The sequence below is a fragment of the Orcinus orca genome, chromosome 4 (assembly GCF_937001465.1).
Source record: "Orcinus orca chromosome 4, mOrcOrc1.1, whole genome shotgun sequence".
Taxonomy (NCBI): Eukaryota; Metazoa; Chordata; class Mammalia; order Artiodactyla; family Delphinidae; genus Orcinus; species Orcinus orca.
In genome coordinates this window covers 22,462,730-23,461,199 of record NC_064562.1, presented here as the reverse complement: position 1 = coordinate 23,461,199, position 998,470 = coordinate 22,462,730, and the positions used below count along the sequence as shown (strand labels likewise).

General features: G+C 42.1%; 6 protein-coding genes, 4 long non-coding RNA genes, 1 other non-coding gene and 2 pseudogenes across 25 annotated transcripts; 8 read left to right on the top strand and 5 right to left on the bottom strand.

Moving 5' to 3' along the window:
- Nucleotides 1–31,248: 31,248 nt before the first annotated feature.
- LOC117195922 (uncharacterized) lies at nucleotides 31,249–41,038 on the top strand. 2 transcript variants are annotated; one of them, XR_004475817.2, is made up of 4 exons: nucleotides 31,249–31,451; nucleotides 38,960–39,494; nucleotides 39,776–39,817; nucleotides 39,971–41,038. It is a non-coding gene; the product is annotated as an uncharacterized LOC117195922 (long non-coding RNA). The 2 variants fall into 2 exon arrangements; XR_004475815.2 differs by lacking the exon at nucleotides 39,776–39,817.
- LOC117196226 (small nucleolar RNA SNORA17) lies at nucleotides 39,917–40,042 on the top strand. Its single transcript, XR_004476307.1, has one exon. It is a non-coding gene; the product is annotated as a small nucleolar RNA SNORA17 (small nucleolar RNA).
- A 20,822-nt stretch (nucleotides 41,039–61,860) lies between the features above and the next one.
- On the top strand, nucleotides 61,861–166,438 carry TBC1D9 (TBC1 domain family member 9). Of its 3 annotated transcripts, XM_033402381.2 has the most exons (22): nucleotides 61,996–62,917; nucleotides 108,820–108,930; nucleotides 120,952–121,070; nucleotides 125,835–126,063; nucleotides 126,503–126,764; nucleotides 128,531–128,738; nucleotides 129,544–129,597; nucleotides 134,439–134,645; nucleotides 135,559–135,729; nucleotides 136,348–136,498; nucleotides 139,974–140,188; nucleotides 142,230–142,347; nucleotides 143,471–143,756; nucleotides 144,257–144,386; nucleotides 148,308–148,406; nucleotides 148,580–148,648; nucleotides 152,804–153,044; nucleotides 158,325–158,390; nucleotides 159,310–159,396; nucleotides 162,975–163,049; nucleotides 163,144–163,247; nucleotides 164,337–166,438. In XM_033402381.2, exons 1-22 carry the CDS (start codon nucleotides 62,788–62,790, stop codon nucleotides 165,060–165,062), a joined length of 3,858 nt encoding a protein of 1,285 aa, XP_033258272.1. In that variant the 5' UTR covers nucleotides 61,996–62,787; the 3' UTR covers nucleotides 165,063–166,438. The 3 variants fall into 3 exon arrangements, 2 of the variants coding, with proteins under 2 accessions (XP_033258272.1, XP_004263637.1); XM_004263589.4 differs by lacking the exon at nucleotides 129,544–129,597 and having other exon boundaries at nucleotides 61,998–62,917; XR_004475814.2 differs by lacking the exons at nucleotides 143,471–143,756; nucleotides 148,580–148,648; nucleotides 152,804–153,044; ... (3 more) ...; nucleotides 163,144–163,247; nucleotides 164,337–166,438 and having other exon boundaries at nucleotides 61,861–62,917.
- Nucleotides 166,439–169,926: 3,488 nt separating this feature from the next.
- ELMOD2 (ELMO domain containing 2) lies at nucleotides 169,927–198,945 on the bottom strand. 3 transcript variants are annotated; one of them, XM_033402352.2, is made up of 10 exons: nucleotides 198,823–198,856; nucleotides 197,957–198,034; nucleotides 197,546–197,693; nucleotides 195,620–195,648; nucleotides 186,324–186,421; nucleotides 184,569–184,698; nucleotides 182,012–182,145; nucleotides 178,727–178,795; nucleotides 177,852–177,985; nucleotides 169,927–173,487 (listed from the first exon to the last, which is right to left on the bottom strand). In XM_033402352.2, the coding sequence occupies exons 3-10, from the start codon at nucleotides 197,685–197,687 to the stop codon at nucleotides 173,342–173,344; spliced, it is 882 nt and encodes a 293-aa protein (XP_033258243.1). In that variant the 5' UTR covers nucleotides 197,688–197,693; nucleotides 197,957–198,034; nucleotides 198,823–198,856; the 3' UTR covers nucleotides 169,927–173,341. The 3 variants fall into 3 exon arrangements, with proteins under 3 accessions (XP_033258243.1, XP_033258251.1, XP_004263636.1); XM_033402360.2 differs by lacking the exon at nucleotides 198,823–198,856 and adding an exon at nucleotides 198,506–198,814; XM_004263588.2 differs by lacking the exon at nucleotides 197,957–198,034 and having other exon boundaries at nucleotides 198,823–198,945.
- Nucleotides 198,946–206,703: 7,758 nt separating this feature from the next.
- On the top strand, nucleotides 206,704–267,995 carry CLGN (calmegin). 6 transcript variants are annotated; one of them, XM_033402301.2, is made up of 15 exons: nucleotides 206,704–206,841; nucleotides 230,258–230,410; nucleotides 233,146–233,219; nucleotides 233,890–233,948; nucleotides 237,143–237,284; nucleotides 240,811–240,892; nucleotides 242,327–242,519; nucleotides 245,459–245,648; nucleotides 253,634–253,747; nucleotides 253,872–254,022; nucleotides 255,568–255,783; nucleotides 256,934–257,059; nucleotides 257,281–257,440; nucleotides 258,720–258,820; nucleotides 260,641–267,995. In XM_033402301.2, exons 2-15 carry the CDS (start codon nucleotides 230,267–230,269, stop codon nucleotides 260,719–260,721), a joined length of 1,833 nt encoding a protein of 610 aa, XP_033258192.1. In that variant the 5' UTR covers nucleotides 206,704–206,841; nucleotides 230,258–230,266; the 3' UTR covers nucleotides 260,722–267,995. The 6 variants fall into 6 exon arrangements, with proteins under 6 accessions (XP_033258192.1, XP_049564955.1, XP_049564956.1 ...); XM_049708998.1 differs by lacking the exon at nucleotides 206,704–206,841 and adding an exon at nucleotides 217,344–217,472 and having other exon boundaries at nucleotides 261,812–267,995; XM_004263587.3 differs by lacking the exon at nucleotides 206,704–206,841 and adding an exon at nucleotides 217,345–217,472.
- Nucleotides 267,437–277,411, bottom strand: SCOC (short coiled-coil protein). Of its 3 annotated transcripts, none has more exons than XM_004263582.3 (4): nucleotides 277,216–277,411; nucleotides 270,929–271,000; nucleotides 270,476–270,559; nucleotides 267,437–269,034 (listed from the first exon to the last, which is right to left on the bottom strand). In XM_004263582.3, exons 1-4 carry the CDS (start codon nucleotides 277,394–277,396, stop codon nucleotides 268,892–268,894), a joined length of 480 nt encoding a protein of 159 aa, XP_004263630.1. In that variant the 5' UTR covers nucleotides 277,397–277,411; the 3' UTR covers nucleotides 267,437–268,891. The 3 variants fall into 3 exon arrangements, with proteins under 3 accessions (XP_004263630.1, XP_049564959.1, XP_049564958.1); XM_049709002.1 differs by lacking the exon at nucleotides 277,216–277,411 and adding an exon at nucleotides 275,502–276,739; XM_049709001.1 differs by lacking the exon at nucleotides 277,216–277,411 and adding an exon at nucleotides 272,228–272,487.
- A 31-nt stretch (nucleotides 277,412–277,442) lies between these two features.
- MAML3 (mastermind like transcriptional coactivator 3) lies at nucleotides 277,443–900,283 on the top strand. Of its 3 annotated transcripts, XM_049708996.1 has the most exons (6): nucleotides 277,443–277,664; nucleotides 281,924–281,964; nucleotides 718,828–720,336; nucleotides 887,787–888,026; nucleotides 892,272–892,356; nucleotides 896,816–900,283. In XM_049708996.1, the coding sequence occupies exons 2-6, from the start codon at nucleotides 281,944–281,946 to the stop codon at nucleotides 897,808–897,810; spliced, it is 2,850 nt and encodes a 949-aa protein (XP_049564953.1). In that variant the 5' UTR covers nucleotides 277,443–277,664; nucleotides 281,924–281,943; the 3' UTR covers nucleotides 897,811–900,283. The 3 variants fall into 3 exon arrangements, with proteins under 3 accessions (XP_049564953.1, XP_033258134.1, XP_004263629.2); XM_033402243.2 differs by lacking the exons at nucleotides 277,443–277,664; nucleotides 281,924–281,964 and adding an exon at nucleotides 468,922–470,354 and having other exon boundaries at nucleotides 892,275–892,356; XM_004263581.4 differs by lacking the exons at nucleotides 277,443–277,664; nucleotides 281,924–281,964 and adding an exon at nucleotides 468,922–470,354.
- LOC101282864 (Golgi apparatus membrane protein TVP23 homolog B-like) lies at nucleotides 684,713–686,288 on the bottom strand (annotated as a pseudogene).
- Nucleotides 720,348–739,940, top strand: LOC125964207 (uncharacterized). Its single transcript, XR_007476953.1, has 2 exons — nucleotides 720,348–734,217; nucleotides 734,999–739,940. It is a non-coding gene; the product is annotated as an uncharacterized LOC125964207 (long non-coding RNA).
- Nucleotides 849,857–851,528, bottom strand: LOC125964206 (uncharacterized). Its single transcript, XR_007476952.1, has 3 exons — nucleotides 851,417–851,528; nucleotides 850,011–850,129; nucleotides 849,857–849,898 (listed from the first exon to the last, which is right to left on the bottom strand). It is a non-coding gene; the product is annotated as an uncharacterized LOC125964206 (long non-coding RNA).
- Nucleotides 900,284–904,410: 4,127 nt separating the features above from the next.
- On the bottom strand, nucleotides 904,411–934,889 carry MGST2 (microsomal glutathione S-transferase 2). The gene is made up of 5 exons (XM_004263580.3): nucleotides 934,853–934,889; nucleotides 930,360–930,459; nucleotides 906,921–906,991; nucleotides 905,023–905,125; nucleotides 904,411–904,540 (listed from the first exon to the last, which is right to left on the bottom strand). Exons 1-5 carry the CDS (start codon nucleotides 934,887–934,889, stop codon nucleotides 904,411–904,413), a joined length of 441 nt encoding a protein of 146 aa, XP_004263628.1.
- Nucleotides 931,467–931,779, top strand: LOC101282364 (ribosomal biogenesis factor-like; annotated as a pseudogene).
- Nucleotides 934,890–985,786: 50,897 nt separating the features above from the next.
- LOC125964233 (uncharacterized) lies at nucleotides 985,787–998,236 on the top strand. Its single transcript, XR_007477017.1, has 3 exons — nucleotides 985,787–985,991; nucleotides 986,981–989,695; nucleotides 997,452–998,236. It is a non-coding gene; the product is annotated as an uncharacterized LOC125964233 (long non-coding RNA).
- The last annotated feature ends 234 nt before the right edge of the window (nucleotides 998,237–998,470 follow it).

The following is a 998,470-nucleotide window of genomic DNA, read 5'->3' as shown; positions in this document are numbered from 1 at the left end:
ACTCAGCAGAAGAATGGCTGCTGAATTCACTTGAAGTGCTCTTGGGTAGGAACTGAGCCCTTGATCTGAGCCATCGTGGGCAGGTCACCCTAAGGAGGGTTACACCGTGGAGCCCACCAGATGGGCTGGGGCAGCCAGGTCCTTCTTTATATTTACATGTCCACCTCTAAAGGATTTTAAATAGCAATTCCTTCACATTAGCAAGAAAATGCTACAAAAATTAAAAAGACGGGAAATGCCAACCTGGGAAGGTAGGAAAGGAAGATGAAAAAGAGGAGAGGTGCCCCTATTCATTATTATTACCCACTTCAAACTGGCAGGTCCTGGTGCGGCTTAGAGCCTCTGGGTCTCGCCCATCCAAGGTGCTAGCGCCTCCCCCGGAGGAGCAGGCAGGATGGGGCGTGCCAAGTGCACTTTGGCCTATGAACGAAGCCTTCCCCCTGGCCGGGCACACCTCCAGGGGCTGTGGATGGCACACTAGGTGCTGGCAAAAGCCAAGCCATGCAGAGCGCCCTGGCCTCCCAGAGCTTCTTCCTGCCCAGGTGAGGAATGTGGATGGCTGCAAAGCGTCACATGGGCTTGGCCCCCAGGCCAGTCCATGCTTAATTCCTAGGTCAGAAGATATTCTAAGGGGATCACTGGTAACGATAATGATTGTGCCACATTACGAGGCCTTTAAATTTTGTTTATGCTTCCATGGTCTCAACTTTTATCTGCCCAGACAACTGTTGTCACCAGTGATGCTGCCATCTGGGGTAGGAAGCTATTACCAGGATCTAGAAACCATCCCTCTTGACTCCTTCCTCCACAATCCTTCCTCCAGACCAGGGACTCCCAAACTGGGAAATGTGTTCAGTGGGACACATTCCAGGATATGTTAGAAACTTCAGCTGCAGAGTCCCAAGGTCAACTCAGCTAGAATAAGGCTTTGTACAATACATACCAGCTATTAAAAAACTTCCAAGCAGGTCCACTAAGTCACTACTTTTCCTGAAGCTGAGTGATGACAGAATCCTCCCTCTTTCATATTTTTCAACACTACACTGGACAAGACCGCTTGCATGGAACATGGAAGTTTTCAAGCTAGAACAAAGCTGCTGGACCTTGTTTCCCACTTCAGACCATTGTCCCTGCTCCAACTTTTACAGGAAAAAGTCTGCGTGCACACCCTGCACCGCCAGCCTGGTGCCTGCTTCCCCTGAAGCAGAGATGGCCCGGGAGACAGGTCACCAGGGGCCCTCAGAGTCACATGTGCGGCAGGGAACAGGCGGACCGCATTGCTTCTTTACCATTCATTCAGGAGTGGAGGCCCTGCCCTCCTAGACACTCCACTTCCTGGGCTTTTGAGAAGCATGCAGCATACCCGTCCTTTTGAGAATGGAAAATGTAAAACTGCCCAGCACTTTGTATGTAATAAGACAGCTGGGCCAGCTTGAGCACCCAATTCTTAGTCTATTAATGCCTATGTTTGGGGTCATAGGAGCTAAACCACTATTCAAAGAGAACAAAAATGTTCTTTTGTAAATCTCACAATCCCTTCTAAACCAATGTCAGTACCCCGCTCATCTCCTTGCCTTGGTTGAATGATACATTGTACCAGATTGGGGAAAAGGGGCTGATGGGGGAGGAGGTGGGTTATTCCTGCTCTGTGATAATTATTATACACAGAAGAGTGAGGGTACCAACTGATGAGAAATTCAGTGACTGAGAGAGGTTTCATTATTTCTGAGATGTTTTAGAACAATGATTCCATCATCCTCTGTGATCCAACAACAGAAATTAGTTTGCACGTTATTTCATCCCACTCATTGGTAGGGTCTCCCTCAGATCTCATGGTGACTCTGTTCTTGGCTGTAAGAACGAGGGACACTGAGCTTTTGGCTGCTCCATCAAAGACCAAGGGAGCCCTCTGCTCCCCGTGCTTAGCTCTCCCTTCATCGAGGCACGGCACAGGTAGGATGCCACCAAAGTCTCCAACTGGGGGGAACCTGTATGTGCTGGCACCCTAGAAGGTAACAATCAAACTCCCCAAAGCCCTCAGACCTTTCTGTTGTGGAAGACGCTCCTGCCCTGTCCCCATGGGACCATCCAGAGGTCTGATCATAGTCATGACGCGTCTCCCCCAAAGCTAGGCTCCCTCTCTGTGCCTCCTTCTAAAGTTCCTGCCTTCTTTGTTCTTAAGGATCATTTACTAAATAGTCAGGGGAGAAACCAGAGCCAGTTTTCATTGGCGGGCATAGTCCTTGGTTGCTATGAGAGCTGTATACACAACACAGCTGTCGTTGGTATTGTAGAGCTAATGGGAGCCAAGGGTCTCAATCTCGAAGAAAAATAATAATAATTCAGAGCTTTGGAATAACTTCAATATCTATAAATAAATATGAGTGCAGGGAAGTTCATTACAGAATGTAAGAATGCAGTAGAGTTAGACCTGGGAATAAGATTGGGTCCAGACCTGATGTTGAACCAGCAAAACCCCTGTCCATCTAATAACACACAGTGCCTCCCAAAAGATAAAGTTAGAAGTGGTCCATTTGCCTCGTATCACTTTCTTTTTCCTCTTTCTTTTATTCTCTGTATTTGAAACGAGGAGGAGGAAAAAAGGGAGGACATTATTCAGGGCCAGAGTTAGGGCTGGAACTTGGGTTTCCCGACCCCCTTGCCAGAGATCCTGGGGCTGCATTGCACTGCCTCCATAAATGGAAGCATCTCCAGACAGCTCAAAAATCTCCGGAACGGAAAGCTAGAAAAGCTGAAAGTTGGATTTTATTAGATTGATAGGAAGATTGTTGTATAGTCGGGAAACACTCCCTGAACAGGAACAATTCTAATGTGGAAACAGAAATAGGATGGATGCGACCACGGTCTCCAAGCAGGGACACGTGTGAACACGTACACACCATCCACAAGGTGGGTCCCAGTGCACACTGTCTAATTTTAGCCATGCGAGAAAGCTCCTTCCTTAAGATCCCAATGTGAGTTATTCGTCTCTGCGCTCACTCCTTCAAAATAAAATTAGTTATGATGTTGTGCTTTCCAAAGCTGGCTCACTGTCAACAGCCTGCCCTTCTTCTAGCGCCTGCTATGACACTGAGACTTACTTGACGGAAGGTTATAGGGGTGGAATTCTTTTTCATATATTATGGGGAACCAGATGTCCAGAGAAAACCCCCAAACTGTAGAACATTTAAAAACATTGGACAAAATATTTTAAAATCTTCTTTGAGATGAGTAGCTAAATTGGTGGGAAAGTAAGAAAATTTCTTGGAAGCCAGAAGCGACAAGAAAGTACTACCTATCCAGAGGGGAAAATGAACACCATTCGTGGAGTTTTCCCTGGGTGTGTATGCCGATCGCTGAAGGTCTAGGGATCCACAAATTTTTTCTGTCAAGGGCCAGGTAAATATTTTACACTTTGTGAGCCATATATGATTTCTGTCACTTTCTTTCATTGTTGTCGTTGTTTTTAACAACCTTTTTTTTTTTTTTTTTTTGGCGGTACGTGGGCCTCTCACTTGTTGTGGCCTCTCCCGTTTCGGAGCACAGGCTCCGGACGCGCAGGCTCAGCGGCCATGGCTCACGGGCCCAGCCGCTCCGCGGCATGTGGGATCTTCCCAGACCGGGGCATGAACCCGCGTCCCCTGCATTGGCAGGCGGACTCTCAACCACTGCGCCACCAGGGAAGCCCTTAACAACCTTTTAAAATGTAAAAACTGTCCTTAGCTCAAGGGCTGCACAAAATTAGGCCACAGGAAGGGTTTGTGCTTCTGCAGGGGACAGGGACAAAGTCCAGGGTCAGAATCAGAGACCCCAGCCCCAAAGCAGCACCCACAGTTGCGAATAAACTAGGAAAACCTCAGTGGATAAACTAGAAAACACACGTCTGCTGGAAGGAGTAGGGACAGATGTTTATCAGTGGTGGCCTTGCTTCTAGATAAAGAGGGAAACGCTAAAGTACCCTTCCCCCCACCCCACTTCTCATCCCAGATGCCCTAACCACGGACAACCCTTCTCATGCACTCTGGACCAGAATCCAGCCACCCGTGTGATCTGAATACCTAAGGCACAGATTTACAGTGGGCCCAGACTGTTTCTGTTTTGTATATAATTCATTTATATTATTTTTTAGATTACAAATATAAGTGATATTTGTCTTCTGGCTGACTTCTTTCACTAAGCATAGTATTCTCTAGGTCTGTCCACATTGCTGCCAATGGCAATATTTCATTCTTTTTTATGGCTGAGTAATATTCCATTGTGTGTGTGTGTGTGTGTGTGTGTGTGTGTGTGTGTGTGTGTGTGTATATATATCACATTTTCTTTATCCATTTATCTATTGATAGACACTTGGGTTGTTTCCATGTCTTGGCTATTGTAAATAGTGCTGCTATGAACATTGCAATACATGGATCTTTTCAAATTAGTGTTTTCATTTTTTCTGGATATATATATAAATAAATGTATATACCAGGGCTTCCCTGGTGGCGCAGTGGTTGAGAGTCCGCCCGCCGATGCAGGGGACATGGGTTCGTGCCCAGGTCCGGGAAGATCCCACATGCCGCGGAGCGGCTGGGCCCGTGAGCCATGGCCGCTGAGCCTGCGCGTCCGGAGCCTGTGCTCTGCAACGGGAGAGGCCACAACACTGAGAGGCCCGCATACCAGAAAAAAAAAAAAATGTATATACCAAACAAAAACAGACTCACAAATGTAGAAAACAAACTCTTGGTTACCAAAGCGGGGAGGGAAGGCAAGGAGGGACAAATTAGGAGTATGGGATTAACAAGCAAACTACTACTATAAACTATTATACATAAAATAGATACTAGATACAAACTACTATATGTAAAATAGATAAGCAACAAGGGTGTATTGTATAGCACAGGGAATTATACGCATTATCTTGTAATAACCCATAGTGGAATATAATCTGCAAAAATACGGAATCACTATGTGTACACCTGAAACTAACACAATATTGTAAATCAACTATACTTCAATTTTAAAATAATAATGAAAATAAAATAAATTGGGCCCAGACTGATAGTTGCCCTAAATGTTTGGTAGAATCAAACTCATATCCTCCCTGGAGGAATACTCTTAAACCCAGGCTGCAAATAAATCCTTACAAACCAAGTTCCAAAGGAATATGAACTCATAATCAAAAATCTCAAAACCCATGAGGACTCAAGCCACGGTGAGGCCGAGTCCAAAGTCAGACTCAGAAAGATTGACAAGATAGGAAGTATCAGGAAAAGCATACCAAATGTGTGTGTAAAGGGCCCTCTGGGTGATTCTAATGGGCCCTAAAGTTTGAAAACCACCTTCCTAGTTGTTTCAGGGCCCAACAGCAGAGCATCCAGAAATAAAGTGGGAAGAGGAGGACAGGTGAAATCATTACTCAGTTGGGCTGCTTTGATCTTAGGATGATGGATTTGGAGGAGACTGAATTTCATCCAGAAAATGTTTTATCACTTGGGACGACGTGACTTGCAGAGGGGAGGAGTAATCAAGGCTATCCACATACTTTACCCGCAGGGCCCAGTATGGTCTAACCCTTGCCTGCATCTCCTCTTTCTCTGTATCAGAACAATCTTCACCTGACTAGCAAGGCCACAGCCACTCTGTATCTGTTGTTGGCTCAGCAATGTATCCTCAGGGCCCAGGGGGCGCTCAGGGAACAGTCAGCTCGTGAGTGGTCTGTAAGGGCGTCACCATAGGGAAAGGCCCAAAGGAGGAGTACCACGCGTCTCACCACCAGGGGGCGCCGTTCCCACAGAGCAAGCCTATGAGCCCAAAGGCCCCAAGTCCAGGCCGGCATTGCTCATGCAAAGCATTGCATGCTGAGAAACTGCTGCTACTGACAATGAAAAACAAACTCCACAGTGACTTTAAAGAAACACATAATGTTAATATGATCGCTGCTATCACGTTAACATCAGTAATCACGGCGAGGACTTGAGTTTCAGAGTGAGTTGCATGTTTGTGCGCCAGGTCTTCAGTGAGTGATTTTATTGCATCATGTCATTTGGTCCTCACCACCCAGCAAGTGAGGAAAGTGCTGTCATTATGCCCATTTTACAAATTCTAATAGTGAAGCTTAGGAAGTAACGTGTCCAAGATCACACAGGTAGTAAGTGGCAGACTGCTCATATACCCAAGTCTTTCTGGCTCCTAAAAGCTGTTCTCTTCTGAAGGGAAAGCTGACAAGTTTCTCTAGCTCTGTAAAATAAGAGGGAAGAGTTTTAAATTTAAAACGACAACAGCAAAGCGTCTTTGTTTTTCAGTGGAGAAATCTGACACTACCTCAGCCAGGAGATCAAAACTACCCTCAACAGTGATGTCATGTTGCTAGTGAGTCCCTGTGTATGATGTAATAAAAGTGTTACTTTGCCATTGTGATCTTCCTCCCAAAACCTTTCTTCCGAATCAATGACCGATACTATCAAAACTGTCAAGATCATCAAAAAGTAAATCACAAAAACTCTCAGAGATCAGAGACGCCTGAGAAGACAAGACAATGAAATGTAATGTAGTATCCGGGATGGGACGCTGGGACAAAAAAGGGCATTAGGGAAAAAACTAGTGAAATCCGAAAACAGGCTGGAGTTTAGTCCATAGTAATATACTGGTGTTGACTCTTAATTGTGACAAATGTACCAGGGTGATGTCAGATCTTAACAGGGAAAACTAGGTGAGGGGAAACAGGAACTATCTGTATAACTTTTCTGTAAGTCTAAGACTATTCTAAAATAAGTTTATTTTAAAAGAGATATTTTTATCAAATATATGAACCCAGTGGATTGCTAGAAACACAGAAATTGGGTTTTGATGCTATTGTGGTGTGTCCTTCTCCGGAAATTTTTGGAATAGAAGAGAGAACTCAGTATCCTGAAGAGGTCAGATGTTCTTGAAGCAGGAGACTGGACCAAATTATTTCTCAACATCAATTCCAGATTTTTCCAGAATATAAATCTGTGATTTGTATTAATTGTTACAATGACTCTTCAATCCAGAGTCATTGGAAAATGCACGGAATGAGAAGCTAATCATTTGTAATTATATTTTAGAGTGATTACAAGTGTAATGAGTAGTTTTCTTAGCTGGTCACAGTAATTACATTTAACACTGAATAGTAAACCACACACACAAATGCAACAAACGTTAGAGACACTTGCCCTTTGTGTTGGCATTTATGTCGTTGAGCTGTTTCTCCCAGTAGGGGGCTCTGTTGACCATCGAATGGAAAAGGAGACCTGGGGATGGAGAATAGCGGTGTGTGGATTCTGCTTGTAACAGAGTTTGCAGGGTAACTTTGAGAAAGAGTAACTATTCAGAAATCTTCTCCAGTAACACTTGTACAGTCGGAATGGGGAACTAGATACCACCAACCAACATGGTCGAGGTAGTGAGTGTTTCAGAGAAGGAAGAAAGTGTACTGGACTAAACTAGAAAACAGAAGCCTTAGGCCTATGTATTACTGAAACCATATATCCCCCGTTGAAAAGCAGGTTAGAAATGACAAAACTAGAAATGTCTTGGACTTCCCTGGTGGCACAGTGCTTAAGGATCCCCCTGCCAATGCAGGAGACATGGGCTCGAGCCCTGGTCCAGGAATATCCCACATGCCACAGAGCAACAAAGCCCGTGTGCCACAACTACTGAGCCTGCACTCTAGAGCCCGTGAGCCACAACTACTGAAGCCGGCACGCCTAGAGCCCGTGCTCTGCAACAAGAGAAGCCACCACAATGACAAGCCTGTGCACTGCAACGAAGAGTAGCCCCTGCTCGCCACAACTAGAGAAAGCCCGCATGCGGCAACGAAGACCCAACGCAGCCAAAAATTAATTAATTAATTAATTTTAAAAAGTAAATAAAAGTATACCCTTAAAAAAAAAAAAAAAAAAAAAAAACAGAAATGCCTTCTCCCCAGCCAGACCTGTGTTCCTGAAAAGTCATGTGGAAGGAAAGTTCCTCGAGTAGCATCTTTTCACTGATTGGCCACAAATCATCTTATTCCATACAGCACTTCACAAGACAGCTCATGCATTTAATTCTTTACCCTAAACATAGTTGCAAGAGCAGCCCCTACACACACACACACACACACACACACACACACACACACACACACACACACACACACAAAATCCTTTAATGCCCTCCCATTTCTATTAAGTCCAAGTACAGTACATAATCCTTAGCATGACCTCCTAAATCCTGCATGATCTGGCCCTGACACCTCCAGAATTATCTCATACCTCTCTCCACTCACGCCAGGGGCTCCAGCCCCACCCACCCCCCTTCTTCTAGTTCACGTCCATTCATCCTTTGGATCTCAGCTCAGCCGCTTTCCCCTGGAGGAAGCTTCTCTCACTCCTAGGTCAGGTAGCCCTGTTAAATGCTTACATCGCACCTTGTACTTTGCCTTCATAGCTCTAATGACAGGTCAACCGAGTGTGCTAAACATAGCACTGAACAGTGTTCAGCATTAATAATTCACTTATGTGATTGTTAGATTGGTATTGATTTTCCTCTCTAGGTTGCACTTTCCTTAAGATTAAGGTTCATGTTTTTATTCTCCGTGTTATCTCAGTGCCCAGCACAGGACCTGGCTCAGAACAGGTCTTCTATATGTATTTGTGCAATAAATGTCTGAAGGATCGACAAGGTACCTGCCAGCTGTCCAGCTCCCAACTACCTGTTTTACTCTTTTCATCCAAGAAGAAAAAAAAAAAAAACATTTTACCCAGGAATTAGAATTAGTAATATTTGAGTATTATATATCAGGCTATTTGGGAGATTGGGTGAATGTAATGTAAGCAAAGCACTTCAATGTTAGCTGCAAAATATGGGAGAAAATAATAGAAAAGAATAAGAGATTAGACGACATAAAGCAAAAATTTTGTCATATTTGAGACAGGTCATCAGAGGGGCATATTTTCTAGAGAAATATCTCCCAGGATGCCAGTGTTGATGAAGAGGACATGAAGTATTAATTCAGGTGAGGCAGGGTATTATTATTAAAGCAGGGACTTGGAAAACTCAGCTCCAGACACAACTCAGCATCCCCCTAGCAAAGCAAGGTCCCAAAGAGAGAGAAATCTATTGTATAAGGGATGCCAGGGAAAGCCATGCCCTGTGTAGGACTCTGCTAAGCTGCAAAGTATCCTCTACACCAATGAGGATACTCCTTTAGCTGTGAGAAGCTCAAGTTGTCCTATCTTTGGCCACTGGGAGTCTCTTTGAGTTGACTCCTAAGTCCTTCTTCGATGATATCACTAGTCTTCGAGAGCTTTCCCACTCTCCGGTATAACGAAATGTTCCAGAATCATCTTGTACATTTCCTGCCCCAAAGATGGAATTTGTCACAGCTCTAAGAAATAATATGTCATTGGACACTAATAATCCTCATTGCTACTGGCTTGGTTATTGTTTCTATGCCTCTTCAGAGTTATACACAATTTTTAAAAGAAAAAGAAAAAAAATACCTCCTGAGTTTATATCGACACTTCCATTCCAAGTTTTGTACTACAAAGCTTTTAATGACTTCTCTATTACACCTGTATGCATATTTTTTATTCTATAATGAGAGTTCTGAATCTCAAGGACACAAGTAATGATAGAATGACAATATCTATTAATTATTCATTTATCCTATACCACACACACAGTCTCAGAAAAACAGCACTTGGATTTCAGAATTTACTACTGATGAGATAAAAACCCATTCCTGCTGGCCTCAGAGGAAGTGAAGCCAGAGAGACAAATAATAAAAGAGAGTATCTTTGCCCACAATGTGTAGGTTCTATGACATATACACTCTTAATAAAACCCATCCCATTTTCTGAAATGCTGAGTTAAGTTATTCACACCAATGCTCCTGGTAAAAACTTATTTTTAAAATGGGATAAAGTAGGGAATTTGCTGGTGGTCCAGTGTTTAGGACTCCGTGCTTTCACTGCTGAGGGCCCAGGTTCAATCCCTGGTCGGAGAACTAAGATCCCGAGAGCAGTGCAGCACAGCCATATAAATAAATAAATAAAACGGGATAAAATATAAATAAATATAGATTATATGTATATCATACATCTTAAAAGAATCAAAGGACTGACAAGATAGTAAGGAATTACCAGGCCTGCAATGAAGGGAAATCAGGATCCCAGAGGTACAAATAAAGACAGAAGCTTCTTTTGATCTGGGAGTAGTTATTCACCATAAAAGTATTGGATTTTCATTTTCGTGACTTTCTAGAGAGTGGAAGAGAGAAGTCAAAGCCCCCAAAGACCACATAAAATAGGAAGTCTAATAGGAGATTCACCCTGTAATCATCTAGGCTGCAAAGGGCTATACCCCACATAGACCAGTCCTGGCACAGAGTTGCCTGCCTCCTGGTTAAACTCTGCTGTGTCTGCTTTATCTTCCCGTAAATTTCAAGTCTTGAATTTGGTTTGGAGTTGTCTTAAACTGGTAGTACCTTCAAGTGTCTGGCAGAATCAAATGTAAATCCTTTCTGAGAAAAGCCAATTTCCTGTTAGGCCTCTGATAATTTATCCAATAAATTTTTCAAATCCAAAATTAAGTCAAAGATAACCAGATGGGGCTTCCCTGGTGGTGCAGTGGTTGAGAGTCTGCCTGCTAGTGCAGGGGACACGAGTTCGAGCCCTGGTCTGGAAGGATCCCACATACCGCGGAGCAACTGGGCCTGTGAGCCACAACTACTGAGCCTGCGCGTCTGGAGCCTGTGCTCCACAACAAGAGAGGCCGCGATAGTAAGAGGCCTGCGCCCCGCGATGAAGAGTGGCCCCTGCTTGCCACAACTAGAGAAAGCCCTCGCACAGAAACAAAGACCCAACACTGCAAAAATAAATTAATTAATTAATAAACTCCTACCCCCAACATCTAAAAAAAAAAAAATTATGAAAAAAAAAGATAACCAGATGCATAATGAAAATAAATGCCATAAGTGATATCCAGTGGAAACTATAGACTACAGGAACAGAATTGCAAAGGCTTCAAATCTTGGAATTATATAATCTAGTATATAATGTAATTATATATTAAGCAACTATGTTTAAATTTTTGTTTAAAAATTAGTCTCTGAAGAGAAAGAGAAACTGTAAACAGATTTATGGTTTTATAGTTAAAGTATAAGACAGATTTTCAAAAGAATCAAATGTAACTTTTAGAAATAAATAAAATAACCAAAATTAGGGTTTCCCTGGTGGTCCAGTGGTTAAGAATCTGCCATCCAATGCAGGGGACATGGGTTCGATCCCTGGTTGGGGAACTGAGATCCCACATGCCACAGGGCAACTAAGCCCACACACCGCAACTAAGGAGCCCATGCTCTTGAGCCCACGTGCCACAACTAGAGAGTCCGTGCGCCTCAACTAAGACCCAACACGGCCAAATTAACTTATTTATTTATTTATTTAAAAACAAAAGAAATAGGGCTTCCCTGGTGGCGCAGTGGTTGAGAGTCCGCCTGCCGATGCAGGGGACACAGGTTCGTGCCCTGGTCCGGGAGGATCCCACGTGCCGTGGAGCGGCTGGGCCCGTGAGGCATGGCCGCTGAGCCTGCGCGTCCAGAGCCTGTGCTCTGCAACGGGAGAGGCCACAACAGTGAGATGCCCATGTACCGCAAAAAAAAAAAAAAAGAAAAGAAATAACACAACTAAAATTTGAAATTCAACGAATACTTTTAACACCAGGTTAGACAGATACATAAACTGGAAAAATTTAAATAACTATCCACAACAAAGGATGGTGTGACAAAAAGATTGCTGATAAAGAAGTAAAGTAAGAGACATAAAGAATGTTGCATGTGTTTAATCAGAGTCTAAAGGGTAACAAGGGAAAGAATTATAGACTTTATACCAAAATCATGATCCATAAGAGAAAAAAATTGATAAATTGGACTTCATCAAAATTAAAAACTTTTGTTTTATAGAAGACCCTATAAAAGGATGAAAAGACAAGCTGCAGAGTGGGAGAAAATACTTGCAAACCATGTATCCAACAAAGGATTAGTATAGATCAACAACTCTCAAAACTCAACAATAAAGAAACAAACATTCCGATTAAACATGGGCAAAAGGCATGAAGAGACATTTTGCTGAAGAAAGTACATAGATGGCAAATAAGCACATGAAAAGATGTTCAACATCATTAATCATTAAGGAAACACAAATTAAAATCAAAACAGGATACTCTTTTTTTTTTTTCTTTTTCAAAGAACCCTTTGAGAGAGGGTTCTTATTGTTTAAATGTAGAATTATTAGGGGAAAAGAAAGTTGATATATGCATTAATAATTCAAGGATAACGCCTAGAAGAATAGAATGAAAATTGCATGACTTTAACACTGATACAGAAAAAACAATTCAACAAGAAAACTTGGCTCAATGGAAGGCAGAAAACAGAAAAATTAGAAACAAAGAAAGAACATGGTAAATAGGATAGCAAAAATAAATCCATATATCAATAGTCACAATAAACACAAATAAACGGCGAAGATCCTCAAATCCAGTGCTATGCTATTTACAAGAGATCTACAAATTTAATACAGAAAGGTTGATAACCAAGAGAAGCAAAAGATTTATCAGGCAACGATTACTGAAAGAAAATGATATACTGACTAATACCATAAAAGATAGAAATTTGTATGAAGACTATTAAAAAAAAAGTGGAACATTTCATATGAGAAAGAAGCAACAGAAATTAGAAGATATGAACTTGTATACCCTCATTTCAGTCAGGATAGGCTAGTATACGTTGACAAAGAACACTAAAATTTCAATGGCTCAACACAACGGAAGTTTACCTCTCATTCATATTACATGTCCAATGTGAGTTTGTGAGGACCTCTGCTCCATCAATCACTCCAGCTGATGGAGGCTCTTTGTAGCTCCTCTTTCTATAACACACCTTCAATCTCCAGCAAAGAATTGCTGGTAGGGAGGGGTCACACACCAACTCAAAAATGCTTCATCCCAGAAGTGACAAACATCACCTGACTCATAGCCCATTGGTTAGAACTTGTAACAAGAACTTACCGAATTGCAAGGGGGCCAGGAAAATGTGGACAAAAGAATATTTGGTTAGTGAAAATGGCTGTGCCACAACTCCTAACGACAGGGTCTACAAGAAAAAAAAATTGAAAAGGATTACAAAGAAAAAAATGGAACTCCACTAACAGTGAAGATTTCAGCACACTTTTCTCAGTGACCAAGCTAAAAACAATGTTGTGTCTGAAGTTCCTTCACTAGAGATTAGCTCTTTGAGTCTTGAAACACTAGATTTCCAGTAGTTTCCTATTAAAATCCATTTGGATCACCTAGGGTGGGAGAAGGGAAGGGGGAGATGTGGTTATCAGATCCCTACCTTCTGAAAGTTAAGACCCAGTGGGACTAGGTCATAGGATGGAGAGGTGTAGGTGGCAGAGAGGGGACTAGGGAGGGGGGGGGAGGGTTGTGCAACAGACAGGGCAGGGCAAAGAAAGAGGGAAGAGCACATTTTGTACTTTTTGCCAAAGTCACCCAGCAGGAGATGGAGGGAACACAAAAAAGCAAGAGGAGGGGATTGGCGCAGAAGCATCAAGCAGCAGGATTAAGACGTAGGTTTACTTAACTGTTATAAGCAGTTGTAACCTTGGCAACCACGGTCAATAAGAATCATTACCCTATGACCATCTTAATTTAGGCGGATGGCTGTGAAGGAATGAATCGCCAGTGAAGGGGCGGTTTCCCAAAATGTTTACTTTTTGCTGGAATGGGAGCAGAAAGCTCGCATATAATTAAAACCACTAATATTTTTAATTATAAAGAATACATAATTTTACCAAATACTGCAGCAAGCTGATACCAGAATAGATTATCTCTTATGAGTGCCCTGCCCCCCAGCTTACATAAAACTTCTGTTTTCATCATCTCACCTGATCCTCATAGCAGGCTGGAGAGTCATGTTTGTTAGTTTGTTCATTTACTTATGCATAGTATGTGTTGTTTCAGAAAGGACTTAAGAGCACTTAGAGATTCATAAACTACAGCAAGATATCAGAAAATAAGTGGAAAAGAGATGGGATATTGCTAAATACGAGGCACAAATTATAAAACACCACGACACAGTTTATACCGGCACATCCGAATCTTAACGTTATGATTAGTGAAATTATGGGTGGTTTTCATTTTTTCTTTATGCCTTTTCATTTCTCAATTTTCAATAAGTAAATGACTTATTTTATAATGAAAGAAAAAGTTATATTTAATGAAATGACGATATAAATGAAAAAGAAGAAAAATAGGGATGGAGAAAAAAATACTCCTTCACAGTTTTTCCAAGGATTAAAAAAAATGGAGTTAGGGATGAAACAAATTTAAAGTATACTGAACACTGTGGGAGGAGGGCATAAATTAGGAAATTGGGATTAACAGATACACACTACTATATAAAAATAGATAAACAACAAGGACCTACTGTAAAGCACAGGGAATTATATTCAATATCTTGTAATAACCTATAATAGAAAAGAATCCTGAGAAGAATGTATATATATATATATGCGTATATATGTATATAACTGAATGAAGAAAAAAATATATATATAACTGAATCATTTTGCTGTATACCTGAAATATTATAAATCAACTATACTCCAATTTTTAAAAAAAAGGGTTCCAAACACATGCATATACGGGCTAGCGGAGATCACAAAGGAAGTTTTAACCTATAAAGAAAGGGAAACCCGGTCAGTTATGCAATTCACATTGTCCATACATAAATCCTAATCAATTGCTCAGAAGTACAACTGTTTTCAATGTTAAGGATGGTCAGAAACAGCTCTCAAGAGGGGCAAGATAGGGATAGGGAATTAAGAGATACAAACTATTATGTATAAGATAAATAAGCTACAAGGATATATTGCACAACAAAGGGAATATAGCCAGTATTTTTTAGTAACTATAAATGGAATATAACTTTTAAAAGTTGTGAATCACTATGTTGTACACCTGTAACTTATGTAATATTGTACATCAATTGAAATACTTCAATTTTAAAAAATGAAAAAAAAGAAATATTATAAACAGTATTCTCGCAAAGGAAAGACTCAGATGAAGTAACATGCCCCAGGTGAAGCAGTCTTCACACGTAGCAGTGTCCTTTCTTTGCCCTTGAAGTCCAGGAACGAGTGGCTTCCTAGCTTCCTCTGCTTTCAAATGATAGTGCTGACCACCCAGACGAGTGGAAAAGGAAGAGAAGGAGGGAGAAATTACCTGGGGTCTCACAAACTGATTACGAGCCCCCAGCTAGCTGATTTGATGGTATGTAACGCGCAGCAATGCCTTTCTTGAACATTCAGGGCTGAGGAAACAAGCCTCCACAATGCTGCATCTGAGCCCTCCATTTAAAACCTCCTTTAATGACCGACTACCCTGTCCATCTGCTCTCCGGTGGCAAGTTATGAAAGCTACATTTCAAAATTTAGTAGTAGAAGTACTACTGCATGTTTTTTTAGTAGAAGTAACTGCTTCTAACCTGTTCCACTCGTGTATACATACAGATCCTTTTGTGTTTGTTTGTTTGCCAGGCCACACGGCTTCCGGGATCTTCAGGAGAGAAAGCACAGGCCTTCAGGAGAGAATTATTAGGGGAAAAGAAAGTTGATATATGCATTAATAATTCAAGGATAACGCCTAGAAGAATAGAATGAAAATTGCATGACTTTAACACTGATACAGAAAAAACAATTCAACAAGAAAACTTGGCTCAATGGAAGGCAGAAAACAGAAAAATCTCTACTGTTTTAGGCCATTAAGTTTGTGCTAATTTGTTATAGTAGCCACAGGAAACTAATACAGAGATGAAGGGGGAAATAATAAGATTAAATAAAATAAAGAAAATGCCTTACATGGATGAATGAGTATAGATTGCTGTTAACTGAGGCATATAGACCTCTAAATTCTGTACACATACAGTCCTAAAAGGACAACAAAACAAACAAAAAATCAGTAATGGCCACATAAAATGCAATTGTTAATTATATACTAAGATTTATTGAAACATTCCTCTTAAGATGTCCTTAGGTGGTTTCAAATGCCTCCTTTAAAACTTACCAGACATGCCACAAGAGAAGAAATGCAACAGATTAGCAAACGTGGAAAACTGCTCAGCCTCCAAGAAATGCGGTTTAAAACAATAATAAAATTTCACTTTTTTGCCCATCAGAATGACAAAGATTTTTTCTATTCATGATCAATTTTTAATTTTTGTCATCACATTTTATTTTTAGCCTGTTTTTTTTTCCCCCACTTGGCAATTTATCTTCCAAAACATGACTTTGTCTTTTCCAAGCACTTCTAGCTACCTAAAGAAAGCTCTTACCGACTAGATTAAAGAATTAATTTCATTCAGATTTATATGGCAGGAGGGATTTTCTCCCCTTTCACCCTCTTCTTGTGAGAGGATATATGTCTGCCTCATTTCTGGGTCCTGCCTCATTCTAAAATATATATATACACACATAGATATAAAAGAAGGGAATTCTTGATAAGGCAAAGAAAATAGATACACATAGTGTTCTGCTATCATGTGGTGAGTCTTACCAGGAGCAAATCTGGACCTCAAAGATCCTTTCTCTTCATTCCTTTATTATCTGCTTGTGACTTTGAAACCATGCCCCATAGGGTGAACAGAAACTCATTACTAACACAAATTCTTGAGCTTGTCTTACAGCTTGTTAAAAACCCCTCTGCGGGCTTCCCTGGTGGTGCAGTGGTTAAGAATCTGCCTGCCAATGCAGGGGACACGGGTTCAAGCCCTGGTCCGGGAAGATCTCACATGCCAAGGAGCACCTAAGCCCGAGTGCCACAACTACTGAGCCTGCGCTCTGGAGCCTATGAGCCACAGCTACTGAAGCTCGCGTGCCTAGAGCCCATGCTCCACAACAAGAGAAGCCAACCCAATGAGAAGCCCGCGCACAGCAACAAGGACCCAACTCAGCCAAAAATAAATAAATAAATAAATTTATATTAAAAAAAAAATACCCTCTGCTTGTAGTCTGCCTTCACTGACCAAGCCCGCTTTCATTATTTTGTTGCAAATTGCATACCCTCCAAGCTTCTCATAGCCTAAACAATAAGATGTTTGCCCAGGTTGTTTTCCAGGACCTTGGAGTCAGCTGTATCTAGTGAGCTGGAGTTGGTTAACACTGGTTGGGACCACTGACCATAAAACTGGACCTGCTCAGGTGTCCAACGAATGACCTTTAGATGTCGGAGGTTCAAAAACTCCACCTCAGATCATGCTAAGCACCCCCATTTATAAACATCCATCCCACAAAGAAGCACATAATTCAGATACACCTGCATAGCACACCAATTGCCTCAATTTCCCCCTACGTTTCCCCATGCTTAAGACCACCCTGCTTCTTTATTCCATAAATATCTCAAGCCTCTCGCCTTCGAGGAGGTGGATCTGAGATTTGTTCCACCATCTCCTCTCTTGGCAGCCTTGTGAATAAACCCTTTCTCTGCTGCAAATCTCAGCGTCTCAGCATTTTGGTTTGTTGCACGTTGGGCAAACCAATTTGGTTTGATAACAACCGGACACTACTTCCAAGGGAAAACCAGATGAATTGAAAAAAAAAAAAAAAAAAAAAAGAATGGCCACCCAGGCCAGAGAGGAAGAAGCAGAAGTGAGACTTTGAGGGTAGACAGAGAGGAGAGAAGATAGGGAAACAAAAGTGAATGATTCTTTACTTCCTTCTGAAGTGGACTCTGTGTAGACTAAAGCTGCCACAGGAGAGAAGCAGAGATCTGCTTTTTGGTTTGTGTTTTGTTTTTCCATCAGCCCCTGGATGTGTTTGTGTGTGAACTTAGTTCAATCATGAAGTAAAGCTTTTGTAACAGGCTCCCCACCCATTAAAATGGTAAGGACTTAGCTAAAGAATTATGCTTAATTCAAAGCCATTGAGCCTTAAATGAATAAGACAAGTGAGAACAAATTTAAACCGAAAAGGTGAGGTCAGCCAGAGTAACTTCACTTCCCATAACCACTTCCTATTATCTGCAAGGCCTGGAAAGAAATAGCAGCCTTAAACTTTCTGAACTGCTTGGGGAATGCAATTGTTGCTTCCCAGCATCTCCTCATTCTTTGGGGGATAAAGGGTAAGGGCTGCTGATTCTGTTCTAATTAGACACAACTCAATCCAAATCACCAGGCAACCCCAGGCTCTCATTACCCGGCCTGCTCAGCCTGCAAAGACTCGAGAAGACAGAGTGAAAACCAGGCAGCTGTGGGACTGACTACACGGAAGAAAGAATGAGGAGGAGAAAATGATGGCCACACGTCCATCATTGACCAATTTTCCATTTACTAATCACATCTCATTTCTTAGCCCTAGGAACAAATTAAACCTAATTCCCTTTGGGAGAACCAATAGTCACAGCTAAGAGCATCACTGCTTTTCTCTGCATCTGTGTTCCTTCATGAAAATTTTCCCAAACTACAAAGTGGAGCCTAGAAAGGAAGCCTGGAACTGAAGGGGCTCAGTTCATTCATTCAACAAATATTTATTGAGCGCCAACTCTGTGCCAGGCATTAGTCTAGGCTTTGGGGACACAGCAGAGAAGAAAATGAAGATCCCCACCCTGTGGAATTTAGATTTAAGCAGAGGGGAGATAAACAGTGAAGAGTGAAGAGACTAAGTAAATTATAAGTACAGTCTGCCCTCTTTGTCTGCTGCTTCCACATCTGCAGATTCAGCCAACCATGTTTCTCCATTTGTGGACTCTGGAAATAATAATCCTTCTGTTAACATGATTCTTATGGAGATCAAACAGGTTTCACAACTCAAAAGTGCTTTTTAACATATATTTCAGATACAAATGTAAAGACATTATTAATATAAGGCAAGTGTTAAAAGGGTCCTGGGACCCCTGCTTCCTACATCTAAATGTGGCTCTCCATAGCACTAGCTTCCTGTGAGGGGACCGCGCCTTTTAACAAGTGGATGGCAGCTTCGGGGTGAAGACGAGGCCAGGTCCCGCCATGGAGCCAGAGCCATGTGGGGGGCCCTGCAAGGTCAGGGCCCCCTGCTCACTGTGAAGCATGGTCTGCACAAACGGAATCAAATTAGGGGAACTGAGCCAACCACGGTCAGAAAAACAAAAAGTGCTCTAACTGGCAAACAAGTGTGCTCTTTCCATACATTGCCCCTGCTTTTGTGTGTTAGAAACTGAAACAGCTGATACTGAAATGAAGTGTGTAGGAAGATGACGCCTGGCCTTGCTTAGCAAGTGTCCTGAATTATTCTTGGTAACCACCCAACTGGTAGGAAATTCTGCTCTGCCCTGTGCCTGTGGTTGGCCCTTAAGCAGTTCTCCTGTGTTACTGAACTGACAGTGAGTCTTTGCTCCAAAAATAGCAAAGGGAGGAGTTAGCTTGCCGATGTCCACAGATCATCGGTAACCAGGCGCCATGGTTTCAAGACCTTTTACCCACGCCAATCCTATGAGCTTTTCACCTTAAGATGACATGGAAGTCAAGTGGGTTTTTTTAAGACAATAGATTCCTGGAGGAATATGCAAAATCTGTCATCCAACAAGAGAAAAGGTAGTTGTTAATTGTCTGAATGGGGCAAATGAAATCATGGGGCTGCCTCTAGTATTTTCAAATGAGGACCATCAAGTTCAAGTGAACACCAAAATGGTGTTGAAGGGGAAGAGAAATCAGAAAAGGCAGACTTTTTGGGGTGACCTAAGGGGAGGGTTGGGCCATGCCCACTCTGCCTTGTGGTGTTTTAAGAGTGAAGGCTGGTAGGTTTCACAGCTTCAGGAGTGCTGTTGTTTTAAAAGCTGTTGTTTTGGATAACGAATCTCCTCAGTGGTAGGGACAAGGGTCTTATCCGATTTTGGGCTCTGTTGTTTTCCATTTAGCATCAGCTTTCAGAGAGCCTAACACAGTATCTATCCTAGAGGGGTATTATTATTCTTAGCTGAAATGGTGCTCTCTGTTCCCCCGTTTTAGTAGGTGAAACTGAGGTTCTGTGAGATAAAGGAGTTGGCCCAAAGTTAAAAGATCCAAAATAGAATGGTAAAGAATAGATTTTCAAACTCCCCCTGATATGTAGTATCTTCTGTATCTCTCCCCACCATGAACATCCAACATTAAATGCCACATTATCCCCCAATGCAGATCCATCTCTTCAAGGAAATGTTCTGCTGATGATACCAGACAATGGCGATCACTCCTGTTTCCTTATTCCTTACGGCACTTACAGGTTTTCTGTATATTACAGGTAGAGGGAGCAGCATGAACAAAGACATAGAGATAAGACTATATAAAGAACTTTGGGAAAATGCCAAATAGGCAAACGGTCAGACTGTGGGTTGCATAATAGGTAATATAGGAGATAAACTGCAAAGGACTAGCCAGAGTGCAATGACTATGGAATCTCTTGCCAATCTACACAGTCCCCTCATGGCCATGGAAAGCCATTAAAAAAAAAAAAAACGTTAAAGGAAGTAGCAAGTTCAGCTGTGTATTTTAGAAAGCAGTTGGTTTGGACTTCCTAGGTGGTGCAGTGGTTAAGAATCCGCCTGCCAATGCAGGGGGCATGGGTTCGAGCCCTGGTCCGGGAAGATCCCACATGCCGTGGAGCAACTGAGCCCTCGCGCTACAACTACTGAGCCCATGTGCCACAACTACTGAAGCCCGCGTGCCTAGAGCTCATGCTCCACAACAAGAGAAGCCACCGCAGTGAGAAGCCTGCGCACCGCAATGAAGAGTAGCCCCCACTCGCCGCAACTAGAGAAAGCCCATGCAGCAATGAAAAAAAAAAAGCAGTTGGTTAAAGACTAGAACTAATAACATGATACTGTCTGAGATGATTTTTTTAAATAGGGGAAAAGTGATAGAAAAGACAGAAAAGGAATAAAAGAAAACAAAAAGGAAGGAATTCAAAACACATTGCAAAGTTAGAAATGGTAGACTTTCGTAACAGACTCTAGGGAGGGGGTTAGGAAGAGAGCAAAGGGTAGGGATGAGTAAACATAAGTCCAGACTTTCCAGCTTGAAGTCTAGCATGGATGGGAATATTCTTTTTTTTTTTTTTTTTTAAGAAGATGTTGGGGGTAGGAGTTTATTTATTTATTTATTTTTGGCTGTGTTGGGTCTTTGTTTCTGTGCGAGGCTTTCTCTAGTTGTGGTGAGCGGGGGCCACTCTTCATCGCGGTGCGCAGGCCTCTCACTATCGCAGCCTCTCCTGTTGCGGAGCACAGGCTCCAGACGTGCAGGCTCAGTAGTTGTGGCTCACGGGCCCAGCCGCTCCGCGGCATGTGGGATCCTCCCAGACCAGGGCTTGAACCCATGTCCCCTGCATTAGCAGGCAGATTCTCAACCACTGGGCCACCAGGGAAGCCCCTGGATGGTAATATTCTTAACTGAAGTCAATAATACAGTAGAAGGAGCAGATTGACAGGTCAGATAACAAGCTCAAGTTTAGGCATGTTGTGTTAGGGCCAGCTGTGGGACGTTCAGATGCAGATGTCTGACAGGCACTTGGAAATTTTAAGCTGGAATTCAATTCAAAACGTGAGTCTGGGTGCAGAAAATGTATGAGAATGAATAAGGTCGCCTGAAAAGAGTAGAGTAAGAAAGGCAAGAATGAATGGTAAAATTGGGGGGACTACGGAAAAATGTTGGTGGAAGAATATAGAAAAATAAGAGTTAAAGGAATTGTGGAAATTCCCTGGCCGTCCAGTGGTTAGGCCTCTGCACTTCCACTGCAGGGACACAGGTTTGATCCCTGGTCTGGGAACTAAGAACCCTCAAGTGGTGCAATCCCCCTCCAAAAACATAAATAAAATCATTGATGGTTATATGGGGGAAAAAAAAAGAGTTAAAGGAACTGACAAATTGCAGTCAGAGACACAGATGGACACAAGAGGCTCATAAACCAAAGGAAAATACCAGCACTGTGAAAGGAGCAGAGGGGAATGCTTGTTAAATTTTATTGTTGGGGCTTCTCTGGTGGCAGAGTGGTTGAGAGTCCGCCTGCCGATGCAGGGGACACGGGTTCGTGCCCCGGTCTGGGAAGATCCCACATGCCGCGGAGCGGCTGGGCCCGTGAGCCATGGCCGCTGAGCCTGCGCGTCCGGAGCCTGTGCTCCACAACGGGAGAGGCCACAACAGTGAGAGGCCCGCGTACCGCACAAAAATATATATATATATAGTTGAACTATTTTTACATAGTTTTATATAAAATATCAGTTTTTAAATTCTTACCTGTTCTCAACCAAGGAATTTACAGTTGTCACATTGCATTCCTTTCCAAAGAATTTCACAGGCCTTAGTTTTTCTTTACTAATCAGATTGGATTATTCTCTCAGGAACACCTCTAAGTGTTTGTGATGGAAGTAAACCAGAAAAAAATGTTATTCACTTTATAGACAGCATAGTTAGAAGATCTTTTTTGAATTTTATTTTTTAGGCAGCAGGTTCTTATTGGTTATCTATTTTATACATATTAGTGTATATATGTCAATCCCACTCTCCCACCCCACCCCACCTCCCCACCACTTTCCCCCCTAGGAGACATCATTTTCAACAATTAAGGGATACCTGATTTTGAACTACAGCTATGTGAGAACTATACTGTTTGATGCACACAAGCAAGTCCAAGTATTTATTAAAACCACTAGCAGCGATGCGCCAGAAGAGGATCTGCTTGGGCGGAGGAGGGGAAACCAGGACTGCCTCTCAGTGGCAGGGGTGAGACAGCTGGGGCTCTGCAGGGCGCGAGGCACTCTCGGCCCAAAGCCTGCTTCTCTAAGGGGACTGCTAGGGGGCAGATGCAGGCTGCAGAAGAGGCCACTAGCTGGGTCTGGGGTCACTGGTGTCTGGAAAGAGCCTCCAGTCAGGCTGAGGCTCTGAGGCTCCTCCAAAAGCTGTCTCCAGCTCCCCAAAGAGAGGTGCCTTATGTTCTCACCAGGAAGTCTTCCCATCTGTTCATCTCCCTGTAAAAATCAGCAGCCTGGATCTGAACGGTATCTCTTCCTTTTGACCTCCCATTTAGAGAGCTCAGTTTATTTGTTTTCTAGTCTCATAAGAAAATATTTCTAAGAAGCCTGTTCACTAAAGCTTCTATTTGTTACTCAATCCAGCAGGGGGTGGGTGAAGCTCCCTGTTTGAAAGGAAACGTCACACCTCTCTCTTTCTCCCATTGTGACGGTTCATTTTAGGTGTCCATTTGGTTGGGCCGTGGTGCCCAGATATTTGGTCAAACGTTATTTGGATATTCCTGTGAGGCTGTTTTTTGGTTTGTTTGGTGAGATTAACATTTAAATCCATGGAGTCTGAACAAAGCAGATTATCTGTGTCAGTGGGCCTCATCCAATCATTTGAAGGCCTTAATAGAACAAAGACTGATCTCCCCAGAGCAAGAAGGAATTCTGCTAGCAGACTGCCTTTGAACTTGGACTGCAACTCTTCCCTGAGATTCCAGCCTGCCAGCCTCCTCTGCAGATTTTGGTCTTCCCAAGCCTCCAGAACTGTGGGAGCCAATTCCTCAAAATCAATCTCTCTCTCGCTCCCTCTCTCATATATAGATATAGATATATAAAAACATATCCTGTTAGTTCTGTTTCTCTGTAAAACGCTGACTAATCACCCATCTTGCCCTGTTCCAAACGTTCCCCTTCTGGTTATGAGGTTTAGAAAAACATCATTCATGTTCAGTTTAGGGCAAAAAAACCCCATTAAAATAGGAAAAAAAAAAAAAAAAGTAGGATGCTTTGTAAGATAAAGGTGAAATTCTTAACAAAATCCAACAATTATGATAATCTATGTTTTTTAATTTAATATAGCATTAAATCTCAGAAGAAAAATAGCAGAAGAAAAAATAAAGAAAAAATTTAAAAAGAAACATAACAGAGGGTAAAATAAGAAAAAGAAAACAAACCAAAAACACCACCAAAAAAACAAAACAAAAGAAAATCGCCATGGAGGGACCTAATTGAAAGCTTACACAAGGTCTGCTGAGCTAGCCTGGTGTCCTACCTCCGAATGGCTCCTCATAACCGAGGCACAGAGGTGTGACGGGAGAGGAAAGGCACCCTCCTAGGTCAACAAGTCATTTCCAAGAACCAGTTTTGGGCCCAGCACTGGCCTGGACCTGCCCATGGAGAACACAATGCAAGGAACCTGTTCACTCAAGTCTTCTCAAGGACGAGGCTCACCACCTGAAGCGATGGGTCTAAGACAAGTTACGAGGGTGTGTGATGGGGGAGAGACGCCAAGTCCCACAGGAGTGTAGAGAAAGGAGGGGAGAAGCCCCTGGCCCAGGGCCGCAGAGGCCACTTTCTTAGAAGAGTCGGCACCGAGCTGTGCCTTGAACAATGGGTTGGGTTCAAATGTGAGGAGAAGAGCCACTTTCCTGTGCAGCAGAAATTCACACAACATTGTAAATCAACTCTACTATACTTCAACACATTAAAAAAATAATAATACTAGCCACCTCACAATGTTATTGTTAAGGGTACATAGCACAAGGTATATAAAACACCAAGCCCCGCACTCAGCACAGGGAACTGATCAACAAGTGTTGATTGTTATTAGCTGTTATCTGCAGAGGAGAAGAACTGAAACCTCTAAGAGGAACTGAACAGAACCCGTGGCAATGCTCTTCTGATGAATTGTTTATGACCCTGTGACTAAGTAGAGGAGTTTGAGAAATAACCTCCTCAGTTATGCAAATGTTCCTTCACAAACATCCGAGTTATTCCAGGAAGCAGGGGAAACAACTCCCCATCAGCAAGGACTGGACACCTGAGCAGGAAACTAAACAAAGGGAAAAAGCAAATATATCTTAAAATGCCAATAAACAGTATCTGCAATAATGCAAAATGAATTTATGAGCATCTCCATGAAGTGGGGGAGAAATCCTTAAAAATGTCTAGCAAGCAGGAGGTTCTACAGGCAATTAATTGTCCTGTGCCCTTTAATTTAGGCCACGTTTAATGTCAGCAGTGGACTGTTTAGTAAGTGTGCCCTCCATTGTTTGAGTTTAGAAAACGTGACATTTGTAAGTTCCTACAAGGTCAGTTCCTCTGTCCTATTTTCCCCCTAAGGCCTTTAAGTTACCCAACCACAGAATTTCTTTCTATATCATTTTTAGGCTAAGTTTCAGGAAATTAACTTTTAAGTTTGGGGGAGGAAATTCTGTTCTATTATTGGTTACTACCCAAGTGATTGTTTATTCCCAGTGCATTTAGCTGCCACCAGTTACACTTAAGTAATAGGGAACCCTGTTTCTATCTACAATCTTCCCTTTGCCAATATCTGTAAGGCCAACTGGCCCGAGGCAGGGGAACACAATCAGATTCACAGGTTGCATCAGACCGAAATTCTCCAGACCACCCAGTTCCAGAAACTGCCCTGGAGACATTCCAGACCACCCAGTTCCAGAAACTGCCCTGGAGACATTCCGGACCACCCAGTTCCAGGAACTGACCTGGGGACTTTGAACCCAGCCCAGCCTTCCCGCCTTTCCAGGGGCGGGACCAACGGTCCCCCAGGATACCCGAGAAGACCACCAAATAAGGAATACCCTGCGCCCTCCCAGATTCACCACACCCCTTTCCCTTCTTCCCCTATAAAATCTTGCCCAACTTGCCCGGGTGCGCCTTCTCTGGCCCCTTTCTCTCAGACCTGTGAGCCTCGCCCGGGAGCACTCCCTAATAAAGCTCACTTGAAGCTTTCCTCTGTTTCGCGGTGCCGTTTGTTAAGATCCGACCTTACAATATCAATGTCTGGCCTTTGGCCTTTGCACTATGCTAATAGCTCTCAGCATCATCTTTGGTCTTAAATAGGCAGTAGCCCCCATCTTCACTTCCCAGCTATACCTGCAGGTAGGTGGATATTCTACTACCACTCAGGCACACCATGACCCAGACTGAACCTCCCAGCCTCTTTGCTCACCAGCCCGCCTCCTATGCCACCGAGGTCTCCAGTCTCCAGGTGGGAAATCAGGACTGCCACATACGACTGTTGACTGGACAGGAGAACCTGCCCTATGGGGGCTGCAAGCCAGCCTGGTGCCCAGAGGGGTGGCTTTATCCAGCCCTCATAAAAGCACTGCCTGGGTTGCAGTGGGCCTGCAGGGCGATTGCAAGTATCTTTATCAATGGAGCCCCCCTTTTTTGTGTGTCGCATGCAATTGGTTGCCGAGTCCTGGAAATTATACTTTCTTGTTAATTCCCACATCAGTACTCTCTGAAAAGCCCTGTTCAGACCCTCAGTACTTCCCACCCTAGACACAAAATTCTTAATCAAAGGGTATCTAAAGCACCTCTGAAACGAATATAATATTGTGAGTCAACTATACTTCATTTAAAAAAAAAAAAAAAAAACCTAGAGAGTGAGTCAGTAGACCTGGGATGGGACCCTGGGCTCTACAGGTGATTTGGATGCACGGCTCTGGTTGAAAACTACCATGTTCAGCCCTCAGTCACCCCCCAACCCACAGCTGACAGTTCATCTTCACTGTGGAGATGAAGCTGCTCCCTTGACCTTAAGGATGACGTTTAGGATCCGAAGAATACTAAGCCAATACTCTTTTCTCTCAAAGATCACAGAAAGTAAGAATAATGAGGCAGCTGGAGAAAGTCTTGCTCTAATACTTTAATTAGGAGCTTGGCTGACCTTCTCGGTTGCCTAGGCATTTGCTTCTGAAGCTCCTCTCCATCCTTGCCATCACCATGCTCCATCACCTGGACCTCTGCGATAACTTCTAACTGGTCTCCCTGCCTTCCATTTTGCTTCTTACAAGCCATTCTCTGCACGGCAGCAAGGGAAATCATTTTGGATGTAAATCCTATCAAGATGCTAACCTTGTTTAATACCCCCCAGTGCTTTCCTAGTGCCTTGGGATAAAGTCCTACTCTTAACACATGTCCCTCTCAAAGCTGGCCCTTCCCTAATCCCCCAGCCTCTCCGTGGCCTTTCTCCCTCTTGTGCTGAAGCTGAAGAACTTGATGAAGTTGTATTAGTTTTGTGCTTCTTACGTGCGCACCTTCAACACACTGTCTCCCACCTAGGACACTCTCTCCAACCTCTCCACCACTCCATCCCTCTTCCATCTGACTTCACCACCACTCAGCTTTCAGCGTTCAACCATAAACACTTCCCAAGTCTCTCTTGACCTTTCTTTAGAATCCGCCCCTTTACTGTATGCTTAGATGGCATTCCTACTTTTCTTATCACTGTATCATATTAATGGCTCCTTCAGCGTCTGTCTCCCCCACTAGATGCAAACTTGTTGAGGGCAGGCATCGTGTGTAAGTTTACCAGCACTCTATCACCATGCCTGAGGGTGACACGTGGCTAGAGGGTTGAATACATATTTACTAAAATAAAATGTTGTGATCAGCAGAGAAGTAAAACATAGTGGTCAGCTCTACTATGTGAAACAATTAAAGGAAGAGTGTGACGTGTATTGAGCCATTGCTCGGTGCGAGACCTTTTGCAAGGGCCTTAGAAAACAAAAGGAACAAGATGAGTTCTCTGATCTCCAGGAGCTGACAATTGAATGGAGGAAATCTATAAGTAAATGAGTAATTATAATCCAATTCTAAAGTCGCTTGCGTAGAGGTCAGAAAAAGTGCTTATGGTTTTAATATCAACTCTGGAAGAAGCAGTGGTCTAAATGTCCAAAACAACGATTCTCAAAGATTGTTCCAAATTGTTGCATAGCCTTTCATTTTTATCCATAAGGGCTGCCTGCGTTCCTTTACCAAGTTCCACTATTTTTCAGCTGTGTAACTTGAAGTAAGTTACTTAACTTCGCTGTGCTTCAGATTCATAATTCCTATTAATGCACTGTGGTATTTAGCACAGTGCTTGCCACATAGTAAGGGCTCAAAAATGTGTTTTCATCATCATTATTATCAAGACTTCCTAGTTACAGTAAGCCTCCAAGTATTCATAAAATCAGTGTTTGTAGTGAAAATTAGCATAGTCTATAGTGTACTAAGGACTGTAATTCAGTAGACTGCTTGCTACATAATACTTGTTAACGTATCAAATTTCCTCTTGCTCATGCACCCCCATAAGTGTGGGTTGGAATTCCTGATGCTTTCAGGAAGCACGTCTTATCATCAGTGTTATTCTGAGATGGCTGTATTTTCTATTATGACACTTTTTCATTCATGTAGCTACCAAGTCCCATTAGTTTAGCTTCATTGCTATCCACATAGTTTATTGTTGGTTATCTAATTAACGGAGGTTTGTTAAACAGTTGCATCAACTTTTTTTTTGGCTTATAACTTCCCTGTAAATATACTTTAAGGTAGGTAGACAGGGCGTTTCAAATTTAAATGATTCTACTTCTATTGTAAACACAAATGGACAGACAATCCTTCCACCTCTCCTTTCCCTCTCAGTTGCTCTAATAATATTTCACTGCTGTTACTGGAATAACTAAATTCTTTTACTAGTAGAAAATTAAGTGGATGATGTAGGTGGGCCAAAGGGTCTCTTGCACTGCGACGAGCTGGGGCTACTCTGTTGCAGTGCGTGGGCTTCTCATTGCCGTGGCTTCTCTTGTTGCAGAGCGTGGGTATAGGTACGCAGGCTTCAGTAGTTGTGGCTCTTGGGCTCTAGAGCACAGGCTCAGTAGTTGTAGCACACGGGCTTTGTTAGTAACCCCCGATCGCTGCAACTAGAGAAAAGCCTGCATGCAGCAACAAAGACCCAATGCAGCCAAAAAAAAAAGAACTGAGTCAAAAATCTTTTAAGGTGAGAAAAAAATGGTTACACACACACACACACACACACACACACACACTTAAAACATGTCCAGCACATAGAATGCACTACATAAGTATTACTATTACTATTATTATTTAGCACAAAATTTTTTGAACTTTTTAAAAAAACCGAAGTATAGTTGATTTACAAAAGTTTTCTAGTTGATTTAAAAGTTCTGGACTTAAAAAAAAAAAAGGCATCCTTTCTGTGGTAGGCTGAATAATGACCCCAAAGATAATCCAGGTCATAATCCCTGTATTCTGTGAATATTATCTTATAGAGGAAGGGGGTTTTGTAGATGTGATTAAATTTAATATCTTGTGATGGAGAGATTATCCTGGAACATTCAGGTGGGCTGTAAATGCAATCACAAGTGTCGTTCTGAGAGGGAGGCAGAGGAAGATTTGACAGAGAAGAGAAACTAGGAGATGTGATGATGACAAAAGCAAGATTTGAAGATGGTAAATTGCTGGCTTTGAAGAACAAGGAAGAGGCCATGGACCAAGAAATGCCAGCAGCCACCAAAAACTGCAAAAGGCAAGGAAACATTCTCTCCCCTAGAGACTCCAGAGGGAGCACAGCCCTGTGGTACCTTCACTTTAGCCCAGAGAAACTGATACTGAACTTCTGGCCTCCAGACATATGAGAACGACCACACTAAACGTGTGACATGTTCATGCACTAAGTTCGTGATGATTTGTTACAGCAGCCATAGGAAACTAATGCATGGTGTGTTTTTTCTTTAAATTAAATCTTTTAAAAATATTTTATTATGTCTTACTGGTAATAACCACAAAACTTTTAAAAATTAATGGAAGCAAGATTGAGCTGTGAGAAGAAAATTCAGAACAGGCCTCAAATTGGAAAAAATTCTACTCTTTCCTCTTTCTCTATAAAGGTCCTAGAAATATTGGGGGGAAAAGTCTCGAATTACAGTAAATGCTCTTTGGAGGGCTCAAGGTGGAGGAAGCAATGCAACTTTGTACTCCAAGAGGCATATACTTGTGTTTCTTTTTTTTAATCTCATAGTTTCTTTCTTTTTTTAAAAATTTTATTTATTTATTTTTGGCTGCATTGTGTCTTTGTTGCGCGTGGGCTTTCTCTAGTTGCAGCGAGCGGGGGCTACTCTTCATTGTGGTGTGTGGGCTTCTCATTGCGGTGGCTTCTCTTTCTTGCAGAGCACGGGCTCTAGGCATGCAGGCTTCAGTAGTTGTGGCACGGGGGCTCAGTAGTTGTGGCTCACGGGTTTAGTTGCTCTGCAGCATGTGGGATCTTCCCGGACCAGGGTTCGAACCTGTGTCCCCTGCATTGGCAGGCCGATTCTTAACAACTGTGCCCTGTACTTGTGTTTCTGAGGTAAGACTAGTTTACACACTATAGAAGAATTTCATAGACTATAAGGGCTACACTTTCTTATTTTATTACGTTTTAAATTTCAGCTTTATTGAGGTATAACTGACATATAAAATTGTTAGTCCAAGTGTACATTGTGGTGATTTAATATATATATATATATATATATATGTTATGAAAGAATACCTCCATCTAGTTAACTAACATATCCATCACCTCACATATTTGTCTTTTTTCTTTTCTTTTCTTTTTCCCCTTTGGTGAGAGCATTTAAGTTCTGCCTCCTTAGCAAATTTCAATTATACAATACAGTTTTATCAACTATAGTCACCATGCTTTATATGACAGTCTGAGACCTTATTCACCTGATAGCTGAAGGTTTGTACCCTTTTACCAACTTCTCCCTATTTCCCCCCCTCCCAACCCCTGGCAACCACTTTTCTGTTTTCTCATAGAATACTTTTATTTCAATATAAATAAAAAGTGTATATGCCTAATATCTTTAAAGTACTACTGCATCCTATTATATAATTTGAACCTCACAACATAGAGTGAATAGTGTACCCATTCTACAGATGAGGAACTGATTTTTACCAAAAGGAAAAAAGTGATGTGACTTGCATCACGGAGCTAGCGGGAGGTGGCTGGAAGTCTGCTTCTGCTGAAACACTCAAGAACATGCCCAAAAGACGTGTGTGTGCCTCCTGTCCAGGGAGGAAGAGCACCTAATCTTACAGCGAAGAGGAAGGAAGTAGGAGTGCCTAAGCGGGGGCAGGGTGGCCAGAGACAGATTTTTCACTTCCACATTCTGCAGGTTGATGCAAGTGAGGCGAAGCCTACAGGGCAGGCATAATATAAAATGGAGATGTTCTGCTGACCGAAGAGCCACCCCACTCCTGGTCCCCCGCCTCCCGCATCTGCACCCCAGCGTAAACTGGAACCGATGTGCACCTTTTCTGTGTCCTAAGAAAGGAACGGGAACTAACCTTGATTGTGTGCACACTGTGTGCTGGAACACGGCAAGAGTTTTTTTACTTTGTTCTCAAGGACCAGGTTTCATCACAGCAGCTGTTTGAAAATTCAGGTCTGGAACCTGAAATTCTGAGTTTGGTAACCATTAGCATAGAAGGAAAACTTAACACCGTGAAATCTCTTTTAAGAGAGGAAAGCAGGGTAATATAGTGGCAAATGGCTGGGGAGAAGTGAAAAATGATGATGCGGGGAAGGTTCGGAGGGTATCATAAAACCAGAGAGCCCCAAAGTCCAGCTGTTCTACGATGTGGTGTACAGTGGGGTAAGCGGATGTCTTCATAGTCAGATAGTCTGAGTTCAGATAGTCAGACGTTCATTCATCTTATCAATATTTATTGGGTACCTACTACGTGCAAGTCTCTACATTCATGGTGTTTACATTCAGGTGGAGAAAGACAGATAACAAACAGATGAATGAGCAGATCTTGCTGTGAATTCATTCATTCTTCCAACAGATATTGCAGTTATTTATTCCAGTTATCTAGGAGGTCAGAAAGGTAAGGAAGCACAGACAGTGCAGAGATACTGGCCCACTGGGAGGGCTCTGGCTCTTACGAAGTGAGATAGAAGCCTATTGGTGGGTTTTGAGCAGATGAGTGATGTGATCTGACTAATATTTTAAGAGGATCACTTTGGCTGCTCTGTGGGGGAACAAAGAGACTTGGGCCAGAAGCAGGGAGATCAGTTAGGAGATTCTTGCAATAACCCAGGTGAGAAGCAAAGGTGAGTAGGACAGGAGGCAGGGGTAGAGGCTGTGAGAAGTGGTTGAAGCCAGGATATCTGCTGCAGGTAGAGAGTACGATTTGCTGACAGTTTGGGTAGGAAGTGTGAGAAAAGGAAAGACGTGAAAAGTGACTCTAAGGTTTTTCTTCAAGGGATCAGAAGAATAGGGTTGCCATTCACTGAAATGAGGAAGACTGCAGGAACAGCACATTGGGGTAAGGCAGGATCTGAGGGATCTGAGCTCCCTTTGGGGTAGAACCTCAGGGAGTTTGAGGAAGCTGACTGACAGCCAAGTGGAGATATTAAGTTGCCAGTCACAGGGTGGAGTTGGGGGCAGAAGTCCTGGCTGAAAAAATTATCTCTAAGGGCTTCCCTGGTGGCGCAGTGGTTGAGAGTCCGCCTGCCGATGCAGGGGACGCGGGTTCGTGCCCCGGTCCGGGAAGATCCCACATGCCGCGGAGTGGCTGGGCCCGTGAGCCATGGCCGCTGAGCCTGCGTGTCTGGAGCCTGCCACAACGGGAGAGTCCACAACAGTGAGAGGACTGCATACCGCAAAAAAAGAAAAAAAAGAAAATTGGCAAGTGTTGGGGATGCCATTATAGATAGGAGAATTAAAGAAGACCTTATCGAAAAGCTGATATTTGAACTGAGACCTGGGTGAAGGGAGGGAGAAATCCACGTGTTATCTGAGGGAAGATGAGTCTAGGCCGAGGGACCAGCATGTGCTCAGGTCTTAGAAGAGAGTGTACTTGGCTAGAAGAGAGTGTACTTGGCTTTAGGAGCAAGAGCCAGAAGTTCAGTGCGGTGACCAAGAGACCACCTGGGCTCTGAAAAAGAGAGCGAGAGAGGGCCCACCTGGTAAGGGTATAAAATCAGAGAGGTGGGAAGGGATCACACCATAAGTTCAAGTCCTTGCTCTGTCACTTGGGTAAATTACTTACCTTCTCCCAGGTCCGTCTTCTTTATAAATGACGGTAGTAACAGAACCTACCCACACAGGATCTTGAGAGGATTAAATGAGATAATGTTTATAAAGTGTTTAACACAGTGCCTGTAACATAGTTAACACTTACCAAGTGTTTACTATACACTTCTTTAAATGTCCTACAATATTTCCTGGAGGTACTTAGGGTTTGTGGTTGAAGAATGTTGTCCCACATGGAAGTTTGGATTTTGTCATTGGTGTGACACTCCTCAGTCTCTGTTTTGCTGGTCTGGTTGGCAGAGATGCCCATCTTGTAGCTTATCCCTTTTTTTTCTTATAGTCACTTTTTAAAAAAAAAATTATTTATTTGTTTTGGGGCTGCGTTGGGTCTTCACTGATGTGCGTGGGCTTTCTCTAGTTGCGGCTAGCGGGGACTACTCTTCCTTGCAGTGCACGGGCTTCTCATTGCAATGGCTTCTCTTGTTGTGGAGCACAGGCTCTAGGCGCGCGGGCTTCAGTAATTGTGGCGTGCGGGCTCAGTAGTTGTGGCTCACGGGCTTAGGTTCTCCGCGGCATGTGGGATCTTCGTGGACCAGGGCTCAAACCCGTGTCCCCTGCATTGGCAGGCGAATTCTTAACCACTGCACCACCAGGGAAGTCCCTGGTAGCTTATCCTTGACAACCACAGCGGTGAATGGGCATGTTGGTATAGACAGGGAAATCTGGGAGATCCACAGTCACTAAACTAAATCGCAGATGGGTGACAGGATACTCACCCAACCCCTCCAGCTTCTCAATGATAACTCTGGGCTTTCCCTTCTGCAAGGGGCCACACTAGGGCAGGCAAGACGTCCAGTCAAGTCATCCCACCCACGTTCTGGTTCTCACTAAGTCACTTCTGGCCTCAATTGACAATATCAGCTGTCACACTGACACTCGAGTGGGGCAGTAACCTTGAAATATCCTACCCTGGGCCTTCCTTCAATCCTCCTGAACTGGCATGGAAAGGGGATGGTTAGAGCTCAGAAGGTTTACTCTAGCTAAGTAGAGATGTAAGCAGATAGGGTAGGGGGTCCCTGGAGAAAGAGAACCAGGCATGGCTTTCTTGACAGAAGAGAAAGCATTTTTGGCCTAAGCCATTTTGTGATCTCGGCCTGGCCCCAAGGCTTGCCCTTGAAAAGGTCTCAGTTATTAACGATCTTAAGGGAACAAAGAATGCAGAAACAAAGGACTGTTATCAGGCAAGACAGGTAACAATAGTAAAGATAATATATCAGTTGTAAAGACTCCCAGTTCTGTTGCAATGGTAAAGATTAGCCTGAAGCACTCAACCACCAGGACAGCTGGAACCTAAGGGATGATGACATTGGCATTTCCTTTTTTTTTTTTAATTTATTTATTTTAATTTATTATTTTTGGCTGTTTTGCGTCTTCCTTGCTGTGCACGGGCTTTCTCTAGTTGCGATGTGCAGGCTTCTCATTGCGGTGGCTTCTCTTGTTGCCGAGCACAGGCTCTAGAGCACGTAGGCTTCAGTAGATGTAGCACGTGGGATCAGTAGTTGTGGCTCGTGGGCTCTAGAGCGCAGGCTCAGTAGTCGTGGTGCACGGGCTTAGTTGCTCCACTGCATGTAGGATCTTCCCAGAGCAGGGCTCGAACCCTCGTCCCCTGCATTAGCAGTCAGATTCTTAACCACTGCACCACCAGGGAAGCCCGACATTGACCTTTTCTGACCCTCATAACTTCAGTCAATGAATGCCTGGACTCTGTCAACTGACAAGCCCTTTCATTAATATGCATGTACCCCCTTAGCTTAAAACTTCCCGAATTTTGCTATTCGGAGAGACACTGATTTGGAAAATATCCCCGGGGTTCTTCTTACCTGTTGCAATTAGTAAAGCCTACCTTCTCCTGATCTTTGGCTTGGTTGTGTCACCAAAACATAAATGCAGTCTTTTAGATAACAGAGCTATGTCGGGAAAATGCATTTCATGTCATACATCAAATATAATTTAAGACCTCCAGTGTAATATTTTGGTTAAACCCTGTTACAGAAAGGATAAGCAGGAAGAACAGAAAAGGTTGAGGAAAGGAGAAAAGAAACAGCAAAGAGAAAATGAATTTTTATTGTCCTACCCAACATTTGAGTCAATCATTCAGAAAGAAATCAGATAATATGCTAATGATTATAATCTAGCCAAGGTCTATCACACACCCTCTATTATGCTTCAGATTCATCCTCTTAACCAGATTTATCCTCTGCCAGGAGAATCTGACCGTTGCTCTTCCAATATTCAGTGAAAAAGAAAGATGAAAACCTGGGAGGAATGATAACAAGTCAAGGGCACATGGAGGTCAGGAGAAGCTGAATGCCAACAACACACTGACCGTCAAGGATAAACAAAGCTGGAATCTAGTTAGAGCAGTAAGGGTAGATTTTATTCAATAGTAACTATTGCAATAGGGAAAAGAGTCCAGTGTGAACTGACTTCAACTTAGCTGAAACAAAAGGCTGGAGACCTTTCCAGACTGACGTGTGCTCAGGAAATGCACTGGGGGCTGGGAAGGGGGTTGGTCCACATGACTAGGCCGTCTGGGGCTGTCTATTGGTGCTTACACAGAGGAGGAACAAACTTCTCCAGGAGGCCGTGATATCAGTTAGGAAAGATAGCCAGGAGCCCGGGAGCAGACTGTGACCTTATCTCCTTGAATGTTTGCATCTCAAAGAGACAGCCCTCAGGTCCTTGAAAAGTCAATTCTGGGTGGTAGGAGATTCTTGTCTCAAAGGGGCAGAGAAAGCATTTATAATTGCAAGCTTTCTAAAGTAACTGCTCAGTGGGAGGGCTCAGCAGCCTACCTCCCTATTCCCACTTTGGGCTGGAACAGACAGTAAATTCTCCTGGCAACACTGAGCTTTTTCAAGCAGCAATTTTAAGGGGGAGCTGGAGTTACCCTCGGGATGTGGTCTTGAGCTGCTGGAAACTAAGCCAGTGTCTGTTCAAGTCTCATAGTGGGTGTGGGCCAGGGGGCAGGGTGGGGTGTGGGTTGGGGGGGCAGTCTGCATTTTTATAGACCAAGTTTGGGGTTTAGTCGAGAAGCTGTCTCAGAGGAGACTGACTAGAGTTTGATCAAGGAGAGTCTTTGTTGCGACCCAGCCACAGAGTTTCCAAAGCTTTGATTTCCTCTCTTTAAGCCTATAATTTTATACAGTGGTCTTGTGAGGAAAACATAAATAGATATTAAGCGGAAGGAAGGGATTAATTTTTAAAAAAAAGAGAGAATAAGAGGAACTGGGAAAAACACCTCTGAATACATGTCTTGCCCTGTGGTGAATGTGAATTGGGTTCTAAGTCAGGAATCTGACTGCTCCCTGCAGCCCTTCCAGCTCTGAGACTCCCTGGCAGCTTTCAGTCTTTCATTCTACAAGGGTACAGAGTGTATTTCAGAAGATAGGGTGGCTCCAGTGCCCTCAAGTTGACCCAAACTGTGATCCACAGACCCAGTGGACCTATCTGGATGTTCAGCAGTGTTTCTCCGAGATAGCCTTAGTTCCTTCTGTTACCGCTTCCTTCATTCCACAGCTCAGAGACCTCAGTGAATTTCAAATTCCCTCCATAAACTTAAAGAAGACGGTGGCACTGCCCAAGCTGGGCACCAGAAGCCAGAGCAGAGTGCCACAGTGGATTGGAATTGGTCTGAGGCCGAGATAATGAAACAGGAGGGAAGGGGGCAGGGCACAACCTTTAAAAGATATAGCCTATGACAAAAATTGGTTAGAACCAACTAGGTCCAAGATGACGGAAGATTCGACTTCCAGTAGACTTTGAGCCTCATTATACACTCATTGTAATACATCAGCATATGTGAAATGACACACCTACCAGTGCCATGACAGTTCTGAGGCTGACCATAAAAGGTCAAAAAAAAGTGGGCAGTGGCCCAATTCCTGGAAATCCCCACGCCTTCCCCAATAGAGTTGGAATAATCTTCCCACTCGTTAGCTTATGGAATTACCCCGCCTGTAAAAAACTAACCACCCTATGTTTCGGGGCCTCTCACCTTCTGAGATGGCCCACACTCTGTCTATGGAGTGTATTTCTCTCTAAATAAATCCACTTCTTACTTTGTCTCTCACTGAATTCTTTCTGCGACAAGACATAAAGAACCTGAGGTTCATTAAGTCCTGAGACCAGGTGTGTGATCACAATTAAAAGACAGTGGGTTCAACAGAGACACAGATGTAGAGAACAAACTTATGGACACCAAGGGGGGATAGCGGCAGGGGTGGGGGTGGGGGTGGGATGAACTGGGAGATTGGGATTGACACGTACACACTAATATGTGTAAAATGGATAACTAATAAGAACTTGCTGTATAAAAAAAATAAAATAATATTCAACAACAGGACTTCCCTGGTGGCGCAGTGGTTGAGAATCTGCCTGCCAATGCAGGGGACACGGGTTCGAGCCCTGGTCTGGGAAGATCCCACATGCCGTGGAGCAACTGGGCCCGTGAGCCACAACTACTGAGCCTGCGCGTCTGGAGCCTGTGCTCCGCAACAAGAGAGGCCGCGACAGTGAGAGGCCCGCATCCCGCGATGAAGAGTGGCCAGCCCCCACTTGCTGCAACTAGAGAAAGCCCTCACACAGAAACGAAGACCCAACACAGCCAAAAATAAATAAATAAATAAATAAATAAATATTTTTTAAAAAGTCCTAAAATATAAAGTTTAAAAAAAAAAATTCATCAACAACAAAAAATACAGTGAGTTCAAGTCCCAATCTGGGTTGCATGGTTTCAGTAACACGTAAGAAAGAAGAAGCGAGAACCCGTTCAAAACAAACTCTGGGTAAAGAAAGCAAGAAAGAAGGAACAGGCATCTTGAAAAATGGGAAAATCCCCCTGGGACTGTTGAGTTAGAGGAAGAGGCATCTAACCAGCAGGAGAGCACAGAGGCTGGGAAAAAAGCCTTTCAAGGTACCTAGCACGCTCTTAAAGTAATCACCATAAAACTCAGATAAAAACTCCAAGAGCTATTAGAAGGAAAAGCGGAGTATCATCCAGCAAATCTTCTAAGTAACGCAATTTAGTTTTTTTTTAGAGATTTTTTTTTCTTTTTTCTGACTCTGGTTACAGATTCTGGTTTTCAATTCACTCAAATATATTCAATGTCAACACAAACCAGTCTAGTCCCTCCTGGATCAGACCGTTTCCCAAAGTGAGTTCAATGGGATTTCTAGTTGAGTTGAATATCTGTGGTTACTGCAGAATTATAAAAGGTTTGTGTGTGGGACTTCCCTCGTGGTCCAGTGGGTAAGACTCTGTGCTCCCAATGCAGGGGGCCCGGGTTCGCTCCCTGGTCAGGGAACTAGATCCCGCATGCATGCCGCAACTAAGTGTCCACAGGCCGCAACTAAGAGCCAGCGTGCCCCAACTAAAGATCCCGCATGCCACAACAAAGATCCAACGTGCCGCAACTAAGACCCTTCACAGCCAAAATAAATAAATATTAAAAAAAAAGAAAAAAGTTCATGTGTGTTGCAAATCTCTGGATAGAAGATGGGCATTGTCTTTTCCAAACTCCATCTGAAGTATACTAAGAACTAAGTGCTAAGTGCATAGAATTACTATTCCAAGCATCACAGCTGAAGAAAGCTGTCATCCATATGCGCCCATGAGCCCATGTACTCATCCTGTAATTTATTTCCTCCTTTCATTTAAGGCAATGTCCTAATTCACTGCAGTGTGGAGAAATAGCTCCTTAGAGAAAGATTGTAAAACATATGTGGAATCCAAAAAAATACAAACAAATGTATATGCAGAACAGAAACAGAATCACAGATATAGAAAATAAATAGTGGTTACCAGTGAGGAGAGGGAAGAGGGGAGGGACAACATAGGGACATGGGATTAAGAGACACAAACTACTATATATAAAATAGGTAAGCAACAAGGATACATTGCACAGCACAGGGAAATATAGCCATTATTTTGCAATAACTTTTAATGGAATATAATCTGTAAATCAGACAGAGAAAGACAAATATCCTCTCGTGTTTGACTTGTTTATTTCCTCCCACCCCCCTCCTCCTTCCTAAATTTTCCTTCTTGTGCTCTCTCCTAGGGAGAGGGCTCTATCCTCTACCTTGGTTCCTTCAGTGTGGCACCTCCACTCAGTATTCCCAAAGCCTGGTAGCCAAGGAACAAGGAGGATAGAAGGGAGGTGAGAGGAATGTTGTAAATGCGCTTAGATTTCTTTTTGCACTTTGACACACATAATCTCATTGTCTTTTCTGAGAGTGGATGGCCGAAGGTACCAGAGCTATTAATGGAGCTTCTGTGAATGCCTGAGGCAACAACAGAGGTAAGCTTTTTCCAGGTCCTACCAACCTGCCGGTTGAGGCCCCTGCAGTGCACAGAGAAGGGTGGGGAAGGGACCGCGGTCCCCCTCCCCCCTCTCCCTACTCCCTCATCCCCAGCTGCACACAGACCACGGCCTCATCCCAGGGAGGGAAAGGCCACTCCCCGCCTATCATCTCTCTTGAGTCTCCACCAGCCTGGTGGGAGGAGAAGGGGCAGCAGGGATGTCTCCTCTGCAGCTGCTGTTCACACAGAACAGGACGGTCCCTCTCCCGTCTCACCCTGGGTCTCCAGCTAAGGTGATGCTCCGCGAACCCAGGATATCCTGTCTGTTGCAGGAGGAGTAGGGGAGACAGGATGGGAAGCAGGAACACTGAGATGAGATGGGGAAGAGCCAGTTCTAGACCCTCCTTTACGCTCCATCCCTTCCAGAGCACCCATATACTAGAAACGAACTAGTCATTGCCAACAGTGTCCAGAAGCCATTTAGTTTAATCCTTTATTTATATGTTTTCTGACCTTTAGGGAATAATCTCACCCTATTTTAAATAATTTTATTTTACTATTTTGATATTTATAGGATCCTTTAAAGTAATCTTGAACATTAGAAAATACAGTGAAGGTAAACTTAAGTATTATAATTTAACTCCCTGGGGAATAGTCATTCTTTAACTTCTCAATACACTATTTGATTATCCTTATCAGGTCATTTAAAATTTGTTCTGCCGCTAGAGACGTTGCAGATGTGGCTGCCGTGTCACATTTGTGTCATTAGGTGGCAAAGAGAAGAGAGCCTTGTCTACGCTCGGTGTTCTGTGGACGTCTGGATGATTGATAGTCCGACACTTGACAGAAAAGGACTTCCCTGGTGGTGCAGTGGTTAAGAATCCGCCTGCCAATACAGGAGACACGGGTTCGAGCCCTGGTCCGGGAAGATGCCATATGCCACAGAGCAACTAAGCCCGTGCGCCACAACTACTGAAGCCTGCACGCCCTAGATCCTGTGCTCCACAACGAGAAGCCACCACATTGAAAAGGCTGCACCACAACGAAGAGTAACCCCTGCTCGCCACAACTTGAGAAAGCCCGTGCGCAGCAACAAAGACCCAATGCAGCCAAAAATAAAATAAATAAATAAATTTATAAAATAAATAAATAAATAAAATTTGTTTATCTATTTTCACTTTGGAAACAGAAAGTGCTGTCTTTAGAAAGGAGCAGATACCAGTCTATGTGCCAAACCTGGGTACGTGCCTTCTCTTTAATAGCTGGCCTTAAACAGGCCCTTTTCATACTTCAGAACAGATTGCCATGGTGATCTCGATAAAGACCTAACCCTAGTCAGATAGGAAATACTGAACTCTGCATTTTGAACCATTCAGGTGGCTTAGGAGATGCTCAATCAACTATCTCCAAAGAAAATCCATGGAAACCACTCAAATGATGTTGCCATTTTGTTTCCAAGATTATTGTCTCCATCTGAAGATTCTTCTATGTTCTCGGGCCAAACCTAAGTCATAATAGGCTGAGGGTCAGACCCAGAGAAGAGGTGGGCTGAGGAAAAGAAACAAGGAGCAACGTCAAACAGAAATGGGGAAGTGCATTCCTGATCGTGGGTCTCTAGCGGCTCATTGGCTTTAGGGGTTGCCAAGCCAGGGACCTCACTCTTCAGATTTGTCAAAGTGGCAGGGGACCTGGGCTGGTCCTGGAAGAAGTCTCTTCATCCACAGCCATCATAGCTGACAGCTCCTTCAAAATTAAAGAGTCTTAGGAAGAGTAGCAGTTCATAAGGAGAAGCATGAATGAATTTATGTTCTACTAAAAAAAAAAAAAAGAAAGACAACTGCCCTTATATTGACTGTCTTTTCTTATGAGTCCTCATTAGTTTGATAATTAAAGGTAACTTTTTAAAATTTAAGAACTAGTATTGAAAATGAGCTTAAACACAAACCCTATTCACCACTTTATTGTGATCAATAAGTACTTCATGAATTTGTCATTACAAGAGTGAGAGTTTCCATCTTTTTAAACTAATCTTTTTGCCATGTTCACAAATCTTGAGTTAAAGGATCCTCTAAGTATTATAAGATAGAGATGTCTTCATTTATTTTATGGTCCCTACCATTGGGCTTCAAAGTTTTGATCACAAAGAGTACCCTAAACAAAATTCTGAGTTAATGAGGTTTCTTTCCACTGGGTGTGTTACACGTTGCAGACACTCCTGTTGTCACGATGCTGGTGGCCTTGGACTTGGGGACGACCAACCACACACTCAATGACACTCCTTACTGCAGCCCTGGTTTGCTCTTCAGAGACATCACAAAGGCATGGTACCCTCCCCTTCGCACTCATCCCCACGCCAACCCAAAAGAGGAACCAAAAGAGTTCTTGGTAGAAAAGAGACAGACCAGAGAGAGGATGCACAGTCCTGAATACCCTCATACACATACCTGTGTGTGCTGTACGGTGACTGGCCTCAAATCACAGTCCTAAAGACAAGATGTCTGTTCCATCTCTTGGATACTCAAAACCGAGCAGTAAATATATTTTGCAAACAGGGATACTTGCCATTTCACCAAACTACAATAATAGCTGACATTCACTAAGCTTTTCCTGTGTGCCCAGCACTGTTCAAAGTATGCTCTATGTGTCTCCAGAGAGGTTAAATAATTTGCCTAAACTGACACAACTAATAAGTGGTCTAGCTGTGATGTGAACATGAGCAGTGTTGCTCTAGAACCAGATGATTTTAATCTTTACACCAGTCTCTCTCCCTTCACTTCTCTTTACCTTGAATGTCTTCAAAATAGCGACAGTACAACCTTATGATAAGGATGTTGTGAGGATCCAAATAAATAAATAAGAAAAACACTTGATACAGTGTCTAGTACAGGGGAAAAGCTCAATGAGTGTGAGTTGGTAGCAATAGTGGATAACTTGCCCAAAGTCACAGGAGTGAATGGCTGAACTAGGACTCCAATCAGGGACCCTGCTCCCAGGGTCCACCCTTAACACTACTGGTCGTGCCACTCTGAGTCAGTGATGTCATAGGTAAAGTGCCCAGAACCAGAGCTGGCACAGAACAAACACTCAGGAAATGCGAGTCACACTCCTGTCTCACGTCTCCCTCCTTCTTGCTGAGGGATGAACCAAGGCACAGAAACACTCTTGTTTAAGGTAATGACCAACGTTGAAAAGAGAAGCTGATTCAAATTCCACCTCATACTTCCTTTCTCACGCTCACAAACGAGACCAAAAGTACAGTCTGTAAAACAGAAGGCAAAATTTTTTAAAAATATATTGTGTATTTGGCTTCCTCTTTTACTTCCCTATTATCATCTTGCCCCATTGCATTAAAACTACCAGAAGGAACGGATCCCTCGTCAGTCATGATGTATCATCTGCCTCGTGTCAAAGAGGATGCTGAGATTAATCACATGCTCACAGTCCGCTTATGTGAGGCACACGGCACATTTCATTGTGCAATGAACAACAGTCATTCATGCTGTAAGCATGAACATTCAAGTTTCGGTGTTGAAGGAAGTTAGCAACCACCCAATATGTCTTCAGCAATGTAATAGCGCACTTCTAGATTTTTCTCCTTAAGAAATCTTGTACTCTAGATATTACAGAAGACAATCTTCCAACTTTGTCCTCTGATTTTTTCCCTGTGATGGAGTCACCTTTAAAATCACGAGGTGATCACTCTGGGCTTCTTGGCTTATCTAGACTGCAAATCAAACCTTAAATATAGTAGTTGTGACTACTAAATAGCAAAAGAAGTCAGTTTGGCTAAACGCTTTAAGCAATAAGTCAACTCAATCAAAAACATCAATTAAGCCAGATATTTATTTGAATCTATTTGTTGTTAGATTAACAAGAATGAGTTTATCAGGCTTCCCTGGTGGTGCAGTGGTTAAGAATCTGCCTGCCAATGCAGGGGACATGGGTTCGAGCCCTGGTCCAGGAAGATCCCACATGCCGCGGAGCAACTAAGCCCATGTGCCACAACTACTGAGCCTGCGCTCTAGGGCCCGCAAGCCACAACTACTGAACCCACGTGCCACAGCTACTGAAGCCCACGCGCCTAGAGCCCGTGCTCTGCAACAAGAGAAGCCACCGCAATGAGAAGCCTGCACACCGCAACAAAGAGTAGCCCCCGCTCACCACAACTAGAGAAAAGCCCACATGTAGCAACAAAGACCCAACACAGCCAAAAATTAAAAAAATAAAATAAATGAAAAAAAAGAATGAGTTTATCAGTCAAAATAGCTGATCCACATGTAAACTCAAAAATTGTTTGAAAAAGATAGTTTCATTCACTGCAAATATCCCTTCATAAGTTGTTGACATATTTTCAGGATAAATATGGGTTTTGCTACAATGTACATTTTAAGCATCATTAAAAGGCATGAAGTTGATTCTGCTCAGTTTTAGGAATAAAATTTTATTTTATAAAGTATTAATTTTCGAAAGAAAACCAGATTTACCATTTGAGTTATTCATGGAACCTGATTATCCAGACTACATTTCATCTGATCAGTCTAACCTTTAGATTCTGTTGAAAGCAATGATAATTGACAGATAATTTTTTAGCCAGGAGACCATATTAGACTGAACCCAGTACTGTTCAAGGTCACAGGATGTTCTAAAGGGAAAATAGCAATGACTGATTTAATTATTAAGAGTAGAATTAAAATAAGTCAGACAGAGAAAGACAAATACTGTGTGATATCACTTATATATGGAATCTAAAAATATACAACAAACTAGTGAATAAAACAAAAAAGAAGCAGAAAAAAAAAAGAGTAGAACTAACCAAAGTTGGTACTTCCTCTTCTTACTCTTTAACAAAGCATACAGGTATGTCAGTTCTTAAACGCTAAAAATGTTACACATACGGTCATACACAAAATTACATTTGTCAAGAGAAAGAAATCTAACTTCCACAAACTTACAAAAGATTTTCCAAATTTGCACAACTCAAGTTCAACATGCAACTTGCTATGCACTCAGATTGCCTAGCTGAAACCATTCAAAACAAAGTATTTTCATTATGCTCCTGTGGTACAGTAGGTCAGGCGGCATTTTTTGTAGGGTGCAGAGCAATGCTCTTCTTATCTGTGCTTTATTTAAATATAATATTCTCATAGATGCTTTGATTAAAGTACGGCATGCCACTGAAGACCACTGGTCAGCCCTTGGCATGAAGAACCATTTAGAGACTTGGTCCAGGTTCCTTTCCCCTAATCTCACCGACCTTAGTCCTGGCTGCCAACTGGCCTATTTTTTTTTTTTTTCTCCAGTTGCACCATGGAGCTTTTCCAGGGTCCAGAGCCTGCTAGAAAAGTCGGGTTCGGTTACATTTTTAATTCTCTGCAGTCAAGAACGTGTCCCTTGAAAGAAGGTGTGCCCTAGATTATAGAGCTAACCCTAAATCACACTCTGGGGGAAAATTCTCCTCTTTAGGAGCCAATCTTTGCATTACTTAGTCTTGTAAGGAGTCTGATCTTTTTGGACAGAACAGAGGAAATGCTTTTCGTGCTGAAAATGGGATCTTTGCTTTATTTGTTATTTTCCTCACAAAACCTTTGCTACCTGTCTCCCCCTTCCCTAGGAATAGCCTAAGGTATTAAATATGTACTTGTCACAGTGCACAGTAATTACAGAAAGATGTTCCAAATCTCCTTTGCAAATGTCTAAATTCTCAAAAATTTTGACAGAACATATTTCCCTTACAATATGCAGTATAGTGAAAATTGTAATTTACTAACCTCAGGGACATATTAAGAGCTATTGCAACCAACAAAGACTTACTGTATAGCACAGGGAACTATACTCAATATCTTGTAATAACCTATAATGGAAAAGAATCTGAAAAGGAATATATATATACATCTGAATCACTTTGCTGTACCCCTGAAACTAACACAACATTGTAAACCAACTATACTTCAATAAAAATTTAAATTAAAAAAATAAATAAATAAAATTAAGACAACATAAAAAAAGAGCTATTGCAATCTCAATTTTGAGAAAAGAATAATAAAGAAGATTAAAGCCAATATAGGCTGAGATGTTGGGTTGTTGGTTATTCACTAGCTAAGAGTTAATTTTCTCTGATACTTGGGCATGGGCAGAAAGATGAATCACTGCTTTTCACGTGCTTTCCATCAAAACAGTAAACTTTATTTTTTTTTTAAGTTTTTTAAATTATTTATTTATTTATTTTTGGCTGTGCTGGGTCTTCGTTGCTGTGCATGGGCTTTCTCTAGTTGCGGTGAGCGGGGGCTACTCTTCGTTGCAGTGAACGGGTTTCTCATGACGGTGGCTTATCTTGTTGCAGAGCACGGGCTCTAGGCACATGGGCTCAGTAATTGTGGTACGTGGGCTCAGTAGTTGTGGCTCGCAGGCTCTAGAGCGCAGGCTCAGTAGTTGTGGCACAAGGGCTTAGTTGCTCCGTGGCATGTGAGATCTTCCTGGATCAGGGCTCGAACCCGTGTCCCCTGCATTGGCAGGCAGATTCTTAATCACTGCGCTGCCAGGGAAGTCCCCACATATACTGTTCTGAATCTTGCTTTTTTTTTTTTACTTATTAACTTAAAACTCATTTCACAGTAGATGTGTATGTAGAGGGACCTCATATTTTTAAAACTTTGATTCCCATGATTTATAAGGATATAGTACAAATTATATAAACTGTCTTCCCGCTGAAAGGTCATTTAGGTTTTTTCAGTCTTTGTGCGTCAATAGAAATGATACCACAATAAAATGTACATTCATCTTTGTCACATATACAAGTATATGTGTGAGGTAAATTCTTGTAAATAAGATTCTGATTCAAAAGACATTTGCAATTTTAGATGCTTTATTTTTATTTTATAAATATAGTAGCAAAAGGATTCAAGTGGGAGTTTATCCCAGAAAATCTTTTGCAGTTAGTGAAATTAGGGTAAAACTAAGAACATTCAGAATACAACACACACAGTTGAGGTGATCTTGGTAGAGTGGTGGGACAGCAGTGATTGGAAAATGAAAGTAATTAACATGCACATGCTCTGTTGAGGGAGACTGAGGGGAAGCCTAGAAAAACATTTCTCAGTGGACTTCTATGAAGTCAATGTGTCTTGGGTTTAACTTTGAAACAAATTTTAAAAGTTAAAAATTGAAAATAAAAAGAAATTGCCAAGTGTAGCCATTCTTCCAACTTTTAGAGGGAGCAGGGGGCATTTAGTTGGCTACATCTCACCATTATGTCATTATCAAAGGTCCTTCCTAAACAACCTCCATGTGTCTAGATGCCATATGACTAACCGATTCCGTAACTTGAGATAGGGAATAATCCTAGAAGGCTGGGTCACCAGAAGTCAACTGATCTGCTGAGCAAGTTGGTCTTCTCTCTGTTATTGTTATTACACATGGCCGTGGGACTCTTTTCCTCTTCCACCTTGCCTCTGGGGAAATTGTGTTGACTCAACTTTTCAGATTCTCCTTAGTTTCCACCTAGTAATAGAAGAGAAAGAGAATCAAAATAGTTGTATCTAAGACAGACCTCCAACTTTAATATCACAGAGCCCATGGCCTTTTCCTTCTTAGCACTTATACGGTTGAATTTTATGTTTATCTTTTGAATAGTATTTGATTCCTACCTGTTGTAAGCTTCTTGTGGTACCAGCGGTGTTTGGTTTTCTTCAATATGCAATTCCAGCATCTTCCACAGCACCAGGCATCTAATAAGTGTTCACCAACAATTAGCGGATTAACGTGTAGGTTATAAGTAGAGTCTAACACACGAATACAGGATCGCAGAGGTAATTTGGGGCCCAGTGTACAACTGAGAGATGAGTTTAGATCATTTCATAAATCAGAGTCTGATGAAAAGGGATAAATTAATCCAGGGCTGAAGGCACGATACCTAGATCCCGCAGGTACCTTTAAATAAATCCATAAGGGAGAGAGCCCCCAGCTGCAGTGCCCTTCTTAGATCTATACCAGTGGTTCCTGGAAGTGTGGTCCCTAGCGCAACAGCATCAATGTCACCTGGGGACTGGTTGGAAATGCAAATTCTCAGGCCTCAATCAGAAATTCTGGGACCAGTGTCTTTTAACAAGCCCTCCAGGTGGTTTGGACACACTAAAATTTGAGAACCACTGAGATACACAGATCTTATCACTTTAAAATGATAGAGGGAAAAAGACCAGTAAAAAGTCTCAGTTTCTTGATGGAAATATGAATGAAAAATGAAGGGAAGAACTGGAGACCAGAGCCTGCACAAGGTTTTTAGCTATTCAACAGTTCCCCGCTGGCATCTGAAGACTCGATTTTTTAAACTGTTAACCTGTTGCTGACATGACTATGTTAATTCCCATTTCCACAGCTGTTTCCCTTAATTCAGAATACAACTCCTTGTATATGACAGTTTTCCTTCACACACCATTTTTTGGGGTATGTATATACCTGACTTGGGGAAAATTGTGGGGGAAAAAACACAGCTTTTTAATTTGTTTAAAAGAGACTTTCTGCCTGTTGCGTTTTGTGCTTTTTTTTTTTTTTTTTTTTTTTTTTTTGCAATACGCGGGCCTCTCAACCGCTGCGGCCTCTCCCGCTGCGGAGCACAGGTTCCGGACGTGCAGGCTCAGTGGCCATGGCTCCCGGGCCCAGCCGCTCCGCGGCATGTGGGATCCTCCCAGACCGGGGCACGAGCCCGCGTCCCCTGCATCGGCAGGTGGACTCTCAACCACTGCGCCGCCACCAGGGAAGCCCGCGTTTTGTGCTTTTAACCAATTTAAGAAGCCAAAAGCATTTTTAGATTTCTCTTGTCTGTGTTTTCCACTGTTGATTTGTTTGTGCCCAATATTAACTGCCATTTTCTAAAATTTTTTTCAATAAAAGGTAAGAAGATGTGAAAAAAAAATTTTTTCCCTGCCGAAAACGTCTTGGAGAGGGTAGCCCCACCATATTTCTGTCTCCACCGTCATGTCATTTTTTTTTGTACAATCTCATTCGGAGCCTTGCGCATCTGCATGCAAAGCACTTATAAGCCCGTCATACACCAAAGATGATCTGAGAATAATTCCATCACTTAAAAAAATTTATTGAGATAGTATTGAGACAACTATAATATAGAATAGTGGTGATAATAGACAATATTTATAGGGAAATAGTACGTTATAATGAAGAGTTTAGGCTAGATTTAGGCTGCCTGGTTTTGAATTCTGACTCTACCACTTCCTAGCTGTGGGACTCCAGTCAAGTTACTTTACCTTTTTGTGACTTGGTTTCCTCATCCATAACACAGAGTTCATTAATAGTACATTGAGTTCCTACCTCACGGGATCACTGTGAGGATTTAGTGAACTAAAATGTATGGCCTTGGCACATAGTTCAATAAATATTGGAGCATATTGGCACATGCTCAATAAATATGAACCATATAACATGCAGAATGTCTGCATATATACCTACACACACACACACACACACACACACACACACACAAACCCAAAAGTCTTGTCCCCAGAGCCTCCTTGGGCTGAATCCCAGGTGGTGTTGTGACAGCAGATACAACAGAAGGAGAACATGGGCCTCTCATGTAAGTGAACCCATGTGCCTCAGTGAGAAGACGTCCCTATCCTGCTTTCCCCCAATTCCCTCATCAACACACACCCCCATCATGTTGAGCCAGCTGTAACTGGAAGTGGAGTTGTGCTATGTCGGTGTGGACAGGCTAACCTGAGGAGGGACAGAGAAGGATCCCCAAATGTCTGTCTTCCCTGTGTCCACTCCAGCCCAACACCAGGAAGGAAAAAAAGTTGCCGGCAGGCCTGGAAGGGTTGTTGTGACTGGGAGAAGGGGAAGTGGCATCAGAAGGATGTGGTGTGGCCAACTCCAGGGCTGGGTGTGGATCCAGCTACACAGCTCAGTGATACACCAGTGCCAAGGAGGCAGGTGGGAGCTAAGCCAGTCCTGGCTGAGAGCATCTGATTGCCATTGAAGGGGCTTCCCTGACAAGAGGAAGAGTGTTCGGATGACGAGCAGTCAAAGAGACAAATGTTCACCCTGGGTATCAACCATAGGAACCCTCGTCATGGAGGGAGATGAATTCCTTTGAAAGTACCACGTTGACAAAGCCACACTTGCCAAGAAAAATCTATCATAACAAATAGATGAGGGAAGAAACATTTAAAATGAAATGGCATTAAATGTTTATATTTTTAACTGTAAAAGGAAGTTCTAGAAGGCTTCAGTTTTCAAAACATGTTAGATTCATCAAAACACTGTGAGGCAGCTGGGCTAATAGATGGCCCTCCTGCTGCCTGAACCTGGGCCTCCACTGTTTAGGAAACACTGTGTCTGCATTGGCAGCTGCAGAGGGTAGATTACCACAAGTTTTACATAGGAGCCCTGCATCTCTTTTAAAGGGGGGAATTCAGAGTCATTTGCATTGTCCCGTTTCCCTTTCAAGTCTGAGCAAGTGCTAGGGTAACCACTGACCTTTTCATACATTCTCACAACTCTTTTCAGGGTCAATTCTACACATAGATAAGAACGTGGAACATAAACAGATCTTCCTCCACCCAGACTTGTCCTTGCACACTTGGAGAGAAAGAGCCCTTAACTGCGGTCCTGACCTTCAGTTAATTCTGCATACTAAAGAAGCATCAAAGAAATCTTTGGAGTACAGATGCAAAGCCACGTTACCTCAAAATAACACTTAGCCATGGGAATAAAGGATGTCTCTCTGTCCATATATATTAATAGGCAGAGATTAATATTTGGAAAGATGTTTACCAAAAGACCAATTGTTATCTCTAAGTGGTGATATTTTGGGAAACTTTCTTTCTCACTTATACTTTTCTATCATGTTCATTTTTTATGATAAACATTTGTTATTTTAATAATCTGAAAAATTAAACTATTTTCTTCTTGGGGAAAATGAAGTACTATTGTGTCTGTTGAAATCCCTAAAATGTAATAAAAATGCAAAGTCACATTACTATTCCACCCAAAATAACAGTGAGAGATACTTTCATACAAAATATTAGATAATGTTGTGGAGAAATGGATGCTGTCCCATGCTGCTGGGGAAAGGATTAGATACAATCTTTCTGGAGAGTAATTTGCCAATGTGTGTTAAGAACACTAAAAAGGTACATTCCCAATGCTCATAACAGCACTACTTACAATAGCCAAGACCTGAAAACAACCTAAGTGTCCATCAACAGATGAATGGATAAAGAAGATGTAGTATATATATAAAATGGAACATTACTCAGCCATAAAAAAGAATGAAATATTGTCTTTGGCAGCAACCTGGGTGGACTTAGAGAATATCGTAGTAAGTGAAATAAGTCAGACAAAGAAAGAGAAACATTATATATCACTTATATGTAGAATCTAACAAATAATACAAATGAATCTATTTACAAAACAGAAACAGACTCACAGACATAGAAAACAAACTTATGGTTACCAAAGGGAAAAAGGGAGGGGGAGAGAGATAAATTAGGAGTACTGTATGGGATTAACAGATACACACTACTATGTATAAAATAGATAAGCAACAAGGATTTACTGTTTAACACAGGCAACAATATTCAATATCTTGTACTAAACTATAAAGGAAAATAATGTGAAAAATATATATATGTAACTGAATCATTTTGCTGTATACTTGAAACGAACGCAATATTGTAAATCAACTATACTTCAATAAAAAATAAAATATAATTTTCCATCTAAAAAATGATGCATCCTGGGGGGAGGAGCTTCAAGATGGCGGAAGCGTAAGACGCGGAGATCACCTTCCTCTCCACAAATACATCAGAAATACATCTACATGAGGAACAACTCCTACAGAACACCTACTGAACGCTGGCAGAAGACCTCAGACCTCCCAAAAGGCAAGAAACTCCCCACGTACCTGGGTAGGGCAAAAGAAAAAAGAAAAAGCAGAGACAAAAGAACAGGGACGGGACCTGCACCAGTGGGAGGGAGCTGTGAAGGAGAAAAGCTTTCCACACACTAGGAAGGCCCTTCGCGGGCGGAGACTGCGGGTGGCGGAGGGGGAAAGCTTCGGCGCCGCGGAGGAGAGCACAGCAACAGGGGTGCAGAGGGCAAAGCAGAGAGGTTCCCCGCACGGAGGGTTGGTGCCGACCAGTACTCACCAGGCCGAGAGGCTTGTCTGCTCACCCGCCGGGGCGGGCGGGGCTGCGAGCTGAGGCTCGGGCTTCGGTCGCAGCGCCGGGAGAGGACTGGGGTTGGCGGCGTGAACACAGCCTGCAGGGGGTTAGTGCGCCACGGCTAGGGGTGGGGGGGGGGAGTCCGGGGAAAAGTCTGGAGCTGCCGAAGAGGCAAGAGACTTTTTCTTCCCTCTTTGTTTCCTGGTGCGCGAGGAGACGGGATTAAGAGCGCCGCTTAAAGGAGCTCCAGAGACGGGCGCGAGCCGCGGCTAAAAGCGCGGACCCCAGAGACGGGCCTGAGACGCTAAGGCTGCTGCTGCCGCCACCAAGAAGCCTGTGTGCCAGCACAGGTCACTATCCACACCCCCCTTCCGGGGAGCCTGCGCAGCCCGTCACTGCCAGGGTCCCGGGATCCAGCGACAACTCCCCTGGGAGAACGCACGGCGCGCCTCGGGCCGCTGCAACGTCACGCCAGCCTCTGCCGCCGCAGGCCCGCCCCGCGCAGGCCGTGCCCCTCCCTCCCCCGGGCCTGAGTGAGCCAGAGCCGCTAAATCAGCGGCTCCTTTAACCCCTTCCTGTCTGAGCGAAGAACAGACGCCCTCCCGCGACTTACACGCAGAGGCGGAGCCAAATCCAAAGCTGAACCCTGAGAGCTGTGAGAACAAAGAAGAGAAAGGGAAATCTCTCCCAGCAGCCTCAGGAGCACCGGATTAAATACCCACAATCAACTTCATGTACCCTGCATCTGTGGAATACATGAATAGACAACGAATCATCCCAAATTGAGGAGGTGGACTTTGGGAGCAATGATATATATATTTTTTTCCCTTTTTCTCTTTTTGTGAGTGTGTATGTGTATGCTTCTCTGTGTGATTTTGTCTGTATAGCTTCGCTTTTACCATTTGACCTAGGGTTCTCTCTGTCCGTTTTGTTTTTTTTTCTTTTACTTTTAAAAAATTTTTTCTTAATAATTATGTTTTATTTTAATAACTATATTTTATTTTACTTTATATTATTTTATCTTTCTTTCTTTCCTTCCTTCCTTCCTTCCTTCCTTCCTTCCTTCTTTCTTTCTTTCTTTCTTTAAAACTTTCTTTAATTTTTTCTCCCTTTTATTCTGAGCCGTGTGGAGGACAGGCTCTTGGTGCTCCAGCCAGGCATCAGGGCTGTGCCTCTGAGGTGGGAGAGCGAAGTTCAGGACACTAGTCCACAAGAGACCTCCCAGCTCCATGTAATAACAAACAGTGAAAATCTCCCAGAGATCTCCATCTCAACACCAGCAGCCAGCTTCACTCAACGACCAGCAAGATACAGTGCAGGACACCCTATGCCAAACAACTAGCAAGACAGGAACACAGCCCCACCCATTAGCAGAGAGGCTGCCTAAAATCATAATAAGGCCACAGACACCCCAAAACACACCACCAGATGTGGACCTGCCCACCAGAAAGACAAGATCCAGCCTCATCCACCAGAACACAGGCACTAGTCCCCTCCACCAGGAAACCTACACAACCCACTGAACCAACCTTAGCCACTGGGGACAGACACCAAAAACAACAGGAACTATGAACGTGCAGCCTGTGAAAAGGAGACCCCAAACACAGTAACTTAAGCAAATGAGAAGACAGGGAAACACACAACAGACGAAGGAGCAAGGAAAAAACCCACAAGACCTAACAAATGAAGAGGAAATAGGCAGTCTACCTGAAAAAAAATTCAGAATAATGATAGTAAAGATGATCCAAAATCTTGGAAATAGAATGGAGAAAATACAAGAAAGGTTTAACAAGGACCTAGAAGAACTAAAGAGCAAACAAACAGTGATCAACAACACAATAAATGAAATTAAAAATTCTCTAGAAGGGATAAATAGAAGAATAACTGAGGCAGAAGAACGGATAAGTGACCTGGAAGATAAAATAGTGGAAATAACTACTGCAGAACAGAATAAAGAAAAAAGAATGAAGAGAATTGAGGACAGTCTCAGGCACCAACATTCGAATTATAGGGGTCCCAGAAGAAGAAGAGAAAAAGAATGGGACTGAGAAAATATTTTGAAGAGATTATAGTTGACAACTTCCCTAATATGGGAAAGGAAATAGTTAATCAAGTCCAGGAAGCACAGAGAGTCCCATACAGGATAAATCCAAGGAGAAACACGGCAAGACACATATTAATCAAACTGTCAAAAACTAAATACAAAGAAAAAATATTAAAAGCAGCAAGGGAAAAACAACAAATAACACACAAGGGAATCCCCATAAGGTTAACAGCTGATCTTTCAGCAGAAACTCTGCAAGCCAGAAGGGAGTGGCAGGACATATTTAAAGTGATGAAGGAGAAAAACCTACAGCTTCAGGGGGTCCCAATGTAGCCGTAAAGATAGTCACATAGAGATGATTTTTTTTTTTTCATAGAGATGATTTGATCAGATCTAATCTCTAATGCAGCACTGTTTCATCTAACCACCAACCAGCTAACTTTATTTAGAATTCTGTGATTTTCTATTGGCACATCTGAGATAGACTTTAAATTTAGATTTTGTGCTAAAACCCAAGGCCACAGTTTGTAGAGAAAGATGCATTTGTTAGGTATTCTTTTTTTTTTCAGTATGTGCCTTCCACCTCAGTGTTCTTCAGGTGAGTGAGGGGTGGCTCTGTGTAAGGGAAGAAAGAAGAAATTATGTTTTTAAAACTTCCATTCAGGGACAGAATGTCTCAGCTTTCAATTTGATTGACTGAGTCATTCCCATTAAAAGCAAAGTGTAATTTTCATTGGAATAGAAATCAGTGTGATTTAACACATTTCTTTTTATGGAAGATTGCATTTCACAGCCTATAAGAGGATTGCAAGTTCCAAAAAAAAAAAAAAGCAAAATTCTCACCAGTACAGTTTTATGATGAAAATGCCTATTTAGGTCTGTATTTTACAGAAGAAATAAAAGACATCATAGAAGGGCAGTACATCCTGTAAAAGAAACCTCAGTGATAAATGCTTAAGGACAGTGCTGAGAACCTTGGGACAAATAAATAGCGAGTTATTTTTCGCCTTTTCCTCAATTCTGATAAAGGTAGCTCGACAGCCAATTCTCATGCTTATCCTTTGGGAATTAAGTGATCGGTACTCTGTTATTTCTCCTTTAGTGCAGTGAATAAGTTCATTTTCTCATTTCATGTTTTATACCTAAAGTTTTTCAAAGACTTTTGACTATTCAGATCATATAAATTTTATGATCCGTAATCTTGTTTGAAAGCTCTGAGAGGCTGGAAATTAAAATATAATTGATCAGTTAGAGGGCTTTGGTAGTAAGTTGTTCTTTTGTGTTAGTACTGGTGCCTAGATATTCTTTCTTATAAATCATTTAGTCATACACATATAAAAATGTTTGAAGATTTGAGATTCCAGATAGACTATAGTATTTCTCCAATGAGAATGTTGTCAGTATAATAGAAAGAGAGCTGAGTTGTATTATTCTGAAAAGGAAACTGCAATTTTCCCCTGAGGTTGTTTTTTACATTTTTTAAATTTAATTGATTTAAACTGAAAAAAAACCCTCACAGTTCACCCATTTCTCCCACCTGGTAACCCTCACCTCTTGCTGCCACCAATCTGTTCTCTGTATCTAGGAGCTTGGGTTTTGTTTGTTTTCTTAATTCCACATATAAGAGAGATCATATGGTATTTCTCTGTCTCACTTATTTCTCTTAGCCTAATACCCTTGAGATGTAAAATTAGGTTGTTTATTTGAGACTTTTCTTATTTCTTGAGGTGGGCATTTATTACCATTAACTTCCCTCTTGGGACTGCTTTTGCTGTATCCCATACATTTTGATATGTTACATTACCATTTTCTTTTGTCTTAAGGTATTTTTTTTTTTTTTTTTTTGGTACGCGGGCATCTCACCGCTGTGGCCTCTCCCATGGCGGAGCACAGGCTCCAGACGCGCCGGCCCAGCGGCCATGACTCACGGGCCCAGACGCTGCACGGCATGTGGGATCCTCCCAGACCGGGGCACGAACCCGTGTCCCCTGCATCAGCAGGCTGACTCTCAACCACTGCGCCACCAGGGAAGCCCTGTCTTAAGGTATTTTAAAAATTTCTCTCTTTGATTTCTTCTTTGACCCATTGGTTGCTCAGTAGCATATTATTTAATCTCCACATATTTGCAAATTTTCCAGTTTTCTAGTTTCATACCACTGCGGTTGGAAAAGATGCTTGATATGATCAATCTCCTTAAATTTAAGTAAGACTTGTTTTGTAGCCGAATATATAATCTATCCTGGAGAATGTTCCTTGTACACTTGAAAAGGATGTATATTCTGCTGCCGTGAGATAGAATGTTCCATAAATATGGTATAACATGTAGTTTGTATCCAAATTTTCCTTATTGATTTTCTGTCTGGATGATCTATCCATTGATGGAAGTGGGGTATTAAGAGTCCTGAACTATTATTGTATTGCTATGTATTTCTTCTTTTAGGTCTGTAAATATTTGCTGTATATATTTTGTTTTGTTTTTCTTTTTCTTTTTTAATTTATTTATTTTCCTTGCACTGGTCTTAGTTGCAGCATGCAGGATCTCCATTGCAGCAGGCAGGATCTTTAGTTGCAGCATGTGGACTCAGTTGCAGCATGCAGGTGTCTTAGTTGTGGCATGCAAACTCTTAGTTGCAGCATGCACGTGGAATCTAGTTCCCTGACCAGGGATCCAATGCGGGCCCCCTGCATTGGGAGCTTGGAATCTTACCCACTGGCCCACCGGGGAAGTCCCTGCTCCATATATTTTGGTACCCCTAAATTTAGTGCCTAACTAATTACAAATGTTATATCTTCTTGTTGGATTGACCCCTTTATCAATATGTAGCACATTTCTTTTTCTCTTATTATAGTCTTTGTTTTAAAGTCTATTTTGTCTGGTATTAGTATAGCTACTCCAGCTTTCTTTTGATTTCCATTTAAATGGAATATCTTTTTCCATACCTTCTCTTTCAATCTTTTATCTAAAGTGTGTCTCTTTTAGGCAGCATCTATGTGGGTTTTGGTTTTTTTGAGTTTTTTTAATCTATTCAGCCACTCCATGTCTTACATTAGAGCATTTAGTCCATTTACATTTAAAGTAATTATTGATAGGTCATGTGCTTATTGCTATTTTGGGAATTGCTTTCTAGCTGCTTTTGTTTCGTTCCTCACTGTTCCTTTCTTCTCTTTCTCTCTTCCTTTGTAATTTGATGACTTTCTTTAGTGGTACGCTTACATTCCTTTCTCTTTATCTTTTGTGTATTTACTACAGGTTTTGCTTTGTGGTTACCATGAGGCTTACATATAACAACTTATATCTATAAAAGTCTATTTTAAGTTGATAACAACTTAATTTTGATCCCATTCTAAAGCTCAACATTTTTACTCCCCGACATTTTAGGAAGTCTTGAAATAGAAAATCTGAATAAAATTTTCTTTCATAAAAACATATGGATGCAAATAAAATTTTATTTCAAAAAGGTCAATAAAAATATTAATTCTTACCCTAGAAGGAAAAAAGTTTGTATTCTTCTATTTTAAAAATAGAAAAAACCTATTTATTAGGTTTATAGACATGTGTGCAGTTAAAAAAACAAAACAAAACACTACTGTTACCTTGATATCAATGTCCCAAACTCCTTTTTACCTATATTTGCATGTTTGGTACTAGTACCTGTGGTGATTTAAGAAATACTATTCATAGTGGGTTTTGTGTGTGTGTGTGTGTGTGTGTGCGTGTGCGTGTGTGTGTTTCATGAGAGATAAAATGGACAAATGAGTCACTGGCAAAAGAACAGCATGACTATGTGGGGGAAAAAAGAACTTCATCCCTAAAAGGAATGAGGAGGCTACTTGAGGCTACCTTACAATCATCAGGATCCACAACTATATACCACATTAAAGAGTGTTTGCCTTCATTGATGTGGCTGCTTGGCTTATGTAGAAGAGGGGAGACTTCAGACATTTCCCAGCTAGTAGAGTATTTGAAGGCCAAGTCCACTCTCAGACTGACTCATTTTATAATACAAATGATCTTTAAGTGAGAATTTTTGAAGTATCAGTTGCACAAAATATGCGTACATACATAGCTGCCATGTTTTGGTCATCTGACCAAATGGCAGCGGTCATAAGCTGGGCAACAACCTGGTCATTGGATGAAAAGGTACAGTGAGCCCATCAATTTCTCTCTCATGAGTTATGGCTATGAAATACCTAGATAAACTGTTTAGTTAATGGTGGGAGCTATAGCTTGAAAGCAATAACAGAAAGATAAATCCAGAGAGGATCTCATGAGTTATGAGGGAACAGAAACTATGGGTAAGGAGAAGAGGTTGGTTGGTGGAGAAAAGATGCTAGAACAAATATAGAGAGAGAAGCAGAGATTCAGAGAGAGTGAGAGAGACAGAGGCAGAGACACAAACTGGTCCCAGAACTTCCTGAAGGGCTCTGGTCCTAATTTAGTCTATTTAAGCCTTACAATAACCTCTCTCTTTTTTTTTTTTAAGGTAAATTAAATGACCTCTGACCTTAATTATCAAAAGCGTCAAACCACTAGGTTTCTTAGCATTAAACAAAACAAAATATGTTATATCTATGTAATATAAAATTACAACCAAGAAGATATAGTCATTAAAAAACAAATTGTAAAAAAAAAAAAAAAAGAAAGGGAAAGAAAGAGATTGTCAAAAGTAGGTTTTCCATTAGATCTCTTGTGCAGGCTTGCCTACAGCCCAGTCACCTTATTCTGGTAACAGTTCTCTGATATTCTTTTAGGGACTATTCGACATCTTCTGACCCCTCCCCTCTGTCACCACCTTCCCAGGGAAAGCATGTGACTCAGTTCTAGCCAATCAGTGGATCCCAACACCCAGACCACAGTGATAGATAATGGCCATGAAAACATTATATAAATAGAAATTATTTTAATTCTTGAGAAAAAATGTGACAAATAATGTGTGCAGAAAGAAGGAAAACTTGCAGTTAAGTTTGGGGTCATAATAGTTTCCTAAACAATAAGACCAACTTCCAAGTCAAGTCCCTTCCCTTTTCTGAGCTTCAGTTTCCTTGTACACAAAATGAGGAGCTCAGCATAACTGTACTCAGCGTCTCTTAAAAGTCCTTTCCTTTCTAAATCTCTAAACTTTTCTGAAGTTTAGAAACTCAGGAGTCTTGTAAGTGTTTCCTTTTTGGGCATTTACAGAGGCCCCAGTGCTAGGCCTGGGGATATAAGAATGATCTCACAGTCTTGGCCTCAGGGAACTTGCAGTGGATGAGCGTGAAGTAGGCAAAGTGTCTACTCACCCTTCCATGTGGTCTAAGTTCTTTACCTGTCACTCTTTCCCAGTCATTACAAGGTGCCATTTTCAATGACAGTTACTCAGAAAACAAACCTCTGCTAATACTTTGCTTCATTTTTCTCCCCCGGAAAAGTTGTTATCTTCGTTTCTTCTTTGATTCCAGGAACAGAGATGCATTTGACAGAGGTCATCTGGCCACAGTTTCTCTAACATGAAGAGAAATAACGTTTTACTCAGTTTTGATTTCCGGGGCATCTCAGAATTCAAAGGTGGAGTGATCCACTGAATGGAGGCAAGGTAGAACTATTACATATCAAAGCTAGTCTGCAGAATCTTTTCCCTCAAATCCCGCTCTAGTTAAGGATGGTCCTGGCTGCAGATCTGTTCAGCCACTTACAGCTGATAGAACAAGACTGTGGCTTCTGTACCATCAATTAACTCCATTACTTTCAGACTAGATGGTTGTGGTGACTGGTTGATCTAGTTTTTCCAGTTGGAGTTGCAACTCAGATCCATTGTGAAGGTCTCTATATCAGATATCAGAGCTACTGCAAAGGCTTGCATCTTTGAAACAATGTTAATGTTAATCTTCCCTGTCTCAACTGGTTGCCCTTCTCCTTCTACCTCACTGGATACTAGAAATCCCAAACACCCTCCTAGAAATATTGCCCTTCCAGGTTGGACAGGGAAGGTCTGGGCATTGAAGAAAAAAAAAAAATAGTCCTCATTGACATGTTACCTTCAGCATCTAGAAGGCAAGGGAAGGAGTTGGCTTCTTCAGCATTTTATTAATCTGCTGGGTGAATTCTCTCTGCTGAAACGAGAACTGAATTTTCTACTGGCCTGACCACTCCTGATGCTGCTGGGCAAGGGGAGGGTTAGTAGGACTAGTGTGCTGCAGCCTTCACGCCCTTACTTCTGGGAGAACTGGGCCATGATGCTGTGGGCACTGCAGTTGGGAGGTGGGTGCGGGCAGAAATAAAATCCCTAAGATTCCATGGTGTTTCCAAGGGTAGGCAAGTCCCTAGAAGACAAAGTAGAGGACTTACTGGGAAAGGGGTGAGGATACGGAGGAAAATACACCGCTGTGAAGGTGATAGAGCAGGAAAGATGGAAACATGTAGGAATGGGGATGAGAGTTGCCAAAGACAAATTTACTACCCTCGCAATTTTGCTTCAATCACATCTGCCCACTAAGTAGTAAACCCACTGATTGCTCCAAAGTGGCCCATCAGAACGCTATTGGAGTAGAATTTTTCCATGGGGGTGGGGGGCAGTAGGAGATCTCAACTGACATAAAGACTGTGAAGTCACTTACTGCTATCTTATCTAGGCATCTGTCGAATGCCTCTTTAAGTGGTTTGAGACAATCCTTGGGCTTAAAACCAATGGGAATGAATTGAAAGCTAAAAACACCTATTTTACTGAGGAACTGGTTGGATTAATTAGGTTCTTTATCTGTTATTTCTAGTTCGGGCATATTTGATTGTCTTTTTTTTTTTTAAACAAAGCCACATTTTAATAAGTGAGCTGTTAACAGTATGGGACCGGCAAACTGCCGTAAACTGCTTGTAATTTCTTTGGTTCTTTGCAGTGTTCTTTTACCATAGGTTATCACAATTCATGATCATAACGGAACCCCTGATTTCCTGGACAGAATGTGCTCTAAATCATCCAAAAAACCCCAAACACCCCCCCCCGAAAATAGCTAAGGACTTAAATTGTTTTCTTCTTTCCTCTTGGTGTCCAATCTTGTTCTCAAAGCAAATTTTTGTAAGTTTTTTTTTATTATCAATTTTACATTTTAATCTTCATGAAGGCAGAGATTTTGGTATGTTATGTTCACTTGTTATGCTCAGGGCCTAGAGTTGAGTAGACATTCAATAATTACACTTTGAATGAATGAGTGAATGAACGCATGAATTGTATAAGTAAGTACCATTTTAGCACCAACAGATAAAAAGTGCTAAGTTAAGATCACACTTTAGGGCTAAGGTAGAGATGTCTAGCCACAGCTTCGAGCAGTATGATAAGGACACTCCAAAAGACAGTATGAAGGTACTTAGTGGAGTTTTAAAAAATGCTAATCATATAAAATAAAAGGATGTCTATGGAAGCACTTCAAAATATTAATATTATATAAATATAAAATTAATAATTTTACATATGTATGATTTGCAATCTTATTGTTTATTTTTTGAAGTTTGCAGTAGATTTTCATGACTGAAGGCACTGTACCTTGACCAAAGGTGCCAAATGACATTTTTGAGTCTGTGTTAAAAATATGACATCTCCACAAATGCCTAGAGATGTAAAATGTTTCCTAAAGAGGCAGAAGATCAGTCAGTGTGATAATGTGAAGGGAGACTTCCATTTCTCCAGAGCCCACCGGGTAGGACACCAACAGGTACAGAGGCCTCTTTAAAATGGCTGGGATGCGCTCCCTCGCCCATTTGAAGGAATTCAGCAATCCAAGTGCGAGACACATAAGTAAAAAATTTGAAGTCCCCACAAGAAAGTCTCATTTGAATGCTTTGCTCATTGGGAAAGGGAGAAGTCCCTAGGATTGTAGAGCTTCCGCGACAAAGCAGAGCTTAGTAAATTCCCATCATCTGGGAAGAGGAGACTCTTTTTGCTCAGCTATCTGAAGATCTCCTGGGTGTAAAAAAAAAAGTGAGGAAAAGGTCATCAGATACTTAGGTGGATGGGCTGTGATCACCACAAAGAGACTCGAAATACCGGGGGAAAGCAAAACTGTCTAGGGATAAGGATGGCCTGGGTTGTGTGTCTCTAATTTCAATAATTCTTAAAACAAATTTAAATCCATCTATTAAGTGTGGAGAAATCCTTGAATTCTGCCATGTCCTGTCCTCGAAGAGCCAGACGCCTCATATAGGGACAGCTGTGGTATGAATTAGTTGCTCTAAGCTTTTGGGCTGCTTCCAACTTCGCTATTGCTCATGCCCTACAGGTCAAGGAAAGAAGTGATGTAATGCACTTAGCTGGGCCATTTTAATTACCATGGAATGCAGAGGGGGCGGGGTTACAGGCGGTGACACGTTTGACGCATGACTTGCCCTAGGGATGCAGGAAACAAAAACATCGACAACCATTGGCTGCGTCCACTTCCGACCCGGGTCTCCAGCTCCAAGTCTGGAACCTTGAAACACATTTCTTGGGAAGAGGGGTGGCGCTAGCCTACCGAGCGTCAACCATAAACACACATAGAGAGCGCGCGCGCGCGCGCGCACACACACACACACACACACACACACACACACACACACACACCCACCCACCCACCGAGGTCCTCCCTGCTGGGATGGGCGTGGGGCCGAGTGCTCGCCACCCGGTCCCCAGAAGGTTCCCCCAAAGCCAGCCGCTGCGGCCCGGCTCGGCGCGCAGGGCCCGGGGAGGATTCGCGTCCGCGGAAGCTGGTGTCACTCGGGCTAGCTCCTAGCGAGCCGCGCTGTCGTCATTCATTCGCAGTGTCCGGATCGTCCTTCCAGCTGGGAGCTGGGCTTCACCGAGGGTGCGAGCGGCCCCAACGCGAAGTGTTAACGCGCGAGGGCTCTGAGCTGCTAGAGACGGAGGCGGCCCGGACCCTGGGTGGGCGCTGAGGGAGCAGCCGCGTCCCAGCCCAGCTCTGCCCGACCCGCGGGGTCGAATCAGCTGGCGGCGCCCGCAGCCCTGCTCGGGGCCGAGCCGGATCCCGGGACTGAGCCACACCACTTCCTCCTTCTCCCGCTCCCCTTCCTTCTCCTCCTCCCGCCGCCGTGGGCCCCCGCCGGGCTGCGGAGCGAAGAGTCTGGGCGTCTGCGGCCGCGGGCTCGCGGAAGGCGGCGGCGCCGGGGAGAGGATGCTGCTCGCGGTGCCTGCGTCCTCGCCATCCTCCCCGGCCGCCCGCGGGGGCTTTGTTGTGACCCGGGCGCCGCGGGCCGCCCCCTGGTGAAGTCGCTCTCCGCCGCCGCACCTAGCTGGCGGGCTGGCGAGCGGACGGGCGGGCGCGCGTGTGCCCGGGAGTGCGCGCCGGTGCACGCGGGACCCGACCTGCCGCCCCATTGTGCGTGCGCCCTCGGCGCCCAGGAACATGTGGGTGAACCCCGAAGAGGTGCTGCTGGCCAACGCGCTGTGGATCACGGAGAGGGCCAACCCCTACTTCATCCTGCAGCGGAGGAAGGGGCATGCGGGCGATGGAGGCGGCGGCGGCGGACTGGCGGGTAAGGATCCGCGGCCGGTCTCTGCGGGAGGGGGGCCGGGAGCTGCGGCGCCGCCCGCCGCCCTGGGCTGCGGGCACCCGAGAGACGCCGCCCTGTCCCTTGGGGCTAGGCGACCCGCCCGCTTTGCTGCGTGGAAAGCATCAGGAGTCGTAATTTTCAGACTGAAAGAGATGCTTCTTTTCTCACCCTGTCAGGCGATGGGGCCCTTCATGTACCGGGCGCCCCATAAGTGGGTGATGTTTATGATAATGGAGATGAATGAGTCTGGGGAGGGGGGAGCATCAGTCCTTAGGAATTGAATGCGGTACTTCCCCTCTCCCCCTTTTAAAAAATACTGCTTTCTATATGGACAAGAGAGGGGAAGGGCGGTTAATTTTTACTTGATTCTCTTTTGGTAATGGCAGGATCAGGTATAAAATGCTCTTTTGTTTCCAGGGAAGCAATCAGTAAGGAGCTGGTGTGGTCATTTCCTATGTTAGTTACGCCTGAAGAGAAAAGGAAAAAGGAAGGAAAAGGAATTTTGTTGTTGTTGTTGCATCTAATTAGGCATAACAAAGCAAGTTGTCTGGTTATAAAAAGAATCAGAAGTATAACTGCATTTTAATCATTTTTAACTCAGTCTCTTCCCCAAACCCCCTCACAAGGTATTGTTAATATTGTAACTATTACTAAAACCATGCCATATCATTCCACATGGTAAAGTCAGATGCCTATCCCAAGTAGTGCCATATTAGAAAGGTCTTCTTTTATTAAGTAACTAGTTTGCATGGTGGGAGATGACAGATAATCTTGAACTCATACCATACTAGAGAAATTGGACCTTCCCCTCTCCCTCGTGGTTAGAATGAACAGAACTGGGATGCTTTTTAGAACGAAAAAGTTAGCAGAAGGAACAGGAGAGGTTTAACCAGGAAAGATATTGTAGAAAAGAGATGAACCTTGACCTCTGCAGAGTTCAGAATATATCCCTCACCAGGAGCTTGCATGCTAGGTAAATTGGTGCTTTCAAAATGCCCTGCTATGAACTCAAAATTCTTGATATAGTGTGTATGTAGTTGTGATTCTAATTTATGAACTAGTTTTCTCGAGTAAAATTCAAGTGTCACACTGTACAGCAGCTACTAGTTTGCTTGCACATCAGGGCGCCTCTAGATAATCTGATTTTTCTGCACTTTTTCTACCATAAAAGAAGGGAATCTGCAGAGCTCCAGACTGTGTTCCAGAAATTCTGATTAGTGGCCTAGAATCAGTATTTTCTAGTTCATTTTGTAGAAGTTGTCTACAACTTCTTCTTCTTCTACAACTTAATATGAAACTTGCATATCTAATATTGGTATCAGCCCAAATTGTCCTTTAAGTCTAAAGCAACAATGTAGAGTAGATAGTTTCTTGTATTAACAAAGAACATTTCCTGCCTGGAGATAACCCTTCCCACACCGTCAACTACTAAGTATTTGTTTTCTAGAGTCATTTGCAATAGGTTATAAAAAATAAGAGATGCAGAGCCTTCTTTTTCTAGTTAACTTTTTTATTGCATTCCTACTGACTCTTAGAGCTGTAATTAACTGCAGTCCATTTGGAATCTCATCATCGATGACTTATTTCAGATAAACTTAGCTTCTGAATTGAGAAATCATAGCTATTGCACTTATCGCTAGAATAATTGAAATCATTGAAATGAGTAAAAATATTCCTGCCAACAAAGGCTATTTTCAACCAACGTAGGAAAAATGTTTGCTCAGATTGGTTGGTGCCACATCAATGTATGAGGGGCATTTTAGAAATCCTTGTACAATGTACAGTATATTCTAATTCTAATGTGGGCTCATTCATGCATTCATTAACTCACTATATCATTTAAAATATTGGTTGGTAACTTCTAAAGTGCCCGTGTCATGAAGCTCACAGCCTAGCAGGAGAAGACAGATGTGGATAAAATTATCCTATAAGTTAATATAAAATCTCCATTCCGCAGGGTCCCAGCAGAAAACAGAATCCAACCTAGTTCAAGTGAAGAGAATTTAGTGAAAAGACAACTTAGATGAAGGCAGGGTTCCCAGGACCAGTGAAAGGCACAGCAGTGGAGAGCTGTTATAGGTGGCAGGAATGATGCTGCTGGAAGAGTTTGGGCCTCCAGAGAAGCAGCCACCCCTAGGAACACAGACCACAGCAAAAGAGGGTGGGGAGGACATGTCTGACTTCTCTCTTCTCCTCACCTCCCAGCTTCTGCTGTTGCCTCTCCTCTGTGGAACCCAGTAGAAGCTGGCTGGATGGACTGTCCTGGTGATCTAGTGCCTAGGGATCAGCCTCCCACGGGTGGAACTGGGAGGTGGGGACAAACTGAGAATGACCAGCACTAATGTCAAAAGGAGACGTTACCCCATTCCGGGTAGGGGTAGGTGCAAGGAAGGATTCCCTGTAGAAGAGACCTGGAGCTGAGAACTGAAGAAAGAAAAAGATTGGCCTGTGAGGAGAGGAGGGAAGAGCAGGTGTTGGGTATCCTTTATTGGAGATCTTCTGGAAGATCTCAGGACCTTTATATAATGTGCATTATCTGGACCAGTGCACCATCGTCCACTCATCGAATGGATTACGGATGAGTGGGAAACCCACTCATTGTGAACTGGTCAGGAGTGCTCAATGGTTCACAGTGCTTGTGAACCCTTATAGATTATTACAGCATATTGAGTATAGTTCCCTGTACTATACAGTAGGTCCTTGTTAGTTATCTATTTTATATTTAGTAGTGTTTATATGTTAATTCCAAACTCCTAAGTTATCCCTGCCCTCCTTTCCCCTTTGGTAGCCATAAGTTTGTTTTCTATTGTGAGTCTATTTCTGTGAGTCTATTTCAGTTTTGTAAATAGGTTCATTTGTGTCATTTTTTTGGATTCCACATGTAAGTGATATCATATGATATTTGTCTTTCTCTGTCTGACTTATTTAACTTGCTATGATAATCTCTAGGTCCATCCATGTTGCTGCGAATGGTATTATTTCATTCTTTTTATAGCTGAGTAATACTCCATTGTATACATGTACCACATCTTCTCCATCCATTCATCTGTTGATGGACATTTAGGTTGCTCCCATGTCTTGGCTATTGTAAATAGTGCTCCAGTGAACATTGAGGTGCATGTACCTTTTCAAATTATAGTTTTCTCCAGATATATGCCCAGGAGTGGACCATATGGTCTACTGGATCATATGGTAACTCTATTTTTAGTTTTTTAAGGAATCTCCATACTATTCTCCACAATGGCTGCACCATGTAGATAATTTTTTTTTCATTTAAAGGGAATTCTTATCCCTAGTTTGCTAAAAGTTTTTAATTATATATGGCTCCTGAATTGTTTTACATGCTTTTCTATATCTATTAAAGTAATCGTATGATTTTTTCTCTTTTATTCTGTTAGTGTGGTGACATATTAACTGATTTTCAGGTGTTAAGTCAAACTTGTATATATAAAATAATCCAGCTTGGCTGTGACCTGTTATTGGTTTTATGTGTTGATTTAATATCACTTGCTAATCTTTTATTTAGGAGTTTTGCACCCTGATAAATTAGTAGAATTTTCCTATAATTCTTGTTTTTCACAATATCCTTGTCAAATTTCGGTATCAAGATTATACTGGCCTTAAAAATAAGTTGTGGAGTGCTCACTCTTTGTTCTGTTTTCTGGAAGACTTTGTGTGATAGCAGTATTGTTTCACCTTGACACATTGGCAAAACTCACAGGTGAAGTTATCTGCCCTTGAAGTGTTCTTTGTGGGTTTGTTGAATGGTATGACGGCTATTCAAATGTTTAAAATTTTTCTTTTACTGTCAGTTTTATAAGTTGCTTATTCCTAGGATTTATCTTTTTCATCCTAGATCTTCAAATATATTGGCATAAATTTGTTAATGACATTCTCATATTTTTAATGTCTGTGGGATGTACAGTGATAGCCCCCTTTTTTATTCCTGACGTTGGTTATTTGTGCCTTCTCTTTCTTAACCGGTCTTTCTAGGAATTTATGAGTTTTGTAAAGAATCAGCTTCTAGACCTGTTGACCTTTTCTGTTTACATTTATTTTCTACTCCATTAATATCTACCATTTATTATCTCCTTCTTTCTGTTTTCTTTGAGTATACACTTATTTTTCTAGCTTTTGAAAATGATATTAGTTCATTGATATTCAGCCTTATTTTCTAGTATATTTATTCTAGATAATTTTTCCCTCTAAGCATGGCTTTACCTGCACTTCACAGCTAAGTTTTGATATATAGTGTTTTGGTGGTTATTTCACTCAAAATAGTTTTTTTCCATTCTGATCTTTTTTTGCGTGTTATCTTGAGTTATTTAGATATATAGTTCTTAAGTTTCAAACATTTTGGTATTTATTTTACTGCAGTTAGAAACCATAACCATATTTATATGATTTCAGTGCTTTGAAATTTAGTAAGATTTGTTTTATTCCCTGTTGATGGTCAATTTTTGTAAATGTTACACGTTGTGCTTGAGAAGAATAATGTGCCTTGCAGTTGCTGGATAAATGCTTTATTTATGTTCAGTGGTTAACTCTGCTGCTTGTGTTCAATTCTTCCACCATAATTGTGGTTTTGACTATTTGTCCTTGTAGTACTTCCAATTTTTGTTTTATATGTTTTAAGGCTGTATCATTAGGAATATATACACTTGTAATTGTAATATATTTCTGGTAAATTGAACATTTTATCATGAAATGTTTGTATCTCCAGAATTGCTCTTTGTTTCATCATTATAGTTGTAGCAGATTTATTTGGCTAACTTTTGTATGGTTATCTTTTTCATACTTTTACTCTCAACCTTTCTGTATCCATCTATCTATCTGTCTATCTATATATATGTGTGTGTGTGTGTGTGTGTGTATATATATACATATATATTTTTAAAATTCATTTTTGGCTGTGCCGCAGGGCATGTGGGATCTTAGTTCCCCGACCAGGGATTGAACCCAGGCCCCCTGCATTGGAAGCACGGAGTATTAACCACTGGACCACCAGGGAAGTCCCTGTATCCTTATATTAGATGTCTTTTATAAGTAGTAGATGGTTGATTTTTTTTTTCTTAATCCAGTTTGAAAATCTTCACCTTCTAATTGGATTATTTAGTCAATGTACACGTGACTTGGGTTTAAATTGACTATCTTATTAAGTGCTTTCTATTTTTTTCTATTGGCTCTATGTTCTTTTTATTTGCCTTCCTTCCTTGCCTTTTGGTAGCATATGGGTTTTGGGGGTTTTGTTTTATTTTAATGCTTACATTTTTAAGCCTCCATGAGCTAGAAGTTTTTTGTTAATTAATTAATTTATTTTTGGCTGCGTTGGGTCTTTGTTGCTGAGCACGAGCTTTGTCTGGTTGTGGCGAGTGGGGGCCACTGTTCGTTGCGGTGCGTGGGCTTCTCATTGCGGTGGCTTCTCTTATTGCAGAGCATGGGCTCTAGGCGTGCAGGCTTCAGTAGTTGTGGCACACGGGCTCAGTAGTTGTGGCTCGTGGGCTCTAGAGCACAGGCTCAGTAGTTGTGGCACACGGGCTTAGTTGCTCCGTGGCATGTGGGATCTTCCCGGACCAGGGCTCGAACCCGTGTCCCCTGCATTGGCAGGCGGATTCTTAACCACTGCGCCACCAGGGAAGTCCAGCTAGAAGTTTTATATTCATTTCTCTATTCTTTTAGTGGTTACTATGGAGATCATAATACCTTCTTGACTTAAAATATATTGTTAATTGGTATTTTCATTTTATTAAACATTTTTTTAATTGATACTTTTAATCTCTTCCCAGATAATGCAAGGACCTTGGCTACTTTAACTCCATTTACCCCTCACCCCCACCCCACGCCCTCAATTCATATGCCATTGCTGTAATGTATTTTAATTTTTTATATATTTTCCACACAAGAGCATATATATAATTACTACTATTTTTTAAAGTCTGTATTCAGTTAGACTTCCACATATGTTTACCATTTTTATTGTTCTTTCCTCTTCTCTGCTCTTTTTTCTAGAATCATTTTTCTACTGCCTGTAAAACATCCTTTACTCTTTCCCTTAGTGAGAGCCTACTGGTGACAGATTTTCTCAGCTTTTTTATGTCTGAAAATGTCTTCATTATGCTTTCATTCTTGAAGTACATTTTTGTTTTGAATGGTTGGCAGTTAATTTTTTAAAGCATGGTTAAGATATTGTTCCATTGTCTTCTGATTTGCATTCTCTCTCTCTCTCTCTCTCTCTCTCTCTGTCTCTCTTTTCTGGAGCAGTAAACTGTCACTCTGAATTATTGCTTCTGTGTAATAATATGTCTTTTTCTCCAGCTGCTTTTAAGGTTTTCTCTTTGACCTTGGTTTCCTGCGGTTTTACTATGATCCAGCTATTTGTGGATTTTAAAAAACCCTGCATGGGATGGTAGGACTTTTTTGATCTATTGTTCATTGGCTTTGTAAACTTCATCCAATGGCTCTTCAAATATTGCTCTTACCCCATTCTCTTAGTCTTCCTTTCTGGAACTCCAATTACATGTATGTTAGACATCATTGTATCTTCTATGTCTGTTGCCTTCTGATTTTTACTTGCTTCATTTTGGTTATTTTCTTCTGATCTGTGTTCCAATTCACTATCTATTTAACTGTATTTAGTCTGTATAAGCCTACCCATTCTTAATTACTTTTCAATTCTAAGATTTCCATTTGGTTCATTTTTATAATTTCCAGTTATCTGTCAGAACTCTCCATTTTTAAAATCATTCTTGAGCATGGCATAGTTATTTTAAAGTCCCTTTGAACTGCAATATCTTCAGCCCATGTGGGTCTATTCGGTTGTCTGTCATTTCTCCTAGTTTTCATTAATGCTATTATATCATCCTGTATGCCTGGTTACTTTTCATTACGTAGGGACATTGTACTTCTACTTTGCAAAAGTAATCTGAAATAGAAGATAGTGTAGCAGAGAATTTTCTTCTGCCAGTTGCAAACCAAAATCACTTTATTTTTAGGTATTGATATATTTCAAAACTGAGCTCTAACCTGGATGGTTTTGCCTACTTAAGATTCACACTTATGATTAGGTTGTAGATCTCTAAGGTCTCAACCCAAAGAGAGAGGAGCATCATTACTTTCCTGCCTCTTTGCCGACACTGATTGCTACCCTTGTCTTTCCAGTTTCTGATTCTGTTAAAAGCACATCCAGACTCTCAGCCACTCAGCGGCCCCTTTGGGAAGAAGCAAATGCCTCCCCAAATAATAGTTTCCTCCCAAGTAGGGCTCTTGTCTCTGAGCCACTTTCCCAGGTGAAGTAATTTATCTCTTTTTAATTCTTTGATATTTTAAAGTACATTCTTGTCCCATTTGTATAGTTGTCCTCAGTAGCAGATAGTCGTGCAAATTACCTTGTATGCCATTATAAAGTGGGCTACTATTATCTCCATTTCATAGGAAAGGAAAGTAAGGCATTAAAGAGATGGAGTGATTTGCCACAGATCACACAGCCAATAAGTGGGGGCCTATTTGACTTTGTATTTATTTTTCTTTACAAGACTAATTATAGTGACATAGGTTAACTTCATTTTCCTCACTATCCCCCTTGAGAATCTAATAAAAGCAGTTGACTCTACCTCCCCAAGAATGAAAACACTGAAAAATTTTACACGCAACTTTAGGAGCTTCATGGATCCTGGCGAATTAGAATATGGGTGCTTTAAGTTAGAGGACATCACCAAGAGATTGAGACAATTTCTCATTACCCAAAACCAAAAGTGTGATAGCCTCAGTTTCTCATTACCCAGAGTCAAAAGCTGTTCTGTTAGAAATGTTTGAGTACCAACTGTGTTTGGAAGGCTGCACTTTATAAAGATATAAAAGAAAGAAAAGGCAAGTTTCTCTTGCTGAGCTATTACTAACCAGTGATCAAACCTGGATGAATAGGGACTTCCCTGGTGGTCCAGTGGTTAAGATTCCATGCTCCCAATGCAGGGGGCCTGAGTTCAATCCCTGGTCAGGGAACTAGATCCTGCATGCTGCAGCTGAGACCCAGAGCAGCCAAATAAATAAATCAAATAAATATTTTTTTAAAAACCTGGATGAATAAATTTGGGAGAGCTAAAAACATAGGCATGGGGATGATACAAGTACAGACTAAGACTGTATCAGAATATTTTGATCTGAGATTTAGCAGTGGACTGTCCAGGAAATAGACTTTTTGCACCGCATGGAGACCATCACAACTAGGGAAACATGACATTTGATAAAGGAAGGCAGTTAAGAAGCAGTAAACATAGGGAAAGCTTCCCCTTTCCTGCCTAAAGGCAGGAAATAAATTCTCCTTTTGCTAGAGACAGACTCTTATCAGCCCAGAGGCAGCACCAGAGGACTCTGCAAACAAACCTTGTTAAACTATCCCTTACCTTCCTAGTTAAGTAAGATGAGGACTACCTAACCCTAGTTGGATTATAACCCTAGCCCAAACCCCTTTGTTTTGACAATTCTTCACAAATATAATTGTTTCTTTGTCTAAAAGGTCTAAGAGTTTCCTCCTTTGGCCACTTCTTTGGGTCTTCATTCTCTTGTGAAGACTCCTGCGTGCATGTACAGATTCACTACGATTTGTATGCTTTTCTCCTGTTAGTCTGTCTTTGTCAGTTTAATTTTCAAACCCAGCCGGGGAGTCAAAGAGGGTGGACGAAAACTTCCTCCCTACACCAAAGAACTCCCAGGAGTGAGAGAGACAACAAAGCGATGTTCTAGAAGGCCTCCTGTTTTTAGGGTAAATGCATTCATCTTGCCAATTTGCAAGTTTTTCTTTTAAATTTATTTTATTTATTTTTATTTTTAGCTGTGTTGTGTCTTCATTGCTGTGCGCGGGCTTTCTCTAGTTGCGGCGAGTGGGGTCTACTCATTGTGGCGCACAGGCTTCTCATTGCGGTGGTTTCTCGTTGTGGAGCACAGGCTCTGGGCGCGTAGGCTTCGGCAGTTGTGGCTCATGGGCTCCATTTGTTGTGGCTCGTGGGCTCTAGAGCTCAGGCTCAGTAGTTGTGGTGCACGGGCTTAGTTGCTCCGCGGTATGTGGGATCTTCCCAGACCAGGGCTCGAACCCGTGTTCCCTGCATTGGCAGGCGGATTCTCAACCACTGCACCATCAGGGAAGCCCCCAATTAACCAAGTATTAATGAAATTGCTTAGTTGCACTTAGCAGTTAACATTTTTCTTTGTAGATTAATTATGTATAAAAGCCAGTACAATGTGTGTTAGTTCCTAGTGGAACCTAATGTTATAACTGTGTGTTGTCGTGAGCAGTGATCTATAGTTCTGTATGGGGTTGGCTCATATACTTACTTAATAAGCAAGTGCTGCTGGCGAGAAGCATGGTTAGACAAAAGCAGATGTTGCTTGCTTGTTCCATGAATTCCTCCCCCTCTGCTTGTTATTATCACCCTCAAGAGGATTTTGTCCACAGAATGATTTAGTCACCCATTCCAATTTGTCTTGAGACTTTACATTATTCTACACAAAAAGCTGTAAGAATGAATACATGTAATTTGTGTAGGATTTGAGATGGCTTTTGACATCTTCCGGGTGTTTGTAAACTGATCTCCAAAAGTAGGAAAGAGAAAATTTACTCCAAGCCTCCTCTTCAGAAAGTTGAGGAGTTGAGGCTGACTTCCTGTTCTAGGGACACGGCGTATGTTTTCAGCCTTACCATCATCACACGCAGAGGGGACACACTTTATTATTTATTTATTGGAGTATAGTTGATTTACAATGTTGTATTACTTTCTGCTATACAGCACAGTGAATCAGTTATACGTATACATATTTCCACTCTTTTTTAGATTCTTTTCCCATATAGGCCATTACAGCATATTGAGGTAGAGTCCCCTGTGCTATACAGTAGGTCCTTATTAGTTATCTATTTTATATATAGTAGTGCGTATATGTCAATCCCAATCTCCCAATTTATCCCTCCTTCCCTTTCTACTCTGGTAACCGTAAGATTGTTTTCTACATCTGTAAGTCTATTTCTGTTTTGTAAATAAGGTCACTTGTAACATTTTTTTAAGATTTCACATGTAAGTGATATCATGTATTTGTCCTTCCCTGTCTGACTTGCTTCACTCAGTATGACGATCTCTAGGTGAGGGGAACCACTTTACGAAGAGATCGGGTTTTAAATTGTGGGATGGTTCCCAGGCCTGCACACAAAAACCTGTTTTGTAGTTGTGTCCAAATCAGGAATTTGTCGCTTGGAACTGAGCAGATTGTAATGCTGACGGCTGTGGTGGGTACCACCTCCGGGCTGGGCCTGGGTCTCAGGCTAAGCCCAGGCATGCTTCCTGGCACCCTGAGTGCACCAAATGCTACAGGCAAATTGGCAAGCCACCAGGGTTGCTCTTCTCACTACTACTTTGGTGTTCTCTACCCCCCTCACAGGGCTCTAGTCTTTTTCAGCCCTTCCCTTCGTAAACATACAACTGGAGTCAGAACCTGATTCAAATCCCAGCCCCATCTGTTACCAAGAGATGTGATTTAGGAAGTGTCTCTTCCTTTTCTGAGCTTGATTTCTTTATATAATATGGCTTAATCACCTTTCAGCACCAGGAGTGAGGATTCTGTGAGATGAGTGATGTAAAATACAGGAAACACAAGGAGCCCTTCATAGATGATGGCCCATCATTGTTCTCCAATCGCTGATGATCTCTATTAGGTGTAAGGAGGCCATTGGCTCTGAGTAATAAACACCGGTGTGTGAGCAACTCAAGTCTTACGGAGACATTGCATTTTTAAAAGGTGCTGATATAGCAAATGGTTATCTGTCTGAGGTTTAGGCGGCTTAAAAAAAGTTAAGTGAATACTCAGGCTTTTTGGTGAAGGGAATTTTTGGTAAGCAACTTTATTATTTATTTATTTATTTTTAAACATCTTTATTGGAGTATAATTGCTGTACAATGGTGTGTTAGTTCCTGCATTATAACAAAGTGAATCAGCCATACATATACATATATCCCCATAAGCCCTCCCTCTTGTGTCTCCCTCCCACCCTCCCTATCCCACCCCTCTAGGTGGTCACAAAGCACTGAGCTGATCTCCCTGTGCTATGCGGCTGCTTCTCACTAGCTAGCTATTTTACATTTGGTAGTGTATGTATGTCAATGCTACTCTCTCACTTCGTCCCAGCTTACCCTTCCCCTCCTGTGTCCTCAGGTCCATTCTCTACATCTGCGTCTTTATTCTTATCCTGCCCCTAGGTTCTTCAGAACCATTTTTTTTTTTTTTTAGATTCCATATATATGTGTTAGCGTACGGTATTTGTTTTTCTCTTTCTGACTTACTTCACTCTATATGACAGACTGTAGGTCCATCCACCTCACTACAAATAACTCAATTTCGTTTCTTTTTATGGCTGAGTAATATTCCATTGTATATATTACCCCATCTTCTTTTTCCATTCATCAGTCACTGGACACTTAGGTTGCTTCCATGTCCTGGCTATTGTAAATAGTGCTGCAATGAACATAGTGGTACATGACTCTTTTTGAGTTATGGTTTTCTCAGGATATATGCCCAGTAGTGGGATTGCTGGGTCGTATAGTAGTTCTATTTTTAGTTTTTTAAGGAACCTCCGTGTGGTTCTCCATAGTGGCTGTATCAATTTACATTCCTACGAACAGTGCCAGAGGGTTCCCTTTTCTCCACACCCTCTCCAGCATTTATTGTTTGTAGATTTTTTGACGATGACCTTTCTGATGGGTGTGAGGTGATTCCTCATTGTGGTTTTGATTTGCATTTCTCTAATGATTAGTGATGTTGAGCATCCTTTCATGTGTTTGTTGGCAATCTGTATATCTTCTTTGGAGAAATGTCTGTTTAGGTCTTCTGCCTACTTTTGGATTGGGTTGTTTGTGTTTTTGATATTGAGCTGTGTGAGCTGCTTGTATATTTTGGAGATTGAGCAGCAACTTTAAATCATTCTACCTGCATACCTTCCTCCCTCCTTCCCTTCCTTCCTGGGGATGCACATTTTGAAAGCTCTGCCAGGAAACACAGACCTCTCTCTCCCCCTCTCTCCTCCCTTCCTCTCTCCTGGCGTCAGTGACTCTGTGGCAAACTGGGGCCACCAGGGAGAGGACCGGGGTGGGAGGAAGGGGAGGGGCCACCTTTTCCTTATATTTCTATATATTTTTGTATGTAAAGATGCATGGTTAGTCATTCAGAAATTTGTAATTTAGAAATGTCGTCACCTAATAGTTAGGTAAACCAGAGAACTTATAAAGAGATCATTGACCCACTCTCCCCTTTGCTTTGTTTCCCTTTCCTGTCAGGGGATGTGTTCAGAGGACAGCCAGTCATTTTTCAAGTCATTCTGCAATTGCCTCTGGCTTCTGGTTTGCTCCAAATGGCATTTCACAGGGTGCTGTTGCTTATTTACACTTGCTTTCAGGGAGCCAGGGTTCCTTGACTGTGGGATCCAATCAAGAGCTCCATTAAGGTCCTCCTAACTCTCCAGGGGAGATCTGGGTTGGAAACTTTCATTGGGATGAATCAAGTCTTCTACTTTCTGTTTGAGCCCAAGGAGCACAAGGCGAGGTGAATAACTATCCAGCCCCTGAGGTGAGGTCTGTGAAATGCATGCCCACCTTCCAGCTCCATTATTCTAGGCTTGCTGGGCAAGTATTTGCTAGAGGGAAGGTCAAGTAGAACATTAAGGATTTGATCTGTGTTTACCCTCTAAACAGAAGAGGTGAACTCTTGTTTTTCTCATTTCTTTTTTTCTAGATTCCTTGCCTTTAATTCTTACTAAGGAAACTCTTTACATTTCAGTAGTACAAATGAATTTTTTAAATCTTTGTGTTAACCTAGGAACCAAAGCAATCTCTAATAAAAGTAAGCAGGCCTTAACAGATTTACATTTGGACTCTTTAATTAAAGCTTTTAAAGAAGAAGTCATTAATCTTTTGTTTACTCCATTGGCATTTTATAATATTTGCATATCTATTACTATAATGAATAATGTAAAGTACATTATTTCTAAAAGCATCTTTGTAATAATTTTCAAATCTGTGTGGTCTAAAGGCTAATTTTCAAAGTCGTTGTTGTGGTCATTATTTTATTAATTCTTGATTGTATATATTTTCTATTATTTTTACAATTAATGTAGAGTATAAAGACAGAGGAGCTAACATTTGCTGAAATTCTTCTGTGGTTCAGGCATTCTGCTGAGAACTTTTCACACATCACTAATTTGATTTTCATAACAACCCTGTAGGTTAGTTATTCTTTCCTCTGTTATAGATGAGGAAACTGCCTGCTGGAAAAGTTTAGTTTCTTACTTGAGGAGACCCTGCTAGTAACAGACAGAGCTTGGATTTATACTTAGGTTTTCCTGCATTTGGAAAGAAAAAAGGATAAAAAGGGAGATAAAGAAAAAGGAGAGGGCTTCCCTGGTGGCGCAGTGGTTGAGAGTCCGCCTGCCGCTGCAGGGGACACGGGTTCGTGCCCCTGTCCGGGAAGATCCCACATGCCGTGGAGCGGCTGGGCCCGTGAGCCATGGCCGCTGAGCCTGCGCGTCCGGAGCCTGTGCTCCGCAACGGGAGAGGCCACAACAGTGAGAGGCCCCGCGTACCGCAAAAAAAAAAGAAAAAAGAAAAAGGAGAGAGGAAGATGAAATTGGAATGCACCCTTTGGAAAGCCAAAGGAAACTGAGGCAAAGTCAGTCCCAGTCTTAGAAATGCAACCTTGAGCGTGGAAGTGAAGGGGAGAGGCAGAGCCAGGTGTGGTATCACTGGCTGGTGGCTGTCATGGTTACAGCTAGCTGACTGTATGCCAGGGAGGAAGCCTGAAAACTCTCTCTGGATTTTCCTAAAAAAAGGTCTTCAAACTTTCCCCATATCCAGCCTTCTAGTTAAGCTGTCTTTGGGACCATGGTATAGAGCTATTCCAAGGTATACAACTGAGAGAGCATTGAACCTCCTGATGGAGGACCAGGGAAGGAAAAGGCCTGTTTGTGTGGATATTGCACAAAGAAAACCAGTATCCATGTTTACTGTGTGGGAGGTCAATCTCAAAAAGATTACGGCTACCAAAGGAGGAAAAATGTATATTTGACATACACTATTGATTTTTATTAATGTAATCTGTGTCAAATGTCATACGATTTTTTTGAATTTAGTGTCTTCTTCTTTTTTCTTTGTGGATATAAAAATATTGAGTTTTTTATAGGATTGTTTTAATAGTTTGGCTCCCCAAACTATTTTTTTTCTTTTAAAGATACAGTAGAAGAAAGGGCGATTTCAGGTCTTTGAACGACCTGAAATTATATACAAGGTTTATGGGAATTCATTAGGAAGGTGTATTTTTCTGGAGCTGAGGCTCCACCACTTTCATTGGCTCCTTAAAGTGGATTATGAATCAAAAAAATGAAGAGCCAGTACTCTAAGGTCTTACCTTTCTCAACTCTGAATTTTCTACCAAAGTGATTTCTCAGGAATTCATTGCTATTCCTTGCAGCAGGATCATTATAACTTGTAAAAGTCAGGTAATTTTGTTAGCCTTCTGACCAGTTAAAGATGTTCAGTTTGCTATATAGTGTTTAAGCAATAGAAATGTATCACTGCCTGAATACAATGATAAAAATGTTAGTGCTTCTTTCTTTCTTTCTTTTTTTAAATTTTTATTGGAGTATAGTTGATTTACAATGTTGTGTTAGTGGTTCTTTCTTACTCTTATCCTGATACCCATGTATGTGGCCCTTCAACTATACTTCTCAGTTTCTCCTTGTGGGGAAGACCCTAGAAGTGTGTGTGTGTGTGTAGAGGGGGGAAGAAGAGAAGGAACAGGGTCTAGATAAGCCAGGGGAGGGTCTTGCCTTAGTCTAAGGACTGATGTTGCCCCAGCTGCTCCCTTCCTTACAAATGATTCCATCAGGGAGCCCTCCCTGGGATGCTCTGTAATGTAGAGCATACAACTCTGACAACTAAATCCCCTGGTTCTTCCTTGTTAATTCTCCTTCCCTACAGGAGAATGGAGAGAATAATTGGGTCCAAATACAGAACAGTGAGTAGGCATTTCCCTTTTGCACTATAAAATTCAGCTATCATATGATGTACAAGATGTGGACACAACCTAAGTGCTTGCAAACTGATGAATGGATAAAGAAGATGTGATTTATATATACAATGGACTACTACTCAGCCGTAAAAAAGAATGAAATTTTGCCACTTGTAACAACATGGATAGATTTGGAAGGTGTTATGCTAAGTGCAATAAGTCAGACAGAGAAAGACAAACACTGTGTGATCTCACTTAAATGTAGAATCTAAAAAACACAACAAACTAGTGAATATAGCAAAAAAGAAACATACAGATAAAGAGAACAACCTAGCGGTTAGCAGTGGGGAGAGGGAAGGACGAGATAGGGGTAGGGGATTAAGAGGTACAAACGACTATGTATAAAGTAAATAAGATACAAGGATACATTGTACAACACAGGGAATATAGCCAACATTTTATAATAACTGTAAATGAAATATAACCTTTAAAATTCGTGAATCATTATGTTGTACACCTAAAACTTATATAATACTGTACATCAGCTACACCTCAATAAAAATAAATAAATCAAATCAATTTCAGCAGTTCTGATAGGATGCTATGGCTAACCATTACAGATCGTGCACTCCACTCCACTTATTAAACGATCGTCAGGGTATTGACCCTCAGGCTAGGAACTGCAAACTCCTCTTCCTTCCTATTCTCTATTTTGCAAAAGAACCATCTCTGGTCTCTCAAATAGGGCCCTGCTTGGGTGTAACCTGTGAGCTTTAGGAAGAGGGTGCCATATGCCCTCTGACTTTCACCCATTAATCTGCTCTCACCTGTTTATGCGCCCACTGTCCCCTCCCCCGTCATTGTTTCCTTGATAAAAGTCAGTGTTCCTCTCTACTGACAACTCCCATCCTCATGGCAGATTCCATGGAGTCGTCATAAAGGCACCACGTGCTTTTGCTTTTGACAAGAGTCATACATTTACGGGCTGTTCTTTTCAGAGCCCTGCTGTTCTTGTCCCTATGATTCCAATTTCAGGGAGTACCCCATGACTTTTCATAACTTCAGAAGCTTGTGTTGTACCCTTGATAGAAATATCTGTGATGAATTATGATCTGTCTCTCCTTTCTTAGTGCCAATAAAAACTTTGGCTAGCAGAGGACACCTCTTTCTTTTATATTTTCTGTGGACGTTTCAGTTTGTCACAGGGACTGAATGCAACTGGATGTTACAGCTGTACTTAACTTTAGCATGTGTGCTTTTAACGGCCGCTTGCAGATTTCTATTTCTGTGTGCTTGTAACCCATGTTTTTTTAAAGTTTAGATGAACACAGGGATTTTATACAGTCCTGAAATGAATTCATTTTTGCCTTGTGCTTACTCTCCAACTAGATCTTTGTCTTACAGGATCCATAATTCCTGCACAGAACGGGAGAGAGTATTTTCAAAAAGCTTTGTAAATGGGAACAATCATCTGTGAAAGGGCCTTGGAAATGTCCTTCAAATAGAACGTTAATGTCAAAGAGGGTATCTGTTCCTTTTGAAGATCATGTATGGCAGATAGAGTTTGATAAAAAGAAATTCTATATTGTCTTTTATTATAAATTATATTTGGGGTGAAGGAGTTTAAACATTTCCGGTGGTTGTTATCTTAAAGGACTTTCTGGAATGGAAGGAGACCCAGCAATGCCATGGTTTTTAACTTCTTTGAGACTGGTTTTCAACTGAAAATGGACATGATTCCCCCTACCCGTAAGGGCCAAATGAGATGCTGAAAGTCCTTTGAAAGCCAGAAGTGTCAGGTTTAATATGGTGTTAGGATTCCGTGTTTCCAAATGAAGTCCTGTCTTGTCAGAGTATCATCCATCTACCCAGCAAAACCGGGAACAACCCAATGACAGTATCAAAAGTCTACTGGGCAGCTATCGGCTTAGTGGTAGCATGTACCAAGCAAAACTGGTGTGTAAATAAAACGGCCTCGCCCACAAGGAGCAGGTGTTCACTGAAAGAAGGAAGGAAAGAATGAGAAGAAGAAAAGGAAGGAGAGAGGGAGGGAGCGATGGAGGAAGAAAGAGAAAAGGAAAAAGAAGAGAAGAGAAAGGAAAAGAAAAATGTTTTGTTACAGTAACTGTCTGGGATGGTAAATTGTCAGGTCCTTAGTTTTTTAAATCTAGGTGAAACTGACTATTTCTTTGGAAGTAGTTTAATACCTTACTTTACATCAATCACAGAGTTAAAAATAAGCGTAGGTAGTTCCAAGTACTTTGAGATTTCATGTACCTTTGGGTTCCATGTACCTTGTTACGATTTCATTACAGGATAATCCAAGTAGGAAACAGAGAAAGCCTGCCTAACTGTTCTTGGGGGGCCTTTTGCCCAGGTACAGTCAGAGGAATCTGGCTTTATGGAAATGAGTGCAAATTGAGGTAAAAAGAATTTGATGTTGCTTAGTTTAAGGTAGTAGGGTTTTGTGCTGAAATTAAGAGGGAAAACAAAGATCCAGGCGTTAAGAAGTATCAGATCTACAATCCCTAACAACCCCTGAAGGATCTAGAAAACCTCTCTCTGAAAGACATTTCTTTGGAAACTTTTTCTTATTTCCCCGGGCAAGTCTGGTCCTGACACCAGCTAAATAAAGGAGGGATTAGTACCTGGATATTTAATAACTTGGCATTTAAAACTCAAATAATTATTTTTGAAGGGATTGAGGAAGGAGGGAAGAGGGCTACTGTCTATATTGTAAAGGGCAATTTTTTAAAACATTAAACATTTAGGAATATTCTTCATTGCACAAAGAACTATCTTTTCCCAAATATTATGAAACTCCTAGCCCTTTCAGTCTATCTTTTTTTTCTTTCCAGCTTTGATGCAGATGTAGTTTATGTTTATAGAGATACATTTCATTCCTATGAACAATGATTGTAGTTTTTTTAAAGTACCATGTGATAAATGGAAACTGGCACTTGGCCCCAATCTCAGGGGGACAATAGGGAGTGGTGAGGACCAGGGCAAATTGGGGAGTCCATGCCCTATCGAAATACCTAGTCACAGGCCAATATTTACATTGCAATTGTATTGTATGGTGTCACCCTGATGCATATTGTTATAATTTATAAATATATACTGTCAGTTGAATTGTATCAGTAAGGATGTTCATTCCCTGATATTCGTTCAGCATGTTTGAAATTAGCTCCAAAGTGCTACGGATTTTAATAATCACACTTTCCACAGAGAAGTGGTTTTCTGGTAACAGGAATGGGATTCTGGGGCTTGGTGGAGTGTTGTGTCCTGTGGTATAAACAATTCTGGAAAGACTTGAGTTCTGTGTCGAAACCAGTTTTAACTGGTAATGGTGTGTGTGGCTGATTTTACATGACCAAGACCAGATTCCATCTCAGCTAATTAAATAAGCACTCAGTGAGATGAGAAATGAGCAGTGTTTGTTTTGGACTAGGAGAACATGGGTGAATAAATGATAACGATGTCCTAATTGGGAAAGGTGTTCTGGTTTCCTCAAAGTCTTCTTGTGTTTGAGACTATCTTACATTAATGTCTAGCTATTAAGGCAGAATGTGGTTGCACATTTCAACATATTTGCAACTGAACAAAGGTACTGTTAATGTTTGATTTTCTTTACAAACAAGACCTATGACAGGTGTCTGACAGGGAAGTCAGCCAGAGAAGATTAAGGTATAATTTACCCCATCCCTCTAAATCCCATTCCCCTTTAACCCATTACGTATTATATATTATTCATACATTTATCAATACTCTTGAGTTTATATTTTCAGCTGGTACTACCTCTCGGGACAGCAGTCAAGTGTTTAAGAATGTAGACTTGTGGTTAAGAGCGTGGCTTTGGAGCCACTACCTGAGCAGGTCCTACACAGGGCACTGTGCACTTAGAAAAATGCATCCCTTCTGAGCTGTGCCACTGCGAAGACAGCCCCCAGGGCAGAGCTGGGGCTACATTTCAGCCCCACCCATCTCTCTTATCCAGGTACTTTTATGCAAAGCACGAACAGCTCAGAGATCTAGACGTATTTGAGTTTGAAACCCGCATGTCACTTCCAAGCTGGTGTGGTTTGGGGCAAATGGTGTTTCCCTACCTCACACTTCTCATCTGTAAGGTGAGGATGAAAGTAGTGCCTATATATTGGAGTTGTCTATATTTATAGATGGAAAGTGTTGAGAACAGCCATCGGAACCTAGTAAGAGCTCAGTGTGTCATGGTGCTCGATATAAGGAGTGAGAGTGGGGAGGTTCAACCTATGGCATTTGGCTCCATTCGTATTGGGTGATGGTTTCTATTAGCTGGAAGAGGTGGAAACTCAAAGTACTCTTGCTTCTTACTGGATTCAGCCTTGAGGTCCAATGCACCAGTTAAGGAACAGTTTCACTTCACAGTGTAGTGGGAAGAGAAGAGGATTTGGAATAAGTTGGCCTGGCTTCGAGTCCCAACTCTACTAACTTCATGTTTACATGTAGGTATAAGGCGAGAAAAATAACACCTACCTTGGATTTTCGCCAAGATCAGCGAGTAATCTTGAGAGCACTGAAGCGCTCTACAGATGTTTAGTTTAGTTTTACTACGGAATCGCATAGGGTTTTAGACCAAGCGTTCCTTCCGCAAGACAGGCACCAGCTTGCAAACCATTTACTCTTTTGTGAATCAGTCGTTTCAGTGGTTTCAAAGAAGAAAATTTCTGGATTTTGGCAGTGAGATTCCTCATAATAGTGACTTCCTTAATAATAACAATCCGTGACACCAGTTGAGCGCTTACTGAGAGTCTGGCACTCTCATTTGACCATCACAATGACCCCAATAAGTAGCACTTAACATTATCTTCATTTTGCGGAGGAGGGTTCTGAGCCTAAGGTCACACACGCAGCCAGTAAGTGCTTTGAGCTGGTGGTGTGTGAGCCCAGGGTAGCCTGCCTTGAGTCCACCTGCTTCAGCACTCTGCAGCCAACTTCCCTTTCCCCCTTGCATTTCCCCCTCAAAAGCTAGTTTAAGTGGCCCCACGGTCTGCGTAAGAATGTGGCTGACCCTCTTTGGATAAAGGGCAGGTGTTGGTATCATTTAACTTGAGTTCATTGAGGATAGACAAGTAATGCCTGACTGATTGCATAGAATAGCAGCTCAGAACATATGCAGGGTGGACAGTGGTTGTTCCTGCAGTAGGAAGGGCTGTCTGCAGTGTTCTCCATGTTGGGGTGGGGAGCACCGACCGTTCACATGCGCCCCTTGTGGTGCTCAGCTACTTAGCATTGTTTCGGTGGCCTTGGGGTGCGAGCAGATGCGTGTCCTGTTTCTTGTTGCTATCTCAGTGCCATCAGATCCATTCTTTGTCAGGGTATCTGACATCTGATTTCCTCTGGTTCCAGCAGTTAGAGGGAAGAGCTCTTTCCTGACTAGGTGATCTTGGTCTCAGAGTGGCCAGCTTGCACACACCAGACTGTAGTTGAGACGTTAATCACTGGAGTGGTCTGATGATGACCCTTGCAGGCTTACTAGTCACATCCTGGACTGAAGGTGAACCTCAAGCATAAAGTTCTGTGAAGTTATGGGAAGAGACCAAGTGGGTGGAGGTTTTTGCTACCTAACTAGGAGTCCATGTGGGGGAAGACATGATCCCTGCCACTCACTATTACCCAAATTTTTAGCCCCAGAGAGGCCACGACAAAATGTCTGGATGAGTCGGTCTTGATATCCCTCCAAAACAGAGTGCCTGCTCAGATCCAAATGAAATAATTGCTCAAAGGGGATTTTCACCAAGGAGCGTAGCAAGGGAGAAAACCCTGTTGCATCATTATTTCTATTTTGAAAACCAAGAGGAAGGAGAGAACAGCCTGTTAAATGGAACTGAAATTATCATCTCCCTGGTGTCATATTGGGCTCTTGGCTGTTGTGATGGACAAGCTGAACTTTGGGGGTGAATCTGAATGCAATCTTATCTTCACACCGTCAGAATCCTCTCATTAAAACTGTAGGGATTTGTTCAGACCATGCATATTTCTAACATATTAGGAAAAACACATTAGTTAATATCCATCGTTACCATCCTTACTCTTATGAGAGCTTCACATTCTGAAGTCCAGTGAGGTGGTGTTGCTGTGTAGTCACGTGAAAACTGAAATTTCAACTGAGAGAGAGGTTAACCAGTTAATGGCAATTCCATAGCTGTGGTGAATAAGGACTGTGTGACATAGGGACCACCCAAAGAGGAGGAAGAGTAAGAATTAAGGATACAGAGGGACTTCCCTGGTGGTCCAGTGGTTAAGACTCCGAGTGCTTCCGCTGCAGGGGGCACGGGTTCGATTCCCTGGTCGTGGTCGGGGAACAAAGATCCCACATGCCATGTGGTGCAGCCAAAAAAAAAAGAAAAGAAAGAAAGAAAGAATTAAGGATACAGAAGGGAACAGAGCAGTGATGCCAGGACCCCAGAACGGCACTAAATGCTGCTGTTTATCTGCCTCACATATGCCTACATTCTCATCAAAGGAAGTAGATTTCCATCTTTTCTACCACAGCTGACTTAAATTCATTGAAAGCTTTAGGAGCATTGTTAATTCTTACCATTTAAAGTAAAAACAAATAAAAAAATTCTTCACGTAACTCAGAAACTGCTTGAACTTGAGAGAATTGTTTCCTTTCCCCCTTATGCTGGGTTGTAGCCAACGTTCCTGGCTGACTTTGAACGTGGTATCAAAAGAATGTGCTTGAGGTATGTAGCCAGTGACCTTTATAATCACTATACACATTGAGTGGAAAGTGTTTACCATATTACAGTCTATATTAACTTCAGTCATATAGAGTCTACTTGTTTTAGCTTTAGCCTTGGCGACAGGCCAACTGTGAGAATGACTTTCTACGCTGAACTTGCAAATGCTTTAAAAATAAATGGTCGAGACAACTCTACTACATTTTTCCGGTAGACTCTGGTTTTTAAAGAACATCATACATGGAGAAAGATTTTAGTTAGAAAAGGGTACCACTGCTTCTGTGTAATCAAAGAAGGGCGTCAGGGATGTAAAAAAGAGGCCAGCTGATGCTTCAGGAGCACGCAGCAGTTGGACGAGCTTTTTTCCTTTTCCCTATTTTTACTTTCTGGCTAATTCATCACTCACTTTATTCATTTATCCATCCATTCACTCCCTCCTTCATTTATCTGTTGAACAGGTATTAGGCACTTACCATGAGTTAGGCACTGAAGATGCAAAAATGTGTGACATCATCCCTTTGCCTGGGAAACTGGATTCAGCAAGAATCTGCACAGATGTTTAATACTGGAATTAGTTTCTTGGGTTTTGTTAAGACCTAATGAGAGGAGCTTTGAAATGCAGATTGATATGTGTGTGCCCTCCATGGGGAATTGTTATTTGTGCTAAATGGAGACTATACCATCATGGATGGTCTACGCTCTCATCCCAGTATATGGGTGGTTTGAGACTGCCCCAGGCTCAGGTTTGAGAGTCTGCAAGTGGGCACAGGAATGGGGCCGGACTGCTTCACAGCTGTGGGCAGCAACACAAAGAAGGAATCGTTGGTGAAGGCAGACTCAGGGGCCAAAGAAGCTGACTCGTCAGAGGCTTGAACAGCAAGTCCAAGGCAAAGAGTCTCCAACTGGGGCCGAGACTAGAGGCACTGCCCCTCAAATGTATTAACTAATTACAGCGGTGTTTTGCAGCTAGTTTTGTAGCTAATTTTGCAGCTGTGAACTGCTGGAGATCTGTGAACACTCTCAGTCTGAGTTCTCTCCGGAATTTTAAAATTTGATGTTTTCATTTTTATTATGTTAATAATTAATAGTGTGAATAAAAGTCAATACAAGTTATTCTGGGTTATCAGAAGGACCACCTTTTGACTGCCACGTGTTAGTGATCAAGTTAGCACTTGGATTTACGACTGTGATGACTCCATATCAGTTGTTTTTGAGCCATTGAGAAAGTGGCCGAGGCAGCTTGAACAGCGCAAGATGCATTGGGCCGAAATAAGGTCAGAAGATTTCACAGCACTCTACACAAAGGTGTCCTGAACCTGAATAGAGGAAAATGGCTGTAGAGTCACTGCATTGCGTAACAAAAGGTAACTAAGTATGCTGACTTCCACTCAGCCTGTGCAATATTCCTGCTCCAAGCCACAAGTTAGTGTCAACAGAGCAACCCAGTCTTTCACAATAAGTTAATGTGGTTATTGCATACTTCTATTGGTTTCATAATTTTGCTGTATTTGATTTGTAAACATATTTTGGTTTTATCATTGTGAATGAGTTTCGAGCATGAGAAGTTTATGCTTGGTTTTATGTGTGTCGGTGTTTAAGTCACACCATTTTAAGGAAAGGTAGTACTGAGGGGTTTGTGAGAATGTTTCTACCTTTAAGGTCCATAATTAACATTTGGGAAACTTTTGAGAAGAGGCTGTAATTGCTGACCCTTACCAGCTCTCCCTCATGCCTCCCCTAATTCTTGAGGTTATCGATTTATCAATGTGTTGTGCAAAAACTGCCTTTGACACAGTCATAAAGACACTCTCTAAAATTTAAATAAATTTTGAGCAATAATATATTCATAGGGTTCAAAACTCCAGAGATTTTTAAAAAAATATTTATTTATTTATTTAGCTGTGCCGGCTCTTAGTTGTGGTACACAAGATCTTCGTTGCGGCATACGAGATCTTTAGTTGCAGCATGCAGGACCTTTTAGTTGTGGCATGCGGGAACTTTTTTTAATAGCAACTCTTAGTTGCGGCATGTGGGATCTAGTTCCCTGACCAGGGATCGAACCTGGGCCCCCTGCATTGAGAGCACGGAGCCTTAGCCACTAGACCACCAGGGAACTCCCGGAAGATATAATTATAAATCTACTATACTTCAGTTTTTAGAAAATGAAAAATAATTATTGAAAAATCCAAAGATATTAAAAGGTCTACAGTGGAAAATGTCTCGGTCCCATTACTCTTGGTAACCACTGTATTCATTTTTTGTGTATCTTCCCCAGATCCTTTTTGCACATTCAAGCAAATACCAAATCTAGCTTTATCCCACCCTTCCCCCAACCCTTTGAACAGAAAGGTTTCCTGCACCACCGAACATGTATCTTCGTGTAGCAGGACAGAGAATGTCACCATTCTTTTTTTTTCTTTTGTACGGCTGCCTATTATTCCATCAATGTCATCATTTATTTAACCGCTTCCCTATTAATATACATATATACTGTTTTCAAACATTTACTATAAAAGTAATGCTGCAATAAATAATCTTGTCCATGTCATTTAGCCAAGTGAAACATCTGTAGGACAAGCACCAAAAATTGAAATTACAGGGCCATTGGGTCCATGCATTTGGCATTTTGATAAATCTCGCCAAATCACCCTCCCTTGAGGTTTTACCAAGTTTCACTCTCCCAAGCAATGTGTGAGGAATGCCTGTTTTCCCCGTCTTGTTCAAGAGAATGTGTTACCAAACTTTGGATTCTTGCCATTCTGATAAGTGAAAATGGTGTCTCAGTGTATTTTTAATTTGCATGTCTCTTGTAAGTGATGTTGAACAGTTTTTCATCTATTTACAAGCTATTTCTATTTTCTCTTCTGTAAACTGTCTTTTATTGTTCTTTGCCCATTTTTCATTGAGTGGCTGCTCTTTTTCTTACCAACATTTAGGAACTACTTTTAGGGACGTGAGCCCTTTGTCCGTGACCTGAGTTGCATCTTTTATTCCCCCTAGTTTGTCTTTTGACCTAACGTATAGGGCTTTTGCCATGTAGAGGTTTGGGGGTTTTATGTGGTTTCTGAATTGTGAGGCATGGTTAGAAAGGCCTCCCACTCCCTGATTCAAAGGGAATTTTGTTTTGTTTCGTTTTGTTTTGTTTTGCGGTACTCGGGCCTCTCACTGTTGTGGCCTCTCTCGTTGCAGAGCACAGGCTCCGGACGCGCAAGCTCAGCGTCCATGGCTCACGGGCCTCGCCGCTCCGCGGCATGTGGGATCTTCCCGGACCGGGGCACAAACCCACGTCCCCTGCATCGCAGGCGGACTCTCAACCGCTGCGCCACCAGGAAAGCCCCTCAAAGGGAATTTTGAAAGAACCTTTCAAAGATGTTGACTCACTGGTGCTGATTAGGTTGCTGCCCTGGGCTACATCATATCATAGCCCCTTGACCTTGACGCTCACTATGGCTCATCCTGTCATCCTTGTCTGTGGCATAGTTTTGGGGGACCTAAAGCTGGACGAGGGTATTTTCACTTGCCTATCGAACTAGTAGCAGACCAACTCTGTCAGCTTATATCCTGTTTCTTTTTCTTGGGCATTTTTTGAGAGGGTAGTAAGAGGGAAAGAGCAGAAATGGCCAGCTGACCCTGGAAACTGTGCAATGACCTTAGTCATGCCTGTTTGCGTCAATCAGGCCATTCCACAAATATTCCATCACTTGTTACTTTTGTGATTTTTTTTTTTAATTAACTTTTTTTTCCAGAAAGTAATGCTACTTGTATAGTTAAAAAAGTAGCACTTTGATCATTAAACTTGACATTTTTATGGAGCCCATATATTAATATTTTCTGATTTCAGTCATTCTAAGAGGCTGTCTAGATTGGAAGGAAGCTGTCAGAGACTGGGAAGTAACGATGTGAATCAGTTAGTTTGAGCCTGGCTCTGTTGGTGATGCCTTCTTATAGTAAGCCCTTTAAAGACGGTTGTTATGATCAAGTTGTAGTATATGGACATCTTTTTCTTTATGCCAGCCACTCAGGGTCTCGAGAAGGGAAGCTGCGAGTGCATGGCATAGAAGGGGTAATTACTAGGAGTTATTAGAGTTTGTAATTCAGGACGCCATAACCACTGAGACACAGTAAGGCCTTTGTCATCTGAAAGAACTCTAATGCGTAGGTACCATGATTTCCATCATACAATGTAATTTGATAGTCTAAGAAAAATAAAAAGCTCACCCCCCTCCCAAAGGAGGTCGAAAGAAATAAAGAAGAGGGAGGCAAGGTGGGGGGTCGAAGGGGAAAGAAGGGGAATGAGAGATGATGAGAGAGAACCCCAAAGAGTCATTAGCCATAATTCAGTGACCAGGAGCCTTTTCAAAGTAAAATGAAAACAAACAAACAATTCCAGCATTTAGCAGAAAATAAGGGTTTAATTGTTTTAATAACAGTCGAAAAGTGAAAAGAAAGTATAGAATGGTACCACTCTAAAGAATTATAATTAGGCCAGAATCATAGCGTTATCTATCATATATTAGTTGCCAGACTGGTTATTCTCCACTAAACCAAAGGTTTATTAAGATCAACATAGCATTGCCATGACCCAGCCCAATACCAGTCATGTGTTAAGTCACTATGTAAATGTTTCTGGATGAGTGAGTGATTGAATGGTAAATGAATCGTCTGTTTGGGACATATTTAGGTCTCTGACCTCAGTTCAGACTGAATAAAGATATTTATGGTCTTGGCTTTATTGTGACCGTGATTTACCTGTTCGTAGAACCAGATGGAAAGGTTAATGGAAAGGATTTCAAGGACCACACTTGGGTGCCGTTTACATTGCCCCCACTCCTTCTCTGTCTCTGAGGTTTGGGGGCGGGGAGTTGTTTTCTTTTTCCATTTATGGGAAATGAATGAGTGGAGTTGTAAAATGATCAGTGATCAATGGAACGTCTCAAATGACCAAATATCTTTTTTAGTCCTGGCATCTGTGGTGGTCACTTTGACAAACAATAATTGATTCATACACCCATGTGATATTATGTTCTCGTCCTTGATTTTTATGTCATTGGGAGTCATTCTTTTTTTTCTTTTTTTTAATAAATTTATTTATTTATTTTTGGCTGCATTGTGTCTTCTTTGCTGCGTGAGGGCTTTCTCTAGTTGCAGTGAGTGGGAGCTATTCCTTGTTACGGTGCGTGGGCTTCTCATTAAGGTGGCTTCTCTCATTGAAGTGGTTTCTCTTGTTGGGGAGCACGTGCTCTAGGTGCACGGGCTTCAGTAGTTGTGGTGCACAGGCTTCAGTAGTTGTGGTGCACGGGCTTCAGTAGTTGTGGTGCATGGGCTTCAGTAGTTGTGGTGCACGGGCTTCAGTAGTTGTGGTGCACGGGCTTAGGTGCTCCGCGGCACGTGGGATCTTCCTGGACCAGGGCTCAAACCCATCTCCCCTGCATTGGCAGGCGGATTCTTAACCACTGCGCCACCAGGGAATGTCCCTGGGAGCTATTCTGATTGTTGAAGGTTGGCCTGAGTCAATCTTTTCTCATCCCCCAAAGGTCCCCTGCTTCTATGAATTGGGCATCAGTTATTACTTCCATTGTTTGAAAAAATAGGCTGTAGGTCTTGTGGGGATCCAGGACAGGGGAGGAATAAATCCTGGGTTGGAGATGGGACAGTCCAGCCCTGGGAGACTGGAGTAGGAATTTAGATCCACTGAGGCTAGGTGCGTTGTCTGAGAAAGTCTCAGTAAAAGGTAGCCGGCTAAGATCAGGGCAGAGATGAGCAGATGTTAGCAAGTAGGGAGATTGTGTGCTCAGGGAATTGGAATGTTGGCGGCAGGATACCAAGACTGGGATTCAGCCACAGGGGAATAATTCTAGACACTGGGTCAGAATGATCTTGTTATTAATAGGACCAGCAGGAAGATGGCGGTTCCTCAAATACTCTTTGCCCCAAAACAGAGCCTGTTAGCCAAGTGCCAGGGTTTTATGTTCCTCCACTCCGGGCTTTAGGTAGCTGGAGAAAGAGAGGAGATGAAGGAGTTCATTTGGACCACTGCAGGCTCACAGGCTTGGGGGCCAAGTCAGGGTCAAAACCAGGCTAATCAGCACCCCAGCTGTCTCACAGTTTCCAAGGTGATGCCTGTTGTCAGTGTTTCATCCTAACTGTGAAACATCTTTATTTATGAAAATCGCTAACAACTACACACGTGGGGGTTAAGGAGAATACTGTAATATTTATAGATTGTCAGTTAAAAAAAACAGAGAGGATGATGTGGGATCTAAAGTACATAAGGACATTGAAATAAAGTTGAAGTTTCTGGAAGCTGGAAGTCCTTATTATTACTCTTTTTATTTTATTCTAGAAGCTGATGCAGTAGAATGAGCACAGGCTTTGGAGTCCTACCGCCCTAGACCCACCGACTGGGGCTGCCACCCAAGTGGCTGTGTGCCCGTGTTCTCGTCCATCAAATAGGGATAAGAGTTGCATAAATGTCATAGGATGTTGTGAGGATTAATTAGAAGATGCTCTATGTAAAGTGATTAGGATAGCAGCTGACATATGGTCGACACCCTTATTGGTTTTGTTTGGTTGTTGTTTTAAAGTCAATTGGAAAAATACACATATGCTTGGCATATATAGTACATTTCATTCCATTTCTTCAACCAGAGTATAAACAAGGCTTCTAGTGGAAACATAAATTCTGTTCCCCAGACCCTTAGGAGGTGCCAGGGTAATTCTGGAAACTTCCTTCGAAGGCTGGCTGAGTCCTAGCGAGGGCATTTATCTCAGAGAGAAATCACCTTCTAGGAACTAGGAAAGGAGCTGTGTGTGTTGTCTGGGCCACAGTGGCTCTCCTCTGGGTGTCCACACAGGAGCTGGTCTCTGGTCTCAGTCACAAGGGTCCATCATTCCATTCTGGGGAATAAACAGAAAATACCAAACTCTGAGGCCTGAACTTGCCAGTATTGGTAGAAGCTTGGGGACCACCTTGGAAACCAGTTCTTCAAAGATTAGTCCCCTCCAGGAGAAGGTGGATGAAGAAGGCTTCTCCCTAATAGAAATAAAAACAGCAGAGATTTTGCCACCTTCCCTGGGGTGGACAGTGTTACCACCCAAGGAGCACAGTGGTCCTTGGTTTCCCTTGCTGCACCTGCCAGTCCAAGGCCCTTGTCACCCTGTGTGTGGGAAGCAGCTTAGTGGACTCTCTCGGCCAGTTGAACGGATCCTGACTTCACTCACTTAATGTCTCTGGGCCTCCATTTCCTCATCTGTGAAATGGGGATTTCATCTGGGTTTTTTGCAAGGATTAAAGAGGTGATTCTGTGTAAGGACAGTTCCTAGTATAAAAGAAGGGGCTCAATTAATCTCCTCCTCATAAAGTTTCCTAACTGGTTTTCCTGCTTCTGTTCCCCCTTCCCTAAGGACTGCATGCTGCCATCAGAGGGATTTCTACGCAACACGTGTGACTCCCCAGCCCCAAAACCTTCACCGGTAGGATAAAGTCCAAACAGTGCAGCATGGGGCTGCCCAACTACAATCTGATCTCTATTCCAAACCCTCAGTCATGCCCCAAACATGCCATGTGCCTTCCCACTGTGCTGGGTCACCTTGCCACACTTGGGCAGCTGCAGTCAGGCACTGTAAATGTTCCACACGCCTTATCTGCTTGAATCCCCACCACAGCCCTGTCAGGAAGATGCTATCATCTTCATTGCATGGGTGAAGAAATTATGATTTTTTTTTTCAAATTATACACCTTGCTGCAAGGTCATGACCCTAGGATGCAGTCAACCTGGGATTCCATCCAAGTTCTTGGTGCTTTTAAGTGCCATCTTCTACAAAGCCCAACACCAGGACACTGTTCGAAACCCTCTCTTGCATGAGCATCCCAGCCCTGGTTAATCACCCTGGAGCATCTATTCTACATACCCTTGAACTAACCAAGCAAATGAGCATTTTATTTCTGTGAGTTTTTTAAAAATAAATTTATTTATTTATTTATTTGTGGCTGCGTTGGGTCTTCGTTGCTGCGCGCGGGCTTTCTCTAGTTGCAGCAAAAGGGGGCTACTGTTTCGTTGCAGTGCACAGGCTTTTCATTGCGGTGGCTTCTCTTGTGGCTTTAGGCGCGTGGGCTTCAGCAGTTGTGGCTCACAGGCTCTAGAGCGCAGGCTCAGTAGTTGTGGTGCACAGGCTTAGTTGCTCCGTGGCATGTGGGATCTTCCCAGACCAGGGCTCGAACCTGTGTCCCCTGCATTTGCAGGTGGATTCTTAACCACTGCGCCACCAGGGAAGTCCCAAATGAGCATTTTAATGGTTGCTGTTTGTATGTGCTGCTTCCATCTTCCCAATTGGATCCTTGTCTCCCCAAAGGTAGCAGAGATAGATTGTGTTTCCAGTGCCCAGCAAAGAGAGCCACGGGAGCTCAGTGTACATTTCGTAATGACAAAGATGAAAACCTGGCCTCCAGGAATGAGACCGTATTGATTCCTTCACCTCTTCTAGAGACTAATAACCATGGTGACCACTTAACTAAGATTCAAAACGTAACCATGACAAACACTTTTTCACCTACCACTCAGTCTCCTTCGTAATGCAAGATGGAAGTGTTATGACCTAAAGCTCATTTCATGCTGTCAAATTAAGCATTATTTTAAAAAATCCTGCATACATTACATGGACAAGATACTCCACGGTTTATGTAGCACTTCCTTGAACAGTATGTCATCTGATCTACCCAACAACCCTGGGAGATGGGCAGAGAAGATAAGTGATTCTTGACTTAGTGGCAGGAAACTGTGGCTCAGAGAGGCCAAGTGACCTGTCTGAAGTCAAACAGCTCGTGAGTTAGGGAAGCCAGAACTTGAATTCGCCACCTCTGGTTACTTTACACAACCCTGGGTGGGCCCTGCCATGTTAGAAACGTGCCCATTCCCATCAAGGAGATAGACCACTGCCATCTAAATGTTTCCCTTGTATTGCTGGCACTGTCCCAAATTTAAACGAACTTAGTTTTTTTAGGGGTTTCCCTGATGATCTTTTTGGAAATTATTTGAAATAGGCATGTTGGTAATTTCCTAATCATTTGTCTTGCTAATTGTTAAGGTGTCCAGTCATTGTGGTTGTTTATTCGTTGGGCCTTCTGTGGAGGACCAGGAGGCCTGAGAGCCTGGGCATCGGTTACGTGGGGGCCCTGACTCACTTTTCCTCGGAGTCCATTCAGAGGAGTGAGGGCTAAGGATCAGAGATCCTACAACTTTTACAAGGAGGGGATTTTTCTGTCCTAATTAAAATTTTCCAAGAATGAACCCAAAGAGAATCAAAGAGCAGGCAAAATGTCACAAGTCACCTCCCGATGTACATGGCTAGATGTATTCTTTTCCTATTAAAAAAAAAAAAGAAAAATATGTACATTGCACTTAAATAAAGTAAAGCATGTTTAGCATAACTTTATAGACAAACTCTTGGAAAACTACATATTATCAACTTGAATGCTGTCAGTATGTAACAAAATTAAACATATAGAAATTTTGTAATGTGCTGAAAGGTTTTTGTGCTTTGTTTAGTCTATCCAGAGCTTTCCACCTATTTTCACATCATAACACACTTAGGAATTGGTAGTAGTTACAGGGCACATGGGGTAAGTGCCCAACCAGCTGCCCTAAAGGGCTGAGGAGTCTGTGTGCTGCCCCATGTGTGTCACCATCTCCTGGGGCACCACTGGGAAGCCCTGTCCTGATAGAGAATTAAGGGCTGGGCACTGGGGGACCCTGTCTCAGAGAATGCACTAGTTGCACTGGTGGAAACCCTGAGTGCATGAAGTACACGCCTCTCCCAATCTTATAATCTTCACGCTTTGACAGAGCCATGGAAAGAATCTGTTTTCCTGATCTGTGTTCTAGATTTCAGAGGCCCTGGCCCTCAGCCAGCAAAGAAGTTCTGAAGCTGGAAGTGCTGTGCTGGGATGCCTAACACTGCCCAGTTCTCCGCTGGGCCTTTGCCTCACTCAGCACCTTGTATCCAGTATCTTCCTTGACGTCCCTGAGTCCCTGGTTGGTAGCTGACATGCTGCTGGGAAATTAGTTTGAGAGCCGTAAATGAGATGTTGTCACAACAGGAAAAGGGGAGTCATGTCTAAAAGGATAAGGGCTGGTGAATTAGCCGTCAAGGAAGAATCACTGACATTCTAGAATCATCTATGTAATAGCTGTCGCACAGGAAGCCTGTGCATTTTGAAGACGCATCTTAAATATCGTTCATTTACAACTGGAAAATATTTAAAACTTAGGCTTTTTCTCCCTCTATTTCTCCCTCTTCTCCCCCCCCCCCCACCCCAACCAATACAGGTGACAGGGAGAAAAGTTGGGGCAAAAATCTTCTGTCTGGATCTTCTGGATTCAGAGAACATATAGTGACTCTACAGAGTCAGGATGTTTAGGGTCTCATAAAAGAATCTGAGCGAGATAGATAGTGTGGAACTGTTATATGTTTTCAAAAACTGTATTGGTTGAGAAACATTGGCGTAAAAGGAGTTCTTGCCCGTGATTATCTTTTTAAAAAGTTTTAAAATACTGATTTTGTTGTAATCCTATTCTTTTATTGCATATTGTGTTCATTAAATCCGAAGATAGAAATCAAAATTTGAGGGTTTTTTTTTTAAGAGCCTTCCCTACTCTAATCTCATTTTAAATGAGCATGCTTTAAATGAGCATAGTACAATATGTGTGTATGCATATATATATATGTGCATACTATATGTCTGTATATGTAGGTATGCATGTACATTTATGTGTGCATGTGTCAGTTTTGCTTAGAGATTAAGAAGCTAGGTATAGAAGATGTAATTCAGGGTGAAAGAAACAAAGCATGACCTTCACTACTTTCAGTTTCCCCATTCATTGATAAAACAATAATATAAAAGATAATTCCCGGGCTTCCCTGGTGGCGCAGTGGTTGGGAGTCTGCCTGCCAATGCGGGGGGCGCGGGTTCGTGCCCCGGTCCGGGAAGGTCCCACATGCCGCGGAGCGGCTGGGCCCGTGAGCTATGGCCGCTGGGCCAGCGCGTCCGGAGCCTGTGCTCCGCAACGGGAGAGGCCACAGCAGTGAGAGGCCCGCGTACCGCAAAAAAAAAAAAAAGATAATTCCCCCTACCTTTCATCTTTCTTCATCAGTCTCTGCTTGAAGATATATGAGTCAGTGACATTGCTGGTGTTGTATAGTTGGTTGTCATACTGCTCTCTATGTCTATTGTGTCTGGTTTATAGCATGAAAAAAGAACAATTTCTTGGTAATGACTTAGAAGTCACTTTGCAAAAAAGTGCCCCACCCCCAGTATACTGCTTTTATTATCGCCAGTGATCCTTTTTTTTTCTGCCATCCACTATTGATATTTTTCAGAATAGTTTACAAGGACTTTCCAGGCCATCCCTGAACTATTTCTTAAGAAATCTTAATTGGGTTTAATATATTCCATAAGGGACTCACCTACATTTGCAGGTCATTAACGTATATTGAAAAACGCGTCAGGTCATAATACACAACTTGACGAAATAAGGCCATTACTTGCTACCGCACACCTGGCTTTGCAAAGTCAAACCATCTTTGGCAGATTTCCTGGTTTGGTTCCTCCCACTTGTTGGTGCCATGGTGCTCTTTTTATTTTCAGATCCTCCCAGCTTAGTTTTCTCTTTAAAGCTTTATCTGGACCTTAGGTGAAGATTGCTTTCACTTGATTCATCACAAACTGAAATGTCTCTGTGAAATAGCCCTTAGTCTTGTCCAGGTGACTTGAGGCTAAGCTAGAACCAGGATTCTTCTGAAGAGTGCATGCCAGTGGAGTTGGATGCCCTCAAAGTGGTAAAGTCAAGACAAAACACCCAGTGATCAAGCCAGGCTGCTACTGTACCTCTCCCCTGTAAATAGCCCGATTGTTTTCATTACAGTTCTGTAGCCGCTATTTTTATCTGTTCTGGAATATTTGGGTGCAAGTCTGGAAAGCGTATTATTAAATTGCTGTTAATGCCTTGGCACTTTGTTATGTAACACTTGCCTTGCCATCGTACAAGAAGAGAACATTTATTCAGAGTCCATCTTAGATGGAGCCAGGGGGGTAGTTAGGGTTTTAGTTGGACACTTTGGGTTACAAGGACCAGAGACTCAAGTTACCTCTGGTACCTAGGTTTTCTTGCCAGGATACATGCCACCTGGAACCGGGCCTGGAGAGCGGACAGAGAGCCTGTGACAGCTGTAAGAAGTGGCTCCCCGCCTTTCCCTTGGCACCCTATCGCGGCCCGCTGCTTTGCGTTCTGCGTTTCTGCTCTCTTCTCCTGAAGACGCCAGGCTCCCTCAGCCTCTGCTGTGTATCTGTTCTTTAGCTCAGTGTTTCTGCCTCTGTGTCATCTGGCTTGTTTGCTGCCTTCGCTTCTCATGGAATCCTTTCAGCTTCTGCTTCTGTAGCTACTTGGCTTTCCTCTTCCTCTGTCTCAGCTCAGATTCCCTTGGGAGGGTGTGGTGGGCCAGCCTCATCTTCCACTTAGGCCCCTGTGTATCATAGTCCCGGGTGAAAGGCAGCCTCATTTTATACAGTGTGACCCCACGCGTGCATGCTAAGGGTGACCAGTTCTTAGGGTGGCTGGTGCCCATGACAGAAAATAGCAGGAGCTGACTGGTTACAGAGGCTCATCTTTTATGAAATCTTACTGGCAGGATCTTCATTATGATATTTTGTATTCCTTTAGTAGTTCTTTTGTTACTGCTCTATTATAATATATGCATCTTGTAAATAATTATGAATACAAAGTTTTATATAGTTCTAACAGCATAACAATTACTTTTGAAAATATAGTTCTAACAGTTAAGAGTTCCTAATTTCTTCCCTATGGGGCATCTCCCCATACGGATGTCATTCTCCAAAGGGAACCATTATTAACAGTTTGATGTACATCCTTCCAGACATTTCCAATGTAGGTATAAACACATATTGCCTCTTTATTTGCCTTACTCATGTGTAGCTAAAGGCAACACTGTGGGTACTTAAAATATAATGAATATGCAGTTTTAAAATACAATGAATACTCAGTGATGAAAGTTGAGAAACTAATTTCATTCATTTAACTTTTATGGTTTTTATTTTGGGACTGTAAACTTCCTGACTTAAAGATAAGCTAGTTATTAAAAACACCCAATCACTACAACTGAGTTAAGCCCTGTGTGTATTAATATGTATCAATTTGTTGTGTTGCTGTGCTTTCTATACTAAAGGGAAAAAAAATGAACTTAAAAAAAAATTTCTGAAAGGCAAAGGCCAGACTCCTCTCCATCTCCATCGGAGAGTGTTTTAAGGATGCCATTCATTTAAATATTGACCCCTAACTGGCATGTTGCATCTTAGCAACAAGATTACTAACCTGTGGTTGGGAAGAGCAGCTTTAATGTAAGCACAGTAACCATCTATTTACTTGATGGCTTACTTGATCTCTCTTTGAGTAAAGAAAGCCCAAAGTAGAAGGTTGGAAGTAATTGAGAAAACAACAAAAATTTTTTTTACATCATAAAAGTATTGAATGTACGTTCGAGAAACTTTTGGAAACAGAACAACACAAAAGAAAGTAAAATTGTTTTATCCACCAAATATGTTCATGTTTGTAATCTTTAATAATAATGTTATAATTCATAGCATAGATAATATTATACTTGTAATTTGATAGAGTGGGATCATATAGAACAAAAATTAGAGTTTTGTGGGGTTTCTTCCACATAACATACTAGATATATTTTGCCATCTCATTAAATAATTATTCGAGGACATGAGTTTAAATGTCTAAATATCATTGATAGATGTACTATAATATATATAGACATTCTAGGTCATTTCCTAGATGTAATTTTATTTTTTTAAATTTTTAAAAAAATTTTATTTATTTTTGGCTGTGTTGGGTCTTCGTTGCTGCGCGCGGGCTTTCTCTAGTTGTGGCGAATGGGGGCTACTCTTTGTTTGATTGCCGGGCTTCTCATTGCGGTGGCTTCTCTTGTTGCGAAGCACGGGCTCTAGGCGTGCGGGCTTCCGTAGTTGCGGCACACAGCCTCAGTAGTTGTGTGCACGGCTTAGTTGCTCCACGGCATATGGGATCTTCCCAGACCAGGGATGGAACCTGTGTGCCCTGCATTGGCAGGCGGATTCTCAACCACTGAGCCACCAGGGAGGTTCTACCTAGATGTAATTTTAAATTCATAACTTTCTATTTCGTGATATTATTTCACTGTGGAGAAGGGGATAGGTGAATTAGGAGGAGGGTGGGCAGTCGTCTTGGGACAGTCAGTGGCTCCTGCAAATTCGGCCCACCTGACAAAAGGAGTCGAGGAACATCTCGCTCAGGTTTCCTTGAGGTGGTGGGTGTCGCTTATCTGTTAGAAATGGTGGGCTTCTCACCAATGAATTGCTCCCACCAGCACCAAAAGAACTCCTGCGTCCTCGTGCTCGCTCTCATGGCTGACCTTGGCCGGCCTTGAGCCATCAGTTTCAGGTGTTCAGACTTGCCTCCACAGACAAGATGAGAATTAATATACCTTCCCATTGTATACATGGAAGCAGCTGTAAATATAATGAATATGCATCTACCTTCCTCTTCCTGGTTTGAGGGCTTATTTGAGGACTTGGATCACAGAGGTGCCTGGAGTGCTTTTGAATAAATTCAGTCCATTGTCCTCATTGGTCTGTATCAGAGCAGACTTGAATCCCTGAAAAAAGTCTGAGAACAACAGCTTGCCTGTGGAGATGAAATCATCGGGGCACTGCCGGGGTCAGGGCTGGCCCCTGGGTATGTGGTCCATGCTGGTGCACAGGGACCTGCATTTAGAAGGGCCCCAGGCTTGGGTTAATGTTCTGCTGTGGCTGCCTAGGAATTTCTAAGAATTTTTAAGCAAGGGAACATGCATTTTCATTTTGCACAGGGCCCAAAAAATTATGTAGCCGGTCTTAACTGGGGTGTAAAGTAAGGTATTAAAGATATATATATATATATATATATATATATTTATTTATTTTGGCGATACGGGGGCCTCTCACTGTTGTGGCCTCTCCCGTTGCGGGGCACAGGCTCTGGATGCGCAGGCTCAGCGGCCATGGCTCACGGGCCCAGCCACTCCACGGCATGTGGGATCTTCCCGCACCGGGGCACGAACCCGTGTCCCCTGCATTGGCAGGCGGACTCTTAACCACTGCGCCACCAGGGAAGCCCTAAAGAGATATTTTAATGGTTCCTTCTCAGACACAGAAGAGAAGGAAAAATCAATTCCACCTGCCCTCCCTTTCTGCAGGAGAAGAAGGTGCATGTGACTTTAAGAGGCTGGCCTGCAGGGTGAAATGGAGCAGCTCCTGGAAGACTTGGCCTTCAAGGGTGCTTGGAAGATTTGAGCAGCACAGAACTAATTGGCTGCTTGACAAAGGCTCTGCAGGAGAAATGCTCTTCCGATTTCAGTTTTCTGCCCAGTCTGTTTAGTTATAAACCAGCCTGTGCTTTATCTTTGGTGATGGAAAATATGAACGTATATTTTGAGCCCTAACTTTCTGGGTACTTGTATAAGCATGAAATTCAAAGACCCTGTGATCCAGAATTAGTTTGAAATACTACAGAGCGGGGGGGTGCCCCACCACTCGGACCTTGTCATTCTACCCCCTCGAGCCTGCTCCCCTATCGGTAAGAAATGAGTCAAGGGTCTCTTCAGGGATCACCTAATAGGCTAGTTCAGATTCTCCACACTTTTATTTATTTTTATTATTTTTTAAAATTGAAATATAACTGATGTACAATATCATATTAGTTTCAGGCTGATTCATCACCACACTTTTAAACCTAGGCCCCTCGAAATAAATATACAGCGAAAACCTCATGCCTTTCCCTATTCATGTATTCTTGCTTTCAACTGAGAAATGACTTTGTGGGGTTTTATTTTAGTTTGCAGTGGCAGAGCAATAATTTTTTTCATTTCCCAAATAAAAAGTTATAGAATTGAACGTACTCTTTAAAACTATAGGTGATTCTAGTAAACAGAGTCCCATGAATATTGCTGCCCTCCAGCCACCCCTTCCCTAATTAGGTGCTATTTAAAGTGCTGGTTTGCAACCTGTTTGTTTCAACTGCCTGGAGCTAAAGAATAGAAATTGAGATTAAGCATTTAGAAAGCTAGAGCCATTTGTCTGTTGAATTAAATGGTGAAAAATTGGAGGCTTGTATTTTCTTTGTCTCTTTTCATATTCTGTAGCTCTATTTTAGTATTTCCTAGGCACTGTATTTTACAGACGTCTCTGTGAGCAACACACTGGAAACTAAAAACAAACTGATTCTTAACCACAGATAGTTTAAGAACTATCCTAATTGACAGAATCAGCAATGTATTTCCTACACTAGCAGAATTCTCATTAATCCATCTTTCCACAAACAGAAACAAGTTGTGTGTGTGTGTGTGTGTGTGTGTGTGTGTGTGTGTGTGTGTGTGTGTGGATGTGCCCCCTGCCCTCTAGTAACTTGTCCTATTTCACGGCAACCGTGATGTGAGATACATCTGGCTGGACTAGGGTCCTGAGAGGCAGCTGTGAAGGTGAGAGGGAAGAGTTGTGTGTGGCCTTTTTCAACCAATAATCATGGTTTGAACTGTGTTGAGAAACCATTTTTACCTAAATATGGGAGAGGGGTTGGAAAAGAAGCAATACTTATGAAAACAAAAACACTCGCAGACTGTTCTAAGCTGAAAGTAGAATTCCAGTGTTGGGATTGGTCTCTCCCTTTTAGCCAGTAATACCCATGCTTGAGAAAGGCTGTTAGACTCTTTGAGGTTATGACACTGAGAAAACACATTGCTCCCATCTTGAGCTGCAGCTACCTCGCCCCTCAAACCTCCTCTGTCCCTTACCTCTTTAGGCGGCGACCAGCCATCGCCCAGATTTCTCTGCACACAACTGTGACTGGCCTGCAATAGCCCAGGTGGGCCTTCACATTGGTGACATTACAAGCTCAGGTGCAGGTTTAGGTAGGGAGCTGACCCTCACCCGGCAATGCCAGCCTTCCCCTTCACAGCTGTGCACACATGCAGTTCCCTGATCTTTCCCCAGGTCCCCTGGCCAGTATGATGTGCAAACAGTGTTTACTGATCTGTGGGGGCGGGATGCGAGAGTTTAAGTTGATTACATCTTCGTGTTTTCTTGTGTTTTTTTGGCAACAACTGCTCATCTCTGGACTAGTTTCCAAAAGTAGGAGAATAGAAAGACTTACCCTTCCCCTAAATAGCTCTAGTTTTGGATCCAATTTCATTCCATATCAATCTCAATATTCATTAAAAAGAAATTAGAGAAGTTAATTTCCCATGGTAAATTTCAGTTTCAGATATGAGTTTGATCTGCATTACCTCCCACTCTCTGAGATGGGATTTTCTAACCTTTTTCTCAAATCTTGGTCTCCTTTCGTTGTACGATTCTTAGGCCAGTTTAATTATTTATGGCCAGTTTGCTAGAACTTGTTATATTGGGTTCTGTGGGGTAGAGATGAATAAGCTCTGAAAATAATTCTTGGTTTCTCCCAATGTCCAACAGGTTGGAAACTTTGGGGCCCATTTTATAAATATTCAGCATGATGTGTGGGACATTATTCCAGGCTTTGGGAATTCCAAGGTCGATAAGGCTGTGCCTGCCTCACGGAGCTCACAGCCTGGTGGGAAGAAACTAGTTTTTTTTCCAGTAGGAAACAATGTGATAATCGCCTTAGTAATATGAAGTGCAAGATGGTTGGCAGATCACAGACAAGGGGACAGTTAATTGCCAGGAGATTTGGGGGTGGGGGGGGTTGAGAGGATGGGGAGAGTGTGGGAGAAAGCAAAACAAATGCCTGCGGCTTCCCTGGTGGCACAGTGGTTAAGAATCCGCCTGCCAATGCAGGGGACACAGGTTCGAGCCCTGGTCCGGGAAGATCCCACATGCCACGGAGCAGCTAGAGCCCATGCGCCACAACTACTGAGCCTGTGCTCTAGAGACCGCGAGCCACAACTACTGAAACCCGTGTGCCTAGAGCCCATGCTCTGCAACAAGAGAAGACACCGCAATGAGAAGCCCGTGCACCGCCAGGAAGAGTAGCCCCCGCTCGCCTCAACTAGAGAAAGCCCTCGCCCAGCAACGAAGACCCAACACAGCCAAAAATAATAAATAAATAAATAAATAAATAAAATAAATTTTTTAAAAAGCACAGACTTTTAAAAAAAACAAACAAAAAAAATGCCTTGTGACCCTTGACCTGGATATTGAGGGAAATGGACGTTTTCCAGAAAGAAAAAGAAAGAGGACATTCCAGATCAAGTAAAATAACTTGGGTGAAGGCTTGAAGGCTTTAAAAACAGACAAGCAAACAAGAAAGATTTATTCAGAGAAGTGTAAAAATTACGATGTGGATGGATTTTGTATATATACCCATTAGCAACTGCTTCTGGATGTTATGGTTTAAGTGCTTTCTGCCTATTACCATGTAGCTCACATAAGTCCTAAGACATACAGGCAGGGTACCAATGACAAAGAGGCAGCAGCAGGTAGAAGGACAAGGTGGGAGCCTGTGACCTACAGAAACCTTACATGGGAGAGAGGCAGAGGGGCTTGCAAATGCTGATCCCAAGGTCTTGCCTTTATATAGAACATATATAAAGAAGTAAATCCAAGTGTACTGCCCCTCTGGCTTTAGAAATATCAGTGTGTATTTGCTGAAGTGAATCGAAATCCAGTGTATATCTGAGTGAAAGCCTCTAAACAGTAAACTGAATTTCTGATCTGGAAGTTTCAGCAAATGTCAGCATAGTAGGAAAGGCAAATAACTCAGAATACGGAACTGGAATGGCCAATAAACAGGAAGAGATACCCAAACTCATTAATCGTCAGAAAAATGCAAATTTCAACAACAAATAGATATTGCTTCTCATCCTTGAGATTGGTGGGGAAAAAAAAAACTGATAATACTAAGTGTTGGGGATATTATGGAGAAACGGTTATTCTCTCACTTTCCTGGTACGGGTGTAAATTGGCACAATCACTTTGGAAAGCAGTTTTGTAATGACTAATAAAGTCTCAACACACACCCTATGACCCAACAATTCCATTCTAAAGAAAGTGCTCACATGCTTAAGGATCATGTACAGAGAATGATTGCAGTGCCTATTATAGCAAAAAAAAAAAAAAAAAAAAGATAGACCCAAGCACCCTTCCTTAGGAAAATGGATAAGTTACAGTATATTTAAACAGCGGACTATTACACAATACTTAAAATGAATGAATCAGATTTGCAAGTATAACGTGGGCAAATTTTCCAAACATTGGGTAAAAAAGGTTGCAAAACAATATCTACTCTTTATCATTAATGTAAATTTTAAAATATACATCAGTGTTAAATCTATATTCATGTACATACATAGGGGGGTCAAAGTATAAGGACTTGGATGGGAAGAATAAAAAACTGGAGGGTGGTGAATGGAGAGGGAAATAGAATTGAGGGGAGCACAGGGGGGACCTTTACCGTGTATGTTATATTTTCTTCTAAAAAAACAAAACAGATCTGAAGCAGATAAGGCCAAGTGTTAAAGTCAGAGTGGTGGGATATGTGTTTTGTAATTTTCAATACTTTTCTGTGGTTTTGAAATATTTCATTAAACAGTGGTACTCAGTACACATTAGCTGTGTCACATGGCTTGTGGGATCTTGGTTCCCCCACCAGGCATTGAACCCAGGCCACCACAGTGAAAGCACCAAGTCCTAACCACTGGACCGCCAGGGAATTCCCTAGTGGGCACTGCTGTAGCTTCCATATCAGGAGACAGCCCACTCCCCAGACCACTCCAGCATGGTCTTTGTAGGGCTTTATCTCTGACTGGCTACAAAGCTGAGGGAGTAGAGGGAGACCAAGTAAGCTTTAGGATCTTGTCCACTTTAACATTAAATTATCCCAAGATCATCAGTAGATGGATTGATCATTGCCATGGGCACATCCCTATGTGTCCCACACTCTTCTGATACATCCCTGCCCCCAGAGGGGTGAGGGGCCGCCCAGGAGTGGAAATGACTCTGTCTGCATCACATACCCTTTAGCGCCCACAGCTGGTGGGAGGCCTAAATGTACCAATTCTGCAGAGTGTTTTCTGAGTCTCCTTGAAAACAGCAGTTTAATGTTACAAGATGCCCCTGAGCTAATGTAATAGGTAGGTGCAGAGAAGAGTTATTTTGAGGACCATAATTTGACTTAGTTATCTCAGGCTATCAAAGATTGTTTAACACCAGAAATAGCTGACTAGAACAGCTGCTAAAACAGTGCTTTGTGTGGGAAATGATGAAAAGTTCAGTATTTTGACAGCCACTTCAGAGGGATGAGTAAGTAATAAGACTTCTAAGAAAATCCTGATTGCTGCTTTTTTTGGGGGTGGTGGCAGCGGGGATTCTCTAGGCTAGATTTCAGATTTCCCATCTTCTAGTATTCAGTGTAGACAGAGGGTATAGGAGGAGTATTTTCTCTTTTCCAGAGTCTCGACTCCTTGTCTCAATAGAGATTAGACAGCAGCACAGTAATAACTTATTATTTAGGTTTTCTAAACATACCTAACCTGTCCTTTCATCAGACGTGTGTTCAGGGCTCACTGTCCTCCAAGCAAAGTGCGGGGTCTAGGGGTCCAGAGCAAACAGTCAGACCTTGCCATCATGGAGCTTCCAGTCTGGAAAGAGGAGAAGAAACGGAACAAGGCAAAATGTACCTGTAATTTTAAATAAATGCAGTGGTTATTACAGAAGCAGAACTCAGAGGGAGATCAGGGTTAAAAAGAGGTGGTGTAAGGTAATTAGGAGTTTGTCTTTTGAGCTGGTGGGAAGTGGTCATTGACGGGCAAGCACAACATTCCAGGTGGAGGGAAAATCCTGGTCAGTGCTACAAAGTGAATGGAAGAATGTATTTATTGATTTGACCAACTATGAATCTCAATTCACGACATTAGTTTCTGTTGGGATATCCAGGGCCTTAAGTTTTCAGAGGACTTTTACAAAATGTTTTTAATTGTACATGCACCTAATGTGAGCATCCCAGTATTATACTGTCTATAATTTACTTTCAAATATTTCAGCATGGAGCCTGTGGTAAATATGGGGGAGCCTGTTAGTGTTCATCTAAATCTTCGTGGATGCGTGCTCAGCGTTGCTGAGCTAGCATGTAATCAGAAGCCCTCACTCCAGGGGACTCTCCTCGAAGCCACTCAGTTTTCTTTACCTCTGAGTAAAGAAGGTACTTCTTTACCGGAGGTTTTGTTAATTACGATAATGGATGGTGGAGATGGATTATAGTGGGGGACATTTGTGGTGGTCAAGATGTGCAGATAGGGTTGGACCGTTTCAGAGGTCTTTGCTCCTTGGTGTTACAGAGTACAGAAGTCTAGTGAGACGTGAAAGATTGGGAAACTGAGGCTCGGAGAGGTTGGGTCTGGGAGTTGGCAGAGCCGGGACTAAAGAACTCCAGAACCCGGACTGCCTCTTGTCGGTTGCCCTGCCCAGTGAGCTGCGCTTGCCCTTGGAAGAATCTATATCTACCCTGACACTCCTTTAGAGGCTCATTGAACCACAGAGGCTAATCCTTGACTGTGACTCCTTAATCCCGGGATGAAGTCTGTATGCCCTAGAAACAACGTATGTGATACTTCCAGTATTTTGATTCAAGAAGAGGGAAGTATTACCAACATTCGGTTGTTATGAGGGATGAATCTGTATTTCACATGTCTTTGTATTTCTAGTTAACACAGAGGGCAGTCCAGTTTAGCTAGCACTCTTCTGCTTTCCCTATTAATACACTCTACCATCTTCAGATAATTGAAGAGTCATTAGAGGTCTTTGCGGTAAATCCGAGTCACCGTAGAGAAAACAAAAATGCACACGTGTGTGGTAGTATATGGAACACGACTCCCTGGAAAACTCTCTAGACTCTAAATATTTGATTTTTGATGTATTTCATACAGGCCAGAGCAAACAAATGAATTCATTTACCCTTTAGCGAAAGTTTGTTTTTCCTGGAGTATGCAGGTCAGCTAATGGTCGCTGTGGTCTGCCGTGAACCCAAGTGGATTCCTGGCCTTAGACAAAGACCAAAAGGACAACTGTAGGGCTGCCCCATGTTAACCTGCCCTAGGCTTCTTGCTTGACCCCAGGTTCGGGAAGGCAAGTGCTATTACAACCACTTTACAAATGAGGAAATGAAAGCCACGAGAAGTTAAATGGCCTGTCCATGTGCCCCAGACCTGGTCATAACAGAGTCAGAGCCAGGACGGAGCTGTGGCAGAGCAAGGGAGGCTGGCGGCCTTTACCTCCCCCGCTCCCGACCTCAGCTACCATCAGTTCCATACCAAAGCCATCCTTAATAACCATGCAATCTAAGTAAAAGTAAAATTAAAGAAAGGAAGGTCTTGGCATGTTCTAGAGAGGTTGCCTAGCCCCTCCTTCCAACCAGCCTCTTGCCCCCAAACCTTATTGTATTCAGTCTTTAAGAACAATCTTGTGGGACTTCCCTAGTAGTGGTCGGTCCAGTAGTTGCCTCCATGCTTCCACTTCAGGGGCGGGCATGGGTTGGATCCCTGGTCAGGGAACTAAGATCCCACGTGGCGCACGGCATGGCCAAAACAAAACAAAACAGCAACAACAAAAAATCTTGTAATCATCATATCATTTCCATTTTACATCATATGATTTTCCATTTTGTGAACACCAAGACATTGGGAGAAAATGTCCTAAGATTATTCAAGTAGCCACAGTTCCTAACTGGTCCTTCTGAGTCCAAACCCTGCTCTATGCTGGGTTGCATCTGACTTTAGAGTAATTACGGGCATTTACTTTATGGAAATCTTTTAGATTCATCCTGCCAAGCAAGGAATCCTGTTTATTTGACTTTGTAGAATGTGTGTGTGTGTGTGTGTGTGTATCCGTGTAATTTTAGAATAGTATAGAAAATGTTTGGTGTCTAATCCCAGCTTGGTGCAGATAAAGGAGGCACACCTTCCTGGAGGGGGGATGTTGGCTGAAAGGTGGTTATAAGAGAATTTGCACTCCTAGCAAGAGAAGGCACTGCCTCTTCTTAAGTGAGCGTCAGTACACTGGACGTTTGTGTTTCTCACACATAAATTGCTAAGTTCGTTTGTTGAATGTTCCAGCTTGCCTCGACTTGGATGATGTGAGTAAGTTTCCCCCAGGACCTGGCAAGATCACTGAGGTTGTCAATTGGAAGAACTCAACTTTGTGCTACCACAGTACCTTTCCTGACCCTCAGCCTAATTACTACATCTTTGCAGAGCTGAGTGTAGACCAGGCTTCAAGCATCTCTGCTTATAACAATTGATGTGACCAATGGCAAAGGACTGTGCCGTTGAGATGGAGAAATGCTTGTTTCACAGCCCTGTTCACTTCTAAATGCAGCCCTAAAACACTGCTTGGCCCTCGCCCCTACTGGATTATAAATGCCATAGGGACTCTGTCTTATTCAACTTCGTGCCCACAGGGTTTGCCTTGAACATAGTAGGCACTTATTGTTCGCTGAGCTGAGCTGTACCTTCTCAATACAAAAGAAAAATGAGGTGCATGAAAATAGTACATGGGGCAGCCTGGTACACAGACTCAGGTGTACGTCACTGGTACCTGTGGCTTTGTCAAGTTACTCAAATTAAGGATTTGTTTCTAGGATGCTAGAGGGGAGAAAATAATACACATTGGGTGTAATGTAGGTAAAGCAGAGACCCCAGGATATCAGTGCTTAATACCTTATTTCTTTTGTTTGAAACAGGCATTTATTAATACTACCGTGTGCCAGGGACTGAGCTAGGAGCTTTGCTGGTTTTGTTTCTGAAACCAGCGCTCTTTTAGCTTGTGCAGTGTCTCTTGGAGGTGGGTGGAACACCTCTTGGAGGTGGGTGATGGTAACACCTCTTGGAGGTGGGTGATGGTAACGTCGAGTCACCATCATCACGTCTGAGAGGAAAGTTTTGTCCAGGTGGGATGTGGTGGGAGAGGGCTTGTTGGCAGGTCCCCCGGAAGGGGAGTGTCCACACTGCTGCCTCTGGGGATTTAGAGGAAACCCTTACTCATTTCTCCCCCTTTTCTACCCTCAGGCCTCCTGGTGGGCACCCTTGATGTTGTGTTGGACTCCAGTGCCCGGGTTTCTCCTTACCGCATCCTGTACCAGACTCCAGATTCTTTGGTCTATTGGACCATCGCCTGTGGTAAGTTCAGTGTTTGGAAATATGGAAAAAAGTTATGATTAACAACTTTCTGTCAGAAGGGAAGGAACATTTAATTGTGAGATGCAATCACTTCGTATTTTAGGGTAAGTGACCCTAGCCATTTCGACAGATGAACCCTAAACCTCAGTGCTTAACACATTTTGACAGATGAACCCTAAACCTCAGTGCTTAACACAATAAAGGTTTCTTTCTAACTCTGGTGAAGTCTTGTTTGGATCCTGTGGCCATCTCCACCTGCAGTAACACCCTCTAGAACACAAAGGCTCCAGGGTCAACTTACAAGGAAAGTGCGGGAGGTGGAGGCACACCTGTGTTTCACTTGCTTGACCCAGAAGTGCCACCACTTCCACTCACACCCCATTGGCTAGAACTAGTCACATGGCCCCAGCCTGTCTTCAGGGAAGCTGGGAAATGATGGAGTCCTGGGTGGACTAAGTAATACTTACTTATCCCAGTGCAGTCCTTCCTACTGAGTAGGGATTGTTTATTTCTCCTGATGATAACCTGTAATAATGTGCTGGGATGGTGGTAAACAGTCATGCTGTTATCGGATCTCTCACAAGAACCACCAGTCCAAAGTGGCTAAGATTTTTTTTAGTTATTTGTTTGCATGTGGCTTTTCAAATAACCATAGGAAGAGCAAGGGCACTGAACACTTACCTTTTTTCTTTTTATTTTTTCGCCTCCACTTGATTTTTTTTTAATTAATAGATTTTATTCTTTAGAACAGTTTTCGATTTACAGGAAAGTTGAACAGAGAGTTTGGAAAGCAGCCAAATACCCTCCACATACATAGTTTCCCCTATGATGAACACCTTAGGACAGAACATTTGTTCCAATGGATGAACCGATATGAATACATGGTTACTGGAGTCCTTCATTTATTTAGATTTCCTTAGTTTTTACCTGATGTCCTTTTTCTGTTCCAGGATCCCAGTCAGTGTACCATTTTATATTTAGTTGATGTATCTATTTAATCTCCTCTTGGCTGTAGGAGTTACTCAGACTTTCCTTGTTTTCGATGACTCTGCGACTTCTGAAGGATCATGGTCAGGTATATTGTAGAATGTCCCTCTGTTGGAATTTGTCTGATGTTTTTCTCATGATTAGGCTGCGATGGTGTATTTTTATGAGTAGGACGATCGCAGAGATAAAGTGCTGTTTTCATCAGGTTATGTCAAGCAAGGGCACCTACTGTCCAGATGATTGACGACTGATGATGTTTTTGATCACCTGGCTGGAGCAGTGTTTTTCATGTTTCTCCACTGTCAAGATACTCTTTCTTTCCCCTTCCCATACTGTCCTCCTTGGAAGGAAGTCACCGTGCACAGCCCACATTTACAGAGTGGGGAGTTTTATTCAATTATTTTTATCACTGTGGACTCATGAGTATTTACTTTGTACTTTGGGCTACAATCCAATACAACTTTATTTTATTGCTCAAATTATTCCAGCTTTGGCCATTGGGGGCTCTTTCAGTTGACTTTATTAAGTTTTTAAATTGATCTCTGCTTGGTAAGAAGTGTCATGCTGGGATCTAAAGATCTAAAGATAATTAGATCCGGCCCCTGCTTTTGAGAATACAAAGAAATACTCAGTTCTAGCCCAGTGTGAACAAGTACCATACAGTGCCATTGCATAGTGGGGCTTCCAACGAAAGACAGGTATCTTGGCCGGCCTTCTACAAGGGTAGGGGGAGTTATGTGGGTGTGATTTTAGGCTGCTGGAAGGCTCTGGTGCCCTAGCAATGCACCCTCAAGGATTTAGTAACACCGAAATTCTAATATTGTAGTTGTATCCCTTTAAAGTTATTCTGGTTCAGATGCAAATAGCTCCATGAGAAACAATGAAATGAATCAGCATTTATGCATTCCACTGAATGAAGGAATGGCATCTGGAGTGGGCAGGGAGAAAACCACCCAGGAGCGAAGGGGATAAAGGATAAAGGAAGAGAGAGGCTGGGACCCTGAGGAAGACAGACTTATCAGTGTAACCCAATGTAAGATAGAGTTCCAGCCTTCTGTGCGGTTCATTCAGCACAAAGGGAAACACCCAATGGCTACTGTAGAAGGGGAGGTGCCCTGTGGAAGTTGGTTGGGAAAATGTCACCTTTAGTTGGCAAACAATGTAGAATGGTGTTAAAATAGACAGGGGAGCCAGCAAGTGAAGAAAGAGAAAGGAGATTAGAAATCAGGCAGAACCGCCAACGCCCCTGGACTTAATGAGGATTTGACACTCTCACTCAGCTTCCAGCACTTTCATCACTTTTGCCTGGAGGCTTTTGAGAACCTGTGCAGCCTGGAGGTCCTCAGAGCCCTTGGGTCTCCTGGGCCTTCCCAGATCAATGCACATGTATGGGGCTATGACAAGCTGGTTTCTATCTGTGACTCTTTTTTTCCCACCCCCTCAGCCCATCCTTTTTTTCTCCCCTGTTACCTGACATCACTACTCCTCACTTTGTTTCCGAGGCTTTGCCAAGTCTACTGTCGACTTTAAAAAAGTACGCAACATGAGTGTTGCGAGTTAAGTTTTATTGGGGGCAAAATGAGGACTATAGCCCGGGAGACAGCATTTCAGGTAGGTCTGAGAAACTGCTCCAAAGAGGCAGGGGGGAAGGTCAGTAAAGATGGTGATTTTTGTGAAGGGGGAGTACATGCAATAAACACGTATTTTTTTGCAGAAGGTTTCTGCCAGTCTTGTGAAGGTTATTGCTAGTCACAAGGAGCAGACATCACCATGAAGGATTTTAGTGTTTTTCTAGATATGAGGAGATGCAAGAATTGGGCTCATAAAATCGGCTCCTGAAAATATCTATCTGAAGACCTGTTCCGCCAGTTTTTCCCAGAGCACAGAGTGCCTACTTCCTGATCTCCACCCTGAACTCCTTTCAGGGGGTGTTGAAAGTCAGCAGCTGCAGTAGCACAGGATTTAATACTCGTAGAGGTAGATGGCGAGTGCCAGTGGCGAGTGCCAATCTGTAGTTGGCAGAGGCTCTACAAGAGCCAAGCAGAGGCTCCTATGAAAGCTCCTGTGGGGAAGAGCCCAGAGTTACAAAGCCGAGTTATTCCTGAGTTATTTGCCAAGCCAAGGCTAAGGGACACTGGGTAGTAATTGCTGATGTCATAATTTATACCTCAAAGAGATGTACTTTTGTTTTCCCATCACAAGTGTATGATCTCATTATAATAAACCCAGAGTGCTTTTAGCTTTTGTATATATATTGATTACACGTAGAGACAGCTCCAGACTTTCCTTGTAGAAGACACCACGGAAGTGACAACCATTGTGAAAGTCCCATTCACCCACTAATTGTTCCTTCTTATCAATTTCTCTCTGAAACCCAAGTGCCTGGCTCCCTTTCATGAGAAGATTTTAAGAGCGGAAGCTGCTACCTTAAAAAGGATTCTTTGATAGGCTGACCTTTTGGTTTGTAATTTTAAATGTTGTTTTTTTTTTGTAAACTACAAAGTTGGTATTTGCTGGGACAGTATGGCAAGGGCTTTGTAACTTGCTCTAGTTTCATGAATCGTTGCTGTAAGAGAAGCTTCAGCAGAAAATTGGATGTCCAACTCACTGCCCTGTAGAATCCATAGCTTTGCAAAGCCTTTGTTTTATGCCATGGGCCTTGTGAGTCTTTGCTTTTTGTAAATTGAACTAAGGGCACATCTACCATCAGTGTCTTCACCTAGGCCACTTTCTGTACGAGAACAGTAGACTTTGTGGTAAATCCTAGTCGTATGATTGCCTTAGACTTGAGCCACACGAAGCCAGGCAGGACCTAGTTTTGGACCTAGTCTCACTTACCCCCAATATAGTAATCACCCAGCCCTTAACAGTATGAACCATACAGAAAGAAGAGGGGAACAAAAACCAAGAGTTCTTTGGTGAAACATTATTTTCAGACGCTTCTTTTTATTATCTTCTATCATCTGTGAAGAAATTGATTTTTCTGTTTCTTTGGCACTGAGACCTTTAATTGGGAAGGGGAGCCAAATCCCTGCCTTTGCACTGCTACCCAAAATGAAGCCATCGGTCTCTTTGGTGGATAGTCCACTGTGCCATCGATTCCAGCCTACGGACTTGCGTTTTCTTCACTGGTTTGTGCGGTATAGTATCAGTTTTGCCATTTCTTTCTTTTATTTTTTTTAATTTTTAATTTAATTTAATTTATTTATTTTTTGGCCATGCCACACAGCCTGCGGGATCTTAGTTCCCCGACCAGGGATCGAACCCACGGCAATGAAAGCACTGAGTCCTAACCACTGGACTGCCAGGGAATTCCCTGCCATTTCTAAGAACATAAAGGAAGTAGTACCATAGAAATTGGTCCAATCTGCTTTGTTGAGCTGCTTATACTCTGACAATTCTGCCTCTCTCCCACCAGTAATTGAGTATTTCACAGCTGTGCTCTCACGAGGGCACTAGACAGCTGCAGGCGTTCCCCCAACAGCTGGTGTTTTGGCATTGGTACCCCAGAGGCAGGAGAGAGCCCAGTCCTTTGCACCCCTCGAGCTTCAAGGTACTTAAGTAGACAGCAACCCATTTGGCTCTCCCCGCTAGAAGAACTGGAAGGTTCAAACGATAAGAAGGGTTATACAGCCTCATGAGAATATGGGCACATAGAAATGCAGGTAGTTCCAAGGACATTACTTAAAGGGCTCTGGGACAAAAGCGTTACGGTTGGAAAGATAGAAGGAAATGTTGACAGTTCCCTCTGGATACATCTGACCTTCCAACAGGACCGATAAAGGAAACGGGGTGGAGGGTGTGTGCTTGATGGACACCTCACTGATAACACAGCCCTGAATGGTACCTCGATTCCCCTGCCCATTGATTAATTTCCCTTTTCTTCACCATCTTAGAATCTCATCTGGGCCTAGATAGGCATTCATTTTCAGAACTGAAAGATAGATTAGCCACCGCCTTGTCCAACACTCAGACTGTGACAGGGTACAGGGGCAAAGTGAAGTGCCCAAGTTCCCATTACTAGTTATAGCCAGTCAGTGCAGGGCTGAGATCAAGTTCTCAGGCCTCCCCACTCCCAGCCCCGTCCTTTTTAAGCGGCACCATGCTGGCTTTTATGATTAAACATTCTTTTAGTTGGCAGCTGGTAAGACCATGAGTTTAATGAAAGGTTGCTAGTTGGTTCTGCTTCTGCTCTTTCTCTACACTGGATAGCGAAATGGTGGGTGATTTAGTTGCCTTCCACATGAGATATACCTAATGTAGAGGTTGGTCAGTGTTTTTTCATCCTTTCTTGGTCTGTGTACCTTAAGAACTATTCTTGTATCCTTGGGAACAGAGCAGCATAAAAAAAAAAGAACGTGCTTTTTTTCTTTAAGCAATCATGTTTATTGCAGGAAATTAGAAAATGTAGGTAAGCAAAGAAAATATTAAAATATTTTTATTTAATATTAAATTAATAAATTAATTTATTAAATTTAATACTTTTTTATTAAATAAATAATTTTATTTAAATAAATAAGTTTTATTTAAATAAATAAATATTTATTTAATAATAAATTTTATTAAAATAAATTTTATTTATAAAATTTATAAATTCTGTTATTTATAAAATTTATAAATTTTATATAAATGTCTTCTGCGTCACAAAATTTATAAATTCTGTTATTTATAAAATTTATAAATTTATTTATAAAAATAAATTTTATTAAATAAAATTTATTAAAATAAATAAATATTTATTTAAATAAATATTTTATTAAATAAATTTAAATAATTTAATAAATTAATTTATTAAATTTAATAATTAATTTAATATTTAATATTAAAAAACAATAATACCACATTATAAATCTTCACCTTCCAGACTTTATATATATGTGTGTGTGTGTCTATACAGATATATGCCTATACACATATATATATGTGTCTGTATATACACATATATGTATAGATTTTCTATGTCAAGAAATACATGTCTATAATGTCAATTTTAATAGGTAGATAATATTTTACTGTGTTTATAATGTAATTTATCTAACTTATGTGCTATTTTTTGGAAATCTAAGGTTTTTTTCCCTTAATGTTAACTGCATTTTGAAAAACCTTAGTGAATATCCTATGAACAAAATATTTCCCCATTACTTTAGTTATCACCTTAGGATAAATTTATAGAAGTAGATACGCTGAGTCAAAGAATATGCATGTGTGTGAGCCTTTTAGGGTCATTAGCCTGACTGCCCTCCAGAAAGATAGCCATTTGCATTCTATCCATCAGGGTAGGAGAGGACCTTGGCATTTAAGTAAAGTATACAAAATAACGACATCAACCACTAATTCTTACTGCCAAGCTTGGATGAGTTACCTGGGCCTCTCTTTTCTCAAAGTGATTATAAAGCTATGAGCATACTGTTATGACCTGTAAGAGATTATAAGCAGAGTTATGTAAGAAGCTTATAATAGTTACACAAGGATTGTTCAAGTAAAGGCCTGCTTCACTTCAATCATACATTCGCTTTTCAATCAAAACATAATAGTGTCAGGGCCAGAGAGATTTGTGCTGAACATATGGTCTGGCAACAGTTCAGCAACTGGTTTCTTAGTGCTCTGACCTCAGAAGTTAGAAATGTCTTCTGCGTCACATTTCAAGAGGAGATCTTTGTGTCCTGTTGCTTATGATGATAATAGCAAAGTAACTGTTTATTTAGTGCTTTGTATGTTCCAGACCTGTGCTAAGGACTTTACGTGTATTATCTTCCTTAATCTCTAGCACAAGCTGCTGTGGTAAGTGTTGTTACCTACGTGTTACAGATGAGGAATCTGGAGCGCAGAGAGGTTAAGTTAACTTCTCTGTGCTCACAAAGATAGTATGTGGCACGGTAGGATTTGAACCCAGGTGTACTTTTTTGACATCAAAGTCTGTGGTCTGAGCCATTAGGTAATATTGTCTCCCTGATAATCAGGCCCCTTATTACTGCAGAGGATCTAACCTCTATGCATACTTACCACACGTCTAAAATATGTCAGGAGGGCCTACTATGCAGCAATTAAGAGTGTAGGTTACGGAGGCAGAAAACTCTGCATTTGATTTCATAGAAACATGGAAACCTCAGTTTCCTCATCTATAAAAGGAGTGTAATTGGACCTACTTGTAGGATTGCTGTGAGCTTGCGTGTCTATAGTGAAAGCATGGCGCTGGGCCTTGGTTAAACCAGCACGAATAAGTAATAGAAAACACTTCATTATCACTATTTAACCTGTTTAAAATTTTAGCTTCAGTTGGATGTGGAGTTTTAAAACACGAATCTCCCTTTTGTTTCTAAAACTGTTCAAATCACCACATTCGGGGGCGTTGTATCTCTTGCCCTCTCCAAATACAAGTTTGTCCTTTTTCTGGGTGTAGAGAGTACTTTGTAAATCCTACAGGGACAGCAGGTGTCACTCCAGTGTATTGGGTACTGCCCTTGACTTTATTTAGTATTTAAATTTCAAAATTATCATCTTTGGGGCTAAGGTTGTATGTGGCTAAGGCCATAAAATAGATGGTTCCCTTTATTTAAGTAGCTTCAAGTGCTATTCATTTGAGGACTGGATAGCTCTGGGATCCAAGCAGCCTATTCCAGTATCTGAAAATACTGGATTGGTTGCATTTTAATCTCTGGGAGGTTTAGTGGGTTTGTTTTGCTTTGTTTTGTTTTCTGCTGTGTCACAAGAGGTTATTATTTTTGCTTGTATACACAAATATATACCTACCTGTGTGCATACACACACTTTTGATCGGTAGGAATTTACCATCTTAGATATTCTGGAATTCAGGTTTTTAAGTCAGTGCTGCAGTCCCAGGGCCAAATTGTATTATTATTAATCATGCCTCACAAAAAAAAAATCCACTGAATAGCTATCGGTGGGTCTGTAAGCCTTTGTTCTTAATCCTCGGAGGCCAGATACAGTAGAATCAATTTTGTGGGTCCGCTTTTAATGCTTCTTTGTGGACTTCCTGCACTTTAAGGTACATCGCAACCCAGATGAGAAATTAGACTAGGCTGACTTAGTATTTTCCATCATCTTAGATAGTCTTTAAGTTTTGCCCAGGTATACACACAGGGCCTGTGGCTGGTATTCTGAAAACAAAACAAAATGCAACACTGCAAATGATAAAGATTCTCATTTTTCCAAAATTAATTTCTAAATACCCTTAAGCCCCTCAAGTGTTGATCTGGTTTTTCCCACAGCAGAAAGCTTTACCTTGGATTTCCTGGAGGCGTCTCATACCCAACACAGCTTTCTTTGTTGTTTCAGCTGATTGCACAGTCGGGTCGGCTTGTTTTTCCTGCTGTATCTCTGTAAATGCAGCCTTTCCAGAAAGTTGACTGCCAAGTCCTTCCTTTCTCTTCTGAAGCCTACCACATTTTGCTCAAACTGTTGGGTAAATAGACCAGCCCCCTTTTCAGAGTCGTGGCAAAAGAGCTTTGTGTTATCTCACTTTACACAGTAACAAAAGGAAAATTCCAGGCGCTTAAATATGGCAGCACTTGTACTTATTTTCTTGAGAAATGAAAGAGCCATTTATAAGGAACATGGAGGATCCCAACATGTTTCTTTTGGAGTTTTGCTGGTTCCTAAAGGGTGGTCCGGCCAAAGTGTCAGTTGCTCTTGAACTGTGAGCAGGATGTTTGCTCTGTGATCTCTGAGAGGTACCGTGGACTTTCTGTTTGTTCTGGGATGAGAAGTGGACACCTGCTTCCAGAGATAATTTTTACTAGATTGGCATCTTCAGAATGTGTCTTGTCTGCTGGAGGAGGGAATCCAGCCCTGCCTTTTAGGTATCCTCATGCTTCCCGTCTCCAGAGTCTGCAGCTTCGAACACCTGTCCTCATTTTTTGTGCATCTAGGAAAGTGTTCAGAGAATGTGGTACACTTGCACAGTAAATATAAATGTAAAACGTACATTTACATTTCTCTCCCTGGAAAGTATCTGTTGGGTACAGATCGGAATCCATAAGTAATTCTTGAAACTACCATTGGCTGATGGCGTTTGTGTCTTTTTCTTTCCTCAGTTATGGTGCTAATGGTTTCTTATAATGGTATGCAAAGTTCTTCCTTATCTACACCCCAGTCTTCTGTAACTTTGGAATCTTAGATCTGGATATAACCAGAAGAAACCTCTGAAACCTCTTTGGTAGCATAGGAGTGGTCCCAAAGCACCCAGCAATCTGAAACAGTTGAAAACCTAAAGATACTGAGCTTTGACATCCCAGAGCCTCTCCTATACATGGGAGCTGTGAGCAGCTGGTGGTGACTCCAAAAGGCCAGCCTTTTCATGTGACAGTGACAAGTGTGGGAGAAGTAACAGGAGATGGAGGATAGCAGAGAAGCAACACAACAGCAGCAGTGGGGGGAGGGGATTTACAGACAGAAATGTGGGGATCTACGTCCCAGGCAATGAGAAGTAGAGAAAAGAGCTGGTAGTCGTGTTAGGTGGTGGCAGGTGGAGATTGTGGAAATGACGGACAGTGGGGCAGGTGAAGAGGACGAGGTCTTGGGGCAACAGAGAAGGCAGTTGGGGAGGGGGGGACAATGTGAGTAGTAAACCTGAACTTCGATATAAGTGTGCTGAAATGGCTACTTGAAGACGGGCATCAGCCCTATAGACCTTCATGTAATAACCATGAAAATCGGAGGTACGAGTGAATGTTTGTTGAATGAGTGCATGTACGCATACACCATCTCCACCATGGCTGTGTGTGTGTGTGTGTGTGTGTGTGTGTTGGGGGGTGATGGGGGTGATGGACCTGTATGAATAAACACAAAAAAAACCGAAGGCAGTGTGTGCAAAGGTGAGGGCACACCTGGTCTGCCCTGGGTCTTGTAGCCGATGGGCTTTTCTGTCCAGGATAACCAAGGAACAGTGAGGTTGACTTGTGGTTAGATTCCACCACCAGTATAACAGGAACTCCAAGGTCAAGTACCTGGTGTGATCACCTGGTAAAGGGCAGCACATGGTGGGATACCAGTCAACAGCCAGACTGCCCCGGCGGAGCCAAGGGATGTGTGCAAACCGGCCTCTGGAAGGCACATCTGCGATCCACATAGGCAGGGGCGGAGGAGAAGCAAAATCAGAGGCTGGGAATTGTGCCCAGTGGGTCTGCAGAAATCCTGCGGTCCCTTGGGTGGCCGAAAGTGCCTCTGTCCTGAGGTGTGAACATCTGACTGTTGCCAGTAGGTACAGATGGGACAGCGGTTGGAGGGCACGTGGCTGGCATTCACTCTGGATTGGGCTGTGTATCACAGCCAGTCACAGCTGGTGATGGGAGTGACCTGTTTACAGACAAGGAAGGGTGCGATATGCTTTAGAAAATTTTCCAATCCCTATTTAAAATTATAAAGTCTAAAATGTTTAAAGCTCTCTGGCTGACTCATTCCCTAAATATTCCAAATGGCCATTGTACTTTGCATCTGAACAGTGTTTTCTACTTGCCAAAGTGTATCTATAGACATGATTCCGTGTGATTCTTTTTACAACATTGCTCTGATATGAGTAAGGGGTTGGGTATTTTTATCTGTCTCCATGTTACACGTAAAGAGTTTGAGACAGAGAGAGATGAAGCAAACGGTCTAAAGGCACCCAACTGGCTGGTGGCAGAGAGGGAGGGGAACCCAGGTATCCTGAGTTCTACCTCTTGCCATGACAACGTAGTACTGAGTCATTGATTGCTTTTCCAAGTGGTTGACTATGGCCCCGAAAGAGTGAGCCATGGAAAGTGCCTGTGAAGAGCTCCAGACAATCTCTTCTTTCGTGTTCCGTAGGGCTGCCTCTCCCCTCGGAAATTTGCTCTTCATCCCCTGCAGAAGCATTCCATGTAGGCAATTTTTGGTGCTGAGGCTTAAAGTAAAAGAAAATGAACGTGGGTTTGGTTTGGTTTGGTTTGGTTTTGCCTTTCCTCGATCAGCGGATCTGAAACCCCTCAAACCTGCCTCTTATTCTCCAAGAGATTTTAGTTCTGTTCCTCACAGGTCTGAGTATCATTGTGGACACATTTGTATCTTTGACCTTTCCCAGTCAGGAATGAGAGTGAGATTCTGAGATATTTTGAATTGCTGGTGACGAGGAACAGAGAGAAGCCATTTTTAAGAAATCAATTAAAAGATAAGTTGGAAATCTAAGGAGACATCTGAAGGGGTGAATCATTCTTTAATTCTGAATTTATGTATATGATATGGATGATTTCTAACACACTGTTCTTCTGCAGGATCATTAATGATCCCAGAGCAAGAAAAAAAATTTTAAAAAGGAAGGCAATTTATTACAGTCTTGACAAACACGTCGTGTTGGCATCCCTGTTATGCCCTGCATTTGTGAGTAGAGAGCAGGGTGCCAGGTTATCTATGCTACGAGGCTGAGGTTGTTTCAGTTTGGAAGCTGCCAGGCGAGGTGACTTGTGCTTCTGCTTTCTGATTTGGATGGAGGCTATGAGGATGACCTCATCCCATTACAATTCAGGGCAACTGTGCTGGTGAGAGCCGGGCTGCTATTCCCTAGCGATAGTCCATTTTCACATCTCATTCATAATTGAGAGGAGTGAGGATCATTTTTTGCCCATTATAGGAGGTGGTTACATCAGCTCTCCAGTGACATACCAGAGCCCTCATATTGTTGCAACTTAACAGCTGTAACCTAGTATCCTACAAGATCTGCGTTACCCTGAAAAGTGCAGGTCCTTGGGGGAGAAAAGGGGATAGGGCTAAATCCAGAAAGTGAACCGGAGAAACGTTGCTGCCTTCTACTCTGAAAGACTGTCCAAAAAGTTTCTGGACTCACCTGATCAGACGTGACCATAACACAGTACTTACTCTTTGGGTTTCTACATCCTTCAGCATGTTCTGTGTGTCCCTTCTGAAGGAGAGAAAGCGTTTGGAGGCAGAGCTGGTGGGAACAGTATTCTCCTTTCGTGGCACTGCACATGGATGAAGTGAGCCTGGTTTTTAAAGTATCTTCTACTTGCTGACATTTATTATTGTCATTTTACATTCGTACAGGTGGTTCCAGAAAAGAAATCACCGAACACTGGGAATGGCTTGAGCAGAATCTGCTGCAGACACTTTCCATCTTTGAAAATGAGAACGATATCACCACATTTGTGAGAGGAAAAATACAGGTAGTTGTTTATTAACATGGAATCTTTTTTTAAAAAAAAAACCTTTTCACTGGAAAGAATTTCAAACACAGAAAAGTTGCAAAAATAAAAGTTGTATAAAACACACCTGTAGACCCTTTACCCATATTCCCCTGTTGTTAACAATTTATCCCGTTTACTTTATTATTTGTAGGCTCCATTACTCTATTTTAGAGGAATTTCCTCCAGATGCTTCAGTGTATATTCATAAGCTCTTCTATTAAATAACAACACAGTGTTAACAACAGTTATCGCCTGCAGTAAATTTAATATGAATACTATAATAGTTGGCACATATTCCAATTTTGTTAAATGACCCAATAATGTCACGTATAACATTTTTTTCCATTCCAGTGCAAGATCCAGTCTAGGAAGCTACTGGATTAGTTTTTTGTCTCCTTCAGTCTGGATCATTCAATGGCCTTTCTTTGTCTTTTATGACATTACTGTTTCTAAGTGTATGGTTGTTTTTTTCATAGGACATTTTTCATTTGGGGTTTTGTCAGATGTCCCTGCATGATTTGCTTCAGATTATGCATTTCTGGATGGGGCACTTCGTAAGTGATCCTGTGTCGTTTCCAGAGTGTCTTTTCTGGAGGCACGTGACACCCGTCCACCGCCCATTGGTGATATAAACCCAGCCAAGTGCTAGCCGATTTCTCCCCTGGAGAGTTACTAATTTTACCCTTGCAATTTTCTGTAGGAAGACACTTTAAGGTTCCAGAAATATCCTGCTCTTTATCAACATTTCTCCCTTGCTTTAGCATCCATCAGTGATTTTTTTTTGTTGAACCGATCTTTGTTGTGATGGTTTACAAAATGACGATTTTCCAACTCCAGTGTTCCCTCACATTTAGTAGTTGGCACCTTCCACTCTAAGCAAGAGCCCTCCCTCTATTTACCTTTTTATCTGTTTATTATTGATATGGACCTGTGGCTTCCTGTGTTTTTCAGTAGCTTCTGTTTCATTGCTGGGCTTATTTTGGTACTCACCCTCTTCCACATTTGGCTAGAGCCCCTATCAATTGCCTCCTTTTCTAACTAAGATAAAATGTTGAAACATTCATTATATATTTTTAATTAATTAATTTTTTATTTATTTATTATTTTTGGCTGCATTGGGTCTTTGTTGCTGTGCGCGGGCTTTCTCTAGTTGCGGCGAGGAGGGGCTACTCTTTCTTGTGGTGCATGGGCTTCTCATTGCGGTGGCATCTCTTGTTGCGGAGCATGGGCTCTAGGTGTGTGGGCTTCAGTAGTTGTGGCTCGTGGGCTCAGTAGTTGTGGCTCGCGGGCTCCAGAGCACAGGCTCAGTAGTTGTGGCTCTCGGGCTTAGTTGCTTGGTGGCATGTGGGATCTTCCCAGACCAGGACTCGAACCCATGTCCCCTGCATTGGCAGGCGGATTCTTAACCGCTGTGCCACCAGGGAAGCCCTGAAACATTCATTATTAAGCATAAGTTTATGTTTATATACTTTTGGCTTCTTAATTTTATATGGTACAGAAAGGCTAAAGATATCTGGATCTTTTTTTACCACACTAAAAAAGAAAAAAAAAAATTGCCTCCTTTGTCCTTATGACTTGCTCCCACTACGCTTTTGAGCGCTTCCTACCCTGGTCTAACAGGGTGTTCCAGACTCATCTGGTACCTTCCCTGACCCAGGCCTGGAATCGGCCATTTGTTTCAGTTTGCTTTCCATTTTAGGCTCTTTCTTCTTCCTGACATTGAGAGTTTAATTTTATTTTTTTTTTGAATACAGAAGATATTAACATGCTTCCAAAAGTCAAAATTCCTCAAAAAGTGTTACCTCCTCCTGCATCCTTGCTACCCTTCTCTCCGCAACCCCTCGTAGTTAACCAGTCTCATTGCTATTCTGGCTTATCTTTCCTGTGTTTCTTTTTGTAAAAATAGGCGAAATATATGTATTTTTCTTATTTCTCTTTAATTCTTATACATAAGGCTCCCTGTATATATGCTCCTCTGCATTTGCCTTTTTTTTTTTTTAAATTAATTAATTTATTTATTTTCGACTGTGTTGGGCCTTCGTTGCTGCGCATGGGCTTTCTCCAGTTGTGGCGAGCAGGGGCTACTGTTCATTGTGGTGCATGGGCTTCTCATTGTGGTGGCTTCTCTCGTTGGGGAGCACGGGCTCTAGGTGCTCGGACTTCAGTAGTTGTGGCATGTGGGCTCAGTAGTTGTGGCTCGCGGGCTGTAGAGCGCAGGCTCAGTAGTTGTGGTGCATGGGCTCTAGCTGCTCCATGGCACGCTTGTTTTAGTATTGTTTTAATTTGTATTTATCTCATTTATGAATGAAGTTAAACATCTTTTCTTATGTTTAAGGGCTGTTTTTATAACCCTGTTTGTAGACTGTTCATGTCTTTTACCTATTTTTCTCTGAGACTTTGGTCTTATTTTTCTTTAATTTTTAAAAGCTCTTGGGACTTCCCTGGTGGTCCAGTGGCTAAGACTCTGCGCTCCCAGTGCAGGGGGCCCAGGTTTGATCCCAGGTCGGGGAACTGGATCCCGCATACCACAACTAGGAACCCGCATGCCGCAGCTGAAGATCCCGCACTCGGCAATGAGGATCCCACGTGCCGCAGCTAAGACCCGGTGCGGCCAAATAAATAAATACATATTTTTTAAAGTTCTTTTTTTTTTTTTTTTTTTTTTTTTGCGGTACGCAGGCCTCTCACTGTTGTGCCCTCTTCCGTTGCGGAGCACAGGCTCCAGACGCGCAGGCTCAGCGGCCATGGCTCACGGGCCCAGCCGCCCCGCGGCATGTGGGATCTTCCCGGACCGGGGCATGAACCCGTGTCCCCTGCATCGGCAGGCGGACTCTCAACCACTGCGCCACCAGGGAAGCCCATAAAAGTTCTTTTTATACAAAGCCTGTTAGCCCTGTATCAATGATGTATGTTTGTCATTTGACTTGGCTCATGATAATTTTCGCCAGGCAAAGTTTACATTTTTATTTGGTCAAAATCATCAATTTTTTCTATTATAGCATCTGGATGTTCAGTCATAGAAGCCTTTCTTTAAATCTAGGTTAAGGAGGAATTCTAGGAAGTGATCCAACAGTGTTTCTCATTAAAATTCTACAGACTGATCAATTTTTATTTTATTTCTTCTACTGTACTAAATTTTTTTTTTCTTTTTTTTTTTGCGGTACGCGGGCCTCTCACTGTTGTGGCCTCTTCCGTTGCGGAGCGCAGGCTCCGGACCCACAGGCTCAGCGGACATGGCCCACGGGCCCAGCCGCTCCGCAGCACGCGGGATCCTCCCGAACCGGGGCACGAACCCGCGTCCCCTGCATCGGCAGGCGGACTCTTGACCACTGCGCCACCAGGGAAGCCCCCCAACTGCTACTTCTTATTAGTGGTTCTCATTCAGTCCCTTTCATCTATTCATTTATTTATTTCTTCTTTTCATTCTTACATATTTTTGGCTCCCCGTCTGAAGGCACTGATAACTTTGAAATGTCACATAGGCTGTAGATGTGTGTGCCAACTGGGAAAGGTGTTTCCATCCCTCTTCCCTCTGAAGTGGCTTCTTCTCCTCCCCACCCAGAGGTCCAGTGCCCTCATGCTGCCTCCTGGCTGTCTACAGTTCCGGAGGATAGCACGCTACCAAAGCCTGCTCACCCTCAAAGCAGCCAAGGTCCAAAATGGGTCTCCCCTGGCCTCCATCAAAGCCAACATCTCTATTCTCTCAGTGGAGTAGCACCAAAAGTAATTAGAGGAAACAACCTTACCTTAGATACTCTCAGGGAAGTACATTGCTACTACCGATGCCAGCCATTCAATCCTCCCATATGACAAAAGAACAGGAGTCAGCAACTTGGTACTTAGCTTTCCAAGTTAATTTTGCTAACTCAAACAATTTTAGACTTAGAAATCTGTGACTCTGCAGGACACAATAAAGACTAAGATATGGCCCCTTAAGATACATGCTAATTTGGAAAAACAACATATACCCTTTTAAACTTTTTTTAAATTTTTATTTATTTTATTTATTCTTGGCTGCATTGGCTCTTCGTTGCCGCGTGCGGGCCTTCTACTTGCAATGAGCGGGGGCTACTCTTTGTTGCGGTGCACGGGCTTCTCATTGCAGTGGCTTCTCTTGTTGTGGAGCACAGGCTCTAGGTGAGCGGGCTTCAGCAGTTGTGGCTCTCAGGCTCTAGAGCACAGGCTCAGTAGTTGTAGCACACAGGCTTAGTTGCTCCGCGACATGTGGGATCTTCCCAGACCGGAGCTCAAACCCATGTCCCCTGCGTTGGCAGGAGGAATCTTAACCACTGTGCCAGCAGGGAAGCCCTGGAAGGCGGATTCTTAACCCCTGGACCACCGGGGAAGCCCCTCATTGAGTTTTTGAGAAAGGCAGATGTTGGTTGACCTTTGGGATAAGTCTATCATGATAAGCTAGGAAAAGTAGTAGAACTAGCAAAATCTTTTCATCTCCTCATGTGTAAAAGAAAACTATGGGCTTCATTCTAAGTGAACTTAAAAAAATGATTAGTACCAATAAACAGATATGAAAATCTATATTGCTCTTTGGAAATCTTTTAGTACATAAATGCTGCTTGTTAATTGGCTTAGAATTGGGGAGTTGGCTTTGAAAATAATTCAATTTTTTTGAACTCTAGCCTTAGAAATTTTTTGTTCCTTTCCAGTTATGTACAAGATAACGGGAAAAAGCAGCTCTAGTCATAGTGATACCAGTTGTGTGTTTTGTGCTTTATCGCTTCTTAGGGCATCATTGCAGAGTATAACAAAATCAATGATGTGAAGGAAGATGATGACACAGAGAAGTTCAAGGAAGCCATTGTGAAGTTCCATCGGCTGTTTGGAATGCCTGAGGAAGAGAAACTCGTCAACTATTACTCTTGCAGCTACTGGAAGGGGAAGGTTCCCCGACAGGGTTGGATGTACCTCAGTATTAACCACCTTTGCTTTTATTCTTTTCTGATGGGAAGGGAAGGTGAGTTCTCTAGAATTTCAGAGGGAAGCTTTTGAAAGTCTCCTGAGGTTTGCCTGCCCTGAATGCATAAACCACATCCAAACATCAACAATAATAAATCTGTAGTTGTAACTGAGCCAGCGCTCTTTTGTGATGACTTAACAATTGCATCCAATCATTTTTGGCTCAACGGTTGTAACGAAATTAGTTATGAAGTAGTAGAGATTCACCAAAGGTATAATTCATTTAGTAGACATGGACTTAAATCCGTAATAATTGTAACTCAGAATTTTTGTGGTCCAGGTTTGTCTGTTAAAACTAACAAACAGAACAATGATAAGCATGGGCACATAAACTCAAAGGAGGTCAGTGAAATTGGGGGGCAGGGTTGTTAGTTTCCAGTATCTCGAAAGGATTTTGAGCAGCTGTGTGTTGACCCAACCTTGTTCCCTGTGCTTAGCCAAGCTGGTTATCCGGTGGGTGGACATCACTCAGCTCGAGAAGAACGCCACGCTGCTTCTGCCTGACGTGATTAAAGTGAGCACGAGGTCCAGCGAACATTTCTTCTCCGTATTCCTCAACATCAATGAGACCTTCAAGTTAATGGAGCAGCTCGCCAACATCGCCATGAGGCAACTCTTAGACAATGAGGGGTTTGAACAAGATCGATCCCTGCCTAAACTGAAAAAGAAATCTCCTAAAAAAGTGTCTGCTCTAAAACGGTAGGTGTCAGAGACTTAGCGTCTTTTACAGACTTAAGAAACACATCTGTTCCTTTATGAAAGTTAACCTTTTCTGAACAACTTCAAGGGTTCAGAACAGTTTTCCAGGTATAGATACAAAACTGAAAAAGACTACGTAAGGCACTCCCAGTCCATTAAGCGAGGCAGACACGACCAGCTCCAGTACAATGGGATGGGACCTCTTCTGTTCCTATGAGCAGAGCGCCATGAGCACACACATGGGGAGATGGGCAGAGTGTGTAGGAAAGACCTCTCAGCAGAGCTGCTTGGAGCTGGGCTCTCAAGACATAGTAGACATTACTCATTCAGAGTCAGTAGGATGGATATTTCAGGCAGAGGGAATAACATGATGGGAGAAGCAAAAGGGAAAAGCACAGAGGGAAGTTAGTCCATCGCACGTGTGAAAGGTGGCTGGGCATGAGATGAAGCGAGGCTGCAGAGAGGCCTGGAAGTCTGGATCTGGGCTAGAGAGAAGGTGAGGGAAAAGCTGATGCTCTAAAGTATGATGGTATGCATGGAATTACCCCTAACTGAGGTGGGGATGAGGGAAGGAAGAGCTTGTCCAAGGGATATGAGGGCTCAGTTTTGATCGTGTTGAGTTAAGTTGCCTGTAGGACATCAAACTGGAATTGGCAATCATTGCCATCCAGCTGGTACCTGACAAGAAGTCACTGCAATTAAAACGCTTTTGGTGATTTGAGACATGTTTTGATAGAGTAAGAAGAAGATGGGTTACTACAGTGGGTTGAATAGCACGTGAAAGGCAAGACAAGGGCATTAGGACAGTACGGACTGCTTTTTCAAGAAATTCAATGGTAAAGGAGGGGGCTTGCTCATTTTAGAATGAAAAAGATTTGACCAGAGTATGGTATGAAGTAGGCAGATGGGAAGAGTTTGTTGGTGAGGGGTAAGTGCAGGGACAGAAGGGAGCATGGAGATAAAGCTAGAAGAAAATGAATAATTTAAAAAGTGACATCTCATAGGACATGGAAAAGGATGCTTATGTGTGCTGATACATCTCCCTTTGAAACAGGGAAAGGAAGTAGGATGAGATGAGGATGGAGTTGGTTTTGGAGACAGGAGAGAGGGAATTGGAGGACCTGTCTTTGCCCTGTGAAGCCAGAAACTGGATCGTCAGGGGGCTGAAGTGGCATAAAAGCTTGAGCAAAGAGGTTTAAACGGCTGCCATGATGAACAGGATAAAGGAACTCATTAGGGAAAAGATCATAGTTACCTGAGGACCCAGACGAGGTTAGATACTCTGGTTGTCCTGGAGGTGGGTCGTTCCTATGGTTTGGGCAGTCTTATTGTCTACTCAATGTGGACAGTGTCAGTCAGCAGATTCGTGTGGCTTGCGTGTATTTGCATTAGGTCGTTCTTAAAAGATAAGGCCCCAAGAGTGGCTGTGGATGAGTCATGGATAAATGTAGTCATCTCTTAAGAAATTACTGTATTCTTTTAGAAAGAGAATTATTTCCTGGCCAGGCCTTGTTTTCCTAAGATCCTTTGACATTCAGAGATACTGATTGCAAAATGGCTGCACAAGGGACCTAAATACATTAAAATAATTTCATTATACTTTTGGGTCATAGTTTGGAGTTAACGCCAGTAGGAAGCCAAGAAGGTAGGAATAAGTCTCACTAGATGGAGGAGGGGAAAGATGGGCTGGGGAACCTCCATTGCCGCATCATTTAGAGGTACTGAAATTTTATTTTGTGGGGGGTGTTATTTTTGTTGCTTTCCAGCGATCTGGATGCCAGGGCAAAGAGTGAGAGATACCGTGCACTTTTCCGGCTGCCCAAAGATGAAAAATTAGATGGCCACACAGACTGCACCCTCTGGACTCCATTCAACAAAATGCACATTTTGGGGCAGATGTTTGTGTCCACAAACTACATCTGCTTTACCAGCAAGGAGGAAAACCTGTGCAGCCTCATTATCCCACTCCGAGAGGTAAGTGGCAGGTGAAAATGGAACTTTTAGGGTATTTTAAGAGTTTTACTGGTAATACTTTTCTGTGTATCTTTTACCAGCCGTGAGTTGGCTTTTAACCATAGGTGAGTGTTCATAATTCTTTGGTGGAATCTGCCACTCTTTTTTTTTTTTGCGGTACGCTGGCCTCTCACTGTTGTGGCCTCTCCCGTTGCGGAGCACAGGCTCCGGATGCGCAGGCTCAGCGACCATGGCTCACGGGCCCAGCCGCTCCGCGGCATGTGAGATCTTCCTGCACCGGGGCACGAACCCGTGTCCCCTGCATCGGCAGGCGGACTCTCAACCACTGCGCCACCAGGGAAGCCATGCCACTCTTTTTTCTTTTTTCATATATTTTAAAATTTTATTTATTTTTGGCTGCGTTGGGTCTTCGTTGCGGTGCGCGGGCTTCTCATCGCAGTGGCTTCTCTTGTTGCAGAGCCTGGGCTCTAGGCACACGGGCTTCAGTAGTTGCGGCTCGTGGGCTCTTGAGCACAGGCTCAGTAGTTGTGGCGCACGGGCGGCATGTGGGACCTTCCCAGACCAGAGATTGAACCCGTGTCCCCTGCATTGGCAGGCGGATTCTTAATCACTGCACCACCAGGGAAGTCCCATGCCACTCTTTTATTTGTTGTCATTGCTCTAAGTGACCATGGGACCTGCGAGATATTTTCTTCCAGAGACAGCCTGGTATTTTAAAATGTAGATTTCATTCTTGTTCAGGTAAGGTGAGGCCAACAGAGCAGGAGATGACTGTCATTGAAAAGATTGCTTGCTATACTCACAGATTCCACTAGGGGGAGCACGCCATGCCGTGGGGACCACGCAGGGAAGCACCAGGGTGAGTCAGCAGGCAAAGAAGCTGGGGAAAACATGGGCAAGAGCCTTTATTGTGGTTTCCATGGGAAGAAACAGGCGAGGCAGGGTAAGCAGGCTTAGGATTGGTGAGCTGAATAATTTTGGCAGGCTCCAGGGCAGAGGGCCTACCCCTAGTTGTCTGGTACCTGGCCCTGGGGTGATGAGGGCAGGTGAATGTGGCCCTGAGTGTGAGAGCAGATATAGGAGGTCAGTGGGGTATGGGCTTGGATTGGTTGGTTTGCCTATAAAAGCCCTGCTCACAGGTGAGACCTTTACTATCTCCAGGAGTTGGCTAACTCTGGGTCAAAAAGGCCCCAAGATGTGAAAACATCAAATACAGAAGCTAGAAAATGTAGTTACTACACCTGACTCACAGCCTGAGCAGCTTGGTCTTCAGAGGAGACAGTCTAGGTTGTGAATCAGAAAGCCCAGTGTTCAGATCTGTCCGGTTTGTCGATTCCTTGCATTAGAACCACTGGGACCGCCGGCCACAGTGGCAGATTCCTGAGCCCACCCCAGATCTTCTGGATCGCTGCAAGTTTGGGAGTCTGTATTTTAATAGAGTGCCAGGCTGATGCCCATAGACAGTGAAGACTAAGAAACATTCTTATTGTATCTGGGGTGGAGGTGTGTTCTGTCGTGTCCTCACAGTGATAGATTACTTTGGTACTTGTATGGAAGCCTTGCTGTTTGGGGTTGAGAAGCAACTCAAAGTTAGGATGTCAAGGGCTGGCAGACCCACAGTTTCTGACCTGGTAACTTTCAACTTACTCTGGTCCTTTTCTAGAAATTAAGACGGTTAGAAGCTTTGCTATTTAATCAAGATTGACCCTTTATTAAGATTCTCTATAGTAAAGGATTCAAGCTTCCTTCTGCCTTCTTTTCTTTTTTTTTTAACAAAATCATTTATGTAAGCAAATTTTGTTTGTTTTTTCTTGTTTCAAAAATATTGTATCATTATCACAGAAAATTAGTAAAACTACAAATAAAAAGAAAACAAAATTCAGTCCTAATCCCACCCTTCGAAGACGACGATGTTGACATTCCGCTGTACAGCTTTTCAGGCTTTCTGTACATTGCTGTGTATATGTCATTTATATTATTTAGATATAAAACATAAAGAATTTTTATTTTTTTCTTAATTCCCTTAACAGTGGGTGTACACTAAACTTTTCCCCGTATCATAAAATTTTCTTTTACCATGTAACTTCTAGCGACTGCATATTATTCCATTAATGGATATGTATAATTTATTGCTTCTTTTTAGGTTACCTGTGCTTGGACCTTTGCATTGTTTTTAGTTTTCTCCCAATCATATGTATAATTTTCCTTAAGTGATAAGTTCCTAGAAGTTTAATTGGTGGATCAAAAAGAATGCAAAATGTTAAGCAATTGAAAAATCTAGTTCTCCTTCTTATAGGGTGAACTAAGTGGTATTATAACACATTTGGAGGCCAGGAATTGTTGGGAGTGAATTCTGAGATGGATAAATTCATCAGGACTTACAATTGGCTCTGAAAGGCATTTCATGACTTTTTCCAGCAAACTTTGTCTTAGGGAGTTACTAAACTCTGTGTGTGTGTGTGTGTGTGTGTGTGTGTATGTGTAGTGTAATTGACATATTAGTTTCAGGTGAACAAAGTAGTGATTTGATATTTGTATATATTATAGAATGATCACCACGATAAGTCCAGTTAACACCTATCACCAAGGCTGCTCTACTAAAAATTTTCTTCATCAAGTACTACCTGAACATAGTAAAGCAGAGTGACCTGGACTGGCTAGGGAAACCCATCCTGGGATTAAGAATGTACCGTGAATGTGTCATTTATGAATCTGAGTGAATCATCACTTTGTTTATCCAGAGAGAACTCAGGAGCAGAGAGGGGCTGGGAGCTGCTGTCCAGACGTCTTCTCTCCTGTTCCCCACCTCCCGGTTTGGTCCAGGTGCTCTGTGTACATTTTAGTGTGATTTATAATAGGATGGTGAGAGTTCGGGGGAATTGAGAGAATAGTGGTTCATGTCCTCAGCCCACCTTCTGCTTGCTAGTTTTCCCCAGCAGGCGGTAGCGCAAAGATCATTCAGTCATATTTCAGGGTAAGTCAGAAGAGGGACAATGGTAGAGGTAGCATTTAAAAATAAAGTGTGTTGGGCTTCCCTGGTGGCGCAGTGGTTGAGAGTCCGCCTGCCGATGCAGGGGACACGGGTTCGTGCCCCGGTCCGGGAAGATCCCACATGCCGCGGAGCGGCTGGGCCCGTGAGCCACGGCCGCTGACCCTGCACGTCCGGAACCTGTGCTCCGCAACGGGAGAGGCCACAACAGTGAGAGGCCCGCGTACTGCAAAAAAAAAAAATAATAAAGCGTGTTGTGGTTGGAGGATGCAGCTTTAAAGAAATGCTCAATGAGACAGCAGTGCCCTGTCCTTTAACCTGATGAATCGCTGAGATATATTCATGGTAAATCCCGAACCTCGACTAATGGAAGAAGCAAAGGACTTAATGTAATTTTTATTACCTCTAGGTATGATAATGACAGAAAAACACTAGGACGAGGCTCCCACCCTCCATCCAGGTCTGTTTGAGGTGGTGTGTCTGTGAACTGAGTTAAGCTGATTGATGAGCAGGACCCTCCGTGGGAACACTGCATCCTCCTTGGAACGGCTACTTTTAGGATTGTGTAGACTAGGAATTGTTGTTTTATTTAACTTTTTATAAATAAGTAGAAATATTGACTAGAGATTGTTAATATATATTCTACATACAGACTTAAGGTAGACCAAATCGATACGTGTTAAATGTTTACACAGAATCATATTGCTGTAGATTTTATAGAAATTACTGAGGCAGCAAAGCAGGAGGATAAAGTGAAGTCATCGGGGTCCTCATTAGAGATTCCAGATAAAGTCTCTCTTTTCTTTCAATTATAAATTACCTTGTAAGTGTTCCGTATGACACACCAAGATTTGATTAAATTTGATCTATTTTATAACCCAAGTTGGTAACGAAAATGTGTCTCATTATTCTGTAGAATATTCAGATATAGCTGTTGCCCGTTCCTGGTGGCACAAAGCTTATTGGGTAGAATTCTACTAGAACTCGTTTGCCAGTGAAAAATAGGTTGTAACCCGTGGGAACCTCCCTAGGTTTTCTGAGAGAGCTTTCTTGCTGTCTCTGTATTCGTGATCCTGCTAGATACAGGACTTTCCACTTTGACTCCATCACGATGCACATGATGTCTGTGTTTTAGGCAGAGAACTTGAACCATTAATTCCCTTGACATCTGTCATTTAATCTCAGATGCCTGGTGACTAAAAGAATCAAAAAATCTACTGAGAGAAAAGGAAGTTTTTATCAGTCTTTTAAAATAAGCGTGTTTAACACATGTCTGAAGTGTTACGGGAAAATCCTTTTCATGATAAAGAAGTTGGGTTTCTTTCCCCCAGTTTCTCTAGCTTCTTTTGCATTGAGGGGAAAAAAACACTTTTATGTGCAACTCCGGGTATCTCGGAGATTCCTTTAAAAAAGTGTAATATATATCTAACTTGTACATATTTATGAAGTCTGAGAACAGAAGACAGGTCCTGCAATTTTTTCCCTTTTTGGACCCCAGTAATATCTGTTTGCATTTGGGACCATGCAACTTTTTAGGCAATTCCAAGAAGTTCCTTAGCCTTGAAGGGGAGAAAAGTTTTTAAAGTTCTGCTTGGGAGGAAATGTATTTCACATGAAAATGCTGATGAAGAGGTTGAAGTTGAACCTGTCTAGACTGCTTACATGTGGAAATGAAGAAGGGAAAGAAACTTAACTCTACAGAGTCAGAGCTGCTGCAAATAAACCATTTATCTAGGGCTGGCCTTGAGATCTTCTTCCTAATGTGCTAAGAAAAAAGTTGTAATGCATTTATCCTAGTTTCCACTTGATGAAAATCCTATTATAAGCCACCAAATATATGTCGTCATTTCAAAGCTAAAACACATGCCCCTCTTTCCTACTTTTCTCCTGACGTGGTAGACTTACTTCACCACACGTGCTATGCGTGCGCGCGCGCACACACACACACACACACACACACACACACACACACACACACACACACACAGAGTCAGCCAATGCAGATGGGGTTGCAGTTAAGCTGTTTACGTCATGTCTGTTCAGAATCGAGCCTTTAAAACTTTGAAGTGGCAAGAGGTGAGGGGTGCAAAGCCCTGCAGTCTAAATGAGATGCTTGAAGGATTGGTGGTGTTTTGAAAGCCATCCCCACATTAAGCTGGTATAAGGGCCCAGTGTCATCGGTTGTTTCTGTCTCTTACAGATGAAGCAACAGCTAGGAGTCCTCCCTCTTATGGTTCCATTAAATTTTAATGAAAATCAAAGAATTCCTTTACAACAAGGTTTCTCAACCTTGGCACTATTGGCATCTTGGGCCGGACTTTGATGGGGGCGGGCTGTCCTGGGTCCTGTGCACTGCAGGATGTTTTAGCAGCATCCCTTCCTCTACCTATGAGATGCCAGTGGTACCCTCCACTCGTGACTACTAGAAGTGCCTCTAGATGTTGCCGAATGTCTCCTGGGGGGGCAAAAATCCCTCTCGATTTATAATTACTAATTTAGAAAGACCAGTAAGATGATTCCAGCTCCAGTTTGATTTGTTACGAGCTGTTTTATTTTATTGGAACAGGACTAAAGAATCTCAACTTGCCTCAATAAAATAGAGGAGGTTTCTACAGAGATTTAAGAGTGTTGTGTTCTTTTCAGTGCTACTCAGAGGTTGCTGTCGGATAATCCCTGGAAAATAATACTCTTGGTGTCCTGTTTCTTTTCAGGTGACTATTGTAGAAAAGGCAGACAGCTCCAGCGTGCTCCCCAGTCCTTTATCCATCAGCACCAAGAACAGGATGACCTTCCTGTTTGCCAATTTGAGAGACAGAGACTTTCTAGTGCAGAGGATCTCTGATTTCCTGCAACAGACGACCTCCAAAATATACTCGGACAAAGAGTTTGCAGGAAGCTACAACAGTTCAGATGATGAGGTCTGTGGAAGGCACCTGCAGGTGTTTTGGTTCATCTTCTTACTCTTCCCCGGGGGTGTTCACCTCCCTGTCTGTTAGTCTGATCTTGAAGCTTTGCAGCTGTGCTAAGATGAACCACCTACTCTGATGTCTAGAGCAGTATCTCATTTAAATCTCATGGAGTTTATGTTTGGGATCATAGGGCCGGACAGAATCTTAGAGATCATCTGGTCTATCCCTCTTCTTTCACTGTTGAAAGCATTATTAAGTAATTTGTCCTGGTTACATAGCAAGTGACTCTGGTCTATATAAGTGACCTTGTTGGGAATGGTACAGAGGTCACTCAGAACTGAAATACAACATCATTATGATGATTTGATGATGATAAAATACGAATTGTATCCCTATTGAATTAAGCCCTAGACATCCAAAGAACTGGAGCCCTGACAGATATGTAATTAGCTCAAGTGAGAGAGCAACATACTAGCAGCGAAAATACATGGCAAAAATGGTGAGCTCACGAGTAACATGCCTGCCCCCGTCTTCCTGCTCCAAGCTTCTGTAGGCATTTCTGCGGCACCAGAAGCTAGAGAGGAGGTGAGGGAGGTGATCCCATTAGCAGTTGATTCAACCACATCATGCTTTGCATGCATACTAATCAGAGAGACACGTGGCCAACCAGTTTGTTGTAAAAATGCATCTAAAATACAGAGGAAACCTATTTTGGGCATTGAAGCTCTGTGGCCCATGACCCCATCTAATCCCCATCAAAGTGCTGGTTTGCTGCCTTTCTCCTATTTTGTCACATCACAAGAAACCTCTTAGGAACTATGACGTAGCTATCGTAGCTATCGATGTCTGTCCAGAGGACGCTGAAGAAGTAGATTCTGTAGCCAAAATGGTTCCAGCATCTTGTTGCTCTCTGCATCGGCAGGTGTATTCTCGGCCCAGCAGCCTCGTTTCCTCCAGTCCCCAGAGAAGCACGAGCTCCGATGCTGACGGTGAGCGCCAGTTTAACCTCAATGGCAACAGCGTCCCCACGGCCACACAGACCCTGATGACCATGTATCGGCGGCGGTCTCCCGAGGAGTTCAACCCGAAATTGGTGGGTGCCGCCTCCTCTTGCCCGGAACTTTCTATATTAGAACAATAACGTTGAAAAAATCTTTTTAAGTAAAAGTAAACTCATCAACATGTCAATAGATATTTTCCTACAAGTAAAAGGATATTTTGTTGAAGAAACACAAATGACATATAAATATAACATATAATGACATGGTTATATGTCATTGGGTTTCAGAGTGGCTTCATCATGGAAGGAGATGTTCTAGAGGGTACAGCTGACCTTTTTTGGTCTTGTTTTTAACTATTGTATAAGTCAGCCAACAAATAAGTACGTAATGTCTCAGGCCACGTTTAAAAGACATCCACTGTTTCACTTGGAGGTATAGACATAAAGCCATACATATCATTTGCATTCTGCTGACTCATCTCAGGTAAGTACAATTCTGACTCTAGGACAGAAAATTTCGTGGCAGATCCACGGGCATACATGTGTCATATCTGGCAAGGACTCGAGAAAATCTGAGTTCTTTGTTCTCATGAATTCTGTCCAGAACTTAACTGCTCCGTTCACCAGGGAAAGTTCTGACCTTCCATCGAACTTGTCCTAACCGTTGTCGAAGTACGTTGGGATGTAGTGCTGCTTCATTATCCCTTTCAGGCCAAAGAGTTTTTGAAAGAGCAAGCCTGGAAGATTCACTTTGCTGAGTACGGGCAAGGGATTTGCATGTACCGCACGGAAAAGACACGGGACCTGGTGCTGAAGGGCGTACCCGAGAGCATGCGCGGGGAGCTCTGGCTGCTGCTCTCAGGTATGGCTGGGCTCGGGGTGGGAGCTGGGGACCCCGGGGCTGCCCTTCCGCCTTCCATCGTGCATCAGGGCTCTTTCAAATATGTCACCCCCTGATTCAGTGCTGGATCACAGTTCCTTGCCAGAGTGTTGACTTCCCTCAGTAAAAATACAGGACACGTATTCAACAGACCAGACGTTGAAGATACCATCCCTCGAGTCCTCGTAACCTCTTCTGTTCCTTCACTAACTCTATTTAGGATAAAACGGAGACTGAAGAAAAAGAGTGTAATTCTTTGTGATTCTTGGAGTCCTTTCTGTCCTTTCCCGGCTGTGTCAGCTTCATTGAGGCTGTTTAAGTGTGGCACTCCGTCAAAGTCTTCGTTGGGATGGGGGAGAGGGTAGAAATGAAGGAATAGAAGAAGCTTCTCCTTGATTCTTGCCACCTCTTGAATTTGCTGGCTATCACTGGAGACCAGGAAGAGAGGCCAGAATCAGCCCTGGGAACGAAAGCCTTCCTGGATCATACACTCCAAGCTGGAGATGCCGGGAAGGACAGAGGGGGACGCGTCCTGGACCCATGGGAAAGCTGTGTCCATCCTCACTGGCCCACTGCCAGGCTCATGCCCAAATACAACACTGTCAGGTTAAACCTTTGAGCCCTGCTACAGAAGCCAGAGGTCCTTCGGGCTAAGCCCATCCTTCCTCCCAGACTAAGCATCCGGTGTATGCCAGGGATCTATTCTGTCACAAACATCAGAGCATTCCTTTGGGTGTCACCAGTCTTTAATATATAAATCAGTTACTTTATCTGGTTAGAAGCTTGAAATGTAATCGTCTTAAATAGGCCCATGTGAAAAGTTTTATTTGAATGTGAGGTGATCTGACACAAGCACTATTATCAAAACCTTTTATTTTAAAAATGACATTAAAATTAAAAGCATAGTTACCAGACTTATAAGAAAACCTTTGAAAAAAAAAACACCTGTAGCTCTTTCTAAAAGTGGATATAAATGGCAGTAGCCTATAATGAGATATATTATATCTCAGAAGTAGGGGGATAGAATCCTGAAAAATAATTGGTTTTATCTGTTTCATGTAAAACTAGTTTGTTCTGTCCTCATTTACACGTCTTGTTTTTCATTTGCTTTACATAGAGCAGCCATAGCTCCTCATTTAGAAACCCAAATTTGAGTCAAATCATTTCTAGTTACCAGTCCAGCCCAAGAAGATCCTTACCATCCAGTCTGCTGTCTTTCTTGTGTGTGGCGAACAGGTCACCTTGACAGCCTGATTCAGATCGCTGACAGAGTAAACAAAAAATTCCATTTTCATTTTATTCAAATTGGAAGTTATTTACAGCCACATTTTAGATGAAAATGAAACACGTTAGCCGCCGGGGAAACAGCATACGACAGTCCACAGCCTTGTTATAAAGACACATTCAGAGTTAGACCCAGCGTTTTCTTTAACTGTGATGGGCTATGTGAGGCCAAAGGGTGATGTGGTCTACACACCATCTCTGTTGGGTAGAGAACTGAGCCCATATTTCCACCCAGTGCACAGGGCGTGGGGTTCATACGGAGGCCAGCCCACCCACGGGGAGAGCCCAGCCCCCAGCAGGGGAGCCCCGCCTGAGTCCTGCCCTGCTTCCCATAACTCTTAGGACCACTGTACCAGGGCCTGGCTCTCTGTACCCACTGAAGTGAGGTGCAGGCCAGATGGCAAGAAATCCTTGCAAATCTCCCTTGAGAAGAGAGCCAAAGCCAACGTTAAGTTGCCGTCAACCAGACTGCCTTTCCAGGGCAAGTGTGAGTGATGAGGCTGGCTCTCTGGGTGACCCCCTGTGGCAAGGACTGGGTCAGCCCAGGGTTCTAATTTCTAATCAGTGAAACACAAATCAGTTTACCCTGTCATTAAATACGTGTGTGTGTGTATAGTGTATATATATATATTTAACATATATATATCTATTCATTATATAGTATGTACATATATGTATGTGTATTTTTATCTGTATATATTTATGTATGTGTGTGTATGTATATATAATTTATACTTAGGTAAATTATATTTAACTAGATTTAGATTCAAATGTTTGCATCCAGAGTTTTTCTGCCTTTAAGAATCATAAAATGCAAATATCTCAAAGCAGTGGTTCTCACCCACCTCTCCATCGTCATCCCCAGCACTGAGGAACTCCCCTCCGTAGCAGTGGCTCATCACTGCCGGGAATACCCCCCCTGCCCCCTGCAATTCTAGAAATCCTCCACGTGTCCTAATACTTCCTCCAACCGCTCAGTATGGCTGTTTGTGAGCCCTTCAAAGCGTATGCGTTAGCAAACAGTTTTCAAACTTACTTTGAGAAGCAGACCCTCCTTTTTCAAGTGAAATCCTAAGGAAAACCCCAATAAAATACAAGCAAAGCTGCTTGGTTGAGGGAGGGCAGAGGCCGGGGAGGCCTCAGTTCGGCTTTCTCTGCCCACTTCCCTTTTTTTCTCTGAGAAGCCCCTTAGGATTGTCTGTGGAAGTTCCTTGGAACACAGTTTTTAGGTTGGAAACCTCTATCTTAGGGAGGTTTTTTTTGTTAATTCATCATTATTACTTTTTTTATTGAAGTATAGTTCATTGTGTTAGTTTCAGGTTTACAGCATAGAGATTCAGTTATCTTTTTTCTGATTTTTTTTCATTAAGGTTATTACAAGGTATTGAATATAGTTCCCTGTACTATACAGTAAATCCTTGTTGCTTATTTATTTTATGTATAGTAGTTTGTATCTGTTAATCCCATCCTCTTAATTTGTCCCTCCCCCATTCCCTCTCCCCTTTGGTAACCATAAGTTTGTTTTCTATGTCTGTGAGTCTGTTTCTGTATTGCATATACATTCATTTGTATTATTTTTTAGATTCCACATATAAGTGATATCATATAGTATAGGGAGGTGTTTTGTTTTGTTTTTTTTAATTTATTTTTGACTGTGTTGGGTCTCCGTTGCTGCATGCGGGCTTTTCTCTAGTTGCAGTGAGCGGGGGCTACTTTTTGTTGCAGTGCGTGGGCTTCTTACGGTGGTGGCTTCTCTTCTTGTGGAGCATGGGCTCTAGGCAGGCAGACTTCAGTAGTTGTGGCTCATGGGCTCAGTAGTTGTGGCGCACGGGCTTAGTTGCTCCGCAGCATGTGGGATCTTCCTGGACCAGGGCTCAAACCCATGTCCCCTGCATTGGCAGGCGGATTCTCAACCACTGCGCCACCAGGGAAGCCCCTGTAGGGAGGTTTTTAAACAGCCGCTTACTGTGGAGTGAGAAGAGGGAAGGAGGACAGAAGTGAATTTACAATCTGGCCGTGATTGCAGCAGACACGTCATCATGGGGTTTCATAATTATCTCGCAAGTGTCCTTTGAGGGGAAGGAAGGTGAAGAGTCTGGGTCAGTCAGCTGTGGTTACAGACCAAGGGCGGGGCTTCCGCTTTCTGATGTTGTGTCTGTTGGGTATTTCCCAGGTGCTATCAACGAGAAGGCCACGCATCCCGGGTACTATGAAGACCTCGTGGAGAAGTCCATGGGGAAGTACAACCTTGCCACGGAGGAGATTGAGAGGGACCTGCACCGCTCCCTCCCAGAGCACCCAGCTTTCCAGAACGAAATGGGCATCGCTGCTCTGAGGAGAGTCTTAACGGCTTATGCTTTTCGAAATCCTAACATAGGGTATTGCCAGGTGAATGTCACAGAGGGGTGAGACTTTAAAAAAATGTTTTATTAGCCAGTAAGTAACGAGAAAGGCGTTATGGTTAAGAGAACTATTACTGCACCAGGGTCTCTCGACCTTGGTACTGTTGACATTGTGGACTGAATAATTTTTTGTGTGGGACGGTCCTGTGCTTTGTAGGATGTTTAATAACAATCCTGTTGAATAACACGTTTAATAGCATCTACCCACTAAACACCAGTAGAGCTCCCCAACTGTGACAACTAAAATGTCTGTGGACGTTGATAAATGTCTTTCAGAGAGCGAAATCTCCCTGAACTGAGAACCACTGCACTGAGGTTCTCAGCCGGGGGACAAGAGTGCCCTTTCTGGATCCACCACCGTCTGGTGACCTAGGTGGTCACTAGCTGTTTCTGAGCAGGCCTGGGCACCAGGCCTGGACTCTAGGTTCCACAGGACTCTTGCTCTGCATCTCCTAAGCAACTAACGTCCTTGAGAATGTAACGTTTATATGCTATGGTTATATTTTAAGGCACTTTAAAATAAATGCTTAATTCAGTATAAAAAAATGTTGCCCATATACCCACTACAATTATCTCTTATACTAGGTACAGATACCACAATTTGGGGAGCTCCTAGATAACGTCCTTAGATGTAAAGGCCACATACATACTCAGAGAGACCTTCCGTGACCATCTAGCTAAAAGATAAAGCAGGCTTAATTCCCTTACACCTCGACACAAACATACACACACACAGAGAGCACAGGTCTCCCTGTACCACATGTTATCTTTTTGATAGCACTTAATTTAAATATACATCCAAATTGATTAATCAACCTTTACGTCTTTATTCTGTCTCTCTGACCCCAGCATTTGTGCCCTGTGAGACTTGTCACCACTGTGTCCCCCCTTCCCCAGTATTTAGTCCAGAGCCTGTTACCAAGTAGACCTTCGAAAGAACTTACCTTGACTGAATGACTAAGGCACTAACCATGACCATGATCGTGGGCTAGGCAGGTTAATTCTCAAGTAGAATTTTACTAATTTCACTTGGGAAGCTATTGAGTAAGGCTTACAAGAAAGAGCCTATTAGACCAAAATTCCTTTTTTTTTTTAAATTAATTAATTAATTTTGGGCTGAGTTGGGTCTTCATTGCTGTGCACGGGCTCAGTAGTTGTGGTGCACAGGCTTAGTTGCCCCACGGCATGTGGGATCTTCCCGGACCAGGGCTCAAACCTGTGCCCCGCATTGGCAGGTGGATTCTTAACCACTGCGCCACCAGGGAAGTCCCCAGAATTCCTTTTTTGACATTTATATTGTTGAAGCCTAATGAACACTTACTGGTTTCTAGAAGATCAAAAGAAGTACAGGAGTGAGTTCCCTTCTAATATAATAGAGTTCATATTTATCTTTTGATCTTCCTCTTTTTAATTAAGAGGACATTAAAGTAGTTGAACCTTGAATGGTTGTGAGCTATCTGATAATATCTTTTAATAAAGTAGGTTACTTTAGAATAAAATCCCTGTTACTTATCACTACCATCCTTATCCAGATGGAAATAATGGGCGAGGACTCCAACTTTGAAAGGTTTCATTGTTCCCCGAGGAGAGCCTCAAGCCATGTTTACTAGGTTTAGACACAATTATGGAAGAATTAAAAATTAAAAAGGAAATAGTTACCTCTCTGAATTAAGGATTAAAAACACGGAGATTTTTTAACAGGTTAAAAGCTTTGTCAAATAGCCTTTGGACCAAGTTTTTTTGAATGAGGGTTTGCGTGCATGGGGGGTGAATATTGGTGTTCATGGAGGCTGTTAACAGGCTCAAGGACTAAGGGCTTTTACATTTTTAAAGAGTTGGAAAGAAGACAAAACTTGGAAGAATATGTGTGTGTACTTGCAAAGCCTTTAAAAATTTATTATCTGTTTTTTTAAGGAAAAAGTATGCTGGCCCCTGTGGGACTAACTCAGTCATTTTTCAGGTTAACAAAATTGCTTGTATGTTAAAATGTAAAATGTGTTTGATGACATCTTCATTCATCCCTTTAGGCCATGAACATTGTCACATCAGTGCTGCTGCTTTATGCCAAAGAGGAGGAAGCTTTCTGGCTGCTGGTGGCTTTGTGTGAACGCATGCTTCCTGATTACTACAACACCAGGGTGGTTGGTACGTGAGGATGCAGTTAACATTTTAACCCTTATCTCATCAGGAAAATGTTTCTAGAACCGGGATACCAGCTGGAACCCCATTTCCAGTCACCATTGGTCAAAAGAGTTTCAGACTACTGCAGCTTTCTAAGATGCGAATGAGAGGGCTTGAATCAATATAGATTATACACAAAGGAGCCCCATGGAGCTTCTCCCCATGGAGAGAATACACGTGTCTCACTGTTTTAGAAAACATTCATTGTGGGTGTCATTCTGTGCCATGTGAGAGCTACACCAAGCACACAGATCATCAACCCAAAAAGGTTAACAGTTCTTTCATGAAGAGCATGGAATCTATGGAAAGCAGAAGTATTCAAAAACGGAGTGGGCAGAATAGCATATAAAAATGTATCCAGAGCTCAGTTTCTAAGGTATTTTTCAGAACCGGTTTCATTGCAAAGCAAACAACGGTGGTGAGCATTTAAACAAATTATTGGCATTTCTCCTTATAATCCCCTCCAGCGTTAGACATTCACTTTAGCAGGATAAGCTTTTCATTGCTAGTGTAGCAAAAGGTGTGCTTTATGCTCCCCTCTTGTGTTCTGTTTTCATTTGTGAACTTTTGCACACTAATCTGACTCACTGGAAATACTCTCCAGACACGTCCACAGCTGGAATGCTTTTAAATTGAAGAAGCAATTGTTTAGAGAAATGATTCCTATGTGGGGACCATGCATCCAGACGAGCGATTTTTTTTTATTTTTTAAAAAGTTTGCCAAGAAGTGAGGCTACTTAGATATACATTTCATGCCCAACCAAACATCATGTTGCCAACAAAAAAAGTAATTGTGTGCCAGGAGAATTTTGTAAATTGGCCTTTTCAACAGGCTTCAGAGTTCTCATGTTATTGCTCTTCTGTGGTAAAGAATCAGGAGAGGAAGACCCCGGAAAGAGACGATGTAGCCAGAACTCATCTGGTGACTTGGCTGTGCTGACACCTTGGTCTAGTAACATAGTAATTAGAGTTCTGTCTCAGCAGCAGTTGTGAACTGGATTATTTTCGTCAAGCCATTGGGTTGGGTTCATTAGTGAGAAGGTGCAGTTGGTTGACCCATGGCCTTTTGCGTCCACCTCCACTGCAGGTGCCCTGGTGGACCAGGGTGTCTTCGAGGAACTTGCCCGGGACTATGTCCCACAGCTGTATGACTGCATGCAGGACCTGGGTGTGATTTCTACCATCTCCCTGTCCTGGTTCCTCACACTGTTTCTCAGCGTGATGCCCTTTGAGAGTGCAGTTGTGGTTGTCGACTGTTTCTTCTATGAAGGAATCAAAGTGATATTCCAGTTGGCCCTGGCTGTGCTGGACGCAAATGTGGACAAACTTTTGAACTGCAAGGACGATGGGGAGGCCATGACCGTTTTGGGAAGGTATTTCTCACTTTGAAAACTACCTTTGGGTTTTCTTCCCTGTACATTTTTTTTTTTTTTGCCGCGCCACGCAGCATGCGGGATCTTAGTTCCCCCACCAGGGATCGAACCCAGGCCTCCTGCACTGGAAGCACGGAGGCTTAACCACTGGACCGCCAGGGAAGTCCTCTTCCCTGTACTTACCGTGTATCTTTTTCCTTGGTTTCACGAGTCTTAATTGGCCTGATGGTAATCATAATGCCCACTTTTCTCTGTGGCTGAGCATTTCTTTTCATATGCTTTGTCTTTAGAAGTGAAGGCAATCAACTCTACTTCAATTAAAAAAATAATACAATTTTTAAAAAAAAGAAGTGAAGGAAATTTTATTCTGCTCTTAAGGAAATTTTAGTCTTTTGTTTTGATATGCAGAGTTTGCAGATAATGGGTGGACAGGTGTAAAGGGATTCCAGATTCATTGACTCTGGACCTCCCAGTGACTCCAGATTCATTTCTTCTTCCAGGTATTTGGACAGTGTGACCAATAAGGACAGCACGCTGCCCCCCATCCCTCATCTCCACTCCCTGCTCAGTGATGATGTGGAGCCCTATCCTGAGGTCGACATCTTCAGACTCATCAGAACTTCCTATGAGGTAGGTCACGTTCCCTGCCCGAGCATCACGGCACTCTTGAGTGCTCCGAGGGGCTTTGCTGGACGTGTGCCGCAGCTTCCATTGCTAACCCAGGGGCGTCCCTGCTTCCCTCCGCCTTCTGAGAACTAGTTGCCGAAGCGAGCAGCTCCCTGCCAGCTGACGGCTTCGAGCTCCAGAGATGGACACTGAATGGATCTTATACCACAGAGCAATTGGCATGACCAGCTCAGGCCCTCCGGTTCTTGGCTTTGCCCACCCTGAAGCCTGATCAAGGAGCAGCTCCTATTCAACTCTGGGTGGGTTGAGGAGGGACTGTTGAAAGCAAGCGTGGGGAGGTTGACCTGCACAAATCAGCTCACTTCCCATGCTCATGCCAAGTCCTTAGGTCTTCTGGGAAGTACACAAGCCAATCCTCTTACATCCAAGACACACAGAATACTCTATACCATCCTAGAGAAGAACCAGAGTCCTAGGATTCCTCTAAAATTGCTTGGCCTGGGCGTGGGAGGGTGCCTCCTGGTCCATCATGACCCCAGATGTGGTCCTGAATCCCATAAAAGAACTAACGAGCGTCTAGAGGTGAAGGAACCACGGTCCTGTGTACCCCATAGCACTTGGGGTTTGTGGCGTCCCCCAGGACTCAGTGCCCATAACATCTCATGGTTTGTTCATCTCCTGATCATTAAGAAAGAGCATGAATGTTCCGCTCAGCACACTAGACCCTCTCCTGATGTTTTGGGATCGTATGACTGGCGACTGTCAGCACTTCAATTAGCAACAGCCTGGATATGGGAGAAATGGTGAGGAAAATCTCTCCTAAAGAGAACCAAAAATTTGGTGCTTTTAAAAAAATCGGCATGGGCTTCCCTGGTGGCGCAGTGGTTGAGAGTCCGCCTACCGATTCAGGGGACATGGGTTCGTGTCCCCGTCCGGGAAGATCCCACATGCCGCGGAGCGGCTGGACCCGTGAGCCATGGCCGCTGAGCCTGCGCGTCCGGAGCCTGTGCTCCGCAACGGGAGAGGCCACGGCAGTGAGAGGCCCGCGTACCGCAAAAAAAAAAAAAAAAAAATCGGCATGGATCCAGACATCTTTTCAGAAATGTGTGTCCTTAACTCAGAATGGGAGAAAGACTGGTAATTTAGTATTTCAGAACATTTTCATTGACACTCCATATATATTGAAAACAAAACATTTTTGGTATGTTTTAGAATCATAAAAGTAATGCAGGTTTATTGTAAAAAAATGTAGAAACTGTAGAAAAATATGAAAGAAAAAACCATATCCTGTGAGCATATTTCCCTCAAGTATGGGGGTTTTTTTTTGGTTTTTTAAAAAATTTATTTTAATTAATTATTTATTTTTGGCTGTGTTGGGTCTTCGTTGCTGCACGCAGCCTTTCTCTAGTTGTGGCGAGCGGGGGCTAGTCTTCATTGCAGTGCGCAGGCTTCTCATTGCGGTGTCTTCTCTTGTTGCGGAGCATGGGCTCTAGGCGTGTGGGCTTCAGTAGTTGCGGCACACAGCCTCAGTAGTTGTGGTGCATGGGCTTAGTTGCTCCGTGGCATGTGGGATCTTCCCGGACCAGGGCTCGAACCCATGTCCTCTGCATTGGCAGGCGGATTCTTAACCACTGCGGCACCAGGGAAGTCTTCAAATATGTTTTTATTTTTTGCAACTTACACTTAAAAAATAAGTTTATACCAAAAAGTGTTTTGTACCATTCCATTTTTTACTTAAAATAGATCACGAGCATTCTCTGATATTTAATATATTGTTTGCAGGTTTTTGCAGATTCTTTTTAGCAGTACGCGGGCCTCTCACCGCCGTGGCCTCTCCCGTTGCGGAGCACAGGCTCCGGACGCGCAGGCTCAGCGGCCCAGGCTCACGGGCCCAGCCGCTCCGCGGCATGTGGGATCTTCCCGGACCGGGGCACGAACCCGCGTCCCCTGCATCGGCAGGCAGACTCCCAACCACTGCGCCACCAGGGAAGCCCCATAATGCATTTTTTAAAAAATCATTGCCCCAGGACTTTTGGGTAGTCCTCCGTCAGAAATTTTGGATGATTATTTTTCCAGAAAAAGAGCCCATGTGACTGAACGCAACAGTTATTGTTATAGCTGTGGGTTGTTTTCCTAAAGGCATCCCCTGAAACCTTTATTTTAAAGAGAATTCTAGACCAAAGTAATAAAGCTTGGTATGTGGAAACTCAGCTTTGTTCTTGACAGCAGATAAACTAAGGTCTTGTTGAGGTCAGCACTTGGCCCATTTTTAATGGGAAGGAGAGGAGGATGGAGACAAGACCAGGGCTGGTCTCCATTTCCATCCTGTCTGCCTGGTCCCTAATGGTGACTCTTAGGCTGCCAAATATCCTATCACAGGACACAGCAGCAGTTTCCTTCCTCTGCCTGGGAAGACAACCTCGTTTATTTATAGCAATGCCTACATTACCTGGCCTTTCAATACATGATGATTGGTTTTTTGTTTTCTCCTCTCTGCTTGGTGTCACTGCCCTGCTCATAAGTTTCCTTTGCCTTCCCAATGCCTTCTAGGCCATCCTAAAGAAAACACCACAAACACTTGCCTTTCTTTTTTTTTTTTTCCACCTATTAGATTGATGGTCCTCAATTCTGCCTGTGCATTAAAACCACTTAAAACAATTTTTAAGCCAAGCTTTTAAAAATATACATTCCTAGGCTCCATTCTAGACTTTGTATCTCTGGTAGGAGGCCTAAGAATAAATATTTTTTTAAAGTTCCCAGGTGATTCAAGAGCCCGGTGAGGGTTGAGAATCACTGCCCTAGATGCAGAATGGGGCCACTAGACACAGAGGCCCATTATAACCTGGTTATACGGCACAACACTGGTGTTCTGAAGCAGGCGACTCGTTGCTTTCTGTGCTTCAGGATAATTAGTCAGGAAAATAGAAAAGTAGGGAATATACCGAAAGCACAGTCAGCCTTGAGATCCCTAGGTTGATGCCAGTTGGTCAGCTTTCTCCTGTCGAGTAGAGATGGTAACTTGATTCATAAATGCCGTGCTCATTGTGAAGTCCTACCGAGCCCCTTCTGGAAGGAATGGTATGGACAGTCTGAGAGACGGTTTTCTTCTGTGTGCGCCCCGAGTGCAATTTTGTTAGATACACCGACGTAGAAGACAAAGTCCCGGCCTTCAGGTTCACCCATACACTGAGATGAGCTTTCTGGAAGGCACAGGCACTTTAATAAAAGACCTTTCAGCGGGCTTCCCTGGTGGCGCAGTGGTTGAGAGTCCGCCTGCCGATGCAGGGGACGCGGGTTCGTGCCCCGGTACGGGAGGATCCCACATGCCGCGGAGCGGCTGGGCCCGTGAGCCATGGCCACTGAGCCTGCGCGTCCGGAGCCTGTGCTCCGCAGTGGGAGAGGCCACAACAGTGAGAGGCCCGTGTACCGGAAAAAAAAAAAAAAGGTTGCTAGCCCTCAGTGTCTGCCAATGAGAGACAAATGCTATTGAGCTAGAGATCAGGACAGGAAGCCTCACTCCAACATTTCCTACAACCTCCCAGTTTAATAGTTAGCCTTATATACTTCCTTTCTTCCTGCCAAGAAAGTTCTTCGTTTAAAGCATTATTTCATCCACAAAGGGCCCTTGTAGCCTTATTTAACCCTCTCCTTCCCCCATGAACTGTTGATTTGAGGAAGCCTCATGTGGCTTTGAAATTTGGTTCAACTGTGAAGAAGCATGAGCATTTTTTGTTATTTATTTATGGTTGTTTAATGGCCTCCAAATAAACAAAGGCCATATAGTAAATAAAGGTATAGTCTAGGAGGCCTGTCATTTGGCAGGAAATTTCCCACTGGTATCAGGATTTATCTCCATCAGTCCTGTAGACATGATATCGGGTGCTTTAGCAGATTTCTCGAAATACCAATGTTGTTTTTTTCCAGAAATTTGGAACTATCCGGGCGGATTTGATTGAGCAGATGAGATTCAAACAGAGACTGAAGGTGATCCAGACACTGGAGGATACTACAAAACGGAACGTGGTGAGTCTTTTGAGAAATGGCATGTGACCTTCTTTCTCCATCCTTCCTCACACTCCTACCAACTCAAATTCCTGCTTGACAGACTGAAGATGATTTAAAACAAGAAAATCAGGAAGTTTCCCATTATGACATTTTTGAGTTCGTGAAATTCATTGTGTTTATTCTTCTTATAGGTACGAACCATTGTGACAGAAACTTCCTTTACCATTGATGAGCTAGAAGAACTTTATGCTCTTTTCAAAGTGAGTTTCAAAGAAAATTCATGTACATTCAGGGGAAAAAGGAGTTCGCTTTAATAATTCAGTTAGTTCTAGATTTTTCTGTTAAATTATGAAGGGATAGATAGCATGAGTGTCAACATGCATAAATAGGAAGATAGAGCTGAGAGTGTAAAAATAGAGTACTTGATATGAAAAATAAAGATATAACTCATTTAAATTGATGTTTTAGCTTTCTTCCACTCCATATAATATTTTAGCTGTTTTCCTTGGTCTTAAGAAAATAGAGCGTTACTTTATAATTCTCACTGGAACGATGGCAATCAAGTTTAAATTCTTCCTGAGACTCTTGTAAATTGCAATTTCCTATATTAATCTATATTAAAGCACTCTTAAAGAGAGATATGTAGCTAGAATAAGAATAAAGCTGCTCAAGGGCTTCCCTGGTGGCGCAGTGGTTGAGAGTCCGCCTGCCGATGCAGGAGACACGGGTTCGTGCCCCGATCCGGGAGGATCCCACATGCCACGGAGCGGCTGGGCCCGGGAGCCATGGCCGCTGAGCCTGCGTGTCCGGAGCCTGTGCTCTGCAAAGGGAGAGGCCACAGCAGTGAGAGGCCCGCGTACCACAAAAAAAAAGCAAAAAAAACCAAGAATAAAACTGCTCAAATGTCTAAGGAAAAGCTTAGTTGTTAAATTTCTGCAATTTTCCTTTCTAAGTCAGCCCATACCAATCTTGATCCTCAATAAGAAAATATTATGTCAGTAAATAAAGCAGTATAGAATGGTTTTTCTTTCAGAAAAAATTCTTCTTTCATAACTGTCATTACCAACATTGTAAAAATGTAGCAATTGCCGAGAAAAAAGTTTTAGAAGATGCCTTTTGTGTGGGTACCGATTTTATCACAATCTTTAATTGGCTAGCTTCTTGTGTACAGAGCCTTTTACTCCCAGAACTAAGGAAGACGGTTGAGGACTGCAAAGATATTACAGGAACGAACCTAAAGGGACAAACGTAAAGATCTGAGTTGAACACTAATAGATCTTAGGATCAGACAAAGTGAGAGCTGGGAATATTTTTGCAAATGTTCCCGCTTTGCCTGTTAGCTACTGGAGGCACCACCGTTTTATTTCCTTTTGTCTCACGGGTGCCTAGTTTAGTGTCTCTCCCCACTAGGTGTTCCAAACATGTGTGTTGAATACATAGGTGAATTAGTGATCAGTTTTCCATCTAGTATAATCTCTGCGTGCTTCTGGGGCCGGCAGAGAGAGGTTGATGGCTTTGTGCAGCCCAGCAGCATGACCAACAGAGTGGACAACTGCGTCCCCACCAGGCTGCCTTCAGCACTTGACGGCGAAGTGTCTAGCCTGTGCCATCTCGTTCGTGTTTTATTAAGACACGTAAAGCGCGGTAGCTAATTGCTCCGCGTACGTTGGTTTTCCGTAAGGAGGGAGTCCCTCTTCGTTTCGTTAAGCAAAAACTACAGTGATCCAACTTGGATCAAAACAAGAAGATACAATGATCCAGTTGAGATCAGACTTTCAAAGGGTACTGAGGACTGGAAGAAATCTGCTTCACAGGGTGGTGCCGGTAGGACCAGGATTTGGGGTAACTAAACGGAAGCGGGAGTAGCAGCTGGAGGCGGCAAGACCACGCACAGATAATGGGAAGCGCTATAACATTAGAAAGAGGAGCTGACTCTGGGGCACACCGGGAAAAGGAAGACCAGGACTGGTTGTGCAGAAGTCCAAGATCCGGAGATCACTGAAGACACAGAGACAGGGGTGCCCTTGTCTTCTTACCCGGGCACCCCTGCACTCTCTGGTCTGTGCACCTCCAGGTACCAGGTGTGTCATTTGTACACCGAGGATATTGCCTGAAAAAAACTTTCTTTACACTCCAAAACCCTGCCCTAAGGGTGTGTTGACAAACACGAGTTCCCCAAGTCTGCCGAGCGCCCCAAGAGAGAACCCGAGACCCTTGGCTGGTGTCAGGAATGGGAAGGACTCTCGGGTACTGTGGAACCCAAGACAAAGACTTCAGTTACCGACTCTTTCTTGAGTCTTTTGAAGACTTTCATTGGCTTTAATTCATCTGAACGAACGTTTATTGAGGCATGACTGTGTCAGACACGCTGCCAGACTCTTAGTCCTTTAAAAAGCCAATTTCTGGGGGGTTTCCTTCGGATACAAAGGAAAGAGACATTTGTCTCCCACGGAGCATTCTGCCTTGGGCTTTGGGCTAAAACTTGGTAGAAAAAGGTGAAAGGCCGCCACCCTGAGGCAGATTTGATGGAAAATGTGGTTCAGGGCCCCTATGCCTTAGTTTCTCTTGAACTCTTTCTAAATTAGTCCTTTTTCAATCTCGGGTCCCTAGTGCCCAAATGATGGAGTAGGGGGTCTCATCAAAGAAGAAGGTCATGGTCTGCATGGCTTGTTTCCTGAAGGTTGTGAGCACAGTGAAAGTGTCTGCACCACATTCAGGCCTGCTTCCAGAGGAACGTGAGCGCTTCAGTTAGGAGGAAGTGCTTTGGGTAACCTTCATCCACTGACGAAGCTCCGGTAAAGAGGACCCTTCCTGGGGATGTATCACCAACACCGTCCCACCCAGAGGGCTGCTGGGCATCACTTCAGTGCAGTCCCTCGGACCCTCCTCTCCCTGACGTCACCACCATCACCACTCCTCCCAAGCCCCGCCCCCATCTCCACCCGCAGCGCCAGTGCAGCCCCGAAGCCTGGTGGACCTGACACACTTCCTTTATTCTCCCGAGGCTGCCCAGCAGAAACCTCTCCTTCCTCCTCTCTTGCCTACTCTCACTCCGCTCTTTTTGGGTTTATTAGCTACAATTCCCAGCAAACAGTGAGGACAAAGACATTGGTCCTCTTTGCTCCGTTCTAAGTGAGAACAACACTGACTCTCCCTTCTCAGAACCCCTAGGCAGGGGGAGGGGGAGATCTGTTTTGTAAGTGCCTTTTGCTATTGCAATATTTATACATGCTTATAATGAAATAGTACAACAGAGAATAGAGTAAAAAATAAAGTCTCCCTCTGGATGCCCCTCCCATCTCCCCAGGCTACCATTCAGTGCTAACTGTAAATGTCTACATACAGGAGAGCTGGGGTGTTCCGTACTGGCCTTTCTATTAGATGTTTTTTCTTTGCAGTCTTCCTAGAATGGGCGTATATTTCTACCAGAATCAATATGACCTCATGAATAAAGAGGCAGCCTTCTTTCCAAGGACAGAAACAAGAAGCCTTTTGTTGGGTCTCTGTTCTCCTCACCCTAGTGGTTCCTACTCATAATTTCCCTGGAGCTATTTTCAGATGCGTGAAACAGGAGGACCGCACACTTGTAGCCTGACTACTGGATGACTAGGATAATATTAATGGGATTTTGATGACCAGGAAGCAGGGGGTTTACAGGACACTAAACTAGGAGTTTGGAGACTCAAAATCGCATGATGATTCTGCTTTGACTAACTGGTTAGATGACCCTGTGGAAGCTACTTACCCTCTGGGCTGTACCATCCTCGCTGAGGACACAAGGTGATCAGATTGCCTGAATTACAGATCGTTTTTTCAGGTTAACGTTCTATGTATTTCTTTTAAATTAAAAAAAGAAAGAGTTGGGACTTCCCTGGTGGTGCAGTGGTTGAGAATCTGCCTTCCAGTGCAGGGGACATGGGTTCGATCCCTGGTCAGGGAACTAGATCCCACATGCATGCCACAACTAAGGAGCCCAACTGCCGCAACTAAGACCTGGCGCAACCAAAATAAATAAATAAAATTTAAAAAAAAAAAAGAAAAAAAAGAAAGCGTTTGTCTTTATGGGAGTTACTTCTTAAAATGCTTTTGAGTGTGGGGATGGGCAGGGGGAGAAGAAAATGGGGAGGGGGAGGGTTTTCTTTCTTTTTTCACCTACACCAGTAATTGAACCGGGTTTTTCATGCCAGATGTAAACACAGAGATGGTTGCCATGGAGTTTGGGGGGGAGCAGGGTCAAGTGGAGATATATGTAGAAGAGAAGCTGAGGGGCCCTGCGACCAGACCACTGCCCCCACCCCCAGGAGATGCACACGGGTGACCTAAAGCCTTTTTCCAGATTTGAGGGAGGGCCTTTCTTCTTGGTATTTGCTGTGAGATGCAGTCCCCAGTAGTCCTCCTGTTCTTTGATGTTTCAGGCGGAACACCTAACCAGCTGCTACTGGGGTGGGAGCAGCAATGCGCTGGACCGGCACGACCCCAGCCTGCCCTATCTCGAGCAGTACCGCATCGACTTTGAGCTGTTCAAGGGCATGTTTGCTCTGCTCTTTCCCTGGGCCTGTGGAACTCACTCTGACGTGCTTGCCTCGCGCTTATTCCAGTTATTAGATGAAAATGGAGATTCTCTGATCAACTTCCGAGAGTTTGTCTCTGGACTGAGTAAGGATGTGATGTTATTGCATGAGTTGGGGCAGGGGGAGGGGGGAATAGGTCAGTAAGCACCGTGGTCCTCGTGGTTCTCTGTGCCGCCCTCAGGACCACAGCCCCGCTCGCTTCAGGAGACAAGGTTTACAGGACAGAGAAGCACATTTTAAGGTTTGCAAGCTGACTGTAAAATTCGTTTTTAGTTAATGGATATATGATTAAATCGTTAATCATATATCGTTAATCACTTCTACATTCGATAGTCCTCAGCACTAGTTAAAATACATTATCAGAGAGTTTGCAAGAATGCCAACTTAAACACTGAAACCACAAATCACGATAACTTTACAAGGGAAGAAATGTTTGGATGGATTGCTTTTCTTTGTCAAAAAATACATTTACAGTACATATGTTTCATAAAATTTTATAAAACATTTCATAATGTTTTTAATAAAGAGCTGAAAAAAAATGCAACAGCCCTCCAGTCTAAATGGAAGTCTTTTCTCTCCATTTTGCGGGCAGGAAGCGTGTCCATCCTGAGAATGCACACCCTCACCTCCCAAGCAGCACGAGTTTCTGCCTGTCAGCCTCACTGCCTGACCTGTTTCCTGTCCTATATTCCACTGGACTCTTGTCCCATTAATACTTGAGCAGAAAAGCTACGTGGTGGTCAAGCTTGGCCCACCCATTACGAGGTTGTGGATATAGCAGGCATTATGTCAGGCTGCCTGAATGAGATAAGAAGGAAGACTTTTAAAAATTCTAATTGTGCCACTCTGTGACCTTGGTCCATGCACTTGAAAATGACCTGTGCCCACGAAAGATGAAGGCGTCAGACATAGAGCCAACGATGATTCCAAAAAGTACCCTAAATCATTAAGAATAATGACTGGAAGGCTTAAAGGCCAGAGAAAACTGATGGTTGTTAAAAAAGCAAAGGGGTGTAGATAAGGTCCTCTTAGATAAGTAAAAACTATTTGTATCAAGCGCTCAGATATATCATTCAAAGGGGGTACATGGAGGAAACTAGCCTTTTTTAAGTGCGGGCTCTGTTGTGATGCTTTAGAACTTGTACTTTATCACTTAATCCAGACAACAGACCTTTGAGGGTAATAACAGTATTGATAACTAACATTTATAAAGCATTTGCTCAGCCAGGCACTGCCCTCATGCTTTATGTGCATTTAATTTACCTAAAGCACACAACTACAAAGTTGGAGTTGGAACTCAGGCACCCTGGAAGCAGCGTTTGTGCAGTTACTATCAATATTATGTTTTATTACCTGTCTGCTTACTATTAATACCCCCATTGTCAGTTAAAGAGATGGAGGCTTAGAAAAGTTAAGCAACTTGCTGGAACGTTCATTTTTAGCAAGTCAGTGTATGTCTGTTATTGAACTGAAAAGCACAGTTAGTACGTACTGGGTCCAGGATTCAGATGAGGGCTGTTCTCACTACTCTGTGCTAAGGACAGCAAATAGGATTTTTTTTTTTTTTTTAGGGAAGAAGGAGGCATTAATTTTTAATTACAAAAGTAACATAAATACATTCTGCTTTTCAAAAAAGTGAACAAAATAAAGTAAATAAAGTAAAACAATCCAGACAAGGCTAAGGACCCTTTCGACCCTCTCCTAATCTTTTCTGCCCCAGAGTAACTATTATTATCACCTTGGTGTCTATCAAAAGGGAGATTTTTAAAAATTACTTTTGGACAAAAATAAGGAGGAGAAAAAAGAGACCGGTTCTGCACGTAGAGAGGGTTCTAGGAATTTTTGCCGTAAACATCTTTGCTGCGGCCAGTTTTGCTGCAAGGCTCATTGGCCATAAGGCCATTTTGCCATAAGAGATCAAAATAGTTGGTTGACAGTTACGACACTAGAAAAAGATAACAAATCAGTTTTTATAAATCCTTCGACCAGCACAGTCATGCCTCCCACTCGTCGAAACCAAAAGTTCACCAAGCTATGGCAAATATAAAAGAAGCAGCTACTAATTCACAACAGCCTTCGAGAACATTAATGATTGATTCTTTAGCTAATTTGGATACAACAGACTGTCCTCTCAGGCCGTCTTTACCAAGTTTATCATATGCAGTATTAGACGCTGGAGGCAAACGAAGAATCAAGCTCCTCCTATCCCCCCAAAAGGAAATCGTAATGTGATTCCTGATGGGCGTAAGTTTCTTGAAAATGGTGCAAATTTTAACACAGTCTGGCTTAGATTAGCTCACTGAAGGATTTGCAAAAATTGACATCTTACTTTCTAGTGTAATGTAACCATCAACCAGTTATTTTTATCTTTTATGGCAAAATGGCCTTACGGCCAATTAGTTGTAATGCGAATCTGCTTCTAGCAAAGATGTTCACAACAAAAATACCAGACACGTGTAGAAAGTGATAGGAATAAATATAAATATTTAACTTACTTAAGCCTAGTCAAACCCCAACAAGGTAAATACTCTTCAAAATCTTCCGAAAAAGAAAGCGAGGTTTGCAGTCCAAGATAGTGGAAACATTGGAGAAGAGTACTTGGGCTTCTTAAAAATGCAGTTGAGTTCTCTGAGCAAAGTCAACTCCACCCCGTTTGCCGGGCGGAGTCTCAAGAGCTGTAGTCAGTCATGCGGGTTGATTACAGCTATGGAGACAGACAAGTAGACTAGAAAAGAAAAATTCTGTTCAAGTCTTAAGAAACTAAAGAATGAATTCTGGAAGAGATGGATCAATAATTTCAATGTTCGGGAGGGTGGGAGGGAGGGTGACGCAAGCAGGAAGAGATATGGGAACATATGTATATATATAACTGATTCATTTTGTTGTGAAGCTGAAACTAACATACCATTGTAAAGCAATTATGCTCCAATAAAGATGTTTAAAAAAATAAAAAAAAAAAAAATAAAAAAGAAAAAAAAAAAAATAATAATTTCAATGTTCATCTCCAGAAAGATCCCTCTAGAAATTAGTGAACAGAACATCTCTATGGAATTAGAGATGAGGGATTACAATTGCAAGCCACAAATTAGCTGGACCTCCTTTTCCAGTGGTATTGCTGGAAGGCAGCATTTCTAAACATGCCATAGATGTCATGAGGCAGCTGGTCACTGGACAGATAACTCATGATAAATGGAAAGTTGGAGGGATATGGATGTTGGTGACTCAATGACTGTCTGAACCCTGCACCCAAAGCATGACGGTCAATGGAGAGTTCTCTAGTATGCTGGGCTTGGTATTTAACCTCTGTGATTGTTCCCTCATTTGCAAAATAGTTATTGTCAGGACTAAAAGAAATAATTCAAGTAAAGTTCCCACAACAGTACCTGGTTCAAAAAGTGTTAGTTATTGTCACTACAATTACTGCTTATCCCCCCCTACCTGACTTAGTCAGGGATTTAAACTATAAAGGTAGAGAAGCTACCACTACAAAAGTGAAGAGAGACAGCCATTGTGTTGGAGGACAAAAACAAGATTTAAAGAAATCAGAGGAGGAAATGATTGGCAAAAACAAACTGATAGAGATAAATCAGAAATCTTAAATTTTAAGAAATGATTGTAAAGGAACTGTATGTCTGCATATATAGTATAGTGGTTTCAACCATGCGATCTAGGGTCAGACAAATCTGAGTTCAAATCCTGGGCCTGCCACTTGCTAGCTTATGACCTTGAACATTACTTAATATCAATAAGCCCGACTTCTCACCTGTAAAGTTGGGATAATAATTGTGACCATCTCGTAGAATTATTGTGAGAAGAAAGTGAAATGCATATGGAAAGTAGTTAACATAGGATTTAATACAAAGTGAATGGTTCAAAAATGTCTGTCATTATTTTCATGGTTAGTATTAGTCAGTGTGTAAGCATTTGGGGGTTTAGTTAACTATGTGGTCAATAAGAAACTCCAGAGTGAAGAGTATAAAGAGTTGAATGCAGACTTAGGCTAAGAGTCAAGAACAGTTCCACTATTCTCTGCAGTGGACTAGAAGCTTCTGGAACTCTCTGTCCAGAGGGTTATTGATGGGCACATTAACACATAAGGTGGATGTGGGTAAGAATAGGGAAGAGTGTACAAACGATGTCGTATAAGAAAGTTGAAAAAATGTAGAGAGGGTATAGCCTGGGGGACATAAATTTGCCTTGAAAAGATAAGCTGGAGAGGAACAGGACAGCTGTCCTTAAAATCTGAGGGATCGTTGTAATGAAGACGTAATAGACCTATTTTTTTTTTTTTTTACTCTAAAGAGGAAGGAAAAGGAATAGTTCTAAACCTTTTTTTGAGTTGTGATCTCTTTGAGATCTGATAAGGACTGTGGAAATCTTCCCAAAAAGTGACATCGGCACGTGGCCACATTTTACATTGTCTGTGGTTCATGGAATTTATGCACTTGAACCTGTAGGTTAAGGATCCTGACTAAAGTTAAAATGACAGGAGCCCTTTCAGTGTTTCTAGAACTCCCCAGTGAGATGAGATGCCTCTGGTTGTGATGAGCTTCCCGTCCCTGAGGATGTTCAGACGTCTCTCTTACGTGGATGTGGGTGTGGGAGGAGGCCCCTGCATTAAGTGGGAGGTGGGACGAGATAACCCCTGGTGCCCCTGCCAACCAATCCAGATCCTGTGATTCCCCTTTTCCCAAGTCCGATTAACCTTCAACTAGGCGCTCTGGAACACGCATTTACAAAGGATTTTCTGATTCCTGAAATACGTATGGACTGTAAGGGAAAAAGTAACAGGATTCTTTGGGTTGAAGCAATGGTGATACAATGGCGGCTAGGTTAGGCTAAATTGAACTGAAGAAATATTTAAGAGACCCCAAAAGCAACTAAAAAAGATTTCTAAAGTGAGTAATATGAAGCACTTTTAAACGTGTATTGAGATTATTTCTGAACTCTCGCAAGTATTTAGGGTGTTGAGGCCCAGTCACCTGACTTTTCTAATCAATAACACTAGTTAAATTTGTGCCAGCCACTATTCTAAGTGTTAACACCTTTAGTTCTCACATTTCATGGGCCCTGATATCAAGACCACTGGTGGTATCTTCTAATTTGTCATCCTGCCTCATAGAGGGGAAACTGAGGTACAGAGAGGTTCACTCTCCCAAGGGCACGTAGTAAGTACAAAGCATTTGAAACCAGGTATCCTGGCTCCAGAGCTTTCAACCCAAATACGTCCTGGCCAGACTTTCTGCCACACGATACTTGGGTTTCAATGAGTAAAAGTAGGTGCTTCGGGGGATGCTGAGCCAGGGGTGGGGGGGGATTGTGGCACACATGGTGCATTTCACATTTTTACTTACGTGACTTCTAGGTGCCGCGTGCCATGGGGACCTCACAGAGAAGCTCAAACTGCTGTACAAAATGCACGTCTTGCCTGGTAAGCGAGACACACAGAGTAGCACATGTACCTGTGACTCTGGCCTGGCTTGAAGTCTTTTTTGGCGAGACCTGTTTGCCTTTTTTTTTTGATGTACAAAATCACTCATTGGTCACTGAGAACAAACTGAACGATACTTTTTACACAAGTTCCTGAATCAGCAGGTGCTTATTTCAATGATCACTCACCTGTCTGAAGTGTGAGTTGCAGTAATAGAAAAGAGCAGGCTTCTGCAAGAGAAAGAATAACACTTGGTAACTCGTGGGATTCTGAGTCGAGGGGGAGCAGTGTTGTTACCACCGACAGAAACAGTGGGAAAGATGGTGAAGTTGTGAGTTCAGTTTTAAACAGGGATGGCCTCCAGCTGGAAATATCTAGCAAATACTAAAAAAGAAACGGAGGGAGAGGTGGAGGGAAAGAGAAAGAGAGGGAGAGGGAGAGAGAAAGGAAGGAAGGAAGGGAGGAAAGAAGGAAGGGAGGAAGGAAGGGAGGGAGGGAGGGAGGGAGAAAGGGAAGAAGTAAAAAGGGAGGGAGGAAGGGGGATTAGCTCCAAGGATAGAGATAGGGTAAAACTACAGATTTGGGAATTATCATTATAGTTACAGTTTCCCAAAATTTGGTTCCTTAAACCCTCATTCCATAGGATTTAGGATAAGTCTCCAAAAAAGGCAAATGTGAAGGGACACTTCAGTGTGGGGTTGTTATAAAGGAAGGTGGAGTTAGAACTGGAGGGAGCCCCTCCCCCATAAGGGTTTTGAGGAGGTGGGCATTCAAGGCCTGCACCAGTGATGGGACCCCCCAGCCCACCTTCGTAACTTCAGCTTCTCATGAGCCCCGTGTCATTTCTTCAGCAATTAAAGCACACTTTCATTGAATCCTGGCCCTGCCAATATGAGAATCACCTCTCCTCTCTCTCCAGAGCCATCCTCTGATCAAGACGAGCCAGATTCCGCTTTTGAAGCAACTCAATACTTCTTTGAAGATATCACCCCAGAATGCACCCATGGTAAGTGACTTTCCTCGTCAGGGCCTCTCTGTTTCTTTTTTACAGAGCCCTCTGTTATTGGGAAAAGTTGCCTCCAAAGCTAGGCAATCAAAGAAGTATAATGAATACAAGTGCCTGATATGCTACTTTCTTTTTAAATTTTTGAACTTGACTAACTACTGGGGAGTGGGAACTTCAGCCCGCCGAAAGGACCATGTACCTTGTGTCCTGCTGGCTTAGAAAAAGTGTTAACTGGAGAGCATATACTTTGCTCCCCTCTCCTTGATAGGGAGAAGCGCTCATTAAGAGCGTCATTCTGTTGTAATGCTGATCTCCAGAATCTGGACTAGCATTGACATCAGATACGCTGCTCTGTAACAGACGTCAGCAAACTTTGGACCAAATCCAGCCCACCACCTATTTGTACGGCCTGTGATAACATAAAATTTATTTATTTTTTATTTATTTATATACATTTTTTGGTGGTAGGCGGGCCTCTCACTGTTGTGGCCTCTCCCATTGCGGAGCACAGGCTCCGGACGCGCAGGCTCAGCGGCCATGGCTCACGGGCCCATGTAGGATCTTCCCGGACCGGGGCGCGAACCCGTGTCCCCTGCATCGGCAGGCGGACTCTCAACCACTGCGCCACCAGGGAAGCCCGATAATATAAAATTTATATCAAAGAATTAAAATAATATAAAATTTAAACATTACTGCCTATAAATAAAGTTTTATTGGAACACAACCAGGAACACAGCCAAGCTCATTCAGTTATATATTGCCTATGGCTGCTCTCACACTACAGTGGTAGAATTGCCTCAGATATTTGCCATCTGGCCCTTTACGGAGAAAGTTTGCTGACCCCTGCTCTGTGCGGTTGTTAGATCTACACAGACATGATCCGGCTCATTGGAAATATCTCCAGATTTACATAAGAACCTGTTCTGTTGTGCCATGTGTGGATCTAAGCAGCGACTGGGCTTGCTGCTGCTGTGCATTGTCTCCATCCTATTGATACTTCATCCGTAGGGCAGGCGGCCTCCTGACTTCACCCAAGGTTGAAAGTCAGCATGGGTTGCTCCTGGGTCCTTTTGCCTCTTAAATCTTACGGTCCCCAAATAAGCACAGCTTAGACCTGCTTTTAAACTGTGAGCCCCTAAGTGATTGAGTGGAGAGGAGCAAGGGCCAGACAGTATTCTTATTGGTGATAGGTGTTAAGGGCAGGAGTTTTGGACAGGATGCTAGCTCTGTTTGTCTAGATGACCTCAGGCAGCTTCGGGCATCTGGGAGCACCAGGGTCCTTGTGTGGAAAGTGGAGATGAGAGCTGTCACATTGGGTATAGTAAGGACTTAGTGAGATAATGTAGTAAGCCTCTTAGCATAGTGCCTTGGCACATCTGACAACATTCTTCAAATCCTTAGCAATCATATTTTGGCTGCAAAATGTTAGCCGCATCTTTCTTAGTGGGAACTCATCTCAGAAAAGGAGTTACTTCTTTCAGAAATGCTTCAGGAATGGTTACATGCCAGTAGCATTTAATAGCCTCAAAAGATGCTTTTTAAAAAATGTTTTTTCTGGGCTTCCCTGGTGGCGCAGTGGTTGAGAGTCCACCTGCTGATGCAGGGGACACTGGTTCATGCCCCAGTCCGGGAAGATCCCATGTGCTGCGGAATGGCTGGGCCCGTGAGCCATGGCCGCTGAGCCTGCGTGTCCGGAGCCTGTACTCCGCAACAGGAGAGGCCACAGCAGTGAGAGGCCCGCGTACCGCAAAAAAAAAAAAATGTTTTTTCTAACTCCATAAGTACTATTGCTTTGTATCAAAAATTTTTTAATATGGGTCAAAATATATAAAATAAGCTAATGATATCTTAAAACTGCACGATATAAAGATAACTATCAATAATAATTAATATCTTGAAGTATTCCTTTTTTATCCATATAATTATAATAATATCCATAATGTATATATAAAACTGGGATCAAACTGCCGATACAGTTTTGTTCGTTTGTTTGTTTTGGCTGAAGGATTGTTTTATGAACAATTTAAACATAGAACAAGCGTGTTCTGGCACATGCCATCTCCACCTCTTCTGCCTGTACAGTTTTGTATCCTTTTTTCACTTAAAATCCAGTGAGCCTATTACGATGTCATTTACACTCTCTGAAAACATGGTTTTTAATTGGCTGTATAATATCCATTGCATGGGGCTTACCATAACATTTTGGACTATCTACTTGTTCCCTAAAGCTAGTTCAACATTAAGAGGAGAGGACTTTCTCCACGGCATATATAGTTCATTGTCCTCAGTCTGTCTTAAAAGCTGCTGAGATTTTAATTTGGCCCTAAATATGTAAAGGTTACGTATGCGGCAAACCAGCCTCCTTTTGTATGGCTGAGGAAGTGCTTGGGATGCATTCTTACAGCTGACAAACTGAATGGGAAACTGGGGGGATAGTACACCTCTCCTTTTGAAGCCCTGGGATGTCCTGTTTTAAGAAGAAAGAAGAAAACAATTATAAGTTGTTTTCTTGAAAGTCAAAAAATGCCAGATTATGAATCTGAAGGAATTTAGTAGCACATGACATTTGTTTTCTTTTATCAACATAGACGTCAGTTTCTTTTTAAAAAGTGAGTTCTTGATCTTTTGCAGAGCCTGACAGGTCAATCTCATGTATACAAAGTTAAGATGATAATGTAACAGAGGGGGGAAATCAGCATTCACTGGGGCCAGCACCACCGTTTTTTAAGTACTGAACACCACATGACATCATTCCTTTAATTCCTATTTATACACCGAGCCCTGCTTGTGAAAAAGGATTCTTGGGGAATCTTTCACCTAGAGATAGAGTTTTTCGATTGTATTAAAAAAAAAAAAAAAAAAAAAAAAAAAGCACTACCTAAAAGTTGAGAATTACGTTTTATTCGGCAGACATACCGAGGACTTAAGCCCAGGAGGCAGCCTCACGCATAGCTCAGAGGGACTGCTCTGAAGAAATAACGGAGGAGAGCCAGGATATATAAGATTTTTTTCGCAAAAAAAAAAACAGGTAGTGGGAATATCAAAAGATTAGTGTTAATTAAAGAAACCAGATATCTCAAGTTAATGAATTTAGTGCTTCTCTGTGTATGGGAAGATGCAAGAGTCTGGGCTTACTGAAATCATTCCTTTGATACGCACCTTAGCTATCTAGGGCCAGTATCCTATTTTTCTCCATCCTGAATCCCCGCAGGGTGGAGATGGCACAGTTGGGGGCAGCTGCAGTGCTGCTGGCTTGATGGCTGCAACATCCTTTGTTTACTGACCTGGCAGGCAACACTCAGTTGTCAGATCAAATATGAGACACCCAGTAAAATTTGAATTTGAGGTGGACAAAAAATGATTTGCTTAGCGTGAGTATGTCCCATGTGATATGTGGGAACTCACACTTTAAAAAACTACTTGTTGTTTACCTAATTATTTATGTGCTGGGGTTTTGTTTTGTTTTGCTGTGTTAGGCAACTCTACCTAGAGGTTTTTCTGTTTTCTACTACACCTGCTCAACCTATGGGTTTATCATGTAACATTCTCCTTTTTTTCTTCTGAATCTTTCCTGGTAGTGGTTGGATTGGACAGCAGAAGCAAACACAGTGCAGACGATGGCTTTGTTACAGTGAGTCTAAAGCCCGACAGAGGTACAGACTTTCTCTTCTCTGTGTTTCCCTTACTGCTGGTTCAACAGTTGCTTCTTGACCTTTGAACACTTATTTCTCGGCATTTGGGTTTTAGGGAAGAGGGCAAATTCTCAAGAAAATCGTAATTATCTGAGACTCTGGACTCCAGAAAATAAATCCAGATCAAAGAATGCAAAGGATTTACCCAAATTGAATCAGGTGAGTACCGAACAGTGTAGTTCATGCATTTCAAACCTTGAAGCTCTGTTTTCTAGTCATAGATAAATGTGGAATAAGTACTCCTCAAGGCGCTTAAGTAGTACCTGTTCGGATCTATTTTGTGCATTAAAAGTATGCTCTGTTGTGAGAAAATGACCTCCTCAGAGAATATGTGAACCACGAAATATTCACATTTGAGAATACATGCATTCTCATCCCAATCTTTAAAAATACCCTCAGATACTCGGAAGACAAGCTCGTGCTGTTTTCAAACCACTGTGCTCAGCTATAAAGGTGTCTGACATATTTTTTTCCTTAAACAGCTGAAATGTAATGAGGGTGATAAAACAATATAAATAATTAAAATACAGGATGCAAATGCTGTTTTCTAACAGAAGAAGAGATAAATCATCCTGGTGGGGGTGGGAGGCATGACGTCCGTCCGTGGACACCAGCAGATGTGTCATGGGAGAGGGGATTGGAGCTGACCTGACCTTGGAAACATTGGGCTGCCTGCTGTAGTGTGTAGATATGAGATGAGGTGAGATCTGCGATTTACTTAAGATACTGCAAGAAAGGATAAAACAGTTAGTGAAACATTTGTATAACATGGTCCTTCTTCTTTTTTTTTTTTAATATTTACTTATTTATTTTGGCTGCGCCGGGTCTTAGTTGCGACACGTGGGATCTTCATTGCGGCACGCAGGCTCTTAGTTGCCATGCATATGGGATCTACTTCCCCGACCAGGGATGGAACCCAGGCCCCCTGCATTGGGAGCGCAGAGTCTTACTCACTGGACCACCAGGGAGGTCCCCGTGGTCCTTCTTGACTCTAGAATGATAGGTACTATTATAAAGGCGTATTATTTCATTCTTTCTGCTTTCATGGATGTTAGAAGTTTTCCCAGTTTAAAAAAAGGAAGCATTGAAAGAGACTTTAAACTACACATCCATCCACCCTACGGTAGGACTCTTCCGGGATCTTGTAGGAGTCCTGATATTGAATGGCTTTGCAGTCCACTTGGGTCCTGCCTCCGTGCTCCTCATGAGGTGGCCACATGCTTGTGTTTTCCCTCCATCACTTTGCAGGGGCAGTTTATCGAGCTGTGTAAGACGATGTATAACATGTTCAGCGAGGACCCCAACGAGCAGGAGCTGTACCACGCCACGGCGGCGGTGACCAGCCTCCTGCTGGAGATCGGGGAAGTGGGCAAGCTCTTCACTACCCAGCCCACCAAGGAGGGCGGGAGCGGAGGTGGCGGGCCACCCGGCAACCAGGGCCTCCCCGGCGGCATGCTCTTCCCCAACAAAGGGCCGGGCCAGCCTTACGCGCCGGACCCCGTGGAGCCCCTCCCGGCCAGCTTGGCGGGGGACGGCGAGGAACACTCCCTGGGGGGACAGATGGAGGACATCAAGCTAGAGGACTCCTCGCCCCGGGACCACGGGGCCTGCTCCTCCATGCTCATCTCCGACGACGACACCAAGGACGACAGCTCCATGTCCTCGTACTCGGTGCTGAGTGCCGGCTCCCACGAGGAGGACAAGCTGCACTGCGAGGACATCGGTGAGGACACGGTGCTGGTGCGCAGCGGCCAGGGCACAGCGGCGCTGCCCCGGAGCACCAGCCTGGACCGGGACTGGGCCATCACCTTCGAGCAGTTCCTGGCCTCCCTCCTGACAGAACCTGCCCTAGTGAAGTACTTTGACAAGCCCGTGTGCATGATGGCCCGAATCACCAGTGCAAAAAACATCCGGATGATGGGCAAGCCCCTCACCTCGGCCAGTGACTACGAGATCTCGGCCATGTCCGGGTGAATCCCGCGCCTTCTGTAGGGACACGCAGGCCGGGGGCGGGGGGAGGGTCTTTTTTATGTTCTGTGTTGGGGTTTCTTTCTTCCTTTTAAATTAAATATTTATTAGTACCCGGCTTAAAGCCTAGTGTTTTCATAATATAATACAATGAAAGCTGTTGGAGGAATACTTAAACACCTCGATGTAGGCACAGTTCACTCTCTTGTCGGGGGAGGGGGATTTACCAGAATACGGTTTTATTCAATGAATTCCGAAAGAAAGATGACTCTGTCCGTGATATGTGTGTATTTATAACTTCTTAATCTTGCTGTTGAGCTGTATACATAGTGCTGTTTAACACTAAATAAGGCGGCAGACGTGTATTGGGGCTTTTTAAATAAAATTAGAGCTGTTAAGGAAAGTAGAATGCCACAAACACAGAATGTTCTTAAATGGAATAGGCACTGTCAGCTGGGGTAAATCCTATACCACTTTTAGGGAGCATTAAAACTATTTTTTAAGATTTGAAATATATTTCATAAAAGTCCTCTATTCAAAAATCATGTTTCACAGATGTTCCCTTTTGAGGTTCTAAGCAATTATGAAAGTGTGAGTGATTTTTATGTGATGCCGGAATAACACCTCTATCTGATCAATTTGGACAAATACCAGGCCAATTTTGCATTTACAGAACTGATGATTTAAGTCAGCTGGCCAGAATTCAGGGGAAATGAACAGTCTTTTGTTACAGAGAATCTGAAAGTGGCAACAGAAATGATGAAAGGGCTCAGGATTTTTTTGGGGGGGGGAGTAAAAATACTGATGCTTCTCATACTAGATTTTCAGCTTCTTGTTACTCATTGCAAATGAAGCAAAAAGTAAAACAATGAACTTTACCATTTCTGTACTCTCCGTAGGTTCAAGAAATTATACCATGTATCACATATGACCATCTTTCCAGTTAAATCCATGTAAAGTAGAGATAATGTAAATTGAAAAAACAACCTGCAAGATAACGTAACTGAATGTTTAAAGCGGAACTTGTCACTTTATATAAAAGAATAGTATGCTCTATTTCCTGAATGGACTTGGAAATGAAAACTATCGCACCTGCACTTTGTATTGTTGCTTCTTTTTTATTCCTATTATAGTTTTGTCTTTTACAGATGTTGGAGTTTTTTTTCTCTTATTGTTGAATTCATAATCATGGTCACGTTTTCTTTGCTTATGCAGAATACTCCTTCCAATGCATTCCTTTATTTTAGTAGCCATTGGTCTTTATTTTAGCTGTTGCTGCTGTTTTTTATTTTGTTTACAGAATGATTTTTTAAACTGTCCAATGAAGTAGTGTTAACCTCAAGTAGGATAAATGTGAACAAATAAAATACATCCGATACTCAGATGTGGCTTTTATCTCAGTGCTTGAGTTCCTGTCTAAGGTGATAACATTATTCTTTTGACAACGTAGCAGGGGAAATTATGTTAGGCAACCATTTTGACTTAGGTAACAAATTTTTGTAGGCAAATATTTTGAGGTAAGAAATACAGTATGGGGAATTCCCCGGGCGGTCCAGTGGTTAGGATTTGGCGCTCTCACTGCTGGGGGCCCGGGTTCAATCCCTGGTCAGGGAACTAAGATCCCGAAAGCCTGCAGCATAGCCAAAAAAGAAAAGAAAAGAAAAGAAATACAGAAATATACTACATAGTGATGTGCATATGAATGTAAAATAAGGAAGAGAATCATTGTCAGTCATCTAATCATTTAACTTATCCTACATAAGTGATAAAAGGGTGAAAATACCTCTGTTTAACCCTGATTAGTACATGGTAACACCATTTCGTATGTATTTAATTGAGTAGTCATTCATTTGATTCGACTCTTAGATGGTTATACATTATTCCATTATTCTATCACTTAAAGATGCCTCAAGAAATAACTCTATAGAGTCTGATACTCTCTCTCACCTCCAGAATTAAAGATGGGTTTGGGAGGGGAATGAACATGTATTTAAATGTGTAGCCCTAGATAAATGAGAGGAGCCAGAATTTTCCATTATCACTGAGAACGGGATTATAACTGAACAGCGCATCACCCTGAGAGTATATGTTCCTGTTGACACTCTGTCATAATACTGTCCTTATTTGTTCCAGCACCTCATAGTGTTTCTGTCACAGTGTCAATATACTATATAACAGCAGGTTCTAGTCCATTTGCTTCGAAAGGCTACCTATGGAGGAGCCCTGAGCCTTTGAGTTGATTCTTTCCAGCTCAGTCTCTGAGACTGTCTTGTCAGTGCCTTCTGCTGTCAGGCATCATAATCAGCTCCACATTACATTTACTGCTGTGTTTCTCCCCCGTTGACTTCTGAGGTTTCCCTCCTGCTTATTTCCCCCCAGTTGTTAACTGTAAAGTGTCTTGTAGCAGATGTCCTAATATCCAGCCCGGCTCACTCGGCTCTGACCACTTTAGTGATGCTGGCCTGACTTCCTATTGTCCTGTCAGCACCTGTACGTTTTAGGGTCTTCTTCTGGCCACCAGAGACATATCTGCCCACCTGTGCATGGCACACTAGAAGAACAGGGAAAATAACACTCCCCCCCCGAGAGCAGCCCTGGACCAATAACTGATGGGAGTTGGCGGTGAATATCTCAGGCCCCTCAACGTCAGGTGGAATACCTCTGAGCGATCAAAATCCAGTTACACACAGAGCTATTTTGCTTACCTCTAAAACCATTTATGGGATGACTTCAAGTCCCTCTCTCTGTTCCCCACTCTCTTACCCGTATTTCCTGGGATCACTTCCTGAATGAATTACAAATCTTTGTCTCAAGGCCTGACTCTGGGAGAACCCAAACTAAGACAAAGCACGACCTTAGAGTAGCATGTTCTTTTCAAGAAGGAAGAAAACATAGAACTTCACTTGCTGGGATCCTGGTCAGCCAATGGGCAGTAGTGACAAGTCGCTACCAAACTTTAGTCGGGCTCCTCTGAGTTTTCTCTACTAGGTCCTGTCCTTGGGCATGTCCTCAAGAGCCCAGTTTTAGCCAGAATCCTGCTAAATTGGTTTAGCCAGAATCCCTCACCCTCAACATGTGATCACTATTGACACCAAATTCCTCATCCCTGCCCTGAATACCCAACCACCAATTCTTTTAGATGTTCTATGTACACACTCATATCATTTATAAGCAATAACTTTTCTTTCCATCCACTTGTTTTCCTGCAGTAGGTGGGACCTCTAGCAGTTTTGAATTTATTTGCTGTAACAACTTGAATGATTTGCTCCTTATCCCTTCTTAATAGAGTACATTTCCCCTCTCTATTGATGTTGGACTTGACCATGTGACCTGCCACAACTAAGGGAATGCTAGTATACATGATGTGAGCAAAGGCTTGAATGTGTTTGAGCAATCGGGTTTATTCTTGTGTTTCTGCCACACCATGAAAAGAGCATGCCTCAGGTAGCCCACTGACCTCAGATGAATTAGTCACATGGAGCTGACCGGAACTGAAACCATGGCCCCAATTTAAGGCCAGCTGAATCCAGCTGAGATTAGCAAAACTGCCTGGCTAGCCTACCCCTGTGTGAGGAGGAAATTGTTTTTGTATGCCACTGAGATTTTTTTTGTGGTTGGTTGTTGTACATTGTTATTGTGGCAATAACTGACAGATACAAGTGGTGACAGAGGACATCCCTTCTTAATTCTGATCCCAATGTTTTACAATTAAGTATATTTGCTATAGTTTATTTGATAAAGATGCATTTTATAAAATTAAGGTAAACCCTTTCTATTTCTCATTTGGTAAAAGTTTTTAACATGAATGGATGTTGAATTTTTATCAAATGCTTTTTCTACATCTATTAAGATCTTCACATGATAGTCTGATGAATTGCAGAGTGTACACTCTAAATTATCTGGATGAGTTTGTGAAAACTAACATTATTTTATTTTTAAATGTGTTAACTCACTGGTGAGAGCCATATAAAACTGCAGGTTTTTTAGTGGAAAGGTTTTTAGCTGCTGAACCCATTTAATAGCTCTAGGACTTTTTGCTTCCCTATTTGTTCTTGGATAGTTTTGTTTTGGTAAGTTGTATTTTTCTAGAAATAGTTATATTTCATCTAATTTTCATAATTTTGACAAGGTTACTCAATATATTTTCTTTTCAATATCTGTAGGATCTGTAGTGATGTTTCATATCTTGACAGTATTTATTATTTGCTTTCTTTTTTATTGTTTATTTGCCTCACCAAGGTTTATCAATATTGTTCTTTTCAGACATTTTATTTTTGTTGATCCTATTGTATGCATGATTTCTTTTCTATGCATCTAAGCTCTTGTCTTTAATATTTCCTTCTCTATTTTCTTTAGGTTTGTTTTGTACTTCTTCATCAAACTCCTTGAGATGATTGTTTTGTCTTTAATTTTTAAGCACTTCTTTTCCAATATATACATTTAAAGCTATAATTACTAACTTTAATGAGCATGCACGCACACACACACACAGAGGAATGATTTGCAGCTGTAAAAAAATATGGAAGCTATGTATTAATATAAAAATAGATCTATGATACACTGTGAAGCTAAGAAAAACATATTGCAGCAAAGTATGAATTATTCCTATCCTTTCTAAGAACGGGGGTGAGGTGGGGATGGTAGCTTCTTTTCTGGTCTCATAATCAATTGTTCTTATCCAATAACATCTTAAATAGGTAATTAGTGGATGAGTTAAAGTCACAAAAATAAAAAAAAATTTCTGTATATTCTGATTTACTCTATAGGAACATGATTAAAGGATTAAATAAGAAAAGTATTATTTCATGAACAAAAATGACTTAAATAAGGGATGAGGAAGATGGGAAGCGAGAAGTATTAACAGAAAGGCTTATAACAATTTCAACATGTTTTTATTTGCTCACAACATTCCAAACAAAATGACATCGCATTTCAACTATTGCTTTCACATAAGAAGTTAATTGCTTTATCCAAAGTAGACAAAAATCTATTTCTTTAAGTTGCCAACCAGCACTCTTTCCCCCAGGGAAAGCTACTGCTTAAATATTTTTTGAATACTTTAACAAAAACATAGACTCGCCCTATAACAGTAATGCAGTAGTTGGGTCTTACCTGCACTACATTTAACATTTTTCTTATCGAAAGGTGAAGCCAGGAAAAAAAAAAACAAAACAACTCACTCACGATTTTTCTCAGATTTTTACCAATTCCCTTAATCTTCATTAAAAAAAAATTACTCTGTGGAGAGGTTCATAAATATGAAATGGAAACTAAGCCTCCCCAGAAGTTGGGTGGACCATTTATCCTGAGAAAAGAGCTGCTGGTCCCCAATCATTAATTCAAGAAGGATAATAAACATTATTGCCCTCCAATTTCTTCTCTTCTGTGCCAAGATAACATGTAATCTCTTGCTCTGGCAATGAGCACTCCACTTTCACACTCATGTAATGCTTCTCTCCTTAGGGCAAATCTTTGACCAAGTTCTATTTCACTGAATGCAAAGGGGAGAAACAGCACATAAACAATTACGAACACTGGAATAAAAATGAAGAGTACATGTATTTCGCATAGAAAAATACATACAAATCCAAGTTGCTCTTAAAATAGAAAAAAATCAGGACGGGCATTTTTAAGAAAAAGATTCTGTTTTCTAAATTGCAAATGGTGCCAGTAAGACACTGATTTTTATATCTAACTATATCACCATATTTATATATAGAAAGGGGTGGTCTAGGTTCGCTGATATCCCCTGATTTCTCTCAATTCTTTAGAGATTGTCTTTCAGAACATATTTAAACTGCAACCATTTTAATTATATTTTTAGACTATTCTTATCACTGGTTCACTCTTCAATCTGGCACATACAAAAATTCATTTCAGCACTGATTCACTTTTTTGATGCTAAAACAAACAATTTTCCTGCTACTTCAATTCTATCACTACTTTGGTATTTTATTATTATAGAAACAGGTAAGATTCTAAATACGGATTTTCAGACTACCTAAAATTCTAACATACATATGTTGAAAGCAAGGAAAAGTAGGAAGGCAGACACAATTATCATATTTTTCTTTTCATGTATGTCATTATCACATGAAAGTCAGAAGGCTCATGTTACATTCTAATTTACAACTGATGACACTTAGCTTGGCTTTCAAACTAGCAAACCTCAGAATCTGTTGGTGGCTTTTAGACCAATTTGCTACAGAATTATCTGAAATGGTTACAGATTATTTTAAGCAAAAACAGAACAATGCATTATACAAACAGAGGTGGACTTAAATAATATATTATTGAACAAAGTTTCTAATAACATTTTAAAAACATTATTAAAAAGTTTGTTTTACTCCCTAGAAGGGGAAAAACTTAATTACTTGAAAAGTTTCCTCTTCCATACTTGAATCATTCTTTTATTAAGCATACAGACAAAGGTTTAAATCAGTTCAAGACCTCATCTGTTAAAAGATGAAACTATAAAGGTAAACATTTTCTAAAACTAAAAGACTAACAATTGCTTTCCATGTAATGGTAAACACCTTGATAAAATGAACTTTAATGGTTAATACCTGATCCTTATCTCACAGAGCTCTGGCTGGATGATAAAGCATAGAAAACATTTAAAGAAGTTAAGATACTCCCAAGGTTGAGAAGTCTCCTATAAGAAACCAGTTTTAAAATTCCTATAATACTGAAAAGCGTTTTGCCACTATTATAATAAAATGAGCCCAATTTTTAAGTTTTATCTTGTTGAGAAAAGAATTTTAATGCATGCACTTTTAATGTATGTGCTAGACAACACTGCATCTGTTATTTTCCAATTGTTTATTTTTTTTAACCACTCTTCTCTTTGGCAAGTTTAAAGAGAGAGGTTTGTCAATAGACATAAACAAATACTTGAAAGTTTCAGGTCTTGCTATATCACATAAAAGCCAGTCCTTAAACACTTGATATATACCATTTTAAAGCTGTGCTAACTATCCTCATGTTTTAGATTAAATTATGTGTTTAATAGGCTGCTTTCTGTAGGATTTAGGGAGAATCTGGTAATCAGATGAACCTATCTTTAAACTTTTAGTTTTGCTATGAGTACAAATGTCTATAACACACAGAGAAGAAATCGTTCCTGTTAGAATCTCATCACTATATAATCCTTGACAGCACTTGCTGCTCTCCTGAGATTTTCGGAGAATAAAGCTATACAAAAAGCACAGTCATCATCCTTAGGCTACTTTAGAATCCCACAGACTGTTAACTCAATGAATACCCAGGAAGTCCATACATCGTTATCTAGAAACACTGTGGAGTCAAAGCAAAGAGAAGCAAGACTTAACAGTAAGTAAAATAAACCAACGATGTTTAACTGAGATGTTTAAAAGCTTTGTTCTTCTCTTGTTAAAACTCAAAGACAGCTTTATTGAAATAGCACCTGTTCTTTGAGTATAATCAAGATTTTCTTAGCAAATGCATCTCTTTTCATAAACATACATAAACATACATAGAGAAGCTTCATGAAAGGCCCTCATACCAAGCACTAACTACAAGTTCTTCTCTCTAACTGATAAAAAGCAAATACTGAAGATGAGAAAATGTCTTTAAGCTTTAAAATTCCACTGTGATATTTCAGTGTGGTATTTAAAAACAAAAAAGCTAATCACTAATACTGTCATTCCCTCATTACCTATTACATGACATAATCAGAGAAACCGAAAAGGCCATAATTCTTCGTTGTCTCTGACTTATCTATATGCTCCTTTTGCTCCTATGAGGCAACGGTATGACGTGTGATTGAAATGCAAACAAAGAAAACCATGAAGAACGAATCTCTCTGTTAATTAACCTACAAATAAAATAAGGCAAAGAAAATTAAAAAACAATCATTTCCAGACTAAAAAACAAAAAATCTTAGGAGCTCTGAAAAGATACCAGCTTGATAGCTACAATACATAAACATGAAAACTGGTTTTTACACATTTTAATCAATCAAGTTAATAAAAATACCTGATTTGTAGTTTTACACTAAATGGGTTAAGTCCCAAGTTCCAAACTGTAGCTCACATGACTCTACAGAGGGGATCTTTGGAAGGATAAGGTACCTTTGGAGGACAGTGTATAAACAAGTGTAAACATACACTGATTGTCTACTAGCTTTCTTAAATAGAATTTCTGAAACATTTTTGTAGGAAATTATATATAAGGAGTGTAAATGATCAGATAATTTCTATTACAACATATAAATTCTGTTGTGTGTGCAAAATGTGGTAGAAATAGAAGATACTACGGATGATTCATATTTTTAAAGTAAGTGATACATTACAATCCAGTAAGAGTCCTTTAATCTTTTCATGAAACTTCTCTCTGTACACGTTGAAATACATAATACTTTCTGGCTTTTCTTCAAACCAAAACTTGTCAAATTCATACACAAGATAACCTGCAGTTAAAAAGAAACCATAAGTACAGTGCTCAACAGTGAAATCACTTCCAACCATCTCATTTTAAAAGTATATCCTAATCCATATTAGGATTCAATGATCAGAAACCATCTTAAACTACTAGAAACCTGAGGAACTTTATAAGAAATATTTTTGTATGTTCAAAATAAATATCACTTTCAATAAGATACTTAGAGTACATATACTCTTTGTCGCAAAAAAAATCAACAAAATGCCTCAAATTTAAGAGAGACTGTCAAAAGATACCTTGAGAATAGGAAAAAAAGGTTATCCCCAGAGACCCCTGAAACAGGAAAATGAAAGTACAAGAAAATGGATAAAGTATAGAAAAGCTGTTTTCTACTTGATTTATAAATCTAAGTTATTTCTGCTTTTTTCAATGAACTATCATATCAGCACCTTCCCTTTTAGAAAAGAATACATGAACTCGAAATAGGCTTAATATTTTTGTTTTTCAATATCCTTATTACAGTAGCCAAATTCACACTCAAAATGTTAAAAATATTTCAGATAGGGCTTCCCTGGTGGTGCAGTGGTTGGAAGTCCGCCTGCCGATGCAGGGGACACAGGTTCATGCCCCGGTCAGGGAGGATCCCACGTGCCGCGGAGCGGCAGGGCCCGTGAGCCATGGCCGCTGAGCCTGTGCATCCAGAGCCTGTGCTCCGCAACGGGAGAGGCCGCGGCAGTGAGAGACCCGCGTACCGCAAAAAAAAATTCAGATAAATGTGTAAACAGACATATTTACAACAACAAAAAAATGCGAATTTAAAACTGCTCCTAAACCCTATTTGGATTCAACCAAATGTATCTATTTAATTATTTAACAGATGCTTCTATAGTCCTCGCCATGTGCTCATTCACTCTCATAGCAATCCTATGATGCAGTACTGTTATTCCCATTTTTCTGTAGAGGAAATAGAAGTGCAGAGAAGTTAAATGACTTGCCCAAATCACATAGTTTGCAGGTGGTCTCTATTATGTTGTAAATTAGACTTTGTTTCCACCAGAATCTCATTTCCCCTTCTGAAAAGCTATTCAAGAAGGGATAGAAGTGACTTATTTCAGATAAATGGTGGGGGGGATAAAGCCAGTGACTTTACATAAAAGGGTGGCTAGGCTATCATAATCGCCTAGTGTGAAATAAACGTAAATTCAATTTTAAAACATTAGTCATAAAGCAAACATTAACAGGTAAGAACCATGACACTTCAACACTGAAACAGCACTTCATAAGAAGGTCCACTGAAGAAAGATTTCAGATTAATCCCTTCATATATGATAAAACAGATTTTTGTCAACCAGGATATGGGACAAATCAAAGAATAAGGCCTCTTTGAGCAGACGGACACCGTCTGCTTCCTGTTCCCAAAAGACAAGCTGAGAATGGTAATCTTGTAACTATTTTTAACTAATATTTTAAGTCTTTCTTTCATTCAAAATTTATTTTGTGTATACATTAGCACAAAAGTACATCTACAGAAATTACTCATCCATATATAAACTGAGTCTGTGTTCTCCAGCACCCTACCCCCAGTATCCTGAGAGGGGTGTGCAATCAAAAACGTTGGAGATTAATGTTCTAGGTAGTATGAAAAGTCAGACATCCATCTAAATTTTATAGAATACAACTTGTTTTCGTATTTCTGGCTATCAGGTTTTAGCTGTTTACCATTCCTTTAAATTGCTTTCATTACCTATTCAAATGACTGTATAGTCTAGAACAAACTGCTCAAGAGTAAAATACTAGAAATTTCTTGCTTCAGAGTGAGGTCGTTATAATGTAAACTGGTGTTAGAAAAAGACTGACTCAAAAAACTGAGACTGTAATGGCTAAGTTGATTTAATGAGACATGAGGAAACTGCAAGATACCGAAATTCTAGGATGCTGGCAGGGCCGTACATGGCATAAGACTCCTGAAGCTTGCCATGAAGTGATGGAAAAGAGTTGTTTCCATAAAGCACCCCTATTGCCCTTTTGACTCTAGGAGTTTAGAACACCAGACTCAAGAGAAACACCATAAAAAATTCCTAAACTTACAATTCCCTGTATGCTTCTACTGCCCCTAACCAAAGCTGCAGGGATGCTTGAGGTTTTCCCATAGGGATTAAAAACAGGAGAACCACAGGAACAGGGATTAACTGTAAACTGGTATGAGGGATCTTACTGGGGTGACAAAAATGTTCTACAACTGGATTATGGTGATGGTTGTACAACTCAGTAAATGTACTGAAACTCATTGCATTGTACACTTAAAATAGGTAAATTTTATGGTATATAAATTATACCTCAATGAAGCTGTTACTAGTCATAACTTTTTGGTTGTAAATTTGAGGAGTTATTTTTTTGGAACCACCAAACCAATGGTCAGTGACTTCCCAGGATGACAGTGACTGTGTGCTTACACGTTAGATGCACAAAAGGTGACAGCAGAGCTAAGGAGCTAAATTACCACTCACTGCTTCCGCCTTGCCCATGGAGAACCACAAGAGCAAAATAGCAGGAGAGACAAGAGGGAAAGGGGAGATGGACACAGATCACAGGGAAAGAAAAAATGTGAAACCTAGTCTCTTTATATAGTTCTTTCTTTTAGATAGAAACTACTATCTTGGAACTGATTCGTACGAATGAATTGGGCTCAGTCCCCCAACCAAAAAAGGTAGGTATGTTTAAAAAATAAGGTTTCACATTATTTTCTAGTCAGAATACGCCCCTTCCTAGAAAAGCAGAGCCTTAATTAAGACATGAAACTTTATTGGTAAAGGGTATGAAAATCAATTTTGAGGGGGAAACTTCTGCGTAAAAGGTGGATGTACGTACGTGTGTGTGTGTTTGCTTTAAATGTTTCAAGAAATTTGAAAAACATAAGCTTCATTGTTTTCCTGATGATCCACATCTCCATGGACAGGACTGATAGAAACAAGGCAACTAAGAAGGTCCTATAACGACTTTTCCACCTCACATATTACTTTGATGCTCTTCCTGGTCAGGAGCCAAACAAGATGCTGGTGTTGAGGGCACTGGAAGCAACAGTATCCAAAGATGCTCCAGCTACCCCTCTGCAGGGGAAAACAATACTGCACAGAGGTCATTTTGTACTGCTTTCCTACCTGTCACTCTCCTGTATTTATTTAAATATGGTAAAATGCTTGATTGGGGGGAGGGAGTTTTTTGGTTGTTTCTTTTTATATTTGTTTTATGTTCAACAGGCACCACTACACAAGCATCTATTTCATACAGAAAACAAATATCTGGAGGCAGTCAGCAAAGTCCCAGGAGTTTAGGCACTATGGTCAAAGTCAATGAGAGATGTAGGAGAGGAAATCAAATCAGACTGGTGGGGGGAAAAAACAGTTCCTCAGCACCAAGATGAAAGAAAATGACTAGATTTTCATTTTAAATAACTATACCTTCAATGTGGAGATTTGGAAGAGGGTCATCACTGAAAAACTAGGGAAAAGGCTATTACAGTAACGTAGTAACAAAGGACTGATGTCGTGCAGTTACAATGGGATAGGAAAAAGTAGACAAGTGCAAGAGAAATTTAAGAAGTAGACAAACCTGGAATTAGGGAGTAAGTAAACACGGGAGGTTGTGGGAAAGAGAGACCTGGATGACTCCTTCAAGAATGGAGTTGAAGAAGTTATGATTTGGGCACTTATTATCTAAGTAGTTTCCTATATGCTAATTTCCTATGTCCTATCTAAAGACACAAAAAGATCAAGAAAAAATAGAGTATGAAGCCAAGCTAGAGTTGAATTCTTTGCTTCTGAGCAATAGCTTCAGAAGATGGGTTCATTCAATTAAACCTTCAGCGTTCAACTATCACAATAAAAGTTAATGGAACAGTGGTGCTATGACTGCTTTAGGAACAGTTATTTAATACCCCAACCTAACACAAGAAAACCTGGCCTTGAAATAAAAGGTGTGTGTGTGTGTGTGTGTGTGTGTGTGTGTGTGAAAGGTTCCTTTAAATTTCCTTACAAGAGCAACCAAATGATCTGTCCTTGACTCAACAGCATTCACTAACCAGTATCCAAGAAGAAAAATTCACTTTATAGTTGACTGGAAAACAAATGTCTACAGAAAAACTGTGTAAATCCTACATTTGCATACATGTCAAAAATTGCCTCACTGAATTTTTTAAATCAGCAAATATATAAACTGAAGTACAAGATACTCTTGGATACCCATCTTCCATTATCTTCCTGTTTTTGAAAGATCCTAAATAGTAAAATGACAAATATAAGTTACATATTTGATAAAGGTATTATATGTAATACTTTCCTAAGGATTAAAAAATTCTCTTAGAAATTTCTACTTTTAACTCATTTCAATACTCACAATAAAACTGGTGAAAGTGTTCCATTGTTGGTATACCAGGAACAAAGTTGTAGAGGTGAAACTTCAAAGCTTCACTCTTCAGCAAGCTATAAGCCATCTCTGTAAGATTGATTCCAACTATTGCATAAGAATACCTATGTCAGAAACATTACGTTATCCCAGCTAGCCAAAATAGCTCATAAAGTAAATTTTAAATTATACAAGGAATTAGGAAAAAGTAACTTTGATCCATTTCTAACACTGTATTGATTTTACAAAAATTTCTACATATTAATTTTTGTTCTTTAGAGGCTGTTGATTTTCTGGATATTATCTAAGATATGAAAACAAAGCTCTGGCCACGTGAATATCTAAAACCAAAATCATTTTAAAAAAATTAAAAAGAGTACTACATACACCCTCATTGATTTCTAAAATATACTGAGTAATCTGATATTTTCTCCTCCATTATCAGGGTATTTATTTTTATGATGTAATAGTGTTATAATGCTTTTTCAAAGATAGGTATCATTATAAGAATAATGATAAAGCTAATAATATGATGTCAACTTGCATTTCACTTCACAAGTTTCAAAGCTATTTCTCACTTTCTTATTCCCATTTCAAAGCCATTTCCTATATTCTTATTTTCAAATCTATCTCTCAGAAAATTTTTATAAGGTCCTTATCTCCATTTTATAGATAAACTATACCTTGTGATAAAAATATATTGAATTACATACAAAATTGGTTTATGATCTCATTTAGCCATAAAATAATATATCACGCAATATTCTTTATGAAGTTCTTATTAACTAGAATAATCTAATTTTTAAAAATACCCGGAAATACTTTCAGTTCAAGAGCTTATGGTTTCTTTAACATATCCAGCTTACCCTAACTTTGGATGATTTGAACGCGAAAGAATCTGATGAGCTTCACTGGTATAATTTTCACTGAAATACCTGAAAAAGTTTAAGAAAAATAATGAAATTAACATGTCATTCAAATTGAAGATATCCAGAAGCAATTTTAAAAGCTACTGTCAAAGTGACAGTCTTACTGCCAAAAGCATCCCAATCTCCATCTCAAGTCACTGCAGTGACTCCGAGATGCTTCTGAATCAAAACTTAATTCTGAGCTATCAGGCCTATCTAGTACAGGACATGGGCCCTTCGCTAGACTTTGAAGTATTTTGACAAATAAATGATCTAACAAGAGAATTTTATCTATTTTAAAAGAAAATCTAGAGTTCTGATTATTTGTTTGCTCTAAATTTTCTATAAAGTAGTCATTGTGTACCTGTTAGGACACTTCCTTTCACCTGAGCTCATTCCTTCTGTTGCAACTTGAGTCTATATTGCTTAACGCCACTGTCAATGCAATCAGAAGAAAGTCAATAGCCTTCCTTTTGCACTAAAAAAACCCGCTCCTTGATTAGTGGTGTAACTAAAATACTGGCCACAAAACAGAAGTATTAGCAGGTACAACAGAGAAATATATAAAGGTTCATAAATACTGTTGGCTTGTACTAATGCAACCTCTTCAAGTTCTTAAAGATAGGGACCAAATCTATTCAAACTTTGGATCACCCCATAATGCACTGATACTCATACACATATGATGACTGGCTGGATGTTTATGTAAGGATAAGAAGTAGAAGAAAAAATGGATTTCCATGGTTTATTTAAATTTTAGAAGGCACAGTCATTGACATTTTCATAAAGCATAGAAATTTCTAACCAAATGTCCCTCTATTTTTCCTTCTGTAAGTTAATACTTCCATTTTTCTTCATTGGCTCTAATTTTCAACCCATTTAAACAGGGATTGTTAACTTAGAAGTTCATGAATGAATGATCATTCATGAACGAAGGGGGATCCATGAATCACTTTAAATTATTCATACATTTTCTGTGTGTACATTTTCTGGGGAGAGAATATACAAAACTTTCATTTGATTCTCAAAGGGATCTGTAAATCCCCAAACAGAAAAAAGTCCTGTTTTAGTGCAATGCTTTCTTTACATGTTCTAATTTTCTACTTTATCTGGAGGCAGGCTCTAAAATGCCCTTAGTAGACTATTTATATTTCTTTTTTTTTGCATTATACTCAATACAATTCAGTATTATATTAGTATTTCAATAATCAAGCTACTTGTAAAATATTCAATCTATAACACAGAGAAACTTTTAATTTCCTTGCTGAACTTACCTAGGAAACCCCTATGTAAACAGTATCTAAGGAAAATAAGCACCTATGTAATGAGACCTATTCCTTACAATAATCTGCACTGACTTACTTCCCTTCTTTCCTTCCTTCCTTCTCCTTTCTTCCTTCCTGCCTTTTCTCCCTTCCTACATATAATTTTGGCCTTAGCTTGTATATTTTACCTTTCTGCTTCTCTTTCCTCATTTATTCAGATTTTTCCAGTCTCTCTTCAATTCATGTTCTGTAAAATATCCATTTTATACCTGCCTGAGCATTCATTTACCTAAAACATTGTTATCTATCAAACTACCAGCTGTCCTTCAAAGCAACAAAATATTTCAAGAGATTTGATGACAAAGGCCAAGAAATTTTTTAAATTCATTACATAAAGGTATTTGAACAGCTTGCCTGCTTCCTGACTGTATCTTTATTTTGATCCTGAAGAGTTATAGCTCCATACACAGGACAACAAACATAATTAGAGAGAAATTAGAGCTAATTTTATGTTTTCAAGCATCTCTAGTACATCAATGGCAATCAAATAATTAATATATCTGAATCTTGGTCATTTTTCAAATTAGTACATTCTAGCTCTAAATAGAGTAAAAATATCTGCAAATCATTTAAAGGTCTATCAGAACTCCTTACCACAGTCTTGAATCAAATTCTATTAAATTATTTAAATTTTAAGCTAAATTAAATTATCTTCTGGCAAATGCTGAAAAATCTTGATTTCTGAGGAAATGAACCAAAAGAAAGCTTACTCAGCAAAAGTTAAGAAAGGAAGCATCAGAAGAATGTGTGTGTCTAATTAAGTTTCAATTATCTGTGTAGTTTACAAGTACCAAGAAAAAAGATGGTCTTTAAACGCTAAAAACAAAAGATCCATGTGTTCTGAACAATAATGAATTTTAAAATATTTCATAATTTTTCCAAGTGAAAACAAACTGCATTTATTCTAATTAAATTCCCCAAATGGAAGTTTCTGTTTATCAAGTGGAAAATTGGCAATCTCATTTTCTGTAATTATTATTATTATTCAGACAACGGTGTTTTATCTTTGAAAAGTAGCTGCATGGAAAACTTTCATGCTCATACAATTTAGGTACTACAGAAAATGAAATACTTTTGTAACTGGAAAAAATTGTAGATATTGAAGCCCTACTGTTATCTTCTATTTTCCCCCCAAACGGCCTTATCCATATTGACCTAGATATCTTTTCTGAATATTAACATAAATTAGCTCAGTTTCAGGACTAATTTTTCACAGTAACAATTATCCAAACTTTCTTAATGGTTAGCGTTCCCATTCTAGGCATTTTACAGTCTATAAATCACAATTCAAGGACAGACCCAAACACTAGACTATCTTCATTTGCATATTCATATTCATATTAATCTTCCAGTTTACTTTCTAAAATAGTTTTGGCTATCAATTCTGATTTTAGTTACATATTTTGAGATTTCATACATGTGCCCAAGCATAAATATTAAAGAAGAAAAACAAGAGTTCATATAGGCTCTGAAAAGTCAGGGATTTAAATTACTTGTCACAGATGGCAAAGAAGTGTTTAGAGGCTTTATCATTATCTTATCTGGTTAAACCTCCTAAAAGGAAGTCAGAGAGCCAAGAGAGAATAGGCAAGAGGATAAAGAGAGTAAGAAGAGAGTACACACAGTTCCTTAAAAGGTATCAGAAAGGCAGTCAGGAAGAGAAAGAAAGAGGCAAGTATTGGGAAGTAAAGAAATCACACACATGCACGCGTGTGCGCGCGCGCACACACACACACACACACGGTATATGGCTTATGTATTCATATTGTTGCCAGCGCATTAGTAAATACCTTTAGCATAGCAGTTATTAAAATTCAGAGATAGTATAAAACTAGATGGATTCTCACTAAAATTTAACAAGATTAGAGATTACATGTAATTTCATTTAGAGAATTAAAGAGAGTTTATTTTCACTTACACAAGATTGATTAATCCAAGTATTCCCATGCCTCTGAAGTCTGTTTTGGGATCATCACCCTGGAAGCCAATGTCAGCCCACTGCTTGGAGATTCTAGCCTTCAATTTTTTCGTGGGCATTAGAAGATTCCAAAGCTGTACAAACATGCTTCCATATTACAAATAATAGTGATGCTCGTAATTTACCAAGACATTTTTCTTCTCATAGCTGATATACTGGTAAGTCGAATGCTTTTAATTAAACAACTTTTGTAGACAGATCATAGGCTCAACAAAGACTATATTTAGAGAACTTTTCAATTAGCCTAAAAAATGTAGCATACTTATTCCAATTTAAAAGACATACAAAGAACAGTAGACTTTGAAAAGGTAACAAATACACAGAAATCGAAAACAATGAGATGTCTTTACTTACTAAGTAATACATATATACCAGAATTAGTAAACTGCTTCCTTGAGAAGAACACAGTGCCAGGCACTTGGCCCTTGCCTCAAACACTATATACTTAAGTAGGCTCTATTCTAATGGCGGGTGATTATCCTTAATCAGAAGGAAAATAAGTCTGAGATAGGGAGGGAACAATGGAGAAATAACACTGATACTATTAAAACCTATATGATCATTATTTTACAAATTTTCATAGTTTTAAAAGAAAAAGAATATGACTTGGTTGTAAGTAAATATATTCCTTAAGATTGAGGATTTAAGAGAACAACTATCACATATTGGATAGCAACAAACCAATTAGAGCAAAATAAAGTTTAAAAAATGTAATCAGTCATTTTCTAAATTCAACACCACAAGTCATCAGACAAAAGAGACTTAACAAAAGTTGATAAGAAAGTTTGTGAAAATTTGCAAAACAGTAATACTTGCTTTTTTTTTTCCCCACTTCACTACCATTTCAGGCACTGCTGAGTAAAAGACTCCTAATGAAAGGAGTATCCTGTTACCTAGAATGAAATGTGAAGACTTTGTGACCTTACTGTAAGACAGGGTCAGCACTCTGGCCCTGAAGCGAATCCAATCATTAGACTGGGTTTTATCTGGTCCCTTCTCTCATTTACTCACACATGCACCTGCTCACCTTAGCCTCTCTCCATGAGCTCAGCAAGGGTTTGACTATGCCAAGGATGAGGCCTCAGTGATGTGGTGAGAGACAAGGTAAGACCACTAAAACTCAAAATTCAGCATGCATAAATATCATCAAATTTCGGGGTTCCACCCCTGAAGATTCTGATTTCGTAGGCAAAGGTGGAACCTTGGATTCTCAATATTAAACACTGGTTAACTTTAGTGAAGGTGGCTCTTGGACTGTACTTAAAGAAACACAGATCTCCTTAGCCCCTTACCCTGCTGAGCATGTTGAGGCTGGGTGATTCACTGCCAGCAACTGGCTCTTCACCTCTGAATGAGTTTCATGATGAATCACCAAGTTGAAAATTCCCTTGACTCAAATGCTAGGACTTGGGTCTTATCCCTTCTCTAAAGGGAAGGTATTGTGTAGAGAGGGTCTGAAGTTAAGGGAATAATGATGATGAGGAAGCTATAAAGAGGTCAACCCTTAGTGAGTGCCAGGCACTATGCTAACACTTGAAACATAAAAATTCAACCTGCAGCAACAGTCCTTTGAGTAGTTTTATTATCCTCACTGACAAAATCAAGTTTTATTTTTAAAATTAGGTGAAGTGTATATCTCCTCCTGAAAACAAGTTTTGTTGTTTTTAAACTTGTCTCTTACTGTTACTTGAATACTCTCAATGTCTGTTTCTTTCCACTGCACTTTTAGTTTATAACAGACTCCTAACACCAGGTGCCATGTGCTATTTTCCCTAACTATAACCATTTAAAAATATAATTAGAATAGGTGAAGTGGATGGGCAGCTGATTCAGCTCTATTTCAGAATTGATCTTTCTAAAGCAAATGACTTCATCTCCTCTAGGTCTTAGAACTAACCTCATCCCTACAATAAAGGTACTAGATCGGATGATCTGGAAAGCTTACTCCAGGCCTGATATTCTGGAATTTCAGCATCTCACTGGCCTCATGCATTTTTACTTCAGAAATAAGAAATAGGAAGGTCCTAAGTAAATTTCTTTACTCTCTTAATTTTTAAATCTATTGTGGCAATATTTGGCACATTTCATAAATCCCAAAAGATCTGACATAATAATCTGAAAAGGGACATCTATGTTCATAATTCAAGAGTAAGCTGAAAAAATGCCTAATTTATGTGAGGATTTATATAAAAAGTAGGGGGAAAAAATGTGAAGCTTGTGGACTCATACTTCTCAGTTGAAAAGATCTCCCTTTATAAGTTTATAATTTATTTCAGAATTAAAAGCATTAAAATAAAATTTGAATCTATTTCATTGATGCCTATCAGGAAATTATAAAAATAGTTAGCTAAAAACCTTTCACCAATATAATAAAATTCTCTGAGAGGCAAAGAAATCAGATGGCTGTGTAAGCCTCCAGATTCTCCACACAGGCCTTACTGGCTCAAGCCTGATTTATTTTCCAGTGTAACTCCAAATACAGAACACCAAAACTTACCTTGAGAAGCAGCTTTTCATGTTGCATGTTATCAGAATCATATGGTTTTTTTCTCACACTTTCTACATCCAAATAGAGCTGTTTATAACCAGATATCTGTAGTAAGCATGCCTTCATACAGATTTTAAAACTGAAAATGATAAAAGTTATTATTTTAAAAAAAAACTTTTTATTTTGAAAAGTTATTATTATAAAAAAAATTTTTTATCACAATAAAGTAATGCCTTCCATAGCTTGTGGTTCATATGTCTATTTAGAAAGCATTCCCTAGCTTTTGGTTTAATACAAGAAGCATCGAGAGCCTCTGTAAACACAAAACATTATACAAAGTATCATGCAAGATGTGACAGAACAGGGCCTACAAAGAGGGCAAGACAGGTAGGAAAGGCAAACTTCCAAAACTGCAAACTTTGTAAATCCTTGATTCGTTCACTTCTTTCCATGTTTTCTCTGGGCAATCTCATGTGTTCCCCAATCTTCATTGTGAGACACTACCAGCAGACCTAATTTTCCAAGGATACAGCAACACACAATGCCGTGACAGGTTCTCCCCGTGCTTCCAAACACAACAGCTCATCCTCCCTGAAGAAGCATGCTCTTTCTCAACTCTAAATCCATTAGTGGAATCACTAAGCACTAGTTCCCCAAGCTAGAACGCTCCAAGTTCTGACCTTCCTCTCCATCAACAATACATCAAAAGGTCCCTGAGCCCTTATCCTTTCTAGCTCTGAAATGTCCCTCAAAGCCCTCATCATATATATCCATTTACCCTGGTGTATTTATGGCTTCATCATCTCTTGCCTGAATGACTCAGTTTCCTGACTGTTCTGTCTTTATTCCTTCTACCAGCCTCCCACTTCTTCAAGTTTACCCTTCATCTTCCTAAAATACATATCTGATAATGTAGCTTGTTTGCTTAAAAAAAAAAAAAAATCAGAGGACAATATCTAAATCTCTCGGTGTGGCATGCGAGCCTCCTTGCAATATATCTCTGATCTTACACTCCACTCACTTCTCCAACCTCTGCTCTGCGCCTCAACGCTCCGGCTACAGAGGACTCCCTGTCATTCCCAGATACTCAAGGACTCTGTGTCTTGTTGGCACCTTCCTCTGCACGGAATGTCCTCCCCTACCCATTCAACAAGGTCCAGCTCAAACGTTACCTCTTCTGTGGACTTATCGTCACAGTTCTCTCCTGTACCCTCCCCTGCTTCAGCCCAAATAAATTACTCCTTCCTCAATATTTACAAAGAAAATACCAAATGAAGAAAAGCTTGCTAAATATTTACTATCTCAATATACTTGTGCTGGGAACACAGAAATGTAATAAGTCAAGTCCTCTTATGGAACTCAGAATTTATTTGGGGAAGAACAAGAGCAAATCAATGACTACAGTACAATGGGTTAAATGTATGATAGAGGACCTTCCTGGAGGAGGACAGAAGAACTGAATTTTGAAGGACAAGAAGGACACAGGAGTCATTATTTAAATTTGGGAAAGTAATGGTAAGTTACCTTAGAGAAGGCAGATGATAAACTGGCAATAGTACTGGACTGGGAACCCAGAGATATAGGTTTTAGTCCTGCTTCCATCACTCACCTCTCTGGACCTCACTTCCTCATCTAGTGAAGTGAAAGGGTTGAATTAGATGATCTCCACAAACCCTTCAGCTCTAACGTTTCACAACTGTGTGAGATCTGCAGCCTCACAGGATGTAAGCATACGATAAATGAGAACACCGTAAAAACACATACCTGGCATCCTTCTCGGGGTTAATATTCTTTTCCTTCATTATGTCTACTACACATCTGTCCACTTCACTCTGAACAACAAGTGTCGCTTTCTGTAAGACCTATTTGTGTGAAACAAAGCTGAATGAGAAAAATCCCCTATTGCTGAAAAAGAACAGTATGTTTTGAGGTATTTAGTCAGCTTCATAATGCGTGTATTAAGATGCAAAACCAAATGAAACCGAATTTGTTTCAAATTTTCAGTAGGGCTAAAATCATACATACATAAAATAGAAGAAAAGCAGCATGATGTATTAGATGACGTCTTCCTTAACTGAGAATCAAGAGGTTCTAAGCCAATGAGTTCTTAGCAAATAAGCTCCCACCATAGTATGCTTATGAAGCAAATACTTTTTATAAAATTCTAAAATTACATAATAAAAATATATGTACAAAATTTTAATGCAGAAGGAAAAAAGTTTAAATTTTAAATGCAGAAGAGCAAAAAGAAGAAAAGTCAAATAATCTTGTCAATCCTACCACCAGAGATAGCCACTGGTAACAGATTAGCAGATATCCTTCCAGTCTTTTTTCTATGCATATAAAACAGATTTCTTAAATAATATGTCTTATAAATGTCCACTGGATCCTTCCTCTCAAGAAATAAGCAAGTTCAGGCCTTCTTTACCCTTAGAAGGTTACTTTAACTCTTATCCCTCTTTAAGCTACTATCAAAATTCCATCTGATATTCCTTATACTCCAGACAAAATAATCTAATCATACTTGGAGTTATGCTTCTGCATATCCTGGGCCTTTCTTCTGGAATGATCCTTTTTCCCAGTCTCTAGACATATCAATTCTTCCCATTGCTAAGCTAGCTCACATACCAGATCCAGGAAGCCTTCCCTGATTCTATTCAAGCGGAAGTAACCTCTCCTCTCTTGGAATCCGCATAATAATGTACCTGTAACCTTTCTAAGACTCTTATCACTTTCTATAGTATAGTTATTTTTATATATTAAGTGGAAAATTCTCTGAGGACAGAGACTGTATCTAACTCATTTTTTCATATCCTGTATAGAAGAGATAACAGACATATAATTATCGAACGGAGATATTTGACAGATGAAAACCTTAAGAAAGGCAACTGTTTCAGTAAAAGTCATGTACAGCTATTCCATTACTTTTCTTTAAATTGAGGTTAATTTAAATACAATGAAAGGAGTGGATGTTACATATTCAGTTTGACCAGTTTTGACAAATGCATATACCCAAATAATCCACATCCCTATCAAAATATAGAACATTTCCATCACTGCAGAAAGTTCCCTCATACCCCTTCCCAATCAATCCCTCCCCCAACAAGCACCCACTGTTCTGCTTTCTATCACCATAACTTTGTGGTGTGCATATAAATGGAATCATAAAGTATGTACTCTTCTGTCTGCCTTCTTTTGCTCAGTAACGTTTCTAGAATTCATCCACATTCTTGCTTTCGTCAGTAATTTGTTCCTTCCAATTGTTGAGTAGTATTCCATTGTATGAATACACCTCAATTTGCTTACTTATTCTCCCGGTGATGGGTATTTCCATTGCTTCCAATTTTAGACTACTATGAATAATATTTTTTATCTTTGTGAAGTGACTATTCGAGGCTTTTGTCCTTTTAAAAATTGTGTTGTCTTTTTATTACTGAGTTCTAAAAGTTCTTTACGAGATATAAGTCCCTAATCAGATATATGTGCTGCAAATATTCTGTCTTGCCAATTCATTTCTTAAAGGTGTCTCTGATAAGTAGTTTTTATTTTGATGCAGTCTAATTTTTCTATTTTTTATTTAAATGGTAACACTGTGTCCTCTCTAAAAGACATTTTTGCTTAACCCATGGTAGAAGATGTATATTCTCCTATGCTTTCTTTTTTTTTTTTTTTTTTCCGGTACGCGGGCCTCTCATTGTTGTGGCCTCTCCCGGTGCGGAGCACAGGCTCCGGAAGCGCAGGCTCAGCGGCCATGGCTCACGGGCCCAGCCGCTCCGCGGCATGTGGGATCTTCCCAGACCGGAGCACGAACCCGTGTCCCCTGCATCGGCAGGCGGACTCTCAACCACTGCGCCACCAGGGAAGCCCTCTCCTATGCTTTCTTTGAGAAGCCTTAACGTTTTGGTTTAAACATAGCTCTAAAGTCCATATCAAATTAATTTTCACATGTAGAGGGAGATAGGAGCCTCCCCTCCCCCAATTTGGATATCCAGTTGTTCCAGCACTATTTATTGGTTTTCCAATACTTTCCTGTCCTCATTGAATTGCTTTAGCATCCTTGTTAAAAAATTATGTATGGTCTATTTCTGTTCTCTCATCTGTTATATTTATCTATTTGCCTAGAAAGTCTTTAAGTCAGTATAAATCTTCTAACTTGGTTCTTTTAGAAGATTATCTGGGCTATACTAGTTTCCTTAAAATTCTGTATAAACTTTAAACGAACTTGCCACTCCCTTCACAAATAGCTTCCTGAGGGCTTCCCTGGTGGCGCAGTGGTTGCGAGTCCGCCTGCCGATGCAGGGGACGTGGGTTCGCGCCCCGGTCCGGGAGGATCCCACATGCCGCGGAGCTGCTGGGCCCGTGAGCCATGGCCGCTGAACCTGCGCGTCTGGAGCCTGTGCTCCGCAACGGAAGAGGCCACAACAGTGAGAGGCCCACATACCGCAAAAAAAAAAAAAAAAAAAAAATGCTTGCTGGGATTCTGATTGGAATTGCATTGAATCCATAGGTCGGTTTGGGGATCAGCATCTTAAGAATACTGACTCTTCCAATTGATGAACACAGTATATCTTTCCATTTTAAGTTTTCTCAGGAAAAGGAGTCGTAATGCGGACGTGTTGCATAGCTTTCGTTATATTTATCCCCTGAGTATTTTACGTTTCTGGATGCTACTGTAAGTGGAACTGTTCTTTTTTTGTTTTCCAAAAGTTTGCTCTTAACATACGGGGACATACTGTGTCCTACGACATTGCTAAATTCATTTATCAATAATGCTGGTTAATTTTATAGATTTCTTAGGATTTTCTATACTCACAAACTATGTCATCTGTTAATAAAGACAGTTTCTTTTCAATCATTATGTCTTAGATTTCTTTTCCTTCCCTTACTACACTGCCTAGGACCTTTAGCACAATGCCGAACAAAAGGAGAGTAAACATCCTTGCCTTGTTCCCAACTGAGTGTGGAGAGCATTCAATAATTCAGTGTTGTATACCTATCATGCTAGCTGCAGGGTTTTCATAGATGGCCTTTAATAGGAGGAGGAAGTTCCTTTTACTCCTAGTTAGTTGAGTGTTTCTGACCATGAATGGGTATTGAGCTCTGCCAAAACAGTTTTACAGTATCTACTCAAATGACCTTCTTTTTCTAATTTACTTTGTTAATGTGGTAAGTTACATTCATTGATTTTGAAAATGTAGTCATGACATATTCTTTTTATATATTACTGGGATCAATTTGCTAATGAAGAATTTTTGTATCTATATTCAGGAAGGATATTGGTTTGTAATTTTCATTTATACAGTGTCCTTGTCTGGTTTTAATATCAGGATTATACTGGCCTCATAAAATGTGTTTCTTTCTACTTGACTTTCTAGGAGCTTATGTAATAGCAGTATTATTTTTTCTTCTTAAACGTTTGGTAAGAGTTCACTAGTGAAGCTAATATTGGAAGATTTTTTTGTGCAAAATGTTTAAATTACAGATTCCATTTATTAGGTATATGGCTATTTCAATTGTTTTATTTCTTTGTGTTAGTTTTGCTAAACTGTGTTTTTCAAGCACTTTGTCTCTTTCATCTAAGCTATAGACTTCACTGGCATCAAGTTGTCCATAGCATCTCCTTATACTTTAGTGACTATGGGCTGTGGTGATGCCCCCTCTACCATTCCTGATATGGGCAATTTGGGCTTTCTCTCTTTCTTGATCAGTGTTCCTAGAGGGCTATTAATATTACTAATTTTTTCAAAGAATCAACTTTTGAGCTTGGTGGTATTTCCTATTTTTATCTGTTTACTATTTTGTTAATTGTTTCTTATTTTCATTATATCCTTTCTTTTATTTATTTTGGGTTTAATTTTCTCTCTTCTAGTTTCTTAAGGTATAAGCATAGCTCACTGATTTCAGGCCTTTAAAAACTGCTTTGGGTGTACTCCACAAATTCTGATATGTTGTGTTTTCATTACCATTCACTTCAATTCTCTTTCTAAATTTCCCTTGTGAGTACTTCTGTGATCCATGGGTTACTCAGATTCTTAATTTCCAGATATTTGGGGATTTTCTAGATGTTATACTTATTTCTTTTTTTTAAAATTAATTTATTTTATTAATTTATTTTTTTGGCTGCTTTGGGTCTTCATTGCTGCGCGCGGGCTTTCTCTAGTTGCGGCAAGTGGGGGCTACTCTTCGTTGTGGTGCATGGGCTTCTCATTGCAGTGGCTTCTCTTGTTGTAGAGCACAGACTCTAGGCACGTGGGCTCCAGTAGTTGTGGCACGTGGGCTCCAGTAGTTGTGGCAAGTGGGCTCAGTAGTTGTGGCTTGCGGGCTCTAGAGCACAGGCTCAGTAATTGTGGCACACGGGCTTAGCTGCTCCGTGGCATGTGAGATCTTCCCAGACCAGAGACCGAACCTGTGTCCCCTGCATTGGCAGTTGGATTCTTAACCACTGCACCACCAGGGAAGTCCTCTTATTTCTAACTTAATGCTGTTGGAGACAGAAAACATACTCTGTATGCATTCAGCCCTCTGAAACTTACTGAGACTTAAAAGACCCAGTATATGATATATCTATATGACTGTTCCATGTGTACTTGGGAATATGTATTTTGCATTTGTTGGGTGTAGCACTCTATAAATGTCAATTAGGTCAAGATGGTTAATCGTATTGTTCAAATTGTATAGAGCCTTCCGATTTTTTTTTTCTTGTTGTACTATCATTTATTGAGAGAATGCAGTAAAGTTTCCAGCTACAATTGTGGGTTCATACATTTCTCCATCTAGCTGTGTCTATTTTGGCTTCAAGTATTTGGCAGCTTTGTTAATAAGTGTATACACATTTAATACTGTTATGTTTTCTTGATAAATTAGCCGTTTTATCATTACCAAAAAAAAAAAGATTTAGTCTCCAGTAACACTCCAGGTTTATATTTTCTAAAAGAAAGCTACAAAAGCTTTTTTATGCTTATTGTTTGCACGGTATACGCTTTTACTTTCTATTTGTTTGTGACTTTATGTTTCGAGTATGCTTCTTGAAATAACATTCAGTTAGTTGGGTCTTGCTTTTTTATCCATCTGTCAATCTCTGTCTTATTCTCTAAACTTTTGGTAGATCTTTGGTTCCTAATCAAAAACAAAATAACAGCTGGATGGAGGAGAAATATAACCCATTACATTTTCTAAGTTCTCATGTATCACAACATTGTCTAAGTTCTCATGGAGCTCATGAAGGTATATTCAATACTGGAATATACAGGACTTAAAGAATTTCTTAGGTCAGCAATTCTAAAACTTTCTCTTTTAACCTAAAACTACGTAAGTATACAAAGACCCTTTTCCCAATGATGTTTACTTTAGAGCTAAAGAAAAAGTAGGTGATAATAAACAACAAGAAAGCAACATATACAAATCACTTATCATATATTTTGTAAGAAAATAATATATGCTTATGCATATGATTTTATTACAAAATAACATTCAATAAACATAAAAGTAATCTAGTCTTTTTTTATTATACCTACCTTGATGGTAAGTTATAAATTATATGACTAGCCAAATTATATTTATAGCCAACAAACATCAACAGTGAGTTTCACCATGCAAGCAAATCTGGGGAAATTATATATACATTTGTGTTAGTGTAACCACAGAGTGTGAATGTTTCATTTTTGAACCACAATGCTTATGTGGTTATATACTTAAAGTCTAATTTTGGAAAATTAGAGACCAAAAGATATGCAAATGTGCATTACTATACCATCAATGCACAGACAAGTAAACTGATGCTATAAAACTAATTTATCATTCAATAGCTAGAATGTTATCACTACTATTTAAGAGCTAAGACAGCAGCTCTAACCAAACAACAGCCAATCAAAAACATGACTAGACTGACAAAGTGTTCTTTCCCTAAATTTCAAATTTTTCAAATACCCATATATGCATAAGTACAGTGGAGCTCTGCAACATTACCATACATCGAATAGCAGCCAGACCTCTTAGCAGAATACTGAACTAGACTCCTCAAGTGCTAAAAAGGTTTTCATTTTCATTTATAAATCCCGAAGTTTTAGTAATCCTTAATATATAATTGATAAGTGGTTGGTCCTAATGTAAAATACAAGCAAATGAGACTGAATTTTTAACAATCAAGGAAAGAATTTCCACTACAGAACAATTCACAACCCAATAGGACCACACTATCACTGCTTTAGGGAACTGGCCTTAATAGATTAAAATCACTTTTATTCACAGCAATCATTGGTAATGTTAAGTATTTAAATAACTAAGAGGTTTTCATGCATATTTTAAACTTCTAAAAATTTTGTAGTGTATGTTGGTTTAATCCCATCATCACTAACATAATATTAGTGATACCTATCAGGTACTGGGTATTCTCTTAGGCTGCTTTCATTATAATAATATTTCTAATCCTGAAACAACCATGTAGATATTAATACCTCCTTTGACAATGAGAAAATGAGTAACTTGCACAAACAACTAGAAAGTGATACAATCAGAATCTGAACTCAGATTTTTTTCATAGGAATATAAAAGTAGAGCGGGTTAATAGAAATATCACAAAATCAGAATTCAATTTTACTCTACAAAGTAAATGAAATATACAAATGAGACATAATACACACCATAAATTGTATATTTAAACTGATGAGACTTCCTCCATTAGCTTATTGACAAGTTTACCTTAGATTTAAAACCGCAAGAAAGCAAAGCTCCTGTGATTTAATTCCGTAAGTATTTAACTACCCATTTGTTGACTATTCCTTTTTAGTATGCCCTCCAAAACACAATTAGCAATTTATATATTTAGATAATAAATTCATAAGAATACAATTTTTTTTTTTTTGCCGTATGCGGGCCTCTCACTGCCGTGGCCTCTCCCGTTGCGGAGCACAGGCTCCGGACGCGCAGGCCCAGCAGCTCCAGGGCATGTGGGATCCTCCCAGCCAGGGGCACAAACCTGCCTCCCCTGCATCGGCAGGTGGACTCTCAACCACTGCGCCACCAGGGAAGCCCAAGAATACAATTTTAATGTTTACTTTTCAAGTGAACTTTAATTGCCAGTAAATGAGATTAAAGATAATGAACATTTTATTTTCTTTAACTTGTAACCACTACCTTAAAGCCTCCAAACACTTCAGCCCACATTTACCTCTTCCGTCTCTAAATGCCTGATTTTAATTACATTAGATTTCAGTCTTTTTTTTTTTTTATATACCAAAGACACTGGTGGAATGTTGAACATACGGCAATCATTCAAATCTTCGCTCAAGGATTTGACCAAGGCACTAGAGTTCTTAAAAAGTATCATCTTGTGTGCAGTCCTACTTAAGTTTGGGGTAATTTTACCACATATAAAATCCCATAAGTAAATTTTACGATCAAAAATGTCATTACAATCAATTTTGGTAATGATGGTTACACAGACAGATGTGAAAGTGAGTTCCCAGTTCCAGAAACCCTCCAGAGTTTCATCTACAATTTATGATATTGTTACTTTGTGAAATTGCATCCGAAGTTTCAATTAATGGAACTATACGGGTGGATAGGTATAAACAAATTTTTAGAACGAGCAACTTGTTAACTTTCTAGATCCCTACAGTCTCATTTAAAAAAAAGAATATTAATCACTTTATAGGATTCTAAACAAAGGGGTAGGACTCTAGACTCTTCTCTCCTCCCCGGTATTCATTCACGTATATGAGTTATTCCCAAATTGACCACTCATAAATAAAAGACTAACTAAATCAGTAAAGCACCTATTTTATAGGTCACTCTCCAAAACTTAACAGATATGCTTGCAATATTCAGCAGTGTCCATTTTCTTTCCAGCATGAATCAGTAACTCATATTAATATCACTAGACAGTAGCAAATCAACAATTTTTGACCCTATATTCTCGATCCACATTGTACATCATGACCAAATACAAACATATATACGGATATCTAAAACAGAGATAGATGCACACACAGATAACTAAAATTAAATTTTCATGAAACCATATTTAACCTTACTACGACCGCTGTTTTCTAATTATTTTCTATTCCATTCCTTTTGTTGTTGTTGTTTAATGCTGGCTGTGATCTACCATGGGATTTCAAACAATGGTCTACATGTTCCATACTCTAACTTTGCCACACCAAATAATCTATATATAGAGAAAAAATATTGCAAAACACTATAGGGAAGCATGTGGTGGACTGAATTATTGGTCCCTGTTTTTCACTCCTGTGTAATTGAATTATATACCCACATGCTTAACATGGCCTCATGGTGGGCATAATGTATTTTTCCACCCCTTGACTTGGGCTTGGCCATGTAACTTACTTTAGGGATATTAATGGACATGACACAAGAAAACTTAAAATATGCCTCTGTGGCTGGACGTTCAACGATCAACTGTGAGAAGAATATTTCCCAGGTACCTTTTCAACCTAGGTCCCACAATGAGACAACTGCAACAGACCTGAACTTGGCACCAGCTTGAAGAAGAGCTTCCCCAGTTGGCCCACAGACACATGAGCAAGAAATAAATAATGCATTTATTTATAATGCATTTATATAATAAACCTATGCCCTGAGATTTTATAAGTTTGTTACACAGCAGCAACTGACTAATAAACATTATGAGGTATGACTTATTTTGGATCAAAAGGTACATGACCCAGGATTTTCTATAACTATCCAAACCTATCTTAAGGACACAGTCTATTAGAAAGTTTTCCCCCTAAGACCCTGCTTTCCCAAAAGCTAACAAGTTTTGAGGTAAAATAAACAAGCAAAACCTCAGAACAGAAAAAATTATTCAAATACCTTCTTTGTGCATGAGTAGTGCACACAAACACATACACACACAGAAAAAAAAGGTTTTAAAAAATAGAATATTTCTTCTAAGATGGGAAAATTTCACTCAATAATCTTTACAGCAAAGACTCTTCTAGTAGGACATTAAAAATAATTCACTCTAAAATTGAGACATTCTTTTAAAGAAAAAGTATCTCCAAGTTAAGTTGTCTAGAATAATCACCTTGATATGATCCTACCTTATTCTTGGAGTATGTCAAGGAATTTTCTGAAATGAAAAAAAAAAAAAAGAATATTATTACTTAAATGCTGTTTGTGAATTACTCCGCAAATAGTATAAATATCAAGCCAGTAATAAATTACTTTAATAGTTCCAGAAGATATAATTTCTACATGAATAACATAGCAAACATTAAAAAATTTTATCCTTACAGAATGATTCCAAAATTCTCAACCCAACACACATACCAGAGCCAAAGAGGTAAGACCAACCTAATTTCCCCAGAATCATCTGTTTCTGTGCGGGCCCGCAAGTGTCTACTAACTGCTGCAAATTCATCCATGGCTACCTCAGAATAGCTTGGGTTCCAGAAACTCATCTTAAGAATACAGTGAGAGTGCTCTATCCTACCTTTTCATGTGTTAGCCTTATGAAGTAAGCGTTTATATTTGAAGAACTAGCAAACAAAACATACAACAAAGGGGCAAAAAGGAAGACTTTAGATTATCTGGACAACCATTCTCTAACCAGACAAAAAGCAAAACAGCTTTTTCGTTCTTGCTTTCTGCTTCAAGAATCACAAGAACGTTTTTTACTGGTCTATTTACAAATTTTTCTGGCAAATAGTAAACAGTCTCCTTTTCTCAGCAATTTGAAAAATTCAAGAAAAATGTTCTTGCTGCAAAATAAAGTCTTAAAATGTTCTTCCGCCATAATATAAAAAACCAATCAATACTACTAAGAGTTCTTATCAATAGGTACTTTGCTCTTCTCAGAGCAGTCAAAAGGGCAAATCAAAAGAGCAGGCAATAATTTAAGTCAGCTACAAAGTTGTGAAAAATCTAGGGAGGTAATTAAACTTCAATCATCTAGCAGCCCTGAGGCTCACTCTCTCCTTACTCTGCCATTCTTCCCCTGTTATCTTGGCTACCAACACGCACTCCTCAAATCTTACAGGGGTGGATTTCTTAGTTGAAGCACACTTGTTCAACACAAAAGAGGCTGTGGTTAAGTCACGATTTTCCATCTGACACAGTGAACATGAACTGCAGCCCATCCCTGGTCTGCCTCACTCTGGCCAAAGAGAAATGACCTCGATGATATTTCTCACTCATCTGTGTTCTAATTTAAAGCCGTATTTTCAAGTAAGTATTGAAAGCTGATCAATTTTAGAAGGTACTAGAGCAGCACTGTTCAACAGAAATATAATGCAAGCCCAAATGTGAACCACATATGTACCTTAACGTTTTCTAGTAGCCATATTAGAGTAAAAGAAACAGATAAAAGTAATGTTAATATATTTTAACCCAATAGATCCAAAATATTATCATTTCAACATACAATGAATATAAACAATTATTAATGAGATACCTTTACATTCATATAAAGCCTTTGAAATCCAGAGTATATTTCCTAGTTCTGCACATTTAATTCAGACTAATCATATTTCAAGTGTCCAACAGCCACATGTGGCTATTGGCTACAGTATGGGACAGTGCAGATTTTTAGTCTACTAATCTTTCCTAGGGATCACTAGATACCTGTTATTATTCTTTCATGAACTGCATAAGAGATTAAAAGATTGAAGGATGCTGAATATAAAAATGGATCTCCTTCACTGAAGTGAAAATTTCAAAGGGCTTATAGAAGTATAGAGATTTTTCTCTAGAAAGTAGGCTGCAACCATAATCTAAGGTAAAACTGATGAATTTCAGGAGCCAGAGAAGGTAATTCTTTGCACAGATGCAGAACTAAATAATAGTTTCTTTTTCTATAGAATCAGTTTTAGCGCTGGAGATTCAAAGTGAGATTTCAAAGATCATGAAACTGAGATTAAGTGACTTGATCGTGATACACAAGCGCTATTGTCACTATCAGTACTGAGAAAAACATTCAGAGTTAAATTTTTATTCGTTTTTAATTATCCTTTTTCGAAAAACATTACCTATCCTGTGTGTCCTTTGTGCACCTACATAGGTATCAAAAATTCGCTGCAATTCACATTTTCCAGTCATCTGTCGTAAGAGCCATTTCATCCAAAATCGAAAGAAGTGCCCATAGAAGAACTCCCACAAAGAAATAAACATTTTTTCCTGGAGAAGGAAATATATGACAGGTTTAACGACCTTAAATTGGATTTAGAAAAAGAGAAAAAATTAGTGTATCCAACTCATCAAATCCCAAATTATATTAATAGATATAATGTTGTTCCATTGTGTCTATTTTGTAGTAGTGTTTGGGCATCTAAGAAAACAATGCCAGGTGTAATATATACCATTTAGATTAATTAAATGATGCTGGCCAAATGGTTAATTTATCATTTTAAACAATTAACTGTAAAAATCAAACTACTTACTTAGATTCAAGCTCTCAGTTCACTATTTCTTATTCTTTGAGAACAGGGCTCAACAGTTCAACAACAAAAGGACCCCACCTAAAGCAACAATTAAATCAAATATACCATATATCAGAATTGTTTGTATAAAGAGTAAGTCTTCTTAACCCCTGTGGATAATCCCAGTTACAGCTGTCCCACAGTCAGGTGATGGCAGCAAATAAAAACACTACATATGGCTTACAAATGAAGTACACAAACTGAACACGGAATAGATCACACCCTGGCTAATTGTTGATTTTCCATTCAACAGGTGAACGGCAGAAATACTAAGAAGGGTAATAGACTACACCCTCGATAAAACTGAATCTTTATGCCATAAGAAAAATCTTCGGCTCCTAAATGAAGCGGGGTCGGGGAAATGACAGTCAGGAGGAGTTACTCAAAAACAAAAATGCTCATCTCTTTCCTGCCTTAAACATTCCCACAGATAGATCATCTCCCGAGGGACTGTCAAATTCGAGATCCCCACAGGTTAGTGCAGAATCAGTGCACAGAGACTGGCTCAACTGTGATTTTAAAATGAATCCATCTGGTCCGCGCTCATCAAGACAAAAGAAGCCGAACTGCAAAGCAGAGGGAACGCCTGCCTCACGGCGCCTGAGCTCCCCAGCCCTCTGGGAGCCGCTGCGCCGCCGAGCCCCCCTCCCGGAGCCTGGCCGAGCCCAGCTCGCGCCGTGCCCGCGAGTGGGAGGGAACCGCTCGCACAAAGCCCCGCCGGCCCGGCAGCCCCGCGGGACTTTCCGTAGGACACCGCGGGGCCCGCGCGCCTTCAGCGCAGCCGCACCCAAGCTGCACCGGGCGAGAGGAAAAGAAACAGCAGCCACCTCACGGGAACGGGAAGAACTAGGAGGAGCTGGAGCTGCCTCGGTTTCCCCGACTGCAAACTGCCGGCAACGGAAACGACGCTACTCGCGGTACGCTCCCTGCAAGCACCGCGACCCGGAAGTCGGGGAGCGAAGCGGCGGGAACGCCTTCCCCGGCACACTGCCCGGCCCCGCCCCGCCGCCCTCGCCGATTGGCCCGAGCTCCACCAATCGCTATCTCTGAAAGGATGTCGAGCTGGGCTGCCCCGCCGCGCGTGCTCGGATTCTAGGGACACCCGACGGTTTCCCTGGCAACCACTACCTTGAGGCACGCCCCGTGCCAAAGATCGGTCTTCGGCAGAGCGGCTCCGTAGATTTTTCTCGCCTTAAATTTCAGGTCTTTTGCGCAAGCAGAAACGGTGTACTACTCCTAGATTCCAAGCACGGGAGAAGCGATGTGCTTTGCGTAACTTTCATACCGCCAAGGTAACAAAAGTGCTTTCACCTGCATTTAATCTTAATTCTGTGAAGTAATTAGTAACAGTCCCACTTTATGGATGAGGAAACAGAATTTACGTTGAATGACTTGCCCATGGCTACTACGTGGCAGATACGGAGAGCCCTGTACGTTGAGTAAAGAAGTTTAGACTTTGTCCTGTAATGATAAACATCTACTAGTACATGGAACATTTATTCCTTAGCTGGTTTTTTCTTGAAAAAGTAACTTATGCGCATGACTTTTTAAAAAAATCCAACCTCAAACAGTACATTCATTAATTCAAGTATCTGTTAATTGGCCGTTGATGCACCAGGCAGTGTTCTAAGAGGGAGTCATACATTAAATAAATGCAAATATTTAGTATGTCAAGTGGTACTAAAGGGGTATTAGGGAAGGGAGGGAGAGTTTCTACATACAGTGTAGACAGGGGAGTCTCCGTGTTAAGGTGACATTTGACTAGTGTTCAGAATGAAGTAAGGGAGTGAGAGTATCTGGAGGAAGAGTATTCCAGACACTAGAAAGGCAAGTGCAAAGACATACTTCATAAGGTGGAGGAATAGTAAGAAGGGCAGTATGCCTGGAGGAGAAAGAACAAGGGGAGAGTAAAATACAAGTACAAAGGACAATTTACACTGAAAAATAACTTCCACCCACCCATGCACAACTCCTGGTCCCTCAGCCTCCTTTCTCGAAAGCAACCAGTATTAGTTGCTTGTTTGTACCTTCAGGGACATTCTATGCGAATATATACATATATATATATATATATATATATGCCCCCTCCATCCCCTTGTTAGCACAAACTGAAGCAGCAGTGCAAACTTTTCCACACCTCAACCAACATTTTTTTAAAAGGTGCTAATTGTAAAACGCTAGACATGTGAAGGGTGCATAAGCCATCATCCCTGCCCCATAGAAGCAACTAACTTGGTAATGAAATCTGGACATATACTATAATAATAAAACAGACTCAGATCTTGAAAGGAACTTAAAGATCATCTCAATGAATATTTTTATTGTACATAAAAAGATTCAAAAAGGCAAAGTACACAGCCAAATTGGCAAATTAAGAACTAGAAACAAACCTATATTTCAGGTGTCTCTCTATTATTACACAAAACCTTCATAGAATAGAAAGTGAAATAATTCTGTAGTACAATTATAAAATCCTTTTACCTTTTCAATGTGCTACACTGAGAGTTGGGGGTGGTGGTGCAGAGAGGAACCCTTCTGCTGGTCTCCATGCTACCTGTTGGCCCACTTCTATCCATGTTTTTCTCCAAGAGAGGAGAATGCTCACCTGTTTGGTCAGAACCTGAGAAGTTGGTTGAACTGCATTTATTGGAAGCAGGATCACTGTCTATTAAAATGCCATGTGCATATGAATTTCCTCTTCTGTCTTCCACGAATTCATTTGCATATAACTAGCAGATACAATAAACCAGTCCTGTGCCTCAGGGAAGATTGGCCTTCTATCTTTCTCATTTTATTGTCTTTCTTCTTTGTGGCTGGCTAAATGGTGGTTAGATCCTAAGGTTAGAATTCTGGCTTCAAGGAGAAAGTGGGACCTACTTAGGTCTCTGAACTAAACTGTGTGCTTCTACCAGGCCTTATCAGATACACCTACATGGAAGAAAGAGGCTACGGTGTAATGGAGTTTGGTTATATTTTTGTGTAGTACTGAGGAATCTCTGCTTTTCTTGGATTCTCAGACTAAACAACAAAGGCACTGTTGATTTTAGAAACTGCTTAATGGAAAGAGTTGTTTGTATGACTGTTAATCAACAATTTGTTAGAGTGTTTGGGGTTTGATCCATGGAAGACCCAAATAAAATATCAAGCCCTCTTGTGGAGTGTGTGAAGTCTGGAACGCAGCGAGTTTATACTGAGAAGGAAAACTGTATACTCCTTTCACTAACAGTGAAATGGATTACTTCTGCAGAAGCATTAAAAATGTTATGGACAGTGGCAACCCTGACTGGTTTTATGATGATTTGTGTTGCACTTTCCTGAAACTAAGTTAGACACTGTGCTTAGGGGGAACCCCTCATGTATGGATTCCCCATATAATTTTTTTTAATGGAAGGACAAGGAAATACACAGAATGCCAAGGCAAATTTGTTCTCACAGCTACTAGTAACGGGGTTTACCAATGAAAATTTAAGCTATGCAAAATTAAGCTAATGGGCTGGGGTGAAGATATTAACCAGAACAAAGGAAATAACCATTGAATCAGGTAGAACTATTTATATGATTGGTTTTTTTTTAAAGAAAAAGGGTGAGGGGGAGTAAAGAAGCAAGAATTTTGACAGATTCCCTACAGAGGGTTTGGTGGCACATTAACAATAGTTGGGAGCAGGGAAAACTATTCAGGCTCCTGTGTCGGCCTCACCTAAGTTAATCTATCAGATCTGTTCCAATTATCGCAGCCTGGATGAGTTTAGGGCTAAGGAGGCTGAAATAGGGAAATAAGGTGGATTTAGCACAGGGAAGTTATTTTAATTCATCATTAGGGCTGTGGTAGAAAAGGACGACTAACTTGAGGGTCAAGAAATCATCAATTGACCCCTGTTAGGAGGTCCAAGATTGTATGATATAGTTTATGTTGAGCGGCAGAGGACAGTGGAAAACCTCTGGGGGATTATCTAACGATGATGCAAAATGTACCATAATATCATCAGGGGAATGGAAGGGCAATATTAAGGTATGAAAATTGAAGTTTGGAGCAAATGAAAATGTTACGGTAGGCAGCACCAGAATCATGATGAAGCTGAAGCTGGAGAAATAAGAAAGTAGGAACTACCCAGTGCCTCCTTTTATCTGAATCTGTAATTACAGTGGATGTGATGAAGTTCCTTGTCACTACCAGCTTAAAGCCAAATGTCTTTTAAGAGACAGAGAAGTCTGCCCTTTATGGATTTTTAATTAGACACCCAAAATGGGAGCCCTGAAAATTGCTCAGACCTTCCTTTGGAGTAAATATCAGGCAGTGTCAGATTGGGGAAGGACACAGTAAATCTCATCTCTCATTAGGAAACAATGGGAGCAGAATCTCCACTAATGCTTTCTATTAATCCTCTGTGGCCCAGGAGAAAAGACCCAAGGGAATAACTGTTAGCCATCATGATTTGAACAAGGTAGTTACCATGACTTAAATTAGTGTCTGTTCTGCCAAGCACTGTAGAAACTGCCCAAGACGTTGAACAAGCTAACGTTCAACAAGCTAAACAAGCTGCTTTTGTGATAGATTCACCTATGCTACCTTCTTTATTTTAAATTTACTTAACTATAGTTGATTTACAATATGGTGTTAGTTTCAGGTGTACAGCTTCAGAGTCGTTTCCATTATAGTTTATTGTTCAATATGGTTCCATGAGCTATACAGTAAATCCTTGTTGTTTATCTATTTTATATATAGTGGTATGTATCTATTAATCCCAGACTCCTAATTTATTCCCCCTCCCCTTTCTTCTTTGGTAAACATAAATTTGTCTTCTATGTCTGTGAGTCTGTTTCTGTTTTGCAACTAAGTTGATTTGTTTTTTTTTTTTTTTAGATTCCACATATAAGTGATATCATATGATATTTGTCTTTCTCTGTCTGATTTACTTCACTTAGTGTGATCATCTCTAGGTCCATCCATGTTGCTGCAGATGGCATTAGTTCATTCTTTTTTATGGCTGAGTCATATTCCATTGTCTATATGTGCCACATCTTCTTTATTCATTCATCTGTCGTTGGACCTTATGTTACTTCCATGTCTTGGCTATTGTAAATAGTGCTGCTATGAACATTGGGGTGCATGTAACTTTTTTTTTCCGACTTTTCTGGATATGTGCCCAGGAGTAGAATTGCTGGATCATATACGGTAGTTCTATTTTTAGTTTTTTAAGGAACCTCCAGACTGTTTTGCATAGTGGCTGCACCAATTAACATTTCCACCAACAGTGTGGGAGGGTTCCCTTTTCAGCTATGCTATCTTCTTGATCTCACTCTCAGAATGAGATCGGTTTGCTTGTGAATAAGAAGGAATGTGTAATATATTTATGGTCCTTCTTCAAGGACATCTGACCTCTCCAGCTCACTGCTACAATTGGTGAGAGTGGACTTAGATATGATCACCATCAAAATTAATTCATTATACTGATTACATCATGATCATTCCCCACCTTGGAAGGAGAAACTCAGGAGATTTGAGAGCTGTCATGGCATGTATGACTAGCTGAATCAATCTAGTTAAGATTTAAAGCTTATTTTTCAGATTTCCTTCCCATTTAGGTCACCACAGAGCATTGAGTAGAGTTCCCTGTGCTATACAGTAGGTTCTCATTAGTTACCTATTTTATACATAGAAGTGTATATATGAAGGGATATCTGTATACGTATAACTGATTCACTTTGCTGTACAGCACAAACTAACACAACATTGTAAAGCAATTATACTCCAAAAAAATTTAATAAAAAAATAGGACACATACACATTGGTAAGCAAAACAATGCTTGGAAAATAAAGATGGTAGATTAAATTAAAAAGATTTAGAGCTTAGTGAAATCAGTGAAATTTCTAAAAATAACTTTGGGCCACCAGAGGTATTTTATAAATGGTAAACAATAAATTACTCCCCCTCCAGGACTCTGTCAATAAAAAGGAGACACAACACCTTACAGGAATATTTGGCAAGCTATGAAAAATATGTAATGGGTAGTGGCCCAAGGATTCTGCTGAGACCCTACGATTCTCACACATTCATACATAATTTTAAATGTTTCTGACACCACAATACATGCAAATTGGAGGCTTTGAATGAAATATAATACTGCCACCTCGTGGCGACCACTGGGATTTTGGGACTCAAAAAGTTCCTGATGAGAGACGGAGTCAAGATGGCTGTGTGGAAAGACACGGAGTTAGCATCTCCCCACAACTAGGGCGCCTGATGGCCGCTGCTGGGAGACTCTGAAGCCCAAGAAGAGGGGAGGAACCCCAAAGTGAACCGGCGGCTTGCGGGACCTTGGTTCATGAGCCCAGGGTCAGGCCGAAGCTCCTGCGGTGGGAGCTCTGAGTCCAAACCACTGGATTAACAGAGAACCTCAGACCCCAGGGAATATTCATCGGAGTGAGGTCTCACGGAGTTCCTCATCTCAGCACCAAAACCCAGCTCTACCCAATAGCCTACAAACCCCAGTGTTGGAAGCCTCAGGCCAAACAACTGGTAAGAGAGGAACACAATCCCACTCATTAAAAAAAAAAAAAAAAAATGAGATGGCAAAAAATATGTCACAGATGAAGGAGCAAGGTTAAAACTTATAAGACCAAATAAATGAAGAGGAAATAGGCAATCTACCTGAAAAAGAATTCAGAGTAACGATAGTAAAGATGATCTAGAATCTCGGAAATAAAGTGGAGGCATGGATTGAGAAAATACAAGAAATGTTTAACAAAGATCTAGAAGAACAAAAGGATAAACAGATGAACAACACAATAAATGAAATAAAAAGTACACTAGAAGGAATCAATAGCAGAATAACTGAGGCAGAAGAACAAATAAGTGAGCTGGAAGACAAAATGGTGGAAATAACTGCAGAGGAGCAGAGTAAAGTGAAAAGAATTGAAGACAATCTCAGAGACCATTGGGACAACACTAAACGCACCAACATTCGAATTATAGGGGTCCCAGAAGAAGAAGAGAAAAAGAAAGGGTCTGAGAAAATATTTGAAGAGATTATAGTTGAAAACTTGCCTAAAATGGGAAAGGAAATAGTCACCCAAGTCCAGGAAGCACAGAGTCCCATACAGGATAAACCCTAGGAAAAACACACCAAGACACATATTAATCAAAGTAACAAAAATTAAATTTAAAGAAAAAATATTAAAATCAGGAAGGGAAAAACAAAAAATAACATACAAAGGAATACCCATAAGGTTATCGGCTGATTTTGCAGTGGAAACTCTGCAGGCCAGAAGGGAGTGGCAGGATATACTTAAAGTGATGAAACAGATAAACCTACAACCAAGATTACTCTTCCCAGCAAGGATCTCATTCGATGGAGAAGTCAAAAGCTTTTCAGACAAGCGAAAGCTAAGGGAATTCAGCACCACCAAACCAGCTTTACAACAAATGCTAAAGAAACTTCTCTAAGTGGGAAACAGAAGAGAAGAAAAAGACCCACAAAACAAACCCAAAACAATTAAGAAAATGGTAATAGGAACATACGTATCAATAATAACCTTGAATGTAAATGGATTAAATGCCCCAACCAAAAGACACAGACTGGCTGAATAGACAAAGAAACAAGACCCATATATATGCTGTCTACAATGTAGAGACCCACTTCAGGCCTAGGGACACATACAGACTGAAAGTGAGGGGATGGAAAAAGATATTCCAGGCAAATGGAAATCAAAAGAAAGCTGGAGTAGCAGTACTCATATCAGATAAAATGGACTTTAAAATAAAGAATGCTGCAAGAGACAAGGAAGGACACTACATAATGATCAATGGATCAATCCAAGAAGAAGATATAACAATTATAAACATATGCATCCAACATAGGAGCACCTCAATACATAAGGCAACTGCTAACAGCTATAAAAGAGGAAATCGACAGTAACACAATAATAGTGGGGGACTTTAACACCTCACTTACACCAATGGACAGATGATCCAAACAGAAAATTAATAAGGAAACACAAGCTTTATTATTATTATTATTATTATTATTATTATTATTCTGCAGTACATGGGCCTCTCACTGTTGTGGTCTCTCCCGTTGCGGAGCATAGGCTCCGGACGCGCAGGCTCAGCTACCATGGCTCACGGGCCAGCCGCTCCGCGGCATGTGGGATCCTCCCGGACCGGGGCACGAACCCGTGTCCCCTGCATCGGCAGGCAGACTCTCAACCACTGTGTCACCAGGGAAGCCCCATTTTTTTTTAAGTATAAAATGAAGATAATCATAGCATATTAAGTAGATGTTATTGGTATCTTCATTTCACACCTTTAAAAAAAGACTGAGATGTTGTGAGGACTTAACGAGATCACATATGCAAACTGTTTAGCCCAGAGTCTGGTACAAATGTCACTTCCTACTACAGGACAATAAAGTTATTGAGCACTCACCTCGAGCCCGGCAGTGGGGAGCTTTTCCATAGTTTCTCTCTTTTAATAACCAGCAGCCCTGGCAAGCGGTTCAGGACTCGGAAGTGCCGAGCAGTAGGGTAGGAGGCAAAGGGTGCAGTTCGGTGAAGCGAGCTCCCACAGGGCTGGTGTGCAGGGTGGCCAGAGGGAAAGGGCAGGGAGGGGGGAGGGAGGGGGTCCGCCACCCCGCGACGCCGGGGAGCGGGGCGCAGGCGCTGTGCGTGTCCATCCTCGGCAGGCAGCGTGAGCGCTGCCGCTCTGCTCTTTGCGTCGCCGCGCTGTCGGTTGCAGCCCGTCGAGTCAGCTCCATGAGGACCAGGCATGTGAACTTGCTGACCGCGCTCGTAGCCGTCTTGCTCTTCAGTTTCTCCTGCTTCTGCATCTCCAGGATGACTTACAACAGTAAGCGGCGGCTGGCTTCTCTCGCTTCCTTCTCGCCTCCCGGGCTTCGGGGCTCCGGGATGACTGGGGAGGCCGGGTCGGAGAGAAGGGGAGAGACGTACTAGGAGCTTTCAGATGTAGGGCACCCTCCCCCCCACACACACCACGCCCTTGTCCGCCGGCGGGCGCGCGGCCAACCAACGGTTGGTGTGCGCGGCTGCCCGGTCCTCTCTTGCGTCTGCGGGCTCCTTTTCTCTCAGAGGTTCAGGGGCCCCTTCTGTGCCCACCTTTCCCCACACTTCGTCGTTTTCTTCCCCAGCGTTTTCAGGGAAATGTGAAGGTCTGACTTAAGGAACTCCTCTTACACAGCCAGCAAATCTCTCCTCTTTCGTGTCCTACGTTATAGTTTTGAGCCACACTGGAAGGCTCCCTAAAGTATTTGTTTTGCGAAGCTGAAAAGGGATGAGATGACGGAGACGTGATCAACAATTTAGAGCGCTGGTTTAGCACCTGAACTTTCTCAAATGGACCATGTGCGTTACCACTTTGAAACGCACCAAGGTTTTTAGTTTATTGCTGTCTGTAGGGTTGCCAATTTAGCAAATAAAAATAGAGGTTGAGGGTTTCCCTGGTGGCGCAGTGGTTGAGAGTCCGCCTGCCGATGCAGGGGACACGGGTTCGTGCCCCGGTCCGCGAAGATCCCACATGCCGCGGAGCGGCTGGGCCCGTGAGCCATGGCCGCTGAGCCTGCGCATCCAGAGCCTGTGCTCCGCAACGGGAGAGGCCACAACAGTGAGAGGCCCGCGTACTGCAAAAAAAAAAAAAAAAAAGAGGTTGACCAGTTAAATTTGAATTTCAGATGAACAGTGCATAAGTTTGAAGTATAAAAACCGCATGGGATATATTTATACTGAAAACATTATTGTTTATCTGAAATTCAAAGTTAACTAGGTTTCCTGTATTTTCTCTTTCAACTCTAGTCCGTAGTGAACAATTTAGCGTTCATATGGTTGAATTTTGAATTTAAGACGTAGGAGCCCTGCAAATATATTAACTCAGCCTTCCAAGATTATTCTTAGGTTGCTTTCGGTTAAATTTTCATTCTTCTTATTAAACATATTTATGTATGACTCAGGGTGCACACAGAGTAATCTTGGTAGTACAATGGACTGTCAAGTTTAGAAGTGGCTTTAATCCTCTAATGTTTATGTCATCCCTCTCATTAATGTTAAAATTGTTTTAGTCCCTTACTACTAAATTTTGTCATGTACACACAATATCAACATTTTACCCCATTTGTTTGAAAGATCAGAAATGTATATTAATTTATCTGATTTATACGACTAATCTTCAATCATTTATACACTTTTATTCGTCATTTTCTATAAAGAATATTATCCAAATGTGTTTTTATTTATTTTAGAACAATTAACAACGTGCACTCTTATAACAAAAAATAAACCGTTACTCGTAATTAGAAAGCAAAATGGTAACTTCTTCTTACAGTAATTTTGGAAGGCAATTTAGATTGGTAACCTCAGAAGGCATTTTAATAGTTTGTATTCTTATAATGAAACGGTAGACTTTGCGATACATACAGTCATTTTGATGTGTTTTTCAGTTATGACCAGGATAAAGAAGTTTGGTTCTTCCCAGTGTTTATATTCCCATCATTTGTATGTTCAAGTTCAGAAAATGAGATATTGTTCCTTAGAATACACTACTCTTAAAAGAGCAGATAAAACAGGTTTTTCATTTTCTATGTATGTGTTTCTATGGAAACTAGTTCTAAAATAATTAGGAAATCAATTCTAGTACTGTAATGAGATGTTCTTACATCAACAAAACACAAATTTCATTTAGTTTCTAAAGTAGTGATTTTTTTTTATTTTTTAACATCTTTATTGGAGTATAATTGCTTTACAATGGTGTGTTAGTTTCTGCTGTATAACAAAGTGAATCAGCTATACATATACATATATCCCCATATCTCTTCCCTCTTGCGTCTCCCTCCCTCCCACCCGCCCTATCGCACCCCTCTAGGTGGTCACAAAGCACCGAGCTGATCTCCCTGTGCTATGCGGCTGCTTCCCACTAGCTATCTATTTTTCATTTGGTAGTGTATATATGTCCATGCCACTTTCACTTGATCCCAGCTTACCCTTCCCCCTTCCCGTGTCCTCAAGTCCATTCTCTACGTCTGCGTCTTTATTCCCGTCCTGCCCCTACGTTCTTCAGAACCATTTTTCTTTTTAGATTCCATATATATGTATTAGCCTATGATATTTGTTTTTCTCTTTCTGACTTATGAAGTAGTGATTTTTATAAAACACCAAAATAATCCCAATGTTTTAAAAATTTGATCTTTAGTTATAATTCTTATCAATGAAAATTTGGGAATGTTTATTAGGAAGATAGCCACCACCTAGTGCTTTATTCTTTCCCTACTTTAAAATTTTTATGTGTAGATAAATAATTTTTAATCTTTTAATTTCTTTTTGTAAGCTCAGTAGTATTAATAATTTGTTCAACAAATATGTAAGCTTCATGAGGTGAGGAATTTTTTTCCTGTTTTTGCCTGTTTGATTCACTACTGTGTCCTCAGAATCTTGAAAAATGTCTGACATATAATACGTATGCTAAATATTTGTTGAGTGAATGAATTTAAAAATTACCTATTCATGTTGTAGGAACTACACAAATAAATTTTTTTAAAACCCTTGCTTTCATGGGGCTTACATTCTGGTTAGGGGAAATGAACAACAAACATGAGTGATGTAATTGCTGTATGATGTCAGGTGTTGGCAGGGGCAGGAGAGAGAAAGTGTTATTTTAGATAGGGTTGTCAGAGAAGGATTCTCTGAGAAAGGCATATTCGAGTAGATTCCTGAATAAAGTGAGGAAGCATTCTATATGGATAGCTGCAGGAAGGGTTTTCCAGGCAACAAGAAAAGCAAGTGCAAAGGCCCTGTGGTGGGATCATCTTGATATGTTTGAGAAAAAGCCAGGAGGACAACACGAACAGGAAGGGAGTTGTAGGAGGATGAGATCATGGAGACCATAGTAAGAGTTATGACTTTTATTCTGAGTAAGATAGGAAGCCATCTAAACAAGTGTTGGTGAGGGTGTGGAGAAAAGGCAACCCTTGTGCACTATTGGTGGGAATGTAAGTTGGTGCAGCCACTATGGAAAACGGTATGGAGGGTCTTCAAAATATTGAGAACAGAACTACCATGTGATGCAGTAATTCCACTTCTGAGTACTTATCTGAAGGAAAGAAAAACTAGAACGTTACTCAATGCCTTTGCATAAATTGATAAAAACATCAATTCCTGAATTATGTGCTTATTAGAATACAGTTTTTATCAATTTATATATGTCCCTTATAATACGCTGCTTAGTTTGCCTTGTTCCTGGACTTTCCAAAATGCTGCTGACAGTCTTTATATGCCCTTCTAAATTCTCTTTGTCATGATCAAAACCAGAAGTCTGTTACTTGTCCCAGATGCCCTGGCCGGCTGTGCTCTCATTACGTTTTGCCAGTGGGAGGCAATTGTGCCAGATTAGAGGGTGCAAAAAGGTAGTGTTATGCTGCTTTCGGTGGTTCTTCCACCAAACTGCTAGCCCTCACTGGAGTGTCAGGTGTTCAGGCAGCAGCAGCAGGTCCGGCATTGTCAGTGGTGGCAGGTGTGGGAGGTAGCTAGCAGATGGCTAGGAGCCCCTGGGGTGGCTGCATCACCCAGGAAACATTCTCGGGGAAGAGAATCTGGAATTGCTTATTTGCCCTACTTGGGGTTAAACACAGTGATAACCTGCCACACTGCCAGTGGGATACCTTCTGCGGGGGCGGGGGGGGGGATACTGGAAGTCTCCAGCTGATAGGCATTGGCAGAAGTTCTCTCAGTTATCACCGGTTGTTGACTGGGATGAAGTACCTTCTGGAATCAAGGCCTTGGAGATCAAGTGGCTGCTGCTTTCACCAATAATGTGTGAATGATGACTTTAAGGATTATGGGTGCGATGGGTTTTATTACTATGCTGAAGAGCTTTATCTATCTGCCTTTTTTTGTCACTGTTACACTCTCCTTCTTGAAACATGTTCTTAGCTTAGCTCTCTCGGTTTCCTAGTTTTTTCTTGAGTTTGAAATATTGGAATTCCCCAGGGCTCACTCCTTGGAACTTTTCACTGTCTACACCCACTCCCAACGTGATCCCATCCAATCACATGGCTTTAAATACTAAATTCTGACCCCTCTCAAATTTATCTCTCTAGTTCTGACCCAGAGTGATATATTCAACCGCCTATTCAACTCTTTCACTGGGATGTCAATATTACTCTTAACAGAAATATTGATTCCCCACCCCCTAACCTGCCCCTCTCCTCTTCACCATTCCAGGACGTGGCAACTCCATTTCTCCATTGTATGCATTTCACATTATGCTGCAGAGCTTGCCTACGTACTACATGTTTTTCTTTTGTATGTATAACATTTTTAAAAATTGAATTTGTACAGTGGGAATACAAAAGTAAGAAAACTGAAATGGTAGGAAGCATACAGTACTCAATTCAGTTGAGAATATAGAAACGATCAATTCCTTTTTCAAAAAAGTTTTAAAGACGAATACCTTTTTATACATATGTGTAACTGATTTATTGAAGCAGTTCAGCTTGCTGGGCTGTAAATATGAACAACTTTTTATTTTTCCAATTATTGCCCATACGTGTCCTATCGGAACCCTTTTCTGATAACTGTAGACATTCATAGACATATTGAAGACTTACTCTAAGTATCTTTTGGTCACTTTTGGTTATTCACCAAGTCTTATTCCAGTTTTTAAATACCTATTCTGTTCTTCTAAAAAAATTCAATCTCATAGTTAATTAAAAGCTTTCTCGTCATTTCCCTACTGGACAGGGACAGACTAGACTTGTGGTTCTAGGAATTCAAAGGCAGGAGAAGAAAATGGTCTGTTTTCAGACATTTTTCCCCTTGTTTGGTGTAAAACTTCCTCAACCTTAGTGGCTTAAAAAATCACTTTGTTTAACTCTCAGGTTAGTAATCAAATTCAGAAAGGGCTCTGCTGGGCAGTTTGTGATCTGCGTGGTGTCAGCTGGGGTGCTCGGGGCTGGAGGAGCTCCCAAGAGGTCCCCCTTACCCGGGCATCTCTCTTATCTCCCACGCGGCGGCTCATCCTCTGAGGCCTCTCCAGGTGGTTTGGGCTTCTCACAGCATGGTGATCTTAGCAAAGGTGTGCTTTTTGACAAGGCAACTACCTTTCGAAAGGCAGAAAGTGGAAGCTGCCAGGAAGACTCCAGCCCAAACTGCTACTGCATTACTTCTGCTGTAGCCTACTGGTCACAGCAGTCACAGGGCTCACTCAGACACCGGGGAGTGGAGAAATTGACTTTCCCTCCTGACGAGGGACTAGCAGGGTCGTGTTGTAGAAGAGCATTTGCTATGGGAGATGCTGTTAAAGTCATCTTTGGAAAATCTGCTGCACCCCTCCTTGGTCCTTGGTCTATACCCCTATGGTACTGGGATGAGAAGGAGTTGGAGAGGCAGAGGTTTCCTTGTGTGATGGCAGCATGATGGTTTCAGTTTCTCTGGAAGATGCTTCTGTGTGGCAGACATCCAAGGCTGGGTCTTTCATGGCTGCTTCTGAGGGTCTATTGGGATCTCCCTACTTCCCATTCCCTGCTACCTGAGCCTCTCCCCCACCCCGCCTCTGCCCTCAACACAGCCTCTTGTCGCTAGGATTCTCTTGCCTTGCAGGTGACCCTCTTCAGGTGACCTTCAGTGTTCACTCTAGCCACAGCAGACTCAGGTACCTTTGCCACTTCTAGCTGTGTGCCTTCGGGCTACTTCACTGATGTTCCCTCTTTGCTTAGCAATTTCTCTCCCTCTCTCCTGCCCCTTTTCATCTGGCATGATATATTTTTTTTAGCTGCATAAGTTATTTTAATTGTAAGTTCATAAAAGTCTACATTAAATGCATCATCTTACAAAATAATAACCTATGAGAGTATATAAAAAATGACTGAGCCAACATTATTTGGTACTTTTGATACTTCCATTAACTTCAACTTAACTATTCCCTTTCCAAATATGAAATTTAAAATTGTCAAGCTATTTACAAAAAGATGTGTAATTTATTTCCAAAAAAAGATGTGTAATCTTTTACAGACATTTTGTTGGTCCAGCACTTCAGCAATTTTCAGGTAGAGATGCTCCCCAGCCGTTGACGTAGCAGAGAGAGGGATCATTGTGGAGCACCCAGATTTTATGAGTGAATTTCTTGGGGTCTCTCTTTCTAATCTTGTTGGAAGGAAGGCACCCTTATCTCCAACCGAGTGAGAGAGTATATGTGTGCATATATTCATAGAAAGCCGTGTGGGAGTATGCCTGCAAAAGAGCATGGAGCCTCTAAGTCAGCAGTGTCCAGGATCCAAGTGTGGGCTGTTCAAGACAATAATTGAAATGTCTTGTGAAATTTAAAATATGTAGAACAGGGGGCTTCCCTGGTGGCGCAGTGGTTGAGAATCTGCCTGCCAATGCAGGGGACACGGGTTCGAGCCCTGGTCTGGGAGGATCCCACATGCCGCAGAGGAACTAGGCCCGTGAGCCACAATTACTGAGCCTGCGCGTCTGAAGCCTGTGCTCTGCAACAAGAGAGGCAGAGATAGTGAGAGGCCCTGTGCACCGCGATGAAGAGTGGCCCCTGCTCGCCGCAGCTAGAGAAAGCCCTCACACAGAAACGAAGACCCAACACAGCCAAAAATAAATAAACAAATGAATAAATTTATAAAAAATAAAATATGTAGAACAAAATGCATGACAACAATTACAAGATAAGGTAGGAGAGGGGATAAATGGAGTTAAGTGTACTCAACTTGTAGCACCATTGAGAAGTGAGGTTGTAAGAATTTGTATTAAGCTGTAATAAGTCAAGGATTCATGTTGAAATCTCTAGTCTAACTACTAAAATAATAGTCAAATAATGCATAATGATATCACTAATTATAGTAAATGCTCCAAAAAAGAAATTAAATTATTTCCTGACTGGATATAAAAACAAAACCCTGTTTGATGATTTTACAAGAGACACACTTAAAATTTTTTAAAGACATAGAAATGTTGGAAGGAAAAGGATGGAAAAATATATACCAGCAACCCAAACCAAAAGAAAGTTGGTATAGCTATATAAATATCAGCCAAGTAGACTCTAAGGCCAAGCACAGCATGTGTTGAACAAGCGTAGAAACACTTCATGAGCAATCAAGGAAATGCAAGTTAAAAACACAAGATACCATTTCATACCATTCAGATATTTTAACTTATGAAATCAGACATTTGGTGAGGATGTGGAGCTGTAGGAATGAACACACACTTCCCTTTGGGGGGATGTGAAGTATACATTCAATCACTTTCATGATGAAACCTATGCCTTTCCTATGTCCTAGCAACTTTCCTACTAGTCAGGGCTGAAATTGGCGTGCAGCCTTATCAATGGCTTATGGCCAGCTTCTCTTCTCACTGACGAATACCCATGCCTTATAGCTTGTTAAATATTTAAAATAACATCCCTACCACCATCTATATCCTAGGGAAACTTTTGAACATGTTTACTAGGGAACATGTACCAGAATATATTCTTGATAGCATTTAAAAACAATTTTTCAACAGTAAAAGAGTTAAAAATGTTGTTGTATATTCAAAAGAGTGGGACATTTTACAGTAATAATAATGAATGAACTAGACCTTGACTTACTGATATGGATGAATTTCAAAACATAAATTGAGCAAAAGAAGCAAGTACAGGAAAATACATATATTATTTGTTAATGTCTAAACACCAAATGTGCATCAGCTTGCAAAAGTGGTAAAACCTTAAAGAAATGCAACAATTAATACAAAACTCAAAACGGGAGGAAGGGGAATTTGATCTTGGAAGGAAACAGCATATCTAAGGCTAAGGTAGTAGTGGGTTCATGGATGTTCGATTTATTATTGTTTTTCAAACTTTTACATACTTAAAAAAAAAATTAATAAACAGAAACCGCAATCAAACAGAAGTGACCAGAAGGGGGAGCTCTCATGCCCTGAGATGCTGGCAGAGCCCAACAGGAAAAAGAAAGACTCCTCTTCTTTAATGTCAAGGACTCAGCCAATGAAAAGTCATGGACTCTTTGTTTAGCCCTCCCAACTTCCTTTTCCCCTCTGTAAAAGAGAGCTCCTTCCTTTGCTGTGTAGTGACTTGCAGTGACTTGCCATGGTTATGGGCTCCGAATTACAGTTCTCTGCGGATACCAAATAAACTCTTTTTTTTTGTGTGTGTGTGGAGAAATAACTGACAGTCTATTTGTTTTAGGTCATCAATAGTCTTTGTAATGTTGAAATATTTCACCATAAAACTAAGGAGTAGAGGAACCACTCATAGGGAGTTTAAAGGGCATGGTACATAGTGTAATTTGATTATTGCAAAGCATACGTGGAGGGGTATAATCTGAAATGTACTTACCTTTTTAGCTTCATCTCCTACCAACTGCTTCAAATATTCTTTCTTTGGAACCACACTGGGTATAAAAATAAGTGAATAATAAGTTTAAAGTGGGCCAGTACTTAAACGCAATGCTTTTTCCCCTTCTTTCTACCCCTGAGTGAATCACTTGCTTTCCCCTCACTACGCCATACTAGTTTATACTTATGCATTTATGTTGTAGTTTTCTTAGTCAGGAATACCCTTCCCTGCCCTCTGCTGTATGCAAAATTCTATACCTTCTTCAAGTTTTCAAATATTCCCTCTTCTCTGAAACCTTTCCCACTTCCCTCCCCGACACTTCAATCTTCCTTAAGAATTAATCATTCAAAAAAAAAATCATTCCTGCCTCCCTTTGCCTGTGGCACTTAAGGATAATTCCATTTTAACAATTATTTTATAATTAGTTGTTTTTTTAACTAATTTTTTAACATAAATTTATTTATTTATTTTTGGCAGCGTTGGGCCTTCGTTGCTGTACACGGGCTTTCTCTAGATGTGGCGAGTGGGGGCTGCTCTTCGTTGGGGTGCACAGTCTTCTCATTGAGGTGGCTTCTCCTGTTGTGGAGCATGGGCTCTGGGCATGTGGGCTCAGTAGTTGTGGCACGCGGGCTCTAGAGCACAGGCTCAATAGCTGTGGCGCATGGGCTTAGTTGCTCGGCAGCATGTGGGATCTTCCCAGACCAGGGCTGGAACCCATGTCCCCTGCAAGGGCAGGCGGATTCTTAACCACTGCGCCACCAGGGAAACCCCTAGTTGTTTAAATATATGCTCCTTTCCCTTATACCTTGCATCCTGATTGTCAGTTATTTAGAGCAGGAATCTGGCTTTATCTGTGTTTGTTTACCTATCACACAGCACAGTGAGTGACACATGGTAAGTATTAAATGTAAGAAAGTATGACTATCTCAGCTTGCTTATCATTACCAGAGGTGTTTAGTGAATGAAATAAGGTGGAAAAGTCAGGTCGTGGCCATATTGTATCGGATCTCCTATATTAAGGCAAGCGTTTAGACTTTATTCGGTGAGCATCCCGGGAATCATTTAAAGTCTTTGAGCAGTGTTTCCAGAAGATTAAACATAGATTGGAGGTGAGGGACTATTTAAGAGACAATTATAACAGTGCATCTAGAGACAATAAAGACTTGAACTATAGTAAAGTCAATGCTGAGAAAGATAAAACAATTAAAAGGGTCTATGATGGTGCTTCTCAAATTTTAACATGCACACCAATCACCTGTGAATCTTATTAAAGTACAGATTCTGACTCAGTAGGTCTGGGGTGAGTCCTGGGACCCTGCGTTTCTAATAAGATCATAGCTGGTGCTGTAGACCCATGCTGTCCAATATGGTAGCCTTTAGCCAGGTGGCTGTCAAGCACTTGAAATGTAGTTAGCGCAACTGAGGAACTGAATATTTTAAGTAATTTAAATTTAAATTTAAAAACGGAAACAGTGCAAAATATTTCTCCATTAAGCAAAATTTTGTTGTTTTGGTGAGACTGCATTTAAAAGAAACCATATAGTACATTTATTACGTTAACATTTAACATATCTATATCATACACTGTCACGAAATAGTAAGCCTCCCTGCCCACCACAATGACGTCTCATCAGAACATCTACAACTCTATGAAAGGCCTGGGGTACTAACTGGACGCTGCTCAAACGTGATTTAGTCAAAATTCAGGACCTAATTATGTGCATTAGAAAGCAGAACCTCACAGTTTGCAGAGGGCAGGCGCTCTGCGGGAGGGAAAAGTCTTCGGATGGATAACGATAAGGATAAGGAGGAATTCCAGGCCAGCTCCGGAGTCGGATCCACGGCACGATTGGCCGGCTGCGGCGGCGCGGCGAGTGGTCGGGAGGGTGCGCCCGACTGCGCCTGCCTCGCCCAGCGGCGCCGCTCTGCGGCCGTTGAGCCTCTCGGTGCAGGTGCGCGCGGCACTCGCCTCGGGCCGCCGGCTTTTCCCCGCCCACGGCCGCACGCGCATGCGCAGTTACCAGTCGCTGCTGGGCGGCCGCCGGCGGGATTGCTCTAGGGAGACGAGGGGACCAAGTGGCAGCGACTCGGACATCTGAGCTGCCACTGCCGAAAACGGGCCCGCAAGGCAGGTGCGTGGGCAGTAAGCCACTTTCCCGCGTCCCTTTGCCAACGGGCTGGGGTGAGGAGTCCGAGTCCTGGCTTCTTCCCTCAGAGCGGGGGTTCCTGGGCCGCACCCCTTTCTTTGGCGAGCCGCCAGAAGGAACCGGTAGGGGCCAGTGAGGGGGTGGGTGTTGAGTTCGGGGATGCGGATGCAGCCAGCGAGGTTTTTGGGCGGGCTCTCCTGGCCTCGGGAGTGGGAAGGCCGGCCCGGGCGGCGGGCGTTGAGGCCACCTCCGCGTCCGTTGGGTCCTCCGGAACTGCTGTGTCCGGAGCGGGGGCTGGCGCGGGGAAGGCCAGGTGTCCCCCTCAGCCTGGCCTGTCCTGTCCTCGTCGGTTAAGGGGCCCCAGGGAGCCGAGTCCGTTATTCCAGCGGTTGCCATTTCAGCCCCGTTCCACGCTCGATCCCCGCTGCGCGCTCCCGAGGGATGGAGAAGGGGCCCGGTAGCCTCTCGGCGCCGCTCACTCCGCCGGCTACTTCTCACAAAAACGCGAACCAAACCAAAATAGGCTCAGCTTACGCCCTCCCCGCCTCTGTAAAGGCGAAGGGACCTAACCCTCACAGAGGTGTGTCCTGTGACTCGCGGCCGCTCCCTCGGGGCGATGCCTGGAGCCCGGTGCGCGCGGATAGGGAGGGCCCTAGAGGGTTGTGTTGCATCCCACGAAGCCCTGAGGACTCGAGACTCATTATCGCCGAAAGCCTGTTTACGATATCAGATACTTGAGCTGATTTTATTTATAGCATCTGCCTGAGAGACAAAGAGAATGGAATCTAAAAAAAAAAAAAAAAATGGTCATGAAGAACCTAGGGGCAAGATGGGAGTAAAGATGCAGACCTACTAGAGAATGGACCTGAGGACACAGGGAGGGGGAAGGATAAGCTGGGAAGAAGTGGCATGGACATATATACACTACCAAATGGAAAACAGATAGCTCGTGGGAAGCAGCCGCATAGCACAGGGAGATCAGCTCGGTGCTTTGTGACCACCTAGAGGGGTGGGATTGGGAGTGTGGGAGGGAGGGAGACGCAAGAGGGAAGAGATATGAGGATATATGTATATGTATAACTGATTCACTTTGTTATAAAGCAGAAACTAACACCATTGTAAAGCAATTACACTCCAATAAAAATGTTTAAAAAAATCACTGTAGAATTAAAAAAAAAAAAAGCAAATGGCAACAAAGCTCAGAAGGGAGAAAGTAAATCGAATGGCCATGGGAAGACCTCTCTAATTAGAAGAGAGTTATTTTATACTGAAGCTTTTTGATGCATAAAAGCCATCAAAACCCTGATCTAGCCTTCTGAATTTGCTGGCTTTAAAATTTTTACGTCACTCTAGGTCTTTTAATCACTCTTGGTAGCCCTCCTTTTGGTAGTTGTTTGACTTCTTTTCAGTTTTGTCTTTATATCTAATTGGTTTGATCTTCCAGTCACGTTTAGACCTTATCTCTAAATCCTTCTGAAGATAGCCTTTATCTAGTTAGTAAAGTTAATTATTGTGTGTGAATGATGCATGTTAATGGAACCGTAGAAGCTGAACAGTGCTATAAATTGACCTTATTGCTTGTTTTCAGTACCTAATAAGTTTTAGTGCTCTTAACTACAAAGCTACAATGGAACTTTAGATCATCCAGGTTAACCCTTAAACTTGACAAATGAAAAAAAAGGTTTAGAACAGTTTGAAGCCCTTCCCTTTTTAATAACAGAACAGTACACTTGGTGCCATGGTGCCAAGCTCAGTGTACTTTCTATTATATTATTTTGTAGTTGAGCTCCTGAAGCTGCATGACAACTAAAACTTCAAATAGTGATTTTTCAAACACTACTTTTGAGCCGTAGTGGTGTTGGTGAATCCTCAGTCAGCCATTAAAACCGAATAGCAGAAAGGCATTTCAGTTATAAGAAATAGTATATAGAAAGCATGAATGTGTTAATAGGTGAGTGTTAAGAGTAAGAAATGAGTCTTAAAAGGGCAGAATTTATACTGAGAACTACAGACAACTATTGAACATTTTTATAAATAGTTAATAAATTAAGACTTGTTCTTTTTTAGAAAATTCATGCTGGAGAGAAGGTGGCAGATAGACTGATTGATTGGGAAGGCTGGAAGTGAAGAAGCAAAGTCAAAGTTTACTGATCCTTTTTAGAAACCATGGATTCCCAAATTAAGGCTGTGGCATGGATGTAGAAAGATACATTCAAGAAATATCCAAATGCACTTAGTTACCAATGATACAGGATATCAATGGGAAAGAATAGTCTTAAGATAGTGGCAAAGCAACTTGGCTAATTTGGTTGACTGGAGGTGAAGTTAATGGGAGAAGGGAATTGAGGAGATAGAGAACAGGTTTGGGAGGAAAGACCAGCCTCAAATTAATGGAGGCTTTGGTACATCCTTGAAGATGGATAGTGATTTGAAACTAAAGAGTGGCCTCTGTGCTGTGGAGATAATATTTGGGAGTTTTTAGCTAGCTTTTATAGGTAGAAGTCAAGAGTATATGAAATGTAAGGAGAAAGTCTGGGGACAGAACCCTAACGAACAGCAACATTTACAGGAGATTAGAGAAAGAGCCCGTGAAGGTGGCAGAGCAAATGAAGAGATCTTCAAGAATCAGGAATAGTATCATAGAAGCCACGGGAGGAGAGGGCTTCAAGGAGGCAGTAGCAAGGTCAAGAGAGAGCAGTAGGCAATAGGACTGAAAAATGCTATTGCATTTACCAGCTGAGACGTGGTTGGTAGAACTGTTTCAAAGAAGCTAGAATCAAGTACAAGAATGATAAAAATATTAGTTTTTCATTGTTGCCATACCAATGAAATGGTAAATGCAGCACAAATTTATTTTCTCACAGTTCTATAGGTCTCACCGAGCTAACATCAAGGTGTGGGCAAGGCATCATTCCTTACTAGAAGCTCTGGAGAGATTCCGCTTCCTTGCTCATTCAGGTTGGTTGCAGAATTTACTTCCTTTTGGTTGTAGGACTGAGGTTCCTGTTTCCTGTTTCCTTGTTGACTGTCAGCTGAGAGTTGTTTTCAGTTTCTAGAGACCACCTACATTCCTTGGCTCATGCCCGTCTTTCCTCCATCTTCAAGATCTCTATGGTGGGCGGAGTCCCTCTCACTCTTCAAATCTCTTTTGCCCTCTTTCACTGACTTCCTCTTCCACTTTTAAGGGCCCATGTGATTATGTTGGGCCCACTTACATAATACAGAATACTGTCCCTATTTTAGGGTCAGCTAATTAACAACCTTAATTCCATCTAAAAAGCCCCCTTTGCTATGTGAGGTCACGCTCACAGGATGAATGGGGTGTGGACATCTTTGGGGGGTCTTTGTTGTGGCTACCATAGGAAGTTAAAAGTACTAACAGTTCATGGATACATTCTTTCTAGATGCTTTTGTTAAGGAAAGGTGATACCTAGAAACATTTACATTATGTAGCATGTGATAATTATAGTCAATAGTAAGCCTTACTGTTTATCCTTAAGTTTTGTAACTAAGAAATGCAAGTATCTTCTTAAATACTCTGAAATTTCTGTGAACACTATAAAATTTTAAAGTCTCATAGGAGTATAAGGTAATACAATGAAGTTGTTAGTTTTTATATTTTTATGTAGCCTTAAGCTGCTTTAAAATCTTTGCTGGAAAGATTTTAAACGCATTTAACCAGCTAACTAGATATATGTGCATAAAATATAATTTGGATACACATCAAAATATGGCTTTTAAAATATAAAGCCCACAGAAACTGGAATGGATGTGTAAAGGATGGAACATACTAACAAAATATTTAACCTTGTATTTTATAGGCCTAGAACCTCACTGCCATTTAGTGAGTTAAATTGTTAAACCTTCTAACCTTAAAGCCTTAATGAAAGGAATGTAGAGTTTGAATAGACCTAACTTTGAGTCTTGCCTTTGTTGTTTATTAGCATTCTGTATTCTTGAGTAAGTTACTTACCTCCCTGAGCCTTGCTTTCCTTATGTATAATGGGGTACTAATACCTTCACCGCAGAGTAGCTGTAAGGATTGGAATTAACATGTCTGAAACACAGTAAATACTTGAAACAGCACTTCCTGTTCTCCTTGTTCCATTCCTCCCTTTTCAGTTCCTTTCTCAAGTGCAGCTTCCTTTGCCCTTGGCCTAGGGGAATCAGTCCTTTGCATCCTTTGCACCTCACTTTGAATGTAACTTTCTCAAGGAGGCTTTCTCTGCCTCTTCCCCTACCCTGTAATTTCAGTTCCCCAATTACCAACTCTTACAACTTCTTTACTAGTCTGTCACTTGTTACAGTTTACGTGATATACCTGGGTTATTTGTTTAATGTCTGATTTCCATCCCAGACTATAAGCCCTTTGCGATCAGGGGCCATGTGTGTTTTACTAATTACTAAATTCTGTAATTCTGTAAATTCTGTAAATTCTGTAAATTCAGTGTCTAACATCATGCCTGGCACATAATTGACAACCATAGGTATTTGTCAAATGAATTTGTGAATGATGAATTTTATTATTTATCTCCTGGCTAACCTCTCTTGAATTTCTGGAAACATCAGCCACCACAAAATTAATAAATCCCTGGTGCGGCTTATTGTGAAGGATGCTCATTTCTTCTGTGAGAAAGTACCTGCATTTCGAATGGAGTCTTGCAGCTTCTTTGGAAGAAGGCTGCCTCTTTAAGATACCACTATTACCTACCTCTCCACCTTATTTGTGATCCTTCAAAGTGAACTTTCTATGTGCTACATGGCCTACATAGCCAGATAATTCCAAGAATACCCTTTAATTTTGGTGAAAATTTGTCCAGTTTTATTTTTCTGATGTGGTAACACAGAATTTTTTCATCTAATTTTTTTGTTTACTGTCTTTTCTAGTAAATTATGAATTGAGTTGTTAAAATGCAGCATGTCTACAGCAAGATTCTGAAATAACTCACAATGAGATGTTTCTTCATAGATGTAGAGTAAAAATGAAAAATATGTTTAATTCCCCCATATTAAATTAGAACATAAAACTGCAAACTTTCTAGATTATTATCTCCTTATCTATAGGAAAGCTTTAACTATGTTAAGTTTTAACAATGTTCTAAAAAACTTTAGAGGGCCATTGTTGGAAGCATTGACATACCCATTTCTCTGTCATAAAACCATAGTTAAAGACATCTATTATATAAGGATTCAGTCCATAAATTTTTCTAGGAGTTAAATTCTAAAAAAGGATTTTTTCCTCCAAGAATCTTGTAGACTTATAGACAGTGAAAACTTCATTTTATTTCTGGCCTTCCCCTAATTGCCTGGAAACCCTTTTGGCAAATTTATCGTTGCAGTGCTGCTACAACAATAGTCATTCTAGTTTGTTGCTTAGTAACATCTATTTCTCTCCAGCCATAACCTTTTCTTCTTGTCATTTATGCATTCATTCATTCTGTGAATATATATCTTTCTCTGTTTATCATGTATGAGCACTCTTTGGCTAGCACTGTGAATACAGAAGTAAGAATTCTGGCTCTCGGTGGGCTTATATTTTTGTCTGTTTTCTGCTGCAAGTTTCCTCAAGCAGTTCTTTTGGAACTATGTAGAAGTAGTATAAATCCTAAATAAATAAATGTATCATTATAATGTTTATATAACCATTAATTTGAAAATGATGCTATTTAGTCCATTTTAACTTTAGTGTGTAGCTATGTTTTTAAAACCCAGTGCAGAGTTAGTTCATTCTTTCTATAATTACTATGACCAAATACTATCCCCATATCCTGGATTTCAGTTCCGATCACTTCACTAATCTCAGACCTTCAGTAGTTTCTGAATTTTATAAGATCAGATCCAGAATCTTTGCAACACTTTGTAGGTCTTTGCCTAAATCACCAGAAAGTTGTATTTTCAACTATTATTTCTTCTGTTATGGTTCTTTCCCCACTTTTTACTGTATTTCTTGAGATATTTTCATTGTTTCTAAGTCCTTCTGATTTAGAAAAAAAATACTCAGTTTTAGTTAACAGTATATATTAGATAAGATAATGCTCATATAGAAAATTTTAAAATCCCAGATGCCTAACATAGTTTCTGGTTGCTGGTGTCCTGAGGAGTAGATGACTGTGATGGTTAATTGTATCTACCTACCTGATGGAACCACAGGGTGCCCAGATATTTGGTCAAACATTACCTTGGGTGTGTCTGTGAGGGTGTTTTTGGATGAGATTAACATTTGAATGGTAGGCTGAGTAAAGCAGATTGCCCTCCCCTAGGTGGGTGGCCTTCATCCAAACAGTTGGAGGCCTGAATAGAACAATAAAGCTGATACTCCAGTGTGGAAGAGGGAGCTCTTCCTGCCTGACTGGCTGAGCTGGGACTTCAGTTTTTTTCCTGCCCTTGGATTCGAACTGAAACATTGGCTCTTCTTGGGTCTTGAGCCTGCTGGCTTTCAGACTAGAGCTTATAGCATTGGCTCTCCTGGCTTCCAGGCCTTTAAACTCAGACTAGCACTACATCATTGGCTTTCCTGGGTCTCATTTAACTCCATTCACCTGAGTCATGCTTAACTCCAAGAAAAATATAGTACAGTCATGTCTCCTGAAAAAAGAGAAGATAGCTTGGTGATCAGCCAGCAATCTCTCCCAAGTATCTCATACTTGACCAAAGTTACTTATATTTCAATTTGTTATTGAACCAGCCCAGAGGCAGTGCAGAGAACATACAGGAGATCAAAGATATATGCAAATGGATGTGCTTCTCCAGTGCCTCCTTTCTTCTTCATGAAGGCACAGATATTTTGTGATTTCAGCAACCTGTATGGAGTGAGGAATACACAGGACGCTTAAAACCATGGGCTTGCTATCTTTTATACATTCGTAAGGCGGCAAGGAGGTGGTGTCAGCACTAAAAGTTCTGTATTATACCATATAAACAAATTCTTGCTGTACTAAAACTGTATAACTTAGGACAACCATATAGCTCAATAAGGAATTAGAAGACTTGAACAACACTATAAAGCAATTGGACTTAATACACATACACAGAACACTTCACCTAACAATAATGGAAAGAAAAATTAATGCCAGTCTTCCTCAAACTCTTCCAACAAGTTGAAGAGGAGGGAATACTTACACACTCAGTCTATGAGGGCAGCATTACCCTCATACCAAAGCCAGACAAAGACACTGTAAGAAAACTACAGACCAATGTCCCTGATGAATATTGATGAAAATACATATTTTTCTTAAGTGCACGTGGAATATTCTCTAGGATAGACCATATGTTAGGCCACAAAACAAGTCTTAACAAATTTTTAAAAGTTGAAATCATTCTAAGTATCTTTTCCAGTTACAGTGTAATGAAACTAGAAATCAGTAGCAGAAGGAAAGCAGGAAAATCCACAAATATGTGGAAATTAAAAAACACACTTTTAAACAACCAAATGGGTCAAAAAAGAAATCACAAGGAAATTAGAAAATATCTTGAGATAAATGAAAAAAAGAATCCCACAAGAGACCAAAACTTATGGTATAGACTGAAAGCAGTGCTAAGAGGGAAATTTATGGCTGTAAACATTTACAGTAAAAAAGAAAGATCTTAAATTAACAACCTAACTTTACAACTTAAGGAACTAGAAAAACCCAAAGCTAGAAGAAGGAAGGAAATAATAAAGATTAGATAAGAGATAAATGAAATAGAGAATAGATAAACAACAGAAAATGTCAGTGAAACCAAGAGTTGGTTCTTTGAAAAGATCAACAAAATTGATAAACCTTTAACTAGATTGAATTAAAAAAAAGACGACTCAAATAATTAAAATCAGAAACGAATGAGGGGACATTACAACTGATCCTATAGATATAAAAATATTATAAGGGAATGCTATAAACAATCATATGCCAACAAAATGGATAACCTAGATGAAATGGACAAATTCCTAGAAACATACAACCTATTCAGACTAAATCATGATGTTGTAGGAAATCTGAACAGACCTCTAACCAGTAAGGGAATTGAATCAGTAATCAAAAACCTCTCAACAAATAAAAGCCCAGGAGTAGATGGCTTAACTGGTGAGTTCTACCAAACACTGAAAGAAAAATACCAACTTTCCTCAAGCTCATCCAAAGCACTGAAGAGAAGGGAACCCTTCCAAACTCATTCTATGAGGGCAGTATTACCCTGATACCAAAACCAGACAAAGAAACAACAAGAAAACTGCAAACCAATATCCCTGATGAATAATGTTGCAAAAATCCTTACCAAAATATTAGCAAACAAAAATCAAAAGCACATTCAAAGATTGGGACTTCCCTGACAGTCCAGTGGTTAAGACTCTGCACTCCTACTGCAGGGGGTGTGAGTTTGATCCCTGGTCGGGGAAGTAAGATCCTACATGCCATGTGGTGTGGCCAAAAAATAAAAAAAAATAAGAAAAAAAGATTTATACACCATGACCAAGTGAGATTTATTCCTGGAATGCAAAGATGGTTCAACGTATGAAAACCAATTGGTGTAATGCATCACATTGTCAACGGAGGGGAAAGAAACCATATGATCATCTCAACTGATGCATAAACAGCATCCGACGAGTTCCAACACCCTTTTATGATAAACACTCAATAAAATATGAATAGAAAGAAACTTCCTCAATGTAATAAAGGCCATATTTGAAAAATCAACAGCTAACACCATACTCAATGGTGAAAGACTGAAAGCTTTTTCTCTAAGATCTGGAACAAGACAAGGATGCCTGCTTTTGTCACTTCTATTCAACATAGTACTGGAAGCCTTAGGCAGAGCAGGTAGGCAAGAAGAAGACATCCAAAATGAAAAGGAAGAAGTAAAATTATCTCTGTTCACAGACAGCATTATCTTATATGTAGAAAACCTAAAAATTCCACCAAAAAAATTGTTAGAACTAACAAAAGAATGGTGGTTGCCTGGGGCTTGGGAGAAGAGGATACGGAGGAGTTGTTGTTTAAGGGGTATAGGATTCTAGTGTTGTAAGATGGAAAAAGAGGTGTGGAGATAAGATGTACAGCAGTGTGAATGTTCTTAACACTGCTGAACTGAACAGTTAAAATTGGTTTAAATGATAACTTTTATGTGTATTCTACCACAATTAAAAAATTTTAAACTACACAAGTTAGTTACTTCAGTGTTTTATAAATTACCCCATTGTCAGGCCTCTCAAAGCTCCAGTGCAGGCCTAGCAGTATCTTACCTCTCTTCTTAAGAAATGATGTGTGACAAACCTCACAGTTTTGTTTGGAGCTTGATGACACATTGGCACCATAGCATGGTAGACGTCCAAGTAATACTGCAAACTTCATGATGCAATTCTCAATTGTCAGTTGGTGCATCACTGAATAATGATAGAATACTGCAGAATTAAGCAGAAACTGTTAGGTCTGTATTTCTGATTTTTTAAGAAAGGAATAAATAGCAAAAACAACCTTGGACTATATCATTTTCTTAATGGAGACTATTATCCTGTAGAACTGCATTGTCTGCAGAATGGTTAATGACCACTTACAGTTTATTTTTAAATATTCCACTTGTATAGTAAGGTTGATATGACCATTTCTGGGTGAATATCTTCATAGCTTAATACTAATAATCATCTAAATTTTGGAAATTTCCAGGAGGTTTGAAATGTGTTATGTTACGATTTTTGCAATTTCTTTCCATTGCTTTATCAGTAAACATAATCAGTGGGGTAATATTAAAATAAGAAGTAGAATGATATATTGATGTAAAGTTTTGGATTCTCATCTTGTCTCACATTTCCAGTCATGAGAATTTGATCAGGTTTTTGAATCCTTCTGCTTTCAGTTTGTAGATTGGGAGTAATGATGGCTATCCTCGTGATGTCCTAGGTTGCAAAGATTAAAGTAGCTAGTTCCTTTATGCAAATGAATGATTATAGTCATAGAACTTTAGAGAAGAAACAAACTTTCCAGATAAAGGGTTTTCTAAACTTTTTTCTGAAGCTTTGGCAACTGTTTCTGAAAGAAAGGAAGAACCTAATGTAGAAAACAAATAATATACACTGCTGTATTTGAAATAGGTAACCAACAAGAACCTACTGTATAACACAGGAAACTCTGCTCAATACTCTGTAATAACCTAAATGGGAAAAGAATTTTAAAAAGAATAGATATATGTATAACTGAATAAATTTGCTGTACACCTGAAACTAATACAACATTGTTAATAAACCGTACTCCAATATAAAATAAAAATTTTAAAAATAAAAAATTATATAAAGCAAAAAAAAAAAGAAAGAAAGAAAACAAATAAAATTGGCTGAAGTAAGAGTAGGGTTCCAGAGAGGACACTGCCTGCTTGGTTTCCCCTTAATTCTTCTCTGGCAGCCCAATCCACCAGAGCTCAAACAAAGCACTTAGAACATGTTTTTTCAACAAATTTAATTATTAAGAAACTAAACTGTGCATTCATTTTGAAGGAGAAGATATGGGGCTAAAGTGATATTAATGTTCATTATTACTGCTATTATTTTATGCATTTCTATTTTACTGAAATGTTATTGATAGCAAATCAAGAAAAACACCTTTTGCTTTGTTATATAAGTCATGGAAGGCTCTTAAACTTTCAGAACAATGAAACTTTTAGGGTCGTTAACAGTTAATAAGCAATGTGTAAATATACTCATATCTGTGCCAATAAGTGAAAATTTTAAAACCCCCTACCTTACTGTTATTAAGTCAAAGTGATCCCTTTATATTTACTTTCTATCCCAGTTAACCTCTTTTTTATGACTCAAGAGAGATTAAACTCTTCTAATTATGATTAGTATGCATCATTTTTTGTGTTGTCTTTGTTTTTAAAAATGGTGGTATTAACACACCTTTTAATATAGAATGTTCATATTATGGTAGAATGGTGTTGATTTTTTTAAACCTGCATTTTCAAAGTAAACTTTAAAGTTGTACCCAGTGGCCTTTAGAAGAAATTAAAGCTAACTGGCCCATATATTCACGTAGAGTTTTGATCTCATTTAAAAGGGTTAGTTGAGCTAACCAAATGGAAAAATGCTTTTTATAGTCTGATGCTTCTTTTTTGAAAACAGCTTAATTGATATATTATTTGCATGCCTACAAGTTGACCTGTTTAATGAGGGTAGTTCAGTGGGTTTTAACATATTTACAGAGTTATGCAACCATTACCATATTCCCATTTTAGAATATTTTCATTACCCTCAAAAGAAACCCTGTGCACATTAACCCTTTCTTCCCATTTCTTTCCTTTCCTTAGGCAATCACTTATCTGTTTTCCGATTCTATGGATTTGCCTATTTAAATGGGGTCATACAATATGTGGTCTTTTTATGACTGACTTCTTTCACTCAGCAAAATGTTTTTGGGATTCATCTGTCTTGTAACACATTAGTACTCCATTCTATTTTATTGCTACATAATATTCCAGTGTATGAATATTCCACATTTTGTTTATCCATTCATCAGTTGATGAACATTTGGGTTGTTCACACTTTTTTGGCTATTATTAACAATTTTTTTTAAACATTTACATTCCAAGTTTTTGTTTGGACATCTGTTTTCATTTCTCTTGGGTAAATACTTAGGAGTGGAATTGCTGAATCATAAGGTAATTCTATTTTTAACGTTTTGAAAAACTGCCACACTGTTTTCCAAAGCTCATTTTGTATTCCTGCCAGCAATGTGTGAGGATTCCAGTTTCTCCGCAACCTCCCAAAACTTGTTATTATTATCTCTCTTTGATTATAGCCATTCTGGTGGGTGTAGAGTGCTACCTCATAAATTCAGTGTTTCTTAGGCAGACCCATATAGGTCTGTAGATATGTTCTGCAGAATCTAAGAGTTCTAAGAATATACTTTTTAAAAAAAAATTTTCATGTTGATGGTAATATAACTATACTCTGGAGCATCTGAATGACTGACCACCTAATAACCAAGACTGCCACACTATTTCAGTATTCATATTTACTTGTTTAAAAGTCCACTGGCACCAAGAAATAAAACTTTCATTTTTAACATGCTAATGGGAATAGAGGGGGCTGTAATTATATAAATTATGTATTTCTCCCAAGAGGAAGCCAAATAATATTTGGCTTCTACTCATCTCAATTAATGCTATAAGGAACAGAGGTTTTGCAGTATTTGAATAGAGAAATGGTTATACAGTTGACTCATCACAGTATTATGGGGATGATAAATGCAAAAGAACTTTATGCATAGCACTCAACCTGGTTGCAATAAATCCTATATTTGTTTGAATTTCCAGCTGTGATTTGATTTCAGTAAAATACTATCACATTCAATTGTGATAAAATTATTTTTCTTTTTTTGGTGTTTACATATAAATTTATTTTGTTTTTATGATTGTAAAATTTCCAATTGTATGATTATATACACTTAAACAACATTATAATAAAAAAGTAACTCGAGCGAACATTTAGGAATCACGATCCTTTTTTCTTTTTTTTAGAGGAGTCCACATATTATGAGTTCATTGGTCACTGTTATCTGTATCTTTAGGTTTGTGCCTTTGGCTCTTTGCTTTTAGAGGCAGGCCTTTAGCTGTAGACTCCTGTGAGATTTTGAAGTTTGTGTTATCACTTGTTCAAAGCATAATTTAAGTAAGTTTGGTAATGATTTGTTTTAAAAGCCATCCGAGAAAAAAAGAGGTATTAAGGAGAAATTATTTCTTTGTAAATACACTTACACATATTTTTCACAACTTTGTTTTGTTTTTACTGATTACTGTCAATTTCACAGATAATCAATATGCGTTTCCAAGGCTGTCGGCTATGTTTGGGTCTTCTTTTCATCTCAATTAATGCAGAATTTATGGATGATAATGTTGAGATGGAAGACTTTGATGAAAATTCAGAAGATATTGATGCTAATGAAAATGAATTCTCCTCAGAGGTAAGGTTATTGAGAAACAAGCTATAATTTATTCTTTTAGGGTTCCCTGGCGGTCCAGTGGTTAAGACTTCGCCTTCCAATGCAGGGGGTGCTGTTTCCATCCCTGGTTGGCGGGGAGCTGCTAAGATCCCACATGCCTCGCGGCCAAAAAACCAAAACATAAAACAGCAGCAATATTGTAACAAATTCAATAAAGACTTAAAAATTAGGTCCACATCAAAAAAGTCTTTAAAAAAAGTAATAAAATATTCTTTTACATGAACATAGGGGTGACTAATTTCTTGAGATTCACTTCTATTCAAATAGTCTTTAGTTTCAATATAAATAGGAAAAACATTGCCTTTTTCCAACTATATGTTGCTGTGTTTTTAATTTGTGCATGGCACCTAGCACAGTTTTATTACCAAATAAATATGGGGAAGGTCTTTACTATCAAACTAGGAGTTCATCACTGGCTAAAGAGGACTAAATACTTTAGCTAAGGGAAAGGTTTTTAGTCTTATTTTTGACACTGCAAGCCCTTTTCAGATAAAAGAAAAGGTAGTATAATTTTTTCCTAGAAGTAAAGAAAGTAGTGTTTCTTTATTTCTCTGAGGGAAGAAAATGCTAAATAGGATGAATTAGAAAGGGGAGTGGTGATGAGGTAGGCATTTAGTAAGGCTCACAGTGTTTCTGTCTCAGCATTAAGATGTGTGTCTTGAGGTGGTGACTGATAGGAGTCTGGAAAACAGGAGTCTGGAGGTTTTTGTACACTTTGACAATCCATAAGAGCTTTCACATTGAGAATATTCATATCTAATATTGAGACAATCAGAAAATTTTTTCAGAATATTTTTGGTGAGGAAGTATCAATTATATTGTGCTAGCCACTGTTAAAGGGCCAAGGAGAATAATATATAGTTGTTACAGACTTCCTTTTAGAGTTTTTAATTTGCAAATGCAAGTGTTGTTTAGCTGCTTAAGGTGAATATTCTTTCTTCTGTTAAGTTTTAAGCTCCACAAGGACATTTCTTTTAAAACCTGGTTCTGTGATCCACAGAAACTAAGTAGTAATCAAAGTGCTTATGGCTGACTTAGATACAGCTACTGTGAGGGTTTTGGAGGTTAATACTTCAAAGAAATTTCAGATACCTACGACTCTTAACTATATTTGATGATAATTTGAGAAGATGATAAGAAATGGGGGGAACAATTTTTGATGCTTCTAATTTTATAGCATGAGCAATCTAGATATGGTAAAGTACAAGTGAAGTATAAATAAAGCGCAAAATAAATTGCTGGTGATTGAAAGGGTCGTCTAACAGAAGGAAGCCTCTTGTAACACCATTGCCCATTTTTGCCAATCCATAAAAATATAGAGAACAGTAAAGTTGTAAGTTCTAATTCAGAAAACTTCATGGGAGATTGGCAATTTGGGTAGCAGAATATTGACCTGTTAGTAAGTGTGTGGGATTTTGTTTAATTACTGATTTTCCTCCCTTAGACAGGAAATGTACTATTAGGGAAGGGTAGGGACAGTGAAAATAGTAGAAGTACTTCTGTATCCTTTTCTCTTAAGGCTGAGAGAAGAAATTTCATAATTAAACATATAGGTAAAATCATAAAGGCTGATTAAGAAAGGACCAAGATTTATGTATTACTGTAAGCAAAATTTTATTTATTCATCATCAGTTCAAATTATCTTTTGAGGGCTTCCCTGGTGGCACAGTGGTTGAGAGTCCACCTGCCGATGCAGGGGACACGGGTTTGTGCCCCGGTCCGGGAAGATCCCACATACCGCAGAGCGGCTGGGCCTGTGAGCCATGGCCACTGAGCCTGCGCGTCTGGAGCCTGTGCTCCGCAACGGGAGATGCCACAACTGTGAGAGGCCCGCGTACCGCAAAAAAAAAAAAAAAAAAAAATCTTTTGACAATTTGTCAATAAATTTAAATTATTTTATTGGTGCATTCGGTATAGTGTAGTGGTTAAGTGTATAACCTTTAGAACCTAGGCTCATATCTTTTAAGTCCTGCAAGTGTCTAACTGTATGACAGTGGGCAAATTATTTTGCCTGTCTCCCACAGTTTCATCATACGTAAAATGGGAACAATAAAGTACTTCCCGCATAGAAATATTATGAGGATTAAAAGAGCCATCAAATCACGCCCCCCCCATCATCATTATCATCATAGCGGCTAACACTTACATGGCACTTGAAACAATGCTTTGAGATAATTGCTTTGCAGTCCTTTCTCTTTTGAATCTTATTTTTCCTCTGGGTTTCTAATTTCTCAGAATGTTGTCATCATCCTCTAGTTACATAACAGTGAAATTTAAGAGTTAATTTTAAACTAACCTATGTGCTTACTAAGTTTTTCATCTTATATGTTTTTCATCTTACATCTTTTGCTTCTGATGACTTTTTATCCTCATATATTGTCACCTGTTAGAATCCTTTCAAAGCCACATCCACTGCATCATGAGGCCTTGGCTAATTAATGCCTCCCATCCCTCCTGTGTTAGGAGTCAGTGTATTCTGTTTGCACATAGAGTTTTTTTCCACCGTGTATCTCTTATATTCTTCTGTATTTTCTTACCAGTAGAATACAAAGTTTTGAGACCAGAGACCATGTCACCTACCATCTATCTATATTACCTATATGTGAATTCCATACTAGGTTCTTAATTAGTGAGATTATTTAATTAAAATATTTGTGAAGGTGAATAACTTTAGATTTTTAAAATCTATTTTCTAGATTAAATATAAGACACCTCAACCTATAGGAGAAGTATATTTTACGGAAACTTTTGATAGTGGAAGGTTGGCTGGGTGAGTATTCATTCAGGAGAATTTTTTCCTTGATTTGATTAGCTTTTTTGAAGTTATTGGTTGTTAGCCTATGAAAATTGCCTCTACCACAGTACCTTAAAAAAGGGTTAACATACTTTATTTCACGGTGTAAACCAATACCTTAACACATTTTTATTATTGATAGAAGTGTTTAATTTGAATTGTTATCATTTATACAAAGAAAATATACAAATGAATCATGAATGTAAAGTGAAAACTTACATTTCTTCTTTGCTTAGGACAGATATTAATAACATAATTTCAGATGACAAATTCAAGTTAATGTTTTATCCTAAAAAATGGTAAAAAAACAATAAAAGTTATTATTTATTGATCATTATATGCCAAACACTGTCCTAAGTAGGTGGGTAAGAACTATCTTTATCTGCCTTTTACCAGTGAGGAAACTGAGGCTTAGTGTACCTTAGCTATGATCACACAGCTAGTAAATTACAGATTCTAAATTTAATTTAACTCTAGCTTTACAGGATTATGTGTGGACATCCTTATTTAGCCTCTAAGTATTCATTTATCTTAGAAGGAAAAGCGACTATTGGGTAATCTTCTGTTGTATTTCTGATATGCATTGTATCTATAAATTGTTAGTTTTATTTTTAATGATATACATTTCTTTCAACTTTATTTATAGGTGGGTCTTATCAAAAGCAAAAAAAGATGATACAGATGCGGAGATTTCTATATATGATGGTAAAATATTTATTTAAATATTCAACATAAGCAGTATGACCCAGAGTTCACTAGCTTTTGAGATTATATATTTATTAAATATACCTGAGGCCCCATCCTGCTTCACAACAGAATCTTGTCAAAAGACAAATAGAGTCTTTTGTCTCCTTTCCAATATTTCTGGAAGTCCAGGTAATCCATACTTAAGCCACCATCCAGTTTTCTAACTCTGAACAGTTAAATATTCGCTCCACTGCAGTTAGTCTCTTGCAGGATTTCCCAGGCTACTGCTGTTCTCTACTGTTTTCTCTCAAGCATGGGCCGCCTAGATCAAGTTATAACTTTCAGCAGGGTCCTCCTAGAGGACATTTATGAGAGCTGTGGGACATGTGGCTCCTAGCCCACAGCCATTATCACTGCGTTTCTGATAGGTTATCTTCACGCTTCACTGTGAAGGAAAAGTCCTGTATGCAAGGGTCAACTTTTCTTCCCCAACAGGACTCTCCTGGAGTGTGACGGAAGAATTTCTTCCTCCTCTTAGTCTAAAACCAGCCTCCTCAGTTGTTGCATCCTAAAGCAGGATCAGCCTCAGTCGAGGTGACAGATAGTGGGAATTTCCTCTCTCTCAGAGGACCTCAGACCCATAAGGATGTGACCTCACACTGAGACTCCAACAGGCATTACATGAGAATAACAACAGAACAACTAACAGCATGTATAGGATGGCAGCTGTCTACTTCCGTTTCATAGTGTCTGTTTTAGTGTGAGATAAAGATCATGCCTACATGTCTTCCTTTGTAGTGTTCTCGATCCCAGTGTGTATGCTTATGTACTCCAAAAAGAACTCTACCATATGCCCATAGCAAGCAATACTGCATTCATTCTAAATCCATTTAGAGAAAAGAATAATTTCCCTCAAAGAAGCAGCAAGTCTGCAGAGATAGAACACTACCTAAAATAATACCCACAGAAATACCTGCCATCGAACAGAATGCTTGACTTAAAACATCTATGTTTAGCTTACTTTACAGTTTTTTTAGAACAGCATTGGGTAGATATTTGCTTTATGTTTGTGTTTTAGAAGTATCTTTTGATGGAGTTTTCCTAAAATTAGGATATGGTCTATTTTAGGAGTAAGTTTGTCTCTATTTCTTGCTGGACAAAAATGACTTAGTGTTTAAATGAGTTTTTCCCCCCCAGCTTAAAATTAGAACTCAAGCAAGCAGAAAACAAGCTTCTTAACACCTAAGTTTGGTCTGTAGTCTTATTAAACAAAATTATCCACAAAAATAATTTTTTAGCATATTAGATTTGGTATGTTTGGTTGACTTTTTTCAATTTCTTGAAAGCAACTTTGAAAAATACAGAATCTCTTAAAGTTCCAGGTCCTGAAAATGGCATTTTGTATATAAATATTAGCAATGTTGTTTATATAGTGGTTAGTTGAGACCGATATCAGTTTCTTTGCAGGAATATTTAGTATTTCTAGTCGTTAATCACAGCTTCTGTCAAGTGCCACTTGAGTAAAACTAATTCCTGTATTTTCAGGAGTAAGCAAATCTGTGTGAAACATTATGTGCTGGGTAACAGGGTTTGCATTTGGAGGAGACTTATTTAAATTTTTCAGATTAAGTTATTAATAAAAGTACAGCTGTTTAAAAAATCACCAATTCTTTAAGTGACCAACTTTCAGGATATCTTATAAAATTTTGTGAATTCTTTTTGAAATTATAGTTACATCAGAGTTCATATTACCTGGCACTGTATAGAATTTGAGTAAATGATTGGTTAATGAAAAGTTATTGTTGATTTGAAGTTGGGAAAAACCTCTTGTCCTTGAAGAATAATCACCTTGTCACAGGTTTTCTAAAATTAAAGTAGTACTTTTAGATAGTACCTTTTCATAGCAGATAAATGTATGCATGTAATTACAAAAGAAGGCAACATAGTTTAAAAAGGCCTTTACTATCAGTATCCTAAAACCCCTAAAGATAAAGTTGTTACTTCTTAAAAGAAGACCTTTGTGATTTGGTCAAGCCACAGGTTGGCAGTGATAATACAGTTGCTCATCAGTGTGAGAGAAGAAAAACCAAAAGAATTCACTTTTTTTAGAAAAGTACACTATAGCCAAATTAGGGGACAAAAAGGAAAATAAACTTGAAAACTTTAAAAAATGAATTCTTAAGAACCCAATACTGTGTGCACAATGATAGACCAAAATATACCCTTCTCTGGTTCATGAGACTGTCAGGTTCTTGCACTGTTGTTTTTTTAGAAAGAAAAAAACGTGTATAAAGTACATTAGTAATTCAAAAGTGCCCATTAATATTTCAAGTTGGCACAATACCGGAAAATAGCCAGTTTTCGCTAAATTGAGTTTTCTTGGAATAGGTGATACCTCTAATTTTCAAAGCTAGAACATTTTATACAAATTAATATAAATTAGTTATTTTCTGTTTTAAAAAGAGTAAAGGAGGAAAGTCCAATCCACAGCTTTGGGGCTGCAGCTAACCCGTCTAGCTTTGCATTATATGCTGCCTGTGATCTAATTGCAGGAGCTTCCTGATCTTAAACATGGGAAATTCCAGCCCAGAGAGGACCTAACTCAGCTTTGCTGTGCTACAGCCTAGTGCTTATCTAGTATGTATGACTTCCTTGGCCAGAAGTTCTGAGAACTGATTGGCTTAGCTTAGGAAGTGTTAACTTTAGTTTGTGTTCTTTGGGCATAACAATTTTCAAATTAAAATTTAAATCTCTACAATAACTTCTGCAAAGTAAGAAAAGTAGCTGATGATACCATAAATTTCAAAAAAATTGACTGAGGCAAACTCATTTTCTGTTAAGGATGTACTTTGTCTCCTGTGTAATTTAAAAATACCTCATTTTAAAAATACAATGTTGATAGTCCGTATGAGACAAACCACATTTTGTGATTTCATTGATTACAGTCTTTCAGAGAAATCCAAACTAAGTCAGCTTTAGAGGTGCTTTAATTAAATACTGTAGGGTCTGTTATTTATTAGTTTCCACAGTTTTAAGAGAAAAAGAGAACATACATACATTCAGGTGCAGATATTATTTTCTGATTTAAAATGTGATTTTATTTTTTCCAAAGTAGCCTTCATGGAAGAATCTTATTGGTCACCACTTCTGATAAATAATTCTTAAGTCAGTGTTTTTGGTTTTAGTTTAACTTGCTTTGTTTTGTATTTTAGGAAGATGGGAAATAGAAGAATTGAAAGAATATCGAGTACCTGGTGACCGAGGACTGGTGTTGAAATCTAGAGCAAAGCATCATGCAATATCTGCTGTATTAGCAAAACCTTTCATCTTTGCTGATAAACCTCTGATAGTACAGTAAGTTTTATTATGTTTTTAATACTTTTTCTGACATTTATATTAGTTTTATATAGTTTGGCTTCTGAATATAGGTATAATGGGTATAAAATGGGCATAAAAAACCAGATTTTCCTTTTCCATTTCATTTGCTTAAATACACAATGCATGTATACACACAGACACCCTGAGGTTTCGAGAGAAAAGCAGGTTAGTTGAAAAATTATATAATATATGCTGTAATATGCAACATTCCACCACCATAAACTATATAGTGCATACTAAAATCACCATTTTTATTTTAACTCTTTACTTAAAATGACTTGCTATTAAGATATATTAACCTCAGTATATTCAGAATGGAACCATAAATATTGCTGGTAAACCAGTGATAAGATCCAAAGGCAGCAAATTCCTTTTAAAGAGGAAGTGCCCTTTTAAAGGGCACATGATGTCACAGACAGTCACCCCTTCCCTCCCCTGCAATATGACATAAACTAGTTTTATTGTCATGTTGTTTGCATGTGTAACTGCCGTAAAATCCAGTGTAAATTCCTCAAGCTGTTTCACCTATACTGGTGTAAAACCAAAATAGGTGTGTACAAATATAATTACAAAACCAATGAAATTCATATTAAAGACAAAGAAAAGGAAATGTAGAAATGTTACTTTCTACCTTAGAAGATTGGGCTGTCCGAAGTTAATTACAGTGTAAGGAAATACCATTAACTGTAAACTTAACACTCCAGAACCACTTCAGTTTTTTGTTAACATGTTAAATATATTCCTATGTGGTGTAACTAAAATGCCATTTTGTATTTTAGAAATTTAAAACAATATGGCATTTGGTATAATTGGGCTAATTTTTCAGCTGTGATGCTTTGGCTTAGTTGCACTGTTATTTCAATAAATTTAAAATATCAAATAATGTCAAAGAGTATACAACCATTTAAACAAATGAAAAATATTGTTATAAGTACTTATTGGGATTAATATTTGAGCTTGATATATGTCATTATTCAGAGTTTGGAGTTTCTTTTTTCTTGAAAATTTGAAAGTAATCTTCTTATTCTGTTGAAGTTAGGTGAATATAATATCATTCTCTATTTTAATCCTTTGTGGCTTAACTGAAAGGGTAACGGAAAATAATATAAAGTTTAACTTCTCCAGAGTAAAATGAATCAAATTTGGTATTTTCAGGAAGTATAAATCACTGCTAGGCAAGCAAGTGAAAGACAGCTTGCGAGATTAGAAGCAAAGATAGTAAGTCTAAAAAAAGTATTAAAGCAGCTGTGAAATTATTATTCTGAAAAAAGAAAAGGAGAATCAAGAAGAATGGAATAGCAGTGTTTGATATGCTTGAAAACAGTTCAAAGAAGGATAGTGAATATTTGTTATTCTTAATTTTGATGAGATGAGATAAATAAAAAATTTTATATTAACTACTATAAATACTATAGATTTATGACATAACTTTACTCTAAAGCTGCTTTTTCCAAATTGTGTACATATTAATATGCATTATGTGGTCATATAAGTTTCAGAAACTAAGAATATCTGAACCTTAAAGATAAGGAAGCATATTTGCCCATTAAAGACTTTGAGAAGTTCTCTGTATGAAAACCTGTTTTTAACTTGAATATTGTGTTTCGCAAACATAATTGACCACAGAAGTTTTTTACCCCCTTAGCAATAATTACTATTTCATGGGACAGTTTAGAAAATGCTACTCTAAAGAAAATAGGGTTAACATATATTCTGCATTTGTCCTCATTTTTCCTATGATCTAAGATTAGCAGCAATGAAGCTCTATGACATACATTTCACTGATCCTCAAATCCATTGTGAACTATTTATACTAGGCACAAATTAATGATTTGAAAAATCTGGAAGTTTGCAGCGTATGAAATAGACATAGTGATCGAGTCTAGGCATACTAAGACAGCAGAGCTGTCTTAACATTTATAGAGACAATTTACACAATTGTTCTCTCTAGTTCTTTTCACAGAACCCTTTTTCCTTGGATCACCTATGCTAAAACTATATCTCTTTTTATTTTATTTTACTTAGAGTAGCAAATATTTACCTTTAGTTCACATTATGCACCATTTCTTTTACTTTGTACTCTTCAAAGACATGTTTCATGAAAAAAAGGTTTATCAGCTACTGCTTAAAAGTATTGATAAGGCTTTGAGGAAACAAACTATTTAAAAAATGAAAAACAACAAAACAAAACTTTTCTTCTGATCATAACAGAAGCTAACATTTTTGAGCATTTATTGGCCCATTACTGTGCATGACAACTTCTAATCATCATAACAGTCCTTTGAGGTGTAGGTATGGGCAATATTCCCACGTTACAGATGAGCAAATAGAGACTAGAGCTTCAGTAACGTGCCTTTAGCCAAGGTCTCAGGTCTTCCTGACTCAGAAGTACTTGCTTGTAACCACTGTTGCAGATATCTTGAGAAATAAAGCAGAGTAGAAAGTAGGGAGGAGAAATCACCATAATCTCCAGCAACTCAGAGATGATCACTTAAAAGTTTACTGTATTTTCTCTATTTCTTTTCTATACAAAATACATATACTAATTGGGTTCAAACTGTCAAACTTTTATATGCTTGTTTTTTTTTTTACTTTGTCTCTAAACTTTCTTCAGAAACATTTTAAACTATAGTCCTTCATTAAAATTATCACTGTGTCCTGTTGCTCCTCTAGTTTTCATCTCTTTTTGCTTTAATTCATTAAACCAAATCATAACTTTTTTGGTTTTCACTGTTTTTCAGTTTGATAACCAGTTTGTTACATGTAATTCATCAATTTACTAAAAATCTCTTCTAAATAGTGTTCAGTAAGACTGTCATTGCCTAAATAAGACAAAACAACAACAGAACTTTTGCTGAGAATTAGAGTGTTGTAAATCTATGAAGAGACTGCCATGTCACTTCACTCTTTTAGCTGTTACACTGTGTTTCCCCTATCTCCTGGCTGTTAAGATCTGGAATATTCCAGGTTATTGATTGAGATTATGAAATCTCTTTGCTGGTGGTATTTAATTAAATGTACAACTTATTTAACATGGTTTCAGTGTAGCTGAACTAAAAGACAAATTAGTAGCAGACTGGATATCTAGGATCATTAGCAATTTCTTAGAAATTTGTGCTGTAGCCATGACCCCCATAGTCTTTGTTTTTAGTTTATAAAGACTATATATAGTACATACCTTATTTTAATTGGAAGTTTCCTGTTAAAAGTTTTAGTCAAAGTATTTTATTCTTAATTCAACAGTTTTGATGAAAAAATTATTTCAACAAATTGGTTGGCTTTTGTATAGTTGATTATAATCATTCTGTTTTTAATATTTTAAGGATGTGCACAGAAAAGTCATTTCTGCTTGTTCCCTATAGGTTGTGGATATGCTTTGTATGAGCTTTCTGGTAATGTAAAATGTTTGTGTCTAAATGAATTGAGAGTAATACATTAGATTTTGAAGAACAGTTAGTAATTTTTATTTATCAGCAGTATGATTCTTTTTCCCTTCATTTAGATATGAAGTAAATTTTCAAGATGGTATTGATTGTGGAGGTGCATACATTAAACTCCTAGCAGACACTGATGGTTTGAATCTGGTATGATATTTTAATGTTTAAGAAAACCTTATTAAAGTTAATAAGTATTTTTAAGGAGCAATTGACACAACTGAAATTTTCATTTTCAACTGAAATCGAAAATAACTTTGAAAATTTTTACCCACCATGAGTTTATATAGCTTTTACAGTGCGCCTTCAAGTTTCATACACAGCTTTGTTACTTGATGGCATCAGTTTTGTAATCATTAGCCACATAAAAAAGTTTGCTGTGTCTATAAATAAAAAATAACCTGGTGCTATAAATGTCACTAAAAGATCAGCTTACAGTTATTTTCTTTACAAAATAATAATCACAGGAGAAGTAAGATAACAGAGCAAAGCAGTAAAACACAATGGCCAAAGAACCAAATTAAAAAGGCGGGCCAGTTCAGGAATTGGCAGTCTGCAAAAATTTACTAAGTTAAAAATGTTTTCATAGTGAAGCAGGTTACGTTAGGACCATTTGAGGTTTGGAGACATTTCTTATAGCATCCTCCTACAGGAGGCTATGTCAGGATTTCTGCATATAACAAAAATAAGATAAATGAGACATTAATGAGATATTTGTCAGAATGCATGGCTATGAAACAGATTAAAGGATTCATTTACTGTTATTAGGATCGGGTAAAGGGGAAGCCATTTGTAGTAGATGGTGAAACACTTAGGTATTGTGAGGTGATGATCACCTGAAGGTACAATGGCAATAATAAAGTCAAATACCAAGTATTTTTCTAAGCACTTTATCTAATTAATTCAGTTAATCCTCAGAGAAACCTTATAAGGTACGTACTATTATTATCTTCATCAGAGGTAATGAAATAGAACCACAAGGAGGTTAAGAAATTTGCTCAGGGCCACACACAGCTGGTTTAAAGGCAACGGTAGGATTTGAACTCCAGATCCCATGCTCTTAACCAGTGTCCATGCCAAATGAAGAGAAATGACCAATTATGAAATGGGGAGCATGTTGCAGTGTCTGCTTTTGACAGACACAGTCTGTCAAATCAAGAGTCTGAATCTCTTCTTCACATTGTGCTAAGGGGCGCCATTTTCTGGTGTCTTACTGAATAGTAGTAATGGCTAAGTAGGCACTGTAGTCTTAAGTCACAGAATGCTTTTCTCTGTGCTTAATTTTCTTAATAAAATATTAATAATACAATCTATATAGAGTAACTAAAACATTATGATGTTGCTAGGGTGGTTCCAGCTTCTCTCCTACATCTTGAGGATGGAAGTAATGTGTGCACTTAAAAAACTATTTTGAAATAAAATTTGTTGTGTTTTCCACATCCTTTATTGTCAATTGTGTCAACTAATTCTTTGGTGAATTAGCATTTGATACATTTTTGTGAACTCTACCCAGTGGGGTAGAATAGAGAAATCCATTAAGTACTCTAATTCTGGACTAATCCCAATACTCATCTCTCTTTGAAGGAAAACTTTTATGATAAAACATCCTATACCATTATGTTTGGACCAGATAAATGTGGAGAAGATTATAAACTTCATTTTATCTTCAGACATAAACATCCCCAAACTGGAGTTTTTGAAGAGAAGCATGCCAAACCTCCAGATGTAGACCTTAAAAAGTTCTTTACAGACAGGAAGACTCATCTTTATACCCTTGGTATGTCCTTTTAATTCATTCATTAATTCAAAGATATTTGCTGACTACCAGTGTTTTCGTGGCAAGTGCTTTGGGAGAAACACAGGTCCTTCTGTTAAGGGCTTATATTTTTAGGAGAATAAGACACACATAGCACAGTTAGAAAGTAAAGTGTCGTATGAGGTACAGTTAAGAGCTCAAAAACAATATTACTTCCAGTTTGGAAACTTGGAGAAAACCTAGTGAAGGCGGTTATATTTGACTTAGTCTTGAAGTGTAGATATAATGTGGAAGATAGGAGAGGAGAGGGATATTTTAGGCACCCTGACATTAGTGGTGCTGAAAGAATAGAAAACTGGAGAAAAAGGTTAAAGAGGAGGAAGCCCTTAATATTAGACTTTATTCTATAGGCATTTGTCATTGTTGGGTCCTGCCTTATGGTAGTTGTGGGAAAACTTTGAAAGGGAAAGCATTGAGCGACCATCTATTAACATACTTAGCTTTACTTTTGTAACTAGGAGTTTGCGTATATGTTGACTAGGAGGAACACTACATGGGATTGTTTCTCCTCTTCCCAAGAACATACAATTATAGAGGTTTGTTCTGCCCATGATTACTTAAAATCACAGCATGTCAGAACCTAACAGGACAACTCCATCCAAGACTAAGGTATTTCAGTTTTCTTTCCAAAAACTGCAGTTACAGAAACATTCATTTGGCCAACACAGGGACCAATTTTATTTTTAATATCAGTATTGATATCAAAGACCTTTTTCTGAAATTGGAAAATAGTACTAGACATTTTGGGGAGCATAAAGTAAACTGTAGAAATGTAGAGATAATGAGAAATTATAACTAGAAAAAATGAATTTTAATTAGACTTTGTATAAACCTGGTCAAAAGCACTTTGGTAGTGTAATCAAAGGCCACAATTCCACTTTCAGGAATTTATCCAAAGAAAATAATCCAGAAGAAAGAAAATGACCTATGTGTAAAAATATACTGTAAATTGGAAGCAACCCAAATGTTACAGTAGTGGTTTTCTTTCTATACAATACAAAATGATAACTATGAAAATATTTGGCAACAAGGAAGAGACGTTTATAATATTAAAATTGGGAAAGAAAACGAGATGCAAATTGGAGGCACATCCTGATGGCCACTAGACATATTATGCAAACAAAAAGAAAAAGACTAGAAAAAACTAATTTTTATTAATCACCTGATAGGTACCATGCTCTATGCTAGACACTTTGTTTACAACCGTCCTGTGAGGTGAGCAGTTTCTCTCTATTTTGCCTTAATTTAGGTTAAGTAACTTGCCCTAGAAAACAAAAGTAATTGGTTAAGACTGGAATTAAAACTCAAGTCTGACTCTTAAACATTTGCTTTTCTTACTACTATACACAAAAACTTTGTTGTGCTAGGATTATCGAGTGGCTATTTTCTTTTTAGAAAAAACTTTCTGTAATACTATATTTTTATAACATTATCCTGTAGTTGTTCTAAGAACCTTACAGGGACCCTTAAAAGACTTTATAATCCAATGTCTTTTGATGTAGATTCATTTAGAACATTGAATACAGTTTTCTAAACAGAAAGATTTTCTGGCTAAAGATTTTGGGCAAAGATGTCTTTTCACATATGTGTAATTGTCATGTGCTTTTCTGATTTACTATAATTTTAAAACAATTCAGATGCAAAATTTATTCAGAAAATAGTCTTTTCAGGATTTTTCTTGAGAAATGTCTTTTTTTTTTATTAGAAAGGGTCTAGCACATTTTTGCATTTAAGATCTTATTCTCAGTTCTGCTTCAATCTTGACTTTTTTCCTTTGTGTAGTAATGTAGTTTTATAATCTCAGCTGTAATAGAAGAGGAAATGGTGGAGAAAAAAGAGAAGGGAGAAGATACTGAGTGTTCATTTACATTATTTGAGTTTGTATATAAATTGCAATATTTGATTTTGATATAAATAATTTGGCATTGTTGTGACTGAAACCTTTGGAGATTATTACTTCAGCATTGCTTTTACAGAAAGTGGTAGCCCATTTACCTAGTTAAGTCAGGATCATCCTGACATTTATTGACAGCTCCTACTTCCTTAACTTACTAAAAGCAAATGTTAGGCAGCTACTTTCATCTACAGTTCTTTCCAAAGATATAAATTATACTCAGTGACTCCCCACCCCATGTTTACAGAAGGGAGAAAGAGCTTTTATTTTGTCATTACAATGATAAGGGAGTCCTTTATGAAACTTTTGGCTTAGGGACTTTTAAAGAGCTAGAATTTACCTCAAAACAAACGTACTAAAGTGTGAGTTTGAATATTTTCAATTATCCTTAAGACATTTTTCACTATAGTGTATGAATCAATAAATTTGAAATGTCAATGAGCTTTATAGATTTCTAGGAAATCATAAGAATGTATCAATGTTAAGTTCCTGATTTTGGTGCCCAGATTTGGGTTATATAGGAGAATGTCCTTGTTTATAGGAAATATACATTAAAACATTCAGGGATGATACGGATGAGGTCAGTAATTTACTCTCAAGTAATTCAAGAAAAAATAAAGTTCTTTATAGCATACTTGCAACTTTTAAAGTTTGAGGTCGTTTCAAAAAATTATTTTAAAATAGTGAAGATTGGGTTGTATTCTGTAACTATGAAAGAGTGAAGCTGACTGGTCATGTGAGTCCTAAGCTGAGTTAGCTATTGGGTATTTTTTATTTGAGAAGTAATGGAGTGTTTTATTAAAGTATTATTATTACTTAAAATTTTATCTTTGGTTTTAGAAAGCATTATATCTAGTGATTTCAGTGTATTTTGATTTAATATGTTGGTAATTCCTCTATTGTGGTTGAGAGAAAATTTTACCCATGAAGTTTAGGGTAGAAGATTATCTTTAACATGTCATGTCTGTCAATATGATAAGTGTAATATGTTTAAATTGGTCTTTAGTGATGAATCCAGATGACACATTTGAAGTATTAATTGATCAGATAGTTGTTAACAAAGGAAACCTACTAGAGGATGTGGTTCCTCCTATCAATCCTCCCAAGGAAATTGAAGATCCCAGTGATAAAAAACCTGATGATTGGGATGAAAGAGCAAAAATCCCTGATCCTTCTGCTGTCAAACCAGAAGACTGGTAAGCAAAGAATTCAGTAGCAAAGCGTTCTTTGGCATAAAGTAACGTGTGTTTATGTGAAGTAACGTGTGTTTAAGTGAAGTTTACAACCAATGAAGCTTATCCTTTTAAACATCAGTACTACTTATTTTGACTATTTTGGGTGAAATTCTTCTCCAAAACGGATTTTGCAGTCCCCTGCCTCTTAATTTTCATTTTAATTACTATTTTAATTTTGTTGCCCTTTTCAATATAGTATTTGTATTTTGTATGTTTTCAATGCTGTGGGGGAAAAAATTCCATGAATCTAAAACACCAACACTTTAATTTCAGTTCCCAGTTTGATCTTTATCATGTATGTGTGTGCATACTTTACATAGTTGCGGTGTTTTCAGTTAATGATTAGTTGGCTTAAAAAGCCATATTCTCAGCATCTTATATAGGATTTACTCATACCAGTTTGCCTACCCATAAAATGTTCACTAGCTGAGTATTTGTGTGGTTTCCATTCTACAGGATTATGAATATTTTCCTTAAAAGAAATGTATTCAGTTCCAGATTACCTATAGCTTGAATTCAGATGGTGAGGGATACTTTTATATCTCTCCATTTAACTGAGATATTCTTTGTCCTTCAAATATGTTTTGTAATTTCTCCCTAAAATCTTGTTACCTTTATTCCTAAGAACTTTTTTTTTTTCCTGCTGACAGTTAACTCTTAATTATGGTTTTGCTAAGTAGATTATCTGTCTTTATGTATTTAACCCACCCTATTGGTTATCTATTGCTGTGTAACAAATTACCAAAAAACTGAAGACAACAAACATGAACTCACCCAGTTCCTGAGAGGCAGGAATCTGGGAGTGGCTAGCTCCCTGGTTCTGGCTTAGACTCTCCTGAGGTTGCAGTCGAGCTGCCAGTAAGAGCTGCCTGCATCTGAAGGTTTGACTTGGGCAGCTGGCTTCCCACTGGCTTCTTGTAGCCTTTTTCAGGAAGTTTCAGTTCCCTGCCACCTAGGCCTCTCCTTAGGTCAGCTCATGACATGGCAGGTGGCTCCCCTGGAGGGAGTGATCCAAGAGGGAGAGAGCACAACCACATAAATTGCAGTGCCTTTTATAACCTAGTCTCAAAAGTGACATGCCATCACTTCAGCTGCATTCTGTTTGTCACACAAACCAACCCTAGTACAGTTGGGAGGGGACTACATAAAGGTAGATGTACTAAGTATGAGTAAAAAAAGTTTTATTCTTAGTTTACTAAGAGTTTTTTTTCTCCATGATTGGGTGTTGTATTTTGTAAAACATGTTTTGTGCATCTATTGAGGTGACCACGTGGTTTTTCTCCTTTATTTTCTTAGTGTGGTGAATTACATTGATTGATTTTCTAATGTTGACTAACCTTGCAATCTCCTTGGTCAACAAGTATTGTCCTTTTGATGTTTGCTGGATTCTGATTGCATGTTTTTTTTTCTGTCAGATTTATTGAAGTATAATTTTCATACAGTTAAATCCATTTATTTTAGATATACAGTTCTATGAATTTGGAAAAATATATACAGTGATGTAACCACTACCACAGTTGTGATGTAGAATATTTCCATCATTCCCCAAAGGCCTGTATATCCTTTTGTCATCAATTCCCTCCTTCCACCTTTAACCTCTGGAAACTACTGATGTGATTTCTGTCCCTTATAGCTTTGCCTTTTCCAGAATATCATATAAGATGGAATTATACAGTATATAACTTTTGTTTCTGATTTCTTTCACTCAGAATGATGCTTTCTGAGATTTATCTGTATTTTTTCTTGTATCAGTAATTAGTTTTGTTTTATTGCTGAGTAGTGTACCATTGTAGGGATGTATCATAATTTGTTTATCCATTCACATATTGATAGAAGTTTTGGTTGTTTCCAGTTTCGGGCAATTATGAATAGAGCTGTTACAGACATTTGTGGTCAGGGCTTTGTATAGACATAATTTTTCCTTTTTCTTCGGTAAATGCCTAGGAGTGTGATTGTACGATAAGTGTATGTTTAAATTTGTAAGAAACTGCCAAACTTTTCCAAAGGGCTATACCATTTTGCATTCCCACCATTATGTAAGAGCTCCAGATGTTACACATTAACAGCATTTGGTGTTATCTGTTTTTTTTTTTTTTTTAATTTTATTTATTTATATTTATTTTTGGCTGTGCTGGGTCTTCGTTTCTGTGCGAGGGCTTTCTCTAGTTGTGGCAAGCGGGGGCCACTCTTCATCACAGTGCACGGGCCTCTCACTATCGTGGCCTCTCTTGTTGCGGAGCACAGGCTCCAGACGCGCAGGCTCAGCGGCCATGGCTCATGGACCTAATTGCTCCGCGGCATGTGGGATCTTCCCAGACCAGGGCTTGAACCTGTGTCTCCTGCATTGGCAGGCAGATTCTCAACCAGTGTGCCACCAGGGAAGCCCTGTTATCTGTTTTTTTAACTGAGATATAATTGACGTATAATATTGTAATAGTTTACGTGTACAACATAATGATTTGATATATGTATATATTGCAAAATGATCACTACAGTAAGTTTAGTTAACATCCATCGCTTCACATAGTTAACAGCTTTTTTCTTGTTTTGAGAACTTTTAAGATTGACTCTTCTTAACTTTCAAATATATGATATAGTGTGGTGAACTGTAGTCACCACGCCATACCTTACATCCCCAGGACTTATTTATCTTATAACTGGAAGTTTGTACCTTTTGACCTTTTGGTATTATCTGTTTTTGTTTTTCTGTTTTTCTTTGAATATTCTAAAAGGTTTGTAGTGGTATCTAATTGTAGTTTTGATTTACATTTCCCTAGTGACTAATCCGTAATCTCCCTAGTTTTCATTTACTTGCCATTCATATCAGTTTCTTTGGAGAAGTATCTTTTCAGTTTTTTCCCCTGCTTTATTTGGGTTATTTTTTTGTATTCAGTTATGAGTGTTGTGTCAGTTATCTAGTTCTGTATAACAAATTACCCCAAAATTAAGTGGCTTAAAACAACATTTGTTATCTCTCAGTTTCTTGTGATTCAGGATTCTGACTGCAGCTTAGTGGGTCCTTTGGCCCTGGGTCTTTCAGCTGCAATTAAGATGTCAGCTGGGGCTATAGTCATCTAAAGGCTCAACGAGGAGCTAATCCAGTTTCAGTTTCACTCAAGTGGGCATTGGCAGGATTCAGTCTCTCAAGGGACTGAATTGTTTTTGGACTGAGGGCCTCGGTTCCTGGCTGGGTGTTGGCCAGAGTCATCCCTTGGTTCCTTGCAATCTAGGCCTCACCACAGAGTAGCTCACAACATGGTAGCTGTCTTCAACAGAAGCAAGGGAGAGGGGAAGGGAGGGGAGAAGACAGTGCGAAGAAGATGGAGGTTACAGTCTGTACTGGGTTAACACTGTCCTCCAAAATTCCATGTCTACCCAGAACCTGTAATTGTGACTTTATTTGGAATTAGGACCTTTGCATCTGTAATCAAGTTAAGATGAAGTAATACTGGATTAGGGTGGGCCCTAAATCTAGTACTACCGGTGTCCTTGTAAGAAGAGGGAAATTTGGACACGGACACACAGGGAGAACACGATGTGACAACTGAGGCAGAAATTGCAGTGATGCATCTACAAGACACGGAATGCCAAGGGTCGTCAGTGGCCACCAGAAGCAAGGAAGAAACAAGGAAAGATCCTGTCCTGGAGCCTCCAGAGAGAGCATGGTCCTGCCCAAAACTTTGATTTCAAATTTCTAGTCTCCAGAATTGTGAGATAATAAATTTCTGTCACTTTAAGCCACCCAGATTGTGGTGTTTTGTCACAGCAGCCTAGGGAAACTAATATACAGTCTTTTATAACTTAATCTTGGAAGTAGCATACCATTACTAATTTCTGTTCATTAATAGCACGTTATTAGGTCCCACCCACACTCAAGGAGAGGGGACTTCACATGGACATGAATACCAGGAGGTAGGATCATTGGAAAACAATTTCAGAAGCTGCCTACCTCAGTCTGAGATTGCCAGTGCCAGAGTCCCTGAGGTGAGGACCCGGTTAGGTGGCACCCAGATTTTGCAGTACAGACACCGCAGTAATAAATGTTACTTTAAGCCCCTAAGTTTTGGGGTAATTTGTTATGCAGCAATAGTCAATTAATATAGATATGCAGTATGCAATATTTCCTTTCACTCTGGGGCTTGTCTTAATTTTCGTAACAGAGAGCAGAAGTTTTAAATTTTTATGAAGTCTGGTTTGTCAATATTTGTCTTTGATGATTCATGCTCTTTGCATGTTACTAAGATAAGATGTCTTTGCCTAAATGTGACAAAGATTTTCTTTTGTTTTCTAGACAAATAGTTTTGACTAAAACTCTGTTCTGAGTTAATTGTTCTATGTAGTGTGAGGTATAAATCAAGATTAATTTTCAAAAATATGGGTGTCTAATTGTTCCAGCATCTCTTATCATCCATTTAATGTCTAATGATCTGTACTGATGTCCCCTCTTTCTTTTCTGATATGGCAGTTAGTGTTTTTTCTTGATGTGTCTAGCTGAGGGTTTATCAATTTTATTGAGCTTTGTGGAGGACCAGCTTTTGTTTTAGTTTTTTCCCTTCCATTGGCCTTTTTTCTATTTCATTATTGCCTTCCTCTTCTTACTTTGGACTTAATTTGCTTCTCTTTTCTACCTTATTAAGGTAGAAAATAATTTTCAATAGAAGCAGCTGTAAAATTTCTCTAAGCACTGTTTTAACTAAGTTCCACAAATATATATTCAGTTCATACTGTTATATAATTTCCCTAGTGATTTTTTCTTTGAATCATGTATTTTTAAATGTGTTGCTTTGTTGTCAATTATTTATGGATTTTCCAGATATGGTTTTCATTTTAACTCCCAAGTTAATTCTATTGTGGTCAGAAAACATTCACAAATATCAATTACATCAGCATTGTTCAAAAGCTTTTATATTCTTAACGGTTTTCAGTCTGTTCTCTTACTGAGAGAAGAGAACTAAAATCTTCAACTATGATTGTGGATTTGTCTTTATCTCCTTTGAGTTCTTTTAGTTTTTGCTTCAAGTATTTTGAAGATCTGTTACTAGATCTATTCACAGTATTTCATGACCTCTTGAGGAACTGACCTTTTTATTATTATAAAATGTCCTTCTTTATAAACTCTTATAATACTCTCTGACTTGAAGTCTACTTGGTCTGATATTAAATCAGCACTCCAATTTTCTTTTAAGTCATGTTTCCATTGAATATTATTTTCCATTATTTACCTGTAACCTGTATATGCCTTTCTTTTTCAGGTGATTTTCTTGTAGGCAACTACATTTTGGTCTTGCCTTTTAATTTGAGTGTTTTAAACCATCTACATTTAATGCACTTATTGCTGTGGTTGCGTGTAAACCTACCATCTCACTACTTGTTTTTTCTTTGTCCCATATATTCTGTGGCTTTTTATAAAATGTTTTTCCTGGCTTTTTTCAGATTGAGTTATATTTTATTTGAGTCTTCTATTTTTTCTTCTCTATTGGCTTTTTGGCTTTTCATCTGTAGTTGGTTGTTTTGCCGGTTGCTCTAGGGTTTGCAATATGCATCTTAAACCTATTTCAGTCTACTCTCAAATAGTGGTATGCCACTTCATGTCTAAGTTAATCATATGAGAGTCTTATATTTTCTCCCGTACATCCTTCATGCTATTATCATACATTTCCTTCTTTATATACTGTGAAGGCCATGCATATTTATTCTTCAATCAGTCTCTTTTTGTCAGACAGTTATGAGGGGAAAAGATCTTTTATTTACCCACATATTTACCATTTCTGGTACTCTCCTTCTTTTGTGTAGATAGAAATTCCTGTCTGTTATTGTTTTCCTTCTGCTTGATAAACTTGTCTTAATACATTGTAGTACATACCTGTTGTCATTGCATTCTCCTAAATTATTTGTCTGAAAATCTCTTTATTCTGCCTTCATTTTTGAAGGATTTTTCACTATGGGGTTATAGGTTGATAGTTATTTTGCAACAGCCATTCCTTATCATGAGGCTCACACTGATTCTGATGAGAAGTCAGTTGTTATTCTCATCCTTGTTCTCCTTTACCTAATATGTCATTTTTTTCTATTTGGTTTTAAGATTTATTTTCACTGTTACTGGTTTTCAATAGTTTGATTTTTGTTGTGCCTTGATGTCATTTGTTTGTGTGTGTGTGTGTATATTTGCCTTGCTTTGGATTCTTTGAGTTTTTTGAAATGTGGGTTTATAGTTTGTATCAAATTTGGGTAACATTTGGCCATTATTTCCTTAAATATTTATATATGGTTCCCCATCTCTTTTTTGGGATGCCACTTAAATGTGTGTTAGACTGCTTTACGTTTGTTACACAAGTCACTGAGAATCTATTCATTTTTTAAAACCAGTTTTTCTCTGTGTACTTCATTTTGGAAAGTGTCTATTACTATTTCTTCAAGTTCTTGTTTGTAAACGTTGGGGTTTACCACCTATTCAAATAGAATGTTGCTCCTGGAAAACCAAAAGTGTTAACTTGTTGACTGTCTTTTAGATAAATAGGGGTACTGGTTAGCAGTGAAAATGTCTTTGCCTTAAGGGAAATAGTATAGGGAAGTAACTTGTGCAAGGTAGGAAGAATAGTACTTTTTTAAAAAAATTAATAAGTCACTTATTAGTGTATCACTTCCATGAATTCATGCTATCAGAAAAGGTAGGACTACATCCCTCCATGTGGGCTTTCTAACATTGCTTCACATTTGTTTGCCCGTAAAGAGTAGGGCTGGGACATGAGAGAAACTGTACAATGAGAGAAACTATATACCAACCTCATTCTGATTGGTGAAATGTGTGAGAATTTTTTTTATAAAGTGCTAAAAGAGATGCTCCCTTAAATTTTAAACCCCGGTTACTGTGAGCCCTCAGAGACCCTAAGATAACATTAATAACAGGCAAGTACAAGTCTTTACATACATAGATTTGATTATTTCAGTTTGTTACTCAGTCTTTACATATATATGGTTGATTATTTCAGTTTGTTATTCAAGTTTTGTTTGGAAAATCGTAATGTAGCTTATTTAAAATTTTTACTTTTCTGTAAAGACGAAAATTATGTTAGTAATTCTATTCACTACTTACTGTGACTATGTTTATATACTTCAGAATTTACTTTCTAAGTGTTATTTTTTAATGAAAATATAAAAATTACTAGAATTAAATATGGAGAGTTTTTAAAAAATAATATTGGAGTAGGGAAGACCTTTCCAAATATGACATAAAATTGAAGAATCATAAAGGAAAATGTTAATAAATTTCAGCTACATGAAAATAAATGTTTTACATGGCAAAAAAAACCAAAACCTCACCATGAGCTACATTAAAAAATGCATGAGAAACTGGAAAAAAAATTTACTTCATATAGCTGACAACTGATTTCTTATTAATTTCTAATATATTCCAGGATATTAATTATAGCATTATTCGTCATAGTAAGTTTTTGAAAACACTATTCTCAACAATAGATAGATTAAATAAATTATGATATATTCACAAAGTGTAAAACTATGCAACTGTTAAGAAGAATGAAGCAGATATATATTTATATAAAACAGAGCTCCTAGAACAGTCTTGACATGTAGTAGTCATCCCATATATGTTTGTTGATGAATGAGTTTTTAAGTGAACAAAAACAAGGTCTAACATACTCTGTATAGAGTGCTATCATTTGTGTAAAAAAAGTATGTGTATATATATATATATACACACACACACACATATACACACACATACATATGTGCATGTATGTATAGAACATAACAAGTAATATATATAAAAAAGTGTATAGTAGAAGATTTAGGTGGATGAGAGAGAGGGGAGGTAGTAGGTACAAAGACAGGGTAGGAAATGCCTTTTGGTACCTTATGAATTTTGTAGCGTGCATTTTTAAACTGCTTGAATAATTAATAATTAGCATAAAATACTGTATTTACAGGGATGAAAGTGAACCTGCCCAAATAGAAGATACAAGTGTTGTTAAACCTGATGGCTGGCTTGATAATGAACCGAAATTTATTCCAGATCCTAATGCTGAAAAACCCATTGACTGGTAAGCATTCTTCATCTTCAAATGTCAATTTCATATGTTTCTTACTTGCTTTTTTGTTACTAGTTTATATGACTGACAGGAGAGACTTGAGGTTACTCCATTTGCTTTGTTCTAATATCCTAAGGAATGAAGACATGGATGGAGAATGGGAGGCACCTCAGATTTCTAATCCGGCATGTCAGATTGGGTGTGGCGAGTGGAGCCCTCCCATGATAGGTAACCCAAAATACAAAGGAGTATGGACACCTCCAATGATAGATAACCCTAACTACCAGGTAATAACCACTTGTTCCAGTCCCATAGTAAACTTTAAAATGTTGTGCTATTTATCTAGTTATTGATAATGTTATGTTAACTTCAGGAAATTTGATTTGTATAATAGTGTGCCTTAGCTATCTTAAGAAGTCAAAGAACATAGTACTCCAACTAATTTATGTTTAAAAACTAAAACATTCCTTATTTAATTTTCTGGGGGAATAAAATTAAGAACTAAAGATAAGTTACTTTATACTATATTTTTCCTTATACTGATGATCACTTTGGAATAAAATTTTATTTTAGAATTAAATATAAGAAGTGACTTCTGATCAAGAAGACTCAGGTTGCACATTTTAGTAATTAAAGTCTGTGCTTAATTAACATGCTCCTTACTCTCTGGTATTATTAAAATTGAATTTTTTTCCCTAATATGAATCAGATATTTTTTGAGTATACCTAGTTTTGGAGGTAGAAGTCCTTATGTTGTCCATTTAACCCTCTAGTTTTATCTAATTATTCATTGATATTTTCTAACATTTATTTTATATATACAGTTATATATTCTTTTCGCTCACTGTAGTTTTTCTTCATAGTATTTATCACAAAATGTCTGTTTTGGTAACTTTTTTAACGTCTATCTCCTTCATTAGATTTTAAACACCATAATGCAGGGACCATGTCTGCCTTGATTACCACTGTATCCTAGCATCTGGCATAGTGCCTGGCACAGAATAGACATATGTGATGGTGGAATAAGTCAGTGAGTGATCATATTGTCCAATTTATTTGATTTGGTTGAGTTTAATCATTCAAGATGTAATGGAACTTCTGTGTTGAATAATTGTTCTGAGATTCAACCATGGTTGATTATTGATGCCTATCACAAGTATATGTTGAAAGGTGCGGTTCCATTTTTGCCATACAGTGATCTCTGATTTGAACAATTTTAATGATATCTTGTCTTGAATATCTTTACTAAATGTAAAAAAAAACCCAACTTGTCTAATATAGTGTCAGTTGTGAAATTTAATTACTCAGGTTTCTGTATTGGATTTTCACTCTGCCTCTTTTTTTTTTTTTTGGCAGTTTACTTATTTATTTTACTTATTTTGGCTGCACTGGGTCTTCATTGTGGCGCTCAGGCTTCTCTAGTTGCAGCGTGCTGGCTCTAGAGCACACGGGCTCAGTAGTTGCACTGCGTGGGCTTAGTTGTGCTATGTGGGATCTTAGTTCACCAGCCAGGGATCGAACCCAGGGCCCCTGCATTGGGAGCACAGAGTCTTAAGCACTGGACAACCAGGGAAGTCCCCTTTTGCAGAGTTTAAAGTCATTGTTCATAGGGAACATCGTGTACAGGATATATTTCATAGGGAACATCGTGTTCCAGATAAGAAGAAACAAGATTTTATTTCTAGTGAATTACTAATGAATTAATTATAAGTTAAAGTTTTCTTTTTTCCAGTTAGTATTGCTAATTTCATTCAACACCAACTACTTCTTGAGTAACATTTATAATGAAATTATTTTATTTGAAAATGTCTTTAAATTATTTTTTCTCGCAGGGTATCTGGAGTCCTCGAAAAATTCCTAATCCAGATTATTTTGAAGACAATCACCCATTTCTTCTGACTTCCTTCTGTGCTCTTGGTTTAGAGCTTTGGTCCATGACCTCTGATATCTACTTTGATAATTTTATTATTTGTTCAGAAAAGGAAGTAGCAGATCGCTGGGCTGCAGATGGTTGGGGAGTGAAAATAATGATAGAAAATGATAATGAGGTACAGTATTTACCACATGGTAATAATAGGATGTGGTCCTGGTTATAGGTTGTACAAATGGTCTTTAAAAAAGGTAAATAAATGTGCAATAATTACTAAATGCTAAAGAAGCATATTTAAATAAATTTATGTAGACAGAGTATTTAGCTTTACCAAATATGATACAGCTTCATTATAAACTAATAATGAATTATATATATGTAAGTCTTCATTTCATTTATTAAATTATGATAGCATAATGGGATTGAGTGCCTTTTGATGGTTATAGAAATGAGACCACTACTACTACTAGAAATGAGACTTAATATCTTTGTCACCTATCAATTTAAGGCCTAAGTGGGAACAGTAATCTAAATATTCTTTATTCATTTTAACTACTTTTCACTTAGAGGAGTATAGAAACTTTTAAAATTTAATATTATTATGTTTCAGTTTTTTTCCCCAAATCTTAACACTACTTAGAAAAGAATAAGCTAAGTATTTCAACACAGTGCATCTTGGAGAATCTGTCTTTAAAACGAATTACTGTAAAGAAAAATGTGTACCTCACATTAGGTCTCTTTGGATATTAGCAAAAACCATCAGAAGAGTAAGTAAAGGTAAAGGGATTCTCATTTGGAAACTCTTTTAACTAAAACATTTGATGATTTTAGATTTTATTTTAGTAAGAGAGACAATTTCCTTCCTGAAGGTTGTATGTAAAATTTGTTAATAAACAAGAAAAAGAAAACACAATGATTATCAGGTTGATTTTTTTTTTTTTTAGTAAGTTTTTTAAATGTACAGGTTGAGTTATCAGAGAGTTGTGTACTTCTAAATGAACCAGATAATACATCCATAAGGAGTAGTTCTATCCTGAAACTTACCAAAAAAGAAAACTGTCCTAATTCTTGCTGGTAGGTTAGCAGTATTCACCTATATAGTATAATGTACCTTCTACTACAAAGTGTCAAACAGCAATGCATGCGAATAATTGTTTAAACTTTATGAAGTATAAAATGAGAAAATAAAATATTTTTTATCTTACAAATTCACGATTCCTTAATATAAAACCACCTAGGTGAAATAAGTTTTTTGTTTTTGTAGGCTGTATTTCTGAATGAAGGTTTATAAAATCTTAATTGCCTTTTTATGCTTATTTCTTCTCTAGCCTAGTATATTCAAACAGTTGACGGCAGCTGCTGAAGAGCGCCCATGGCTTTGGTTCATTTATCTTGTGACAGCAGTGCTTCCAATAGCATTAATTACTTCATTTTGTTGGCCAAGAAAAGTAAAGGTAAAGAAAATGAATTTTTGTCAACAGTAAAAAAAAAAAAAAAAAAATCTCTTAGTGTTTAGGAGTTCTATATTGGAGCAAGTGGCTCTTAAAAGTGATAAACTAAATTGCCTGTAAGTTTTTACTGATAGTTCACTATGATATCACTTATTGCAAAAAAAAATCTTTTTGTAAATAGTGCTTTGCTTTTAGTAAAAATAGCTTGTGTTAAACTGCGACAGAAAAGATATGAAGATGCAGAGTTCAAAAAACTGGACATATGTAAACCACAAACAAAGGGAGCACTAGAGCAAGAAGTAAAGGGAGAGAAGGCAGCCCTGGAGAAACCAGTAGACTTGGAAGAGGAAAAACAGCAAAGTGATGGTGAAATTCTTGAAAAAGGTAAGACGATGACGGTGATTTATAATGGGGACAAAGCTGGGCAGAGCTCACTTAAAATAGTAGATTAAGTGGTAAACACTGGCTGTTGCACTTGTTTATTGTCAGATTTATACCATTTGAATCCTCGAGAAGGCGTGACTGGCGAAGAGGAGTAACATCCTTGCCTGGGTTGTACCTGAGCAGACATCCAATGTATGACTTTTGTTTTCTAGGAAGAAAGAGGTGTAAAAATTGTTCAGTTGCTTCAGAACCTAGCAACTATGAATCCCATATGCCATAGCTTGTTTTTGTTGTTGTTGTTTGTTTGTTTGTTTTTTTGCGGTACGCGGGCCTCTCACTGTTGTGGCCTCTCCCGTTGCGGAGCAACAGGCTCCAGACGCGCAGGCTCAGCGGCCGTGGCTCACGGGCGCAGCCGATCCATGGCATGTGGGATCTTCCCGGACCGGGGCATGAACCCGTGTCCCCTGCATCGGCAGGCGGACTCCCAACCACTGCGCCACCAGGGAAGCCCTGCCATAGCTTTTTGCAAAGATTTTTCTCCCCTCCAAGGATGAGATGGGAGGTACAGACCATGGCTTCTGTAGAAGAGTAATCGGTTTAAGGCAGGTGATTGCAGCAACAAAATCCACACCAAGTCTCCCAAGGGCTGTTGTTTATCAGATAATTTATCATGTGGAACGAACAGTTTAATCTCTTGAAAGCATTGCTAAATCATACGTCCCCTTGCCACCCTCTACTAAACTCCAGAAGATGTTAGAACTGAAGACAGCTGAGGCTTTTTGGTGCCTCTCCAATGTGACTTCCTTATGCACATTGAGGTAGAAATAAAACTATTGATATTTGTCAGGCATCCCAAGCCAGGCTCCAGAATGAGCCCTTTATAACCTAAATTATATCTTGAGCACTGTTTTTAACTTAATAGTTGATGCAACAGTTGACTTAAAAAACATACTCCCTCAAAACACACATGCACACACGTATATTTACGTATATGTGTGTACACACACACACACACACACACACATTCTTTGGTTTTCATTTTACATACAGAGTGCTTTAAAATTCTTTAAACCTGCCCCTTTCCTCAAATATGATGATTTATTTATAAAATGATAAAATAAATATTTCTATTTAAATTTTATAAAGGTCTAATGGAAGAAATTGCTTATAAATATTGGAATTTAAATACATCCCTCCACTTCTATTTAATACTTTTAAGTAGCAAAATTCTAATTCGAGTTTTTGCCTTTAATAAAATCTATTTAATAAAAAATTCTAGAAGAGGAAGGTGAACCTGAGGAAAAGAGTGAAGAAGAAATTGAAATCATAGAAAGACAAGAAGAAGGTAATAAATCAAATAAGTCTGGATCAGAGGATGAGGTAAGCAACTCTTTAACAGAAAATAAACTAGTTTCTATGTATGACTGTTATTCCATAAAAAAATATTTAATAAAAGCAATCTGGTTTTTGAAGAATTTTTTGCCATATTTCTCCCAGCTTTCTTAAGAGCATACATATTGCTTTAAAATGTATCCTTAAGGAAAGCATGAAAATAATGTAATTTATGTCCTCTTAATGCCTAATGAAACAGTATAAAGTAAGCCTTTGGTTTACAAAATATAAAGAGAGAGCTACGTCTGTAAAAAATGACTTCATTAAAGTGTTTTGTTGAAAGGTGTAATAAGCAGACCATCTGAATATTTAAAAAGTAAGTCTGTTTATTACAAGACAATTTTCTTTTAGCCATTGTGAAAACGTTCTCACTGTCACAGTTATTTACTGTAACATTTTGAAAGATTGCATTCATTGGGTAGTTGAGTACTATGCCTGGTAATGGTGTTTTTCTCAAATCTTTAATAAACTAGTTTTTCATTAACTTGATATGTCTGCCCCCTTTTCCATCCTGATGTATGACAGAACTTTCCACAGTGCCTTTTTTTATAGTCAGTTATTATGGAATCAGAAACCATCCAGGTATAATTCAGAACCCGAGCTTTCTTCTTTCACCTAGTATATACCCCCCAAGCCTGTTTTCTCTGCTTCTCTAGCCCTCTAAGAGCTGCATAACCCCACCTGCCGGTCACTGTCCCCAGCACTCTCATAGCTTAGAGTTAGGTAGGGTAAAGGTCCGTTATGCCTGGACTGTTGCATGTGATGAGATAAACTTGCTATTTTGTTTATTTGAAGAAATCTCCCAGATAAACTTCTGTTGTTATTGTTTTAATTGTTTTCTAAAGCTTATTCGGTACATATACCTGGTTACTGGTCTTAGCTGCCTAGTGAGTTTTTTTTAAATGGGCTTTGGGGCTCATTATCTAGTATGAATATCTTTATTTAGAGGGAGCTGGGTGAAGATAATTTCTTTCAGAACAGAGTTTTAAGCAGTCCTTGTTTCCCGCCGTCACTCTTTTAATAATAATATTTGGAATCATTCACTGAATGTGTATTCTAGTTATATTTTGCTTTGTAAAATATTTTGTGTACTTTTAAAAGTATCTAAATTCCATCTTTTCAGTCTTTTAATCTTCTTATATGTTTGTCAGTGAGCTAAAATAAATCAATTTTTATAATACAACCTTTAGAAATAATTATAACTATTTTGTATAATACCTGCATTATTTTATTGTTATACAAGTTTAATTTATATATAAATGATTATTCTGGAAGGATAGAATTAAAGGAGAGAAAAAGCCCAAACCATAAGTTTAATGTTTCCCTTTCCTCTCTGTTAATTTTTCTCAAAGTGTTAGGTACCAGAAGTTCTGAAAAAGTCTCTGTAAAACCAGCTCAGCAATTCATTACTTACAGAAACATTGTGATGTATAGTTAATGCTTAATATCCCACAATGAAAATATCATGTAACCTTTAATTAACCATGACATTAGATTAAGTTGTAAATCATGAAATAAAATCATGAATTGAGTTATTAGCATTATTCCTTGTCAGATGCATATTTGACAAACAGTTATTGTAAAAATGTAATCATGGCAAAAGATGAACAAATTGAAACATCAATTTATATACATGTTTTTGATCAGTTATTAAGTAAAGGACCATAAAAATAAAGAGATATATATATATAAACATAAAGATGTTTTGTTAGAAACATGTATTTTAGAGAATAAGAAATACATTATTTACTACTCTCTACTAGTTGCCCACTGTATGAAAATAAACGTTTTCATATTTTTTTCCCTAGATGAGGGAAGCAGATGAGGGCACAGGATCTGGAGATGGGCCAGTAAAGTCAGTACGCAAAAGAAGAGTACGAAAGGAGTAACCTGTATTCAAGTATTTTTAATTCCTAAGAGAGAGAGTTGGCATTCTCAAGTGAACTAGACTCAATCTGCACATCCTGTTTCTACTATCTAGCAATGATATTCTTTCAGACATTTATTTTAATCTTATTTTTCAGAGAAAAAAAAAACTTTGAAGTTAACCTGGTCTTTGAATTTAGAATAAAAGAAAAGTGGCACATTACATGTCAAATTTTAAGAGATTAATAGCATTAGAAGTTACACAGTTTTAATAGTTTGGAGAAAGTTTTGGTTTCTACAGAGCAAAATAATATGCAGCAACTTCACTGCTATTGGAAGAATCAGTTATTGGAATTTCCCCTTAAACGGCTATACTACAGTATAACTGGTAGTTCCACAGTATACATAAGAGTGAGTTCTGTTGTACAGAGCTAAATGCAATAAAGTTTCTGTATGGTGGTTTGTTTCTATCAACAATTGAAAGTGTTGTATGTGACCCACATTTACCTCCTTTGTGTCAAATTATAGTTATGGTCCATTGTTCACGTAAATTATAGAGTCCTTTAAAGAGGTGCTTTGTTGACAGACAAATCAACAAAACTGAAATGTCCATGTGTCATTCATAGAATCACTGGTCAATAGTGCAGCATACTTATATTTGAATACAGAGATAAGAGGTTTATCAAAACGAAATGGTGTACAGATTTTTTTGAAGCTGTTACAGTTGTTTTATGCCAGAATGGCTTACTCTGTTTACAAGATTGCTTATGCCTACATTGCTCTTGAAAATAACATTTAAATATTTTTTCTTCTTTAAATGATACCATCTTTAATAGGTAAATTATTATTGGGGAGTCTTTCTTTTATCTGATCATTAAGAGATTGTAATGGCTAATAGATATCAATCATCATGCTTTGTATTTTTATCTTTTTTCTGACAAAGTCAAATCTATCTTCTGACAAATTCAAATCTATTGTCTCATCTAGCTTCAAAGCTGCCTCTATGGTAGACTATTGCTCCTCTTTTTACAACACAGTTGACCCTTTAACAACAGAGGTTTGAACTGCGTGGGTCCACTTATACAGAGATTTTGTTTTCAATTAATTCTATAGAACTACACGGTATGTTGAATCCTCTGATGCAGAATCTGCAGATAAGGATGGTCAACTATGGGACTTGAGCATCTGTGGATTTTGGTATCTGCCACGCGTCCTGGAACCAATCCCCCATGGATACCAAGGAACGACTGTAGGTACCAAAAGTCACAGAAGTACATTATAGTAGAGCTCTATTATTCCATTTAACATATTTAAGAATTTTTCATGTTTGGGTGACAGACCCTTTGGAAGGTGATCTAAATCTTTGAGACCATGGAGCTACTTTAATACCAACTATCTAGAGAACGCTATACTAGTTGGGTAATATTTTGGATTCCTTCATGGACATATAAAGGAATATGGGTAAGCCCGCCTCCTGTACATCCCCCTCCCCAGTAGTACATTTAAAGCTTATATATAAGGAAAAGGAGCCTCTAGCTTCTCCTCTGACATTAAGGAAGCCAAACACAGCCAGTATAGCCACTATTCACTCCTTATTTCAGGGAGTGAACTGAAAATGAAAATAAGTGCTTTATTCCATTGCTGTGTTCTGAACTTTCCATAAATTGGTGGTGGACAATCTTAATATGTAGTTAACCATACTTTGTATTTATTTAATACTGACTAAACTTAACGCATCTTGCAAGGACTCCCATTCTTGCTTTGTATTTGGAATGTCCAAGTGAACTAGATATACTGAATGATTCTAGATGAGATTGTTTCTGAAAGTAAATTACTACTTCATGAGATAAATCCTTTCTTAACTTTATGGAAAACTTCTTGCCGACAAGTGTCTTATATATGATCATTTTTTCCTAAAGATTATTAAAGCTTTTTTTACTTTCTTGGTTGCAGATTAATTTTAACTTTCACATTTGGTTCAACTCCATGAGCTTGTAGTGGTAAAATCTGAGCAACCAGTTTTTGCCAGTTCACTGCTCCTTCCTGTGGATGTACCATGCCTGATAGTTTTAAATTTGTGTATTAGATCCATGCAGTAGACAAAGCATAGAGTCTTCTTTAATAACGAAATGGCTTTTTCCTTTTACCACCGTAATGTGACTTTACTGTTTAAAACGATTTAAGTTTTATCCTTTCCTCTAATAAAGGAGAAAAATAAATGTATTTTGCCCTTTATTTCAGTTGGCCTTTTTAGAGGCTTTTTAACTTGACCAGGCTAAAGTAACTTCCTTTTCCTTGAACATTTTTTTAAGGTAACCTTGCTTCCATTGGTCATTCCTCTAGGAAGATACATACTACTAGAACTAGGAGCCTTTTTAAAGTGTCAGTCTACATTTGCAAAACACAGAGGATAAACCTGCTTACGTGTTAAAATTAACCACTAGCAATGAATATAATGTACCTTGGAAATTTAGAATACTAATTTAGAAAACTAATAGTTTTCAGTGAAAACTATTTAGAATAGTTAAAACATAAATATATTACACTCTAGGTACCTATGAAGCTTTTTTGTTCTCTTTTCAATTGTGGTTCTGTTTTTAACTTCAGCAGGATTTAAAGATGAAATATCATATGGTTAATATTGGAATAACTACTTAAATCTCATGTAAAGGATTTATTTAAACATAATAGTAGCATTTTCTACATAAATTCTAATAATCTCTTTCCAAATTATAGCTCCCATTTCCATAGTATGACAGCTGTGAGGAGTTAAGGAAATAAAATTATCCCTAATCCGACAGGTCAGATGAAGCAGGTTGATGGGAGAGAAAATGTATTTTTGAATGCATTTGAAGTTTGTAGAGATCCAAATACATGGAAAAGCAATGGTAATTTTAGAGAAAATGGGCAACAGGATAATTTTTTTAAAATGATCTTTTAACACCTAACATAGTATCTTACCACATATTTTGTGTTTCTTAAATGAATAGAGTTTTACGTCTTTTGTAAAATTTTGGAGTAATTTCAAGTTTTAATTACTTAGACTAAACATTTGATAAGCCATCTATAGATAATAATAGAAAATTTAAAACAAGGCAAATACATTATACAATTGATTACAATGCATTACTTTAGCTTCTGTCATCACTACTCAATACCCCTTCCATTATATGGTAAATTAGGTCCTCAAGCCAACATAAAGTCCATGTTATAGTAAATATCTTCAAATACCATTAATCTCTATGATTTAAGTGAAATAGACTGTAGCTTGCTTTTAGGATGGAGTACCTAGAGGCAATTAAGTCATTCTTCCAATTATTAACCTTTCATTTAGTCACATTCTCTGTTTTTTCACGATGTACAAGTGGTCTCACCAACTAAGTAATACCTGGTCTTTGCTGGCAATTTTGATTATATCAGCATTGAAGAAATATCTGATGACAACCACTAGAGGGTGTTAACTCAAGATAGGGAAAAACAAAATTATTGGGGAAAGTAAAGAAAGACTGCATTCTAAAGAATTAAGATCAGTTTTGCTTTGTTTCGGACCATAAAAGTAACGCTAGAATATATAATTCACCTTTCACTTCTCGTTTGGAGAAAGGACTTGATCAGGAATATAAATATGACATCATAAACTGGTTGGAACTGCATGCTTGGATGATTTTGGTTATTTCTCCACAAATTGTTTTATTGTTACACGTACAATTCCAAATTCCAAAAATCTCTGTAAATCTGAAGTTTTTCATGTTTGACATCAAAACTCATTTGGCAGCCAAACCTGACCTCCCTGACAGGCTATCTGTAGTCTTTACTTACGTAACTTAGTATTAAATTCATATATTTCGCTACAAAAATATTAATGTATTTGATTCCAGGTACTGCCCCAAGCTGTACTGGTGTATGAGTCATAATACTTTATGAAATGAAAAATTCCAAATTCTGAAATATCTGGTCCCAAGAGTTCCAGATAAGGGATTGTGAGCTGTATTAACTTGCTATAAGTAAAGTCCAAAGTGAATATAAAGAGGACAAATTTTGGATGGAATACTAGTGTTAGTATTGAGGGAAGTTCTACTGGGAGACCCTGAGGAAAAGCGGGGTCATCATTCCATCCTGCCAGTCATCATTCCACCAGCATTTAGAGCTAGGAAGTATCACTATTAAAAATGTCTTCTGACACTGGTTAAAACAATAAGGAAGACTTTGTTTAGGACTATCGCAATAGGGCCAAGACGATCACCATAGGGGAGAGAGAATGGGCTTAACTCCAGATACAGTGAAGACAGCTGGGGATTTATAGTCGTTGAGCAGAGTGGGTCGGGGGAGGGTTGGTGGATGGAAAATTCCTAAGAGGAGACATCGAGGGTAGAAGGGTGCTTGCCATGTCGATTTAACAGGATTCTTGCTGAAGGCAGGCAGGGTGATCAGATTCACTTAGCAGGATTTTTACTAAAACTGGACTAGGCTGAAGACAGGGCCTAAGATGAGGCCTAGACAAAGAGGGCTCAGAAGAACCTGGTTAAAGTTTGGTCAAGGAGAGAGTCTTGATCAGAAGCTAGGCACAGTCCCTGTGCACATTGTTTACCACCTGTATTTCTTTTTTTTTTTTTTTACCACCTGTATTTCTAATATGGAAATGACATCCTGAAGATATTGCCATAATGAAAACAGAATATATAGCACTGGTTTACCATTCATATGACGAGCAGGTGGGGCATGTATTTCAGGTAACATTTTGTCACTTGAGTTAACAGCTGTAGGACAGCAGTTGGATAAGCCAAAATGTGAAATGAATTGGCTGTTCCTTGATGCTTTTAGCAAGGTATCGCAGGAAGGAACTTACCAGTGTCCAAGCAGAGATGGAAGGGAATAGAGAAGGATCACACATATTAGGTACCTCACAAGATTAGAAAAACTAATTGCTTCTGTACCCTGAATAGCAGAAAAGGTTCAAAATGGTTTTATTTTTGAGGTGTGGGAGGTAGAAGGGGAAGGCCAGTTAAGACTTCTCTTCCAAGTGTTAAGGCAATCAAAGGGACCCAGCCCTGCAGTGACACCTGGGTGTTGCAGTCCCAGTGCAGTCTTATTTTCAGTTGGTTTCAAAGTAGCCTCCATTAAAGAGAGGCAGGGTCTTGTGAGGAAGGAAAGCAAGCAAACTTTTGAGAATTTGGTCTAGAAAAGAGCTTGATTGTGATTCCTAGCCTATAGAACTGAAGCATATCGACAACAAGGTTGTTTTTGAGGGAACTGTACAGCCCAAGAAACGTGAGCTTGGCCTACAAACGATGGGCAGCAGACTCACACCAGCGTGAATTGGACTGCTTTCACAACTCCCGTGAGGGGAATGGACAAGGAATAACTTTCCAGTTGGGGGAAGCCATGGAGAGCAATGGGTAAGGGAAGTCCCTTGCCAGAGATTACAGTCAGGGTCTAATCAAGGAACTTCATCCACTATCAGAGACAGGATCTTCATAGGGTCTCTCTCTCAGAAGTATTCCACAACTGCTTTGATGTGTTTCCCTTTATTCCGTTGTCCAAATTTCGAGTTTTTATTTAGGTATCCTATCCCCACTACACCATTATAAATGGGCAGAGCAAGTAATCTGTCATCAGTTTAGAGGCGGTCAGACTATTAGGAGTCACATCTACAACTGACAGACCTTGACAGAGATCCTAGATTTTGAGCCGAGTCAGTAACTGGATGAGGAGAGGTTGAGTACATTGTGTGTATGGGAAGAAGGCTGGGCACAGATACTTAATAGCGAGAGAAGAGGGCTGTGGCTGAAGCTGCTGCCACTCATCCTCTGTCGGCTTCCATAATAAAGTCGTAGCTGGAATATGGCTTCCAGCCAGCAACTACATTTCTCAGCCACTCTGGCATCTAAATCCCCATGCCCTTGGGAATGTGAGAAGACATGAGCCATTTCCAGGCAGGCCCAACCCAAAAACCGTGCATGTGTACCCCATGCATTTTTCTGCAAATCAGAATGGTGATAACTAGTGTGACTTGGAAGCCACGGTTGAAAATGGCAGAGAAATCCTCAGCTCACAAAGCCTGTTTGTTAGTTTACAATGCTCACCTCAGAACCATTAGTTGGAAGAGAAACTTGTTTTTTTTACCACTGCATCTCGTTACAAGAGCTTAGCCTAACCTAAAAAATACAACCACCTTTCCCCTGGCAATCTTGGATCCTTTTCTTTGAATTCTTTGCTTTTATTTTTTAAATTAAGGTATAATATCCTATATTTGTTTTAATAAGAATAGTATCCCCAGACTTCCCTGGTGGCGCACTGGTTGAGAATCCACCTGCCAATGCAGGGGACATGGGTTCGAGCCCTGGTCCTGGAAGATCCCACATGCCGCGGAGAAACTAAGCCCATGCGCCACAGCTACAGAGCCTGCGCTCTAGAGCCTGCGAGCCACCACTACTGAAGCCTGCGTGCCTAGAGCCCGTGCTCCGCGACAAGAGAAGCCACCGCAATAAGCCCGCGCACCGCAATGAAGAGTAGCCCCCACTCGCCGCTACTAGAGAAGGCCCACATGCAGCAACGAAGACCCAATGCAGCCAAAAATAATACAAATTAGTTAAAAAAAATAGTATTCCCTTAAACATCCAGTAACTGGTACTTAAATAAGATATGCTACTTATCCTGTGGCTTTGAACAACCCCGATACACCACTGCACCGCTGTATATATCCCAGTTACTTACGCAGCAATATCAAAACACATGCAATTTTTGAAACAGCTTTTTATTAAACAGCAAAGCATAATGGCAACACAGTTTTAAATGTTTAAAAATTAGGTCACAAAGGGATGCAAAATGTTTGCAGTATGACTATTATATATTCATACAGCTAAAGTCATCAAATCTTAACACCAATACAAACATTAAGATTATTCCATGATTAGCCTAAATTTAATAACCATAAACTATATTAGTGGATCTCTTTTCCTATTTAATATTTTAACATTACTTCTGATACTGATTTCTTTACCAAATAGAATGTACAAACTAAATTTTAAAGTGTTAAATGACTAAAACTCTGCAAACCAGTAGTTGGGTTTACAGAAAATTCTGGGAGAAGTAGTGAGATAAAATACTGAGAAAGCATCAATTAGTATACATGTAAAACTCTCCCATTTTATTCATGATTCTGATACTAATACAGTTTTTAAGGGACTTTGCAAAGTTGATCATCTGGGTACTGCAATAAACCTGAGACCAAATTTTATTCTCTTCTAGGTATGGTTTATATAAGGTTAGCCAAACTTAACCCATTTTCTTATATATTCCCCCCCAGCCCAAATCTAATCTGTGCCAGAGATAACACAAATCTGGAGTAAAACTGTTTGGAGTTGGTTACAAGTACTTACCAAGTATTGAATACTTCTCCTACCCTATTTCTATTTTTCCTCAAAATTTTCTATTTCAAACACACACACAACCAGAGCTCATCTTTTCAGGTATCAAGTGGATTATTTTGTGCAAAGGAAGTTTTTAACAACAAATCTTCCCAATACGATAATTCAGTTTCAAAAAAAAATCTTCATCTTTATAGCCCCCGTTTTCAATTGATTAAACAGAAACCAACTATCCTATCTTATTACTAAATATAACAAATAAGCCCTAAACTGAGAAAATATCTTATTTTGGTTAAGTTTCAACAGAGTTCGGGCTACTCTCTTAGATGATTAACTACTGAAATTACTTTTTACAAATGTGAAACCAATTTTTTCCTTAGGGGAAGAAAATTGGAAGAAAGCAAATGGAGAAGAGGCACACGATGGTGGACAGGGTATATAAAGCTGTGCATTCAGTACGTGATTTTGGTCACTTTGTCACAACACGGTTATTTTCTTGTATCTCTAACTATGCCTATAATAAAGACAATGCTAAACCTATAAATCAAAGCAAATTTGATATAACATTCATTTTCAAGTTTCATAAATATATGCATTTCTAATTATAAAGTCTCTACAATACCTTTGCACATTTTCATAGACTAACATAATACACAAACTCATGAAAGTCTTCTGTTATGCTCTTAATTTTGCTTAGGTCTGACATTATCTTCATAAATACTCAGTGAAGCCACAAACAAAAGTACTATAACTTTTGGAATCTATCCAAGTTTTAAAGAAAAAAAGATCAGCAGCAATTCCGTAAGACATAAGGGATATCAATCCCTTATTTTCTTTTGCTTTTTGTGTCAGTTGTTTGAAAAACACTAGAAGCTGACATGAGGTTTTCTATATATTGTCCAAGAACTTGGTTTTCTGATTTTAGCTTCAGATTTTCTTCCTTAACTGCATCTACTCTTGCAGAGAGATCTATATGAAAAATAAAAAAGCGCATTGTCAATAAAATGATGGCAATGACTCTGTGTTATAAAATGGTTATTAAGATTCACTCTTAAAAGAAATACAATCCTTAAATTTTCTGTTTTTAAACTCAGACTACTTTAGAAGTTAAGGTAAAGAAAGTAAACTGAGTGCAAATCAATAGCCAAAATCCCTAAAAAGAGATTTCACATTAGGCTAAATGTTATTCTTTGTTATTCTTTAACAGCATTTTTGTTAAGTAGTTAACTCTTAAAATGGTTATTTAAAAAAACACTGTTTTTAAAATGTGAATTTTGGTTCATATCATCATAAAACCATAATGTCTTTACTAGTAATATTTAAGACAGTGTAGGTGAACATAACTGAATTCACATACTGGATATAGGCAGTCGGTTTCCAAGCAATTGATCGTTTTGTATTTTTACATTAGCAAGAAATTCAAAAGAGCAGGTCTTGATGATTAAAAAAAGAAGATAACACACCTCAGTCATTCAGCAACTAAGTTACTGAGGTGCCTTCTAAGAGACAGGCACTGTTCTAGAGGCAACAGTAACAAAAAAGGTCCCTTGCCCTTTACCAGCTGACATTCTAATGGGGCTTAGGGTGGGTGGGGGTCAGGAGAAAAAGCAAGAAGGGTAAGGGTCACAGGAAGCCAAGTGCGGTTGTCCTGTGATACAGTATAGTCAGGGATAGCTATTTTGATTAAGGAAATTTCGCTAGAGACCTAAAGGAAGTAAGGGAACGAGCCACACAGATATGCAAATGACTAAGGGAAAAGATTCAAGCACAGGGGAACAGCAACTGCTAAGACCCTGAGGAGAAGCTTGCTGAAAGAACAGCAAGGAGGTTGAAGTGTCCTAGTCAGGCAATGTGACAGGACTGAAAGGTAAAAGGGAAGTGAGAGACTTACAGAGAGGAACCTGGCTTCCATTAACTGTGAGATGGGAAGCCACTGGAATGACATGATCTGCTCAACCTGTTTTCAGAAAAAACCACCACCACCTCTTAATTTCGTTGAAAACCAAAAGATGTTTCACTGGTGGAATTAATTTTATGCAAGACATTTAGAAAATGGAAAAACTCAGATCAGTTCCCTTATAATCCCTGAGGCTAATACACTGATTTTACACTCAAATAAGCTTTATTAAAGTGGACTTAGTAACACAACGCAGGGACTTAAACGGGGCTCATTATGTTACACCTTAAAGAGGGAAGCATAAGAACACTATTTGACCTCCTTATTGAAACGTATCTGTTCTTTGAAACTACCAGCCAAAGCTACAGGCAGGAGAGGAAAAAAAACAAAGTAGACTTTGAAATTTATACTTTTAAAAACTGCACAGTAACAAACAAAATTTAGCAATTTGCTTAAAATTATAATTTCAATTACCTGGATGTTAGTCAAGAAAAATACAAAATGCAAGCTAACCTTCAAGGGTGTGTTGGAGTTCCAACACTTGATTAATAAGTCGTGTTTTCTCCTCCAGTTCCACCTGATTTTCAGCATCAACTGCTGTAATGAAAAGGTTCAGATTTACTATTAATATTAGCTACCATTTGTGTAGTATAGCACTTAAAAGATCTGCAAAATGGTTTATATTCATTCTTACTTGACTTATACAAGAGCCCTGTAAAATAAAAGGTTATATCCCACATGGCAGATGAGGACACCAAGGTGAAGGTAAAATGTTTTGCCAACATCTCATAGTTAAAGAATGGAAGTTGCCTAAATCTTTTCTAGAACTAGATGGGATTATAAATAAGTACACTGGCCAAGATCAAAGCCTTCTAAGTATTGATTCTCTGATCTTTCTGTTGCTTAATAAAGCAATGTATGCGCCACAAAACCAGGAACATACAAAAAGGAAAACGAAGAACATACCATCCATGTCAGCATTCATCATCTTCGGTAACAAACTTTTGGGCCTTGGATACAAAATTCTTGATGAATGGTCTGCAATGAGAAAAAGTTAGAAACACAGACACATAGAGTAATGAAATATAAGCTTGTTTTTCAAAAGAAAATTAAGTGACCCAGTAGGACCCTTTTCACATGCTTTGCTAAGAATAAATACCCAGTGGGGAAATAAGCAAAGAATATTTACAGTTTACAAAGAGAAGTATTAAGTAAATAAGAGAAAATGTTGAGTTTCTTGGTACTCAAAGAAATGCATAATAAAATACCACTGTATATTTCGTAAAATATTTTTCTAAAACAAGATAATGATCAATGCTAGCGAAGTTATGGAAAAACTAACACAAAATATTGGACACAAATTTTAAATGTAATATTTTTGGAAAGCAGTACAGTAATAAACAAGATTCATAAAAACATTTAAATATTTTTTACAAAGTAATTTTACTCTTGGAAATTTAGCCTAAGAAAAATTAAGAAGGAAAAAAATTACATCTATAAAAATCTACTTCAACCTTATTTATAACCCAGTAAACTGGAAACAACATAAACTGTCCATTCAGAGCCTGGTTGATTATAGTTGCCATTTCTAATGGAGTGGCTACTAAAAATAATTATGACTATAATAACATGAAAGAATGTTTATGCCATTGTATATTCACTGATGTAAATTATGTGAAAAATCTTTAGTATGGATAAAGAACACACAGCAAATTGAAAAAGCTCTTACATTAAGGATAATGGCAGCAAGGAAGACAAATCTCTCTAAAAATATTCTTCATTATTAAAACACTGTTTCATATATACCAATTAACACTTTTTAAACATAAAATTCAAAAGAAAAATACTCGTTATCTGAAACACTAATATGGGTTAAATGAAAAATATGTACTTGTCACCTCCTGGTTATAGTTAAAATAGATTAATTAGGATGTAAATGAGTAAATAAATATTAACATTTTCTTGTGTCCATAAAAGGCTCCAAAATATTAGAGCACTAAATCCTTGTGAAACATGTTCTGCTCTATTGCTAACATTCATTTCACATGCAATGTGCTCAAAATTTATTAAATAATGTACCAGATTATTACTGAAAACAGATTTGTTAACCAATCTAATTTACTCAGTGAAGCAACTTAGATCTTAGTCAATGTTGTTACTCTTTCTTCAAGTATTTATTGAGCACCTACTATACCCAAGGCATTGTTATGCCTCCATATGCTGAACAGTAGAACCCAAACCTACTGAACAAGGATGTCTACATACCAGAACTAGAATCACAATCAAAACAGTGATCAGTGTATTGTATATTCCCTCATGACACTTCAGATGCTGGCATGAACATGGCAATAGAATGCTCAGTGTACACATGTATAAACTGCCTCTCAAGTAAGAGATCACTCAGTCTAAAAAAGAAAGATATTAAACCTCCTTTACACATAGTTTTATTAAAGAAGTAACACTAAAAATAATGCTTAATACATCTACCCCAAGTCTTCCCACTTACACAGCATTAGCGCTACTCTCCCTGTTTTGTTTTTTGTTTTTTTGCGGTACGCGGGCCTCTCACTGTCGTGGTCTCTCCCGTTGCGGAGCACAGGCTCCGGACGCGCAGGCTCAGCGGCCATGGCTCATGGGCCCAGCCACTCCGCGGTATGTGGGATCCTCCCGGATCGGGGCGCGAACCCACGTCCCCTGCATCGGCAGGCGGACTCTCAACCACTGCGCCACCAGGGAAGCCCCTCCCTCACTGGTTTTAATTATCAGGTTCTTTGTACTTCAGAAAAAGTTTTAGATAGGTAGATATAGTTGCATACACACACACACACATACACACACACACACACACACACACACACACACACACAGATGACCCTTGAACAAGGGTTAGAACTATCCGGGTCCACTTACACTAAAATTTTTTTCAATAAATACTACTACAGAACTACACGACCTACAGTTGGTTCAATCTGCAGATGCGGAATTGCGTATATGGCAGGCTGGCTGTAAAGTTATATGTGGATTTTCAATCGTGCAGAGGGTCGGCACCCCTAACCATCGTTGTTCAAGGGTCAACTGTATAAATATGTGTGTATATGTGTATATATATGTCTATACACACACACACACATATAAATCCAAACAGATTATGAAATTTTTTTCAAAAATTCTTTAAGTCATTAAATGCTTTGGATAATAGTATTCGAAGACCACACTTCAAAAATTATTCTTCTCCATTCGATCAATGTGTCTTTATAATTGAAGAGGAAGAGTGCTAGCAGTGAAAACTTTATTTGGCCCCTCCCCGAGAGAAGATCACTTTCATACCACTTCAACTATTGATACTTGTCTGGGAGGGATGACAGAGGTAACAGCCAAAAGCAAAAGTAAGTGATCTTGGGAATACTCAGCAACAGCAGACTTCAACTTGGCTATCTTCCCTGCTACATGAGAGAAGTAGTCCCCATTTTTTAAAAGTTTGCTTTATGCCACTTCACTTGTATAAAAGACCTACATTAGTACCTGTTTTGCTAAACAAAAGAAATCTGATGAGGATTTTCACTTTCGTGAAAAAAGGCAAAAAACAAAAATAGCATTCAGCGTTTGTTTTGCAGCAAGGTGTTACATGAGGCAGCACTCACTCTGAGCAGTGACACCAAGCTCCTTCCCTGAGAACTACACTCAGCATCTCAGCCTCAAGCCACCACAGCTTTGACCTGTGTCTGTGAGCATCCGTGTTTTATTTATTTTGTGCATCTGTTAGCAAGATGTGTCCTAAGATAATTGCTTCATCACTTTACGCCATTTCAGCTTACAAAAGGTAGGAATGCTCTACTTTCAGATAGTAGGGGGAAACCTGTATATTAAATCCTCCAGATTTCTAATATCCAGTCTTTTTAAGAATACACCTGAAACAGAATTCTCATGACAGCTGAGAACAGTGATATGATACACCAGTCAAAGCAACAGATAATCACAAAATCAATGCACTCAACTTTGAAATCAGATCTAGTATAGGGATGGGTTATACTTCTTTTGCCCGTATTTTAGTCTAATACTAAAATTAAACCCAGAAGTCTTCCATAAATGCAAAGTGTTCCAGGCTGACCAATGTAGTAGGTAAGGAAAAAGAAGTCAGTTTCTGAAATTTTGGCCACATATAACCCAAACAATAGAAAATTACTCTTAGAAAAACACATCCAGATTGGGGTGGAAGCAAGAGCACAAAAGCAGGGCGCAAGGACAGTGCTATAGGATATACCACATAACCCAAGACAGCACTACTCACATCATAGCCCATGTAAGATTGCCCTGAGGGCTGAACAGTGCAAAACCTGCCCAGCTGTATATGGCAGCCGTGTGCAACACCAGAGTATCACCGGCTGCCTCTGCATGACAACAACAAAAAAACACAAGTAGCAATTTTTTCTTATTGTTATGTGATCAAATAGACCAGTCTCAAAACGCTACTCCTGTATATATTCTAAGTCTGTCAGGACATCCAGAGTTATAAACAGATTTATTTTATATATGGGATCAAAAGGTTTGTTGAGCTCTTTAAGTCAAAGTATTTTAGCCATGGATTTTACTTCCTTCAAAATAGGGTCAATCCTCAAACTTTGCAATGCCTACATTAGCACAGTACTACATCATAATATGCACTTGACACAAGATTGAATTTTTCAACTATAAAATTCTTCTTCTCAATCTATAGTTGCTATCATATCAATCCAATGCTGTGTCAGATGTGCTCTTAGGAGTTCATTTTCAACTCCTTCTGCTCCTACACGTAAATCCAAACCTGACATTAAAGGAGAGAGAACCCAGGGGCTTCCCTGGTGGCGCAGTGGTTGAGAGTCCGCCTGCCGATGCAGGGGACACGGGTTCGTGACCCGGTCCGGGAAGATCCCACGTGCCTCGGAGCAGCTGGGCCCGTGAGCCATGGCCGCTGAGCCTGCGCGTCCGGAGCCTGTGCTCCACAACGGGAGAGGCCACAACACTGAGAGGCCCGCGTACCGCAAAAAAAAAAAAAAAAAAAAAAGAGAGAGAGAGAGAACCCAGACAAAAGTATCTCAAGTGTGGGAACACCGAAATAAATGTGGGGTGCTAAAGCTGATCTGTTTATCCAAAATCTGCCTTAGCTTATCCAAAATCTGCCTTAGCTCTCTGCAATGGATATGACTGTCTGGGATTCCTCAACTCTGACCTAAGCCGAGGTCAGATCTCATAAAACTTTTCTCAAAAATCACAGTAAATTTTAGTGCCTATCTTCATCTAGCCTTGGTCAGTGGAAGAGAATCTAGAGTTATTCTGATAACTTAAGTCCAGGGAGCAAAAGTATGGAAAGAACAAGGATACAGAAATGTGGCAAGCATTAGTATCGACCCATTTTCCATGCCCTCACAGTCAACTGTGACCAAAGGCTATCATCTTACCAAGTACACCTCTACCTTCTTTTCTAGTATGCCCAACAGTACCATGACATGCTCTTCATAAAAGGCAGTTTAGCACAGTGATTAAGAACACGGATTTAGGTTACCTGGATTCAAATGCTAGCTCTCCTATTTATAAGCTCTGGAACCTCAGGTAAGATTAACATCTCAGCCTCAGTTTCCTCATCTGTAAAATGAGGTTAATAACAGTATGTACCTCATAGTTTTGTTGTGAGAACATTATGAGTTGATATATATAATGTGATTGCAACAATACACAGTAGTTATTCAATAATGTTAGCTATTATCTTTTCTACCTTTTAGCTGTACTTCAGGCCACAAGAAGAATTTTAAAAAATTACCTGGTCCACTTGCCTCATTTTTACAACTAAGCCAAGGCCAAGATGATAATGGCCTACCTAAGACCACAGTAATACTTACATAGACAGAGCCAAGACTACATACAATGTCCCAGTCTAGTTTTTTCCACCACTCCACCACAGTATGCTCACGACAGAGACCTGAGATTTTGAGACTTTTCTGATATCCACCCAACCTAAACCTCTCAACTTTTCTGCATCTAAAACTGATTTTCATCATCTGTCATCTACTTACTAAAGGAACTAGCAAGACTACTAAACGTCACTGTACATTAATATACTAAATTCTTTACATATATTAGCTCATCAAATCAACAGGACATGGCACTTTACAAACGTGGACCCTGTATCTCAGAAAGGCTACATATCTTGCCTTAGAGTTCACAACCGAAGTCTGTACCGAGAATCTGAACTCAGATCTAACTATAAAGTCCCTGCTTTTTCCATTATGCAATGGAAGGCACTTTAATATGACCCTAATCTAAATTTGCAAAACATTTTGCAACGCTTGATGTCAAATTTCTTTGCTATTTCTACTATCTAAAAAACTGAAGGTAAATTTCATTCACTGCAAGCTGCAACGACTTTCAACATGGCTTGTTCAAGTCCCTTCACATTCTGACTTGTTCTGGTTAAGTCCAATTTTAAATTCCACAAAATTAAGGGACTGTTTGGCCAAATATTTGACCAGAAATGAGATCCCCAGAGTGGCTAGCTATATTGAGTTTAATCAATGAATGAGTACAGGCACGGAATATATAGACAGAGCTTTGGATTCTCAGGTACAGTGTTGGGAACAGAGCACACCATCTGTCCTTAATATTATTACGTCATAGTACTGGAATCGATACACAACGAAAAGCCTGTCTTTCAGGAATGTCTGTTTCTCCTTTTCAACAATCCTAAGTCCCCAAACTTGTCCAGCAGGACCCCTGAAAGATGCCCATTGAGAAACTAACCCGGGAGCTACTTTAGAGCCTGAAAAGATGTCGCCAGCCCTGGTTTCACCACTCACTCGGCTCCCTCCCCGCCCCCGTCTCCGAGTTCTCCGCCGAGAAGCCGCAGGCTAGTCCAGGCGTGCCAGGTCCCAACCCACCCGAACGCCCCTCCCGCAGTCCCATTTCAGGGCGGACAGAAGCCTTAGCCTCAGGATCCGCGGGGAGAAGGCGGCAGGAAGTCCGCGCCACGGACCGCGGGCGGCCCTCCACAAAGGAACCTCTGCGCCCAACAACGAGAGGATGAGAAAAGAGGCTGCGCAGGAGTTCTGCGGGGAGCCAGGCCTCGGCCGCCCACCTAACGCCCAGGCCTTAGGACGCTCTTCCCGGGTCGCCGTACGCCGAGCCGCGTACATCCCGCCCCTCCCTCCAGGCTCTCGTCAGTACCGAGGCCGCAACTCCAGTCGCTCGGGGCCAGGCCCTCCGCGACCCACGACGGCCCTCACCTGCCGTTTGAGGCGCCGGCAGGAGGAGGGACCAGGAGGATACCTCAGGCCTGGACACTCGGACCAACTGCCACCGGCAACCCCGCCCTCTCCGCCCACAGAGCGTGCGCCGAGGCTGGAGTCCCGCCCCGGCCCGGCCCGTCGCCAGCCAATCCCCACTCAAGAAGGGACGCCTGCGCATTAGCTACAAGACGCCCCAATCGTCCTACCTCAAACCCTCGGGATCCACCTTTTGCCATAACAAAAGGGCACTGGAATCCAATCAGGGTTGAGGTCGTTGTGGGCGGGTCCGGGAAGAGCAACAGCCAATGACAGTACAGAAGCTAAGCTGAGCGTGCGAAAGCCAGTCCGAGCGAGGCAGTTCCTCAGGCTCAGCCGGTCCGGGAAAATGGGGTCAAGAAATCCAGTGTGGAAAATTGTGGAAAATTCTGACAGCTGTCAGGAAGGAGGTTGGTAAAACCTGGAGGTTGGTGAAACCTAACACTGGGCGAGAGAGAAATCATTCAAATTCAAGAAAAAGACGTGTGTGGACATAACAGAGAAAGTACCCTGGTTCTTCAGTTCTAAAAGCAGACTTTTCCATATTTTTAATTTCCCAAATCGGAAATCTCTTAAGTGTACGTCTAACGGACTGTTCCTCTCCTCATCTTCCCCAAACTATCTTAAAATCCATAATGCGCCGGACCATTTAATAATATTTTAGAATTGAGAAAATACCTTAATACTACTTTAGTGTATAGCACTTTTGTTCACTTTATCCCATTTGATCCTCACAGCAACCCACAGAAAGAAGCTTAAGAGTAAATAAATTTCCTGCGCAAGGTCATAGACGTAGTGTGAAATGCTGTGTGCCAGGCTTTGGGATGTAATGTAATTAGGCTGGGTACCATTCACAGGTACCTAGCACTTGACACAAAGCAGCATGCTGGCTTTGAATATTTGTTATTGTTTCGGCTTTGGCACATCCTCCTGAGTTGTAGAAATGAGTCATATGTCCACCTGTCTCTTGACTTTCTACTTCTAGCACAGTTTGCCAACATAGAGCCTTACTTTTTTTAAGGGATAGATAAGAATTTTTTCCGTTCAGTGTTTGAGATCTATACATTTGACTAGAACTAAGATACACAGTATGAGGAAAATTTACTAGAATGCAATGCAGGAGCTAAATACATGAGAAATAAGAAAGATTGAACGTAAATCTAACAGGAGTGTCAAAAAGAGAGACTAGAGAGAATGGGTGTGGTCAGTATTTAAAGAGTAATAACTAAGAATTTTTCAGGGTTGTGGAATATTTGAATTAGATTCAAGAAGCACTTATTCTTGAGCAGGATTAAAATAAGGAATTCTATACCTGGACACATCGTGGTGAAACTGCAGAACACCAAAGACTAAGAGAACTATTAAATGCAGATTTTTTTTTCTATAAGAACAGGTTTTGGGGGGGTTGTTTTTTCCTGTTAGTTTTAAATAGGGTAAAATATACATAAAAGACTTACCATTTAAATAACCATTTTAAAGTGTGCAGTTCAGTAGTGCTAGGTATATTCTCATTGTTGTGCAGCCAATCCCCAGAGCTCTTTTCATCTTGCAGAACTGAAATTTTATACCCATTAAACAACTCCCCGTTCACCTCTACTGCCAGTCCCTGGCAACCACAACTCTTTCTGCTCTATCAATTTGACTATCTGAGGCACCTCATGTAAGTGGAATCATACAGTATTTGTCTTTTGTGACTAACTTAGCATAACATCCTCAAGGTTCATCCGTGTTGTAGCATGTGTTAGAATTTCTTCTTATTTAAGGCTGAATATTATTCCATTGTAAGTATATACCACATTTGGTTTATCTATTCATCCTTCAGTGGACACTTGAGTTGCGTTTAGCTATTATGAATGCAGCTATGAACGTGGTATGTGCAAATATCTCTGTGAGACTGCTTTCAGTTCTTTGGGGTATATATCCAGAATTGGAATTGCTAGATCATATGGTAATTCTGTTTTAAAAGCAACTTTTAAAAATGCGATATTAACACAAGAATAGACAAAAAGAAAGTTAGAAAAGCAAGTTCCTGTACCTGGAAGTTGGTATAAAATAAAGATGTCTGGTAAGGAAGAAATGTTGGTAAGGTTGTGGGAAAAACTATTACTCATTATTCTTGGTAGTAAAATTGGCACAGTAACTTTGTTAATTGGCTATATAAAAGACAAATTATGGTGGTTTTAGTGAAATTGGCTATTCGTATAAAAATATGAAATTAGATCCTGATCTCACACCAAAAATAAAATTAAATTCCAAATGAAGTAAATGTGAAATGTGAAAATACTCTAAACTTTTAGGAAAACACAGATGTCTTTATGATACCACCGTAGAGAAGGATTTGTTAAACCAGACAAAACAGTGTCATTCATTAGGAAAAGATTTTAAATTTTGATTGTTTTATACACAGATGAGAAGACATTTTATGTCAAGTTAAAAGCAAGCCACAGACTGAAATAATATAGTAAAGCTCTGAAAATGTAAAGAATTCTGACAAAGATAAAAAAAATATTCAAATAACATAAACAGGAAACTCACAAAAGAGGAAAACTGAGTGGTCAGAAAGATTTTCTTTTAATGTTTACCTTCACTAGTAATCAGGGGGATTGATATTAAAACAAGATAAAGGGGTCAGTTCATTAAGAAGATGCAAAATTGTAACAGTGCTACAAAGTGGCACTGAAGCAAAAACTGATAGAACTGAAATAAGAAACTAGGCTACAACAATAGTCGGAAAGTTCATCACTCCCCTCTCTGTAATTTGTAAAACAAGTATACAGAAAATCTGTAAGGATAAAGAACCCAGGACCCAAGCTTGCCTTCACATTCGAATCACCTAAGAATCTCCTAATAACTCCAAAGAACAGACTACATCCTGGATTTATTAAATTATGGTCTCTAGGGTGGGATACTGACATGAATATTTTTAGAATTTACAAAGGTGATTTCAACAGAGTGCAGGCAAATTTGGAAATTGTTGATATAAAAGACCAGAATAAAAACTTCTATCAACATATTTGACCCATTTGACATTTATAGAACATTCCACCCAATAACTAGAGAACTTGTCTTCTTTTCAAATGCACATGGAATAGTCACCAAAATGGACCATATTCTATCATAAAACAACCTCAACAAATTTTAAATGATTGTAGTCATAACAAAATATTTTCTCTGCCCACAAAGGAATTAAACTAGAAAGCAGTAACAAAAAGATATTTGTAGAAAACCAAGTAGTTGGAAATTAAACTACTTGCTTCTAAAGACACTATGGGTCACAAGAGAAGTCACAAGAGAAATTAGAAAATATTTTCAATAAATGTAAACATGTCAAAATTTGTGGGATGCAATGAAGCAGTGCTTAGAGAAATTTCTTTACCATTAAATGCTTATATGAGAAAACCACCTATGAAATAGTCCTGCAAAGAAAGTTTTTTTTTTTAATGCAGCCTGACCTAATCAAGTCCATAAACTAGAAATTTAACAGGAAATACAGAGGACAGAGAAATATGTTAAGTCTACCATCTGGATAAGCTTAGCGAAACCTGACAATGGAACAAAACAACAGGACAAGAACAAATAACAAGAAACAAAGCCCTTTAACAAATAAATCACACTGGAAGAAAAAAGAATGGAAAGAAGACTTGTAGATAAAAAGACACTTAAAATACATTTTAAAAAACAGACCCAAAAAACCTATGGTTTATTTTGAATGCACCCTTGGATGATAAAACTATTTTTAAAATGCAAGAAAATGATTACTATAAGTAGGATATGGTAATTCTAGAGCATTCAACTTTTTAAAATTTCAGAATCAAACATATATCTTGCTAGAGAATTTAAACTTGAAGTCTTTAGACAAGCTATCTGAAGAAGATAACACACAAAAAGGTAACCATAATATTAGAAGAAGCATATCATTCACAAAATGTTGCAAATTGGATAAAACATTGTTGCTGATAGTTGTCCTTCAATGAATAGAAAAAAATTCTTGAAATGGCAAAAAGGTGAGAAGAAAGAACAGTATACCCAAGTGATTATAAAAAGGGAGTAGAAACCTTGGCAAACTAGTCATGAAGTGAACATTCATTAAATTATTTACTTACATGGTGTTTCATATTTGCGTTACATTTTTCAATAAAAAATCGTTTAAAAATAGCCACAAAATTCCCTTCTGAATAAGAAAAACATTCAAGTACAAATAGGAACCACTGAAATTGTATAGAAATATTTGATTATAAGATGGATATTCATGTGATCTGGAAGGTGCATATATTATAAACCATCTAAATAAAAGCACAAATTAAAATATTCTTCATAGAGAATGGGGAACTCCAAATGGAAAACTATTGTTACAAGACAAAATATTATGTGAGGAAGAAATAATAAATAAATAAATAGAGAACCTCCAAGGTTGTTTTGATGTTCTAGTCTGATATACTCTCATCAAGCACATAAAAACTTTTAACTTGTTTGCAGTAATTAGAGGGATCTAAACATACTGTGGATATTTTAAAGTGAAATATGCTAAATGGAGGCATTTTGATAACTTTCAAGTGTAACCAGGTGTGTTCTCTCCTACTTTACACTCATTAATTTGCAAAATGTGTTTCATCTCATTCCTAAAAAAGAACTCACATTTTCCTTTTTACTTATTTTTTTCCCTTGAAAGGTTATTGAATTCATTGGAGAATGAATGTTGTCCTGAATTTGGTGAGTAAAGAATATTTTCTGCTTGTGGAAACTTGATTTCAAGACTAGACTTAATAGTATGCTCTACTGCTATTTGGAAATTAAGTTGTTTTTGTATACTTTTCTGAAGATTATAATTTCCTGATAATAACCAATAGTTGGCTAATTTGAACAGAATCATTTTCATTCATCTGTTCAATAGAGAAAATGTAAGAAATTACCAGTGTATTTTTAGTGCTTCTCAGATGAAAATTCAGAAGGATTTCAGGGTCTCCATGGAATCAAGCTTTGAACTTCTTGACAAAAATGAAAATAGTAAGGAATGATTCTGTGCAGTCTTGATGCTTATTTTTCTCTAGACAAAGTATTGTCTAATCAGTGTTTCCCAAGTATTGACGCTTATAGCTCTGGTTGAACATGATGAATAGTTACATATTTTATCATAATAGAAAAATATGAATAATACAACTAACCCTCAGTTTGCAGATGTTGTTGCTTAGAACAAAGCTAAGTTCAAAAGTGATGTTAATTAAATGGTTAATTTAATATGGCAAAAATTGCAATGTTGGTATGCAAATGTCTGGTTTGGAAAACCCTGGTCTGTCAACAGTGCAGTAAACATTGGTTTGAAGAAGAGGAAACCTGGGTTCCAGTTCTGACTCACCCTATATGTGTTCATTCAATTCTTCATATATTTCCTAGTTTAAAAGTTACTTTAGTGTTCCTTAGAGCTAGATGCTGTAGCATATTCAGATATTTGAAATTGACTGTAAGGTTATGGGGGATGAATCACTTTACCATAGACCCCTGTTTCCTCAAATGAGGGATTGGGATAAAGTTAATTCTGCCTCTCTAATATTGTATAAAATAACTGAGGAATTTATCAAGTAACACTACCAGTGAGTTATAGCAGTTGGTTCCCCATATTTAAGAGTCAACCTTTGATGCTTTGGTTGTGTCTGACAGTCCAGCCCTTAGCACCGTACCTGCCATAACATCTGAGAGCTTTCCTGAGTTAGTTATCTTTGAGCCACTCCATTTTAGCTTTTGTGATTTGGGGTTTCTGTGATTCTCTACACATGAATCTACCACTATCAATCATTTCAGCTGAGTACCTGTTCCACTAAATTTTTATAAAATAATCTGCTTTAAAATCAAGACTAATCATTGGGCTCTTGGAGCATAAAGGGGATTCTGTTTTAATAAGACAAAGTGATTCTTTGAAGGGCCTAGGAGTCAGGGTTGCAAGAAATAAGATTTCATAAAAAGAATGCACATGAGTTGCTAGCAAGTCTCTAAAATGTTGGGCTGCGGATGGATTTTCTTACTTTTGATGCACAAACGTAATCCTCATAGTTTTCTGTTTCCCTGGTAACTGTTTACACTAAATAATCAATTTGGGAGAGTTCCTCTGTCAGGCTGTGTCAGGATTTGGGATTTTACACAGCGCGCAAGCTTACAAGTTAGCCTACTATGAGTTCGTGAATGCTGGGAGAAGACGTGACATGCCTGCGTCAGAGTCCAAGGACTCTGTTACTCACAGCGGCGTGAACTTCATGCTGGTTTGCTTCTGTTTCCCATTTCTCCCAAGCCCCCCATAGATGCCTGCACACGCAGAGGGTTATTGTACAGGGAGGAACGCTGAGCTCAGGGAAGCTATTGCTTTTACGGCAAGTGGAAGCAAACTTGCTCTTCAACCAGGGGAAGGCATTACTTCATCCCTTAGAGTTGCTCTCTGCAAACACACCCTCAGAAACGGCCTGAATAAAGGTCAGGCAGGTCCTTGTGCTCTTGGCAAACCAGCAAGAACATGCAGTGACACTCAGGGCCCATGGCAGACTGCCCCTCCCCCAAACCTCTAACCTCTTTAGTTTGTGACAAATTCCTATTTTCCTTCCTCCTTCCTTATACAATTATCTCGAGGGAAATAGGAAAAAATGTCTCATAAAGTGTTGGTGGGATGCCTATCAGTCAAAAAGGAAGAAAACTACACTAGCTGGCTTTGAAGAAACATTAGTATTGATAGAAGTCAATGGCATAATCATAGTAAATACATTTTTAGATAAATCAAGTCATATTTTGTAACATTCCCCCTACCCTTTCTTTTTCGCTATTCCAGCAGACTTTGCAACAATCAGAAGGAAGGACAAGGCTGTCTGTAGTTTGTTTGAAAACAAACGGTTAAAATTAATAATTGGCAGGATAATTACTAACACCCATCACAGCAAAAGCAGATCAAGCCTTCCCCAACTTGAAGCAGAGATCCAGCCAGGCTCCCTTTCTTTTTCTTTGCTAATGAGGGCAGAAAACGAGAGAACACCTTGCTGCTAAGGAATAGGGGCTTTGCCCATCCTGCTCAGATATGGCCTCTGTGTCTTGTCTAAACGCTGATGACAACTGATTTAAACAGTTCAAGTCCCCTTAAAGCTGTAGAAGAAATAACTCCTCAAGTTATGGAAAGAGCCCAGGACTCCTTGCTACTCATCCTTGAGGGTAGAATTGTGAGTTCTGGAGTTTGAAGGAGGTTTCCTTTATGTACAGCATGAAGCAAGTTATAAGTAAATAGGATGTAATTTTCATTTGGGGAGAAAATTGATATGCCCTTCAGAGGCATCCTGGAGTCCATCCTTCTCACAGAAGTTTCTTCAGAGGTGATCTCTATAGATCTTTATGTTTCAGGGCATTAATTTCACTTAGAGCATTGTTTCTCCCACTTAAAAAGTTTTATGTCAAAATACGTTTTAGTATATTTTCTAACAAGCATCATTGGCCACAACCCAACTCAGCATTTTAACATTTTCTGGTATGTACCTCTGTGGTTTAGTTTTGGATTTGATGTCAAAGGTGTATAGTCTACTCTTAATATCACCTCAGAAAAGTATCATCAGCTTAAAAAAGCCACTGGTTTTGCCATTCTGCAAGTGACCACCTGCAGACATGGGAATTTAGAGTGCTTGGTGGTCTGTGAGTACTGAGAGTATCGGAATAGAAACCCTCCTATACCCGATTCCTTAAATCCCTTGAAGAAGAACCAGCTGATCTTCATGAATGCAGCCCAATTGCCAGTACAGTGTCTGCATGTGTGTCTGGAAATACTGGTTGAATGAGTGAATGAATGAATTTTCTGCTTTGGGTCCTTCCTTTTCCTGTCTCATGAAAATCAGACAATCTGTGCTGCATTAGAGGATGACATAGTATTTCCACAGTGTCTTTTCACTTCAGAGCTCACATGACTTTCTATCAAATTATCTCACTGCCCCTTAACACATCCCAGTGAGAGGGCAGCAAAGCCAAAGAAGTCATTTTCCTTATGGTCCAAGTGGTGGTTCTTCACACTTACAGAACATTAGGCACACATGAACCATCACCTAGAGTGACAACTGATGTCACCTCATCATAACTTATGTCTCTGGCAGCTGTCGGGAGATACTCAGAATACACTAAAAGACACCATGAACAACATTTAGGGGCCAGAGAGAGGGAACTGCTAGTGACTTGATGGCGTATGTTCTCTTTGAGATGGTACGCTAGTGACCTCTAGTGGCAAAATTGATTCAAGATCAGTTTCTATTGATAATTCACCACAAAAGATCTTTCTTATATCAATCCTGTGTTTTCCATTCATGTAGTAACCTTTTCTACTTGTAGAATGACCTTAGTTATGCACAATGACTTATTTGTAGCTGTTCATATCCAAACATTTTTCTCATTTCATAGAATCAACTTTTGAGCTGAAAGAGCTCTCGAAAGGATTTGTTGGTTTTATTTCATTATGTGTGGAAAATGAGACCCAGAGAAACAAAACGACTTGCCTGAAGTCTCACCTCAGGGGTGGAACTAAAAGTCTAATAAGTCTAAGGCTCTTTTCAAACTTCAGATGACTGCAGCCCAGCTGACATCTGACTGCAGCGGCATCAGGGATCCCCAAGGGAAAACTGCCCAGCTAACCCCCCTGAATCACTGAGCCGCAGAACAGTGAGCAAACAAAACGGTTGTTGCCGTTTGGGGGTATGTTATACAGCAAGAATAATCAAAACAAAGAATTTATTTAGGAAATTTCTCTGATTCTATACAAAATAATGAAAAATACAAAATAATATACACCTCTCAGGTACTAGTTAATCTTCTATTAATAGTCAGAAACATCAGCTATAATAAATCAAAGAGCTCTCGGTCCAAGTGAATACATATTCTAACTGATAGAAATATAAGTTCTCCTTCTTCCACTAAACTACCCATTTTAAAGATATTTACATTTTGAAACTATGGACCCAGTAGAGGATATATGTGTTCTGCACCCTATAAAAATCAATGAGTCAGTCTCAGTCAAAAGGTATCATTGGAACTCCTAACGTGTTGCTCACTTAAGAGAATACAGACATCTCTCAAAGAATTTATAATCTAGTTGGTAAGACATATCGAACCCACATTAGCTAGAACAACTGTAAAGCAGGGTGGTGCTAAGTATGACAGAACTTTGGAGAGAAGAGAGAGAGTGGGACTGGATTAGGAACACATCTGGGGGTAGGGACATGATGGAGAGACCTTCTGACTAGTAGACTTGATATTCTCCCAACTGCAATTATTACAAGAGTTGGCAGTGCTTCTCCCTTCATTTCTTTCTGTATCTCCAATACCTGGCCCATAACAGGGATGCAATATAAACATAGTGAATGAATGGCTGAATGATATGTGTTTGGAGGTAGTAGGAAGTAAGTTGGAAAAAATTAATAAATGAAAGAGTGAATGAATGAATCCGCTGAGGAAGACATGGAAAGCCAGGCAGGAATTTGATCCAGTGGATTCCTAAGGTGGTGAGAGACATGTTTTCTAGAAAGATATATGGAGAACTAAGTATCCAGAGTGAATCGGTAGGAAGACACTACAGGAGGAGGCGTATATAATAACAACAGTAATAGCTAACATTTACTGAGTTCCAACTATCTGTAAGGTGCTGTACTGAGCACTGAACATAAAATAATTCATTCAGTCCTTACCATAATCCTATAAGGTAGTTACTGTGATTATCTTTACTTTGCACATGAGAAAACTGATATTCCTAGAGGCTAGGTTATACGATTCTATGACTGTTATAAAATTCAGTCATGAGTGGTAGAGGCAGTGGAAAAGGAGACGAAGGGATATTACCGTAAACATTTTTTAAAAAGTAGAAGCAGGATGTGTTAACAGATTAATCAACCATGGAAGATAAAAGTGAAGGAAGGGTCCAAGATGACCATGATTTTTAGTCTCGAGTTCTAGGAAAATGATAGTACCATGTTGCAACTCTGCCACCTGGGTGGGTTACCCTATCAGACACCAGCCCTTTTTCACCCAAGGTTCTGAGAGAGAACTAAGCCCACCTAAGGTATTCATTGCACGAAATAAAATCAATTCTCCCCTTGCATCTAGAAAGGTACTTCTTATGTGTCATCCCTGAGAGAATTGAGAAAGTAGTCACTCAGATCCTTTTCCATGTTCCAAGGTTCTTTTGAGGAAGCCTGGTTGAGAAAGGCTATCATTGTTTAGCAGAAGACTTACTTTTGAAAACTGTATTATTTAGCCTGTTCACCCTTGTCCTTCCCTCAGAAAACAACCTCAAACTGTATAACTTTGACTAAGAAAGTCCTGGTTCCAAAGTTCTAACTTAGAGCAAATTCCTAGCTCTGAGCTGCAGCCTATTTGATGGCCAAATCCACTGAATTTAATTCTTCTTGAACTCAATAGCTTGAACTGTTAGTTGTTTTGTTTGTTTTGCTTTGGTTTTTCTGTATGTTTTCCTTACAAAGAATTTTCTTGGAAAGATTTTCCCCTTCCACAGTAACTTTGCCTTCTTAAAATGGTGATTCCAGGACCTAGACTTTGTAGGTTGGTGACACTATACCACTGTGTAGAGAGCCCAGAATCTCCCAGACTCTATAGGTCTTTCCTGAAGCACTGAGTGCTTCTCTCACCACTTGGGTTTGATGTGGTTTCCCTGCCTTGTAATCCACTGAGGTTGGGAAGGGCTTACCTCATGGTGACATTTCACTGGAAGAGTCCTATGTGTTGACCAGAACATCTGTAAACCCCTTTAGGTCAGTCACCAAGCTGATGGAAAAAGGTTTCTAAAGCCTCCTAACCATAAGTCGTTCACCTTTTATATCTTTAAATACATAAAGCTTATGGAATTTTCGGGAAGGGATTATTAGGACTGAGGTGGTGACAGAAAAAGAAAATGAACTGCTGTTTCAGGTGGAACAATAAAGAACTGTGGTGGATTTTAGCTAACTACAACCCAAAGTTCATATTTTGAGCTTAGTTTTTGCATATTAGCAGTGACAATTTTACAAACTTCAAAAATCATTTGTTTAGTCAAGGGTATTAGTTGTAGAGAATTTTCCCTTGTACATCACAAGTATTTTTACTATATTTATAATATATGTAACATTTATTCCCCACTTACCAGGTGCCCCACAGTTTTACAAGAACTATTTTATTTAATTCTTACAAAATGTTTAGAAGGTAGGTACTTGGTATCCCCATGCTATGGAAGAGGAAACTAAAGCTTAGAGAGGTTAAATAACTTGCCCAGTGTTACCACAGTTTGCTGAGCCAGGACTTGATTTCAGGGCCTTCAACTACAGAGCTTGGAAACTTAATTATTACGCACTGTTGCCTAAGGAAAAGGCATCCTCCATAAATGAATAATAAGGGAAATAACTAGCCTGTGAAGCAATATTTATTTGTGAATGGTTAATAGACTTAGCAGCAATAATTGTAATGTACAAATTATATGTGCTTAAACCTAAATTTATCTGAGCTAAAGACTTCTTCTCCATGTACTAAAATTATAAAACTAAAACTTTTCCCCAAAATCATTCAATTCAGACTAGTGAAGTATTGTTTCATCTCCTGGACCAGAGGAGCAAAAAGTGCAAAGGTCAGGCCATGAGATTAGGAAGAAGGAAATAGGAAGAGGACCTTGGACAGCATAGATGTGAGGACAGCATAGATGGGAAGGAGGGAAGGTAGAAAAGAGGGAGGTAGAACGAGGCAGGGAAGGGAGAAACAAGACCAGAGACGTCAGTTGAGAGGGAGAAAAGTCAAGGTAAATACAAAGAACAGAGTGGATTTTAAAATTTGTGGAGGGAATAAGGAAGATGTGAGAAAAAAGAGAAGGCATGAGGTACAACAAATTAAAGATGCTACAGTGGATCAACCTCTATTAGAATGTTGAAAATGAGACCGAATATGATGGTGTTTTCCTTAAAACAAACGTAGGAGGAAGAGTTACAATAAGTAGTCTAGTGAAATGACAGAGACAGTTCTGCTCTGTATCTTGACCCTTTTGTCAACATGGCCCATCTGGTATGTGGAAGTTGAGATCATAACCCTAACATGAATCCTGAATTTGAGGTCCATGTGGAAATAGCACTGTTTGGCTTATAAACATCCCATCTTCTGAGAGGAATTAAGGTTAACAACTTTGGGGAGCCCAGACACATGGTAATAGGAACACGTGCTGTCTACACCCACCATCCACGTGGTGGCCATTCATTGCAGGGGAAGCACCGCTTGAGGCTCAAACCAGACACACTGAAGTGACAGCCTGAACTGAGAACCTGGTACATAGTAGTCTCTCATTAAATATTTGTTGAGTGGATGAATGGACAAAAGAATGTGCAACTTTTCCTTGTTGGTCATTCTTTCCTATCTCTCTTTTGGAGACTAATTTATAAGAGAAGAAGAAATCAAGTGAGTGTAAGTGAGAATTTTAATAACTCAAGGCAGTAGGAAGAGAATCCATATATGCTTGATTAAAATACTACATATAAAAGATTTCAAGAGAGTAGGTAGCTCTTCCTCTTCTCCTTCTTTAAGGGCACGCTGAGGATTTTTTAACCCACTCAATAAATTAGGAAACCATGAGTCTATTCTGATTTACATACATACATACATAATAGTCTGATGTGAAATGGAATATTTACACAGTTTCAAAATATCTCCCACCCCCCAAATACTTGCTTATTATTAAAAGAAAAAGGAGTAAGTTACCACCATAACCAAGGGGGCAAAGTGAACCTCACTAGTAAAGGGATAAATAGAAATTATGTACCACCTGATAGGGTGCAATGAGAAAAACACAGCATCACTTCTGATATTCTTGCCAAGTGTATCAATATTGAGGACCCTTTTATAAACTAACTGCTCTATAATCTTTAAAAGTATCAGGGTTACAAAAGTAAAGATTGAGAAATTGTTCCAGATTGAAGGAGGCTAAATCGACATGACAACTAAATGCAATGTATGATTCTAGCTGGGTGCCTTTTCTGTCACGGATATTATCAAGACAACTGTGAGCCTTAAATGCACTTTGAAGATGAGGTGACAGTAATGTATGAATGTCATTTTCCTGACTTTGTTGGTTGTATCATGATTATGAAGGAGATAGTCCTTGTTCGTAGGAAATGCGCACTAAAGTGTCTGGGGGTGATGGGGCATTGAGTTGGCAACTTACTCTCAAATAATTCAGGAAGAAAGGATCCTTCTTCACATGCTTGCAAGTTTTTGGCACTTGAGATTGTTTCAAAATAAAACTTAAACAAATAAGATATGACTATGCTGAAGGGTGGCATTTACAATTTAATGTCTTATCTCCCCTTCTCCCCACCCTCTGTTCCTGGTGTGTCCTATAGCCAAATCTACCACTTTCTACATTTTATTTTCCTAATACAACTTTTTGCATGCATCACTAAAAATGCAAAAGGCAGTAGTGATGTTTTGATAGGTGTCCTTAATCCTAGCACTGGTATTTTCACATGCTTCTCAAAATCAGCAGTCATGTTAGGATTAATATCTTTCTTCTATATATCAGAAAAACCTGTTAATCTTATCTTTAAGAAAAAAATTATTGTATAAATAGAACATGAAAATGTAATAACATAATCCCTACACATTAGTAAATACATTTTCCCAAGTTCTCGTCCCATCCTAGTCCATATACATAAATTACTTTTACATGGTTGTAATCACAACATAGGTACAATTTTATATTCTACCTTTCTTGTCTGAGCATACTCCAATATTGTTAGAGAGCTTCTGGGGCTCTTCTTGCCCTCTGAATCTATGATTACATTTTTGAAACAGTGACCTCATAACATAACTAAGGGACCATATTACATTGTTCAATGTCTGCAAAGCACCTTATTGCTTCCACCTTGTCAGTGTAATGCAGTTATGCAATCTGGTAATTGCTGTCCTGATGCACTGTCATTTGATGAAGGCTTTGAAGTCACTCAGACTTGGGCTGCTATACCAGCTCTGCTTCATACAAGTTCCTAAACCTTTCTGAGCCCCAGTCTTCAATCTCAAAAACAGGGATAATAATGTCTGTCACATGCTATTTGTGAGGATTAAATGAGATAATGAATGTGAAGTTCTGAGCACAGCACCTGGGACGTCTTAAGTTCTCAATAAATGTTATTAACATTCATCTAAGAGACACATGACTAGTTAATAGAATGTGGGCTCACTCCAAATACTTAATTTTGTGACTCTCTTAGTTTTATTTGTGATGAATGTGGGTTATTTTTTAGATGGTATCAAATATCCAAAGAGTTCACCAGGATTTCTAAAGAAACCAACTGATTTTCCTAATTGTCTCCAGAATTGAGAACCTATAGGAAAATTAGAGTGACAGGTGACTAATCATCTTTCTTCAATGTCTGCTTTAGATTATCTGTCTCCCACACCCCAAAACAAAAGGTTGGAAAAAAAGAATCCCTTGAAAATGTAATCATTGGAACATGACAGAAATATTAAACATACAGTTTGCTTTTCAAAAATGACCAGTTAGCTGTGAATTTGCCTAATTCCTTTTACAGTCAAATGATTACATACTATGTAAAATGGATAATGTCCCAACTTACAAAATGGACCAATAAAGGAGTTACTGTTTGTGTTAGCAGGAAATATTCTGCAAGTACTATTCTTTGAGAAATTCCTTGAAACATAGGCTCTCCCTGGGCAATTGTGTGTTTGACGATCACTAAGTATTTCACAGAGAGGCACTGGCTGAAAATGTTAGTGTTTAGGGGCCAACCATCATTGCTAACTGTGACTTGCTCAAATTATATGTCAACTGTGTTTTCTGGGTTTTTTTTAAACATCTTTATTGGAGTATAACTGCTTTACAATTGTGTGTTAGTTTCTGCTTTATAACAAAGTGAATCAGCTATACATATACATATATCCCCATATCTCCTCCTTCTTCATCTCCCTCCCACCCTCCCTATCCCACCCGTCTAGCTGGTCACAAAGCACCTAGCTGATCTCCCTGTGCTATGCGGTTGCTTCCCACTAGCTATCTGTTTTACATTTAGTAGTGTATATATGTCCATGCCACTCTCTCATTTCGTCCCAGCTTACCCTTCCCCCTTCCCGTGTCCTCAAGTTCATTCTCAACTATGTTGTATTTACAGAAATTCTGTTTTTACACTATTTTAAAGCAGAAGGGACAGGAATCCACTGTACATTGAGGAACACTGTCATAGCACAAAGAAACTCAAGCCATTTAAAATTCTAAAATTAAAAAGGATAAGAAACAGTGTTGAAAAAAAAATCTTCTAGATACTTTTATAAACAAAGCTTTCTAAATAGTTATCATGACCTTAGAGAAACCCACTAACCTTTTCACCAAGAATGCAAATGAAAGCAAAATATTCACATAGATGAAGGAATAATAATTGTCTTTTGTCTGCTTGGAAAAGGTAGTGAAGATTCTCAGGAGGGATAAGAAAGGACGAATGTGTTTTAAAATGCAAGCTTTTTCCACTTTTACTCGTGTCATGCTACCAGCGAGGAGAGAACCAAGCATGTGCACAGCCAAGTAGTCTGAGCCAAAGTCATTAAGCTGACAATGAAACGTGTGTGTGGAGAAACAAGGGAGCAATGATTAAATGGGGAAGAAAGCCAGTAAGGGCTGAAAAGGGGTGACTGTTGGCTGTGTGCATCCCAGGGAGGCTGGTGGAGGGAAGATTCAGGTCGCTCTAACAAAAAGTTGGCAAGGAACAAACACATGAAAAGATGCTCAACATCACTAATCATTAGAGAAATGCAAATCAAAACTACAATGAGGTATCACCTCACACTGGTCAGAATGGCCATCATCAAAAAATCTACAAACAATAAATGTGGGAGAGAGTGTGGAGAAAAGGGAACCCTCTTGCACTGTTGGTGGGAATGTAAATTGATACAACCACTATGGAGAACAATATGGAGGTTCCTTAAAAAACTAAAAAGAGAACTACCATACGACCCAGCAATCCCAGTACTGGGCATATAACCCTGAGAAAACCATAATTCAAAAAGAGTCATGTACCACAATGTTCACTGCAGCTCTATTTACAATAGCCAGGCCATGGAAGCAACCTAAGTGTCCATCAACAGATGAATGGATAAAGAAGATGTGGCACATATATACAATGGAATATTACTCAGCCATAAAAAGAAATGAAATTGAGTTATTTGTAGTCTGGTGGATGGGCCTAGAGTCTGTCATACAGAGTGAAGTAAGTCAGAAAGAGAAAAACAAATACTGTATGCTAACACATATATATGAATCTAAAAAAATGTTATTGATGAACCTAGTGACAGGGCAGGAATAAAGATGCAGACGTAGAGAACAGACTTGAGGCCACAGTGGGGGAAGAGGAAGCTGGGACGAAGTGAGAGAGTAGTATTGACATATATACACTACCAAATGTAAAACAGCCAGCTAGTGGGAAGATGCTGCATAGCACAGGGAGATCAGCTCTGTGCTTTGTGACCACCTAGAGGGGTGGGAGGGAGGCTCAAGAGGGAGGGGATATGGGGATATATGTATACATATAGCTGATTCACTTGGTTGTGCAGCAGAAACTAACACAACATTGTAAAGCAATTTTACTCCAATAAAGATGTAAAAAAAAGCTGGCAAGGGAGGCTCACTATTCTCCTGGACCATTCATGGGGGCTGCACTGAGTCCCTTCCATCTCCAATGTCAAATTCAAGGATTGAAAATGAAGGTTAAAGCCTATCCGTGAAAGCAAAACATGTCTTTCTGAAACAGCTTTTACAACAACTCTGATTCTGTGATTGGAGTACATATTGTTTCCTGTAGGGTCACTGAGAGCTTTTGAATCACTTAAACATCATTCCTAGGGTTGAGGAGCACAGCTGAAGCTGGTTCCTCCAGTCTGCCCTGCTCTTTAAGCATCACCCTCCTTCTCTCTACACTCCAGATTCTGTTTGAAGGCTCAAAGAGAACCTTCAAAGAATCTCTCAGGGGAACCCCAAGCGTCTAAGGAAACCAGGCTCTGACCCTCAAATTTGGAACAAGTCAGGCAGGCTGGAGGCCTGTGAGGGGAAATGTGTCCAAAGTGGATCCAATCCAATAGAAGCCTTTTTGAAATGAAGGTCCCCATGATGGAAAATAGCCCCCGGCTCCCTTCTTGACAGGAAAAAGACGTGGGGAAGGTCAGCATCTCATTAGCTCATGAGCTCAGGTAAATCAAATTCACCCTTGATCTTTTGAATCTCCTCTGGATTTTTCTCTAGGAAAAAAAGTTAGCACAATTATGAAGGCTTTCATATAAATTTAACGTAAAACATTCTTACTCCCTTTTTTGTTGTTGTTGATCTAATAAAAAACACATTACTGATACAAGGCGATTGATGGATGGTTTTGTCTTTTAAGGGAAGAGTCAAAATATTAATACTTACGTTTTGATGAGAAAATTAGAGAACAATCTAGATTACTGAGAATATTTAGATACTGCCCTAACATTCTGTTTCTTAAGCTTGTTTATTAAAACTAGTTTTTGCATTATGCTAGATTGTTTTATTTCAGTTAAGTGGATTTCTTCTGATGGAAGATTTTTTTTCGCAGAAAGAGCACTTACAATTTCTAGCGATACATTAGTGACCCCAGAGTCATAGCACTCTCAGAAGCTACTGAGAAGCAGAGTTGATCTCCTTTTTCTTATTGAATCTCTTCTGCTAAGTCTAAAGGCATTTTGCTGGGCCAGGGGAGGTATTCCTAATGCCACTGTCCATATTACCTTCAGCTTACAGGAAGAGCTATTTCACTTGGCCGATGACATTGTGTATACTTATATGGATCCCAAATGCCAATTAAGATTTGCTGAAACTTTCTGCCATTGCTGGTGCAATGAACACCCTTGTTCAAGCCACTAAAAACAAAAACACTTGTACCATTCTAGAGGTGATCTCTTTTGGCATCTCTAAGTATGTCTGAATAATCTTTTAAATTAATATTCATGGCCAAATTCATTGGAAGGTGTAAACTGAGGTGAAGCAGGGAGCGCTTCACTGTTCCTGACCAGCACATGCGACCAACCCTCACCTCATCCTTGTGTACTTATTGAAGGATGCCTCCACTCCAGGAGTCATCAGCACCATATCCTCCCATGAGGTCCAGGGTAACACGGTCAAGCCATTACCAGCAGTGCAGGGGACGCTGGAGCGTGGTGCTGGCTGCAAACACTGGCTCCATTCACCATCAGAAAAGAAAAGCCTGCTCCCTTTTTTCGGACAAGACTCCTGCTATGACTCAGTGTGTCTCCCAGCTGGGTAGCCACGAGTATGTTTCCTTCTTTAGCCCATATTATAATGGAGGGTGAGATGAAAAGGAATACAGGCCCTTGATACCTTCTACTTGGAGTGCTAACTAATGCAGGGCGTCGTGTCTGATCTGCTGCTTGGCTGAGGGGATGGCAGATGGCCTTCTGAAAGCTTTTCAAACCCAGACCGCTTTCAGCGGGGCACGAGGGGGGTATTGTTACATTTTCCAAACGGTGGTAGGAAGAGGTACCAAATAAAAGCACACGACAATTGTGCCACTTCTCCAGGAAGCTTATTACCACCTTACAATGAGGGCTAGTTGGGATGCCAAAAACAGATGCAGAAGCAGCTTTGACTATTATCCAGGAGAGATTTTAGAGAGCAGAGTCAGGAAGGAGGCTGAGGCATAAAGGAGGACAGTGGTGGGAAGAATATTGGCAGGGAAGAGGTGAGGGCCAGGATGAAGAGGAAAAAGAGGAGCTGTCTTATTTGTATCAGAAGAGAATCATGCTCTTGTTTAAAGGGTTTGTTCGTATCCACCCCCCGCCCCCTTCTACCACAAGCCTCTTTATCAGGAAGACATCAGCAGTCCCGCTTACAGAGCAGCATCCACAGGGCGCTGCCGTTACCATGACAGCCAATGTTGACAAATCTTGGAGCCTTTTAAGAAACTTGTGTGTGATCTCTTTGAAGTGGGCAAAGGAGGAACTAAAACGTACTGAATACTTACTGTAGGCCAGGCTGGTTCAGGAAGCTTCCTTTATTATTTCATTTAATCTTCAAAACAATTCAGAGACATACTCTTATGATCATTTCATGACCTAGGAAACTGAGGCTCAGGGATGTTACATAACTCGCTAAAAGTCCAACAGACTCAAGTCCAGGCATTTCTGACTCCAAAGTTCAAGCCCTTTCTGCCACACTACTCTGAGCCAATTCTCCAAATAGCCAGGTCCTGTCTACTACCTGGCAAGTGATAGTAGGTGCTCAATAAATGTTTTCTGAAAGCAGAACTAAATGACCCAGAAGTGGAGATAGGAAAGAAACTCTTAAAACTAGAAATGATTTAGGAAAGCTGACCTTAGGAGTCTATTCTCAGCTAGGGGCCCTCATCCCAGTGTACACACAAACTCAATCAGAATTATTGGGCCAAAATGTTTTGAGTGTCTATTAGGTGCCAGACATTGGGTTAGGTGCCAGAAGTACAGACATTTTAAAACCCAGGTTCCATCTTCCAGCAGCTCACAGTCTGTTGGTGGAAGGAACCCATATACATACAAGTATAATATGCTATGAAAAAATATAGGTAGAGATAAGCTTGGCATTCTCAGAAAGGAGAAAGGAAACCTTACTCAGCCTGGGAAGGTCAAGGAAGGCTTCCTGGAGGAGGTGATGCCTGGATGGGTTCTTAAAGGATGAATAGGAATTAGCCAGGCAAGAAAGGGTGACTTTTGTTATTCCAGGCAAAGAGAGCAGTATGAGCAAAGTCCAGAGGCATGAAATAGACAGCATGTGCATAGAACATTAAGTGTTTCCTACTGAGCCCAAACTTTGTGGCAGGAAATGACACTGAAGAGATAGGTAGAGCCAGGAAGAGGGAGACTTTAAATGCCACGTTAAGTGTCTTGGACTTCAGCCAGCAGGGGATGCAAGGCATCGATCGGTCTCTGCAGGGAGAGGGAGTGATATAGGCAGTGTGGAGGAGAGATGTGAAGGGATAGAAATTGAAATAGGAAGAACAGTTGGGCAGTTGATGCTGTGGTTTATGTGGGAGATGATGAGGGCCTGATCAGGGAAGTGGTGATAAGATTGGAGAAGGCCAGATTAATTTGAGAAACATTTTCAAGGTCAAGTCAACAGGAATCAGTGCTTTGATTGGGTTGTGAGAAATGATAATGGGACGACATGTGAATTTCTCGCTTTAGGAACTGGGTAGATGATGCGGCCATTCATTAAAATTATGAATCTTACATGGGAGCAGATTATGGGGTGCCCAAGGGGTAAGATGAGTTCATTTGACACCTGGGACATATCTAGGTTCTAGCAAGCAGTTGGATTATGAATCAGAAACTAAGAAGAGAGATAAAGACAAACGATAAAGATTTGAGAACAGAAGTCTGAAAATACATTCTTCTGCAGTCATAGCTGACCTGCAGATGTGTTTTGTTTGGACTTCCATGATACTGTTTTTAAAATTAGGATTAGGTGGAAAACAGGGAAGAATCAGGAAGTTGCACCAAAAAAACCCCTGTATTTTTGGTGTCTCTTGAAAACTGTGCTTTTTTGCATTTCCATTCTTTCATGACAGCAGTCAGCTAGAAGTGGGAAGCAGCTTGGCTCTCTGAGCAGGGCACATGCTCTTCAGGAGCCTCAGTCCTCACCTGGCTGGGCGCCTGGCCCAGAGGCTCAGCGTTGGTTGCTATCTCATCATCACAATTGCTGTTGCCTTGCTTACAGTAGAGTTAAAAGAAAAGTAAGCTTTTCTTGTTCTCTTAATCAAAAGTAGCAAAAGAAATCTAGTCCAAGAGGACTGTGTGTTTCAAAGAAAATGATGTTGTGAAATTAATAATGTTCCCATATATTTGATGTGCAAACCAACCATGTCCTTGTTGAAAGAATTAAACTTGAAACATCACTGTGAAATAAACCATATTAAGAGTAATATCTGCTATATGTAAAAGATACATGATGACTTTCCATTTGTTTGTATCTTCTTTAGTTTCTTTCATCATTGTTTTGTAATTTTCAGGGTACTAGTCTTTACTATTGTTAAATTGTCCATACCACCCAAAGCAGTCTACACACTCAGCGCAGTTCCTATCAAAATCCCAATGGCATTTTTTACAGAAATAGAAAAAACAATTCTAAAGGTAATATGAAACCACAAAAGCCCCCAAATAACCAAAAAAAACCTGAGAGAAAAAAAGAACAAAGTTAGAGGCATCACACTTCGTGATTTCAGAGTAATAAAAATATATTACAGAGGTGGACCTTCAAGATGGCAGAGGAGTAAGACGTGGAGATAACCTTCCTCCCCACAAATACATCAGAAATACATCTACATGTGGAACAACTCCTACAGAACACCTACTGAACGCTGGCAGAAGAACTCAGACTTCTCAAAAGGCAAGAAACTCCCCACGTACCTGAGTAGGGCAAAAGAAAAAAGAAAAAACAGAGACAAAAGAATGGGCACGGAACCTGCACCTCAGGGAGGGAGCTGTGAAGGAGGAAAAGTTTCCACACACTAGGAAGCCCCTTAGCGGGCAGAGACTGCGGGTGGCGGAGGGGGGAAGCTTTGGAGCCACGGAGGAGAGCACAGCAACAGGGGTGCGGAGGGCAAAGTGGAGAGATTCCCACACAGAGGATCGGTGCTGACCAGCACTCACCAGCCCGAGAGGCTTGTCTGCTCACCCGCCGGGGCGGGCGGGGCTGGGAGCTGAGGCTCGGGCTTCGGAGGTCGGATCCCAGGGAGAGGACTGGGGTTGGCTGCGTGAGCACAGCCTGAACGGGTTAGTGCACCACAGCTAGTGGAAGGGAGTCCAGAAAAAAGTCTGGACCTGCCTAAGAGGCAAGAGTCCATTATTTTGGGGTGCACGAGGAGAGGAGATTCAGAGCACCTCCTAAACGAGCTCCAGAGATGGGCACGAGCTGCGGCTATCAGTGAGGACACCAGAAACGGGCATGAGACACTAAGGCTGGTGCTGCAGCCACCAAGAAGCCTGTGTGTAAACACAGGTCACTGTCCACACCTCCCCTCCTGGGAGCCTGTGCAGTCCACCACTTCCAGGGTCCCATGATCCAGAGACAACTTCCCCGGGAGAATGCACGGCATGCCTCAGGCTACTGCAAAGTCACGCTGGCCTCTGTCAGCAGAGGCTCGCCCCACATTCATATTATAACTACTGTACCCCTCCCTGCCCCCGGCATGAGTGAGCCAGAGCCCCCTAATCAGCCACTGCTTTAAACCCGTCCTGTCTGGGTAGGAACAGAAGCATGAGGGCAACCTACACGCAGAGGTGGGACCAACTCCAAAGCTGAACCCCAGGAGCTGTGGGAACAAAGAAGAGAAAGGGAAATTCCTCCCAGCAGCCTCAGGAGCAGTGGAGTAAATCCCCACAATCAACTTGAGGTACGCTGCATCTGTGGAATACCTGAATAGACAACGAATCAACCCAAAATTGAGGCAGTGGATTTTGGGAGCAACTGTAGACTTGGAGTTTGCTGTCTGCGACTGACTTGTTTCTGACTTTTATGTTTATCTTAGTATAGTTTTAGTGCTTGTTATCATTGGTGGATTTGTTTATTGGTTTGGTTGCATTCTTTTTCTTTATTACTTTTTTATTTTAATTTAAAAAATTTTTAATTTTAATTATTTGATTTTATATTATTGATTTATTTATTAAAATTCTTTCTTTCTTTCTTTCTTTTCTCCCTTTTCTTCTAAGCCATGTGGCTGACAGGGTTAGGTGCTCTGGCCTGGTGTCAGGCCTGAGCCTCTGAGGTGGGAGAGCTGAGTTCAGGACATTGGTCTACCAGAGACCTCCCAGCCCCACGTTATATCAATTGGCAAGACCTCTCCCAGAGATCTCAGTCTAAACGCTAAGACCCAGCTCTACCCAATGGCCAGCAAGCTCCAGTGCTGGACACCCCATGCCAAACAACTAGCAAGACAGGAACACAACCCCACCCATTAGCAGACAGGCTGCCTAAAATCATACTAAGTTCAAAGACACCCCAAAACACACCACCAGACGTGGTCCTGCCCACCAGAAAGACAAGATCCAGTCTCATCCACCAGAACACAGGCACCAGTGCCCTCCACCAGGAAGCCTACACAAGCTACTGAACCAACCTTACACGCTGGTGACACACACCAAAAACAATGGGAACTATAAAACTGCAGCCTGTGGAAAGGAGACCCCAAACACAGCAAGTTAAGCAAAATGAGAAGACAGAGAAATACACAGAGATGAAGGAGCAAGGTAAAAACCAACCAACGCTATGAGACTAGATATCAATTAAAGGCAAAAATCTGTAAAAAATACAAACACATGGAGGCTAAACAATACACTACTAAATAACCAAGAGATCACTGAAGAAATCAAAGAGGAAATCAAAAAATACCTAGAAACAAATGACAATGAAAACACGACAACCCAAAGCCTATGGGATGCAGACAAAGAAGTTCTAAGAGGGAAGTTTATAGCAATACAATCCTACCTTAAGAAACAAGAAACATCTCAAATAAACAACCTAACATTACATCTAAAGCAATTAGAGAAAGAAGAACAAAAAAACCCCAAAGTTAGCAGAAGGAGAGAAGTCATAAAGATCAGATCAGAAATAAATGAAAAAGAAATGAATGAAATGATAGCAAAGATCAATAAAACTAAAAGCTGGTTCTTTGAGAAGAAAAACAAAGTTGATAAACCATTAGCCAGACTCATCAAGAAAAAAAAGGAGGAAGACTCAAATCAATAGAATTAGAAATGAAAAAGGAGAAGTAACAACTGACGTGCAGAAATACAAAGGATCATGAGAGACTACTACAAACAACTATATGCCAGTAAAATGGACAACCTGGAAGAAATGGACAAATTCTTAGAAATGCACAACCTTCAGAGGCTGAACCAGGAAGAAATAGAAAATATGAACAGACCAATCACAAGCCCTGAAATTGAAACTGTGATTAAAAATCTTCCAACAAACAAAAGCCCAGGACCAGATGGCTTCACAGGTGAATTCTATCAAACATTTAGAGGAGAGAAAACACCAATCCTTCTCAAACTCTTCCAAAATATAGCAGGGAGGACCACTCCCAAATGCATTCTATGAGGCCACCATCACCCTGACACCAAAACCAGACAAAGGTGTCACAAAGAAAGAAAACTACAGGCCAATATCACTGATGAACATAGATGCAAAAATCCTCAACAAAATACTAGCAAACAGAATTCAACAGCACATTGAAAGGATCATACACCACAATGAAGTGGGGTTTATGCCAGGAGTGCAAGGATTCTTCAATATATGCAAATCAATCAGTGTGATACACCATATTAACAAACTGAAGGAGAAAAACCATATGATCATCTCAATAGATGCAGAAGAACCTTTCAACAAAATTCAACACCCATTTATGATAAAAACCCTACAGAAAGTAGGCATAGAGGGAACTTACCTCAACATAATAAAGGCCATAAATGACAAACCCACAGCCAACATCATCCTCAATGGTGAAAAACTGAAACCATTTCCACTAAGATCAGGAGCAAGACAAAGTTGCCCACTCTCACCACTATTATTCAACATAGCTTTGGAAGTTTTAGCCACAACAATCAGAGAAGAAAAAGAAATAAAAGGAATCCAAATCAGAAAAGAAGAAGTAAAACTGTCACTGTTTGCAGATGACATGATACTCTACATAGAGAATCCTAAAGAGGCTACCAGAAAACTACTAGAGTTAATCAATGAATTTGGTAAAGTAGCAGCATACAAAATTAATGCACAGGGCTTCCCTGGTGGCGCAGTGGTTGAGAGTCCACCTGCCGATGCAGGGGACACAGGTTCGTGCCCTGGTCCAGAAAGATACCACATGCCGCGGAGCGGCTGGGCCCGTGAGCCATGGCCGCTGAGCCTGCGTGTCCAGAGCCTGTGCTCTGCAATGGGAGAGGCCACAGCAGTGAGAGGCCCGCGTACCACAAAAAAAAAAGAAAGAAAAGATACATGATGGAGAAACCTAATAAACTGAAATGAGCATAGAAATTTCAATAGTTTGTTTTGGAAACTGAATGAAATAAACAATGATATACCATTGTCTCTTTCCCACAAATACACTGCTTGGCCCTAAATGTGTTTGAATTTACAAGCTGTTTTAGAGTCATTGGTATATAGCATGGAACCAGAGAGAGAAGGAAAGCAGGCCAAGGGCAGAATCTTGGGGAAAGACTTGTAGGAAAGGGTTCCCAAAGGAGCCTGAGAATGATGAGGAGAGGTTAAAGGAGAACCTGAGAACTGTGGTAGCATCAAAGCCAGGGGATCAGAAAGACAGGAAGGAAGGACATCAATACTATCAAATGTCTTTGTCCTGCACTGTGTGTCTGTCACCCAGAAGGGAGGCCAGTGCAACAACTGTACAGCTTAGACCAGAGATTCCCAAACTACCTTGGTTCATGGTGCCCTTCATTTTAAGTTATTTTTTTACAGTTCTCCAAGGCCAAGAGAAATACCAAACAGTTCCACAAATTAAGTATTCAGGTCCAAACATCTTAATAAGTATTTGTGGCCTTAAAACTTAGTAATCATTTGAAAAAAAAAAAAAAAACACTACACCTAAGCTTAAAGAAATTTCAATTTCTTTAAAACTTCATTCTTAAGTTTTCCTTCTTAACAGCAGGAAACTCAGCATGGAAATAGATGTTATTGAAAGAAATGTAGGTCAATCTAATGTGAAATTGTGAACAAGCTGCATTTGTTTCATCATAATTTGTCTTCCCATTTTTATTTATCAAAGACCAAGAACCTCTTATTAACAAGAGCGTACCAGTACTGCCACATCAAATTGATACACTTATCTCCAAAAGCCAAAGAACATGGGGTTTCAGTTCTTTCCTGCTACAAGTACCTGAGCAATTTCTATTTGCCGTCTTGGAAAACTGAAGCAGCACGAATCAGAGCTAGTGCCTCAGCCCACTGCTGGTTACCACGCTGGACCATCGCTGAAGGCCCCTGGTGCCCCAAGATTCTGTGACTCGTCCGCCCAGGGATGAGGAGGTCTTGAGGGCGAGCAAGGAGCCTTCAAAGCCCTCCCTCGGCTGTGACAGCTCACCACCAACCCAGGCATCCTGCTTACCCCGTCCCAGTTTATAACTTTATTCCACGCCTACTGCCGGCCTCACATTCGGTTAGCTAACAACTTCGACGGTGTCCCTCTCCAAACCGTTGACAACCTTGGATTAGACACCTGAGTTCAAATCCCCGCCCTCCTCTGCTTTTGTGGGCCCTGGAAGCGCGAGGGCGGCAGAGGATGAGACGCGGAGGGTTCGGGATGAGGCGGTGCCGAGGACTGGATGAAAAGTCATCTGTTTCACAAAGGCTCCTTCTCAGCCTCAGCGAGCATCAGCTTTCAGGCCCAGCCCACGTCACAAGGGAGAAAGAATGCTGGGCGGGGGCGTCTTCGGAGCAAGCCAGCGCCCCGTAGGAACCGCACGCGCCCACGGCATATAGGACTCCCCACGCGCACGCTCAGAGCTCATCGTGTCTTCCACGAGCTAAGGAGCAGATTTTCCCAGGTCTTTGTTTCCTTCGCTGCCGTCTGCAGCTCTGTCATTTTTCTAAAACGCCCTGATGGGAGCATGTGAAGGCCAGCGGTATCCCACTTCTTCAACAGCCCCGGGACCTTGTACTTTTCCTCGCGTCGTAAAGGCTGAAAATGCGCCTGTTTGATTTTCAAAGCCCCCAGCATGTTTACGCGGTGCTAGGAGGCCAAGCTTAGCTCTGGCTGGCTGGCAGTTCGGCTAATTGGCCACACTTTAGAAAGAGGCTTTTTGAATCTGAGCATTTAGGGAGAAAGTGGAGAAGCGTGGCTGTATGAAAGCAATTGATATTAAATATTCATGTTCTGCTCTGTTAATCAGAATCAGGAACCCCCATTGCTTAGCTGCAGTCTTGCTGGCTTCTATGACTGTGCTAAGGGAACTTGGATACAAAACAATGCCACCAACCCCCACACACACATACACACACACACACACACACACACACACACACACACACACACACACACACACACACACACCCCGTAGTTGCTTATAGGTTTGAAGTGTTTCTAGTTAACATTGTGCCACTCAGCAGTGTCTGTTTTCTCTCGGATGTTGAATGAGCCATAGTTATCCCTTCCATCAGCGTTTTAGAACCACTGCTCCCCTCTTTTTCCTTCTCTTGTGTGGAATTCAGCAAACTTTGTCCTTGCTTAAAAACCGGACATTTTCTGCAGTAATTTTTAAAGCGAATTGCAGTGTATTCTAGTTCATTTTTCAGAAATGGTAAAATTATTTCACGAAATAGAGAAGTAGTGGACTATAATTGAACAAATTGGGGTAATAATATCCTAGGTTGTTTTAGGTCTTCTCTCATCACTGACTTCATATTGGCAAACTGGTGCTAAGTAATATAAATGGGGCGTCTGTACTTTATATATATAACATACACTTTACATATGTTGAGGTCATGTTTCCTGAGCTCTTAGGAAATAAACGTTTTATATTTTTATTTGTCGACTGATTTTTTAAAGTACGTGTAATTCAACCACAAGAACCTTTAAAATAATCACTTAATTTTAAAGGAAAAAGAAAAATAGCTCTTAATTAAACATTTTTTTGGTTTTATTTTTGTAGCTATATTTTTTCAAGTTTTCTACAATGACTACGTTTTACCATTATAATAAAAACAATAAAAACTATAGTTTTAAAAAACAGCTGAGCAGTTGCTGAATTTTATGTTTCAGAATTCATCAGGTTCTTCCTTACCTGTGTCGTCTGCAAGAGAAATGTTGGTGAAAGTACGATCCTCCTCCTCCTCTTGGCTGGACCCGTCCATCTTGTTCACTTTTCAGGCCTGTTAGTGAGAAAAATGGGGGCAGGGGGAACGGCAGTTCTCTCATGTGATCACCCTTGTTAAATAATTAATAAATGAGCGCCCACGTAGGTGCTATCTGATCCTTGCACAAGCCACCCTCTTCCTGCTTTCCACCTGAGGAGTTCTTAGTGCCTGTTGTGGACCTAACCGGAAATGATTAGGGACCCAAGTTAAAGAGTTACAAACCTTTACCTGAAGCTGTTGAGTTGGCACTCCTGCTGTACTCTGGCTAGATGTCAAACCTCGCCTTCAATCCAGTGTCAGTTTCCTTAGACTGAATTGTCCAAGAACATTGCCCCAAAAGCCCTGGAATGAGGTTGGGGGGAGAAATTGAGTTTTATGTGATTAACAAATCTTTTGGACACCTACAATAAAATTCTAAGGGATTTGGGTCAGTGACCTAGCACATGACTTGGTCACAGAGCCTCAACTTCCTATCCTGTATCACAGTGTCTTCTGTAAGGATTAATAATGACTCCAAACAATCAGGCATATGTGAGGGAATAAGATTCTGTATGTATTAAGCTCATTAGTGCCCTCTCATATTACTGTATATTACTCCATGAAAGCTCATTAAAATGACAGGATCTCCCTTCTCTATTTCTGGAGGAGCCAAAGGGGAGAGATGTTGGGCTTGCCAGCCCTTAGGCCAAAGGCCCTTTGCTAGAGGAGGAAATTTTCCTGTACAGCTGTTTTTCTTTGCCCCTAGTCCCCCTCGATATACATAAACAAACCCAAAACTTAAAAAAAATTTTACATCATCACTCTTTGGGGGAAAAAATCAGCCAAATTTGATGAAGAATTTTAAGCAGGTATTAAAATTGAGCTACTACATGCTATATTTTGCCCTAAGTGCTTTGATACATAGGATTTCTTTTATTCATCTGAGTTCATTATTGCTATATCAAGCAAAATGGATGTAAGCTGTTGGAAATCCTAATGTTAAAAATTAAATTTCACTAGAATTCCCCCTAATTTTCCAATTCCATCCTACACATATTATGTGCCTATTTGATACAAGCTGGGGACTTTGGAGGGCTCAAAGTAAGAAATAGCTATTGCTGTTAATAAGCTTGTTAAAAAGCTCAAAGGCAAGATTCATTGAGGTTTAAGAAGGTAAAGAGTATACCTGGTTGGCAGATCTTGAAAGACTTAGAGAAGGTGACATCTGAGATGCTTGATCAGTGACAAGTGGCATCCAATAGGCAAAAATGGCCGGGTGGTGAGTGCTTTCTCAGTGAAGGGACATGGACAAAGGCTCAAAGATGAGGAAGCATTAGGCACATTTGGGAACCAAGAGTGGAAGGTACATGCAGCTAAGAGATAGTAGATAAGGTGGCATATAGGTTAAGTTCATAGCTAAGAGAGTTTTGAATGCCAGACTGTGTTAGTCCTCTAAGAATCGGACACTAAAGTAGGATTAAAAGGGTGAGAGAATACAGGGATGGAACCAGGAAAGGCTGGGAGAGCCATCAGAACATGATGCAGAGCTGACAAAGCAGGATGGAAAGTCTAGCTTGTCCTTCAGACTAGGGAAATTTCAACAAGGTTGTCAAAGAGTACTCAAGCCAAAGTTGACCCTAAGAGGCGTCCTGTTCCTCCCAGGAATGGTCTCCCTTAGCACTCCTGCAGTGCTTAGTTACTGGATGGGAGCAGCTGGTGGGAAGTGAGACCTCTGTGCAAATATGGTGATGGATTTCAGAGGACAGCAGCTGGGGCTCTTGGTCAGTTACACCAAAGTTGGAGGTCTACAAGGCATATGCTCATGGCTACCATATGAACTGCATTTTCTAGCAACTCTATATATAATCATGGAAGCATAGAAATACCTCTCTTCCTGATCCATCCTCTGTCAGTCGTAGAAATAATAGCACTCACTTAAGTAGTTACTAGTGCTAAGCAACAACCCCATGAAGTAGGCACTAATATTATTTCCATTTTAAAGATGAGGGAGCTGAGGAATGGAGAGAGATTAAATAAAAGACAAGCAGCTAAGTAAGGCTGGGATTGGAATCCAGGCCCTCTGGATCCAGGGTCTGTGCTCTTAATCACTATATTTATACCATTTTTCCTGGCAAAGAATTTAGAAACCAAAGTGTGCATTTGGTTTAACCTATGTATTTGGGTTTTGTTTTTATTACTTATGGCCAATCGTACTTTTTGTTACTATTAGCCTAGGCACTTGTTTTTTGCCTTCTTTCTGATTACCTTCAAGGACATTTCTCATGAAGTATCTATGTTAATGGACAGGGGAGTGAAAAGAGATAAAACTCAAGTCAGTCAGCTTTGCCACTATTCCCATAGTCTTTGGGCAAAGTTATAATGGAGATGTTCACTTTTAACTGTAGTGGAGAATTATCTGTGGATTTAAATTATCTATGTGAAATATTTACTCCTATGTTTTCTTCTACTAGTTTTATTGTTTCAGCTCTTAAATTAAGGTTGATCCATTCTGAGTTAATTTTTGTATATGCAGTGAGGTAGGGGTGCAGCTTCATTCTTTTGCATTTAGATATCCAGTTGTCCCAACACTATTTGTTGAAGAGACTATTCTTTCCCCTATTGAATGGTCTTGGCATCCTTGTCAAAATCAATTGACCATAGAGTTTTTGGGGGGGGTTATTTCTGAAATCTCAGTTCTATTCCATTGGTACTTATGTCAGTACCATACTGTTTTGATTACGGTAGCTTTGTGGTTAGTTTTGTAGTCAGACAGTGTGAGTACTCGAATATTTTCTTTTTTAAATAAAGTTTTGACTATTTGGGGTCCCTTGCAGTTCCATATGAATTTGAAGATTGCATGAATTTGGTAATGAATTCTTAGATTTGACACCAAAAACACAACCAACAAAAGAATTAATAGATAAATTGGATTTCATAAAAATTAAAAACATTTGTACATTTTGATAATGTCAAAGGACATTATCAAAAATGCGAAAAGGCAACCTAAAGAATGTAAGAAAATATTTGCAAACCACATAGCTGATAAGGATTTAATGTCCAGAATATATAAAGAACTCTTAACAACTCAACACAAAGAGACAGACAACCCACTTTTGGAAAAGGACAGACAAGTGCCTGCATGTGGTCACGTCTGCCAGAGACAAGCGCTGCCTGTCTGAGCCCCAACGTCTGAGGAGGGGCTCTGAGGTGCTTGTCCAGGATGGTTTTTTCCTAAACAGCACAGAGCCTTGCTTTTCTGGATGCTCCCCCAGTGGTTTACTCCCTACTTTTCAGGCATCAGGGCTGTGCCTCTGAGGTGGGAGAGCCCAGTTCAGGACATTGGTGCACCAGAGACCTCCCAGCTCCACATAATATCAAAAGGCGAAAACCTCCCAGAGATCTTCATCTCAACGCCAAGACCCAGCGCCACTCAACGACCAGCAAGCTATAGTGCTGGACACCCTATGCCAAACAACTAGCAAGACAGGAACACAACACCATCCATTAGCAGACAGGCTGCCTAAAATCATAAGGTCACAGACACTGCAAAACACACCACCAGACGTGGACCTGCCCACCAGAAAGACAAGATCCAGCCTCATCCACCAGAACACAGGCACTAGTCCCCTCCACCAGGAAGCCTACACAACCCACCGAACGAACCTTAGCCACTGGGGGCAGACACCAAAAACAACGGGAACTACAAACATGCAACCTGCAAAAAGGAGACCCCAAACACAGTAAGTTAAGCAAAATGAGAAGACAGAGAAACACACAGCAGACGAGGAGCAAGGTAAAAACCCACCAGACCTAACAAATGAAGAGGAAATAGGCAGTCTACCTGAAAAAGAATTCAGAATAGTGATAGTAAAGATGATCCAAAATCTTGGAAATAGAACGGAGAAAATACAAGAAAGGTTTAATAAGGACCTAGAAGAACTAAAGAGCAAACAAACAATCATGAACAACCCAGTAAATGAAATTAAAAATTCTCTAGAAGGGATCAATAGCAGAATAACTGAGGCAGAAGAACGGATAAGTGACCTGGAAGATAAAATAGTGGAAATGACTACTGCAGAACAGAATAAAGAAAAAAGAATGAAAAGAATTGAGGACAGTCTCAGAGACCTCTGGGACAACATCAAACGCACCAACATTTGAATTATAGGGGTTCCAGAAGAAGAAGAGAAAAAGAAAGGGACTGAGAAAATATTTGAAGAGATTATATTTGAAAACTTCCCTAATATGGGAAAGGAAATAGTCAAGTCCAGGAAGCACAGAGAGTCCCATACAGGATAAATCCAAGGAGAAACATGCCAAGACACATATTAATCAAACTCTCAAAAATTAAATGCAAAGAAAAAATATTAAAAGCAGCAAGGGAAAAACAACAAATAACATACAAGGGAATCCCCATAAGGTTAACAGTTGATCTTTCAGCAGAAACTCTGCAAGCCAGAAGGGACTGGCAGGACATATTTAAAGTGATGAAAGGGAAAAATCTACAACCAAGATTACTCTACCCATCAAGGATCTCATTCAGATTTGACAGAGAAGTTAAAACCTTTACAGACAAGCAAAAGCTAAGAGAATTCAGCACCACCAAACCAGCTTTACAAGAAATGCTACAGGAACTTCTCTAGGCAGGAAACACTAGGGAAAGAAAAGACCTACAATAACAAACCCAAAACAATTAAGAAAATGGTAATAGGAACATACATATCGATAATTACCTTAAATGTAAATGGATTAAATGCTCCAACCAAAAGACATAGACTGGCTGAATGGATACAAAAACAAGACCCGTATATATGCTGTCTACAAGTGACACACTTTTGCCTAGGAGCACATACAAACTGAAAGTGAGGGGATGGAAAAAGATATTCCATGCAAATGGAAATCAAAAGAAAGCTGGAGTATCAATTCTCATATCAGACAAAATAGACTTTAAAACAAAGACTATTACAAGAGCCAAAGAAGGACACTACGTAATGATCAAGGGATCAATCCCTTTACAATAACAATTGTAAATATTTATGCAGCCAACATAGGAGCACCTTAATACATAAGGCAAATACTAACAGCCATGAAAGGGGAAATCGACAGTAACACAATCATAGTAGGGGACTTTAACACCCCACTTTCACCAATGGACAGATCATCCAAAATGAAAATAAATAAGGAACCACAAGCTTTAAATGATACATTAAACAAGATGGACTTAATTGATATTTATAGGACATTCCATCCAAAAACAACAGAATACACTTTCTTCTCAAGTGCTCATGGAATGTTCTCCAGGATAGATCATATCTTGGGTCACTTATCAAGCCTCAGTAAATTTAAGAAAATTGAAAACGTATCAAATATCTTTTCCGACCACAACGCTATGAGACTAGATATCAATTAAAGGAAAAAATCTGTAAAAAAATACAAACACATGGAGGCTAAACAATACACTACTAAATAACCAAGAGATGACTGGAGAAATCAAAGAGGAAATCAAAAAATACCTAGAGACAAATGAGAATGAAAACACGATGACCCAAAACCTATGGGATGCAGCCAAAACAGTTCTAAGAGGGAAGTTTATAGCAATACAATCCTACCTCAAGAAACAAGAAACATCTCAGATAAACAACCTAAACTTACATCTAAAGCAATTAGAGAAAGAAGAACAAAAAACCCCCAAAGTTAGCAGAAGGAAAGAAATCATAAAGATCACATCAGAAATAAATGAAAAAGAAATGAAGGAAACGGTAGCAAAGATCAATAAAACTAACTGGTTCTTTGAGAAGATAAACAAAATTGATAAACCATTAGCCAGAGTCATCAAGAGAAAAAGGGAGAAGACTCAAATCAATAGAATTAGAAATGAAAAAGAAGAATTAACAACTGACACTGCAGAAATACAAAGGATCATGAGAGATTACTACAAGCAACTCTATGCCAATAAAATGGACAACCTGGAAGAAATGGACAAATTCTTAGAAAAGCACAAGCTTCCAAGACTGAACCAGGAATAAACAAAAAATATAAACAGACCAATCACAAGCACTGAAATTGAAACTGTGACTAAAAAACTTCCAGCAAACAAAAGCCCAGGACCAGATGGCTTCACAGGCGAATTCTATCAAACATTTAGAGAAGAGCAAACACCGATCCTTCTCAAACTCTTCCAAAATATAGCAGAAGGAGGACCGCTCCCAAACTGATTCTATGAGGCCACCATCACCCTGATACCAAAACCAGACAAAGGTGTCACAAAGAAAGAAAACTACAGGCCAATATCACTGATGCATCTAGGTGCAAAAATCCTCAACAAAATACTAGCAAACAGAATCCAACAGCACAGTAAAAGGATCATACACCATGATCAAGTGGGGTTTATCCCAGGAATGCAAGGATTCTTCAGTATACACAAATCAATCAATGTGATACACCATCTTAACAAATTGAAGGAGAAAAACCATATGATCATCTCAATCGATGCAGAGAAAGCTTTCAACAAAATTCAACACCCATTTATTATAAAAACCCTCCAGAAAGTAGGCATAGAGGGAACTTACTTCAACATAATAAAGGCCATATATGACAAACCCACAGCCAACATCGTCCTCAATGGTGAAAAACTGAAACCATTTCCACTAAGATCAGGAGCAAGACAAGATTGCCCACTCTCACCACTATTATTCAACATAGTTTTGGAAGTTTTGGCCTGCAGCAATCAGAGAAGAAAAAGAAATAAAAGGAATCCAAATTGGAAAAGTAAAGCTGTCAAGAAGTAAAGCTGTCACTGTTTGCAGATGACATGATACTATACATAGAGAATCCTAAAGATGCCACCAGAAAATTCCTGGAGCTAATCAATGAATTTGGTAAAGTAGCAGGATACAAAATTAATGTACAGAAATCTCTTGCATTCCTATACACTAATGATGAAAAATCTTAAAGTGAAATTAAGAAAACACTCCCATTTACCACTACAACAAAAAGAATAAAATACCTAGGAATAAATCTACTTAAGGAGACAAAAGACCTGTATGCAGAAAATTATAAGACACTGATGAAAGAAATTAAGGATGATACAAATAGTTGGAGAGATATACCATGTTCTTGGATTGGAAGAATCAACATTGTGAAAATGACTCTACTACCCAAAGCAATCCACAGATTCAATGCAATCCCTATCAAACTACCACTGGCATTTTTCACAGAACTAGAGAAAAAAATTTCACAATTTGTATGGAAACACTAAAGACCCCGAATAGCCAAAGCAATCTCGAGAAAGAAAAACGGAGCTGGAGGAATCAGGCTCCCTGACTTCAGACTACACTACAAAGCTACAGTAATCAAGACAGTATGGTACTGGCACAAAAACAGAAAGATAGATCAATGGAACAGGATAGAAAGCCCAGAGATAAACCCATGCACATATGGTCAACTTATCTTTAATAAAGAAGACAAGAACATACAATGGAGAAAAGACATCCTCTTCAATAAGTGGTGCTGGGAAAACTGGACAGCTACATGTAAAAGAATAAAATTAGAATACTCCATAACACCATACACAAAAATAAACTCAAAATGGATTAAAGACCTAAATGTAAGGCCAGACACTATAAAACTCTTAGAGGAAAACATAGGCAGAGCACTCTATGACATAAGTCACAACAAGATCCTTTTTGACACACCTGCTACAGAAATGGAAACAAAACCAAAAATAAACAAATGGGACCTAATGAAACTTGAAAACTTCTGCACAGCAAAGGAAACGATAAACAAGACGAAAAGATAACCCTCAGAATGGGAGAAAATATTTGCAAATGAATCAACTGACAAAGGATTAATCTCCAAAATTTATAAGCAGCTCATGCAGCTCAATATCAAAAAAACAAAGAACTCAATCCAAAAATGGGCAGAAGACCTAAATAGACATTTCTCCAAAGAAGATATACAGATTGCCAGGAAACACATGAAAGAATGCTCAACATCATTAATCATTAGAGAAATGCAAATCAAAACTACCATGAGATATCATCTCACACTGGTCAGAATGGCCATCATCAAAAAATCTTCAAACAATAAAGGCTGGAGAGGGTGTGGAGAAAAGGGAACCCTCATACACTGTTGGTGGGAATGTAAATTGATACAACCACTACGGAGAACAGTACAGAGGTTCCTTAAAAAATGAAAAATAGAACTACCATATGACCCAACAATCCCACTACTGGGCATACACCCTGAGAAAACCATAATTCAAAAAGAGTCACGTACCAAAATGTTCATTGCAGCTCTATTTACAATAGCCAGGACATGGAAGCAACCTAAGTGTCCATCAGCAGATGAATGGATAAAGAAGATGTGGCACATATATACAATGGAATATTACTCAGCCATAAAAAGAAATGAAATTGAGTTATTTGTAGTTTGGTGGATGGACCTAGAATCTGTCATACAGAGTGAAGTAAGTCAGAAAAAGAAAAACAAATACCGTATGCTAACACACATATATGGAATAAGAAAAAAAAAAAGTTCTGACTAACCTAGGGTCAAGATGGGAATAAAGACACAGACCTACTAGAGAATGGACTTGAGGACATGGGGAGGGGGAAGGGTAAGCTGGGACAAAGTGAGAGAGTGGCATGGACATATATACAGTACCAAACGTAAAATAGATAACCAATGGGAAGCAGCCACATAGCACAGGGAGATCAGCTCTGTGCTTTGTGAACACCTAGAGGGGTGGGATAGGGAGGGTGGGAGGGAGGGAGACATAAGAGGGAAGAGATATGGGGACATATGTATATGTATAACTGATTCAGTTTGTTATAATGCAGAAACTAACACACCATTGTAAAGCAATTATACTCCAATAAAGATGTTAAAAAAAAAGAAAAAACATTTTTGAAACATTTTACAATATAAAAAAAAATCTACAAACAATAAATGCTGGAGAGGTGTGGAGAAAAGGGAACCCTCTTGCACTGTTGGTGGGAATTGATACAGCCACAATGGAGAACAGTATGGAGGTTCCTTAAAAAACTAAATATAGAACTACCATACAACACAGCAATCCTACTACTGGGCATATACCCTGAGAAAACCATAATTTAAAAAGAATCATGTACCACAATGTTCATTGAGGCTCTATTTACAATAGCCAGGACATGTAAGCAATCTAAGTGTCCATCGACAGATTAATGGATAAAGAAGATGTGGCACATATATACAACAGAATATTACTCAGCCATGAAAAGAAACGAAATTGAGTTATTTGTAGTGAGGTGGATGGACCTAGAGTCTGTCATACAGAGTGAAGTAAGTCAGAAAGAGAAAAGCAAATACCGTATGCTAACACATATATATGGCATCTAAAAAGAAAAATGGTTATGAAGAACCTAGGGGCAAGACGGGAATAAAGACACAGAGCTACTAGAGAATGGACTTGAGGACACGGGGAGGGGGAAGGGTAAGCTGGGACGAAATGAGAGAGTGGCATGGACATATATACACTACCAAATGTAAAATAGATAGCTAGTGGGAAGCAGCCGCATAGCACAGGGAGATCAACTCAGTGCTTTGTGACCACCTACAGGGGTGGGATAGGGAGGGTGTGAGGGAGGGAGTCGCAAGAGGGAAGAGATATGGGGATATATGTATATGTATAACTGATTCACTTTTTTATAAAGCAGAAACTAACACACCATTGTAAAGCAATTATACTCCAATAAAGATGTTAAAAAATGTATATGACTATGCCTTCTAACAGACAGAACAGTTCTCAGAGCTTTCTGAGAGTCTGCTGCCTGTGTTATAATCCTCAGTTTGGCTCAAATAAAATTCTCTTTTTTCTTCTTAAAAAAATAGGTAAATAAATAAAAAATAAAACTAAAAATGGCCATGAACAGATGTTTCTCCAAAGAAGATATACAAATGGTCAATAAGCACATGAAAAGATGTTCAATATCATTGGTCATTAGAAAATGCAAATCAAAACCACAATGAGATATTACTTCATACCCAGTAGTGTGGCTTTAATAAAAAACAACAACAAAAATGGAAAATAAGTATTGGCAAGGATATGATGAAATATGTACCTTTGTATGTTGCCGGTGGGAATGTACAATGATGCAGCCACTGTGGAAAACATTTTGGCAGTTCCTCAAAAAGTCAAACATAGTGTTGCCATATGACCCAGCAATTCCACTCCACCCAAGAGAAATGAAAGCATATATCCACACAGAAGCTTGTATATGAATGTTTATAGCAGCATTATTCATAGAAGCCAAAAGGTGGAAACACCCAAATGCCTGTCAATGGATGAATGGAAAAATAGATTGTGATATATAAATACAGTGGGATTTTGTTCAACAATAAACAGGAGCAAAGTACTGACACATGGTACAGTTAGATGAACCTTAAAAACATTATGTTAAGGAAAAGAAGCCAGACACAAAAACTCACATATTGTATGATCCCTTTTATATGATATAACTAGAATAGGCAAGACCATAGAGTCATAAAACAGGGGATGAGGGAAGGACGGAATGTGGAGTGATTACTTAAGGGGTATGGGGTATTATTCTGGGGTGTTAAGAAAGTTTGAAACTAGAGAGAGGTGGTGGTTGACCAGATTGGGAATACACTAAATGCCCCTGAATAGTATACTTTATAATGGTTAATTGTTCGTTATGTCAATTTCACCTCAGTTTTTTAGAACCGATTAAGAAAATCCAATCAGGAAAAAAATTATCCATGTTTTACCTGTCTATCCATAATATGAATGAATGAATGAAGTACCTTAAATCATAACATACCCAACAATTTCAAATTCAGCATAAGACTAGTCTACCATGTCTCATAGAATTAATAAGGCTAGGAAGGAGGTTAAGGTAAGGATACAAATCTTTACTAAAATACAATCTTCCCTAAAACAGGATTCAAAAGCATATACATTAAGGCCAATATACTTATATAACAAATCATTTTCGCTCATTTTTAAGTGTGGTGTGTGAGATATAAGAGTGTGTGTGTGTGTGTATGTGTGTGTGTGTGTGTGTGTGTGTGTACATGGTAATGGGTGTTGGGGGTAAGAGAGCTGAAGAAAGTCTAAAATGAAGAGAATTAGTAAACTAATCAGGATTATCACACTCTGTCATGATCTCAAAATTAAGTTTCAATAATGAAGCACTTTGGGGATTCCCTGGCGGTCCAGTGATTAGGACTCTGCGCTTCCACTGCCTGGGGCCAGGGTTCGATCCCTGGTCAGGGAACTAGGATCCCGCAAGCCACTCAGCTCAGCCAAAAAAAAAATGAAGCACATTGGAAGGTAGTGTTTACTATGGCTTTTCTCAGAGGTTTTTCTAAGCAATAACCCAGGAAACATCTCTAAGGGCTCTGAGTACCAATTATGACATCTGAAGTGCATGTGATCAGGAGATTCCTGGAGAGAACCTGGCATATCTAAAGAAGGTGCTAAGCATTCCTCTGCTGTATAAAAGATTCTTTCTTTAGGAGTAATTTCACGTGAGACTATTTGGATATTTTCAACAAATTAGTGCAAATTGGATTAATTCAGCCCATTAGCTACAAAGGGGGAATGTGATGGCAGAACTTTATTTACATTATATGTAGCTAATAATAATAGCTAGTATTTGTTGAGTGATTACTCTGTGCTTAACACTATTCTAAGTGTTTTACCTGTAACCATCTTATTATTCCTCACAACAACCTTAAAAGGAAACAGACACACTTGGATGAGATCGTTTGCCCAAGACTCACAGCCAGGAGGTGGTGGAGCCAGATTCATATCCAGGCAATAAAAGTCCAAAGCCCACACACCAACCACCCTGGTGCATGGCCTCTATAATCACAGGCATCAAAATATACAATCTGATTAATATTGTATTTTTACTACTCTAGGTTGATTTTAAAGATAAAGATCAAACACTAAAATATGTAAGAAAGGAAATAGGAAATTTTAGATTTGCACTCTTCTCTGGTCTACAAGGAACTAGGTTAGCTATTAGTGTGGTATTTTAAGTAAAATTTTTTCCTTAGTTTTGCCCTGTTTTAAATAAATTTATCTTGTGATTTTCATAAGTATATTTAAATTATATGTCATTTGAATCAGGTATTGAATTTCAGTAAATATACTTTAATATGCTAACAGCTCACATCAAGAAATCTTTAACATACACAATTAGCTTTGGCAATAGGATGATAAATAGAACACAATTCCTGACTTCAATGATGGATATTCCTTCATAAAGCATCATTCTGGATTCTTCAGCATTTGCAGTAGTGAACCACAGCATTCATAATATACTCATTTAGTTGGGTATATAACATGTATTTAGTAATAAAATTTAATAGCAATTGGTGAAAATGAAAAACATATAGTAAATTGAACGTTTTGTGATTCAGCACAAGGCCAACAAACGGTTAAGTAATGTTAGTTAGTAGCTCTGTTCTGCCCAATGACCTTTAGGCAGTCTACTCACGGAGCACAAAGATGGTGGATTTCAGTCCACTATTCATCAGACATTATATGGCTTCAATGTGCTTCAAGGGTAAATACCGTATTTCTTTCAATGCCTTTCAAGATGTCCAATTCTGGAAAATTTTAGGTAAATTTTAATACCTTTTATTTTATATATTGCATGTAAGTTTTAGCCAGTGTATAAACTGACTAGATTGATTCAACATTCATTCAACAAATATGTATTGAACACCTGCTACATGCTACGTACTGGAGCTGTAACAATGAATGAAACAAAATGCTTTCTATCATAGAGCTTACCTCATTCTTGGTGGTGAAGACAGACAATGATCAAACACACACACACATATACATACACAAATATAGAGAGAAATATAAATATACTATATGTACAATATATACAAATGTATATATCCAGACACACGCACATACAATGGAGAGAAGTACTGTGAAGTTCTATGAAGGAAAATAACGCAGGGTAAAGGGGACAGAGAGGGTTATAGGAGTGTGGTGTTACTTAATACAGTGTGTGAGGGAAGGCCTATCTGATAAGATGACACATGAGCAGAGACTCAAGGAGTTGAGAAAGCACATGTGAGGACATCTGAAGGATGAAAGAACAGCAGGTACAAAGACCTGGAGGTGGAAGCAAGTCTGGCATGTTCAAAGAAGGTCCCAAAGGACAGTGAGGCTTGAGAGATACCCAGAAATACAGCCTACCCATATAGAGCCTTCCAGGCCCTTTCAAGCTCTTCGGGTTTCACTCTGGGAGGTGGGGCACATCATGCAGAGGAGAGACACGATCTCACGTAGGTTCATTTAGGATCATTCTGACTGTACTGAAGAAAATTGACTCTGGTTGGAGAGTGGGGAGGAGAGGAAGGGCAGAGGCAGGGAAGTGAATTAGAAGACTTGCAATAATCCGGGCCAAGAGGTGATGCTGACTTCCACCTGAGTGGTATCTGGTGGTGCGAAGTAGTCCAATTCCAGACATATTCAAACTTGGAGCCAGCTGATATCGCTGATGTGGGGAGTGAGAGGAAAAGATGAGCCAAGGATGAGTCCAAGGTGTTCCGTATGAGCAACTAAAGAAGGAGGTACCATTTGCCCCGGTGAAAAAGACTGTGGGAAGTGCCCCTGGGGGTGAGGGAGAAAATAGTTTGCTTTGGGGTATGTCAAGTTTGAGATGCCTTTAAACATCCAGATGGACATGTTGAGGAAGCAGTTAATTGTGAGTCTAGAGTTCAGGGCAGAGGTCGAGGAAAATATAAACTTAGGAGTTGGCCGGGATAGATGGCATGTAAAGCCACAGGCCAGGTGAGATCTCTGAGACAATGGTGTAGACGGAACAGAGGAGAGGATGGTTTATGGATGTCAGTCAACATGTGGAAATCAGGAATATGAAGAGGAATCAGTGCAGGAGACGGAGAAGGAGCAGCCAGCATAGGAGGAGAATCCAAAGAGCTGTGTCCTAGAAGCCAAATGAAGAAACTGTTTCCAAAGGACAGAGTGATCAGTGGGGTTAAGAGCCGTTGTCAGGTCAGTTAAGGTACGAACTGAGACGTGATCGACTGTAAGATATTTATGCCTGTAAGATATTTATGCCTGGTTTCAGTTTCCCCCTACAAAAAATTTTAAGCCATGAGAAAAATCCACGGTTACAAAAATAAGGGGCTAGGGCGTGATCAGGAAACGGAAAGTATAACGAAAAAGGCAACTTGGAAAATATCAACAAGACCTTTCCAGCAGGGTAGATTGAAATCAGAGGAGAACAGGATGGAAAATGTATCACTTCCACAGTTTAGTAGTGGGTCCAGAATTTCTCTTTAGGAAGAACTTAAGGTCAGTGTTCTGATTGGAAGGGGGCAGGTGGGCAACTTGGAGCCACATTTTACATGAGATAAAAAGATTATTGTTCTTATCAAATAATTGCGGAGAGAGAGGATTAAAAACCACCCTCAAGCATTCCCTTGGAGCCACCACTGCCCAGACTCGGGCTGCCGAAAATGTGCAATTATTCCCATGCAGAGCTGCCTGGTAGAGGAAGGTAGGGCTTGAAATCCATCCCTTATTCCTGTTCACCAAGCTGTGCCCCAGACTTCACATGTGTGCCTTTTTCTAATTTGCATATATGCTAGCAGTGGTCCTACATGGATGCAATGGAAACTGTTCTTTCATCTCTAAGAGGTACAAACTTTGTTTATAAATTAAATTCACGTATTAAGGAGAAAAATTGCCAGAACTCACTTCTCCACATGAAAACTCTTCCTAATCTATGTTTTTCAAAGGTGAACTATCCTTATTTTCATGTCCAAATCCTGCTTAGGCATTTATTAGTATTAATGCCGTCAAGATCAGTTGCCTCTTATTATTAAAACATGTTTACTGTTGAGGAGAAAAAATAAACCCATGAATTAAATCTGACTTTAATAAAATTTCACATGCCCTCCTAGGAACCAAGAAATTGATACTTGCTTGTGTGTGGAAACTGCAATCCTTGTCTGAAAAGCTTAATCGGTTGGCTTGCTAGCGTCAGTATGTTCCTAGTATGTGGGCTGTGTTGGCTTCAGTGTTTTGAATCCTTGAGGACTATGCCTATTCATAGTGAGTGACAGGAGATTTCCCGTAATTGTATATGCCATGTATACACAGGATGCCTTTGGGAGGTATCAAGGAAAGGACTGTCAGGGTAGCAACGGTGATCTTGTAAACATGTGTCAGATGGAATTGCTATTGATAGGCAAAGGGCCTTTCAAGATTTTGTTTGGAGATATAACATATGTAGTAAAGTGTGCAAATTGTAAGATTGTAGATATGTAATATATAACCAACACTCAAATCGGAATCATTTCCAGCACCTTAGGATAAGACTTTTTGAAAACTGGTTTACTTATTAGCATTCAGGTCTATTTTGCAGCAGAGAAAACAAAACAACCTTTAGTTACAGAACTGCTTCCAGTAGTCTACTGAAAGGCACTGTGAGAAAAATTGTGTTAAATGCATTGAGATGAAGTTATGTTGGTACAGCGGTTGACTCTAAGGTAGCACACAGCCATTACTATCCTCCACTCCAAAGTGAAAATTACTCATTTCTGTCCCTTGCTTGGTTGCAATCTCTTTGCTTTCTCAAACAATTTTCCAGTTCTGTTCCCTCTCTTCAGTTCAAAACACCTTGATTGGGTGCTGTGTGCGTGGGGCCGTAGGTACAAAGGGGAAGGAGTTATGGTCCCTGCCCTCCCAGAACTCATAGACCAGTTAAGTTTAAAGCAAAGGGTGGAAATGGGTGATTCCAACCCAAAGTGTTAACTGTGACAATAATGACAGCTAACGTTTATAGAGTATGTCCTAGTATCAAGCTTTTCTCTCAGGATGTTACATGCGTCTCCTCACTTGAACCTCATCATTATTACCATTACTTTCCTGATGAGAGGATGAAAGCACAGAGCTGCTGGTGATTTGCCCAAGGACAATATGGCTGGTGAGCATGGCTGCCAGCCTCTGGCTCCATCACCCACACACGTATCCACTTTCCTGCAGCTGTTTCTCAGGCGTGGTGTTGGGAGCACATGCAGGGCAGGAAGGGAGAAGGGAGGTCACTGACTCTTTTGTCTGTTGAGCTGCCCAACCAGGAGCCACATTCAGCACTACAGAAAAATATGCCCGTCAGCGTCTTTCTCTGACGCAGCCCTAGTCCAGCCCCTAACTTGCTATCTGACAGACTCAAATAAAAGCTGGCCACACCACTGCAAAAATTAAAAGACATGTTTTATTTTCGTATGACATATAGCAAAAATTACTCCAGAATTAACACTTGACTATTCGTTGTTGTGGCATGAATTTCTCCAAATCACAGGTAATCGATAGAATCAGGTGTCAATTTTTAAAAATTTTCTGTTCAAATTGTTGAGTTATGAGTGCTGCCCACTTATGAGTGACTTTTTTCGATCTTGAAAGCACAATAGAAAACATTACTGTAATCTTAGGGAGTTGCAAATCATTCACAGCAGATCAGTGTAGTGGTACCAGATTTTGAAATCCCACCTAAGGGTGGTGTTTGCACCTTCCTCTCGTCAGGACCTTCTAGAGCAGGCAGAGACTCGGGGCAAAGAGAGCAGAGCCTTCCCCCATGATCGCCAATAGTCTTTTCTCCTCAAACACAGACAAATCATGTCCATCTGCATCCTCGTGATGTCTTCGCACTTAAGCTCCTCAGAGGACGAGGACCAAGTTTAAATTTCAAATTAAATTTCGTTTATCACAGGTTAGGGGCAGATGGAAATAGGATAATTACACAGAGTCTAGTACTATTTATGACAGTGTTCTTGTGGGAAGTGATTCCAGCCTCTTCAAGCCATCTTACATGATGTCAGGTAGGCTGTAAAAAAAGGAGGTTTGTGCAATCGTTTGCAGAGAAAGTAATGGCAGGAACACTGAGTAGTCCTAACGGTAGTCAGGGATGCTTACCTCAAAAGACCCAACCACATTGTGAGCAGTGATTTGGTTTCACCAATTTAATGTTATTAGATTGAGCTTTATTGGGGCTACAGTTTTCTTTGTGTTTGATTTATAATTTTGTTATGGTTTCATAGCTGTATATGAATTATACACAAAAATGTATATATTTGTATGTTGATACATATTCTTAAAACAAGATGGTACGCAGATGAATGGATAAAGAAGATGTGGCATATATATATACAATGGAATATTACTCAGCCATAAAAAGAAACGAAATTGAGTTATTTGTAGTGAGGTGGATAGACCTAGAGTCTGTCACACAGAGTGAAGTAAGTCAGAAAGAGAAAAACAAATACCGTATGCTAACACATATATATGGAATCTAAAAAAAAAAGGTTATGAAGAACCTAGGGGCAAGACAGGAATAAAGATGCAGACCTACTAGAGAATGAACTTGAGGACACGGGGAGGGAGAAGGGTAAGCTGGGACAAAGTGAGAGAGTGGTAGTGTGTATGTGGACCTCCAAACACTACCAAATGTAAAATAGATAGCTAGTGGGAAGCAGTCGCATAGCACAGGGAGATCAGCTCGTTGCTTTGTGACCAGCTAGAAGGGTGGCATAGGGAGGGTGGGAGGGAGTAAGACGCAAGAGGAAAGATATATGGGGATATATGTATATGTATAACTGACTCACTGTTATATAGCAGAAACTAACACACCATTGTAAAGCAATTATACTCCAATAAAAACGTTAAAAAAAAAAAAAAGACAAGATGGTAAAAGACATCAACATTATGAGTTGACAACCCATAAGAAGTTTTACTCTTAAAAGGCGTATGTGTAGATTACCCGTGTTGGAGGACTGTACCGCAGCCCACCCACCTGTAGAGGGAGGCAAACAAACACAGGCCTTGCTCCTAGGAGCTTCCATTAACACAGCATTCATGCATCGCTGGCAGTGGACAAAAGTGAAGAGATTGTGCACCAACATTTTTGAAGTCATGACACTATATTTCTTGCTGGTTTTTTTTTTCTACTCTTCGACATACTTTAATAGTTGTTACTCAGCAAATAGTATTTTTCTGCATTCCTTATCCCAATAAGGATCTCCTGGACATCCTGTTTTTCAATGTGAATGTAGTAAAGTTCACGCTTTGTAGTGCACAGTTATATGGAGTTTGACAAATGCGTAGAGTCAAGTTTCTACCACCCCAGTACCATGTAGAGCATCCCATCACCCTAAAAATTACCCAGTACAGCCCCTTTGTAGAAAACCTCTCCCTTTTCCCCCAACCCCTGGCAACCACTGACCTGTTTTCTATCCCTATAGATGTGCCTTTTCAATAATTTCATAAAGATGTAATCATACAATATGTAGCCTTTTGAGTCTGACTTCTTTCACTTACAGAATGCATTTAAGATTCATCATTATTGTGTGAGTTAAAAGCACATTCATTCCTATGGCTGAGTAATAGTCCATTGTGTGGATATATCAAATTCATTTATCCATTACTCGTTTGAAGAACATCTTGGTTGTTTTCAGTATGGGTGACTTCGAATAAAGTTATTATAGACATTCTTATATAGTTTTTTTTGTGTGAACATAAGTTTTTTAACTCATTTGGAGTCGAAATACTTAGGAATGAGATTTCTGGATCATGTTGCAAGTATATGTTTAACTTTATAAGAAATGACCAAACTGTCTTCCAGCATAGTTCTGCTATTTTGCATGTTCAACCGCAAGGAATGAAAGTTCCTGTTGATCTGCATCTTCACCAGTATTTGGTACTGTCAGATTTTTTGATTTTAGCAATTCTAATAAGTATGCGGTGCTATCACATCATGGTTATCATTTGCATTTTCCTGGTAACAAATGATGTTGAACATCTTTCATATGCTTATTTGCCATTGATATTTTCTTTGGTGAAATGTCTGCTCAGGTCTTTTGCCCATTTTACAAATTGGGTTGTTTCTTTTCTTATTGTTGAGTTTTAACCAATTCTGGATACAAATTTTTGTGAAATATGTGATTTGTAAAAATTTTTTCCCAGACTACCTTGTCTTTTCATTTTCTTAACTGTATCTTTGGCAGAGCAAAGATTTAAGCTTTAATAAAGTCCAATTCATTAATTTTTTTCTTTTATGGATTGTGCTTTTGGTGTCAAATCTAAAAACTCATTGCCAACCCAAGGTCCTACAAACTTTCTGCTATGTTTTGTGTTAGGTGTTTTATCATTTTACACTTAAGTTTTTCACTTAGGTTTATGATCCATCTTGAGTTAACTTTTTTGTTCAGTATATGTAGAGGTTTATTTTTTTGCCAATGGGTGTCCATTTGTTCCAGCATCATTTTTTTGTAAAGACTCTCCTATATCCATTGCATTGCCTTGGCACCTTTGTCAAAACTCAGTAGACTATATTTCTATGGGTCTATTTATGAATTACCTTTCACTTCCATTCTTCTCTGCGTCGATCCTTTAGCCAATACAACACAGTCTTGATTACTGTAGATTTATAGTATGTCTTGAAATCCTACAGTGTGAGTCCTCCAACTTCTTTCTCTTTTCTCTTTCACAATTGTTTTGGCTATTCTAGGTCCTTTACCTTTCCATATCAATTTTAGAATTGGCTTACCATCTGTAGAATGCTTACTGGGATTTTGCTTGCGATTGCACTGAATCTGTATTTTAATTTGGGGAGAAATGACACCTTAATAATCATGAAGCTTCTAAACCATGAACACAGTGTATCTCAATATATTTAGATTTTCTTTACTATCTTTCATCAGTACGGTTTTCAGCTTACAGATCTTGCACATATTTTGTTAGATTTATACCTAACTTCTTAACTTTTTTGGTGTAATTGTAAGTGGTATTGTTTCTTAATATCAAATTCCTATTATTCATTGCCAGAATATAGGAATATGATTGGCTTTTGTATATTGACCTTTTAAAACTTACTTATTTGTTCCAGGTGTGTCTTTGTAGATCTTTGGAATTCTCTACATTAACAATCATGTTGTCTTCAAATAATGACAGTTTTGTCTCTTTCCTTTCAAGTCTGTATGCCTTTTATTTATTTTTCTTAGCTTATTTCATGGGCTATCACTTCCAGCATGATGTTGAATAGGTATAGTGAGATTGAATATTCTTGCCTTATTCCTAAACTAGGGGGTAAGCATTCAGTATCTTACTCTTAAATATGACGTTAGCTGTAGATTTTTCATAAATTCCCTATATAAGATTAAGTTCTCTTCTATTCCTAGTTTTTCTAGAGTTTTATAATGAATGGATGTAGAATTTTGTTTTTACTCCTATTGAGATAAGTGTGTGTGTGTGTGTGTGTGTGTGTGTGTGTGTGTATTTTTTAGGCTGTTAATACAGTAGATTATGCTGATTAAATTTTGAATTTGAGCTAGCCTTGGGATCTGGGATAAATCCCAATTGTTAATATATTATCTTTTTAATGTATTGCTAGATTCAATTTGCTAATATTTCATTGAGAAGCTTCCCTTTACATTTATGAAGTATCTTGGTCTGTAGTTTTATTTTCTTGCAATATACAGTTTGGTTCAGGCCTTAGGATAACGCTGATCTCATAAAATGAGTTGGGAAATATTACCTCCTCTTCTATATTCTGGAATATACTGTGTATAATTGACATTATTTCTTCCTTAAATGTTTTGTGGAATTCACTAGTGAAACCACCTGGGTTTTCTTTTTGGAATTTTTGAAGCTACAAATTCAATTTCTTTAATAGATATAGGACTATTCAATTTAAGTACTTCTTCTTCAGTGAGTTTTAGTGGTTTTGGTTTTTCAAGAAATTGGTCCATTTTATCTAAGTTGAATTTATGAACATAAAGCTGTTTATAGTATTCCCTTATTATGCTTTGACCTGTGAGGTCAGTAGTGATGTCCTTTTTCATTCCTGATATAGGTAGGTTATGTCTTTCTTTTTTTCTTGATCAGTCTGATGAGGGGCTTATGAATTTCATGACTTTATCAAAGAATCAGCTTTTGGTTTTGTTGATTTAATGTATTGGGTTTTTGGGTTGTTTTTCAATTTCGTTGATTTCTGTTTTCTATTTTTTCCTTTCATCTGCTTGCTTTAAACTTAATTTGTTCCTCTCTAATTTCTTAAATTGGAAGCTTAGGTTACTAAATTCAGATCATTCTGTAGCTCTTTTCTGATATCAGTATTTAATGCTATAAATTTCTGTTTAAAGACACGTTAGCTGCATCCTACAAAATTTGATATGTTTTATTTTTATCTTCATTTAGTTCAGAATATTTTAAAATTTCCTTGGAGGCTTACTCTTTGACCCATGGATTACTTAGAAATGTGTTACCTAATTTCCAAATATTTGGGTATTTACCAGATACCTTTCTATTATTGATTTCTAGTTTAATTCCTTTATAGTTTGAGAATATACTTTATATATTTCCTAGTCTTTTTAAGTGTTAAAAGGATATGTTTGAGAATACTCTCTGTGCACTTGAGAAGAAGGCACTAGATTCAGTGCTCTATAACTGTCAAATGGGACAAGTTGGTTGATGACGTTATTTAGGTCATCTGTATCCTCACTGACTTTCTGCCTATTTGTTCTAACAGTTTCTGAGAGAGGACTGTTGAAGTCTCCACCTAAAATTGTAGGTTTGCCTATTTCTCCTTTAAGATAATCTACCGATTTTTGCCTCATGTATTTTAAAGCTCTATTGTTGGGTGCATACACATTTAAGATTGTTGTATTTTGTTGGAGAATTGACCTTTTTCATAATGTAATATCCTCTTTACCTCTGAAAGTATTTCCAGTTATGAAGTCTACCTTGTCTAAAATTAATGTAAATACTTTGTGTTTGCATGATATATCTTTCTCCATTCTTTTATTTTTAACCTAAATATGCCTCTATATTTCAAGTGGGTTTCTCATAGACTGCATATACTTGGATCTTGTTTTATTTTTAGTCAATTCTGATCACTTCTGTCTTTCAACTGGTGTGTTTACATTGTTCACATTAAAGATAGTTATTGGTATGGTTGGATTAAAATCTATCGTCTTACTAGCTATTTTCTATTTCTTTCACTTATTTATTTCTTTTTGCCTCCTTTTCTGCCTTCCCTGGGTTTAGTTTAACATTTAAAAACGTTTTTATTGGTTGACATAGGGTTTACAATATACATTTAAAAAAATCTAAATCTACCTTCAAATAATATTATTCTGTTACACATGTAGTTCCAGAACCTTATAACAATATATTCCCAATTTCTCTCTCCGTCTGATGTGCCATTGTTCTCATACATTTCACTTTTACCAATGTTAGAACTACGATAATACATTGTTAATCTTGTTGCTCTAAATGGTCAGTTATTTTTAGAGCAGTTACAACAAGACAAAAATGATTTTATAAGCCTTTTATTTATTCTATTTCTGACACGCTTCATTTCTCGGTGCAGGTCCAATGCTGTGACAAATTTCTACCTTGAAGAACGTCCTTTAGCATTTCTTGTAACGTAGGTCTGCTGCTGGTAGATAGGCCCCTGCATTTTTGTTTGCCTGAGAAAGTCTTTGTTTCTATACTTTAGAAGGACATTTTTTTCTGGATGTAGAATTCTGGATTGACATTCCCCCCCCCCCGCTTTCAGCATATTGAAGATAGTTTCTATTCTACAGTTTCTCACAAGATGTCTGCTGTAATTCCTAGGGGAGATGAAGGAGATGTATCAGGGTAGCAGGTCTGGGCAGTAGCTGCTATTCTCCTTACCTAGCTAGCACCTTTGAGGGCATTTTCTTAGGGTTCTCCCCTAAGAGAACCCTAAGTGAGTACCTGACGTTCCTGGAAGAAAAACCTAAAGATGGTGTGAACCCTCCTATGTCTGCAGCCCCCTGGGGCTTCACACTCTCGAGCTGGCCCACACTTGGCCTTTAGCAGTTCTTTAAGCATTTCTAGTTTAATCTTCTTACCAGCTTTTAGGGCATTCAGCAGCATCTGTCTCAGGTGAGCAAACACTTGAATCTTATTTCTCCCTGCAGGCCTTTGTCTTTTTCTTGGTTTTAAGTTAGTTGTTTGCCTGCAATATCAGTTCTCTGATAGGTTCAGGAAAAGTTGTTAGTTTTACGTTGATCCAGCTTTTTTCTTATTGGAAAGGTGGGAGAAATGCTTTTTCCAGCTCTTAAGTCTCTGCTTTTTCACCAGAACCGTTAGTTATGTTTTCAAATTTAAATTTCATCAGCATTTATGTGATTTTGAAAGTTTTGGAGGATTTTTGCAACAGCCCCAAAATCTCTCTCAAGGTATATTTGGAAACTACAGCTGGGAGTCACCAATGAAGAGGGTATACTAATATGATGGAATAATATTCTGTGTCAGTAATTTATATAGATTTTTCTTTTCTGTATGTTTCTCTCAAACTTGGAGCTGATTCTGTGTTTCAGTGCCTCAAGGGAGGTATGTAGTAGGACAGGAAGAAGTAACTTCCAAGAATTTCTGGGTGTTGTTTCCTGAAGCCTGAGCCTGCAGTATAACTTAGAAGATTGGCTGAGAAAGAACACATGGGGGTTTGTGAGAAGAGGCAAAGAGGATAACACAAGGAAAAGGAGCCTTTCCCAGACTGGAAAGAATACCCCTGTACCGACATGAGATGAGGGAGGGCTTGGACTAGAGCAAGAGAAGGCTGCAAGAAGCCATAAAGGAGGCACCGTATACGCTACCTGGGCAGACAGGACCCCTAAGCCACCAAGAGATTCTCCGGTCTTAGGTATGACTTGAAAGTGTAAAAAAGATAAATAAACAGAAACCTGAATTAAAATAGTTGGGAGACCACAAAATATACAAACAGCTCATACGACTCAACAACAAAAAAATAAACAACCCAATCAAAAATGGGCAGAAGACCTAAATAGACATTTCTCCAAAGAAGACATACAGATGGCCAGTAGGCACATGAAAAGATGCTCCACATCACTAATTATTAGAGAAATGCAAATCAAAACTACAATGAGGCACCACCTAACACTGGTCAGAATGGCCATCATCAAAAAGTCTACAAACAAACAAACAAACAAAAGTCTACAAACAACAAATGCTGCAGAGGGTGTGGAGAAAAGGGAACCCTCTTGCACTGTTGATGGGAATGTAAGTTGGCGCAGCCACTATGGAAAACAGTATGGTGGTTCCCCAGAAAACTAAAAATAGAATTACTGTATGATCCAGCAATCCCAGTACTGGGAACATACCCGTACAAAACTATAATTCAAAACAGATACATGCACCCCTATGTTCATAGCAACACTCTTCACAATAGCCAAAACATGGAAACAACCTAAATGTCCATCAACGGATGAATGGATAAAGAAGATGTGGTACATATATACAGTGGAACACTACTCGGGCACAGAAAAGAATGAAATAATGCCATTTGCAGCAACATGGATGCAACTAGAGATTATCATACTAAGTGAAGTAAGTCAGAGAGAGAAAGACAAATGCCATATGATATCACTTAAATGTGAAATCTAAAATATGGCACAAATAAACCTATCTACAAAACAGAAACAGACTCCTAGACATAGAGAACAGACTTGTGCTTACCAAGGAGGAGGAGGGAAGGGAGAGGGAGGGACTGGGAGTTTGGGGTTGGTAGATGCAAACTATTACATTTGTAATAAACAACAAGGATAAACAACAAGAGTGGATAAACAGCAAGGTCCTACTGTATAGCACGGGAAACTATATTCAGTATCCTGTGATAAACCATAATGGAAAAGAATATGAAAAAGAATGTCTCTATGTGTATAACTGAATTACTTTGCTGTGCAGCAGAGACTGGCACAACACTGTAAACCAACTACGCTTCAATTAAAAAAAGAAATAGTTGAGAGACCAGAAGAGGGAGCTCTCATGCTCTGTGACCACAGCAGAGCCCGACAGGAAGAAGAAAGATGATTTTTTCCTGGCAAGGACTCATCCAATGAAAATCCATGGACTCTTTGTGTACTATCCCTCCCAACTTCCTTTTCCTCTATAAAAGAGTTCTCTCCATTTTTGCTGGGGAATCATGGTTGCAGACCCCAAATTGCAATTCTCTGTTGATCCTGAATAAACCCATCTTTGCTGGAGAAGTATCTGGCAGTCTATTTGATTTAGGTCAACAGAAGCATCAAAGTGCCACGAGTCCTGAAAAGCCCTTGCAACCAAAGACAATGAAGTCTTCGTGGAAACCTATGGGACAGGTGGAAAATACCAGAGTACTTTACCTTCACAGACACCTTCACACTGCAGAATGTGCTGGACACCTGATGAGACCTTGAGGGAGGGAGGGGAGGTCACCAGAGTGACGGAGATTATATTTTCTCATGAGTCCAGCAATATCGGAGCTCAAATTCGAATTTAGCTGATTTCTAGAACTACAGATTTAATATTGCATGCACTCCTTAATTTGTGGACTGAGGATCATACCTGCTACTAAAGGATTTCATTCTCAGGGACATAGTTATTGTTCTGTTGAATATGTTTTGGATTCTAGCGACTCCAAATTTTTCCCCACTTAGATACATCTGAGAGGTTGGATGTGCCCTCAACTGTAAGGATTCCTCCTGGGGTGTGGGGTGGTAGAGACAGCAGGGGAAAGTCACTTTGAATAAATCCCCCAGGGGATTCTGAAACCGATTCCTTGCGCACCCCTTCCCTGAGGTTCCCTCTTCTCTCTTGTTCTGTGTGCTATTTTTCACTTAGGACCCTGAAGCAAAGACACAGTTTGACTCTTTTAAGCAGGAGGTGTGTTCCTATAAAGGTGTAAGTAAAGCAAACGTATTTCTGTGAAAACATATAGTGCTATATACGTAAGTTGGAATGATGACCTTTACGCATTACAAACAACTGAAAAAAAAAAAGTGTATTTGTGAATCTGTGGCTAGAAGAGAAAAAAAAATCCCTGTATTTCCTTCTTGGGAAGTGGTTATTGACTTGGGAAACTGTCCTCCTTCTGACTGGCCTCCCACCGAGGTCGTAAGAAGTATCCTGTAAAACTCACATAAGCATCTGAATGAAAATGTCCCCAAAGTGCCCAATCGAGAGAATTACCAGGCTTCTCCCATTCAGTTCTGTTGACTGAGGCCCCTGGCCCTGGTTTATCGATGAGAGCTCCTTGATTTGACCATAGCAGAGGTGTGTGTTTTTTGCTAGTGTTTCTGTCAATGGGAATAAGCGTTGGGGGTGGATAACGCATTTTGTATCACATTTTCCAGAGCTTCTGTCTGATGCCATTGTGGAAAAACACAGTTAGGGACCTGGTTATGGGACTCACTTTCTTATTTTTGGAAATGTTTCACCGCCACAAAAGGCCACAGCAACCTGATCTCTTACAGCTGCTCTACATGTTGGGTTTATCTCTCTGATCTAATAAAATCATATTATAGCACTCTTCTCCTCTGGGGGTGGGGAGGCAAGAATCAGGTAAAGCAGAGACTTCTAAAAATCTAGGTTAAAGTGTTCAAAAGCATGCTGAGAGAGGAAGGTTATTCCTTGTGATTCCACCAGACAGTGTGGGTATCACTGGAGACACACTGAGGGGAACCAGTTGTTTCCCAGAGAGGTGAGGTGTGGGCTCTCCTTGGACCTGCTAATGGAAGATGTCCTGGGAACAGAAAATGCCATTCAGAGACTGGATGAAGTGTGTTTTTGAGAGTTTGCTCCTATGACAGGACTCTGGTTAGGACCTCAGGCTCTGGAGTTAAAAATGAGTTTGAGGGGAAAGGGGGAGAGAGATCAGCTAGGGGTTGGGGTTAACATACATACACTACTATATATAAAATAGGTAAACAACAAAGACCTACTGTATAGCACAGGGACGATACTCAATATCCTATAAGGGAAAAGAATCTGAAAAAGAATATATATATTATATATACAATATATATATTATATGTAACTGAATCACTGTGCTGTACACCTGAAACTAATACAACTGTGTAAACCAACTATACTTCAATAAAAAATAGAGTTTGACATGGTGGAGAAGGGGAAGGTGGGATCAATTGGGAGATTAGGATTGGCATATATACACTACCATGTGTAAAACAGATAGCTAGTGGGAACCTGCTGTATAGCACAGGGAGCTCAGCTCGGTGCTCTCTGACGACCTAGATGGGTGGGATGAGAAGGGGGTGGGAGGGAGGCCCAAGAGGGAGGGGATATATGTATACATATAGCTGATTCACTTCGTTGTACAGCAGAAACTAACACAACATTGTAAAACAACTATACACCAAAAAAAAAAAGAGTTTGAATCCCAATTCTACTAGTTACTAGTTGTGTGGCTTCAGGTTAGTCACTAAAATATAAAAAGGGGACAAGTTAACACCTATCTCACAGGGCTATTGTGAGGATTAGATCACGGCATGCAGTACAGAGCCTGTGGAGCTAACACAGTAAATGTTAGGTATTATTAGCCACATTCTTCCCTTTTAAAATATTTAAGCTACAGTATACTACTTTGTATCATTACTCAAAGGTCATGTCCCCCTAGAAAAGGAATGTCTGTTGACATCCAGGGGAAGAATAGAGATTTGCATTTTTATTATTCCACTCACTGCGAAGAAAGAACAGTACATTCTGTTCAGGGGATTTGTTGGGGTCAAGAACCAGGTTCTTTATGTAGGAGTCCTGACATGTTATGGGGACACTGACTTGCCACCTAGTCCTCAGGTTCTTGATAGAAAGTGTGGTCTGGTGCTTGATTCTCTTGGGTTCAGGGGACTCAGACCCATTTGGTGGTAGGAGCTTATTGTAAGAATAGACAGGAAAGTAAAAAAAAAAAAAGAAGGCAGGGAACCGTCAGCAACCATATAGCCATGACTCCTGGAGACTTGGGGGGCACAGTCTCAGGTCCCAGTGGCTCCTCTAGCCCTGGTTATCTCATTGCACTCAGAGACCAACTTCTCACTGCTCCTGAGCCCAGTGTCTCCACCAAACACCTAGCCAGCTTCTCTGCCAACTTCTGCACCTGCTGCTCTTGCTTCCCTGCCTCCTTGAGATTCATATGCAGGAGAAAGAATTGGCCTGGCATATTTTGTTTTCCTCCAATGTGTAAGATGCCTGATATGGCGCTGAGTTCTCACTCACAGGAAGCCCTGAAATCCCAAAAGGACATAAAGATTAGGACCCCATTCCTTCATGAAATGATGACCTCCTGCCTTACCCTTGGCTTTAATTTGTAAATTAGCAAGAGGGTCTTGAATTTAATGGCCACCTCCCCCAGGATACTAGCTTAGGCTCTCAGATCTGAGACTCCTATCTCTTAGGTGCCAATGGAAGATTTGCAATAAAAGAGAGAAATGTTTTGCTCTTATTACTCTCCACACTAGCTCATATGCTCAGTTTAAATCCACTTTTCCAGTTTGATACTTTTTGCTTGCGGAATAAACTTCAGCTTAGTGACTGTTTAATTTGTTCAAGTAGAAGTACAACAATGAATGACAATGCATCAGATGACCTGTAGATCCCCTTGCATGAAAAGACGGAGCATGACTCAGGGAGAGGTAATCCGAGGAGCCTCTCACCTGGACGTTCCAATTGGAGGGTAGGAATAGAACCTAATCAACCATCATTTATTATGTCACCTTTATTTAGTTAACATATAAAATGTCATCTCAATTTTACAGAAAACTCATGTGAAGGCGGATGTGACCTTCAAATAATTTTTTTTTTCTTGGTAGTTCTATGGGTTGTAAAATCCCTAGCTGATATAGTGAACAGTACTTTAAATTAAAAAAAAAAAGAAAGTGGCAAAGAGGCATTCTGCTCTGTTGCAGTAACAGCTACATGTTTATGAGATGAGACAACAGAAATCCCTAGATTGAAAAGATAATTTTACTCTAAACTACAAATTAAATATATAATTATGTAATCACACATGTAAATCTGGGTCTCTTTTTACTTTCAGTGCCCCTGGTTCAAGCACAAAGGGTATTTTTAGTTCCTGTTTTTCCTTTTTTACCAAGCTTGATCAGTGAACGAGAAAGTCTTATCAATCATCTACTTGTTGGAAAGCGTGGAGCTTTTGAACCACACAGCTCATTTCAAAATTAGAAATGCCCCGACTTAGGACCCCACGTCAAGACTTTCAGGAGGCAGTTGTCACTAGATCTTAGGTCTGACATATGTCTTTGGGTAAAAGCAAAGGATGTGACGGTGGCTAAGAAATGTTCCTTGAGATGTTGTGGGTGGAGAAAGCAATAAAAATGGGATTTCTATTTTTTAACAAGTAAACTCCAATTTGTATTTAAACTCCAATTTGTAAACTCCAATTTGTATTTGCTAGAAAGCTATGTAGCTGTTTCTCACTTAACAGTGTTCCTCCTAAAATATTTGCAAAACAAAATTATTTTAAACGAAAAGCACATTTTCCCATTGACATATTCTAAAGATGCATCCTCCTGGGACATTTTTGGTGACAGAAAAATATTTTATTGCTGCGACTAATGATCACTAACATTTATTGAGCTCTTACTACCTGCCAGGTATTGTTCTAAGATCTTTACATAATTCTCTCATTTTGTTCTCCACAATGATCCTAAGAGGTACTGTCCCAATTTCCCAAATAAGGAATCTAAGGGAAAAAGCGTGTAAACAGCCAGCCCAAGGTCTTATTGTTGGGGTGAAGAAAGGATGAACTCAAGCACTGGTCCTGAGGTCCACCTTACCACACCACTGTGTTGCTACCAAAGCATCCCAGGCTCACCAGGAGGAGAGGGGCAGTTTCATAGTCTACCAGCCATTGAGATAAAAATCTACTGTAAGTTGGATGGTGCGCTTGAGGTCTCCACCATCACCCTTGATATCATTCTAGGAACTTAATCTAAGATGGCCCTACAGTTTCTCTTGGCTTTAAACTCACCCATGGTGGACACTTGGGAAGAGTTAATTGTATGATACAGATTTACTCATTATAAGGATATGAGTTACCGTGCTCTCTCCCTTGGGGTATTTACAGAATTGGTAGTTTAATTGAACTGAATGCAGATATTATGGTTTCCCAAGTGCTACTGAGAAACAGTTGCAGAAATCAGACAGATGATTTGTAAAATATGTTTTACCAATGATAAAGCTGGATTGAAGAGTAAGTCTTCATTGTGGCCATAGTCAGACTCCCTAATGCTTTTTCCCCAAATCTAAAATTGGTACAACTCACCCAAAGAAGGGTTGGCCCTGCAGAACATACATACAGAGCAAAACAGCTGCATCAGCTGTGTCTACTGTGGCCCTCCACTGAAACAAAGTGAGAGCTAGGTCTTTAGACCTGGCCGTAGCAGCAGATGGCCCTGCACCCCTCATGACTGCCATTCATGAGGCAGGAGGTGAGCAAAACACACCCATCCTCAGATGGGGAGATTTAAAAAGAAAGGAGAAGAAAGGGCTGAGTTTCTCATGCTCAGTTCTTCCAAAGTCACCAAGCAGACAAGGTATGACTTGGCCCCCAGGGAAGAGTAAACAGGGTGAGAGAGGAGCTGAAGCTACTTCCCAAGGCTTTCAAAAGGGAAAAAGTTCCTAACATATAGTCCAAGACCAGAACCCTATGAGGGAGAAGAAAGAGTCCCTCAAATGCCAGGAGTTGTGTCGAGTGCTTTGAGCATGTTGGTTGCTGCTTCTTTGATGAGTTCTTGTTCGTATAAAACAGGGACGCAGATCCATTGCACATGGAGTGAAGGTAACTGAAAAGTCTATTGTTCTTTGCAATTTATTTAAGATTTGATCATAACCTATGAAAAAGGAGATAATGAATCCAGCTGGCAGCAGTTAGGTAGCTGGGAACACACCCATCCTGGCATCCTAAGAACATGGTTGTCAAGGGGAGAAACTGGCTATTTTCTGTGTCTGAGAGGCAGGAGCAGACTATTTGAAATAATGAAGCAGCAGATTTAGATTTAGATTTATTTAATTAATACTATATTACTTCCAGCACTTTAGGAATTCAATAGTGGAGCAACCCAACCAAGAATAACTAGTTGAAGATCAATTTGACTTGATTTTCCATGTGGCAAAGATAAAAAAAAATCCATGTATGAGAATTTACAACCATTCTTCTCCCCACATTTGAAGGATGTTATCTCAGTTGCTCAGTCCTTAGGTCTCTGGTGTGTTGGTCAGGAAAATGGGTAGAAAGGGCAATTGGGACAAAGTGAAGAGAAGTAGTTTGATCTAAACAGGAAAAGACATAGAGCCACCGAAGGAAGCAAAAACCAAAACCAAAACCATAAATGTTCAGGACTCAAGAAGGATAGCAAGAGAGGGGGAAAGCGAGAGTGACAAGAGAGGCAACCTGGGCTGGAGATTTTGGAAGAGAGAAATTTGAGTAGCTGCCATGCGCTGTGGGACTTGGGGGAGAGAGGGATGGAGAAGGGGATTTGCAGCAAGTTTGTCATGGGTACTTCTGAGTCACTCTTACCTCTATCAAAGAAAGCTTTAATAAAGATCTTCATCACTCTTCAAGATTTGGGGATGGGATTTATTTTTCTCTTGGATAAGTTATCATGAGGGGTTAGGCTTTAAGGAATGGCAAAGAAGCCCAGATTTATTTGCAGCTATCTATTTGGACCTTTCTAGAATGAACCACCCTGTGGGTATGGGTGCTGAGCTTGTCCACACCGTGTAAAGTGGTGATTGTAAAAGGGTGTGCCCAGGAGGTGGCCAGAGGGCGCAGCAGGATGTGACGGTGGCTCAAGCGCAGAGCGGTGACAGGGTATGTTAGAAGCTGGCTCTCAGCAGAAGCCAGAGACCTGAGGTACGATCACCTCTCCAGGCACTGCTCACCAACACACTTCGGGTCACCTACCAGTGGGCTTCCCTGACTAAGACTTGTGAACAGTCTTTAGCACGTTGTCTTTGGGCCTTCCATTCTGAAGGATGTTTGGTGAAGAATGGCCCACTGGAGAAGCAAGGTTCCAGCTGCTGGGTACAGGGCCATGGAAAGTCACTGCTCTGGGATTCAGTAGTGCAGGCCTTCGAGACCAGAGCTAATGCTGCTTAGTCTCAGCCTCAGCTTCCTCACCTGCAAAACAGCAGTCTTGGGAAGATGACATTAAGGATGCCTTTCAGCTGTGACACTCACTGATACCTTTCCAGGTTCTCCTTCTTTACTGCAGCTATTGGCGCCAATTGGTCCTGCTCCAGAGGCCTGGCCAACTCCCCTTCCGCACTGCGCACATAGTGCCCTTGCCAGTCAGACCTACCTGGGAGTGAGCAAGGACAGGGGGCCCTGGCTAGAGCATGAAAGCGGCAGGCTTCTGAATAGTAAGCGCTAGGCTGGGTGGGGGAGATGGAGGGCATCTCCCAGTGACCCAGGAGCTCTGGGAACCACGGCTCCTGCCTGCGTGCGCCCATGGGAGTGTGAGAGCGCGCGCACGCGCACACACACACACACACATACACGCAAACGAGACGTTAGAGCCTGTCCCTGGAGTTCAGACAGCTTGCCTAGTAGGAGAAGGCAGCTTTGTTGTTTTCCAGACACTTCTCAGAGCCACTGAAACAGCAACTGGATAAATATAGGAGGATGACAATCATCACTGAGTGCGTGTGCGTGTGCTAACAAGCCCGGGAGCTGCAGACTGCCACGTGGTCCCCAACCTCCAGGAATGGACACTCGAGCTTTCCAGAGCCAGAAAATCTGAACGTAATGTGCCTTCATCAAAGAAGCCCCGCAGGAGGGTGAGATGAGGCCGCGGGCGCGGTCCTGCCGCGGCTCCTCCGAGCATTCTCGGAGGTCGCCCTCTGCTCGGCCCTGCCTGTATATAGCCCTGCTGACTGCAGTGCTCATGCGATCTTTCTGAATGAAATACCAGAAATCCTTCCAGGCTCTGTGAAAGCAGCAGCTAAGTGGTATTTGAAAGTCTTAAGAAATGAGTGGGGGAAACAGAGCAGGTGTTTTTTCTCCTCATGAAAGGCAAACGCTGATTTGGAAGGTTTTGAGGTAGGGAACGTGGGCCAAACTCAGTACTGCCAATTTTTAATTACCAGCACAATTAGCTGCCTGGCTTCACAACAAGCCTATTTTGTCAAGCTCTGTTTAAGAACCAGCAAATTGCAGCGTTAGCACCAAACAGATGAACAGCACAGTGATCATATCCTACTCTCGAAAAATCAGTGCTCTGCCTACAGAGTCCTGGGCTTGTAGCAGCTCCTGCCACCAGCAAGTACCTGACACCCTCTTCCTGGCCCTGACTAAATTGGCATAAGGGCAGGGATCCTGTCTCTATAGGGCCATCTGCCCTGTGGTTGATCACTCCACATTAAGTGAACTATATTAAATCAGTGTGATATACACATCAACGTTAACTCCTCAGGATAAAACACAACAGAGCCCCTCTGTCCTCTTATTGGCATCCCTAGTGATGAACGTCACTTGAAATAAGTTCCAGCTATTTAATGTAAAGGCATACAACCCCTACAGGTTACTAAGTAACATCTCCTTGGGGACAGGATTTCTATGGGAGGCCCAGTGTCCGGGAGTGTCCATAGGGCCTTGGAATGCTTGGCAGAACTTTTATATGGTTTAATCTGTTACTCACATCAAGCCTAAGAGACTCAGACAGGTCAGGAGTGCTCCTCTGGGGTGTGTGAGGTCTCTGAGGAGCAAGAGAGGCTCAGAAATGGCAGCAGAGGAGCTTTTCAAGGAAAGAGAGACTGCAGACACTTCTGGACCACAGACTTTGCCTCTGGGATTGAGTCAGAGAAGCAGAAACCACAGACTTTGATCAGTTCCTACTCTGCTTTCACTGAGCCTGCAGCCCTTTCCTTCCTGGGTCAGACACTCCAGAGCAAACCTTAGGGCAGTCATGGTGGAAGGAATCTCAGACACCTTGGGAGAGACCTACGCAACGATTCTGATTTCAGCTACTCTGCAGTAGGACAGGCAGTGGACTGAGTAGTGTTAATTGCAGAGTCACTAAGAACATCTTGCCCGCAGATAGTGCCTCCCTTGCTGCCTGATTCCACCAATTATAAATCCACTTGCAAGAGACAGGCATTGCTTTTCTTTGAGAGTCATCTGCAGATACTGACAAGGGAATGCCAGTCATTTCCCACACTTTCCCTACAGATACCTACAAATGTACAAACGGCATTTCCTAGGTTTCCATACCAAGTGGCTTCCATTCAGGTGAGGCCAAAGGGAGGCCCTAACAGGAAGGGGAGAAGTTGGGGTATTTCCATCCCTCTCTCTCTGCCTGGGCGGCATCTCTCGCGGTATCCGTGTTTCCTTGTGGTCCAAGCTCTCACCAGGCAGCTTGGCCATGGCTCCAGTGTCCTCTGGACAGTCCAGGCTCTTCTTCCTTGATACCTCCAGCTCTAGCTGTTATGCGTCTCTGCCTCACCATCTCCTATTAGCTCTTCAGCTCTTCCGTCTATTTGTATCTAGGTTCCCTGTTCATTCCCTTTATTGAACTATGTGACTTGAGCTCTGTTTTCTTGTCTCAACTCTGGCTTATTCAAAGGGTTATATATAAACATATTATAAGGAAGCCTAATGATAATTTTTTCTCAGCAAGACCTACAGTAGCAGGGAAGGCTTGGGAAGCTCAAGAAATAAGGACCCAAAAGGGAAAAATGATGAAGATTTTCCCCCAGGTCTTGTCTACCCTACAACAGGCCCCTCTGACTCCAATGTTGTGTAGGAAGGCCATAACCCAGCAGCCCCCTGCCAGCATCCTGACTTGTCACTCTCTGGCTTTACACTGTGAAATCTTTGCCCCTGCTGACATCTGTTTGCTGGTACCCATGATTCGTGAGCTCCCAACTGCAGACTTTTGCACACCCATCCTCCTCCCCTACGACAGTGTCTTTCCTACTCACCTCTCTGTCTGTATGACTCTTCCTCCTTTGCAGCCCTACTTAAAGCCTAAAATCTGAGCATTCCGTTATGGGTGTATGGCCTTAGCAAGTTATAGGTGCAATCTGAGCTCCAATGCTCTTGCACTCTCTTGTTGGTTTTTGCCAGAGATCTTAGAGTTTTAATCATGCATACTTTCCTATTTGACCAATAGAATTCTAAGGTCTATACAGCAATGCGAGCATGTCTACTATTTCTTTTGCTCCCCTTTCCTACCCCTCCTTTGGTCCCTCCAGTCCCGGCAATTATAACATCTAGCACTGCTCTAGTGTATTCAGCAAATATTGATATACTGCCTAAACGGCTTCCCTCAGCTAGGAAGATAGGCTTATATCTATTTGTCAGGACGGCATGCTTTCTGTGGGAGCAACGCTGGTCTGAAAAACCTCAGATCTGTTCTTTATCTGACAGATCACCCCCAGTAGAATGCAGTCTCCAGGCATGAGGTTTGCTTAGTCATTATTTTTAACCCTCCCTGGGCCTTGTGTGTTCACACTACATTTGCAATGCAGTTGTTGGTTTTTTGTTTGTTTGTGTGTTTGTTTTTTCCCCCAACACAGACCTCCTGAAGGGGATTCTTGCTGATTGCATCTGTGGCAGAGACAAGCTCATGCCTGAAGAGATAAATTATTTATGGTGACTGGTGCCCTAATGGATTGTGTGATCAATAGTGCTTATAATAGTACAGCACCGGTCAAATCACAGAAGGGCTTGAACGCATGTCTACATCATTCTGAGAAGACAGGGTCTACCAGATATCAAGAGGGAAAAAAAGGGAGTACTCATGACATCAACCTCAAAACAGCTCTAAATGAGGAGGAAAGTGCAGCACTTTTTTTTTTTTTTCCGATTAAAGAGACAAGTCAGTTTTTAGTCACAGGAATCACTGCACCAAAATGCCCCCAACAGTAGCCACTTACCAAGACCAACCTTACTGCACTGATCTAGCAAAGAGTCTCCCCATGTTTCTAAGTTTTCCAGAAGCTCCACAGACAGAAAGCTGAATTTCTCCCTGCGTGTTGGTATAGGGCCTGCCTGCAAGTAATGAAGACATTAGTATCTGTTGCTTAGAGTGTTAATTGCTTAGCTCCAGTTTCTAGGCAACATCCAATAGCTCAACAGGCCTCTGTGTGCATGTATGATCCCAAGTCTGAACTTTCTCAAGGCTCTGCTCTTTTTGTCTGCTGGAAAGCTCCACTGGGAGGTCCAAATGGAATTTCACACTCAACATGTCTGGAGTCAGTCGCATTATCTCCCTCTCTCTCCCCACCTCCTACCTGCTACCTTACTGTCCATCGCCCTCCGCCAAAAATGAATCCCTGTTTTCCCTCTTTATCTACTGTCATCCTATCAGTGGCGCTGACATCTTGTGGTTCGCCATGCCAGAGCATCACGCTCTTCCCTTTCAAGGCCCAGCTCACGTCTTTCCCTCCCTGAAGCCTCCGCTGGAACCCAAACCCCCATGGTACTTGGGTCTCTCCCACTGCACTCATCACATTCACGCTGATGTTACGGATGTTTGTGCATGTGTCATCTCTCAAACTACACAATGAGTTTAAGGAATGGACCATGTCCAATCATCTTGGAATATCCCGAAGAGACTAGCACAACACGATAGCAGACTTTCAATTAGCATTTGTTGAATAAATGAGTGAATGATCTACAAGCAGGCGGTGGAGGTGGCATAGGCCATGTTTGTCTTCTTTATCGCTTCTACCCCTAAAGTGTGCCCTAGAGGAGAGTGGAAAGGAATTAAGAGGAATTTAGGTGAAAAATCTCTGAACACTTTCACTAGACTGAGTTCTACTTCCTCTTCTCTGGATTCTTGTGTGTTTCACAAAGACATAAGAGTCCAAGGTGTTGGTCCATAGCCCCAGCTCAGGAGCTCAGGAGACAGTCCTAGAGAAAGGGGAGAGGAACCTGGGCTCTTCTGGGCTGGTTTGAGTGTGGAGAAGCTATCCCAGACATCCTCAAGACTCCAGGAGGCTGCAAAGGAAAGAACCAGATCAGGACCCCAACTACGGCACTGGAAAGTGCCTTTCTAGTCCTTCATGGGCTCCAATAACCTAACAAGGTTGGTGGCAGGACCATGGGGCCTGAGGCTTCACTTCCACACACTCACACAGGCTTTGTCTCATCTTTCTGAATCAGTGGGGTTGTCTTGGTAGACAAGGTGTAGGGGACAGAGAAAGACAAAATTATTTTTAGGTAAAATTCATACACACGTCTATCCAGGAGTAGGGCAATCAATAAACGGTAATTTCTTTCTGTCACCCCCTGCAATCGGTGGAATCCAAGATGCACTCCTGGGTGTAACTCTCAAGATAAAGGCTCTTTGCATAATCTCTAAAGAAAGCTTTCCTTCAAGCTCTAGGAAAGGTGCAATAATAGATTTGCAGGCAGTTCCCCAGTCCAGGTTTTAGTGCCCACATCACACTGAGTTCCAACATGTGTGGCAAAATCTCTCCTTGTTGCAAGGTGCTGTAAGGCTCAATTGTTGCAGTGAGAACTTTAATTTTGTATTTTCTCACTTGGGTGCAATTAAGTTTTCAAACATAAAAGTGAGCTAATGTCATCTTTGAGCATTTCATTTACTTTCCTTTTCTTATAAAGGAAACCGCCCTTGAATATATTTGGCTATGTGATTGCACAGTCAAATAAGGACACATTTAAGTGTTCTAGTGGGTAACTGCATCTACAATCTACTTTCATTACTGGCTTCCAACACTATACATGTATAGGAACACCTACCTTGATAATGTCTCTTGATATTCACTTTGGTTTCTTGTGAATGACATAAGCATTACTTAGCTGATTTATTTCCCCTTCTAATCTTAGCAAATCACCTGATTATCATTGAGGACGGTATCCATTCTGGAGAGACCAGTTAGGATGACTTCAGGACTAGAAATACTATCTGGCTTATTTTTAGTGCATTTCATCTAAGGGTTTTTCATATGAATAGGGAAATGAAAACCTTTAGATAGGTGACTGACTCTGCACGGTCTTACATTGATTGGTTCAGGGCCCATGCCAGAAATCAAATCCATGATTCCTGATTATTCCCTCAATTCCTCTAATTCTTTAAAGGCAAGAATCTCAAAGCACCATATCTCCTCTCCTGTATAACTTACCCCCAGGACCATAGCAAATCTCTAACAATAAGTTATTGATGAGGGCATGACGGAAAGAATGAAAAAAACAAAATGACAAAGAACCCCTTGACCTTCTGTGGTTATGGAACCTTGTCTCTAGTTTTGTAATCTGAAAAAAAAAACACCCAAAAAACAAAACCCGGCTGATCCAATCCATGACTAGAGAAATCAAAAGCATGTTCCATGTGCTTTTGACAGTTAGGATTCTTTACAGAAACATAAATTCTCAGGAAAAGAGTGATTATGTAATTCCACGGCAGGTTGACTGTTATGGGAAAATGTGTACTTTGCATTTATCAACGTTCAACTGTAACTGTCTGTAACTTCACAACTGAGACCCAGGCTCTCATTTTATTTTCTTAGCTAGGCAGGATTGGTCAAGGATCCATCCTACCAGAAAAAAAGCCCTCAGGACCCCGACCTCACTCCAGTAGAAAACGGTGTTGGTGACAGAGTTCTAGGAGAGGCTTAGCATGAACAGCCGGTACAATTGCCATCCCTGAGGAAAGCTATGATTAAGAGCCTGACCCTCGGTAGTAAACAAAAGGGTTATGAGATTGTATGTAGCACCAAAGAGTTCGCTGGACTGAATGTTTGTGAAGCCCACGAGTACAGAAGTATCAGAAGGCAGATACTTACAAATTTTGTATACTCTATCCATCCTGATTCTGCAGAGATGAATTGAAGATGAATTTTTTTTTAGCTAAAAGACCCTAGGAAGGAACATTCAAAACCTTACTCTTTTAGAACTTACTAGAAGTATGGAGGAAAGAACAACAGAGTCCTGTCTGCTGTAAGTTCCCCATCAGATATATGCATTCTCCTCACCTACAGCTTCAAATATGCCCCCATCTTGAAGCTGGGAGAAAAGCCCAGGTTAGTTCTCCACCATTTTCCGTCCGCAGTGTCCACTCTAGGGTGACGACTGCCTTTCTCCCTGGACCATGAACTAAATAGCCTCTCTGCTTTTTTGTAAGCTTAGCTCATAGTGGCAAATGTCCCTTTCCTCAGGCCCCGGTTTTTTGAGGCGTGTGTAATGTAAGAAGATGGCTGCCCAAGCTAGCCAGCTCCTCAAGCTTGATCTATTGATCAGAATGTCACTGCCATTAGGGAGGTGCCAGCCCTCTGTCCTGAGGCGGTGGCTCGTTCCAGAAGAAGGCTGCCTTGCCTGTACACATGATGTGTTTGAGGACAGGAGCTGAAGACTATTTCATCTGAAAACACCAAGTTAATCCATTTCCTTAGAGCCACTTAGATGCTAAAGAGCAAAGGCAGAATTCCTACTAGTGCTGTTGACATTTTCTGCCTCAGAACGATTCCCTTTCAATCAGCAAAATGAGTGCTTTACGGAGTCTGAGCTTGGCTTGAACAGCACAAGAAAGACCAAAATACCTCCCATGAGAACCCTCCTGACACAGGCTGGCTTCCATCCACATGCTCAGTAGGTTTTAGGTCCCTCTTGCCCAGCATAGCTACCCGGCTTTCTCTCCAGGGCTATTCTGAGCTTCTGCCAACATCCAGTGATGAGACCGACATTCATTAGCGCTGATGATTCATATGCTGTGCTTTCTGATCTGGGGTCAGGCACTGAGGAACATCTGCAGGAGATGCTGGGCTCTGACTGCTAGTGCCTCTGCTTTCTAAAGAAACCTATAAGGTACCAGCAAATGTAAAGATGCAGGCTCTAGCCTTGCCTGCCTATCCTCCCAAGGAGGGCGGACTGAGATGAGGAAGGGGGAGCGGGAAGAAGGAAGGGAGGCCACACGGAAGCATCATGCTGCTCTGACACTCCAGCTCTCTTCATGTATGAAACAATTCTGGTTCTTTGCTAACAAAGCATTAGTCACTGGGAGCCTTGTGCCGTCAGAGAATTTTGCTTACGAATATGGCAGAGAAGCTGCGATGTGCTCACCAAACCTGTTGCCTTTCTCTCCTGGGTCCACAGCTAGATGACATTTCCCAGCCTTCTTTGATTAGATGGAGCCATGTGACAGTTCTGGCCAGTGAAAGATGTGCAGAAGTGACGTCATTACCTCTGAGGCAGGCCCATAGGACATCCGGCATGACTTGCGCGCTCTCTCAACCCCATTAGTTGGCTCAGTGTCGACACCCAGGGTGAACTTGGGAGCCACTCATTAAAGGCAGAGGTTAGGTCCCCAGATGACTCTGGGGAACAATGGACTGCAAAGGTGGGTGAAAAGTAACCTTCACTGTGTTCAGGCACAGAGACTTTGGGGTTGTTATAAGACCTAGGCTTATTTACCCTAACTAGTACAACCATCTCCTTTCACCCCAGTCCCCAAATTGTGTGGCTGCTGCTCTAAATTTTTAAAGTATTAGCAATAAAGGCTCCAAACTCATAGATCTTTAAAGAGGCAAATGACATTACAATTCTAAAGGGGGCTGTTCAAATCCTTTAGTCTTAGAATTCATTTGTATCCAGTACGGCTCGAAGTAAGTAAATTCCATGGTAAAGCTTTGTTATTTCGAGTCTAATCACAGATTTGAGCTATAGTCATCTTTGTTGATATAGAGTCTGACCCGTATTCTATTTGGCTTCTAACTTTAAGAAATGTCCACTGGCAGCTGAAGAGTCCTAATTCCTTGAAAGGGAAAAATGAAAAAAAGGAAAAGGAGGGGGGGCAATTATGAACTGACTTCTTCTTTCCTTATCAATTCATTTGACTCCTGAATTGGTATTTAGCATTACATTTATTTGTGTAGGCTTCTTGCAGATAGACCTATGCTCTGTAATACTTTATAACCCTCCCAATGGCTAGCACAGCATTTTATAGTTTGCTGAATAGTTTAGAATAAAATCCTTCTTTGTCCACGTTTTACTTGCATCCCTTGGATCGTCCCTCTTTTCAGTCATTTTGCATTTTTGACCTCAAGAAAAGGATGACACAGCAAAAATTAGAGAAAAGAGGAGTAACTAATTAGCCATGGGGAGGAGGGAGTCAGAAGAAAGCTCCAAGCACTTAAAGGCTGGTGGGTCCCTGAGAAACATTCCAGGGGTGCAGACATGCAGGATTGAGGAGGAAAGACAGACGCCCTCCTAACACACCTTGGTTGATTCTGCCTAGAGAAGGAAGGGACCTGCATCCAGCTTCCCAACTAAAGCCCGGGAATCAACGTGATCCCACGAGATAAAGCTATTCTCATACCCCTCCGTGGTGTGGGGCACTGTTCGGAATCATGTGAGTGGCAAAGAAATGGGGCAAGATTTTGGACAGCCTCTTCTGAGGCCCAGACTTGGGTGGCAGAAGCAGTTAACACCTACCTGCCAAAGAGGTCCTGGAAAGAGCTGAGAGAGAGCTGGATGTGAAGGTGTCCCGTGGTCAGGAACAAGGGATGACTCAGCAGCCCCCTGGTGAACCAATAACTGAAGACCAGATGGCAAGTTAGACACCTCGGGGGAGGCCAGCATGGATGGAGAATGATCCTGAGGACCAGATGTCCCCTCCCAATACCTGGCACTATGGAAGGCTCCAAAATTTAGATGCAACCCAGGGAACGCTGGGAGCAGAGAAGCCAAATTAATTGAAATTCAATTTCTGCAATCCTCAGAGGAATGGAGGCTCAAAAAGAAAAAAGGAAAGCAAAGAATTGCATCTCTGACCCTCCTGAATATATGGAATGAAATTGATACCTGTTAGGTGTGATCCAAGAAACAGGGGCTTCTATTAACCTTAATGAAAAGGCAGAAGGATGTTAACTAGTACTGTGACTTCAGAACAATGAAAACCCCACTTTCCCTGACCTCTGTGCTGGTGTGTGAATTTCCACCATTATCATCTGTTTTGCCCTTTGATTTAAGATTTTCCTCTTAAAAGATGCATGCTGTTGAGGGATGTTAACCTTATTAGTTGCTTATTCCTTAATGTGAATCAGTTTATCCAATGGTTCTCTGACATCAGGGTGCAAGAAAGGAACGTTCCCTAGAGAAGGAGGGAGACAGAGGGTGAGGGATGGGGAGAAAGGAGGGACAGACGTGGGAGGACAGGAGAGAATGAATGAATCAAGGGGCGAATATATGCAAAAAGAATAAGAGAGTGGTACCTCTGGATATGAATTTTGCCTACGTCGTAATTTGGGGTAGGAGCAGCCATATGGATGGAGATAATTCTGTGTTGTTAAAAATTGTCCTGCTTCCCATCAAGGTGGCTGCCCTTCCTGAAGTGGGGGGGGGGATTGGGGGAAAGGAGGGGGAGGTGGGGCGCTTTGTGTGATTTGTCTCTGAGTGCTGTGTGGGCTAGGGCAGCAGCGCCCACCAGACGTCATTCCCTCCTTGAATGTCACAGAACCTTACAGACTAATGAATTCATTAAGCCCGACAGGACATCTGCAAGGCAGGTGCCTATTAAATCAATTAAGCACAGATAAACATTATTTCAGTATAGAGATGGTGCTCCGAACAGGCAGAAAAGACGATTCAGAAAAGTCCCAGGGCTGATAAAAGAACGACTTTCTCTTGAGGAGTTAAATCAGCCTTTTGTGCGATGAAGCTGCGGCAGGGCCAGAGCATATAAAGCAGGTGTTGGCTGTGACATGAATCTGAAAAGTTAAGCCAGGGGAGAAACAGGTAAATAACAGCGAATGTAAGACCTAAATCCCATGGCAAGGCCAGTGACAGGGAGAGAGAGTCGCTGGGCAGCCACGGAAAGATACTATTAAGAAGGAAGAGAGCAATGCCCGGTGCTTTGTGTACCAGGATAGTGAATTATGAGGTTTTTTCCTCATCGTGACCTTGTGATATTGAGTAGCGTCCCTTCCGACAATCACTGTTGACATCTGCTACACGCTCTGATCGATAGACATTTCGTAGGATGTGGAGAAACTGTGTTCTCAGAGCCAAAGGCGGCAGCCTGTGTACCTGGTCCACCGCTGTGTCACCTGCTTTGCGGGGAGATTAGGCTGTGGAAATGGGTCAGCATCCTTCAGTGGCCTCAGCGAGAGGCTTTTCCGCTGCACTTCAGGGATGAGCCGGTCTGCGGGTTATTTTCCACTAACCCAGGCACGTGGCCATTCATTAAATCCGGAAATAAATCATGCGCAGGGCCCCCGGGGAGCTGCGTTTGCTTTGCAAGGTTCTAATTCAGCACATGCAGCTAGAAAAGACAGCCGCTCCACCCTTACCAGTTCTGAGGAAATAAATTTTTGCTTATATTCGGCCTTAAGAGATTGCCCGTCGCCTGCTTGGGATTTTGAAACGGCATTTCTCAAAAAGAACATGCTCATTAACACCCATTTTGGATTTGATCCTGGTGAATATGGGGGCCAGTGGGGCTTGTGAAGACATGCCCCTCTCCCACCACGAGGAGCCTGCCGCCATCACATGCGGATTCACACCTAATAGGCAGGTGGACGTCCCCTGCCAGAGTTTGCCCAATGTGCCCAGAGCAGCGAGTCTGGAATTTCATTGTATTAAGAATCACCCAGAGAACTTGTTAATATATATATATATATATTCCTGGGCCGGGATCCCAAAGATGCTGATTAAACAGATCTGTGGCAGGGACCCGGGAATCTTCATCTTTGTAAGCTCCTCAGGTGATTTCCCTGCGGGCGGTCTTCTGACCCCAGTTTGAGCCAAGCCCAGCCAGCAGGCAGGACAACGTGGAGGACAGGGCCGTGTCCCTTTTCATCTTGGGGATCGCCTCCCCTCCGTGCTGTTCTTGCTGACTCCCAGCCCTTGCCTGCAGTTTCCTTCCTGCATGGCTTGATTCTGTTAACTCCGCTGCCAGATAGCACTTGGCCAGCCTGACTCTGACCACTGACTCCTGGAGAGCAAGCATCTGTGTGACTTCAACCCCAGTGTGGCTGTGAGTGGCAGATGTCGTGTTCACATGGGGTCGTGGTGAGCGGTGATGGTTAGGGCTTCAGCGATGTTTTTTGCATGGTCTAGGCCACCAAGGTTACTTTTTTCTAGTACTTTGCTCCTTACCTGTCAACTAAAGGTACCAGACATGAGCGCCTACAAACTTCCACCCGGGATAAATGTCAAGGGGAGGGATCCCCATCATTACATTATAAGCACTTTCTTCAAGTAGGAAGGAATTGTACTACTAAACTCTCCCAATAACCTGTGCTAATGAAGAAAGCCACGGCACAGATAATCCAATTCTTTTTTACTTTGAAATTAATTGCATGGTTTCTTGACAGCAGATATGCTTCCTAACTGTGCCTTGTTTTTACTGGTATGTGGCTGATATTTCCTAAGCCATATGCCAGCTGATTGCATGGTGAGATGGGAGTATGTGGGCTGGCTAGGGGAAGTTAGTATGGGATTTGACTTCAGATTTATTATAATAACTACATTTATGCACAGTATGGAAGCTCTCAAGCTCTCACGTCACAGGGCCCAGCCATTTGGACACAAAAAACCCTGGACAACAAATAACTGTAAGAGCCAGAATGTGGTCCAGGAGCTACTTCTAGCTGTGTCCAGAACAGCAGAAAGGGAGGCAAATGTGACAGCAGAGTTGACATGGATGACATCACGAGGCCTGTACATCCACATCAGAGTCTCGCCAACTTTTCACGTCATGGGCGGGGTTTGCATTGGGATGATATGTGTGGTCCCTTCTAACTTTGAAATTCCATGAACTTAGAACCACAAACCCAGTGGTCAGATGTGGGTCTAGAAATGAGAGTGACCCTTAATAAAGTCTCCACTAGCCCCAGAAACAGAACATAGCCACTAAAATTCCCTGCTTTTAGAATTTGGAGTCATTTCTTCCAAGTTTTTGAACAAGAGAATTCATTCAGTTGGTCAGGCAGTTAACATGCACCCAGATGAACTCCCCAGGGTCCAAGTTCCTGCCTGGCAATGGGCAGGATATTTGGGTATTAAACAGAGAATTGCATTCACACGGGCAGGGAAATTTTATGCTTAAGCCCACACGGAAGCAATAATATCTTAAATCAGGGATCGCTTAGTCTTCATGGTGGCATCAAGGGCTTCCATGGGAGGTAAACTGAGACTTGTTTGGCAGGTCACTGCCGCCTCCTCGATACCTTTCCTTGGTATTGACACTGCCTTATTTTCCTACTCATAGATGGAAAGAGGCACTTGCAAGTTGGAGGGAGATGGGCATTCCAAGCGGGGTGACCTGGCTGACACATCTGGAATATGTGTCTGAGACGGCCAGCCTCAGCATTACGTGGTGCTTTGGAAGCCATGGCCGTTACCACACTGGCCAGTGTGGGTTTTAGGCTCTAGTTACAGCTGTCTCTATTTTTAGGTTCTTTGGACCTTTAAGGGTCTTCTTTAACTTCTCCCCAACTTAACCAAAGTGGTAGAAAGTTATGACTGAATAAGAGAAATCTAAGTTAAGAGTTGGTTTCTGGGGACCCTCACCCTAATTCTTCTACTGCGTGGTATGCGGCATGTGTATTTCGTGTTGTGTGTGTATGTGGAGTGGAGTTGTTTGAATGTGTGTATGGATGTGTGTGCTGTGTACGGCTGGATGTGTTATGTATGTATTGTGTATATGTATGCATGTATGTGTTATGTATGTATACATACACATGTGGTATGTGTATGTGTGAGTGATGTTTGGGTGGATTGGATGATGCATATGTGTTCATGTTTGTATGTGAATATGCATGTGATGTGGGTGTGGGAGGATCTCTGTACATGTGTGAGACATGTATGCATGGTGTATATGTATAGTGTGTGGGTATATGTGTAGTGTGTGGAAATCTGTTTTCATGTGTGTGGTGTGAATACATCTGTGCATTTTGTGGGGGGTGTTCCTGTGGTGTGTGCACGTGTATTCAAGTCTGTACTGTGAGTGTGGAGTGTGCGTTTGTGTGATATGGAGTATATATGCATGTGTATATGTGTGATATGTATTGATGTGGTGTGTATGTAGTATGTAGGGAATTGTGGGGAGTAGCACAAATGTGTACATGTTGGGGGTATGATGCGGGGCAGTTTGTGTACCTGTGCAGTGTCTGTGTGGTATAGATGCGTGAGGACTGTGGGGTTGATGTGTGTATACGTGTGATATATATGGATATGTGTGTGTGCTGCATGCATGTGGTATGTGTAGTGTGGTGTGTTCATGAGTCTGCTGCATGTGGTATATAAACGTGTGATGCGTGGTACATGTGGCACATGTAAATTTGTGTGATACGTGTGTATATGTGTCTGTGGCCTGTCTGTGGTAGGTATGCGTGTGATTGTGTACATGTGATTGTATACATGTGTGTGGTATACGTACAGGGTGTGTGTGTTAGGTGTGTGTGGTATGTGTACACACGTGTGACGCATGATATGTAGGTGTGGTCTGCGTGTGGCATGCATATGTGTGCCATGTGTGCAGAGTGCATGTGTGTATTGGCGTATGTGTGTGGTCTTCCAGCTGAGCGGCAAGCCCTTTGGGGGACCAGCCACTCTCACTCCCAGAGCACCTCCACTCAGAGAACTCTCGAGAGCATTCTTGGCTGGCAAGAGTCCATTTCCCAGGTAGCGTGAAGGCTGCATGACTCCCATGGTCGTCCTTGACAACCTCCTCCTGCATACATCACACCGCCCCGCCCAGTGCTGGGCCGGGAACTAACCAGCCGTGATATTGGCAGTCATGCTCGTGTGCTCCAACCACCCGCCTGCATGTGAGGGGGCGAGGGGCACAACTGCACGCACCACCCCATCTGGGCCCCTGACATCAGTGCGTCCTTAACGAGCAGGCTGGCTCATTAGAGGGAGATGCGGGCTGTAATTCCATGTTACATCACCTCCTGGCTCGGGTTTGTCTTTGCAGACACCGGGTCTCATCCATCGCAAGCTACACATGGCTTGTTGAAAGGACAGAGTTAGGGAGGGCCGGCAGCAGGGCTCACGGACCAGATGCCATGGTCCCATCCCTCCCTCTTTTTTTTTTTTTTCTTCAGCCTTTTAAAATGTTTTCCTCTCTTGGTTTAGCCTTCTCCTACCCACCCAGTAAAAACTTTGCACCTGTGGTAACTACCATTTATCAAGTACCTACTCTGTGCCAGGTACAATCTTACATGATCTCCGATGCTCACGGCAACCCAGCAAGGTCAGCATTCTCATCCCGCGGAATCGATAAGGAAATTGCGTCTGGGGGCTTAAGGGGCCTGCCTGCGTGGAAGCGCATGGATGGGAAGCCAGGTCTGTCTGGCCCTTCCCACTTACAGATGGGCCCACCACACGGTAGTCAGTGCTCAGCGTTATCTGGGTCCACTGGAAAAAGGAAGAGGGTTTTTTCCCTACCTAACCTTTGTTACAAGGGGAATACTGCATTCTCATCAAATTTCTCCAGAAATTTGGAAAAGCCCTATTTCCATATTATGTCTCTTGGCATCCCCAATCTGCCCAAAGACAAACATTAAAATCTAGAGACACCTACAAATGCCCCAGCTTTTCACAACCTCAACTAAGAATGCAATGACCAAGAGCTCCTTTCCTGCGGGCTCTGTCCTCAGTCTGTGTCTTCAAGGGACTGGCCTCTGGCCCACTGCTGATCCGCTAGGGCAGGAAACCAGGCGCCGCATCAAATAAGCTCACTCTCTCCGTTTATTCCGTTCAGCCACCTGGGATCTTCAAAGACCTGTTTCTTTGAAGAACAAAGAATTTTCCTCCTATCAGCTAAATTGGCTCTTCTCTCCTTTGGTTCCTTAAGAAAACCTGCTCCTGATTGCAAGGATGTGTCTGTTGCACAGGGGCAGGAGAAGAAGTATAATGTAATGGCTATGAACACAACTTTTAGAGTTAGACCTCAGAGATTCAAATCCCGTTTACACCGTGTACAAACTTTGAGATGTGGCGATTCGCTTGGATCGTCTAAGCCTCAGTTTCCTCATCTGTGGTGTGAGAAGAATAATGTGTGCAAAGCTCTGAGCGTGATGTCTGGCCCCCGGGAAAAATTCAGGATGTTCACTATTATCATTAGAGTTTTCACCTGGAATGAATAGGAGACTAGGTGAAATTTGCATGATTGTACTTTTACAGTAAGCCATTAATGATGCAGCCGTTTAGTTTTGTTCTCTGAAAGAACATAGATTTGATTAATTACAACAAGAATTTAAAATATTTCCATTATTCAGAAATAACCTACAGAGAGTCCAAGCTTGTCCCCCCCTCCTTCCTCCCACCTTTCCTAGTCCTTCCTTTTTAGAGAGAGATAAATAACAATTCTGTTGTCAGATTCACTGGCTCTTGCTCACCCTGGTTACAGGCTAAGGCTTTAACCTTGATTAAGCAACATCACGTCTGATGCAATTCTCCCCTTCAACCCAGCCCGTGCTCTCCGGGCTCAGCCCTGCACTAGACTCTCCACCCCTGCTTAGCATCAGAACACTGCCAAGGCTAATCATCCCCAAATTTTTCTTTGAAACAGTTGTCTACCTACTTGAAGTTGGACCATTTTATCTATTCTGCAGGACAATCCTGCCCCTCAGAAAACGCTTGAGCACGTTAAGTTATTTCAAATGCACTTCAGAAGCAGGGCCAGAATCCAGGCCACGCCCCTCCCTGTATTTCCCAGCCGAATCGCACTGGTATTCTCTCATGACCCCAGAATGCTTTCCACTTACCCTTCCTATAAATGCAAGGCAAGAAAGATCTCTTGACACAACAAATTCAGAGTAATAGATGGATTTTTGGCACTTCCTACCACTCAAAGCAAACCTATTTCTAGATCATAAAGTACGAAAGGAGAGAGCAGTCAGGTTAACATTGAGGAAAATTGAGCATTGATAAATGAATTGCTTTCACTCAGTCTCTCAGATTCTTTCTCTCTTGCACACACACACACACACACACACACACACACTCACTCATCCTTAAAGGGTGCCTATTTCTTGCACGTCATCCTTATGTTAATCTCAATTCAAACACAGATGCGCTGACAGCACTGAATCAGTCATTCACACTCACAAAGCCTTAGATTCCACTGAAGTATTAAAACTGGACAGTGAACTTCCAATTTGGAGCCCAGACCTACTCACTAATAGAATGACCTCCTTGTTATGGGTGAAGACGTATTTGACACTAAATTTGTTGCAAATTTTAACAGCATTCAATCTTGAGACTGTGAGTTACTGCATCCTACATGTGTTGGTACCTTACTTGGATTAAAAGTGGGATAAATCAGTGAGAGTCCTTTCACCCAAGGCCATGTTCCTTTTACACAAAGGTCATATATGCACTAATTGGACAAAATATAAATCGTTTTTCTTTCTATGTTCAGTTGTAGATCCTGACCTGTTTTGTGTCAAGAAATCACAGGGAGCCCAACTTGTGTCATCAGATTGGCTTGATTTGCAGATCATCTCCTTAAATCATAGAGTGATATTAAATGCAATTCCAAAATAAGGAATGTAAAGTTCAAGGGGACATTTATTAAAAAAAAAAAAAGCCTATAGTGTTATAAAAAAGGTGATAGGAACCTTGACTCCATTTGCTTTCCTGTGTCATAGAAACTTTGAGGACAGTAGAAAAATATAACTCCTGCTGATAATACCTGTCACGTCCTTCCTGGGAGAGCTGATATAGAAGAACTTCTATCATTTTGATCAGTTGAATAGCTGGTTTCTCCTTGTTGTAGGATTCATTGTTCTGGTCTCTAATTTCTATAAAGTTTAGCATTTTTTTTTGTTGTTGTTGTTGTTGTTTGCTGTATGCGGGCCTCTCACTGTTGTGGCCTCTCCCGTTGGGGAGCACAGGCATTGTACGCACAGGTCCAGCGGCCATGGCTCACGGGCCCAGCTGCTCCTCGGCATGTGGGATCTTCCCGGACCAGGGCACGAACCCACATCCCCTGCATCGGCAGGCGGACTCTCAACCACTACGCCACCAGGGAAGCCCAAGTTTAGAATTTTTGACCTTGAATAAAGTGGGTAGACTCCATTTTTATTTTTCCTGTTAAATATTTATTTTAAAAATTTTAAGAAAAGTGTCCTGGCAGAGTTTTCATTCCAAGATGCCCATTCTCTAAGCTTAAAAATAAAATAGGCATATACTTACTGGGAAAGGAAATAGACGAGTCTGCTTCCTTAACAGTGGGTGCAGTCTCGACGGGCGTGAACAGAAGCCAACTTCTTCTACCCTCGGCCTCCCGCCTCCCATAACACAGGTGCCCCCAGATAGGATTATCAGATAAAATATAGGATGCCCAGTTAAATGCGAACTTCAGATAAACAACAAATAATTTTTAGTATAAGTTTGTTCCAAGTATTGCGTATCCTTTTTCCTTTGCTCAAGCTGGCCACCCTACACCAAAGCCTTTGAGCAAATTCTCCACAGCTGTCCTGGGGAGTCAGAGCTAAAGAGATGGATAATCCCACAGAATCAAAAGCGGGGTGGTACCTAAATGTCACTAAATCAACCTTTCATTTTACAGATGATCAAACAGAGGTCAAAGAGATAAAGACCATTTCTAAGAACACGTAGCTCCAGCTCCTGTCTCCCAGGGCAGTGCTGGGCCCTCTAAGGAGCCTGTATCCTTCCACAGTTCCTTGAGGAGTTGGCTTCTGACTTTATTTATTTATTTTTTATATTTTTTGCAAAGCAGAAATAAAGACACAGACATAGAGAACAAACATATGGACACCAAGGGGGAAAGGGTGGTGGTGGGATGAATTGGGAGATGGGGATTGACATATACACACCATTGCTACGATGTATAAAACAGATAACTAATGAGAACCTACTGTATAGAACAGGGAACTCAACTCAATGCTCTTTGGTGACCTAAATGGGAAGGAAATCCAAAAAAGAGGGGATATATGTATACATGTATACGTATAGCTGATTCACTTTGCTGTACAGTAGAAACTAACACCACATTGTAAAGCAACTATACTCCAACAAAAAATTTTTTTTAAATTAAAAATAAAAGGATTCTGACTTTAGAGTTAGCACACGGGCACATGCACTCCATTTCCCTGTGCCTCTGTCTACTAAAGCAATAAGAACACAGCACAAGTAAATCCTATCACCTCCCAGAGAAGGGAAGGAGGGCTGGCCACCTTCATAGGGAAGGGATGGGGTGAGGCAGAGGGAGGGGAGGCAAATTAAGGAAAACAAAGCACAGGTTAGCATCTCAATAAATTATCCTGCCTTCTAAGACTCACAAGTCAGGCTTTCTTAAAGTGGGGACACACTCACGTTATTAACTTGTGATTACTGTGGTTGGTTACAGAATGTTTCCCCTGGAGACCTTTCCGATCAGACAGAAAACCATTTGTCTTTGTTAGCCAAGTTGCAGACCTGCCTAGAGACCTGCAGGGGGATGAATTTAAATGACTTCCCCAGGACTCTTCTGAACCTTGGAATGCATGAAAATTTAAACAACTAATATTATAATGTTCAAATCTAAGACTAGAATAAATGCAAAAGTAGCTCGGTATTATTACAGAGCTTCAATGTTGCTCAAGTTTTTACAGAATCAAGGAAAATCCCTCTAAAGGCCTGGGTTGCTTTCTTGAAACATTACAAGGAAAGTGTAGTGCATTGGTTGATGATGATTAAGGATGCTATTTACATGCATATAGGACACTCAATTTCCTTACCACTTGCAAGGGATTCATTCTAGAGAGCACCTGAAATAGGAAAATGCATTGTTCAGCTATAAAGTGGGATAATCAAGGTCAGAGACCAAGATGCCAAGACCCCCAATTTCCCAGACTCTCCATTGGCTCAAGGGGCTTCATTTCCAACTCTCCCCATTCCCATTTCTTCTGCTTTTCCTAAGTAAGCTGATTAGGGGAGCAGGAGGAGTGTTCAAACAAAGTTCCTCATATTCCCTGTGCCTTAAGTGGTCCAATAACCTGGAGATAAAGGAGAACCACCCTCTCCCCAGCCCTGTAGCTGGGTGAGGGACTTGGAAGGTAGAGGTAAGTTCTCTGGGATCCAAGTGACAAAGACTGGGGCTAAAAGGTGGGAAATACATCACTGCCTGTGGAAGCTTCCCACACAACCCAAATCACCAAAAATTGAAGCCATGAATATATAGTTGCAATTGTTTCACATATTTTGGGGGCTGGGAAGGGCTTTGGAGCCTACCTAGTCTAACCAGTTCATTTAACCAGTGAAGAAAGAGGGACTCATGACCAGAAATAGTTTTTCAACCATGGTTGATATGGGAGAACCCTTCTTCCCCATACCCATGGAAGGAGAGTAGTTAGCATAGAACCCCTGGCCTTCCCCCCACTCTTTACCCCGGGGAAGAAAGGGTGACTTAATAGGATGGGGACTTTTGGAAGAGATTGTTCCACCTGGCCTCTTCCTCCTCTGTCTTTCTTGGGAATAAGTTGCCCACTGGAAGCCTGTTCTGCTTGCCTCTTTCAGGGAAGGTGCTCACTTGGTAGGGAGGGGAAAAGATGGTCTGCTCAGGTACAGGGCTGTAGAGTAAGTTTGCTTAAGTCTAGTGTTCAGTATTGGTAAGACCACTTGTCTTCCAAAACAGATATTCCACATTCTTTTTTTTTGATTGAAGTATAGTTGATTTACAATGTCGTGCTAGTTTTCAGGTGTACAGTAAAGTGACTCGTATACTATACGTGTAATATATAATTTTTCAGATTCTTTTCGTTGTAGGTTATTACAAGGTATTGAATATAGTTTCCTGTGCTATACAGTAGGTCCTTGCTGTTTATCTATTTTTTATACAGTAGTGTGGATCTGCCAATTCCAAACTCCTAATTTAACCTTCCCCCCCTTTCCCGTTTGGTAACCATAAGTTTGTTTTCTATGTTAGTGAGTCTGTTTCTGCCTTGTAATAAGTTCATTTGTATCATTTTTTTAGATTCCACATATAAGTGATATCATATGATATTTGCCTTTCTCCGTCTAACTTACTTCACTTAGTATGATAATCTCTAGGTCCACCCATATTGCCACAAATGGGCATTATTTTGTTCTTTTTTACAGCCGAGTAGTGTTCCATTGTACCTATGTACCACATCTTCTTTATCCATTCATCTGTCGATGGACATTTAGGTTGCTTCCATGTTTTGGCTATTGTAAATAACTATGCCACATTCTTGAACATCAGCTTTTGTAGCAATACAGGTGAAAAGTTTGGCCTCCATCTGCCTTAGTCTTTTGCCTTATTTCTCAATTGGTTCTGAATTCCAGCAGATGCATTGGGACCCCTCAAATCCCACATTCACACCAGGGGTTCTCAAACCCTCGGGTTACATCCAGTTTGAAAATCTCATGGACCGTCTCCCCAGAAAAATGAGTTCTATGAAGCTGATATGTAGGCTTAAACACCAGTTGAAACAACCCTGATTCATCTTCAAGATGAATTATAAAAGTTGATGTATGAGCAAGCCAGAAAGCTTGAATACGCTCTTTGTAAGAGTGTATAAAAGCACTGGTATTTGGCGAACGTCTGCCATCCCAACATTCAGCTATTCTGGACCCACATCAAGTCTGACTTATTTCACTAATTAAATAAGCAATTACTGAGGGACTGTTATGTGGCAGGCTCTCATTTAGGCACTAAGGAGGGACACAAAGAAGGACAAGATAATATTCTTAGCCTCAACAAACCCAAGGTCTAATGGGAAAAACACAACGCTATGTAAAATTTCACAATACAATGTACCTTGCATTTGGTGTGGCCATATCATTCAGCTCTTGGCAAGGGAGTGAAATTGGAAGTGGTATGTGCAACCTTCAGTTCATGTCCCTAAAAGGAAGAAAGAAGAGACCCCCTTCCATTTTCTCCATTTTTTAGAATGTGGTTGTGATGGGGGAAGCTGGAGCCTCCATCGTGTACTTCAGGATGGAAGCTATAAGTTGAGATGACAGAGTAAGAAGATGTAAGAAGCCTGGGGTTGGGGGAAATTCCCCAGTGGTCCAGTGGTTAGGACTTGGCGCTGTCACTGCTGTGGCCCAGGTTCAACCCCTGGTCAGTGAGCTAAGATCCCACAAGCCTTGAGTGTCACGGCTTAAAAAAAGAAGGCTGGGTGGCTGACACCATTGTGCCAACACACCAGCCCTGGAATGCTTACCTGGGTTTTTCTTTGGGAGAGAAATAGGCTTCTATCTTGTTTAAGCTCTGTACTTTTAGGACTCTTTGTTACAGCAGCCAAACCAGCGTCTAAAGTTTGAGCTAATACAATATGCAGAGATACTGACTCATTGGAAAATGGCACTTTCGATGTGATGAGCCCAGTGGCAGCAGGAATTTTTATTCTGATGTTATAGCATGAAAGCAAGGCAAATGAATTATATCTTCTAGCAAGCCAGAAGAATAGAATCAGAGCTAGAATTTTCCTCTGATATTTCCAAGTCCAGTACTTGCTTTACTTAGTGTGTCAGGTATGCAAGGATAGTCTTTAAAGCAAATCCTTCCAAGGAATTCCAAGCAGTTGACCAGCAGCTGCCATGTGCCAATCACTTTGTTGAGCACTGGGGATGGAATGTCAAGCAAAAACAAGGTCCCTGCTTTCATGGTCCATATAGTTGGTGATAGAGGTTACTTTATCACAAAAAAGAGTGTGTAATTATGTACTCACACTAGTTTGCTTAAGGGAAGGAACATGGACTTCAGGGAACATATCCCAAAGGAATCTGACCTAAATAAGAGTTCCTGGGAAGGCTTTCCTAAGGACTGCTTGAGCTGCACTCAGAGGTATAAAAGGATTTAACCAAGTGGAGAATGGGAGAGAGAGAATGTTCCAGGTAGAAGCAACAGTGTGTGCAAAGGCCCTGTGGTGAGAGGAGGCATGGCCAGTGTGAGGAACTGGATGAAGGCTTCGCTGAAGTGCCCAGAGACAGGGGGAGAGCGGTACATGATGAGACAGAAAAATAGTGGAGCCAAATTGCAAAGGATCTTGAGGACCATGTTAAGGAGCTTGGTCTTCAACCTCAGAGTACTTCATACCCAACGAAGGATTTAAGCAGAGAATGGGGAGAGAGGGGAGGATGATATGCTTATATACACAAACTGAACACTGACTCTGTGTATTGTGACAAACAGATGGGGTGGGGTGCAGAGTGAATGCAGGGAAAATATTACAGTTGCCTAGGTACGAAATGAGGACCAATTAGGACCAGAGTTATGTCAGGGAGTGGAGATGGTTGTTAGCCGGAAGTTAATTTCCTGGCATAAAAGGGAATCATATCCTTAGGCAGCCAGATGTAGTTCACATAGATATCTTAAAAAAGGCAAAAAATGAAACCACAAAATTACGTAAATGGTATGAATTGCAAGTGTGCCAAAGTTCCAGAATCCACTATAGTAAAAATTTGCTTTTGCTAGAAGTTTTGTCACCTTTGACAAAATAAAAAGTTTTGTGGTAAATTTTTTTTTTTTTTTTTTTTGCGGTACGCGGGCCTCTCACTGCTGGGGCCCCTTCCGTCGCGGAGCACAGGCTCCGGACGCGCAGGCTCAGCGGCCATGGCTCACAGGCCCAGCCGCTCCGCATCATGCGGGATCCTCCCGGACCGGGGCACGAACCCGTGTCCCCTGCATCGGCAGGCAGACTCCCAACCACTGTGCCACCAGGGAAGCCCTGTGGTACATTTTTGTGTTTGTTTTACCTTCTTCCTCTCCTTCGAGAGCCAACAAATCTCAGTCATGTAAGTTACATCCAGGATAATGATTTGAGACTTTCACTAGAAATAAACACACATCTCCTGTGGAAATTTAAGTGACTAATATAGAAATCAATGGCCATCACATCCTCTGGATATGTCTCTACTGTTTTGTTTTGTTTCAGCCCCTGTATGTTTTTATGCTGCTTTTCTACTAAAATGGGAAAATAATAATCTCTTTGTCTGTCTAAAAATATCTCTTTGTAAATATTCTTCAAAAGCTCATAAGCTCCTTGAGTGAAACTATTCCCCTCCCTTTCACCAAAAGTGCAAAGATAAGTTATTCCTTGATGAAATTATTGACTGTACATCCCGTAAGATTCCCTTCAATAGCAAGTAAATATTCCCTCAATAACAATGGATGTGGACTGGAATAAAAATGGAACAGTGTGGAGAATATGAAAATTCTTAGATTTAATAAAATATTTCCGAGAGGATCCAAGGAGGCTGGTCTTACACAAAAGGGACTTGGTGACTCACAGCAGCTGCCTCCCCCCAGTGGGAGGGGCTTGCACCTGGAGGGGTGTGGCCTCCACTGGAAGGTGAAGGAGCACCAATTACTGAGTGGTCAAAAAGTCACAGGCTGGGGCTTCCCTGGTGGCGCAGTGGTAGAAAGTCCGCCTGCCGATGCAGGGGACACGGGTTCATGCCCCAGCCCGGGAGGACCCCACATGCCACGGAGCGGCTGGGTCCCTGAGCCATGGCCGCTGAGCCTGCGTGTCCAGAGCCTGTGTTCCGCAACGGGAGAGGCCACAATAGTGAGAGGCCCGCATACCGCAAAAAAAAAAAAAAAAAAAAAAAGTCACAGGCTGGAGTCTGTGTTGAGCTCTGTCTCTTTAAGCTCCTAAAAGAGAAAGCCCACTCTGAGAAAGGAAGTCTCCTCGTTGCCTTTCCATATCTTACAAACTTAAACTAGGGGGATAACAATACATTTTTAGAGTTTAAAATTATAAAATTTGTCCTGGATTTTACACTAATCTTCAAGAAACTTTTTTAAAAGTTACTTTCAAAAATACAGAAACTCAAGTGAGAAAAACAAATATCACATATTAACGCATATATGTGGAACCTAGAAAAATGGTACAGATGAACCGGTTTGCAGGGCAGAAATAGAGACACAGATGTAGAGAACAAACGTATGGACACCAAGGGGGGAAAGTGGCGGGAGGGGTGGTGGTGGGATGAATTGGGAGATTGGGATTGACATGTACACACTGAGGTGGATAAAATGGATGACTAATAAGAACCTGCTGTATAAAAAATAAATAAATTAAAATTCAAAAAAAAAAAGAAGGGAGCCTGTAGATTTCATGAGGTCACCATACTGTCAAAAATCCTTATTTCTTTTCTGATATTAAAACATCTTTTGTGATGTTTAAAATTTAATATCATCCAAATTTTAAAACTTTCTGCATCACTTCATCAGCTAAATGTGAGAATAATTCTACTGCTTATTAACAATCAAGTCAATGAGATTAGGTTGAAAAATTGGTAAAATAATGCTATATAAGCAAAGTACAGGTCAAGTTCTAATAAAATCATATAGACTTGCAAAAAAAAATACAGAAACTCAAGTGAAGATTGCAAAAGAGGTCCTTAAAAACCTTTAACCAAGAGGGAGAATAATATTAGCATTTATATTGTTGGTATGTGCATGAGAACTCTAGGTGGACTGACCATTCTGTTTTGCCAGGGACCCAGGGTAACTCCTGGACACAGAAGTTTTTGTTTTAAAACTGGGACAGTTAGGAGAAAATTGAGATAAGTTGGCCACCGTCCCTAATATATGTGATTTATTCCTCTTCTGAAAAAGTTTAAGCATCAATCAATCAGTAAGTATTGAGTACTTATATCTGCTCAGAACTTTGCTAGGCACTGTGAGAAAATGTCATGGTCCATCCCTTGCCTGAAATTCTGTGGCTCCTTCATTGTTTCCCAGGGAATTATAATTCCCAGGAAATTATAATCTAATTTCCCTGAAATACTCAATGACTGCTTGCTAAACATTATTTGTCAGGCACTGTGGTTGGCACTTGGGATGCAAAGATGGATGAGATATGGAGTCTGGCCTCAAGGAACTTACTCTTTTTTGGGGAAAACAGACACAGTAAGCTACAACACAATTTGGTAAAGGCTGTTACAGAGCTGGGACGAAGGCCTGGGCATGCACTCCATAGCAGGATACAGCCAACTGTGGCTGCAGACACAACCATGACACAAGGCAGCATGTGGTATGTTTCATGCAAGTGGTGGTCTAGACTCTAGCTAATAAATACTGTAATAGTTCAAAGGAGAGAAAGAGCCCTCTTAGCGGGGTCATCACCCCTACGTGTTCAGACGAAGAGCTTATTGAAAAGACAGGATTTAAGGTAGACTTGGGTCAAATTTTAATAGGTACTTATATGTATTATAGTTGTACATTGTAATATGTGGAATACTACTCTGCCATAAAAAAGAATGAAAATTTGCCATTTGCAGCAACATGGATGGACTTGGAGGGCATTATGCTAAGTGAAATAAGTCAGACAGAGAAGATAAATACTATATGATCTCACTCACATGTATAATCTAAAAAATACAACAAACTAGTGAATATAACATAAAAGAAGCAGACTCACAGATCTAGAGAACAAACTAGCGGTTACCAGTGGCAGGGGGAATACAGGGGCAGTGGGGTGGGAGGTACAAACTATTGTGTGTAAGTAAGGCTCAAAGATTTATTGCACAACACGGGGAATATAGTCAATATTTTGTAGTAACTATAAATGGAAAATAACCTTTAAAATTGTATAAAGCAACTTCCCTGGAGGTCCAGTGGTTAAGGCTCTGCACTCCCACTGCAGGGGGTGCGGGTTCGATCCCTGGTCAGGGAACTAAAGTCCCGCTAAGGTCAGATGATGAAGGATCAAGAATTGCTGAGAAGTTTGGAATTCCTTCTATAGACACTGGAGAGCCATTGAAGCCTTTTGAAAAGGAAAGTGCTTGGTGAAAGTTATATTTTAAGAAACTTAATCTGGAAAAAGTGATAACCCAGGTCTTGCATGAATTAAAAAAGACTCTGAGTTAATTAATTAAAACCAAGGGAGTTTTACTATGTGTGGAAGGGAACATTTTTAAAAGTTCTCCATTTTTACTGCAGGATGAAGCTGCTGGCTGGAGGGAGGGAGGGAGGGGTTCTTGGCATCTCCTTAAGGGGACTGGGATGTTGATGCACCTGCAGAGAGAGGAACTGGCCCCTCCTGTACAGAAAGAATCATGGCAGCCAGGAGGGAGCCTCTTTCTCCACTGAGAGCCATCTCACAAGTGGAGAAGTTCACCTACAAGGAGAAATCAAGGGCACAAGATCTTCCAGCTCCAATTTCAAAATAAAAACCAACCAGGAAAATGGTTACACCTATGTATGTCTAGACTGAATTAAGCAAAAGTAAAGAGAAAAAGCCTCTGTGTCATTTTCTATCATAGATTCCTTCAAATTCCTTTCTCACAGTCTATTTCCATTTCTAATTCTACCTGTACAAAATATAATCATGCCTGCTTGTAATTACTTACGCATACATGAATACTAGTACATTAAACTTGTTCTTCTATTTACAAAGACAGAGTGATACAGAGTAGCTTAGGAATTGCTTCTTTTCCCTATGATTCTAAACGTGCAGCCAGTTTCTTTCTAAAACACATATTTGCAGATGTCACTTTAAACACTATTTTCTGAGATTATATTTTCCATAGAAAACAGATGTCTGCAATTATCCCTTTTTTGACCTCTGAGACTTATCAAAGTCAAATAGGTAATCATCCAATCAGACGGGCTATCATTATCAGAAGAAAAGTAATTATAATCTGAATATGTTTGAACATGATTATTATAAGCTTTAAACTGTTACACTTTTGATTGGGGCAGAATTGGAAGACATTATCACTTCATAATTCAAATGATGTAACTTCACTTGTTTTTGTCATTTAGAATCTGGAGAGCTAAATTTATTTAACAATATAATTCTTTAAACATGAACAAATTATGCAATAATCTCTTTAAAACCATGAGAATGCTTCTCAAAATCTTGACAGTGAAATTAGGGGGATTTTTTTTTTAACTAGAGCAAATCAGAGCTCAGCACTGAGCCCCGTCAGAGTGGGAAGCTTGAGGTCGACATGTTCATTTGACAGACATTTTGTGATCTGCTTGGTTCTGTTCAAAAGACCAGCTACCTTCCTGCCTACCTATGGAGGCTCACCCATTGCTGGCCCAAAGCAAAAGGAGAACTAGGCCAAAATATACAGAAATGATGAGCAAGAAATGAAGGGGGAAAATGGATAAGAAAAAAGTATCTTTCCCAAGAAGACGTGTCAATAGAAGAGTGAATTAGATTCAAAACCAGAACTGAGAATTCTTTCAAGGACATAAGGATTTCAGGCGAAAAAAATAGGGTTGAAAACCTCACGCCTGATAGATATTGAGTAAAACAGCCTTTCCCTTTGAAAAGAATTTTTTAAAAACCTGAAACACAATCGTTCAGTCCAGACGTTTGATTAGGTGTTTGCTTAAGTTGGTGAGATGTCCTGATTTTTCTCTTCCATCCTTTCCAAGAGCTATTCCTGTCCCACTGCACTTTGAGGCAGGCATGCCCTTCTCCCCAGGGAGAAGGTGGGAAGAGGCAGGGCATTCCGGGGCCCCTGCAGGACCAGAGTTCACACTGAACCACATAAGCACGTGGGGCCCTGAGAGAGAATTCCTGTAGCTTGGAAATGTTGGTATTTGTGCTCTCTGAACATGGTCTGGGCTGAGGGCTAGAAACAGTAAGATAGAGGAGCCTTTACAGGGTTGGAAAGGTACTGAATGGTTATTGTTCCCTAAGCACAGAGTTTCTTAGAACAATGGTTTAAGAGGTGCCATTTAACTTGTAATTCTATCAGTAGCTCAGTGGAGTGAAGACCTGTGGCTTTCTCCCCTGACAGCAGAACTTTGGTAAAAGCCAAGTTCACACAATCCCCTTCCACCTCCCTTATTCAGAGGTACCCTTTCTTCTTGTTTTTTCTTTTTTTTTTTAACTTTTAATTTTATATTGGGGTATAGCCGATTAACAATGTTGTGATAGTTTCAGGTGAACAGCAAAGCGACTCAGCCATACCTATGCATGTATCCATTCTCCCCAAACTCCCCTCCCATCCAGGCAGCTACATAACATTGAGCAGAGTTCCCTGTGCTATACAGTAGGTCCTCGTTGGTTATCCATCTTAAATATAGCGGTGTGTACATGTTGATCCCAGACTCCCTGACTATCCCTCCCCCCACCCTGTTTTTCTTGTTCTTTTTTTTTTTTTTTTTTTTTTTGCGGTACGCGGGCCTCTCACTGTTGTGGCCTCTCCCGTTGTGGAGCACAGGCTCCAGACGGGCAGGCTCAGCGGCCATGGCTCACGGGCCCAGCCGCTCTGCAGCATGTGGGATCTTCCCAGACCGGGGCACAAACCCGCGTCCCCTGCATCGGCAGGCGGACTCTCAACCACTGCGCCACCAGGGAAGCCCTGTTGTTCTTTCTTGATGTGACTTCTTCCCTTCCCCTGCCTCTGCCAAGCCTATGTATCCAATTGCTTCATTCAAGAAAGAGCTAGTAAGTACAGTGTGGATAGAGCAGTGAACAAAACAGACATCTCTGCCCTTCTGGAGCTTACTTTCTAGTTAAATGCTTGCCAATTCCAGCTGCTGAAATCTTAACTGTTAACAACGGGATTGACAGAGTTATGAAGGGTTTATGGTAGTGCTTCTTTTATCACCCAGGGAATCAGCATCTCTGGGGGTGGGATCCAGTGAGAGTGTGCGTTGTTAACTGCCTTCCGCCCGCCCCCGGTGATTTGGACCCATCGGTGGTGACGCAAGGTGAAACTCCCCGCCCAGAGATGGTGAGAGACTTGTGCTGCCCGCATCTCTGCAGGTGCCTCTTGGAATTTCAGCACATGGACAGGTGCCCATTCATTACACCTTTCCAAGGCTGGGCTGCACAGAAGCCTCCTCTGCTCTGTCTGGTGCTGTGGAGACTGTGAGGCCAGTGCTTTGTTAGTCCCTCAACAGCAGAGATCCTGTTTTATGAACATGGCTAACGATTTATAACTCCCTATCACCTAGCGCAGTGCCTGGCCCAGCATAAGCACCCAGGCACATCCATGTGAACGAACGGCTGTCAATTCCACTTGCCAGAAACTTTAACACTCTGTTCAGTCCAAGTAGAAAGAACTTTCTTTGTCTGTGTTCTCCCTGTTGGTCAGAGATTCCCAGCTAACTTACTGTCTTGCAAGATGTCAAAGTGGAAACTTCCAGCTTGATTCTGACTCTCCACTTCATGTTGCCCAGGCATTTAAATGATGGCACTGCTTTTAGATGGGGGATATATTGTTGCTGTTCCATCTGTCACGCTGAATGTTTTGTACATCCAGGCACTGCTTCTGATGGATTTAGCTTATTAAAGTGTGTGGCATCCAGCTGCAGCTCCCTTTTCTCTTTCCTTCTAATTGACTTTCAAGTAACCAAAGCAGCCTATTAACACTTGGGGTTTTCATCAGACCTGGCACATTACTGCCTTTGAGCCTCGTGATCACATCACTTCCCATCTTTTCAGAATAGTCTCCCTCCTCCATTTTGCCTGGTCTCATTCTATCCAACTTTCAAGACCCACCCAGCGAGCTTGATGGCCCTGTTGTCTCTGAGTGGAGATACCAGAAATCTGAGTAAAATGTTTTTTCCACAGAGCGTTTTTTCACCACTACAATTGATCTCCTCATCGCTTAGTATAATTATTTTATATAGAAATCATCTTCCTCCTTTGTCTGTCAATTATCTTTTTATATAGTTATAGATGCTGCCATACTTAATTAGCTAGATGAATAGCAGTATGGCAAGTGGGTCAGAGCATGGCTGGAGGGGTCCAGTAGACCTAGGTTTCAATCTGGGTCCTCCCCTTGGTGGAGATGTGACTTACAGCAGGTTACCTCTCTGGACTTCAGCTTTGCCATCTGTAAAGAGGTGATTCTGTCTACCTGCATTAAGCATGTTTTTTTGTTATTCCGATGCTTTGACATCTGGGGCCTTGCTGACTCTGGAGAGAATGTCCCTCCCAGGGCTAGCCAGTTCCTAGAATTGTCAAGGGACTGGGCCTGCAGACATGCCTTTCCTATACCAACCAACCAATCCAGATTCCATAGCTCCAACCACTTCCTTTATGGACTCTCACATTTATTTGGACCATGAATACCCTGCCCTAATTACCCCAGGGCAACTAGAGACAGGCCATAGGCCCCAGAACCCACTAAAATTATTCAAACCAGCCAATCCTATGCCTGTTTGCCCTACTTTGCCCATTTCTTCCCACAGAAGCCATGATAAATGTTCTTGCCCATGATTTCCCCAGCTCCCTCTGCCTCCTGACTGACCCTGGGGCTTACCCAGATGGCCTCCCCTTGGCACGCCACTACTGTTTCTAGGGAAACGTGAGTAAAATCTTCTTCCTTTATGACAGTCATTTCCATGTCTGCATCTTTCCATACCTGATTAAAACTAATCCTGGGTATATTTTAAAATACTACCTCATATGGTTAATGTAGTGGTTCTCGACAGGAGATGATTTTTAACTCCCAGGAAACATTTGGCAATGTCTGGTGACATTTTTAGTTGTCACAGCTGGGGAAAGAGGTGCTACTGGCATCTAGTGGGTAGAGACCAGGGATGCTACTAAACATCCTACAATGCACAGGACAGTCACCCGCAGCAAGAATTATCTCACCCAAAATGTCAATCAAGAAACCCAGGGTTGGGGGCTTCCCTGGTGGCGCAGTGGTTGGGAGTCCACCTGCCGATGCAGGGGACACGGATTCGTGCCCTGGTCTGGGCAGATCCCACATGCCACGGAGTGGCTGGGCCCGTGAGCCATGGCCGCTGAGCCTGTGCGTCCGGAGCCTGTGCTCTGCAACGGGAGAGGCCACAGCAGTGAGGGGCCCGCGTACCGCAAAAAAAAAAAAAAAGAAACCCCGGGTTACAGGGAGGATTCATTGAGGTAAAGTAAGTAAAGTGTTTGTGACCCTCAGACTACAGAGTGTGTTAGAATTACCTGTTGGGCTTATTAAAGTGCATATTGCTGGGCCCACCCTCAGAGTTTTTAATTCAGTAAAGTTAACCTGAGGATTTGCATTTCTAACAAATTCCAAGGTGAAGCTGACACTGCTGTTTCAGCACCAACTTTGAGAGCCATTAGCCTAATTCATAGCAATCATTTAATAAATGATATCCCATAATTATTATTGTATCAGATCTTTTAGGTCAGAGACTGAACCATATACCTCGAATCCCACACAGCACTGAGGTTTACAAACAGGCATTCAGTAAAAGATGCTGATGGCTATTTGACATTGAAACATTACTATGTGGCAAGCTCTACTTACTAAGATACATTTGGGAGTAGATTTAAAGATTTGTCTAGTTAGGAATATCTTCTAGTTAGCTATTGCTGCATAACAAGTTACCCCCAAATTTAGTGGCTTAAAATAACAATCATTTTACTATATCTTATGCTTTCGTGGGTCAGGAATTTGGGCAGGGCTTGGCTGGCTGATCTTCTGTTTCATGAAGCATTGACAGAAGCCACTCAGAGATATTTACCTGGCTGACAGGCTGATTCCTTCACATTTATGGTACCTTGTGGATGGCTTGAAGGCTAGGTGCCACTGGAACTGTGCACTAGAATTCCTTTATGTGACCTCTCCATGTGGCCGCCTCAGGGTAAACAGACTCCTTACATGGCAGCTTAAGGCTCTAAGAAAGCATTCCAGCTAACAGGGTGAAAGTTACATGGTCTTTTATGACCCAGCCCAAGAAGTCACATTTTGTGGCTTCTGCTGTACACAATTGGTCAAAGCACTTACAAGTGGCCTTCCTGACTCAAGGGAAGGAGATAAGGATCCCGCATTTTAAGGGGGGGAGTGTCACAGAACTTGTTGGCTGTGTTTTTAAACTACCACATGTTTGGTTGCAGCTCTTTTGCTAGTGAAGTGAGTGGAACAAATAAGCAGATGACCCTCAGACTTTCTAATTTTATTCTGTTATTCTCTGTTCTGAATTTCTGATGTTAACTCCTCTCCCCAAATATATCATTGCAAGCCAAGCAGCTTCCACACTATTGTTTTCACCTTATGACTGGAAGGGGGAATAAGTGTCCATATACCTGTCAGAATCGCCTGGTGCAGTAAAACCCACAGTGAAACGCCCTTCCCTGTTGCAGGTTCATTACCCAGCATGAAAAATCACATCCCGCAAGGACACAATCCCAGACGGTGTTTCTCTCTCCCATTGTAGTCTACAGTGCCTGTGAGAGGTCTGCGCCTGTCGCTGTCCCCAAGCAAGGCTATGGGGTCGTGTGCAGCCAGTTCAAACGTGATGCTCCCGTTGTCTCTGAAAGGAAGCACGGGAGGCCTGAGTGACGCCCCCTCTCATGTCTCCAGGGCGGTGCTCCCTCTGAGATCCTGGGCTTTCTGACCGATCCCATACGTCAGCAGGAGCTCAGCGATGAGCTCACCAGCAGCCAAGGATTACTCTGGTTGCATTACTCTCTGTGATTATCCAAAAGGGAAAACAAAAAGTCATTTAAACATGAAGCTTGTGCTCCAGTACAACAAAGGATCTCCTGGAAATCTTTTATTTTTTTAAATGACATTATAATGTATGCTTTGTTTTGTTTTCATCACTTTTATCAACATTTCTTAGTAGAGGCCCGAACGGCTTGGCTGGGGTAAGGGGAAAAAATGATAATGATTCATTTGGTATACATTTGCCCTAGTGGGAATTTGATGTGGTGGAAATATTATTGGAATATTAAATTAGAGGCACTCAACACTATTCTCTGTTGTATTCGAAACCAGACACAGGCTACAAATATTCCATGGGACCAAGAATGCCGTGATAATTCAGCGACTCATGAACCCCGACCAGAGTACCTCGGTTATTTCTAAACCGAGTTGATATAAGCTGTATCCTGTCTCTGGGGTCCTTGGTGGCACCGTTTTAGTGAATTCTTTAGCTAGTGTCCTCTTCTGCTTATTTCTCTGGTAAAGTCCCTCCATTAAGGCCACAGCTGCTGTGGTTGTGGAGAGAATGGGAGTAGGCAAGCACACACCCAGCTGTCCCAAAGACCTTGTGCTTTCCAATAAATCTGTCCTCGCAAGATGTTCCCATGCTGGTCCTTAGCAGCTTTCCCCCTGCATCAGAGCTGACCTGCTCCTGAGACCAGAGCAGGATATCAGTCAGGATCTAACCAGGAAACAAGAAACCACCAGATAATTTGAAACAGAGATCTTGACTACAGGGATTGATTACACAGAGGATGGAAGAGCCCAGAGTCCAGCCGGGGGGCAGGGAGGCATCCAGAGACTGCAAATGTCGGAAGCTGACACTGCTGCAGGGCAGAGGACAGAGGGGAGGGGATTCCAGAGCTCGGTGGGGGGGGGGGGGGGCTTGTCACCAGATGCAGGCTGGAACAACAGTGGACAGACCTGCCTGGCAACCACTGGAACCAGGGAGGTTTCGCAGCTGCGAAGGATACCTGCTTCTCCCTCCCTACCCCACCCTCCATTCACCCATCAGTGCCTCCCATCCTCCAGTCTGGGAAAAGCAACCGGCAAGGGTCAGACCCTTTGATTCAGAACAGGGTAGAGAAAGGGCAAGAAACAGACCCAGGGGCAACAGCCAGGGCGTGCACTGCAGTAAGCCCGCGAAGCCATTCTCACTCAGCCAGGATCCTGCACACATCTATACTTCAGCCCAAGGTCATTGTCAGCTGCTCAAAGGTCTCAGCCAATGGCATTTATTCTGACTACACTGATGTAACCTTGTCCAATAACAGTCTTTCTCGTTAAGGCTCCACCCTGGTCGCATCTCCAGCTTTGGTCAACCTGCTCTTCCTGCCTCCCAGCCGGGGCCTCTTCTTCCTGCCTCTTCCCCGCTCGCTACTTTCTAGCTCACTGACTCACACTGACTCGCCAGCTCTTTAGCAACGTGGCTTTGTCAGTGATCCATTTTTGTAAGCTCATCCTCAGCTCCAGCAGACATGGCCTGGGTTTGGTATTAAATCTTCCATAGAAATAGCCTCACGTTTTCTCTTGTCCAGCAGAAGGTGGTATTCTGCTCTCATCGTGGATCTCCTTCAAGGGGGAAGGGAGTTGGACCCCACTTCTTTGCAGGAGAGCTTATGGGATGGGAAATATTGCTGTGACTAACTTTGAAAATACAATGAGTCCCTGGCAGAACCTTTATAGATCTCCTCAATCTTAATGAGTAGTTTTTCTCAAACTATTCTCCCACCTTCTGTCTCTCCCTCCCTCCCTCCCTTCCTTTTTATTTTCTTATAATTCCTAGAGACAGTAAGACTTAATCTTTGGGAAACAGTACATCTCTGCATACAGCTTAATCCTAGATTAAGATTTAATGGTTCTTTACTGTTTCTTGATTTTGCCAGACTAGGCTCTAACATCTTCACTATTAACTTATTCTAATATACTAATAGGAAGAAACTGAAATCAGGACCTACCCCCAGAACACTGACTCCACTTGCTAACTTCCCCAAGACTGTCAGGTGACGTAGCCGTTGTCTAGGTGTATAAGACCTTCTCAACCACAGCATTTCTCTGCAACTGTTCCTATTTTTTCTTTACCCATGTCAGGGGGTAAACAGATCCCCTTATGAAAAGACTTACAGCGATCAAGCTGGAGATGGGGCCTCAGAATTAATTCTGCCATATCTACCCAGCTGGGAGTGGGTGCCCCCAGACTGCAGTTCTGGTGAGGAGATAGCTCTCCACCAGTGAAAGGGGGTCCTCCAGTCCTTCCTGCCTGCGTGCCTTGGTCTTTTCACAGGGAAGGAGGACAGGAAGGGGTTTTCCTGGGGTGATCTAGCTCCCATGGGGAGAGAGAGAAGCAATCACATGAGGAAAAGAAAAGATGGTCTTTCCTCTTGAAGTTACGTATTCTATAGAAACTTGTCAGATCACTCTGTCTTAATCATGAACTAGACATCAAGATCCTTGAGGGCTGGTGCAGGCTATACACCAAAATACCCTGACCAGCAAACAAGCATTTAAATACCTAACAAAGAGAGGACAGAAGCTAATTTAGACCAAATGAAACACTCTCTCTTTGGGTTCTGATTGCCCTGTCTCAGGGGCAATATCTGGGAACTACAACGGTTATGATTGTACTGAGCTTGGCTCTAAAAACCTGTGGTTTTCAAACCTATGAGAGCTAACTAAGCTGTTATAACAAGTGTTTTGCAATGTTCCTTTAATCTCCTGATGAAATTAATAAGTGTAACATCTTCACACATTTCAAAAATAAATCAACACCATACCTTAACTGATATTAAGACACATTATTTATAATAAAATAATTGTCATTTCAATATGTAAATGCTCTGGGACTGTGCATTGTGAACCTAGAATTCACAGTGACGTCCTGAGGTTTCCCCGCTGTGGAGAGACCCCAGGAACATAATAGTCACAATGCAGCCCATACAGGTGGTTGTATTGCCGTCCGTGATGCGATTTTCTGAAATGGTGAATGACTCTTGACAATACAGGGCACCTTGTTTTATTGCACTTTGCTTTATTGTGCTTTGCAGTTATTGCATTTTTCACAAATTGAAGGCTTGTAGCAACCCTGCATCAAGAAAGTCTAACAGGGCCATTTTTCCAATAGCATTTGCTCACTTCATGTCTCTGTGCCACATTTTGGTAATTCTCGCAATATTTCAGACTTTTTCATTATTATTATATTTGTCATGGTGATCTGTGACCAGTGATCTTTGATGTTACTATTGTAATTGTTTTGGGGTGCCATGAATTGTGCCCATATAAGACAGGGAACTAAATCGATAAATGTGTGTGTTCTGACTGTTCCACCGACCAGCCGTTGCCCTATTTCTCTCCCTCTCTTTGGGCTGCCCTATTCCCTGGGACACAACAGTATTGAAATTAGGCCAATTAATAACCCTACAGTGGCCTCCAAGTGTTCAAATGATAGGAAGCATCACATGTCTCTCACTTTAAATCAAAAGCTAGAAATGATTAAGCTTAGTGAGGAAAGTATGGTGAAAGTATGGTGAAAGCTGAGCTAGGCTGAAAGCTAGGCCTCTTGCACCAGACAGTTAGCCAAATTGTGAATGCAAAGGAAGAGTTCTTGAAAGAAATTAAATGTGCTCTTCCACTCAACATACAAATGATAAGGAAGTGAAACAGCCCTATTGCTGAAATGGAGAAAATTTTAGTGGTCTGGATAGAAGATCAAACCAGCCACAACATTCCCTTAAGCCAAAGCCTAATCCAGAGCAAGGTCCTAACTCTCTTCAACTCTATGAAGGCAAGAGTGGAGAGGAAGCTGCAGAAAAAAAGTCTGAAGCCAGCAGAGGTTGGTTCCTGAGGTCTAAGGAATGAAGCCGTCTCCATATCAAAGTGCAAGGTGAAGCAGCAAGTGCTGATGTAGAAGCTGCAGCAAGTTATCCAGAAGACCTAGTTAAGATAATTAATGAAGGTGGCTACACTAAACAACACATTTTCAATATAGACAAAAAGCCTCCTATTGGAAGATGATGTCATCTAGGATTTTCATAGCTAGAGAGGAGAAGTCAGTGCCTGGCTTCAGAACTTCAAAGGACAGACTGACTTTCTCATTAGGGGCTAATGTAGCTGGTGACTTTAAATTGAAGCCAGTACTCATTTACCAAAAATCCTAGGGCTCTTAAGAAATATGTCTGTGCTCTATAAATGGAACAACAAAGCCTGGATGACAGCACGTCTGTTTACAGCATGGTTTACTGAATATTTTAAGCCCACTGTTGAGACCTACTGCTCAGGAAAAAAAAAAAAAAGATTCCTTTCAAAATATTACTGCTCACTGATGGTGCACCTGGTCACCCAAGAGCTCTCATGAAGATGTATTTACAGCAAGATTAATGTTGTTTTCATGCCTGCTAACACAGCATCTATTCTGCAGCCCATGGATCAAGGAGTCATTTCAATTTTCAAGTTTTATTATTTAAGAAATACATTTTGTAAGGCCATAGCTGCCATAGACAGTGATTCCTCTGATGGATCTGGACAAAGTAAATTGAAAAGCTTCTGGAAAGAATTCATCATTCTAGATGCCATTAAGAACTTTTGTGATTCATGGGAAGAGGTCAAAATATCAGTAGTAACAGGAGTTTGGAAGAAATTGATTCCACCCCTCATGGATGACTTTGAGGGGTTCAAGGTGTCAGTGAAGGAAGGAACTGCAGATGTGGTGGAAATAGCAAGAGAAGTGGAATTAGAGGTGGAGCCTGCAGATGCCTGAATTGCTGCAATCTCATGAGACAATTTTAACAAATGAGGAATTGTTTTTCTGAGATGGAATCTACTCTGGGTGGAGATGCTGTGAAGATCGTTGGAATGACAACACAAGATTTAGAATATGACATAAACTTAGTTGCTAAAGCAGTGGTAGGATTTAAGAAGACTGTCTCCATTTTTTTGTTTTTTGGCAACACCACGCGGCAGGCGGTTGGGATCTTAGTTCCAATCAGGGATCGAACCTGTGCCCCCCGCAGTGGAAGTGCGGAGTCCTAACCTCTGGACCCCCAGGGAAGGTCCAGGACTGACTCCAATTTTGTAAGAAGTTCTACTGTGAGTAAAATGCTCTCAAATGGCACTGCATACTACAGAGAAATTGCAGGGGCGTTGAAAAATATGTTCTCAATTGTTAAAGCTAGCCTTTATGAGTGTTTTCTAAGTGTTAGCAACAGTTCTAAGAGCTTTATATGTGTGAAATTATTAGTACAATTATTATTTCCTTCTCACACGTGAGGAAACGGAGGCACACAAAGGCTAAGTAACTTCCCAAGGTCACAGAACGAGAAGGCAGTCAGCGTGGAAGTCAGGCATTAAGCAATCCGGAACTGCGGGAACCATTACCACTCCCTTTCTTTATTTGCATCTCCATTCATGAGACTTTTTTTCCCCAACCTGTTCCCTACTGGCAGGTCTAGGCTCTGATAGTATGACCTCCAGATAATCACAGGGAGATGTTTACTTACTCCGTCCTGTTTCTCTTTCTAAGCGTGAGCCTCCAACAACAGCATCTCAGCTCGCTCTCAGACATGCCTCAGTCCTCAGCTCACCCCCCGGACGCCCCTGATCTTGCTTTACAGCCCTGGGTCGCTGACCTATTTCATCCATTCTTGCGATATGATAACCAACCAAGAAAAAAAGAGGCCTAATTTACTGCCTTCCCTCTGCTTTTCCAGTGATCCCATCTGAGCCCCACTAATCTTCTCCTCACCTCTCCTCACCTCACGGAGCTCTTCCGTTTGCTCTGTCAGACCACTGGGTATAGCATTGATAACCTGCTCTTATTTCCGGAGACATTCAAACAAAGGCTGCTTCCCAGATGGGGTGTTTCAGAGGCAATTAGCTCACCTCTCAACCAGGGCGGCTCAGCAAGAGCTTCTGAGAGCAGCTCTAGAAGGCAGAGGGCCTGCTCCCTGCCAGGCCCGCCATCAGCTGTGTGTTAGCACGTTCTCATTGGCCTCTGTGCAGGTGGGTTATAGGCTCTGCAACACTGATGGTCCAGAATGAAGTCGTGGAAGACATGGTCTCAATTTCCTCCAGGGAACTTGATGTTAAGTAAGTCGCTAGGTCTTCGATAATCTACTTCACTTGACCTTTGAACAACACAGGTTTGAACTGTGCGGGTCCACTTATATGTGGAGTTTTTTCAATAAATGTATATATGTACTGTAAATCGATTTTCTCAATCAGTTTTTCTTTTCTCTAGCTTAGTTTTTTTTTTTTTTTTTTTTTTTTGGCCACGCCATGTGGCATGAGAGATCCTAGTTCCCCGACCAGGGACGGAACCCAGGCCTACCAGCTGTGGAAGCATAGTCTCAACCACTGAACTGCCAGAGAAGTCCCTCTCTAGCTTAATTTACTGTAGGAATACAGTATATAATATATACATATAGCACACAAAATATGTGTCACTCAACAATTTATGTTATCAGTAAGGTCGCCAGTCAACTGTAGGCTATTAGTATCAATAGTTACGTTTTGGGGGAGTCAAAAGTTACATGGAGATTTTCGACGGTGCAGCCTTTGGCACTTCTGAACCCCATGTTCAAGGGTCAACTGTAGTTACTCTGGCAGGAATCTCCACTAGGCCCTCCTCCAAGGACAGCATCCAGCTGCATGTGATTTTTCAAGAGACATAAATGCCTTGGAACAGGATTATGCCCATGATTTTATTTGCACATGCCTCTAACGGTTACTCTAAGGGAATTTTCAAATCAACACTTCGATGTTATTCTCTTATGGCTATTTCTTCTTCCCCGCTTTCTCTGCTCCTATGCAAGCAGCCCAAATCATTGAACCCAACACTCTCTTTCAGAAATGAGGAGAGAGGAAGATATAAAAAGACAAGAAGAGAGAGAAAGCAAAGCACAAGAGGACTGTGGGGCTGAGTTTTGGAGGTTACGGCTTTAACCCAAAAGGCGAAAGAGAGGGGGGTTTTCAACTTTGAACGATTTGAGACCCTGACAATAAGCCAGCCTTCCAAAATGAGTATCATCCCAAGCAAGTCACAGTCAGACTATGTGTTTTCCTCAGTGTCAACAAATGTAGGCACCATGAAAAAGAGATCCTGTTCTCTTTCTCTTCTTTCCTTTCTGCTGTCTCTCCTTCCTCCACTTCCTCCTGAATGAAACAAACACAGAGGGATTCATCTGATACTAAAACGTCTCTCTCTCACAGGTCTAGAGAGACATTGGTCAGGCTACATGGAAACATTTTAAGCTCCTCTCCTAAAAAAAGCAAAGGGAACAAATAAAATGTACTGTATTAGTTATATTCGTAAATAAAATATTTTAACTCATCTTTCAGACTTTACAAGTTCCATCTCTCAGTCACTACAGTGCTGCCGAAGAAGAAAATCTTGTATGTCTGAGTCACCTCTCCTGAGTGTCAGTTTCCCTTTTCTGCCAGCTAGATTCTTTGGACAATAAAACCTAGTCTTGCAGCTTCATATGCCACTGGTGTCTCTTGCCTTTACCGCTTTCCAAGCTCTGGTCACACATTTTCTAACTGCTCCTTGACCGTCTTCACCAGGAGGTCCTCAACACCTTCACCTTGACACATCTGAACTTGCCCCCCCATAGGCACCACTCTGTCCCTCCTCACCCCTCCCATACTTCCAGCCCCCTTGACCCCAACCCTGGCTGAAAGTAAGCCCACTGTGTATTTGCGTATATTTGACTTTGTGACAAGGTATTTATATACAAGATGTATCTCTACACTAGATGTAAGTTCCCTAAGAGTAGGACCTGTACCTGATTCATCTTTATATTCATCACATCATTTAGCAAGTGCCTTGCACATTGGACTACTCGCTGTTTATTTCATGAATGAAGAGGGTACTCAGCTTTGAGCATGAGTTGCAGTGAAATCAAAGGGACTCAGACGGATGGGGAAGGGCTGTAACACTGTTATGGCAAAGTCTAGGGCAGAGGGAAGGGGGCACAATGTCCTCTCTAAATGCCTTACCGACTACTAGTCATCCCAAATGTTCAATGAGGCATGATTGACCGACTGACTATGCTCATCTCTTCTGCAAGGCTGTTGGAGCGATGGCATTTTCTTTTCACTATCTCCACAGGCACAAAGTTAGGGGGACACATTATACCCGCTTTCTACCTAGTGTCATGAGCCATGGACCCCAAGTCCCTGCCCCTGCTGGACTGCCACGAACTTACATAATGTCTACAAACTTCAGATGAAAGGTTATAGGTCAGCACCGTCATCATCATTTTCCTGCTCTGCTGTGAGCTTCCTAAAAATGAGGCTCTATCTACCTTAGTATTTAATTCATTCATCTTTATAACTCTGACACCGGCACATTGGTGCTCAACAAGTATGTGTGGAAGACCAAATGTTTCTTAGAGCTTCATAAAGATGGGTTAAAAATGCTCATGCAAGGACACATAATTACTAAGAAAAACTATTAATCAGCTGTTTGTTAATATTCACAAAAATTGGTCCTAGATCAATATGCCTGAACTAACATTTTTTAAAATATTAAATCAGAATGGTTTTTACTCTCACAGTGTGTCCTCTAGACCACTTGTATCATAATTACTAGTGATGTATTATATGTACATATATTTTATATATATATATATATATATATATATATATCAGATTCTTGTGCCCACACTGAATGTTATTCTTTGGGGTGAGCCTGGGAACTTACATTTTAAACACGCACTATAGGAGTTGCCAAGGTAAACTAAAATTTCAGGACATTGACCTAGAGTGACCAGTGAGAGAACTGTCATGGGCTTAAGGGGAAAGTTGACGCAACTCTGAAACTCAGTTATCCAAAAGATCCAAGGAATTCTATTTCTGAGTTCTTTAAGCATATGACAGATCTCATTTTGTCTTAGATGGCTTAGAGCCAGGAAATTGGACAAGATGGCCTCACAAGATCCTTCCTAGATATGTAACACTATGAAAAACACATTCTCTATCATCCCCCCAAGTTTAACATGCACAGGAACAAAACTCTGGACCTGTCATTCTGCGTTGGTGATGAAAATGGCTTGACTGGTTCATTTTCTTTTTCAGTTGCTTTTTCGTCTGCTAACTCAATGCAACGTTCCTCAGTGACTACTTAGTGCAAGGTTTGGGCAAGATACTTCCAATGAAACTTAGGATATGAATCAACCATCTGTAAGGAACTCACCACCCAGGACATGAGAGATGAGATAAGCATATGAAAGTTAGAGAGCAACTCAAAACACTATAGGAAAGGTCATGAGTTAGTGTTTGTTGAGTACGTGAAATTAATCATATACTGTAAATGATAACGCCTCAGAGGGTTCCAAGGAGAGCAATCATTTCAACCTGAAAGTGCTTTTGATCCCAATCTCTACGAGTGGGAGAAGATTTGGAAAGGCAGGAAGGAAAAGGGAAGGGTGTATCCAGGAACTGGAATGACATGAGCACATTTTGGATGAGAAGGGGTAAAAATCGTTTGGTAGAGGTGGAGGTGTAATAAAAGTGGTAAATAGATGACTAGGTTGGAGAGTGGCTTTGTGTGTATGGGGGTTTCTAATGCCATAGCATCAGTATTTTGGACATTTTTCTGTAGGGAAACTGAAGCATTGTGGGCCATGCAGTTTGGAGAAAGTAGTATTTTACAAAGATTAATCAGATGGCAGTTTTAAGATGATATTTAAAGAGAAAAGATGTGAAGTCGATAGACCAGCTGGAATGCTGTTGTAATGGACCAGAAACAAGGTCAGAAGACTTTCACCAAGATTAGAATGTGGTAGGAATGAAAAGAAAGAAATGATTTGGAGAGATATTGTGAAGTAAGAAAGGACAACAGAACTCAGTGACCAATGGGAGACAGGGCTGCATAGGAGAAAGAGGAATCAAAATGGGCACCCTTTTTCATTGGAGAAGTATTGGTCACTGGTCAACCTTTCATAGGCAAGATGTTTCCTCTGTGTCTGAGCCTTGCCAATGTGTTTTTCCATTGACTTATATCAGCTTCAGTAATAATCCTGTCTGTGTGCATTTCCAGGCATTTCTCTATTGCATTCCAATGTGAGATGTTACCAGTTCCACTTGTTGAGAGCAAACTGAGAGTCTGACAAAAACCAGGCCATTGTATCAGTGATCAGTCATATCTTGGCATATCTGCCTTTCAGTGAAAGTACACTGGGTCAGATATAAGGAAGTAACTAGCAAAAAACCAAAGATGATGATAGATAGATAGATAGATAGATAGATAGATAGATAGATAGATAGATGATAGACAAAAGAATTATCATTAGGAGGAAATGGTCAGCCCATATGATGTGCCAGCATTTCAAAAAACTGAACCTGAACTCTAGTTTCCACAGTGTGTTTGGCTCCTAAGAGAAGAAGGTGCAAGCTATTCTTGGGGCTTACTTAATAGCTCAGAAAGAGAAGAGAAAGCAGACCCAGAATCCCCTGAGGGAGAGCTGTGCTCCAACTCACAAACCATCGAAAGGGGATCTTCTGCTTCTACAATGAATGAGTGTCTGACCAAGTCTGTAAATAAGGAATTTGAAATAATGAGAATAAATGAGAGAGCCTTGCATGGCACAGGCCTGCTATTCCAGAGAGAAGGGCCAATGCCTCAGGTGAGGACAGCCTGATTATACGGACTGTGTCTTATCTGGAGAGAGGCAGAAAATGTCCTAACCTAACCCTCAATCAAAAACTAGATGTTTGATGGACATGGGGATGGAGGAATATGCACAGAATACCGCAAAAAGTGGTCAATGAGGGTGTAACTCCGGAAAAAGGGACAAGATGCAACCTCAGTTCAGATATGAGTAAAAGGTGGGGAGAAATTGTTAATAAACATCGCAGCCAGAAAATGGGGGTAATTTCCACATCTGGGCCTTCCGGAGCTGTGTGGGCAGAGGGAAAGAATCTACAGAGCTGGCAGAGTGCTCGGCAGAGGGTAGAGAAAGAGCATCTCCGCAGACTGTCTGGGTGAAAGCCCCTGTGTGGTGTGGGTCTGGAAGGATGGGAGCCCCATGACCACCTGCGGGAAGAGCAGTGGCCACCAGCAGTAGAAAGGAGAGGCAGTACTGTCCCAGGACCCCAGGGCGCCATTCCCGCCTGCGATGCGAGTTTTCACCAGCTTGTCACCACTTCTGCCTGGGCGTGTCCCCTGCCCAAGGAGCAGAGGTTAATATGGGAAGTCCCAGCACCATAGCCAGAGGTACATGGATTCTTCTGGCAGCTCTAGGGACCTGCCAGGGCAGAAGGCCCTCACATGGAAACAGGAGGATGGAAACAGTGAGGAGAAGGATGCCGGCAGACGCTGAGAGCTTGTTATGTGCCAGGCATTGTACTAAGCTCTTTGCACTTTCGATTGCTTTAAACCCTCCAAATAAACTGATGAGACCTTATTATTATCATCCCCAAATGAGGAGACTGAGGCACAGAGAAGTTTAATAACTTGTCTGTATTTACACAGCCTGGGTTCCTCAACACTGCGAGATACCTCAGACGACTCTCCCTTTATTTGTCTGAAAAACAAACTCACAGGAAGAGCAGAGGCACAGATTAACTGACTGTCCCCTAGGCTACAGACCTCTCCCGTAAATGTTTACACTCACAGAGGCCTTGAACAATGCCTGTGTGCAGCTAAGTGAAAACCTTTGCTTATCTTCCAGATGACCCCCTGATGCAGGCAAAGGGAAAAAGTAAATTTTCTAAGCTTCCAGTGTAGCCATCGTCCCCATCAGAGGCAAGAGCATCTGTGTAATGATGAAGAGCACTATAATTTTAACCTTGTTATTGGACTAAGCACAATTTACGCTAGTGATGAACAAAAAAGGAAAAGATTTATGAGATGTAAAATAGCAAGATAAACTCTTGCCCCTTAGTGGCTATTAGAAACATTGCCAAAATACCATAAATGTGTGAAAGATGACATTATTATTTTTGCATTTCCGCTAGGCATTCCCTACACTGCAAGAATTTATAGGAGCAGAAGTCCACAGTACAGATGGTAGAGCTGGAGGGGAGAGAGAAGCTGCACTGACCAAGCCCCGGTCTGAGGTGGATGGATATAAGGCAGGTGACTTTAGGCATGGAGAGCACACCCGGTCACTTAAGGCACCACACCTGCCAGCATCCTCTCTATCTCCTGGTCCAGCCAGGAGGCTGCTCTTAGGGCAGCTCTTAGGGCAGCTGCAGTGGCAATACCCTGTCCCATGTTTCATCAGGATTTGGTGTCAGATTCAGATCTACCACACAATCTCGATCCTGAAAGGACAAGACAGTCAAGGAGGCCCAAAGAGACCCAGCTGACACTCATCTGCCTGCCTCGTAAACACAAAGCCCCATAAACAGAAGCTTCCAAGAAGTTAGAGCCACCAACTTGGCCCCAAGGAACCATGGGAAGCTTTACAAAAGAGAAAGGAAATAGACCAGAATGTGGTTTAACTGAAACCGCTTTGGAATCATTCTTGCAGCTGGCCAGTCTAGACTGGTTATCCTAGAAGGGACATCGTCAACATTCACAACTGAAGGTCCAGTCACAGGAAGTTAGTCACGGCTGAGTTTGCTGAGTCAGGTCCGGGATGCAGGATTTGTAAAGGCCTGGGGTTGAATCAGGTAATGGGTCCAAAACTTCCCTGACCCAGCAGCCAACCTCATGGGCAAGAGGTATTTAGGCTTTGACCTCTGGAGAAACTTGATAGCAGGGCTGGTCTTAGTAAGATAGGACAACAACTATTGGGGAAGTTGGGGTTCTAAGATTCGTTCGTCCTTTGGTAACATCAGTCATTTCTTCTTGAGGCGCCAGTACAGGGCTCTATACCTCATGGGCCTGTTATATAGAAGCCAGCCGACTGGGTGAGCTTTCACTTTCCACAAATTGAGTGTCATCTCAATGGATCCGTATCTCTCCAATACGGATATTAAGGGAGACAGTTGCAGAACATCTGCCAGTCACTTGAGGTGTCCTGAAGAGAGATACTATGTGAATAGGCGCTATGTAGATAGTGTTATGAAGCATGAACTTGTGAAGTTAGTGATGTGGAGTCCTTCCGTGTGTAGAAATGAGGGCCATGTGCCAGAGATACTGGATTGAATTATGGTGACTCCTGTATCTGACCAAGAGAGTACTTTAATTGCTGCATTCCATATCTAAATTTAGGCTGCAAATGAAAAAACAGTTTTTACAACTCTAAGTACACTTTCTACTACAGAGAATGGTGACTAAAGCAAAAGCAAAAATAGCTGCTTGCACCACGATTTGAGAAAACCTAAATCTGAAAATAATCATTTTTATTTGCATACGACCAAATAAGGACATTGGGGAAGCAGTGAGTCACCAGTGTTCTAGCATCTACCAGATTCCAAGATGATGCGAGGGTATTCTTTAAGATGAGATTTGGATATTCTAAAATTTACATTAAACCTTACCCCTGATGTGTAACCTTAAGCTCCTGTCTGAAAAATGGGTTGAATCACAACTTTACAGAAGAGTTATGGCATAGCTCCAATGAATGATTTCAGTACTTTCAAAACTTCAAATACATGGGAGTAATTCCTCACATCAGAAGAGTACTTTAGGTTTTTAAAGCACTTTCACCTACATCATCTCATTTGATCACATTTGATTCTCATAAAATCCATGAGGCAAGCTGTTTGTAGGTGTGTGGTTGTCATATCAAAATATCATTGAACTGGGGGTCTTTTTGTAGAGACAGGATGAATCACTGCTGGGTAGGAAAAATGGCACAGATGAAAACTAGACTTAGAGATCTAAACTCCCTGCTAACATGTCACATGGCCCCTGTATAAACCAAAGCTCATAAAGTGCCAAAACTCAGCAGAAAGGTTTAGGAATTGCTTGCAATCCAAGTGTGTTTTCTTCTTCTCTATGCTTTTAGAAGACAGTTTAAAGAGAGTTAGGGAATGTTCTGGCCTTTTGTTTTGAAACCTCGGCTTGTTGTCTATTTGTCTGCAGATTGTGAGATTGGTCTATTTGCTTTAAACAGACTGAACAACCTTTAAAATAAGCAGACTTCTATGACGGGTTGACTTATTTTGGATGTGCAAAGATGCTCACTGAATTTCTCATCTAAGACTTGAAAATCCTTCTGTCTCAGTTAGTATGACACAGTTAAGAGTTGAAAGGGGAGCACCGTCTGTTGTAGCATGTTTTGGAAGGTGGCAGAAGAAAAATGTCTCTGTTCTACAATATGAGCAGCTATCTGCATCTCCCCAAGGATTTTTCATGAACCTAAGTAGGAAATCTTAGTCAAGTTCCCAAGGGCAAACCATCTTTGTCAAGAGACCACTGAAAACGATTTCCAAAGATGGAGGACACGACTTCTGTGTTCCCAGCAGCTGGGTTAGTACTGAGGGGTGCAGGATGGGGGGTTGCTCAAGCCCTGCATCTCAGGAGAAGCATTTTCTAGAGAGTTGTGGATAACTGCATAGGTTTCACATATTAACATATCACAGCAAAATAATAAAAATTAATGAAGATGACGTCCGTATTGTAGCCCCCCACCAGCCCCCTGATTCTCGCTCTGTACAGAGGGGAAGGGGTGGAAAGGGAATGAAAGGGCTGCCGCCAATCAAGACAGCTTACATGTCAGCCCACCCCCATCCAGAGTTATGGCCCATCCTTGTGCACACAGCTCACCGTGCAGGGGTTTCTCCAGCCAGAAGGGAGGCCATGAGGGTGAGTGAGTCATGGGTTGCTGGGCATCAGTACCTCAAACAGCAGGTCATTAATAGAAACCAGGGCTCTCGGGACACAAGGGTCTGGTCCTGGCTCCATCTCTAATTATTTGTGTGACTTCGGACAAGCTGTTCTACCTCCTTCACGTGTACAGCCGGCAGGGGGCGTGTGTAGGTGGTGGTGTTGGACTAAGTGTTCTCCAGGGCTCTAACAGCTCCTAAAAATTAGGAAGGGATGTGTAGGGAGGTTGTGAAACTGAAGCGTAATTATCCCTGTTGGCTGTAAGAGAATAGACCTTGGAGGTGGTGCGAAAATAATCCACAAGGAATCCTTGTGATGGGCTGGGCAACTACATAGAAACATGGAATTGTGTGTTCTGGAGATCTATGAGGCCATATAAAACGGGGCTCATACAAGAAAGCCCACACTTAACACAGAAAAGTCAGGCGTTTGAACCGAAGCTCTGCCCTATCCTCTTTACAATCTCTCCCCGTGATAATATAGCACCTTGCGCACACAATGAAATGTCAGCCACAGAAAACATTTCCCTTGGCTTTGTTGTTCCAGAACGGGATTCTTTTGTCCTCAATATAATGGATATGCAGAAACAATGATAGAACAGAGATTTTTTTCTAAAGCGATGACAAACACACTGCCGCTTCCTCCCTCCCTCCTTTCTCCTTATCCCCACCCCCCAAAGTAAATCATTGTTAAAAAAAAAAAAATCCCATTGTCTATTGTCCATGGAGATCAAGATCTGCCTAGGAACAGCGCTGGCAGGCTCGCAGCGGCCGCGAGCAGCCGGTAGGTGGCGCACGAAGGCAGCGCAGGCGGGAGCGCGGGACAGGTCCCGGCGCGGGGGGCGGTTCTCGTCGCCCACACGCCCGCCCGCCCGCCGCCGCCCTCCACCCCTTCTCGCGTGCTAATTGCTGGATACTCTACTGGGACTTCGGTTAGGGGAAAAGAAAGCGGGAATGGGAGGCGGGGAATCCGGTTCCGAACGCACAAAGCCTCCGGGGTCTGGGCGGCCCGGGAGCAGGGCGCCCCCCCTCCCCACCGTCACCCTTCACCGCCTTGCCGCGCCCGGCCAGGGCTCCGGCCAGAGGAGCACACAGGCCACTGGCAGCGGGAATGGGGGTGGGGGGCACGGTGGGGTTGGTGATCTGGGTGCAGAGCCCCACGCCCCGGTCCTTGGTGCCCGCCTGAGCCCGGACACCTCCCTCCCCAGCTCACGCATCCCAGGCATCGGAGCCCAAGGCCACCCCAAATGCTCTCCAGCCGCGTGCAGGGCTGCCTTCCGCCTCGGGCAAGGCCAAGACCAGGGACAGGATCGGCGGCGGTTCAGGTCCCCAAGCAGCAGGGTCCGCCGAGCCCCAGAGCAGCAGGGTCCCATGTGTCTGCCTGGGCCCGGCTGACGCCATCAGCAAGCCTCCTTCCAGGAGGAGTCTGACCGATCCTGCCCCTTCCGTGTCGCGGGCTGGCGCTGTCAGTTGACGATGAACGGGCCACACGGTCGTCCGACCCCCAACCTCTTGTCTAGTAGGACATGGTGTTAACGATGCTTGATGGCCCTAAGGTCAGAAGCCTGGGTTGAAACGTGAGCATTGACACCTGGGGCTTTGTAACCTTTGGGGATGTTCCTGAACTCCCCAATCCTCCATCTCCCCAGCTATTAAAAGCAGCAGTAATACCTCATAAGAATGTTGTGAGGGTTTTTCAAAAGCGGTGCTTAACTTAGCAGGAGGCCAGGCTAGAGTAACTGTTATTATTAACAACCTGACTCTCCTCGGAGGGGGAGGGAGATACACAGTTTGCTGCCCTTGAAACAAATCTGGCATCACTGTTGCCTAGACTGAGGAGAAGGGGGCCAAGAGGAGAGCCGAGGCACATCCTCAGAGTGGTCACTCCCAACAGAAGATGCCATCTGTCTGTCGCTCTGCAGCCCTCATATGCTCTCCCTCTTCCTGTCCCGAGGCTGTGTTAGGCCCTGCTCCTCTCCTTACTCTCCCTTGGATATACATTCTCCCTGCTCAGGTGGAAAGTTCTGAGACAGACAGTGTATGACATGGGCTTTGGAGTCAGACACACTCAGGTTGGAATTCTGACTTCCGCATTTGCTAGCTGGGTGGAGCTTCAGTCTGCTGCTTTATGAAATGGTGGTCACAATACCTACCTAAGAGTTCCTGTGAAGATTAAAGGAGATAACGTTTCTAAACTGCTAGGCATGTATTGGGCTGGCAAAAAAATTCATTCATGTATTGGGTTGGCAAATGAACTTTGTGGCCAACCCAATACTATCTGTTCAGTAAATTTTTAAGTTTACAGTTGAAATTAGGTTAGATAATCTTGCAAAAGATAATGAACAATCACTGGAGTTTCTGCAGACATCCACCAAAGCTGAACCCCCAAAACTACTAACAGTGAGTTTCTTTACTCCTTTCTGAGTCAGCAAGCTTTATTTCCCCTCCAGGAAAAGAGCAGAAATCCAGTGAGGGTACATTCTCCCCAGAGCCTCATGGGTATAACTCAGACACTTAAATAGGCTTATTAAAATGGGCCACCAAATGCCCATTTTAGAGCAGTACTCCATCTGGAAGTTTCTCTGGGGGTGGGCCTCGCTTTAAAGTTGCATTCTAAGCCATGGTGTGTGCCTGGATAGTCAGTGACTTGGTGACTGTCAGCATTCATCACATGTGTGCTGCTGCCCAAGCAGGGGTGTGGCTGGGGAGTGACACTGACCCACCCCCTACCTGAGGCAGGCAGGAGGTCAGGAATTGTTGCCCCTTCTCCAGAAGGACACTTGGGCATTTCCACGAGCATCAGATTTGTATAGCTCTTGGGAGGAGCTTAGGGATTTGTATAGCTCTTGGGAGAAGACCATGTCCCTTGGGCAGAGGTTGGGCCACTAGACAGTCTTGGTAGCCAGCCTCCAAGATGGCCCCCAATGACCCTTCCCTCCCGATATGCATGTCCTAGTGTAGTCCCCTCCCTGTTAAGCAGAGATGACCTGTGTAACCAAGTGTATATTACAGAATCACAGTGTGTGACTTCCAAGGCCAGCACATAAAAGACATTGTGACTTCCATTTTGCTGTCTCCCCTATCACTCACCGTGGAGAAAGCTGACCACCAATGCTGTGAAAACACTCAAGCAGCTGTATGGAGTGGTCCACATGTCAAGGAACTGAGGCCTCTGCCATCAGCCAGCACTGACTTCCCGGCCCTGTGTGTGAGCCATCTTGGATGAAATGGGTCCTCTACCCCCAGTCAAACCTTCAGATGACTACAGCCCAGCCTGACATCTTGACGTCATGAGAGACCCTGAACCAGAAACACACCCTTAAGCCATCCCTGAATTCCTGACTCACAGAAAAACTGTGAGATAAAAAACAGGCCTGTTTTAGGTGTACAGATACTGTGTACATGACTAATTTAGCAACACTCAAAAGAGCCAGGGGGCTTCCGCTGGCCAAAGTGGGGCTGGTAGTGAGGGTCCTGCCCATTCGCCTGGTCACCTCTGCTGGCTCCATATACCAGTACATGTCTGGGGTCTGAAAGTCCCCCTTTTGACCTCAGTTGAAGGCCCCACCTCCAAAGGTTCTGGGAAAAAACTCGAAGCTACAGTCTGCCAGCAGCACTGAGTTAATAGTAGCCCTAACCTTTGTTTTCGCCAAGGGTTGAGAGCAGGGCATTCCTCCACTCCCTGTACCTCTCCCCCTGAGCCAGTCCTGGCACTTGTCCCAGGTACAAGATTGCCAGCCCTGCCACTGCTTTTTGGTCTTATTATGAGTGTGTCTGTTCTGATGTGCTGGTTTGAGCACGTCATGGTGGAAGTGTGAGCACAGCAAAGGAGGCTGTGTCAGATCTTTCTCTCTCCATGTTAGGAGCTGGCTGCTGAAAAGCCTGTAGGTCAGGCGGGTAGAGACAGGTTACCATGTCCTGAAGGGCTCAGAGCCGGACTACTCCACGGATCAGATGTGGAAGCTAGAGTGCTCAGTCACTTTGCTTCTTCCCGAAGTTTTCCTGGTCATTTTCATCGGTGATCTGGAGAGAAAAGTATGCAGCTGAGCCCATGCCCCTAAAAGTAGCAAACTCACACTTGTACACCACCCCTAGCAGGGGTCTCACACGTGTTCACTGCTAGTCACAGTCAAGAATCATGTGTTGAATTCAAGCAGAGTTAATTAAAATGAATTAGTAGATAATAGTCTTGAGCTGACCAAATGCTACTTGAAATCCTGTTCTTTCTTGAAATATCTGCCAATGAGTGTAGTCAACTCATAGTTCTATTAAGTCTAAGCAAATCCAAAATATTCTCCTGGGCGTCTGTACCATTCAGCTAGATGTCTGGGGCTGCCTGTCTTATATAGACCCTTAGATCCCCACGGATCTAGGGTCATAACAGAGTTGGCTTGTCAGGAAACCTCAACCTTTTTTTAAAGACCATCCTGATCCCCTAAAACTCCATTTCTTATTTTTGATGTGATTCTGACTTTCAGTTTTTTATTTTTTTCAGAAAGTTTTATTTCTGCTATATTTTTAGATTCAAAAGTATTTATTTAAGGTGAACAAATGATACAGCGTATACAACTGCTGGGCCTGCTTTTTAATTGAGAACAAAAAGGGAATACCTAGGACAAGAATATGCAATTACCACACTTATTGTTTTCAGTGAATTTTTGTCAAGTTTGTTTATCTTATTGCTAATGTGATGATACAGCAATCCTTGGCAAGAGAATAACATTTTGCATTAAAGAACAAATCTCAGTAAAAATGGAAAATGGAGTTAGCCACAGCCCACAAGTCCTTCTTTGGGAAGAACTCTTGAAGAAAAACCAACTCACACTTCAAGAATATGAGACTGTCATTTTTCCCTCTATAGTACCAGAGTGTTCCTGAACAAAGGCCTCAAGGCATTATCAACTCGTCATCCTTTTTTTTTTCGTCATCCATTTTTTGATGTGATTTCTATTTTCAAGACCCTGCTTCCCTCCCTCTTTGTTCCTAATGCATCTGGTCATTGGTGCCTTCTCCTTTGGTCCTATCATAGTCAGTGTGACGTGTCCCCACCTGGAGAGTTCACCATGGTGACCAGTCCCACGGTCAGGGTTATTGTCTCACCCACAGGACCAGAGGAAGACCTCAAGGACACACCCACTGCATTCAGACAAGCCGCAGATATGTGGAGGCTGAAGGACGATCAGGTGATTCCAGACCATCTGGGAAGGAACTGATGGACTATCGAGATATATCCAAGCCCGGGATATTGTTTAAAAACAAACAAAACAACCCCCCCCCTTTTTTTTTTTCTATTGTTGGGATTTCTGATGGTACAGTACACAAGTTCCAACGTGCAGTCTAATCAAAGATAGCTATATAGTGCTTAGAAATTTCCATAGCTCAACCATGAACCTTGTAGAAAAGAAGAAACTGAGGATATTTATACGTCACTGGTAAACAATGGCATAGATTTCTCTGAACATGTCTTCCATCTCAAAAGTCCTGCAGCTTGGATTCTATAAATGCCTTTAATCTGATTTTAATATTCATTCATTTAGTCATTCAACAATTATTTATTTGTTTTCATTTTTGGCTGCGTCGGGTCTTCGTTGTGGCATGTGGGATCTTTTGGTTGAGGTTCGTGGGCTCTTCACTGCAGCGCGTGGGCTTCTATCTAGTTTTGGCGTGCGGATTTTCTCTCTCTAGTTGTGTCGTGCAGGCTCCAGAGCATGTGGGCTCTGTAGTTGTGGTACGTGGGCTCTGTGGTTTGCGGCACACGGACTCTATAGTTGAGGCACTCGGGCTCAGTAGTTGTGGCACATGGGCTTAGTTGCCCCACGGCATGTGGGATCTTAGTTCCCCGACCGGGGATTGAACCCTTGTCCCCTGTATTGGAAGGCAGATTCTTTACCACTAGACCACCAGGGAAGTCCCTCAATAATTACTTAATGCCTGTTATGTGCTGAGTATAGACGTAACATTAATGGATAAAACAGAAATGTATCCCCCCTTACAGTCTACAGACAACCGACCCACAAACAAATGTAGATATGCCCACAAACTGCATACATCTGGTGGGAAAATTAAATGGATTCAGCGATAGAAAATAACGTACTCTGCCTCTACAGATACAGGCATTAGAAATGGCCTAAGAAGAAAAAATTTAAATCAACATCTGAACAATAAAAAAGGTCAACCTTAGCCATGTGTTGACATTCCAGGGAAAAAATACCAGGTGGGCAACGACCCTGAGAAGGAAAAAGGGTGATGTGTTCAAAAAGTAGAACGTTGTGAATATAGAACTTTGCAGACTAGAAAACATGCTAAATCATAGCCTGTCAGGGTTTGATTGGGTAATTTAGTCTGGCCACCCGACCAGTTCTTAAATCCCCTTCACGATTCACCCTCTAAATAGCCAATTGCCTTTTTTTTTTTTTTAACTTTTTGGCCACACCACGTGGCATGTGGGATCTTAGGATCTTAGTTCCCTGACCAGGGATCAAACCTGTGTCCCCTGCATTGGAAGAGTCTTAACCACTGGACCGCCAGGGACATCCCAATCACCTTGTGTTTGAGTCTCTTCACAAGAAGGAATGTTCTACCTCTTGAAGCACCCATGCTGGTTTAGTTTAAAAATATGAGTTTGTTCCAACCAGGAAGCTGGAATCATGAATTATGATCACGGACGTGCATCTGAGGAAATTTTCAAGTTGAAATGGAAGAAGCTACTTAGATCGCTGTATTTACCATTCTTTGTTATGTAGAGTGCCAAGAACACACAGCAGGATTTCAAGTTCATCACTTTTTTGAGAAGAAAAATATATGAGAATGTTCAAACAGCTCTCACAAACTTTCAACAGTTTTTCTATTGTAGCAAAATTCATGTCAGCATCCTGGCAAACCAGTGATTGCACAATAAGGTCAGTTGTACCCTTGAAAGACAGCTGTGTGTTTGGGCTGCAGTGGTGAGGTGGGAGTGACTTTCCTGTGGTATTTGTGGTGCATCAAGTAGAGGAGGTGCAGTGTATCCACCAATTTTACAAAGGCCTTTGATAATGCAAGTTGACTTACACAAGATCTGTTATTGACTTGACTAAAGAAGCTCAATGGGATTCCGTGAAGATTCCGCCAGGTATTTACTGGTGTTCCCTACAGCCAGTTCACACCACTGACAGTTTGAGACTGGCTTTATTTATTTGTTATTTATAACAAATAGTATTTATTTGTTCCAAAGTACATCAAGAAAGCTAAGTTCCAAGGTCTTAGGGAGGTGCTTCCAAGTTCACTACCCACAGGCCATTCTCTGTTAAAGCCATTCATGAGCTGTTATGTGGTGACTACTGAGCAGCCACCCTACTTGAAACAGCCTCCAAACGATTTTGGACCATCTTGCAAAGTTATAATACTGCTAAAGGTGTGAGAAGGCAAAAGCTGACCATGATTAAATGCTAACCCATGCAATGAAAATCCCATTAGTAGCCAAAAGAAGTTCACTACCGAAATACAAGAAAAAATCCTCCATTGAATTTTTCTTCTCAGATAGCAGTAATGCTCTAAAAGTACCAAAGCAATAGAAAAATTAAGAGAAAAGCAATCAGGATATCTTGATGAGGCTGGCAGGTGGAGTATGGTACCCACTTGGCACCTGGTTCTAGACAAGAGTAAATAAAAATCTACAGACCTGGGCTTCCCTGGTGGTGCAGTGGTTAAGTCCTCCTGCCGATGCAGGGGATACGGGTTCGTGCCCCGGTCTGGGAAGATCCCACGTGCCGCAGAGCGGCTGGGCCCGTGAGCCATGGCCACTGAGCCTGCACGTCCGGAGCCTGTGCTCCGCAACGGGAGAGGCCACAACAGTGAGAGGCCCGCGTACCGCAAAAAAAAAAAAAAAAAAAAAAAATCTACAGACCAGTGCCATAAATATCACAGCCAACTTCTTGAGTCAGCTCATGAGGATTGTCTACTGCTAGAAATTTAATTTAAAGTGTAAGACAGATTCACCAACATGCCTGGAACGCAGCCAGTCCACCAGGACTGAAGGGATGTCAGCTGGGTCGACCAAATGTCAAGAAGGAATGTCAACAGGATGCTCGTGAAGATGTCCTGTGGTGAGCTAAGGTGGGACACCTCCAAGGACTAAGCCAAAGGACTGCTTTCGAGAACCGCTCAAGCGTGACTTCTGTGACGACTTATAGCCGTGGCAGAGAGAGCAACAGACCTTGCTGGCCAGAAGCAAGGAGAAATGGAGCCGATCCTTCTGAGCAGAGGCATATGACAGCTGGCTCCATGAAAGAGCCCATCTGGAAAGAGTGACTGACCCTTGTGAACAAGAATTGGACTCATAAGCCACAGGTTGGTCCTTGCCTTTTATACAACAAACATAGAAGCAGCAGCCAGCTGGTCATCAGTATGGTGTAGTGGTTTGGCACCCAGCTTCTAGACTCAGACTGCCTGAGTTTAAATCCTCACTCCATCATTTACTAGCTGGTTGACATTAGGACAGTTTCTTAACCTCTCTAAGTTCATTTCTTTATAGGAATAATGATCTTGCCTACCTTATAGAGGATTCAATGATTGTACGTGTTACCTGTTAGAACAGTGCCTGGCACACAGTCTGTGCTCAATAAATGTTAGTTACATTATCAGTCTTTATGGCTCCTCACAGGAAACTAGAGCTCATATTATAGTTTGCTATTAACAGGTCCGTGTTCGTGTTTCTGCCATTTACTACTAAACCTAAAGGTCAAATTACTAAGAATTTTTAATATCAGTTCCTTGCTCTGTCAAATGCGAATAATACTACTTCATGGGTTTTGTGAAGATTAATGAAATAATAGGCATAAAACACCAACAGTAAGGCCTGTGTGCTGTGGAGGCTCAATAAACGATAGTTATTCTTATTAGGACCTGATGGTCTGGTAGAGCAGAGCTGTGCTGTAGAAGCGTCTGTGATGGGAGAAATGCTCCATGTGCGCGTTGCCCAGTACGGCAGCCACGAGCCGCTTGTGGCTGTTGGGCACTTGAAAGGTGAAGAACTGAAGAACTAAACTTCTAATTTTATTTCATTGTAATTAATTTTTTAAATATCCACATATGGCTTGTGGCTAGTGTATTGAGCAGTGCAGGCTGGGTGGTTCAGGCCTCGTTCTGTCCTCCCCATATGCTCCTCCTGTCTGTGCCCAAATCATGTCCATCTTGTTGCCCATCAGTATCTATCTGTATCAGGGTTGGACAAGAATGAAGAGAGGATACAAAACCCGACTTTGGCAGGTCAGTAGTGTGGCATGATAGAAAGAAGAAAAGTCAGTGGGTCGATGGGGACCGTCTCATTCCAGCTCTGCCTGTTATTCTTGGGCAAGTCACTTAACCTCATCTTCAGAAGGAGAGAGTTGATACTGACATGACTTCAAAGCTCCCACCCATCAAGTGATCACCAAGGGGTGAACGTAAGAAATATCACACAAACTTAGATTATTTTTTAGGTGCTACGGGTCACATTTAGCTATGTTTAGTGTCTCCCAGATTTAAAGGTGGTGTATTTAAGTGTTAGCATACAAACTAGTATAAGTGAATAGACAGGGATAAAAAAGAAGTCGAGGCCAAAGGGAAATTAACCTTGGGGCAAAGAAGAAGGACTTTGATTAAAAAAGAACATTTGTGCTGTGCCTATATGTGCTCCTGCCATATCTTTTTGCAGATATACAGCCTTCCAACAGTGTGGGTGAGAGTGGAGAGTGCTGGGGAATGTCTGACTGGTAAACACTTTGGATATATAAACCCATAATATGATTTCTTGTCTCCAGCTGAATACAAACTGGAAAGGAAGTTCTGCAAAACAGATCTCCTAGAATCCACCTGGGTAGAAGGAGCTCAGAACAAGGAACCTGGAGGCCCATTTTCCTTCTCTGGCTCTGTGGCTAACCAGCTGAGTGACCACACTTAATCTGGCTCACTTCTCTGGGCCACAATTTAATCATCGGTGCAGTGAATCGGTTGCACCCTACTCCTACAAGTGGGGAAAATCTATGTTTATGCTCAGAGCCCTAGAAATCGCAGAGATGCTTTTCTTTACCAGGAGCCAAAAGCATGAGAAATTATAGCAGCTAAGCCAGATAACAACCCCTTGCCCCAACTCACACACATACACTTAATTTTAATCTGCTGAAGATGAAGTCCATGCCCTGTGGCGTAACTTCTCAGTGTCCATCTGAAGCATCTACTTGTGAACAGTAGGTGATAGGACTCCACTTGGTTATAAGCATAGTTCCAACTGATTAGCCTTGACAATACCCGAAGAGTGGTCTAGATTTTTTTTTTTTTTAAAGAGACAGTAATTCCTCAAACTTTCAGGGCAGTGGTGGTTGTGTCTGTGAAGGCAAAGTAAGAAACCTCACCACCTGCTTCCAAAAATGGTGAAATAGAATACGCACAGTTGTCACCTGGGATGAGCTGGTATTAGCAGGAAAAAAACAACAGTGACATTCAGAACAGGAAAACTAGCAGTTAAAGAAAGCCATCCAGGATAATTGAGTTTATTAATCTATCTGACTTTAAATCATCTTTCCTCCATCATACTTAGAGTCTCTGTGTCCACAGGTTGTTTTGAAACTCGGCCCCTCCTCCTCTGCTCCTTTCCCAAGGCTGCTATGTGATAAATAGCTCTCCCTGCTCTCTCCCCCTCCCCCATCCACCATTTCTTCTCACATTCCTCTCTAGCCATGTCGATTCTTTCCTGAGAGAAGGGTGGGAATCTCTACTCAAGGCCACTTGTCTGGACCCTGTGTCTAACAGCAAGAAGTACTAGTTTTAGAGACACTTAGGGAGTGATTCCTACACACACACACACACACACACACACACACACACACACACACACACACACACCTTTCTCAGACCAGAAGTCCCTGGAGGCAGTACTAGCTGGACCTTGACCCCTAATGACATCAGGATGAAAGTGAATAGGCTATAAAGCAAACCAAGTCCACTTTCCGTAGTAAGTCCTGCTGCTTCATGGCTTTGCAGAGTCCTCTGGCACCCAGGTTGGTTACAGTAGACACAAGAACCATCTTCCCTGCAGTTTCTGCTTCCTGGTGACAGCTTGTCCCACCAACCTCCCTGGTTAGGAGAGGATCCTTCTCCTTTCTTGGGGCCATTATGACCAAATTTATGGCTCTTTTATTAGGTTGGCAGGTGATTTAAGTGAGGGAGGAAAGAAGTGGCCTGATTTGCACATAGTTTCAGTTCAGGAAACAAGGAAGTGGAAGAATTTATCCACGGTCATTTTCTGCTAAAAGCTTGCAAAATTCTTCAGCCACCATTGAGAAGAAAACTTCTCCCTGCTTCAAGCCTAGATTTCTGGTACCTTAAGGCTAGAAGGGATTTCTAGATCATGAAAACTTCTACTGGTAGGGGAGGGGGCCTAGAGACAGAGAGGTTAAATAACAGGCCCAAAAGATCACACATTACAAAGCTAGTTAGGAGAGCCCCAGGGCCGAGGATGGGGTCAACTGATTTCCCCAGGTCTTACCCCTCTCTCTCTCTCTCTCTTTCTCTCTCTCTCTCTCTCTCCTTGATCATCTTCAAAAGGAATCTTCTTTTGTGGGCCTAGGAAAAAACAGTAAATCTCTGAAAGACGTAAAGAAGATCGGCAATCTGTCTGCTAGCTTCCCTTTCTTTCTTTCAAGATATTCAGCATTCTGACTTTGCCCAGGAAATGGAGAAGAAGAAAAGAGAATCAGATAACATTTTAAACAAAACAAAGCAAATAAAGAAAACTGCTTTTTTAAAGAAAAGTCTGTGGTATGTGCACGCGTGTGTGTGTGTGTGTGTGTGTGTGTGTGTGTGTGTGTATGTGTATGCATCCAGGGCCATGTATCATTTTGGAGTAAGCTAATTGTGAGCAGTCTTTGCATTAAGAGGCACATAGAACAAGCCCTTCTTTACCTATTTCAGTCTTTAAAAACCTTAAAAATTAGTGTGAGGACAAATGATTTACTCTACCTCAGACACTGGGTCTCTGCTCTGCCCTGTATACTGCGAGATCATCCCATTTCCTTTCGGCTTCTCTCAGCTGTCTTGCCAAGTCGTCTGTCTTCCATTATTAGTCATTCTAATAAACACTCCTAATAAACACAAATCCAGGATGCTACTTTTGGCTCCTATGCTGCCTTTAGGAAAGACTGACACCTTCATTAACTTTGTCATCTGTCCTGGAGAAACCCAGCTGAGATCTCTAACATGTTCTGTTGCAAGCTGCAGTATAACGGACATATTTGGTGTATATTCTCTTGTTAAATGGAATCTGAATTCCTAAGTGAACTAAAAATACTTAATTATTAATAAAATACCCCAGGGATTGGTGACATTTGGGATGATTTTATCACGCTGTAGATATTGAACAGCATAATGTGTATGGTGGTATCTACTTCAACTTCTTTTGTTTAAAAGAACATTCCTTCCCAGTTCGTTTTGATTTGTACGCCACGTGGATTAGTCCCTGACCATCCAGCTCCGGGTGGAGGTAGAGGGACTTTCCTGAGGAATGGGATGGGACTGAAGCTGGGGCAGTGCAGGGAAGACCAGGAAGAGGCACCAAGGAGCCGTCTCCTGAGAACTGGACTTGGTTTGGGGTAGATGGCAAGTGAGGGGATTCTATTCAGGTAGAGGCAATGGTGGCCATGGATGGAAGTTTCTGGAAGGATCACAGGTCCAGGGAATCATAGGACTAGGTGCCAGGCTTCCAGTTTTGCACCAATTTGCTGTGTGACTCTGAGTACATTACTTAACCTCTCAGGGACAGAGTTTTCTCACGTATTTGGAAGGGATAATTACATGCCCCTTAGCTACGTTATTGAATTGCTCACAGTATACATGAAAGTACTTCCAACAATTAAAGCGCTTTATGAAGAATATATTCAAAGATGGGGAAGAAGGAAATAGCGTTTACTAGGCACTGTCCATGGACCAAGGGTTGTGTTGGATACTTTTACAAACATGAAGTCAGTTAGTCTTAACAAAAAAAAATCTGAGATAGGCCTGATTACCCCATTTATAGGGGAGAAATCTGAGGCTCAGAGCTTTTGCTCTGAGGTCACAAAGTGGTGGAGCCAGGCTGAAAACCTACAGAGATAAGGCATGTATTTGGGTACATAATATGTAAAAGGAAAATGGGTCACAACCTTAATTTTTAAGTAGAAATGTTCAGTCAGCCTAAGGTTTGGTTGACTTATACGTGATTATGCATTATCACAACATATGAACACTCCCATGAAATTTTAATTATTCTGTCATCAGCCAGTTATGATATTAAGGAAGGAAAATCTCTAAGTATAGTGTCAAAAATCTGTTATTAAATAAAGTAAACATTGAGGAGGTCTTGCCATTAGGTTGATATGATCTTGATCTGTTAGTGCTGGATGGACCAATCAGGTGGAGCTTTCACTCATCACTTCCTTGTTCCTGGCACATCACTGTGAGTCTCTGCCCCCAGTGGTAACACTTGTCTTTCCTTCGTTTCTGCTCAGACCCTGGCTCTGCCCAGGTTGGTGGAGATCCCGTTTGCACTTAGATGCTTTGTACACTGTGGGTCCTGGTTTGCAGTGTTTGGCCTGGAGATGAAGTTATTGATGGCTGTTTGTGAGAGAGACAAAGTGGAGGAGGGCTTGGAGCAAGAGACCAGAAGCCAGTCCATCACCTGCTCCCTCGATGACCTCGCTTCACCTCTTCATGCTTCAGTTTCTCCATCTGTTGGTGGAAAGAGTGATACACGATACCTGGCTCTCAGAGTGTCAGGAACATCTTTGTAAAGCACTGAGAGATGCTCTAAGGGCCCTGAAAGACTTCATGCTTCCCTTTACTTGGTCAAGTAAAATCCCATCTGATGGGCGAAAAATTACAGACCACGTATATTTTTTAAATAAGCAGATGATCTTATACCTGAAAAAGTACTTGCATTTCTTTATCAGTGGGTGGCGTACCATGAAACCCGTTTCAATGACAGGGCCTAAATGTTTGTTTAAAAAATAAACAAATAAGCCTAAGCATGTACAAGATGCACATACGGCTGCTAATATTTATACTAGTTTACTTTCCTATGACAAAATGCATTTCAACTACTTTTAACATTCTTAGTGTGCTTGTTTTCACCATACACACACACACACACACACACACACACACAGCCATGGTAGATTAACAGCGAGATGGTATCATCACCCCCATTTTATAGATGAGAAAACTTAAGCCAGGAGAAGTAAATAGATGGCCAAGTCCACAAGGATAATTAGGGGCACAGTTAGGAAAATCATCTAAGTCTCCTGTCTCAAAATCTGGTGCTTATCCCTCTCAATCTCATTTTTGATAATTCTGAAGACTGAACTTTTTTCTCTTCCTGTTCTTGCACATCTTTTGTTCTCCACTTATCGATATAACAGGGCTGTAGGTGCCTTCTCATGCTTCTTCTCTGGGAACGGGGCCCTTTAAAGCCTGATGTCAAGCAAGGTTTGCGGTAAAGTGAGAGCTCAGACATGACTGCTTGTTAAGCTTGTTCCTCATTGCCAGCCCGAAGAAAAACCTGCCCCAAATCACATGACCCAGTCGCTGGGACCTCTCCGCTGCTCTCAGTGGGGGAGCGCCAAGCTGCACCAAGTCATAATCAGGCTGAAACAGCCGCGTCGTGATGCTCTCACAGACACGCGTTTGCTTTGTATGTGCTTCTGAAGTGTATCCTGACTTAAAAATCCAAAGGGAAAGCGTGGGATAAACACCAAAAGATCACTTTAAATGTTTTTTTTTTTTTCCTGTGGGGAATTCAATTGCAAAGATCATCAGAGACTGATGAAGAAACACAGAAAAGCCACAGCGGATGAGGCACTAACCCCATTGTTTACTCACATTCAAGAGTGACTAGCTCTCTGCATGCCCTTTGCCAATCCAGGTTGCTTTGAAATTCCTTCCAAGGAAGCACCCCCTGCCCAGTACCACTCTGCAAAAAAGTTCTACTGAGGGTTTTAAACAGTGAGAAAAAGAAGGCTGTGAACGGGAACCCCAACATGACAGCCAGCTAGCCCGCTGTGGCCGCCCATGGTCCGGCTGCCGAAGCTCAGACAGAGAGGACGAGCCCTTCTGAAGATGCTCCTGTCTGCCCTGCTTGAGCTGCTCCTGCCAGGGCCAGCATCCCTGGGAAACTGCCCTGTAAAATGAGCAGCTCCTTTTCGACAGCAGCCTCCCAGCGGCTCCCCACCTCTGTGGCTGCCATTGGACATGACAGAGCAGCCGGCCCAGCCTGGCTCGCCTTTCGCTGCTGAAGACCTATTGGGACCTATTTTCCAAGCTGGAAAGCACAGGTGGGCAGAAGCCACGTGGGCAGCCCCGGGTGGCACGCCTGCCCTCCTACCTGCACGGTCTCCTCCAGCTTTGGGTTGATGGGGTGAGTGATTTGAGGGTCAGATGCCCTTCCCACGCGTTATCAGTTTCCCCTCTTCTTCCTGAATAGCCCGTGCACCTTCACCCATCCTGAAACCCTGCCTGGAAACAGAACAAAACAGAACCCTGCGGCCAGCCCATCCCCCAGGAGCCAGAGGGCCAGATCTGGCCCGGAGCCAGGCTCTGAAGAAACGGCGGAGGGCAGAGAGAGGCGGCGGTGGGGCAGGGAGCCTCGTGTTACACATTCAAAACCTAATTTTGGATCAGAGTCATACTTGTAGCCAAGCCCGAAAGATCATCGAGGCCCCCAAATGAACCCACAGCTCTGAGGCGGGTCCTGGATGAGTCCTCAGCTCTCGTGCCCACTTGCTGCTGTCCTTAGTTCGAGAGGCTAAGTCAGGCTTGTTTGGATTTTCACTTTAAATGAAAAACTTTTTTGATGTTTTTTAATTTAATGGTTTTTTTTAAAGCAACATCAGTTGTCTCCTTGCCTCTTGCTAGCTGAGGGCAGTGCGCATTTCCCACCCCCATCTCACTGTGCATGTTCGACTCAGCTGACATGCTCATTGGAAGCCAGGCTCCTTCGTGCTCCTTCCCCCGCTGAGTGAGGCCTAGGACACAACCTCTTGCTTCGTGACACCGGCACAGACAATAGGCCATCAGGGCAAGGGCAGCCTCAGGTGACAGAAGGAAGGTGCTTACCTTCCTATGAACAGTAAAAATGACCCTCTCTGGACACGGAGGAGAGAGGATACAGCTGGCCTCCGGGAGCGACAAGAGAGACAAGGGCTGCGCTCTCTCGTCTTCCAAGGGTGTGGGCACTTCCTCTGGAGGATTTGCTGCTGCCAAGAGCAGGCTGTTGCCTCCCTGGAACTCGGGGTATCAGGATGCTTGTTTGCAGAGCTGGCCGGCCAGCAGCCGTAGCAGCTGGTTGTAATTATGCATTGCAGCTTCAGAGGAAGTTGCTGGCTGCGGGAACAGGAGCGTGTGTTGGGCCTGGCTGCACACTGGCTGCTGGGCTTAAGGGAACAATAGGGATAGAAGCCGGTGGCAGCAAGGGAAGGGAAGGAGTAGGACGAGGGTGAAGACAGGCAGAAAGAAATGGCGCAAGCTGTTCCCACTGCTGCCGGGGCTGAATCTGGAGAGACCCGTGTCTGCGCTCCGGGGAGCCCTGCTCTTATCCCCAGACTTGCGACCAAAGTCTGTGCCCTTCTGGAAGCAGCCCCCAGACTTTTTTTTTTTTTGAAAGCTGTACCTGCTGAGCACTGGATTTTGAGAAGTGGGCCTGGCTGACATATCAAATAGCACTCCTCAGCCTGTTTAAGCTAAATTGACTGCATCTTTGTAGCAGCTGGCCACAGGGAAAAACAAAAGAATTCATGATGAAGAAGGCAAATCTCTCCCGGCTAGAAAGTACGGCAGCCACAGCAGCAGTTAAAACATTTCAGTACCAGGCTAAATGCTGTGCCCAGATATGGACATCAGGCGGGAAAGAAAAAAGGACAACTTTACAGAAGTGAAATGTGGGTTAATGAACAAGTTGGTTTTTCTTTTTTCCCTCCTGGATGGAGAAAAACTTGTTAGTGTCTCGTTCTTTATACTTTCCAAGATTTCTTCAGTGTTTCCTAATTAGAACGTAGCTGGAAAATGAACATAGGGGACGGGGTGGGACACAGGGGTGGAGGACTGCCTTCCTGCCGCTGTGTCTGGAGCCCAGCCTCACATCAGCAAGAACCTCCCGTCACACATACAGACACTCCCACCCATGTCTCTCTGCGCTTCCTTCCTCTGGTCCGTCGGGAGGTTGCCTACAGCATCCACACGGCTTGGGAGTCCCCCGCAAAGTACTCAGAATCCGGTTTTTGCCAGCTCAGGGAACAATTTCAAGGCCCACATCAGACCAGCGGACAGGCCTGAGATTCCTGTGGCCTCTTGATGACCCCTCTCCACTCGTACAGCTCCTGATTTAAGTCGCTTTAAAAGGGCAGGTGCCTTACCTGGTAACGGGCACCCTTGATGTATAAAAGTGACAGCCCCACGCAATGACACATGATGGGCTTGGGCTGGTCAACGAGGAGTCCATTTCATTACCTCTCCCCCTTGTCCATTGCCTTGCACACGATGGCTGGAAATGCTATCAACCAGAAGGTGTGAATGCAGAGAAGTGCCAGCCTGTGCGTGGGCATTGCGGTCTTGTTCCCATGTGAGCAATGGAAATGCATGATGACACTATTCTCTTTGGGCCTGATGGCTAGAATCTCCTTATTGCCTGGGTGGAGGCATTATGGTGATGGGTGGAAAGAATTTTTCTAGTAGAATCCAAGTAGGCAATATTTTTTCTTCCTTTTCCTTCTCTTTCTTCCACATGAGGTTCTACATTTTCTAAACACACACACACACACACACACACACACACACACACACACACACTGTTAATTCCTAGAGCCATGCCGGTCAATTCAGTAGCTGCTAGCCATTGACGGCAATTTAAATTAATTAAAATTAAATAGAAAATTCAGTTCTTCAGTCATTCTAGGAATATTTCAAGTGCTCTGCAGCCACATGGGGCTGGGAGTTACTGTATTGGACAGCACGGAGTTACAAAACATTTCCATCATTGCAGAAAGTTCTATCAGACAGCCTGTCCTGGAGCATCTATTTTCCCGTGTATCTTAGGATTCCTGTTCCTTTCACAGTCCTCTACCAGTAATTTTTACAGGGGCTTCCCTGGTGGCGCAGTGGTTGGGAGTCCGCCTGCCGATGCGGGGGACGCGGTTCGTGCCCCGGTCCGGGAAAATCCCACACGCCGCAGAGCGGCTGGGCCCGTGAGCCATGGCCGCTGAGCCTGCGCCTCCGGAGCCTGTGCTCCGCGGCGGGGGAGGCCGCGGCGGTGGGAGGCCCGCGTACCGCAAAAAAAAAAAAATAATAATAATTTTTACAAAGGTGAAACTGTTTTTTTTCTTTAACGACAACTTAAATCAAAACTAATGAGCTCCCTTTAGGTTCCTGAGGGAAAGTTCCCCAGCTACTGTGCTAATAGAACCTTGTCAAATAGTTGAACGGCATGTGACATTGTAGACATTGAAAGGACCTCAAGTCAGCAGGATTAGTCTCAGGCAGTCCTGACCCTTACGTATTCCTGTAGATAATTTTCCTAGACAGTCCTAATCCCAGCTAGAAGAAGCTACTACGAGGCTAAGCTGTGAGTCAAGAAAGATACCAGGGCATCTCCATAAAAATTTGCACAATAAATAGTATAGCTCCTTTAGAACTACAAGGTAGACCACATGACAAGTTCCTGGCAGCCGGGCTTTGAAGTGGGCGGAGATGCACAGAGCAATGAAGCACTTTGATGCAGCTGGAAGCACCTTCAAAGCTTCCAGGGGGAGAGATTATGGCAACTACCTGTAACTGGTTGTTCAGGTCCTTTGTGTGTGTGTTGGTGGGGGTAGGGACTGGACCACACAAAAAGTAAACAAATAAACCGAAAGCTACACTGGAAGCACTCTCCCCAAACTAACTGCAACCAAAGGAAACAAAGGATAAGCTATTTAATTGAACACTTTTGCTGGAAGGTTAAAAATTCCACCCAAACTTTTATTTATTTGTTTTATTTTCTGACTTAGAATAGAACCTTGTTGGCAACTGGTAGATCCTTTTAATATTTAAAAATCTGTCATTTCAGTTCTTGTTTTGCGAAATTTCCCAATCTGTTTTCTTCTCATCTTGCATAGGAATGATACACTTAGCATCTGATGAACAAGTCAGCATGAATATAGACTATCCTGAGTCTCCCCCAATTTAATTGAAGGTAAAAGTATCCAAGGTGCAGGCTCCATGACCATGTTATTATTCACAAATTCTCCTGAACTTTTATTCTGCTCCATTGTGGTGAGGGTATGGGTGGGTGACAGCGCGTTCCTGGAAGCAGATAAACAGGATATCACCAAAGTCGCTTTCTTAGTCCAAGCTACTTTGTCACAAAGCAGCTGTGAGGTATTATAGCCACAAACCTGGGCTACCAACTGGCCTGATTTTCCCATTTTTCAAGGAGTAAATGTGGACCTGGCTGTGATTGAAAGTGAAAGCTGAAACAGGGAGGGAGAGTAGGAAAGAGCCAAGGCCTGTCAGTCCAGTTTGGAAAGTTCTAGAAGGTAGGAGTTAGAAATGTATTCGAGCAAGAGATCCCAGACCTTTCTTTCTGACCCGCCGTGGGGAGTGTAAGTGGGACTGGGGAAAGGAGTCCTGTTGAAGCTTCTCTCTCCCGATCAGTGAGGCAGGGAGACAGTCTGACAGATACTGCCAGCCTGGGTACCAGTAAAACCTGGTCCCTTTTCAGCCTTCTCCCATGTCCTGGGCTGCAGACCCTGTCTGGGAGGGAAGCAGCACCAGGTGTAAGCAACACCTCTGATAGGGCGGTTGGCCACACATCCTCAGGCTACGACTCTGTTCTCTTCTTACACTAGAGGCATCCTCATTTAGCTGGGGCTAGGGCGGGGGGAGGGGGAGGGGTGAAGCTGGAAGCTGTCCTCCAGCCCGTTGCTGACTGAGGCAGCCCCACTGTTTCACCCAGAGAGCAAGAAATGGCACCTTAATCCTTGAGGAACAAATCCTCTGAAAGCGAAGACCCTCCATAATGAAGCTGGCTGTTTTCTTTTTCTTTAAGTCTTCATAAATCGTGCGCCAGCGTTGGCATGAGTCATATGGCTCGGCAGCAAAGCTCCCGCTAAGCCACACAGCTGCACGGGACAAAAATACCTCGGTGAATAGAGCATGTTTGTCCTGCATGGTTTAGGGTATAAATACGAAATCAGCAAAAGTGCAGGGGTTCCCCGGCCTCTTGAGTCTCATAACCCTTTGGCTGCCTCCTCTGTGCCTTCTGCTGCCCTGTGTCAACCCACTTCCCCACTTCCTTGCTTTTGTTAAGGAAGAGAAGGGTGTCATCGGGATCACTGTCATGTACTGATTGTCAGATTGGTCAGTGAGCAACACTTAGTCTAAGAGAGTTTTAGTCAATGTGGAACCTCCACCCGGTAAATGGACTCGGTCTTTTCATTCTAATGGAATAATGACAGACGTCCCCCTTGTGAAAGGACTTGCAGATGGATGGGATGACATGGGATGCAATGAAATTGTGTAACTCCAATGCTGAGCATGCCCTTGGTGCGTTTGGGGGCCCCTGTGGCGTCAGAGGTGCTGTCTCTCTGCTCTGGATAGCCGTGTCCTTTCAGAGGCTTGTCTGGCGAGGCTCAGTTCCAGCCCCTCCAGGCCTGGTCTGGGGTTGCTGGAGTGACCAAGTCAGGTGGGGTCCATTCTGCTCCAATCCAGGCCACTCCCGCAGGCTTCTCCTCCAAACCTTTTCCCCACTTCTCTGGAGGAGCACAGATTAGCTCTGAGGGTCCCATTCCCTCTTAATCTCCTCTCTCTAATTTAGAGCTTCCAGAGTCTTGTTTTCGGGCAACCTATTTATATTCTTTTGGTTCATATTTAATAATTTTAAACTGTACCCACTTCTTCTCTGTCCTCCTTGGAGGGGTCCTTATGATTTCTGTGTTATTGCCTCATTGGATAATGAAGTTTCTGACACTAAAGTGTGCCACTGGAATGCATTTGCCTCATTAATGGAGGTTGTACTGAATGTAGGTCACTTAATATCTGTTAGGTGGCATATCTCATTTACCTTCAGATTAGGGTATCACTTAATATGTATTCAGGGCTTTGGTTTTAAGAGATGTATTTTTTTAACTGAACACATATTTTGAGTCCTGACATCTGACATGTTCGGCTTATATATAAAGAGTTTATATAATTTGCCTATCTAAATTCAGCGAAGTATAAAATACACTAATGAATGATAGTAAATCACTCCACACATATAAACCTCTGTTTATTTGTGGCTGGACTAGAAACAGCCTAAGACTTTTCTAACATTCCAAGTACTATTGCTTTTGGATTTGCTTCCCCCATATACAGGATAAATTCCAGCCTTTAGGACAAATTTCCAGCCACGTTTCTGCTTTGGGGCTTTAGATGTGGAAAAACAAGGAGAAAAGTAAGAGACAAGGTGTTTTCGGTGATCATCTTTTCTCTTTGAACTATCTGCTGACTTCCTCAGGGAAGCCATCACCTGAAGTGGTGAGAGAGAATGGATTTCAATGTCAAAGGGGACTGGATTTGAATCTATTAGCTTGTGACCTTGAACAAGTTGCTTAGGGTTAGGGTCCTTTCTAAGCCTCACTTTTCTCAGCTTTGAAAAGTGGGTATATATGATATATATTTGATATATATGATATATATATATATATATGATATATATTTCCTGGGTTGGTTGTGAAAAGAAAATGCTTAGCCCAATCTCTATCTAAAAGGGTATTCAGGAAGTGCCAATTCTCTTCCTATTCTGATCTTAGCTTAGATATCAGTTTCAGGTAGGTCATGTTTAGAAGATAATAGGAGGAAGTATTTCTGTCCCGTCTCCATCACCGTGTAAGGTAATTAAGCTAAATCGTCAATTAGAATGTGCATCTACAAAGTTACATTCATCTCACATTGTGGACGCCAGAGCACCAAGCCACTGCCCTGAAGACTCTTTTCTCTACTTACCAGCCCTGGTCACGTGGAATCAGCCCTGTGGGGAAGTGGGCAACAAGAGTCCCAGCCAGGCTCCAGGCTGGAGGAGGACCAAGTGAGGTGTACACCTACCTGCCACTACCAGCTCCAGTGGGGAGATATGTTTTGAAGGCCATGGAGAATTACCTGTCACCCACACATCCACCAAATTTCTACTTAAGTACTACTGTTAAAGTTTCATCCCTTTTGTTTAAGAGCTTGTCAGTGGCAAACACACAACTCAAGCTAGCTTTCTTAAGGCATGAGAACTTCTTGGCTTATGTAACTTGGAAGTTTAAGGAGGTGACGTTGACTTCAAGTCCATCGGGAGCACATGTCCACCCACTAAAGCAATCACTCTGGCTGTGACACACAAAATTTCATTTGTTGGACTTGGGTCACAAGCCTTCCCATGGAGCAAGGGGTAGAGACAGTCCTACCTAAACTACAGGGACAGAGAGTGAGTTGAGGGAGGCTTGCCAAAATAAAAAGATTGCTTTCTGGGCAGACAAATGCAATAGATGCTGACTACAAGCTACTGTAGAACAGACAATATTGTGGGAGTGTTAACACATGAATCCAGGTTGTCAGCTGTGTATCAGTCAGGGTCCAGTCAGGAGACAGAAACTGCCCTAGTTATTTTAATAGAGAGAATTTAATATAAGGAATGCATAACTAGGTACAACATTGTTAACAAGGTAACTAAAAGTATAAAAAGAGGATAGTAAGATGCTACTAGGGTTGGGGGAAAAAGGGAAGAAGATGGAATTATCAAAATCTAGGAGCTTGGAGATACTGTATGGAGCTAAAACTCAGACCCCTGGGGTGATACTTGGCTGGCCCTGGTCACTAGGGATGCACAACGTGGCTGGTTCTGCAAATGCTGGGCAAACTAAACACGGGATTCACTCGCTGCTGTGGGAAAGAACTGCTTCTGCTGAGTGAAGAAGTCTGGCTGGGGGACTGCTCACAGACGTCGAGACAGTAGTGGGCACATGGGAAGGAGTTAGTCCCTTCTCCTCCTCCAGCTTTGCAGGCTCCCTCTAATAACCACAGTTCTCAGATTGGAACTGCTGGCAAAGGGGAATCATGGTTTGCTGACTCCAGCTGCAGCCTTGGAAAGCCAAGTATACAAGGGTGCGTGTGGAGCTAAGGGACAATGATTGCCTAACCGAGAGGTCATCACACTTTAGTGTGCAGTGTTTGCTTCCTTAAAGATGAGCAGACAGTAAGTGTACTAAAGACACGGAAGTCTGAATGGCGTTGAATAACGCTTGGAGATGTGAATCATGATTCTCTCCTACTTCAAAGTTCCTTCTTCCTTGGGCAGAGCAGACCTGGTATCAGACGACTATACCAGGTGTGACCGTAAAATAAAGAGATGGCATCTCCAAGGAAAGCATTTCGTTAACTTGAGTTATTCTTTCAGGTATCCAGGCTACAAGTAGGCCAGGCTTTCCCTTTTCTCTCTAGGCTGTAGGTAGTCAATGTCTTCGTAATTACTGAGCCCACGTGGATCAAAGATCAGCTGAAACTTTCCCGATGACTAAGCATAAACAACCTTGCCAGAGGAAGGAGTCGGTGTGTTTATACAAAATGTTTGTCCTTTTCCGAAAGTAAGCGTCTTCTCTTGGTCAAAATTTCTCATTAACTCTGTCACTTGAGATTAGCTCTTGAAGCCCTGAAGTTTCAGACAAATTGAATTTCTCTAGTTATTCTAACCATACTAGTATGACTCCTTTGGTCAAAGCAAGTTTTGTGTGTGTGTGTATGTGCTTAACAAGGCCAGGTAGAAAACACATATTCTGTGTAAGCAGTAAATGTCAGAACATCAAGTACAATTTGGTGAACTTTAGTAGAACAGTTATTAAGCAATACAGCCCTTTTCTTTGCTCCAACAAATTGTGAAGGCTCCACTTCTAAAAAGGAGAAAAGCCGGACAGCACTACAAAATCATGAATCCATTTTTGGTTTACTGTTAGCAAAAGGCTGTCATAAAAACTAATTTTATGCCTATTAATAAATGAGCCATAACTAACAATCATTCCCAATAAGAATACACTTTCAAGGAAAAAAAATTATGGAGAAAGAAATCTGTCGTCATAAGTAACTTTAAGCCTAATAAAAATTGTAAAAAATACTCTAATGTATTTCAACTAAGTGCTTTATAGTTTCCAAAACGCTTTCACATCTATCTTCCCAGTCAATCCTCACAGGAACTATATGAGGTAGGTAAGATTTATCATTCAGTTTTACAGATTGAAAAAACAAAACAAAAAAAACAACTGAGGCTCAGAGAGGCTTAAGCAACTTGCTTAAGTGGTAAATTGTGGAGCTGGGTCACAAACCAGGTCTTCTGAATCCTGCGTCAGCTGTTTTCTCATTGCTGCTTCTTTAACTAACTCTATGGTCAAATTTCCAAAATATGGATAAAAGGAGATGATCATAGCCTGCTATTTCCTACATATATAAAGTAGTAAGATCTATCCTATTAGATAGTACCACATCTACAGAATGTAACTTACTGGTAATTGGGAAGCAAGTTTTGGAATTTGAGAAGAACAATAATAGCTAACATTTACTGTTACTACTTGCCAAAAATCTCTTCCTTTATGCAACGCCTGAAACTACCCAAGAGGTATATATTTCTTTTAGCGTCATTTTACAGATGAATAGACAGAGGCTCAGATAACTTTCCAAAGTCACTTAACCAGTAAGTTACAGAACAAGGATCAGATGGTTTGTCTGATCCAAAACCCATGCTGGCCCCTGCTCTTCTGCGCAGGCTCAGCTACGGGCAGGACCGCCCCAGTAATAAATGCTGATCCATCCTGTTCTCCCAGACCTGCCCAAATGCAGAGTATCTAAATAAAAAGGATGAAGCCACAGCCTAACAGGCTGCAAATATAGCTTCACCTGGGAAAGACGTGAACTTCAGCTTTGATTTGCTGAGTCATCTTGGTTAAGACCCTCCTTCACATTCTTTCTCTGTAAACAGGAAATGAAAATATCAGGCCTGTCTTAATGGCCGTTTGCCCCTGATTTATCTCCATGGGAGCTTGCTATCACAAGGACAGACCATTGACCAGAAAAGTGGGTCTTTCCCCCCTTACTTGGTTCAATACCCTAGAATGAGAAATGTCAGATATATTCCAGTTATTACCTAATTGGCAACAGTGCATAATATTTTTTATATTGCAAGCCTGAGGCAGACAACAAAATTCAATTCTGTCACAAGTAGTGGTATTTTTTGAAATATTCAGGCACAAGACAACATATTTCCCAACAAATAGTTTGGTTGTTTTCTTTTTCTCTCTCCACTTTTTCTTTTTCTTTTTTTTTTTTTGCGTATTTCTTTCTTTTTTTAAAATTAGTTATCTATTTTATACATATTAGTGTATATATGTCAATCCCAATCTCCCAGTTCATCTGCCGCCTCCCCTGCCTAGTTCGGTTGTTTTTGCTAGCTTTGTGTTGTCTTGAAAACATACCACAGGCATTAAGTCCATGTTATGGATTTAGAGCTTTCTTTTTTCTGCTTCAATTCTAACTTATTTTCAAATTATAAAATTTAAAAGTGCCTGAAACCACAAAACTTTTTTTTTTTTTGGCACTCATAACTGAAAAAGAGCTGAATTTTTTTCCCTAAGATTTTTATAAGGGATTTGCTCTTAGGCTGATGCTTCTTAACTGAAGCTCTTTTTTCTGACCAACTTTTAATTTTCTGAAAGTTGGGGCTTATGATATGGAGAAGGCACTAACAAGTCCTAATCTGGGATAATGAGCTGGATGGATAAATGAGTCCCTGACCACCACCAAAAGATCGTCATGGCCACAGTTTTTTTTTCCCCCCTCAATTAAGTGTAGATGTGATTACCTGAACATGCAGCAATATTCCCTTAGCAATTGTGCTAGACTAACGGTCTAAATTTATTTTATGTAATATTCTTTTCAATAACAATGTCTATTAAAGACATCTGGTAAAAGTCTGTAATGCTTATTTCATGGGTAGGCAGCATAAGAGTGTGTTTTAAGAATCCTGTTTTCAGTTTAATGTTATGGGCTGTTAAGGAGAAGGGTTATGGGTGTAACATTATTAGTTGGAATTTGGCTCAAATTGGAATTGGGCCCAAGAATTTACTTATCCACAATATTGTGAAGGGCTTTTTAAAATATTAAAAAGTTTAACTAAACAAGAATATTAGTATAATTTAATGTTTTACCTGCAGTTCTCAAGGCCATTCAAAACACTTCCTAATCACCAGATTTCAAACTCCGATGTTAGTCTGTCTCTCATACTGCAAGGCTTTTAAAAGCCAGAGGTTTATTACATCAGGTCAGTATTTTAGCCACAAGAAAAAAAGATGTATTTGCTGAATTGTTTGACTATAGATGAAAAAGGAAAAACTACCATATGCCATGGACCCTTTGTTAGGGTTTGAGGTGCCAGCTGAGCCACAGGGGTGGTGGTGGGACAGTGAGGCACAGGGGCCCCAGCCCAGGCCTGGCCTGGACTGAAGCCACCATATTCACACCACTGCCAAGTAGAAATGAATCACCCTGCCCATTGGCTAGGCTTAGCATCCCTGTAATTTCATTTTAAAACCTCAACGATCAAGATGAAAAGAAAGCAATAAAACATATCAAAGTTTTACTAGTGCAATTTGAAGAGCCCCCCCCATTCTGCACGTCTGTGGCCTTGACACTTCTTTTGGCATCGCTGTTTAGCGACACAGGAGTAATTCACCACTGTCAGGGAACTTGGCTGTTTCATCACCTACACGAGAGGCCTGCATAACTCCATGGTGATTGCTGTCTAGATGAATTATGTGGCTCCTTCATGCATTTTTTGACTGAACAGTGATAACTCAGATAATGCATTATCCCGTGCCTCTCTCGGAGAGGAACCTGTCCTTTTTCTTACAGAGCAGTGAAAGAAAGACCTCATCGAGGCATTTAAAGTGACATCACTATGCCAATCAAAACTTCTTACAGTCAGTAAGAAGCAATTGCTGGGCCAGATTAATATAGTAAAGGTAAATCTCAGTGACAACTCTTTCAGCTGTTTAGAGCTGGTGCTAATTGTTCATCAAGCTCTTAGAAAATAGTAGAGGAAGCAATGCCCAAAATGTAGCCGATAAAATTTATTTTATAATCTCATATTCATACGTGCCAGGGAATCCATGGGTTTTGCCATCTATCCGTTCATCTGTCCATCCATCCACCCATCCATCCTCCCTCCATTCATCATCCATTCACTCACCATTCATTCAACACATGTTGTGGCACGCTCACTGGATGCCCTAGCTAGGCACTAGTGATTCAGCAGTAAGCCAAACAGATGGGCGTTGCTCTTCTAGGGTTTATTGTCTGTTGGGAAGACAGAAATGAAGTATTTACCAGTGTGATGAGTATTGGGAAGGACATATGCAGGATACTCTAGAAGCATGTCACAGGAGAACCTAACCTCGTCAGAGGAGACAGAAAGACTTCCTAAAAGAAATGATGCTTAAGCTGAGACCTAAAGGACGCGAGACTGGGGAGGGAGCCCCTTTGGCAGAGGAACAGCAGGTGCAAAGTGCCTGAGGCAGGCAAGAAATGCAGGGCAACCATGAGAAACTGGCAAAACTGCGATGTCCATAATGGGTGGGACATGAGTAGGGTGGAGGAAACTGGTTCCAGATGAGGCTTACTGATGTTCCATGCTGACCCATGAACAACAAACTGAGGAAAAAAATCTTATGTCAACAAGATTTTATTAGAATATGATTTTAGAGGCATGGAGAATCTTAATATTTTATTCTGTATATCATATACACTGAGTGTACGTATGTATATAAAATATGTGTATATATACTATATGGTGTCTGTGTATATATACATATAGGTACTAATACATATATTCTTTTTTTTTTTTTTTTTGCGGTACGTGGGCCTCTCACTGTTGTGGCCTCTCCCGTTGTGGAGCACAGGCTCCGGACGCGCAGGCTCAGCGGCCATGGCTCACGGGCGCAGCCGCTCCGCGGCATGTGGGATCCTCCCGGACCGGGGCACGAACCCGTGTCCCCTGCATCGGCAGGCGGACTCCCAACCACCGCGCCAGCAGGGAAGCCCTCAGATTTCTTTTTATTCATCAGTATCTCTGACCTTCCCCACCCATCCTTTTTTTTTTTAATAGATCTTTATTGGAGTATAATTGCTTCACAATACTGTGTTAGTTTCTGTTGTACAACAAAGAGAATCAGCCATATGCACACGTATATCCCCATATCCCCTCCCTCTTGAGCCTCCCTCCCACCCTCCCTATCCCACCCCTCTAGGTGGTCACAAAGCACCGAGCTGATCTCCCTGTGCTATGCAGCTGCTTCCCACTAGTTAACTATTTCACATTCGGTAGTGTATATATGTCGATAGTAAGTAGCAATGAAACTGATAATGAGCAATACATTTGCCGGATATTACCTGATATTTTCAAAAGGCTTTGTACTTTAGCTGTGCAAGCACATCATTGCATTTAAACCTCACCACAACCGTAGGAGGTAGGCATGCCCCAAATTTCCAGTTTGACAAGTGAGGGAACTGAGGTCTAGAGAGATTAGCTGACTTGGTGAGTGGCCCCTTTATGTGGCAGTGAGGTACAAAATCCAGTGTTTTCCTCTCTCCTCTGCACCACCAAACTGGGCCATGGGAAGTGGGAACAAGGCAGGACTAAAGACTTCAATGATTTGAAAACTTTGTGAACAATTTTTCCTGATAGCTCATCTCATTTTAACCTCTAGGTGTGAGTACAAAGACAAATCCATTCTGATTTAACTCCCAAGTCTTAAACTCACTCTTGCTCCTGGCCTTCTAAGATTTTAGAGAAAAGCAACATCACAGCCTACACTGACCAAGAATTGACCACGTGAAAAGATACGTTCAGAACCTACTCTCTATAATTTTGGGGTGCATTGCAGTGTTCAGTGATGAGACAAATTTGCCACAAATGCCTTGCCATCTAAAGCTTTCAAAGCTTATTTTCATTAATTTCTCATAACCCAGTAGCCCTCACAAATGGTATTGGCTGCATGGCAAACTTGCACTTGGCCATGTTTAGGGAGGCAAGGTGATCAGGAGCAAAGATCTTCTCACTCCTGATCCAGTTTTCTTCTCCACTCTCGAATGCTCTGTCTATACCCGAGAGGACTTTCAGTTGTGGCACTGCCTGAGGTTATGTTCAGATTGTCTCTGAGGTCCTGAATCTAAGCAGACCACTGAGCTCATCCTTGCGCAGAAACTATTTGCCATGGGCTCCTCTGTGCAGAAGGCGAATTTCCCAGGCTGGTTCTGTAGTCCCAGGGCTGGGTCATCACAAGAAAAGCTTTTCGGGCCTTGGAGATGATGTGAAACATCAGGTATTGGCATCCAGCTTGTACACCAAACTCTAAATTTTCATCTGTATTATTTTTTTAATCATCACCCTTCTACCATTGCCTATGTTTTGAAATATGTTTATCCACAAAACAAACCACTTTTAAAACACTTAGGTCTCGTGGTCTTTTCTTGCATAAATGAATGCCCTACTAGGCTTTAATACTGCAATAGCACCTGGACCTCCAGCCTGACAGTCCAAGGACTGTCACGCATCTGCAGCACAGGCCCTGAGGTCCATGTAGTCCCTTGGCATTTAAAGAGTTTAGATTCACTGCTTGAATTACTCCAGAGAGACCCAGGAGACCCTTGACCTGTACTGATTTGTAGTTTAGCTGAGGCAAATTTGATTAAAATGAGCTGTAAGGTTGGAGAGTAGACACCCAGATACTTTGGCTACTGAAAGAAGCTGGTCAGCTGCTCGTGATCTGAGTCTGGGAGCAGTTTCACTGTTTTCTTTCCATTCTCAAGCACAATTATGGGAGATGTTATGTGCTAAAGTGGTATTTGCCGACTTGGGGATTTGCAAAGGTCTTGGGTATCCTTCTCAAACGCCAGGAGTCTGCTCTAGCCATCTGTAACATTCTTTGAATGAAACTTTCAATATACGTATACATATATGTATAACATATGAAAAAGATTGCATATATGAAAGTAATGGTATTTACTTGGTATAATTAGAACAGTGGTTCCCAGCTAGAGTTGCTTTTTTCCCCTGGGGACTTTTGGCAATACTTAGAGATATTTTTGGTTGTTGCAACTGGCCAGAGGGAGTGTATGGGTTGGGGGGGAGGGGATGCTAATGCATCTACTGGGCAGAGGCTGGAGACACTGCTCATCCTCTTACAGTGCTTAGGGAAGCTCCCTATAACAAATAATTGTCCAGTACAAAATGTCAGTAGTGCCAAGGTTGAGAAACTCAGGATTAGAGTAATATTTTCTCTATTGTTCCAAAATTTTATGACATTTTTAAATACAGGCATAGCTCAGAGATATTGTGGGCTCAGTTCCAGAGCACCATGATAAAATGAGTATCACAATAAAGTGAGTGACACAAATTTTTTGTTTCCCAGTGCATATAAAAGTTATGTTTACACTCTACTGTAACCTATTAAGTGTGCAATAGCATTATGTCTAAAAAACAATATACCTTAACTAAAAATACTTTATTGCTAAAATATGCTAACCATCGTCTGAGCCTTCAGAGAGTCATAGTAGTAACATCAAGGATTGTTGATCACAGATCACCATAACAAATATAATAATAATGAAAAAGTTTCAGATATGTCGAGAACTACCAAAATGTGATAAACCTGTATATACATGATTACATAATGTCATTATGTTTAGGTTTTCTTTTTTTTTCCTTTGGTAAGTTTTGTCATCCCAACACCAAATGATTATCATTCTTACTTTCCGGAGAATTTCTTTTATGATTTAAGTTATGTCCTCCCCTTTCATTAAGGGCTGACCAATGAAAAGCCAGATGTGAACCCTCTGCATTTTTGGTAAATCTACTGTTGGAGACAGAGTTCACAGTGGCACTCAAGTCACTTTATGTAAAGATGCTTTCAGAATACGTTTTTCTAACATCTGAGGGCCAGAAACACTTCATCTTCCTGGGTGAACTGTTATATTTGTTGACTTTTGGGCAATACGTACAATGTGTTTGCCGCTTTGCCTTTGCTGCTAAGAAACTCGGTGCTAAGTTTTCTCTTCCCATCTTCCTCATCCCTTCACCCTCTTTACTTGTTGATTCTTCCCGTCTTCTTAGGTCTTGTTTACTTTTCTGTCTGCACCGAACCTGGTCCTTTTCGAATTAGTTAATTACCTAACTAAAATGGACCCCTCCTCTCTCCATGTTCTCCCTCCCACTAATTCTTTGTGTTCCCCCCTCCCACAGATTCTTTTTTTTTCCCTCATGGTTTTTATTCCATATCTTATCTCTTTCATAATTTTAAATGTAGCTGATTTATTACCTCTTTCAATATGTTGCATTATCTCATGTCCCTGTTTTGTTTTTTGTTTTTTGTTTTTGCGGTACGCGGGCCTCTCACTGTTGTGGCCTCTGCCGTTGCGGAGCACAGGCTCCGGATGCGCAGGCTCAGCGGCCATGGCTCACAGGCCTAGCTGCTCCGTGGTATGTGGGATCTTCCAGGACCGGGGCACGAACCTGTGTCCCCTGCATCGGCAGGCGGACTCTCAACCACTGCGCCACCAGGGAAGCCCTCATGTCCCTGTTTGATGTTTCTGCTGGCTCTCTTTTCACAGCAGATTGCTGCCTGTGTGTGATTTGTAATTTTTGTGTGTGAGTTTATCTTCAGTGGAGATTGTTGTTTGCTTTTTGTTGGAATCCCATGCATCTTTGTTGGTTAAGGAATGAGTATATACATATTCTTTTTGAAAGTTATTAGTAGTAATTTAAAAATATACACATGCTATACTTCATAATAAAATTTAATATAGTAAAGGTATGAAAAATTATTTGAAATGTTTTATTACATCATCATATATAAATAATAATGGAATGAACCTGGTGTCATATAGTTGGGGATTATCAAATAAGAGTATGTAGAATGTTAAAATATGAAAATTGAGTCTATGATGTTTTAGAAAGTCCTGGCCTGGAAGTAACATACATCACTGGTCTTCCTATTCCTGTGGCAACCATTCCAACAGCCACATTTAGATACAAAGGGAACTGTAGTCTCTGGCTGAGCAGCTGCGTCTCTGCTTTGAGGGAAGTGTGAATTGCAGTGGTCAGCCCGCCATGTCTGCCACAGTGGGCCTGAGCCCAATGTAAGGGCCGTTCTCCTTCCTTCTCTTGCTTGTCTCCTCATTATTGAGCCTTTAGTATGCTGCAGGGTCTCCTCATCCCAGCCCTCACTCCACACTCAGTACTTTTCTAAGGATGGCATCAGGGGTTGGGGGAGAGATCTGTGTGCCCACCGAGTGCTAATAAAGTCAGTCCTTCCCTAACCATGGAGAAAGAGTGGCGACGAGCGATGCTCTGTCCAAGTAGAGCCGCAAGAAAGTTAACTCTGTGAAGGGAAGGACTCTGCTGCTCTTATTTGCCACTGTGTCATCAGTATCTGAAAAGTGGCTGGCACAGAGTAGGTGCCCATGGATTCTTGCTGAAAAAATATGAATGATTAAATAAATACCTGTTTCTCTATCCTCTTTCCCACGGGAATAAATAGAATATCTTTCTATCCCTTTCATCTTTCCTCCTATCACTGGATACCCACTTACACCTCCTAAAACTTTGCCAAAATTTTCTATTCTCGCATTCATCGTTCTATTCTACAGAATTCTCCTGTTTCTGCCCCATTCTACTCCTCTTGTCTCCTGTCCTCTGCAACAACCCTCAGTCAGTTTTTATGCTCATCAGCATCCAGACCCTCTTCCTTGCATTGGAACCACTTTTATTTCACATTAACAGTGATGACTAAAGTATAAATGAATATATTACAGAATAACCTGCAAATGTCCATTTGCATCCATTGACTTAGGTGGTGTCCCAAGGAGACTTCAGTGGAAAGAGTACTTGACCCCTCCCATGACCGGCTAATCTCTCTGCCTGACTGGATGGCGTGGGTTGAGCCACGCAACTTGGAGTGGTAACAATACTTCCAGTTTCCCCAAAGTGGCTGCTTCACACTCTGTACGTTAGCTCCTGCTGCTGAGGGGCTCCTGAGGGGCTCCAGCGAGCTCCTCTTTGGGGCAGAATCCCCAGCCTCTGTCCTTTGTAACCAGCCTCATTGCTGGAGAGCAAGGTTTAGCTGTTTCTAAAAGGCTCCTCTCAAACATAGGCAGAACACTCTGTGACATAAATCACAGCAAGATCCTTTTTGACCCACCTCCTAGAGAAATGGAAATAAAAACAAAAATAAACAAATGGGACCTAATGAAACTTAAAAGCTTTTGCACAGCAAAGAAAACCATAAACAAGACGAATGGGAGAAAATATTTGCAAACAAAGAAACTGACAAAGGATTAATCACCAAAATATACAAGCAGCTCATGCAGCTCAATATCAAAAAAACAAACAACCCAATCCAAAAATGGGCAGAAGACCTAAATAGACATTTCTCCAAAGAAGATATACAGATTGCCAACAAACACATGGAAGGATGCTCAACATCACTAATCATCAGAGAAATGTAAATCAAAACTGCAGAGAGGTATCACCTCACACCGGTCAGAATGACCATCACCAAAAAATCTACGAACAATAAATGCTGGAGAGGGTGTGGCAGAAAGGGAACCCTCTGGCACTGTTGGTGGGAATGTAAATTGATACAGCCACTATGGAGAACAATATGGAGGTTCCTTAAAAAACTAAATATAGAACTACCATATGATCCAGCAATCCCACTACTGGGCACATACCCTGAGAAAACCATAATTCAAAAAGAGTCATGTACCACAATGTTCACTGCAGCACTATTTACAATAGCCAGGACACGGAAGCAACCTAAGTGTCCATCGACAGATGAATGGATAAAGAAGATGTGGCACATATATACACTGGAATATTACTCAGCCATAAAAAGAAATGAAATTGAGTTATTTGTAGTGAGGTGGATGGACCTAGAGTCTGTCATACGGAGTGAAGTAAATCAGAAAGAGAAAAACAAATACTGTATGCTAACACATGTATATGGAATCTTAAAAAAAAAAGGTTCTGAAGAACCTAGGGGCAGGACAGGAATAAAGACACAGTTGTAGAGAATGGATGTGAGGACACAGGAGGGGGAAGGGTAAGCTGGGACAAAGTGAGAGAGTGGCATGGACATATATACACTACCAAATGTAAAATAGGTAGCTAATGGGAAGCAGTGCATAGCACAGGGAGATCAGCTCGGTGCTTTGTGACTACCTAGAGGGGTGGGATAGGGAGGGTAGGAGGGAGATGCAAGAGGGGGGGGATATGGGGTTATATGTATATGTACAGCTGATTCACTTTGTTATACAGCAGAAACTAATGCAACATTGTGAAGCAATTATACTCCAATAAAGATGTTTTAAAAAATTTTTAAAAAAATGACACTAATAATTTTAATTGACTTAAAATGATGTCAGAACAGCACAGCTGCCAAGAAATACAGGGCCTCCCAATAGGCGCTACAGCAGGAAGAAGGCATTGAACAAAGCCAGATGCCGAAGGCTCTGACTCCCCAAATTCAGTAGAGTGTTACCAAAGAAGAGATATTCTCATCAGAAAGCCCATGTGGCCCTATTAGAATGCAGCTTCTACTCCAGCACACAGTATAGCAGAAACTTTAAGTTTCCAGAACAAATCCCTGGGGGCGGGGGCGGGCCATGAGGTGTTACTATTCACTGTATAAAAGTTCTTACCAAAAACAAACAAAAAGTTCTTAACATTGAACAGGCCATCAGCATATATAAAATTTGATTAAAGAACGGTTCATATACAAAATAAAAGGCCCCTCTCATTCCTTAACACCACCCCCCTTTCCCACATCACAGCTTCTCGAACTAAGGCTGTGGGGAGCGCTAGCTGGCTTATGTTCTAACCTCCAGAGTATATTACATAGGACCCCAAATCCAGCTCCAACTACTTTAAGCAAAACAGGGAAATTTGGAAGAACACCGTGGAACCTCTTGATGGTCAGGGAAGAGGTCCTAGGAGAAACATGTATCCGCAGGGTTCCTTTCTCTCTATTTCTGTTGGAGCATCTGCAACATGTCCTCCATGCCTCAGACTGGCAGCCACTGCTCCTTGGTCCACAAGGCAGAAGACATTCTGGAGAATATTATCAGTTACTGTTCAGCCACCCAGAGTGCAGCTAGCCCACTCATCTGTCAGCCTCAACTCAAGATTTTAGGGAAGAGCCTCATTGGCTTAGCTTGGGTCAGGATGTCACACTTAGATGAGTTAAATCTGGTCAGGGGACAGTGTCAGAATAAAATGGCTGCTGCTACTGAAGCTATTTATTCATTTAACAAATATTTTGAGCATCTGCTATGTACAAAAGCATTGTGCTAGGCCATGAGAGGGCTAGGCAATGATATAAGGGTTAAGGATAGATTTAGTCCTTACCCCTGCAAGAACTAATAGTCCAGTAGAGAAGAAAATAAACATATAATACATTATCAAATTCATGAGTTTCTGATTGAGTTAATACCATAATGATTATTGTGATAATAGCCATGAAAATGTTCTGCTCAGGTCTCCCTCTGCAGGGACCATAATTGACAAAAGGTCCAGCTGCTGCTCCTCTGGGCCCACCACCATGCTCCTGTGGTGACCCTCACCTCCCTAATGTGCAGACACACCTTAACGCTACCCCAGTGAGTCACGCCTTTGTGGATATTTCCTCTCTTGAGTGCAGACAGAACTTGTGGCTAGCTTGCAGGAAATAGAATATAGCAAAGGTGAAGGGATTTTGCAGATGTAATTCATTTCCCCAATCCATTGACTTTGACTTAATCAAGAGGGAGATTATCCTGGTTAGGCCTGATTTAATCAGGTGAAAACCCTTAAAAGAGGGCCTTGGATCCTCCTGGAGATAAGAGAGTTCTCTGGAGGGTCTGAAGAAGGAAGCTGCCTGGTTGTGAAAGGGCTCATGAGAGGCACGTGTGGCCTGGAACTTGGGGGCACCTCTAGGAGCTGAGAATGGCCCCTGGCTGACATTTTTAAGGCCAGCATGAAAATGAGTACCTCTGTCCTACAGCCGCAAGGAACCAAATTCTGCCAAAAACCACGTGAGCTTAGAAGAGGATCCTGAGCTCCGGAAAAGAACACAGCCCGGCCAACACCTTGATTGCTGCCTGGTGAATCACTGAGTAGAGGACCCAGCTAAGTGGTGCAAAGACTCCCTACCCACGGGAACTGTGAGATAACACATGTGTGCTCTTTTAAGCTACCAGTGTGTGGCAAGTTCTTAGGCAGTGATAAAAAACTAACATATCTAAGAAGGACCAGCACTTTCCCTGCAGTGCCTCATTCTCAGGGGCCACAAGTGCCCTCCTCAGGAGCTGCCCCACCTCCTCTCTGCTTGCCAAACTCATAACTAGGGTTACTTCCCTAGCAGACCTGGCTAGGGATGTGCTGTGCCTGACAAGAGAAGAAAGAGATTATTTACTAAAGGTGTTGCAAGAATTAGCCAGCATGTACCAGCAGAAGCCAGGGGAGTACCCCTGGAATTGAATTTTGATGGTGCTTGATCAATAGGGTCAAATGAAAGGCAGGATAAACAGGAATTTATTGCTTTAGAGACATTTTCTCAGGACACTGCTTTAACACCTTAGCAAGGGTCCTGGGGAACAGGGTGGTTTCTTAGAAGCCTGGAGAAATTGCTGGACAATGCCAAGCAAAGTGCAATGCCTGAGTTACCCTGGCAGGTGGTCGAGGAAGGAATAAGAAGACTGAGGGAAGTGGGCATGATGGAATGGATGGATATGTTATATATGTTGTGTTGGAGGGCCCAGAGGACTCACTGTTTATCAAGGCCAAACTAGCTTTTGTTGCCTGTGAATGTCCAACCTGTCAGCAATAGAGACCAATGCTGAGCTCCAATATGGAATATTCCTCAAGTAGAAGGCCATTTGGTGGCATGTCAGCTACATTGGGACCCCCCTATCCTAGAAGAACCTGGGCGGCTTCAACAACAAACATTTATTTCTCACAGTTCTGGAGGCTGGGAAGTGCAACATCTAGGTGCCAGGAGATTCAGGGTCTCGTGAGAGCCCACTTCTTAGTTTACAGAGGGTAGACTTCTTGCTGTATCCTCACATAATGGAGAGACGGAGTGAAAGAGGGAGAGAGACAGAGAGTGCTCTGGTCTCTTCCTCTTCTTATAAGGGTGAATCCCATCATGGGGTTCTACTCTCAAGACATCATCTAAACCTAATACTTCCCAAAGGTCCTACCTCCAAATTTCATCAGAATGGGGGTTAGGACTTTAACATATGAGTTTGGGAGGGACACAAACATTCAGTTCAGAGAATCTGACAACCATGAAAATGCACTTCTCAAATGATTAACCACAGGGAGTGTGACTGGTGGTCCCAGCTGCTGCCATTCTGGACCCACCATTGGGCTTGCACCAAGGCCTAACCTGTGGGCTCCCAACCCATAACTGAGCATAGTGGCGGGTGCTGATGAAAGCCTGTTCCTTCAAGAGCTAGGATTCCCCCAACAGGTGACTTTGGTTGGAAGATTTCCCACAGTCCTGGCTAAAACTTTCTCTGAACTGTGCTGCTCTTCATGACCCTTCCTACCCATCCCTCCTTCCTTCACTCTCCCTTTCAGGGCTGTCAGACCTGTAGCTGGTGGCTCTCCTCACTTCCTCTCTCTCCCTCTCCCTTTATCCATCACAGGCAATTCTCCCAGTAAATCTCGTGTACGTTTAATCCCATCTAGGCATCTGCTTCTCAGCAGGTAAGAGCTAAAATATTCCATAAAATATATAGGATGCTGAATGCTGTGATGGAAAATAATGTGGTGGTGCTGGGAGTGGGAAGGTGATTACTTTACATAGAGAAACTGGAAGAGGCACTGGGGAGACTGATCCCGGGCTCTAAGGAAGTGACCGCTGAGTTGGGACGTAAAGTAAGGGGAAGGCGAGAGCCAGGCAGAGAGCCAGCGGCATTGCATTCAGGAATGGGGAAGGTCAGGAAGGCTGGAGTGCAGTGGGTGAGGGAAAGTGGCAAGAAGAAGATGAAGAGGTTGACAGTGATCAGCTACTGCAGGGGTGGTTGATCGTCTGGATAGCACGGTCAACTAGAAACAAGGGAGAAGCAATCCCACGTGTAAAAATAACACAGTGATACAGAGTTTACACTTCTATATGACAACTCCTTCCAGTACTCATGTATTCATTCATCCATCCACTTGTTCATTCATGCTGAAGTTTTAATTCTCCAAAACAGAAAACTGCTTTCCCTTCATTCATATCAGGCCCATAGCACAAAAGCTTGTTTGTAGGAGATCATAAAGTTCTAGGGTTTGGACTTCAGCTTTTATATCCAAAAATTGTCTTCTGTCGGCCTAGATGAGATCAGACTGTCAAGGATCCGCACACAAACTGAACTCAAGAGAGGCTGATGTCTACACCAAAATAATCCATGTAAGAGCCAGTGTGTTGATTAGTCAGAGTAGTACTCTTGCTTTATAGCAAAATCTATTCAGGGAGTTAAGATTTAATCCCAGGGTTGTTTTAATCAGCATCCGTCTCCCAACAGATGAAACCCTCTCTCATTTCTCCTAATAGATACTTTTGTGTTTTCCATATGGATCACATTCCTACTTCAGTTAACACATTCTTTCTTCAGACAGAGCACAATGCAGTTGATTAGATTAAAGCTTTCCTGGTTATAATCTCATAGCCACCTTCTTCCCTGAGCTTAACCTCCAGGTTATTGTGAAGGAATCTGGGGTGTTCTTATAACTTTCCAACTGCACATTTCTTGCACTATAAATAATAGTAACTAGTAGTAGCAGATAATAATTATTATAGATGTTGTATAATGCTTGATTATGATGGGCTAAGCCCTTTACATAAGTTATTTCATTAAATGCTTAAAACTACTCTGTGAAGGGGACCCTGTTATGATACCAATCTTATAGGAAAAAAACTGAGGCTTAGAGAAGTTACCTGTCATTATGACTTCAAAGCCCATCCTTAGTTTCTGCCATTCTCTGTGATTTCTGTGCCCTTTTCTCTCCTTTCTCCCCTTTCCTCTTTTTCCTCTGTAATTTATTAAAAACCATCCATGCAATATATAAAAATATTTCCAAAAATACAGAAGTGAATAAAGTGAAAAGAACAGTGCCCATCTCGTCCATTTTCACTTCCTAACCCCAGGTCTGCCCCACCCTGGTTCTCAATGAAAGTAAATCACTCGCAAAGTTTTCTTGAATAAATCCCACCCTAGTCTACACACACGCACACACACACATTTTTTTATTTGTGTAGTTTTCCCCGCAAATATAAATGCTGTGTGTAACTGGGTATCTCAAACATTTTCCCACCTCACTACTTATTGATGCATTTTATTCTTTTACATTGATTCATCTAGACACCACTATTTTCCATTGATCTGCCTATTTGGACATCAGAATCAAAGTATTTTAGTTACTGTAGATAGAGTTTAATGCGATAGCATTATTCTTCCCCTTTATTTTTGGAATTTTCTTGACAATTTTCACATCTTTTCTTCCAAATTGATTTCAGACACATTTATTTTTTCAAGTTCAAAACAATAAGAGGATGGAAGAGGAAAACTTATTTACATTTTAAATGGGATTGTAGTGAGATTGTAGATGAATTTAGAAATAATTGACATCTTTATCCTATTTTGTCTTGCTATCTAAAACCAAAAAGTACACAATTTAGCCAGGAAAACATTTTTAAAAAGTAATAATCACAATAGGGTATAGTAGTGTTAGAGTGGCCCATGTACAGTGTGTTATGGACGTGTGGGAAAGGAGAGGAGGGGCACCTCGTCCAGCTTCAGGATTGACTTTGGGATTAAAATCCACCTCCCAGGGAATTCCCTGGTGGTCCAGTGGTTAGGGCTCTGTGCTTCCACTGCTGGGGCCTGGGTTGATCCCTGGTTGGGGCACTAAGATCCCCCAAGTTGCATGGCACAGCCAAAAATTAATAATAAAAAATAAAATAAAATCCATCTCTCAGCCGTCAACTCCTCGGTTTTAGTTACACAAAATGTGTTTAATTTATCTTCCTCCTGTGTGTTGAAGAAAATTTTCAGGTGTCTTTTAAAACGTCTCCCAGCTAAACATCAGACTTCTCATCTGTTTCTTTTCTCTTATAGACATCAAGCTCTTAAATTACAGTCCCCAGAATAGAGGCGTAGGCCCTTAGCCTGTGAGGATTTAAAATTTTCAGTTTTAAGAATTTGTGTGATGTTTCATTTGTGTGAAATTTTGTGTGGCCAAATTTTTTCTGGAGGCACAAATTTGAATCCTATAGGCTTCGGTGGAGGAATACATTCATTTATCCATCTATACATTCATTCAACAAATATTTAGTTGACGTTTGTGCAGGAATCATTCCTGAGTGAGTCAAGCTGATTTTCAATCATCTGCGTAGGAGACCAGCCTTACTGTTCTCTATGCTAAAGCACATGTGAGAAGGACTGGGTGAGGATTCTGGGTGAGGGGTACCATGACACTATCAAATATCTTGCTTGCATGCTGTATTTCTTTTTTTTTTTTTTTTCTGTTCTATTGAGGTATAATTAGTGTACAATGCACTGCACATTTTTAATTGTATAATTTGATTAGCTTTTACATATGTATAAATCTATGAAATGTTCACAATCAGAATAATGAACGTATTCATCATTCCCGAAAGTTCCCTCATGCCCCTTGATACATATTCCCTCTCTCCTTATTCCCCCCACCCCAGTCCTCCATCCCATCCCTAGGAAGCCACTGATCTGCTTTCGATCACCATAGGTCAGTTTGCCTCTTCTAGAATTTTACACAGATGGAATCAAATGTATGCATTTTTTTGTCTGACTTTGTAAATTCAGTATAATTATTTTGCGATTCATCCATATTATTGCGTGTATCAATATTTTGTTCTTTCTACTGCTGAATGATATTCCATTATATGGATATAGGACTTTTTGTGTATCTATTCATCTGTTGATGGACAAGTTGTTTGTTTCCAGGTTTTGGCTCTTACAGATAAAGCTGCTATAAGCATTCGCATACAAATCTTTCATTTCTATTGAGTAAATATCTAGGAGTGGAATGGGTTATTTTCTCACTCACATGCGCCAATCAGCATTTAGCTGATGACTAAGGGGCACACTCTGCCGTTCTCTGGGATTCTCTCCCTGTGCAGCTCTCTTCTTTCTGATACACTGACCATTGAACTTCAGCTATCTTGACGTCCTTGAAATCCCAGCCCCATCTCCTCAATTTAAGGGAATTGCCTGGCTCTGCCTGGGTTCCCCCTCCCTGTGGTGTGGCCTGAAAACATTATCCAGGCAGTATACTGGGCAATTGTAAAGATCGTCTGTTCGTATCCCCTCTCTCAGTAATCACTCTCCTGGCTGCTTGTGGTCCAGTGTCTGAAAAAAAACATTGTTTCACATGTTTTGCCCCATGTTTTTAGTTATTTAAGGCGAGAAGGTAAATCTGGTCCTTGTTAATTCACCTTGGCCGGAAGCAGAAATTCCTTATGTATTCCTGTTAGAATACCCTAAGATTGCTTGCACCCTTTTTAGAAGTCAAGTCTTACTGAGCTTGCAGTCTATCACAACCTATAGGTTTTTCATTTTTAGCACTCAAATTCCTAAAAAGTAAGGTCTCCCCAATCTTGTACTTGTGCGATTGATTGATCGACCTAAAGTCAGCTCTCATATTTATTCTATTAGATTTCTTCATATTAATTTTGGTCCTTATGTCTCTTGGAATCCTGTTTCTAGCATCCATTCTACTCTCTATGTCATTTATGAAATGAATATTTATATTCATTAATTTAAAATTAATTATTAATTAATTTTAAATTAAAATTAATTTTACAATAAAATAAATAAAATTAATTAAGTTAAATTAATTAATTTTACAATAAAATAAATAAATAAATAAAATAAAAGAACTAAACAAATAAAAACAGATACACAAAATAATTACTCCAGATAGTGGTAGATGTTGTGAAAAACTGAATAGTGTCACAGAGAACAACCAGGATATAGGGAACTGGCTGCTTTAGCTTAGGCTTTCAGGGAAGCTCTTTGTATAGGTTCGTGGTTGCAAACAATAGAAAACAGCTCTGCTTAACTTAAGCAGAAAAGACATTTTGGGGAAGAGTTTCAGGTAACTAATAGCATTGATACATAGACTGCAGAACCCAGCTTCAGTAGGAACCAAGGGAGGCAAGATACAACCAAGAAAAAAATCACATGGTAGTCTGCACATCGGCTCAACACCAACCAGCCATGGCCACTGCTAAGAGCACCACCACTGGACTAAACCATCACTGTGATGAACACCACCAACTTTAGCTATTATTAGGATTCTACTGGACTCTCCATGGCACCAGAGCCACCAAGGAAACTGCAACTATCCCTGTCCCTATGCATCATCACGCTCTTCAACTTTGAAATGTAGGAACAGGAAATGATTGGCTGCATTTGAGCCATGTGCCCAGGTCTTAGCTTCCTCAAGGAAGGTAAAAGAAGACCCGACCCTTAAGAGTTTCCTGGTGGGAGCTAGAGATGTTCAGTTGTTGGGTAGATAATAGACAGTGTCTCCACAGCCTCTCTAAAAAGGTGACATTTGAAGTGATAGCTGAAGGATGGGAAAAGGCAGCCGTGTGAAGACCTGAAGAAAATGCATTCTAGACCAAGAAAACAGGAGGAGCAGAGATTAAAACAGGAATAAGGTTGGTGTTTCCAAGGCCCATAACGTCCCTGGAGGGCTGGAACATAGTGGACAAGGGAAGGAGAGTCAACAGATGAGATCCAGGAGGTGTCAGAGGCCTGACAGATACAACCTTAAACACCACAGAAGGAGATTTGCATGGTATTTTTATTGCACAAGGAAATCATTGGAATATTGGAAGGTTATAGAAAGGGAAGTGATGTGACCCCTCCTGGTGGTGTTCACTTAAAATTTAGAAAGCATTTTTTTACATTAGATTGTAAAAATGTTACAGCAACATTGAAGAATTTCAGGAAAAAATAATTTAAAATTTCATTCTAGGGGAATTCCCTGGTGGTCCAGTGGTTAGGATTTGGCACTTTCACTGCAGAGGCCCGGGTTCAATCCCTGGTCGGAGAACTGAGATCCCGCAAGTTGTGTGGCACAGCCAAAATAAAAAGAAAAATTTTATTCTGTTGATACTTGTTTCATTGCTGCCTATTTTCTTCACATTTTGCCTCTATGTATACCTACTTTTATATCTCTGCCCATTGTACATTTACCTTTTTTTTTTGGCTGTGTTGGGTCTTCGTTGCTGCGTGCGGGCATTCTCTAGCTGCGGTGAGCCGGGGCTACTCTTCATTGCAATGTGCGGGCTTCTCATTGTGGTGGCTTCTCTTGTTGCAGAGCACAGGCCCTAGGTGCGTGGGCTTTGCAGCACGCGGGCCCTAGAGCACACGGACTTCAGTGGTTGCATCGCGCGGGCTCAGTAGGTGTGGTGCACGGGCTTAGTTGCTCTGCAGCATGTGGGATCTTCCCCGACCAGGGATCGAACCCGATATATATCACATCTTTATCCATTCATCTGTTAATGGACATTTAGGTTGTTTCCATGTCTTGGCTATTGTGAATAGTGCTGCAATGAACATAGGAGTGCATGTATCTTTTTGATTATAGTTTTGTCTGGATATATGCCCAGGAGTGGGATTGCTGGATCATATGGCAACTCTATTTTTAGTTATTTGCGGAAGCTCCATACTGTTTTCCATAGTGGCTGCATCAATTTACATTCCCACCAACAGTGTAGGGGGGCTACCTTTTCTCCACACCCTCTGCAGCATTTATTATTTGTAGACTTCTGAACGATGGCCATTCTGACTGGTATGAGGTGATACCTCATTGTAGTTTTGACTTGCATTTCTCTAATAATTAGTGATGCTGAGCATCTTTTCATGTGCCTGTTGGCCATGTACGTCTTCTTTGGAGAAATGTCTGTTTAGGTCTTCTGCCCATTTTTCTGTTGGGTAGTTTGTTTTTTTGTTGTTGAGGTGTCTGGGCTGTTTGTATATTTTGGAAATTAAGCCCTTGTCGGTCACATCATCAGCAAATACTTTCTCCCAGCCTCTAGGTTGTCTTTTCATTTTGTTTATGGTTTCCTTTGCTGTACAAAAGCTTGTAAGTTTGATAAGGTCCCATTTGTTTATTTTTGCTTTTATTTCTATTGCCTTGGGAGACTGACCTAAGAAAACATTGGTATGATTTATGTCAGAGAATGTTTTGCCTATGCCCTCTTCTAGGAGTCTTATGATGTCATGTCTTATATTTAAGTCTTTAAGGCATTTCGAGTTACTTTTGTGTATGGTGTGAGGGTGTGTTCTAACTTCATTGATTTACATGCAGCTGTCCAACTTTCCCAGCACCACTTGCTGAAGAGACTGTCTTTTCTCCATTGTATATGCTTGCCTCATACACTTTTACATTTGATTCTTTCCACTGAATATCGTATATTACGCAGTGTTCGACACTAGGGATAATGCCATATTGCAAATGTGTCTTTACAAATTTTCTTTAGGGTGCCCATTTAGGAATGGGATTAGAGTCACAAGACACAACATTTTATTTAAAATGCAATGCATATTGCCATAGAGCTTTCTGAAAGAGTTGCCTTGACTTATAATGTTACCGAAGTCCATGAGGATATTAGTTTCACCAGTTATATAAGTGCTGCTTCTGCAGAGGTAATATGACCCAGGTTGTTCTCATTTTCATGCCTTTGATAACTGCCGCTTTCCCGTGCCCATGGAGGCTATAAGGAAGCAGTGGGTGGGGCAGTAGGAAGAAGTGAGAGGGGAGGCATTATTTCTCTGGCCCAGCCTCCACGTCTAGGATTGTGAAACCACAGCCTGACATACTGCTCTGCTCCTTCCTTGGGACTCCTGCGGAGCTCCACCGGTAGCATCTCCTTTGCCGTGGCTCCTGTCGACGGCTGCTTCCGGTCGGCTCCATGTCTCAGGCCCTGGGTCTTTGCGCCTTCCTCCGATCCATGAGTGCCCTTCCTCCTCCATCCTCTGCCTTGTTGGCTAAGTAGCCACTCCTCCCTTCTGTGCTTCCAGGGTCAGGTTACCTACCGAAATGAGGAAAATTCCCATCATCCCCACAGCCACTTACCCTTGCTGCAAAGAATGCTTCCTGGTGATCTCAGTTTTCTTACAGAGATTCAAAGCCATGCATACATCCAACAACTAATTATTCAGCAGTGTATTCGTCGAAATCCCAGCAGGAGACAGATGGCACAGTCGTACTGGGCAACTGAAAAGTGTTTAATAAAGGGATTATTTGCAAATATGGGCAGGGGTTAAGGAAGCCAACCAAGGCTGATGTAGCGCCCAGGGGCTAGCAACAAACAGGAGCTATTGCCACCTAAAAGGACAGGAAGAGAGTGGTTACAGAAACTCAGAGAGAGTAGCTTGATAGAGAGGGCTGCCTGGCAGAATCTAGGACCTTGGGAAGAGGGATGCAGGCAATCCCTCGTAACCCAACCAAGAGCATGTCAGGAGAATACATACCTAAGCTCACTTTCCTCCTGCCCGTGGTATCCTGCCCCAGCCTCCATTAGCTGAATCCAATCAGAGGCCATAGAACAAAAGATCCTCTTTATGGAGGCAGGAGTTGGAGACACAGTGGCAGCATTACTGCCCATGTGAGTAAGACTCCTGGGGATGAAGGGTATCCTGGGCATCCTATGATGACTGAAGTAGACAGGAATAAACACTATGATGGGGTTGGTCCAGATGGTCTCAAGGCAAATACTGAGGCAGCCAGTGTTTAGAGGGGTTAGAAAGAAGGGTGAGGGTCTTTCCAGGAGTGGGCAAAGTTCTTGTGCCACCTCTTAACTCTTCCTAAGGATGAGGATATATCCAGGGAGAGCCAGTGTTTTCCTGAGTACAGGAGATCCAAGAGCTATTCTTAGACTCACAGCATGGAGGTGTAGGGGCCTGGTCATATTGTTACCCACTCTTTAATTTGCTGTGTCCAGTTGCCCCATGTCCTTCCATGACCCATTGTCTCTTGATCAAGAATGTACATGCTACTTATTTTATAATTAGCAAGTATCAGCCCCTATCATGCTGCTGGGAATACAAAGATACATGTTGTGGTTCTTTTACTCAGGGAGATTTAGCCCGTGGGCATGTAGTATTTAGAACAGAAAGTAACAAGCACAGCCAGAGAAATACACAAAGGATACTATGGGAGCACAAAGGATGTCAGGGAGGTGATCACCTCTTCTGTTGGTGGGGTTTCTCTGCCGAGACTCCTATGTCCATCATTAAGCCAGACCTTCAGTTAGACAGTGATACCCAGAGAGTCTGAGACTCTGTTGCTCTGCAAAGTGTGAACTTTCTTCCTGTGAATGTGTCTTTTAAATATGTTGTGTATTTCCTCTTTGGTGAATTATTATTTCTATTCATCATGTTTTTTTCTTATAAATTTAAATCCAGTTTTTTCAGTATTATAGATATTATTCTGTCATACTTGATGCAGATCTTTTTAACAGGCTGGTTTTTCTTCCTTTTAATATTAGTGATGTTATTCTGCATTGTATAGATATTTTAAAAGTCTGCTTATTTAAATCCGTCGTTTGTCAGTCTCTTCTATTTACATGGTTTATGTTTCTTTAGAGCTGAGAATATTACCATTTCTCTACAGATCTACAAACATCTTAGTCTATTTTCTGCCAGACTTTCATATAATTTTGAATTACTTAGCACTTTTAATCTATTTGAGAATGATTTTGCATGTTCTTTAACATATGGGCATACATTAATTCTCCTCCCAAATATTATAATATTTTCTGTATTATCATCCAATTTACCGATAACACTTTGGGAAAGTTCAGAGCCAAGGCTGCCACCCAAACCACTGGAAGCTTCCTTTTGGGCTTACACTAATGAATTAATCAATATTCTTGGCGAGTCCCCTATGGGTTACCCGTTTCAGTGTGTATATTTTGCATGGTAGTTGTCTCATTCCTGCCATAGATGGTACGTTCCGTAAAAGCAGGGATCATCTAATCGTCCCATCACCTAACAGAGTACCTTACACTCTGTTTATTTGGCACCATAAACATTTGCTGAATGAATGAATAAATAAAAGAATGAATGAAATCCATCCACTGTTTTAATATTCATCTTCCTGTAAGTCCACAAGGAAAAAGTGAAGACCCTGAAATGCTACTTAAGCCACCTGGTTTATATTATTTCCTGGGTCCAGTAGTCTCGTAACCCTACCAGAAGAGAAAATTATGTTAGGTACCGTGCATCTCTGGTGGACGCACACTGACGCCCGATCATCACTGCCCTCTGGTCTAAGTGCTCACAAAATATCTGCTCAATAGTGTCTTCTAAAACCTTGTCAGAAACCATCAGTAAGCCTGTTAATTTCCAGAATCCATTCTCACCTTGCCCTCACCCCTTTTTGAAAACGAGAGTAGGGACCATATCTTAATTTGGCTTGGTTTCCTCTTTGCTGAGTAGTATTCTGAAAAATAAAAAGCAGCTGCTTAATAAACATTTAATGAATGAATGCACAAATGAGCAAATGAAAAAAAAAAGAAAACTATTATCCACCTAAACCTTCTAGACAGCTTAAATGAAATTATCCAAATAAACAGGTAATGTTGGGGAATGCACACCAATGGATCACCTCTGTTCTGTGCTCCTTCCGGGTGTGATGTAGAGGCAGCTGGAAAGTGCTCACTGCATTGGAAGGGATTCACAGAGAGGCAAACCAACGAGCTAATCCCTGCCATCAGGGCAAAGCACTTCCTGGTCAACGTGGCAATCCTCAAGTTTAGGCCATTTGAGCAAGACGTGACTCAGGCTGGGAAATGTTTACGGACGTGTGGCTTCAATTCCAATTTGCAGCTATTAGAGAGCCCTTTTGTTTTATTCCTTTGTCAATAAAACAAGAAAGAAAGCAAATCTGTGTGTGTCACAGTTTCTTCTCTGGTCTCATCACTTGTGCAAGGGTCTAAGTCGGATCACTAGTTTTGGGGTGTGCAGCAGGAAAATGACAAAGAAAGCCAAGTGTATTCTAAGTCATCTGCTTTGAATGTTTAACTTAATTCTTTAATGTTATTGCACACGAATGGTGTTTGGTACCATTGGTCATAAAGCAGAATCAAGCTAACCTTACTGAAGGTCAGGCTGAAAGTCCTCCAATTCAGTGAAGCATTAATATTCAATTGGAATGAGTACCTTTTGTGTTGGAGACTCTGGCAAGCAATGCCCAGTCTAAGAAGAGGAATGAATCAAGGCTGAGGCTACATTTGGTAATGATGTGTTCTCACCAGGATCATCAGCCCCTCTGCTGGCCTGGAGGCTGGTCAGTACAGGTGAAGAGAAAGAGCGTGCACTCAGAGTTAGCCTCACCCTACACGTGAGCAGCAGCAGGGCCCAAGGGAGAGCCCCCCTCACTCACTTGCTGCCCCCCACACCTCTCCGTAGGACTGTTACAGAAACAGGGGGCCTCACAGGCTATAGTTTGCTGACACCTGCCCTATATTCTCAGCCTCTTTGAAGAAGAATGTTTCTTGACCTTCCTCTGGCTGACACCTGGCTCTCCCTGAGGACATGTCTTCCCTTTAACCCTCTCAGGTGGTCTGGTAGTTATTTCCTCTTCATAAGATGGAGCCCGGATGGAACAGGTGTTCTCCAGGTTCTACTGTGTTGCTTTGAGACCGTGCTCCCTCTCTCCTTCCTAAAAACACTCAGCTTTGAATCCCACTCATCAGATGTTCCCATCCACTAGTTTCAGCTTCTTGCTGATCCCTAAGCCACTACCCTTCACTCCTTGAAGATTTTAGCAACTGACACGCTATCACTGTCTTCAAAATCAGTCTGATTATTACTCATGTAATTTCAATAACCAGATATATTCTTTCTAATACAATGGCCTTTCAGTTTTTCATCTCCTTTCTCCAATGGCCTCATTCTCTCTTCAATCTCTGGTACTCACTTCTATGGCTATACCTTGGACCATTTCATTCTTAATACATTCAACACCCTTAAAATCCTAATTTCAGGCATCCTACTCTCTTACCACTGCCTATTATCTTTCGATCTCATACCCCAACATAGACAATTCTGTACCAGGACTTTAACCCAATGCTCCTATCACCTTCTTACTGTTCCACCCCCTTGCCATCCCCTCTCCTCCCCACCCAGTTTAAATGCCACAGTCTATCTTTCTAATCATCCCTTGGCATACAGACTTGACTCCGTTGCCCCTCTCTCCCTTGTACTGGCTTGACTAAACCGAAACCCTAGTTAAATTTCACCTCTGCCTGCTTCTACCCTCCCAGCATGGCCAGATAAACACCCAAACATGCTGAGTGATTTCACTTTAAATTCATGGTCAGTAACCTCAGGTGGTCCTAGATATTGCCTGGAACTCATCCTGGTTCCATCACTTTGTCATGTTCCTAGGTGACCAGTTCATGTCTGCTGTCTCTTCAAACCTCCAACACCTCCTCCCCCATCTTTGCTCTCAGCTGGTGGTGTTGCTTCCAATTTCACTGAGAAAACAGAAGCGATTCTCCCAATACCCACATCCAACCACTACCTCCCTGTGCCCATATACTCTACCTTTGGGTCCCATCCTCTCTGACCTACTCAAGGATGTTGCCTCAGCAAGTGTCCCCTTTCTCCTCCAGTATCATCGAGGGTTCCTTCTCTACTGGAGAAGTCTCATTATCGACAACCATGTTGTTATTTTCCCATTTGAAAAAAAAAAAAACCCTCTTGACAACTGCATCCCATTTATCTCTTTCCCTTGACAGCAGAACTTAAGAACTGTCTGTTCCCACTGTTTGCAGTTTCTCTTCTCCTATTCTCCCTGAAGCCCACGCTGATCAGGCTCTCTCCACCACCACTCCACCAAAACTTTTCGAGTCACCAATGACTCCACATAGCTCAGCTCCAGTGGACAGTGCATGGTCCTCATCTAACGGCTCTATCAGCACCTTTTCTCTCTGTGTTTGCCTGGAGAGTCCACAGTACACTGTGCTTCTGAAGAATGGAATGAGGTTCTGGTTTGATGAAATTAAATGTGTGGGATATGAACAAACCAATCTACAAGAATATGTCGTATAGCTACTTACCCATCTGCCTTCTCTGAGTTAACGATGATTGATGACAGAGCAGTAGTAAGGAATGTTAATTGGCTTCATTTTAGCACACTTAGGTTTCTTGCCAGGGACTGTGGATTGATGGGGGGAAAGTCTGAAGGAACACTGTAATTTTTGTTTTCCAACTGAAACAGCTCGACCACTCTTCCATCTCTGTCAATATTTTGAATCACAGAGTAGTGTTAGACTTGGAATGCATCTTACAGAACAACTAACCAAACCTTTCATTTGTTAGAGAAAGTCCAGAAAGGCTGAATGACCTTCCCAAAGTCTCACAGCCAATTAGCGACCCATTTGAAATAGAACCTGAGCTTCTCACTCTGAGTCTAATATCCTCTCTACACGCCTGCTCCTGCTCTGCTCCCTTACAGTTCTTTCAATGTCCACATTCTGCAGTGATACTTTCAATTCACTTTTCAAGGAATCCTTTTCTTCTCCTGGACTGCGCAGGACCTGTAAGTCCAGCATCTTTTCCAACACACTTGTAGCTGATAGGTTTTCTAACAGTTCTTTCAATGCATGCATTCTTTTTTTAAATTTAAGTGTAATTAATTTACAATGTTGTGTTAGTTTCAAGTGTACAGCAAAGTGATTCAGTTATACACATATATACACATATATATTTTCCAGATTCTTTTCCATTATAGGTTATTTTTTTTTAATATTTTAATTTTATTGCAGTATAGTTGACTTACAGTGTTGTGTTAGATTCAGGTGTACAGCAAAGTGATTCAGTTATACATATACATGTATTCATTCTTTGTTAGATTCTTTTCTCATATAGGTTATTACAAGATATTGAGTATAGCTCACTGTACTGTACAGTAGGTCCTTGTTGTTTATTTTATATACAGTAATGTGTAAGGGTTAGTCCCAAACTCCTAATTTCTCCCCCTCCCTTTCCCTTTTGGTAACCAGGAGTTTGTTTTCTATGAGTCTATTTCTGTTTTGTAAATAAGTTCATTTGTACGGTGTTTTTTAGATTCCACAGATAAGTGATCTCATGCGCTAATTGTCTTTCTCTGTCTGACTTGCTTGAGTTGCATGCATTCTTTACTGAGGCCTTCCATTCCCTTTTCAAGGAGTCTTGTTGTTCTCCTGGATGGTTTGAAATCTTTGGTTCCATCAAGGAACATACTTCACTTATCAGGGCTAAATCTGACAGTGGCTTTGATTTGTTGCTTTGGCCCCAAGTTGTAAGAGAGACACGCTTGGCAGGATCCCAGAGCGCATTCCAGGGCCAAATACTTAAAGATGTTCTCCATTGTGCAACATTTGAAAACACTGTCCTAACCTAAAATTCTAGACTTGCTGCTTGTTCAGCCATCAGCCCGATGCGGTTGCGCCGCTCCTGTCCCGTACCTCAGGGAGCCCTCTGGCCTCTGAACCTCAGTGCACTTTGTGACGGTCTCCTGAGCTCTGCCCAAGTTGTGCTGCAATTGAGTTGTTTCTGTATTTATATGCATAGCAAGGAAAATGGGAGGAAAACAAAGCCATCCCTCTCCCCAACCCACAAATGACAGACCTTTTAGGACAATAAGCAAGGACACCTTAGTGAGATAAACTGGTTCTAAGAAGAGAGTCAAACTTGCTGAAAGCTATTACTATACCTAAAGAAAGACTGCGTCAGCTTAAAGTTTGGGGGAGAGGGGTGGTCTCAATAGCAGCTGTCATGATAACTAACGCTTCACTTGGTATCAAAAACTATTCTGGACTCTTTATATGTATTATATTAGATGTATTACATATCATCCTCACAACCCTATAAAATAGGTATTGTTATAGATGAGAAACCCGAGGCACAGAGAGCTGAAGTAGCTGCCAGGGTCACCCAGCTAACACAACAGTAGTACACGATTTGAACCAGGTCCTGACTCCAGACTCTGCTCTTAACCACGGTGTACCTTGTTTGTCTGGAAGCCGCAAATAGGAGAGCTAGGGTCCACCCTTGGCAGAGCCAGTTGGGGACTTGAGGATAGACTGTTTGCCTCTATCCCTATGGGCAAAGCCATCCCTTTGGTGGAGAAGAGTTCCTCCGACTGTCTCAATTAAGGAGCCATTCCTAACAGCATCCATTTTTCTGAATCTCCATTTTAAAATCCACTTTAAGATTATAATGTGGTCTTTCATGGAGCTCATCCTACAGAGAGAAAATGCAGATCTACACATGGCGTTCGAGTTTTTTGCTCAGACTCTGTGGGTCTTGGTTAACGTGAGTCTGATAGCTTGTCTGAATGCACTCTCTGGATGCTGACAGATCAAATGCTGGGCTAAGAGCCAGGGGACCCGATGTAGTGAGTGCTGCCCTGGGGAGATCCAGGTGCTGATATCACCTGCGATCTACAGACATCTTGGCATCACAAACCTTTTCCTTTGAAGTTTCAACAGTCCTATCTTCCTTATTTGATTGGTGGCTTCTTGATGGAAACTACTGTGTCTTAGATGTCTAGGTATTCCCCCACTGGGTCTGTCATTGCCTCACCCGCATCCCTAAGAAATTTCAGAGTGCTTCAGCTGACATCCAGCTTCCAGAATTGCATGTCTGTGCTGAGAGCTTTCCCCCCAGAACAGCAGAAGGCACAGAGCAAACTGGAATTGCCTGGCATATAATCTACTTCCCTCCCAGTAGTTTTCAGCCAATGAGTCTTGGGACTAGGTGTATAAATACCCCAGCACTCTCCTCCCTCCGGCGGGGTACACTGAGGTTCTGTGTTGCACTGTTTCTCTGTGGGATTAAGTTCCAGTCACCCACACGGGTATCCATCTTAATAACATATCCTGTTGGCTGCTCCCTGGTCCCTGTCTCACTTCTCCACGGCTCTGGAGCATCCATGCCCTGGACACCTCTTCTCAGGGTCTGCTGTGGGGGGACCCCCAAATAAGACAAAGGACGAAGGCAAGTATTGGTGACAGAATGCCTACAGTGCCTGGCATCATAGTAAGATTGTTATAGGCATGATCTTATTTCATCTCTCCGCAGCCATAGGATATAAGGAGTTACTTCACTGATGATAATCTGAAGCACAGGATGATGTATAACTTGCTTACCTGCTCAGCTGGTAAGCTGGATGCTGAATACTCACTGTTCTCTTTGGCCTCACAGCCTTCCTGCTTCCATCCTACACTGTGGCCCAGGCCAGGGGTTCATATTCTGGATTAAAGACTCTAGAATATGTGGAATCAATTTGTTGATCTTTCTGGAATAACCTCTGATGATTTCCTACTACCTATTCCATGGATAGATCAGCAACGATAAAACATGTATCAACATAAGCAAGTGTTTTCAAAACAATTTTTCCTCCTCTGTCCTGTCTCCCTTCGTAGAGACTGAGGCCGTGCCAAAGTTAAGACAGGGAGCGGGTATGACTCATTAACAGCCTGCTCAGCAGATGTTTGTAAAACTCTCCGAAGACAACTGACAACACAGACAGAGAGGCGAGAGAAGACGGAAGCCGGCTAGGGTGTAAAGGCCAATGCCTGCATCTCTGTGCCTGGCTTCACTCCCGCAAACATGGTCTTAAGCTGTTGCATGGACATAGCCTGAAGAACTCCACAGAGAAAGACAGATCTCTGAAGGTTTGGTGTCCTCTCATATTTGGCAAATAAGACCAGATTTTTTGTTGTTTTTTTTTAGCCTCAGAGGAAAGCTATAGTTTTTATTTTTGCTTTTCTTTTACCCAAAGATCTCTCTATGGTCAGTCCATCAGTCTTTATTGAGCACACATAGAATATGAATTTAGCAACAAGTTCTTGTCCTCAGAAACATTAGGGTCTCTCAGCAGAATTGACCAACCTAATCCTTCTATGGAACTAGAAGTCTGCACTCTCCCCATTGTCATGCCTCACCTTCTCAGTGATAATTTAGTGAGTGTCTAGCTCCTGGACAGGCCTCAGTTCTGAAGGTAAGACAAGCGGGGTTGAACGGGGGCTCTCCATCCAGATCACCTGTGAAGACCCTCCCTCTCGAGATGACGAGATGGATCGTCTGTGAGCGAGTAATTGTCCTAGAGCCACTATTGATTAAACGCTGAGAAACGTGCTTAGATTGCATGTGCTGTCAGCTGGACCAGTGATGGCTCTGTGTCTTCCTGTAAATTCTTCTTTTCCAGCTGGGCTTTCTCTGTGGTTCTGTATTAAAATAGACGCTTCCTAATTAGATAGATCTCTGTCATGAGGATCCATCTGAGAACTTTGGTTGTATTTTCCTATGAGATATCTCTGCACAAATCAGCCCTGTGCTCTCCAGCTTTTCTAAATCATAACTCACTGAATAGCTCCTTGAGCAGGCAATAGCCACATAACTAGTAATTAGTGTCCTGTCAGCTGATATCAGCAGCATTAGTTTTTAGCTGCTGACATCAGCAAGTCATTCATATATTTAAAGCCATAGCAACTCATAATTGCGATGAATACATCTGAACTATCCAATTAATAAGACCTTTTTTTAAAAAAATAAAGCAAACCATGTTTGGGTGAAAGTATATAAGACGAATTAAAATAAGAATTACAAGCCAAATTTCAGCACAAAAACCAGTCTATAAAGAGCCCACAGTCCTAGACAGTCTTTCCAGCTCTGGCACAGACATCTATCATAAATCCACAAACAAGTCTGCTCCTTTCTGATTAGAGGATGGAGTGGTTTGGTCAAGGTTATAGAGAACATCTGTTTTAATGACAGAAGTCAGTAGAACAGCAGTACTTTGAGCCTTTCCATGTTTTTATTCACTGATTTCTCATAAAAGAGTCAGTGATTTTTCTTTTCAAGTATGTTCTGATTAAAAATAAGGACAAATAAATACTTGATTCTTATTCTGAAGAAAAAAATACTATGTAAAGCTTGCATGTATTTAAAAATTCAAAAATTGAAATTTTAGAATAAGTGAACCCTATCTGAACAACACCTATATAGCTTTTCAGAGGAGTTACAAATTAACTTGACCAAAATACAGAATAGGAAAAATAGAATCATTTTAAAGAAATTAAATATGAAGAAAAATACCTCTTTTGTTGGAAAAGCTATTTTATGCTTAGGAAATAATTAGAGAAATAATAATTTTCTTTAAGAAATGTACTTTGTCTATTACTTACTTCTCCTAGCACCCCAAAAGACTATCAAAATGACATCTATTTTTAGATTTTGTTCTGAGGTTTTGCACCAGATTGATGATTGCTACACCTGCAAAGCCTTACCTATCAAATTGAGTTAAGCATGAACCAGATTGCAATTGCAACTCATCTTATCAACCTCAAGAAAACTCAAAATACAAGAGCTCAGATTTAATAAAGGAATACTAAACAGGTAACATTTTTCTTTCACCACAATTTGAGAAAATGTTTGTTCATCATATAGAAATGGCAAATAAGGGTGTTGGAAATTCAGAAGACAAACATGTCAGGAAGCATTTTATGCACCATTTAAAATTATATTTAAATGGTTCCCCAGCTTTAAATTAAAGAAAGGAGAAATTATGTGCCTAAGCTTTCATAAATGTCATATACCAAATTCATAGAAATTAATAAATACAAATCGAGTACAATTTATCTTTTTTTTTCATTAAATAAAACAGTAATTCACCAAGTCCAAATGAGAGTTACAGACACTTCCACATTATTAAAGGGAGCAATGATACTATATTACTAGAAATGTTAGTAACACATTAGGTATGTTGCTTCAACTGAACAGGAATAAATGAGAAATAGCATGTATGTTTTATGATGTAGAGATAGTTTTTCTTCCTCGTTTAATCCACCCCTCTTTTCTCATAGTTTAACACTTCCCCTGGGGCAACAAATGGTATCAGGTCACGTCACAAACCAGTTCAGGGCGACGGAATGGCTATTAAACCAGGAGCAATAGATACTAAGGAATATTTATATACTTGGGCAAGATTGGGGAATAAAATGTTGAACCTTCACTAACTTTTCTCATTCGTTGACCTGCACAGACATCTAATCCTGCTTACATTTTTGACAAGAGAGTCTGGACAAGGGGGCAATTTATAATGGTGACTTGTAATTCCCCGCAGTGGATTGTAACCCAGGGATCGCTCTGTGCTCTGTGGTCTAGTGCCAGGTGGACTGGAGAGGGAGATGAAGTGCTGAGACAGGAAGGGGCAGAGATGAGGGTTATTTTCTTTATTAAAAAGTAGCTTTTTCAGCTCAGAAAATTTCTGTTTGTTATATGATTTAGAAAATACAGAAACAGATTAAAAAGTAAAAGTCACTGATCATCTAACCTTTAGAGATAAACACTGGTAAATTTTGGTGTGTTTCTTCCTGGTCGTTGAAAATATATATACGACAAAATTTGAAGTATATCTTTTATTTGTGGGCATATTTCATCTTATTAGGTATTCCTCAAAAATATGCTTTTGATTGGCAACATAGTATTTTCCTGTTTGTGCTGTCATCTATTGAGCCATCCCCTGTTGTTGGACAACTATGTTGTTTCCAGTTCGTTAATGCTCTAAGTAGTGTTGTTAACTAAAACATCCTTGCTTGTTCATTCTTGTGTGCATGGTTGATTATTTCCTTGGGATAATTCCCTATTGTCATATTCTATATTACCAAATTACTTTTCAGAAAATGTGATACTGATTCACACAGGTAACGTCAGAAATTGAGGGTGAAATTTACTTGCAGCCTTGCCAGCACTCAATATTATAAATTGAAAAAAAATCAGTGAAAATTTAATTAAGTGAAAATGGGCATTTCTTTTTCATTTTAGCCTCCTTAACTTGTTTATGAGGCTCCTGAAGCCCAGAGAGGGAGAAGAACTTGTCTGGGTTCACACAGCAAGTAAGGGCAGAGCTGGGCCTAGAACCCAGGTCTGCTGGCTCCCAAACCTTTTCCCACTGGGCCCTGCCACTTTCCTGTCATTCTTTTCTATTATAATTTACAGTTCTATGGTAGGTGACTTCTGAAGAACTATTTCAGTAGTTTTATTGTGTTTACAAAAATACACATGAGCATTAAGGAATAGAGAACAACAGCAAAAAGCATCTACTCTCTAGATATAACCTGAGACAATCATTTAGAAATTTTTATTTAACATTTCTGATATATATATGGACATTATGTCCATATAAAATTATACTGTGTATAATATTTTATAACCTTTTTCATTCAGCAGAATGTTTCAATATCTTTCCCTATTGTATAAATATAAAGCATCATTTAAAATATTTGCATAGTAATTCATTATGTACTAACATTTGTTTAACTAGTTTCCTATTCATGGGCATTTAGGTGATTTTGAAGAAACTAGATATTTTGATAATTTTTCTTGATTTTAAAATAAAATACCTTAAATTTTAAATGTTTTAGATAAAATATTTCAAACCTACATGCAGTGCAAATACTAATCTAATAAACACTTCTATGCCCAGCACTGAGTTTTAACAAATCCCAGCAATTTGTCATAGTTAGGTCAAATCTTTTTTTAAAAGAAATAAAACAACATACATGTCACTAAAGCCTCCTGTGTACCCCTTCCCAGTCATATTCGCTCCATTCCTTCCCTAAAGGGAAATTGTTGTGTAGCATTCCCATGAATGGTTTTATATGGATTGTATCTGTAAGTGCATAATACATCCAAAAACAACAGATAGCACTGTATTTTTGTTTTTAAACTGTAAATAAATATTATTATACTCTATATATTCTCCAACTTACTTTTTTCAGCATTATTTTTTTTAACTTTTATTCACATGGAAACATAGCTTTAGGTCATTCATTTTCACAGCTGCACAGTATTTCACTATATGATTGTATTTGACAATTCATACAGTCATTCCTCTATATTGAAGGGCATTTAGGTAATTTCTAATATTTTGCTACTACAAATTACACAGCTGTGAATATTCTACTCCTCGTGTAAGAGTTTATCTTGAGTAGAGAATACTTCCTAGAAATGGAATAACTGGATGGTAAAAAGTATAAGCATCTTAATTTTGCTATTTGAATTGTCCTCCGGTTGTTCTACCAATTTGTATCCTCAACGTTAGCACACCAAAGTCCCTGTTAGAGTCAGGCTTTTTAGTCTTTCCAATCCAATAGGTATGAAGTGGTATCTCATTTTTATTTTTACTTCCCTGATTATTAGTAAGTCTGACCATCTTAACATGCTTATTGACCATTCAGTTTCCTTCTATAAATTGTCTATTTATATCTTTTGTTCATTTGGCTATTAGATTGTATGTCTTACTAATCCTTTGTGAGTTCAACACATAGCAAAATGTCTTCTAGTCTGTAGCTTATCTTTTTTTGTGTGTGTGTGGTATGAGGGCCTCTCACTGTTGTGGTCTCTCCTGTTGCGGAGCACAGGCTCCGGACGCGCAGGCTCAGCGGCCATGGCTCACGGGCCCAGCCGCTCCACAGCGTGTGGGATCTTCCCGGACCGGGGCAAGAACCCGTGTCCCCTGCATCGGCAGGCAGACTCTCAACCACTGCGCCACCAGGGAAGCCCTGTAGCTTATCTTTTTACATGTTTGGGGGTTTGGTTGTTATTGTCATGTGGTTGATCTTGCTCTTGATGCTGAATTTTAAGATTATGATGTCATCACATTTATCACTATTTCTTTATGGTTTGGGATATCATATTTTATCTAATAAATTCTTCCCTACACGGATTTCTTATGATTAAAATTATATTTTCTTTTAAAAATTTTGTTTTTCACATTTGATTCTGTAATCCATCTGAACTTTTTGGTGTGATGTGAGGTAGGGCTCATTTCTTTTCCATACAAATTGTTTTAGCACTACTTACTAATATCGATATTGATTTGTGATGTGACCTCTGTCTTATCCCAAGTTTTCCATAGTCCAGTTTCTATGTTTTCATGTTTTGTGTCATTGATTTGTTTCTCCTTGCTCTAAAGTCACACTGTCTTAAATATTCCCATCTGATATTAAGTCAGAATTATACCCATTTTTTCTGTTTCAAAAAATTTTGGCTAATTTTTGCCCTTTACCAAAAGAATTTTAGGATTAGCTTGTCAAGTTCTGTGAAAAACTCCAGTGTGGTTTTCACTGGAGTTGTATTTACCTTGTAGATTAATTTAGAGTCAGTCGACTTCTTCTTAATCTATTAAGTCTTCTTATCCATGATCATAGCATTTCACTCCATTTTTTCAAGTCTTCTTGCATGTTCATCGATAAATTTTTTGAAAAAATTTTCAAAAAGTCTTATACACTTTTATTAGACTTATTCTTAAGTAGTTATAGTTTTTATTACTCTTATAAATCCTTTCATTTATTATGTTTTCAGATTAATTATTACTTGTTTATAGAAATGCCGTAGAGCTGTACTTTGATCTTACTGACGTAAGCCAAATTCTCCTATTAGTTGTAACCAATTGTCTGAGCACGTTTTTTTGTATTTCTTTGAGAGACAATCATATAGTTTACCTATAAAGATAATTTTGTCTCTTTCTTTCCAGTTCTTGTTCCTCTAATCATTATTTTCATCTTATTGTTGAAGAGTGGGGTAGTATTAGGTATCCGTGTTTTTCTCCTTACTTTAAAGTTCTAAGATTGCACAGTTAAGAAAATGGCTTCTATTGCTTTTTCTATTTGATGTCTATCATCAGGTTTACGGAGACTTTCATTCAGCACATTTTTATTCAGAGCTTACTCTGTGCCAGGAACTTTTCTAAGTGATGGGGACAGAGTGGTGAATATGACAAAGTCCTTCATGGAGCTTACAAGATAGAGAGGGAAACACACACACGCACGCACGCGCACACACACATATTCAGGAATTGATACATGCTATGTAGAAAAATAAAGAGTTATAGGGGAATGGTTATTTTAGATAGGGTATTCAGAGAAGGCCTCTCTGAGAAATTAACACGTGAGCAGAGAACTGAATAAGTGAGTTGGGCTGTGTGTTGCAGGCTCTGAGGTGGAATTCAGCACCTGGAGCGTGTATTAGGAAGGGAGGGGAAGGAGAGAAGAGTGGGCAGAGGGAGAAGCGGAGCTGCAGTGCAGGTCCAGCAACAGGCTTGCCCATTTCAATAGGGGGCTCTAAGCTACCATGACCCCATCCAAGGGGTAGAATAAGTAGGGGCAAGGGAACTTCGCCTTTACAACCTTGCAAGGATCAGATGTTAGATGCAGCTGTCCCAGGAAGTAGTATGACCATGAACAGGGTGGCTTTCTTCAGCTAAGGTGGAAGAGGCCATCCACTGCAGGCTGTCCACTGAGATTCTAGAAGCTGAGGTAGCGAAACCCTCTGAAGGGAATCTGGCTGAGCATCAGAAGCCATGTGATGACCTGGAAGAAAGGCAGTCCATGCAGTGGGCAATGAAAGAAACGCCCGAGTTAGGCAGGAGCCTAGTATGTCTAAGAAGCAGATGAAGAGCAGTGTAACCAGAAGGAGACAAACAGGGAGAATAGCAGTGGGAGATGAGTCACTGAGGTAGCATCATCAGGCCACGTAGCTGATGGCAAGAAGACTGGAATTTACCCAGAGTACCAACAGGAGGCTTTGAGAAGTCATAAGAAGGGACACAAGTTGAACGGGATTACATTTTAAGAAGTTCTCTCTGGCTGCTGTTGGCAGAAGTGACTACAGCGAATAAGAGTGGAAGCTGAGAGACAGTTACAATCAATTGTGTAAGAGATTATGCTGGCTTTCACTGTGTTGATAGCTGTGAAGATAGTAAGAACTGCTTGGATTAAGGATTTATTTGAAGATGAAACCAGCAAGGTGTAATGAGAGGCTGGATGTATGGTAGATGGAAGGAGAACAGTCAAGGATGACCCTACATATCTGGCCTGAGCAACAGTAAATGAAGTGCCTTTACAGAGTTAAGAAGTCCCTGGAGAGGAAAAGGTTGTGCGTTGGCAAAAGAAAAGGAAACCAAGAGTTCTGCTTTGGACAAGTAGGTTTGAGATACTTATGTTACAATGAATGTCAACCGGGGAGCTGGAGCTGGATATGCCTTTGGGCATATCAGTGAACACATGGTATTTAAAGTCACAGGAATGAATTAGATTATCAGGATGGCAAGTGTAAAGAGAGGAGGGAAAACAAAGAGGATGGAGGGCTGAACTCCAGGGAACTTTAAAATGTACATACCAGAAAGATACGATGGCACCAGTGAATAAGAATGAGAATGGATGACCACTGACCCAGGAGGAAAATCAGGACCATAGGGTCATTGCAGCCAAGGGAGGAGAGTATTGCAAGAAGGAGGGAGAGATCCTTTGTGTCAAAAGCTGCTGAGAGACCAAAATAATAATTTTCCATTAAACTTGGTGGTGAAAATGGTGATAGTTATAGACTGATTTCGTTGGGTTGAGGAGAAAATATTAGGTGATAGAGTGGAAACAGTGAATCTAGAAATAAGATGAAGGGAATTCCCTTCTATTTATAATTTACTAAGATTTTTAAAATCTTAAATGTTTAATTTCATCCCCAACATTTTTTTGCACCTGTTGGGAATGACTTTGCTTTTTCAATCTGACAATGCTGATTGTGTTCATATATTTTATGATGTTGAAACATCCTTGCATTATGGGGAAATTCCATTTAATTATGATGTATCATATATATGTAAAATTCAATTTTTGTTCTTATTTTACGTAGGATTTTCCTATGTTTATACATGAGATACAGTTGTTTTTATGATTATCTTTTCTTATGCTCTCCCTTTCTAGTTGTAATTGCAAACTTATACTAGCTTCATAAAATGACTTTGGTAGCTTTTCCACTCCTTCAGTTTTTCAAAATATTTCTATAATATTAGGATTATCTATTTTAATTCCTATCAGACTGTCTGGGTCCAAGGTCTTTGGAGGTTAGGAGGTTAGGGAGGGTAGAGAGAATATTTTACTTGCAGATGGTTGCGGGTTTACTATTGCTGGGGGTTTTTTTCTTCTTGAGTCCATTTTAAGACTGTCATTTCTTTCCTATTTGCTCTCAGATCATTTCTCTGTCTTCCTGCTGCAAACCACATGACTGAGATTTCCTACGCAATTAGCTAGTTTTGGTCAATAGTGAGCACTAACAGAGGACTACCGGGCAGAGGAAGAGGGAAGCCCAGGCATTTTTCCCATTCTCTCTCCGCCTCCGGCAGTGTCTGTCTCTCCTGGGGTTCCAGCTCCCACTTCTTCCCCATGGTCCAGCTCCCTCGCAGCCCCCTGTCACTAATCCAGCTCCCACTGGTGACTCTGGGTCTTACCCCCCAGTAATACCAACTGCTCCACTTGTCCCTCCAGCCTTAGCGGTAGCAATAACTTCCTGATGGGACTAATTTCAGTGTTGGCTCACCACCTGCTGTTTCACTTTGAAGTTTTCCTTTTGAAGCGAATCTCCTGTAATATATCCCTTTTATTGGCCTACCTGGAGAGGCTCTGTTTTCATAACTGAACACTGACTGATCCAGGTAGTTTATATTTTTCTGAAAAATCATCTATTTCATTTGAGTTTTCTACTTTATTGGCATACATATGAAAAGTGATTGGCATATTATTTAATTAGGGTGTTTAGAATCTCTACCATATACATAGTTATGTCCTCTTTTTCATTCCCAATACTGTTTGTCTCTTCTCTCTCTCTCTTATGTCAGTCTTGCTAAAGATCTGAAAAATACATCCAGTTTACCAGAGCTAAAAAAAGGAAGGGGCTACTATCTACGTGTACTGGCTTCCTGTACAAAAGTTATCACTGGAAAGATAAGAAAGAAGACAATACTTCTCGTCTGTGGGAGGGAAATTGGATGGCAAAGTAAAAGAAATGGAAAGTAAGGTTTTAATTACATACTAGTTCATACATTTAAAATTTTGAACAATATGAATGATTCTTCTAATTTAAAATAGCAAAAGAGGGCTTCCCTGGTGGAGCAGTGGTTAAGAATCTGCCTGCCAGTGCAGGGGACACGGGTTCGAGCCCTGGTCCAGGAAAATCCCACATGCCGCGGAACAACTAAGCCCGTGGGCCACAACTACTGAGCCTGTGCTCTAGAGCCCGTGAGCTACAATTACTGAAGCCCGGGCGCCTAGAGCCCGTGCTCTGCAACAAGAGAAGCCACCGCAATGAGAAGCCCGCGTGCCGCAACTAGAGAAAAGCCCTCACACGGCGATGAAGACCCAACGCAGCCAAAAATAAATAAATAAATAAAATAGCAAAAGAGCAGATTTTGGATTTGCCTGCCTTTCTCTTATTTCTGTTTTCTATTGATATTTTATAACTTCTGCTTTATTATTATTATTTCCTAACTTTTTACTCTATCCAGGTTTACTCTGTTGCTGTAGCTCACTTATTTTCAGTTTTCATACCTTTTTAATAAAGGAATTTTAAGGCTACAATGCATCTTTAAAATACCATTTTAGCCTATCTCAGTTTTTGACAGGTGGTAATTTCATAGTTTTTATTTCTAAATATTTTATTATTTCCATTGTGATTTCCTACTTAATCATTGGATTACTTAAGTGTATCTTTAATATTTCAAACACATGTACATTTTAGGTGTCCTTTTTACTGTTGGTCTCTAATTTAAGTGTACCACGACAAGGGATTGTGGTTTATATGGACACTTTACTTTGAAACCTGTAACCTCATTTGGATGGTCCGTTTTTTACAAGTTCCACTAGTACTTGAAATTAAAAGCTTTATTCTATTAGTTGGATATAAGATGTGTGTGTGTTTATGCACATATATTAACTCAAACTTGATAACTTTATTTTTCAAATTTCTATTTTCTTGTAATCTTGTTCTGGTTGATCAATTCATTTTTAATATAAGTGTGTTCAAATTACCCACTATATTTTGCAAAATTGTCTTTATAATTGTCAGTTTTTACTTAACTAATATCAAGACCATGTTGTTAGCTGCACAGAAGTTCATGATAATTATGTATTCTTGGTGGATCGATACTTATATTATGTAGTGTCCTATTTTTATCTTTATTAATGCTTATATTCTAATTTTTCTGATATTATTAAGTCTCTCCCATCTGTTGTGTATATGTGTGTGTGTGTGTTTGTGTGTGTCTTTGCCTGGTGTATCTTGTTTCATTCTTTGTTTTCAAATTTTCAGGATCTTTTTAAGCCATGTATCTTGAAAGAAGCAAAGAGCTTAACTTTTAAAAAATAGACCTTTTAAAAGAGATAAAATTGTCTCTATTTTCAAGTAACAGGATTGTATACCTAGAAAATTTGGAGGATTCTACCACCATCAACCATAAAAACCCTCTGAGAACTCATAAGTGAGTTCAGCAGGTTCACAGGACACAAGATCAACAAGCTAAAATCAACTGCATTTTTATATACTAACAGCAAACAAGTGGAAACAAAAATTTTTTTAATGCAAACCATTTACAGTTGCTCCAAAGAATATTAAATATTCAAGTATAAATCTAACAAAAATGTATGGAATCTGTATGATGAAAATTACAAGATGCTGATGAAAGAAGTCAAAGGTGATCTAAATAAATGAAGAAACATTACCGTGTTCATGGATTGGAAGACTCAACATAATAAAGATGTCAATTTTCCAAATTGATAAATAAGTTTAATGCAATTCCTATGAAAGTATCTATAAGATTTTTTTGTAGACATAGTTAAGATTATTCTAAAATTTATGTGAAATGGCAAAGGAACTAGAATAGCTAAAACAATTTTGAAAAAGAATAAAGTAGGCAGAGTCAGTGTACCTGATTTCAAGACATATGTTACTACAGTAATCAAGACTATTGTGGCATATATAGAGGAACAGACACACAGATCAGTGGAGCAGAATAGAGAACCCAGAAAGGGACCCACACAAATATGCTCAACTTATTTTTGACAAAGGTGCAAAAACAATTCAGCGAAGGAAGGATAGCCTTTCCAACAAATGGGCTGAACCAACTGGATATCCATGAGCAAACAAAACAAAACAAACAAAAGAGCAAAACCCACCTAAACCTAACACTGTATGCAAAAATTAACTAAATTGACTCAAGGTGAATGATAGACTTAAATGTAAAATGCGAAACTATAAATGTTTAGAAAAAACAGAAGAGAAAATCTTTGTGACGTACAGTTAGGCAGAGTTCTTAAATTTGATACCAAAAGCACAAATCCCTAAAGGAAAAGCTAATAATTTGGACTTCATTAAAAGTAAAAACTGTATTTCTGGGAAAGACTCTCTTAAAAGGCTGAAAAGAAAAATTACAACTTGGGAGAAAATATTTGCAAAACACATACTGGCCAAATGATTTGTGTCTAGAAAACATAAAGAATTCTTAAAGCACAATAGTAAGTAAACAATCAAGTTAGGAAAACGGGCCAAAGGCATGAACCAACACTCAGAGAGAATGTACAGAGATGGCAAGTAAGCCCGTTAAATGATGTTCAACTTCATCAGCCCTTAAGGAAATGTAAATTAAAACCACAATTGAGTTATCACTAACACCTATCTGTATGGCTAAAATTAAAAATGGTGACTACACCAAATGCTGACAAGAATGCAGAAAAACTGGTTCACTCATACAATGCTGGTAGGAATGTTAAATGGTATAGCCACTCTGGAAAATTGTTTGGTAGTTTCTTTTAAAAGTAAACGTGTACTTACCATATGACTCAGCAGCTGTACTCCTGAGGATTTACCACAGAGAAATGAAAACTTATGTTCATGCAGAAACTTGTACATGACTGTTCATAGCAGCTTGATTCATAATAGCCCAAACCTGGAATCTATCCAGTTTTCTTTTGATGGGTGAATGGATAAGCAAACTGGTATATCCATGCCAAAGAAAGTACTCAGCAATAGAAGGAATAAAATATCAATAAACGCGACAACTTGGATGAAACTCGGGAATAATGATGAGTGAAAAAAAAGGTTACATACTGAGTGATTGCATTTACATAACACTCTTGAAATAACAAAATTATAGAGATAGAGAAAAGATTAGTGGTTGCCAGGGGTTAGGGATGGGTGGGTAGCAGTAGGGAGCCTTGTGGTGATGGTACAGTTTTCTCTCTTGATTGTGGTGGTAGTTCCAGGAAGCTCTCTCTGTGCAGGCTGTTTGTTCAGGAATCTTTTGCACTTTGCCATCCAAAAGGAAAGATAATGACAACCTGAAAACTTTCTGAGAATGTTGTTACAATTGAAAAGTAGTTTCCACAGAAGATGCAGAAATTTGTTTTCTTGGAATTAATCATGACATGGAATCTACAGTATTGATCAAGGAGAATTACAGTTTAATTTCATATTCATACAGTATATGGACAATAAAAATTATTCCTTCTGATTCAATATGTGAAATGTTGGATCTCATCTGGATACATTAAAAAGTCATTCAACTTTTAAGAAGGATGTAGACATGTGGCCTTTTATCAACTAGATTTCCTATAATGTTGATTGGAAAATCATTCTGATAGCTATCCTTCTAAAATTTTAGGAGGTAAAAGATTTAAGATTGCTAAATGTTTTCCCTTTGACTTACTCGGGACCACCATTAGGAAAACATGTAGTTCTGAAATAATTGTTCTCCCATTAAAGAAGGAGTTGGAAAGGACTTCTTACTTCAAGTCCTTTCCTGAAATATAAGTTTTTATAAATATCCATCTGTTTGGGTTATAATTTCCCTTATCATAATGGGTATGTAAACACACATCTTGGTTTTTAAATATGGGTTTTTAAAATAAATAATGCAGGATACACCTCTTGAATGTTCTCAATATATCATCGATTAAAATGATACTAATCTATAGGAGGCAGATGCAAAACTTGGATAACAGAATTTTTTTGCTAATTAAAAAAAATATAATACATTAGTAAATTCTTTTAACAATTAAATTTCATTTCATAATTGTTTATTGTGATTAGTGATATATTTGAACGTATCTTTACTACTGTCTTTGCTTTCTTTCCCTTTTTATAATTTTTCTTCTTGTTTTCTGCTGAATTGGTAAATGCCTTTGTTCCATTAAATATTCTTCTGCTTATTTTGAAACTATAAATTACATTTCTATCCTTGCTGTTTTTACCCCTATATTTTTAACTATGTAACAATACATTTCCATTAAAAGTTTTAAGTTATTCGTTACCACCATTCTCCTAAACACACTGAGGGTCTTGGCAAGATTTAGCCACTTACAGAACAACTCCTGAAATTATTATTATATAGTTTTAGTTTTTCCTCTTTTTCTAAGTAAAACAGTTAATTATTACAGTCAGTGGTTAACTAAGATATATCCACTTATTTTGTCAGTTTCTTTGCTTATTATTATTTCTTTCATCCAATATCTTCCCAGCCCACCTAGTTCAAATCCTCATTCTTACTAGCTGGGAGGCATTAATATTTCTGTACCTCACTTTCCTCACTTTAAAATGAGGTTAAAAATTTATCTACCTCATATTATTATTGTGAGGATTAAAAATAGCTGATGCATGTAAAGCGTTAGATATTGTTATAATTATTATTATTAGGCTCTTTTCTTTAAATTCAAGTTAATCCTTTAATGGATCTACGAGGGGTAAACTTCCCATGGGTGAAATATCTTTATTTTGTCTCTCTTTTGAATACTAGTTTAGTTTTGGCATGAGAATCTAGCTAGATGGGAAATTATTTTCTTTCAGCAGTCTGGATAATTATTTCATCTATCAATGCTGTTGAGAAGTGGGCTGCCAGCCCAGCTGCTATTCTTCTGTAGGCAACCTGTCTTTTTTCTCTGGTAGCTTTTAGGATTGTTCTATTTGCCCTTGATGTTTTTACAGTTTTCCTACAATATGGATTTATTTTTATTTATGCTGTGAACTTTCAGCCTGAGGACATGTCTTCAATCCTGGAAATTTCGCAGTCTCATCTTTTCAAATGTTGTTCCTGTCTTTCTCTTTCATCTATTTTCCCCTGGAACTCCTAAATATTTGTTTGGGAGCGTCTCCATCTATTATTCATGACTCTTTAACTTCTCTTAAGTAGTTTTTGTCTCCAGGTGCTGCATTCTGTGTGAATTTCTCCGCACTTTTTTCCAACTCTCTCTTTGGCTGATTTCAATCTAGACTTTATCCCATCTATTGAGATTTTTAATTTCAAAGAGTGCCTTTTTCCAAAATTCCTAATCAGTTCTTTTTCATATCTACTTATTCTTGAGGATGTTCATTATTGTTGGTGGTGGTAGTTTCTGCAAATAAACTTCTGTAAATAAGCCATGCAGTGAGGTAAGGAAAATTCAGGACCTTTACCAGCTAAATCTTCAGGAGGGTGAATGCTTTAAATTCATTCTATTTTATTTAGCTATAATTTTCACGAACCAAGTGCCTATTTTATTTAAAAATTACTCCACTGCAATGACAAGGATTCTTAAAATGTCTTATTTTCTACTTAGCTACCTATTTTATCAAGCTCAGGGAATCCAAAATGTGTCAGCAACAAAAATACTCACACTGCACACACATTCCCAGGAAAATCAAACTGAAGGGTAACAGGCATGCAAGAATACAGTACCCACCCACCCCCCCTTTTTTTTTAACTGATCCCTTATTTCTTCTCAGGCAGTGCAATGGGCCCAGGTTAATTTGCCTGGCTCACTGAGGACAGTAATTAGAAACCCAATGGATTCAGAACATTACTGGCTTAGGCACCATTTTGACAACCTGTCTCCGAACTCCCTTTGGAAAGCCCCGCAAACTCATTCTTCTATGCAAAGGCGTCCAACTTTTCAGAGAATCAGAAGGAATGTTAGGAAACATTCTCCTTGCCAAGACAATACTAGCAGCAAAGCATTTACTCACTGGTCCCTTTCAGTCTGCAAAATACAGCCAGGTGTCCTGGATGCGCTTTACTGTTTCCCAAGGGTAAAATGGTTTTAAGCTAGGACACTTTATTAATTCTGTTTCTTCAGGGGTTCAGCCTGAAAGTGTCCCTTTTATCTCAAAGGACTCTAAAGCCTTCAAAAAGTTATGTGCTGGATGATAACTCCTCATGTGAAGATCAGCCTCTGAAGTGCTGGTCTGGACTGAATCTCACATCTAATGTTGATTCTAACTAAATATGCTGTGGGGTTGGTTAGTCACTGAACAATGGGCAAGGAAAGCTTTAGTTTTCAACTTTTTGTACATGGCATTAGCTATGTTAGCATTTGTGCTTTCAAATAAGTTTTTAACGTCTGATTTTTTTCAAGGAAATGAATGTAACTATCGCATATCTTTATACTTAAAACAAAAAGGATGTGTATTATTACTTTAACCCTTATTACTATCCTGTTGTATGGCTGTAGCAGTGTTTGCAACATGAAATGCAAGAGCCCCTGTGCTTATCGTTTCCTTTATAAGTCCTTATATTCTCATATTCAGTTCCAAGTACCAAGTAGGGTAGATTTCTTGCTCATGAGTTTTATTTATGGGTGATTGTAGAATTTTAGATTTGGAAGATGATGTAGACACTAACGTTCTGATATAGATAGATAGGGTAACAAAGCACCAGTAAAGTCAAGATCAAACAGTTAACTAGTATCAGGTCTAGGATTAGAACTTATGGTTCCTAACTCCCGGTCTAAGGTCCATGAAGGCAGAAGGGCCTATAAATAAATACAAATATTTGGTCCATTCAAAAACCACCTGAGATATCCCTTATACTTCATAGTGAGTCTATTAGTAGTATAAAAATTGTTACTTCTGACATGTTACAAACAAAATCAACAATCTCCTGGACCCATTATGAGGTACTTAAGAACTTTTTTTGAGGGCTTTGAAAGGCAAAGGAAGATAGCCAAAGGAGCTCTCTGCAAATGGGCAGCTTTCCCAGATAGCCCCAGAAGGAGAAAAGAACGAACAAATTAGTGAATCAGAGTTCTTTTAATAGTTCTTTTATGATGTCTAATTGTGAGTGTAAGACCCTATGACTTCATCACAAAGTCTAGCACTCTGGTTGAAAATCTTGACTAAATCTGCACTCTTTCAAGACACTAAAATTCTGTCAAACTCTTGTCCCTTCAATGAAGAGACATCTACAAAACTCTGAGGTCATCATTCGTGCAAAACCATACTCAGAATCACAGAGATCACCATTACAGGTAGTATATTTCCAAATAGTTAGTGTGTATCAAGCAATCTTTTTTTGTTTGGGCTGTATTGGCTCTTTGTTGCTGCGCATGGGCTTTCTCTAGCTGCAGTGAGTGGGGGCTACTTTGTTGCAGTGGGTGGGCTTCTCATTGCGGTGGCTTCTCTTGGTGCAGAGCACGGGCTCGAGGCGTGCGGGCTTCAGTAGTTGCAGCACGCGGGCTCAGTAGTTGCAGCACACGGGCTTAGTTGCTCCGCGGCATGTGGGATCTTCCTGGACCAGGGCTCAAACTCGTGTCCCTTGCATTAACAGGTAGATTCTTAACCACTGCGCCACCAGGGAAGTCCCCAAGCGATCTTATTTAATCCATCTAGTAAGCTGGTGTGGTAGATCTCATAATCGATATTGCCTCCATTGTATAAACAAAGAAACTGAGATTTAGACAAGTTATATGACTGGCCAGAGGTCACGTAGCCAGTAACACAGGGCTGGGATTTGTACCCATGTGTCTCTGACTGCAGAGTTTAGCTCCAAATCACTATAAGCTCCATTTTGTTACAGGTGGAAATGAGAGTTTATGAAAGAAGGTATTTCTGTACCCCCTGTGCCTAGAACTGTGCCTGACACCTAATGGTACTTAGTAAATATTGGCCGGATACACAAAAGGATAAATTCACGAGGGTAAAAAGGACTGCCAGCATCTTCAAGTGGGTTTGTAAAGCTACCAAATTTACAAGGTATGCTTGACCCAAGAAAGGTTTTCAAACAAGTCTTTGCTGTTACTTTGTTAGTCTCTCCCAAATTGCTTCAAAGCTGTCACAGTGTAAACTGCAAGGTCCAAAGCTTTCTACTGTCTATTTACTCTCAGCACGCTGTGCTGTTTAGTTGTAAACTGGTGAAGATACTATGTGGCAGGAAATATTTTTATTCCTGGAAAATAAATTTAGGGAATACGCCTTTTTTCAATCCTTGCTGTTCTCCAGTGTCTCTTAATGAATTTGCAAGAAGTATATTCTGAATGGTTAAGCATGGCCTCTTGAGTTGGCCTGGGCTGGAAGCCAGGCTCCATCCCTTATCAGCTGTGTGACATTGGTAGAGTTACCTCTGCCTCAGCTTCCTCATTCAGAAAATGCTAGAGTTGTGGGGAAAAAATGAGTTAATTTATATCAGAAGCGTGGCCTAGTGCCCAATATATAGTACGCGATCTATAAATGTTAGCTATTACTACATCAAAAGTATCTTGTTTCCTTCAGTGTATGGAAGGAAACCTCATTCATTCATCAACAAACAGGTATTGAGTGCCCCCCAGGTGCCAGCCTCTGCTCCACGTGCAGAAGATAGAGAAACAAAGTAATTGTCTGCTTTCACGGGCCTCACATCCCAGAAGGGGACACGGAAGATAAATAAAATAAGATGTACTGTGTGCCTGGTGGCAACACATGACTCAAAAAAGGATAAGATGGTGGAGGAGGATTATTTCACACAGGCTGGCTAGGAAGGTCTCTGAGGGACACACCTGAAGGGAGTTAGCAAGACCCTATGGATACCTGGGAATAGAGCATTTCAACAGAGGGTATTTCTGGCTTATTACAGCAAAGAAGAAAAAGGGAAAAGGCAAGGAGGCCAGAAAGCAGAGTGAACAAGGAGTGGCAGAAGACAGAGCCAGGGAGGTAGAAGCAGCAGCCAGACCCTGCAGGAGCTTGCAGGCCATGGTGAGGACTTTGGATTTCACCCCAAATGAGAATATTTGACTGACATATTTGAAAAGGAACAGTCAGGCTGCTGTGTGGATACTTGTCTGTAAAGGGGCAGGGGCAGAAGCAGGAAGACCAGTTAGGACACTATTGCACTTGTCCAGGTGAGGGAAGACAGAGGTTTAGCCCATCATGGTAACAAGAGGAAAATAAGTAGTGGTCAGATTCTGGATATATTTTAAATGTGGCGCTGACATGGTTTGCTTTGGGCTGAATCTTAGGTTTGAGAGGGGGACAGTCAAGGATGACCCCAAGGTTTTTATTACCAAGGCACTGGTAGATTGATTTTTGCCATTTCTTCTGTTACTGGGACACTGGAAAGGAAGAATATATTAGGAGTCTCCAGAGAAACAGAACCAATAGCACATGTGTATATATATGTGTATATATATATATACACATATATACATGTGTGTATATATATATATATATATAGAGAGAGAGAGAGAGAGAGAGAGAGAGAGATTTATTATTAGGAGCTGGTCCATGTGATTATGGAGGCTGACAGTTCCCAAGATCTGCAAGGTGAGTTGGCAAGCTGCAGGTCCAGGAGAGCGGATGGTGCAGTTCCAGTCCCAAGGCCAGCAGGCTCACAACCTAGGAAAAGCCAATGTGTTTCAGTTCCAGTGTGAAGGTAGGAGAAATCCAATGTCCCAGTTTGAAGGCAGTCAGGCAAGAAGAATTCTCTATTATTTGCAGTAGGGTCAGCCTTGTTGTTCTGCTCAGGCCTTCAACTGATTGAACAAGGCCCACCCACATTAGGGAGGGCAATCTGCTTTACTGTCTATTGATTTAAATGTTAATCTCATCCAAAAACACTCTCACAGAAACACCCAGAATAATGTTTGACCAAATATCCAGGTACCCTGTGGCCCTATCAAGTTGACACATAAAATTTACTACTATGGAGCAGAAGCAGATTTGGAGAGGAAATAACAGTTTTGCTTTGGACATGTTAAGTTGGAGATATTATTAGACCTCAAAGGAGAGATGTACTCAAGCAACTGGGTGCATAGACCAGTGTCCTTGAGATGCAGTACTTTTCTTTTCCCTTGTGCGTCCCATATGCAATCCTGATATGAAATTCCTTGTATTAACATCGACTTTAATTGATCTCACTGCCCTACTTATTAAGATTAAATGCTAATTTACCAACACTGATTTAGCTATATCAGAAAACGTATTTCTTAAGACATCATGGTTTCTCATTTTTCTGAACCCCTTCACTTTTGCTGTTTCATCTTTCTGGATGCCCTTTCCTCATCTGTCCATCTGGAAAATATTTTTTAAAGATTCATGAGATGATATCACCTATTCCTTGAATCTTTTCCTAAATCATTTAGGCAAACTTCAGACTACAGACACTCTCATTCTTCCTTCTCTTCAGATTCTCCTTCTTTTCCTTTCTCTATTGTTCTTTCTTTCTAGAAAATAGAAAGTTTTCATTTTCTCTCTTTATTATATAAGCATACAATTAAAGCAATAAAGAAAAGAATAAATGATAGTAGAAAGCAGCTAAAATCCCAAAATAATGATGAATAACTAGCTTTCTAGAGTTTGCTAGATTTATATACACAAAATTACATAATTTTATAAAATAAGAGCATTTTTATAAACTGCTTTTGAAAATCAATTATATGTCATAAAGATTTTTAAATGTCAATCAATATAGCTGAATATGACTCATTTTTAACAGTTGCTTATTTGCGTGTATGGATATAATATAGTTTTCCCATCCCCCAATAGTGGTTTTCACTTTCTTTTTGCTATGATAAGTAATGCGATGATTCATGTGTACAATAATATATGAATCCTTTAAATTATTGCATATAATTCATTGTTTGGATATTATATAATTTATTTAGCCAGTCCCTAATTGATGTATATTTCAATTATAACACACACACACACACACACAGTTGAAAGAATGGAAGGAAGGAAGGAAGGAAAGAAGGAAGGGAGGGAGGAAAATTAAAATTATTGGCTTATATAATTGAAACTTATATAATTATATAATTGAAACTTCTAGGGCATCTTGGCCGTAGGCCCACCTGGATTCAGGACAGAAATGATGTCACGAGGACTCTCCATTTCTTGGCTCTGTTTTCCTCTGAGTTGGCTTTATTTTCAAATAGGCTTTGTCTTTGCTATATCAAAGCTGGCCCCAGGCAGCTCCAGGCATTTACCGTCCTTAACTTCCATGATTCCTGGAGGAGAAAAATGTTCCTTTCTGGCATTTCCAGCAAAATTCCCAGAGAGAGCTTTAATTGGACCAGTCCGAGTCACACGTCCATCTTTGCATCAATCACTGTGGTCAAGAGGAAGGTGATCTGGGTGACCACCATGCCCCTGCAACCAGGGAACGTTCAGTCTCCCCGCCCCACTGCTAAGTTCATGGGCTGAGAATGTAGGTAGGAGGGTTTGAAAAGCTATAAAGGTGTTCTGTTACCAGATGACATGTGCATGGTAATTGAGAAGCCAAAAGCAACAATACTTAAGGAGATTAACATAGTTTAAAAAAAACACCAGTGCTTGTGTCAAAAAAAACCCCAAAGTTTTTAATGACTACAGATCTGTATAATGTCCATGGCTGGAACTTCATTTTAACCAACAGAGGCCATATTGCTTCTACTTTAAGGTTGGGTGACCCTGACCCTTGCCAATCAGCCTTTTCTTCTTGTCTTTTTGCAACATCTGTCAGTTACTAATCTACCGATGGTGAGCAGAACTGGATCAATAAACTTCCCCTGTCTGAGCAGCCATCGCTTCATCCTTGTGCCTCGTCTGTTCCTTATGGCGCCTGAGGTATTACAGGCTTTTTCCTTTCCCCATGCTGAAGATTTTCTTTAACAGAGAATTGGCAGGAGGGGATGTAAAGAAATGAAAAGCGTGGCAGCCAAAGCTGAGACCTTTGTTTTAAATCTCACAGGCGCTAACTAATACACTGATCCTAAAATGGTCACATTTCCCATTCGATGATTTTCTGGCTTCCCCAGAAGCCAAAGTATAACCAGAGGCATGACTGGACCAAGGTATGTGGATGCCTGGATAGGTTAATCATTTGGTGGACCTTGAAATCACTTTGTTTGGCATTTACTCAAAGAAGAAAGTGGGGGTAGCAGAAGAGGTTCCATCCTTAGTAGCTGTTCCCCCTCCATAGTCCCAAATTTGTATATCCCACTCAGTAAGACAAAACCCTTGTGGTACCAGGACATACCCTTCTTAGCAGGCAGATTATCCACCGTCTACCTTCGCGTGACTCTAGGGTCTCGCAAACCCCACCCCACCACTACACCAGGCAAACGATGTTAGCATGCCTTCCAAACAGGCACACTGCTCCCCCAATGTATTTCTAGACAATATGGTTTTCTCCACCTCAGCGCACACTTAGTTGGGTCATCCTTATACCTGCCCAGCTCAGAGAAAAGAAGAGAAATTTGAGGAAGCGGACATTAACAAGTGGATCACTAAATTTTGGAGCCAAAGTTAACCAATTCGGAGCCAGTGTGAACCAGAATTTGGTGACATCAAGAAGAGTGAAATGATAATATGTGTGTGATGGAGGACGAAGATTGGGTTGGGGAGAGAAGGAGAGTTTGCCCGCAAAACAAGATGAAACATAAAACTATTTTCAAACACTTTGTAGCTGTGGAACCCTTTCTTCAAAGGCAATCTTACTCCAATTTGAGTTGAGTTGAAGAACAGCTAAGAACCAACCAAGTCCTCTCCCCGCCATGCCCAGCCCCTGAGGCCCCTCCCAGGGAATTCTTAGGGCTCAACGTGGCTTAAAAACTGCTGACCTAGACTGTCTACTAGAGAGACAGAAAAGAATGCACTTTGCTCAAAGACAAACTGATGTTGCTTAGGCTTTGTTCCAGTGTTAAAAAGGGAGTGTTCAGCTGAGGAACAGGCAATATTAAACCATTAAGCAGATAGCTTTGGGCGATTTTTCATCAGACAATGAAAGTGATGCGTTGTATACTTAAACTGTTGTATCTTATTATTTTTTACCTTTTGAATGGCATGTGCAGAACGGTAAATCTTCCCTTAATATTGGCTGTCATTCTAACTAAGCTTAGGTTAATTTTTTTTTTTTTCCAATCCCCTTCTCACAGGTTTTGTCTTAACTGTGACAAACCCATTCCTATGACTCCCTCAAACTCTGGTCAATCAAGAGCTGACTACAGTTATGTTAGCCTGTTGTATGATTTATCTTTCCTTCTCTCCACTAGATTATTAAGCTCCCCTGGGGAGGAAAATGTTTCTGTTCAAGTATGCATACCTTGCACCTAATATAGGACTTGTCAATAGTCAATAAATATTTGCTGGATGGGTGACAATAGCAGCAACAGAAGGGCTCCAAGACACCACCACCACCAACAACAAAACACAAAGCTGAATTCAGACAGGTGCATAAGACAGAGGCTTTGGTGTTGATCTGGATACAAATTATGTAAACTCTTTAAGCCTTCATTTTCTCATCTGTAAAATGGGGATAATAAGATGGTGGAGGGGCTTCCCTGGTGGCACAGTGGTTGAGAATCTGCCTGCCAATGCAGGGGACACGGGTTCAAGCCCTGGTCTGGGAGGATCCCACATGCCGCGGAGCAACTAGGCCCGTGAGCCACAACTACTGAGCCTGCGCGTCTGGAGCTTATGCTCTGCAACAAGAGAGGCCGCGATAGTGAGAGGCCCGCGCACCACGATGAAGAGTGGCCCCCGCTTGCCGCAACTAGAGAAAGCCCTCGCACAGAAACGAAGACCCAACACAGCCAAAAATAAATAAGTAAATTTAAATTATTAAAAAAAAAAAAAAGATGGTGGAGTTACATCTTTCTCAGGCGTGTAGTTGTAATCACCTTAAAACCCTTACACCATCCATGAAGTGAAATAAATATACATGGTGTATTACATTCCTCTACTGATTCTGAGCAACTTCCCTCCCTCCCTTTTTCATTTCTGAGCACAGAAGAGAGAGATGGAATACACACATACACACAAAACTGAGAGCATGTAGTTGAACTCATGTTAGAGCACATTTGGGCCAATTCTAGTTTACGTACCTCCTAGGGTTGTTGGGATTATTACATTGGTTAACACAGGAAAAGCCTTGCCTAATATCTGACCATGGCCATGGGTGTACAATAAACATGAGCCATTCCCCTTGCTGACAGACAGCTGATGCTCTGAGAGAATCTGTAAGAGGCTGGCTCTACTCCATTTGCCTTTCTTCCACCCCTGCACCTCTCTAAGCCAATTTATAGATTACCTCAAACCCCTGAGAAACAGCATTTTGAAAAAATAAGCCACACCTGACTATGATTTTCTTCTACTGCATTCAAATAGTTTCTACAGAATGGTAGTGCAGTTTTCCTCTCCTCGGGACTACTGTTGAGGACTGGTCACAACTCCCTTTCCCATTTTGTAATTTTGGTAAACTGAACCATTCACTCTTTCATTTACTCATGCTCTCTAACGCAGTTACCGCGCTCTGTCACGGCCAGGCCCTGTGTTAGGTCCAAAGACTAATAGAACACAAGCGAGAGACAGACAAGTAGATCGACAATTATAATATAATGTGATAGTATAAGTGCCAAGACAGAGAACTGCACATCATTTTCAGAGCACCAAGAAGGTGACTAACCCAGAGTTGGGGCTGAGGCAAGCCTGGCCAAAGACAGCCTCCTGGAAGAATTTCTCCTTAGCTGAAACCCTCCTAAGCATTGCAGCAAGAGCCTTCTGTTAAAGTGAGATCTGGGTAAAAGTCAGTGATCTTAATTTCATAGAAATGTAGACCCTTAAAATTAGAAGGAAACTTAGGGACCTTCTTCTAATGTCGTGTTTCTTCAATAGTGTGTGTGCTCTGGGGGTCAGAGAGCCTGGATTCAAGTTCAGACTCTGCCACTGTTCATCTCTGGTTTGGGGAAAGTTCCTTAAGCTTTCTGTGCCTCAGTTTCTTCACCAGTGAAGTGGGGGCCTAATAACAGAACCTGCAATAGAGCAAGTTTTCAGTGACTGTTGACCATTAAAATTATATCCTAGGCCATTGCTGATCACCAGTAAATGTTTACTACAAAAAAAGTACAATTTTTCAGTTCTTTGATTATTTGTTAAACAAGTTTTTTTGAAGTTAACAATCTGGCTGCTGATAGGCCTCAATAAATAAGAGATTTTATAAATATTTTCCCCAAATTTCAGAGGTCTTCAACGTCTTACATGGAAGCCAGACCTTGTTCAAGGCAGATGCCTTGTTATCTCAAACTACTTAGCACTGGGAATAGAGGCACATGTGAAATAGAACGAAAGGCTTTTAAAAAATTTGTCTGCCATGGACTTTAGATAACTTTCTCCTAATAACCATAGAACTATTATATACATATTAAGATACATGAACAAGAAAATAAACCCCATTAATTCACATTCCTCTCAAATTTATGACCTGGTCTAGAGCTAAGTAAACCCTTTTGTAATTAAAAAGTGAAAATTAATCACATAAACGAGTCTTCTTTTTTTTTTTTTTGGCTGAGTTGGGTCTTTGTTGCTGGGCGCGGGCGGGCTTTCTCTAGTTGTGGCGAGCAGGGGCTACTCTTCGTTGTGGTGTGCGGGCTTCTCATTGCGGTGGCTTCTCTTGTTGCGGAGCACGGGCTCTAGGCGCACAGGCTTCAGTAGTTGCAGCACGCGGGCTCAGTAGTTGTGGCATATGGGTTTAGTTGCTCTGCGGCACGTGGGATCTTCCCGGACCAGGGATTGAACCCGTGTCCCTTGCATTGGCAGGTGAATTCTTAACCACTGCGCCACCAGGGAAGTCTGTGTAAATACGGTCTTGTTAGGAATATTTAAATACTTAAGGAAACAAACTTTTGAAACACCCCTTGTCCATGGGGATGTCACCTACATACAATTGGTTTACTAGGTAGAAGGAGCTCATTAAAGTAGCTCCAAGAGGCCAGTAATTGTTAGACTAGACAGAGTGCATGCCTCAAAAGGTATAAAACTCTAAATCTTTAAAGATATTACATAGTTAAGATTTTCAGTTAAATAACTACTGACCTTTCTCCCTAATAAGGAGGTTTTATTATACAGAGATAGACATTAACATGACACTCAAAGTACTAATGCTGAAAAAGTCTAGTCAAATTCCCCCTTCTGGGATTTTTGCCTTTGTGTTGCTGCTTCCCTACTGCTTAAAGGTCAGAATTCAACACATCCAGTTAAGGTTAGGGAAGGGTCTTGAACCTGGGTGCTAGTGATTCTGGAAAAGCAGATGGTAAGGCGAGTGTGGTCTCTGTCACAGACTACCTGCCCAGGCAATTGTGAACTTAAGTAGATTTACAACTGCCTTCGATATTTAGTCTCTCCTACACAGAGCTTTCTAGAGTGTGTTTCATTCTGTGGGAGATAACAGGACTTTGGCACTGCTAGGCTAAACAAAGTTAAACATGCTTTGTTGAAAGATTTCTTGCGGCCTTCACCATGGTAATGAATCTTTGAGAGAGAGATGCCGTACAGATCATCTCCTAAACTTACTTGACTCAGAAACCTTTCTGGTGAAACATCTTACAGGACCAGGTTCTTCAGAACACGCTCTAGAAAACAGTGTTATTAATACATCTGCTGCATTGCCAAAGTAAAAAGTGTAATCAACTTGAATCCTTTCAATGGTAGCCTGGTCCCAAGGATATAGTCTAGGCTTCTGGATGGCCTTGCACGGTCTGGCTCTTGCTTTTCTCCCAGCCTTGGACTCATTTCTAATCACACCCTCTCACACTCATGCTCCTGTGAGAGGAAACGAGTGTGGATTTGCTGAAACAATAGGTCTCAGAGCCTTGCTCCACTCTTTCCTAGCTCCCCACTTCATACCCCCGACCAACCTTAGCTTGGCTCATGTCTACCCAGTTTTGAGCATGAGTTCTGGAGAAGCCTGCTTAGACCTCCAAGCATGCATTTGAGGCTTCTTTTACGTGTTCCCATACCCACTTCATATTAGTCCCTGCATCTACTGCCCTGAGTCTAGTTGGCCATCATTGAGGTTGGGACCGTGTTCTTCCTTTATTTCTCTTTATTGAAGTATAGTTGATTTACAATATTGTGTTAGTTTCATGTGTACAGCAAAGTGATTCAGTTATACATATATATGTATATATCTATATTCTTGTTTTCAATTCTTTTCATTATAGTTTATTACAAGGTATTGAATGTAGTCCCTGTGCTATATACAATAGGTCCTTGTGTCTGCCTATTTTATATGTGGTTACTGTGCATCTGCTAATCTCATACTCCCAATTTATCCTTTCCCTCTCCTGCCCCTTTGGTAACGATAAGTTTGCTTTCTACAATAAGTTTGTTTTCTGTCTGTGAGTCTGCCTTTGTATTGTAAATAAGTTCATTTGTACTATTTTTTAGATTCCACATAAAAGTGATATACTATGATATTTGTCTTTCTCTGTCTGACTTACCGCACTTAGTGTGATCATCTCCAGGTTCATAGGGACTGTGTTCTATACACTGTCATGCTGTATCCCCAGTGCCTACCACAGTGCCTGGCACACAGCAGACCATAACTATATTTGTGGAATTACTGAAGTGATAGCTCTCGTCAGATGGTTGAGGGCACACCCCACTGCTGCTAGTAATTCAGGACTGCCTGGGTCCACTCTGTGGGCACATACAAAGGTTTGCTTACCCGTAGGTGGGCAGTAGGGGATTCCTATTCTCCCTTGGTCACCAAGTATTCTTTAGGGGACAATTAGGAAGCCAGTGCTATTGATCCACATTAATAGGGCTGCAGAAGTGGCACATACACTGGAGTTTCTACACAGAGACCTCTTTCTTGACTCTGAGACACTGAGCCCTATCAGATGGACATGGGAGGATGATGCAGAGTTGACCTAAAGAACAGGGAATCTGGTTCAACTTCTTAGAACTGCCAGCTTCGGCTTAGAGGCAGAGCCTCAGGACAACCTGGCACAGGTACTTCTTCATCCAGCCCTTCTTCTCTTTGGCATCCAGGGAGATATCATCAAAGTCTCGGGATACAACCACGTCATTTCTTTCTCGTCACTGCTACGGCATCTCAGATTTCTTCGCCATTCTAGAGCAATAGCACTCATGATGTGTCCAATAGCTCCCATCCGGCAGTTCGGCTTTGTAGCAGGCTCACATAAAAGATAAAGAAGGTCATGATACCAGGGTGCTTGGTAGGGAGAAGGGACTAAAATCGCTTCCCCAGAACATGGACTTCTCTATGACTTTCAAGGAGTACTTTACGATGGTGACCAGCAAAGCTGGCAACCTTAGAAGAAGATATCATGAGAATCTAGAAGTAGCCAGTATAAAAGCCTTTGCTTCTTCTAAAGTCACTGGAGTAGATGAACATCTCTAATTCAGGGTAACTTGCCTATATTGCTCAAGACTTCAGTCTTGTTCACTTCCTGCTTTTTTCTTCTAATCGTCCTGCACAGTTAGGATGGGGTTTCCGACCTCAAGTGTGTCACAGTGGAAGACTTACTGCACAGGTCAATTTCCTCAAAGACTCGCCCCCATTCGCCATCACACAGCTTCACAGTCCTTCTTTTCTCGGCATTTCGGTCTTGGAGCTCATGGCTGCCACTCCCACTATCTTGACGAGATACAAGATTGGTGCCTTTTGTGTGTGTGTGTATGTACATACACCCATGAACAGTCAGCCAGCCTTTTTGTGTGTGTTGTAGTCCACTCATGCACTAAACTCGGGCAGCAAACTATACTGTGGCTGTGCAAGAGTAGCTCCACTTGTCTTCGGGGAGCTCTGGGGTAAAGCCATAAAATGTGATCCTCCACCTGCTCATGCCTCAAAGGGAAGGATGCAAATTCTTGTGTATTTTTGGCTTCCTTTCATCATAGGAGAGGTAAACAGCTCAATGGGAATGCACGTTGCTGCTATCGTTGGAATATTTTTTTCAGAATGACAAACTCTCAGTGAAAAGTTAAATTCTGAGGCATAGGAAAAAAGCTAGAATTAGAACCCAAGTCTCCAGACTGAAGACTCAATGCTCAAGACCCTCAAACTTGCTGCCTCTGTAAATCAAATTGCAGTCTTGTATGGGTGATATAGGTGCCACGGGGGGAGGAGGGATAAGAATTAGACTCTAGTACAGAGCGAGGAGAGTGAATGCAGAGTCATAGCTTCCTCTCTGCAGTGAAACCATATGTTTCCTGAATTAATACAGATATTATTTAGTGAACATGTGCAATAGACAAAGGCCACTTCGTGATGTCTTTTTCTTATGATTTCTTATAATTTTCTCTATGTTTTTAGAATCAGAACTGACTTTTTGCTATAGAACTCAGTTTAATTTCCTAACAGACTTGAAGGAGGGGCAGTTAGTTATGATCCACAAAGTTGTATGGTAACTAACTAGCCCTCTGAAAAAGTATGGCAACTTCAGTGAAAGATACTCTTTCACATTGGTTTCACTGCTTGGAGGTAACCTCACACCATGCCAATCAAGATTTTGCTGCCCATTTTACCAGATAATTCAATGGATATTAAAGATACAGTTTACCATATAGACCTGATTAATTGAAGAAAAATATAGCTTCTTATTGCTGACACTATGAGGTTAGAAATAGCATCCTATGCTAATCTGCAATGCCAAGAAATGAAGATGGTTTAAATCAGATCTCATGACTAATGCATGAGATCCGAAATTCTTTTATTCTTGGCTATTTTAGAAAACTGAGGTGTATTTTTACCCAAAAAAACTAATTCTATAAGATTTATTGAGATAATACAAAATGCCTTATTATTAACAGCTCACAATCAAGATTTTTGTCCTACTAATGATCACAGAAACAGTTTGTCCATTTTAATTTTTTCAAAATTACATATTTGCAATGGGTTAAGTCCAGATTCAAGGATATTATATTTGATCCTTAGTTGTTGTTAGTGGGGTTTTTTTCTTTTTTGGATACTCAATATCTGGGGAGATGACAGAAAGTTTAGATTACTTTCTGTGGTTGTTCTTCCATTTTAATTGTACTTATTGTGAATTCACTTAAACAGAAAGTGTTTTTGTTATGACAAACTGTGAAATACTGTGTTTTTCCTATAGTTCTAATCCATGAAATCTGCAATCTTTCCACTTGATTTACGAAGGACCCTTAATTACTGCTGTCATTAGCACCTAGTGTTCAAAACAGTCTGTTAAAATGTACTGTTCGTCTCACCTCCAAGTCCCTGCTTGCTTTGTTTTAATTTTTTTCCAAGGGTAAGTAAAACAATAATTGCCCTAATAGCAACAATCATTATGTACAGCCAATTAAATAATATTCCAAGTTTTTTGTTGCCTATTTCTTTTTGTTCATAATTTGGCATTTGTGTGTTAAGACTGGCCTAGAGTTTGAACAAGTGTCCACAAGCAGGGTTACTACTAGCGAGGACTTATTACCTGGGTTTTAAAAACAAGCCACTCATTTGTCTTCTTTCCATATGGATAGGGGTAACAGACAACTGCTGCGAAGCTTCAATGTTTCTGCCTGGTCATGCACAGTTCTGCAATATAATGTATAAACGTATAACAACAACTTTGGATCACTTGATACCTCGTTTGGAATAAGGAAATTAAATCCAGCCAGGCGCGTCCCCACGGTCGTCCGCGCGCACACACATACACACATATACACAGTCGCGCGCGCGCGCGCACACACACACACGCGCGCGCGCGCGCGCGCGTCAAAAGTTGATTCATTCCCGAGATCCCCCAGAATCTTTCTTTTTCTCTTTTCTGGCAGCGCCGGCTTCCCAGTCCGGGTGGCAGTGAGGTTGGGGGCGTGGGAGGGGCGGGGAGGACGAGCAGAGGGAGGCGGGAGCCGGGTGCCGATGCGCGCCGCACCCGCTCCTGCCGGCGGAGAGTCCGCGCCGGGTTTTGCGCCGTGTCCCCGGGCTTGTCTCACGGCCTCCAGCCGCCGTCGCTGCCGTGTTTACTGAGCTCGCGCGTCCTGATATCACTCCGCTGGCATGGAGGAGGAGGAGGAGGTGGAGGAGCGAGAGGAGGAGGAGGCGGCGGCGGCGAGCAGTTGATCATTGTGATGGTGGCAGGAGCAGCGGCGGCAGCGGCAGCCCAGCCGAGCGTTAGGGGCTGCTCTCCGCGCGGCGTTTTGCAAAGGACTTCACCGATCTACTTTTGCAGTCGCCTCGGACTGTCCATGTGTTTACTTCCCCCAGCCCGAGGATTCGATATCTAGGTTCCTGTGAAATGCAACTGAGCAGCCAAAGTACTTTGAGAACACGGGGCGGCATAAACACCAAAACTTTTTTTGTGGAAGGAAAATGCAATAAGCAAGCTTGCCGTTTTCCGATGCGGTGTGGAGTGAGTGTGTGTCGCGCGTGTCCGCACTGGAGGCATATGCTTGTGTGTGTACATGGGGTGTGTTTTTCGGTACGTAGGGAGAAAATGCTTGCCAACCACCGGAAATCTCCTGGAATTTATTAGAAAATAATGGATTATAAAAAGAAGGCAGGCGAAGAACGGATCTTCCCTTGAGTTGCAACCCGATTTGCTGCTGGCTCAGTTTGTTGTGATTCTTTTTGTTGATAGGTGTCTGATGGTATTCTGATAACACCCCCCTTTTTTCCCCTCGAGCTTTACAGTTTAAAAAAAGGAAACAAAAAAAAACCACCCCAAAATCTCTCCCCCTTTTTTTCGCCCGGTCGGGATCGCTGTTTCCATCCATGTGCTTGCGTCTCCCCCGCGTTCCACTTAAACTATTTTAATCCTTGGACCCAAGGAGGAGGCTGATAGGGGGTGGATAAAAAAAGTTCTTCCAAAATAGTGTGCCCGGGGAGCAGGATGGGGGATTTCGCAGCCCCCGCTGCTGCCGCGAATGGCAGTAGTATTTGCATCAACAGTAGCCTGAACAGCAGCCTCGGCGGGGCCGGGATCGGTGTGAATAATACTCCCAATAGTACTCCCGCTGCTCCGACTAGCAATCACCCGGCTGCCGGCTGCGGCGGCGGCGGCGGCGGCTCCGGGGGCCCCGGCGGCGGCTCGGCGGCCGTCCCCAAGCACAGCACGGTGGTGGAGCGGCTCCGCCAGCGCATCGAGGGCTGCCGGCGGCACCACGTCAACTGCGAGAACAGGTACCAGCAGGCTCAGGTGGCGCAGCTGGAGCTGGAGCGCCGGGACACCGTGAGCCTCTACCAGCGGACCCTGGAGCAGAGGGCCAAGAAATCGGGCGCCGGCACGGGCAAGCAACAGCACCAGAGCAAACCCCAGCAAGATGCGGAGGCTGCCTCAGCGGAGCAGAGGAACCACACGCTGATCATGGTGAGGGCGCGCTGGCAGCGGGCACGGGGCGCGCGCGTGGGGGGGGGGCGTGGAGCTTCTTACACGGGGGGCAGGGGGATCTGATTTGCACGGCGGGCGAAGTGGGCTGAAGCCGAAGGGTTAACGTCAACTTTTGTGAGGTAAACGCTGCCGTCGCCGCTACCTGTTCATCTGTCAGGGTTGTCAGATTTGGGGAAGAGGGGGCGAGAGGGGGAGAAGCCAGTCACGACTGCGAGGGGCGGAGGGAGCCTGGAGGAGCGTCGGAGTGAGGCCCTGGAAAAGTTTTACCCCCCTCTCCCTTTCTTAGATACCGATTTGAAAGAGTGAACCCAGAGTTGAAACCTCGCTCCTCCTCTTCACCGCTCCCCACCCCACCCCTCGCCTGGCCGCCTGGGCTCCCCAGACCGGTCCCCCTTCGCCCACCCCTCTCAGCACGTCCGCCGAGTGCAGGGAGAAATGGATGCTGTCGCAGATTCTGGGCGGGCACCAGGCCCTCGAACCTGGGGGGAGGAGGAGGGGGAGGAAGGGAGATGCTCTCGCCTCCTCTCCCCAGCTCACCCTCTTTGGGCTGAGAAAGTCTGAGAGTTTTGTGAATGAACTTTGAGGTGGGTGAGAAGCAAGCGAAGGTGGCTGCGCGCGCGCGTCCACGAGTGCGCGCGCGGATGCGGGCGCGAATGCGCTCCCTCGCAGCTCGAGACCCCGGGCCGGCCCGGCAGGTGGAGCGGCTCCGAGGGTCGCGGCACTCGCCGGGGCTGGAGGGGAGAGCGACGCCCTGGGCTTGCGCGGAGAGTCCCCGCCACGCAACTTCGCCGGGCATTCTCTCCCCTCCTCCTCTTAAACTTGCTTGCACACAGCCTTCTCCGCTGCTCTCCCGCCCCGCTCCCCGCCAACTTTCCGGGCCAGTCTGATAAGCCCGGAGGAGTGGAAGGTAGCGGGTAGGTGAAAGAGGCTTAAATGGCTGGGTGGGTGGGTTGGAGGTAGGAGGAGCAGCCAATGGCTTAACTTCTCCGGGAGGAAGGGGCAGTTCCCACCCCCTAACCCTGAGGGTAGAATCCTTTCTCCTATCTCCACTCTCCGGTTCTTTTGCTTTCCTTTCGTGGGGGGGAGCCGGAAGCTTGAGAAAGGTGTCTGCAGCCCCCTCCACCGCCGCACGGCCCGGATTTGGGCTGCGCGCGTGTGCGGAGTGGGGCGGGCGGTGGGAATCCGGGAGCGTAGCGGGGCCGCGCGCCTTCTCGCGTTTCCCCTGCAGACCGCACCTCGATCGGCGGCGCGGGAGGCCCCCTCGTTGTGCGGCTTATAACACGCGCACGTCCCCGGTCTGGGGGTCGTCGGCGTCGGAGGTGGTGCGGGTGCGGGCGCGGGCTTTCGCTGGGCGTTCCGTGACAAAGAGCCGGCTTGGGGGAGGGGAAGAGGAGAGGCCGCCGCGCTCACTCCCCACCCTCCCCACCTCCCCCCACCCCGCACGTGAAGAGGAACAATTTGTTTATCTTGGGCTTCAAGAATCCTTCCCTCCTCCCTGCTCTCCGAGGACGCCCAGCCCCTCCTCCCTCCCCTCCCTCCTCGGCGCGATCCTGCCCAGTCCCGCCGGCAGCACCTTCCCTCCTCCCCTTCCTCGCTCCCCTCCGTACTCCTTTTCCTCCTCCCACCTTCCTCGAGCCCGCCTTCCCCCTCCCTTCTGGAACGCGGCCGTTGGGGAGGGAGCGGGACGCGCTTTGTCCGCCTCGCGGCCCGGCTCGCCCCGGAGGCCGCCCGGCTGGGAGGGGCGCTGCGCCCCGAGGCCCTGCCCCTCCCCCGCGGCCGCCCCCGCCCCGCGGGCCCGCGCTCCCCCCCCACCCCGCCCCCCGCCTCCGAGCTAGCCCGGAGCGCGAAGAATAGGCGGACTCGGTGGGGAGGGAGAACGACGGTCATAGAGTCAGGGAGGGAGGTTCTCGCTTTACAAACAGGAAGCCGAAAGCCACTGACACACTGTAGCTTTTCTGATTGTACCCGGAGGCGGGGTCGGACCTGCATCTTGACTGTATCTCGCATGCCCTGCTGGTACCTATTTCTCTCCGGGTCCGCGCCGTCTCCCATTCCCCGCCCCCCCTTCGCGCTCTGCCACCGATGGGGAGACTCACTTCGTGAACCTGAGACAAGTAGTATTTGAAAGGCGCTGAGAATATCTTCGTTGCCTGCTCCACGCCCTCTTTTCCTGTGTTTGTACGCCCCACACGCTCGGATTGCGTAGGAATGGGCTTTTCGGGAGGCTCCAAAAATCTCAGTCCCACGGCCTCTCTCCCGACCTTTGGGGATGGAGGACTGTTGTGGCGTTACCTCGCCAGCTGACCAGCGCTGGAACAAAAAGCCGGTGCCCGGTCGCTTTTCATCGCGGGCGAGAGCAGTAGAGTTTGCGGCCGGAAAGTTTTAGCGTTTGGGTTGTGTTCTCTCGAGGGTGCCATGTCGGCCCTGGGAGGGTAGTGGGGGCACTCCGGGTGCGCGCGCCTGGGTTATGATACAACCGCAGGTGGGAGCAAACCCAGGGTCCTGAAGTTACCTGGAAGGAGGTAGCAAGCCCAAGCCAGAGCTTACTTTTGAAAATGCAAAAAGATAGTGCTTACTTGAGTGGATGAGACCGAAGCAGTAAATTTCATGGTGAATCCCAGTTCAGCAAGTTGACAGACTTGAAAAATGATTGCCTGACAATTACATTTTTCTATCAATTTTGTGAGAATAATTTAGCGTATCGATTATACCGATGTACAGGAGTATGTTCTACCTTTAACTGTATTTCATATATGCATCTCCCATTGATATAAGTGATCCAAGTGATGAGTGTAATGAAATTAAACAGCCTTAAACCTTAAGCAAAGAGTTGCATGTGAATTCTAGGTACCACAAAAAAGAAAGGAAAAAAGTTAACGTTCTCCTCTACAAGTTATTTTTCCTTTAAAAATAGTTTAAAATTGTACATTGGCCCCTGAAATGAAAGAGTATTTTAACTTAGCCTGTGTGTGAGATAAAATCTTGAGAACAGGTTGCAGAAAACCACGTTAATCTTCCATTTTTGAATTCGCTGTTGGATTTTAGTTGGGCTCTGGGAGGGGGGCGGGGCACAGAGCAATTATAATTAGTTCTCAGATTGAGCTATTTGGAAACCCCTAAAGGAAAGCCATAATCAACCAGAGGCAAATAATAATGATGGTGATGATAAAAATAAAGATGAATAGGATTCTTTTCTGTTTTATTGCTATTGTTTACCTTCTGAGGGCCAGTATGTCCAAAGTGCTAAATATTGATTAGTTCTCTTTCTGCTTGGCTTGGATTAAGAAGGCAGTCTAATCAAGGCTTTACCTCTTTTGATTTGTTTTCTTATACATTTACAAGCATAGGCATGGAAAGCAAACAAGCAAACCCGAAGCAGGGTGGGTGAGGTGAAATAGAAATCTTCCTTTGGCTTTAGGCTGCTGGGAGGGGCCTCAGTTTTGTGTGGGTCCGTAATAGCCCTGTTAGAGAGTGGATAGCCCAGGCCTGGGTTGGAAGCTACATTACTTCAGGTGAAAGGTAGTTTCTGGACATGTAGTCAAATGACTCTCCCCGCACACACTTTCTTTATTCAGAAGGGTCTCCCCCTCCTCCCCTCCAAAAGAGTCATTGGTGAGAACTATTGATTTCACCTATTAGAGAATCTCGTTGAAAAGGTGTCTTCTCCTAAAATAGTTTTAATTTGTGGTAGCAGAATGAGACATTGTTCATTTTCTGTACTTAAACCTGAAGTCCTGGTTAAAATTTTAAGATAACTTCCAACTGACAGGTTCATTCTCAAGCCAAAGACAGAGTGGCTTGACAAAGGTGTAATCATTCAGGCATACCAAAAAGCATGACAATGCAGTCTTCAGAATTTCAAAATGGTGGTAGTCTTACTTGACCTGGATAAATTCCGTGTTTTGATAACCTTTCTACCTCATAGCGCCATCATAACTTTCAGAGTGTGCTTAATTTATACACAGCTTAAAGACTGTATAAATCCATGTGATTCCTGCTCTGAAGAGTTTATCACATAAAATTCATTTGATAATAAGCATATTAAACGCTGAGTATTAGAGAAAACTGCAACCTATCCAAAATGTTCCCATCTACTCCTGGAAGAGATCCAGGAAATGTCAGCATACTAGTCCAGGGCTAAAACTCCGTATAAATGAATCCGGTTTCCCATTTCTTATCCTGTTAAAGGTAAATTACTGGCTTTGTATCTAGGTTTTTTGGCAGGCTTGTAATGTGAAACCATTTCTAAATCTTTCCTATGAACCTTTTCTTTGGCTTATCCTGTTCTGCTTTCCTGGGTGATAGGATTGATAGTGTCCCTTGAAAAACCTTCCATAGCCCACACAAGGTGTGCCTTAAGTTTGTGAAAACTTTTTGAAATTTCATTTCCCTGTGCTTAACAAGTGTTTGTCTTTTAATTCTCAAGAAGCATTGAACAAAAAAAGCGCTACAATACGTGTTTAATTGTGTTATGTATGTACTTTAGTTGTGGTACATTTTATTTAGTAATGGGCAGCCAACGATCAGAAAAGTACAGGCAGAGTCAGTTAATCATTCATCATGATCTACAAAATGCTCTTCAGGCTGAGTTCCTTTCCCAGGGAATGCTGAGTTTTCAGGCAGATGACATGTTTGATACTTTCTATCCAGTTGCATTAGAATCATAAGGGCAAGCTTTAGAATCTTTGGAGGTTTTCTGCCACTTGATATGAGGAAAATGAACAGTGCCCGGACAAGGTGTACTGACATTTCTGTAAGAAGGATGAGGATTTTAAACCTTAAAATGGAGTTACATAGAGTTATTTTCTAAATACCTCTCTGAGACCAATATAGCCAACTGTTGTTAAAAAAGTTTCCTGACAAGGTTTTTCCATTTGGTTGAGATAAGAATGGGGGAATCTCTCCCTCTTTCTCATCCGTGCTGCTACTATAGGAGGAATCTAGTATGATAAGCCATTCTGCACACTACGTAGTAGTTCTTGGATATGTCTGAAGTACTTAGGGTTTATTTAGTGTCGCTTACAGAGTTTTACTTGCAATCAGTGCTCCATGTGTATTAATTAACGCTTCTGTACTACATTCTTGAGCTTAAGATGGCTAAATTCCGTCATCTCTTTCCACATTACCCATCATAGAGAACTGAGAAATAAATCAGACATCAAAGTCTCATAAAAAGGAACATAGTTAAAACTCAGTCCCAAGATTTTCATAATATCTGCCTTTAGATTCTCCCAAATAGCTTTGCATTTTTCACTCTATTATTCAGAGGCTGATTATTGAGTTTTCAGATCCAGCTGTTTGCCTTGTTTTTCTTTCCGCCTCCTACTGCCAACCTTTTGGTCTCTTCACTGATCTTTAGCACTTTTACCAAAGAGTGGGAAGAAGCAATAAGAAGAGAAATTTAATTTTGGTGCTTCCTCCTCTATAACTAATGAAACAATTGGATAAGATACCAATTATTTTGGAATAATTATGGGTTTGATTCAGTATACCATTTATTCTTCATTAGTGAAAATCATAGAGAATAGACTGGATTTTTAAATGTCATTCATTCATTCAATGATTCTGGTACATAGTCCGTAGTGCTTCATGGAAGTGAAAAAGCTAAATCACACTCTTGCATCCAAGACTTTGACAGCGTAGTATGTTCTTTTTAGATTTTCAGTATTGTTTAAGCTAGGTTTAAGGGAATAACAGGTGTTTGTTTTTCAGTCAGCATTAGACTTGATGTCAGTGACTTCTCAACAGTTTCTGGCTGAGTTATTCCCCTTTCCTTTGACATTTTCAGTAAAATAGTATGCTTACTTTCATGTTGTTTCAAACTAATTTGACGTTGCAAAAGAAGCTGATTTACAGATGTCTGCGCCAAAGTTATTGGATCCCCCACATCAAATTTTCATTTAAAAAATACAGCATGCTTTTCAGACAGACACATTCAAAAAATCACTATTCATGTTTGTGAGATGGAAATGGAGCTTTTGGAAAATCAGCTATCACCAAACACTTAGGAAAAAAAACCCCAACCTTTTCTTGTTGTTTAAATCTAACAAAGTTTAAAGAACTAAAGGAATAAGACTGGATAAAATCACTCAGAAAATGGAGTTGAGGGTCTGCCGTATAATGAATACTTAAAGATCATAGGGTTCTATTCCGTGGATCAGAGAAGGCGCACACTTTTGTTTTAAAAGTATACCTGGCTATTCCATCTGTTAAACAGTTGAGGGGCTTTTGAGCTGTGGATAAGCAACTCCATTTGGGAAAGAAACACGGTGTTCCCTTAGGGCCACCATACACACGTGCATAGAAAAAGCCATTACTACTATGGCTCAGTGCTTTTTTTTTTTTTATGGCAAGCTGCGCATTCTGTTCTTGGGGGAATTTAATAAAAATCTCAAAAGGCCTTCAGTACTTCCTCTGACATAAGGAAAGTGATTTCCTAAGAATAATTTAGACACCTCTTTTAATTATATTGGACCTTCCATTGGTTGGAATGACCTTTATGCTGAAGTAGAATCTTTTAAAGTAAGAATAACTAACATTTATCCACCTTAAGCAATGGCTTAACAACCATAGAAAACTTGAGCGAGCTATTTAAACAACCTCCAGAATTTCTAACTCCTGAAGTCTCCATTCTGTTGGGTAGAATCTGGTTTTGTAACGTTTCACGTTATGGACTCTCAGTCCTCAACACATTTCACTTGTGCTTATGTGTGCGAAGACGATTTTTAGGATACATTACTGTATCATTTCTTTCCTTCCCTCTCGCAAGATCTTTCTCAACCTCCAGAAAACCCATGGCAGGGCCGGGGCTTCTTTCCTTTCAAAAGAAAAGGCTGAAGTGCTGAGTCTATTTGTGCAGATTCAACCTGGGTTGTAACTGTGACTCAAAAGGATTGCACAGCTCTAAGACAAGCTCTACTAGTGCCCTTCATTCTCACAGTGGTGGGTTATTTTTCTTTCTTTGATTGTTTGTTAGATGCTGAAAGTAACTCAGTGATTGAGAGTGAATCTAAAGGGACTGGTACCCAGTAAAGGACTTTAGGAGCTCTAGTGGTAAGGTTAAGAGAGGCGAGAGGGGGTGAGGATTTTGGAGGCATCTCCTGGAATGGGTGGCAAAAGAGGTGATTGGTTTTCTCATTTGGGGTAAACAGATAGTATCCTGGCGCCTTGGGAGTTTATGGCGATAACATGTGCTTTTAGTAGTCTATTCTGAACCTGCAGACGTTACTAAAACTCAAATATGTATTTTTCAGAGCTAATGGCATTGTTGTTTGTATTGCAATATCTGGGGAAAAAAAATCATTTCCTAAAAGATTTCCATGCTCCTTTAAATGACTACTTCTGCCACTTAAATGGATTTACCATAGGATTCCTTTAAGTCAGAAATTTTCAATCGGTGGAGATTTTGCCCCCGCCCTGAACATTTGGCAATGTTGGGACACATTTTTCAGTTGTCACAACTGGAGGGGTGCTACTGCTGTCTAGTGGGTAGAAGCCAGGGGATGCTGTTAAACATCCTACAGTGCACCCACAACAAAGAGTCACCCTGTCCAAAATACCAATGTTGCTGCTTTTGAGAAACCCTGCCTTAAACGAGGAGCTCCCCTAGAATGTTGAAAGTGCAGAGTGTGGCTTTCCTTACAGCTTTTCAAAAACACTCTTACTACTTAACCGGGTGGAGAGGGGTGGGGAATGCTGCTGGGAGGTAGAGAGTCCCTGGGAAGAAGTCAAAGCGCCGGCCGCCCTGTTGCATCTCAGCTCTGGCCATGGGACAGTCTGGCTTTTCACTTCATGCTGGGAAGGTGAACAGTAGTCATTCTTTTTACCTCCCGGAGCGATTGTTTGGATCAAATGAATTAATATATGTTAAGAGTCCCAAAGACTTGATGGTGCTACACAAAGGCTAGGCTTATTTTTATGAATTACTGTCCTATCGCTCATTTGCTTGCCTCCCACCCAGGTGCAGACTTAGAGTGATTTGGGGCATATTTCACTAAGGCATAAGCCAAGGTCTCATGGTGAGGGCTTGAGCAACTGCTACATATTGGACACTATTTCTAGGCATTGGGGATACAGTGAACCAGGGTCCTTGCTCTGGTTGGACTCACAGCAGAGCATCATTCATGTTTCAGATTAGCTGTATAAAATGGTCTTTATGGTTTTATGAGAACGTGTTAATGGAAGTCATTAATAACCCAACATTTAGGAAAATCCCAAGGATACTAAATGCTTTGTATCTTCTTGCAAGCTTTCTATAGCTTTCTTGCGTTGCTTTCTAAAGCAACATTTATTTCACTGTCTTTCAAATAAAATCAGTTTGTGGAGGGGAGAGGGTTAGTTGGTGTGGTGGAGAATAAGATTAAAGGATGGTTGTTAAAAACGAGGCTGGTGATCATCTTTCTTTCCTTTTTCTGGACTAGGTAACACTTGTAGCACCATAATCACCGCTTGACATCAAGCTTTTAGAGGAAATTAGACAAAGAGAGGGAGCATTTAGAAAGAAACAAGCAGAAAGGTGCAGGGACTCGAAACCATGTCACATGAAGAACAGTTGGGAGACCTCGCGGTGTTTAGTCTGATTTCAGGGATGATATGATTGCTTTCTTAAAATATTTGAAGGGCTGTCATGTGAAAAAAGGATTAGATGTGCTCTTTATGGCCTCAAGGGGATAAAGTTAGAATCAGTGGTTGGCGGTTATTAGGAGTAAGGTTTGGTTTAATATATTAAAAAAACAATTATATGAAAATGGAAGCTGTTCACAGATGAAATGGGCTGTGTTGATGAGCGAAAATGCGCCAGCAAAAGTTGTTCAATTAGCTGAAATGTTGGAGAATAGATGACATCTTTTTTAAATTATAAAACTTTAAAACAATATAAAAATAAAATACCAGTGAAAAGAGGATAGGGCTTTTGTCTCTTTAATCCTCTTTATATCCTCATGATAGAAAAAGATCTAACTGGGAATTCCCTGGAGGTCCAGTGCCGGAGTTCGATCCCTGGTCAGGGAACTAAGTTCCCACAAGCCACGTGGCGCGGCCAGAAAATAAAAAAGCAACAACAAAAAGAGACCTACCTGTACGTGGGAGGAACTCCAAATATTTGTGGAATAAATTGCTCAATGAAAATGAGTAGATTAAGTGACTTGATTCCTCTTCCTCAATGTCTCCCCTCTGCCCCCAGAAGTTATCACAGTTTAGAACATCTCTCTCCAGACCTTCTTCTTTTTGCTCACATATATACTATAAGTGTACATCACCACACACCACACGTTAGTTTTTTCCTACTTGAATGGAATCATATTATAAATGTGGTTCTGAGATTTACTTTTTCCACATAATATATTTTGGAGACCTGTCCAATTCAATCCACATAGATCTTCAACTCATTTTTTAAACTGTTATATAGCATTCCATAATAAAACGTTCCATAATTTATTGAATGATCCCTTATTTCGAGAGACTCTGGTAGTTCCTCATTTTCTGCCAATTAAGCCTTACTTAATTGCAATGAACATCCTTATCCATATATCCTTGTATATGTGAGCATTTCTGTAGCACAGATTTGGACTTTTTTCCGTATATGTAATATGTATAAACAGAAGAAGTTGGCCAAAAAAATCTCTTAATCTAATATTGTTTTAACATAGGCCTCGAATCTTATTACAACCTATTTTAGGGCAAATGATCATTGTGTCTCCTGAAAAATATGGCTTAAAAAAAAAAGTTATCAACTCTAGCAACTGGTGTGTGTCTTTGCAGTCTGTGTGAACACTGTGAATTTTTAAAGGCTGTATATCTGGCCTTACACCAATGACTTTCTTTTCATCTGGTCCCAATGACCAAGTGAGTAGGAGTCTAGTTAACAGCTCCTGTTCATGCTGTGAAAGTGGGAAACTCACTGTCTTGAACAAGTTTGTAGTTCTCTTTGCCTTTCCTGAGCTTTGTGTTCCCCAGGCCTGCATGGCTTTAGTGTCAAATGTGTATCCATTGGTGATACAGTACCTGGGGTGGCAGCGGGTGCGCCTTTGAGTGGTCATAAAAATCCCAGGTCCGTGAGTTGCCACTTCCTACAGGTTCAGTTACCCTGACTAATCCAGTCATCTGTGTAACATGGTAATAACAACCTTCTGACCTGGCCAGATGTAGAAAATGCATCCAAATGGACTTGCCTCCACAGTTGCCTTACAGCGTTTGTTTCCACAGTGAGTCCTATCAGTTTTCATTACACACAGGTGCTGAAGTGGTCTCGAGACCGCCCTCCTTCAGGCTTCTTGGTCATTTTGATTTACCTCTGGCCTGGAAGCAGCCCTACCGCGAGATACTAAGAACTAGAGTCTATATTTTTACGGAGCCGGAGGAGTTTGGCTCTAGGATCTACGCTCTTTACATTTTTTTTTTGTCTTTACGCTCTACAACATTATTCTGGCTTCACCTGACTGAAGGGTTTTCTCTTGAAAAGGTTGAGTGAGCAGCTGCCTTCTCTAACTAACCATGACCTCCCAAGGAGCAATCCTCACCTATTTGAACTTCCTTTAGGTTTTAAGATCGGTTTGAACAGGAGCCCGCGTGAAGATCCGTGGTAGTGCTGCCTCGGCTGGCCCTGCTGCTTTCTAACGAGGATCCCCCCCTTTGCTGTCTCTCGGCCTCACATACCTCTGGCCTCATGTGTCCCTCTTTCCTCGTCTCCTTTACCACCGTCTCATGTTTTACCTTCGTCAAGTGACAGACAGGAGGACCTGGAAACTTGTACAAAAGGTAGGTGGCAGTGATGTGAACAACAGCAGTAAACCGAGGGTGGAGATGTAGGTGATTGGTGTCAACTTCAGAGGTCATTCTCTCCCAAGTGATTCCAATAAACCAAGCGCTCTGCTTCGACTGATGACCTAGATACTGAGTAGCGGCAGCCATTTTCTGCCACTTAGCTGCACTGCATAGCATCTTAGTGGGAAAAACCCCTTTGGCCTGCTAAGCAAATGCAGCTGTGTGCCCAGTGCAGCCTTTAGGGGAGGGGGCTTCAGTTTAAAGACAGCTGGGTAGCTTCTGCTTCAGTAGCTTACATAGCAAGAGTTGGTTGCGCACATAAAATAAGAACCTTGCTCCTAATCTTGCAACTAGGCCAGCCAGTACGATGAACGAAGACGTTCCTCAAGTTGCTGCTCTGGTCACGCAATACAACTTCAACCTTTGACTCTTCTGCTGACAGCCAAGTTTAAACAGTGAGTTTAGTTTTTGCTAGTCTACTGTCCCTCTGAGGAGTGTCATCTGACTTTTTTTGTGCTTGCTTCTGATTTTTCCTGGATCTGTTTCTTTCATTTCTAGCACTAGAATGTCTCCTTTGAAGGATGACTTCCACATATGTATAAGGTGGACAGCTGCCTTGCATTTTGCCCTAAGTATAACATTTTACCTTTACATGATTGTAGACAGATAAATGCTTCTCTCTTTTGAATATTAGTTGTTTCATAGCTATCTGATTATAGTTATTAGATAAAAACTGCTTTCCAAAGGCTGGTGAGATTACAGCTATGCTGCAGTAAACTTCTAATTGCTAATTCCTTTGAAAAGCATTTTTTTATTTCTCTTTGAAAGAGTCCAGAGATGATTTGGAATAGGTAATAAATGCTTAGAATCAAGTCTTATCTCATTATTTATGGAGTTTTTAAAAAACATATCTTACAAAAAGGAAGTGTTTCAGACCTGTTGTTTTGAAGAGAGTTCAATAACTATGGACATAAATTCATTCAGAGGTATATCTGGAGGTTAACGTTAGCATTTATGCAAAGAAATCGGACAGTCTGTCAGAGCTGGACAAAACTTTCTGGATACTAAGTAAAAGAAATAAAACTGCTTTAACGGTTGGTTCTTGAGTTTTGGTTGCAGAATGGCTAAGTGAGTTCCCAGCGGGGGTAAAACATACATCCCTTAGGCCGACTCCCATCCTCTATTCTGGGCTCCTTTCTTCCCCAGTTCTAATCCACTGTGGCATTTCAGTCCATCCTTCCTCCCGGCCTCCTTGACAAGAAATGTGGCTGCAGCAGTGGCTGCCTTTGCAGAGTATGCAGGTGGTGTTTATCTTTAATCACTTCAGGTATTTCCTCACAGTGGTGTGTGCAGATCAGCACCTCCCTGGTTGTAACATTCTCTTACTGTTCACATCCTGCAGTAGCCCTTTCCTGCGAGATCCTCTGGTGTTGGGTAAACAGAGGTGGTTTATATAAAGAAGCAGCTTTCTCAGTTTAGAAGTTGTTGCAGCTAAAACGGTTGAAAATGTCTTTTGCAGTTTAACTGGGAATTCCTAAATGGTTTGCAGCTGTTATTGGATTTTTAAAAACATGTTCAAAACACGTTCGTTTTCTTCCATGAAGCACGGAAACAATGACTTGAGATTTGGATTTCATGCTGCTCACTTCTCGGAACCTATTGAAGGACTGTTTGAAAAAGCTGTTTGTCATAACATTGGATAACCATCAAAAAAAAAAATTGGGGGGGAGGTTGTATATGTTAGAGTGGAATAAGTCTGGAGCCCGCGATGAACTTGGACCATGTCATGGTAACTTGCAGGGTAGCAAAGTAGGATAAACTGGTACTTTGGGGATCTGGGAAATCTGGCACCCCGGCTATTGAAATTCAAATGGACTGTTGCTTTTTTTTTTTTTTTTTTTCTTCAGTGTTTGATCCTGGTCTTAGATTGAAAGGACTGATATGAATCATTCAAGGGCTTTTTCTTAACCTGAAGTTTGTGGTCTGAGATTCCAGATGGAACACTTGGAAATATGTAACAATAGTTTCAAGGAAGGGAGCTTAATGATAGTGTGTGCCTGGGAGAATCGTGTCTTTGTTCCCTCTCTGAGGTGCAGGTTGTCTGTGTTACTGGTTTGGTAGGCTCCGTGTTTATCTGTGGGCTGGAATGTCAGAGGACTGCCAACCTAAGAATTTTGCTTTCCTCTCTACCCTAAAGTGATGGTGTTGGAGTTTCTCGTATTGGCTCATGGGGGCAGGGACAACCATATATGGAAGAGGGAAGGGGGATTGGCCGGCTTTGGTATTCTCATCCTTTCTTCCTAATGCCATTTTCATTACTCTATTAACAGAGAGTAGATATGCTGAGTAATTATTTATGTCTGTCTTTTCCTTCACAGTGTAATGCACACTTCACTTGTTTTCTTCAACTTTTTGTAATCTGTGTGTTCATGATACACTGAAGAGCAATAAATTTGAGAAGAGAGATAATTAGCTTTGACAGACTTACAGAACTGAGACTGTAAAAGGAGGAAGCAAGAGGGTTGCTTAAGCAAAGGATTCCATTACTGGGTTTGAGGGAAATTATCCAGATAAATTCTTCAGTGTTAAAATTCACAACCATCTGGGTGGCCCGGGTTATAAGAGGAAGTGGATTACTGTGTGATTTTTAAGAATTTAAATATTTTTCATAGTTTATAAAATACTTTTTTATTCCCAACATAAAATTTTTTTTTAACATCTTTATTGGAGTACAGTTGCTTTACAATGGTGTGTTAGTTTCTGCTGTGTAACAAAGTGAATCAGCTATACATATACCTGTATCCTCATATCTCTTCCCTCTTGCGTCTCCCTCCCACCCTCCCTATCCCAGTCCTCTAGGTGGACACAAAGCACCGAGCTGATCTCCCTGTGCCACGCAGCTGCTTCCCACTAGCTATCTGTTTTACATATGGTAGCATATATAAGTCCATGCCACTCTCTCACTTCGTCCCAGCTTACCCTTCCCCCTCCCCGTGTCCTCAAATCCATTCTCTAAATCTACGTCTTTATTCCTGTCCTGCCCCTAGGTTCTTCAGAACCGTTTTTTTTTTTTTTAGATTCTGTATATATGTTTTAGCATACGGCATTTGTTTTTCTCTTTCTGATTTACTTCACTCTGTATGACAGACTCTAGGTCCATCCTCACTGCAAGTAACTCAATTTCGTTTCTTTTTACGGCTGAGTAATATTCCATTGTATATATGTGCCACATCTTCTTTATCCATTCATCTGTCGATGGACACTTAGGTTGCTTCCATGTCCTGGCTATTGTAAATAGAGCTGCAGTGAACATTGTGGTACATGACTCTGGTATTCTCAGGGTACATGCCCAGTAGTGGGATTGCTGGGTCATATGGTAATTCTATTTTCAGTCTTTTAAGGAACCTCCATACTGTTCTCCATAGTGGCTGTATCAATTTACATTCCCACGAACAGTGCAAGAGCGTTCCCTTTTCTCCACACCCTCTCCAGCATTTATTGTTTGTAGATTTTTTCATGATGGCCATTCTGACCGGTGTGAGGTGATATCTCATTGTAGTTTTGATTTGCATTTCTCTAATGATTAGTGATCCCAGCATAGCATTTTTTTAACCACTTTTAAATTGAAGTATAGTTAATTTACAATGTTGTGTTAGTTTCAGTATTCAGTTATATATATGAATATAATAATATATGTATTCTTTTTCATTGGTTGGATTAAATTATTCCGACTATCGTACATTATTTTCTCTTTTTTGGATTAAAAAGAAAATGTGTGGAACGGAGTGTGAGAGGTTGACTATGTCAAAAAGGGAAGGGGGCGGGGTAAAATTCGCAACGTCTAAGTAAGAGAAATGAGCAAATGAGGCTCCCGTGTAGCCATTATTCCTACAGAGCTTCCTCCCTGGGCTAAATCATGCCCTCATCCACAGTGGACGTTATGATGATATGGAAAAAAGGGATCTATCTAGAACGTTCTGAGATATACTGGTTTAATACTCATAGGAGCAGAGAGAAGGCTTTGTAGGGGAGTTTCACTGAGAAAGAAAATGTTGAGACAGTTCACGGTCCAGTCTATGGGATGAGTTCCGTTAGGTGACTGTCAGCTCTCAGCTGCAGGATCTCTAAGCATTGACCCGGAACTAGCTTGAAGGTGGGCTAGGAGGGGGTGGGGAGAGTGGAAAGGTGTGCATTTCCCTGCGCAGGGAATCTTCACTGGGGATCAGTGTGAAGAGCTCCTTTAAAATGTGCAGCTTTTCTCCTCTCCACACCCAGGAGCTGCTTCTGCTTCCCCCACCCGCTCCATTCCTCTTTTGTTCCATGAATAAATATTATGTGGTTTGGTGCTCATTACTCTTTGATATGAAAAAAGGCAATTCATTAGGTTGAAGGAGGAGGGGGAGGGAGACACCATTTTTCACCCGGTGCATCAAGCGCGGTTACACTGATTTGAATTCCCAGAAAAGTAATAAAACAGTGAAAATAATGATAAAACAGCTCCTGGGCTGACAGCTGTGCAGCACGCGGGAACCCCGCGCACAGGCCCCCGTGCTGCAGCAGAACAATATTGCGGAGCATATGGTGCCTTGCAAGCCAGTTGTTGAACTCGGTGGCTCGCTTTTGTCTGGGTGACTCTCCCAGCACCGGGCCTGTGGTGGCTCTTCAGAAACTTCTAGTCTCCTTGGCAGGAGGGCTCTTGGCTCCAGGCCAGCCGTGCTGTACGGTGGCTGACTCTGGCCACGAGGAAAAGCTCCGGCTTGGGGAGCGTTCACGCCTCCTTCCTTTGGTCACTAATCAGATCATTTGTTCCGCAAGGAGAAACTGGGATCTTTTTTCTCCATGGCAGCCCAGTGGCTCCATTACCAAAGGAAAATTTTCTGCAGGAATGCCAGTGAATTATTAGGGATGCATTACTTCACCGGGGGCTCACTTCTTCTCGCGAGTAACCATTGTTTTGTTTTGTGTTTAGTGCTTTTCAGATGCACTTTGCACATTCCCTCTTCATTCTAAAGGCTAGAATAGCTAAAGCCAGCAAGTATGTTAGGGCTAGTGTGTGTTGCTGCTCCCAGGGAGCGCGTGTGCCCGTCTATCTAGTTTTTAAAAGACGTTGCTAAAATAGGCCCTTTGCTTAGCATGGGTCTTTTTTTTAAATGTGTGAAGCTGGCATGTGTGTGCGCATAAAAAGACTAATTAACTTCACTTTCCTCAGAGGGGTCTCCTTGGCCGCCCCGCAAATGTGCCCCATGTCGGCCGGAGTCGTGCCATCATCCTTGAACCCTTTATGACGCCAGCCTCTACGGAGTCAGGGTCACTCATTCTGGTTCCTCTCTTCTTGACTCCAAAGCGCAAGGGGAGACCCAGAAGGGCCGCACGGTCCTGGGAGAGTGGTTCCTGCAAACATAGCAGAAGGCGAGTCTCAGAGAGAATCACACTCCATGAGGAAGGGCGGTAGCCTGTGCTATTGTGCTGCTTGCCTGAGAATATTTTTATTTCAGGAGCTGAAAGGAGAAAACGGGGGGGTGGGGGGGGGATACGACGATGGAGGAGCACCAAATGTCACCATATTCTTGATCTCTATGGATTTTTTTTTTTTTTTTTTTTTTTGCAGAACACCCATAAAGCTTGTATTCTGAAGCTGGAATGAATGAATTTCTTTTTCTCGTGAACAAATGTCATTCCAAGGCCGAATCTACTGGGAAAAAAATATACATATGTATGTGTATGTATATTTATTTATTTATGTGATGTTCTACTAATGACTAATCAGAGATTACATCTGAACGCTCTTCTGGGGGAACTGATATTTTTTCAGGCCTTTAGTTTTACACTTGTGTTCACTGGCCTTGAAAAAAATGTTTCTAAACGGAGGAAAATCGATCTGCCAGAAATCTGGTATAAGTGGAGAGGCACTTGCCGTCGCATTCGGGGCCTGGGAGAGTGGATGCCTGTGCCCTGGATGTGTGCAGAGCATCCCGAGGAATGAGTGGGGTGCTGTTTGCTGCTTACTTGCTGGGTTGGTTGTAGGAGCTCCTTGATGGTGTGAACATTCTGTCAACCTTCCCTTACTGGTGTGTTTTCACAAGTCATAGTCAAGGGAGAGGTATTTCGGCTTTTACCTTCCTGAGTTTCCTGAGTTAGGGGAGCAGTCTTAACCTTGTCTCCCTTTAAGATATGGAAGCAAGAAGAGAATGACTAAAAAAGACCTACACTTGACTCTCCCTCTTCCTCGTCCTGGGCACCTGTAGAGCTACCCACAGCTACTCCGGAGGTTTTGCTACAACCATCACAGCCTCCCTCAAGGGGCAGCTGGTAGAGAAGTTGGAAGGGACGAATGGGGAAAAAGAAAGAGCTAGAAAGGAAAGCAGGAGACAAGAGGAAGAAGGTGAGGGTAAGAAATGATAAGACATTTTGGGGTGTTAAGAATAGGTGAATGGGCTTCCCTGGTGGCGCAGTGGTTGAGAGTCCGCCTGCCGATGCAGGGGACACGGGTTCGTGCCCCGGTCCGGGAAGATCCCACATGCCGCGGAGCGGCTGGGCCCGTGAGCCGTGGCCGCTGAGCCTGCGCGTCCGGAGCCTGTGCTCCGCAATGGGAGAGGCCACAGCAGTGAGAGGCCCACGTACCGAAAAAAAAAAAAAGAATAGATGAACATTTGGCTAGACGAAGTATCCTTGTTTCCATTGAATTAAATTTGTAAATATCTTTTTGGCCATTTTATATTTGCACAATAATATTGGATATTCTAATTACGCAGTGCGCTTATGGGATAAGTAGAGCTACAGTGAGACTCAGCTCACTTACTAGGTCACCAAATGAGTGGGTGGCAAAGCAAAAGTAGAAACAGGCTATTGACCTTCTACATTTGGTACAGCTTTTCCGGTTGGATGAAGAACGGTGAATCTGAAAATCCAGCTGTGTTGTTTTATACTTAGGAAATAAAAATCTTCAGGGGTTATGGGGAGAGTTCAATTAAAAAAAAAACTTGCCCCCCCAATGTGATTTGTATTATAATTATTTAATACCTAAAGGACTCTTATAATTGAATTTTAGGGTGCTTCATTTACATTCCAGCTGGCGAGAGTTAGAAATACTGTCACTTTGTGGTCTTCTAATTGTTGTCCCAAACATTCACAAAATGCCCTGTGATTCAATTATAAGTATCTTCTGGGGACTGTGTAATTATATACTACCTAGTTACCATTATAAAGCACCAGGGGATGGTAAGCCAATCAGGTAGCGTTAGTGGCTGGTGGTTCATAACCCTGTAATTGATAGTACAAAGAGCTTTGGGTAAAACTACAAATTTTATAAGAGAGAATGATCTAGCTTTAGGGGCAGGAAAGGGTTGCATACTCATTTTTAAGTTATACCAATATGACTTTTGAAGTAAATGCTTGCGGATGATATTAAATAATCGACAAATTTGTTTAGCATAAATGAAATATGAAGTCTAAAGATGTGGACCAGAAACGCTATAGCAGTGAAAGAAAGGGGAGGGTACTGGTGCGTACATAAAGCTATGTCTTTGTAAAACGAAAATTAAACAAAGAACAATACAAGAAAATATGCCACATATGGGAAAGAATTACTGGATATGAGTATCAAGTAATCTTTGAATTAAAGAACGGAGAATGAATATTTTCAAGGATGTTCGTGCAAAATAAGAAGTCTTTAGCCTGCTCCTCTCAGGGCACCACGGAGGCATCTACTTGCAGACGTCGCCTCTCTTCCAGAGCTCTTTAAAGTGGTCGCCAGCTCTCGACAGCAATTGCTTCTGAGTAGTGTTCAAACAACCCTGACATGAGTCCCCTGGTATGTCATTATCGAGTCTCATATTTAACCTTTTTCTAATAGCCTCCCCAAAGTCCAGAGTTTTCAGTTAGTGCCAGAGGAAGTTAGAAAGGGTGTTTTTCCTCCCCTTGACTACACAGTTGTGAGGAACATCGTTAACTGGAAGTCACCTTTGTTTTTCCTTTTTTTTTGGTCCTATGAGGGGACCAGGTAGATGCGAAAGGAAAGTGACGCGCTGAGATAGGCCAGACTTTGCGGCGAGTGTCAATACATGAATAAGAACGTCTCTTTTTCTTAGTTTTACTGAGTCTCTTGCTTGATTAACTCTATTCTTCTGGGAGAGAAGGACCAGGGAACACAGGCATTCGTAGAGAATGCGGCTCTCCTCCTTTTCCCTTTCCTAAGCTTGTTATTAGTGACGCATGCGTGATGCTAAGAGGTCAGGGACAAGCTGCAGAGTGTGGACAAGCCCGAGACCAGGGGCGATGGTTACATTGGCGTAGAACCCACCTTGGCCGCTCCTTACGGTAGGTGAACAAAACCCTTTTGCCCAAGTGCTGAACAGTCTCATGACCACTGTGCCTTTAGAAGGATGGTCCTTTGTTTTTTTTTTTAAAGTAGATTTTTGTTTGTTTGTTGTTGTGTTTGGCCGCCCCGCACAGCATGCGGGATCTTAGTTCCCTGACCAGGGATCAAACCGGTGCCCCCTGCAGTGGAAGCACGGAGTCTTAACCAGTGGACCGCCACGGAAGTCCTAACCTTTCTTATTAAGAGAAGCATATGGAAGTGGTGACATCTCTGATGTCATAGAAATCGGAGAGAGCATTCATGTATTCAGGAGACTGGGGGACACCCAGAGGTCTCGTTCTTGAGAGGAGGCTGGAGGCAGATGACCCAAAGAACCTTTTCCTTTGCTGCTTCTCAGCCTCTGGCCTGGTGCTGGGAGCAGTGGGCGACTGCAGATGTTCTTGCCGCACTGTCACCACCAGTGGAGGTGGAGGAGAGGGGCTCTGGGAAGAGAGCTAGATAGAAAGGGGGGAAAAGAGGTAAAGAAGGTGCAGGGACCGCCGGGAGACGTTTGGACGTGGACCCTTCATTGCTTTTTGAAATAGTGAGAGGAAATGTTTCTGCACGTGTCTTGGAGATACATGGGAAGCCTCGTGGAAATCCCATTCTGACTTTCCTTCGTGGCTTGTTCCCTACTGACACATCTTTTTGGTTCTGCACAAATTCCCAGGCACCTTCTGCCTCTGCACTGGGTCCTTCTTGCAGATTGTGGTTCTGCAGGGGGGGAAGTGAGGCCACCTCTTGAGAGGGTCTCCTCCCTCTAACCCCTTACCCAGGGAGTCCCATCCTTCCCTTGACGAGGGCTCTGCCCCGTGCTGTCTGGGTGGTGGGCGCTGGGCGCAAGTGAACACGCCAGCCTTTGGTCTCAGCGGCGGAGGTCTGCTGCTGTCAGGGTTTTCCTTGTTTTTCTCCTGACCTGCACTGTAGGGTTCCCAGGTTCAACCCCCACCAAGCCGGTAACTTCCTCTGGGTGGCTGTATAATCTCTCTTCTAGGTATAATACAGACAGAATTTCTGATTATCAAATATAACAAATGCTCCCACTATCCTCTGTCTCTGGCTCCCATCCTCATGGTTGGGGTACAGTTTGTTCTAGCTCAAAGAACATTACATGGAGAGCAGGGAAATCAGGTCTAGTTCAGGCTTTTCCCCAACAAACTATATAACCTTGAGCAAATCACTGAGTCTTCTAGGACCACAAAACTCATGGTTTGATTCCATTGATTTGTAAGGACACTTTACAGTAGGAAGGAAATATTTCTAAAATCCAAGTGTTTCGTAACTGTGTAGCCATGCTGGTACTACCTGAAAGCCTAGGAGTATCTGCGTCCTTCTTTCACACTACCTAGAGGTTCCCACCAGGTGGAAACAGAAACAAAAGAGATCTCAACGTTCACTGAACTGACTGAAAGGTTTTGTCTAACAGATGGTAGTTTATAAATTTAATGCGTATGTGCACGTGCCCTGCTTGGAAATAGGGTGTGTAAAATTCGACAAGTCAGCAGGATGTGAAGAATTGTTTCCTAATTCTGCTGGTCCTTTCTGTTTAGAACTCTGGGTCCCTCCTTCCCTCTCATGCTCTCCTAGCATCATATATATGAGTGGTTCTTGTCCTGTACAGCTTTTATGGGTGAGTGGCCAACACTGTGTGACGACCTTCTTTAAAGCAGAGATTGAGCCTGTTGTATAGGAGGAACTCCAAAGCTATTTCTTTTTTTTTTTTTTTTTGCGGTACGCAGGCCTCTCCCTGTTGTGGCCTCTCCCGTTGCGGAGCACAGGCTCCGACGCGCAGGCTCAGCGGCCATGGCTCACGGGCCCAGCCGCTCCGCAGCATGTGGGATCTTCCTGGACCAGGGCACGAACCCGTGTCCCCTGCATCGGCAGGCGGACTCAACCACTGCGCCACCAGGGAAGCCCCCAAAGCTATTTCTTGAATGGACCTGAACTGTAATATTGGCTGAGATATTTCATCACGTCCTTATTAATTATGGCATAAGACCTAAACTTCAGGGCTGGAGTCTTAAAATGTGGCTGGAAAACCCAACTTTTTTTTTCTAGTTAGTTGAAGCCATTTTTCTCTCATCTTTCAATCAGCACGTATCCACCTGCCATCTAATAGCGAAACCAATGTGTCCTTTTTTGTACCATTTCTTAATGATTTGTAAATTTACAAATTATTATCCTTCCTTTACTAAGGCCAAATAATATCCCAGGGATCTTAATCAGTTTTTGAAAGTCATTGTGCAAACTTCAGTTTACAGGCCTTTGTAGCACGTATGTGTAGGTGACCCTCAGGGTGATTCTTTTAGACTCTTAATTTCTTACTAGTAGACTATCTCAAACAATGTAACACTGTATTACAGCATTTTAGCTGAGTTTACTTTAGAAATATGTGTTTGGGCAGATAAAATTATGAGGATGAGCAGTGGGCCAATTTATACAACTCAAACTATGCAAACAAGGAAGACACATTCTGTAAATGTAGATATTGTTTCTTCAGTTCTTAAGATGTTTACTTTGTAGTAGGTTTACCAGCACATTTTCTAAGTAAAGAATTTCATAAATTAGAGCGCTTGGATCATCTCAACAAAGCAAGAAAAATAACAAAAAGCTTTTTAGGTGGAATACACTATCTAGCAGATTCTTGGGTACAAAGCCATTTTTCTGTCCTCTGCATCTTCTCCTTTGGGCAAGCAAGCATATTTTCTCTCTGGTTCTGTCTGAGTAGTTTTTTTTTTTTTTCTTTGTTTTTTTTTGCGGTATGCGGGCCTCTCACTGTCGTGGCCTCTCCTGTTGCGGAGCACAGGCTCCGGACACGCAGGCTCAGCGGCCATGGCTCATGGGCCCAGCCGCTCCGTGGCATGTGGGATCTTCCCGGACCGGGGCACGAACCCGTGTCCCCTGCATCGGCAGGCGGACTCTCAACCACTGCGCCGCCAGGGAAGCCCTGTCTGAGTAGTTTTGACAAGCATATGAAAAAAACCAGGAGAAAGCCCCAGAATTAAGTCACATTCAGATTATTTTGCTAACAACTCATATTGTTTTATAATTCCAAGGTGAAAGATAAAAGTCACTCCAATCAAATTAAAAGGGCAAGAAATGAACTTGGTTGAGTCTAATGTTTGTTTTAGGCTTGGGATTTACACGGGTGATTCTATTGCTGTGATACACTGATAAACGTCTTATCCCATGCCACAATTAAGCAACAAAACAAAACAAAAATCTCTAAAACAAACCAAAAACTTTAACCTTCTTGGTTTTAAGTTTGCAGACAGGTTTTTTCCTAAGTTAATTTTTTCTCACCTATTTCTTGTGTCTGTGCTTCAGCTAACACTGGCTTAGACTTATTACTGGCGACCTTTCCATCATTGCATATTCATTAGAATAGTAACAAATATTAGGGTGTGTTGACTGTAAATGACCACGTATGCTTTGGCTCTTTTAGTTGCTATACTGATTGGCCGTCAGCCTGAAAACTGCTCTTGTTTCCATTTTCCTTTTTATTTGTTTCAGCTCTCTGGCAGACAGAGTCTCAGCCTGTCCTTCCAGAGGGCCGGGGGCAGTTATTAAGAAAGAAGGATTAAAAAAAAATGATTGTCTCACTTGGAGAAAGAAGGCATGCATAAGAATTGTGTGTGTATGTGCGTTTGTGTGTGTTTAGAAATTTGGTTGGATTTTTGTTTTACCTCAGAATGGAACAGCTCATGCTTCTGAGCTATTCATTTATATAACAACTACGTAGCTTCCAGAATTTGCCATGACCTGGAAGGGGGCCTCCATGATCCTATTGATGGAAAGAGTAATAATAGTAGCAGCTCGCATTTCCTGAATGCCAGACACTGTTTTAAATGCTTTACATGTTATCATCTCTCTTAATTTTCACAACCATCCTGTGAGGCTGTTGTAATTATTATTTCCATTTAAAAGATGAGGCTGCTGAGTCCCAGGTTTTGACTACTTCCCAAGGTTAATGAGTGGTAGGACAGGGATTCAAACCCAGACAATATTCCTCCAGCGTATGTGTGACTAACAACGGTGTCTAACTACTTCTCATAACATGTTGGTCCTAGGAGGAGAACGATGGGTTTAGGACTTTGGAAGACTATTTACTTGTGCTGTGGAACATGGTTGAAGGGAAATCTTGAAGGTCCACACCCAGATGCTACTCTTCACCATTTATTCCCTGACGGCTTTTTCCACTCAGCCTGACCTTAAGGGCAGGGTGCCGGTTCTGGGTTGCTAGGGGTCAGCTCTGGGCTGCCTGGCTCCTGTGTGTGGCCTGATAGCCGTGGCTGTTCTCAAAATGTACCGTCTACTTTTATCAATTTGTTCCTCTACCAGATTGCCAAAGTCAAAATCTTATTTGGGCTTCAGCACAGATCTAGAGGACTAGCATAGCTGCCTTTGGAGCAGTGCCTGATGAGAGCCTGTGTGTGCACCTTACTATTATTATTATTGAAGTATAGTTGCACAAACTGTTAGGTATAAAATGCCCCCTTTTTTTCTTTTTTTCTTTTGGAGGTAAGCGGGCCCCTCACTGCTGTGGCCTCTCCCGTTGCAGAGCACAGGCTCTGGACGCGCAGGCTTAGCGGCCATGGCTTACGGTCCCAGCCGCTCCACGGCATGTGGGATCTTCCCAGACCGGGGCACGAACCCGCGTCCCGTGCATCGGCAGGCGGACTCCCAACCACTGCGCCACCAGGGAAGCCCGAAAATGCCCCTTTTTTGACAGCACACGGAAAGAAGGTTTTCCAAGAGCACCAGGTCCTCAAGGTTAGGGTCAGCCTCTGCTCCACAGACCCAGTTGCTGAGGTGCACAGATGCTTCCTAACAGGAACGACTAGTGGTCAGACCTTGAACCTCCAGAAAGGCAGGGATTTTTGTCTCTTTTATTCCCTGCTGTCTTCTGGGCCCAGAATAGTGCTTTGGACGGAGTAGGTGCTCCATATATGCCTTAATTAATTGCAGAGCCAAGCATGGCTGTCCCTTGGTATAAGGCTTCCTCTCTGAGTTCCATACTTCCCTCTCCATCTTTCCCTTTTTAGAAACCACCAGAGTTCTCTCACCCATGAATTTATCTAAATCCTTCTTTATGAATATTTTTGGCTTCTGTACCTCCTGAGGTGATGAGCGTTCTGTTTTTATGGAGAAGAGATCTTGCCTCTTACATGTTCTAATGCAGCTTCCATAATCAAAGGTGGGAGGAGAAGTTTGGAGCAAACCAGAGAGGAATATGGACAGATGAGGGGGCGAAAGAGAGTCAGGGCACAGGGAAAGGGGAGAAGAGGAGCTGTCTCTCTTGTCACTTAAGTCTTGATGTGCTGATGACACTGTCTGCGAAGCACTGGATGAAGGCATGATTCTGTAATTTAGTGAAGTGACTTTATTTGGTGAGAGCAGTGGCTCAAAGGGTTGATGACACAATAGATTCTTTTGACTTTTCATTCAGGGCCAGCTGTTGATACACACATATAATTTTGAAAACTAAGTGAAATATATATGGAGGCTTGGCTTTTGTTCTGCTGAACAGTATCCTTAATAGTAAATCTCTGTGCCTTGAATGAAGTTACTTAATATCTGGGCCTCAATTTCCCCACCTGTAAAGCCGGGATCACAGTAGTTCCATCCTCATAGTGCTGGTGTGAAGACTGAGAGGTAGAATTCATGTAGAATTTTCAGTAAAGTTCGAGATACACAATAAACATTCTATAAATGTCAGCTGTTATTATTAGCACATCACCAGGATGCCCACTTTTGTGCCTCGTGATGGCAGGCTCAGAGAGTAGCCAACACGTTTTATCTAAAAAAAAAAAAATAGAGCATGACTCTAGGTGTGTGGTAGGTGTTGTAAGGAGGAATCGAGCGTTTGCAGGCTCTCTTGTGCTTCTTGTGTGGAAAGTATTCAGCATGTGTAGACCCCATTGCAGTGATTTTCAACATGAGTCCAAATTCCTTCAACACTTTCTGTCAGTGTCATTCATTTTGGACTTGCCATACACTGTCTTCCATTATTTATCCCTGACCATTCACAGGGCACCTTTAATGAGCCAGATGCTGGGCTAAGCTCTGAAGTGATAACTGAACTACCGCCCGTGCCCTGGAGGAGCTTGAAGAGTATTTGGGCGAATGAAGGATGGAGGTGTGAAACACAGGGCATCAGCACAGAATTGCGAGTTGCTTAGTGTTGTTGAGACGGAAGTTTCAGGGTAGAAAATGGTGGGAGAGGAGGCTGGTAAGATAGGCAGGTATTAGGAGGCAGAGGGCCTTAAATGCCATGCTCAAGGGCTTAAATCCGATGATACAGGTGAAGAGGAACCATTCAAGGGTTGTAAACAAGGGAGTGACGTGGCCAGCCAACTTGAGATAAAGCATTCTGTCCACCACGTGAAGGGTGGGTTTGAGACAAGGATTGGAGGCAGGGAGGTCAGTTAGGAGATTTTTGAATACTCCAGCTGGAGATGTTGAAGAGCTTGAAGTAGGAGAGTGTTAGGCAGAGATGGAGGCATGAAACCATTTTCAAAAAAGATCGAGAGGGCTTCCCTGGTGGTGCAGTGGTTGAGAGTCTGCCTGCCGATGCAGGGGACGCGGGTTCGTGCCCTGGTCTGGGAGGATCCCACACGCCGCGGAGTGGTTGGGCCCGTGAGCCATGGCCGCTGGGCCTGCGCGTCCGGAGCCTGTGCTCCGCAACGGGAGAGGCCCACGTACTGCAAAAAAAAAAAAAAAAAAAGATCGAGGAAGTAATTCATTGAGTAGACAGGAATTATCGATAGCAATAGAGATGACTTCTAGGTTTCTGGCTTGGCTAATGGCATCGTCACCCAGTATACGAAATGCCTTAGGTTTTGGAGAGAAGATGATCAGTTCATCTTTGGACTTGCAGAGTTTAAAGAGATTATGGTCCATCCTGAAGGGATGTCCAGCAGTCATTTGGATATACAGGCCTTAGAATTTAGCCCAGAGTTCTGAGTTGTAGGCAGAGGCATTGAAGATGGCTAAAACTCCAGAGTGGATGAAATTGGCGAAGGGTGTATAACGTGAAAAAAGAGAAGGAGGTCAGGAACCTTGGAAAACAGCATTCAGTGTATTTTTAGAGGAGGAGAGCCTCCAAAAGAGATAAAGAAGGAATAGTCCAGTTGGTGAGGACTCCCAGGAGAGTGGTATATCGAAAACTAAGGAGAGCGTAGTATCACATGCAGCAGGATAAGGACCAAGCAGTGCCCTGGGATTTGGCAACTGGAAGCTCCTGGCTTTTTGTCAGAGTCATTACAGTGGGATGGTGTGTGTAGAGGTGGTGAATGAAAAGTGTGGAAGAGGAGAGGCTGGCTGGACAGGAAAAGACAGCATGCGTGGGAAGGTAGGGAGATGGCTACGAGGTCTCGCATTAAAGAGAGGGGCCCCTTTAAGTAGCTGGTAAGTCTATTGGAGATTAGGGTTTCTTAACTATTTGTAATTTTGTAGTAGTTGTTTTTACAATGCATATTATGGTCTAATTATTACTATTACTATTATTTTTAAAAGGGTACACTAAATTGAATTATGGTGTTGCCTCTTTAAAACTTATACATTCTCCTCTTCATAGGAGTGATATGATCAGTTGGTTTGCCTTGTGTATGAGTAAGTGTATATGTATAATATAATTTGGATTCTTGTGAAGGACAAATAAGAGGAAATAAAGCCACGTGATTACCGATACATATTTCGTGGTGAATTCTTTATTGTTTCTAAAAATACACATTTAATGGCTTTTATTTTGTAAAAAAAAATGTTCTTTTTATTATGTATCAGTTTATATATATTAATATTCTGTTCTGATATGAGTTGGAGTGTCTTTTAATAGAATCTATACGAATTGAACGTCAAAACTTCAGGATATTGAAAAATTAAGCTAAAGTTGGGCTTAATTAAAAAAACCAAAGTCGTTGTCCAGTTTCTTTAATTAAAGAACATTAGAGAATTATTAGTTTCTATGAATCATTTCTTTTGGAAGAATTTGCCTCTTCTGCCTTATAGACTCTTGACTGTTTGCATTGGATGTAGGGCATTTGTAGACTGGGTATCAGCCTGGTGAGACTTGGCTTTTGTGGGATTTTCAGATGCCGGACAAAAGTTACTCTGTTCATGACCCTAATCATGGAATTCCAGGTTGCTCAAGGCTCTGCCGCCTGCATCATGGGCTTTTCTGTAGTAAGGACAAGGTGTAATCTATATGCTCTAGGAGTTTACCAGCTAGATGACTATGAAGAAGGGTCAGCTCAAGACTAATTAGAGTTGGAAATAGACCTGGTAGCCTTGATAGTCTAAACATTAAATCCACCTTCCTGGTTGCTCTCCTTTTTAAACAAGTGCCTGGGCTTCTGTTTTGTGATAGCTGTTGGCTTCTGTTCTTTCATCTGGATTTTATTGTGTTTCTCAGGGATAACTTGTGCAGGGTCCCCAGGGCTTTTGAGAGAGCACTTCCTAATGGTTATTATTTGTCTCCAGATTAAGAGAGACTTGGAAACGTCTGAGTGTTTTTTCTTCCTAGAGACTTTCCCACCAGACCTGGTCAGTGCAGTTGAAGGGGGCTGCATCATGCATCAGGGACAGAGTGCTGCCCTCGGCACCTGCGAGGAGCTGTAAAAATAAATCTTTATGGGCTTGGTCTTGGGTACATTTAGGGGCTAATCAGGAAGGTAGGATCTTGAGCATTGTTTCAGAGTAGCAGTCGTTTTTTTAGCTCTCTGTTCAATATGCTGACGTATCAATACATGGCAGTGTGCACAGTGGTGGATGAAGATTAGATGTACAGGAAGCCTCATAGAAACTTTGGAGAGAACAGACAGAAAGTGTGATGGTTAAAAACCTCAGAGAAAGGGTTAAAGTGTGGTCTGTTGGAAGGAAAAGCAAGCATTTTGACTGCTCAAGTTAGAAGTTTGAGAAGAGAGAAAATGAATAGTTAATTATTGGTAAATGTTCAGAAATGTTGGAGGAAAATCGGACAGGGTTTTTCCTAAAAACTGGAGTAAACCTTAGGGATTTGCATCTCAAACCTTATTCACTTTGGGGTTTGCAGTGAAAAGTGACACAACGAGTGTTTGTCTTGAGGCTGAATAAAAAAGACCTCACGTTGCTCTATCCCAAAAACCTTACAAAGACTTCCCCCCCTGTCCATTTCTCCCTTTTTTTATTTATAAGTGAGTTCTCTTCCCATCTTCATTTCATTATTCAGAGGGTCTATGCAGTGCCTGGCTCCACAAAAAGAAATCAGCCATCCTTTAACAATGTTGCTCCACGAAATTAAATTTAAATTTTTTTACTCTGTAAATGCTTCATCTCACTCAGATCTAAATTATGAGGCCTAATACTGGCTGTCAAACATGAATCTGATGTGGTGGACTGTGCTGTGCTTTTTTGTCCATGGCCAGAGAGGGGAGGCCTCCGAACCCATCAGACTGAGGAACTAGGAAACAGAAGACTGAATGAAAGTTAGATATGAGAGAGAGAATATATGAAAGTATGTGCAAGGATGAGATAGGAAGAAAAGTATTTCAGGAAAGCTCAGACCTTATCAGTGGGATCAAAACTCTAAGCACTTGAAGTACTTTGTAGATATTTACTTAGTAGTTAAATATTGCTGTGCTTTAAGAAATGATGATGCTTTCAGTTTTACAAATGGTTTTCCTAAATGGATTCAAGGTTGATTATTCCTGTCACCAAAGTGTTTTTCTTTAGATAAATCTTTAGCTTCAGTACCTTTTTAAAAAATAAATTTATTTATTTTTGTCTGCATTGGGTCTTCGTTGCTGCACGTGGGCTTTCTCTAGTTGCAGCGAGAGGGGGCTACTCTTCGTTGCAGTGCACGGGCTTCTCATTGTGGTGGCTTCTCTTGTTGTGCAGCATGGGCTCTAGGCGCGCAGGCTTCAGTAGTTGTGGCTCGCAGGCTCAGTAGTTGTGGCGCATGGGCTTAATTGCTCCACGGCCTGTGGGATCTTCCCGGACCAGGGCTTGAATCCGTGTCTCCTGCATTGGCAGGTGGATTCTTAACCACTGCACCACTAGGGAAGTCCCAGCCTCAGCACCTTTTAAGTACAGATACCTCTAGTATATTTTCTAAATTTTGTTTTGTTTTATAAAACTTGTCTAGATGCCACTTTGAGGAAACAAAGTCAATTCATTACCTAAAGTCTATCTGGAAAACTCTACTTTTTGCTTTGCCGTATTGAGTCTCTATCAACATAAGTAAAGCAGTGGCTAATACATAAAAATAGAGGCTTTCCCTTCACCTCCAGAGTCTACATAGCCTGTCACCGCTTTTTCCTTTTAGAAGTGGTAAACTAGTCATGATCAGCAGCTGAAGAATATTTCTGATTGATTTCGGAAGAACATTGGAACTTACCACTAGAATCAAGGGAAAGACATGTTATGTTGTAAAGTGGCCGAGCCAGGTTTCTAAGGCTTTAAAGGTCGGATTATTTATGTAAACATAAGGAGTCTTTAACATTTTAAATTGTACCTGGGCTCTGGTAAGTCCCACTGAGACATTCATACTTGCGCCTATTTGACACAACTAGAGACAGACAACTTTCTTAGCTTCGGAGACCACCGTGCAAAATAAAACAAACAAAAGCTTTAAGAAGCCAAGAAATTGAGTCTGAGATCATCACAGTTTATGCACCCAAGTGAAAATGACTTTGCCTTTTGACGTTTCTATCTACAGCATATCCAGTGGCAGAGTTTTCCGTAAAATAGCTCTTCTGCAAGCTTAGAAAAATGCAAACTATTTTAAAAGCTTAGAGACTTCCCAGGTGATGCAGTGGTTAAGAATCCGCCTGCCAATGTAGGGGACGTGGGTTCGAGCCCTGGTCCGGGAAGATCCCACATGCCGCGGAGCAACTAAACCTGTGTGCCACAACTACTGAGCCTGCATTCTAGAGCCCGCAAGCCACAACTACTGAGCCCACGTGCCACAACTACTGAAGCCTGTGCTCTGCAACGAGAGAAGCCACTGCAATGAGAAGCCCATCCACCGCAACCAGGAGTAGCCCCCTCTCACCGCAACTAGAGCAAGCCTGCGTGCTGCAACAAAGACCCAGTGCAGCCAAAATTAATAAATTATAAGCTTGAAAAAAAAGCTTAACGTTAAGTCTGTCCCTTAGTCTAGATTCAGAGTTTTTAGCCTGAAAGATTTGCTTTGATATTGGAAGTATACATTTTCCCTGAAACCACCCTGTTTTAAAAAAAATAATAAAGATCACCACGATATAACCCATTCCTAAGGATGCTGTTGAGTTGCAAACTGGATGTTACTGTGATTCTTTAGCTCTGGGAACAAGAGGTGAAGGACACCCTTTCCCTACGTGTTGGTTGGTAATTTCAAAATAAAAAGAGTAAAAGGAAGAGTTAATAACATAATCCATATGTTTCTCCATGAGGGGGAAAAAAAAAGATTAAGGAGAAACTATTAGATCTTAGCTGTGACCAGTCTTTATATGGGAAAAGATTAATTCGAGTGGACTAACTATATCTAAAATTAGAACTGTGGGAAAAGGATTATATGCAACAAAATGCAAAAGATTAATGTGGAAGCATGAGGCCTAAGGATTAGATACATTTAAAATATTAATCTACATTAGACATTCACACAGTTCCATGTTATCAATAAGGAAATAGAGAAACAAGAATATCAGTTTAGTCAAAGGTTTCATTAATTACTCTTTGGTTAATAACTAGTTTTATAAGACATCATCTAGCTTGAAATGTGCTGCTTTTTGTATAACGTATCGGTAGTAACCTGTAATTTCCGCCTGCTGCTTACTCATTAGGAGAGGCACTTAGATTCACAGGGTAGGCGTCACACTTTGGTTAGCTTTTAACCTTAGGAGACAAACTGGATTGTCATTGGAAGTCTTTTTCTCCAGTCCACAGTAATTATTAATTTGCTTCTCTGGTAGAGCTAATAGCAGTGGACTAAATGGTGAGGTTTAGAGATGTTTGACCACAGAAGGGTGCCTGTCTTGAAATGCATAAATACTGTGTGTCCCAGAGTCTGTTTAGGGGAAAGTATTGAGGAAGTCTGTAATGGCCATGCCCTAAATGAACTGCCAGTTCATATCCAGGTGTGGATTGTGAGGTGTGAGGAAGGTGAGAAAAGGGTGTCCGTTGAATTAGTTGAATTAAATTGATTTCTATAGATGATAAGACTTTAATGGCTGAAGGTAGGTCTTTTCATGTCATCTGAAATGAGTAGACAAATGTTTACAATTTCATTTCAAGCATATCTGTTAAAAATCGTCCATTTTACAGTAACATCTTTCCCAATGGTTTTAGAATGGGTTATGTAGTGAAAAACTGAGTAGGTTTTCCTATCACGTGAGCTTGGAACTGAGGACAAGACCTTGAGTTCGACCTTCTCAGGGTGAATTCTGAAAGCCCTCTTATACCACCCTGAACTTTTGCCTTGAATTCTGTGGGAAATGCTGTCATATAGACTTCGACTTCAGAATGTCTATGGAAGCTGCCTTGAACAGAAGCTGCTTCTAGCTGCCATTCCTCTAGCGAACAAGCCGACGCTCATTTCCAAATCCCTTGTCAAAAAATAATGTGGTTGGCTTGGATGACTGCATTTAGAACGTAGGCCCCTGTGCCCCTCCCCTGTGCCGTCAGAGGCTTTGGCGGGAGGAATAGAATCGAATCCACCTGGATCAGTTGATCAGAAGCGGCTCTTGTGTATGTTATTTTTGCAGTTGGAGTGAGTGTTCTGCTCTCTTCTGCTGCTACAGCTTGTTCAGTTACAGGGGGCTGCGATATAAACATTGACCAGAGGAACAAATTAGGGCTGTCCAAAATATTTTCAACATTATGTACGTCTGTCTTGTTAGGAACTCATATTTTTTCACACTGGAGTATAGAAGCCCTACAAAGATAGTGAAGGTTAAGGTTATGGTTCTACTACCAGATCCTTACACGAAAATATATTTTGTGTATTTATATGTATATTTGTATTTATATATATATAATTATTTTTCTTACTAACTAATAATACTTGTATGGTACTTACTACATACCAGACACTGTGCTAAGATTTTACACTTACTAGTTCATTTAATCTTCAAAGCAACCAATGAAGTATGGGTATTTACATGTGAAGAAGCTGAGGCACAAAGAGGCTAAGAGACTTGACCAAGGTCAGGCAACTGGTAAGGGTAGAGCTGTGGTTTGAACTCAGGCAGGCTGCTTCTAGAGTCCGTGCTCATGACTATTATTTTTTAAAAGACTGAACACAGTTTTTTTTCTTCTTTTTTTTTTTCCCACAGGAAAAACCCATATTTATTTTGCCTTATGGGTTGTAGATGGTGTCAGACAGAAAATCTTTTGTGGCAAATGTCTAGCTATAGACTCTGAAGAAATGCCTGCTGTGGATGTCATGATTCTTATTTTAGATCATTATAAAAAAATGAATTTAGTGTGTTCGTTTAGGGTTTGACTTCTTTTGTATATTTGCATATACATATATATTTGTGTGTTTATCTCAGAGAAGCCTTAAAAACATGTACACACAAAATGCTCAGAGAGTTACCAGATCAAATGGTCCTCTTTTATCTGAACTGTGGACCTCTCCCATTGTCTGATATACTTACAGAACATGTTTTGCTCCTTGGATAATCTCAGGCTTTTGTAATTTTATTAAGGATATAGCTGTTATTTAGAAACTTTTAATTTGTATTTTAATGAAACCTGAGAAGGTGGCATCAGATTAGATCAGTTTCTCTGTTCTCTACTTATTATTTTAACGTGTTTCATGAATTAAAAAAAAAACTTTATATCTTTCAAAGGATTTCTGATTTGCAGTACCTTGCTTTGTCACTGATGGATCATTTGAAATTTTCTTAAGGAAATGAGTATTCTATAAATCATACTTTTAAAATTTTATGTTTAGCATATGATTAAAAACATAAAGTTGCATTCAAATTTAACTTTATTTTTTGAGATTGGATTTTTATGTGGTCAGCAGCCCTAAAAGTGTAATTATAGAGGTTCCCTTTATTGGAAACACCTTTTAAAAGTCTTATTTGAGAGACAATAACGAGTGTTTAAGAAAACATGAGGGAAATATTTGGATCAGTATAATTAGGAGCCCCAAACATTTACCTTGGGATTATAGTAAAAAAGGATATAAGATAATGGCCTTCCCTATAATTAGGATTTTATTTGTGTTAGGACCCTAAAAATCACCACAAATCACACTAAAGATAAAAGAGGAGACAACAACAAGGTCCTATTGTATAGCACAGGGAACTATATTCAATATCCTGTAATAAACCATAATGGAAAAAATATGAAAAAGAACATACGTATGTATGACTGAAGCACTTTGCTGAATCACTGGCATTGTAAATCTGTAAATCAACTATAAGTTAAAAAAAAAAAAAAGAGAGAAGTAAGCCTGCATTTTGAGAATAAAAAGTAGCACTATTTTGTTCTGCTGAGGAAGAGGAAAGACAGTCCCAGCAGGCACTAGGCCTATTTTGTGAGTAGAGAGATTCCAGCACGAGTTGACGTGCCTCAGTTGTTAGCGATTGCAGTCTGAGCACTGACACTGCAGAGGTGGCCTCAGGAGCTGGGCTCTGTATCTGTGGGTGAAGTGCCCCATGCTTTTTAAAAGTCTCATCTACCAGGGGAGATGTAAATCCAAAGTGCTAATCCTTTGTCATCAATAACAATCCCATGACACTGCTTTACAAGATAAGTGTTACTGATTCAATTTGGTTGTCTGTGTTGAGCTTCCTGAAAATCTGCTGCACTTTCAGTTGACTAAAGCATGATTCCCTTCCTGCCCTGTAGGGTATTAACCAGCTCTCACGGTGGGTCTGGAAGTGGCCTAGCCGTGGTGGATGGAAGGGAATAACAACTTTGGAAGCAGGGGTTTGGCGCCCGCGGTGAGAGTGGCAGTTTCTCAGTGACTTTCTGAAGGAATTGAATCCTTCAAGGCATCCAAAAGGCAGCTGGCTCCACGTGACTTGTGTTTTGTTTCCTTGTCAGCCTCCCCGTCCTTGTACTGAAGTAGAATAGACACCCTCTTGACTTCCAAGCCCGGCAATAGCCTTGAACACGCCAGTGCAATGTTCTGTGTGTAAGTGTCTTCCCTAGGAACACTTACGGGCCAGCGATGGGTAAGGAGCTCCCTGAATCTTAAAGTACAAAAGGGTCCATTCTCTGGGGACCCTGGATATAGGATGGAATTGTTTGGAACACATGAAAAAAAGTAAACATTAAGAATATAGGAATACAGTATGACTTGATTAAGTTGAACCCGGATGTTCAGAACGTGTGGTAATTGTAATATGGCTTTTTACCATATATAAAAGGGTATCAGTAAACAAGTTAACTGAGTAAATAAAACAAAAATTGGAGAGGATATTTAACCCATTAAATAAAACAAACTGCTTTTATTTAGAATCGTCTGTTTTTTTAAACAGGGGAAGCAGTAATTACAAATAAAATCACCAAAGTGAGGATCTTAAAGGACATGTATTTAGCACATATTCGTAGTCTATACAACATTGTATCTATTTTGAAGTAATTCCTAACTTTTTATTAGTCCATACCACTTGAACATCTGTTAGTGTGAATTAATACATTTTTTCTATATTTAAATTGATATCTGCGTTTCTAGTGACTTTGTGATTTTGGTGGGAAGCCTTCTATATTAAAACCTAAATTTAAAAAGGGTGATTTTTGCATTATAGGAAAGAGTCTTAATTTCTCAAAGTCTCTGCCTTAGTATTCATTTAATGGCAAGACTTTTGCATATAAATGTTTGTTTATTTGTATTCAGTTTTTCATTTCAGTTGCATAAATTAAGTGCACTTACATTGTGCTCTTCACGCATAGTTTCTGATTCCAAATCAAGGAATATATACTATGTGTCTGGGGTCATCAAGAAATGAATTTAGGAAACTGTTCTTAAATCTCCCTCTTGCTTCTGAATATCCCCGTAGTCCTAGGTTCTGCCTGAAGAGACCGATTGCTTCCCAGATTTATTCTGGTGTTGGTCTTTTGTGCTCATTGATTTGTGTTATAACATTTTTGTATTAACATTTTTGTATTAATGTTCATGTCCAAGTAAAAATTATGAGATCGTTTATAGGTTTGCATACTTTACCTTTGAATTGTTCTTGAGGGCATTTCTTTTCTGGCCATAGTTTTATTTGAAAAGTGAAAATTTAGACTGAAAGTACTTGTGTTAATTAAGAGTGAACCCTTGAGTTTCAGGAAGAGGAAGAACTTGCGCTTTAAGACTTAAAAATAAAATGTATTGTTGTGGGCCATGAATAACTCAAAACTAGTGCTAACTCATGTGGAAATCTTTGTGGAATAAAATCTTTGGATAGAAATGTAATGAACTGAAAACAAATTATTTTACATGTCTATATAGGACAAATGTTTAACAAAATTCAGCAGCTCAATTAGTACATTGCAGTGAAATGAGGCTTCATGAGTCTTGTCCTGTGGAATGTTACAGAATGTTAGGATACAAGTTGGGGTTTCTTAATTTAAACAGGGCAACTTGTTTATGAGTTGTATGAAGTAACAGTATATTTTCCCTGTTAAAAATCTAGTGTAAAAGATTGAGACAGTTGAACATTTTAACACTAACTGAATATTTGATGATATTAAGGAATTATTATTGAGTACTTTTTAGACTTGTTAAGGGTAGTATGACTATGCTTTTGAAAAAAGAGGCAATAACATTTAAAGGTACATTCTGAAATATTTACAGATATGATACGATGACTGGGATTTGCTTTAATATATATGGAAGGGAAACTAGGTGTCATAGTCTGTTTGAGCTGCTATAACAAATTATCACAGACTAGGTGGCTTATAAACAGTAGGAACTTACTGCTCAAAGTTTTGGAACCTGGAAGTTTGAAACCGGGGTCCCAGCATGGTCTAGTAAGGGTCCTCTTCTGGGTTGCAGACTTCTTCTTATACCCTCACGTGGCAGAAAGGGCTAGGGATTCTCTCTGGACCCTCTTTGATAAGGCACTGATCCCATTCATGAGGGCTTCACCCATATGACGTAAGCATCTCCCAAAGGTTCCACCAACTAATACCATCACTTCTCGGGGTTAGGATTTCAAAATATGAATTTTGAGGGGAGACACAAACATTCAGACCAGAGCACTGGGTATGAGGAGTAGATGAAACAGGAGAGGCCAAGGGTTGAAGCTGGACAGTGGGTATTCATTACATTATTCTGTGTTTGTATGTTTGAAATTTTTGATCATAAAAAGTTTAAAAAATGGAAAAAGCCACACACATACACAGAACTTATACAGTAGAAATACACTGATACTTTGTCAAAGGTAACTAAGGAGGGTTTCGAGGGAAAGGGGTACCTAAAAATGTCAGCAGTTTGATTATGTTGCAATTCTGTACAACTACATATATACAACTACAGATACATGATTTTAAAACCCAATAATATTGTAGTTTTATTTGAATTAAGATAAGGCTTAGAAAAGAAAAGAACATTTGCAGTTTTGGCAACAGTCTTTAATTCAGCAAACATTGTTTTAAAGCCCCACTGTACCAGGTACTGTAGAGATTGCTGGAAATTCAAAGAAGAACATGGATACGGGCCTTGTACTAATGTAGTTGGTAAGAATTTTACATGTCATTCCCCAGTATAACGTGATAAGGGCTCTAATAGACTTATAAAAAAAACTATTATAGGAACACAAAGGTTAGAATGATTTAAATCTACTTTTGTAGGTCAAGGAGAGTAGGTAAGGAGCATGTCAGGCAAGACTGTGCAGGGAGCTGGCCTCTGATCTGGGCCTTAAGGGGGATGAGTAGGGTTTTTCTAGGCAGAGAAGATGGAAAAGCTTTTGCAGGCATAGAAAGCAGCACAATCGATAGCACGGAGCGGTGAGAATGAATTCAGCCAATGGTAATAGGCTCGGTGAACATGAAGCGCCAGGTGAAATGGGGTGAGTGCAGTGGAGGAGAAGGCAGATACCAGAACATGAAAGTCAGATCCAGAATGTGAGTTCTCCCCACAGCCTGAAGAGTAGCATCCCTTAGACCTGTTAGCCTGAACTTCCAGGTCCAGTTTCAAGCTATACCTATGACTTTGGATAGGATTTGTCACCCGAGTTTGATCAAGGGGTTCTAGCTGCGGTGTCACTTCACTCGGGGAGACAGACTGGCATCTGTGTACAGATGAAGTTGGCTAACAGACAGCCAACAAGACTCTCCACTGCTCTGCCAAACAGGTTGCTCTCATGCGTTCGTGGGAGTTCCGGTTGCGTTCCTACTTTATGCTGAAACATACTGGTGGGGTTTGAAGCCCAAGTCGTAGATGTACCGTTTCCTGGAGTAGATCCTAGAGGCTCCGATTCTCTCAGACCAGAGGAGGGATGTCTGACCAGCCTCCTTGAAGAATTATTCTCCTGCTGCTAGACCTTAGGGTCCACAGCAAGAAGCTGAAATGGCTTCTGAGCAGAGGTGGATTTTTACCATGAAGTGAATGAAACTTCAGTGTCAGGTCCCCTCCCTTGCCCAGCCCTTCACAGAGTTCTGGGAGAAATTTTCATACAGGCATGCTTTATTTTATATTAGTAATTTCACTATTAAAGAGTTAAATATTGCAAGCTTCAGGCCCCACAAAACCTGAAACTGCTTTTTGCTCCTGAGCATTTTTTTCGAAGCTTCTCTGCTTTACTTTTCCTTTCTGAAAAGAACAGATCACAGTATCTTCCCCCTCACAAATCAGTCAGAGATTACTAAGCAATTGTATGTAACATGGAACCAGAAGCTATTTTCTGAGCAAGTGAAATGTGATAATTAATTTGGTACTGATGGGAGAAGGGAAGGGTCTCCTTGTAGGCTCCCTGGGTAGGTGCTACTGGTCCAGCAAAGAATCTTTGCTGAGTTTGGCCCTGCCCAGGGCAGACTACATGCCGTGCCTTGTGTCCACTGTCCTGCACTGATCTCTGTGTTCTCACTTTTCTCCTCTCTGACCTACAGCTGCCCCATGGCTTTCATAGCCCAGCTGTGTAGAGCCAGATGCAAAGCCAGTTCTGATATCGCTGGCAATGAGGACATGAAAAAGGTGCACGAGCCTACTATCTCTAGATGGACCCGCGATATTTCCATGACCAGAGATGTTTCTGTGCTATATTGAACAGACTAACCTTCATTTTTACATTGCTCCTTTTAATGTATTTGCATTATAGTCTTAGAAACCATCAAGTCAACATAGTACCTTTAAAAATATGGAGCATGACTCGGAGAAAAGGCCATTTCCTGGGCTGGGGTAGGGAAAGTACAACATGGACCTGGAACATCTTGTTGAGTCAGAAAGAAGTGGGGAATGGTCAGAGAATCAAAAGGGTCGAACAGCCTGCTTGATGGGCTCCCACTGGTCAAATTGGGAGAAAATGAATGTCAAAATAAATACGGCAATGGGTTATAACTAATTGAGTAAAATAAGAATCCTTAAGTCCATACTGATACAGGAATTGAGTAAATAAATAGAGTGGGGAGAGAGAGAGTAAAACCCTTACTTAGAAGGCCAACCACTAAATATAAAAGGAAGGATGGAGTTGCAAAATGGCCCACGTATGGTAAGACTGGTAGGTGAAAGTTTGGTGAGGAACAGGATATTTACATAGTCTCAGAGTATCTCCCCACAAATTGCTTGTTAATTACAAAGACAAATAGAGTAACTTTATAGTAGAGAAACCTAGGGGATATCACTTTAACCAAATGATCCAAGTTAACATTGACAATATAGAGACAAACCAACATCTCGTGCTTCTTGGTATGATGCACTGAGGATACACTGTGTTATTCTGAAAAAGAATTACCTGAATCTAATCATGGGGAACCATCAGACATACCCGTTCTGTTCTGTAAAGGAATGGGCCTGTAATCTTCAAAAATGTCAAGATCAAGAAGACAGAGGACCGCTGAGGAGGGCAAGGGCAGGGACCACAGGAATGGACAGGTTGGAAAGAAGAGAACAAATACTTCTACTCTTTGGGTCGGTGGTGGCAGCTACTGGCTTGCTCACGAACAGGTTTCTGAACCAGTTTTCAGACTTCGCTCTTCAGATGAGGTGGTGTGGGAGGGAAGGTCCTTTAAACGAGGATTACAAAAGGCATCAGAGAAGACTTACAAGTTGGATCTCCGCCCACAGTTGGGGGTAACAGGAAATTCTTTGCTGATGGTCACTTGAGTTTACAGGCTCTACTCTGTCAATACCTTTATATTTATCTGGCTCTTGTTATCTAAATGATGTTTTTCAAATTCCACCATAAGGAGGAGGAGACAAAGCTAGGATGACTAAGTGAAATCCACAAACGATTATATAAAAATGTTTCATCCTTTCAGCCACTGTGAAGCTGGGGAGATCCTGGCCGAGCCCTAAGACCCTCCCCCAAAGTCCCTCTATAAAATGGCTTGATCCCCTCCCCACCCCCCTAACCTCTCCCCACCCCCCGAAAAAGTTTCATCCAAGTGTTTTAAGTTGGCTGATTTGATTGGAATGTTCTGGTCATGGGTTGGCTGTTTTGACTAGAGATTTAGTCAACACCCCAGTGTTTGCTGGCATCTGTATCTGTGGTGTCCTATGGAAAATTACACAAGCTATTGAATTTTTCCATTAGGAGGCTCAGCCTCAGTTTCCTCCCAGACCATCTTTTTCTGGCCTCCAGTGAGGACTGCTAATGAACAGCAATGTAGCCAAAGGACGCTCAAGGGAAGTTAAGAAGGCCTGTGTCGCAGAGACCTTTGGCTAGTCAGACTTTTCACGTTTGTTGTATAATTTTCATAATGCCATGTTTAATACATAGTGTAGGTTATGTTAGTTCATAACTATAATGTTTTGACAACTGGTTAAATGTTTTATGGCTGTGGTTTTTAGGATTTAGCCTAAATAAAACATTTCAGGCTCATTCTGACAGGTGTACAATACTAATTTAAGAATTAATTTTTTATACTTAAACATCACATTACTTTCATCCTTTTGTGGATTGGTATTTGTTCCATCATTTGAAATTGCTTATTTTGTCTTAATGGGAGTATTTTTTGTTAACCAGGAAGCTAGGTACCGCTTCCTATAACTTTTTTTTGGAGTTAATGAGTAGTTGATGGGCATGATTTTATTTCTATGAAAATGACTGAAGTTAAAGAAGGGTGGCGCAGTCTTACCAAGAGTTGAGCGCCTGCATCTGGGGATCACCTTTCTCTGCCCTTTTGTCCATTTTTTGCTCTTCGTAGTTTGCTTTTCAAGTCCATGTGACTTTTGACTTTGTCTTTCAGTTTAACGACTCTTTCCTGTAAGTGCTTTTCTTCACAAGGTTTTTCCACAAAAGTGTTTGCTGGTCGAAGTTCACTTTTTAATACTGTGAGAATGAGACTTTTCTTAAAGACACTGTTGTACCCACCACTGAGAATGTGCAGTACTGAATTCAAAAATCGGACAGTCACACATTCATTTTTATTATTGGAGTGCGAAGGAGAGGGGTTGAAGAGTACCGGAAAAAACGACTGTAGGAGAAGGATCCAGACTGAAGGCCTCTGCTTCTTCCTCCTTTCCACCCTTGTGAGCTGTTCATTGTTGCCGTTACTGCCACGTACTGTAGGGGGATTGTGATACCTGTGTAAGGGTTGCAGTAGTAGTAATGAAATGCCTTTAGCATAGGCCGAAATTGGGAATTTTTATTAATTTCCTTACTCAGATTTTTAAACATCTTAAGATGGTATCCAACGAACTCGACCTGTTTCTGTATCCCTCTCGCTGGCTGGTGCCTTCTTCCGCTGCAAAGGGACAGTTCACACACAGTCAGCTACGTTTATACCAGTCACAGCCTCCCCTTTCTCCCACCCACACCCCCCTTCCCACTTAAGGTTTCTTTTAGTTTTTGCAAAGCAGCCATGTGAGAGGAATAAAATAATTTTGAAGAGCATTATATGGTGGGAATTTTGACAATGAGTGGAAGATGGTAATTACTCTCTTCCATTAGACTCAGTGGCTTTGGACAGATAAGCTGTATTGAAACGTGTGACCAGGGCATGGGATCATGGATTGTCTTTCACTGTTGTCATGGCAACAGTGATGCAGGTGGCCTATAACTGCCGGGCTGTCAGATCTTATACATCAAACTGGTGCTAAGTGAAAATATGTTAGAGGCATTGGGGAAAAAATTGCCAGCAGTGTTTATAGGATCAGCTGGAGAAAAGTGAGCCGAGTTGAAGATTTCCGTTAAAAGCTCTAGGTGTTTCTGAAGAAATCAGAGTTTTTACTTTTTATTAATAAGAGGAAAGTGGACTATCAAAAGAAAAAATTTGTTTTCTGGATGTTGCACTGCTGTCTGTGTGCACGTAATTAACACAATGCCTTTCTTCTTCCCCCTTGAGCTAATGTGATAATGTAGTGGCTTCAGAAGAGGAGAAGGAGACACCGTGTGGTCTAGAAGCTTTGCTGGGGGGCTGGGAAACCAGTTGTGCACACTGCAAGAGGTTTGCGTCCTTCGTTTTCCGGAGAGCTTCACTGAAATTTTGTTAGTAAGAAGTCAGTATTGTGGAATTCTTATACAGCGCTTTAAGTATTCTGTAGAGTGTAGTGTTAGACTCAGCCGTGCATATTGGACTAAATCTGTTTGAATGTAGGAGGGTACATTCAAATATGGGGAGATTCCTCTTTGTCAAGCACTGTTACCACACCTAGTTTTTCCTCTTTTTTTTTTCTTCTTCTCTCTTCATCTCTTCTGTTCTCAGTGTTTTCTGTCTTTCCTTAAACATTTATAAATGCTTTGAACTGAAACTCTCAAATGCTGAGCAACAATGAATATAATTTGTGTGTGTGTGTGTGTGTGTGTGTGTGTGGGGTGCCTTGTCTCAAGAAGTTGAAACTAGCTTTGTAGTTCTCATTTAATAATGCTATCTTGGTAAACAGGAAGAAGAAAATCATGTATGTTTCCATTTCCATGTTATATTTGAGGAAAAAGAGGTTCTGTGGAGTTTAAAAAGTATTCCTGGGTGGTTCAGTCTGTTCATTGGTGAGTCAGGCATAACAGACGAGGTAGTCGATCATTCCTGATGGGCCCCTGAGTTAGACAGTGTGGCCCCAGCTTCTGACATTTTATTTGAAATATCCTCTCTGGTGTATTCTTCAGTATTGAAAGCTAAGTTAACAAGAGTAGGTAAAATTACCTTTGTATGCCATTGGCATATAACTGACCAGTCAGAGTCCTAGGGATTCAGTTTAATCCACACACATGTATTGGACATGCACTTAATAGTAGGTATTTTGCTTGTACTTGGCTTCAGAAGGAAGTAGTTCTAACACTTGTTGAGGGCCTACTATGTGAAAAGTAATTAAATTTTTTAATTCTCACAGTATTCTTAAAAAGTTGATATATCATTATCATTTTGCAGAAAATAGCCTTGGCAAAATCAAGATTGAAATGTCTGACTCCAGACTCCATGTATTTTTTCCTTATCATGTGGTTTCAGGAGATGTGCTTTGCCTTCAAGGAGCTCACAGTTTCACTGGAGATGCAGGGAAACATTTAGTAATTACAATACGGATTGTTAAGTGCTATAACAGACATATGTACTGAGGAGTACAAAGCAGGGGGCGTCTAACTCCCAAGCGGAGTTCATGCTGTAGCTGGTTATTACAGGAAGAGTAAATCATTTGAAGGTAGATGAAGAGAAAAGGGAATTCCAGGCTAAGAGGACATCATGGGTAAAGACACAAAAGAATGAGACCATGACATATTCTGAATGGCAAGTGTGTGTGTGTGGGTGTGTGTGTGTGTGTACTCGTGTGTTGAGTTACTTAGTTGACGGATGGGTGAGGGGAAAAGGTGTATAAAGTGATTCTCTAGAGTTAGCATAGTATATATACGTGTGTGTGTGTGTATGTGTGTGTGTGTGTGTGTCTTGGGGTCCAAAGATTGTGGTTGCTGTTTTAAGTCTTAACAAGCTAGAGGTTGTTGACTTGCATGATAGTTCCCTCTAGATTCTGTTTAATTTCTATTTTTCCCTCTGTGCCTTCTCTTTTTTCAGAATATTTTTTGCTTACCCCACTTTTTTCCCCCATCATTCTGGTTGAGGGCTCTCTTGTTTCCCTAAAGAAACCTAAATAGAAGGAGCTAGTAGGCAGAAGAGGTAAACAGTCTGGTCAGCCATCAGTCCAGAGAAATAATTTAAATAATTAAGATGAGGAAGGTTTGTACATCCAAAGGACTCAGTGGTGATGGTTCTTCAGGTTTAAGCCCCAAGTAGCTGATTGAAAACTAGACTCAGATTTAGTCTCTGTACTAACTGCTGGCCAATATATTTTCATCATGTAGTTTATATACATAATGGAGCTTTTAGTCCTCCATTCAATAATGGTCATAAATTCTCTGCTTTTTGTGTTCTTGTTTTCATGAAGGCACTGCTCCTTTTAAACCTAACTCCTTGATTAATAGATTTTATTCTGAAATTAATCTCATGATTTTGTTAAGCCTTGTCTGTTTTATTTGTTTTTATATTTTTTCATTTTTTAAATTAAAAAATTTTTTTATATGCGTGGCTTGCAGGGTCTTAGTTCCCCAACTAGAGAGTGAACCCGCTCCCTCGGCAGTGAAAGCACGGAGTCCTAACCCCTAGACCACCAGGGAATTCCCAAAGCCTTGTTGTCTATTTTAGATCAAAAGAGAAAAATAATGAATTTTTCTCAAGTTATGATTGTCAGTGATTTCCAAGCAGTCCAGGCAATTATGGTACCAATGATTAAGAAAAAGGTGAACATTAAAGCCATAAAAAGCGATGGAATTTGAGTGTTGGTGTACATCAGTCTCCATGCCACACTAAACTAGTTTGTTAATATGAGATTTCAGATCCTGCTACTTTTAGAGGTATTTGGAAATACCGATTTTTTTGTTTTGTTTTGTTCAAAGAAACCAGAGTCTAAGGTCCCAGTCACATGAGGAAGATTCTTCTTGACTTTTACAGCTCACTTGTCTGTGGGGCATGCACACGAATATATACTTCTGTTGGATTGGTATGCCCAAGACTCGTGCATATGGCAGTGTGACAGTGTGTTATGTAAGGATATTTACTCCCAGTGCTATAAATCCATTGACCAGAGCTGAGGCTTATGGTAGTCAGGAACACTTGGAAGGAAAAGAATATTCTTGTGATACCCAGGGCTGAAGAGAAGGATTAGTCAGTCCACCCTTGCCTCCAAGCAGGGAATGTCTAATCAAAGAGGGAGATTTTTGGAAACAGCAGGAAATGGAAAATTAATTTAAGCTTCCTCTCCTAGCGTCTTTCCACGTGTCTCTAGAGTGGTTCTTTTTTTTTTTTTCCCTAAGAAAAGTGAGTTTTTACAAAGAAATATCCTGAACTATTGATGCCAAATGATTTGTTCATTTTAGAATGACTGTCCCTAGTGGTATAGCATAATGCAGAGTGATGGGACTAGTAAGGAATCTTAAAAGTGGGGGGCTTCCCTGGTGGCGCAGTGGTTGAGAGTCCGCCTGCCGATGCAGGGGACGCGGGTTCGTGCCCCGGTCCAGGAAGATCCCACATGCCGCCGAGCGACTGGGCCCGTGAGCCATGGCCGCTGAGCCTGCGCATCCGGAGCCTGTGCTCCGCAACGGGAGAGGCCACAACAGTGAGAGGCCCACGTACCGCAAAAAAAAAAAAAAAAAAAAAAAAAGTGGGATTAGGAGCATTGAGGTGGAAAAACCATGCTAGCTCATTTAAAATTTTTATTGAATTTGGAATCATATTCAGTTATAATTTCTTCAAGGACAGAAATGTTTCCCTAGTTATTCCTTTGGGTGTTTGCACATCAGGATCTCAGGATTTCAGCATCAGTGGGCCAGTATCTCCATTACTCGACTGATATGTCATGGATATATTGACCAGGCTGTGGAAGAGGGTGTCATTGTTTTTCCTCCATGTTCCTCACAAACAGCTTCTTAGAGTTACATGCTCACTTATTAATTTGTCAATTAAGCTATTTAAACAGGCAACTGTTTGTTATACTTTATCAATACTAGGCTTCGTAAACAAGAAAAACAGATGTGCTCTAACTTGAAGATGCCCTGTTTTGTGAGACAGAGGCTGGGCTGACCTCTTGGGTCTTTTCATGTTTCATTCCTGTTATTCATTGCACAAAGTACTAAGAGGTTCTGTAGGGATCCTTGACACGAAACTGCACCTAAGTTAGCTCTGAAAAAGTAGAACAGGAGATGTAGACTTGGTGAGAATTTGAAGTGGAGTGTCAGGTTAAGACCATGATAATCTAGTTTCACATGAAACCTCTGGATCCACCACTGGTTAAATCTAGTGTCATGATTATTTTGATCACTATTTTAAAGGGCTTTTTCTCTAGTTATGAATAAAATGCTTTATCCAAAAATATGAAGTACCCAAAAAAGGACTTTATTTTACACAACATCTTTTTTTTTTTTTCTTTCTTTTTAGCCACATGGCTTGCGATATCTTAGTTCCCTGACCAGGGTTTGACCAGGGTTCCCTGGCAGTGAAAGCACGAGTCCTAACCACTGGACCACCTGGGAATTCCACGCAACATCTTTTTTTGTGATAGGACACAAGGCCTAAGGAAGTTCCATGCTGGTGGTGGTGGCTTTGAAGAGAGTGGAAAGCTTTCTGTGGTCAGCCAAGTCAAGGAGCTTCAGGACAAGGATCCTGGGATATATTCCTGCTAAGCAGAGGATCCCAGTAGAAATAATAGGATTATCTGTTACTCCTTACAGAAGCACTCTGGACTCCCTACACCCATTCAGGAAGTTTAGAGGGAAAAGCTGAGAGGGCGTTGAATTAATATCTCAGATGAAGGACAGTGCCGCTATTAGACTATTAAAATATACACATGACATATATATGTAATTTAAAATCCCTTTGGCTGGTAAAAAAATGTTTTATAATGATGCCTTAATTCCTTTTTTAAAAAGTTTATTTTATTGAAGTATAGTTGATTTACAGCGTTGTGTTAGTTTCTGGTGTACAGCAAAGTGATTCATTTATACACACACATACATATATATTCTATTGCATATTCTTTTCCATTATGGTTTATTACAGGATATTGAATATAGTCCCCTGTGCTATACAGTAGGACCTTGTTATCTATCCATTCTATATATAACAGTTTGCATCTGCTAATCTCAAACTCCCAATCCCCCACTCCCCTTTATAGTGATGCCTTAATTCTTTTATTTAAGATGTGGTATTACTGGGTTTTAGTACCAGATGAGCACCTCTGCTCGAGAACAGAGGTTACTGATATGATGTGTACAACAGTACATACTGTACTGGGAGAAAAATAGTGGAGAAATATTATTGTTTGAGTCATTTCCTGACCAGTGGGATGGGTTGCTCTATAAACCAAAATTTGGTCTCTGCCGTGATGAACAGTGTTGACAGTGCTGACAGTGTTGCTTTGGTGTCAGTGTGCTAGTAGCCAACAAGACTGAAGATGGGCGTAATTTTTACCTTACTAGCCATTCCTGGGGCTAGCTGGTAAGGCTGGACCATCTTGCAGAGCCCAGGAAAGTGGTATCATGAGGACAGGTAAATGGTCAACACAGATGCCATCTCGTTCCAAGTTACATCAGTCCTGCTGTGCCTCATATTTGTTATAGAATGATTCACACAGAAGAACCATTTTGATTTTTCATATCTTTTTAAAACAATATTTTTAGCATGTCTTTATGCTTTATATAAAGCTGTATCTCCAATAGGCCGGCTTAATTTTTTAGGAAACCAGTTTCAGATGAAAGGCTTCCTAATGCACAAAAGAACCTCATCTGTCCCTCAGAACCAAAACAAACACACGCATAAACAACAACAATACAGGAGTTTCAATTAAGATTTTCAGAGCACGAATACCCATTTAAATGTACCTAATTCTCTGCTAGCAACCACTTTAAATTATTGTTCTTTTTAAAGGAAAATCCAATATAGTTGAAAGCCTGTGCTTTTATAAATATAAGATTCTTCCTTGCATTATCTGAGAGAAAGAGAAAAGCATGTCTGGCTTTTTCGAATTTAACATATTCTAGCTAATCAGAAAATCTTTATTAATTACATTTATGAGCTCTTATAGCACTGAAAGAGGGTCTTTGAAATTTTTTTGGTTACAAAAAACATGATGAAAAGAGTTAAACTGTATATTATCTTGTAATTTTGGAAAAAGCACATTATTGGGTCATATCAGTCCAATGGCTTTTAGTAGAACAAGCACCGGTCCCTAAGACCTTCCTCACCATCTGAGAGGATGAGGGAATTTCCTACTGTTAAAACAAAGCCAGCAACATGGGGGCGCGAGGAGACACTTGGCCACGGAAGAATAAGTTTGGGTGTGAGCTGCATTTCCTGTTTTGCAAAGAGTCAGTTTTTCTGGATTTTCGGCATTTCGACTTCTTTTCTCTCTTTATGGCCATACTCTGGCTTTCATTCCCTTAACTGTGTAACGGGCCATTTTCATTCCGGACACAGAATGAGGCGTTGGTGGGATGGCAAAGCAGCAAAGACAGCAATTGGGTGGATCATAGGAAGGGAGCCAGTAGGTACACCTTGGCTCCACAACTGACTAGCTTTGTGTTTTGGGCAGGTGTTATGGACTCAGTTATGTCCCCCCGCAAATTCATAGGTTGAAGCCCTAACCCCCCAATGTGATTGTATTTGGAGATAGTGCCTTTAGGGAGATAATTAAAGTTAAATGAGGTTAAAGGGTGGGGCCCCTAATTCAGTATGAATGGTGTCCTTGTAAGAAGAGTGAGACACCAGGAGTGACTGTATACGGTGAAAAGACCATGTGAGGACACAGTGAGAGGGCAGCTGCCTGCAAGCCAAGGAGAGAGGCCTTTGGAGAAACCAAACCTGCCAGCACCTTGATCTTGGACCTCCAGCCTGCAGAGCTAGGAGAAAATAAATTTCTGTCGCTTAAGCTACTCAGTCTGGTATTTTGTTATGGCAGCAATAGACACTAATACAGGAGAGTTACAAAATCTCTAGGCTTCAATTTCCCCATCTAAATTTAAGATGGAGTCAGACATCATTCTCATGTTACAGGGTTTTGGTATGAGAATAAATGATACAGTGTGTCATGGGTGCCACCTCATATATGGAGGGAGGGATGTCCACAAGCACAGGCTAGCGTTCATTTCCTAATGGCCCAGGTTTTTTGCTGAGCACTAAGCACTACAACAAAACAACACAAAGCATTACACATGTGAGTCTGGAGTTTCCCACCACATTTTGCCTGGCTGATGTCTTAGGGAAGACCCAGACTTAGGGCACAGATGATGCTTTTTGGTTCCAACACATGTTATATATCTCCTTCAAAAGTTAGCTGAGTTCTCCCTGTACGTTTGGGTGTTGTTTTATTTACTGTAAAGACAGTAAAAGGGAAATGTAGTAAATGTCAAACAAATGCTCAGCCAACCCAGCACATGGAGTTGCATCTATTAATTCAGGCTGTTTTATATACTAGAATCACGTATATCTGCAAAATAATGATAGAAGCTTGAGTTTACCCACTATTGTTTGGCCAAGGAACTGAAGGTGTTTTCAATCCTTAACCTCATTTCACTTCTAACTTATACTGATCCAGGAGATATCAGATATGGTTCTCCCCATCAGAGAGTAAGACAAATGAAGGCACATAGCTTTTCTTCCTCACAGGCATAAGAGGTGGAGCTGGTTAGGGACTGGATGGAGAGTCTCCTGGCTTCCTGTGCTGTGATCCACTGGGTTGTTCCTAAATTTCTCTATGAACTGCATCTGTTCAAATATGAGTGGACAAGTCTGTCTTTTCCTTTTTCACAGTAAATAGAGTTTAGGCTCTGTACCTCCAGGGCTTCTAATACGATGCTCTTTACTAAGCTGGCAGTCAATAAATCAGACTCAAATAGTATTGAGCACTAGCTGTGTAACTCATCCTGTGGGATAAAGGTGTCCTGTGAGACATGGGTGCTGTCCTCGCGTTGCTGATTATCTAGTTGAGGAGATGAGAGCTCTACCCGGCTCTAGGACAGTTGGGCTTATCATACACGTGCGTTATGTGTAATGCACATTTCTTTAAGATAAATTCAGTTCCCCCCAACTATTCTATCTATTGATAAATAAGAGAAGTATTGGGGCTTCCCTGGTGGCGCAGTGGTTGAGAGTTCGCCTGCCGATGCAGGGGACACGGGTTCATGCCCCGGTCTGGGAGGATCCCACATGCTGCAGAGCGGCTGGGCCCGCGAGCCATGGCTGCTGAGCCTGCGCGTCCGGAGCCTGTGCTCCGCAATGGGAGAGGCCACAACAGTGAGAGGCCCATGTACCGCAAAAAAAAAAAAAAAAAAAAAGAGAAGTATTTCCTCTGGAGGAGAAGTATTCTAGTAGTTAGGCTGGGACGCTGTGCCGAAACTGATGAAGATGGTGTTCCAGTTACCTCTTGCTGCTGGCAAACCACACCAACACTTGGTGGCTTAAAACAACCACCATTTAATTATATCTGTGATTTTGCTGATCATGAATTCGAGCAGGGATCAGCCAGGTGACCCTTCTGTTCCCTGTAGTGTATCACAGGTCACTCAGTGATCTGGTCTGGAGGGTCCCATATGGCTTCACTCACCTGCCTGGCACCTTGGCAAGGGTTCCAGGAAGGCTGATCTCCCCTGGGTCCCTCTGCCTCTCCATATAGACGCTGGGCCTCTCCATGAGGTTTCTCCACTAGGGTAATCAGATTTCTCACAGGGAGCCTCAGGCTTCCAAGGGACCAAGGCCAAAGCTGATAGTCGTAGGAAATGCTAGGCTTTGAAATAATGTCACTTTATTGGTCAAACTGGTTACAGGCAGTTCATATTCAATGGGAGGGAAATAGACTCACCTGTCAGTGGAAGAAGGATCAAAGAATTTGTGGCCATCTTGAATCCACCACAGATGGCATACACCTCTTTGGTTTGCTGGGGTTTTTTTTTTTCTGTGGTACGCGGGCCTCTCACTGTCGTGGCCTCTCCCGCCGCGGAGCACAGGCTCCGGACGCGCAGGCTCAGCGGCCATGGCTCATGGGCCCAGCCGCTCCGCGGCATGTGGGATCCTCCCGGACCGGGGCTCGAACTCTTGTCCCCTGCATCGGCAGGCGGACTCCCAACCACTGCGCCACCAGGGAAGCCCTGCTGGGGTTTTTTAAAATCTTCTTCTTTTTTTCTGAATACACCCAAGATTTCACTTCTAGTGCATTTCAGTTTTCTTTTGCCTGAATTTGAAGCACCTTGGGAATGTCTTGCCCTGTTTTTACCTTTGGTTCTATCTTCATGTAAGGAATGATAAAGCTTGAGGATTCTTTTTGTAAGTGTATAAAATGTGGTCTCTGGGCTTCCCTGGTGGCACAGTGGTTGAGAGTCCGCCTGCCAATGCAGGGGATACGGGTTCGTGCCCCGGTCTGGGAAGATCCCACGTGCCGCGGAGCGGCTGGGCCCGTGAGCCATGGCCGCTGAGCCTGCGCGTCCGGAGCCTGTGCTCCGCAACGGGAGAGGCCACAACAGTGAGAAGCCCGCGTACCGCAAAAAAAAACCCCCAAAACCTGTGGTCTCTAGCATGGCAGAACTAACAGTGCAGTGGAGAAGGACTGTCATGGATGTGGGTAAATTTAGAACACAAAACTTAATACATTTAGGAAAGATATCATCAGTGTGAGTGGAGTGCTGAGTCAGCCAGGAAATCAGGGAGGAATTCAGAGGGGAGCCGGCATTTGAGCTGAGCCTTGAGAAGGACAGTGGTCTCTACAGATGGGAGGGGGTGGAGGCGGGATGGCATCCGGGAGGAGGGAGAGTGAGCACGCAGAGCAGATGGTGTGACCCGCAAACAGTGGCTGGGAGCCTGGGCTGCCGTCGTCCAGGGGGCAGAGGTGAGGCTGGCGTGGGGTGGTGAGGCCGAGCAGATGGGTGGGGAACATGCAGACTGGGCTCTGAGCGCAGAGCGGTTCTGAATGTGATGGCCACGCGGGGATCTGTGGCAGGGGCGTGCCATGATCCGATCTCTGATTCTGAGTGCCATTTCTCACAGCAGGTTTGGGATGGATTGGGTGAACTGCAGACAGGAGGCCAAGAAGCCAGTCAGAGGGCAGTCGTCCAGGAGCGGTCACTGGGCATTTGAATGGAAGAGAAAGGTTTTGAGATGGGTGTGTGGTGGGGTTGGGGTGGTGGAACACCTTTTTTTTTCTGAATGCCTCACTGTGTCCAGACACTCTGCTTATATCCCTTATCTAATTTCTTTCTCTCAAAAATCCATTTTTCAGATGAGGTCACTGAAGCTTAGAAACATTTCAGAACCTCCTTGACATTCGAGAGCTAGAAATGAGGAGGGCTGAGCTTCAAAGCCAACCATCTCTGACTCTCCACAAAACCTCATTGCCTCGCCCTGCTGAAAATAACGGGCGATAACAATTTATCGATTCTATCAATAAAGAAAAGTAAGATAAGAAAGTAAAGGACACAGTTCATGTCAGTTTACCTGATACTGTCTCTCTTTTTTGTGCCTAAGTGAGTCTGAGCCTAGTAACTGTTTTTATTGTATATTAGAATCTTGTACACAAAGAATGTATTGTGCCACAGACAGAGCTGGGAAGGAAAAGTAAAAATGAGTCAGAGAGTAAGGGAAACAATGTAGCAGTTCATTTGGGAACTAACTCTGTATAGACCTGCCCCCCCCAATAAGTCACCTTGCTCATTTTAAGAGCAAAAGGGACAACAATCTATGTCTCTAAAGTTCTATTTCTGCCTAAACCCTGAAGGCCAGGGGTGAATGGCCTGACACGGACCAGTAACCACAGAGGCTTTGTGCCCGAGTGCTCAGGACTCAGGGCTGCAAGCAGAATCTCACCTAAAAATGCAATTCTTGATGCACATCAAAATGAGATATTAAAAATCAAGACATCTGGAGTAACGGTACGGTATCCACTTGGTTTCACGTTCACAGGTTTTCAGAACCCTGATGAGTCCGGGTGGTGATATATAAAGGGTGAGGGGAGAAGAGGGATATTTCTTATCCTTTTTGTTGCTGAGACTCCATGGCTGGATCAGAGCCTGCATGTAGTAGGTGCTCAGTGAATATTCACTGAATTCACTGATTGCTTAAATGCCAGGTGCCAGGTTCTGCTTGGTGCTTGACATCCCATGTTTCATTTGATCTTCACAAAACAATGAAACCTGGTTGTTCTTTAAACAAATGAAGAGACTGATGCCTAGAGAAGTTACCTGCCCAAGGACAAGCACCTTGCATGTAATAGGGCTGGAATTCGAACCTGGATTTATATAGCCCTTCAACCTTTGCCCATTTGAGTGTAGTCTGTTACATTCTTTACCAGAATATTGTTTGGTTATCAGTCAACACACTTCACGCATGCAAAATAGAAGTTAGCCCAGTTTGAAAATGTGAGAACTCTAATTCACTGGACCAAGCACATAGTAGGTGCTCAATGAATGTTGACTAAATGAATCACTAGTGCTTCTTTCTCTTTAGTCTACTACTTTGTCATTAACTATTGTGGAGAAAAATATGGAAGACTTGAAGGTTTTTAGCTTTCAAAAAGTTATTTTTGGGCTTCCCTGGTGGCGCAGTGGTTGAGAGTCCGCCTGCTGATGCAGGGGACACGGGTTCGTGCCCCGGTCCGGGAAGATTCCACATGCCGCGGAGCGGCTGGGCCTGTGAGCCATGGCCGCTGAGCCTGCATGTCCGGAGCCTGTGCTCCGCAACGGGAGAGGCCACAACAGTGAGAGGCCCGCGTACGGCAAAAACCAAAACCAAAACCAAAACCAAAACAAAACAAGTTATTTTTAAGACTAGTTTCTTAACACGGGGGGTTTGAGAAAATGCCAAACCATTCAGAGATAGCTGGTCAATGCCTCCTATCCTGTGCTGGTTTGGAAACATTTGGTAGGAACACAATATTGGGACTACTGTAGTAATTTCTCCCATCTTGCTAAGAGTGATCACCTCCCTCTTGTCACCAGGAAGGGAAGAAACAGTGAGCTGGGAGATGCAGTTGTGAAGTTTCTGGTTTTTCAGGAATGGTCAGATGAGTGGCCGAACTTCACCTTCTTTCCCATCATTCCCTTAACTCTTTGATGTTGTTCGTAGGATTAACCCATTTCTTCTTTCTGGCCAGCCTCCATCCTCTTTCCCCTGGGTACATTCCTTCTTGCAATATCCTGTTTCTAAAAGAGCTTCTCCTTTAATATTTTTAATCCGACAGCCTTTTCTTTTAATCCCATTTCAAACTCCTACCTTTTCTGGAAAAATAAACAGATATCCCCAGCCCTCCCCTTCTTTGGATTTACCTGGGTTGTACTGGCTGAACCACTGAAGAAACGAGGCCCACATGACTGGCTTGAAACGAACAAAACCTAGTATCCGCCTTTTCCCTCGTCTGAGCTGCTCCTGTACATTTGAGGGTCTGAGAAAAGGTGGGGAAAGGCGTCAGAGAGAGGGGAGGAGGGGAGAGATATTTACCTGCAGGGGAGATACCATGATCACGAGAGGAGAGGGACCTTGATATCAAGACCTAAAAAAAATTGTTTTGGAAATGGGACCTGCCTTGAGATAGATCCATTTTTGTGCTCTTGACCTGAATTTAAATCTAAGTCCATGAGTGTTTTGCATGGAAGTGGAGGTGTGGGACATGCTATATTTGGTAGTTTTTTGGCAGATAGGGTTTCCTGTTTCACTGTGTTTTAAAATAAAGCTGCCTGTGCAGATGAATTCTCTAGGGTGTTAAGTTGTAGGTCGCACACTCTTGGTGGGCAAATCCTGTGACGTGGTTGCTTAACAGTTCCAATCTGGTGAAGGTGAGTAATGGTTCATTTGTCGGGTATCTCAGTGTAAAATTTCCAGATAAACACAATCTACCCCAGTGAGTGCTAAAACTTAAAACAAGCAAACAAACAGAACAAAAAACCCAACCACACACTGCTAGAAAGCGTTCTTAAAATATTTTACATTTCCTTCTCTCTGCCAGTAGAGAATACCGGACAGAATTCGAGTCTCTCTTGCTATCTCAGTCATCATTATGAGGGTAAATACTGCACCTCCGTTGTGTGATGGTGTCATTAGGGTCTGTCCATACGTGTGGGACTCACTGTACCTAAACGTGCAGTGTCCCCAGACTGCTGTGTACTCTTTGTTCTTTTAAAGTTTGTCTCCTCTTTTGCACGTGTTACCCCTTGTACCGCTACCACTGCATCAGCCCCTGGGAGCCCCTCTCCACTGCACCTCACCTCATATTTTACATCTAACTTGCTGTGCCCGGGGCATGAGATGGCACAGATTATTGGAGGGTGGAGTTAAAGCGAGAACAAATAGGCTGTGAATGCAGACCAGACGCCCCCATGAAAGTTCTCTCTTTAAGTCCTACTCTGTGCACTTTCTTATTTATTTATTTATTTATTTATTTATGGCTATGTTGGGTCTTCGTTTCTGTGCGAGGGCTTTCTCTAGTTGCGGCGAGCGGGGGCCATTCTTCATCGCGGTGCGCAGGGCCTCTCACTATCGCTGCCTCTCTTGTTGCGGAGCACAAGCTCCAGACACACAGGCTCAGTAGTTGTGGCTCACAGGCCTAGTTGCTCCGCGGCATGTGGGATCTTCCCGGACCAGGGCTCGAACCTCTGTCCCCTGCATTGGCAGGCAGATTCTCAACCACTGTGCCACCAGGGAAGCCCTGTGCACTTTCTGATACTTGGCATCTCTGGAGTGTGTCTGACTGAGGTTCCAGCCTGTATTCTGGTTAGTTAAGGTTTCAAGACAAGTGAGCTGTCATCCTGTGACTCATCGTGTACTGTTTTAAGCAGCGACCCAGCCTCCGAGAATAAAAGGATGTCTAATCATCTCCAGTTTCCTGCCACGGTTGACGTCACTGTCATCGTCATTACCTTCAAGTCCATCACGTTATTAAGTACCCGAAGTAGATAAGTTGCCAGACAAAACATGTTACGTAGATACAGTCCTTGGTGTCTTGGCGTCTGTCTTCTTTAAATAGATAACACAAAAATGGATCTAATTCGGACCAAGGTATTGATTGCCCTGCAGTAATAGATGGCTTTAACCAGCCATCTGAAAGCACGAGTGAGGCATCCCAATTGCTGAGAACCTGCTGCCTGTAGCAGACGTCCACTGTGTGAACTGGGTGCTGAGACCACAAGCAGAAATGTTACACACACACACAGAGAAATGTGTGTGAACATGATGGGGGCCCAGAGGAGCAGCATGTAACCTACTCAGGAGGTGGAGAAGTCAAAGAAAGATGAAGCCTGGGCAAAGTCATAGTTATTAGCTGGGTGAAGTGGGGGAGGGGCTGCTCTCAGGAGAGCCTGAGCTAGAAGGAGGGACAGGAAGAACCCTGGGGGGCAGTGCTGAGTGCAGTTTGTGCATCAGGGAGTGACTGCAGTGACAGTGGACAGGAGCACAGGTTCTGCATGTGACGACGAGGAGCCTGGCGAGCAGGCAGAGGAGAGGGGCACTGCAGTTACGGATTAGGTCCTTCCTGTGGGCGTGTGTTGGGGGCACTGGAGTTACGGATTAGGTCCTTCCTGTGGGTGTGTGTTGGGGGCACTGGAGTTATGAGCAGGAGGGCTTTGGGCTTGAACTAGGGTCGTGGCCTCATCTCTAGATTCTGGGAGCTGGATTTGAGAAATGTGTGTGAAATAAAATTCAAAAAGTTTGCTGATGGTCATAAAAAGAAACGAAATTGAGTTACTTGTAGTGAGGTGGATGGACCTAGAGTCTGTCATACAGAGTGAAGTAAGTCAGAAAGAGAAAAATAAATACCGTATGCTAACACATATATATGGAATCTAAGAAAAAAAAAAAGGTTCTGAAGAACCTAGGGGCAGGACAGGAATAAAGATGCAGATGTAGAGAATGGACTTGAGGACACGGGGAGGGGGAAGGGTAAACTGTGACAAAGTGAGCGAGTGGCATGGACATATATACACTACCAAACGTAAAATAGATAGCTAGTGGGAAGCAGCCACATAGCACAGGGAGATCAGCTCGGTGCTTTGTGACCACCTAGAGGGGTGGGGTAGGGAGGGTGGGAGGGAGACGCAAGAGGGAAGAGATATGGGGATATATGTATATGTATAGCTGATTCACTTTGTTATAAAGCAGAAACTAACACCGCACTGTAAAGCAATTATACTCCAATAAAGTGTTAAAAAAAAAAGCGTGCTGATGGATGTAGGCGGTGAGGAGAGGGGCGCAGTAAAGCATGAGCCCTGGTCCCGAGTGCAGGTGCTGTCCCAAATGGAAGGGTCACGCTGGCGAGGAAGATAATGGATTCAGCTTTGTGAAGATGGCTAGGGAAGCACTGGTGGTCCAGGCTGAGTTCTCAGTATGACCTTGGAGAATCTGGGGTTGGAGGGTCCCACGGATTTGTTCTGTGAAAGTTGAAGACAGCAGCCGGCATTGCTGGGAATAGATAAGGTGGGAACAAAGGTTCTTCTCATTCAGCCAAAGTTAAACCTGACAAAAGAGGGAAATGTATGTTGCACCCTGATGGCAGGGGACTCTGTGACACTTTGAGGAAGTTGGGGCTCCTAGCTGAGCCCCACCCCCAAGCCCAGGCCCAGCTCTGGGGATGGTGGGTGGCAGCAGCCTAGCCTGTGGCAAGGCAGCCCCTCTGCAGACGCGGGCTCAGATCCGCCCTGCTGATTGGCCTGGGTCTTGTTCTGGGCCATCAGTGGCAGGCTTCCATCCATACCTCCAAGGGACTGCCACTCACCGGGGGTAGGGCCAGAGAAGAAGAACTTGTTTTTCTACAAAGTGACTTCTGGCTTTGAGACAAAAGAAAAAGAACAGTTTATTGCACACTTCATATCTCAGAAGCTATGGATCAGCTGAGAAACAGAGAGGCACAAACGGACAGAGGAAAGAGGGAGGAAGGGAGGGGGAAGATACCCGAATAGTTTGTTCAGCTTGAAACACAGCGGAAAGAAAGAGAAAGTTACTCTTGTGCTGGTCCTTAATTAGGAAATTCACACTCTGGCCCCTAGGTCTCTCAGGGACCACGCTCTCCATCTTTTGAAGTGCTTTCTCTCTCATCAGAGATGGGTCAGGGTGATGACTGAAAAGGAGCAACAAAGGAGCAAACCGGTTGAGGTTTAAAGTTTTCTTAATTAGAAGAGCCGAGAGGAGACGAGTGAGGGCAATCCGAGTCTCCCCCAGTGTGGCTGCCACGGTCAGCACGCGGGGGGCGGGGGGGGGGGGCTCCTGGTTAGCTTTATATGACTTGTGGTTTTTCTTTGTTGAGGACTGAACAGATTCCCTTCTCTGTTATTCAGTTGGGAGCATGTAGCCTGAGGATGGCGATTCGCTAGAGCCTGGCCAGCTCGTCTTTGCACAGCCCAAGATGAGGTATACAATTACTTGGGCAGCTCACCAGGCCTTTCAGCCCCTCGCTGTACACAGAGCAGGAGGACAGGTTCATCCTCTCGCGCCTCGCCCCCCTCCCCCTCCCCAATTCCTCCTTACCTGGATGAAATCCTGGTGTACACGGACCTAGCCTGCAAATAGAACGGCCGGCGCCTGTTACGTCATCAGGCCCGGCGAACCTCATTGGCAGAGAAGTTAAGAGTCTTATTTTAGACCCAGAGACTGGGCCCCCTGGATCCAGCTAGAACAGGTCTCTTCCAGCCTCAGCTGCCGGCCCTCCTCCCGCGCTTGCTGGGGCTTCAGAGGATGGACTGTAAGAGGGAGCTTGCTGCTAAATGCAGGGTGAGCAGGACAAGCTCACTGCTCTTCAGCTGGGTAAAGGAAGGTGCTGACAACGCAGAGATCGCTTACCACCCAGCTAGCCGGTATCCCGCCCTCCGCACTGGCACATGCCGCCTTCCTAGTGGCTGCTAATCGTTGTGCATCGGGCAGGAGCCGGTTATAAAAGACTCGGGCTGTTCCTCAGCCTCTCATCCTTTCCCCTTTGCTTCCCGTAGTCAGGGTTTAAAACCCGTGTTTTATATCCCAAGTAGACCAAGTGTATTCCAAAGGATGTCTCAAGCTAGGGTAATACATTTCAACTACGATGCTTTCTCTGCAAGCGGGAGGTTTAAACCTTCTGGGATAAAAGCCTTATTGCAGCGAACAGTGGTATAGATTTGATCCAGGAAGGCAGAGTAAATAAAATATTTGAAAAGACTAGCCTTCACTTTCATGGTTAGGACCTACTGAACAACCAGAAAGGACGTTTTTTTAGAAATTGAAAATCTGGACACATCATCTGGCAAAGCCTCCCCCCCCCCGATTTAATTATAAAAATTCACATCTGGTTATGCCTTTAAGGAATTTTTTTAATCAATTTTTTTTGGACAAAGTATTAACATATCTACCACAAACCTGTAAGATGACAGCAGGCTACAAATAGAATTTTTAGATATTTCAGCTCAGGGTTGCCTGGGAAGATTCACGTTCCCTACACTTCAGGGTCAAATTACAGATGCATAACCCCCCTGTGTGGAAATCTGAGTGCAAAAAGAGCAGTGAGAACTGAATTAAGATCTTGCTGTCTTCACGTTTGGCGACTGTGCCTGCCTTGATTTCACAATAATATATTGCAGTCGTTCCTCCTACTTCCCCTGCTTGTCTCTGGTCTGCTGTCACGCTCAGCAGCTAAAATTCTAGTGATGGTTAATATCACCATCATTGTTATCAACTTGGGGCTCTTAAGGGTCAGACATTCCTCCTTCTGGCGGCCTCAGTGTAGACCAGGCTCATAACAAAACCGGGGTGTGGCGGGGTGGCCTGGGGTCCCCCTGGAGCGGTTCTGTGGGCCTCTCCTGAATACCCCTGCAGCTCCCACAAAGCAGCGCCTGGCAGCCAACGTCCGGCCCGGGTTTCCTGTTCCGTGGTCGTCGCCTGGGCCAGGCCCCTGACGGCATACATTGAAACGCAAATGACGGCAGTAATTGGCTGAGAGAGAAACCAGGACGAGAGAGCGAGCAGTGCGGCGGGGAGTTAAGTGGCTAAGTGACAATTACCGCACTGCAGCCTCCGGGATCACGAGCTGCCGGCCGTTTGTTCTCGGTTTTAAAGGAGCAATAACACATTAATTGGAGGAGGGCGTCCCGGTTAACGTTGCCTCACCCGGTTTCTCCTCTGATTCTGCTTTGAGGAGGGGGAGTATAGGTGGCCTGGAGAAGGGTGACTGTGCTGACTGCCTCCGCCCCCCCGCCCCCCGACCTCCAGTCGGATTAGAATTTTGGAAATTTTTGCCCTGGATTCGGGTAAACCGGTAGTTGGTTTAGTGTGAAGATTTTGTTAAAAGCTCCCTTACGGGAGGGACAGGTTTAACTCTCGGTCACAAGATTCTGGTGTCTACATCAGGGAAAAGCGGGGCCTTAAAATCAGTCCAAGTTGCTTTCTTTCCCTCCAAGAAGTCCATTAACCCTCTGATTTGTTTGTTTGTTTTGTTTACGTTTTACTGCAAAAGTGATCAATTAGCTAGATATAGCAATGAACAACAAAGAAGGTCCCTGCCCTTTGGGGAGCTTATGGTCTGGTTTGAAGAGAAGGATAAGACATAAATAAAACTATGGTCTGTTGGGACTTCCCTGGTGGTCCAGTGGTTAAGACTCTGTGCTCCCAATGCGTGGTTTGTGGGTTCGATCCCTTGTTGGGGAACTAAGATCCCACATGCTGTGTGGTGCAGCCAAAAAGGAAAAAAACAAACAAAAACCATGATGTGTTGTTTTACTTGGAGTGGAGATCCATAATAAGGAGAAGTCTGGGGTCCTGCAGAAGGAGTGGGGAAAGAGGAAGTTGCAAACTAGTGTAGGCTGGGCTAGGCCTGCCCTGCTTTCTTTGAAAGGCCATTTCAACCCTGTTCTGGTCATAAACAACCATTAAGATGATTAGCTTGGACTAGAGGTAAGCAGACTAAACAAACGCAGGAACTAGTTGAGAAGCCTTTCTCTGTGTAATCTGCCTTTCTGCATTCAAACAGAGTTCTCAGGGTCTAAATACCTCACAAGTACTGTCTAATGGACTCACTTTGGGTGGGTTGATTTCCTTCAGCCTAGCCTAGGTTTTAGCAGCCATTCCCTTCTGGTTGAAAGCTTCTTTTGCCTTGTGCAGAGAACTGGTTATTTCAGGAACAGGCACTTGTCTGCTTTGGGACGTGTTTCTACCTGGAGGCCCAAACCTACAAAAATCAGCAAACTGATTACAGGAAAAAGTAGACCCTTCCTAGTGGCAGGTAGAAGCACAGTCCTTCTCTTGCCTAGTCTTGGGAGGCCTCGAGAAAAGCTTGCCTCTCAGCTGAGGCCAGATTTGTTGCAGGCCCTGAGTGCAGACTAGGAAGATACAGCTGGTTTTTTGCTATGCCCACTTCTTCGTGAACTCACCAGGCAGAGGTAGACATACTGGCTTGTGTAATTAGAAAAGGCTTTCTGTTCAATTTCTGAAGAAAGCCTGGATGAGAATTTGTGGAATCACATTAGTAGTAGCTAATGAATAAGACCGTCCAAGAAGATGAATAGATTGCTCCTTTAAATAAACTTTCCTACACAGGATCTTAGCGTTGTGGTAAGAATTAGACTATCTAGATTTGCCTTCTGACTCAGCCACCTACTAGCCATTTGACCTTGAGAAATCGTTTAATCTCTCAGTTTCTCGACTGTCAAATGAGGATAGCATTAACCCATTTCAGGATTGTTCTGAAAAGTAGATGAGTTACTGTAGCACTTAGTAAGGCTGCATGTGAGCACTTACAACACTGCCTGGAACATAGTAAGTGCTAATTAAATGTTAGCTGCTGTTGTTACTGCCGTGTTGTTGTTATTATTCATGTTCTGTCCCTCATATCTTCGGTATGAATCACAAGAGTAATAACATTCTAACATTCCGTGAACACCATGGGGGGGCCTGGGCAGCCCAAGAATCATTCCCTCTTGGGTTCATTTTACTTTTTCATTGTTAGGTGTGCCACACTGGGAAATTAGCTTCACAGAAAGGATTCCGTAGACTGTTTGTCTAAAGGTTAAAAACAACAATAGCACCACAAAAACAAGCAGCAAATTGCTTGGATACAAACTTGGTTCATCAGTCTTGGAACAAAATGGTGTCAGCAAATATAGAAGGTCAGTGTTATTCTTGGGAGAAACTGTCCATTATGTTGTCGAAAATTGCATTGGATATGGAGAAATATGTTTTTTAATACCTTGAATCATGTGATTCATGTATAGCAAAATTCACTCGTTTCGGTGCACTGTTCTGTGAATTTTGACAAATGCACAGCGTCACATAACCACCACGATTAAGACACAGAACAATTCCATTGCTATACCTCCAAAGAAAATTTCTTCATGCTACCCTTTTGTAGTCAAACCCCCCCCCCCTTTAATCCCTAGCAACCACTGATCTGTTCTCTACTCCTAGTTTTGCCTTTTCCAGAATGTCATGTGAAGGTAATCATAGAGTATGTAGCCTTTTGAGTCTTTCTTCACTTAGCATAATGCATTTGAGATTCATTCGTGCTGTTGTGGGTATCAGTGAAAAGCTTATTTTTAACTCACAAATCATTGAATTGAATTTTAGAGCTGGATGCAAGCTTAAAGATCAGCGCCAAACCCTCTTATTTCCCAGGTGAAGTAACAGACCCCTAGGGTGAAGTGACTTGCCCAAGGTCATGAAGCTAATTAAAGAAAGAGCATGCATTTGGAATTTCCTACAATTAGTCCAGGCAGCATCTGCTAAATCATGCTGGGATTAAGAAAAATGGGTAGCTGATGTCAGAGGGGAGATCCATTCTTCTTCTTATTTTTGGTCAAGATCTGATCAAGCAAAGTAAGCCTTATTTATGATAATTTTGGAAGAAGTAGATTTCGAAGGGTTGTAATTTCTTTAGAAAGTATATGGATTAGTCTCTTAGTAACACATTTCTTTCTGTGGCACATCAGTATGTTAATTATTATTTGGTAATAGAGCTTAGCCTGAAGGCCTATTATTTATTTGATGTTTACAGCATGTTCTAATTTATAGGAGTATCCTGAATATTGCTGTCTTCCTCTCAGTTGACCTTTTAATACCAATATGTTTCTAGGTGGCTTTTTCTGGAGCATGCAGCTAGCGGATCCAAGTTGGAATTAAGAGCTATCAGTTCCTTAATTCATTTGTTAAACAATTACTTGTGGAAATTCTACTACATAGAAGAACTGAACCACGGGAGATATAATTAAGACACTGTTTTTTAAGAAGCTTACATTTGAATCGGTACTAAGAACTGGGTACACGAGAAACTCTAATTCAAATTAGTTCTTTTGAATACGCTCAAAATCTTGCTAAGCACTATGAAGAAGTAAAGGTGATAATGCAAACTCCCTTTCCTCAAGAAGCTTACAAGTACCAAAGAGAGATACAAATAGAGTGCTATTGGAAATGTGGTTTCTTGGTTGGGAACCAGTTGCGATGTGTTTTAGTGATGCATAAAGCCCCCCAGAATTTTGTGCCAGGGACGGACAGGTCAGGTCTGTGCTATAGGAGATTTATCTGGTAGCAGCTCATGGGATGGATGGAGAGCCAGAGACTGGAAGCTGGGAAGCAAGCTTGCTGGGAAATGCATCTGTCTGAACAGAAGTGAGGAAAGCCAACCCACTGGGGCAGTGGGATTGGAAAGGAAAAGGTGTTTTGGAGGTCGAAGAACTGGTTGAAAGAAGGAGCATTCAAAAAAGATTATGAGATTGTGCCCTGGGTGACTGGAGGGGCCGTCCTGATGTGATGGACAAATTAGGGTGTCTGGGAGAAGGGGGTGGGTGGTAAGTGGATGGTGGAGAATAGTAAGGCAGGGAAGGGAAAAGGCTTTCTCCCTTTGTTCCTAGGTCAATTTTGTGCCAACAAAATTTTGTGGGAATGATTTTGCATATGGGGCAACCTGTTAATAAGTATTTATGATTGACTGTTACTCATTTCTAGAAGACTAAATATTTCCCATTTTCCTTAACATAATTCCTTAAGAATTGTAGTTTTTGTCCTCAAGAGTTGATGGCATAGTTACTTACGATCAGACAATGATTTTTGACCCCTTTTCCTACTGATGGCATGATTCATTGCTTAAAAACAGGCAGTGTGAGTAGTGAAGAAGACAGTTTTTACATAGGTGGAATACAGACTGTAAATTATCACTCTGAAAAGGGCACCCCTTAGTTAGGAGTTAAAGGAACACATGTTAAGACAACTTTAGGATGAAGTTGCATGCCTAGAAGACTGAAAAAGTAAATAGAAGTTTTAAACCCAGTGTTGATCAAAATGTGGGAAACCATCTTCGCTTACACTTTGTTGATATTTCTGTAAATGAATACGATATATGCAGAGAAAAATCTTGCTTTAAGTAAAAAAGAGCTAAAATGTGACTTTTCATAGCCTTCTAGAAAACCCCAAATACTTGTAAAGCGTGGAGTTTCTTGTGGCAGCATTATTTACAACCGTGAAGAACTAAGAACAGTACAAATCTCCAAATAACAGAATGTCAAGGCAAATGTTGCTTAATAGGATGTTTTATTTGGCTTAGAATGGGATGCTATGACAGGCATGAGTACCTAAAATAATATTCAGTGACGAGATGTACAAGATAGATGGACCCTCTGCTGAGTAGCAGAGAGCATGCTTGCTAAAGGAATCTAGTCACACAAAAAAATGGAAGTTTGTAATACAGGGAAGGGCTTGGTAGAAGAGTCCGTTTTGTGTTTTCATTTTTTTCCTGAGTCAAATGGGGGCATAGTCAAAAAACAGGAAGAAAATTTCTAGTGAAGTAGTTTACTGTTCATTACTTTGTCTCCTCCCCCCTTCTTTTCTCTCTCTCTCTCCTCCTTCCCCTTTTTAAGTGGTTCAAGTTCCATTTATATTTACTATATATTCTCCAGACAGAGTAGTAGGACAAATTAACCCTATCAGTGAGAGTCTGAAAGCTGGTACTTTAGCTATGATTCTGTCATACCTGAATGACCTGGAGCTAGTCACATAATTTTTGATATTTAAAATTTCCTGATCTTCTCTGTCTCACACTGATGTAGAAGACCATTGAAATAAAACAGGTAACATCACTTGAAGCATCTTGACAATTAAATAGTATATTATTTAACTCTATTGTGAGACAAAAGAAGATAAAAGAAATGGATACTAGAGATGAACTGGTGAGAGTTTTGAGTCTGAAAATGTATGTTTACCAAAGTGGAATTAAAGAAAGAAAAGTTGCAGTGGATACTGAGGGGAAGGTCTTAGGGCCACACTTATGAGGCAGAGCCCACATGGGGACATTAGAACCCTCTGTGAACATCAGCTAGTCCCAACTTAGAGCGACTTTGGACACCTCCATGAAGCTTTTAATGTTTTATGTATGTATAGAAAGTTGCTCTTATATTGGAAAATAAACATTCATGGCTGGCCTTTAAGAGCTGTTACTTAGATTCAGAAAAGACATGCTGAATCCCAAAAGAGAAAGCATCCTGGTGAAATGGAAAGTTTATATGAGTTTAGTTAGGGCCAGAATTTCCTTTAGTAAAGTAAATTTAGACCAGTAGTAGTTAAAGGAGAAAGCATAAATATTGACAAAAATATTAGAGGCCTAAGAAGCTGCCTGTAGGACAAATGGACACAGGTGTAAAATAATTTTAAATGATGGTTTTCAGTACCCCTGGAGCTAGAGTTTCTGGGAAAATGTGACTCGAAATGAAGGTAGCTCTACCCAACAGGTAGGATTTTGCGTGTTCCTAAACAACTTGGGTGCCTCATTGTTCATTTTGAAACTGTACTGTAAATTAAAACTACAAGGTACATGTTGGCTAAGCATGCTCTTGGGTGAGAGATAAGAAAAGAAATTGGAAGTATTTTCAGAACTCCCAGTTCCATACAGTGTGTCGCCTGCTTTGACCAAGTAGCTCTAAAAACACGACTTTTCTAAGTAGCTTGTGTCTGGGCACAGAGAGTGGGAGTCATTAAGAAGTGGGAGGGACCAGGGCAGAGACCCATCTTCTGTTTTCCTTTTCCAGAGAGAGTCAAATAGCGCTGAGTAGGGAGCCCTTTTGACTTATGATTGGGGAGTACAAGTGGCTCAGGTAACCAGGGGCGGGGAATGAAGTAATGGTTCTGAGTTTTAGGAGGGCACCCTTGGGCCCAGGCTCTGTCCCCTGTGAAACTGATGCAAACTAGGGGTGTCCTTTGAAGTTACTGGATGCTCTGCTGGGACCAGCCCTGTGATCTGCAAAGCAAGATGAATAACTGGTCCCAAATGTTTAACTACTACCCATTGCCTGTTTGTTAAGAGCTTGGGAAGAAATAAGCAAAGACAAGAACAGGTTAGACAGCAGCTAGTTAGATCGTTCAGCTTCTCTATACTATGGCTGGAATGTAAACAAATCCTCGATTTTGTGAACTTGTTCACATCCTGCTAACAGCTTGGTTGTGGTTCTGGGAGCAGATCCTCAGATGCAGAAAGCTTTAGAGAGGACTTAAAAAGGGAGTATTTGCAAATTATCACTCAGCAACTGCGGCCCCAGAAACGGTAGCAATCACACAACACCAAACTGTGTGAACTGTCCTTTTAAAAATAATATTTTCTAAGGTTACTATTGGACTAGGTGGTTAATTGTAGGGGAAAAAATCTTAGCATTTTAAATATTAGACCTTTGTATTTTCCCCATTTTTGATAAAACCTTGAACCTCATGTGTTCAAGGCATGATTTAGTCCACAAAGTAGATTAAAGGATTCTCTCTCTCTGGAAAAATAAGACTTGTTTATGGGGTCCAAAAATTGTTGCTAAAAAAGTTCCTCTTTTTTCTTCTTTATGAGTCTTTTTCATTTTGGAAGTCAGGAAATAAATGCTGGTTTGAGGTCATAGTAACTTGAAGTGAAAAGCAGAATATTAGGAATAAAGTGATGGGAAATGAGGTGATGGGGGAAATCTGAGACATAAACACTCAGATACAGGAAGCTGGAGGATTTAGGAAGAAATAAACTTCAGAATGGCTGATCTACCAGTAACAGTGTGTAATGAGATCAACAATATTTCAGTTGTCTTTGAGGAGTCTGATCTTTAGAACAAGAGAGTGCCAACTTTACGCACTTTACTGGCGTATACACGCATATCACGTTGCTCATATGACAGCATATCATCAAAAATAGTTGAGAAAAGTTTTGTAAACAAGTACAACATTGAAATGATTGTAACAAGACAAATAAACAGAGCTTTAAAGTTGTGTATGCCGCTAACGGATAAATATCTGAGTGATCATTGATCCTTAGCTTGTCCAGTCATTTATATTTTCGCTAAGAGTTTGGAAAAGTTTCTCTTAAGTGCATATTACAGGATAATGGTAGTCATTCAGTCATTCATTCATTCATCCATTCTTACTGATTGCTGAGTGTTGGCGACATATCTGCAGAAATGAGGAGATGGGTTTGGCCATTCTCTGCTGGCAGCAGAGTTAATAGTGAATTGCACCTGGTATTCCTAGGGCTGAGGTCCACTGTCAGCAGGTTGGTTTTTTAAAAAACCTGGAGTCTTTCTTTTGCCAGTTGACTCCTCTGAAGGCTGCAGGAGCCCGTGTGTGGGAGAGAAATTGGGTCTGGAGGGGACCAAATACCTGTTAACAGCTTGGGACAGACGGGGACTGGCTAGATGATTTTAAAGCAAAAGCAAACCCCCAAATCCTGCCATGAACAGTACATCATTTGGCTTAGTTAAAACAGGGAAGACTTAGGGGAGCCTTCTGGTAAAACTAAAGAATAACTGGAGTTTCCAGAGAGGTGGATGGCGACCTAGTGGATCTGCATATGAGAAAAAGAACACGATTCAGGGAAGTCTTAGTGTCAGGCCTGAGGACCCCAGATGACCTTTATGTGCAAACAAGGAGCATATTCATCTGGATTTCTTCTTTTTCTTCTGACTATTAGGATTCCATATGCAGCACACAGATATTCTAAATCTGGCCCAGGGCAGGAAGGATGAAGGTATATTGAAATGGGATGGGGTGGGAGTGTCCATTGATTCAGACATGATTTGCTGAGTATCAGCTGTATGGATAAATGTAGGAGGTATTTTCTTCCCATACCTAAGGAGAACGGGCAATATGGGGAAGAATAAGAGAAATCCTTTACTGCTTCTAAAAAGGCAAGGCTTTTTTCTGAAGGTGAGCTGTGAGGCAGGGGAAAGAGCTGAGACCTGAGGGTTTTTTTCAGTTTTTTACTCACTACCCAGATTGTTTGGGAGAATCACTTTGCCATCCTGAGCCTTAGTTTCCTTTTCCGTAAGATGGGACTAATCATTTCTACCCTTCTCCCTCCTAGATTTGTTGTGAATACGAAATGAAACTGATCATAGAAAGAATGCAGAGTAGACTGTTAAGCGCTATATGCACATGTCAGAGGATTGTTATTAAAAAAGTAATAATAACAACATACGCCTTTTACTGGAGTTGTTGGCTGGCCTCACCTGTTTTCGGAGATTTCCTGCTGGATGGAGCCTCAGGAGCACAGCTGACTTGTAAACAGAACCTTTTCTGGTTCCTTTTGATTTTAGGGCTGTTGGTACGAGCTGAGTCCCAGTGGGGCCCAAGAGTCTCACTCTGGTCTCCAACTTCAGCGTATATTTGTAGCAGTTTTGAGAAGTCCCCAGTTCAGTTTCTTTTGAAAAACTCCCTAAGTGGTTTTAGTTCTGATCTGGGGAAAGCCCGGTGGGTGCTTCAGTGACTGCCTCATTTGAACCTTCACCTCCCGACGTCCGTCGCTGAGATGGACTTGGCTTGTGACGTTAGATGTCACGTGCAGAGGACTCCGATGGTCTTCCATTGATGCAGGCTTTTGGCCATGGTAACGGCACTGACTGTGGGCAGAGCCCTATGTGAGGCCCAAGAGGCTACAGGTAAGGAGGGAGGCCGTGAGATACCAATGGAAAGAAACCCTTCCTCACATTCTCTTGCGGCCGTTCCATCCTGCAGGCCTAACTCTCCTCTCAGAGTGAGCATCGCTGCTTAACCATGGAGTGTGTTGTGTCTCTGTATAGCTTGTTTTAAATTAGACCAGGCCTGCAAAATGAAAGGGAAGAAAGGGAAGAATTTCACTTTGAGAACATATGGAGATGACCAAACTCATCCCACTTGGGCCCCCCGGGCAGAATAAACTTGCACTGCTAGTGGTGAACAGCAGTATGCCATAAAACATTCTTTTCTTGAACGCTTTTGACTGGGAAGGAGGCACAAGGGGAAAACACAGCAGGAATTCTTTCTCTTCAGCTGCTTCCTACTCTGTTGCTTACATTCACTCAACAGATCTTATTGGGCTGCTACTGTGTGTGAGAGAGAGAGAGATAGAGCCTGTGTTTTATGGACGAGACTGATTAGCTTGGGCCCGGTTTTTGTTGTCATTGGTGGGGCCGTGGATCCTATTTTATGTTTACTGCCCCTTCACATTTCTTAAAAGGAGTCTTCAAAGCAGAAAGTCCTATTCTGAAGACAGGTTTCTGGGCAGTAAAGTTGACAGGGTTTAACATCGGGAAAGTAAACCTCATAGAAAAAGAAAGCAGGATAAACAACTCCAGCTCCATTCCGCAAAGGCCTTTGATGGGAAAAGGGGCCTGTTTATGAAGATCTAGGGGCAGGTCTGCACCGTTCACATCCTCAGTGGTGTAGGGCGTGAAGTCTGTTTCTTACCTTCCCCGTAGATGACCCCCCGCGTCTGTGGGAACGGCTGAATATTAAAGCTGTTCATAAGATCATGCCAGTGAGACTTGAGTGTTTACTAACAGGATTTCTCAAATTGAGTCCCTGTTGACTTGTTTTCACCTCCCCATCTACTTCTCCCCGGCTCACCCAGTCTCAGAGCCCCTGTCTTCTTCAGCCAACCAGTGCCTGCATATTTAGTGCAATTAGCATTTACATATTGAACTTGAACTTGACTTACTGTCACCAAGGCAATAGCTGAAAGGTTTTATTTCAGTAAACACTCACTGTTGGTAAATAATGGGAGTGTTGTCTCGCGTGGTCCCCAGGCATACTGTTTTTCTTCTCAGTGATGAGACAGTGAGTCAGGGAAGATTGTGCTGCTGGGACTTCAGGGGTGGGTTGTAGATGTGTGTTTACACTTATGCTCATGTACAAATGTGAATGTATATTTTGGTTTTCTTGATGTGCTTAATGTTATGACAGGGACATCTTTTATGCCCACACCTCCTCATAAACCGATTGCTAGGGGAAAAAGATATCTAGGCAGAGGAAGCCTCGAATATTTTTAGAAGATAAAAATCGTACTGCTATAACTACAGAGAGTAAAACAAAAAATAAAGAAGAGGTCGAGAATGTAAAGCGGTCCAGGTATTGTAACACATTCCTTTACAGTAAGGCATGGGAGAGAAATGCACCCATCTAGCCGTTCATGTATTTTGCGTTTAATGATGTATAAATATTTGGCTGTGCTTAAGCATTAAAACTCTTAATTCCTTTTCCTCTGGAGTAGACCGTTCCATTCAGAATCCTTTTTTACATACAAACAAACAGAAAGATTATGTGGGGTTTTGCCTTATGTGGACCAGATCAACAGCTTAAAAGCGGGGGTGGGGTTGAGGGGAATCAGCGTCTTCAGCTAAAGTAGCCATCACATCTTGCTTCTCTCATCATTTTCTGCACCAGCCCTGCAGCCTTCTGCATCGGGGAAACATAAATCAAAGGTCAAAACTGAACAATGGAAAATTTCTTGTGTTTTCTTAACTCGATGTTGAGAGCTTACCATCTACAATTTTAGGTTTTAGGTTTTTAGCAGCGCTCTGCAGACTGCCTCTGGTGAAAGACCGGTTTCTTCTCCTTCCATTTCCAATCCATGGTGGACCGATACATTGAGAAAACCCAGTAAAAATGAATTGCTAGAAAAACGATCACCTGCTTGGAATGTTCCTTCAGTTACAGATCTCTGTGACAGCTGCTATTTCGCACTCGCAAAGCTGGAACTTATCTTGGGCGTGTGGAACGTTATTGGTTTGGCAATGACTACTGGGTCCATAGACCATGCTTTGAATAACACTGTCTTCGGGCACATTCTGACCCACGACCAGAGCGTCTGTCTGTGATGGTTAAAGGAGGAAAAGAGCTAAAGAAGAGGTATTTCAGCTGTGTGTCATTTCTGCACGTACTTCTGTGCTAGCTCATTCTAGCTCCTTCATTAGTCTTTGCCGTCCATTCTTTATATTGTGTACCTTGGGGTTAATTACACGTCTTAACTTCCTGCTTCCTGCAGATTAACTTTTACTTCAAAAATCTACATGATTACATGCACTTCTTTTTCCCCGAATTAACTACCACACACTCTGGTATTCTTTGTGTAAGGTAGTAGCGTATTTTTTTTTTCTTAAATACTTTTGAAATAAATCCAAACAACCTTCTTGCATCTTGTAAACATGTATTTCGGAGTGAATTACACCTTCTGTGATTCCAAACATTTTACAGGTCAGTCTGAGACTTTTACATAACAATTAAAAAATGAATATTCTGCTAACTTCATGTCTTTGGCTTTGAATGCGTATAAACAGGGCGGCAAATAAGAAAGTCCTGGGATTAGTAATGCAGAGTCAGTATTTGGTTGCGGGACATCTGGGAAATGTCAGTTACTCTTACATATGGCTTAACCTTGACTAAACATTTTTTAGGATTTAGAGGAAACTTTCTTTTGGAGATGGGAGTTGTTTACTCTTTAGTTTCCCAATGAAAGGAGTAAAAATACAGATATGTAGAACTACCATTTGCTTCTTACATGAACTGCATTCACTCATGAATTCAAATTCCCCCAGTTTGTTCTATTTTAAAAACCCATCCTGGGAGTTCTCTGGCGGTCCAGTGGTTAGGACTCCGCCCTCTCATTGCCGAGGGCCCTGGTTCAATCCCTGGTCGGGGAACTGAGATCCCACAAGCCCTGTGGTGCTGCCAAAAAAAGCCCATTTTGCTGAAGAGGCTGCCCTCCTTTCTGCAAAGTGAGGCAGGGCTTTCCTTGCCAGTGGTGAGCCCTAGAAAAGAGAGGGCCCTGAGCTCCTGGTCCCGATTTTGCCCCGTTCTCTTAGTGACCCCAGAAGGGGATTTAGAAGACAGAGCTCCCATGTCTGGATGAGCAGAGCCCTTGGGGTTTTTCACGTGCCCTCGTGGACATGGTTTGGTAACGGCACCCACCCAGACTTTTCTGTCTCTCTCCTGCCTGTCTTTCTTCTAGTGACAATGGTCTTCAGGACCTAGGGGCTGGGATCCCCCCTCTGTTTCTTTTCCTTTCCAGTCTTCAGGATGGGCTCTGGTGAGCCTGTGCCGAGTTGGGAGCTTCCCTACCCTTGAGCCCGGCACGAAGCAGCTCCTGTCTTTGGGCAGTGGGTGCTGGAGGCAAGGCTGAATGCATTTGACTCTATAGCTGCCTTTTCATTTTTATGCCCTTCTAGTCTGTTCTTGCCCTACTCCCTTCTTTCCTTGAATCTTCCACTCTCCATCTTTAAATTTTTCTTCTAAATGGCTCATCAAGTCCAGTCAGGCTTCAGGAGCAGAGTGTGGGATTCTTCTAAAAGTAAAGTTCTAAGCGGCCACCCCCATCCCCATGGCAGAGCTGGTGTCCCATTAACAGCCCCAAGCTCTTGTAGGTTTTCTCAGAGCACTGTGTGCAAGGCACAGAAATGTAATAAAAACGGTAATGATTAAAAGAGTTCTCGTTTTCTCTAGGGTCCTTCTGCCATTTCTAAACTAAGCTAGGGGTCCCGAGGCTCGCAGTAGCAGTTTGATCAAGCTGCGAATGATTGGTGTGGGAGTGGGTGATATTTTATGAAACCCATCATCCTAGTTCTGTTCCTTGGCGCTGCAGTGGACACTGTGGTGCCTTCGTGTCCTTAGCCTACATTCTTTATCCCCGTTGTTTTCAGGCCTCTTGGAAAGAGTGAGAGGGAAGGAGGGACAGCCCTCACTTCTAGGAAAGAAGACTGTTGATTGCAACTGATTCATTTCTAGAAGTATTTGGGGACAGAAGGAGCTGACTTGTTTTTAACTCTGCTTTGCTCAGAAGGAGATAGTGCCTCCCTTGATAAACACTACTAGTCCTCTGTGCAAAGATTTGATATGCATCATCCCTCGTAAATACCATGGCAACCATAAGATAGCTATTTACCATCAACCCCACTTTGAGGATGAGTAAACTGAGGCTCGGAGTGTTTTAATGACCTGCCTAATGTCTCAGGGCTTTGTGAGATTTGGAATTTGAATTCAAATCCCTTTGACTCCAAAACCCAGGAGCGTATTGGGAAGGGGTGTTACGATGCCTAAAAGCATTGGCCTCCACAGTGGAGAGACGCTTCAGGGCTGCCTTTGACATGGGGCCGCCAGATCTTGCTGGGTGTGGAGGGAACAGCCTCTAACGCTGTGCTAATACCTTTTGGGGAAGTACCGACTGGGCAGATTCCTATAAATTAGGAACATTGGTGTTATAAAACTACATTGATGAGATTTCTGCTCTAGACGTGGAGAGATGAACAGAAGACCCTTTGGGATGTTTCAAATGAAAGTACTTGAAGAAGTTACTGAGGATGAGTTGTGGTCTCTGTGTCTGCCTGTGAGCGGGAGCCATGCCCCAGTCAGGGAGTAGCAACTTGTGTGTGACAGCTCGCCTTCAGGAAGAACAAACTGCCGTGGATGGTTGGAAGGGACAGAAAAGATGCAGGCAGGTTTCAGGTCAAGATGACCCTGTGCAGAGGCCATGAGTGAGGCCAAATGCTAGCTCAGAATAAAGGGCAAAGGAAAAGAGCTTTTGAAACAGCCTCAACAAAGTCGGAGGAACCAAAGGGCAACGAGAGAAGTGGGGTAGAGGTGAAGGCAGGACTGCCGGGGGCCTGGAGCCTGAGACCTTGAAGAGGCAGAGAAGAAAACTGCAAAGTCAAGACAAAGTGACTGGAGACTTTTCTGAACCTGAGCACAGAAATCTCATGTGTCCCATTTTCATGTGTACCCTTCATCCTAAGATCTCCACCAGTCAAGGAGTCTAGTTTGCTTTATTATTTCTGTTGTTTGCTTTATAAATGCAATAGGCCTGTATTTTCATTTTAAAGATACAAAGTTTAAATGTTAAATATCCTTATTTTTCGATTGCGCATAAAGATCTAAAGCAGAATCCTCAGTCATAATATCTCATTTAATCCTCACAGACCTTGAGTTGGGGGATAGAGAAGGAATATTCCTAGAAAGAATGAATAATAAATAGCTTTTATATTGTGTTTAAACTATTTAAAGTATACATGTGTTATATATTCTTCCTAACGTCCTGGGAGGAAAATTGGCTAGTAAACTTATTCACTGACAAACATTTAGCTTTTGATGTTAAGAGCACAAGAGGCTGGGACTTCCCTGCTAGTCCAGTGGTTAAGACTCTGTGCTCCCAGTGCAGGGGGCCTGGGTTCGATCCCTGGTTGAGGAACTGAGATCCCACATGCTGCACGGCACAGCCAAAAAAAAAAAAGAGCCCAAGAGACTTGCGTTTTAACTTGTTTTTTTTTTTTTCCCCAAGAATTTATATTTTAGTTTTTTCTTAATTCTTCAATAAAGTTAGTTTTGGAAAATCCCAGCCATGTCTTGGCCAGAGTATAGGAAAGACTCCCTATAGTGAAGTGGCTAGGAGCCTTGATACTGGAAGGGGACATACCTGGGTCTGGTTCCTGCCACTGTCACCTACTAGCCGTGTGACCTTGGGCAAATCACTTAACCTCTCCAAGTCTCAGTTTTCTCATCTGTACAGTGGCAATAATACCAACCTCCGAGAGATGTTATGAGCATTAAGTGAAGTGCTGGATCTCAAGCACTGAACAGATGCTGAGCCTATAGTCGGCACTCAACATGGGAAAAAATGATTGTTATTGTCATTGCTATTAGTTTTCTCCCCCTAGAGGTCATTGTGGTGGCAGCTGAGGATTCTGCCTGAGGTGTTTTCCAAGAACCAGGGAGAGCTGGCAGATAGAAGGAAAACAGAGAGAAGCTGGGGCCAGCTGGGGATGAATAGTGACCCTGTCCTTCATCATAATCATCCTTCTTTTTCTGATTTCTTTGCTCCCTTCTTTGAACCAGGCCTCCCATTTGGCTTCGGTGATCCTGGTTCCTACCTAACCCTTAAAGTTTCTCACCAATTTCTTAGATTTCTCCAAAGTGCCAATGTGAGTTGTTGGCAAAAAGCCAACAACTAACCTAACCCTTAAAGTTTCTCACCAATTTCTTAGATTTCTCCAAAGTGCCAATGTGAGTTGTTGGCAAAAAGCAGTATACGAGTGACTTTGAAGACTAGTTTTTCCAGCTTCAGAAGCTATGAGTTTTGATTGATGGCCACTCATACGCACCCTCTACCCCACAATGGCAGGCCGGGGATCCCCATACCTCTGCTTCTCTTGTATTCCTGTGGGTTCCCAGCAGAGCACCTCATACCCAGTAGGTGTTCAGTGCCCGGTGGAAAGACAGATCCAAAGGGCCAAGGAACTCATCTATCCTTTCAGTACCAGAGTCTCTCTGATGGAAGTTTATAAGAGATTAAGCTGAAAAGGTAGATATAAATTGGTACAGAAAACCGGACAGTCACAGATCTGTTGATTTCTGGTCCTTCCATCACTTTCACTGGGGCCTGTTGTTATCCTCTGCCCCCACTCCCCACCCCCAACCCAGCAAACACACACACACACACACACACACACACACACACACACACACACACACTTTCTGTTACCCAGGTGGAGAGGTGACTTAAATTTAGAGGCGTTTTCCCCTGGAATCCCTGTGGTGGAGAGGAACACACCAGACCCCCTGTTTCTTTTGTCATTTTCCATGTGAACCCAGAAGAGTTGCCAGAGGAGTGACAGTTTCAGTCAGCATCTCCTCTTCTGTGCCCCTTTATGTTTTTCCGATGGAGAGGTACTTATGTCTAGAGAAGGAGGGATCGTTGGCAGCTGTGGTGACCTCTAAATGGTTTCTTCACTGTTAATACTGTCGAGGAAGCGGGTAGAACGGAAGCTGGAAGTGTCTGTGCGACACACCGCTGCTGAGGTGTTCATGGTTGCTGTTTGGATCACAACGGGCGGTGTGTTCCGACCCCATGTCCACCGCCTGGCCTCATATCTCAGACACACACACATTCTTCAAATATTACATTCTGGGACATTCTTGCCCCCCACCCCGGCCTGCCCAAGGGACCTGCAGATAATGAATGAGAGCTTTCTTAACTAATGATATTCTTCACCATCTGTCCAGCTGGTCACTGAGACCATAAGGCAGATGCTCTTTTTTTTTTTTTTTTTAATCCCAGTCCTTGTAAAATTATAAATGTAACAATTTCTATCATTGAATCTGAAAGAGGATGTCTGCTGATCCATTTTCATTGCGGTTTTTTTTTTTTAATTATGATTACTGTGAGGCTGTGAGTCTAAGAAATGATGTGATTTTTTTAAGAAGTCCTGGCCTAGTGTGTACGTGTTGAGCTTTATTGCCTGCCACTTTGGATTTCTCAGTGTTCAAAAAGTGGGCATCCTCACCCCTCTGTTGTTAACATTTAAAGCTCATGGGGGCAATGGGAATGTGGGAGGGGGTCTCACCTCTGTGTAAAAGCTGTAAAATGAGAAAGCCCAGCAAGTGTTGGTTCCCACCTGGTTTCCTGGAGGCACAGGAATGTATGTCCAGGAAAAGGCTGGCTGGCAGAGCCAACTGGGTGGGGCAAGTTCAGGGCAGCCTGCAGCCTGTGTGGATGGTGTTTCTGAGGGAGGGAGGGAACGTGTGTGTGTGTGTGTGCCCGCGCACATGTGTGTCCTCTGCGGCAGCTCCTGCAGACAGCTGTTGAGAAACCGCCGGTTGTATTTGTCCTCCCCAACAATGACAATGCATGGTACGAACCCCCAGGAACTGAGACAAAGGAGGCTACAGAAAACGAGACTTAAGCAAGTGATCCCGGGAGCTGGAGTTGGGGGCCGAACAATGCCGCCCTCGTGTTTCCGCGGCACACTCTTGTCTGTTGTGGGAAGTTTGGCGGTTCTCACAAGGACCCTGGGCTGGCAAGGAGGCTGGGCTGCCAGACCCTGCTGTGAGGTTATTGGCATGAAGGAGGTTCCCTCATGGAAAGGGAAGGGGGCATTTCTACTTCCCAGCGATTTTAAACGATGACCACCTTGACCAGATGCAAGGGGAAAACTCATTTGTGTACCAACGAGGCTCAATCAAGTGCAGAAACAGAAAACAATGAGTCAAAGCCTGACTGCCTTCGGTAGGCGCCCTCCTCTCTCCAGGGGCTCATTTAAAGGCATTTGCCCCCTCTGTGTTGAGGCTTTAAAAGTTGTCCATCATCTCAGAGGCGCCATTTTTATTTCAGGGATTTATTTTTCAAGATTCGAATTTAGGCTTTGCTAAGCAAAGGCCAATTTCCTTTTGGTTCCTGGGTGTCTACTGAGAGCTGCTGTGCAGTTTGTTTGCTTGTTGGGGGGATGCTGCGTTCTCTTTTGTTGCTTTTGCCTTTCCCCCCTCCAGAGTGTGTCCTACTTTATTCTGATTATCTTCATCAGTGCACTGAAAAAGTAAGCTCCCTTTCAAAAGGGAGAAATGTTTTCATCATGGGAAAATAAGATTATAACATTAAAATAAGATGCTCTGTGGGCCTCCAAGTCAAAGCACTTACTTAGGTTAAAACATCTAGAGGGGTCCTTTCCCAGGCATTGATTTTAACATGAATTTATGCAGCTCATTCAGCAAATACTTCTGAAGCCTTTGCTTAGTGCCAGATACTGAAGTGGGTCTCAGAAATGCAACAGTGAACTGGACAGACGTCACAGAACTTAAGAGCCTATCTTGTCTTTAGTTTACTATTAAAAAAGCCCCAAAAAACTAGCAGCTCTATTTGCAATAGCCAAGACATGGAAGCAACCTAAATGTCCATCGACAGATAAATGGTTAAAGATGATGTGGTATATATACACGATGGAATACTACTCAGCCATAAAGAAGAATGAAATAATGCCACTTGCGGCAACATGGATGGACCTAGAGATTATCATACTAAGTTAATTAAGTCAGACAGAGAAAGACAAATACCATATGGTATTATTTATATGTGGAATCTAAAAAAAAATGATACAAGTGAACTTATTTACAAAACAGAAAAAAACCCAACCCTAGTGTGATCTTTCTCTATAGAATGATTTAACTATATATTCTACTCTGTAGGCCCTCTGCTACAAAAGTCATCCCTCCTCCTCTTTTCCTAGCATCATACCTCTAGACTGAGCAGTTGAATTTTGCTGCTTGGTCCTCTCTCCTCTACTGAAGAAAGAGGCAGCCACGCTATAGTGGAACCTTGTGAAAAGAAGAAGACTCCACACTTCGCCTTCTACAGGATAATAACGTTCTGAAGTTGCAGCATTCAAGGGGAAATTTTTTTCCATAGGTCAAGTCCAAGCTGATAAAATCACATATTGATTATCCGAATATTCAAGGAACCTACAAAGCCTGAACTTTCTTAAAGTTACCCATCTTTGGGCATTTCCATTGTTCTTTTTCACATTTTTCAGATCATAAATAAAGAGTGTAAGAAGTTCTGAAAGTCTGATCTGTCAAATTGTGAATTTTGTCAGCAACCCCTTCACTGTTTGGGTGTAGGGGGAAGGTAGAGAGGGGGATAGAAACTGAACAAGATGAGGGTTAGAGGTTATAATTATATTAAAAGTTAACGTTTAAGGAGTGCTTACCATGTACTATGGAGTGGCCTAAGAACTTTTGAATAGTAATAAGGATACAAAAACCACACGTACTTTTTGAGTGCCAACTATGTGTCTGGCCATAGTTTTAGCCTTTTATAGATATTTACACATTTAATCCTCACAACAGCACTATGAGATAGGTGGTATTATTTGTTATTGTTTTAAAAATGAGATAAAGGTTTTAGAAGGGTAAAGTCATGCGTTTTAAGGTCCAGTGTGTAAGTGATAGGGTCAGGATTCAGCGCCACATTTTTCTCACTTGAAAGCTGACAGCGTAAACTCTCGGTTGAGTTCTCTTTACTGAACATGCTTGTTTTCATTCTCTTACAAATTTAAGAACTGGCCCAATTAGTCTGAAAAGTGCCTAGGCAGAGACCCTTGGTTAAGCACGCAGATACACCCCAGATTTTTGAACAGTCCTTTGTGAGTTGACTTCAAGTTCATGGCCATGACCTACTTTTCCCTCTAAGAAAAGTACTCTTGATATGCCTTTCAAACATCTATCGAACACATGCTACGTACAAAGCCTGTGTGTGCTCAGGCTCATGGACATACATTCAGCGATCTGCAAAGAATGACAGAGAACGCAAAGACTGACAGAACCATTGTGACAATTGTAAAACCTGACGCCCAAACTTTCTGACACTCTTCCCATTGAGAGGTGAGGTCTGCATCTGGGTGGGCTGGTGACTTCTTGGACCAATACGATACATGGAAGTGATGCTTTGTGATTTCCAAGATGTCCAAGTCTAGGCCAGAAAATGCCATGGTAGCTTTCACCCAGTTTTCCCAAGACCTCTGCTCTAGATGCCAGCGCAACATAAGTCCGACTACCCTGACACTGCCACACTGGAGAGGCCGCTGGTAGATGCTCTGCTTGACAGCTCCAGTGGAACTCCCAGCTAACGGCTACTGTCGGTTGCCTGCCGTGTGGATGGACCACGTTGGGTAGCCAGCCTGTCATAGCCATCTGACGATGCAATGAGCCCTTCCCAAGTTCCTGACTCACTGAAACAAAATGGTGGTTCTAAGCCACTGAGATTTAGGAATGGCTATTATAACTACAGGAATCAGCTCCGCCTCCAGAATTTAAAAATGAATCAAGTTTTAATACCAAATATTGTGTGGTTTAATGATTTTTTACTGATTTTCTTGGAAAGGATCGTAGCTTATTATCTGAATATATTGCAGTGTTAACAGTGGTCACTTAATTTAGAGATGGCATAAATTCCAAACGTAGTGGTTTCTGTAGTCATTTAAAAATTACCAGTATTTACTCTAGTTATTGTATGATCTTTATTCCTCAGTTTATCCTTCCTTTTCTGTTCACTAAAAGCAGATAAAATCAGGATAAGATTGACATTTACGTATTACCCAAAGTATACATTTTAAATACAGGGAAAAATTCAGTGTTGTATTACATTTATTATCACGAATAGAATAGCTGCGTGGTCTTGGTAGCTGAGTATGTTTTTTGTAGAATAGTAGAGACAATACAGAAAACTGTGCTGTTTTAGGACTTTAATACTTTCAACCACACCCCTCCCAACTCCAATGACTTTTATATTCCGGGGCATTATAATTTAATAACATAGAGAAATGGTTAGCAAGTTTTGTAGTAAATGCCACTTATGCTTTCTCCCTCCCCTGACGAGATTTGCAAACTTTTGGCCATTTCGATAACTGGACTCAAGTCATGTACCTGAGCAGTAGAGGGAATTGAACCCTTTCTGAGAGCCTTGGGTCTCCTTTCCTCTGTTCCTTTTCTTTTTTCTTCTCCTTTTTCTTATTCTCTTCTCTCTCTCTCAATCTCTCCCATGCACACACACTTCCTGTGATCCACTGGGGTTGTAATATTTCATGATTTCCTCCTTTACTATCCTGAGTCCCTCTCCCTGCTTCCAAACTAGTGAAAGTATTCCAAAAAGCCTTGAGATTGGAGAAGCAGCATGCCAAATGCCTCTCAGGGTCACTCAGGTATTCATTGGTGCACATCGTTGTTGTAGCGGCTCGTGGAAGGGATACTGGTCTTATAACCCATTTACATAAAACACTGGGAGTCTTTGAGATTAAAAATAGCCTGTGTGGGATAAAACCCCTTTCCGTGTCTGAATAATTGATTGATAAAAAGATTTGTGGTTCATCTCTCAACACTGATCTAAAGCTATTAGGTTCAAAGTGATACTAATCAAAAATTGGATGTGATCTCCAGGAAAGGAAGCGGCAGCTAGGAGGATGGGAGACTCTGAGGCAGTTCTGGCCCTGCTGGCCAAATGCTGGGCCATTCCAGACCGGGTCAGGCTGTAGCTTTCTACAGCAGCTCCTATACAAGCCTCCGGTGTCACATATAATCCCTGCCTCTGGTGACCTTAGTGGGAATACAGCTGGGATTCACTTAACACCATTTATTATTTTGGAATTATTCAGCTTTGAATCCCCAAACTTCATGTTGGTCATTTCCAGCAGTATGATTTTTCCCCCCTGCTCCTGTTCTTGTGGATATACTTGTATCCTGAACTCAAGTGGAACTCCTTCCTCTCAGATTAATTCCAGGGCACATCTGTCCACCTACATGTCACATTGGGCAAGCCACCGATCTATGTGGTCTGAGAGGTGTATATTTGAGAGAGAACTCTGTAAGCGTAAGGATGATACTTCCTAAAACCTCTGTTTTGGATAGGAAGCAGAGAGGTGCAGACTTTATTCAGGGAACCAGCACATGTCAGGAGCTGGCCTTTCTTGCATGTCTTCTGTGTTAGCACTTTCATAGTTCATTTACTCCTCACAGCAGCTTCAAAGGTAGCAAGCCCACTTCCCTTGTTAGAAAATCAAGCCTCAGAGTAGTTACAGTTCTGCCCAATAACAAAGTTGTGATTCAGACTCAGGTCTGTTTGCTGCTCAAATCTGTGCCCTTTCAGGATTCTGATTCTAACACACCAGCCTTGAAGAGCAAAGGTCTAATCGGGGATGCTTCGTACATCTGATTTACGTATCTTCACCCATCTTTTTTGGACTGCCTGGTGCATGAGACACATGGGTGTGTCCTGGAAAATTGCTGGTAAATCAATCATTGCTAATAGTGTGTGCTAACTAAGAGGCGTGACTTTTAAGCTCTCACAACGAGGAAGATCTTGAGTAAATCCTTCTGTGAAGTTAGGATGCCATTCACTGATCGAGCAGCTTCTCTATGCCAGGAGCTGAGCTGTGGCACGCTTCCACATGGAGCGTCTGTCTGGTGGAGGTGCCAGGAATATGGTGCCAGGGGACTGGGCAGAGGAGGGCCCGTTTTATGATGAGAATAATGTCACAGGGATCCAGTTGATCTATAGTTTTGGATTTTCACATGTTAGATTACTTTTTAAAGAGGGAGTGAAACTTACAACGCCTCTGTGGGCTACCAGAGACTATTAAGGCAGAGCTCTGCCAAAGGTTTCAGAAATCTTAATATGGATGAGTCAAGGCCCACACTCTCACAGCAAACTCTGTTAGCTTTGCAAGGCTTGTGACTTGTGAAGGTCAGCAGAGACTGTCTGGACTGAGTTTAATCCAGAAGGTCTCAAAGATGGCAAAACCATTGATTTTGAAAAGTTACAGCTCTGTGGGTGAAAGGCTGCTTCTGATTTCCGGAGGCAGAAGGAATCAGCTGCATTTTATATGAGAAATAGCACCATCAGTAGAGCCAACTGATATGAGCAGTTATTATATTTATTTTCCTTCTGCTTCAATAAAATAAATACTAGCAATGTGTATCAGAAAAAAAAAAACTTAAAAAGAGAGATGGGATTCTACTTTAATGGGATTTTACAAAGGAAAGTCAAAGCAAACCATAACTCCAACCACAACTGAGAATTTAATGTCAGTTCATACTTTCACTTCCATATACGTACCCATCACAAAGTGGCTTTTGGATTTTGCTGTAAATCCTCTGTAGAAAAACACGTTTTTCCTTCTGCTTCCTTATGAAGTCTTGGCATTTGATGGTGGAGATGCCTTCGTGGATAGGAGTTCTGCCCTGTAAGTGACTTTACATGTCAACAAAAGATAAAGACAACCTCAAGTCAGAGGGAATGGTGAAAAAAATTTCAGTTTAAGGAGATGGGAAGTTTGGAGTGATTGGAACCTTTCAGCAATTTGAAAAGAGGCTTGAGAAAACCTTCTGGTAATTAGAAGAGAGCTTTAAAGAATAAGATCAAAGAGTCCCACTGTAATAATTAGCGCATAGCTGTTCTGTTGGTTTTGGGTAAGGTACGGAGGGATGAAGGTCATGAGAGAAAGGAAGTGATGGTTTTTGTGATAGGGAGACTGGAAGGAAGGTGTGTGGGTCTCATTGGATAGTCTGAGCTGATCAGTACAAGATACTGTGAAATACAGTAAGTCCCTTACATATGAACCTTCAAGTTGCGAACTTTCAGAGATGCGAACGTGCCCCTGTATAAGAGCTGTTGTACTGTACTACTGTACTTTTCAAGGTACTGTACTGTAAGATTAAAAATGTTTTCTTTATTTTTTAATGTATTATTTGTGTAAAAAGTATTATAAACCGATTACAGTACAGTACTATATAGCCGATTGTGTTAGTTGGGTACCTAGGCTAACTTTGTTGGACTTAACGAACAAATTGGACTTACAAACACGCTCTCGGAACGGAACTCGTTCGTATGTAGGGGACTTACTGTATTGGCTTCCAAAAAAGACAGCAGAGTCAGAAGGCTCCAGTTATTGATCTGCCAGGAACCAGAGGGCCCAAGTTCGATGGCTACCCTCCACCTCTGCCTGAGGAGTCAGCCGGACAGACTAATGCTTGAAGTGTGAAATGGCAAAAAGCCACCTCTAGCCCAACCGTCAACAACAGAAACACGTACAGTTCAGTAAAAGCCTATGATAGAGCACTTAGATAGCACCAATTTGGTAAACTTTGGGTAAGACTGTGCTCCCCCTTTTGTCTTATGTAATGTCTTCCTCATCAAAACACAAAAGGCTTATAATGTGTTTCTTCCATTTCCTCTGGCATGAGTGTTAAATCAGAATGCTAAGATATCTCGCTTAGTGAAACAATTAGATATTTCCCCGCTCAATTTGGTCACCCCTTAGGTACTTTATTGGTTGCATTTTTTCCCTGAAATACCTCCTTAAAGATCAGATCCTTTGAGGAATCAAATCAAAGTGGATTGTTTGTAATTTAGAAAGCAGAGACCCATTTATGTGATTAAATATGGATTATAATACAGTTGGTGAAATAAGAAGTTTGTTTCTGATTTCTTTAATAAGAAATGGAGTCTTCCCAGCAACTCTAAGGAGGGAGGAGAGGGGAGCACAAGGTCTGCCTTGATGCTGTGTGACACACATTCTTTTTTTCTTAAAAAAATTTTTTTCTAATTGAAGTATAGTTGATTTACAATGTCGTATTAGTTTCTGGTGTACGGCAAAGTGATTCAGTTATACATACATATATATATATTCTTTTTCTTTATAGGTTATTACAAGATATTGAATATAGTCCCCTGTGCTATACAGGAGGACCTTGTTGTTTATCTGTTTTATATGTAGTAGTTTGTATCTGCTAATCCCAAACTCCTAATTTGTCTCTCCCTGACCTTTCCCCCATTGGTAACTATAAGTTTGTTTCCTATGTCTGTGCGTTTGTTTTGTAAATAAGTTCATTTGTGTTATATTCTAGATTCCACATGTAAGGGATATCATATGATATTTGTCTTTCTCCTTCTGACTTACTTCACTTAGTATCATAATCTCTAGGTCCATTATGTTGCTGCAAATTGTGTTTTTTCATTCTTTTTATGGATGAGTAGTATTGCATTGTATATATACCACATGTTCTTTATTCATCTGTCGATGGACACTTAGGTTGCTTCCATGTCTTGGCTATTGTGAATAGTGCTGCTATGAACATAGGGGTGCAGGTATCTTTTTGAATTATAGTTTTGTCTGGATATATGCCCAAGACTAGGATTGCTGGATCATATGGTAACTGTATTTTTAGTTTTTCAAGGAACCTCCATACTGTTCTCCATAGTGGCTGCACCAATTTACATTCCCACCAACAATGTAGGAGGGTTCCCCTTTCTCCACACCCTCTCCAGCATTTACTGTTTGTGGATTTTTAACAATGGTCATTCTGACTGGTCATGACACACATTCTTAAGCGAGCTCTCTTTTCAACATGCCCAATGTGTGTTATTCTACCATTACCCACGCATAGCATCTGTTTGTACATTAAATATTTTAGAGAGTACTGAACAGCATATAGTGCTACTGTGTGTTTAGCAAAATCGTAGGCTAAGAGAAAGAGAACTGGAAATCCCTTTCCAAACCAAGTAAGAAGTAAAGAGGATGTTTCAATTTATAGTAGTCTGTATGGTCAATTATTATCAGTTATAGTGTCTCAGCCATGTGGCAGAAGATTCTGACCTCATGATGTTTACAAATGTAAAGATCATGTATGCTTCAAACAAGCTTAAATAATAACTGTAAGGACCCCGGAGTAGAGTATAAAAGGGAATATGGACCCCTGTGGAAAACAGATCAGGAGACTCTCTTATTGTGGACACTGGCAGGTTTTGACCTTCTAGGTAGGATGGCATGACTTCAATCTTCTGTCTTCCTTGACTTCTCCCTGGGAAGAACACATCTTCTGTGTCCTTTTCTGAATATTGGCCACTCACCACAGTCCTTTCCAACTCTTGAGATTCATCCCTGCTCCCACCCCCTTTTCTAAGCTTTGAGTCCCCACCTGGCTGCCTCTTTGCTACATAGCCCAGTGATATTTTTTTTTTTAAAAAGGAGGAGAAGAAGAAAGGAAGAAGGAGAAGAAGAAAAAAAAAAAAAGAAAATAGGTGGCTTTAGAATCCAGCTAACCTGAATTTGGGTTGTTTTTCTTAATAGCCCTGTGATCTTAGGCAGGTTCCTGAATGGCTCTGTGCCTCTTGTTTCCTCATCTAGAATGATAATAATAACCTACTTCTTGTTGTGAGGATCTGATTAAATAATGTATATAAAATGCATATAGCACAGTGTCTGGCACATAGCAAATATTTAATGAATGGTAGTCACTACAGTCCTGTTAAAAATATTAAGATGAACGTTGCAGAGACTCACTCGTAAACCATAGAAACATTTCATTTTCTGGGACTCAGTTATTCAGCAACCTCCTCTACTGCTCAGAATAAAAGCAAGTAAATATTGTACAATTAAGGAAGTAAGCAGAAAAGCCTCTAAATAGCCAAAATAGACCTCAAAAATCTATGTCCAAGTACCACGCATTCCCCTCATAAGGGTGCTTTCCCAGTTTTGAATGCAGTTCTTGACTCATTTGATCCTATGTATTTGTATTTTACACATGATTTTTAACTACCGCGAAAACTGATTTCTAAGTCTGTAGCAGATTAGATGCAAATTGGAAAGGAGCAAATTGGAAGGGAGAAGGACCAATATAGAGGCAGATGCATGGTGGGCAGAAATAACTCGATAACAAATAAAAGGAAAACCCAATGAAAGCAGACAGAAAACTCTTAAGAGCACAGAAATTCAGAGCCATTTAGTGGATGACACTGGTCCTTAAACCCTAGCCTATGTCAAACTCACCTTGTTAAAACACAGATCGCTTGGCCCCAAGACGGTCTAAGTCAGAAAGATATTATATTCAAAATAATTAATTTTAAAAAGTACTTTTTGTGGATAAAGAGGGAACTTTCATCTCTCCAGAAGAGCTGGCCATCCTCAGTGATGCACTGCCTGAGAATCCTGGGTGGCCACGCCTGCAGGGGATTGTTACAATGTTGGGGGTAGGAGGTATCTGTTCCCGCTTTACAGTGCTATTTATGATATTTTTAGAGGTATTTGTGTTTGTGTGATAGCTGTGTTTCCTCATCCTTTTCTTAGTGACTTTCTAGACAAAAAGACTTCACAGATGTTTTTTCTGCCACACCAACTGTTTGATTCAACTTAGCTCTCATAAATAGTTGAGTGTGTTTCAGTAACAATGTCAAAACACTGGGCTCTGTGGCAGTTGCAATATACAGGCACCATATTGTCATTCTCTTCTTAGTTCCTTTTGCCAGTTAGTGGCAATTTCTGCCAACACCAAATAAAGTCTAAGTAAGAAGTCTTGGACTAAGGTGACCATTTGTGAAAGAGGCAACCACTTTGCTCCTGAGGCCCGTTTCCATTCTGAACCTCGGATTTTTAAAATTTTTCATTAAGTAGGAGGAACAGAGATCTATATGAGCAAAAATTATTATTGGCCATGGTTGCATTTCAGTAACTGGTATAAACTTAGTCTTGTTACTTTCCTTGAATTGATATATTGGAACGCTTGCATCGTTGTGTACGTTGATCATTCTTCTGATTACAGATATCGTTCGGAATTTTCTAATACCAGACCTTCTAAGAGCAGCATTTTGTTTCTTGCTAATATTAGAGGTGCCTGAGTGCTGTCTTCCTTCTCTGTCAGAGGCAGTGTGTTTTTTAACTAGAGAGAGAAAGCAGTCTTCCGTGTCATGGTTAGGGGATTACTTTCATTAGGCAGATCTCTCTCTATGATAAATCTCCTCGGTGCATTGAACTGTTTAACTTACTTAGGGATGGTGTTTTCTTTTGAGTCCAGTTCTGGGAAAAAGTGATGGCTGTTCCCAGGGTGTTCACTGAGAAATGAAATATGGCTCTAGAGTTTGGTGCTGATGGCTGAGGGAGTAGGGGAGAAAGGGGGAGATGAGTAGAGCTTTGAAAAATCCATCTCTGCCTGTGAGTGCCACGTAGAAATCCACATCAGATGTGCATGCCTCATTGTCACTACTGATGATACAAAATCTGAGCCATCATATTTCTTGATGGTAACTTGGAATAAAAAACAAAAATTTCTGGGACCACAGTTGCTTATTCTCCCTGCTTGTTTAGCTGAGTGGATTATTCTCTGCTAATGTCATTGAATTTCAGCTAGAACCTGGACCGTCTGGCTGAAATCCAGTGGCATGTGTAGTTAGATTTCTATTTATACGTGATCACACAGATCGTTGCATTAATACTGTAATTAGGAATAGGTCAAACCCTTTGCTTCTGTTATGAACAGTACAAAATATTCAGTACCTGTATTTAAATAGATTCTAGATATTTAAGAACATCAGAATATCATTTATAACAGTGATAGTCAGGCAATGGCTATTTAAAAGTGTTTTATAACATTAATGTAGGATCTGACACTCTCTGTAGGGGAAATCCATAAAATGAGACTTTAATTTTCCTTTTAATTTAGTATCTGGCTTTGAAATGGCTTTCTGTGCATTTACTGTGACTGGCCATGTTAGCACTGATCTAATGCACTGTCCAAAGAAATCTTTATAATGTTTTCTAGGATCTGTGTTATTAAGCTGTATCAGAGGCAGGGTCTGAGGGTTAAGTTAGCGCATCTTGGTTCACAGTTTTTACTTTGATTTCAAGCTTGTGCTAATCATGTCTGTGACTTCTAATAGCTTCCCTTTCCCTTTTCTTTGAAGCCCTTGCAAATCCCAGCTAGACTCTTCCAGATTTCATTAATATAAATAAAAATTGATATTGCTTCATAGATCACATCATATATCAAAAATTAAGGCTCTTTTGAGTTCTAAATATAGTAACTATTTTGTCAGAGAAAAGCATTTTTACCTATGTTTTAAACGCCTCTTACCTTTCTATTTGAAAAAGATGTATATTTGACTTTGCCATTGCAATGCCATAGAAACCCTGATAGTTTCTGCAAAACTAACAAATCCTTTTATTTTTTTTCCTATCTCTTAACCCGATCTTTAACTCTTACGGACATATTTAAAATCACCAAGGTCTGTTTTTTACCCCAGCCTTCTTTATAAAGTTGACTCCCTTCAGCGAGGAATATACAAACACAAATTTATAAAATTTGACCTGTATCAGACTGTCTTCTGGTTCAGACGCAGTATTCCCTGTATTGATTATTCACCCCATTTCTTTATGTGTTTATTTTATAATAAGGGTTTACTTTATTTCCTTAATAACCAGATCATGAGAATGTAAGAGCATTTCTTTTCTCCTTTGACCTGCATCCCCGTCAGCAAATGCTCCTAAAGCACATTCCTTCGGAACTATGCATGATCAGATTTTAAAGACTTTTCCATCCATAAGTATGCTGTAGAGTAGGGGAAAGTGATTTCCTTCAGGGAAAGGAACAACTTCCTGCCACCCATCATTCCCTCCGGAAGTGCTTACTACACTCCTAACTTTATTCCCTTGACTGTGCTTACCAGCTACCTACTGTGTTCCCGTGAATGTGCTAGGGATACTACAGCGAATAAGAAAGTTGTTTTTCTTCACTTCCAAGCTTAAAGTCACCCTAAAAGCTTTTGATAAAATAACTATTTCTTTGTAGTATCCAACTCCATTTAGACAAATTTTACAAATGAAAGTAAACCTCAAGTAGAAATAGTGGCAGTTGTTCTAGAAAGCACTGAACCCTGTTTCTGCTCTCCATTTAGAATTTCTAGGCCATAAGTGAAATCACAGTGAGAAAAACAATCTTCACCCGAATCGTAGTGTTGTTCAGCATTCACAGTAGAACAGATGATATAACCAGCGTTTTACATACAAGATGCAGCCTTCTCAGGAGAAAACACATCCCCAGACTCTTCTTTCATTTCTCTCATACCTGTTCTCATTTGCTTTTTCTTCTGTTTCTCTTTTCTAACTGTGCTTGGATTTTTTTTTTACTGGGTCAATAGCAAAGATCCATATTTAAACCCAAAGGATTAATTCAGAAGAACAAGTAATTTCTATGAAAACGTTCATTGTCGTGTTTTTTTAAACAACAACAAAATTGTAAAAACAAATGAAATGCTCAGTAATAGGGGAATAGCGAAACTAAAATAATAGGAATTTCAGAAAGCTATAACATACTGATTGGTTACTTTGTTGAAACATGGAAACATGAAATAACATAACAGAGACAGGCAGACTACAAATACTGTGAACATACATAGTATCAATAATGCCATATATATGTTTGTAAATATGTATATGTATAATATATATAAGGTTATATATATGAAAGAGGTTATATATATATATAACCTTTCATATATATATGAAAGGTTATATATATGATGTAATGAAAGAATTACATCAAATGTTGGCTTCTTTTTCTCACCAATGTAACTTAAATCCGTAATTAAAAAAAATACTCTAAACTTGAAGGACTATCACCAAAAACAAATGAAGTGTTTAAGGGAAAACAAAATTCTATTTTACTTTTTAAAAGAATCACACTTTTTGCCCCTTCCTGTTCCATTGTATGATGATATTTAATTTTAAAAGAGTATGGTCCTGATTTCTCAGGTGAATAAAATAAAGCTTCTCCAGAAATCCACACTCTGGTTTTGAAGAAACATTTTTTTTTTTTTTTAAAGAAAAAAATTAGAGTAATTCTACCTTTGATTGGAGGTTAGGCTTCCGTCACCCTCAAGCATCTGGAACCGGGAAGTGAGTTTCAAAGAAAACGAAAATAAACATTACAAACAAAAAACTCAGAGAGAGGTAGCAGGGGGAAACCTTTTACAATTAACCCCGGAGAGGGTACGGAGCCACCCTGCGATCCTCAGCAAACCAACCATGTGGAAAATAAGAAAGCAGTCTAGAAGCAGCGTGAAAGCAAGAAGTGCAGAGAGCTGTTGGTGGGAATGTGAATTGATACAGCCACTATGGAGAACAGTACGGAGGTTCCTTAAAAAACTAAAAATAGAACTACCATACGACCCAGCAATCCCACTACTGGGCATATACCCAGAGAAAACCATAATTCAAAAAGAGTCATGTACCACAATATTCATTGCAGCTCTATTTACAATAGCCAGGACATGGAAGCAACCTAAATGCCCATCGACAGACAAATGGATGAAGAAGATGTGGCACATATATACAATGGAATATTACTCAGCCATAAAAAGGAACGAAATTGGGTCATTGTTGAGACGTGGATGGATCTAGAGACTGTCATACAGAGTGAAGTAAGTCAGAAAGAGAAAAACAAATATTGTATATTAACGCATATATGTGGAACCTAGAAAAATGGTACAGATGAACTGGTTTGCAGGGCAGAAATTGAGACACAGATGTAGAGAACAAACGTATGGACACCAAGGGGGGAAAGCCACAGGGGGGTGGGGTGGTGGTGGGATGAATTGGGAGATTGGGATTGATATGTATACACTGATGTGTATAAAGTGGATGACTAATAATAACCTGCTGTATAAAAAAATAAATAAAATAAAATTCAAAAAAACCCCCAACAACCCACAAAAAAAAAAAAAAAAAGAAGAAGTGCAGAGAGGAGGATAAAAAGAAATATAAAAGGCAGACTTGGAGACCTGGAAGGCATGGCAATTTGGGGTCATCTGTCGTGAGGTCATGTAATGCAGGGGCAAAGAGCTCTACTGGGTTTAACACCCCCCCAGAAGTAATTGAATAGCAGCCTGTTATTACTAATAATATTCATAATGATGATCCTGTAATAAATCATCGAGAAAATGGTTTCTGTTTAAGAATATATGAATATAAATATGTCATGTTTTAGAAAGATTTCCATCAAAATAGCTTTTTACTTCAATGACTAAACTGTGTTCTCTGGATAATTCAACTATGTGGAATGCCATGTTTTTCTTAAAGCCAGATCAAGTGTTATCTTAGCCATCACCTTAGAACATTCTTTCGCTGACCAAGAGGCTGTTCCTTAGACTTTTTGAGGGTTGTTTTTGGCTGTGCCGTGCGGCTTGCGGAATCTTAGTTCCCTGACCAGGGATTGAACCTGGGCCCTCGGCAGTGAGAGCGCGGAGTCCTAACCACTGGACCGCCAGGGAATTCCCTAGACTTCTTGTTTTAATGCCAATAAATTGATTTTTCCTCTTTCTATAATTTCAGAAAAAAATAGCTTCTGGCAAATACTCCCTGGAGTCTGGATCAGTCTTTTGGGGCAAATTTTGTTTTGGATTCCTAGGATATAGTTTTTATTAATTGTGGTTTCTTTTTTAAAGAGAAGAACTTTTAAACTTTTATTAACAAGTAAACTGTTACCGTCTCATTCTCTGCTGTTCAAACGTTAAACAGCTCCTGCGTGGCCTGAAGGTGAGAAGGCCTCTGAAATTGAAAAGGCAAGTCAGTGTGGTATTTTAGGCATTTTGCCGCATTCTAACTCAGTGCTTAAGAGTCCTAGATTTCGAGTTAGATCACTTGGGTTTAAGTCTTGGCTCTGTTACTTACTAGCCTTATGATGCTGGGCAAGCATCTAACTTCTCTAATCCTCAGTTTCTACGTCCAAAAAATGGGTCTTATGTAATAGGGCTACTGGGAAAATCCATTTAAAGCGCTTAGCTTAGTGCCTGCATACAGTCAGCACTCGATAATTAGAAGCTCTTAATATTGCTCCCTGATTTGTTTTTACAGCCAGGACATGATAGAATCTTTTCTTAATGACCCAAGGAGACTTTGAAAAGAAAACCAACAGTAGCTGAAGGTGTACTGTGTGTTCCAGGCTTTTTAGAACTTATGTCGGGACACCCTTAGAGAGTCCTTGGGACATGCAAGTATAGAGAAGTGACTCCTGATTATGAACACCGCTTAGTTTGCTAAAGTGAAGGCACCATGTGGCTTTGGAGGCTGTGGACACCTGGAGTAGGTGCCCCCGTGACTTCTGGAAGGTTCAGCATTAAGCTCTAAATAGCGTCTGGTGCCCCCTTTCCTCTCTATCAGCGTCTCCTTACTTATAATGCCACGTGGCCTTGTTGCTGCAACTGATTCTCATTCTTTTCCTTTTTTTCCTCCTTTATGCCTTTCCTCCTCCCCTGTTATCTCTCCTGTTACCAGCTCTCCATTTATAGGCTCTTCAATAAAAAGGTTGGTCTCTGATAGACACTGAAAGCCAGTCGATGTATTTCTTTCCTTTTTTGCACCGACTGGCCCTTCTAGGTGACAGTATAAGTCCTCGAGTTAGGGTCTGTCCCCGGTACTTAGCGCACTGCCTGGGCCAGGGTGGGTATTCAGTAGCAACATGAAGAAAGAACCCATGACATGTAATTTTGGAACTTTGTTTACATGTCACAGAGTGCTCAGAGGTTATATTTTTTACCTCCAAAGAGGTTGTGGGGTATGTGTGTCTAAGTTCCTTTTGAACCTGAGGTTTTCCCAGAGTTCTAAAGGCTCTAGAAAGCTGGATGCAAGATAAGCAAAATATAGGTGTGGTTATGATTTACGTGTCGTCATTCAGACAGCTGATTGTGACAGCAACCCAAGAACCTTTAAAAAAAAGAATCAACAAAGAAATGGATAAACAAAAACAATAAGAAAACCATCCCCAGGGAGCTGTCTAAACAAGAGGCAAAAATTCTCACGGCTCTGGGGTCTTTCACGTCAGTATTGGTGGTTTATCAAAAATATACTAAGCTTGCCTAGAGCAAGCTGATTAATACCATCCTGTCATACCCACAGAATTGCAACAAATGGCAAAGTAGAGTTTTTGATGATCTGAGTTGTGAATGTGTCACCCCTGTTACTTCAAATCACTTAATTTTAACAATAAATGAGATATTTGGGGTAGGGGCAGAGTATCGATAAGAATAACAAATTCTTGAGTGAGAAGGGACTTGAGAGCCCATGTGGTCTGACCTAAATAATACAGGAATTCCTTCCATAGAATCCCTGACAGATGGTCACCCACTTGTGTTTTGAATACTTTTTAGTGTCAGGAAATGTGTTATTTCAAGAGGCAGCGTATTTCATTGTTGGACAGTTTTGAAAGTTAGAAAATAATATTTTCATATATCAAGCCAACATTTCTATCCTTCTAACTTCCATCCACGGATCCTAGACTATTTATTAGCTATTCTACAATTGTATTCTAGCATAGGGTGACCAAAAAGCTGTCAAATGTTTGTCGAACACCTAAGTGGAGATTTCTTAGTGGTTGGTGCTGCCGAAGGTTCCAAGGTGGTCCCTGCCTGTGGGGAACTCAAGACAAACACACGCTAAATTAACTGACAAGTGATCAGAGAACTGAAGCTTTCCCTTTATTCTCCTGGGTATATGGGAGTCTTAAGGAACTTAAGACTAGGAAGTAAGCCTTGAAATACGACTAGGATGTTCCCAGGCAGCAAAGGTGTGAAAACAAGAGGGGGGCATAGGGTTTTAGGCAAATAATGAAGAGACACAGAGAGTAGTAATGGAAATTAAGTTAAATAAGAAGGATATGGAGGAATTTGAAAGCTCTGAAGAAGTCTTTAATTAATCAGTCACATCATGTCTTCCATGACTGTTTTTCAAATCATAAAAGTACAATAATCCATGCCTATAATTAAAAGGTAAATAATACGGAAATGTCTTAATTAAAAAGTGAAAAAAAGGACTTATCTCTTTGCTTTCCTGCCCATTCCCTCAACCTAACCACAGTTTTCACCACTTGGTGTATATTCTAGGACTTGCAAAACTATGGCCCGTGAGCCAAAACGTCCCCACCCCACCTGTTTTCGGGTGGCCCACAGGCTAAGAATGATTTTTACATATTTAAATGGTTGAAAAGCATTCACAAGAAGGATATTTCATGAGATGTGAAAACTGTATGAAATTCAACTGTGTCCACCAATAAAGTATTGAATTTTGTCAATAAGAAGTTTGTGGGAATTTTTCTCTCTCGTTACGTATCTACATAAAATCCTCAGTTTTGCCTTTTGGTCTGCCAAACCTAAACTGTTTACTAAGTGGCCTTTTGCTGGCCCTGGTCTATGCTTTCAAAAAAAATTTTATAGATATACACACACATGCATGTTTATGGTGTTCTATTTTGTTTATAAAAGTGGAAATGTAGGAGCCATTTACAGCAAATCTCTTTAGATCTGAAACAATTAAATAAATAAGAACCACTGTTGGTTGTGAGGGCAAAGGGCAGACAGTGTCTCGAAGCTACATGGCCCAGAGGAGAAACCCAAGGATCCAGGATCCGGGAGTGTGGTCCCTGAAGTGATACAGGTGTAAAGTGATGTGCTCCCAACCTGGGTTACCTGAATTCAGATGGGAATGGGAGCCAGATGTGAGATGTTCCAAAAGAATAGTCCAAGGGGTTAAGTCACTGAAGGAGACGAGGTGGGGAGCAGTCAGAGGTGCCCCCGCCTTCAGGTTAGTGCTGTGGAAGACGTGAAGAATGTTGTTGAAGGGGACTTTTTTTTTTTTTTTTTTTTTTCGGTACGCGGGCTCTCACTGTTGTGGCCTCTCCCGTTGCGGAGCACAGGCTCCAGACACACAGGCTCAGCGGCCATGGCTCACGGGCCCAGCCGCTCCGCGGCATGTGGGATCTTCCCAGACCGGGGCACGAACCCACGTCCCCTGCATGGGCAGGCGGACTCTCAACCACTGCGCCACCAGGGAAGCCCCGAAGGGGACTTTTTGGAGAGTCAAGCATAAGACTTGCTGACTTTGAAGCGGTCCATCCAACTCTAACCAGGAACACTGGTTGTTGGTGCCGACAGTTCATGTTACCGTCTGAAGAATGTGTAACCCCTCAAAACTGTGCGATTGCATCTTGCACGATTGACTTGAAAAGATACAACTTTCACATTTTGAATGAGGGGAGTTCTCGGTGCCTGTTTATAGCTATTCGTATACAACTCGTAAGTGATGTCCATTAGGTTAATGCTGGATGTTTGGGTTCATGTTAAAACAGCGTCTGGGGCTTCCCTGGTGGCACAGTGGTTGAGAGTACTACTTCCGATGCAGGGGACACGGATTCGTGCCCCGGTCCGGGAAGATCCCACATGCCACGGAGCGGCTGGGCCCATGAGCCATGGCCGCTGAGCCTGCGCAGCCAGAGCCTGTGCTCCGCAACGGGAGAGGCCACAACGGTGAGAGGCCCGCGTACCGCAAAAAAACAACAACAACAACAAAAAAAAAACAGCGTCCGGAAAGGAATCATGGGGACAGATGGATCACCATTTATTTCCCTATTATGGGGAAATAGTTTTAAGTTTAAGAATATTTTGAGGGAAGGAGCCTCTCGTTATAAAAAAGTATGTGCGATTTTTGAGGGACATTTGTGGATGCCATTTCTACCACCCTCACCCCACTGACCAGATTTCTGCACATAGGGTTGTGTGATTCGTGGCATAGTGGTAGGTAGAGCTTTACTGTGCACACACAATATGGGTTGTGTTCCAGGTATGTTCTGTCGGTGTGAACTTCTGTGAAAAAGAATGAAAGTTTCCCTGTTGTGCTATAATTAGACCATGTAGCCGGATGCCCCAGAGCAGCTCCACCTTGTGGATTGTATCTTAGTGGTGAGTCCCTACAACTACTTTTCAGAGTATCCTCACTTAATACTCATTTTGATGTTAAAATGCTAGACAGTTGGTAGTTGGAAGTGGGTACATTTAGCCTTTCATTTGACATATGTGTGAGCCATTTCTGGGTTTTTTTTGTAGGTTTTACTCAAGCCTCCCACATACTAATTTTTTTCCTTAATAACCCATTTGGTGAAAGCACCTGATAAATGACATCACAAAATAAGAAACGTTAAGGAGAATGTAAATAGAACGACATCTCAACTCTGAGACAGTAGCAGAAATTTAACACACAGGGATGAGGTATCCGTAAGCGTATGAGGGAGACCTCATTGTGATTCAGAGAATGGCCTGGTTCTAGTGGCCCAAAGGCTAGGCCCTGAGCTTGAAATCAGGAAGCCTGTTCTGATTTCAGCACCTCCACTGGCTCGCTTTGTGACCTTGGGTAAGCTGCAAGACTCCTCTGTTTGCCAGTTGGGAAATGAGAGTATCACAACTTAACATTCCAAGTGGGAAGTTGGGAATAAAAAGCAGAATATTTGCAAGCACTTTTGAGCATCCTTAAAGATGAGTGACGTTTGAATTTTCAGCATTGCTAGTGTTCTGTTCAAAGTGTACTTATCTTGGTGAAGACTCATTAGATATTTTTTGCCAAAAATGAATCAAGCTGTACCTCCTGACCCATTACTTTTATAATCATCCTGGCACCTTTAATATGGTTTTAAACTTAGTGCCTATTTTGGGAGAAATCATGGATTCTGTTAGCGACATTGTTTCTTGTCCTTATTGTAAAAAAGAATCATAAGACTTGTGGATAGTTTTGTCATTAACATGGCATTTTTGCTGTGCTTTCAGAAAAGTATAACTTTAACTTTCATAATGACATGGATTTTCTTTTTTCAACGGGAGGGAATTTCTGGGATCTGACTAAGCACATAGAGTAAAAGAAATGTGGATTGATTAACATGCTATTATATAAACTATGGAAGTGGAGTTTCTAAATATCTCCATTGTACTAGCCCTTCACTGTCATATTTTTCCCTGCAGAGTACCATTCTGTGGATAGTGGAAACTTCCGTGGAAGTTTAATCAGGATAATTTAATCAGGTGTCAAAGAGGATTGTTGATAAAAGTGATTTCACCTTAGTAGTGATTCTGAACGGGGTGTGGGCTCTTATGAAACTATGTTTTCTCTCCCTCACGTGTAGAATCACTGCCAGAGGGAGTCAGTTTATATTCAATACATGGGAGTTTTTGTACCCCCAGGGGTGAGGACCCCTGGCCCCTGAGGAGGTCCTGAGTTACAGGTGGTGAGGCTGGCCCAAGAGTCAGAGGCTAAAAGTGTCCTCATTCAGCTGTTAGTAGAGAGAAATGTATTCAGTGGAGCCCACACCAGTGGAGCAAATTGTGAGAACCTGGTAGGTGATACCGGATTGTATAGCTGCGCCCCGGGCAGTAGGTGTCACTGTAGTCAGTGGCTTTTACTGCTCAGAGTTGAAGGGGTTAATTGGGTCTGGTTTATTTGGGCAGATAGAGGTCCATCTGTGCCCTCCGGGCTGCTTGTCTTTGTCTCTAGGGCCCCAGTTGATACCAATGAAAGGCTCCAGTCCATGCTGAAAGGCACCCTTTTTCTCTAAGAAGGGAAGAAAGATACTCTCCCATCTATAGTTTAGAGTCTGAGACTAGGCTGTTTGATGTGATGGGGTGGGTTGAGTTGAGGTGGGTAAATAGGTGAGATAATCCTTCTAAAGTCTGGTGGGGGACCTGGGATGGAGGGGAAGGGAAAATTCTATTAAGAGAAATGAAAGAAGATGGAATAGCGGAATACATTTCCTTGTTGTTATTGGCCCTGGGCCCTGTTATATTCAGGCTGTGTGAGCTATCAGAACTTCTGTCGGCATCCTCCTCAGAAATTAAAAAATCTCTCTCTAGCAGAGATGTACTTCTCTTTTGCCACTTTCCACTCCAGAAAGTTAATTCTCAAACGCTAAAATGGAACTCAGGATTTAGAAACAGCTACTGTGTTGACTAATTAAAAAAAAAAATCCTATCCTGGGATTACACAGCCAACTGCTTTTTCAAGTACACCCACTTTTACTTTTCCTTTCCTAGTAGCACCCTGGTTTGAAAACAAAATAAAACGGAGTAAACCCACTGGACAGTTTCAGATTCCTCTTCTCTCTTATTTTTTTGCCTAGAGAACCCACCTCTCTCCCCACGCACCACCCAGGCAGCACGGTGTCGTCTGTCCTTTAAACAAAACAAACAAGAAATACATGAAGGCTTTCTGTATATGATTTATACCCAGATGCTCATTAAAAATAGCTCCTGTCCAGTCTCCGCTCTTCCTCCCCTAGCCTGCTGGTTAGTTGTAGTTAACACCCTGATTCAGCCCTGCTCTCAGCAATACAATACGCGAAGCTCAGACTGCCCCCACCCCCGGCCCCGCCCCGCCCCTCCCTGCCCCGCCCCGCTTCTGTCTCCCTCGGAGCGAGTGGCGCGTTTTAAGCCATCCGCACCCTCGCCAGAGGCAGGTGGCGTCGCTTCCTGCCTTCCCTGCTCGCTGTTGCTAAGTGAGAGGCACCAGATCACACATAAAGCTGAACCAATCGCATCCTGACCCCCATAGGCTGGTAAAAGCCGAAGAAAAGAGACTCCCACCGCGCGTTGTCTGTGGCCGGTGGGTCCTCCCCCCGCCTCTCCCCTCCCACCTTTTCTTTTCCAACAGGAAGGGGAGGCGGGGAGGGAGCCGGCAGGAGGAAGAGCGAAGAAAGAGGGTGGGGGAGGTGAAGCCTTGTACGCCTCGCTGTACTTGAGATAAATGCCATTTTTTCTTTGTGAAGAAAAGGAATGGGCGCTTCTCTTGAGCAGTCACAGGCGGGCACAAGTGCTGCTTTCTGCCCCCAAACTGCTCAAACTCTGAATAAGACGTCTGTCGACCTGCACATCTGCTTTGCTTCCTTCTCCTCTCTCTCTTTCTCCCTCTCTCTCTCCATAGCTACGAATCTTTTCGTCCCCCCAATTTTGCAGATCTTGGCACCCTCTGTTGATTCTCCCTCTTCACCTCGCCATTTCCTTTCTGTCTCACAGTATTCTCCCAGTCCGGAAAGAACGTACAAATTAGCGGAGGATATTTTGTATCTTGTCCTGTGGAGGAAGTCATCAGGTTATCCTAGGGGACGAGCAAGAGAGGAGGAATATTTATAAAGGCAATTAAAAAAAAATCCCGTTAAGAATGTCATTGTCTTTGGCAAGGTCTGTGCAAGCACAAAGTGAAATGAAAGGCAGTTCTTAACTGGATAAGTGCCAGTGTAGACAGCCAGTGGTATAGTTGCGATTATACAGAGAAAATGACCTTTCTCCTATAATTACCGGGATATTTTGGGCAGCATCAGACCCAAGTTACCTGGGTGATTACGGCTTTGTAGATCTGACCTTAGAACAAAACAGATTCCACTTAAATTCTCCACGGAAAATGTTTGCTATCTTTGGCCATAAAAGTAGCAAAGGCATCCACTGCTTTTGCAACCAGGTGAAGTCCAATTACAGGGAGGCTTTCTTTGGTTCTGTGTCCAATAGATTCCCAATAAATTTCTTCTGACCTTCTGGAGGTGGCTTATTATTTGGGCGTTCATGTGCCTTTGGAAAAAATAACCTGTGTTTGCTTCTCAGTCAAGAGAGTTGTGGTTTCCTGTAACCTATTCTTGGATTTGCTGTGTTTTGGTGGGATATCAAAAGGACACTACTCGTGGTTAAACTGTCCATTTCCCTCAAGAAATGTTCCTTTCATACTTGAAATACTATCGTACTCCTGGGCCAGAAGTCCAATCTACTTACTCAGTATCATACAGAAAAGTGATCATTATTCTCCCACTCCACCTGCTTTTTTCCAGCCTTTAGACTAATTTTTGTCATTCTTCCTTTCTTTCTTTCTTTTTTAATTTTTTGAACCAAAGCTAAAATGGTTTCATAAAGGGAAGCATGGGGAATCAGATTAACCAAAAGGGAATTACCAGTGAAAAACCTTCGCAGATGCTGAGTACCTGGAATGTTTTCCTTTTTAAGAGTTTATCTTTCTCTTATTATCATGAGGTAAAAACCAGGCAATACAGTTCTCACATATACCATTTAAAGCTACAATTCCTAGATAATCTACAGACATCATTTCACTCACTTTCAGGCTCTTCCAGGTTAAATCAGAACTATTTGCAGGTAGCCCACTGCTCAGATCTGAGTGATACCTTCATCTTCTGCTGTGCCCATTTTTGGAAGGGAGACACAATGACAAAATAAAACTCCGAAAGTGGGCAAAGAAGCTAAAAGGAGGTGAGGGGACTGGCAAGCCGGTCCTGTAGAACTGCCTTGCCCCTCAGTCGGTCAGTGGGGTAGTACTGTTAGCAGTTATTCATTTACCACTCACCTATTTTATGTTCAGTCCTGTGCTGAAAGTTTTGAGCTAGAAACACAGTGCAAGCCAGGTCTGCCTTGGTACCTCCCTCTCTGGGTTGCAGCCCTCTCGGTTCTATCACCTTCATTGTTCGGACACAGGCGCCATGCTTCAGCCACGTCAACCTGCCAGGACCAGCTCTGCCTGCTGAAGGAAGAGAATGAGTTGACCATTCTCTTCCTTCAAACCCCTGCATCCTGCCTCCCTCTGCTGCCCTGACTTCCGTGACTCAGCTATTCAAGCACAAATCCCTCTAAGCCCCTCAGCACTCTCTACCCAAATTTGCACTTGTCTAACGAACTTCCTAGACATTAGTCTAGGATACCTTTGCCCTGGATACCTTTCTAGATATGTCCTCTGTTTTCTCTTCTCTGTGTCTTTGCTTAAACTGGGCCTTCCTTCCAGATGGCTTCTCTTCCTCCAGTCTCTCCCTGTGGCAATCTGGCCCCCCAAATCCCATCTCAGATTCGGTTTCCTCAGTGAACGTTTTCTCTCAGTCTCTCCCACTCAGACCGCGTCTTCCAGTCCTCTGAACACCACAGCCTCTTTCTTTAGAAGCTCTCTGCAATCTGCTTTGAGTTGTATTTGTTGTATCCCTGGTGGTGCTAAGGGCAGCTCAGAGGAGAGCATTCGACACTACAATATTCCCCATCAGCCTCCCTGCAAAGCCACTTCAAATAAATATATAATTACACACCGACTGCGCTTGCTGTGCAAACACAGCTTCAAGATAGTCTCCCAAGTGCCCTTTGCATCCCAATTGCTAACCCTAAATTCCTCCTTTATAGAAATTCTGAAACTGTATCCTCCCCACTTTATTTTAAGCTTCTTGGGGCCGCAGCTGTGTCTCCATATTTCCCGAAGCATGTAACGCAAGTTCCTGGCACCCGGAAGGCACTGGAAATACCCATTGAATGATCACATCATAAAGCCCAGGAGACCTTAAAGATTAGGTCTGTAACTCTCCAGGTTTTCAAATTATATGTGTAGAGAAGGATGGACTTTTATGTAAATATTTTAATCAGATCATGAGACAGCAAAGGTCCGTGAAATATTATCGTATTTATCCATCAAGAGAGGGTAGGTGATGATATAGTAACAAACAGCCCCCAAATCTTAGTGGTTTGAAGCAACAAAACTCTCATTCTTGCTCATGTTTATTGTGGGTCGGCCAGGGGGAAGGGGGACTCTGCTTATCATCAGCACTCAGGGACTCACGCTTGATGAAACTGGCCGCTATCTCACACCAGTGGCTGAGCCAAAGGAAAGAGAGCTCTCGGGAGGGTCTAACGTCAGCAATTTAATGTTCCAGCCCAGAAATGGTACCTGGCACTCTGCTCACACTTTATTCATCAGAACTGGTCACATGATCCCATCTGACCACAGGAGGGCCAGGAAGTGCAGTTCTGCTGTGTGCCTGGAAGATAGCAAGTTAGAAATATTTGGAAAATAGCATAAAATAACTCCCACATTTTATTATTCACTCAGAGGCTTTTAGAAGTTTCTATTTAATACTGAGCTTGGAAGTGTAGAGAATATTCACATAATTCCTCTACCTTTACATACCGTCTTCTTTCCCTCACCCACCAAGACAGATTGCTTTGCTCGGCTCTAGAAGGCTTGGCCTTGGCAATTAAGGGATAAGTGGTTCTGTTTTCTCGAAGTATGAAGTGAAGAACTTGCCCATTGTTTATACCTCTTCAACTACTCTCACCAATACTTCAGAGGCTCTTATGATGGGTAAATTATGCTCTAGACACCTATCCAAGGACTGCCTCCCAGGTTCACTTAGTGTTGTCACAGTCAGGATCGTAGAAAATCAGTATGAGTTTTTATAAATTTATTCCAAGAGATTAGAGAGTATACACATGTTACATACTAGCTGCATTATATTTCATAGTAAAAATGTTGGAAACAGCCTAAATGTCCAACGATAGCAGATTAACTATGTTAATTATGGTACATGTAGAAAATGGAGCATGTGTCGCCATTCAAATTATATTTTAGAGGAATATTTAATGAGATTGGGAAAATGTTCACAATATATTGATTGCTAAATTTTTTAAAAGCAGGCACTAGAACAGAACGAAGAGCCGATTCTGCTTTTTAAAAATGCATATAACTGGAAAGAAAAATACGAATATAAAAACGCATTATAACTGGAAAGAAAAATGTGAATATGACCAGGGCTCATCTTTCTGTGGTAATATTATGAGTGGTTTTTGTGCTTTTTCCCTTGCTTTTCTTAGGTAAGCAGGAATGACTTGTATAGCGTATAAAGAGGTAATGTAAATATCTCTGGCGTCTGTGTTAATTTCAAGTAGCATACCTGGTGTTCGTTCTTTTACATGAATAAGAGGCATGCAAATGACTCTCCTGCTTGGTGGAACAAAGCTGGTGCCAAGGCAGAGGTGTAGAAGCAGTGTTCCCGTGAATCAGGAGACAGCTCGATGTCAGTTCACACTTGTCCGGGCGTAGGCATGTTACCATTTCTTGCCCTTTCTTTTGCTGAGGTGCTGTATAGATCTTTCGTGGCATTTTGACTTGACATTTCACAGCTGTTGCAAATCCACTAAGCAGGGACATGCCACTGGCACTTTGAGGCCGCTGGTAGCACAGGGGTTTGTCAAGAGATGCTAAATTTGCTGAGATAGTGAAAAACTGGCATGTATTTATTTTGGGTTGATACCAACTCCTGTGAAATAGGGGCCCATTCTGGAAGAACTTGTAACACTCATTCATCCTGTGTTGTTCACCGAGCTCTAATGCTACAGCTGTCATCCACTCTCAATGAACGATTGTCATATTGTCAATCCACAATAATACGGGACAATTTTCATTCCCCATGTTGAAGTATCGTCATTGTAATATAATTCAGTTCATATTAACAATGCTTTGATGACAATTCCTTTCCACTCCACCCTTTTAGTCCTCCCTCCTTTTCTTAACCAGAAGGAAATGTATTTTGACAGTATCTCCAGTGTTAACAGTTTTCTGCTTTTAAAACATTTTGGGCCCATAGCCCTCATTGAAACTTCAGAGAACAACTTCAGAGAACACACCAATCTTTTTTTTTTCTTATAGAACTATCTTGGGATTAGGTAGTGCCTTACCCACAAGAACTAAAAGTATTGGGTTGGCCAATATGTTCGTTCGGGTTTTTCTGTAACATCTTACGGAAAAACCCGAATGACCTTTTGGGCCAATCCAATATTTTTACCTGTTTGTCTTATTTACTCTTAAGACATCCCCCTGGAAAAAGAACATGTATTACGATTCCCTTTTTATAAGGGAGCATAATTAGGACTCCGCCATCTTCACTTTAGGGTTTACAATCTGTTCATTTGAAAAGGCTGCTTATTTTTCCAAGTATTAACAGTGATGTCAGGAACTGCGTACGTGGTGGAATTAACTACCCTAATGAATTTATAGTCACTGATTTTCCCTAGAGGGGAAATTGGTTCTACGTGTGAGTCTTCAGCAATTTTCAAGGTACTTTCCTGTCACAATAGACTATTTTAAACTGATGGAGAGTGTTGTCTTTGTTAGAATTTTCCCAAGAGCTGAATCTAGGTGGGCACAGTTGATATGATTAAAATATATGGTGCATACTTGTGAAACTGTTCCAGCTACAATTCTGCAATTTTAAAAGAAAAAAAAATCATTGTGACTGTTGGATGTTTTCACTTTTCTCAGTTTTTAACTCTTCACTCATCCAAATACTTGCCCCAAAACATGTGGCAGAGTGTGGGGAGAGGGAGAGAGTTTGGGGAAGGGAAGGAAGCTGGATGTCAAAAACCACCAGAACTTTTTGTAAGGTCATGAATCCCCCAGATGACTGCTTGGAAAATGTTACAGTATTGCCTTCTGGGGGCCTCTTCCTCCGCATTCTTATAAGCTAAAAATCAGGGCTTTTGAAACAGCACATTTCTCAAAGGTAGGGAAACAAAATCGAAGCTGGGTGAGGAAAAGCATGCTGTTTGGGATCTGAGAGTGGAACAGAACTTGAGGTAAATGAGTCTAGAAATGTCTCCTATTCTGCCTCCGTAAGTGAAGACTCGAGAAATAAAGGGAAGAAGGGTGAGAAGCAGAGGGGAAGGGGAAAATACATTGTAAAACATGCATGTCATGTTCAAATTGTCATACGTTTAGTGCGGTGGTGCATCCTGGGGCAGTTCTGATGAATTTGAAGACTTTATCTCTTTGGCCCCATAGGGGAGACCTGCTCTATGAGCCTCTCAGGTCTTTACCACGCAAGCGGAGACACCTCAGGGCTGTGAGGTGCACGACTGTTACTCAACAGCTTGGAACAGGAAGTGGAGATCCTGCCACTAACTGAAACTTCAAACTTCATGTAAAGTGTGTGCCCACTTGGGACGTTGCCAGGGCACCAGGACCCATCTCTCTCCTCCAGCAGGAAGTGCCGTGGGCCCCAGAGGAAGCCCCGCAGTCACTCTTGTGTGCAGCACTGGTCCCGATGTGACAGGGTCAGACAAAGGAGACATCAGCCTTACTTCTGACTCTGCCCCTTTGAAAACAGAGGACCAGGTCAGGATGAGGGTGCAGTGCGGATAGGGGTGTGCGTGAGGCATGGTTTTGGTGACCCACGTTTATAAGGCGATTCTTTGTGGTAGGGACAAGCTCTGCCAGCAGCCTTTAAAGCCACAAGTTAGAAACAATCAGCATAACTTTTGCATTCATTCATTCATTCACTCACTCACTCCCTAATGAAATGGTTAACAGTGCTGGGTCTGTAGTCAGACAGCTGGGTTTGACTCCCCAGCTCTGCCATTTCCCAGCTGTGTGATTTGGGTGCACTCCTTACGTTTTACTAGTAAAACGTGGATAATAATAGTTCCCACTTCCCCAGAGCTTTGTGAGGATTCGGTGAGTTAATATGTGCTCCGAACAGCACCTTACACTTCGTGAGACCTTAGTAGAGGTTAACTGTTCTATTCTATCTCACGAACGAGAGATGGCTACCCACCTAGTCCCACAAGGATCTCCTCTAGTTAGAGGTCTCTCGTGAAATACTCACCCTCTCTGGATGATGGAATTGCAACATTCCCTTTAAATCCTTGTTTGGTTTCTCTTTGCATCTCTCCTTGTCTGAATCATTAAAAAAAAAAAGTGTTCTCCCATCTTAAACAGTGCTGGAGGTGAGTTCACGCCTTTGATTGTTTGCTGGCGGGGAGGGCAGGGGGGATGGAATTAATTCTCTTTCCCCAGTTTTGAGTAGTTATGCTTCTGCCTCGCCCCCTCTTCTCTTCTATTTCTTCTATTCTCTTTCTTCCTGCCTTTCTTTGTCATCGTCCTACCTCTGCCCTACTCCACGGAGCCTGGGCTAGCAAGGGTGTAGTATCCAGCCGGTGGTGTATACCACGCTCATTCATAGTTGGGGCTTCAAGACTTTCTCCCAAAACAGTGTAATTTGCCTCTCTAAAATTAAGATAGCTCAATATGCATCTGTATAGAAATGCTTGCATATTATTGGACGTTAAATAACTCTTATCTAAAGAAAATAAAGTCTTATTTTAAATGTCAGGACTATAAAAGTTTAAAATATATTCACGGTGTGTCATACAACACAATGATTCCACGCAGGTTTCATAGAATGCATTTCACAGACAAGCAGAATGGATCCAGCACTTGGCTGAACAGTAACTGTAGTTGTGTTCTCTCGGGAGCTTGAGTTGAATTAAGCGTTTTAGCTCAGATTGTCATAAAGTCTCCAGAATGGAAGGAGGGTAATATTTTATGTTTATGTAATAGTGGAAAAAGACTATTATTATGCATAATATATACATTTGAATCCTATTGAAATCAGTAACAGGTTCATTCCTGACGCTGATTCCCATACTTCGGCAAGATGAGGTCAGCATGAAAGACATAAAGATGGCAATTACTCTGTGTGTAATTTAACATTTGCATTTTTCACAAAATTAGGTTGTCCTTTTGTTAAGCACTTTACCCTGTGTATTGTTGATTTTTTTTTTTTTTTTGAGGTGGTGTGCATTGGAGTTTCTAATTTCTGTTTAACATCATGTTAGATGTAATGTGGTACCCAAGGGTTAGAGGAAGGAGGGATGGACACATTAGTGGATGGCAGCTGTATTAACCTTGTATGGGAGAGAGAGGGTCGCATTAATTGTGCACATTCATCGTCTTCTGCCTAGAGATGAATTCCCTTTGTGAATTCTACATAGTGGTTGAGAACCACACGAGGAGCACCTTGCTCTTGGGAGTTCTGACAACTTTTGAGAGGCGTCTCCTAAGTTCAAGATATATTTCTTTGTCTCCTATCCAAATATCAGTTCATTCATTCAGATGATTGGAGACACCCTCAACACTGTGATGGAGCAGAAGTGAGAATGAGAAGGCATCCCTCTCTCCTCCCCTTTTCCTCTCCCTCTTTCCCGCTCTCCCTCCCGTCTCCCTTCCTCTCCCTCTCCCTCTGTTTTTCTCATATGAGACTCGATATTCATACTATATAAAGGGAAAGAGCCGGAAGTCAGGCAGCATCCCTCCCCTTTTCCTTTTCTACACTAAATGCTCAGGTCTCAAGTGCCTTGTGGTCTCACGCGTGTGTCCACCCGTGTCTCCCTGTGCTCCCTTTCCCACATCCTCTTGTTTAGCTTCTGTGAGTGTTTGAGTGTGTTTGTCCCCCTGCCCCAGCAGTGGCAGAGGAGTTTGCCTCTGCTCTCATGTGTGTCTTCTTTTTCTTTGCGGGGGGATGGTTGCTAGAGGTGATAGAAGAGTGTATTTGTTCTTAAAAGATAAAAGAGCAAAGTCTCAGAGGCATCTTCTGCCAGTGCGTTAGCACCCCATATCAGAGTAGCTCTATGTTGTTTGGTGCATGTGGCACAGGGACAGTCCACCAAAGGGGCCCTTTTGTCAAGCTCTTGCCTGACCTTGAGTTCAGGAAGCACTCCTGGGGAGTAGGAAATTCAGAACTGGAATGAGTGGGGGAGTCATACAAGTAAACCAGCAGTGACAGGGCAAGGGGCCAATGGGGGGAACAGGTGAGGGAAGCCTTATGGAAGAGGTGACGTCACCTGGATCTGTCACACGAGGAGACTCCAAGAATGGGGATGTTTCTGACCAAGCTGTGTTGGGCTCTCAGACCACTCGGGCTGAGTGGCCAAGCAAAGGCACCTGAAGCAGGGCCCCTTGGCTGGTGGGCTGCAGGAGTGAGTGGGCACACAGATTTCCCCCTCCTGTGTCCAGGTGACCCTACTGGGGAGCTGGTGTAGATGAATTCCTTTAATCCTGGTAACAACCCTGAGGGGTAGGTATTCTTATTATCCCCATTTTATGGACGGCAAAACTGAGATACAAGGAGTGCACTGTTTGCTCGAGGCCACACATCTAGTCAGTGGCGGAACTGGCATTATGGACTCAGACTGTATGGCTTAGAAGTCATTGCTCTAAATACAAACAGTGCTTCCTTAAGATACCATATGCAGTCATTGTGCTTCCCTTAGGAATTCTGGGAAGTAAGATGCAAGATCCTTGCCCTGAGAAGAGGCAAAAGACGCATTAAAAAATATCAGTGTTGTCTGGGGTAGGACATCCTACGACACTGGGGAGGATGTTTGGTGGTGGGGGGGAGGTGCGCTCTACCTGGATCACCCAGATGGAATGGGGAGGACAGCAAGGACGACACACCTGCACCTCTGTATGACCTGGGGGAGGGTCGGCTAAAATTAAAAAAAAAAAAATCAGAAGCCTTGTGTAGGCTGTGTTGCCTTTGGTTTCTTTGTTTGTTTTCAACAGCTTAAAATTTTTTTTTTTGGTATGTTAGTTTCTGCTTTATAACAAAGTGAATCAGTTATACATATACATATGTTCCCATATCTCTTCCCTCTTGCGAGCTTTAAATTTTTTACTTCGAGTAATGAGAGGTGCACCTCTGCCAGCCAGCTGTGTGACCTTGGACGAGTCATTTTGTTCCCTGCCTTATCTGTAAAATGAAGGAGCTGGATCAAATTATCTTCAAGGTTGCTTCCAGCTCTGAAGTCTTCTGGTTCTGTGTTTTTTGTGTTTTTGTGTAGAGCACTCATGACACTGAAAACGCCTAGCGCTTCCGATTGCATCACTCTCTGATTTTCTTCTTCCCCCATGCAGAAATTCTGAAGCAGCCTGTGATCTTTATTAATCACACAGAGACTGTCCTCTTCTCAGACTCGAGTGGAATGGCTAAGGTGCCCTCTGCAGAAGATATCGTGGCTAATGTTCTCATTACTGACTAATTGGCTAAAGAGACTTCTCTCAATTGCATTTAGCCTGATTGATAGTTTTCTATCACCTGATGGGTAGAATGGACAGCCAAACCAATTATGCCTGCAAAGAGAGTCCCATACAGCAGAGCAGCACCGCCTGAGACAAAAGGCGCTTATAGATGATGTCTAGTCGGGGTGCCTGCCAAGAGTTTGTTAAAGGAAATGGTTTTCTGAAAAGTACAGTTTGACATGCCTTGAAATACATGTGTCTTGGGTCACCCCTAAGCTCACTGGGCCTTGTCTTACTGAAGGAGGAGAGGACATTCTGGTTATGTTTCAAACCTGGATAGCTGGGATACCTAGTTAGCTTTGTGCGGAGTGAAACAGAGACAGCAGTTTGTTCAGAACTGAAGCCCTCCCACAAGCATGTCACACGGAGACGCGCTCTTCCTCAGATGCAATCTTGTAGACATAGGGCATTACTCAGATTCCTTTTTGGATTCAGTTTCTTTTTATGTTGCTTAGGCTGTTGAGAGGAAATAATATTGAGGTCACTTGCTTAGTCATTTCAGTTGAGGCCATTTCTTTATAGCTAATGCATTAATTTATTGAAATCTCTGTTTAAAGTGCAAACTCTTGTTTTAGAGTGGAAAGATCCTCACGTGGTAAGGATTTACGTGAAAATCTAAGTCAGGGAACTTCTCGTTCACGTCTTAGTCTTTATTTTTTATTTTTATTTTTTAAGCAGAGGGTCAGAAGGCATTTATAGTGCTTCACTGTAAACAGCCTTAATTTTTGGGATATTCCGGGAAAGAAAAATCAGGGTTCTTAGTGCCTCACTTTCCCAGTAATCTACTGAATTGTGTAACACAATCAGCAGCAGAGTGAGAGATGCCAGTGAAATAATATGTCTTCTACTTCCGTCGCTTCTGTCACCCCCAAGCAGGGCCACAGTGATGTCAGCTTATGCTTGGGATCCTTGGAACTTGTGCCAGTATCGGTATGACGTAAATTCTTATGGCTGAAGGCAGTTTCAGTCCGTGTTGGCAAGGGAGACGTAGGAGCCCAGGAGAAGGGCTGTGATCGCAGCGTGTAGCGTGTTGTGCTCCTGAGCCTTGTCACCTTCAAGGGCTCTTCTTTGCTTTTTTTTTTTTTTTTTGCGGTACGCGGGCCTCTCACTGTTGTGGCTTCTCCCATTGCGGAGCACAGGCTCTGGACGCGCAGGCTCAGCGGCCATGGCTCACGGGCCCAGCCGCTCTGCGGCACGTGGGATCTTCCCAGACCGGGGCAGGAACCCATGTCCCTTGCATCGGCAGGCGGACTCTCAACCACTGCGCCACCAGGGAAGCCCTGCTTTTTTTCTTTAAAACCACTTTATTGTGGTCTGATTGACATACTGAAAGCTGTCCATATTTAATATAATGCAACTTGCTGAGTTTGGAGATAAGAATACAGACGTGAGACCATCACCACAATCAAGACCTTAAACATAGCCATCACCTCCAAAAGTTTCCTTCTGCCCCCTCTATTTTATTTTTTAGAAGATTAATTTTTTTTCCTTCTGTGGTAAGAACACTTAACATAAGATCTACCCTCCTGCAGATTTACCTAAGTATACAATTCAGTTCATTGTAGGCCCCACGTTGTACAGTCTCCAGAACTTACTTATCTTGCATCCTGAAACTCTGTAGCCTTTCACCAGACCTTCCCCATGTTCCTCTCCCCATTTCAAGATGTTCTAAAATACACACCAAGAATTTGATGCTTGAGATCAGCTCTAGGGGACCAACTGCTGGGAAAAGAAATGAAAGAGAGCATGATTATTTTTGTGACCTAACAACTTTTAAGTAAATTATCCTTGTGTGACTATTAAGTAGAAAGAGGAAGAAAGGACATTTCCCTTGGAGTGGGAAAAGGAAGACTGGAAGTGTGTTTGAGGCGGGAAACGGGACCTGTTCCTTCTCAGCATCTCTGTTCCTTCTGCCCAAGGAGATCCTGGTACTGTAGCTGTGCAGGGAGCTGTGGCCGCACCATGCCGTCTGCACGGAGCAGTGAGAGGGCTCGAGGCCAAGGTGCCGACTTGAAAGGGTCGTTGTGCAGCACAGCAGTGGCATGGCCGTTTCAAGAGGGGTAGGTTTGAGATGACTGTAGCTCTTTCATCCTCCGTGTAGCGCTCGCTGACAGTGCAGATGCAGTCGGTAAACACGCATGTTCCTGTGTGTTGGGTGACTGAGGTCTCTGCATCCCGCTCCCCGACTGCCGTATCCACCGGCTGCGGCAGTGCAGGCTGCAGCCTGGGCAATTGGTACCTTCTCCTCTTGCCTCACATTAGCAATACTTTGTCAGAATGGGCCTCAGATGCATTAGAAAAACACACATGCTTGGTATTTAGAGAAAACCTTGACCGGCAGGGTATGTAAGCAGGAATACTATGAAGAGCATAAGGCTGTGATACGACGACAAGCCATTTAGAAAAGAAATAAGTCCCGATCCTTACTTTACTGTACGAGCCATTCCCTGTTGGAGATATGCTTTGTTTCTGGTTTGAGTTCATCTTAAGCCATTCCCAGCTCTGCTGCTTCATCTTCTGTGAGCTCCTCAATAAGAAATACAGTGGGGAAAACCTCTAACAAAGAAGTAAACAACTTAGACATAGAAAACAAAGTTATGGTTACCAAAGGGGAAGGGGATGGAGGGATAAGTTAGCAGTTTGGGATTAACAAATACATACTTTTACATATAAAATAGATACAACAGGGACCTACTGTATAGCATAAGAAACTATATTCAGTACCTTGTAATAACCTATAATGGAAAAGAATCAGAAAAAATATATATATACATGTAAAACTGAATCACTTAGCTGTACACCTGAAACTAACACAACGTTGCAATTCAACTATAATTCAATTTTAAAAATTAAAAATAGGGGCTTCCCTGGTGGCGCAGTGGTTGAGAGTCCGCCTGACGATGCAGGGGACACAGGTTCGTGCCCCGGTCCGGGAGGATCCCACATGCCGCGGAGCGGCTGGGCCCGTGAGCCATGGCCGCTAAGCCTGCGCGTCCGAAGCCTGTGCTCCGCAATGGGAGAGGCCACAACAGTGAGAGGCCTGCGTACTCCAAAAAAAAAAAAAAAATTTAAAAATAAAAGCGGGGAGGATGGTGGGGGGGAAGTAAACAGTAAGTTCTGAAAGGAAATAAACTAAAGCTTTACCCCTCAACCTTAGATGGAGCAATTTGGTGTTAAACTTTATTGTTCTATGAACATTTTAGGGGAAAGACTTACATATTTTCTCTAGAGGTAAAGGCATGGTTTGTCTCTTAAAACCTGTATTTTATTAAGTGATGATTCCATTGATTGTGGTATTGGATAAAAACAGGGAGGAAAACCTGGTCTTGAGTTCAGACATCAGTTCTGGAAAGGACTGTATTGATCTCAGTCATTTGGAACATGGACATTCTATCTTTGAGGGTTTAACCTTAGGTCTTCCTAGACTCATATTGTTGGACAACTAAAGACATTTTGACCTGCGTCTGGTAAATTGCCTTCCGGTAGGGTTTGTAAGCATTACTCTGTCTGATTCTACCCATATATAACTCCCACCAATGCATGATTTGATTTGGTTATATATCATTAAGTGGAATTTACTGGAATTAGACAAGCAGGGAGTCACATACAATCAAATAATAGAAATGCCTTATTTATTACCCCCCTTCAAGTTACTGCTCAGTTACTGAATAGTTGAATTTATAGATATATGAACACTGGACAGTAAAACCTCAACAAATTATTAAGGGTTTCCTTTTTTTGGTCAAAAATTTCTGTCAAAGTCAAATCACAGCCAAATTACCACACATCAGATGTTCATTTATAAGGAATCAACTTTCTGGTTGGGACAAGGGATCAGGTTCTATTTAGCCCCCTCTCTTCCATGATGTCACTTGGTAGGCAGTAGGACCCCTGCCAGGTACATGGAAACTCTGGGTCCTAGCTTGGCCTCCATCATGATACTTGGCTGGCTTACCTCACAGGGTTCTTGTGAAAGCTATAGAAGCCTTTGGTAAACACTTGGGTGCTATACAAAGCTGTTGTTGTTGTTGTCGTTATTGTTATTATTATTATTATTAGTCTACACTGTGAGAAGAGCTGTGTGTAACGATGACTCTGAGACCCATTGCAAGATGATTAGTCATCAAAAAACAATTTATGGGCTTCCCTGGTGGCGCAGTGGTTGAGAGTCCGCCTGCCGATGCAGGGGACACGGGTTCGTGCCCCGGTCCAGGAAGATCCCACATGCCGTGGAGCGGCTGGGCCCGTGAGCCATGGCCGCTGAGCCTGCGCGTCCGGAGCCTGTGCTCCACAACGGGAGAGGCCACAACAGTGAGAGGCCCGCGTACCACAAAAAACAACAACAACAACAAAAAAACCATTTATGTGCAGGCAGTTGTATTTTCAAAAGCAGGTAAATTATTTAATATATCTTATGATGATTTAAAAATAAGAATTGAAGAAAGTTTCAAAGTCTCATTCCGCTGCTTAACGCAGGCAGATGTCATTCCATTTTATGCTCAGTGCCTTGTCAGTGTGCCACCATTTACACTGTTCTCACCAATAAATGATTGAATCCTCCTGACAACCCTGTGTGATGGGCGCTGTCTTGATACCCATTTTACACACCTGGAAACTGAGACCTAGAGAGATGAGGTGACTGGTCCAAGATCACAGAGCTGGTAAGCATCAGAGCTGTTTTGAATCCAGCTACTCAGTGCTCTTCACCACTGCACTGTATGCCTCAGGTAGCATCTGGCCCAAAATAGACCCCCAGTGAGTGTTTGGTCAAATGCCATTAGCAACCTAAATGTCTATTGACAGAAGAATGGATAAAGAAGATGTGGTACATATATACAATGGAATATTACTCAGCCATTAAAAAGAGTGAAATAATGCCATTTGCAGCAACATGGATGGACCTAGAGATTGTCATACTGAATGAAGTAAGTCAGACAGAGAAAGACAAATATTGTATGATACCGCTTATATGCAGAATCTAAAAAAAATGATACAAATGAACTTATTTACAAAACAGAAACAGACTTAGAGAATGAACTTATGGTTACCAGGGGGGAAGGGGGAGGGGGAGGGATAGTTAGGGAGTTTGGGATTGACATGTACACACTGCTATATTTAAAATGGATAACCAAACAAGGACCTACTGTATATTACAGGGACCTCTACTCAATATTTTGTAATAACCTAAAGGGGAAAAGAATTTGAAGAACAATAGATACAGGTATATGTATAACTGAATCACTTTGTTGTACACCTGAAACTTACACAACATTGTTTATCAACTATACTCCAATTTAAAATAAGAAGTTAGGGCTTCCCTGGTGGCGCAGTGGTTGAGAGTCCGCCTGCCGATGCAGGGGACATGGGTTCGTGCCCCGGTCCGGGAAGATCCCACGTGCCGCGGAGCAGCTGGGCCCGTGAGCCATGGCCGCTGAGCCTGCGCGTCCGGAGCCTGTGCTCCGCAACGGGAGAGGCCACAACAGTGGGAGGCCCGCATAAAAAAAAAAAAATAAATAAATAAATAAAAGAAAATAAAATACAATAAATGTCGTTAGAGACTCAAGGTGCCCTTCAGGCTGGGCCCAGTCAGCCTTTCCCTCTGACTTGTTTCTCAGTATTCTCCCACTCAAAACCAGAAAAACCTTTCTTCACCCTGTCGTCCAGTTTTCACTTTTACTTACATTCATTCATTCATTCACTTATTCTTTTGGCAACAATTCTTTTGACGCACTCCTCACGATTAATAATACAAAGTCTGGGAAAGAAAACAAAGTGCTACATGGCCCCCGTGCCTGTGGAGTTCATGGTCAGAAGGTGGGGGGCAGAATCATAAGCAGAGTAATTATGGGTTTTTTTTAATAGAAAGAAGCAATAATCAAAGCATGAGGGTGTCACAAAATGTGTGGACACTTAGGGGAAGGCTTCATGGGGCGGGTGACATTTGGGCTGGACTTTAAAATATGAAGGAATTTTCAGGTGAAGAAATAAGGAAGAACAGAGGGAACAGCCTGTGCTAAGGCCAGGAATGAGGAACTGGAAGGTAGTTCAGAACAGCAGGGAGAACTGAAGCTAGAGGTCTGGGTGAGATTGGGAAGGGCTCCGTGTGCCCTCGGTTTTAACCTCATCCTGTAGGTGAAACATTTGAAATGTCTCACGAACATGAGGCCCTGCAGACCTTTTTTTTAAATTGAAGTATAGGTCATTTACAATATCATGTTAGGTTCAGGCATACAGCAAAGTGATTCAGTCATATATATATTTTTTCAGATTATATTCCATTATAGGTTATTATAAAATATGGAATATAATTCCCTGTTCTACAGTAAATCCTTGTTGCATATCTATTTTATGTATAGTAGTGTGTATCTGTTAACCCCATACTCCTAACTTGGCCCTCCTTCCCTCCCTCTCCCCTTTGGTACCCATATGTTTGTTTCCCGTATACCTTTATTTACTCCACTGCCCCTCCCAGATCGGCCCTTTCCCAGACTCTGCCTCCACCTCTTTTTCGAGTCTTGAATCCTTCCTGTTCTGCAAAGCCTTTCAGCATCATGAAGCCTGAGCTTCTCGCTTCTCTAAATGCCTACCTTTTGTATTTGGAAATTAATTATACCTCTCATTCCCGGTCATCTTTTCACGGGCTCATGTCATTGCTACAGGGCAGAAATAGTCATGAAGGGCGAGGAAATGCTGCTGAGATGTGTTTCTACAGAGCTCTCAGTGCCATGCCGGTCATAGGCTGTGTTCAATGAGTATTTTTAGGTCTATTGATTATGTGAAATCCATATGCACAGAAGAGGTTCAGCCGGATCCTTGTTCTTCTGTAGCTTTTCAAAACTTCAGACTAGGGCTTCCCTGGTGGCGCAGTGGTGGAGAGTCCGCCTACCGATGCAGGGGACACGGGTTCGTGCCCCTGTCCGGGAGGAACCCACATGCCGCGGAGAGGCTGGGCCCGTGAGCCATGGCCGCTGAGCCTGCGCGTCCGGAGCCTGTGCTCTGCAACGGGAGAGGCCACAACAGTGAGAGGCCCGCGTACCGAAAGAAAAAAAAAAATTTCAGACACCAACTAATGTTCTGAACAGCTGTTCTCACAGTTACAAGTTGGTGACCTCTTCCAGAAAACACAGTTTTTCCCTTTCTATAACCTTTGACCAGAAGAAAAGAAAACATCAAGCAGAGCATGAGAGCTAAAAGGGACCTTGGAGGGTCAGCAACCTGTTCTATCCCCTCATTCTTTACAACGAGAGGGTTTTTGTTTTTTGTTTTTTCCAGTGGCAGAACTGACAAATTCATTGTAAGAAACCTTGGAATGTCTCCAAAAGTGCAAAGAAAGAAAAAGAAAAATTGGTCATATTCCTAGATCTCTAGTGAGTTTTCCTTAAAATAAATTTTTAGAGGTGACACTGACAGGTTGAAGAGGATTCACATGTTAAAATCTTTTATAACCTCTGGCTAAATACCCTTCAGTAAGATGGTGCCCATTTACCTTCTTGTACCAGCAATGTGTGTGTGAGTCCAGTACTCTTACTTTTATGTAAGGTGCCATAGACATTATTCTCAAATAACTAACAGTTTTTATATTCAGAGGACTTTGAGCCTGCTGAGGCTTGGTGAGGAACTGAATGGAGAAGTGAGATGATTTTAAATCTCTGGTTTAACTATAACTAATTAACAATTTCGGTCTCCTTGAGAACAGAATAATTTCCAGTCTGAAATTTTCATTCAGATTAAATTCACTCTGCATTCAGTGCTAGAGGTCTAACCAGTTCCAAGACCAGGTCATCTGCTGCAGAGCAACCCTTTCAGATTTGTCTGAAGTTTACCACCAACTCTGGTAAAAGGGGCACTTAACCTCTTTGAGCTTCCCTTGCCTTATCTTTGAAAATGAGTGGGTTGAACTAAATTATATCTAGAACCATCTCCATGGATGATTCTCTTAGAACCATAGATCAAATCGATATGGAAACTCCTGGAGTTATGGGAGTGCTGTTGGGTGGGTGGGAAAATGAGACCTGTCTAGTTAAAAGCTGAGGCAAATCTGAGACCGAGCTAGGATTAGACTACAAAATTCCACATTTTCACTGGACAGTTTTTATTTATTTAGTACTCGCTACAGAAGACACCGGGCCGGTCAGCCAAGGCAGAGGCTGCAGAGTCAGTTACAGTTACTGATACAACAATCGCTTCCATTCAGGCTTGGGGATAAAGCAAGGCTGGAAATAGACCCGTAAGAGAATTTGAGTGTAGTTCAGAGGTTGGAGAGATCACCTATTGGGAGAGAAGGAAAATCTTTATGAAAGGAGAAATTTTTCAGATACAGCTTGGCAAGTAAAGATGGCGGAAGGCCGTTTCAACGAATCTTGTCATTTCCAAAACACCATGTTTACTAACTCTATGAAAGATTAAAATTTGTGGAGAAAAGTTTCCATGCCACTACTATGGGATTATTATAAAATTCAAGTTAAATTCCACTTCAACATTGTCATTTGTTGAGAATATTTGTATAACCAATATTGTGAAGCCTTTGCCAATAGATTACTTATTTGAATCAAAATTTAATATAACAAAATTTCAGTGAAAGCATTGTGACAGGCTCAGCGGGTTTGTTGTCTATCCCCTAGTAACTTTACTGTTCCCTCACATACAGTCACAAACTTCCTCAGAGTTTGAACCAACGTGAAACTTTTTGTTCTCCACGGTAGTCTACAAGAAAAAAAGATTAGTTCACTGTTAAATATTTATTCTTTCTATAATAATATTACATACACACGACCTCAGCTTTGACCCTCAGAGGAGAGCTGAAGGTCCAGTGTTCTGATGATTTCACATGGACACTCACTGGCTATATTTGAGGAATAAATATTTAAACCATAGAATGAATAAGCCTTGGAAGAATAGTGGGCAAGTTTTCTCTTTTGTTAATCTATTTGTGCTCCAGTTTGTTTTAAATGCACAACTTTTAAATTTTCTGATGTAACAGACCAGAGAGAAGAATCCCAACTAGTGGCACTATTGAAGGAAAAGGTAATTTAGTGCAGAAGCTCAGTATCGCTAGATTCTGCAGCTGTTTTCTCGTTGGATTTTCATCTCTGCTGTCGTTGCCTATTGTGAGATAACTAGAGCTTGAGTTTTTCAGATGGTATTATATGCTGATGCTGTGTAACCAACCTATGTAATTTGAGTTTCTCATTATCAAAGGTGGCAGCCTTAATCTCTGTCTAGCGCTGCAGTGCCTGGAGACGTAATAATGATGATGATTTTTACCATCCCTGGGGTTTAAACTGTCTTCTCTGTTATGAGGCTGGCCCAGTAGCAGCGGGTAACTTCAGAACTCTCTCCTCCTGAAGCACTTAGCTGGCAGTGTTGGAAGCCTGCATTTGTGTCTCAGCAAGCTGGGAGACTAGGATGGAGAGCCAGCAAGGGATTGGGGAGCAGCAGTGGCGGGAGGGGGGCCTTGGCGGGGGGTTAGATGCCTGAGAGTTGAAGGGGAAGAAGCTGCGATGCGGTAAAGGAACCTGTGGCTTTAAGGAAATACAGAAGCAGAAATGGATAGGAAAGAAAAATAAATTAGAAGAAAAGGAAAGGATGGGAGGAGGTGGATGGGATGAGGATGACATGCCTTGGAATAAGCCGATCCGAGCCTGGCCCTTGTTTTCATTGGACCTGTTAGGAAAAGCGGATTTTACCTTCCTGTGTCATATCTTCACCCCCCGGAGACAGTCTTTCCCCTCGCATGTGTGTGGACAATTTAGGGCGGACCAGTTGCCAAAGCTGGTGTTTGTTGTCCAGTGTCTTATGTGTGGTAGTTTATCAATAAATGGTGGTAATTTTAGAATAATTTAATCCGCTGTTTCCAAAGAAGCTGCCACAAGGTTACTGCTGTGTGTTTGGTGTGGCATTTAAAGATGAAGAATGCAATTATCCTAAAAATGGGAGGGGAGGGGTGGAGTGAACTGTGGACAGGATCAGTGCCAGAATTAAAGGAGGAGAAAAGAATTGTGGGGGAAGTAAGTTGGGGGCCAGATGGACACAGAGAAACCAGGATGGGCAAAGAGAAAGATGTGCTGGGAAAAAAAGATCCGTACTTCACTTTATTCATTTTTTCTTCCTCATGGACATGCTATATGCACTCCCAAATGAAAAGAGTGTGAATGTTTGACTAGCTGTCGCTCAGAAAGAGGAGGAAAAAAATCAACTCATTTTGTCTCCATCGTCTTATTTTGCCAAACCAAGCAAAGAGCCCTCTTTAAACTATCCACGATAACTTTAGTTAAAAATACAGGTTTGGGACCAAAAAATTTAGATCGATTAATTTGGTGTGAGTTTTAAAGAACATAATAAATTGACTTCTTTACTTTTTTCGGTTTTGAAACAAAAATGCACACATTTGCTAAGCTGACATTTATGTAATAATTAGGGGTATCTTATTTCAGTCTTTTAAAAAGAAGCATATAATTGAAGTGATAGATGTAATATTTGCAAATAGTATTATACTTACTAATATAGTTATAGACCCTCTTTTTCTTTAGCTTGTGATTTCTTCCTAGTTGGACTCTTTAAAATGAATCTTTTTCTTAAAATTTCCCTATTTTTAAAAAACATACTTTTTTGTGCTGTAATACAGGGTGAAAGCCAGTTGGAAATTAATCTAGCCTAGCAATTAACAGTCACAAATTCAGGTAGCACACGAATAACAGTGGGATAAAAAAGAGAGTGAATATTTAAAGTCAAATATAAGCATGGATATTACCCAGAAAAGAAAGATAATTTAGTATTTCTCTTAGTTTGTGGTCTTTGAGGCATAATTGATAAATGAGGGAAGGTAGTTAATTGTCCTAATGGCAGTGCCAGTTTTGAAGAAAGGGACTGTGGCTGGAAGTGGCCCAGTCTGCTCTTTTGGGGTGGGAGATTCACAAATAGGGATCATCTCCCTTTTCCGCAGTTGAATCAGCTCCACTGTGCTGAGCAGAGTTTGGTTTTGCTGAGGAGATGGAATCTGTCCCATGGGGGCAGGAGAGTGTGTATCTAAGCGGCCTCTGACCCGTGAGCTTGCTCCCATGGTTCTGTGGCATTTCTCACCCTGTAACATTGGGACAGGGCTTCAACTCGGGTCAGTGGTTTCACCACAAGGGCCAGAGGTCATTGGGAAAACAGAAGAAATATCCAAGTGACAGTGACAACTGTGCAAAAATAGGGGAAGAAAAAGGAGAAACCTGCAAGTGGATGAAGTCTGTCTGTAGGACTCTCACAGGAGAGCATGAATCATCAAAGAGGTTCCAGAGTTACAACCAAGAAGTATGTATGGCAATCAGTGGTGCAAAGGGTAATAATACAAACATAATAAAGAAGAGAAAGGAAGGCATGCCAGAGATAAAGGAGGCCTCACGTTAAATGAATAGGGAGATAAGTATAATGATTATGCTCAAATGACTGAGCTATTGATGGCAAAATGGCTGAGCTGCTGAACTGCTTTTTAAGACTGGCCTTTAAGAAGATAAATAAGGATAATTAAATAGCAATGAAGACCTGTTTCATGAAAAAAAAGAAGAAGAAGAAAACAAATGAATAGGCAAGGTCTTAGATGATGTGTTAACCAGTGTTAATGGAAGTAATCATGAATTCATCAAAATATGGCTGCTCTTCTTTGGAAATCACGAAGGATAATGGCGGGTGGGGGGGGTAGAGAGAGAGAGAGAGAGAGAGAGAGAGAGAGAGACTGACACTGCATGGTTATCCAGTGTCCAAGAATGAATATTCAGTTGTTGGCAGAGATAGCACAGGTAAAGCACAGATCCATTCTCTTTTCCTATTTCTTTTTTTTTCAGAATTCTTACCCCAGGAACCTGTTTATCATACCTTCCAATAAGACTCCAAACTCAGTTTTGTCTCTTCTTCCTGCCCCATCTATGATACAGTGTTGCTAATGTATAGTAAAAATAAGTTTAAGAGAGCATTGTCCTGTATATTTCACAGAACAAGAGGCCCTGAATAATTCATTTCTAAATAGAATTAGTTTTAAACCTGTTCCAAGCACAGTACCTGCCCATGGTAAGTACGGTCATCCCTCAGTATCCACAGGGCATTGGTTCCAGGACCTGCCAGGGACACTAAAATCCGTGGATGCTCAAGTCCCATAGTTGGCCCTCAGTATCTGCAGTTCCACAACCACATATCCTGTAGTACTGTATGTTTATTGAAAATCTGCCATGTGTAAGTGGACCCATGCGGTTCAAACCCGTGATGCTCAGGGGTCAAGGGTCAACTGTATTCCATAGGCAGCTGTGGAATAAATAAATGAATTAGGAAAACTACATTGCTAACAAATAGAGTATTTGAATGGGTAAATATACGAACATCTAGGGGATATTAGAGCCATGAGCCACAACTGGCATAGATTTATCAAACTTTTTATGTTAGAGCAACTTAGCTGATTATTGTTTTGGAAAATCTGAAAACAAGTGGACAAAAAAGAATGCACTGAATGTATTATTATTTCTACATACATCCAGATGTGAATGGAAGAGTTGATACCAGGTGTTATAAAATCTAGTTGGGAAAATGAATTCAAATTGACTCAAAGGTGTCAAATTGATTGAAAATTGCCTAAAGGACTGAAAGTGTAATGATAAATGGCAATGCATCGAGTCTAGGGGAGGGTGGGAATCTATGTTCAGCAAGATCTTACTGAACATCTTCCTTAATTATCCGAGAAAGGATGTAAACAGCCATTCATTAAACCTATAGAAGAAGCTAAATAGAGAGGAATTCTAAACACTGGGTGGGGCTGAGGACAGTAAAAAGGGAACCAACGTGCTCAGGAACAGAATGATGCTAATAATTGGATTGAAATCAACTAATGTTCCGGCAGTGTTTACTCTGCAGGGCACAGTCCCAGGCACTGTTGGAGCTTTAGGGATGAGTTCAAGGGACTCACCAGACAGATAATGAAAACAACGGACTACAGGATGAGGAAGAATGAAGGAAGTGCAACATTGGAGGTGGAGCAAACTGCTGTGGGAGCAAAGAAGGATGATGAAACTCTAAACAGAACAGCCAGGACTGCAGATTCATGTTGTTACACTGTAAGAAAAACAAGGGAGCAAGAAGCATTTAGGGGAAGTGACTAGGGTTAGGTCAAGGTTAACCCCGTGTGCAACCAAGAAGTACCAAGACAGAGCGACATTCTTCTTCAGGCACACAGTATGAGCCACAGATTTTGGAGTCAGGACATCAGGGCTCGTCTAGTGCAAACTCACCTCTCAGTGGGACCTTTTTTTAAATTATTCTTTTCCTTCTTGTGTTACGATAAATTACTAGATACTATTCTTCGTTTCATTTTTTAATTTTACTCTGAGGATCAATTCTGTGGAAATACATATAATTATGTAAGAAAGTATTGCACATAAAGATGTTCATTAGAGTATTATTTATAATATTAACCAATGGCAACCCCCTGACATCCAGTAGTTCGGAAAAATTTAAGTTTCCTGTCTTCCCTTGTGAGGATATGGATATTCTCCAGCCACTCATGGGTGTTTATGAAGAATTAGAAGAGGAAAATATTCATCTTTTAATGTTAGGTGAGAAAACTAGAATGGAAAATTTACCATAGAGTGTAATTAAAAGCAAAAAGCTAGTGTATGCTTAGAAACAAAATATATCAGTGGTTGTTTTCGTCAGGGGGGAAGAGGATGCTATAAAATGTAGTGTTTGTTGAGTCTGACCAACTAATTTGTTCCGTGTGTTTATTCCTGTCTCTAAAGGTTTTTATTTGTATTTTAATATGTTTTGATGAGCCTCTAGTAAAGGTACTTAGGGAAAGTATAGTGTTTTAGCTGTGTGGTTTTTCTTTGGGAAAAAAAGACTTACTTCCTAACTATTGAGAGGTATCAGCTCTCCTGAAGATGGATGTTTAGTAAGCACGCCTGGAATACCAAATGGAAACGTGGCTTTTGGTCTTATAATAAAGCTGTAATTCAATGGGTAAAAGACAAGGATGTACATTATAACCAACACGATAATGGAGAGGCTCCTCGCACACACAAACACCCACCTACCCTCAATGATTACGCCAGTTGGTCCTAAGGACTGAGAGCCAGTCGGTGGGTGAGATTATAAACACCAACCACCCAAGGTGAACAGGGATACCAGGCTCATTTTATTTACTGTTTTTCCAAGTAGTTGAGAATACTGGGTGAGAAGCACATTCCTAAAGGAAGTCTAAGCTATTAGACTTAGATTTAAGCTATTAGACTTAGCTATTAGACTTAGACTATTAGATTCTAATAGTCTAAGCTATTAGAATCAGGCTAGTCCTCAAAAATCTCCCTGAAATGATGGAATTGTGCTTTTTCCTTCCTGTCTCTCTCTATTCCATAGTCACTCCATGCTCTTCCCTTCCATTCTTACTTCCTTTTCTGGCCTAGGTACACATCTGGCCATTGCTAGAGTAGTTTGTTTTCAGTGTATTTGTTTTCAAAGTATTTTCCCTCAGGAGGGAAAAACCCTTCCATATTCTTTATCAACATATTTTATCTTGAAAATTGTCAAACGTGCAGAAGCAGAGGAACAGTACGATGACCCTTTGTATGCCAACACGTTCAACAGTTACCAAGATTTGCCACACTTGCTACATCCAGCCCCCTCTTTTTTTTTTTTTTGGTCAAAGTAAAGATCTCAGCCGTCGTGTTGTTTCACCCTTATTTACTTCAGGACGCTCCTCTCCAAATTATGGAGATCTTTCAGATAACCACAATGCTCTTATCAGACCTAATGAAATGAACAGTAACTCCTTGGTATCACCTGATACCCAGTCCATAATGAGATTTTCTTGATTATCTCAAAATAGCCTTTTCCTAGTTGGTGTATGTCAATCAGGATGGAGACAAAGTCCACACATTACACTGGTTGTTCTGGCTCTTAAATCTTTTAAATCTCAGTCCCTGCTTCCTCTCCTCCTTCGTCACCCTCCCATCCCCATTAACATGTTAAAGAACATTCTTTTAATGACTTGGAAAAATAATCATGGAGTACTCTCAGGAAGGACTTGGAATAACAAGGTTGAGGACAGTTAACTTGGCCCATTTCAATTTCTGTGAGAATTTTGCCAGAATATTTCAGATGGTTCTCTCACTTTTATTGTTAAGCATTTTGGGAAGAGATTTCTCAGCCTCCTTAGCTAAGCCAGTCTCATATCATTGAAAAGACAGACGTGTTTTCTTATATCTAATAAGTATCCTTCCTAATATAGGTCAGGCCTTTCCCCCTTGATCTGACTTCAGTAGAACCAAGGGGTCTTCAGTTATATTATGGAGTTCATGTAACCCCACCTGTGTCCCTCAGTGATTTATTTATTTTTATGGTGATGGTTCTATTGTTTTACAAATTTAAGCAAGAGATCCATATAGCCTGGTGATTAAGAACACAGATTGCTGGATTCAGATCTCAACTCTGCCACTTCCTAGAGGCATGTGGCTTTGGAAAATCACTTACCCTCTTGGCACCTCAGTTTCCACATCTGTAAAATTAGGATAACAACAGTACCCATCTTATAGGGTTGTTGTTGAGATTAAGGCACACATGCACACATTGCTTAGAATAAAGTGTGTCACATACTAGGCACTTATATGTGTTAGTTATTGCTGTGATAGCATTAATATGTCCTTGTTGTAAAAACAAGAAAGTCAATCAACCTCAACTTGTAGATAGATAACCCTTAGTTTTCTTTAGATGGTTTTGAAGAAGAAAAACATGTAAATAAAAGGAAACGGTGAATAATTTGTGAAACTGTATAAAAGTTCTGTTTTCAGTATCAGGAACCATTCTCTGGATCGTGATCATTTTTTCCCCAGAAAAGTTGAAATGTCAGGGTTAACAGCATTTCAAGTGAAATCAGCTTAGAATAGAGACTAAGAACGTAGGCCTAAAAATCAGTTGTAAGAGTTTGCCTCATTTCTCTGTTTTGGATGAATAATGTTTATTAAACTTGCATAATTAAATGAAAAAGCACAAGAAACTATTTTAACAGTCATGTCTGAATGCCAGCAAATGTTTCAAAGAACAAACGTAAGCTTGTTTTAACAATTCTCTACAAATTTCCCTCCCGCCACTTATCCCCCCAAAGCAGCCTTTGCAATACTAGCGCTCAGGCCTGGGCATAAAGGGCCGAATGTGAAGGGTGTAAAAGAACCCATTGTCTAGGCTGCTCCTGGGTGATGTGAGGACCTCGGAGGTGTGGGCCCAGCAAGGAGGAGCTAGCTGGTCCACAGTGCCTCCTCAGAGCCCGGCTGCCATGCTGCTGACCAAGCCCACTTAAGCTGACGAGTTGAACATACTCTGAGAACCTCGTGGCTAAACAGACTGAAGTCCTGGAAGTCAAGTGACTCAGGTCTCACAGGAAGGAAAGATGGGAACTCAGTTTGACCTCCTCCTGGTCCAGAGTTCTCACCTTCATTCTGCACAGAGATGTTAATAGGGGTTAAGAAAAAAGGATGATATGGCCAAAAGGCCTGGGAAACACTGGGTTACCTATGTTAAGCAAGTGTCTTTGCTGAAAGACTCTGAGCCCTCAATCTCTTAAAAGGGGGGTAATCATGCAGCATTTCTCAGATTTATTTGAACATGGAACCCCTATTGTACTGAATATGCTTTGGCTAATAAAAACGCCCTCATGCAGTCCTTTTCTTAAATAGAGTACACAACACAAGAATAGAGGGAGAAAGTAATAGCATAAGCTCGTAGTATTTATAATAGTCATCCTGACCTGTATTTGAACTAGGGGTTATACATTCTCCTATTGAGCTAGCGGTGGCAGATGAAGATGGGGAAGGAAAGGTAAAAATTGATTAAACTGCTTATTTAGTGGGTAGAGCTAAGAAGAGATGGCCATATTTTATTGTCTGTTTTCAATTCCTTGAATCATACCAGGAAGAGGTGAATTTTTCTTCTGACTCCGCCTCTTGTCTCATGCCTTCCTCCCTGGCCTACACCAATTTTGCTATTTCTAGAACCAAGTGAATCCATTGTTCTTTGCTAGGCATCTTATTGATCTTCTATGTTATTAATATTCACTTTTAGCTGCCAAATTAGCTCTAACGAGCCATTTATGTTTATTTTTAGCGCACTTAGAAAGCTGGGATGTATAATCCAGATCGCATTCTGAATCACATCTACAAGGAATTGGAAGTGTCTCCTTTCCCCTCTTTTTCCTGTTTCCCTAACTTTATCCCAAATGAAAATAAAGGAAGCCTTCAATTTATGAGCAGGCTGTTCCAATAGTTTTTGTTTTGATTTTTTCTTTTTTGAAAACTCAGAACTTATGTTCCCATGAAAACAATGTTCCTAGGCTAGCCCAGTATAAAATAATTTTATCCATAGTGACTTTTTAAAAAATTATCAAGAATTTCTTGTTGCCTTTTTAAAAACTATTTATTTAGTTAGTTAGTTAATTATTTTTTTGGCTGCGTTGGATCTTAGTTGCGGTATGCGGGATCTTCGTTGAGGCATACGGGATCTCTCCTTGTGGCGTGGGCTCTTCATTGTGGTGCACGGGGTCCAGGGCGCATGGGCTCTGTAGTTTGCAGCATGTGGGCTCTCTCACTGAAGTGCGTGAACTCAGTAGTTGTGGCGCGTGGGCTTAGTTGGAACCCGCGTCCCCTGCGTTGGAAGGCGGATTCTTTACCACTGGACCACCAGGGAAGTCCCCATAGTGATTTCTTAAAATGCACATTTACAACAAAAAGGAAGCAATTTCATTTCAATCATCATAAAATGTATTCACACACTTTTTAAACAGGTACTCCTCTCTCCTGCTCCGACTTGCTGGAATCAGTGACTTACTTCGGGTTTCTCCAGGGTCGTGGAAGCAGTGTAGTGTAGGATTAGAGGAAGAACTTTGGAGCCAGATTGCTGAAGTCTGGGCCCCTGATAGGTAGGCTACTTGCCTTTTCAGTGACTCAGTTTCCACATCTCTAAAATGGGGACAATGATGGTAAGGTAACTATCTCATAAGGTATCCAGTACATAGGAAAGTGCTAAATAAGTGTCTGCTATCATCATGATGATGGTGCAAATGGTGGAGATGGATCTAATAGGAGTAGTGGGGTTGAGGACGGGGCTCAAACCAAACCGAATTAAGTAGAAGTACTAGGGTCAGTGGTACCAGGAAGTAGGTACGTGATTTTAGGAAAGTGAAGCTGGCCAAAGAAGGGAAAGAAGGAAGAAAGACTCTCAAAGTAGTTGTGACTTGGAATAGCATTAGGAAAAAAAGGACTCAGAAAGGGAAGGAAAATTCTTGGGTCATTTTTTAAAAATGAGAAAAAAAAATGATGTAGGTAGATGGTCCTTGCCATTTTTCAGCTTTGAGACCAAGTCTAATTCCTTAGCTACTTTGAACATGAGTTTTCTTATTTTATAAACTGAGAATAATAGTATTAACCTTGCAGGACTGTATAAAGTTTAGAATGATGTGTCTGAAATGCCTGGTTCATAGGAGACGGTCAATAAATGGTAGCAATTATTCTCATGTAAAGGTTATGTTGCTAAAGTACTTCCAGGCAATCAGTCTTTATCTTTTCATCCCTATTTCATCTCTCTTATATTAGTAATCCATGCTCACTTTTGAAAAATAGAAAATTAAAAAGTTAATTTGTCCAAGATCACAGCTACAGAATGGTTAAATTGGGATTCGAAGCTTTCAAGTGTAATTCCAAAGCTCTTGCTCTTAAACAACACATAAATTTGTAAATCCCAAGGGAAATAGTATGACTGTTTCATTTCTTAAGGCTCTACACACAGAAAAGAAACACTATTCTGTTTTCCATACGTTGTCTGTTTTATTTCTATGTAACTGCTTGGGCACTTTAAAAATGAAAAGGTGACCCCCATCTTTGCTTTCCATGCATCAAATCTTGTCCAGGAAATATGTATCTGGCTTCAGTTTGTTTCACTGGCAGTTATGTTCCCAGCAATTCTCCGAAGATGGAATTTTGCCCTGTCACCTGACCCAAGCCTAATAAACTTAGGTAAATTAATGAGAGTGAGCCAGTTTTTACAGAAAAGCTGACTCCAGTGAGAGGTTCCCCCCCACCCCAAGTCAGTTTTTTATTTGTATTTCATCTTGTCTGTGTGGTGTTTGGCCCTCTTGTTTGCAAGTTTTGCAATTTCACTGTCTAACAAGCAGTAGCTGATAGGAGTTTTAATCAAACCCTTCACCCTTCTTAGTGCTCAAGTAAATATGATCAGTTTTCTTCCATCCCCTCAGAAACAGGCTCCCTCCCACTCCCACATAGCTGTTCCACACAAGAAACCAAGCACGCAAATCCTAAGCAAAGAGAGTCCAGTGCCAAGGCTTATTTCTTTTCTCTCTATTCTGTGAAATATTTATACACTGTTTATTCAATAGCAAACTGTTTGAAGCCATTATAAGCAAACCCAGAAATAGGTGCTTTGTATCTCCTATATTAGCAAAAACCTCAAGTGGCCAAATGCACAGACAAAAATCAGCCATGAACAAGATTTCATGGTGAAATTATTATTATTATTATTATTATTATTATTATTATTATTACTTTTTGCGGTACACGGGCCTTTCGCTGTTGCGGCTTCTCCTGTTGCGGAGCACAGGCTCCGGACGCGCAGGCTCAGCGGCCATGGCTCACGAGCCCAGCCACTCTGCGTCATGTGGGATCTTCCCAGACCGGAGCACGAACCCGTGTCCCCTGCATTGGCAGGCGGACTCTCAACCACTGCACCACCAGGGAAGCCCACGTGGTGCACTTATTTTATGTGTATCTGAAAACGATGTTTTTAACATGGCTACTGTTTTGTTCTAGCCTTTCAGTTGTTTCCACGTCTCCTCCCTGCCCCTACCTAGCAAAAGACAAGGCTCCTGTTTGCATTAGGGCATTTACATAGGCACGTCTTTCCTGGAGAAATATGGCAGCAGCTAAGATAGCACAGGCCTTGTTAATACTTAACACTGAATAAACAGGGCAGGTAATGACCATTGTTAATACTTCCAAATGCAGTACAGCAACACAGTTGACAAAGGTCAGGAGGAAAAAAAATAGCACTGCTGTTTGCAGTGGGAAGAACTCTCTGAAATGATAGGTGAGAAAGCAAGAGGCTGGCATACATCCTGTGTCTTAAGGCCTTTGTCCCTGGGAGTACTGCCGAGCTCTCTCAGAACTGCTGTTTAAGGCAGTCTCAATACTGAGAAAGATGGCAACTTAGTGGCAGACTCTTAGTACCAGGAAATCCTCACTTTAAAATACCCGGGTCCTTAATATTTCTCCAGGAAAATGAAGCAGTCAGGTTAACCTACCTAAATATTGCATTGCAGGCAGCCTTTTATGCCAGCTTCTCTGGGGACACTCCTAGCTGCCCATTGCGCACTGAAGCTACGTGATGTATCTTTTTGAGGACCTTGAAGTGTTTGCTATAAAGAAGTACTTTGGTACTTCCAAGAGTAGCTCACTGGAGACACCTGTTAGAATAGGTGGTGTTTTCTGCAGAGATGATTAAGCTTCTGATTGTATAGCAATGGAAAGATGAAGCTCTAAGATAGATTTGGGGCATCTCCAGGGAGCTTGCTCATCCTGTTGACCATGTTCATAAGTGAGAATCAGTTATCGGGGTGACCAAGGAGTTGCCCATTTTCCTATGCCAGAGGTTTAAGAAACTGTTCGTTCATTCATTCATTCTCATTCTTTCATAACTCTTAGTTATTCACTGAGCATCTGCTATGGATCAGGCCATTTTCTCAATACTGGCGATAAAATAGTGAACAAAATATCATCCTTGCCTCAAAGAGTTTTAGGTCCATCGGGGCAGGCAGACAAGTAAAGGGGTAATTACAATATGGTGAAACAATTACAGAACACATGAGGTATGCTTCATCCAGCCTTCTGAGCAATCTGGGAAGATTTCACAAAAAAATTGTCTTTGAAACCCAAAGATTTAGTAGGAGATAATCAAAATGTTGGGTATGGTAGTTTTCAAGACTGAGAAAACACACCAAATCCCTGGAAAAGAACATAGCTGGTTAGAGGAACTGAAAGTAGTTCAGCATGGCTGGAGGATAGAGTTCAAGGGTAACTTAAAAATGGGTCAACAGAAACCAGTTGGAACCCAAGTTGGTCAAGAAGCTGAGGTTTAAACAATTTGGAAGAGAAAAAAAAATCATCCTCCAATTAATAATTTTCCATATTAACAATTTAAGCTGAGAGGTTAAGATTTCATCTTTCTTTAAATAATTTTTCATCTTTTAGTTTTTTTGTCTTTTAAAATTTTTAGTTTATTGTCAGTTATTACTGCTCTTTGTTAATTACAATCATGAAAAGTTGAGAAAACATATAAATGCCCAACATTAGGGGATTAGTTACATGAACTGGCAGCAAACTAAAAAACACTATTTACAATGAGGAAAAAATTATAAGAAAGGTTTGAGGAGTTATTCATTTTCCAACCCATTTTTAAAAGTTATTAAAACATGAGTAGCAGAGACCACTTCTAATTCATCTTCTTGTCTCCCTCAGTACGTGATAACAGACTCTCAAAAATGCTTGTGGACACATTAACAAATGAAAGGGGAAACATGGCCTCAAGAGGCTGTTGGATATTCCCTTTCACAAAAAAAAATTAACTGCAGAAAAAGAATTGCATGAAATTGGACAAAACTATTTTGATGAATGTAATATTTGAAATTGGTAATTCAGGGTCAAATAATTGTCCTATGCTTTTTTCTATTCCTTTTCATTTAGTGAAATTAATATATTAAGAGAAACAAGATTGTTTTCCTTATTTAGAACATTTACTCTGTCACTGCTACAACAATATTGTTTGACTTATTTATCATATTCCACAAGTAGATATGTGGAATTAATTCATTTTCCACTTTAACACTATGTGTGAAGAGTTTTAATTTTTTTATGGTGTCTTACACATTTGTTTGGTTTTCGTTCAGTACATATATCAGCAGAAGTGGCTACATGGGGGAAAGGGACATGTAGAGGTTTTAAATTAGAATCAGGGTTAGTTCTTAAATTAAAATTTTAGGTTACTTGAACTTGGGATGTCTATACCAGCACGTGTGTGTAGATAGCCTCTTAGATTTGGTAGAATGTTAGCTGACCCTGACTAGCACTGATCTTCATTTCTCTTTTGATTTTTCAAATTAAACTTTTAATTTTGAGATGATTGTAGATTCACATGTAGTTATAAGACATGATTCAGAGAGATCCCATTTATCCTTAGCCCTGTAGTACAATATCACAACCAATATATTGACACTGATACAGTCAAGATAGGGAACATTTCCATCACCACCAGCATCCCTCACATTGTCTTTTTATAGCTACACCTTTTTTAACCCTGGCAACCACTGACCTGTTCCCCATTTCTATAATACTGTCACTTCAAGAATGTTATATAAATGGACTCATGCACTCTGTAACCTTTTGGGATTGGCTTTTTTTACTCAGTGTAAATCTCTGGAGATTTGTCCAAGTTGTTGTATGTATCAATAGTTCATTTCTTTTTATTGCTGAGTAGTATTCCATGGTATGGAAATACCACAGATTTTTTTAACCACTTATTTCTTGAAGGACATTTGAGTTATTTCCAGATTGTGAATAAAGGTACTATGAACAATCAGGTACAGGTTTTTCTGCTGTCACAATTTTCATTTCTCTGGGATAAATGCCCAGGATATTACAATCGCTTGATCGTATGGTAGTTGCATGTTTAGTTTTTTAAAAGAAGCTGCCAAACTATTTTCTGTGGCAGCTGTATTACTTCACCTCCCCACCAGCAATGTGCGATCGATCCAGTTTTCCTGTATCTTTGCTAGCTGTTTTGAGAATTCTTACTGCTATGTTTCGAGAATTTTTTATATATTCTAGATACAAGTCTTTTGTCAGATAGGTGGTTTGCAATTATTTTCTCCCAATCTGTAATTAGTCTTTTCAACCTCTCTTTTAAGAGTCTTTCACAGAGCAAAAGCTTTTAGTTTGGTGAAGTCTGATTTATTCATTTTTCTTTTGCTCATTCTACTTTTGGTAGAAAGTTTAACAACTTTCTGTCTGGCTCTGGATCCCAAAGATTTTTTCATTCGTTATGCTCTAAGATTTAGTTTGACATTTTACATTGAAGTCTGTGACTCATTTTGAGTTAATTTTTGTGTAAGGTGTGAGGTTTGTCTCAAAGTTCTTTTTGTCCCCCCCAAAGTATGAATGTTTAGTTGCTCCAACCCGTTTGTTGAAAAAGTTATCCTTCCTCCATGAAATTGCTTTTGAACCTTTGTAAAAAATCATTTGAACATATTTATGTTGTATGGATGTATTTGGGCGTCTTTTATTCTGTTCCATTGATCTACTGTCTATCTCTCATACTGGTACTGCAGTCTTGATTACTGTTAAGTCTTGGAATTAGGTAGACTGATTCCTTCCACTTTATTCTTCTTTTTAGAAATAATTTTAGCTATTTCAGTTTCTTTGTGTATTTATATAAATTTTAGAATATTCTTGTCATTACAAGAAATCTTGCTGAGATTTTGATAGAAATTGTATTAAACTTCTATATCAATTTGATGAAATTGACTTTTTTTACTATGTTGAATGTTCCAATCCATGAATTCAGCAAGCTTCTCCATTTGTTTAGAACTTCATTGATTTCATTTATCGTTGTTTTTAGTTTTCAGCATATAAGTCCTTACATGTTTTGTTAGATATACATCTTTTTCATTTTTAGTGATTCTAAATGGCATTATAGTTTTAATTTTGGTGCCCACATTTTTTGCTGGTATGTAAAAATATAACTGTATTTTTGTATGTTAATTTTATATCTTGCTACCTTGCTGGTCTCACAAGTTCTAGGAACTTTTTTTGTACCTTCCTTACAGTTTTCTACCTAGCCAATCATGTCCTCTGCAAACAGGAACAGATCCTTTTTCATCTGTATACCTTCTATTTCTTTTTCCTGCCTTATTGCCCTGATCAGCCCTTCTAATACTTTGTTGACTAACAGTGGTGAGAGCAGACATTCTTTCTTTGTTCCTGATTTTAAGAGAGAAAGTACTCAGTCTTTCAACATTAAGTATATGGTATTTTATAGATGCTCTTTATCAATTTAGAGAAGTTTCCCTCTATTCCTAAAAATTAAGAATTTGAAAGAGTAAAGAGGTTTGAATATTATAAATCTTATAGGTTATTATTGTTTAGCTTAAGATATTCTTATAGAGTTTATCTTCTTGCTAGTTGGATATATCTTCAGGACTTACGCAAAACAGGACAACCCAGAGAGGTAGATGTCCTTTTTATTGCCATTTCATAAGAGATTTAAAATTTCTTTTTGCTTTTTATATTTGACTTTGATTCCTTTCTTTCTGTTTTTTTTAACACATCAATAGACAATACCTTTGCATCATAATTGACTAATGGAAGCCTTTTAATTCACACTTTAAAATAATATATATTTATAATGAGTATATAAAAATATTTCAAAAAGCTATCCTAAAATTAGTTTCAGTTGAGATTCAAATTAATCTTTATTTGATTTATACTTGCCTCCTTTTCACTTGAAATTTTGTTTTAGAATGTGCAGCTTTACTTTATCCTATAAAATTAAATATTGTCAGACCTACTCATGAAGATATCTATTTCTTCAAGGCAGGCTATGAACACAGAACAAGTATATCTTCAAGTTATAAAAAAAAGCAACAACAAAAAGTTAATTCATATAAATTATATTCCATTGTAACCCACTGTGTCACTCAACAATATAAAAATGTTTTTCCTTACATATTCTTCTATATCATCATCTAGACTCTAAGCACCATGAAGGCAGGTGTCATTTCTTTCTTACTTAGCTCATTCAAATGAGGCATTCATTTGCATTTGTTGAATGACTGAATAATTTCTGATGGCTATGTAGTATTCCATTGTTTGGATACACCATTGTTTATTTAAGCAGTCCCTTTATGTTGGACATTTAGGCTGTTCCCAATTTTTGCAATGATCGACATATAACTAAATCTTTGTACTCCCTCCTGCTTTGATGAACCATCTCACTTCAAATTGCGTTATGTCTTCATTAGACTTTTAGACATCCCGCATAGTGTCTTGTCATTTTAATGACTCCACTCTCTGGTTGTTTGGTTGGATACTTATGTCAAGCTTCTTAACAAATGAGCACATAGCATTACTTCACTGTTCTACTACAGTGTTGGGAAGTCAGAACAGTGTTGGATGGTGAGCTCTTTAGAAGAAATGAGAAAGAGGTTGACCAGGAAAGATTTAAAACCTGTAACTAAAACGTGTAAGACTAATTTAGCAGAAGATCATGGAAAGGTGGTTGCAAATTGTGTAGCTTCTGCAGTGCTGCTCCTACAGAGACTGGCTTTGCCCATATGACCAGAGGAAGTCTCCTCACACGCTGAAGTGTTTTCAGAACAGTTGAAGGTGTAGTGGAATATGCACAGCACTTCTGTCAGAAGAGGCGAGGAGTCCCAGCATCATTGTTAACATATATTTATTGACTATACCTGATGGTCAAGAAAGGATCTCTTTGGGGGACTGTGGAGAGGCACGTAGATACCAAAAATATGATGCTTGCCCTCAAATAACTTAAACCATGGCTGGGGAGGCAACACTGAAGTGCTGTGGTAAGAGCTCAGGCTGCAGAATTAGATACATCTGGGTTTAAGCCATGCCCCTTCCTGGATATATGGCTTTGAGAAGGTTATCTAACTTCAATAAACCTCGGTTTATTCATGTGTAAAATGGAATAAAGATACTATTTAAGGTTATTTTGAAAAATAAATAGAAAAAATGCATGTAAGACTCTTAGAACAGGGCTTGGCAAGAGGTAAGTGTAAATTTTTTCTTAAAAAAAGAAAAATGGCACAGAAGGATGTATGGCATTGTGTCAGAGATAATATAGAATTTCAGCGGGCAGAGGGATTGCGTATGGCTAGTGAGATTAAGGAAGATGCCACAGAAGGAAGTAGAGTCTTAAAGGACAGTTGGAATTGTAGGTGGCTGAGGAAAAAATATGAGAGGTATTCCAGAGAAAGGGAAGACATGAGTCCGGGAAGAGGAAGAATGGCGAGGTGTGTTCGTGGGGTTGTAGGTAGACCAGGTGGCAAGGGTGAAGAGCTATGTGGGTGCCCCTTGAATATTTGTTGAACATTTCCTAGTGGGAGAGTAAGGGGGAAATGATTTTCTATCAATAAGATCAGTATACTTTTCTCTTCCTGTTTCTATATGTTCAAAATAAGATGTCTAGGGACTTCCCTGGTGGTCCAGTGGGTAAGACTCTGTGCTCCCCAATGCAGGGGCCCTGGGTTCGATCCCTGTTCGGGGAACTTGATCCCGCATGCCTGCCGCAGCTAAGACCCGGCACAGCAGAAATAACTAAGTAAATAAAAATTAAAAAAAAATTAAGATGTCTATTACATGCTCTGAATGCAGCATGACATTTTAACTTATTTGGACTTGTCTTTCATTTTAATTTTCTTTAATCACTCAAAATTGGATACAGTTAGTTGTACCCACCGTGGATGGAGGTAATCTACATGGTTACAGACACGTGGGCTCTTTGCTCGAGGCATTGTTTGCTTTGATGGGAGTGGGTCTGGTTTACATTTCACTAGTGAGTAAGGAGTTTGAGGGTAGAAACCCGAGTTAACTGGCATTGGATTTCTGATTTATTAGTGGTGTTTCAGTGCCCCCTATGGGATGGTGCCAGGGCAGCTGTCTCATTGGGTGTCTACGTAACTGGACAGTGAAGGATGAAGGATGGCAGTAGAACCCAGAGCCGGAGAGGTAGGTTAGAGCCAGACCCTGGGGAGACTTGACTCACTGGTTAAAAAGGTATGGATTTTATTTGTTAATCAAAGAGGTCTCTTGGAAGACTGTTAAACAAGTGCCCAGATGAAATTTAGGAACATTTTTTTGGTGGTGAAAGGCATGGGTGAACGAAGGCTCCCTTGGCGGTAAATTCAGAAATATAGGTATAAGGTCATAAATGCTGACTTTGGATGGGAGTACAGCAGCTAGAAGGAAACTGAGAGCTGCAGGCAACACAAAGAAAGAGCTGATGTGCTGGATGGAAGCTGGGAAGAGGGAGTGAGGCGGGACAACGGAGATCACATTGACCTTCCAGGTATGTCTGTCATCACAGCCTATAACACTCAGAGTTTATGTCTTCTGGCAAATACAGTATAATAGATTGTCATACATCAGGGAAACGGAAGCTTAGATTTCAGAAGCAAAACTCATTTTTGAATCTAAACAGCACTCCTTTCATCTTCTTTTCCTCACTGAATTAGCTCCAAAGTAAAATTTTGTTTTGGTTGTCAAACTTGCAGGAATCCTGTTTTTCAAAACTTTCCATTTTAAGGCCCCTTTCTTACCAGAAAACTTGTCTGATTGAACAGTTATTAAATAATAGGTGACTGCCTAAAACCTCAGTAAGACTTTTTTTTTGAGGTTTATATTACTTCTCTAATATATGTAAAAATCAATTTAGACTTACTAATTCAGAAGTTTCGATAATATAGGCAAGAAGAAATTTTCATTGTAATTCTCCATGAAAAAGCTTTTCCTCCCTTTTCCCTTTTTTTTTTTTTTTTCCAGAGGTAGAATGTTTAAGATGGGTTGACTAAGAGAATAAATTGTTTATAGCTCTTTGGAAAAGTGAGTAATATGCTAATGAAAGCATCTCTTCTCCACATATGTAGAAACTTGCCAGTCTACCAATGGACGAGAGGTTAGATGTATATAGCCAAATGTTAAGTGCTAAGAAAAATCATTAGGGCCCTTAGTGTATGTGACCCAAAAAGGGGGAAAAAACCCTCCTTGGAGTATAACTAATGAATATCCTTTCTCTGCTTTTTAAAGTCATCAGAATAAAGTGTTTAGGGCCTATATATCTCTTATACATTATTTAGTGGGATCATTATTTCATTTATTTCCCTTATTTCAAATTGGAAATAGCTTCGTTTTTTGTTTGTTTGTTTGTTTGTTTTTTTGCGGTACGCGGGCCTCTCACTGTTGCAGCCTCTCCCGTTGCGGAGCACAGGCTCCGGACGCGCAGGCTCAGCGGCCATGGCTCACGGGCCCAGCCACTCTGCGGCATGTGGGATCCTCCCGGACCGGGGCACGAACCCGTGTCCCCTGCATTGGCAGGCGGACTCTCAACCACTGCGCCACCAGGGAAGCCCAGCTTCGTATTTTTTATCAAGTGTGTTCCCCGTTCAAAATATTTTGACACTTATTTTGTTTGGACTGATCCTAAAGGATTTTTCCTAACATGAGCCGATCTTATGAAACTGTTGTGGATATGTGAGTATACTCAACAAAATGCATTCAAGTAGGTACCTTAAGGACTTAATGCTTGGCAACACATGTTTTATTGATTTAGTTCTAGTTAGTCATGTGCTTGAAAACAGCATTTCTTTAAATAAAAAATTCTTAGTTCTAATTTTTAAATGGTTCAGACTGATCTTCCCCCTACAAAGAGAATGAATTGAAGAGCATATACAACTATACTAGCAAATAAGTATATATTTACATATTCAGCTTGAATGAATGCTAACATTTAGAAAACACTTCTACCATATGGCACAAACATAGGTGTGTGTGTGTGTGTATATAGGTGTACTTATCAGTGGTACAAATTTCCAATCACCCCAGTCAAAACATCTGATTTAAATTTGTTCCTCCTGGGCTTCCCTGGTGGCGCAGCAGTTGAGAGTCCGCCTACGGATACAAGGGACACGGGTTTGTGCCCTGGTCTGGGAAGATCCCACATGCCGCGGAGCGGCTGGGCCCGTGAGCCATGGCCGCTGAGCCTGCGCGTCCAGAGCCTGTGCTCCGCAACAGGAGAGGCCACAGCAGTGAGAGGCCCGCATATAGCAAAAAAAAAAAAAAAAAAAATTGTTCCTCCTGCTGAATGCCACATATGCAGTTTGGAATCAAGTGAAATGAGCCATTTTTAGAGAGGTCTAGAACTAACTTCTAAACAGGGCCCTTGTATTTGTAGCTAACGAATGAATTTTTAAAAGTGGAGCCTGGTGGAGAATAAAGGATGAAGTTTCTCTGATGCTCCTTCCCTTGAGTTAGTATACTCAATGTCACTTTCATGCATAGGAGGGTAAAGTTACCTTTTGCACTGGGAAGCAAAATTTTTAGAATGTGGAAGAAGCCAATAAAGGCAGTGCCTATTTCCACACCATCTTAGTTGAAAAAATTTCTCTGAATAACCAAAAGTTCATTCATTTTCTATAGTATCCAGCCATTTGTTCAACAAATGGTAAGCCCAGCCTTAGGATGTTTAAATAACAGTATTATGCTAAGATACATTCTGTCTCGAATGAATTTAGCTTAAACTGATAAAATTCCAGTGATTTTAGACCTTTCCAGTTACTCAGTACATTTATGTTGAGTGAAATAAATGACCAACCCTTGTGTCTGGATTACTGAGAATAGTTTCCTTGATTTAAGGAGAACTTCTTAGTGAAGTGATGTTTAAGATATATTATTATTATAATACATGTTACAGTTGAGTAAGAGAATTCACTCATGTAAAGATTCTTAAACATTGATCAGCATGGTTGATTGAGGACAAAAAACTTTATAGGAAATGATGTCTTGTTAACCAGAATAAGAGACCAAGGAAGAGGCCGGGAGAATGCATTCTGTCTGCACTTAACTGTGGCCCGGACTAGGGAAGTGGGTTAGGATCGGCAGCACGTGTGATGGGAGGGCTGAGGGAAAGCTTATTCTAAGAAAAGTGAGAGAGCTCAAGCTGCAGAATGAGGCCTGGGAACCAGGGGCTTGTTGGTTCCTGACTTTGACCCCTGTCTGTTTCTTCCTGGCAATTCCCAGTTAGTAAACCAAAATTCTAGTGACTGAAATGCACATCACATGTTAACAACAGGCTCGGGCTGACGTTCTGTCCAGGGTTAGCTGTTGTCAGACCTGAGCAGAGAGATGCCTATATCTGTACAGTGGTGTCACACAGACTGTGTTTTGGGTATCGATCATGGTATTATAGTGAGAACTCGAACTCACAGGAATAACTACCATCGAGTCACAGTTTGGAAGGTGTGAGAATTTTCAGGAAAGATGACCGTTTTAGATATTCAAGGAACTCAAGATTAAGCCAAATGTACAAATCATAATTTATGAGCAACTTCACTGTCCCCTTTCTGTCAAATCCATTGGTAAAGAGTTTGTTTCTATGGCAAAGAGTCAATTGCGTATCAGGTTAACGTGTGTGTGTGTGTGTGTGTGTGTGTGTATATATAAAAGTTGTTTACAGATATAGATCCATCTCTTTTTTTCATTCTCATAAATTTTATTTGTTTATTAGAGTAAGACACATTGAGATTATCTGAAAGATGAACTATGTATATTCAGTATCTGAAAATCAGTATAAAGGCAGGCTTTTAACTTGTGAGGGAAAAAAAGAGTAAGATTTGTCGTTTGCTTTATCATCTCTTATCGGCCCATAGTTTCTCTTCGGAGTTCCTTCAGGGACCACTGCCATAAGGGAATGAGAGGTGGTAAACTGTATTTCTAATAAACCTACTTTATTTGAGAAAATATTTGGTCAGAAAATGTTTGGTCCTCACCATGTGATATGATTCTAAAAGGTCAGCAACCTGTAAACACCATGTGAAAACATTTAAAAAATATTCTAACTCTAGAGTAAATATCACAAATATTAATCCTAGACATTGGAATCTCTTTTCTCAGCAGTCGAGAGTGACTTAACAACACCGAACAATGCCATTTCTTACTGATGAAAAATTCTCTTTGACAGTAGGGCCAAATGAATGACTGGGGGTTCCTGGATTAATGTGGCCTAAAGGGCCATGTCACCGAAAGGCTTTCCCAGAGAGTTTAGTCAAAGAGCAGGGAAGCAGTGTTAGTGGATGGAAGGCGGTGGCTTCTCCAGGGTGGTATGGGAAAGATAGAGGGTCAAGAATTGGAGCCTGGTGAGACTAGTGTTTTCCCCCAACTTTCCCGGTTAGCTGTTGTTGGAAGAGTGTGATCAACCTGGTCTTCCAAGGCTGTCCTGGGCTGGTGGCTTTGCAGTATAACCTGATCATCCTTCCCTTTTTTTGGTTCCAAAGAGCTGAATTTAAAATGGGTGAGAAGGCAAAAGTAACTGATACAGGAATCCTTTTTCAATTATTTCTTTTTCCTCTTTCTTTCTAGATCTCTGAGGCTTCCCTGCTCTGCCCACAAATGTAATAGAATACAGAAACATTTCCTATTCTCCCTTTGCTTCATTTTCCATATCCTTATTGTTATTTTAGCTGCTAGGAATTGGTATTAGGAAGAATCCCAGGAAGTAAAAGCTGGTTATGATTTCTAAGAAGGACCAGCCCAGTCTTCTGAGATTTTCTTTTGCTCTTGAAATGAGTGTAGACAATTTTCCTCAAGTTGATGGTAGATTTTTTAGCTATTTTGAAGTCTTTTCACCCTTTATTACATATCCTCTTCTTTTTCTAATCTTTTTAAAATCTTACTTTTTTCTCGACAGAGATTAGTTTTCTCTTCAGTGGAAATTTATGAGCAAAGCTATTTAAACAAAATGCAAATAAGAGATCCCTATATGTTTTCTTCTTGTAACATTTACCCCCAGCAATATATAGGGCAATATCCTATGTTATAGGATGTGTAGTCTTCAGAGATTTCAAAATTATTACCCACCTGTATCCCATTATACCACCAATACCATGAAGCTTTTTATTTCTCAGGTATAACCAAGTTTATATTCACGTGTATACCGTACCTACCTCGGGGTTGTTGGGAGCCTTAAATGAGTTAATACATGCAAAGCACTTAGAACAGTGTCTGACACAGGGTAAGATATATGTAAGTATTTGCTGTTATTATTACTACCTGTTTTATTGTTTTAATTTGATGGAAGAATATAGAGTGTCAATTTCAGTTCGTCGTCAGCTATGGTTGGATGCAAAGTTGGCCCGGAAATGGTTTGCCCATTAGAGGTCAACAGAACTACTTCCGTTGAATGAGAAAACATGCCAACCACCCTATTCTCCATTTTGCTCAGGGTTTTTGAAGTGTTCCCTAACTTAACGTCTTGTTCATACTAATATGAGTTGGGGAGGGGAGGGCTGCAGGTCCCTCCTCCTTCCATTCTCCTTCTCTCTAAGGCATCTTAGAGTTAAGGACAAGGCAGAAGAGTATTTTTTTTTTTTTGGATGCCTCATTTGTTCTGATAAAAAAGAATCAGCTTATTTTATAAAGCCCACTTAAATTTGGAAAACCCTTGTAAGGCACATGATGTCAAGTGGCAGCCCCTAAGCAACAGATGAGTATACAACCTCTAAAATTCAAGGTCAGGATACTTGAATCTGAGAATATTCAAATACTGACTGTTTACCCACCTGGTGCTTTAAAAGTGACCCGTGTTTCCCACAAGATGTCTTGAGGTTGAATTATGTCACAGCAGTAACATCTTTAACACCTTAGGCTGAGATGATTTGAGAGAGATCAGATTTCATCAGGTGAGTGACAAGACTTTAACTCCCTCTTGCAGGGTATAAAAACAATCAAACATTAAATGCATTTTACTGCAGACTAATGTGTGCATGTTGAAATATTTTTTTTCAAAGACCTGTGAAATAGGAACCTATCTCCCCATGAATGTTTATAGAGCTCATTACCAAAATTCATCTCCAGGACGTATGTTTTTCAGTTTTTTCTCTTTCTAATCTCCTTTCGGGAGAATGGAGGGTGGGTGGAAATCAATTTTCCCAGCGAGATCTGCATTCTTCCAGTTTAGAAGGGATGTTTCATTTTAATTTGTTGTCTGATGGAATTGAAATATTTTTTTCCAGTCTGTTGTTATTCGAAAGAGCAAACCCTATTCCTGTCATCATCTATTACCTGGGGTAGTATTTAGTAAGTGCTTTGTTTGTAAACAGACGGTGGTTTTTAAAAGATCTAGTTGTGTGGTGACCATGTTTTCAGCAGCCTAGCGTGGCTGTTTAGCCCCTGCAACTGTTAGTTTGCCTCTTTTCCATGTTTTAGTTTTAGATCTCACTTCTGAGTTGATTTTTTTCCCCTGATGTTTTCTAGGTTAAGGAAGATTTTACACATATTACTTGTGAAATCCTCAATTCTTTTTCTGTCAAGGATGATGAGGATTCACGAGTGAATTAACCTGTTCTAGATCTTTCTGGGGAAAGAAGAGAGATGAAACATTAAAAATTCGACTCCTCTGCATTGCCTTATCACTAGAGCTAAACAGGACAAAGGGCGCTGATACCATCAGGTTAAGGTTAACTTACCGACATTAACAGCCCCTGTCTCCCAACCCCCATTCCATTTAGGACCCCAATTTTTCTACCAGTGTTTTTCAAACCAGCGCCGATTTGAACTACTTTGCTGAACTTCTTTTTTCCTCTTAATTATTTATTTCACAAGCAATTCTCAACTCTTCAAGAAACTGAAATCATTGTTTGTTCTTTGGATGGTTGAAAATACAGCTGTGTTTGGGGAATGTGGGGATGGGGAGGTGTTATTTCTTATCTTAAAAAAAAAAAAAAAAGCAAACCTAATTAAAACGGTAGAAATACTTTTAGCCAGGAAATGACTGTGTGAGTCTCTCGCGGTGGAGCAGCTGCTGTGAGCCCGTCAGCTGGCACCAGGCGAGCATGGATTTGGGGAGGGGGCTGCTGGGGGGCTTCCCTGCCAGCCCCGCGTGCTCTGCGTTTGCTCTGAGCCTTCATTGTCTCCCTTCCGTCGCCTGGTGTTCTTTGTCTGCGGTGGGTAGCTCGTGTCACACACTCCACTCCGTAGCCAGTCTCCCTCAGCCTCTGTTCATCCCATTTTCTTTCTTTCTATTCCCACTACACCCCGTTCCCGTCCCCCGCCCTTTACTGGTTCTATGATTCAAGTGATCGGAGAGGATTTTAGTGAAGTAAATGCTCAAAAGGTCCAGCTTCTAATGAGCTTCAAAGAAGCAAAGACACAAGACGTGATGCCTTTAAAATGGACAGTGTGCCTGTGTGGATTTGGGAGTTATATGTTCTTGATGTAACAGTTTATAGTGACAGTATATACTGGGGGGGGGGCGGGGCGTGAATGGGGGGCTGGGGATCGTCCTTAAGTAGCACACCAATAATAGGTAGAGGGGGATGCTGCTGAGGAACACCTCCTCCCCCAGTATTCCGGGGGTATGGAGAGCACTGTCAGTGTGCCCTGGCTTCTGTGCCATTGTTAACAAGAGACGAAATGTGACGACAAATGCCTTGTGAATTTAAATGGCCAGGTACATGTTGAGAACGGCTTCTGAAATAAACACGTGCATCCCATTCTGGCTGGCGTAAGGCATTAATAATGGCTTAGTGGAGCTTCACTCTGAAGAGCTCATTTACAGTCTCTCTTCTCTTCTGCCCGTTACTTGTAGCTTACAATGCTTTTTAAGTGATTCTCTTGCTTGTGCTGAGGAGGAGGACAGCAGGGGAGAAAGGTGGGGTTGACAAGCCTCTGAAAGCCATTTGTAATTGACACAGAAACTTTCCTTGGGGGCACTTCAAGCACTCCATGTGAAGAAATCATATAGCTGGGACACACTTAATTCAAGGAGCCTCATTGTTAGAGATACGGAAACTGAGCCTAGAGGATGCTTCAGGATGGTTCCCAGGACACTGAGCCCACGTGTGGCCACACGAGGGCTTGAATCTGGTGCTCTTTCAAGACTCCTTCAGAGGCACATGCTAATATCTCAGTCCCCTTTGAAAGATGTCATTGGCAAAATGTTATTATCCCTAAACACAGAACGAGAGCATTGCCTGGTGTTAGCCCTCTATGGCAAAGCCAGTGAGATAGGACCCTGTGTTTCTCACAGCCCTCCTGAGCTATCTGAGATTAATCGTGTTGGCCTTACAGGTACCAGACCCTTGGCCCCAGCCACGCCAGAGCTCTTGTTTCTGCCTTTCTTTCCTGCACCTCTCCCTGACCTATCCACTCCCTCAACACCACTTAGCGCCTTTTCTCCTTATACCCAACGTGTGTCCTGCATTTTTCTTTCACTAGGTACTTCCCTCCCAGTATATCTGGAACTCTGTCCAAGAGCTCCTCCTAAAATTTTCTCTTAGGTAACCCAGGCCTAACCCATGTTCCCAAGAAGCAATGCTAGCATCATTTCCAAATGTGCCCCAATCTGGTGTGGCAGGATCAACACAGGACAGGCTCAGGGGCAGGAGATCAAGTCCTGGTTAGTACCAGTTCAGGAAAACGTATTAACTCCTGTGGACTCTAGAATCCTAAATCCTCATATACATTTACGGAGAGGAATTTTGGGAAAGAATTGGTCAACTGAAGCATCAACCCAGTCAGATTGTGTTATTAAAAGCTCAGGTTCCTGGACGCCCAGATCTTTAGTCTCACACTGGAGCTGGGTGCCTTGTCCCCGCACTGCTCTCCGGGTGCCCTTCACAGAGCATTTCCACGTGGGTCTGCCAGTGCTTGCTCAAGGGACTGGTGCTACTGGTGAAGGAGGATGGCAAGGGATGCTGTGTAATTGGAAAAGAATTCTAATACACACAAGTTTCTTCTCTGCCAAATGGTTTGGGTATATCTAGTAAACAAATCAAGTGATGGGGTAGCAGTGTTCATGTAATTTCTATTTTCTGTGTTGTGTGGATATTCTGATTCTACACCAAAGTGTAAGCCTCTATGGGCAGCCATGTAATGACACAGCGTTAGGGCTGGGCTGCTACTTCATAAGTGATTAATGGTAATAACAGTAAGCTCCAGGTCTTCTGATTTTAAGTCTAGTATTTAGCACCCCTAGTGTGATGGAATTTGAAGTCAGTATTGTCCTCTGAATATTTACGAATGTATCATGAAAATAAATTTGATAGGAAGTTGACTAATCTTACTCTTTCCCACTGTGACATTAAAAATCCTAATTTGTGTTTTCTGCTTCTACTTCTATGTAAGTTTTCCCATTTGGGGCCTCAACTGGAATAACTCTTCAGATTTTTAAACTTATTCCAAATGTAATTAGAAGTTCAACAGAACAGATTTCAGGTAGAGAAAAATCAATAGTGTTCATTTGAGTGGTTTTCATCTTTCCATGCTGCTGTGAAAAAGGCATCGTAGTCCAGGTGTGAATCTGGGTTTGCTGGGTTTTTTTGAAAAGGAAAATTGTCCCCCAGTGTCGATGGACAGTATCTGTTAAGTCAAGGGTGTGATTAAATAGTAATAAACTTTTATGAGGCAAACATAGATTTCATTATCCAAATAAGTTATAGTATATGGGGAAAGACTCATTGTGGTTTTTGTAGAATCATCTGGATAAATTGGGAAACACTGTTGGGTTAATTAATACTCAGAATGATACCTTTGATAAATCAAGGTGTACATGTGTATGCATGTGCAAACAGGTGAGAGTATTCATCTGGCTTTTGTATTCACCTGTAATTTTTTTTTTTTGCGGTATGCGGGCCTTTCACTGTTGTGGCCTCTCCCATTGTGGAGCACAGGCTCCGGACGCGCAGGCTCAGCAGCCATGGCTCACGGGCCCAGCCGCTCCACGGCATGTGGGATCTTCCCGGACCGGGGCACGAACCCGCGTCCCCTGCATCGTCAGGCGGACTCTCAACCACTGCGCCACCAGGGAAGCCCCACCTGTAATTTTGACCCATTTCTTATAAGCACTCAGGATAGGGGTGAGCCCAGTTTTTTAGACACAGCTCTGTACCAACTTCAGCGACTTTGACTTGTCACTCTGCTATTTATGAACTCTGAGACCTCATGGCATCTTTTAAGCTCTTGGCTTTCCTTTCACTGGAATTATAATACCTGCTCCCTACCTTTCTTAAATGAGTACTATAATAGTTATCAGGAATCAGGATATATGGGATAATGTCCCCCATGAGAAAGCAATTTGGAACCTTCAAAGTGGTTTCATTATAGAGAAGAAGCTCTGAAAATGTGTTTTAACCTGGTAAAAACTGATGGTGCCTAAAACTGCAGCTGCTCATGGGGAAAACTAGAGAAGAATGTTGCAAATTTAATAGACATCTATTCCATTCTGAGCTGAAACAGCAATATCCACCTGTGTATTGTTAGTTTATTTGAGATTTGGTTTTGCGATCATACTTGCAATCCATTTGAAGGGAAAGAAGACCACATCTTTTCTTAATTCTTGGTTCTTTCTCTATTGAGGGTGCTATTAAGACGCTTTTTAAGTGATTCTTGAACCAATTCATGAACCAGATCTTGAACCAATCTCTGTCCTCTTCCACACCACCATTCTTTGTGTTTAGGAAAACTCTCAAGCAGAAGTGGTGCTGGGATAAAGGTTTGGGTAACTGGTCCTATAGTTTGGTTTTGATGTAAGTAGAGGGAGACTGGGATATGGTGATGAAAGGACAAGCATTCTGGTCCACTTTTCTGGTTGTTGTACCAATTTATTACATGATCTCAGGCAGATACGTTTATGTTCCTAAAAGGGGCTGGTATTGATTTTAACTTCACCAGCTGTGGTGAGTTTTAGTTGATGTTGGCAAAGCGCTTTTTATTCCCAGGTTGAATCGTGCCGTGGGAAATGCTGTGTTGTTTTTTAATTTCAGAGATAGGGTCTAGAGGTTCTGGATCTCCTGCTGCTTTGCTGGCTCTTTTTGTCCCGTAATTTCAGACTTATAGCAATAAAGCACCATTGAAAGTAATGAACCTTCTTTATTGAGGTAAATGAAGATGACTATTGACAGTTTTAATACATTAATCAACTGCTTTGCTGTTTAACAACATCTCAATCAGATGCTTCCTTGAGATTAAATGGAAAACCCACTGTGATTTGCAAGAGGAAGATCATATGAAAAAGTAAAATGTAGCTATGATTGGATGTTTTTAGGGAAGGTATTTTTTAAGTAATCCTTAATTATATCCTTCATATGGCATTTGTTATAAATGCTTGATGAAACATAGTGGGCAGAAATACTGTAAAAAAATGGGGGGGAAATAGCACATTTCTTCTCAAAATATATGTGGTAATCCACATCTATGAGGCAAGGGTCATTGACTGAGTTTCTACTGAGTATCCAGAACTGGGACCCCAAATGGTTTGACTTAAATCTTTAATTTATCAATAGTGTTTTTATTCCACAGTTTCAAGTCGGACCTTCTTTACTTGAAAAGATAAATGTTTTATCAGACCTACAAAGAACTACATAACATTTGACACTGTAAAAATCATATTGGATGGGATATAAATAATTTGGAGTACCAAGTTTCCATGTAGTCTCCACAGCATTTAAAAATAAATCCTGGGGCGGGACTTCTGGCTCCGTAAGGAGGTCAACAAATCCTCTCTTTAAAAAGGCAAATATAAAATTGGACAAAATGAACAAAAACAATCATTTCAGTGCTCCGGCAATTGAATAAAGGCACAAAAACAATCTGAGAAATGTTCATACTAGAACAAGTGCCGAACTTCTGTTCAGAATAGTGGGAGTTCATGGAATTCTTGCCTGCGGCTGCACCCATCCCTTTGCCCCAGTCACTGGGGAGGTTGTAGGGGTGAGGAGACCACAGTCCCCAAGGACTGGCAGGTTGCTGCTGCTCTCAAAGAGGAATGGTGGGCAACACTCATGACCAGAGGTGGACGTAATGAACTTGGTGGCTAGGGATTGGGGAGGGCCAGTGGCTCTGTTATCTTGGGGTTGCAGATGTGGCTGGGTAAGCGTATTTCTGGATGAGGCTGCCCACATATGCAGCAGACAACAGAGGGTCGAGCTATCCATGCACTCCTGGCCAATCCTGAGGCTGAGCACGTACACAGAGGAAATGAGGAAGGGCTTGGTGAAGAGCCAAAGCTGAGATCTGCTTGAAAGTGGCCTGCACTTTGAGGGTGCTCCTCTATCTACAGACAGATCCATCAGCAGAGAATGGGAAGTCTTACTGGCTTAGGGTGCTTGATCACAGTTCTGTCAGATCATTGGCCCATCATTAAGCTATGCAGACACAGGGGTGACAACTAGGAAAGAAGAATTAAAAATAAAAACAAAGATTAAAAAAGAAAACCAAACAGAGAGGAGACATCAGTGACCTCACACTACAGAGGTGATAGATTTCACAGAATTAATCCAGGCAAATTACTAAACAACTCAAGAAATAGACAGAAACAGAAACAAAAACCTTCAGGGGGAAAATATCACAATCCAGAATTGCTACAATATATCCATCTTTAATGTCCATTTTCAACAAAATATTGTGGGATATGCAAAGAAAGAAGAGAGTGTGACCTATACTCAGGAATAAAAGCAGTTCATAGAAATTGTGTTCCATTAATGTAAAGTTGAAAATTAATTAATGTAATATACCATATTCATAGAATAAAAGATAAAAACCTTTTCATCTCAATAGATGCAGAAAAAGCAACGAAACCCAGAACCCGGCCGTGATAAGAACTCTCAACAAACTAGGAATGGAAAAGAATTTCTTCACCTGATGAAGGGCACCTACAAAAACCCTACAGCTAATAACATCGTACAGAATAGTGAAAGATGAGATGCTTTCCCACTAAGATAGGGAACAAGGCAAGGATGTTTGCTCTTAACACTTCTACTCAATATTATATTAGAAATTCTAGACAATGCAACAAGGCAAAAATAAAATAAAAGCATCACGAATGGAAAGTTTATTTGCAGATGACTTGATCCTGTATGTAGAAAATCTACAAAAATACAAGGAATACACACACACACACAAAAACAATTAGAATTTATAAATGAGTTTAACAAGGTTGCAGAATACAAGATTCATATATAAAAAACATTCAGTTTCTCTTATAAGCAACAATTTTAAAATTAAATTAATTGATACCATTCCCAATAGTATCGAAAAATGAAAGTCTTAGAAATACAGCTAATTAGAAGTATAAAACTTAAACACTGAAAATTATAAAATATGCCTGAAAGAAATTAAAGACCTTCATAAATGGAGAGACATTCCAGTTCATACACTGGGAGACTAAATATTGTCTAGATGGCAGTTCTTCCAAATTGATCCATAAATTCAGTGCAGCCCCTATATGAAAATCCCAGCTAGATTTTTTTTTTCTTTGTAGAAATTGACAAGCTGGGTCTCAAATTTATAGGGAAATGTAATGGACCTGTAATAGCTAAAACTGTTTTGAAAAAGATGAGCAAAGCTGGAGGACTTACTCAACTCCATATAGTATTTCAAAATGTACTGTAAAGTCAGAATACTCAAGAAAATGCGATATTGGTGCAGATGGAACAGAATTGAGGATCCAGAAATAAATGCTTACATCGTAAACCTCCAGTAATACTATTTTCAAGGACAAGATTTACATTGTAAATGTATTAATTGATATTAATATTGCCATTTAAAGCTAGTAAATATTATTCTTACTATACACATATCTTTTTAGCACATGTGATTCATAATCATTAGAAGTAGTGTCATGATCAGATTTTATTTTATTACATGTGATTTTTAGGTCTGTCCAGGTAAGTAAATACTAAGATTTCTGGGTGGTGGGATTAGTTACTCATATAATTATAGAAGTTGTAATCAATAGTACATCAGACTCTGAAAAGTTTGAAAAAAGGGGAAAAATTTTGAAATTATTTCATGTTAGAGCAAAATAATTAATATCTTCTAGTTCTATCCTGTTTATTTTCTTACAGTCCTGATTTTCTTTTCTTTTACCTACCAACTTACTTTAAAAGTAATTAGTATTTAAAATATTTATTCGTTTTTTAACATTTTGTCGAAGCATCCATACAGAGAAGTGCACAGATCTTAAGTTATACCTTGATGAATTTTCACAAAATGAACACATCACTGTTACCAGCACCAAGATCAAGAAACCCAAAAGCTCTCCTTATGCCCTCTTCCAGTACTTACTACATGCCCCAAAAAAGTAACCACCATTATGACTTTAAAAAAATTTTATTTTATTGTGGTAAGGACACTTAATATGAGATCTACCCTCTTAAAAAAATTTTAAGTGTACCATGCAGTATTGTTAACCATAAGTACAATGTTGTATAGCAGATCTATAGAACTTATTCATCTTATTTAACCGAAGCTTTACCCCTTTTAATTAGTAACTCCCCCTATCCCTCCCCACTCCCAGTTCCTAACAACCATCATTCTACTCTTTATTCTATAAATTTGGCTATTTTAGGTACCTCATATAAGTGAAATTATGAAGTATTTGTCCTTCTGTGACTGGCTTATTTCACTTAGCATAAGGTTTATGCATACTGTCACATATTGCAGAATTTCCTCCTTTTCAAAGGCTGAATAATAATCTATTGTACGTATATACCACATTTCCTTTATACATACCCACTGATGGACCTTTAGGTTGTTTCCACATCCTGGCTGTTGTGAATAATACTGCCATGAACATGAAAGTGCTAATATCTCTCCAAGATCCTAATTTCAGTTCTTTTGGATAAATATCCAGAAGTGGGCTTGCTGATCATACAATAGTTCCATTTTTTATTTTTTGAGGAACTTCCATACTGTTTTCCATAGCAGCTGCACCATTTTTAATCCCACCAACAGTGTGCAAAGTTTCCAGTTTCTCCGTATCGTTGCCAACACTTGTTGTCTTTTGTTTTTTGTTAAGAGGCATCCTGGTGGGAGGCAGGTGATATCTCAACTGTGGTTTGAGTTTGTGTTGTCCAGATGATTAGTGATGTTGAGCATCTTTTTATGTATCTGTTGGCTATTTGTATGTTTTCTATGGAGAAATGTCTGTTCAGGTGTTTAGCCCACTTTTTAATTGGATTATTAGTATTTTTGCTATTGAGTTGTAGGAGTTCCTTGTATATTTTGCAAATTAACCCCTTATGAGATATATGGTTTGCAAATATTTTCTCATAATATGTAGGTTGCCTTTTTACTCTGTTTATTGTTTCTTTTGCTGTGCAGAAGGTTTTTAGTTTCATGTAGTCCCACTTGTCTATGTTTGCTTTCATTGCCTGTTCTTTTGGTGTCAGATCCATGAAATCATTACCAAGACCTATGTCATGAAGATTTTCCCCTATGTTTTCTTTTACAAGTTTTATAGTTTCAGGGCTTTAAGTCTTTAATCCATTTTGAGTTGATTTTTGTGTATGGTATAAGAGAAAGGCCCAATTCCATTCTTTTGCACGTGGATATCCAATTTTGTCAACACCATTTGTTGGAAGAGACTATCCCTTCCCCATTGTGTATTCTTGGCACCTTCATTGAATACCAGTTGTTGACCGTATATGCATGAATTTATTTCTAGGCTCTCTGTCCATCGGTCTGTATGTCTGTCTTTATGCCAGTACCATACTGTTTTGATTACTGTAGCTTTGTAATATATTTGGAAATGAGGAAGTATGATGCCTCCAGTTTTGTTCTTCTTTCTCAAGATTGATATGGCTGGGGCTTCCCTGGTGGCACAGTGGTTGAGAGTCTGCTTGCCGATGCAAGGGACTTGGGTTCGTGCCCCGGTCCGGGAAGATCCCACATGCTGCAGAGTGACTGGGCCCGTGAGCCATGGCCGCTAAGCCTGCACGTCCGGAGCCTGTACTCTGCAACGGGAGAGGCCACAACAGTGAGAGGCCTGTGTACCGCAAAAAAAAAAAAAAGATTGATATGGCTATTCAGCGTCTGTTGTGGTTCCATAAGAATTTTAGGATTCTATATCACTAAAAGATGCCATTGGAATTTTGAAAGAGATTGTTTTGAATTTGTAGATTGCTTTGGGTAGTTAAATTATTCTTGAAGTAAATACTTTGTGTGTGTGTGTATGTGTGTGCGCATGGTGGAAACAGTGATGCTAAGTGCAGGAACGAGATAAACAAAATTATTAAAATACCAGGGTCACAGTTATAGCATTAACGTGTTCACGTGTTCCCTGCTGTGATCCAGCCCTCTAAAGGCCTTGGGCCATTAGTTTTCAGAGACAAAGTGTAGCGTGACCAAAGCATTTGGGTGGAAAGACAATCAGATTATGTATCCTTTGTAGCAGGAGGAAGCTTAGCACAAATCATTTGGTGAGGCTGGTGGGATAGGAAGTAGGTAGAATCTCTGGGTTTCAGAGTGAGTCCTGTGAGCTCCATGACTCATGGACATGTAATAACATCCCAAACCAGAGAAAGTTCAGCTGAAAAGTTATACACATTCAGTGACAAGTTCAACAAAATCTTTGTCCAGGTTTGCATCATAGAATTACCGTAATAGGGACGAAGAACAGGGAAAAGGCAGTTAAAACCATCAAAGTATTTTGTCCTTAAATGCTGGCTCGTGGGAGGCTGATGGTTCTGATTCGCCTGGCGTTCTTTCTGGGAAAGTGCTCCAGAGGGTTCATTATTTCATTAATTCTCCCAGTGCCCTTGTGGCGTAGGTAAGGTGGCGCATACTATTAGGAAAAATCTTGGTAATGGAATATTAAAGAATCCATTCCCAACATTCCTTTGTTGGAGGGCAACGCCTTTGGTGGTCCTGGGAGATTTGTGTCCTTGGCCACGATTCTTGTTTCCCTCCCTGCCAGAGCCCTCCTCTGGGCTGTGCTCTTGGATAGACAGAGTTCATAAATGCCCGGGAAGAGGGAGTTCTGCCAGTGGAGGCGACTTGCAACTTAGTACATCTGTACCCAGCAGCTGCCGGCAGCCAGAGAAGGGGCAGGTTCAAGCAGTGAGCGCTGCCTTGGACCCTGCACAGCTGCCCTGAGAGCTTGGATCCTGCACTGCTGCTCTGAGGGCAGAGCAGGGCTGGGTGATTCTCCAAGGAATGTGCAGTGCTTGAAAATGATAACCCCTTGTTGAATAGGGGGTAAGACAAGGACATGTTTATCTCACTTCCCCATCCGAGGATCTGGCTCCTTAGTTGGGAGTTGCTTGGCCATCCAGAGTTTTTAAACTCAATTTTCTGCAGATAAAATTTACATAGAACCAATGCACCAATTTTAAGTGTACATTTTGAGCTTTGACAAAGGTATACATTCGTGTAACCACCACGGTACCGAAGATATACACCATTTCCACCATCCTAAAATGCTCTGTCTTGCCCCTTCCCATCCTTGTTTTGTGTAAGTTTCAGCCGGGACAGCTAAAGAACTGGAGTGATTTGTAAACAGCAGTTTACTGGAAGCCTTTAATGGACTTAGACTTTGCTGTTCTCTCCAGCTCATGAAAAGGGAATTTATCCTTGTCTGGAAAAACTGTTAAAATGCAGCAAAAATAAACCTTAAGAATTAAGTGTGGGACACCTCTTCTGAGGCTCCCTGCCCTTTTGATTAGTTACCACTGTTGTCAAGCCCAAATGTCCATCCAAGTAGTCATTGTGGGACAGCCCACTATTTCATAGAAGACTGGCACCAAACAAACAGGCCACAGAAGAGGGGGCACCAGAAGCCCGGTGAGGGTTGGAAAAGAAAGACTCCATAAACTTACAACTCTGTGTTTCTTCCGGAGAACTCCCATATTGTAAATGAAGATGACCGTGAAAGGAGAAAAAAAGATCCCCAAGCCCAGGAAGAGATGGAACTGACTTATATTTTGACATGCTAGGAACACAGAGAGGCTGGCTTCCTTTTCAGCTTCTCATGGACAACATAGAGAACAGAAGGAGCCTTCTGGGCATACAGTGATGTTGCGTAGTGTTTCCATCACAGAGCGAACAGTGAGTGACATCATAGCCACAGAGCTCTATGGTGACTGATGGGATCCAGAAGCAATAGGATGGCTGTCTTTCTTGCTTGACCACAGCTCCTGTGCAGTCATTTTCTTTGAGGCTGTTGGCTCACATGAAACTGCTGACCAGGATACCTCAAATTATGCCCAAATGTTTATAAACAGTCATCCCCTTGAGAGAGAGAGAGAGAGAAAGGGAGTATAGTGCAAGTTTTCAACAAAACCTTAATGTAGGGCAGGTGAGTGGCTAATTTATCCGTTTATCTTTCTAACGTGAAGGGAAAGAAGCCTGCTTTCTGCTGCTCTAAAGGCGAACATATCACTTCTCACACAGCCTTAAGCCTTTTCAGACTGGCAGGTCAGCAGCCCTCAGGTTGATAGTGCAGAAGTGCTAAGTGCGTTTGATTGGTATCATGACTGGTCCCTAGCAATTGATTACTGTCCATGGTGAAATAATGCAGGGCAAGCACACAGCCAATGGCAATCAGTTAATACATCACGGCTGTTTGTTCCTCATCTCCTGAGACCTATCAGCCACATGCTATCTGACCCCACCAGGCAAATTGCTGATGGCTGCTTTGTGTGTACAATTTACTGTGTGTTTACTGTGTCTCCTGTGTTAACCAAAACCACTAGCTTTAGTGAGCAGGGAAACACGGGCGGGGTGGGAGTGGTTCTTGCTCTGCAGTGTCAAGTTTACTCTCTGGTTAACCTCTTTGGCCTCCTTTTCATGGAGATTTGTGATTCATTGGCCTCCGTTTTGTTGCTTAAAAAAAAAAAAAGTCGAACAGCATAGTGGCTGTATTATTAATATTAATTGTAAGACTGGAGATAGGTTGATTGGAGTAAGATCCTGGAGGGTTGTTTGTAATGCAGATTTTTTTAGAAACAAGAAGTGGGAGAATAATGAATAACAACCAGAACTAATCAGTTTTGTGCGTGCACATGTGTTTAATCCAGTGATAATGACTAAAAGTAGTTATAAAAAGAAGTAGAAATTCAGTGGCTACACCATTTTCTTGGCTTCCTTCCAAGATGCTGTATCCTTGGATCTTGGCAAATCTGCCTGTCCCTGATATATACTAAGAAACTTCGGTACTCAACCCAAGGAAACACAGTAGGAGGGGGAGGGGGTCAGCTGGGAGGAGAAGAATAAAGAAATGACTGTTATGTGTGATAGTACTCTGATGACAAGTGATAATACTGTCTATGACCAAAATCAGAAAAAGCACAGTTTATACTCAGCAGCCTACAGGAAAAAAAAAAACGAGAGCCACGGATGGTAGAAAGCACACGTTGGTCTGCTCTGCTCATCTTCACACTGCTTTCAGTCGAGCTGGAAGAAACAACATGAGAGGTGTTACTAGGTCCACCAGTGAACTTGGGAGGCCATCAGGAATGAGATTGGAAAGAATATGAGGAGGTGTCACCTTAGAGACAGCAAAGAGATCCAGTCTATTTCCATAGCGACCCTTCAAGAGCTGGTATTCTGTGATTTATAGAAACGGTTGTAAGGATCTCAGTGGAGATCTTTGTTGCCTCTTTTGGTGTTTTTTGTTTGTTTTCTTCAACAGTCCTTGGTATCTGTAGCACACAGTGGAATTCTAGCTAATTCCCCACAAGCTAGGGCGAATTTGTGCATGCAGTGTTCCTGGATGACGCTTTTTAGGACACCTACCTACACACGGTCATTTCTAGAGAGGACAGAATCTTAATCCTTGTACATAGTCATTCCTCATTCGGGGCCTCTTAGCTAAGTGACATGGACAGCTGGTTTAAGTAATTCCCAGGTTAGACAGGCGTGTTTCACTGTTGGTCACAATTCATTTTAGCTCAAATAAATAGATGAAACACATCTAAAAGCACTGACATTTTATTGTTGCTACGAGACTTCAATTATTGCAAAGTATTGGCTCATCTTCTGCTTATTATCTAACATGTGATGTATTGATCCTTGATGATTTGAGGATCTTTGAGATTTGATCTTTCCTTCTCCACAGCTCTGCTCCATGGCAAGATTTCCCTTCTCTGGAGTCTGATGTTACAGTCTTCCTCTCATTCTTGAGTCACTGACACTGAGAACTAAAATAGCAATCAGTAATTTCAGCTCTGTTGCTGGGAACTTCTAGATCAAGCCTGTGCTATGCTAATACTTGTCACTCTTCTGTACTTATTTACCACTCAGCAACAGTTAACACACTTAACCATCACCCCGCTATAAAAACATTGGTGTTCAAACTGGATTGAAAAGGCTGCATGCTGTATGATTTTATTTTTATGACAGTTCTGTAAAAGCAAAACGATAGAGATAAACAGAATAGCAGCTGGCAAGAATTTGAGGGGAAGGGACGGTTGATTAGGTGAGGCACAGGGGATGTTTTTAGGGTGCTGAACTATTCTTTGTCTGATACTGTAATGATGAATACATGACACTGACTTTGTGAAGACCCACTGAACTTTTCAGCACAAAAAGTGAAGCCAAATGTATACAAATTAAATATACAGATATATATTTAGGGAGTCAGAGGATCCCAGGATAGAATGTAGAGTGTGACAAAAAAACTATATATATGATATAACTTCACTGAAGGGAATGGAGGATAAAGGTGCTGACCTAAGTAGCTTTAGAAATGAGTGAAGCCCGCAAAACTAAAGGCAAAAGGAGCTATACATGAGCACTGTACTCTAATTGATAGCTTTTCCCTATAGGAAGTATAGATGAATAGTTCTGAAACAACTGTAATGCATGTTGGAATTGAACAATTAAGTAAATGAATGGTGGATTGTGGGAGGCAGGGGGTCTCACTGTTGAGGTGGAGGGTTACAGCAAAGCAAGCAGAGGAGGCTAGAATGATTCATAAATAGAGTTGGAGACATTAGTATGATTTCGTGTTTGGCTTAATATAGGTACATTTGCATACAAATAGAAACATTTGTAGATGTGTGTATATACACGTTACTATACACACATACATTCCTTTGCTCCACCCTTGTAACAACAAACCCATCTAGTGCCCAGATCTTGGTTTCTAATACCATTCTCCAGTAAAAGGAACCAGGACTTCCTGAAGAAATGGCTGATTGTAGGGCTGGAGCAGGAAGATGAGCCTGGAAGATCTTGTAAGGTCAAGAAGTAAGGAAGTGTTTTAAAGAACCCCCCACAATAATGGGGGTATGCCAAAGGGACACAGGAGCCAACTGAAAGAGCTCCCAGTGGTAAACGCTGGAACCATCAGAGCAACGAAATAAATAAAATAGCATTGGATTATAACCCAAAGTATAAAATAAACATTCATGAGTTCATACTGATATAAATAAATGATTGAATAAGGAAATAAATGGGGAGAAAGACAGATCCCCTGCACAGAAGTATTCCAAATCATTTATGGAACTAGTCCACTGACAAGGAGGTGGAACATAATTTCCCACTCCCCCTGAAGCGGTCACAGAGTCACACAGTGACCTCCCCCTGAAGAAGAAAGAGGGAAAAAAGAGTGACTTTCCAGTGAGGAAATCTGGCAAACACTGTCCCAGCCAGATGATGAAGATTCACATCGACAGTGGTAAGTCATGTTGATATCATGCACCCTTGATGAGATGTGATGAAAATGGCACCTCTGTGGCCTCCCTCCCAAAAACTTGTAACACCCGTGTAGCCATGAGAAAAGCAGCAGACAGATCCCAAATTGCGGATCAGTCCTCTCCAAACTGGTTATCAAAAACGAGGAAAGTCTGAGAAATGATCCCCAAGTCAAGCCAGAAGGAGCTTGAGAAGACATAATGACTAGAAATACTGTAGTGTCCTGGATGGGCTCCTGGAACAGAAAAGTGACATTAGGTAGAAACTAAGGAAATTTGAATAAAGTATGAACTTCAGTTAATGATAATGGGTCAGTATGGGTTCATTAGTTGTGACAGATATACCATACTAATATGTTAATAATAGGGGATAGAGTATATGGGAATTCTCTATACTATCTTCGCAACTATCCTATAAATTTAAAACTCTTTGTTATGGGCTAAATTGTGTCCCCCTCCACCCTAAATTCATGTGCCGAAGTCCCAACCCCCAGTACCTCAGAATATAACCATATTTGGAGACAAGGTCTTTAAAGAAGTGACTGAGTTAAAATGAGGCCATTAGGGTGTGGCCCTAACCTAGTATGACTGGTGCCCTTCTACGAAAAGGAAGAGCTACCCAGGGGTACACATGCATAAAGGGATGACTGTATGAAAAGACTGTAAGAGGATGGCCATCTGCAAGCCAAAGGAGAGAGGCTTCAGAAGAACCCAAGTGCTGACACCTTGATCTTGGACCTCCAGCCTCTAGACCTGGAAGAAAATTTCTGTTGTTTAAGCCACTCAGGCTGTGGTATTTTGTTAGAGCAGCCCTAGCAAACTAGTACACTATTCTAAATTAAACGTTATTTTAAAAAACACTGGGGCTTCCCTGGTGGCACAGTGGTTAAGAATCTGCCTGCCAATGCAGGGAACACGGGTTCGAGCCCTGGTCTGGGAAGATCCCACATGCCTCAGAGCAACTAAGATCGTGCGCCACAACTACTGAGCCTGCACTCTAGAGCCCAAGAGCCACAACTACTGAAGCCCTCGTGGCTGGAGCCCGTGCTCCACAACAAGAGAAGCCACCGCAATGAGAAGCCTGCGCCCCGCAATGAAGAGTAGCCCCCGCTCGCCGCAACTAGAGAAAAGCTGCGCACAGCAACGAAGAACCAAAAGCGGCCAAAAATAAATAAATAAGTCAATACATTTATTTTTTAATAAACACTGGCATTCTTTCTAGACCCAACGCAGGACCTTTGCCTGGATTTTCTTGTTCATTCGGATCTCAGCTCAAGGTCACCCACAGAGGAGCCTTCTCTGACCACACCATCACATTACCCTATTTTACGTCCCCTCATGGAGCTTACCACCCACGGTTATTTTTCTCATTTGTTAATTCATTTATCACTAGTCTTCCTGCAGTAGAATATGACTTCCTTGAGAGGAGGAACCCTCGCTGTCTCTTTCACAGCTGAATCCCCAGCACCAAACACCAGGACCAGTGCTGGCTGCATAGTCGACACTCCATAATTATTTGCGGAATGGATAATGAATCCCCCTGGAGTAGGGGAACTCTTGATGTGGACCACTTGCTCACTGCTGTTATTAGACTAGAAGCACTTCCATGCATCTTTCTAAGTTGCTGGGATCTAGAGGGTGGGCAGACTCTAAACCGTGTGGCCCAAGGTATTTGATTTTTGAAATGTTCTCCCGTCTGAGAAGCAGCCTGAGTCTGAACCAGGAATGGAGGGCAGGGCATACTGACTTCCCAGAGGCCCTCATCAAGCCTCAGAGACTGGGACAGAATCAAGTCAAAATAAGGCAGTGGTAACAGCCAGGGGAGGTGTGTATGTGGGCAGGGGAGAGGGAGTCTCAAAGGGAGCAGGATGGAGGGTGGCATCTGATGCTAAGGGCAGACACAGGCTTTGTCATCTATGTGTAGACGTGTTGAAAGCCAAAGAGGCCCTTCAAGATGAAGCTCCCATGCTAGGATAAAGAGACTGGTAGGAATGAGAGCCTCCAGACAGCTAGCTAGGTCCAGGGCTGGGCTTAGTCTCTGCAGGAAACTGAATGGGTGGGGAACCATATGTCAGAAGCTCTGTGGCAGCCCAGCCAAGCAGGTAGCAGGATGGTCCAGGGAAACAGCTCAATGCTCAGTCAGGCCCTGAGACTCTGTCCATACCCACCTAGACCCTGCGTGGGACAATAGGATAGTCTCAGACCCCATGTGCTAATGGTGGATAGTCCAGCTGTTAGCAGCTGGTCCTGGGTAGAGCTGAGACAGCAGATGGAGGACACCATTGTGGGCAGTGTGGAAAGGGCCCGGCAGATGGGGCAGACAGCTGGGTGAAGATGCTGGTCTCCACAGAGGGGAGGATGGAAGAGCTTGACCTCTAGGCACAAGATGTCAGAAGGCAGGTTTAAGTGAACACAATGAAAAAGATTTAAGGAGAGGGATTCCCTGGTGGCGCAGTGGTTGAGAATTCGCCTGCCAATGCAGGGGACACGGGTTCAAGCCCTGGTCCGGGAAGATCCCACATGCTGTGGAGCAACTAAGCCCGTGCGCCACAACTACTGAGCTCACATGCCGCCAGCTACTGAAGCCCGTGCACCTAGAGCCCGTGCTCTGCAACAAGAGAAGCCACCACAAGGAGAAGCCCGCTCACTGCAACGAAGAGCAGCCCCCGCTCGCGGCAACTAGAGAAAGCCTGCACGCAGCAACGAAGACCCAACGCAGCCAAAAAAAATTAAAAAGAAAAAGATTTAAGGAGGGAGCTATGAGCCAGGCAAGTCTAGACTTGTTTACATCATGTTGAAGCAAAAGGCAGCTTAGACTAAAATGTTTTGAAATTTTATTTACTGGCGCTGTGATCTTACATCATTCTAACCTTAGTTCCTTCACCTTTAAAATGAAAGTAAAAATACCTGCGTTACAGGGTTATTGAAAGGTATGGAGATAATGTCTGAATGACTCCTAACACAGGGCCAGACACATACAAGATGCCTAATAAACAGTGGCTGAGCTTATGATTTACTGATACCACACAGGAAGGCTTGTGGCTTTTGTTTCTGTCAGTTTCTCTAAAAGTAACTAGTTATAAAGCCCTTTGAAAGGGAAAGGAGAATGTGTCTTTGTTTCAGTGCCATCTGGAGATGGAGAAGTGACAAATCTGCTTCCTGTTCTATAGCCAGTTCTGCAGGGAAAGGCCAGGTGGTGGCAGCTGGAAAGGGGCAGGCTGACCTGCCAGGTCTGTGAGAGGCGTGTCATCCGTGGGAGGGTGGAAGAGCCACGGAGAGCAGATGGGGGGTGGAGAGGCAGAGAGGACCCCGGGTTCTTTGACAACCAACCCCCCAGGGCCGGGGTTGAGACCTGGGAGAGACGGTGTCGCAGCTGCCCAGTGCGCTTGTGTCTTCTCCCCGTCTTAGGATGCAGCTGTGCTGGGAAGTCAAGGGGAGCACCTGGAGGGTGTGGTGGGGGTGCCTCTGCCCCTGAACCGGGAAGAGAAAGAGCGGAGAGGCCATCCGAGGCTGCTCGTTTTTAAAGTGTTTCCAGATCTTCCCGTTTTGGTAGGACTCTCCCGTCAGAGAGACGTGGTACCTGAGATGCCGCCCTTGCCACCTGTTGGACTTGTTCTGTCCTCACGTGAACAAGCCCCCTCTAGAGGTCCCGGCTAGTGCTAGCTGGGCCTGGGGAGAGGTCTGCAGCCAGACGTGGTGCTGAATCCTCCTCTGCTCAGGCAACTCGCCACTCCCAGGGACGGAGAGCCCGGCAGGCCTTGCGGCTCTCTAGTAGCTTATTGCCTTAGAGGCTGGTGTCTAGAGGTGGACTGTGGTCCAAGGATTTCTTTGTGATCTCCTTGGGCTCCATTTTTCACATCTGCTTCTCATTCAAGTAGGAGGAGCACAGACATGGGGGATGAGGTGAGTTCCAGTCCCAACTGTAAAACTAACCAGCCGTGGGTCGGGAAGCAAGTGCCCTGAGCTCGCTGGGCATTGCTCGCCGCCCCGCCTCCTACCCCCATAGTAAGATGAGAGGGTTCGCCTGATAACCTCTAACGGCCCTTTCAGTTTTGGTGTCTCCCGATTCCATTTCCCTGAATTTCCGTGTAAGAACAGAAGAGAGCATAGAATATCCTTTTAATGCTTATCTGGAGATTTAATCTACATGTTCTTAATTAGCATTACCAATAGGGACAGAACATTCCAAAGCAGAGCGGGACTGCAGTTTTAAACAATGCAAGTTGTGAGTTTCGACTTTTTCTACTTAGTCTTATGTGAAAGACACACTTAGACGAAAAAGGTTGTTACTCTTTCATAATTTGGTGATCTCTGTCAGAGATGATTTAGGGCAGGGTTTCTCACTCTCAGCACTGTTGACATTGGGGTCAGATAATTCTTTGTTGTGTTTGTCCTGTGTATTTGTAGATGGTTAGCGGCATCCCTGGACTCCGTCTACTAGATGCGAGTAGCAGCCCCTACCCTCCCGCACTTGTGACAGCTAACATGTCTTTAAACATTGCCAAATGTGGCCCCGGGGTGGGGGAGGAATCACCCCCAACTGAGAACCACTGATTGAAGGCTGATGTGTTGTATGTATTTGAAAGGCAGAAAAATAAATATAGAAGCAAACTTAATTATGCGTGTGCCTCTGGGAAAAAATACTGAATTTCTCAAGAGGTAGTAGTAAAATCTGAGTTAGCAGAAGTGTAGGACTCTCTTTTAAAGCTCCTTTCCTACATATATACCACCGTCTGTACCTTCTCAGTTGCACTTGAGATATCATTAAAAGAAAGAGGACCATCCACCTTTTTTCCTTCTGAAGATATCACATATGATTCCAAATAATATGGGATGACTGAATGTTAACATACCATGTTTTAATCATTTCTTAAGAAATGCGTGAATAAGACATCACCCTCACATATATAGTATTTTCTTGCTGTGACTCTAGTCAAATCTTCCAGCCTGCAAATACCGATAGACTATGTCACAAACTCTCTTGCTTTTTCCAGTTCCAATATGTTTAATTACACCAAAACTGATGTTCGAAAGATTTATTATCATCTGCATTGATTACTATATTATGCGAGGAGAAAACCCAATGAAGAGAAGAAAAGGAAAGAACCAAGCCCCGGAAGAACCAGATCTGTCCTTCCTGTGTTCTGTTTTGTGTTCCTAAGAGCTGCTGGAGAAGAAATTGTGAAATGGGGGTGAGGCTTGCCCTGTCATTCAGGCTGAAGTTGCCTTAAAAGGAAAACATGGCATGCTGTATATTTCCCCCTTCCTTTTCTTTCAGTTTCCTTTCAGCCATTCTCAGAAATGTAAGCAGGAAGAAAATTGCAATCAATTATGTTGAGAAACAACTGAAGTTAAATCCAACTGACATTTGTTTATAAAACTATGCCCCATTTTATTTTCAGTGCATTTCCAGTTCCTCTTTTGCCCTTGAACATTCTCCTAACTCCCATGGTGAATATCTTTCCTTTAATCCATGCCTGGATGTTGAATTCATGAACAGTCCTTTTTGGTCCTTACTTCTTGATGTGATCTCTAAGTCAGCCCTTTCCCTCTTCCCATGGCCCTTCTTTAGCTCAAGCTTTCATAACCTCACACTCCCCTGATGGTAATAACCTCGAGGCTCTCCCCCTTGCAGTTCAACTTGTGAGATTCATTGGCTTCAAGCCTTTTTCATTATATTCGTGCATTTATTCACGTGGGCCAGACATCATTCTAGGCTCTGGAAATACAGCCATGAATAAAGCAGACAAAGATCCCTGACCTCGGGCTTCCCTGGTGGCGCAGTGGTTGAGAGTCCGCCTGCCGATGCAGGGGACACGGGTTCGTGCCCCGGTCGGGGAAGATCCCATATGCCGCGGAGCGGCTGGGCCCGTGAACCATGGCCGCTGAGCCTGCCCGTCCGGAGCCTGTGCTCCGCAACGGGAGAGGCCACAACAGTGAGAGGCCCGTGTACCGCAAAAAAAAAAAAAAAGCCCTGCCCTCGTGGAGTTTACATTCCATTCAGGGCAAGTGGGGGAGGGTTGTATATGGACAGACATTTTACAAAATGAATAAATGATAGAGTAGGGTAGAATATGGTAAATACTATGGATAAACAAAGTGGAGAAGGGAAATAGGGAGTGGGGTGTGTGTGTGTGTGTGTGTGTGTGTAGGGAAAGAGTGGGCTTGATTTAAAATATGGTGACAGGGAAGGCTTCACCGAGAAAGTGACTTTTAGGCAAATACGTGAACAGGTAGCCAAACATGTAGATCCCCAGGGAAAGAGCAGTCCAGGCAGAGGAAAAGCATTTGTAAAATCTTGAAGCATGTCAGGTGTTTGAGGAAAGGTCTGAGAAGGTGGAGGTAAGGTGAGAGGGTCAATGGGGCTGGGGAGGAACAGATGATTCAGGGCCTTGAGGAGCATTGCAAGGACTTCAGCCTTTATCTGGAGAGATGGGATGCTGTTGGATGGTCCTGAGAAGTAGTGTGATCTGACTTACAGGTTAATAGGATCATATCCTCAAGTCATTACTTCCCCTGCTTAAACCCACCACTTGACAGCATATAATCCCGTTATCCACATCACCTCATCCTCTTGGCCCCTACTCAAGAATTTTCCCACTGGTCCTGCAAAAGCCTTCTGCCCTCTCAGTAAAAAGAACAATCCCCATCCCCTTCAGATTCTACCCACCCTTCAAGTTCAAGGTGAAATTTCTGCTTTTCCAGAAAACCTGTGTACCCAACATTGATTTCTCTCTGCTTTTATCATATTTATTGGTTATGTAAAGCATGCATTTGGACTTGATCATATACTGTCTTGCCCTGTTTTGGAAGCAGGTCTCATGGGTATCATACCAAAAGGTCTGTGCAATTTGAGACCTGGAAGGGCCTCAGGAATCATCTGTTCTGACTCCACCTTCCAAATGAAACTGAGGCTCAGCAGAGTTTAGGACATTACTCAGATCCACTTAGCTAGTGGTTAACGTGTAGTAAATAGCCTTTCATAATGACGTTATAAGCTCATTAATGTATGATACCATGCCTTATGCTTCTCCAAAGTCTCCTGTAGTAGTAGCTAACGTAGTACTTATATAACAGATGCTTTTTAAGTTCAGTTAAATATAAAAGTAAATTGATTTTTTTGGTTTGTCTGTTTGTTTTTAAAGGAACACTATAGCCTGTTAATGCATCGGCCACATCTTGAATTCACAGATATTCTGATGCAGAAAGCCAAGTAAAGTACTTGTGTGTGATTTGGCTTTGGATTTTAGGGACTTGCTTGTGAATGTGGTTAGATGAAAGAATGAAACATGTTGCCTTTCATGTAGGTATTTGTTCTGATGAAATGGTAAAAGGTAATTCTATCATCCCTACATGATATAGCTATTTTCAATATTTCAATAAGATTTATCAAAGCAATTTGGATTGAAATTGAAATTTTTTAAATCATTCTTTGTCCAAAAGGGAAAGACCAGTCATGGCTGAGTCCCATCCTCTGAGCTGTTTCTTTGGAGAATTATTGGTTTTGATAGCAGACACGATCGCTCGATGTGTACAGATGTTGACGGCCTATCAGGACTATTTCAGGAGACCTAATTCATCCTGTGACCCAGAGATGTCCTTGTGAAGCATAGGGTTTTCTTGAAAACACAGCACCAACGTGGGGGTGATGCTAAGACGCTGTTCCAGTAATAAGTACACAACAAAACAAAGTGGTTTCCGAGAGTCTGTGGTCCAGAACATAGAGTCTTTACACTTAACCTTTAGACCCACCCACACAAATCAATAATGATTTTCCAGCGTTTCAGTTTTTGCCAGTAAATTCAGCACTGTTTTGAGTTTGGCCTACGTATGATAAAAACAACTGGAAAAAGTATGGAAAGCAAACTCAATTTGCCATTGCTTTTCAGGCATGGCAGCCAGAGTAAAGCTCCTGAGGTTTGAAATAACTTGTGGAGAAATCCTTCTGGCTTTTAAAGTCCGGTATTAGTGACCCATGGTCTGACTTTACGACTAGGTCAGTTAACTTAGCTGAGCATATCGTTGATGACAGTAACGCTAAGAGGAAGGAGGAGATTCCTGATTGAGCCAAGCAGCTTGAGTGATGGCTGCCCAATGGACCCTTACTCTAAGGAGCCATCTAACAGATGAGTATCGGTGGTCACAAGTCCAAGATAAATTGTAAATGGTTCGATGAACGCATCGGAAATAGTCTTACTGAAAAAGAATCCAGATATGTATTCATATGGAAGATGAAATTAAATATCTGGTACTTTTGTGCATATTATAGGGAAGATATCCTCTGGTATCTCCTTGGGTGTTTATAGTTCTCTAAGTGCTCTAATTGAATGTTGTTCCTTTAGAGTTGTAAAACGCTTCATCCGTTTATTTTCATACTTAGGACGTGGACCATTCCTCTCTGGAAATTTTCCTTAGAGTTCATACTTGTGTCCATTTTTGGAATCGAGATATCATTTACATAAAATAAAATGCATGACTCTTTAGTGTACATTTCTATGAGTTTAGATAATGTATATATTTGTGTAACTGCCACCACAATTATGATATAGAACATTTTCATCTTTCCCCAAAGTTCTCTCATTTTAGCACGTTTTTGACCATTACTTTTGTTTGGTGATAACTACTTTAGTGGATTTGACTTCTGTAGGAATTGAAAAACGTAGGGAACTAAGTCCAGTGGCTGAGTGGCTGGAGATCAACAAGATGTGACTATAAAATCATGGCATCTGTTTTCTGATGCGGCTTGTAAACTGGTTCTGACAGTCTCAAAGTTGAGCTCCACAAACATTTTGAGCAATGGATTGGATATATTGTGTAATAAACCCTGGTATTGTCTCCCAGTGTGGCCACTACTATGAAGAACAACACTTATTTGGTTCCTTAATAGGCCCCTGGTATTTATAGCCTGAACATTTTGTGTACTTTGAAAAAGCCAAAAGATCTGAGACAGGAAGAAATTTGTAATTCTGCCAAGGCACAAGTTTGAGTCTCGACTTTATGAGCTGGATGGGTACAAGAGTAAGTGTGTTCACTAGTGGGTGAGCCAAGCCCCCTGCAAGTCACCCCAGCTGCAAAACACTGACCATTGTAAAGATCTCCTCCAAGTCTGAATGAGGGGATTTTCATAGAGTGATAGAAGCATGGTGTCTTTGTGATAAACAGCTCCCCAAAGAAAGTTAAAAGTAGTATTGGAGATGGAAGTGAAGAGGGCTAGAAAGTAATTTTTCTTAACCAGTAGAATGGAGGTGTTGACTGCCATTAATGAATTTACTCTATGAAAAAAAGAATTAAATAATTTCAGAGAACAATTGGGCTAATGCAAAAAATAATTCCTTAAGAGAGAAACAAGTCAATAGGGATCGAAGAGACCCCTTACATTTTCAGTCATATTTATATTAGTATGAAGTGCAAGGCAAATTATATGCTATTGTATTTCTGAATTCGGCGATTCATAAAGATTGAGGCTTTCTTCTGTAGGCTCTGTTGTGTTAGTTTAGATACCAGCATCGTTAAATATAGCTATATCTGGTGTGTCCAAGAATATGGGGGAAGTTGACATTTGAAATAGAATCTGTTGCACTAGGGATGAAGAGAGTCCTTTGGGTACTTTCAGTAGATTAGTGTACAGTCACTGGATTGGTAGTTGATCGACAGAGGCCCAGTAGGCTGGTGGTGAGTTGGAGCTGCAGTGCCATTTAAATCGCTCAGAGGATGGTGGAGTGTTCATAACTGGGGGAGATCACTCAAAGGGGGTGGAGGCTGATGGCTGTCGTTTTGCGAACTAGAGAGGAAAACTGAGATATGAAGAGATTGCAAACTAACCCCAAGGACTTTAAAACATAGCTAGAGATTCTAAGGCTGCCGTAGCATTAGTATAACAGTTTCTAGTGAATAGTGTAAACCCGAGATGTAGATTCTTATGTTCTCGATGATCATGGGAAATTCCACGTCTTTATCTGGGAACTGGAAATAATAGAGTAATTCAGATGTTGGACTGCCTACTATGTGCGAGGTACCCTTCTAGGCCTCTGGAAATAGAATGAAAAGGCATAGGCTCTGCTCATAAGGCACTTCTAATGGTGAGAAGACAGACATGAATGTGAACCACGAGAATTCCATGAAATTTGCTGTCATGAAGATAGGTACCAGGCACACTTAGAACCCGGGAGAAAAAGCCCATAAGTCTACCGCAAGATATTGATACTTAGATTCATCTATCCCATGATTGACCTTTTCCCCTCATTTGGAGGAAAAAAAATGATACTAAGGCCCTGAGCAATTAAATGACTTTCCTCGTCATCTGTCATCTAAACTAGTTGGGCATCCTAATCTCCCTTCTGCTTACTAATCTCTTGATTCTCTGGTCCATTCTTAAAACCACTGCTCCGTCTTCCTTTTAAAACTCTGAGGGGATCTTTATTGCCTGCAGATTAAGTCCAGAGTCCCTGCCATGATTCAGAGCCACGATTTCCTTTCTTCCCACTACGCTCCTCCACGAACTGAGCTCCAGTACCCTGCCCACTCTCCTGCCTTAGCGCGCAGCCAGCGTTTCCTGCTTCCAGCTTTTGCTCATGTTCTTTCTTGCCCAGCTTCTTTCCACCTATCAAAAACAATGCATGCATTCAAAGCTCAGCTCAAATGCTACCTGGTCCAAGAAGCCTGCTCTGATTCTCCCGGTTCAATTTAATTATTGATTCCTTGGGTCTCCACAATGCCCATTTGCAGACAACTTCTAGGACAACGGTCGCATTCTGCTTTGATTATGCTTAGCGTTGATAGTTCTAGGTCTTTCATTAAATTCTAAATCTCTGGAAGACTTTGGCAGGGACTGCATCCCTCCTAACCCGTTGACCTCAGAGCCCAGAGTTAATAAATAAACCCTCATCCAGTGCTGTTGAATATTGCCCAAGGTCAGATGTTAAGTGGAAGATCCAAGTCTAAAAACCTGGTTCATCTGATCTCTATCAAGATTTTAGGAACTCCAAGACATTACCTAGCATGTATCCACACCATCAGTTGCTTCATCTTGCAGAAACTTCTTTGTGAGTCCGTGGTGCAGAATCTCCAGTGTTGTCATGGCTCCTGAAATTTCAGGGGCAGCCCGGTTGAGGGTTAGTCGGGATGGATGTGTTTCTGTTGAGCATAATTTCCCCATCTACTGTACGCCCTATGAGTATTTGAAGGGGAGTCTGAAAGCTCTTTCCTATGAGGGCAGTTAAGTTGAAATGCCAGAAGTAAAGATTAAGGAATATTAACATAAAATCTGTATTGTGAATTCTTTTACATAAATATGTTACCATTGTAGGGAGAAGTGGTGTCAGGGAGCTTTTCAGATGTCTACATTTTAATACTCAAATGAAAAGTTTGTTATAAATTATGAAATGTGGAAATTCTTCATCCTTATAAAGGTCCTTGACAAAAGAATGTGCTGAAAGGAGATACTGTGTGTATGTGTGTGTGTGTTCATTTTTCCAAGTATAATTTTCTGGTGCAAAAATGTGGGACAGCAGAAGGGAGTAGAGGTGAAGTGAGGGGTGACTGCCTTAGTCTTTGATATTTTAAACCAATCTCTCTCATCTATCTGTCTGTCTATCTATCCATCTATCTATCTAAACTGTGCTGTGGGAATTATGTACACATTTCTGGTCGACCCAGCATTACCAACGCAGTGGGAGGTCTGGAAAGAGGAAGGGGATTGCAGACCATCCCTCCCTTAACACTCTGCAAGCTTCCCCTGCTGGTCAGGGAAGGATCCGAGTCCTTTACCATGTTATCATGATCCGTGCTGCAGGTTCATGGGTTTTCACCTGAGGTCTTCCATTTACCAGCTGTCTGGCCCTGCTCCCTCCTTCTCCCTCCTCACCCTGGCTCGGGCCACCCAGCATCCTTTACCTGTTTCTCTTGCCATCTGGTCTGGTTTATAGTCACTTGTCTGAATGCTACTGGGCAGGTCTGGGGCTACACACTGGTCGGCTTGCTTCCCCAGAACAGGAAAATGCTGGTAAATGAAAGCATCAGTAGCCTTCTTGTTCTCCACTCTTCAACAGAAAGGGTTTGTTTTCTGTAATCCCCACAACCACTAACGTATTTGAAAATGAGCGCATTTAAACAGTCATCTTTGGTGGAAAAATTCCTACAAGAGGTAGTAGTTAAGCACCGGCCTCTGAAGTGGCACTGTAGGATTTCAAGCCCCTTTCTCTCTCAGGGGGGCAGGTCTTTGACCTCTATGTGCCTCAGTGTCCTCATCTGTGAAATGGGGGTAATAAAACCCACTTCATAGGGAATTTGTGAGGATTAAGCAAGTTAACATAGATATAGCACTTAGAAGAATGTCTAGCCCATAATCAACTCTATATAAATATCAAGCTACTGTTACTGTAAGAATGGTTTTGTCTGCTGCTCAAGAATTCAGTTTATGCTAATTGAAATGAATTATTAAGAGGGATTAGCTGCCTTCTTGACCAGAGGAGACTGAGGCAGTGGGCGGAGGCAGCTAGCTAACGGAGGTCAGGTGGAGTACGTAGTATTGCTTGACTTAAAATGCATATAAACTTGTCATGGGCCTCTGCCCACCCTCTGCATATTCTTAAGGCAACATAGACACCCTAATGTGACTCTAAAATCAGATGGAGCCTGGGGTTGTGTCCGTTGGGAAAGAGAAGTTGAGTTTAGATGACAGTATAGCAAGAAAATAAATAGAGCAGTGAACCCTGAATGCAGTTCAGGGCCGGCCAAGAGGCAGGGAGGCTCCATTCCCCTTTGCCCAGGTGTTTGAAAAAATCATATCCAGACCTGTGCCGACCAGAAATCAGTCCTGCAAGCACTGTGATTTTGCCATTTGCTTGCATCTGTGTTTTGCTAAAAGCTTTCAGTTTTAGGTGCCCTCCAGAACTCTTCAGACCTGGCAGGGACAGCCTCTCTCTTGCTGTCTTCTGCAAGCAACCTCAGGACAGCAGATTTCATTCGGGAAACTGCTGGGGATGACAAATTGCCCGTGTGTGTGTGTGTGCGCGGGTGCGCGCGCATGTGTGTGTCCCTTACATAGGAAACCAACTTGATATTTTTTCATGTTATGTTTAAAGAGGCATGTACTCTAGGCTCTGCAGGAAGATAGAGTAAGATTGTACTATTTAAATGCCAGTTTACTTCTCAATCCCTTTTCCTTCTTTTGTTTCCCAAATGCTACCAACAGGAAGGGCACAAACACAGAGACAGAGAGGTGACCTCAGGGAAAGAACTGTGTATTTAACAGGGGTGACTGCTTTCACTGAGACCTCTAAGTGTCTCCTGTCCATCTCCTTCTCCCCTTCACCTCTTACTCACTAGAAGAATCCCCAAATATCTGTGAAGGTTCCCTAATAGAGTTCTTTTCCATTGCTGCTGTATATTTTTGTCTATTTTGTGTGTTTTTTTTTCTGACGGAAAATATAAGGATTTTTTTTTTTGGTTTTGCTCTTAAATTAAGTATAATTATTCCCAGTTGTTAAAAATGGCATGAATAGTCATTTGTTTACCAGATAGATCTATGTCTACATCTATTTCCATGTCCATGTTCATTCTATACATAGCCCTCAGATAGAACTTGTATTCTTCACGTCTCTTTTTTAATGTCTTCATGCAGCAGAGCTAGTGCACTTGATGAGTGGCGAGTCAAGAGGTCTCTGTCAAAATCTTTCAAGAAAACTGGATATTGTGAATACTTTGTCTTTCATGATGAATAATTTTGTCACTGTTAAAGCCTTAGCCAGTCTTCTGGTTAATGTAAAAATGTCTGTTTTAAAAAAAAAAAACGGGCTCCAATTTAGTGATAATAAGGTTACCCATCTGACTCTGTTAGAAACTGATCACCAGCCAGAAATCTCTAGTTAATGTGAAGAATTGCTGGCAGTCATCAGGCACTGGTAAGAAACATCCAGGATAGTAAAAGGCTTTCCTATGGCTAACAGATTCATCCACAGGAGTGGTAAGCCCATCCCATTAATAATCCTGTCAAACTAGAGACAAACCTAGTGAATTTAAACGCATCTTAGGAAAAGGAGAGGCAGGGACAGATTCTGCCTGTTTTACCTTTGATGGGCTGACTTCCACCATTTTTCTAACATGAAAAATCCTTGCATGTTTCTAGTTGCTAACATCTGGCAAACGGCAGGGAGTATACTGTGCTGTGTTTTGCATGCATTATAACCTAGTGCGTTCATCCTAAACGGGGTACTCAGTAAAAAGAGAATTTTAAAAGTTCAAGAATTAGGAAGACTTGACAACATGTATTTTCGAAGAGTTAATAGGTGCACAGGGTACACAATTCCAAAGACACAAAGTGAGCAGGATGGGAGCAAGCAGGAAGACTTGATTTGAAGCAGTGTTTTTCCGCTGATTTGTTTCAAGCAGTATTTTTTCATGTCGGCTGCTCTGACAAAATCATTTGCACTCGGGGTGGTGGGCAAGTGGTGGTGGCTTTTTGTTTGCTTGGTTTGGGCTTTTGCTGATGCAAAAAGACATGAGTGTAGTCCTGATGCAAATGTTTTTCTTCAACTTAATGACATTACTTGGCCAGATATTTTTCGCCAGTATCCTCCCTTCCCCCATCCTGTGAGCTGAAGCCTTCTTTGCTTTTGTGCTCTTCTAAGAAGCTCACTGGCAATAAGCAGGTGTACATGGGTAAAAATATGAAATAGTTAAATAAAGAATCTCAGGTAGATTAAAGGTGGAATGAAGGAATGATATGTTAGAAAGAGTTATATACGTTAAATATGTAAAAAACACACCTATGTTATAACTTTTTGTTTACATGCAGTTTTCTCATTCCAGTATCCTTTTAATATAAAATAGTTTTTTAATTTGAAGCAAATCATTTCGGATATAGGGGAGGAAATAAAGACACTAAGCTGCCTTTAGTCTCAGAAGTAGCTGTAGGGAACAATAAAAACCACAGTGATGGTGATTTCAGCCTTTTCTGCAGATCCCTAGGCCACAGAGGCCGACTGAGCTGTGCCTTAGAGTTCATGAAAGGAGGAGCTTAGAATGAGCCTAAAACAAAAACTCACGAGGTCATATAGAAGAATTCTGAACTTTCAGCATGTTTGTGTCATTAAAATCCAAATGGCTTACTTTGTAAGATTTTGTGGTGATCATACAGATTGCGAGATTGTCATTTAAAAAAAAACAAACTAGCAGGGAGTTATTTTTGGTTTATAGAGACACAAGGGCTTATGGACTTCTTCAGTAACAAAGTAAAAACACTTTAAGAAACAAGCTATTTTGGAATGATGGAATATTTTTAGTCCTTTTTAGATTATTACAGTTTAATTATGAAAACAACAGTGTTTTATGTCTTCAGGGTCCCTTGTTATTGTGTACCAGAGCTGATTCATATAGGTTTGTGACTTTGCACAATTCTTTCTAGTTTTTTGGTTCAGTAAAGTCAGGTTGGTACTTGAAATCGGCCACAGTGGCTGTATTTACACCATAAACATTGGCAAAAGCTACATACCAGGGCTTTTTTTTTTTTTTCCTGGAGAGCTCGTTATTAAATATTTATCAGCATATCACTGGATGTAAAGCCTGAGTTGCATAAATCAAGTTATGGGAGAAATCCAAAAGAAGTAGAACCATGGTTTGCAATTCAAAAATGTATTAAAGGGGTAAACAGCCTAGTGGAGGAGAACCAGAAATGTGGCATTTGTGGCAGTTACCACAAAATTTTCCACAAGTTGTAAGAAATATGTTTTTCTGTTATTCAAAGTAGCTGCTGGCCTCGTCTTACCATTTTGGTTGGAATAACATGAATCATATCTTCATCAAGTGAATATCAGCCGCAGGACAGGGGGTCCTTCCTCTTGCAACAGCCCCCCTTGTGGAAGAGAGCTAAGATCCGGCTCTGAAAATAATATGATGCTTCTGGGGAAGCTCTAAGAGTTACATGACATTTTTTCCTTAACCTCAAAATATTAATAGCTCTAATAGCTAGTATCTTATAAATATACTGTAGAATGTGAAGTGTGAGGAGACATTGAGTCAAAATAATAAAAATCAGATCCCTGCACACCACCCCTCCACCCCGCCACTTGCCCATGTTCCCTGATGCTGGGGCACTTTGAACAAGAATAAAGAGTTACTTCTATTATTGGGATTCTCTGAGCTAATGGACAGTCTGACCCCTGGTATAATGCCATTCTACTGATGTATTTCAAATTTTCGACACAAGGGATGATTGGCCAAGGAAAATAGAAAACGTGTATCTGTTTTGCTGACAACTGCTTCATGCAGACTTCTCATTGTCAGTCGTGTAGTCAAGATATTGTGGTATTGCTTCTGGCCGGGAGCAGTTACTCACCCAAGTACTATTCCTTACACCCTTGCTACTCAAAGTATGGTCCGTGGACCAGCAGCTTTGACACCAATCAGGAGCTTGCTACACACGCAGAATCTTGGGGGCCATTCTAGACCTACTGACTCAGAATGTGATGTGCAAGACCCCCAGGTGATTTGTATGAACATAAACTTTAGGACACGCTGCCTCATCTGTTCACTCTCTGAGGCGCTCTTTGCTCTTTGAAAGAAATGGTAGGTTTAAGACACAGAGAGAAACAAACTGGAAGTTTGGATAAATGGCCGAAGAATCAGTTTTATTCATGGTATTGTCCTTCCCTTCACCTGCCTCTAGTCTCCCATTACAAACTTATTTGCAGAGGTTAAAAAAAAAAAAAAAGAAGCACAGCCGTATCCCCAGTGTAGAGAGAGAATAACCTGGAATTTCCAAAGGGAACCATATTTTTTGGACTATTTATTTCTAAACCTTGATTTTACATGGTAACCTGCTAAAGTTGAAGGCTCACATTAAATAGCAGTTCTCTTTCTCATTCCTTCTTCTTCCCTCTCTCTTAATTTTTTAAATTAAAGCCTTTATTTTAGAACAGTTTCAGACTTACAGAAAAGTTGCAAAGATAGTACAGAGAGTTCCCGTTTACCTCATGCTTATCCATCTCTCTCGATTTTTGAGCAGAGTTGTATTTACTTCTCCCTGATTGGCAGAGTTTCCTGGCTAAGGAAGCAAAGTTGCAGCACCTAACACAAATAGTATTTGATTAAGGCTAATTACAGTGCTGTCACATAAAAAGGGGAGAAAAGAAGGCTGGCTTTTTCCACCAGCAATGAAATAACCTGCTGTCTATCTACTGACTTAATAGCTTTAATTGCCAGAACATAATCAAGATCTGGTGAATTTGTTTGAACATATCAGCAGGCACCAATATTTCAATGAGATCAAGTTGTATAACTAGTTGTGCTCTAACTCGAGCTGAAATCCCTCTGACAAAGTAAGCTTTGCAGCCTAAGAGGCAACAGCTGTTGGAAGAGGCCCTCTGTTATGATGATTTGAGTTATTAATACTCTCTGAACTAAGAAAGTTTTAGGTTTAACATGGCTGCCTTAGATGAGCAATAACCAACTCTCTACTATGTCTGACTTCTTAGTTTGATGAATTAGGTCAGGAGTGTATCTACACTTTCTTTGGAGACTCATTCTGTTTCCCATTTATTGAGAACTTTTTCCCAAAGAGACAGCAAAAATGGGCATTTCCTTTAACAGACTTGGTTAGTATATTTCAGACCATCAGTAAGAGTCAAACATGACAGCAACCATTCTTCCACATTTTATTGACTTCTACTTTCTGGTTCTTGGGAATGTAGAACCAGAAATTAAGGCACATGTAAGACAGTCTAGGGAATTCCCTGTCAGTCCAGTGGTTAGGAATCCATGCTTTCACTGCTGAGGGCCCGGGTTCGATCCCTGGTCAGGGAACTAAGATCCCACAAGCCATGTAGTGCAGCCAAAAAGACAGTCTACTTCCAGGAAGCCAGACCAGGAAGTGAATCTAACAAATGATTTTGAAAAAGGGGGTCCCAGGATGGGCCCATCTGGGGACCTTGCAAAGACAATCACATCTGACTGGTTCCTCCCCACCCTGTTCAAATACTCAGTACCTGCTTCAGGACAATCCAATGGAGGGTTGTCTGTTGGTTGCTAAGTATGTATACCCTTGAGCTTTCTGAAAATCGAGTTCAAGTGAAAAGAACGCTTTTTGTGGAATAATAAAAATAATTCCTCTCCCATTTGGTAATCATTGAATTCCTCAGAGGAATTCAAACTCTTTACCAACAAAGGACCCAGCCAAAATTCTCAAAAGAAGGTAAAGGTAGGTAGTGTTGTTTTCTTAACTTTCAGAAACAGAGGCATGAAACTGCAGACTAAGAAGTAAACCCAGCTTAGCGGCCCCCAGTCACTTTCCCAGAGACGACCCTTTTCGGGAGGACGGCCATTGTTAGGGTGCAGGGCAACGAAGAGGTGACAGTTTCTGTCTGTTACCTTGCAACTCCAGCTCTGTTGCTGGACTGTGCTTAGTGACTTAGCCGCTCTCTAAGAAGGCTCCATGTCTGCAACAGACCTGTCTCCTGGGTGACTCCTAGGTAACTGGTGGACTGAGCCGCGGGGACTTGAGTAAAAGGGTTTGGGCTGGGGGGATATCTCCCCCATTTCTTTTCCTCTTCCTTCTTCCCCAGCCAGGATTTCCTGATCTGTTTGCCTCCAGCATTGCCTCACAGGCCCTGAGAGGCCGTGGCTCCCGTGAAGCTGCTGAGGGACTAAGCAAGCTGCTTGCGCCGATGTTCACATGTGCAAAAGCTTAGCGTGTCAGGAGGACCATAGGAAGGGGCAGACGGCTGAGGATTCGGCTTTTCAAGTTCCTACTGTTAATTTTTCTCTTTTTTTCATTTTCCTTTGCCTCTTCTACTACCTCTTTGAGGCTGAAGAGGCCCAAAGTGAAGTCTGTCCTAATTTTAAACTTGCCTCTGTGACTGCCCTGTAATTTTCATTCCACAGCCTAAATTGGAACATGTCTCCGTAGGCTGGGCTCAGAGCATCTCTTTCTGTGAAGCTTTAACAAACTACCCTTGATACAGCAGAGGAATTTCAGCATAAAAATCCAGGATTCAGTCTTTGTCAGATGACCACCTTGGGAAGAGCTTTGTCCAGTTCTAGAAGGTAGTGGGCGAGGAGGGTAAATATACCCATTGGCTACAGCCGGTCATCTCTTAAAACAGATGCATTTCAACAGATGCCCACAGGACAACATGTTTATATTCCTTCTTTGACATGAGGAAATTTGAGAAAATTTTTACTGCCATCATCTGACTCAGATTCTTTGTGCGTGTACTTCCAAGATTAGAGCTGTGACTCTGACCAAGAAGATCATGTAACTCTCATTTTCTGTGGGACCCAACCTCTTATCTTCCTTCCCTCACGTAGGCCTCCTGAAGTGACCTCAGACCACTGTGAGCTTTCTTTTCCTCTGAATTTCTAGGACAAGCATAACTCGGATCTCTGTGGTTCCCTCCAACTAAATGATAGTCTCTGTTTTCCGTTTTGTATGTGTCCATTACCTGTCAGGTGTGGGGTGAGATATATAACACCATCTCAGTGAATGATGCTTCAATTAAGTAATTATTACCCACTATAATGATCTAAGAGTCAAGATTTTCTTAGCATTTTAATCAGGGGTACTAATGGCCTTAAAAAGTTCTTCCATTAGAAAGATGGAATATTTATACTTTCTGTACATATATCTGCCCTACAAACAGAAGATAGATTTCTATTTACCTAGGAGCATGGAGGAAATCAGCAGTCATCATCCTAGTTTTTTCTTCAATGACAGTCAATGTTTTGCCAGATGAGTCCATTACAAGTAACTGTTCATTCCCTTCAGGACCCAGAATGCCTCAGAAACTTCAATACCTGCCAATAGCTGAGGCCAAAAAGGCTCAGACAATCATGAAAACTACTGCTGGCCACTTAGTTGTTTAATTCCATGAGCACACTTGAACTCCGACCTTGATGATGGCCACCTTCCTTTCTGCCATAGAGTGGTACCCAATATGAAGGAGATACGTCTTAAATCCTATTCCTGCTATGGAGGCCTCAGAAGAAGGATTTCAGCCTGAAAGCAGCAGCCCCACAACCTGAATCCCCTTGGATGCAGTCTCAAGAGGGCTAGGAAAGGCCCACGCTCTGGGCATCATCGATCTTTGGGCTACCTGGTTGGTACTGGTAGATGTCAAAACCCGGGGAGACTCTGAGATTTTACCCTATTTACAGTCTACCCAGTTGGCTGCCTCTCTTCATATTGATGATTTTGTTAAAATGCTTTCCTTCTGCTGGAAAAGACATACCAGTGAAACACATGTGGTTGGTGCGCTCAGATGGTTATTGTCTGGTGCCCAAAAGACCAAGCTCTTTCGTTCAGTCCCCACAGAGACTTGTTAGCTCCACCTAGGGAAAAAAATGGCCTAAGAACTGTGAGTTCCAGCTCCCATGCAGGATAGCCATCTTACAAAAGTGTGCCACTGTCCCAGGAGAAATCAATAGAGGATGATGGATGTGCTGGCATGACTCCAACACTACTGCAAGACAAACAATGCAAGCACAGCTCTACAAAGTAATTAGTATCATTGTCATATACGTGAAGGACAACAGAGTGTTATTATCACTGTGCTCCTGATACTAATAGTTTTCCAGAGCCCCAAGGGGATAGGTACTTTAGCCACGTTGGAAAAATGGAGAAGGAGCCCTGCTGGCTACAAACCTAGCACAGACCTGAGTGTGATGATAGACATTGACTCACCTACGGTTCTGCCATCCGGTGACTCTCTTGACATGGCCCAAACTTGGTCAGACCCACTTCCTCTACTCTTCCTGTTTGTCCTGCTTACGTGCTGTCTCTTCCACGAAGTACTCCTCAGTCCTCCCCCTGCTTGAAGGAGTCTGCTCTTCCTTTGAGTCAGGTTGGTACTCTTTGGCAGTGTAATTCCCTCCCTTAACATTTTAGCTGTGTGTACACTTTATGTCTCACCTTTCCTGCTACGCTATAAAGTCCCTGAGAGTAGAAATGCTGCCATATGCATGTATGTATTCTCCACATTGTCTTTGGTACAGAGATCACACCCAATAAATATGTAGTGAAAGAATGAATGGTTGAGCAATGACAGAATACAGAAATAGGCAGAGCATCTCTAGACTATCAGTGGTAGAGCCATATCTAAGCTCTGTCGACAGAAAAGGGTCCACAGGCACAGCTACAAACGAGAGGAAACAGACACATGAAGACACTGACAGATGAAGAGTCGTAACATCATTTGACTCCTTCCACTGTGTCTGGTCTGCTCACAGAAGCTTTTCTCTTCATTTTGTTTCTGGGATCGGGGTTGGGTATTGTTTGTGGCATTCACTCAGGAAAACTTCGTAATTTTCCAACATAGTTAATATTCAGATATGAAAAATCTCTTACAGTTTAAATGGTGAATAGATGCTAATTTATACATATATACTTATGCTCAGAATGCCTAATTAATGATCTTCCGTGTCAGTCATGGGTATGTTAATGAGCTGCTTTTGCTCCTGTGTCATAATTGCATTGCGCCTCTCTAGCTTGAGGTTGGGAGAACATTTTAGCTGTGGGTTATGCAAATGATGCAAAATAACAACAAAACAACTAAAAATTATTCAGTGATTCATAAGTTTAGGGAATGTGGAAGTATATGATCATAACAATTTAGTGTGAGTAGATGTAAAGACAGCCCCCGCCCCCCCCCAAAAAAGGGACCAGCTACTTTCGTAGTAACTCCATTTGCTGAGTTAAAAAAAAGGTTTGCTTGATGTGCAGGACTATCTTTCTTTGGTCCAAACAGTCAATGCACCATCTTTTTTACCCTAAGGACAAAAAGGCTCTGTGGTAAAGGGAACTCTATCAATAGGTTTTATCCTATATTTAGATCTGTTCTATTTCTCAGAACCCAGAAGTACCAGCTTCTACCTACCTTCCATAGTCTTTCTTTTCTCTGCCTTATTATTGTATTTGATTTCTTCCCCAAACTCTGGCATATTCTTCAGCCAGAAACCTTTAATCTGGCATAGTCAGGTTGGACTCGATTCCTGACGTTTCACTTTTTGGCTCTGTGACTTTAGGCAACTTAATTGACCTCTCTGAGCCTCTGTTTCTTCACCTGTAAATGGGGAAAGAATACCAGTTGTTAGAAAAGATATGAAAATGAAGGGAGTTAAAGTGTCTGAAGCCCGTTGCAAGGCACGTAGCAGGTGATAAGATTGCCCCTGTTTTCCCTCCCTTTTTCTATCCCTCCGTGATAAATGCGGTGGTTAAGACTGCAGCATCTAGAGCTAGACTGTCTGGGTGGTTGTTTTTTGTGGTTTTTTTTTTTTTGGTTATCTATTTTATTTTATTTTTTAACTTCTTATTTTGTATTGGAGTACAGTTGATCGACAATGTTGTGTTAGTTTCAGGTGTACAACAAAGTGATTCAGTTATACATATACATGTGTCTATTCTTTTTCATATTCTTTTCTCAATTAGGTTGTTACAGAATATTGAGCAGAGTTCCCTGTGCTACACAGTAGGTCCTTGTTGGTGATCCGTTTTACATATAGCAGTGTATACATGTCCTGGTTCTGCCATATCCCAGTTCTGTGACCTCAGACAAGTTACTTAGCCTTGCTGTGACTCAGTTTCTCGGTATTTAAAATGTCAGTGCTTGGCATTTATTAAGCGCTCAAAAAAAGGCAGCTGTTATTATCTGAGAATCCAAGCAGCTGGGTGACAACAGCCCTCCGCAGATCTGTTTGTGGATCGGTGTCATCTGCTGTCAGGGTCAGGAAGCCCTCTCCTGGGTTATAAGCAGAGTGCCTCGGCCCTTTGTCAGGGACAGCAGGGCACACAGACGCTGGCCCTGCTTCTAGATCTTCTCTGTGTGGAGCCCATCTCCCCCGTTTCCCCTCTCCTCTACGGAGAAATCTGTCTTCTTTGTGAGAGTAACACAAGCATAGATTTGTACTACCCCTCCTGCATATACATGGCTCTCCCTGCCTCTCTGTGCAGGGGTGGAGTCTGGAATGCCCAAGCTCTCTGTTCCTCCCCTGTGTTCTCCCTCCCTCCTCCCCTCTGACAGGCTGTGGGAGGAATGAAGGGCTTTGTGCCAAACCTTTCACTTGGGGCCTCTATTTTTCCTTTCTTTTTATGCCAAAGGCAAAATAGTTGAGTTTGCTTTTGCTGGAAGTGAGGCTTCTGAAACCATTCAGCTAGCCCTGACGTTTTTAAGATAACAAATTATTCTCCAAGTGGTATCAGAATGTGACTTTTCATGATCCTGATCTATAAGTGGAATGAATTGCTTGGCTTTTTAAGAATGATGAAGCCGTGAATTCTAATAACTGATCCCCCCAAAAGCAGTCAAATTTAGCCCCTTTAGTTCTCCAGATATACCCACCATAGCAAGGCTAGCACTTCACATCCAGGGTTGTGATTTACAGATTTCAAAATGCTTTCAGAAAAATTCATTTGATGCTCACATATCCCTGGCTGGTGAACATGCCAGAATATGTTATTCCCATTGTACAGTTAAAAAACCGAAACAAAGCAAACAATAAACAAAAAACCCTAAGCTCAGAAAGATTAGGTGACTTGTCTACTAATTACGTTGATGGGAAGTCCAGTGTCCTGACCGGGAGTCAGAGATTTTAGACCAGTAGCTTTGGTGAATCAGAAAAGGCAAGATTATCTTGCAGTAACCAGTTGTACCTGCCCCCCTCATCCCACTGGCTTAACACAACAAATGTTGCTCCTGCCACATTTCCAACTCGAAGTTCGTGGGAGAAGGGTGCGGAGGCTCTGCTCCACCTGGCCACTCAGGGATCCAGGCTGACAGAGGCTCCAACATCTCTACACTGCCATCTCGATATGTGACCTCAAGGTTTGCTGCAGCAGCAGAAGAAAAGGTGGAGAATTCACGGGGGCTCTTTCTCTGCTCATAGCCTATTGGCCAGACTAGCTGCATGGCCCCAGATTAACCACATGGGAGCCTGGGAAATCCTCCCATACACTCAGAAAAGGAGGACAGCCAGCTCTGATGAGGCCCGGAAATCTCTACTGCAGGCTTTTAGGTGGTCCATTTAAAGACACTCTGCAGTACAGGGAGCCCATTTGGAATTAAGGATGCTTTATAATAAATATTGTAACAGGGACTTTTTTTCATTTGTTTGAGAAGAATGGAAAGAGATAAAACCAATTTAAACAGCACCTGATGTATGAGGTAGTTGCCAAAAAGAAAAGGGAAATAATTTGTATTCACAATAGGTCATGTTAACATTTCCCTTTGTGTTTGTTTTAAATTTTAGCCTTATTGAGGTATAAGTGACAAATAAAATTGTAAGGTATTTGATATATGTATACATTGTGAAAGGATCTGATATACATATACATTGTGAAAGGATTCCCCCCATCTAGTTAATTAATGTCCATCACTTCACATCTTTATCTCTTCTTCCTCTTCTTTTTTTTTTTGGTGAATATTGTTCTCTTTTTGGACCTGATAGTTAAAAAATTAGAATGTTCTCCAAAAAGTAAACAGAAAACTTGTGATCTAAATGTACGGATTCTCTCCCTCCTCTCCCCTCTGTTCTATAGAGAAACTTTTAAATTAAAAAAAACTCTTCAAGTTATTCCTTAGGAAATATCAAGGTTTACTCTTAAGATATTTTAGAAAACGCATCGTGTCATTCCAAACAAGTTTTATTAACCACTCAGGTTATTTCCCAGGAAATAAGCATCTCCATGGTTTGTCCTCTCTATGTTTGGATAATTGATGTACAGGAAAATTGCAATCAGGGACATGAACCAGCTCGACTCTGAGCTGCATAGAGGGCGTGGCTGTGGATGGCCTTTTGGTGTGAAACATTTTAGAATATTCAGAGATAAGGATGGGACCTGTGAGCTGAACAGGAAATAAAATGGTCCGGGGCCAGCGGGACTGCGTGAGATTGTTCTCATGCAAAGTGAATCTCTTGCATCCATCCCCGTTCCATATGGTAATCTGCCACAGAACCAGTTGCTGCCTGAATATCCTTGTGTTTGAATTGCCCTCGCCTCCAGCCAGTGGACTCACCTACGGAGCTTCCCTGTGGCTTCTACCCTGCTCTCTGCATTCTGGAAGCAGCCGTACTTGTCATGGGTGGAGGATCGGCCCAGTGTGAGCTCCCTACTGAACACCTATCAGCACAGCAGAAATTCTTAGAAAAGCTTTTCCACAGAAACAGAGACATGTTTTTCACCCCCACCCTTCTCTTTCAAAATGAATTTTTTTTTTTTTTTTTTTTTTGGCGGTACGCAGGCCTCTCACTGTTGTGGCCTCTCCCGTTGCGGAGCACAGGCTCCGGACGCGCAGGCTCAGTGGCCATGGCTCACGGGCCCAGCCGCTCCGCGGCATGTGGGATCTTCCCGGACCGGGGCACGAACCCGTGTCCCCTGCATTGGCAGGCAGACTCTCAACCACTGCGCCACCAGGGAAGCCCCAAAATGAAGTATTTTTTTGATAAAGTGGATTTTAAAACATAAAATAGGAATCCAAAACACACATGCCAACAGTAATTATCATCATCATTGGCATTTGTATGTAAATCTCATGACGTGGGGAGTTCAGCCTTTTTCACAGGCATCACCTTAGTCTCAACAGACACTTCTGAGTTTCATAGGTCAGAAATTTCATTCTCTGTATTCCAGGGAGATAAAATGTGAACGTGAAGCAACTCATCCGAGGTGACAGGCAGGACACACAGACAGATGAGAATGGGGTTTCCCAAGTGTGCCTGGGCATGGGAGTCCACCGACACTTGTTAACAATATGGTTCCCAGGCTGCACCTCAGAACTACTGAATCCAAATTTTCAGGAAAGAGGTCCAGGAATCCTTCTTTTTACCAAGCACTATGAATAACTTGTGCGACACACAGTTAGCAGTAACCTGATCCAGCAGAAGGGACAACTCCTCTCTCGTTTCAGCATCCTGTCACCACTGGAAGGAAAGGAAAGTCTCTAAGAGGATGAGGAAGTTTACCCCAAGAATTCAGATGCACTGTGGGAATAGCAGCTACTTCTGCCCATCCCTGGAATTTTCAAGAAAAGTACAGTTTTATGTATTTTCAAATGTCAACACTTCATACCACTGGTTTTCAGAAAAGGCCCTTGGGACTAATAGTCGTGTCTATAAGCATTCTCCAGGTGGTCAAAAATGGGGTGCTTTCAGAATTTGTGTTTTTTAAATGTAACTTTTGACTGGGTAATAAATGCCCAAAGTACAAAATTCAAAATGTTCAAAACAGTATGTTGTGGAAGATAAATCTCTTTTCCACCCCTTGTTTTCCTGTCTCCCAGTTCTGTTTCCTAAAAGCAACCACCGTTACCATTTTCTTATGTTTCCTTCTAGTGACATCCAAAGCATATATATGCATATGTGAGCGAATATTTTTTTTTAACCCAAATGGTATCCATGTTTAACATCTATGTCACTGTGTCTAATTAAATTGATACTTTTCCTCTGATGACGCACTGATTTTGTGCTGTAGCTTTTGTAATAGAGAACGCTAAAATCCCCAGTGGCTTGCCACTAAAAGTTCATTTGTGTCATGTGCAACAGGCCAATGTGGGCATTCAGTGGACAAGCAACCGGCTCCTTCCATCTTGAAGTATGTCCATGGGTTTTGGAACCTTTTGCTTCCAGCTGATGGGGAAAAGAGAGAGCCTAGAAGATCATGGGGACTCTTGCTGGAGGTTTTTATGGGTCACCCCGGAAATGGCACACATCATTTCTGCCCATAGTCCTTTGGCAAGGACTAAATCGAATATCTCCGTCTAGCTGCAAGGAGAGCTGGGAAATGTAGTTCTTTACTGGGTAGCCAATCACCAGTATCCAATCCATACAGGTGACGGGGGGCACACATCTTGGGTGGACAGCTAGCCATAGTTTTCATCCCCAAATGTACCTGGCTTTTTTTGTAATTACAGTGAGTGGGGTTTTTGACTCTTGGCATATGGGAGAACAGTAGGGAGGTTGGTAAGGGATTTTTATACCACAGATGTGACCTGTGAGAGTTTGAGAATGACCACTTTATAAAGGAGGCCAAAGATCAAGTTCAGCTTTTGCCCCCGCTAGTACGTGAGCCCAGGTCCCAGAACCGCCCCATTGCATCTGTCTGTGAACAGGGAAATCCATTGCCCAGCTGAACACTATTTGACCTCCTGAAACTAAATGATTTCCCTATTATCTAACCCAGATAGAGCCAAGAATAGAGGGATTCCAGCATCCCCAAATCCCAGTCTACCTATAAAACATTCTAGCAATATTCTTATTGTCCTTTTCAAGATTTAATTTAATGTTCCCTCCCCACGCCCTCCTCTCTTGCTAGGCTTGCTACACAGCGATTTTCAATTTTTTTTTTACTTACAAAACTTTCTTTGCTACTAGAGGGGAAAAAAATGAGCAAAAACAAATCAGCAACATAAAGAACTTTTGTAAGTTAAATGTTGGAGAGGGAGAAGTTCTGAAGATGCTGGGAACATCGCAGCCTAACCTCCCTCCCGCCACCTCCTGTCAGTGGTGGAGGATGGCTCCCTCCTCCACAGCTCTGCCTGCGTCAGCCCCCAGAATAGAAGCTTTGAGATGAAGCAGTGATGGAAGGAAAAAGCAGAAGGAGGTGAGCCGCATCTTTTCCCTACCATCCAGCCCGGCCTCTATGAACCGGTGGCCTCACCGGTGGAGCTCCGGCAGGCAGGGGAGGAAAGAGGCCTCGCGTCCCCCTGGGCATTTCCGCCTGGGTTTTCTCTTCCTTGCTGGTCTGCGTGGCCTCTGTGGTCACGGTTCTCCATGTCAGCACATTCGAAATTGCTGACTGTAAACACTGAAGGCAGCGTGCCTGCTACTGAAGAAGCCACAAGGAAAACAGCTCTGGGCAACTGCGGATGTTCTCGGTGTGACTTATTCCCGGCTCCCAGCGCTGGCCCTTTACCAAGTCCAGGGCTCTGTGGTTTGGGTGGCATGGGGAGAAAGACAGAAGGAGGGGGAAAAAGAAGGAGATCGGTCTTTTGAGATCTTTTCTTAAGGAAGTAAATATTGGTTTTCTCTGGGGTCCTTTCTTCGGGAGCTGGGACAGGAGAGGAATTCGGACAGCTGGAATGAATGGGAGGACTGCCAGCCAGCAAAGTAAGAGGATGACAACCGAACCCACGTGCAGATAGAAGTTGGGAGCCATTGGAGTCCTGAGGGAGTTTGCCAGATCTTGGGAGGAAATGGTTACCAAAATACCATTGTCAACCAAATCACCTCCTCAAGCCTCTGGGGCTGGCCCAGGGTGGCACCCAAAGCCACGATGGTGGGTGGTGCCCTTCCCATGGGGCGGGACTTGGCGGGATTCTGAGCTGGGCGGCAGCGGGTCTCTGGGGCCCTGTCTGGGGACTTCCACAGGCCAGGGTGTGTGTCTTTGTAGCCTGTCAAACCACAACCATTCACAGAGGGCGTGTGGATTAGAATCTTCCATGGTCAAACCAGGAAGAGTGTGTTACCCAGCTGCAGAAAGTTTGTTAGTCTGTGCGCTTGTGCTTAAGATAGCCAGGTTCATCTTATCTTGTAAGGACTACAATGGGAAATCAGGAAGGAGGCTCTACCTAGAACAATTCGTGACTGTATATCGAGAGCCTTGTATGTAAAAGTGATAGAGGCTGGGTTCTGGGGTGGATAAGTCAGTTCCCCAGAGAAAAGGAACCAAGAGGACAAATATATGTCTATGATATGCATTTGAGGATATATAGATACATATATCTACGTATCCAATAGGGTATATATGCCAATAGGGGTGTGTGTGTAAATATATATATAGATGAAGATAAGATATAGATAGATATATATATATATATATACACCTTACATATGAGATAGATATATGTACACATATATACATCATATATATTATATATATCACATATATCCTATATGTCAACAATGTGCGGGTATATATGTACATATACACATATAGGGATGTATATATAATACCCACTCACATTAAGGAGGGAAATGCTTTACTCAGAGTCTACTGATTTAAATGTTAATCACATCTAAAGAAACAACCTTCACAGCACCATCTAGACTGGTGTTTAACCAAAGAACTGGGCACCATAGCCTAGTCAAGTTGACACATAAAATTAGCCATCACATGGAGAATTTGTACATTGGGAGTGGGACGTTATATTCAGAGGATATGTCAAATGACAGAAATTTCTTTAGAGTAAAACATGTTATAGGTCAGGCTGTCTCATTGACATGCTTGCTGGTTTCCTTGTGACAAATTATACTTGGTGTAATCTCTGATCTTAATGGGCATTCATTGGAAAGAGTTCTTTTTACCTTGATGTCAGAGGAATAGCACATGGGCTAACGCAGAGCACTGAAAAAGTGAGAGCTCAATTCCTGATCCCGCCTCTGTCTTATGATTAGAGCCTGAGAGTAATTTCTACCACCACTTCTGTACGTTGAGAAGCGTGTCGATAAGGCACAGAGGCTGCATCGCTAGAGGGGAGAGTGCGAACCCTGCGATGAAACTGCCCAGGTTCAGATCCCAGCTCAGGCACTACTGGTGTGTTGTTTAGCCCACCTGTGCCTCAGTTTCCTCCTATGTATAATGGGGATGATACTAATAGTTTCTACCTCTTAGGGCTCTTGTGATGATTAAATGTATTAACATATGTAAGTGTCTGCACTTACAGACGCATAGTGACGCATAAATGTTTGCTCTTATAATGATTACTTCCTGGGAATATGAAGAGATAAAGTCTGAGTAGAAGATGGAGATGGTTGAAGAAAAGTTTTTAGAAGTAGAGTAAGCATTAGAACTTTGCTCTAATTCAGTCCATGTTTGAGACTACTTTCTGGTGTTGTCCTTTAGGGAATTCCGCTCATAATCCCCTTAGGTGAGTTGAAACCAAGGTGGAGCCTCCTTGTATCCAATTCTGCGCTGAAGTTAATAGTGTCATGGCGAATTTCCGGGGTATTAATAATGAGCTAATACAGCTATGAATGTTAAATGTCTTGGAAGCAGTTTCCTGATGAGCAAATAGCAGATGTGGCAATGGCCACGGTCTAATTGCCCGAGAGGCAGTTAAATATAGTTTTAGTCCTTTTCCAAGCAGTTATTTGAAAGCTGAAATATTTTCCCCGAAAGGCCTGTCAGTTGTTCTTAGACTCCCAAGTGTAGCACAGAGTAGAAGCAGCACTTGGGAGTGTGTTTCCTTCCTATACATCTAATTTATCTCTGTAAACTGTTGGGTTTTCAACATGGGTTTTGTTTTGTATACTTCCACGTATAACTTTTTGGTGTAGAGCAGTGGCTTTTATTGTCCTACAAACTAATACTAGTTACCTTTTATTAAGATTTTCTGTGCGTCAAGCACCATACTGAAGGCTTTATATGTATCATCACATGTAATCTTCACAATAATCCAACAAAGAAGGTACCATTATTATCACTATTTTCCATTGAAGGAACGGGGCGGTTACTCTAAGGGGTAACCCTTAGAGGGGTTACCTTGCTCCAGGTTCACCATGGGTAGCTGAATTCCAGGTGGCAGGAATACAAAAGCTCAAACACTTACCACAATCCTCTAATGTTCTTTAAGTTCCGTAAATTCAAACACTTACCACAATCCTCTAATGTTCTTTAAGTTCCGTAAATTCACATCAGCCCTACCTTCTGCTAGGGGCTTGGGGGTGTTTTGCAAGGTGTGCGCTCAGCTGCTCTCAGGTTTGTAATTGTTTTATTAAATAGTACTGAGTCCAATCTGGTGTGTTAGGAAGTGGTCATTTTCACGCTAGTGTTGTTGGTGTTTCACTGAGCAGGACTTTCCCTGGGTGCCTGACAGCCAGCCTGTGTGTGTAGGTTCTCTGCTGTGGACCAGTTTCATCCCTGGAGGAGATCTGGGGACTGAGACCTAAGCCTTGGGCTGTGGCTAGCTCTCATGTCCATTTGGCAAACAGCACTTCACTACCTTGGGAGCAAGAAGAAAAATGCCATTTAAATAGCAGTTTAAAGCTAGAGGAGGGACAAGGAAGGAATCAAATTTACCCGAGATGTTAAGAAAATCTCCACTGCAAGTGAAAATTTAACGTGGTCCAATTTTCATGTGTACCGTCTGTGTATTTTCAGAAAGAGTGATTCTTTTATGCAGCGGTGATGCTGACATGTCAATGATGAAAGTTTTACAACAACAGTCAGAGAGGTTGTGCAATGTGGAGAGTCTTCCTCTATAGTTAGAATGAAACTTTGTGTTTTTTACTGCCAGGATGTGAGCTTAATTATAGCATGTTGCAACCTTTGCCTTTGTAAAGGGAGTGTGTGTGTGTGTGTGTGTGTGTGTGTGTGTATGTGTGTCTGGAGAAGTTCAGGTGCTTTTTTGTTTTCCTTTAAGCATCAGTAGGAGTCGATATATGGTATTTTAAGAAATATGCTATTTCTTGACTCTCAGTGAATTGATAAGCTCCCTGAGGGCAGGAAGCATGTTTTATTCCTCTTTTTGTAGCTCTTACCATAGTACTTAATACTTGTTTACTTGAATAAAACCAGGGATGTCAACTTAGGCTATTTGGAAGGCTTTCATTTTGATTTTTACTTAAGTAATGCACTAATTATTCTACTGGAAATAAATTTTTTCCAGCACGGAAACTTACATTTTAAAAAAAAATTGTAATTATTCATCATATTATCCCCAGAATTAGCAGCTATGTGTTTGGTCTAGTTATTTCTTGCCTATTCAGGGATTACCTTTCTGTGTTTGTACATACCTGTGTGTTTAGCATCAAAAAAAAAAATTACTGCATTGAGATTATTCACATTGTCAGGCTCATTTCACAGACTGAAAAGTACTTGATTCTGGCCACAAGTCCTTCCTATCAACCATGAAAATTTGCTGAAACCCACATTCCCTGAGTCTGAAAGAATCAGCCTGGATGGTTTATCTAGAAGAATAATAAATACCACCTTGCCTTTAAAGACTTTAGTGTGAGTCTGGTACATATATTATCTATAGCTTCTGAACATTAAGATTTTGTCACACTTTGCACATACTTAAGTTTTCACTATTGTGTATATTGAATGATTAATTCAAAAGACATCAAGATGGAACTAAGAAGGATGAAACCAGCCCACATCTGGGGGGTATATAGTGTTCACAAAGTTTTATTGGTAATTTCCATTCTGATTCTACCATCATACCATTTGGGGAAACTTAACATTTTCTCATTAGAAGATGTCTGAGGGCTTCCCTGGTGGCGCAGCGGTTGAGAATCTGCCTGCTAATGCAGGGGACACGGGTTCGAGCCTTGGTCTGGGAGGATCCCACATGCCGCGGAGCGACTAGGCCCGTGAGCCACAGCTACTGAGCCTGCGCGTCTGGAGCCTGTGCTCCGCAACGAGAGGCCGCGATAGTGAGAGGCCCGCGCACCGCGATGAAGAGTGGCCCCCGCTTGCCACAACTAGGGAAAGCCCTCGTACCGGAACGAAGACCCAACAAAGCAAAAATAAATAAATAAGTTAATAAACTCCTACCCCCAACATCTTAAAAAAAAAAAAAAGATATCTGATGCTAAAATAGAATGTAGTCAGTCAGGACTGAGGAGATGTGCATAAACTTATCAGGGAGCAATCCGCTGGCTCCTCATTACAGCTGTTAGCTCCCAGGCAACACCTTCCCCCCCTTCTTTTGTTTGTTTCATACAGTGGCTTATTAAAAACCACTGCCTGCTTAAATGCTTTGGTATGATGTACATGGGTAGGTAGATGAAGCTGTGCTGGTAAAACCATGACCTAGAGGAATTGAAACATTCTAACAATTGAAATAAAATTTTGATTTAGTTTTAGAAAATGTATGGGAAAATCTGCCTAGGACAAACATTTATTAAATATCTATCTAGTATCAGGCTATCTAAACTCAGTGAAACAAAGTTGGTGAAGCTAAAGTTAACATGATGATTTGTTAACCTTTAAATACCTCCATGCAGTTAAAACTTTGACTTCAAATTGTATCCGAAAGAGTGTTGTGGAAAATGCTGTCTTGCCTGTGGTTTAGTTTTAGTATTAAGGATAAATGTTTGACTATTAAAAAAGAGGAATTGGCATCCAGCAATCATCAATCCATGATACCAAGTATGAAACTTCCGGGCTTGAGGATATATCGGGGTTTTTTTTTGTTTGTTTGTTTTTTTGCGGTACGCGGGCCTCTCACTGCTGTGGCCTCTCGCATTGCGGAGCACAGGCTCCGGACGCGCAGGCTCAGCGGCCATGGCTCACGGGCCCAGCCACTCCGCGACATGTGGGATCTTCCCGGACCGGGGCACGAACCCGCATCCCCTGCATCGACAGGCGGACTCTCAACCACTGCGCCACCAGGGAAGCCCAAGGATACATCTTTTTTTAAGTGTTTCTTTACAAGATTTTTGACAAAGTCACATCAGTGTATTGCTGGAAGTCATTCAAACATCTGAATTCTTCAGAAGCAAGTAAAATGATAATTCAAATGATCTGCAGGAATAGAAAGAGTTCTTTGCTTTGGAATAATTCAGTCTTTAAAAAAAAATCTGGAATCAGCCATTCTTCCAAGGACCCCTTCTTCATTTTAGTGGAAGATAGTCTTTGGAGGCCACAAACTGGGCGCTAGGGGCGCTCCTTGCTACAGCATTGTCATTGCTCTTGGGCCTTTCAGTTGACAGAGCTAGGAACTGTGTGTGTGGTTTTTTTTAAGAAAAACTGTCATGGACTTAGACTGATATTTTAAATTCAAATTTAAGATTAAATGATTTTTTGCTTAACTTTAAACAAATTCTTCTGATAAATTCAGGATACGATATGCAAATACTTATTTAAGATGTTTTTATTGAGGTATAATTGACATACATTATATTAATTTCAGATGTGCAACATAATGATTTGATACTTGTATATATTGTGAAATGATCTCCACAATAAGTCTAACTAACATCCGTTGCCACACATTACAGTTTCTTTTTCTTGTGATGAGAATTTTTAAGGTCTACTCTCCTAGCCACTTTCACATATGCAATAGACTATTAGTAACTTTAGTCACCATGCTGTGCCCTATAGGAAGAGTTACTTGCCTTGGAATAATTTAGTCTTAATTGAGAAACGGAAATTTAAAAAGCAGAGAAGCGAAACTCCCCTTAATGGCCCAGGGAAATAAGAAGGAAAAAGGGAAGCCTGGGAGAGTGAATGAAACTGCGCAGAGACGACCTCAAATCAGAAGTTCCTGGAACTTGCCTTTATCCTTTCCTAGGACTTGGGGTGAGGGAATCCTCCGTTTTTTTAAACTTTTGCCTTTGGACTGCAACCTAACGTTTAGTACCATGTTGTATTTCAGACTTTTTGTAGTGAATAATCCACAGATTGTGGATAATCAACAGAAGGGAGCTATTTCGCATATAAAATCTGCTACTGCAAGAAGATCTCCATTGAACATATTCTAAACAAGTAAATCACATACTTTCAGTGTAGGTATTAAATCTAACTCGATACACATCCATGCTTGGTCCCGGTTCTTTCTATTTGCATTTTAGCCCAAAGGATACTCTACATAATCACGTGGATCCACAGCTGATCATTCCCTAGAATTCCAGGATTGCTGCAATGGGCTTATCTCCTTAAATAAACTGTAAACATCCTCCCGTGCTCATTCCCCCGGAGCCCACCTCCCACCCCGGGGCTCAAATTCCACTGGATTCCTTTTCTTCTTCTCTAATGTTCAGTTTGTTTCTTCTCTACTTCTTTTCTCTATTTTCAAAGCAGGGCCACTTTACTTTTCCAGCCCCTGGCGATCTGTGACCTCTCTAGAGCCCTTCCAGGCCCCATCAATTGTGGGTCCTCTTTATTCTTTTCCTGTCAATCATGCCTGGTTTCTCCAGTATCTTCTTTTACCTCCATATGCTGTAAAGATTCTAAACTTTTTTCCTCTAATAGAAGAAGCTTTCTATTCTTTGATATTATATGATTGGAGGGACAAGGTGCTATTCAAAACAATCTTATATTTTAAGTGTTTCATTTTGGAAGAATCTTTTTATTTAAGTGAAACATTCTTTTTTTTTTAAGATGTTGGGGGTAGGAGTTTATTAATTAATTTTTGCTGTGTTGCATCTTCGTTTCTGTGCGAGGGCTTTCTCTAGTTGTGGCAAGCGGGGGCCACTCTTCATCACAGTGTGCGGGCCTCTCACTATCGCGGCCTCTCTTGTTGCGGAGCACAGGCTCCAGACGCGCAGGCTCAGTAGTTGTGGCTCACGGGTCTAGTCGCTCCGCGGCATGTGGGATCCTCCCAGACCAGGGCTCGAACCCGTGTCCCCTGCATTAGCAGGCAGATTCTCAACCGCTGCTCCACCAGGGAAGCCCGAAACATTCTTTTTTTATTTTTGTCAGCACCCCATTTCATAGGTATCAGTAAAATAAATTTTGATTTTATATTTTTGTTATGAAGTTATATGTTTCATTGAAGAAAAAGATCAAAATACAAACATGTTTATATAAACATTTTACCTTGGCGAAAACTTAGTATCAGTTGTTTGGAATTATGATGGTCGTTATTCTAATATAGCAGAGCAAAAAATGTTGCCCAAACTAACCTGTCAAGCTGAAAATGCTTTGCCTCACTGTAACTTCATAGATAGCTGCTTTATTTAGCTCTGAGGAATAAAATAACCAAATCACAAGTCAGTTTTCTAATGTAACTACTCCAACGTGTGTTTCTAAGACACATATACTATGTGTCTTTTTTACATGCGAGAACCAGAAACCTGAGTTTTTTCTCCTCAATGGTAGGAATATATACAACAGGGGGCATACCTCAGTAAGAAAAAAGAGTCATGAAATTGTACCTTCTTGAAGTTTGCTTTAAATCATCTTTCTGATGAGTGATTTAAATAAGATACAACCTAAGGTGATGGGGGCCCAAGGGCCTCATGTCATGGTCATAAAGTAGTGGCTCTCAGATGAGATGTCTGGTTCATTTCTTCCAGTCAGTGTCATGACCAGATTCATCACAGAGAACTGACTTCAGTAATCACACGGTGTTCCAGGCCACAACTTGTTTGTAGCAGGGCAGAGGATGGGAAGGAACAAAGCTGCAGCCCTGTGTTTGTGTTCATCAGCCCACGGTTAAGTGGGCATGGACTCCTGAATCTCTTAGCTTGGCTATTAAGGAAGGTAATGGAATCCTCTGGGTTGTGTCCTCCTTGATGCTATGCCTCTTTGTTTGGTGTTAAAGGTTTCTAATGGGAAGTAAAAGAGATTGAGTAATTCACTCAGGTGTATGTTTCATCCTGAAATATGAGAGCATGTTAGATCAAAGGGCCCAGAAGCTAACTTTCTCTCCATATCCTGCAACTAGTGAGGTTTAGCGTGTATCTCAACTCTGTAAACATACACACATGCACACAACACGTGCTGACACACCTACATGCACATTATCACACATATATGCACATGCCTTGTTGATGTCTGGTCATTATTATCATTCTTTCTGCCTCCAGAATTCTCCCCCAACCCTGAAAAAAGGACTCCAGTACCACCATCAGCAGTGATGGCAAATTAGGATTACCCTAGTTTTGTGCATTGGAAGAAGGCTACAGCATGACACTTGGGGAGAAAACTTCTTAATATAGTACAGGTTGAAAGTTTTATACCTAATTCATCGACCTACCTCTGTGTGTTGATGGCTTTGTTTTAGAAACTTACAGTGATAAATTCACGAGTCCATGGATTATTTCGCAGAATCTACAATATGGTAGGAAAACCAAAGATTAAACACATATAACAATTTAGACTAGAATATCTTATACCCTGAAAAGAATTTTCAAAGATAGTATAAGTTATTACCAAATTCTGTAATGTGGGCAGCATAAGTTGCCAATAATGTACAGCTAAATCTAGAAATAGAAAACAAAATAAAAATGTCTTTATGAAAATGAAAGGAATATTATGTCATCATAATGAAACCCTAGACCAAATCCCCATAGTAGAGGTGGAGAGCATTTTAACGTATGATTGTAACTGAACTAACACAAATGTGACATCCAACTCATTCATCAGCATCGCTCATGATCTATATTTAACATAGATCACTGGACAATATCATTAATAACAAAGTCTGAGAACTGAGCCAACTCCTGAGTTATGTAAGTAAATCTTAATGAACATCAGTCCCCTGGTGTTATATCTCTGTGTACCGGGACACGGCAGAAATGGAGACTGAGCTCTACTGTGCTCTTAAAGTGAAGGGTGACATGTGCCGGGCATTGCATCGTGTTGTACATGTGAAGAGAGATAAGTAATGGCATCCACGTGAGGGAATTCAGAAAGCCACTGTGCTGGAGAGAAGCCAAGTGGGCCCCTAAGGAGGGAGCCAAGTTTGGGGTTCATTCTTGAGGCAGCTAACTCAGGCTTAGGGGAACAATTTGCTTCCTTTCTCAGCCGACTTTCTTTGGCCAGGTCTAAACTCTACCACATACTATTTATTGGATGCCTTCTCTATGCCAGGTGATTTACCTATATTACTACTGCAGTAGTCCTCATGGAGTTGAAGAATTGCCATCCTTTTCTACAGGTGAGGAAACCAAGGCTCAGAGCAGTTAAGCACCTTGCTTGAAGTCATATAGACAGGAAGTAAGGGGTGCAGATTCCTATCATCCTTTACTTTAGATGCCCTAGTAAACCTTGAGATATTTCTGTAGGTTGAATGTTTGTGTCCCCCAAATTCATACGTTGAAACCTAACCCCCAAGGTGATGGTAGTAGGACGTGGGACCTTTGGGAGATGATTAGGTGGGATTAGTGCCCTTGTAAAAGTGGCCAAGAAAGCTCCCTTGCCCCTTCCATCATGTGAGGACACAAGGAGAAGTCTTTGACCTGGAAGAGGGTTCTCACCTGACCGTTCTGGCACCCTGATATCAGACTTCCGACCTCCAGGACAGTGACAAATAAACTTCTGTTGTTTATAAGCCGCCCAGTGTATGATATTTTTGTTACAGCAGCTCTGAGGAATTTTGTTACAGCAGCCCAAATGGACTAGACAGATATTGTGCCGATATGACGTAGAGTAATTGGAATAAATGTGGAGAAAATAAGTTTGCTAAATACAAGTGAAGGTGGTTGCTGGCAGATTAAATGAAGTATTAGTGGTTGGGGCAGTGGAAGGGCGAGGAAGGGAAAGTGTAAAGGTACACCTAAAAAACAATGTTAAACAATGCAGAAGAGGTAGAGCGGGTCGGAAAAGTACAGCACTAACAAATGATTCGGCGTGTAGAGGTACATTCCAATTCAAGTACTGTGCAGAAGGCTCTGTACTGGTGCCTTGTTCAGACATATAGGAGGTAGCAAAGCCCTCAGGAAATGTATAGTTGAATGGAGAAAAAAGACATATAATAATGTATTAAGAGCTACCATTAGAGATATTAACAGAGTGCTATGGAAGCCCAGGAGAGAAGAGACTAAACTGTAACTGAGAGATTTGGGAAAGGATTTGTTGAGTATGGGCCTTGAAGGATACACAGTGCTCTGGCTGGTGGTGACAGAGCCTGGGGTGGGGATAAAAGTGTGGGAAAAGGGCATTCCAAACAGAGGTCGGTAGGAACTTGATAGGAATACCAGGAGATGCCTAGAGGATTGAGTCAGTGTCGTAAGCCAGACTGAGCCATCTTTGGGAGCATCTGGGAGGTCATGCCAAGAAGTTTGGACTTCACTCAGCCTTAGGGAGCCATGGAAGATTTCTGAGTAACTGAATGATGTCTGGAGTTGTGCTTTAGGCTGGTCATTCTGATGCCTCTGTCAAGAATGAAGAGAAATGAGGATAGAATCAAGACTTTTACAGGAATAGTTTATATAAAAGGTAAGGGAACCTCAACCAAGTCTGTGGCAGTGAAAGAGGAAGAAACACATACAAGGGACAGTCATTGAAGAGGTAGCATCAGAATGTGAAGAATGAAGAGTAGCAAAGAATCATTGATGTGGCCATGCGTCTTTCTGAGTAAAGATATCCTGTGTTCCAGGAGGTAGAGGAAGTAAAGCTGTTCATGGAACAGAGACTTAAATTAGAAGCCAGCCTTCATGGTTTGCAGTGCGGGAAGCACTACTAGTGACAGACTCTTCTTTAGTCATATGTACATCAAGGTTAGAAAAGATGATTAGGAATATTGTGTCTGGCAAAGACAATAGCTGTACCACACGTTATAGTAATTGGGTTTGTGTATATCCGAAAGTGTTTGTGGACTGGATTGCACTGTGAGTACCATTGGCCATACATTAAAATTAATCTCAGGACTTCCCTGGTGGCGTAGCGGTTAAGAATCCGCCTGCCAATGCAGGGGACACAGGTTCGAGCCCTGGTCCGGGAAGATCCCACATGCCGCCAAGCAACTAAGCCCGTGAGCCACAACTACTGAGCCTGTGCTGTAGAGCCCACGAGCCACAACTACTGAGCCTGCGAGCCACAACTGCTGAAGCCCACGCGTCTAGAGCCCGTGCTCCGCAGCAAGAGAAGCCACCGCAATGAGAAGCCCGCGCACTGCAATGAAGAGCAGCCCCCGCTCACCGCAACTAGAGAAAGCCTGCGCGCAGCAACGAAGACCCAATGCAGCCAAAAATAAATAAGTTAATTAAAAAAAATTAGTCTCACTTTTTAAATTACAATACATGCTATACACATATATACCTTTAGAATATATTCATATATACACAGATATATTACTTAATATAGATACAATAAGTATATCTTTGATATATATAAAATACATCATCTATATCTTTTTTTTTTTTTTTGCGGTATGCGGGCCTCTCACTGTTGTGGCCTCTCCCGTTGCGGAGCACAGGCTCCGGACGCGCAGGCTCAGCGGCCATGGCTCACGGGCCCAGCCGCTCCGCGGCATGTGGGATCTTCCCGGACCGGGGCACGAACCCGTGCCCCCTGCATCAGCAGGCAGACTCTCAACCACTGTGCCACCAGGGAAGCCCAAAGCTATGCAATCTTAGAAATACAATATTGAGTGAAAAAAATCAACCCCCTACTTAAAGTATGATACTCTTTTGATAAATTGCAAAGATAAGCAAAACTTTATAGATACATAGGGAAAGAGACAAGGTACTTTCAAATTCAGTATGTCTGTTCTTAAGGTAGAAGAAGCCTATAGGTCAGTGGTAAAGCCCAATCTAAATGCTGAAACAGATACTTGAAGGAGAATTTTCAGTAGGGAATGAGGTCTTAAGGATCCTTCTGGGATAGTCTTCAGGTCATATCCAAAACCCAACATTCAACTCTAAGAACCTAAATGTTTACACAAAACAATTTATTGAATGAAACTGTGTTCCATGACTCGATACTTCATTACCACAAATGCCATAACTTCATTACTTAGTAAAGATAAAATCTGGTGTACTATTACTTACCTGCAACACACTGATTATAAAGGACAGGAAAAAACCTGAACACCATGTTTTTTATAGATCTATACACATGTAATAAAAGTGTTATATAAAAATGAAGACAGCGATTTTAAAAAGGCTATTCAAGTGGCATTGTTGGGGGGATGGGGGCACAGGTAAACAGGAGGCCGTGGAAGTAAATATATCTTGGAAATTTTCTAAATTATTCTTTTAAAACAGTAAGCCAGCCAGAGCATTGAGAATGAGTGTTAGATAAAGGAAGCACCCTTCTTCCTACGAAAGGAACAACCCCGGTATTGGATGTGATGGATCTATGATGTTACAGGAGAAGAGAGGAAAGGCAGGGAATGTGGAGAGGGGGCGTCTATTAACAAGACATTGCTGAAATCGCTTTTGCTTGGTGAAAAGGAAGCTTCCTGAGTATTGTTTGTGGAGATATGTCTGTTGCTTCAATCTATTTCACGTAGGTTACTTATTTATAACTTTAAAGATAATTTAATATGTAAAACCTCCTCTGCTGAAATGTGGGTATTAACTTACAAGCATCATTTATTGCACTTATGGCTGATGGATTGTTATGAGTCAGAACTAATAAATTTGTAAGGATTCATAGAATATCAGTCGTGGAAAAAAAAAAAGAAGTGTCTGTATGGTTGCCATGTAACTGCATCTGCCGGGAAGGCTGAATGACAGGAGAGGACTGCTGGGCCCCATGTCTTGCTGAGGAAGGGGGGTGATGGGCAGTAGGGAGAGCAGTAAAATGGATGATGAATACCTTCTAATTGAGTGGATATTGGCAGCAGTACATTGACCAGGACATTAAGTGTCTGGCGCGGAGAGCTTTTGCTGAACACGGTTACACCCGCATGGAAGTGCCCGTTCTATAGTGAACCAGGCGATGCTAACAAAACCGGGCTTTGTTGAAACGAAGCAGGCACAAGATTCAACAAGCAGAAAATTGCTGTAGGCCTCAGGGTTTATCTTCTCTCTGCAGATAAAGAATCTTGCACTCCATGTTATGTTCCAAAGTGGTGTTAGGGAAAAGAGGTTTAGAAAGACAACGGTGGCAGCCCACCAGATTTCCTCGCCACAGAGGAAAGCACGCGGTAAGAGTTGAGTTGGGTGTTTTCCCCAGCCCTTTGGAAGGTGAGGTCCCTTCTCTCCACATGCTCTTAAGTGAGGGGTAGGGAGAGCCACGTGGTTCATACTTGCCTTTGGATGGAGGTAGAAATAGGAGCCGAAGAGCCCCCGCTGACCTCCTCCCCACTCTTTCCGAGAGGATGATGGGCCAGGAGGAGGAAGGTGAGGGGCGTCTGCCTTCTGATTAAGGGAGGCTGAACACCCAGTCCACGGCTGGCTTTTTTACATGTTAATCTGTATGTTCAGTTGAGAGAGGAGGATTTCTACATGCCTTTTCACACAGCCTCCCATTTCCTTTTTTGGTTTTTCTCCATTTCTTCCCTTCCTTCTCCCTCCCCCGCTCAGCACATTCACACGCACACACACACTCACAAACATGTTCACAACACACTCTCTCTCTCACTTTCTCTCTCTGGGTTTCCCCCTCCCTGCTTTGCTAGCTCCTGGTTTTTGAACAAAGCCCCAGGCTGACCTCAGGAAGTAGAAGGACTCTGGGTTAAGAGTTGCCTGTTACTGTAATTGTTTATTAGACCTGAAGTTTGATTGGCCAAATTGAATTAAATAAATATTTAGCAGGCAGAAGCTGTCCTGTCTGGGAACATCAAAGGACTGTGACAGACTCCACCAACGGCCCTGGCATCAGGCCCGACAGTACAGCAGCTACTGCTGGCTTTTACAGGCAGGACCCAGGCCTTTACCATCCCAGAGAAAGAGCCCTTTGTGGTTCTGTACAGATAATGACGTATTCTGTAATAACCTAAATGAGAAAAGAATTTGAAAAAGAATAGATACATGTATATGTATAACTGAATCACTTTGCTGTACACCTGGAGCTAACACAACATTGTTAATCAACTATCCTCCAATATACAATAAAAATTTTCCCAAAATTCACATTTATAAGAAGGAAGGCTCTTCAATGTAAAATGTATTCTGTGTTGGATGTCTCTCCATCCTGCACCCCCGCCACAAACACACACCCCAGGGCCCCTTACTTTGCTCGTTTTAGGAAGATGTTTTGGCATGTTTTGGTTAATCTCTGGCGGCAAGCTACAGAATAAGGAACAGTGATACATTCATTTTACCTCAGAAGATAAAGAGGCTCCTCTACGGAGGCTTATGGGCTGCGCCTGAGTGGAAAAAGCCAACAAGGAAATCTCTAGGGGCAAACCACGCCCTCAAGGGTCACGTGGTCTGTCATCTGTCCTGTCTGTATACGCATCTCTTTCTCTCATTTGTTTTCCTCCCTCCCTCCCTTCTTTCCTTCTTTCCTCTCTCAACCTCTCTATTTCCTCAAAGTAATTTCTTTGCAACCCGATCTTCCCACGCGGCTCACCCCAGCTCCTGGCCTCTCTCTGTGTTGCTATCCTTTTGGTTCCGCTAAACTGCACTGCTAACTGCATCTCTTTCTCTACATTCCCCGATATATCTCCCAGAGTCAGAAGCTGATGGAGCAAGTTCATCTTTCAAGCCAGACCGTGTCATACAGAGACAGCAGGCTTTCCTTGGATCAGGCGTTCCTCCTTGGTTCCATCAGCGATGACCAATGAAGCTACAAATTCTTGTAGGATTTGGTCGCTTCATTTAAAATGGAGATATGGGAGATCAACACTGCTGGTGAAAGTATTTGAAACTATCAATAGATTAGGTCTATGAGTATCACAGGATCTTTTCCAATGGTTTGTCTCTCATGCAAACCTACTTTTAGAGGGACTTTGGGTAACATTTTTCTAGAAATAAAGATTATTAGTTGACGATACTTACTTGGAATTTGTGGTAATTTTAGCTTTTTGGTTGACATTTCCTTGGCCTAGCAGAGACTTGTTTGGAAAATAGTGTCTCGGCCCTCCATATCTGTGGTTCAGCGTCCGCAGATTCAATCAAAAGTGGATCCTGTAGTCCTGTAGTACTTATTGAAAAAAATCCACATATAAGTGGACCCCTGCGGTTCAGCAGTCCAAACCCATTGTTCAAGGGTCTACTGTATTTCCATAGCACTTACCTATTAGGTATTATAAGTAATCTAGAGGTGACTTAAAGCATACAGCAGGGACTTATCTGGTGACACAGTGGTTAAGAATCTGCCTGCCAATTCAGGGGATACAGGTTCGAGCCCTGGTCCGGGAGGATCCCACATGCTGTGGAGCAGCTAAGCCCGTGCACCACAACTACTGAAGCCCTCGTGCCCTAGAGCCCATGCTCTGCAACAAGAGAAGCCACCACAATGAGAAGCCTGCGCACCACAATGAAGAGTAGCCCCTGCTCACCGCAACTAGAGAAGGCCCGCGCACAGCAACAAAGAACCAATGCAGCCAAAAATAAATAAATCAAATAAATAAATTAAAAAAAAGCATACAGGTGGATGTACGTAAGTTATATGCAAATACTACACCATTTTATTTAAGGGACTTGAGCATCTGTGGATTTTGGTATCCACAGGAGTTCTGGACAAATCCCCTGTGAATATCGAGGGATGACTGTATAAATTAAGCAATGACGATTTAACTCTAGGGACAGAGGGTATATGGGAAATCTCTGTACCTCCCCCCTCAATTTTGCTCTGAACCTTAAAGTGCTCTAAAAAAATAAAATTAAAAAAAATTTTTTTTAATCAAACAAAAAAATTCAAGCATAAGAGAAAATTAGTGTCCTGATCAGAGAAATAAGAACAGAATGCCTTTTATTTACAAGATACTTTTCTTAAGTTTGGTCAAAGGAAGGCAGTCAAAAAAGCACTATTCAAAGAATTAAGCAAATCAGGAAGTTGTTTCTAAAGTACTTTTTTAAAGTTCTTTTCACTCTTCAGAAAGTGATTCCAGAAACAGGGATTACTGAAGGAGACGACATGGGAGGGTTGTTGACACTGTGAAGATGTTTAAGCAGGAGGAAGATAAAGGCCCGGATGAAGAGAATGCCTTCCATTGACCTACACAAATATCCACAACTTCAGTTTGGTAGAAAATAATTAGAGCGGGTGGGGACGTGCTCAGAACATCGCATTCAAAGTGATAACGTAATTAAATAGCGCATAAAATAGCAAAACATGAAGTGGAAAACATTTTAATATGTCTCTGCAGTTCTAGGCGGTACAACGTCCAAAGAAGAAACGGCAGATGAAACCCAGTCACGATCAAGCAGTGTCTTAGCCTGTTGGTGAATTTTAGTGCCAAGCATGACAGGCTTGCTCAGGGAAGAGGCACATGAAGGCAGAACAGCCGGGCTTCATGGCTCCTGGAACTTGGGGCATCTGGGTTAATGCTCTGCTGTCACCAGCTTGAGATTCTTCATTTTTGAATCAAGGGGTCCTGCATTTTCATTTAGCACTGGGTCCTACAAGTGGCAGAGTCGGTCTCACCGGAATTGGAGGCTCCTTCACAGCATCTTGGGACACAAGAACCATAACCTAAGTGATTCCAGGATAACAAAGGAAGCATGGACTCATCTTCCAACTCTGCCACCTCACTTCTTCTTTAGAGATCTAAAAATGGGACCGTAGTTGCCCTTCTGACTGCTCCGTTCACACAGCCTACAACTGGACAAGCCTTGAAAATTCCTACAGCACTGACAAAGCCTTCAATTTCATAATTAGAAATAAAAAAAAATCATGGAATCAATTAGTAATATGATAACCTAAGCAATGAACATACTACTGTGTGGTTAATCAATGAACAGTGTAAAGGTCTAGTGCCCCATTACTCCCCATTTAAGCAGAAAAAGGGACTTAGAAGGACAGAGAAAAGGGAAAGTGACATGAAGGGGAGGAGGTTACGGTGGGGGGACGGGGACAGCGCACAATGACGTGTCTCCACCGCATTGCAGTTTTTGCCTTTAACTCTTCCTTGCTGCTGTGTTTGAGTACTTGTAATTGACCCTCCAGTCCTGCCAACCCTGCTTGCCTTAATTGATAACGATGTCTTTTAATATGGCAATTTCGTAAGGAGGGAGCTTAATCCCTGCGGGAATGGCTGTTGCGTATCTTCAAAATGGCGAGACTGGCCTCTCCTCCCTTGCGTCCTCAGTCCGTCTTTGTACTAGTGAAGGTCCAGCGCAGGATCTTCCTCAACCCCTCTGTCAACTCAGGGTATGAATTCGGGTCCACAGACTCTGCCTGGAAATGTATTCTGGTGGGACAACTCTTTTGGTCACAGAGCTTTTCATGGGACGGGACAACATGGACTTCTCTCCTTCAGTGTGACTCCTTTGATTCCACTTAAGAAGAATAGTAGGCCTCTGTCTTCCACCTGATTAAAAGGATCTCCATTTCTACCAGAAGGTCTGTTGTAGAAACCATTCCAGCAGCTTTACTCTGTGAGAGCCGTTATTGTAGGAGAGACACCTTGTCTAAGACAAGGCTTGAAGATCTTTCACCTCTACAGCCAGGGGAAGGAGGGGCAGGCGATAGTGGACAGTGGATGCTGGCCCATCCCCACGTGGTCACCGGGCTGGGGCCAGGCTGGGCATCCACGCCAGACTTCCCTACAGCCAATGGGTCTGCAGTTCCAAACTTCATCAGATCTAATAGCAGAAAAAGTACATGCTCTCTTCCTCCACTTCTGTCTTCTCTGTTGCCCTATAGCATGATTAAGTGTCTAGCATCTTGCAAAACAAATGAACAAATGTAGCTCTTTCCTTTCTTCCTTAAAAAGAACACAATCAACCGAGACTGTGGCATAACAACAGTTGACTTGTAGTTGCTTCTTGTGCCTGAAAACCGAATATACTCCAGCAAACACAGCCTATGCCTGTATATTATGTACTAATAAGTGCTGTCATGGTTGTATAGATGCTAGTGTATTTGAGTTTCAGCTGTTCCCTGAGATAAACTATCACATCTGAATAGTGATACAACATTAATAGAGGAGCTGTGATGGTTTCACTCTAACTTCAGTGTTCTAGAACTCCCTGGCGACTAGAGTTATAATGGCTCTGTTTTACTAGCCTCCAAGTCATGATGGATAAAATGTGGGCAATTTCTAGTCTAGAGAGTGCTAACTATCCAACTTCAAAGAAAATATCCCTTTGTGGTGATTAGCAATGCCAATGGCTAACCAGCATCATGGGCAAATGAAATTTCATTATCATCTAGAAATTTCATCTTGCTTTTTAATGCAGTTTTTTACTGTACTGGATCTTTAGCATGGCTGCTAGAAAGGAGCAACACTGCTTGATGTAACATTTGATTTTTCTCTCCTTTCCTGTCCACTCATAACAAAGCAGCAAAATGATCACATGGGAAGTGATCTACCTCAACCCTGCGTTTTGGGGGCCGTTGGACAGTTTCCCATTATCTTGCTTATGTCGTAGTCTCTAACTCGAATAGTTTTTTGATATACCTCCTTGAAATCCGGAAGTTACCTTTGACTCTTTCCTTACTCTCCTCATCTAATCTGTTGTCAGGTGTTGTTGATTGTGTCCTCACATACGTCGCCTCTTCTCCGTACCTGCCATTCTTGCTGCAGTTCAGACCATCCCTGGTCCCCTAACCTATATCAGTAGCTTCCAAACTGCTTTCTCTCCTGCATTGATCTTCTCTGGTCCACAGATTCCCCCCTCCCTTCTGAGTCCCACTATGTCACTCCTAGCTGGTCACTGCTTGCTCGCAAAGTCTCAGGAGCTCTCCATCGCCCGCGGACAGAGCCCAGATTCCACCATAGCCAGTTGTCGACGGTGCTCTGTGATCCAGCTCCAGCCGCCATGCTGCCTTCACTGGCCTGGTCCCCCGGTAACACGGCTGTTCTTTTTCTACGCCTTGCCTCCACAGCCTCCGTCCAGTGCTTTCGTTCAAGCTGTTTCCTCTTCCTGGAGTGCTTCCCCCTAATCTTTACAGATCCCACCCTGCCCGTCCTTAAAGGTCCATAGCTTCTTCAGGAAGCCTTCCCATATCCCTCAGACAGGAATGCATTTCTCCTTCCTCTTCATGCCCATCGCCATTTATTTGTTTCTCCTAACACTCCTTATTTTCTGTATTATTTTTATATATTTCCTAGTAGCCCATAAACTACCTGAAGGCAGGGTCTAAGAGTCATCCCTGTTCCATCCAGAGAGCTTTGTATGGGGCCTTAAACAAATACGGTACTTGTCAATGAATATTTGCTAAATCAATAACTCCATTTCCAGTCTAATCAACGAATGGCTTTGGAGTTGATTATTAAGTGAAACTATGTTTTAAGTTAAAAGAAAGTTATTATGGGCATCACACTGATGGAGAAAAAAGGTATCAATAAGGAGAGAGGAAGGCTAAAATGAACCCTATGGTTTTGGGTCAGGATCAGAGTAGTAGCATAAGCTACTCTCTATGTACACAGAGAGATACAGAAATATACATATATGTATATAAATGGGTTAATATGCATACATATATTACCTAGCTCTAGCTGCTGAGAAACAAGAAGCTCACTCAGCACCCATATCTTGTTTCTAAACACCATTCTCCAATAAAAGGAACCAAGCCTCCTTGCAGAAGCAGTTGTTTTTCAGGCCTCAGGCAGGGGAAATACAAAATGAACCTGGAACATCTTAACAGTGCCAGCAAATAAGGAAACACTCCCCTCAAAAGACAAGGGCTTGTCAAAAGAACACAGGAGTCGATGTAAATGTGTTCCTAGTGACCAAAGCTGGTACAGCTTGGGCAAAAAACTAAAGACAGTACTGAATTTTAACCCGTAGAATAAAATAAATATCCAGGAGTCCATACTGATTAAAAAACAAAAAACAAAAAACATGGGAGAAGTGACAGCTCTTCCTTAAGTAGAATTCCAGATAATAAATGTGGAAGGAAATTGGGAAACAGAATCACCCTTAGGCAAACACCACTAACGACTATTTCAGGCAGGAACCACAGATGGATGCTAAAATTAGTGGGTAACATTTGAGGAGAAACAGGATTCATATAGTGTCAGCATATCCCCCTCAAGATACTTTGTTACTACACAGGGAAAGATAGTGAAACTTTACAGTGGAAAAACAAGCAGGCACTGTTCTAACCAAGTGATCAAGGCAAATACCACCAGTGATAAGCCATAATGACATCATAATGACCCCCTTGATACGATGCACTGAGAAGAACACAACGTCATTTTTGTAGTATGCTTGCTAAAAAGGCATAAGTTCATTCGAGTCATGACAATACATTAAGCAAACCCGAACTGAGGGACCTTCCACAGAATAACTGTTCAGTACTCTTCAAAAGTGTCAAGGCCAAGAAAGACATGGGAAGATGGAGGAATTGTTACAAACTGGAAAAGACTAAGGAGAGATAACAACTGGATGCAATGCGGGATCATCTTGGATAGGATCCTGCAACGGCAAAAGGATATTAGTGTAAGAAATGGTGAAATTCTAATAAGGTCTGTAGTTTAATTAGCAATATGGTATGGATGTTAATTTCCTGTTCCTGATCATTCTACTATGGTTAAGTAAGACATGAACATTTCAGGAGAGCAACGTAAAGGATACGAAGGGCTTTGTACTATTTTTGCAACTTTTCTGTAGGTCAAAAAATAGTTCAAAACTTAAAAAAAAACTTTTTAAAGGAAGGCTATTAGTGATTAATATTGTAAACATTTCTTTAATCCAGAGAGGATCCAAACTACCTTTAAAGGAAGTTCAGCAGTCAAACATCCTTTGTATTCTTTCTAGTCATCATTCTTTTCCATGTCTTACATCTCTTGTTTCCACTTGTTTCTAGATATGTGGGTCTAACAGCCTGTGCACAAAAGCTCTTTCCTTCTGGTCAGAAACTACAGAACATATACCATCCCTGTATGTGGATGTTTGGGTTTCCCAGCTGACCGGGGCTCTGTCTGAAATCTCTTCTGACAACGTGATGCAAACAGCAGCATTTTCTCCTTTGCCTGGACCTTCCCATCACCCTGGGAAGTTCTTTAGCAAGAGCAGAGGCTGCCGTCTTTGTTCCTGTGCTTTTCTCCATCCTCCTGTGTCTTCTTGCATCGGGACTTGGTGGAGTGCTCAAGATGGCGCCAGTCCTAAGATGACTGGACTGGTACAATATTCACCTCCTTTGCCCTCTGTGCCTTCTCCTTTTCCAGTGAACCAGTCGACATACTTTTTTTTCAAAACGTTTTATTTTGGAAATGTTCAAACATACAGAAAAATAGAGAGACTATAATAAACCCTTTGTGAACTTGTTCGTCACCAGACAGGTACCATTTCCAAGGGTCATCAATGGTCTGTATTCTGCATGCTGAGGATGAAGGTGACAGCACTGGCCCCAGTTCTTACACTTCATTCATACTTATTTTTATACTCATAGTTTAGGGACAATGCCTTGTTTCTTGGCCACTTTATCTTATCAGTAGGAGCAACTGCTCCAGTGAGGGTTCCCCGAAGTCCACTCTCCCACCCCTTTGCACAATGCAGATTGAGGTCATTTCTGTGGTGCCTAATGAAAGAGGGACCTCTTTAAACGTTTGCTTAGGGGCCCAAATTTAATTTATGCTTTTACTCTAATCTTAAAGACATTTTTTGCTCTAAAGTCTGATCCTTCTAACAGAAGCTGAAATCGTGTTTTGCTGATTGTATGACTAAACCCTGAAGGAAAAAGGGTAATGAAAGGTCACCAAACCAGAGTTCTTCCAGTTGCTAATCTGGGTTTTTCCATCATCAGTAATTCAGGTTTAGGAATCCCAGGTTTTAGTCCTAACAAAGCATTCCAGCAATTTTGGTTCATCAGAAAGTGATGATCTAAATGGATACTGAAATGAGATGAATAAGATGCTCATTTCCTGAGGGTAAGAGAGATTTTCACATCTGTATCCAAGTAGGATACCAAAGCGTGGAAGCCACACCTCTTTGAGAGAAGTAGTATTTGGGAGTGAAACCTGCCAGATGATGAAAGTATACTTTGCGATAACTGACTTCAGTGATTTTCATAGTCATCTAAAAATTTTACAATAGGGTATGATTTGTATTTCATGGTGGTGAGAAGGAATGCCATTTCTTGGTTCAGGATAACAGAATTCAAGATGCTTACATGGGGAGAAAATTTTATGTGTTACAAATTAGAAAAAAAGTGAAAACATTTTTATGTAAATAACATAAAAGTAGAGATCTCAGAGATGGATCTTTATAGATTTTAAGTTAAAATAGTCTCTTTATGTGCACACAAAGAAGTAATCAGAAGAAGAGGAATATCTCTGTCCACCTGTGACTGTTGCGTCTACTTTGATCATCTAGACTTGCTATTAGCAGCATGTTCTCTTTTACCCTACTTCTCCATCTTTGCAGTAGAATTTCTTTCTGAGATTTTAGCACAATTCCGCTGCTATCTCTGGATGAGAGTGACATTATGGGAGCCCAGAGATTTTGTGAGTTTCTGTGTCTGGGGAGAGATAAAGAGAGTAAGTTGAAGTCGTCTGGGGTCAGTATCACGTTTTCTTGATTCCATGGTGATATTCAAACACTAAGAAGAAAAAATAAATTAAAATGTAATGTTTCTGCTGAGTGGGGATGGGAGAGAGTTCATGTCTTGTTGAGAAACAGATCTAGCATTCCTAGAGACATTAGATTCTGGAAATATAGCAAGGTGGTGTCTCAAGACACGGTTATAAGCGAGTCTCCTAAATATATTGGTCTATCATCTTTTGCAGGGCTCTTCTTTCCTAGTAAAGGGAGGTAGTAATCAACTACCATGCCAAAGTAACTAAGCAGCTGACCTATAACCAACAACAGGGTCAGTAACTTAGGACCCTATGAGTTTCAAAAAAATTACCTACGTTTTAATAAACTAGGGAAGCATCTAAATAGTTTTAGAAAGCTTTTCATCATAAATGTTTCAAATCTCTAAAAATTATTTTGGCACTCAAAAGATGTAGCCTCAGTGTGCGTGTGTGTATCTTAAATGAAATACTTCATTCCCCGAAGTGCAGGATAAGCAAGGCACTTACTATAATTTTCAGAAGGGTTTTACCATAGTGCACTCACCGGTACTTCCAGGCCTGAGATGATGAGGCAATTCCGTGAATGTTAAGTCAGGAAACCATGGAGAACACAAATGAACCAAATACACCATTCCTTGCTTATGTAAACAGTAGTACTTGACCTGACGTCAGCAGTTATGGACCCTGAAAGCCACTGTCCTCGTGAGTTGCCATGACTGTTCCCAGACAGGCGGAGGTACAGGAGTGCGTGCCTCCCTGCAGGCGGGGCCGTGCAGCCACGCTCCTGGCCCGGTGGAGCTTCACTGCCCGGTTCCCCACCACCTGGTGCCTGGGGTGTGGGAGCCGGAGTTTTTTCTACAGCAGGTGCAGCGAGTAACAAAAAGGCAAGTCAGGGGTGCAAGGCCAGGTCCTCTGTTGTTCTGGGGACTCAGTGTATGCTGGTCTGGAGGCTCCACAAACATGCTTGCAGACTGACTACTTTTCAGCGTGTTAATTACCTTTCTGGAACCCTATCGTGGGCAGAGCTCACACGGGCCGCAGACCGCCTTCGCACTCCAGCGCCATCCTCCTTGAAGGGAGAGCTTTTTCCTTACGCCCACTGGATCGGGGGGCTGCTGCAGTCTAACGCTGACAGCAGCTCTGCTCCATCTTGGCTGTATCCCTTGTGCCAGGAACCTCGGGGAAGAGAAAGGGATTTGGCAAAACTCTTGGCAAATGGACGGCGCCCCAGTGAGCGCCGTGCGTAGCGTTTCTTAGCGTTGCCAGACATCCACCGCTGCCTTCTCCCGCTACCTCGGGAAACAAGGGCCATTGCGGGGCAGATTTTAAAGTGAAAAACGGAGAAAAGTAAAAGAAACCGAAGCCCAGAACTTAAAAATAGAGGGTTTCCCAAAACTTTTGCTTCTTGAGTGAGAAATAAATTTAAATCTTGTGTGTGATTCCCCTGATCTTTCCGACTTAGCTGAGGCAGAAAACCAATCCATTGCCTTATCGACTGGGATCGCTAGCCTGAGGTTAGGGACCCACCGTCGTCTCTGAAGCAGGCCTGCCTTCTCTCTGCTGCTATATTACCCCTCTATCATTTTTGCGCTCGTGCTCTCTCTTGCCTTTGATATGGTAATGCTCTTGCACAAGAAAAGCCTTTTTTTTCCTTAATATGAGTGCTTAAGGAATTAAAGGTGAGTGAGAGGTGGAGGGTGTTAAGAAGGATAGCAGTTTCTCATTAAAAAATAAATAAGTATACCCCGTGGAATAGAAAAAGAAGAAAGGAAGATAAAGGGAACCCAAGTGGGAGGACAGGCAGGTGTCTCTCGGCGGAGGCAGGAGCCGGGGTTCCTAACAGGCTGGCTCACGGCCCTGTAACGTTGCGTACGTGCTCCTCCGGCCCCTCATTGATTTCCCTCTGCCCTCCAAAGACCTGGCTGCAGTTAAGCCTTGTGTCCTCCACGTGATGCTGAGCCGAATCAGATTTTCCTTTTAGTTGTTCGATCAAATTTTCCTTCCTAGAGCTTCGAAGGCACACTTGGGACCATCTAGTAATTGCCTCCCCGCACTGAACTGCTGATACCTTTATTGGATTGGCATAGGGTTTCAGAGGACTGTGTTTAACATGCAGTGAGCCGCAGCAATGCAAACAGCCCCAGTGTTTAAACAAGCATCCATTAGGCCAGGAAACAAGGCGGTGCCAGCCCATTTGGTGCTCTGTAGTGCTGGCAGCTTGAGGTGCGCAGGGCAGCCGGGCCGCTGGAGCGGGAGAGGGCAGGCGGGGAGGGGAGGCGGAGGAATTGCAGTGTCAGGAAAGGAGCAGATTCTCTGCGGAAGAGGAGGGTGCGGGGTCGGAGGGGGGGAGGGAAATGTGGCTGGGGACATGTGCAAAGCTCATTAATACCTCATTATGTTAGAACTGCAATCTCCCCGCAGACAGGCGTTAACATTTGTGGTGCCAGAGGAAGAGCTGTGGGAAAGCAGCACTGACCGCCCCCCACCCCTTTTTTTTGCAAGCCCCAGCAAGCTCCACACACTTGCTTTGCACCGAGGGAGTGGTGGTGTTGAATTTGTGAGGGAAGGCTGCGAGCAAACCCCTAAGGAGCGATAGGGACCAATGCAGTACAGTGAACTGAGACGGAAAACTGTAGAGTTTGTAAATAACGAAGTGACCAGCTTGCCAAGGTGCCGGCAAGTGATGCAGAGGGAGGAGCGTTGACCGGAAGCCAGGAAAGGGAGACAGTGGGTCTGAAGCATGAGCCATCCTGGAGCCTGGGTGTGTGCAGTGGTAGATAGACATGCTCCAGGTTTAGACTCAGGCGTCCCAGAGAGTGTGGCACTTGTCCCCTGAGTTTGCCCAGGGCTCCCCGGGATCAACCAAGCTAGCATAAGGCAGAGAGGAGACAAATGAGGACTAACGAGGAGAAAAGAGGGCAGGGGGATTCAGCCTGTGGGATGTGGGAGGCTGTATTCTCAGCTGCTGCCACCTGCCCTTATTAGTGTGGGTGGAGCAAAGGGAAGGTGATAAAGCAGATAGAAGGTTCTGTGTGTGCATGTGGGGGGCGGGGGGCAGTGCGGGAAGAGGAGGTTTTGCTTTCTTCAGATCCGACCTGGCTGGGCCCAAACCCTTCCAGGCTTCACCCCAGGGATTAAATCCCCGAGTGCCGTAGCTCTGTAGCTCTGGCCGGAGCTGGACCCAGCGCCTCACTCACTCACCCCCGGCAGTAACCCCAGGGCCTCCAGCACTGAGACAGCGTCCTCATGGGAGGAAAAGTTGGAGCCATGTTCTGTAGAAACTACAACTTTCCTGCAGACACTTAATCCTGCTCTGTTAAAGGATCAGGTGTTTCTCTCTGCCCTGAACCCTTATGTGTCTTCTATCCAGAAGCGAAAGGTGGGTGGTAGCCACTCTAGCAAAGAGTTACACAACAGAATGGACCAAAACACAATGGTGTGTGGATTTTATATCATGAAGGACCCTTAAGGTAATTCATGTTCCAGCCCTTTGAGAATATCCCATTTCTGCCTTTTCGTTTTGTTTTGTTCTTATTTCTACCTTAGAATTTTCTTTCTGTGAACGTCCAGCATTCGGGTTCTGTTTCTAGCATAAGTGGACACGGACACACCCAGAGGTCCACAGGGACGTCACCCATGGACATTCAGCCCACGTTCTGGAAGCAGTGGGCAGATGAAGGAGGACGTAGCCTTGATGGATGTCCTGTGAAGTGACAGGGCCGTCTTTCAAGTATGGTTTGTGGAGACCTTTATGGTCACACTTCGTTCTGACTTAACACAATATTCCATAAAAATATGGATTATCCATTAACTTACAGGAAGGCAAAAGAGTTAATGTCATCACTGAAAGCCATTTGTATTCCTTTTGGAAAAAAGAAAAAACAAAACTAGAGTCCCGTTGGCCAGTAGCTTGTTATGTACAATGGTGCCTGTAATGAACATCTAAAGATAAATGTATTTGATCATCACAACCAGGTTTACTTAGGTTAGAAATACAGTTATGGCTACAAATGCTTCTGAGGAACATTAAACAAGGCTTTTTACAGTGTGGCCTCTATAGTCAAAATAGTCAAATCCAAGCTCTGTGTATTAAAATCTATTATTCTTTCGAATGCAGCTTTGACAAATCAAGCAAGAGTCATAAGAACAGAGCTAGGAAATAGTTCAATTGCTATACTTTCATAGCCATATATAAGAAAAAATATGCCTTATGCTGTTTACATGTTGACTTTCCCAAGCTTGATTCCATTAAAAAATAAAGCAGGACAAAAAATGAAGAATTGTTACAAATAGTAGACTACTTCTAGACTTAACTTCTGTATGTAACCACGGCAGGTCCCTATTGTGGGATGTATGACATCCCACAAGATCTTGCCTGTTTTAGACTCACAAACTTAGAGAATGAACTGATAGTTACCTTGCAGGGGGGAGCGGGGAGGGATAGACTGGGAGTTTGGGATTGACATGTACACACGGCTATATTTAAAATAAAATGCCTTTCCATGAAAAAAATAAATTAAAAAAAAGTAGAATAAGCATTAAACACTTTAAAAAAATTTGCCTGTTTTTCCTGGGCTGCTCTGTCCCTCGATCCTTTTCAGTGACCTGAGCAGGACCCTCACGGATTTGTGCTCTTCACCCTGTCATTTCCCAGCATCTGAGCTTTTCCATCTTCGATTCTTCTGCTTTCCTTTCTAGGAGAGAGAATGGAAGTTAAGTGTCATCCAAACTTTCTACCTAACCAAAAAATCATGACATCCAAATTGCCCATTTGAGGCGAGAAGGAGAGTCATGCAGCAGAATTACAGTTCAGAGTAAAATGGGACTTCCATTTCCATTAAAAAGAAAAAGTGAATTCCTAGCTCCTTTCAGGCTTCTGCCATGAATCAAAACTTAAAGTGAAATATCAGAAAATCAAGGATGAGATGGAACCTAAAGAGATGTTTCCTTCCCTTTTCATCCCCCTTCCTCAATGGAGACCGTATCTACATCATCCCAGATGGCTGTTCTATTTTTAAAGATCTCCAGAAAGGGAGATCCTACCACCTCCTCAGCAACCCATTCCAGCAGCTCTTGTTCCTCTCAGCCAGAATACTTGTTTTCTGAGAGCCCTCGGAGGAAGAAGAGATACGCTGTCCCAGGTTTAGGGACTTGGGCTAGTCCTCTCTAGGATTTTACCCCTCAGTGGACACTCCGAGGCATGGCTAATGTCTTTCTTCAGTAACAGAGGTTGTTTTTCTCTAATCTTTAGCTTTATATTAGTGAGCTTCTTGGGGGCCCATGGAAAATCCTCTAGAGGGCCTGCTGTTTACACAGCCCTGTCCTAGATAAGAGGACGATGGGTAGCAAGGAAGTGTATTCATTTCAGTCTAAGAGGAGAACAAGGTCACGCACAGCCGCAGAGCTGACCATCGGTACTGGACAGACTTGTTCATGCACTCACTCACTCGCTCATTCATTCTTTCATTCGGGAAATACCTACTGACCTCAACCATGGGCCAGTCCCTGTGCTAGACACTGGGCACCGACACATCAGTCAACAACGTGGACTAGGTCCTTATCACCAGTGAGCTACACTTGGATGGGGGAAGAATACCAAGTCAAAAGTAAGAAGCATAATGGTTATAAATTGTGATAAGGGGCGTGAGGGAAATAAAACAGCGATGTGCTCGAGCATGGGTGGGGTGAGGCTAACTGAGACAGCATGGCCAGGAAGTTGATACTTGCGCTGAAACCTGAAGGATGACCAGGAGGTAGGGGAGGCAGGTTCAAGGCAGAGGGGAAGCAGGTGCAGAGGCAGGAGGAGAGGCCTGGGTGGCCAGAGCGCGGTGGAGGAGGGAGCCTGGCCTGACATGGGCTTGGAGACACCATGTCATCCAGCGATTCCAGGCCATGAGGGTGACTTTAAGAGAATGGGAATCTATAGAAGGACCTTAGGCAGCAAGACATGCTCTGATGAATGGTTTTAAGCGATTCCTCTGGTTGCTCGTGGAGAATAGATTGGAGAGACCGTAGGATGAGAAGCAATGTTAACCGGTTAGGTGGAGAGCACAAGAGGCCCGGGGAGAGGCGAGGGTGGGGTGAAGGCTGTTGGGGGCGGGGGAGACTCAGACAAGGAGGTAGATGGGCGGAGGGTGTGCTGAAAGCACAGACGCTGCATCCAGGCATAGGTTTGCTCCATTTTAAGGCAACAGAATACATAGAAATCAAAAGTTTTAAAGAAGTAATTATCCCCTTTATGAAATGATTCACCACAAGGATCTATTACATGAAGTAAGGGAAGGAACGTGTGTATGTGTCTTTGACTATAACTTTTAATAAGATATATAAAATCTTAATAGACAGATCATGGAATTCGAAGGAATCGTAGAGGTCATTTTCCCCTACCTCCACCCACTAAAGAATCCCTTTTACAAATCCCCGGCAGATGAACATGCAGCTTGGTATGAAAACTCAAGGGACAGGAAGCTCAATAGCCTCACAGTGAAGCCCTTTCTATTTTCAAATTTCCTCCTTATAGAGAGGCTGGAAAATTTCTCCCCATAATTTCCAACCCTTGATCTTAGTTCCATATTCTGGAGCTACATTAGATTAAATCTAATCCATTTCCTACATAGCAATGGTCAGCTATTGAAAGACAAGCTCTGGCATTCCTACTCCCCAGTTCTTCTCTTTCTCCAGCAAAACATACTTGGCTTCTTCATCTGTTTCTCACGTGATATGGTTTCTGGGGTCTTCTGTGCCCTGGTTATACCCTCTTGCTGCCTGATGAGAATGAAGACATAGAACCAAGCCCAGCCTTCCAGCTGCCATGAGTGTAGAACATACACAGTCCCCCAGATCTGGAGAATGTACATTCATTACTGTAACCTGGAATTACAAAAACACATGGCTTTGAACTCTGAGGAAATCAGGGCTGCTTATAAAACAGGTTCCACCCAACCTGATCTGTTCCTGCTAACCAGTAGGAGAGCTGTTGTTACACTTTTTTTTTTGCTTTCTAAGCGGTAGAGTTTTATACAAATATAAAGTTATGCACCTTTAAAGCTATCATGCCAATAAGATACATTCAATTAGACAAAACATCTTCAAAAATTTTTTAACAGTGTAAAAATACAATCACGAAATAATCAATCTGCCGATTAAAACAAAATTTACAGTACCTGCAACAGAATTTACAGATGCCTACAATAGTTTGCAGATTGTTACATATATTGTTTTAAGAAATACCATTAATACAAATACATGATTTACAATATCCCCACTATAGCAAGAAAAAAAATAGATTGGCAAAATAAAACGTCTTTTAGGCATTTACAATGCCAAGTATTGAAACGATTATTCTCACTATGACATAAGAATAATACTCTTTTAGTGGTAAAAGATAGACTTTATTAGGCCAAGGACCACTGAAGAGCTTCTGGAAGGTTCCAAAGTAAAATCTGGCTATCTTTCCCCCCAAATAAATAGAACAGCAGCAATGCCTACGTATCCCATGAACATAAACTATGAAAATTCCTTTTATATTAACTGGGCCTTAAGTACGTGACTCATTACAAATAAAAATAAACAAAATTTTAGAAACTAGTTAACACCAATAGCCCAAATTTGGTTTTTACCTGCCTGTAAATGCCTAGGATAAGAAGTTTCATCATGAAGTATATATTAAATGTAAAATTAACAATTATTTCTAAGTCTATATATAAGCCAAAGTGCTCACTCTTACCATGGAAGCAAAACCTAAAATAATCTACAGAAATAGTATGTAAACACAGAGAGTTTTGAGATAGACTAGGAACATCCTTCTTGTTCTGTGGATCAAAATGCAAAGGTCTCCATTCCATATGGGCATGAACACAAACACTTGTGTTAATTTAACACACGGATCTTACACAACTATGTGCATACACATATGTACACCATGAACCAAATGTTAACAATGTTTCTAGCTACACCACACCTTCAAGCCCCATATGCTAGAAAGTAAAAACTTAATATGAAAACTAGTTTTCCTTTTTTTTTTAAAGTAAACTTTAAAATGGAAAACCAAACCCAACACTCCTCTTTGCAATAGGTACTGAGTTCTAAAGATTCAGAGTCAAGACCCCCTTCAGTTGTTCCCAATGGAAAGAACACGCAGGCTCCCTCACTGTCTTCAGGAGGTCTGATCGTCTCCAGTGGTTTCTCTTCAAAACTGCTTTCCGAGGTACGATGTAGCCATGCTGGTTAAATTCTTCCTGCTGCCCACTTTGCACCTGATGTAGCCATACAGGTTGGCCCCTTGCAGCACCACACCCATGATAACCACCGCTAGTCACTTCTCTCTGAAGGAGAAGAGGGCACTAAAGGCAAATATTACCCACAGCACCAGACAGGCGATGAGTCCTAACCAGGAGATTCTTGATTCAGCCTCTGAAACAGTTTTACTGTCTTGAGGAAAGGCCTTCCTGGACTCAGACACCCAATGGCTTTTTCCATCTTCATCAGTGTGATTCCACCAGCGCAGGCCAACCATTAGTCTACCTGTGACATTCTTGACTGCCCAGAAGTCACATGACAACAACAAGATAACTGTCACCATACAGGCAGTAAAGCTGATGCTGAACCATTCACAGGGAAGATAGACTATAATTGCACTGACTCGAAAGAATAAATGCAAAAATGATGCCACTGGGTGACTGATTTTGGATTTTTCTGGTCTACTAGTTGTCTCCTCTTCTGCATCAAACAGTGAACCATCTTCAATGTCATCATTACTGTCCTGCTGCAACATGGCGGCCCGCGCCAGCCTGTTGTTACACTTTTGGAGGATCACGAACCACACTGAGAATCTGATGAAAGCTTTAGATCCTCTCTCCTGAAAAAAGGGGCATATAACCACAAAATTCTGCATACAATTCTTGGATACTCTTAGAGATCCTAAAATCCATTTTTACGTAGACCTCAAGTTAAAAAATCAGCAGTATTGGGCTTCCCTGGTGGCGCAGTGGTTGGGAGTCCGCCTGCCGATGCAGGGGATGCGGGTTCGCGCCCCGGTCCGGGAAGATCCCACATGCCGCGGAGCGGCTGGGCCCGTGAGCCATGGCCGCTGAGCCTGCGCGTCTGGAGCCTGTGCTCCGTGGCGGGAGAGGCCACAGCAGTGAGAGGCCCGCGTACGGCAAAAACAAAACAAAACAGCAGTATTCATGTTGTGGAACCCTGGATCCATCATCGAAAACTGTATATTTGCATTATCTTTATACTTGATAACAATATTGAACAGGGGGATGAGGAACACCCACTTGGAAATCCCTACAGGTCACTACGGAACCATTAATGGAAGAGGAGAGTTACAGGAAGTCACGTGGCATTGTTGGATACGTTGCTTGTGTTACCTCATTTAGTGTATACAGTCGTCTTCTGAACTACAGAATATTAGCCCTGTCTATGAGGAAAGTGAAATTGAAGTGAAGGATATTAATAAAGAAACATAGAGTTACAGAGATGCAGGTGAAGGCAGGGCCAGTATAGTGTGAGTTTTTACAGCTCCAGAGATGAACCATGGTGGATGAGCAAGTTTGGTTTCCTGGGAAATGCGTCCTTGTGTTGGTGCCTTTGTAGAGATGTCCCTGGAGGGTGGTCGTCAATGTGATTGGCCATTCCCGTGGCCTACATGGGCGGCATGCCATGCTCTTTAGGATCAGACTGGGGTTGGGTTAGTAGCCAGTATGTATCTCTACCTGAGCAACTCAGACAGCTGCAGAACTGTTCTGAGAACATCTGAAAGAACTGCAGCCCTTACAGGAAATCCCCTTTCAGATAGTACTTCCTTATGTGCCAGCCGCCCACTGCATAGAAAGAACAGTTCTGAAGATGCCTCCCCTCCTTCCCTATTTCATTTGAGAGCCACACTCATTTCCGAATAGTTTGGAAATAAGAAACACATTCCATTCACAAGCGCAGAGGCATGTAACTAACGGAAAGCATAGGCTTTGGAATTCAAGTCTCAACTCCCTCACATGAGCTGTGTGACCCTGGGCAGTCTGTTTCATCTCCGGGAGCCCTAGTTTCCTCATTTGTGTAAATGATGTTTATTACCTTGCAGGGTCCATGTGGGAATTGAGAGAAAAGATTTGGGATTTGGCTGGCATAGAATGGATACACGATGAATGTTTGCTACTTGCTGGTAACTTGGAGGAGGGCTTAAATTGTTGGGGCCCGTCTGGGTAACAGTAGATTTGGTTCAGCAATACCGTCAGGCTTACCCTGGTTTGGACCTGGATCCCTGAGCCATTCCAGAGGAATTCCTGTCCCCGTACACACCCCTCATCACTGTCAAAATTTTGCTTAAGATAAAGAGGAAGTGTTCACCATAGACCCATCCTCCATGTGAGGTGTCATGTCACAGGGGCGTTTAGAGGAGACCCCAATACTACTTAGTCCCCAGCCTCTCAAGGATACCGGATGTCGTGGTACCTTGGGTGTGCACACGCACACGTGCACGCACGCACACACATACACATCTCTGAGATGAAGCAGTATGTGAATTTTCGCAGTTAGCAGACCTCCGTGGTAGTTCACGTGGACATTTCTGAGCAAATCCTTGGTTCCACAGTAGTAAAAGCAGAACTAAATACTGGGTAGGGCTAGTACTGCTTATGGAAGTTCTCTGAGACGCTATCTAAAAGTCAAGTTTAAATATAGAGATGGGGCTAGCTAACCTCATCATTCTGTGAGTCATTAGATGTGAACTAGACTTGGTCATCTCCCTTTGCTAATAAGGAAACAGGCTTAATTAACTGAAGGAAATTAACTTGACTCATTTTGCAGCATGAATCTGTTTCCCAAGAGGGGCTGAATCCTTCCCTTCCTGTGAGCTGATGCTCATTCGGCAGTCCATTCAAGAGGCTGTGTCGGCGCGCTGTTGCTGCCAGCTGACAGATGTAGCATTTTCCTGATCAAGCTCCCAAGCCTTTCTCCTTGCCCCTTGAACAACCGAGCACAGAGTAATAACCTACTTAGAATGATTTTGCAACATGGGAGCCATTTGCTTGTCTTTGTACTGTGGGAGTCAAATGCCTATTCTCAGTAAATATAAGCCTCCCAATTGACTTAAGGTAATTGAATGATTTTAGATTTATTGTGTATATACTTTTCTCCATAGCCTCTGATTCTAAGCAGGCATAAAATCACATCAGGAAAACCTGAGTTTGGATATTTGAGTTGTTTCATCTGAGTTAAAACCAAAATATGTAGAAATTGGGTTATCAATTCCAAACTTGGATTACTTTGTGAAACCTCACGTTTCCAGTGGAGCTGAAGGTAATGTCTTTCTTCGGATGTGACTCTGGGGCAATTCTGCAAAGGACAAGGAGAGAAAGATGTTGTTCACTCTATTCCGGGTTGTTTCGTTTTCCTTTTTAACTGATTTTTACACAGTATATGATTTTATTTCCCAATTTGTTTTGAATTCCTCTCGTCTAGCCCTAGGTGTCTGTTGTGGTTGGGCCTGGTACAGTTTGCTTAGGCGTTTTGCTGTGTTCTTTCCTCACCCTTCGTTTAAAGGAGGTCTAAACTCACAGAGTAGCTATATTTCTAGAGAGACCTGCCACCTTTACAGGCATTACTGTGGTCATTTTCTTTTTCTTTTTTCCCCTCTCTCCACAGTATGGTTCTTTGTGAATTAAAATCAAGGTTCCTGGAGCTAGAGGTAGGAAGAGGGCATGGGGAAGCCTGGCCACGTTATAATGGGTAATAATCATGACTCTCTCCCTCTGCTGTCAGCTCTTCCAGACCGCTCACGTCCTATTCATCTTTGTATCCCCAGCTTCTCGTGTGGCGCCTGGTGCATAAATGATGCTCAGTGAGTGTGTGTTGAAGGAACAACCTAATTTTTGCAAATCCCTTTACAGTTTATAAAGATACTCCACATAGCAATGGGGTGATTGTTTTCAACACTTCAAGAAAAAACCATTTCCTCCCTCATTTCATTAGGATTGTGAAATTGCTTTGGAATTTTGGAACAGTGATACTTTTACTGTGTGCATTTCACGACAAGCCAGAGTCTAATTGCTTTTTTTTTTTTTTTCTTAATGTGAGGGGCTGTGGAAGGAAGCCAAGACAGGAGGGAGTTTGTTAACTGGATACATTTCTTGTCAAGAAATTTAAAACTTGAGATGTTTCTGGATTTTTTTTCTTTATAACTGCAGTTCATAGCTCTTCATCTTTTACTAGGATGTAGGTGAATTTTAACAAAAGCAAGAGGTATGTTTTCAAGGGAGGAGGACAAGTAGGCAGCAAGGGAAAGACTTTGTTTTTATGACTTGTGTCTTGACTTGGCAAACACTCAAGGTTATCCTACTCAACCAAATAACCCACATCGCTTCCACGTCAGCCATGGCCGAGCTCCCCTTACAAGGTGCGCCAGACAGACTCTTCTGGTAGGACATTTGAAGGATTTCAACCCTTGTCTTGTGCTGCAGTCAGTGGCAGTGCTGACCCTACACCCGTCAGCTCTCACAACCACTGTACATCTGCCTCTGGCAGAGACTCACCCAGGATTCATAATAAAGCACCTTTTTTTTTTTTTGAATTGAAGTATAGTTGATTTACAATGTTGTACTAATTTCTGCTGTACAGCAAAGTGATTCAGTTATACATATATATATTCTTTTTTTTTTTCTTTTTTTTTTGCGGTACGCGGGCCTCTCACTGTTGTGGCTTCTCCCGTTGCGGAGCACAGGCTCCGGACGCGCAGGCTCAGCGGCCATGGCTCACGGGCCCAGCCGCTCCGCGGCATGTGGGATCTTCCCGGACCAGGGCACGAACCCGTGTCGCCTGCATCGGGAGGCGGACTCTCAACCACTGCGCCACCAGGGAAGCCCTATATTCTTTTTTTTAAATATTCTTTTCCATTATGGTTTATCACAGGATATTGAATAGAGTTCCCTGTGCTATACAGTAGGACCTCGTTTATCCATGCTGTATATAATAGCTTACATCCACTAACCCCAAACTCCCACGCCATCCCTCCCCACCCACCTCCTCCTTGGCAACCACAAGTCTGTTCTCTATGTCTGTGAGTCTGTTTCTGCTTTGTAGATAGGTTCGTTTGTGTCATATTTTAGATTCCACATATAAATGATATCATATAGTATTTGTCTTTCTCTTTCTGACTTACTTCACTTAGTATGATAATATTCTAGTTGCATCCATGTTGCTGCAAATGGCAGTATTTCATTCTTTTTTATGGCTGAGTAGTATTTCATTGTGTATGTATACCACATCTTCTTTATCCATTCATCTGTCAATGGACATTTAGGTTGTTTCCATGTCTTGGCTATTGTGAATAGTAGTGCTATGAACATAGGGGTGCATGTATCTTTTTGAATTATAGTTTTGTCTGGATCTATCAGGCAACTTTTTCTTAAATGGCTTAATCTCTAGGCACTCGTCACCTTAATGCTGACTTTTGCCATAAAACTCGAGTGTAAAAGTAGGAAAATAATTGTACTACTGTTTTCCCCAAATCATTGGCATTTAAAGACCAAAGTCAGCAAAAGCAGACAAACTTAAGAATTTTAAAAAATTAGAAAAGTCTTTGATTTTTACAGATGAAGCAAGAGCCATACTAAGACTTATAGCCCAGAAAAAAAATTCAGGGGAAATGAATCAGGATGTCCACTGGCTGGATCAGTGACAGCGTTTATGTGCAGCATTAGAAATGATGCTGGTGCCTGTTACACACACATAATAGTAATACTGTATCTTATGCGATGCCATAATCCAAGTGAAGTGTATTCCTACCATTATGCCAAAGTTGTATTTACCAGAAAAATTTTACACTGTTTCAGTTTTTACATTTAAATCTAAATTAATTAAAATTAAATTTAATTAAAATTTCAATTTCATCCTTGCAGTAGCTGCATTTCAAGTGCTCAGTAACCACAGGTGTCTCAGGGCTGCCTTCTTGGACAGCATAACTAGGGACAGCAAGGGAATGAGAACCTATTATTAGGGGGCCAGGCACTTTGTTAGGTACTTTCAAAGACACGATCTCAAAGCAGTCCCATGTGTTATCTACATTTTATATAAGGAGACAAGCTCACTGAGATTCAGTGATTTGTGCAAAGTTGGACAGTTAGTGAGGGAGCTGGAAGGACAGCTGTTAGTCTAAACCCAAAGCCCATGCGTGTGCTGTGCTGATGCGGCCATTGCTGGCTGTAATGGTATGTACCACTGAGCAAGAGATAAGGATGCTTTCCTTATCTCCCCACCTCCCTGTAAAGTTTGCAAGCCTCTAATTGTTTTAACAAGCTTGTCTGAATGAATTAATTCAAGAAGAAGTCCAGGTAATGACAGCCCCGAGGTACTGCTTGTACACATCTACTCCACGTGCTTCTCCCCTAAGATTCTGGGATTTCTTTCCTCCCTTGGTTCTTAGAAGCATACAATTTATCTGCAGGCACCATTTGTTCCTGACAGAAAGAAAATCTTTTAGCGAGGACTGTGATTCAAAATATATGTTACATTGACTGATGACCTGTATTACTGCAGTATATCAGAAAGCATATTGCTGGTAGGTGGGACGCAAAGTAATTTGGAGGTACTCATTTTGACCTTGGCGTGGGATGACCTTGGCCTATTGCAGATTCATACTCTGCAGCTGTATTAGTTCCTAGGGCTGCCATGATGAAGTACTACAGACTAGGTGGCTGAAAGCACCAGAGATTTATTTTCTCACAGCCCTGGAGCCTGGGAGTCCAGAATCAAGGTGTCAGCAGGCCCTCTGAGACTCTGCATGGAATCTTTCCTTGCCTCTTCCTAGCTTCTCATGGTTTGCTAGCATTCTTTGGCATTCCTTGGCTTGCAGCGACATAATTCCAACCTCTGCCTCTGCCATCACGTCGCATTCTCCCTGTGGGTCTCCACGCCTTCACATTTTCATCTTCTTATAAGAATGATACCACTCCTGTTGGACGAGGAACCCAGTCTACTCCAGTATGACCTCATCTTAACGAATTACATCTGCAGTGACTCTGTTTTCAAATAAAGTCACATTCTGAGGTCCTGTGGGTAGGACTTCAACATATCTTTTGGTTGGAAGCACAATTCAGTCCTGTAACAGTCCTGGCTATACCTCTGCTTCAGAGCCCTGGGAAAGTTTCCCTGTTCCGCTCTTTTTAATTTTTTTTTATTGAAGTTTAGTTGATTTATAATGTTTCGGGTGTACAGCAAAGTGATTCAGTTATATATATATATATTTATACATATATATATATATATATGTATTCTTTTTCAGATTCTTTTCCATTATAGGTTATTACAAGGTACTGAATGTAATTCCTTGTGCTATACAGTAGGTCCTTGTTGTTTATCTATTTTATGTATAGTAGTTTGTATCTGTTAATCCCAAATTCCTAATTTATCCCTACCCGCCCTTCCCCTTTGGTAACCATTAGTTTGTTTTCTATGTTTGTGAGTCCGTTTCTGTTTTGTAAGTAAGTTCATTTGTATCAGTTTTTAGATTCCACATATAAGTGATATCACATGATATTTGTCTTTCTCTGTCTGACTTACTTCACGTAGTATGATCATCTCTAGGTTCATCCATGTTGCTGCAAATGGCGTTCTTTTATTATCTTTTATGGCTGAGTAGTATTCTGTCGTGGTGTGTGTATGTATATATATATACATACATACACATCCAACATCTTCTTTATCCATTCATCCTGTTATTCTCTTATGAAGGACTAACTTTACACACCTTCATTCACTTCTTTCCTCAAGCCCTTGGTTTTTCCTTAGCAGTGTTCTTCCTTGGAGGTGAGGTCCTTGCATCAACTTCAGTGAAAAAATTGAAACCATTAGAGCCGAGCAGCCTTGTCCACACGCCCCTCCCCCCCAACACTTCCATCTCAACATACCTCTTCCCCACGCTTGTCTTTAGAGCCGTCTTTTGATGGCTCCGATGTGCCATTCTTCATTGGTTCAAAAGCAAATATCTCGATGGGAATGTAAAATAGTATAGCTCTATGGGAAACAATATGGTGGTTCCTCAAAAAAATTAAAAGTAGAACTACCATATGATTCAACAATTCCATTTCTGGGTACTTACCCAAAGGAATTGAAAGCAAGGTCTCGAGATACTTATGAACCCATCTCCATAGAGGCACTATTCACAACAGCCAAAGGTGGAAGCACCCCAAACATCTATGGACAGATAAGTATATACATGTAATGAATATTATTCAGCCTTAAAAAGGAAGGAAATTCTGACACATGCTACAACATGGATGAACGTTGAGAATATTATACTAAATGAAATAGTCCAGTCACAAAAAGACAATACTCTATGATTCTACTTTTATGAGCTATCTAGAGTAGTTGCATTCATAGAGACAGAAAGCAGAATGCTGGTTGCCAGGGCCTGAGGAGGGGGTATAAGGAGGTATTGTTTAATGGGTATAGAGTTTCAGTTTTGCAAGAGAAAAGAGTTCTGGAGACGGATGGTGGAGATGGTTGTACAACAGTGTAAAAGGACTTAATACCACTCAACTGTACCCTTAAAAATGGTTAAGATGGTAAATTTTGTATTATGGGTATTTTAGCACAATTAGACATTTGCAACACAATTTTTCATGTGTCCCTCCTTTCTTAATGTCCACCTCTCCTGCCCTCTGATTTTCTTCACCTTTGAACCCACTCAGGATTTCCTTTTCCTGAAAAACCTTGACTTCACCTCCTGACATAAAAGCCATGATGCCTCTTTCCCTCCAACTTTTCCAAATGAGATTTCTTCTGTAGAAGGGTCACAGACAGCATCTCCATTCTTCACCATTTGCTTCTCTTACTGACCAAAAACCTGGCATTCATTCACAGCAGCATTCTAGAACTTTGCTATCCAATAAAGTAGCCCCTAGTTGCATGTAGCTCTTTTTTTTTTTAATTAATTAATTAATTTTTTTTTTGGCTGCGTTGGGTCTTTGTTGCTACACGTGGGCTTTCTCTAGTTGTGGCAAGAGGGGGCTACTCTTCGTTGCGGCGTGCAGGCTTCTCACTGCAGTGGCTTCTCTTGCTGCGGAGCATGGGCTCTAGGCACATGGGCTTCAGTAGTTGTGGCTCACGGGCTCAGTAGTTGTGGCTCGCGGGCTCTAGAGCACAAGCTCAGTAGTTGTGACGCCTGGGTTTAGTTGCTCTGTGGCATGTGGGATCTTCCCGGACCTGGGCTCGAACCCATGTCCCCTGCATCGGCAGGCAGATTCTCAACCACTGTGCCACCAGGGAAGCCCAGCTCTTTTAAATTTAATTAAAATGAACAAAATTTAAAAATTGGTTCCTCAGTAGCACTAGCCACATTTCAAGTACACAACAGCCACATGCAGCTTGAGACTAATGTATTGGATAACGTAGATACGGAACATCTCCATCCTCTCAGCAAGTTCTGCTGGACAGGCTGCACTGTTCTTGAACAAGGATTCTCAGCCCAGGAGAATCACTTGGAGGGCTGATTGAAACAGACTCTGGGCCCCGCCTTCTGAGTTTCTGATCAGAAGTCTGGGGAACTAGCCGAGAATTTGCATCTCCCTCAAGTTCCCTGGTGATATTGATGCTGCTGGGTGTCCTGGAGGAACCCTTTCTTAGATTCCCACTGAATTACTCTGGTACTAATTTAATGGTCTCTTAGGTCTCATTTCAAAGCTGCAACTGGTATGACAAATCTGACCACAAATTGTTCTTCTTTGCTCTGTCCTACTTTCCTGATGTTTTATTTTAATCTCTCACTGATACTGTTTCTTTGTCTCTTTGCTGACTGCTCTCATCTAATTAAGAGGGCCCGGGGCTTCCCTGGAGGCGCACTGTTAAGAATCCGCCTGCCAATGCAGGGGACACAGGTTCAAGCCCTGGTCCGGGAAGATCCCATGTGCCGCGGAGCAACTAAGCCTGTGTGCCACAACTACTGAGCCTGTGCTCTAGAGCCTGTGAGCCACAGCTACTGAGCCCACGTGCTACAACTACTGAAGCCCGTGTGCCTAGAGCCCATGCTCCGCAACGAGAAGCCACCACAGTGAGAAGCCCGCGTGCCACAACGAAGAGTAGCCCCCGCTCGCCGCAACCAGAGAAAAGCCCACACTCAGCAACAAAGACCCAACAAAGCCAAAAAATTAATTAATTAATTTAAAAAAGAGGGCCCATCTCCAACCACGTGTTCACTTTCTTTGGGAATTTTTGCTCTCACGTTGTTCAGGCCACCTCAGATGTATGGATGGGTGACTCAAATAAACACCGCCTTATTTCTAAGGCCCTATCTTCAGGTTTATGTGATAACAACTGGATCTGGATGCCCTACTCCTTTTGAACACTCTGGTGTTAGAAACAAAGCTTCTGTGTCTCTACCCTCTCTGGCCAATGAGCTGACACTTCTCAGATCTCTGATCATTGTTGCCATGCATTTCTTTTTCCTTAAGTGATGTTAAGATGCTTGCATGAAAAGCTCCACAGAAATGTCAAGTGTTATGTGTACCTGCTTATTAAATATTCATGCAGTTGGAGAAGTCACCACTGCAGTGTGCTGAGTAATTTCGTTAATGCCTTTCCTCCTAGTGACCCACTGTTTTATAGACTTAATCTGCTTAATCCTTTCCATGAGGTATAGTAGGGGTCATGCACGAATATGCCCATTTTCAAATGAGAAATTAAGGTGTAGAAAAGTTTCAAAGAGAGACCAGAGGCACAGAGCTGGTGATGGTTCTGCCTGGGATCTGCAGCTCACGTGCGTGACTCCCATGCTAAGCCCCCAATTCCCTGCAAAGCCCCCAACTCTCTTGCATAAGCCCGCAACTTGCATACAAAGCTCCAACTATTAGCGAACACTAAGCTTCGGGGTTTTAAACATAGAAAGAAATTGCTAAATGGGATTCACCGTGTACTTCGCATAATGCATGTCTGTGACACTTCATAGTAATGAGATAATTACCATGGGTACAGTGTTAGAGTATACATATTCTGATAAGTTACAGCTGTAAGAACTCAACAATGGCCATTAATCATTCCGTGTTCATTCTTTACGAGTCTCCGACTAAATGGTAAGCTTCAGAATTCCAACAAAGCTAAGATGAATTTTATAGTCATCATTTCTGCCATTTAGATGAGGAGTTTATGAATACAGTCGACTCTCCCTAATTTAAACTAATTTGGGCAAACTGTTGCCCAAATTGAGAAGAACTGAAGTATAGTAGTAAATATATACTACCTGTGATATATTTAAAAGTAACAGCTGCAATTCAAACTAGACCATCAAACTGTTAGTAAACAAGTATCCTCGGGAATTACTTTAATTAATATATGAAAAGGAATCATAATACCTGTATCCATCGTTTATTTAAATTTGAGTCTCCTGAGTCCTTGAGTCCATGAAACCCATTTCTGTCTTAAGTAGCTTAAGCATTCCCCTTATAATCTTTATTATACCTATTCTTTTATATAGTGAGCTCTTTTTTTTTACATAAGGATAAATATCAGGTTGGCCCTTAGCCAAGTTACAGCTAAAGGCAAAGTTAGCAGGAATTGAATTAGGTTTTACTACACAATGTATTTAGAAACGGCGATAGTCACAAACTTTTTCATTCTTTCAAATCTAGGAATTAGTTACATATTTTAGAAAAGAACCACAAGGTTAAAAAGAAACCTAAAATGTCAGTTGGCTCATCTTCCAACTATATCCAAATTGACCTAGAAAGATTAAAATTCTAGGCTGTTAGATCTATAGGGGATTTTTAGAGAGTATTTTGTCCAGGAGAGAATGGAGGTGGAGAATAGTCACCTGATTTCCACAGAACACACAGCTTGGTCATGAGAGAAGTGATTCTAGGACCCAGGGCCCGTGACTCTAAGCCTATGATTAGACCCACACCCATCTGCATCTTCTAGGTGAAATACACGATGATCCATGCCCAGAAAATGTGGACAGCTTCTCCCTGTAACCTGGTGCAGTAACCAGTTACCCACTGACTCTTCATGTAATTTAAGATCATTTATTCAAAAATCACTCATGGTGGAAATGAAGAAGCAGCTTTGCATTATCCTGTAAATTAGCAAAGTTAACCAAGTTTTGGTCACCAGAATGGAAACATCACTGTTGTCTATGTCCGGACAAACGACCGAGCACAACAGGAGCATTTCCTGAAAGTATCCAATAGATACTTAGGAGCAAAAGGAAGATGGCAGCAGGCTCTGAATTTCTTTAAAAGCAAGGATCCTCTGCATCTTTCCTGTTCCTGCACCCAGCTCAGTACCTGATACCAAGCAGACCATCATAAAGTGAGAAATTCTTTTAAATGAACCATGTGATTTACACCCTTGGGTTTCTGGTTTTTTAAAAGATCTCTGATTTAATATTTAGTGTAATTTTTGTTTCTAATTTACGAAAGCCAGGAAACATTTGCAGAAGGGTGTAATGGATTCTTGCTCTCTGACTTAAAATGAGGCTCTTAGTTACTCAGTAACTACCTGCCAAATACAGCTGCACTTCTGAGTTCACAGTGCCTTCCAGGGTGATTCTGAAAGTGAGTCACTGATTTGAATCCAGAGTCTAAATAGAGCTGGAGCAAGCCTTGGCGATCTGGTAGTCCAGCCCTCTCCTTTTACAATTGAGGAAACGGAGGTCCAGAGAGGTTAAGGCACTGCTGCCGGATCACATAATTAAGTTTGTTTAATTGCCGTGCTTCAGTGAGAGCTGGAAAACACCACATGCATAGTTTTGCTTTTCAACTTCCTGACGTTTTCGGTTGTGTGCACTCAGGGTATTTTTAAATACTGATAAGCATGTGAATGCAAACCTCATTTAGTTAAATCTGGCAGTGTGGGCAGTCTTCAGTGAAATCTATTACACTGCCTTCCTTGATGCCTTTATTATGTTCAGCTCTTTTTGATTTGTGGTGTTCGATTGGACAAGAGGTAACAAAATATTCATTGAAGTAAAAAAATCCTCCTTTCTGCTTTTTTACATTCACATAACTTCAAAATATCCCCAAAGTCATCATTTGTTGTTACCAAAAAAATTTACTTCAGAACTGAGACCGAGGTGAAAAAAAATCTGTCCCAGGGGACTTTAGAGAGCCATAACCATGCAAAAGTAGGTGGTTACAGAAAATATTATGCAAACTTAACTGTAGCGTTATGATGGAAACCGCATAAATAATATCTGGATGGCTAGGTAAGAAAGATAAAACCACTGAAATACATACTTGTGACTCTACACTGTTGCAGTACATTTACAGTGCACCACAATTTGAACAGAAAGTTGACAAACTCTGAATCTGTTACAGGCAAAGTGATTTATTGCACGGGGCATCGGGCTGGAGCAGGAAATTGTATCATTCCTTGTGCTTTCTGAGTTAGGTTGTAGCCCTAGTCTCTCGGTGCCTCGGTTTTCCCTCTGTGTCTCTCTGAGGTCACATGAATTATCAGTGTAAAGTAACATTTACTAAACTTAAGGGAACAACTGGTCATTTTTCAGAGCCTTCTAAATCATGACGGGCTACTTCTGAGGCTTTGCTTGGAGTCATCTCTGACTACACTTCTTTGCTAATAGTTCAGGGGCAGATATGAAGTGTCTTTTGAATTCGGGTTTGAAATTGGGAGACAAACACTTTTTTTAAAAATATGCTGTTAAGCTCTGTACCAAATAGCATTTGTTGAGCTACTTGCTTCAAGACCAAGTGTGTGCTGTATTCATTTATAAGTTAAGGATGACTTTAGGGACTTCCCTGGTGGCGCAGTGGTTAAGAATCTGCCTGCCAGTGCAGGGGACATAGGTTCGAGCCCTGGTCCGGGAAGATCCCACATGCCGCGGAGCAACTAAGCCCGTGTGCCACAACTACTGAGCCTGCGCTCTAGAGCCCGCGAGCCACAACTACTGTAGCCTGCACACCTAGAGCCTGTGCTCAGCAACAAGAGAAGCCACCGCAGTGAGAAGCCCGCGCACTGCAACAAAGAGTAGCCCCCGCTCGCCGCAACTAGAGAAAGCTGGCGTGCAGCAACAAAGACCCAACGTAGCCAAAAATAAATAAATAAAATAAGTAAATTTTTTTTTTTAAAAAGGATGACTTTAGCCATTGGCTTAATCAGCCATGCAGGGAATGATGTTGGATCATGTTATAGGCTGAAATAGTGTCTTCTCCCAAAATTCATATGTTGAAGCCCTCAGAATGGGACTGTATCTGGAGATAGGACCTTTTAAGAGGTGATGAAGTTAAAATGAGGCTGTTAGGGTAGGCCTTCATCCAATCTGACTGGTGTCCTTCTGAGAAGAGAAAATTTGGACACAGAAAAGGACATCAGGGATGCACACCCACAGGAGGAAAGGCCATGTGAGGACACAGTGAGAAGGTGGCTGTCTGCAAGCCCAGGAGAGAGGCCTCAGGAGAAACCCAACTCGCCAACTCCTTGATCTTGGACCTCCACCTCCAGAACTGTGAGAAAATAACATTTCTGTTGTTTAAGCCTCCCAGTCTGTGGTATTTTGTTATGACAGCCCTAGCAAACTAATACAGGTCACTTCAAATGCCTTACCTTTTGCAACCAGTGTCTCTCACTGTGAAATCAGAAGTTAGCATTGCAAGTGACCCCTTTTCCTCCAGTGTCTCTCAGAGCGTCTGGATAAAGTCCAAACTTCTTAACATGGCAGACAAGCCCTCCATGATCTGTATAGCTCTCCCTTCTCCAGCCTCCCCCTTGCACTCTGGCTCAAGCCAGACGCTACCACTTGAGTTTCACTTAGAGGCCATGCTTTCTTCTCCTCACTCTGAATCCTCCACGTCTCAGCTTACATACCAGTCCCCCCAGGAAGCCTTACCTCATCTGGACTGAGTAACACGCCCTTCTTTTGGGCTTCCACAGCACAGGCATCTATGTCCAATTATCTTGTCCTTGTTCATCCGCTTCTTTCCCCTCCACTCTGAAGGCTCCTGAGGTCAGAGACTGAATCTTGTTCACTCTCGAGACCCTAGTGCCTGATCTAGAACTTGGCACACAGTAGGTGTTCCGTTAGTGGAATCACAGCGTGAACACATCCGTGCAAGATTTTCCTTTAAAATAGTTATGGAGTGCTTAACCTGTGTAAGATACTGAGAAGACAGAGATACGTCTAAATCAGATTATTAGTTGGGCTTGCCATAACAAAGTAGCACACAGGCTAGGTGGCTGAAACTTCAGGAATGCATTTCTTTACAGGTCGGAGAATAGAAGTCCAAGATCAAGGTGTCGGCAGGGTTGGTTTCTTCTGAGAACTCTCTCTTTGGCGTGTCCATGGCCGTCTTCTCCCTGTATCTTCACATGGTCTTCTTTCTGTGGGTATCTGTGTCCTAATTTCCTCTTTTTATAAGGACACCCATCAGACTGGATGAGGGCCCCCCATAGGACCTCATTAAAGATCCTATCTCCAGACGCCCTCATGTTCTGAGCTGTTGGGGGTCAGAGCTTTAACATACAGATTTGGGGAGGACACAGTTCACGTTCATCGTGAGCACTGGCTTCACAGATTTTTACCACCTTGGGGTACCTCTGGGGTGAATGTGGACTGTTACGTTGCCATCTGCCTGGGAAGGTTATTTGCTAGAAAGGTTGGGTAATAGGTGTATATTTTTGTCAAGAAAGGGGCATTTTGGAATTGACTGTTGTTTCTGGGGCTTGGACTAGGCTATTATTTTGGGAGTTCCACACCCCCAAGAATAAACTCCTGGAGGACGAAAGTTGAGAATGTGGTGGTGATGGCCAACATTACCAAACTCACTGGAAATTCCCATTCTGAAACCGCTAGTACGTGGTTAACCCCAGGAAATTCAGTGGTCACGTGTCCAGTTCCTACCCAAGAGATGAAAACATCAGATGCAAAGGTTTTTCTCTGAGCTTCTCTGCTCGTCGACTTTCAGGACTGGGAGAACTCTGTGGACCATAAGAATCTGGTCTTCTAGCTTCAGATTGGACATAGGAGATCTAGGCTTCCACTCTTTAAAGGGCAGAGAAAGGGTCCACCCGGGCTCAGCCTCGGTCACTCCCTGTGCATAACTGAAATCACTGGCCATAGTCAGGCTGTGGGGAAGAGGTTGTGTAAGTGACTTTGACTGTTGCTATAACAACAGTACCTCCGTCTAATTTCTTTTGAAAGATGAATTTCAGCTGGTGGGATGAAGCCAAGCAGCTTCTCCCCACAGATGAAAGCTCGGCCGACAGTCTTAGGAGCCCAGCTGTTTATGGGTTGAGTGCGTGGTGCCCTGCCTGCCTCTGCCCACTGGAACATTCTCAGAGCCAGTTAAATCATACCCGTGTTTGCCTGAATGTGAGAAAGCGCCTCTCTACACGTGGGCCTCGTCACCCACGGAGGATTCATCCTAGAGACAAAAATCCTCTCCTCCAGCCTTGTTTTCTATTTGTGAACAAAGTTACTCCAAAGATGTAAATAACGGCGATCCCTTTGCCGGCAAATGAAGGCAAGTCCCTTAGCTTTCAGCTTTGGGGTAAAAACCTGCTAAGAAATGGAGGTGTGGGAGTCAGATGCCATCCAGAAATAAGAAAAATGTCCTGTTTGCTCATTAAGATGGCGTGTGTGTGTGTGCGTGCATGTGTCTGCGCCTGCATGTGTTTGCGCCTGTGTGAAAGGGAGAGAGAGATGGAGAATTCTCTTCCAGGAGGGTAGCTCTTACCTTTGCTTTCTGTGAACTTCAACTGCCCGAGGAAGCACAGCGCCTGCCTCTTTGAGGGAAACAAGAGGCTTTTTATAGACTAGGAGATCTTATTTCGATACTTTTGTTTCCAAAGGGAGATAGCAAGTGCTGGGATTTTATTCAACAGCTGTGTCAGGACGAGGCACAGTGGGCTATTTGCGTCCCTTGAACTGGTGTGGGACTTCAGTGCCATGGAGGCACTCCTGGAAAGGGCTAAAAACAAAAAGGAGAATTTCTCGTTGAAAAAGAAGGGACATGTTGAGTAAACACTGAAATAAAAATATTCTTGATTCCTACCCAAGGGAGAGAAAAGTACTCGGCCTTCCTGAAGTATTTCTCCTCCCGCCTCCCTCCTCCCAGAAAATAAACAGATTGAAACCTCATGCTTCGTCCCAATATGCCTGTTCTTTGGTCTGAGCTGTCGGTGTAAGTCTCCAGCTGTGAAGGATGTAGATGAGATCTGATCTTTTCATTTGCCCTCTTCCTCCCTATGGTTTTCCCTTCTTCTTCCCTGACCTCCTTCGCTGTCATTTCTTTACAGCTCTAAATAAAATGCCATTAGGAATTTCAGATTGTAATACAAGGTCACGCATACAGGCGTGTTTGAGTAGATAAAGTATGCGTGACTTCTAGTAGGAGATATTCCTAAGGAAATTGTTTCTTGTCCTTAAAAATAAATGTAGTGTAATGTGTGTGCGCGCGCGTGTGCGTGTGTTTATGTATCTGAAAAGACAGAGCAGTTCAGTGTCAGATTGTTGTATTCTGATAGCGACTGGCAACTGCAGATCTCAGCGGAGTTTTTCCTACAGAAAGCTACTGAATAAAGGAAGCTGCCACCGGGATGCACACATCTGCTCCCTCCTGAAGTTTTCAGCTATCATCACTTCTCAAACACATGCTAAATTTACAGAGTAACATCCTTCTTTGTAGAGGAACACAACACTTTTCTGTGAATCGGGCAGCTCTGACTCAAAAACATGAACACATCCTCCTAAGGGCCGTCACGACACAGGTGTCTAAAACACTTTCCCAGAATTTCTAAGCAAGGTTTGCTCGTGTTTGATCAGAACAGGAGTCATCAGATGCAGAATAGCACAGTAGGTGAGAACGCAGATTTGAGAGGTAGATGGAACCAAGTAAGCCTCTGCTGTGTGTCCTGGGACAAATGACCATCCTCTCTGAGCCCATTCCTCATTCGTCATAGGGGTATTGTGAGGATTAACCAAGGTAATACAGGTAAAGCCTTTAGCGTGATGTCTGGTACTTTAGAAGTTCTCAGCCAATTACAATATTAAATGCCAATCTTGAAATATTTAGTAAGCAGTGAACCAAAGTCTCTAATAAAAACTTCGAAGTTTAGAGCTTTCTACTGATAACTATGTGCGGAGATTTGAAAGTCATATAACCTTGGCATTTGCAGAGATAACAGTCTCGGTTTTAATGAGTAGCTAATAAATTCATTGAAACACCAGTTTGGACTACATGTATGGAGCACGTGAAAAACCGCATTAGTTCAGATATAAAAAGTACACAGAATTCATGTGACTTGTGATGAACATATACTTTATTCATTCAACTGAGAGAAAGCCAAGAGCCTCTATGAACATTCATGTATTTGGAAATATGGAGATTTGAGGAGATCTTGGGACTTAGTGTTTCTCAGTGTCAAGGACCTTCATTGCCACTGCTCCTGTTGTTTTATGATCCATTCTCAATGTGTTGTTGTGGATAAAGTTGGTTCAATTTAGGCATAACTGAAGGATAAAAGCGTCCCTAAAAATTCAGCCACGCACAAAAGATTTAAAATGCTTTTAAAGAGTCTCTTATCTTGGCAGCTCGCAGCTGGAATTGGGTGGGCATCCATGTTCCAAACACTGAAAAGAGGTATGCCCACTCTTGTGTGTACATACCTAAAACTGCTTAGGAACAGAGTTTTAAATCTGGCTCATAGCAAAAAGGAAAACGATCATGGTCATTTATAAAAATAAACTCAAGGTCCTGTTCCCCTTGGGCTGGGGTTTCAGCAGTACCCCAGCATTCCCTTGGGCCTCTGTAGTTGAGGTTTCAGATGCTTTCCAGGAGGGCAAGGCCCCTTCTGCGATGATCCTTTTCTTCCTGGAGCATTTCAGAAGAGAGTTTTGTTGTTGTTGTTTTTTGTTTGTTTTGTTTTGTTTTGGCCCTGCCGCGAGGCTTGTGGTATCTTAGTTCCCTGACCAGGGATTGAACCTGGGGACACGGCTGTGAAAGCGCTGAGTCCTAACCACTGGACAACCAGGGAAGTCCCAAGAACAGAGGTTTTTAACTGACATCCGCTCCGGAGACCCGTCATTTCCTACTGACTAGGTCCAGAGAATCTGTATCTATCCTGGGATGGTCACAAGCAGAGGTTTTAAACTCTTGGCTCTCAGGGAAATTGTGTGTGTGTGTGTGTGTGTGTGTGTGTGTGTGTGTGTGTGTGTATTTAAATTCATATGACTTTTATTATGTAATAAAGTTGTTTTCTCTCTAAAATGATCTTAGGAGTATATAAGGCTGACAAGGTGTATTTCAGGATTTGTGATAAGAGATCTCTTTTTTGTGTGTGTTGTTCTACCCTTCATGTAGATCCCCTTTAAACAAACATACTCAACTTCTGTCAATATATAGCTGACATGTGTTCACTTTCTGATGTGGTCTCTGTTTTGGGGAATGAATCCATTCCTTTGCACCTGGCACACAGGCATACAGCACACCCTCAGTTCATGAGGAATGAAAAGATAAAAAATAAACGTTTTCATGCAAAGTCTTGTAGAAATCCAGCGAGCTCCTGCAGTATTCAAGATCCTCTGCGCTTTGAAATATCTCCGTCTAGAGCTTTGTTTCTTAGTCCTGTTGATGAGCTGTCCCAGCGTATCACCAATCAACTCAGGAACATTTGATATTGACGTTGGGTTTGTGTGGGTGTATATTTTTTTAATCAAACAAACAACTTCAGAATTTCAGGACTCCGACAGAATTGTTCTTCTAGATCAGAACTTCTAAAAACTGGGGATGCTAGACCAACTACCTTAGAGAAATCAGAGGTTTTTATTATATTTCTTTAGATGCCTGTGCTGCCAGCGTGTGTCCCAATCTGGGCCCTACCTTGGGCAACTAAATCAAACTGAGAAAGTAGCACCAAGAAACCTGCATTTTTAACAGCCTCTCAAGTCACTTTAAAGTCGGATAATCACTGGTCTAGAAGATTGAACCTCTAAATAAACCTCCAAAGATCCTTTATAAGAACACTTAAATCTAGAAGACACTTCGGGAACTGTTTCGCACACTATTCATATTCTACTAATTAAAATATCTAACACATGAGTATTCTGGGTCACTCATCAAATGCATTAAATAAGCAAATCAAATTTATCTGTGTGGAGGAGGGGCTTCCGGGAAGATGGCGGAGGAGTAGGACGCGGAGATCGCCTTCCTCCCCACAGATACACCAGAAATACATCTACACGTGAAGCAACTCCTGCAGAGCACCCACTGAACGCTGGCAGAAGACCTCAGACCTCCCAAAAGGCAAGAAACCCCCCACATACCTGGGTAGGGCAAAAGAAAAAAGAATAAACAGAGACAAAAGGATAGGGACGGGACCGGCTCTAGTGGGAGGGAGCTGGGAAGGAGGAAAGGTTTCAACACGCTAGGAAGCCCCTTCGTGGGCGGAGACTGCAGGTGGCGGAGGGGGAAGCTTCGGAGCCGCGGAGGAGAGCACAGCAACAGGGGTGCGGAGGGCAAAGCGGGGAGACTCCCGCACAGAGGTTCAGAGCCGACCGACACTCACCAGGCCGACAGGCTTGTCTGCTCACCCGCCGGGGCGGGCGGGGCTGGGAGCTGAGGCTCGGGCTTCGGTCGGAGCGCCGGGAGAGGACTGGGGTTGGCGGCGTGAACACTGCAGGGGGTTAGTGCGCCACGGCTAGCCGGGAGGAAGTCCGGGGAAAAGTATGGACCTGCCGAAGAGGCAAGAGACATTTTCTTCCCTCTTTGTTTCGTGGTGCGCGAGGAGAGGGGATTAAGAGCGCCGCTTAAAGGAACTCCAGAGACGGGCGCGAGCTTCGGCTAACAGCGCTGACCCCAGAGAAGGGCATAAGACGCTAAGGCTGCTGCTGCCGCCACCAAGGGGCCTGTGTGCGAGTACAGGTCACTATCCACACCCCCCTTCCGGGGAGCCTGTGCAGCCCGCCACTGCCAGGGTCCCGGGATCCAGGGACAACTCCCCCGGGAGAAGGCACGGCGCGCCTCAGGCCGGTGCAACGTCATGGAGGCCTCTGCCGCCGCAGGCCCGCCCCGCACTCCGTGCCCCTCCCCCCCCCGCACTCCGTGCCCCTCCCCCCCGCACTCCGTGCCCCTCCCCCCCCCCCCCCGCACTCCGTGCCCCCCTACCCCGCCCCGGCTTGAGTGAGCCAGAGCCGCCAAATCAGCAGCTCCTTTAACCCCGTCCTGTCTGAGCGAAGAACAGACGCCCTCCGGCGACCTACTCGCAGAGGCAGATCCAAATCCAAACCTGAACCCTGAGGGCTGTGAGAACAAAGAAGAGAAAGGGAAATCTCTCCCAGCAGCCTCAGAAGCAGTGGATAAAAGCTCCACAAACAACTTGGTGTACCCTGCATCTGTGGAATACATGAATAGACAACGAATCATCCCAGATTAAGGAGTGTGGATGAAAGGCTCTTGGTGCTGCAGCCAGGAGTCAGTGCTGTGCCTCTGTGGAGGGAGAGCCAACTTCAGGACACTGGTCCACAAGAGACCTCCCAGCTCCACATAATATCAAACGGCGAAAATCTCCCAGAGATCTCCATCTCAACACCAGCACCCAGCTTCACTCAACGACCAGCAAGCTACAGTGCTGGACATCCTACGCCAAACAACTAGCAAGACAGGAACACAACGCCACCCGTTAGCAGAGAGGCTGCCTAAAATCGTAAGTCCACAGACACCCCAAAACACACCACCAGACGTGGACCTGCCCACCAGCAAGACAAGATCCAGCCTCATCCACCAGAACACAGGCACTAGTCCCCTCCACCAGGAAGCCTACAGAACCCACTGAACCAACCTTAGCCACTGGGGACAGACACCAAAAACAACGGGAACTACAAACCTGCAGCCTGCAAAAAAGAGACCCCAAACACAGTAAGATAAGCAAAATGAGAAGACAGAAAAACAGCAGATGAAGGAGCAAGATAAAAACCCACCAGACCTAACAAATGAAGAAGAAATAGGCAGTCTACCTGAAAAAGAATTTAGAATAATGATAGTAAAGATGATCCAAAATCTTGGAAATAGAATAGACAAAATGCAAGAAACATTTAACAAGGACCTAGAAGAACTAAAGATGAAACAAACAACGATGAACAACACAATAAATGAAATTAAAAATACTCTAGATGGGATCAATAGCAGAATAAGTGAGGCAGAAGAACGGATAAGTGACCTGGAAGATAAAATAGTGGAAATAACTACTGCAGAGCAGAATAAAGAAAAAAGAATGAAAAGAACTGAGGACAGTCTCAGACCTTTGGGACAACATTAAAAGTACCAACATTCAAATTATAGGGGTTCCAGAAGAAGAAGAGAAAAAGAAAGGGACTGAGAAAATATTTGAAGAGATTATAGTTGAAAACTTCCCTAATATGGGAAAGGAAATAGTTAATCAAGTCCAGGAAGCACAGAGAGTCCCATACAGGATAAATCCAAGTAGAAACACGCCAAGACACATATTAATCAAACTGTCAAAAATTAAATACAAAGAAAACATATTAAAAGCAGCAAGGGAAAAAAAACAAATAACACACAAGGGAACCCCCATAAGGTTAACAGCTGATCTTTCAGCAGAAACTCTGCAAGCCAGAAGGGAGTGGCAGGACATATTTAAAGTGATGAAGGAGAAAATCCTACAACCAAGATTACTCTACCCAGCAAGGATCTCATTCAGATTTGATGGAGAAATTAAAACTTTTCCAGATAAGCAAAAGCTGAGAGAGTTCAGCACCACCAAACCAGCTCTACAACAACTGCTAAAGGAACTTCTCTAGGCAAGAAACACAAGAGAAGGAAAAGACCTACAATAACGAACCCAAAGCAATTAAGAAAATGGGAATAGGAACATACATATCGATAATTATCTTAAATGTAAATGGACTAAATGCTCCCACCAAAAGACACAGATTGGCTGAATGGATACAAAAACAAGACCCATATATTTGCTGTCTACAAGAGACCCACTTCAGACCTAGGGACACATACAGACTGAAAGTAAGGGGATGGAATATTTCATGCAAATGGAAACCAAAAGAAAGCTGGAGTGGCAATTCTCATATCAGATAAAATAGAGTTTAAAATAAAGACTATTAGAAGAGACAAAGAAGGACACTACATAATGATCAAGGGATCGATCCAAGAAGAAGATATAACAATTGTAAATATTTATGCACACAACATAGGAGCACCTCAGTACATAAGGCAAATACTAACAGCCATACAAGGGGAAATCGACCGTAACACATTCATAGTAGGGGACTTTAACACCCCACTTTCACCAATGGACAGATGATCCAAAATGAAAATAAATAAGGAAACACAAGCTTTAAATGATACATTAAACAAGATGGACTTAATTGATATTTGTAGGACATTCCATCCAAAAACAACAGAATACACATTTTTCTCAAGTGCTCATGGAACATTCTCTAGGATAGATCATATCTTGGGTCACAAATCAAGCCTTGGTAAATTTAAGAAAATTGAAATTGTATCAAATATCTTTTCCGACCACAGCGCTATGAGACTAGATATCAGTTACAGGAAAAGATCTGTAAAAAATACAAACACATGGAGGCTAAACAATACACTACTTAATAACGAAGTGATCACTGAAAAAATCAGAGAGGAAATCAAAAAATACCTAGAAACAAATGACAATGGAGACACGACGACCCAAAATCTATGGGATGCAGCAAAAGCAGTTCTAAGAGGAAGTTTATAGCAATACAATCCTACCTTAAGAAACAGGAAACATCTCGAATAAACAACCTAACCTTGCACCTAAAGCAATTAGAGAAAGAAGAACAAAAAGAACCCAAAGTTAGCAGAAGGAAAGAAATCGTAAAGATCAGATCAGAAATAAATGAAAAAGAAATGAAGGAAATGATAGCAAAGATCAATAAAACTAAAAGCTGATTCTTTGAGAAGATAAACAAAATTGATAAACCATTAGCCAGACTCATCAAGAAAAAAAGGGAGAAGACTCAATTCAATAGAATTAGAAATGAAAAAGGAGAAGTAACAACTGACACTGCAGAAATACAAAAGATCATGAGAGATTACTACAAGCCACTCTGTGCCACTAAAATGGACAACCTGGAAGAAATGGACAAATTCTTAGAAATGCACAACCTGCCAAGACTGAATGAGGAAGAAATAGAAAATATGAACAGACCAATCACAAGCACTGAAATTGAAACTGTGATTAAAAATCTTCCAACAAAGAAAAGCCCAGGACCAGATGGCTTCACAGGCGAATTCTATCAAACATTTAGAGAAGAGCTAACACCTATCCTTCTCAAACTCTTCCAAAATATAGCAGAGGGAGGAACACTCCCAAACTGATTCTATGAGGCCACCATCACCCTGATACCAAAACCAGACAAGGATGTCACAAAGAAAGAAAACTACAGGCCAATATCACTGATGAACATAGATGCAAAAATCCTCAACAAAATACTAGCAAACAGAATCCAACAGCACATTAAACGGATCATACACCATGATCAAGTGGGGTTTATTCCAGGAATGCAAGGATTCTTCAATATATGCAAATCAATCAACGTGATACACCATATTAACAAATTGAAGGAGAAAAACCATATGATCATCTCAATAGATGCAGAGAAAGCTTTCAACAAAATTCAACACCCATTTATGATAAAAACCCTCCAGAAAGTAGGCATAGAGGGAACTTTCCTCAACATAGTCAAGGCCATATATGACAAACCCACAGCCACCATCGTCCTCAATGGTGAAAAACTGAAAGCATTTCCACTAAGATCAGGAACAAGGCAAGGTTGCCCACTCACCACTCTTATTCAACATAATTTTGGAAGTTTTAGCCACAGCAGTCAGAGAAGAAAAGGAAGTAAAAGGAATCCAAATCGGAAAAGAAGAAGTAAAGCTGTTACTGTTTGCAGATGACATGATACTATACATAGAGAATCCTAAAGATGCTACCAGAAAACTACTAGAGCTAATCAATGAATTTGGTAAAGTAGCAGGATACAAAATTAATGCACAGAAATCTCTGGCATTCCTATACACTAATGATGAAAAATCTGAAAATGAAATCAAGAAAACACTCCCATTTACCATTGCAACAAAAAGAATAAAATATCTAGGAATAAACCTACGTAAGGAGACAAAAGACTTGTATGCAGAAAATTATAAGACACTGATGAAAGAAATTAAAGATGATACAAATAGATAGAGAGATATACCATGTTCTTGGATTGGAAGAATCAACATTGTGAAAATGACTCTACTACCCAAAGCAATCTACAGATTCAATGCAATCCCTATCAAACTACCACTGGTATTTTTCACAGAACTAGAACAAAAAATTTCACAATTTGTATGGAAACACAAAAGACCCCGAATAGCCAAAGCAATCTTGAGAACAAAAAACGAAGCTGGAGGAATCAGGCTTCCTGACTTCAGACAAAGCTACAGTAATCAAGACAGTATGGTACTGGCACAAAAAGAGAAAGATAGATCAATGGAACAGGATAGAAAGCCCAGAGATAAACCCACACACATATGGTCACCTTATCTTTGATAAAGGAGGCAGGAATGTACAGTGGAGAAAGGACAGCCTCTTCAATAAGTGGTGCTGGGAAAACTGGACAGGTACATGTAAAAGTATGAGATTAGATCACTCCCTAACACCATACACAAAAATAAGCTCAAAATGGATTAAAAACCTAAATGTAAGGCCAGAAACTCTCAAACTCTTAGAGGAAAATATAGACAGGACACTCTATAACATAAATCACAGCAAGATCCTTTTTGACCCACCTCCTAGAGAAATGGAAATAAAAACAAAAATAAACAAATGGGACCTAATGAAAGTTCAAAGCTTTTGCACAGCAAAGGAAACCATAAACAAGGCCAAAAGACAACCCTCAGAATGGGAGAAAATATTTGCAAATGAAGCAACTGACAAAGGATTAATCTCCAAAATTTATAAGCAGCTCATGCAGCTTAATAACAAAAAAACAAACAACCCAATCCAGAAATGAGCAGAAGACCTAAATAGACATTTCTCCAAAGAAGATATACAGAGTGCCAACAAACACATGAAAGAATGCTCAACATCACTAATCATTAGAGAAATGCAAATCAAAACTACAATGAGATATCATCTCACACCAGTCAGAATGGCCATCATCAAAAAATCTACAAACAATAAATGCTGGAGAGGGTGTGGAGAAAAGGGAACCCTCTTGCACTGTTTGTAGGAATGTAAATTGATACAGCCACTGTGGAGAACAGTATGGAGGTTCCTTTAAAAACTACAAATAGAAGTACCATATGACTCAGCAATCCCACTACTGGGCATGTACCCTGAGAAAACCATAATTCAAAAAGAGTCATTTCCCAAAATGTTCATTGCAGCTCTATTTACAATAGCCCGGAGATGGAAACAACCTAAGTGTCCATCATTGGATGAATGGATAAAGAAGATGTGGCACATATATACAATGGAATATTACGCAGCCATAAAAAGGAACGAAATTGAGCTATTAGTAATGAGGTGGATAGACCTAGAGTCTGTCATACAGAGTTAGAAAGTAAGTCAGAAAGAGACAAATACCGTATGCTAACACATATATATGGAATTTAAGAAAAAAAATGTCCTGAAGAACCTAGGGGTAAGACAGGAATAAAGACACAGACCTTCTAGAGAATGGACTTGAGGATATGGGGAGGGGGAAGGGTAAGGTGTGACAAAGCAAGGGAGAGGCATGGACATATATACACTACCAAACGTAAGGTAGATAGCTAGTGGGAAGCAGCCGCATAGCACAGGGAGATCAGCTCGGTGCTTTGTGACCGCCTGGAGGGGTGGGATAGGGAGGGTGGGAGGGAAGAGATATGGGAAGATATGTATATATACAACTGATTCATTTTGTTGTAAAGCAGAAACTAACACACCATTGTAAAGCAATTATACTCCAATAAAGATGTTAAGAAAAAATTATCTGTGTCTTCATATGCTTATTATCTGCTGGTCGAATGAGAAGAAAATAACCATATGAAAATTGATATCGTTAAACCAAATCATCTTTTGGTTTGACCAGAGCAGATCAGAATGACCAGAATGTTCTCTTGGAGCCTCTAAATTAGTTATAGCATCTGCAGGCTGAGATTCCAATGGATCTTTAATTCTTGGGAAATACTTGAGTCTCTAATATTTGGTGAAGGAAGTTCACTCACACTTTTGGTTGGAGGGGGTGCTTTGGCAGGTGAAAACCAGTTGAAACCTTTGTAAGGAAATTTACAATTCAACTATGAAAACATCCAGCATTTTGAGTTCACATCCATGTCAAAACACTTGACCTTGGTAATGTTATATAAAGTCTCTGGGTTTCAGGTTCACTTTTCCTTTCCACGATGCTCTTCATATGCTCTTGAGTTGGTCTCAGCATAGGTTTCCTGGACCCTTAGAGTCCTCAAAAATCTTACGGAAGGTACAGTCTATGAGCCATCTCCAGCATTTTAAAATAACCAAAATAAATTGTACACTTATTCAATTGTCATTAAACATCATACAGGCCAACATTTTCAAATGCCTGCTTTAGGGATCTTGTTACACAAACTGAGTGTGGTTGTTTGAGAAATCTTTATAGTTTTCATTCATTCGTACAGTCTTATGAAGGAAAAGGCAAGCCGTTATGGTATGATGTGTACGAGGATGCCTTGGGAGCACATAGAGGGTCTCCAAGATTTGAAGGTGTGGGGAGGGGCTGTCAAGAGAGACTGTATAGAACGTAATGTCTAAACTGAATGGTGATGGACGAATAGAATTGGTCGGGTGAAGAAGTTGGGTGAGAGCATAACATATACAAAGACTCGGAGAGACAGAGAACAAATGCCATGCATCCCGACTATGGCAAATCATTAAGTGTAACTGAAGGTTTAGAGTTGCTTGGTGTTGGAGGGCCAGTGGAGGGGAAGAAGGTTGGAGGTGACAGCTGAGACTGGAGAGGCAAGCAGGGAGTGAGGATCAAGTTGTGGAGGGTCGGTGTGTGAGCCTTAGATGATGCTGACGACAGCAGACAGCTCCAGAGGAGCTGCAAGTGAAGAATGGGTCCACATTTTTTTTTTTTTTTTTGCGGTACGCGGGCCTCTCACCGCTGTGGCCTCTCCCGTTGCGGAGCACAGGCTCTGGACGCGCAGGCTCAGCGGCCATGGCTCATGGGCCCAGCCGCTCCGCGGCATGTGGGATCTTCCTGGACCAGGTCACGAACCCGCGTCCCCTGCATCGGCAGGCGGACTCTCGACCACTTCACCACCAGGGAAGCCCTGGGTCCACATTTTATAAAGAAAATCACAGCCACAACACAGAGAATCGGTTAGAGAAGAGGCAAGACTGGAGCAGAGAGGCTAGTCAAGAGCTGCTACAGAAATCATGAGAGCAGTGTTGATGATCTGAACCAAGGTAGTGGCATCGGGGGTGGAAAATGAGAATAAAAATCGTTAAGGATAAGAACAGATAGTCCTCAAAGTGTAACTGGTTTGGGATGGTGGGGAGAGGGTGGAATCAAGTAAGGATGAGTCCTGAAAACAGTCTGAAAGAACTTTATCACGATTAGCATGGGAGCCCAGGGCCATTGACGAAGGCATGACTGTGCTTCACCGCCCGCATGAATCAGGAGTGTGGGCCATGCAGTCACACCTGAGTCTGAATTTGAATCCAGGTTGAGCACCCGCCCTTCCCCCCAACCCGCAGCTCTGTAATCTGGGACACAGTGCTTAATCTCACTGTACCTAAAGTTTCTCCTCTGTAAGTGGTTCTGATAAATCCTACCCACCTTTTAGAATCATTAGGAGTAAGAGACAGGAATCTCATAGTTAGCCCCAATATCGTCTATCCTAAAATCTTCATTATGTTAATAGTAGGACCATCATTTTTCTTCCCAAGCTCCGTGATTCTCCCCAATTTCATTCAAAGTCTGGGACAAGTCAATGAGAGTTTTGTTGTTTTTTTTTTTTTTTTAACTTACTAGCACTAGAGTCTAAAGGAAGAAAGAATATCTTCATCATGGACACACTGGCCCAGGGGCCCCGTTAGAATCTGCTGGGAATGTCCGCAGAGGCCTAGCTATCTTAGCCATGTGCCTCCTCGTTCTGGGTGCCATCCACCCTCCCCATTCCACCTCCTCCGAAACACTGCCCTTTTCTCTGTTGAACCATCAGACCAGCACATGACCCGCCCCAAAGATCTGCTATGAGGATAATATACGATCCTATGTAAAAGTGCTTTAGAACCCCAAAGGCACAGCTGTTCTTATTACTACTGGTCTGGGTGTCATATCACCACTCCCAAACCCATTCTGTATCTCCCTGCCTCTAAGTCTCTCTCTCTATCTCTCTCTCTCTGTCTCTCTCTCTCACACACACACACACACACATACACACACAGTTTGACAGAAACACAAGCCATCAAGCCACACTATAGGCGAGAGACTCGTGCTGGAGCCACTGTGGAGGAGGAATGGTTTCCCTTAGAGTAACTGGCACATGAGAGCGGCCCCCATTGTACTAGGCAGGGGATGGACAGCAACTTCAGCTCCTGGCACCACAGCCTCCCTTAATGGGAGAAGACATGTGTATGTAATAATACAAGAATACCGGCACAAGGAAGCTGAAGTTCGGTCAAGAGTTCCTGTGATCCTTCCACAAGAGCACAGATTGTACTAAGGAGGCTTCCAGCTTTGGGAGGCAGAAGGGCCAGGGACTTCCTGAGATAAGGCTCTTCGGGATGAGACCCTGACCTGAATCCTTGCGGGGATGGGGCGTCCCCAGGACATTGCCCCGTTCTCATGCTTACTGAGCACAGTGCTTGCAAGTTCCTCAGCCCGCAGGTCCTATCTCCTCCTGCCCACTCTCCGTCTATCTCCCAAGAGAGAATCAGGAGAGAGTTAGACTAGCAAAGGATGATGAGACACAGGAGGGATGCTTAGATGGCTCTGCTATTTTGGATACAACTAAAAACTATAACATGGTTTCAGTGTATCTTCCATGATGTCTTTCTTATATTTCCAACGCTGGTACAGGAAATATATGTCAAGATTTGGGTTAAAGGGGCCAGCAATGGCCCTGAAGGAAAAGGAAATACGCAGTAGCTCCATTCAGGTTGCATCCTGGAAATGTATTTGATTTGAACCTCAACCATCCAGTGCTGTTCCACAATCTAGGACACAAATACATTAGCACTTGGACTCAGGCTTGAATTGCAAATTTGATCTTTTGTTGTTCATATTTAAAAAGCTATACAAGGTGCTTGGAAAACGTTAGGCTTTTGCAGGCTAGGGAACAGAAGTATTATCATTTTACCTATTTGTATTTAGAGATCCAGAAACTAATCTATCTCAGCTGCAGTTGTGACTATTGATATCACTGCATTTTAAAAAATTTTAATTGTGTTTTTAAAATAGTAATAGCTAAGGCTTAGTGGGTGCTTACACGATACCAGACATGAAGCTAAGTGCTTTCCATATTACTTCATTTAAGTTCATCCTCACAGTAACTATAGGAGCTAGATGTTATTAACCCATTTTACAGATAAGGAGGCATCCAAAGCTTAGGAGAGTTTAAATAAGTTTTCCAGGATTCATTCATTCAACATGTATTTATTATCTACTTTGAGCTACTAGGGGCCCAGTAGTGGAGTAAAGCAGAAAAATCCCTACCTTCATGTAACTCACTTTCTAATGGAGGGTATCGTAGCTAACATTTATGAAGTACCAGATAATATTTATATGTATTAACTCTTAGGTAGGGGTTCTTGGGTTTGAAGCCAGGCTTTCTAACTCCAGGGCCAGTAGGGCTGTTTCTGTGTTACTGTTACTATTACTGTTCTGTGTTACTATTCCTTTTTTTTTTTTTTAACATCTTTATTGGAGTATAATTGCTTTACAATGGTGTGTTAGTTTCTGCTGTATAACACAGTGAATCAGCTATACATATACGTATATCCCCATATCCCCTCCCTCTTGCGTCTCCCTCCCACCCTCCCTATCCCACCCCTCTAGGTGGTCACAAAGCACCGAGCTGATCTCCCTGTGCTACTGCCCTATTCTGACTCACCCACCTAGGCCTGCTCTGCTGATAAGAGGTGAGGCTTGGTGTTCCCAGCCAGACCTGTCTGTCTCCATGGTCTCGGCCACCACTGTTTTCCAGTGGAACAAACAGAGCATTTGCCTTTATTTCTCCATCCTGCCCCGTCCATTTCATGGCCTAGAACAGAATTGTGGACCTGTAGTTTTAAAAATAAAGTCAGGTTCATTTTTAAGACAAGTGCCTGTTTTTTTAAGTTTAACATCCCTGCAGGAGGTGCCGAGGGCCCCGAGCTTTACTTCCTTTAGACCCTGAAGCTGTCATATCTGAACTTGCCACTGTGTGTTGGAGCTACATTCAAGTATCTGCCATATCTACGATCAGAACCACGGTTTCCTGGTTTGTTCAATAAATAACGTAATTTTCTAGCAGGTTCTACCTAAGATGATGGATTGAGCCAGATCTTGTTTGAAGTCAAATCCCAGTGTGTCCCAGTTGGGGCCTTGTTTTCGGAACTTCAGGAACACCTACCAAGCAACTACAGAATGCTTGGTGATTAAAAATAGAAAGTTTTAGGAGCAAGGGTTCCACTGGATTTTTACTTAAGAACCTCTTTTGTTTCCTTTTAAAATGGAATTCTCTACTTATGAGCGAAAGGCAATACAGTAGCACTTCTTAGAATCCCCCAGATTGTCTCCGGAAGGGTTTTATTCTACAGGTGGCGCCTGGGGAGCCTTCCCAGTTCCATGTGTGAGTGCGGCGTCAGAGGGGAGCCTGCCCCTCTCCCCCCTTGCTCCTGAGATACGCAACCCCTCTGGCAAGGATAGGAGAGTGCCCAAGGGGGGCTCTTCTGCCTCTTCCCTCCTTCCCCAGGTCACTCTGCCTTGTACCTTCAGCTCTGCAAAGTTACTGAAACCTCTGTCTAACCCAGTTTGCCTTCCCTTTGTCGTCATCCACCAAGCGTTTCCCCCGGGCTTTTCAAAGGAGTCCAGTTAAATGGACACAACACTCTCCAGGGTGAGAGATTCCATTACCAGGAATGTAGAAGCTCAAAGTCAAGCATTCTTTAATGTCAATGGAGTTGCCTCCTGCTCTGATCCAAGCTCACCTCCTTCAGCCCCTGTGAATTAAACAATAGAATCATTCATTTTTGCCACTCTTAACCACTGCTATGAACTTGAACTGAACACTACCTGCAGCCCCACAGACACACAGTAAGCAAGTTAGCCGTAGTCCTTCTTGGAGCTCACTAAACAGACACTTAAGCAATTGCCCCAAAGTATGGTAGAAGCTATGATGGGGAAGTAGAGGTTGCTTGGAAAAACGTATTCCAGGATTTCCAACCCAGTGCAGGTGGGTCAAAGGAGGTACCTATTGTAGTTGGGATGAAGGGATGTGAGAGAAGATTTCCTAGAGGAAGTGAAGTCTAAGCTACAACCTGGAAGATGAGTAGCTATTACCAAGGGAAGGGGAGAAGTATGTTCCAAGAAAAGAAAACAACATGTACTGTGCCTTGGAAGCAGAAGGAAGCTTAAGACCAAACAATGAAGAATCCCAGCACTTAGGAGAGTGAAAGAAGAATACATAAGAGACTGAGAAAGCACAGATGGAAAGAACGAAGGAAATCCAGAAAAGTGTGGTATCGTGGAAACCCATGGAAGCACACTTTTAGAACAGAGCAGGCTACTGTGTCACAAAGTGCTGGGAGGTCAAGTAAAATAAGAACCAAAACGAAGTTTCTGGTTATGTTAACCATTAATCTTCATTTCTGTGTTATTCAGTAAATGTGTTAAATTCCGTAATCTTAGAGGATTTTCAGTGTTCTTTAAAGTATTGTTGATTTAATTCCTTAACGTTCTCAAGTCAGATGCGACAAGAACTTAAGATAGGTTTTAGCACCTTTCTAGAGCATGACACATTTTGGTCCAAGTCTCACACGTAGCATTCATTTGAAAAATAATAATACGACGATGCTTCCCAATAGGAGAGTTATTGCCTTAACTCTTTCTTTCCTTTTGTTCTACCCTCCAGTCTTTAGTTTGCTTTCTATCTCTTAGCCGTGTGAGCGCTGCTTTTGGGCAAAACCTTTTCCCATAGAATTTGAATTGAAGCCTGGCCAATTTTGAAATTAGAAGTATAACATCTTTCTGATGTGTTCTAAACCATTTAAAAATGAGTTCGTCGCGATGCATACCACCATGCTTAATGAGTAAGTAAACCATGACTTGGAGATTTAGTCATTCTCTTTCCTGTTTCTTTTCCAGCTCCAAGAGACTGTGAAAAGGAAGTTGGAAGGAGCCCGATCACCCCTTAATGGAGACCAGCAGAATGGTGCTTGTGATGGGAGTTTTTCTCCAACTAGCAAGCGAATACGAAAGGACATTCCTACAGGGATGGAAGCCATCAACAATTTGCCCAACAATATGCCACTGTCTTCAGCTTCTCCTCTTCACCAACTTGACCTGAAGCCTTCTTTGCCCTTGCAGAACAGTGGGACTCACACTCCTGGGCTTCTGGAAGATCTGAGTAAGAATGGGAGACTCCCAGAACTTAAAATTCCTGTGAATGGTTGCAGTGACCTGGAGGACAGCTTCACCATCTTGCAGAGCAAGGACCTCAAACAAGAACCTCTAGATGACCCTACTTGCATAGACACATCAGAAACGTCTCTTTCGAATCAGAACAAGCTGTTCTCAGACATTAACCTGAATGATCAGGAGTGGCAAGAATTAATAGATGAACTGGCCAACACAGTTCCTGAAGATGACATACAGGACCTGTTCAACGAAGACTTTGAAGAGAAGAAGGAACCAGAGTTCTCACAGCCGGCCACGGAGACCCCCGTCTCCCAGGAGAGCTCCAGCGCGAAGAGTGACCCATCATCTCACTCTCCTTTTGCACACGTCTCCATGGGCTCTCCCCAGGCCCGGCCTTCTTCTTCTGGCCCTCCCTTTTCTACTGTCTCCACGGCCACCAGTTTACCTTCCGTGGCCAGCACTCCCGCAGCCCCCAACCCTGCCGGCTCCCCAGCAAACTGTGCTGTCCAGTCCCCTCAAACTCCAAACCAAGCCCACACTCCAGGCCAGGCTCCCCCTCGGCCTGGGAATGGTTATCTCCTTAATCCGGCCGCCGTGCCAGTGGCTGGTTCAGGGTCGGGGCCTGGGGCTGTGCCCGGCTCTGAGCTATCTCCGGCTGAGCAGCTCAAGCAGATGGCGGCCCAGCAACAGCAAAGGGCCAAACTCATGCAGCAGAAGCAGCAGCAACACGCAAATCAGACTGCAAGTTGGTCTCCTTTAGGGCCTCCATCCAGTCCCTACGGGGCAGCTTTCACTGCGGAAAAACCAAATAGCCCAATGATGTACCCCCAAGCCTTTAACAACCAAAATCCTATAGTGCCTCCGATGGCCAACAATCTGCAGAAGACGACCATGAATAACTACCTCCCTCAGAATCACATGAATATGATCAATCAACAGCCAAATAACCTGGGTACAAACTCCTCAAACAAACAGCACAGTATTCTTACTTACGGCAACACTAAGCCTCTGACCCATTTTAATGCAGACTTGAGTCAGAGGATGACGCCCCCGATGGCCAACCCCGGCAAAAACCCCCTGATGCCCTACATCCAGCAGCAGCCCCCGCAGCCACAGCCGCAGCTCCAGGCCCCCAGGGCACACCTGAGTGAGGACCAGAAACGCATGCTTCTCATCAAGCAGAAGGGAGTGATGAATCAGCCCATGGCTTACCCGGCGCTTCCATCCCACGGTCAGGTAAGTGTGAAAGTGGGACGCGCTTGGGGGTGCTCTCGGCGTGCGTTGCAGACCGTCGACGTGCGATGCTCCCCGTGCTTCAGTGGTAGGGGGTTAATCGCCTGTGGAAATCCTTCCTACATCGCCTCATGTAGTTAGCACGTTTGTTTGAGCGGTTTTTTCCTCTTTTTCCTAAGAGATGGGGAAAGGCGGCACAGGATGCTTGCCTGTATTTGAATGCCTGGGAATAGAACTTCTTTTATTCTGGAGAGCAGATAAGAAAGCGAAAATGACATAACGTGCTCACTAGGAAGGAAGCAGGCTGTCGAGGTCCCATGACAGAACGTGGTTCTCCTCCTGTAGCTTCTCTCCCGGGTCATGCGGTCCAGGACTGGGGATGGCGGGAAGGCCAGAGCGTTTAGGGATCTCTACAACCGTCTGAGAAGGTTCTGAATGACCTTGGCCTGTCTCACTGAATTATGAATCATGGAAATTTGGATTCTTGACGTTCAAAGGTGGGAGAGTTTTCTGTGTTTGCAAAGGGAAGTGGAGGATAGATTTTTGTAGGACCGTGTAACGTTTTAACATTTGTTGATGTACTAGCACCATTAGAAGCTGTTTCAACCTCGTGACTTGAGAGTTTAGTAAAACCTCTCCAATTCGTTCAGCTCTGATTCGGGAGAATTTGATGATGACCGTCTCTTAGTGCTCTATTAGGTCTCCTCTTTCCCACTTTCTTCATGACATCCTGGTATCGGGGTGTAGAGCTCTCAGGGATCCATGGTAAAAATGAGTGGCAACCATTGGGGAGTGGACTCCCATTGACAAGCATCGGCTCTCCTCACCCTGACCAGTGTAGCAAGCAGCCAACCCTCCTTTAATTTAGCACGTCATCTACCTGGCAGGGCGCGAAGGGAGATCCGCGGTTCTACTGATCTTACCCCGACATGGGTGAATTCATGAGCCATCGTTTTATTGCCACCTGCTGTCAGTTGTGTAGGCACAATTCTGCGCCTCAGTCCTCGCTGGACGCCCACATTTGCATTGCAGTTGGAGACTTTGCAGGAAAGTCTTTGCTTTAGGGGCCCTTGTGCAAACGGGTCCAGACTAGTGCTTGGATATGCACCCACAGGGGGTTGCACTGGGAGCGCTGGGAAGAAAGGCAGGCAGATCTTGCATCACCAGGCACTGTTTGCATCTGCGTCTCCCTGTGTGCGCCCTCCCCCAGCCCCCCACCCCACCTCCCCAAGCCTGAGGGAGGCTGCAGGGCTGGAGGCGGTGCTGGCCTGCAGAGACAGGCCTGAGCTCTGTGGCTTGATGCTTGTCCTTCACAGCCCTTCCAACCCCAGAACCTCATAGTGGTTTCTTGTCTGCACATGCTGACCAGCTCTAGAGAAATTCTGCCTGGAGAAATAAAACTATAGCTTGGTTGACATCAACGGCAATCAGTCGCTGGTAGAAAAACATCATTGAAATGGGAACTTTTATGTCTTATCTTGGCTTCATTAAAACGCTATATACCATTGGAAAAAGGCAGCATTTTACACATTTCAATATTAAGTTCTGAAGCAGGCAAGAATATAGGCAATACACAAGGATGTTTGTTGTAGCCCAGAGGTTTATGAGGTGGCAGGCTGTCAGAATGGTCTGCTCTCAGTCTTAAGGCATCTTGTGCTTCTACATCTGCTGTTTTTCACACCAGCTACGGTAGAGTCCTTCCTCCAAACCAGACCAGTGGTTCCAGCTCTGCAGACATGTGGGTGCAACGTAAGCCAGCCTCACTCCCCACCCTCACTTAAATGTCTTTTGAAATTTGCCAGCTTGGGACGAAGCTCCTGTCTTTGCTGGAACATGAATTTTGAAGGTGCTTATTTCAGGTCCTTATGCTTGCCTGGCTATGAGTAACCAAAGCCTTGAGCTGCAGAGGTCATGTTGAGAAAGGGCTCAGTCAAGTGATGAAGAAACAAAAGTGATGGTTTTCTAGATTAAACCTGTGAGCTCCTCCTTTCCTCCTTCCATCTCATGAGGTGCTTTCAGGATGGACAGAATCTTCCTTATTAGAATAATCATTTCTTAACCTCATAAAGAACCATCAAAGCATGCTTTTTAATGAAATATTAACTCACCACTGTTTGAAACAGGCTTCGACATACATATATAAACATGTGACTATCTTTTTGCAAACATACCATTTATTTCATGCTTTTATCTGATTGTGGAGAAGTATTGACACAGCTCTTGGAATAGTTAATTACACTCTACGGGAGTACATTGCACAAATACAAGCATGAATTACAGGCAAGATATAAAGTATAATTATACATAGGTATAGTTCAAATTTGTTTTCTGCTGTCGCTAGTGAAAATTCACTTTACTCTTTCTTGGCCACAAGGACCATGATGAACACTTAGTTTTAATGAGTAACTCGAGCACTGAAGCCAATAACACTAGAACATTTATTTCAAGATAATTTTCTTATACAGACGTTTACTTATTTGGGACATTTGCAGCAAAAGCCATTTCTCTCGGGAACAGATAGAAATTCACTTTGTTCCTGGAGGTTTTGAGAAAGAGGGAGCCAAAAATAGAGAAAAAAAAAAAACACAACTTATTTCAAAATTTTGAATATGTTTTATCTGATAGTTCCACTTCTCAGAATTTACATATTATTCCTTATAATTAGAGAATTGAACAAAGATTTATGTACAAAGGTTATGCTCATGGTTTTACTTATGATTGTGAAAATTAGGACCAAAATAAGCATTTTGGAAAAATGAATAATGTACATGAAAATCATGCTATTAATGAATGATTAATCACATGGAAATGCACAAAGTATGAGTGAAAAGAGCAGATCAAATAACAGCTTGTATGTCACAATCCAAATTATGTTTTTTAATAGGTATAGAAAAATACTGAATAGCTAAAATATTAAGAATGGTATTTCTGGTGGGTAAAATTATGAGCAATTATTGTTTTCCTTTTTATACTTTTCTTTCATTTATTTGAGTATTATTTATTGTGTTTTTCTTTTCATCTTTATTGGCGTATAATTGCTTTACAATGGTGTGTTAGTTTCTGCTGTACAACAAAGTGAATCAGCTATATGTATACGTATATTCCCATATCCCCTCCCTCTTGAGCCTCCCTCCCACCCTCCCTATCCCACCCCTCTAGGTGGTCGCAAAGTGCCCAGCTGATCTCCCTGTGCTATGCGGCTGCTTCCCACTAGCTACCTATTTTACATTTGGTAGTGTAGATCTGTCAGTGCTACTCTCTCACTTCGTCCCAGCTTCCCTTTCCCTGCTCTGTGTCCCCAAGTCCCTTCTCTATGTCTGCATTTTTATTCCTGTCCTGCCACTAGGTTCATCAGTGCCGGTTTTTTAGATTCTATATATGTGCTTTAGCATACGCTATTTGTTTTTCTCTTTCTGACTCACTTCACTCTGTATGACAGACTCTAGGTCCATCCACCTCATTACAAATAACCCAGTTTCGTTCCTTTTTATGGCTGAGTAGTATTCCACTGTATATATGTGCCACATATTATTTATCCATTCCTCTGTTGATGGACATTTAGGTTGCTTCCATGTCCTGGCTGTTGTAAATAGTGCTGCAGTGAACATTGTGGTACATGTATCTTTTTGAGCAATCCTCTTTACACTTCACTTAGTTTTTTAATGTTTCATCATACATGTATGTTTAATTCTACCACTAGGAAAAAAATGTTTTTAAGGAAGGAAAATACCCTATATTTTAAATGTTTACATTCTACTGATTTTTTTTCAAAAAATCCTTAGTTATCCAATTTGCCAGTAGGATGGAGGTGACATCATTACTTTCTATTCATTTACATATATGAGTTGTGAATCCCTGCTCTAGGAGATAGTTCAAACCCCTTCTCCCCACACTTCACTCTCTTTTCCTTTCTCTCTCCACATCGCCTGTCGTTCCTTACAATCTTCTCTTAATTCATATGAAAATCAGCTAAAATAGTGACAATGAAAATATTAATAAAATTTCCACCATTATAAGCTTTCAACTCTTCTCTGAGTTATGCTCTTGTTATTATTTCTTTGATCATTTCTCCCTTCCCTTTTCTTGTTTTCCACTTTCTAGAACTTCTCTTCATCATGTATTGGACCTTGTGAATTGCTCTCTAATTTTTAAAATATGTGTTTCTGTGGTGAAATAACCAGAACTTACTTTGGTTTGTGTCTATTATCTTTTCCTGATCTTGTTTCTCAAAGACAGGACCTCTCTCCCTCTGTCTGTCTGTCTGTCTCTCTCTCTCTCTCTCTCTGTTTTTACTAATTTTTGTATAGTACAGAACGCCGTGTCTTAAACATAAGGATGTTTCATTTGACGGCAATGATCAAAGTTTGGACCAAAAATATGCTCACAGTTGATTATCAGCTCCAATGGGGAGAGCGTTAGCACAGATAACACAGAGCTGCCATTGAGATCAAATAGAAGAACTGGAAAGGCAAGTCTAAAAACAATCCTTTGATAGTAGGTGGTTATCTTGAACCAGTGGAACAACAATGAGATTGCTGGGATGGCAAACTCTGTCTCTGTGTCCCACAAGTGAAAAAACAATGGAGCAACTATGAAAGAAGTAAAGCAAAAGCAAATAACTACTTTCTGGTCAAGGAAGGGTATAGGGATACCCAGAGCCCAAGAATAATTCCTACGGGGAAGAGTGGAAAGTGAATGATTTCCAAAATGTGATGTTAATTTTTACTAGTTGCAATGATAGGACTAGATAAATCATGGACACTTTGCTACTTTATTCTTCATATGTGTGTTTTCTGTGTGTGGCTGGGTCTATCATAATGAGTCCCTATATGCTTATATTTTACAGAATGTTTTCCCCTTTCAATTTTATTTGACCAAAATCTGTTGGGTCTCCTGTGAGGTATATTATCATAAGCTTTGGAGCCATGAAAATCTCCGCGGAAGGACCAGAGCTCCAGCATTCACAGACATCATGGAAATCTCTTTGAAGATACATTTTTCTTAACCTTAAAAACTTGGTGCCTCTTTGTTTAGTTTTTGTAAATTCTGTATTGTTTGTTTTATCCAAATAATACACGACCTAGTTCAGAAAATCAAATAGTACTATAAGGCTTATCATGGGAAGCAGCAGCCCCCCGCTTCCTCCCCTCCATTCTAATTTCTGCTTCCCAAAGGCAGTTGCTTCAGTTCATGAAGTTGTTTTCTCTTATTTATCTCCATAAACTGCTGTTCCTCAGTATTTCAATTGTTCGATTCTATAAAAGACGAGGATTTAACTCACTCACACTGCCTCCTCACAAACAGCCCCCTCCACACACCGCCTCTCTTTTTCTCTTCGCATACTCTCAGTAGAACTCTGTATCACAAATTATGATTTTGAAGGTATTGCATATTTACATGGCTGACTTTTGCATAGTGCCTCACAGTTTAGCTACGTAGTATACTATGGTTATATTTCCTTTCTTGTATAACCTTCTGTTTTCCCTGGAATTTATAACTGCCTCTTTTTTTTTTTTTTTTTTTGCATTACGCGGGCCTCTCACTGTTGTGGCCTCTCCCATTGCGGAGCACAGGCTCCAGACGTGCAGGCCCAGTGGCCATGACTCACGGGCCCAGCCGCTCCGCGGCATGTGGGGTCTTCCCGGACCGGGGCATGAACCCATGTCCCCATGCCTCAGCAGGCAGACTCTCAACCACTGTGCCACCAGGGAAGCCCTAACTGCCTCTTTTTTTAATTGATGTTATCTCTGTACCTACTTTCAGTCTATCCTCAACCCTTCTGACCGTTGACAACTTTCACTATGATCAAGTACATCAAATATTCTATTTTTTATTATTTTCTTTTTTTCTCTCTCTCCCTCTTTCTCTCCTTCCCTCCCTCTCCTCCCACCTCCTACTTCCCTCTCTCTTTCTCCTTCTCTCTCTCTCTCACTCTCTTTCTTTCCTTCGGTGTCTCTCCTGAAGGCTTATATGCTTTTGTGCCAATATTCTTCTGTCCTACATTTTCTTGGTCTGCCGCTTAACTGAAGTCATACAACTGCCCTTCACCATCATTCTTGGAATATTTCACCCCCTTCTGTGTTGCATTATCTGTTTTTCTTGATCCCTTCTCCTCTTCTTTCTCAGCTTAGTCCCTTAAATTGGTGGAGCACATCCTCAGGGCTTCTTAAGAAATGGTGCACAGGAGACTGTTTTTATGAAAATGATTTTTGAAAATGTCTTTATCCTAACATTTGACTCATAGTTTGCCAGATGTAGAATTATAGTCAAGAAAACATATTCTGTCCAAATTGTAAAGGCATTTCTTCACCATCCTGTGGCTTTCATACTGCTAAGTCCAGTGACATTTGGATCTCCTACTCTACGTGTGTAACCTGTTTTTTCCCTCTGAGAGCTTTTCACATCTTCTTTTATCCCTAAAATTTCTTGATGATATGCTTTAATATAGCCCTTTTCCATTCACTATGTCTGGTACTATGACTTTTTTTTTTTTAATTTGGAACTGTGTCCTTAAGATATGTTCTTGTATTATTTTTTGATCATTTCTACCTTTCCTTTTCTCTTTTTTTTAACTTTCTGGAACTTTTATTCATCATGTATCAGACCTCCTGGATTGTTCTCTAATTTTCGTATCTTTTCAATTTTCCATATCTCGGTCCTTCCGTTCTACATTCCGTGAGATCTTCTTAACTTTATGCTCCAACTCTAAAATTAAACATTTTATTTTATTTATCACATTTTTAATTTCCATAAGTTCTTCCTTGTTCTCTGATTTACCCTTTTTCGATCTAAAGCTATTAATTATCATTTTAAAACTAAGTTTTCTTGTACTCCCTGCTTTGTCTCTGTTTCTCCTAAGCACCATTTTTCCGTATGCTCATTTTATTTTTCTTTCTTTCACATTGAAAGCTTTTCTCACACGTTTGTTTATTTAAAGGGTGAGGCACGGTAAAGCTAACTAGTTGCTCTGTGCGCTTAGATAGGGCTTGTCAAATGCGGAGCCTCACTGTAGGGGGATTGAGCTAGAACCCAGCCACTTCACTGGGCCAGCGTCTACAGATTTTCCCCCCAGGGCCAGTCAGAAAAGACTCCATCAACCTCGTTACAGAGAGTTGTAAATCTAGAGGCCGGCTTTCAGGAGCTGAGCAGAGGAAGGGGATCGGCAGGTGGCGGTGATGGCGAGGGGTATCTCAGTAAATACTTTGTAGACTTTCACTTAAGTTCCCTGTTTTGTATGGCTCCTCAGCCCACCCTCAGCCAGGGCTGGGCTGCAGGATTCCAGAGCTTTGTGGCTTCACCTCTCCCGACTCCTTCCAGTCTGGGGTTGTGTATCTGGTCCACCTCTTCATGAAACAGAACTTTAGCCAATTTTCCTTTTGTGTGCACCCCACACCTCCCACCCTGGCATTCAGAGGTGCTTCTGACTCCTGAGATTGTACAGCATCCTTTAACTTGACCCATCTTGCTTTATTTCTGGCTTCCCCCACTGCTGGATTAGATTTAGCTTTCCCTAAACAGCTCAGTCGTTCACCACTCAGACATCTGATTTTCATCTTCCAGAATTTTGTTGACACCCTGGATGGCTATTTCCATCCCCCACCCTCTTTGTTTTTGGATGCTTATGTCATTTTTATTACTTCATTGTCACTATACCAGGGAGTTGGAAAATCCAAGACAAATGTGGATGTTCAGTCTACCAGAGGCTTCCTTGGCGACTTTCAACACCTTTCTGTCTGAATATCAAATACTGTCCAATATTGAAATTTATATGTTACAGCATATTTCACATTATTGCTTCTAACATTTTGGGCTTTAATAGAGTAGATTTCATGAATGCTAAAGTGCTCTCTTGACATAAAATGTACATGTCAAATACATGTGTTCAGAAAGACAGCAGTGTCAACATGACTATCATGCTATTTTAGAATAAGATCTGGTGGTTATAACCATTGAGTAGTTTTTAGAATCTTGAAAATATTGACTGACTTCAAGGACTATAGAAACAATTTAAGTTCCATGACCCTGACTAAGCCAATAGCATCTGGCAACTCAGATGCAAGGTAAAATATTGACAGAACCCTCATCACTGACGTAATCCAGGGCCTCCCAGCTGAGGGGAAACCCGTGGGCAGAAGCACTACCAAATTCCAGGTAATAAATGAAATGTTCCAATTCATGTTCCAATTCATGGGCATAATAGGTCATTTCCATCCACATACTGGCATATTTTGAAAATCCTGATTGATATTCTGTCCGAGTCTTAGAAATATGAGGCTAAGAGTAAACAGCAGAAAAAGAAAAGTTTTAGGAAAGGAATTCATTTTATAATAGTACTGTGGAAGAAAGAGGTTTTAATTAGCCCCCTATGAGAATACTCTTTAAAGGTTTTGTGGGATGAGAATATTCTTATTTACTGAGGGAGCTTACAACCCGTCAGACAGTGGTTCTGAAACTTTTGTGGGCCTAAGAATCACCTGGAGGAATCGTTCAAGATACAGGGGATCAGATTCCACTGCCAAAGATGCACAATCAGTAGGTCTACGACGAGGCTTGGGAAGGTGGATGTTAATAAGCAATCCACCACCATTTTCTATTGGAGAAATAGTACATAAGACAACTGGAACTACAGTTAAAGCAACCTATGTTTATTTCATTGTTCAGTATTTGCATGTGCTTAAATTGTCCGTGGAACTATAAATTCTTCAAGGTCTCCGACTTGTATCGTTTGAAGTAAGATGGAAAAGTTAGGGTACTCTGCGCTTCCTGGATTTCTTTTTCTTTTTTAGGATAGAGTGATTTTTTTTTTTTTTTTTTTGCGGTACACGGGCCTCTCACTGTTGTGGCCTCTCCCGTTGCAGAGCACAGGCTCCGGACGTGCAGGCTCAGCGGCCATGGCTGTGAAAAAAATATATATATATCATCTGCAGTGTCTGGCAGTCTCGTTGGGGAGATGAGAAGGCTTATGAAACAAGTAAATACAAGGCAACAAGTGGTTAAGTGCCATCTTACTAAATTCTACATTAAAGCTCATGGGCAGAGACAGGCGAGGGTCAGGACTGCCGGGACTGGAAAGGAGAAGCCTCCAAGGGGGAGGTAAGCCTTGAGGCAGACCAAGAATAAGTAGGAGTTGGATGCGTGGAAGGTGGTGGAAAGACATTCTGGCGCAGGCAAGGGGTTGTTCCTTGAGAGATGATACAGATTCTGGCCAGTCTGGAGGGAAGGTTACCCTTGGAGAATAGTGAAGCGAAAGGCATGGGTGAACAGCTAGTGGACCTACTATTTGAAGTAGGAGACAGTAAGAATCTCGATCTGGATGTGGCATTTAAATTTGAAGGAAAAACAGACACAGCAGCATTTAGAGGAAAGGAATAACAGAACTTGGTGATTGAATATATGATGAGATGAAAGGGAAATGAATCAAATATTTATGACCATAAGGTTAAATATTAGGGTAGTATAATAGTTTCTGAAAGATGATAAGTGTGTCATATATACATCGAAATATCAAAACTTATTTGTATTTAAAAGCAACTCAAACAGTTGTTATTATTTATCTTATTCTGCTGATTTGTTTCTCTCATTGGCCAAGGTACAGGTTCCATGCTCTGCAACAGGGTGAAGCTAGCACGTAGCACGTTTTTAAAAGTTTGTGTTAAATTGAGCCACAAATAGCTTCTCCTGTGTTTTGTAGTTGGGCTTTTTGTTTTTACAAGGGTTTAGTTTTCAATAAATTCCTATTATTATGAAAATAGTTGTTTTCATTAGAGTAGTAATAGACTATTATATGTTCCTTTTGCTTAATATTTCTATCATAAGGATTTACTTGGTCACATCTTACCTATTACTCCAAAGTCCTGTCTAAAGATAGCCAATCGTGCGAGAATATCAGAGGCGCAGGATTCCAAGCTTTCAAACATAGTACGTCATCACTCATTAACTACTCATGGCAACTCTGGACTTTTCTTTGAAAAACAAAATGCTGTTTTCCTATACAACGATAGTCTATTATATCTTGGTTTCTGAGCAAGTTTCTATGGAATTCATCTGTTTTATGATACCAAATGGTTTGCCTCTGACCCAGTGCGTAAAGAATCAAAATACCTTTCCTGAGTTAGTTACATTTCTAATACATTGTCATGATTAGTTAATATGATTCATGAGCTTATGCAGCTTATCTATACATTTTCATTTACTAAAGAGTAAGTATTGACTCCATATAGTATCCAAACTGATAACTCTCATGTATTAATATTATGATTTCCTAGAAGACGTTTTATCAACATACCTGCATTCCCTAATTGCTTTTGCATCCGACACATTTGAAAGTGTGTTTGGGCTTCTTTTCTGCACTGGACTCCAGCCAGTTCATACAAAGGACTTTAATGAGCTTGCTAGGCCACCAATGCTTGCAGTGCCAAGCTGAAGGGAGACAGTGGTACAAGGAAAAAGGTCATCTGTGGGTGGAGACAGCAGTGCACCTGAGGCCACTGCTAGTGTTTCTAGTGCCTGGGTGAGAATCGGGAAATGGTCACCCCCTCTGAGAAGATGGACTGAAGCTGCAGCCCCCTTGCACCCTCCACTGGACACTGTTGTGCTATTCATGAATTGCACAACCACAGGCTGGGGCTCTGGTACACCTGCTCATTCCCTAAAAGCCGCTAAAGCGCAGAGCAGAGAGTCAGCTTCTCAGGTCCGTGCAGTAAGAATCCAAGTACCGTGTGCCACGAGGTACCATGCTGTGCTGTCCCCGAGGGGCCTGGAATGTGAAACCATCAGGTTGAAGGGTGACCAAAGGCCCTGGAATGCAGGGTGGTTCACATCTGACTGTAGAGCAGCCTTCAGGACAGACAATGCTAGTTTCAATATCACTTCTTACTAAGATTTTCCTTGCTGTGGCAGAAAAGCCCCGAGAAAATCATTTGGCTTCTCAGAGCTGTGACGGGTGTAGGTGTACCAAACTCGAGAGCGGAACTGCCAATAGAAATACCGTACAAACCACAAATACAAACCATGGAATTTAAAAATTTCTATTGGCCACGTCACAAAAGGCCCAAAGAAACGGATAAAATTAATTTTAATATATATATATATATATGTGTATTTTTAAAAAAGCAAATGAATTGACTATTTAAGCCAGGCTTTTATTTTTATTTTTTGTCCGTGCCACACAGCATATGGGATCTTCGTTCCCCAACCAGGAATGGAACCCGTGCCCCCTACAGTGGAAGCGGGGAGCTCTAACCACTGGACCGCCAGGGAATCCCCTTAATCTATTTTTATTTAGCCCAATATATGAAAATATGATGTCGAAGAATATAAAAATTGTTAATGAGATACTTGACATTGTTTTCTTCATACCAAGTCTTTGACATCGGGTGTGTCTTTTACACTTACAGCACAACTCAGTTTGCAGAGGCCACGTTTTGGGTGTTCAATAGCCACACGTGGCTAGTGGCCAGGTGTTGGACAGGGCAGGTCTGAAACAACAATAGCAAAAGTCTGCTGTGTGATCAGAAAGGCGATCGGCAGGACCAGAGGTGAAGCAGGATGAAAATGTTTTGGCTGTTTCAGAGCCGCTGATTCTTTATGTCAACTCTTAACAGCTCTGTGACCCTAAACTGGACAGCATAGACTGGACAGAATAGACTGGTGCCTCCCATTGCCCTCCCGACATCCCGAGAGCCACACACAGCAGGCTCTGTGTCCTTGTCATTCGAATTCACCTGCTCTGCGGGCCCACGGCCTTCGTTTGTTACCCGGGGCTTCCGTTATTCATTCAAACCCTATTGTCAACATATAACATTTGCGAGCAGCAGCCTTGGGGCCATATAAACATCCTGCGGTGGGTCAGGAGCGCCTGACCTCCTATTAACATGTCAATGAGAGTGGCTGGTGCTCTGGGCTTGTTTTCTAGGGTTTTGATGAGCTTCATTAATTATGTTGAGAAAAAAAGGTGTGCAGCTGGAGAAGAACCCACTTAGCTCCACGCAAATGTGAATAATTGGACAGTTGACAGAGTGTTAAATTGGCGGTCTAGTGAGAGAAACTCGTGAATAACCACAATTCCCCCGAATGCCACAAAGCAGGTACAGTTCTCTCGCCAGCCACCTGCACCTTCTCTGGACTTGAGAACCGGCCAGGTGTGAGCTCACGTGAGATCAGTTAGGGCGCTGCCCTGGCAGGTCAAGAGGAGACGCAAGAGGGAAGAGATATGGGGACATATGTTTATGTATAACTGATTCACTTTTTTATAAAGCAGAAACTAACACACCATTGTAAAGCAATTATACCCCAATAAAGATGTTAAAAAAAAAAGAAAAAGAGAGTGGACTCTGGAGCTAGGAGGGATATTCACATCCTGCTCACCTCTTCGTTACCTGTAGGATCTTGGGCAGATTACAGAAGCTCTCTCTGAGCTTTAGTTTTTCCATCTAGAAAATGGGGACTATAATAATAGGATTGTTATGCCGATTCTATGTCTTAATTTATGTATAGCATTTAGAATAGTATCAGACCCATAATATGTACTATATGCATTTTCTTTAATGTAAAACATTAATCATATCATAAGCTTTTCATACCTTTTTAATCCTCTAGGAGAGTATAACTGTGTTTCAGTTTTCCTCTAACTTCATTCATTCATTCATTCATTCAGTAGGCATTGATTATATACCTGAAATGTCTAGGTATTGGGCATACAAAGATGGAAAGATTCTGGGAGAAACATATTATCATATATGTGAAAATTATGTGGACAGGGACTGCAAACAAAACGGCAAAAGTGTATTAATATTCTCTTTTAAAAACCCACTATTAGCAAGTTTTAAGTGCTGATAAAAAGAGTTTTCTTTCATCCTGGCCACAACAAGATTGTTCCTCCTGCAATTACCTCTGTTTGAAATTAAAATTACTTGTCATATTTTAACATAAAATATGAATATGTATACTTTTTGTTCATTTCTGTTAAATGAGCAAAAACTCCTCAACAGAAAATCTAGCTACTTCCCCATCCCTTACCTTAGAAGTCTCTTAGACTATTTGAGGCCTGATTATTTCTAGAATCTTACTGTATGGCAAAAATCATTTGTCTTTGTCAAAATCAGAAGCTTAAAAGGAGATGGGATTTAATTCAAATGAACACTTACAACATCTAACCTTCTTGTGTATTAGGAGCAGGTAAACAAGTATTCCCCAAATAATGAAAACTATTATTACTTTAAAACTGCTTTTTTCTTTCTCTTTTTCTCTCTCTCTCTGGGGAGTTGGTTAGAGTAAAACAGGCATTTTAGTAAAACTTAAGTTTAAAACTTAACTCCAAAATAAATAAGAGCTCTATTGGAAATTTTACTATATTAGTTCTCTATCTATATGTAACACATTACACCAGCAATTCAGCAGCTTAAAAGAACAAGCAGTTCTGAGGAAATCCAGGAGCAGCTGAGCTGGGTGGCTGTGGCTCAAGATCTCTTATAAGGTCGCAGTCCCATTGTCAGCTGGACCGCAGTCATCTGAAGGCTGGACGAGGGCTGGAGGATCTGCCCCCCGGGGACTCCCTCCCATGGCAGCTGACCGGAGGCCTCAGTTCCTCACTACATGGATCTCTCCGCAGGGCTGCTTGAGTGTTCTCATAACATGGCAGCTGGCTTCCCCAGAGTGAGTGATTCAGGAAAAAGCAAGGAGGAAGTCACCATACATTGTATGACATCGCGTTGAAGTCACAGACCTTTGCCTCTTCATTATTCTCTTTCTTTGAGGCAGGTCAGTAAGTCCAGTCACCTTCTAGAGGAGGGGAATTAGTTCTACCCTCTGAATGGAGTGTCACAAATTTGTGGACATATTTGTGGACACCATAATTACCATGAAAGGCTTTTGACATTTCATAAGGTGCTTAAGTGGTATTGGCACAGAGATGCTTAGGGTGGGGAAAACTGAGCTGGCAAAGATGAGCAGACTCATCTGGTGGGTATGTGGGTGGGCGTGGTGTCCAGAGTCGGGGAGGGGAGGGGAGGGAGGCCGGAAATCATAGGCTCCAACACGCCAGAAATTTGCTTCTCTTTATTTTGCAGCCCTGGTCCTAGTATCAAATATGCCTTGTGGCAGAGAATTAATGTAGAATTCTGAGGTCCAGTGCGAAGAAGCCTTTGCTTTTATTTAAAGCAGGCAATACAATTTTAGAAGACCTAGCATCTGAGCTAGTATCTCGTTGACGCTAAACCCAACCTTGTTAGTTACGTGATTTTTTCACTTCTGCTTTAAGAATTCTTTCCCTCATCTTTTCACTTGAAGGCATTTATTGTTTCTGTCCTGTGGCTTCTATCCTATGGCTTCTATCCTTGCCCTCGTCCTCTGTGCTGTGTTTCCTACTGAAGTATTTCTCCCTGAAAGCCATTTCGTGCTGATGCTGCAGTTCCACGGCACCTCAGAGTTCCTCCAGTACATCCTTCGGTTCCTCCGTCTTCCATCTTATGACCTGGGTGCTGCCGTTAGTCACGTTGTAGTTTCCTATTATTGCATATTACAGGGGTCAAAGCCCACAGTGCCCCATGCTGTCCACTTAGTCATCTCTCTCCACATTTGTATTATTCACAGCAAGATGTGTGCATGCAAATCCTTTAAGTCCTTCGGGCTTTTCTTTCCATTTCCCCTTCAAATATGAATCACCTAGCAACATTTCCTGAGGACCAATTGCACACGAACGAAGCTATATTCCCGTTACTGTGAGCATCACAAAGGATGTAAAAGGCACGGTTCCTGCCCTTAAGAAGTTTATCCTCTAGTAAAAGCTGGATTTAAAAAAAAAAAAATTTAAGTAATAACAGCATACAGATTCCTATTTATATTCAATAGAGTGACATGTTGTCCAAGTTACAGTGATGAAATTCAAAGGTTATTCTTTTGTATACCTTTTAATAGAGAAAACTAGCTGTCTTTTGGATTAAGTAAATGCATGTACATTGATGAGAAATACTGCTACAAGAAAGTCATTCAGTGGGGTTGACTTCCTAGTATTGTAAATACATTCCACCCAATCTGATGAAAAATGTGTTTTTGAAACCAAAATAAAGCAAGCATTTATGAATAATCTGTACACCCTATTAATGTAATATATAATTAGCTACAACTAGTAGCTGAAATATAAGCAGAAGGATAACTTGTTCATGTTCTAGTTTTTCTTTTGTTTTGAAAGACATCAGCTGTGTGCTTTGATGTACTTCTTTTTTTTTTTTGGTACGCGGGCCTCACACTGTTGTGGCTTCTCCCGTTGCGGAGCACAGGCTCCACACGCGCAGGCTCAGTGGCCATGGCTCACGGGCCCAGCCGCTCCACGGCATGTGGGATCCTCCTGGACCGGGGCACAAACCCGTGTCCCCTGCATCAGCAGGCGGATTCTCAACCACTGCACCACCAGGGAAGCCCGAAAATTTGTATTTTTAAAGGCTTTTGTCTTACATATACTAAATTACTATAGAAACAAGAATTGGAAAGTATCAATCAGGCTCTTCAATCTGTCTTCACTTTGCCATGTTTCCCACACCAACATGGGATTGAAATACAGTCATCCCTTGGTATCCAAGGGGAATGTTTCCAGTACCCCCCATGGATACCAAAATCTGAGGATGTCTCAAGTTCCTTACATAAAATGGCATAGTATCTGTATGTAACCTACCCACATCCTCTCTTACACTTTAAATCAACTCTGGGTTACTTATAATACCTACTACAATGTAAATGCTATGTAAATAGTTGCTGCGTGGCAAATTCTTTTGCTTTGGGGAACTTTCTGGAATTTCTTTTCAAGTATTTTTGATCCACAGTTGGTTGACTCCGCAGATGTGGAACCAACCCACAGATACACTGTAATTAGTTCTAACAGTGACATGTACAGAAAGACCATAGCACAGTTCAGTGTGCCCCACCCATTTCTGTGACTCTCTCAGGATCACACAAGATTATTTTAAGTAATAAAATGTCAACAGTAATAAATATAATTAGGAAGGAAATTTGGATAAACCTATGCACAGGAAAAGACTTATTTTAGAATCTTTTCCTCTGAACTTTTTTTTTTTTTTTGGTCAGGATTGAGTTTCTTTTTAATACCAGTGCTATCACTCAAGGAGAAGGAGAATTTATTTGTATCCTTTATCCTGTTTTGATTTTGAGGGAGAAATCTTACAAATTCCTTATCCGATTTCCTTAGACATGAAGTCAAAAAACCAAAATACTACCTTTTTTTTTTTTAGTGAATACAATGTTTCAAGCATTGTTCTACACAGCCTACCTATGTGTCTTCCTTTAATCTTCAGGAAGCTTGTCATAACCGTATTATTATCTCCATTTACATGTGAGAAGACTGAGGCTTAGAAAGGTCAAGTGGTTTTTTTTTCTAAGGGCGTGTAGCTAGTCAAGGGGAGAGTGGAGATTTGAACTCAGATCTCTTTGAATTCAGGGCCCAGGCTTTGCTTAACTACTGTGCAAAACTGCCTTCCAGTTAAACCTGAATTTCAATATTATTTTCTCTCAAAGAGCTAACAGCACTTTCACATATTAATCTACTCTGCTCATATCAAGCTGAGTAGCTAAGTGGAATGAATTCATAATATCGGATGAATCTTGAATGATCCTATAGCCAACCTTCCGTCTATATCCAGTATCAACAGTACTGTCTCTGAGGTCCTTATAAATGTGGAGGGTAGTATTCCTTGAAATTTGAAGAGGGACCATTACAGCTGCTCCACTGAGGGCCCAGCCACCGTTTTCCTAAAGAGCCCTAAGTACCATCATGTATGAGAAACAGTGTCCAAAATTCTGGTTAAAAAGTATTATGGTATATTGAAACCAGGAACCAGTTTTTTGGTATAAGAGTCATGGGGACTCTTATACATGATTTTTGTGTAAGAGTCACGGGGAGGCCAGGCCATCCCCACAGGGGGCTGTGAAAGGCAGTGAGGAACAGTGGGCCCAGGAAGTGGACGGACCTTAGTTTGAACACTGGCCCCTTCGCTTACCAGCTGTGGGGTCTTCCTCAAGGTATCATGTATATTTGAATTTCATATATATTTCTTAACTTCAGTTTTCCCATCTGTGAAGTGGGGATAATAATAATCTACCCAAGGTTAATTTATTTTTTATTATCATTATTTTAGGTAGGGCATCAGAGAGAGACAGACAGTTTTCATGAAAAGCTTCCTAATTTGGAATCCAGCAGATCCTGATTCAGACCTCACATTGGATGTTTAATAACTGTGTGTCTGGGGCAGGTCTCTTCAGTTTCTTCATCTGCAAAATGAGATGATAATGCCTACCTTGCAGGGAAAATTAACTATGGTGAATGTCAAATGTTTGGCGTGGAGCAGAGGCTCAGCAGATGTTGGCTCTGATTAGTGTTTTCTGCGTACCAAAGCTGCTGAACTATTTCCCTAGAAGCTTAGACCAACTTCCTGAGTACCTTCCAGGCTCATGGATTTTAACTTTTTTTTTTCTTTTTTAAGTAGCACATACAATGAAAGCTACAGCAGTATCACCAGAAAAATACACATTCCCCAAACAAATGTGGATACAATTACAGGGGATTCATAGGCACTCACCCGCCGCCCCCAGAATAAGATTCCCCAGTTCAGACCCAAGAGTTTAAAAATGTATGACAATCCAAATGGAATAGCGATCGCTTAGTATCCTAGTATTCCCGTCGCAACTTTCCCAGTATCGCTAAAATGGAATTGTTTACCAAAAAACTCACTTGATTCAGAACATTTCAAGAACACACATTTCATTAACGGAGACAAGCTTCTTTTAACAAAACGTATTTGTCAAATGCCTATTATGTGCCTAATAAGGTGGTGGGTGTTATGGGGAACAAAGGCAGCTTAACATGTGGTCCCCTGCCCTCAGCGTTTCCTTCTAATTGGAGAGGCAAGTGAACAAGGCCGCGTGAGCTGTATTAGCGCTATATGCTGATATAATCAAGCACTAAATTGTGTGTGCTTGTGTGGGTGGGCGCACAAGCCTCACATATCATTCTCTGACCTTGAATTGTACACAAATCATTAGCGTCAAACTGGAGTTGCCCACTGCTCCCCCGCCCTGTATCTTTACTTGGCCGACTTCCATCACAGCCGCTCCCTCTGTGTCTGAAACACGTTTTAGAAATGAGGGGATGAAATAACACACTGAGGAAGGGAGGAAGATCCGCAAAGAAAAAAGGGGTCACCTGTCCGTCTGTGGTTACCATTGCACGCAGCTTCCATGTTGGAAAGGGGCTGACCCAGGAGGACCCAGGCTTCGTGAAAACCTCTCAGTGGGACACACGACAGCTTCCCTTCCCTGTTTACAAATGAACTGCAGGGTCTTCTGTCAGGGACTGAATCTGAAGAGGAGAGGAATAGTGCAAAGAAGAAGGCCTGTCGGGCAGGAAGGGAAATAAACACGTTGAGGTTCCAGACTTTGATAGTCGTCACAGCTGAGATGGCATGGGCCTTGGGCATGGGAGAAGATCTGCAAGAGAATTGTTGGGTGACGAGAAAGAGGCCTGCCCCTAACATTTATGGGCCCAAGACAAGCATACAGAGGTAGACCTACATACCATATGCTTCATATGTATTAGTTCTAGCTAACGGTTAAGTAAAATACGTTCTATCATCTGACTTTGACAACTGCAACTTCATAGCAACTGGGAAGGCCAGGTTTGAATGCAGAATCGGTACTGCAGCGTGGGTTCCCTGGACCATCTAGTTTTCTTCCCTTCCTTGGCTCTGTGCTGTACCAGGGGGGCTTCCCACACTTCTGGGACCTTCTAGCCCACAGCCCCATGCACACCCGCCTTGTCCACTTTGGGGCCTGGAAGTGCACACAGCTGTGTGTCCACCTTCCAGAGCAAAGAGCTCGGAAAGCAGGCTTGAGGCTCCCTGGGCAGGGTATGTGGGGATTCCAGGTATCCAGAACACAGTCTAGAAGGGAAGACATGGGCTCCTCTCGCCTTGGCCCTGCTGACTACCTGCCCTGGTAGGGAGGGGTGGCTGGAGGAAGACCTGATTGGGCCCTCTAAACCTGGGGGTCAGGGCAGGGGCCCCTCAATGCCTGTGTCAAAGGGCAAAACTGAAGAGAAGGAGGAAGACTTAGGGAGGCATGTGTTTAAGTCACAGTCATTAAGGCTGCTCAGTTCATTCGGGGGCAGGGTGGGTGGTAAGTTGGGAGCAGCCAAACAGCTGGAAGAGAGGTTGATGGAAAGAAGGGAGAAGGCCAGACCTGGACCACCTCTAACAAAGACAGGGACTCCATTTATTATCGTGTTTAGTTAGAGAATGAAAAAATCTTCTTTTCCAGAAGCCAAAGGGCTCTATAATTCAGTGACAAGAGATATGAAAGGCAAAAAGAATGATGGGGGCTTCCCTGGTGGCGCAGTGGTTGAGAGTCCGCCTTCCGATGCAGGGGACACGGGTTCGTGCCCCGGTCCGAGAGTATCCCACATGCCGCGGAGCGGCTGGGCCCGTGAGCCATGGCCTCTGAGCCTGCGCGTCCGGAGCCTGTGCTCCACAACGGGAGAGGCCACAACAGTGAGAGGCCTGCGTACCGCAAAAAAAAAAAAAAAAAAAAAAAAAAAAAAAAAAGAATGATGGTTTTGGAGCTAAGAGCAGAGACTGGGAATGATTTCTCCTCAAGGCCCCTGGCCCCATCTTCCTCCTGCACTTTGTGCCATCTGCCTGCTGTATACTGGCCCCTGAACCCTTTCAGAATGAAGCATTCCACCATATTGTACTCCCCAGAAGAGAACGAAATTGAGGGTTAATTTTGATTCCCCAAGGAGAAAAAAATTACTTTTTAGAATACTGAAAAATAACTTATGTAGATTATTGACTATAAATATTGAAGATTTAGCTAGACAAAGATAAGATAGTTGCTGTATTTGAAATTGCACTATTTGCAGAATTAAAGAGGAAAAGATAGTTTAAATTTTGAAGAAATATACTTTGTGGAATTGGAGAAAATTCTAATGATACTTATTATTTATCTCCATATCACAAATTCTTTTGTGTGTGTGTGTGTGTGGTACACGGGCCTCTCACTGTTGTGGCCTCTCCCGTTGCGGAGCACAGGCTCTGGACGCGCAGGCTCAGCGGCCATGGCTCACGGGCCCAGCCGCTCTGCGGCATGTGGGATCTTCCCGGACTGGGGCACGAACCCGCGTCCCCTGCATCGGCAGACGGACTCTCAACCACTGCGCCACCAGGGAAGCCCATATTCTTTTTTTGTTCTATGAATAAAATATTTGAATGATTGAGGAGGGAAGAAAATGAGTAACAAGTTAAGCTTTGTAGCCAAAAAAAAAAAAATCAAGATGCAACTTTGTATTACTATTTCCTAGAAGTATTTTTATCCATACTTAGCTTTATTTCTAATCAGGCAGGGAATTTGAGAGGCCTTGGGTCCTTTAACCCCACCTAGCATTGTCCCTTGGCCCCAAAACACGTTGATGGCAACAGTAGGGAAAAAGTAAGTGAACATGGTTGACTTCCAGTATTCAGAAATTTATCATTCAAGATTTTTATTCATCACAAGTAAAGCCAAAGAACCATGGTATAGGTAATTAATAATTATACTGGAGTATGAATTTGACAGCAGTACAAGGAGTAAGCAAGTCAGAGTTTGTGAACGAGCCCACAGTGGCCCAGGATGGCCCAGGGTCTGAATTTTCTTTCCCTCTCTGTGTTTCTGCCTGTCATCTACCTCAAAGTACTGCTCATGAGATGAGAATTTGTTATTATCCATCAGTACTATTTAGATTTTTACAAATTTGGTTAAGTTCATGTCTGGCGTTACGATAATAGTGATGTCACTGACACCTATGGTGGGCAGGGTTTTTTTTGTGGCAGATATTATTTTAAAAGCTTTAAAAATTCCTTTGGTCCCATATTGGTCAAATCACTGTGGATCTGAAGGTGTGACCCTAATGAAATATTCAGTTATAGTTGGTTGTATTTTCTGGGGAAATGTATCCACTCTAGTAGTATTTGCAAATTTGGATGTAAGGATGTTTCTGGATGTATTCCCCTTACATGTCAAGAGTTTGTGGTACAGTGTACAAGAAAAATGTTTGCTCTGATAATATCACAGAAGGTGGAAGAAGGCCCAGATATTAGGAAGTAAACACAAAGGGCAGCATGGGGTGGTCAGGCCAGAGAAACTCAAAGGCACATTTGAGCTGAATTACAAAGGATGTAGAAGTTGGTCAGAGAAAGGACTCCAGGACAGGGAACTGGATGGTTTAATCCACAGTAGGGTTTGGAGCTGGGGAGATCATATTTGCTGAAGAGAGAGGGAAGAGTCAAAATGGGAGGGACATTGGTGCCTAACTTAGTGGTTTCCAAACTTGCTTGTCCATTAGAATGACCTGGGATTTTATGAAATGTCAAAACCAGGCCACATTCCAGACCAGTGAACTCACAGTTTCTGGGGGTGGGATGCAGGCATCAGTAGTTGTCAAAGCTCCACAGGTGATTCCAATGTTCAGACAAGCCTGGTAACCACTGGCCAAACAAGCTAGGAAGGACTTAATCCTGGAGTACATCAGCAGGGGCTTGTGGAAGAAACATGATCATACTCATTTCTGGAAAAAGTAATTCTGTCCACACCCAGAGTGCCCCAAGCAGGGAGTGTCTGGAGGCCACCATCTGGCAGGAGAAGCAAGTGTGCAGGGGCCTGATGGTGGGCTGAAGGGGGAGCCTGCCCTTTGGAGTTTAAGACCTTGATTCAAAGTAAAGACCCTTCGTGACCAAATTTAAATTTTAGGCTATGAGCTAAAACTCTTTGAGTTCAGCTTCCCTATCTGGAATAGGAATTTATAGGCTCTTTTTTGCTTGATTGTTGTAAGGCTTGTGAAATAATATATATGTAAAACACCTGACAGATTGTGTGACATTGGACAGACATTCATACATATTAGTACCCTTAACCCCGTGGAATAGTGATGGCGAGGCTATTTTGTGATAGGTTGGTTGGAATTTTGATGGTAGGACAAAGCTGAAGGGACAGGAGGAAGATCTGTAAGGAGAAGCCAAGGCTGCCTAAGGTTTCTAGCATGGGAGAGTGCAGAAAATCCTACAGCGAGAAAGCACACAGGGACAGGAGAACCAGCCGGGAATAAGCCTTTGGGAACACCAGTATTTAAGGATTAGGCAAGTAAGGAGGAAACAAAAGGAGGAAAAGAGAAAGAAGTAGCTGGGAGTCTGGGAGCTATGAGGACAGCCAGGCAGGAGTGATGTCGTGGGGTTGAGGGTGGCCACCAGGCAACACTACAGAGAGGTCAGGAGGTCAATGGCTGGAAAAGGACAGATGAACTGCACGGTGCTCCCAAGTCTGCCGGGGAATCAGTGGGGCTTCGTCTTTAGTTCTGACAGTTTTTTACACATATATGTATATTCTGTGTGTTTCTGTATGTATAGGTAGGTATATATGTGTAGGCACGTTCACAAGGCATAATTGGATGCCCTGTGTGTGTGATCTGTGCTCACAGCCTGAGCTGGAGCCAGAGCTCAGAAGATGGATGAAGTGGTACCTGACCCAGTCCCGATGGAGTGGGTGCAGGACAGCGGCCAGAGTGAACAAATGAGCCTGGCTCTCCTCGGGTTTCAACAAGATAAAGGCAGTGGATCTGTCACACTTTATTTTGTGGGAGAGCAATGGTTGGTTTGATTAGGACCCGAGAAAAAGACAAGAAAGGGAAGATTAAAGGACCGTGTGTTAGCAGCATCTGCTCAGCCAGGAGTCGTCCTTGGAAATTCCCTGCTTGTTTCCATGAGATCCACGCATAGGAAATCCTCTTTGGGAACTTTCTGGAATATGGCCACGAGAAACCCCTCTCCCAGATGCTTTTCAGAGAATCCACGAAACCATCTGCAGAAGAACATTCTTTGGAAGCAGAGGGATAAACCTGAAGCGAGTCTGTTCCTGATGCTGGTAGGAAACGAGTCCATCCTCCTTTCTCATGTGCCGGGGACCCGCTCAGACTCCCACCGGCAACGACCCTCTGCTTCTGCGGCCTGAGAATTAGTGGTTCCAGCAACTCAGGCCGTGGGTGTTGAAACGTCTTCGTTGACAAAGGAAAATCCTCCTGATGAGACGTCCATTTTACACCTTAAGAACAGACTGAGGGCCTCTCTCCGGAGGCCTTGTGGAGGCAGCGTGCGGCCGTGAACCTGTGCCTGGCTGACCTTGAACTCTGGGCGCTGCTCTCCGGCTCCACCGCTGCTTGTCTGCAGAGGCCGCGCTGCCACGGCCGCTGGCTCCCAGCCAACCGGGGACTAAGGCAGCCCCGCCCAGGGAGACCCGGGGCTCCTCTGACTTTGGCTCGGGGGCTTCCCAGAAGGCGGGGCTAAGACCCCACCCACTGACCGTCCCCCTCTCGCCTTCCCTTGGGGTAGCCTCGCAGCACGATCTGACAGCCTCTCTTTCCGTTTTCTCTCACACGAGTGTTTTCCCTTTTAAAAAAAAAAGAGAGATCTTGGCACCTTTACTACTGTCTTGGTGTCTACTTCTTGGAAGACCTGGACCAACGCACAGTGTATTTAAGAGGATAAGTGTTCAACAATGCTGGAGTCAAGCTTTAGGGCTCTGCTAATTATAAGCAAGGTAATTAACATCTCTCTGCCTCAGTTTACTTATCTGTAAATCGGGAATCATTTTAGTATATTTTTCATAAAGTTCTTGTGACCATTAAATGAGAGAGTGCATGTCAATCAGTTAACACTGTTCCTGACACTTATTAAGTACCAATTGCTTGTTATTATTTTGGAAGTTAACACTATTCTCAGGGCTCTTTATTCCAATGAACTTCAAGGTAGTTTACATAATATAGAGTAGAAACTCTGATAACGTTGACGTCAGGAGACAAGACTTTTCAAGATAAAATCCGAGCTGTTCTTCCTGTGAGTGCAGATCTGGGGACCTGATTTGGCCTACCGTATTAGCAGATCCATGGCACGCTGAGATGGATGGTGGTTTGTAAGGTCTCGGGCTGCCCTCTGATATCGTGGTGCTATTATGTTTTGAGAGCTGGGGTAAGAATAATGCATGACGGCATCCTCAGAGGTGAGGGGTATGCCTCAAACTTCTCTTTATTTTTACTCTAGCTCCTAGATTCCACTCTTGTCATGGTGGACAGATAACTTCTCATTATGGCTTTATTACAGATGACATGACTTCTGATCCAGTGTGATAAATTCAATCGTAAATGTGGTTCATCTTCTAAAATTCTCAGTGTCCCGTTAGATCCCCTTTCTCCAAAGCATTATATCCTGGATCTGCTCACCACTGTTTCTGGCTTGTGAAAAGCACAGAATAGCCAACAGAACAAGGCTGGAATGATGTCAGAACAGTCAGTGGTAGAGAAACTGTTTGCCTATTATCCTAGAACTGCAGGCAGTCCATATGCCACCCCCTTGAACCTTTCCTCGGGCTTCATATTTCAGAACACAGTACTTCTTTCAACGATTTTTACTGAGTATTAAACTAGCTGTGTGGGATGCAAAGAAATATGTGACAAGCATTCAAGGAGCTTACAATGAATTCATTTTTTAAATAAAGTCTCATTTGACCAAATGGAATAATTTCCACTGGCACTGCAAAAAAAAAAAAAAAAAAAGGAGCCAAGAGTCATTAGGCAGCCCAGCCATTGTTCTGTCCTGGTCAAAATTTTATGAATGACTTGGATAAAGTTATAAAGGGCACGTTTATCGAGTTGGACATGGCATGGGCTGGGAGAAATGATGAATACAGAACACTGAAGGAAAGAATGGAGGTCTAAAAAGAGCTTCACAATTTGGAAAGTTGGACAGAATCTATCAAAATAAAGTATATCAGGAATCAATGGAAGGCTTGCCAGTTACTGTGTGACTTTAAACAAGTTATGCAACCTCTCTACGTCTTTGGGCCCTTAGGCGTAAAATAGGAAGTATGGCAGCCCCTACACATAGGCTCATTTTCAGAATTGAACTCAATGCATGTAAAGTGCTTACCATGCCTGTCCCATCATAGATGCTCAGTACATGTGATGAATACTCCTTTTGGTCTGCAGCTGCCTGATGGGAGTGTATGGTAGCCCCAAAAATGGTGGGGATGTTTCACTGTCACTGGTGCTTGTCAAACCATATTATGTGACATATGTCCAGTGAATAAGAAGGAGATAGAAAAACTGGATTGAGTTCAGAGAAAAGTAGCAACAGTAGTGAGGAAGTTGAAAGTCATAAGACAAAAGGTTAAAAGAACAAAGTATATTTAGCCTGTAGCAGAGAAGGCTTGAGTAGTACATAATAGCATTTTCTAATATTTGAAAGGTTCTCATATTGTAGATGGTTGAGATTTATTCTCTCCCCAGGGGCCAAAGGTAGATATTTCAGAAAGACAAATTTTAGCTCAATCTAAGGAAGAATTTGCTAATAATCAGAGCTGCTCGAGGAGGGTAAGAACTGCTTCAGGAAGAAATGAGGTCCTTGTCACGAGAGGCGATGATAGGCCAGATGGCCACTTGATGGGTGGACTTGGTGACCTGTAATGTCCGATCTCTGAAATTCTGTGATTTTGAGAATAAATAGGGCTATTTTAGTCAAGACAATAGACCAGAAAAATTATCATCAAGATATTGATTTTTTTTGTACGCCAAAGGAGAAGCTCCAAGACCATCAGATCGGCATCTGATGGTGGCAATTCTCCTTTCATGCTCACTGGATGGGGGAGGGCTGGGGGCAGTGAGGTCTGGAACCTCCATCGTGTTCCAGAGCGAGCACTCCCGCCTCGCCTGTCCTCCTGGCTTTGTTGGCTGTACATGAGCCCACTAGCTCAAAAACAGACCTTCCCCTTGGCTGGACGCGTGCAGCCAAATAAAGAGTAGCACAACAGACTGCTTACTGTTTATCTTTCTTTTTTTTTTTTTTTGCGGTACGCGGGCCTCTCACTGTTGTGGCCTCTCCCGTTGCGGAGCACAGCCTCCAGACGCGCAGGCTCAGCGGCCATGGCTCACGGGCCCAGCCACTCCGCGGCATGTGGGATCTTCCCGGACCGGGTCACGAACCCGTGTCCCCTGCATCGGCAGGCGGACTCTCAACCACTGCGCCACCAGGGAAGCCCCCTGTTTATCTTTCTTAATCTCCTTTAAACCTCTTCCTGCCTCAGCCAGCAGTAAACCCATCCCAGAGGTTAAGTCGACTCCCACTCCTCTTTCTTTTTGGTGTTTAATGTCACTGATAATTGTGTTTCCTGTTTGCTTTGGGTTCACTTTATTGTTTAAAATTACAAAACTTCATTATGGCTGTGCTAATTAATTATCTTTTTTTATGTCGTATTTTCATGACTTTTTCCTATTTGGATTTTCCTTCCTATTTCCACTACTCGAATTTAAAATTTGGAACCACATGGGTACTCATAGACAGTTTTGCCTCCCCTTGGTGTATATATATTATTGTCTTGAAGACCTGTTACTGTTACAAAATAGCATATACATACAGTTCATTAGTCACAGTCTCCTGAGAGCTACAAGTAATGTTCTTCAATAATAGCAAAGGTTATAATAGTTGATTTACTTTCTTTTGGTGAAGGGGATGGGCCACCAGCGCTCCCCAGTACTCTTCCCAGAATCGCACAGTTTAAAGGTGAAAGATGGCCATTTTTCTTAAAGGTACAAGCTTCTCCTGACTTATGTGTAGCCTGAGTTCAGACTCCAGCACTTCATGGAACTTTGACAAGAGGCTTTACTCCAGCCTCAAATGCCTGGGTATAAAGACATCAGGATGAAGCCATTCATTTGCGTTCTGATACCTGGCATTTGACTCTGAGCACTGCCTGCTCATTCTGCTTCCCCCGTATCATTCTATCCAGAGAACTTCTGGAAGCTGGAAGAGAGAGTTAAGGTCAGTCACTGCTTGTATCCATCCAGTCCCCCTACGTTGCAGGTCCTCGTAACTGTCCTTTTTCCAACAGGGGAATCTTTCTCCTGACTGCTGTCCTCTGCCCCATTTGACTTTGACTTCATAAGTTGTAAAAGCTGTACTCCTCCTTTTGCTTCAGAATATTCTTTGACTACACAGGCAGGTACCCAGTTCACGCTCACACTTTCCATAAGGTATCTATCTGTTCCCTATGGGCTTTTCTCTCCATTCATTCCATATATATTGAATCCCTCCCAAGTGTCTCACTCTGTAAGAACAGGGGAGATAAAAAACATTGGCATGCCCTCAAGGAGCTTGTGGTACATAGGAGGGGAGATAGTTGGTTGCAGTGTAGCGTGAATAAGCTGGGGTACTGGCAAAGGCAGGTGCATGTGGAGTCGGAGGAAGGATGCACATCTAGACAAAGGCGAAGGAGTCAGTGTGTGAGCCAGGTGCCCTGAAAGAAGTGAGACCTTATCAGTTTTCAAGGGGAGTGGGAGTTTTTCAGAGCCAACATTTGGAACAGAACAATTTTTCTAAGGAATTTTTATGAGGAAGCCTGTAATGGTTTCCCCATAATGAGTTTATTTTGTTCTCCTGTAGACTTATGAAATGTTTTGCTGCCCTGTGAAAATTAAAACTTAGAAAGAAGGGGTTTGTAATACAGTCTCCACAGACCTGAACTAGTCTCATGCTCTCCAAACAGTATCAAACCTCTGATGCCCGTAATAAAGATGAGATAATGTATAGAAAAGCATTTCATGAAGTAAAGGGAGCTATAACAATGTAAGGTTTTCCATTTAGGATTATCAAACAACCTTTTTGGACTATTTTTCACTCCTTATAAATTCCCTGGTGATTTTAAATCTGAAGAACTGAAATCCTTTGGAAATAGGAAGCAAAGAACATTATGCACTGTAGATATGCCACTAGGGTGATAAGTCTAGTACATGTGTTGAAAAACAGGAGAAAGATAGAGGGGCTGCTGCTCTGATACTGGTTCATCTCTTTGCATGAAACTTTTTTTTATCTTGCGGCGGCTTCATTCCCTCAGACCTCCAAAGGTGTCAGACCCCGAGATTCATGAGCCACCAGCATGTAGCACAAGACGAAGTTCACATTCAAATAGGGTGAGAACAGGATTGCTTACCATATGACAACTGCTCCATTGACACCCCATTCATCCTCTGGTGAATCTTCTAGAAACCTCAGACATCTAAACAGATCCAACTCTAGGGATAAGAGACAGAGTTTAAGACACAGAGTAACCCTCAGGACCAAGTCTGTTGACTGGGTGTTGAAAGTAGACAGGTTAGTGATTAAACAAGCTTGATTTCCCTTTCTCCAGGGTGAGAGCACATAGATGATTTAGAAACTGGAGGGAAGCTGGGAGGGGAGATTGAGAAGCTTCAGAGTGAGCCTTACGACGGGTATCTGAGGTTCAGATTCCAGAACCAGGCTGAGGCCATCAACAGAGGAGGTCATCCCTCCAGTGGAGTTGGTCTGACAGCTACTGTGCTGAGAGCCCTAGATGACAAGAGTGCCCGCCATCATGTCCTGCAGCAAAGGGCCAGCCTCAATCCCTAAACAGCACTAGGCTCTGAGAGATGATCTTGAGCCTGGATCAAGAGATCCCCTGCGCTAGGGGCTTTGTGACCGCCTGGAGGGGTGGGATAGGGAGGGTGGGAGGTAGGGAGACGCGAGAGGAAAGAGATATGGGAACATATGTATATGTATAACTGATTGACTTTGTTATAAAGCAGAAACTAACACAACATTGTAAAGCAATTATACTCCAGTAAAGATGTTAAAAAAAAAAAAAAGAGATTCCCCCGCCCTGGAGACCGTGGCTTTGCTCTCTGTTGTTGCCACCAAATCCGAATCAGCATTGAGTGGATCATCTGCAGCCTGGGGTCATCCGTGAAACACAGAACATTGAGAAATGCTGTGTGTGCTACTCTGCCATTTAACATCATCGATTCTATAGACCTAGAAGGGCCCTCAGAGCCCGTCAACAGATGACCGTCCCTGGGGCACAGTGGACCTCAGAATCAACATAGGATGTGGAGGAAAATGTACTGGAACATCGGCAAAAGGATTTGGTGTGTAGTCCATATTTTGCCATTAATCTGAACCTTGTGAATTTGGGCAAGCCCCTATACCTCTCCGGCCCTCAGTGTTCTTGCTGGGAACTGAAGAAGCTGAATTCGTAGCAAAAACAGCTGACATTTTTAGAACACTTACGATTTGCCAGGCACTGAGGTGAACGCTTTATAGACAACAGAGTTAATTCTCAAACAACCCATGAGATTATTTTCCTCCATTTTTAAATTTATTTATTTTATTTATTTTTGGCTGCGTTGGGTCTTTGTTGCTGCGTGGGCTTTTCTCCAGTTGCGGTGTGCAGGCTTCTCTTGTTGCGGAGCACGGGCTCTAGGTGCGTGGGCTTCAGTAGTTGTGGTTTGCGGGCCCTAGAGCACAGGCTTAGTAGTTGTGGCGCACGGGCTTAGGTGCTCCGTGGCATGTGGGATATTCCTGGACCAGGGCTTGAACCCGTGTCCCCTGCATTGGCAGGCGGACTCCCAACCACTGCGCCACCAGGGAAGCCCTATTTTCCTCCATTTTTAAGTGAGGACATGGAAGGGATAAGGAACTTACCCAAGGTCTCATAGCTGGTAACAGGCAGAGAGGATATTTGAACCACGTCCAGCTCCCTTAACCTTGCAGGGTACTGAAGTTTCTTCCCCCTTTCACATCCTCCAGTTTTCTGACTAGGGTGTCTAAAGACCTTAGCAAGGGAGTTAACACTGAGGGGTTTATCACCAGCTTCGCTGCTCTCCTCGGCACAGACGTGATCAGAGCTCATTTGCCTTCTGAAGAGCCGTTTGTGTTCCTGTCACCCAGTCTTTAAAACCCTACCCCCTGGTGACCTCCAGGCCGTCCCCATAATGCCCAAAGCATCCTTCCAGCTTTGCTCCCTCATCACACTCAGCAAACACACCTGCAGGCCCACACCTGCTCCTCTTTCACTCTGTTTATTCAAGAATGTAAAGACTATGTATTCTGGATCTGGAATATACGGGCATCCTTGGCAAGGTTTGTTGGTTTATTCTTTACCATTTTCAAAGGGGGAACATACTGTTATTATAAAGAAAGAAGCAACTTTTTTGATGGTACCATTTGAAATTGATGAAACTTTAAGTGGATTAGAAGCCTGTCCTTCGTCTGTGTGCATAGGTAGAAGCAGAAATGAGGGCGCACAGTGCCCTGATGCATAGGTGCTGGCTGAGTGCAGGGCTGTAATGGAATTGCTTCGTGCTTCTGGGCAGTTTTTTGTCCTAGTCTTTCGGTGCCGTCAATTCTTCATCTGTAACACAAGAAGACAGTGATAATGTGTGTACTGTGCGTTCCCACGTACAGGTTATTTTCACATATGTTACTTCTCTTAATTCTGACCTGCAAGGACAAGTATTTTATAAATAAGGAAACTGAGGCCCATAGAGGGTTCAAGACTTGGCCAAGATCATCCAACTCGTAAAGAGCAGAGCCGGGAGGCAAACCTCATGTGCTCTTTCTATTTCACAATAGCCAAGTCTGTACGAAAGGCAGAGACAATTAACCAGAATGCTTCTCATGCACTTTGGCAAAGGTGAAGTTCCGGGAATGGATCACTACAAGTCCAGAGCCGGGAAGAGTGCCATTCAACTAAAGGTACATAGCCTCTGAATCTTCGTGAACACTGGGAATAAAATTAAGCTATTGATGATAGGTTTCACACATCTTTAGACCCGGGATGGTTTCTATATCTTTTATGGTTTACTCTGTGACTATGACATGGGCACATGTTGATTTGCAGAGAAGTTAAAAAAAAAAGCTAAAACTAATTATGCCTTACGAAGTTTTCATCAAGCTTTGTTCAATAACACAGGGATGATGTACTTGATTAAATGATCTTTAGCAGTATACAACAAGTGTCCCAAAATGTGCTTTCAATAATTCTAAAACTTGTACCTCCTTTGAGCCTGATTCCCATAGGTGGTGAATCTATGAATCTCTTACTTGCTATAGTTAGTATAGCCTGTGATGTAGCTGGTGGAACCAGGATGAAGATTGCTATGATGCCAGCCCAACTCACAATTCAAGTCCTGAGGTCATCAGGCTCTTAGAACCCCTTTCTTTGTTAGGGAGAGACCAGGTACAGACTTAGAAGGGTGGCTTTCACTTCTCTACTTCCTACTAGCGACTCCTCAGCTATTGACTCAAGAAGTCGTAAGGTCAGTTTCACACAGGAGCGGCCCTTCACCCTCCTTGCATGATCAGCTGTTCACAAGTAGCCATTGTTTTAACGTGAGAAAGCCGAAATGAGCAGTCAACAAACATGACCAAAATGATCACAGTCTACAAACATGACCATGCTTTCCTATTTTCCTTTGCACTCTCAAGAGAAGTCCTGAAGCCACATACCCCAAATCCACTTTCTGCATAAGGGCCTGGGTCGGTCTGCCCACCCAACTTAGTTCAGTTATTCTTTCTATCGGCCCCATATTGCCCAGAATGAACGTGGGCCCTCTATATGGAAAAAGGGAATAATGAACTATTTATATATAGGCGGTCAGCAGTTGAGAAGAGAAAAAGCCTGAAGGTATTCTATACTCTGAAACAATTTGGTCGCCCTTTCATTGCTCTTTCTCTTCCATATTTCTCCCCAAGCTCCAGCATTTACAGCCTTGGGCACTGGCAATATAAATTGTATTTTCAGAGTGAAAGGAAGTTGTCTTTCTTTTGAGGAGTCTCAGAAAGCCCTGGAGAAGAAGAAAGGAGTCCATATTAAGTCTGTGAAACGAAACATGCCAGCCAATAGCAGACCTAGACCATACATAAACAGCATGCCAAAAAGTTGGATTGCCATAACTGTGATGCTCTGTATCTGAGAAGAGGTTGGCCTTCAGTTTCCGGTTCTGGTTAGCTATCAGAACCCCACTGGGTAGTCTGCAAGGTTACAGAGCCATTGGTACCTTCAGAAAGAAGGCACCTAAGAGTACGGTATCAGAAAGGAGAATGTAATTAGAGAAAGTTCTGGAACTTAAGTCATTCAAAGAGTGAATGTTAAAAATCCAAAGAAATTTCATCTAAAACTACCATAATTTGCCACTTTTCTGGCAAGAGGCTCTCAAAAGATGAGTAATCTTCTAGGGTTGACCATTGTCTACATTTTGGTAGAATGCTCTCTCTTTACTTCCTTTCATCCTGCAAGTAGTCCTGTCTGTCTTAACGGGTATATATGTACAGCAAGAGCTTTATTCAACAGTCCTTTTGGAAGCAAAGAAAATGTATGTGGTTGAGGTTTGCACCAAAGCTAGATGTTGACAACACAACCTAGATTATCTTGTGGGCTCGTGGAAAACCCTGGGCAATTCCATCTAATTTTTCATCCAAACCAGGACACTTTTGAGAGTGAAAAGGGGCACTCACCAAACGGGTCACCAGGACAATGCTGTAAGCCAGAGAGGTCCTGAGCAAATCAGGAAATACCATCATCGTAATTTTGCATGGTCAGGTTAACTGGAAGAGGAGAGAGGGCTAAGACAGTAATGACGGCTTGAAACTATCTTTTAGGATTTTGTCTTGCCATGGCTTAAATGTTTTTTTTTTACATAGAATCATATAGAAGCTTAGATTTCATAAAATACTACTCGCTCTTGTTTCTTTTGTTCTGATACAGCTACAGGTCAACTAGCTACAAATGCACAAGGTCTAGAAAGAAAACAAAAACGAAAAAAGCCAGTGATTCTAAATAAATTAGATTTTAGTCAAGTGAGAATTTTAAGCAAACTGAAAAGATATGGTCTACAAAACCAGGAGTTGTGTTCCCCTGTAAACCTCATAGAAGTCATGGAACACGAGGTTTTTAATATAGTGAAAATGTCCATGTGTAATTTTGTTTCTAGTAAGCATCCTGAACCATGTTTTCCTATGAGATGGTTTCCTCTATAACTTCTCTAAGTAACAAATACTTATTTAAAATATTAACAATTATAGAAAAATAACTTTTCAGAATTTTATTTAAAATTTCAAAGAAACGGACTGTAAAGGGATATTTTGATAGGATGGAACAAACATGACACATTAAAAGCTGAGCGGTTAAGTGACAGTGGATCTCATTTGGGTTGGTAACTAGTCTGTACTTGATGATTTTGTTGCCACCAAGCTCAGTATTGTTAGGACGCAAGTGATTTTCAGACTCAAAATTTTAAACTACTCTTTCCAGTGACGCTGGTTTTGCCTTCACCGTTTCCCATCCCTGCTGGTTCTCCTTCTTCTTCTGGTTAAAATCCTTGTTTAACCTCTTAACTGGGGGGAGCCGGACACAGGTATACAGTTTAACCCACCTATCAACAGTGAGGTCAGACCTTGTCTTTTTTTTCCCCCATGTTTCTTGTAGGCGCAGGATCTGGGCCCTCCTTTCAATGTATTTGCTCTAATTCTTTTCTACAGGAAGTTTCTAGGGACCAATCAGAGCCAAGCGGTTGATACAGTTTTCCTTTTAACCAGTTAGTCACTGGTCTGAGAGCTAATGGAATCCTATTACAGAATGACAAGCCTGAGTATTTGCTCGCATACACAGAGCAGGTCAAGCGTGTCTGGTTTTGTCGTCTCCGATTCCTGTGTTTGTTCATTATTTTTCCCTTTTCCTGTGATCAGGATAGTCATCTATGCTATCAAATGGGTGTCCATTTGGAAAAAGATGGTATGTATGTACAGTGCAAGAAACAATGAGATTTAATGGTGTTTAAATATGTATGTGAGGAAGATTTCCAGAAAAGGAAAACAGTAAAAAGGGAGCGGAGATATTGCTGAACAGGAAGAAGAGAGACATAAGAAAGAAACAGGGGTTCATCCTAGCAGACTGAAACCACGGGCATTTTTCAGTTCAGCTAATTTTTCTCAGTTGTTTGTAGTCTCAGCCACAAACAATGGCCAAAGAATACATTTGATTTAATTTCATCTCAGAAAATGTGTCCCTCCAGATCGCTGTATCCTCTCTATTGAATTTCCTCTAAAAATTGACTTGCATTTTCTCTATACTTAGAGGAAAATTAGGTCTTATTTCCCATTTATTTCATAGCTAAAACTTAGACAAAACTTACTCTCTTCTCTTCTTTTGTGTTTATTTTTGTAACCTGTAAGTGCATATTTCTCCATGAAGAATTTTTTTCATTGGTCAAAATTTTATTATAATGTTGTTATGTTTCTTAGCATGGGATTTTTAAGTTATCTTTTGTCTTATTACAAAAATAATTTGTGTTTATTGTAGAAAATGTTTTCGAAAAATACAGACAAGCAGAAATAAGAAAATTTAAATCACTGAAAAATCACAATGACCCAAAATAACCACTATCAAAATTGCTGGCGTGTTCAGCGGTGTTTTTGTTGTTGTTGTTTTGTTTTTTAATGATTAAAGGGCTATTTTTGAGGGAAGGATTCTACCCATTTCAACACTGTATATTTGCAGATGTGTGTATCTCACACATTAGTGCTGCTGCATCTATAGAATAATTTTTTTAATGACTGGAATATTTAACCAGAAAATATCTGACATATGCAGCTTCTGCCTAGCTTTAACGGTGCCCTGGTGAGAAGCAGCCGTCGACGTGTCATTTCTGTGCACACACACAGACATCCATCCATCATGAATATTTAAAATTTAATCATTAGGTGCAGCAGCAGCGGCGGCAGCATATTTGTTGCAACTGATCAGCCACTAATGGTTTAAAAACTTAGAAATTGGGGGCTGCTTTTGTCAATTGAAGGAGATTATTCCAAGCCACTGAAGCTCCTTGTCAGAATGGAAGAGTGTATTAAAAGAGACGGGATTGCACACCCCAGGGTCGCTAACAATATATAATTCACTAAGCGCACATGCTTAAGAGAAAAATAACTCAAACGGATGAGACTGGAGATCCCTAAAATAGTCTTCTGTCCAAATCAAACATACAAACAAACAAACAAATATTCCCAATTCTGTTTCTTCCTGAGTCCCACGTAGACAGAAGTTTCTGCTTATGAGGGCCCCTGGGCTTGGTAACCTAGGTTTGGCACTTCGCTCATTCATTCCTCCAGATTAACTTTCCTTTTCAAGCGAGTCTTTCACAACAATAGAAGCAGCAGTGTATTCTGTTGTTACAATAATCAGGTGAAGTCTGTTTTCTTTCATTACCGGGGGCTTGGTGATCAGCGACTAGGCATGATTGGAAAGTTTTGTTTTTTTTTTTTGCGGTACGCGGGCCTCGCACTGTTGTGGCCTCTCCCGTTGAGGAGCACAGGCTCCGGACGCGCAGGCTCAGCGGCCATGGCTCACGGGCCCAGCGGCCCCGCGGCCTGTGGGATCTTCCCGGACCGGGGCACGAACCCGTGTCCCCTGCATCGGCAGGGGACTCTCAACCACTGTGCCACCAGGGAAGCCCTGGAAAGTATTTTTGAAGATTCTATTTTCTGTGCTTAATTTGAACAGTTCACCAGTACTGTCCACTTGCTAGCGATAGCCACAGCACTTTTTTGTTTTTTAATCATTCCCAATTCTTTAAATCAGATTTAGAAAGCTTCGTAGAGAGGCCCAGAAAAAGTGTTCTAGCTTACCAAACACTTCCTTATAACCTGAGCTGTCAGAAGTCCTTAAGGGAAAATGACAGGATCAGGTATGCATGGAAACACATTTAAAACAAGCGTTCTGAAATTCCTTATGACTCTTGCAGGAACCACTTTAAAAATGTTTTTATGATTTGCTCCACAGATTGAATCAATGAGTGATCGTGTTCTTTGCACACTGCCCTCAGCTTCCCAACTTCCCACACTCACCCGGACTAACCGTGACCTGTGCTTAACCCAGAAGAAAAGGGCAGTATGTGTGGTTTTTTAATGTTCTAATTTTACACAACCTGAACAATGGAGAAAGGAGACTGAGAAAGAGAAGAGAGAGGGAAGTCCCATTTCCCTATGGCTGGCCTGCCTAGATTCAGAAAATACTAGGTGTGAACTGTGAAAAAATCTTATTGAATGATGTGAGAAAAAGCAGATCTATCCAGTCTCATGATACTGTTCTGGGCTCCCTCCGCACTGCCGCTTTGCTCTCAAAGAGCTGTTACATGGATCAGTAGCTTCCCAGGGAAACCACACAGTTTTCCTCCAGAATATCAAAATGAATCACCTTGATTTTCTAAATTACAGGATATCCTGAGAAAGCCACGCAAAAGGTATTTTTAAGTATAGGGAAGAAGCAAAAATGTTTAAAATGGAGCTGTTTTAAGGACTGTAACTCTAGACAAAAGCTCTGTCTGCCGCCAAAAGTCATCAACGAATGACTCTTTGAAAGTACATCTTTGAATATAAAATAATACTTAAACTATTATGCACAGATCATTTATTTCTTAAACTCTTCCCCTCATAGACAGAAATGCTTAGTTTGGTGAGAGAATCTGGCTAGTAAAATAAAAATAAGGTGCAGTGCTAGCTTGTTATCATCGATAGCTTAGCTATAGCTTATAATCTATAGCTTCCAGCAATCTGCAGGAAGGGAAATTAAGGCACAAAATAATCCAGGGAAGATTGCATAAAAATTCAGCCACAAAGTTGGGGAGAAAGCATTCCAGCTCCTGATTTTTGTTTTTGAATTGTATTTTATTTATTTTTTTATACAGTTCTTATTAGTTATCCATTTTATACATATTAGTGTATATATGTCAATCCCAATCTCCCAATTCAGCTGCTGATTTTTTTTTTGTCACTGTCAAGCTGTCACAAATAACTGCAAAAAAGTCTGCTTGGGGCATTTCAGACTCTGAATTCTCTGTTTATAGGGATGTTAGGATTTCCTCCCACTCCTAAAGATATATTCTAGACTTAAGGGTTAGAGATCAGCATTACCCTGATAAACCTTACTCTGACTCAAGATTTACTTAACCAACTGTAATTTTACTACTGCCCGGATTCAATCTGTTGAGCAAATAAAAATCACTTTCAAAATGATCTACCTATGTATTTATTCAGTTTGCATTTTAGAATGATAATGTTGGGCATAGGAGATGGTGGTGTCAATGAAACTATTATATACCATTTACCATAGTTTTTTTAGAAATGGGACTACAAAAGAGAAAATAAGTCACAGCGTATGTGAAAATAAGAAATCACATCACAAATGCTTTCGTTCAGATGAGCATCTACTTCAAATCCAAAAACACTGAGTTAAGTAAAATTGTAGTCAAAGTGGTTTCCTGCTTCCTTTCGGTCTCAAGCCAGTCTAATTGCTGATATCACTTACTCTGTGAGATCTTGGTGCAGTCATGAAGAGGATATAGACATAAATTGAAACTTTCTGATGTCTCTGTCTTCAGAAATGAACTTGCCATGCAGCAGAATGTGATTTCTTTGCTCTTATTTAGTTTTTCTAACTTCAGTTCCTATCTGGGTATTTCTGCCAATTTGACCTGATTCAGACACCTCGACCTTGGATAAAGATACTCCCTCTTGGCAGAAGGGATAAATGAGGAGTTTGGGATTCACATATACACACTACTATATATAAAATAGACAAACAACAAGGACCTACTGTATAGCACAGGGAACTATGCTCAATATTTTGTAATAACCTATAAGGGAAAAGAATCTGAAAAAGAACATATATATATATATATATATATATATATATATATGTATGTATAACTGAATCGCTTTGCTGTACACCTGAAACTAACACAACATTGTAAATCAACTATACTTCAAAAAGAAGACACTCATTCTTAATTTATGTCTTTTCCCATTTCTGTGTTGGCGTACCCCTGTATGTATGTACTCTGTCTCATACAGCCATATGTCCAATTCCTTCTCCATTTCTCACCCTCCCCACTTCTCCCCTTCCATCTTCTTAACTTCTTTGTTTTTTTATATTTTAATTTTATTGGAGTATAGTTGATTTACAATGTTGTGTTAGTTTCAGGTGTCCAGCAAAGTGATTCAGTTTTACATATACTTATATTTATTCTTTTTTAGATTCTTTTCTCATGTAGGTTATCAAAGAATATTGAGTAGAGTTCCCTTTGCCATACAGTAGGTCCTTGCTGGTTATCTATCTTATATATAGTAGTGTGTGTCTGTTCATCCCAAGCTCCTGATTTATCCCCCTCCCCCGCCATGCTTCCCCTTTGGTAACCATAAGTTTGTTTTCAATATCTGTAAGACTGTTTCTGTTTTATAAATAAGTTCATTTGTATCTTTTTTTAAAAATTAGATTCCACATATGATTGATATCATATGATATTTGTCTTTCTTTGTCTGACTTACTTCACTTGGTGTGATAATGTCTAGGTCCATCCATGTTGCTACAAATGGCATTATTTCATTCTTTTTTATGGCTTAATAGTATTCCATTGTCTATATGTACCACATCTTTATCCATTCCTCTGTTGATGGACATTTAAGTTGCTTCCATGTCTTGGCTATTGTAAATAGTGCTGCAATGAACATTGGGGTGCATGTATCCTTTTGGATTATGGTTTTCGCCAGATATATGACCAGGAGTGGGATTGCTGGATGGATCATATGGTAGTTCTATTTAAAATTTTTTAAGGAACTTCCATACTGTTCTCCATAGTGGTTGTACCAACTTACATTCCCACCAACAGTGTAGGAGGGTTCCCTTTTCTCCACACCCTCTCCAGCATTTATCGTTTGTAGACTTTTCGATGACGGCCATTCTGACCGGTGTGAGGTGATACCTCACTGTAGTTTTGTGGGGTTTTTTAATATTTATTTATTTATTTGGCTGAGTCGGGTCTTAGTTGAGGCACAAGGGACCTTGGTTGCGGCATGCGGGATCTTTTGGTGTGGCACACGGACTTCTCTCTAGTTGTGAGATGTGGGCTCCAGAGCGCACTGGCTCAGTAGTTGCGGCATGCAGGCTTAGTTGCCCTGCGGCATGTGGGATCTTAGTTCCCTGACCAGGGATCAAACCCACATCCCCTGCATTGCAAGGCAGATTCTTAACCACTGGACCACCAGGGAAGTCCCCTCATTGTAGTTCTGATTTGCATTTCTCTGATAATTAGTAATGTTGAGCAGCTTTTCATGTGCTTTTTAGCCATGTGTATGTCTTCTTTGGACAAATGTCTGTTTAGATCTTCTGCCCATTTTTTTGATTGGGTTATTTGTTTTTCTGATGTAGAGCTTCATGAACTGTTTGTATATTTTGGAGGTTAATTCCTTGTTGGTCGCTTCACTTGCAAATATTTCTCCTATTCTGTGGGTTATCTTTTCATTTTGTTGTTGGTTTCCTTTGCTGTACAGAAGCTTTTAAGTTTAATTAGGTCCCATTTGTTTATTTTTCATTTTCATTATTCTAGAAGGTGGATCAAAAAAGATATTATTTCCATCTTCTTACTTCTTTGGTGTGTCCTCTCTGTTGGACATTGTGCCATTTCTGATACACACACACACACACACACACACACACACACACACATGCTCTCTCCTTGATGTCTGCCCTCAGAATTCAATTCTGGGAGCCATTAAGCTTTAGTGACTATTTGACTGAGAAGTCAACACCCATTATCTCTTCTAAAAAAAAAAAAAAAGTCCCCTCCAGGAGAAAAACCTTGCAAAAACCACATTGACACTATAAAGAAGGAAAGGAGGGTGAATAGTATGGGCCAGATTCAGACTAAACCAGTGATAGGCTTTTTCCAGCCCTCTGGCCTCTGAGCAGTGGTTCTCTGCCTCTCTGCTCACCAAGTCCCCAGGCTCTCTGCTGCCTTGTCTTCTAGTCCGACTCCATGTCATTCCGCTACTGGTGGCCTGCACACTTGGGCAGTTTCCCCATAGTTCCTTTCTCTCACCCACACTGTCAATTCCAGCCCCTTAACAACGTGTGAAGCAAAGCAGTGGCTGGATGATGGGGAGGGTACAGCCTGTGGTTGAGAAATGGAGATTTCACAAGGTACCAAGCAGAGGATTAAGAGCAGTACAAGCTGCTCTGACAGCCTAATTGTCATGACCAAGTTCAGATGTGTTGGCAGTGATTCTGAAGCCTGCTAGAAAACGTATACAGTCTTCAGAGATTGAAGAGATTACCAATGGTCTACTCTTTGCCAAGGAGTATGCCCAGCTTGGTACTGTTACTCCCACAGCAAATCTGTGCCTAATGAACAAGATAAAGACACTAGAATGCCACCAATGTTTAAACGGTGGCACCTAATTGATTTTAATCTTAGGTCAACAGTGTGACCAGAAGGATGTTTCAATTACTATCACCATATGGGACACCAAGTGTCTGATTAGTAGGGATGCCCCCGTTCTTCATTCTTTCAAGCGACCACTCATTAATCTGTTAAGTTGCTGTCTCTGTCGATGAAATTGTGCCCCAGTGGACTCAAATAGTACGCACAGCTGCTTGAAGGTGCACGTTAGCTTATAGCCAGAGAGTGGCGAAGGTCTGGGAACAAGCTGGGTCCTTCATAAGTGGCGCCTGCTAGAGCCAGCGGTGTAGCAGCTGCAGACTCCTGCTCTTACCCCACCTCACATGTTAGTTGTGAATTTGATAAACGCCATCCTCAAGAGCAATTGATTTATTAATTAGCTGATTTGGAATGTTCTTAGGACCCATTTGGGATATGGAGTCATTATAATTTTAAAATGTCAGCGCAGTGCAATAGAAGACGAAAATGGCAACTCCCAGGGGCCCTGTGGGCAGAGGTCTTTCCTTGGGTGGGTGGGGTTTTCGCCATGGCCGTAATGCCGCCCGTAGGAGGTCACCTCATCAGGCCTTTGAATGAGGGCTCCGGAAATCAGGGGATGTTCCTTCCATGAACAGTCAGGACCAGGACTAGGATAGGACCAGACCAAGCAGGAGAGTTCTGGATCTTAAACTGAGGATAGTAGCCATTTCATTAGAAGACGCAAGTAAATTAAGGTACTTTAGTTTAGGAGTAATTTCTAGAAAAACCCAAACTGTGTGTAATTACCTATATCTATGAACAGGGAGTCTATAAATTTTTTTCCAAAAAAAGACTTGATGAGCTGAGGAAGATCCAAAAATATGGGCTAGATTAAATTATCATGAATGTTAACAAACAGGTTTTTGTTTTTATTTTTGCTTTGTCTTCAAACATGGGTAATTAAGACCTGCCAGTAAGTTGGCATTTTAGTTCATACCCTCTATTTCTGTGTACTTGGGACTGGGTAGTAAATCTAAAACTGCGACATATCAAGTTATTATCTGTGTGTTTTTAAGTGTGACCCACGTGATCCAGAAAGGTGATGCGTCTTAGTACCATACTCACCTTCGGACAAAAGATAGGCATATTCCTTCTGTTGAATGCTAAGCTCTACAGTAGATTGAGGAGTTGGGTTGGGGAAACTAGGTAATTCCCAGAGCTCCATTATCACATGGATACACGTAGAGCTTCAGGGAAGAACAGAGGTCGTGAGTTATAGTTTTAGTCCTACCTTTCCTTTAGAGGGAGAAGGAGTTGAAGAAAGCATCTGCAACTAACAAAAGGAGCCATGCTTGTTTTCCTTGTTTACTGTCTTAAAGCCTCGTTGACGGAACAGGGCCACAGACAGACAGAAAGCTTCCTAAAGGCCCCTGTGGCTTTCAGAGGTACTCGAATAACTCTAAAAATCAGATCACCTGGCTTCTTGCGCACGGGCTGAGAGCCAAAACGACCTTGAGCAGCTTGGAGTGGGATGAGAAGGGCTTTAAAGTCAGAAGGATCAAAGTGTGAATCAGCCCTAGGAGAGTGATTTTGAGCAAGTTGATGAATCTCCTTCAGCTTCAGTTTCCTCAGGGGTGTGTGTGTGTGTGTCTCTGTGTGAGTGTGTCTGGAAGTCCTACCTCTTAGGACGGTGGAAGTGATTCAACTAGAAAATGTATCTGAAAATGACTGATACCCAGTAGGTACTCAGAAAATGTGAGTTCTCTTCCTTTTTTTGGATGTGCGTTGCAGTCACTGACCTCTTCTGTACTCTAGTTTCCTTGTATGTGAAACGAGGGATAGTAATGTCAGCATATGTGGATCTACTTAAAATGCTTCTATTAAAGAGTAACTAACTACCACTCCCTCTTGCGTGAACACCAGAATCACAACTAGCTGCTGGACAATCATTGACAGGAAGACACTGGAAGTCACCAAAATATATACCCCACATCTAAAGACAAAGGAGAAGCCACAATGAGATGGTAGGAGGGGCACAATCACAGTAAAATCAAATCCCATAACTGGTGGGTGGGTGACTCACAGACTGGCGAACACTTATACCACAGAAGTCCACCCACTGGAGTGAAGGTTCTGAGCCCCACGTCAGGCTTCCCAACCTGGGGGTCCGGCAACGAGAGGAGGAATTGCTAGAGAATCAGACTTTGAAGCCTAGTGGGAATTGATTGCAGGACTTCCACAGGACTGGAGGAAACAGAGACTCCACTCTCAGAGGGCACATACAAAGTAGTGTGTGCATCGGGACCCAGAGGAAGGAGCAGTGACCCCAGGTGAAACTGAACCAGACCTACCTGCTACTGTTGGAAGATCTCCTGCAGAGGCGGGGGCGGGGGGTGGCCCTCTTTCACCATGGGGACAAGGACACTGGCAGCAGAAGTTCTGGGAAGTACTCCTTGGCGTAAGCCCTCCCAGAGTCAGTCATTAGCCCCACCAAAGAGCCCAGGTAAGCTCCAGTGTTGGTCTGCCTCAGGCCAAACAACCAACAGGGAGGGAACCCAGCCCCACCCATCAACAGTCAAGTGGATTAAAGTTTTACTGAGCTCTGCCCACCAGAGCAACAGTTAGCTCTACCCACCATCAGTCCCTCCCATCAAGCCTCTTAGATAACCTCATCCACCAGAGGGCACACAGCAGAAGCAAGAAGAACTGCAGTCCTGCAGCCTCTGGAACAAAATCCACTTTCACAAAAAGACAGACAAGAAGAAAAGGCAGAGGGCTATATACCAGATGAAGGAACAAGGTAAAACCCCAGAAAAACAACTAAATGAAGTAGAGATAGGCAACATTCCAGAAAAAGAATTCAGAATAATGATAGAGAAGATGATCCAGGACCTCGGAAAAAGAATGGAGGCAAAGATCGAGAAGATGCAAGAAATGTTTAACAAAGACCTAGAAGAATTAAAGAACAAACAAACAGAGATGAACAATATAGTAACTGAAATGAAAAAGACACTAGAAGGAATCAATAGCAGAATAACTGAGGTAGAAGAACGGATAAGTGACCTGGAAGACAGAATGGTGGAATTCACTGCTGCAGAACAGACTAAAGAAAAAAGAATGAAAAGTAATGAAGACAGCCTAAGAGACCTCTGGGACAACATTAAATGCAACAACATTCGCATTATAGGGGTCCCAGAAGGAGAAGAGAGAGAGAAAGGACCAGAGAAAATATTTGAAGAGATTATAGTCGAAAACTTCCCTAACATGGGAAAGGAAGTAGCCACCCAAGTCCAGGAAGCACAGCAAGTCCCATAAAGGATAAACCCAAGGAGAAACACGCCAATACACAGTAATCAAATTGGCAGAACTTAAAGACAAAGGAATATTATTGAAAGCAGCAAGGGAAAAATGACAAATAACATACAGGGGAACTCCCATAAGGTTAACAGCTGATTTCTCAGCAGAAACTCTACAAGCCAGAAGGGAGTGGCATGATATACTTAAAGTGATGAAAGGGAAGAACCTACAACCAAGATTACTCTACCCGGCAAGGATCTCATTCAGATTCGATGGAGAAATCAAAAGCTTTACAGACAAGCAAAAGCTAAGAGAATTCAGCACCACCAAACCAGCTCTACAACAAATGCTAAAGGAACTTCTCTAAGTGGGAAACACAAGAGAAGAAAAGGACCTACAAAAACAAACCAGAACAATTAAGAACCATAGGAACCTACATATCAATAATTACCTTGAACGTGAATGGATTAAATGATCCAACCAAAAGACACAGCCTTGCTGAATGGATACAAAAACAAGACCCATATATATGCTGTCTACAAGAGACCCACTTCAGACCTAGGAACACATACAGACTGAAGGTGAGGGGATGGAAAAAGATATTCCATGCAAATCGAAATCAAAAGAAAGCTGGAGTAGCTATACTCATATCAGATAAAATAGACTTTAAAATAAAGAATGTTACAAGAGACAAAGAAGGACACTACATAATGATCAGGGATCAATCCAAGAAGAAGATATAACAACTATAAATATATATGCACCCAACATAGGAGCCCCTCAATACATAAGGCAACTGCTAACAGCTATAAAAGAGGAAATTGACAGTAACACAATAAGAGTGGGGGACTTTAACACCTCATTTACACCAATGGACAGATCATCCAAAATGAAAATAAATAAGGAAACAGAAGCTTTAAATGACACAATAGACCAGATAGATTTAATTGATATTTATAGGACATTCCATCCAAAAAAAGCAGATGACACTTTCTTCTCAAGTGCCCACGGAACATTCTCCAGGATAGATCACATCTTGGGTCACAAATCAAGCCTCAGTAAATTTAAGAAAATTGAAATCATATCAAGCATCTTTTCGGACCACAGTGCTAATGAGATTAGAAATGAATTACAGGGAAAAAGACGTAAAAAACACAAACACATACAGGCTAAACAATATGTTACTAAATAACCAAGAGATCACTAAAGAAATCAAAGAGGAAATCAAAAAATACCTAGAGACAAATGACAATGAAAACACAACAATCCAAAACCTGTGGGATGCAACAAAAGCAGTTTTAAGAGGGAAGTTCATAGCTATACAAGCCTACCTCAAGAAACCAGAAAAATCTCAAGTAAACAATCTAACATTACACCTAAAGCAACTAGAGAAAGAAGAACAAACAAAACCCAAAGTTAGCAGAAGGAAGGAAATCATAAAGATCAGAGCAGAAAAAAATGAAATAGAAACAAAGAATACAATAGCAAAGATCAATAAACTAAAAGCTGGTTCTTTGAGAAGATAAACAAAATTGATAAACCATTAGCCAGACTCATCAAGAAAAAGAGGGAGAGGACTCAAATCAATAAAATTAGAAATGAGAAAGGAGAAGTTACAACAGACACCACAGAAATACAAAGCATCCGAAGAGACTACTACAAGCAACTCTATGCCAATAAAATGGACAACCTGGAAGAAATGGGCAAGTTCTTAGAAAGGTATAACCTTCCAAGACTGAACCAGGAAGAAACAGAAAATATGAACACACCAATCACAAGTAATGAAATTGAAACTGTGATTAAAAATCTTCCAACAAACAAAAGTCCAGGACCAGATGGCTTCACAGGTGAATTCTGTCAAACATTTAGAGAAGAGCTAACACCCATCCTTCTCAAACTCTTCCAAAAAATTGCAGAGGAAGGAACACTCCCAAACTCATTCTGTGAGGCCACTATCACCCTGATACCAAAACCAGACAAAGATACTACAAAAAAAGAAAATTACAGACCAATATCACTGATGAATATAGATGTAAAAATCCTCAACAAAATACTAGCAAACAGAATCCAACAATACATTAAAAGGATCATACACCACGATCAAGTGGGATTTATCCCAGGGGTGCAAGGATTTTCAGTATACGCAAATCAATCAATGTGATACACCATATTAACAAATTGAAGATTAAAAACCATATGATCATCTCAATAGAGATGAGAAAAAGCTTTTGACAAAAAGCTTTATCAACACCAATTTATGATAAAAACTCTCCAGAAAGTGGGCATAGAGGGAACCTCCCTCAACATAATAAAGGCCATATACGACAAACCCACAGCAAACATCATTCTCAATGGTGAAAAACTGAAAGCATTTCCTCTAAGATCAGGAACGAGACAAGGATGTCCACTCTCACCACTATTATTCAACATAGTTTTGGAAGTCCTAGCCATGGCAATCAGAGAAGAAAAAGAAATAAAAGGAATACAAATTGGAAAAGAAGAAGTAAAACTGTCACTGTTTGCAGATGACATGATACTATACATAGAGACTCCTAAAAATCCACCAGAAAACTACTAGAGCTAATCAATGAATTTGGTAAAGTTGCAGGATACAAAATTAATGCACAGAAATCTCTTGCATTCCTGTGCACTAATGATGAAAAATCTGAAAGAGAAATTATGGAAACACTCCCATTTACCATTGCAACAAAAAGAATAAAATACCTAGGAATAAACCTACCGAGGGAGACAAAAGACCTTTATGCAGAAAACTATAAGACACTGATGAAAGAAATTAAAGATGATACCAACAGATGGAGAGATATACTATGTTCTTGGATTGGAAGAATCAATATTGTGAAAATGACTATACTACCCAAAGCAATCTACAGATTCAGTGTAATCCCTATCAAATTACCAATGGCATTTTTTACGGAACTAGAACAAATCATCTTAAAATTTGTATGGAGACACAAAAGACCCCGAATAGCCAAAGTAGTCTTGACGGAAAAAAACAGAGCTGGAGGAATCAGACTCCCTGACTTCAGACTATATTACAAAGCTACAGTAATCAAGACAACATGGTATGGCACTAAAACAGAAATATAGATCAATGGAACAGTATAGAAAGCCCAGAGATAAACCCATGCACCTATGGTCAACTAATCTATGACAAAGGAGGCAAAGATATACAATGGAGAAAAGACAGTCTCTTCAGTAAGTGGTGCTGGGAAAACTGGACAGCTACATGTAAAAGAATGAAATTAGAACACTCCCTAACACCATATACAAAAATAAACTCAAAATGGATTCAGGACCTAAATGTAAGACCGGACACTATAAAACTGTTAGAGGAAAACATAGGAAGAACACTCTTTGACATAAATCACAGCAAGATCTTTTTTGATCCACCTCCTACAGTAATGGAAATAAAAACAAAAAATAAACAAATGGGACCGAATGAAACTTCAAAGCTTTTGCACAGCAAAGGAAACCATAAACAAGACGAAAAGACAACCCTCAGAATGGGAGAAAATATTTGCAAATGAATCAACGGACAAAGGATTAATCTCCAAAATATATAAACAGCTCATGCAGGTCAATATTAAAGAAACAAACAACCCAATCCAAAAATGGGGAGAAGACCTAAATAGACATTTCTCCAAAGAAGACATACAGATGGCCAAGAGGCACATGAAAATCTGCTCAACATCACTAATTGTTAGAGAAATGGAAATCAAAACTACAATGAGAGGGCTTCTTCCCTAGTAGTGCAGTGGTTGAGAGTCCGCCTGCCGATGCAGGGGACACGGCTTCGTGCCCCGGTCCGGGAAGATCCCACATGCCGCGGAGCGGCTGGGCCCGTGAGCCATGGCCGCTGAGCCTGCGCGTCCGGAGCCTGTGCTCCGCAACGGGAGAGGCCACAACAGTGAGAGGCCTGCGTACCGAAAAAAAAACAACAACAACTACTATAAGGTATCACCTCACACCAGTTAGAATGGGCATCATCAGAAAATCTACAAACAACAAATGCTGGAGAGGGTGTGGAGAAAAGGGAACCCTCTTGCACTGTTGGTGGGAATGTAAATTGATACAGCCACTATGGCGAACAGTATGGAGGTTCCTTAAAAAACTAAAAATAGGGGCTTCCCTGGTGGCGCAGTGGTTGAGAGTCCGCCTGCCGATGCAGGGGACATGGGTTCGTGTCCCGGTCCGGGAAGATTCCATATGCCGCGGAGCGGCTGGGCCCGTGGGCCATGGCCGCTGAGCCTGCACGTCTGGAGCCTGTGCTCCGCAACAGGAGAGGCCAGAACAGTGAGAGGCCCGCGTACTGTAAAAAAACAAAACAAAACAAAACCAGAAATAGATTTACCATATGATCCAGCAATCCCACTACTGGGCATATACCCAGAGAGAACCATAATTCAAAAAGACACATGCACCCCAATGTTCATTGCAGGACTGTTTACAATAGCCAGGTCATGGAAGCAACCTAAATGCCCATCAACAGACGAATGGATAAAGAAGATGTGGTACATGTATACAATGGAATATTACTCAGCCATAAAAAGGAACAAAATTAAGTCATTTGTTGAGACGTGGATGGATCTAGAGACTGTCATACAGAGTGAAGTAAGTCAGAAAGAGAAAAACAAATATCGTATGTTAACGCATGTATGTGGAACCTAGAAAAATGGTACAGATGAGCCAGTTTGCAGGGCAGAAGTTGTGACACAGATATAGAGAACAGAAGTATGGACACCAATGGGGGAAAACCGCGGTGGGGTGGGGATGGTGGTGTGCTGAATTGGGCAATTGGGATTGACATGTATACACTGATGTGTATAAAATTGATGACTAATAACCTGCAGTATAAACAAACAAAACAAGTAATACTAAACTTTCATTGGGTTATTTGTATGGAAATATGTTAATATAAATGTTTCAGACATTATATGAAATTTCTAAAAATCTTAAAAAAAAAAAAAAAGAGTAACTACCTGAGCATCAGTAAAACAACTCTCCCTTCTTTTCAACTCCTCTTCCTTGTCTGACATCTTTCAAACCTCTTGGCTGTCTTCAAAGGAGAACTTCACCCTGAGCCCAGTCGAGGTGCACTTGCAGGGCTGCTCTCTGCACTGGGCGTGCGTGCATCGTGGCTGCCATGGCTGGAAGCCCAGGGCCTCCCAGGGGATCCCTTGTCTGCAGGTCCTGCCCCCAGCCCGCTGTGAACCCGGGACCTTTTATTGATCTTTTGTGCATCTGGCTCCACTGTGATACCAGGAAGAATGGAGGTTGCTGGCCCTGGACTTGGTCCTGGACAAATAAATGTGTTTGTCAAAGCCCTTTCCTGTCACTGGTTGTCTCAAGCCCAGGTGGCATTGTGGAGGGTAATTAGTTCTCTTAATTGGAGGGAACATCAGGATCTCTGGGCTGGTCACCGTGGACACACGCAAAAAGATTTCGTTAATGCGGGCTGTTACTCGCCCTTTCATCATGCTAATGGGTAGCCCGTAAGAAATTTGACTTCCTGTCACTGGCACCAAGCAACACCTATCGAACAAAGCATTGTTTCTTTTCACTGTTGATAAGTGTGACTTGTGGAGGCCGGCGATAGCATGCTCATTTTTATCTGCTAAGTGCACAGCGCTTGTAAAAAACCAGCAGTGGCCTTGTTACCACTTGACATGACACTAGGTTTAGCTGTTTACATTGACACACTGCTGCACCCTTTTAGAGCTGCAGCCAGGGGTCAGATTCATTAGAGCGTCAGCGCTGGGAGGCGGCATCCGGCAGGACTCTCTCTGCTCCTCTGTAGGGAGCAGCAAAGCAAGGAGACCGAATCTTGGAAAGGGTGGCTTTTAATTCTTTTCTTTGTTATGATTGTTTGAGAACCCCTGTTTATTCTCTAACCATCCACGGAGAAGATGAGAGAGAAAGAAAGGTCTGGGAATAGCACTCACGCCCCACCGCACCCCCCGTGATGAAGCAGAGGAACGCTGGGACCCTCCGTGTGTTGCTCTAATCTTTGCCAACATGTGGCTTTTTGTTGCCCAGGAGAGCTGCAGAGAGGGAGTAAAATGCACGTGTCTTTCTTACCACAGCAAACAAGGCTGAAAAGCAGAAGTAAATGGAGCGGAACTTTATCCTTCCTCCTTTGTTTCCTCCTTTTTCCTCTCAATTTTATGAGCATCCCCTGGACAGATTTGGGGACCAGACTGCCTTTATAATGCTTGAAGCCATTTATCTTTTGCTTCCAGGCTTGTTATCCTTTTGGACACATAGGAAATGGAGGGTCTATTCCAGAATCCTCAGTTCATTTTGCAATCCCAATAGCAGACAAGCTGCTGGTAACCTAGTACAGCTAGAGTGTTCATTGCATCAAGAGTTGAAGAGCAGCCTTCACTCTCACCACATGAGTCTCAATCCAGGAATCCACGTGCAGAAGGATGCACGTGACCCATGAGAAGCTGCCTTGCAGCGCCATCAGTGTTGCGTGAGAGCATGCTGGCTGCAAAGGGCAGGCAGGGCAACCATCCTCTGTGAGTTCAGGGACCTCTGGCATTACTACACGTTGCAAACATATCTCACGCCCTGTCACAGCTTCTTTGTTTGACAGGCAGCAGAAGCTCCTTTCCACCTCTACCTTTCCGTAAGGATATAAGGATAATTAATGCATTTCCTTGGGTTAAATAATACACCCATTTTAAAAAGCAATGCCATATCATTCTGCCCTTGCCCTCGGAGACTGAATCACTGCATCTGTCAAGAATATCCCTTGCCAGGCCTTTCTTCTAGCCGCTGCTGCTAACACAGCGCAGCGGGTTCTTCTGTCTGAATGATTCGTATTAGGTCATGCCAGGAGACGTCTGGGCATTTTCCTAAAGTGCGTCGTATGACGTCATAGTGCCACTGAATCACGAAGCTCTGAGAAGTGTTATCAGTGTTATCAGTGTTATCAGTGTTATCAGTGTTCTCTGTCCAAACATTACGATACCCAGTCTGCAAGACCATTGTTGTCAGCCTGGCTTGGAATTCACCAGCTGTTCTGGGGAGAGATCCCATCCCATGAACTGTATTTATATCTGCACCTTCTTTTCCTATATGCCCAGTACACAGCCACCGAGGTGGGATCCCAGGGGCCTTGGCGCCATTTAGTGGCATAGCCTGGATTGTACGTCATTGCTGTCTGCATCCCAGGTGCTGGGATGCTGCCAGGGACTTCCACGCGCAGGAGGAGAGAGGGGTTCGTAGTGGCATGAGTACTTCTACACAAGATGCTTTTCTGTCTTTGGGGGGTTTTGATACCTGCCCATTCACCTGTGCTGGCTCAGAGTAAGTCACGTGGTCTGCTGGGGGATTAGTGCTGGGTCAGAAAAGCAGGGGGAGTTGATTCCAGGTACCGTGTCCACCACCTGTCCCCAGCAGCAGCCCCCCCCGCCTTCCCACGGTCTCCCCTTCGTCCCCACCATCTCCTTGGCTCTCTGCGGGTCATTTATAATCAGCAGTCATGGCGTACAGGCCTCATTAGTGATACAGCCATTCCTTCAGTGCTTCAGAAATAATCATTTAGAAAAAAATGCACAGTTTCCTTCCCTTGAGAGCCCATGAGTGATGAATTTATTTCAGTTTGGCTGGCTTGGCTGTCTTGCTCAGCCTTATTTCCATATTTATTTCAACAAACAATGTAGGGTGGGAACGAGAAAACACATGCTGGGTGTACACACGGGCTGCATCTCTGCTCCCAAACGCAGTTCCTCTTGAGGGAGGTGTAAAAGGCATGTCAACAGAAGTGCCTTCCATTTTAAAAAAGAATGGAGGGCTTCCCTGGTGGCGCAGTGGTTGAGAGTCCGCCTGCCGATGCAGGGGACACGGGTTCGTGCCCTGGTCTGGGAAGATTCCACATGCCGCGGAGCGGCTGGGCCCGTGAGCCATGGCCGCTGAGCCTGCGCGTCCAGAGCCTGTGCTCCGCAACGGGAGAGGCCACAGCAGTGAGAGGCCTGCGTACTGCAAAAAAAAAAAAAAAGAATGGAGCCGTGTGCTACGATGGGGTACCCTGTAGCGGAAGTTGAGCTGCGTCATCGTGGTTTGTATTTGGAAAGTGTGGGTAACATGCCGAAAGCGATTGATTCTTAGCCCCCATCCTGGTAAAGCAGGTGTCCCAAGAGTGCATAAGCCTCGACCCCTTGCTCTTGTAGGATCTGATTTGTGTGACGGTGGACAGCTATGGACTTTCAATGCCACCTGAGCATCAGATGCCTCGGTGCCCACGAGGAGTGGGGAGGGGCACGTGGGGGGTAGTAAGCTGCTCTGACGAGAAGCTATGCCAGCAGGTTCTTGATAGCAAACGGTGTCCTCAAGCCAGACCTGCGGATGTGCAAGCCACCTGGCTCCCAGAGATCTGCTCCCTGAAACAGCTTTTCCGCTTTATTGAGAACGTGGCTAAGGCTCGCACTTAGCCCACCTGAATGTTCTAGGGTGAATGTTTTCAAGTGACGTCAGCCACGGATCAGAAGCGAAGACCTCGGAAATCTAGTGCTATGTCACTGACACTGTGTCAAGTGCCAGACAGGCCACTGCGCCATCATTAACCTCACCATTTCAAGCCGAGAAAGGGAGGTGCATGTACCAAACCTTGATTCTACAGGGAGGCTTTGAAAGTGACAGTTAGTGAGTCATCATAATAAAGGGTTTTCTGCTCCAGGGTGAAAGGGGCTAGAATGTGCAAAACTGCATCTTGTCCTAAACAGAGCAACACCATTTTCCTACAGGAAATTTACACAGTTCACCCATTTTACAAGAGAAAGATGCAAAAAGCAAATGCGTAGAAGAACCAAGAATAAACATTTTTGATTCAGGGACCTCAACAGCAACACTTCCAGAATTCCCTTTTCTCAGAAATGCATTTTCTAACCTTAGGATTCCTGTTTCTAAGAAAGACATCTTGGTTTCCCCAAACTAGTTCAATGGACAAAGCAGGAGTGCTCAGGGGTGAAGAAAAAGATGGATTGGACAATATCTAGAGGATAGTATTCCTCCCCCAAAATTAGACATGACATGATACTAGACAGGAGGGAATACCTATAGGGTAGGTAAATATCTGTAAGGTAAGGAAGTACTGCTGAAATGCAGTATTTTTTTCAGAAGTAACCACCCCCAAAAAAGTTAAAAATCTAGTGCCTGGTTGAGAATTAGTAGTAGATTCTCATACATGCTAATACCACTATTAGCTTTGGAACCAAAAGAAGACATGCTTTATTAACTGAGGGAGATTTGGTAGAGTGGCATGTACAGGGCAGCCTCTAACACCTTGTGTTATCCCAATCATGATGACCTAGGAGAATGCATCCCAAACCCAGTCTCTGCTGATGCAGACTGTTCACTTATTGGGAGTATAATCTAGCACGGACAGGTCTCCCAACTAGCCCATCTTCTATCCTTTTCATCTAATGCAGGCGGTACCGTATGTTTTTTATTTATTCGGCCAAAATAGTTTTTATTAGCCTTACAACTAATAGTATTATAAAATAATTGTTGGAGTATACATATAATTAATATAATATAGATGACTATTATATAAAATAATGTATTATAAAAAACGGTGGGAAAAGTACCTTCTCTTACCCAATCTGAGAGAACTGAACTGTGCTCTTGTGGGAAAAGAGACTGGGAAAGGGATGGTTTGGGGGTTAGTACTGGGGTTAGTAACTCTCCAGCAAATTAAAGGTGATCTGTAAGCTTGCCATAGCTTCTTGGGAAAATAGTCGAATCATAATAAAGACAGTGTTGGTTTGTAAGTGGGAGTAATGATGTATTCCATCAAGAGTACAGTTGTCCATGCTTTGCAGCATTCCTTGGCCTTTGGAGAAATGCACAGGTTCAGGCAGCTGAGAAGGGCCCCAGCCCCCCATCAAAGGAGGGCTCCAGCACTTTACTAAGCCCCTGGGGCTTGCTTGCTGGAACTGTGGTATCCATTTTTAATTGGTAATCTGACCACCCCTAAACATGGCCTTAAGACAGCAGAAGTTGATAATTGAATAAAGTTGATCGTCCTCGTTGTTTTACATTGGAAATAGTTCTGATAACAACCCTCTGAGGGTATTTCCTATCACCAAGCTAACTCCTGCTCATGGAATCTTATACTGTATAGGTCTGTGACTTTTATTGTTATTGATGCATTTCTCTCAGCTGCCCTTTCCAGATTCTTTTCTTTTACTGACCAGTTGGCAGACAGTAGGCGTGTAAAGCAGAGAAATTGACTGAGTGGCTGAAATGCAGATGTTCGTCTGGTCTCTGTAACACTCTCCTGCTCCTGTTAGTATTTATGTTTATTTATGTATGTTCTGTTTTGGTGCACTTTATAATGTGGTTTCTGTATGGAAACTGTTATGGACGTACAGAGACAGAATGATGAGTCTTAACATCTTCTTACTGGCATTCCAGGCCTAGAGAGCCGAGGGCCACATGAGCCACCACCTTCACTGGCTTCCCTGATAAGGTTCTGTGTCATCTGCACCCTCTGGTGCAGCCCCCAGACCCCCTCACTCGGGGCTCCTTTACCTTTAAGGATAAGCATTAAAAACATGTTCCTGAATATCAGTTCCCTGAATTATAAAGTTATTCTTTTTTATTACATAAGTGGAATTTCACTTATAATCTTTGCATTTAGATTTGCTTCTTTTGAGCCACAGTAAATTCCTTCTTCATGAAAATAATATTGGATTCTTCTGTTATTGTACAAAGGAAATGAAGGACCTCTTTGGAAAAGTTATCTTAAACTTTGGGTGAGAGGCATCAGGATGTGATAGAAAAAACTCCCAATGAGAATTAAGAAGGTTGGGTTCAAGTCCAAGTGCTGACACGACCCAGTCACTCATTTTCCCTCAGTGACTACAGGTCATCGAGTGAAAATGGGGACAGTCCCCACTGGTAAAATGGGGAGGTCGAATTAGATCATTTCTAGCCTCCTTTCAGCCTTAAAAAACTAGTTTTTCAGTCTGGGAACGTGTCATGTTATCCTTGGTATCTGTATGTTTTACTCACTGCTGGACGGACTTGTAAACCCAACCACAGGCTTTCTGGTTCACGGAAACCTATAGGCTCAGTGTCTGGAAGGAATATGGCAAGAACCGAAATGAAATCAGTGTTAGGATACCTCAAATAATAAATGAAAGCTGAACTCACGCGTCTTAATTGATCAGCAACGTTCACTGAACACTTAGACTTGCAGCATAATATAAGGTGTCCTGAGGTGCCTGAGCTAAAACTCACTCACTACCAACACAGGACAGAAATACACATGTGCACACAACCAAGGGTACCTGTACAGGCTGTTGGACACATGGGGCCATCTCTGAGCGGGGATGAAGGGGTCACCGCTCTCCCTCCGCCCCCGCTCTTAACGAAAACATTTACCGTAGTTAACTTCCGTTAAATCCAAATCACTATGCGAGAACACGTATCAGAAGAAGGGAGCTCCCCGTGTCCCATTCCCCTGTCCCTGTAACTGGAATCTTTGCCAGAGCGGTTTGCATCCAACCGGAAATGTATTGGTGGAAAGTGAATAAAAGCCCAGGACTCCTTTAAGCTGACTTTTCCCTTGAGAACTGAACAATATTCACTTCTGGGGGTAAGAAGAACAGGGCCTGCTTCATGTTTCACACCCTCTCTCTAACTATTCTTAACTCCCCTCCCCTCTGTCCCGGGAAGGGGTGGTCCCCCTTTCATGATCTCTGTAGTCCATCCGGAGTTGTTGAAATTCCTTTGACTCAAAATTAGTAAAATTTCCAGAGCAATTCTACGCAGTGCTTCACGTTCAAGAAACTCTCCTTTATTCCACCGTTCCCAGACGCGGGCCCGACTAGTATTGGGCAGAATTGGGGGGCGCAGGGTAGTAATTTTAGGGCTTTGCTGCTCTCCAGAAAGCTAGCAGCATCAGCTTCCCTTTGGAACTTTTTAGAAATGCAGGAGCTCAGGCCCCACTGAGGACCTACTGAATTCAATCTGCATTTCACCACAGTCCCGTGATTGCTGTGTACCTCCAAGCTCGAAGAGCACTGTTGTACAGATGGCACACGGGATCCCCCAGGCCTCGTAGCAGGGCGGCAATTTGGGTTTTCAAGAGTAGGACCAGGCTGCGTCTAGTGGTGGCAGCAAGCAGAGGCTCTGGGGCAACCCTCCCCTGCAGAGAACTACCAGATCTCTCAAGCCGCAGCTGTGATCCACAGAAGATAGTATTGTTCCAAGCGGAAGAAAAGATCGATGTTTAACCACACTAGAAACCCCTATCATCAGTTGTTGAATACAGATTCCCAAAGAAGTGTGTAACTCCTCTGGCAGAAAGCTTTCGTGTGGGAATGGAGGTAAATTTCCTATTAAAACCCACAGTGGATTGAAGCCTAATTCCAAAATGGTACTGTGCTGTACTTTCCATTTCTGTTTCCCTTGTACCTGTCACCAAGTTACCCAAGTGATTTGGGATCTTTGTTAGGGTAAAGTTTTTTATGTCAACCAAAAGCACGAGGGAGCATCTTTTTTTTTCCCCCCAGCTTCTTTCACTGATTTTTCCTCTTAAAAATCCTCATGTAGATTTCTTCCCACTCTTCAGGGAACCGAGCCCCACCCACAGTGTATCAAAGACCCTTTCTTCTCAGGGGGTGCATGTGGAGGTTCCCTGAGTGAGAATGGATACAGCTCTTCACTTTTCTCAAGAGCTTCTAGAAGGACCCCCAACCTGACCCCATCAGCAGCCTCACCCTGCTTCCGACCAGCTGCGTCTCTTGGGTCTGCCCCTGGGGACACAAGCAAAAGGGCAAGTGGGTTTGTCCCCAAGCCGCAACCCCGGGCAACGGTGATGGAGGACTCTCCCCACCAGCCCTGGGCCCTGCCGTCCTTGAATAGGAAGGAAAAGCAACAGCCGCGAAAGCACATTCTTCCCTCTTAAACCTGGGGCGTCGAAACACTCTGTTTCTCCTCGTCTTCTTTCCACCGGGATCGTCTTGCCAGAAAACCTTATTTCTTGGGTTTTCTCCTCTTTTCTCTCGCCTCCCACTCCAGCCTCCACACGCCGCTCTCACTCCCCAAATCGAACATGTACAGATTTTACGGTTCACTGGAGAATAAGTGGCTGTCATTTCACAGACGGGCCAGGATGTAATTAGCCACAATGCATTGGAGTAATGGAACAGATGTCTCTTTGTAAACCGAGTTTGCTGCCGAGCACCGCATGTGTGTGACCTACCGACCGCTCCAGGCGATTCCCCGCAGCCCCCCTCCCCCTGGCCTTCTCTGCCTTCCTCCGGCCCCTCTCTGGCTTCCCGAGCCAGAGGCTGGGCTGACTTGAGTGTCTGTGTCTTGATTGTTTTGGGTTTTTCCCCCTCTGTGCTGCCCTGGCATATTTCTGCGGCTAAAAAGCTGCTGGTGACATGAAGAAGAGTGAGTGCGCTGAACCTTCGTTTATTGAAGGAGTCATTGAGAACGGGAAGGTAATACCCCTCTTATGAGATAATTGGCAGTTTCAAGTTGCACTTATTACTGGATGATAATACACCAGCAAAATCATAAATTACTGTTATACTCTCTGACCTGTTGTTGTTTTTCTTAACTAGAAATAAGGGAGATGTGTCTCCTTTCTTCCAAGGTTATTTTTTAAAATTTAAGAGGAAGAACCCATGCTGGTCACGGAAGGATGATACATCCAAATATCAGATACTTAAACTTACTGCCACATAACCTTTAAGATCATTCGTTTACACAGACGATGGGATCACGTGGACCTCTGCTTTTCTATGTGTTTCACTTTAATCTGAAGGTCTTCTCTTTTTTATAAAAAAATTATTTTTAAGTAATAACTTTTGCACATCCTTCCTTTTGAGGCTGTAGATTTCATAAAAAGGTACCAGGCAAAATTCCTGCTGTATTTACTGTCTCTTCTCTCTCTAGGGGGATGAGAGGTACAGACAGTAAGGTACATGCAACTCCTCCCTCAAGCCTCCTGCACATTTGGAGGAAAACAATCCTGATTAAAATATGTGGGGAAATCAAGTCCCCAGGATGGTGCTGGCCTTTGTTCCTCAGGATATCATGTTCGGTTTGATTGATTTTTGTCTCCTGGCCACATGCTCAGAATCCCGGCTTTGGCCACACACAGGAGAGGGCGATCCTGGGCTTGGGTCTAAGGCTACTCTCCAGTGTGTACATGTATCTGGTACCTTTGTCAGGTGAGAAGTACTATTCTGGTTGTCACCTTGGTCACTGGAATCAGGAAGGCCACAGCCTCTTGGTCAGTGATAGAAGAAGTTGCTATGTAACATGCCTTTGTTAATAAGCAGGGAGTAGTGTATTTATCATACAGGAAAACTGACCACAGTGAGACGGAAGCCAATAATTCTAAACGCTCTAATCAGGACCTTGGGTTTGGGTTTGGAACCTGGTGTCAATAAGTCTTAAAATGTTTGGTTCATTCAAATTTTTCATTTTAAGATTTTAAATGTTGATTATTTTTCCCCCAATGGAATCAAAGACCTTCATTTGGGCTTTTAAAAATCATTAAAAAATTTAAAACAGCAGTCTCAAGTTAATTTTTACCCTGAGGAGTTTATAATAAATAATAGGTGGAAATGGATCTCTGGTGTATGAAATTGATACTTCTACTGGTTTAGCAGCAAGTAATTGGAAACCTTCTCACCATGACCTCATTGATGGCCCCTTGCTTATGAAAGTTGAAACCTCCCCCTAGTCTCTGAGGGATTTGGGTGATCATCATTGTGTCCTCAGCACAAATTTGGAAAAGAAAACTTCTCTGTTTTTTGATAGTCTCCTTACTGAGTACCAGCCAGAATGTGGAGTGCCTGATACGCTCTAAACACTCTTTCAATATCACTTTTATTGTTTTGTTTTTTTATAACTCAACGGAGCCCTTCATATCTTCAAGTTGCCATTATAAGCTCCATTGCTAATAAAACTATTTCTGAATGATTTCTGCTGCCAAATTAGTGACAAGTTGGGATCAAGCCCCAGTTTTATAAAAGGTCAGTGACTGTGCATAGAATCATGTTGCGTGCCTCCTTGAGGACAGAAGAGGTGATAGGATCATGTCTTCTTTTTTTTACCCTCCTCAAAAACTGGCGCAATGTGCAATAACAGTTGGTAATTATTCTAACATGAACTAGATTTCCAGAGATGTAAATGGCATGGGATCATTAGTTATTTTGAAATTACAGATATCTGAGAGAGCCAGGATGTATTGCCATTTTACAGAATCTATGCATCAAAATTTTGGTCAAGGTCATCCAGCTCAGCCTCTGGCCAAGAGCAGGAATGTCCTCTAAAACTCTTCTTTGTCAGGATAACTGTTGAGTCCTGGCTTGTCATCCATTTTCATTTTTTGGATATGGAATGATCTGAAAGTCCTTCCTTGCATTCAGCTGCAATCTATCTCCACATAACCACCACCTTGTTTTTCTGTTGACACAGGGTAAACCTACCCTTCTTTTCATATGCAACCTTTAGAGAACTAACAAAAAGCTTTCATATTTCTCTATCTTCTTTTTCCCAACTTGGATTCCCAGTTCCTTCCACTATTCCTTATATTAGCATGATTATCTGACCCTTTGTCACCAAGCCTGTCCTCTTTCTGATGTGGTATCTTTTTTTTTTTTTTTTTTTTTGGCGGTACGCGGGCCTCTCACTGTTGTGGCCTCTCCCGTTGCGGAGCACAGGCTCCGGACGCGCAGGTTCAGCGGCCATGGCTCACGGGCCCAGCCGCTCCGCGGCATGCGGGATCCTCCTGGACCGGGGCACGAATCCGTGTCCCCTGCATCAGCAAGCGAACTCTCAACCACTGCGCCACCAGGGAAGCCCCTGATGTGCTATCTTTTTAAAAATGAGATTCCCAGATCTGTATACAAAACCCCAGATGTCATTTGACCAACACAGAGTTCAGTAAAAATTATCACACCTTGTCTGCAGCCTAAAGGTGCATGCATCAATTAAAAATTTCATAGAAACCACATTTAGACAAGATCTTCCTAATGCAGTACAAGAGAAATTAGTGTTTATGAATCTGTGTGTTCAAGTATTAATACTTACCTTTTGTGACCTGGTAAAATTCATCCTTTTTCCTTGTAGTTGTCATTCTTCCTGCTTGTTATGCCAGTATACAAATCACTTATGTAAACAGAGAGCAAAATTCCTTCAGGGGTGGTTGTCCATCACCACGCAGGAGAATCTAGACCCCCCAGGGTACATCCTCCAACTCCATCATCTGCCCCCTGTCAACCTTGGCAGCCTCATCTCCAAACATCCCCATCCCCCCAAAACATCCTCTGAGACCCGCTGCTGCAGTTCCTCAAACACACATGTTCTTCCTGTCTTCACACATGCTGGTTCTCTGCCTGGGAGGCTTTGGCCATGTTTTCTGTGACTCATAAACTTCTACTCCTCCTTTAATGCTTAACTCAAGAATCACCTCTTAGAACAGACTTGTGGTTACCAGAGGTGGATGCGAGGTCTCAGGGGTCGGGGAGGATTGGACGAAGGTGGTCAAAAGGTACAAACTTCCAGTTATAAGATACATGAGAACTAGCGATGTAACGTACAACGTAATGGCTATACGGTTTTTCAGAAAGATTTCTTTTTTATTTAAAAATTTTTTTAAATTTTTATTGGAGCATAGTTGATTTACAGTGTTGTGTTGGTTTCTGCTGTACAGCAAAGTGAATCAGTTATACATATACATATATCCACTCTCTTTTAGATTCTATTCCCATATAGGTCATTGCAGAGTGTTGAGTATAGTTCCCCGTGCTATACAGCAGGTTCTTATTAGTTATCTATTTTATATATAGTAGCGTGTATGTGTCAATTCCAGTCTCCCAATTTATCCCTCCCCCCCTTTCCCCCTTGGTAGGCATAAGTTTGTTTTCTACATCTGTGACTCTATTTCTGTTTTGTAAATAGGTCATTTGTACCATTTTTTTAGATTCCACATATAAGCGATATCATATGATATTTGTCTTTCTCTGACTTACTTCACTCAGTATGACAATCTCTAGGTCCATCCATGTTGCTGCAAATAGCATTATTATGAGGACTTATACTTAACACTGCTGTATGGTAATTTGAAAGTCAAGAGAGTAGATCCCAAGAGTTCTCATCACAAGGAAAAAAACTTTTTTCTTTTTTCTTTTTTTGTATCCATATGAGATGACAGATGTTAACTAAACTTTTTATGGTAACCATTTGCGCAATATATGTAAGTCAAATCATTCTGCTATATAATAATCTCATACAGTGCTGTATACCAATTATATCTCAATAAAACTGGAAGGAAAAAAGAAAAATGCTGCACAAATGAACAGAGTTAAGAAGAGTAAAAACAAAAATAAAAGTATTTCTGGTAAAAAAGTAAAAAGAATCACCTCTTAAGCTCTGTTGGGATCATGGAGCTGGGGGCACACCAGAGGTTTCCACCCCACAGCTAACCCTTGAAGCCAACATCTGTTTTGTTTTATTTTGACATTATAAATAAAGACCATAATTCATCAACAATTAAGATAAACTTTTTTTAAAAAAAGAGAAATGCCTCTTCTGCAAAGCCTTCTCTGGCCCACTTTCAACCTTTCATCTCCGTGAAGCACCTGTTTTCACACAGCTACTGCAACATTTATCACTGATTATGTTGGCTTTAACTGCTTGTTCATTTTTTGGCCCCTCTAGACTTACAACTCCTTGATAGAGAGTGTTTTGTTTTTTGTGGCTTTCCACTGTCTCAGACAGTGTCTGGTGTTTAGTAAGATTATATGTGAATACAATATTCTACAGTTCTGCTCCTATACTTTACTCTTTGTTCAAAGGGATGGGGAAAGAAGTTACATCCGATGCTTTGCTCAAGTCAAGACACCCTGACCTATTGGTGGAGTAATATCATTAACGAAGGAGTGAGCTTCAGTGGTTTGTTTTCTTCGCTCCCTTTAAAAAGCTCAGGCTATATGCTCGTGCCCTAGTGTCAAGGCTTTCTAACCATGCTGAACATCCACTTTACTGATGATTACAAACACCATGATGGCTCTATCCTGAGCCATACTATAATTGTTTTTTCCTAAATGTTATTGGGTTTATGATTAACTATAATTGCATATAGGATCCCACATTGAGGGATAATTATAGGTGCTTATTCTCTCACCTCTTATATCCCTACTGTGTGCAGATATGTCAGACAAATAACATTCTGACAGCCCTGTAATGGCAGCGTAATCAGCAGACAAGATGATGCTGGATTCTTCAATTACATGCTCACTTTTTCAAGAGTTGACGTACCACCACTATATTTATCATCAATTAAATGTCCCTATATTAGTTCCTTGCAGTAACTCAGCTCACATTGCCATAGCAAACCACGTAATCTCACCAAATAGAATTATTATCAGCAGTCATCATCCTCATCAATTCTTTATTAAAGACTCATTTCTCAAACCATTTTAAATTGTGGCTTAGAGTAAGTCATTTAGAAGCACAGTTTGGAAATAGGCACATTATATTTCCATTTCATAAATATGTTTTATTAGTAATGAGTAGCATAGTATTAGATTACTATTAGTATTCTCAGCAGAGGTTGGAAAATGCTTAATTAACAAAGATATTGGATTGGAAAAAAATGACTCTGGGCATATTTCTTCTTGACCAAATTATTATCTATTTTTTTCCCTCTAGTCCTTGGTAATTTTTAATTGCATGCACTTATCCGAGAGAGTGTATTTCCAAGGGTCTATGTAGGGAAGCCAAAACCCAGTAGAGGCAAATTTTCTGAAGACTTCCCTGTTACTGTGTCAGGATCTCCCAGCACCTTCACCTGAACCCGGTCCCCAGTTCCTTTTTAGAAACCATCAGCGGTCAGTCTTTGTTCCTGAAGGACATTGCTGGGAATCTGTTACACATCATAAAACAGCTAGATTCCTGTTCTGGTTGTGGTGACCTAAAACTGGTATTTGAAATCCAGAGCCATTTTTTTCCATCACCCTCCGGGTGCCTTTCATTCTGAGAACGTGTAGCTCCCTATTTTCCTTGCTCTGGTTCAGCCTCATCTTTTAGAAGAGCAGTGAGCACCGGAATATTCACTGTGCTAGGGAAACCACAGAGATGTTGGTACCCAGACTGTCATGCACAGAGATTGTACCAACCTTGGGCAAATACAGGTCTGCTGTTGCCAAGACCTTTTCTTCATCGTTGCTGTTTTAAATTAGAGCTTCTGGTTTACTTTCTTTTTGTTCTCAACTCTTGTTAGGATTCTTCCACTGTTTTTATTTTATTTCATTTGTAGTGGTGTCTTTAGCATCCTTATATTATCTTGTATGAGATGTGTTTTATTTCCCATTATTATTTTTCCAAGGGATACGGCTCTTTTTATGATGGTATAATATGTTCCTATCAAGAACACATGGATGTGTTCTCTGAAGAAACAAACTGATGGCTTTACGTGTGGACATTTTGCTAACACGAAAGAGCAGGAGTTTGTGTTTCAGCAGAAATACCGGAGTTGTGGACGGCTTAAGCCTGAAGTGGCTTGCTGGTTCTCTAACAGCAGGCAATTATGTTACACTTGGGAAGCCTCCACGCAGGCTGTTCTTATGCAGATAGTTGACTGAGGGAACAGAAATATGTGAGAGACACGTGACTTCTCCTTAGCGATTGATTGCCCACAATTGTGTCCTAACTGCTGATGACACTGTTCCATCCATACTTAACATTTGTTCAGATATCTTTCCCAAGGTCCCTAGTTATGGGATTCGTGTTCATAAAAGCTTCTACTATGGCCCTTCTGTTCACCCAGCCAGTGAATAATCCCCAAGTTAATAAAAAGGCAAGCACTCTTATCAACATGGCATTAAAAGACTCTACCCAATGCAGGTTCATACTGTGAGGGAAAAGTAATCTTTCCTGACACCCCTCATGGTGTAAAAAGTGAGCTAGCCCATGCCAGCTTTCCCAAGTCCTCAGTAAGGTTTTGCCTAAAATGATGTGGAAAGGCTTCCCTGGTGTTCCAGTGGTTGGAACTCCGCGCTTCCAATGCAGAAGGCGCGGGTTCGATCCCTGGTCGGGGAAGTTCCATTTGCCACACGGTGCGGCCAAAATTAAATAAATAAACTTAAAAAAAAAATGATGTGGAAGAGGGCATCGACTTGGGATGCTAAAGTGGAGGCTGGGATTGGGGATGGCTAAAAGTGGCTTCTGGGGAAGGCTGCTCAAGAACGACAAAGAAACTGACACCACGTGCTCTTCCCCAATGGGAAGGAAACACTTCTCATTCAAGTGGCCTTTTTTCTTTGAATCAGAGACCTGCCTTACACAGTGAAAAGACCAGCCTCGCTTAGCCAGGCAGACCCATGGCACATGCCCCCTTCCTCCAGCAGGGCTCCCGGTGGAGAAGCTGCCAGGGACACAAAACCACTCCCAGAGTGATATCGGGACCCCGGGTTACAAATGAGGATTGATGTTGAGCTGAGCAACTCTAATGGCCTTATCACATCAATCGTTCTAGAACACCCATCTCTCCCCTTCTCCCTTCACATCTGACTGGTTATCTATTGTTCCTCATTGCCAGGGCTTGTTTGAAGAGCTCTGCAGCGTTTGCAGGTATAGAAGAATGTGCAACTTTTTTTTTCCCCTTGAAGTCATTGTCTATATTTAGGTCAGTGACGTGATGAGGGATGTTGATGTGTTTTGTACCTCGCGCTGAAAGATGCTTCCTCCCCGGATCTGAGGGCAGGTGAGGCGCTGATTGTACAGCCTGCGCCCGGAGCCCGCAGCCCACGCTGCCCGCGACCGGAGGGTGGGATCTGCCCTCTGCCGCCCGCCAAGCCGCTGCGGAGGGTCGCAGAAATCTCACCCTGGCCTCCTTGAACCTCTGTGTGAGAGAGGGCACTGTCTTATAAAAAGGTGAGAGGGAAGTTGCTTTATCCTTTACCTGGCGTCCTCACCCTACACTCTGCTCTGTCAAGTCGGAAACGCGGCCCAGATAAATCCTGCCCACAAAGGAACTGCGCTTTTTTAACATGCAAATGTTCATCGGGGAGAGTAAATAGACATCTCCTCCTCCAGGGAACTCGGAGACAGTCGTGGCAACCTCCTACCCCACGCCCAGCTGCATTCCCCTTTCCTCCTCCCATTCTAAGAGAAAGCTATTCTGATTTTTCCCCCCTTTATTTTTTTTAAGGGGGGGAGGGGCTTGCATTGAATTGCTCTTAAGCCACTGGTCTTCTACCCCAACTTCCTCCCGTCTAGATAGGCTTCATTAATTTGATAAGCCGACACCAAAAGAGAGGGGTGGCGGGGGAGAGGGGGGAGGGGGATTGCAGGAGGGGCTGCCTAGGGGCTGCCCTGAGGTTTTAGAAGATGAACTGCTAATGATGTTGAAGACGTACCTTTTCAGACTGCCTGGTCCCTCTGGAACATCAGGGTCCTCTTTCACTTATTCTGATTGTACTGAAAGAACGGGAAAACAGGGGCCTGGTTGGAGCGGAGGAGGGGGCATCGTGCTGGGAGGGGCGGTTAGGAGACAGATGGGCCTCGGAGGAGGAATCAGAAGGCGTCAGTTGCACAGCTTGAGGGGCCTTTGCTTTAACAGGGTATCTGATATTGTCATGCTGGAGAGTCAGAAACTAATGGGGGGAAATAGATTAATTTGCTAGGTCATTGATTGAACAGTCTTGCCTAATACTTACAAACTAGTGAAATTAGCGTAAATTGGCGATATGAATATTTTGATCCGCTGACCCTTGAATTCAAACGGAATGGGATGCAAACCACAATGCTTTTGACCTTTTCAGAGGCACTAATCGTTCTGGCCCTTTCCCATCCTCTGTAGTGACAGAAGCTGATTGTACCTAAGATAAACCATATTTAGAATCTGCCCAAGAAGTCCTGTTGATGCCACTTCTGGTTCGGGCAAAAAATTATCTATTTGCCCTAATTATACCTCTCAGCGACTGGGAGAACCTGAAAGATACCCAGCTTCAGTATGCGTTTATTTTTTATCATCTGTTCTCTTGCATACTTTCAAGGTCATTCTCAAACATTTACTGAAAACAAAGGTGTGAGACCTTCTGAGGATGGAGAGCCATTTAAGCAAGAATCTTTTCTCATTTGAGTTAGTAGCAATATAAGCAATTTGCAGATTTAACAAAAACCCAGAATATTCTTGAATCACAGATCAAAGTCCTACAGTGGCTTGTTTTGCTTCTGAAATAAATACCAAGATGGGGGTGGGAAGTCAACAGGCATCGTTAGTTAAGTGAAAACAACCCAGACTTCTGCCGCCCAACCCCCACCCCGAGTTTCTGCTTCGGTAAATATTTTACTTCCTCCTCAGTTTCACCGAGTGACAGTGACTGTTTGGCAGTGTCAGAGCTCAGTGCTTTGTGGACGCCAGGAGCAGCTTTGAGCCTGAGGGATGGAGGCTGGGGGTAAATATTTCAAAGAGATGAACAGGTCTTGGGCTGCAAACTTAGCAATTGTTTAACTAGGATGTAAATTCTAATTAGATTCTAATGGCAAATAAACATTCATTCATTAAACAAATGTTTATCGAGTCCCTGCTGTGTACCAACCACTCTTCTAGGTGCTTGAAACATATCTGTGTATGAAAAAGATAAAGATTCCTGCCCTTACGCAGCTTATGTTCTAGCAGACAGTAAACATAATAGATGACTGTAAATTATATAGTATGTTAGTTGTAAATGTTGTAAATGCTGTGGAAAACTAAGAAGTAGAGCAGGGTAAAGGAGGTGTTAAAACTGAGGCATATTACAATGTCTCAGAGTTTATTTGAGCAGAAATGGATTCGAATCAGGACGCACCAAACCAGAAGTGGTGAGGCGGGCTGCACCGATAGGAGCTGGGGAGAGACTTTTATACAGAAAAGGCGGAGGCGAAAGAAGGAAATTCTTTGACTAGCTATAGCTTCTACGTCCATCTTAGTTGGGAAAGCCCGGTTGGCTGTGATTGGTTGTCCTTAGGTTTTGATTTCTTAACCTTGAGGCATCACAGGCTTAGGTATCTGTTTGCTTGCTTACAGAGGCTGCTAAGGTATCAGAACACCTCAATCCAGTGGTCTCATTGTTTAATTAATTGAACACAGGGTAGAGTGAAGGTCCTGCCTGGGCCATGGGTTTACGAGCCGCCCACACCAAACACCAAGGACAGGGGAGGCCAACCCTCACACGCAGACACATGAAACTGAAAACCAAGAGAGGTGTGACTTCGGCGGCGGCAGCCGTGGTTGGGTATCTTAATTGTACCTGCCAGGGCTGCCATGGCCAGTGGTACACTGTGTGTGTGTATGTGTGTGTGTGTGTGTGTCTATGAAAGAGTTCAGGGTTAGAAGTTGGGAGAAACGGTTAAGGCCCTCCCTTTGGGGTGGAGGGCTGGCCTTAGCAGTCCCAGTTCATCTCAGGATTCCCTGCTAGAGTTCTGGGTTCCTTTTCTGCTTTGCCAGTGGTTCATTACGTAACCTGCTGCGTCAAACTTAATCTTTTCCTGACAACTGTCATGTTCACAGAATCACAAAGTACAGTTATTAAAATGTGGCTGACTTGAATGATGAGGAATTATTTATTGATGTTCTAAGAAGGACTAAGCCAGTATTAAGAGTTCCTTAACACCCAAAGACAAAACTACAAAATGTCCAAGTGTTCCCCTGTGTTTGGTCCATTTCATTCCTTTAAAAACTATGGTTTCTTTCCCTCCCTGCATGTGTTCTACACCTGCAGCTAAATAGGAAGGATCAAGGCGAATATGCCCACACCCATCACCCTGCCTGATTTCAGAGCACTTCAGGGAGAGGTAATAGACGATCATTTCTTCTGTTCTTCAGAATCAGTGCTGTGCTTCCTGCATCACTGTAAAGATGGTGTGTGATGGCATTGATTTAGTTCAAAAGCAAAGCAGATAGAGTTCTGATTGATTCTTTTCCACTCCTTCACTGGGACTGAAATTAGGACTCCTGGCTTCCTGCCTGATGAGGGCTTGGACTGTGGAGCAGATCACTGAAGTGGGTCCGCACTCCCCAGCGTAGGCGGCCATCCTGCCGAAATCCTGATGTCTGTGTGTACTTCTGCAGCTGCTTCCTTTTTGTTTGTGGTCAGCAAAACGAAGGAATGGATTCAAAGGAAGCCCTGCCTCTGACGGAGCAGATACTGTGCTTAAGTGTGGAGAACATTTACCCTGGCAGAAACGCCCTGCCTGTATGTATGCCTGGGGCCAATAAGGAGACTCCTGAGACTCAGAAGCATGAGGCCTGATTCTTCCCCCAGTAAACCTGTTGCCCAGAGAGCCAGAGTGGGACCGGCAGGAGGCCTGCGGCCGAGAACTCACACTAGAAACTCAACGATGAGCACAGAGTGGGAGGCATGGCCAGCCGCAGCCCTTTCCGTCTGTCTCTAGGGCCCCAACTCCCTCGTTTGCCACCGTGATGATGATCTGACTTTCAGTTGCCTTAGCCACACACAGGACTAAGGAAGCTGTGTGCAATTTAGAAACTTCGGATCCCCAATAGACAGTTTATTTCTGGTTTCATCTACTCTCCAAATACTGAAGTTCCGTAGGTAATTGTGAGCGTGGAATTAATAGTTTTGAAAAATAAGTACTTCCTGGATGCTTACCATTCAGCTGGTACTGTGATAAGTGTTTTATCCCACTTAATCCTCATGCATTCTTTTGAATTTAGGCACTATTATTTGCAACATTCTTTCAGTTGAATGTATCATAATTTATTTAATGAATCCTCTACTTTTGGATTATCTATTCTCCTCGTCACATGGAGGAGGAAAATGAGCCTGGTTTAGTTATCCAGCTACCAGGGTACAGAGTCAGGCTTTGAACTCAGAAAGGGCGGGTTCTAACAGCCAGACTAGGTTCCCTGACTCTTCTGTTCTGATTGGTGGTAGAAAGACATGCCCGGCAGCTGGGCCCTACTTACTTAGATTATCTTATAGCCTAATACATGTGTCTGACAACCTTTGCAATAGATAGTACATGTAATTGACGAAACTGAAACTCGGTGATCAGCTCCCGGCAAGCATACAAAATAATGCATTCCTATAATGATAGCAGTAGATTTACTTTGATAATAGAAGTTGTTGCTTCCAGTTGATTTGACAATGGGTTTTCTCATAGGAACCTTCAAGCGGTGTCACCAAACATTTTCCACATGGGAGATGGGCATAGAACAGTTAAGCAGTATGCAGAGAAGTCCTCAAAAGTACTCCTATCCCCTGAACCAGCAATTCTACTTCTATATATATAAGGATGTTCACTGCAGCATTATTTATAGTGGTGAAAGTTGGGAAAAAAAAGCACTGTATGACCAAAAGTAGGGGGTTCATTGAATAAATTATGATACATTCAACTGAAGGAATATTTCAAAACTGTTATTTTAGAAGAGTGTTTAATAACATGGGAAAGTGGCCCTGATATAATAAATGAAATAAGGTAGAATATAAAACTACCTATGATCCCAATATTTTAAGAAGAGTGAGAATGAGAACAACTTGAGATTGGATTTTTGGTTTAATGAAATAGAGGATAAGTATGAGGAATTTTTTCCCAATAACTAAATCTGGAGTAAATGTTCGAAGAAATAACCTGGAGAAAATTGTGACTTTGGAAGAAATACTTTCTCTTATAAATTCCCAGTAAAATGAGTGATAGGATAGCTCAACATCAGTGTTAAAACTACTTTATGTTCCTCTTAAGTGTTTTTCTTTTCTTTAAAACACATTTAACCTGAAGTTATATTTCATCAAAGCCGATATTTTTGCAGTTTCATGTTCCTTCAAAAGCAGTCTCTTTCAAAGAAAAGCAGAGCTCTCTGTGCCGTTTGTGTAACAGTTGCTTTATTGCCAAGTTCTTCAAAGTTGGTGAAGTGTCTGACAAACGTTTTCCTGATCAGAAAAATGGCAGGTGGGAGATTTGCATTGCTGACATGGCAGCACTCATCATACCCGCCTTCCTCTCGTGCGGCAGTCATACGGATGGAAAGAAGGCAATTTCTGCGTTATTCTAGGGGTGAAAGAGAGGGAGAAAGTTTGAGTATTGGAGTGCTGAGCACGGTAACATTGACCAAGTGAGAAAGCCCAAGGCATCAAAATCCTATCTTACCAGACATGTCAGAACAGAAGAAAATGAACAGGTTCTTCAACACGTGAGAAGACAGCTCTGGAGGAGGACTCTGTGTGTCCCCCAGCTCTGACAAAGTGTAAAATGTAAACACTCAGAACCAGTTGAAGAAAGGCTTTGCATCTCGGTAGGGTTAGAGTGGAGAGAAATCCGAGTCAAGAATTTGTGAGAAAGCTACCTAATTATATCTAGATATTTGGGCTCATCTGGCTTTCACAATTTATTATATCTCTGAGAACCTTTGGGCGTTTAGAAAATAAAGCCATGACCACTTACCAGTTGGCAGTATAGCCCAATTGAAAGAAAATACCCCAAATGCCCCAGAAGGCAAATGGACGGTTAGCCTTGCAAATCTAGCCAGTCAAAGGATTGTAGACATCACACCCGTCTACCCTAAGCCAAACCTGAGAAAAAACGTAACACATGAAGGAAGAGTCATATAGATGAGGCAGTTGGAACCTTGTTACCCATGGAACAAAATACTAGCTTCTTAGCATTATGTTCAGGATTATATATAATCTGACAGGGGACTATATTCAATATCCTGTGATAAACCATAATGGAAAAGAATACGAAAAAGAATATATGTGTGTGTATATATACATATACACACACATATATATGTATGTAGGTATAACTGAATCACTTTGCTGTATAGCAGAAATTAACACATTATAAATCAACTATACTTCAATAAAATTAAAAAAAACAACAACATTATATACATTCTGACCCCAAATATCTTTCCAACTTTCTCTCCCTCTCCCTATGTCTCTCATCTCTGCAGGCACACTGTTCTTTTCTCTTTCCCCTGAGTGAGCCATGCACTTCAGGGTGTCGGAGCCTCAGCTAATGATGTTCCATTGGCCCAGAATGGCCCAAAACGCTCTGCTTCTTTGCTCATCAGGATCACTGTCTACTTTTCAGGTCCAATCAGATACCACCTCAGTCAGAAATGATCTGACCTTCCTTTCCATACCTGTACACTTCTATAGGTACCCCCATCTCATGTTTATTTCATTCTGCCTTACATTTTAGCCGGTGATTTATGTTTCTCTCCCCCATCAGATTGTTACTCGTCTGTAAATACCTCTGATGGATGCCAAGCCAGATGACCTCATACAGTAGTCGCTTAATACATGTTTGCTGAATTCAGTCAAATACAAGATAGTATATGAATATGAAGATACGTGCAGCCATGTTTTCCGGACCAAAAATGTCAAGAAATGTGACCTTGGGACAGAATATTTGAAATTAGACTAGTCCTAAAAGACCCAGATTGCCAAGGCTGCTGTAATACCAACCCATAATAACAGCTAACAGTTCTGAGTATTTGCTACATTCTAAGCACTACACTAAGTTCTTTCCATATAACATCCCATTTGATCATTCCAACAATCTTATGAGGCTTAAGTACTATTATTATCCCCATTTTGCTGATAAGAAACCAAGACTGGAGGAGCCTCTTAGCCAAGAAACCAAAGGGCACTGCATAGACACCAAGTCTGCCTCTTTCTCTACAGGTTATCTCTCTCTCTGGCCTTGGAGGAGGCCGTGGTGGGAGTTGATGGCTTTCATTCACGCAGTATATCTGGGTATCTGCCTAATTCAATCTCAAAGTGGGCCTCACAACAGGCATTAGTATGTTTTGTAAGCAGCTTCTCTGCTTCTGACATTGGTATCAGGTATTATTCGACAGTATTTGATGATTTTCCTACTCTAGGGAAGCTCTAGAATATGTCAACTCTGAAGTGAGGTGGGCTTCTTATAAGTAAAATAGTCATGCATAGGAAGTATATTAGTCAGGGTTCTCCAGAGAAAAGAAACAAGAGGATATAGATTTTGATGCATATGTAAGAGGAGATTTATTATAGGAATTGGCTCACATGATCATGGAGTCCGAGAAGCCCCACAATATACCATCTGCAGACTGGAGAACCAGGAAAGCTGTTGGTGTAATTTAGTCCCTGTCTGAAGGCCTGAGAATCAGGGGGTGCTGATGGTCTAAGTCCCAGTCAGAATCTAAGACCCGAGAAGCAGGAGGGTCAAAGTCCAAGGGCAAGAGAGAGGGACGTCCCAGCCAAGGTAAAGAGAGTGAATTGGCCCCTTCTCCACTTTTTTGTTCTATTCTGACCATCAGTGGACTGGATGATGCCCACCCACATCGGTAAGAGGGATCTTCTTTACTTAGTCTGTTTCAAATGCTGATCTCTTCCAGAAACACCTTCACAGACACACCCAGAAATAATGTTTTATCAGCTATCCGGGAGTCCTTTAGGCCAGTCAGGTCAACACATAAAATTAAGCAGCACAAGAAGGAACGGCAGTATGACCTCAGTTAACTAAAGGAAGCGTCATAGAAGAGATTAGTCTACATTTAGCAAATACTTGTGGAGTACACACTATGTGCAGGTACTCAGTAGCCGCTGGGGACAGGACGCTGAACAATACAGACATGGTCCCTAACCCCATGCACAGGAGTCTAATACAAAGGTAGACATTAGTGAGATGATCACACAGACACATAATTAAAGCCCAGGAGGAAGGCCAGTGCTGGGAAGGAAATGTATAGATGGCCGTGAACATGTATAGCCTAGCGAAGGGCAAAACAGACAAGGGAGATTTCTCAGAGATCTAGAAAACCAGTAGGAGGTAACTAGGGCAGTGATTCTCAACGTGCAGTTCCAGGACCAGCAGCAAAAGCCTTACCTGGAGACTTGTTAGAATTGCAGATGATCGGGTCCCACCCCAGACCCACTGAATCAAAAACTGGGAGTGGGGCCCAGCATTCTGGGTTTTGGCCAGCCCTCCAGGTGATTGTGATGGGCCCCGAAGTGTGAGAACCACTGCACCAGCAGATGAGGTGGGGCGGAGTGTGACGGAGGGCAGAGCATTCCAGCTGGGAGAGAGAGAGTAGTGAAGTCCAAGCTGGTAGCAAGATGGCGAGAAGTGGAGCTGCCAGGAGACCCCACAGAGAGGATAATGGGGTGGCATGAGGCTGGGAGATATGCCGGGGTCACGTTGCTTCAGGGCCCGTTGTATGGATTCTACCCACTGTCCTAAGAGCCATAAAAGCCACTGAGGAGCATTAAGCGAGAGTGTGATATGATCACACTTGCATTTTGAAAACATCCCTCTGACCACAAGAGAACTGATAGAGCAAGTAGACTTAAGTTCTCTAATTTGAAGACTGATAGAAGTGATGGAGTGATTGGATATTGAGACAAAGGGAAGTGAATGGGGTTGAGATGTATTCAGGAGGTGACAGTGGAAGGATTTGGCAATATTTTGAAATGGGGATTGAGAGAGAAAGATGCTTCTCTCAGACGGAGCCTAGGTTTCTGGCTTATGAACTAGATTGATCGTGAAGGCTCCAGTCACTGAGATACAGAGGATGGAGATCACGTGTTTTATCTGATCATGTTAAGTTTAAGGACCCTTTGAGATATGAACTAGACCTTGGTGGAAATTGGATGGATGAAAGCCAGGAAAACATAATGTTGATGGGGAGCTCTGGTAACCACATGAGCCAAAGGATTGAGATGGAAATGAGTTTTGTGAGGTTTGCTTCCCTATTTTATTCTTTTTTATGTATTCATTCACTTATTTATTCATTCTACCTATTACGCCCTTCCAAGAACATGGAAACATTTGAGACAGAGGAAAATTAGTAGGTAGGATGGGGACCAGCTATAGCAGATCTTGAATTCCAAGCTAATAATTTTGGATCACCATTGAAGGTAGGCAGGGTTACATCATGTAGGTAGGTATGTTTTGAGAAGATGGACCTAGCAGTGTCACCTGCAGTCAAGAAACTAGAGGAAGACCATCACAGTAACTCTAAGGATGCTAAAGGACTACCTCATTCTTTCTGATTGAAATATAAGGTTAGCATTTGGGGACCACAATCAAATTCATATACATTCATTCATTATATTCCATGTATATGACTGTGTATCGTTAACCTATGTCTCCTTATAAGTTTGGGAATAGGAAAAGACAAACTTTGAGAGTGTGGAAACTAGGCCTTTTTCCCGTTTCAGTTTTCCATAATCAAGTAGAGGTAGGGTGTTTTCATGGGAGCTAATATTAATTAGAATTGAAAGACCTACACATAGTAGGCCCTCAAAAAGATCTCTTAAATGGAATTGCACTGACGTCCGTGGAGTAGTGAGAGAAGACGCAGCTCCACACTGGACCCCCTAAGGGGAAAGGGGAGAGCATGGGGCCCTTGCATGAGAATTGGGACCTTGGTGACCCCCATCTGTTCCTTCCTCTCTCCCTCCCTCCCCCACTGCTGCCATGGCGACATGTCTGGAATCACAGTAAGCCTTATACCCCGGAGGAAACAATACTTTGTTTGAACGCTGTAAGTTGGCCTCTGAGGCTCCCGGTCTGCAGGCCCCATTCCCCCCAATCAGGGGCTTCTTACAAAAGGCAGCCTTTTACCAGAGGGTCAGCGACACTGCCGCTCATCAATTTGAGCCCATTTTTATCCCTCGGCACTTTCCACTTGTTTGTTTTTGAACTCACACCACAGCCTCGATGCTGTTGGTCTGGTTGTGACGTGAAGTTACTGATGTGGCCGTCTGCATCCGCCTGCACGTCCTCTGCTCTGCCCGTAGAGCGTCGTGCCTCTTGCTTTCTCGTGTCCTCTTGTCCCTGCCGTTGACTCCCCAGGCTGGGGCTGTTTGAGCTAAAGGGAATTAGGAACAATGCAATCAACATCTCTATTTTTATCTTTGCTCCCCCCCGTTTCTTTCCTCCCTCCCGAATGACTCACCATTTCTAGGTCTCAGAGCTTGGCAGACTTAAAAGAATTATATTGGGGCTGAGGTGAACATATGCACAGATATATTTCTACCGTTCGATAAAGAGTGTGTTTTTTTGCTAGTGACACAGGGGTTCAAATGTTATAAGTATTATTTATTATGTCATCCTTACTGGTGCAGTCTTGCTGCTTAAGCTACTGTTTATCTCTGAAGTCTAAGATGAATTGTAGGCAAGGGAGGGAGCCCAGAGCTGATTTCTGAAACTCATCTTTAGAGAAAAGTGCAGTTTTGAAGTGAAACTTAACTTTATCCTGGTTGAATTCTGGCAGCTTGAGCTGGGATCCATATAAAGAGAACGTGGCCTGTAAAAAAATATCACCTGTAAAGAAGGCACCATTAACGCAAAATAGCTTTTCCTACCATTTTAGCATTTATTTATCATTATCATTCAGTGTTACCATTTCTAGAGATGATGTAAATTAAGAGTCTGGGTTTGAATTCCACTCTGCCACTTACTCCCTGTAATCTTAGGCTAGTTACTTAATTTCTTTGTAATTTTCCCTTCTATAAAATGGAGACTTCTTTCCTCGCATACATACATCGTAGTACACATCTCATGGAACTGTCTTGAGAATTAAATAAGCAAATATTTATAAAGTGCTTAAAACAGAGTCTAGCACCTTATAAGCGCTCAATAATTATGTTGCCTATTATTACTCAACAGGCTGTATTTACCTGTCTTCAGATGAGTGGTTGAGTCCTTAAAGAGTTTTCTTTCGCAAGCACAGTGCACCTTGGGATTTTACCGTCCCTTACTTCTGAATTTACAAGCCAACCATCTTATGGACACTTAAGTGGGCACGAAGTTATGGAATAGACCTCGTTGTCTTTCATTGAAAAGTAGAGCTTTCCAGCTTTCCAATCTGCCTTGCTTATAGCCAGAATTTTATTCTCACTTCATCAGAATTAGGTTTTGGCTCTCATGTGGTCCAAATCCAAGTGCATTTCTTCTCCAAGTAATCATATTTTACATGCAATGACTTTTCCTTGGCTTATCTAATGCTGCCTCATTAGACTCTAAACCCTAATGATACTCTTTCATTTCAATAACAGAGCCACCGGAATCACATAGAAGACTCTCTGTAGAAGTTCTCCCTTTGTCTTCCAGTCCCTAGATCACTTCCGGCCCTGACCCCTTGACTGGAGGGGGGAGGGAAGGCCAGCTGCTGGCCTCATTTGGCAACAGTCCAATGGAGGGTCGTGGAGTTCAGATCAGTTGGGATCCAAAAGGTCCTCAGGAAACTCCCAGCAAGTCTGAGAGCCCCCCAAGCACTACATTATTACCCTGGCTTGCCAAATCTAGGGGGGAGCTGCACCACCCACCTTTCAGCTTTCAGAGCCATATCGAAAATGATCTGAAGCACAGTTCATTGCAGTGTGGTCATATCTACACAGCAGCCACAAGTCAGGACTCAGAGAAGCTTAGGCGCCAGTTTGTAGGAAGCAGTGCTACTAGCATTGAAATGTTCCCCTGGGACAAGAAGAACCCTCAGGATGGCTTCCAAAGCCTGAGGGAATTAGACACACTCAGTCACCTTCACTGTGTTTAAGTGTTCAGTGATAACTAGTCAGCTCTTTTGTTTTTCAGTAGTATCTTTATCGCAATAACATGGATTCATAATTTGAGAGGTCACATAGCTCTGTGCAGCTGCTATGATGGAAAGCAGTAGCCCTACCCTACCCCTCTTCCCTTCCTGATGGCTGTTCCTCCAAGTTTTAACATATTCTAGCTGTTTCTGCTGGTATGAACCTCTGTGGTTTTTTAAAAATTAATTAATTAATTTGCCTGTGTTGAGCCTTCATTGCTGCACCCGGGCTTTCTCTAGTTGCGGCAGGCGAGGGCTACTCTTCTTTGCGGTGCGTGGGCTTCTCATTGCGGTGGTTTCTCTTGTTGCAGAGCACGGGCTTTAGACACTCGGGCTTCAGTAGTTGTGGCACACAGGCTCAGTAGTTGTGGCTAGCAGGCTCAGTAGTTGTGGCGCATGGGCTTAGTTGCTCTGCGGCATGTGGGATCTTCCCGGACCAGGGCTCGAACCGTGTCCCCTGAATTGGCAGGCGGATTCTTAACCACTGTGCCACCAGGGAAGTCCTGAACCTCTGTGTTTTTAAATAACATGTTTGTACAGTTATCTCTTGATTATTGTGTTTTAGTTATTACCTGTTGACACCTTACCATGGGAAATATGGATTTATCTCACTTACTCCTTCAACCTCTCAAACATGCTCCATCTTCCTCACTCTTCCTAACGACCGTTGTATCACAACTTTTGGTGAAATCAGTATTGTGTGTGTGTGTTATGGCTCGATAAATGTCATTCACGGCTGAGCCAAATGGTGGACTTTGATCACATTTTTATCTCGTACATCTCTTGTTTTTCCTGCAGTTATTGGCTCTATTGCTTTATTTGCTTGCTTAGTTTTCTTATGTTCCTGTCCTTAAATCATTCATAGAATCTTCATCAGCAGTGTAGATCTCCTCTTGATACATCTGTAAACATCAGGAAACCAATCCACTTCTTCATGGAGTCATTCCTCTTGGAGGTCTGCATCCTTCTGCCCCCACCTGGATTGGTGCTGAGGCTGCTGCAGAGCTGGCATCTCCCCGCTTCGTTTCACCTTGCTCCTATGTTGGATCCAGTGTTCATAGATCCCAAGTCTTCTCTAGCTTGGCTTTGTCCTCATTTTAGTGTAGTGTATCCTCTAATCACTGCCTAAGAACTCACGAATTTACATGAGAGGTGAATTTTTGAGGCCTTGCATATATGAAAACAGCTTTATTCTTCTCTCATATCTGACCAGATATAGGATTCTAGGCTATAAATAACTCTCAGGAAGAATTTTGAAGCACTTAATGGATTTTTTCCTGGCTTCCAAGATCACTGTCAAAATGTCCATTGCCATTCTAATTCCCACTCTTTGGACACTTAGAGCATTTTTTAAAATTCGTGGCTTTCTGAAATTTCACAGTGATGTACCCTACTATGGCTCTCTTTGTATTCATTGTTCAGGGAATTTTCTAGGCCCTTTTAATGTGGAAACTCATGTCCTTCAGTTCTGGGAAATTTTCTTGTATGATTTCATTGATAATTTCCCCCACTCTGTTTTCTCCTCTTCCTTTCTGGACTTACTATTTGGATGTTGTACCTTCTGGACTGCGCCCCTATTTTCTTATCTTTTTTCTTCTGTTTTCCATCTCTTTGACTTTTGTTTTACTTTTCAAAAGTTTTTTTAACTTACCTCTCCACACCTTACTTTGATATTATTTCTGCTACCATGTTTTTAATTTATAGAAATTGTTTTAATTTTCTAAATGCTTATTCTTATACCATCCTGTTCTTTTTTTTTTTTTTTTTTTTGCGGTACGCGGGCCTCTCATTGTTGTGGCCTCTCCCATTGCGGAGCACAGGCTCCAGACGCGCAGGCCCAGCGGCCATGGCTCACGGGCCCAGCCGCTCCGCGGCATGTGGGATCTTCCCGGACCAGGGCACGAACCCGTGTCCCCTGCATCGGCAGGCGGACTCTCAACCACTGCGCCACCAGGGAAGCCCCATCCTGTTCTTAATTCATAGGTTCAATGCATTTTTCCTGAGAATATATTAATAGTTTTTTAAATGTTCTCTTTTTTGCTTTTATTTTCTCTTTTTCATTTGTTTATTTGGAGTCTGGATTTTGTGTCAGAGGTTTTCCTCAAATGTGTGGTTATTCTTGCCTATATATTCATTGTTATGAGGAAAGTATTAACAGTCTAACTGGGAGTCCTGTGTTCATATGTGAAGACTTTCAAGTGGTGATGATTGGCCTGGAACCCAGCCATGGGGCATCCAAGATCTATCAGTCATTTCTCCTAGGCTGGTTCATTTCCCTAGAGAAGAGTATGCTGACCTTCCGTCTAGGAGATGTAAGACTGGCTGCCAGGGTTCTTTTTTTTTTTTTAATTTTTATTTATTTATTTTTATTGAAGTATAGTTGATTTACAATATTGTGTTAATTTCTGCTGTACAGCAAAGGGACTCAGTTACACACATATATACATTCTTTTTTCATATTCTTTCCCGTTACAGTTTATCACAAGATATTGAATATAGTTCCCTGTGCTATACATTAGGACCTTGTTGTTTATCCATTCTAAATGTAACAGTTTGCATCAACCAACCCCAAACCCCCAGTCCATCCCTCTCCCTCCCCCCTCCCCCTTGGCAACCACAAGTCTGTTCTCTGCGTCTATGAGTCTGTTTCTGTTTTGTAGGTAGATTCATTTGTGCCATATTTTAGATTTCACATTTAAGTGATATACGGTATTTGTCTTTCTCTTTCTGACTTTCTACACTTAGTATGATAATCTCTAGTTGCATCCATGTTGCTGCAAATGGCATTAGTTCTTTTTTATGGCTGAGTAGTACTCCATTGTATACATGTACCACATCTTCTTTATCCATTCATCTGTTGATGGACATTTAGGTTGCTTCCATTTCTTGGCTATTGTGAATAGTGCTGCTATGAACATAGGGGTGCAGGTATCTTTTTGAATTATAGTTTTGTCTGGGTATGTGCCCAGGAGTGGGATTGCTGGATCATATGGTAGCTCTGTTTTTAGTTTTCTGAGGAGCCTCCGTACTGTTCTCCATAGTGGCTGCACCAACTTACATTCCCACCAGCAGCGTAGGAGGATTCCCTTTTCTCACACCCTCTCCAGCATTTGTTATTTGTAGACTTTTTAATGATGCTGCCAGGGTTCTTGAAGGCAAGTGGAGGAAGGGTTTGGAGTTGGGGAAGCTTATCTCACCAGTGACGTGGAAGTTTCCACTTAATTACCTTATTTCCAGTACAGCAACCCCACCTTCAACTGTGCTTTGTGTCCAAGTGCCAGACCCCTCTGCTTCTGCTTCTTCAAAGAGGAAGCCACCAACCCTTTCAGGCTGGAGAAGAAATAGTCACATGGCCATGTGCAGTAGGAAAAGGGTCTCAGAGTCTCATGCTTCTTATACAGACTTTCAACCAACCCTCCTGTTTTTAGCCCCATTTACACCCCATCATCAGAAATATCTGGTGCCTCCAATTCCTGAGCTTTTTAAGGTTCTTAACATACATTGGCTTCCCTCTCCTTAGCTTCCCCCATTGAAAGTTTAGATTACGGCTCTTTCTGCTCTGCTAAATTAGTTACCACTCATTCATCTGCTTTCCAGTTTCCAAAATTATGTTGACATCTCATGTCTGCTTTTGGCTCCTTCCCTATCCACTCTATGCAGAGTTTTGCTCTTTCAAAAAACATCTCTTTTTTGTCATTTTTATGGAGTGTAAGGAGGTATGGTAGAAAAGGAGTGGAAATAAACATGTATTCAACCTGCCATGCTTAACTGCAATTCATGAGTGACCCTTTGTTTCTAAGGAATACACCGTTTCTATACGCATCAAAATAAAACTGTCAGGGTTACTTGGCAAGGCCCACGTCCTGGAGTATTTCCACTTGGGGCTGCCATAGTGATGTGGGTGTGCATCAGAATACTCTTAAGAAATGCAATGAGATTTAGAGCTATCCCAGGTAACATAAATCAGATTTCCCTGGTTTATGGAAGATGAGAGAGATCCAGGCCCAAACTCAAGAGGAGCCTAAGGAACTAGAAGTACCTAAGCTATGAGACTCCTTACAAACTGAAGAAATCCAGCCATCCCCTTGTCCTAGGCTTTTCTAGACCGTGGGCACTCTGGAAACACAGTGTATCATAGTATGATAGTGTTATCATAGTATCGTAATATGACCAATGTCCTTAGGGAGATTTGATTTAGGTTCTAATGCTAGCTTTGCCCCTTGGATCACAGTTGTCTATGTGCAAAAGCACTAGGTTAATATAAAAAAAAGAAAAAAGGTGTTTCATTTTCCTCATGTAATAAGAAGCCAGATGAGAGGAAATGCAACTGATCTGTGATGTCAGATATTTCCCACCTCCTTCTCTCTTTCCACCCCAAGTCTGTGGCTTTTATCCTAATACTTGTTATTTCAAGTCACAAGATAGTATCTCTACCACCAGCCTGACGCCTGCACTCTGGAAGCTGAGGAAAAAGAAGAAAGGGACAAGGGGCGGGGGGGTGGGGGGCAATCACAAATTCCCAACATCCTCTCCATGCATCTCATTGGCCAGAACTGCATTACATAACCACCCTAGCTGCAAGGGAAGCTTGGAAGTCCCTCCTCAAATACAATCAGTATTTTAACGAAGAAAGTAAAAGGAATATTAGCTGGGCAGCTAATAGTGTCTGCCACACTAGGTGTATATCCTTGAGCGAGTTATTTAATCTCCCTTGGCACCTATAACCTTATTTGTAAAGTGAGAATAAATATACCTACCTCACAGACTTGCAGTGAAAAATAAAGGAGGAAATATTTAGAAGAAAACATAGCACCATACCAGACACATAATATGCCCTCCATAAATGTTAGTTCCCTTCCCTGTGATCCACTCTGATCTCCGAACACACCACGCTGTTAGCATATGCTGTGAAGACCTATACAGATGTATATTATTTGATAAAAATTAAGTTTGTTTTGAGCATTACACAGTACCTGTTGGCAGAACATTTAGTAAAAATGAGATCTGGGGATCACAAGTCAAAAAGCGTATTTTTAGCATAGAATAACTGCATATAAAGACACAGCGGAATATAAGATTATAAAGATGATTTTACAGTCCATGTCTTTTATTATAATCCTTAATCTTCCTTTATATCCCTTCCCTTTATAGCTCTCACCCCCCGCCCCCCGTCAACCTCTTTTTACCACACTCTTCCCTTGATGTCTTGAGAGTTTCCTTAATTTGTATTTACTATTATTTATCTACAAAGCTTTATTATGCAGTCATTGGACCATCACTGTGTGTGTGTGTGTGTGTGTGTGTGTGTGTGTGTGTGTGTGTGTGTGTTTCTTTAATCGGCCCCAGTGACTGACTGCCCCTTTGCTCCCTTCACCCAGCAAAGCCGTGTGAAGACCTTATAAACCAGGTTGAGTCGAGGAGGTGGGGAAGCTAATGTGAGAGGGGGACTGTGGCCAACCAAACCACACCTGAGGATTTATGAAAACTGCAGTGGTCTGTTCAAGTTTGGGAGCCAGAGGGTGAGAACACATACGGCTTCTGTCTTCTTTTTGTCCGTAGAATCTTCCTGCCTGTATGTACTTTGAGTGCTTTGAGTCCCGCCTTGTTTTACACCTCATGCCCTATCACCTGTCACACCCCAGGCCCTGTCACCATGCTCCACCCTAGCAGAGGACAGGGACCAGGGTCACATGTAATAACTTAAATTGGAAGGGACCTTTGTTTTCCTCTCCGGCTAAATGAGCACTGGAAACCGAGGAGAGAGGTTTAGTGCTGCGGATATTTCCGTACGGTGAAAAGGAAGCCCTATTCCAATCCCCACGAGCCAGACTGCCTCCTGAAAGCAGCAGCTACAGACACATCCTCTCAAGAGAAATACCGCAAGGGAGAGGGAGAAGCCTCTCCCATTTAAAAATGGTGCCCTTCCCTCGAGGCCCTTCTCTAGCTGGGCTTTGCCTCCGCTGAGTTCTGGCTGTCAGTGTAGAAGCCAAACGCCAGAGTCCAGAGGAGAAGCTGTTTCACAGGGAAAACAAAAGGCAGCTGTCAGTTTAATCCCAAGCTCCCTGATGACATTCCAGCAGAGTTCCTTTTTCTGGAGATGAAATAAGAACCCTGGCAGGCCCTCTTGACTGGCCACATAAATCATTTGTAGTAATTGCTCTGAGAGAGGAGTGCCTCTCAGGCTCCATGGTTAGAAAGGGGGGGAATCACACACCGACATTCTATTTCCCCCTCTCTCTCTCTCTCTCTCTCTCTCTCTCTCTCTCTCTCTCGCACACGCGTGCACACACACACATTGTGCCTTTGCCTCTGGCTCATCCCACACACACGTACTTTCACCCATATGCACACCCCCTCTGCTCAGGAGTTGCTCACACCAGGGTGGCCTCAGCGATCCATGTTGACAAAAAAAAAAGCATGGCACGGAATATAGTGAATACTCAGTTTTGTTTCCTTCTCTTTGAGCTCGAGCCAATTTAAATTCTTCTGGAGTACAGTTTGGGAGGGGATACCGGGAGGGTTGACAGGGAAAGTGGGAGGGAGAGAACACAAAGGTAAGAGGGGGATGCTTAGCATTTGGCTTTGTTGGGCTTCTCTGTTGCTGTGTATCCTGTGATGTGTCACCTGCTTCCTCCTTTTTGCCTTTGCTGGTGAGAACTGAGATGCGGTCATAAAAATCCTCCGCACTGTGATCCGGGAGCTGCTGCTGAGGCTTGGCAGTTCACTCAGGACCGAACTCTCAGAAGCCACAGAGCTGTAATATCCCTTCCCCTCTGTGGTCAATAAAGATGGTGATAATCAAATAACAGGGCTTAGAAGTGGTGTGGTGCCTACAGCGGTTGGCCACAGGCCGGTGATATACACCCTTCCCTTGTACCCTGATGTATGTTCATTGAAAATATTGAGGCCACCAGAGATTGGAGGGGGGAGGGGCCTGCAGGCACACACAGCTGTTTGAAGAATGAATGGATGGATAAATAAATACATGAATGGATAGTTGGATGAATGAATGATGGATGAGTAGAGTTCAGCGTTGTGTTATGAACACAGCTTGAAAAGCAGGGAAAATTGCACAGCCTCTGTGACAGATGGACGACTTGTCCCTCTCCACACACCGTACGTTGTAGCTCTCCTCAGCTTTGTGCCTGTGGACAGAGGAGAAAGTGAGGGAAAGGAATTGCTGGACGTGAGTGGAGAAGCATACGTTTCCACCTACTGCCCTTCAATCCTGACTGTCTCCTAACCCAAGCTGTGAATCAGACCTGTCTACCCTCACCACGAACATGGAAACTGCTAGGCTAAAATTCACGGTCATGTGTTTTGTTTGTTAAGAAAAAATATCAAACTTGGAATGCATCCTTCATGCCCAGAGCCCTTTTTCCTTTGTCAAGCTAATAATAAAATCAACCCTCTGTATTTATTTCCCAATTTATTTGACACCAAGTTACTCACTTCGAAAGGAGAGTGGAGTGTGGGCCACAAACTGTGTTCCACCTCCTGTACCCCAGGCTGAACACTAGGTGTGCTCCACCCCAAGTCACTTCTGTCATGAAGGCGCCAGGTGTTTTAGGGTGATGTATCCTGTGGAGTCTGAGCTCAGCCCTTCCTGGGTTGGATCCTTCTCTTATCTTCTCCACCCATAACCCTTGAAGTGGTCAATCACTCCTCTCCTGGCTACGAAGCCAGTAGTTACAGGTCAGCATGTGCTTGTACACGAGACCAAAGATGGCTCCTGTGTATGAGAACACAAGTATGTACATTTCATTTTAAGATTTTTCTCGACCGAGGCTTCTCACATATAGGTTAGTACATTTTTGCTTTAATCCGCAAGGTCCGTTTAGGTTGGAGTTCTAAATTCAGTCACACACACACACACACACACACACACACACACACACACACACACACACACACACACACACACACACACACAACCAGTAATAATAGCTTCTGTGTGTGTGATGGTTTACGGTTGGCAAGGCAGTTTTCCATATGGAAGGTCTTGTTGGTAGCTATTTTTAGCCTGAAGAAACCAAAGCTTAGAGGGAGATAAGTGACTTATGTAGGGTCATAGAGCAAATAAGTGGCAGAAACAGCTATGGAAGCAGCTGATGAAACATATAGTTTCATTTGTCATTGAGCATATATTGTCTTTCTAAATTATTGTGGCAAATTTTAGCAAATTACTTTTTACATTATATTTTAATGCTAAAAAGATGTTTATTTTAGAAACTTTTAAAAAATATACACATGAAGTGTTTTAAAAATCATGCATAATTGTACCATCCAAGATGGTCTCTCTGACATCATTTGAAGCAATTCATTCTAGTCATTTCTACACACATAAGACTAATATAAGGCTTTGATATATTCAGCATTAAATCAGGCAGCGTTCGGCTTTACATCTTACTTTTTTCGCTTATTTTATTGAGAACTTTTTTCTTTGTCATTAAACATTATTTATAAAACATGATTTTTAATGCCTGTATAATTTCCTCTGGTATGACTATACCATAAATTATTTAAAATTTAATCCGTCTCTGATTGTTGAACATTTTATTTATTTACCGTTTTTGTTTACGAACATCCTTGTAAACAAATCTTCAGTGGAATTTCTGATTATTTTTATAGTATGGATTCCTAGAAGAAGAATTGCTGGGTTGGAAGTTATTAACAACTTTTTGGGATCTTGACATGTGTTGCATAATTGGTTTTCAGAAAGATTTTATCAATATATACCAGCCATCTGAGTGAGCTCTCTCCATACTCTTTCCAGCTTTAAGAATTATGAATATTAAAAAATTTTGGCAATATAATAGTAAAAAATATATTTTGATATTTTTATTTGCATTTGTATAATCATTAGTGAGATTAAACATCTTTGTTAAGAGTTATTGGCTAAATTATATTTTTCATTCATAAATTGTCTTCTATTCATGCCTGTTCCTCATTTTTAAAATGAGATATTTCTTGTTTTTCAAAACTTACATATTGGGCTTCCCTGGTGGCGCAGTGGTTGAGAGTCCGCCTGCCGATGCAGGGGACACGGGTTCGTGCCCCGGTCCGGGAAGATCCCACATGCCGCGGAGCAGCTGGGCCCGTGAGCCATGGCCGCTGAGCCTGCACGTCCGGAGCCTGTGCCCCGCAACGGGAGTGGCCACAACAGTGAGAGGCCCGCGTACCGAAAAGAAAAAAAAAAAACTTTCATATTAAAATTTGCATTTTTTGCAAATATTTTATGCCAGTTTTTAATCTGCCTCTTATTTTTTAAAGTTTTAAAATATTTATGTAAGGAAAACTATTAACCTATTCTTTTGCAACTTCTAGTTATTTTTATACCTAGACTTAATGCCAAAATCATTAAATATTGACTTTTGAAACATTTTTTACAGTTCATTTTTTACAGTTAATTATATGCTTTCCAGAACATGTATTTTGGTGTAGTTGTGAGTCCAGATCTACCTTCAAATTTTTCTCCCAACTCTTATCTATTTAATGATCTTTCTTTTCCCCATACTTTTTTAAACGCTTCTTTTAAAATAAATTTATTTATTTATTTATTTATTTATGGCCGCATTGGGTCTTCGTTGCTGCGTGCGGGCTTTCTCTAGTTGTGGCAAGCGGGGGCTACTCTTTGTTGCAGTGCACGGGCTTCTCATTGTGGTGGCTTTTCTTTGTTGTGGAGCACGGGCTCTAGGCGCTCGGGCTTCAGTAGTTGTGGTGTGCGGGCTCAGTAGTTGTGGCTCAGGCTCTAGAGTTCAGACTCAGTAGTTGTGGCGCACGGGCTTAGTTCCTCTGTGGCATGTGGGATCTTCCCGGACCAGGGCTCGAACTTGTGTCCCCTGCATTGGCAGGTGGATTCTTAACCACTGCGCCACCAGGGAAGTCCCTCCCCATATTTTTAACATATAAGTTCCTAAGCTCTCCTCTTGAACTATCATTTCTCTTCCATTGACCCATCAATTTCTACCTCAATAGCACAATTTCAATTACTCTAGCTTTATAGTAGATTATAATACCACACATTGCTCTTCTTAGCTGCTTTAGCTCTCCCTCTCAGTTTATTTTTCCAGAATAACTGTAAAAAACATTTCATTAGATTCATAAATTAATTCCTCTGGAATGTTGATTTGAATTATATTCAATCTATAGAATAATTCGGGAAGAATTGACTTCTTCACAATGTACAGTATTTCCATTCAGGAATATGAAATTTATCTCCATTCATTCAAGTCTTCTTTTATGATTCTCTAATTTTCTTCATATAGTTCCTATTCATTTCTTATTAAGTTTATTCCTGGGTAACTCAAGTGTTTAGTTATTTCTGTTTCTGAAATCACTGCAAAGTGGCCTTTTTAAAAGGAGGGTCCTGATTAGCTAAATTGGGGTTAGACTATGAGAACACCCAACAGAACTTGACAAGCTAGAAGTCATTAGTAATTAAATAATTTCCATCTAAAAACTAATTGGATTAAATTAACCCATTTTAAGGTATTATTTCTCAGACAAGAAATGTCCAACTGCTATTCTTTTTTTTTTTTTGCGGTACGCGGGCCTCTCAGTGTTGTGGCCTCTCCCGTTGCGGAGCACAGGCTCCAGACGCACAGGCTCAGCGGCCATGGCTCATGGGCCCAGCCGCTCTGTGGCATGTGGGATCTTCCCGGACCGGGGCACGAACCCGTGTCCCCTGCATCGGCAGGCGGACTCTCAACCGCTGTGCCACCAGGGAAGCCCCAACTGCTATTCTTATATTACCATCAATGACTATCCCTAAGAATACACCACTCTTAGTCAATAAGTAAGTGAGAAATAAATGAACTTCACATCTATAATAAATTTGTTTTTAAATACATTGCTGTTTATCATTACTAAATAACAATGTTCTAGACCCATTATTCCCTACTTCTAAAGTCACACTTCTTCCTAAGTCAAATCTCAGGCCTTACCTCAGTAAAACTTGATTTCCAAAAGCATACATTTTTCCAGGACAAAAGTAAACATGTTAGTGTAGCACCATTTAAACTTACACACACGGACGAGACCATAATGCATACCTAAATTACTATGTTTGTAGAAAGAGGATATGTTACAGAATTCTAGAGCACAAACAGACCTTAAAAATCAACTAGCCAAAAGCCATCTAGTCTTCTTGGGATCCATGAATGCCCTGAAATTGTTAGCGAGTTTGTGTTTGTGCATTTTTCTGAGGGGAGAGTCTATAGCTGAATTTCACGTGCTTGCCAACTCTCCAAGACCCTACAAACAGTTAATGACTGCGCTGCTCTAAACCTCTCATTCGTCAGAAGAGAAAGCAAAGGCCCAACTTGTTGAGGAGACCTACCCTTGGGCACACAGCTCTTCTGGGCCAGGGCCGAGGCAGGACGTCAGGTATCCTGATCCCCAGCTTTTTCTGCGACACTTTTCTGCACGCTGTGTGTGGAGATTCTATCATATCCCCACACACCCTGTGTACCTACGTCACGTGACCTGGGTGCAGTGGAACCAGTGTCGAATTTGGAGCCCAGGCCCCAAGTTGAGATTTGGCCCTGGACTCACCAGTTGTGTGACCCTGAGCAAGGTATTCAGCGCTGGCCTCTTGTTTCCTCTTCTATGAAATTGTGAGGAGTAAGACCTACTCACGGAATTTAGAGAGGATATAATGGGATGATATGTGTGTGCCCATATATACCTAAGTACTTTATAACCTGTAAAGTGCTTAGAGGGTTAGCTGTTATTTTCATCATGGCTCTGGGGGAACTGCAGTAAAGGAGGCACAGTGGACGCATGTGGCAGTGTTGGTAACATTCAGCTGCCACCTCGTATACACTAAACATCTCAACCTCCACCAGAGCCAGACTCCCAGTACTAATTAGCCCTCTCCACTGCTTTGATAGCAAAACACAGTCATTAACTTACACATCTCCCAAACACCTGCTGACAATTCTCTTTATGATGATAGGCCTAGAAAAAGAACATACAACTCTTAGAACTTCATAATAGGGCTTCTGTTTTTATTTTGTTTTGCTTTATAAAATCTTTATTTTTTTTCCAAAAAAAAAAAGGTAAGCTATATAACATTTGAAGGAGTATGGTAAACTACGGTTTAAGGAAAAAAAACATTTCTTTTGGAAACTTTTTTTTGGAAACTCTCTGGCAGCACTGCATTTTAAATTGGTCCCTAAACTTCATAGAGCACTCACCAGTTCATATTATTAAGTATCTTGGAAAAGCCACAAATCTGGCTATTTGAGAGGGGAATATTTATGAAGAGTACTTGTATAATTTCTAAGTACTATAATATATATTCATTTAACACTGCTGTAGAGTACAATGAGGCATAAGGCATTTTTGTCATTTAGATAATAATACGTTACATTTGAAAAGTGCTATTCAGTTTCCAAAGCACTTTTACAAGTGCTTATATTTAATGTATAAACATGCATTTTATTTAATACTCTCAACAGTCCTGTTAAGAAGGAATGATTATCCTCGGGGTTTTTTTTTTGTTTTTTTTTTTTTGGTACGCGGGCCTCTCACTGTTGTGTCCTCTCCCGTTGCGGAGCACAGGCTCCGGACGTACAGGCTCAGCGGCCATGGCTCACGGGCCCAGACGCTCCACGGCATGTGGGATCTTCCCAGACCTGGGCACGAACCCGTGTCCCCTGCATCGGCAGGCGGATTCTCAACCACTGCGCCACCAGGGAAGCCCTATCTTCATTTTTAAAATGAAGGAATGGAGGTTGACTGACTGGAGACCCACACTGAACCATCAGCAGACCTGGGACTGGACCCCAGTCTTCTGACTTCCATCCATCTCTCAGAGGTTATAAGACAGCCCCACCTGGAAGACTCTGGTCCTATAACAAACAATTATACTCAATTTGATTTTCTAAAAGAATATATATTTTTTTGCGATTTGTATTATCCCAATATTTTGAGTCAAGGGAAATATAGAAAACTATTCAGAGAATGAATGAACAAAAGGAAAACCAGTAAGCCAAAGCTAAGGTAATGAGAGGAAGACAGGCATAGCAGAGGGCAAAAAGAACTGAGTTGTTCATGGGAAAATAGTGAACAAACTCAACAGTAAACTCTGGATAGGAGAGATAGGGAATCAAGGAGAGAGAAAGAAACACTATGACAGACACGGACCCAGCTGTATCCAGGCACTCTGGGGGGAAAGATTCACAATAAAAGATGTATACAGTCATCCCTCGGTATCCTCGGGGGACTGGTTCCAAGACCCCCCAAGGATGCCAAAGTCCTCGGATGCTCAAGTCCCTTCTATAAAATGACAAGGTACTGTTGGCCCTCCGTATCCCTGGGTTCCTCATCTGCAGATTCAACCAACCACAGAGATCCAAAGGTGGTTGAATCCACAGATGTGGATCCCTCAGATACAGAGAGCCAACTATGTGATCTTCCAGTAGGAGGTTCTAGTCAGCTAAGAACCAACCAGCTCATGCCAAATGTTCCCAGTTATAGGATATCTTGAGGCTTCTCTGTCCTGCGCTCTACCCACCCCATCCAGGACCAGCTGGATCCCAGTGGGCTAGAGTTAGAGCTCTCCCCATCACTGGTAGCTGGGATTTGGAAGTAGCGTGATGCTGATCTGAGATCTAAGATTGAAACTTGTTGTTTAGCAAAAGAGAAACTTGGTGTTTAGAAATAGCCAGACTGGGCTTCCCTGGTGTCACAGTGGTTAAGAATCCACCTGCCAATGCAGGGGACACGGGTTCGAGCCCTGGTCCGGGAAGATCCCACATGCTGCGGAGCATCTAAGCCTGTGCGCCACAACTATTGAGCCCGCATGCCACAACTACTGAAGTCTGCATGCCTAGAGCCCGTGCTCCCCAGCAAGAGAAGCCACGACAATGAGAAGCCTGCACGCTGCACGAAGAGTAGCCCCCCCTCGCCGCAGCTAGAGAAAGCCCGTGCGCAGCAACAAAGACCCAACACAGCCAAAAACAAAAACAAATAAAGAAATAAATTTATAAAAAATAGATAAATAGCCAGACCACAGCACCCTGAACCACACCCCCAGCGCCATCCTGGAGAGGGCAGTCTGTCTGTTCATCTGGCCCCCTTCTGCCCAGGTCACTTGGGCATCTGGGGAGCCTAGACCAGCTGCAACCTGCCTATACTTGGGAACTGACTCTTTACAAGACTGTACTCCTTCCTATTTCACATCTTTTCTTCTCATTGAACAACTCTCCCACTTTAGTTATCTGCTCTGCTCCTGTTACTAAGCATCGCTGCTGCCTGGAATTTCCAAAGATGTGGACATGCACAGACATGTGTGCCCACATGTGTACATACACACCCTGTTCCTGCTCTCTTACACTCGGGCCTCCTTTGGATGCTGACCCAAGTCAAAATCTATCCTCACGTTTACCGTCTTCACTCTGACAGATCATGGCCTTCCTTTCCAAGGAGGAAAGTCCACTGTTGCTGAGCCTGTGACATCTGCCCCTGCTCCCGCCTCTGGCTTCAACACTCCCAGAAGCAGTGCTGCTGAACCCTGCCCTGTGGCAAAGTACCTTATTTGGGGAGTAGGGTTGCCAGATTTAGAAAACAAACAAAAAACAGGAAGCCCGGTTAAATCTGAATTTCAGATAAACAAACAAATTTTAGTATGTATTTGTGTTAGTATAAGTTGTTTGTCTGAAATTCAAAGTTAACTGGGTGTCCTGTATTTTATCCGGCAGCTCTCCTCAGGAGAATGCTCAGTGCCCTCCCAGGGAGAGGTCTGGTGATGGTCAGAGCCGTGTGCTAAAGGTGGGCTTTGCCATGGAAACTGGCCTATCCCATAGCGGGCTCCTAGGTCCCTTAGAAGCCTGCTTATTTCTAGGAACTAAGCAGATTCCACTTGATCTGTCCGTCAGGCCCAGGCACATCCGAAACCCCATAAGCACCAAACCAGATCCCTGAAAATAAATCTTCCCACCTGGAAGCAGCTCTTTACAAGCATGCAAATGTCATCTTATTTTTTCTCTCAGCCAGGATTTCCTCCAACTTTCCAAGTAAGGGCCAAAAACATTGCACATAATTCAAACAATTTGCCAGCCCTGTCTCTCCTCAACAGGATTACTAGTTGCAAAATAAATGAAATCAGGGCTGTTTACAACTCATCATGAAAAATTATTATTCATTTTGGGCAAATGCCTGTTTGTAAAACTAGTCTACCATATTTGGGGTCATCATCTTCCATTCCTTTCAAAAATTAAAGCAGACTTTGAGTTTTCAAATAAAAACAAATCAGAGTCCTCTGGGATTCTTTCTGCTTTGTCTTATGTGCGCAGTCTTCTGTGAAGGAGGCCTCCTTTGTTACTAAGGTCCAACTGAAGAGGTGCAGCACTTCTTTTTTTCTTCGCTTTTTAAAATCTCTCTGATCCATAAAACTTTGAGAAAGAAGCTTTATAATTTTCAGTGAGTTATGTACCTCGTTGTCCATTTCGTCTTTCTTTATCCTCCTCATCAAATCGAATACTAAGTACGTAGGTATTCCTGTATACTAGAGTTGAGACCCTGGAAAAGCCACATCTTTATAAATTTGCCTTTACTGGGACCACGCACGTGTCAGCTTCTGTGTGACTCTTCTCTGGGTACTCTGGGACTCTGCCTTTTCAAGGAAGATGGCACAGATGATCATTAAGCAAACCTAGACATAGAAATGGCCTTCTTCCAGTTCTGACGACTCTTAAAACACTGCACTCGGGTTTCCCTGGTGGCGCAGTGGTTGAGAGTCCACCTGCCGATGCAGGGGACACGGGTTCGTGCCCCGGTCCGGGAAGATCCCACGTGCCGCGGGGCGGCTGGGCCCGTGAGCCATGGCCGCTGAGCCTGCGCGTCCAGAGCCTGTGCTCCGCAACGGGAGAGGCCGCAACGGGAGAGGCCACAACATTGAGAGGCCCGCGTACCGCAAAAAAAAACAAAAAACAAAAAACACTGCACTCATCAACCTGCATCAGGAAACATTTAAGAATATTTACTGTGGGTGGTGCATGTAACATTTTAAAAAGAAAGTACGAGCTGTTAAAGTCTGAACGAACTAGCCTGGCTACTCTTTTCCAAAATGAAAATAATGTTTGGCATAGGTTTAATACTATAATAATATATGTTCCTTAATATGGTGGAAGAAGTAATACAATCTTTTACAGTGCAGTTATGTTTTATACAAAGATTTACACGTTTTCCTTGGTAGTATAAATATTTGGTCTCATATTCCCGCTTTTCTCCTGTTTCCCTTATTCCTCCTGAAACTTGAGAGGGTAAATATTGAAGTACATTTGCTTCTGTTTAAATATGAGTCACAGGGCTTACTGGGAGCCCTCCCTCTGGAAAACTAATTGTAAAGTACCACAATTGATATCAGCTGTAGCTGCGCTTGGTCCTCATTGATGCAGCAGGGGACTGCCTGATTCAGAAGTCCAGTCTTTTTGTTTCTAGAGAACAGAAGACGTGGATCCCTTCAACCTGGAGAAAAGATGAGACTCAAACTCTTTCCTGTCTTCCTTCCCTTCCCCCGCCCCAGTCTCATCCTACTTCTGGTTTATAAGCTTCATTTCCAGTTTCCTTACATGAACCTGATAATATATTGTCATATGAGGACAAAAAGAGTTCAGTTAACTGCCTTCCTTGGATTTTTGAGTTTCCCTCCCACTGCCCAGGGTTTAAATTAACCATCTGTTTCCTTAACACACACAGACACACGCACGCACACGCACACTTTATCTGTGAAAATTTGTCCAGTTATGTTCTGAGTTGAGTTGCTTTAACCTTGTAAGTAGAAGAGCCACCTTGAGCATTAGACAATTTGTAGCATTAGGTTGATGTATAGCATCCAGGGTGGCGGTTTCCTTGCAAGAATCACTTGAGGAGTTGTTGATCCCAAACAAAGAGAAATGGTTATAACTCATGGAAGTGACTCACTTTAGAAGCAGTGGGTCGTTTAATTATTACTTCACACACACAAAAATGACCCTACTCCACTACGAACACTAAAGGTCATGCTTTTGAATGTTCTCACCCAATCCTTAAACCTTGGAGAGCAGGGTTGCAGTAAGGCTGGCTGGGGTCAGAATGCTCTTATTATCCATGGTACAGAGAAGAAAGCCGGGGAAAGAAACTCAAAACTTTAACTGCCTAAGCTGATGACTTATAGGCCAAGAGATTCAGCTGCCTTTAATCTGCCCAGTTCAGATAAAGAGATAAATTTATTAGATATTAAAAAATTACAAAATGTAATGGGTGAAAGTCACAAATGGGCCTGGTAGATCAGGATTTAAACGGAATACTTATACATCCTAGTTAAATTGGAGAACTTTCCCTATTTTAAAGTACATTACCCAAAGTAGTTTTGTTACTTTCTTTAATTTTGGAGGTGAGACCTGGACTAAATTTAGAAATCGGCAGAATGTCAGTCTCTGAGGGCTTCCACTTTCTATACTCGGAGGAAGCAGTATTTTGGTGGGACCCGCCCTCATCTGTCTTATTTCATAGACTATGAGTGATGTGATAACTTGTACTAGGGGGCTACTTGGGGTAAATAGCATCAGGAAAGCACACCGTGACCAGTGGTTAGCAGGCCCAACCATAAGGAGCCAAGGCAGGTAACAGCTGCGGCCTTTGTGCTGACTTTATCTTTCCCTTCCACTTTACGATAAGAAGACGTATGGTACAAAAGACAAGGAAATTTTTGGTTTTTTACTTATATTTCATACCCTGTGTTCAGTATTTCTGAGAGGTTTAAAAGAGAAATTTTTAACTGGCCCCTTTAAACACATCATTATAGCTTGAATTAATTTGTGAGCAAAGTAGCATTGTTATCCACATTTTAAAGGTGGATGCAGAGGCTCCTGCAGGCAGGTAAGTTCTTGCCATGTAAGGGAACTAAGGAAAATTCCAAAGCTTCGTCCCAGGTCTAGTTGGACCCGTGCCTTTCAATACTAACAAATGCAATACAGTTGTAATAGAAGCAGTTATTGAAGGTGGTTAGCAAACTGTCTAACTTTTTTGCCCATCCCTGTAATTTCCAACACCTTTGGATACTGAGCTGTGTGCAGAGTTTCGATCTGTCTAGGATTAGGGATAGACTATCAGAGATGAAAGGTGCTTTGGGAGTCTGTGGATTGGGTTGGGTTGGACCAGATGAAGTTGCTGATGTACAATGGTTTCTGATCTACAAAACTGGTAATTTCATATGAATCGACCTGATGCATACCACTCACTCTAAATATTTTGACCAAGTCCCAAAAAGGGTAAATTATTTTTTTCATATTTCATTATGAAAAGTTTTAAATGAAACAAGAGTTGAGGGACTACCACAATGAACTCCCACATATATGCCACCCCAATTCAATTTTCAAGATATTGCCACAATTCCTTCACTAATCCCTGCACACTTTCTTTGTGCTCAAGTAGTTTATTTTATTTTATTTTATTTTGGGGCATACCATGCAGCATGTGGGATCTTAGTTCCCCGACCAGGGATCAAACCTGCACCCCCTGCATTGGAAGCATGGAGTCTTAACCACTGGACCACCGGGGAGGTCCCCTGTGCTGAAGTATTTTAAAGTAAGTCCTAGACCTGAGGTCACTTTGCCCCTACACTGTATATATACATATTCCTGTCTAAAGGATGAATATTTAGGTGACCACAATGTCATTATCACACTTAAAATTATCGGTCATTGCTTGGTCTATATGAACATGGTCTCAAAAATGTCTTTTATGGTTGGTTGTTTTTTGTGTGCTTTTTTGAATTTTATTATGGTTGGTTTTATGGTTGGTCATGATCCAGAGTCCACCCGTGGGATTTGGGTGTTAAATCTTTAAGTCTCTTTCTTGGCGGGGGGGTGGGGGGGGAGCACATTTATTTCATTTATTCTTTTGTTCCTCCTGCTGAATTTTTTGTTTTGTTTTGTTTTGCGGTACGCGGGCCTCTCACTGTTGTGGCCTCTCCCGTTGCGGAGCACAGGCTCCGGACGCGCAGGCTCAGCGGCCATGGCTCACGGGCCCAGCCGCTCCGCGGCATGTGGGATCCTCCCGGACCGGGGCACGAACCCGTGTCCCCTGCATTGGCAGGCAGACTCTCAACCACTGCGCCACCAGGGAAGCCCTGCTGCTGAAGTATTTTTAAAGCAAATTCCAAATCCACCTGAATTCAATCTCTACCTCTCCGCACAGTTGCTGGCCAGCCAGCAGTGCCCTTGCTGCCAAGAATGGGAGGGTGCCCCTTGCCTCCAAGAATGGGGTATTTGGTTTATGTCTCCTTTTTATAAACCTGGAGCCGTATATCCCCCTGCCTCCTTTTTATTATACCCCCTTGACTTGAAGAAACTGGGTCAGTGGTCCAGTGTCACATTCTAGATTTATCTCTTCACCGCCACAGGAAGTTGTTAGCTTTAAGTGAGCCTAGCCATGGCCCCTCACCCCGCTTTCCTGACCCCAAGACCGCTCCCACACCATGATCCTGCTGACGTGTTCATAGCCCAGAGGGCCAGCACCGCCCCTTACGTGGACTCTAATTATAAACATCAGCATGTCTACGTGTGTATATCTTATCGTGGGTTTTATGATTTTAAAATAATACAAACTTTAGTTGAAGTAAACTATAAAGTTTCACATGACATAGATATTATTTTCTTCAATTATAAGAACAAATTGAAAGCTTCAGTTTCAGTAAGCAATCTCATCTGGAACACATGCAGGGGCCGGGCCCTTGGACATTACACTTTTAGGCATCTCAACAATCCTGTGAATTACTAACCTCATTTTACAGATGAGGAAATAGAGTATAAGGGAAATTAGATAATCTACCTAAGGTTTTCTGGGTCCAAGTCCAGTGCTTAGGTGTAAAATAAGATCTGTGAAACCTAACTACTGAGTCTTTGTGCTAATCGCCATTCATTCATTCGTTCATTCAGATTTATTCGTTTAGTCATTCATTCTTGCTATGTCCCAGGCATTATGCTTGGCTTTGGTGAATACCCTTCTTCTGATTTGTTTTTTATTGAAGTATAGTTGATTCATAATGCTGTGTTAGTTTCAGGTATACATCTAAGTGATTCCGTTTTTTTTTAAGATTATTTTTCACTATAGGTTATTACAAGGTATTGAATATTGTTCCCTGTGTTATACAGTAAATCCTTGTTACTTATCTATTTTCTATATAGTAGTGTGTATCTCTTAATCTCATATTCTTAATTTATCTCCCTCTTTTGATGTGTGATCACTTTAAAACATATATATTGTAACCTTTTTATAATTGCTATAGAGAATTATAGAACTACCCGCTGCCTTAAGTCTCATTATTCTAATATGAAGTATTTGCTGTATTTTCTGGAAGGGTGAGCTAAACCATGGCCTGTAAATCCATGATGGTTTGTTTGTTTCTTTAACACATTCATATAACTAGGTTTTCCATCATAATGGACTAATTCCTCTAGAGGTTGGAGCCACAGAGTTCACACCCACAGAAGACTCTGATAGAGTCCTCTAGCCTGGAGGACTTTTAACTGCCTCTGAAAAGCCTGAGAAGACAGTAGCATCTCTTAAAATCCATGTAGGATCTTTGTGCCAGCTGGGCTTCATTTCAGAATCTACTGCTGTCATTACAAAATAGCTGTTTTCTCTTTAATCTGTGTGCCACATTGCAGCAATTTTCATCAAAAATATATTAAGCCCCTGCTGTAAATTGGCCGCACACACCCTTGTCAGACATGTGAAGCGTAAAGTATCTGCTTTTTTCAAAGTTTTTCCTCTCTCTAGAGCCCTAGCAGATATCAGCACTTCCTAAAGCGTCGTAATAGTCCGTCACGTCTGTAAACCAAGGATTATAATGCGTAACAAATCTGACTGAATGTCAGAGACGGATCTTATCCTTTGTTTGTAAAAAAAATTATAGAAAAGGCATTCTAGAACAAAAAACTAAAGCCCCTACATTTCTACGTCTGATGAACTCTCACCTCAAACTGCCTGCCCAAAAGAAACTAGTTTCCAATCTCAGGGAAGAGATTTCCAGTGGTACCTAAATCTTAACCTACGAAATGCCGGCATTGTATACACCTGTGCTGAAGAAGTTACAGTCCTACTTATGATGGGGGCAGGTAGGTAGGTGCGTGAAGTGGGTGTGTCTGCCTGTGAAAGAAGGAGAGAATGTATTTGTGGGGGCCTTTCTGAGCACTTACAAACGTGGGAACACAGTGGACCACTCTCTCCTGGAATAATTTAGGATCCTCCCGAAGCGTTTTACATCCCGACAGCAACACTACCACATGTCATAAGTGGTATCAGCTTGAAACTTCATTCAAGAGGGTCTGCTAAAAGGACGGAAGCTCCTTGCTGGCCTGCAGCTTTCAAGACACTGCATCTTTGTGGTAGGAAGATTTGTCAACCTGACGCCTAGAAGTCTGTAGCATGGAGAAAAAAAAAAACAGAGTCCATTCCTTCCTGGAAACTGTGACTTTGAATCTTTCTTCCACTTTTCGGTTTCTTGAGAACACAAGAACTGTAGTGCCTTAAACATTCCCGAGAAGCTCCTAGAACAAAATAGCTTTGACAATTTAACAGGAAATTGCCTCCGATTTGTAAACCATTCTAATTTCACCCTTAACACTCGCTAAAATGCATTCAAAGACATTTCATGTATAAGATGCATGACACACAAAGCATGACCCATTCAACTGAATTCAAATTTAGTCAACATCCTTATATATTTTTGTTTTTACAAAACGACAGCCAGAAGTCTACATTTTAAGGGGCATCCAAATTTACTTGCTTGTTTTCCTCTTCAGTAAAATGTCTCTGAAACTCAGCATTGTGATAGGGCTGTGGCTGGGTTAGTCTTTTTTTTTTATTACTACTATTAATGACATTTCCATTGAGACGGTCTTTCAGGCTTTCCTGAATTTCAGGATGGATTATTGACATACGTGACAGGTATGAAGCAGAACTTCCATTGATTCCCCTGTGCTTTCTCACCTAACTTTGTGGAGCTGCCCTTTCTAAACCGTGGGGAAGAAGCAATATAACTTCAGTCTCAGTCACTTTCTAAGAGAGATAACTACATTGGTAAGGCAGAGTGATTGTTTCCCTTGAAAAATTCAGCTATTGGGGAGTTTCTAGGTGTCATTGCCACCAATTTTTTTTAATCTTATGCTGTTTATTTCTTTTCTTTTTTAAAATTAATTTTTCTTGGAGTATAGTTGCTTTACAATGTTGTGTTAGTTTCTACTGTACAGCAAAATGAATCAGTTATACGTGTACCTATATCCCTTCCTTTTGGACTTTCCTTCACATTTTGGTCACCACAGTGCATTAAGTAGAGTTCCCTGTGCTATACAGTAGGTTCTCATTAGTTGTCCATTTTATACATTGTATCAATAGTGTATATATGTCAATCCCAACCTCCCAATTCCTCCCACCCCCTCCCCTTTCCCCCTTGGTACACATACATTTGTTCTCTACATCTGTGTCTCGATTTCTGCTTTGCAAATAAGATCATCTATTGCCACCAATTCTTACCTTCTTTCAGAAAAGAAGTCTTCGGGGCAGGCAACCTCTTGGCACCTGACCCCAGTCTATTAAGCAGCGTGAGGACAGGAAATCTTGGCCGGCTCCACTGAGGAGTAAAGGCTGTTGGCGGTGCCAGCAGCAGGAGTCGGAATCCAGATGTGCTCCTCCCGCATAGAATCCAGATGTGCTCCTCCCGCATAGAATCCAGATGTGCTCCTCCCGCATAGAATCCAGATGTGCTCCTCCCGCATAGAATCCAGATGTGCTCCCTCAAGCTACATTTTTGCCACAAAACTGGGATCAGAGAGGCTAGCGTTTTTCCAATAGGTCCTTTCGAAAACTGGAAGAGAGCTTTTCAGACCAAGTAGAAGCGCAAATTTGGAGGCCATCTCAGTAAGTCATTGGGGTTCACATTATAGAGCCAAGGAATTGCCAACATGGAGATGGAAGTGGTTAGAAATGACGGGATGCTTACACAAAGCCTTGTGAATAGACATATAGGCAGGGCCAGGAACAGAGAGAGGCGAGTAAGGCACCCGGGCATTCAGTGCACAGTCAACTTGAGTGTGAGGACACACCAGCCACCCCATTTGTTGTCTGGGTTGATTTTGCTGATCCAGCCAGCTTACTAGCCTCTGCACCATTCTGCACGTGACCCTTGGTGTGGTACTACACACCAAGTCAGAGAGAAGGACAGCCTTCCCAGGTAGAGCATCCTTCTTTGGCCAAAGATATGTGATGCCTTTGTCTGTTATCTGGCATTTGAAGGAAACATGGTGTTCTGATTCATCTTATTGAAGTAACTTGAATAGGGATCATGAATGTTGTTAATTTTCCCAGAAAATACATTACATTAAATGAAGGAAGTACGATGTAATCTTTACTTGGTAATGATTTACATGTTACTTTGGGACCATAATAGAGCCCAGGGCTCATAGGCACAAATCAATCACCCAGGTAGGACTGTGCCTTAGGTACATGAGTACTTTCCGACAGGAAGTTCTGGCTAACGTTAAAAGATGAGTAGCCAAGGTGTGCAGCGCTATTTGTTTTTTCTTCTTCCTTCTAATTAGAAAAGTAATGTATTCTCACTGCACAGCTATAGTAATAGTCTTCTATTACTGGTTGTACCCCCACCGGTGGACACTATAGTTGGAACATGCAACACGCACCTGTAGATGCTCGCTGATGACACATAAATAAATTGTAGAAGAATGTGTACAATACCCTCTGGAGCTGAAGATCAGCATTTCTGAACTCAGTATGTAAGTTGGATTCTCCGGTATAGAAGGCAGTAGAAATCAACTCATGTGAACCAGAGCCGAAAAAAAGATTGGAAAGCTGTTAGGTAGCTCACAGATTCCAGAATGCTGGAGAACCATGGAAAAGCATGAGAAGAAGGGCAACTCCGGGGCTCTTTTCACAGGAAGTGGTATTTAGGCTTTTAGGATGCCGCTGCCAGAATGAGTCAACTCCAGGTGTTTTCCATCCTTGTATCCATTTGCTTGAGTCTCAGAGACTTAGGAGAGAGTGTCTGTATGGCCAGTGGATCATATGCAGACACCTTGGTAAGAGGAGAACAGGGCACCTGCCTGGTGGTTCCACAGGCATTAGTAGAGATGGCTCCCCAAGAGGAAATTGGGGTACCGATACCAAAAGGGAGAATAGGGAAACTAGCATCAGTAAGGGTCCTCTACTGAGAGGTCCCACAGCCACTCCGCGTCTTCATGTTCACATCTCTGATACGAGCAGGTGGGGTTAGCGCTTTTTCCATGAATCTATAACTCTTCAGTTTAGGTCAGGTGGGCTGGTGGAAGGGATGACCCAAGAGCATATAGTATAAGAGGTAGCTTTTATGTGAATAAATGCATATCCTTTCTTTGGATAAATAAGAATGGATTCTATCAGTGAGGTAATGCCACTCATCCTTATTAGCATTCTTAAAGAAAACTGTTCTACCAGAGCAACAATTCCACCATCCAAAGAAACGTTAATAGTGTGCGTCGCTTCTAAAAATCTTGTAAACAGAAAAAGAAGAGTTTTTGGCATAGTCTGGCACTGAGTACATTGCATTCGTCTTACTGCTGTCTGGGTGACTTACACATACAAAGTATGTGACATTTTTAATGCTTTCTATCTGAAAATACAGACCAGGACAGAAAAGCTTGTATGATCTTGGTTAATTCACTTAAACTCTGCAGAGTTGTGAGAGAGTATTTATTGTAGAATGTTTGTAATTCAGAGCATATTAGTTTATAAAGGACATAAATAAATCAATGTCAAAGAAAATTTCTTTCTTAAGTATTTAAAAACTGAATTGGCGTTAAGACATCAGCTTAAATCTCTGTTCCAAAATCATCTATACTGTTTTAAATATGCTCCTTGTTAAGGGAGGACTTTGAGTCGATGACCTCTTAGGTCGCTTTCAGATTTCATATACTATTCGCCTGAGTCTCAGCCTTTTGTATGTGACAGTTCTTGTTCTGCTATCTCCTTATCGCCATGAGAATTGCATGCTTGGCCTTTGTCAAGGTGCCTGAAACTTAGCAAGTCCTCAATAAATGACTGAATTGAATTCATTTGTTCAAAGCAGCAAAAGCTTATGTAGCACTGTCTGTATTAATGCTTCTCTAGCCTATAACATGCATTGGCCCAAATACTGAAAAGCTCTAAGTTCAGAGCTTTCCAGAGCGTATCCAGCACTCTCCAGCAGAGAGAGCCTCCGTAATCGCTGTGGCCATCTGTCTCCAGTGGCTGCTGTGGGAAGGAACACCTTCTATAACAATCCAGGGAGCTGGCTGTTAACAGTAGCTTAAGTTGGTGAAGAAGCAATACAGAACATGTGGCTAGAACACAATGCACTAGAAACGCTGTAATATATGCTCAGGGTTCTGGGAATAATACTGGTTTTGGAATAATGTGCCTTGTGGCCAAACAGCTCAATGGCTACCTTCAGGAGGTGAATATCCCTGTATTATGAGCAAGTTGCCTTAACTCTCATCTTGAAATTAATAGTGTTAAAAGATAAATAAATGCACCGAAGGGAACACTTACTTATATCATGCAACTTTAGAGAAAATTTATCTATAACTTTGTAAGTCAATGACATAGTCTGTTTGGGTTAAAGGATACCTTTATCTTTGAGGACAGTGGATAAGACTAAAGATTTATGTAAAAATAAGGATAGTTCTATTACAAAACTTTTGAAATTCAGTACATATTAAGAGTTAAGAAGAACTTTAAGCAAAATTTGTAGCAGAACTGTCTTTAAGCTTGATTTAATGTCTTGATGTCAGCTTTGTTTTCTATTCAAAAATTCTGTTTAATGTTCATCAATATGGTGATTTAAAATGACATAACCTCCTTTGCCAAAATCCCAGAACAAAAAAAGAGGGGACACTAGAAAATTTTTCAGGTTTCTCCCTGTTGCTGTGGGGACTTAGTCAAAAGCTGATTGATTAAGAAGATTTTAATTTAAGATTACTCAGGTACATTGACATATATACACTAATATGTATAAAATAGATAACTAATAACCTGCTGTATTAAAAAAAATTAAATTAAATTTTAAATAAATTACTCAGATACAACGTTATTCACAATAGCCGAAAGATGGTAACAACCCAAATGTCCATCAGCAGATAAGTGGATAACCCAAATGGTATATGATGGAATTATTACTCAGCTTTAAAAAACAATGAAATTCTTATATATGCCACAGCATGGATGAAAACTTTGAAAACATGATACTACATGAAATAAGTCAGACACAAAAGAACAAATATTGTACAATTCCATTTATATGAGGTACCCAGGATAGGCAAATTCATGAGCCAGAAAGTAGAATAGTGGTTCCCAGTGACTGGGGAGAGTAAGCAGGTAGTTTAATGGGTAACGAGTTTCCATTTGGGATGACGAAAATGTTCTAGAAATGGAAAGTGGTGATAGCTGCACAACATTGTCAATGTGCTAATGCCACTGATCTGACCTGTACGCTTAAAAATGGTTCAAATGATGAATTTTGTTGTGTATATTTTCCACAATTTAAAAAAGTGGTTTTATCTACACATCAAGAAAACAACAATTACTGTGAAAATTTTAAAAGGAGGTGGAGAATAATATATTGTTGAGGTTTTCTTTATTATTATTAGTTTGTTCTCCTTGACTTGTATTTCTCAAGTTGTTACCATAATTCTCTTACTAAGCTTTTTATAATTCTCACCACACCTTGAGAAGTTAGTATTTTTCAGTGCCCCGGTTTTACACGTGATAAAACTGAGATTTGCAGAGTTCACCTAAATTCCCTGAGGTCACCCAGGCATGAAAGGGTGGATCCGGGGTCCACACCAAGCTCCCGAGTCCATGGCCCAGACCCTCTCTCACAGCCCCCGCGGTTTCTGTAAGGAAGCCGTCTTCACTGCGTTCCTTGTTCTCTTCCTGCCGCTCCGGCCACTTGCCCTTGGTCTCCCTCATTGACCTCTTTCTGTTCTACCTACCCCATAAACCATAAATGAAATGGTGAGTTCGCCAGAGGCCTTCCTGCCGTTCGCTTTTCTTCCCACGCTTCACTTACTCCATCACCTGCTGACGTGTGTGTTCAGTCGTCTCTTTGGGACTCGTGCCTTCTAGGTTTCCTTCTATACCCCGAGCCCTCTGCTTCGTTCCAGATGTGGACGTTCTCTCTCTCCATTGGTCACTAGAGTAGAGTCAACTAATGGCTCAGGCTAGGTGGGTGGCCCTTCATCCCACACTGCGCCCTGCCTGCCTCCAGCCTCTTCAGGGCGTGTTAGTTGAGAGTCTGAATAATTAGTTTTCCACTTGAGCTTCCAAACAAGGTCTGAATGTCCCACGTGCCTGCGTTCCCGCAGTCGGCTGGACTTCTCCTGAGAATATCATTCTGGCGCCTCAAGCTTGGCCTCCTCAAAGTCTGGTTAATAGCTTCAAAGCCTTTCAGTCACCCACGTTCAGTCAGCGTCAGCCCCGAGATCCAGATCCTTCCATGCCCTTTGCATCACCCCCTTCCTTTCTGAACAACGTTGCCCTCGTTGAGGTTGTAAAATATCTTTGGAGGAACCTCCTCTCTCATTTCCAATATTTCCTGTTTCCAAGACTCCCTTAAAAAACTGATTATATATCACTTCTCTGGGCAGAAAACTTTGATGGCTTCCCAGTACTTACAGACTAAAATAAAAACTTACATGATAATCAAGACTCAGATTCCAAGCTCCCATCCAGGCCTTACCCCTGTTGCATCTTTACATCCTCCTGTATCTGCTCACACCAGGACACCAGCAGTTCCTACCCAGACTGGATTCACCTGCTCTTCACCTTTCTTAGCTCACCAGGCTCCCTCTGTCTAGATTGTATTTCCCTCTGTCCACCCTTGCTGTGAAATGCTACCCCTCTTCAAGGCTCAGTTCAGACACCTTTTGTGAAGCCTTCCCTGGTTCAGGACTACTCATCCTGCCTCCTCATCAATTGTAATTCTCCCAATGTTTCTGCAGTACACTGTGCGTTCCTATCTTACGGTGTTTGACATATTCTGCCTTATACTATTTTCAATTGTGTGATGAAAGCTCCTTTAAGGGAAAACCATATTTCACAGCATTTTGCCTCCTCTATGGCACTTAGTCTACTGACTTTCACATAGTAGACTCAACAAATGAAATAAATTGGCTGTATTTAAAAGGATTTTACATGATGATCTCTAATGCCACTCTCTAGCCTTAAAAGGTCTTGGTTATATGAAATAAACCTAAGCCAACTCTTTCTGAATCGGTAAAAATTAGATACAGCTGCAAAAACAGAGGTTCCCGACCCCCACCCTCACCCTCACCTCCCCACTCCCGAAATAGTGGCTTAAAAAATAGCAAAGTTTATTTTTCTTTCTTATATAGGAAGTACAGGAGTATGCAGTCCAGGGCTAGTATGGCAGCTCCACAAAGCCATCAAAAACTCAGGTTTCTTCCAACTCTCTACTCTGCCATTCCTAACTTGTGACCCTCATGGTCTATAACGGCTTCTAGAGCTCCAGCCATCACATGAGAGTTCCAGGCAGAACTTCCAGGGACAGAAGAATGCATGCCCTCTTTGAAGGAAATCTCCAAGAAGATCTCCCCAAACTCACTTACATCTTACTTGCATCACTTACATCACTTTTAGTTTCTTGGCCACTTTTTATCTGCAAGGAAGATTGGGGATTATAGTCTTTTAGCTGGATAGCAGAGGGACCAGTTAAAAATGGGGGAAATGGATACTTGACAGGCAACTAGTAGTCTCAGCCCCATTCTTTTTTTTCCAGCTTTATTGAGACATAATTGACAGATAACATTGTGTAAGTTGAAGGTGTACAACGTGTTGATTTGATCCATTTATATATTGCACAATGGTTACCACCATAGTATTAGCTAACACTGTTGTCACCTCAGGTGATTACCATTTCTCTTTTATGGTGAGGATGTTTAAGATCTACTCTCTTAGCAACTTTCAAGTATATAATACAGCATTATTACCTATAATCACCAAGCTGTTCGTTAGATCCACAGAACTTGTTAATCTTATAACTGGAAGTTTGTACCCTTTGACCAATAACTCCCCATTTCCTCACTGCCCACCATTCTACTCTGTTTCTCCAAGTTGAGCTTTTTTAGATTCCACATATAAGTGAGATCATACAATATTTGTCTTTCTCTGTCTGACCTCTTTCACTTAGCATAGTGCCCTCTGGGTATGTCTGAGTTGTTGCAAACAGCCAGATTTCCTCCTCTCTCATGGCTGAACAATATTCCATATACTACATCTTTATCCGTTTGTCCATTGATGGACACTCTGGTTGTTTCCATAAGAGCAATATTCTTTTTTTTTCCAAAGATTTTTTTGATGTGAACCATTTTTTAAAGTCTTCGTTGAATTTTGTTACAATATCACTTCCTTTTTATGTTTTGGATTTTTGGCCGCAAGGCATGTGGGACCTTAGGCTCCCCAACCAGGGATCGAACCTGCACCCCCTGCATTGGAAGGCAAAGTCTTACCTACTGGACCGCTAGGGAAGTCCAGTTTAAGAGCAATATTATTATTTTTTTTTTTTAAGATGTTGGGGGTAGGAGTTTATTAATTAATTTATTTATTTTTGCTGTGTTGGGTCTTCGTTTCTGTGCGAGGGCTTTCTCTAGTTGTGGCAAGCGGGGGCCACTCTTCATCGCGGTGCGCGGGCCTCTCACTATCGCGGCCTCTCTTGTTGCAGAGCACAGGCTCCAGATGCGCAGGCTCAGTAGTTGTGGCTCACGGGCCTAGTTGCTCCGCGGCATGTGGGATCCTCCCAGACCAGGGCCAGAACCCATGTCCCCTGCATTAGCAGGCAGATTCTCAACCACTGCGCCACCAGGGAAGCCCAAGAGCAATATTCTTAATGGTCATTTTGAAGTTGGAGGATTTCATTTTATTAGTTCCTCTTCTGGTTGTGTAGCGGAAAGGATTAGAGACAACTTGGAGTAAAGAATTGGTGACAAGATGCAACATATTTATCGTTCTCTTAATATCCGAGAAAAGAAACCAGGAAATAACCATGGAAGAGCATCTAATGAACTCACTGATCCTAGTTTCTATTCAGTTAAAAGAAGTAAGCACTGTGAAGAGGGATAGGAAGACAAGTGTTCGGCAGGCCCCCGGCTGCCACCACAAAGGAAGACAGAAGAGAGGGTGGCTCTACAGGAAAATTAGCTCCCTGCTAGGATTCCTATCTGAGGTTTTTGGGGTTTTTTTAAGATTTATTTTTTATTTATTTTAGGCTGCGTTGGGTCTTAGTTGCGGCACGTGGGCTCTCTAGTTGAGGTGTGCGAGCTCAGTAGCTGTGGCCCGTGGGCTTAGTTGCCCCGTGGCATGTGGGGATCTTAGTTCCCTGACCAGGGATCGAACCCGCATCCTCTGCATTGTAAGGTGGATCCTTTACCACTGGACCACCAGGGAAGTCCCCCATCTGAGTTTTTAATTTAATATCCCAGTGAAAGGGGAAACATTTTAGGATCATTTCTTCTCAGCATAGGAATGAAGGTGCTTCTTGAGGTTGAATTTTACTCTGGAGCCTAACCTTCAGGTGTGTTGTCATTAATTTGTTGGGATCTTTTATGTATCCCTTAGCATAGCATCTACCCAAATAGTGCTTCATTCCACACCTTTTAAAAGGCACTGATTTCCAAAAGTGTGAAGAGAGTGGAGGGCACAAGCTCTGAAGCAGAGAGTTAAGTAGGAAGCTTTGAATTGGCACAGTTAATAAAAAATTAAGGATTGCTATGAAACACTTCAGGCAAAGCTAAGCAAACTAGGGGACTGGGTAGTGTGACAGCAGATGAAATCCATTTTGGTTAAGTGTCAAATAATGCACTTTGGGGAAAATAATCTCAACTTCTCATCATCTCTGATAGGCTCTGAACTCATAGTAAAATAATTTAAGAGTCATGGCTGATAACTTGGGGAAAATATCTGTCTGCTATCCAGCAGCAATTTAAAAAGCCAATAGGATGCTTGGGGGTTAAAAGAAAAAATAATATAGAAAACTTAAAATAACATGGAAAACATTAATGCTATTCTGTGTCTACTTTTGGTTATCATAGGAGATATTAAATCCCAGAAAAAGGACTTGAAAATAGTTTAGAAAAGTAGTGTGACTTGGGATTTATATAAGCTTACTGACTTGGAAAATGGCATTTTGGAAGAAAGAAGAGGAGGTGTAATACAGAGAAGAGGAAAAACAATTTAGAAAGGGGTGCTTCCTCCTTGGTTCTGGTGTCTTATGATATGAAAAGGCTACACTCAGTGAATTCAACAAAAAAGAATATTAAACAAAGATATCAGATGATCTTTAACCAGTGTCCCTTTAAATTGTAGGTCTCCCTGTTCCAGGAGGGGACTTGTATTTGATTAAGGGACACAGAATTACATTAACATTTGTGTCTGTTCGGCTGAGAATGAGTAAGTGAAGTGTAAGGAAACTCCCTGCGGGATACTGGCCTGAGTGGGGATACAGAATGGGGAGGGCTCAGCTGAGTGGTGCCTGTAGCCCGGGAGAGAAAACTCAGCAAACCCAATTAAGTCATGTCCGTGTTTCTCTTAGACGTAGAATATTTCTTTTTGCTCCGACCGTGCTCTCGTGATTCAGCACTTCCTACAGCAACAGTTGGCAGGGGTGCTTCTGGAAGGCAGAGGGTGCTCAGACTGCCGGAGGATGGCCCCACACAGATGAGAAGCAGGATATTGGAAAGCAAGGCTGGGAACACGTATCATTTCCCTGAAATCAATATACGGTGCTCTCTTTCTCCAGTGGAAACTGTACTAGCATTAACCTGGACCCCACTTCAGCCTCACCTCTTGAAACACATAATCCTCGGTTATCCATTTTCCAAATATAAGTAACTGCTGAGCCGTGCTTCCTGCTGGGAACACAACCTGCCCAGGGACCGCAAGACTGTCGTATTGACAGATGTGTTTGTTACCAGCTGACACCTTGGAGAACCGATTGATTGGTTCAAACAAAAATCTAGAGATTTATCTGAAGGGCCAGCGAGGTCCTTCACAGCATTTTCTCAGTTCAAGATGTCAGTTCTGCCTTAAGAACAGGAAGCCAAAGAGCGACCAGTCTTTTGCAGGTATTTTGCCAACAGAAAACAACCCAATTTCCACCTAATCTCTGTGAAAGTAGCATCTGGGCTGAGATTTACGGGGCTTCTTAAAACAGATCAGCTAAAATGATGCTTGAAATCCCCAAAATACTGTTAAATGCCCCTTTTCCCCTTCTGTTGTTTCTCACATCCTTGAGGTACATTAGTACTCATCGCCCCTGTGTTAGTTTGCTTGGGATGCAGTAACAGTGGACCACAGACTGAGTGGCTCAAACGAAAGAATTTATTTCCTCGTAGTTCTGGAGGCTGGAAGTCCAAGGTGTTGGCAGGGTTCATTTCTTCTGAGAGACATTCTCCTTGACTTGTAGATGGCTGTCTTCTTCCACTGTCTTCACAAGATCCTCCCTCTGTGTGTGTCTGTGTCCTAACTCCTTTTCTTACAAGGATACCGGTCATACGGGATTAGGACCCACCCTAATGGTCTCATGTAACCTTAATTACCTCTTTAAAGACCCTATGTCAAACACAGTCGCATTCTGAGGTCCTAGGGGTTAGGACCTCAACATATGAATTTGGTGGGGGACACCATGCATTTTACCCATTGCACCACCACCAACTTAAAATTCAAGATTTAGTGACTTCCCCAGGTCCACCTGGCAAGTAACTATGGGAATTGAGATTCACAACCCTCCTTCTCACAGGTTTGAGAAGCTTGCAGAGCGCAAGTTGGCACGTGCTCATTTGTCAGTCAAGGGGCTTTCTTAAAACCCAGCGTAGTTCCAGGACCAAAAACCCTCAGTAGCATTTTAAATTCAGGAAATCCATTTGCTTTATCACAGGAAAAAAAAAATATTTAGGGAGGTGGTATGTGAACAAGGGGACAGATCTCTGTACACATCACCTCAGGCACTGGGTAGCCATATTGTTCTTGCTGGGGGATGTCTTTCCAAACAGTGCTGTACAGTGTGACACCAGCCGAGCAACAGCCCAGCAACCACATGCAACCTGTTCTTGTCAGTGGGGATCACCATATTCCGTACAAAAATAAAAAGCCGTATTTACTGCCCAAGGCACTCATCGGTAACCATTTTCTTCCTACTCACAGCCTTTCCAAGGGAATTCGGAATACGGCTCTGCTGTCAGTTTTATTTTCTGCCCAGAGCCCTACTAAAATGAACTCTGCTGTTTAATATTTTAAACATGTAAATAGCAAAACTTCATCCATGCTCTTGATATCAGGATCTGGCAATGCCTGGGAGAACCCAGAAGCTAAGGGGCAGGATGGAGTTCAGACAATGGGTTCCGTTCTCCCCCACCCCGAAGGCATGTGGCAGGGTGGCTGTCATTTAGGAAGCCAGGTGTCAGCCTTGGGCTCGTAAGCTTTTGTGTCCAAGCTAGCCTTCTAAGCCTGTCCAGGATCTGTCTCTGGTGGCAACAAAGAAATGAAGCAGGGGAGCCCCTTAATCCCCAGTTTTGGAAGCCCCTGCTGATCGGAGGTGAAAGAAGGGGGCCGCTGCCTTGGCCAGGGCATACCCAGGTGAAGGCGTAAGGCCCTAAAAAATGGACAAAATACCACACCAGGGGACTGAATAGGAACAGGTAGGATTTTACAAAGCAATGCAAACGTGATTCCTTTTTAAGGAAGGGAAAGAGATCCTTGAGAAAGGAGATACACACACTCACACACACACACACACACACACACACACAGGAAAACATCAGTGTTCATGCAGTAGCAGCCTAGGGCCATAGGGAAGTATCCTTAGCAAGTGGAAGTAAATCGCACCAGGTAGAGTAGAGGGAAGGGGTGGTAAGGGGGTCCCCAAGCCTCCTAGGTAACCCCGGAGCCGCCTAACCAGGCCCTGTGCTCGTGCGCTCTTAATCAGCTCATCCTGTCACTCGCCAAGATCCTTTGGAATGCCGTTGGAGACGCAGGACGGTTTTAGAAACAGGAAATTGCAAGTGTGCTGCTTAAAATACTTCAGGCTGTGTGTGTGAGAACGGGGAGGGGGTCTGTGTCGCTAAGGGGAGGTCTTGTGTGGATGCACCCAGGCGGGCTAGTGGGCATCGGGTTGGCCTTGCCTAGCTGGCTCCTGTCTGCAACACAGGCACCTTGTTCTGCATGGCCATTGCCCTAGAATGGCAGAATCAAGAGTCCTGTCTTTTCTTCTCCGGCTTCTCTTGCATCAGGGAAAGCGGTTGTGTGCGGATGCTCAGGAATGTAAACATATGCATTTTAATATCCATGGCTCCCCCCCCCCCCCCCGCCGACAGTCAGTGAGCTGTTTCCTCCCCCCAGGTGGAAAAAGGATGGCGGGCCTCTCTGACATGCTGGTTAGTCTGAAAACAGACCGCTACATGCATAATGAAGAGGCTCAGAGGAGTCAATCTGCATGTTAAAATGGTGTTTAGCAGCCCAGGCTGTCACACAACATAATTTGAAGATGAATGCGCATCCACCGCTGACGGGCAGGGTCCCCGGCTAGGAGGATTACCTGTCTGCTCACTGCAGCAGGGCTTCTGAGGGGCCACGGGTTCACACCGCCACCCCCCAGTCTGTGACGAGGCCAGTGAGCCCTCTCCTGGCCCTGCCCAAATGTGCATGATCAGACGGATGCCAAGAGGCAGTGTGAGCTAGCAAGGAGCAGTTAAGGAAGTGGCTGTTGATCCCAACGGAAAGACACAGGGCTTTCAGCACGCTGGGGTCCAGGGGCTGCAGGCGATAACAAAAGAAAGTGTTGCACTTGACACTTAGACGCAGAAAAGCCAGCCCTGAGCAGCCCGGCACTGGCAGGTGCCGCCCACCACGCAGCTTGGGCTACAGCCGCTGCCCCCGCCGCCGCCACAGTTCCCAGCCAGTCGCGGCCTTTGCAGGAATGACGTGTAGACGCCACTTTTGTCTCTGAACATTTGACAGCCATTAGGACCTGACTCCAGGGGCAGAACATCACACCAACACAGGAACACTGGAGAAATGAGGTTAGAGCAGAGAAATTAGCCATCTGCCGGATGCAGACTGCCCTGGACGTGGCATTTACATAGGAACAACAGGCTACACGTGTCCATTGTCCTGTGCCACAGCTAGTCGGAGCACAAACGGGCTTATAAGGAACACATTGTCTTTAAGGCCCCTGGACTCAGGGAGGCTGCATGTGCCTTCCCCCCCCCCCCCCAACAATTGTAAATGCCTGATGGAGCTGCAGCTAAATGCCAAGCCCTGGGGAAGGATTCGTATTAGCTGGAGGTTTTATGCATTGCTCCCTTCTTGAGGTTCCCAGACACTGGAAATAGGCAGCCTACAGCCAAATTTGGAGCCTAGGGAAGACCAACAAATAAAACTGTAAGGCCCTACTTGGGATGTCGCAAATCCCCATCTGAAAGTTAGAGGGGAAGACTGCTTTTAGGTAAGAAATGAGTCAGAATTGAGCCCCGGACATGTTCCAGCCACGAACAGCTGAGGGGTTGACAGCAGAGACCTCTGTTTAAAGTGAAGCCTCTCCCCCAGATGCTGTGGGTTCCAGGCACACACACCACTGGGCCCTGGCCACCTCCTCCACAATAAAAGAGGGCAGCCCACAGGTGCTCCTGGGCTGGACTGTGCCATTCAGTACAGACTGACTGAAAGAGGTGTGAGGAAGGCTCACCTCCACTTAGCCTGTGTACTGCCCTTCCTGAGAGCCTGTTAAGATGGGGAGAGCCGTCCAAGTCTTTTCTACAGAGGTATGTGAGCCAACGCTTGTTTCTGTGTCCACGTGAATTAACCTTTGCTTCTAGGGCCGTCATTGAAATCATAATTTCGATGCTCAGCAATCACTACAACTGTTCCCACTAACTTCTTACCCATAGTGCCTTAGTCTCCGAATGCTGCTTGCATTGCATATTATGAATTCTAAGTTCTTCATTTACTTACTGCCCTCAAAACGTGCCCTCTAAACTTTACTATGCCAGGTTGGCCTGCAAGTCACTTAAATTCTTCCAAAAAATGTTTTGCCTGATTACTTTTTAAAGCTGATTTATGAATTGGGCATATGGATCTAGCCTTAATTTGGAATGTCATCATTTTTCCTCTCCCTTCCACATCCCACCACATGATCTCAATGTTCGTGTTCTGTAGTGCAGTTCTCCCTGGGACTCAGCATCCTCCCGCCTCCAGTCAGATTCAGCTTCCGTTGGACCAAAGGGATAATCGAATATATTATCTAATCCAATGACATAAACGGGGTGCTGGCAGGTGGGGGAAATGCTGTGAAGGGATTTTGTCATCGTTACCATTTTATGCTGTTCGTTTTACTCAAGTGCCTTGACCTTTGGGTGCCAGATATTTTCTCAAGTTTTGCAGAAAAGGCAGCATCACCATACCACGTGGTCTAGACATGAAATAAGCTTGGCTTGTGTTCCGTGTCCTGGAAGTAAAACCAAACTTCACCGCCTGTGGGGTGGCGTGAGTCTTTTACCTCGGTTTGCCCACCTATGACATTAGAACAATAATAGCTAATCCTGCCTAATGCAGGGAAACAAATGAGGCCTGTGCAGAGAAAATAGCCATAATGGGTGTGCAGCGCAGCTTCTACGGATGAGTGCTTCAAAATCATTAGAATCAAGCTCTTACCATAAATCCAATCTAGTAGTAGAATTGGGACTTTGAGGTTTATCAAATGTCAAGACCCTGAAGTTTACCAAATTTATTCACCACACCTCAACCTTGCAAAATGTAGAACTCCCCAGTTTTGTATCAATTTGTGAGTATAAAGGGCTTTCCCATTTACTGTTCACACCCCAAAAGTTCAGCAACTGAGTTGTACAGAATAAATTCTGATCCAAGTTAGAAAGAGTGTGTTATATTGCTTCATGTTTTAGGATGTCTCTAAATTTTTTTTAATTAATTAATTAATTTATTTTTGGCTGTGTTGGGTCTTCGTTGCTGTGCGCGGGCTTTCTCTAGCTGCGGCGAGCGGGGCCTACTCTTCGTTGTGGTGCGCGGGCTTCTCGTTGTGGTGGCTTCTCTTGTTGCAGAGCATGGGCTCTACGTGCGCGGGCTTCAGTAGTTGCGGCACGCAGGCTCAGTAGTTGTGACGCATGGGCTTAGTTGCTCTGTGGCATGTGGGATCTTCCCGGACCAGGGCTCAAACCCTTGTCCCCTGCATTGGCAGGTGGATTCTTAACCACTGCACCACCAGGGAAGTCCTAGGGTGTTTCTAGGTTTTCTTCTGCAACTTTATTTTTTTGATGATGACGTACAACACATTTTGAGGGCAGTAAGTAAATTAAGAACTTAGAATTCATAATATGCAATGCAAGCAGCATTCAGAGACTAAGGCATTATGGGTAAGAAGTTAGTGGAACCAGTTGTAGTGATTGCTGAGCATCGAAATTATGATTTCAATGACTGCCCTAGAAGCACAGGTTAATTCTCAGAGCCTCCGTAGTTCTTCGTCATCAGAAAAGGGAGACACATGCAGAGCCCCACAGAGGATGAAATGCATCTCTGTCAGGGATCACAGGTGATGAACAATGAAAAGGTAGCAAACACAGGGTAAAGCGTTCCATGTGCCTTCTCAGTCTGGTAGAATAAAAGCACAGGGTAGGTAGGCTTCCACTGAGAAATCTGAGGTTCGTTCAGAGTCCTTGGTTTGAGGTTCCTTGAGCTATGTCACAGATTTGTGGTACCCGCATTTTACATAGATGCATGGCACCCAGAAAGTTCTCAACTTCTAAGAGACCCAATTCTCTTCATCACCACGAAGGTGTGAAGATTTCAGTAGCTGTGAACAGAGGAAAGAAGGGGCCTCTTAGCACCAAGTGAGTTTTCTGGATCAGGGCCATGTGATACAACTTTCTGGGATATAAAACATGTCCTTTATCTGCATGGTCCCATGCAGTCGCCACTAGCCACATGTGGTTATGGACGCTCGAAAAGTGGCTAGTACCGCTGAGGAACTGAATTTTTTATTTAATTTTACTTAAATGCAGATAGTGACACTGCTTTGGATAGCCTGGCTCCCGATTTTCATGTGCTTCTTAAGAAGCTTGGAAGTCTGAAACAGCAGCACCTCAGCTGGCCTGGAGGCACAAAAACAGCAGAGTCCACGAGCTGACAGGGAACAGCACTTTACATGGGCGACATATGGCCTGTGCCCTCCAAAATAAACTAAGACGGATCTGTGACAGAGGAGGGGAGAAGTCTCTCCCTGTCGGCCTCCCCTCCTCCACTCATTCTAATTGCAGAGAGTGGAGAAGGGGCCAATGTAGTCAAGCCTGGTTATTGTCAAGCTCAATCTGCCAGGACTTTTATTTTCCAATAAGCAATCCGGCCAGCTGTGGCTAAAAATGAAATCACCAAAGCAGACAGTCCCTCGTCCCTCCTCCAGTTATTGATTTATAAAGAATCCAGCCCATGTTCCAGTCTGTCATCATATCCTATGCTTATATGTATTGCTAGCAGATCCCAGGATACAGATATAGCCCAAGAAATACTTCTTGAAATAGACAGCAGATATTAACTTGTATTTCTAAATTTAAGGAGATTTCACTGGCCTTTCTTAAACATTTTAGAAACAATGTTAAATAGAAACAATCAGGGCTATAAGCCTTAAAAAACACAATTAAAATTGTGACCACTTGGAGGGGTTTTTTTTGGGGGGGGTGTCATAAAGTATTCTTTAAATTAAATTTCTAAATTTACTTCAGTTATCTTCAATTATTATCAGCCACCTGATTATAACACTTTGAAATTTTGAACTGAAGGGCAGCAAAGCCTACTAGAAACCTGCGAGAGTCTGCATTCTGTGAGGTCTATGAGTCAATCAATCATTAACATTTACACAGCTCCCCCTCCCCCACCCACCCCCGTCAAAGGCTGCCCTCGGCTCTTCCGGGACATTAAGGGCAAAAATAAAATTGAAGCTATTGACCCTGATCTTAAAGCCTTGGCTAACTGGCTGGGGCAATGGAAAGTCATTGCATGCAAGGCCTACAGAAATCTTGCAACCATGTCTTCCAGTGGTCCTTCCCATCCCTCCTTAGTCCATTTCTGAATCAGAGATGTGGAGGGATAAATTGGGAGATTGGGATTGACATATATACACTACTATATATAAAATAGATAACTATTAAGGACCTACGGTATCACACAGGGAACTCTACTCAATACTCTGTAATGACATATATGGGGGAAAAAAAATCTAAAAAAGAGTGGATATATATATATATAGCTGGTTCACTTTGCTGTACAGCAGAAACTAACACAACATTGTAAGTCGACTCTACTCCAATAAAAATTTTTTTTAAAAAGTAGACGATGTGACGTAGATTTATGATGACTCACAGCATTTCCTATGGTAACTTAAAATCACTAGGGCCTTATAAACGTTATGGAAGCAGAGCTGTGGACTCACTTTCAGGAAGAGTAAGGGAGCAGCTGAGACTCTCATGACTCTTTATGAAGTAAAAAGGAAATAGACATCTCAATTCATCCTAATGGGTGATCCAGCTCAATGGTTTTAGAGTGGGGTAGTGGATCTTACATCCCCATCCTTCTCTCCTTCCACCGTGACTGTCCTCCAAGACCCAAGATCAGCCCTCAGTGCTTTTTCCTTTGCTCAGGGAAACTCTCCTAAAATTCCCTGACCCTAGTAAGGATGATGCCCCACTGGTTTTACTCTTCTCTAGGACCTCAATGGAGTAGGCTAGGCCCCCTCCCCACTTCAAAGATACACAGCCCTGTGAATCTCTGACCAAAACATCATCTAGTCCATTCACAGCAGTTTCTTTTTCTCATCTCCAGCTCTCTTGGGATATAACAACCTCCTTTTATAGTCAACCTATCCTTTATTAAACCAATATTTATTGCATTACTTGCAATGCGTCAGGTACCTGTTTGAGGCTTGAGGACACCATTGGGAAAAAGATAAAGTCCCCACCCTCAGACTATGCATGGCTAGTGGCTGGAGGAGGCCTGCAGAGGTGACACTTGAGCTGAGGCCTGATTGACAAAAAGGAGCCAGCTGAGTGAAGAGGTCAGACAAGAGTGTTCCAGGCTGAGGAAGCAGCGGGTGCAAAGATGGAACGAGGCTGGCTTGTTCAGGAACATCAAGGAAGTCAGTGTGGCTAAAGTGAGCAGCAGGGAGACAGGGATGGAGGAGGTGATGAGGCCCCGGCAGTAGACAGGAGCCAGGTGATGCAGAGCCTTGAAGGCCATGGTAAAGAGGATGAGTTATTCTAAGTGTGATGGGAAGTCTTTGGACGGTGCTGAGCAGGGGAGCAACATGGTCTGATTTATGCTCTAAAAAGCAGCCCTATGGAGAATGGATTGAAGGAGGATATAAGGATCCTCCTGGCTTGAGTCCAAGCAAGTGATGCTGATGGCTTGGATGGGGAAGATAGTGGTGCAGTTTGAAAAGTGGGCCAATTCAGACTTTGTTCTGGAGGTTGAGCTGACAAGATCTGCTGAAGGACTGGATTGGGGTGGGTAGGGAAAGAAGGACATGTGAATGATTCCTAGGACTTTTCCTTGGCCAACAGGGTCAGTGTTGGTATTGTCTACTGAAATAGAGGAGATGTCATGAGTGTCAGGAGTTGGGGGGGAAAAAGAACAGAAATTCTGTTCTGGACATGTTAAGTCCAAGGTCCATATTAGCCTGCATATAGTACTTATCCTGCCTTTCCCTGAATTCTTCCTTCTAGGCAACTGAACGTGCTCCAACTTTTTTTTTTTTTCTCTATTCTAATTTTATTGACTTGAGTCCTTCCTCTCCCTCTCTCTTTTGATGAGTCTGGCTAAAGGTTTATCAATTTCATTTATCTTCTCAAAGAACCAGCTTTTAGTTTTATTGATCTTTGCTATTGTTTTCTTTGTTTCTATTTCAGTTATTTCTGCTTTGATCTTTATGATTTCTTGACTTCTACTAATTTGTGTTTTTGTTTGTTCTTCTTTCTCTAGTTCCTTTAGGTGTAAGGTTAGATTGTTTATTTGAGATTTTTCTTCTTTCTTGAGGTAGGATTGTATTGCTATAAACTTCCCTCTTAGAACTGCTTTTGCTGCATCCCATAGGTTTTGGATCATTGTGTTTTCATTGTCATTTGTCTCTAGGTATTTTTTGATTTCCTCTTGGATTTCTTCAGTGATCTCTTGATTATTTAGTAACGTATTGTTTAGCCTGTATGTGTTTGTGTTTTTTTCCCCTGTAATTTATTTCTAATTTCATAGCATTGTGGTTGGAAAAGATGCTTGATATGATTTCAGTTTTCTTAAATTTACCAAGGCTTGATTTGTGACCCAAGATGTGATCTATCCTGGAGAATGTTCCGTGTGCACTGGAGAAGAAAGTGTAATCTGCTGTTTTTGGATGGAATGTCCTGTAAATATCAATTAAATCTATCTGGTCTATTGTGTCATTTAAAACTTGTGTTTCCTTATTAATTTTCTGTCTGGATGATCTGTCCATTGGTGTAAGTGAGGTGTTAAAGTCCCCCACTACTATTGTGTTACTGTCGATTTCCTTTTTTATAGCTGTTAGCAGTTGCCTTATGTATCGAGGTGCTCCTATGTTGGGTGCATATATATTTATAATTGTTATATCTTCTTGGATTGATCATTATGTAGTGTCCTTTGTCTCTTGTAACATTCTTTATTTTAAAGTCTATTTTATCTGATAAGAGTATAGCTACTCCAACTTTCTTTTGATTTCGATTTGCGTGGAATATCTTTTTCCATCCCCTCACTTTCAGTCTGTATGTGTTCCTAGGTCTAAAGTGGGTCTCTTGTAGACAGCATATATATGGGTCTTGTTTTTGTATCCGTTCAGCAAGCCTGTGTCTTTTGGTTGGAGCATTTAATCCATTCATGTTTAAGGTAATTATCAATATGTATGATCCTATTACCATTTTCTTAATTGTTTTGGGTTTATTTTTGTAGGTCCTTTTCTTCTCTTGTGTTTCCCACTTAGAGAAGTTCCTTTAGCATTTGTTGTAGAGCTGGTTTGGTGGTGCTGAATCCTCTTAGCTTTTGCTTGTCTGTAAAGCTTTTGATTTCTCTGTCGAATCTGAATGAGATCCTTGCCAGGTAGAGTAATCTTGGTTGTAGGTTCTTCTCTTTCATCACTGTAAATATATCATGCCCCTCCCTTCTGGCTTGTAGAGTTTCTGCTGAGAAATTAGCTGTTAACCTTATACAAGTTCCCTTGTATGTTATTTGTTGTTTTTCCCTTGTTACTTTTAATAATTTTTCTTTGTCTTTAATTTTTGTCAATTTGATTACTATGTGTCTCGGCATGTTTCTCCTTGGGTTTATCCTTTATGGGACTTGCTGTGCTTCGTGGACTTCGGTGGCTATTTCCTTTCCCATGTTAGGGAGGTTTTCAACTATAATCTCTTCAAATATTTTCTCAGGTCTTTTTCTCTCTCTTCTCCTTCTGGGACCCCTATAATGCGAATGTTGTTGCGTTTAATGTTGTCCCAGAGGTCTCTTAGGCTGTCTTCATTTCTTTTCATTCTTTTCTCTTTATTCTGATCCACGGCAGTGAATTCCACCATTCTGTCTTCCAGGTCACTTATGTGTTCTTCTGCCTCAGTTATTCAGCTATTGATTCCTTCTAGTGTCTTTTTCATTTCAGTTACTATATTGTTCATCTCTGTTTGTTTGTTCTTTAATTCTTCTAGGTATTTGTTCTTTAATTCTTCTAGGTCTTTGTTAAACATTTCTTGCATCTTCTCGATCTTTGCCTCCATTCTTTTTCCGAGGTCCTGGATCATCTTCACTGCATTATTCTGAATTCTTTTTCTGGAAGGTTGCCTATCTCCACTTCATTTAGTTATTTTTCTGGGGTTTTATCTTGTTCCTTCATCTGGTACATAGTTCTCTGCCTTTTCATCTTGTCTGTCTTTCTGTGAATGTGGTTTTCGTTCCACAGGCTGCAGGATTGTAGTTCTTCTTGCTTCTGCTGTCTGGCCTCTGGTGGATGAAGCTATCCCAACTTTCTTTTTAAGCCCCTTGTTACCTCTCATCAGTCTCCCTGCACGTGGAGAAGCTGGTCAGTCCCCCTCCAAAACCCTTCCTGTATTTGAATACTGTTTCTGTCACCTGTTAACCTTTTTTGCTCCAGGATAAACAACCCAATTGCTTTCATCTCACTTTGAGGCCCCTTTTTCTATCCTTTGAATCGTGGCTGTTGCTGGTCTCTGGGTCCTCACCAGTTTTCTCCATGTCATTCTGTAAATGCCAGAACCAAAGTAGGACACAGAATATCAGCCTAATGCCGATCAAACAGAAGGATTGTTTCCTGCTCTTTGTTAGTCGCTTTTTTAGCCACCCCACCCCTTTTTTCCACAAACCCCTTGACTTGGATCCTTGGTCCACCTGTGATCTCTTCCCCTTTGCTTCTGACTATACCTGTGCTTTGCCATCCAGTGTTTGTGCCTTTTGTTTGGGGATTTAAGGGCTCCACTTTGCAGATATCTGCTTTGGGTGTATTTCCATCCTGCTTTTGTAGGAGTCATTCAAGCACAATTCAGGGAAAGACTCTACTGGAAAACCTCTGCCAGAATGGCTGGTAGCCTGGCAGCACCCTGCACTTTTTCCAGTAGTGGCCAGTAGCTTCTTTATTTTTCTTTTATTTATCAATGTGCATCTTCAAAGTGCTTTCTAATCTGTTATCTGCTGAGTCACTTCCTTGACCCTCTCAAGAAAGGTTCAAAAGAAAAACAAAAGCAGAAGTGGGTGTGGGGTTTCTAGGGTCCTGTAGGCAAGACAGCAGCCACTCTGGATGTGATCTGACCTCAAACAGATCTCTTTAGACATGTCAGCATGTTTTAGTTCTTGCTAGACAAATCGCAACACTTCTGCCATAAAATACAACAAAAATGAATATTCCAAAATAAAATTAGAGCAAAATACCATAAATTAACTGCAAATGATATCAAAGAACTGTTGATTTACGAAATAATCATTCTTTCAACCTAGATGAATTGGAAAATTGTTTATGCAGATCCGTTTATCATTTTGCCTTGGGTTAATACATTCACATTTGGCATGCTATTTGGTGGAAAATATTTATGTAAGTAAGATTTTCATCTCCCATAAATAAGTTAAATGGCAGAGGAAGAAACAGAGCTTCTCATATTCTCCTTGGCTCTGCCCTTATTTCCCTGAGATGGGGAAAGGTGCCGAGTCTTCTAATAGCTGCAAGCTATACCTTCAAGGTTAAAGGAAACTGAAATATTTCCTATGCAGTTGGAACTATAAGATGCTCTCAACTAAGCCGAAGGTAACGGGCTTTTGAGGGAACCCTAAGTACAGTGGAAAAACAGGATGCCAAAGGATGTCCACCGTGCCTTTCACAGAGTCAACACATGTTAACAACTATTTGATTTGATATCGGGGGAGGATGTAAACAGTCACAATGAAACCAGGATGTGTTGGAAAATAGCATGCAAACTGGAGATCAAGCAGAAATTGAACAGAATCATTCTCCTGCCAGAACTACTTCAGTCAGCTGCTAAGTGTCACTTCTTTGGTTTTCCAGCCTCACAGCCCATGGTTTCACCTGGGAGATTGTAAACTCCAGTTTCATTCCTCATCCTTAATTTAGCTAGACAGAGCTTTGAAATGGCAACTAAATTACCTTTTGGTGAAATCAGATCTTCCCTACTGGCATCAAGCAGAGAGGAATCCAGACCCCGGGGGCCGGCTAATGTACCCCAGCAGCTCCTAGTCACTCTCCTGGAGCCCAGAGAGGGTGTAGGACATTAAAAGGGTTACTCACATCCTTTGGCCCCCCGCAGTTTATCCTGTAGGGGGTTACTCTCTGCACAGGCTTTTCTCTTCTGACTGCCTGCCTAGCAGAAGTTTGCTTAGGGCAGTAAAATGTTTATTACCTGTTTATTGTGTGAGTAACTGCAGTCTAGGAGGGGAAAATATTTACCGGTTTACTAGGGCAATGAAAATAGGATTAAGAGTTCTCAGGGCCGAGGAAGGAGCAGTATAAAACCCAAAGAATCATCTACCATGCAGCCCGGAGAAGCCCAAGTCCCCCTGCATTATCCTTTCATTCTAGTCATGGTGGCTTTTCCTCTTATTCTCAGACCCGTGTAATTCACCATTATGGATTTGGAGATTGCTGGTATTCTAAAAGTAGGTCTTTCCCCAAAGAGAGTTTGGCTAGTATCCCAGGTGGAGCTATCAAATTGCACCAAAAGACAGGTCATCGACCTGGCTAACGTTTACATGCACATTATTTCTCTTTCCTCCAAAGTAAGTTACAAACAGCTTAATTTCCCCAAAATTTGCAGTGTGAAGATTCAATAAAATATCACGTAGCAGTTCAAGCCATCCTACAACCAGCATTTGCACTGAATTCAGTTATCATGGCTTAGGCAGTTCATCTCTTAAGATTTAAAAATTACTAGTAGAAATCTTCAATTAGCTCTTCAGCATGACTTTCCTCCTGCCATCCTCCCCTCCCTTGCCTCTTTTCCCTTCTTAGGAGTCTTTCTGTCTTGATCATTCAGGAACAAAGCAGAATTGAAATCCTGTTTCATACGTCACAAAATTATACTTAGCAATCTCTGAAGCTAAAATACCAGCGTCTTCTAAAAGGCTGTCATTCTTAGAAGTGGGCTACAGGATTGAGCCCTAATTACTTTTGGAATCTACTATTGTCTCTCCATTCATTTGTTCACTTATTCATCCATTCACTTATTCATTCGTTCACTCGCTCTTTTCATCCTTTTCACAGCTATGGATTGAACGCCTACTGGGTACCAACCACAGTGCTAGGATGGCCAGGTGCGGTTTTGGATTCCGTTTGTTTTAAATTCCAAAACTTGAAAAGTGTTTCAGAAGTAAAGGGCACGATTGGAAAGAATCCATATATGTGGTTTCACAGTGGTCCTGTCGTCGTAATTTCTATCAAGCTGAACGTTCCTCTTCTTAGCCATCACCTCAAGGTGCTCTTTTCACGTCTGAGGTCCACATCTGTCAAGGTGCTTGTGTACAGTCCATATGACGTGGATTGAAGCGTGGGCGCTTTGGCAGTCATTTCATCAAGAGGATACCTGTAAATGGTTTTAGCAAATCACTCCGGCTCCACCAAGGCACTCTGCGCTTCATATGAATCGCTGGTGTTATTAATTGGGGAACCTCAGGGTCCCCCTCTTATTCTGTTTGGCACAAGCCTACTTCTGTTCCCATTACACTGAGCCTTCGGGTAATATGCTAACTGTAACCCCACCCTCACCCCCACCTCTGCCGGTATTCTTCTTGTGTAGTAGCAATGATCGCACACATACACATTCCTGAACAGTGAAGAATAAACGCTAGGGTGGTAGAAAACCGCTCCATCCACCAGCACGGGCAGGCATTTATCCTCGCGAGGATTGTGATTCCCTGGTCCTTTAGTGATAGCCTTCTCTAGGGTTGAAGAACCTAAAGCATTGGGAGGGATTTAAGGTCTATGATCTGACGAACACCAAGATGAAGGGTGAAAAGGCTCAGCAGTCATTTCCGTGACATCAGATATCGGGATGCTTGGGATGTGTAGACCATTGTGAGGATGACGGACTCTTTGTCCTTTATCTGTTTGTCATCATGAGCACCCTGCCAGCCCGTAAGTTTCAGAGCTGGAATTAAAGCTAAGAATCCCCATGTTTGTTGTTGGTTCTGTCCTCAGCTTCTGGACTTCAGATTTATAGACTGGTTTTCTTGCTGCTTTTACAAGCTACCAGTAAAATTTCTGAGTGTACACTTAGACTTTTGAAAATATAGTATTTGATATATTAAAGCTGGTTTTGTTGTAATATTATCATAGGATTATAGAGCTGGAGGAAATGTAATACATTACTTCAGGACTGGGACCCTCTACTGACACTTGAATCCTTTCTACAGTATCCTTGCTAAGTGGTTTTCCAACCTCTACTTGAACACCTCCAGTGATGGAAAATTCACTAACCCATTCCATTTTGGGACAGCTTATTCTTTAAGGCCTGCTATAATACATGTAAAAGTTAATGGAGGGGGCTTCCCTTGTGGCGCAGTGGTTGGGAGTCCGCCTGCCAATGCAGGGGACGCGGGTTCGTGCCCCGGTCCGGGAAGATCCCACATGCCGTGGAGCGGCTGGGCCCGTGAGCCATGGCCACTGAGCCTGCGCGTCTGGAGCCTGTGCCCCACAACGGGAGAGGCCTCAACAGTGAGAGGCCCGCGTACAACAACAACAACAACAACAAAAAAAAGTTAATGGCGGGCCAATAATGTTACGCTAACTTCTTTAAAATGTCTGTGAATTGGCTGAGCAGGAACTATACCTGAAGAACTGTAATGTCCTTTTTTTCATTTGTTTGCTTGTTTTAAAGAGCAAGGGGAGGTTAAAGACATAGCAGTGATTCCTAAACCTCAGTGTGCAAAAGGATCAGCAGGTGAGGGAGCTTGCTCACAGTGAAGATTCTCAGGCCCGATTTCTGTGATCCAAGCCTGGAATCTCCAAAGCACCTACAGCTGATTCTGGTACCCATGGTCTCTCTGAACCACCTAATGAAGAAACTCTGGCCTAGGCTGGGAAATTTGGACTCTGATAAAACTAAGGAGTCCCCGAGAAATCTTTTACATCTGTTTCCTCAACCAGAAAATTATTCCCAACAGCTGAACTCTGGAGGCACAGTATGTAGATTGACTAGTGATTTTACTCATCATTTCACATCCTATAGCCCCAGCTACTGCTATAGGAAATAATGATTTGGGTTTGAGTGAATCTTCTTCCCAGTGTCCGCTGACGGGCAGAATGTACTGGAGCATGGGCACCAATGCTCACAGAATCCTTTTCCTCTTCCAGGGAAGGGAAGGTCTTCTTCACTGTTTGACATTCTGTTTATGCATTTGGTCTTAAATTGGCTGCACAATGGAATCGTTAGGACGGACTCTGCAAAAAGAGTCCCTTTGGATTGTGAGAGCTCTTTATACACAGGCCTATCAGCCCAGCACATGAGGCTCAACCTTAGAAGAGCGAAAGTGATTCTTGGACCCATCACAGCGCGTAATCGGTCTAGATGACGGCTGCCCAAAACCTTCCCCAAATAGAGCCTCTTTAAAGGAGAGGGGTTGCGGCCCTTCTGTTTGTTAGATATGCAACAAAGAGCAACTTTTCAACTGAGTGCCTGCCTGGCCTTCTGACATCAGGATCCTATCCCGTCCTTCATCCCAACCATGACCAGTCTCTCTTCCTCCACCCTCTATATCGGGTCCCTTAGGACCTCGGAAGGGGCTTGTTACCAGGGACACGAACAGATAGTCCTTAGTGAGTTAAGTACTAAAGTGGGGACGGTCTTTTCCTTCCTCATCCGTAGGAATAACTGCTAGACTCTGAGAGCTTCCACCCTAAGCCCATTGAAGCCAGAAGGGTCCAAAGATTTTTCCCCAGTACCATTATTTACTTTATTCATATTCAGAGATAATGAAAATATTTCTCAAGATGTCTCTGAATCCTCCTGAGAAAAGGAGCCTTGACGTGGAAGGTCTTCAGCACTTAGATATTCTTGACCGTTGATAAGCATCATATATACATGTAAATTTTCCTGGTGATTATACTGTTAATATATTCACCTCGTGTAAGATACACCACTCAAAATGGGTTTCCTAGAAAAGTCTCGTTTCAGTCAACTAGAGAGTGTCACTGTTGTGCAGATGGCCTTCTCCCATGGATTACGGCACAGTGTGCACAGGAGAGTACACTTCATGAAAGCAGCATTTTCTGTGTTCCATGTTCCTGAGATGTGTCCTCCGGAGCGTGTTTCAACTTACCTCACCTGCTGCTACATCAGGATTCAGGGGCCTCAGAGCCCCTCCAGTGTGAGGGAGGTGCCCACCCTCTGTGAGAGAAGGGCTGCCCCCATGCAGCTCAGCAGCCACCCCCACCCGCCTGCCCCCAGCTCCTGGCCGAGTCCTCAGAACCCAAGGGTTCTTTTCCAACCTCGGAGTTCTCCAAGCCTTTGCTAACGGCAGGGCCTTTGCTTCTGCTGGGACTTGGAATTCCTTTAGTGAATTCACCAGGAGGTGAGCTTCGGAAAAAGACTGGAATATTCTTCCTGAAACCACACTCTTACCAAAGCAGCCACAGCCGGGACTGGGCCTAACCACAACCCGGGTCTCCCCTTCTTCCACTCCCATAGTCATGAACACTTGTGTCAATGCTGACAGAGGCCAGGTGAATGTAAACCCTCCTGCCCTGTATTACCACCTGGGAGAAAAGAGGGGGGAAACACACTGTTGACCTGAGGGGAAAGAGGTTGTTGAAGGGAGATCGTCCAGCTTGGTGGTCCAAAAGCACCACAGTAGCTCTCCGGCCTTGATTTTCTCGACCCAAACCCATCCATCTGCCAGGACCAAGTCACACCACAGCAGAGCTGGTTTCCACCTTGGCCACCAAGGCCACCTTCTCTCTCTCATAGTGGTACTAAGAGTAGGATCAGAATTCACACTGATATTGCTGTATTTCATAAGCATTGGTAGAACAGTTTAAGGATCTGTTGTTGTTGTTTTTTTTTTCGCGGTACACGGGCCTCTCGCTGTTGTGGCCTCTCCCTTTGCGGAGAACAGGCTCTGGACGCGCAGGCTCAGCGGCCATGGCTCACGGGCCCAGCCGCTCCGCGGCATGTGGCATCCTCCCGGACCGGGGCACGAACCCACGTCCCCTGCATCGGCAGGCGGACTCTCAACCACTGTGCCACCAGGGAAGCTCTAAAGATCTGGTGTTACTTACCATTCATAAGGAGGTACTTATACATGTAAATACAACCGGGTGTTTATACTTGACTGGCACAGCCCTCACTGTTATATTGTTAAGGCCAGATTAATCTGAGCAATAATAAATACTGACATGTGGGAATTATAAAGCAACTTGTTTTCAGAGAATCAAAAATACTTTTCAGATATGTTACCTTTTACTAGAACCTGGATTCAGGCAAATCACTTAAATCTGTGGCATAAGACTATCAAAAAATATACCTTTGGGGTGTCCCTGGTGGCGCAGTGGTTGGGAGTCCGCCTGCCAATGCAGGGGACACAGGTTCTATCCCTGGTCCGGGAGGATCCCACATGCCGCGGAGCTGCTGAGCCTGTGCTCTGGAGCCCGCGTGCCAAGACTGCTGAGGCCCGCGTGCCTGAGCCCATGCTCCGTGGCAGGGGAAGCCACCGCAATGAGAAGCCCAAGCACCGCATCGAAGAGTAGCCCCCGCTCGCCGCAACTAGAGAAAGACCCAACGCAGCCAAAATTAAAAATAAATAAATAAATTTATTTTAAAAAATACCTTTGATATGGTATCTTACAAAACCTATTACAATGTTTTAGACACTAGGGTTTTACAAGAGGACCTTTTTCTTGTGGTTGGGGAAATGAATACAGGAGAGAGAGAGATGGAACTTTCCACGGATGGAAATAGTCTGAGTGGTGGCCTATCTGAATATTATCTGCTGTCATAAACAAACCCCCTACATTTCAGTGGAGCAACAGATGTTCATTTCTCACCTAACAGTCTGATGTGGGTGTCCTTGATCACCAGGGTAGCTCTTCTTCACATGGTGACACAGGAAGACAAGTTTGTTCCCTCTTGGGCCTCTGTCCTCAGCAAGTTCCCAGAGTCCTCTGTATCCCGTTGGCAAGTGGAGGGAGGGAGGTGATGGAGAAGGCACCCCCTTTCTTAAACAACTCTGGCCAGAGGGACACCATTCACTTCCAATTACATCCCACTGGCCAGAACCAGTTTTTTGGCCCTAGCTAAACACAAGGCATTCTGGAAACTGTGGTCTCTGCCAGGCTGCCTCCTTCCCAGTTGTGACTCTTCACTATGGACAGAGGAGCACAATGTTTGGGGGGCAGTAAGTTCTTTCTGCCACATGGACTTGGTTACTTATTTTAAAGTGATTTAGTACACAGGAGAATATGCAGGTTTGCAGAGGACACTTTATCACAACCAAAACTCAAACCCACATTATATAAATTCCAGAAGATCTGTTGGTTCTACAGCTGAGAAGTAGATAAGCAGCAGATGAAACTCAGTGTGGAGAAACGGAAAGCAGTGTATCTAGGGGAAATGATCCAAATTAGGTTGCACTAATGGTATGATCATATCCCAAGGTATGGGATTCCGTTCAGAAAACACACGAGAGTCCTTCTGTACCATTGTCTGAAGACATGGATACAGGGGCAGCTACTCCGGCCAGAAAAACCCACCAAAATAACAGACATTATCTGGTGAAGGATTACAAATATATAACAAAATAATCTTGTTCAGAATTTTGACAGTCCTCATCTAGAACCTTACATGCCATTCTGGCTACTATATTTCAAGAAATAGCTAACCAGAACTAGAGAAGCTTCAGGAAGGAACAAGTGATCAAAGGTGGTGGTCCGTAAGCTTTTTGGAGTCACAGAAGCCTTTGAGAATCTCAGAGAGAACAGCAAGCATGTGCACACACGACTTTGCATGCCATCTCACGCCCATCTGTGGCTGACTTGTGGTACTCAGACCAATGTTAAGAAACTTTGGTTTAAAAAATACTATGTGAGAATAAATGTTAAAGTTTGGATTCTTCTGTTTCAATACAGAAAGACTGAGAGAAGCTGTAGGTAATCAGATTCTTTTTTTAAATTACCAAGTGTGTGATGAGTGCCAACACGGACATTTTCACCAAATCCTGATGTAGTAAGTCAAATCAGGAGGACCACCCTGAAGTTTGAAAGAGGCAAATTCAAAAAGAAAAAAAAATAGCATCACTGATTTACATGGCAGGTTTCATAAGATTATGAAGTCTCATTGACTTTTTTTTTAAGCATCACTTTTTAAAAATATTTATTTATTTATTTTTGGCTGCATTGGGTCTTTGTTGCTGCGCGCGGGCTTTCTCTAGTTGTGGTGAGCGGGGGCTACTCTTCATTGCAGTGCGCGGCCTTCTCGTTGCAGTGCCTTCTCTTGTTGCAGAGCACAGGCTCTAGGCGCGTGGGCTTCAGTAGTTGCAGCATGCGTGCTCAGTAGTTGTTGCACCACGGGCTTAGTTGCTCTGCGGCATGTGGGATCTTCCCGGACCAGAGATCAAACCCGTTTCCCCTGCATTGGCAGGAGGATTCGTAACCGCTGTGCCACCAGGGAAGTCCCTAATTTCATTAACTTAAGATGTGGTAAGGTCAGAATTACAAATAGCTTTTTTTTTTTTTTAATAAATTTATTTATTTACTTTTGGCTGCATTGGGTCTTCATTGCTGCGCTTGGGCTTTTCTTTAGTTGCAGTGAGTGGGGGCTACTCTTTGTTGCAGTGCGGGGGCTTCTCATTGCGGTGGCTTCTCTTGTTGTGGAGCATGGGCTCTAGGCACGTGGGCTTCAGTAGTTGTGGCACACAGCCTCAGTAGTTGTGGCGCACAGGCTTAGTTGCTCCGCGGCATGTGGGAGTCTTCCAGGACAGGGCTCGAGCCCATGTCTCCTGCATTGGCAGGCGGATTCTTCACCACTGCGCCACCAGGGCTATTTCAAAGCTATTTTTAAAATGGCTTAAACCAATTTCATGGATGATAGGTCTATGATGAGGGATGTTAGAGAAAACTCAATGGTTTGGTGCGTGACCCTAACCATCTGAGGTTGACATCAACATTGACAGCCATCTTCCTTCACATGTCCCTCAACTTGTCCCTTGGTGCCTCCAAAAGAGATTCAGTGCTGAGCTGAATGGGTGGATGGGGGGCCTGACCCAGAGTGGAGTTTTTAGGTTAGAATTAATCACCTGCACCAACTGGAAAGTTGCGGAGCTGATGTCTTATTGTTTGTGTGTTTGTTTCTTTGGGAGGCAAAGAGATGAATTGGTTTATGTAAGTGACCAAATTTGTATGCTAATGAAATGGGCAATCATGGTGATGTGTACACTCGTTATGTGTACCCAAGACATTTTTGTGAGGGAGGGAGGACCGTGTATCATTACGTCCAGTGTTTCATATATATACAAGTAAGTCCCCTACATATAAACGAGTTCTGTTCCGAGAGCACGTTTGTAAGTCCAGTTTGTTCGCAAGTCCAACAAAGTTAGCCTAGGTACCCAACTAACACAATCGGCTATATAGTACTGTACTGTAATAGGTTTATAATACTTTTCGCACAAACAATACATAAAAAGAAAAAAACACAAAAAATAAAGAAAACATTTTTAATCGTACAGTACAGTACCTTGAAAAGTACAGCAGTACAGTACCACAGCTGGCATCCAGGGTCTGGCATCGAGTGAACAGGCAAGAAGAGTTACTGACTGGAGGAGGGAGAGGAGGTGGGAGACGGTAGAGCTGAAGGCTCGTCAGCAACAGGAGATGCAAGGCAAGCTGCAATTTCACTCATGACTGACGTTGCTGGAACGCACGTTCGCATCTTTGAAATTTCGCAACTTGAAGGTTTGTATGTAGGGGACTTACTGTTCTGAAGTACAGAAAGTAAGTAACTAGGTCAGCCTCACACATAAAATCTTGTGAAGCTCACCAGCTCCACTGGTTATAGAGCCAGGGTCCAGGGAGACAGTGTACCAGCAAACCTTGGTTGTTTCCTCCATTCTTCTCCTCTTCTGCTGGGTGCCCTGCAACCGGAACCTTCACCTCACCTTATCTCCATGTACCTCCTTGTCAAATAGAGTGAATGATTTCTGAAATCAAGCTAGAGGAAATGGTGTGCAGAAAAATCAGAGGGACTGAGAAGTTGCCCCTTCTATTGTTGTCCCCTGGAAAAACAGCTAAGGTCTGCCCTAAGGCGCCAGGCTTTATTTTGTAATGGTTTATTGTTGTTCGTTGGAGGAACCCCAAGTTATTGGAAGTTCCCCCCACTGCCGTTATTTTGGCACCTACAGCTTAAAAAAAATCATGCATGAAGCAAGGTCACTGCTGAGTGCCTTACAAAGCAACCAGTGATGATCCCTTTGGGGTAGGAGAATAGGGAAAAAGATGCACGCAGAGGAAATACACGACACTCAGCCCGATGTTCAGCCCATAGTAGGTTCTCAATAAACAGTTCGTCCTTCCTTCATTAATTGAAAAGATTATAGATGTCAAAGCATTTTCCAAATTAAAAAGCTATGATATGATTTCCAGTTTTTAAACCTCTCACTCCCTTTGCCATTTACTGTGTACTCCAAAAAGTACCTTGAAGTGAAGGAGGCCACCCTTAAAATATTTTAGAGGGTGAAAATATAATTATTACATTGAAATACTTTAGCCTACGTGGCATTTCTTTAACTTTGCACTTTCAAGCCCAGTAAAGGCAAAATCAGGGTAACCAGATGCCATTTTATAAAATGTTACAACTCCAATTACAGTTCCTTTCCTTCTTTATTTTAAAGACTAACAACATTAAGATAGTGTGAGAAAGGGACTTCTCTGGCCATCCAGCGGTTAAGACTCTGTGCTCCCAGTGCAGAGGGTGCGGGTTCGATCCCTGGTCAGGGAACTAAGATCCCACATGCTGTCTGGTGCAGCCAGGAAAAGGAAAAGATAGTGTGGGAAAGAGGCAAGGGAAGCATTCATCATCCCACATCCTAACACCACAAGTGATTTCAGTTTTTAATATTCCCTCCCAGATTTAGACAACACCCCTGTATATTTTTCAGTCACCTCGGTTAGGTGATGTCTAAACAGCAGCTGTTAGCGGGGCTGCCTCAGAGAAGATGGGCACCTCTCGTCCTCCCAGCTAGAGCCTGGGGGACCAGTCCCGGGGAGGCCCTGGGGATAACCCAGCTCCCTTCACATCAAGGCTGGGCCCACATCTGCTTCGGTCCCTGCTTCCCAGTGACTCCAGGCCCAACCCTGCTTTGCGAGCCACCCAGGAGCAGCTCCTGAAACAAGAGTAGAGCCAGCGATTATGACGAGGAAGCAAGTCGAGGCTGAAAGCAAGCAGAAGATATCCTGTGCCCTCTGCTGCTCTGAGCTGGGATGTGGGCATTGCCTTCACCTGCTTGAGATGGCCCCATCCCCCAGGAGAACACAGTCTGTGTGCACGGCGCTTTCTAATCACATGAGACGTTGCTCTTCCTTCCCTGCCTTTCCAGTAAATGCCCAATCACAACAGCAAACACATCCTCCATCCAGCTTCCAGCTTTTCAGAGTCACAAAATGCTCTCGCCTGCATTAGCTTGTTCTATCTCCACGACAACCTTAGTAGGTCATCAGGGTGCTGTTTTAGCTCCACATTCTAGGAAAGAGAAATTGAGACTTGGAAACCTACTGTATAGCACAGGGAACTCTACTCAGTGCTCTGTGGTGACCTAAATGGGAAGGAAATCCAAAAAAGGGGGGAGGGGATCTATGTATACGTATAGCTGATTCACTTTGCCGTACAGCAGAAACTAACACAACATTGTAGAACAACTATACTCCAGTAAAAATTAATTTAAAAAAAATTGAGACTTGGGGAGGTGAGGCCACGTCCTAGGAATGAAGTTCTTGAAAGAATGAATGTGAACTTGTGCTTGGATCCACTGGGCATTCTGGAAGGGGTAGTGGCCTGCTCTGTCCACCGACACGCAATCACACATACTCACCCTTGTCCGTACTCAAGCAAGTAGCTCTGCCAGGCACGTGACACGAGTAAGTTGGGACCTTTCCAGCCGGGCATTAGTGAGCAGGACGTAGGGTTGCTGATGAGGGAGTCCGGCAAAATGACGTTTAAAAGTAAATGGTTTCTGACCGAGATGGAAAGGGTTTGCTTGTCAGCAGGACTACAGATCCAGGTATGCGATGTCTTTTTGGTGCTACCATTTCTGTCCCGCGTTATTAAAAAATAACCTATTGATTACTGCCGCTTCAGTTTACTTAGGGAAGCTATTTATTTTTGAAAAGTGGCAAAGGTAGGAGATTACTTCCTTCACTTTGGCATGGTTTCTCACCCCCTTTTGGGAATCTCAGAGCCCACCCTCTCCCCCCTCACCCATTTCTTTGTAGGTTTAGAAAAGGAGTATATCAGTTCAGAAGTGCTGCCACCTTGGGTATTTTTAGCCTGTCAGGTGCCCTCCGCCTGCCATGAACTTGGTATATTCAGGTGTTTAATTCAGCAGCCTCTCATTTGAAAGGGGGCCTGTTCCAGCCTTCTGACCACCATAGCTCCACTTTTACAGCTGCCTGTAAATTTCTGAACATGCAGCGATATCTTTAGCGGTGACTCCAGATACTTCCTGTTGAGCTGCAAGATGCAATCCTGCAAAAGCACACTGCAGCTAAATATACCCCCTCCGCCCAGCACTCAGCAAATAAACAGGGGCAGCATCAACATGATGTTTTTAAAGCCAGTACTGAACAGGTTTTTTCAGTTAGATTAATTAATTGTGGTGACTTGGGCAGTCCAAGTTATTCCACCTACCCGAGCTTTGAACACCAGGCTTCATTTTCTCTCCTGATTCAACATCCGACCAGAAGCTCAGGTACAGGGACCTATACCAGGTATGTTTTAATTCCGTGTGCCTCTTAGCCCCATACTTGTACCTGGTTAAACAGACGGCCACACAGCAACAGACTCAGGGCAGCTCCGTACATGCTCTCACAGAATCCAGACTCTTCTACAACCTTGCCTAGGGCCTTAGTCATTGAGGGGAGGGGAGGGATCCAGGATTTTCTTTAAGGAACGTATCCTTTTGAGACTTGAGAAAGAAGAAGAATGTTAAATTCTTTCCCGGGCTCATAGGAGACCTGTGAAAGGAAAAATTTCCCCTCTGGAGTTAAGTTCTTGTCCACAGGGGGTGCACTGACCTTTCTACCAGACCCTAAACAGTTAAATCGTGGTTCCTGGATAAGGCCTTGGATTCTCAGAGAAAGTTATGTTTCCCATGAATCTTCAGAAGCAGGAGTGTACACCAAACACCCTTGCTCAGTTTCCCTATAACTAAGATCAGCCAATCCCAGGCCATCCACAGACCAGGAAGACTCTACATCCAGAGAAGCCAGAGGAATGTGAGGAAGCCTGGATTTGGGCCTTGGACCACCAAATAAGCACCTCCCCCCAACTCCTGCCCTCCTTATGGAGGCTATGGGGTCGTGCCTGCCCTCACCCCACCAGATCAGACTCCCTTCAGACGTTTGTTAGAGTCAATGGGATCTGCAGAGCCTGTCTGTTCCCAGTGTTCCACCTGCCTCTTACCCAGAGGCCACTTTGGGGGCACACATTTTAGCCATCAGCCTGGCACAGGAGCCTTGTCTGACGCGTGCACCTTCTCTCCAAGAAATGCAAAGATAGGCCTGAGGATCCCATGGAGGAAACCAGTCTCTCAACTGTCTCCTTCACATGTCATTTTGTGTTTACGATGCTAAATATTTCTGTAACTCTCTGTTCTCTGAGGATTTCTTTTTGGGCTCTTATCGTTTGGCAAACTCCATTGCTCATCAAAATGTATTCAGCACGGGTGGCCACAAAAGCAAAGGTACTAAGCAGTGGGCTTGCAAAGCCAACCAGACAGGAGAAAAGGAAACACTAATGAGTAACAGTCATAATAACAACTCTCCCTTATTAGTATTTACTAGGGCCAGGGGCTGCTCAAAACAAGATATACATAGTAACGTAGAGAAACCTCACAACAACCCTGTGAGGTTGCATCCTTTCCTTTCCCAATCTTTCAGTGAAAACATATTTATTGGGCACCTACTATGTGCCAGGTACCTGGGCTAGGCACTGGGAATATAACAGTGAAGGAGATAAACAAGGCTTTTGCCCGCAGGGAGCAGAGCAGACCTAAGGGAGTGAAACAAACAATTGCACAATAATTCCTAGAGGGCAGGGACCAGCTGGGACTCTGCAGCTTGAGGAAGAGTCCTGTGTGTGGTGCAAGTTTGTGCATGTGGCTTGCGAGCCCTTAGAAACCCATGGTGGGGACTTCCCTGGTGGCGCAGGGGTTAAGAATCCACCTGCCAATGCAGGGGACAGGGGTTTGATCCCTGGTCTGGAAAGATCCCACATGCCGCGGATCAACTAAGCCCGCGAGCCACAACTACTGAGCCCGCATGCTGCAACAACTGAAGCCCACGCGCCTAGAGCCCGTGCTCCGCAACAAAAGAAGCCACCGCAATGAGAAGCCCCCGCACCGCAACAAAGAGCAGCCCCTGCTCGCTGCAACTAGAGAAAGCCTGCGCGCAGCAACAAAGACCCAATGCAACCAAAAATAAATAAAATTTTTTAGAAAAGAAAAAGAAACTCATGGGGGACTGTCTGGGCCCAACTCTCCAGCCCCGTTTCCTCCTGTCCCATGCTCTGTAGTTCCCAGTCCAGCGACACAGGAGATGTTGTATCTTACCTCCTTCCCTCTGCTCTTCTTTTCCCGCTGCCTGTGTTACTTTCCTTGACCAATCTCTGCACTGCTTCCAGAGTCTACCCCCCCAGAAAACCCTCCTTGACCCTTTTTGCCCCAGTCCGGCTGGGTTAGTTGAACTGCCTTTGTGCCTCCAGGGCCCCTTGTGCTGATCTGTATCACTGCACTTGGCCTCACCCCTTCCCGGGCATCTGTTGGGGGGTCTGTTTTCTCACCAGCCTGCATGCTCCCTGGGCGCATGCTGGCTCCATTCTTTGTTGCCTTTGTCAAGTAGCACAGGTCCTGACCTGCAGACGGCTACCAATGAACACTTGTGGGGTGAATATGCATCTGGACGTGAGAATGTCCCTTCTCTGCCCTAGTGGAAAAAGTTGGGAATCGGGAGACTCTCCATTTACCTGGTAGTAATTAATGGGACAAAAGGGAGCCAGGTGGGGAGAGTACTAGAGGCAGTTGCTGCTGGAGGAGAGCAGGGGAAGAAGGGGAGCCGTTGTGAAACCCTCTCATCTCCCTTAAGGGACGCCCACCCAGACTCTGAACAGTTGCAGTGACCGAGAACTTGCTGCTTCACCGGGCAATCTGTTCCTCTGTCACATCTGTTGAAAAGTTCTCCCTTTTGTTAAGCAAACGCTGCTGACGATTTTCAGAGCTTTGTCTTCTAGAACAGCAGGGTAACTTGACTCTTCTATATAAGAACACTTCAAGTATCAGAAGGGCGTTATCGTGACCCATGTCAGATTCGTTTTTCCTTACGAAATCATTCTAGTGCCTTCAGCTATTTCTCCCTATCATGTCACACAACTGGACACCCTACAGCCTCCTGATGTCCCTCTTAAGACATGGTGTCCTGAGCTGAACAGCATGTTCCAGAGGGCTTCTGATCAGTATGGGCTATAGTGGTATGATGTCGAATTCCCTTGCTTTACAGCCTCGTCACTTTGTCAGTTCTCACTACTCTTGTGGGCAGTGAAACTCCTTCGTGTTCTGCATACGACAGACTCCTCAGACCAGGTTTAATAATTGTGCTAATAGCAGCTGCCGGTTATTGAGCACATCCTGTGCCCACGAGCCAGGCACCTTGTGGATCGCTGTACCATCACTACCTTCCTTAATTCTCCCATCTGCACTGAGGCTGAGTGAGGTTAAGTCATTTATCCAAAGTCCTGGGATTTGAACTCAGCAGACTGTCCAAAGCTCACATTCTATTTCACCCACTGCCCTACCTCCCATCCTGAACTTGTGTAGCTGATTTTTTTCACCTCATTGCCCCAGTTAGCTCTGTTAAGTTTGAGCTGAGTTTCTCGTCAAGTTTCCAGCATCTCAGAAACTCCACGGGTAGAGTTTTGAGCTCATCTGCTCAGCTTTCATCATACCTGTGTTCCAGATCAACGACAATGCCTTATAGCTCCCCATTAGAGAACTCCTTCTGGGTTGACACCATCTGGGCACCAGTAGGACCCAGGATTTCCATCAACTTCCAAGCAACCTACCTTTGAATTCTCTGCCCCTTTTTCTCTTTTGTCCAAAAGTCATCATGAGAGACACCGTTAAATGTCACATTGGTTTGAGGTACGTTATATACGTAGCATGCCTCCACTCTAACAGATTAACAACAGTAAGAAATAATGCAGAAGGTGGATTCTTTGTTTAATTTATTTTCACAAATTAAGTGTCTAATCTTTTGTCCAAAAGTTTTGCCAGACATCAATAGCATGTTCACCTTTACTCCCCGTGCGAAAGTGGGCTATCGCCTTGACTCTAGGCTTCATTATTCATTCTAGTCTCACGTTATTCATTCATTCATTTCAACATCAGCAGTGTTTCTACCACCACAGAAGCAAAAAAAAAAAAAGTTTTAGCTTTCATCATTTTTCTTTTCCCCAAATATTAAAATAATGCATACTTCTTATGAAAATATGGCAAGTACAAATATAGGTAAAGAAAACACAAAATAAAATGGTCCAATAATCCTAGAGATAGCCTCTGACATCTCCTAATTCTTTTTATAATCTAGAAGGCAATTTGCCTATGTGCTAACATAATTTATGGCAAGACCTAGGTTTGATTTCCCACACCTAGAACAGGAGCTACAGCCCTTAGGCTGTAGCTAGAAAATTAGGGAGGGACTTCCCTGGTGGTCCAGTGGTAAAGAATCCGCCTAACAATGGAGGGGACTTGGGTTTGATCCCTGGTCAGAGAACTAAGATCCCACACACCTCAGGGCAACTAAGCCCACGCACCACCACAACTAAGCCCACGCGCCACAACTACTGAGCTCGCACGCCTCAACTAGAGCCCGTGTGCCGCAAACTACAGAGCCCACGTGCTCTGGATCCCACGCACCACAACTAGAGTAGAGAGAAGCCCGCGTGCCGTAACAAAAGATCCCGCATGCCTCAGCGAAGATCCCGCCTACCACAACTAAGACCGGACGCAGCCAAAAATAAATAAAATAAATAAGTAAATAATAAATCTTAAAAAAAAAAAGGAGAATTGGGCAGAAATGCTGCTGGTGCAAGGTGAGGAAGAAGACTGGGCCCCCAGGAAGAGAGGGATGTATGGTGGGACCCCCAGGGCATCTCCCTGTTCAACCAAGTGTGTGTTGTTTCTGCTGATGCTCAAGGCAGCACACGGTAGTCCCCAAACCTCTTGATATTGTTTCCCCAGAGGAATTACTTGGCTGCTCTCCAGCTGTGGTTTTCCTCTTTCTGTCATAACTGCAGTGCCCCCTACTATCCAGCTTGAGAGTTCTATCTGGACACATTTCTCTCTTCCCCTCAAACGTCAGTTTGAACATCAGAGTTTAGAAGAGGAATCATATGGGCGAGAAGGTTCCCTCTGGGTGACTGTGATATGTTGGACATCTGTCTCCAAATACATTAGGTTCAGTTTAGAACCAATCTCTCAATCAATCACTGTGATTTTTCACAGATGGATGGATGGACAAACATCTAACAAAATGTCTTATAGATTCTCATCAAGAGAAGTTCAGGTGCAGCGCTGCCTAGAGGTCCCTTCCAGCTCAGTGATTCTTTGAATGTGTGATTGATATTTTGGAAACAGGGATATCAGTTGGTATATTTGTCAGTGGCTGGCAATCTTCATGAAAATTCATTATGGTCTAGGGAAAGCCTCGAGGAAATATGAGTTGTCTAGAGGAACTTGGGGAAGAGACAAGCTAGTCATCAGATGGCATAGGTAAGAATGTGGAAAAGCCTGTCCTGGGAAAGTTGCTGATGGAAAATAAAGGAGGAAAACAAGAAAGGGCCAGAAGAAGTGTTTGATGACACCCCAGCCTAATCCTGCAGTCATACATGGCAGGAGAGGATAAAGGAACATGGAAGTAACCATTATGTCAAGAACTTAACCTCAAAAGGCAACAGCAGGTCATACAAGTGGAGGTTTCAGACGCAGATCAAATTATGTGTCTGGTAGCAAATGAACAGTTGGGAACACGTCAGTCTTTCTGGCCACTTTTGCACACACAGATAGATAACCATCAGCTGTAGTGGGCACGTCTTACAATATTGTCAAAAAAAAAACCTTAGAAGATGTATTTAGGTCCCACAGTGCCTCCTCAGTTCTTTTCTTTTATACAGTAATGTGTACACAGGCATTTGCCAGGTAGGAAAACACCTTCTCTTCCGTAGATGCTGAGAGCTATAGTTTAGATAGGAGCGGACGGCTCTCTCCCAAGACAAAAAAAAAAGGTTATTATCCAGAGTTGACCTGAGGAGGGGTCGAGAGGGAATTTAGAAGGTTATATGAAGGAGCTAATCACAGACCTATTTTCTGTCATTCGTTCATTCACTCACTCATTGAGTGCCTACCGTGTGATGGGCACTGCAAGAGGCAGGTGAGTACAAAGATGCAGGCTGGCAAGGGACTCATAGCCCAACAGGGGAGATGGACAGGTGAGTGCATGATCCTAACCCAGGCAATGAGGAGGCCAACGGAGAAAAAGCAGAGGGTGCTTTGGATGCTCAGAGAGGAAGCAACCAGCCGAGCTGATGACAGGGAATGCTTCTCGCGTCTGGTATTAGAATTCAGCGTTCAAGGATGAGAAGGAGTTAGCCAGGTGAAGAATGAAAGGAGGGGGTTTGGCGCAGAGGACACAGATCGGGGAGCGCAAGACACATTCAGCCAAATAGAAGTGGTTTGGTAAGGCCAGAGTTAGCATTGCGGGGTGGTAGGATGGGGGCCGTCAACAGATGGGGCTGGAGAGCTAGGTCACGAAGCACACCCCGCTGAAGAATATGATTGTTACCCTGCGAGCAGTTAAGGGCTGGGGGCGGGATGAAGAGTAGTACAAGCATCATCAGAGAGATTCGCCTCGTGGCTGGGTGGCTGGAGGGTATGCTGGAGGGCAAGAAGAGAGAAAAATGGAAAACCAATGAGGAGACTAACAGAGTGACCCGAGGGAGGTGTTGATGACATGGACCAGTGAAATAGCAGGTGGGATGATGTAAAGGAGATAGCAGCTACCAGATTCTTTAACAGAGTAGACCTGGAGAATGAGAGGGGAAAGGAAGAGTCTAGGATGACCCCCTGGGCCAGACATCAGGCTAGCAAGATGGCAGCACCATCCTCAGGGGCATGAGTCTAAGGCTGGAGTGCAAGGGGCAGGGGGACATAGGGTAGCTGATTTCATTATGGTCCCGCTGCGAGTATCTCTTTGCCGTGAGAATTTGCTTCCAAGCTGCTGGTGGTAGAGCCGTACTGGCAGGAGACTTAGTCACGCATTCATATCAGGTCCTGCAAAGCTAGAAAGCCTGCCCCAGAAAAAAAAAAAACCTTGGGGAGAAGGGCAGGGGATTCGGGCTTTGCAAAAACCTGGATGTTTCCTGAGGGAATTGTTTGGTTCTGAGTTACCTGGTTCTCAGAATTACTTTGGTTCTCAAGAATATTGTGTGTTGATATTCCTAGTCACAGCTGTTTCACGGGTGCCAAGCTGTCAGACGCTGACGGAGTCCAGACGAAAAGTTGCAGGTGGGGAAGGGGTGTACAGTGAGCAAAGAGCTGGTCCATGCGGGCAGGAACCTAAACCGGCTTAGCACAGCCTAACTGCTTAGACGCATCCAGGTCATCTCCAGGAATATTTCATTACCAGTAGCTTGATTTTGCAGCCCACCTTCTCCAAGGCAGCTTCCCTTTGAGGTTAGATTTAGCTGGTACGTCTGGGTCTATTTGAGATCTAGGCTTGGAGTGCCTTACTCCCAGGTATAGTCTGTGGGCTACTCTATGAGAATGTTGAGGGATGACTCATTAAGGCCATCTTTCAGCCAAATGTGATTCTGTTACATAGACCCACATACTTCTGGCTTTAGTTTGTATTGAGGGGCATAATAAAAATCTTCTCAAAATTAAAGATCCATTTCGTTCAGCACCATGGTAGACTTTAAAGTGAATAACCCTTTATCAACACACATCATATTTTTCAAAATCATCTTTTTCACGATGGGGGAGTGTTACTTTTAAAACATACTAAAACAGCTAATAAATTGGGATTAGAAAGCTCCAAGAACGTTCTTCCGGAGACAACCCACATGCTTCAGTAGTCTACAGAAAGCTGCTTTTTTTTCGTCTTTTATGTGCAGCTTTTCTGATGAATTAGGTAGATGAACAAATAACTTTTAAGTTAACTTTCCATTTCCCATTCTCACACTTGTATCTATTCTCAGACCACCAAAAGTATCCCAACGTAAGTTCTAAAGAAATAGAAATTTAACTTCAAACTTGCAAAAACTGTTCTCAACCAGCTTTGGACCCCACAATGTCCATTAAATACATTGACTTGGAAATTACAGAGTTAAGAGTTTGGGGTTGTTTTTTTTTTTCTCTTTTAATTATTATCATATCCTGATGCACCGCCTAAACTTCAGACAACCAGAAATTTCGGTAGAACTTCCTAGCCTCTAATAGTTTCATCAGAAGTACCCAGTGTCTCTTTGTTATGTGCATCGATGTTTATCTGGTACTGACACAAAACCTTACTCTCTTTCTTTTTTTCATTATTGTAGTGAACCACGTATGGGGAACCAAAAAAGTTATTTGAAACCCTGAATCAAATCAATTGCAGTTGTAACAGAGCAGTAGATTCTAACTTGATCGGTTGCCCTCATTATTGGCACAGTTATCTTTGATCCAAGATGCTAAAGTAGTGTGATGTCCAAGCCAGATAACAAAAGCAGCCTTTCTCCAGTGTCATTCCAGGCACTTTTCATTCTCAGAGCTTACAGGTGTTATCCTGGCTTAGGGCTGTTGAAACATGGAACAGCAGACCAGCTGTCATTCATAAGAATCGGTGCTGGCCAGCTGGCCGAGCCAACTCCAGGAATAAAGACGTGCCTTTTCACTCTGATACACGGGGGCCTTGGCTCCGAGCAGACAACTGAAGAATCTTGGGTGACAGCCCCCAGGAATAGTGTTTGTGGCACCCAGGCATTTACCACCCTGAAGAGGCCGGGCAGAAGGCGTCTGCTGTCAGCATGCTGATTGACGAAAGCAAAGCCTGAGCAGGCCTACTCCCCAGGCTTTGGGTAGAGGCAAAGAAACTGAGGGAAGAGCTGAGATGACAACATGCTATAAATTAACCTTATTTGCAGCACCTTCCATTGTACTCCTTAGGGAGGAAACACGTAGAATCATAATTGCCCTGGAGCAATTGGTCATTTTAAAAAATTGAATGTAACGTGTAATACAGAGACCCTTTGTGTATTCCTGATGCAAGTGTAAATAGTTTAAATCTTTCCAGAAAGCAATTTGGGAATATGTTCTAAAACAGGAGGCTTAAAAATATTCATGCCCTTTGACACAGGACTTGTACCTCTAGGAAGCTATCCCAAGGAAACAATCAGAGATATGCACAAATGTTTATGGACAAGAGTGTTCATTTCAGCATGAATTAGAATGGTGAAAAATTGAAAATGATTTGAATGTCCAACAGTAGACAGTTGGTGAAATAAATGATAACACAGCCATACAATGAAATAATATGATCCTTATTTTATTTGACTGAATACTTTGGAAGGAAAATTACCAAGTGATTATCATTTTTTGATAAAGATTACCAATGCTTTTGCTTTCTTGTTTTATATTTTTCTGGGTTGTCCAGTTTTTCTATGGTGGATAAATTTATGATCAAAAAGAAAAACAATTTTAAGGAAATGAATGTTATATTAATATAAGAGCATGTTTACATTTCTAAATTTAAAAAAAAAACACCCAAAGTTCATCAACCTAACACGACATATTTATGCTTTTCACATTATACACGTGTTTAAGTTTTAACACAGTAGCAGTCATTGGGCGTATGCTATTTTATTGTCTGCTTTTCAACTACCGTTATAGTTGAACATATTATATACATAGCCTATACATCCATATTTATAACTGTGTAACAGTATCAAATATTAATGTACAGTCACACAGGAGGTATGTTAAGTTTGCCTTGGGTGACGAGGATTTTCAATCCCACCTCCTGCCTGCACCCCAGTCCAAGGACAGAATTATTCGTTCCCTCATCTGTGTTTTGCTCATTACATAATTATTTGTTTCCATAATCATCTCCCTTCTGATGTAGGAGTTACTTGGGGGTGGGCCAGTGCCTGCGTGTCTCTGTAGCCACAATGCCTAGCACTGGATCTGGTACATGTATCACACCTGCTCACTAAAGCTGGACACGTGAAACGAAGGAGAGACGGACAATGGACAGACAGAAGTGAACAGGGCTAGGATTTGATGGTTTAGTATCTGTCCGGCTTGAGGAGCCATGCAAACATACTGCTTCTGACCTCAGCCTCAGGGAAGTGTGTAGGTCAGTAGCATAAAAGGCCTGAAATTGCCCCAATACGGATTTTTCCCCTTTAGTCGTTTGGTAAAATCGGCATTTCATTTCACAGTAAGTTTTAGACCCTGGGTTATAAAGGCCTGTTTATAACAGTTCTCTTACCAGCTTCTAAAACTCATCTTTAACTTTTTGATCGGGACTTTTCCCATTTTGCCTTTGTCACATTCCTTTCCAAATTTGTATCAATACCCATAATAGCAGTGAAAATGATCATAGCAAAAATAAACAGAGAAGAAAGGAAGGCTGTTTAATGGGTACACAGATTCTCCTTGGCATGATGAAAAAATTCTGGAAATAGTGTGATGGTTACGAGTGTTGTGACTGTACTTAAAGCCACTGCATTGTACATTTTTAAATGATTGAAATGATACATGAAGGAGTATCGAGTATTACCACAATTAACAAATGAAGGGAGGAAGAAAAGAGAGAAGGAAGGAAGGAAGGAAACTAGAAATTGAGTCGTGTGGCACCCAATCCTTCTATAAATCTGTTTTTTACTAGTTGAGCCCTTTCCTGAATACGATTCAAGACTGCAGTAAGTCCTTTTGAAGACAGGAAGAATAAATTCCTCAGGTTTGTCTTGTATCCTATTATCTTGACCTAGCAGATAGGTCCAAAAAAAAAAAAAAATCACTCCAGCCTGCAAAAGCTTTGCTGCTCCATTTTCTTTCTTCCTTTTAGCTCGTCCCGCTGTCACCACAAGGAAGCCACGGCTGGCCATAAGCATTAGCAGGATGAAGAACTATGGTTCTAAATGTAGGGGCTCATTTTTTTCCTTTAAAATTATTACCTTCCCCTAGCGTTTTTCTTCTAGAATCGAACTAAAATTATTTCGGTGCTAGCCCTGGGTTTATTTGAGTGGCCGTGCTACCTCTTATCTATACACATGCTCTCTTGGAAGAAATATGTGCAATGCATTGTGGTAAAGATTTTTTTTTTAACTATCATTTAGAAAAATACAGAAGGTGTTTGTTCCAGGTCTTGCTCTGAATGAAGCCGTGAGAGGGAAACACTGGCGGCCGAAGCTCTGGTGACCCGCGGCCACTCTCCCCGCTCGTTCCCACAGAACAGGATGGGGGTGGGTGTCGTCATTCACCCTTTTTCAGAGACGGGGCCGTGAGCACAGAGAGAGCATGGCTAAGTCCAGGGTGGACGCCACTCGTGGGTGGAGGAGTGACCACCACTCTGGTCCTACTGGTTCTACAGGAGCCTAGGCCCAAGTCTGGGCCCACGTAACCAGTGGGCCTAAGTACCATCTCCCCTTGAGCCTGAGATACACATTTTTACATCTCTGAAATCAGGATGCACCTTACACTTGGTGACCTGCCATAGTTTCGTACGTACCTTTTCTTCTTTCTTTCTAGCAGTACGTAACGTGTGCCGGGCTTCCCTGGTGGCGCAGTGGTTGAGAGTCAGCATGCCGACGCAGGGGACGTGGGTTCATGCCCCGATCCGGGAAGATCCCACATGCCGCGGAGCGGCTGGGCCCGTGGGCCATGGCCACTGAGCCTGTGTGTCCGGAGCCTGTGCCCCGAAACGGGAGAGGCCACAACAGTGAGGGGCCCGCGTACTGCAAAAAAAACCCAAAAAACCAAAAACATAACGTGTGCCTTAAAGTTTATGAGTCTTAGAGTTGATGAAATACGACATATTAGGGAGAACCTAAAGATAGCCATCTGCACCATTTTGTAGAAATTGCTGCAATCCCTACCTGCAAGGAAAGTTAGAATTGGAATCTCTGAGTCATGGGCAAGGGAGGAGACAAGTCTGTGTTTCAGAGTCAGGCTAATTATTGTGAGCCTCAGATTTCTACTGCTGGACCCAGAGCGCAGTAGTAATAAATGCAGTACAGGCCTCCTTTCTCATGCGGGCTCCGTGGAAGTCTCTGCTTGAATGTGTACCTTTCTTTAACAAAGGGGCTATAACCTTGCATGTAGACACTACAAAAAGTAAGAATGGATCCTTTGTGGATTAGAGGTCACAGATGTCATTGTAACTCTGTGACTTGCTGTGGGCAAAACGGCTAACTGGGCTGGGTTTATTTCAGTGTCCTTTCCTTCCCTCCTGCCAGGCGCAAGGTCCTGTCCCCTGGCACCCCGGGGTTCATTGAACCTACCAGTCCTGTGTGTCACCCCTTAGAACCTAACTCTCTAGAGTTAGGGGCTGTGTGGGTTATATATATATCGCTCTCAGTAATATGTTAAGTATCATCGCAATCTTCTAGAAAACCTAAACACATAGATGAAAATGTTACACTGAGATTGAGACCTGGAAGAGAGATCTTTAAGAGGCATTTTGTTATCTGACAAATCATATCTACGGGTAACTACCCACCCTACCTCCACTTAAGACTCGTCCTTTGCCTACACTCCATGCCAGATCCAGACTTAGAGGCTGAAACTTGGGCTGATTTTCAGGTCTGAAAGTCTTTAACATGGCAAAAGGAATGACTGGATCACAGGAGACAGCTTGCTAGCTGTCCCAACCAGGAGGCGACACTTCTGCTCCTACTGCCCACAAAAGGATAATCATTTTCAACTAAGGCTGAAATCAGAAATGTGAGAGCAAAACAAAAACCCTTCTTCCCAAACCTCCTCTCACCTCCATTAAAAAAAAAAAAAAAAGATAGGGGTAGTGGTGGTAGTGATGAGATTGGCTGATGGGAAATGCCAGGATGAAAATGTATCACTGACTTTTGAAATTCAAACTACAGCAGGGCTTCCATGGTGGCACAGTGGTTAAGAATCCACCTGCCAGTGCAAGGGACATGGGTTCAAGCCCTGGTCCGGGAAGATTCCCACATGCCACGGAGAAGCTAAGCCCGTGTGCCACAACTACTGTGCCTGTGTTCTAGAGCCCGGGAGCCACAACTACTGAGCCCACGTGCCACAACTACTGAGCCTGCGCGCCTAGAGCCTGTGCTCCGCAACAAGAGAAGCCACCGCAAGGAGAAGCCCATGCACTGCAATCAAGAGTAGCCCCCGCTCGCCGCCACTAAAGGCCGCGCGCAGCAACGAAGACCCAACGCAGCCAAAAATAAATAAATTAAGTAAACTTAAAAAAAAAGTTTATTCATTCAGTGAACTGTTAAAAAAAAAAAACTACAGTAGTCTTAGATCATTTTTAGGTGAAAAAGAAAAAGAAGCGAATTGAGCCCAAAGAGAGCCTAACTGCCTCTTTAAATGTCTGTTTTTCTCAGCTGCACCAGGGTAGGCTCTGCACTGAGGTCAGACAGAGTGAACAATGGAGGAGGGGGAACCCAGTGTGTCAGATTTCACCACGTGATGCAACATGGTTTAGACACAGCCCCATCAGTAACTCAGAGTCAAAGAGGATATAGGGCTTAATATCTCCGAGGAACAAAGGGGAAGAAAGCCCAAAACTGCACCAAAGACTATTTCTACAGGCAGCCTGGTTTGCATTTAGTGCAGAGGCAGCAAATGCTGGATGGTCTGCAGAAGAACTAGTGACCCTCCAGCAGGACGGCCTCTCCTTCCCTCCGAATCCATTGATTTTATTGGAGGTGGAGAGTAAACCACAGGAGAGGGCCTGCCCGGGTTAAGTTTCTCAAGCTTCTAATGCCACCTAGGAAGGGGCTGGGGAATTGTTACCTTCCCTTCTCTTTCTCGTATAGGGGGGCGAGGGGTGCACCCAGGGAATCTTAACCCTCTCTTCCTTCCCACTTAGCACTGAAATATCACGTGGGCCAGGAGCTACCTTATCTTGGAGGACTGGAATTCTCGCAGATGAATTCCAAAGCATGCTACCGTCCAGAGTTTCTTGTGTTTTTTTTCACGGCTGTGTTTGGCATCCTATTGGCACTTCAGGGTAAAATCAGATTCACTGTCACTCTAGTGACATGAATAATCCGTCCATATTAATGAAATGATAGCTGTTCCTTGCCATGTCTTTTCCTATTCTTAAGCTGATTTCAAATAACATGAGTCTCACTTTTTTGGGGGGAGGGGGGTGGATTCTCTTATTCAACTCCACTCTGGTGGGGGGAATGGGACAAAGAGGTAATGGAATGCTGGTGATGCAAAATAACTGTAAAATAATTACCGAGTTGCTCAAAACTCTGTATTATTCATCCGTGTAGTGAGAGCCCCTGTTCAGTACCACACTTGAGTGGCAACCTCACCAATTAGCCCTGCCGCTGCGGGTCTGTGAATTGCATGTGAAAACAGAATTTGTTCAGAAGTGTTCATGCAAATTGTGCAACACGAATGTGGCCTCCGTGTCAAGTGCTTTCACGTGTTCTGACAGACTCGTGTCTTTCCAGATTTCTCTGATCGGTGACCCCCACCCTTGACAGTTACCAGAGCTCAGAAGCCAAAAGAAACAGCTCCTGTTGCCACGAGTACTGTGTCTATGGTGAGCTTTACGAGCTGCTCCTGCGGCTGGGCTTTTGCCTCAAAACAAACAAACAACAACAAAAAAAATCAGGTTTTCACTGTGAGAAAACAGATTAGGAAGGGAATACATGCAAATATCTATGTTAAACCCACCAAAGCTATACCCTGGCCCCATGGTGCTTGAGTAGCCATTTGTCTTAGTGGAAACCTTTTTTAGTATTCTAGCATGAATATATGTTTCATATTTTAAAATTTGGTATTAAGGCAAAGATACCCAAAAAGCGGAAGTGTCAGGTCAAATATGAACTTTGCTTTCATTTTATATAATCAGGGTGAATCATATCGTTGTAAATATAGTACCTGTACATTTATAAACCATTCTTTGTTTTTCCCCAATATGAAGAAATTCCTAATCTTTCCTGAAGAAGAAAATATTTGTTCCCTTTGAGCTCTGTTTAGAACTGTTGGGGTTTTTTGATGACAGTTTGGAGGGCCCAGACGGGAAGGAGGAGGTACCCTCTGGGGCTTCCAGGGCTTAAGCAGCCACAAATCATGCCCATACTCTGCTGGCCAGTGACACACGATCTTCTAAATGGTGCTCACACAAAGGGAGGCCCCCAAGACAAGCTATCTTCTGAGGCCAGCGACACAAAGCTGGGGTGAGCTTGCAGGCCTTGAAAACGGCTGTCGACAAAATATCTGGTCAGGCTAAGACCTTCCTGATTTTTCCCCTGCCCTTCCACTGTCTAAAACCTCCGAAGCATTTGCTCGAAATCGCTTGGCTCTCCAAAGCTACTTGCACTGGGAGTAAAGGAAAAATGAGAAATGTCACCCCAATAGTGCTTTCAGGCTTTAACCCGCAAAGGTATAGGCACCAGAAAGCACAGCTTTGGATAAGAATTTCTCCAAACCGAACCTCGTCCTGCTTTTGGGGACGGAGATGGAATTGTCTGCCAGCCAGGGTCTGTTCTTGGACTTTTCTCAGCCTGATTTCTTCTCCGATTGCATCTTGCTCCCTCAATTGCAATCATTTGCATTGATGCATTTTGTCTGTTTTTGCAGTGGTTTTTGACCTGACTTCCATTCCTCTCGGCTTCTAGCCCCTCCTCCTGGTATTGAAGACTTTAGTGCCTCTGTTTTGAGGGGTGGTCCTGTTTCTCCGGAGCCCCTAAAAGGAAAGTGATCAAGTAATTGACAGAGACTCGTGGTGACCAGCACCAGAACCCCAACCTAGGAAGCGGCCCAAGTGATCTCAGTCTCAATTCCCAAGGACTCCCTCTCAATGAGCCCCCTGACAAGTTAAAGGGCTGGAGGGGCTTCCCTGGTGGCGCAGTGGTTGAGAGTCCGCCTGCCGATGCAGGGGACACGGGTTCGTGCCCCGGTCCGGGAAGATCCCACATGCCGCGGAGCGGCTGGGCCCGTGAGCCATGGCCGCTGGACCTGCGCGTCCGGAGCCTGTGCTCCGCAACGGGAGAGGCCCCAACAGTGAGAGGCCTGCGTACCGCAAAAAATAAAATTAAATTAAAAAAATAAAGGGCTGGAGGCACTCTTACAGAGAGCCCATGAGTGGAGGGAAGCCGAGGCACTGAAGGCCGGTGTTACTGTGAGTCCTTGTCGGAGGCCCCCCAAGCTCTACACGTGCATTCCTGATGCGCCTAACAGGTGTCATGGTAAAATCATGTCTGCAGGGAATAACTAGCCTACCAGAATTTTTAAAGTTCTTCCCCCCCAGAATCATTCTCTAATTCTGAAGGGATAGAGACACTTGAAGGAAAAATCTCTGTGTAAAAGGAGAGAGAATTTCCCTAAGCTCTCTACCCTTCTCCTCAACACACAAATTCCCAAGTTATATTTCCTTTCTCAGCAGCGTAGATAGTATGGATTTGGTAGTAAGTGTTAAGGGTTTCAATGGATTTTTTTTTTTCCCCACCTACTAACTCCCTTCAAAAGCAACCCATCGTACAGAAACGATATTTTAAGTACTGATTTCCCTGCACATCTGGAGGGCAGGGCCTCCCTCTATTTTCACCCCTTTTGCTTCTCCCCAGAACACAAGCCAAGAGGGCTGCAGGCTGCACAGACTCAGCCGTTCAGAATGCAGACACCGTGAGAGCCTGCTGCAGCTGGCCTTTGGCCACTGAGTAAAATTGGGAACGGGTGGCCCAGAATTCCTTCAGATGAACCCCCGACAAGAGCTGGCCTAGCCCGGGACCGCAGACCACAGCAGGCCCCTCCCACCTCTGCTCTCCCTGGGCCTTTTATTACCTTTACTTGGTCAAAGGAAGGAAAGCAATCTGTCTCTCTTCTAGTTGTTTAATGAAAGAAAACATAATCATAGTTTGACACATTACTTTTGGTGGATGCACAGAAAGAATCTGCTGTAATAGAAAGGGAGAGGGCAGGGGGAGGGGCAGGCGAGAGAAAAACAAATTGGCTGCTTGCAGAGGTCCGGTGTCAGGCGTCAGAGGAATCTTGTTCCTTCAGACACTGTGGGAAAGACCACGGCAACGAGGGGCCCAGCGAGAGCGAGCAGGAGAGGCAGCTGGGGAGATGTGCGGCCCCGCCCTCAGATTAGAAGACAGAACAAATAGGTAGCAGCAGTGTGTTTTCCAGAGCCCAGTGGAGACTTCAGAGCGCTGTAGACCAGAGCGCCTGCTTCTCCTCAGCGTTCTCTCAATACCGGGGAGGAAGCTGTTCAAGAAGGAGATTTTTCATTTGTTCAGAGGAGACGCCTAGTTTCCAAGTTGCTGAGAATAAAGCATGTTTTCACCTGGAGCCACCAACGTATTCTTCAATCATAAATTTGCAGTGGCCTGACTGGATTCTTAGAGATTAACTAACTATGTTATTAGAAATTATTTTTACTCCCATCTCCAGTTGAGATTTAAAAGATCAGTGGAATAGATACAACATTAACTATCTTCTGAAAATATATCACACCACTTGTGTTGCAAACAACGGTTAGCATGAAGACTCAGAGTGATTTGCTGACTTCTCAAAAAATCTGTTAGAGGGACTTCTCTGGCGGTCCAGTGGTTAGGACTCAGCGCTTTCACTGCTGGTGCCTGGGTTCGATCCCTGATTGGGGAACTAATATCCCTCCAGCTGTGTGGCACAGCCAAAAAAATAAAAAATAAAAATAAAAAATCCATCAGAGAGCATAAACCCACTAACGGCCTTGGTGGAAATACTTAGTTATCGTATTTGTTACGAATTCTACTTGTCATTAAAACCCTTTAATTGGGTTAATGAAATTGGGTTTCATTATTATCGTTTCATTATTATTCTAACTTACATTATTCTTCATCAGGCCTTCTTAAAAAAGTTAAGTGAAACACTTAGCAGGAAGTAGAAAGTTGGGGGAACCAGGTAAGGAAGCACAAAAATGAAAAGGTTTCTTCTTCTCCAAGTAGTTTTGGGCATATTTCCTGTTATTGTTTGGCATTTTCATCCCCAGGATATATTGTCAGGGCTTTGAAAATATTGAAGGTATACACCTACCATCCTACTCCTGGTTAAAAGCCAGGTGCTATGTTTAAAATACCCTGTACTGAATTCAGATGTAAATAAAGTCAGTTTTTAAAAAGTCGGGAGAACAAGGAAGTGAATGTTCCTTGTGGAATGATTTACATTCAGTTTTGTTTTTAAATAGATTTTTATTTTTTTATACAACAGGTTCTTATTAGTCATCCATTTTATACACATCAGTGTACACATGTCAACCCCAATCTCCCAATTCATCCCACCACCACTTTCCCCCCTTGGCGTCCATATGTTTATTCTCTACATCTGTGTTTCAATTTCTGCCCTGCAAACCGGTTCATCTATACCATTTTTCTAGGTTCCACATATATGCGTTAATATACGATATTTGTTTTTCTCTTTCTGACTTACTTCACTCTGTATGACAGTCTCTAGGTCCATCCATGTCTCTACAAATGACCCAATTTTGTTCCTTTTTATGGCTGAGTAATATTCCATTGTATATATATGTACCACATCTTCTTTATCTATTCCTCTGTTGATGGACATTTAGGTTGCTTCCATGTCCTGGCTATCGTAAATAGTGCTGCAATGAACATTGGGGTGCATGTGTCTTTTTGAATTATGGTTTTCTTTGGGTATATGCCCAATAGTGGGATTGCTGGGTCATATGGTAGTTCTGTTTTCAGTTTTTTAAGGAATCTCCATACTGTTCTCCATAGTGGCTGTTACCAATTTCCCTCACACTGGTCAGAATGGCCATCATCAAAAAATCTACAAACAATAAATGCTGGAGAGGGTGTGGAGAAAAGGGAATCCTCATGCATTGTTGGTGGGAATGTAAATTGATACAGCCACTCAAATTTTAAGCAGGGATCTCTATCTCTGCCAGATTTCCAGTAGCCACATGAGGGCCAAGTGAGAGAAAGGTCTGGGAGTGAACAGGAGGAGGTGGGAGCCAGTGGACCAGGGAGTGACCCCAGACATCTGCATTCAGCAAAGAGCGTGTGAATTCTTATTCTTGTCGAAATAGACCTTGCAGTTAAATTTGACTCTTTACTCTTCAGTTCCCACTGTCAGTAACAAAGTCTCTCTCGGCCGCCTCCCCTTCAGGTCCTGGATGGATTTCTCCCAAGCCTGCCTCCCCACTTTCTTCCTTCTGATCCAGCCCCATTCTAATCTCTGCCTTACCCGATTTTATCATTTTAGTTCCTCTAAGAGCCTACTGTGGCACCTGGCTGTTTGTTGGGTCACATGTCTGTGCCGCACTCAGACCTGTCCGTGGTCAGACCCACCCTGCCCCTCGAGGCTTTTCTCCCTCACGTCCCAGCACACACCTCGGCTGGGGCCTGAGTACGGCCACCTCCCTCCTTGCCCGTGGCTATTCCTCCCTCCTTCTCTGCTCCCTCAAATCCAAATCTACACTAACATCGAGGCTCCCAGTCAAGTCCCCCCCTTATCCTTAAAGCACCTCCCAGAGAATTTTAGGGCAGATAGACCCTGAGAGCTCACCTGAGCAGGTGTCCTCATTTGATAAAGGAGAATATGAAGCTCAGAGATGTTCAGTGACTTTCCCTGGGTCAAACAATCCCTAGAACCCGTGTCCTGTGTCCCCTTCCACCCCCTTTCCACTATGTAATTGACCATCCCAGGTCTGACCAGGAGGGCTTTGTGGAAATCCTGTGGAACCAGGGCACATGCCACAGTCTAACCCTTGACAGGCTGGGATCATCCTTGAGCTTTTCAGTGAAGGGGAACTTTGTCTCTCCTCTGGGACTTTAGTATCCCTCCAGCACCGAGGCCACGGCTGCCCTTCTCTTAGATTCCACCCATAACACCTGCCATTGTGCTGGGGTGCTGGAGGGCCCTGTGGACTCCTGGAGCAATCAAAACTTTTTTAAAAGTGGGATCTTATATCTGAATTGAAAGAAAACTTTAATGGCAAATTATACATCCCGCACATGATGTTCCAGAGCTCCAGCTACGGGTGGAGGGTTTGTGGTGTATGCTTGTTTTCTGGGTGGGTTTCCATTTTGGCCATGGAACTGTAGTATTCTACTGCACATAAAATCAAAGTGAAGTTGTAAACACAACCCATGCCCATGGATTTTTGGTATTTGATTAAACAAGTCAGTTGTTCGCTTTTTTGTTCTGTTGGTTGGTTTGTTGGTTTTACCTGTGGCCGAGGATTCTCTAGGACTAATCAATTCTGAGCCCTGGAAATTGAACTGAAAACGGCACTCCGGGTTGTGCCATGCTGTCCAGTGACAGGCATAAGGCTCCACGTTCTTGAACCAGATCCCTGGACTTCCGTTAGTTTAGCAGCCTTGGCAATATATCTCACTGACCTCGTCACCCTTCCGTATCTGAGTCCCTTGGCAGAAAGTGAATCAGAGTATTCCAGACCTCTCTAGCTTCCTACCCAGGGTGTTTGTGCATCTGACTATGGAATATATTGGGGCCCTGTCCCCAGTGAGCCTCTGGGTCATGCTAAGAGCGAGGGGGACCCGGCAACAGCCTCAGGTATTTCCGTGGTGACGTGGCTGGGCCCTGTGGCAGGGGATGACCCCTCCATGTTGTGAGATATCTTTCAGCATTCTGTATAGTCAGCCCTCCAAATCCACGGGGTCCGAATCTGCAGATTCAACCAACCACAGATCAGAAATATTCAGAAAAAAAATTCCAGAAATTCCAAAAAGCAAAACCTGAATTTGCTGCGCCTGACAACTGTTGACATAGTACTTACATTGTATTTACAACTATTTACATAGCATTTACATTGTATTAGGTATTATAAGTCATCTAGAGATGATTTAAAGTACACAGGAGGGTGTGCATAGGTTATATGCAAATACACCATTTTATATAAGGGACTTGAGGATCCGTGGATATGGGTATCCGCAGCGGGGTCCTGGTACCCCTGAAGATACACAGGGAAGACTGTACATGGACATCCACTCCTGAGGGCTTATGTTTACTGGCTAATGGGGACTCAGTGGCTTCCTTCTTTGCTGGGAAATTCTCTACGACTATATCCAAAAAGGAATGAAAGATTGGCCTTGTCAGCCTGTTTTACATGCTTCTAAATATGAATAAAAGGTAGTGTTCACTGGGCCTTACATAAAAAGTAAACTTCAGTAATGAGAACCTAAGGTAAATAAAGAAGGAAATCTTACTCTCGCTGGCGTTTCCTGTGTGTCACATGATGGGGACGTGAGACAGACTTAAAGTTGAATTCAGAGGTTCGTCATCCCCACCCCTGTATATAAAGGCTTCCAGCCATTTATACTCCATCTCAGCTTCCAGAAAAGGTTTGGTTGACTTGGAAGGATTTCATCATTTCTGATTGAGAAATTCTCCATGAAGATAGGGGGAGGATAAAGAGGAGGAAGTAAAGCAAATTAGTTGGACCAACGTAAAAGAAACTAAGCGTGTATTAGAGAAATGGTCAAAAGGTAAAGTAAGTGCAGAAATAGGCTCCTCAAGGCTTGGGGAAGCTCTCCCAGGTTGATAGATACCCTGAGCAGCAGGTTAGATCTGCTGGTCCTACTCCAGCATCAATCAGCCTGACCCTCCTGTTCTGATTTTAATCTCCTAGGAGCAGTCAACTTGGAGAGAAGATGCAGTTGTGGAAGCTCTTAAAGGAGCTGTGCAGGTTTAGGTGAAGTGTGTACTTGATCACTTGTACGTTGTAAAGGAGGCGACCGGATCTGGGAAGCAGAGCAGAGGGGGTATTAAGCTGGCTAAACTAGAGGAAGAATTAACACGAGAAACTTTGGGGGAAAGTGGGGAGGGGTGGGCATTTGTGATGACATTATGGTAAGGGGGTCAGACCAGGCTTTAGCTTCTGGTAGAAAGGAATAGGAAACTGGTGATACCTTCCAGATGTTTAAGCAAAAATACTTAGGCTTTTAGAGGGGATGTGGGGCAAAAGATATGTGGCCCATAACCCCCATCTTAGAAGCCTCTATTGCTGTTGCCAACACGAATGGATTTATTCCTCACGAAAATGAAAGTTTCTCGTGAACTTCACTCTCATTCCAGGGTCTAGTTCCATATTTAGTTACCAACTTAATTTTTATCCTAAGCGAAAGGTGGTCATTTGTGAACAGGGATTTTTTTTCTCCGGAAGGGTGAGGAACTGATCTGACCATTAAGAAAGAACAGAATATGAGCTGAACATATAGGCCCGGCCTAAAGTTTCTAATTCCTCATTATTATTAATATTGATGATAATGATTGCAAACATTTATGAGCACTGGCTATATGCCAAGCACTGCTGAATCACGCTACCTGAGAGAAGTTTTGGTAAAATGAGCGAAAAGTTTAAGATCTGTGGAAAGGATGGTTTCTAATTGCTTCCAGCTTCGTTTATCTAGGTTACTCTGTGTGTGTGTGTGTGTGTGTGTGTGTGTGTGTGTGTAGCTGTGTTCACTGTGATGGAGGAAAGTCCCTTTGAGGCCCATACTTCTTCTAAGGCTATTTTTATCCCAGTTTGTCCCCAACTCTTCTCAAAGTTAACAAAAGACCTGGACCACTTTTGTTTTTTGAAGTCACCAGGTGTATTTACAAACGGAAGAAATGCCAATAAGGTTTTTTATTTTTACAGCAGCAGAGGCATCTCATATGTTTTCTTATTTTTTTTTTGAATTTTTGAATTTTATTTTTTTATACAGCAGGTTCTTATTAGTCATCCATTTTATACACATCAGTGTATACATGTCAATCCCAATCTCTCAATTCATCCCACCACCACTTCCCCCCCTTGGTGTCTATACATTTGTTCTCTACATCTGTGTTTCAATTTCTGTCCTGCAAACCGGTTCATCTGTACCATTTTTCTAGGTTCCACGTATAAGCGTTAATATACGGTATTTGTTGTTCTCTTTCTGACTTACTTCACTCTGTATGACAGTCTCGAGATCCATCCATGTCTCAACAAATGACCCAATTTCGTTCCTTTTTATGGCTGAGTAATATTCCATTGTATATATGTACCACATCTTCTTTATCCATTCGTCTGTCAGTGGGCATTTAGGTTGCTTCCATGACCTGGCTATTGTAAATAGTGCTGCAGTGAACATTAGGGTGCATGTGTCCTTTTGAATTATGGTTTTCTCTGGGTATATTCCAGTAGTGGGATTGCTGGGTGATATGGTAATTCTATTTTTAGTTTTTTAAGGAACCTCCATACTGTTCTCCATAGTGGCTGTATCAATTTACATTCCCACCAACAGTGCAAGAGGGTTCCCTTTTCTCCACACCCTCTCCAGCATGTGTTGTTTGTAGATTTTCTGATGATGCCCATTCTAACTGGTGTGAGGTGATACCTCATTGTAGTTTTGATTTGCATTTCTCTAATAATTAGTGATGTTGAGCAGCTTTTCATGTGCCTCTTGGCCATCTGTATGTCTTCTTTGGAAATGTCTATTTAGGTCTTCTGCCCATTTTTGGATTGGGTTGTTTTTTTTTTTAATATTGAGCTGCATGAGCTGTTTATATATTTTGGAGATTAATCCTTTGTCCGTTCATTCATTTGCAAATATTTTCTCCCATTCTTAGGGGTGTCTTTTCATCTTGTTTGTAGTTTCCTTTGCTTTGCAAAAGCTTTGAAGTTTAATTAGGTCCCATTTGTTTATTTTTGTTTTTATTTCCATTACTCTAGGAGGTGGATCAAAAAAGATCTTGCTGTGATTTATGGCAAAGAGTGTTCTTCCTATGTTTTCCTCTAACAGTTTTATAGTGTCCGGTCTTACATTTAGGTCTCTAATCCATTTTGAGTTTATTTTTGTATATGTGTTAGGGAATGTTCTAATTTCATTCTTTTACATGTAGCTGTCCAGTTTTCCCAGCACCACTTATTGAAGAAACTGTCTTTTCTCTATTGTATATCCTTGCCTCCTTTGTCATAGATTAGTTGACCATAAGTGCGTGGGTTTACCTCTGGGCTTTCTATCCTGTTCCATTGATCTATATTTCTGTTTTTGTGCCAGTACCATGTTGTCTTGATTACTGTAGCTTTGTAATATAGTCTGAAGTCAGGGAGTCTGATTCCTCCAGCTCTGTTTTTTTCCCTCTAGACGCTTTGGCTATTCGGTGTCTTTTGTATCTTTTTTTTAAAAAAAAGTTATTTAAAAAAAAAAAGAAAGCAAAGTTTATTTTAAAAAAAAACGCAGTCTGGTGTAATTATATCATTCACAAGATAAACACAGGACTTAACAAAGAATATTAATTCATAATGGACTTAGAGCATTGTGATCTAGTTACAGGACACAACTTAAGCCATAAAATAGGAGGTACCTTTCAATCATATCAGGGTTTCTCAGTGACCCCCTGTAAAACCTTGTGTGAAGAATATATCTAAGGATCTTAGGCACTTCCCTGGCGGTCCAGTGGTTAAGACTCCATGCTTCCACTGCAGGGGGCACAGGTTGGATCCCTGATCTGGGAAGTAAGATCTCACATGCTGCACGCAGCAGCCAAAAGAAAAAAAAAAAGAATATATCTGATGATCTGAACTGGAAGACCATTGTGGATGTAAGGCCTAGGGGTCAGTGGCCCCCCATCGCCACGTGCCCATCGGCCCTCCCTGACCCAGTGTGAGCCCCTGTCCTAGACTTGCTTACTCTAAGAACCTGGTTCTCAGCCCAAATCTCTAAGTGTGTAAAGCACCAACCCCAGATTTCTAAATGTTCCTCCTCTTTTTTCTCCTTCCTCATGGCCTCCCGTAACTCCACCACGACGGCTGGCTTAGCTCTGCTCTCGGGGCTGTGGTGAGGGCTGTCCTCCAGAGCCTCGCTGTGATCACACCCGGTTTGCCCACAGACAGGTTCAACCGTGAGAAAACCAGCAGAGCAGGCTGACACGGACCCTCCCTCCGGCAGCGTCTCCTGGGGGCCAGGGGCAATAGGGGGACCACTTTGTGGGAAGTGGCTCTTCCCAGGCATTCAGATGGAGCATCCCTGAGCCACGCTCCCAAGGCTGATGGACAGCATGGAGGATGTCCCCAAGCCTTCTCTGCACAGCAGGCCCTCCAGCTCCAAGCCTTCCTTCCCTTCTTCCTGTCTTGTAGTGGCTGCAGCAGAGAGCGCCATTTGGCAGCATGGTGGTGCTCTTGGCTGTAAACGGAAACATTGGCCTGACTCCCAGTGTAACACAAGACAGGTCTCTGCAGCAGTTATGCAGTCTTGGCTGTGATGACTTCATCAGAAAGGGGAGGCGGGGAAGGGGCCATGAAAGAGAAAGGTACAGCATGGGGGAACAGTAGCTCGGGAGGGAAGATTTCCCAGCAGCTCTGCTGAAGACAGCTGAGACTCCTTCTTCCCCCTCTCGATTTTTAAATCAAGGGGGAAACAAAGGCAGCAGGCGTCTGGGTAAAAAGCCTAGTTCCTGGAGCCACTGACTTGCAGTCGCGTCGGGACAGTGGTCACTTGGATGCGGGCAGATGCGGTATCCACCTCTGTGGGGCAGGTTTCAAGCCCCTGGGCTGGGTTTTCTTAAGCCCTGTGGAGGAGGCTGCCTATACAGGTCAACAGTGGTTTTCACTCATCTCGCAAGTTCTTAAACTCTAAAGGCTGGGCTGGTTCTGCCCCTGCTCTGTGATTTCGAGCCTAGAATGGAGAAAAACCCCAGAGAGCAGGGTGAGGCCCAAAGGATTCTTGGAAGATGGCAGTCCCCTCGGAGCCTCCTCTGGCACTTGGGGGCTCTGTGTTGAAGCAACAAAAAGCTAGCCTAGTTACTGAATCTGTAGCCAAACCCAGTTTGTTCACATTCATGCCATGTCCAGGTCTTGACAGGAGAACTACTCCATTAAGGATGTCTGTGGCACACTCCACAGTGTGAGTGGTGGAAATAGTCCAGATCCCGGGTACAGCCTGAGCCCCTCTCAAACTCGCTACGTTCCATTCCTGGTCTGTTGAGCCTAAATAATCTTAATGAGGTTTTGGGGGGTTTTTCGGGGAGGCAGGGAGGTTGTATTATAGTTTAATGAATCCTCTAAATGTTGGCCATTTAGGTTGTTTCTTTTTTTTTGCTACTCAAAACCATGCACGCTATTCAAGATAAATCTTTGCACAAAGCTATGAATATTTCCAGGAGACGAGTCCTTAGAAATGGAATTTCAGGGTATGATGTACTCAAGTCTTTGATCATTCTGTCCCTCCACCCTGGAACCCCTTCCCCTCTTGGTTACCTGAGCCACTCCAAGACATCGCTTCCTCTGGGAAGCCTTCAGTCCCCTCCCCAGGCACAGTCAGGTGCTTCCTGGCAGAAGGCCCAGAGATGTGTCCCCTTCAAAGATGCCATGAGCTGCTCAGGAACTAAGGGATCCTCACTCCACATCAGAACTGTGGACTCCTTGAAACCAAGTAAATAGGCCCTTTTTCTTTTCTTTTTTTGGTCAATCTAAAGACTTTAGAGTTTTAGAGCATGAGACTTAATATTTATTTGAAGTAATATGTTCATAATAGAAAATTTGAAAGAGTATGAAAATAAAAATCACTTAAAATCCTCCCCTAACATGATTGTTCTATGGCTACTATTCTAATAACTGCTTTTTCTTCCCCTCTTCACTGTATATTGTAAGCTTTTTTTTGATTAGATAATCTGAAAGGCATGATTTTTATTGGCTGCCTAGCATTCATGGTATGGATGTACCATAATTTATTTAATCAAGCTCCTATTGTTGCACACTAATGAACTTCTAACTAGTTTAGAGTTGCTTTGGTGGTGGAATTAATCACAACAAAGGGATCAGAAGGACTCTATAATTTACATCAAAGGCAGAGGAAAAGCATAACTCTCAAAGTTGTGTTTCCACTGGAGGAACCTATGGTAACTATGTTCAAAGCACTGATAAGGACAAATGGTATTTTTGTTGTTTTTACCTCCAAGTAAGTCCTTGAAAAACTGACCTTCCTGTGGCTGACGGCACTCTCCCATCTTACTCTGGACCAGCAACTTTAACCCTTTCTTTCATCTTCAGCAGAAGCTCTGGTAGCTTGGAGAAGCAGTCCATTACAAGGGTTATCTTTTCTCTCTGGTCATTCCTGATCTTGGTCTAAGCTACAATTCATCATAGACCATTAGTTCAGTTCAGCAAATATTTATTCTGTTGCAACCGTGGACCTAGCTCTGTGCTGATGCTGGGAGCCTCATAACAGAAACCTAAAGACCTTGCAGGAATGTTGCCATAAGGTAATATCCTACCAGAAAATTACTGCTTAGAAGCATTTGGAAAGCTGGAACTTTCTACCTCTCCTATGTTACTTAGTAAGAAATAGTGGTACACTCATGTATATACCATGATCATGAGCATGGAAAATATATTACTGCACTGGGTAGGGAGCTGAGAAGAAACACAGAGACACATCAGAATATTAACATGGCTGCCTGTGAGTGTTAAAAATGAATGTTGCCTTTTTAAAATACTTTTAGAGAATATTTTTAAATTTTCCCCGTGATCGGGGGCAAAGTCAGCAAAACATGCATTTGTTAAAGAGTCAAAAGTCTGGGTAGAGGGCTTCCCTGGTGGCGCAGTGGTTCAGAGTCCGCCTGCCGATGCAGTGGATACGGGTTCGTGCCCTGGTCCGGGAGGATCCCACATGCCACGGAGCGGCTGGGCCCGTGAGCCACAGCCGCTGAGCCTGCGCATCTGGAACCTGTGCTCCGCAACAGGAGAGGCCACAACAGTGAGAGGCCCACGTACCCAAAAAAAAAAAAAAAAAAAAAAAGTCTGGGTAGGAATGCCATCCATCCTGCTCACTGAGAATCTAGAAAGAAAACCAAGTTTAAAGTCTTAGACCTCATTATCTTAGGAATTAAGCTAGAAGCAGAGCCATAGCACTTCCTTCCCCCTGACTTTCTAAAGCTGCATAATCAAGAGGTTATAGCAATAATAGTGATAACAAGCTATGTGTTACGTGCCAGTCACTGGACCCTCGATGGAGCTGAGTCTCTACCCAAGCCTGTTGGCTTCCCCCAATGTAAACTGCTCCTTCTTAGAAGCCGAACAAAGATCTCTTCTGAACCCACTTAGCAGGCTTAGCACTGGGCCCCAAGTTACTGCCCTGTCTGTGATAAGCTTCCTAAATCGGTAAACTGCCTCAAACCTCAACTGTCTTGGCAACACAGCCACTACACATCATAAAACACTTTTTTTTAATCCAAATTTCTTCAATAATCTGCTGAAGAAGCAGATTATCTTGGGGTGGGCCTATTGGGGCTCTGCTATGAATTTATTACAAGCAACTCTCCAAACCCACATTGAAAAATTATCCTGGACAAGCACAAAGAAAGTCTGTAAAAGCAGCCACCATCCTGAAACCAAGTTTCTGCCCTGACACTTGATCAACTTCAAAGAGAATTCTAAGGTTTTGTTTTATTTTGTTTCTTCCTTCCATTTCTGGTTGAACGGTCTAATCTTACGCCCTTTCTTTAAATGTTAAAGTTGATACCACAGAGGCATCCTAATTTGGGGTATCAGGCAACATATAAAAAATGATGTATATTTTTGTGCTCTTTCAGCTTCATCCTTTGATCCCAATAGAGTGTCTACCTTTTTATTCTATGCCCATTCCTCTCCCCCCCACCCCTTCCCATTTCTCATTACTCCAGAGTCCTCTTGGGTGGTCTGCTCAATTTAGACCAGATGCATGTTCTGGTCAGTGGAAAAGTCAGAATCCCAAAGACCACCATCAGCTGTGGGACATCAGGCAAGTTATTTAACCTCTCAAGAGACTCGGATTCTTTTTAATCAGCAAAATGAGTTTTAAGTAAACCGGAGAAAACACTGAGCTGAGTGTTTTGCATACAGTAGGTGCCCCATAAGTGTCACTTGCCTTCTTCCACTGTTGCTTCTGGTCTTCTTCTTGTTTGAGGAGGGGACTTTGCTCAAATCATAGCTTTCCTACCTTATAGCGGACCAGGGGACAGGAAGTCTAGTGATGTTTGATGCTTCCTCCCTGAGTAAGGGAGGGAGTTTAACTGGCTTCACCCCTTCCTTGCTCTTGGCTGTGCCTCCGGAGCAGAGCTACAGGAGCACCGACCTTTCTGGAAGAATCATGGCATAGGCTCCTTTCGGAATTCTTGAGTTTACATTGCTTGCACAGCCCTCTGAAAATTAGTTCTGTTCCAAATGCAGAAGAATTGGCAATAGAAACTTACGTAACTCAGCACTCTAACTTGCTTTTGAAAGTGCAGGGTTTGCAATCTAATCACAGAGAGCGCTGATACCCCAGGTTGCAGTCAGTGCCCATAAACCAGGATTATTTGCCCAGTGAGTCTCAAAACGTGGGGCATGGTAATTATCGAAGGGCATGTTAAATTGCTCCTAAAGACTCTGGTTCAGGAGGCCTGGAGCAGAGCCTGAGAATTTGCATTTCTAACAAGCTCCCAGGTGCTGGTTCTGGAGCCGCGCTTTGAGAACCCCTGATGTAGCCCTCATGGTTCCCCAACAGCCCACACTTAAATTGGAAGAAGTTTTAGCACCTTCTTAGCCATTTTCCCTCTATAGCTTATTTATCTCCAAAGTTTCCGTTGTCGAGGGAGGAGTCCTATGGATAGGATTTCCGTTTGAAGAGGTGGGGACTGAGACCCAGAGGTCAGATGGCCCCCTGAGCCTCAGGAAGCCAGTTCACCACCCTGAGCCCCAGGTTGTCACAGCCAGATGCCTCCAGCCGGCTCTGCAGTGGGTGTCGGATTCTCTGCCATGAATGTACTGAACTTCCCAACAAGTGTGAGGTTCTGCGTGAAACGTCAGCTTCCACCTTTGAAAAGACTTCCTCCTTCTGAAACTTAAAACTTGAACAGTACCTTTGCAGGAGAAGACCCCTGACAGTGGTGAGAGGTTGGACAGAGAAGTGGCTTGTTGTATAGAATCTAGGCAAAATTCCACTGGGGCTGGATTTTTTTTTTTTTTTAATTGATCCACTTCAGTGTGTGTGAAAAGCACAGGTCTGTCTTCTGGGACATGCTTTTTGTTTATGTATTAATTTTACTTCTTCCTACCGTGAACTACCCTCCTGTCTCCCCCCAGTGCCCTCCGGCTCCCACTTCCTTGCCGGCGACCGGCCCACACGACGTGGCGGGGAGGGGGAGGTGAAATGCGCCCCGGGGAGCGCGCAGCGGCCTCCCAGGTTGCGGAGCAGCGCGCAGGCCGAGGATCTCGGGGCCCCTGAGCGGCTCGGCCGCCGCACGCCCTCCCTCCGCTGCCCCTGCCCGCGCCCAGACCGCCTAGTCGGTTTCTTTGTTAAGGACGCCTGCGCGGAGACGCATCTTCGGCCCCGGCAGGGGCGCACGGGCCTCACTCCTGACTTCTTAGAGCCCCCTAAGGACTTGTAAGCATATACGCTCGAGTCGAGAGGCTAAATTACGCCCCAGGGGGCTTTTTAAGTAAAATCCTAAATTTCATTTAGGCTGTTCGTAAGCCATGCGATGGCAAAGACACTAAGCCCAGGCTCGCCCCCCGGCGCGGCCCTCACCGCGCAGGCTTCGTGCAGCCCGGGTTACGGAGAACGCTGACCCTCTCGGACACTCCGCCCCTGGGTCTGGGGTACGCCACTGTCCCTCCCCTCTCGGGTCGCCAACGCCCCCATCACCTCCTCCATCTCCCGGCCCTTCCGTTTCCTTCCACGGCCTCCCCCACCCACACGAGAAATCTCCCTCCCCTCGGGCTGGCAGCAAGGTCGGTAATAAGAAACCAGTTCAGTGTCAGTCGGAGAGAGGAGGGAGATAACCCCAGAGATACACGGCAATGGAGAGAGAACTCATTTTGTGTAAAGAGGGCCTCGAGTCACCAGGGAATTCCTGGATTGTCTCAGGCTGTCGTGTGTGATGTCCATCACGCCGTGCGCACACCATCTGCTCGGTATTATGCTCTCAGTTGCCAGGCTACCTGCTATACGCAGTAACACTTGACTGCCTGGCTCCACGCTCGTAGCGTTAGCCCAGACGCGCGGGGCCGGGGGGACCGGGTGGGGGAGGAAGGCGAGTCCTGATTAAGCCATCTGCAGGCTGGGAGGGGGGGCGGGGGGGACACGCCGCGCGGGCGAGCGGGCGGACTGGCGGCGAGGACCGGGCTGACACCACCATCTGCTGGGGCCGAGGAGGAACAGCAGCTGTTCCTTGTTTCCCCCGACGCAAGCACCTGAAAAAACACCGAAGCCCCGAGCATCCTCCAGCCAGTTCTCCACTAAGCCCCTGCACCCCAGTCCCAGTCACCGCCGGAAGCCTCTTGCAGTCCCCCCTCCAAGGAGCCAGCAGTCTTTGGTCCACCGCCAGCAACCCCGGCCCCTCTTAGCCAAACACGAGGCATGTTCTTGAAAACACGTAAGAGAAAATAAAGCTTCCTTACGCACAGATTTATAAATAAACAGATGGCTACTCTTGAGAGATTTTTACCACAGCTGCTTTTTGAAGTAAAAACTGCCTCTTTGAGGGAAGTAGGGTGTTTTTTACACCTCTGACCTATCTCCAGCCCTTAGAAAATTGCTAAGATCTTTTCCCTAGAAGAGAAGATATGTAAAATAGGTTCGTTGGTTTTGATTTTTTTCCCCCTCCCTTTATTTTACTGAAGAGTGAGAGGTTTGGGGAGTAATGAAGATCTATGTAGTCAACTGGATTTCTGAGAGGAAGAGGCTGAATTAAGATTCTGGGTAGAAGGCAAGGGAGGTCGTTGGGCAGGGGGTGGAGTGGAGAACAAGCTAGTAATTAAAACTAAAAATACTGCATCATTTGGCTTCAAGGCATTACATTTCTGGTGACGAAAGCCCAGCCTGGTTTTCTCTGATTGCACGCACAGTGTGTGTCCTCCTTAGAAACAAGAGCGGGGGCTTGAAATTCTGAAATTCGACAGACTAATGCTCATTAAGCCCTCTCAGACGGGGGGTTAAAATCCACCATGTCATGTGCATCAGCTAATGGCCTCAGCCAGCTCCATTTGTAAGGTGTCACTCGGCACGTCTTCACACTTGGCATACACACCTGAGGCTGGGGCTCTGGGTGTCACTCACCCGCGGTTGAATGCAGCAGAGCTCAACCTAGGCTCACAAATGTTTCATAGGGAGGGCAGTCCTGCAAAAGTGCACATAGCCCTCCTGCCTCTCGGTCTTCAGGTCTTTGGTGAGAAACCTGAAGGCAAAATCTTTGAGAGGGAACCATTGGGGGACATATATAACCCTGGGAGGTAACAATCAGACTATCCCTTTGGGAAGGGTTTTACGCACTGTGCTTTAGAAGTTCAGCAACACCCCGCCCCATCTGAAAGGAGAGCGTTCCTATGACACCTTTCCTAAGCCGAAATGGCTTACAGTGAAGAAGCAAGCACCTTAGGACACATCTTGCTAAGAATGTGCGAAATAAATAGAGAGAGAGCACAGATGCTCACACAGTTCAAAGCTACGGCAGCTTGGTGCTGAGCCGCTGAGTGTGGTTCCTGGGGAAGGAGCTTGGTGTTGCCACGCTTGTTACTGGAGGAGCCTGCTGTCTCCACAATCACTCTGCAAAACAAACACTGAATGCTACCTTAGATTTTCACCTTCTTTTGTAAAAGCGAAAATCCTCTTCAGATTTCTTCCAGTTACTAAAAACAGATACTAGTGTTGGTGTTTCATAAAAGGGGAGTGGCGTAAATTGAACTCTTGAAAAGTGGCGGACTTGTATTTCTTTTTGGTCTAGGAAGACAGGGACTAGATATGCTTAGATGAATCTACATCCTCACCTCATTTGCCTCTCCCTTTCTTTCTGGGTGGAGAGAAGGCTGGGAGAGCAACCCATCACTACTTACGGCTCCTGGGCAAGCTCACCAGGTACTTGAGGGCTAGTCTCACAGGACAAGAATATCTCAAAGTGTACAAAGATAAACGGGGCCAGCCCAGACCAGTCCTCTCATAAAACCAAGCCAAAGAGAACTTGATCTTCCCTTGGGTCTCATTTTCTTTCCAACTCCCTCCTCATTATCAAAATTGGAAAATATCAAATATTCTGAAATACACAGAAAAAACTGTATATCTGTATTTTCACTGATTGGTCAACTATCTGCACTTCCGTGTGAATTCGTTTGTTAAAGTGTTAAGTCAATCAGCCATTTGTCTCCAAAGGTGGCAAGAAACAGCTTCATCCCATTGGAAGGAAGGGTTTGGAAAACAGGTGGCAAGTTTGGGGGGAAAAGGAAAGAGTGAAATATCTTGACCTCTGCAGGGGTCAGTCATAAAGTAAACTTTTTGGTGGCATAAAGTTCCAGGCATTGCTGAGTATAAGGTCTTTTTATTATTAATATCTCATAGCTCTCTACCTAATAATTGTCTATGTACAGAGAAAATACACAAAGACAAGAAGTTTTAATTTCAGTAACACCAACTTACCATTTGAAAAATAGAACACAGTGTATTTATGGGAGACATACTATATATTTAGTCTACAGGCAATTCTTAGGCACATGCTTGGCACCGTGGACCCGTCGTCTGGGAAAGGCCTATGCTTGTGGAAGGAATACTGAATTTAGACTCAAAGTCAGTGTTCCAGTTCTGCAAGTTCTGGTTCTTCCATTTGCTAACTGTGTGACCTGGGCCACCGCACTGATTAACCAAAACTTCTTGAGCTGTTGTTTCCCAGATGAGAGGAGTAAAGGGGTTTTGTTTGGTTTTTTTGTTTTGTTTTGTTTTGTTTTCTTTGGGTGCTGATGGGAGGGACGAAGAGTACCTGAAGATGTGGGTTTCGGTGTACCTGGAAAGAAGGACGTGAATGGCTGAGCTCCACACAGTAGCGGGAAGGGGGGTCCAACAAGCCCAGGCTATGGGGGCTCCAATGCAGGGCTGCGTCTCTAGGAGTTGTGTCAAACACGACTCTCTGTTTTGAGAGGAAACTGCCCACGTGACTGACTGTACCAACACTGAAGAGGTAGCAAAGCAAAAAGAGGACAAATATTAAAATCCAGTTTGACTGCACCCTGTTTTTCATATAGGATGGCTCAGAAGAGGTGGATAAAATTCATGTTGTTCACAGAGCAGGCTAGTGGCATGCATTAATGAAGGAATGCATTAATAATGATGGAAATACCATTGCAAATAAAATGTGATAACTACTACACATCCATTTAAGGTAGTCACTTGCCTGTAGACATCGGTGTAGTCTTAATTCCCTTCACCCCATATAACTGGAAATAATAACCAGTGTGGAAAAAAAGAATGAATATCTAGATTTTACAATGAGGAAATTTTTTTTAATCCAGTTTAACTGGATACAAAAATGTAAATACTGTAGAGTTATTCACATTCGTTTCTCATGATCTAAGTCTCATAATTGTGCCTCATGATATGACTGTGTATGTCCTTACACGTATACCCATTTAACTTGTGTACCTCTCAGCAGCTTCTCTTTGTTCAGACTAATTACTTGAAACTTCAGTGAATTAAAAGAAACCTTTCTGTGAAATGTTCAGACAATACTTTGCCATTACCAGCTATGCTTGATAGAACGAACAGGAAAGAAAGCATCGAGAAAGTACATCTTACGGTCACAAACCTACTTTTCCCATCAGCTGCTTTTCCCCAATGGTCTACACCGTCGGGCTGTTACTTCCCCTCTGAGTACAGTCTCCGAGTAGTGGCTTGGGCTGTGTGTGAGGAGTTCTCTAACACTTTACCTCCTGTTCCTTAAGGACCAGTCCTTAAAAGTTGCCATCATTTGATTTGACTGACGGACACATAATTATAGAATCAAGAGACCCAATTCAACCCCCCGCGTTTAAGTTATCCCAGACACCTGAGACCCAATTCTATCTTTAAAGATGTTGGGAGATTTCGTATCTTTGGTCAGGGTAACACACTCCTACTTCTCACCATCAACAATTCTCACTAGCAGGATTTTTTTTTACACATGTTAAAGCTTTCAAATGTCACAATTAATTAGAATTTCATCAAATAGCAATCTGCTGATGAATCACTTCCAGCAGTCTTCTGTGAACGTCTCTCCTACTAGCTAAGAAGCGCAGTTTAGCCAGGCAGGCAGTAAGGATGAAGAGGTAAGGTGAGGATGCCTCATTCCAGACTTACAGATTGCTAGCTGAAAATGCGGTTCTTGTTCCTTAGCCAGTCCCATCAGAAACAGACTGGACCGGGTCTCAGATTTTCCCAGAGCCGTGCTCTATTACTGTTGCCCTGTAGCCTCTCCAATCCCGCCTGTGGTAAGGCCAGGTTTGAGGACCACTGGGTTCTTTTTATGGAAATGTAATGTGTGCCTCTCGGGATCCCGTAGGTCCCTAAGCCGGGCCCTACTCCATCCCCCTAACCCCTGTGCTTTCCTTCAGAGGTGGAGTGGCTGCATTCTCTTCTCTTCCTGTCCTTCCAGGAGCAGCATCCGGTCGGGCTTCCCCGGACCACGGGCCCCATGCAGTCCTCCGTACCCCCGGGCTCTGGCGGCATGGTCTCCGGAGCTGGTCCAGTGGGGCCCAGCTTCCTGGGCAGCCAGCCCCAGGCAGCCCTCATGAAGCAGATGCTCATTGATCAGCGGGCCCAGCTGATGGGGCAGCAGAAGCAACAGTTCCTGCGGGAGCAGAGGCAGCAGCAGCAGCAGATTCTGGCGGAGCAGGTAACTCACGCCCGTGGTGTGATCCATTCGTTCGGCAAACGCTTATTCAGTGCCTGGTGTCTGTGAGGGAGTCTCAGTTCATGTCCTTCATCAAGAAATTCACAGGCCAGCATTTCCTGAGATCACAGAAGAACCTGCAGAATGTAGACCTTTCCGTTAGTTAGGCTTTTTCTTCGAATGAATTAGTTTGTTCTGAAAAGACAGGCTTCCGCCATCCATTTGAAGACCCAATTGCCAGAGACCGTTCTTCAGTTCAAGTCTGGCTCTTTTCTCGTGGCTTCTGGTACAGGGGTCTGTAGAATCAGCATGGGGGGCGAGGGTGGAAGGGGGCTGGCTCACGTGCTTCGTAAATTCTGGTATTTCCAGCATGAAGAAAAAAGAAAATAATTCAGAGAACTTTGCTTCTTGGAGGAAAGTGTCAGAAGGAGGGATTGAGAAGAATTCTTACAGAATTGGTCATGAACAATGGAACAGGAACAATAGCAGAATAATAGGGCCCACAGAACTACCTGGAAACCTGAACTCGGGGTCACAGAAAGGGTGCAAACTTGAGAAAATTCCCAGCAGCTTTGAACACAGCTCAGGAAATGTTTGAGTTAAAGGCCTAACACAGAGAAAGCTTTGCCTTAGGCGTCTTTGACAACCCTTGACATATATAATTCCTCCAGCTTTGAAAGAAAGCCTTCCATGCCGGCTACTCCTCTCAGTTCCAGTGTGTTTTGTTTTTCGAGGTGCCCGTGCCTGATTCGTGTTATCTCGGGAAAGGCCTGAGGACTTCCCCAGGAGTCCCTGGATGCCTCCCGTGGGGGCCTATCCAGCACGTCTCACCCTTCTATTATAGGAGACGTGAGGCTGTCATCTAAGGCTCAAGGCCCACAATTACCCTTCTAGAATGTTTCTAATAGGATCAGAATTTTGGAAATGTATTAAGCATCCTCCACCATATCTATAGGAGAGGTTGTGTAGGACACGAGACACGTCGAGGTCCTTAGTAACCAAGGGCAGCAGTTCAAAGTAACACCAGTCATCCCCCAAATAGAAAAATTGTACTGTTGAGCACAGTTCACTTATGTTCCCTTGTTCGCTTTTGTTCTTGAACAGCTGTGTAATTATCTCCCTTTTTACTGAGGTCAGTCAGCTTCCCGGCAGCTCTTGTACAAACAAACCTCTATCCCTCTCACCCTGCATAAGGTGTGTGACAAGGAGCCATGCTCGTATCTTTCAGACAGTGATAAATGGAGCTGCCGAGGGGAAGCTGGGCTTTGCAGATCCGCCCCTCAGCCAATCCCAGGAAATTTCAGGTGTGCCTGATACTTGGAGGGATGGTCTTCGATGTCTGTGCTGTGACCAAGACACAAAGGGGAGTCGGGGTAACCAGGCCAAACTCAGCTGTGCCAGCCCAGGGGTGTCCCCACTTGGAAAGGTCAGCCAGCCCCGGGAATGAGGGGGAAGGCAGGAGACTGGGAGCATTGCTTTCACAGGATGGTGCCCACAGACCATGAGGTGAGAGAGTGCGGGACCCCTCAGAACCCGGGACACGGAAAGACAGACATAGGGCTCCTCAGAAGAGATGAGGAAATGGGAAACGGCAAAAAAAATGAGTATAGGGCTTCCCTGGTGGCGCAGTGGTTGAGAGTCCGCCTGCCGATGCAGGGGACACGGGTTTGTGCCCCGGTCCGGGAGGATCCCCACATGCCGCGGAGCGGCTGGGCCCGTGAGCCATGGCCGCTGAGCCTGTGCGTCCGGAGCCTGTGCTCCGCAACGGGAGAGGCCACAACTGTGAGAGGCCCGTGTACCACAAAAAAAAAAAAAAAAAAAAAAAAAAAGAGTATAATTCCTTAACGACTGTGTGTTCCGGGAGCTGAAGAGGGACCAAGGAGAGAAGAGTTCACTCTGGGTCACATCCTTTGCTTATGGTATGATTTTGGAAAAGCCACCTAACCTGTCTCCTCATCTGCCACATAAGGTTTTCCTGATCTCCCAGCCTTCCTCCTGATGCTCAGCATGAGTAATGCGTGTAAAACCCTTCGGAAACTGCACAAGGTGTGGATCTGCCACTTAACCCTGGGGTCACAGAAGGTAGTGTACGAGCTGCAGCCACACGTGCCAGCCATCCTGTGGGACTAGCCCAGAAGTAGGTCAGAGGGATGTAGCATCTCACCTGCACCTGGGGAAAGTGCTTATTGATGCCTACACTTTTGAGGTTGAATGTGGCCATATCAACGCCAAGCTGATTTCCTTGGTCCCTGCAGCGGCAGTGAAAGCATCCTAACACTTTCAATTTTGCCAACAGCGTACTGGGAACACTTGGGTTTCCAGAAAGGACATGTGAGGGAAAACAGAAAGACTGGGGATATCTTGCGTATCTTTGGAAACTTTCAAATGGTTCTCAGTGGACTTAGAAATCAGAACAGAGCAAGTTGAAAGCAGGTGTGAATTAACATTTAATGCGTTATTCTCAAGAGCACAGAGCGTGTCAAATCCCACCCATTCACAAAGGTTCAACGGAATCTGGAATTTTGGATCTGAAAGAAACATTGAGGATCATGGAGTCCCTTTATTTTACACACGAGAAGACTGAAGCCAGGGAGCTTACATGATTTTTTTCAGAGATCGCAGAGCTAGAGAGGGGCAGAGCCAGGACTGGCACCTGGGCCCCCTGACTCCCCCAGGCTACCCCAGGGCTGATGCCCAGTTTTAAGTGGGACAGTTAAATTCTTACGTAATATGGGAAGTTTGACTTCTGAGAAGCTTTTAAATGCTCACCCTACTCTCAGGAATGTTCTTAGATTGCTGCCTAAAAGATTAGCATGGTTTCTTGTCTACGCTGTGTCTATACAATTAATTCATTGCAACGGTTTCGTGCAAAACACCACAGGATGGGGTGAACAGAGGCCCTTCTTTTCTTTGGTTGCCTGTGCTGGCTGGCCTTGTCAAGAAAAAGAAAGAAAAAGAAAATTATAGAGCTGCCCAGGAACAAAAACAAGAGGAAAAAATAGAGATAAACACATGGGTTAAGAAGTGGTCAATGAGTGTTATTTTTATAATGAACACTGTAAAGAGCGGGGCCCTCGCTGTCTGCTTTCCTAGCCCTCGCAGATGAGAGGTGCTTGATGCATATTCCACAGCCGCAGAGGAGGCCAGATGACATGCCGAAGGTCACACAGCTACTTGATGGCAGACCCAGAACGAAAACCCCTTTCTTTGCTCCTTCCACCTCACTCTTATTTTCTCTCCCTTTTCACATACAGCACGATAATGATCATAATAGCCTTCCCTGTATATTGGTAACAGTGCCGGCAGTGCAGAAGCCTCGTGACTGGAAGAAGAAAAACTAAAACGCGGGCCTTCTGGCTCCTGGTGTACGTGGAACCCCACGCGGTTTCCTCAAGGCAGTAAATGCTGTATGTTTGACTTGTGGAGATGTATTTTGCAGGCAGGGTGGCTTCCTGGGAATAAAATGAGCCTTTTTTTTTATAGGCCCTGAGAATCCCATCTTCTTATACCCGAAGCATCTATTTTAGGTCCTTAAAAGTTAGCTGCTTGTCCGTTTGAGCTCGGTACCCACCGTGCTGAGGAAAGCACGCAGGCTGACGTCGGAAAAGCAAAGTCAGAACTGCCTCCCTGGCTACACCTCCCTCATAAGCCAGCAGGTCCACACAGCAGAAAGGCCACAGATGTTCACCGAGGATGTTTGCAGCAGAGGGGCCTCTGACAGCCGAAAGCCAGAAGCAGCCTAAGCAGCCACCCCTAGTAGCACGGGCAAAGACATCGTGGGATGTTCTTATGGGGGGAATACTACTCAACAGTGAGAATGAATGGACCCCACTGCAGGCATCACCGTGGATGGAGCTCCCAAACGCGATGAACGCAAGAAGCCAGTCCCCCAGAAAACAGGCTCAAGTACATTGTCTCAGGCCACTTCTCTGAAGCACAGAAGCAGATATAATTAACCTGTTGCTAGGCTGGGATAGTGTGCCCACGGGTCAGGTGAAGGGCAGTGGCTGGGAACGGGCAGGAGGGGCTTCTAGCAGCATTCTGCATCTCGACCCACGAGCGTGTTCCTTTGTGAAAATCCGTCGCACGGGGCACGGATGCTACACGCTTGTGCCCTGACCTGTATGCGTGTTATTCTTCAGTACAGAGTTCAGTTTTTGAAAACCCCTTCCTCAGAACAGCCAAGAGATCTAACTGTGCGCCTCCTCCCGCCCCGCCGCCCCGGCCCTCCTTGTCCTATCGTTTCAGCAGCTGCAGCCGCCACAGTTACCCCGGCAGCACCTCCAGCGGCCACGCAACCCGTACCCAGTGCAGCAGGTCGCCCAGTTTCAAGGTGAGGCCGGTGCACACCTCTGCCATTGTATCCCTTCCAGTGGGCAAGTGTAAGTGAATGTAGAGCCAGTGACAATGCCACGGCTGCTGTGTTTGTGTCCAGGTAATATTAAAAATATTTAAGAACTGATGATGCCAACCAATCAGAATCCCAGGCGTTAACCTTTGGGTCGCTGGGCCCCAGAGAGGTCCTGGTGGGCCCGGGGCGGGGGCGGGGTGGCGGTGGGACTGGGACTGGAGCAGCTGTTCTTTACCAAAGGTACGGAAGTATTTCGGTGGTTTAACAACCAGCAAAGACATACTGGTGCCGACTGACCTAATATCAGCCCTGTTTACGTCTGGGTCGTCATCTCAGTGGCCATGGGGAGGAGTGGGGGGAATCCCGTGTCACATCTTTCTTGCTAATCCCAGCAGGTCAGCTGACCAAAGCCCTCACTTCCAGCAACCTAGGTAAAAGAATCTGGCTTTCGGCAACCACTAATCTCTGCTGAACATAGAAGAAAATAGGGACTTGAGTTTGATTGGACTTTCTTGATCCTGCCGCCCTTTGCACAAATCCTGAATCATGGCCCCAGGAGCAATGGGTACACTGTTTGTGTGGCGTTGCCATTTCTCTGTAAAGTAGAAGGTCCACTCAAATATCAGTCGCTCCCATCTAGAGATGGGAGCCCCTGTGGGTCTTGTATGGGGTGGAGGATGAGTCTGAGGACCCTTCCCAATCTCATCCACAGTTTTCAGGGGGCCACAGGGGTCATGAAGCAGCAGAAATCCTCATTCCTGTCCTCTGTCCTTTTTGAAGACCTAGATCAATGCATCCTAATTTCTCAAATGTTACCTATCGCTTTGACAATCTGCCAGAAGCTATGAAGCCCCTTGCACAGAAATATCCATATATATAAATAAATACAAACTTTGTGGATCATTTCACAAGTGTTACCCTTTTCCATAGACTGTGGGTGAAAATTCTGTGATCTAGGGTAGCCTTTTTCAGTCTTTGGGTTGCAACACTCAAGTAGGTTGTGAAGATGATTGGCCACAACCAACATTTTTTAACGAAATAATAGAAATGATTGGAGTGTATCATAATTAGGGCAACTTTTGTTTCTGTCCTAAACCCACATGTGTATGTACTGTGAGTTATGGCTTAAGGAGTCTGAAAGCCACTGATGTTCACGGCCAGATCTCCCTGAAGATTGCCTGTGGACCCCCTGGGGCTTGAGCCGCTATCACCCCCTCCCATCCCTGGGACATTTATATCACTTCAGATCCCTTTGGACTCGACACAGGGAAGGACAAAGGGAGTTTGTTCTGTGCACTAAATGAGTGCCAATATTCTTTGAAGAATTCTGTTTCTCACTTGGTCAGTGGTGGGGAGGAGTGGGAAATAGTCATTGTTACATGCGTAGTTTTTGTTGCAGACCCGGAGCCCTCTTTTGTACCTGTGGCTCTCAGACTTGAGCCTGCATCAGATCACCAGCACAGCTGGTTCAAAACAGAAGCCCGCCCTCACCCCCAGAGTCTCTGATTCAGTAGGTCTGGAGCAGGGCCTGAGAATTTGCATCTCTAACAGTTTCCCCACAGTTGCTGTTGCTACTGGCCCGGGGCCATACTTTGGGAACTGGTGCTTTGTATTATGAACTAATTTAAACCATTAAATCTGATAAACCTGGTATTGTGTCCCTTGAGTTTTCTAGGTTCATAACCCATGTATTATTTTTTGGAATACAGGGGCCCACCAAAATTTAGTAACTCCTCTATGTTATGAGTTACTCTGAATGGTTTGGGTCCAATTTAAAAGTTCTACTCTTTGAACTTTTCTAAAACCCCAAATCACAGGTAATCAACCTAGAAAACTTAGCTCCACTTAGGCCAAACAACCAGCGACATTTTAGGTTTCCTAAGCTGGTTGATATGATAACTTTTAAATTTTTCTTCTGTATTTTCACGTAATTTTACTGACATCCTAGATATCATAATGTTATGTATCTGGGAAAACAGCAAATTGACTGATAGATAAAAAATATTGTCCTTGGAGAGAAGTTCTGTTAGGAATAATTTGTCTGAGACCTACAGGTCCACTGACCACTACAGTTTTCAAAGGTTTTAAAGACGTACTTTCTCTTGCTGAGTTCTGTGTCTCTGGGCAATGTTACATGCCTAGGGGAAAAGCTTATTTTACATAAATATAGACTTCTTGTGAGTGAAAATAGAACACAGACCCTTTTAGGGAAAAAATTGCATGTTACCGTCTCTGTTTGAATATGGAAAATTTTCTTTGACGTTGTGATGTTAACCAACAGACAAGAAAATTAATTTGACTACAGTATCTCACAGTAGTATCTTAGACAAAAATAAAAAAGAAAAAGTAGTCCATTGTTTAACATACGTAGTTGTCAGATAAAGACACGTTAATTCTTTGAAGGCATTTGAATTTTTTTCCTTTGTATATTTAAAATCACCCAAGTTCATAAAACCAGATTAATATGAGGTTTTTTTTCTTAGGTTGAAAATATGGTGCTGACTGCTGATATTAAAAGGTCCTTTTTTTTTTAAATAAGAACTACATCTGGATAGTGTAGTCATGGACACCAAGTAAAAATAAAGGTTGGCTTGGATTAATGGTTCAATACTTCTTAAGAGGCACTGCAGCATTTTTGCCCTCTAAAGAAAGGAAACTATTTCTCATTCACAAAATTAGTCCAGTCAATATCTAATCCCTCAACATATTTATTCTAAGTTACAACAAAAATGTCCGAAATATGAAAGTCCTTTCATCTGTTTCCAGCAGCCTGTTTTATGTAAAGTGGGTCTATCCAATCAATCTCTGAGTCAGCAATATTTTTCCCTTAAATTTTTTTATAAGCAACTCAATAACCCATTTCACCACAGTTGATCAGATTGGCCATGTAGTCAATACAAATTTAGTTGTTAAGGTCACAAAGCTTCATAACAAGATTGCAAGTTGCAATATATACCACCATCCAGTGTTTAATCAGGAACTTTTTTTTAAAACTCCACTTAGATACAATTAAGCTCAAAACAAAAAATTGAAACGTTTCTAGGGATCTCCCCCCAGATCTTTCTGCTTTCCCCACAGTAACCATTTCATTTTTCAATTCAGCATGATATTGATCTCAAGCCACAAAAACTTGTCATAATCAAAATTCTCATAATTTTCTTTCTTAAAGAAAGAAAGAAAATATGGAGACATATTTGCTGCCCAGAAATCAATAACCCAATCAGGAAGACAAAAACACACTTCAGTTATCTGCCAAGGTGCCAGGCTTAATAAGGTTACACTATTCTCATCTGGTTTCTCATCCAGGTTCCAGGTAGGATCAAATTTGCTTATAGTATCGATTGGCTCCCATGCTGCACCTTTTTTAAATGTCCAGGAAAAAAACTATTTTTCTTTTTTTCATAGACTTAATCATTAGCAGGGACACAGAAAAATCCATTTCTGTGCACCTCCTAGCCCTTGACAACACTGACGGGTTCTAAGGGTGACATTTCTATTCTCTTGACTGGTGTAGAAATTTCCCGGAAACGTGTAAAGAAGGACTCACTCAAATGTCTAGTTAGGGTTGAGTGACTTGGCATTGATATTCTGGTCAACTTTTAAGCAGCGTCATTAAAACTGCCTTAGTGGTCATTGCTGATTTGAAGGAGTGGCCTTTGTTGGAGAAATGCATAAAGTTCATTGCCAAGTAGCAAGTAGGAGGATGGTTTCTTTTTCTAACTCAGGAAGCTGGCCAGTTCGCACCGACATATTATGATTCAGAGAATCTGGAGCATGTGGAAGTCTACAGAGTGGTTCCAAGAAATGTCCCATCTGTCGAAATAGCTTCTTAGCAGAAGCGATAGCCTTTAACCTCTCAAATGCTACTCAAGTCTTAGGGGAAATTAGCCTAATGGCCTTTATTGATAGTATTCTCTGCTGAACCATATTCCACTTCACAAATAGGATATGCAAAGTGATCAGCCATTTCTGCCTAATTTAGCCCAGGAGGTGAATTTCCTCTCACCTCCAAAAAGATGGTATCTTATTGGTTGAGGATGGCATCATATCAAGACGGGTGAGAAACGATTTGTTTCTGAAATGTGAACAAAAATAATATCAGGGTATATCAAATAGAAAAGTCAACTACAAAAGCCTATGTACTTCATGGTCCCAGTTTTCATGTGTCTATTTATATATTAATGTAAGTTAGCGGTGGTCATCTCTGGACGATGGGAATGACCTTAATTTTCATCTTTATGCTTTTCACTATTTTCCAAATTTTTTACAATCAGCATATGTTACAGTCAGAAAAATAATACTCTGGTATTTTTAAGGATTTATTATGAGTAGCTCCTTTCATCTAAAAGAATTTTGTCAGTCCCAAAGAAAAGTCCAACAACTTGTTACCATACATTGCTTGTAGAGACGAGTGAACGGGTCTGTCCTTTTCTCCCTGCAGGGTCTCCCCAGGACTTAGCAGCCGTGAGAAGCCAGACAGCCCTCCAGAGCATGCGAACTTCACGGCTGATGGCACAGAACGCAGGCATGATGGGACTGGGACCCTCCCAGAACCCAGGGACAATGGCTGCAGCAGCCCAGTCGGAGATGGGGCTGGCGCCTTATAGCACCCCACCTACCAGCCAACCGGGAATGTACAGTACGAGCACAGGAATGACCCAGCTGCTGCAGCACCCAAACCAAAGCGGCATGAGTATCCCACACAACCAAGCCCCGGGGCCGCGGCAGCCCACCCCGGGGCAAGGGGTTGGGATGGTGAGTGGTTTTGGTCAGAGCATGCTGGTGAACTCGGCCATCACCCAGCAGCACCAGCAAATGAAGGGGCCGGTAGGCCAGGCCTTGCCCAGGCCCCAGGGCCCGCCGAGGCTGCAAAGCATTATGGGAACGGTCCAGCAGGGAACACAGAGCTGGCAACAGAGGAGCTTACAGGGGATGCCTGGGAGGACTAGTGGAGAATTAGCATCATTCAACAACGGCGCCAGCTACCCACTGCAAGCTGGCCAACCGAGGCTGACCAAGCAACACTTCCCACAGGGACTGAGCCAGGTGGTGGATGCGAACACCGGCACGGTGAGAACCCTCAACCCAGCTGCCATGGGTCGGCAGATGATGCCACCGCTCCCTGGGCAGCAAGGCACCAGCCAGGCCAGGCCAATGGTCATGTCTGGCCTAAGCCAGGGCGTTCCCGGCATGCCAGCGTTCAGCCAGCCCCCGGCACAGCAGCAGATGTCCAGTGGCAGCTTTGCCTCAAGCAGCCAGGGCCAAGGCTATGAGCGGAACCCCCCTCAGGACCTGTCATACAGTTACAGTGGCGACGCAGCCGGGGCGTCCTTCCCCAGCCTCTCGGACAGTGCCGACCTCGTGGATGCCATCATCAAAGGTGGGCCAGGGGACGAGTGGATGCAGGAGCTCGATGAATTGTTCGGAAACCCCTAGTCAAGAGGGGCCCCGGCAGCCACAACTCTAGTGGTTAAAGCTTCAGCCGTGAAAGAGAAACAGGATGTTGCATCATCCTTGTTTTTTTGTTTATTTGACCTGCGTAATCTGAGCAAAACTGCAGCCGGCTGACAGTGGAAGATCCAGGTGCCAATCCACAGCCCCGCCGGGCCTCATTTCACCTGATTTTCACACAGCAATCAAGACAGACGCTCTGCGAATCCCGCTGCAAAAGAGGGGGGCGCACCATAGACAGGTGGGAAGGTGATTCCGTAGCCCCTCTGCTCGGCCCTCCCTGCGATTGTCCGGCCCAGCAAGAGCCGCTCTGGCCAAGACAGACTGCTGCCTGACCTGAGGTGGCCATCAGCCCCTCCTGGCCCTGGTCCAGAGGCTGTAGCTTTGGAGACACAAAGGAGAGAGAGCCCGGGACTGAGAGTCCCACGGAGCCTGCTGGGTGGTGGCACAAGCCAAGAGCACATGTCAGAAAGGCGCTGAACTCCGGCTACAAAGAGACGTCAGGCTTCAAGACATGCTATTGGGTCACAGGAAGATGTCACAGGAAGACACAGGATCCTGCAGGCCTGTCTCCTGCCCGTGATGACCCTCAGGAATTTTAGAGCGACTGCCTCACAGGGTGAGCTTGGAGAAGGGTCCTGGCAGTCCCGGGCGGGCAGCCCTCTGCTGGTGACCAGGGTGGCCGTCACTCTGGGGCGTTGAGCTGGAGCCTCCTGAGGACCCGACAGGACCCAACGCATCTTGGCAGTTCCCATCTACTCCTGGAGGCCGAGGATGGAGAGGCCCCGGCTGGACGCTCTGTGTCCGCTAGCACGGCTGCCTTTCTCCCCGGTCCCTGCCCGTATTCCTCCTCGCCTCTACCCCAGCCTGCACTTGCTCTTCCTTGCAGAGTAGCCAAGAAGAAATGAAGTTTTTGTCTTTAGGGAGCCCGGGCAGAGGGGAAATAGGTGCAAGAAGAACTTAGACAATGCCTGAGATGCAAAGGTGACACTGGAGTTTCCTTTCTCTGCCTGGAACTAAGTGGGCCACTCTATGCTTCTGGGACACCAGGGAGGACTGGCCTGGACATCGCTGGCTCTGGCTCCCTTTGGGAAAAGCCTCGGGGTGATGCTCTAAAGTCAGCCTGGCCCTTCATCCCTACTCACCAGAAAGACAAATCTCACACCCTGAAAACTGAGGAACTGAAAAATCAATTGCTCCGCTTCACACGTTTTTGATAATGGAAAGCAAGCAGGTATGGTTCCTTTCCTGTGGGCAAAGCGACCCACTCCTGAAGTTCTGTACGGTCGTTCTCCTGGTAATTCACTCAAGTCTGCCCTAACTGAAGTCTGTCTGAAGGGATCCACAACCTCCACTGTCATAAAGCTGATCTCATCTGTCTTTCCTCCCCTCCCACTCACGTTCTGGAGGCTGCGTGGCATAACCATTGTCCTAAGGGAGTGGGAGTGGCGGGAGCTTTCCTCCCGCCACCCCCTCCCTCCGCGTCCAAAAGGCAGGCTCGCTTCCGCGCACTCACGTGTAACTCGCCACATCAGAGCCCCGGCCCAGCCACGGGAGCCGGACTGGCTGCACTGGCGGCGGGTCCTGGGAAGGAAGGGGGTTCGAATGAAGAGCTGGGGCAGAGGATACAGAAAGGCGGCAGGCAGGCAAACACTGCCCTTGGCTTGCTAGCCAAGAACCAAGGTCCTAGCCCTACTCAGCCAGGGGCAGGATGGAGAACAAGTGGGCCACCCCTGGGAAGAGGTGGTGGGGGGCAGGCTGACTGTGAACTCCCGGTGTGGGGAGGGACACTGCCAGGGAAACTCTTGAGTGGAAACAGATGAAAACCAAAAACAAACAGAAGAAAGTAAACAAATGAGAAGACACAGAATATATAATTACCTTTTTCTGAAAGGTACAGGAAAGAAATGTATAAGAAATGATGAGAAACTGGAGGTGGTGATGGAGGGGGAGGGCCACTCCATGCTCTTTTTAAAGCTTCCTCCGAATGCTCAGTACTGGGACCAACTACATAGAGAGGTAGATTTTAACAAGGTGGTTTGGTTTTGTTTTTGTTTTTACTACGGTGCTGATGTATATGTAATGTCTAAAAAAAGTTATTTGTAAATAAGTTTTTACAATATGACAGATATCACTGGGTCTACTATCTGTAAAAAATATACATATAAATATATATATACTGTTTGTTTAAAATAGAGTATTTTTATTTCATTCCTTAACTCATCATCCCAGCAGTGGTATTGCACTTCAGATGACATCATATTACTAATTTGTACTGTATGACCTCGGGCAACTTCCTCCATTTGATTCAGATTTTTCTAGTTTTCTGTTTTTACTTTGTACATTGAGCATTGCTTATTTCCTTTTAAGAAATGTACAGAACTCTGAAATGTAGAAATGAAGTGATGTTGACATACCACTTTTAAAGAAAAAAACAAATAAAAGATCATTATCTGAACCAATCCAAAGTTGAGTGTATTTTAGGACTGTCACTGGAGCTCCAGCCTTAGTTAAGCAGATGGATTATGCCTGGGTTTTAACTGATTAACTGCAGTTCTTGTCTCAAAATTTTTATATCATTATTTAAACATTTAAGTAACAGTGGAGATCAATCATTCCCAGCCTTTTTAATTCCACCACGCTACTTAAATGTTCTAAATTTGCACTCCAGGAGATGTGGCAAAGGTAAAAGAAGAGAGTCTGGCCAGCACCACCCACAGAGAGTTGAATGTGCTTAGAAGTTTACAGCCCTCCAGACTGACGTTAGCCAATGACCTGCCAGGAGCATGAGAGCCCAGTTAACTTGCCTGGACAAACCCTGAGATAGCATTTCTGTTCCAAGGTCCCCTGCAGGGTCAGGCAGAGGCTGGGACTTTGCCAGAAGGTGCCCCCTTGCTTGGCTTCCTGCCTTTTTCTGCCCTGTTTCCCCCACTCCCTCAGTTTCCCCTCCTGGGAGCCCTTCCGTGACAAATCACACACATGTGAATCCACTCCACTTCTAGAAGACCTGACCTAAGTCTTCCCATCAAACTTTAAAAAGCATGGTAAAGCAACATGTTTCAAAACTGTCTGGGTGAAGCAGAAAAAGAGGCCACAAGAATAGAATAAGGTCATCATCAAAAATAGATCCAAAGCAAAGGTGAGTTTTGATATGTACAAACCAAGAGAAAGAATGAACTTGACTATGGAAGAAGAAGCCAGCCCTACCCATGGTGGGCTGTGGTTCCAGACCAGCTGACAAATAACACCATGTAGAAAACAATGTGACACTGGGCTTTGTCCCAGTGATATGGGCTCAGTGACATGAGATCAAAAATGAACTGATTTGCGGGTGGGGATGGGAAGGCTGACAACAGAATAAAAACATGAAGTCTGAGAAGGGCTCCTCGTCCTGATGAGGCAAAACCACATATTTTTACTTACTGCACTGGATGGATGGAATACCATTCTCCTTTAAAATGGTTTCTTATTTATAATCGTGTTGACCTTTATAAAGTCCCAGCGCAGCAAGTGTATAACGGGGGAAGAAGGAGAATAAACATTCTTTCCAAGAAGTCACTAGGCACTTGCCCCGTAAGGAGGAGGTATTTTATCACTGAAAGTTAAGGCACATTCAAAAGCATTAAAGGAGCTATTTCTGCCTTTAACCATTCTTTTCAAGGAAGGTTGTATCTAGAGAAAAAGGATAAAAAACAAATGACCTGATATTTTTCCTTATTAAAGACTTTTTTGGCCACACCTCCTCTACTTCCAATCCTGCAAAGTGCGAGAGGAAAAATACCTTGGAAGAGAGCAGGGCTGCTTGTTTGTGTAATCAGTCCTTCATCTTTCTAACTTATTTTTCATTTTAAGTTCTAAGGACACTATATTTCCATGCTGGTGTTCTCTGGACAAGTTACTACAGACACCTGTTTCATTTCATAACAAGCGGAGGTAATTAGGGCAACATTCACACACTTGGGGCCCAAGCGTCCCTGCCACGTCTAGGACAGCTGCTGGGCCAGAGCTAATGCTATGGCTCTATCCCTACCTCAGATCCCAAGTCAAGGATGCAGGACTCAACATAAAACCCTTCAGAGCTACTGAGAACCTGACTTTAGCTTTTAACTTCGCCTCAGATATTTAAACTTGTATGACAACCATTTTCACACAATCAGAAAAAAAGAATAGTACAATGAATAACTATACACTTACCAACTTGATTTGATACTTGTTAACACTTCACCGTATAGGCTTCACATACATATTTTGTGGAACCATTTCAAAGTAAGCTATACACGCCCAGTCACTTTACCCCTCAACCTCCCAGCATACCTCACCAAAGAATTAGGGCATTGTCTTTCCTAGACACAACATCATTATCACACCTAACACAATTAATTCCCTAATATCTAATTCTCACTCCTTATTCAAATTGTCCCAAATGTCTCCCATAGCTGTTTTTTTCTAACCAGGATTTGATCAAGGATCCCACATTGCCATTTGGGTTTTATGCCTCTTAAGGGTATCTTTTAATGCAGAAAAGTTCTTCTCCATCCCTTTGTTTATAACATTGACTTTCTGAGGCAAGGAATCTGATTTCTAAAAATAAAATCAGTCAATTTACTAATATGTAAAAGATATGTATGTCAGATCAGAAACTCACATCTCCCTGGCCAACACGTCTGCTCCCTGTAAAATCAGTCAATTTACTAATATATTAAAAAAATGTATGTCAGATCAGAAACCCACATCTCCCTAGCCAACACGTTTGCTCCCTGTAACCAAATTATAGGAATTTAAATCGTCAAGAGGTTGCCTTGGTGACAACAGAATTGGAACAAAGGAAATAAATTCTATAGTTCAGATATTTTTAAAGATAAAAAGCTTTGATATGCGGGTGGGACCATCTTCTTTTTTCCACATGTTGTTTAACCAAACTCTGTGTGTGTGTCTTTGTGTGTGTGTGTGTATGTGTTTATAGTTTACATCTTTAAATAGTTCCAATTTAAATGCAAGATAGAAATTGTTTAAAAATTCTCAAGTGTAAGATTTGGAAAGTTGTGGGTTTTTTCCCACAACTTTCCTGTGGGCAAAATGAGTTTGCAGTAATTATGCTTTATGGTCAAAAATTTGCACTTTACCCCCTGGCGGGACACATTAAATTTAAGTTCTCCATGAAAATAAAAAAAAAAAAAATTGCACTTTCTCTTCCTTTATTGTCTTCAATGTGTAAAACAACTAAAATGTCACAATACGAGTCACTATAACTGACTGAAATACTAAAAAGTAAAAAGACCACAGAATCATAGCATTTTAAAATATTAGCCCCATTTTACCTGAGAAGAAAACTGAGGCAGAGAGCTACACGGCTGTGGTAGCATAGCCAGCGAGTGGTAGAACAGGATTCATGTTGAGTGGCCCTGGAGTCTACACTTCTTTTGCTGCACAACCTCTATGGTGAGCTGCCTTATCCAGAGTCAAAGAGCCAGTTAGTGGGGGAACTGGGCTGATATCCAGATACCCCATTCCCAGACTGGTCGTTCTCAGTGTACTCCACGGTATTTAGCCCAGCTATTTGGGATGCAAGAGGCTGTTGTGTCTTCTCCCCTACTATTTTGGAAACGCTAGTGTTTTAATGCCTTTATTTTTCTCAATTATTCATAGCCTCTGTAACTGCCTTTGTACCCACACACCAAAAAAGGCCCAATAAAAAGTTTCTTGGAGATGCCTACACCAGATTCAAGGCTGTCACACTTTCTTTAGAAAAATTACAGAGAGCGCTTTTCCTGATGCTAAAAAGTTATATATGCTCATAATTCCATTCTGCTAAGGTCCCTGAAGACTCATTCCCATTTTACAGATGAAGAAAGTGAAGACGGGTCATTTGCCTTGTGCCAGACAGTGACTGCACATCAGGGTCCAAGAGCAGCAGGCCCCCAGCCCCGCGTGGCACGGGAAGTGCAGTGGAACCCAGTCTAGGCTCTCCAGCCATGACCATGACCCTCCTTCCCCTGCCCAGGGGCAAGATATTCCCTGAGCACACTTCTCTGGATGGTTTCTTAAAAATGACAGACCCTTTTTTTCCTTTTTCCTTTGTTCGTTACAAAGTCCATTTTCACAGCCAGATGTGTTTTGTGCTGTTAGTTGATGACTCTCTTCTCTGGCTACTTGATGTGTTTGCCTGACTTCCCTCACCAACTGTTGCATTCCTGCAACTAATGAAGTGGGCTCAGCTGCCTTATCAGCATCTATCTGGAACTTCCCATCAAGAGAGAAGCAGTCTTAGAGGTGAGTGATGGCAGTGGTCCACGGAAAGCCCTAGACACAGACAGGTCAGGCTGCTTTCTCCCTACACCGGCAGTCATGACTTTGGCATGTGCTCCTAAAACCAGGGCTCAACACACTTCCACTGATGCTACGGATCCTCCCCCCTCAGAGCAAACTTCAGTCGTTAAACTAACAGGAAAATCTAAAGGGGATGTTTCTACAAAGCCATTTCAAAAAGAAAGGAGACTTACTTCTTTTAATTGAACAAGAGGCACCATCTAACCTTCAGAGTGGAAACATCTTCTGCAAGCGTTTGAGCAAAGGGAGGGGGGAACGTTAGAAGTACCTCAGTTTCTTGGCAACATTGAAGTCCAGGTATTCATCCAGAAAGCTGTTTGCAATCCCCACGGTGCTTAGGACAGTCAACAAGGCCAAAACCCCCAGACTCAACCGGAAGCCAGTGATCCTGCAGGCGGATGTGAGAGAGAGAGAGAGGTGATAAATAAACTGGGCTACAGGGATGAAGCTGGGGAGCCTGGGGCAGAACTCTCATTGTGGACACTGCCCAGAACTTCCATGTTTTTGCCATTTGAAAATTTTGATTCATCAGATAAATTAAAGAGGATGCCTAGCCACAGAGGTCAAGTGGCTCCTTTTGAACACTCAAGGGATTATCAAGGCTGGGAGGGATTATTTCCTTGGTAAATTTGGGAGATGGTGCAAAATGTTTGCAAGGATTTAAAGTGTGGTGGTCAAAAGAGTGCACACTTAGTGTACAGTTTTATCCTTGCGATTTCCTGTCTCACACCTAGTTGTGGAGGACCTGATGAGACTTGGCCTCAGGCAACATAGATCACTTCTGCCGTCATAGCCATCAGTGCTGTATTACTCTCAGGAACAGGAAGCTAATATATAGACTCCATCCTGCTACTTTTTGTCTAAACACACAATTCTTGGGTGTTCCTTACCTTTTTTTTAGCAGCTTCTGAGCATCCGCAGAAATACTGGTGATGGACATATATGTACACCAGACTTAGACAAGTATCAAAAAACTATAGAGAAAAAAAAAAAGAAAAGACACAGAACATGATGGCAGCCTCTCAAAACATGGTGTGAAAATTGACAACAGTCACAGAACGTGTATCTGACAAAAGACTTGTGTGCAGAGCTCTGGCAATTCAATAAGGAAAGAAAAACAACTTAACGTTTTTAATGGGCAAAATATTTGAATAGAAAATTCACATAGCAAGATAAACAAATGTACCAATACGCACATGAAAATTTTTTCAACATTATTCAACATCATTCAATATCAGCAAAACTGCAATTTAAAACCACAACGAGGTGACACCACTTGCACACCCACCAGAAGGGCGAAATTTTAAATAGACTGAAGCATAAAATATTGGGGGTGTTGGAATCTCATACATTATTGGTGGGAATGCAAAACGATACAGCCACTTTGGGAAAAGTTCTGGTAGTGTCTTATAAAACTAAACATTACTTTCTGACCCAGCAATTTCTTCCTTTCCTGTGTATTTACCCAAGAGAAATGAAAGCACATGTCCATAAAAAGACTTGTACACAATGGTCACTACAGCTTTATTCGTAATAGCCAAACACTGAGAACAGCCTGGAAATCTATCCACAGGAGAATGGATAACCAAACTGTGATAACCATACAACAGAGGCCCACTGGCGAGGAAAAGAAACAGACAACTTCGTGAAACAAACAGCATGGTGAATCTCAAAAATATTTTGCTGAGTGAATGAAGCATTATACAAGAGTACATACTATGATTCCAATTATAGAAAGTTCTAGAATGGACAAAACTAAACTGTGATTTTAAAAATTCAGAGCATTGTCTGCCTCTGAAAGGGACTGGGAAGGACCTGGGGAAACTTTCTGAGTGGTTGTCACGTTCCATATCTTGATAGGGATTTGAGTGACACAGGTGTATACACTTGTCAAAACTCATCGGATGGTACACTTAAGATCTGTGCATTTCACTAAATACAAATTTTACCTAAAAGAAAGGTAAAATGTGGGGTTGTATTCTGCCATCCAGTCCAATGAAAACTCTCAATATCTTCCCTACACTAGGGACCCTCTGTCTTCCTCAGCACTTCACAGATGTAAATTACCAGAGCCCTCTTAGAAACACTAGAAGTCTGTCTGTGGGACTCCGATATGCTCGATAAAATGAAATTCTTTATTTTATTAGGTCATAAACATTTTTTTTGGCTTCTACTATATACCAGGTATTATTCTAAGGATTGGAGTTAGCTGTGAAAAAGATACAAGCTCCCTGCCCTTATGGAGTTTATCATCAAAGACAGACAACAAAGGGGAAAACAAGAAGAAAAATAGACTTGAACGTGCTGTGAAGGAAATGAAGGAGGATGGGCCGCCACGAACTGGAGGAGGCCGCCTTTAGGAAGGGTCAGGGAAGGCCCCTCTGAGGGGGTGACGCTTGTGCTGGGCCCCGAAGGATGAGAACAGGAGGAGAAAGGGTGGAAGGGCCACCTGGCCTCTGAGGAAGGGGAGAGGTTCTGAGCACGCTGCGGTTTAGAAACTCCCTATCTAATCCATTACTCCCAGAAATCCAATGAGAACTGTTCAAGGCAGTTAATAGGCAACCTACTCTGGATAAGAAAGAGTGCAAATTACAACAAGATACCCAAGATATCCTTTGACGCCAGAGTTAGCCTATCTGCAGCACAGTGTCCTTTGATGCAAACAGACAGTGCTTATTTTGTATAAAACAACTTCCAGGATCAGTAGATGTCTGGTTGCGTATCTGCTGTTTAACAGTTGTAAGGACCATAGTCGTCATTAAACTTACCTTGGTTGAAATACCACCCAGCCATCCACAACGTAATCATAAATATTGGGTAAAACTCCACACAGTTTTGTCTGCAGGAAGAAAATAGGCGGTCAGCCTCATTCAGCCCATCACAGTGAAATCCAAAGGTTCAAATGGCAGAGGCCGAGCCCCATTATCAAAAGGCACTTTTGTTATTAGTTGTGAATGTGGTCTCACCTGACAAGGGCCTGCCGCCTTCATTCTTGCCCGTAAGGGATAAAAATGTAAGTTAGAGAAAAGTTAAGTCATTCTCTAGAGGACATTTTAGCTGAAATTTCTCAGTTGACAGTAAAAATTACAGGAGGGGAGGTGATAGGGTTGCCTTTAAAAACCAGCTAGATTGGGGGTTATTTAAATCGTAGCAATCAAGTGTCAAACCCAAATGAGGCCACGAGAGTTATCAGAAAGAAAAAGGGATTGAATTTCTCCAAATAAGGTAGCTGATGCTAGTCTGAGCTCCCGTGAAAGGGGCGGGCAGAGTTTGGGTAAAGCCCTCAGCTCGCCAAGGATACCCCATTCAAATGGAAAGCAGATGTTTATAGAGTTTCCACATACAGTAGTAGCAGCACTACATCCTTGGAAACTTTTAACAAAAAGTACATGGGTTGTTGGGTCAAATACCTATAAACCCTGCTCTGTACTCGAAAGCTACTTTTCTCCTACATTGGGGAATGTTAAGTTGGACAAATGACTTAACCTCTCTGTACTTCAGTTTCCTCACCTGTAAAGCAGGAATGAATTACAGACACTGCCACAGAGGAAGGTAAATTCTACATATGAGATAATACATGCATGACACTTAAAAACTGTACCTGGGGCTTCCCTGGTGGCGCAGTGGTTGAGAGTCCGCCTGCCGGTGCGGGGGGCACGGGTTCGTGCCCCGGTCCGGGAGGATCCCATATGCCGCGGAGCGGCTGGGCCCGTGACTCATGGCCACTGAGCCTGCGCGTCCGGAGCCTGTGCTCTGCAACGGGAGAGGCCACAGCAGTGAGAGGCCCGCGTACCGCAAGAAAAAAGAAAAACAAACTGTACCTGGCACAAAGTAAGTATTCAATAAATATTAGCTATAATTATTTGGGTGAACTGTTAATTCTGTGTTCTGTTCCTGCAAATAAATTAGAATTTAGCATATTAGATTTGAAGACAAAATCGCACGTCATTTTCATTCTGGATTCCCCCACATACAGTTTGTTCCAAGTTTTTAAAAAATCACTGAATTAAATTGCAATGACGCCAAAGTTAGCCTATCTGCAGCACAGTGTCCTTGGATGCGAACAGACAGTGCTTATTTTGTTTAAAACAACTTCCAGGGTCAGTAGATGTCTGGTTGCGTATCTGCTGTTTAATAGTTGGAAGGACCATAGTCGTCATTAAACTTACCTTAGTTGAAATACCATCCAGCCATCCACAATGTAATCATAAATATTGGGTAAAACTCCACACAGTTTTGTCTGCAGGAAGAAAATAAAGACGTGGGTTATTTTATGAAAAAAACTATAAACCAAAGCAGTGAGTTTTCATCTATAGGTACATGTGCACCCTCTTCTTACAAAAATAATTATAAGAATTAACCTAAAGAGCATAAATGTCCTTACAGGTAAAATTAGTCTTTCAAGGTGGGACTCAAACATTTTTTAAACCTCAGAGCAGGGCTAAGAATCACTCTCCTACATGTAAGTTGCCAGCAATAGAAATGAAGTGTAGCTCTTTTCCAGAAGACAGGCCTGGAGATGGTCCTGATTCCGAGCCTAAAGATCATTCTGTATCTTATCTAAAGAACCCAGAAAATAACTCAATTCATGTTAAATGGATTTCTTCCCCAGAATTCCCTTGCATCTACTGCCTTCCATTTGAGTTACTCAGCACATTAAAAATGGTTTTTAAATAATTCCCCTAAAGCCTCCTGAAATAAATGAATGAGTGTATTTCATTCCCATTTTATGGAGGGAAAAAAAACTAAAGACTGAGAACCCAAGCTGATGGATGCCTTGCAGAGAAACAGAGGTAGTCTGTGTCATCTCCAGATTCCAAAGCTCTGTCCTAATGTCAAGTCAAATAGCTTCTATTCATAGAAGACTTGGATGGAAAATCTGACACTATTTTAAGCAAAAGGGAATGCTTCTCTGGGAACTATAATTAATTCATCTGCACCTAGCAAAAGGAAAAAAGATGAACTATATTCATCTTCCTTCCTGTGCTACACCCCCAAGTGATCTTGGTTAGGTTGGCTGAGCTCTTTCCTGACAATATCACAACCAGAAAAAAAACTTTAATGTAATTCATAATGAGGTTTTGAGTTGATCCTGGTGGAAGAGTCATAATCTACAGGATTAGAAATGATCCTACATGCTTCCTTAAGCCGTACAGCTTAAGTATATAAGGTTATGAGGCAATTGACCCAGAAACAGTTGATTCTGGTTCTTGAAGGCTGAGTCTTCTAACCCAGGTCACCATGAATGATTCTTCCTTCTTTTCTTCCCTTTTCTTTTTTCTCTTTTCTTTCTTAATGAAAAAAAAAGGTGTTTTGTTTTCTTTTCTTTTGTGACCAAGATGGTGACATGAAGGCTCTTAAACTTCCCTCCTCCCACAGATGCACTGAATGTACAGATACACACAGAGCAATTTCCTCGGCAAGAAATCCAGAAGTCAGCTGAATGACTCCTACACATCAGGCAAATAAGAAAATAGCCACACTGGCAGTTCCCTGGTGGCCTAGTGGTTAGGATTCCAGACTTTCACTGTTGTGGCCCAGGTTCAATCTCTGATCAGGGAATTGAGATCCTGCAAGCCGTGTGGCATGGCCAAAAAATAAATAAATAAATAGTAGCCACACTGAAATAAGCAGGAGAAGCTGAGACACACTCTCATCATAAACACCACCCCTGGCACAGCACAATACATTCAGGAGAAAATCCTCAACCCCCAGCTTCTCCCTGGGGGAGAAGCAAAGGGCTTAGATTGCATATCTAGCACTCCAACTTTTAAGACTTCCACCTGGGAGCTGGGTCCCCAAAACACCTAGTTCTGCAAGCCAGTGGGGCTTGCATCCATGAGACCCACAGGACTATAGCAAACAAAGAAGCAATTCTTAGCAGAGCACATGAACACTCAGTACAGCTAAGCCTCCAGGGCTCAGTGCAGAGGGAGCAGGCAAAAATGCCTGTCTCCAGTCTTTCTCTAGAAAGGGTTTGACTGCATACTTTACAAGCTGATGCCTGGAGACCCAGCTTCTAGTTTAGCACATATCCAAGGGCTAGCTGAGATCCTCTCTGGAGCCCAGGGGAGCTCATGGGCACTTCTCTTGCCTACTTCCTTCAGTTTGCTCCACTGATAAAACCAGATTGCCAGCATCTGTCTGGAAGGAGTCTGTACACACATCTGGCAGCCCAGCTTTTGCAGCTTCTCTCGGAGGGACCGGCCTCCAAATCACCTAGCTCTGATAGCCAATGAGGCTTGCACTCACAAGTCTCACAGGACCATAGCAAACAAAGAAGCAATTTTAAACTTTGCAAGCCAGAAGGGAGTGGGAAGATATACTCAAAGCGCTGAAAGAAAAAACTGCCAACGAAGAATACTCTACCCTGCAAAGTTGTCCTTCAAAACTGAAGAGATGAAGAATTTTAGAAACAAAATCTGAAGGAGTTCATCACCACTAGACTTGATATAAGAAATGTTAAAGCGAGGTCTTCAGAGAAAAACAAATACTGTATGATATCACTTACATGTGGAATCTAAAAATTTACAACAAACTAGTGAATATAACAAAAAAAGAAGCAGTCTCAGAGATATAGAGAACAAACTAGTGATTACCAGTGTGGGAGGGGGCAATAGAGGAGTCAGGGAGTGGGAAGTACAAACTACTGGGTGTAAGACAGGCTCAAGGATGTATTGTACAACATGGGGCATATAGCCAATATTCTGTAACAACTGTAAATAGAAAGTAACCTTTGAAATTTTTATTTAAAAATTAATAAAAATACTGACATATGTAAAAAATACAGGTCCTCAAGTTGAAATGAAAGAATGCTAATTACTAATATGAAAATATATGAAAGTATAAAACTCACCAGTAAAGGTAAATATATAATTTAATTCAGAATTCTCTCATATTGCAGTGATGGTGGGTAAGTCACTTACAACTCTAGGATAAAGGTTAAAAGACAAGAGTATTAAAAACAAAACAATAATAATTTATTAATAGCTATACAATATTGAAAAATATCAATTTGTGACATCAAAAACATAAAATGGGGAAGGACTGTAAAAATATAGAGCTTTTGAATGCATTCAAAGTTAGGTTGCTATCTGCTTAAGATGGACTGTATAAATATAAGATGTTTTATGTAAGCTTCTTGGTAACCACAAAGCAAAAGTTTATAGTAAAAAAAAAAAAAAGTCTATAGTAGATATACAAAAGATAATGAAAAAGGAATCAAAGCATAGCACTATAGAAAATCATCATATCACAAAGGAAGAGAGCAAGAAAGGAACAAAGGGATTACAAAACAGCCAGAAAACAATTAACAAGATGTCAATAGTAAGTTCACACCTATCAATAATGACTTTAAATGTAAATGAACTAAAGTCTCCAATCAAAAAAACACACAGTGGCTAAATGGATAAAACAATATAAGACCCAACTATATGCTGCCTAAAAGAGATTCAGATAAAATAGACTTTAAGTCAGATACTTTAACAAGATATAGAGATGGTCATTACATAATGACAAAGGGATCAATTCATCAAGAAGATATGACAAGTGTAAATATTTATGCACCCAACATTAGGGCACCTAAATATATAAAGCAAATATTAACAGATCTGAAGGGAGAAACAGACAGCAATACAATAAGAGTAGAAGACTTCAATACCCCACTTTCAACAATGAATAGACCATCCAGATGGAAAATCAATAAGGAAACACTGGGCTTAAACTACACATTAGACCAGTAGACCTAACAGACATATTCAGAACATTCCAGTTAACAACAGCAAAACAGACATTTCTTCTCAAGTGCATATGGAATAGGATAGATCAAAAAATAAATAAACTCAAGAATATTGAAATCATATCAAGCATCTTCTCTGACCACAATTGTATGAAACAAGAAATTAATTACAAGAAGAAAACTGGAAAATTCATATATATGTGGAGATTTAAAAACATGCTCTTGAACACAAGTCAAAGAAAAACATCAAAAGGGAAATCAAAAAATATCTTGAGACAAATGAAAATGGGGACACAATATACAAAAACTTATGGAGTACAGCAAAAGCAGTTCTAGAGGGAAGTTTACAGTGACAAATACCTACATTAAGAAAAAAAGAAAGATCTCAAATAAACAATCTAAATTTACATTTCAAGGAACTAGAAAAAGAAGAACAAACTGAGCCCAAACTTAGTAGAAGAAAGGAAAAAGCAAAGGTTAGAGAAAAAATATGAAATAGAGACTAAAAAGACAAAAATCAATGAAACTAAAAACTGATATTTTGAAAAGGGAAGCAAAATTTACAAAACTTTAGCTAGACCAAGAAGAAAAAAAAGAAGACTCAAATAAATAAAATCAGAAATGAAAGAGGAGACATTGCAATTGATCACACAGAAATACTAAGGATCATAAGAAACTATCATGACCAATTATATACCAACAAAGTAGACAACCTAAAAGAAATTGATAAATTCCTAGAAATATACAACCTACAAAGTCTGAAACATCAAGAAATAGAAAATCTGAATTGACCAATTACTAGTAAGGAGATTGAATCAGTAATCAAAAACATCCTGACAAAGAAAAGACCAGGACCACAACTGGTGAGTTCTACCAAATACTGAAACAACAGTTAATACCATTCCTTCTCAAATCCTTCCAAAAAATACAAGAGGAGAGAACACTTTCAAATTCATTTTGTGAGGCCAGCATTACTGTGATACCAAAGCCAGACAAGGACATTACAAGAAAAGAAAATTATAGGTCAATATCCCTGATGAACATAGATGCAAAAATTCTCAACAAAATTTTAGCAAACTGAATTCAACAATATATTAAAAGGATCATACACCACGACTGAGTAGAATTCATCCCAGGGATGCGAGGATGATTCAACATACACAAATCAATCAATGTGATACACCACATTGACAAAATGAAGGATAAAAATCACATGACCATCTCAATAGATGCAGAGAATGCATTTGACAAAATTCAACATCCTTGGGCTTCCCTGGTGGCGCAGTGGTTAAGAGTCCGCCTGCCGATGCAGGGGACATGGGTTCGTGCCCCGGTCTGGGAAGATCCCACATGCTGCGGAGCAGCTGGGACCGTGCGCCATGGCCGCTGAGCCTGTGTGTCCGGAGCCTGTGCTCCGCAACGGGAGAGGCCACAACAGTGAGAGGTCTGCGTACCGCAAAAAACAAACAAAAAAACAAAACAAAACAAAAATTCAACATCCTTTATGATAAAAACTCTCAATAAACTGCGTATAAAAGGAACACACTTCAACATAATAAAGGCCATGTATGATAAGCCCACAGCTAACATCATACTCAACAATAAAAAGCTGAAAACTTTTCCTCTAAACTCAGGAACAAGACAAGGGTGCCTACTCTCATCACTCCTATTCAACATAGTACTGGAAATCTTAGCAATTAAGCAAGAAAAAGAAATAAAAGGCAACCAAATCAGAAAGGAAAAAGTAAAACTGTCTCTGCAGATGACATTATATATAAAAACCCCTAAAGACTCCACCAAAAAACTATTAGAACTAATAAGTTCAGTAAAGTTGCAGGATACAAAATCAACACACAGAACTTCCCTGGTGGAGCAGTGGTTAAGAATCCACCTGCCAATGCAGGGAACATGGGTTCAAGCCCTGGTCCAGGAAGATCCCACATGCCACGAAGCAACTAAGCCCGTGTGCCACACTACTGAACCTGTGCTCTAGAACCCATGAGCCACAACTACTGAGCCCATGTGCCGCAACTACTGAAGCCTGTGTGCCTAGAGCCCAAGCTCCGAAACAAGAGATGCCACCACAATGAGAAGCCTGCGTACCACAACGAAGAGAAGCCCCCGCTCACCACAACTAGCGAAAGCCTGCACGCAGCAATGAAGACCCAACAACAAAGACCCAATGCAGCCAAAAATAAATAAATAAATAATTTTTTAAAAAATCAACATACAAAATCATTTGTGTATGTATACACCAACAACGAACTATCAGAAAGATAAATTAAGAAAACAATCCCATTTACAATTGCATCAAAATGAATAAAATATTTGGGAATAAATTTAATCAGGGAGGTAAAGACCTGTAAACTGAAAACTACAAAACATTGATGAAAGAAATTGAAGAAGACACAAATAAATGAAAAGGTATTCCATGGTCATAAGTTGGAAGCATTAAGATTGTTAAAATGTCCATAATACTCAAAGCAATCTACAGATTCAATGCAATTCCTATCAAAATTCCAGTGGCATTTTTCACAGAAATAGAAAAAACTCCTGAATTTCATATGGAACCCAAAAAAGAACATGAATAGCTAAAGGAATCTTGAGACAGAAGAACAAAGCTGGAGGCATTGCACTTCCTGATTTCAAATTATATTACAAAGCTGTAGTAATTGAAACAGTATAGTATTGGCATAAAAACAGACACATAGATTAATGGAACAGAATAGAAAGCCAGAAATAAACCCATGCATATGTGGTCAATTAGTTTTTACAAAGGAGCCAAGAATATACAATGGGGAAAGGACAGTCTCTTCAGTAAATGGTGTTGAGAACACCAGACAGCCAAATGCAAAAGAATGAAACTGTACCCCTGTCTTACACCATACACAAAAATCAACTCTAAATGGATTAAAGACTTGAACATAAGACCTGAAACCATAAAACTCATAAAAGAAGACATAGGGGAAAATATTCTTGACATTGGCCTTGGCAATGATTTTTTGGATTTGGCACTAAAAGCAAAGGCAACAAAAATAGGGCTTCCCTGGTGGTGCAGTGGTTGAGAGTCTGCCTGCCGATGCAGGGGACATAGATTCATGCCCTGGTCCGGGAAGATCCCACATGCCGCAGAGGGGCTGGGCCCGTGAGCCATGGCCGCTAAGCCTGCGCGTCCGGAGCCTGTGCTCCGCAACGGGAGAGGCCGCAACAGTGAGAGGCCTGTGTACCGCAAAAACAAACAAACAAACAAAAAACAAGTGGGACTACATCAAACTAAAAAGCTTCTTCACAGCAAAGGAAACTGCCAACAAAATGAAAAGGCAATCTATGGAATGGGAAAAAGTATTTGCAAACCACACATTTGATAGGGGGTTACTACCCAAAATACACAAAGAACACATACAACTCAACAGCAGAGAAAACCAAATAACCCAATTAAAAAACGGGCAGAGACCCTGAAAAGACATTTTTCCAAAGACATAAATGATCAACAGGTATCTGAAAAGGTGCTCAACATCTCTAATCATCAGCGGAATGCAAATCAAAACCACAGTGAGATATCACCTCACACTTGTTAAAATGGCTATTATCAAAAAGACAAGGAGCAAGTGCTGGCAATAACTTGGAGAAAAGGGAACCTTATACACCACTGATGGGAGTGTAAACTGATGCGACCACTATGGAAAACAGTATGGAGGGTCCTCAAAAAATTAAAACTAGAACTACCATATGATCCAGCAATCCCACTCCTGTGTATATATCCAAAGGAAATGAAATCACCATCTTGAAGAGACATCTGTATCCTCATCTTGATTACAGTGTTATTCACAGTAGCCAAGATATGGAAACAACCTAAGTATCCAACTGTGGATGAATGGATAAAGAAAATGTGATATACCTATATGTAATGAAATATTATTCAACATTTAAAAAGAAGGAAATCCTGCCATTTGCGACAAACTGGATGAACCAGCAGGGCCTTATGCTAAGTGAAATAAGCCAGATAAAGAAAGACAAATAGTGCATGGTATCACTTACATGTAGAATCTTTAAAAAAAAAAAAAAAAAAAGGTGAACTCACAGAAACAGAGAGTAGAATGGTAGGTGTCATGGCCTGAGGGTGAGCAAAATAGGGAGAGCCTAGTAAAAGGGTACAAACTTTCAGTTATTAAAGGAATGAGATCTGAGGATCTAATATATAACATGGTGACTATAGTTCATAACACTTTATTGTATAATTGAAATATGCTAAGAGAGTAGAACTTAAGTGCCTTCACCAAAAAAAAGAAAGAAAAAAAGACTAAATATGTAAAGGGTAAATATGTAAGGTAAGGGATGTATTAATTAACTCAGTGGGGGAAATCCTTTCACAAATTATACGTTTATCAAATCATCATGTTGTACACTTTAACTATCTTACAACTTTGTCAATTATACCTCAATAAATCTGAAAAAAAATCTCTAACTCAAAAAAAGGAGAAGAAAGCCTAATTACAAAGCATAATTCTTTCCTCATTCTCCATAAATCTACAGGAAATTGTGGATGGGTTAACTCAACCTTATTAGTTTCTGACTCAACTACATTAGAAAAAACTCCCTGCTCATCATTCAGCCATCTCTTAAAGCTGGGTAAGGAAGCTTCATAACTAACTGCATAACTCAGCGCTCATATATAGACCACAGCTGGTGCAGAGTCAGAAGCACGAGTGGACCTTTCTAACCCTGAGCTGTCAATGACAACGGTAATGTCACCCACTCAGCTCTCTAAGAGCCAGAAGAGTGACCATCAGACCCCTGGCACACCAGAAATGCAGAATACGAATGCCAAATGCTTTCCTCTTCATTTTTTTTTACTGTTGCCTTTAAGGCCTGAAAGGCCACTGAAATGACCTAAGGAATATCTTGTCCAGGGCCTGACACTGATACCTCACAAACCATAGCCACAACTTTCTCATTCTTAGGGAAATAACTGAGCGTTGTCTTTCTGCCATTTCCTATCCTTGGCATTATTTTGCTTCTGATGGCTGCCTTTTTACCAACGTCTTTTAAAGTTTGTGAGTTCCTATGGTAGCTTAAGTGAAAAGATACTTTACAAATGCGAACAGTCAGAATAATTACAGCTATGTTAAAAAACATTTCCTTTTCCTCGGCTAAATCCATGGACCTGTTTTCCATGAAGTAAAAGAGAACAGGAGCAGAAGGTTGCTCTATTTTCCACACCCAATGTCAAGGATATTATCCCCTTTGTCTTCTTCTATGAGTTTTATCCTTTTTGGAAACAAAACACAATTGTCCCATCTTCTATCTAGTCTTGTAAAACACCTTAAATTATCCCAAAATTTAAGGGGTAAGTTCCTCCACAGCACGACACAAAATTATCCATGATGAGATTTTTTTAAAAAATAAAAATAAAAAATCACCCTCGGACTTCCCTGGTGGCGCAGTGGTTGAGAATCCGCCTGCCAATGCAGGGGACACGGTCCCTGGTCCAGGAGGATCCCACATGCCGGAGAGCAACTAAGCCCATACGCCACAACTATACTGAGCCTGCGCTCCACAGCCCGCGAGCCACAACTATTGAGCCCGCATGCCAAAACTACCAAAGCCTGCGCGCCCTAGAGCCCGTGCCACAACAACTGAGCCCACATGCTGCAACTACTGAAGCCCACGTGCCTAGAGCCTGTGCTCCACAACAAGAGAAGCCACCGCACCTCAACGAAGAGGAGCCCCCTCCCGCTGTAACTAGAGAAAGCCCACACGCAGCAACAAAGACCCAACGCAGCCAAAAGAAATAAAAAATTTTTAAAAATCACCCTCAAAACCAGTCCATATTATTCTTCATAAAGACTAACTATTTAGAAGGTTTTTTCTCCCCACTGTACTAGCAGCCTTGGCTAGGCATGTGGGGCAGATGATACTATATAAAAGCATCCCAGCCAAGCCCAAACTGAGCTGCAGAGGCAGAACCTTGGGTCTGTGGCCCCTGTGGGCATCCGTCCACACACACTGAGATGCAGGTGCGCTTTTGTGTCTCTTATTTGCAAGAGGAAGAAGGCCTCTGGGCAAGCAAGAGTGAGGAAAGAGGAAATGAGGAAAACGGAGGGATGTTCTGGGGTCTTTCCCACCCCTGCCCAAGCCAGGGTACGGGTTTCACACCTGAGTGGAGACCAGGCTGAAAGCTGAAGGACGGTCTTCATGAAAGGACCGGTGAAACTCCAGATGCCTGCAGTGCTATGCCTCAGAAGGAAGTGCCAAACAGCTGCAGAGAGCCACAGCCCTCACCTCCCTCTGCCACAGACCAAAGAGCAGCTGGAGAGCAGTCACGGAAGACTCCAGGACCTGGGGAGGGATCCCGAACTCACAGGACCGGAGGACTGGAGCACGGCAGTGGCATGGCCCCCCACTTCAATTGCTAGGCAGCAGAGCTGTCCCTGCCCACATGCCCGGGGGCCCAGGAAGTAACTGAGAAGATGGAGGAAAGGGGTACCAAGGTCCCGGGGGAGCGGTTAGAAGTCACGGAGACTCAGGCAGGGATGTGAGTGTAACTGCATTTGTGCTCCCAGAGGGCACAGCCTGGTGGATGTGGGCAGTTTAGTACCATATCTCTGCACCCTCCTCTCCTAAGAAATGAGACTCTTTGTCCCCTATAAGCCGTTAGTCACTGTTGGTCTCACCCTGACCTCCTGTCCCAGCTGCGCTCGTTGTACTTTTCTCCTGGTCCCTTGTTTACCGACCCGCCTTAAGCCCTGAAGATGTGTCCCACTATCACCTTTCAGAGATTGAAAATAATTCTCTGACAGCCAGCCTGGGGCCCTGCTATTGCTAACGGTCTTCCCTGCTGCTGCCTGCTGAAGACACCAGGTATTGCTTGGCCTTAAAATAACTGGAATCCCATTCCGGCTGCTCAGTCTGACCTCCCGCACCTCCTCTACCACGTGCATGTCCTTCCACCACCAGCACTTTCGGGTCCCTGCAGACCCCACAGCACCGTTAAGTGGTCCACGCCCGGATGTGCTCCAGAGCAGCTTGTTCACAGTGAGCTGTCCACAGACATTGTTTAACTCAAGGGGACCAAACACTGAAAATGTGTCCTGCACAATCCTATCAGTGACTAATTACAGTCACTTCGCCAGGAAAACCAAAGTGAAAATAATTGATGATCTCTTTTTGGACATGAAGGCAGATTATATTATAGGACATCCTCAGGAAAAATCTACGGGACAGAAATGGGACAGAAATCAGCTGGCAGCAGCTGTGTCAGTCTCCCTTTGCGTGGGAACAGAGGGTAATGTTGGTTCTGACCATCGCTGGACCGCCCCATTTCCTGCGTGTCCACACTGAGGGAAAATGAGTCTGTCTACTCATTCCCTTGTGAGAGCCCTCTTTGCACTATAATCCTGTGCTCTTTGATATTTAAGCTTCCCATAAAAAGATAAGGGAGAAGCTTCTCTTTTGTTATAGGCAGATGTCACCATGGGCCTCAAGTTCCACCCAGGGGTAATAACAGAAAGAGTCTTTACTGGAAGAACAGTGGGGCGACCAGCCATCCTGGTTTGCCCTGGACTGAACAGGTTTTCAGAACGGGGGACTTTGATTTTTTAAACCAGGACAATCCGGGCTTTGCCTGGAACAGAGGGATTTCCTGGGACACAGAAATCGGAGTGCTAAAACTGGGAAAGTTCCAGGCAAACTGGCAAGAGTTGGTCACCCTAGAAGATGGGCCAGAGGAGCCAATGGAGATTGAATATTTAAAGCCACTGAAAGCCCCCATCGTCCGTCCCCAACTCCAAGGGAGCCTGGGCCTGGGGGCTCAGGACATGTGACCACTGCAGATCCCTGTCTGGACCCGAAGGCTGGGAGCAGTGAAGGTAGTCCTAAACTAAGGACTGCTTGGGCCCTATCTCCGTCATTAAGTGTATGTACTATAAAGCTCACCCCATACTGGAAAAGAAAGAATCATATTGTGTTCTGGCAGTGCCTAAAACCCTAGTCTCTGACTTTTTTTAATTGCACAACCCCAATAAAAAATATCTGCACGCCCTACTATAGCAGAGGCGGCTGGCTGACAACAGGGGTGGTGTGAAGTTGGTGCTGTGTAGTAGCTGCCCAGTCAGGGATACACTTCCCCGCCTCCTAGGATCTTAGTGGGGCTACTTCTTGCCAATGGAAAGTAACTGAAATGAAATACGTCACTTCTGAGCCAGATGGCTAAGCAGCTGGTGTGCCAAGCTCCCTTCACTCCACGCACTGGTTGCATAGAGAGAATGCTGAGGACCCGGATGGGGACAAAACCCTTAGATGGAAGAAGCCTTGGTCCCTAAATGACCACGTGAAAGGCCACCTAACCAGGAGCACCCACGTAGGACTTGACGTGAGCGAGAAAAACGGTAAACTTCCGTTACATTAAACCACTGGGAATATGGGATTGATCCATTAGCACGGTTAATACATTCGACTGGAAAAGAGTATCATGTACATTATAAAACAAACACAAACTAGAAATTAAAAGATGATATTTTAAGAGTAAATATAAATAGGCGCTCCAATGTTTTCCTCACTCCCACAGCAGAGTCCTTAGTGTGCCCCTCAATGTGTACACATCACTTGGGAAATCTTTGGCCTTAAAACACTTCTGAATATTTCTGCTATTTGATAGATTTCTCGTAAGCACTCAACATGAAACTTTGCTTATGACAATCATGTTCATAGAAAATCTGAACCATTTCCCATAGAGGAAAACCTGGACAGCCGGAGGACACCTCTAATGCCATGCTTAGAGTATGACAACTTTTAAAAATAAAAAGCAGACAAGGCAACTTAAAGGAGGTTTCCCTCGTTCAAGATTTTTGCTGCTCCTTTTTCTTCTTTTGTTTTGGTGATTTGTTCTGAAACACCACCAGTAGGTTGCACACCTCCATGAGCTACTTGCACTATTAACAGAGACCCAGACTTGGTCTGCTGGCTTTTGACCCTAAGAAGTACATTGGCTGGAGGGTCAGAGCAACAGGTTAATATGCTCAGAAAAGGCTTGGGGATGAGAGGTTGCTGGAGCTAATCCTTTTATATAGACCTGTAACTATCTAAATTGTCCCTTGTCAAGTAACCCTCTGGGACACGGGAGGGAGGCTGCTGCTAATGGCAGGAGGGCATGAAATCTAACTAGCACTTCAGTGGTACTGCTGATAAGGAACAGGATGGGGAGATGAGGGAGTGAGGCTGGCAGCTCATCCAAATTCTAGCTGCCTCTCGTCCCCTGACTACCTGAGAATCACCCAGCTTATGTGACAGAAGCTGTTTGGTGGTGGTGTGGACTAAATGTTTGTCTCTCCAAAACTTACATGCTGAAGCCCTAACCCCTCAGTGAGGCTGTATTTGGAGTGAGGAAGTAATTAAGGTTACATGAGATCAGAAGTGTGGAGCCCTGATCCAATAGGATTGGTGCCCTTATAAGAAGAAACACCAGAGAGCTCTCTGACACCTGCCAGACTGACTGACTCTGACTCTCTCTCCCACCCTCTCTCTCTCCTCTCCCTCTCTCCCTCTCCCACCCCTCCACCAAGGAAAGGCCATGTGAGGACACATTAAGCCAAGAGAAGAAAGCTCTCACCAGAAATAGAATCAGCCAGAACCTTGATCTTAGACTTGCAGCCTCCAAAACTGTGAAAAATAAATATCTGTCATTGAAGCCACCCAGTCTATGGCATTTTGTTTCAGTGGCCCCAGCTGACTCATACAAGGTGGGCTTTAGAGGAGGGTGGAGTTTGAAGACTCATCGTTTAGTCACTCTCTCATCTTGGAGAACCCAAGCCCTTTATAACTCAGTGAAAAAGTACATCTTGGGATTTCAGCTAATGCCTAAGATCAGTACACTTGTAATAAGAATGGAGATGTATTTATTGTCTCTCTATTATTTATCATTTTTGTACTTACTACAAAAGTAGGTGACTCACATTACTATAATCCTGGTGCTGCAGAATATTTGAAAAATTACTCTATTGTGAATTTTCCTTTTCTCCATAGGTTTTAGGCATGTATTATGGTCAACAGTTTTAATTTCAGGATTCAAAGTGACTATAAGGAGTTAGTAAATGGCAAAAAAAAAAAAAAGAAAGAAGAAAAAGAAGAACTCTAGTAGAGTAAGAAAAGGCTAACATTTCTAAAGAGTTCTCAGATTCATGACGATTGGGTTTACTTGTGCCTTGTGGCAGGTTAATTCTGGAACAGGAACTTAATGATTCCGCATTAAGCAAATAGAGTACATACAAGAAAGAAGTAAGAGGCAATTCTTCTACCTCACCCAGAACTGATGGAACCATTGTTGGGGTACTAGGTACATTTCTAGGCTCCAGGTTTAGAAATAATATGAACAATTTTAGTCTAAAGAGAACAACCAAATTTTTTAATGATTGAAAAAAGAAGCTGAATTTCTGCTACCTAGCCTCAAAATACAGCAGATGAAAGACATTTAATAATGGTCCTCAAGTGTATGAAAAAGAGTGAGGTCATCAGCAGCTATTCTTCTCTTCCGGTGAGGACAGAATCAGAGGAAATATATTTAAATTACAACAAGATCAATTTATTACTTGGATCTACTTTTTAAATTTATAAAAGCCTTTAATCTAAAGGGATCAAGGTGCTCAAATTAGACTAGATAGAATTTTCTAACCTTAGCAATACCATGAAGAAATGGCCCTCCGTGAAATTATAGCTGCTATTTTCATAATTTCAAAGAGTGTATTCTGGCAAAAGACTGCAAAACTCTAGAAAGAGTCACCTCTAATGCCCTCCCTGGAGGAAGGGAAGAGGAAGTGAATGGGGCCTCTAGAGAAGGGGCCCTGGGCTAGTAACTCGGGTAAGCTGGCTCCGTAATAATCCTCGCTGCTTGACAGGTAAGTATCCAACTTGAGGCGACCCTCGGACAGGAAACAGGGACTTCAGGGGTGGTCAGAGGGATCTTGAAGTGGTTGCTATGAGATGTCAAATTCCGCTCAAAGAAAGAATTAGTCATAACAGCGGGCTTCTTGACTACGCTTAGGGCAAAGCAGCAGGAGAAAGAGTAGGGGAAGAGGCAGCGTTTCTGTTACTCATGAGGCCATAAGATCTTCAAGGGAGGCTGAAGGGACTCAATGCTTTGGTGCAGAAGAGCCAGAAAAGAAAGTGCATTCCCTCTTGGGGATTTGCAGAGCCCAAGGGAGCCTTCCCTGAAAAAGAGAATAGGTAGCCGAGTAGGCTTTGGAATAAACTGGTTATCCCAGGGGCTCCTGCCCTAACTACCTCAGATAAAGTCGAAATGGCTTCATCAGCCACGAATCTTCTCTGATCTGGCCAAGTTCATCGTAAACCTTCGAACCTAAGGCAAGAACTGGGCTAGTGCCCTGGAATATCCAAGAAGAAATTCAGAGAAGGGAGTAGGACCATTCCCATCCACCCTTCAGAGAGAACCCAGGACAAGTATACTGTGACCTTAAAGGTATTTTATGGCTCCAAATCCCCCACCCCACCCTAATATTGGCTATTATTTTTTAACCCCTCTCTGTTCTGCCATGAGTAATCAAACAAAACACATCTAACAAGGAAATTGGATTTGGATACTTATAAACAGCAACTTAAGAGAAATATTTGGAAATGGTGTCCAGCTTTATTTCCAGGACAAGAGGCGTCCAGATGCAGAAAAGGAAGGAGAGAGCAGTAACTCGAAAGAAAATCAAATCTGTGAAAACTATGTGAACGTACATAGAACCAGAAGTGACCCAAGAATCTAGCCTGCTGGAAATCCAACACTCCCCAACAAAGTCTCAGAACATGAAAGACAAAGTGAGAAGATGCAGAATTTCCTCCTGTGATCATTTGTATGAATAGTATGGTATCTCCCAAACTCCAAACATTAATATATTACTGTCAAAAATTTAGCTTCTCCATATACCTCTTATTATTTTTGTATGAATCAACTTCTTTTTGACTCAGACAAATTCGGAAAAATGAAATTGTTCCCACTTGCGGTAGTGATGTAAGAGTGTAACTTTCTAAATAAAAGATAAGTATAAAAATAAATGCCATGAAAACAGAAAGTTGTCAGATTCTTATTAGATGCTATTGATTGCTGGAGACTCTGAGCATGAGACCCTTCCTCTGCTGAATGGGGGGAAATGGGTGTCCAGATGGTGTCGAGAACACATCCCAAGGACTTCCTGCTAAACATGGCAGATTGAACCCGTGTTTGTTTCTTCTCCCTCCTGAAACCTCACTAAAATGCCAGTAAAGGAATAAAAAATAGATAGAAAGTCTTCAAGAACAGAGAGAACGGGAGCAGACACAGCAGTGGAAGAGAGATGGTAGCAAATTTCTGAAGGAAAACCAGCACAAGGGGAACCATAGCTGAGTTGGCAGAGTGCGGAAAGCTGAAGCTACGTGCCTGTAGGAGGAAGAAGCAGTGAAGACTGAGACAAGGAATTCCCCGGCAGCACAGTGGCTAGCACTCCGCACTGTCACTGGCGAGGGCCCGGGTTCAGTCCCTTGTGGGGGAACTTATATCCCACAAGCCACGCGGCACGGCAAATAAAAAAAAAGACTGAGACAATCCTTATCCCAGAACCCAAGAGGCTCAGCAACTGGGGCCCAGGTCCCTTGGAGGCCAAAGGCTGAAACAGAAGAACTAGTTGAAAGACTGTAGAAGGAGGCCTTTGGCTCTGCTCCACCTCTAAGCCCCACCCTACTCCTCCATCAGAGGAGATGGGAGGATTATTGTCTGGAGAAACTGAACCAGAGAATCTCTGGGGGCTCCAAGAACAATGGAGCGTGAGGGTAAAATTCTGTACTGATCATAGTGCGAATTCACATACTGCAGAGTGGAAGAAGCTTCCTTCCTTCACCCACCACACTGTCAGACTACTAGAAGGCAGGCCTAATATACCCACCCTCCTCCCTCACCCTTCACTCCCTCCTCCCTCACAGGGGAGTTAAAGGTTTTTTTCCTAGAGGAAGTTAACGGTCCCATAAAGATGACCTACAGATGCCAACACCTGGGGTCCCCCCAGAAGAAGGCTGCCTCCTGATCCATCACCCTTCAGTGAAGCTGCCTTCTCAGTAAGCCCCATCTCTGCACACAGAGCCCCCAGTTCTCTCCCTAGTGCCTCTTTCTTAAATTGCACAGATAGCCAATCAAGAATGACCTGACATTTGAGTAAAGCCTCTAGGGTCTCTTTTGCTCAGATCTCTTTGCTGGACCCTTGTTTTCTTGGCCTCATCAGGCTGGAGGGCTCTAGGTTCAGTCCTTGGTCCTCTCCTCTTTTTGACCTATACCCACGCCCTTAAAGATGTCATCCAGTGTCCTGGCTTTAAATGGTTTTCATGTGCCAATGACTCCTGAATTTATATTTCCAGTTCAGATCTCCCTGCTAAAATGCAGACTGGTATATCCAACTGTCTACTCTCTATCTCTGCTTGGATGTGTAAGCAACAACATATTAGCCAGTTTATGATGCAATAACAAACGATCCAAATAGCTTAGTAGAGCACAGTGTCTAAAGCCTCTCCTTAGCTGTAGCGTTAAGTCCCATCTCCTGGTCTTCCCCCCAAAACTGCTCTTCCTGCAGCCCTCTCTGACTCAGTTAATCACAATTCCATCCTTCAGGATGCTCAGGCCAAAAATCTGAAAGCTGTTCCTGACTCTTCTCACACTCCATATTTGTTGAAATCCTATTGGCTCTACCCTCAAAATATATACAGAATCTGCCGTATCTCATATGTCATCTGCTGTCTTCCTGGTTCAAGTCGCCATTATCCCTCACCCGAATTTTTGCAGTAGCTTCCTAACTGAATTTTCTGCTTCTACCAATGCGCCCAGTCTATTCTCTGCAAAACAGACAAAGTGATCCTTTTAAAATACAAGATCATGTTACTCCTCTGCTTAAAACCCTGTAACGACTTTCCATTTCACTTAGAGAAAAAGCCAAAGTCCTTACAATGGCCTTCAAGGCCCTGCCTGGTCTGGTCATCCATTACCTTTCTGACTTTCCCTCCTACCACTCTCTGCCAGCTTCCTCTCTCAGCTACACTAACTTCTTTGCTAACCCACCAGTCACATTTCCACTTAAAGTCCTTGCATTGGCTACTTCCTCTATCTCAAGAGCATCTTCCCTACATGGCCACATGGCTAATTCCTTCACCTGCTTCAAGTCTTTGTTCAAGTGCCACCTTCACAGTGGGGACTACACTGACCACTCTGTTTAAACTGCAACCCACTCTAGCTCACCCCCCAGCAGCCCTCCCCCACGTCCCTATGTAATGCTGTCGTTTTTGTTGTATAGCTTAACACCACCCTCTTACACAATATCTTATTTTCTTATGGTATTATCTGCTTATTGTGTATCTTCTGTCTTCCTTGGCTATAAGATAAACTTCAAGAGGGCAAGGATCTTTGTTGGAGTTGTTCACTACTATCTCCCAACAGTGCCTAATACATAGAGGTGCTCAAAAAATACTTAACAGGTGAATAACAAATAAAAATTAAAGGCAAAGGCCAAAATAGTAAAGTAAGAAGGAACTTGGAAGAAACAGAAATGATAAAGGAAGATTTTTTTTAAAAAATCATTAAAATCCTCAGAAGAGAATAAACTGCATCTATGAGACAAGAAATGAATGATATAACAGCAGCAGCAACAAGAAGAACTAAACAACAATCAAAGAATAAAAATTAATTCTTAGGAATTAAATTCATATTTGAATTTTTTAAAAAATCAGTAAAAAGTTGGAAGTTCAAGAAATTCCCTGAAAGAACAAAAGTCCAAGAAGATGAAAAACTCAAGATGAAAGAAAACTAAAGATCAGTCCAGGAGGTCAACTTACGACTAATATATATTTTAAGAATGAGGGACAGGGCTTCCCTGGTGGCTCAGGGTTAAGGATCTGCCTGCCAGTGCAGGGGAAATGGGTTTGAGCCCTGGTCCGGGAAGATCCCACATGCCACAGAGCAACAAAGCCCGTGTGCCACAACTACTGAGCCTGCACTCTAGAGCCTGTGAGCCACAACTACTGAGCCTGCATGCTGCAGCTACTGAAGCCCACACATCTAGGGCCTGTGCTCCGCAACAAGAGAAGCCACCACAATGAGAAGCCCGCGCACTGCAATGAACAGTAGCCCTCACTCACTGCAACTAGAGAAAGCCCGTGCGCAGCAATGAAGATCCAACATGGCCAAAAATAAATAAATAAATAAATCTATTTTTAAAAAAAAGAATGAGGGACTTCCCTGGTGGTCCAGTTGTTAAGACTCCCACTCCCAGTGCAGCGGGCCCTGGTTCGATCCCTGGTCAGGGAACTAGATCCCATATGAATGCTGCAACTAAGAGTTCAAATGCCACAACTAAGGAGCCTGAATGCCGCAACTAAGGAGCTGGCGAGCTGCAACTAAGTAGCCCACCTGCCGCAACTAAGACCCAGCACAACCAAATAAATAAGTAAATAAATATTTTTAAATAAATAAATAAAATAAAATAAATAAAAGATCCTACAGGCCACAGCGAAGATCCCACGTGCTGCAACTAAGATCCGGTGCAGCCAAATAAATAAATATTTTTAAAAAGAATAAAAGAACAGAGAAAATAAGAAGACAAAATTTAGGGGTAAACAATATTTTAAAATATTCTAGAACAAAAGGGTATGAGTTTTCAGGCTGTGAAAAAAACTCCTCTAGGGTTCAGCATAGTGAAGAAAAATGCCTCTGAGCAAGCACAGCACTGTAACACCTCAGGCCGGGGATCAGGGGAAGACCCTAAAGCTTCTACAGTTTCCAAACAAAGCATCAGAACAGCACAGAACACCTCAACAATAGCAGTGGAAATTAGATAATAATGAATACAATGTTTTCGAAATTCTGAGGGTAAGGATTTTAACAAAGAAACAGAGGCATATTCAGAAGTGTCAAGACCTACCATTCCCCTTCTCTCAGGAAGTGTCTGGAGGATGTGCTCCACCAAAACGAGAGAGAAAAACCAATACATAGGATAATATGAAATCCAGGAAACAGGTGATCCAAATCAGTAGGGTATAAGGGAAATTCCTAGGATGATGACAGGAAGTTGTGGGATGACAGCTACGTAACGGATCTAAAGTGCAACCTCCAGATTGGAGAAGAAATATGGAAGACTAAAGCACAAATGACTCCAAGGAAAAAACAAGTGGTATTACTAGCTTACTTAATGTATTTAAATGTACTGAGAGGAAATTTTCAGTTCTGCTGAAGATTCAGAGATGAAACTAAGCAAACAAAGAGGCAATTATTAACCCCATGTAAAGCAAAAAACTACACAAGAAGGAAATGTAACCATAGTATACTACTTGATTCAGCTTTGAACATTATTTACTTAATCACAACAACATAAACATTGATTTAACTCAACAAAGTGATATAACTTTTCTGGAAGGATGAAGTGAGGAAAAGAGGAAACAGAGGAGCATGAAATTTTTTCTGCCATAAAAGGAAGTCAATTGATAGTCTAAAATTTGTGAATCAATAAATAGCAGTGAACACACAGTATTTAGAAATATGGAAATAAATACCAAAAGTAGTAGTCAAAAGGAGTGCCAATGGCTGTCTCTGGGGATGGATTGGGGATAAGGAGAATTACTTGTCGTTATAAGGCTTGTAACCTCACTTTATTTTCAGACTACATACATGTATTACCCTGATAAAAATAAATATTTGGGGATATGGGACATACCAGCACCAAATCAATACTTTCCACTTGATATAACACAAAGATTCAAAGACAGTGGAAATGACTTTCTCATCATGTGGTCCAATGTTATTTAAAATCATACCTTGGGGGACTTCCCTGGTGGCACAGTGGTTAAGAATCCACCTGCCAATGCAGGGGCACACGGGTTTGAGACCTGGCCCAGGAAGATCCCACATGCTGCGGAGCAACTAAGCCCACGTGCCACAACAACTGAGCCTGCACTCTAGAGCCCGCAGGCCACAACTACTAAGCCCGCGTGCCACAACTACTGAAGCCCTCGCACCTAGAGCTTGTGCTCCACAACAAGAGAAGCCACTGCAATGAGAAGTCCGCACACTGCAAAGAAGAGTAGCCCCTGCTCTCTACAACTAGAGAAAGCCCGTGCACAGCAACAAAGACCAAATGCAACCCAAAATAAATAAATAAACAAAAACTTTTTTAAATTAAAAAAATAAAATAAAATCATACCTTGGGCATAAAGTTTCAGCCAAGTTAGATGAATAAGCTCTAGAGGTCTGTTGTACAACATTGTACCTCTAGTCAACAGTAATATATTATACCCTCAAAATTTTGTTAACAGGGTAGAGCTCAAGTTACACATTCTTACCACATTTTAAAAAATGTTGAAACATGCCTATGCACCTCTTAAAGTTATCTCTTGTACTACCAGTGGTGTTCATCACACTTTCAAGCCTAGGGAAATAGTGTGTGCCATCCTCCTTGGAGCAATTAGATGGACAAGAGACCAATGTTCACAGTTCAAGGGCCACGTCTGACCCAAACTAATTCAAGACATAATAAAAAAACTGAGTAATTCCATAATCATTAAAGAAATCAAATCTCATAGCTTAATTTTTTTTCACAAGAAAAACATCTGGTCTAGATCATTTTATAGGTAAATTCTAACAACTTTGAAGGAACACACTCTTCCAATCTTATTAAAACTCTGAGAAAATAATTCTCTAATTCATTCTGTGAGGCTAACATAATCTTGATATCAAAATGAGCAAGGACCATACAAAAAAAGAAAAATTATAGTCCAACCTCACTCATGAACAAACATGAAAGATCCCAAACTATTAACAAAAGAACCAAGCAATGTATAAATGGTGATATGTGCAATGTTTTTAAAAGCACCGGGTTTGGGGGATTAAATGTAAAGGGAGCCCTAGCATCTTGCATCAGGCAAATTCGTGGTGTTTATAGTGGAACATTCTGTGTGGATCTGAAAAGGCAAGGAGCACAAGATGTTAAAAAAAAAAAAAAAACTATGAATACACATGAAATAGAAAGCTTTCTCATTATTATAGGTTTCTGATTTTAGGAAATGGGTTATTGGCAGAGGATAACACTGACCTACCTCTGTTTTGAAGTGGAGAGGAAGAAGTAAAGATTTCAGATAGAAAATTGATAGCATAACTATTCCAACATGAGGCTACTGAACTCTCAGGGAGCCCCTTCCAGGCTCTTGGACCAAACTGCCACACTTAGAGACATATAGCAATCCCCCCTAAGATCCCAGCCTTTTCTGTAAATGTATCCTCTGAATTTGTAATATAGGTGGGTAGAAACTCCATGCACTGCCTACTTCAAACCTCAAGGATCATGAGAAGGGTCTTGGCCACGAAGAGTGGTTTGTTATAATGGCATATCTTCTCTGCGTATCTTTCCCCTAATTAGGAATTGTGTGTATGTGGCAGATCCATACCCCTGAAGGGAAAAGCATTACTCACTGTGCATGAAATATTCTCTCAAACTCTGGTGACCCAGAGACTGCTGGGGGTGTGACTTTGTATTTTGATCTCGCCTTTCCTGCCTGCAAAGCGAAATAACCTGCAAGTAAAGAGGAACGAACATTAAACATGTGGCACATCATTATTCATTAGTAAAATGCAAGTTTAAACCACAGTTAGATACACTACATACCTATTAAAATGTCTAAAATTAAAAAGACAGATCATACCAACTAGAAAAGACAGACAGACAAGTGAAGATACAAAATCAACTGGAATTCTCACACACTGCTGGTGGGAATGTAAAATGATACAACTGCTTTGGAAAACCATTTGGAAGGAATTTTTTAGTTAGACATACATTGACCATATGATTCAGTCATTCCACAACTAGAATTTCCCCATGAGAAATTAAGTCATACATCCATAAAAACACCCGTCCACAAATGTTTACAACAGCTTTATTTGTAATAGCCAAAAATTAGGAACAACTCCCTGATGGTTAAGATTATATGTCAACTAGGCTATCCATGGTGCCCAGCTGTTTGATCAAACACCAGTCTAGATGTTGCCGTGAAGGTATTTTTTAGAGGTGATTAACATTTCCATCAGTAGACTTTGAGTAAAGCAGATGACCCCCCATATTGTGGGTGGGCCTCACCCAATCAGTTGAAGGCCTTAAGAAAAAAGTCTGAGGTCCCCCAAAGAGGAAGAGATTTTTGCCTCCCTTTGGACCCAAGACTGCAACATCAATTCTTGTTGGAATTTCCAGTCTTGCAATCCATCCTGCAAATGTCAGACTCACCAGCCCCAACTATTATATGAGCCAATTTCTTAAAATAGATATGTGAGAGTGTGTATGTGTGTGTGTGTGTGTGTATCCTATTGGTTCTGTTTCTCTGGAGAACGCCGACTAACACAAATGTCTATCAACAGTGAGTGGATAAATAATTTGTGCTTTGTCCATACAACAGGATACTATTCAACAGTAAAAAGGAATGAACTATTAATAAATGAAACAACATGGATGAATCTCAGAATAATTATGCAGAATGAGGTGTGTGCAGATGGTGTCACCTGGAACTTGAGCAGCTGCACGAGGGGTATCGGAGGTCTGACAATGGCCAAGGACAAACTAAGAGGGCAGAAGTCCAGGAGTGTATTCCACATAGCCAGCCAAAAAAGCTTTAAGGTTAAAAATAAAGCAAAACCAGTTACCACTAATCTTAAGATAAACATTGTGAATGATGAAAAAGATAACTGAGTGAATAAAGCTTTCGTAGATATACAAAAGGAACGTGCACACTTCTCAAAAGGCCTTTCTCTTGAACCTCTGCAGAAACAGCTGATTCCTCAGCAGTGTCATGAAAACGAACCAGTTAATGTTGATGAAGCTACAAGATGAATGGCTCAGTTGTAATACACTGGTGATGCATCGAATTCCCCCAAAAGACCAATAAATTAAATGTTTTATACAAAAATTTATGCTAAATGAAAGAGGCAAGACCCCCCAAAAAGTATTACTGTATAAGTTTATTTGTATAAAATTCTCAGAAATGCAAGTGAATCTACAGTGACATAAAGTAGATCAGTAGTTGCCTGGAGGTGAGGAAGGACAGGAAGGGGGGGTGTCACAAGAAAACTTGGGGATGATGGCTCCCTGCAGGACTCAGCTTCCCTATTATGAAATGATTATGACTTTCTTCTGCATTTGCTGCATGGAAAATACATTAGATTATGAAACCCCAATGCCTGGGATCACCTGCCTCTGATCATCAGTTCTGTGACCCTCTTTCACTTTCAGACCCACACCTCCTCCTCTGTAAATAGTTCTCACCTCCTGTCCTTATCTCCCTCGTTTTACCCCGTAGTTAACTTCTGGGGTCTATTATTTCCCTTCAGATTATTTCTTCCAGTTTCAGTTTCTCTCAGTTTCTCTCCAACACTGTTCTGGTCTCCCTTATTTTAGTACCTTGATACCCATTTCCTACTTGCTAATGTTTTACAAATAATTTCCTTTTCCACACCAAGTTTGCAGCTTCAGTCTCTCACTGTGTGACAGTATTAGGGGCCATGTGTTTCCTCCTGAAACATGGTAGTATCTCCCCTCCAACAAGAAGTCAGTAAATACTGAACCTGGTCGAGTAAGCCTCTCACAGCCGGCTACTTTCCTTCCCCTTCATTCCCCTCTGCTGCAAATAAAGTGTTGGTCCTGATTTAGAAGCTACAGCTGAACATCTAAGTGTGGACTGGCCTCTTTCTCGTTCAAACTGTAGTCATATCACTGAAGTCTGGGAGAGTAGAGTGAAGATAAGTGTGGGATTAGGCACTGACGGTTTCCAACCCTGGGCTAAGTCTTTTCAAGGCAGCATAAAGCTGGAGAGGCCAGTGGCTCACGGCCTCAGCTGGAGCCAAAGAGGAGGTCTATCTATGGAGGGGAAAAGTGGGGCTTGGCCACCCTGGACCCTGCTGCTACCACTGCTTCTAACGTGCTCCGCAGCCTCAGAGAACACACCGGGCAAGGCTTCTGGTTTTCACGATAAAATGGAAACGATGAAAGATGTGTGCTCCTAGATCTTTCTATTGGCAACGGCGCCAGAACCTAGAGCTTCAAAATTCAGGCGAATAAGTGAAAGCTTTGCAGGGCTGGCTTCTTCTGGTTGTTCATTGCACCTGGTCGGCATCTGTCTGGAGCAGCAGCAAATGTGAGGAATGAGCTTCAGTAAATGGAAGACCCCGCCCACCTCCAGCCCCAGGAAGGAGGACTCAGTTGCATCAGCTCCAGTTCCAAGGAGTCTCAGGTCAGGGGCCTCAGCGGGACACGTGTGCTGGGGAAAGTGAATCAAGACCCCTCATCCCGCCCCCACTCTCAGCCCAGCCACAGCTGGGCTTCTTCACCGCAAGGCTGCCTCTCAATCCACCAGAAGCTTCTCTCTGTGGGGAAGCAGCCAAGGACTGGAAGTGACTGTGCTGAACACCAACCCTGGGCCAGGCACCATGGTGGGCACTTCCTACCCAGTGTCCTGTTTAACCCTCCTTGATGAGGACACTGAAGGACAGATTTTCCCGGCCAAGGGCACCCGGCTTGTAAGTGGTTGGACCAGAAGATACAAGTCTGTTTTCAAGCCTTGAGTTGCTTCTACTATATAGCACAGGGCGTCTCACCTCTGTAAACACCAGACTTTCGCTAAAGCAGCGAATTCTGGTTCTTAATGCCAACTCCCTCCCTCTCTCTCTCTTCCCTATCTATCACCAACCACCATTGGCCCCGTCTCCCCTTCCCAACTCAGCTGCCTGAACTTCAGACTGCAATTCACACCATCCCTTGCACCCACCAGCAAACAGAACCTCTCTGTGGGGATGGCAGAGGCTATGCCAGCCTGGGGCAACCGTGGAGCTGCCCCTGTGCTCTCTGCAGGGCCAGGACATGGGCACACACGGGGTGGACCGTGCCTACGTGTAGAGGGTCAACACAAGGCGTTTCAGACCCAAGTGCTGCTTTAGTTGGCTATAAGCATCCTGCTTTACTCCAGAAAAGACGGTAAATCAAACCACAAAACATGTGTTTTAAGGTATAATGTTTTCATAAACTCACAAAACAGACTGGCTAGCAAGTCTGCCATTGAGTGTGTGTGCAGACTCTTTATCTATCCTAAACCGTGGTGCCCCGTGCTTGGGCTGAGACGTCCGCTGCTCTGCCCCGTTTCCTGGTACAAGCACACTGGGAAAATAAAGAAATACGTGTTCTTCCTAAGTCGTGCTCACCAGGGCTCAGACCCTTTTTCCCATTTTGCATGTTAAGGAAGCACATGCCTAAGATAATATGAATTGAGCAAAAGTGACCCCAGAGGAGAAGAAGCCTCTATTTAACCAGGCAATCAGGATATTGAATAATCCTAGTGGGAAGGCACTTTAAAATTTAGAATGAATTACTTAATCTGAAGCTCATATTTTTGCAGGAGATTTTTTTTTTAACTTGATAATCATACCTGCCATACCCAGCTTATTTAAGAAACACACAGTAATTAAAAGATCGGGGTTCAAGAAATCACAGCCATGATTTATAAGCAGGTACAATGTTACCTTTGGAACACTCCAGACTAATATTTATAGCCCACTTCCCCCAGGTTACCTACCGCATTTCTAATGCTCACTCGAACTAGGCTGTGGGTTCTAACTAGAGATGATGCAGAATCTCTGGGCTCAAAGGCCCATGGCATCCCCATTGGAAGAACTAATCCCTGGAATGTTCCAAATCTCTGCCTCTCCGGGGGCACCGATGACCCTGAGCACAGCGTGCTCTGCAAAGCCCACGGACCACCAGCAAGTGAGTAGAAACCCCAAAACGCTCCCTCTCTGACACACACACACACACACACACACACACACACACACACACACACACACACACACACACACACACACACACACACACACACACACACACACACACACACACACACACACACACACACACACACCGGGACGCTTACTTTGCTGACAGGCAGAGAGGACAGAGAGAGCAGCCATCTTTCATGTGGAAAGTTCTGGTTCACGGGACTATTCGCAGAAATCGAGGGGAAGATAACAAAGGCACTTTCAACTTGGCAAGGCTGACCTTCCTTATAAGGCGAACAGAGCTGAGAAAGGAGAGAGAAAAAAAAAGGGAGGTTCAAGCGGCTGCGTGACCTTTGCCCTGGAACAGGAATCAGAGAGGCAGGCGGGTCCAGGCTGTCTGTCAAAGATCTTCACCTGGATCGGGCACAGCTTCCCCGACCCGCTTCAGATCTCCTCAAGCTCCGACCTGCGGGGTTAGCCCTCCAGCCTCAGCACCTGCGGCTAACCCGTCTCAGCCAGCTCAAAAACAATTCCCTCTCCTTCTCTTCCAAAGTCTGGACTCCTTAGTCCCCTGCCTGGCTCCAAGGCCTTGATGAGACCTTTCCCACCTCCCATGGGAAAAGAGAGGCGATGGAAGATTTTATTTAACCCCACTGAGATTAACATGCTAATTTAAGCCGATTCTAACTTTATTCCCTAGTAAATGGAAGATCTAGGATTTGAACCCATGTCCAGCATATTCCAACAGTACCCTAAGCCCCCTGCCAGGCTTCCTCCCACTGTCACCCCAACTCTCCCATCATCGTGGTGACCATAATTTTTTTTAGTTGAGATATAATTAACATATAGCATTGTTTTAGTTTCAGATTACAACATAATGACTTGATATATGTATATATTGCAAAATGAGCACCACAATAAGTTTAGGTTAACACCCATCACCTCACATAATTACAGTTTTTTTCTTTCTTGTGCTGAGAACTTTTTTGTGTGTGTGGTACGCGGGCCTCTCACTGCTGTGGCCTCTCCCGCTGCGGAGCACAGGCTCCGGATGCACAGGCTCAGCGGCCACAGCTTAGGGGCCCAGCCGCTCCGTGGCATGTGGGATCTTCCCGGACCGGGGCACGAACCTGTGTCCCCTGCATTGGCAGGTGGACTCTCAACCACTGTGCCACCAGGGAAGCCCTAGTAAAATGTTTTTAAAAGGTTTATATTCCCTATATAAACTCAAAAAAACTACAAGAGTTTGTGAGAGTTTACCTTATTAGTTAATCAGTGTTTGTTACCAAAATTATACTCTGGAAAAGGCAAACCAGAGAAAAGTTTGGTAATATAAAAACAACCCCAAACCATGTGAAAGAACTGTTGTTATGAAATGTAAACTCTAAATGTAACTATTTCTGAATAATTTTGGTGATAGATGAAAAGATATATATATAACTATAGACATGTTCTCTCAGACCAGTTGCATCCCCCCCAATTATTCCCTGACTTCACCCTCTGTGTTCTATCCCTGTCCCTCCAAAAAACGACAGCTCGTTGTCCTGGTTTCCACTGGTACTACGGCAAGCCGTCTCTGCTGCCAACAGGCCTGGCCACAGAGAGACAGAAAACACACCACCTGCCCGAGGATGCCCAGAAACCGTCAGTGATCACAATTATCAAGGACCATAATACTCCTGATTGAAAACTAGCCCAGAAAAGGGTTTCCACGTGCCTAGTGTTTATTTCATTCTCTTGCTGGAAGTCCTGACCAATTGAAAACACCTTAACAACGCAGCAAACAAAACTCAGATTAACCAAACTTGAGAAACTATGCCCCAGCCTACATGTTGCAAAAATTCAGGGAATTGCAGCGGTCCTGCAGAACATTTTCTCCCCCTTCAGAAGCTGGAGCACTTTGCTCTGTGACCCTGGGTGTGGAAATCAAGCTACAGAGTGCTAAGGCATTTCCTACATTGGGGAGCCCTTTGCCCTGGGATGGGCAGGGCACAGGGCAGAGGATTACAGGTTACACCAAGCCTCAGGCAGAAACTGACAGCCATCCAACACCAGGAATGTCCCATCCAGGCTCAAAGGCAGAGACAAAAGGGGAGCAGAAAGGAGAGGAAACTAAAGATGAGTCCCCAGGGTAGTGTAGTGAGAAGAGCACAAGCTTTGAGCTAGTGATCTAGGCTCACGTCCCTGTATGGTGTTGGCGAGTCGCTAAACATCCCCTGACCTATTTTCTCAAAGGGAAATAATAGGACCAACCACACAGGGTCCGTCTGATGACAATGAAGTAACACGCGGGATGCAAACAGCACAGAACGGGGCACGTGGCAGGGCGTCCACGAGGTCTCTCTGCCGCCCCCTCCATGCCCTCAGGCCTGGTGGACGCAGAAGAGACAAGATCTATTTGTAGGGAAGGGCCCAGTACAAAGCAGCAATGATCACAGGATGCCGTTATAATTTCCCAGAATGGAAACAGAGCACTTGAATTGCTTCAGAACGGCTCTTGACAGTAATAGGTCTGAACCTGAGTTGTCTTAAGTGTACATAAGGCTTGGGAGAGGATAAAGTAAAGCAGGATCTAGGGACCGGGGAGGGGAATTAGAAATTCTTGTTGACAAGCCCCAGCCCACACAGCCCTACACACACACACACACACACACACATGTGCACACATACATAAACACACTCATGTACAGATTCACACACATTCCTACACACTCACATTCTCATAAATACGCACACTAACACATATATTCACACACTCATACACACACACACACACACACACATTCTACCCTCATGTCTCCAAAGGGGATTTGTAAACTGAATGTTTGGACCTCAAGGCACATATTCTTACAAAAATAACATTATAAATGGTGGCCATGTTCTCAGGTGGCTTCACGGTAAAGAAAATTGTAACCCATAAGTGAGGTAACATGCTGCATATTGGCGGTTGAACAACGAGAGGAATTAACACTTCATTTGCCTCTTCGTTTAATCGTTAGTAAATTTTTTTAAACCAAATAGTATTTGAAATGAAGCACTTTTAAAAGAGGGCTGTTGGCAAAAACTCCCTTCCCACCCCCCCATGGAGAGAAGCCAGGCTCCCTGTGGGCCATGCTCAGAGCTGGATTCATATATACTTTCTGGGACCACAGCAGCAAAAGGCAGGAGGACCCTGGGCCCAGAGGGCTGAGACACCCTGGACGGGCCTCAGTCTGACGGGGGCTCTGATGTCCACCACCCCAGCTCCCAATTCCACTCAACAGAAGGGAAGTTTCGAGCACTGTGCCAGGCCCCATGCAGAAATGTCTCAACTAATCTGTCTAATCAACAATGAAGCAAATGTTTTATTCCCATTGTTCAGATGGAGAAACGGAGGCTCAGGGGTTAGTGACTGGCCCAAGGTCAGTATAGCCCAGCCCTGCTGCTCCCAAAGCCCTTGTGCTTAACTTTGGCTGTACACTGGAATCACCCGGGGGTCACTAAAAATACTGGCGCTTAGCTTTCCCCACCAAAAGCAATTCTGATTTAATTGACCTCAGGTTCGACCCAGGCACCTGAACTGTTTAAAAACTCCCCAGATGATTCTAGTGCACAGTCAAGGTAGAGAACCACCGTCTTAACCAGTGTCTCTCAGTGAGGTCCTCACCACCTGCCACCATCACCTGAGGTGATATAAACACGCAGATTTCTAGGCCTCATTCGGGATCCGTTTTTGAACATCAGTTTCATGTTGGTTAAGCATCCACAGGCTCATATAACTCACACAACACTGCTCTAAAGTTGTAAATTATTCTCAGTTTACAGGTAAGGACACTGCGACCCAGAGAGCTTTGGGAAGCTGGTCTAGTCGCACCATCTTACTGCTTCCCAAAGAGGAACGATCACACACCATCTTGGGGTGCGGTTGGGGGAATGAAGCAGCTGGTGGAAGCCAAAGTGGGTGTCCTTGGAGCCCGGGAAGGAAGAGGAACGGGTATGGCAGGTTCTGCAGTGGCAGGAGGGAAGAGGTGAGGGTGGGAGGAACGGGATCCTGGGGGCCTCAGGGTGCAGCCCGGGAGAAATGGAGGGAAATTTCCACGGCAGGACTTTGGGGGTGCCTGGGTGGTGGAAGGAGGAAAAGACAGACACAGGAGAGAAATCGAGGCTGAGGTGGGGGAGAAGGGGTGCTCCGAGGTCTTAGCAGAGAGCAGTCTGGCTGGAGCCGGTGTCCCAGCTAATTCCTCATCAGATCCACCAGTACTTGCCTGCTAACTGGTTTTGATGTCCATCGAGACTTGGCAGTTCTCACTTTAGAATCACCAAAGGCGCTTTTGAAATAGACATGAATTTAACTGAGAAATCTCTTGGATTTTGTGACATCAGCACGGCCAGCTACTGCCTCCGAAAATTTACTGAGATTTCTACACACGAAAGGAAGAGAGCTCGCCTCCTCTGAACTAAAACACGACGTTTCTCTTTGGCTTGTCCTTAAGGCGTAAATGTTAGTTCATCTCTCGTGCGTTGCCAAATGTTAGTTCATCTCTCGTGCGTCGCCCGGTCCCTTCACTAGGCATCCTATCCTATGTAGGTGGGACAGAAATCTAGTATGCAGAGGGTGCAATGTGATTGGGCTACTTCAGAAAAAGGGGGGACTGTGGCTTCCCCTCCTGTCTCTCTGGGGCTTGTTAAAGCCTAGGAAAGGGCAGCTATTCCCCCTCTCGATGAGAAAACACAAAAGGTCGCAGATTAAGAGCAAACAGTTAAAAGCAGCTCGGCCTTTGAAATGCGGCACTAAATCTGCCACGGGGCTGACACGCCAAACCATGGTAATTGCCTCACAGCCCAGCCTGGGCCAACATGACTCACAAGACACCCATCTATCAGATCGAAGGCCCAGTCATGTCCTGCAGAAGAAGAAATATAACAAAATAAATTAGGAGCTTGGGATTAAAAGACACACACTACTATATATAAAATAGATAAATGACAAGGACCTACTCTATAGCACAGGGAACTATATTCAATACCTTGTAATAACCTATAATGGAAAAGAATCTGAAAAAGAATATATATATATATACACACACACATACCTACATACATATATATAGTATACATATTTCTGGGTAACTGGCCACGTCCAATTCACAAGCCTGTCCCTGAGTTAATATCCCTAAAGCCTGTGTCTATCATTGTTTAGGAGTGATGGGTGAGGGGTAGGCTTGTATTTTGTAGATAATCCAGGTCTTGTGTTTCGTCTGCATTCAACAGCCATCGCCATGCAGTCAGATGAGCCACAAGCATGGGGTTGCTACTTTTAAACTGGAAAGAAGAGACGCTGAGGTTAACAGGATATTATCACTATAACGGGAGAGAAAGACATCTCTCACGGCAGTCAGCTGCCACAGGGTCCCACATGCTAGTGGATCACCCCCAAGAGGAAAACCCTAGCGTGACACAAACCTAGGCATGAAGGCCTATAACCGCTTTGTTCTGCTACCTTAGCAAGAGGATAAGGAATTTCAAAGATTGGATGCCTGGTTTTCACTTTCCTTTTCTCTTCCTTTCTTTCTTCTTGTTTATCCCTCCTGCTTTACCTTAGATTGTGTTTGGTTCTCGCCTTTGTTGCTGGGACTTCGTTAGCAAAGCATCCTCGGGATTTCAGTCTCTGGCAGTTTCTGGGACCAGAATTTTAGACAAAACAGCTTCCTCCGCCCTCTGCGTCTCCCACCTCCATGATCCGATTTCCCACCCCTTCTCAGAGCACCCATCGGCTTATCATCTCTTTTCATCCCTGATTTGCATTCGGAAGATTCTGAGCCGCCACACATTCAGAGCTGGGAGTCATAGCTGAAAGTTTGTCGTTTCCATCGAGAGAAGTTATATTTCGTCAAACCACTAGGGGGAGTAAATCCCAGGGTTACCAGAAATCAGGGATTCAGCAACCTTGGGAGGAAGCTGGAGCATCACCATGGGCCAGCCTCCCGGCTCAGTTAAACTTCCTCCTCCAGCTTTCCACATGCCCTGAGAATGCACATCAGCAAAACTGGAACAAGTCAGTTAACAGACACTGTTTTCCAGAATCATTTCTAAAGGATGCCCTAAAAAATGTCAGGTTTTCAGAAATCAGCATATTGACACTTCCCAGCAAGAGCTTGTGATAGGAACAAAACCCACTGGTGCTTAAATGTAAAATGACCAGAATTTAACCCTTAGTCCTGGTTAAAACTAGACACAAGCCAAACACAGACTCTGCCCTAAAGGCTTACATTCCATTGAGAAACGGTCCAAAACAAGGACGCAACACGTCACATTTGGCATCCCTGCAGGAGGTAGTCAGGAATGAGAGGTGAGAAAAGACAAAAAAGTCCCATTTGGTGGACAAGCAGCCAAGAGAGGAGATTCCATCTTTTTATTTTTATTTTATTTTATTTATTTTTTGTGGTACGCGGGCCTCTCACTGTTGTGGCCTCTCCCGTTGCGGAGCACAGGCTCCGGACGTGCAGGCTCAGCGGTCATGGCTCACAGACCCAGCTGCTCCCCGGCATGTGGGATCTTCCCGGAACGGGGCACGAACCCGTGTCCCCTGCATCAGCAGGTGGACTCTCAACCACTGCGCCACCAGGGAAGCCCGAGATTCCATCTTTCGGTAAATATTTTGAGGAATCAAATACCACATCTTGGACTTTGATCCTTCAATGTACCTCTGGCTTCTAGAATAGTTTAGTAAAATTTAAAAGTACTCTGCAAAGTACTTTACATAAATTCTTTGTAGAGGAGCAGGTCAAAGAGTTGAGCAGGGTCTGGAAAGATTCTCAGGATCAGTCAGAGAGTTTGGCTGATAAAACATCAGAGAACGGGGCTTTCACCCACACATGCAGTGAGAGTCCCGCTTCATAGTGACAGAGGAAAATCTAAAGCAAGGAAAGAAAGGAATGTGAAGATTCTCAAGAATACACGTAAGTAGTATTTGTCCGTTCATTCATTCATTCATTCCCAAATGCGCTGAGCACCTACCACTCGCCAAGCTCTGTGCTAAGTACTGAGATACAGGGCTGAGCAAGATGACAGCATCACGCTCTGGTGGAGGTTACAGAGGCTTGAGGAAAGCGTTAACAGGGCTTCCCAAGGCTAATTAATTCACCATCACTGTGATGAATGCTGTTAAGTGCGTAGTCGCTGATGCCATGGGAGCATGCATCACCGGACTAACCTAGTCTGGGAGGCCAGAGGAGCCTTCACAAAAGTGACGTTTTAGCCGAGGACTGATGATAAAGGGTGAGCCAGATGAGTGCTGTGCAGGTGTGTGTGTCGAGGGTGGATAGGCAGGAGAAAAGGGAATGTTCCAGGCTGAGGAACAGCAGTAAGAAGGCCTGAATAGGGAAAGGCCCTGGCATGGTTCAGAGGATGCTGAGAGAAGTCTAGCCTTGGCTGTTACATAAAGACCTGGGAGAGGGTGGCACCTGGTGAGCCAGGGCCAGTCCACGCAGGGGGATGTCAGGAATGCTTACTTGAGACCAGAGCTTCTCGACCGAGACGATTTTGCCTCCCTCCCCTCCAGGGACATTTTTACTTGTCACAACTGGGAGTAGGCTGCTACTGGCATCTGGGGAGTAGATATCCTACACTGCACAGGGCAGCCCCACAGCAAAGAATTCTCCCACTCAAGATGTCAACGATGCTGCAGAGGAAAAGCCCTAGTTTAGAATGAGAATCAGGAACCATGCAGGGGTTTTAGGCTGGGAGGTTTGGCGATGAGATTTATTTCAAAAAGATCACTCTAACTTCAGTGTGGACTGATGGGAGAGAACTATTAGTGTAGATCTAAAGCGATCTGTTGGGAAGATCTATTGTGGTCCGGCAAGAGGAGGTGTGGCCCAGCCTTGGGGAATGTCGGTGTGAATGGAGAAAAGTGAATGGATAAGGAAGATACTTAAAAGAATAAATCAGTGGGATTGGGTGACAGATTGGTTGTGGTGAGTATCTTAGCCCATGCTCTTGAAAGTAGCAAAGCCCGAGGCAAGGCTTAAAGACTGGTGCTTTACTTGGACAGCACGGTACCAGGGCAGCAAGAGCGAGGGAAAGGGAAGTAAGGCAGAATGATGGGAAGCAGTGCGTTTCCACCCAGACCACTGCTCCAGATGAGCTGTGATGAGACACAACTAGTCACTGAACAGGCACCCAGCCAGCCACCCAGGATATCTTTGGATGGGGTGCTGGAGTAACTGCACCCTAGAACAGTCCACTGGAGAGAGGAAGGAGAATATAGCTTCTATCTCCCATCTCTCACTGGTCAAAGATTCCCCCGTGGCAGTTTTAAAACATGTCTTCAAAATCTCCCAGTAAAACACATCTGCACGGCTTCCCTGGTGGCACAGTGGTTAAGAGTCCGCCTGCCGATGTAGGGGACGCGGGTTTGTGCCCCGGTCCGGGAGGATCCCACATGCCGCGGAGTGGCTGGGCCCGTGAGCCATGGCCACTGAGCCTGCGCGTCCGGAGCCTGTGCTCCGCAACGGGAGAGGCCACAACAGTGAGAGGCCCGCATACCACACACAAAAAAAACCCCACATCTGCAAATTTCTCCCATCATGAGATGGGAACTGTATCTCCTATCGTGAATCTGGACTGGCCTGAATTACTCACTCAAATCCAGGAGAACACAGCAGAAGTGATGCTGTAGGACTTCCAAGGCCAGGTCATAAAAAGCCATGCGGGTTCTGCCTTGTTCACTGGAGCACCTGTGCTTGGAGTCCTTGGCTGTCCTGTAAGGAGTTGACGACCCTAAAGCCACTGTGCTGGGATGAAGCCCAGGCCACACAGAGAGCCCAGGTGGAGGGGCTCTGCTTCATAGCTCCAACCACAGACCCTGTCAACAGCCAGCATTTACTGCCGGCCCTGGGAGTGAAGATACTTTCAGATGATTCTATTGCACGAGCATAGGGTCACTCATAGCCATGAGTCACCCAGCTCCGCCTTCAGACATCAAGGAACAGAGACAGGCCAGTCCTACTGTGCCCTACTGACCCAAATAATCCACGAGCCTAATTAAATGACTGTTTTAAGCCCCTGAACTTTGGGGTAATTTGTCACCCCCAAAGTCACTGGGACACCCTTGCTACAGGTTAATGACTCAGCCTTCTCGTCTGTATCATTTGGCCTGACATCACCCCAAGCCCTGCCATGTGGCACCTCAGACAGGAGCCAGGGACACCAGCAGTATGGCTAGGGGTCCTCAGATGGCAGATTACAGATACCCCACAGGGAGTCAGCCAACCACAGTGGAGCCTAGGTAGAGCGTGTGGCAGAGGATTCAGGAGAGACATAAGGTTAAGGCATCAGGCACGGTGTGCTAATATGTCTGATACAGGGGTGAGGCAGCGGGAAGGCAGGAGTTAAGGATTCTCACATTTCTGGTTTCTGACTTGAGCAACCAGGTAGATTAATGATTTTAACTGAAATCATTAGTGCAATTTACTGAGAGAGGAACTGGATAAAAGGAGGGGACTCAGTTCGAGGTACCTGTGTGTGCATTGGATACGGCAAGAAGCAGGAGCCCAGAACACCCAAGAGGCTCAAAGTCATTGATCTTAAGACTCCAGGGCCCCAAGAGGGCTTAAGAGCCTGTCCCTGAATCTTCTTTTGTGTGCAATGAATATTTTTCCAGGTCTCTGGTTGGGACCCTTGTCCCGCTGAATTATGTATTTCAAGGCTACTGTGTTAGAGAAGGCAAAGGGAGCCTCCAGGAAAGAACACGGCATCTGCAAGAGCTGCCATATATAAACACATGCCCTATATCCCAGTGCTGGCAGGAGAGATACCATCAGGTTTACTTATTATTTTTTTTTTAATGTGTGGGGAAAATATTTCAGTTACCTTTAATATGTTGGAACCCTTTCTCAGCATACAGCACCCCTTTCTCTTCCCTCTCACTTTTTAACCCAAATTGCAGATGTTCTGTATATGCAAGATGTTAGCCTGTTTTGCACTGCATGTTTAGATAATTGGTGCTCTTGTCAATGTTGCTTTAGTTCACGGATTTATAATATCCCTAAGCCTGGAGGAGATCTCAAAAAGAAATAATGCAAAGCAATCACCAGTGCCTGGATGCCTGAGGTGATGGGAGCCTGCCACCTCCTGTCCCTTACCACAGGTAGGCAGGATCCTCTTCTGAAACAAGAAGTCAAGGTCAGGTCTAAGGACAGGTCTGAGCTACTCTGATTCCTGTGAGGGCAGAGCCTAGGGGTCTCCCAGTCCCAGCTGGGACTCCCGGGACCCACTCCCTGCTGCTCTCCCAACACACAGTTTCAGGTTCTTCCAGACCCCGTTCCCTCAACCCCTCCGCTAAAATTAAAAAGGCCGTGCCTGCAGCAGTAATAACTTTTGATTATTTACAAAATTGTCTCGGGGTGGGGAGATGGGGGCAGAGTACAAGGAGGAATGAAGAAAAGGAGGGATGAAGCATTCACTGAGGCACCACTTTCCTGCTCTGGGGGCTTTATCACAATGAATCCTTACAAAATCCTGTTGGTATTAGTCACCCATATTTTTTACATGAAGAAACGGAGGCACAAAGAGATTCATCAACGTGCCCAAGATTGTGCAGCTAATAAGATTCAAAGCCAGAGTCCCTTTTTCACTCCAGTCCAGTGCTCTTTGCATCATCCCTTTCTTCCCTAGAGTCTTTGTATCCACCCCTCTCTTACTTTTTTTTTTTAAACATCTTTATTGGAGTATAATTGCTTTACCATGGTGTGTTAGTTTCTGATCTATAACAAAGTGAATCAGTCATACATATACATATGTCCCCATATACCCTCCCTCTTTCATCTCCCTCTCACCCTCCCTATCCCTATCCCACCCCTCCAGGCGGCCGCAAAGCACCGAGCTGATCTCCCTGCGCCCCGCGGCTGCTTCCCACCCCTCTATTACTCTTAAAGAACGGAAGGCATTTCTCTGGTTGTGGGGAGACCGGGCTGTAGGCACAAGAACCACTGTACCTCTCCCTGCGCGCCACCAGATGGCGCCGTGAGAGGCTAAAGTCCTGCTGCTTTTTACCGGCGCCCTTGGCGAGACAGACAAGCGTGGGGTGGAACAGCTGCAGGGAGAGTGTCAAAACAGAGTTCTATTTAGGAAAGCGGAGCCTTCTGCCCGGCCCTGTTTCCCACCGGGATCCTTGGTTGGCTCTCCACAGACTATAAATGAATTTGCTTTTTTCTTCCTTCCCCATCCTACTGCTAACCCACATCTCGATTCTATTTTCTCTCCAACTCTGACACCAGGGCACGAGTCCCACCCACATCAGGGAATAGTGTGTCCTGAAGAGAGAGGGCAGCAGGCAGGCTGGGTGGTGCAGAGTCGGAGCCTGCAGCGGTCCCCAGAGCGACTGGTGGGCCATTTCCCACACAGACCCTTCCCACCCGTGGACCATCACAGCATTCCCACGACCCCCCCACCCCGCCCCCCAAATCTAAAGGACCTATCTTAGTCTGCTTGGCTGCCATAACAAAGTATCACAGTTCTGGGGGCTGGAAGGCCAAGGCCAAGGTGAGGACAGTTTGTTTCCTTCTGAGGCCTCTCTCTGTGGCTTGCTGTGTCCTCACATGGCCATTTCCCTGTGTGAGCATTCCAGATCTCTCTGTGTGTCCTATTCTCCTCCTCTTAGAAGGACACAAGCCAGACTGGACTAGAGCACATACAAGCAGTCTCATTTTATTTTGTGTGTGCATTACTACTCTTTTTTTTTGTAATTGAAGTATAGTGATTTACAGTATTGTGTTCATTTCAGGTGTCCAGCAAAGTGATTTGGTTACATTTTTTTGGTCAGATTCATTTTCCATTATAAGTTATTACAAAATACTGAATATAGTTCCCTGTGCCATACAGTAAATCCTGTTGCTTGTCTATTTGATGTATAATAGTTTGTATCTGTCAATTCCATACTCCTAATTTATTCCTCCCCTCACATTCTCCGTTTGTTTTCTGTCTGTTAGTCTGTATCTGTTTTGTATATAGATTCATTTGTATTGTTTTTTTAGATTCCGTGTAAGTGATAACATACACTATTTGTCTTTCTCTAACTTCACTAAGTGTGATGATCTCTAGGTCCATCCATGTTGCTGCAAATGGCATTATTTCATTCTTTTCTGTGGCTGAGTAATATTCCAGTGTATGTACGTACCACATCTTTATCCATTCCTCTGTTGATGGATATTTAGGTTGCTTCCATGTCTCGGCTATTGTACATAGGGTTGCTGTGAACATTGGGGTGCATGTATCTTTTCAAATTAGAGTTTTCATCTTTTCTTTTTTTAGTTTTCTAAGGAACCTCCATGCTGTTTTCCACAGTCAGCCTCATTTTATTTTAATTGCCTCTTTAAAGGTCCTATCTCCAAATACAGTCGCATTCTGAGGTACTGGAGATTAGGCTTCAATAATATGACTTTGTGAGGGGATACAATTCAGTCCATAACAGGATCTGATCACTAATGTTTAAACATCCTGAGGAGAGGGCAGAATTTTGTGTTTAATTTTAGCCCCAAGAGGTCACAGGAAAAGTCATAGGTCACAATGTGCTCATGAACTTCATCAAGTGTGTGATGTTAAGGATAAACATAGCTGAAATAATCCAAGTAATTGCAAAATGGCCCATCGTGGGGCTCACATGGTAACCCTAATGGATCTGGTTTGGGGTCTCTAACCAATGAACTAACTAGAACATCAGCGTCTACTTCCCTTTGAAAAGCAGTTTCCCCTCATCTCTCTCTTTTGAACACCCCCAAATGCAGTGCACTCCCGGAGCCCACAGAGCTCCCTCCTTCCCTGGGGTCTGTCTACCTGGGAGACAGCTCTTGGAATGGCAACCTGGATCTACCTGACACACCCTGGGTGGCTGTAGGGATGGCACAGTCGTCCCCAGGTTGAAAGATTAGGCCAGAGGGTCTGTTGAATCTGGGAATGTCCCCAAGCCAGGCTACATGGAGCCTCATTTAGAAGAAATTCATAGAGAATTAAGAAATCCCAAAGAGGTCGTCTCTTCCCCAAGGGAGAATTGTGGATGAAAGACAAGAGAAATGCCTAATTAGAAAATAAAGAAGGCAGCTCCCGTCTGACAGTGGCCAACATGACCAGAGGCTGAGGGCTGGGTTACCCTCGGCTGGAGAATGATTGTGTGGTCATTTGACATCTATGGATCTCCAGCACCTTCCTGTTCTCAGACTGCTCTTCTGTCCCCTCAGAGGGAAAACTAACACCAGTTTGATAACCTAAGTAATCCTCAGCCCAGCCCCTACTCAGCCCTCTTAAGGGTTTCTTGCCTTCTTCAAGACCTCAGATTTCTGTACTCACGTGTTATATCATGGTGCAGTAGAGTTATATGATGCTGGAGCCACAAGTGCGTATGTGCAGTAGTTGTGAGTCCGGCCGCATGTGGTTTGGGCAGATGTATCTCAGGCAGGGAAGGCGAATCTGTATCCAGGATAAGTGTCTATTTTAGTGAGAACAAACTATTGCAGGGGACTGATCCACGCGGGCTATATCATCTCATCTTGGCTCTCTCGGAACATTCCTACCGTGGTCACCTGTCACCCAGTGACTTTGGTCCTGGGCCCTGGTGGTGCTGTCTCCATCTTTGTCTCCAACCTAAGGCTGGTAGAGCTCCATGCTTACTGCTAAGCTTTGGGATGCCTCTCCGGCGACCTGGACTTCTCAGTCTGACCATCACTTACAGAACCAATTCCCTGTATCAGATTCCCACTCTTTTAAACACTTAGTTTCTTTTTGCCTGGTTGGACCCAGACTGATAACAGCCCACTTGAAGTTTGAGTTCATAAAGTTAAAGAGACACCAATCAGCAGAGCATGTGATTGTTCCCAGTAGCCGTCAGCTTTCTTCAGGTGTAGACAGAGAATACGCAGAGAGTTGGATCTAAGTAGCACTGGAGTCTTGCCAAGAAAAACCGATGGAAGGAAGAGCTGAAGATGATTTTAAGAATGACCCAAAGACTCTTGGCTGGCTTAAGAGATAAGTGAGGTTATGAAAGGGTGAATAGCAATGCAGAGATGGGAAAGCCAATGGGTTAAAAATCCACGTGTGCTTGATCATTTTTTGAGCAGAGGTGCTACAGAGAGTGAGCCGAAAGGGTATGCAAGGGTAATCAGGGATTAGGATGCTTGAAATCAAACTTTTGGAAGAGATGCAGCAACTGATAAGACCATGAGAGTGAGTGGCAGAGACAGGCTGGAGGACAAGATCAATGGAAATGAGGAGATGAAGGATTACTGTTGAGTGGATTCTACGTGGATATTGAAGACCCACCCTAAGACCGCTAAAGGATCTGGGTCTCTCCTCTCTTGCTTAAACCTTGGAGAGCGGGGCTCCAGCTTGTTCTCTCCTCTTCTCTCTCTGCTGTCCTGTCTCTCACCATGACCCTCGATGGTGGCCACCGTTACTCTCGTTCCCCAAGCCCCACTGACACAAAGTTGTTATGTGTAACAGACATATACCAACTATTTGCAGATAAAAGAGGAGACATAGCAGAGCATAAGGCCAGAAATAACTTAAAACTAAACATCACCTATGAAGTCTTAAGAGTCCTTAATAGGAATTTCTCAAGGACCAGTTTTCCCCTTGGGTCCTGACTCTGCCAGTTTTGTTCAGGTCATCTCTCTCTACAGAGACCCTTCTCTACCTTGCTTCCTCTTTGGGACATCTGGTCCCCCAACCTCCCTTTATTGCAAGCTTCCGGGATAATGCTCTTAAATTCACATACAGGGAACACACATTCAGTGGTGCAGTCCTTTCACAACCCTTGCCACCACGGGGGTCCCACCTTTTATTTCCGAAAGGCCTGTCAAGGTATTTTCCTAAACAAAAGAGCCATCAACCTCTAAGAGGAATTCTGCCCCTTCCCCAAAATACAAAGTTGCAACAGGCATGGCATTATTCTAATAAAGCAAAATTTTCACTTTCCTATTATTACCCAAGTTAAAATGACATCATGCAAACCACAGTGTTTAAAATCTGAAAAGCACTTTTCTAATTCAAATATAAGAGAAGAGAAATTGTACGTACAATCGCATAACCCAGTCTAATAAGGAGATGATCCAAGAACCAAAGATACATTTGTCTGCAAGGCCCCAGGGATGCAGACTTGGGGAAAGTGGGTTGTGACTAAATGCAGTGCTCAGCTGAGTGCATGCTTAAATTAATGAATGAAATGTGCATAGTTGTATATGACATCATGACTTATAATAACAAATATACGTTTGGTCTTCTGCCATAGAGCTCCTAAAACCCTTGTAATTTCCTAAGTGATAAGAGAATGGGAGCATCTTTTGTTATAATATTTAGTCTTTGGCCTTGGTTCCTGAAATAGCTCCAGAGGCCACTGGTGACCTGTTGGAGGTTGGTGACCCTCTGGGTTGGTGAACATATGGTGGTGCAGGGAGAATGGCTCCATGCCCCTTCCTATACACTTTGCCCTATGCATCTTTTCCATCTGGCTGCTCCTGACATACCTTTTTATAATAAACTGGTAACCTGGTAAGTAAACTGTTTTCCTGAGTTCTGTGAGCTGCTCTAGCAAATTAATGGAACTGGAGGAGGAGATCGTGAGAACCTCCGACCTACAGCTGGTAGGTCAAAAGCACAGGTGACTATCTGGACTTGCGATTGGCATCTGGGGATGGGGACAGTCTTGTGGGACTGAGCCCTTACCTGTGGAGTCTGATGCCAGCTCTAGGTAGGGAGTGTCAGAACTGAACTAAATTGTAGGACACCCAGCTGGTGTTGCAGAATTGGTCAGCGTGGGAATAAGCCCACATCTTGTGTCAGAAGTGTGAAAGTAGAGAAGCACAGGAACAGGTTTCCCTTTACAGTGTAACGCAAGGAGGTGCTTGGTAGGCACTTTTTAGCCATCTCAATAAAAAACATTTCAGAACTGTGGTGGAACCCAAGTGGGGAATAAGAAGGGGATGAAGGGTAATAAGAAAATGGATAAAACAAGGGTGACTCACTTTTTCTAGAAGCTAAATGTGAAAAGGAGAACAACAGTGCAGTAGCCACTTAGTTCCAGCACTCCTCAGGATCAATACTCTGCCCTGCAGTCTAGTTATTTTACACTCATGGTATCTTGAGGAGACTCTAAGAAAGGGCACCTCCCAAGCATCCAGTTCTTTACATCTCCCCCCAACATGCCTAGGGCAGTGCCAACTATGCCCTTTCCTGAGTAAATATTTTGATAAGAGTCTTGGGGAGAGAAGTAAAAAGGACAGGCCTGCTAAAGTGAAAGCAAGAGGAAAGAGATGTGCTATGGACTGAATTGTACGTCCCCCAAATCCATATGTGGAAGCACTAACCCCCCAGTGTGACTAAATTTGGAGATAGGCCCTCTAAGTAGGCAACTAGGTTAAGTAAGGTCATAAGGGTGGGGCCCTAATCCAATAGGACTTGTGTCCTCATAAGAAGAGACAGGAGGAGTTGACAGGCACAGAGGTAAGGCCGTGTGAGGACACAAGAGCAGGTGGCTGTCTGCAAGCCAGGAAGAAAGGCCTCACCAGAAACCAACCCTGCCAGCATCTTGATCTTCAACTTCAAGCCTCCAGGTTCATGAGAAAATTCATCTCAGTTGTTTAAGTCACCCAGCCTGTGGTACGGTTGTTATGGCAGCCCAAGCAGACTAACACAGGGGAAAAAAATTAATAATAATAAATATAAATAATAATAAGGGGGGGAGGCTTGTCTAGGATGCTGAACCTAGATTTCTCTTCATAATTTTGCAAAGGTCTGGCTCTAGTGGTGTAAAGGGAGAGGGAAAGGGAGAGGGGAGGGATGTGACAGTGGCGGATTTGTCGCACAAGACACTGGCTCTCACCTGGCCAGCCCACACACCTCCCCAGCCCCTCTTTGCTGTTCCCCATTCCCTGGATCTCTGGGGCTGGCTGTCAGACTACGGCAAATACTCTGCCTCTAGCAAAAGCAATTGTTTGAGTTGGGAGCCCTCTGCCTTCACCTTGGGTCACTTTATAGACCTCTCAAAGGTTTGCTTAGTTTTTAAACATCCCAGTTTAGATAACTAAAGTTCCGTGGTGGGAGGTGTGGGTTTTATTCTTTAGTTTTGTTTTGTTTTGTTTTTTTCCTTCTGATTTATGCCAGGATCAAAAGCAGCTTCCCTGGGACTTCCCTGGTGGCGCAGTGGTTTAGAATCCGCCTGCCAATGCAGGGGACACAGGTTCGAACCCTGGTCCGTGAAGATCCCACATGCTGCGGAGTAACTAAGCCCGTGCGCCACAACTACTGAGCCTGCACTCTAGAGCCCACGAGCCACAACTACTGAGCCTGCGTGCCACAGCTACTGAAGCCCACACACCTAGAGCCTGTGCTCCGCAACAAGAGAAGCCACAGCAATGAGAAGCCCGCGCACTGCAACGAAGAGTACCACCCGCTCGCCGCAACTAGAGAAAGCCTGCACATAGCAACGAAGACCCAACACAGTCAAAAATAAAAATAAATAAATAAATAAATGTATAGAGTCTTTCCTGTGGTTATCGACCCATTGAGAGCCACTCTGCAGCCAAAGGCCTTGCTGGGCTCCAGGGAATGCTTGGGATTACGGAGGATTCCGCAAGAGGCTTGAAGAGCCGCATGTGGGCGTGGGGACGTTGCATCTCTCTGTGCAAGCACATAATGCACCCAAAGTGGTGGATCACTCAGAAATTTGTTCCCCCCTCCTTTCATTTCTAACCTTAGCGGGAGAACTGCATTAATTACTTAAACAGTTGAGCGACTCAGAGGCTTCTTTTCAGCTGCAACGCTCACGTGGCTGCCTCTTTTATGGCCGGCAGGTCCCTGATGCCAAGGATGGGCGGCGGAGGGAGGCCTTGCTAGGAGCACTTGTTTAAACAAGGCCAATTTCCAGCCTTCTTTGCATGCAAATACTTACAAGAGCATCCCCGCTTGTTCCTTAAAATTAGATGGAATAAAGACACTTTGGAGGGATATGGCTTGGTTCGTTTCCAACCTTTTCCTCTTATGGCTAAAACTAGTTTCTCCAGATCATCCTTTGGTTTTGCTGTGTTGAGAGTTTGTATCACAAGGAAAATTACTTTGTTCTTCAGGATCAACAGTTTAAAATGGCAACCATTTAATGTATTTTGGGGCGGGGGGGCGGTTTGTTTGTTTGGTTGGGTGGGTGGTGTTTTTTTGGCAGCGAGGAGGCTTCTGGGCGTGGAGTCTTAACTGGACTGCCCGGGCATTCCTGGGAACCATTTAATGTTGTTCTTGTTTTAAATTTATTTAGAATAGTGTCTTCTAAATGGGTCTCTTAAAACCGTTTGCCTTGCAAATGTTATGTTTATGTGCACAATTCCAGGCTCCCTGGGCTTCTTTCTTCATCATCAGGGTATCCTGCTTGCAGAGACCTGCAGGAGGTAAATGTGGTCTTAGCGTTTCTGTGTCTGGTCAGGTGCCTGCCATGCACACGGTAAGCACTCACTAAATAATTTCCTTGGTGAATTATTTATGGTGTGGTCGCATTAATCTTAGACTAATTCACACTCTAAAATGTTGGTTTGGCCATTTTTGTAAGTCGTTTTCACAGATAGGTGTTTCCTCTGGATTCACTGGGTTATTAGCAGTTCAACCAAAAAGTGTTACCACGTGCTAGGTGATGTTCTTCTCTGGTTAACTTAGTTTTTTTAATGAATTTAATATCCATGAATGTTACCAAGATTGCCAGTCTACATATAGTTCTTCTGGAAACAATTCTCAAACTCTAAAGAATGGTGAAAAAAGCACAGCTTTGTTGTTGTTGTTGGGTTTTATTTTGGTCTCTGGAGCTCAAAAAGATTTTTATGGTTGAAATGAAAGATGATAAGCAGCCCTATTTACAGTAGCCAAGATATGGAGGGAACCTAATTGTTCATCAACAGATGAATGGATAAAGAAAATGTTGTACATACACACAATGGAATACTACTCGGCCATAAAGAAGGATGAAATAATGCCATTTGCAACAACATGGATGGACCCAGAGATTATCATACTAAGTGAAGCAAGTCAGAAAGAGAAAAACAAATATCATATATCACTTTTATGTGGAATCTAAAAAGTAAAACAAACTAGTGAATATAACATAAGAAACAGACTCACAGATGTAGAGACCAAACTAATGGTTACCACTGGGGAGAGGGAGGGGAGAGGCAACATAGGGATAAGGGATTAAGAGGTACAAACTACTATGTATAAAATAAACAAGGATACTTTGTACAGCACAGGGGAAACAGCCAATATTTTATAACTATAAATAGAAAATAACCTTTAAAATTGTGAATCACTGTGTTTTATGCCTAAAACTTATATAATGTTGTAATCAACTCTACCTCAATAAAAAATAATTCTTAAAAAAACCCCAGAAAAATAAAGGGATGGTAAGAGGCAATCACAGAGTGGACAAAAGGAGTCCTGGGGGCTCCCCTTCATTCTTTTTTTTTTTTTTTGCAGTACGCGGGCCTCTCACTGTTGTGGCCTCTCCCGCCCCGGAGCACAGGCTCCGGACGCGCAGGCTCAGCGGCCATGGCTCATGGGCCCAGCCGCTCCACGGCATGTGGGAACCTCCTGGACCGGGGCACGAACCCGTGTCCCCTGCATCGGCAGGCGGACTCTCAACCACTGCACCACCAGGGAAGCCCTCCCCTTCATTCTTTTACTCATACATTGACACAGGCATTTATTGGGATTCAGCCTTGCTTTAAGAAGCCCACAGTCTAAGGATACAAATGAGCTAGCGATTACAGGGTAAAGTGATAATGATGGATATTTTCATAGCTTATTTATTTATTTATTTATTTTGGCCATGCCGTGAGGCTTATAGGATCTTAGTTCCCGAACCAGGGATTGAACCCAGGCCCTTGGCAGTGAAAACCCAGTGTCCTAACCACTGGACTGCCAGGGAATTCTCACCTTTTTAATTTATTAAATGTCACCATCTGGTTGGCCCAGGACCATCTTACAAATGAGATGGGCTGTGGCAGACATTGGTTGGTACTCAACTGAGCCAATTTTTTTCCCTTTTCCATTATGGCTTTTTACAGGATATTGAATATAGTTCCCTGTGCTATACAGTAGGACCTTATTGTTTACCCATTCTATATATAATAGTTTGCATCTGCTAATCCCAAACTCCCACTCCATCTTCTCCCACACCCCTCTCCCTTGGCAACCACAAGTCTGTTCTCTATGTCTGTGAGTCTGTTTCTGTTTTGTAAATAAGTTCATTTGTGTCATATTTTAGATTCCACATATAAGTGATATCATATGGTATTTGTCTTTCTCTTTCTGAGAGAAATGATAATATGGTAATCTCTAGGTCCATCCATGTTGCTGCAAATGGCATTATTTCATTCTTTTTTATGGCTGAGTAATTATTGCATTGTATATAGGTACCACATCTTCTTTATCCAGTCATCTGTTGATGGACAATTAGGTTGCTTCCATGTCTTGGCTATTGTGAATAGTGCTGCTATGAACATTGGGGTGCATGTGTCTTTCAACTGAGCCAACCTTAAGCACCAGAGCCCTTGGTCCTGGTGGCCTCACCCCTTGTTCAGAGCAGGAGGCAGGTCAGCTGAGCCACGGTGCTGTAGGATGTGTGGTGACCAGGACTGGGTATACAGGAGCTACACAGCCTCCCACAGTGCCTTAGCCACACTCTCATGCCTGGCCTTGGCTAGGCTTCCAGGAACAGCTGTCTCCTTACCATTCTGAGAAAAAGCAAAAAAGGGTGGAGTGAGGCAGATTATCTAAAAGGTCACCAGCAAAAAGCCTCTTCGTCCTTTGGAACAGTTCAGGCTTGATCAGTGCTGCGTGCTCGGTCACCAGTTATGTGGAAGAAGCACAGCCACGGCAGACAATGGAGGTGGGAAGAAAGCCAGCCCTTCTGGCAGGACTTCTAATGCGCAAGGACAAGAGTGGCCATACCCTGCCGCAGGAACCCCACAGTTACAGGCACTGAAGCCTTCCAGTAAATCCATCTTGGAAGGCAATTCCTCTTGGCCAAGTCCCTGAAAGGCAGGCCTATGGGAAGTTACAATTGTTGGTGCAGCAGTAAAGACCGGGCTTAAGCTGACTAGGACAGCCGTGGGCTTGTTTTCTTAACCACAGACACTTCGTTCCAAGCGAATGTTATCAGCTCTTCAGAAAACCTTTTGAGAGAATCACATGAATCAAGCCCAAGCTGCCCTCCCTCTCTGTGTGCCCTTGTCTGGTTTCCCGTGAAAGAAATGAAACCAGCAGCAGCATCGAGAGAAAAGACTCCACACGAGCTGCTTTTCTCCATCCCTTGCCACTCCATCCTTCTCCCCACTCCATCACCCTGAAGAAGTCTCCTTCTGGAATAAACTGCCTTTCATCCCTGTCACCTTCAATATGGCTCTAGGAATGTCCTTCTCTAGGACCTGTGGACCATCTCTTTGAAAGGCAATCATCAGAGGAGACAACTTCTCTATCTCTCAGCCTCTGAGGGAGGGTAGAAGCCTAACATTAGAGAACACCTTGCTCCCAGTTGTAAAGCTAACTTCTGCCATAAAGACAGGAGAGGGACTTCCCTGGTGGCGCAGTGGTTAAGAATCCTCCTGCCAGTGCAGTGGACACGGGTTCGAACCCTGGTCCAGGAAGATCCCACAGGCCACGGAACAACTAAGCCCGTGTGCCACAACTACTGAGCCTGTGCTCTAGAGCCCACAAGCCACAACTACTGAGCCTGCGTGCTGCAGCTACTGAAGCCCACGTGACTAGAGCCTGTGCTGTGCAACAAGGGAAGCCACTGCAGTGAGAAGCCCGCGCACCACAATGAAGAGCAGCCCCCGCTCGCCACAACTAGAGAAGGCCTGTGCGCAGTAATGAAGACCCAATGCAGCCAGAAATAATAAATAAATAAAATAAATAAATTTATATATATATATATATGTATATATATAAAGACAGGAGAGGTTTATGAGCAAACACAGATGGCCTTTGACAGCGCCCTAACACCACCCAGTAGTTTTCCACTAGCTCACCCCAGCATTTAAAAACCCTTCCACCCTCTGGTCCAGGGGAGTTAAGCTCGGACTGAGTTCTGGCCTCTCTCCCTTATTGCAATAGCCTTGAATGAAGTTTTCCTTGACTGTGTAACTTTGCAGGGTGCAATCTTTGCTTTGACATGCCCCTGCTCACGCCTCCAAACGCTTCTCATTCCATTGCAGCAGTGGCTCTCAAACTAATATGTTTCTGAATCACCTGGAGGGCTTGTTAGAAGTACAGTCGCTGGGACTTCCCCGGTGGTCCAGTGGTTAAGAATCCGCCTTCCAATGCAGGGGATGCGGGTTCAATCCCTGGTAGGGGAACTAACATCCCACGTGCCACCGGGCAACTAAGCCACGTGAGCCACAACTACTGAGCCCACACACCACAACTAGAGAGCCTGCACGCTGCAACTGCAGAGCCCATGCACTCTGGAGCCTGTGTGCCATGACTAGAGAGCCTGTGCACTGCAACGACGGAGCCCACACACCACAACTAGAGAGAGAAGCCCACGCACCGCAACAAAGAGCCCGTGCACCACAACGAAAGATCCCTAGGGCCGCCGCAACGAAGATCCAATGCAGCCATAAATAAATAAATATTAAAAAAAAAAAAAAAAGAACACAGTTGCTAAAGCAGTAGGCCTGGGTCGGGGCTTGACATGTTCCAACAAGTTTCCAGATGAGACATGGCGGGTACAGAGACCATACTTTTTAGCTTGTTTATTGCACAGACCATCTTAACCCTCTAAGGGCCCTGGAGTTCATGGCGGCCCCAGTACACTGTCCTGTAATAAGGTCATTTCCAGAGTTGATGCAGATGCTTTCTTTCCCACAATCTTCTCCCTCTCCCTCTTTTTAATACTTGTTCCCCCAGTACTCTCTGGCTTTTTCCCCTCCCTTTCCTTCCCCCTCCTTTGACTCCCAGGTCACAGTAATTCTCTTCCAATTAGCCTTCCCCTTCCGGAAAAAAAAAAAAGTAGCCTGCGCTTCTCAGGGTAGCAGTTAATCTTTCCACATTTGAGGCTATGGATGTTTTTGGTTGTTTTTTAACCAACAAATCCTTCTTGGAGCCCCCTTGGCACTTTGCTTCCCTGGGGATGGGGGAGGGGGCTTCCCTCATACTCCCTGGTTACCTAGCAACTTGTCTCCTTTCTGACAAGTCACCGCCCCTGCGGAGAAGCCAGCTGATGTGCACACAACAAAGGGAAAGTGACACCACTGCTCCACTTCCCCTCTTCGAAGGCCTCCCTGTTCATTACCGCTGTGATAAGTAGCTTGATATGAGCAGGCCCCACTGATGCCCTCTTTGATTAAGCCAGCCGCACTGCTCCTCCCAGGGATCTTGGAGTGATGGCAGCTTGTCAAGTTCCCGAGGTGCTGAGTAGGTACTGGGAATTTCAGATTTAATCCCTAATTATATCCAGTCCATCACCTTTGTAATAGGAGCCATAATAGCTTCTTCATTGTTGTCTTCAAGTCAGTGGGGCCGTGTGGAAAACTATATCCATATTCATGCCTGTGTTTCCTACCTATTGCTACTACATCCTCTCTCCTTACACTTCAGAATGAAAGGGGCTTTGCTTTTCTCCTGCAAAAGCCTTTATGAAAGAAGCTGTTTGTTCTATACCCTTCAAGCCCCCGCCCCCATCATCTTTGTTTCTTCTTTACACATTGATGAATTAACCGCTTTGGGCCCAGGGTTGGTAACTGATTTTAATTTATCACAGAAGACAGAGATGCCCCCAGGTAGCGCTTGTAGAGTGGAAAGGTGGTTGATCCTGGACCAACTGAGGAAGGAGGGTTTCTCAATCTCATTTTCTGTAATCCTGAAAAAGACAGTTGAATAGGGAAAAAAAGGACAAAGAAAGAGAAAAAACAAATTCCACTCTAAAAAAAAAAAGAGACATTCATAGCAGTAATACTTGTAACAGAGAAAAGTGGTAAATTACCCAGATGTCCAATAGATGAATGCCCATACAGTCAGTATAGTAACACAACAGAAGATTATTGATTTTATAAATGATAAGCTATTTATATGGGTCATACCAGTCTTAGAGATAAATATATATTGCATATTTAAATATGCATAATGCATGCCACATATAAATATATGTGATGTGTTCATATACACAGTAATTCAGGGGAAAAGAATCCAAGAGAGTTTGAACAATTGGTTAGATACATGCAAAAACACATATAACTTTTCAGAAAAATTAGAAGAATATGTGAAAAGATATGAAGGCCCTATTCCGTAGCCAACAGCCACATGTAGCTAGTGGAGTGGAGTACTGGAAATGTAGTACTAGTGGCTAGTGTAGTACAAATGGCTAGTCTGAGCTGACATGTGTCATAAGTGTAAAACTGGATTCAAAGACTTAATATGAAAAAATATATAAAATAGCTCATCAAAAATTTTATGTTGATTACCTGTTGAAATGGTTGTATTTTTAAAACACTGGGTTAAATAACATATTATTAAAATGAATTCCAGGCTTCCCTGGTGGCGCACGGCTTAAGAATCCGCCTGCTAATGCAGGGCACACCGGTTCGAGCCCTGGTCGGGGAAGATCCCACATGCCACGGAGCTACTAAGCCCGTGCGCCACAAATACTGAGCCTGCACTCTAGAGCCTGCGAGCCACAACTACCGAAGCCCGCGCACCTAGAGCCCGTGCTCCGCAACAAGAGAAGCCACCTCAATGAGAAGCCCGTGCACCGCAACGAAGAGTAGCCCCCGCTCACCGCAACTAGAGAAAGCCCACACGCAGCAACAAAGACCCAACACAGCCAAAAGTAAATTAAATAAATTTAAAAATAATAATAATAAAAAATAAAATGAATTCCACGTGTTTCTTTCTACTGAATGTGGCTATCAGAAAATTTTAAATTACGTATGTGGCTCACATTTGTGGCTTGCATTATATTTCTACTGGACAGCGCTAAGTTTAGAGTTTAATGTTTACTAGGTCCTCTTTCTATAAAATCGCTAAATTTCTTGTTCTGTTTATATTTATAAGGTGTATGAAGTCTGGGACAGAAGGAATTTGAAAGCAGTATTTCCACAAAGACCAGTTCTACAGCTGGCTTTCTTCATTCTATACTAGACTTTAGGCAGATAATGGAAATTGTAACTTCCCTGGGAGGATAGAAGGAGGCCTGGAGAGGAAAGGAGGAAGGCCACCTCCTTCAGAGGTGATAGGGTCATTGAGACAACTAAATGTTGGAAATACAAGTAGGTGGTCTCCTTCTAAGCTGTCACTTGTCATTTTGGAGAAGGCTTCCTTCCCCAACCAGCTCTTTCCTGCGGGCCTGTCAGCTTGACCTCTTGGAGTTGAGAAATGTCTTTCTATCCACTGTCCTCAGAGGAAGAACATATCCGTTAAGCTACAAGTCAACTACATAACTTGGTGTACAATTCATGATTTTTGTCATTTATGTGTTTGATTTCATTGTTAGAATTCTTTACTTCTGGACAGTTTGTTGACCACAGGTTTTAATGGGGGAAGGGGGTTTGGGGGTGGTGAGCAGAGCACCACTGGTGCTGAAGATGTGACCGAGGCATGGGAGTGCCCCAGGGAATGGGGACACGGCAGAGAAACGAGACACTTACCTACCTAACCAGATTTTAGCTACAGCAACTCATGGGTGTGTGGCCAGGATGTTCTAGTGGCCAGAATTGTCCGAGCATGTGCTCTAACTAACCATTTGGGAGAGGAGATGATAGACAAAACTAAGCGTATTCTGCATTTCAGAGACTGTCCCAGAAGGGACAGCACCCCTCCCTGATTTACAGGGACTGATTTAACAATAGGAGTAACGTTATCCAAGGGGCTGATTGAATCAGCCCAAGCACCACCCCCCCAGGGGGGACAGCACCTATGTATGCAACTGTGTATAGAATATGGGTACACAAAGCAACTTTGTGTACACAATATATATACACAACTGTGTATGTAATGTGTGTCCGCAAAGGAATCTGTGTACACAATGCATATACACAACTGTATACATACTATGTGTCCACAAAAAAATCTGAGTACACAATGCTTATACACAACAGTGTACATACTGTTTCCACAAAGGAACTTTGGGTACACAGTACATATACACACGGTGGCCATACTATGTTTCCCCAAAAGAACTTTGTGTACACAATGCATATACACAACTGAGTACCCCAGGGGGATGCCAGGGCCACCCCTCGGGGATACCCTGCCCCCACTCCCCATGGGGAACAGCACCCCTCCTGGGCTGGGCCCCCATTGATTCACTCTGCCTTCTTAAATATGGTGACCCTAATTAAAGTAATCATCCTCTTTAATGGGTGTCAGGAGACTTAAGAAGGCAGATTGATTTAATGGGACTCAGGAAACCTAAGGTGTTTGGTTGGTTTAATGAAAGTCAGGAGATTTAAGAAGAACAATTGATTTAAAGGGGTTAACAATGTTTAAGTGAGCTGATTTCATCGATGGGAGTCACGTGATGCAGTGGGCCTGATTGAATCACTGGTAGCCCCACCATTTAAGGGCACTGACTGAATCAAAGCAATCACGTGATTTAAGGGGGCTTATTGTTTTAAGGGCTGTCGGGGGATTAAGAAGGGTGATTGATTTAATGGGGTTCAAGAGAATTAAGAAGGCAGAATGACTTAATGAGTGTCTGGAGAGTTAAGAAGGCAGATTGATTTGGGGGGGTCAGGAAACCTAAGGGGTTTGATTGGTATAATGGGTGTCAGGAGATTTAAGGAGGATGATAAATTTAATGGGGGTTGGGATGTTTAAGGGGCTGATTTAATCAATTGGAGTCACGTGATTTGGGGGCTGTTTATACATGGGAGTCATGTGATAAAAGGGTGCTGAATAATCCTTGTATTCAGACCTGATCTTACTGGTGGCTGCCTTGGGGGCCACGTTCATTAACATGGATGGAAAAATGCCCCCCAAAGTAATCCATGGTCACAGAATCTCATTAAACTTGGAAGAACTACTTTTTTCTCCAAGAGAAAAAAAATCGAAGTATAACATTTCTTCTTAAGAAAAAGAAATTGTTATTCAACTGCTACATCCCACCTGTTCAATATATATTCACTGAACTTCACAGGTACCATTCAGCCATTAAATAAATACTAAGCCCCCACTATGTAGAATATTGTGTAGTTGAGACCCTAGACTTTAAAGACTGCCTGGATTCAAATCCTGTCTCTACTACTTCCTATCGGGATGACCCTGGACAAATTAATCTCTCTGAGCCTCTTTCTTCATCTGTAAAGTGGAATAAAAGAATAGTGTTGTTGTGACAATTAAATGAGTTAATACAATTAAATGAGCTTTAAAATACATGAAAAATACTTAATACATGAAAAACATGGGCACAGAGTGGATGATGTATAAGTATTTGCTGCTATATGCTGGCCAGTGTGCAATAGGGATAACAAAGATAAGCACAACACAATATTGGCCCTCAAGCATACTCCATCTGATGGCCTGTGAAACACATTGTTTCATTTAACCTTCATAATGAGCCCATGAGTTGGTATTGTTAATCTGAGACTCAGGCAGACTAAATTACCTGCCTGAGTGCACACAAATAGTAAATGACAGGTGTGATTTAGAACTGGTTATTCTGCCCCTAAATCCAGGGCTCTTTGCTCAATAGTATGCTGTCTTTCTAGTCTATCAGAGGCAAAGTCTTAGCTCTGCCCATGAAGCAGAAGGCTCTACCCCCAATAGCATTATAGAGATACTTTCTTTGCAGCAGTATTAGGGTGTCTGGGGAACCAAGTAACAGAAAGTCCTGACTGAACTTGGCTTACAAATTTAAAAAAATTAATTACCTCACATTTTTAAAAGCCTCAATGTAGGTTGCTTCAGGGTTTGATGGTTTCATGATATCATGAAGGACCCAGGTTCACTCCATCTCTCTGCTCTCACTGTCAAGGAGAATGGGATGACCATGACTGGCTCAGCAAAATGATAGTCTATCCCCCCAGACAGGAAATAGGGTGACCTTCACAGAGCATATTAGGGTGGACACAACCACAGAATCAGCTTCTGCTGTTGGTTGCCTAGGCCGTCAACAGTGTCTGCTACAAGTGACACCAAGTGTCATCAAGTAGCATTCCTTTAACAACTAATGGAGTCCTCATCTCAATTTAGAAGGAAAATCCAAAATCAAAGTAGACTATAGATAAGTTAAATGGGGGTGTCTGCACACGGTAGTGATAAGAATTTTAGTTTTGCCAAAACCCTTTTTATTTTGAGAGCTTGGTTGTGGTCATGAGAACATCTAAGTTGTTCTAACCAGTTCAAATTTATAAAAACATTATTTGTGGACTTCCCTGGTGGTGCAGTGGTTAGGAATCTGCCTGCCAATACAGGGGACACGGGTTCAAGCCCTGGTCCGGGAAGATCCCACAGGCCGCGGAGCAACTAAGCCCATGCGCCACACATACTGAGTCCACGTGCTGCAACTACTGAAGCCTGCAGGCCTCGAGCCCGTGCTCTGCAACAAGAGAAGACACCGCAATGAGAAGCCCCCGCAATGAGAAGCCCGCACACCACAAGGAAGAGTAGCCCCTGCTCGCCGCAACTAGAGAAAGCCGGCACACAGCAACAAAGACCTAGCCAAAAATTTTAAAAAAATAAAATAAATACCCCATTATTTGTGACTTTTAGGGAAGTGCTTTTTTTTTTAAAACCACAAAAAAGAGGGTAGAACAGCAAGGCCTACTGTATAGCACAGGGAACTATATTCAATATCTTGTAATAACCTATAATGGAAAAGAATCTGAAAAAAGAGAGATATATGTATGTATAACTGAATCACTTTGCTGTTAACCTGAAACTAACAGGCCATTGTAAATCAACCATACTTCAATTTTTTAAAAATTAAAAAAAGAGGGTAGAAGATAGTACAATATTCAGAGCGATGTGTAGCAACCAAAGGGAAATGTAATCTTTCCTAGGAGACAAGATTTTATAGCATTCCTGGATCTTTTTTGTATCTGATTGTTGAGGTCTTGACAGCTTTTCAATTGAGGAATACGGTCATGTCTGTTAAACTAATTGTAGCTCTTCACTCCACTATATAATTTTACATTTCAGCTTCAAATAGAATGGCTTCAATAAACATAAAGCAGACTGACACATCCCAGATTTCTGCAGTTTACTTTACACCAAGAAATTACATTTAGAGATTTCCAGACACATGCTATAAACGAAAATTCAACAGGAAGTTTCTTTCACTTCCTCTAAATCTGACCTACATTTCAAAAATATATGAGTGGGCTATAACCAGGAGCTTCTCTTGCTGCCATTATTCATGCTGTGTTTTCTGAAGTTTTTTTTTTCTTCTCAGTGACTCTAGTGGCCGTTGAGGGAACTGTAGACCTCGGGAGTCTCTATGCAGCCCTATGTGAAATGGCCAATGTTATCAATAGGGATGGCCAGATGATATAGCTCTGAGCTACCTACATCCATCAGATTAACCAGAAAAGTCAGACCTCTGTACTCTTTTTGTGGAATAGTTGAAACCTATGGCTTTTGCAACTATCTAACCTTAGATATTTTTAATGTGAGCAGCCATTTGACGGCTACATCTTCCCCAACTCTATGCCACCCGCCTATCTACTCTAAAGGAACTGGTGTGGTGACGAATTAGATCCAGTTTGATGTACATTGCTAGCGTTTTAGAGAATGGTGCCATATAAATTCAAGACCTTGTTAAAAATGAGCTAAATCCCATAATGTGCCAACTTACATATATTTTATTGTACTCTAGGCTGCAATATAGACACAGAACATTCCCCCACCTCCTCTACCTGCCATCGTAAGAGTTCTGGAATTCAGTGCAGGAGTCTGGTGTGGTCCCTAGATGGATGTGTGTGTCTTTGTGCCTGGAAACATATGTGCTTCATAGAAGCCTTTCTTTCCATTCTAGAGTGACATCCATAAGATAGCTGGATAAGATGCTTACAGCAGAGCAACTGCCGCTCTCTGCATCCAGGTAAAATGCCAGGAGACATGGAGGAAAGCGGGCAGCCCAGTTAAGTAATAATGTGTTAATTCAGTTTAAAGATCTGAAGCTACGAGCAACTGGGTGCAGAGTGAGGAAGTTTTAGGCACTTCAATCTTTAGCAGGGATTTAAAAGTCAAATGCATCGAGGGATCTGACAGATAACATAAACTGTCAAGTGGCTTTAGCCAATAGGAAGTGATAAAAACTGGGGTAATTTTTTTTTTTTTTTTTTTTGCTGTTCCATCACCTTTTATTACAATCCTACCCTCGTGTTCCAGAATGAATGGCTACTTAATACACAAGCCGAAGCACTCCTAAAATTGACCTTAACCTTCCCATTTCTTTCTCAGTATATTAAATCAAAAGGAAAAACATCTTCCAAAAAAGTCACCAGGTTTAGCAAATCCCGGGAAGAGCACCTTTACTAAACAACAGGAAACAAAACATGCCAGGAATCTGACCAAATGCACAAAACAACAGGTGAGATTCCCGATAGGAAGGAATGACTCCCAATGGAACATAAATAGATCCCCTCAAAGTACATATATTTCACTTGAGTGTTACATATATATGTAATATATTAAAAGAAATTTGGTTTCTACCACAAGAAGTTAGGGCATTCAAATTTTAAAAATTAAAAAAAAATTTTTTAAACAGAAACCCACAAAAAACACTGCGTATCCAAATAAAACATGCCCCCTAGTTACTACCTATGATCTTATGTATCAATAGAAGAACATCCAGGGAGATGGTTGGTTTCTAAGGTGTCAGATGTTTCTGCTTAAAAGCCAGATAGCCAGACTCGACTTCAAATAGGTACAAAGTATTGCATGTGATGAAACTAATACTTGGTCTTGGGTTAAATAAGACATTGTCTGGGTATTTTCTCCCACAGGGCTCATCACATAACAACAACAGCAACAAAAATAACAATAACAATCACTGATACTCATATAGTCCTTACCATGTGCCAGCTACTTTTCTAAGCACTTTACATATATTAATTCATTTTTAATACACAAAACAACTTTCTAAAGTAGATACTACTATTATTCCATCTTACACATAAGGAAACAAAGGCCCAGAGTCTGGCTGTTAGGAAGTGGTAGAAGTTGGATTAAAACCAGGATAGAAGTTCACTCAATACTTCTCTACTAAACTCAATATGATTTCAGCTTCAGAAGGATTTCAGTGGCTTGCTCCTGACCTGGAGATCGTAGTTATACCAATCCAATCACTTCATTGATTCAAAGTTTGAACTTCAAACTTTTCTTTAAAACACTTTTCAGGGACTTCCCTGGAGATTCAGTGGTTAAGACTACACACTCCCAATGCAGGGGGCACAGGTTCAATCCCTGGTGGAGGAACGAAGATCCTGCATGCTACACAGCGTGGCCAAAAAGTAAAAAATAAAAAATAAACACTTTTCATAGTAGGAAATGCATTTTACTTCTTCATCCAGTACACACATATGTGATGCAACACTCACCCTCACAGCACACAATGCACTCTGGTCTGTTCGATTCTTTTCTGTTCTGCACCATTTTTTAAAAGTGCTCAACACAAACAATTAGATTGATTTCTGCAATTTGGAAATTACTAATAAAAGGATCTTTTCTCAGCCCAAATCCATATATGGTCAAATACTGATTGACATGGATGTACAGAAAAAAAAATCTTTATGAAAATTCTTGCCACTGCCTTGATTTTCACCTCCCAAAGACAGGCATCAGCTTACCAGCCAAAGAGTGAATGTGTCTCTCTTTGCAAGCACAAATGCCTCTTTCACAATTGTTATAGTCAAAAAACAATTAGTGCACACACATACAGCACAAAAGTTAAATGATTTGTCCCTGCAGCCTAATCTTACATTACTATCCTCTATTCGAATACTGCTCAGTATATATCTAAGGCTCCTGAATAAATAAAATCCACTCTTCCTTTTCTTCCCTAGGTTTCTTTCCTCCCTCCCTCCCTCCCTCCCTCCCTTCCTCCATCCCTCCCTCCCTCCCTTCCTTCCTTCCTCCCTCCCTCTCTCCCAACCCTTTTTTCTTTCTTGCCTTCCTCTTTCCTTTTCTCATCCTTTAATTCAACAAACAAGTATTGAGCAACACCAAGACAAGGCACACACTCCGGCCTCATGGAATTTACAATCCCGTGAAGGACTGAAACAAACTGGATACTCAGCCCAGACATGTGTATGTGGATGCAGTTTAATTCCTTTTTCTTTTGTGATAAGTGATCTACCAAAATATATCTCAAATGCAGTTCAATAAATATTTTATGTTAAGACACCAGGCATCTAAAGTGAAAACGAAAACAAACAACCCTCAGTACTTCTCATGTATTGTGCTGTTTTCACTGGAAAATGTTTGCCTGACAACCAAAGCCAGAGAGGAAACAGGTGTTTGGTTTTATTTTTCAGTAGCTTCTCTCCTGGTTCTCTATGTCAGTTGCCTGTGATGTGTATCTTGCCCCCAAGTGTTACAGATGTCCTTGCGATTGAGTCAACATACGTACATAAATCAGATATACTGGTATTGGGGGGCGGGGATTCTATCTTCATCTAATGTCCAAATAATTGAGGTTGAGCTATACATTATTAGTAACATTTTCCAGTAACTTGATAATCTAAGTTTGAGTCCTCTGCTGGATGAAAATTCAAAGGAGCCTACAGATGGTACAGTAAATACAATATCACCCTCTAGATAAGTGGTGGCAGATATTCTGGTTTAAATTTCACTGAGAAATGTTCACAAGTATAGAAAGAAAGGGTTGGGTAGGAATCCAAAGAACTCCCTCTTTTCCTTGAATCTGTGCTCAACGTCACCCTCTCAGTGACGCCTATACACCCACTCCTGGCCCCCATTACCTTTGCTCTATTTCATTTTTTTTCATTGTACTTAATACCTTCCAACATACTTTATGATTGATTGATTTATTTAATATGTTTAGTATGTTAATTGTTGGTTTTTTATGTCTTGGCCCCCACTGGAAGGTAATCTCTAATAGGACAGAAATCTTATCTGTTTTGCTTATTGATATATACTAAGCCCAATAAATGAACAAACACCTACTCATCGACTGATTGGATAAATTAAAGGAAGAATGCATCTATTGATTATTTATTATAATACATAATGCAAAGTGCGGGCTTTGGAATCAAATTGCCTGTGTTCAACCCCCAGCAACTCTATTGTTTTTTTGGCTGTACCTTGCAGCTTGCAGGATCTTAGTTCCCCTACAAGGGATCGAACCTGGGCACCTGGCAGTAAGAGCACTGAGTCCTAACCACTGGACTGCCAGGGAATTCTCTCCCAGCAACTCTATTTATTAACTGTTAGCCTAGGGCAAGTTACTTATCACTCCTGGCTTCCTCAACAATAATATTGGTAAGATAATAGTAATGACTAGATCCCAAAGATGGTGCCGGAGTTAATCAGGATAATTTTCCCTATCCAGAATGTGCTAAATCCTCAACAAATGTTAGTTATTATTCGTGCGCACCTGGCATCTACACACACTGTATCTCATTCGAATACAGGATCCTGACACTGTACCCGTGGAGTTCCCCCAAGAATCATACAAAAACTCTTGGCCAATCTGAATATAACCCCCAATTGGAGGATCCTTGCTAAAACCAAAAGAGTCAAAGAACAGTCTTAGAAAAACAATGAATTTTGCTAGAAAATAGGAGGTATTGATTTTTCTTCCCTCCAAATAGCAACGAATGAATCGACTAATCATTTTCCCTGTATGCTACCACCCCATATCAGGGGTTCCAAATTCCTGTAGAGACTGACAGAAATAAGGTTGTGAATACAAGGATAAATTTTCTTAAAATAAAAATAAGTTGATCAAGAGGACTTGATTATATTCCAGGACTCCCCTGGTGGTGCAGTGGTTAAGAATCCACCTGCCAGTTCAGGGGACATGGGTTCAAGCCCTGGTCTGGGAAGATCCCACATGTCGCGGAGCAACTAAGCCCGTGCGCCACAACTACTGAGCCTGTACTCCAGAGCCCACGAGCCACAACTACTGAGCCCGCGTGCTGCAACTACTGAAGCCCATGTGCCTAGAGCCCACGCTCTGCAACAAGAGAAGCCACCGCAATGAGAAGCCCGCGCATGGCAAGGAAAAGTAGCCTCCGCTCGCCACAAATAGAGAAAGCCCACGTGCAACAACAAAGACCCAACGCAGCCAAATAAATAAATAAATAAATTTATATTAAAAAAAAGAGCACATTCCAGAAATACTGTCCTTGAAAGTCTCTATTTAAACAATTGATGAGAAAGTCACCCAGCCATTTTCATTCCCAATGGGCCAACATGTAGAGTACCAAATCCAAGTACTGTTGCCAACTAAGAACATACTGAGTTCCAGGGGCAAATAAAATGTAAAGATTATAATCATTTATTAGCATGCTTAAGTGTCAGAAGTAAGAATTTATATTTTATTTTCTGTTGCCCATATTTAAAATTGCACATTAAACAGTCTAAATTCAGGGTTACCAGATAAATAACCTGCCCCAGTGCTTTAAAATTTGTGTATAAAATATGAACGTGAGCCATTATCCTGGTGTTTTACTCCAGTCTCTACATCTGCTTACGAAGAACTGGCTACTCTGAGCGTGTGGTAGACCGTCCTGTGCTCCCCCATGAGTGTGGATTATTGTGGCTTTGCAAACGGTCAGTCTAGGGAAAAGGATACACACACTTTGACTCAGGAATCACATTTCTAGAATTTATTCTGGACGTGTAATCTGAGATAGGCCCAATGAACTGCCCACAAGAATGTTCACTGGAACATTATGTATTGTAATTTGAATATGGAGACAAACTATGTCTCAAAATTAGAGATTACATAGAATAGTGGTATGTATCTGAGGCTATTCCAGAGGTCAGAAAACTGTTGCCCATGGACCAAATCCAGCCTGCCTATTTTTGTAAATAAGGTTTTACTGGAGCACAGACACGCCCACTCATTTATATATTATCTATGGCTGCTTTTACTACAACAGCAGCGTCGAGTAGCTGTGGTAGAAACTGTTACGTATTCATTTCCTGTTGCTTCTGTAACAAATGACCACAAACGAGTGGCTTAAACCATACAAATTTATTTTCTTACAGTTCTGAAAGTCAGAAGTCCTAAAATCAAGGTGTCGGCAGGAGAGCGTTCCTTCTGGAGGCCTTAGAGGAGAATCTGTTTCCTTGCCTTTTCCAGCTGCTAGAGGTCATCTGTATTCCCTGGCTCATGGTCCCCTCCGCCATATTCAAAGCAAGCAGGGTAGCATTTTATCCTCTCTCCCTCTGACTCTCACCTTTCTGTATCCCTCTTATAATGGCCCTTATGATTTCACTGAGTCCACCCAGATAATCCAGGATAATCTCCCATCTCAAGATCCTTAGTTTAATCACAACTGCTAAATCTCTTTTGCCATAGAAAGTAACAAAATCACAGGTTCTGGTGACCAGGATGTGGACCTCTCAGTGTTCAGTCTATCACACCATGTAACCCGCAAAGCCTTCAATATTTACTCTCTGGTCCTTTAGGAAAACGTTTGCTGACCCCTGCTTTAGACCATTGGACTGGAGGATCAGAACAGCAGCTTGTGGCCTGAGGGAGCAACTTCTCTGCCACGCAACCGCAGGAGGGCTGCCCTCTAAGCCAGCTCTATGAGGAGGGACCTACATTCAGTCCTCTTTAGAAACACAACTGCAATTAACCATGAAAAACCTGAAAAATACACAGAGCATTAGAAGAAAATCTAAATTTCCAAATCCATTTTTCCAAAATTCCAAGAAAGAAGGATCTTTTCTTGGCTATATGGTACTTTTTTTTTTTTTTTGACTCTGACACCTATTTTTTCTCCCTGACTCCCATTCTTTCTTACCAATGGAACCTCAATTTTTAACCAGGCAGCAATGTACCCAGTTAAAAATATCCATCGCTCCAGCCTCCCTTGCAACTAGAGACTACCCTGTGACTCATTTTGATCAATGAGATAAAAGCAGAAATATGCTGAATGGAGCTTCTTGGGAATACTACTGTTTTCACAACTAAAAAAGAAAAAAAAAAGAAAGAAAAGAGAAAAAGCACAGACTCACTTAGTTCATCCTTATAGCCCTTCACTATTTTCTTCTATGTCCAGCATAGAACATAGATGTGGTCATGGAGGTGGAACAGCCATTCAATGAAGAAGACGAACACCAGGTCTGATGATGGTAGAGGAGGAAGCTGGAAGGGTCCTGGGTCCTTGGCAACATCCATGAGCAGCTACATAAGCCCCGGACTGACTGCCTCCAGACGGTTACATCAGAAAAATGAGCCACTCTTTGGCTTAGCCACTGTGGTCAGTATTCTTTTTTACATGCAAAGATAATCCTAGCAATTATAACATGATATGATGTATATCAAAGCTCCAGCAACATGATGCCTATCTGTGTGCTATTCCGTCACTCTGCTCTAACGAGAGTGGATCTACTTCATATATGGGGTGGGGAAATGATGGATAGAACACAGGTCTTTTTCATGTAGTTAATTCTAACATCCCTTCATGATAAAAAAAAAAGAAAAAAAAACCCACAAAACCTCAAACTAGAAATAGAAGGGAACTTCCTCAATCTAATAAAAGGAATCTATGGAAAACCCACAGCTAACATTATACTTAGTGGTGAAAAGCTAAATGCTTTCCCTCTAAGATCAGGAACAAGGCAAGGATGTTTGTTCTTGCCACTTCTATTCAACATTGTACTGTGGGTTCTAGCCAGGGCAATTAGGCAAGAAAATGAGATAAAAGTTGGAAAAGAAGTAAAACTATCTCTCTTTGCAGATGACATAATCTTTTATATAGTAAATCCTAAATAATCCATTAAAAAAACTATTAGAGTTAATAAACATTCAGTAAGATGTCAGGATACAATATCAATATACAAAAATCAATTGTATTTCTATATACTAACAATGAACAATCCAAAAGTGAAATTAAGAAAACAATTCCATTTACAATAGCTTTAAAAAGAAGAAAATATTAAGGAATAAATTTAATAAAAGAAACGTAAGCACTGCAAGCTACAAAGCAGCACTGAAAGACATTTTAAAAGACCTAAATAAATGGAAAAACTTCCTGAGTTCATGGATTGGAAGATAACGTCATTAAGATGGAAACACTCCCCAAATTGATCTATGGACTCAATACAATTTTTATCAAAATCTCAGCTGCCTTCTTGTACAGAAATGGATGGACAAGCTGGTCCTAAAATTCATATGGAAATGCAAGGGACCCAGAATAACCAAAGCAATCCTGAAAAATAAGAACAAAGTTGGATGAGTCAGAGTTCTCAATTTTAAAACTTATTACAAAGAAACAATAATCAAGACTGTGGTACTGGCATAAGGAAAGACATATAGATCAAGGAAATGGAATTGAGAGTCCAGATTTAAAATCAAAGTCTAAATAGCAACCACAGGGTTGGAAAATTCTGATGAGGACCAACCACTGGGATGAGATGGTGCAACCAAGAGTCAAGTTCCAAAGTGAGATGAACATGTGACTCTCGCAACTGGAGTCACCTGTCTGCTCCCAGGCTAAAGGAAGGCCGGGCTTCCAATTATAGTCCTCCCACCCAAGAAGAAAAGTTGATTACAGATAAGAAGATCAGAATACTGTTAAGAAAATTTATTCTAGGCTGCCCCTAGATTCTAGGCTGTGCCTATTGATTTGCACAGAGTAAAAGAGTGAAAAAGCATATTCTTGAAGGGGTGAGGGTTTCCCACACACCTCATTTTGGAGTTTCACCATTAAATATACACCTGTGCTTCTTTACATTTTTTCTCAGTTCTGGCGCTTCTCTGCTTCACTTGTTCCCAAACCTTTTGCCACGCTCTTTATTCTATATGCCTGTCCTTGTCCCTCCACCAACATCTTTACTACTGCCAAACTCTCTCTCTCTCTCTTTCACACACACACACACACACCAAACTCTCTCTCTCTCACACACACACACATACACACACACACACACACACACACACACACGCATGCACATTCATCCTGCATTCTTATCACAGCAGCAAACAGTACATTAACTGCATGGATTTTAGATTTAGACTGATCTGTTTTGAATTCAAGTTTTGCTATTTATTGACTTGTGCCCATCAGGCATATACCTAAACTCTAAGCCCGTTTCCTTGTCCATAAAATAGGGATAATACAAGGGGCTCATAGGGGCTTTGTGACATTAAAATGTGGTGTACTGGGAGTTCCCAGTGGTTAGGATTCCGGGCTTTCACTGCCATGGCCCAGGTTCAGTCCCTGGTCAGGGAACTTAAATCCCACAAGCCCCATGGGGCGGCCAAAAAAAAAAGAAAATTGGGGTGCATATAAGATATTTAGCCCAGAACCTGGCACACTGTAAATTCTCACTTAATGGCATACAATAGCTGTACCTATGGCAGCTTCCTAACCAGTAGAGATGTTTGTAAGAAGAAACTCCTCTGGGGCTGGTTTCATTCTGCTGAAGATCAGACAGAGACCCTAGCTTACCCACAGGATGGCAAAAATTATATCTGCAAAAAACTAATCCCTTCTTATGGTAGAAATTTTCCTAGACATAATCTCTCCAATGTCCATGTACCGCCCTGTCTTCAGATGCCCTTAATAAAAATACATGGTTCTATCAAATCTGTTGCTTTTTAAAAGGGGGATTTTTAGGCTTACATATAAAATTATTAAGGGGTAGAGAAATGTACACTGTGAAAGAGATAACAGACGCAGGATTTAACTTGGAATAAAGGAAGGCAGAGTGTGTGAAATTAATAGCTGTCTTCAGTAAGGATATTAAAAGCTATTATGATGAGTATAGTGGTCAGCTCCGTTCCATTGCCACTAAGACAGAAATGAATTATGAGGCTTAACTGTGGCATTTAAAGTAGAGATTTACCCAACTCTGGATTAAACACACTTAGAAAAAGGAATCAAGGAATGGATAATGCAAACCAGTTTATAATGGGAAAAAAAAAGTCCATGAAGTGAAGTCATCGACACGTATAAAGGGAATGTCTTTATGAAGACAACCATTGACTGTTTTGCGGATTTTTTTTCCCCTGCTGCATTCATTTATTGCACAATTGACTGGACCAGTTGATAGATTATTTTTGGCATTTTTTTCACTAAGGCATCTTAATTAGCTTTTATCACAGTTTGAAAAAAAAAAAAACCCAGGCCATACTTGGACTGGTCTGTAGACCTTTGTCAGCCAGAGGAACACCGTTTCTAAAGTCCTGGCTCCAGGATTTCTCACCTTCAAAACCCTACTCCACTCAGGCTCCTGTCTTCCAGTGAAGATTCTGGCCCGTGATCTAAGCTCCTCTCTCCACTCTGAAACCTGTCAGCATCTTGGGTGACCTCAAGATCCACCATGATAACCAGCACTCTTCACTTCATGGTTATACCCTTGACCTTGTAACACCAGATCCACGCCTCCTAGGAAATCATACCTAAAATAGTAATTTCTTACTCTTCCAACTAGCTTCCTTAATTACTGCCCAGGTAGCATCTATTTGATCTCTGCAGCCCCGCCTTGTTTCTTATCTTCTTTTTTTCCCCCCATCCTTCTTGACTCAACCCTCCTGATCTCCAGGGTGACTGCTGCAAACCTCCACCTGCAATCCTGTCTCTTCCACTGCACCCTCAGCAGATCACCACACATTGCTTCCTCCAGAAAAAAAAGTAGATGCTGTCAAAAAAGAGCACCTGTAACATGTGCCACCAAATCGTCACACCCGCCTTCTTCCACCTTCCCCCTTTCCTCTGGTGACAGCGGACAGGTTACCCTCATCCATCCTATCCTCCTGGACCCTGAATCCCTCCTCTACCACCTTCTCAGGCACAGATTGGCTCAGCTTTCAATATTCAGTCTCTCCTTTTGTACAGACTCTTCCCATCAGCATTTAAATATACTCATTATCTCTCATCTTAAAAAATAAAATCAGGGCTTCCCTGGTGGCGCAGTGGTTGAGAGTCCGCCTGCCGATGCAGGGGACACGGGTTCGTGCCCCGGTCCGGGAAGATCCCACATGCCGCTGAGCGGCTGGGCCCGTGAGCCATGGCCGCTGAGCCTGCGCGTCCGGAGCCTGTGCTCCGCAACGGGAGAGGCCACAACAGTGAGAGGCCCGCGTACCGCAAAAATAAATAAATAAATAAATAAATAAAAATCAAAACTCTCCCTCAGTCGGCACTTCTAACCTGTCTCCTTAGTCTCCGTGAAAGACCTGTCTTCTTTCTGTATCCACATGCCTTGCTCATCTCACTCCAGTTGTTCTCAGGCTCCCATGGCACCAAAACAGCTTTCAACCCCACTGACCAGATCAAACTCTTTTGCAGTAAACTTTGGTTCTTTCTTGACCTCCAGGCAACGTCTGCCCCTGCAGACGACGCCCTGCTCTCTCACTTCCTGTGATACCTGTGCTCGCTTGGTCTCCTATCTTCCCTGTCTCTCTCCCCTCCTTTCCAGTCTCCTTTCGAGACCCCTCCACACATGATGTGTTTTGTTTTGGGTTTACCCCTAGGGTTCTTCTGTCCGAGGCCCTCTTCTCTTTTCATTCTTCAAGCTCTGCCTGCATGAGCTTGTTTACTCTCAAGACGTCACTTACTATCTAAAGTCTAGAGGCTTCCGGGAAGATGGCGGAAGAGAAAGACGCGGATCACCTTCCCCCCCACACATACACCAGAAATACATATACCCGTGGAACAACCCCTATAGAACACCTACTGAACGCTAGCAGAAGACCTCAGACCTCCCAAAAGGCAATAAACTCCCCACGTACGTGGGTAGGGCAAAACAATAAACAGAGACAAAACGATAGGGACGGGACCGGCACCAGTGGGAGGGAGCTGTGAAGAAGGAAACGTTTCCACACACTAGGAGCCCCTTCGAGGGCGGAGACTGAGGGTGGCGGAGGGGGAAAGCTTCGGAGCTGCGGAGGAGAGCACAGCAACAGGGGTGCGGAGGGCAAAGCGGGGAGATTCCCGCACAGAGGATCAGGGCCGACCGGCACTCACCGGCCCCAGAGGCTTGTCTGCTTACCCGCCGGCGCGGGCGGGGCTGCGAGCTGAGGCTCGGGCTTCGGTCAGAGCGCCGGGAGAGGACTGGGGTTGGCGGCGTGAACACAGCCTGCAGGAGGTTGGTGCACCACGGCTAGCCGGGAGGGAGTCCGGGGAAAAGTATGGACCTCCCGAAGAGGCAAGAGACTTTTTCTTACCTCTTTGTTTCCTGGTGCGCGAGGAGAGGGATTAAGAGCGCTGCTTAAAGGAGCTCCAGAGACGGGCGCGAGCCGCGGCTAAAAGCGCGGACCCCAGAGATGGGCGGGAGACGCGAAGGCTGCTGCTGCCGCCACCAAGGGGCCTGTATGCGAGCACAGGTCACTATCCACACCCCTCTTCCGGGGAGCCTGTGCAGCCCGCCGCTGCCAGGGTCCCGGAATCCAGGGACAACTCCTCCGAGAGAACGCACGGTGCGCCTCAGGCCGGTGCAACGTCACGCCGGCCGGCGGCTCACGCTGGTGCAACGTCACACCGGCCTCTGCCGCCGCAGGCCCGCCCCGCACTCTGTGCCCCTCCCTCCCACCGGCCTGAGAGAGCCAGAGCCCCCGAATCAGCGGCTCCTTTAACCCAGTCGTGTCTTAGCGAAGAACAGACGCCCTCCGGCGACCTATACGCAGAGGCGGGGCCAAATCCAAAGCTGAGCCCCTCGGAGCTGTGAGAACAAAGAAGAGAAAGGGAAATCTCTACCAGCAGCCTCAGATGCAGCGTATTAAAGCTCCACAATCAACTTGATGTACCCTGCATCTGTGGAATACATGAATAGACAACCAATCATCCCAAATTGAGGAGGTGGACTTTGAGAGCAAGATTTATGATTTTTTCCCCTTTTCCTCTTTTTGTGAGTGTGTATGTGTATGCTTCTGTGTGAGATTTTGTCTGTATAGCTTTGCTTCCACGATTTGTCCTAGGGTTCTATCCGTCCGTTTTTTTAATTTTTTTTCTTTTCTCTTAATAATTATTTTTTATTTTAATAACTTTATTATATTTTATCTTACTTTATTTTATTTTATCTCCTTTCTTTTTTTCCTTCCTTCCCTCCTTCCTTCCTTCCTCCCTCCCTCTCTCCCTCCTTTCTTTCTCTCTTTCTTTCTTTCTTTCTCTCTTTCTACTTCTACTAATTCTTTCTTTCTACTTTTTCTCCCTTTTATTCTGAGCCGTGTGGATGAAAGGCTCTTGGTGAAGCAGACAGGAGTCAGTGCTGTGCCTCTGAGGAGGGAGAGCCAACTTCAGGACACTGGTCCACAAGAGACCTCCCAGCTCCACATAATATCAAACGGCGAATATCTCCCAGAGATCTCCATCTCAACACCAGCACCCAGCTTCACTCAACGACCAGCAAGCTACAGTGCTGGACATTCTATGCCAAACAACTAGCAAGACAGGAACACAACCCCACCCATTAGCAGAGAGGCTGCCTAAAATCATAATAAGTCCACAGACACCCCAAAACACACCACCAGACGTGGACCTGCCCACCAGAAAGACAAGATCCAGCCTCATCCACCAGAACACAGGCATTAGTCCCCTCCACCAAGAAGCCTACACAACCCACTGAACCAATCTTAGCCACTGGGGACAGACACCAAAAACAACAGGAACTACGAACCTGCAGCCTGCAAAAAGGAGACCCCAAACACAGTAAGATAAGCAAAATGAGAAGACAGAAAAACACACAGCAGATGAAGGAGCAAGATAAAAACCCACCAGACCTAACAAATGAAGAGGAAATAGGCAGTCTACCTGAAAAAGAATTCAGAATAATGATAGTAAAGATGATCCAAAATCCTGGAAATAGAATAGAAAAAATGCAAGAAACATTTAACAAGTACCTAGAAGAACTAAAGATGAAACAAACAATGATAAACAACACAATAAATGAAATAAAAAATACTCTAGATGGGATCAATAGCAGAATAAGTGAGGCAGAAGAACGGATAAGTGACCTGGAAGATAAAATAGTGGAAATAACTACTGAAGAGCAGAATAAAGCAAAAAGAATGAAAAGAACTGAGGACAGTTTCAGAGACCTCTGGGACAACATCAAACGCACCAACATTCGAATTATAGGGATTCCAGAAGAAGAAGAGAAAAAGAAAGGGACTGAGAAAACATTTGAAGAGATTATAGTTGAAAACTTCCCTAATATGGGAAAGGAAATAGTTAATCAAGTCCAGGAAGCACAGAGAGTCCCATACAGGATAAATTCAAGGAGAAACACGCCAAGACATATATTAATCAAACTGTCAAAACTTAAATACAAAGAAAACATATTAAAAGCAGCAAGGGAAAAACAACAAATAACACACAAGGGAACCCCCATAAGGTTAACAGCTGATCTTTCAGCAGAAACTCTGCAAGCCAGAAGGGACTAGCAGGACATATTTAAAGTGATGAAGGAGAAAAACCTGCAACAAAGATTACTCTACCCAGCAAGGATCTCATTCAGATTTGATGGAGAAATTAAAACCTTTACAAACAAGCAAAAGCTGAGAGAGTTCAGCACCACCAAACCAGCTTTACAGCAAATGCTAAAGGAACTTCTCTAGGCAAGAAACACAAGAGAAGGAAAAGACCTACAATAGCGAACCCAAAACAATTAAGAAAATGGGAATAGGAACATACATATCGATAATTACCTTAAATGTAAATGGACTAAATGCTCCCAAAAGACACAGATTGGCTGAATGGATACAAAAACAGACCCATATATTTGCTGTCTACAAGAGACCCACTTCAGACCTAGAGACACATACAGACTGAAAGTGAGGGGTTGGAAAAAGATATTTCATGCAAATGGAAACCAAAAGAAAGCTGGAGTAGCAATTCTCATATCAGACAAAATAGACTTTAAAATAAAGACTATTAGAAGAGACAAAGAAGGACACTACATAATGATCAAGGGATCGATCCAAGAAGAAGATATAACAATTGTAAATATTTATTCACCCAAAATAGGAGCACCTCAATACATAAGGCAAATACTAACAGCCATGAAAGGGGAAATCAACAGTAACACATTCATAGTAGGGGACTTTAACACTCCACTTTCACCAATGGACAGATCATCCAAAATGAAAATAAATAAGGAAACACAAGCTTTAAATGATACATTAAACAAGATGGACTTAATTGATATTTATAGGACATTCCATCCAAAAACAGCAGAATACACATTCTTCTCAAGTGCTCATGGAACATTCTCCAGGATAGACCATATCTTGGGTCACAAATCAAACCTTGGTAAATTTAAGAAAATTGAAATTGTATCAAGTATCTTTTCCGACCACAATGCTATGAGACTAGATATCAATTACAGGAAAAGATCTGTAAAAAATACAAACACATGGAGGCTAAACAATACACTACTTAATAACCAAGAGATCACTGAAGAAATCAAAGAGGAAATAATAAATACCTAGAAACAAATGACAATGGATACATGACGACCCAAAATCTATGGGATGCAGCAAAAGCAGTTCTAAGAGGGAAGTTTATAGCAATACAATCCTACCTTACAAAACAGGAAACATCTTGAATAAAAAACCTAACCTTACACCTAAAGCAATTAGAGAAAGAAGAACCAAAAAAACCCAAAGTTAGCAGAAGGAAAGAAATCATAAAAATCAGGTCAGAAATAAATGAAAAAGAAATGAAGGAAACAATAGCAAAGGTCAATAAAACGAAAAGCTGGTTCTTTGAGAATATAAACAAAATTGATAAACCATTAGCCAGACTCATCAAGAAAAAAAGGGAGAAGACTCAAATCAATAGAATTAGAAATGAAAAAGGAGAAGTAACAACAGACACTGCAGAAATACAAAAGATCATGAGAGATTACTACAAGCAACTCTATGCCAATAAAATGGACAACCTGGAAGAAATGGACAAATTCTTAGAAAGGCACAACCTGCCAAGACTGAATCAGGAAGAAATAGAAAATATGAACAGACCAATCACAAGCACTGAAATTGAAACTGTGATTAAAAATCTTCCAACAAACAAAAGCCCAGGACCAGATGGCTTCACAGGCGAATTCTATCAAACATTTAGAGAAGAGCTAACACCTATCCTTCTCAAACTCTTCCAAAATATAGCAGAGGGAGGAACACTTCCAAACTCATTCTACGAGGCCACCATTACCCTGATACCAAAACCAGACAAGGATGTCACAAAGAAAGAAAACTACAGGCCAATATCACTGATGAACATAGATGCAAAAATCCTCAACAAAATACTAGCAAACAGAATCCAACAGCACATTAAACGGATCATACACCATGATCAAGTGGGGTTTATTCCAGGAATGCAAGGATTCTTCAATATATGCAAATCAATCAATGTGATACACCAGACTAACAAACTGAAGGAGAAAAACCATATGATCATCTCAATAGATGCAGAGAAAACTTTCAACAAAATTCAACACCCATTTATGATAAAAACCCTGCAGAAAGTAGGCATAGAGGGAACTTTCCTCAACATAGTAAAGGCCGTATATGACAAATCCACAGGCAACATCGTCCTCAATGGTGAAAAACTGAAAGCATTTCCACTAAGATCAGGAACAAGACAAGGTTGCCCACTGTCACCGCTATTATTCAACATAGTTTTGGAAGTTTTAGCCACAACAATCAGAGAAGAAAAAGAAATAAAAGGGATCCAAATTGGAAAAGAAGAAGTAAAGCTGTCACTGTTTGCAGATGACATGATACTATACATAGAGAATCCTAAAGATGCTACCAGAAAACTACTAGAGCTAATCAATGAATTTGGTAAAGTAGCAGGATACAAAATTAATGCACAGAAATCTCTGGCATTCCTATACACTAAGGATGAAAAATCTGAAAGTGAAATCAAGAAAACACTCCTGTTTACCATTGCAACAAAAAGAATAAAATATCTAGGAATAAACCTACCTAAGGAGACAAAAGACCTGTATGCAGAAAATTATAAGACACTGATGAAAGAAATTAAAGATGATACAAATAGATGGAGAGATATACCATGTTCTTGGATTGGAAGAATCAACATTGTGAAAATGGCTCTACTACCCAAAGCAATCTATAGATTCAGTGCAATCCCTATCAAACTACCACTGGCATTTTTCACAGAACTAGAACAAAAAATTTCACAATTTGTATGGAAACACAAAAGACCCCAAATAGCCAAAGCAATCTTGAGAACGAAAAATGGAGCTGGAGGAATCAGGCTCCCTGACTTCAGACTATACTACAAAGCTACAGTAATCAAGACAGTATGGTACTGGCACAAAAAGAGAAAGATAGATCAATGGAACAGGATAGAAAGCCCAGAGATAAACCCATGCACATATGGTCACCTTATCTTTGATAAAGGAGGCAGGAATGTACAGTGGAGAAAGGACAGCCTCTTCAATAAGTGGTGCTGGGAAAACTTGACAGCTACATGTAAAAGTATGAGATTAGATCACTCCCTAACACCATACACAAAAATAAGCTCAAAATGGATTAAAGACCTAAGTGTAAGGCCAGAAACTATCAAACTCTTAGAGGAAAACATAGGCAGAACACTCTATGACATAAATCACAGCAGGATCCTTTTTGACCCACCTCCTAGTGAAATGGAAATAAAAACAAAAATAAACAAATGGGACCTAATGAAACTTCAAAGCTTTTGCACAGCAAAGGAAACCATAAACAAGACCAAAAGACAACCCTCAGAATGGGAGAAAATATTTGCAAATGAAGCAACTGACAAAGGATTAATTTCCAAAATTTACAAGCAGCTCATGCAGCTCAATAACAATAAAACAAACAACCCAATCCAAAAATGGGCAGAAGACCTAAATAGACATTTCTCCAAAGAAGATATACAGACTGCCAACAAACACATGAAAGAATGCTCAACATCATTAATCATTAGAGAAATGCAAATCAAAACTACAGTGAGATATCATCTCACACCAGTCAGAATGGCCATCATCAAAAAATCTAGAAACAATAAATGCTGGAGAGGGTGTGGGGAAAAGGGAACACTCTTGCACTGCTGGTGGGAATGTGAATTGGTTCAGCCACTATGGAGAACAGTATGGAGGTTCCTTAAAAAACTACAAATAGAACTACCATATGACCCAGCAATCCCACTACTGGGCATGTACCCTGAGAAAACCATAATTCAAAAAGAGTCATGTACCAAAATGTTCATTGCAGCTCTATTTACAATAGCCAGGACATGGAAACAACCTAAGTGTCCATCATCAGATGAATGGATAAAGAAGATGTGGCACATATATACAATGGAATATTACTCAGCCATAAAAAGAAACGAAACTGAGCTATTTGTAATGAGGTGGACAGACCTAGAGTCTGTCATACAGAGTGAAGTAAGTCAGAAAGAGAAAGACAAATACCGTATGCTAACACATATATATGGAATTTAAGAAAAAAAAATGTCCTGAAGAACCTAGGGGTAAGACAGGAATAAAGACAGAGACCTACTAGAGAATGGACTTGAGGATATGGGGAGGGGGAAGGGTAAGCTGTGACAAAGCGTAAGAGAGGCATGGACATATATACACTACCAAACATAAGGTAGATAGCTAGTGGGAAGCAGCTGCATAGCCCAGGGAGATCAGCTCGGTGCTTTGTGACCGCCTGGAGGGGTGGGATAGGGAGGGTGGGAGGGAGGGAGACGCAAGAGGGAAGAGATATGGGAACATATGTATATGTGTAACTGATTCACTTTGTTATAAAGCAGAAACTAACACACCATTGTAAAGAAATTATACTCCAATAAAGATGTAAAAAAAATTTTTTTTTAAATTAAAAAAAGTAAAGTCTAAAGATGCTCAAGATTTTTCATCTAGTCTAGATCTTTCTTCTGAGCTGCGGGTAGCCGACTGACCAGTGGACTCCTCCCCTCAGATCTATCTCTTACAAATCCCTCAAACGCATCATGTCCCAAGCTGGACTCATTATTATCCCCCATTCCTCCCAGCTCACGGCTCTGGCAGGTTCCCCTGCTCACAGTAATGCTCCCACTCTTTACCCTGGTGCTCTGCCAGGAACTCAGGTGTTATTCTTGAAGTCTCCCTCTCTTGACTCCTGACATCCAATCAGTAGTCAAGTCTTCAAATTGTCCATTCCAAAAAGCTGTCCCTCTGGCTCCATCTCTCCATCCTCACTGCCATTTCTGGTCCAGGCACCAGCCCTTACTTGGGGTGGTATAGCAAAACCCTCCTGACTGGACCCCCAGGTTCCTGTCTTCACTCTTGCAAACAGCTTTGACTGACCTACGATGTTCATCAGATTGTGTCCTGCACCTTCTCCCCTTCCTCTGAATTTCTCTAAGATTTCCCACGGCCCCTGAGATAAAAAGCAGACCCTCAGACACGGCTCCCAGGGCCCTCACTTCTCTTCCTGTTCCCTTGCTTCCCACAGCTCACCCCATAGACAGTCCTCCAGCACTCCTCTCCTTCCCCCAACAAGTCTAGCTCTTCCTGAGCCTCGAGTGTCAGCTTCAACATCACTTTCTCAGGAGGTGATGAGACCTTCAGTGATGGGTTGAATAGTGCCTTCCCTCCCCCCTCCAAACATAAAAAAGCTATTCCCCATCCTAATTCCTGGAACCTGTAACTCTTACCCTATATGGCAAAAGATGTGGTTAAGCTAAGGATCTCCAGATTTTCCTCGATCTTTTGGGGTGGGGCGGGGCATTGGGCTACCATAACAGGATTCCACAGACTGGGGGGCTTAAACAACAGAAATTTATTTTCTCCTAGTCCTGGAGGCTAGAAGCCCAAGATCAAGATGCTGGCAGGGTTGGTTTCTGGTGAGACCTCTCTACCTGGCTTGCAGATGGCTGAATTCTCACTGTCATCACATGGTCTTTCCTCGGGGGGTTGGGGGTGGGGGAGAGAGAGAGATATCTGATGTCTCCTTCTCTTCTTTTAAGGCTGCCAGTCCTACTGAATTGGCCTCACCATTATGACCTCATTTAACCTTGCTCCCTTAAAGGCTCTATCTCCATATATGGAAATATGGTCACATTGGCGTTAGGGCTTCAACACGTGGATTTGAGGGGCACACCATTCAGTCCACAACAGGCTCTAAATGCAATCACATGGATCCTTATAATGTAGACACACACAGGAGAAGATACACAGAGAAGAGGAGACGGCAATGTGTCCCAAGAGGCAGAGATTGGGGTGATGCAGCCACGAACCAAGGGATGCCTGGAGCCCCAAGAAGAGGGACAGACAGAAGCAGATTCTCCCCAAGAGCCCTGGGAGGGAGTGCGGCCCTACCAGCCCCTAGTTTCTGCTTCTGGCTTCCTGAACTGCCAGAGAATAACTTCTTGTTGTTTTCAGCCACTCAGTTTGTGACAATCTGTTACAGAAGCAACAGGAAAGGAGTACACTTCCGTGACCTCAGAGACAAGGTGAGGCCACGTGTTCACTGCTCCCACAGCTCCTGTCTGCCCTTTTCATCACCCACATCACACTGAATTGTAAGGGTTTGTTTAGAGTCAGTCTTCTAGGCTACGGGTTCAAGAGAGCAGAGATTGCCTATCTAGTCCACTACTGCTCCCCAGGGCATAGTACATAGTACGTGCTCAATAAATATCTATGAGATGGATGAGTCAATGAGCTGGTATTGAGAATTTCTTGGCTTGGAGAGTTGATAAATAACAGACTGAGCTATGAAAACAAGCTAGGGAAATGGTTCCTTATAGGAGATATTCTCAGTCCTCTGAAATAATTAGGTAATGTCTTGTCTAGAGACCCCAGAATGACCTTTCAGGAGTTTCTAGCCCCTCGACAGCTGTGACCCAGTGGTTTGCAATTTTCCTAGCAACTTGAGCTTTGGTGCCCTCTGGTGACAGAAGTGAATTGTCTCATAAGTCTGTCAAGATTGACACAAATCTAGTTACCTGCTGCTGTATGCGATTTTCTCATGAAGAAATTGAATTTTCTCCTTACCGTTAAAAGAAATCAACCGGAATGATGTATTTAACCATGAAGTCGATAAAAGTTACATATACCACATAACCTCCAAAGCCTTTGCAGGTGTCACCTTGAGTTTTGTTTTGAATATTAAGATTTCCTTGTGAAATACGAAATTTCAGATTGCATTTACACTTTCTCCTCAAATAGCCATGTTGTTCATGGTAGCATTTAATATCATTTGGAAAACTAACACCGTATTGTAAGTGGCTGCTTATGATAACTAAGAGTTAAGTGCTTTCCAAAGCCCTTAAACCTTTATTGAGATTGAAAATCAAGTTGCTATATATTTTTTTAAATGTATTTATTTGGCTGTGCCGGGTCTTAGTTGCGGCATGCGAACTCTTAGTTGCAGCATGTGGGATCTAGTTCCCTGACCAGGGATCGAACCCAGGCCCCCTGCATTGGGAGCACAGAGTCTTAGCCACTGGACCACCAGGGAAGACCCAAGTTGCTATTTTTTTTACAAACCACATACATAAAAAGATGCCTGTGTGCTGTTTGTAAATGAGAAGTTATGGGTCTGGCTGCCTGTCTGTAAACAGACTTACTTTTCATCTCCTGATCTTGTAAAAATGCTGACAGCTACACAGTCTTCCAATTTTAAATTCTGTGTGAGTTGCAATGCCAGACAGTTCCACATAGCAACCGCGTGTATGACTATGCTTAGCTTCACGTCAAAGATGTGTTTTCCAAAGTGCCATTTGAAGATAATTTGGGAGGACAAAGTAAATACATTTTTTTCTCACCGATTACATCATCACTTTAACGATAACTTACCATCATTTCTGATGATTTTCCAAGGATCGTGCTGACCTGTTAACATCTGAGTTTGAAGTGTTTCTGACCTCAACCATTTGGTCAAATAAACAAGCACTGATTTGCACAAGGGAGCTGCTATTTATAGGCACTCAACACTGGTTTCCTTTCTAAATTAAAGAGTCCTTTGGTAATGTTAACAACCACCCTCTGACTTTGTTTTGAATATTCCTAGTTTCACTTTCCTCTTTGCTTAAAGCACTGTATATCTGTATAAACCCACCAGAGGAGAAACTGATGTCCCCAAGGTTCTTCTTAAAAAGAACGAGAACCCAAGCATTATGATGCAAATGCTTTCTGGAAGGTGCAACTGCTTGCAAGATGATTCTTCAAATGGTGAGATTTTACAGTTTGTTTTTTTTTTCTAGAGAGAAATGGGGTATGTGTATATATATATATATATATATATATATATATGAATATATAGGGGATATAGATATATAGATAGATAGATAGATAGAGTAGAGAGGTAAAGATTGTTTTAAAGACTTGGGAGGCAATAGACTATAATAGTTGAGTATAAATCCTAGAATCAGACTGCCTGTATTTGAAAACAAGCATTGCCATTTATGAGTTCTGTGCCCTCGGAAAACTCATTTTATCTCCTGTGCCTCATATTCCTTATTTATAAAATGGTGGTAAAGATAGTAACTCTCTGTTATAAGTTGTTATGAACCCCAAATAGCCAAAACAATCTTGAAAAAGAAGAATAAAGCTGGAGGCATTCTCGCTGAACTTGGCCTCTCTACACTGACACCGAAGTAAATCTCAGAGAGAGTTGTTGGGTGAAGTAGGAAAGAATAGCTTTATTGCTTTGCCAGGCAAAGGGGGACACAGCAGGTTAGTGGCCCCAAAACTGTGTCCTCCCTTGGGGAGGGTAGCACGGAATCTTATAATAGTGGTCAAAGAAGCAGGGCTGTAGATAAGAAGCAGGGTACACCATCTGGCTGTGAGAGCTGTCTACAGTCTGTGGGCTGGCAGCATGCTGATCTTTGAAAGTTTCTTTCTCTAATCAATCCCCCCTTTCTGGTGAGGTTTCAGTGAGGTCTGTTAGGTGGGCATCCTACAGCTTACTTGGCTTGAATATACTCTCCTTTGGTGTGGTCTCTTTGGGGGCCGATTGGGAGAAAGAAAAACCAATACTGTAACTGTTTTGATACTGAAAACTGATAATGTCTTTTTGAAATAAAGAACCAGACCGTCCAAAAAAAAAAAAAAAGAATCAGGGTGCATGCAGTGCTTGCATTCTTGTCATCCCTGGATCATCTCAGAACCTTCAAGGCTGGTTTCAGGCAGTCCCATGACGGGCTTCTGTGGTTCTCGAGGTTATGGAACTGTGACCTTCTCTCTGGAATGCAAGATGAAAAGAGTTCTGGAGACGGATGACGGAGATGGTTGTACAGCAATGTGTATGTACTTAAAACCCCTCAACTGTATACTTAAAATGGTTAAGAGGGTAACTCGTGTATTTTCCCACAATTAAAAATTTTAAGTAAATATATTTCTTAAGAGTGCAGCTTTTGATGGCATAGAATTCCCTCCCTCTTCTTGGTCTCCAGATGAGAGGGAGCATAAAATAGGGAGGATGTGACATCTTGTGGCATTTATTCCTTAGACCACTGCATCGAGGTGGTCTGATTTTCAATTATTCATTAAACAAATATCTACTGACCATTTACAATGTACTAGGCCTTGTTCTAGAGGCTGACAGCAAACAAAAAAGGTCCTCTAAATTTCCTATCCATAGGGATCTTACCTTCCAGCAGGTGGAGAAAAACCATAAATAAAATAAACAAGTAAGATACATAGTATTTAACAACAAACTAGTGAATAAAACCAAAAAGAAGCAGACTCACAGATATAGAGAACAAACGTGATTATCAGTGGGGAGAGGGAAGGGGCGGGGCAACTTAGGGGTGGGGGGAATGGTCATTATGGGATTATATGAAATCGTGTGCGAAAGTTTTGAAAATTGTAAAACACTATAGAATTTAAAGAATCTTTCATTCAATTTAAAAAAAGAAAAAAACAAAGAAAAAACTAAATAAAAGAAAAAAGATATACAATATTTAGATGGCAATATGAGTATGGAGAGGGTGGATAAAACACGTATAAGGGGTGTTATTTTAAATAGAATTGTCAGAGGAGACTTCACTGAGGAAATATATGAGTAAGACTTGAATTAAGGAAGTTATCCATGGAAGTATCTGGGGGAAGAATGTTCCAAACAAAAGGAAAAGTCAGTGCAAAGGCCCTGAGGCAGATGCATGACTGGTACATACAGGGAAGAGCAAAGGGGTCATAATGGCTGAAGCAGAGTAAGGAAGGGGGAAGTAGTCTAAGATGAGGTTAGAGACATCAAAGAGGTCATCCCAGATCACGAAGGCCATGGTAGCCCACTGTTAGTAAGACTTTGGCTCTTACTCTGAGATGGCAGCTAGAGGAATGACATGATCTGACTTCTGTGTTAAAAGGATCTCGGTTGGGGTGGGGGAGGTCAAGGGCAGAACCAGGGAGACTAGTAGGATTGCCATATTCCAGGTAAGAGATTTTAAGAGCTCAAACCAGGTAGACAGCAAGGGTGGTAAGACAGTAGGGTGGTAAGAAGTGGTCAGATTCTGGGTGTATTTTGGGGAAAGGGCCGACAGGATTTTCTGGGAGGCTGGCTCAAGAGGAAGAAGGAAGTGAAGGTTAAAGAACACCCTACTAGTTTCCTGTGCCCGCTGGAACACAACACCACAAACCTGGCAGCTTAAAACGACACACGTTTATTCTGTCACAATTCTAAAGGCCAGAAGGCTGAAACAAAGGAGTTGCCAGGGCTGCCCTGAGTCCAGAAGCTCTGGGGCTATTCTGCTCCTTGCCTCTCCCAGTTTCTGGGGATCCAGGCATTCCCTAGGTGGAGGCTGCAGGACTCCAGTCTCTGCTTCCACCCTCACATGGCCTTCTCCTCTGTCTATGTCATCTCTTTTGTCTCTCACAAGAGCACTTGTCATTGGATTTAGGACCCACCCAGATAATTCAGCATGATCTCATCTCAAGATCCTTAACTACCTCTGCCAAGACCTTTCCCCCAGATAAGGTCACATTCACAGGTACTGGGAGTAAGAACGTGGCTGTATCTTTTGGGGAGACACCATTGAATTCACTGCAATGACCATGCTTTTAACCTGAGCAACCATGAGGATGTAATCACCATTAAGTGAGATGGTGAAGATATGGGTTGAACAGAGTTGGGAGAGGAGGCTAGGACCTCAGTGTTGGACACGTCAGGTCTGAGAGGCTTACTTGATATTCAGTGGAGATGTTGGGCGGGCAGCTGGATGAGCAAACCTGGAGCTGAGGGCAGTGAAGGACTTGAGCCATAAGTACGGAGGTACCAGGATGCGGCAGCATGGCAAGCCATGGGGCCTGTGATGTAACCCCGGGAGGGATGAAGACAGAAGAGGGAAGCCATGGGACTTCCCTGGTGGCCCAGTGGTTAAGACTCTGCCCTTCCAAGGCAGGGTGTGTGGGTTCAATCCCTGGCTGGGGATGGGGAACTAAGATTCTGCATGCTGCATAGCATGGTCAAAGAAAAAAGAAAGAAAAACGAGAGAAGCCATGCCAGTGTTCGGAGGATGCAGCTAAGATCTGAGAAGGGAAGTCGGGCAGGTTGAGGAGAAACAGAAATGTGTAAGGTTCTAGAAGCTGGGTGGAGAAATTGCTGGAAGGAGGAAGGAGTGATCAACTCCATATTCTGACCATGGCATCATAGTTGCAAATTCTCAGACCTAGGGCTTCAGGTGAAAGGTGAAATTTCCTCTGTAGTTTCCTATAACAAAATTGTGCAATTTTCATGTAACTTCTGTTTTATGATGTGGGAAAGCCAGTGGCATCTGACTGAAATCATAACAGTTACCCTGAAGTTCCTCATAATGAAGTATGTTTTCAAAGCGTTGGCGTTATTAATTTGATCAGCAAAGCCTTCTCACCAGGTCAGTGTTTACTGCATTTGACCCAGAAGGGAAAGAAAGGCATCTGTCTCAACCCCACACAAGGTAGGAGAAACCGTCAAGAGCTATCGCTGCCTGGAATCACAGCATTCTTCTCATTTGAAGCTCCTGAGGTGAAGGCCTTATTATATCCTTCATAGGACTGCGAGGGAAATCAGTCAGAGAAACTGTTTTAAAAGGTTCTAAACTACTGCTAGAGAATAGTGTAGTCACCGGGAACCAAGACAGCAATTAGGCAAGTGAAAAAATGCCATCATTTTGACTGAATTCTGTTACACGATGGCAAACATCTGGTCAAATCAATCAATGGAGTTAAGCAAGTTGTTTGTCATTCATGGGGGTGGAAAGGGGAGAAGTACCATGAAGCGATGGGTTAGATTTTCCACCAAGTGGTCATCCCAAAGACGCAGCTTAAAACCTTAAGCAGTTTTTGGCTTTTTTGTGAATGATAATAAATGGTTTAATTAGAGAATCGAGTGCTAAATCCTGAAAAATACATCTTGTGAAATTGTTTCTGTGTCCCTGTAGCCGGAATATCTCAGGCTTCACTGGTCTGTGACCGCAAATGGGATTTCATCAATATTAATATCCAAATCTCCATGACCCACAGCCTCCACCAGCTTGACATCCAAATTCCCCTCCCTTGAGTGTATTAGGAAATCCCCAGGGTGTGTATTTATAGTGTCCCTAAAGTTGTAAGCTTCTCTGAGAGGGGATCTCAGCCCTGACCCCAGAAGAGCCCCTCCATGCTAGTGGCTGCGCAGAGCCACTGCCCCACTGGGCGTCCCTGGGGCTGGAACAGCTCTGAAACTCCGAGCAGAAGACTAGCTCCTCTCGCTGGTGAAGTCAGAACATTCCCTGGTTACATTCAATTACGGGGTTGACAACACAAGGGTCCTTGAGCCTCAGAATGTCATAAGCCTTAGTCACAAGCCCTTTCAATTCAGGCACAAAGCCCTTTTCTCCCCCAGGGGATGAAGTCGTGCTGCCTGGGTGGGAAGCAGTTCTGGAAAGGCAGTTCAGCCCTTTACAGTGAGTGGTCCTCAAGGTCAGTAAGGACGTGTGTTCCCCAGAAGGCTCCTCAGCCCTTGGGGAGTCAGAGATTGTGAACAGCCTGATGGGAGAAAAGGCTATTGCCTCACCGTCCTCACCAGGACCATCTGAGTCTCCACTCTGTCCCCAGCCGAGACACTTCTTTAGAAAGATTTTTTTTAAGGATTGGAAATGTTCTGTCCTCTCAAATGATTAGCCTGGTAGACTGTTTCCAATTCCAGCAAAAGACAGAAATTGTTGGGGAAATAGGAACAGTTAGAGCCCTTTGGAAGAGAGATCTATCCCATGGCTACTCTGCAGACCCACGTACCCTTGTACCTGACAGAAAATCCTCAGTTTGCTCAGGGTGGGGCTGGGGACACCACAGAATTGTCCCAGCCTGGACCCAGTCTCCCAGAACCAAGGAAAGAGAGGGACTCCTTAAGAGGAGATCAGAAGTACTTCTTTCGGACTACCCTGGTGGTGCAGTGGCTAAGAATCCGCCTGCCAATGCAGGGGACAGGGGTTTGAGCCCTGGTCTGGGAAGATCCCACGTGCCGCGGAGCAACTAAGTCCATGCGCCACAACTACTGAGCCCGTGTGCTGCAACTACTGAAGCCTGCACACCTAGAGCCCGTGCTCCGCAACCGCAACGAGAAACCCATGCACAGCAACGAAGAGTAGCCCCTGCTCGCAGAAACTAGAGAAAGTCCGCAGCGCAGCAATGGAGACCCAACACAGCCAAAAATAAATAATGAAAATAAATAAATGTATTGAAAAAAGAAAAGAAAAAAAAGTACTTCTTTCTCTACCCCAGTTCGCTCAGAGTTTGTTGGTTTATCTTGCATAGCAAAAAGGATTCAGCATCTGGAACTTGTGAACAAAGGATCAGATTTATAATAGTAGTGGTAACAGGAAGAAATCGAATTACTTTGAGTGTTTACTATGTGCTAGGCATTGTGCTAAGCATTATATATTTGTACTATAAAATATTATTTATATGTATGCACACACATATAATCTTATTTAGTCCATACTCCAAGTTTCTGATGTAGATTTTGTATCCCCATTTTACAGAGAAGTAAATTAAGGCTCAAAACGTTTCCATTAACAAGGCCACAGAAACCAGGAGCCCAACCCAGTATAACTCCAAAGCCTGAGCTTTGAACACAATACTCTATTGATTCTTAACACTCAGATGTAAAAAATCACCCCAAACACCCTCTGAAATCAGAAAAGCCCTTCACAAAACACAATTTTATTGACGGTTTCCTTTGGACATCATTACAGTGAATTTGATTTGTGTTCCAGAAAGACTACTGTGAGAAAGGGGAAAAAACAACAACCAAAGAAAAGCACATCCTGGGTCAGATCCTCCTGAGTTGTGTGATGCTGAGAGGCTTCAGGAGATCTGGCTCCCCTGCAGCCTCCCTAACTGTGGAACCATGAAGTTGCTGGGTACGTAACTCTGGAAGAGCTATACGTATATGGGCAGGCTCTTCCCAGGAGTCCCCAGGCCTCAGTTTCACTTGATCAGGGACTGTGGATCCTCAGAAAAGTTATGGCACCCCCCAGGGTTTCCTCACCGCCACGTCTGGAAGACCAGGAGAAATGTGGCTGGTGTATTACTATTCTCCACCTCCAGCCCCTCCAGCCCCTCTAGCCCAGAGGGAATGAATGTGCCTGGGATGGGGCAAGCCTGTTTCGAGGGAGCTGTAAGTTCCTGAGAAAGAGTCTTAAGTCACCAGAGGATGCTACTTGTTATTATTTCAGAAACCAAGGAGTTTTGTCTCCCAGGCCATCACTCTGGTTCTATTCACCACCAATCAATTTCACTAAAGATGAGCACAGAAATGAAAAATAAAATGGCCATTAAAAGTTTTATTACAGTACATGTCCAGTGGCTATTTTTAAATAGAATCCCTTTGAAATTTTATTCTTGACATTTTTTTTTCCTCAACTGATTAGGACTGTGTGGTAGATTAAGTGAAATTTCACTTTAGAATTATGTTGCTTTTTAACTGCCCCCCCAAAATGAGGTATTCGTTTTAACTCTTCTCATCCAAAAGGAACATCAAATTCAGGTCTGGATAAAAGAAATTGTGACAATTTACTCCTTTTCTTCAACATAATTATATATGACTTTTAAAAAAATCGGTTCAATTATTAATCTGCAAAAAATGAGACAGATAATGAAAACTGAGATGGCACCTGAAACTCATCAGCACATGGACAGCAATCCTTGTAGGAACTGTAGATCAAAGCTTTGTGATAAAATGCACCGACAGATCCAATTCATTTACATCCCATTTTGTAAGACACTGAGTAGAAGAGCTAGTGTCACAATTTCATTATCCCCATCCCTCATGCATATTGCATTATGAATTAATGTAGCGATGCAAAGTTGAAAGCAACCTTAAAGGGGAAAACATGAGGCTCAGAGCAGCTTACTCTAAGGTGCATCACACTGTCAACTAAAATTTACCATCATTGTGTTATCTCACTCTCTTGCCATAACCTAATGACATCAGAGGCATTGAATCTGGAAACTGAAGTGACAGGACCTGCCTCTGTGCTGCATATAATACTTAGGAGAACTAAGCAACTGGAAAGAGAACCTGCCCCTTGGGGAATGGGCAGCCAATGAGAGAGTGCTTTGATGATGTAATATCTTTTCTCCCTGGTGAGTCCTTGGTTAAATGGAAACAAAGATAACAATAATGTACTCCAGGGGTTTGTAAATTCCTTCTGCCTGAACAACTCCTGGCATTCTGTACACATCTCACTGATCTCAGGAGGTGGGCTCCCGACTTAGGGAACGGCCAAGATTTCAAATGAGCCCAAAGCAACAGATGGACATAGCTGCCTCAGAACAACATGACTCTCTCTGTCCCTAGGGTTTGCTAGTCTCGCTGGGTCGGGTGAACATTGTCCTGGACTGTTTTCCAGCACCACCCAGCCACTCTCCAGTTCTCAGTGGACACGAATTGACTGTCCTACAAATTTAACTCAGTGCTGACACTCTTTACCTGGAGGTGGCCTCATATCCCACGGGGCTCAGGGCTGAAGTCCCACAGTCCCCACTTCAGACACCAGTCACAAGTCCAGGTTGTCACCTGTGCTTCTGACCAACTCGCTGTAAACAGGAAGTTCCCACGACTCCCTCCTCAGGTTCGAGTCATTTGCTAGTGCTGCTCACAGAACTCAGAAAACATTAACTTACATTTGTCAGTTTACTGTAGTGGATATTTATAAAGGATACAGATGAACAGCCACATGAAGAGGTACATAGGGTGAGGTCCAGAAGGGTTCTGAATACAGAAACTCCTGTCCCTGGGGACCAGGGTGCACCACCTTCCTGGCACATGGATGCATTCACCAATCCAGAAACTCATCAAATTTCATTGTTTGAGAGTTTTAATAGGGCTTATCTGTGGCGTCACCCTATCCCCTTCCCAGCCTGTGAGTGGGGCTGAAAGTTCCAACCTTCTAATCACTTGGTCTTTCTGGTGACCAGCCCCATCTGAGGGGATCTAGGGGTCCCACCTTAAGTCACCTCATTAACGTAAACTCAGATGTGCTCAAAAGGGGGCTCCTTATGAAGAACAAAAGACACTCCTGTCACTCAGGAAATTCCAAGGGTTTGAGGAGTTCTGTGCCAGGAACCAGGGAGAAAGTCCAGATATACTTATTATACCCCAGTGGGCATCATCTGCACTTTTCAGTGATGGCAGACAAGGACCGTTCCAGCTAAGAGAGGGTAGTGACCCTCCTGGGGTGCGGACGGGCTCCAAGGTGGCGCCCTAGCATCTGATCTCACTGCCTCCAGTCTCTCCCACCTGATCTATGCAAAACTCATTCCATAAAAGCACATCTCTGACCATATCTTTCTCCTGCTCAAAATAAAGTCCTGGCATCACTGCAATCTTGTCTTTCCAGGTTTATTTCCAACTGCTCTCTCCCCACACCCCATGCTCCAGCCTAGCCCAACTCTTCCCTCACCCACGCCTGTGCTCGACCACCTCTGAGCCTTTTCCGTACCTCTGCCTGCCATGCTGTCCTCTCTTGTGCCTGTCCAAATCCTATCCAGTTTCTATGCAAAACCATCCTCAGTACTTGTCCAAGCCACTAATTCCTCTTCAGGAGAAAACTTTCTTTAGCTGAAAGATATAAGAGGTTCAGGGTCTGGTGTAGTAGTCCTCAAACATTTTTGCTTGTGTATGCGTCAAATAATTTTTTATAAGTCGGTGTGTTCCCTCACAGATTTTTTTTTTAATTTTTAAAAATATTTATTTATTTATTTAGGCTGCTCCGGATTATATTTGTGGCACACAGGATCTTTTAGTTGCAGCATGCGGGCTCTTAGTTGTGGCATGCAGACTTCTTTTTTTTTTTTAATTAATTTTTTATTGGAGTACAATGTTGTGTTAGCTTCTACTACACAGCAAAGTGAATCAACCATACATATACATATATCCCCTCCCTTTTGGATTTCTCTCCCATTTAGGATACCACAGTGCATTAGTTGCGGCATGATTCTTAGTTGTGGCACACTGACTTCTTAGTTGCAGCATGTGAACTCTTAGTTGCAGCATGAATGCGGGATCTAGTTCCCCGACCAGGGATCGAACCCGGGCCCCTGCATTGGGAGTGTGGAGTCTTACTCACTGGACCACCAGGGAAGTACCTCACACATTTTAAATTGACATTAAAATTTTTCTATTATAAGTTTAAGTAACTGCAAAGGCAGCAACTGATGGCACAGTGGTCCTCACACTTGTGTAGGCATCAGAATCACCTGGAGGGCAGGTGAAAACACAGATTGCTGGGGCCCGTCCTCAGAGTTTCTGATTCAATAAGCTTCAGGTGGGGCTTGGGAATTTGCATTTCTGTAAAGTTACCAGGTGATCCCAGTGCTAAGGCTCAGGAACCACACTTTGAGAACTACTGTTCTGCTGTATTGTAAATATTGACATCTTAAAATAAAACCGTCATATCACTCCTTTAAATACATCCAGTGGAATCTAAAAGTGGCAGCAATTTGAGAGCCAACATCATCCAATTTTTAAAAATACAAGAATAAGCTCTTCTTGACAATTGGAAATTTCATGTTGCTCCTTTTTCTCCTTGAGCTTTTATTTCCATCCTATTTCCTCCATTGAATTTTATACTAATGTAATATATTTTATTCTTAAAAGTATTCTATTGATCACTCTTTTGCATATCTGTCATAAATGTATGCACAGAAGTTGAAATTGAAATTTATTTAAATTTCCTGTAACTACTAGGCTCTGAGTTTTTAAAATTTTTATTTTGGATTAAGTTAGTATTACAATTATTAGTAATATACAATTGAACAAAACACCATATATATATTTATTAAAGGTGAAAAGTGAAATTTTATTGGAAATGTAGCTCTTAATAAGATGGGACTTTTCAAAACTAGTTCTTTTTTTTTAATTAACATTACTTATTGCTAGAATGACACAGGCTTCTATATGAATTCTATTCCAATTTTTATTTTTTATAGACACAGCACCAAAGAATATTGTTGACATGAAAATGGAATGAATTATGTAACTGCAATTTTACTTAATTCTCTGAATGCCTTCCAAGTTATAGACCAACAATCTCATAGTGATCTAACATCTAGAATTATTTTTTATGACCTACCAGCTAAAAATGTGATTAGGTCTCCTTCAATACAGTTGAAAGCAAAAAATTAGAAACCACCTGGCTTGCAAAAGTGTTTGTTACCAAATATTTGAGCCATTCTCTTTTTCAGTATTGACACCATTATTTCAAATTGTCCCTTTCTTTGCTGCACTGGAGGTTTTGTTTTATTTGTGATGTTTTGCTTTTTTAATTATCTAGGACAGGGGTTGACAAACTAAGGTCAGCTGGTGCTGACCAAATTCTGCCCATCTTGTTTCTGTATAGCCCTCAAGCTAAGAATGGTTTTTACATTTTTAAAGGATTGTAAAACACACACACACACACACACACACACACACACACACACACACACACACAGACGAACATTCAAAGAGACGGTGTGTGGCCCACAGATTCTGAAATATCTGCTATACGACCCTTTACAGGCAAATCTAGGACAAAGCAGCCTGGTAAGGGTCAGGAGGGTAACTACACACCTTAATTGTACAGTGCAGACTGGCCTTTGTGAAAGGATCTACTGTGATGCTGGATTCTTAAGATGATCAATTTTAGAAGAGGACAAATGGTGCATTCGAATCTGCAAATGATTCCCTATCTATTGCTGCATAACAAACTACCCAAAACTTGGTAGCTTAAACCAAGAACAGTCATTTACTTTGCTCACAGATCTGTAACTTGGGTAGGGCTGACAGGGGAAAGCTCGCCTCTGCTCCACGTGACTTAGCTAAGGGCTGGGGGATGGGTTTCCAAGACAACACATGGATGTCAAGTTGTCCATGGCTGTCAGCTGGGAGCTCAGGCGGGGCTGAGGCTGCAGGCTTCATATCCTGTGCAGCGGGCCTGACTGCTCTCCTTAGAAAGGCCTACTGGCAAGGCTGGTCCTTGACTAGTATTTGGGAATTTGGATTTGGGGAGGGTGCTCACCTCCCTAACTGATAAGAGTGGCTCTCTGTGCTTAAATTGTTTATACAAACAATGTGGTTTATGCTAAATACCAGCCTCCTTCTGGGGGTCTAGAATCTTGGGACATGCTAGGCAGAGGGTGCCTACATGACCAGCCCACCATAAAAACCTCGGGCACTTTGTCTCTTAGCCCTCCTGTGTAGATGCCATTTCACACGCGTGGTCACAGCTCGTTGTTGGAGGAATTCAGCGCGCCCTGTGTGACTCCACAGGGAGAGGACTCCAGAGACTTGTACCTGTTTCTCCTGACTTTGCCTCGCACACCTTTTCCCTTCGCTGATTTGGCACTGTATCCGCTCATATAATAAATCTTAGTCGCGAGCACAACCATATGCTGAGTTCTGTGAGACCTCATAGTGAATCATCAAACCCGGGGGCGGCCTTGGGACCCCCGACACAGTTCCTCTTCATGTGGGCCCCTCCATGAGGTCTGGACCTCCTCATAGCACGGTGGCTGGGTTCCAAAAACAAGTATCCCGAGAGAAGGGTCCAGGTGGACCTCACCTCAGAAGTCACGTGGCATCACTTCTGCCCATTCTATTAGTTGAGATGTTCATAAAGGCCCACCCAGGTTCAAGGGGAAGATACACAGACTCCTCCTTCTGATGGGGGTGTGGCAAGGTTCCAGAAAAGGATGTGGATGGAAATACTGTTTAAGCCATTTTTGGAAAATAAAATCAACCATACCCTTAAGAGCTCCTGCACCTACATTCCCTTTGATATGTCTCTGAATACCTTCGGGATAGGTTTCTCAGTTTGAGACCACTGGTACAGTGAATAAAAACATTGGCTTTTGAGTCAGAAAGACCGGATTTGAATCCTGGCTCTGTCACTTCCTGCCAAGAGAGCAATGCCCATTAGCCATTACCAAGCATGCATACTCCTTAAAGTTCTAAGGGTTTAGGAACGGTTGCTTGAGGCCCAGAGTCCAGCTGTGAAACTCTGAGAATTTACTAATTTACTCATTCAACAAATATTTATTGAGTGTCTTTTATGAGTTGGCACTGTGTGCGTGCTAGATGTTCAATGCTCAGCAAAATTGACCCAGTCCTCATGGACCTTACAGAAGAGGAAAGAAACGAATCAAATGATCACACAAATGAGTAACAACACGCTGTGTGAAGCTCCATAAGAGGACAGCCCAAGGCA

What these genes read in the sequence shown, in the direction of transcription:
- TBC1D9 (XM_033402381.2), top strand. Translation starts at nt 62,788, where the DNA reads ATGTGGGTGAACCCCGAAGAGGTGCTGCTGGCCAACGCGCTGTGGATC. An exon ending in TTGTGAGAGGAAAAATACAG is followed by an intron (nt 121,071 to 125,834) that starts GTAGTTGTTTAT and finishes ATCGCTTCTTAG; the next exon opens with GGCATCATTGCAGAGTATAA. An exon ending in GCTCTGGCTGCTGCTCTCAG is followed by an intron (nt 136,499 to 139,973) that starts GTATGGCTGGGC and finishes GGTATTTCCCAG; the next exon opens with GTGCTATCAACGAGAAGGCC.
- ELMOD2 (XM_004263588.2), bottom strand. Translation starts at nt 197,687, where the DNA reads ATGTTTATTTCTTTGTGGGAGTTCTTCTATGGGCACTTCTTTCGATTT. An exon ending in AACCCCGAGAAGGATGCCAG is followed by an intron (nt 184,699 to 186,323) that starts GTATGTGTTTTT and finishes TATCATTTTCAG; the next exon opens with TTTTAAAATCTGTATGAAGG. An exon ending in TCAAATCATCCAAAGTTAGG is followed by an intron (nt 177,986 to 178,726) that starts GTAAGCTGGATA and finishes TTTCTGACATAG; the next exon opens with GTATTCTTATGCAATAGTTG.
- CLGN (XM_033402301.2), top strand. Translation starts at nt 230,267, where the DNA reads ATGCGTTTCCAAGGCTGTCGGCTATGTTTGGGTCTTCTTTTCATCTCA. An exon ending in GACTCATCTTTATACCCTTG is followed by an intron (nt 242,520 to 245,458) that starts GTATGTCCTTTT and finishes ATTGGTCTTTAG; the next exon opens with TGATGAATCCAGATGACACA. An exon ending in AGTCTGGATCAGAGGATGAG is followed by an intron (nt 258,821 to 260,640) that starts GTAAGCAACTCT and finishes TTTTTTCCCTAG; the next exon opens with ATGAGGGAAGCAGATGAGGG.
- SCOC (XM_004263582.3), bottom strand. Translation starts at nt 277,396, where the DNA reads ATGCGCAGGCGTCCCTTCTTGAGTGGGGATTGGCTGGCGACGGGCCGG. An exon ending in GCCGGCGCCTCAAACGGCAG is followed by an intron (nt 271,001 to 277,215) that starts GTGAGGGCCGTC and finishes TTCTCATTGCAG; the next exon opens with ACCATTCATCAAGAATTTTG. An exon ending in ACTCCAACACACCCTTGAAG is followed by an intron (nt 269,035 to 270,475) that starts GTTAGCTTGCAT and finishes TTTTTCATATAG; the next exon opens with ATCTCTCTGCAAGAGTAGAT.
- MAML3 (XM_004263581.4), top strand. Translation starts at nt 469,878, where the DNA reads ATGGGGGATTTCGCAGCCCCCGCTGCTGCCGCGAATGGCAGTAGTATT. An exon ending in GGAACCACACGCTGATCATG is followed by an intron (nt 470,355 to 718,827) that starts GTGAGGGCGCGC and finishes TTTCTTTTCCAG; the next exon opens with CTCCAAGAGACTGTGAAAAG. An exon ending in GCAGGTCGCCCAGTTTCAAG is followed by an intron (nt 892,357 to 896,815) that starts GTGAGGCCGGTG and finishes TTCTCCCTGCAG; the next exon opens with GGTCTCCCCAGGACTTAGCA.
- MGST2 (XM_004263580.3), bottom strand. Translation starts at nt 934,889, where the DNA reads ATGGCTGCTCTCTCTGTCCTCTCTGCCTGTCAGCAAA. An exon ending in CCTCTCTGCCTGTCAGCAAA is followed by an intron (nt 930,460 to 934,852) that starts GTAAGCGTCCCG and finishes CTTTACTTGCAG; the next exon opens with GTTATTTCGCTTTGCAGGCA. An exon ending in GTAAGGAACACCCAAGAATT is followed by an intron (nt 904,541 to 905,022) that starts GTGTGTTTAGAC and finishes ATCCGCCTGCAG; the next exon opens with GATCACTGGCTTCCGGTTGA.